We start from the raw sequence: 847,500 nt of genomic DNA on the forward strand, positions 1-847,500 counted from the left end.
GGAGGCCGGAGGGAAAAAGACCTTTAGGGAGGCCGAGACGTAGATGGGAAGACAATATTAAAATGGATTTGAGGGAGGTGGGATATGATGATAGAGAATGGATTATCTTGCTCAGGATAGGGACCGATGGCGGGCTTATGTGAGGGCGGCAATGAACCTCCGGGTTCCTTGAAAGCCAGTAAGTAAGTAAGTAAGTAAGTAAGTAAGTAAGTAAGTAAGTAAGTAAGTAAGTAATAATCTGTATAGCTCAACAGATAAATTGTTTATGCTTTTATTTTGAAGTAATTTGTTTGACATGTATTATCAGTCTTTGTAGGCCTATATGTCAATTCATTGAATTGTTTATGCTTTTAAATTGAATTAACATACATTCTATATCTTATATTTTATAGCTCAACTGATGAATAATTGTTTTATATTGTAAATTTAATAATCTGATTGCTATGTATTGCATATTTTTTTTGTAGAGCCACCAACGTAATTCAGTCGGGAGCCTCGCTAGCCTGCTGATCCGAAGCTGCGCTCGGGCTTGGATTAGATCCCCATTTGGTCTGATTACCTGGTTGGGGTTTTTTCCGAGGTTTTCCCCAACCATAAGACAAATCCCAGGTAATCTATGGTGAATCCTCGGCCTCTCACTTCATTTCATCAAAAAATTGTAATCTTATAAAATTTTGACTTGTTCCACATGTTAAAGCTTCAATGCTAATGTAAGATCTATGGAATATAATAAATTATGAAATGATGTTGTTATTAGAGATCTGAACACACAAAGAAGAAAGAAGAAATAGTAATTTATGATACAAGTTTGTGAAGTGGGTAGTATTTTGTCAGGAGTGTTCTCCCCCCCCCCCGTAAAACATCTATGTTCGAGGTAACATATTATAAAACTGTAATGTCCAAAATGACTAAAAGTACAATTTGTAATTATATTTGCAAGAGTAAATATAACCTTTTTCCCCTCAACATTTTATTGGGTTAGCAGGTATACGCGACGTTATTCTGATTATCCCGATACTTATACAGCATGAAATGTTTGATACGAAAGGTTTCCGCGACGTCACTCGTAATATTATGGAAACTGAAGTGTAAGATGAACTTTGTGCCTTGTAGTTTCCCACGCGCTTCGTCTAGCTCTATTCTCACAGACACTTCCTCTCAGCCTTGATTTCCCTTGCAAAGCTCCGTTTTCCCTTAGCCTACCTTTTAAATGTATCTCCTGTCATTAATTAATTAATTCATTTATTTATTCCTTCGTACGTCCACACGTCCGCCCGTCCGGTCCGCCCGCCCGTCTGTCCGTCCGTCCTGTCATTCATTCATTCATTCATTCATTCATTCATTCATTCATTCATTCGTTCGTTCGTTCGTCCGTTCCTTCGTCCGTCCGCCGTCCGCACGTCCACTCGTCCGCCCGTCCGTCCGGTAATTAATTCATTCGTCCGTTCCTTCGTCCGTCTGCCGTCCGCTCGTCCACTCGTCCGTCCGGTCATTAATTAATTAATTCGTCCGTTCCTTCGTACGTCCGCCGTCCGCACGTCCGCCCATCCAGTTCGCCCGCCTGTCCGTCCGTCCGGTCATTAATTAATTAATTAATTAATTCGTCCGTTCCTTCATACGTCCGCACGTCCACACCACACGTCCGCCCGTCTGTCCGTCCGTTCGTCCATCCGTCCGTCCTGTCATTCTTCATTCATTCGACCGTCCGCCCGTCCGTCTGGTCATTCATTCATCATGTTCTCCACATGATAATCATATATATATATATATATATATATATATATATATATATATATATATATACTGTATATATGGATTATGTCCTGTATATGCATAGCTATCAAAATACACTACAGACTTAAAGGAAGTAGGATACATCGATGAACAGCAATTTCGTATATGGTAAAAAACAAAGAGAGAGAGAGATATATATATTTCACAGTATCCCTATAAAAAAGTCTTTTCGAATCTTCTGCAAACACATCTTACGTCAAGGCATGGATACAAACTTTATAAGAACATATTTAAATATCCTCTTTAGCCAGATATTCGTTCGTTATGAAAATATTAAAAAGTTTTTTCGCTCTCCTGTAAAATTGAATATTCTGACATACGAGGTTGTTGTTCAACACCATACTTAGATATTGTATTTTATTACTCCAATTTGATTATAGGCGTCTGACAAAGATTTCCTTAAATCTCCTGTCAATATTTTAATTGACGTGTTAAAGGAAATAAACCATCACATTAGTCTGTATTTTATTACTTAAATTCGAGTATAGATGTTTGACACAATCACAAGTATTTCCTTAAATCTGTCAAGTTTTAAGATACATGTTTTATAATCAGTCCGATAGCTCAGTGCTATAATTGGATTTATCATTCCATGGAGTCGGGTTCGAAACCCAGCGTTGACTGAAGTGGATCAGCACCGAGGATGAACTGTTTCTCTCTGAGTTTTTCCGTCTAGTTCAATAGTATCACTATTGTTAATCAACACTCTCCGTTTAATCCTTTCCTTTCCTTTATTTTATTGAGAAAATATGGTTTCAGGACAAGTTGTACGATGCCGGATAGTGATTACCAGCCAGTTACACTGCCCCGCCGATTTAGTAGAATGCCTTTGAGTCTAAAGAAAGCAGAAAACAGTACAACGTGGTCTGTTGTGACGAGAATGCAAGCCCCCGCATACCGATAAGGCATCATGTCACAAACACTTTCAAGTCTGAGTATTTATGACAAAGTAAATCGTCTTCGGCGCTGGATATTGCTGGAGAGAGTAAGGTAATATTTATTTTTATTTTTCTTTACTTATTTAATCCTTTATTTATTGATTTATTCCTTTATTTATTCCTACGCGACCAAGGCGGGAACCGTTTTGTTTGGTGGCGCTGCGATTCGCTTCACAACACAGGCTGTGTTGTAAAGTCCGCATCAGATGCAAAATGAAGCACATGCTGAACTGCGCTCTTGTTTCATTATTATTAACACGCTTTATGTGCTATATGTTCGTATATATAGTTAACTTTATTGTTTAGTTTTATTTTATCATAATTATACATATAGGAATCTATTCAGAAAACACACCACAACATCGGTGTTCGTAAAGGAGGGAACATGAATCTAAAGTAGGTATTGTATTTTATACAATATTGCATTTGATATGCATTTCTTACCTTAGCATTTTAAAGTGGCCGGACTCCGGACATCATATAATTATGAGGAAAGCACCCGGTATAAAACCATCACTACCACCAGCATGGGCTACTATAAGTCGTTGACCTGCACTGCTATTTGTATAAATTCCTGACACGTTTACGTCTTGCCAACATTTGTGAACAGTATAATGAGTATGGAACCATATTTCGTCCAGGTAAATAACGGGCTACTATATCAGAGCGTTCTATTACATATTTCCTTTTATCTTTACATTTTTTGGATGAAAACCCCATGGATAGTTTTTGTAAAGTTTCCTTGCACCCTTTAAAACCAATCTCTCTCTTACAAAATGTATGCAACTTTCCTAATGTTGGAAGCTTTTTGTAGAGACTATAATATTTAGGAACTTCTCTTCTTATGCTACATTTGTCCATGTCGTGTAATTCAACCTTATTTGCAGGAGGTCGTCTAACTTTGTTTGGTGTCGATATTTCTACACCCTTGTCCTCACACTCTTTACCTTCCTTTCTAATCCTACTAATTGTTTCCTTATTTATCTTCACAATAGCTGCAGCACGCTCTATTGTCTTCGATAGAGGTAAGAATAAACCAGTTGCCTTTTCTTCATCACAAAACTTTATGGCATAAATAGTGCTCCGCGCTTGGCTACTAAACACACGTCTTCCTACACGCGGCATTGCGACCAGATCGAAACGCTAGGCGTTGGATGTGACGACACTCCAGCAGTGAACACACGCAGCGAGCACGAAGTTTCTCATTCTGCCACGACGGGTCCCGCCTTGGTCGCGTAGTATTCATTCAAACTGAGCCTTTGATATATCTTAAAATCTGATCAAATTAACCCGACTTTTTACTCTATCCTTCTAGATCTACTTGACCCTACTAAGTCCATGGCATCATGGCATGGAATGGGTTATGACTGGAGAGTGGGACAATCCCACACGCCTTTTCACCACTGATATGGGCCCACCTTGTTATTTTAAGTGGACAGGAAATTGCCTACGAATTAATCGAGACAGGGTTATTTCACTTGCTGTAAACATGCGACTCGCGCCTACCAGCTTTACTTCCTTCCCAGAGGAAGCCTTGCTCAGATTTTATCGTCCTTCTAAAAACCACCTTCGTCTGTCAATAGATAGTTACGTTTTTTCCCTAACTATTTATGATTAAGCGATATCCTAAAAACATACATTAGAAAGTCTGTAACCAATTATTTTCACTTTAGAATTTAAGAGCTTTTCTAGCAACGTCTAGCTTTTCTAATTCTGATGTTATAATAACAGAGGGATCTCATTTTGAGAACATGGGCACTGAAAAAGATTAATGTGGACCTGCCGGAAATAAATACAATGAGTTTATTAATAAGATGGTGAAATACATACCGTACGTCACTCGAAAATTAGTGGCAACATTGTCAGAGCTCTGCATATATACACTGCTCTGAACATTGCTAGTATTCAGCTCCCCTAGCGGTGTATGCTGGTAGTATTAGACAGAGTGTTACCTGATATGTGTTATCTGTAAGTATAATCTATATGCAGTGATTGTGATAATAAACTGTTATCTTTAACTTTCTAATGCAAAAAAATACAGACGAGAACAGAAGCCACTCAAAATTACGTTTATTTTTGTTCATGATTATGATGGTGCATTATCACTCATTCGGTTCCAATTGAAAAGTGCGTGGATGCGTATATTGTCACTTTTTCGAACACCATTTACGATCAGTAATGGCTTCGAAAAGCCGAAATTTCTTGACTACCCATCCCACTATAATTATTTGACGATGTTGATGGTTGTCACGTGGTTGCTCAAATGGTTACTTTACTTAACAGGTGGAACTGGGAAATTCTAGAGCAGCCTCAGTATTCTCCGGATATGAGTTACTGCGATTACGACTTTCTCCCTAAGATAAGAGCACATCTTCATTGTATAGAGCACATCTAGGTCAGAAAGCATGGGTAGACATAACGGCTCGGTTAGAAAAGCCAACGTACTATGATAGGAACGATCATGATTTTAAAATCAAATGTAGAAAACAGAAAATGGATGTAGGTAAATTCTCATTTTTAAATAGAACTATAAATGATTGGAATGACCTACCTGCAGCGGTGTTTGAGGGCTGTCCTTCCTTAAGGAGATTAAAAAATAATTTAAAAAGTTGTGTGTAAGTGCAAATTAAAATTAAGGCGACATTTAACATTTAATTTTTTTTAAGGTGACATGTATTTATTTAGCCTGACGAGTTACTTCCTTGGTTTGAATTGTAAATTATTTAAAAATTGCGTGTAAGAGGGTCTTAGACTAGAAATGTTTAGTTTAAATGTAGTTCTGTTTATAAGTACAGTATGCATAAAGGTGTAATTATTTGACTTATTTGAACTGTTGTATCAGTGAAGCGAGGTGAGTCAGTGAAGTTATGGTTTTACAGTGCAGTGAATAGTTCCGATCAGTGATAATTTATAGCGTCAATGTAATGTGTTCTATAGTGTCAGTGAAATGTGTGCTAAAGTGTCAGTGAAATGCGTCATAGTGCCACTACAGTGAGTGAGATGGGAGTAAAGTGAAAGACTATTGAAACTTATGTAGGGCCTATACATAATGATGTAGGTTGTAATGTTTTTATTATTACTGTGTTAAATTATATTGTGTATTCTTATTGTATTGTGTATAAAATTGTAGGCCTATTGTGTATTGTATAATTGTATTGTGTATTGTAAATTTATTGTGTATTGCTTACCATTTCTTTATTGTGTATTGTTTATATTGTGTATACCACTGCCACCGGGTGCATGCCCACTTGCAGTGTAAATAAATACATACATAAAAGAACCACAGAGAAGGATACGTGTGGCCCGGGTTCGAATCCCGGTCGGGGCAAATTACCTGGTTGAGGTTTTTTTTCCGGGGTTTTCCCTCAACCCAATATGAGCAAATGCTGGGTAACTTTCGGTGGTGGACCCCGGACTCATTTCACCGGCATTATCACCTTCATTTCATTCAGACGCTAAATAACCTAGATGTTGATACACCGTCGTAAAATAACCCAATAAAAAAAAGGAGGATGCGTACATACATATACAGGGTGGAAGTGAAATAACTCTGCAGATTCAAAGGGACGATAGGGTACACTTAAATTAATAGAAAATCTATATTACGTTTTGTAATTCAATGCACGGTTAATTAGAAAATTAAGTTTGAAGTTTCAACAGTCCGGCAACATCGACGCTAACACACCCTTCTCGTGATACAGATGCACGAGGTCAACGAACTCGGTGTGTCTCGTTACATGAGCTGTTCTCTAGCGCTGTGTTGCAACCAACTCGCATCGTACAGTGGCTTGAAAGTAGAGGTTTTTAAAATTAAATTTACACGAAAACCGTCCACACTGTTGAAATACGCCAGAGAGATAAATTATTCTTTATCAGATTCCCTATCGATATGAACAAAAATCACGATCCTATTCGCAATAGTTACCGAAAAAGAAAAACTATTAATTTTCAATTTTTGTTACATATAACGTGAGCTATTCACTCTGAAATTCTGCAAGGCTATTTTACGCCCACTCTGTACATACTGCATACTTATTAGTAACTTTTCGAACATTACAGGGGTATTATAACTGGTCGAGCACTTTATATGAAAATAAATAGCAAGCCGATAAAAGTAGGCTTATAATCTACTGACGAACAATATTCACATTCAGATGTTTAAAAAATCAGTCTCAGCGTCAACATAGCACTGTTTTGGCCTATACAGAGTGTCCCAAATTGATGTATACACATTTTCAAACATTATTTCTCAGTAACGAGATGAGACAGAAGTACGATTTTGTATTCCTTAATCCCGTACATGTTCAAAATGGCCCCCTTCCACCACAGTACACTCCGAACAACGATGTACAACAGAGCGACATACCAACTGGATTGCTACTAATGGAATATCGTTACAAACATGTTCAATCTGAACTCTCCAGTGTTTCTGGTTTTGTGGCGTACACTGTGTTCTTTAGAGCTCCCCATAGGTAGAAGTCTGAAGGTGTTAAATCCGGAGATCGAGGCGAGAACTCCGCAGCACTTCCTCTTCGTCCTATCCATCTCTGGATCGTCCTCATTTAGTGCGAGGACATGTCTCGGAATGTAAGGCTGCCATTTTTGAGCTCGCAAAATTCGATGAACACTGGATTTACTGATAACAATCTCACGAGAACATTGCCTCATTGACTTCTTTGGGGATTGTGCAAAAGCCTGCATGGCTGCATCAATACTCTCGTTATCGGTGGAACTTCTCTTTCTTCCGCACCGCCCTTTCAACACATCTTGCACCGTTCCGTCGACTTCAAACTTGTCTCGGATTCTTGTGATAGTTAACCTTGTTGGTAGTTGTGTTCCAAATTCAACCCTCCAACGTCGCTGAACTTCAACAACATTCTCTGCTTATCCACTTACGTTCATCGAACAATAATTGCACAGCCATGTTTGTTTATAAACACGTGAACATGTTTCCATGCTTTCCACTGTCTTCTGAGACATAAACTGCAAAAATCGTACTTCTAGCTCATTTCTTTGCTGTGAAATAGTATTTCAAAGAGTGTATACATCAATTTGGGACACTCTGTGTATTGACAAACTACCCTATAGTCAATTATCGAAGTTGTTGTATATGAATGAAAGCGTCCGAAAAGTAACTCGAAGTTACTGGATTCATATTTTGTTTGGAAGTAGAGAACTTTCTTAAGTGTAGAAAATGGAGAAAATAATGAGCAATTAAAGTTAACTCTTTTTACTTTTAAAAGCCCTATGTTTTCTCTTTTTCCTTTTAAAAATATAGCAGATCATATCAGTAATGGAACGCAAACAAAATTGTTATTTTTTTATTTGTAGTGAGTTTCACGGAAAAGCTCTGTTTTCAGTTCTTTTCGACCTACATTAGAAAGACCTAATGACATGGATCAACACGACGTGCTCTTACTACATAATACAGTAGGCCTACATAAAGTATTAGCAAACAAACATGCATCTCGAACTCACGTTCGTAGTCCACAGCGTGGACTAGTGTCCTTCATGTCGGACTGTGAAACTGCGGAACCGGGTTCAAATCCTGGTTGGGAGAAGTTTATCTAGTTGAGGTTTTTCCGGGGTTTACTCTCAATTCATTAAGAGCAAATGCAACTTTCGGCGCTGGACCTGGACTCATTTCGCTGCCGTTATCACCTTCATTTCGTACAGATGCTGATAACCATCACAGTTGATAAAGTCACGTCCGTGACTTCCAGAAGTTTTTGAAACTGCGCGCGTCTATCGCAGGATGACAGAGGCTACACATCGACACGAATAATTAAGTAACCACAGCGACAGTGTGACGTGGTGCGTGCATAGTCCCTGTCAAGTTTTTGCTTGGTTTAGACATGTGCCAGAGCAAAAGGATACTTATATTTGTGCTCAATCATGCTGTTGACTTTCGGCAAGGTTAATTGTTTAGGTAACTAACAGCCATCGGTATTCCTGAGGCACCCGGTCAAGGCTGGCACGCCCTTGGTCTTCTAGTTGTTGCCATGCTTATCTCTGGATCCGAAATTCGTGGATTCAAACCGTGCGGAAGGCAATAACAGCCCAAATTTCTGCAGGAAGCAAATAAAGCTGAGAGGACTCTGTTTCGGAATAAAGCCACAGATATGGAATAATTAATTTTTAATTGGTTATTTTACGACGCTTTATTAACTGCTATTGTTATCGAGAGTATTTAGTATTTATTTATTTAACCTGGTAGAGATAAGGCCATCAGGCCTTCTCTGCCCCTCTACCAGGGGATTACAACTATAATATGAAGAATAAAATTACAATTAATATTAAATTTACAATTACAATTACAATAAAAATTAAAGTACGACAAGATTACCTGATTAGTACTTTCTTCCCGATAAATTAAAATGAATCCTTGTACAAACACTCGTGATGCCATACTTTGACTACTGCGATATTATATTAAGTAACCTAAATGCAAATTTGAGCAGCAGGCTACAACGTGTGCATAATGCGTGCGTCCGTTATATTTGTAATATTCGTAAGTATGATCATGTTTTCCCGTCTTTCCAAACTCTGTCTTGGCTAAGGCTAAGCGATCGACGAACCCTGCATTCTCTTGTTCTCTTATTTCAAATTCTGCGCACCGCTACCCCAATCTATTTGGCTTCTCGTTTTCAAAATTTATCCGCATATCATCAGCTAAGTACAAGATCTCATCATAACAATTTATTCATTATGCCTACCACAAGACATCTTTATATTCTTCACCTTATACAGTTTCAGTTGCTAGAAATTGGAACTCGCTTCCGAGTGATGTAAGGAGTTGTCGGACAATAACTTCATTTAGGTCAAAATTACATAAATTCTTACTTAACAGATTAATTGCTGATTAATAGACTATTTGTTACTTATAATGAAACTAACATCCGTCCATTCTGGTCCACACCTGTGGAGTAACGGTCTGGTAGCGAAACCAGGTGGCCCGGGTTCGATTCCCGGTCGGGGCAAGTTACCTGGTTGAGGTTTTTTCCAGGGTTTTCCCTCAACCCAAGATGAGCAAAAGCTGGGTAACTTTCTGTGCTGGACCCGGACTCATTTCACCGGCATTATCACCTTCATCTCATTCAGACGCTAAATAACCTAAGCTGTTGATAAAGCGTCGTAAAATAACCTACTAAAATAAAATAAATCCGTCCATTCTTATTATTATCATTAATTTCTCTAAATAGTTTTACAAAACCTCTAATGGCAATTACATTAATATTCTCATTATAGAAATATATTTTAGATTTATATATATATATATTTTTTTTTCTCCCTGTAACATAGTCCTAGTAAGCTTATATTAAATTAATTTTCATCATTTTACTAGCTATCTCAAATCTTAAATTAATTATAATTGATTGAATTAAATTAGCTCATAAATTAAGTTACTACTTTACCTTATAGGTTTACCTAAATTTAAAATATGTAGTCTACTAGTCTTTAAAACTTAACTGAAGAATATAGCTGGGGTGTAGTGTAGTGTAAATATTTGTAATTTAAATACTGTATGTATTGTATTGATTAAGGCTGGTTGAGTGGAAGAGAAGGCCTTATGGCATTAACTCTGCCAGCGAAAATAAAAAAAAATATTATTATTATTATTATTATTATTATTATTATTATTATTATTATTATTAATGAAAGTTAGACAATTTATCATAGAAGTTAAGAACAAAGAATATTTTTGTATTTATTGAATTACGAATTAAACCTAGAATTACAAAATTCTATAGTGATGAAATTACCATATATTTAGATATTTTGTGATAGATTAAGAGAACTATTTACAAGAAACCATGTCTGAACGAGTCTCAATTACTGACCAAGAGCCAAGTAAGTTTGCGTTTGAATTCAATTTTATTTCGACAGTCCCTGATGCTAGCAGGTAACAAATTCCAGAGTCTTGGCAGGGCTATTGTGAAAGAGTATGAGTATGAGGAAGTGCAATGGGATGGTATTGTTAGTATTGTTTCATGGCGAGAGCGTGTGTTCAGATTGTGGTGGGAAGAAAGGTAAGTGAAGCGAGACGACAGGTACGAAGTAATAGAAGAGTTCGAGATTTCGAAGAGAAGGAGAAGTGAATGTAAATTTCTTTTCTTATCTAGTTTAAGCCAACCTATTGTTTCCAGGGATGGAGTAATATGATCATATTTACGAACATTGCTTACAAGACGTACAAAGCGCCTGACTTGTGATGATAATGCCAGCGAAATAAGTTCAGGGTCCAGCGTCGAAAGTTACCCAGCATTTGCTCTTAATAGTTGAGAGAAAACCCTGGAAAAGACCTCAACCAGGTACCTTGTCCCAAACAGGATTTGAACCCGGGCCCGCTCTTTTCACAGCCAGGCATGCTAACCGTTACTCCACAGCGATTGACTATGGAATAGTCTAATAGCTCTGATCACACACATATCAGATTGGCCATTTCCATGTTATAAAAATGACAACATATAAAAGAAAACAACCACTAGGATCTCCACTGTCGAAAATTAATTTTTTGGTAACGGCCGCTAGATGGAAGTACTACTGCAAGCTATTACTCCATGCAATTTCATGAGGGTTATAAGTTATAACTGACTTTTTTGCAGTAGTCGCTAGATGGCAGCATAGTGAAATTGATAAAAGTTGTCTTGAATGTGCATTAGGCTGATCAATCTGTTATTATGTGATCAAGGGTAATAGCACAGTCCAGTATATACAGTCACGAAGCTCAATACGTAGTAAATATGCATCCATACATAGTTGCCAACCACTAGGATCGCTAATATCGCCTCATTACAGACAATGCGAAATAGTACCGGCACAGTCTATTGTTCCTAGCACCCTCACAACTCAAGCTTCGTGACTATATATACTAGACTGTGGTAATAGTCAGCGAGTCTCATTTCAAAACTAGTGGGTCCGGCTTAAAATTCCGATTAGGACAAGTTGCCTGATTGACATTATTTTCGGAATTTTTTTTCATTCAATTGTTGTTTTAAGAAATTTTTTTCTTTACTGGTTTAAATTTTTTATTTTGTAATTAATTTTTTGCTTACTTGTTGGTAATTTGATTTTTAGTATTGTTTTCTATTACATATACAAATTTTATTAATCTTTTAACGACAAAATAAATTATTACGAGAATTGGAATGTAAATAGAACACTGTCGAAACAAACGCTTATTTTTTATCTGAGGAAAATGGAAAAGAAACAAAACTCAACGAAGACATAAGTATTTTGAACAGACCTCATTCTAAACTTAATACAAAAACGACGGGGACGACGATGACGATGATGATGATGATAATGATAATGATGATGATGTGATGAAAATGGTGGTGTTGGAGATACAAATGTATTGTCATGACTCATGGCAATTGCTTGAATCATTTAATTCACATCAATCTTTGTCTCTCGTACTTACATTTAAATTTAATGTCAATAAACAGATGTGAATGTAATAAAAACATAATTACTGCGTCAGAAAGATAAGATAAAAATATCAGTCATATTTTCGAATTTGATAGGTATATGTTTTTAAGATTTAATGTGATAGGTTATTTTGTAGAGAAGAATTCAACGTATGGAAAACAATGACTGTTGCATCTGTTTATCTATTTGAAGGTCTTCATCGAGATCGAAGTGATAAGTAAATACAGCCTTGGGAAGAGAAAGTGAAGTGAAGCATAGCTAAAAATTAATATTGACCTATTTGGACATTACGAGACAAAGTTAATTCATTGCTATTCGTATAATATTTAACTGCAATAAACTACAATTAATTATTCCTTACTGTTCTTTTCGTGTTAGAATAAAGGCTGGTTCACAATAAACTGGGAACGGAACGACAACGAGAACGGAAATAATGTTAAAATAAATGTATTTAAATATGAACATTCACAATAGTTAATTGTGAATGCTCACATTTAAATACATTTACTTTAACAATATTTCCGTTCTCGTTCTCATTCTCCTCGTTCCGTTTCCGGTTTATTGTGAACCAGCCTTTAGTCTCTGCTATCTTTCTTCATAACTTCAGTCGTTATATAGCCTATTATCTTCTCAAGTAAAATAATTTTTACACACTAGATAATTTGTGTTAAAAGATGTAACATGTACTTGTAATATAAAATACATAGATGTTGTGTTATTTAGAATGTTAAAAATTCGATCGAAAAACTTCTGGAGTTTGTTTCACTGAAAAACTGAGTCCAAAATGTATACGAAAGCAGTGTCTGACCTAATCGTTTTCGAGATACCAAACACAAAAATGCACTAAGTTTTAATATTATCTTCCGCCATCTAGCACGAGATTATGAATTATATTTCTATACATTTTTTGGCTGTAATATACTGGATGAACCGTAAGTAATGTCATTACTTTCAGAGGCTTACTTCAAACAAAAAAGTTGAATACAATTTTGCTCGTTTTTTGCTTCCTTTTCCAGATAAATATGGTTTTATATGAAACATTCCATAGCGTGTTTTGAGAAAGTCATTGATTAAATTATTTCCAATATGCTCAGTCAATTTAAGAGGGCAGTGTATTATGATAATAAATGATTGACAGAAATTTAGTTTTGTTCTTTACATATGCAGAAATTTGTTCCGAACAAATGTAACATTGAAAAATTCCTTTACTGGACGTAAAGTTACATTTGTTCGGCTCAAATTTCTGCACATTTAAAGAACAAAACTAAAATTCTTTCAATAATTTCGTCGGTTTACAAGCAAAACACATTAAGTAAAAAATATTACTTCTGGGAAAAATGCGTATAAAGGTTCTTAAGAAATCTTACTCCTCAAAATAATATTTTTAATAAGGTGTTTCTGTTTATGTGTATTTAATTTTCCAATTCTAAGTTTATACACATATACTATGTACATTATATAATACGCCTTTTTCTCAGAAGTAATATTGTTGACTTAATGTATTTTGCTTGTAAACCGAGATTTATTATCATAATACACTGCTCTCTTAAATAGATTGAGAATTTTGGGAATTCGGTCAATGACTTTCCCAAAATATACTATGGAATGTTTAATATAAAACAATAATACGATGTAAGAGTAATGGAACAGAGAAAAATTCTCTCCGGCGCCGGGATTTGAACCCGGGTTTTCAGCTCTACGTGCTGATGCTTTATCCACTAAGCCACACCGGATACCACCCCGGCGTCGGACAGAATCGTCTCAGATTAAGCTCCAACTCTTGGGTTCCCTCTAGTGGCCGCCCTCTGCACTACGTCATAGAAGTCTATGAACGTAGGACCGAAGTCCACACATGTGCTGAGGTGCACTCGTTATGAGTGACTAGTTGGCCGGGATCCGACGGAATAAGCGCCGTCTTAAATCACGAAGTGATTTACGCATATCATATATATTATTTTAATGTACAGAAGTACATATGATATTTCCATGCAGATATTCTGCGTCATCATACGATGTAAGAGTAATGGAACGGAGAAAAATTCTCTCCGGCGCCGGGATTTGAACCCGGGTTTTCAGCTCTACGTGCTGATGCTTTATCCACTAAGCCACATCGGATACCACCCCGGCGTCGGACAGAATCGTCTCAGCATCAGCACGTAGAGCTGAAAACCCGGGTTCAAATCCCGGCGCCGGAGAGAATTTTTCTCCGTTCCATTACTCTTACATCGTATGATGACGCAGAATATCTGCATGGAAATATCATATGTACTTCGGTACATTAAAATAATATATAAAACAATAATGTTTATCTGCAGAAGGAAACAAAAACGAGCAACACTGTGTTACAATTTTGTGTTTGAGATATCTCAAAGAATAACTCCCTGGAATTGATGACATTACTTACGGTTCATTGTATAGGAACCAAAGTTTTAGATTGATGATGATTGTTGATGGATTGTTGATGAGTATGTGGATGAAGTTATCAGGTAAAATTGTTCAGTATTACAAATTTCATTTCACATTATTACGCATGAATCAATATGAAGACGCAGGATTACTTTACCACCATTATTATTATTATTATTATTATTATTATTATTATTATTATTATTAGTAGTAGTAGTAGTAGTAGTAATAGCAGTAGTAGATATATCATAATCTTATTGCGAAGAATTGTAATTATGTGATGTAAACAAACGACAAATATGGTAAATTCTTTTAATTTACAGATCTTCATCTTTGGGAGTCTTATTTTAAACATGCGTAGTCTAATTTCTAACGACGGAGAAGACAATAGTAACAATGGTATGTACCACTCATTCTTCTTAAATTCTTGCGCCATCATCCATTCCGTCCGCGTGCGCCGTAATGTCTGTATTTAATAGATAATCTAATAGATAATCAGTTATCAGGGCTCCAACTTGTGCAATCAGTATGGTAAAAAGCAGTATTACAAATTTCATCTCACATTATTATGCATGAATCAATATGAAGACGCAGGATTACTTTACCACCATTATTATTATTGTTATTATTAGTATTAGTAGTAGTAGTAGTAGTAGTAGTAGTAGTAGTAGTAGTACTAGCGGTAATAGTAGTAGTAGTAACAGTAGCAGTGGGCAGTAGTAATAACAGTACTAGCATTAGTAGTAGTAGTAGTATTAGTAGTAGCAACATTAGCAGTAGCAGCAGCTATGGTAGCAGCAGTAGTAGTAGCAGTAGCAGTAATAGCAGTAGTAATGTGCAACAGTAGTAGCACCAGTAGGAATAGCTGTAGATGTAGCAGTAATAGCAGTAGTGTTCAGTAATAGTAACAATAGTAGTAGTAACAGCAGTAGTAGTAGTAGTAGTAGTAGTAGTATCAGTGCCAATAGTTCTTGCGTCAGAAGGAAAAAGGAAGTAAGAGCCGAAACATGGATTTTTAGGTTATGATTGATTCTTATATGGAATGTTATGCTTATTCTGATGTTGGTGCTGCCGAATTGCAGGGATGGACAGTTTCGTATATTTTTCGATAATCAAAGAAAGTAAGTCATAAAGGTGTGTGTAAAGTGAAGCATTCATCTCATACCTTAAAATGGAGTTTTTTGAACTTACTTCTTTCTGGCTTTTGAAGTAAGCGTTGTAGCACATAATAGCAGCAGCAGCAGCAGCAGCAGCAGCAGCAGCAGTAGTAGTAGTAGTAGTAGTAGTAGTAGTAGTAGTAGTAGTAGTAGTATCAGTGGCAATAGTTCTTGCGTCAGAAGGAAAAAGGAAGTAAGAGCCAAAACATGGATTTTTAGGTTATGATTGATTCTTATATAGAATGTTATGCTTATTCTGATGTTGGTACTGCCGAATTGCAGGGATGAACAGTTTCGTATATTTTTCGATAATCAAAGAAAGTAAGTCATAAAGCTGTGTGCAAAGTGAAGCATTCATCTCATACCTTAAAATGAAGTTTTTTGAACTTCTTTCTGGCTTTTGAGGTAAGCGTTGTAGCACAATAGTAATAGCAGCAGCAGCAGCAGCAGTAGTAGTAGTAGTAGTAGTAGTAGTAGTAGCAGTAGTAGTAGTAGTAGTAGTAGTAGTAGATATATCATAATCTTATTGCGAAGAATTGTAACTCTGTGATGTAAATAAACGACAAATATGGTAAATTCTTTTAATTTACAGATCTTCTACTTTGGGGTCTTATTTTAAACAAGCGTAGTCTAATTTATAACGACGGAGAAGACAATAGTAATAATAATCACAATAACAATGGTATGTACTACTGATTCTTCTTAAATTCTTGCGCCATCATCCATTCCGTCCTCATGCGCCGTAATGTCTGTATTTAATAGATAATCTAATAGATAATCAGTTATCAGGGCTCCAACTTGTGCAATCAGTATGGTAAAAAGCAATGGCATTAGAAAACAAAGACGTACAAAAATAGAAGACAACAATAAGTTCCGAAAATACGATAAACTGTCACGTTATTTTGGCGGACTTATATTGGAGTCCCGTGGAAAGAAACATTCTTAGGAATTTTGTTTATATTAAGCATTTAGGGAATTCTAATTGAGATTATGGCTGATATGTAGACCTACCTCTATTATCAGGCAGTACATTTCACTTGACGACATGTGTTAGCAGAAGAACAATTATTGTTTGTATACATCTAAAATCTGATTAGTGTAAAATGTTACTAGTCAGCAATGTATGTAATGGATCGGGAAAGGAACTGGCCACCCTATCCCATTATGTTCTGGCTTAGTTGTCTCATTGCCTTATTGGTGCCACTTATGAGGTTCAAACATGTCTTCGGACAGTTGACTATACAACTATGGGGACTAAGTTATCTCTCTTGTATTATGTTTAGAGGTGGCAGTCTACTAGCCCTCTGCATTCTCTTGTAAACGGCAGACGATCAGTTCTCGGTTGTGAAGAAGGCAGCCGGGAAATGATACGCTCGACCGCATGCATCGAGAATTTATAACCGGTCGGTTGAAACGTTTACTCCGTCGGTCTTTAGCACTCGAGGTTCTTTGCACTACAATTACATCACCTTTTAATGCCTGATACCCAAAACAGCCTACCTAAGAAGGTTACCATTTTGTTTTTATTTCAGATAGCACGAAAATTAGGAAATATTTGAATATTTAGGCAAGGAAACATGATTTTTAAATAATATAGGCCTAATTCTTTAAGGGGTTAGGTACAGCTTACAGCAGTAAAATTTTGGAAATATTCAAATTTGTGTCCTCCATTACTGTATCTTGTACAATAATGAAAATTAGTATGTGTAAAACACTGTCCTGCTATATGAAAAAAAATATATATATATATTTTTACGATTAAAAAAAAATATTTACTTTTTTTTTTTTTCAAAATTCAGTTCACTGTGCAGTGATGAAGCATTTCCCACACAACTAAAAAACTACCCAACATTCTATGATGACATTTTTTGTGTGTATTTATGCATGTCACATTTACAATCTGATGCAAAATCACTTCTCTACCTTTGATATATTGTCTGTTAAAAAACATATTCATTAACAAAAATTGTCAAATATTAGTATTTTCTTCTAACACAAAATAAAAAAAAAATTATTAAGGAATGTAGTTGAAAGAGCATGATATTCTAAATATGAGTTTCAGCAATAAAATAAAAGAGAGAGAACATGAAGAAGTTAACAAATTTGTGAGTTATGAGGGAAACGCTTCATTACTGCACAGTGAACTGTCACCATTATGAATTTTGAAAAAAAAAAATATATATATTTTTTTTTAAATCGTAAAAATATTTTTTTTCATATAGCAGGAGGACAGTGTTTTATACATACTAATTTTCATTATTGTACAAGATACAGTAATGGAGGAAAAAAAAATGTTGAATATTTCCAAAACTTTTACTGCTGTAAGCTGTACCTAACCCCTTAAATGAAATAATGTTTTGTAATATCAATGATGTTATTCACCATCCATTTTGTCGAACTCATTATATCAGTAACGAAAATGTTTAATGTAGTTTAGTAAATACGTGATTGCATAAAAAGAACAGAGATTTTGTGATGCGTGTCAAATTTCTTTGAAAACAAACATAGTCTATTTCAGTCACAGTATTTAATAAAAATAAACCAAATCTACATATTCATTTTCCTTAACATTTTTGTAATAGTGTAGAGTATATTAAGAGATACATAATTGCAGACAATGATTGCCGTTGTAGTTACTTATGGTAAAGTGGATGCAAATTCTATTTTTCCACATTCAACAACCATATCACGAAATATCAAGGATGGAGCAAACAAAATTCGTGCTGAAGTTATTCCGAAATTAAAAGACTCAATTGAATAATCTCCATTTTGTTTTAAAATTAATAATTCTCGTTCAATCTTGCCTACAATTTCCTCCTTGATTTCTTTAATGTATTTACTTTTGTTCTGTGCCATTATGAATATAACACTGTCACAAAATATTATAAGTTAACCGTTCCATTTAACTAGAGGGTAAAGACTATCATTTTTATCCTTTTTTTTAGTGCTGCTATACTTTATTCAGGGACAACATTTTTATTGTACCCGAGTTTTTTAATGCACTTCACTCCCACCCCTTCTACTAGTGAACTTCCACCCGTCTTCCGCACAGAACCAAGGCCGCATATGCAAAATCGTCTTACGGTCACAGTAAACAGTACTGAGTGACTGAGTATAATACGTTCCAGAAATATGGTCGCGTTTTCCAGTGAAAAAAAGAGAATAAATCATTTAACCATATTTTCGTACAGGTACTTGCGTCCTTTTGGTTACGTCGCATCCCGATTTTCCTCACCCGCTTTTGCTAGGCTGTCCTAGCCCTATTTTGAAAATATTTTCTGTTAAGAATTGGACGTCTACGTAATATTATACAACTGTTTAAAAATAACTTAAATAAAAGAGTCTCGTTAAGTAATTAACTGTCACGTCATTTCCCCCTTTCTACGACCCTGCGACTTTACCACTTGGACGGACAGTAGATAGCATGTCTGAGTAATTTTATCTGTCCGGATCGGGCAGAAGTGAAGACTGAATTTATACAGGGACATAATTTTATTTTTACTAACATTTTTAATATTAACCTGGCTATACCTTTAGAGAACCGGAAATACAGCTTGCTACCCCCTTCCATAACTGTAGTTCGATGATACTGGCGTAAAACACAAACAAATCACTCTGCTAGGTATAGGAGGAAAGAAGAGTAGTTCATCCATTTACGTAAACTAGGAAATATCGCGATTTTGAGTTCGATAATTTTCATTACGTTTTTGTTTAATCAAAATATAGTACAGTATTAACAATAAGTGTTTTTACTACGAACTGAGCTATCCATTCGGACATATTCATTATGCAGTGTATATTATACTGTCTACAGCACATTAGCGTACAATATAGAGAATGAAGTTAAATTGAAAAATACTCTTAATATGAATATTTAAACACATTTTTGAAAATGGTGGCCGTTCATTTCGATACAGGCTTCAGTTCTTTTGTGCATATTATTGCACTATAGATTAGTGCATCTAATTCCAATTGTCAGTTTCGTCCTTCGTACTAGTAACTCATGTTGAAATAATTCTGTACCTACTCTATGAAAGAGTACCTTACGTACTGTAAAGTCAATCTTCACTTCTGCCCGACCCGCACAGATAAAATTACTCAGACATGCTATCTACTGTCCGTCCAAGTGGTTATGCCGCAAGGTCGTAGAAAGGGAGGAAATCACGTGACAGTTAATTACTTAATGAGGCCCTTTTATTTAAGTTATTTTAAACAGTTGTATAATATTACGTAAACGTCCAATTCCTAACAGAAATTAATGTTTTCAGAAAAGAGCTAAGACAGCCCAGCTTTTACAGAGGGGCCAACAGAAGCAGGTGGGGGAAATCTGGATGCGACGTACGCAAACGGATAGTACCTGTGCGAAAATATGATTCAATATTGAAAGCTCTTTCGTCACTGGAAAACACGAACATATTTCTGGAACGTACTATACTCGCTAACTCAGTGCTGTTTACGCTATGGGTCTTCAATCTGTGTGGAGGAACTTCATTATTAGAAGGGGTGGGAGTGAAGTACATTCAAAAACTCAGGTACAATAAAAATTGAAGTAAAAATAAAATGATGTCCCTGTATTACGTAAGATACTCTGTTATAGAGTACGTACGGAATTATTATAACATGGGTTACTGGTACGAAGGACGAAACCGGAAATTTGAATTAGGAACAATAGGTTATAGTGCGATAATATGCACAAAAGAGCTGAAGCCTCTATAGAAATGAGCAGCCATCATTTTCAACAATTTGTTTAAATATCCAGATTTTGATTATTTTTAAATTTTAATGCACTCTCTGCTAATGTGCTGTAGACAGTATAATATACACTGCATAATGAATACGTCCGCATGGATAGCTCAGGTCGTGAGTAAAAACACGTATTGTTAATACTGTATTGTATTTTTATTAGATAAAAACCTAACGAAAATTATCAAACTAAAAAACGTAATAGTTCCAAGTTTAGTGGATGCACTAATTTTCTTCCCTCCTATACCTAGTAAAGTGATTTGTTTGTGTTTTACACCAGTATCATCAAACTCCGGTCGTGGAAGGGGGTAATAAACAGTGTTTCCGGTTCTCAGCCGTCAATCCAAAGGTACAGTCAGATTAATATTAGAAATGTTAGTAAAAACAAAATGATGTCCCTGTATTTATATTCTTATAGACAACATAGTTTGTGATAACTTTATTTTAAGTAATTGATTAACTAGCGGACTTACTCGTGTTAATTATGTAAGTTTGTGCGGCTTACAGCTGTTTCGGTGCTTCATCACACCATCCTCAGAGCCTACTAGATCTCGGCGTCATCTGGAACTTCTCTGCCTGTTATGTGGGTGCGTTTGATTGTTGAAAGGTGTTGAAAAGTGGAGTCAAATAGTGTGTGTGTACTGAAATCGATCTGTGTGTTGAGAATTTGATCGGGGTGTGTTTTAGTGTGTTTGTATATTTCGTATTGTTCTAGTGTGTTGAGTTTTTGGTTCTTGGGTTGTATGTGTAGTATTTCCATGTCCGTATTTATGTTATTGTATGTATGGTTAGCATTGGTTATGTGATCGGCGTATGTAGATGTATTGTGTAGATGAATTGAACAATACGAAATATACAAACACTAAAACACACCTCGATCAAATTCTCAACACACAGATCGATTTCAGTACACACACACTATTTGACTCCACTTTTCAACACCTTTCAACAATCAAACGCACCCACATAACAGGCAGAGGAGTTCGAGATGACGCCGAGATCTAGTAGGCTCTGAGGATGGTGTGATGAAGCACCGAAACAGCTGTAAGCCGCACAAACTTACATAATTAACACGAGTAAGTCCGCTAGGTAATCAATTACTTATATTCAAGTGTTAAAAGTAGTGTACGCAAGATTCAAAATGGATAACTTTATTTTATTTTATTGACTTATTAATTTATTATTTTATTGTAAATTTTTATTCAATCTGATAGCCTTTATACCTTCTAGGTTCACTAAACAGATTATAGAACATCAGGCAGTTTAACATTTTCATACAGCATACTGTAAACACATCGCTCGAAGACAGTTTTAGTCTATGATGCTCTTTATATGCCCGGGACCCAATCCTTGAAAGAGAAGCCGATTAACTTATTGGTCTAATAAGCATGCACACAAAATGAAATGATTTTTAGTCAGATTATACTCACAAATTATGCATTGTCCACAAAGTAAACGATCATTATTCTTCTTTCTTGATGGTAGTACGTGTGGGTGCGTTTCGATAAATATATCTTACGTTTTGATGCATTTTTTTCAATGATGAGATGAAATTTCACGTCTAGACTCTATCCACACTAATAAACAATGAAGACATTCTTAAGATCTTAGTCAAACCTAATACTGTACAGTGTTACTTTATCCAGTGTTGGACTTTGCACCGAATGAATAATGGTAGAATGATAAATATAACAGAATAATTGTAAAAAAGTCAGGTACAAAGTCCTTCAAGGCAAATAAAACATTTCAACTGTGACTCATGGTAGCATGTCTGGGTGTTCAGCAGAGCAGAAATGGAAAGTAATCTCTTTTATAACATTATCCTTTGGTCTCTCCAGCTAAGCGATGGCCTTGCACAATGTTGCCAAATGGCCAAATACTTTTTTTTTTTGTAATGAGTATATATTTTTTTGGGACGAGACTAGGGGCCGTATTCATAGACATTCTTAGCGCGGGCTTCCGGTGGATGATCAGTGAACTAACGTTTTTCGTATTCATAAACCAGTGTTAGCGATATGATGTGATACGAATTCTGTACAAGTAACCAGTCGATAGCCGGGGCTAGTTTGGCACGCTCGTAGCGCAGGCTAGCGAAATGTAGTATTAGTATTTATTTATTTAACCTGGTAGAGATAAGGCCATCAGGCCTTCTCTGCCCCTCTACCAGGAGATTACAACTATAATATGAAGAATAAAATTACAATTAATATTAAATTTACAATTACAATTACAATAAAAATTAAAGTACGATAAGATTACCTGATTAATGAAAGCTAGACATTTTATCACAGAAGTTAAGAACAAAGAATATTTTTGTATTTACTGATTTACAAATTGAACCTAAAATAACAAAATTCTATAGTGATGAAATTACCGGATATTGAAATATTTTGTGGTAGATTAAGAGAACTATTTACAAGAAACCATGTCTGAACGAGTCTCAATTACTGACCAAGTGCCTAGTAAGTTTGCGTTTGAATTGATTTTATTTCGACAGTCCCTGATGCTAGCAGGTAACGAATTCCAGAGTCTTGGCAGGGCTATTGTGAAAGAGAATGAGTATGAGGAGGTGCGATGGGATGGTATTGTTAGTATTGTTTCATGGCGAGAGCGTGTGTTCAGATTGTGGTGGGAAGAAAGGTAAGTGAAGCGAGACGACAGGTACGAAGGAATAGAAGAGTTCAAGATTTCGAAGAGAGAGAGAAGTGAATGTAAATTTCTTTTCTTATCTAGTTTAAGCCAACCTATTGTTTCCAGGGATGGGGTAATATGATCATATTTACGAAAATTGCTTACAAAACGTACAAAAAAAATTATGAGCACGTTGAAGTTTCGTCTATGAATAGCACCCAAAGAGCCTAGTCCTGTGATTCTGAAACTTATGCGCACTGCGTGTCACCTTTCCATAGATCAGTATTTTAGCGGACTCCTTCAAAGTCGTCAATGGAATGATGGGTAAGTTAGATTTTAGGGCTAATATTCAATGAATGTGAGAAATGATATTTCTGAGTTATATTTTCCAAAACTGGATCATTATTAACTGTAAACAATACGTAAATAATACAATACTGTCCCGAAAAAAGTAAATGACCTTTATTAATATATTCTTTGATATAAACCAGATTAGTGTAAAGCAGCGGTGGCGAAAATGTAATCGTGCGCCGAGCCACTGTGTAACCTGCAACGTGCATAGCAGCTATGCAGGGTGGTGGACACCCGAAGGGGAAGTGAAGCAACTGTCTGGCATTAACGGATTTTCATTTTCCTTACGTCAAGCACTTAAATATAATTTTATACAGTACAAGGCTACAAACTAATGTTTAGTATGTGTAACGAAGAAAGAAATGAACAATAAATGAACAATATCACAACTTAAAATTAACTCTCTTCAGAATGTCTCTGCGACAAAGTTTCAAAATCAGGTATTATGTCACTTACTGCCAGTCGTAGTTGATCACGAAGGTATTTGTCTGTCAGTCGTGATCTAAATTTGGTTTTTACTATTTTAATTGTTGAAAATAATTTTTCACAAACGTAAGTTGTAGCGAACATGGCTTCAACAGAGCAAGTGAAAGAACGAAGCTTCGGATATTTATTTTTTGGCAAAGATTTGAAAGTTCAACATTTGTTAAGTCCTTACATCTAGCTTTCATTTGACATCACATAGTAAATCAGTGAGTTCAAATTGAAGAGCTAACAGCATTATTCGTTATCTGCTGAAAAAGGGTCGACGTACAGAGATGATGATGATGATGATGATGATGATAACAACAACAATAACACTTAACCTTTTAATGTTTCATCAGTAACGTGTAGTATAATGCCGTTTTATGTTATACAACCGCTTTCCTCGTAATACTTGTGAACAAATCATATATTTAATATTCTCATCATATTGACAGCAAAAAAATGCGTCCTCCCAGCCTACTTGGAACTTTCGTACATGGTTTCGAGAGAGACATATGCCACTCGCAGGTCAGAGACAAATACAAATGGAACGGAGTTTGACTCCAGTGAGTGAGAGGGTGAGGGTTGGCGGAGATTAGAAGCAAGCGAAATACACAGCTATCACTGCGAGCTACAATGTCTCGCGAGTCACGTTCTCGCCACGGCTGGTGCAAAGGAACAAGGAAGACAATGTCATAATTTGTAAAGAATTAAAACTATCTCTACAAAAATCTCTTTTAGAGAGTTGTTGAATATATCTTATAGCTTCTTTTTGCTAAATAAATGCTTTCACATCTGAAGGCGAATTCCCTCAAAGTCTAATAATCGTACAATAATTTAAAATTGAGTGGAAAAAGGGATAATATGCAGTTAGTAACATATCATGAGCAAGAGCAGTTCTTAGTTTTGTAGTAAAAAAATACTCTAGATAATAACATGTTTTTCCCACTTCAGTTTAATATCTAACGTTATACCAGTAAAGACTGGCCCACAATAAACCGGGAACGGAAATGACAACGAGAACGAGAACCGAAATAATGTTAAATACATTTATTTTAACATTATTTCGGTTCTCGTTCTCGGTTTATTGTGAACAAACCTTAATTTAACTTGTTCAGATGAATCAGCGTCATTAAAACTAATTACAGAATTTAGAGAGAAAATTATATTTTCAGTTTTACTCATATTTATTGCAAGCCGATTTAACCAAAACCATATTTTGGCAGTTTCAACTGAATTTTCTATTGCATTTTGAATCATTAGTGGGTCTTTGTCAGTGACAAAGAAAGTCGTATCATCAGCATATAAAATCGAAATTAGGGCAGACTCTGTTAATTTCGTGATACTAAGGTTTTAGTGCAAAAAATATGGTTCAAATTTTCAACAAAAATAATAACCGTTTTTAATGTACGTATATTAGTCAGTTTCAGGATGTTACATGTTAGCATTTTTACCTCAAATAATTTTATACAATAATTACAAACAAGCAATACAAATGAACAAAAAAAAATAGCACTCTAGAAGAGCTGGTATAATTTCGTGGCAGTACAAAGGTGAGCATTGATAACGAGAAGCTTACCGGGGCCCGGAAACGGAAACGTGAAGGCTAGCGATCTTTTAACTTAGCAATTCTCGTTTCCGATTATAGCCTACTAGATTCATTTTGTTGCCATTAAAAAGCTATTTGATCTTATATTTTGTAGCAAGGAGGCCGTGACATAATTTCTTCTTCATCCATTGCTTGTAACTAACCCAGAAATTCAATAGAATCACTTTAAATATATGCTACGTGTAGTGACCAGAGTGATGCACGTGAATTGAATTCTTAAACATTCCGTGTCATAGATTTTGAAGTTGGATAACCTGTGTTCATGTTGGCTGGCTTGTATTCAAGAGAGAAACTCATTGGTCAATTACGTACAAATAACATCAGAATGCGTAATATCGACTTTATACATCGTTATTGACATACATATCGATATGAAAGTTAGGGTGATAAAATTCTGGTTAAAAATTTATATTTGGGGACCAGTCGCTTTTACGTTTGATTTGCTACAAAGTTCAACAAAGAGAGGGGTAGGGAAAAGGGTGGGTTTATACACGTTAGAGAGGGCTGCATCATATAGGAATGGGATGGGTGCGGGAAAAAGGAGATAATAACAGAAGGAATGTATGGCGTAAGGTGAAGATGCGTTTAATTGATATCGAGAGGCAAGAGATTGAGCTCCAATGTTCGGAAAAGTCCTCACTACATTTACAATCAGATCTCATGCTTAACTGGGCGAGGTGTGACTACATAAATTCTTGTAACAAAGACAGTAGAGCAGGTTTAGCGTGGCTAAGATTGGGGGCATGGAAGGATAATAAAATTGTCAATGAGGAAGGAGAGCGCCTTTGTTTACTGTGCGGAGAAAAGGACTCCTCGACACATATTTTATTACAGTGTGTCGAATTGGAACATATTCGGAAAAAATATCTACCACCCTCGTTGCTAAGTCAGAATAGAAGTTCGCTTGCATGTCTTGACCTCATGGGGATGCATAAAAAAGACTGGATTGTTCCTCCTGAAGGCGAGACAGATTAGAAGTCAGCTGTTGAAAATTGTGATGCGAACTGACGAAGGGGTACTCAATTATACACTTTTGTGCCTGTTTAGGTTAGGATATATTATATAATGTGTTTTGTTTCTGTCATTTTTATTTTAATCTGTGTGTTCTTTTGGAGAGTGGTTGGATCTAACTATAGGTGAGAGGGGTGAAACCTACAAAGTAGGACTTGTTTTAGGTACAAAGCACGTACGGTCAGAAGACCCGTGCATTGGATTTAAGAGATAATTATGATAATGTAACATATGTATGTATAATATTACTCAATAAATCTGTTCGTCCGTCTGTTCGTCCATCCGTCCGTCCGTCCGTCCATCCATCCATCCATCCATCCATCCATCCATCCATCCACCTACCTACCTACCTACCTACCTACCTACCTACCTACCTACCTACCTACCTACCTACCTACCTACCTACCTACCTACCTACCTACCTACCTACCTACCTACCTACCTACCTACCTACCTACCTACCTACCTACCTACCTACCTACCTACCTACCTACCTACCTATCTATCTATCTATCTATCTATCTATCTATCTATCTATCTATCTATCTATCTATCTATCTATCTATCTATCTATCTATCTATCTATCTATCTATCTATCTTCAAAGCCATTTCCGTTCTCGGTTTATTGTGCATCAAAAACTTCGCGTTCACGTCCTCCGTTTCTCGTTTTCGTTCTGGTTTATTGTGGACCAGCCTTAAGTAAATTATTGACTTCAGTATCTCTGTGAAACAAAAGTAGTGCATCACAGGAATTTATGGCAAACTATTATAATTACTGTGCCTAATTGGTTACAATCATTTGTACTAATTTCATTCTTTTATTTCTTTGTTGCAGATACAGCGGCATTAGTGTAACACGAGTAACAAGTTACCAAAGGATGCACGAGTTGGCATGATGCTTATGTATGGGGCACGAGGTGCTAGCATAGATCAGTTGCACATGAATGTAACTGGCAGAATCCGCATCGACAGATCAATTAGTCAACAGTAGGACTATTAATCAGCCACTTTAAAGAAATAAGAAGTGTTGCTTAATGTTCTCGAACTGGAAGACCGAAAAGCGTAACAGGTCCGAAAATATCTACGACAGTGTTGGTACATCTTGTAAGAAGCTACCCTCAAAAAACAAAGAGGAAGTTAACTCAAAGTCATCGACGTAGCTCAACTGGCTGAGGTGCTTGCCTGCCGATGCAGAGTTGCGCTCGGGTGTGGGTTCGATTCCCGCTTGGGCCAATTACTTGGTTGGATTTTTTCCTAGGTTTTCCCCAACCGCAAGGTGAATGTAGGGTAATGTATGGCGAATCATCGGTCTTATTGCCAAATACCATCTCGATATCAGCTATCACCAATCTCATCGGCTCTAAATAACATAGTACTTGATAAAGCGTCGTTACTTACTTACTTATTGGCTTTTAAGGAACCCGGAGGTTCATTGCCGCCCTCACATAAGCCCGCCATTGATCCCTATCCTGAGCAAGATTAATCCAGTCTCTACCATCATATCCCACCACCCTCAAATCAATTTTAATATTATCTTCCCATCTACGTCTCGGCCTCCCCAAAGGTCTTTTTCCCGCCGGCCTCCCAACTAGCACTCTATATGCATTTCTAGATTCGCCCATACGTGCTACATGCCCTTCCCATCTCAAGCGTCTGGATTTAATGTTCCTAATTATGTCAGGTGAAGAATACAATGCCTGCAGCTCTGCGTTGTGTAAATTTCTCCATTGACCTGTAACTTCATCCCTCTTAGCCCCAAATATTTTTCTAAGCACCTTATTCTCAAACACCCTTAACCTATGTTCCTCTGTCAAAGTGAGAGTTCAAGTTTCACAATCATAAAGAACAACCGGTAATATAACTGTTTTATAAATTCTAACGTTCAGATTTTTTGACAGCAGACTGGATGATAAAAGCTTCTCAACCGAATAATAACAGGCATTTCCCATATTTATTCTGCGTTTAATTTCCTCCTGAGTGTCATTTATATTTGTTACTGTTGCTCAAAGATATTTGAATTTTTCCACCTCTTCGAAGGATAAACCTCCAATTTTTATATTTCCATTTCGTACAATATTCTGGTCACGAGACATAATCATATACTTAGTCCTTTCGAGATTTACTTCCAACCCTATCGCTTTACTTGCTTCAAGTAGAATTTCCGTGTTTTCCCTAATCGTTTGTGGATTTTCTCCTAACATATTCACGTCATCCGCATAGACAAGAAGCTGATGTAACGCGTACAATTTTCTTTACGACGTCAACAAAAGTGATATTCCTCGAAAGTTACTACAGTTAGTCTTGTCCCCCTTCTTAAAAATAGGTACGATTATGGACTCCTTCCATTGTTCTGGTACAATTTCCTTTTCCCAAATTGCAAGTACAAGTTTATAAATTTCGCTAGATAATGCGCTTCCACCCTCTTGTATTAATTCTGCTGGAATTTTATCAATACCTGCAGACTTGTACTTTTTCAGATTTTCTATTGCAATTTCGACTTCAGAAAGTGTGGGTTCTGGTATAAATGGCTCAGCAGTTTGTATTTCAATTTCGTCCCGATCATTTCTATTTGGCCTATGTATATTTAGTAGTTGCCCAAAATAGTTTTTCTATCTGTTCAAGATTGAATGAGAGTCTGCAAGCAGGTCACCATTCTCATCCTTAATCACGTTTACCCTTGCCTGATATCCGTTTTAAATTCCTTTATACCCTTATATAAATCTCGAATGTTTTTATTCTTACTATTTGTTTCTACCTCATTCAGTTTTTCCTTCAAGTAATCTCTCTTTTTATTCCTAAGTGTACGACTTGCTTCCCGTCTTTCATTGAAATAATTATCTCTGTTCTCCTCAACTGGATCCTGTAAGAATTTCAATTTTGCCTGTTTCCTTCTTTCTACTACCATGCTACAATCTTCATCAAACCACGGTTTCTTTTTCTTAGTTTCATAATAACCTATGCTCTGCTCAGCTGCAATTTTGATACTATCTCTGATATTTTCCCACACGCTGTTAACATCTAATTCTTTCTCAACTTCGTCGGAATTTTCTAAAGTGGCAAACCTATTCGAAATTTCGACCTGATAATTTTGCTTAGTTTCCTCGTCCTTTAATTTCAAAATATTGAATTTAGTAATATTAACTTGTTGCTCTACTCGCTTGGCTACTGATAGTCTTTCTCTTAATTCTCCAATTACCAAATAATGGTCAGAATTACAGTCTGCACCCCTGAAAGTTCGAATGTCTACTATACTAGTGCGTCTCCGTTTATCTATCAAGATGTGATCTATTTGGTTGTGTGTCATTCCATCTCGAAAAGTCCAAGTATATTTATGTATATCCTTATGGGGAAATGTTGTACTCTTGACAATTAAATTTTTTGATGTGGCAAAGTTGACTAATCTAACTCCATTGTCATTACTACTTATGTGTAGGCTCTCTTTTCCAATTGTTGGTTTAAAAATATCCTCCCGTCCTACTTTAGCGTTGAAATCCCCCAATAAAACTTTCATGTGATATCTAGGCAAATGTTCAAAAGTGTGTTCGAATTCCTCATAGAAGCTATCCTTTATATGGTCATCTTTCTCTTCTGTAGGGGCGTGAGCATTTATAACTACGATATCGCACCATCTACCCTGAAGTACTAAATACGATAACCTGTGACTGATAAATTCGACCTTTTTTACTGCTGATTTTATTCTTTTATGTAGAAAGAATCCTGTTCCTAATTGGTGATTCATGTTTCTTCCCCATAATACAACAAGTAATCGCCTACTTGTGATATGCCATTCCCATCTAACCTAACCTCTTGTACTCCCACAAAGTCTATTCTATATCTAGGTAGTTCTTTTGAATCCATTCCGAGGCTTATTTGAAGGATTCGTAACAAGCGTCGTTAAATAAAATAACTAAATAAAAAAAGTTAAGTCAAGTGACAGGAGTTAGCCGAAGTCTGTTTTGCATACTCTGCATAACAAATTTCTTCCATCCTTATAAAGTTCCTATCATCCAGAATTTTCATATGGGCGACAGAGATTGTCTAATAGAATTTCGCGAGTGGTTTCTGGATTACGGCAATTCATCCTTATTCTTCAGTGATGAAGCCATGTTTTATCTAAGTGGTTACGTAAATAGACAAAATTTTCGCTATTGGTCGGACAATAATCTTCAATGGATGGAAGATAGTCATGTACAAAATGATCCTAGGGTCATGGTATGTGTTGGGATATGAGCAGAGTAGGCCTTACTTTTTTGACAGTGATGTAACAGGCGAAACATACCACCGTATGGTGAAAAACTTACTAATGGAGTTTCTCGATTATGTTCTGTAAACAAAGGAGCGCAACATCTTTTTAAAAAGACACACGCAAATGAAATAGCTTAATTATGCAATGAAATGAAGTCAATTTACGTTTTCTGGATTTACACACAAAATACATAGGTTATAATCCAAAAAATGACGTATTTGCTTTAATACATACATTGTATTTTAAGTAGATATATGCAATACATGTTTTTTTTATAAATTTATATAAAATACGTGTGTATATTGGAATCATTTCTAGTGCTGTTTTCCTAGTTACGAAAACCTGCATTGAAATGTTATATACCGTAAATTTTAAAATATACATTCTTAAGACGCTGTTTCAGTGGTTCATCCATGTTTAATAAGTGAGTGATTAGAAAGGATGGTAAATTCTTGGACAATGAGCCGTCTAACCCATGTACTCTTCTGTACCTACAGTGCTTTACAGCGTCGGCTTTTCAAAACTTAGCTTTATTCGCAACGTAAAGTAGAAAAAATTGAATACGATATACAGGTGTTTCCGGGTTGGTGTTACAAACTTTCAGGGATGATGGGGAAGGGCACATGTATCAATTTGAGATATGGAACTTTGGTCCGGAAATGACTGAGTCGAAAGTTATAAGCAAAAATAGTTGTGTGGAAATGGAATTGTAATTTGGCACCACGTGCCCTCTTTCCCTTAACCTTTGGAACAGTCGTGGAAAGATGGTATGGGCCGGATGTCTCCTACGTGGGTACTTGTACCCGATATAATCTATGAGCTTGTCTACTGTTTCCATTGGCTCATCCGTATTCGAAAATCAGGTCTACATATTCCGCTCTTGTGTACTCCTCCATTTCACTAGAACTGATCGACTGGACACTGCAACTTGTACACATAGACTGCTGTCTACAGACGCGCATATCAGGACCGACCATGTCCGTTACACATTACGCTATCTGTATTGATTTAGTGTAGTTTCCTGTCCCTACCCCTCAGACAGCGCACTGAACGGAATACTGTAGGTAGACAACGTAAACAACGTCAGATGAATACAGTATGTGTAAGATGTACAGATAAATACACATAAATAAGGTGTACAGAGGAATAAAATTATTTCATTTCCACACAACTATTTTTGCTTATAGCTTTCGACTCTGTCATTTCCGGACCAGGGTTCCTTATCTCAAATTGATACATGTGCCCTTCCCCATCATCCCTGAAAGTTAGTAACACTAGCCCGGAAACACCCTATATAATGATTATTTTCTCTTAGCCAAATACTTTCTTGTGGATACTAAATAGGCCTCTTTTAACGTAAAGTACGTGTATCCCATACCGAATATGGACACACATTCCGAAATCAGTGGCGAAAAAATGACAGAATTTCAAATGCTTATTGTAACAATAGGCTACTATGAGCCACACTCGAACGTTATTAAGTAACAAATGTAATATGACATGTCCAAAGACACCACCGCCCCTTGCTACGAATATGAGGCCGCCAAAATTGGGAATAAAATTAATTTTGCCGCGCCGCCTCTCTCAGTAATATTTCAGCATCGAGAGCAGCTACACAGCTGTGTCACCACTGGTTTGATTTGCAATCGCGAGTTTTCCAATATTAAAGTGATAATAGACACGTATTGAGTGAACCATAGTGAAAAATTATTTGTTGTGTCTAAAAGCGGAATATCGTTTCATATGAACAGAAAATATACAGGGTGGAAATGAAATAATCCTGCAGAGTGAAAGGGACGATAGGGTACACTTAAATGAATAGAAAACATATACTACGTTTTGTGATTAAATGCACGATTAATTAGAAAATTAAGTTGGAAGTTTCAGCAGTCTGGCAACATCGCCGCTAATATACTTCTATTTCTTCTCGTAATACAGATGTAAGAGGTCAACGAACTCAGGTCTGTCTTCCTATGTGAACTACCTCCCCTCTCACTCTCCGGCTACAATGTTGCAAGCTAGTCTCATCGTTCAGTGGCTTGAAAATTAGTGGGTTTTAAATTAAATTTACAGGAAAACCGTTCACACTATTGAAATACGCCAGAGAGATAAATTATTCTTTATTAGATTTTCTAACGATATGAACAAAAATCACGATTCTACTCGCAATTATTGTTACCGGATAAGACAGTGTTAAACATTTGGGAAAAGTATTTTTTCTGAGAAAACTATGAACTTTCCAGCAATATGGCATTAAACTTTTTTTGTTACATACATCATGATCTACTTGCTCTGAAAATCTGCAGAGTTATTTCACTTCCACCCTGTATATATGAAATTCTTCATTATTTACTTTTCCTACCACAGATCCATACACTCCATTTGTAAGCCGAAACAAAAATAAAACATTCAAACCAATACAACTGAAGGTTCATTCCTAAAACTGGATGACGTATTCTACGCGTCGGTGTATCTCTGATACAGAACAGAACTATTTTCTTTTGTATTTTATTCTACGCAAGAGGAAAAAAGAGCAGGAAAATGTATGACGGTTCTTGAAGTTGAGAATTGTTATGTGTTTTCATTTCACATAAATTAAATAATAGTACGTTATTCAACGAGCCTATAATGGTAGTAATTAAGACGCGAGTATGTTTATGAAACGAGCGCAAGCGAGTTTCATAATTTTCATACGAGCGTCTTAATTACCATTATAGTCAAGTTTCATACGACTTTTTTATGCTCGACCATACTGATTTTTTCCGACAATTGGTGAAATGAATTTGCGAGAATGTGCTTTGTGAAAGGCTGGAAGATGACGGTGAATTGATGTTAATTTGTGTGTTGTTTTTCGACTGAGTTTAATATTGTCTAATCTCGCGCTAGTTGTCTTTCGATTGCATATCCGAGAATAATCGATACTTGCGCTTTCATATTGCTACAATGGTATTTTCTGATTGGTGGAACACCTGAACTTTAATGAATAGGTGTACTTTAATGAGGTCCATTAAAGGGCTGCTACCAGGTGTATAATTACTACATTTCGGCATGGTCGAGCATAAAATAATTTTTCAACAAAAATTATTATTATTTCATGTGCATCTTTCTCAAATAAATTGACTCGGATGTGACAAAAATCCACCCAATATTCAAAACCACGTTTACGGTATCAAGGATGCTGGAAACGTATATTTTCGCGAAATTCTTGAAATTGATTTTTACAGTATCGTATCAAATGAGAAAGAAAAAGTTAATATTCGGATTTTTTATCTAACACTAGAAGGGGCAAGTTTAGACTAGTTCTACGCGACATGGATCAGCATTACGCCGTGCTGCTATTGTATTGTATTGTATTGTATTTATTAACATTCCATGGTATTCATTCATTGCTTCACAGTTAGAATATGGAACAAGTCAAAAAACTTAATACTATTATAAAATCTTAATTTATAGTCACAGTCTAGATGAAATATATACAGACGAGATTTACAATATAGTCTACTAGTACAACACATAGTTTTAGTATCAATTTCATGAAGTGTTATTGAATGTCATGAATTCACCTACAGAATAGAAGGCGTGAGAAATTAGGTACTTCTTCAATTTGACCCTAAATAATCTTATGTTTTGAGTTTCATCTTTTATATCGACAGGGAGGATATTAAAAATTTTTACTGCCATATAACGCACTCCTTTTTGATAGCACGATAGACTTGCCGATGGAGTATGAAAGTCATTTTTTTGCCTGTATTTATGCCATGAACTGTTGAATTAGTTACAAAGTTTTCACGATTACATACGAGGAAGATTATTAATGAAAAGATATACTGACAAGCCATGGACATTATTTGTAGTTTTTTTTAATGTCCTACACGATCCCCTAGATTTGACACCTACTATTATTCTAATTACTCTTTTTTTGTAATAGGAGTATACTGTTACTATCTGTGGAATTTCCCCAGAATATTATTCCAAAACTCATTACCGAGTGGAAGTATGCAAAGTATATTGTTTTTAAGGTATTGATATTTACTATCTTTTGCTTAGATCTAATAGCAAAACAAGCTGAATTTAGTTTGGAGGTAATTTCTTTAATATGATTTTTCGAATTTAACACATTAACGATTTTAAGCCAAGAAATTTGGTTGTTGTTGTTTCTAATAGGGATCTATTATTAATTATTGCGCTAGGAATTTGCGAGGTTGAAAGAAATTTGCGAGGTTGAAACAAAGAGACAAAGAACATTGCATCAACAACAAATAAGTTTGCAGGTTTCAAACTCTAGACATTTGTTTCCAAATGTCATTAAAGTTGCGCCTTGACCTTTGTGTATATTACGCTCAAGCTAACAATATATTAAACACATAAATGTTGTTTTCTTAACAAGCATTTACATTATGAATTGGTGAAATACCTGTTACAATTGTCCTTGAGTTAGCCTACTTCGAAGTGAAAGAAATTGACAGATTAACTGAAAACCAATTTATATTGACCCTTTTTATGAGTATTTAGTAAGCTAAAGATTGCGAAGTCTGGACCCTTGGTAACAGCTGTGTTGTCATCGTTGCTCCTCGTGTATGCTAACTCAAGTTCGTAAGACTCCCTCCACTCAGCTGCTAATCTCTAGTAGGGTCCAAAGATCAACAAAGATTAAGAAAATGTCTGAAGTAAGTAAGGCCCGTTAAAATATTTCAATCCACAGTGCAGTCAGGTGGGGGAGGGGATTTGTTCAACGTCCAAGTGACAATCAATGAACCAAGAATACATAAATGTATCCATGTATCCTCTATTATCTGATGGATGACGCAGAGACTGAAACAAAAGCTAAGCGTTCTGTAGGCTCGACCTTTGATAAAAGGATCAAAGTTTGAAGAGTTCTAACGAGAAGGTGTCGAGAAGCAGTCCTTACATCGTTTCTAAGGCAGAAATGTCACTACGAATTGGTCAGTCTGAAGAAGACAACTGACTGATCAACATCTAGGAATCTCTGAAGACTTCAGTCACTGTAAGTACATTTGTCCAGTAGAGTTTTTTTAATTTTATGGTCAAGGTGGCGATACACAACACTTTTGTCTGTAAAATATATTAATCTTTTATTGTTTAAATAATGTCAATGCGATAAAAACTTACATTTGATAACATCAATGTTATACTCGCATCTTTACAGATGTATTTCTTATCGTGATGTTCTTTGCAACTATTAATAGCTATTAAGAAATTGACACTGAACAAATATTTTACGGTAAGTTCAATAATGACTCTGAAAATGCTAAAACCACCTATATATATTACTTTTCGTATAATTTGTAAATTTAGATTTTTAATTTTCTTTGACTTTAGTTATAAAGGTTATATATCTATAATTTATATGAAAACTTAGGGCTTGAAAGTAGATTAGGAACTTGTTAGAACAAGAACGACGACTATAAATATATTACTTTTCATAAAAACTCTTGATTCTTAAAACTATTTGAACATTTATACTTAATGTTCTAATACTTTACCGGTTTTTATTGAAATTGACATTATAAACTTGTAAAAACGAGTTTAGTCGCAGTTTCGGAAGAACTTGTAGGGGAGTCATCACATTTCGAAATAAAAAAAGTTTGGATCCGTAGCAAACGTTAGCTTTTAATGTGTCCACGCATGTGTTTGAATAAATCAGAACCTAGGTACACTTTTTCACAACAGAACGTATTCTTTCGTTTTATTATACGCTGCCTAAATTGTTTCGAATTATAAAACTCTATTCATAGCATTGTAAAACTGTTAGCGAATTCTTGCTTTATATTAAAGACCCCTAAAGTTATATGCGAGCAATAAACTAATTTTATTGATACTATGAAATTGGAAGCAGTTGAATAAACTTATATTTGTAGTCAAAAGTATTATTCTATTTTTGTACATGAATTAGTGATATTGCACAATACATTCCGTTCTCACATTCTTACTAAAAACGAGGCAGAATTGATCTGGACCATGAGTACTTTGAGAAATTTGACGTACTGACTCCAGCGTATAGAATAAAGGAAGGTACTGCTCAGATTTTAGAAAACTTTATAGAAGATAAATTAAATCTCAAACAAGCTTTGTATTGTATTGTATTTATTTACATTCCATGGTATTAGACATCACTTCACAGCTAGAATATGGAACATGTAAAAAATCTTAATAGTACTACCAAATCTTAATTCATAGTCACAGTCTAGTTCAAATGCACACAGAAGGGTCTTACAATATACTGAAGGTTTTTACAATATAGTAAACTACAAGCAGTTATTATTGATTCTTAATATGACAGAAGTATTCATGCATTGTTGCTGAATGTCATAAATTAATCTACAGAATAGAAGGCCCTAAATAATCTTATGTTTTGAGTTTGATTTTTTATAATCATAGGGAGGCTATTAAAATTTTTTACTGCTATTTGACGCACTCCTTGATAGGATGATAGACTTGCCGATGAAGTATGAAAGTAATTTTTTACGAGTATTAATACTGTGAACTGTTGAATTAGTTGCAAAGTTTTCACGATTACATAGGAAGAAGTTTATTAGTGAAAATATATAGTCTCCTGACAAGTCATGGACATTATTTGTAGTTTTTTTTTAAATGTGCTTTAGCGTTTCTCAAACTATGGTTCGCGGACCACCTGTGGTCCTTCAAAAAAAGGCAGAAGGAAATATAAAATTCAAACGAATTGCGTATCACTCTATAGCTGAAAATCTCAGAGTTTGGAAATGACACATGGCAATCGCCTTTCACTTTTTCTCTCAGTACTGACATTTTATGAAATTTATTACCCTATCCGTCTACTGACTTCCCACTCTACTCTCAACAACAAAAGAGGGATTTAAAGCACTATGAACGTAGTGTTTCTAGCCATCTTTTCCTTGCACATCTGGTGCCGCCCCTGTAACCCAGCCAGAGACCACCCAAATTCATAACAGAGGACCGAACCTTTCCATGTATTTATGACTTTCTTAATAGTTTTGCCGACATCCAGTCTGCACATTGGAATGGTCACGTACTGTACGTCGTACACCAATAATACAACTCTGAGGTCACAATTTGAAACATATTTTCCGAGTAAATATGACGAATTTTCATGGGTTCGTGATCACTTTCATTGCGATATTGAAACTAACAAACTTTCATTGAGTGAAAGAGAACAGTTAATTGAACTCTCGAATGACACCAGACTTAAAATGAAATTCCAAGCGGAAGGTATGATTAATTTCTGGGCTGCTTCACAAGTGAAAAGAAAATAAAGATAACTGTACAATGGTGCTTTAGAGATTATAATTTAGTTTGTTTCCATGTATCTGTGTGAGAAAAGGTTTTCATCACTAACTCTAATAAAAACAAAGTAGGCTACTGAAATCGACTCGATGCATGTGACAATCTCCGACTTAAGCTTACCAGCATGCGTCCAAATAATAGAACTGTGCAAGAATGGCAGGCTCATCTATCTCATTAATGTACCAATATTTATTCATTTTTTTAGTTAATAAGTTAAAGATTATCCAAACTCTAATTGCCTTGAATTATTAAAGAAAAAATAAATTTTCTTCTATTAACATTAGCTTAATTAGTTAATACTAATATAAAATAATTTAATTTAATTAATTTTAATTAATTAATTATATTTTAAAATATAAGTATATTGATATTAAAATATATTTAAAAAATTATAAATTTGTTTTCGAAGAAAACAAAAGTAATGTGATCCACGGAAGTGTTCGGACTTAAACAAGTGGTCCCCACTTCAGAAAAGTTTGAGAAACGCTGTCCTACATGATTGGCACCTACTATTATTCTGGCCGTTACTAGTACAGAAAAGAGATAGTCGATAAAATCTAAAATCTTAAGCAAAGTAATCCTGAATGGCTTAACATCAGAGTTTTCAGTATAAAATTATTATTATTATTATTATTATTATTATTATTATTATTATTATTTTATTATTATTATCATCATCATCATCATCAACATTGAAGACACGCGATAACGTCGCTACTAAGGCGGTGCGCTGCAGACCAAAATATCATGGGTTCAATTCCCAATAAGTGATGAATTTTATTCATTGATCTATTCTTTTCCGCCTTACTATGGCCCTGGGGTTCTTTCATTCTCTAACAGACACTTGACTTAGATTTTCGCTGAAAGTGTGTCGTTCTTATTTACTTTAAAATATAAGTTCTACTTTCTTTGGTAGGAACGTAATGACAATAATAAGTTTTCTGGAGAACATACTCGATCAATTAAACAATTTGATTGTTTCTATAGTTTCATTATTCTGGGACTTTTGAAGTCAGACACATCAAGACCATTATCAAGGACAAGTATTCGTAATTCTGAACGAATTGGTATGCATTATCTTAAGTTCACCATCCGATTACAATATCTTTGGCGAATATCTGCTACTATCTTATCAAATTCACATCTCATCTCACTGCTGTAGGAAGTAAAAAAGTTCGTGTCATGGAAATGATATAGACATTCTGATTTACGTGTACGTTTTACGCGTTTCAGAAGAATTCGGGTCTTTATCATATTATCAATAATATTTCTATATTTTGCAATTTGTTTGTCGATATGTAATTTAGAAAATGCACGAAATGAACATTATATACTATACACAAAATAAAAAGACAAACTTTCATATACTGTACTTACTACAGACAAAAGACACTTAATTGTACATTAAAAGTTGGGTACCCTCCTGAATCCTGAGACATTTGTTGTCTTATTTTTAAAGTTCAATATAATTCTGCACTTCAAAAAGCCGCTGACATGAGGAAAACGCTGAAAATAATTCTGCAGGTTACAGGGCACAAATGCAGGTATATTATACTATAGGCTACTTCGGGTCTCTGCACATACATTTTATATCATAATCATGTATAAGTATACTCTCAGGACTCAGATTCATTTGTATGTTTCATAGTTTGAACAGAAGCGTGTAGTAATTTTGCAAAAAAAAAAAAAAATCATATATTGTAGCATCATAATACAGGGTGATCCGTTTGGGTATGAATCAAATAAAAACACCGTAAAACATTTACTACTGAACTTTATTTGTTGTAACTTTGTGCATACAACACTGAAAGATGGGAGATTCCTCAGAGATCAACATGATCCCCATTGCGCACCCTGCACAACTCATAACGGTGATGCAATTCAGCCCATGTCCGTTGTAACATAAGAGGAGTGATTTGTTGAAAAGCTTGAGTAATTTTTACTCTCAGATCATCAATGTTACTGGGTTTCTGTGAAAAGACAATGTCTTTAACAAAAACCTACACGAAGAAGTCAGGAGGGTTTAGATCTGGGGAGTCTGGGGACCAATCCAAGAGATAGCTGCTTCTCGTACTGGGTTTCGTCTGCGACCCCCTGCAAGTTTTTTTTAACTCAGAACCTGTTTCTACAATGTTCGATACCACACCATCATGGAATCATATTTAGGTACATTACGCACACTATACTCACGTCGAAATTCCCTTTGAACTCTTTTAACACTCTCAAATTTAGCATACCAAAGAACACATTGTGTCCGCTGTTGATTTGTAGTAGCCATTTTAATTATCTACAATTTTCATTTGTCCTTTCAGATTATGCATTGTTGATTGCCATATATGGAAAGTCCCATTTTTTAATTATAATATACCAGCAATAATTTTTCCTACTATCATAATAGCTTTATAATAATAAATTAATATTGTCCATACTCAAACGGATCAGACTGTATAGTACATTAAACGCATCTAAATTAGCACCGTAAAAGTTGGCAAATTTTATGCATCTGAAGGAAGATTTAGACTAATAATAATAATAATAATAATAATAATAATAATAATAATAATAATAATAATAATAATGTCACTTCTTCTCTTGTCAGTTCATTGACAGCATCAATTAATCTAGAAATGAATTACTTCGGAAGGTTCAAAAGAGTGAGAAGTATTGTTTTCTAAAAAGTGAACGATGTTCAGATGAATGTTTATAATTTTTGTTAGAATAAAGCATGTGTGGAAAACCCTCCGTTTTTTTTTTCATTTTCAAATATGGTAACCCTATTCCTAGGAAGCTCTGCACCATGATGATAACATGGGCAGGGAGGCCTGAATTGTAAATATGTCTAGTGTTGGATTTCTTTACACCACATTGGCTTATAATTTGATATCAAAGAAGGAGGTAGAACAAGACAAATTATGTAAGAATAATATGTTTATTCGCTTTGATAACGTAAAGTGAAACATAACAACATTGAAACGAGTATTCTAATGACCAACTTTACCGCACTGAGTGTCGTAAAGTGAACTTTACCGCACAGTGTCGTAAAGTAAAAATTTGATTTGTTATACACATTAATGGTAATATTTTCACAATTTACTTTTTCGCTTTAAAAAAGCTAACAATTGTGTGTTCTTATTAATGTCCACGTTTTTGGTCAATGAGATCGTACACCGCAGCATAGAATAAAGAGTCCATAGAGAACTTGATTTCTCCTTTTCACTTTTCATTGAAAAATATGCCAACATAACCTTTTCAGAAACATTCTCCACCTTTTTCTTTCTTACACCACTGTTCAAATTTCTCAAATTTCGTACCTCTGTCGCGATTTTGTTGGAATTAATAAATCAATAGCAGCATTTGCTGCTAATTCAGTATCATTAACACTCACATTTGAAGGGTTCAGGCCCATAGTGGGCCAAGCGCCATTTATTAAAAACGGAGAAAACAAGGATTAAAGTTAAGTGAATACCATAATTTAATGACGATTGACATATCATTTAGTTTTAATATGCACACTTATATTACTTGCTATATGTTTCATTAAATCATAGTATTCACTTAATTTTAACCCTTGTTTTCTACGTTTTTAATATATGGCGCTTGGCCCACTATGGCTCTGAACCCTTCATTTGTAATATTTATATTGACTAGTCATGGTAACAATACCGACAATAATAACATTCTTCAAAATATGTTTCTCGTACAAGGCCCTCTACATGAATCGATTAACGACAAAAGCAAATGTACAGTATATAGCAGGCCATAAAAATTTTACATCTAGACAATATTCAATTTTACATTAATTTTTTTTATCAAAGCGGATAAAACTTTGTACGATACACATGTTGTAACGTCATAGTACAATACTCGACTGGTTTTATAAATTGAAACGTTACGACATTAGTATTGTAAATAAGTTTTACCGTCTCGTTTGTCAATTTATTTTACTCAATAAGAAAATCGGCTGCTAAAGACTGGTTCACAATAAACTGGGAACGGAAACGACAACGAGAACGAGAACGGAACATTATTTCCGTTCTCGTTCTCGTTGTCGATTCCGTTCCCGGTTTATTGTGAACCAGTCTTAAATCTTGAAGTTGATCGCCACTGTGTTTTTATTTTAATTAAAGATCCATTAATTTTTGCTAAACATTATTATGTTTCATATGAACCGTTCCCGAATAAATTGACTCGTAGATAAACTTACTCAATATAGCCTAGATCATACCTGCACAAACAGCGCTCAACGAGCGCGCGCGCTCATTCGGAGCGGGAGAGCCGTGTTTACCGCTCGCCGAAACGGAGAGGAAGATAAGTCAGAATGACATAGACTTGCTATAGGTAGAGGAGAGGGAAACGACCACTCAGTTATCTAGTGGAGTGCAGTGTGTAGGCCTATTCTTAGTAACTGTTTCACATTGCTTACCTACTGCTACAGTACAGTATGGAGGAATCTAAAAGACGGAACATAACATTTAACATTTAACGATTTACAGCTCGAACTCATTGATCTTCAATGTGACCTAAGGGCTAAAGATCATTTGAATAATACTACTAGCCTGGTTGAGTTTTACAAGACTGAACATTAGCAATAATATCCACGACTACACAGGCTGGCTGTGAAAATGATTGCTGTTTGGCTCAACATTTATATTTGTGAGCAACTGTTTTCTATATTCAACTTTAATAAAGGCAGGCATCGAACGTAACTGATGTTTCATTACGATCAGTAGGCTACTGTTCCTTTCAGCTGCCAACATCATAAAACCTCGTTTTGATGTACTAATAAATAAAAATATAACAAAATGATATTGTACATTTAAGTAGCTATAGAATTTCTATTATTTCTGTAAAATAAATATTTCTTTATTAATTAATAATAGTCCAAGATAGTTTTGCAAACACTGAACGGAAATTCATTTCATAAACACTCGTAATAGTACTTTCTTTTGTGTGCATTTTGTACGAAATCACCCCTTCTTCCAGTCCACCCTTATACAGAGCGCAGCTAATATCTGCATTCCGCTCATGAGCTGTGAGCCGGCTCGGAGAGCGCAAACTTTGTGCAGGCCTGGCCAAGATGAAACCCTCAAAATAATGTAGGAAAAATAACTGTACATAGAAAGACAGACGAAATGACCAAAATCACTCTTTGATAATAAGGATTTTGAAAAGCTCTATTCCTACGAAAATCCCTAAATACATTTTTGCAACATCACAAAAATTTATATCGTTATCCTAGAGAAAGTAATAATAATTATGGTAAACAAATGGAAATTATAACACTTGGGATAAACATTAAAATCTCCATTTATTATAAACTCAGATTCTATTTGCAGGCAGAAACATGACAAGCATATTGTCAAAAATCGAGGTCGACACCAGACCTCCACCACCGGAGGTGATGGAGATTGCAGAAAGGGAACTACGGGAAACTCCTGAGAGAGTGAAAGAAGCAACCAATGCCCTCAGAGAACTTCTGAAAGGTTAGTATCTCAGAATGTTAAATGGGAACTTTCAAGACAAGAACTGTTGGTACGCTGTGCTATTAAATTTAGAGGAAGTTGCTATCAAAAGGAAAATGTTGTGTAGAGAATATCTATTTGAGACATTTTAATAACTTTTCTTCAAATTTAAACGAAGTATTCGAATACGAATCGAACGTGAAGACATTGTATATCTGTTATACTATGAAAAGTGATAAAATCTTATGAAAGATTCGCTGTGCATTACATGGCGTATACCACAAATACTGAATGGAAGTGAAATAACACTGCAGATTTTCAGAGTGGGTCCACACCTGTGGAGTAACGGTTAGCGCGTCTGGCCGCGAAACCAGGTGGCCCGGATTCGAATCCCGGTCGGGAAAGTTATCTGGTTGAGGCTTTTTCCGGGGTTTTCCCTCGACCCAATTTCAGCAAATGCTGGGTAACTTTCGGTGCTGGACCGCGGACTCATTTCACCGGCATTATCACCTTCACCTCATTCAGACGCTAAATAACCTGAAATGTTGATACAGCGTCGTAAAATAACCTACTTAAATTTTTTTTCAGAGCAAATAGCTCATGTTGTAGATATGTAACAAAAAAGTATAATGCCATATGAAAAGTGCGTAGTTTTGAATTTAAATACTATTATAGTCACAATCATGGTCACCAAAAACATAGTAAGATGAAGATTACATGCGTAGTTTTCTCAGAAAAATGTTTTTTCTTTTCCTCAAATGTTTAACACCATCTTATTCGGTAACTATTGCAAGTAGAATGCGATTTTTGTTCATATCGATAGAAAATCTAATAAAGAATCATTTATCCCTTTGGCGTATTTCAACAGCATGGACGGTTTCCGTGTAAATTTAATTAAAAACTAATTTGAAGCTACTGACCGATGCGACCAGTTTACAACATTGTAGCCAGAAAGGGAGATGGGAGATAGATCGCTAAGGCAGACAGACCTGAGTTAGTTGACCTCTTACACCTGTGTTACGAGAAGAAAGAGCAGTGTGTTAGCGGCGATATTGCCAGACTGCTGAAATTCTAACTTAATTTTCTAATTAACAGTGCATTTAATCACAAAACATATTGTAAGTTTTCTATTCATTTAAGTGTAGGGGAGACTGTTGTACCTTTAAACACTTTTCATATTTTATTTTATTTTTTTTAATTTTGGGAAATGAAGTTTTTTAAATGAAAAAAAAAATGCTTGAAATAACTATTTAAAATTTCTTTACAACTTCCTATATGTATTTTCCTGTTTACAGATCTATTAAGGATGGAAAAAATAAAACGAAGAGATATGTAATGTGTTCATATGTACAACAGGTTCATGTACCTTGGAACATTCCCTCTTGTAAGTTTGAACACATGGAATATAGGTGGGAATATAAACTGTAAAAACTGACAATCGTATTTAAAATGTATTTGATATCTTAACTCCAGACTTACTTCGTGACATGATCTTAAAATAAAAGAAAAACAAAAAACCGATAGTATCGTTTATTTTGGAACATGTTCCATGGTACAAGATGTTTTGTGTTCAAAGGTACAAGAGGGTGCACTTTTAAACAAATATGGTTCCCAAAACTAGAGATTCGAATTAATCATGGAAATTGAAATATGTTATTACTCACCATATGATAGGGAACACACCGTACTTGATAGATATTAACAAATACAATCTGGTTTTGTGTTAGAAAACATATATCAATGAACGAAATGTTTACTTTTGGTACTAAAAAACTTCTTTTGTCCACGGAACTCACACTTTGCAATAAATCAAACTGAAACTACTACCAGAGCTACTTAGCGGCTTTCTCTACAATCTACTTCAGTTTGAGTCCTCTAGGTAGCAGCAAAAATTAAAAAAAAAAACAAAAAATGTTCAAAGGTACACTATGCTAAAGGTACAATAGTCTCCCCTACCCTATCTTCCCTTTCAATCTGCAGGATTATTTCACTTCCACTCTGTATAATTAGCAACAAAAATGATAAATCGTGGAGATTTTACTTAAAGAATTAAATTTTATACTGACTTCATGTTACTAGTCAGCAGTGTATGCAATGGAGGGGGAAAGGAACTAGCCAGCCTACCCCATTATATCCTGGTCTAGTTGCCTCATTAGTGATGCCTTATTGGTGTCACTTATGAGGTTCACACCTGTCTTCGGACAGTTGTCTAAACAACAACTGACTTCGTTACAAATTTTGGGAAGTGATGGGCGTGAAAAGGAGCAAGTTTTGCTAATGATCCCATACGTGTCCTTAGAAGCGTCGTTTTAGCCTTATCATTAGATACATTTCCTAGCCAGGAGCTTAGTTGCAAGTTTTATTAGGACCGCACTTTTAGCTTTTTATTTGTGTCTTAATGATGTAGTACATGGTGTAAAGGTTGGTAATATTGTGATATGAGTAATATTGTAATAGTTCTTTTTGAGAATTTATTATAATTTTACGGAGCGAGAAGAAGATCGTTTTTTTACGTCAACGTATTAGGGGAATGTTCGTGAACAAGCTGCTGCACAAAACCGGTCCTTCTCTCGCTCAGTAAAATTGTAATAATTTCTCAAAAAGAACTATCACAATATTACCCGTATCACAGTTTTACCAAACTTTACCCTATTTCTACGTATACATTAATTATATCAATATAAGATGAACATTTTAAGTGATATTCTTAAGAAAAGAATCCATTCAGCTCGTTGTCCACACTTCATTGTTACACAGGAGCACTTCAATCGCGCTCAGAGATTGCTTGATTTAGTTTCAATGTTCTCACGAGTGGCCAAGATTCTCGCTAAGAGTTAATCTATGTTGTTTACTGATATTTCGAAGATTAGACTAGAGGAAAAAATGAAAGTCTGAGGAACGTGGTGGCCAAAGACTAGGACCTCTTTTTCAAATCTAACCTCCAGGATAATGTTGGTTCTAACGACACATTTAAACACATCTAATCTCGTACTGAAGCGCTGGGATCATTGGTAATTGATAAAACTTGTTCCTTTCAGCACTTCCTGTTACTTCCCAGGGTTTGTAATAAACTCATGAATGATGATGATTGATATTATCACTTGTATTAAAATTCAATTTTTCAACCAAAAAATTAAAATTTATAAATAAACTAACGAAAGAGAACTGCCTAACAGAAACTGATAATAGTTTATTAAGATTTTACCTCAAAATAGTCTCTTCCGGATTGTCATCTTTGTTCAGTAACATTTCATTTTCAAGTAACCCTTACGCAAGAATGGATATAGTTGAACTTAAAAGAGATTTTCTGGATTCGCTAGTGACCTTCAAGAAGATAGTTTCCTTTTGACCTCAAGTTGTTTTGATTACTTCGTAAAGATTAAAATAAGCATTGATAATATATGGCAAGTTAACTGGAGTAATATCAAGGTCTTGTTTTACTAAGTTAACATTTGCTCAGTCACAATCTACTATTTCTAGTTATTTGTATTTATTGCATAATTTCAACGTTACCAAGAGGCTTTATTTCTTAATTTCAACGTTACCAAGTGGCTTTATTGCATAATTTCAACATTACCAAGAGGCTTTATTGCATAATTTCAACATTACCAAGAGGCTTTATTGCATAATTTCAACGTTACCAAGGGACTTTATTGCATAATTTCAACGTTACCAAGAGGCTTTATTGCATAATTTTAACGTTACCAAGAGGCTTTATTGCATAATTCCAACGTTACCAAGAGGTTTTATTGCATAATTTCAACTTTACCAAGAGGCTTTATTGCATAATTTCAACGTTACCAAGAGGCTTTATTGCTTAATTTCAACTTTACCAAGAGGCTTTATTGCATAATTCCAACGTTACCAAGAGGTTTTATTGCATAATTTCAACTTTACCAAGAGGCTTTATTGCATAATTTCAACGTTACCAAGAGGCTTTATTGCATAAGTTCAACGTTACCAAGATGCTTCATTGCATAATTTCAACGTTACCAAGAGGATTTTACAGTGTTAGTTAGGAACGTAGAAAGTGGTTAAATTGTTGCCAAGACATGTTTTCCATTATTGCGTATCAAAGAAAACAATAATATACAGTGTCCCAAATTTATGTATACACTCTTTGAAATACTATTTCACAACAGAGAAATGAGATAGAAAAACGACTTTTGCGGCTTATGATTCAGAAGGCAGTGGAAAGCATGAAAATGTTCATTTGTTTATAAACAAACATGGCGGTGCAATTATCGTTCGATGAACGTAAGTGGATACTGAAATGTTATTAGAAACTGGAGAATGTTGTTGAGGTTCAACGACGTTGGAGGGTTGAATTTGGAACACATTCACCAACAAGATTAATTATCACAAGAATCCGAGACAAGTTTGAAGTCGACGGAACGGTGCAAGATGTGTTGAAAGAGCGGTGCGGAAGAAAGAGAAGTTCCACCGATAGTGAGAGTGTTAATGTAGTCATGCAGGCTTTTGCACAATCCCCAAAGAAGTCAATGAGGCAATATTCTCGTGAGATTGGTATCAGCAAATCCAGTGTTCATCGAATTTTGCGAGCTCAAAAATGGAAGCCTTACATTCCGAGACTTATCCACGCACTAAATGAGGACGACCCAGAGATGGATAGGACGAAGAGGAAGTGCTGCTGGTTTATTGTGTACCAGATCTAACACTACATAAGAACACATAACTATTGACTGTTAGTAAATTTCTAGTATTAGGCCTATATGCACGAACATATTCTCTGTTAGCTGGTGTATTCTGATCATAAATTTCTTCTGTTCTAGGAGAACCAACGTTATACTACCGTGATGACGAGGACGTCCTAATCAAGTTCCTTCGACCCACTAAGTTCTACCCTGAAAGCGCATTGGCTCTGGTATGTGAAATTAAGAATGAAATAATTGACTAACAGAAGTATCGTCTTGGTCCATATAGTTTCTTGCCACATGCTGAAATTATATATTTTTATCTCAAGTGGCAGCGTATGTGGGCTGCAGAATAAACTGTATCTGGCCCATGTGCAGATTTGATAGGAGTCACTCCGCATGTTGGGAGGAAAACAAAATTCGCAACAAGTATATTCAATGAAACAAAAATGCTTTCTTAATATTCACAAAAGGTAGGATGGAACAGACCTTCTGAAGGGCAGTGTAGTTATCAATTCTACGGTCCTGATCGTATGATCTAAGGCAATAATGGGCGCATTCCTGCGTTATGTGCATGCACAATGCAAGGTTGAAGCTGTGTACGTATTTCATGCACGAGAAACCGGTTCTGAGCCGAAGCGGTACCATAACACACGAGGAAAGAATAAAAATGAGCGAGTTGCTTCCACGGTAAAAATAAAGTGAAATAAATCACTTGAAAGGTATATAAATAGGTACACAAAGGTGAAATATCAGTTTTCTAAACAAATAAAAGTAGAAGTCTGAAATTTTGAACAGTTATTGTATTCCTCATAAATAGTGCGTATATCACATTTAATCAAATTTCGTTTAAGAATGTGTGATTTATTAACATTTTCATACAATTAATGTTATTTTTAATCGCTATTATTCCTACAAATTTTAACATTTTTGCTTGAAATTCTATTTTTCTAATTTTGAGAAACCAAAAAAGCAAAAACTTACTATCCAGTGTTTAAATTTATTTTACCCAAAAAGTTGAAAAAATATTTTGTATTGTAAACTCTAAAAAGGGCAAAAAAAAGTAATTCCTGCAAGAAAATAAAAAAAATGTGGAACTTAAAGAAAATCCTCACAGTACGATTTGTTACACACATATTAAAGAACTTCCACAAAAAATCATTTATGTAGTACAAATTTTGTAGGAGAAATAACACTTGTAACAGAGCAAAATGTGCAAAAAAAATAAAATCATAGAAAAATTAATTTTAAATATTTCAAATGAATATAACTACATGCATAAGTCTTTTAAAAATTGCAGCAGAAACATGCAATTGGAGGGGCATAAGTGCTTGAAAATTTCCCCAGAGCTTCATTATACCACAAACAATTTTTAATCGTAAAAAATTAAAAGTGTGGTGTTTTTACGAAAAATGACAAATTTTCACCAATGTGTACCCTTGATAGTATGAACAAAGATATTAATTACATACTGTAGAAGCTTTTCTTTAATTTTAAATATCTCGACTAGATTAAGGGAAGGAATAGGTGAAATTACTAAATCTTACAGTTTTCATTTTTTTTCTCAAAGACCAAGGACACCAGAATAAAATTATGTGACACGTTTCCTTATTAAGATGAAATAAAAGGCAGGAATTTTTTTCAACGTGATTTTCTTTAATTTTCGACGTGTGGAACCATTTATATATTAATTAATTAATTAATTAATTAAGATGAAATAAATGACAGGAATTTTTTTCAACGTGATTTTCTTTAATATTCGACTTGTGGAACGTCGAAAATTAAAGAAAATCACGTTGAAAAAAATTACTGTAATTTATTTCATCTTAATAAGGAAACGTGTCACATAATTTTATTCTAGTGTCCTTGGTCTTTGAGAAAAAAAATGAAAACTGTAAGATTTAGTAATTTCACCTATTCCTTCCCTTAAAAAAATGGCCAAAACACCTAATCGTTGTAACAAGTGTTTGGATAAGCATGATGACTATGTTGAAAAGTAATGCGTACCAGTGCACTACTACTGTGTATCAGTATATCTGTCTGGGAAACGAAGTTTGTCCATGAGGGCTCTTGTTACCTTACTTTTTGAAGCCGGTATGGCATAGTTGCGCCCCGAGGTCAATTGGGAGGCCTAGGCATGGCATAATTGCGCCCCGAAGAAACCAGGTAGCAGAAGGGACATGGCATAGTTGCGCCCCGAAGAAATCAGGTAGCAGAAGGGACATGGCATAGTTGCGCCCCGAAGAAACCAGGTAGCAGAAGGGACATGGCATAGTTGCGCCCCGAAGAAATCAGGTAGCAGAATGGACATGGCATAGTTGCGCCCCGAAGAAATCAGGTAGCAGAAGGGACATGGCATAGTTGCGCCCCGAAGAAATCAGGTAGCAGAATGGACATGGCATAGTTTCTCCCCGATGGACATAGTACACACGAAAGTGATTGTAATGATATAAACAAATTACTTACAAATATTACAGTGAGAGCTGCATTGAAATCAGGTAGGCCTAGCATATGATCAATTTTACTATTTAAAATAACACTTTTTTATCGATCACACACAAGAAATGAACTGCATTTTTTATTTGTACATCGATATCTTAACCCTACGGTACAGGGTTTCGAAAATTGAAACTTAGAACCATTGTGAATTATTAACTCTTTACCCTTTTCACTAAACTTAACATTCATTTTAAATTAACCTCACTATACGCCGCAGACGGTGTAAAAATCATTAATAAAATGTCAAAGATTGCTAAGCCCCCATATTCCAACGGCTCATTCATTTCAATATGTCAGTTAATAAAGTATTGCCAACTTCATGGTGTTCATTTTAACGGTAGGCTATTGATAATTACTGCATAAACAGTAGAAATACAGTTAATAAAGAACTGCCAACTTCATGGTGTTCATTTTAACGGTAGGCTATCAATAATCACTACATAAACAGTAGAAAAACAGTTAATAAAGTACTGCCAACTTCATGGTGTTCATTTTAACGGTATCGATAATGAATATTAAATCGAATAAGAAATCAATAAGGTTGGTTGATTACGAGGCTCGAGTTTCCGTAGTGTCTTTTTCTCTACCTATTTCATCGGGGCGCAACTATGCCATCCTCTTTTCTCTACCTGATGGGAACGGGGCGCAACTATGCCCACAAAATAGGGACCCTTATTATCTGCTGCATTTTATCTTACCGTGGGGCGCAACTATGCCCTGCCCTTTGAAGCACCCTCGTATGTCTACAAGAAGCAGCCTTTATGAATTGGCGTTCAATTGTTGTTCTTACGTGACCCTGCCTTCAGGGGCATATTACATTAAATCCCAAGCGAGACGTGTTTTCATCCACATCGGTCGACCGTGCGAAGGTACCCTCGCATGCCGGTAACCTCATACGCTCCCTTGGACACCAGTATCCTCCTCAAGTCGCTGATGAAAAAAAAAAAAAAAAAAAAAAAAACGTTGACGAAAAGATGTCTTTACTGGAGAAAAGGGAGAACATCTAGAAAATTCCCAAATTCGACTTTCTTTGCCAGAAATATCACTATGCATTTTTCAAAAATATAATTCCAGACTATGTTACGAGAAAAATCCACAAACTATTAGGGAAAACACGGGAATAAACCCCGAAAAAGCAAAGCATACGATTATGTCTCGTACAAAATGGAAATATAAAAATTGGAAACTTATCCTTTGAAAAACATGAAAAAATTAAAATATATTGGAGCAACAGTAACAAATATAAATGACACTCGAGAGGAAATTAAACGCAGAATAAATATGGGAAATGCTTGCTATTATTAGGTCGAGAAGATTCTGTCATCTAGTCTGCTTTAAAAAAAAACTGAAAGTTAGAACTTATAAAACAGGTATATTACAGGTTGTTCTGTATGGTTGTGAAACTTGGACTCTTACTTTGAGAGGTTAAGGGTTTTCGAGAATAAGATGCTTAGGAAAATATTTTGGGCTAAGAGGGAAGAAATTACGGGAGAAAGCCGCAGAACAGAGAACTGCACGCATTGCGTTCGTCACCTAACATTTTTTTTTATTTTAGTACGTTATTTTACGACGCTTTATTAACAGCTGAGGTTATTTAGCGCCTGAATGAGATGAAGGTGATAATGCCGGTGAAATGAGTCCGGGGTTCAGCACCGATAGTTACCCAGCATTTGCTCGTAATGGGTTGAGGGAAAACCCCGGAATAAACCTCAACCAGGTAACTTGCCCCGACCGGGAATCGAACCCAGGCCACCTCGTTTCGCGGCCAGACGTTCACCAAACATAATTAGGAACGTGAAATCCAGACGTTTGAGATGGGCAGGGCATGTAGCACGCATGGGTGAATACAGAAATGCATAGTGGAGTGTTAGTTGGAAGACCTCAGGGAAAAAGATCTTTGGAGAGGCCGAAACGTAGATGGGAGGATAATATTAAAATGAATTTGAGAGGGATGGGAGATGCTAGGGTCTGGATTAATCTTGGTCAGAATAGGAACCGATGGCGGGATTATGTGAGGGCGGGAATGAACCTCTGGGTTCTATAAAAGTCATTTGTAAGTAATCATAATTCCAGGCTTGGCCGGGACTAAAACCCGGACCGCCTGCGCGACAGGCCGATGGCCTACACATGTATCCATAGCATCCGTATTCTGCTCCCTCGTTTCGGTAAATGATGTTGATGATGATTATGATTATGATACTGATGGTGGTAGTGGTGGTATGCAATAAAAACTCTTGTTTTTCAGTCTACTCATAGATATTCTTGAAGTCCAGTGTTATTTGCTAGTGTTGCATATACAGGGACATCATTTTATTTTTACTTCAATTTTTATTGTACCTGAGTTTTTGAATGTACTTCACTCCCACCCCTTCTACTAGTAAACTTCCAATCGTCCTCCACACAGAACCAAGGCCGCGTATGCAGTCAAAGTGCCTTAGGATGATAATAAACAGTACTGAGTTAGTGAGTATAGTACGTTTCATAAATATATTCACGTTTATCAGTGACGAAAGAGTTTTCAATATTGAATCATATTTTCGTACAGGTACTGTGGTCCGTTTGCCTACGTCGCATCCCGATTTTCCCCACCTACTTCTGCTCGCCCCTCTGTAAAGGCTAATGGCTGGGCTATCTTAGCTCTTTTCTGAAAACATTAATTTCTGTTAGGAATTGGGCGTCTACGTAATATTATACTACTGTTTAAAATAACTTAAATAAAAGGACCTCCTTCCTTTCTACGATCCTGCGACGTAACTACTTGGATGGAAAGTAGATAGCATGTCTAAGTAATTTTACCTTTTCGGATCGGGCAGAAGTGAAGATTAAATTTACAGTACGTCATGTAATCTTTTACAGATTAGGTACAGAATTATTTCCACATGAGTTACTAGTACGAAGGACGAAACTGGTAATTGGAATTAAGTACAATAGTCTATAGTGCGATGATATACACAAAAGACTGAAGCCTATATCGAAATAAACGGCCACCACTTTCAAAAATGTGTTTAAATATCCACATTATGATTATTTTTCAATTTAACTTCATTATCTAAATTGTACGCTAATGTGCTGTAGACAGTATAATATACACTGCATAATGAATATGTCCGAATGGATAGCTCAGTTCGTGAGTAAAAACACTTATTGTTAATATTGTACTGTATTTCGATTAAACAAAAACCTAATGAAAATTATCAAACTCAAAATCGCGATATTTCCTAGTTTACGTAAATGGATGAACTACTTTACTTCCCTCCTATACCTAGTAAAGTGATTTGTTTGTATATTATGTCAGTATCATCGAACTCCAGTCGTGGAAGGGGGTAGCAAAGGTATAGCCAGGTTAATATTAGAAATGTTAGTAAAAATAAAATGATGACTCTGTAGATTAACAACTATAGTTAGTATGAAAATTAAGTTATACATAATAATTTTGTGCACTAGTAGATGACGTAAAACGGAAATTTCTTTATCTAGGTCCATCCGAATGGAGCAAGGTCCGCAGCATTTGATCTGTAACACCGTTATCTCTAATGTAGGCCTACTCATTTCAAGCATATCTCCCTGCTGCTCAATCAGCAGAGAATAGAATGTTTTTATCAGTTGCTTAGTTGAAGGATTTATGAAACAAATTTTCATAGCAAAATGATACTGAGATTATTATCCAAGATATTCAAATTATTACACACTTAACTCATGACTATAAATTCTCGTTGCTCTTGAAAGGGGGTAAGAATATTTTATTACTTTATGCATTAGTTGTAATTATGGGGAAAAAATTCAATTTTGCCGATTCTGCAAAAATCTATAAATACGCAAAATTGTTTAGTTTGATTTCTACATTGTGAAGTGTTTACAACTTATGTTGCTTTCCAGTGACATAGGCACATTACGCAATTTTGTTTTCTCCACACAGATGAAGAGAGTTGCAGAGTTCAAGCAGAAGAATAGTGCCATACTGGACAACTTGATGCCTGCAGATGAGGAGAGGGCCTTGCTTGAGCACCGGGTAGTCAATGTATTGGCAGACAGGGACCAAAAGGGCAGGCGAATACTTATAACTCACAATGGCTGTAAGTGTTTTGTCTGTTGTAACTCTTACTACCCGGCAAAGCGAACTTCGGACTTGACCTTGTTGGCAAGAGCGCTGCAGTCGACCAGGTGATTGTTTATGTTACGATACAATGACGTCACAACGTTGTTGTTGCACATACTGGGTGTTCATTTCAAAGTGTGTTATGACGTCACTGTTGTGAGTCAGCGATTTGAAGCGAGTTTCAGCTTATTTAAGGGGCGTTCAATCTGAACTTGAGAACGTGTACGGTATAACTTGAACGTCGTAGCAACAGATGGCGGTCTGTACGGTCTGTATGCTATACTAAAAGCCAGATTATGAACCGACGAAACAGGAAGTAGTTGGATGGGCGAGAGGAAAGTGCGGGTTAGAGGGGTAGCCTGTGCAGTGATGACACGTTGAGTGTGGGGGATGGAGGGGAGAACAAGAACGGAGCTTTTCATTGGACCTCGCGTGAAAATGTCGTCTGCTAACGAAAATCTGGCAACGGAATCACGGAGACAGTGTAGCCAGTTTATTTGCAGTACCACGTGCATTACGAGTCGCATTTCGTACCAGCGTCATTAGCTCGTGCTTTCTTAAAAACAGTAATTTTAATTACTAATATTGTGGATAGAGTTATCGAGAACTATATACAGTAGTTATTTTAAACATATCGGTGACAAACGCTGAACACGCTTTGAATCTCGCGCCACTATGTGGCAACAGAGCTCAGAAAGAGACCAACAGAACGTTGCTTCCGGTTTAGTCGGTTCATAACCTGGCTTTTAGTAGGCTATACCAGAATCTCTTTCGAACTGTATTTTGCGCGGGCAAATCGTACGCAGGGTATTTGTTATCATCGGTAATGACAACAATCCGCAACACAAATCAAATGCTCCGTGTCCATGTTGAGCGTCGAAGTTAATGTCAACAAATACGTAAGTAATCGTCTTAACCCTGTCCCCATGAAGAAAAAAAAACTCACCACAGTACGTGTTTCCAAACAGTTCACATTCCTGCCATTAATGACAATACCGTACGTATAGGTAAGTACTCTTCAGAATGAACGCCGTACTTGCTAGGCAACTTCTCTGGCACATTGGTAATACGCCTCTGCGGAAGTGTAGGAAGATTGAATTCTCTAGGCTCATCGGCTAGCCACATGACGGCATACAGCGAGCAATGGCACACTTTGAACTGAACACGCAGTATTTTCCGCGTCGGAAGTTCGTTTTGCCGGTAATACATCAGTAGTCATAAATAAAGTCGCGACGCTGTTATTCCCGGCGTGACTCCTCCTCTTTGCTTACGTCTTAGGAAGTGAAGGCTCTATAAAGTCTAGGTAGGTAGTATCGTTCGCCATTTTTGTTCTTTCGTTGCCGAGCTACCAGACGAGGGATCTATTTGCCACACCGTTAAATATTATCATGTCGTAGCTCCTATGATAATAAATCAAACGCACTGTAATTCAGCAAATAATTGAGCGGCAAATAACGTCCTCGTGTCCTTTCTACGAACGCAAACAAAAGAGCCAAAATGGCGGGCGATTATATTAAGTATTTATCGAGCCTTAGGAAATGCTGAACGTCTTCACCAGCGAATCACAAGACGCACATGTTTAATAGCCGATCTGCAACGTGATTGGCTGCCGGAAATTAGAGCGACGGGACTATAGTTCTCTACATCGACGTAAGGCATAGTCCTCATATCCCTCATTTAATATAATCCCTGTGATTGGTGCTGCGGCACGGTCTAATCATAACAATGCTGTCTTTTTACATAGAAAAACGAGAAATGGAAGGGAGACAGTCTAGTATGAGAGAGAATAGATAGGGAAGGATATATAGCAATTCAGTTAAAACAGAAGAATTGCAACTAATTAGGAAATATTTAGCAAATGAATATATTATTAACATATTAACATAACATATATTATTAACATAAAGGGATGAGAGTCGAAAAGTAGAAATGTAAAGATCTACCATAACTATGAATTGTGAAGTTGGCTGACAAATATATCAATATCATTACTTTCTTTATTATAGAGAGACTTACCGCCTACCTATCATACACAAATAACTGTTGAATAAATATATATATATATATATATATATATATATATATATATATAATCACTGTGTAAGAATAATAATGACATAAGCATTTTTTATTATAAAAAATTAAACAGAAGTTAAAATTTGTTAAAATTTGGATGGCTGTGAAAAAAAATTACGTTTCAAAGGTTTTATAAGGATATTTATAAATATATTCTACTAGAACTTAGTATAATATTAATAAATTATATCGTAGCATAATAATAATAATAATAATAATAATAATAATAATAATAATAATAATAATAATAATAATAATAATAATAATAATAATAATAATAAACTAAATTTAAAATACCGATAATGTAAATTGTAAACAATTTTAATAAAACTAGTGTTCGCATTATTTTTTTTTTTTTTTTGGTTTCGTGAGAGATTTTCGAACGTTTTTGATAATACATATAAGCTATTCGGATGTTCCAATGTAAATTTTCTTATTATTATTATTATTATTATTATTATTATTATTATTATTATTATTATTATTATTATTTTTACTGTCGACCACTTCTGTTAATTGAAATACATTAAAATACTACGGCCGCGATGTCTACGAGTTCTTTGAGTGCTAATGGCTCGATCTTTCTATTTGCAGCGCTTTGGGACCCCTCGCAAGTCAGTTCTGATCAGATTTTCAGGATATTCTACATCATTCACCAGGCTGCTTTGAAGGAGCCCATATCTCAGATTTGCGGAACTGTTGTCATTATGGACTTCGATGGTCTGGGAATGAAACAAGTGAGGGGTCTCTCACCCGCATTCTCTCTACGGCTTCTAACCTTCATCCAGGTAAGTGAAATACTGAAAATAGTTAAATATTGAATATGGCATTGTCTACTTGCTAGGAAATAATACTGTACTCTCTTTATGCCATTCATAATATCATGAGTTACGTAATAATCATATACTGAAAAACAATAATCTTAAAAATAGGATTTTAATAGTTATTTTTAGACAGTCCTTTCATAATGACGACTTTTCGATCCTCATTTTAGTACCGGTATCGAAAAGTCATTGATTTCCGCATGCATAAATTAGCGTGCTTAAAAGTAAATTTCCGTGCCTAAAAGTACTTTTAAGCATGCTAATTAGAAATACTGAAAACATAAATTCCAGCTACTATTTACTTATTATAAATATTCACAACACAATTATTCTTTTTCTTCTTCTGCCTGACAAGTGTTAGGCCACAAGGCCTGTTACGGTCTCACATAAAATTTTCACGCCATCTCTTAGCAGGACGACCCACAGATCTTTGGCCATGTGGTACATAATTATGAATTGCCTTTGGGAGTCTACTATCACTCATTCTTTCCAAATGATGTTTCCAATTAGACTAATATTGAACAATGTAATCTAAAACTGGTTGAGTTTTTAGTTCCTTTAAAATTTCACAATTTCTTTTCAGATCCCATTTAGTATAGCCCGCTGTTCTTCGCATGAATCGTATTTCACAAGCCGTTATTCTGCTTTTATCTGCTTTCCTCAGTGTCTATGCTTCGCTGCCATAACTGAGCATCGGTCGTGCCAATGTGCTGTAGAGACGTATGCGGGTGTGTTTCTGAACCAAGGATGGTTTCATCACACTATTTATAATGCCTACAGCTCTTGTGTATTTATTAATTTTCTGTGATATGTCCAATTCTTCAAAAATGGAAAGATTGTAACCTAGATATGTGAAACTATTACATCTTTCTAATATTTTATTATCGAGACAAATTTTACTTTGTATTGTATTAATAAAGGAGACATGATCATATTGTTAGGTGACTTTAATGCCAGAATAGGCAATAAGAAAACAACACTATTATTTAAATTGAAAATTGCAACATTTGGAGATTTGATGCATACATTAGGCTATTCACTTCCGAATCACTCATTTTTCTAATTATATTTATCATTTTCGTTGTAATATTAAAAAATTACATGACAAGCAGAACTCCACTTAAACAATTTCCTAACAACCAGCAAAACAATCACCATAGCCTACTACAAATCCGAAGGCCGTGAACTCTCTTTCCATGCGAATGTAATACTCTTTTGTCTTTAACATCAGAAGTTCGCCATTGCGAGAGAACGAATCAACAATGTTATTCTCTATAAAATATAAATATATCTGTGGTGTTCGGGTAAAGGACGATAGTCATTTTTTGTGCAGATGGAATTTGTTCTCCAGATGAACACATAAGTCAAATTATACAAGTGAGTGTGAAAAATTCAAAAGAAAAGGAGAAATATTAACGAGCATGGAAAATAACTAAAGAACGTCAATGTTATCCGTATTTCGATATTAAATTTAGCTTGCATCTAGACTAGAATATGCAATAGGCCTAGTTAAGTAGCATTTTTTTATGTACGATGCGAAGAAGTCGGTATAACACGAAAGGTAATACATACAGTTCTCTGCAGATGGCTCTATAAATGCGGAAACCCCCTGCAAGCCAGAGTCCGCTGCAAGCTAGAGCTCTACTGCAAGCCAACAACAAGCGACATATGCGGCAAGAGGCGAAATCATGTGCTATCTTCTCGTTTTCTCGCTAGGGGGGGGGGGAAAGGCCTTCTTTCCTGGAATGAAGGTCATAGATTATTTTGTAAGCGTTTCCAATGTGAACACTCCCTTGTTATAGCACTCATATAGTGTAATTCGAAGTAAATCGCGAATGAAATCATCGATCAGGGTGTATTGTAATCGAGTGGTTAGAAGGAATGCCGTTATGTTCTGTCATCGACTATACCTTTGTATAATATCCCTGAAAACACACACACACACAAAGATATATTATTAAATGGCAACATATAAAAGAGAACGACCGCTAGGATCTCCACTGTAGAAATGAACTTTTGGTAACGATCGCTAGATGGAAGAATAGTAGCAAGCTCCATGGTGTAATCACAGCCTAGTATATATAGTCGCGAAGCCCAATACGTAGTAAATGTGCAAACATTAGATAGTTGCTCATCACTAGGATCGCTAATATCGCCTCATTACAGGTAATGTAAAATAGTACCGTCACAGTCTATTGTTTCTAGTATCCTCAAAACTCAAGCTTCGTGACTGTAATAGTAGACTGTGGTGTATTTTATTACTTCAAGCTAGATCTACGAATTCCTTTCTCACTGTCTCGTAGAGAAAAACGATAGTGAGAGTCACATAAGAACAGTTCCTAAACAGCAAATATTGCCGTCTTGTCAGTGTTGCCAACTGTTACCAGATATCAAACGATCCTACGTACTAAATTACTTATTTATTTGCCGTAGTTTATGTGAAAAGTTATTCTAAATAATTCAATAATTTGTAACATATTTTCATAGGCAAACTATACGGGAAAGGAATCAACATGTCAAGTATTTTGTCTGGCAATACGAAATTCATTGATTTGACTAAATAACTGACTCACGAGACCTAACCTAAAAATGTATTTTGTTTGACCGCATGAAATTATTAGTACTAACTCCAAAAACTTACCTGACTATTATCTTGAATTATAATCACAACGCAACACATAAAATAACTATTACATATTAATATTAATACTGATATTTATTAGCATGTTCAAATTTCACTAACTTCCAGTAACCGGTTCAGAAATCTAGTACAATTTTAATTTCATGGAACTCCAATACCGACAAATATTGTCGATATTTGTCTCAGCTGCCAACATACCAGTTACAAAATCACTACCATTTGTAGTATTTGTCAGTATCGAAATTCGAAACGAAGTTGGCAAAAGAAAATTCAACTTGCAAACTATAAAATCACTACAATCCACTAGCATATGTAGTAATGGGGAAAAAATGGTTAGGTTTCACCCTTAGGGTATGAAGTAAGCTGACCCGGACTATAATTTGAAAACGCCCTTACCCAAATTTGATGATTCATCATGGACAGGGTATTTCGAATTCAAACAAAGATTAAATAGTCTATAAGTACAATATAGACTACGTAAGCGTAGGCCTAAAGAATAATTATCAAACATTAAATACAAGTGGGAACATATTATAATATATGCATAGGCAGAGATTACGGTGCTTATCTGACCAGAGATAAGCACATCAGCGCAAATAGGTTTTTTGTGCACTCGTAATGGAATGAGATGCGTGCAAGAAGTGCTGCCATCCGCCACACTACGTATTATTCTCTAACTATAAAATCCGTAGGGGGAAAGGAACTGACCATCCTATCCCATTATCTCCTGGCCTAGCTGCCTCATAAGTGGTGTCTTGTTGGTATCAGTTGTGAGGTTCAGGCCTGTCTTCGGACAGTTCATTAAACAACAATAACAAAATCCGTATACCAGATCAAATATGTTATCGTAACACTGTAATTTATATCTTATTCTTAGAGACGAGAATTTCATGCACTATAAAATCCCAACATATGCATGCAGTCATGCACTATGAAAGTATGAAACATGCACGATCAAGTGAAAAATACACTAAAATATGCATTTTCATTTTTGTTCCAAATTTCTTATTTCACTTCACTTCACTTCGCTTCACTTTTTTTTTTACACAGTTAACAACAAACAAAATTTCTAATTGCTTTCTGTGAGGTTACTGCGTTTGTCAGTCAGTATGTTTTTGTAGGCAGAAAATAATCTCTACATCACAAGAAGTTGTGGGTGCAACCTAGAATTAACCTTTTTCTTTTATTTAGTTTTTTCCTTTTCCTTCTTCAATCCTGATTCCGTAAGCTAAAATGAGGGACATAAAAATCTACAAACTGAGGTGTCCACTCAAAACCATTAAAACATGCATTTGAACTGAATATAATGTATATTATATGCATGATTAATCTAAAAATGGCTTAAAATATGCATTATGCATGTTTTTATCCCCAAAAAGACCAAAACATACAAATATGCAGGAAAAAATACACTTATTTGGAACCGGAAAGTAATGAAATGGATAAGTACTAAGTTTGAATTATGTCCTATGTTCCTATAAAAATTTTTCAACGAAGAAGGGGAGCGTCTTTGTACGCTTTGCAAAGAAAAGGACTCCTATAAACATATTTTATTACAGTGTGTCGAATTGGAATATGTACGGAGAAAATATCTACCACCCTCGATGCTAAATCAGACTAGGAGTTCGCTTGCATGTCTAGACTTCATGAAGAATAGAGAATGGGAATAAAAGACTGGATTGTTTCTCTTGAAGGCGAGAAAGATTAGAACTGCAGCTGTTGAAGTTTGTGACGTGAACTGAGGAAGGGATAATAGTATCCACCCAACTGTACACTTTTATGCCTTTTAGGTTAGGATATATTATATAATGTGTTTTATTGTGCCACTTCCATTTTAATATGTGTGTTCTTTTAGAGAGTAGTTGGATGTAATCATAGGTTGGGGGGGGGGAACCTACAAAGGAGGACTTGTTTTGGCTACAAAGCACGTACGGTCAGAAGACACGTGCATTGAATTTTAGAGAAAATTATGATAATATAAAATCTGTATGTATAATATTACTCTACCTACCTACCTACCCGCCCGCCCACCCACCCACCCACCCACCCACCCACCCACCCACCCACCCACCCACCCACCCACCCACCCACCCACCCACCCACCCACCCATCCATCCACCCACCCACCCACCCATCCATCCATCCATCCATCCATCCATCCATCCATCCATCCATCCATCCATCCATCCATCCATCCATCCATCCATCCATCCATCCATCCATCCATCCATCCATCCATCCATCCATCCATCTATCTATCTATCTATCTATCTATCTATCTATCTATCTATCTATCTATCTATCTATCTATCTATCTATCTATCTATCTATCTATCTATCTATCTATCAAAACGTGCATTTGCATAGAATTCTCGTCTCTACAGTTTTTGTATCCTAGAGCCCTTCATTTTGAAGAAATCACATACAACATTATATTGATAGATATCAGAAGGAACTTTCTTCCTACCAGTATTTGAAATGATGGCTGATTTTCAATTAAATTATTTGTTAATTTTAGTTTCATTCGAATTTTATAAACTTTTATAAAATGAGATTGTAATTTCTGTATCTCTAGAACTGCTAACAAAGTACTGTACATTGTTTACAGGATGCAATGCCACTACGATTGAAAGAGGTGCACATAGTGAACCAGCCATTCATTTTCAACATGGTGTGGCAGATGTTCAAGCCCTTCATCCGCGAAAAGCTGAAGAAGAGGGTAAGTTACAACGGAACAAATTTTCATATACATGACTGTTCATTTCTGGATAATATTAAACTAGCGACTGAACATCTGAAGATTGTCTAAATGATCGGAACTATTTATTGCTTTTACTTACATTGTACAGGTTTTAGTTTAAAATATATCGAACCACGGAACGCTTGGTTGGGAAGCGAACACTATTTAAATATCTTACTGCATGAAATAGTAGTCAAAGGGTTTTCAAATAATATGACTATTATGTGTCTAAATATACTGATTGTGAGACAAAGTAAAACACCGTAATATAATTTTGATCTTATCCCTGATCACATAGCTTATATATGAGCTGTTCAGAGCAGAATTGGTGTAAGTCAAAAATGGGTAATGAGGGTTAAAGTAAACATTCTGTAAAATACAGCGCAAAGTAGCAATTAATATTCAATTTATTGAACATATGCAGAACACATCACAAATGCCAACCACACCTACAGAGACATCAACACAGACATGGAAATACTGCACATCTAACCAAAAAGCCAGAAACTCAACACACTAGAACAATATGAAATATACAGACACACGAAAACACACCCCAACGATATTCTCAACACACAACTCAATTTCAAAACACATACACTCTTTGACTCTACACTACGAACGCACCCACACAGGAAACAAGAGGCGCCAACACCAACAACGACCAGTTCCGAAGATGACCGAAAATAGGTCGAAACATGTTAACAAGGTACGTTAAAATTTAACACAAGAAAGTTCTTATCATTCATATTCCGAAATTTATTTAAACTATTAGTAGTCAGTGAATAGCACGAGGGACATATTAACTGCTACTTTACGCTGCATTTTACAGAATTTTTACTATAAACCTCATTACCCAATTTTGACTTACACCACTTTTGCTCTGAACGACTCATATCATAATGGCCATGCCTATGTTGTGAAATGACAACATATAAAAGGGAATAACCGCTAGGATCTCCGTTGTCGAAAATAAATTTTTTCGTAACGACCGCTAGATGGAAGTATAGCTCCAAGCTATTGCCCCATGCAATTCTATCAGGGTTATAACGTGACTTTTTTGCAGTCGCTAGATGGGAGCACAGTGAAATTGGTAAAAAGTTGTTGTCTTGAAAGTAAATTCGACTGATCAATCTGTTATGTGATCATGGATATTATGTAAAACGTTTTAATAGTATATGTTTTAAAAAACTTAAGGCGTTAGGTACAGCTTACAGCACTACAATTTTTGGAAATATTCGATATTTTTTTCCTCCATTATTGTACCTTGTACAATAATGAAAATTGGTATGTGTAAAACACTGTCCTTCTGCTGTATGAACAAATATTTGTACAATTAAAAAAATTATTTACATTTTTTTTTCAAAATTCAGTTCACTGTGCAGTGATAAAGCGTTTCCCTCATAACTCATAAACTTGTTAACTTTTTCATGTTCTCTCTCTTTTATTTTATTGCCGAAACTCATATTTACAATATCATGCTCTTTCAACTACATTCCTTAATAAATATATTTTTTTTATTTTGTGTTAGAAGAAAATACTGATATTTGACAATTTTTAAAATGAATTTATTTTTTATCAGAATCTGTGAAGATAGATGAGTGATCTTGAATCATATTGCAAATATATCATGTATAAATACACATAAACAATTTTATCACAGAATGTTGGATAGTTTTTTTAGTTATGTAGGAAACGCTTCATCAATGCGCTTTTTTTAAATCTTAAAAATATTGTTTTCATATAGCAGGACAGTGGTTTAAACGTACTAATTTTAATTATTGTACAAGATACAGTAATGGAGACGAACAATGTTGAATATTTCCAAAATTTTACTGCTGTAAGGTGTACATAACCCCTTAAACATTCATAAGCCTTCTTTAAACCTTTGAGAGTTGGTAGTGAACAAAAGTAAATCAGGCTTCGTTATTGCTTCGCAAAACACTAAGATTGTCACAAAAATATTAATGACATTACTTACGGTTCACTCTGTAATTGAAGACCTCAGTGGCAAAAAAGATCAAGTCCAATTTTTTTTTCCAAAATCGACATTTAGTATGCACTGCATAGATAAATATATGCTGCACACTTTAGTGCAAGAATCAGTCAAGTCTGACTTTTAATAACGTATCTACAGGTGAAAAGGACTTGACTGTTTCACTGATTTGCGTAAAAAAACAGACAGATCTTCCCTCTAGACAGAAGGTAGATAATAGTAATATACGTTACAAGAGCGGTATGTTGACGTTTTCATGGTCGAGGAAAAGATTGAAAAAGCGAAACGTAGTTGAGCTTTTTTAATTTCCGAGGACATGAAAACAAACATACCGCTCGTGTATCGTACATTATTTTGTGCGAAGATCTTTTATTACATACCTGAAAGACGAATTTCTAATTAGTTGCAATGAAATCTCCATGTTGGTTTCTGTTTAATGACGGCAACTTCGGAAAACCAAAATATCTTTCTTCAACATTGTTGCTATAAAATGTTTTCTGTGTTTACTATAATCCAGCAGGCCGTGATATACGTCTGTCTTTTTTTTCCCCCAGTCTATAAATGCGAACTTAAAAACAAACGGTAAGGTTATGTAATGATTTATTTTTCATTTTAATATTTTAACAATATTATTTATATAACATATTGCAGTAATTACATCGGCATCTGGAATCTTGTTGATTTTTTCACGGCTTCCTTAATGTTACTTGTATCAGGAATGCAATAAGTTTTGTGGAGTAGTAGACTTTACTTAATTTTTGCAAATATTTAAAAACAATAATTAACATTGCAATTTAGGTGAAATTGCAGTGGTAAGTTTCCAATTTATAATTATTACTATGTTAAACGTCTCTCAAAAATAATATGTTAAAAGCCTAAAGCAGTAAAATGAATGTCGCGCTTAAGCGGTAAGAAGAGGGAAATTGTTATGTATGTTACGTTGGGAATACTGAATGTGGTATTTCACACTTACCGCGTATTGGTTCTGTGCGGAAAACAAGCAAATACGCACGATCTCGCACAAATATTCTTTCCCTACAGTCCTATATTTCAGTACCAATTTTAACTACAGCTTTGGTTCCCCAAGATCAGATACTAGTAGCGCGTTTGTATGGTGATCCAGAGGTGTACTCGGGCGCGGGTTCGATTCTCGCTTGGGCTGATTATCTGGTTGCATTTTTCCGAAGTTTTCCCCAACCGTAAGGCAAATGTCAGATAATGTGTGGCAAATCCTCGGCCTCATTTCGCCAAATACCTTCTCACTATTAGCAATTGTGCCGTTCAGAGCAGAAGTGGTGGAAGTCCAAATTGGATAATGAGGTTTAAAGTAAAAGTTCTGTAAAATACAGCGCAAAGTAGCAATTAATATGTCCTTCGTGCTATCCACTGACTACTAATAGTTTAAATAAAATGAACATTAAGTGCTACTTTGCGCTGTATTTTACAGAATGTTTACTTTAACCCTCATTACCCATTTTTGACTTACACCACTTCTGCTCTGAACGGCTCAATTTCAACGGCGCTAAATAACCCAGTAGTTGATATGGCGTCGTTAAATAACAAAGTTAAAAAAATATTATAAGCTTAGTCTTATTGGCTGCACTAAGCACTTTAAGCTTTAAAATACTGTATAAAACAAAAATGGTTTGAAAATATATAATATACGTAATCTATGTGTATGTATATATAAATTAATACATATGCATTGATTAAACCCTCAACGGGAACTCATCTGAGACTGAGGTACATTTCGTAGATTTGTTTTCAAACAAAAAATAAATGAAGTTCAAACATGACAAAGAAATCTATTGAATTTCCGGTACAAAAAACATCCATGTCCATCATTTTAAAAACATTTTATGACGAAAGGGAACTAACAAGAATATTGATAACCACATAAGAAATCCACTAATTTCCTGAATTATCGTGTAAAAAATCGGTTTGAAGTTAATGGGCATTCAATTTTTGTGGAAAGTTTTTTTTATATCCTGTGAAATTTTCATTTCTGGACTTGACTGGTTTTTGCACCGAGGTCTTCAATTATAATGTGTAATAACATTTTGAGAATTTATTTTACACTGATGTTACTTCTACAGATGTTCTTTCACGGAAGGAAAATGGAGTCCCTCCATGAACACATCGACCCCGAATATCTTCCCGAGAATTATGGAGGAAAGCTTCCCAAGATCAACTATTCTAGTGTAGACTGGTATCCTGTGCTTAGGACGTTGGATGATACCTTCAAAGGTAAACAATATCATTGTAAAATTAATGTGCTAGTGTAAGTTTCAGTGGATGTACGGAAAGAAAACTCGTAAACTATTAGAATTATTCATGAAATCCCGTGAAGGGCAAGGACCTCGTGTCTATGCAGGGTGGCTTGACAAGCAGTTCCCGGTGTAAGCTATTAAAAGTCATAATAGTACTGTTACAGGTAGCGGAGCCAATTCCAGAAATTGTAATTAGTTTTCTTTCCTATAAGAAGTTAGTATTTGGTTATAGAATTATATGGTTCTATGATGATTAAGTGAAAGTCTCAGGAATCTTCTATGCCACATCAATACATTTAAGAATGCAGTTATATTGTCAGACTCCAAAGCAGCTATTCTATCAATAGTCTCTAAACACACACCTTCATCTCACACAGCAGAAATAACTAAAATGCTTTCTCAATTAATATCACTCAATAAAAGAATTGTATTCCAATGGATACCATCCCATTGTGGAATCCTGGGAAACAAGAATGCGGATACTTTAGCAAAGAAGGGCAGCACTGCTACTTACAGACCTGTTACTAAATCTACGTATTACTCTGTGAAGAGATTTATTAAATCTACATACTTAGACTTCAACAAACAAAATTTGATAACAGAATCTCAAGGGAAAAAATGAAACTCTCTGCATCATAATCCATAGTTAATTCCCGATTTACCACGCAAATCGCCTGTAGCTGCATTTAGATTGGCAACAGGCCATGATTGTTTGGCCAAACACCTGCATAGAATTGGAATATATCGGTCCCCTAACTGCCCATTGTGCAACTCAAACCAAGAAATGGATTCGGAACACCTCAAAATCTGTGCTTCAGTCGCTGACCATGACAATATCTTTGAAAAATATTGGAGTGCAAGAGGTCAAATGACTTTATTGTCAAACGCCTGGCATTAGAAAACAACAACATATTTCTATGATAAAGAGATATGAAATATCATAGAATAGAAGAAGGAAGTTGAATGTTGGCAGGAAGAACACAGAACAACACAGTTTTTGTTCGTCAGAAACTCTATCTTAGATAGCCTATATCAATTTTTATTTTCTGTGATCATAGGCGTTAAAAATTAAAGCTTATCATTAGATTCCTGAGTAACTTACTTTTATTAATATCGCTCATAATAAGTGGTACGAAGAGACTGTGTTCAGACTCTGTTATTTGAATACAGTGATGTGAAAAAATGTTATTCAGAGATGTGGTTCAAACTGCCTTCCTTTTAACCGAATGTACAATTGATTTCATGCTCTACAGACTGTCTGGCAGGCTATGGTCAGAATGTCAGGAGTTTGTCGAATAGTCGCTGCAGCTTCAACAAAGAGAACAACCAGTTTTTCTGCCGTATTTATCGGGGTCTCGTAAACTAGATATTTCATATCCTCCACGCAAAGAAATCCATAGGGGTTAGGTCGGGTGATCGAGGTGGCCGTGCTATTGTTAACAGACTGTAAATTTACCTTTCTTAGCAATCCACTCACTGCGTTTGTAACACGATTCGCCTTACAACGTGTTGCAGGCAAAACAATCAAAACAGAACTGACTGGAAAGTGGTCTGAAGTTAGCCAAGAAACCAAGCAAAATTGTGCGTCTGTCAGAGTTTTGTCAGATAAAAAAGCTGTGTGTTTTTGCCTCCTCTATCATCCCTGAAACATTATAAACTAACTTTTTTAACAACCTGTACATTCTTAACCATACTAATTGGATCATTTGTGATTTCAGAATGGAATTCCTTTGGATACAAGAAATGAGGGCAAGGAGGTGGATAAATAGAAGAAGAAATGACGTCCGTTCCGGTGGCATCGTCTTGGGAAACTGAAGTAAACGATTAAAGAGAAGACATCGCAGTGATAATTTCATCTCGGCACAGATTCATAAGATAGTCAGTTCTCATTTCGACTCAAATGTCTTGCCGCTTCTTCCACGTCAGACATTCCCGTCTCGCAATTCTGTAAAATATAGTTACACATTTGTAAACTTTTATGAAGTTACTTTTTAAATTGTCAAAATCTGTAAAATCGATTTCAAGATAAAACATATTCGTTCTCATTTGTTCGGTTTCGAAACTGAATATCCTGAATATTAAGTTACGTAATACCATTTTATAGTATACACTGAACTAGCCTTTATTCAAAATTAAGGATAAAATTAAATTAAATAAAATTGACTGGGATTCAGAGAACAGTTATTTGCACGATAATGTGTTTTTTCGTCGTTACAACAAACGGCTGCCACGATTGAAAGTTGATTTTACTGAATTCAGAGTTGCCAACTTAGATACGTATGTAGATACTGCCTTCTATGTACGCTATAATCCCACAATGCATGTAAAATTCATACGCAAAAGGCAGTGTTAATTAATACGCATTATACGAAACAAATCACTGCATTTGAAATGCACTGAACTTTATTCAAAAAAATTCAAACTTCACTTAACAAAAAAGAAATAAAAATTATTCCAATTGAACACGAAATATTATAAGTGCCTGAATCATTTTTACTCCTTCAAATTAAAGTTGATGTGAAGTTTGTACGTTGGCCAGACTGCTAACATCAGTCAGCTGTTCATAGTGTAATGTATGTACTGTACATTAAGACTTTTAAAAATATTATTTTCAAAATATACTATCGTGCAAAAATACTGTAAAATACACGTTTGTGAAGTGCATTACAAAATATCGGAAATTGAAAAACTCGCTCTCCTTGTTTTTCGAACTTTTTCTCGATTTTGTAAAAAGCACTTCCCAACCTTGTATCGTAATATACTATTCTTCTTGTCAGTTACGTTTTGATTCTTTCAGAATGTTATAATTACTATCAAAGTATAAATTTCGTTGGAAAAATAATAATCATATACAAATAAAAGCTATCAGAATAACTTAACGTTTATTATCCCGTTTCCAATAACAATACTCTAGACTCTGTTACTATTAATATATTCGTTATTCTTTATAAATAATTTTAAAAATGTACGTTGACACGATGCTGCATGATTCGACAAACATTCAATCGGAAGAGAGTTTAATAAATATTGCCGTAACATAAAATATGAAAATAAAACCCAAAATAATTTATTTAAAAAGCAAGAAAGAGTTTATCTGTGGATGTAATGCCAAACGAAATTATATATTTATTTCCATGGTCTATAATATGATTATTAAATAATGTTCTAATAAAACATTTAACATAAGGATATATTTTGTAAATAAATATTGATTGAAAACATTCCAACAATTTACCAGAGCAATATGAGCTGAAACTGTGAATATTATTACATACAATTTATGTATATGTTTTGTTGTGTACTGATAAAAACTTTATAAATAAAAGTCTGTTTCGTTATTTTAAAATTTATTTTGGATAATGTGGACTTAAAAGATCGTGTATCCAAGATTATAATTCACATTCATAACAAAGAAACTGCACATATGAATCAGTCGTTCACATTAGGATTAACTTCATTTCCAGAATTTTTCAAGGATATGGACATATTCATACAAAGTTGTAAAATATATCGGGTGCAGATGTATTAAACTTCAAGAGAAATCAGCAAACTGGAATAAAGACAATGCCAAGATTCAAACCTTTAGTTAAATTCAGTTACAGACCGATTATATTTAGTCCTGACAGCTCAGCGACGCGAAAGAGGGGAAGTAATCGGAGGAGTGGGGAAAGTTCCGGAGTAGAGATAAGGGTGAGCAGTTGGTAAAGGCAAGCGAGTGAATAAACCAAACACCCCTTGGCGTAACTAAATGGACTCGCCTGTCCCACGCGCACATCTCCGGCGACTATCAGGACTAAATAATCGTACTGTACTTTCGAAGCAAAGTGTAGCAACATACCCGAAATGTTTTAATGTACCAGATATTGTTCCGAAGAACAGCAGCAGCCTCGTGAGGACTATCGAGAATAGTTAACCATTTCTCATACTTTCTTGCTCCTGCATGTTATTTTACAATTTTCCTTCATGTCGTGCAGACAAGATCCTGTATATGACATATTTTTTTGGCAATTGCATGCTCGGGGACTCGTAACCGGCGTAGTTCAGTCGGCTGGGGCGCTTACCCGCCGATCCGGAGTTGCTCTCGGGCGTGGGTTCGATTCTCGCTTGAGCTGCTTACCTGGTTGGGTTTTTTCAGAGGGTTTTCCAAATTGTAAATCAAACGTCAGGTAATCCATGGCGATTACTCGGCCTCATCTCGCCAAATACCATCTCGCTATCAGCAATCCCTTTGACGCTAAATAACCTCATAATTGATATAGCGTCGTTAAATAACCAAGTAAAAAACTGCATGTATTTAAACACCTGCGACATTGAAGTCACGTGATGTGTAAATTTTCATTTCAACAAGTTTTACTGCACAACCAAGCTTACAAGTATGCACTAAGCACATCTTGTGATCTTTCTGGGCATTTAAACAAATTTGGACAGATAAGAAGAGAAGTTTCACACAAGAGAACCTGGAGAAATCGTTGATTGTTTACTGCCATAATTATTACGTGAATGGCAAAGAAAGTTAAAAAAAGCTGGAAAGTTAAAAAGTTCGAATTCAAATATATGTGTTATATGAATAATTGTATATTACTTACTTGCTTACTTACTGGCTTTTAAGGAACCCGGAGGTTCATTGCCGCCCTCACATAAGCCCGCCATTGGTCCCTACCTTGAGCAAGATTAATCCATTCTCTATCATCATATCCCACCTCCCTCAAATCCATTTTAATATTATCTTCCCATCTACGTCTTGGCCGCCCTAAAGGTCTTTTTCCCTCCTGCCTCCCAACTAACACTCTATATGCATTTCTGGATTCGCCCATACGTGCTACATGCCCTGCCCATCTCAAGCGTCTGGATTTAATGTTCCTAATTATGTCAGGTGAAGAATACAATGCGTGCAGTTCTATGTTGTGTTACTTTCTCCATTCTCCTGTAACTTCATCCCTCTTAGCCCCAAATATTTTCCTAAGCACCTTATTCTCAAACACTCTTAACCTATGTTCTCTCTCAAAGTGAGAGTCCAAGTTTCACAACCATAAAGAACAATCGGTAATATAACTGTTTTATAAATTCTAACTTTCAGATTTTTTGACAGCAGACTGGATGATAAAAGTTTCTCAACCGAATAATAACAGGCATTTCTCATATTTATTCCGTGTTTAATTTCCTCCCGAGTACCATTTATATTTGTTACTGTTGCTCCAAGATATTTGAACTTCTCCACCTCTTGAAAAGATAAATTTCCAATTTTTATATTTCCATTTCGTACAATATTCTCGTCACGAGACATAATCATATACTTTGTCTTTTCGGGATTGACTTCCAAACCTATCTCTTTACTTGCTTCCAGTAAAATTCCCGTGTTTTCCCTAATCGTTTGTGGATTTTCTCCTAACATATTCACGTCATCCGCATAGACAAGCAGCTGATGTAACTCGTTCAATTCCAAACCCTCTCTGTTATCCTGGACTTTCCTAATGGCATACTCTAGAGCAAAGTTAAAAAGTAAAGGTGATAATGCATCTCCTTGCTTTAGGAATAATTGTCTATTTACAAAAAAAGAAAAAAGAAAATTGATGAAAATGATGATGGATTGGTGACGGATCACTACTTTAAATTATTTTCATTTACTGTATATCATATTATTAACCAAATAAAGCTCCAAAGTGTATTTTTACTGCATATATTTCAATTTTTAGCGCATATTTCAACAGTTTTTACTGCATATTGGTATGCATATTTTCAGGTTTTTTAGTGCATAAAATTCCGTGGTCTACTGATAACACACATAGGATAAATTCGTAATTCAAAGTTCTAAGAGTGGAAAAACATAATGAATACAATGAAAGCCGACCTTGAGACCAAAGGCAGAGTTTCGTCATACAGACATAACGCAAACTAAACAGCGAACTTTCACTTTGATAACAATCTGTAGAAGCTTTAACCATTGGACTTAGCAGTCTTACGCAATATCTACGTAATTGTAGGTAAATGCCTTATGATTGGCTGCCTTAAAGACGTGTTTAGGTATGCAACATGCATCGAATTAACGGAAACACAACTGTGATTCAGAAATGAATTTAAGTAATGTTTAGAAACTCCAATTCAGTAGTGCGTTTAGTTAAATTATTCTCGACAATACATTTTTCCTACTTTTTAAACTAGCCATGGTGCACACGACATTCAGCTTTAACGGTTTTTGAAAAACCACTACAATGTCTTGTGTTAAAATTCCTCCAGGGCATATGTTTGATACTCTTGTAAGCTTTCTTCTGTTCAAGTATAGAGTCGTGTTGATCACACGTCAGGGAGATTCGGCATCAGATCAAATTAAATACGAAGTTCTCTACATCGCCATAGAAAAGAAGACAGAAAACAATAGAGTTCCTTTGAAATTTAAGATTTAATAGCAATTCTAAAACCACCAAACTGACAAAATTATCACATAAATGAAACTAGATTTCTAGCTCAGAGTGTCTTCTTGTATAGCTTGAATATTGATCTCTAGGGGGCGGAGGTTGACCTAAAAATCTACTTAAAATAATCATTAAAATCCCCTTAAACTAATGGAAAAATGACATAAAATCAAAAGAAAATGACATTTAAATACTATTCAAAGTACTCGCACCACAACTTCTTAAAAATTATTCACCTTGTTTCATTGACTGTCCTGCAAATCTCGGAGAGAGGAGGCAACTTCCTGGAAATTGGCTAAGATAAAGAAAAAGAGCATGCAAAAAATAAAGGTTTTAAGGGAAAACTATATATATTAATGACTGTTTACAATGTGTTTCAATCGGTGGTGGTCCATGTCAGTGACTTCATTCTCCGTCTCCTCTTCCTTCCAGTCCTCACTTTTGTTACCAGACCTTTCAGATGGGTGAGTGTAAATGACAAAACAAATTGTGGGCGCAGCGAGCATTCTTGCAATATTTATGTTAAAAATACTGTTTACTACAGTAGATATCCCTTCCGAACCATGTTGGGGACACAACATCCTGTCCAGGACACGGTAAAGTTCCCCGCTTCCAAACAAATTCTAAAGACAACCTCGTACCGACAAAAGAACAATAGCGGCCAAAGACCTCACTTAAACTAAGGTGTTTGTTCCAAACTATAAAACTTAAACTTCACTGTTATTCACTTATTCAGTAGGTAATTACTACTGACCTATTTGCTGAGAAAATAGTAATATGCGTTACAAGAGCGGTATGTTGAAGTTTTCATGTTCGAGGAAAAGTTTGAAAAAGCGAAACGTAGTTGAGCTTTTTTAATTTCCGAGAATTGAAAGAAAACATACCGCTCGTGTGTTGTACATTATTTTGTTCGAAGATCGTTTATTACATACCTGAAAGAATTTCTAATTAGTTGCAATGAAATCTCCATCTTGGTTTCTGTTCAATGACGGCACATTTGCAAAACAAAAATATCTATCTTCAACATTGTTGCTTTAAAATATTTTCTGTGTTTATTATACTCCAGCAAGCCGTGATATACGTCTGTCTTTTTTTCCCCCCAGTCTATAAATGCGAACTTAAAACAAACGGCTTCCTTAATGTTACATGCATCACGAATGCAGTAACTTTAGTGGAGTTGTAGTGTTTACTTAATTTTTGCAAATATTTAAAAACAATAATTAACAGTGCAATTTAGGTGAAATTGCAGTGGTAAGTTTTCAATTTATGATTATTACTATATTGAACGTCTCTAAAAATAATATGTTAAAAGCCTAAAGCAGTAAGATCAATGTCGCTTAAGCGGTAAGAAGAGGGAAATTGTTATGTGTGTTAGGTTGGGAATACTGAATGTGGAATTTTAGACTTACCACGGATTGGTTTTGTGCGGAAACCAAGCAAATACGCACGATCTCGCACAAAATATTTAACAGACCTATCGGTGAAGAAGAAAGTAAAATGTATTCAAAATGATCTAAAAGTTGTTCAAAGTATTAAAGGTGATAGTGCATCTCCTTGCTTTAGCCCGCAGTGAATTGGAAAAGCAACAGACAGAAGCTGGCCTATACTGACTCTGCTGTAAACTCAGAAGAACTGTAGTCCATCTTCTCATGTGAGTTCATGATTTCATTTTGTTACGTATACGTATTGAATACTAAATAGTTTAAGAAAATAAACTATTATTCGCACAGCACAAAAGAAACTTAATTTTTGCGAAACGTGTAAAACATAATAATGAAAGAACATTTGTAGCATTTGTGGCAATCATTGGTTACGTGATTGCGTTACGTATGACAAGGCAAAGCATGTATATAAGCTAGAGTTTTTATAATTGGAGAGGTGGATAATTGGATACCGTGAACGCGGAATCGTAAGCTATGTTTCTTATGGCAGACTCGAAGCAAGTTTCCTTACATAAGCTGGATGTGATCTATCGGTAGGAATTACGAGCCATGCTTTTATGACTAATACAAGCAGAGTATTATCAGATAACAGATGTTGTTGAAGCAGCCACGCGCGCTTCCTTACTCAGCAAGTTGCTGCTTAGTAATTTCCGTTGTAATCTGACAATTCGACACACAAATACTATAATAAATTTACCTCAATATTTCTCCTCATTGCTTTACGACACATCTATGTTTTTCAAATACAAAACATAAGAATGCTTAACAGGCGACGATTATTATTATTATTATTATTATTATTATTATTATTATTATTATTATTATTATTATTATTATTATTATTATTATTTGTTACTTAACGACGCTGTTTCAACTACTGGGTTATTTAGCGTCAAATGGTTATTGGTGATAGCGAGATGGTATTTGGCGAGATAATGCCGAGGATTCGCCATAGATTACCTGGCATTCGCCTTACGGTTAGAAAAAACCTTCGAAAAACCCAACCAGGTGATCTACCCAAGCGGGAATCGAACCCACGCCCGAGCGCCAACTCCGGATCAGCAGGCAAACGCGCTACCGCCTGAGCTACGCCATTGCCTATTGTTATTATTATTATTATTATTATTATTATTATTATTATTATTATTATTATTATTAGACTACTTATTTATTTAAAAGATTTATTTCTACTGATAGAGTTAAGGTCTTCTCTTCCACTCAACTCGTGTAAGAACATATAGCAAATATAACAACAATACAGGAACGATTTAAACAATTTACAAATAATAATAATAATAATAATAATAATAATAATAAGAGTAAGAGCAAAATGAAGACAAGTTTAGTTATTTTAAAAATAAAAATTATATATTTGAAAATTATAATTAATTATTATTATTATTATTATTATTATTATTATTATTATTATTATTATTATTATTATTAGACTACTTATTTATTTAGAAGATTTATTTCTACTGATAGAATTAAGGTCTTCTCTTCCACACAACTCGTATAGCAAATATAATAACAATACAGCAGCGTTGTCAGACAGAGACTAAACGGAGCGGAGCGCTCCACTATAACTCGTTGCGTGCTCCGGTGCTTCCACAGACATAAGCAAGTTCACGCTCCGACTGCACTCTCTAGCTCCACAACCGGTTTTGGAGCTGACAACTCTGACACTACTGCAATACAGGAACGATTTAAGCAATTTACAAATAATAATAATAATAATAATAATAATAATAATAATAATAATAATAATAATAATAATAATAATAGCAATAATAATAATAATAATACTAATACTAATAATAATAATAATAATAATAATAATAATAATAATAATAATAATAAGAGCAAAATAAAGACAAGTTTAGTTATTTTAAAAATAAAAATTATATATTTGAAAATTATTATTAATTATTATTATTACTATTATTGTTATTATTATTATTATTATTATTAATAGTATCATCATCATCATCATCATCATCATCAAAAACTTTAGTTTCATCACCTATTTCGTAACAATAGTTATTTAGACAACTAGTTACAAAAGTGGAGCTTTAGTAAGGAGAGGGTCAAGTTAAAATACGACCCGAGGGAGTGTTCTAACACCCATGAGTTTTTTTTCTCTTGTACGGAGGAGGGACCCGAAGGCTTACACTGCAGCCTAAGGCTTATTGTGCTTACCACCCCTACTCTTGTGATGATTTGGTAGCCGAACGGCCGCGCCCTTGTACAAGTACACCACGCCACACTGTGAACTTAACTTCGGCTGTTGTACCTATGGATGATGATTATGATGGTGATGGTGATGGTGATGATGATGATGATGATGATGATGATGATGATGATGATGATGATATGTGAATTAATGATGCCGAAATGAGTTCGAGATCCAACGCCGAAAATTACCCAACAATTTTATTCTGCTTCAATTGGTTAAGGGGAAAACCCCGGAAAAGCCCCAACCAAGTAACTTGTCCCAACCAGCAAGGCCAACCAGTATTTGATCCCGATCCCGCTCGTTTCATAGCCAGATGTGCTGACCATTACTCCACAGCGGTGGACCTATGCACCTGCGAGTTACTGAAGCTCATTTTGTAACGTCTTGACTGCAACATTTTATCTACGTTTCTTATTCATCGAAAATTATTTAAAAAATGAAGAAAATATATTTATAATCATTTTTAGTCCATTTCAGTCGGTCAAAGCTACTTGATTTTATACAGAGTTGTTTCCAAGGAAACAAGATTGTGCAGTTCCTTTAAAGGCTACATTTGTTTTATTTTGGTAAACGGAAAAGTGTGTTATAATATTATCACTTATCACAGTCACGAAGCTTGAGTTTATGAGGGTACTAGGAACAATAGACTGTGCAGGTACTATTTCGCATTGTCTGTAATGCGAAAGTAGCGATTCTAGTGGTTAGCAACTATCTATGGATGCATATTTACTACGTATTGAGCTTCGTGACTGTATATGTATACTAGGCTGTGATATTATGGTATAAAATACTTCATACAGCCGCCACGGTGGTCTCGCGGATAGAGTGCTGGAATTATAATCCTGTGGACCCAGGTTCGATCCTGGTGTACCCCCAATTTATAACTTGTGTTGGGCAAACCTGCAGTCCAAGTAACACAGGGGTTTCTCCGGGAAGCTCCGGTTCCTCTGTGGCATCCCAAAAAATCTCCATAATAATCTCATCGAGGGTGTAGTGTAGACTAGCCTCCTATGGCGCACTGCATTTGCTTTCAGAGAAGTTCTTTGCACGTCAAACCAATAAACTGCTCTGAATTTTCTAGTTGATTAGCTCAATTCATATTGTAAGATTAGGACCAGACAATGTATTAGCTTATACAGGGACATCATTTTATTTTTACTTCAATTTTTATTGTACCTGAGTTTTTGAATGTACTTCACTCCCACCCTCCTACTAATGAAGTTCCAACTGTTCTCTACACACAGAACCAAGGCCGAATATAGTAAGCAGTACTGAGTTAGTGAGTACAGTACGTTCTAGAAATATGTTCGCATTTTCTATTGACGAAAGAGCTTTCAATATTTAATCATATTTTCGCACAGGTACTGTCCGTTTGCCTACGTCGCATCCCGATTTCCCCATGTAAAAGCTGGGCTGTCTTAGCTCTTTTCTGAAAACATTAATTTCTGTTAGGAATTGGACGTTTATGTGATATTACACAACTGTTTAAAATAACTTAAATAAAAGGGCCTCGTTAAGTAATTAACTGTCATGTGATTTCCCCCCTTTCTACGATCCTGCGACATAACCACTTGGACGGACAGTAGATAGCATGTCTGAGTAATTTTATCTGTGCGGGTCGGGCAGAAGTGAAGATTGAATTTACAGTACGTAAGGTACTCTTTTATAGAGTAGTACAGAATTATTTCAACATGAGTTACTAGTATGAAGGACGTAACTGGTAATTGGAATTAGGTGTAATAGTCTATAGTGCGATAATATGCACAAAAGAACTGAAGTCTGTATCGAAATGAGCGGCCACCATTTTCAAAAATGTGTTTAAATATCCATATTATGATTATTTTTCAATTTAACTTCATTCTCTATGTGCTGTAGACAGTATAATATACACTGCATAATGAATACGTCCGCATGGATAACTCAGTTCGTGAGTAAAAACACTTATTATTAATACAGTACTGTATTTTGATTAAACAAAAACATAATGGAAATTATCGAACTCAAAATCGCGATATTTCCTAGTTTACGTAAATGGATGAACTACTTTTCTTCCCTCCTATACCTAGTAAAGAGATTTGTTTGTGTTTCACTCTAGTATCATCGAACTACAGTCGTGGAAGGGGGTAGGAAACTGTGTTTCCGGTCTTCTAAAGATATAGCCAGATTATTAAAAATGTTAGTAAAAATAAAATGATGTCCCTGTACAAACCGACAAAAGAAATTATGCAGCAAATCAGACATCGCATCTTTTAGAAATTGTATGCATAGCGACTCTTTCTGCAGAGTCAAATTGAAATAATTGAACACAGGGACTACATCGTGGCAGGAGAGTAAATGAACTTCTGTCATGAGATAGTTAAATGTGTTTTGAAGTCTCTATAAAAGTTTAAATCGAAAATTGAAATAAACCAAATGATACTGGCACAAACGGGTACCGCTTGCTGACGCGTTGACGAACCTTAGAAAACGCTGATGTCAGCTTTAAAAACCGACACTTGGCAGACCTGAGAGTGTTAGATCTGCGGAGTAGATCTCACTACGAAATTGTTTAAACATGAATAGAACATGACTTTATCTTCTTTTCAAGGATTAGGCAACTTGCCCGTTTCGGTTTGACAGTTGTCTCAAGCGCTTCCTGGGTCGTCCTCGATCTCTTCTTCCCCTTGCATATAGTTTAAGGCTATTGTCTTCTATTCTTAATAAATATTCAGTCCATTTTCGTCTATTCTCCATTATTTTATCACCTACTGATTCAATGTTCAATTCTTCTCTTATTTCATTATTCCTTATTCTATCCAATCCTGTACAGCCTTTAATACTTCTTAGAAATCTCATTTCTGCTGATTGAATTTTAGTTATTTGTCTTTCAGTTGGCACCCAGATTTCTCTGCCATAAAACAATGTGGTTAATGCCATCACCTTATCATATTTCATTTTAGTCTCCTTCCTAATTTAATTTCTAAAATTTCGTTTTATGATCCCACATTTTGCTGGAAATTTACCAAATTTATATTCAATACCACTGTCATTTTTAAAACTTATTTCACAGCCAAGATAAACTTATCTAAAATGAGACACTTGTTTCAAAATTTCATTTTCTATTACAATCTTGAATCTAACCGCGTCTTTTCCTTTAAAGGCGATTAGCTTAGTTTTCTTAATTGAAATTTTAAAATTATAGGATTTATATAAAGAGCATTTGAGGAGCATAGTATCAAAGTTAGACAACTCCATTTTTTGCGATTTCGAGATATTGATTGTTTCTCATAGAATTTTGTGTGCTGAATGCGATTCTGGAACTGTTTAGGTTCAAAAACGGACAGAACAGAGCGAAAATAGCACTTAATTGTGCGCTTTATAATCAAAATGTAGACAACTCCACTGTGGCTTGCTTTCAAATTAGGACAGTTCCTTCAGCAGCCAATGAGAAGCCCACATTCGTACCACCTTTTCCCATTACGCATCGAGAATCCAACATGGCTGATTATTTATATAATCGGTTTGTGGATGAATAGGTACTGTTTTACGTAAATTTGCTTTGAAGCCGAGTTAGAAGAGACTTAGATTCAAAAGTAGACAATTTCACTTTAAATATGGCTTCATTTGGCTTCAGAAACAGACAACTCAATGACTTAGTTTCAGAGATGGACAACTCCACTTTTTAAACTTAAATTTCGATATATACATCTTGATTACACAACTTTTAACACTGTATCACTTCGGAATATGTATGATATGAACTTTCTTGTGTTAAATTTTAACGTACCTTGTTAACATGTTTCGACCTATTTTCGGTCATCTTCGGAACTGGTCGTTGTTGGTCTTGGCGCCTCTTGTTTCCTGTGTGGGTGCGTTCGTAGTGTAGAGTCAAAGAGTGTATGTGTTTTGAAATTGAGTTGTGTGTTGAGAATATCGTTGGGGTGTGTTTTCGTGTGTCTGTATATTTCATATTGTTCTAGTGTGTTGAGTTTCTGGCTTTTTGGTTGGATGTGTAGTATTTCCATGTCTGTGTTGATGTCTCTGTAGGTGTGGTTGGCATTTATGATGTGTTCTGCTTATGTGGAGGTGTTTTGTAATTTTGTTATGGCTATGATGTGTTCTTTGTAACGTGTTCGAAATGATCTGCCTGTCTGTCCTATGTAGAAGTTGTTGCAGGTGTTACATATGAGTTTGTATATGCCTGTTTGGTTGTATTTATTTGTTTGTGTTGTTTGTGTGTTGAGATGTTTTTGTAGAGTGTTATTTGTTCTGTATGCGATGTTGTAGTTTAATTTCTTGAATGAGGTTGCAATTTTATGTGTGTTTTTGTTTTCGTATGTTAGTGTGATGTATTTTTTGTGTTCTTGTGTTTGTGTTGTATTCTCCTGTTTTTTGTGGTTTTGTTTTGTCTTACGTATTATGTTGTCTATTATGTTGGGGTTGTATCCGTTAAATTTCGACCTGAATATTAATTTTAATCACTTTTTGAGACTGAAAAAAATATTTCTATGACCCATGAGAATGTTTAAAAATAAATGTACGAATAACGGTGACATTGGTTTCCATGGATCTAGTTTTTCGCCTCTCCTGTAAATAAAGCAAAAGTGAAGTTGTCCAACTTTGATACCAAGCTCCTCATTGATATAAATATCAGCTGATAATTTAATTCCTGGATCTAATAAATTATTCCTTTTCTTTAAAATGTCGTCAATATAATAAATTAAAAATACTTTTTAAAAATGAAAAGTTTGACGATAATATGGAAATCGTAAAAGTGCCCTGGCACCGCCCAGCCTCGAAAAATAGTACCCTTGCGTCACCAGGGCCCACCAGGGCTGAAATACACCGCTAAGTAGGGGAGAAGTTGGTACAGTAAGACAGGGAGAACAGTGAGATATTTTTTATTAGATGGTAAATTTTGATGTTGAGATGTTGGTAACAGTGGAGTTGTATGTTGCATGAGTAAACTAACAGTATTTTCATTCTCGATTTGATTCTGGTTATAAAGGTGAGTTATGAAAAAATAATTCGTAATTTTTCACTCTAGAAGTAAAATTTTGGCTTGTGTTTAATGAAGGTTATATTGGATATACAAATGAGATACAAATATGAATGTTTTGTTACCTAATACTATGGTATTTGAGATTATGTTTGGCAAAGTTTCGTCTTTCTTGTTTTAATTTTGAAGTGATGGCGTCATTTTTAAATGAACTATGCGTAAAGGGAACAGTGAGATATGCCATTGAAGGGTACACTGAGACATCTCACTGTCCCCATGTACCAATGATTTGCAAAAACAAACTGTAATTATATTACATTTACCAGTAACTAACATTAAAAATGGACATACTAGTAACCAGTTTAGGAACTGTAGCTTAAAATAATATACACATTACATTTTAATAGTTTCATAAATAAAAAGTTATTCACAAAATTTAAGAAAATGTTAAAAAATAATAAATAATTACATTAAATTCTTATAATTATAAGCTTTGTTATCAACAAAAATTCCTTACATTTTTTCGCAAAAGTTTGAAATGTCATGGAAAATTCACTTTTCCAAATGTTCCAGATGTTTCAATGGTTTCGAAGTCAGACATCAAAATGATTCTGAATAAGCCTACAGAACATGTCAAGATAAAGAGACAGCAAGTTTTTGTTTTCTTTTGAAATAAATGTAATCATTTCAATGTCCGTTAATAGACACTGTGGTGTCTCACTGTATTGTATTGTATTGTATTTATTAACATTCTATGGTATTCATACATGCTTACAGCTAGAATATGGAACAAGTCAAAAAACTTAATACTATTATAAAATCTTAATTTATAGTCACAGTCTAGATGAAATATATATAGACGAGAATTACAATATAGTCTACTAGTACAACATAAAGTTTTAGTATCAATTTCATGAAGTGTTACTGAATATCATGAATTCACCTACAGAATAGAAGGCGTGAGAAATTAGGTACTTCTTTAATTTGGCCCTAAATAATTTTATGTTTTGAGTTTCATTTTTTATATCAATAGGGAGGCTATTAAAAATTTTTACTGCCATATAACGCACTCCTTTTTGATAGCACGATAGACTTGCCGATGGAATATGAAAGTCATTTTTTGACGTGTATTTATGCTATGAACTGTTGAATTAGTTACAAAGTTTTCACGATTACATACGAGGAAGATTATTAATGAAAATATATACTGACAAGCCATGGGCATTATTTGTAGTTTTTTGAAAATAGCCCTACACGATTCCCTAGATTTGGCACCTATTATTGTTCTAATTACTCTTTTTTGTAATAGAAATATATTGTTACTATCTGTGGAATTTCCCCAGAATATTATTCCAAAACTCATTACCGAGTGGAAGTATGCAAAGTATATTGTTTTTAAGGTATTGATATTTACTATCTTTTACATAGATCTAATAGCAAAACAAGCTGAATTTAGTTTGGGGGTAATTTCTTTAATATGATTTTTCCAATTTAACACATTATCGATTTTTAAGCCAAGAAATTTGGTTGTTGTTGTTTCTAATAGAGATCTATTATTAATTATTGTGCTAGAAATTTGCGATGTTGAATTTGGACAGGACTTAAATTGAATTATGTTAGTTTTGTTACAATTTAATACTAATTTATTGACTGAGAACCAGTCACATATTTTAAAGAGAATTTCCTCTCTTGAGGATTGTACCCTCCTGAATGGCAACAGTGAGACATTTGCATTTTTTTGACAAACACGCATTGTATATTATGTCCTTTATCTATTAACATTTCTGTTTATGTATTATTATACTCCATGTTTTAATGTCTATTTCTATTGCACTTGATTTAAAAAATACTTGAATTATCACTTGCATATATGTCTTAATATTTTGTGTCTCACTGTACCCACTACTCCCCTACAACTATATCGATTGGAGTAGAAAAGTTTGTTTTGTTCTATAATTTGGTATATCGCCAGACTCCAGTCATGTACACGTCCACATGGCAATGTCTTGTGGCAAGCAGTTCGCGGTCATGTAAGCCGTGAGGTAACACGGACCACGTTCCATTCTCCGGTGACGTCACGTCACGGCACCACACACTGTGTAAGGTGAAGGTGTGGAGCGCGCCGGCCGAGTGCGTTGACTGGCAACAGTAGCCTAGCAGTGTGTCTGTGGTCGTCGAAGAAGGATGGCAGTGGACAAGCTTCCTCCGCCGAGTATCGCGATGGGAGAGTACCTGCTCAAGTTCGAGCAGGAGGAGCTGGGTCACGAGTTCGAGGAGCGGGCCCGCAAGGAGTTGCGGGAGACGCCTCAGATCGCCAGAGAAGCGCTGGCCGCCCTCAGGGACCTGTTACGAGGTGAGCGACTTCTCTAACTAATTGAATTCGAATACAATTATTGTAACTTCGAGACATGGTAAAACATATGAAGATGTTCGACGGAAATTTACCATAAACCTATACAATACCAGGCCTATTTCCAAATTATTTGCAGCTAAATGAAAAAAAGTCTTATTCTCTGCACTGAAATAATTCAGCTTAATTCAGCTAATGTCAAAATTAATCATTCTAATTGAAGAAAGTGCTCTGCTATAAACATAAAATATGAAGTAATACATTTGAATGTAATAATAATAATAATAATAATAATAATAATAATAATAATAATAATAATAATAAATGGTTTTTTAAACTGCCAGAGTTAAGGCCATTGGACATTTTCCAACACTCAACTAGGAGAAAAACTGCGATACAAAGAATATTACAAATATACCAAATGTAGTACACAATAATAATAATTTATTTATTTATTTTATTTATTTATTTATTTAGAATATTAACGTGCACAAACAACAGCACAAGGCCAATTACAGTTTAGCACAATATACAAAACAAAACAAAACAACAAATGATGATGAGAATGAATGATAATAATAATAATAATAATAATAATAATAATAATAATAAATGGTTTATTTAACCTGGCAGAGTTAAGGCCATAGGACATTTTCCAACACTCAACCAAAAGAAAAACAGCGATAAAAAGAATATTACAAATATAGTATTTTTATTTCGAATAAATTTTATTCAGCTTCCTCCAAGTGAAGGCTGCCTAGAAGACAAAGCTTACCATAAAATTGTTGTTATATTGAAAAAAAATAAAACAATGAAGAAGAAAAAGAATAAGAAATAGCACAATTAGAAATAATAATCGGAAAAGACTAAACAAAATATCATTAATTCCAGAAGAAACATAAAATTTCCTAGTATCTATTAGCTATTGAATGATCACAGTCGTCTATTTAGCACTGGTTGCAAGACCCAACTTAAGTGAGCAGATCGCCATAGCAAAGAACTCAATCTATATAACTGTAGAGATGGTTTCTTAGGATTTTTATAGATCCCTTCACTGCACACATAGATACTTCAGTGACGAGAGTTTGTCCTAGACCAAACTGCTTACAAAAATGCGCGAATCTTTTTGTGATGGTTCCTCTAGCCCCAATCAGTAATCCAATAACTTCGATCGACGTTAGATGATATTTTTCCTTATAATATGGTATAGTGGGGTCGTATATGACGCATTTTTCCTGATGTACCTGAGCAGGTTGATTTTCGTACATTTCCATTCTTACAGTTGGATCAATTATGAATCCGCTTGTTGATCTTGTCGGGATAGCGATGATGTCAATGCGCCTTGAAGACCCATTTGTGGACAAATCATGGACCTCCTCTTCTACTTGGTAGTTTTTTCCTCGTAGGGCCGATGCTAGGAGGGATCGAATCTTGTGGTGACGACTATTCCTCAGTAGTTCTCCATGAGGACAGGCTCCCAGAATGTGAGCAAGTGTTTCTTTCTCACTCCGACAATGTCAGCAGTGGGTTCCATTCTGAGACATACCTGGTAGAGCACGTACTGGACATACATTGGCAGTCATCTTAATAGCGTCCTTTCATTCGTCCATAATAATAGCCTAATAATAATAATAATAATAATAATAATAATAATAATAAATTGGATTATTTACCCTGTCGGAGTTAAGGCCATAGGACATTTTCCAACACTCAACCAGGAGAAAAACTGCGATACAAAGAATATTACAAATATACCAAATATAGTACACAATAATAATAATAATAATAATAATAATAATAATAATAATAATAATAATAATAATAATAATAATAACAACAACAATAAATGGATTATTTAACTTGTCAGAGTTAAGGCCATAGGACATTTTCCAACACTCAACCAAGAGAAAAACAGCGATACAAAGAATATTAGAAATATACTAAATATAGTACATAATAATAATAATAATAATAATAATAATAATAATAATAATAATAATAATAATAATAATAATAATAACAATAAATGAATTATTTAACCTGTCAGAGTTAAGGCCATAGGACATTTTCCAACACTCAACCAAGAGAAAAACAGCGGTACAAAGAATATTAGAAATATACCAATACAGTACACAATAATAATAATAATAATAATAATAATAATAATAATAATAATAATAATAATAATAACATGATTCAACATATACTAACACACATTCATTGGTCACACAAGCTAATCCAGCAATATTTAGTAGATCAGTATTGTCTGGAGGAAACGTAAAAATGACAATTCCTAATGAAGACCGAAAGATATTACTTACTAATAAAATAAAAAGCCTACAAGATTTTGTAGTCTCCCGATCACATCAGCAAGATCTCTTAGCAGGAAAATGTGATTCTGTCCTCTGCATTTTAAGGTAGTTCACGAAACATGCACAACTATACCAAGATGCTATGTCTGTTGTTGAAAAGCATGGACAATCTGATATTTTCCTAACTCTTGCCTACAACCCGCAATGATCTGAAATAGCTACTGCTTTACTCTCACATGAAAAATACAGTGATCGTCCTGACATTTTTACTTGCGTTTTCGCATTGAAGCTCAAGAACTTAAGATGGATAGGTTAAAGAAAACATATTTGACATAAAAAATATCATTCAGAGGAAGTATGTTTCATTACTATGGAAGCAAATAACTTTCAAAATGTCTGGTATTCTTCGTTGAAAATAAATCTGAAAAAAGTATTTATGTTTGAACTTCTAATGAACTTAGTTTGCAGCATTTGCTGCACAAGCCACTAGTATGACCATAATTCCAGCGGAAGAAAGTTCGAGTCTATTTAACACAAACTGTCCTTCGTTTTGTGTTTGCTCTGCTCTGTCATAAACGATATTTCTGAGTACGGTGAGATCATAATATGAGTCTGCTAATTGTGAAAACCTAGTGTTAGTTCAAGCTGTTGAAGTTTTCGCAGAAGTAAAGACGAAACGAATCAATGTCTTCAGTTCTTAAATGCAGAACAAGACAAAGCTTTTAAGAAACCCTGCAAGAGTAAAATTCATTTTTAGCTGCTTTCTTGCCGAATCACTATAAATAATGTGATAACGGTTGTTGTGAAAGCTCTAATTTAACCGATGAAGCAGACAAGCAAGTAGTAATGTTTACTGTACATTTCTCAACTGTCACATTGGATTTCCTCAGTTTTTACTTATTTTTTCTACAACAGCGCTAAATCTTGAAATGACTGACTGACTGACTAACTGACTGACGAATGTCACAACTCACGAGTATACCTTTAGTAAGGACTTCTTGTAATTACTCGCTCAATCAAATCTATCGTTACAAAAACTACGAAATTTATATTTTATAATATAGGCTACAATACGATTTTGTAGCATTCCGCTGTTTCACTTAATTGTATTAAGAATATTATAGTTATAGGTTAACAACAAACTGGCAAAACTCCGTTGTAGGAGGTTACTAAACCTTACCACTGTGCTGAAGGCGGAGTTTTCTCTCCAATAATCTGAACCATTGTCGCTACTGATTGACAAATCATCTGATGCATCAATGCTATCAGTAAGCGCTACTATTGGCTGACAATTAGGAAGGAGGAAGTAAATAGTATATTATGTCACTCTTTAAGATTGACGCATGCGCAGACCAACGGAGTTTTGTAAGTTGTTCTTCTATAGCATGTCATAACGTCGTTATTATTCATTACAAATCCCACTTGGCCTATACTCGATAAAAGTATTATTTGACGAATATTCCCTTGTAGAAACAAATTAAATATGAATTAATATTTGGTACATGTTCTGTGTTACTACTACAGTCCGGAAGTTAGGCAAATTGTATTTTTTATCAGGGTGAATATGTGAAAGATACGGGAACGGTAGATCAATTTTTATTTTGCTTTTTTGGCTATTTTAGTTCCCCTCGTCTTTTTTTATGGATTAATGCTTTATTTTGCCTTATTTGCTTTGTTATGGATATTTTCTGCTGCTTATACATACGAGGGTATGCTGAAAAGTAATGCCTCCTATTTTTTTTCGCTGTGAATATAGTTAAAAACATTAGTGATAGTGTATTGTATTCTGTGAACTTTCTGCTTTCAGTGACGCAAGTTTCGTATCTCTGCAGTAGAGAGCTCTTAGTTATAGCCTAAAACATGGCGGCGTGTATCAGCACTATGTCGGTGCGTCTGAAGCAGCGTGCTGTGATCTGGTTTTTAACAACAGAAAATGTGCCCCTGATAGACAGTCATCGGAGAGTGAAGGCTGTTTATCGTGATCAATGTGTTGACATCAGTACTGTGCGACTTGGTCTGTTCGTGCTCGTAATGAACCACAGCCTCACTTCTGTCTGTACTGTATCGTCAGAATTAAAGAGATGTCCTCTCAGGTGTTCTTTCAGTTTTGGGAACAGATGGCAATCTGATGGTGCCAGGTCAGGACTGTATGGCGATGTTACACGCTGCCATGTTTCAGACTATAACTCAGAGCTCTTTACTGGCAGAGATACGAAACTTGGATCACTGAAAGCAGAAAGTTCACTGAATGCAATGTACTATCACTAATTTATTCACAGCGACAAAAAAAAATAGGAGACATTATTTTTCAGGATACTCTCGTATTAAATCAGTCCAGAGAAAATAAAAATGTACGAATTCCAATGCATAAAAAGTATAAATAAGGACTTATTTAAATAATTTCGAGGGAAAAATTGTTCCGGGGCCGGGCATCGAACCCGGGACCTTTGGTTAAACGTACCAACACTCTACCCGGCCCCGGAACAATTTTTCCCTCGAAATTATTAAAATCAACTTTACAGGAAGTTATACCTGAAAGCTTGATTTGTATAATACACGTCACTGTTCGTTAACAGAAAGCCACAATTTAAGTCACACAGAGTTATTGTCAGTGACACAGTTCATCTGCCCTGGAAGGAATGCGGAGTTGGGGTAGTAGTTTCGCACTAGTAGTGGATGGAGTGGACGGAGAGAAAGTTAGAAATACAATGTAGCATGCATTATAAAAACATTGATTTTCCAATTCCGCGCCACGTTACTCTGGAGTACACTACACATGAAAGTTATATTGTTACGTCTTAACTTTGAATACATATTTACTCCAGCAATTCTATTAAGCAAACGTTCATCTTCGTCTTCCAAGTACAAATGAAGAGAGAGAAATGTTTTTTTTTTTTTGGAAAAAACAGAAAGGGGATTAAGCAGAGGGTATTCACACCAAAAGTACCGATAGCCAGCCGCTTGCTCCAAAGTTAGCCTCACACCCCTCTAAATAACACCCCTAACTTCCCCAAGGTTCAGGGCAGATGAACTGTGTCATCGACAGTAGTGTGCACTCAATGTTGGTTGCTTGACGGTTGTCAGCCCACTTTTAGTTCTGTGGATATAGAGGGAAAAATTGGATCGGTGTCTGGTAGAGTTCTCGGGTAGCTCAGTTGGTAGAGCGTTGGTACGTTTAACCAAAGGTCCCGGATTCGATGCCCGGCACCGGAACAATTTTTCCCTCGAAATTATTCAAATCAACTTTACAGGAAGTTATACCTGAAAGCTTGATTTGTATAATGCACGTCACTGTTCGTTAACAGAAAGCCACAATTTAAGTCACACAGAGTTAATATGCACTCAATGTTGGTTGCTTGACGGTTGTCAGCCCACTTTTAGTTCTGTGGATATAGAGGGAAAAATTGGATCGGTGTCTGGTAGAGTTCCCGGGTAGCTCAGTTGGTAGAGCGTTGGTACGTTTAACCAAAGGTCCCGGATTCGATGCCCGGCACCGGAACAATTTTTCCCTCGAAATTATTCAAATCAACTTTACAGGAAGTTATACCTGAAAGCTTGATTTGTATAAGGAATAATTTAATTTTTATTTTATATATAGAGTACTGCTAGACAAATTAAACGATATTTTCCCATTACCTCAGAATCTCACTCAACACAAATACATTTATGGTGGCATGACTAAAGGCTAGCCCTAAGCTGACCAACCGGTCGAGAGCGATGTTGTATCTGAAGAAGAAGCTGCTTCATTTCGCGAGGTGAAAGAACTCCTGTACTAACAAGAAATTATTAGCAGAGATCTCGCATTTATAGCAGCACATTATGGTGTAGAGGAAGCAAATACGAAGTTGGAGAAAAGAGGTGAGACACTGTTGTCATCTATGGTTTCTATCGGACATACTGTAGGTCATTACTGGAAGTACCAGGAGCCAAAGGATTGACTGTTAGTGAAAAGTGTAAACGTGTGATGAGTGCTAATGGAGATTGGAAAAAGTTTAAATACATTCGTGAAGTTCTGAATGGTGAAATGTCTATTGTTACCGATATGAATCTATCCACAACGGCATGTTTTAAGCATACCTGAATCACTTCCTCTCTGATATGTGGCTGGCTACAACAGTTGAGAACTTGAAAACACATTTTTGTTGTAACTAAGAAAAGTAAAAGTACTGGAATGTGATACAGAAGTGTATTAACTACCATATATTAAATTAATACTTTAATGAATTGTCTAGTTTCCTAATTTTAAATGCCCATTTTACTGCCTATTTCCTGAATTTTAAGTGCCTATTTCCTGAATTTTAAGTGCCTATTTCAGCCAAAATAAATGCGTGAACTTCCGGGCTCTACTTATGACATAGGGAAGACTTGAAAACAAGCGGACTGTCCTTAAAGATTATCCCAAAATACGCTAAAAATAAAAACGTGTGACTAAGTAATTTTATGTTTTTAACAAACAAAGTGTTAACGTGAACTTTAATCAATGAATTACGACGATAAAAAATTCATTCAGTAGCAGGTTTGCAGAACGTTTAATGCATTAAAATGATGACGTAAGTGCAATTAAAAGAAAAAGGTCTGGTATAATTTGAGTCTGAAGAAGCAATTCACTGGCAATATCTGAAGTTGAAAAATCACAGAAACTATTATCAATAATTTACATAAGAACATAACGTCATTAATTTGAAAAAAAGAAAAAAAGAGTCACTGAGCTAGTTTAAAATCTCTTGCGCAGAAGTTCACAGAGGAGTTTTTGAAGTGTAGGGACTCAATAACATCTCTCAAAATTTCGTAAACAAAAATATGTTGCGTGGCAACATAGGTAATATCTGTGTCATGATATCTGAACACACATCGCGTTGTCAGGCAACAGAATAATCTGCACCCACAGTTCACTACTGCAGTGGTTTGTAAACTTTATCGATTGTGATGCTGATATAGTGGTACTCAGTGGTGGAGTATCACAGTCAGTTCACAAAAACTATGTTGTATATTCATTCCTGGAAATGAAGTTCACATGCACGCACGCACGCACACACACATACATACATACATACATACATACATACATACATACATACATACATACATACATACATACATACATACATACATACACAGATTCAAGCTGAGGGACAACCCGTCGTGTGCGTGTGGAGCAGAGGAACAGACCGTCGACCACCTCCTTTTCGAGTGCCCGAAATTGGACGAAGAAAGACTAGCGTTCCAGCGGGAAATGTTAAGGAAAACTGGCAAGCGGACTTTCACAAAGCTTAAAATAATGCAAGAACATGCGCATACATTCACAAACTATGTCAATGTTATAAATTTAGACGAGTAAACGTAGGATAATTTAATCTAGGATAGATAAGCGTAGGCAATAGATATAATGAAAGACTCAAATTTTCACAACAGAATAACAGATCTACATACGCCTAGAGATGACAGAAACGAGACATAATGTGTTATATTGTAAACATACAGGTAGCAAGGCATGCAGTATTACCTTTATTGTAATGGGACATGCCGTTCAACTAATATTAAAAAAAATACATACATACATACATACATACATACATACATGCATGCATGCATACATACATACATACATACATAAGATCGTACCTTCACAGATTCAAGATTATTCCAACACCAACCTGCCCTTGCAGACTAAAAGAAGAACAGACAGTCAACCATACAATACTAAGATGTGCCACACTGAGAAAAGAAAGAGGAATTCTACGAGCTAGTATAATACGCACAGGCCAAACCTGGCCTCCACCTTTTGATCAGTTCACAACAACATACTGTACCTCAAAAGCTTCAGAAAATTTATAAAATCCATAGAATTTGGCAAAATGTAACAATAATTGAAATTAGAAATAATACTAACAATGATGGTAACCTAAAATAGAAGAAGTACAATTAGGCAACACTTGTATCTATAAGAATTTCAAGATCTCAATCAAAATTGTAAGTATCTTGTTCTCATGTCATAAATTATGTAACTAATTATTGTAATATTTTATGTAAAGCATGTAGTATTACTCCAATGTAATGGAGCATGCTGATATAAAAAAAATAAAAATACATATATATATGTGCGTACATACATACATACATACATACATACATACATACATACATACATACATACATACATACGTAAATTCATGATCCGAAATTTTAATATTGAGCAGATAAACGAAAATTTATGCTATAAAGTAATACAATTATTATTAGTAGTGCGGAGTATGCAATTGACTTAAAATGTTACCCATAATGTTATTAATTTTGTGTTTTATTTCAAAGAAACTTCCTAATTTTTTACATACGGGCTAATACAACAAGCTTGGCAGCAATAAAGTCTTAATGATTGTTGGTCAGATTTGGTCGGACTGAAGCTGTTCACCACACACCAGTAGCTGGTGACCGAAATGTTCGAAAGGCCTGATGTAAATAGCTTAAGTAGGTTACCTCCCATACAAAATGTTAATTATTGATAATATATTAATTATGATGGTCATCATTATTGCTTTATTATTATTATTATTATTATTATTATTATTATTATTATTATTATTATTGTTATTAATGAGAGATAATAAAATGGTACTCTCAAAATAAGTTGCTAGGTATGCTGTGAGTTTGTTTCATTTACTGTTCAGGGTAATGAAGCAATACATATTATGCTCAGCTGAAGAATCATGTGCTCAAATTCCACTGGAAATATAGTACTTTTCAGGTCTCTGAAGGCCTCAGTAGATCACACTGTTCCTTTTTCTTTATTTCGACAGCCAATAGAAAGGTTTAATTCTCACCACATTACTAAACAACCATTTATGTTGCCCATACCAGGATGCATTGAAAGCTTACGTTTAAAGATTAATTATCTTTCTGAAAAAATAAATTGTCATTGATGGCGTACGTCTGTCTTTATTTAAAACTTCCATTCTTTTAATATTATTTCTTCTCGAGAAAAAATACTCTAACAACGAATTAATTATGCCATAATTGTTGATCGCATCTCTTTCGGATCACACTCACGATTTCACTGTGAAGAACAGTAGTACAACACTCTCGCATAAATTATATACTGAGACGTAAGGGGAGAGGACAGTGTTGGCTCATGCTAGACAATGGGAATTTTTACGTTATTTATGGCTTATTTAGGAAGACGAGTCACCACTGATATTCTCACCCTATCTCACCTTTTATATCAATAAAAATAAGAACAATTTTATAGAAATCTTAATAATAGTAGTAGCAGTAGTAGTAATTTTTATTTATTTTAGTAGGTTATTTTACGACGCTATATCAACAGCTTAGGTTATTTAGCGTATGAATGAGATGAAGGTGGATAATGCCGGTGAAATGAGTCCGGGGTCCAGCACCGAAAGTTACCCAGCAAGTAGTAGTAATATTAGTAGTAGTAATAATAATAATACTAATAAATGATAATAATAATAATAGTAGTAGTAGTAATAATAATAATAATTTATTTTATTTATTTATTTAGAATATTAACGTGCAAAAACAACAGCACAAGGCCAATTACAGTTTAGCACAATACAAAACAGAACAAAACAAAACATAATGATGAGAATGAATGATAGAAAATGGCAATGAGATGAAATACAAACAATGTAATAGTCTACATCAATCATTGATCAAATAATAATTATAAAATTAGTACAATGAGATAATTGAAATAATGGATTAGTCTTCATTAATCAATTGACCAAATGCAACAAATAAAATGGACAAATGATTATAAAATTAGATCAGTGAGTTAAAAACTCAAAGATATACTACACATTAAATGGATCCAAGTTGAATCCATGCAAATTAGCATATTTAATGCATATGCAGACCGGAGAGAGAGATTTAGGATTCTTATTATAAAACAATTTATGAAATCTTAAACCATTAGCAGGAATACGAAGACTGATATTGCTTATGAAAGATTCACAATCAGTATCACCCTTAATGACTTTACAAAAAAATAAATAATCAAGATCCTGACGTCTGGTGAACAAACTACCGCAATTGAAATAATTGCATTTAATCTCATAGTTATAATCGGAATTTGGTAATAATAATAATAATAATAATAATAATAATAATAATAATAATAATAATAATAATAATAATAATAGTATTTTTCCGGCCCCGAGGTTCACTCAGCCTCCTATAAAATTGAGTACCGGGTCTTTCCCGGGGGTAAAAGGCGGTCAGAGCGTGGTGCCGACCACACCACCTCATTCTATAGTGCCGAGGTCATGGAAAGCATGGGGCTCTACCTCCATGCCCCCCAAGTGCCTTCATGGTATGTTACGGGGATACCTTTACCTTTACCTTTAATAGTATTTATCATATTAGGCCTTATATCTGAAGAACGTAAAAATTTTACTATTACTGAAGCTATGAAACATGTGGTTGAGGATTTTAATTGCGTTTGTATGAAAATATACAGTGATAACTAGGGCTAAGAATTGTATGCCGTTACATTGCGCTTCATACACTTCTGACTTTAGGTACCGGTACGTAATTGTGTTGGGGTGGGGGATTTCAGTGTGTTTCGTTCAGCAGTGAACTTTAGTTGATCGGTTACATTATGACCGAATACTGCCATTCGTAACAGGCAACATTCAACGTCTTGTATGACTTGAGGCTTTCCCGGCGTTTGATATGGAATAATTCTTCTCGGACTCTCAGCCAGGTGAGTTAGAGATTATCTTCCAAGCTTTCGACGGCTAGCTCTGCCATCTTCTTCAGGCTGAGAACCTGAGAAGAATTATTCCATTCAACGTCTTATAAAGAAGAATAATAGCAAGATGCCGAGGGCGAAATTTGTGACTTAATTTCAAATGAGGAAATTTGTAATAATGATAATAATATAGATGTTGAGATAAATAAGTCTTGTGTAAAATATTTCAAATATGTCCTCATTGTTTCTGCAGAAGTGGAACGAAGTTTCTCTGGCTATAAGGGTGTTTTTTCTAGCCACAGGCAATCATTCTCCTTTGAAAATTTGGAAATGTGGATTGTTATTCACTGCAACAATATATGAATTGAAAAAAAAAGTAATAAACTACCATATAAACATAGCGAAATAATAAGACTGATATTTTTCAATGTCATATTAGGTGTATTTTCTACAGACAGAAAATAACATGTAGTCAATGATATTGTGACGAAACTGAATACGAGTAGTTTGGAACACGAAACAGGAAAAAATGTAGCAAATAAGATGAAAAAAATACTGGATAAACATTATGGATATTTAGCTCTATGTAAAATTTGTGACAATTTCAAATGAGGAAATTTATAATAATGATACAGATTTTGAGATAGATAATGCTTGTGTGAAATATTTCAAATATGTTCTCATTGTTTCTGCAGAAGTGGAACGAAGTATTTCTATATGTAAGGCTGTGTTTCCTAGCAACAGGTAATCATTCTACTTTGAAAATTTGAAAATGTAGTTTGTAATTCACTGCAACAATATATGAAATGAAAAATTATGTAAAAGAAAAACGTAATACACCATCATATTAACATAGTGAAATAAAAATGCTGATACTTGTCAATGTCATATTAGGTGTATTTTCCATAGACGGAAAATTAAACGTCTTTAAAATAATGCAATTCTTCTTTAACAAAGAAAATAATGTACCGTATTTAAATTTTTCTTTAGCAGATAGTTGTGTTTCGAAGTCAAGAAGTGACTTTCAATCACCTAAATGCTGAGGTCTAACTTACCTTGATGATAAGCATGAGTTCAAACGAACGAAAGACACTGCGTTAACTCACCCCAACTCTGAGACGTACTCAGTCAGAGGCGCACGAAGCGCACGATTATCAGGCCTAGTGATAATCCTAGAAAATATGCCCCAAAACTATGTTATAATTTCCCTCGATGAATTGAAGTTGAACTCGACGGTACTTTCCCACGAATCTCTTGCATAGAAAGCTAAAAATCTTGACATTTTACTAACGCAACGTCGCAGTAATAAGTTAAAGCATTCAAAGTGATGTGGTATCACAATGCATAAGAAACACTGAGTATTTACGTAGAAAGATATTAAGGACAAGCAAAAGTCAAATTCTTGTACGTTATTAATAAAACATAGGGAAGACATTCTTCGAAAGACAACGAGATGCAAATGTAAATTTATATCACGTTCTTCAGACTGATCTCTCTTGGCAAATGTTTAGTAGTCACCACATTCGAAAAGCCTTCTTGTGTGCGTACCTAATGAGGACGCATGTGTTTGGATACGAGCATGACAGGGTTTCATAATCGTACTCTGTGCACTGAACAGATCAACTCCAGACAGCAACCCATTCATAGCTCCGTCGTTGACGGCTTCTCACCACAGACCGTGTTAAACTCCTAACAAATAATATTACTCTAAATCCAATCGAATCTCGCTGCCATTTTGACTTGGTCCAGTCGTAACTCAGTTAACAATAGCTTTTCCTCAAAATAAACCTGTTTGATTGCATCGGACATTCTATGTCAGACAGAACGGTTTTGTCTCGGACCGTTCGATGTCACGGTTATTACACATATTTTTATGAGACTGTAGCATAGGCTACTGCATCGGACATTCGTCTGATTGTAATCACCGTTACATCGAACGGTTCGAGACAAAACCGTCCTGTCCGAGACAGAATGTCCGATGCAGTATGTTGCAGCCTCATAAGAATGCGTCTAATCATCGTCACATCGAACAGTCTTAGACAAAACCGTCCTGTCCGAGACAGAATGTCCGATGCAGTATGTTGCAGCCTCATAAGAATGCGTCTAATCATCATCACATCGAACAGTCTTAGACAAAACCGTCCTGTCCGAGACAGAATGTCCGATGCAGTATGTTGTAGCCTCATAAGAATGCGTCTAATCATCGTCACATCGAACAGTCTTAGAAAAAATCGTCCTGTCCGAGACAGAATGTCCGATGCAGTATGTTGCAGCCTCATAAGAATGCGTTTAATCATCGTCACATCGAACAGTCTTAGACAAAACCGTCCTGTCCGAGACAGAATGTCCGATGCAGTATGTTGTAGCCTCATAAGAATGCGTCTAATCATCGTCACATCGAACAGTCTTAGAAAAAATCGTCCTGTCCGAGACAGAATGTCCGATGCAGTATGTTGTAGCCTCATAAGAATGCGTCTAATCATCGTCACATCGAACAGTCTCAGACAAAACCGTCCTGTCCGAGACAGAATGTCCGATGCAGTATGTTGTAGCCTCATAAGAATGCGTCTAATCTTCGTCACATCGAACAGTCTTAGACAAAACCGTCATGTCTGAGACAGAATGTCCGATGCAGTATATTGTAGCCTCATAAGAATGCGTTTAATCATCGTCACATCGAACAGTCTTAGACAAAACCGTCCTGTCCGAGACAGAATGTCCGATGTAATGTTGCAGCCTCCTAAGAATGCATCTAATCATCGTCACATCGAACAGTCTTAGACAAAACCGTCCTGTCCGAGACAGAATGTCCGATGCAGTATGTTGTAGCCTCATAAGAATGCGTCTAATCATAGTCACATCGAACAGTCTTAGACAAAACCGTCCTGTCCGAGACAGAATGTCCGATGCAGCATGCTGCCGGTCTAAGACTTTCGGCGAAAAAAAAAAGAGTGGTGCAGAATTTACCCAAATACTGTACAGTACTTGTGTTAGGCCTACTCTCATCCAGATAATTCCAACGTGTCTTTCTCAAGGTTATTGGGTTCAAACCCAATAAAGCAATGGAGTTTGAAGAATGATAAAATTCATCCTTCTACCTCTGGGATGGATCGCAATGTCTAAATTACAGATTGCTTGTGTTTTGTTTACATTGGCTACTTTTTTTTCCATTTGTCTTTATGGTTACGGTCAATGTATCCTTTTTGTGTACAACTACAGTAGAGCGTCTCGTTTAATAGTTTTGTTAATTCGGCCACAGAAGACGGTGATATTATGTTAGTCATACAGAGAATGAAATTCATGACCGTAAAAAATTCTGCTTGAAAGCAACATCATATAAGTAGCAAAATTTGAACTGTTATATTGAATTATTTCAACGTTACAATTGCTTGTTTGTTAAAATGTGTATATGATAACCTTATGCAATTTGTGTTCTTTTGTTTTGTTTGTTTTTGGAAAATATAATTTCAATTAATGCTCCGCCATAAATGTTGTAACTAAAACCTTGTGCATCCCTCGTTTTATCGTACGGCTCGTCCTCCCCCCCATACGTTACCTGCATTTTGTTTACGTTTTCACTGTGCCTAAACGAGACGCTATACTGTATAGCACTAGCATACATTTGTAAAATAGGGCTATCCCCCTTGGATGTACTATAATAATAATAATAATAATAATAATAATAATAATAATAATAATAATAATAATAATAATAATAATAATAATAATAATAATACGTCTGGGATGGTAGTAAGCTTTGGGTCTCGCATTGCGTGTCTAAGACACGCGAAAGAACTCTGTTTTTCTTAGGGGGTTCAGACAAAGTTTATCTCGCCCATGTTGAATTTCGACGTGTAATAATATACTACTACCGTATTTACTGGAATCTAATGCGCACCCCAATTTTTAAAGGCTTGAAATTAAAAAAAAAAAAAAAAAGTTTACTGACGAATGTGATGTGCAGCTGCAAAGCTACACTAAATTCTCTTGCAACCTGTCTGTTTCCAGGGTTTTCAGCATAAAATACAAGATTTCGTTTGAAACTTGCTTCATACGATACCCTTCGCTTTCTGTCTTCAATCTTCTGATCAAGTACAACTCACTTTGAAGTTTTTAGCGGTATTAATAACAATGTCTAGAAGAACACAGAAGCGCTCGAAGTAAGGAACATTGAGGAACGATGAGCAACGAGGTAACCCAAACAGAGCCGAAGCACATGCAGAACCTAAGCAGAAGGATAAGCAGCATTTTCGAGTTTGCATACGAATCTAGAGCGCCATCGATTCTAATGCGCACCCCGATTTTGGAGACTAAATTCAGCTGAAAAAGTGCGCATTAGATTCGAGTAAATTCGGTATGTCCTCCTGTGAATTACTATTATACCATTTTCAATAAGCTCATAGGTAATTATTAGAAAGAATTTTTAGAAAATTGAATTGGGAAACGAAGAAGTATAGAATTAATATATACGGAAAAGGGCTATTCAACCTACGCTCTGCTGACGTCACACTATTCCCAAAATAGAGTACAGAGTTGGAAACAATGCTTCAAGAGTCCTACCATTACAGGAAAGAAGCAGAATTCGGAATGAATCCGTCCAGGACAAAAATCATGACAACAGAAAAGAGACACATCATGATAGAAAATAAGGTTATAAATATGTCGATGAATACCGCTGTAGAGTAACGGTTAGCATACCTGACCGTGAAACGAACGGGTCCGGGTTCAAATCCTGGTTGGGACATGTTACCTGGTTGAAGTTTTTCCCCTGAGTTTTCCCTCAACCTATTAAGAACAAATGCTGGGTAACATTCGGCGCTGGACCCTGGACTCATTTTGTTGGCATTACCATCTTCATATCATTCAGAGCTAGATAACCACAGCAGTTGATAAAGCGTCGTAAAATGACCCACTAAAATACTTTTATCTGGGACAAATTGTATCGTTAATAAGGAATTCCGATATCGAGATAAAAAGAAGAGTTGGAGTGATTGTAGTTAGCCTACCATATTACCAATCCCAGAATCTAACTGTGGTAATTACACTACAAACTGTTTTGTCATTGTAGAATCAATGAGAAAGTCTTCACAATCAGATTCACAAACATACTTCATATTTCTCTCTTATACCGAATTTTGCACACCTCTACTCCCTCTTACTTATCTGTCCGATTCCACAGTCTTTCTCGGTATCATAACTTAAATACTCGGTCACAATATGATAACACGCTAGAAATACCACTCCACACATCATCTCTTTATTCTTCATCTTTCACTGTTGCTACTTCTCGTCACTGGAATTCTCTGCCGCCTGAAGTCAAAGGCTGCCGAACTTTAATTTCCTTTAAATGTAAATTAGAAAAATATCTTTATGATGAGTTACCAGACTTAACGCGTTGCAAATATTTAATGGAATGTGTTCCACTGTATTTATTTTTATTATTTTTTTTGTTTCTTATTTTTATTGTGTAATCATGTAAATCGTGTTTATTTATCACTTAACGCCAATATGTATCCCACTGTGTTGTTTTTTTATTATTAATCTATTTTTTGTGTAGGCCTACATTTTATTCAATTGTCGGTTTCTGGTTTAATTATGTAAATCCTACTTAATTGTAATCTAATACTAATATGTATACTAATGTGTTTATTTTTATTTTTACTGTGTACATTTTTTTTATTGAATTATCGGCTTCTGTTTTTATGTGATTCATATTTGATTCTAACAGCATTAATATGTATTCCACTATGTTTATTTTTATTTTATGAGGTAAATTTTTATGTAACTACCTCTTTTGATCTCATTATGTACTTAAATTGTATCACTATGTAATTACTTAATTCCGATCCAGTTTTATGTTCAACTATGTAAGCAAGTTTTAATCCTGGTTGAGTGTAAGAGAAGGCCTTACGGCCTTAACTCTGCCAGGTTAAATGAAGCCATTATTATTATTATTATTATTATTATTATTATTATTATTATTATTATTATTATTTACGAAATAGAGTCAGACATAATTATTTACACATAATCATATTCCTTACATTAAATATGGAATATTAATCACAAGGGTTTTTTTACATCGCTGATAAAGACCTACTTGCCTTACTCCACGTGCAGTCCTATGAAGCGAGACTATGCATGAAAGTAACTTCGGAGTTTCGCAATATCACATCGGTATGAATACTAAGATAAGCAACGAGAATTCTGCACGCTTTCTCTTTTACATGTTAGACAATTTATAGCATGTTATAATTTTAAATTATTAAGACAGCGCGTTTTCAATTTGAATTTTTGTATTTGGCCACCGGCGTAGTTCAGAAAACAGCGAGATGGAGTCGAGATCTAAACCTGCGTTGGGGCGTTGATTCGAATTCCGTTTGAGTTGGGTTGGGTTTTCTCCGAGGTTTTTCCAAAATACAAGGCGAATATACGGTAATCTCATGGCGAATTCTCAGGCTCATCTTGTCCGAGCCCGTATTTACCAATGGACAGAATTTAGGGGGCAGTATTTTTACCTGAAGGGCCTGAGAAATATTCCCAAAGTTTTCATGAGTGAGGAAAAAAGAAACACTTTAAAATCGATACTTAAAATTTTTATCGTGTAATAAATTATTTCTGAAAAAAAAATATAATGGTACGACATTCGTATAAACCCGAAACGAATAAAAGAACACTTTTGCTATAACAAAGAGCGATTAATTCATCTGTGAAACGTGTGGTGTCGTTATCATTCTCAAGGCAGCAATAAACATGGAGCATTCATTAAAACAGTCAGTGATATTTGTACGGAATTAGGCTAGAAATTAGCGACAATGACATTTAATATTATGAGAAAATAATGGAAAGGGACTGACAGACTAAAAGTTGCAGGCTGTGCACTTAGGGTTTAATGTAGGATACAAACAACTGTGAGTGAGCCAAATCGTTCTTACTCTTTATCAAACAGCACCGTGATCAGTCACTGTTGAACAATCGAAAGAAAGGACTGTTCGGAACAATGAATTATTCAGACAAATTTCAAAACTACCGGTAGGCTATGTTGAACAATCGAAAGAAAGGACTGTTCGGAACAATGAATCAGACAAATTTCAAAACTACCGGTATGTTGAGCAATCGAAAGAAACGACTGTTAGGGTATGTTGAACAATCGAAAGAAAGGACTGTTAGGAACAATAAATTAATCAGACAAATTTCAAAACTACAGGTTTGTTGAATAATCGAAAGAAAGGACTGTTCGGAACAATGAATCAGACAAATTTCAAAACTACCGGTATGTTGAACAATCGAAAGAAAGGACTGTTCGGAACAATGAATCAGACAAATTTCAAAACTACCGGTATGTTGAACAATCGAAAGAAAGGACTGTTAGGAACAATGAATTAATCAGACAAATTTCAAAACTACTGGTATATATATATATATATATATATATATATATATATATATATATATATATTAAAGAAATCCCATTCGAAAAGTTCGACCTAACAACCTGACGCTTCTCTGCCCACTGCTTCCGACTTAAGTGATAATATTGTTGAACCAGATCACACAACATAGTAAAAGGTACAGTTTCCCTGGAAAAGGATGAGACGATTGAATATTCCTAAGTCTCAGATGTAAGACACTGCGCATGATCGGAGACCAGAGCACCGATACACAAGATAACGAATATTGAGTTACTTAAATTCAGGCTATTTGGTTTGTTACTAGCATCGTTCCGAAATTCAATTAAAAAACTGCAAAAAAATATGATAATATTACGTAAATAAAAGATATATACATAAATCGTGTAGTTAAATCGACAATGGACCTTCATGACTAGATCGACACTCCGCACAGAAAGTAAAGCTTTCATGTCGTTTCCATAGCTCAGACGGTAAGACTTCTGCGTGTTATGTAGAAGAGTGCGAGTTCGATTTTTAGTCTACACAACAATTTTTTTTTGTCTAAATAACGTTGAAATAGCTAAGTCACGTTGAAATATAGTTTTACAAAGTCCTGAGATTAAGTGTTAATGATCGCAAACAATACAAAATTACAAGTTATAATATTATAAACGTTAATCTAATGAATGCATTTATACACACACATATATATAATGTAAATGCATATATATTAAAAACTAACAATTAAAATGAAATTTAAAAAATATATAATAATAGACAAACTTTTACAAAGGTTTAGAGTCCTTAGGCTATGTCATTTGTTGAGTAATTATTACAATAATTTATTAATAGCTTTCCCATATGTGTAAGAAATGCACTCGCAAAAAACAATTTTTGTTAAAAGTATGGCTTTGGATTATTTCATTCTCACCCCTGCAGTTAATTTTAACTATTTTATCTACGTGTTTGCATTCAATTTTATTCATGTTATGACTGAATGTATAAGCACTGTTGCAGTTATTGACTAATTACATATATTAATAATAATTATTAAATACATCTGTTAAGTAACCAATTGCAGTATCTTTTGCAAAATCTTGAATGTTTAAGTTGTCAATAATATTTCTGTACTATATACTATAATACGTTAAAAGAATTTGCAATAGATTTGGGATCCTCTACTTTATAATCATTGGTTTTAATGAAAAAATATTTTCTTTCTTAGGATATCTACAAGTTTAAATTTAATAATATTACGAATAGGTTTAATTGCATTATCTGAATTTTGTACTTTTCTACTCAAATATATTCTATTTCCCTCTTTCATAATTTTTGATAAATTACACTGTACTTCTTGGAGTATTTAAGAACATGAAGATCATTACATTGCAACTTATTACATATAGATTCTTCTTTTTAATACATGAGATTTTGAAGTCCCTGCGTTATCTACATGTTTTAACTTTTGAATTTTTTCACAACATTGAGTGGAGAACATCCACTGAAGTGATTATGAAATTAAGTGAAAAATTCAATATATTTATTCTTAATATCAGTAGTACCAGTATCATATATGTTTTTCCAAGATTCATTTTGTAGACATAAATGTAAATAATCACTAGATACAGCAAATACGATCCTTTCTTAGTTTTTAAATTAATATTTTGAAATTGTTCAGTGACATTGGAAACTCATAGGATTTGTTTATCATGGTCAGACAAGCCATTGATTATAGGTTCTGTCGAATAGGAATTCAGTCTAATTCTGTGTACAAAACGTTTATCAATGGCTGTGTTACTTCAGCTTGTATGCTATGGGAAAATGTCCCTACGAATAAGGTTTCCAGTTTCAAGGAGTGAATTTAATTTACTTTTACGGAAAAGTTCCGAGAGATAATCTATGTTTATGTCACTACAGATCACAAATTCCATATGAGATTTCTGAAGTCTTTTCTTTACAAATTCAATGTTGGCTATAAATATTAATAAATAATGTAAGAAATATTAATGATTGTAGTTATAAGTCTGATTTACATTATAAAAAGAAAGAAGTTGCATTCCTCGGCAAGATTCGAACTTTCGATGTTTGGTTTTGTCGTCCAACGCACAACCACGGACCTATTCAATGCTTATGTTAATAACATACAATTTAGCTGTAGCAATGTGGTGTCATAACTTGGGGTTTGTTTATTTAATGTAATTAGATTTAATTTGATTAGTTTCGCAACAATTGGACTTCCTGTTATATCCTGTTATTTAGATATTTAATTTAGGGTTGATTTATTAACTCTTACTATGCAAGATGCCTCTTATTTCAATAATTCTATATCATGTTAAATAGTCATTGTCTACACTGAAGTATTATCGTCATCTCTCATTTCTCATCGTAATGGCGAACCGACGTGACATGAGACAGCGAGTTATAGCTCTAGTTGAGGCTGGATATGGGGCTAGATCTGCTGGCCGTTTGGTCGGTGTTCCTGGAAGTACAGCCGCGAGATGGGTTCATCGTTACCAAAATTTTGGGGAGGTCGAAAATCGCCCTATTCCTGGGCGTCCGCGGATTTCTTCATTGGAAGAGGATGCTCTTTTATTCGAGACAGTTCGACAGGACCCCTTTCTGACTGCTAACGAAATAAGAGCAGCATCTAACTTTCCCGGCTCTTCACAGACTGTGATCAGCAGGTTGAGGAACCGCGGTATTAGGAGCCGGAGGGCTGCGCAAATGGAAATATTGGGGGAAGCACAAGCTGTCGACCGTCTTGCCTTCGCTACCAATCGAGTGGATTTCGATTGGAGAAATGTAATTTTCTCCGACGAAACAACCATCTCGAGTGATTACGAAGGTCCTGTCCGTGTCTATCGTGAGGATGGTCTCCGACATGATCAGCGCTATGTGCACCGACGTGAAAGATCGGGGCGCTTTAGCATATCGTGTTGGGGGTGGATGTCTTACGATGGACCTGGCGTTATAGAACGCATCGATGGCCGGTTTAATGCGGAAACTTACGAGCACATTCTGGAAAATATATTCCTTCCCTCCGCCCTAGAACGTTTTCCCGAAGGAACATTGCTGTTCCAGCAGGATAACCATCCCGTGCACTATGCTGCAAGCATTCAAAGATGGTTTCAAAGGAGACCCGAGATCGAAATCATTAATTGGCCTCCGAAGTCACCTGATTTGAATGTCATCGAAAATTTATGGGCGGAATTGAAAAAGAGAAGGATAGCCACCTATGCCCACCGACGCCCTCGAAATCGAGACGAATTGTGGGATCAAGTTGTTGACACCTGGGAAGATCTCGCCGGGGATCAGAACTTATTCCACAATCTCGTGACATCCATGCCGGATCGACTTAGAGCTGTAATAGAAGCTGATGGCATGTGGACAAGATTTTAAGTTAACAGGTCTCTTTTTGTTTCTTATGGTTTTTGTTTGAGGAAGAATACTTTTAACTTCCAAGTAAGATTTATTTTTTTTGACGAGGTTCAGCCCACTTGTAAGACCCAGAAATTGGGCATAAATTATTCCATATTTTTCGACAAATTAGACAGTCGAAGAACTCTGAACAAATTAATTACACCTCAATAAAAAAAAAGTTTTACCTGGGATCGAACACGAGACGTTTCGGTTATACAATGGAACCGGCACGCTACTATATGAGCTACCGAGACAAGACAGTGATAGCAGAAGTCCAGAATGTAGATCCCTTAGCAGGCATTTGCCATTCGGTACAGTGAAGCAATGATATTTTGGGACTCGAGCTATGTTGTGAAATCCTGGCCTTAAATGGCAGTCTTCTTCGTGATCCTTATTCTGGCCCTTGTCCCTGTTGTGGTCCTTGTAACAATTCTTGTACTATCTGTCATGTTATGTATCCCTACGTCGATATCGAGTGAACCGCGCTGTAGAACTTTAACTTCCGACGACCAAGAATCGTCTCATTCTTTTTCAGGGTAACTGTACGTTAAATTAATTTATCAAAAATATTAGTTAAATGTTATTTTAAAAGCTTATTTTATAGTAATGTGAACATTTTTAAAATCATTTTTAAGTTATGCTGTATGACTGCCAATTATTCATAAATACTTCCAAGAGCAGAACTTCTCTGTTTCAAACTAAGCACGGTACACATGATTTATGATTGCTAGAATTTTCGAACTAATGACCCTGTTGACTGTTTGCATTGGAATGAATCGATTAAACAAAGAGGGCGACAAAATATAAACTGCCCCGGGAGACAGAATGTGTAAATACGGCCCTGTATGGAACTTATAAAAATTTAAGTCGAAATTTTAAAAATCATATGGTGCACATGTTAAATAATGTGAGGAGCACAGGGAATATACCATCAGAGTGAAACAAGGCCGAGATAGTTAACATAATTATATAAGAAGGGAAATAAAAAGAAATTTTGCAATATTACTGAGCAATTTCTTTGTTAAACGTCACGTGTAAAATACATGTAGGCCCAAACATAAATTAATAGTAGAGAATATAATGCAGAAAGAACAATGGTGATTTCGAAAAGGAAGGTCATGGATAAATATAATTCAATATTCACTATCAAAAAAATAATGGAAAATAACAAGAATACAATTAACCTTGACACCTCATTTTTCGATTAACTTATGTAAAAGCTTATGACAGCATAAACAGATCTAAATTATAGAAAATATTAGAACGTTATAGGGTATCATTACATTTAATTAATATTATTAAATCTTTGTATGATCGCACAGCAATAAACATTATGACGTAAAATAGAAAGAAATCTGACTTCAATCCAGAAGTAAATACAGTCCTTCGACAAGGTTGTTGTCTGCCTCCTTCTTTTTCTTCTGTATAAAATTTTAGAAGAAAAGAAAGAAATAGAGCCAAACTTCATATCCTTGAGAATAAAATATGAAAATTAAAACAATTTTATTTGCTGATGACCGGGTTCTTTTGACCTGTAGCCAATTTGTAACAAAAATTAACAATAAAATCTAAAGAAGTGTGGTGTGAAGATTCACAAATTAAGACAAAGGTAATCACAATGGAAGGTAAATACGAGGGTTGTAAATACTGTAAAGTAATGACAACATAGACACTACGAACATATTATTGAACTTGCATGGAAAATGCATTTACATCCTCTCAATATAATAGCCAGCGTATGTTCCTGTATCTTTTGCCAAATCCGTGGTAACGGTTAAATGCCGTTAGCGAGGTTGTTTCTGTTGACCTCTCTGTTGGACTGCCCTACTGCATGAAGCACTGATGTAACAACTGGAAACCTCTTAACTCTAAGTGGTTCTTTCTACCGTGGAAACAAGTCGTAGTCACAAGGATTCATATCAGGGGAATACGGAGGATGTTCCAATGCTTACCAATCCCATCTCTGTAGTAATTCAGCCAATGACCCTGCGACAAAATAGCGAGCATTGTGATGTAGGCCTAAGATGAAAGCTGGATTGTCTCTCAGGAAATGTGGACGTTTACGCCGCATAGCTGGACGTAGGTTGTGTTCGAGAAAATGTTGGTAATACTCTGCATTGACATTTTGGTCTTGAGGTACGGTATGGCTAATGATAACACCTTCAGTGTCGTTTGCCCCTATCAGCATGACTTTCACCCTAGAAGGTTCATATGGAACTTTTTTTTGGACATGGTGATCCTTTGAGGTGCTATTCATTAGACTGGCGCTTTAGTTCAGGCTCGTATGCCCGTCCCCACGTCTCGTCAATGGCAACAACACGTTGCAGGAATATGTCCCCTTCGTTGTGGTACCTCTATAGGTGGAGTTGAGCTATTGCCACTTTGAGGAATCCAGCGTGCTGCAATTTTTCTCGTATGGAGGTTTTTCTTCAGGATATGCCACACAGTTTGATGACTGGGTTCAATCCCGATAGATAATTCTCGTACAGTCCAGCGATGGTCAACAGCAAGGAGATCTCGCATTAACTCCACTTGTTCGTCATAAATGGGGCGGGCGACCTGTCCGAGCCACATGTACTATCTCATTTCGACCCATACCAAATGCAAAGATCCATCTTGCAACCACCCGATACGATAATGGATCGTTTCCCCAAGCTTCAAGTAATCCTTAATGACACTGGCTTGCATTTCTACCACGGGCTACCTCGATCTTTATCCACGATCGCTCCTCAAGTTTAGTAAACATGCTTTAGTGCAGTTAAAAATAGTGCACTACATTTAACCACGCATAATAATAACATATTCTATTTTCATAGCAACCGGTTTTATCATCTCCAACTACGATCACCAGTTGTCTCGTATTACATACGAATGCGCATGACCCATTCTCGGCAGTACTGCCACTACTTTATTTACAACCAATGTATATCATATAATTATGATAAGGGCTAAAATAATCTTAGATTTAAAAAATATGGAACACGTGAAAACTTTTACATATCTTGTTATAATGTGGCCAAATTATAAAAATGTATGTATGTATTTATTTACACTGCAAATGGGTAAACACCCGATGGCAGTGGTAACTAATTACACTCAATAAATGGATTTAGACCTGAAAGAAGATATAGGCTTATAACAAAACAAATGGATCAATAAGGAAGACTTTGGAAGAAACATGTCAAAAGATGTTAAAAAGACATTACAAAACTTTTCTATTTTCTTTTTGGTTTTATATAGCCTAATATTTCTGTGTATTAACTTTTGTATTTATTTTTTTGTAGATGAAACTACATCTGAATACGACTTTGCTCATATGGGTGTTCCTGATTTTTATATGTTTTTTGTACTTAATTTAATATAAATAAATATCAGAATAGTTGTGAAACATAGATCTTAAAATCTCAGAATAGAAAGCGTCTAGAAACAGCACAAAAAATGAGGTTTCTCAGATCAGTTGAACATATTTCACTGGTTGGAACCCGGGTGCCTTCTAGTTTTTTTTTATAACTATTATATTTTTAAATAATTTAATGTTTCAAACAGTTAACAATAAAATAGGTGTTGGAGCAATTCAATTTGTGTACAATTCTTAACCAAAAGCAATCATTTTTAAAAGTAAGCCTGGCATTGTTTCAACCGCTTTATTGATCGGTTGGGATTGTTGCCGTGTGAATTCTGGTGAGCAACAATTGACAATCGTCACAAACAGTTGAAAGTTAGTGTTTAAAGTACTTTTCGCACTTGTGTTAAAAGTACTTTTAGCACGCTAGTCAATTTTTAACATGCTTTCTAGCATCACAAGATCTACTTTTAGGAATGATGTTCTAAATTAAATTTTTATTAATACCATTTTTAAATACCTATTTTCATAGCTAGAAACATAATACTATTAATGGTTACAATGTACGTACAGTTATTTTATGTATTTTTTAAAGAACTACATGCATCTATCTAAACCAAATAATGTATGAAGTCAAATTCTTTTTTCTAGAATTATAAGTATTATTAAGAAATCAAACCTTCATCTTATTTCAGTGAATGTTAAATGATTTAATTATTGTAGCTATTTCTTTCCATAAATATGTAATTCAAGGAAATAAACTATAAACAGTAATATTAGCCTATTCCTAACATGACAAAATTATTAAATTATTTTTAAATGAGAAAAACGTGCAAGGGAAAATGTGTGCCCACTTCTTGGCAATCATTTCTTGTAAATATTGTTACTGATGGCCGAAATGCACAGTTCTTACTAATGACTTGTTGAGATTTCAGCACAATAGTGGTCAGTGATTGTTGTCTTTCTTTTGTGGATAACAAATAATGGAGAAATTAGTAGGGAAATAAACACTGAAATTAACTTTCAAATCACAGTATTTATTCCTCACAAAATTTAATTTCTATTATTAAATATTTGAACACGAACTTCGCTAATGAAAACAGCGAATAGGGATTATAAAGAATGGACACTGAGCGAATTTTCCTGTCTTTTGTTTCTCTGTGCGCCAGCGTATAGTTCCACTTTCAAGCGCTAGAGGTTAATGTAATCGAGCATACGCTAAGATAATAATTGAGAATAGAGTTGAGACACAGGATCCAAACATCGCCTACCTTATTGCATAATCCAGTAATGCTTTGCTTCAAATAAATTCAAGTGAACTGCTTTTCCTTATTTCTCAGTGAAAAACTACTGGGTGTTCATTTCAAAGTGTGTCATGACGTCACTGTTGTTGGGTCACCGATTTGAAGCGAGTTTCAGCTTATATGTTAGAGAAGTTGCCTATTATTTAAGGCGTTCTTCAATCTGAACTTGAGAACGTGTACGGTATAACTTGAATGTCGTAGCAACAGATGGCGGTCTGTACGGTCTGTGTGCTACCATAACCTCTTTCGAACTGTGTTTTGCGCCTGCAAGTCGTACGCAGGGTATTTGTTATCGGTTGCGTACGGTAACATTCCACAACACAAATCAAATGCACCGTGTCCATGTTGACCGTCGAAGTTAATGTCAACAAATACGTAAGTAATCGTCTTAACCCTCTCCCCATATCCCGACAGTACGTATTTCCAAACAGTTCACATTCCTGCCACTGCCGGCGTTACCTACGTATCGGTATGTACTCTTTAGAATGAACGCCGTACTTGCTAGGCAACTTCTCTGCCTCTTAGATTATACACCTCTGCGGAAGTGTAGGAAGATTGAATTCTCTAGGCTCATCGGCTAGCCACATGACGGCATACAGCGAGCCATGACACATTTTGAACTGAACACCCAGTAGTTCTAATAATAATATTTTATATTTCAGATATCATAAATTATATTATAAAATAATATAATACATTATAAAATTAAGTATCGAATTCGTTTAATATTTGTATACAATATAATATAAGTATATGGTTTTACTTCTCATAAGAGTTTTGTTTTTACATTTTCAGCGCTATCAAATCATTACATATTTTAATTGTTGTTGGGTTCAACGTCTCAACTCTCATTATAAAGGAACTCTAGAGTCTAGACATTACAGTTAATGACGGATTTATTATTTTATGGATCCAATTTATTTTATTTGAGTACATAATGTGCCTAGATATATTAATTATATGTGTTATATTTCTGCTGTGTCGACTGCTAGCTGGTGTGATGTCAGCGCCAACTCTAGGGAGAAAGCAGAATCTTACGCTCTAGCTGGCTTGAAGGTCATTGAAATCAGTCCGGCTACATCAAAGGTACCGACGCGAAGTGTCCATTCTTTATAATCCCTATTCGCTGGTGAAAATTTATGAATTATCATTCCAGTTACTATTGCTGTTAACACTTTCACGGAATTAAAACTGTAGATTTATAATTTATTGTTCACTCACAGCATGTAAAAAAACTAATAGGTAATATGGTGGAACTATAAAGTTATCTAAAGATAGAAAGAAAAATTATGGAAATCGTAAACAGTTGGATGGTGAAAGTCCATGACGAACGGAACATCTTTATCTGTCTAGTTGTAAAGAGTGACAGATAAAGACGTTTTCGTGCCACTATTGTAAGATGTAGGCATTTCTAACAAAGCGTGGTAACTAGACGGAGACGTAGTAGGCAGTTATGCAACAGCAACCGATTTTAAAGATTTCTCCTGTGTGCGATGTGTCACGCTCAGACCAACTGTTTATTTTTGCAGCACTGCTAGTATTAAATGAATGGCATAAGAACGTATAAGAAGCACACAAATTAATTCATTACCAAAAAACAATCAAATATAAATACAAATATAATTAAATAAAAATAATATTACATTTTGCATGCACGTAATAAGCCTTACAGTACGTAATAAACCTTGACATTCGGCTATTACGTATGTATAGAATAGAAGAATGTTAATTGATGAATTTGAATATCATTACTCGCTTGTTATTTAAGACTGAATCATAATCAGCACGCGTACTTTTTGTTTCCAACCAAAAACCTAAATGTTTTGTCGGTAGTTGCTACAGATATTCACAACTTTTTTTTACCTCTTGTAGTATGAAATTAGTTTTAAGAACTGAGCTACAAGGAACAGACGTTACGTAAATGTAAATGAAGATAGGGGGGGTAAGAACTGAATATGTTACCAATAAGTACTTACAAATGGCTTTTAAGGACCCCGGAGGTTCATTGCCTCCATTACATAAGCCCTCCATCAGTCCCTATCCTGAGCAAGATGAATTCTGTCCCTACCATCATCCATTTTAATATTATTCTCCCATCTACGTCTCGGTTTCCCCAGATGTCTTTTTCCTCTCAGGTCTCCCAACTAACAAGCTAGGTATATATATGCATTTCTAAATTCACCCATAAGTGCTACATGCCCTGCCCATCTCAAACGTTTAGATTTACTTACTTACTTACTGGCTTTTAAGGAAACCGGAGGTTCATTGCCGCCCTCACATAAGCCCGCCATTGGTCCCTATCCTGAGCAAGATTAATCCAGTCTCTACCATCATATCCCACATCCCTCGAATCCATTTTAATATTATCTTCCCATCTACGTCTCGGCCTCCCCAAAGGTCTTTTTCCCTCCGGCCTCCCAACTAACACTCTATATGCATTTCTGGATTCGCCCATACGTGCTACATGCCCTGTCCATCTCAAACGTCTGGATTTAATGTTCCTAATTATGTCAGGTGAAGGATACAATACGTGCAGTTCTGTGTTGTGTAACTTTCTCCATTCTCCTGTAACTACATCCCTCTTAGCCCCAAATATTTTCCTAAGAACCTTATTCTCAAACGCCCTCAATCTCTGTTCCTCTCTCAAAGTGAGAGTCCAACTTTCATAGCCATACAGAACAACCGGTAATATAACTGTTTTATAAATTCTAACTTTCAGATTTTTTGACAGCAGACTAGATGACAAAAGCTTGTCAACCGAATAATAACAGGCATTTCCAATATTTATTCTGCGTTTAATTTCCTCCCGAGTATCATTTGTATTTGTTACTGTTGCTCCAAGATATTTGAATTTTTCCACCTCTTCGAAGGATAAATCTCCAACTTTTATATTTCAATTTCGTACAATATTCTGATCACGAGACATAATCATATACTTAGTGTTTTTGGGATTTACTTCCAACACGTTTAGATTTAATGCTCCTAATTATGTCAAGTGACAAATGCAATGCGTGCAGTTCTGCGTTGTGTAATTTTCTCCATTCTCCTGTAACTTCATCCCTATTAGCCCCAAATATTTTCCTAAGAACCTTATTCTCAAATACCCTTAACCTCTGTTCCTCTCTCAAAGTAAAAGTCCAAGTTTCACAACTAAACAGAACTGGTAATACAGTGACATCAAAAACTTTTCCCTTACATTTTTAGTGTAAGCCTACCTTGCTTTTAGACTTTACCATGCAGGCTTTGCCTAATGGTAAGTTTTAGTTTAGTTATGCACTGAGGTGAAGTCTTGAATGTATATATTTTTCACTTAGTTATGTGAGGCTATCAAATGCAAAACTCGCCTTATCCAGGTAAAGTGATTTGTCAGAAAACAGGAAAACGGTTATGGATATGGACAGTTTTATTTATTTATTAATTTGTTGTTGAACATAACAGGCAAAGCCCAATTACAAAGTTCACGACTAACAAATTAATTTATAAAACGTAAACAAGGAAAAGGAAACATACACTTATTAAAAACTGAAACAAAATAGAAATAAGAGTCCACACCTGTGGAGTAACGGTCAGCGCGTCTGGCCGCGAAACCAGGTGGCCCGGGTTCGAATCCCGGTCGGGGCAAGTTACCTGGTTGAGGTTTTTTCCGGGGTTTTCCCTCAACCCAATACGAGCAAATGCTGGGTAACTTTCGGTGCTGGACCCCCGGACTCATTTCACGGCATTATCACCTTCATTTCATTCAGACGCTAAATAACCTAGATGTTGATACAGCGTCGTAAAATAACCCAATAAAATAAAAAATAAATAAAAATAACAGAAAGAAAAAAAAAAGAGAAATTGAAATAAGATGTGAAAGTAGCTTCAAATTAACTAACAACAATATTCTGTAATTATATGATAACAAATAATTCTAATAATAATAATAATTTGCATTTGATAGTAGTTTTCTGAGCTCTATGGAAGAGGAATTAGACAAGATTTGCACAAACCGACTGTATCAGTAGATAGAGAGCTGCAAGAGGTACAACATCCCATATGTAAGTCATTTTTTTAAATTTTGGATAAGGCGAGTTTTGCACTTGATAGCCTCATGTAACAACGCTGTGCCAACTACTGGGCTATTTAGCGCCGATGGAACTGGTGATATCGAGATGATATTTGGCGAGATGAGGCCGAGAATTCGCCAAATATTACCTGACATTCGCCTTACAACTGAGGAAAATCCAGTAAAAAACCCAACCAGATAATCAGCCCAAGCGGAAATCGAATCCTCCCTCCGAGCGCAACTCCAGATCAGCAGGCAAATGCGCTATCGCCTGAGCTACTCCGGTGGCTAAGTCTTGGGGATAGTACGGGTTTCCGATGTTGATATAGGAAGTGCTTGGGGCTGCGGGCACTGGGGATAGAATGCAGTGTCAGGGCTGAAGCAGTGGCCTACGTGTTGGCGTCGGGTTCGCTAATGTCACCCTTGCCACCTTGGACAGTTTTAGCATGGGTGCACATCAGGCCAAAGGAAATCTAAATGCAAGGATTCGTTCCGGGTCCGGCCCTGGAAAAACCAAGCGAAACCGAGTGACTGCACGCAGGCTTTGCCGAGTACTTATTATTTCAGTGTTAGGCGTACTCACTGTCTTCGAATAATATCTGTAATTTGGAAAGGATGTGAAATTAAGAAAGAAGGCAGTAGTAACATTATGAGATCCATGAGTGAAATACGTTCCAAGAATTGCAAACCAATTGGAAATCCCAGGGTTTCACATCGCTGCATATAACTAGTTTTGCTGTTTATAGAATAGCAATTATTAGTTACATTTTTTACAAGTCACATTGTGTTTTTAAGGTGACAAATTATTCTGTTGTTATTTTCTTGCGCTTGTTAATCACTTCGACCTTCTGAATACGTTTTCAACACTTCCATTATAACTTTATTTTTCATCATGGAGCAAGGGAACAAGGTCCTTCGTCACTGCGACCACAGATCTATTGTGCAGCCTAAATTATCCATTCAGGGAGCAAATTATAGCATTAGATAACTTAACAGGAGAATCTACAATTCCGAACAAAGGGTAAGCTTACCTAATTTCGTGATACTACGGATTTTTTTTATAAAAATTATATCACACATGGTTCATGACCGTGATCTTTTAACAGAGCGTCTGCTGACTATTTCCATTGGAATCATCTCGTACATCTGGACTGAGACTTTATGGCCATTCTGTATTACATTTCTCAAATCTCTCGCATTCCCAACACAACTCGACGTCCATATTTCTAGAATCTATGTCTGTGGCAGCATACATAGATGAATAAAACAGTCGAGTGAGCAATAGGATTGACAAAGGAGTCTGAAGAAGTGAGAGCGAATTAAAAGCAAATTATATTATCCCCCTGCAAGCAGTGACAACAAAATGAAAGCGGAAGGACGGAAGTATTGAATTAGGGGCTATAGAGCCCACAGACTCCTACAATAGAAGAAAGTGAGAAGCTATTTCTTGTTCCTGTTGCATATGCCCCGGGGAATAGTCTTATGCTGAGAGAATAGTTTGATGTTACGAGTCTTGCTGTGAAAGCGTACGACGGCTGAAGGGAATTATGGTCAATAATTAGGGCAAACGCTTACAGAGATTCTCCAGTAGTCTCAAGTTCGGTTCCTGACATTCACTCCAATAATTGCTTGTGGCGAATAAGGTCGGTAAATTAGAGTTTCCATTTTAATAAAATAATGGTTATTCGGACGTGAACTGTATATAGGGTGGCCCACTTAGGAGAGTTGGTCGTTATTGCATGAAAAATAATGGTAAAAAATAGCCTACCTTCAAGCAGTCATAAATATAATACTATTTATCAGAGCTCTTTCATTTTTTGATATGTGTATACATATTAAGCTTTAAGATGAAAAAGAATGGTTACTCTACAATAAATCTTTACCGTTAAATTAATTTTTGAATTTAAACGTTTTTTTATAAATTCACTACATGTCTGTGATTAGGTACACTCTGTTTACTTATTGTAGCACACATTGAATTGAAATTTTGGCTGCTTACTACTAATAGATACTAAAACATACCCTACTAAAATTATTAATATATCTGTAATATTATGGGCATAGGGCTTATACAAATCAACACCGTCAATAAATTAAAAGAAAATTGACAATGAAGATTGGTACAAGTCCTTTGCCTACAATATTGCAGATATATTAATTTTGGTAGGGTGTGTTTTAGTATTTATTAGCAGTTAGTGGCTAAAATTTCAATTCAATGTATGCTATGATAAGTTCATAAAATGAACCTAATCTCAGGCATGCAGTGAATTTATAAAAGAAATATATTTAAATTCAAAAATTATTTTAAGGATAAAGATTTACTCTATAGTAACCATTCTTTTTTACTTCAAAGCTTAATGTGAATACATACATCACTAAAAAAATAAAAAAAGCTCTGATAAATAGTATTACATTCATGACTGCTTGAAGATAGGCTATTTTTATCATTACTTTGCATGCAATAACGACCAGCTCCCCTTAACTCTTTCACGTCCGATTTATTTTTATTTATTTTAGTAGGTTATTTTACAAGCTTTATCAATATCTTAGGTTATTTAGCGTCTGAATGAGATGTAGGTGTTAATGCCGGTGAAATGAGTCCGGGGTCCAACACCGAAAGTTACCCAGCATTTGCTTATATTGGGTTGAGGGAAAACCCCGGAAAAAACATCAACCAGGTAACTTGCCCCGACCAGGAATCGAACCCGGGCCACCTGGTTTCGTGGCTAGACGCGCTAACCGTTACCCCACAGGAGTGGACTTCACTTCCGTTGGCGTGTGAAATATTTCAGATATACACAAACCGACAATTACAAGTTACAGAGTTTTTTTTTAGGATTTTACTCGTTTTTTCCATGTTTAAAAACTTTATCCTAATAGCAATCTTCATTTCACCTTAACTTTCTCATCATTTTGCTTCTACTGACATGAGCCTGTCGCATTTAAGCACACTTAAATGCCATCGACCTGAACTGAGGTCGAACCCGCAACCTCGGGCACAGAAGGCCAGCGCTATACCAACTGCGCCACTCAGGGCGACGTATGTATGTATGTATGTTATTTTACGACGCTTTATCAACATCTAGGTTATTTAGCGTCTGAATGAGATGGTGATAATGCCGGTGAAATGGATCCCGGGTCCAGTACCGAAAGTTACCCAGCATTTGCTCACATTGGATTGAGGGAAAACCCCGGAAAAAACCTCAACTAGGTAACTTTCCCCAACCGGGAATCGAACCCGGGCCACCTGATTTTGCGGCCAGACGCGCTAGCCGTTACTCCACAAGTGTGGACCTTGTGTGTGTGTGTGTGTGTGTGTGTGTGTGTGTGTGTGTATGTATGTATGTAGCAAGAGAACCGCTAAGCGTATTTGCAAGAGTACAGCTAAGCGTATTTCAAAACTATTGCAGTATTGTACTCGACGACCCCAGCTCAGAGGAAAGGAGTCAAAGAAGTAACGTCAACATGCTCTCGATAAGTGTTGCCAACACATAAATTGTATCCCCGTCAGTCTAACACCTGGAAATCCGTCAGAATCCGTCAAACTTAAATAAAATTAAGAAGACGCCATTAGTCTATCTATATACAAATAAAATGCAAATTTTAACACAGCTGACTTAATAATCTTGATTCAAGAACATGGTACGACACGGGCAGGGCTGTTCAAAGAAAAAATAAAATCCCCCCCAAAAATTAAACAATTATAAATGACAGCAGCAAAAAAGTCAAAAGGTGATGTAAATCGTAATTTCCACCAGAAAATCCGTCACCCGTCAAAGCCATTCTTTTCCCATCCGCTACGTTGAAATTCCGTCACTTTTGACAGCATTTCCGTCCAGTTGGCAACACTGCTCTCGATGTTTATGTTATGCAGTTGGCCGCGTCCGATAACTGAATTGCTTTATAACAGCGTTGCCTCAGCCCGAGTAGAGGGGTCAGCTTATCTTACCGCAAGAGGCAACTACTAACTTCTCTGTTAAAAAAAAAAAAACAAAAAAAAAAAAAAACATCGTACTTGCCTCAGCCCAGCGGCTGGGCTAATTCAGAGTTATAATGTGACAATACTGCATAACTAACAGGCTTACACCGTATGATTTTGTTATGATTTGGGTAAGGCACTAGTCAGCAGAGTGATGTGAGTGAGGTCGTCTAAGCTTGGCGAGAACTGTACTTTGGTGATAATACAGAGATCTACTTGTTTAAAAACAATATAATTCTAGGCTATAATTAATAATGTGGACTACTAACATAAAAACGTCTACACAATACGGCTATGCGACGCTGCGTACGAGTGAATTCAGGGTATAATAATTGATTTCATCACAAGTAGAAATTTCGCTCAAGGACACTGTCTCACTCGTTATTAAATTCTAAGGTTTCTTAATATTGTCTTTACCTCTTAATTAAACAGGCCGGCCGTGGTAATTAGAGTGGTGTTTGACACGCACTCGTGAACTTGTGCAGAAATAACGGTTTCGAATTTATGGACGGTGTGGTTAAGGAGGGCACAAACATTTTGAAATGAACAAAAATGAGAAAAGTATCTTGCAGTTATCATGTATTTGAAGAACAGAAACCAGCCTAGAATAACTAAGTAGTTTGTTTCATTTTTATTACGATGAGTTTATAATAATCTCAACATAATAATGGCATGGTGGAGATTAGGTATCTGGAGACTCAAGAATAAGAGAGGGACCGTACAGGAAGATAAATGTCCGTTATACGGACTAGCGGAAGACGCAATGCTTTAAATTGCGTGGCAAAGAATGATTTGAGAAATTGTTGGGTAGATGAAACATTTTTTATTATAAACGCTATAGTGGCATATAAAACAATGACGCTAGCAATTTGCATAAATTAGGAAAATTTGTTTTTATAGTTATAATTAGATGGGAAGAGAAGGTCAAGGCTCTGACTGAAATGGGATTGGAGATGTTGAGTATTCGGGCCCGATATGAAGCTACGAAAAGTATATAACCTAAGTAATATAACAAATTAATCTTTAAGTAGATTGAATATAGAACAGAAAAGTTAAAGTTAATGGATTCAAATACACGGGTTCACTATATTTATTATTATTATTATTATTATTATTATTATTATTATTATTATTATTATTATTATATATGGTGATGGTGAGGTATATAATTTAGTTAGCAAAATAAAATATATTAAAATAATAAACGTAGAATTATTAGTACTATACTGTATTTTTAATAATAATAATAATAATAATAATAATAATAATAATAATAATAATAGTTCGGAATATGTATTATATGTACGCCTATTTCTCGTGTTAAATTCTATCGTAACTAGTTAACACGAGAAAGACATATAATACATATTCCGAAGTGATATAGTGTTAAAAGTTGTGTAATCAAGATGTATAATAATAATAATAATAATAATAATAATAATAATAATAATAATAATAATAATAATAATAATAATAATAATAATAATAACAATAATAATAATGATAATAATAATAATAAAAATAATAATAAAAAACGTTAAACAGATACTTAGTATACAGTGTACTTATAAGTTCCCATGACGTGAATGCAGAATAATAATAATTTATTTATTTATTTAGAATATTAACGTGCAAAACAACAGCACAAGGCCAATTACAGTTTAGCACGATACAAAACAAAACAACAAATGATGATGAGAATGAATAATAATAATAATAACAACAATAATAATAATAATAATAATAATAATAATAATAATAATAAACGTTAAACAGATACTTAGTATACAGTATACTGTACTTATAAGTTCCCATGACGTGAATACAGAATAATAATTTATTTATTTATTTATTTATTTATTTATTTAGAATATTAACGTGCAAAACAACAGCACAAGGCCAATTACAGTTTAGCACAAGATACAAAACAAAACAACAAATGATGATGAGAATGAATAATAATAATAATAATAATAATAATAATAATAATAATAATAATAATAATAATAATAAAGAATTGATTTAACTTGAAGACATTATGTCTCTCTCTAACACAAGGTTAAGGCTGGTTTGCTCGTGTCTTTATTTGATGATCCAGTTATCCTTGTATAAGGCCTATTGAGTCGTTTATTGGAATATGTGATATCCGTGAACTGTTATCCAATACATTTAGTATTGTGTAGGTACATTTCAGCCTGTAATCCTGAATGTTTGTGTTCAAACTTTAAATCTGAAGGTATGTATACTGTATATGTCTTTGTTACTCTTATTATCGAATAATTTGCAATTTACATAATAAGTTACTCCTCTAATAATTATTGTTGTTTAAAACGTTCCAATTTTTAACGTCTGACAAGAGCCAAGCTTCAAACTCCTAGAAGAGAGTTGCAATGACAATAATATTTAATAATTTTATTTGTTGTAGTCTCAGTAATTAATATAACAAGAACGTAATACTTTCTTGTATTTACTACATTTAGGAATGAAGAGAAAATCGCATGAAATCTAGCTCACGAACTTTCGTTATTTATTAAATTGTGAAAGAGGAAGTAGAAAGTAGTAATGATATAATTGCGAAAAGCGATATTCTAGGATTCACTGGGATATATGTATGTTAACATACGAAATTCCCACAGAAATGGCCTCGGCTTTCTACTTCGTGAGTTGCAACGCAGTGTAAGAAACGCAATAATTCTCTATGCGAGAGTGGCAGGAATTAGTTTATGAAGTATATCCGTAAGAAAGAACGAGAGAACGAATATCCTCAATGAACTCACGAACCATGAATTTACAAACCTCGCTGCCTTGCGCGTTACGTGCACTTCAACTGGTCCACGTTGAAAGTGAATTGCATGCATTGCTAATTAAAGATCACACGGTCCAATAACCTCAAGAGTAAACATAACCTGTCGGTGAATGCCAAACCAACAGCGAGAAAGTTGCACCTTAAAGTTTCTTGCCGTATAATTTTAATTAGTATGACGCTCAATTTTAAAGTACATTTAAAAATTATATAATAGAGATTCAGAGTTCTTCACATAAGGAGAAGGAAAATATTACGAAAAAAAAGCAAGGTTTAGTTACTGCCGTTAAGGGGAGCGTATGGCTGTTGTGTATGGGAGAAGAAATTTATATATTACTCTTCAACTTTTGAATATATCAATTTACGATTTTTACAGCATACACACAATATTAGCATGTATATTTTGGTTTTTAGATTATTTTTCCACCTCATATACTTGATTTTATACAAATTTTGAACCTGAAAAATATTCATAAAATTTAAGTTAAAAACATGCATATTTTAGGAACATTTTTCTCAGAAACCGTTTGCACTACAGGTACCAAAAAATTGAAGCATATTTCCGATACAGTTCATTGTACTTTCTGTCATTTTGATCACGTTATGAATATTTTTTCTCCAGAAAAAATATTAATTATTTTCCATCATGAATAGAAATTAAAAATTTTAATATTGGTCAAAACTGGTCCTATCATTTTCGTCTTAGTCTTACCTATTTATACTTCCATTATCTGTAATAATCCCACTAGAGGTTTTGACTTATCGAGAAAAAATCAAAACTCGAGTGGGATTTAGTTGACTATTACACGATTAGACGAAAGTATATAAAGATTAGAAGAAATAAAGTACTCTAATACAATACAATATTAATTGGCTTACAAAAATATCTTACTAAACTGTCCTGAAAATGTATTATTGTACCATCTCATCATTACAAATATTCCGTTAGATGGCAGTAGTGTGTTATGATTAGCTGTTCTCTTGTTACCAGTTGTGCCAACTATAAAATCTTCATTGAACTCTATGGACGATTACTAGTTAAGAAGGCTTTGTTGATTCAGTCTCATTTTATTAAAACAGTTGCATTCCATTTCAACTGTCAATATACATATTAAATAATACCTGATACGTGACTATCCATAATCTCATACAGCAGAGAGATAAATGATGGAAAAGTTTTAATTAAAGACGATGAAATAAACATGAATTATTTGGAAAGGTACAATTACTGAAAGTACAATGTTGGTAAACAAGGAAACAAATGAAGGGGGTAAGTCCATTTTCAGAATTTTTAAAATGAAACACTGAAACATAAGCCTTGCAATATACGTATCAGGTTGGAAATAAAGAAGTTCGGTCCATATGAAAATGAAAGAAAAAGAAATAAGGCAAGCGTAATAAAGGAGATCAGTCCAATAGAAATGTTTAAATAATGTAATCAGTACAGTATAGTAGCATGCAAGCGGAAACAAAAAGGTCAGTCCGGGCATTTGGGTATAGTTTGATGCCTACTGTCTGTACAAGTTCAAACATATTTCAACCTGTATGTATCTGTGGCCGGGAGGAAAAAGGTCTTAAGTCAATTTTTTGTTAAAATGAGATTTTTTTATATATTCTGAAAGCGGAAACAATTCTCTACAATCTGGTAAAACGGCTAAAGTCAAATAAGACTCCTGACTGGATTTATAGAGTGTTACCAAACGTCTTAAGTACTTTTTGAATCGAGCACTCCCAGGATAAAGGACTGAAGAACATTTAATACTTTATTCCTTACAAACCATCACACGTTTACTTTCCATGCTTCCCTATTAAAAAGGTCTAACTTGTATTTTAGCCATTTTATCACATACTTTTCTTTCCTTTTAAAATTTTAAGCACCAGGCTAAACAGTCCTATAATTGTTTAAGACCCATTTTGCATTCATAATAATTTACATTTCTCATTTATTTTGACATGAAAAAGGTCTTATATTTAAATAGTCCCTTCTACTCAGTTTGGCTTCAAGTCTTAAAAGGGCTTAAGTGCGGCTATTTTTGGAAATAATCAAGAAAATTGTTAAATGAGCAACATTACCTATTTTAGAAGAAATATTAACAAATAATAACCAGCAAAAACCTCTTAGTTAAAAAAACTCTATAATTGAAAGCAATTTCAATCTTTCTACTGCTCTCCAGAAAAGTATAGCCTACAATTTTTACTTACGACCTTTTTCCTCCCAGCCACAGATATTATTTTCCTTCTTTTGGTCTCAGTGTACCATCATACAGAGTCTTGTAAAGTTGTCTTTATTAGCAAATGTGTGATTTTGTACTATTGTGTACTTAATAATGGAAGAAAAGTACGATTTTGCGATGAACATGGGAAATAAGCGTGTTACGAAGAGAAAGGCTACTGGTAGGATGACAGATGTGCGAAAAAAGATTAACTTACTAGTAATTAATGACACATGTCCTAGGAGCAGACTGTAATTGCAAAGTGAAGTGTTTTCAAGTTGTGCCAAACAATACCAAAAACTCAGTACTTCATAATTTTAATCTTATGACTGACAAGGATGAAGAGGATTCATCTTTGTGTGGCGTAATATCTGTTCTTCCTATAGCTAGGCGTCGCAATAGAAAACCAGAAAGAGAAGCAAGTGTTAATGAAGCAATTATAGAGTACGTGGAATTGTAGGTGATAACAAGTTATTAGTGAGTTTGATGTTAGCAAGAAAGCATTTATGGTCATGCATGGAATCGGAAAAAAAAGTGGAAAACCTTGTAAATGCTTTGAAGAAAAGTGGAGTTAAACGACATTTCATACAAGTTGACAGGAAGCGAAGGCATTTCTTTCCCCTTCTACTTGCCCTGAGTCCGTCAGTAACAGACCGGTAGCCGTTACCTTTTATACCTGCACCCCCCAAGTTCTACACACAAGAAAATAGAATATTATATAAAGTACATAAGTGGATATAAAATACAGTGTCACAGATGTTTAACAATTACACTGAGTATATTTTAATGCCGTTCTTACAATATTTTCAACTAATAATTAAATTAAGGAACGTTAGTTTGTATTATGAAGTCGGGGGGGGGGGGTGACAATGTAGATTGTCTCACTGTGTATGCTACAGAGTAGCAACTAGCGGTGAAAAAAACATTTATCTTCCAGCTTTTTAATGTGCCAGTTGATATAAACAAGAATAAAATGCAATATAAACGCTTAGTATAGACTCTAGAAAAATAGATTACCGGTAAACATTTTCAATATAAGAATTTTCACTATGTTCAAAGTCAATTAGTCGAATGTTACTGAGATGAACAATAGCATCTTCCCCTTTACGGATGGTAAGGAGTGTGAGTAGAGGGGAAGGTCTATCAACCAAACTGACATGAGGATTAGTCCGAATAGTAAGCAAGGAAAGCACAACAAGCTATGATGGTAAGTTTTGTCTTTATAGGCTTGGAAATATTAAGCAATTGTATTTTTCGCCACTTTTGAGTGAGCTTTTTAAATAATGTTTTAGGACCGCTACCAGTAAGTGCAGCGAAGTATCGTGACTTACACTTGCTGGCGAAGTTTTGTGGATCGGACGCACAGGTCTATTTTCAAAATTTCAAACAAGTGCAAAACACTATGGGAAAACAGAGTGTCAGAAATTTTATGTGTTCAAGAAAAATACTTTACTGAATGCTGTTATAAGAACGTAATTAGCAAAATGTTTTTAAAATAAAATGTAATCACTATCATAACTAAGCAAGGTAAAAAATATTACTTGCTTACTGGCTTTTAAGGAACCCGGAGGTTCATTGCCGCCCTCACATAAGCCCGCCATTGGTCCCTATCCTGAGCAAGATTAATCCATTGTCTATCATCATATCCCACCTCCCTCAAATCCATTTTAATATTATCTTCCCATCTACGTCTCGGCCTCCCTAAAGGTCTTTTTCATTCCGACCTCCCAACTTACACTCTATATGCATTTCTGGATTCGTCCATACGTGCTACATGTCCTGCCCATCTCAAACGTCTGGATTTAATGTTCCTAATTATGTCCGGTGAAGAATACAATGCGCGCAGTTCTCTGTTATGTAACTTTCTCCATTCTCCTGTAACTTCATCCCTCTTAGCCCCAAATATTTTCCTAAGCACCTTATTCTCAAACACCCTTAACCTATGTTCCTCTCTCAAAGTGAGAGTCCAAGTTTCACAACCATAAAGAACAACCGGTAATATAACTGTTTTATAAATTCTAAATTTCACATTTTTTGACAGCAGACTGGATGATAAAAGCTTCTCAACCGAATAATAACAGGCATTTCTCATATTTATTCTGTGTTTAATTTCCTCCCGATTATCATTTACATTTGTTACTGTTGCTCCAAGATATTTGAACTTCTCCACCTCTTCAAAAGATAAATCTCCAATTTTTATATTTCCATTTCGTACAATATTCTCGTTACGAGACATAATCATATACTTTGTCTTTTCGGGATTTACTTCCAAACCGATCGCTTTACTTGCTTCAAGTAAAATTTCCGTGTTTTCCCTAATCGTTTGTGTATTTTCTCCTAACATATTCACGTCATCCGCATAGACAAGAAGCTGATGTAACCCGTTCAATTCCAAACCCTGCCTGTTATCCTGAACTTTCCTAATGGCATATTCTAGAGCGAAGTTAAAAAGAAAAGGTAATAGTGCATCTCCCTGCTTAAGCCGCAGTGAATTGGAAAAGCACCAGATAGAAACTGACCTATACGGACTCTGCTGTATGTTTCACTGAGACACATTTTAATTAATCGAACTAGTTTCTTGGGAATACCAAATTCAATAAGAATATCATATAAAACTTCTCTCTTAACCGAGTCATAGCCTATGCCTTTTTTGAAATCTATGAATAACTGATGCACTGTACCCTTATGCTCCCATTTTTTCTCCATTATCTGTCGAATACAAAATATCTGGTCAATAGTTGATCTATTACGTCTAAAACCACACTGATGATCCCCAGTAATGGTAAAAAATATTTTTACTATGAATTCCTTTACTAAAGATTACTTTATTTTTACCCGTGAACTAAACAAAGGAGATAAGTCCACGGGACTGAGCCTCTTAATTACGAGTTTGCACTTGTGTTCTTTTTAAAATTAAAACATTTTGATTGAAATGCTTTTGTTAATTTTTCTATATACATATATGAAGTTTTTACAATAGTTTCGACTGAAAAAATTAGATTACAATAATCGTAAAAAAAAGTTACTTGGGTTTCATATAATTTAAAATGCTGTCCTGAAAAATTATAAAAAGTGGACTTATCCCCTTTATTTCTCCTACCCTTCAAACGCTAGAGAGGTGATAAGAAACAAATTCTAGTGAGGTGATAAAAACAAATGCTAAGGAGGTGATAAAAATTGTAGCATAAGCAGCTATGATTGAAACACGTCGTTCGGTACAGTTTTATTGGTCAAAGGTAATATGATGTAGTAAAAGTGTAATAGTAATAATTATTTTTTTCTTGGTAATATTTTGGATTCTATATAATGTTATATATTCAATGGTATTGATTTTTTGTAATTATTCCCGACGGCTTCATAATTTCATTCGTACGAAATCCAGTATTCTCCCACTTTTTGGGCGTTCTAGTCTTTTTTTTTCTTCTTTTCCCTAGAAGCTGATTTTCAAATAAAAACGTAATAGTAGTTGTAGTGTAATTTCATATAGTTTCAGTAACACATTTAATTATACAGCTTGTTCAAAATGTCTTCGAACAATTTCGAAAATTGTAGCAAACATAATTGTAATTGAGATACAAGTAAAAACATGACAAGCGCAAATAACTACGTTAGGCAAAGCTGCTTCAGGTCGTTAACATCTAACTTTTTATAATGATTGGCTCTTAAGAGACCGGACAAGTTTTATGAAGACACGTTCATGATTAGATAAAAAGGATATTTTCAGCTTTTTCACATGGCGATTACAAGGTTGTAATACAGAGCACCGAAGATTAATTACAGAGGGTCACATACAAACTGAAAATTTTATCTCAGAAATGTAGATTATCAGCATAATTAAAAAATACCATACACTGACGACTAAGATAATATTTAATAAATAGAATGTTCGTTAAGAAATTAGAGATGGATGTGTTCTACACAAATGTTAGAATTTATAAAACAGTTATATTACCGGTTGTTCTGTATGACTGTGAAACTTCGATTCTGACTTTGAGAGAGGAACAGAGATTAAGGGTGTTTGAGAATAAGATTCTTAGGAAAATATTTGGGGTTAAGAGGGATGAAGTTACAGGAGAATGGAGAAAGTTACACAACGCAGAATTGCACGCACTGTATTCTTCACCTTACATAATTATGAACATGAAATCCAGACATTTGAGATGGGCAGGGTATGTAGCACGTCTGGGTGAATCTAAAATGCATATATAGTGTTAGTTGGGAGGCCGAAGGGAAAAAGACCTTTGGGGAGGCCGAGACGCAGATGGGAAGATAATATTAAAATGGATTTGAGGAAGATGGGATATGATGATAGAGACTGGATTAATCTTGCACAGGATAGGGACCAATGGCGGGTTTGTGTGAGGGCGGCAATGAACCTCCGGGTTCCTTAAAAGCCATAAGTCAGAGGTCTGCATCGGACGTTTTCGCTCGAGCGCGAAGTAGCATAATCCGATAGGTAGCGCACATGGATGATGGGTAAAATTGTCACGAGCGATAAATCCTCGAACGGTGTAAGTCGAGCGTTAGACATTCGTTGTTGTTACAGTGATGAACTGTGTAGTAACATCATAGATGTTTATCATTTCAAAACTTTGCAGTGTTTAACTAACATCTCCATAGTACAACTACAAAACTTGCTTTAAAAAGTAATATAAATGTTGTAGGTAAATGTTTCTTTTTTCCATACAGGAGTGATTCTGTTTTTGCCACATCTGATAAATGTTATTGGATGTAAATGTAATTATTATAAAAGGAGAACACAATCACTATAATGCAAGAACTGTATCAAGTTTTCTAGTAGTAGTAGTAATAATAATAATAATAATAATAATAATAATAATAATAATAATAATAATAATCTGTAATAATTAGTGTATCAATCTTTGCGTCTGTAACAGTTGTGCAGCATGATTATTCGTTTTATTATATTTTCTGTGACGTTATCTCTGTACTAATATTGTTATTAATCTGCTGTTATATCAATAATATTTTGTAAAACGTTTCTACATTGTCGCAGTATACAGGCGGAACACTATGTATGGATCTATCATATTATATATGTGATAAATCAAATATTGAATAATTATTAATTAGCAATAATAACTGTATATCGAAGTTTTTCATACTATTTTATTTATAACTTCATTTTCCTGTTTTGGTACGTTCCATTGACTGTTCCATTAGACGTTTGTCATAAACGCAGAAAATAAAGCCTTATTTTTACCGTGTGAGCAAAACATATGTGTATCTTATCTGTCGCCTTCCATAAAAGATAAGACATGTCGGTGAGATGACCTTGTACTGTGCTTCTATTTATTACGAGCGTATCACGATCGATCGTATCTCACTCGAGGGTGCGACACTCGACCGAGTTCAAGCGAGCGATTTAACTCCAATGCAGCACTCTGCTATAAGTAAATAATAATAATCATAATAATAATAGTGATTACAACAACAATAATAATAATAATAATAATAATAATAATAATAATAATAATAATAATAATAATAATCATCATCATCATCATTAAACCCAGCACAGCCAGATAGTGAAATGGACTCTGTCTGTCACTAGTCATTAAAATTGGGCAGTGATAGAGGAGTAAGATCTATTTAAAATACTATAGTTTACCTGGTCCAGATTATAGTCCAGGTTGGGGCTTTTTAACGATGTGCCAGCTTCCTCAAAAAGAGCTGCTAGAAACCCAGAGTGAGAAAACAGGAAGGATTAACAATGATGTCAAAAACAACAAAAAAACCTAATTTATAGCTCATTAGTAAACATTATAAGCTATCACTCTATGGAGCGGAAACGTGGGCATTACGTAGTTAACAAGAAAATAACTATTAGTAACCGAGAAGGATTTTCGGGGAAGCGCCTCCCGAAAATTATAAAGTTAGAAAAGCCTACAAAAATTAGAAAAATTATAGATGTTAAAAATCTTTTATAAGTGGTAAAATAAATAACATTAAAATGGTTTGAACATGAGAAGAAGATGACAAGTAATAGAATACCAAATTTAATTCTGGTGTGGGAAGCAGAAGACAATACAAGGTCGGGAAGTCACAAGAAACAATGATTAGATGGGGTTTGAAGAAGTACAAATTATTTAAGTTATTATATAAGTTCGACCGAAAAAGACACGGAGGATAGGAACTTATAGAGGAACAAAATTGGTAATGGGCCATAGAAGAGCTACTGTACTGTAGAAAAATTGTAAACAAAAATTATTGCTATTATTATTATTATTATTATTATTATTATTATTATTATTATTATTATTATCTAAAAATGTATTAATTAACAGAAAAGATTTTATTAGAGACTTCGGTGTATTAATTTACAATAAATTATATTTTCACAACCACATTGACTATATTTATAACCATGCAATAAGAATGTTAGGAATAATTCGGTCAATTACTTATTCTTTTTCAACGCCTGACTCTCTTTTAATACTATACTATACATTAGTGAGATCGAAACTCGAATATGCATCTGTAGTCTGGAACTCTATTACTAGTTCCGATTCGGCAAAACTGGAAAATATTCAAATGAAATTTATTGCATTATGTTCGTACAGATTCCTGCCTAATAACTCTGGGTATAACTATGATAAAAAATGCGAGCACTTTAAATGTCGAAGCCTGTATGCCGGACGTCATGATCTCGATTACTTATTCTTATGTAAGGTCCTTAAAGGTGACATTAATTGTCAATCTTTCTTAAACACTGTCAGCCTTCGTATTCCTATGAAGGACATGAGACATCACAAACTCTTCTATATTAGAAATTCTAAATCTTCCTCGCCGGTCTCCAGATGTAGTAAACATTCTAACTTACGTGTAGGCGATTTCGATCCATTCAATGTATAGAAGTATTAGAATATGGCAATGTCTTTGCTAATATTATTAGCATAATCCTTGTACACAAATTGGTAGTAAGAATCAACTCCTTTCCCTAATATTTTACAGTATTAATTCTTATAAATTAATTGTTGTAATCTATGTTCTTTATTTTGTTGTTAACTCAAGAATTTAATTTGTCATAGTTGTTCATTTTAATGTATTAACTGTATCACTGTGCTGGACTTTTATTGGCCAATGGCTGTTGTCCAGCACATAAATATCAATATATAAATAAATAAATTTTTATTGTTACTATGACTATCATCATCATCATCATCCATGCATTTTACAGGGACATAATTTTATTTTTACTTCAATTTTTATTGTACCTGAGTTTTTGAATGTACTTCACTCCCACCCCTTCTACTAGTAAACTTCCAATCGTCCTCCACACAGAACCAAGGCCGCGTATACAGTCAAAGTGCCTTACAATGATACTAAACAGTACTGAGTTAGTGAGTATAGTACGTTCCATAAATACAGGGTGCGTCAGAAAGAACGGATGGATTTCACATGGCAAGAAAATTGTAAAGATTCATCAAATCAAAAATTTATTGTTATCAACATATTCACCAATACATGCAGTTTATTTATGGAAAACAACATTATCCATATGATGTCCTTGGCTTTCAATACAGGCATCGAGGCGTTTTCTGATGTTCGCCATCACTTTCACAGTCATAGCTGGTGCAATTGCCACGATTTCTTCACGAATCGCTGTCTTCAGTTCGTCCAGTGTATGTGATCGATGTTTAAAAACTTACGCCTTCAAATGGTCCTAAAGAAAGAAGTCGCAGGGCGCGAGATCTTACCGTAGCCTCGGACAATATCAGTGCAATAGAATTTCGTCCAGGTGATTTCTTCTTTAATGTTGAACCTGTGATACGAAATGAAGCCTCCCACCGCAAAATTGTATTCCGAGTTGGAATCCTAGCGTGACATCCGATGTCGAAATGAGTCCTGAGTGGCGATCACAGACTCTTCATTTTTCAAAAATGTCTCGACGATGAAAGCACGTTGTACACCAGACCAACACCATATTCTCAACTGAAACTGCATTCTATGGCTGACCCAACAGTCATGGTCCCCCTCACTATATCTCTCTCCTCGTTGCGTATCGATAGTTTGAAATCCATCCGTTCTTTCTGACGCACCCTTTATATTCACGTTTTTCAGTGACGAAAGAGTTTTCAATATTGAATCATATCTTCGTACAGGTACTGTCGTCCGTTTGCCTACGTCGCATCCCGATTTTCCCCACCTACTTCTGCTCGCCCCTCTGTAAAGGCTAATGGCTGGGCTGTCTTAGATCTTTTCTGAAAACATTAATTTCTGTTAGGAATTGGGCTTCTATGTAATATTATACAACTGTTTAAAATAACTTAAATAAAAGGATCTCCTTCCTTTCTACGACCCTACGACGTAACTACTTGGATGGAAAGTAGATAGCATGTCTAAGTAATTTTACCTTTTCGGATCGGGCAGAAGTGAAGATTAAATTTACAGTACGTCAGGTAATCTTTTATAGATTAAGTACAGAATTATTTCCACATGAGTTACTAGTACGAAGGACGAAACTGGTAATTGGAATTAGGTACAATAGTCTACAGTGCGATAATGTGCACAAAAGAACTGAAGTCTGTATCGAAATGAACGGCCACATTTTCAAAAATGTATTTAAATATCCACATGTCCACACCTGTGGAGTAACGGTTAGCACGTCTGGCCGCGAAACCAGGTGACCCGGGTTCGATTCCCGGTCGGGGAAACTTACCTGGTTGAGGTTTTTCCGGGGTTTTCCCTCAACCCAATATGAGCAAATGTTGGGTAACTTTCGGTTTTGGACCCCGGACTCATTTCACCGGCATTATCATTTTCATCTCATTCAGACGCTAAATAACGCAAGATGTTGATAAAGCGTCGTAAGATAACCTACTAAAAAATATTCACATTATGATTATTTTTCAATTTAACCTCAGTCTCTAAATTGTACGTTAATGTGCTGTAGACAGTATAATATACACTGCATAATAAATATGTCCGAATGGATAGCTCAGTTCGTGAGTAAAAACACTTATTGTTAATACAGTACTGTATTTTGATTAAACAAAAACCTAATGAAAATTATCAAACACAAAATCGCGATATTTCCTAGTTTACGTAAATGGATGAACTGCTTTTCTTCCCTCGTATACCTAGTAAAGTAATTTGTTTGTATTTTACACCAGTATCATCGAACTCCAATCGTGGGAGGTGGTAGCAAAGGTATAGCCAGGTTAATATTAGAAATATTAGTAAAAATAAAATGATGACTCTGTAGTTTTCATTTTGAAATTATATTACTAAGATATTTGAATAAACGAACTTCCTGCATTACAATAGTGAGTTGCGTAAAAATGCAGATCAGGATCTGCGCAGATTACACTGGGACTTATAGAGTAGTGTGTCAGGTGCACAATACTTCTGTTGTGCAACAGAAGTGACATGTAACAAATGTGTCGAAATACGAAATAATTCTTTTCGTTACAAAGAGAGGATGTAGCAGACGGAGTGTGACTGTTTTGTTCCACTGCACACGTTGCGTTCGACCTTCGATTGCACTTTCTTTTGGAAGGAGTGGTTTGCAAACAGAGACAGCTAGCAGCTGGTCACGAGTTGGTATCAATCATCCTGTTGAATTTTAAAGGCAGTCTTCGAGCATGAGAGGAATGCGGCATATTATCCTCTTTGGTCGTTGTCAACTTTTGGAATAAACATCTCTTAGATATACATGTATTTGTATTAGCTGTCGACAACTCCGAGAGTTTGCCTCGCAATAAATGACTTGTCTGCAATGTACAGGGACATCATTTTATTTTTACTAACATTTCTAATATTAACCTGGCTATACCTTGTTGAGAACCGAAAACAACGTTTGCTACCCCCTTCCACGACTGGAGTTCGATGATACTGGCGTAATATACAAACAAATCACCTTACTAGATATAGAAGGGGAAAAAAAGTAGTTCATCCATTTACGTAAACTAGGAAATATCGCGCTTTTGAGTTTGATCATTTTCATTAGGTTTTTGTTTAATCAAAATACAGTATAGTATTAACAATGAGTGTTTTTACTCACGAACTGAGCTGTCCATGTGGACACATTCATTATGCAGTGTATATTATACTGTCTACAGCACATTAGCGTACAATTTAGAGAATGAAGTTAAATTGAAAAATAATCATAATATGGATATTTAAACAGATTTTTGAAATGGTGGCCGTTCATTTCGATACAGGCTTCAGTTCTAATGTGCATATTATTGTACTATATACTATTGTGCCTAATTCCAATTACCAGGGTCCTCCTTCATACCATTAACTCATGTTAAAATAATTCTGTACCTACTCTATAAAAGAGTACCTTACGTACTGTAAATTCAATCTTCACTTCTGCCCTATCCGAAAAGATAAAATTACTCAGACATGTTATCTATTGCCCGTCCAAGTGGTTATGTCGCAAGGTCGTAGAAAGGGGGGGGAAATCACGTGATAGTTAATTACTTAACGAGGCCCTTTTATTTAACTTATTTTAAGCAGTTGTATGAGTATAATATTACATAGACGTCCAATTCCTAACAAAAATTAATGTTATCAGAAAAGAGCTAAGACAACACAGCCCACTAGCCTTTACAGAGAGGCGAATAGAAGCAGGTGGGGGAAACAGGGATGCGACGTAGGCAAATGGGCGACAGTACCTGTGAGAAAATAATTTAATATTGAAAGCCCTTTCGTCACTGGAAAACGCGAACATATTTTTGGAACGCACTGTTTAATATGACCGTATAGCTACTATGACTGTATATGCGGTCTTGGATCTGTGTGGAGGACGGTTGAACTTCATTAGTAGAAGGGGTGGGAGTGAAGTACATTCAAAAACTCAGGTACAATAAAAATTGAAGTAAAAATAAAATGATGTCCCTGTATTTTGTATTATGTTCAGAAATATATAAAATATTTTTTTCGGCTTCCTTTTTAACATATTTTAACACTGCGAAATTTTTTTCCGGTTTTAAAGTTTGAGACTTTTATTATCACTTAGGAACAAAAAGAGAGATTACTTGAAGGAAAAACTGAATGAAGTAGAAACAAATAGTAAGAATAAAAACATTAGAGATTTATATAAGGGCATAAAGGAATTTAAGAATGGATATCGGGCAAGGGTAAATGTGATCAAGGATGAGAATGGTGACTTGCTTGCAGACTCTCATTCTACCCTGAACAGATTGAAAAACTACTTTGGGAAACTATAAACGTACATAGGCCAAATAAAAATGACAGAGATGATATTCAGATACAAACTGCTGAGCCATTTATACCCGAACCCACACTTTCTGAAGTCGAAATTGCGATAGAAAAGCTGAAAAAGTACAAGTCTCCAGGTCTGATCAAATTCCAGCAGAATTAATACAAGAGAGTGGAAACGCATTATCTAGTGAAATAATTTATAAGCTCGTACTTACTATTTGGGAAAAGGAAATTGTACCAGAACAATGGAAGAAGTCCATAAATATACCTCTCTTTAAGAATGGGGAAAATACTAATTGCAGTAACTTCCGAGGAATATCACTTTTGTTGACGTACAAAATTTTGTCCAATATTCTTTTGAGAAGATTAACTACATATGCAGATGAAATTATTGGTGATCATCAGTGTGGTTTTAGGCGTAATAGACGACTATTGATCAGATCTTTTGTATTCGACAGATATTGGAGAAAAAATTGGAGTATAAGGACATAGTACATCAGTTATCCGCAGATGACTCGGTTAGGAAAGAAGTTTTATGTAACATTCTTATTGAATTTGGTATTCCCAAGAAACTAATTCGATTAATTAAAATGTGCCTCAGCGAAACATATAGCAGAGTCTATATAGGTCAGTTTCTGTCTTATGCTTTTCCAATTCACTGCGGGCTAATGCAAGGAGATGCACTATCACCTTTACTTTTTAACTTTGCTCTAGAATATGTCATTAGGAAAGTCCAGGATAACAGAGAGGGTTTGGAATTGAAGGGTTACATCAGCTGCTTGTCTAAGCGGATGGATATGTTAGGAGAAAGTCCACAAAGTATAGGGAAAATACGGAAATTTTACTTGAAGCAAGTAAGGAATTAGGTTTGGAAGTAAATCTCGAAAATACGAAGTATATGATTATGTCTCGTGACCAGAACGTAATACGAAAAGGAAATATACAAATTGGAAATTTATCCTTTGAAGAGGTGGAAAATTTAAAAATCTTGCTGAGGATAGGGATCGATGGTGGACTTATATGAGGGCGGCATGAACCTCCGGGTTCTCTTAAAGGCATTTGCAAGTAAGAAAGACTTCTATTATATTTAAATTAATACCGTTTAAAATTATTACAAAAATAATTTTCGATTTCCAAACCGAACTAAAATTGAAGGAGCTATGGGCACCAAGAATAGATTTAAGATAAAGAAAATGAAAAATGGATGTAAAAACCGAATTAATTTTAATATAAATTTCAGTAGGATAATGTAGGCCTATAACACGGCAAACTACTTATGTCTTTATAAGCTTGTCTATATAAAAAAATACTGAATTGGCCGTGAAGTTGATATAGACTTAAGAAATAAAATTTCTATAAAAAAACGTAAGTTGTATGGAAAATGCGAACTCTTTTTAAGAGGACATGACGAAACTGAGAACTCTAATACTCATGCAAACGTTCATGGACTAGTCAATCTATTGTTCGAACTTTATAGTCTCTGAAAACAGTACATCGCACCTCAGTGAGAGACTAGTATGTCGAAATTCACATATTACTTTCGTAAATAATTTCCAACATCGTTTTACAGTTTGGAGGTATGAAATTCTAATAACAAAATAGTAAATTATCAAAGATTTTGATACCTATTTATTAAAATATTTTACAGCAATATTTTACTAGGGAAATCGTCAGCTGAAACCAAGGGTGCATATGTAAAATATTTAATATTATCAATTCTATTTCTACATCACACAGTAATACAAAAAAAAAAAAAAAAAAAAAACGGTGGTTTCAATTCATTATGAAAAATTGCAAAAATTTTATCAGATGATACGTGCGATTGTTGATGTAGAAATGAAATTGATGATGTGAAGTATTTTACATATGCGCCCGTAGTTTCAGTCGATGTTGAACGCAGTTTTTCCGCATACAAGGTTATACTATCCGACACTCTGCGGTCATTTTCATTTGAAACTTTGAAAATGAATGTTCTTGTTTATTGCAGCAGGAACCGGAACCAGGCGAACAACATGCAAGAAAAGTAAGGTACGAAATTGATGTGATAAATAAATTAATGTAACAGTTGAATATAGGGAAAGCAAAATTGTACGCCATATACGTTTTCGGCATTCTAAAACTGTAATGCAAAACTCTAAATATATAAAAAAAAAAAAACATCTTTCCAGACTTATGTTTTACCACTCTGTGACAATTTAAGTATAATTTCCAACATTTATTCTCAACCTCACCAGCATTTTAGATATTTCCGTTATTAACCCTTATGTACAATGATTGTATTGTCTTGATTTTATAACACGCAATAATCGTATACAAAACACGGAACGTGCTTGCTTAGGCGTGTGTCAAATTCGCTTCCGCTGGCTGTACTTGAAACACCGACTACATTCTGTCCGGCGTCGTATGTTCACTTCAGACTAATACAAATATACCGATGTCATGGTCTTAATAATTATACCTATAATGCAATACAGTTGAAGCAATTTTCACATGCTCTAGTGAGAAATTGAAGTCTTTCACAATTGTAGCGTAAATGAATAGTGGACATTGAACCAATTGCATATACTATTACTCCATTTTACAAAACATACGCGCACCGTAACAAATAGAGTAGGCTAGTAGGCTAAGAGTGCGCGAGGAAGTTTCAATCTAATTAAATCAAGCGAGTGTTTTACAATTCCAATCAAGACATTCCATCCATTTGTCTATTGTAATTAATTGCACCATGAATTCATTAAGTCAGGCTTCTCAGTAGTAACTTACGTTATATTCAGGCCTGTCAGGAAATTACGACTCATGTCCGCCATATTGTTGTTTAATTGTTGTTTATTGTTAGTAAAATAACATGTACAAAAATACAATCTTAGTTCCTCCCTGAAGGAGTAAAAACTCTTGCTCAGGTAGATATCTAAACACAAAGATAAACACAAACAAAGATAATTATTTGACACAAATAAATTAAATTTAAAAATACAATTTCAATTTTAACAATTTAAGTCATACAAATACATTATACATATTAAATCAATATATATTCTTTAAAAATTTAATTCCTAACGCTTATTTTGAAATTTCTGATACTAAAATTTTCCAAATTTGGGTATTTATCAATTATTTTATTGTATAACCTTGGACCAAAGTAGGTACCATGGCTCAGAGCTGTACTTGTGACACACTTTGGTTCCTCTAGTCGTATAAAATCGGATCTTTTAGTTCCATATTAATGATGAAACAATTTGAATTAATTACGATTTTTATGTATGAAGATTAATAAGGCACTGTGATAAATCTGTTTAATTTTCAAAACATTAAAATCAGTGAACAAAAGCTCGGATGAGTAATCAATTGGTTTATTAAGGCATATTTTAATTAGGTATTATTTTCTGAATAAGTATTAGTGGAGTGAGATTAGAAATACATGCATGTCCCCACCCTAAAATTCCATACTGGAGAAAGGATTGAAATAAAGCTAAATAAATGAGACGTAAAATATTAATTGGTAAATATGACCGAAGTATAACAAAGATATAAATTGTTTTACGTAATCTATTGCATAAATATGTGATATGTTTATTCCATCGTAAGAGTTGGTCGATTGTAATGCCTAAATACTTAACTTCTGAGGATTCGGTTAATATGGGACATTCACAATTTTGAGAAGAACAATCTGAATAATGAATTTTGAGCCTAAAAGAAGATTGAGGAGATTGAAGACCACTGGATCTTAGTGAAAATGGAACAACAGTTGTTTTGGATGTGTTTAAGGAAAGAGCGTTTGAATCAAACCACTCTTTATAGAGTCTGTGTCTTCTCTGATTGAGAAAAACATTTCAGGGAAGAAAATTAATACAATCTCCCCCTCCTCTAGTGAAGAGAAAGGCGTAATTACACGTAAAAAGATTTAAGGATTTTATCGATCTTTAAAAATCAATTATCTTCGTTCGGGCTTGATCCTGCGAACGTATTGCCGAGTAACATCCATGGAAACAACTTCACTACAGAGGACTAATGCAGCCGTGGCGAAAATGTGACTCGCGAGCACATCGTGGCTCGCAATGATAGCTATGCATTTCACTTGCTTCCTACCTCCCCCAAGCCCCACCCTCTCACTCACTGGAGTCAAACTCCGTTCCATTTGTATTCGTCTCTGACCTGCGAGTGGCATTTCATCGCAATTTCTCTTTCGAAACCATGTACCTCTACAAAAACGAACGTTTCAAATAGGATGGGAGGACGAATTTTTTGCTGCCAATATGATGAGAATATTAAATGTGTGATTTGTCCACAAGTATTACGAGGAAAACGGTTGTATAACATAAAACGGCATTATACTACATGCCACTCATGAAACATTAAAAGGTTAAGTTCCTTTTTCAGCAGATGTACGAATAATGCGGTTAGATCTTCAATTTAACTTACAGATTTACAATGTAATGTTACAATGAAAGCTAGATGTAAGGACTTGACAAATGTTGAACTTTTCAAATCTCTGCCAAAAAATAAATATCCGAAGCTACGTTCTTTCGCTTGCTCTGTTGAAGCCATGTTCGCTACAACTTACGTTTGTGAAAAATTATTTTCAACAATGAAAATAGTAAAAACCAAGTTTAGATCACGACTGACAGACTAAACGCCTTTGTGATCAACTACGACTGGCAGTAAGTGACATAATTCCTGATTTTGAAACTGTCGCAGAGACATTTTGAAGGGAGTTAATTTTAGGTTGTGATAATGTGTCCTATTTTTTTCTTACTTCGTTACACGTACTAAACATTAGTTTGTAACCTTATTCTGTATAAAATTATAATTAAGTGCTTGACGTAAGGAAAATTAAAATCCGTTAATAAGGCAGACAGTTGCTTCACTTCCCCTTCGGGTGTCCGCCTCCCTCCATAGGTGCTATGCACGTTGAAGGCTACATAGTGGCTCGGCGCACGATCACATTTTCGCCACGGCTGGACTAATGTGATAGTGGTGATGATCATGACGATAAAGATGAGGGAGTGAAAGGAAGAGTAGAAGAAAGATGATGTTTATGATGAACTTACGAAATGATGATATACGAATTACAGAGTGAATCGTAAGTAACGCTATTAATTCCAGAGGGTTATTCTTTGAGATATTTGAAACAAAAAAGTTTAATACAATTTTGCTCGTTATTGCTTCCTTTTCGAGAGAAAAATTATTTTATATGAAATATTTCATAGCGTTTTTTTTTTTTTTTGGGAAAGCTACTGAATTAATTCCCAATATACCCAGTCAATTTAAGAAAGCAGTGTATTATGACAATAAAATTGAAAGAATTTTAGTTTGGCCATTCATTCATTCATTCATTCATTCATTCATTCATTCATTCATTCATTCATTCATTCATTCATTCATTCATTCATTCATAGTGTTCTGCCCAAGGGCAGGTCTTTCACTGCAAACCCAGCATTCTCCAGTCTTTCCTATCTTCTGCTTTCCTCTTTGTCTCCTCATATGATCCATATATCCAACACAGCTTCGTTTCTTCCTCTGTTTGTCCACTTCACACGCTCCAGCCTTCTCCATATCCACATTTCAAATGCTTCTAGTCGCTTCTCTTCATTTCGTCGTAATGCCCAAGTTTCTGCCTCATACAATGCTTTTTTTTACTTGGTTATTTAACGACGCTGTATCAACTACGAGGTTATTTAGCGTCGATGAGATTGGTGATCGCGAGATGGTATTTGGCGAGATGAGGCCGAGGATTCGCCATAGATTAACTGATACTTGCCTTACGGTTGGGGAAAACCTCGGAAAAAACCAACCAGGTAATCAGCCCAAGCGGGACTCGAACCCGCGCCCGAACGCAACTCCTGATCGGTAGGCAAGCGCCTTAGCCGACAGAGCTGCGCTGGTGGCTCATACAATGCTACACTCCACACAAAGTACTTCACTAGTCTCTGCCTTGGTTCTTTCTCCATAAGTCCGCAGAAGATGTTTCTTTTTCTATTAAAAGCTTCCTTTGCCATTGCTAATCTCCTTTTGACTTCTTCCCAGCAGCTCATGTTACTGCTTATAGTATACCCCAAGTATTTGAAGCTGTCCACTTGCTCTACTGCCTCGTTTAGAATTCGCAAGTTTACCTTCTTTACTTTTCTTCCTATGACTATGGTCTTCGTTATGTTGGCATTTATCTTCATCCCATACTGCTCAAAGCTGTCATTTAGCTCCAGTAGCATATCTCTTAGTATCATTTCCTCTTCTACTAACAACATCATATCATCAGCAAATCTTACACACTTTATTCTTCTTCCACCTATTATCACTCCTCTTCGCTGTATCCTCCAAGTACCTAGTAGATGTTGAACAGGTAGGTGATAAAGGACATCCTTGGTCTTTAAATGAGCGAAAATTTGATCTGAACAAATGTAACTTTTCGTTCTGAAAAGGAATTTTAAAATGTTACATTTTTGTTCGGATCAAATTTCTGTACATTTAAAGGACAAAACAATTTTTTTCAATCATTTATTATCGTAATACTCTGATCTCTTAAATTGATTTAGCATATTGGGAATTATTATTATTTTTATTTTTTATTTTTATTATTATTTATTTATTTAAATTTAAATATACAGAATAAAGAATATAATTACAAACAAGAGAAATAGAAATAAAATAATACAATCAACATAAAAAAGGAGATACAGTAATATTAACAAAATTTGAGACCGAATGAGCAGCGCTCATGTTCGGTCGAAGTTCAGATATAATATTAATAGGCCTATAAGAGAATATAAAATAAAATAAAATAGAAAATAAAATTAAAATTACAGTTACAGAAATTATAGCCTATAATACAATATTAATATAAGAGAAATATAGAAAAAAAAAATAAAATGAAATAGGAACTAAAATTTAAATTTCAGCGGCAATGAAATTATATAATATAATATTAACACTAGAGAAGAATAATATCGCACGTGAAATTCAGTAATTAATTCATTAATAATTAATTAATTAATTAATAATTAATTCAGTAGATTTCCAAAAATCCTCCAAGTACCTAGTAGATGTTGAACAGGTAGGTGATAAAGGACATCCTTAGTCTTTAAATGTGCGAAAATTTGAACTGAACAAATGTAACTTTTCGTGCTGAAAAGGAATTTTAAAATGTTACATTTGTTCGGATCAAATTTCTGCACATTTAAAGGACAAAACAAATTTTTCAATCATTTATTATCGTAATACTATGATCTCTTAAATTGATTTAGCATACTGGTAATTAATTCAGTAGCTTTCCAAAAATCCTCCAAGTACCTAGTAGATGTTGAACAGGTAGATGATAAAGGACATCCTTGGTCTTTAAATGTGCGAAAATTTATCTGAACAAATGTAACTTTTCGTGCTGAAAAGGAATTTTAAAATGTTACATTTGTTCGGATCAAATTTCTGCACATTTAAAGGACAAAACAAATTTTTCAATCATTTATTATCGTAATACTATGATCTCTTAAATTGATTTAGCATACTGGGAATTAATTCAGTAGCTTTCCAAAACTCCTCCAAGTACCTAGTAGATGTTGAACAGGTGGTGATAAAGGACATCCTTGGTCTTTAAATGTGCGAAAATTTGACCTGAACAAATATAATTTTTCGTTCTGAAGAGGAATTTTAAAATGTTTACATTTGTTCGGATCAAATTTCTGTACATTTAAAGGACAAAACATTTTTTTTTTTTCAATAATTTATTATCGTAATACTCTGATCTCTTAAATTGATTTAGCATATTGGGAATTAATTCAGTAGCTTTCCAAAAATCCTCCAAGTACCTAGTAGATGTTGAACAGGTAGGTGATAAAGGACATCCTTGCTCTTTAAATGTGCGAAAATTTGATCTTAAAAAAATGTAACTTCTCGTTCTGAAAAGGAATTTTAAAATGTTACATTTGTTCGAATCAAATTTCTGTACATTTAAAGGACAAAACAAATTTTTGCAATCGTTTATTATCATAATACCCTGATCTCTTAAATTGATTTAGCATATCGGGAATTAATTCAGTAGCTTTCCAAAACTCCTCCAAGTACCTAGTAGATGTTGAACAGGTAGGTGATAAAGGACATCCTTGGTCTTTAAATGTGCGAAAATTTGATCTGAACAAATGTAACTTTTCGTGCTGAAAAGGAATTTTAAAATGTTACATTTGTTCGGATCAAATTTCTGCACATTTAAAGGACAAAACAAATTTTTCAATAATTTATTATCGTAATACTATGATCTCTTAAATTGATTTAGCATACTGGGAATTAATTCAGTAGCTTTCCAAAAATACGCTATGAAATATTTCATGTAAAATAATTTTGTGCGAGATCGTGCGTATTTGCTTGGTTTCCGCACAAAACCAATCCGCGGAAAGTCTAAAATTCCACATTCAGTATTCCCAACCGAACACACATAACAATTTCCCTCTTCTTACAGCTTAAGTGACATATTGATTTTACTGCTTTAGGCTTTTAACATATTATTTTTAGAGACGTTCAATATAGTAATAATTATAAATTGGAAACTTACCACTGCAATTTCACCTAAATTGCACTGTTAATTATTGTTTTTAAATATTTGCAAAAATTAAGTAAACTCTACAACTCCACTAAAGTTACTGCATTCGTGATGCAAGTAACATTAAGGAAGCAGTGAAAAAATCAACAAGATTCCAGACTCATAGACTGGGGGAAAAAAGACAGACGCATATATAACAATGTTGAAGATAGATATTTTTGTTTTGCAAATTTGCCGTCATTGAACAGAAACCAAGATGGAGATTTCATTGCAACTAATTCTAAATTCCTCTTTCAGGTATATAATAAACGATCTTCGCACAAAATAATGTACGATACACGAGCGGTATGTTTTCTTTCTACGTTTTCTCAACTACGTTTCGCTTTTTCAAACTTTTCCTCGAACATGAAAACTTCAACATACCGCTCTTGTAACGCATATTACTATTTTGTCGAAAAGAAATAAAAAACGAGCACAGTTGTATGAAACTTTTTTGTTTGAAATATCTCAAAGTATAACCCCTGAAAATAATGACATTACTTACGATTCATCTTGTATATCTTGCATATCAGCAGAACTTATCATTACAGACTATCGATTTTTTTTTTCAGAAAACTTACGTTTAACAGGATTGAAAATGGAACCCGGTAACTAGCTGCTCATATCCGAGGTATGTTGACAGTTGACATTTGAATGTGAGCGTGGTGTTAGATAACTCTTGCTTAGACTACATAACCAAAGGGATAATAAAAGTCTTCCTAGGTGTGTCTTAGGATATAAATCATTCATTTAAGTACTTTCGATGAAAGTAGCCTAAGGTTTAACCTACAACCTCATAAAATTTTATTCTCAGCACATAACATCTGCGCTTATAGTTTTCACTAAACGATAGCCAAATAATGTAAACAGAACGTGTAATTAGAATACTTTCAAGTATGACGCCTATCAGCTTTCTTTAAAGCCTGTAACTATTCGCATTTCATACGTCATTATTTCCACCCTCGTGGCTCAGCATGTCGTGATTTATTAACATACTGACCTCAGCTTCTTATGTCATACGGTACGTTACTTTTCCGCATTCACAAAGAAAGCAGTGCCATGTAACTTATTGATATTACGTAATAAACTCATGGTAATGATATCTATCATCAGCTTGCAATTAACACAAGTGAAATGTACGTGGTTGATATGAAGTATTGTAAAATCATATATTCGTTGGTTACAATAATTGCACTAAGAAACGAGAGTGAAAGTAATTCATTGACTTTAATTACGCAACCAAATAAATGCCCCTAAGGACGTTCGGTTTTCTACACATTGCTTCGTGGAAAAATTGAACGTAAAGAGAAACGAAAATATGTTGTTGTTGTTTTCTAATGCCAGGCGTTTGACAATAAAGTCATTTGACCTCTTGCACTCCAATATTTTTCAAAGATATTATCATGGTCAGCCATTGAAGCACAGATTTTGAGGTGTTCCGAATCCATTTCTTGGTTTGAGTTGCACAATGGGCAGTTAGGGGATTGATATATTCCAATTCTATGCAGGTGTTTGGCCAAACAATCATGGCCTGTTGCCAATCTAAATGCAGTTACAGACGATTTTCGTGGTAAATCGGGAATTAACTGTGGATTATGATGCAGAGAGTTGCTTTTTTTCCTTTGAGATAAGGAATTTTAAAGGAAGGAAACGAAATTATAAACATAAACATTTATTTCTTCTTATTGTTTGTTATTGGTTTGCTAAATTATTTATTTAGTTTACTGGATTGATGGAAAAAAAATATATAAATCATTTCCATCTCTAGCAGGCTATATTGATTTATATAATTACATTTAGGCCAACGCGACATTATTTAAAACATAAGCTATATTATCACTCTATTTTTGTAATTCATATCATGAAAATCTGACATAAAAACCAGAAAATGATATCCTGATAAAGACAATATCCTCGTATTTTATACCATCTTTTCCGGAAGATTTGATTAATGTGCATTGAATATAAATTTTATATCCGCTTTATACATCATGAAGTCCACCGTTGTGGCTGAGGGGTTAGCGAGTCTAACTCCGAACCCAGCGGTCCCGAGTTCGATTCCCGGTCAGGACGAGTTGCCTGGGTGGGGTTTTTTCGGTTTTTTTTCCTCACTCCTATGATGAATATCAGGTAACTTTATCAGACGATTGGAACCCCACTCATCTTCGCCACTTCCTTTCCTCCCCCATCATTCTTTCCTCATCATCCGGTTTCTGGTTTATCAGATCACTCTACAGGCGGCCTCCCGGAACTACTGGCTCTCTCGACCGGCCTCCGTGGAATGTAGTTAAGCGACGTTGGATGGCTTCTGCAACGAGCGCCCGAGGCGGACCTACTCGGGAGAGGAGTTTCGCCTCGGACGGACAGGGGGGCCTTGGGGAAGTTGCCGGAGCAGGAATAGTATATGGATTTCTGTTGGCTGTAGGGACCGGTCATTAGAGAGTCATGTGGTTGGGTTGGTGCGCGTAAGGGATCTGTGGCACGCAACTCATTCCATATCGAGGGTTAGCGCAATAGATCTCAACAGGTCGCAGTGCTGCGCCATCCATGCCCCCTCACTTAAATTCCATTCCATACGTCATGAAGGTTCATGGGAAGCATGGTGATAGATTGTCGGCACCATGCTCTGACAGTCTTTTACTTCTGGAAAGTATTCGGTATTCTATTTGTTATTAGAAGAGTGAGTGGACCCTGATACCGTTCTGGAAATTTTGGCAACTACAAAAATCCTGCCACCACCCGGAATTGAACCCGGTACTTTTAAGTCCGTAGCCAGTTGCTCTACCAACTAAGCTACCCAGCCGTCTTGTATGTGTGTATACAGTGAAACCTCTCCTTACGGACACCCCCAAGATACGGACACTCCTCATATACGGACAGATTTTTATGTCCCAGAAGAAATAATATAGAAATAATGATAAATTTAACTCTCGTTTACGGACACTCTCAGACACGGACACGGACAGCTGTTTCACAGTCCTAAAGCTTACTTTGCCTCCTGACTGTGGACAGAACTTTGACTTCAAGACCTAATGTGGTACAAACATCGGAAATTTAGTTTTGGGAACTGTACAGAAATTCCTTAACATGAAAGAAGACAATAATGTCTCGTAGGCTACTACTAGTCCAGCTGGTTATCCCTTGTTAGCTGGAAGCGGGTGGTTAAACAAAGTCATAAAATTTAACCTGTCTGATGGCTCCAAGACTTCTGCGATCGTGAAATTATATTCGACACACGATAGGGTTAGTAGGATTATTCTCTTCATTTCAATCAGTTGTACTGTTTCGAGATTCATGGCACCTGAACGTAAAGGTTAAGGGGAGAGGATGGCATTTTTTTGGTGAAAAATGAGTGAACTTTCAAAAAAATAAAAATTCTTTAAAATATCCTGTGATTTGTGTGGAATGCATAGCAGAACTTTTTTGTGGGTATTTGTGCCCTTATCGGATGTTGAGTCGCCATTTTTAAACTTCATGCGTTATGGATTTTTAAATCACTCGACCACTTTTATTGTTGTTTTCGGTAAATTAAATTTTCAATGTTTTTTCTTTAAAATACCCTTTGATATGTGTGGAATGCATTGCATAACATTTTGTGGATATTTGTGCCCTTATCGGATGTTGAGACGTCATTTTAAACTTCCTGCGCTATGGATTTTTAAATCACACGACCGCTTTTATCGTTTTCCAGTAATTTCATTTTTTTTTTTGCTACATTGCCAGACAAAAATGGATATAATTTCTGAACTATTAAAAGTACATGCATGAAATTTAGAACACACATTCTTTAGACTATTAGGGAACTTTTCTCCGTAACAGAATTTTGTTAATTGATTCCATTTAAAAAATATGTCCGTTTGTTTGAAAGAAAGGAAATCAGAAAATTGTTATTAAATTTTAATTGTTTAATTTACAAACGTAGGGACTAATATCAAAATTCTGTTACAGACTGCTTGTAGAACATGCTTTTGCAAATACATTGCACAAAATTGTTTGAATCCATCTTTAAAAACGGTTTAGATATCGGTTTTAGTGGAATCCTGCATTGGGTACATTTTTTTTTTCAAATTTGGGCCCTCCAATAATTTTTTTTTCAAAATATTTTTATTTGGTTGAGTTGCCACAGCTATGAGCTCTCTACATACAAAAAATTAATATTTTACACCAAATAGGAAAAAGAGTTAAAAAATACCATCATCTCCCCTTAAGTTGAAAACTGTAAATTACAGTACTGGATAACTGTAGACCTAGAATAAAATTGCATGGCACAGTACTATATTTTCCTTTTTCGGTCTTATCTACTGTAGTTTAAAGTTGCAATAAATTTACTGTAGTATACTGTATTTAGAATTTAATTACAGTAATACACTTCATTTAAAGCGTGAAGGGATACATAATGCATATTATAAATTTACTGTTCGATTGGGGAGCCTTCCTCCCAATAAAGTACATTTCCCAGATGCGGACAGATTGTTACGTCCCTTCGATGTCCGTAAATGGGAGGTTTCACTGTATATCGTTGACCCAGAACCAGACTGTTCCAAGTCCATTTTACTATTTTTTTTCAGGAGAGCTATTTTAAGCTCCTGACATTCAAAACTTCATAAAACAATTTGGAATAGCTTCATAGCAACCTTATGTAGAGGAATATTTACAATTTTGTTCGATTCATATATGCAGACAAGAACTGGAACACAATGAAACACAGATTTCTTTTTTAATAAAAAATTGGACTTAGAACAGTCTGGTTCTCAACCATCGACATGTAGATACAAACTTATACAGAGTGAACTGTAAGTAAAGTCATTAATTTCCAGGGGTTATTATTTGAGATTTTCCGTTCCACTTCCCTGTTGTATACCATAGTGAAACCGATGGGAGTAATCGGAAGCGGTTTTTCCGTCTTCAGAAAGATCTGAAGGGAATGTCAAGGTTACATTTATCGGAGAAACTTGATCGAGCTTGTTCTAATAGCTTTGAATAACCTGTTATGTTTGAGTTACGAAGGATATATAGAAGAGCAACCTTGGTTTACTTGTACGAATTAAAGATGCTTGTTGAGGTTGAAGTTGATGATTAGAGTCCTGCGTTTGGTTACTTTGACTACAAATTAGATGCACATCGATCGGTCGACATATGTGAGAAGGTTAGTGGGTTAGTTGAGGTGATATCTCAGTGACATGAGGTCAACTTATGTGAGAAGGTTAGTGGGTTAGTTGAGGTGATATCTCAGTGACATGAGGTCAACTTATGTGAGAAGGTTAGTGGGTTATTTTAGGTGATATCTCAGTGACATGAGGTCAACGTATGTGAAAAGGTTAGTGGGTTAGTTGAGGTGATATCTCAGTGACATGAGGTCAACGTATGTGAAAAGGTTAGTGGGTTAGTTGAGGTGATATCTCAGTGAGTTTTATTTACTCGTCGTGTTGGTTTACGTCGGCCATGTTGTGACGTCAGTGTTCTGACGTCATCGTTTGTCAAACTTGACGAAAATTAAGCGATATCCTATAATAACAGAATCCTTAGCTTCGCTTGGTAAGGAAAGCAAGTTGCAAATCAACAGTTCACGCGGCAACTCAGCAGTCTTCCCTGCCTGTTTACATCTCTTCGTTATTCGTTTTAAAAAGGGTGGAACTTAAAATCATCCACGAAGAGAGGACGAGAATATGTCCTTTTTACGGTAGAGGCGAGATATCACATAATATTTTATCGGAGTGTGAAGCCACAGAAACTCGGAGGAAATAATTCCTGCCAGAGTCCTTCATTACACCTAACAGGGGGCACCTGTCAACATATTATGATATGTTAAATAACGCTATAGTAATATACGTTACAAGAGCGGTATGTTGACGTTTTCATGGTCGAGGAAAAGATTGAAAAAGCGAAACGTAGTTGAGCTTTTTTAATTTCCGAGAACATGAAAACAAACATACCGCTCGTGTATCGTACATTATTTTGTGCGAAGATCGTTTATTACATACCTGAAAGAAGAATTTCTAATTAGTTGCAATGAAATCCCCATGTTGGTTTCTGTTTAATGACGGCAACTTCGGAAAACCAAAATATCTTTCTTCAACATTGTTGCTATAAAATGTTTTCTGTGTTTACTATACTCCAGCAGGCCGTGATATACGTCTGTCTTTTTTTCCTCCCAGTCTATAAATGCGAACTTAAAACAAACGGTAAGGTTATGTAATGATTTATTTTTCATTTTAATATTTTAACAATATTATTTATATAACAAATTGCAGTAATAACATCGGCATCTGGAATCTTGTTGATTTTTTCACGGCTTCCTTAATGTTACTTGTATCAGGAATGCAATAAGTTTCGTGGAGTAGTAGAATTTACTTAATTTTTGCAAATATTTAAAAACAATAATTAACATTGCAATTTAGGTGAAATTGCAGTGGTAAGTTTCCAATTTATAATTATTACTATGTTAAACGTCTCTAAAAATAATATGTTAAAAGCCTAAAGCAGTAAAATGAATGTCGCGCTAAAGCGGTAAGAAGAGGGAAATTGTTATGTGTGTTACGTTGGGAATACTGAATGTGGTATTTCACACTTACCGCGTATTGGTTCTGTGCGGAAAACAAGCAAATACTCACGATCTCGCACAAAATTCTTTGAGAGTGTGGAAAAATTTATGGCAAAAATTCGACAGCCGAGGGTTGAACTGGCCGAGGGGGAGGTGGCCGAGGAAATAAGGGGAAGAGTTATTTATCAGTGTTGCAATGAGTAGTATCGACACTGAACGCAAATAAGGTAATTAGGAGACAATGTTCTTTTGTATTTATTGTGTGTTTTTTATTTGCGTGTGTGTGGTTTTTATGTCTTATATTTATCATTATTATTTGGGTTGTTTATTGCAATTTTGATAAGGAATTGAATTGAATCGTTTATATATGTGTTTCTCCGCGTTTTTTTTTATATCTTATGTGTACAACTACCGTACTATAGGTAGCTGACTGGACTACTGTGAATTGATAAGTGATGGTGTAGGCTATTTGTGTTATCTGGGGGTTCTGTGTCATTACATCAGACAAGGGCAGGCGATTGGACATTTTTAATGCCCCACCACCCGGTTTCTTCCTCTTATCTACATCGTTCACAATGCAGATTCCAATGTTACGTCATTCATTGCGATAATGCCAGCGAAATGAGTCCAGGGTCCAGTGCCGAAAGTTACCTAGCATTTGCTCTTAATGGATTGAGGGAAAACTCCGGGAAAAACTCAACAAGGTAACTTGTCCCAACCAGAATTTAAACCCGGGCCCGCTCGTTTCACAGTCAGACATGCTAACCGTTACATCACAGCGGTGGACGCTCTAGATTGTTTGATTCAGATAAATTATTGTCTACAGAATTGTACATGCAATTAAAGGTAAAATATACTTTTAGGACTTGAATACAGTAGATGTTCACGACTTACTGTTAAAAATTAAATGTAACCATAACCGAATAGGATTAGAAAAATAAGTACTGTATCAAGTCAGTCATTGAAAAGAGCGCAAAAAGTAGTAGAACTACCAGATCAGCAGTTTGGAAGGTTAAGATGTGGCAGACCGGCGATTATCGCCATTCTCATAAACGCTGCAAGACCATTGGGTAAGAGAATCTGGCAGCAGCAAAACAGGTTACAGCAGTTATTAATATGAATTAAGGGGAGAGGACGTATTTTTTAAACTTTTTTTTCCTATTTGGTGTAAAATATTAATTTTTTGTATGTAGAGAGCTCATACCTGTAGAAACTCAACCAAAAATAAATATAAAAAAAAAATATTTGGGGGCCCTGATTTGAAAAAATATACCCAATGCAGGATTTTACTAAAATCGATATATCTAAACCATTTTTAAAGGTAGATTCATCCCGGTTTTTGCAATGTACTTGCAAAAGCCTGTTCTATAAAGTGTCTATAACAGAATTTTGATATTAGTCCCTACGTTTGTAAAATAAACTATTAAAATTTAATAACACTTTTCTGAATTCCTTTCTTGCAAACAAACGGGCGAAGTTTTAAAATGAAATCAATTAACAAAATTCTGTTACAGAGAAAAGTTTCCTAATAGTCTAAAGAAAGTATGTTCTAAATTTCATGCATGTATCTTTAATAGTTCAGAAATTATATCCATTTTTGTCTCGCAATGTAGCAAAAAAAAAAAAAAAAGAAGTTACCGTAAATCAGTAAAAGGGGGCGAGTGATTTAAAAATCCATAGCGCAGGAAGTTTAAAAATGGCGTCTCAACATCCGATAAGGGCACAAATACCCACGAAATGTTATGCAATGCATTCCACACATATATCAAAGAGTATTTTAAAGATTTTTTTTTTTTTTTTTTTTTTTTTTTTTGGAAAATTCAATTTACCGGAAACAACAATATAAGGGTTTGAGTGATTTAAAAATCCATAACACAGGAAGTTCAAAAATGGCGTCTCAACATCTGATAAGGGCACAAATACCCACAAAATATTATGCTATGCATTCCACACGTATCACAGAGCATTTTAAAGATTTTTTTTTAATTTACTCATTTTTCACCAAAAAATACCATCCTCTCCCCTTAAGTGGGTAATGTACCTTAAGGTTTTGTGAACTGACAAAAAGGGGAATACGAAAAACCTTATACAGTGGAAGGGACCGCCAGTTTACGGTCGTTATATCCGATAGTCGCACAAACCGGGTGAATTAATGATGGCGAAATGAGTCCGAGGTCCAACGCCGAAAGTTACCCAGCAATTCTGCTTCAATTGTTTGAGGGAAAACCTCGGAAAAACTACAACTAGGTAACTTTTTCCAACCAGAATTTGAACCTGGGTCCACTCGTTTCACGATCAGACGTCCTAACCGCTACTCCACAGCGTGGAATTTTTTTTAGTTCCATTACAAAGAGGTGGGATTTGCTCTAAGAAAGAATATCCAAAGGTATTTTCTAAACTCCGAACGCTCTATAGCAGTAATGTCAACTGATGCCCATAGGAGCAAGCGCGCGCTTTAGAGACCAGGAGAGCCTGAGCGCTTTACAGCGGAAAGGAAAGAGACAGACGAAACAGGTAGTATATGCCGCTTGGTCGAGCTATATACAGGGATGGCCAACACTGATTCAATGGATAAAGGGAATAGAACTTATTAAAACTGTATTCATGTTAATTTTTAGATTTGTCTGAGAAACATAAGTGCATTATAAGAATGTAAGTTTTAATTTAGTGCTCATTTTTCACAAGCTTGATTTTTTATTCAAAATAAATATTTTCTCAACTTATTTTATGTAACTGTGAAGTTTTCAGACATAGGCCTATTTATTTAGTAGCCTTACAGAATGTTTTCGTAAATCTAATATACCGTAAATACGTATTACTGAAGATAGTGTATTGAAAATTTTGAAAATATTCTCATGGAAATTGTTTGTAAGGAAATGAATTAACAAAGCAACTACTGTTACATCATAAGCAAAAGATACGTGCCCATGTGTTGTAAAAATGTCAGCTCTATAGCTTCAGCAGATTTCGAGAAAATAATTTAATATTCTGATGATAGGAAGTTGCTCACAAATATCACCTTAAAAGCATAATGCGATATGTGTTTTGTTATGGAATATTAGTTTCACTTAAGGCATATATACAGCACCTAGGTAACTTTGCTTTGTACTGTAATATTGTTTTGAATAGTTTATTGATTACAGTACTTTTATAAGCCTACAGGTACCACCAATATCAATTCCAACTTATCATGTCATACTCAATCTCTTTTTCGGATATCACTTTCTTTATGATTGATGTATTTCATCATTTAATATACAGTATAATATTGTACTACTATGGAATTTAAGTGAATATTTCTTCTTAACTCTTTATGTTATTAAGATTTAAAATACAACTGCAATATTAAGAAATTGGTATTAGTACTTTTGTTTTACAGACAATATAGATAATATCAAACAGAAAGAAGCCATAAAATTTCACGCTTCCTTTGAAGTTTGTGCACCACTGTTTTCTTAATCCAACAGGCTGCTTATTCATATACACAACCCTTCGTCTTTCCATACTTAGCGCTTGATGCCCGCGCACGATGTCAAGGTCAGAAAAATGCGCTTGCTTTGACATCACTGCTCTATAGCAAAAAGGCTAAAGACGCACACAAAATTAATCTTTAACTTATAGGAAAACATGTGCACAGTATTAAAAAAAAAACAACTGTCGTTCATTATGCAACACTGCACGGAACAGATAATGATGATGAAATCAGGGAATGTTTAGTTATCGTTTCCAACGGTGTAGGATACTGCTGAATCGACGTGCTTACAGGTGTAAAGTCGTAAATACTCACTTTCATTTCCAGAAGCATTACCCACCATTGGGAGGATGAATGGCTCAAATCAGACATGCGAGGAATGCAGAAAGGAATGCTGAAGTCGTTTCATTATGTAATACCATTTGACAATTGGCAGTCATAATATTTATGTTTCGAAAGTGATAATCTATTACGTAGAAACGTTGGAATCTTTTTCTAAGTGAACTTTTCTACATCTAGTCCAGACGTAATCTTATTACAAAAAAGAGCCATTAGAATAATAGTTGGAGCAAAGGCTAGAGAATCATGTAGATTATTTTTTAAAAAATTAGAGATTCTAACCTTAACAAATCAATACATATACTCTACAATAAATTTCCTCCTATGTAATAAAGAAAAATTTCCAACTAACTCAGCCATACATAGTATAAATACCCGCAGAAGGAATGATTTTCATACATCATCAAATTTATCATGCTTTCAAAGGGGAATATGTTACATGGCGATAAAAATGTTCAATAGTCTTCCTGAAGTCATTAAGAATCATAGCCAAAACCCTGCATTATTTAAGGTAAAACTAAAAAGATACTTAATATCTCACACTTTCTATTCTGTAGATGAATTCTTGACATTTCACAGTACTGTGTAAATATTATAATACTATTAAATGGTAAACATATTACATTGTATAAAATATTATTGTTATTAAGGTATTAATTCTGTACATATTTCATATTTGCATTTTATATGTATTGCATTTTATTGTTAAACGTAAGAATTGGACATGTTCTTTATTCTATGCTATAAAGCAAATGTAAGAATATTATGGAACGAATAAATCTATCTACCTACCTACCTACCTACCTACCTACCTACCTACCTACCTACCTACCTACCTACCTACCTACCTACCTACCTACCTACCTACCTACCTACCTACCTACCTACCTACCTACCTACCTACCTACCTACCTACCTACCTACCTACCTACCTACCTATCTATCTATCTATCTATCTATCTATCTATCTATCTATCTATCTATCTATCTATCTATCTATCTATCTATCTATCTATCAGATATCATAATTGTTTTAGTGCTACTATAGTAGGCCTATACATATTTCATAGAAAGACGTAGGTGTTTTGTTACTCGGTTGTCGCACTTTTTTGACTTTATCATGCCTTTTTCATTAATTGTATAGCACATTAACGTAAGTTCTATAAAGTCTCCCAATTTTAAACGAAATATTTGTACCCTATTCAGATACATTTTTTTGGCACTCGTTTCGACAGTGAGGAATAAAGGAGTGTACAGCTGTCAAAAGAAAAAGTGGCCGCTCTCTGGGTAAAAAGTTCCCTTCGGGTATCTCCGCTACAATTCGTAGACAGGCGATGTTACATGTTGTTGGACCACAATGCCTCTTATATACAGTTATAATTAAATTATTCTTCGTGTTACACTTGTAGCGTAATGGTAGCATTCCGGGCTGGTATTCGTGAGGCCGTGCGTTCGAACACCATGGAGTGCTTTTTATGTTTGTTTTTGTTTTTAAAACAGAGAGAAAATATAATCGCTGCTGTATCTTTTATGACTGTTTTAGTAGGCCTAATTAACATCAGGTCCATGAATGCATTATGTCATGACTTTATCATTATTTATTATGACATTATGACTGCAAATAGAAGGAAAGAAAGAAAAAATTCATACTCAACAAAAATATCTTTCGTGGCATAAACAGAACAAACATACCGGTGTCTGCCTTAAAAAATTCAAGCAATTTCGAATGGGTCAGTTATAATTATTATAAGAACAATTTGATATATACATTTTTAAATACAAGAACGAATCAGGAGATTTCATAACAACAGATTTATTTATTTATTTATTTTGCTAATAATTTTAACACAAAATATAATATAAACAGAAACATTTTAGCTCGCTCCTGAAAGAGTAGAATTCATGCGCAGGGACGGATTCCTGAATTGAAATTAAGAAGTATATAATACAAATTGTCTTATGTCTACTACGCAATAGGAATATCTAAATTTAAATTTACAATTTTTCATTTTTTATAAAATCCATACATAACTTTTTAAATTTAATACTAGAACTATTAGAATTGACAAGATTAGGATACTTTGATATATTAAATACACAGCATCAATACCCAAGATATTTGGGATTAACATAGGGATAAGATTACTAGACTTAAAAGCAAGAAAAATTGACATTTGTTTAGGATAAATCCTCATAAGGGATCGTGACAAGGTATAAAGTACACAGTGTCGTTGGACACAGACGTGACGTAGTTAAGAAAATGTGGACAGATGACTTTAACAACAATGAATTATATACTGCAATACGAGTTCATAGAGTTCTCACAAGATCGAAACGAATCATCTTCATGGTAATGAAGATGATAATTTGTACGTAATAAATATAGGGACATCATTTTATTCTTACTAACATTTCTAATATTAACCTGTCTATACCTTTGGATTAATGGTTGAGAACCGGAAACACAGTTTCTACCCCTTTCCACGACTGGAGTTCGATGATACAAACAAATCACTTTACTAGGTATAGGAGGGAAGAAAAGTAGTTAATCCATTTACGTAAACTAGGAAATATCGCGATCTTATGTTTGATAATCTTCATTTGGTTTTTGTTTAAACAAAATACAGTACTGTATTAACAATAAGTGTTTTTACTCACGAACTGAGCTATCCATTCGGACGTATTCATTATGCAGTGTATATTATACTGTCTACAGCACATTAGCGTACAATATAGAGAATGAAGTTAAATTGAAAAATAATCATAATATGGATATTTAAACACATTTTTGAAAATGGTGGCCGTTCATTTCGATACAGGCCTCAGTTCTGTGCATATTATGCACTATAGACTATTGTACCTAATTCCAATTACCAGATTCGTCCTTCGTACTAGTAAGTCATGTTGAAATAATTCTGTACCTACTCTATAAAAAAGTACCTTACGTACTGTAAATTCAATCTTCACTTCTGCCCGACCCGCACTGATAAAATTACTCAGACATGCTATCTACTGTCCGTCCAAGTGGTTTTGTCGCAGGGTCGTAGAAAGGGGGGGGGAATCACGTGACAGTTAATTACTTAACGGGACCCTTTTAAGTTATTTTAAACAGTTGTATAATATTACGTGGACGTCCAATTCCTAACAGAAATTAATGTTTTCAGAAAAGAGCAAAGACAGTCCAGCCACTAGCCTTTACAGAGAGATGAGCAGAAGCGGGTAGGGGAAACCGGGATGCGACGTAGGCAAACGGACGACAGTGCCTGTGCAAAAATATGATTCAATATTGGAAGCTCTTTCGTCACTGGAAAACGTGAATATATTTCTGGAACGCATTATACTCACTAACTCAGTACAGTTTATTATGACTGTAAGGCGACTTAGAGTGCATACGCGACCTTGGTTCTGTGGGAAGGGCAGTTGGAAGTTTACTAGTAGAGGGAGTGGGAGTGAAGTACATTAAAAAACTCAGGTACAATAGAAATTGAAGTAAAAATAAAATGATGTCCCTGTACATACCTAATAGAGAAATAGCGAGCGGGACATATATTCCAAGGCTACATTTTGGCTTGAGTTCGAATCCCGCTCAGTCTGGGGAGTATGAAAAGCCTATCCCGCTAATGTTAAATTTACCAAATTCATATACCAATTTCTCTGGAATTCATTCATTCATAGTTTTCTGTCCAAGGGAACGTATTTTACTGCAAACCCAACATTCTCTAATCTCTTCTGTTTTATTTCCTATTCTGGAACTATTCAAGATAATGTACGGTAATGGAAATTTTAAAATATATAAATCCATATCTTGTAAAGTCAGAAATCTACTTAATCAAGATACCACTACCAAGAAACAAGACATAATATATTTTTTAAATTAAATGCCATATTTTTGTTTTTAAATTTTATTCTTTAAGTTGTCATTATTTGTTCTAGCTCTACCGTTGTAGAGGCACATTATCACAATAATATTATAAGTGGTAAACTTTTAAAAGTTCTAGCTTAAGCAGTTCGTGAGAAAATATGAAGTTCGTGCAAGAAAATGTAGTTTTTCGAAACTTCAGTCAAAAATATGATTTTTAAAAACGTGGAAACTTTGATGAGTTGTTATCGCCTTGAATATCAAACAAGAAGTGACGTCATAAGAACAAATGCTGCGTAGTTTTCACCGTAATAATTATAATGAATTATTCAAGGCAAACCACAAAATTTTAGAGCACCGGTTCCAAAACTTTTTTTGAAGGCGCGTGTCACTTTTAGGCGAGGCGTCTGTATGCGACCTCCACTATCGAACTGGTAAGTTACTTAATCCCATTCGAAAAATATAACTCCCTGCAAAAGCGAAAGCGATAGTTTTCTTTCACTCAAAATTAGTGGATACCACCCAAAGAAAGACCAAAATAGAAGAATATACGGCAACGATGACATGAAATATTACATGAACATCATTTCCAGTAGCGTACTTCGCTAATATCTTCAATATTTTCGATAATATGAGACATTACATGAACATCGTTTCCAGTTGCGTACTTTGCTAATATTTTCAATATTTTCGATGACATGAAATATTACATGAACATCATTTCCAGTTGCGTATTTCGCTAATATTTTCAATATTTTCGATGACATGAAATATTACACGAACATCATTTCCAGTAGCGTACTTCGCTAATATTTTCAATATTTTCGATGATATGAAATATTACATGAACATCATTTCCAGTAGCGTACTTTGCTAATATTTCCAATATTTTCGATGATATGAAAGATTACATGGACATCAATTCCAGTAGCGTACTTTGCTAATATTTTCGATATTTTCGATGATATGAAATATTACATGAACATCGTTTCCCGTTCCGTACTTTGCTAATATTTTCGATATTTTCGGTGATATGAAATAATACATGAACATCATTTCCAATAGCGGACTTTGTTAATATGTTCAATATTTTCGATGATATGAAATAATACATGAGCATTATTTCTAATAGCGTACTTTGTTAATATTTTCAATATTTTCGATGACATGAAATAATACATGAACATCATTTCCAGTAGCGTACTTTGCTAATATTTTCAATATTTTCGATGATATGAAATAATACACGAACATCATTTCCAGTAGCGTACTTTGCTAATATTTACAATATTTTCGATGATATGAAAGATTACATGGACATCAATTCCAGTAGCGTACTTTGCTAATATTTTCAATATTTTCGATGATATGAAATAATACATGAACATCATTTCCAGTAGCGTACTTTGCTAATATTTACAATATTTTCGATGATATGAAAGATTACATGGACATCAATTCCAGTAGCGTACTTTGCTAATATTTTCGATGATATGAAATATTACATGAACATCATTTCCCGTTCCGTACTTTGCTAATATTTTCGATATTTTCGGTGATATGAAATAATACATGAACATCATTTCCAATAGCGGACTTTGTTAATATTTTCAATATTTTCGATGATATGAAATAATACATGAGCATTATTTCTAATAGCGTACTTTGTTAATATTTTCAATATTTTCGGTGATATGAAATAATACATGAACATCATTTCCAGTAGCGTACTTTGCTAATATTTTCAATATTTTCGATGATATGAAATAATACATGAACATCATTTCCCGTAGCGTACTTTGCTAATATTTTCAATATTTTCGGTGATATGAAATAATACATGAACATCATTTCCAGTAGCGTACTTTGCTAATATTTACAATATTTTCGATGATATGAAATAATACATGAACATCATTTCCAGTAGCGTACTTTGCTAATATTTTCAATATTTTCGATGATATGAAATAATACATGAACATCATTTCCAGTAGCGTACTTTGCTAACATTTCCAATATTTTCGATGATATGAAAGATTACATGGTCCATCAATTCCAGTAGCGTACTTTGCTAATATTTTCGATGATATGAAATATTACATGAACATCATTTCCCGTTCCGTACTTTGCTAATATTTTCAATATTTTCGATGATATGAAATAATACATGAACATCATTTCCAGTAGCGTACTTTGCTAATATTTTCAATATTTTCGGTGATATGAAATAATACATGAACATCATTTCCAGTAGCGTACTTTGCTAATATTTTCAATATTTTCGATGACATGAAATAATACATGAACATCATTTCCAGTAGCGTACTTTGCTAATATTTCCAATATTTTCGATGATATGAAAGATTACATGGTCCATCAATTCCAGTAGCGTACTTTGCTAATATTTTCGATGATATGAAATATTACATGAACATCATTTCCCGTTCCGTACTTTGCTAATATTTTCAATATTTTCGATGACATGAAATAATACATGAACATCATTTCCCGTAGCGTACTTTGCTAATATTTTCAATATTTTCGGTGATATGAAATAATACATGAACATCATTTCCAGTAGCGTACTTTGCTAATATTTTCAATATTTTCGATGGTATGAAATAATACATGAACATCATTTCCAGTAGCGTACTTTGCTAATATTTTCAATATTTTCGATGGTATGAAATAATACATGAACATCATTTCCCGTAGCGTACTTTGCTTATATTTTCAATATTTTCGGTGATATGAAATAATACATGAACATCATTTCCAGTAGCGTACTTTGATAATATTTTCAATATTTTCGATGGTATGAAATAATACATGAACATCATTTCCCGTAGCGTACTTTGCTTATATTTTCAATATTTTCGGTGATATGAAATAATACATGAACATCATTTCCAGTAGCGTACTTTGATAATATTTTCAATATTTTCGGTGATATGAAATAATACATGAACATCATTTCCAATAGCGGACTTTGTTAATATTTTCAATATTTTCGATGATATGAAATAATACATGAGCATTATTTCCAATAGCGTACTTTGTTAATATTTTAAATATTTTCGGTGATATCAAATAATACATGAACATCATTTCCAATGGCGTACTTGTTAATATTTTCGATGATATACAATAATACATGAACATTACTTCCAGTAGCGTACTTTGCTAATATTTTCAATATTTTCGATGATATGAAATATTACATGAACATCATTTCCAGTAGCGTACTTTGTTAATATTTTCAATATTTTCGGTGATATCAAATAATACATGAACATCATTTCCAGTAGCGTACTTTGTTAATATTTTCAATATTTTCGGTGATATCAAATAATACATGAACATCATTTCCAGTAGCGTACTTTGCTAATATTTTCAATATTTTCGATGATATGAAATAATACATGAACATCATTTCCAGTAGCGTACTTTGCTAATATTTTCAATATTTTCGATGATATGAAATAATACATGAAGATCATTCCCAGTAGCATACTTTGCTAATATTTTCAATGATATGAAATATTATATGAACATCAAATTTTCAATAGCGTACTTTGCTAATATTTTCGATAATATGAAATATTATATGAACATCATTTCCAGTAGCGTACTTTGCTAATATTTTCAATATTTTCTAACACTTAAACACTTTTAATAGTGGCTTGCAAGTCCAACATGTTAATATGATAGCTAGGGATATAATGTAAAGATTTATAAAGAAACTTTCTAGTCGACAGCATTTGACAAAAAGTAATCTGATGCATTCCAGTGCACTAAAGAACTCCAGGAAAATTTAGCTTCTTATGATACGAGAAAAGCTGAGTTTGTTTTTACGAACATGCAATTAAGTTTGCACAATTCGAAACAACAGCTTTTTGAGTATTTTCCGAAAGACACTCAAAACAAAACAAAACGAAAGTCACAGATGGATATAAAATCCATTCTAGACTGGCTGAAATTAAAAAAAAAAACATATTAAGGAAAAATTCATTTAAATACGTATATGTTGTATCTACAGATGCAATGTTCAAACTAGGCTTTCTCGCAGAATGTAGATCAGTTTTGGATTGAAAGAATATATGTATACCCCGAGCTTGCAAAAGAAGCTCTTAACATTTTATGACATTTGCAACCTCTTAACTATACAAAATAAATTTCTCGTCTATGATTGCTATTAAAACAAAGACGAGACATCTCACTGAACTTTAAAGTGATATTATTTTGTTTGTATTGGATACAGGGTCCAGATTTTAAGATTTACTTTCTGAAAAACAGGCACATTTGTCGCAATAATAAAATTATTTGTCACTTTAATAACTACTGAAACTTTCTTATGTTTTTATATTAAATATTGTTTGTTTCTGAACATATAGTAAGTAGGCTATATATTAACCCAGATATGCCTGAAATATTTTTTTTGCAATTTTTGTGTATTTTTCAAATCTCATTTAATGCAGTATATAACTGAAGTATTTGTATGGTGTCGAAACATTCTAGTTGTAACTGCTTGAGCTAGAAACAGGCGTCCTTTTAAAAGGACAGTAGGCATACGAGCATACACTTTGAGGAATAATTGTATATTATGCTTATATGAAAGGAAACAATGTAATTGTTGTAATTTACAATTATTATTATTATTATTATTATTATTATTATTATTATTATTATTATTATTAACAAATTATTACGTTATTTTATTATAGTTTCTTTATTATTACTACTAATATTATTCTGAAGAAAGATGCACTGTGGCTAAATTCGTTTTAACTCTGGAATGCTTTCGTCATTGAATAGTACCGTATTGCTATTGATACGTAAAAATAAGTAATAGGCGAAAAGAGTGTTGAAGTTTCGAGGAGGAGGTTATATTGCGAGAGAAGTGATGATACATATAATGAAGCAATTGCTGTGGCAATGTCGAAAGACAGGTTTCAGTTCATTTTCTAAAATCTACATTGTTATGACAATGACAATTTAGATAGAAAATAAGACTTCTTCCAAAAATACTAAATGAAAAACAATAGAAACTTATGTCCGTTCAATACCTCCCTCCATAACGTCACCAGTCCTCCACTTGTAAACAGATCTTGCTGTGCAAATCTGGCTTTCAGGTATTCTTCCTGTGAAGCAGACTTGAATAATTTGAAAGGAAAAATTGTTCCGGAGCCGGGTATCGATCCCGGGACCTTTGGCTTAGCACACTAACGCTCTGCCGACTAGCTACCCAATAACTATACCCGACACAGTCTCAACTTTTCCCTTCATATCCACACACCCTCAGTGTGCTGACAAGACGCCAGAAACCCAATTTTGAGAGCACACGAACTGTGTGTGGCATTTGTAGGCTGCATTATAGTGATATGTCTGTATTTGAGATGAAATTTCGCCCATAGCATAATTTTCAAACGTAGACAGCATTTCATGCAGGGAAAATCCACTAAAATTGAAAAAGCGAAACAATTTCAAAATATATGGGGATAGGCTATGCCTACTGTCCTTTTAAAAGGACACATAAGTTTTCGTCATTGTCATGTCGCAATGAATAGATATCTCTAACACATTGTGGTTTCACGTTATATTTATGTTTATTAGGAGTCATTTGATCTACAACAATTTGTAAAATAATTCCGAGCTGTAAAAATATTTAACATTTTTATCTGATTTGCGCTCGGATGCCATAGCTGAAATAAACGAACAATTCTCACGTCCACATCTCAAACTCAACGATGACCAAAACTCTAATTACCCGTCTTAACACACCTAGCAAGCCTCTAATTAAGACCAGTAATAGTGACACCTGTGAAAAAGTAAATGCGTTGACTGTAGAGAGGGTAATTTGAAACATTGACAACTGTCCTTTTAATAGGACAATAGGCATATCTGGGTTAATAAGCCTTTTTTATTTTATTTTGTAAATCATCTCCTGACCCTTTCAACTCTATACACGATGCCACTAGAAGTCGCGACCTGATTTTGGGAACCACTGTTCTAGAGTAAAGAATTCCTGAGTTATTGCATTTTAACTTCGCTAATGCTCAAGAAAACGAAAGATAATTAAAATTTTAAAAAATACTTAACATCAACAAATATTAATAAAATGTATCAAATTAAATAGAAAGTTCCAAATATTAATTAATGTCATAAAAACGAAAAAAATGAATTTTCTACGAACACCGCTTTTCATACTTCATGAAAATATGATTTTAACAACATAAATTACGTAGTATGTTCATAAATGATCGGAATTGATGATGTTTATGATGATCATGATCATGAAGATGAAAATTTTTATTCTATTTCAATCCGGTTGATGCCCATTCATTCACTAATGTGTCACTTAATTTTGCAGATGACGAGGAGTTACTTTTCCCATTGGACGATGAGAAAATGCTGTTGCAGTTTTTACGTCCTTGTAAGTTCTACCCAGAAAGCGCGTATGAGAAGGTAAGAATTTTTACACATTTTCATTAGCAATGTTCTTGTGATATTCTGCTCTCATGGATAAAGGGTTCCTCTACTTGTTACAGTTCCGTATAAGCTCGTAATTATCACATGATAATAAACAGGGGCCGTACAAGATTAAGCACTACTGGATTTTTAAGTAGAAGAGTGCGTGCATCTAGCAAGCGAAGTACTTGATAGACGGCTCACGCGACTCTTGTTTCGTAATATGGACCAATTTGACAATTAAATTAATACTTATAATTTACATTATGTACACTACAATACACTATTTTTACTACTTACTCTATAATAAAGAATGTAGGCCTACATGGATCAAACATTATTTAAACTATTAATAAATACCTTACTATAATAATACCGGACAGCTGTATACTAACAGCATTGACGTGAGTGCGAAATTTTTGATAATCGTTGCGTAGAGACAACGGCGTATATCATATCGCTAACACTGGTTTATGAATACGAAAAACGTTAGTTCGCTGATCATCCACCTGAAGCCCGCGCTAAGAATGTCTATGAATACGGTCATTAGCAGGGAAAGGATTTATATGTAAATACATATTTACTTATAAAGCTAATATAATTTATATTTTGCATTATCTTTATGTTTCACAATGTGTAGGGTTGAAAAATCCTACTTTTATTTTCCATATTTTTCCATATTTTAGAGTTTAGTACATATTTTCGTTAATTTCCATATATTTTCCATATTTCATATAAAACAGTCCATATTATATTAGGTTTAACAATAAAACAAAACAAAATTCCATTAACTTTTAAAAATACATTTCAACAATAGAGATTTAAACACATGTTCAGTAATCCCTTTAACATCAGAGTTATTTGAAAATTAGCAGTCCTATCAACAATGGGAAAGTAAGTTACAAAACTGTATTAATTTAATTTAAAATTTTTAACAGACTTCAGTTGTGCAGCTCAACAGTTAAATGCCAGTCAGAGTACACATAGGTTCAGTTTTGTAAATCATACTATAAAGACGGTAAATATGCCAAAAGTACGTCATTCAGTCAATTTAAAATCAAAACTAACAAGTTACATTTCAGAATTTAAAGAAGATGGTTTATCAACTGACAATAAAATATTATTTTGTAATTTGTGTCAGTGTGCAGTATCATCTACACAAAAGTTCCTGGTGCAACAACACATTACAACTAGTAAACATCAGGCCAACAAACAACTAAATTCCAAGCAGAGACAATTGTTTTTAACACAACCAACAACATCGAATGTAAGATCTGAGTTTAACATCGACCTGTGCCGTTCTCTCATCTCTGCTGATATTCCTCTCTACAAACTAAAGAATAAGGTCTTCAGGGAATTCCTTGAAAAATATACTCAACATACAATCCCGGATGAGTCAACACTTAGGAAGACGTATGCTCCATCCATCTACGATGAGACAATACAGAAGATAAGAGATGAAATTAAAGATAGTTCAATTTGGGTTTCCATTGATGAGACTCCCGACAAAGAAGGTAGACTTGTTGGTAATGTAGTTATCGGTTTGTTAAGTGAACAATATTCTGAACGAATTCTTTTACATTGTGATGTTCTAGAAAAGTGCAATAACAAAACTATAGTTAAACTGTTCAACGAAGCTATGGGTATCCTGTGGCCAAAGGGTATTATGTACGATAATGTGTTATTCTTTATTAGCGATGCTGCCCCTTATATGGTCAAAGCTGGACAAGCATTATCTGTTGTATATCCTAAATTGACTCATTTTACTTGTGTGGCGCATGCATTTCATCGTGTGGCAGAAGTGGTCAGAGACAATTTCCCTAAAGTAGATTTGTTGATTTCATCAGTGAAAAAAGTATTTCTCAAAGCTCCCAGTAGAGTTAACGTGTTGAAAGAAATGTACCCTGAAATTCCATTGCCACCAAAGCCAATTTTAACTAGATGGGGTACATGGCTAGAAGCAGTTGAATATTATGCCGAACATATAGACTCTATTAACAATGTTCTCCTTGCATTGGACTCTGAAGATGCAGTCTCAATTGATACTGCGAAAACAGTTACCTGTGACATAAGTGTGAAGAATGACTTAGCTCACATTCAGCATACATTTTCATGCATCATAAAAACGCTCAAAAGTCTCCAAAATAGGCACCTTTCACTATCTGAAAGTTTTGAAATTATAAATAGTACTGTGGAACAACTGAATCGTGGTAGAGGTAAAGTTGCAGATGCAGTAAGAGCTAAGGTGGACACTGTACTTTCAAAAAACCCTGGATATGAAGAACTACAAAAGGTTGTTGCTGTGATGAGTGGTGAATCAACAGTGAAGATTAACTTGGACTTATCCCCAGCAGACATTGTGAAATTGAATTATGTACCAGTTACTTCTTGTGACGTCGAACGCTCTTTTAGTCAGTATAAATCTATCCTCAGAGACAATAGAAGAAGATTCACTTTTCAGCACTTGAAAGAAATGTTTGTAACCTATTGTTATGGTAACAGACAATAAAAATTGTGTTTTGTTGAAACTACATTGGAAGATAAGGTACGTCCATTATATTTTTTGTTTAGTTTGATTAAAATGTACCAATATTTAACGTACATAGTCATTTTTTTTATAATTTTAAGTCCATATTTAATTCCATATTTTGGTAAAAATCCATATTTAATTCCATATTTTGGTAAAAATAACTACATATATATTTACATATTTCATATATTTTTAGTCCATATAAATCCGTTCCCTGGTCATTAGTAATTATTCGTACGTAGGCTATACGTTGTTAAAAGCGAAGCAAAATTTCTCTTCAGAGAACTTCATGAAAGCATTCTGCACTCCTGTCCAATTATCTCTTGTCGTATGCTTCATTCAAGGACTATGTTCACGTGCTACGAAGCTATCTGAGAAGAACTAGTTTGTGCAGTTGCAAAGGAAAAGGTTTGTCTAACTGGTTTCACTTGTGGTCCACACCGAAGCGACGTGTATTGCGTTGTTCTTGTTTACGTTTTGGCTTATATAACGCCGTTGTCTCTACGCAACGATTATCAAAACTTGAAAGCATTTGAGCTACGTAGCTTGACACGAGAGAAGGTATACTTTCTTCTTACGTCTATTCATAAGAGGTCTTTCACTTTCAGAAAACAACATAACATTTTCCCAGTAAAACTTTATAAAAACACTAACAGTTAAGTAGCGAAACACGACAATCTTCAATCATTATTATTACATTTTTTGGAGCACAATATCCCAGAGAAGGTCAACGCCGACCAATTGTGTGTTGGCAACACGTCCATATGCCTCATCAGAGGTGAACGATCATTCAACTAGTAGGAGCAATGTCTCTCAAAATAAAGTTAAGTGTTTTTAAAGTTGAGATTATCGCTAGAATACAGAAGCAACAAGTACTGCAAATAATTCTCTTACGTTTATCATCATCATCATCATCATCATCATCATCATCATCATCATCATCATCGTCGTCGTCGTCGTCGTCGTCGTCGTCGTCATACTGTACTGAATTGTAGAAAATAGTGAAATACGGAATTGAATGCTATGACATACAGTAATTAAAATAAGTTACATAATAGTATGTACAGCGGGGCTTTTCCGCTCACGGGGCTAATCCGCCCGAAATAAGAAATGTAGCAACAGCGCGTGACCTTCGCACAGAGTCAAGGTTGTTTTGCCTTTAGTATGAGCCTCTGTCTCTTGGCCGCCGCACGTGTCTATATTAAAAGTGTTTTGTGTTCCATTGTTGGAAGAACAGTAGAACAAAATCTAGAGGTAAGCGAATTATGATTAATTTTTTGCATAGTTAAAGAATACAACCTTACAAATTAAGATGTACCGTGCACAATAATGCGAATTTTTAACACTTATTGTTACTATTATAGGAACACAGGTTATGCAGTGTGTGTAGTCACAAATATTGCTGGCTTTGTTCACAAAGGTATTAATTTGGCGCGTCTTTCGAAATGTCTGCACTTGGGGCTATTTCGCCTAGTAAACGCGGGGCTATTTCCGCTCAGTAAAATAATTAGCTTAATTGGTGTTTTAATGCCAAATATTAGACAATATATTTTATTGGTTCATTTCAGACGGTCCGTACATACAAAAGAAAAAATTCAAGCGCTACATGGTCCGAGGAAGATATCAATCTAGCAGTAAAAAGTGTTGTAAGCGGAACCGTGAGTGTGAGAGGAGCTGCTGCATTGTTTAAACTTCCTTATTTCACACTTAAAGATCGAGTAAACATTTCAAAATTTGATTTTCCAATGGAAGAAGAGAAACCTTATAGACCAGCTGATCATCCAACTGCATTTAGTCCAGAAGAAGAGCGCGATTTCACTACTAGATTGAATGACTTAGCTGCAAAGGGTTTTGGCTGCACACCAGAACAAATTCGCCGACCAGCATTTACTTATGCAACGATAAATATCATAAAGCATCCCTGGAACATGGGAAACATGATTGCAGGTAGAGACTGGCTTACCGGGTTTATGAAGAGGAATAGTGATATCACTCCGAACCCTTCAGCCTCTGAACAGATCAGTTTTCAAGCCATTGAAAGTTTTCTACTATCATGCTCCAAAAAATTACATGCATTCGACACCAGAAGGCGCAATCAACAAGTTTAACTTTGGAGAAATGTTATCCACAGCATAGAGTAAAGCTGCCACCGTTGTAAATGGCGTTAAAGGATTTAAATGCACTGGATTGTTCCCTTTAAAGCCTTTAGCTATTCCCGAAGAAAAATTTCTTCCCTCAGTTCATTTCCAGGCAGAAACTTCCAGTGTGCCATCTGTTCAGTTTCAGAGAATCCTCAATTTTCCCAGCTGAATCCTGAGTCCCCTTCATCAGGATCCTCTTGCGCCGTCCAGCAGAAGACTTATCCTTTCAATACAATCATTCCGAGTCCAGCAAAAAGAATGTCCAAAAAGAAGTAAAAAAAAAAAGTAACAGAACCAAGACATTTGACTTCAGATGCAAACTACGAAGCAACGAAGGTCAAACGCAGGCTAAAAATGGAGAAAGGAAGCAAGGACAATGCAAGTAAGAAGAGTCAGTTAAGTGAATCGGGTGATGACTTACAGCTTATTGAAATTGGAGATAATAATGAGAACACTTCTTGTGGATTTTTTGGCCTGAAATTTTATTCGCCAGAATCGGTCAAGAAGGGAGATTGGATAAAGTGCCAGAAATGTGCCACTTGGTTTCACGAAGTATGTGTGGGTGTAGAAGGACGAAAAATGTTTACTTGTGGTAAATGCTTGTGATTTTGACATTGAAATGTACTGGGCGGAATAGCCCCTTGACTGGGCGGAATAGCCTCGCTATTTTTACATATTGTGATTTCTGCATTCTTCAGATGTTTGTTTAATACATTGTTTGTGTAAACGAATTTTCACTTTTTAGATATTGGAATTTATTCTTGATTAAAGTACCATTAATTGTATCACATTGACAGATTTTTAAAAAAAGGTTCTATATCACTTTATAAGGCTAAAAGTTGAAATGAGCGGAATAGCCCCGCTGTACTCTAATAAATTATGAACGTGGGTTGAAGAGATCTGTAAATTTTTTGTTTCACTGTACAGTATGTTGCTGTTGTATAGCTAATTGTCCGAAGACAGGTTTGAATCTCATAAGCAGGGAAAGGATTTATATGTAAATACATATTTACTTATAAAGCTAATATAATTTATATTTTGCATTATCTTTATGTTTCACAATGTGTAGGGTTGAAAAATCCTACTTTTATTTTCCATATTTTTCCATATTTTAGAGTTTAGTACATATTTTCGTTAATTTCCATATATTTTCCATATTTCATATAAAACAGTCCATATTATATTAGGTTTAACAATAAAACAAAACAAAATTCCATTAACTTTTAAAAATACATTTCAACAATAGAGATTTAAACACATGTTCAGTAATCCCTTTAACATCAGAGTTATTTGAAAATTAGCAGTCCTATCAACAATGGGAAAGTAAGTTACAAAACTGTATTAATTTAATTTAAAATTTTTAACAGACTTCAGTTGTGCAGCTCAACAGTTAAATGCCAGTCAGAGTACACATAGGTTCAGTTTTGTAAATCATACTATAAAGACGGTAAATATGCCAAAAGTACGTCATTCAGTCAATTTAAAATCAAAACTAACAAGTTACATTTCAGAATTTAAAGAAGATGGTTTATCAACTGACAATAAAATATTATTTTGTAATTTGTGTCAGTGTGCAGTATCATCTACACAAAAGTTCCTGGTGCAACAACACATTACAACTAGTAAACATCAGGCCAACAAACAACTAAATTCCAAGCAGAGACAATTGTTTTTAACACAACCAACAACATCGAATGTAAGATCTGAGTTTAACATCGACCTGTGCCGTTCTCTCATCTCTGCTGATATTCCTCTCTACAAACTAAAGAATAAGGTCTTCAGGGAATTCCTTGAAAAATATACTCAACATACAATCCCGGATGAGTCAACACTTAGGAAGACGTATGCTCCATCCATCTACGATGAGACAATACAGAAGATAAGAGATGAAATTAAAGATAGTTCAATTTGGGTTTCCATTGATGAGACTCCCGACAAAGAAGGTAGACTTGTTGGTAATGTAGTTATCGGTTTGTTAAGTGAACAATATTCTGAACGAATTCTTTTACATTGTGATGTTCTAGAAAAGTGCAATAACAAAACTATAGTTAAACTGTTCAACGAAGCTATGGGTATCCTGTGGCCAAAGGGTATTATGTACGATAATGTGTTATTCTTTATTAGCGATGCTGCCCCTTATATGGTCAAAGCTGGACAAGCATTATCTGTTGTATATCCTAAATTGACTCATTTTACTTGTGTGGCGCATGCATTTCATCGTGTGGCAGAAGTGGTCAGAGACAATTTCCCTAAAGTAGATTTGTTGATTTCATCAGTGAAAAAAGTATTTCTCAAAGCTCCCAGTAGAGTTAACGTGTTGAAAGAAATGTACCCTGAAATTCCATTGCCACCAAAGCCAATTTTAACTAGATGGGGTACATGGCTAGAAGCAGTTGAATATTATGCCGAACATATAGACTCTATTAACAATGTTCTCCTTGCATTGGACTCTGAAGATGCAGTCTCAATTGATACTGCGAAAACAGTTACCTGTGACATAAGTGTGAAGAATGACTTAGCTCACATTCAGCATACATTTTCATGCATCATAAAAACGCTCAAAAGTCTCCAAAATAGGCACCTTTCACTATCTGAAAGTTTTGAAATTATAAATAGTACTGTGGAACAACTGAATCGTGGTAGAGGTAAAGTTGCAGATGCAGTAAGAGCTAAGGTGGACACTGTACTTTCAAAAAACCCTGGATATGAAGAACTACAAAAGGTTGTTGCTGTGATGAGTGGTGAATCAACAGTGAAGATTAACTTGGACTTATCCCCAGCAGACATTGTGAAATTGAATTATGTACCAGTTACTTCTTGTGACGTCGAACGCTCTTTTAGTCAGTATAAATCTATCCTCAGAGACAATAGAAGAAGATTCACTTTTCAGCACTTGAAAGAAATGTTTGTAACCTATTGTTATGGTAACAGACAATAAAAATTGTGTTTTGTTGAAACTACATTGGAAGATAAGGTACGTCCATTATATTTTTTGTTTAGTTTGATTAAAATGTACCAATATTTAACGTACATAGTCATTTTTTTATAATTTTAAGTCCATATTTAATTCCATATTTTGGTAAAAATCCATATTTAATTCCATATTTTGGTAAAAATAACTACATATATATTTACATATTTCATATATTTTTAGTCCATATAAATCCGTTCCTTGCTCATAAGTGATTCCAAGAAGACACCACTTATGAGTAAGGTGATCAGATTCACATCGATAAAAAAGAGGGCACAAAGCTTCAAAAAGGAGGATATTGTTCGAAAAAAGAGGACAGAAAATAATCACTAATCAGACTTCAGATGCATACAAAACTTGTTTTTCCTCTGACACATATCGTCAAGTCAGATGTACTGCCTGAGAATAGATGTACAGTACATATCAGCCAGAATCTCAATCAAAGGGTACAGCAGTGATGTCAAAGCAAGCGCATTTTTCTGATCTTGACGTCGTGCGCGGGCAGCAAGCGCTAAGTATGGAAAGAGGAAGGGTTGTGTATATGAATAAGCAACCTGTTGGATTAAGAAAACAGTGGTGCACAAACTTCAAACGGAACGTGAAATTTTATGTCCTTATTTTTATATGGCTTCTTTCTGTTTAATATTATCTATATTGTCTGTAAAACAAAAGTACTAACACTGATTTCTTAATATTGCACTTGTGTTTTAAATATTAATAACATAATAGAGAGTTAAGAAGGAATATTCACTTAAATTCCATAGTAGTACAATATTATACTGTATTAAGTGGATGAAACACATCATTCATAAAGAAAGTGATATTCCTAAGAAAGAGATTGAGTATGACATGATAAGTTGGAATTGATATTGGTGGTACTTGTAGCTTTACAAAAGTAATCAATAAACTAATCAAAATAATATTACAGTACAAAGCAAAGTTACCTAGGTACTGTATCTGTTTTAAGTGTAACTAATATTTCATAACAAAACTCTTATCGCATTATGCTTTTAAGGTGATATTTGTGAGCAACTTCCTATCATCAGAATATTAAATTATTTTCTCGAAACCTGCTGAAGCTATAGAGCTGACATTTTTACAACACATGGGCACGTATCTTTTGCTTATGATGTAACAGTAGTTGCTTTGTTAATTCATTTCCTTACAAACAATTTCCATGCGAATATTTTCAAAATTTTCAATACACTATCTTCAGTATATACGGTATATTGGATTTACGAAAACATTCTGTAAGGCTACTAAATAAATAGGCCTATACCTGAAAATTTCACTTTTCCATAAGAAAAGTTGAGAAAAATATTTCTTTTGAATAAAAAAATCAAACTTGTGAAAAATGAGCATTAAAATTAAAACTTAGATTCTTATAATGCACTTATACTTCTCAGGCAAATCTAAAAAGTAACATGGATACAGTTTTGATAAGTTCTCTTCCCTTTATCTATTGAATCAGTGCTGGCCATCGCTGAATATAGGTCGACCAAGCGGCATATACCACCTCTTTCGTCTGTCTCTTTCCTTTCCGCTGTAAAGCGCTCAGGCTCTCCTAGGCTCTAAAGCGCGCGCTTGCTCCTGTGGGCATCAATTGACATGCCTGGGGTACAGTATTTAACAGCTAGAAATTGAATGTCTGAATCAGGCATGCTCATCGTTGGGATTTCTAACTTTTAAACGAAGTGCAATAGTGATATTTTTTAAGCGTGTGTCTACACGAAATTAATATGAGATTTTGCGTCACATTCGTTTAATACAGATAAAAACCGTACTTCTGAATGACTGTCGCTTTAGCAGAGTATCGCACTAACCGCAGTCCCTACAATCAAGTGCAACTGCACCGTCAATTCCGCTTTGATTTCTAATTAAAGGTACTTTTTATTTTACGTGGTTTAGTTCTTACAATAGTGGGTCATTTTTATTAAATCACTAGGCCTTGTAAAAAAAAAAAAGAGGATGTACTCATTTTTTGTCACTTGGCAACTGAAAACAAGAAATAGTGAAAGCTTCGAGATGCATGACGGAGCGATTCCCTAATAAATGGATAGGTCGTGGAGGACCAACATCCTGGCCTGCTTGTTCGTCTGACCTCAATTAATCGGATCTTCACTTATATGATATTTAAAGCAATTGTGGTCCATACCTGTGGAGTAACAGTTAGCGCGTCTGGCCGCGAAACCAGGTGGCCCGGCTTCGATTCCCGGTCGGGGCAAATTACCTGGTTGAGGTTTTTCTTCGGGGTTTTCCCTTAACTCAATATGAGCAAATGCTGGGTAACTTTCGGTGCTGGACCCCGGACTCATTTCACCAGCATTATCACCTTCATCTCATTCAGACCCTAAATAACCTGAGATGTTGATAAAGCGTCGTAAAATAACCTACTAAAGCAATTGCGTATTCAGAACCTATTGAGAACATTGAAACTCTTCTCAAGCTTGTTGAAGAAGAATGTCAGTAGATACGACTGACACCTGAAATATGGGAGAGATTAAAGATACGGTCACACGTCGCTACTTTTGCTGCGCAATTTTTGTACTGCAGCTGCAAAAGTTGCGTGTCGTGTTCACACGTAAGCCAAGCTGCACGCTACTTTTCGTGCTGCGCAACCCGAGCGCTGCAAAAGTTGCAACTGGAGGTTGCGAGTCTGTTCACACACAAGGCGCTACTTTTGCAGCCGCAGTCATGCTGCAGGTTTACAGCTCCGTGTTGACTTTTCAATATATATTTTGTGGTTATGTTCGCATTATTAAGAAACTCATGCGAAAGCTTACTTATCTATTATTTGCTTTTCTGTACTAACTAGTATTCAGAAATTGACATTATTTTTACTATAAAGCTTTTAAAAACGCTGATATACTTAAATGATAACCAACAGCATATTCATGTAATCAATGTTGGCAACCCTCCTGTTTGAAACCACGATACGGAAAATTAAAAAAAAATTAATTATATCGTCAGCAAATATGCTCAGACTGTGTTGTGCATTTAATAACTGTTACAAATAATTTATTTTCATCACATCTAACATTAAAATATATCCAAACAATAAAAGTATCATTGGCACATTTGGATGGCAACACTGATTGCAACCGCAGCAAAAGTTTCAACAAAACCGATATCAAAAATGCTGCGGCTGCAACCCTGAGAACCCTGTTCACACTCGCTACTTTTAAGCTGCGCGCAGCATGAAAAAGTAGCGGGCAGTAGGTTCGGCAGCCGCTACATTTCGGGTTGCACCGTTGTTCACACGTCGCAGTACGAGAGTTGCGCAGTTTTTGGACTGCAGCGCTGCAAAAGTAGCGACGTGTGACCGTACCTTAAGATAGTCCAAGATGCGACGCTTAGAATCCTGTATTAGGACTCATGATGACCATGTTGAGCACTGTCTGTAGAATTATACATGGAATTTGTAAACAAAGACGTATGAGCTAAAAATACCTGCAATAAAAAAAGTGAAATTGACTACTGTCTGAGCGCCAGCTCTGAAACTGTGCGGTATGAGGAAGTGGGGAGCGGGGGGGACGTGACTCAGCAAGGCGATCTAGGAAATGTGTGTGTGGGTGTTCCCTCCGTAGTACAAACATTAGCTCTTGATTCTATTTAGGTATACAAGATATTGCCTCATAAGTGGTGCCATGTTCGTATCACTTGTGAGGTTCAGACCTGTTTTCGGATAGTTGACTAAACAACAACAATATTAAGTATTAAATTATATGGTGGCATTTCCTTCTGGTTTCAAAGAATTCAGTTGAATAAAACACAGCCTACTCACTATCAACAACTGTATCGAGAATAGGAATTTATGTAAGTAATGAATGATCTTGTAATTGTTTCGAGTGTACAGTTCAGTGGCGGCTCGTACCTGAAAATAATAGCGTGCTAAAAATATTTTTAGACTCTCCTAATTTTTGAAGGTGAGATCCATCCGTCGACATTTTGAATCGACTGCCTTTAAACACTTTGTTATTTTCAATGTATTCTCTCACTACACTGTCCACGCTGCTTATCAGATTAGTAAGACCTATGAACACACCGAGATTATCTGACGTTTCCGTCTCATCGTGGCCACGTAGCGCTAGTTCAAATTTCCCACAAAATTTGATACAATCAATTATTTTCGATAAAATATATATCGATTTTTTCGACTTTCTCATTATGTTTCTGAGCTGATTCTTGATAAGCTCTATTAGCTGCGCTGCAATATTTGCGGTGCCAAGTGTACAAAGATCAAACGAGTTTATGTTTCTTGCTGTGTGAATGTTTCTTTATATATTCATTCAGAGGCCAAGACCTCTGACACGTCTTGTCGTAGACATGAATCACCGCTACTGAATACGAGGCAAGGGAAGCACAACAGAGCATTTCGTATTTCGCATCCACATATCCAGTCACTGTTGTCATAAACTGTTCTGTTACATTTCCTAGTGTACACATAGTTTTTACCATCCTTTACTTTCTGCACAATATTGGTGTTGGCCGCCCTAGATTTTTAATTGTAATTTAATCTTCTATGGCTGCTTGGAGAAAGCAGTATTGCGTAATGAATCGATAGAGTTCATCATATGTAACCACAGCCTACTATATACAGTCGCGAAGCTCAATATGTAGTAAAAATGCAAACATGGGTAGTTGCCCACCACTAGGATCGCTACTATCGCCTCATCATCTCTGATCTCTCTCCGATAAAATATGTTACACTTTCGTTGTCGTGTTCTTTTGGAAAAATTAACATCTTCCTTCCATTATTGAAATATTAACTGCATAAAGTTAATTTATTATTTTAATGAAGTATATTAAATTCCACCATAAACTCGAAGATACCTGCAAGAAATAAGTTAATATAATTTTTGTTTGTGCAAAACGAACTGAAATTTACCATAATAGCTTCACTCATTCAAGATTATAGCGATAATTAACTATGAAACCAATAAATATTAATTTGCATTTCTCTTTACAACAATAATAATGGAAATATGAATTAATGGAGTAACTTACGTGTACCGGTACTTGTAGTGTATGCTTACGTAGTTAACAAAGTGGGATGAGGTTAAGCAATAATAATCACACCAGAATTGGAAATAAAACGTGATCAATAAATTTTATTGTAACAGACTTTTTCTACGTCTTTAGTAAAGCAGCAAATAAAAATAACAACAAAATTAACAGCTATAATTAAAAACATATCCTTTTAAGAAAAAAGTAGGCCTAAGCAATAATAATCCCACCAGAATTGAAAATAAAACATGATCAATAAATTTCATTAAAACAAACTTAATTTTTCTACGTCTTTAGTAAAATAACACATAAAAATAATAACAAAATTAATAGCTACAATTAAAAATATATCCTCTGAAAAAAAAGTAGACCTAACCTTTATTTCTCTGGAAATTTAGAAGCCTAAGTGACAGAACTTTAATCGGTATCTAATGTCCTTCGGTTAGACTGAAACATTTCATTGTGAAATTTAAGGATATAATGTATTCTAACAGTCACAAAGAACTTCAAAATTAAGAGTTTTGTTTCTGCACAGCATTCTTGTGGAAACCCAGGAACCTTTATGAATCTTTCGGAAATCGGAAAAAGGATAACTCTGGCCTCTTTCTCTTACTGTTGCTACAATTTATAGCACTACAAACGTCTCCTCCTTGTCCCATATTATTATTCCAATTATTATATTTTAGCCATTAACATTTTCATTATAACCAATAACGAACATTTCACAAGCATCAATGTGAAATACGCAACGAGCTAGCACTCGATAGAAATACGACACAGTCCAAAGTCGACCATGGATAGTCTATTGTTTCCAGTTGCTAACCGCTTGGAGCGCTTTATCACGAGATTTGCAAAAAAAAAAAAAAAAAAAAAAAAACACCTCAAGCTTCGCGACTGTATATAGTAGACTGTGATGTAACTACAGTATATTTTTGAAACTGTTTATAATCCCAATATTAAAACCTGTCTCTGGATTAACATACACATTAAACTTATATTATATATTTGAATTACACTAGGCACAAAATATAGATAGACACACAGCAGAATATACATTTAAAATGACCACAGTATAAAAGATAATGAATCCCATAAACCTGCACACACTATTTTGAAAGTGGAAAATAATCCATATTTTAACGGACTCCCGCGAAAAGGGATGCCAACGTAGACCCGTAACACGAAGATAATAAACTCAAAACTATCTGCTGAGATTATATAAAAGTAACCCTGTTTACACAAACGTTCAAAAATGTATTTCAATATGATTATATTTATGAAAAACACAAAAAGCAAAATAAGCTACATATATAAAACGTATTTTCTTTATTTCAAAATTATATCTTTAGCGGTGTCTAGGCAGCACTGTTCCGTCGACTGCTACGAACCAAAGAATTTAGAAGGGAAGAGAGAAAGTTTCACCAAAACAAAGTGAAGAGCGTACCGCGCTGCACAATAGTGAGCACGGTGTTGTGTGAAAAAGCAGGACAAAATATCAAGGAGGGGCGAGGTGAAGTGCTGTTCTGCGCATGAGCAGACACTGCTAGCCGGACTGAATTGGGAATCAGCACGTAGAGTAAGGATGGATTCCATTGAGTTTATAGCACCAAATTATCGAAAATAGTGAACTATTATAAGTAGAATTTGTATTATGTGCGTTTTTTAAATATTATTTCGACGATAATTTTATGACGTGCTACAGCACGTTAGCACGTAGGGAGCAGCCGCCACTGGTACAGTTATAATCACTGCGAAAGATTAAACCCTGATAAGAATAAAATGCGTGAGAAGAAAGAATACTACAAAAAAGTAAATAAATACAGGAATTATAAATAAATACGAATTAGGACAGAGAGAAACTTCAGTGATGTGAACCGAATTAATCTAATTTATATTTACATTCACTGCAAGTGTTGCTAGTAATAGCAGTTCCTTGAACTGTTGCATGGCCAATTGTCTTAAATGAAGGTAGCCATTAGCCCAGAAATACGTAGAGGACTAACGACCTCTGAAGTACAGTTCATACGAAAAGCGTGTGTAAACAAACAATAGCTGTTCGTAAGAGAGTTGTCTGTCGTAGAAAGTTGCTTCCGTAAATCTTAAGTTAATGAGCTGTACAAAGGTCTCGCCAACAATTAGGGTTGTCCTTAATTCATTCTTTTTTATATAATTTTAGACTTTCTTTTATATCATGCCTCGTGAAGAGAAAAATAAAAAATCACACTGTATGCATCTCGAAATACCTACTGATGGTACAATTAGATTTTTATGATATTTTGGTTTCAGCTTTCATTTATTTTTATTCAACCAAAATTACATACGCGCAAGAAAAACGTTTCATGAAGGTGACACATACTTTCTCATTATATGCATGCTTTACATATTTACATATTTCACGTCGATAGAATTTGGTGATGGCTAGATGGTATTTGGCGAGATAACGGACTAAAAAAATAGTTCTAGATAATATCTCTTTACTGGTATAATAATAATAATAATAATAATAATAATAATAATAATAATAATAATAATAATAGTAAATAATCCTTGGCGCTACAGCTCGTGAAGGGCCTAGACCGACCAGCCGGCTACTGGCCTCACGCCCACATGCTGAAGCAGAGGTGGACGATCATCCAACCAGAATGGAGGTATCGTGTGATTAGCACGATGATCCACAGGACGTCAATCAGAATCAAATACAGGGTGTAAACTTTACTTTTAGTTCCCATTTATTTTATTTATATACACTATTCCTCTTATAGTCTATAAATAATATATCTGAACTGCGACCGAACACGAGCGCTGCTCATTCGGTCCTCAAATTTTATTATTATTATTGTATCCTCTTTTTATATTGATGTATTATTTTATTTCTATTTATATTGTTGTAATTATATTCTGTAGTCTGTTGTATTATTCTGTATTATATGTTCTGTATTATATATACAGTATAAATAAATAAATAATAATAATAATAATAAATAAATAAATAAATAAACGATATAAACTGCCAAAATTATATAGCCACTAGGCTATGGCGCTAGTGTCGAAGCGATATGACGTACGTTGGAACGGTCAGTACTAAAGGTTACATTTAAGCATTTTAAAACTGTTTTTGATTAATATTCTAGTCTAAAACTATTATATAAGTACAATTCTATAATCACTACTACAACTTTCTGAGAGACTAATTTTATTTCTTGGCAAATACCGAAATATACAGGGGAGTACGTTACATGGCAATAAAAATGTTCAATAGTATTCTTGAAGACATTAAGAATCATAGCCAAAACCCTGAATTATTTAAGGTAAAATAAAAAAAATTACTTAATCTCTCACACCTTCTATTCTGTAGTTGAATTCTTGACATTTCACAGTACTGTGTAAATATTTTAATACCGTACTATTAAATGGTAAACATATTGCATTGTATAAAATATTATTGTTATTAAGGTATTAATTCTGTACATATTTTATATTTGCATTTTATATGTTAAACGTAAGAATTGGACATGTTCTTTATCCTATATTATAAGGCAAATGTAAGAATATTATGGAACGAATAAATCAATCCATCCATCCATCCATCCATCTATCTAACAAAATAGTTAAATTTAATTATTTCTTATAATTTCATTTTTAATTTGTAAAATAGCATGTTTTTGAGATTGATAGTACTTTAATTATTTGTTTACATTTTGACTGAACGTAAATGTTATTTGCCTATGACCTTGCACCCAACACATACTAATACACAACAGAGTAACTGCAGCATACATACCGAGCAAAGTAGCCTAAATAATGACTGTCTATTCTCTTTTACAAAAATGTTAGTCTCACAAAACAGATTTTTTTCTGGGGAAACCATGACAGTTACAGAAAAACAACATTTGATTTTTTTTTCCTTCAGTTATTTATGCTCTATCACCAGCAGTTTATATCGTTTACACCATGTATATGCTACCCCACTCATAATTTGTCAGTTACGGGAATTGTCCCGAAAATACTAGTGGAAAGCAGAAGATGGTGTGAATGGAAGGAAGCATATAAATTTTCAGCCAAATATAAGGCTGTACTACTGATTTACTATACCTATTTTTGAGTGCTTTTTGTCATGAACTCTAACCACATTGATTTAGTTTATAGAAATACTGTTTGCAACATAATAATAACATGATTAATGTAATACTTATTAGTAATAAGATCTGTTAACAGTTCATTATTTTCTTGTGGTTTCCAGATAAAGAAATTCTACATATTCAAATTGAAGAATCCGAAGCTTTACGCGAATTTGGTGCCGTCTACGCTCAAGAACCCAATTCTTTCAGAAGTCCTCACCGTGTTACCTCTCAGAAGTCAACATGGCCGTAGAATTTTCTTAATACAAGTTGGTAAGTTTACACATTCTAGTTTCTAGGTCTGTCGATAGGAATACAATTAACTGAATCATAACATAAAGAACATTATTAACAAGGTAAATCGAGACAATTTTGTAAGTAGTTTTTCTTAAAAAAAAAAAAAAAGTAAATTTGAATCAAAGAAAAATTTGCTACTTACAAGAGAACTTTCCGAAATCATCAGTGGTAATCTCCTTAAATGACATAAAAGCAGGCTCTGCGAAAGAAAGTTCCATAATGTCTGACAGGCGACGCAAACATTGCCAGCAGAGAGAGAGAGAGAGTAAAGGATAATTGGTATTCAACCAATGGAAGAGGTCTCATTCCACGCATTTCTTGAAGTAGGACGGTCTGGGGCGTTTTATTCCCACCCAACTTCAAGACAAGCGTGGAATGAGACCTCTGCCATTGGTTAAATATTTCTCTTCCTCTTCTGTCGGCAATGTTTACATCGCCTATCGAACATTATGGGACGAAATATAGCCCTTTCGGCTGCACTATATTCCTGGGGTTCACTCAGCCTCCTCAGACTCTAATATATATATGAGTGACAGGAGTATTTCCTTGGCGGTAAAAGCGATAAGTATGTAAAAATGATATTCCTACTACTATTAATGTCTATTTTCTTTAAAGATGGAAACTTCAGCCTTCCGCTACTCTAAGGCCTCAATGGTGTACGAGTATAATAGAGATAACTCTAGTTTTTAGTTTACTATCAGTATTACTACCACCATGAATGTAATAATATCTGTTATCTAACGAATTCTCGTCCATTTGGCAAAAACCGGTTTGTTGAGTGAGCCACGAATTTTCATAGTTAACATTTCCTGAATGTGCTGTTTTCTTTACAGCGTATGTATTTATGTTTTGGTGCTATATCTATGTATGGAAGTGGAACGTGAAAAATCTGTTACTCAACAAACTTTAACCTCCCACTACTCTGGGGGCCTGAATGTAATAAGATCTGTTACCATATGAATTCTGGTCCATTTGGCAAAAAAACAGTTTGCTGAGTGAGCCACGAATTTTTATAGTTTAAATTTACTGTATGTGATGTTTTCATTACAGCGTATCTATTTATGTTTTTGGTGCCGTATCTTTGTAGGGAAGTGGAACGTGAAAAACCTGTTACTCAACAAGCTTTAACCCCCCCACTACTCTGGGGGGCCTCCATGGTCTATAATACAGATAACTTTATGAATTCTGGTCCATTGGGGGGGGGGGAAACAGTTTGCTGAATGAGCTACAAATTTTCAGAGTTAAAATTTACTGAATGTGCTGTTTTCATTACAGCGTATCTATTTATGTTTATGGTGCCGTATCGTTGTAGGGAAGTGGAACGTGAAAAACCTGTTACTCAACAAACTTTAACCTCCCACCACTCTGGGGCCTCCTTGGTCTATAATACAGATAACTTTAGTTTTCAGTTTACTATCAGTATTACTACCACCACCATGAATTTAATAAGATCTTATGAATTCTGGTCCACTGGAAAAAAAAAACAGTTTGCTGAATATGCTCGATATATTAAAATCACCACACAAAGTATAATAAAATAAACGAAAAGAATAACAAACAGTCAAACCCGTAGAAAAATAAAACAAAAAAAAAATCCAAAGATATTTACATATCTCAAAGATACTATTTCCAAAATCAGCTACAAATTTCAAGAGTTAAAATTTACTGAATGTGCTGTTTTCATTACAGCGTATCTATTTATGGTTTTGGTGCCGTATTTTTGTAGGGAAGTGGAACGTGAAAAACCTGTCATTCAACAAACTTTAATCCCCTACTACTCCATGGTCTATTACAGTATAGAGATAACTTCACTTTTTAGTTTACTATTAGTATTACTACCACCCTCCATGAACTTAATAAGATCTGATACTTAACGAATTCTGTTCCATTTGGCAAAATACAGTTTGTAGAATGCGCTACGAAGTTTCATAATTAAAATTTACTGAATGTGCTGTTTTCATTACAGCTTATCCACTTGTTTTTAGTGCTGATACAGCACTTTGTAGGTAAGTAGAACGTTAAAAATCTGTCACTCAACAAAGTTTAACCTCCCATTACTCTGGGGGCCTCTATGGTCTATAACAGAGATAACCTTATTTTTAATGTACTATTAATTCTACTACCACTATGAATTAATCAAGATCTATTAGATAACAGATCCTGGTTCATTTTGAAAAAAAAAATCAATTACTTGAATGAACTATGAATTTCCTTAGATAAGATTCACTGAATGTGTTGTTTTCATTACAACTTATATATAATTTGAACTGGTAATGGAAATTACGGGAAAATGGCTGAACGGATTTTAATGAATGAACCGTCATTTTGAAGCTTGGCATCCAAGGTTTTTAAGAAAAATAGTAACTTTCAGTGAAGCGTTAGTTTTCCTACATAATTTTCCTATTTTCCAAAATCTATCTTTCGTCAGTTTTGAGAACTAATTACATTTCAGAATAAAACAAAACACACACTACAATAAAATTAGGCTATTACACGAATCTGCACGATTGCTAACATATTTAGAGCTCAAATTCAATTGGTTATTAAAACTTCAAGATTTGCTAAAATAATTTATGTCTGATTCTGTGGTGTGTAATTTTCTGAGTGTATTGGATATTAAAATCTACAAAACTTGAGGTGGTTTGATGATATTATTACCATTAGAAATGAAATATTATTAGACTATAGTTAATGCCATGATGTGACTATTTTTCATTAATTATACATATTAATGTTATATTGATGATATGAAATTGAAACGTTTTGGGGTTATGTAAGTAGATGTAGAGAATATCTTAAATCTTCATTTTTATAATTTCCTGAGTGGCGGCTATATATGAACTACAAAACTTGCCTAAGATAATAATATTGTTCTTAAAATCAAATATTTTTATAGTTATTAATCAAGTGGGGTTGGGTTTTTTCATATACTTAATGGCGGTGTGGTGTAGATATTTATATGTATAATTTTCTTCAGTATTGGCTCGAGAGAGCGCAAAAATTACAGTTCCTAAGGAAAGACCAAAAGGTATTACTTACTGATAAAATAAGAGGCCTACAAAATTATGTAGTCTCCTGATCATTTCAGCAAGATCTCTTAGCAGGATAAAATGATTTTACCCTCTACATTTCAAGTTCTACATGCAGCAGCTATACCAAGATGCTATGTCTATTGTTCGAAAGCATAGCAAACTTGACTTTTCTTAACTTTCACCTGAAATAGTTACTGGTTTGCTCCCACATGAAAAACCTATTGATCGTCCTGACATTGTTACTTGTGTTTTCGCACTGAAACTCAAAAACTGAAGGTGGATAGGTCCAAGAAAAAATATTTGACAAAGAAAATCATGAAGAGTATGTTTAATTATCACGGCAGCAAATAACTTCCAAAATGTCGGGTATTCTTCTTTGAAAATAAATCTGAAAAATTTTAATTTGAACGTCTAATGAACTTAGTTTGCAGCATTTGCTGCACAAGCCACTAGTATATATTTAAATCTCATGATGCTGTATCTTTGTAGGAAAATGGAACGTGAAAAACGTGTCACTCAACGAACTTTTCCGGTGTGTAATGTTGCTAGTTGAGATAGCAATAACGGAGTTTCGCACTCAGATAAGCGGCGTAGATGTAATCTTCGACTTGGAAGGCCTTAGCATTCATCATGTCTACCAGTTCGGCCCGTCGTTTGCTTGCAACGCCCTTCATTGGGCTCAGGTAAGAATTTATCATTCATTACCTCATTAATAACTTTTAACCTGAGTCTATAGGTGAATTATAAGTCTACTGGGTTTCAATTCCAGCAAACCCTAGTTTTGTTAGTAATACGACTCCTGATATCTTTATTCTTCTCGTGGGAAATGAATGTTGTTTCCCCGTTCCTGTTCACAATTTAAAATTATTGTTCACGACAAAATTTTGTCAGTATTCCAACCAGTAGTGGTTTCTGGTCTGTTTCTGGTTTGAGGAACCATCAATTTTACCATCATCTTTATTATATTCCTTCTCGAGATTGAAATGCTACGGGGTGATCCGTTTGGGTATGGATAAAATAAAAACACAGTAACACATTTACTACTGAACTTTATTTGTTGAAACTTTGTGCATACAACGCTGAAAGATGGGAGATTCCTCAGAGCTCAATATGACGCCCATTGTGCACCCTGCACAACTCATAACGATGATGCAATTCAGCCCATGTCCGTTGTAACATAAGAGGGGTGATTTGTTGAAAAGCTTGAATACTTTTTACTCTCAGATCATAAATGTTCCTGGGTTTCTGTGAATATAAAATTTCTTTAACAAACCCCTACACGAAGAAGTCAGGAAGGGTTAGATCTGGAGAGTTTGGAGACCATGCCAAGAGATAGCTGCTTCTTGTACTGGGTTTCGCCTGCGACTTCCTATATGTTTTTTTTTTTTTTTAAACAGAACCTGTTTCTACAAATGTTCGATACCGCAACATTATGGAATCGTATTTAGGTACATTACGCACACCATACCCACGTCGAAATTCCCTTTGAACTCTTTTAACACTCTCAAATTGAGCATACCAAAGAACGCATTGTATTCGCTGTTGATTTATAGTAATCATTTTAATTATCTACGACTTTCATTTGTCCTTTCAGATTATGCATTGTTGATTGTCATATATGGAAACTTCCATCTTTTAATCATGATATAACCAGCAAGAAATTTTTCCTACTATCATAATAGCTTCATAATAACAAATTAATAATATCCATACCCAAAAGGATCAGACTGTATTTCTCCCAATAGAACTTCAGTTAATTCTGTCTGAGCAGCGATTCGTTTAAAGGTCCCCACAAATAACAGGGAAACAACTTCTTTTGTGTTCAGTCCAGCGAAATGTGGCAATCGTTCTGCCACTGAGCACACAATCGCAATTCTCATTCGTTTCTGGTGCGCGCGCATCTAGGCTATTCATTTCACAACTAGAGCCATTACGCTCTGCACTGAGAATTCTAATGGCAGCTGGTCTGCAATCTTTGCAACAATGGCAAGTGAGAAAAGTTGTTGCTGTTAGTTCTGTGTATTTAAGTTCGATAGTGACGCAAATAATACATTTTAAACATAAATTCTGTGTCCAGTTTTCTGTTAAAGCTTTTCAGTTTGCATTCGATGGAAAGGAAATTGAAAATTAAAACTCCAACTCATATAACAGAGTAAACTATAAAAAAATACCATGGAACAAGAGAGGATATCGGCATTTTCAATACTTTTAGTGGAAAAAGACTTTATCAAGTTAGCACTGCATACTTCCCAGAGATATTTACATGAGTAATATGAGAAGTGAAGACTAGACACAGACATAGTGACAAAGATCACTTTTTCGATATGATAGAGGTATTTCATAAAATTCAGGTAGTCCTGAATATAAGCTCTTAAGAGGCTTTTGAGACCTAGCCTACTCAAAAAATTTGAGTTATTATTCCTAGTAAAGGAAGGACTATAAGGTCGTAATAACGAAATATCGTAACACTTTGTTACACTTCGATCCTTCCATATATTAAGTTCACTGTTGACAGTCATTCCAGTATGGAGAGAGCAGTGTAAGCCGCGAGGCTTGTGGTAAAAGCCTCTAAAGGCATGGCTACGACCTTGATTCGCAAGCTTGAAGGGAGGGGGTATCGATTGGCTACATCTCCGTACGAAACGAGGATAGCCTTCCGTCACAATATTACGTAGCACTATATTAGTGTTCTCTGAAAGCGATGCGTTGTTGAGTTTAGTTTAATCAAAAGTGCATGCGTATGTGTGTTACATATTAATTTTGCGTAAAATGGTTCATACTGAGACAACATTAAGGTCATTATTTGTAGAATTAAGAGAGAAACCGTTTTCAGTTTGAAACAAAATGTGCTTACAAAGATAGGAGATCAATATCACATTTACATATTAGGATAGCGGATGGAGGGAGACAAAAATAGAATTTTTCCATTTTCATGGTATAAGAAATATCCTTGGCTAACAGGGTGCTCTGAGACAAATAAGTTATATTGTTTTACCTGTATTGTTTGGGGGTGAAAATGAGTGGTCATCATCTTCTTTTGTGTATCACAGAAACATTTGAAGAGTCCACTGCAAGAATGGTGGATGTCATTTGGAATACATTTTGCTGGAGAAGCAATTGAAAGTTTGAAATGCTTAGCGCTCAAAGCTTAACTGTGATTTTCCGATCATTACTGGACAATGACTATCAGTGTTAATGCCATATAACTCTGTATGTACATTCTATATGTCTTCAGCTATGCATTGACAGTCTTGGTTCATTTTCGACAAGAAAGTGACAGCCATCATTCTTGCAGTGGACTCTTCAGTTGATAGAAAAGTCGATAAATATCTGCTCTATAAAAAGATACAAGGTAAGCAGATTTTTTAAGCTACCCAATATTTACAGCTTAGCTTCGCCACTGATTTCTATAGTGTTGCAGTATTTCTCCCGTACTCTTTTCACTTTAATATGCGGCGATTCAATTGAAAAGAAGTTCTTGAGAAAACAGTCTCGCCAGTATGTATTCACATTTCACTCATTCGAGATAACCTTGCTTGATATTACTTTCCGAATACGAGTCATTAACTTCCTCCTCGTCAACCTGTTTGGTAACATTGCAAGGAAGTCACTGTCAAGGACAACCACTTGAAAAAGACGCGGAATGATTTGAAGTTATTTCGTTCAGGGATGCTGAATTGCACAAGCGAGTTCTTTTACAATTTCGTGATATGAATATTTCCACAGCCTTACACGCTACGGTAATTAATGGGATTGCCAGTCTGTCAAATGACGCAATTTATTCGGAATATCTATAATTTGACAACTTCAAGTGAAACCCCGTAAAACACGCCAACTTCTGGAATCTCTCTCTTTCTTTCTTCTCTCTCCCTCGCTCCACGTCATTCAGTCACCAATCACCAGCTAAATATCTGAGAGGGTGTGTGTGGGCATCGCGACCAATAGAAGAACCACTCTCCAGTATTACCACAATAACGGATTCTTCATTTTTGCCTCGACTGTCGGCTAGGAAGGGTCCATTATGCTAGCATTGCAGGCAACTAGTCAACCTTTTAATGCTTTTGTTAGCAGGTTTGACAAACTGTGAGTGGACCTGCAAGTACATAGTGCATAGTGCATAGTGCTCTCTCCCTTCCCCCCCTGCTTGACCGCCAAGTCACAACTTGACTGTCTCGACCATATCACACGGGGAAAGTTGAAGGAAAGTCGACTTGCTCCAAGCACTTGACTCCTGTAAACTATCCCCGTGTGAATTGGCCTTTACCTACAAGGTACAGTCCTTGTACGCACAGAGCTCTCTGATGTTGTATGTGCTGTCTTAGATAGTTTTCAATACCTGTTATTTCCTGGCGTATTTGAATTTCCTGCCTTCTTCATATTCTTCTTTATTGCTCCTTCTACACTATTTTCTGTATTTACTTTTTTCCTATCGCAGTCCTTCTAATTAATTCTACTTGTGTTTACCGTAAGTGCAAAGCATTTATTTGCCTTTACATTACAACATAGTTTACGATATGCGGAAAAAAAGAAGCCTCGGCAAGTACAATTGCAGCGATTTGTTAAGGAGTTCGGATCGCAGCACTTTTCCACGGATGGTGAAAAACTTACATGCATGATATGTAAAGTCGATCTACTGGGGAACAAGAGACACCATGTACAAAAACACTACAACTCTAAAAGAGACAAGGAATGTTTTAAGTTGTTGAATTTGAAGAAAGTCGAAGCTATTCCCACGAGTTTAAACATGGAATGTGATTTTTAACAAGACTTGGGCCACATGTTCGTTAGGGCAAATATTTCATTTAAAAAACTGAAACACCCATGTGTCAGATCATTTTTGCAAAAATATACAGGTAGAACACTATCCCGACAATCTACTCTGCGTATGGGTTATTTAGCAAAATGTTATGAAGATGTCTTACGTGAAATTAGAGAAACCTTAAAAGATGAAAAATTGTGAGTATTTATAGACGAAACGACAAATATTGCAAACAGATCCTTTGCTAATGTTATTGTTGAGGCACTTCAAACTGAAGGTGTGGGCAAAATGTTTCTATTGACATCCGAAGAGCTAGAGAAAGTAAATCATGTTACCATTGCAGCTCTGTTTGAAAAATCAATGCGATTATTGTGGTCCGATGAAATGAAAGCAGAAAAGCTCTGTTTGAAAAATCGATGCGATTATTGTGGCCTGACGAAATGAAAGCAGAAAAGCTTAATGAAGTATATCGTCGTGCACTGTAACAAATGCAGTCATGAAGAAGAGCAAAGTAGTACAAAGAAAAATACTATGTTTTCTATGTTGTATTTATATAAAATATATTATTCTTATGTAGCTACATTAATATCATGTAACACAGAACTATGTATGTTGTAATTAAATGTACAATATAAACAATAGGTTATTTAATATTATAAAGTGAAATTACTGAATAGTAAAGATACTGTAATTTGCTGCAGGAACTGTACTCCAGTCGTCGTTATTGTAGCGACACGTTGACATTCCCTCCCCTCCCTTCCTTGCTCCCTAATACATTACGATATAGTGCATGTAGCAGTTAACTCAACGGTTTACGTACACCAAATGCTCTCTCTGTTAATGAATGTCATCGATGAAATAAACAGGCCAAAGTCAACCAATTCCTGCAATCTAACTTAAGCTAGTTTAAATAATATCTACTTAAAATGCATCTCATATTTTTATCGATAGAAATATAACATGTTGTTTCAAATAGGCCTAAACGAAAGAATAATTTCTAGTTAATTCACGGTACCCATTTCCACTATACAAAATATTAGGCCTAACCATGTGTTAAATCGGTTGAAATAAATGTTGAAATTATTATCTACATCAATCAGGTATAATCTTAGACATAGAAAAAGTACGTAGCATACATTTTTAGCATCTCTTGAATTTATATCAAAATAAATCTTCTATGTATAGACATTTGCTTTTAATGGAGTGTCATATTTATAATTTATTTTATTCAACAGGACTGTGCTCCACTGCGGTTTAAGAGCCACCATATTGTGAACCAACCGTACGTATTCAACATGCTTTTCGCCATCTTCAAGCCATTTTTATCCGAAAAATTTCGAAACAGGGTAAGTATTTATTGTATTGCGTTGCAAAATTATGAGATATCATTTGGTGCTTGACATACAAGGTCCAACAGGGAAACGGACGATTATTGGTTGGTTATTTACTCAAGAAATTATTTTTTTTTTTCAAAATTATATATGTCAGATCATAAAGTACATAGTCTGCCATTTATTTCTCGAAAAATGACGGCCTTTAAGTGACTTCCACGGAGATGGAAATGTGCTTTGTCAGACATCCATAAAGTATCAATAAAGTCTTCATGCGATTTAAAATCTCCTCACAAAACGCCTTTTACCATCTGTATTTTATATGGATGAAAATGTAAGTCGTATGAACAAATGGGACGGAATCATGGCGTCATAAATTAAGATGACGGAATTTACATCTATACTGTTTTCGCTGTAAGAAAAATCCTAATGTAAACACAAGCACGTTGCTGTCATACCCGTGATTGGCTCCCAGTCGAAACACTCACATGACGCAGGAAAATATAGTTCGTAATTTGAAACCACAATCTTGTATTATTTGAAAATAAAAAAATTGAATTATAGTTGTTAAATACCATGAAACATTTAACTTCACTTATGTGTAAAACTCTATGCAAAAGAAAAGCTACTTTTATATTTTGTTATGTACTATGAACGCGGATGAATACCAACAGTAATACCGAGGTAGTCTGTTCTTGTAATAAGCTGGCGTCACTTGAGCTCGTAGTTGTTCAAGTAAGCACGTGGTACTGAAGTATGGCTTCTGTATCCTCAACTGTCCATTGTGTAGGACTTATATAAAAATAATTTAATTACAGTAATTATAAAGTAAATGTTTCCTAAGCAAACGAATGCATAGCAGTGAGGTTAAGCCTGCTTGACGAGTAACGGGAAATGTTTGACATGAAACAGAATGTGCAACAGTAGGCGGGAACACGTACTGAGAATCTATGGCGCCAAACAGTGGCCAATGAAGCCTCACTTCAGTCACATGCTATTGTTTACATTAGGATTTTTCTTACAACGAAAAGATTATAGTAGCCTCAAAAGCACTTGAGGGTAAGAAAGGGGGAATTACAGTACTGTTCACATTTTATTATGCATTTTCCTTTCTTTCTATATGTTATATATAGAGACGAGAATTCCATGCAAATGCATATTTTTATAGGAACATAGGATATAGCTCGAACTTAGTACTTATCCATTTCATTACCTTCCGGTTCCAAATATGTGTACTTTTTCCTGCATATTTGCATGTTTCGGCCTTTTTGGAGATAAAAACATGCATAATGCATATTGAAGCAATTTTTAGCTTAATCATGGATATAATATACATTATATTCAGTTTAAATGCATGTTTTAATGGTTTTGAGTGGACATTTCAGTTCCTCGATTTTTATAACCCTCATTTTAGTTTCAGGAATTACGATTGAAGAAGGAAAAGAAAAAATCTAAATAACAGAAAAAGGTTCATTCAAGTTAGCACCCATAACTTCTTGCGATGCAGAGGGGTCATTCTCTGCCTAAAAAAACATAATGACTGACAAGCGCAGTAACCCAACAGAAATCAATTTATAAATGTTATTTAGTTTTTTATTTTTATTTATTTTAGCTAGCTGGCTAGTGAGTGAGTGAAAATTAAAGTTATAAAACAAAAAATTGTTAATTGTTAAGTGAAGTGAAATAAGAAATTTGCAACAAAAATGAAATTGCATATTTTAATGTATTTTTCGCTTAATCGTGCATGTTTCATAGTTTGATAGTGCATGAATGGATGCATGACCAAAATTGAAGATCAATTTAGTGTATACAAATATATTGATATAGGTGTACCGCAAGGAACAATTTTGGGACCTATTTTATTTCTAATATATGTTAATGATCTGCTAAATATAAATTTAGAAACATTTAATGGATCTATATATTCATATGCGGATGATACAGTAGTTATTTTCAGTGGTTTTTCTTGGCAGGAAGCATATAGAAATGCTAATATAGGTGCTAACATTGTTAAAAAATGGCTTAATTCCAACTTCCTTTCTTTAAATATATCTAAATCAACTTTAGTTCCTTTTTCGTTAACAGCTGCCAGTGTTCAAAATTTTAAATTTAGCGATAAATATAGACTAATAATACACAGTGAAAATTGTTTAGATCCCAAAAGTTGTAAATGTTGGGTATCATTATTGATCAGAATTTAAAATGGCCTCATCACATTACTTATCTTTGTAAGAGGCTTCGTAAAACAATTTATAAATTCGTTAATCTTCGCTGCTACTTACCTATTAGAGTTTTACGAAATGTTTATTTGGCCATTATTCAGTCTATCATTCAATATGGTATAATTGTTTGGGGTGGAAGTACAAAAATTAATCTTAGTCCATTAAATTTACTACAAAAACGAATAATTAAAATTTGTTTGAAGAAACGTTTCGATTATCCAACTAAATTAATTTATTCTGAATTTAATGTATTTAATATTGAACAAATTTATAAGTATACGCTGTTAAAATTTTATCATAAAAATCGTAATAAGTTTGTATTACAGACACACAATTATGACACAAGACGAAATATTAATTCAACATTAGTAGAACCTAAATGTCTCACATCTGCTGGTCTAAAGCATAGCATAAATTTTGGTCCTCGGTTGTACAATGCTTTAACTAAATTACACCCAGAACTTCTAACATGTAACCCACTAACATATAACAAGAAAATTAGAAACGTGTTAATATCTTAAATTTGATTAAATAAATTTATAGCCTATGTGTATGAATTAATCAACCTATATTATATTTGTATTCTATAATTTTGAAATATATATTAATCCTACTTTTCACGTGCGATATTATTCTTCTCTAGTGTTAATATTATATTATATACTTAATTCCATTGCCGCTGTAATTATATTTTAGTTCCTATTTTATTTTACTTATTTATTTATATTATTATTTTTTATTTTAATATTATATCTGAACTGCGACCGAACACGAGCGCTGCTCATTCGGTCTCAAATTTTGTTAATACTACTGTATCTTCTTTTTATATTGCTTGTGTTATTTTATTTGTATTTCTCTTTGTTTGTTTTTGTAATTATATTTCTTTATTCTGTATATTTGAATTTTGAATTTAAATAAATAAATTCTTTATTCTGTATATTTGAATTTTGAATTTAAATAAATAAATTTAAATTTAAATAAATATTTTGGGATTTTATAGTGCATGAAATTCTCGTCTCTAGTTATATATTATGTTTGATTTCTACTGGCTTGTTGTTTACATTATATTATGATTATTTACTTCAGCTTTGTGTGTAAAATTGTAGTGTACTTTACTTTGTAAATTTGTAGTATTTTTTGTACCGCAGTTTTACTCCGTATGGCTTAACTCTGCTAGGTGAAAGAAACATTATTATTATTATTATTATTATTATTATTATTATTATTATTATTATTATAAAATGTATTTTTCATACTATGACTATAATACTTTAATTGTATTAATCTTCATGCTCTGTAACTTAAGAAAGCAATGTCACAATTACTTAAATTGTAATGCTTAATCAATCTTTCGCTCTTAGTTTAAAATGGGAATCGAAAAAATGAAAATTCATACAACTTCCAGGTTAAACTACAAAGGAAATTGTCATTCAAAGGTTTCACAGTATGTTGAAAGAAAAATTATAAGTCCGTACTGACATCGTATTTTTCAAGTAACAAATTTATTTTCATAAAATTTAGTTTAGAATAAAAATAACTTAATATTCAAAGGTGACTTATAGTTATTAATGTCATGTTTCAGATATTTTTTCATGGTAGAAACTATGATTCTCTCTTGAGTCACATCGATGCCAAATATATACCAAAGAAATATGGTGGATCTATGGACATGCCGTCCTTCAACAGAATGGACTTCTACCAGCTACTCTGCAGTTACGAACAGGCATTCGAAGGTACTTTAATCATATGTACAGTATGCAATATATTTTGTTCTTAAGTCTTAGTGTAGTGCTTTAATATACAATAAATTGTGGATATATTTTTATGCTCGACCATGCCAAAATGTAGTAATTATACACCTGGTAGTAGCCCTTTAATGCACCTCAAAGTACACCTATTCATTATAATTCAGTTGTTCAGCCAATGAGAAATCTCCATTGTACTGATTGTACCATTATAAAACCGCAAGTATCGATTATTCTCGGATATGCAATCGAAAGACAATTAGCGAAAAGTCACGGAGGCTGGAAATCCAATACTGTCGCAGAAGGTTATGTTCTGTTACTATAATAATTAGCGTTAATTGTAAATAATATTCAAATAAATTAAATTTGTCATCTCGTTTTTCAATGTCTAATTTAATTTCAATGTTATATCAATATTAATATTTAGTTTACTCTCTAGATTATATCAAGGTCAATGTGGACATCTGTTCCTCGGAAAAAATCAATACTTTCGCGTCTGCGCACATCTCACAATTTACGAGCTATGCTCAAGGTCACTTCCGCTCTTCAGTCAGATAAGAATAAAATGAATACTTCTGAATAATTTCAAGTTAGAAATATGGTCGAGCATAAAAAGTCGTATGGAACTTGGCTATAATGGTAATTAAGACGCTCGTATGAAAATTATGAAACTCGCTTGCGGTCGTTTCATAAACACACTCGCGACTTAATTACTACCATTATAGGCTCGTTGCATAATGTACTAAATATGCATTATGACTTCAGAGGACAAAACACATGGTTGGATAAGTATATGTTTGTAATTAATTTTTTATGAAGTAATTTAAAATGGCTATTCGAAGACTACAATCATTTATAGCCTACTAATAATTTTCTGTTTACTAAAATATATGTAAAAGTCATACATATTTACTCATATAGGGTAAAGGTTGGTAATATTGAGATACTTCTTTTTGAGAATTTATTACAATTTTACTGAGCGAGAGGAAGATCGGTTTTTTGCGTCAGCGTATTAAGGGAATGTTCGTGGACAAGTTGCTGCACAAAACCGGTCCTCTTCTCGCTGAGTAAAATTGTAATAAATTCTCAAAAAGAACTATCACAGTATTACCAACCTTTACCCTACATAATATTATTTATGGCGGGTAGTTGACTGTTCGTCATTCATTCATATGAAGCCATATGCACCATAGTAGACTGGTCTACACTACGCCCGCGATGAAATGAGACGATGGAGATTTGTTGGGATGCTACAGGGTAACCGGAGCTCCCGCAGAAAACCCCTATGATATCTGAATCATGTGCTTTCGTAACACAAGTTATAAATTAGGGGTACTTTGGGGATCGAACCCACGCCCACAGGATAAGTCTAGCGCTCTAGTACTGGTCCGCCGTGGCGGCATATTAAACTATATTGGTATAAGATTCTAAATATACTCTCACCTTCTAAATTATGTGTTCAAATTGGTAGCCCTCAGCTGCTTTACAATGTGTCACTCGATCATAGAAACCATTTAAGGAATTATTTAACCAGGCTTTAGGAATATCTTGCGCCACTTCCATTTTTATTTAGCAACACTGAAATTGTACAGAAGTATTGAGTGTGGGTACTTTTTGAAAAGCTCTTAATGAGCACTATTCAAAAATAAAAAAAAAATATATATTGGGTGTTCCATTTAAAATAAGAGAGTTGGAGTTACTTCCGGTTTAACCGGAAAGTAGAAAAAACTCGGTAATACCATTATTGAGTTCTTAGTATATGGTTATCCTCACATACCAAGTTTCATATCACTGAACCGTATGCTTCAAAAGTTATTTAGGTGGTGTGGGACTTTTAACTAACCCTGTATACATGTGACAATGCACAAGCCAATGCCAGAGCACTCTAATTCTAGGATTCGACCCTTTTCGTAACAGACTTATTTTTTCACGTTATTGTTAAAGTGGCATAGCTCCCTCTTGCAGCGGACATCTCAAAAACAGTTATTTACTTGTACTCTTAATAGTACATTATTTTAATGCTAATAATAATAATAATAATAATAATAATAATAATAATAATAATAATAATAATAATAATAGAAGAACTGACTAGACATAAATCTTACAACCGGCTTACTGGCTTTAAAAGGTGTCTTACACTTACGCACGATTCGGCCCATTCTGCGCCCTATACATGCGATGACTGTCCAAGTCCTGCAGGTAGCCCTGGTGGCATTCACGAATCCGACGTTGACAGGTGGACCACCCTGCCTTTCTCTCTCAGAGGCATGTCCCATCCGCAGACGAGTAGCCTGAAGCCCCAGGGGGCAGAGCCCCAAACCCTCCCTGTATCAGTATCGGAAACCCATACTGCCCCCAAAACTTCACCCCAGCCAATTTTTACTATTGGAGATGATAGATGAAATAAGGGGGAGGTGGAAAACCAACACACTAGCACTTGAGACAGATGCGGCAAATCTTACAGCAGATTGTATTTATTTATCCTAATTACATTACCCTACTTCCTGTGTAGACGATACACACAATCATAGGGATTACCTCAAACCGTGTCACTTTTTTATAATGTGTCGCAGTGCACCAACACTTCCTAGCTATTCAGCTTTCAGGGAGCGGTGAGTTACTAAAAAGTTTACTCAGAATATATATGGAATTATTGTTAATTTATCTGTTCGTAGCAGTAGTGTCTATTTTTATTTGCCAACATTTAATTCAAAACAATTTCTCAGCATAGTTATTACGAACTGTAAGCTACTGTGTTGCTGAAAGACTGCAGAGGAAAATGCTTAAGACTTATTATTATTATTTGGAATGAAATGGAATTTTCGGGAGGGGGCACTGTAGCCCATCATTGCGACTTTTTATAATCTATTTTGCTGAGCTAGGCGCATTCCCAAACCACACTGGCTGACTACAGTAAGGTTCACAGCGTACCCAAGTTTCGAGCAGGCAACCCCCCTCGTTCCCAGGCCAGCCCTCTCCGTCCGTCGCCAGTCGGCGTTCGGGGAATGCTATGAATTAAGAAATGTTGAATGATGTAGGTGCCTAATATGGGGAATTGGAAAAACCCTCGAGAAAAACCCCTACTACGACCTTGTCCGCTACAAGTGTCACTACGGATTTTTCAATTAAAAATCACAGGACTGACAGGGACTCGAACCAGGACCGCCTATGTGACAAGCTGAAATATAGGATGCCTTCAGACTACTGGGGATATGGGCATGGAAAACAAAGGTTAGATAGGAGTATTGGAGGCGACGTATAGAGGAGGCCAAGGCTCAATTCGGGCTGTAACGCCGCAGTAGCAGCAGCCAGCAGCAGGAGATTGTTGTAGGAAAATGTCAAATAGGTAGGTACCTGCATTAGCGGTAAACAGCGCTAAATACATACTCGGCTCGAGGCAACTATTTTTATTCTTAGTAGTAGTAGTTCTGTCAGATGAGTTTCCAATTCACTGTGGGCTAAAGCAAGGAGATGCACTATCACCTTTACTTTTTAACTTTGCTCTAGATTATGCCATTAGGAAAGTCCAGGATAACAGAGAGGGTTTGGAATTGAACGGGTTACATCAGCTGCTTGTCTATGCGGATGACGTGAATATGTTAGGAGAAAATCCACAAACTATTAGGGAAAACACGGGAATTTTACGGGAAGCAAGTAAAGAGATAGGTTTGGAAGTAAATCCCGAAAAGACTAAGTATATGATTATGTTTCGTGACGAGAATATTGTACGAAATTGAAATATAAAAACTGGAAATTTATCCTTTGAAGAGATGGAAAAATTCAAATACCTGGGAGCAACAGTAACAAATATAAATGATACTCGGAAGGAAATTAAACACAGAATAAATATGGGAAATGCCTGTTATTATTCGGTTGAAAAGCTTTTATCATCCAGTCTGATGTAAAAAATCTGAAAGTTAGAATTTATAAAACAGTTATATTACCGGTTGTTGAGAGAGGAACATAGGTTAAGGATGTTTGAGAATAAGGTACTTAGGAAAATATTTGGGGCTAAAAGGGATGAAGTTACAGGAGAATGGAGAAAGTTACACAACGCAGAACTGCACGCATTGTATTCTTCACCTGACATAATTAGGAACATTAAATCCAGACGTTTGAGGTGGGCAGGACATGTAGCACGTATGGGCGAATCCAGAAATGCATATAGAGTGTTAGTTGGGAGGCCGGAGGGAAAAAGACCTTTGGGGAGGCCGAGACGCAGATGAGAAGATAATATTAAAATTAATTTGAGGGAGGTGGGATATGATGATAGAGAGTGGATTGATCTTGCTCAGGATAGGGACCTATGGCGGGCTTATGTGAGGACGGCAATGAATCTTCGGGTTCCTTAAAAGCCAGTAAGTAAGTAAGTAAGTAAGTAAGTAAGTAAGTAGTAGTAGTTCAACGGCGCTTTGAATCGCAGAGGTTGGTTTGGAAAGATTACAGATTATAGGCGGAGGATAAGACATGCCCAAGACCACTTAGGTCGTAACCTATGGGTCCATCATCCTACTTCATAATTTCGACATGGGCGAGAAATTTTGTCTGCAACCTCCTATGGGTAACAGGGTTATTTTAATGACAAATCTACGACACGGACCTCCCAGCTTTACTTTCCTTCCTGAGAAATCGATGCTCAGGATTTCATCGTCCTTTAAAACCCTCGTCATCTGCCGAGTTTAAACCCGCAAACCTCGGACACAGTGGCTAGCATGATATACGTGGGTTAGACCACCAAGGACAACATGGTGTTATTGTGACAGGGAAAATTGGGACATAGGCTACAGAGAATTCGTGCCTCAAAACCAACTTCCAACTCAAGTCTCCAGTGTAGAAAGTCCGTGCTCTAGCCGTATGGATAACGGTACACAGTGTCTATTTGTCAGTTGTGTGTTCTGAAATGTTGTACGCTTTCTAACCTCAAGGCCGTTACGTTGGTTCTTATCAAACAAACGTTGTATAATACTGAATTTCGTTCCGCTTCTCTCTTTCAGAACTGACCAAGTATGGTTACTCCAAGAAGTGACCAACATGATCACGTGATCTGTGACAACTGACAAGGGAACAGGACTGACTACAGCAGAATTGCGAGAAGTCACGTGAAGCAATGGCTCCACTGGAGTGGATTTTACGATTTTTGTATATCGTGTAACTTGAAAGAGAATCCTTAATTTTTTATAATAGCCTCTATATTTTATATTTGTAAAGTGTTCGTCTGTATGAAGTTGTGTCATTAAAAACTACAATAAAGTTATATTTTATATTAAACGTGATGCGCTAAATGATAGCAGTATGAATCAATGATTTATTAAATGAACGCTGACATGAATAGTAAATAAATAACAAATTGAAGAATCAATTATTCTGAACGCCTCCCTTTAGAAAAGCAAGAAAAAAATGGTAATTATACAGGGTCTAAGGAGTATAAATGCCCTCCTTTTCACAGTCGTCAGGGACGGTATACAGGATAAAAAAAAAAAGTCCATACAACATAGGGTTAAAATTTGATAGTTTTCCCAGAAAAAAAATTATTTTATTTTATTTGAGTCATACTGCTTATATCGTTAGTAAAATTACGAAAACAATTACATCAGTAGGTACATCTAGCAAAGAGTTAATATTAGTTTAAATAAATATTTGTATGTTCTATTACGTTTTCGTGAAATTAAATAAAAATGCATGCTTAAATTTGTTAATATTCTGGCGTGAGAGGCGTGGCAACGTTCAGCAGGCAGTACTCTGCACAGACGTAAGTACGAGTCAGCTGAGTTCAAGCTCCCTGTCCATAGCTCTACTTCCGAGCAGATGGCAGTTCAGTACAGGGTATTCGATAAACAACTTACAATGTCATTCACAGTTTAGGAATATCATATGTTATTAATTTATGGAGAAAGTCGTCGAAATTCAAGTGAGGCAAGAAGGATGTACTGTCAACATTTTCCTCAAAGAAGGTTATCTAATCGGCAAACTTTTGCAGCAGTTTCTCAACGATTATTAGAAACTAGAAGTCTCTTACCCCGTTTCGACAATCACACAACAAAAAATTTGTTTAAAAATGGTACTGCTTTACGCAACAGGGAGAGATTAAAATGTTACATTAGAAAAAAAAAAGTTCGTGTGATTTTGTGCAGAAAACCTTTATTGTTTATTTTTTAGACGTGCAATAAAAATGGAGCAATATCGATACATAAAATGTGAATTTACCATAATGTTCTATTAATAATATTGAAAGTTATTTGCTGCTCGTTTTATGTAAACAACAGTATTGTCATGGTCACTTCTGCATTAGAACAGAGCATCTGCACCCGCTTGAGCTGTACTGTGTATTTCTAAACCCCCTCCTCCCCATCCAGTAACATTGAAAAACGTCTATTATTGTAAACTTTAATAATTAGTTAAATATTGCAATTATAAAAAAATTGGAAGGACAATGTTTCTTCCTTATGACATGAATAATCATCAGTTAAAATAATGGCACTTACAGCCTGTATACATATATTTTAATTATTCAACATTATCTTATGGTTGACGTATTGTCAGTCTAAATGGACACTAACAAGAAAGTATATGCAAAGGACGTCTGGAGGAAGATGATGACCTGGCCATGCTCATCATACAATAATTACTCATACCAGTAAAATAATGAAAGTAAGTACTCCAAAATGCCTATTCAGAAATATTTGACTCGATAATATACAGGGACATCATTTTATTTTTACTAACATTTTTAATATTAACCTGGCTATATCTTTGGATTAAAGGTCTAGAACCGGAAACATCGCTTTCTCCCCCTTCCAAGACTGGAGTTCGATGATACTGGCGTAAAATACAAATCACTTTACGAGGTATAGGAGGGAAGAAAAGTAGTTCATCCATTTAAGTAAACTAGGAAATATCGCAATTTTGAGTTTGATAATTTTCATTAGGTTTTTGTTTAATCAAAATACAGTACTGTATTAACAATGAGTGTTTTTACTCACGAATTGAGCTATCCATACAGACGTATTAATTATGCAGTGTATATTGTACTGTTACAGCACATTAGAGTACAATATAGAGAATGAAGTTAAATTGAAAAATACTCATAATATGGATATTTAAACGCATTTTTGAAAATGGTGGCCGTTCATTTCGATACAGGCTTCAGTTCTTTTGTGTATATTATCGCACTATAGACTATTGTACCCAATTCCAATTACAGTTTCGTCCTTCGTACGAGTAACTCATGTTGAAATAATTCTATAACTACTCTATAAAAGAGTACCTTACGTACTGTAAATTCAATCTTCACTTCTGCCCGATCCGAAAAGATAAAATTACTCAGAAATGCTATCTACTGTCCGTTCAAGTGGTTTTGTCGCAGGGTCGTAGAAAGGAGGGGGGGGAAGTCACGTGACAGTTAATTACTTAACGAGGCCCTTTTATTTAAGTTCTTTTAAAGAGTTGTATAATATTACGTAGACGTCCAATTCCTAACAGAAATTAATGTTTACAGAAAAGAGCTAAGACAGCCCAGCTACTAGACTTTACAGAGGCGAAAAGCAGCAGTCGGGGGGAACCAGGATGGGACGTAGGCAAACGGACGACAGTACCTGTGCGAAAATATGATTCAATATTGAAAGCTCTTTCGTCACTGGAAAACGCGAACATATTTCTGGAACGCGCTATACTCACTAACTCAGTACTGCATACGCAGCCTCTATTGTGTGTGGAGAACGGTTGGAAGTTTACTAGTAGAGGTGGTGGGAGTGAAGTACATTCAAAAACTCAGGTACAATAAAAATTGAAGTAAAAATAAAATGATGTCCCTGTATTAGTAGGTTGTAACAAATAATTTCTCGGTAAAAATATTAGGCACAAGCATTTGTATTTAGAAAAATCGTGATTATCTGTGACTTCAGAAAAAACTGTAAATTCATTGGTACATCGAATTACCATTCTCGCTCCTTTCCAGTCTTAACTTTTTACATGTACTGAAGCAAGTCAATATTTGCGGAAATATCGATGTGTTGAGGACTTTGAGAGCTGGATTTTCAATAAACTATTCTCAGAATATGTTAACTGTTTACAAGAATTAAAAACAAATACATAGATTCTTGTAACATAAATAGATGCACTTAATCTGGGATATAAGCTACTCTGTGTTCAAAGTACCTGCACTATCTTCGTAATGTACATACACAGAGCAAGATAAAAAAAAAAAAGTTTCTTTATTTAAACCTGTCAATGATTTTCTCTACTTCGATCATTAGCTTTAACTGTACATTCTACTGCCTGTGTGGACCTATATTTTGTTGAACATATTCACTCAACATACAAAGTTTGGTTTAAATAGGTTGTCAGTATTTAAAAGTACAACAGTGTGACACAGAATAATCATTTTTTAGCAGTGAGAATGGGGTAACATCAGTTCAGGTTTAGATCTGTTTATGGAGGTTTGAACGTTTGAATGATCAGACAACGCAAATGAAACACGATCAATCCCCGTTATATTTCCATGGATTATATTAAAAAATTATATTATTTTACCTTATAAGAAAGGAAACAATGATTTTCTGTACTTAAATGCGTTAAACACTTAAACCACAAATTTTAACACTTCGAACTTAATGGTTACTCGAATAAGACCTAGAATTGCTGGCTTGATTTAATGTCAAACATTCACAAAATGGAAACATATGAAGTTTTCGAATTTGATATACGATGTATTTTTGATGTATTTATTTTATTTTAGTAGGTTATTTTACTACGCTTTATCAACATCTAAGGTTATTTAGCGTCTGAATGTGATGAAGATGATAATGCCGGTGAAATGAGTCCGGGGTCCAGCACCGAAAGTTACCCAGCATTTGCTCGTATTGGGTTGAGGGAAAACCCCGGAAAAAACCTCAACCAAGTAACTTGCCTCGACCGGGAATCGAACCCGGGCCACCTAGTTTCGAGGCCAGACGCACTGACCATTACTCCACAGATGTGGAGTTTTTTTTTATGTATTTTTAGGCTATAATAGTACTGGAAAAAATTCTAAAACATTAGAATAACTCTCAGACAATCTTCCATCATTAGAACAGGAACGACTTGCAGAGCATAGGACCTTTCAATTGGCCACGGTGTGAATATCACTTTTTTTTTTTTACAGCGAGTTTAGGTAAGCAATTTTCAACAATATCAGATAAAATACATCTGCAGATAGTTTCCACAAGGTTCAGTGGCATCAAGTTTCTTGGATGTCGAAAATGAAGTAGACATAGTATGGCAAATCATTTCAAAATGGACAGGGAAGTATTACATACATAGGAAAAGTATCATATAGGCCTGCAGAAAGTTATGAATATAATAGGATGCGAAAGTTATTGACTTTCCCTTTCAAATACTAGAAATTGATCTTGCTGCCACCTGTTTTTGCCCAGTTAACAAATTACTCCATATAAAGCACACCAAGTGGTGGAAGGAATAAATAATAATTACTTCATGCACCTAGCAACACACCAAGTCGCGGAAAGTATAATTACGTGCTTAAAACATCCCTTCTTCCCTTCTGAAACCATAAATATAAAATAAAGGATTAAAATTTTTATTTCTCCCATATTCCATTGAAATCCATATTGGAGTTAACAGCAAGATGAGACGCTATTTTACAACTTATTAAAATTACAACCAAAAAGGGACAGAGAAAGAAGCAAAGTGTTAGATAATTGATATTGTATTCAATCCATGTTATATTCTTTGGGTATTTAGTGTATAGTGCATTGGAAAAGTCTGAAAAAACTGGTTACATAACTGAAATTATTATATTACTATCTACTATTTTACTATACATTCAATGGATACCATCCCATTGTGGCATCCTGGGAAACGAGAATGCGGATGCTTTAGCAAAGAAGGGCAGCACTGCTACTTACAGACCTGTTACTAAATCTACGTTTTACTCTGTGAAAAGATTTATTAAATCTACATACTTAGACTTCAACAAACAAAATTTGATAACACAATCTCAAGGGAAAAAATGGAACTCTCTGCATCATAATCCACAGTTGATTCCCGATTTACCACGAAAGTCGTCTGTAGCTGTGTTTAGATTGGCAACAGGCCATGACTGTTTGGCCAAACACCTGCATAGAATTGGAATATATCAGTCCCCTAACTGCACATTGTGCAACTCAAACCAAGAAATGGATTCGGAGCACCTCAAAATCTGTGCTTCAGTGGCTGACCATGATAATATCTTTGAAAAATATTGGAGTGCAAGAGGTCAAATGACTATTGTCAAACGCCTGGCATTAGAAAACAACAACAATACATTCAACAACATTATTTAAAACAAGATCCTTATAACGTCACTAACATACAATGCATATACACGCATGTACCACTTACATCCAGGTGCAGAACCTTTGTCTCAATTTTTTTTGCAAGTTTCTGACTTCTATCGTCTTCTCAGCTATTTGTTTAGCCCTAATGGATAAGTGGAGAACTCCAGACGATCTACCCATCACATACTTCTAAAGTTCACCACCTATGACATCCGTCGCTGGTCATTACTTTAGACGGGCAAAGGTAGATGGTGTTGACCACAGATTTGCATCCTACTATATTCATCCATGGTATATCTCTTTCAGATATCAAGGTAAGATGTGCCTTACTTATTACTTAGAAGAAAATTGTCTCCATTAACTAGATAAAGTAATTTATTTGCAAAGAACAATGAAAATATACCTAATCAAATTACATTTGTGTAGAAATCCAAATGCATAACAACGTCTTCGTGAATACAAGCTTAAAAACAATTTATGTTTGCTATTTACAGATCTAATACATAAAGACTATTGCTTTAATGACACTTCAGTAAAGTAATAAAGTAAATGTACTGTCATGATAAATACACTGAAATAATATAGTACAGGACACATTTCTTACATCTTAAGTACATGAATAATTGCAAATTTTTCTTATAAAAATGTAGATTTCAGACTTCTTTTTATAGGAATACAAAGCAAAGTAGTAATGATTTAAAAAAAAAGCACATGTTGCCAGTTTTAATACTGTTAAGTTTAAAATAGATCAACTTGTTTTTAGCACTGCTCGTAAATACTGAAAAATCAGTCTGAAATTACATGATAATTGTGCAATTATATGGCAGGACCTATAACAAAGAACATTTTTTTGAGTAATGATTTTTTTTTTAAATACCGGTACCTACATTTAAATTATTCAAACACTAACCACACTTTTTGTTTAATGTGTTATACAACACGTATCTCAGATTACAATAAATTGGGGCAAAAGGAAACATAATATTTAATTCAACTTCAAAATTTTACTTTTTTTTTTTTTTTTGTGCAAGTACTATTTGTGCCTGTCTCATGCATTCCAAACGCTCAACAATATATTATAACACACCCAACAATTCCGACAACTAGTCTGTGAATTCCACAGTTTTCAATTCTAGTTTTAAACTCTTTATGCAGTAATTTTATGCTTAATTAGGGATGACAAGCAGCCACAGTTGAATTATTTACATCGTGAATGACCATAATTTTGAAAATTTTCTTATTGATGAGTTACAGGCTTTTAAATTTGTCCAATTTAATTTATTCCATTTTCTCACTACTTAAATTAAGAAGGAAAATAAAGTGAATTACTTTATTACTCTTCATTTATTGGTATTTTCTATTAATATATATATAGGCCTAATGAAAGTATAACACGATAATATTCTTTCCATTCAAAAACTACTGACAATCGCTAACAAAGTTAGTAAAAAAAACATTCAACATATAACTTTAATTAATCTTATTAAAAGGAATGTTGTTTTTAGTTCCTGTGTAAGAAATGCGCAGGTCATAAAATTTTTGTGCTCATTTTAATGAAATGTGTGCATGTATTATTTACTTCAATTTGTCTATTGCTTTGAGTTTTAATGGTTGTCTACAACCAAACAGATACGTATATTTAAGTTTATAACAACTTATACATCATTGAAGTACCTCTCGACGTTTTCCTCGTCTTTCTTCCCTATGTTTTAAGGTTATGTGCGAAAAGAAGGCATGGAAATAAAAGCACTAATAATACAGAGAATCCAATGCTGATAAGTATTATCACACAAATTTAGACTTCTAAAGCTGCACTGAGACTGAATAGGTTGGCGGTATTGATATTAATTCACGGAGGTTTGAATAAGCATGAGATCTAGCTTTTGAAACTCTGATCAGTCACAAAGATTGAATGATGATAGGTTCAAGTTTAGAGAATTAGGGGTCTGAATTTGGATGAAATGTTTCAGTAAAGTTATTTGTTACTTGTTCTGTTCAAATTATTTGTATACTGATAAGAAAAGCAAACTTTTTCAGAGATTTTCAATCCTATAAACGTGGTTCTGAATCTGTTTAGGCTAATTCTGAGGGAACTGAATTTCGATAAAATTTAGTCTTATTTTACAATTAAATGTTCAAATTTTTCACCCATACAGATGCCGATTATGTAAACAATTTTACTCAAGAAAATTGAGAATGCTTATGAAAATACAGGAAGTGTAAAGATTATGAAAATATTTATAAAAACAGGAATCATATTGAGAGCAGTCTTAATAATATCCTCTGTACCGTTATGGTAGCCAGTTGCTACTTCATGAAGACTTTTATAGCCCAACAGAGTTTACAAATGTTACATATGGAAGCTCATGACTTCTTTTAATTAAAGAATGTTATAATTACAATAGTACATTAAAATAATATTGCATAAAATTCGAAATTGGAATGTGAAAAGAGTTGGAATATCAAAATAGGATACCATTTGTTTCTTTATTCAATTTGAAATTTATTCCTTGTTCTTCAGAGTTGACTTTGATCCACATTGACTGTGCTTTTGGTAAACAGTACCAATTGAAGAAATTTTAGTTGTGGGAGTGAAGACAACTGTGAAGAATTTTTCATAAGTAAAATATTTGTGCCTCGAATTCTTCAAGTAACCAGTTTCAGCTTGAAGAATGGTGTTAGGCCTAGTTTGTTCAACACAATATTGTTGCAAGGTTGTTGAACTTACTTCTTTGATTCTACATTCTTACCGTACCCATATGAATTGATAGCTGCAAAGAAACAAAGAAACAACGTTAATGTTCATTTTGTGAAAAATATTTTTTCTTAAACATATGTCTAATATAAAAAATTCAGATGTAACAATACATTATCGATAATGTTACAAAATTATAACAAAGTTTTGGAATAAAACTTACCTTCATTCTTTTATACATTCTTTTACACTTCAATCACTGATTTAATGTTACGGTAAGTTATTTAAATTAATAAATACGACTTCACTGTGTTAACATTTAAATAATTATGATATTGTACCTGATTGACTAGTTTTGATGTTATTTTCATCATTTGCTGAATTCTAGTGAGTTCCAATCCTGTATTCTGGTTTCCTGTGGGGTGTGTTCGTGATTGTATCGAAAAGGGTGCGTGTTCTGAAATTCAATTGAGTGTTTAGTATGTGTTGTGGGTGTGCTTTCGTGTGTCTATAAATTTCACATTGTTCTAGATTACAGGTATCGAGTTTCTGGTTTTTTGGTCGAATGTGTAGTATTTTCATGTCTGTGTTTATGTAGCTGTAGTTGTGGTTGGAGTTTGTCTAGAACATATCACAAACTTCAACCACAACTACAGAAACATAAACATAGATATGAAAATACTATACATTCAATCAAAAAACCAGATACTTGATACTCTAGAACAGCATTTCTCAAACTTTTTTGAAGTGGGGACCACTTTTTAAGTCAGAACAGTTCCGAGGACCACCTTACTCTTGTTCCCTTCGAAAGCAAATTTATCATTTTCGTAGCATATTTTAATACCAATAGGCCTACATTTATATTTTAAAATTGAATTAAGATTCGGTACTTTGGTCCTCTGTTATGAATTCAGGTGGTCCCTGGCTGGGTTACAGACGCGGCGCCAGATGTGCAGGGAAAAGATGTCTAGAAACACCACGTATATAGTGCTTTAAATCCCTCTTTTGTTGCTGAGAGTACAGTGGGAAGTCGATAGACGGGTAGGGTAACAAATTTCATAAAATGCAGTACTGGGAGAAAAAGTGAAATTCGATTGCCATGCGTCATTTCCAAACTCTGAGATTTTAAGCTATAGTGTGATAAGCAATTCGTTCGAACTTTATTTTTTCTTCTGTCTTTTTTGAAGAACCACAAGGACAGACCTCAAGGGCCACAGGTGGTCCGCGGATCATAGTTTGAGAAACGCTGCTCTAGAACAATACGAAATTTATAGACACACAAAAACACACTCAAAGCACATCCTGAACACTTAATTGAACACACACCCTTTTCGATACAATCTTGAACACACCCCACCATAACAGGAAACCAGAAGACAGCGCTGGAACTCACTAGGATTCAGCAGATAATGAAAACTACATCGAAACTAGTCAATCAGGGATAACAACATCATTACTTAAAATGTTAACACTGCGAAGTTCTTATTTAGGCCTATTAATTTAAATAATTTAACAGTTAATCAGCAAAAGGTAAAACTTACCTTAAAAAAACTGAAATATAGCAATACCTTTTGATGTTGACCATAATTTAAAAATATTAACCATCTTAATTGATTAACTAGTGGACTTACTCGTGTTAATTATGTAAGATTTGTCCGGCTTACAGCTGTTTCAGTGCTTCACACACCACCCTCAGAGCCTACTAGATCACGGCGTCATCTCGAACTTCTCTGCCTGTTATGTGGGTGTGTTCGATTGTTGAAAGGTGTTGAAGAGTGGAATCAAATAGTGTGTGTGTACTGAAATTGATCTGTGTGTGGAGAATTTGATCGGGGTGAGTTTTAGTGTGTTTGTATATTTTCATCTTAAGATTACATTTGTAAAGTTTCTTTCAAGCCATAAGCAGTGCTGACTAGATCAGATGCTATGAAGAGTACTCTATAACAGAGTCGCCACTATGAAAGGATAATTCCAAGCCTTTGGCGTGAGACGAACTCGATAGCTCAGTGGTAGAGCGCCTGACCGGAGAACAGGAAGTCGCAGGTTCGATTCCCGCTCGAGGTTGTGAAATTTTTCTTTCATACCATGGCATGATTGTGACTATAATACTATTTAAATTCATTAATATGTCACATCAACGGACGTGTATACGTCACCAAACATCGTAAGATGAAGATCACATGTAATAGTTGCGATAAGTTCTACATAGCACAGACAGGCAGATCATTCCAAACATGCTACAAAGAACACATTAAAGCAATAACCAGAGGACACAATACATCTACATACGCCGATCACATAACCAATGCTAACCATACATACAATAACATAAATACGGACATGGAAATCCTACACATACAACCCAAGAACCAAAAACTCAACACACTAGAACAATACGAAATATACAAACACACTAAAACACATCCCGATCAAATTCTCAACACACAGATCAATTTCAGTACACACACACTATTTGACTCCACTCTTCAACACCTTTCAACAATCGAACACACCACACAACAGGCAGAGAAGTTCAAGATGACGCCGTGATCTAGTAGACTCTGTGGATGGTGCATGAAGCACTGAAACAGCTGTAAGCCGAACAAATCTTACATAATTAACACGAGTAAGTCCACTAGTTAATCAATTAATTATATTCAAGTGTTAAAAGTAGTGTACGCAAAATTCAAAATGGATTAACCATCTTTTTATGTAACAAATTTTTTAGAACAATGCTATATACAAACTACCTGAGTGCAGGTTAGCACACACACACACGCACACGCACACACTCGCTCTGCACCCTCTATGTTCCTTTCCTGTCTTCCCTCTTCCCTCTCTCTCATTCCCCCCCCCCCACCTCCAATAGTAGGGCCCTTAACTCGTCTCTATTTGCCCTGACACTATGACCGGGCTCATAGATGTTACTTGTGCAGAGAATTATAGGCCATTTAGATCGTCAAAGACTATCCAGAGCGCACCATGGATGATATGAGTCGTAATGGATGATGGAAAAATTTTTGGGATGTCATAGGGGAACTGGAGTACCAAGAAGAAACCCATGGGCCAAGGGCTTGTCCAAAATCTACTGGCTTATGCCCAGTGATCCAACACTAAGCCACTAAGAAGAGTGACAGAGGTAGACAAGGGAGAAAAGAGACAGAAAAAAAGAGCGATCTCTCTTCAGTAGCAGCTGTGGCCAAAATCCTCTGAGAGCTCTGATGTAACTAATTTAAGTAGGCTACATCCCATACAAAATTTTTATTATTGACGATATTAATTATGATTATGCTTATGATGATCATCATCATTATTATTATCATTATCATCATTATTATTAAATTATCATACAAAATTTTGCCAAATATCCTTTTGAGAAGATTAACTCCATATGTAGATGAAATTATTGGGGATCATCAGTGTGGTTTTAGGCGTAATAGATCGACTATTGATCAGATTTTTTGTATTCGACAGATACTGGAGAAAAAAATGGGAGTATAAGGGTACAGTACATCAGTTATTCATACATTTCAAAAAGGTGTATGACCCGGTTAAGAGAGAAGTATTATGTAATATTCTTATTGAATTTGGTATTTCCAAGAAAGTAGTTCGATTAATTAAAATGTGTCTTAGTAAAACTTACAGCAGAGTCCGTATAGGCCAGTTTCTATCTGATGCTTCTCCAATTCACTGCAGGCTAAAGCAGGGAGATGCACTATCACCTTTACTTTTTAACTTCGCCCTAGAATATGCCATTAGGAAAGTTCAGGATAACACAAAGGGTTTGGAATTGAACGGGTTACATCAGCTTCTTGTCATTGAGAAAATCCACAAATGATTAGGAAAACGCGGAAATTCTAGTTGAAGCAAGTAAAGCGATAGGGTTGGAAGTAAATCCCGAAAAGACTAAGTATATGATTATGTCTCGTGGCCAGAATATTAGTACGAAATGGAAATATAAAAATTGGAGATTTATCCTTCGAAGAGGTGGAAAAATTAAAATATCTTGGAGCAACAGTAACAAATATAAATAAAACTTGGAAGGAAATTAAACGTAGAATATATATGGGAAATGCCTGTTATTATTTGGTTGAGAAGCTTTTGTCTTCTAGTCTGCTGTCAAAAAATCTGAAAGTTAGAATTTATAAAACAGTTACATTACCAGTTGTTCTGTATGGCTGTGAAACTTGGAAGTGAGAGGAGAACAGAGATTAAGGGTGTTTGAGAATAAGGTTCTTAGGAAAATATTTGGGGCTAGGAGGGATGGAAGTTACAGGAGAATGGAGAAAGTTACACAACGCAGAGCTGCACACATTGTATACTTCACCTGACATAATTAGGAACATAAAATCCAGACGTTTGAGATGGGCAGGACATGTAGCACGTATGGGCGAATCCAGAAATGCATATAGAGTGTTAGTTGGGAGGCCAGAGGAAAAAAGACCTTTGGGGAGGCTGAGACGTAAGACAATATTAAAATGGATTTGAGGGAGGTGGGATATGATGGTAGAGACTGGATTAATTTTGCGCAGGATAGGGACCAATGACGGGCTTATGTGAGGGTGGCAATGAACCTTCAGGTTCCTTAAAAGCCAGTAAGTATTATTATTATTATTATTATTATTATTATTATTATTATTATTATTATTATTATTGATAAATAATCAAATTTCACTCAAAATAAGTTGCTATACTGTGAGTGTTTTAGTAACCGTTTCAATATGATGAAGCAGTGCATATTATGCTCAGCTGAAAAAAGTATGTGTTTGAATTCTCCGAGAAATATTTTTCAGATCACTGAAACCCTCAGTAGATTACAGTGTTCTTTTTTTTTTCTTCGATAGCAACAAGCATAGCCAACAGAAGAGTTTATTTCGCACCACATTATCAGATAACTATTTATGTTGTCCATACCAGGATGCATTGAAAGCTTGCGTTTTAAGACTCATCTTTCTGAAAAATTTTCAGCGATGGTGTAGGTCTGTCCTTATTTAAAACTTCCCTTCTCTCAATATTATTTCCCCTCAAAAGGTTTCTATTTTTCCGAAACACACAATACTGAACCACTACTGTATTACGAAGTACAATAGTACAACCTCGCATAAGTTATAATAAACTAAGACAAAGGAGAGAACAGTGTGAGTTCGTGCCTGCTAGACAGTGGGAATTTTTATGTTATTTATGGCATATTTAAGAAGATGGGTCACCACTATTTCGCCCCCATCCCACCCTTAAGATGGGCACTGAAAAGAGACCGGTTTATGGTTGAGAAAAGTGAAAGCTGAAGACCATGAGACTACAAAAAATGTGCAACCTCGAAGACTGCAATACAGGTAACATACGAAATGTAGAAGCCAGACCTGGCCACAACATTTCGGGCCTTAGAAACAAGTTTTACTGCAAGACAGGTCTAATATATCACAAAGTTTTCAAATACCATACCATACTCCTGCAATGCTATATGCTTCATTAAAATAACTAATATCATAATATGCAATATAAAAATACAAAATTTTAAATACTTGATTAAATGGCGAACTTACTCGTGTTAATTATGTAAGCATGTGCGTCTTACAGCTGTTTCGGTGCTACTTGACACCATCTTCAGAGCCTTCTGTGTCTCGGCGCCATCTCAACTTCGCTGTCTGTTTTGTGGGTGCGTTCGTGTGATGAAGAGTTGTGTCAAATAGTGTGTGTGTTCTGAAATTGATCTGTATGTTGATAATTTGATTAGGGTGTGTTTAGTGTGTCTGTATATTTCATATTGTTCTAGTGTGTTGAGTTTTTGGTTTTTGGGTTGTATGTGTAGGATTTCCATGTCTGTATTTATGTTATTGTATGTGTGGTTAGCATTAGTTGTGTGTTCGGCATATGTAGATGTATTGGTTCTCTGGTTAGCCGCACATGCTTACATAATTAACACGAGTAAGATCGCCATTTAATCAAGTATTTATATTCAAGTGTTAAAAGTAGTGTACGAAGGATTCAACATGGACAAAATTTTAGTTTAAATAATCCAACTGACTGAGGCCCAGTCTGTCTTGCCTCAGCCAATCAGCAGCCACCGTTTCTCTTGTATACACCCCATGAACATATTATCAAGAGTTGCGTATATGGAGCTTATTTTTCCATTATTTCCTAACAATGGCAATCGAAGCATTACAAAATGACTGTAGTTATCCCAGAAGATGGGTTGAAAATAGAACCGTTATGACGAATACAGTCTCTGAGCAATTCGAATCTATGCTTTTCTAGTCACATTTCAACAAGGATAAGTTTTCGCAGATAAATAGGATAATTACCTTCGTATTCCTTCTCACTCATGCTGAGTAACTTATACCATGTAGGTCCATCAATGCGTGGGAGTTCCAATGTTCCACCATAAGCAGCAGGCAGGTACTTTGGACTCATGTAGTTATGTAGTGATTCGCGGTCCGTACCATGAAAGATAATCTGAAAGTCATGACAAAAATTGGTATTGAGGTGAACCTTAATTCTATTACTTTAATAAGTTACTCCACTAAACAATAGAACATATATATATATATATATATATATATATATATATATATATATATATATATATATTTTTATCCAATGCCACCGGGTTGTCTTTTCGACATTTCTGGTGTTCTCTCCTGGCCGTGGCTTAGTTGTAACCCACTTCTGAGGTTGGGGCACCTGGAAGGCGGAGTTACATTACCCCGATGATGTGATAGGATGATTATGATAATGTGGTGCCAGGAGAGGTCTTAAATCTAAACTTAACCTAAATTCCAGACCATGGACGAACACAGGAATAATCCCCTCTCGAAAAGTGTATAATGTAATATCAATATTCAATAAGTAATATATTAAAAACTATAGCACCTAGAACCATGAATTTTTTTAAATGCTCAGTATTTCATCCTCTTTTTGAAATCATAAGAAACTTTAGGTCCCATTTCCTGCAACTAGTCACATATAGAATACAAAGCAGCAACAAATAAAACAAAAAAGCAGTAAAATGTTTAGACTAAATACTCAGCAACATATAGAACAAATATATTACATTACTTAAGAATGTTAGCATAATCTATCTACACAAAGAATAAAAATGTAACACAGTTAAAATCCCTCGTAACCGGCAATACCAAAACAACAGCACTTTTGACTGGGCAAAAAAAAAAAAAGTTTAAATCTGCCAAATTGCAACAGTATGAGCTGACAGTTTTGCCACATTAGGAAATACGCATGAACTTTCGTTTTCAGTGAATATTCGAATCGAAAATTTGTGTATTAGTTGTGTTTATTTATTTTAGTAGGTTATTTTAAGATACTTTATCAACATCTTAGGTTATTTAGCATCTGAATGAGATGAAGGTGATAATGCCGGTGAAATGAGTCCGGGGTCCAGCACCGAAAGTTACCCAGCATTTGCTCATATTGTGTTGAGGGAAAACCCCGGAAAAAACCTCAACCAGGTATATATTATTTTAATGTACCGAAGTACATATGATATTTCCATGCAGATATTCTGCGTCATCATATGATGTAAGAGTAATGGAACGGAGAAAAATTCTCTCCGCGCCGGGATTTGAACCTGGGTTTTCAGCTCTACGTGCTGATGCTTTATCCACTAAGCCACACCGGATACCACCCCGGCGTCAGACAGAATCGTCTCAGATTAAGCTCCAACTCTTGGGTTCCCTCTAGTGGCCACCCTCTGCACTATGTCATAGATGACTATGAACGTAGGACCGAAGTCCACACATGTGCTGAGGTGCACTCGTTATGAGTGACTAGTTGGCCGGGATCCGGTGTGGCTTAGTCGATAAAGCATCAGCACGTAGAGCTGAAAACCCGGGTTCAAATCCCGGCGCCGGAGAGAATTTTTCTCCGTTCCATTACTCTTACATCTCAACCAGGTAACTTGCCCCAACCAGGAATCGAACCCGGGCCACCTTGTTTCGCGGGCAGACGCGCTGACCGTTACTCCACAGGTGTGGACTTAGTTGTGTTGTGTGATGTGTTTTAATAAAAAAAGAATCCACATAGTTTTTATGTTTAGTTAGTTGTGTTCAGGCCGTCAGTGTTGCCACATTAGGAAGTTCGCACGAACTTTCATTTTCAGTGAATACTCGAACCTAGAATTTGTGTATTATTTGTGTTGTGTGATGTGTTTTAATAAAGGAAATCCACACAGTTTATGTTTATTCATTATGAGCAAGTGATAGAGAAACTTCATATGGCTGCAGTTTGAACATTTGGCACTATGAAATACGAACTTTTTTTTTTGTATATACTGGTATTTATTCAATTATCCAGCAAATTCTTATATCCGGAACTAACCTGGTCCCTTTAGTGTCGGTTTACTGATTAAATAAGTTAAAATAATTTTTACAGTACTTGAGAAGTGTAAATTTTTCTCTTTTTGACTTTACGAAACTTGCCAATTATATTTTATTGTATCGAGGTAATTAATACCTCTACCAGTTTTTTTGATCTTCATTCGGGTATAAGCACAATCAACACTTTTTGTTCAGAATGAAAAGGACATCCTTGATTACACTCTTAACATTTACATCTCACTGATTAACTATTAAGTTATTTAAATTAAGTACCTAAGAACTTCACTGTGTTAATATCGTCAATATTTTTGTGGTGTTATTTTACCTGATTGACTAGTTTCGATGTAATTTCCATCATCCTCTGATTCAGAAATTACATCGAAACTAGTCAATCAGGTAAAATAACAATTTAAATTTTAACACCGTGATGATTACGAATCAGATTTCTGCACATTTAAGGCCAAAATAAAATTCATTCAAGCATTTATTATCATAACACACTGCTCCCTTAAATTGACTGAGCATATTGGGAATTAATTCAACGACTTTCTCAATACAAGCAATGAAATGTTTCATATAAAACAATTTCTATCTGAAAGGAAGCAAAAAAGAACAAAATAATTGTATTAAACTTTTTTGTTTGAAATATCTCAAAGAATAACCCCCTGAAATTGACGACATTAGTTACCATTCACGCTGAATAGACATGACAGAACGAAACTTATTACATTAATTAACATGAGTTTCAGATCAGGTCATTAAGAACAGATTTTATCAAATAATGTTTTTGATACGAACAATTGAGAATTTCAAGTCATTCGAGAAAATTAAATGCAATATATACAGCTCATGCGTTTTGTCAAGACACTAGCGATGTGTAGTACGGGAACAACGTTTCAGTGGAGGGGGTAGGAGTAGAAGGGAAGGTCGGGCGTGTGTCTCCCGATTTCAAGGCAAAGGCTAATCCATTCCCCAATAATTCGTAAGTAGAGTCATCTGATCTCGTGCACAGCTCTGTAGGAAGAGTGGGCGGAGAGTCTTGACAAAACGCATGAGCTGTACTAGTGCAATGCTGCATACCCTATATTAGCACTTTACTTCACTGACTTGCATAAATTATCTGTGATAGCCTTTACTTTTTGGCGATTAATTGCTCTTATGAATAAATTACTACTAAAACATGGTCATAAATAGCTTACTCTCCACTACACTATTCTACCTTACAAAATACAATTATTTTTAAACAATTTCATGAACCCCACAATCACATACTGTGCCAGTGCTGACATACTGCGGAGAAATTTTAATTACTTCACCTTTCATAAACGAAATAGAATATGTTCAAAACCAAGGTCTCAGACTCATTACTGGTGGAATCAAAACAACTCCAATAGATTCTATGAGATTCCTCACTAATATTAACAGCATCAAAATGACAATAGAAGAAAAAGCACTGATTCAATATGAAAAACTTATTAGATTACCAGGAAACAATTGACATTCATACAGTCCTCTCTGTAGATTGAAAACTCAAAAAAGTTTCTTATCCATTGTTCAAGAATTAAAACAGAAAATCAATATCCCGAATTTAAAAGAAAACCTACAAATTAAACCAAACCCTTTAACTCTATTAAATAGAGAATATAATCTAAATTTAACAGAAGAAATACTGAAATCAGAAGTAAACACTGAAATACTAAAACAATTGTCTTTAGAGACAATATTAGATACCCTCCACAAAACTGGCTTCATTTATACACCAACGGATCCTTGATCTCCAGGGAACAAGGTGCCGGTGCAGGTGTTACGCGCTGTCTCTTCTCACTTTATAGATCTCTTGGGTATGGAACAACAAGTTTTCATGGAGAAATCATTGCAATAAGTGAAAGTCTCAGGAATCTTCTATGCCACATCAGTAAATTTAGGAATGCAGTTATATTGTCAGACTCCAAAGCAGCTATTCTATCAATAGTCTCTAAACACACACCTTCATCTCAAACAGCAGAAATAACTAAAATGCTCTCTCAATTAATATCACTTAATAAAAGAATTGTATTCTAATGGATACCATCCCATTGTGGAATCCTGGGAAACGAGAATGCGGATGCTTTAGCAAAGAAGGGCAGCACTGCTACATACAAACCTGTTACCAAATCTACGTATTACTCTGTAAAAAGATTTATTAAATCTACATACTTAGACTTCAACAAACAAAATTTGATAACACAATCCCAAGGGAAAAAATGGAACTCTCTGCATCAAAATCCACAGTTAATTCCCGATTTACCACGAAAATCGTCTGTAGCTGCATTTAGATTGGCAACAGGCCATGATTGTTTGGCCAAACACCCGCATAGAATTGGAATATATCAGTCCCCTAACTGTCCATTGTGCAACTCAAACCAAGAAATGGATTCGGAACACCTCAAAATCTGTGCTTCAGTGGCTAGTCATGATAATATCTTTGAAAAATATTGGAGTGCGAGAGGTCAAATGACTTTATTGTCAAACGCCTGGCATTAGAAAACAACAACAACAATCACAATTTTTAACACAAAATGTCTGTCTTTTTTTTTTCTCTCGAAAAAATTAGCAAGGAATAAACTTTTTAATTTTGTTAGGAGTTTGTCCGATTAGCAAGCTACAATAAGATGAAGTTTGAATGGGCCGTCAATGCTTATCTGTTTTTTGTAAAGGTGTTACAATTTATTAATCACAAACGTTTTCGGCACATGTGTGTGCCATCTTCAGATGTTGAAAAATATACTACATATTGACAATGCCATAATGGTTACACATGCTGTCGACATAACAATTACATAAATGATCTTATTGCAATATTCCCATTGCCTGTTAAAATGATTATAGCATACAATACTAAGTAAAACAATTAAAAACAGTTAATTAAAACATTTTCACTTCGTGATGGATTATAGTTCACATAATTGATAAACATTATAAATAAAGGCTGACAGTTTTGACATTACCAGATTAAGTAGAATTACTTAATTACACATTAATACCAGGTAAGATAAATCTACTCAGAATAACAAGTAGAATGTGAGCCATAAATTTCGTCTATTCATGGGTGATGTTCACTGATTGCTTAATGTCATTCACCGTCACACATAATGAACACTTAGAAAAGTTGATCTTAGCGTGTGAGATGCTTGCGTATTATAGATTACAGTTATTAGGTGTTTTAGTACAATAATGTTGTTTTATATGTATTATTTTAATGTACCGAAGTACATATGATATTTCCATGCAGATATTCTGCGTCATCATACGATGAAAGAGTAATGGAACAGAGAAAAATTCTCTCCGGCACCGGGATTTGAACCCAGGTTTTCAGCTCTACGTGCTGATGAGCTGAAAACCCGGGTTCAAATCCCGGCGCCGGAGAGAATTTTTCTCCGTTCCATTACTCTTTCATCGAATGTTGTTTTTTCTGCCGACTTAAGTTTTTACAATTTCTTACAATGTCGCTTTGTCACTTTCCGATTTTAAGATTAGCCTGGCATAGTGCAACAGCTGATTGTGATATGCTCTCGACGCTGGCCTGGCTCAGATTTATCTTACCTGGTATTAATGTGTAATTAACTTGATATCAAAGTCATTCTACTTCATCTGGTAATGTCAAAACTGTCAGCCTATATTTATAATGTTTATCAATTATGTGAACTATAATCCATCACGAAGTGATAATGTTTTAATTAACTGTTTTTAATTTTTAAATTTTTTTTTACTAGGTTATTTTACGATGCTTTATCAACATCTTTGGTTATTTAGCGTCTGAATGAAATGAAGGTGATAATGCCGGTGAAATGAGTCCAGGGTCCATCACCGAAAGTTACCCAGCATTTGCTCATATTGAGTTGAGGGAAAACCCCGAAAAAACCTAAACCAGGTAACTTGCCCTGACCGGGAATCGAACCCGGGCCACCTGGTTTCGCGGCCAGACGCGCTGACCGTTACTCCACAGATGTGGACTGTTTTTAATTGTTTTACTTAGTATTGTATGCTATAATCATTTTAACGGGCAATGGGAATATTGCAATAAGGTCATTTATGTACACATATAACGGTTATGTCGACAGCATGTGTAACCATTATGGCATTGTCAATATTTTTCAACATCTGAAGATGGCACACACTTGTGCCGAAAACGTTTATGTCATTAATAAATTGTAACACCTTTACAAAAAACAGATAAGCATTGACGGCCCATTCAAACTTCATCTTAAGGAATAAACTGTTTTTATGCATAATATTTCCAGGAATTGTATTTGAGAAGGAATCTAACGTTTCTTTCTATCTTGCATTACGATTATTTACGTTTATTATTTGTATTTCTTTCTTAGCGATTTTACACCGCGAATTTACTGCATATGCTGGCAAACAAGAGTGAGTTGATAAGAACAAATGTAGAACCTTAATAGTATAAGTTATAAGTGTACGTAGCTTAAGAGCTATTAAATGAGTCAACTTACTCTACTACGAAGCTTATCTCTGAGGAATGGCTTGAAGAGAGCAAACACCATGTTGAAGATGTAGGGTTGATTCACTACATGGATGTTCTTTATTCTCAAGGCAATAGCGTCCTGTAATAAAAAAATATTTCAGATTGGATTACAACTATTTCTAGGGAGTAACTGCAATATCATAAATGCTTTTATGCTCGACCATGCCGAAATGTAGTAATTATACACCTGGTAGTAGCCCTTTAATGCACCTCATTAAAGTACACCTATTCATTATAATTCAGTTGTTCAGCCAATGAGAAATCACCATTGCACCGTTATAAAACCGCAAGTATCGATTATTCTCCGATATGCAATAGAGAGACAATTAGCAAAAAGTCACGGAGGCTGGAAATCCAATACTGTCGCAGAAGGTTATGTTCTGTTACTGTAATAATTAGCATTAATTGTAAATAATATTCAAATAAATTCAATTTGTCATCTCGTTCAATTCTAAATCAATTTTCAGCTTATATCAAGATTAATATTCATGTTATTCTCTAGATTATATCAAGGTCAATGACATTCGTTCCTCGGAAAAAATCAATACTTTCGCGTCTGCGCACATCTCACAATTTAGAAGGTCAGTTCCGCTCCTCACTTCGATATCCATAACATGAATACGTATGAATAATTTCAAGTTAGAAATATGGTCGAGCATAAAAAGTCGTATGAAACTTGCCTATAATGGTAATTAAGACGCTCGTATGAAAATTATGAAACTCGCTTGCGCCCGTTTCATAAACAAACATACTCGCGTCTTAATTACTACCATTATAGGCTCGATGCATAATGTACTATTAAGATATTGTTCCTCACTTTGTTTATAACTTGAGTGACTAGGCAGGGTTGAAATAATTAAAAAAATCGTCATACCATTAATTCCTATTGTAACACACTTCAGGGGGATCTATGCTTACAGTGAATTCGACAACAACCAACGCGACACTTCAAGCAGACTGACAATATACAGGATGTAACAGAATATTCCTAATTTTCTGATGTGATAGAGTATGAAATTAAACATTTTTCTTAATAAAATAATGTCCGGAAATGCTTCGTTTTCAAGTATAGTGGTATGAAGGAAAAAATGAAAGAATCTCAACTTGGAAAGTTGCTTTATTTACTTTCTATGGCTACACAGTAACTTTTTTTTTAATCTAATACTAGAATAAGAAGAACTGATCTAGTGTATTAAACAGGGCTTCAAATGCGAATTTGCAGCGGTTCAGACATCCGTTCACAGTGCCAACCAACAAGTCACTACAGGCACTGCTGAGTGATCTCGTCTGAAGGGGGCCTAGATTAATGCAAAATTAAGCCTTAAAACTGATTTTAGTATTATAACACTATATTTTTCGCAATATTTAAAACAGAATTTGTCAATATGGCTGCCTTTCACTTGTAAAATATGCTAGTTATGACAAATTATTTGTATAATCATATTTTGTAAAAGGCAAGGGTCCAAGAGACCTGGTACTTTTAATAAAAACATCTTAAAACTATGACTAATTAATAAAATTGGGAATATGTATGATAAGACTTTGTGTTAAATTCTAACGTACCTTGTTTACATGTTTCGACCTATTTATGGGTCATCCTCAGAACTGGTCGTTGGTCTTGGCGCCTCTTGTTTTGTTTCTTGTGAGGGTGTGTTCGTGTGGTATAGTGTAGTGTCAAAGTGTGTGTGTGTGTGTGTGTGTGTGTGTGTTCTGAAATTGAGTTGTGTGTTGAGAATTTCGTTGGGGTGTGTTTTCGTGTGTCTGTATATTTCATATTGTTCTAGTGTGTTGAGTTTCTGGCTTTTTGGTTTGATGTGCAGTATTTCCATGTCTGTGTTGATGTCTCTGTGGGTGTGGTTAGCATTTGTGATGTGTTCTGCATATGTGGAAGTGTTTTGTAATTTTGTTATGGCTGTGATGTGTTCTTTGTAACATCTTTGAAATGATCTGCCTGTCTGTCCTATGTAGAAGTTGTTGCAGGTGTTACATTTGAGTTTGTATACGCATGTGTCGTTGTATTTGTTTATTTGTGTTGTTTGTGTGTTGAGATGTTTTTGTAGAGTGTTATTTGTTCTGTATGCGATATTGTAATTTAATTTCTTGAATGAGGTTGCAATTTTGTGTGTGTTTTTGTTTTCGTATGTTAGTGTGATGTATTTTTTGTGTTCTTGTGCTTGTGTTGTATTCTTTTGTTTTTTGTGATTATGTTTTGTCTTACGTATTATGTTGTCTATTATGTTACGGTTGTATCCGTTTTCTTGTGCTATGTATTTGATTGTGTTTAGCTCTTCGTTGTAATCCTGTTGGTTCATTGGTATGTTGGGTAGTCTGTGTACCATTGTTCGGAATGCAGCTTGTTTGTGTTGTGTTGGGTAGTTGGTTGTGTTGTGTATGTGTGTTATTGTTGTTGTGGGTTTTCTGTATACTTTGAAACAACCCCAACGAAATTCTCAACACACAACTCAATTTCAGAACACACACACTCTTTGACACTACACTACACCACACGAACACAACCCCACAGGAAACAAAACAAGAGGTGCCAAGATCAACAACGACCAGTTCTGAGGATGACCCATAAATAGGTCGAAACATGTAAACAAGGTACGTTAGAATCAGTGGCGTATACTGGTTAAAGGGTTTGGGCTACCACTGACCCTATTATTACACAAAATATATTTTAAAATCCCTATAATAAAATTCCTTACATATTTATGTGAATTCCAGACGTCTTGATTGGGACGAAAATACGTTGATGACTTCGTCCTTGAAATTACAGTCGGGCCATTTGCAAAGTTTCAGTAGAAATGACTTTTCAATGGATATTAGTGCCAAGCCGGATAAACGTTCTTGCGTATGAGTTGATCTACAGTAGGATTTTATTCTCTTCAACGTAGAAAATGTTCTTTCTAACGATGCTGACGTAGCTGGTATTGTCACAATTAATGTTGCCAATTTAAGGACTTCAGGAATAACTTGGTTCAGCTGGTTTTCATATATGGCAGATATTATTTCATGGATAGGTTTGTTCGAAAAATCAAAGACTTCTGCTGAATATATTACACTTAATTTATTTTTCAAACGTACTTGATCAAAGTGACTGTTATAGGACTGAAATAATTTGTTTAGTGCCTCATTCGAGAAGTTTTCTCTATAAGCAGAAAATTTTTGAGATTCTAGAAGATGTGTGAACTGAAGTTTTCCATAATCAGAAAATCTGTCAGTAATTTCCATGTGCATACGATCTAGTATGCTGTAGTACAGCTGCCTGTATTTCAATTCATCATCTCCTTTTCTTCGCTTTAATGGTGGTTCCATTGTATTGGCTGAAGAATTTTCATTTTCCATATTACTCCATATGGACGGAAACCCACTACATCTGAACTCGGATATAGTATTTTTTTTTTTTAACTTTGATACCTCTTGCAAGTAGTATGCTATTTCTAGACTTTTTGTCTGAAGAATATTGTAAAGCACATCTGTATGTGCGAACACTCTAGCATAGACTTCAAGAAGAAATATATTCTGAAACTGTGTGAAAAAATTCAAATATCCTTGAGCCTGCACATTTACAGCATCATCCCAGTTTTCTTCAGAGTCATTACAAAATGATATTTTTAAAGAAAGCTGTCCGTTTTTCTCTGTATTCCTTTACTGTATTTACAAGCCGAGATGTAAAATTCAATCTAGTTGGTGCTACGTTTGGGAGTTTCTTGTTCATAAATTCCTTGAGTTCTCTGATCTTTTAGGAGATGATGAGAAAAATGCAGCTAAACCCGACAGTGTTTTGAAAAAAATGCGACATTCTGGAATGGATGAAGTAGTTTGTTGCAAAACTAAATTGAGAACATGGCTGTAACAATGGACAAATAGTGCTTGAGGATACTTTTCTTGAACTTTTGTTTTTAAGCCATTAATATTTCCCGCCATAACTGAAGCACCGTCGTATGTCTGTGCAATTAACTTATTGCCGACATTGTATTCTGCTGTAACACCTTCCACATGCTGAAACAAAGCAGCAGCAGTTTTGTCCGAACTGACATTTGTGAATCCTATAAACCGTTCTTGAACATTGGCAGTACTGTCGACGTATCTTAAAACAGTGGACAATTGACTCTGATTAGAGCAGTCACTTGTTTCATCAACAACAATGGCCACAAAAGGTTTTATGTTCTTTATCATAACCCCACTTATAGCAAATATTAAGTCATTCTGAATTGCGAGAGAAATACCACGAAATACTGTTGAACTCTCAAGATGATTGGCCAGTAAATGGTCAAATTCACTTAAGGAACTTAAATATTCAATATAATTTCCTATATTATCTGATTCCACACTCTCATTATGACCCCGAAAAGCCAATTCTTGTTTTCCTAGAAAGCAGACTGCGTTAATAAGATGCAGTAAAATCTCCCGATTTTTTTTTTCACAAGAGCATTGTGTTGGTTGATGTGTAGAGCTTTTCGCTTATCTAGCTGTAAATTAATTCTTGTCTTCCCAAAGTTTGCAAAGTTCATGCTACTACAAATATGAGCTTTTGATTTGTCGTATTCTAGGACTGCCGTTTGAAGGGAGTTCATATTAGAAAACCACTCTTTTGACCACACATTAGTTTCGCGGCTAAATAACAAACATGGCCAGCAAAATAGTTTAGACAGTTTAGAAGTACCACACAACCAATTCCACTTACCATATGATGTTGAAGTGAAATGGCGTGTGTACTCTCGCTGTTTTTCTTTTACGTCCATGGACAAATTTAACTCAGGAGTTGGTCTTTCCATTTTCACAATTTCAACTTTCTCGTTGTTATGTACGATGGTTAAAAGGCACTTTTAATAAACCTTCTATTACACAGTCATTTTCAACACAAACCTCTCCAGAAACTTGTTCTGCCATATTTTTCACAATATTACTTAATTGGGAAATTAAAAACTTAATAATTCACAATTAATATAACTCTTAGACACTCGAAGCCCCGGTAGTCCGCAAAATACACCCCTGGTTAGAATTTAACACAAGAAAGTCTTATCATACATATTCCGAAGTGATACAGTGTTAAAAATTGTGTAATCAAGATGTATAATAAAATTGTGTGTGTTTTTTTTTTATTAATCAAGTAAACTTTATTGTACAGAAATAAGTATCGGTATATTATAGTTGTGATTAACTAGAACAGAAAATAGCGAAACTTTTTTTTATGGAAATCTCCCAAGAAATTGTGTTATACAACAGAAATTATTTAGACTTGTGATCTGTCATTCATATATTGGTAAATTGCCACTATAATATCTTTTATGCTCGACTATGCCGAAATGTAGTAATTATACACCTGGTAGCAGTCCTTTAATGCATGTCATTAAAGTACACCTACTCATTAAAGTACAGGTGTTCAGCCAATGACAACTCAGCTTACAGGTGTTCAGCCAATGACAAGTCAGCTTTGTACCGTTATAAAACCGCAAGTAACATCGATTATTCTCGGATATGCAATCAAAAGAGAATTAGCGAAAAGTCACGGAGGCTGGAAATCCAATACTGCCGCAGAAGGTTATGTTCCGTTACTATAATAATTAGCGTTAATTATAAATAATATTCAAATAAATTCAATTTGTCATCTCGTTTTTCAATGTCGAATTCAATAATCAAGGTTATATCAAGTTTAACGGGATTACATCAAGGTCAATGACATTATTGTTCCTCGGAAAAAATCAATACTTTCGAGTCTGCGCACATCTCACAATTCACAACCTAGAACAAGGTCACTTCCGATCTTGTCAGATACAAATAAAATGTATGCATCTGAATAATTTCAAGTTAGAAATATGGTCGAGCATAAAAAGTCGTATGAAACTCGCCTATAATGGTAATTAAGAAGCTCGTATGAAAATTATGAAACTCGCTTGCGCTTGTTTCATAAACATCCATACTCGCTTCTTAATTACTATCATTATAGGCTCGTTGCATAATATACTATTATGCAATAGGCCCCTATAGAAAAAATGCAAACATTTAGATTCAAAATCACAACAGCGCATACATTTCTGTGTGCAACGATACCCACAAATGTATGTATGGTTATCAATATTAAGCTGAGGGTCCAATGACTTAAGCACTCTGTTTTTGGAAACCAACCTATCAATTCCAAATAGGTATTAAATAAAACCAATTTGTTTCGCAGATATGTAATTTGGAATATTTATTCAAATGCAAACCTGGAGTAGATCAACAATCCTCTTGGCAAAGGGTGGTGTAAACTGCCACACTTGCTGGAGTGAAAGACCATCCATGTCGAAAATGACAACAGCACCTGTTGCTTGTGTTTCTGGCTCGAGCATAGCAATTTCCAGGAACAAGACACAACCCTTGTACACTTCGTCGAGTGACACCTTGTTGTGCTTCCATTTCTCTATAAAGAAGGAAATCAGATTTACCTTTGCATCGTTATATGGTGGAAACATTACACAATACCTCACAATACTTTTGCTCTGTGCAATTTAGTTAAAAAGAAAACCACAATTAATAATAATAATAATAATAATAATAATAATAATAATAATAATAATAATAATAATAATAATAATAATAATAATAGTGCAGGGAGATGCACTTTACTTTTTAACTTCGCTCTAGAATATGCCATTAGGAAAGTTCAGGATAACACAGAGGGTTTGGAATTGAACGGGATACATCAGCTTCTTGTTTATGCGGATGACGTGAATATGTTAGGAGAAAATCCACAAACGATTAGGGAAAACGCGGAAATTCTACTTGAAGCAAGTAAAGAGATAGGGTTGGAAGTAAATCCCGAAAAGACTAAGTATATGTTTATGTCGCGTGATCAGAATATTGTACGAAATGGAACTATGAAAGTTGGAGATTTATCCTTCAAAGAGGTGGAAAAATTCAAATATCTTGGATCAACAGTAACAAATATAAATGACACTCGGGAGGAAATTAAACTCAGAATAAATATGGGAAACGCCTGTTATTATTCGGTTGAGAAGCTTTTGTCATATAGTCTGCTGTCAAAAAACCTGAAAGTTAGAATTGGTATTATTATTATTATTATTATTATTATTATTATTATAATATAACATAATATATTAACATAATAATAAAATGATAATACTAAAATAGTAATAATAATAATAATAATAATAATAATAATAATAATAATAATAATAATAATAATAATAATGAGAAATTAAAGGAAATGCATATTGCATGCCTTGGTCTTGATTTCACACTTTGTCCCCGCTCAACACTATTATCACATAGAGGGTCCAGTTTGTATAATAAACTCCCACAAAACACTGAAGAATTAAACAGAAAAGAATTAAAAGATAAGGTAAAGGACATTCTATCTAATATGAATGCCATTTTGCACAAATGGATATTTAAATTTAAAGATTTAGTAATCAATTAACATTGACTTCTTGCTGATATTGTCCTTCTTGATGTTTCAGGCTGCAAGTAAAATCGATGAAGTAGGAGAAGAATTAGAGATGGACCAAAGGGAAACAACATATTAAAGAAATGAATTTACTTTGTTCAAACGAGGGTAACAGATTATGCATGCAATTTGAAGTACATATAAGCAGGTACTGTATAAGTGGTGTGTGAATAAGCTTCAGGGCTTCTACCGCGTTGTCTTGGTGTTATTGGCTGACGTTTCGACCGCTGTGTTGTGGCCATCTTCAGAGCTGTTGTTGGATGGCCACAACACAGCGGTCGAAACGTCAGCCAATAACACCAAGACAACGCGGTAGAAGCCCTGAAGCTTATCCACACACCATTTACACCAGCCGCGGAAGCCTACGCGAACAGGTACTGTATAAGTTTGTTTTGTATTGTAATTATTCCTGTGTTCTGAAGATATCATGAATGTTCAGTTACCGTGTTTATATAAAACTTCGAGATAAAAATACTTTTAATATTAATATAATGTTTAAGATTTTCAGCACTGTAATATTCTTATTTCTTTATATATTGTATAGAGTATTTGATAAATTTAAATACTGTTATAGTCACAATCATGCCATGGTATGAAAGAAAAATTTCACAATCTCGAGCGGGAATCGAACCTGCGACTTCCTGTTTTCCGGTCAGGCGCTCTATCACTGAGCTATCGAGTTCGTCTCACGCCAAAGGCTTGGAATTATCCTTTCATACTGGAGACTCTGTTATAGAGTACTGTCCATAGCGTCTGATCTAGTCAGCACTGCTTATGGGTTGAAAGAAACTTTTGCAAATGTAATTTACATCTTACGATGTTTTGGTGACGTATACACGTATACACGGGAGTATTTGAAATACAATTCTATTTTGGTTGATTTTTTAAAAGTATTTTGTATTTGTATTTCAAATACTATTCTTTGAAGTATTTTGTATTTGTATTTGAAATATTTGGATGTCTGTATTCTGCCCAGCCCTGGATGCCACTTTGAACAACTCCTACAACACAGGTTAATACTCCATTATGAAATAAAGATATAAATGTTTGCATGCTATTTTAATTAATGTTATATGATCAGAATATGTGGAAGGTTATGAATCGATAACAGTACAACCTACGCCAGGTATACACGTATTGTTCGTGCGCGTCTTCCCTGTCAGGAACTGAATGGTGTGCTCAATATTGTGTACAACTATTACGTAACTAATATAAACAGTTACTGTGAAGTGAAAGACATTACGAAGGTCAGCCTCATTATTTTGGCCGTTGTTTTACACTTCAACCTTGTTTTAGTTTCGTGCCACTGAATTAAAAAAAGAGGAATTAACGATACCTACAGTTTCTTCTTCTGTTTTAAAATGGTTATGTTGAATAAAACCAAGGTAACCAATTAGATATAGGCAAAATAGCCTACACTGTGTCCAAAAAGTCATGATGGGGTTTTCAGAGGTTCTTAGGTTTTAAATGAATACAGGTAGAAATGTAATATTGGTGCCAAATGAAAATAAAACTCTCAGAGTTTCTCGTCTGTAAATTTGAAGCACTGAAGGAAACAAAAGACGGTAACAATCGAAGAACTGCAATAATTTTCATTGTTACAATTAATTATACAAGATTGATGTCAGCAGAAATTCTGGACCCAAAATATATAATCCATTAATTAGAGCTTACCCTGAGCTAAGTACACTTAACACACATAGATTTAAGAAACAAATCAGATTAATTATTTAATTGTTTAAGCTAATTGAGTTAAAAATTGATATTCTAATATTTATGTACTTTTGTTTTTTCTACTTGTATATAGATCCTATTATTACATGCTGTATGTATTTTACCATTTATTAATGTTATTGTGCTCAATGAACTCTCTTAATTTTGTGATATATTTTGTATAATTGATCTGAACTGCGCCCGAGCACGAGCTTCTGCTCTTTCGGGCTGCAATGTCTAATGGAGCTCAAGTGTAAATAAATAAATAAATAAATAAATAAATAAATAAATAAAGGAAAGTTGAATCAAGTTTTGTGGCTGACAAAATTTAGATCTGCGATTCGTGTACGATGTGAAATTAGCTGCGTATTTAACAAAGAACCGCCACATTGAGAATAACATTCGTCCTTGGGATAAACAGTTAAGAGTGACTGAAAATCTATTGGAGAAAAGGCGTTCTGGAAGATCGACACATTTAATGATGAAACGGTAGAAGCCATCTGAAGAGCATTTGTTAAGAGTCCAAAGAAATCAGTTCGTAAATGTGTCTGACAATTAGGACTTCCGAAAACAGTTCATAGAGCTTTAAAGAAAGGTATTCATCAGATTCCTTATAAACTTCAATTGCTACATGCACTTTACCCAGATGATTATTACATAAGGTATGAGTTTGCTCGTGTGCTGGTTATTCGTTAAATACGCGACGAAATTCAAGTCGTACACGAGTCACATATTCGAATTTTTAACCAGCCACAAAACACATTACACTTTTCTTTGGGCATCCACCTTTTATAATTAATTGTAACAATGAAAATTATTGTATTTGTTACCATCTCTTGTTTCCTTCAATGCCTCAAACTTAGACGAAACACTTTGAGACTTATTTTATTTCTAATTGGTTATTTTACGACGCTTTATCAACTGTTCTGGATATCTAATGTCTGAATAAGATGGTGATTACGCCAGCGAAAAGAGTCCAGAGTCCAGCGCCGAAAGTTGCCCAGCATTTGCTCTTAATGGATTGTGAGAAAACCCCGGAAAAAACATCACCCGGGTAACTTGTCCCAACCAGGAATTGAACCCGGGCCCGCTCGTTTCACGGTTAGATGTGCTAACAGTAGGCCCTAACTCCACAGCGGTGAACGAGAGTTCTATTTTAATCTAGCACAAATATAAAATTTTACCTCTATTCATTAAAAACATGTAGCCCTCTAAAATCACGCCATGATTTTTGGGACACAGTGTATGTTACCGATATGTCCGTCTTTTGTCCGAAAAGCAATGACAATGTCACTAAAACTTCTCCTGACTTATCAGACGTTTTGAAGTACGTATTCATAACAATTAACCAGAACTTTACTGTTTCTAACGAGTTAGATCTAACTCGTTGGTGTTCACAAAGCATTGTTGGACAGTATTGCTAACTCGATTCTTAAAAACCCGCTATGAAACAGAGCAGAAACGCTAAATTGCTATATTGTCAATGTAAAATGAGATGTTACGCTGTGAGTGCTAAAAAATATCCACTAAATCCCTGTATCAGCAATACAAATTTCAGAAATTTGACCCGCTAAACTAACACTGAAAACGCCAGATCTAGCGGGAAACCGCTGAATTGGCAACACTGTTGCTGGAAGAAGATTGCAGGACACAAACGTAAACCTGCATGACTAGTTTTCGAGACTTTTTTTTTTTTTTTTTTTTTGCTTAATCATTAAGCCAGTATATCTGATCACAGTCCTTGACCCGGCACTATAGGGAGAGCCAGTTCAAGAATTCTAATTTGTCTCTATGTTGTAATTAACCTTATAAGACTAAAACAATCTTTAGAGACATCAAAGTTCAAAGGAAACATTCTGACTGAATTTTTAACAACCTTTATCCTCTCGTGAAACATTATGTAATTTAGGGATTGATCATTATTGCATACGTTGACTTCCCTTTAATATAGAAGTGAGTCAATAAGAAGGTAAACTTGCGAATTCTAAATGAGACAATAGAGCAAGTGGACAGCTTCAAATACTAGGGATGTACTACAGGCAGTAACATGACCTGCTGCCAGGAAGTCAAAAGGAAGATAGCAATAGCCAAGGGAGCTTTTAATAGAAAATAAGCATCTTCCGCGGACCTCTAGAAAAAGGAGGAAGAGGCTAGTGAAGTACTTTGTGTGGAATGTGGCATTGCATGGGGAAGAAACATGGACATTACGATGAAGTGAAGAGAAGCGAATATAGAAGCATTTGAAATGTGGATATGGGAAAGAATGGAACATGTGAAGTGGACAGACAGAATAAGAAATGAAGTTGTGTTGGAAAGATTGGGTGAAGAAAGAATAATGCTGAAAATGATAAGAAAGAGAAAAAGGAATTGCTTGGGTCACTGGTCGAGAAGAAACTGCCTACTGAAGGATGCACTGGAAGGAACGGTGAACGGGTGAAGAGTTCGGGGCAGAAAAAGATACAAGATGATAGACGACATTAAAATATATGGGTCATATACAGAGACAAAGAGAAAGGCAGAAAATAGGAAAGATTGGAGAATACTGGGTTTGCAGTGAAAGACCTGCCCTTGGGCAGAACCACTATGAATGAATGCATGAGTCATTCTTGGTCTGTAGGAACATGTATCGCAGTCATTTATAAGCAAGACCAAGATTGCTGTGCGAGTTCAAGTTCGCTGCAGATTCAGTCGCGGCCTTATGTTTTAGATTTCTTTCCATGCGAATAGTAAAAGTCACTTATCTAAAGGGCTGGGGCAACAGTACAAAAGTCTACATTTAAAAAATAGTATCTACTAGCCGTACCCGTGTGCTCAGCTGCATCTGTTAGAAATAAATATGAAGTAATTACATAATTAAAATAGGACGTTTGATCCAGCGAACATTCGTGTTTGATAGAAGGATAAATCGTTTAATATGTTACTTAATTTAAATTGTATTTAAATAATTAAAATGCGATCATTTTGGTCCAGAGAGCAATCATTTGGTGCAATGACAATACCTTTAACATGTTTCTTAATTATTGTTATTGCATGCAACCATAGTTTAATGAAGATTGACATATCATTTAGTTTTAATGTGTATATTTTATATTACTTGCTATATTTTTCAGAAGTTACTGTAATAACATTGTAGAATTATGTCCATCTAGAGAAACTACAATTTCCAATGGTGAAATAATGATTAACAATTAATTAGCTTCCGATATTACTTCATACAAACACAGAAACATTCTCTGTAGGCTATGTTTAATAGCTTTCGATTGTTGTTGTCCAAGGCCCCTTATAGACGAAGTCATTTGTTTTTATCCAGTACAGCACCTTAGATGGTGTTGTTATTGTAATTTTAAAACTCATTTATCTCATTAAATATCAGTCTTATCAAAATTTTGTATAGAATAAAACATATCGGAAATTATTTTTAAAGAAACGTTTGTTATGTAACATTTTTCATGAAAATTAATAATAAGGGAGATATTTCGATTTATTTAATTCAAGCCCCCTTATAACCCCCCTTTTAAATAAAGTATTTTGAATGCCGTATAGCCTAAAATCTAAGTTACAACTAACTTAATTTATATTCCAGCCGTTATCGCATGAGAAGGTAACAGACAGACAGACAGACAGACAGACAGACAGACAGACAGACAGACAGACAGACAGACAGACAGACAGACAGACAGACAATGTCAAAAAAGCGATTTTCGGTTTCAGGATGGTTAATTATACATGTTAACACTAATTATTTTTGGAAAATCGAAAATTATCAGAACAATGTTGGCTACAGATTTATTATTAGTATAGATTATAATTTGAATTAGGCCTATATTTATAAGTTGTATGTTTAAACTGACCAGGCGTCCTCCTTTTGGAAGGACAGTCCTGGTTTGGGGATTTTTGTCCTTCAGTCTTCCGTGAGTCTGCTTAAATGTCCTCCTTTGTAGAACGTGGACTTCAAATGCCCCGTTTTTCCGCAGAATAGGAAGACTTAGTTCAGAAAGAAAATGTGGAAAAAATTGAAGTACTGTAACTTAATATGGAAACTGTAAATATTTAGACATGTTGTGCAACAAGGACAAAAGATATTTTCTAGTGAGCTTAGTTGAAGCATGTTCCTCTCTATGATCTGATATGGAAAAGAGCACTGGTTTGATACCTAAGTAACGACTTTTCAAAATATAGATAGTGATGTAGAATTTTTTTGACCAGTTTTCCTGCCTGACGAAGAATGTGACAGCAGCAAACATTATTGGCGCTGTTGAATATAGGCCTAAGTAGTGTACATTTCATTATAGCTACTTTCTGCCATGATTTATAAAAAATCACACGTTCTACCATACAATTGGTTCTCTACAATAACTGAAAACGATTTAGTGTCATTGAAGACTGAGCTATAATTAGAGTCTTGTCCTACAAAAAATTTATGCCTACATATTAATTAATTTCTCTAGACCTTCGGAATATGTAAGCTGCAATTATGGTTACACAATGTACTCTTTTTGTGCTTCACTACAAATGAGAGGTACTGCGAGTGAGGCCTTGAATGAGATGCAATTAGACTGTATAATTGCTTAACGAGTTACGTGTTATAAAGAACAGGCAGTTCAATTCTATTTGAACTACAGCATTCCACAAACCAAAATTGTCACCTGCGATGGAGTAATTCATGTTGTGATATAAAAGTTTCAGAAATCATCAGGATAATTCAGTTACTTCTATTTGAAAGTTATAAAATTTTTATTAAAAAAAACTTAACATACTTTCATTACTTTAAGTATTTAAGATGTCATCCTCCTGTCGAACTTGAAAGCAGGTTTTGTTAGGAGAATGAAATAGTAGTTCGCATTTTCTAGATTTATTGTAGGTATAATCACAGTTCCTGAAATTTTAAAGTGACTGCATTTATTTCTAAAGCCCTGAATACGTTGCGATAATTTTCACGATAGATTTCTTATCATTTTTGAAATACTGTATTCAAATGAAACGATTTCAACTGTAATTCCAAATATAAAAAAGATATAGGGCCATCGGCGTAGCTCAGTCGACTAAGGGCTTGTCTGCCGATCCGGAGTTGCGTTCGGGTGCGGGTTCGATTCTCGCTTGGGCCGATTACCTGATTGGGTTTTTCCGAGGTTTTCCCCAACCATAAGGCAAATGTTAGGTAATCTATGGCGAATCCTCGGCCTCATCTCGCCAAATATCTCGCTATCATCAATCCCATCGATGCTAAATAACCTCGTAATTAATACAGCGTCGTTAAATAACGAAGTAAAAAAAATGTAGGTACAATATAAAAAATATATCATGAAAATCACTTTAGTCTTCATTTATTATTAGCTACTAATTAAGCTCTTCTTCAAAGTCGCACCTAGCCATTGCTTTCTAGACAGACAAGAGGGAATTTGGAGGAAGTAAACTAAAAGTAGATCTACACTGTCATTGCGTCATTGTAAGGGGTATCGGGGATGCCTGGCCTAGATTAGCTGGCGTTGAGACTGATTCGAGCAAACATCTGTTTGTCGCTTATTTCAATATCTGGCATGAGTTGCTCAGCAACTGTAACGAGGTACGTCACATATTGTGATGTCACTTGCTTAGCAACAGATCAAAGGCTAATCCCAATCCTGTATTTCTGACCGTAGAATTCAATTAATCAACCAAAATGGGACAGGACCGTGATCGAAAATATTACTTGCCGTATTTTCTCGAATATCACGAGCACTTTTCTTCCGAAATATACAAGTAAAAAATACGAGTGCGCGGCTTGTTCGAAATACACACGAGAAATACTATACGAAGAACCTGCGAATATGATCACTCACTTCCTAATTCGAGGATGAGGACACGTCGGCCGAACTGGTCCCTATTCGGCAGCACGGTGAGGATGTTGTGGTCGAAGATGTTCTTGTTCTTGGTTGGCACAAGCCCGTCGTAAAGGTTGCTGTGTTTTTGCTTGAACTGGTAATATCGCTTGATCTGTAACATAACGGACATATTAAACTATCTCCAATAGTCATAGAGTCATTCATAATCATTCACGAGTCCAATATTGTAACTAGATAACTCTATATTTGAGTTATCTGTTTCAGTGGTTATTTAAGTGGTAGGCCTAAGCTAAGAGATCCATTATGGTTTCTTAAGTAAATAATTTATTTTAAAAATCTGCTACACAGAGACGATAGGTTGAACGCACAATAATACATTATGCAACGAGCCTACAATGGTAGTAATTAAGACGCGAGTATGTTTATGAAACGAGCGCAAGCGAGTTTCATAATTTTCATACGAGCGTCTTAATTACCATTATAGTCAAGTTTCATACGACTTTTTATGCTCGACCATATTTCTAACTTGAAATTATTCATAAGTATTCATGTTATTCTTATCTGACTGAGGAGCGGAACTGACCTTGTGCAATACCTTGTAAATTGTGAGATGTGCACAGACGCGAAAGTATTGATTTTTTCCGAGAAACAAATGTCGATATTGACCTTGATATAATCTAGAGAGTAAAATAAACAATCTCGATATAACCTTGAAATTGAATTAGATATTGAAAAATGAGATGACAAATTGAATTTATTTGAATATTATTTACAATTAACGCTAATTATTATAGTAACAGAACTATATATCCGAGAATAATCGATACTTGCGCTTTCATATTGCTACAAATGATATTTTCTGATTGGTGGAACACCTTAACTTTAATAAATAGGTGTACTTTAATGGGGTCCATTAAAGGGCTGCTACCAGGTGTATAATTAGTACATTTCGGCATGGTCGAGCATAAAAGCTATTTTCTAATTATCTCAAAATATTAGACTTGCGTGCAGTTATCTAGTTATAGTTTTAGACCCGTGATATTATTTTCACAATTTACACTGGAATCATCAGAAAATTTCAGTATATATCAAGGAATTTTACACTACTATTACTCATGCATTTGTCGTAACCTTCTTACTATTATTTTACAAAGAACATAGTTATTTTAGTGGTATATCGAAATGATAGCCGTCCAAATCTTGGATTTAAAATATCGGCATCCTAATCAATTCAAATGAACAAAAAAAGGAAATGTAAATTAATGTTAGAAAAATATATAATGAAATTAAAAAATAATGTATATTCTGCGACAAGATGTGGTAGCTATCAAAACGATAAAAATTTATTGAAAATAAATAATATACATTGAATATTATAAAGTTGAATAGAGATGGTGATTGATGATGCTCAATGAAGATTTTAAAATGGTTGATGCAATTGTCTAAAGAGTCTTTTCAGGAACCTTTAATTTTCTGAGATTTCCGATGTAAATTTGGGAATTGTTCCTAGCGCACTAAACATAAGTCCAATGACATTCCAATCTTGAATATTATATTTATGAGTGAGATCATCACAGCGTGGAAGGTAAATAGCGCGCTTCTCTTCATGTACTTGCTTTGGTTGATCTTCATTAATTTCAAACCTTACTGTTGGGTCAAGTATGAGACCAGTTCTTTCATTTCGGTCAATTATTATGTCAGCACGTCATGTAGATCCTTCCGTAGAAAGACATAGAACTTCCTCATATACTTCGTATTCACCATGTTCCCTTAGTCTGTTAGCAATTATTGAGCGGACTATGTTATGTCTGTCAATTCGCAGTAATTCGCCCTGAGGGTAGAAACCTAGCACGTGGGGTAACGTTTCATGCTCATTGCATTATAAAATATGGTTTCTAGCATTTTTATAAATAATAGAGGTCGAAGATGAGGACGAATCACCACAACGTAATAAAGGTGCGGCAAAACATCCTCCCTAATTTAAAGTTTAAATAAAAAAAAAACACATGGATCAAAATAAGGAAACTTTATTAGTATGAATGGTATCTTAACGGTGGAAAATTTTCATTTTTTGAATAACGTGTCTCTCAAGTGGTGTCCTTCACTGTCAATGCATTGTTGAATGCGACTTCGGAAATTCTGCATCACTCTAACTAGCATTTCTTGAGGAATAAGACCAATTTCTTCCTGTATTTCATTCCTTAGGTCTGGCTACGTCCTCGGTCGATGTTTGAATATCTCAGCTTTAAGATGCCCCCATAGAAAAAATCGCAGGGTGCAAGGTCTGGTGATCGTACTGACCAGGGGACGTCGCCACGTGAAGAAATTAAGCGTCCGGGAAACATCTGAGCAGCGACAATGGAATTGCCACTTACCAAAAACGATACCACAGAGTAATCACGTCCTTCACCCGTCCACGGCATAATTGGAATTCGTTACAGATTACAATTTGCATTAATTGAATGTCAATTCCGTGTATTCAATGTCCTATTCAATTCTTGTTGTTTTGTGCATGTCATGGCAACGCATGTAAACCTAAATTTCCCACTGTTTAGATACCATTCATATTAAAGTTTCCTTATTTTGATCCATCTGTTCTTTATTTAAACTTTAAATTAGGGAGGATGTTTTGCCGCACTCTTTATATGCCATCCTTTGTGTTCAAACATTTACGGTCTTTTATATTATTTTTAGGTCGTTTTCTTAAGGGTAGGCCTATATCATTATTTAATGCAACGTTCAGTACAAATTGGATTTATAGATTTATACACTCTAGAGCAGTGGTCGGAAAGATTACATCATAAAATTCAGCCCGCAATACACAATAAAGGAGAAGGTATGAAGGGAAGGATTCCTAAACCGCTTAACTTTGAATGAACAAGTGATGGCTAAGGGAATAACAATGGTTTGGGAATTAAATCAATGGCGTTCCCAAAACACGCAATGAAATGTTTCATATAAAAAATTTTTATCTCGAAAAGGAATAAAAAACGAGAAAATGTTACCTTTTTGTTTGAAATATCTCAAAGAATAAATTAATGATATACAGAATGAGTCGTAACTATGTACTATAAAGTTGCAGAGTATTCTGTACACAACAACATATTTTGTCATATAAACGTATAGCCGATACTGCATTGTTATCAAGATATGGCAACATTGCTTTATTTCAAATATTGCCTGCTTGATCGCATCCTATAGCTGCGTAAACTGACCTTCCAATAAAAATCTATTAATATATTTATTGAAAACTATTGCAATTATTATATATGATACAATTATTAAAATTATAATAATAATTATTAAAGCATAATTTCACATATTATTTGTCATGAAAGAGGAAAAAAGGAAGCTTTTGGAAATCAATCAAAGTTATTTGGCGCTAGGTGGCAGGCAGTACCCATCGCTATTAACATTAAAAGTATATGCAAAGTCACTATCTGCACCTAGCGGCTACTCGCGCATAACCGTTGATTGGGCAGGCAGTGTAAGCAACCATAGGATGTGATCCAGCAGGCAGCGATTTCAAAGCTAATCTATAAATTACCCGTGGCTAAAATCGGAACGAACAGTCGGTGTTGTTTTGTGGTTAAAAAGAGATACATTTTCATGAAGTAACCATTCGCAGAATATCCTCCGACGTTCAAAATCAACCTCCCCTTACAATTCTTGCACAGGTTGTAGATGGTATGGGTAGAGTAATGCTTCATGTACAATTCTCCACACTGACTTCTGAGACCTGTGATGACGTGCATCTAATCGCCGTGACGGAACGCAGAATGTTTTCTTCAGCACCAGCAGTCCTGCGATTTCGCGGTCTACCGGCATTGTTCATCACAGGTGTAAAGTGACCAGTTTCCCTAAAGGTGCGTACACACTTAGCGAACGAACAACGAACGACAAACGATTGCATTCGCTGATTGAAATCGGTACGTGTGTACGTCGCAGCAAAGGCAAACCGATCGATTGATTTGCCTTCGGAAGTGATCCGTCGTTTGTCGGTACATCAAAGGAAGTTGGTATTCGTTGAGGACGGGATTTGCCACTAGCTTGTAGTTCCTAGCAGAACGCAGCGCTTAGTTCAATTTCACCAACAGGATGTCGAAACTGGAGTGGACGGAAGACGCTGTTATAAATCTTATTAATGCATATAGAGAGCAGGAAACTTTATGGAATCCCAAGCATCCTACTTACCACAATAAAGTAAGAAAATATGATGTTTGGGAAGCTATTGGAAAGATGTTCAGCTGCAAGATAGGCGAGTCAAACACGTGCAAAATTTAAAAATTATTTTTGTTTATTTTCAGTGGATAAGTTACATGTTTGTTGTTTATTGTAGGGACCAGAAGTCAAAAAGAAAACTGAGTCCCTACTGACATCATTCCGGAGGGAAAGACAGAAGTCCACAAAAAGATCTGAAATGGGGAGTGATGAAGTGTACGAGTCAACTTGGTTCGCGTATAAAAATATGTCGTTCCTTTTGGACAAATTCACGCCCAGAAAAACAAAGTTCCAACCTTGTGGACACAAAATAAATTACTGGCACTGAAAAGTGCCTTTTCGTAAGCATGATGCGCATTCGACACAGACAAATCTCTCTTTTTAGTATTTTAAGATAATTATTGTCAGTGAGGTATCCGTATATTGAAAATTTCCCCTGTTTTGCAGTCGTACCTTAATAAAATCTCCCAGTTCCTCAAATATAGCTGTACATACTTCTGGAACAATCCTGGTAATTAGCTGTTTCGACACTTGGAATAAATACATTAAACTTGTATAGGCCTACGAATTTCCTGTAGCGAGATATCGAAGTGTTAATGCTAATCTTTCCTGCATAGGTATTGCTTCTCCCCAGCCTGTGTATTTCTTGGAAATTTTTGGCCTTATTTTGCACAGTAATATTTCGAAATCTGTTTCTGAAATGAGACAGAAGTTGTGAAATTGTCCCGATTCCATTCGACGTAAATCATGAAGCAAGTCAGTGCCTCTATATTGATTGAGACTTTCGTAGAGTGGCGTCTGCCACCACCGCCTTTTGGTTTTTAACTTTCTTTTTGTTAAACTGCCTATAATAACAACGGCTGCGCTTGCTATAGTTATTGCGGATAATCAGCGGACGTGAATGTTTTCTGACAATTTGCTGATGATTTGAACGTTGCTCCAAACAGCGAACGAACAACGAAGTTTTGCTTCATCATTCGTTCGTTGTTCGTTCGTTAAGTGTGTACGCACCTTAGGCGACGTTCCATTGCTACAAATGTTTTTGGAGTTGGACGTCGTCGGGCAGGAAAACGTTCAGAGTAGATGCGAGCAGCAGCAGCAGCAGAATTTTTCTTATTTAACCGAAAATTAAGATCATATCGGTCATTTCACTGTTTGTGTATGGTTCCTCCATACTGTATTAGTGCCAACTGTTATGTTACGCAATTCAGTAGGCTAAAGTAAAAATAACACTAATCTCAATTACAATACTCAACATCATAAATCAACAAAACATCACCATAACTACAAGACATGGCCAACTATGAATACATCCTCTTTTTAACCACAAAACAACACCGACTGTTAGTTCTGATTTTAGCCACGGGTAATTGATAGACTAGCTTTGAAATAACGCAATGTTGCCACATCGTGATAACAATGCAGTATCAGCTATTAATTTATATGACAAAATATGTTTGTTTTGATGTATAGAATATACTCAGCAATACTTTATAGCACATAATTACGATTCACTCTGTATAAAGCTTTCAAAATTGAAATGTAAATACAGTGACACGCGGATGCTTCTTGAACTTAACATGTAGTTGTCATGTTGTAATTAGCTATCGTTGTATCACTATTCATCGTGATGATAGTGTAAGCGTACCATTGTATATTGAAGATATCGAAATATATCAACACAAAGCATGATGTACTGTAACTTACCAATTCTAATGCGCTCTCTGGGTAGAAATGAGATGGTCTAAGAAATCTAATCAGCCATGAATCTTTGTCGTAAGGGCACTTGAGGTCAGTCTCCTCTGTAAAATACAAAATGATGATATTATATATTAGTTCTTTTATTATATTCTATACACACAATAGAAATAAATAAATAAGAAATGAACAAAATATAAAGTGTAACCAAAAGAGTAACAGTTTAGTTAAGAGTTGCGGAGCTAAAAGAATGTGAGATGAGGAAAGAGTGAAGGTTGGGAATAGATCACTACACTTCGTTCCATAATGTCTGACAGGAAAAGTAAACATTGCCGGCAGAGGAAGAGAGAAGTATAATTGCTACCAATGGCAGAGATCTCATTCCTCCTTGGACTTGAAGTTGGGAGGTCTGAAGTGTTCTATCCCCGCTCAACTTCAAGATAAGCTGGAATGAGACCTCTGCCCTTGGTTGAATAGCAATTATACTTCACTCCTTCTCTGTCGGCAATGTTTACTTCTCCTGTCAGACATTATGAAACAAAGTATAGTAATTGAGTGATTTTAAAACTGGGAATGTATGAAATGCTAATTTATTGCTGTAATGTATTAAACTGTTATTTTCATGATTTGATATGAGCAGGAGTAGAATCATATTATTAAGCAAATAGGACTTCCGTATGCAGAGTGACTAATCTTTTGTCTGTTAGAACTTAGAATTTGAATATGCCAGTCCGCCTAGGTAGCGTAGTCGGTAAGCGCTGGCCTTCTATGCTCGAGGTTGCGGGTTCGATCCCGGCCCAGGTCGATGGCATTTAAGTGTGCTTAAATGCGACAGGCTCATGTCAGTAGATTTACAGGCATGTAAAAGAACTCCTGCGGGACAAAATTCCGGCACACCGGCGACGCTGATATAACCTCGGCAGTTGCGAGCATCGTTAAATAAACCATACTTAAAAAAATACCCCTGAAAATGTAAATTTCTGTCGCGATGTAAATGAGGACTAAGGCGTGCAGTTCAGCGCTGCGTATGTATTTCATGCTGGAGACATTAAAAAATGTAGGCTATAGCAAAAACTACCAATTAATATTAAAATATTCCTCAAGGCCATAAAGAGGATTTGCCTTCAATTTAAATATTTGAAGAGAAGATTTCTTTTATAAGAAAGTAATCTATTATAAAGTCTTATTGCAACCATATCAAAACTGTTTTGAGTGTTACTAAATTTATTCTTATTAGAATAAATATTATTTCTATTACGGGTGGAATAATCATGAAGGTAACAAGTTGCTGTTGAATTTAAAACTTTTTTCCTCATATAAAGGTGGCTGCTCAAAACATATAACGATGGCAAAGGATGTATACTCAACTTGATAAAAAGTGGTTTATAATGCGATCTTAATACGCTAAGAGCATTAACAACAGTCACCTGTTTGATCTATAATCTGCTTTACCAAGAACGGGAGAAATTTTTGTGTGTTGAAAAGTCGTGTTATAATAAAATATTTTGTGTTTTCCTAAAAGCCAGTATTACCACTCTACATTATCGACCAGAATATTAAGTTTTTATGCTCCTCATTTATCAAACGCAACGTAGTTCATAGCAAAGGCTTACAGGATGACCAACATGCTAACATGTCGATGACATGTTAACCAACATTACTTTCGAAACTTCAACTTCCGTATTCAAATAGTTTTCAATACGTATCGAAAAATGCATGAAAACAGGGTTCCAGAGGATCGTATTCAGCACGGTAAGGGTATTGAACTAGACTTATGCTCCATGAAAACTCAGTAAATGCTCCATCTGTTTCCTTATACTGATGCAGACACAAACCTTTGTTCAGCATTTGTATATTTAAAACCGAAATAATTGTCCTAGTTTAACCACAGTCTACTATATACAGTCACGAAGCTGGGGTGATTTTTTGCAATTCTCGCGATAGTTGCTAGCTGCTTGGAGCGCTGTGAGTACTAGGAACAATAGACTGTGCCACAGCCATCGTGATCTAATACAGGCCGTAAGGCAGACCATGCAACTCGCTTAACTCGATCACGAAGGGCGGCGTTTCAACCATATAAATTAGTTGGAATGCATAAACAGTAACATATGAAGGGTACACGGAAAAACGATCAAGGTCCATCAAAAATCGAAATTGAATTAATAATGCTGTCTTATAGTGGAAAGGAAGTACTATCATGTGGTCTAGCTAGAAATAAGAAATCATCGGTCATGACATTCCAATACGTCAATTTCTAATAATTACACACATAGCTAACTATTAAGTGCTTAAATTTTAAAATTCGTTTTTCTCGAAACTTTCTAAAGTGGACTTAGATCGTTATTCCCGTGCACCCTTCATATGTTTCTCTAAAATGTAGAGTCATTCCATTAATAAAATTTAAAACAATGATTATGAGACACTTCAGACATAATTCACTTGCGAGTTAAGGTGTAATATTATTTATGGTGTGAAAATTACGTTGTTCGTATGTGTAATACCTGCCTTTATTTCGATTAAATATTGCGAAATTCTTCTACATTCATTTATGCACGATTCAATAATTTTCAATTACACCGCACGGATATTTAGATATGTTGAAATTATAGGTTATGTTTACTGTACCAGTTGCCCCTTTCTGTCTACATTTAGTGATCTCCAATGCCTTGCCATTCATATGAAAATTTTAGGTTATGTTTACTATATTTAACTTATATTGCTAAATTCGCAATTAAAAATTATAATTAAGCATGTCATGTATGATACCCCGGACATTAAATTTGTCTGTATTTTAATACTACAATTGAGTAGTGAATTATTACATTTATCTACTACTTAAGAGACGAAATAACACAATTATACGTACACTAATTTCATAGGAGTGGTATGGTAAATGTTTTGTCTAAAATTAAGGAAGGTAGATGTGCTAAATTGAAATCACAATATAAATTCTTTTTTATTAAACCTCAAAGTAGCTTCCATTCTAAACTTAAAATGTTGACGCGAAATTCTCTTCACATTAAAATAACACAGTTTTGTAATTATTTCTGCAACATATTTTGCAACAAGAAGTAAACGGAACTTATGGACACATTACACTAAATAAAGCTTAGCAATGATAAGCAATAAAGTTATAATATAATATTTCACTGAGCTACATACACTGAAATAGAAAACCCGAACATACATTACGGCCTGGTCTAGACCGAAAAGGCTGTGCCGTATTTCGCATTTTCGTGAAAAACTATGTAAACTGTGAAATGTTCGTTATCGGTTGTAATAACTGTAAATGGCTAAAATACAATAATTTTAATAATAATGTGGGACAAGGAGATGTTTGTAGTACTATAAATTGTAAGAAAAATAGGTTGGAGTTATCCTTCTTCTGAAAGATCCAGGAAGATGAGTTTATAGAATATAATATATATTTTATGAAAATAACATATAAACCTTATGTATTTCATATTTCAATAGTGGAAGGAAGGTGTTAATTTTTTCAAAAGAACACGATATCGAAAGTACAATACATTTTATCGTCTGCTAGGGAAAGTCTCTGTGATGAGGCGATAGTAGCGATCCTGGTGGTGAGCAACTATCTATGTTTGGATATTTAATAAGTATTGAGCTTCGTGACTGTATATACTAGACTGTGGTTTAACTTTGATTAAAACTGTCATTCTGTTGTACGAGTTCATTCTCGTCTAGTAAATCAAATTACTTGCAACGCTTGTAGGCCGGTTATCTACTTGCTATTTCCTCATTTCTGTTGCATGATAAAAGAGACATGAACACTACGTCCTGGCTCGTAATGGAAGTAGTAGATATAAACGTGCCTATCAGAGTTCATCTTTCTACCGCAAATCTCTTATTCGGAGAGACAATTTCATGTTATTTTTGGAAGAGGGCAATGACTCAAGTGAAATTACGCAAATGTGTCTAGTAAGAGCCGAATTCTTGGCGCTCGCTTACTTAAATGAGACGATGTCATTTTATTAGATGCTCAGTCAAAATTCGGTCCGTCAATTCGAGACTTTTACGAGGAGTCTGTGTTCAAATCCCCGCAGACAGAAGTAAATTGGGTTCTGCAGACAAAAAGAAGAAAGGACTGATTTTAGTGATATATTCTTTTCGTTTACCATTTTTATTTAACTATTGCTCTATATTTGCTATATCTTGGTCCCACTAGTTTGTAACACTCAATAGTTTGAAGAACAGTTACTAAACATCAATCAAATATTTCGATTCACTGTCTCTCTGAAGTAAGGCTAAAATATAATTACTTAAGAATTGATACTAACATAATTTAAAGATTTTTTTTTTTACCTTTAAGGAGATCTCTTAGTGTTGCCACAGCTTCTTTCACAACTTCAGGAGTCTCCCGGATTTCTTTCCTTGCAACTTCCTTCAACTCCGGAGATAGTTCTTTGAGCTCTATCTGAAGAACAAAGTCCCCAACTTTGATGGCGGGTATCTCCTCTAGGTCTGACAGAAGAGCCTCCCTAACTGCAAAGGAAGAAAAAAAATACATTACTCATTAAGAAACTTACATGGTAGATCGTGAGCTGTAAGTTAATACAATTGCAATATAATAACACTTTCATGTATTGAAATTGTAACAACGGTACTCCTATACCCAAAGATCCTACACACGCGATACGACCAGTTATTCAAGCGTGTAGCTATAAATGAACTTAACAAAAAATTTGTCAAACATGTGAGATGTCCTTTAATTTTCGCAACTGCTAAGACTTTCAATTATGCATTCATCTACTTGTGTTTTAAAAACAGGCCATTATTCGACATTTCTCTATTTCAAAATAGGATAAGTGAAGGCATTAACGCCATACAGGTTATAACGCCATCTAATATCTTATAATTAAGTGAAAATCTGCGTTGGTAGCTCTAGTAAGAGAAGTGTGGTGTTTAGAGGAACTTTTCTGAAACATACGGAACCAACAATGAAACGGATTTCTGTCTTTAGTGCAAGTTTAACAACCTTTAAGTAAAGAAGTGCGCGCTTGAGCTTATTGTCAAGTGACGTGAATATTATATTTTACATAAAGTAAGTACAGATAACTGAATTTGAAATATAGTGAATGATTAATGTTATGAGAAAGTCGTTTATATGTGTTCCTAAGTTTAGTAGAATGGTGTTTTAAAATTTATATTATATTGTGGTAACTGTCCTTTAAAATAGAATTTGCGATTGCAGGTAACGCCATCTCGCTGCGAGAATAAACTTTGATTTAATATGTAATAATAGAACTTAGTTCAATCGTCTCTAAATTAAGGATAATTGGGTTGAGGGAAAACCCCGGAAAAAACCTCAACCAGGTAACTTGCCCCGACCGGGAATCGAAACCGGGCCACCTGGTTTCGCGGCCAGACGCGCTAACCGTTACTCCACAAGTGTGGACGACATAGTCAATAGCATATATTCAATAGAGAGATAAAATTTTCTTTCGAGAGAAAACGGACGGAAATGTAAATAATGTCCTTCACGAGTAGGTTCTTTTAAGTCTCTTTTGCATGTGATGAATATAGTTACAATATCTGTGTATTCCGGATGTACAATTTATCTTTCTTTCGTGGTCATATGACAAAGTTCTTTTGCACGATGTGAGTGACTAACCATCAGCTGATGAGAATTCTGTGACTCATTGTACTGAAGTAAGCATGACGACGATGTAAATATAATCGACCCAAATTTATAACGCTGGGAGTCAGTGTATTTAGTTATACTAGAACAAACGAAGCAAAGTTCTTGAATTAAAATTGGTTATGACGAGAAATGTGTCGAAGTCTAGGCTTAACACTAGAATTGTATATTAGGCCTATACAGGATTAACCGTAAGTAATGTCAATTTCAGGTGGTTATTCTTTGAGACATTTCGAACAAAGAAGTTTAATACAATTTTTTTTCGTTTTTTCTTCCTTTTCGAGATAAAAATTGTTTTATATGAAACATTTCATAGCGTGTTTCGGGAAAGCCATTGATTGAATTCTCAATATGCTCAGCCAATTTAAGACAGCAGTGTATAATAATAATAATAATAATAATAATAATAATAATAATAATAATAATAATAATAATAATAATAAATTAATGAGAAAAATTGTTTTGTCCTTTAAATGTGCAGAAATTTGATACGAACAAATGTAATATTGACAAATTCCTTTGCAAAACGAAAAGTTCCTTAGTCTGCTGAATCTGGAGCCATACCGTTATAAATGAGGACTGAAGTTTACTACAGTTTATTTTACGCATGTAATGAAATGGAATTTCGGGAGGGAGACACTATGACTCAGCACTGTGACCTTATTATATCTATTGCACCAACCCTCTGCGTACCTAGGTCTCGAGCCGGCGTCTCTACTTGTCCCTAGGTCAGCCCCCTCCGTTCGTCGCCAGCCGACGTTCGAGGAAAGCTATGGAATGATAACGAAATGGAGAAATATTGATGGAATTATGTAAATGCCTAATATGGGGAAATGGGAGAACCCCGAGAAAAATCCCAACTGTGACTTTGTCCGCCGCAAGTGCCACTATGGATTTTTCAATCCCAGGCCTGACCGGGAATCGAATTCGGGCTGCCTGCGTGACAGGCTGGAGGTCTGACCACTCAGCTACCGCAAGGTTATCTTATGCATTATTTGTTCCTTAAATTTTCAGATGAACGGTTAGAATTCACAATGTTCTTTATCTCTCAAGCGAAGACAATATACAGACTGTGTGTATGCATATCTCACAGAAAACTACACACACATTCCTTTCCAAAAAGTTTATTTGTACAAAATAAGCGAAAGCGGCGCTATTAAACTCTTATTTATTCTAGTAACCAGCCTAAAGGGAAAGTGACTGCACTGTGTATTTGGACAACTTTCTCGTTACGCAACAAGCCAGGCGGTGGGTCAAGGGCTCAAGGTCTTCCAACATTTGATTATATAGACTACTGTTCTGAATCAGACATATTGTGCAATGTAAACAGATGAAGGCCTACATAAAAAGTGGATGTGCAGTAACAATTAAAGTACGGATTTGTATGGAAAATTTTTCGTTGTACGAGTAACCTTCTGTAATAATAATATGCCTTGGTTTCACGTACATTTGAGTATACACAAAAATGTATATTCTAATGAAAAAATATCTTCCTTTCACATTTTTTTATGTATAGTATATTACAAAATTCACACTTTTACTAATTTTTTTATAGATCAGATTTATTAAGAACACGACGTTTTATTTTATGTAATGTTTACTAAAGAAAGTAATTAAAATAACGTTTAATGCTTTCACAAAATCGACAATAAACTCTTGTGTTTCTATAATGTGAGTAGTGATATCTCCTGTGATGTATGTACAAAGAACAGTTTTTTTTTTTCCTAAAAATTATTTAATGACAATAGACATTTTCCTCTGGAAAATTTCAATTACAACAACAAGGAATATAGTAAAATCACAAATATTACCATCACTAGCAGTAGTACTAGTATTTCATTTAAGACGGTTTCAACTGTAGAAGTTATTCAACGTTGGCGAGAAACTGCCGACAAATTTTGCCTGTAGCTCTCTACAAAAACACTGATATGATATCCATTTTAATGTAAGTATAGCCTATTTTATTGTTTCCAGTACAGTTAAGCTGTACTGCATTTCTTTACTGACCGCTTGCCCTTATCTCTACTCCGGAGCTCTCCCCAGTACTCCTATTACTTTCCCTCTTTCGCGTCGTCGAGCTGTCAGGACTAAATAATCGGTCTGTATTTGACTTTAAAAATCTTTGTTATTTTTCAGTACGTACAATACTATAATTAAAAAGAACAGTCCGCAACACGAAAGGCCGTATAATCGAGACTCTGGGCTATTGTATTATTATTATTATTATTATTATTATTATTATTATTATTATTATTATTATTATCATCATTTAAAATTTATTACAGAAACACTGATAGATTCCCAAAAATTCCTTTGTTTTTATTGGCATTTCATTAGCACTACTGATTGATCCAGCCTATCAGCCACTGAACAGAAAAAGCCCACTTCTTTACGTTATCACAACACTATCTTCTTTATTTATTATACATGAAGATGAGCACAAAATACTTCACAAATCTGCATCGTCAGTTGACGTGACTGTGCAGAACAAGTTGATTGTTTCACCATGTGTCACGGCGGCAATGCGTTAATTTGTGCTATTCAACCATTTTAATAAACATTACTGAAAGGGGAACGCTTGAACAATGTTCACAATGGAACATGTGGGTTATATTTCACCATTTGGGGTTACGGTGACATACATACAGTATGTCGTTACTTTTATATGACAGGGAGTGTTCCGAATGAGTTCAGCATTTCTCTATATTGAGGTTAAGCAGCGAAGCTCTATCACATGAACGCTACCGTATTCAACGCACAACAGAGATGCATCGCAAGCAATGGCAATATCAGTCGTGTGTCTTGCTTAACAGACGGGTTTCACGGTGAAAGTACCTTACACCTCAAGATTTACAACTCCTAGCTCTACCATGTCGAGGTTAGTTAATTGCTTCTTTTATGCAGCAACGTCGTTACCTGGACTTTGATAAGACCGTGAAATACACCCTATTATTGTTAATATTATCACCAACTTCAATACCTCACTGAACTAATAAAACATTCCTGGAACTTATAGTTTTTGAACGAACGGTGTACCATAGCCCTGAAGGTTTGATGTTTCAATACCGTGATATTTCTTATCAGCGTTGCCAACAGTTCGTATAATCCCGCTAGATGGTTTTCGAAAACCCGCGATTTTCTAACAAATATCTCTAGATTTTAATGTATACTTATTCAACAACAACAACAACAACAACAACAACAACAACAACAACAACAACAACAACAACAACAACAACAACAACAACAACAACAACAACAACAACAAGTCAAGATAGTGCATCCGCCCGCCAATGTAACTAATATTGTACACTATTATGTATGTATGTATGTATGTATGTATGTATGTATGTATGTATGTATGTATGTATTCACACTGCAATGGGTATATACCCGGTGGCAGTGGTAACTAATTACACTCAATAATGACAATAATAAACTTGTTAATTAAAAATAGACTTAATATTACCAATAATTAATACAAATAATTAATACTAACAATAATTTATAATAATAATAATAATAATAATAATAATAATAATAATAATAATAATAATAATAATAATAATAATAATAGGGAATATCCTAAATTAAATGAAGCACGATCACTTAAAATAACATTTAAAATAAATCTAATTTGTATCTTAAATCTAAGTTCGAACTAAAACCCACGAGTATGATATGTTCATATCTACACAAGTACCTTTCCACATTACACTCATTTCGCTGTCAACTCACTCACTATACTGGAACTTCGACACATTTCACTGATTCTATCCTGATTTCACTAACACTTCAAAAAAAATTTTCACTGTTCAAATACTTTGCACTGCCACTATAAACTATAAAGCTTCCCTGACAGGAACACGTTTCACTGACACAACACACTTCACTGACACAACATAATTCTTCACTGACACAACACTTCAATAACAAAATATCATTTACATCCTTTACATACTGTCTATAATTATCATCTATTAGTAAAGTCCTTAAGCCTATTTTTAAATACGTTTTTGGTTGTTGGTAAAGCCTTCAGTAAGTCATTGCCAATGTGGCGCTATAAAGCAATTTTGAACACATTTATCACAGACACAACATATTTAAATTCTTATTGCACGATATATGTTACCGTTAAAACCCAAAATTCGACAAAACCAGTTTCAACTAGTAAAAATTAGTTTTAAAATATTGATAGAAAGCGAATTTTCGTAATATCTAGAATCAATGACAGGTCAGGTTTGGTTCGTTTAGGATTTTTTTGGGCTTTTACCAAACAAAAACCTTTTTAAATACGTTTTTGGTTGTTGGTAAAGCCTTCAGTAAGTCATTGCCAATGTGGCGCTATAAAGCAATTTTGAACACATTTATCACAGACACAACATATTTAAATTCTTATTGCACGATATATGTTACCGTTAAAACCCAAAATTCGACAAAACCAGTTTCAACTAGTAAAAATTAGTTTTAAAATATTGATAGAAAGCGAATTTTCGTAATATCTAGAATCAATGACAGGTCAGATTTGGTTCGTTTAGGATTTTTTTGGGCTTTTACCAAACAAAAACCTAAACAAACCAAACCTAACCTGACACTGATTCTAGATCATACGAAAACTCACTTTCTATCTACCTTTATTTGCTTAAACTAGTTTTTACTAGTTGAAACTGGTTTTGACGGATTTCGGATTTTAACGGTTACATATATAATATGGAATTATCACTACTTTAACATGTCCATTATTTCACAAAACACACACTGAACGAATTAAATGTAATTATGAAAGCCGCATATAATGCTAATATGAATTTAATTTCAGAAACTTTAAAGATTAAAAACCGCTAGTATTGCCGCTGAGCGGGATAATATAATTTTACCTGCGAGATGGTTATCCAAAAAAGCTAGATTTAGCGGGAAAACCGCTGAATTGGAAACACTGTTTCTTATGTTCGATGATCCGAATATGACAAGACTTCTAAAGAATCTACCGGAAATTCCTTTGGTACTGGTGACTCAGTGATTACTGCTAATACAAAACGATTCATGTTCTACACACGCCGAACTATCTACAATAACAAACCATCTAGATCAAAGCTTTTCATTGTACGTACGCAGGAGCGTATGCAATTTAGGCAATCAGAGGAAAATGCATTTTTTCTTTAAGTTGTAGGCTGGTATTTATTTTTAGGTCTATTAACGGGTTTTTTATATTTTATTTGTTTTTCTTTTCAAAAGGAAATACATAGCACACATTTTGTCTTTCGCGTTCTGAGCACTTGTAACAATAAAACTGAAATCACATAATCACTATTAATCAAAGTGTAGAGTGGGAGCATTTCTAGGTTTCTTAGTATTCTAGTTACATAATGGTGTTTTATCAATTGTACAAGGACATCATTTTATTTTTACTTCAATTTTTATTGTACATGAGTTTTTGAATGTACTTCACTCCCACCCCTTCTACTAATGACGTTCAACCGTCCTCCACCCAGATCCAAGACCGCATATACAGTCATAGTAGCGTTACGGTCATAGTAAACAGTACGTTCCAAACATATGTTCGCGTTTTCCAGTGACGAAAGAGCTTACAATATTGCATCATTTTCCATTTGCCTACGTCGCATCCCGGTTTCCCCACCTGCTTCTATTCGCCTCTCTGTAAATGCTAGTGGCTGGGCTGTCTTAGCTCTTTTCTGAGAACATTAATTTCTGTTAGGAATTGGACGTCTACGTAATATTATGCTCATAAAATTGTTTAAAATAATTTAAATAAAAGGGCCTCGTTAAGTAATTAACTGTCACGTGATTTCCTCCCTTTCTACGACGCTGCGACGTAACCACTTGGACGGACAGTAGATAGCATGTCTGAGTAATTTTATCTTTTCTGATCGGATAGAAGTGAAGATTGAATTTATAGTACGTAAGGTCTCTTTTATACAGTAGGTACAAAATTATTTCAAACGAGTTACTGATACGAAGTACGAACCTGGTAATTGGAATTACGTACAATAGTCTATAGTGCGATAATATGCACATTAGAACTGAAGCCTGTATCGAAATGAACGGCCACTATTTTCAAAAATGTGTTTAAATATCCATATTATGATTATGTTTCATTTTAACTTCATTCTCTATAGTGTACGCTAATGTGCTGTAGACAGTATAATATACACTGCATAATGAATACGTCCGCATGGAAAGCTCAGTTCGTGAGTAAAAACACTCATTAATACTGTACTGTATTTTGATTAAACAAAAACCTAATGAAAATTATCAAACTCAAAATCGCGATATTTCCTAGTTTACATAAATGGATGAACTACGTTTCTTCCCTCCTATACCTAGTAAAGTGATTTGTTTGTATATTACGCCAGTATCATCGAACTCCAGTCGTGGAAGTGGGTAGCGAACGGTGTTTCCTGTTCTTAATCGTTGATCCAAAGGTATAGGCAGGTTAATATTAGAAATGTTAGTAAAAATAAAATGATGTCCCTGTACAAGTACCGTGGAATGAGATGGCAGCAGAAATCAGGATGTAATGGACAGCAATATTGTTTATGAGGATTATGACGTATATAAAATTGTTGGAAGGACCCGATATCCGAAGGCTTTCCGTCACCCTTGTCATTGAGTTCTTGTCATTAGTGTCTTCTCTCAAACAATGGTCTGCCGCCAAACTACTTCATAAGCAGAGGATACAGTTATTTGTGAAATGTCTGGTTTCTATAACATTGTAATATTTTCTTTAGGAAATAAGAAGTGAACCAATACTCTCTACGAAAGAGAACACCATTGTCGAAGGCAAGACGCTATAAACGACTTTTAATTCTTCCTCCTCATAAACATGTAATTATTTACTCATAATTTTTTACTTGTTATTTAACGATTCTGTATGAACTGCAAGAATATCTAGCGTCGGTCAGACTGGTGATGGCGAAATGGTATTTGGCAAGATGAGATCGAGGATTCACGTTATTGCTGGAGAAAACCTCGAGAAAAAAAAATCGTACAGGTAATCGGCCCTAGAATTCGAACCACGCCTGAGCGCACCTTCGACTCCCAAGTTCCACTCGTTATCCCTGGAGACAACTATAGCCATAAAATATGAGAGTATATCAGTGAAAATATTTATTTCATTTCACTGAATAAAAAATAGTAAAAGGGGCTATTCTTTCAGATATTATTTATGACTTTTAAGGAACCCAGAGGTTCATTGCCCCCCTCACATAAGCCCGCCATCGGTCCCTATCCTCAGCAAGATTAATCCAGTCTCTACAATCATATCCCACCTCCCTCAAATCCATTTTAATATTATCCTCCCATCTACGCCTCGGCCTTCCTGAAGATCTTTTTCCCTTCTGCCTCCCAACTAACACACTATATGCATTTCTGGATTCACCCATACGTGCTACATGCCCTGTTCATCTCAAACGTCTGGATTTAATGTTCCTAATTGTCAGGTGAAGACTACAATGCGTGCAGTTCTGCGTTGTGCAACTTTCTCCATTTTCCTGCAACTTCATCCCTCTTAGCTCCAAATATTTTCCTAAGAACCTTATTCTCAAACACCCTTAATCTCTGTGCCTCAAAGTGAGAGTCCAAATTTCACAACCATACAGAACAACCAGTAATGTACTGTAACTCTTTTATAAATTTTAACTTTCAGATTTTTGAGAGCAGACTGGATGACAAAAGCTTCTCAACCGAATAACAGGCATTTTCCATATTTATTCTGCGTTTAATTTCCTCCCGAGTGTCATTTATATTTGTTACTGTTGCTACAAGATATTTAAATTTTTCTATCTCTTGAAAGAATTAATTTCCAATTTTTATATTTCCATTTCGTACATTATTCTAGTCACGAGACAAAGTCATATACTTTGTCTTTTCGGAATTTACTTCCAAACCTACAGTATCTATTTACTTGTTTCAAGTAAAATTTCTGTGTTTTCCCTAATACTCTTAGTTTGTGGATTTTATCCTACCATATTCACGTCATCCGCACAAACAGCTGATGTAACGCGTTCAATTTCAAATCCTTTCAAACAAAAAAGTTTAATACAATTTTGCTCGTTATTTCCTTTTCGAGATAAAATTGTTTTATATGAAACATTTCACAGCGTGATTTGGGAAAGCCTTCGAATTAATTCCCAATATGCTCAGTCAATTTAAGGGAGCAGTGTGTTATGATAATAAATTATAGAAATAATTTTAGTTTTGTACTTTAAATGTGCAGAAATTTGATCCGAACAAATGTAACTGTTCTTTATGCGAATAGCAAAGTTATAGAACAGAAATACATTTCAAAACTTTTGGTCGCGTAGCAGGCAAGTTCAGTTCTAGTTGAACTACATAATGCTTTATTTGTGTACAACATGTTGCAATCTGTGCTAATTACATGTAAAATTATGTATCACTGTTCGATGTACTACACAACACAGTTTAATTACAGTAGGCGATTGATTTAATTCCCACAACTCTTCGCACGCTCATGAGCAAAGTACTCGTGATGTTATTCTAAGAAGACAAACGATTAGTCAACGTATTTCATAATGTATGCATTGTAAATATATACGAAGACATACTGATTCCTAAATCAAACTGAGAATTACCAAGTAACTTGCCGACCTCAACATGACTGCGCCAAGGTGACTTTCTCAGTTGTCCATTTTGAATGTGGCAAAATAATTTCAGAACCTACCCAACACCCCTCTGTTTTTAAAGCATGACTTATCTATTACCTGTTGAAGGTTATGTTGCTGTATTGGGCATGATGATTATTTGTAATTAATTATATTAAACCATGTTAGTGTCAGATTACTTCCTAGATAAAATCTGGGACAGAATCAAACAACATCGATATGTAAATTAAGTAAATTCTAGTGTCACAGAAGTCAACCAATCATCAACAACTTCAAGGTAAAGACCCTAAATATGGTCCTGTTCCTTTTTAAGGCTTGTTATGAGAGAAAGTTAATCTTTTTGCTGCTCCTGCTATTATTGCTGCTACTACTGATACTACCACTACTACTACTTCTGCTGCTGCCACTGCTCCTAGCACTACTGCCACCACCGATACAGCCGCCGCCGCAACCACCATCAGAGCCACCAACCACCGAAGATGTCTACGTCAAATGGTTTTAATGTAAATGAAAAAAATAATGCGTCAGACAAAATGCAATTATAATCAAAAATATTTGTTAAAGGTCCAAGTGAATCAATATGTTGAAATAATTTAGTCATAACAGGACCAACAAATTTCAACTTATCGCGTCGTATGTTACCTATAAAAAGTAACTCACCCTGTCATATTTTATGTTTTCTTAAGTACGTTTCAATAAAGACATAATTTGAGTAGATGATGGAACATGTACAGTGGCATCTGAGATGATGATGATGATGATGATGATGATGATGATGATGATGATGATGATGATGGACGAATTGGATTGTAAATTCTGTTCGCATATAGCCTATATTATGAAATATTAAATAAAAAGTTCCTTCAGTGACGCAAGAAACAAATTGAAGTATTTTCAGAGACATTTTCCGATAAGTTGCTGGTGCATCTAACAATATTAATAAATAACAGTCTTAAGCACTTATCTTTGTTATAATAAGTTTTTGTGTGAGGACTAACGTTTTCGACTAACTGATAGTCAATTTCCAATTTATATATGCTTGCATAATGAACACATGAGTGTGTGAAGTAAGACTTTCATATTATAGTCCCGTTGCTCTTATTTCCGGCAGCCAATCACGTTGCAGGTCGACTACATCTAAACGTGTGCGTCTTTTCATTCGCTGCTGATGACATTACGCACTTCCTAAGGCTCGATAAATACAATACAATCGCCCGCAATTTTGGCTCTTTCGTTTGTGTCAGCAGAAAACACGCGAGAACGTTATTTGCCGCTGAATTATTTGCTCAATTACAGTGCGTTCGATTTATTATCATAGGAGCTACTTCATGATAATGTTTAACGGTGCGGCAAATAGATTCCTCGTCTGATAGCTCGGCAACGAAAGAACAAAAATGGCGAAAGATACTAACTACCTAGACTTTATAGAGCCTTCATTTCCTAAGGCGTAAGCAAAGAGGAGTCACGCCGGAAATAACAGCAACGCGAATTTTTATAGCACAATGTTGTACAAATAAAAGTCATTTGTTAAAAGTAATTGAAATTACATTAAGGGTGACCTCATGGTTTAACAATCAATGTGCATTTACCATCAGCAACTGCTAAAAACATTTAAAGAGTTCTAGAAAAAAAAGATTTTGATTAACCAATTATAAACAATTACATTATGGTGCCATTTACGAAATCAAGGAGTACTAACACGGCTTATCGAGGAGTGGTTTTTTACTTGGTTTTTTAACGACGCTGTATCAACTACGAGGTTATTTAGCGTCGATGGGATTGGTGACAGTGAGATGATATTTGGCGAGATGAGGCCGAGGATTCGCCATAGATTACCTGACATTTGCCTAACGGTTGGGGAAAACCTCTGAAAAAACCCAACCAGGTAATCAGCCCAAGCGGGAATCGAACCCGCGCTCGAACGCAACTCCGGATCGGCAGGCAAGTGCCTTAGCCGACAGAACTACGCCGGTGGCTCGAGAAGTGTAATATTAAAGACAGACAACTACAATTTTTTCGAATTTGAGGTTCTGATTAGTTCTTATAGTACTTTTGGCGCTGAACACGAATATGATGCTGCTAAGCTTAAAAAATGGACAGAACTTGATTAAAAATAAATGAAACTCTTTGCCTTAGAAACAAAAAACGGACAACTCCACACTAGTTGTATTTCAAAATTGGACAACTCAGCTGGGGACCAATCAATCATATGGCAGTATTGCTGGTTAATTCTCCCACAATGCATCGCTCACCAAATGTGGCCGATTGTTTTGTTTCCGGCAGGTTGAACGATATCTAGTGAATTAAATTGTTTGTAACTTGTATAAATTGCATTGAAATGTAAATTAATATAGAAGTTCCAACCAAAGAAGTGTTTCTTTGTCTGTTTAATAATATTTTAAAAATTATTGTCTATTTGTTTTACATACTTTGAATAATTTAATATGGTTTAATTTTAATATAGTACTTCTCATTAAATAAAAGAAAAGAATACTATTCTTACGATAAAATAATGTTTTATTGTTATATTTATTCCTAAAGTATCCTCACATTCAGTACACAAACACTGAAAAAATGAGACTGCTTGCATAGTTTTTGAAACTCATTTCAGAAATCTTGGTTTCAATACCGGGCTATTTTAGTCAAAAAAAATGGCTCCCTTAGCTTCAAAAATAGAGAACTCCACTGGCGTGCAACAAAAGCTTAAATTACAGACAAAATAGAGAATATGGATTAAAATTGAGGATGAAATTATATTCTTGAAACTACCAAGAATTCCAGTGAAATTTTCTGTTATTTTAGCTCTGCTACATCTTAGTATATCAAATTTTTGCCTCTCCTGTAAAAAGAAAGAAAATGGAAATAGCCATCTTTGAGACTACACTCATCTATTGAAAGCATTCTGATAAGATACGATGCTATGTAGGGTTCTCTAATTGAAATATTAGTTTATAGTTTATTCATATCTACTGTGCAATTTTGAACCCCCGACCACGACCACTTCTCATACTCGGTAAATTCATTTAATTCAATTTTTGTTTTAATATTTAATATGTTCAATATTACTTCATATATATATATATATATATATATATATATATATAATTGTTTTTATGAATTTTTATTGTATTATTATAATAAACGATATTGATTGATGATAAAAAATATCTATTTACCGATTATTTAACGTGTATTGCAAAACTGGTCAAAGTCTATAATACATCAGAGATGAGATAAAAGAAACTAATATCTACATTCCCGTGTTTATTCATCTGCTTCTCGTCACATCACTGTAGCAACGATTCTGAATCTCGTCAACGTCTAAATGCCATGGAATTAGTAGTGCCTATTCTCTTCAAATCCCTTGACGTTTAAAGTACGAGTTTGTAATATGAGAATGCACGAAATGTTTCCTCTATTATTTTACTACAGAAATAAAGTTTACGAGAAAGAACTTCTTAAACCATGCTTGAAAAATCATGCTGACAGCACCCCTAAGTGTGTCGAACCAATATTATTTTTGAATCTGACCTCTCCAACCTAACAACCATTTAGTATGTACGAATTGAATACTAAAATGACTTGTGGTTCGCTATTTGGAAGGTTTTTTCGCTCCCCCCATTAATAAATTAATCCCTAAACACATTGTATAGACAACGAACACTTTATTTCAGATTAGATGTTCTTAATATTTTATAACGCAATTTTCCTTATAACAAATTTTCTTTCATGAGATTGTATTTTTAAAGTACTCCAATTCTTATAATGACTCATTTTACGATGCTTCATCAAACTTTCGTCATCTAGTCTGCTCTCAAAAAAGCTGAAAGTTAGAATTTATAAAACAGTTACATTAACAGATCTGTATGGTAGTGAAACTTGGACTCTAGCTTTGAGAGAGGAATAGAGGCTAAGGATGTTTGAGAATAAGGTGCTTAGGAGAATATTTGAGGCTAAGAGAGAATGGAGAAAGTTACACAACGCAGAACTGCACGATTATATTATTCACTTAACGTTAAAAGGAACATTAAATCCAGACGTTTGAGATCGGCAGGCCATGTAGCACGTATGGGCGAATTCAGAACTGCATATAGAGTGTTAGTTGGAAGACCTCAGGGAAAAAGATCTTTGGAGAGGGCGAGACGTAGATTGGAGGATAATATTAAAATGGATTTGAGGGAGGTGGGATATGATGCTAGAGACTGGATTAATCTTGCTCAGGATAGGGACCGATGGCGGGCTTATGTGAGGGCGGCAATGAACCTCCGGGTTTTCTAAATGCCATTTGTAAGCAAGTTATCAACTGCTATGGTTACCTAGCGTTTGAATGATATGAAGGTGATAATGCCAGCGAAATGAGTCCAGGGTACAGCGCCGAAAGTTACCCAGCATTCTTAATTGGTTGAGGGAAAACTCTGGAAAAACCTCAATCAGATAATTTGTCCCAACCAAGATTTGAACCCGGATCCGCTAGTTTCACGGTCAGGCATGCTAATCGTTACTCCACACCGGTGGACAGTGAAACTTTATTTTTAGGAAGTCCTATATGAGCTTCTACAAAGTGTTCGGAAAAACATTGTTCACTTTCACCGCAAATTTGTAATAGATGTTGAAAGTGATGGACCCGCTTCATTTTGTTTTCACTTTCACCAGGTTCTAGTTGTGAAATGCTCCCTATGTACGCGGTTACTGCAGTTTGCAGTTCATCAATTGGGCATAGACTATACCGATGGCACATTTTGCCGTTTCCCTATACTAGACAAAATTCAGATAGTATCAGGTCTGGGGAGCGTAAGGGCCATATATTTTTTACAGACATGTTCAAAAAATCTCAGTCAGGAGTTTTAGATATCTTGCAGCTGTATGTGCATTGGCGCTGTTTTGTTGGAACCAAGCGTACGTGACTTCATCTTCAAATTGGCTAATACAATTGTACAGAATGTCAGAGCAATAACGCTCACTATTGATTGTTTCATCAAAGCAAATAGGATCAACAATGCGACGTCTGGACATGTAAAGTCAAACTCCAAGTTATGGAGGTAAAGAGGGGGAAGAATGAAGTATTACAGAAGTATCCAAATCTAACAAGTAACGTAACATCCCTCTTTACAATGTATATTTAATAACTTTTCTTAATTTTATTTCTATGTCCCGTTCACACTGATATTTCTTTGCAGGAAAACTTTCAAAACATCTGGCTAAATCCCTTCCACTTATCTATCTTCTCCTACAGGTCTTTATTACCTATTTACAGTACAGGAATATAATGAATACTCAAAATTTGTTTAAATGAGCATTTAGATTATCCATGAAATTTTATATTTAACGATATAAAAGTTATACCGGCATTAAATAGAAGAGTATGACGTTTCGAAGGTTCGATGGTCAGGTGAAAGTGGATGAGAGGGGCATACTCAAAGAGACTGAAAAAGCCGAGTATTCATTGTCATATAAAGGATCGGGGAATTTTGCTTGCACCGTCAGAGTCAAATAGCTGATCGTTAAATCATATAATCGAGAAAAATTACAGATTTTTGTGATCTTAATTTAAGAAGACTTACAAACCATTTTCTAAATGTAACTTTCACATCTCTTTCAACATGAGAAATATGAATCCAACGTATGAATATTTTTGTGTGCAAAACACATTCTCATACGAAATTATATTTTCGTTTTTTTTTTTGTTGTATTTACAGCTATTGTTGTTAGGCCTTGAAAGCTAGAATTCCCACACAGAAACTTGTTGCTAAGGAAACCATTCTTCATAACATGGAACTATACTGAAATAGACCCCATTACAGTGCACTTATTGTTACTTAGTTAACATTACAGTATAGTTTTGCGAAGGCTTTGGAAATATTGCTCTAAATTTTCAATGCAAAATATATTGCATTTACAATTTTAAAAATATGATCGTGCAAAGCTGTTGTACAATACAGGTTTGTAAAAATGTAAAACTATTACACTGCGGGTAGTAGATGTTTTTTACCTAACATAAAATATGAATGGGCTATTCCATATGAAATCGATCAGTAAAAAACCTCGCATTTTTATACCCAATTTTTTTTCCCTATTTATACAAGGTGCTGAGGAGAGTGCATTTTCAAAAATATACTATCGAAAGTCAAACGGTTTTCGTATTGTTGAGACAAATTTAGCGTATTTTAGGAAAACAAGCCCCTTTCAGCGCTTAGAAGTCTGGAACCATTTACTGCAGAACATTGAACGAGAGCTCATTTTGAAGCTGACATTTGGTAGGTTATGATAAGAAGTAATCCTTATTTTTATGGTATACAGAGAGAGAGATAATCTGATTTTACTTACTTTTAGGCTTTTTGCCCATTTGTAAAAATGTAAAAAAAAAAAAAATATTGAGAAAAAACATTGCATTATTAAGAGGGATTCCGCATTGTTTGCTTAGTGTCACGGCAATACGTTTCGAGGGTATAAAATGAATTATTTTCACACGACTGGACTTGAACGGCGCAGTACCGCACCCACTGGCCGAGAGATGAAGATAAGCGAGCGTTGGACGTCATTTTACTCCTGTGTTTATGAAAACCAGTGATAAAGCTGGCCCAGCTATGCACTCTAGACGATACGTCACGTGTTTATGTCTCCTGGCCTTGTTTCCTTCAGCTAGCTCCCGCCTCACAGTCAGCTGGTTAGCTCACGCGCGTACTATTTTCTTTATTTGATATTTTCAATACTTTATCAACGTTGCACCAGTAAATAATATGTGTTTATTTGTACTTTCAACGCGGAATCTAACCATATATTAATTTTTTTTTTTCGTGCGCAAAGGCGTCTTAATGAAGAAAAATCGAAATTTCTCCATTTTCATAGACAGTAAGAAAAACTGTTTACATGTCAATATAAACTTTAACTTTTCAGCATCAAAATAAACCATGATTTTGATCATTGGGTGAAAGGGTTTCGGAGCCACAACAGTTTAAAATTGCTAATTTTATGAAAATACGATAAATTTAAATATTTTAAATTTAAACACTATGAAGTTCTGATGCCTCAAACTTTGCACAAAGCATTGTATCACAGTTGTCTACGGACAGAAAAAGTTTCATTGTGTTTAAAAATTGCGAGGTCAATTTTCTCTATATTTCGGTCGATTTGAGATGGAATAGCCCGTATGTATCCTAATAATAGCAATGAGAATTGAATCTTAGGGAGTTTCTTTTTCTGTGGATTACATATATAGACTTAACATTCAATTGTAACATGAAGTCAATATGGTAAAAAAAAATAACACACTTTCCGGAGAAAGACAAGTATCGACTTGTTTCGTCTATAAAGCAAGCCAATTTTAAACATTTCTTTAAACTCCCTATGTCAAATCTGTACAACACAGTTTAGCCTTAAGACCGTAGAATATCACATTGATCGATGGACAGAGTCACGCAGTAGCTAGAATTCAAATCTACTACAATACCTCCATATAATATGAAAAATACGTTTAATCGTTAAAATTACTTATGAAATTAATTCTGATTTACAGATTTTGTTAACCTCAGAATTCGAGGCGCATGTACCGGGACATCACTTTATTTTTACTTGCATTTTTATTGTACCTGTGTTTCTGAATGTACTCGACTCCCACCCCTTTCACTAATGTTCTTGCTCCCGTCAGCCACACAAACTTACGGCCGCTGTTGCATTCGAAGTCTGCTAGCAGTGAAGTAAACAGTACAGAGTATAGTGTATTTCAGAAATATGGTTGCGTTTTCTATAGAAGCTTATTTGCAGGGGTAGGTATTTATGGAGATTAATTTTATCATTTGTGTTTTTTTATATTGGTGTCGTTGGAGATTGATTTGTACTCTTGTTGGATATTAATGGAAATTTTGGAAAATACAATTATTTTGAAATTGGAGTATTAAATCAGTATGAATATTACTTTCCAAATAATTAACATTAAAGGTTCGTTGGATTCTGGTAAAGGTGTGGAATGGCCAATAGACAATATTTGTTGGATTGAGACTGTATTTAATACACATTCATTAAAACCGAAAAAAAAACTTGCAGCCCTGAAATTAATACTTTCAAATTATTAGTGAAATGTTGTATTCTCAGTTTTTTTAGTTCACTAATGTAATCAGAACACCTGGAATATCACGTAATGTAGCCTACTTGAATGTGCAACAAATTCAAATGAAGGAAAAAAGTCCGAAAAAAGAACTCAGAATATGAAATTCGGTATAAAACGACACAATAATAATAATTCGAGATGTATTCATATTTCGCTATTAGAACTCTATTTCGCGATTTGTTGCGATTGTTTTATCCGCATATTATTATTCAGAATCACTTAATTCGTAAGGATTATTAAAAATCTATTGTATAGCCTATCTATTACCTCGTGATTTTCGCGATCTCCGTAAACACCCTCCCCTGCTTATTTCGCACAGGTACGGTGTGTAGCATGACTGAATAACTTTATCTGTGTGGACTGAGCAGAAGTGAAGATTAGAGTTACCGAAAGTACGGTAATATGCTGAATAAAGCAGTCAATATATAATGAATAAAACCGCCTGAAGAGTTGAGTTTGTGAAAAAAAATGTTACTACTCTACAGTATTTTGATAAAATACCGTAAAAGTAATGATCAAACTGAAAATCCTAATATCGTATTTCCCTGTAACATAAATGGATACACTACTTTTCTCTCCTCCTATAGCTAGTAAAATGATTTGTTTACATATTGCACTAGTAACACCAAACTCCTGTAATAGAAGGGGGTAATAATGTTTCCGAGTATAGCCAGGTTAATGTTAAAAATATTGGTAAACATAAAGTGATGTTCCTGTACAACCTCAAACACTCTGCTGTATGCTGCAGACTGTTAAACCGCAGAATACAAGCTGGATTATGTTTAGTTTTTTTTCCCCCTGACTAAAGTACACTAAAATCCGGTTGTTGTCACATCACGTGTCTGCTGTCGTGATGTCGGCTACGGACATGCTAATTGCACCATCAGCTAAACTGGAAACAGTTCTTGCTTCATTAGATATGCATAAAATGAATGACAAAACTGCACACGATGATGCACAGACACCAGACTTGCGTAACTACAGAGACTGCTCATGCGTTAAGTAGTTCACGGGTAGGCCGTGGCGTGTAAATGCTAAAGGCGCAATTTTGGCATTGTACGAAGAGTTGTAAATCGTGCTGAGTTGGTGGAAGTTTGTTACGTGTTAATGCGATACTTTTGTGTTCAGAAATGAATAATCGACTCTGTACGCCCCAATACATGGAAGTCCAACTATGTACAGTAGTGGCAAAAAAACCGGACCGACCCTTGTAGCTGATTTCAGAGTCTTGTTCACTCCAGAGCACGGTAGACTGGTAACTAAGACTTTCGTGGTTCGAATCCTGCCTGGGAAGGAAACCTTTTTGTTCCTTATTCAAATTTATTCCCAGTACTTTTTGATTGCAGCGATATTTTACTAAACTTATTATTCTAATGGCTTTCGAAATGTGCTACGTCAGCAGTCGAAACCAAGACAATTTCAATAGATTACTCGCTATCTTGTGAATGCGGGCGTGGCATGCGCAGTAGCACATTTCGGGGACTGATTATTTCGTCGGTCCGGTTTTTTTTGGCCGCTAATGTACATCCAGTGGACTCGGGATAAATCTCGACAAACGTAGAAAGCCTTTGATAAGAATTCGGATGAGACGATGATGCTGATGATGATGATCGATAGTGACAATAATGACGATAAAAATAACAGTGGTAACAATAATAATACAGTAGACTGTTGCTAATGAGGCCATTCCTTACACAGAGAGATGTCGGATTAGCGAGAGTGCTTAAAATATCATTAACACATTAAATCCCATGCATTTTTCTTTAGAGGATTTATTTAAGTATGCACCTTAAAGATTAATTAGCCGTAACTCTCACAAGGTTCGACAGATTTTCATAAATTAAGATTTTATCAGTTCGTCTTCCAACATCCTACCATTAGGCCTATATGGGCAAAAAAAAAAAAGACAAAAGAGTCTAGTAACATGTTTTCAAATTAGCAAACCAAGTACCACACTGCGGTACATCTACCTGTCCCGTCAACATATAGGCACGCCGTACCGCCGTTTATTTAACCTGGGTCCACCCTATCCAAATCTATAGGCGAGATAATGCACCGCAGCTAGCCTTACTGATCTTTGCAGACCTATCACCCGGCCGAGGAACAGAGAGTTGCCTTAGCCTAGAGACCAGTTCAGTTTGAACCTAACTTTAGTCTCGTTCTTCTTGTATAGGCTACAGGATGTAAAGAAAAAGGTGGGCAAAACTTCAGGTTAAAATTAAATTATGATTTATTTAACGAAACTCGCAACTGCAGAGGTTATATCAGCGTCGCCGGTGTGCCGGCATTTTGTCCCGCAGGAGTTCTTTTACATGCCAGTAAATCTACTGACATGAGCGTGTCGAATTTAAACACACTTAAATTCCATCGACCTGGGCCGGGATCTAACCCGCAACTTCGAACATAGAAGGCCAGTGCTATACCAACTACGTTACCGAGGGCGATGCAAAACTTCAGGTACCTTATGGGTTCCTCATATGTGGAGAAGAAAGAATGATTACATCGACATTGGTTTCTGAGTAGAGCTTGCAAGCACGATCATAATGCACTTCAGCACATATTTATTTGCTGGAATTATTTTGATGCATTCTGTTTACATTTCCTTAGATGAAATGTTCAAAATGCTGAATATTGTACAGACCACAGCTCATCTAATCAAGATCCGAACATGCTCCAAATTTTTGACATAATTCTTGTTCTCTTGCAGAATCCGCTAACGAAGAGTTCCTTCATTAGCCACAGGAGTCGAATACACCAACAACTGTAAGTGCCACCACAGAGAGAAGTGCGATGAATTGAAATCTGGTGAGCGTGGAGGCCAAACATATTCTGATCTCGAAGAGACGACGAGCTGCGACTTTTATTCAGGCAGAAGGTGGACATTTTGAACATTTCGTCTAAGGAAATGTAAACAGAATGCATCATAATAGTTCCAGGAAACAAACTCATTATAATGCACTATGATCTGATCATACTTTCAAGCATTACTCAGAAACCAAATACTTCCGGATCCATGTTTATACAGGGTGTTAAAAAAGTATCCAATATTTTAGGAGGTGCTAGTTTGCATCAAAACAAGAAAATAATGTCTAATAAACATGGGTCCTACAACACATACTTTGTGAGATCTGAACACTTGTTCATAAGAGGTGCTCAATGTAACGTCCATTCATGGCAATACATTCCTCTGCCCCTCGGCGTACGAAATCACGCACTCTTTGAAATTTGTTTGAATATGTTAATAAGAAAGTCCTGATAACGATCCCCAGTTAATCTCTGTGGTAACACGTATGGCCCTATTAATCTATCACCAAGAACGCCTGCCCATAAGTTGATTGAGAATCGGTGCTGATGCCTTGTTTCTTCAACTGCATGGTGATTTTCAACAGCCTACACATGCTGATTACGAAAATTCACATCATCATCTCTTCTGAAACCCGCTCATATCCGGAACCAAACTTTTGTTTTCAATATTTCTTGCGAAGTATCATTATTCCATGCCAGAAGTGTCAACTACGGTATGATTATCTGGTAGTCTGCTGTGTTGTAGGGCAGAGAAATGCATTGCCATGAATGGACGTCACATTGAGCATCTCCCATTAACAAGTATTCAGATCTCAGAAAGTATGTATTGTGTGACCCATGTTTATTAGACATTATTTTTTTGTTTTGATGCATACTATCACCTCCTAAAATATTGGATACTTTTTTTAACACCCTGTATAATAGACCTACATACAAGGAATTCATATCTGAAATATTGAACACTTTTATTGGCTGGATCACTGGATAAAAAAATCTGCCTACTGAAGGATTCACTAGAGCAGGAGTCATCATCTCAGTGCAGCACTATGGTGCAGGGACAGTTTGCTCGCTAGCTCAGTTCTATCCCTTGGACATCAATTGTGCAGCAGGAGGTGGGGGGAAGGAATCAGGTGATGGCAGTGGCGTCCGCTCACTTGTTCAACCCTTTTAATCAATCTCTACTAATTATAATAAACACGGAAGAAGCATGTACTTAATTTATTTTAAGAGGAACTGTGTAATAAGTAAACCACGTACAGTTTAAGACAAGAAACAATATGTATTTTTCCGTTATTTATTGTATCGGTTTTGAAAGTAAATAGTTTTTTTTTATATTAAAGTAATTGAGAACTTACAGACCTATAGGCCTAATGCATTTTCACTATTACGAAATATTAAACAAAACGAATTCATATTTAAATAATGTCATCCTATTCCTTTGTTCAAGTGTCGTCAATAAAATAAAATTAATTATCCATTTTTTATCTGACACTATATATCACAAAACCAATTATTTGTTTAATTATGTATAACATATGTTTCTGTTAGAAGGCTAAAGTAGGCTTAAATTATTTTATTACAATGTAAATAACAAATTATAAAATTTATTTTCGCTGTTCGTTAGCATTGGTTTTCCTGGATTTTTAAATCACTTTTTAGTTTAAGACAACAAACAAGTTGTACTTTTTCGTTATGTATTGCAGCGGTTTTGAAAGAAAATACTTTTTTTTTTTTCATATTAAAGTAATTGAGAACTTACAGACCTATGACGCATTTTCACTGTTACAAACTATTAAACAAATCGAATCCATTACTAATATTTAAATCCTGTCATCCTATTACTTTGTTTAAGTGTCGTCAATAAAATAAAATTAATTATCCATCTTTTATCTGACACTATATATCACAAAACTAATTATTTGTTATTTTGTACAACATATGGAATATATTGTCGTTTCTGTTACAAGACTGAAGTAGGCCTAAATTATTTTGTTACAATGTAAATAACATGTGATAAAAATTATTTTCACTGATCATTAGCATTGGTTTTCCTGGATTTTTTAATTCGTTTTTCCCTCATTAACTGGTTTATGTTAGGTGTCAATGCTCGTGTAGAACACAATCGAAGAAGACATTGTAAATTATGGTCAGAAAGTTGGCTTCTGTGATGGGATGCGTTGGCTTGGCTCGACACACTGCACACTACTACTTCCTCAGCTAGCGTCTCGGCGCTCCGAACTAGTATGCAGGCCAGTTGACGATGGCTGGTTTAGACCCGTAAAGGCCCGTAACACACTTGAAGAGTTTTCGCTAGCGAGAAATGTTTTTGCGAGAAAGAGGCGAAGAGCCTTCTTCCACACACTTGGCGAGTTCTCGTTATCACAGATCACATCTCGCTATGATAATCTATGCACTGCCTTCATGCAGAAAGCATTTTTCTGATTATAGTAATCACTCGGGGGAAATATTATAGGTTATGTATTTACGTATATTGTCGTACTTAAATATATAACCTGTAAGTATATTGTCGTACTTTACAAATAACGAGTATGTACGAACGCTATGTTGAATCTAAGTATTCAGATGATGAGGAAATGGAGTTACATGAACATATTTTGTTAATGGAAAGAAAAAGTAGGCCTAAAATTAAAGTCAGAAATATCTGAAAATCACATTGTATCTTATGAAAATAAAGGCGAGTTTTGGACACTGGTTTCGATTTGGCATTATTTCAGGTTGAATAGACCTCAGTTTTTCAGTTCATGATATGATAGAGGATTCTTTGCTATGTTCTGACTATTAAATCTCACCAAAATAAAACATAACCCTATTTATTTTCAGATAATCTGATATTTGTCTCCAGATTTCTTCTTTAAGTTTCGTGTTTTTATAGTTTTCATCCCGTGTATCATATAAATAGGCCTACGGGTAACATCGTACAAGTTCGATAAGTTTCTGACTGCAATTATCAGCCATCTTTCCTCATTTTCAAATAAAAACAATATAATTCATCGCCACCTGTGACATCTTTTTCTACATTCAATCGTCATAAAGAGTATAAATGTCAAACGTCTTTGATAAATGTGTCAAGAAAATTCGCTTAGCTACAGATTCCAGCGAGAAACTCGCGCGAGGTTTTTGCCTCGAACTAGAATTTCTTCCAGTGTGTTGGACGTCCATTTGAATCCATGTTATCAATTTTTAAATTTTCTCGCAACACATTTCTCGCTAGCGAAAACTCTGCAAGTGTGTTACGGGCTTAGATTGTTGGACTGTCACTGCTTCAAAAGGAGGTGTAGACTACATGAACACAATACATTATTCTGATGCGTACTTCAGATTGTTGAAACAATGTTGTCATTGCAGGATTTGTCCAGGCCAAGGCAACTATGCACTGTGAATACGCAATTACGACTGATATAATTAGAATAGACATCATGGCGATGAATGTATTCATTTTCTGCCGTTACCGTGTATATTAGGATTACAATGAAAATAGTTCTGAGATCTCTCTCAGTGAACCAAATTTGCTGAAGAATATTTTATATCGTGAAAAACTTTCTGCTTCGTAAGACGTATTCCATAATACGAGGGAGAGTCAAAAAGTAACCTTAATAATTGTTTTATTAATTGAATATGTACAATAAGACTACAAACACTTCACTTTTCAACATAGTACAACAGGAAAACTTGCATTGAACGTAGTGCGGACCATGTTGAAAAGTGATGAAGTGTTTGTAGTCTTATTGTACATATTCAATTAATAAAACAATTATTAAGGTTACTTTTTTGACTCTCCCTCGTATATTATTAAAAAATAATGGGAAAGTAAGACTCAAATTTACACAAGTAATTATGAAGTACCGTACTAGAGTGAGTACTATTTGCCTATACCAGTCTTGCGATGGCGACTAGTAATTTCGAGCTAGAGCTCTTTTATGCCCGCTGCGCGCGCGCGGAGCTCTTTTACCTGTAAACATTGCTAAAGGATGTACAGATCTTACACTTAAGAAATAGACATAATAACGATCTGATTGGATAGTGACGTAATAAGGGTTAGCAACAAGTAGTATTAGAAACGGTGAGTGTTCAATATAAGTGAACTGGAAATCAAGAAAGGAGTTGTAAAAGTGTCAATTTTGAATTATCTAAATTAAGTCGTTAAGTTTTAAAGGTTGGAATACTGATCACTTTAGATGGGGACAAAATTAAGAGATTATAGTAAATAGAGAATGAGTTTAAGGGAAAGAGGAGGATACAATAATGAGGGAATGTAAGCAAGAGGTATGAATCTAAATTAAAAGAGCGTCTATGAAAGATATATCTGTAATGAATGTAATTGTGGCACCGGATACAAAATTGTGAGGTCCACATTACATGGATGCAATTGTTGACATCAAATACTCGTATATATCAAATATAATAATAATAATAATAATAATAATAATAATAATAATAATAATAATAATAATCAAAATTTAGAGTATTTAGTTACATGTGATTCTAAGAGTTAAACAATTTCAATGTAGTGTTAAAAAGATAATTCAGAGCAAAGGAATGATTAACATAATGAAGGATAACTGATATATTACAAATTAAAATCATAGGCCCTATTCCACGAAAGTAATATTCGAAGAAAGATATTATAGAGACAAAAAGTAAGATTATGTCACAGTCTACTATATACAGTCGCGAAGCTCAATATGTAGTAAAAATGCAAACATGCCCACCACTAGGATCGCTACTATCGCCTCATCAGCGCAGATCTCTCTCCTAGTAGACGACAAAATATGTTACACTTTCGTTGTGTTCTTTTGTAAAAATTAACACCTTCCTTCCACTATTGAAATATTAAATGCATAAAGTTAATTTATTATTTTAATGAAGTATATTAAATTCCACCATAAACTCGAAGATACATGCAATAAATAAGTTAATATTATTTTTGTTTGTGCAACACGAACTGAAATTTACTAAAATCCCTGCACTCATTCAAGATTATAGCGATAATTAACTATGAAACCAATAAATATTAATTTGCATTTCCCTTTACAACAATAATAATGAAAATATGAATTAATGGAGTAACGTAAGTGTACCGGTACTTGTAGTGTAGGCTTACGTAGTTAAAGTGGGATGAAGTTAAGCAATAATAATCACACCAGAATTGGAAATAAAACGTGATCAATAAATTTTATTGTAACAAACTTTTTCTACGTCTCTAGTAAAGTAACAAATAAAAATAACAACAAAATTGACAGCTATAATTAAAAACATATCCTTTGAAAAAAAAAGTAGGCCTAAGCAATAATAATCCCACCAGAATTGAAAATAAAACGTGATCAATAAATTTCATTAAAAGAAACTTAATTTTTTTACGTCTCTAGTAAAATATTATTATTCCAATTATTGTATTTCAGCCCTTAACATTTTCATTACAACCAATAACTAACATTTCACAAGCATCAATGTGAAATACGCAACGAGCTAGCACTCGATGGAAATACGACACAGTCCAAAGTCGACCATGGACAGTATTGTTTCTAGTTGCTAACCGCTTGGAGCGCTTTATCACGAGATTTGCAAAAAATCACCTCAAGCTTCGCGACTGTATATAGTAGACTGTGATTATATACTATTTACAAAATAAGTAGGCTGTAGTATTATGAAATAAAATACCTTGCATTACAATACACAACAATTTACTTAAGTGTGTAAATAATGTTTGATAACTGTAGACCTATATTCTTTATGATAAGTGTAAATAGCATAACCATAGCGTATTCTAGTGTACATAGTGTAAATAATTTGAATTGTAAATAGTAGTGTAATTCTTGAAGTGGTTCATGTTTTGTTCTGCCCAACTTGACTAAACAAGAGTCGCGTGAGCACTCATGCAAGTACTTCGCTTGCTAAATGCACGCGTGTTGTCCACTTAAAAGTTAGTAATACTTAATCTCGTAGCCTTGTGTGACGAAGTACGGACCCTAATTATCACTTTCGTATTCCAATAAAAATATTACATGCAATAAGCGTTTTACAAAAAAGTATGGACTCTACTAATGAACAAGTTCACGCAAGTTAACGAGTCACAAGACCTTGCAGTTTTGAGTTTCCAGTGGAAAAAGCAATAATTAGATCTACTGACAGCATTCAAATTGCAAACTTAAAATGATTACAGTTCCTAGCGAAAAAAATCCTTATGATTGCGTAGAACGTTTACGTGATTGATGGTTGTGAAATTTCAAATACCAGTAATCGTAGATTATCGCTTGATGAAAGTCATCTTAGCATAACTATTATAAAACGAACTTTCAACTTTTTATGAACATCTCAATGAGTGAAACAAAGCGAATGCAGCTTCGCTGTTCAAGCCACTAGTAATATCTTGAATGTAACACATACCTACAAATGGCTTTTAAGGAACCCGGACGTTCATTCCCACCCTCACATAAGCCCGTCATCGGTCCCTATCCTGGGCAAGATTAATCCAGTCCCTACCATCATACCTCTCCTCCCTCAAATCCATTTTAATCCATCTACGTCTCGGTATCCCCAAAGGTTTTTACCCCTCAGGTCTTCCAACTAAACGTACGATCACACGTCGCTACTTTTGCAGCGCTGCAGTACAAAAAACTGCGCAACTCTTGTACTGCGACGTGTGAACAACGGTGCAACCCGAAAAGTAGCGGCTGCCGAACCTGCTGCCCGCTACTTTTCCATGCTGCGCGCAACTTAAAGTAGCGACGTGCGAACAGGGTTCTCAGGGTTGCAGCCGCAGCATTTTTGATATCGGTTTTGTTGAAACTTTTGCTGCGGTTGCAACCAGTGTTACCACCCAAATGTGTCAATGATACTTTTATTGTTTGGATATATTTTAATGTTAAATGTGATGAAAATAAATTATTTGTAACAGTTATTAAATACACAACACAGTCTGAGCATAATTGGTGACTATATAATTCATTTTTTAAATTTTCCGTAGCGTAGTTTCAAACAGGAGGGTTGCCAACATTGATTACGTGAATATACTGTTGGTTATCATTTAAGTATATAGGCGTTTTTAAAAGCTTTATAGTAAAAATAATGTCAATTTCTGAATACTAGAAACGACAGAAAAGCTAATAATAGATAGGAAGCTTTCGCAAGAGTTTCTTAATAATGCGAACATAACCACAAAATGTATATTGAGAAGTCAACACGGAGATGGGAACCTGCAGCATGACTGCGGCTACAAAAGTAGCGCCTTGTGTGTGAACAGACTCGCAACCTCCAGTTGCAACTTTTGCAGCACTCGGGTTGCGCACCACGAAAAGTAGCGTGTAGCGCGCTACTTTTGGCTTACGTGTGAACACGACACGCAACTTTTACAGCTGCAGTATAAAAGTAGCGCTGTGTGACCGTACCTTAACACTCTACATCAGTGATGTCAAAGCAAGCGCATTTTTCTGACCTTCACGTCGTGCGCCGACAGCAAGCAATAAGTATGGAAAGAGGAAGGGTTGTGTATATGAATAAGCAACCTGTTGGATTAAGAAAACAGTGGTGCACAAACTTCAAACGGAACGTGAAATTTTATGTCATTTTTATATGGCTTCTTTCTCTTTAATATTATCTATATTGGCTGTAAAACAAAAGTACTAACACCGATTTCTTAATATTTCACTTGGGTTTTAAATCTTAATAACATAATAGAGAGTTAAGAAGGAATATTCACTTAAATTCCATAGTAATATAATATTATACTGTATTAAGTGGACGAAACACATCATTCAAAAAGAAAATGATATTCCTAAGAAAGAGATTGAGTATGACATAAGTTAGAATTTATATTGATGGTATCTTTAGCCTTATAAAAGTAATCAATAAACTAATCAAAACAATATTACAGTACAAAGCAAAGTTACCTAGGTACTGAATCTGTTTTAAGTGTAACTAATATTACATAACAAAACTCTTATCGCATTATGCTTTTAAAGTGATATTGTTGCGCAACTTCCTATCATCAGAATATTAAATTATTTTCTCGAAATCTGCTGAAGCTAAAGAACTGACGTTTTTACAACACATTGGCACATATCTTTGTTTATGATGTAACAGTAGTTCCTTTGTTAATTCATTTTCTCACAAACATTTTTCATGCGAATATTTTCAAAATTTCCAATACGTATCTTCAGTAATACATATTTACGATGTATTATATTTACGAAAACATTGTTTTACTACCTGTAAGGTTACTAAATAAACATGTCTGAAAATTTCAACTTTCTGTAAAAACTTGAGAAAATACTGCTTTTGAATAAAAAAGGAAACTCATGAAAAATGAGCATTAAAATTGAAACTTAAATTCTTATAATGCATTTATACTTCTCAGACAGATCTAAAAATTAACATGGATACAGTTTTAATAAGTTCTCTTCCCTTCATCTATTGAATCAGTGCTGGCCATCCCTGAATATAGCTCGATCAAGCGGCATATAACACCTCACTCGTCTGTCTCTTTCCTTTCCGCTGTAAAGCGCTCAGGCTCTCCTGAGCTCTAAAGCTAGAGCTTGCCCATATGGACATCAATGATATGACTGCTCTATATGCATTTCTGGATTCACCCATACGTACTACATGCCCTGCCCATCTCAAATGTTTTTAATTACATCAGGTCAAGAATACCTACAATGCGTGCAGTTCTGCGTTGTGTAACTTTCTCCATTCTCCTGTAACTTCATCCCTTTTAGCCCCAAATATTTTCCTAAGCACCTTATTCTCAAACACCCTTAACCTATGTTCTTCTCTCAAAGTAAGAGTGCAAGTTTCACATACGAAGATATTCAAATTTAATTTATTTTACCAATAATGATATTGTGAGTTGCATCGGCTCTTTGCTGCTAAGGAGCAATGTTATGTTGGGGGTTGCATCGGCGAGCTTTCGCTAAGATTACAAATTCTTCAGTTTAATATATTCGATTGTCCTAGTTTATTTTTAGAACAAAAAACTGTGAACACAGAAATTATTCAGATACATTTACTGCACTACACATTCACTGGTAATTACATTTTTGTAATTTTTGCGAAATTTTGTGCTATTATAACAGACACTGAATATTGTTTCAATCACATGTCTTGTAGAAAAGAATTTGTCTGTTGTTGTTTCTACCAAGGACACAGATATTGCGAGCTCCAAATTAGTAGTGATATGATTACGAATATCAGTATGTAATTTACTCAGTACAAAGAACGGCCTTGAGAACCTGGGATAGCAGCATGTTAGGAAATCAAAATATTATGACGTACTGACAAATAACCATTATCAGTATGTGAAACTTTCAAGTCTTTGTGCAGTTCCTTTGTATTTCTAAACGAGTGGCTGAAGTGGAATATATGAGAAAATGTTTAAATATTTAATCAGAGAATAGTTTTCTTATGATTACAGTTTGGTCTAATCAAATTCTTAATCATTCTTTCCATCATAATTCATCAAAGACCTAACAATTTGTTCCGTAATAAAAAATAAGGAAATAGTGGTGCCGTCAGTGCAATGTGTATTAAGATTCTACACAAAGGCAAATCATTATGCACTCTGCAAAATACTCATGGACTTGGCCCAAGGTCAAGAATGGAGGTAATTGTATCGTCTTGCCTGATTTCAAACGCTGGCGCCAGTTTCCTGTCGTTTCCTAGCCTACTGAAGTCATTTCACTCACGAATCTAATAATTTATCAGTAATGTACAATTACTTTCATCATCGGCGATATTTATTATTGTAAATTATACAGACACAATGGATAATGACGAAAAAAGGAGAATATTCTACGAAAACCAGTTTTCATTTTTTTCGTCACTGCTCCACGTCAGGCTTGCAAAGATTGTAACACGAGTCTCCGAGGAGGGTATGTGGTACATCAGCCCTGCAGATAATCGAGTACTGAAATACTAATAAAATCAGAACATACGGATGTGAAATAAAAACCAGCTATTGAAAAGAAAGTTAAATACAGAATCTATTCAGAGTACATACGAGGCGGTATTCGTAAGTTCTAAGTGAAACATGGACAAAGTTACTATGTCTCTCTAATAATCATTTTTAAACTCCATACATACAATTAGCACAACGGTCATAAAGAAATTATAAGCCTTTAAAAATATAATACTTATCGCAAACTACACTTTAAAAGTACCCATTTCAATAAAGTCTCCTTACTTTCAGTATTTCTTTTTGTTTCATAAATGGGTGATAGTCTAAGGGGACTGATCTGGCGAGTATGGGGAATGGTCAATCGATTCGAAGCTAAATTCATCAATTTTCTGCAACGCAATCGGTGATTTGTGAAGGGGTGCATTGTTTTGCGAGAACAGCATATCGTTAAAGACTTTACCACGACGATTCTCCAAAAACTTTTTTCCCCGAAACTTAGTAAATAATGAAGAATCCCATCGCAGTTTTGTGTCATTATTCCATTTTTCTTTTAAAACCTCATGCGAGAATCTTTTCTGCCGACTTTTTTTAAAGAAACCAAAGTATTTCCACTCTTGTTTGTTCCTTCAGTTTCTGGATCGCACAGATGATCCAGGTTTCGTCCACAGTGACAATACGACCCAAAAAATTAGAAGAATCTTTGTAAAACAACGGCAAATAGACTTTGAAATTGTTACTCGTTTCAGATCAGCGTTAACACATTCAGCGATACATTTAGCAGATAATTCTGTACACATACAAATTATATACTGTACGATGTGAAAGCCAAGTTCATATGAAATTTGCAGTCTTTGATATATGAAGGGGTGGAAATGAGATAGTCCAAAGCCACATTTAACAAAAATGTCTTTTTCGTTTGAGTTCATTTCTTACACATATAGGGAAGCTACTATTAAAATATTACAAAAATTACTCAACAAATGACGTAAGTATACAGTACACCGAAGAAATTATGATACCGCACCTAATAGCAATGGATTCTAAACCTTCAACACGTTCCCCTATAAAATGTTGTCTATGTGGCTTAAGATTACATCACAGTCTAGTATATACAGTCGCGAAGCTTGGGGTGATTTTTTGCATTTCTCGCGATAGTTGCTAGCCGCTTGGAGCGCTGTGTGTACTTGGAACAATAGACTGTGTCACTGCCATCGTGATCTAATACAGACCGTAAGGCAGACCATGTGACTCGCTTAACCCGATCACGAAGGGCGGCGTTTCAACCATATAAATTAAATGGAATGCATAAAAAGTAACATATTTCTCTAAAATGTAGTGTAATTCCATTAATAAAATTTAAAACAATGATTAAGAGACTCTTCAGACACAATTCCTTGCGACTTAAGGTGTAATATTATTTTTGGTGTGAAAATTACGTTGTTCGTATGTCTGATACCTGCTATTTTTCGATTAAATATTGCGAAATTCTTGTACATTCATTTATGCACGATTCAATAATTTTCAGTTGCACCGCACGAATATTTAGATATGTTGAAATTATAGGTTATGTTTACTGTCCCAGTTGCCCTTTTCTGTCTAATTTTAGTGGTCTCCAATGCCCTGCCATTCATATGGAAACATTATAAGTTATGTTTACTATATCTTATATTCCTAAATTCGCAATTATACATTATAATTAAACATAATGTCATGTATGATACTCCGCACATTCAATTTGTCTGTATTTTAATACTACAATTGAGTATTGAATTATTGTATTTATCTACTACCTAAGAGATGAAGTAACAATCGTACGTACACCAATTTCATAAGAGTGGTATGATAAATTTTCTGTCTTTATCAAGGAAGGTAGATGTGCTATATTAAAATCACAATATAAATTCTTTTTTATTAAAACTCAAAATAGCTTCCATTCTAAACTTAAAATGTTGATGCGAAAAGATTATGTTAACATTAAAATAACACAGTTTTGTAATTATTTCTGCAACATATTATGCAACAAGAAGTAAAGGGAACTTATGGACACATTACACTAAATAAAACTTAGCTATGATACGCAATAAAGGTACAATATAATAATTCACTGAGCTCCATACACTGAAATAGAAAACCCGAACATATATTACGGCCTGGTCTAGATCGAAAAGGCATTGACTGTGCCGTATTTCGCATTGTTGTGAACAGTTGTGCAAACTGTGAAATGTTCGTTATCGGTTGTAATAACTGTAAATGGCTAAAATACAATAATTTGAGTAATAATATGGGACAAGAAGACGTTTGTTGCACTATAAATTCTAAGAAAAAGAGGTCAGTGTTATCATTCCGAAAGATCCAGGAAGGTGAGTTTATAAAATATAATATATACTTTATGAAAAAATATAACCTTATGTATTTCGTATTTCAGTAGTGGAAGGAAGGTATTAATTTTTCAAAAGAACACGATATCAAAAGTATAATACATTTAATCGTCTGCTAGGGAAAGTCTCTGTGATGAGGCGATAGTAGCGATCCTGGTGGTGAGCAACTATCTATGGATGCATATTTCAACTGTCTATGTTTGCATATTTAGTAAGTATTGAGCTTCGCAATTGTATATACTAAACTGTGATTACATCATTCTCACCCCTTCATATGACTAAACTCAATTCATCGTCCGGGTGGGATGGATGATTTTTCAGGACGTAAAAATTCGGAACGCTAGTTCTCCGAGAGAGACTTTTAAACCGTGTATCTCGCGTCGGAGTTTTCTAGAACATTAAAAACTTTCAAAACTAAATTAGAGCCTCTGGACCAAATTTCTCTTCTCTCGTGTCCTAATAATACTTTAGATAAATAGTAGGTGGCGTTTGAGACGATGAGTTTACCACTTGTTCCTCTACCCTATCGGAAAATAAGTGTAACTAAATTCCTTGTAGGTACTGAAACCTCCGTCAGGGGGAAACTATGTTCAGGCATCGAAATGATGGGTTAAATACGTACAGCTGGCAAAAGAAAAAGTGGCCGCTCTCTAGAAGCAAAGTTCCCTTCGGATATCTCCCCTACAATTCGGAAATACGCGATGTTACATGTTGTTGGAACACTTTACTGTTGTAGCGTATTGGTAGCGTTTCGGGTTGGTATTAGTGAGGTCGTGCGTTCAAACGCAAGCTGGTGCTTTTTATGTCTTTTTTGTTTTGTTTTTAAGAGAAAGAGAAAATAATTTTTTCTGTCTTTTTTATGACTTCCAGTAATTAACATCAGGTTCATGAATGTATTATGCCATGAATTAATCATTATTTATTATGACATTATGGCTGCAAATGGAAAGAAAGATTATATTCAACAAAAATATATTTCTTGGCATAAACAAAACAAACTTACTGGCGTCTGTCTTAGAAAATTAAAAAAAAAAAAAAAAAAAGACACGATTCAATATTTAGTTCATCTTCCTCCCATCTCGATCACATGTTGCAGTCGAGTGGGGATGGAATCGACTAATCTCTTCAGTTTTCAGCCTCGGCATTCCAGACATCCTGGACGAGTTTCCACAAACCATCAGAACGTCTTAGAGGGGGATTGGGCCAATTTTTTCGCATATGCTTCTTTACTTGTGCTCCCGTAGCTCAGTTTGAAGAACGTTGGAATTTAGATGTCAACGTCTCAGGTTCAAATCCTCGTCAGTCCTAATTTTATTGTGTTACAGGATAGTATAATGTAATAATATAAGAAAAAACTAACATTAGTATTATGTAACTGTATTGTTTCAAATATAACATTAAATTTATTTTATTTATATCGCTGAAGAACGATAACAGGATATAAATGATAACTTGAATATTACTTATATCGCTAAAGAACTATAACAGAATACAATTGATACGGTAACTTGAATATTATTTATATCGCTAATGAACGATAACAAAATAAAATTATAATTTAAATATTATTTATAACGCTAAAGAAGGATAACAGAATGCAAGTGATGACTTTAATATTATTTACATCGCTAAAGAACGATAACAGAATACAAAATATGATAACTTGGATATTATTTATATCGCTAACGAACGATAACAAAATAAGATTAACTTGAACAAGACTCGAACTCACAATCTTCGAATCATTAAGCCAGCTCTCTACCGCTGCTCTACGAGACGCAGATATCGAATAACTTCATAGTTCCGAAACTGTTTCTACATGTGCATTGCATCGTGTAATATCACCTTGATCTGAAGTGGTTGGTTGATTGAAGTGAGAGAAGAATTATCAATTAAATAGTAAGCCTACACTATGATAATCGCGTCCTTGCAAGGGCTCTTATAACTGCTGCATGGTTCAATACGGTCTACCTTTGCAGTTTACCCACAAAGACAGAAACAACTCTAATATTCGTTAAACCGAATACAGAGACATTCCGCGAGACGGAAGAGCTTTGCATACCAACTACAGCGCCAGGCGTTCAATATCAATGTATAATTTATATCTTTTTGTGCACGACTCTACTTCGTATTACCAGCGAATAGGGATTATAAAGAATGGACACTTCGCATCGGCACTTTTGATGTAGCCGGACTGATTTCAATGACCTTCAAGCCAGCTAAAGCGTGAGATTCTGCTTTCTCCCTAGAGTTGGCGCTGACATCACACCAGCTAGCAGTCGACACAGCGGAAATATAACACATAATTAATACATCTAGGTACATTATGTACTCAAATAAAATAAATTGGATCCATAAAATAATAAACCCATCATTAGCTGTAATGTCTAGATTCTAGAGTTCCTTTATAATGAGAGTTGAGACGTTGACCCCAACAACAATTAAAATATGTAATGATTTGATAGCGCTGAAAATGGAAAAACAAAACTCTTATGAGAAGTAAAACCATATACCTATATTATAATATATACAAATATTAAACGATTTGATACATAATTTTATAATGTATATTATTTTATAATATAATTTATTATATCTGAAATATAAAAAAATATTATTAGAACTAGTTTGTCACCGAGAAATAAGGAAAAGCTGTTAACTTGAATCTATTTGAAGCTAAGCGTTACTGGATTATGCAATAAGGTAGGCGATGTTTGGATCCTGTGTCTCAACTCTATTCTCAATTATTATCTTAGCGTATGTTCGATTACACTAACCTCTAGCGCTTGAAAGTGGAACTAAACGCTGACGCAAAGAGAAACAAAACACAGGAAAATTAGCTCAGTGTCCATTCTTTATAATCCCTATTCGCTGGTATTACCGCCAATCGAGAGATACTCTTACAGCGTAAGAAACAGCTTGTAATGGAAAGAAATAGTTATGTTGAGAATTAATTTCTACTTATACGAAATTATCGTAACATAATAGCAAGTTAAACACACTGATCTTATATCTGTTTACAGTATATGTTAGTTTAACGGTACCGCTACTGTGAGACTCTGACATAAGAATACATGATAAATAACATTTGACACAAAATATATATCGAGGAAGATAGTGATGATTGAGGTTTTGATAACTATATTAGCTTTGTGATAAAACATGGAATCTTGGGAGTCCAAATATAAGCGGTAAAAGCCAAAACTTTTCTTCTAAAGTAAAGCTCTATTGTGTTGAACTAGTCTTAATTATAATTTCCAATAGGTCTGCTCTACGTACGCTTAAGGTGATGATTTGGTTCTAAATTGCTGAAGTGGCTGAATTTAAACATTAGAAAATCACCACTACATCGTTAGAAGATGAGAGTTATCCCTAAAGATTGAACTCTTCCAGTGGTCACCCCTGGAATTTATCATTGCTGTGTGTGCTTGAAAAATATTGACACTTCGTAGAAAATATCTTACGGGGACTTCCGTAGGACGTGTCATTGAAAACCCAAGCGAACACAATGCGACTTTTATGCGGAAGAAGGCCGCAAAATATAGATATTATGCATTATGGCGTACCTTCTTCGGTATATCATCGCTTAGTATATCGGCAATGGGGCACCACTTTTGCTTACCAATTCATACAGAAGGGTAGACGCGGTCTGGCTATATAAACAACGAAGAAATTGAAATGCGTGGAGGGAAGTATGTTAATGCACTTACTATGAAGTTTTATTAATGAAATTAAATACAATTTATATTTTACTTTAGCTTAGAGCACACCGAAATAAATAATAATAATAATAATAATAATAATAATAATAATAATAATAATAATAATAACAATAACAATAGGTATAGCACATACGAACCAGTGAACAAGTAACGTTGCTGTGAATTTCCGATTACGATATGCGATTTAACTTGCCAGTCTTCGGCCATAAAAATGTGATTTTTCCTTATAGTGTTACAATTAAACGTAGGCCTATTGTGTAACGAAACAAAAATATTACAGCTAATTAAAACACTTGGATTTCTTGTAGCACGGGACACTGAAACTTCTAACTTGCAGTTTTCTGTTCTAGGTGCGGGAATCTGTAACAGGTTAGGTTAGTTCAGGTTTTCCTATGTCTAGCACAGCGGTGACCAAAGCGGGTGTCGTGATTACATCGTGTAGGCTAATCACAGATATTCAAACGGGTATGAGGAGTTTCCTGTACATTGCTGTGTTTTTCTTTCACGTACTGAAGGCAAGCAGTGGCGGTATCATGTCTCTCTACAAACTCTGTCTCTACAAGCAGTAAGAGGTCGTTTCGTAAAGAATGAGAAGGATAACTTTTTTGCTGTTCTGTCGGACAAAATGTAATATGTTTACTTTGCTCAACGGTTCAATTAGGAGTATATAGAAACATTAATTGCCACGCTGAATAATGTATTATTATTATTATTATTATTATTATTACTGACCACTAAGTATGTGTTTCTATAATTCTTCTGTACGTGCATGAATATTGATATTTTTAAATCTTCTCCCTAGAAGGATAAAATTATTAGGTTTTATCTCAATTTTAATCTTCTTAATCTTTAGATGAGGGAAACTATTTATTAGTTATTCGTTTAATAATAACATTATAGAAAAACTGATTCAATATTATGTGCCAACGAACTGTTAAACGCCAGGAATTGACATATCTTAAATCATAGCTAGGAAGAAAAAGATGAAATAAATAAATGTAGGGAACTCAATTACTTAATGGAGTTTGAAATATCTCGTGCTCTAAAGTCTTAATAGAACAGAATTTCTTAAATGATGATGATGATGATGATTAAAATAGCTTAAATAACTTGTTCATAAGAAGTTTTTAATTTTGAAAAACTACGAATTTGTCGACCAAGAATCGAGAGAAGAATTTAGAAAATTCTTAATTATATTCAAGAGGAAGGTTAAAAAAAAAAAAAAAAAAAGCAAGAAAAATCTAATATTATTCAGTGGCTCTTGATGACAGCAGTGACATTACTGACACAGCAAAGCTTGAGATTTTTATTCGTGGGATTGATCAAGATGTTAGTACAGGAACCAACACTGGTTGTAGTTTTCACGCCAAGTACCTTTCCTCAGTCTCCATACTTCATAGGCTGTCTGCCGCATGTAGGCCTAATCACTGCAGCTCAAGTTTTGGTCACCGCTGGTCTAGCATATACGAATCTGTGACAGGTTAGGTTAAGCTAGTTTAGACTTTTGGTATGCCTTGCACATAGCCTACTAAGTGAAGTGAAATGTGCGTTTCGCGCTCTTTTGAAGTATTCTACCTTTTTATTTAACGTATTAAATCACTTTTAGGTTACCTACACCGATCTTTAAATTCTTTCCAATTTTTAGCTATTTTCTTGTATGTTTTCAAGTCAACTAACGTCCTATATAAATTCTGCACATTCAAAATTACCTTCCCTCGGAAAATTAGACCATTTTTCCACTTTTTTCGTCAAAAAAAAAACCTTCAGTGTCGCGTGCTATAGAACACGCAACACTTTCTCCTGTGACGGGAACTGGGTTAATATTTTTATTCCGCGGATGGGGAAAATGCCTATCGTGCAATCCACTTCCTCGAGGACTGGGTTCTCCTAGGTGAGTTGCCCACCAAGATTTTTTTAAGAGTCTCGACTCTCCCGAAATTTCGCCAAAGAGACCGTGATCTGTGATGCTAGAACAGGCAAAATTGCTTACTCTTTGTAGTGACGACAATGCAAATAAGTAAAGACGCTATGACAAATTTAATGTGCTCGTTTGTACAGGGTGCGTCAGAAAGAACGGATGGATTTCACATGGCAAGAAAATTGTAAGGATTCGTCAAACCAAAAATTTATTGTTATCAACAGATTCACCAATACATGCAGTTTATTTATGGAAAACAACATCATCCATATGATGTCCTTGGCTTTCAATACAGGCATCGAGGAGTTGTTTGAAGTTCGTCATCACTTTCACAGTTGTAGCTGGTGGAATTGCTACGATTTCTTCACGAATCGCAGTCTTCAGTTCGTCCAGTATATGTGATCGATGTTTACAATTTACGCCTTCAAATGGTCCCAAAGAAAGAAGTAGCAGGGCGCGACAACATACCGTAACCCAGGACAATCTCAGTGCAATAGCATGTTTGCGGGTTGATCTTTGAGGTGGCCGGAAAACCTAGTGTCTGTCTCCACATTTACACGTGTACACGCGCTCCGTGTTCGTCCAGGTGATTTCTTCTTTAATGTTGAACCTATGATACGAAATGAAGCCACCTACCGCAAAATTGTATTCCGAGTTGGAACCCTAGCGTGATATCCGATGTCGAAATGAGTCCTGAGTGATGATAACAGACTCTTCATTTTTCAAAAATGTCTCTACAATGAAAGCACATTGTATGTCAGACCAACACCATATTCTCAACTAAAACTGCATTCTCTGGCTGACCCAACAGTCGTGATTCCCCTCACTGTATCCCTCCCCTCGCTGCGTATCAATAGTTTGAAATCCATCCGTTCTTTCTGACGCTCTCTTTAGTATAAGTGAAGAAATTTGTTTGTGGCATCAGGTCCTCGCATAAACAGGTGTGTTGAAAGTGGAAGCATTATCAAATGCCGTGTCAAGAAAGGAGGTCATTACCTGCCGCCAGCAAAAACGGGAACTTGACAATACTCTTTCTACCTCACACTATTCTAAGCAAATGCTGTAATATTCCTGCAGTGCAATCCAGTGATGTACTGTAAAAATTAACATGTTACATCAGAGGTATTTAGGAGAAAATTTAATGTAAATTTCTTTATCCTTCCTTTCAAAGCGACATCTATGTACCTTTGCCTTTAGCGTGCCTTTGTTATTTTAATCGTTTACTTTATGTTATATGATCACATTACTTAAAAGCTTTATTATTGGAGTTACTAATCGAAGACAAAAGTTCGCGGCCACATCACTGTCGCGCATGGGAGGTAAAGAGGTAGGATTCCCAGGTTTTGAAAGCAAAAAGGGGTGATTTCAGTGTCATTCTCCGAATCCCGCCGAGTTAACTGTGTGGTAGCGCATCTGCCTCCAAACTAATCGGCCCGGGTTCGATTCCTGGCGGGGTCAGAAATTTTCATATAGCTATAATTTCTACCTCGGGACTTCTAATCACTAAATTGTGCACCGATATGCCTGGATTAAATCCAAAATCTCTCAGCAGTGCATATGAAGAGAAGGCATATGTCACTGTTAATAGTGATTCATCCGTCTGCCTCTTCGGTGCTATTCGATAGGAGTAGGGTATGTGCCGGCACCGGGTTTCTCCTTCTCACCATCATCCTCATCCATTCCCTACACTACATCTACACGAGCACATACACATACACTCACACTCACCCTAGTACACGAAATAACTCTTCATAGATCACATCATACATAACGTGGCCCGTCGAAGTGGTGTGCAACCTGAAAAGGGATCACAGTCCTGCCAGCTATCCGCAGTATGCGGAATTCGAATTACGCAAGTGAAGTGGGTAGGCATTAGACAATTAGATACACAAAATAATCATTCTCTGACTGTCTTTTATATAAAAAGAATCCAGTACTTAATTTTATAAGGGGTTGAGTGGACCTCAGAACCGATGCCGAGAAATCCCATCTTTAACTAGACTTGAATCCTGGCAATTCCTGAATCACTAGTAAAAGTTCGTAATTCTTACAAGAACGACGATCATTTGGTCAAAACGTCAAATGTGTGATTAGCAATAATAATAATAATAATAATAATAATAATAATAATAATAATAATAATAATACCACCAGTACTACACAGTGACAAACAAGCTATTGGGCTTTACAGAATAATCATTTCATATTCTGAAGCCTCTTGATTTTCTAGCTATTTAATAATTTTATTGACATAAGCATCATTTAATTTATTGTAATACTCCGTTAAATGTTTAAAATATATCTGTGATATTAACTCCACTTCAGTTGGAAAATGGAAACGGAGGTTCCATAATTATTTTAATTTTTGCATGATGTTATGGAAAAAAAAATTGTAATCTTATAAAATCTTGACTTGTTCCACATCTTAAAACTTCAGTGCTAATGTAAGATCTATGAAATACAATGAAATGAAAATGGAAGCTTATTTCATGGTCTCTACTCAGATAAGAAATGCGAATAAAATGGCTTATAATTAACCTCAGTTGCTATTAGGGCCTCTTCTTTTTCTAATTTTTATAAATGACCTTGACCCCATAATAAAAGGAATAGGTTATCCTAGACTATTTGCAGATGACACAAGTATCATAATTACAGACAAGAACTTTGCCACAGTCAAATATAAAACAGAAATAATTCTGCTTAAAATTTATGACTGGTTTATAACCAATAAACTAGCATTAAACATTAATAAAACTAACATAATTCAATTTAAAACCACTTCAAATTTAATCTCTGAAACATTGGACACAACTATCAACAATATACCTCTACTAGAAACATCAACAACCAAATTTCTTGGTTTGCATATTAATAATACAATAAAACTGAAAAATCATATCAAAGAAATAACCCTCAAACTTAGCTCAGCATGCTTCGCAATTAGGTCGTTACAACAATTTCTAAACAGCAGTATCTTAAAGACAATATATTTTGCCTATTTTCATTCCATTATGTTCTACGGAATAATATTTTGGGGAAATTCTGCAGATAGTAAAAATATATTCTTGTTACAAAAAAGAGCCATTAGAATAATAGTTGGAGCAAAGGCTAGAGAATCATGTAGATTATTTTTAAAAAAAATTTGGAGATTCTAACCTTAACAAATCAATACATATACTCTATAATAAATTTCCTCTTATGTAATAAAGAAAATTTTCCAGCTAACTCAGTCATACATAGTATAAATACCCGCAGAAAGAATGATTTTCATACGCCTTCATCAAATTTATCATGCTATCAAAGGGGAGTACGTTACATGGCGATAAAAATGTTCAATAGTCTTCCTGAAGACATTAAGAATCATAGCCAAAACCCTGCATTGTTTAAGGTAAAACTAAAAAAATACTTAATATCTCACACTTTCTATTCTGTAGATGAATTCTTGACATTTCACAGTACTCTGTAAGTATTTTAATACTATTAAATGGTAAACGTATTACATTGTATAACATATTATTGTTATTAAGGTATTAATTCTGTACATATTTCATATTTGCATTTTATATGCATTGCATTTATATTTAAACGTAAGAATTGGACATGTTCTTTATTCTATGCTATAAAGCAAAATATAAGAATATTATGGAACGAATAAATCTATCTATCTAACAAAATCAATGGAGATTAAATAATATAAAAATATATATAAAATCTATTTATAATGGCAAAAAGACAAGTGAATATTTAAAAATAGACAATAGTCAGCCCTAGCTGCAAAGTAATATATTATACTTCTACCACACTGTCAGTTATTTCTTAACTCAACATGCAGCAGTAATGCATATGTTACCTTCATCCCTTGAAGACATTTTCTTGTGTTCCGACCCGACTTCAATCAGTGCCCACAACGTACTACCGCTCCAGCTGACAGGTGGAGACTGAACACTGTCACGCGTCGTTGACTACTTTAGTCGGTTACCTAGCCTTGGCAGTCGTGTATAAAAACATGTTCTTCCAGTTTGGAAAGTGGCAGAGGGGAATCTCTGCCTTGAAAATATGTGGACACATCAAGATGAATAGAGCATCCTGCTGTTTGTTTCATCGAAATGTTATTGATGTTTCTTCAGAATTGCAAACTCAATGATACTGTATATTGTCTCATTTTCTATTTAGATAATTATACAATCACATCTCCCTTGATTACATAATTTATAACAGGTTTTTAAATTGGAATAGGCCTATAAAAGAAACATGCATTCAATTTAACATTCACATTCGATATGCATATAATTGTCTTGTACTATGACTCAAGCGGCAGTTTTTTGCTACAAACATAACGCATTCGGGTTTGATTCCCGACAGGGTAATAGAGTTTTATCTCTCTTCCATAAAAACTGAATATGTATTCCATATCTCTCCCTTCCACGTATCCTCCGATGGTGGTAGTCGACTTCTAAATATTTATAATCTGCTTCAAATCTCCTACATAAGGCATGGATTAATAATAGAATGATACGACATAGCTAGATCCCTGTATCATCTCGCGTAGAGCAACGAATTGAGGCATATAGTATAAATATATTTTTAAAAGTAAACACTAATCAACGCCGAATAAATATGGGAAATGCCTGTTATTATTCGGTTGAGAAGCTTTTGTCATCCAGTTATAATTCTGCAGTGCTTGGGAAAAGTGACATAAGTCAGTTTTCACAAATCTTTTTTGATAATTTATTCACAACTTACACTGGTTTATGTCGATTTATAATGGGAGGAATACCTATGTATTTTTCCAAGCGAACAGATGTTCCGTAAGTTGTCAATAAATTATCAAAAAATGTTTGTCGAAGCTGACTTGTGTCACTTTTCCCGAGCATTACAGAATTTATAAAACTGTTATATTTCCGGTTGTTATGCATGGTTATGAAACTTGAACTCTCACTTTGACAGAGAAATAGAGGCTAAGAGTGTTTGAGAATATGCTGCTTAGGAAAATATTTGGAGCTAAGAGGGATGCAGTTACAAGAGAATGGAGAAAGTTACACAACGCAGAATTGCACGCATTTTATTCTTCACCTGACATAACTAGGAACAATAAATCCAGACGTTTGAGGTGGGCAGGGTATGTAGAACGTATGAGCGCATATACAGAATGTATCAAAACATGTGGGAAAGCTCTGAGGAATTGATAGAGGACTTTAAAAAAAGCAAAAAAGTTCATATAAACATATGGTCAATTTCGTTTAGTTTTTTAATTACAGTCATTATTATTTGTGGTGTATATAATATCTGTGACGATAAAGTTTAATTTACAACTTACAATACTTTTTTCTTATACAGAAACTTATAACTTCTAAAAAAAAGTGTTCAAAATGGTCACCATGAGGTCTAATACAGACTTCTGAATGCCGCATCATCGACTACCTTACTCTCTCCCCATTACAGGCGTCTGCTTCCTTCTTCAAGTCGCTGGCGAAGAATTTCCACGTTATGAATAAGTCTGAAATGCACAATGCACTTTAAATAACTCCATAAGTAGAAATGCAATGGATTGAGATCGGGAGAACGAGCAGGCCAGGATGTCGGTCCCTAACGACCTATCCATTTATTTGGGAATGCTAATTTAAAATTGCTCTAGCAGCAAGAGCAAAATGAGGCGGTGCCCCACCATGCATGAACCACATGCGCTGAATTAAGTTCAGTGGAACTTCTTCCAACAAGACATTTGAGAGTAATTTGCTAAAAAGTCGCAGTATGATGCTGTCAATGTTCCAGGTAAAATGAAAGGACCGAACTGTTGTTGGTGTCTTGTTTTCAAAATTGCTTTGAGATATCTGTCAACCCATACATGAATATTGTGAAAATTATGCACTCCATTTCTGATAAACTTCGTTTCATCGGTGAAGATTAAAAGTGTTGATCCTGAACACAAGTTTATTGTAACCAGGTAAACAATGCTGCCCTGGGTAGAAGGTCAGCTTCACTAACACTAAGACCTTGGACTCTTTGAAGGTGATATGGATAAAAGAGTTGTTCTCGCAGAATTCTCTACACTGCCATATGACTCACATTCTCGATTGCTGCTATTATCTCTGGTGCTGCTCTCGCTATTATAATAGTCTAGTATATACAGTCACGAAGCTTGGGATGATTTTTTGCAATTCTCACGGTAGTTGCTAACCGCTTGGAGCGCTGTGAGTACTAGGAACAATAGACTGTGTCACAGCCATCGTGATCTAATACAGGCCTTAAGGCAGACCATGTAACTCGCTTAACCCGATCACGAAGGGCGGAGTTTCACCCATACAAATTAGTTGGAATGCATAAACAGTAACATATGTTTCTCTAAAATATAGTGTAATTCCATTAATAAAATTTAAAACAATGATTACGAGACACTTCAGACAATTCACTTGCGAGTTAAGTTGTAATATTATTTATGGTGTGAAAATTACGTTTTTCGTATGTGTAATACCTGCCTTTATTTCGATTAAATATTTCGAAATTCTTGTACATTCATTTATGCACGATTCAATAATTTTCAGTTGCACCGCACGTATATCTAGATATGTTGAAATTATAGGTTATGTTTACTGTACCAGTTGCCCCTTTCTGTCTAAATTTAGTGATCTCCAATACCTTGCCATTCATATGGAAATTATAGGTTATGTTTACTATATTTAACTTATATTCCTAAATTCGCAATTATATATTAAGCATAATGTCATGTATGATACACATTCAGTTTGTATTTTAATACTACAATTGAGTATTGAATTATTATATTTATCTACTACTTAAGACACGAAGTAACACAACTGTACGTACACTAATTTCATAGGAGTCGTATGGTAAATTTTCTGTCTACAATTGACAGGTAGATGTGCTAAATTAAAATCACAATATAAATTATATAAGTTCTTTTCTATTAAACCTCAAAATAGCTTCAATTCTAAACTTAAAATGTTGATGCAAACAGATCATGTTAACATGTAAAATTCTCTTCACATTAAAATAACACAGGTTTGTAATTATTTCTGCAACATATTATGGAACAAGAAGTAAACGGAACTTATGGATATATTACACTAAATAAAACTTAGCAATGATACGCAATAAAGTTTATAATATTTCACTGAGTTCCATACACTGAAATAGAAAACTCGAACATATGGTACATTACGGTTCGGATCGAAAAGGTATTGACTGTGCCGTATTTCGCATTGTTGTGAAAAGTTGTGTAAACTGTGAAATGTTCGTTATCGGTTGTAATAACTGTAAATGGCTAAAATACAATAATTTGAATAATAATATGAAACAAGGAGACGTTTGCAGTACTATAAATTGTAAGAAAAATAGGTTAGAGTTATCCTTCGTCCGAAAGATCCAGGAAGGTGAGTTTATAGAATATAATATACTCGTATATTTTATGAAAATAATATATAAACCTTATGTATTTCATATTTCAATAGTGGAAGGAAGGTGTTAATTTTTTCAAAAGAACACGATATCGAAAGTACAACACATTTTATGGTCTGCTAGGGAAAGAGTCTGTGATGAGGCGATAGTAGCGATCCTGGTGGTGAGCAACTATCTATGGATGCATATATCAACTGTCTATGTTTGCATATTTAGTAAGTATTAAGCTTCGTGACTGTATATAGTAGACTGTGCTATTATCCTCAATATTATTGAGGACTCATTCCTCTAAGTTAGGTGTTCTGGAACTCCTTGGTCTTCCACCATCTGAAACACGTTTTTTTAAAAGAACCTGTTTCCACAAGACAGTCCTTTGGAACGTCTTGTTGTTGGATAAACGCCTATTAGGAAATTGTTCAGCATATAAATGCCTTGCTTCATTTGCATTGCAATTAGCTCGTCCATGCATAAGGTGCATTTCTGCCATTTTCTGATCAGAGTACTCCATTTCACCACTAGTTGTAATATAATTATTACACTCAAAATAACAAAATTTCACAATATATTATGAATAAAAATTCTAGCATATGCCTTATGTTAATTTTGTTATGGCAACTGTCATCAGTTGGCTTTGAATACAAAACAAATCAACAACGACTTAAATATAGAAGAAAATTACATGTGGCTTGTTTATCATTATAGATAAGATTATGTACACCAGAAACAATGGCCGTAACTAAACAACTAACAGCAAACATCCTGATGGGGGCAGGTAAAAAAGTTGTTTTTTTTTTTATTTCACAATGTTAATAATGTCAAAAGGAGTGCTTATACAAATTTTGGCCACTCGACCGCAATTACGAGAGCCGTAAAAATTAAGTTCGCCAGGGGCCGTTAACAGAAAGAAAACACAATTTCATTCGAAAAATTTATTGGAACAGACACAGCAATTGTTAAGGTATTTTTCAAAATATTCCCCACCGGAATTGAGATATTTGTCATATCATGGGATCGACAGAGAGGTGCAGACGGCTGTCAAACGCTGGTTCCGATCCCAGGCGGCTGACTTCTACGACACAAGGATACAAAAATTGAACTCATGGTATGACAAATGTCTCAATTCCAGTGGGGGATACGTTGACAAATAGCGCAACAACTGCTGTATCTGTTTCAATAAATTTTTCCATGCAAATGTGCTTTTTTCTGTAAACGGCCCCAGGGAAAGTCACTTTCTGGACGGTCTCGTAATTGCGGTCGAGTGGCCAAAATTTGTATAAGCACTTCTTTTGACATTATTAACATGGTGGAAGAAAAAAAATTAACTTTATCTGCCCCCATCAGAATGTTTGCTTGTAAACGAAATTGACCATATGTTTATATGAGCTTTCTTGTTTGTTTTCAGGTTTAATTCCCCAGAGCTTTCCCACATGTATTGATACACCTTTCATTCATTCATTCATTCATTCATTCATTCATTCATTCATTCATTCATTCATTCATTCATTCATTCATTCATTCATTCATTCATTCATTCATTTATTCATTCATTTATTTTATTCCATAGATCTTACATGAGCAATGAAGCTTTAAGATGTGGAATAAGTCAAAATTTTACAATATTACAATTACAATTTTTACAAATTTTTACAGTTTTACAATTTAGTAATTTTCTACAATTTTTACAATTTTGTGCAATTTTTTACAATATTTTGGCGAGATGTAGTGAGATGAGGTGAGGTCCGAGGATTCGCCAAAATATTACCCGGCATTTGCCTTTTGGTTGGGGAAAACCTCGGAAAAACCCAACCAGGTAATCAAATCAAAGGAGGTAATCAAATCAAAGGGGTTGATGCCGAGGACTCGCCATAGACCATCCGGCTTCAGTCCCACGGCTGTGGAAACCTAACCTAACCTTATAGAGGTGTTAGGAGGCCGGAGAGAAAAAAACCTTTGAGAAGGCTGAGACGTAGATGGGAGGATAATATGATAATGGATTTGAGAGAGATGGGATATGATGCTAGGGACTGGATTAATCTTGCTCATTGTCAGGATAGGGACCGATCGCTTATGTGAGGGCGGCAATGAACCTCCGGGATCTTTAAAAGCCATTTATAAGTAGGTAACGCTATAAAATAAGTATACCTGAACATATTTATCCTAAAGACACACCCAGATGTTGTAAGCATTACGTTTTTATGAACATAATGTAGTTTGTTTTCTCTTCAGATCATTTGGAACTGGCTGTTATTCTTGGGTTATGAAAAGACAATAATTGGTTTTCCAAATCACACCCCAATTCTTCGATGCGCCCTGTTACAGTATTTCGTAAAAGACTTACAGATTTAAACATATTTACTAAATTGGAGCATACTTCCTCAGCTGCTAGTATGAAGCAGTTTTTGATGAATTCTCCTTCACTAAATGACTTCATATTTATCTAGTAAGTTCCGAAATTCTGTACGAAAGTTTGAGAACATTCTCAATATTAGGAACATAATAAGCTTGTGCTTTCAAATCTTCAAATTTCTGTCATCTAGCTTCGCCTGGAAACAAACAATCCTGAATAATAATATAACTATTACAAATTATATTAAAATGTGATTAACTCATAATGAACACACAAACAACATACAGTTTAACGTTGCTATTTACATACCTAATTAAAATGTGTTTACTTACTTACTGGCTTTTAAGGAACCCGGAGGTTCATTGCCGCCCTCACATAAGCCCGCCATTGGTCCCTATCCTGAGCAAGATTAATCCAGTGTTTATCGTCATATCCCACCTCCTCAAATCCATTTTAATATTATCTTCCCATCTACGTCTCGGCCTCCCTAAAGGTCTTTTTCCCTCCGGCCTCCCAACTAACCCTCTATATGCATTTCTGGATTCGTCCATACGTGCTACATGCCCTGCCCATCTCAAACGTCTGGATTTAATGTTCCTAATTATTATGTCAGGTGAAGAATACAATGCGTGCAGTTCTGTGTTGTGTAACTTTCTCCATTCTCCTGTAACTTCATCCCTTTTAGCCCCAAATATTTTCATAAACATCTTATTCTCAAACACCCTTAACCTATGTTCCTCTCTCAGAGTGAGAGTCCAAGTTTCACAACCATAAAGAACAACCGGTAATATAACTGTTTTATAAAATTCTAACTTTCAGATTTTTTGACAGCAGATTGGATGATAAAAGCTTCTCAACCGAATAATAACAGGCATTTCTCATATTTATTCTGTGTTTAATTTCCTCCCGAGTATCATTTATATTTGTTACTGTTGCTCCAAGATATTTGAACTTCTCCACCTCTTCAAAAGATAAATTTCCAATTTTTATATTTTTTCCATTTCGTACAATATTCTCGTCACGAGACATAATAATATACTTTGTCTTTTCGGGATTTACTTCCAAACCTATATCTTTACTTGCTTCAAGTAAAATTCCCGTGTTTTCCTAATCGTTTGTGGATTTTCTCCTAACATATTCACGTCATCCGCATAGACAAGCAGCTGATGTAACCCGTTCAATTCCAAACTCTCTCTGTTATCCTGGACTTTCCTAATGGCATACTCTGGAGCAAAGTTAAAAAGTAAAGAGAAAATGTGTTTACCGTAGTCATTATTGTGGTAGCCTATTTATTAAAGGAATATGGAGCAGTGGTTGGGATCCTTAACAGACAAAACCAAATCGATTCAATAGAAAAGGTCCAACGGAGGACAGCAAAATATGTCAAAATGGGAAAGGGACATGGGGAAAAGATAGTAAAAGACTTAGGGTGGGAATTTCTCAAATCACGGCGACGAAAACCAGACTGACCGCATTGTTTAAGGCACAAATGGACAAATGGACTGACATCAATGCTAGATTAGTGACACCATCATACTTAGGCAGGGCTGATCATATTAGGAAGTTTAAATGTAGAAAACAAAGAACGGGCGTGGCAAAATTTTCTTTTGTTAACCGCACAAAAATAGACTGGAACAGCTTAAGTGCGGCAATCTTAAGGGTGGTCCTCTCAAAATCAATATATTTAAGGAAAGGTTGAGAAGATTAGACGAAAATTTAATTGTAGGTGCGGTGTAATTATCTAAGTTGTGTCATGCAACTAATTAAGTTGATATATAATTAATTAAGGTGATATGTAATTACTTAAGTTGATAATAGTTGGGCTTAATACACATGCCGAAGCAGAGGTGGACGATCATCCAACCGGAATGGAGGTATCGTGTGGATAGCACGATGAGCCCCCCAGCCGTTATAGCTGGTTTGCGTAACCGGATTTCGCTAACTATCATAGCTCCCCAAGTGCATCGCGATGCTGGTGGGCACTGGTACCATACAGTGGCCGAAATTTCATGAGAAAATTTCTTCCCCCATGAGGACTCGAACCAGCGCGCATTCCAGGATGCCTCAGACCACGACGCCGCGGCGTGGGACAAGTTAGGTTTAGTTTTGCTTATAGTAGGCGTTATTATAGCATAGTTTTTATATTTTATAGTCCTACGTTTATTGCATTTATTTATAGTTAGAAATAAATTTACGTTTATTTTATTTTTTATTGCTGTAATTATTGTAAATTTTATTAATATAATTATTGTAATGTTATTATTGTATATTATACATCACTGCCACCGGATGTATACCCAATTGTAGTGTTAATACATACATACAGTACATACATACAAATGTCGAAGCACCGACAATAAAAAGAAATAAAGTGACTATGATACGTACATAATACCCTAAATCATATATACCCAGATACGTCGGCCTTACAGGCTTTGAAGTTAACAAGTTTTGTCAGGTTTACTACGCTGCCATCTAGTTGTTACATAAGGAGTCAGTCATAATTCCCATTTGAATTGCATTAGCGACTGTACTGCCATCTCGTGTTCGTTTACGGCGGACAGGTGGCGATCCTGGCGGTTGTTCTCTTCAAAGTGCTGCCGATTTTAACATAGCGATGAGTTATCTGTTACATATATGATCCAGGATAACACATAATATTATAGCGCATCGAGAAACTGAACTCTTAGACAGTTGTTGAAATAGATTTTGAAAGAAAAAGATTTTGAAATATCACAATTCAATTTTACCACTTGTTGACACTTGGTGCAAGTTTATTATTGTAAAAACAACTTCTCATTTCTTGCAAGCCACGTAGCCTATTACTCATCTGGTACTCGGTCATCGCTATTTATTACAACTAGTAGCAGGCAATAACTATATTTCGTAGCTAACAACCTATAAATCACACTGCAATTGGCGCATAAATAGGTCTTCCAAACAGGTTACATCCCCATGAGATAACTGTGCTTAAATAGAACATCAAGCAATAATAATAACATTAAAGAGAATACTGGGATGCAGTAAAAAATGAATTTAGAGATTTTGACGGAAAATATGTTTTCAAAATCACTGAAAACAAAGAATTAGTTCTGGACATGCCTTCAGTTTTTCAATCTTTTTTTTTTTCCGACTAATAGCGATTTCTCCTAATTACTATCGGATTTCTTTATAGATAATATAACTTTCTAAGCATACGATTTTTGTATATGAATATTCTCGAGTTTTTCAGCAATTTCTGTCCGCGGCAAATATCACTACTATGTTGGAAATGATGTCGGGAACTGTTGAAACCGAAATTCCTTCTGAAGTTGTTATTAAAGCCAAACCATTGGGGCAACATTTTAATTGTCTTTCTTCTTATTTTTTTTCTTCCCTTCAAGTATTAGGCCAAATGGCCTGTTACGATCTCACAGTTGAATTTTCAATGCAGCGCTTCTTTGGACGACCGAGAGATCTCTTCCCGTTTGGACGATAGTGGAGCATGACTTTTGGGATTCTATCTCTACTCATGCGATGCAGATGATTTATCCAGTTGTTCTGATAATGTTTTACGTGATTAATTACAGGTTCTAGTTGTAATTCTTCCATTACATCTTCATTGCGTTTGTGATCCCATTTCGTATATCCCGCTGTATATCTCATAAATTGCATTTCGTTGGCCGTTATTCTGCTTTCGTCTTTCTTCCTCAATGTCCATGCCTCACTGCCGTAACAAAGTACAGATCTCGCCAAGGTATTGTAAAGACGAATTCGAGTATGCCTTTGTACTAGGGAAGGTTTCATAGTGTTGTTAATTATTCCCATTGTTCTGGTGTATTTAGAAATTTTCTGTGAAATGTCTACTTCATCGAAAGAAGATAATGTGTATCCGAGATATGTAAAAGAATTTATCCTTTCTAATATTTTTGAATCTAAACATATTTTGCTAGGCACAGGGTATTTTCCGCAGAAGGCCATAATTTTAGTTTTTTCTTTATTGATTTTCATATCATATTTAATTCCAATTTTGTTAAAATGAAAAATTGAACGTTGTAATTCATTTAATTGTCTTTCAAAGTATTACATATTTAAATGATTTTCATAAGCTAGTTGAAGTACTTGTAAATATAAATTTTCCACAACTACAAAATTGAAATAAATCGCTTTATAACTTCACAGATGGTGGGAAGTTTCAGATGCTCTTTTTGAAAACTAATTCCTACTAAATTAATACCAAACGTAGGCACTTTACATGCTCATTCTATGAAACTTAAACTTAGAAAGTAACTTTCAAATGCGTCATAGAATATTGATGTCCTTGGTATTACGTAATAATGTATGTGATAATATGTATATATTTGCAATTTGTTTCTGGACTCTATTCCTCCCATACGTATACTGTAGGTGGAGAAAAAAAGAATTGCTTTACAGCGTGTAATTGTGTTCAAGTGTTACATTTTCTGTGGACCTCTGGAAAAAGAACTAAGGAAGAGACTAGTGAAGTGCTTTGTATGGATTGTGGCATTGTATGGGGCAGAAACATGGACATTACGACGAAGTGAAAGCATTTGAAATGTGGATATGAAGAAGAATGGAACGTGTGAAATGGACAGACAGAATATGAAATGAAGCTGTGTTGGAAAGAGTTAGTGAAGAAAGAATGATTGATCAGGAAAAGGAAAAGGAACTGGTTGGATCACTGGCTGAGAAGAAACTGCCTACTGAAGGATGCACTGAAAGGAATGGTGAACGGGAGAAGAGTTCTGGATAGAAGAAGATGTCAGATCATAGACGACATTAAGATATATGGATCATATGAGGAAACGAAAAGGAAGGCAGAAAACAGGAAAGATTGGAGAAAGCTGGGTTTGCAGTGAAAGATCTGCCCTTGGGCAGAACACTGAATGAATGAATGACCTTCGGACTGGTCCACCGCTGTGAAGTAACGGTTGGTATGTCTGACCGTGAAATGAGAGGGCTCGGGTTCAAATCCTGGTTGGGAGAAGTTAGCTGGTTTGAGGTTTTCCCAGGATATTTCCTCGATATATTAAAGAGCAAATGATGGGTAACTTTTGGCGCTGGAAACCCTGGACTTATTTCGTTGGCATTATCACCTTCATTTCACTCAGACGCTAGATAACAAATGCAGTTGATAAAGTGTCGTAAAATAACCCAAATAAAAAAATGAAAAAGAAAAAAGCCATCGGACTGTCTACTTTCTGGGTTATATTCATTGCCTTGCTTCCCGCCCGTACCTCTCCTATCAAAGAACAGTTCTGTAACATAACTGTATTTTCATGCGTTGCAAATCAACACTTTTTGCAGTAAAGTGTTATACTGAATATGCATCGTCATTTGAGAAGAACCTCTACGAGGTATCAGAACAATACCTCTAAACAATGGAAGTCCACCGCTGTGGAGTAACGGTTAATAGCAAGTCTCTACACCTGAAACAAGCAGACCCGGGTTCAAATCCTGGTTGGGAGAAGTTACCTTGTTGACATTTTCAGGAGTTTTCCCTCAACCCATTAGGGGAGAGTCGGGTAGTATCGGACATCGGGTAGTATCGGACAGTGAGTTTCTTTCATGTACCACCATATGGTGGTACCTGAATGACATAGTTACGTTTCTCTATGCGACATCACAGAAACGTAACCATGTCAATCAGGTACTATCATCGTGTGGCAGATGAAAGAAACTCACTGTCCGATATTACCCGCTGTCCGATACTACCCGACTCTCCCCTAAAGGAAAATGCCGGGTAACTTTCGGCGATGAACTCTGGATTCATTTCGCTGGCATTTCACTTTCATTTCACTAAGACCCTAGATAACCGTCGCAGTTTATAAAGTGTCGTAAAATAAACTAACTAAAAAAAGACAATGCACAGTGAGCCAGAATCTCAATCTAGCTGAAAAAAAAAAACTGTATTTTTCAAAGTTATTGAAGTTGATGTTTCTACACTGTAAACACTAACACTAACAGAAATAATTCTCCTTAAAATTTATGACTGGTTTACAACCAATAAACTAGCATTAAACACTAATGGAACTAACATAATTCAATTTAAAACCACTTCAAATTTAATCTCTGAAACATTGGACACAACTATCAACAATATACCTCTACTAGAAACATCAACAACCCAATTTCTTGGTTTGCATATTAATAATACAATAAATTGGAAAAATCATATCAAAGAAATAACCCCCAAACTTAGCTCAGCATGCTTCGCAATTAGGTCGTTACAACAATTTCTAAACAGCAGTATCTTAAAGACAATATATTTTGCCTATTTTCATTCCATTATGCCCTACGGAATAATATTTTGGGGAAATTCTGTAGATAGAAAAATATATTCTTATTACAAAAAAGAGCCATTAGAATAGTTGGAGCAAAGGCTAGAGAATCATGTAGATTATTTTTAAAAAAATTAGAGATTCTAACCTTAACAAATCAATAGATATACTCTACAATAAATTTCCTCTTATATAATAAAGAAAATTTTCCAACTAATTCAGCCATATATAGTATAAATACCCGCAGAAAGAATGATTTTCATACGCCATCATCAAATTTATCATGCTATCAAAGGGGAGTATGTTACATGGCGATAAAAATGTTCAATAATCTTCCTGAAAGCATTAAGAATCATAGCCAAAACCCTGCATTATTTAAGGTAAAAGTAAAAAATTACTTAATATCTCACACTTTCTATTCTGTAGATGAATTCTTCACATTTCACAGTACTGTGTAAATATTTTAATACTATTAAATGGTAAACATATTATATTGTATAAAATATTATTGTTATTAAGGTATTAATTCTGTACATATTTCATATTTGCATTTTATATGTATTGCATTTATATTTAAACGTAAGAATTGGACATGTTCTTTATTCTATGCTATAAAGCAAATGTAAGAATACTATGGAACGAATAAATCTACCTACCTACCCACCCACCCAGCCATCCGTCCGTCCGTCCGTCCGTCCGTCCGTCCGTCCGTCCGTCCATCCATCCATCCATCCATCCATCCATCCATCCATCCATCCATCCATCCATCCATCCATCCATCCATCCATCCATCCATCCATCCATCCATCCATCCATCCATCCATCCATCCATCCATCCATCCATCCATCCATCCATCCATCCATCTATCTATCTATCTATCTATCTATCTATCTATCTATCTATCTATCTATCTATCTATCTATCTATCTATCTATCTATCTATCTATCTATCTAACCAGATGTCTGCATTTCAGAAATCCACGACGCAGAAAGGGATTCTGAAACATTAATAACAGTAAATACATAGCGGAAGTTGGTGACAGACGAACACCCTGGGAGTCTACAGTTATGCGTTGGAGCGATGCAAAGGAAAATCGTTCTGTGTTGTTCTTAAGCAAAATATTTTTTTAAATTCCACGTGGAAAGTCTATCCAAAGGTATGTACTTTGGTTTATATGAAGTTTAATAAATTCATTCCATGTTAATACTGTAAGCAAATAAATAATGATAAATAATAAAGTAATAAATGACAAATAAAAAAAATATATATATTATAATTTATTAAAAATATGTGTATCCAATAATATCTTTTCTCAAATTTTTATCCCGTCATGTAATGTTCGCCGGTAATTATATGCTGGAGATTAGGTCTCAAGGTAATTAATTTGTGTTGACACACAAAAAAGAAGTTCTCAGAAGTGATGGACCATTAGCATGGCCTCCGCGTTCACCTGACCTGACACTTTGCGATTTTTTCCTCAGGAGTGCTATGAAGGAAGCTGTTTACGATACGCAAGTTGAAAATGAATAAATCTTAATACAACGCATAATGGTTGCAGCAGAAATCATAGAAACCAATTCTGGAATCGTCCAAAGAGCACGCCAATCTTTATTGCGTCGCTGTGTTACTTGTCACAGGATTAACGGTGTTGTGTTTGAAAATTTGTTAAGACATGCTGTGTAATAATATTGTACACGCATTTATAGGTCATTCGTTATCTCGTGAAACCAAATGCTTGGGTGCGCCGTAGCATTTAGTAATAACACAGTCTACTATATACAGTCACGAAGCTTGGGATGATTTTTTGCCAACGAGTTTCATTTCTCGCGATAGTTGCTAGCCGCTTGGAGCGCTGTGAGTACTAGGAACAATAGACTGTGTCACTGCCATCGTGATATCTAACACAGGCCGTAAGGCGGGCCATGTGACTCGCTTAACCCGATGACGAAGGGCGGCGCTTCAACCATATAAATTAATTGGAATGCATAAAGAGTAACATATATTTCTATAAAATGTAGTGTAATTGCATTAATAACTTTTAAAACAATGATTAGGGGACACTTCAGACATAATTCCTTGCGAGTTAAGGTGTAATATTATTTTTGGTGTGAAAATTACGTTGTTCGTATGTCTGATACCTGCCTTTATTTCGATTAAATATTGCGAAATTCTTGTACATTCATTTATGCACGATTCAATAATTTTCAGTTGCACCGCACGAATATTTAGATATGTTGAAATTATAGGTTATGTTTACTCTACCAGATGCCCCTTTCTGTCTAATTTTAGTAGTCTCCAATGCCCTGTCACTACATATGTATGTTATGTCATATGGATATTATAGGTTATGTTTACTATATTTAACTTATATTCCTATATTCGCAATTATACATTATAATTAAACATAATGTCATGTATGACACCCGTCACATTCTATTTGTCTGTATTTTAATATTACAATTGAGTACTGAATTATTGTATTTATGTACTACCTAAGAGACGAAGTAACACAATCGTACGTACACTAATTTCATAGGAGTGGTATGGTAAATTTTCTGTCTACAATTAAGGAAGGTAGATGTGCTAAATTAAAATCACAATATAAATTCGTTTTTATTGAACCTCAAAATAGTTTCAGTTCTAAATTTGAAATGTTGACGCGAATAGATTATGTTAACATGTAAAATTCTCTTCACATTAAAATAACACAGTTTTGTAATTACTTCAGCAACATATTATGCAACAAGAAGTAAACGGAACTTATAGACAAATTACACTAAATAAAGCTTAGCAATGATAAGCAATAAAGTTATAATATAATATTTCACTGAGCTCCATACACTGAAATAGAAAACCCGAACAAACATTACGGCCTGGTCTAGATCGAAAAAGCATTGACTGTGCCGTATTTCGCATTTTTGTGAAAAGCTATGTAAACTGTGAAATGTTCGTTATCGGTTGTAATAAATGTAAATGGCTAAAATACAATAATAATAATAATAATAATAATAATAATAATAATAATAATAATAATAATAATAATAATAATAATAATAATAATATGGGACAAGGAGACGTTTGTAGTACTATAAATTGTAAGAAAAATAGGTTAGAGTTATCCTTCTTCCGAAAGATCAAGGAAGGCGAGTTTATAGACTATAATATATATTTTATGAAAATAATATATACACTTTATGTATTTCATATTTCAATAGTGGAAGGAAGGTGTTAATTTTTTCAAAAGAACACGATATCGAAAGTACAATACATTTTATCGTCTGCTAGGGAAAGAGTCTGTGATGAGGCGATAGTAGCGATCCTGGTGGTGAGCAACTATCTATGGATGCATATTTCAACTGTCTATGTTTGCATATTTTTGCTTTTGCTGATGATGTAGCTGTATTTGCACGGAATGTGTCATCCTTAGATGATGTCCTCAAACAGATACATAATGAGACAAATGCTTCAAATTTAAATATTAACAGAACAAAGACAAAGTTTATGAATAACATAACCACGAGAGACAATACTGTAAAAACTGTTGTCTTAAATGAGGTTACTTTTGAGAAAGTGTCAAGGTTCCGATATCTCGGCTGGATAGTCACCGAGGATAACAACATATTAACTGAGATCAAGGATAAAATAGCCATTGGTAATCGATGCCTCAGAGCATTAGATAAAATTATAAGAACCAGATATATCTAAAAAAAAATGAATGTGAGGATTTATAAAACAATTATTAAACCTACGGTGACTTTTGGAAGCGAAACCTGGACTCTACCTGAACGAGCAATAACCATCTTAAATACGTGGGAAAGGAAAATTTTAAGAAACATTTACGGCCCTATTTATGATAAGGGAGAGTGGAGAATTAGGACCAATTCTGAACTACAAAAACTATATAAAGATCGAAGTATTGTCACCGATATAAAAATTAGACGACTGGAGTGGCTGGGCCACATTATCAGAATGGACAATAATAATATTCCTAAAAGATTACTAGATGCCACGCTAAGTGGTAAAAGAAGAGTAGGAAGACCTAAACTACGATGGTGGGATGATGTTCAGGATGATCTAGTTAAAGCAGGAATTAAGAGATGGAGACGGAGAGCCCTAGAGAGGGAAGATTGGGCGGCAATTTTTAAGGTCAAGGCTAAACTAAAAGGGCTGTATGACCACAGATGATGATGATGTTTGCATATTTAGTAAGTATTAAGCTTCGTGACTGTACATACTAGACTGTGGTAATAACCTAATTGTTGGGGGGGGGGGGGTGTACGCGGGCTACGATTAGAAGGGTAACGAGGGAGGGAAGCTTCTCAGTCCACTTTCTTCTTCCCCTGACGCGTAGACAGGTTTCAAGAGATACCGAATGGCCTATAATAGTAATAAAAACAAGGTCTTGTGATTTCACAAAAAATGAAATTTGAAAATTGACGCATATAGCATCGTAACAAGCCTGTGCGATCACCGTTCCCAGCCTCAAAATACTTTATTTTGAACATACTTTTCATTCTTAAATTTTCTGCAAAGAGTTTTTTCACACTCTGTATATCAAATTCAACATGGTTAATTTTTGAGCGAGTTACAGTAACCTTTCATCCTCGCAAACAAGTCCGATTTTTGGGCTGTCACCCTTCGGCGCCTAAGCTTGGAGGATCCTTATTAATGTCACCAGAACTAGACAAGGTTTGGCTAAGAATATACAAAGTCATAACATGGTGACTGTGAAATTCAAGATAAACTAGTGGCTTGTGCAGCATTTCTGCAAACTAAGTTCATTAGACGTTCAAATAAACATTTTTCAGATTTATTGTCAATGAAGAATACCAGACATTCTGAAAGTTATTTGCTTTCATAATAATGAAACATACTCCCTCTGAATGGTTTTTTTATGCCAAATACTTTTTCTTGAATCTATACACCTTCAGGTTTTTTAGTTTGAACGCGAAAACGCAAGTAACAATGTCAGGACGATCAGTGGGTTTGTCATGTGGGAGTAAAGCAGTATAAAAATAGCTATTTCAGGTCATTGCGGATTGTAGGTGAAAGTTAAAAAAAATGTCAAGTTTGCTATGCTTTCGAACAATAGACATAGCATCTTGGTATAGCTGCTGCATGTTTCGTAAACTACCTTGAAATGTAGATGGTAAAATCATTTTATCCTGCTAAGAGATATTGCTGAAATGATCGGGAGACTACAAAATTATGTACATCTCTTTTTTTTATCAGTAAGTAATACCTTTTGCTCTTTTCTTAGGAACTGTAATTTTTGCGCTCTCTCGAGCCAATACTGAAGAGAAAGACGCATATAAATATCTACACCACACCGCCATTAAGTATATGAAAAAGACCCAACCCCACTTGAATAATAACTATAAAAATATTTGATTTTTAGTAACATTATTATCTTACGTAATTTTTTTAAGTTATATATACTATACAGCCGCCACTCAGTAAATTAAAGAAATGAAGATCTAATTTAAGATATTCTCTACAGCTTCTTAAATAACCCCAAAACGTTTCACTTTTATATCATCAATATAGCATTAATAGGTATAATGAATAAAAAATAGTCAGGTCATGGTATTAACTATAATAATATTTCATTTCTAATGGTAATAATGTCATCAAACCACCTCAAATTTTGTATATTTAATGTCCAATACACAGCTGTACTCAGAAAATTACATACCGCAGAATCAGACCTGTGAATTATTTTTAGTAAGTTTTGAAGATTTTAATAGCCAATGAATGTGAGCTCTAAATATATCAGCAATCCTGCAGGTCATGGCCTTGGTGTAATATCCTATTGTTTATTGTAGTGTGTTTGTGTTTTGTTTTGTTCTGAAAAGCCATATTTCTCAGAACTGACGACAGATGGATTTTGAAAAATAGGAAAATGGTGTAGGAAAATTGATATTTCACTGAAAACTGCTATTTTTCTGAAAAACTTTGGGTTCCAAGCTTCAAAATGAGGGGTCATTTATTAAAATCCGTTCAGCCATTTTCCCATAATTTCCATTACCAGTTCAAATTATATATATATAGATATGCACGGTACTATGTTTGAACTTTGCTACTTGTGAGGGGAGTAATAATGAAATTTCAAGATGGTACAGATGCAGCGGACCTCCGCAGCTGCAGTTTCTTAAGCAGTGTGGCATGGCATAGTCACTCAATAAATGCTTCCACTCGAAGAGAAGACCAGTTTTTGTTAGACTTTCGTAACTAAGGTTCTGAGATTTTAACCTTCACAGGACCTTGACGTCACAACACCGTTCCACAAAATTACATTATAAATTACAAAAAATTATAGTGGTTATCCCTGCCCTAAGTTACGTACTACATTCACACAACTTAAAAGTCAGTTACATGACACGTGATAACACTGATTAGAGAACATTTCTTATGCTTCACGAACATACTACAACTCTACTATACATTTAGTAAAAATCCAACATACGCACTTACGCGCAAAGTATAGAACTGTAACATAGTAATGTAAAACCCATTATACAGCATTACACGACTATGACGCGCATATCCTTAATGTGGGTTAGAATAATCCTGCCTTGGATACAGATGTTTGTTCAGTTCAAGGCAATTTCCTGTGTCATTTTAGGTAGAGCTGCTGATTCTTACGTCAATAGAGTTCCGCGATGTGTTTTTCCAGTGTGAAGGTAAGTGAAAAAATGAAAATCCTTGGCACTGTGAAGTAGAAGGGGATCACACCCAACAAACACGTCAATATTAAATTAAGCATATGTATTGAAAACTCAAGAATTTAGCCTTTGTTTAGGGAGGTATGTACACCATTCGCTAGTATAAATTTAGTAAATTCAAAATTTAATTTTTATATATCCTGAATTAATATTGCGCTGGAATTTAGTATAGGGATTAGACAATATTTCTAGATTAATAAACAATTTTCATAATCAAAACAAACTTGTACTGTTAAGGGTAATTATATTATTAAATTGAGGGATGCAATTTGTACAGGAATAGTTTTGCTGGTATCTTGCACAATTTTGAATATTTTTTTCTACGGTTTATTCTCTATTTTATTCATAATGAATGTTTTAGTAAATCCTACCATTATCAGGTGAGTATAAAACTGATTTTTTAATTTTCTTTACAATGAATTGCAAAATTGAATTGTTTTTACAATAAGAATTATTACTAATGAAAAAAGAACTTTAATTGAAAAAACAGTGCTAAAGGGAAGGTATAAGCTGTAGTATGAAATAGATTATGCAAAATTTAATGAATTTATCTAAAAGTAAAAAAAAAATGATGTAGAAGTTATGAGGAAAACAGATTTGGAAAACTTAAGTTACAGGAAATGGCCGGCAAACTTAGCCTACAGAAGATGAGACGTTTTATCCGTATTCAATGGCGAAGACGATTTACACAGTCTCAGTTTTAGATCATAATTATAAAAGTATTAGAGATATTTAAACATTTTTTTTTTCACGACACTATAGAGGAAAGTCCATTCAACAAAAAAGAAAAAAAAATCATTTTTTGATTTCCGAAAGTTTATATGCCCCCTTAATGAACACAATATTCAATAAGTCAGAGAGAAGAATGTGAGCAGTTCTTCAGACTTTATAAAGTCTCAAAATAAAAATGTTTAATTGAAACATTATTACTTACTTACTGGTTTTTAAGAACTCGGAGGTTCATTCCTGCCCTCACATAAGCCCGTCATTGGTCCCTATCCTGAGCAAGATTAATCTAGTCTCTATCATCATATCCCACCTCTCTCAAATCCATTTTAATATTATCCTCCCATCTACGTCTCGGCCTCCCCTAAGATCTTTTCCCCTCCGGCCTTCCAACTAACACTCTATATGCATTTCTGAATTCGCCCATACGTGCTACGTGCCCTGCCCATATCAAATGTCTGGATTTAATGTTCCTAATTATGTCAGGTGAAGAATACATGCGTGGAGTTCTGTGTTGTGTAACTTTCTCCATTCTCCTGTAACTTCATCCCTCTTATCCCCAAATATTTTCCGAAGCACCTCATTCTCAAACAGCCTTAACCTATGTTCCTCTCTCAAAGTGAGAGTATTATTATTATTATTATTATTATTGGGATAACTACAATTATATACGGAGTGAACCGTAAGTAATGTCATTAATTTCAGGAGGTTATTCTTTGAGACATTTCAAGTAAAAAAGTTTAATACAATTTTACTCGCACTGCTTCCTTTGCGGGATAAAAATTGTTTTATATTAAACATTTCATACCGTGTTTTGGAAAAGCCATTAATTGAATTCCCAACATGTTCAATCAATTTAAAAGAGCAGTGTATTATGATAATAAATGATTGAAAGAATTTTAGTTTTCTCCCATGTGCAGAAATTTCACCCTTACAAATGTAACTTTTCTTCATGAAAATAAATTTTACACTGTTATATTTTGTTCGGATCATACTTCTGCACATTTGAAGGATAAAAATAATATTCTTTCAATCATTTATTATCATATGCACTGCTCTCTTAAATTGACTGAGCGTATTGAGGAATGGCTTTTCCAAAACACGCTATGAAATGTTTTACATAAAATAATTTGTATCTCGAAAAGGAAGCAATAACGAGCAAAATTATATGTCACTTTTTTATTTGGAATATCTCAAGAATAATCCCCTGAAATTAGTGACATTACTTACGGTTCACCCTATACATACCATTTTTTATTTCCAAAAATTTTACTGCTGTAAGCTGTACCTAACCCCTTAAGAAGAATTGATGTGCACTGATAGAAAAATAGATAGGTAGCTTTCTAAAAGACCATAACTCAAATAACTGAATAGGAAAAAACCTGTAACTTATGTCGAATAATATGCTGTACTAACTGGTGAATAACAAGGGTATTAGATCTTTTTAGAAATCTCAATAACTTTCATGTGTCATGTAAGTTTTTTTTTACTTCGATACATTAACTTCTCTACGATTACTTGCACTCTACCAAGGTCACACGAATACGTTTATCGTCAAATTATATATAGTAAATCATTGGTACAGATGGACGAATAAAACCGTTAAGAATAATTTTTTTTCGATAATCAAGAAATAAAAATATGCACATATTAAGAATGTCATTGACGTCATGTTTATTGAAGAACACGGTCCATAACGCAATCAAACCTTCGAGATTTGCATATAACTGTTAACTGTTTTAAGGGCGTTTTTATTACACAATTTCATCTGGTAATATAGAGCTTCGATTTCGAACGTCATTAACTCGGGTTCGAATCATAAAGAGATCAAAAGAATCTGAGATCATCCCATCATAACCCATAGTCACCTATACTCCAAATGGAGAAAATAACGAGATGCTACTAAAGTGTATCATCTCCGAATATATGCGCACAGTTCCTGCGGTGGTTGAGTGGTCAGACCTTCAGCCGGTCAGGGTTCGAGTCCCGGTTAGGACTGAGATATATCATTTCATAGTGAGACTTTATTCCTGAATGTCAAATGAACAATATGAACTACAATCTTTGAAACGTCTAAAATAGAAGCATTTTATATTTTTTTTATGAGAAGTCAAATTTTTAATGTTTTTAGGTAAAAAAGAGTTTAAAAATAAACTATAAATGTTACAGAAATGGTTGTAGTTCATCTTGTTCACAAGTATGAAAGACAGTTGCATGCAACATTTTACTGCGATATCTTAAAAACTTAGCGAGTTACCACAAAAACGGTTTTGAAAAATACAAGTTACAGAAAATGAGCGTTAAACATAGCTTATGTGTGTAGAGCTAAATAAGCTTTCGCACGTACAGGGACATAATTTTATTTTTACTTGCATTTTTATTGTACCTGCATTTCTGACTGTACTTCACTCTCACCCCTTCACTAATGTCCTTGCTCCCGTCAGACACACAAAATTACGGCCGCTGTTGCATTCGAAGTCTTCAAGCAGTGAAGTAAACACTGCAGAGTATAGTGTGTTTCATAAATATGATTGCGTTTTCTATAGAAGAAAGAACCTATATTAATAATATCGTACTAAAAAATTATATTCAAGAAACGATAAATTAAATTTCAGAAAATATGCTTCAAAATGTTTTTAATAATATGCATAAAGAATTGAAGCCTGCATTGTAATGAACGGCAACCATTTTCAGCAACTTGTTTAAAAATTCAGATTAGCTTTTTTTGAATTGAGGTGGCTAGAAGCAAAGGAATGCTAGTGACATTTGTAATAACATGAGTTAAGTGCATCCAGTGTAAGCAAAAGTAGCTAAAATTTTAGTGGCAAAGGGATATTTTAATCGCATCACACATTAAAATTTAAATACAAAATTTCACCGATTTTACGAAAGCTTAAATATTTAAACCCCATTTTCTCAAAAGAAACTTACGTGCACTTACAGCCCTTTACTTATGACCCCCTCAATTTAAATGCACTCTCTATATTGTATGATAACATCAATAATTAATATGCTAAATAAAGTAGACATTACATAACGAACATAGCCGCCTGAAAAGTTGAGTTTTTGAAAAAAAATTTTACTACTCTACTGTATTTTGATAAATTCCGTAAAAGTGATGATCAAACTGAAAATCGTAATATCGTATTTCCCTACAACATAAATGGATACACTACTTTTCTCTCCTCCTATACCTAGTAAAATGATTTGTTTACATATTGCACTAGTAACATCAAACTCCTGTAATGGAAGGGGGCAACAGTGTTTCCGAGTATAGCCAGGTTAATGTTAAAAATGTTGGTAAAAATAAAGTGATGTCCCTGTATATGGTCATATCTACCAAAATATTGTATTATAACTAGACCTCGGACTTTTAGGACCTAAAAATCTTAAATTAGGTACCTAAAATAGGTTTTATCACAAATCAAAATAGGTTCTAAAATTACAAAAATAGGTGAACATAAAATGACATTATTTCATTTCCCATTATAAATTAGCCGAAACATTTGACATTATTTCATTGTACATGTCCATAATTAGAGCCAGAGTAAACAACTAACACCTTTTCTAAGTTTTCCATTGAGAAACTGCATCGCTTCTCAGATAACACCATCTTATATGCCGAAAATGAGTGTTCCACATCAACTGATGACACCAGAGCATATTTAAATGTTGGTGTTAGATGCAAGGGAACAGCACATTCATGTTCAGGTGTTTTGCGAGCCAAGATGTCAGCAACTGTGCGGAGAACTGTGAGTCCTGGGTTTTTATGAAGCACTGATTTGAGTTTTTCAGAAACTTTTTCACCAACATAACCAGGAACCAAGTTGATTTTTTCTGTCACATCTTCATCAATCCCAGTTGCCTGAAGACTCTAGAGCATTAATACTGGGGACCAGAAATACATAATGTGATTTGATGAATGCAATATCCCGGGCAATTGTTGGGTCCTGCTGAAGTTTTTTAGCTGAAGTAATGCTCACTGCATCCTCCCCCAACGAACTATGCTGCGATTGTTGTCAAGGCACGACTGGCATACAGAATTACACAGCGTTTCCATATTACCAACTGTAGAAATTGGAAAATGTAAAATTAGGTAAAAATAGTTTATAACGTGAAATTAGGTATTTTTAGGTTGTATAGGACCACCATTTTCGAACATATATTTCCATAATTCGTATATATACAACTTTTCTTTTGTATATATAATGAGGAACAAAATAGGTTTTTACCTAAAATCCGAGGTCTAATTATAACATACCTAAATGTCCAATCTTTATATAAACAAAGAAAATGAAAAATTACTTTTTTTTTACCCTCAAACCTGTAGGTATATCCCTGGCGAGCTCTTTATTGAAAAAGTACTTTTTTGTTTGCATAAATTTGAGTTTTTAATCCCGATTGTTTGTAATAAATAAACTAGTTTCGTTTTTATTAAGGATAGCAATGAGTTTATACGAGCCGCCACTGAGCAGTAGCAGTAGGCTTTGAGACAATCTAGCACACGAGATGAATGAGATAGGTGGGTTTGCTGCGATCAATGTAGAACGTATAAAAATGCCTATAACCTACCACTGCACTACAGCGCACTGCTATTGATTTATTTTGCTCCTCTAATTATTTTTTTCTGCTTTGTTCGCTAGAGAGCTGTACAGTCTCAAGAGATGTCAAGAGACATCACGCAGAGTCATCTGTTCACTAAACAGAGAACGTAGTTGAACAAGAAACGAAAGCAGCTGCACCACAGTCTAGTATATACAATCACGAAGCTCAATACGTAGTAAATATGCATCCATTAATAGTTGCTAACCACTAGGATCGCTAATATCGCCTCATTACAGACAATGCGAAATAGTTACTGGCACAGTCTATTGTTCCTAGCACCTTCACAACTCAAGCTTCGTGACTGTATATAAGCTTACTAGACTGTGACTGCACTCTGAAAACAAAGCTACTTCTCTGAACACCAGAAACCCGTGACTACTTGAGAGATATAGGATGTTCCAATGCAATGTTCCTCTTTTCTATAATATACATGTAAACTTAGGGTAAGGATAATATTGGAATAATACCGTTCACATGAGACACAGTCGTCCTTGGTGTTCTAACGGTTATATTTCTAGCAGCTGAATCTGAAGTTCTCGGGTTCAAACCCGACCGGGAAAGATGGATTTAAAAAAACGATAAAGCTTTAGCACTGCTCCCTCCGGGAGGCGAGTAAAGCTGTTGGGCCGGTGCCGTAGATTTATAAGTTATGTAAAAGAACCCTATCCCTGATACAGTACAGGACTGGAAGCAAAATTTATCACCCATTTAACGCTCATGTTGAGTTTCAACACTGAATAACCTCTGCAGTTGAAAGCGTCGTTTAATAAAATATAGTAGGTCTACTTATATTATTTACTAATATACCCGCATCCATCATACTTCTAAAGATTATGCTTATGAAACAAACTTCACATTTCAAGATAAAAATCCTGTCTGAGCGTAAGTGTATACAATAATATCTAATGTCAAATTAATCACATTCTAGTACTGGTTAAATTAATACTGTAGTTACGTTACGCAAAATTGTCATTACCCAGAAGAAAATTACGTCAGAAACGGTATAATACGCAAGCATTAGAACTGAAACGTAAAATGTCTTTATTATTTTTGTGTTGTTTAACCTACTGGCGATATTAATGTTTATCTGTAGCAATTGTAGAATGTTTTCCTTTAATAAGAACCATTAGTATAATTATTATTACTCTTCTATTACGAGAAAAAAAAAACAAAAAACAACGAAAATTAAATACATCATTCGTTACGGAAGAAACTCTTATAGGCCTTTTAATAATGTTTTCTTGAAGTCCGTCATAAACTTATCTTGTATTATACAAGATAAGTTTATGACGGACTTTAAGAAAACATTATTAAATTAACAAAACTTATCGGAACAAAAAAATGGGTATAAAATTTCTTATAGGTCTACCATGTTTAACACAACGCTGAATAAAGTTTTACATAACAGAGTTCCGTGTGTCATAGGACATTGTGAGCTGCAACCTATACACTATGCAGAGTTGAGAGAAACGTGTTAAAAGAGTAAAAAAAATATTTTTCAAGACAGATAAATCATATATTTACAGTAGGACTCAATATATAAAATAACATTGATTTTCTAATTTATATGTCGCATTTTTAATACATTACAAGAAATTAATTGAAATATAATGGCTGTACCGTAAGTAATATCATTAACTTAAGGGAGTCATTCTTTGAGATATTTAAGGGGTTAGGTACAGCTTACAGCAGTAAAATTTTTGGAAATATTCAACATTTTTTTTTCTCCATTACTGTATCTTGTACAATAATAAAAATTGGTGTGTGTAAAACACTGTCCTTCTGCTATATGAAATATATATATATATATATATATATATATATATATATATATATATTTTTTTTTACGATTTAAAACAAAATATATATATATATACATATATATATATTTTTTTTTCAAAATTCAAAGTTCACTATGCAGTGATGAAACTTTTCCCTAATAACTCATAAACTTGTTAACTTTTTCATGTTCTCTCTCTTTTATTTTATTGCTGAAACTCATGTTTAACTACATTTCTTAATAAACAATATTTTTTTTCTTTTAAATTTCGTGTTAGATATTTGACCATTTTTTAAATTATTTTTTTTTTATCAGACAATCTATCAAAGATAGAGAAGTAATTTTACATCACATTGTAGATATGACATGCATAAATACACACAAAGAATTTCATCACAAAATGTTGGATACTTTTTGAATCGTAAAAATATGTTCATTATATAGCAGAAGGCCAGTGTTTTACACACACTAATTTTCATTTTGTATAAGACACAGTAATGGAGGGGGAAAAAAAAGTTGAATATTTACAAAATTTTACTCCTTTAAGCTCTACCTAATCCCTTATAAAATGTAATGCAATTTTGCTCGTTTTTTTACTATTTTTCCAGAAAAAAAAATGGTTTTATACGAAACATTTCATTGAGTGTTCTGCGAAAGCCATCGATTTAATTTTCAATATGCTCAATTAATTTAAGAGAGCAGTTTATTATGATAATAAATCAATGAAATAATTTTAGTTTTGCCCTTTAAATGTTCAGAAATTTGAACCCAAAAATGTAACTTTTCGTTCTGCAAATGAATTTTTCAATGTTTCATTTGTTCGGATAAAATTTCTGCATATTTCAAAGGCAACACTAACATTTCTTCAATAATTAAATTTTATTAGCATAATACACTGCCCTTTTAAATTGACTGAACATATTGTAAATTAAATCGATGGCTTTCCCAAAACACGCTATGAAATGTTTCATATAAAACAATTGTTACCTCGGAAAGGAAGCAAAAACGAGCAAAATTGTATAACATTTTTTGTCTGAAATACCTCAAAGAATAACCACCTGAAATTAATGAATGACATTACTTACGGTTCAACAAACTTCGAGAGCACAAAGAAACTAAACACAATATTGAAGTATGATGGTGTAAAATTCAGCGTTTCAATTCTGCATATTGAGAGTGAACATCAGAATATACCTCCTGTATAACTTGATATAATAAAATTTACTGAATAACCTATCCAGAGCTAGCCTTTACGGAACGCTATTGTGGTTATGGTGTAACCAACATCACGTGAAGAAAAAAAAAACAATGCTTCACACAGAATGGGAGAGCACTGAAGTCGTTAGCTTATGAATCATAGTCATGCTGTAACGTAATACACAGTGCCTAGTGTCTAAGCCTAAGGGGCCATAGACGGCCGGTTTTGGAATATCTTCTTCCTTTCGTATATATTGTATAAACATTTTCTTATAGGTACCTACTCTGAATACTTATAACTAGACGAAACATTTGTATGCGATAAGAATACTGAAATATAGATGTACTCGTAAATATATACAAAAATACTACACAATATGCATTACAAACGTGCAATTATAAATTATAATAATATTTATTTTTACTTGGTTATTTAACGACGCTGTATCAACTACTATATTATTTAGCATCGATGGGATTGGTGATAGCGAGATGAGGACCAGAATTCGCCATAGATTACCTGACATTCGCCTTACGGTTGGCGAAAACCACGTAAAAACACAATCAGCCCAAGCAGGGATTGAACCCGTGCCCGAGCGCCATTCCGGATCGGCAGACAAGCGCCTTAGCCGACCGAGCTACGCCGGTGGTTAATAATAATAATATTATTATTATTATTATTATTATTATTATTACTATTATGTCAATAAATTTATCCTACCTTATACAGGAAAAAAAAAATATTTTCTTGAATATAAGATAACGTATAGGTTCTCAAATATTAAATTAGTTTTAAAAATAAAACTGATGTAAAGTTTCTGCAAATATTATGTATTCAAACGAACACAATTTTTTCTACTGCTGTTATTATAAAATTAAATAACGTTTTATTAGTAATTCTGAATTTTAAAATAGTATATATGATAAACAGCAGGTATTTCTTTATAAATTCCGCCAAATACAAATATACAACATTCTTTTCGCATCAGCCTATTTACATAATATACACAATTAACTTTATGTTAAAAATGCACAAAGACATTATTTTCAAATAATATTAATTTTACATAGACATGATCTATGTAATATTAAATACAATTTGAAAATAAATTCGGGCTCTAATAAATATGTTAGACGCGAAATTTGATGAAAATTGGCGCAAAAATTTTCGAGACATGGGAAAGAATATAGGTTCTCATTATTTTCGTGTCCTGAACATGTAATTCAATTGCAAGTAACCAGTTTTATTCATACTAAACTTATAGTGTATCTTTAGAACAGACTACAGTATAGAATAGAGTTTATTTTACACTGTTATGATTATAAGGAAAATTAAGTTTAGTCCTAAAGTACGGTAAGCATTTTTGGCTCTAAATTTTACACATACGAATCACTTATAATATTGGTTAAATAGATGATATTTGATAGTGAACTAGATTTCGAGGTATGTCGGCCACAAAAGTAGGTTACATATAACGAAGATACAATTTTTAAAAACGTGCCCCCCCCCCCCCTCAAAAAAATGCTGTGAAGAACAGACACATAATATTCACTATTCTCACTTGGAACCAAATAATAATAACGCTCTCTCCACATGTATAAGAAAAACTCATTGCATTTGCTGTCTATTCTTTGTGTGGGAACTAATATTCACGGTTGGGGAAATTTCAAGCACATGCATTTCTCAGATTCATATTCTTGTTTTCACTCAAACAGACAAAAGGATAGATTATGTAAGTTACACCATACTGTCATTACAATAGACATTTACATAACAATACACCCCGCTGTTATTATAACCTCAAACTGCAAACGAAACTATTCTTAAGACACAAATGCAACATAAAATAGTTTGGTTCTACACACGTAAGGTCACGATGAAATACATATTCCCTACAACACAGTTCAACGATTAGAAACATAGTCACATAAAAGTGTTTGTTTACCTCCTACATCGACTGTTATGATGATCATCGTGAAGGCACTGCACGAAGGTGCGCTGCAAAGCTGACTTGATCCTGCGCGGTTGTTGCACTACTGGGTTAGCAGTCACTGGACTAGAGCATTGCTCCGATCACGAGGGTGGTGGCAGACACGTCATCCGCACGCTGCCGCTAAGTTCACGGCTCCAGCTGTTACAGCCCAGCCCGATTGTGCGTTCTACGTAAACTTCTGCTTTCGTCTGCAGTGACTGCTAAGTGGTTTTTTGTCATTCTACTGTGAACTACTTGTTAAAGGGGAAAAGTGAACTGCTATATTAATATTTTGTTGTGATACCTCTAGCACGAAAGGGGAGACTTATAACAGATTAATATAGCCTACTCGTGTTTAATGTTATTATTGTATTTATCCTGAAAATAAGGAATAGTCTAACTCATAGTTATTTTGTTTTCCCAGCATTAACTTCCTCTGGTTGTATGTTAAAAGATTTGAAGAGGATGTTCGGATGTATATTTTCGGTTTAAATCCCCCCCCCCCCGGCCCCCGAGAATGCATAACATAATATCAATAAGGCGGTTGCTGCCGTCTGCGATACAACGAACTTTTTAGTAAGCTTCGAGTTCCTTCTTTTCTGGTTTTTATATGCTTATTATAAGTTGTGTTAACTCTCGATAAAAGGGTTTTTATATTTATTTTATCAATCTTATTATTATTATTATTATTATTATTATTATTATTAAATTAAAAAAAAATTGGAAAAATTCAAATACCTGGAAGCAACAGTAACAAATATAAATTATACTCGAGAGGAAATTAAGCACAGAATAAATATGGGAAATGCCTGATATTATTCGGTTGAGAAGCTTTTATCATTCAGTCTGCTGTCAAAAAATCTGAAAGTTAGAATTTATAAAACAGTTATATTACCGGTTGTTCTTCATGGTTGTGAAACTTGGACTCTCACTTTGAGAGAGGAACACAGGTTAAGGGTGTTTGAGAATAAGGTGCCTAGGAAAATATTTGGGGCTAAGAAGGATGAAGTTACAGGAGAATGGAGAAAGTTACACAACATAGAATTGCACGCATTGTATTCTTCACCTGACATAATTAGGAACATTAAATTCAGACGTTTGAGATGGGCAGGGCATGTAGCACGTATGGGCGAATCCAGAAATGCATATAGAGTGTTAGTTGGGAGGCCGGAGGGAAAAAGACCTTTGGGGAGGCCGAGACGTAAATGGGAAGATAATATTAAAATGGATTTGAGGAAGGTGGAATATGATGATAGAGAATGGATTAATCTTGCTCAGGATAGGGACCAATGGTGGGCTTATGTGAGGGCGGCAATGAACCTCCGGATTCCTTAAAAGCCAGTAAGTAAGTAAGTAAGTAAGTAAGTAAGTAAGTAAGTAAGTAAGTAAGTAAGTAAGTCCACACCTGTGGAGTAACGGTCAGCGCGTCTGGCTGCGAAACCAGGTGGCCCGGGTTCGATTCCCGGTCGGGGCAAGTTATCTGGTTGAGGTTTTTTCCGGGGCTTTCCCTCAACCCAATATGAGCAAATGCTGGGTAACTTTCGGTTCTGGACCCCGGACTCATGTCACCGGCATTATCACCTTCATCTCATTCAGACGCTAAATAACCTAAGATGTTGATAAAGCGTCGTAAAATAACCTACTTAAAAAAAAAGTAAGTAAGCAAGTAAGTAAGTAGTATTATTATTTAATTGGTGTCACTATTTTTGTATTATTTAGTCTCTGTTATTATTATTATTATTATTATTATTATTATTATTATTATTATCATCATCATCAACAACATTATTATTGATGACTATAGACTAACATTGTTGGCAGCTGTTTTCGACATTTTGTTTTAGTCACTGAAAATGCAGTACACATGGCTCTTCCTTATGAAGGAATACTGGATTACGAATTCAATTACAGCTATTGAAAGGGCATACCTGAGAGAATTTGGTGTTCGTAATCCCCCCAAAGAAACACAATACTGGGACTGGTGGAAACAACTGGATCTCTGGTGAGTGAAAAAAGGCAAACATAAGGAATAAAAAATAAACATCTGCGCATCTCGTGACAGGGAATCAAAACTCCTGCTTAATTTGACGTTAAAAACTGGTCATTAAGTGAATTTCCAGCCGAATAAATAAAGAATTTTCAACATTTGCTATAGAAGTTCGTATTCTCCCAAAGATAGACTACTCTACATTTGAGGTATAACAAATTGTGGCCAGCATCATTCATTTCCAAACAAAGAATGAAATATGTTAGTTCTATATAAATCACTCAGTAGAATCAGGGTAAAAAGCGGTTCAAAAACTTTTTTTCTAATTATTAGAAACATATTTTAAAAATAAAGAGTGCCAATTTGTGACATTACAAAGATTACAGAAAAATGCACATTACATTTGATAGCTCCAAATCGTCAATAATTATCGTCAGAGTTATATTAAATTTTATTCTTTGTGCCTAACTTTCTTTCACATAGTAATGTAACGTATACGGTGTAATAACACAACTACATTTTTAACTGAACTAATTGACTTACACGTCTAGAAATTATCATATTTGAAAATGAGTGTTGCTACACCTTTAACTACGGTCGAAACAATATTACGGAACCCGTTTGCATCTCTGCTCTCCGTAAATTAGCTGTTAATTGCAATGCGATGTTAGCGTAAAGATGACATTTCCTAATACTCAATTATGCACTCTACTCTAATAAGTAACGTGTATTGCATCACAAGTGCCTCTTTCATACTTTTGTTTTCTCTTAGTGAAAGTAGCCTGAATAATAAATACTTTTTTAATAAAGCCATGGGCTTCCTCAGGGAAGCGGTTGCCTTCGAAAACTCTGTGACCAGTAACATATCCTTAACGAGTAATCGAATAATCTTTCATCTTAACTGTGGTACTCATTAAGGGATCCGGGAATTCACAAAGACACTATATTACACAAGACCATCTTAAGCGGAAGGGTACGGGTTGGGACCGACTTCATATGTATATCGCATTGGTAGGCCCGTAATGCTACCTGGGATGGAATGGTGTGCATCCTCTAAGACAGCGGTGGCGAAAATGTAATCGTGCGCCGAGCCACTGTGTAACCTGCAACGTGCTTAGCACCTATGGAGGGAGGCGGACACCCGAAGAGGAAGTGAAGCAACTGTCCGACTTATTAACGGATTTTCATTTTCCTTACGTCAAGCACTAAATATAATTTTATACAGTACAAGGCCACAAACTAAAGTTTAGTACGTGTAACGAAGAAATGAACAATAAATGAACAATATCACAACCTAAAATTAACTGTCTTCAGAATGTCTCTGCGATAAAGTTTCAAAATCAGGAATTATGTCACTTACTGCCAGTCGTAGTTGATCACGAAGGTATTTGTCTGTCAGCCATGATCTAAATTTGGTTTTTACTATTTTAATTGTTGAAAATAATTTTTCATAAACGTAAGTTGTAGCGAACATGGCTTCAACCCAGCAAGCGAAAGAACGAAGCTTCGGATATTTATTTTTTGGCAAAGATTTAAAAGTTCAACATTTGTCAAGTCCTTACATCTAGCTTTCATTTGACATCACATAGTAAATCAGTGAGCTAACCGCATTATTCGTACATCTGCTGAAAAAGGGTCGACGTACAGAGATGATGATGATGATGATGATGACAACAATAACACTTAACCTTTTAATGTTTCATTAGTAACATGTAGTATAATGCCGTTTTATGTTATGCAACTGTTTTCCTCGTAATACTTGTGAACAAATTATAAGTTATATTTAATATTCTCATCATATTGACAGCAAAAAAATGCGTCCTCCCATCCTACTTGAAACTTTCGTACATGGTTTCGAGAGAGACATTTGCCACTCGCAGGTCAGAGACAAATACAAATGGAACGGAGTTTGACTCCAGTGAGTGAGAGGGTGGGGGTTGGCGCAGGTTATTTTATTTTTTTTTAGTAGTTTATTTTACGACGCTTTGTCAACATTTAAGGTTATTTAGCGTCTGAATGAGATGAAGGTGATAATGCCGGTGAAACAAGTCCGGGGTCCAGCACCGAAAGTTACCCAGCATTTACTCATATTGGGTTGAGGGAAAACCCCAGAAAAAACCTCAACCAGGTAACTTGCCCCGACCGGGAATCGAACCCGGGCCACCTGGTTTCGCGGCTAGACGTGCTAGCCGTTACTCCACAGGTGTGGACTTGGCGCAGGTTAGAAGCAAGCGAAATGCACAGCTATCACTGCGAGCCACAATGTCTCGCGAGTCACATTCTCGCCACGGCTGCTCTAAAACCCTCTATAGATCCCCCTACTTGCGCCCCCGAACTTCCCTACAGCCTACAGAATCCCTTTACCTTAGCACGTAGGCATCACCGCGGTCCCTTAGCCTCGGCCTTACGAGATACAATGAGCTCAGTAACGAGCCTACGATCCATAGCACTACTATCAGCAACTAATGACCACTTACAAGTTCAGTGGCGGCCCGCAGCCGACTCTGAATTGGTCGCAAGCCCGGAGTGTGGGAAAGAGACGGTGATGATAATGAGAGAGGGGAAGACTAGATGAAATGGAGAGTGTTGGTGGAATGATAGAGGGAAACAGAAGTACCTCCAAAATAACCCTCTGCAACGTCAGCTTTGCGCACGACAAATTCCATCACGACCTGGCCGAGTCGCCTGAAGGGGATATCGGCACTAGAATGACATGGTGTGGTCGGCTCCGACCGCCTTTTACCCACGGGAAAACTTGGTAATTACACAATTTGATAGAAGGCTGAGTGAAATTCGGAGATGCTCCTGGAAGTTTTGGGAATGAGAATAATCCCGTCACCACACGGCGTTAAACTCAGGACCTTACAGTTCGTAGCCAGTTTCATTCATTTTTAATACTGAGAAAGGTGTTGCGGCTTTCATAAAAATACTGTTATAATTTTTGGCTGTTCTTGGATAGAAGACCAGCTTGCTAACATGAAGTCAAAGACACGGCAATAACTGACCCCTGTTCTTTGTTACTAACTTCTTGTCGTTGCTCCCTTTACATATCTTAAAAATATAGTCCACCTCTGCTTCAGCATGTAGGTGTGAGGGCAGCAGCTAGCTGGTCGGTCTGGAACCGTAAAGGGCTGGTGGCGCCATGGATCAATAAATAGTCATCCAAATGTAGCGGTGAAAAACTGAACTTTATTGATACAGTAGGGTCTCGATTATCCGAGTTTTGATTAAACGGAGTTCCTTGTTGTCCGACTCTTATAAAAAACTGTAAATACTGTACAGTATAGCATACGTTTGTTGCTTTTTTTAATGTATACGTACTGTATTTTTGTGCGAGATCGTGCGTATTTGCTTGCTTTCCGCACAGAACCAATACGCGGTAAGTGTGAAATACCACATTCAGTATTCCCAACATAACACACATAACAATTTCCCTCTTCTTACCGCTTAAGCGCGACATTCATTTTACTGCTTTAGGTTTTTAACATATTATTTTTAGAGACGTTTAACATAGTAATAATTATAAATTGGAAACTTACCACTGCAATTTCACCTAAATTGCAATGTTAATTATTGTTTTTAAATATTTGCAAAAATTTTAGTAAAGTCTACTACTCCACGAAACTTATTGCATTCCTGATACAAGTAACATTAAGGAAGCCGTGAAAAAATCAACAAGATTCCAGATGCCGATGTTATTACTGCAATATGTTATATAAATAATATTGTTAAAATATTAAAATGAAAAATAAATCATTACATAACCTTACCGTTTGTTTTAAGTTCGCATTTATAGACTGGGGGAAATAAAGACAGACGTATATGACGGCCTGCTGGAGTACAGTAAACACAGAAAACATTTTATAGCAACAATGTTAAAGAAAGATATTTTGGTTTTCCGAAGTTGCCGTCATTAAACAGAAACCAACATGGAGATTTCATTGCAACTAATTAGAAATTCGTCTTTCAGGTATGTAATAAACGATCTTCGCACAAAATAATGTACGATACACGAGCGGTATGTTTGTTTTCATGTTCTCGGAAATTAAAAAAGCTCAACTACGTTTCGCTTTTTCAATCTTTTCCCTCGACCATGAAAACGTCAACATACCGCTCTTGTAACGTATATTACTATTAAAGGCCCAGAGTTCGTATTAACCTGATTTGTTCATTCTCGTATTTAATCTATTAAGTAAAGCGTTTGGACCGAGCGGGCTAGCGGCGTGGCCTTGCATTCAGGAGGTCCGGGGTTCGATCCCAGGGGTCGGCAATCATAACTGAGGTTTTTAATGGTTTTCCTTAGTTATTTCCAGGCAAATGCCGGGATTGTACCTCTTGAAAGTCCGGCCATGGGCGGCAATCTTTCCCTTAATCCTTTCATATGTGTGAGTGAATGATGTGTAATGTCTTAAATGTTTGTGTTGTATCGGAGGTGGCCCTGGCATTGAGCTGATCCCTCGTCCGGGGAGGCCCTCCATGTCCTTGTGTGGTCAAAAAAGTATGTATGTGATCCATAGATTAATTCCTCTCCCGACAGGTCGCGGCCCTGTAAGGCTCGTGTGGCGTGGGTCATATAAATGGACCTAAAAGGGAGAGGTTAAACTAAGGCAGTGATGTCAAAGCAAGCGCATTTTTCTGACCTTGACGTCGTGCGCGGGCATCAAGCGCTTAAGTATGGAAAGAGGAAGGATTGTGTATATGAATAAGCAGCCTGTTGGATTCAGAAAACAGCGGTGCACAAACTTCAAACGGAACGTGAATTTTTATGTCGTTATTTTTATATGGCTTCTTTCTGTTTGATATTATCTATAGTGTCTGTAAAACAAAAGTACTAACACTGATTTCTTAATATCGCACTTGTGTTTTAAATCTTAATAACATAATAAAAAGTTAAGAAGGAATATTCACATAAATTCCATAGTAGTAAAACTATACTGTACTAAGAGAATGAAACACATCATTCATAAAGAAAGTGATATCCCAAAAAAAGAGATTGAGTATGACATGATAAGTTGGAATTGATATTGATGGTACCTTTAGCCTTATAGAAGTAATCAATAAACTAATCAAAACAATATTACAGTACAAAGCAAAGTTACCTAGGTACCGTATATGTTTTAAGTGTAACTAATATTACATATCAAAACTCTTATCGCATTATATTTTTAAGGTGATATTGGTGAATAACTTCCTATCATCAGAATATTAAATTATTTTCTCGAAATATGCTGAAACTATAGAGCTGACATTTTTACAACACATGGGCACGTATCTTTTGCTTATGATGTAACAGTAGTTGCTTTGTTAATTCATTTCTTTACAAACAATTTCCATGCGAATATTTTCAAAAATTTCAATACGCGATCTTCAGTAATACGTATTTAAAGTATATCACATTTACCAAAAACATTCTGTAAGGCTGCTAAATAAATAGGCCTATATCTGAAAATATCACTTTTCTATAAAAACAAGTTGAGAAAATATTTCTTTTGAATAAAAAAATCAAACTTGTGAAAAATGAGCATTAAGATTAAAACTTACATTCTTATAATGCACTTATACTTCTCAGACAAATCTAAAAATTAACATGGATAAAGTTTTAATAAGTTCCCTTCCCTTCATCTATTGAATCAGTGCTGGCCATCCCTGAATGTAGCTCGACCAAGCGGTATATAACACCTCTTTCATCTGCCTCTTTCCTTTCCGCTGTTAAGCGCTCAGGCTCTCCTGAGCTCTAAAGCGAGTGCTTGCTCCTGTGGGCATCAATTGACATGACTGCACTAAGGTAAAGAAAGAAAGTAAAGAGTTTGTCTAATTTCTAATCAAAACAGTTTTTAAATAACCATCCGTTTTATCCGAGATTTTTCTTATCCGAGGTAGTCTTGGTCCACATTGACACTGATAATCGAGACTCTATTGTGTATCGAAGGATGATCTCGCGTAACATCGAATGAGCTCTGTAGTCAAAATGTAGTCAAACACTTGCACAATATGGTAATTATACCGTTCTGTGCACAACTGTTATTGTAGCAGATCTACAATTATGTCAAAGACATATCAAACCACACCATAAACTTTCTTTTCTATTGTGGTACATTAAGAAAGTTGGAACATACCTATTAAATTGTGTCATAGCCAAAAGCATAAAATGATATAATGGGCAATACTCTAGATGCATGTGTGTCAGAGGAAGAACAATTGTTTGTATGCATCTGAAGTCTGACTAGCGTAATATGTAGCTAGTCGGCGATGTATGCAATGGAGGGGGAAAGGAACTGGTCACCCTACCCCATTATCTCCTGGCCTAGTTGCCTCATAAGTATTGCCTTCTTGGTATCACTTTTGAGTGTAAAAGTGATGGAAATTATCCAATACTGTATTTGATATGCTTGAAAAAGTTTCACGACAATTTGAACATGTTCTTGCGTTCTGTCTACTACTGGTCATTTTTTTCGCCACATGTTTAAGTTCATTCGTCAATGCAGAACTTTCCATATGAACTTTCGCCTCGGTGATCTAGTAGTTGGCATGATGGCATTGGATTTTAAAGAGCAATACGGCTCATCATCAATCGCAAATTTATCTACCGTAGGTGCAATCTATGGTAACGAGATAAGATCGAGGATTCGCTGTAGGTTACCTGTCATTTGTCTTACAGTTGTCGTTAAAACTCTAATGAGCCCAAACGAGAAAAATTTGAGAAAAAAAAAAAAAAAAAAAAACTCTTTTCTCCCTGGTTACGTGACACAAAATTAAGGATTTTTACACAAAATAAACCCTTGAAATATTTTTAGGGGTAGAGGGTTAATTTTTAAAGCGAAAACTGAAATTTGTTTGTTTTAGTCCTGGCTCACAGTTTTTATGTTAGAACCAAATTTCTTTCACTGTCTTACTTCTGAAAGAATAGCAAAATAAGCTGTGAAAACAATTTTCCCTATCTTATCTCTTTAAGAAGAATGTCATTTTATTTTTTTTTAATTTGAAACATAAAAATAAAAATGTATCTTGGAGTTTTAAATTAACTTCCTTAAGCAGTAAGACACTGTAGTTTGAAAACTACATTAATCAGCTTCAGTTTGGGGCAAGAATTATGAAAATGTCTCAATTCTAAGTGCATTCTATGTTAACATTAGTGTTGTAAAATGCTGTGTAACTGAACATGGATTAAAAATCATCTACATCCTTAGGATATGAAAAATTGTAAAACCAAACGCACAACTTCCTGACTGTATGAAAAATAATACAGTCAAACTCTATCGCCAAATTCGAATTGTTATTACACGAAAAATATACCGGTATAAAATTGACACAATGTGACGGATTGACACTTACAAATCCGCACTTACGGTTTAAAGAAAGGGTGTTTGCGGTCAATAAAACTCAGGTAATTAATTAATCAAACACCAAAGAGAAAAACTGAAATTTTTTTAAAACTAGAAAGTTCAAACTTTCAGATGACATAAAATTTAAAAGAAAAATAAAATTTTTGAAGCCAAATTAAAAATGAAGAGTAGATGAATATCTTAAATTACATTATGAAAAAGGAACCCTCAATAAATTGTAGAACTGATGGAGTAAGTAAGTGTAATAATCGCTTGGAAACATCAAGATAGAGATAAGTAGATATATTCCGCTCTTGTGCAAATGATATAAATTAAATGCATTGTATTGAAGCACATCTATCTCTGTCACTTCGTAGTAGATAACACAATAGGCAACATAGTAATTAATTCTGAAAAGACAGGAAAAGTAACTTATAACAAAACAAAACATTACGAAGATTTCTGCAAGATATTTACTACATAATGATGTCTCTTACAACTGGTTTGCACAAACACTTAACAAGAAACGAATGTCCTTATTGACACGAGGATGTTTTTCTACCCAATAGCTAGATAATAAAATAGCGTCACATTATGTTGACATAGATTATAAATTAGTTTTCAGTAAATAATGACGCAATAATTTAGATGCTACATCAGGAGTGTTCAAATGGCGGAATTCGGTCCGGATCCGGACACCAAAGCCCTTTTCTCCGAACCTCCACGGTTTATACGATGTCAATGCTAAAGAGAAAGGCAAATAATTAGGCCTACAATAATAATTTAAAATAATAAGAGAGTAAGGTAGACCTACGACTTATTCGCCTCTAAATTATAAAACAATATTTGTTCCACAGATGTATAAACCTCAGTATTAGGTTGTGAATTATTGCAATGAACGTCTTGCTCTATCTTCATAACCTAACTTGCGCAAGTTTTCAATACAGTATATGTGCTGACAATGTTTTGGTCGTCGACATAATATGTCCGAAAGTATGTTTTCCAACATTAATTTTGTGAAGAACAGTTCAGAACCAGAATAAAGGCTGGTTCACAATAAACCGAGAACGAGAACCAGAATGAAAACGAGAAGCAGAGGACGTGAATATGAAAAGTTTTGATTCACAATAAACCGAGAACGTAGACGACTAGATGCATATCGATATGTATGTCAATGACGATATGTAAAGTCGATATTACGCATTCTGATGTTATTTGTGTATGATTGACCAATGGCGTTCTCTCATGAGTACAAGGCAGCCTACATAAACGCAGGTTAACCAACTTCGAAATTTCAACTGAAACATTTCATTAGGTACGGTACTATAAATATGCCCATGCATCTTTATTATCACAACCTATTTTAAGTCTACCATAACGTAAAATAATTACAGAAGAAACATTTGTAATAGAACAAAAATGAACACAACAGTAGTTATTGAATTGAAGCTTGAATATGTAGTGTGTAATACAATCAATACAGTAATAAAATATTATTCACTTACGATCGGTGTTCAAAGATGCAGTTATTGAAAGTCACGTATTCTCCTTCATTTTCTCATCTTTATACGAGACGCACCGCTTATCGTAAATGTGAGGATTTCAATATTAGAATCTCATCAAATAAAATTTGCTCCATGATGCACAGCACAGAACAAAATAATGCATAGGTTATGTCACGGTCTTCTTGCTACAAAATATACGACGACAAAATAGCTTTTAGATGGCAATAGAATGAATCTAGTGGGCTGTGATCGGAAACGTGAACGCCAAAGTTGAAACTTGGCCAACTCTCCGTTCCTGATCTCGGGCTCCGGCAAGCTTTTCGTTAATTGTGAATGCTCACATTTAAATGTATACATTTTAACAATTTTACCGTTTTCGTTTTCGTTCCGATTCTCGTTTCCGGTTTATTGTGAACCAGCCTTAAGCCAATTTCAACTCTCATTTAATCATTTTTTCATTATAGCCACATTAATAATAATAATAATAATAATAATAATAATAATAATAAACAAGTGATATAATTAACTTCCAAGGATTAGGAATATTTAGGATTCGTCTGATCCTCCATCTTGAGCGAATTTTCAACTATCACTACGCACTCAGAAGCAGTAGGACTCTCTGCTCGCGTAGTCATCATGACGCAAGACAACCACTTACGCTTGCAGCAAAGGACATATTCGGGGCCTAGAAGAGGGAGATGAAACTCCATTTTCTTACAGTCAACCTCGAATGCTGGATTTTAGGAAAATCAAACTATCGATTAGTTAATTCTCACTTAAAACTATGTATAACTATTCAATGGGCAGCTCATGAAGGCCAGGGAGTTCAGACGAACTCTGCTTGCCGCAGCTTACGAAAAATGTATGTGACAATCCGCACGCTCTGATCCTGACTGTAATATTAATGATGGATTGGTGGGAGCATGGAGGGGAACAGGGACTACCCACAAGCAACTTTGTCTGAATCAGAATCTATCGAGGCGAGACCTGAATCCGAGACAATATTTTTGCCGCAATGGTAACTTCGATACTTTGAAAACCCGGGCCGACCCTTGTAGCTGATTTCAGAGCCTTGTTCACTCAGAGCACAATAGACTGGTAACCAAGACTTTCGTGGTTCGAATCCTGTCTGGGAAGGAAACTGTTTTTGTTCCTTATTCAAATTTATTCCCAATACTTTTCGATTGCAGCGATATTTTACTACTTAATTAACTTATTATTCCCAGAACATGAATTTTACTAGCAATCGAAAAGTATTGGGAATAAATTTGAATAAGGAACAAAAAAAAAAAAGTTTCCTTCGCAGGCAGGATTCGAACCACGAAAGTCTTAGTTACCAGTCTATCGTGCTCTGGAGTGAACAAGGCTCTGAAATCAGCTACAGGGGTTATTTTTGCCACTACTGTACATAACGGTAACATTATACAAGGTGTTTCATAATTCTTAATTTTCAGATATGATAGAGGACGTGTAATAAAATATTTTTTCTTAATAAAGTAGTGTCCGGAAATGCTTCCCTATCCTTAAGAACCAAAGCTAGTATTTCTGTGTAGTAATTGACTTGGACTACGGAACTTAAAAATTATTCTTTTTCAAAGTAATATTTGTGTTCTATATGTTTGTGAAATAGAATGATTAAGCTTAGTAATTAAACAAGTATATAATATCACTATTTTTATTCAGTAATTTTCGAAATAATCCTGGTTCAGTAAATGCTCTATAATTCGGACTACTGGTCTTCCTCCCAATTAGTCCGAATTAGTGAGGTTCTACTTTACTTACTTACTGGCTTTTAAGGAACCCGGAGGTTCATTGCCGTCCTCACATAAGCCCGCCATTGGTCCCTATCCTGAGCAAGATTAATCCAGTCTCTACCATCATATCCCACCTCCCTCAAATCCATTTTAATATTATCTTCTCATCTACGTCTCGGCCTCTCTAAAGGTCTTTTTCCCGCCGGCCTCCCAACTAACACTCTATATGCATTTCTGGATTCGCCCATACGTGCCACATGCCCTGCCCATCTCAAACGTCTGGATGTAATGTTCCTAATTATGTCAGGTGAAGAATACAATGCGTGCAGCTCTGCGTTGTGTAACTTTCTCCATTCTCCCGTGACTTCATCCCTCTTAGCCCCAAATATTTTCCTAAAAACCTTATTCTCAAACCGCTTAATCTCTGTTCCTCTCTCAAAGTGAGAGTCCAAGTTTCACAACCATACAGAACAACCGGTAATATAGCTGTTTTATAAATTCTAACTTTCAGATTTTTTGACAGAGTTTCTACTTTAACATTAAAAATATGGTATGCGACATTACGAGCACTTATTAACACAGTTCACAGTGTTACAAGGAATATGAAGTATTAAAGAATTTAAACGTAAATTTCTACTCTTCAAATAACTTATGTTCCCAAATTTATGAACCTTGCGAATGTATTCTATTTTCAATTTTACATTGTTGATATAACTGTTAGAATACTGCTCTCCGACAATTTTGTTAAGAAACTTATCAAACGTTTATTTCCATAACCACACGGGTAACTATTTGCTACTCTGGTTGTGGAAGATTTTGAGTTTCATTAAACCTACTGGTGTCAGAAGAAGGTACCTAGCAACTAGCATTCCATGACGTCATCACCGCCTTCAGAACACAATTTTATACAACGTACCTATAAAAAAAAGCTTCAAAACAACAACAAAATAACATTGTCTTAGAAACGGTTACTTAGTAACTTGTCTTAGAAACGGTTACTTAGTAACTATGCAATATATTACGTCATAGCCAGTACTCATGTCTCTACTGCGTCATACGTTCATAACATTACATTTTGTAAATTTATAATAAGTTAGTTCCTTTTACATACTTTAATGTTAGAATAGCATAAAACGTTGTATGTAAGCGTGTATAATCTTCATTATGAACACTCGTAAAAATTAGCGCTCTCGCTTGCTTTCACGCGCTAAACCTTCACTCGTGTCATAATTATCAAAATTGTACACTAGTTACATAAATTACTATTTATTTATTTATTTGAATCTTATTAATTGCTGAATACGTAGATATATTCAGTCCCGTTTGTGTTTTCTATTTGGAATTTTATATACTGTAATACTGAACATTATTTCATTGATCTACAGATAGATTATTTAGTCCTGACAGCTTAGCGACGCGAAATAGGGGAAGTAATAGGAGTAGTGGGGAGAGTTCCGGAGTAGAGATAAGGGCGAGAAGTCGGTAAAGGAATGCAGTACAGCTTAACTGTACTGGAAACACAACGCTATACCGCATGCGTGACATCCGATCGCTCTGACTGCAGGCGACAGACTAACCTGAACATCCCTTGGCGTAACTTAATGGACTCGCCTGATCCAGGCGCACATTATCGGCGACTAAATAATCGTACTGTACAACCCGGTCCAGACGCAACAGCTTACTTGACGTTTTACTTGCACATGCAAAACGTTGCAAATAAGAAGGAGCGTGTGGACCGTAAAACTGAGCGAGTTTTAGAACTGAATGCCTCCAACTCAATGTTCAATTTTCGTTCAGCTCTAAAAATCGCTCAGTTTTACGGTCCACACGCTCCTTCTTACTTGCAACGTTTTGCATGTGCAAGTAAATCGTCAAGTAAGCTGTTGCAGGCTTAAAAGTATAGTAGTAATTGTAGCAGTTTCATTATGTTATTTAACGGCGCTTTCAATAAAATTGCAATTACGCGTATTTAGCTTCGAAATAATTCGACGTTGAAGAGAAATGGCTAGAAATATTTTTCCTGAAGGTTCTTTTATTATATAGGCCTACCAAGAATCCACGACACAGATTTCAATCATGTTCCTGAAATCTATACGTTGGGACACCTCCTCTAGAGGACCACTGACAACGATGACAAGAAAACTGTAGTTCTTCACGTTGAGAAGAAACACACTGATATCTGCGTTGAGAAGCTCTAAGGAAGCATTACCATTGGTAATGCAGTTATTCACTGCGATACTTTGGAATTACCCTTAGAAAATATTCTTGCATCTACTGAAGTATTTGAGAAACTGACAGGCAGGTTAAACTCACACTTCCAGCGATTCATATAATGAAATAAGAACAAACATTAATAAATTCTATTTAATCTAGATTGTAAATGACACACCTTGTCTACACATTGCTTCAGTCGGGAAGGATTTTCCTTGTTTTAGGATCATTATGTATGCAACACTGTTCTCCTTGTATAGAATGTCATACCCTCAGGAAAGAAAGATCATATACTGTACGTAACTATTAAAGTTTTCCGGGAAACGTTTTCTCTTGTGGGCATGTACGCACTGGTGTCTATACAGGCGTGTCACTGTTTTTGTATTCAGAAAACGAAGGTTTATAAAGAAGTTGAAAGTCACTCCTTGCACAACTACGAAAAAACCACAAAGACAGAATATAATTAACATTTATGAATGCTGCAGACCTGAAGAATAGTATACTTGAAGTACATAAGAAGTAACAAATAACATTAAAAAATTAAAAATCGGAAATTAGTAGAGCCAGATAATATAGTCAATGAGATGATAAAATACTGGAAAGAACTTCTCTACTCCGAAATATAATTGGTTATACAACAGATACTACAAACTTCCACTGTATCTGAGAAATGGGAAACGTATATAATAATACCAAATAATATAATAATAATAATAATAATAATAATAATAATAATAATAATAATAATAATAATAATAAAAATCACTATCATTTATATGCAACGAATTAAAATTGTAGTTAAGTTCTTACAAATAATAATAATAATAATAATAATAATAATAATGATTTATTTTAGCTGGCAGGGTTAAGGCCGTAAGGCCTTCTCTTCCACTCAACCAGCAAAAAGTATATATACATATGCATGAACTTACAAAGAATTCAACAATATGATTTAGATTAGAGTTACATGTATACAAGAGTTATTTACGAATTAAACAACAAATTACTATGAACTATTAATTAAACTCTGAAATAAACTGTGTAGCAGAATTAAGCTAAAATATATAGAATGTTAATATATTTCAAATAATATTAGATAATAGAAAGAGATTATTATGAGACAATTTTGAAATCAGGATGATGTCTAAAGAAAGAAGTAACAATGTAGTCAGTGATAGTTTAAATCAGTATGATTGGAGTGAAATGCTAATAAGGTTATCTTTTAAGCTGTTCTTAAAGGTGTTTATTGTCTTGCAGCCCCTAATACTTTGTGACAAGGAATTCCATTGACGCGAGGTGGATACTGTAAAAGATAATGAATAACAAGATGTTCTATGAAGAGGTATACTTAGCGTGCCACAGATAAGTGATCTGGTATTTACGTCGTGGTTAGAGTATAGATAAGAGAAACGAGACGAAACGTAATTTGGTGTTGAAGTGTGCAGAATTCGAAAGAGCAATGACAAGGAGTGTAAAGTTCTACGTTCTTTAAGTCGGAGCCACGAAAGACTTGCGAAGGAAGGTGATATGTGATCATATCGTCGGATGTTGCGTACGTATCTGACGCACATATTCTGAACTCGCTGTAACTTCACTGACAATTCAGAACTTAGGTCACTTAATAAAACATCACAATAATCGAAGTGCGGCATTACTAGGGTTTGTCATTAAGAAAGAAGTTTCACATCAATTTAACATGCCGCCATCAATGATATGCCTACCTATGAAATACACGTAGGGGAGAGTCGGGTAGTATCGGACATCGGGTAATATCGGACAGTGAGTTTTTTTCATCTACCACACGGTGATAGTATACCTGATTGACATGGTTACGTTTCTGTGATGTCGCATAGAGAAACGTAACCATGTCATTCAGGTACTACCATATGGTGGTAGATGAAAGAAACGCACTGTCCGATACTACCCGATGTCCGATACTACCCGACTCTCCCCTAAGCAACTCGTCGTAAGATATGAGACTGAAAAAAAAATTCCAGGCTGCAACGTGGGGGCTCCTAGAAGTAGAAAGACCTGTTTCAGAGTCATTATGTATGTAATATACTGCGGCTCTGAAGTATCTTGCAACCTGAGTATGCAAACTGGTGTCAAGAGATGGTAATTCAACTTCAAATGCCCTTGTACTCGAAACTGCAACGAGGTCAGGAGCAACTCCCATAAGAGTTTTAACCAAGATAAACTTAGACACTAGGTTACACTTGCCATAATTTGTGTTTAGCCTAAGTAATCTATTATTTTACATTGAAATTTAAACACATTCTTAACAGTGGTGAATTTTTTATGTCCTGAGGTGTTTGGTTTTTTGTAGTATAATAATTGGCGATTAAGCTGGATTTGTGAAAATATTTTTCTATATTCCAGTAAACCGTTAAATATATTATATTATACAATACAATTTTATATTATGAATGTTCATCAAGAAATCTGCGTCTGGCAGAATATATTAAATTAAATTCAGTAAGTCGACTGTTATATGAAATTTTATTATGAACAGCCGGATAATTATATTCCTTTAAAATAAAGATCTATTGAAAAATCGTTTTTAAAACATTTCTAGAAAATACATTACAAGTCACTTTAAGGAAAAGAGAATTACTGATTATTTTGTTAAAAAATTATTTGTAATGCGAATAAATAAAATCATATTTTATTTTATTTTTTCGTTTGAGAATGACACTTCAGATTATACGCTCTAATTATTATGAATTTTTACATTCTCATTGAAGCTCTGATTGTTTCAATTTCATTTTGAAGAATCACATATTTAATAGTAGCAGATTAATCTTGAATTTAATGAAGGTATAGGTAATTCGTTATCTCGTAAAACCAAATGAATGCATGCGTCGTAGCTCATAGTAAGAACCGTATGGTGGGGGTAAATGAACTAGCTAGCTGCAAGTGGAAGCATATCAAGGGAGGAAAGCTTCTCAGTTCACTTTATTCTTCTCCTTACGCGCAGGTTGGTTTCACGAGATAACAACTGGCCTACAAGTCTTTTCTTATCTCGCAATTTTATACGTAGATTCTAATTTTTCAATCTTTATGTCAATTTGACTAAATTAATTTACAACGAAATATTTTCGGCTACTCCTTTGAATAAGTTATAGCTGAATTTTACTGTACATTAGTTAAATAAAATTTACTATGAGTTACAGCTCTTCGTAATTCTTGAAGGACTGTTCTCAACCAAAGGCATATCGTCATTCGTCATCTTTTACAGTACCCACCTCGCGACAATGGAATTCCCTGTCACAAAGTATTAGGGGCTGCAAGACAATAAACACTTTAAAAAACAGCTTAAAAGATAACCTTCTTAGCATTTCACTCCAATCATACTGACTTAAACTATCACTGTCTACATTGTTACTCCTTTCTTTAGACATGCATCCTGAGAGTGCTGTATTTTCAAAATTGTTTCATAATAATCTCTTTCTATTATCTAACATTATTTGAAATATATTAACATTCTATGTATTTCAGCTTAATTTTGCTACATTGTTTGTATTTCAGTGTTTAATTAATAGTTGATAGTATTTTGTTGTTTAATTCGTAAATAACTCTTGTATACATGTAGCTCTTATCTAAATCAAATTGTTGAATTCTTTGTAAGTTCATACATACGTATGTATACTTTTTGCTGGTTGAGTGGAAGAGAAGGCCTTGCGGCCTTAACTCTGCCAGCTAAAATAAATCATTATTATTATTATTATTATTATTATTATTATTATTATTATTATTATTATTATTATATTCGGAAGTTATGAACTCTAGTTAACAGCTTGAAAGCTTCAAAACCAAAACGTAACACTCATATCTTACTGTGTATTATTGTACACATACGAACAAGTTCACGGCCAATGGCTCTCTAATATTGCCCTCCAGACACTTGTAATAAAAGTGACCTCTCTTCACTTCCTGTGGAGGATCCTTCTTTATTACGTAACGGAACACTTCAGGATTCCGTGTCGTATCACATTATTGTCTTCCCATTAGCAATCAGCAGGTCAAGGATGTCAAGAACACATTATGTTAAGGTCTTTCACTCGTTTATTTATCTTTTGGTAAAGGACGCTATCAATCTAAAGTGTGAATACAGTCAATATTACACTTACTCAACTCAATATTAAAGTGCTTCAGCAAACTTTTAATGTTCGTTCTTGACCTCTTGTTCTTAAGAACATGTGAAGGTGAAATAAAGGATATATAAATCTGCGTTCGAAGATTGGACCAGATGGCAGGTTCCGTCCTCATACTTTTGAGGATATTCAACTAACATTAGTGTCCAAATCTAGCTTTCAGGTAGTCTACAGTATAGTTCCCTGTGAAGCTGATTTGAATTATTTCAAGGGAAAAATTGTTCCGGGTCCCGGTATCGAACCCGGGACCTTTGGCTAAGTGCACTAACGCTCTACTGACTGAGCTACCCAGGAACTCTCCCAGACACCGACTCAATGTTTTTCTTTATACCCACATACCTCAAAGTGGGCTCACAACCGTCAAACATCCAACACTGAGTGCACACAAAGTCTGTGTGACTTGAATTGTGATTTTCTGTTAACGAACAGTGACGTGTATTATGCAGATCTAGCTTTCAGGTATATCTCTCTGTGAAGATGATTTGAATAATTTAAAGGGAAAAATTGTTCCGGGATCGGTTATCTGTCACTGTTCGTTAAAAGAAAACCACAATTCAAGACACACAGAGTTTGTATGCACTCAGAGTTGTATGTTTGACGGTTGTCAGCCCCACTTTGAGATATGTGGATATAAAGAGAAAAATTGAGTCGGAGTCTGGTAGAGTTCCTAGGTAGCTCAGTCAGTAGAGCGTTGGTGCGCTTAGCCAAAGGTCCCGCATTCGATACCCAGCCGCAAAACAATTTTTTTCCTTCAAATTATTCTAACATTACTGTCTTTCAAAAGTAGTTGGACTGCTATATATGTGTTCAGCATGGATCGAGATTACCATTTAAAGACAATACAGGACAAATGAAAACAAGGCACACACCTAGTCTCGAAGAAGGAAGACAAATCTCCACCACTCTGCAGTAAATTGAATCTGAGATTTGTAGGCTATCTAGGTAGAAATGTGAGGTCACAACGAAGTAAGCCTACCACAAAATGATTCCAGTAAACGTTTATTGTACGTAAATATCTGAAGAATAAAAATTCAACACAACAATTATCTTTTCAATTGTTGACAAAACATACATACATACATACATACATACATACATACATACATACATACATACATACATGCACTCGCACACACACATACACACACACGCAAGCACGCTCGCATAGACGCAAATACATATACATACGTACATACATACATACATACATACATACATACATACATACATACATACAGTCGCCCTGAGTTGCGCAGTTGGTATAGCGTTGGCCTTCTGTGTCCGAGTTTGCGGGTTCAATACCGGCTCAGATCGATGGCATTTATCATCATCATCATCATCATCATCCTTCACGAATTAGGCCTCTGTAGACCTGTTTCGGCCCCATCTAGCAGTCATCTGAAAGGTCTTCCTGGTCGACGATGTCCTCTAGGTTTATACTGCATCATAGAGTAGAGTCAGTAGAAGAAAAAATAAACAGATACAAATTAAATTGGCTAGATCATGTAAGAAGAATGGAAAATTCAAGAATCCCAAAAAATTATGATGCAGTATCGATGGCATTTAAATGTGCTTAAATGCGACAGGTTAATGTCACTAGATTTAGTAGCATGTAGAAGAACTCCTGCGGGACAAAATTCCGGCACACCGGCGACGCTGCTATAACCTCGGCAGTTGCGAGCGTCATTAAATAAACCATAATTTAAAAAAATTACATACATACATACATACATACATACATACATACATACATACATACATACATACATACATACGAGTACATACATCTTTTGTGATACATTATTCCCATGCGGATTACAATTTATTCAATTAAATTATGTGGCAAGTTACGAAGCTTAAAAACTGGCTTTGTTGACCTAGCATATTATGTCGTAGACTACATAAAGTACGTACATCAAGACTAGATGTGAATACTCTTTAAATTATCAAGGCTTCTTTAACACAACACAAGCGTTAATAATGGACGAATGCTTGTCAGTCGTGATATTTTTCGGAACTGCCTTGGAGGCAGAAGGTTTTGTATGCTAACATTTGAGTCAATCGGAATCAGCTGACAAGGAAATTCTTTGTGTCTTGAAATTCTTCACACAGCAGATCTAATGAGATAGCATTACTGGAGTATTAAAAATAGCATTCGTGTCCATGTACGAGTATAATGGCGAAGGCCAGTTTCAGATACATGTCTCAATAGAAACGTGAATAAGTGTACAGTGTTGTAGATCTACATGATCAATAATTAATTACTGAATTGTAACTACATTCAGAAGTGAAATTAATTGATTAACAAAGCATCAAGATGACGTGAATAAGTGTACAGTGATCAAGATCACGCTTCTAAGGATCACGAACACAATACGATAATCTAGAAAGAACTAAAATAAGTGTATACAATTAATTACAATGCAATATCACTATTGCAATTTTATTACCCTACCACATGTAGCGAATGAAGACAACAGTACAACCAATGAAGACATACATAATTTTTAATAGATAGTATGACTCAAGAACCAGTCCTTTTTCACATACCAAGACTGCAAAGTGACGTAAAACAAGCATACAGGTGTAGAAGACGGCAGTAGCTAAAATGGACGTAATTAAGGCGCACGTAGGCGATAATTAGAGAAACGAGTTCGTAAGGAGACATACATATATACATACATACATACATACATACATACATACATACATACATACATACATACATACATACATACATACATACATACGGGCTATTCCATATGAAATCGATCAGTAAAAACCTCGCATTTTTTTATACGCTAATTTTTTCCCTATTTAACAAGGTGCTTAGGAGAGTGCATTTGCAAAAATATACTATCGAAAGTCAAACGGTTTTCGTATTGTTGAGCGACAAATTTAGCGTATTTTAGAAAAACAAGCCTCTTTCAGCGCTCAGAACTCTGGAACCATTTACTGCAGAACATTGAACGGGAGCTCATTTTGAAGCTAACATTTGGTAGGTTATGATAAGAAGTAATCCTTATTTTTATTATATACAGAGAGACAGATAATCTGATTTTACTTACTTTTAGGCTTTTTGCCCATTTGTAAAAAAGGTAAAAAAATATTGAGAAAAAACATTGCATTATTAAGAGGGATTCGGCATTGTTTGCTTAGTGTCACGGCAATAAGTTTCGAGGGTATTAAATAGATTATTTTCACACGCCTAGACTTGAAAGGCGCAACACAGCTCGCACTGGCCGAGAGATGAAGATAAGCGGGCATTGGGCGTCATTTTACTCCTGTGTTTATGAAAACCTGTGATAAAGCTAGCCCAGCTATGCGCTACTAGACAAAACATCACATGTTTATGTCTCCCGGCCTTGCTTGCCTAGGCTAGCTCCCGCCTCACAGTCAGCTGGTTAGCTCACGCGCGTACTATTTATTTTCTTTATTTGATTTTTCAATACTTTTTTATTAACGTTGCACCAGTAAAAAATATGTGCTTATTTGTACTTTCAATGCGGAATCTAACTATATATTTTAAAAATATTTTTTCGTGGGCAAAGGTGTCTAAATTAAGAAAAATCGAAATTTCTCCATTTCCATAAAAAGTAAGAAAAACTGTTTACATGTCAATATAAACTTTAACTTTTCAGCATCAAAATAAACCATGATTTTGATCATTGGGTGAAAGGGTTTCGGAGCCACAACAGTTTAAATTTGCTAATTTTATGAAAATACGATAAATTAAAATATTTTTAATTTAAACACTATGGAGTTCTGATGCCTCAAACTTTGCACAAAGCATTGTATCATAGTTGTCTACGGACAGAAAAAGTATCATTGTACTTAAAAATTGCAAGGTCAATTTTCTCTATATTTCGGTCGATTTGAGATGGAATAACCCATACATACATACATACATACATACATACATACATACATACATACATACATACATACATGTGTTGGAATTTTTTCAGTTTTGTCCTCAACCGTAATGCAATTGTCAGGTAATCCCACTGTGAAACCTCTGCGTCATCTCGCCAAATACCATCTAGCTATTACCAATTTCTTCGAAGCTTAGTAGTTGATACAGCATCGTTAAATAACTACTTTTAAAAGTTTCAATGGGTACCTCTCATGGGTGAATAATTTTCCAACATTAGATTTTTGGGCACATGAGATCAGTAATATGACTGTACTCCTCTGTTTAACTTTAAGTGTAATGGTGAATTGTTGAATGCCGTTGATGGCAGGGAAAACGGGAAGTATCGTCAGAAAAAATATCCAATACATGGATTTTTTACGCTCGGTCAGACATTCCAAACTTGAAAAAAACAAGAAATAAAGTGATCAGACAACATATGAATAAAGAAAATTCAATTTTAGATTTCGTAAAACATAGAATGGTATGGACATGTAAAGCGAATGGATGATGGAAGGCTACCAAGAAGAGTTTTAGATTGGATTCCAGAGGGAAGGAGAGGCAGAGATAGACCGCAAAGCACCTGGTTGGAAGACATAAATAAAGCGTTGACAGAGAAAGGATTGCAAGAACGGGATTGGGAAGATAGAGAGAATTGGAGGAAAAGAATAAGAACGTAGGACATTGGCCACAGGAAGATGTAATATTACATTGTAAACCTGTTTGTAATAATAAGCATGATTATTCACCACAAAATCCACTGAAACTCACAACTCGATTGTTAGGAGTGGAAAACTTTTCTGCTATAGTCGTGACGCTGTTATTCCAGGCGTGACTCCTCCTCTTTGGTTACGTCTTAGGAAGTCAACGCTCTATAAAGTCTAGGTTAGGTAGTACCGTTCGCCATTTTTGTTCTTTCGTTGCCGAGCTATCAGACGAGGGATCTATTTGCCACACCGTTAAACATTATCATGTCGTAGCTCCTATTATAATAAATCAAACGCACTGTAATTCAGCAAATAATTGAGCGGCAAATAACGTCCTCATGTGCTTTCTGCGAACGCCAACGAAAGAGCCAAAATGGCAGGCGATTATATTAACTATTTATCCAGCCTTAGGAAATGCATGACGTCTTCATCAGCAAATCACAAGATGCACACGTTTAAATGTAGCCGACCTGCAACGTGATTGGCTGCCGGAAATTAGAGCGACGGGACTATAACTGTGCGCCTCGATTTCTTTCTTATTAATAACTGAACTCCGCTTGCTTTGTATCAATGGAGGCTACAATTTACAAGGGCAGAGGCTAACCCCACCTTCCCCAGGAAGTTATAACGTCTTATACAATTTAAATCTATATGCCCTCAAAGGTTAAGAGACATGTAAAATGTACTATTCCAGCAGTACATATATATAGAAGTACAGCACAATGGAGTGCGCCCCATTATCGCTGCATTGGGTTCCTTACAAGATGTCTATTGTACTTGCGTAACACCCTGCACGTGAGGTACAGACGCATTACCATGGAGAATTCCCTCGGGTCCTCTTTTTATTAACCCAACATCCATCGAGAGGGCAAGGTCAAACATCTTTTTTCTCAAATTACTGTCGTCAATTGTAAAATCAGGGTTTCACAAGATGTAGGTAGTCGTCCCTCTGTCAAATTTCATATGAGAAACAACAAATAGAAGTAAATAGAGAGCACAAACTTGTTCAATTCAATGTTAAATAATGTCCATTATACCGGTATTAAAATACTAAAACAAATGCAATGTTTTAAGTTATTCAAACTGTTATCCAGTTCTTGAAATTTTCTTCATAGGCATGAATTATTATTGTTACTATTATTATTATTATTATGATTATTATTATTATTATTATTATTATTATTATTATTATTATTATTATTATTATTATTATTAGAAAAAATGGGAGTATAAGGGTACAGTGCATCAGCTATTCATAGATTTCAAAAAGGCATATGACTCGGTTAAGGGAGAAGTTTTATATGATATTCTTATTGATTTTGGTATTCCCAAGAAACTAGTTCGATTAATTAAAATGTGTCTCAGTGAAACGTACAGCAGAGTTCGTATAGGTCAGTTTTTGCCAGATGCGTTTCCAATTCACTGTGGGCTAAAGCAAGGAGATGCACTATCACCTTTACTTTTTGACTTTGCTCTAGAGTATGCCATTAGGAAAGTCCAGGATAACAGAGAGGGCTTGGAATTGAACGGGTTACATCAGCTGCTTGTCTATGCGGATGACGTGAATATGTTAGGAGAAAATCCACAAACGATTAGGGAAAATATGGGAAGTTTACTTGAAGCAAGTAAAAAGGTAGGTTTGGAAATAAATCTCGAAAAGACAAAGTATATGATTAGGACTCGTGACCAGAATATTGTACGAAATGGAAATATAAAAATTGGAAATTTATCTTTTGAAGAGATGGAGAAGTTCAAATATCTTGGCGCAACAGTAACAAATATAAATGATACTCGGGAGGAAATTAAACACAGAATAAATATGGGAAAAGCCTGTTATTAGGTATTCGGTTGAGAAGCTGTTATCATCCAGTCTGCTATCAAAAAATCTGAAAGTTAGAATTTATAAAACAGTTATATTACCGGTTGTCCTGTATGGTTGTGAAACTTGGACTCTCACTTTGAGAGAGGAACATAGGTTAAGGGTGTTTGAGAATAAGGTGTTAGGAAAATATTTGGGGCTAAGTGGGATGAAGTTACAGGAGAATGGAGAAAGTTACACAACGCAGAACTGCACGCATTGTATTCTTCACCTGACATAATTAGGAACATTAAATCCGGACGTTTGAGAAGGGCAGTGCATGTAGCACGTATGGGCGAATGTAGAAATGCATATAGAGTGTTAGTTGGGAGGCCGGAGGAAAAAAGGCCTTTGGGGAGGCCGAGACGTAGATGGGAAGATAATATTAAAATGGATTTGAGGGAGGTGGGATATGATAGAGACTGGATTAATCTTGCTCAGGGTAGGGACCTATGGCGGGCTTATGTGAGGTCGGCAATGAACCTCCGGGTTCCTTAAAAGCCAGTTAGTAAGTAAGTATTATTATTACTGTATTTATCACTGCTCAAACGTGTACGTAAGCGATATATACATTAATTACATTTGAAATAATTACATTTTAGTAGGTCTACTGTGCAGGCCTAAAATTATACATATATATAAATGGCCTATATATTAGGGAATTATAAGGTTTTAAACATTTCCTTTTTTATTAATTTCTTAATTTACGTAAGTGTTCCAAATTCTTAACCCTCTTTGTCATAGTTCCTAATGCTTCAACAACTGCTTGTGTTGTTATTCCTCTAATATTAGAACATTCTTTGCTTATGTTATTTCTTAAAGGAAATTGATTGAATCTGTTCTAGCATAAGAGTTTTATACTATATATTATATTCATTTAATAAGTGCATTGTAAAAGTGCCTACTTCAGGTTTAGTTTTTGAATCCAACTTTCTTCCATCTTTTCAAAGATGTATTATAGCGCTCACTACCTATAGTAAGATGATTTGATGATAAAGCTACTCTTTTGCATTTAATTTTTGCACATGTACGGTATTCTTATATTTTTTAAGATGAAATATATTATTGTTGCTATGTTGCTATGCCTCGAGCTACTCGTGTAAAACATTTATGTATATCTCAATACCTAAAAAAATTTTGTCGGTGATTCTTGATTCATGATGCGCAGCAAACTATCAATTTTTTACCATTGCATTGTCATTGAATACAATTTTATCTTCGGTACCCAAAATAGGGCTATTTTGTATTGGATTTTTTTTACCAACTCGCGCATTTAAATCACCAGTAAAAGTAAATAATAAATTTTACTTAGGTATTTTATTTACCGCTGCATGTAGTTGTTCATAAATTTCTACACTACTAAAATATACTATTCTGAGTTGTTACTAGTTTAAGGAACATAAATGTTAGCACTGAAACATAGCAACGTTAAACCTTATATTTATGATCCTTTCTTTTACCAATGTGTATGAATATATTCTATTACCCTATTACCCTCTTCCGTATCCAAATGGATACTCCTGCGAAAGTTCTTTGTTTCTTTCGAATATAAACGAGACATCATTATACAGGGTGTTTCAAAAATATAGGGCATAATTTCAGGTATGTATTCCCCATATGTAGATAATAAAAAAGTTCATTATAACATATGTCCGGAAATGCTTGGTTTCCGAGTTATCGCCTTCAAAACAGTGATATTCGCAGGAACGTTCTTCTTCCCGCAGGTAGTTGCTGTGACAGAAGATATTAACAGAGTTAATTCCGAGGCGAAGGGTACATTGAGTGTTGTGTTTGGCGGTGAACTGTGCGACATGTACTCAAATCAGAAGTTGGCAAAAGTGCACTTCATGTAAGCTAAGGCGGACTGCAATGCTGCGCTGGCTCGTCGTTTGTACTAGGAGAGGTACCCTGACCGATGGATAGGTAGAGGTAGCCCAATTGCTTGGCCTCCACGCTCACCTGATTTCAACCCTATCGATTTCTACTTAAGAGGCCATTTAAAATCATTGGTGTATTCGTCTCCGGTGCCTGACATGGAATCCTTTCGGAATCTAATTGTGGCAGGTTGTGAGGAAATACGCAATACTCCTGGAACTTGGGATCGTGTTCGCAAGGCCATGAGATATCGATGTGAGGCCTGTATTCAAGCAGGAGGAGGACATTTTGAATATCTGCTGTAAAGGCAACTGCCTACGGGAAGAAAACCGTTACGGTGAATATTACTGTTTGAAGGCCATAACTCGGAAACCAAGCATTTTCGGACACATGTTGTAATGAACTTTTTTTATTATCTACATATGGGGAATACATACCTGAAATTATGCCCTGTATTTTTGAAACACCCTGTATAATTTTGCAGGTTCTACTTGACTTTGTAGTCTGTTTTTATTTTTGTAATAGTAGCAATATCATTTTAAAACTATTTAATTATCTCTAATTAAACTCCTTTATGGATAATATTATAGTGCTCCCTACCTATAGTAAGATGATTTGATGATAGAGCTACTCTTTTGTATTTAATGTTTGCACATGTACGGTATACTTGTATTTTTTAAAATGCAATATATTATTGCTGCTATGTTGCTATGCCTCGAGCTACTCATGTAAAACATTTATGTGCATCTCAATGCCTAAAAAATTTGTGTCGGTGATTCTTGATTCATGATGCGCAGAAAACTATCAATTTCTTACCATTGTCATTGAGTATAATTTCATCTTCGGTACCCAAAATAGGGCTATTTTGTATTGGATTTTTTTTTACCAACTCGCGCATTTAAATCACCAAGTAAAAGTAAATAATACATTTTACTTAGGTATTTTATTTACAGTTGCATGTAGTTGCTCATAAATTTCTTTACTACTAAACATTTACTATTCTGAGTTGTTCCTAGTTTAAGGAACATAAATATTAGCACTGAAACATAGCAACGTTAAACCTTATAATTATGATCCTTTCTTTTACCAATGTGTATGAATATATTCTATTAGCCTCTTGCGTATCCAAATGGACACTCCTGCGAAAGTTCTTTGTTTCTTTTGAACACAACAAGACATCATTATATAATTTTGCAGGTTCTACTTGAAATTTTAGTCTGTTTTTATTTTTGTAATAGTAGCAATATAATTTTAAAACAATTTAATTATCTCTAATTAAACTTCTTTATGGATAAGTTCTCTCGCATTTGTTATTGTAATAATTATTTACTTAACTTTAGTCTTCTTATAATGTTGGAGGAATGTATTATAATATTATTTTTAAAACTGATAAGATATTATCTAGTGTAAGCTCTAACATCTATGGCATTTTTCTTAAGAACCCTGTTTATTTATTATATTTTTCGGCGTAAATTTTTACTACCAACGTCAAGTTACATATCATTTAACTGAACTCATTTTTTCACTTTATCTTCAAATAACAATATCCTGTCTATTCAGCTATTATGAGCCGTTCTCACTACATACATGTTTGACAACTTACGTAATAATTTAAGACAATATAAACAACAATTATCAAGTTTATTTATCTTGCTTTTGTTTCTTATGAGTCACAAGACAGAAAGCTACGTAATTACGACAGACATGTGAACGCAACTAAATTATTTCACGACGTTGTCAAGTTATGTAAACTAATCATAAAATTCGCCGAAGATTTTAGGTGCTTCCTCTGTACATTCATAACGACACAGTACATAAGATTAACATCTTCTATTTTCTACAAATACATTCATTAAAATATAAAGACTCTTGACGATATATTTGTCAACTTCCTGGCATTAAGTTTTCAATTCTGTGGTTAAGCACGAGAAACCTTACGTTATTATAGGCATTATTACATCTCCTACGTATTTGTTTGCATTTATGGAACATGAGCAACTGAAATGTTCGTTACAAACAACTATATTTATTTACTTACGACTAAGCTGAGAGTTCTCATGACAACGGTATCTTAAACCCTACAATATACCATATTAATATAACGATTTCAATCTTAATCGTTTTAAATTTTCTTCCCCTCCTTTTTCCCCCGTTGTCCTTGATTAATATCCGTGTATACAGCGGAAATCGAGTAGAACAAAAGCTAATATTAGTAGACTCAATATCCTGAAATTAAAGGACGAGGAAACTAAGCAACGTTATCAGGCTGAAATTTCAAATAGGTTTGCTGCTTTAGCAACTTCCGACGAAGCTGAGAAAGAGTTAGATGTTAATAGCGTGTGGGACAATATCCGAGATAATATCAAAATTGCAGCTGAGCAGAGCATAGGTTATCATGAAACTAAAAAAAAGAAACCGTGGTTTGATGAAGATTGTTCCATTGCAGTAGATAGAAGGAAACAGGCAAAATTGAAATTCTTACAGGATCCAATTGAGGAGAATAGAGATAATTATTTCAGTGAAAGACGGAAAGCAAGTCGTACACTTAAGAATAAAAAGAGAGATTACTTGAAGGAAAAACTGAATGAGGTAGAAACAAATAGTAAGAATAAAAACATTCGAGATTTATATAAGGGTATAAAGGAATTTAAAAATGGATATCATCCTTCACCTGACATAATTAGGAACATTAAATCCAGACGTTTGAGATGGGCTGGGCATGTAGCACGTATGGGCAAATCCAGAAATGAATATAGAGTGTTAGTTGGGAGGCCAGAGGGGAAAAGACCTTTGGGAAGGCCGAGACGTAGATGGGAAGATAATATTAAAATGGATTTGAGGGAGGTGGGATATAATGGTAGGGACCGGATTAATCTTGCTCAGGATAGGGACCAATGGCGGGCTTATGTGAGGGCGGCAAAGAACCTCCGGATTCCTTAAAAGTCAGTAAGTAAGTAAGTAAGTAAGTAAGTAAGTAAGTAAGTAAGTAAGTAAGTAAGTAAATATATAGCGGAAATGGAATTACAATGTTAGTTTTCTTAACTTTCTTATAGAACACACACAGAGCAGAAATAAAAGAAAACACTTATTCTTGAAAATATAGCAATACAATGCAATTTATCAAGCTGTATTTATTTTTAAAAAATTACGTTCTTATGACAATAAATTATAAAACACATTTTTGTAATGTAATTTGAAATTTCTGTATAACTCTAAGCAATAAATCGGGATCAATAGCTCTAATTTCATTGGCTATGCTCTCTTATAGCAATGATAAAACAAGCTTTTAATAGAAAAAAGAGCAACTTCTGCGGACCTCTGGAAAAAGAACTAAGGAAGAGACTAGTGAAGTGCTTTGTGTGGAGTATAGCATTGTATGCGGCAGAAGCATGGACATTACGATGAATTGAAGATAAGTGTCTGGAAGCATTTCAAATGTGGATATGGAGAAGAATGGAGCGTATGAAATGGACAGACAGAATAAGAAAAGAAGCTGTGCTAGAAAGAGTGAGTGAAGAAAGACTAGTGCTCAAAGTGATCGGGAAAAGAAAAGGGAAGATTTTTTTTCCATCCTTTCATTAGATGTTAATGTCCGCCGAGTTAGCTCTGTGGTAGCCTGTCTCCAAACAAACCAGCCCGGGTTCGAATCCCTGCGAGGTCAGAAAAACGTTAATAAACAATTTGCGTATAAAATTTCTACCTCGGGGCTAGGAGAGGTGGCGGTGTACAACTTCTAATCACTAGATTGTGCACAAATATGCTTGGGTTAAACTCAAATCTCTCCGCAATGCATAAGAAGAGAAGTAATAATTATTGGCGGTTTTCTATCTCATAAATGTAAATCAATTGTAGTATTCTAGGCCACGGGCGTACGCAAGGGAGCTGGGTTACCGGGTTTGAACCTCCCAATTTGAACATTAGAATTAAAAAAAAATATATATATATATATATATATATATATATATATATATATATATATATTTGATTGTTTCTATGAATTTTCCTGTTATGTAAAGTGTCTTACTTATTATATATAAACAATTGTCGAACATATACATATATATATATATATATATATATATATATATATAATTACTGTATAAATTTAATGACAAAGCATTTTTTATTATACAAAATTAAACAGAAGTTAACATTTTGTTAAAAACTGGATGACTGTGAAAGAATACGAATATCCTGAACTAGCACCAACAGATAGCGCGCGTGTACTTTGAGGGATGCGCTTTGCGTGTGCATTTGTTTTCTGGTATATAAACATTGAGGATTTACGTAGTGTATTAGTACATTAAATACTCTTAGAAACAACTCAAAATGTCAAATTTTTGTTGTGTTCCTTTATGTAAAAACCAGGAAAAGCCTTTTGTCTTCATTCAGGTTCCAAAATATTTTTAATATATGCTTTAAACCTTAAAAAATCTAACTAATTAAATTGTGCCTCGAAAGTGCTAGCTATTAAACAAAAATAAGTACTTCAAGTAAGGAATTGCTGGCTACAGTTTCATTTTGGAAGAGGGAAAAGAAAAATTAATAAAACCATAGCAGCCTCGACAGCAAGCTATGTTAACTGGGATGTTTATTATCCAGGACGATCCATAGTGAAATTCATTTCGTGAATAATGTTTTTAATGTACTGTAGACTAATTATTGAAGCCATATTTTTACTTAAAATTTTCAAAATCATCCTACACAGTATTCAAAACTACATGTCCCTAACCTACAAAACACAGGAATAATCGTAATACTACTGCGATCATATTATATCATCTTATCAAACGTTGCATTTGATCTTTTTGCAACTAGAGAAAAAAATTCGAGGAAATGAATCTCGATAGTCCCTTCCCTATAAAAACACATTGGTGGCTGCATATCCTGTTTATGGTGTACGGTACTTACAATACTAATAATTAAAGAGGCAACATTCACCTTTTTGACAAAGTTCCTATTTTTTATTTTTTTTTTATTCGTGCACCTCGTTTTCAAAGTTCTAGTTTAGGTTAATGCATATTCAATTTACTCTTACCTATATTCTGCATACTGGAGATTTCCCCATCCATCTCTTAAGGGGAATCGCTCAGTATTATACAAGTTTACGCTATTATTTATTGTAAATTAAATTAAATTATGAGGTAAGAAAATACTGAATTATATTAAATTATACTAGGTTATACAAAATAATTATAAATATAATTTTGACACGCACAGAAAACAAACAAGCGGGAGAACGCAATGAACTGTAGCATATGACATAATATAGCCCTGTGCCGCATGGAACGCTCCTGCCACCTAACGGTAAAACTTCGCATAATATATCCCTATTACATTTCACAGATTTTATACGGGTATTCATGAATGTGTTCTATTAGAACATAGTATAATATTAATAAATGTACTGTATATTATTTCAATGTACCGAAGTACATATGATATTTCCATGCAGATATTCTGCGTCATCATACGATGAATAATATATGATATGCGTAAATCACGAAGCGATTTAAGACGGCGCTTATTCCGTCGGATCCCGGCCAACTAGTCACTCATAACGAGTGCACCTTAGCACATGTGTGGACTTCGGTCCTATGTTCATAGACATATATGACGTAGTGCAGAGGGCGGCCACTAGAGGGAACCCAGGAGTTGGAACTCAATCAGAGACAATTCTTTCCGACTCCGAGGTTGTATCCGGTGTGGCTTAGTGGATAAAGCATCAGCACGTAGAGCTGAAAACCCGGGTTCAAATCCCGGCGCCGGAGAGAATTTTTCTCCGTTCCATTACTCTTTCATCGTAAAATGTACTGTAACATAACAACATAATAATAATAATAATAATAATAATAATAATACATAAAATTTAAAATACCAATAATGGAAATTGTCAACAATTTTAATAATGACCCCACCCCCTTGACAAAATTCTGCGTACGCCACTGATTCAAGCAGAATTCTAGAAATGTCTCACATCACAAAAGCCTGAGGCAAGACAAACAACAGCATGAAAATAAACGGGAGGCTTTAATTTTCACATAGGTGGTAACAAACTAAGTCTTGCCTCTGAAATCATTTGTTGTAGTGTCGCTTCGGAACAGCGTTGCACCATTCTGTGTAGCAGGCGAACATGTGTGACGCTCTTACTAATAACCTAACAAGAAAGTGCTTGCTCACGTCATTCGTGGCGATGATTCAAGCCCTCGGGGTATGCGTGATATAATATTTGTTCGAGGTTCGAGGTCCGTCACCTTAAAAGTTTCCAGTCACTCTAACATTATTAGGGGTGTCCACTAAACACTATCTAAATAGATATCCCGGAAAATTAATCTTGTTAACCGCGACTTCATTCTGCGTCACGTGTCGGCAACGTAGTTCCTGTACGAAACAGCTTCGGCTTGGCAATTCTCGGAACTTTTATGACAGTGTGCACGTCAATAACGTACCAGTCCCATGTCCAAGGAATCCGACAGTGTGCCCGTGCAGTATCAGCTCAATAAAGTACAAAAATAATATGCACATATTATGGGCATAAGTTATTATTCGCACAGTCAAACAAAGGCTATCTATAACCATTCATATATGACATTTTTGTTCATACAAATACCTACGTAGGAGACATCCGGCCCATACCATCTTTCCACGACTGTTCCAAAGGTTAAGGGAAGGAGGGCACGTATTGCGAAATTACAATTCCATTTCCACACAACTATTTTTGCTTATAACTTTCGACTCAGTCATTTCCGGACCAGGGTTCCTTATCTCAAATTGATAAATGTGCCCTTCCTCATAATCACTGAAAGTTTGTAACTTTTTTAGTGGGTTATTTTACGACGCTTTATCAACAGCTTAGGTTATTTAGTGTCTGAATGAGATGAAGGTGATAATGCCGGTGAAATGAGTCCGGGTTCCAACACCGAAAGTTACCCAGCAGAAAGTTTGTAACATCAGCCCGGAAACACCCTGTATAAATAGAAAAAAAAACAATTCTCAAATAAATTTGCATTTCTAAGAAACATAAAACATAAGGTTAATATATTTTTACTTGAGATTGCACACTTGATCTCAAACATATGAAAAGAAAATTCCTAGCCTTTTAATAAGGGCGTAGTAATTAAATAATGACTGGAGTACGGATTATTATACACTGAAAGGTAGAGATGATGTTTCAAATAGCCTACTTGATTGTTTATACATATATAACAGTTGCCAAAGTAGATAAAAGTTCAGTCAGGTATAAACAACTGTGGCGATTCAAGGCTACTTGACGTTCGGGACTTCGGGAGTGATCAATCTAGATGTCTCGAAACACTCACAAGCAGTCTTTACGTCAACGACGAAACGTATACAACATTGTCGTGCAGGTTTTCGGCTTTGCGGGCGCTGTTAGTCTTGCTTTCCCGATCGTTGTTCATCTCTAGTAAGGACAGCTAAAATTAGCTGTTTATAGCTGAGTTTCCGTCCGTATTAATTTTTATACCAACATATATCTAGAATCATAAAATTGTATAATTACCACTATGGGCAGCTACAATTGGTACCAAAAACAATGATTACAGCTGAACTTTCCATCGTATTTGATTTTATGCTGGACCATGCCGAAATGTAGCAATTATACACCTGGCAGCAGCCCTTTAATGGACCTCATTAAAGTACACCTATTTATTAAAGTTCAGGTGTTCCACCAGTCAGAAAATACCATTGTAGCAATATGAAAGCGCAAGTTTCGATTATTCTCGGATATGCAATCGAAAGACAACTAGTTCTGTTACTATAATAATTAGCGTTAATTGTAAATAATATTAAAATAAATTCAATTTGTCATCTCGTTTTTCAATGTCTAATTCAATTTCAAGGTTATATCAAGATTAATGTTTATTTTACTCTCTAGATTATATCAAGGTCAATGTCGACAATTGTTTCTCGGAAAAAATCAATACTTTCGCGTCTGCGCACATCTCACAATTGATGAGGTATTGCACAAGGTCAGTTCCGCTCCTCAGTCAGATAAGAATAGCATGAATACTTATGAATAAGTTCAAGTTAGAAATAAGGTCGAGCATAAAAAGTTGTATGAAACTTGACTATAATGGTAATTACGACGCTCGTATGAAAATTATGAAACTCGCTTGCGCTCGTTTCATAAACATACTCGCGTCTTAATTACTACCATTATAGGCTCGTTGCATAATGTACTATTATACCATTATCAGTCAGGCACTTTGCGAATGTACCATGTGAAAGCCACTTTATTGAAAGTGCACCTTGTAGCCTATATCATAATTGGATCATATCGCTTTAACAATGGTAGTACAAAGGCTGAATATATCAAATAATAATAATAATAATAATAATAATAATAATAATAATAATAATAATAATAATAATAATAATAAATGTTCAGTAACAGAAAACATACCTGTATTTATTCTAATTAAATTGCTAGGAGCTCGTTGTGTCATTTCGTACTTCTTGCCACTGTCGCTATTCCTGAACATCTTGTTTTCTGGACGAGAAGTTGGAAATTTTTTTTTCTGTTACACATGATATCTTGTATCACCCTTAATTAAACCCCAACATTTTCTGAATCACAACACTAAAATATTATAGATAGTTAACATAATATTCCGGTCATTTATACATTAGGAAGAAGATGTCCTAGTACACACGGCAGGGCTCTAAAGCCATTCTTGAAGTTATGATATAAAAAAACTCTCATAAATAATCTCAAGTAATATTGAGGGAAAGTTCTTCAAACAAGGCAACTTGTATCGTCGTACGCGTTACGAAATAACTCTGGATTCAACAGCCTTTAAATTGCTTCAGAGAAAACCGTGCTCTGTAACATTACGCTTAATGAGCCAATTTCCGTGTCACAAAGCCACTGTCTCTCACTTGAATATGTCGTATCACGAAGTCATTTTGCAAACAATGGACATGTAAATTATGACACATTACAACTTATGTAATCAACCGATTGTAAACTATAATATGATCCAGGGATATCACGACATGTGACGTTGCCTATTTCGTTGGTTTTGTAAGTGGAAGTGGTATTTATTATGTATAGTATATCTACATAAGTATCTTCATGAGGATGATGAAAGAAAACTGAGTCATCTCACATGAGATAGTTTAAATCCCTAGCAGGATACAACTGTTAATGTTAATGTTTTTAGGCATTGCTAGAAGTACTGATTGGTGTTTTTTTCCTTTTTTTTTTAATCTAGACTAAAATTGCAAGTTTCTTGTTTATGTTAGTTAATTAGTTAGGAGACAATTAATTATGATACTTAATCACTCATTTAAAGTTTGTGTGACTGCAATCTGTGTATATTTTTGTGTGGCTTTACTTTGTTTATAGTGTTTCTCTCTCTCTCTCTTTATTTCTTGTGTAGCTTTACTTTGTATATAGTGTATTTTTTCTCTGTTTATTTCTATTATTGTATTTGTATTCCTGGTGTTGTGGAAGAGAAGGCCTGATGGCCTTAACTACACCAGAATAAATAGATAGATAGATAGATAGATAGATAGATAGATAGATAGATAGATAGATAGATAGATAGATAGATAGATAGATAGATAGATAGATAGATAGATAGATAGATAGATAGATAGATAGATAGATACGTAGATAGATAGGTAGGTAGGTAGGTAGGTAGGTAGGTAGGTAGGTAGATAGATAGATAGATAGATAGATAGATAGATAGATAGATAGATAGATAGATAGATAGATAGATAGATAGATAGATAGATAGATAGATAGATAGATAGATAGATAGATAGATAGATAGATAGATAGATAGATATAGATAGATATAGATAGATATAGATAGATATAGATAGATATAGATAGATATAGATAGATATAGATAGATATAGATAGATAGATAGATAGATAGATAGATAGATAGATAGATAGATAGATAGATAGATAGATAGATAGATAGATAGATAGATAGATAGATAGATAGATAGATAGATAGATAGATAGATAGATAGATAGATAGATAGATAGATAGATAGATAGATAGATAGATAGATAGATAGATAGATAGATAGATAGATAGATAGATAGATAGATAGATAGATAGATAGATAGATAGATAGATAGATAGATAGATAGATAGATAGATAGATAGATAGATAGATAGATAGATAGATAGATAGATAGATAGATAGATAGATAGATAGATAGATAGATAGATAGATAGATAGATAGATAGATAGATAGATAGATAGATAGATAGATAGATAGATAGATAGATAGATAGATAGATAGATAGATAGATAGATAGATAGATAGATAGATAGATAGATAGATAGATAGATAGATAGATAGATAGATAGATAGATAGATAGATAGATAGATAAACGTCTCGCGCCTTGGCATCTGGTCTAAGGCAGTATCCAATTTTTTCTTTTTGCTAGCGTAACCCCAGAATACATTTTTTTACCTTCTTACCTTCAAAAAACTGCATTGCAATTTTTTAAGAAATAACAAAAACAACTATTCACTTGCGTAATTTCCACTCGTTTTTTCAAGATTTAGGAGTGAAAATTCGAGAGGGGGTGGGAATTATGCGATGACAATAAAAATATCAGGGGTAAACTGGTCATAAACACCACCAAACAAGCTACCGGCGTAGCTCAGTCGTCTAAGGCGCTTACCTGCCGATCCGGAGTTGCGTTCGAGCGCGGATTCGATTCTCGCTTGGGCTGGTTACCTGGTTGGTTTTTTCCGAGGTTTCCTCAACTATAAGGTAAATGTCAGGTAATCTATGGCGAATCCTCGGCCTCATCTCGCTATCACCAATCCCATCGACGCTAAATAACCTCGTAGTTGATACATTGTAAAAAACACCAAACAACTAGTATACTGTTGAAAATCTAATGTAATAGGCTTAAATAATTTTAGTACTTAATAACTATGATCAGTAACAATTTTGGTAATTAATTAAGCGAAAGTTCAGCTATTTTTTCGTCCTGTATGCTGTGTCTTGGTTACATTACCGGAATCTTGTGACCGACTTCGGACTCATCCCTGCCAACTTTCTCCCCATAGTTGAGTTTAGCGACACTGACGCTGTGACAGAGTAACACTGTAGCCTACGCACAATAATACCTGACTAACTGACCAAAAATCAACAGATGCGCAGGTGACGGAGACTGCAAATATCGTTAGGTCTTTGTAGATTCGACCTTGGGTTTTCCACGAATTCCGTTGTGCTGTACTTTAAATCTTAAGGGTACCCATAGATATAACAGAAATATTGTAGTCCTAGGTAATCCACATTGTATCTGAGGGGGAAATTGCGCGAGAAAAATATTTTTTAAAAATTATATATGAAAAATCTATGAGGGGAGAAATTACTCAAGAGGGGAAATTATACAATTTTTTTTAAAATTTAGTAGGTTATTTTAAGAGTTTTATCAACGTCTTAGGTTATTTAGCATCTCAATGAGATGAAGGTGATAATGCCGGTGAAATGAGTCCGGGGTGCAGCACCGATAGTTACCCTGCATTTGCTCACATTGAGTTGAGGGAAAACCCCGGAAAAAGCCTCAACCAGGTAACTTTCCCCGACCGGGAATCGAACCCGGGCCACCTGGTTTCGCGGGCAGACGCGCTAACCGTTACTCTACAGGTGTGGACAATTATACGCGTAAATACGGTATTATTATTATTATTATTATTATTATTATTATTATTGTTCCTATACATAGAGTAGTTATTGATGTAAATGCAAAAATAATAATGAATCATGTGAAATTTATTCAAGCTAGGAAAATAAACAGTTCATATTGTAAAAGAAAATGTGTAATGTGCAATATTAATGAACAAGTATAATGAAATAAATATGTTGGTATTTTTATGTACCTAGTGTGTCAGTTGGATGCGTATCCTAGAGACAATCCCGCATACCCCTGGGGGTACGCGTACCATAGATTGAATACCACTGGTCTAAAGGTAAGCCTAAGGCATCCTGCCTAGGACTGGTGTTATGGAATGCGTGGATGTCTATGGTTCGTCTCAGAAATCTGTGGAGTAGAAAGACGAAACAAGACCTCTGTGCAAGTTGTATGTGGGAGGGCTAGGGCCAATGATCGCTCTGGGGGGAGGCATTGCTTGAACGAAGCTAGCAATTGCTTGCAGGGATTGGAGTATTTCTATCTGAACTCTACTCTACCTTCTACCACGAGCATCTTACCCCTTAGCAGCTCCAAGCTGATGCTGCCCGCAATACATTCCGGCACAGATAGATTCCGCCCCCCTATGCGTGAAGTTACTCCACTGATATATGGAACGGACCATAGTGTCCATTCAAATAAAATATTCTCCCTTCGCTATATCGTATAAGCTTACAAGTCGGTAAAAGAAGGAAGGTAAAACAAGTAGAGAAGAATATAATATGTTGAAAATGAAATGACGCGGATTATGTCCCAAAAAATATTCATATCAGAAAAACTAATTTTTATTTATTTATTATCAGATTTTACAAAGTACTAGGACATTTTTCTGTACCCATTTTCAGGATTTTTTAGCCTTTCTCCAGTCCTCCCTATTCTTCCATGCCATATCTTCCAATCTTCTTTCTTTCGTTGTTCTAATATTATTCCTTGTGTCCACGTCAGTTTTGGTCTTCCCCCTCTTCTTTTTTCCGTTGGAGTCACAGTCTACTATATACAGTCACGAAGCTTGAGTTTTGAGTGTGCTAGAAACTGTGAGACTGTGACGGTACTATTTTGCATTGCCTGTAATGAGGCGATTTTAGCGATCCTAGTGGTGAGCAACTATCTAATGTTTGCATATTTACTACGTATTAAGCTTCGCGACTGTATATACTAGACTGTGGTTGGAGCGACTAATTACTTCTGTAATTATAATATAAACTGTAGGCCTACGTATGAGCGATGATTATGAGAAATAGAAACTTTGACATAAAACGCGAGTAGCAGATTTAAAACAGTTCGTAGATTGAATAGGAAACCTCGTTGGTATTACAGATGCTTTAGGAAGGAGCATTCGTAACCCAAGACCGCTTTTTACGATTTCCTTGAAAGTAACACTGCTTCTAGAGGATGGTACGTAGCATTCACAGTCACAGAGTCTGAACATTGCACACTCGTATTTTTACAACGCCTATAAAACCCATAGTGCTCACACAATATTCAATGGAATTTTCATTAGAGAAATTTATGTTCAAGGATTGAACTCGGTGGCAGTTGCACAACATAAAATGATTAGAGTTGAGAAGCTCCATGCACTTCAGTCAGCAAGGCCTACATTTAAGATATTTTATACCTACATAATACATAATACATACTGTAAGTTATTATTAGAGCCCGGAATATTAGGTGCTAGAAGTTAATATCGTTCCTCGGTATAGTTTCTAAAATAGAAGCCATGCCCCCACTTCTTTGACACGTCATTCTTGTCATTCAGTATTTTCTTTTCGGTACCGTTAAAGGTCTCTAATCCTCGTAACTACCACTTAAAAATGTGACTCTGTTTATTATTACATATCGAACTCCTGTGAACTAGGCTTAAAACCTTCCTCACTGGCACCACATCCATTCATCTACACACAGTATGATCCTTAACTTTTAGCACATAAAATTCCGGGCTCTAGTCTATTATGTTATACACTGCTCCGTCGATATAGGAGAAATCCAATGTTTACGTACTTAGATACAACACGCGGAGGAAGACCCCTGCATTCGGCAAGCATCATGTTTAGGTAGAGCATGAAAGTGAAGGAATATTATAACCAGTAAAAAATAGATGATATGGGAATTGGTATATACTGTAAGAGATAATTCATTATAAAAAAGTGAATCTGATACAACATTAATATGAATTAATTTTATTTCCTAGAATATATCATCATCATCATCATCATCATCATCATCATCATACAAACATGTATTAGACCATGTAGTCTGTTATAGACTCGATCCATTTTTTGTGGGACGTCCTATTGATTTTTTCCCTGGTCGTCTGTAACGGAGGATCATTTTTGGGTATATATATATATATATATATATATATATATATATACAATGGTAATAAATAAATACACTACTAAGATTTATTTCAAATCATCCGTCCTCTAGTGAGGTTGACCACTGGGATCCGGAATTAACAAACACAAAAGATAAAGGGAAATGAAACGAGCAAAATAGTGATTCGATTTGTACATTAAAACAAAACTTTACCAGTGTTAACATATAGATGATAGTGTAGAATTTGAAGAGAGGCCTTCAGAATTTTCATTACAATCTTCTGAACCTCATAAAAGGGAATTTTAAAGGATTTAAGGATATTACATGTAAATTTTGAATGAATGAGTGAGTGACTAAGTGAATGAATGAATGAGTGAATACATAAATATATTATTAAATAAATAAATAGATAAATAAATAAATAAATAAATAAAAATAAATAAATGAATAAAAAATAAATAAATAAATAAATAAATAAATAAATAAATAAATAAATAAATAAATAAATAAATAAATAAATAAATAAATAAATAAGTAAATCAGTATTAGTTGGGAGGCCGGAGGGAAAAAGACCTTTGGGGAGGCCGAGACGTAGATGGGAAGATAATATCGTCACCTGAATGCAAGAGCTAGGTAACTTGATTTTTCATATTTTGTGACATTGCCTATTTACTGCACTAGGGAATATGTCTCGTTTTCTTTTACCTATTTGTTATATTGGAAAATAGATGTCGCTGGTATCGTTCGATCAGTTACCTAGTTCTTGCATTACATTTTGTGCGATTTTTGCTATGCTATAAAAGAGGTAACTAAAAAACGCAAATTTCGAGTTACCTAGTTCTTGCATTCACGTGACGATCACGTGACGGATTTGAGGGAGGTGGGATATGATGGTAGAGACTGGATTAATCTTGCTCAGGATAGGGACCAATGGCGGGCTTATGTGAGGGCGGCAATGAACCTCCGGGTTCCTTAAAAGCCAGTAAGTAAGTAAGTAAGTAAATAAATAATAATAATAATAATAATAATAATAATAATAATAATAATAAACTCCTGTGCTTGCACTGCTGTCACTGCTATCGTTATCGCTGTCTTGCTGAATGTTGCATTAGATATCCGAGAAGCAAAAACCTGTCGGTGAGTAATGAAATCGTTAAACGAATAATACAAGTATTCGAGAAATTTTATTTGAATAAATTATTCAATTCTTAATATCATTCGAGAAAAGGATTATTCGATTCTACACATAATTATATACTACTACTCATGCTGCTAATTGAATGTTTTCTCCACGGGGAACATTAAAATGTTAATTTCCGATGAAAATACTATTCATAATAATTTATAGTGTTGGCCGAATAGTATTGTTTTCGCGCCCAGCGTATATTAAAGGAGAAATTAGAATTGTTGTTATGTAATGTATTAGAAATATATAAAATGAGGAAACTATAAAGTATCCTGATGAAGAGGATTAATGTTGCCCCTGGTAGAAATAAATTAATACTGTACCTTTCCAACAGGGGACATCAAATTCCCCAGGAGTGGGGTGCGATCCCGGCATCCCCAGTCAATACGCACCCTGCTACTGCTACTGCTACAAGTACTGCTACCAACCACTATTACTACAACTAACAAAGGAATATGAATATACTCAGTAGGCCTAAATTATAGCCTAATGAACGTGAATAAAGAGAAATCGAATATGAAAACTTCTTCACAAATTACTCATTGCAGGTATTGTTCCTATTGCATTATTTTTGATCTTGGGAACACGTACCTTACACCTTTATTCTTTAACTACGATACAGAAAAAGAGATGGCACCATATGCTAGTGTGGCTAACAGCTGACGCAACGTAGCACCTGTTTCTCAGGCAACCCATCCAGCACGGCAGTTATTTTGGCTGCAGAGTTTAAAGAGTTATGCAATAATAATGTTTGTTGTTTGGAGAAAGCGACTGGAATGAGAAAGCATTTTCGAATAATTACGAAACAAGACGTACAATTTCCACTAAGAAGAAAAGAATACAATATCACTGTTATTACCACTACCACAACCAACCACAGCAGTAATAACATGAGTAGAAGCACCTCCAGGATCATCAGCAACAGCAGCACCAATAATATTATCACCATCGTCAACACCAACAGCAGTAATAGTAAACGCTAGGTCTATAAGTTGCAGTAACAGCAGCGCCACCAGCATCAATAAAATTCTTAGATTTTACTTATTAACCCCTTCAGTACCCGTAATCTTAAAATTGACAATATTGTGCTATATTTAGTAGTAATTTAGTAGTATTTATTTATTTCACCTGGTAGAGATAAGGCCGTCAGGCCTTCTCTGCCCCTCTACCAGGAGATTCCAACTATAATATGAAGAATAAAATTAAAATTAGTATTAAATTTACAATTACAATTACAAATAACATTACAATTATTATTAAATTTACAATTACAATTACAATAAAGAAAAGATTACCCGACTAATGAAAGCTAGATAATTTATCATAGAAAAACAAAGAATATTTTATATTTACTGAATTACAAATTAAACCTAGAATAACAAAATTGTATAGTGATGAAATTACTGGATATTGAAATATTTTGTGATAGATTAAGGAAACTATTTACAAATAATCAATTACTAAGTGCCTAGTAAGTTTGTGTTTGAATTCAATTTTATTTCGACAATCCCTGATGCTAGCAGGTAGCGAATTCCAGAGTCTTGGCAGGGCTATTGTGAAAGAGGATGAGTATGAGGAGGTGCGATGGGATGGTACTGTTAGTATTGTTTCATGACGAGAGCGTGTGTTCAGATTATGGTGGGAAGACAGGTAAGTGAAGCGAGACGACAGGTACGAAGGAATAGAGTTCAAGATTTCGAAGAGAAAGAGAAGTGAATGTAAATTTCTTTTCTTATCTAGTTTAAGCCAACCTATTGCTTCCAGGGATGGGGTGATATGATCATATTTACGAACATTGCTTACAAAACGTACACACAAATTATGAGCACGTTGTTTCGTTTCCATAAACTTCCTACTTGTTTAGTTTCGCAGTAATCTGTGGAGTATTCAGGTTGATGTCAAGAGTCTTTCAACTCCATACAAAGAAATTACGTGACTAAAATATTGCACAACTTTAAATCTATTTCTCTTATAAACTCGTTAAAATTTTTCTTCTCATGACTAGTTCCAGAGACCTAATCAAAATTCAGTGTAAGTAATTTAAACATAAGCAAATAAACTTAATCATATACAGTATTACAATGTTTAATTTTCAATTAATGCTTAATATCTGGGATGACCTGTGTTAATTTTTTAGTTGGTTATTTAACGATGTCGTATCAACTACTCGGTTATTTAGCGTCGGTGGGATTGGTGATAGCGAGATGAGGCCGAAAATTTGCCATATATTACCTCACATTTACTTTACAGTTGGGGAGAACCTCGGAAAAAACCCAACCAGGTAATCACACCAACCGGGAATTGAACCCACGCCCGAGCGCAACTTCGGATCGGTAGGCAAGCACCTCAGCCGAATGAGCTACTCCGGTGGCCTACCTGTGTCTTCTAGTTGGTTATTTAACGACGCTGTATCAACTACTAGGTTATTTAGCGTCGATAGGATTGGTGATAGCGAGATGGTATTTGGCGAGATGACACCGAGGATTCGCCATTATTTACCTGACATTTGCGTTACGGTTGGGCAAAACTTGGGCCTACCTCTGTTTATTGAAATTAAGGATATGTACAGAGTGAATAAAAAACCGGGGAAGAACTTTGAGAGCGAGTTCCTCACACCGAAACTAGGGAAAAAAAGTTATATAAACATACGTCCGGAAATCCCCTTCCTCTAGTGTTTGTCCTTTTGTGGTCTGACTCCAAGTTCGACATATATGTTGACATATATTAAGTCAACTGCCCATATACAAGAAGCGCACTCAACTGAGTGAATTGGTGGCTGGGATTCCACAGCAATATGCACTGTTGGATGAAGAATCTACGTAAAGATTAATTTTTGGTCCGGTGTTGTGGATTGAACTTCGGCGTAGCTCAGTGGTTAGAGCACTTGGTAGGCCTACGTAGAACCAAGGACACGGGTTCGATCCCCGGCGCCGGAACGAATATTTCTCCTCTAATAATAATTCTTACAATAATATATATATTCTGTAGGACCAAAAATTAATCTTTACGTAGATTTGTTTTCTTTTCAATTAAATATTATTCCATATAATTTGTAAATCACATGACGAATGAAACTACAATGCCCATCTTAAAATTTTAAGGATCGTATGCTGAGACTAAGAGTAAAACGGAAAAGAGGGACGTTTGGAGATCGCTGAATTTGAAGTGAAGGACCTGCCCTTGGGCAGAAAATTATGAATGAATGAATGAATGAATGAATGAATGAATGAATGAATGAATGAATGAATTATAATATGTAAGTAAACACAATCTTTTGAAATCTGTATTCAAGCTAGATTTTTGGTTTAAGAGTATTGACACAATTAATTAACAAAGTATTTTTCATTGAAGACTGCTACGTAGTTCTTTGTTACGTCATCTACAGATAAGATATCATCTCGGCACGAAGCAAATGTGTCCAATATGCCTACATGACTGTAACATTCAATAAAATTCAGAACATACATATATAAAATAAATATATTACATGTTATTCAGCGGTAAGTTGGAAACCAAGGTTCCCTAGTTCGTTTTCCTTTCCGTGTTCACTATTCAGAAGTTATTTTTAAACAGATATGATACCGTTGAGAGTCCTGTCATATTTCAGGTTTAGAAATGTAGTAAGAGGTGATAGATTTATTTGTTTCAACTAAAGTATGTGTGCCATGTGTGTCGAAATTATATTTACAATTCTGAGTGTTTCATTTATACTGGAACATTGCTTCACGCTTTCTTCCCAAGTAAATAAAGCAAACGATCACGCACTCTTCTGGAGTCAGCTTTAGAAATCTGACTGGAATACAGTTTACCTGATAAAAAATAGGAAAGCATCAATGAAAAGAAAAGATCACAATTTATTACAGAATATGCACTTTTTTTTTTTTAGCTAAAAGCAGTGATAACACACTTCGACATTTCAGGCGTATTTTTGAGTGGCAGTTTTTAATCGAGAAGCTTTTGTCTTCAAGTCTGCTCTAAATAAAGCCGAAAGTTAGAATTTATAAAACAGTTATATTACTGGTTCTTCTGTATGGTTGTGAAACTGGACTCTCACTTTGAGAGAGGAACAGAGGATAAGGGTGATTGAGAATAAGGCGCTTAGAAAATATTTGGGGCTGAGAGGGATGAAGTTACAGGAGAGTGGAGAAAGTTACACAACGCAGAACTGCACGCATTGTATTCTTCACCTGGCATAATTAGGAACATTAAATCCAGACGTTTGAGATGGGCAGGGCATATAGCAAGTATGGGCGAATCCAGAAATGCATATAGAGTGTGAGTTGAGAGACCGGGAGGAAAAAAGACCTTTGGGGAGGACAAAATATAGATGGGAGGATAATATTAAAATGGATTTGAGGGAGGTGGGATATGATGATAGAGACTGAATTAATCTTGCTCTGGATAGGGACCAATGGCGGGCTTATGTGAGGGCGGAAATGAATCTCCGGGTTCTCTAAAAGCCATAGGTAAATACGTTTTTAATCGATGTTATGCACTGTAATTGGATAAACTTACATACTTACTTACAAATGGCTTTTAAAGAATCCAGAGGTTCATTGCCGCCCACACATAAGCCCGCCATCGGTCCCTATCCTGGCAAGATTAATCCAGTTCCTACCATCATATCCCATCTCTCTCAAATCCATTTTAATAGTATCCTCCCATCTACGTCTCGGCATCTTCAAAGATCTTTTCCCCTCAGGTATTCCAACTAACACTATATGCATTTCTGGATTTACCATACGTGCCTATCTCAAACGTTTGGATTTAATGTTCATAATTATGTCAGGTGAAGAATACAAAGCATGCAGTTCTGCTTTGTGTAACTTTTTCCATTCTCCTGTAACTTCATCCCTCTTAGTACGAAATATTTTCCTAAGTACCTTATTCTCGAACACACTTAACCTCTGTTCGTCTCTCAAATTGAGAATGAAGTTTCACAACCATACACAACAACCAGTAATATAACTGTTTTATAAATTCTAACTTTCAGTTTTCTTGAAAGGAGACTGGATGATAAAAGCTTCTCAACCGAATAATAACAGGCCTTTCTCATATTTATTTTGCGCTTAATTTCCTCTCGAGTGTCACTTATATTTGTTACTGTTGCTCAAAGTTATTTTAATTTTTCCACCTATTGAAAGGATAAATTGCCAGTTTGTACAGGGTTTTTCATTTCGTACTATGTTCTGGTCACGAGACGTAATCATATAGCTACTTTGTTTCTTCGGAATTTACTTTCAAACCCATCTCATTATTTGCTTCAAATAAAATTCCCGTGTTCTCTCTAATAGTTTGTGGATTTTCTCCTAACATATTCACGTCATCCGCATAAACAAGCAGCTGATGTAACACGTTAAATTTCAAACCGTGCCTGTTTTCCCGGACTTTCTTAATGGCATATTCTACGCCAAAGTTAAAAAGTAAAAGTGATAGTGCATATCCTTCCGCGTCAGGACTTGAGCCACAGACGCGGCTTAAATCGCCCTTAGAGATCCACACATCAGCCTGTCTTGCACCGTGACGCACAATCACCGAGAACGAATCATCAAAGAGTGATAAAAGCGAATCAATTACAGTGTGAAGTGTGAAGTCGGAAGCAAAAATCTATATTTGCTTTGTGTCGGGTTATGTAAGAGGTAAACTGATATGTTTGTTCGTCCTTGTGAAGTGACCCTTTAATTTTATTCTTGAATCAATATGTACATGTGCATTTAATGAACTTTACGCTCATTTTCTTCATGCCATTAGAATCATTATTTAATGTTTAACGTTTGCATAGAAGAAAATGAATATGTTTATACCGTCTTCTACCTCATGATCAACATTCATTCTCATAATTAATGGCTTCCCATCAAGTAGAAAAAATGTTTAGCTAAGACAAGTAGGAAAGAAATCTGTATGCAAATCAGAAAGTGTATGCTGCAATAAAATAATGGTTGCTTATACAGAGTGTAAAATAATTAAACCGACAAATTCCAGGAATTTGTCTGGGACATCAAAACAAACAGTTTTCTTATATTTTCTTCAGAGGCTTTATTAAACCGGCAGAGGATGTATGTGTTCTTCAGTCATGACTACTCTACAAATTCACATTTTGTTTTCAGTCTTGACTCAGTGTAGTGTTTTATTAAACCAGCAGAGGGCGTACGCGTTCTTTAGTTTATGATTACTCTACAAATTCACATTTTGTTGTATGTCTTATTTATTTATTTAACTAGCTAGCTAGTCAGTACAAATTAAAATAATAAAACAAAAATGTTTCTAGCCACTACCGTAAGAGCCAGGCTCGTGTACGGTGTGGTCTTAGCCATTAATATAACATAAAATTTACAAGAGCAGTTTACTAAATATAGTAACTTAATTCAAACCAATAAATAACACACAAGAGCAAAAAAAAAAAAAAAAGAGAAAAAAAGAGAAAAAAACACATTTAATATAAACTGACAAATTGACAATCAGTCTTGACTCAGTACAGTGCTTTATTAAACCGACAGAAGGCGTATGCGTTCTTCAGTTCATGATTACTCTACAGATTCACATAGTGTGTGTGACTACTTGAACAATTTCCAGGGAAATGGATTGGCAGAGGCGGGCCTATACCTTGGCCTCCCCGATCTCCTGATTTTACTTGTTTTTTTTTTGTTTGGGGACAGATGCGTAATCTTCTTTAAGCAACCACAGTTGACTCAGATCATCTGGTGGTCTGGATATTTGCTGCAGCAGGGGATTGGATTATTGGATTATTTTACGACGCTGTATCAACATCTAGGTTATTTAGCGTCTGAATGAAATGAAGGTGATAATGCCGGTGAAATGAGTCCGGGGTCCAGCACCGAAAGTTACCCAGCATTTGCTCGTATTGAGTTCAGGGAAAACCCCGGAAAAAACCTCAACCAGGTAACTTGTCCCGACCGGGATTCGAACCCGGGCCACCTGGTTTCGCGGCCAGACGCGCTGACCGTTACTCCACAGGTGTGGACCTGCAGCAGGGGAAATAAACGATAATCCAGAAGTCTTTCGCCGCGTTAGACAATCCATGTCCCGTTGATGTAACCTTTGTGTACAGGTCAATGGAAGTATTTCTGAACATCTTTTTCAGTGACTTTGGTGTGTAAAAGTTTTATAAGAGACTCAAGCAACAAAGCATGAGAATGGTTTGTGTTACATTAAGATCTGGTGTTCTTGCGAAATAGTGCCTCACAGCACAATATGATACTAGAGAAAACTGTCTGTTTTGGTATCCCTTACAACCTCCCGGAGTTTGTCGGTATAATTACTTTTCACCCTGTATACACTATGAAATGAAGTTTCAAGTATAATCTTTTTTCAATTCAAACGTTTTTAGAGTTACGTTATATCGCAATAAACCCATAGATCAAATTATACTGGTATTCATTAACTGTATGTAGTGAAAAACTTTGCAATATTAGTTTTGTGATTATACAGCTACTGGTAATAGGAATTCCAAACCAAATACGAACTTATTAACAAAGAGACAGACAGGACAATGTGAAAGATTTTCGGTAGTAACTTCTCCGGACTATTCATATTATGATTAGGGCTAGGATTTTGATGAAATTGCATTTTTTTTTCTAGTAAGCCAGAAACACAGCTGCTTTAGTATTTGTATGTTATGTGATGAACTGAGTGTTTTAAGACATATTTGTTAGGGCATTTTTTTTTACATTTTTTGCCTATTTCGGCTCATAAGAGAATCTTTTGTTTTATTCGGTCATTTTTGACGCATTTTCATTTAATTTTGGCCATAAACCCACATTTTTAATGTAAAATAATGTTTATATTCTTTGATATTTTCTCTACATATTTTGTCCATTAATACCCATTATTTTGTATAATATTTTAATTGTTTTTCTACACAAATATTGCCATTTTAACGTAGCACACCCCATGTAATGGATCAGTCCAACCATCCCTTCAATATAAACTCCTCTATACCTGCTAATTCCGGATAAGAGTGGCCTTGTGGTAGACTACTTGGAACTACATCAAGTAAAATAATTAATTAAAGTGTACTACTTAGGAAAAAATTATGTAAAAATTAAATAAACTTAAAGGGTACTATTCATAGACATTTTGCTAGCCCGCGCTACGAGCGTGCTAAACTAGTCCCGGCTATCGACTGATTACTTGTACAGGATTCATATCATAACATATCGCTAACATAGTTTATGAATACGAAAAACGTTAGTTCGCTGATCACCCACCGGAAGCCCGCGCTAAGAATGTCTATGAATACGGCTCAAAATCTTGATTGCCTATTAGAATTTAATTTAATTACTAGTCTAAATATTAAGTAGTATAAACCTCTTTTCCTACTAGGCTAAGCTAATTATGTAAGATCAACTTTAGGGCATTTTTAAGGGCATTTTTGAAAGATTTTTAGGTCATAAATGCATTGCTTTTAGGACATTTTTTCATGATTAATAAGTCATCAAATTCCTAGCCCTAATTATGATGATTAGGGATCGTACTTTGTACAAGATTGAGATTAAGTATTAATGGAATTTTTATTGCCGATTGTATATTCTCCATAAATCAAATAATAGAGAAACATAGAGAACATAATCTACCAACATACATGATTTTTGTGGATTATGAAAAAGCATTTGACAATGTTTGCAGAAACAAACTATGGATCATAATGAAAGAGAAAGGTATTCCACAACATTTAATATCAGCAATTAAAAGTTTATACGTTCAAAATAAAATTGTAATTGGAACATCAATGGAAAGAAAGAATATAGCAGCAACAATAAATAAAGGAGTAAGACAAGGGTGTCCACTTTCACCGTCACTTTTTAATATTTATATTGATAAAATCGTAATGGATTGGCAGATGGATTTAAATGAACATTTTAAAATTAAAAAAAAATATATTCGTAGATACATTGCTCTTTGCGGACGACCAAGTTTTAATATCCAGTTCTGAAAATGGGGCACAGATGGCTCTATTCCAATTAAATAATATAAGTAAAAGTTTTAGCTTAAACATTTCAATTAATAAAACAAAAGTTTTAGCATTTAGAGGAGCAGATACATTAAGAGCCAAAATTGTCTTGGAAGGAAAAATTATTGAACAGATAAATTGTTTCAATTATCTTGGGTGCAACATTTCTTATATGAAGAATGAAGATATTCAAAACAAGATTAATAAATTCAACTATGTATGCGGTGTCATTAATAGATCCCTAAAAAGTACTAGGAAAGAAACAAAAATTAAATTTTATAAGGTAATGGCAGTGCCAATGTTGCTTTATGGATCTGAATTTTGGATCCTGACTAGAAAAAGAAGAAAGAAGAATAGAAGCAGCAGAGATGAAATTTCTAAGATCTGTAGCAGGTTACACCTTATTGGATAGGGAAAGAAGTGAAGATATAAGGAGAGAACTAAGCATTTTTAAATTAATAGACAGAATAAAACAATATAGAAACGATTGGAAACAACATATATAAAGAATGGAAGTAGACCGCATACCAAAACTGATGATGAACTATAACCCAATAGGTAGAAGAAATGTTGGTAGACCGAAAACAAGATGGGCTCAACAGTGTTAAAAAAATGAGACCGGAACGAGCCTTATAAGGCTTAATCCATGATGCTGATGATGATGATGATGATGATGATGATGATGATGATGATGATGGAATTTTTAAGTGAACGATGAGCAAGCGAAGTACCGTAGAAGTACCGAACTCCAAATATCCGGATCACGTTTCAGGACAGTTTGAAATTGTTTATTCAAAGAAAGTTGCAAATGTTTAGGTTTTTTATTTCGTGTACTGTACTGCCACACATAAGTAAAGTTCTGTTCTGTATGGAATATAAAAAGTTCTTATAATTTTAATCCGTTTAAAATTATATTTTGTTTGAATATGTGTAACTTTGTTCGTTATAAACTGTAGGCCTATACTCATTTTGCAGTTTTAATACAATAGTAGCTTACTACTGTTGTTTCTATACTCTTTTCATTTCCGACCCAATTATCCGGATTCCTGCATATACGGATCATACCCCCTATTAGTCCGGATAATTGGAGTTCCACTCTACTTGACTGGCGGCTCACACTACTCTTGTTTCGTAAACATGAACCACTTTAACAATTGCACTAATATTTACAATTTAAATTATTTACATTATGTATAGGGGATAGTCGGGTAGTATCGGACAGTGCGTTTCTTTCATCTACCACCATATGGTAGTACCTGAATGACATGGTTACGTTTCTCTGTGCGACGTCACAGAAATGTAACCATGTCAATCAGGTACTATCATCGTGTGGTAGATGAAAGAAACTCACTGTCCGATATTACCCGATGTCCGATACTACCCGACTCTCCCCTACTACAGTGCCGCGCCGTGGCGTCGCGGTCTAAGGCATCCCGCCTAGGACGCGCGTTACGGAATGCGCGCTGGTTCGAGTCCTCATGGGGGAAGAAATTTTCTCATGAAATTTCGGCCAGTGTATGGGACCGGTGGTCACCCAGCATCGTGATGCTCTTGGGGAGCTACGATAGGTAGCGAAATCCCGTTGCGAATACCAGGTATAACGGCTGGGGGGATCATCGTGCTAACCACACGATACCTCCTGGTTGGATGATCGACCATCTCTGCTTCGGCATGTGGACGTGAGGCCAGCAGCCGGCTGGTCGGTCTAGGCTCTTCACGGGCTGTAGCGCCACGGATTATTTATGTATACTACAACACGCTATTTTCACTATTTACACTATAATAAAGAATGTAGGCCTACTTTCATCAATCATTATTTACACTATTATGTACAGAGCTGTGTATAGCAATGCAACACTTGCTACCAAGCTAACAATATCTAACAGATGTTTCATTATGTTCTTTCATTCAAACTGAAAATTCTTTACGGTATTATAAAACATGCTTTGCGATCGTCACTTATTTCCCGCATAGATAGTGGACTGAAAATGGCGGCTACGTTCAAACGTTTGGTGAAGGTAACATTAGTGAAATAGAATTTTAATAAGTCAATATCTATTTTATTGTATTAGAGTACTTTATTTCCTCTAATCTTTATTTTATTTTAGTAGGTTATTTTACGACGCTTTATCAACAGCTTAGGTTAGTTAGCGTCTGAATGAGATGAAGGTGATAATGCCGGTGAAATGAGTCCGGGGTCCAACACCGAAAATTACCCAGCATTTGCTTATATTAGGTTGAGGGAAAACCCCGGAAAAAACCTCAACCAGGTAATTTGCCCCTACCGGGAATCGAACCCGGGCCACCTGGTTTCGCGGCTAGACGCGCTAACCGTTACTCCACAGGTGTGGACTCTAATCTTTATATACTTTCTTCTGTTTTTATCACCTCCCTACCGTACCATTTGTTTCGTTGTTTGCCAACATTTCAAACTGCAAATTCCTTACGTTACTATAAAATATGCTTTGCGATCGTCATTTGTTTACCCCATAGATTAGTCAACTGAAAATGGCGGCTTCGCTCAAACGTTTTGGTGAAACTAACATTAGTGGAATAGAACTTTAGTATGTCAATTAATATTTTATTGTATCAGAATACTTTATTTCTTCTAATCTTTATAGGCTATACTTTCTTCATAATGCAAAGGACACAGTACATTTAATAATCCCAATACAAATGAGGTTTACCTATGTTCAGACTTTTTAAATGTAAGGTATTATTTGCTGTTATTCACGAAGCTAATATACGTACGATGACACTGGAGATTTGTTACAGGATAAGCCTTTAGTATTAAAGACTCCGTACTTTCATAATCTTGGCAATGGGATGGTGTGCGTGTTGAGCATAGCGCTTCGTCCGACCTACTTCTCGGTAGTCTCAGCACTGGTTTCACAGGACGCTGAGACAGCTCAAAAGTCACAGTGCAAGATTAACGAAATAAACATTTCTAATACCTGTGTTTCAATTCTGAATATGCAGGTATATTACTTCTGCAATGTTATCACTAGGCCTGAGAAATATATGCCGTTATACTACCAGTGCGCTTCGTGCACCTCTAACTTTGAGTACTCTTAGAGTTGAGGTGAGTTAACGCAGTGTCTTTCGTTCGTTTGAACTCATGCTCATCAACACGGTAAGTTAGTCCTCTGCATTTGGGTGATTGAAAGCCACTCCTTTGACTTTGAAATACAATTATCTGCTAAAGAAAAATTTAAAGACATTTTCTTTGTTAAAGAAAAATTACACTATTTTAAAGACATTTTATTTTCTGTCTGTAGAAAATACACCTAATATAACATTGACAAGTATCAGCCTTTTTATTTTCACTATGTTAATATGACTGTATATTACGTTTATCCGAGATCGTGCGTATTTGCTTGTTTTCCGCACAGAACCAATACGCGGTAAGTGTGAAATACCACATTCAGTATTCCCAACGTAACACACATAACAATTTCCCTCTTCTTACTCTTAAGCGCGACATTCATTTTACTGCTTTAGGCTTTTAACATAGGCCTATTATTTTTAGAGACGTTTAACATAGTAATAATTATAAATTGGAAACTTACCACTGCAATTTCACCTAAATTGCAATGTTAATTATTGTTTTTAAATATTTGCAAAAATTAAGTAAAGTCTATTACTCCACGAAATTTATTGCATTCCTGATACAAGTAACATTAAGGAAGCCGTGAAAAAATCAACAAGATTCCAGATGCCGATGTTATTACTGCAATATGTTATATAAATAATATTGTTAAAATATTAATTAAGTTCGCATTTATAGACTGGGGGAAAAAAGACAGACGTATATCACGGCCTGCTGGTGTATAGTAAACACAGAAAATATTTTATAGCAACAATGTTAAAGAAAGATATTTTGGTGTTCCGAAGTTGCCGTCATTAAACAGAAACCAACATGGAGATTTCATTGCAACTAATTAGAAATTCGTCTTTCAGGTATGTAATAAACGATCTTCGCACAAAATAATGTACGATACACGAGCGGTATGTTTGTTTTCATGTTCTCGGAAATTAAAAAAGCTCAACTATGTTTCGCTTTTTCAATCTTTTCCTCGACCATGAAAACGTCAACATACCGCTCTTGTAACGTATATTACTATTTTGTTTTACATAATTTTTCATTTCATATATTGTTGCAGTGAATAACAAAGCACATTTTCAAATTTTCAAATTTTCAAAGGAGAATGATTGCTTGTTGCTAGAAAACACAGCCTCATATCTAGAAAAACTTCGTTCCACTTCTACAGAAACAATGAGGACATATTTGAAATATTTTACACAAGCATTATCTATCTCAAAATCTGTATCATTATTATAAATTTCCTCATTTGAAATTGTCACAAATTTTACACAAAGCTAAATATCCATAATATTTAGCCAGCATTTTTTTCATCTTGTTAGCTACATTTTTTTCCTATTTCGTGTTTCAACTATTCAGTTTCGTCACAATATAATTGACTACATGTTATTTTCTGTCTGTAGAAAACACACCTAATATGACATTGACGTATCAGCCTTATTATTACACTATGTTAATGTGATAGTCTATAACGTTCTTTTGTACATAATTTTTCATGTCATTATATTGTTGCAGTGGATAACAAAGCACATTTTCAAATTTTCATAGAAGAATGATTGCCTGTTGCTAGAAACACAGTCTTATATCTAGAGATACTTCGTTCCATTTCTGAAGAAACAATGAGGACATATTTTAAATATTTTACACAAGCATTATTTATCTCAAAATCTGTATCATTATTACAAATTTCTTCATTTGAAATTAAGTCACAAATTTCGCCCTCGGCATCTTGCTATTATTCTTCTTTACAGGACGTTGAATGTTGCCTGTTACGAATAGCAGTATTCGGTCGTAATGTAACCGATCAACTAAAGTTCACTGCTGAACGAAACACACTGAAATCCCCCACCCCAACACAATTACGTACTGATACCTAAAGTCAGAAGTGTATGAAGCGCAATGTAACGGCATACAATTCTTAGCCCTAGTTATTACTATTCAATTTTACTTTTTGCTACTACAATAAACTAACAGAAATGAGTACCAGGGCCATTTCCTTGGGGATTTAAAGGTAGAGTATAGGTAGAATTGACATCTCTACTGCCATTAAATACCGATTATCTGTAAAGGTGGGAGCCATAATCTCTCGACACTCTCTGGGCCGATTTGTCCTGTCACGGGGTTGATTTTACCTGTACTACTACAAAAATCTAAGTAGAGTTCGCAGAATCTGAAATATGAGAAATTTAAAATTACTTATTAATGAACACTCACGCTGACGGCGTTTATTGTTTATTGTTAGGAAAATAACATGTGTAAAAATACAATCTTAGTTCTTCCCTGAAGGAGCAAAAACTCGTGCTCAGGGAGATATCTAAACACAAAGATAAACACAAACAAAGATAATTATTTGACACAAAGTGGGTCAAGAAAAAAAAATTACAGGAATAAATTAAATTTAAAAATACAATTTCAATTTTAACAATTTAAGTCATACAAATACATATACATATTAAATCAATATATATTCTTTAAAAATTAAATTCCTAACGCCATTTTTTTAAATTTCTGATACTAAAATTTTCCAAATTTTGGTACTTATCAATTATTTTATTGTATAACCTTGGACCAAAGTAGGTACCATGGCTCAGAGCTGTGCTTGTGAAACACTTTGGTTCCTCTAGTCGTATAAAATCGGATCTTTTAGTTCCATATTTATGATGATACAATTTGAATTTATTACGATTTTTATGTATGAAGATTAACAAGGCAATATAATAAATCTGTTTAATTTCAAAACATTAAAATCAGTGAACAAAAGCTCGGATGAGTAATCAATTGGTTTATTAAGGCATATTTTAATTAGGTATTATTTTCTGAATAAGTATTAGTGGAGTGAGATTAGAAATACATGCATGTCCCCACCCTAAAATTCCATATTGGAGAATGGATTGAAATAAAGTTAAATAAATGAGACGTAAAATATGAATTGGTAAATATGACCGAAGTATAACAAAGATACAAATTGTTTTACGTAATCTATTGCATAAATATGTGATATGTTTATTCCATCGTAAGAGTTGGTCGATTGTAATGCCTAAATACTTAAACATTGACATTTTCAAGCATCTCACCTGACCGAGGTGACAAATATGGAAATACAACATTGGTTCCTATTTAATTATGCTTAATTTAATGCAAGCTTTCACAATCTGTCAAGTTTTCTCTGTCGATTCTGACCACTCTGTGTACTAAATTGTTAATATAAATCAATTTACTCCCATTGTTCGAAGTGACACAACTTTATTCTTGATATGCAATAGACTTCTTATTCACCGTATACAATCTTTTAAGAAATTTGGTACAGGTCTACATAGTTTTATTTCTGTTACGCTGTTATACGCGAGTAAAATTCCCTCTAGCGCTTAATGCAGTTACAACATTATTCACAAGTAATTTCAATGTTTGAGTCCATGACCCACTTTGTTCTCATTCAGTGAAAATCATGTAAAACAACTCGAGACATATTTCTACTCCGTACAGAGACGTTTTATGGGCCGTGTGGTTAGTATTACGTAAAACCACTGCTTAATGTAACTCTCTGCAACAAAAACATAGCTCAACCTGTAATCGAAACCGAGTCAACTACTTCGTAATAGACACTAGCGAATGATTCAATGACACCGGTGATCGGGAGAAGAGTTCGGGGCAGAAGAAGATATCAAATAATAGACGACATTAAGATATAGGCCTATAGATCATATGCGGAGACTAAGACGAAGGCAGAAATAGGAAAGACCGGAGAATGCTGGGTTTGCAGTGGAAGACCTGGTCTTTGCCAGAACACTATGAAAGAATGAACAATGACATCACTAACTACAGCAGAGGCAGAATTAAAAATAACCATTTTGTCCCTACCGTAGCAATGTTATCTACGGTGTCATCAACGTAAAGATTAATTTTTGGTCCTACAGAATTTATTTGTTATGGTAACAATTGTTATTAGATGAGAAAAATTCGCTCCGGCGCCGGGGATCGAACCCAGGTCCTTGATTCTACGTACCAAGCGCTCTAACCACTGAGCTACGCCGAAGTTCAATCCACAGCACCGGATCGAATTCCCCTCCTCTAATGTTTTTCCCTTTGTGGCCTTACTCCATGTTCGACATATATGTTGACATATTATATTAAATCAACTGCCATTATACAAGGAGCGCACTCAACTGAGTGGCTTTGTGGCTGGGATTGCACTGTTGGGCGAAAAATCTACGTGCCATTGCGTCTGTGGCTGAAGCTCTAGCGGTGGTATTCAAGCGGTGGTACGCTACGCGAAGACTTTTTATAATGATAATGATAATAATCTCGTCACTGGAACTCTCTGCCGCCTGAAGTCAAGGCCTGCCGAACATTGAAATCTTTCAAATCCAAGTTAGAAAATTATCTTATGACGAGTTGCCAAACTAACTTATTAGTATGACAAGTGTTGTATTGCATGCTACCACGCATTCACATTTTTTTTTATCTTCTAGTGATATTTAACTTATTTTATATTTTTGTTTTCATATTTTCCGATAATGGTGTATCTATAAATGTGATAAGTTGAGCTATATATAATCATAATTTTCCTTACTGTGTGTACTTAAAAAATATTGTATTCATTGTATGCTTTGTATTGCACTATTTTATTATTATTATTATTATTATTATTATTATTATTATTATTATTACTATTCTTATTTTTTATCATTATCATTATTATTATTATTATTATTATTATTATTATTATTATTATTATTATCAATAATTGTCTTATTTTTTTATACTTTGTATGTCTCATTTATTTTGACCTACTGTTCACATTTTATTATGCTTTTTCCTTTCTTTCTGTATGTTATATATTATGTTTGATTTCTACTTACTTGTTGTTTACATTTTATTATTATTATCTTATTCAGTTTTGTGTGTAAAATTGTAGTGTACTTTGTAAATTTGTAGTGTTTTTTGTAATGCAGTTTTACTCCTGGTTGAGTGTTAGAGAAGGCCGTATGGCCTTAACTCTGCCAGGTTAAATAAATCATTATTATTATTATTATTATTATTATTATTATTATTATTGTTATTATTAATTTATTTTAGCTGGCAGAGTTAAGGCCGTAAGGACTTCTCTTCCACTAAATCAGCAACAAGTTAGGGGGTATATAATATTTGAAATAAGCATATACGTTTCAGAATGGTCAGAGCTAATGATGGGATTGCAAATATGTTTTCCACCACAGTCGTCAATTCTCCTGAATTTCCCTTAAAAATGAAGGAAAGTTTGTTAGAAATGTCCGTTGATAGTGCAATGAAAATAAAATTCGAAAACTTGTCAATTTGTGTCTTTTGATGTTATGCTCGTAAAGAGTGGAACTTAGTGACACTGCCATTTCACATATTTTGCCATTCCCCTCTACGTAATTGTGTGAGCAGGGTTTCTCTCTACTGATATCAATCGAAGCGAAACACAGAAATTGCTTAAATCCAGAATCACCTCTGATATTCGCACTCAAGAAGATTCGCTCAAGAATCGAGGAGCTGGCATGCAGAAAACATCAGACATCTTATTAACAGGATAGAACCACTTAAGTTGACAACATAATGAGATAAATTTTCTTTTCTGTGATATCTGCAATGCTGTTCCTTTACTTATTTATTCCATTCATTTAGTGTTCTGCTCAAGGACAGGTCTTTCACTGTAAACCCACCTTTCTCCAGTCTTTCCTATTTTCTGTCTTCCTCTTAGTCTCCGCATATGATCCATATATCTTAATGTCGTCTATCATCTGATATCTTCTTCTGCCCCGAACTCTTCTCCCGTTCACCATTTCTTCCAGTGCATCCTTCAGTAGGTAGTTTCTTTTCAGTCAGTGACCCAACCGATTCCTTTTCCTCTTCCTGATCAGTTTCAGCATCATTCTTTCTTCACCCACTCTTTCCAACACAGCTTCATTTCTTATTGTCTGTCCTCTTCACACGTTCCATTCTTCCCCATATCCACATTTCAAATGTTTCTATTCGCTTCTATTCACTTCGTCGTAATGTCCATGTTTCTGCCCCATACAATGCCACACAAAGCACTTCACTAGTCTCTTTCTTAGTTCTTTCTGCAGAGGTCCGCAGCAGATGCTTCTTTTTCTATTAAAAGCTTCCTTGGCCATTGCTATCCTCCTTTCGACTTCCTGGCAGCAGCACGTATTATTTATTTAATAACATGTTTATCTCTTTTATGCTCGACCATGCCGAAATGTAGTAATTATACATCTGGTAGCAATCCTTTAATGCATATCATTAAAGTAAACCTATTCACTAAAGATCAGGTTTTCGATTATTGTCGGATATGCAATCGAAAGACGAGGGAAACGTCACGGAGGCTGGAAATCCAATACTGTCACAGAAGGTTATGTTCTGTTACTATAATAATTACGTTAATTGTAAATAATACTCAAATAAATTCAATTTGTCATCTCGTTTTTCAATTCTAAATCAATTTCCAGGTTATACATTCTCTGCATTACATCAAGGTCAATGACATTATTGTTCCTCGGAAAAAAAATCAATACTTTCGCGTCTGCGCACATCTCACAATTCAAGAGCTATGAACAAGGTCACTTCCGCTCTTCTGTCAGATACAAATAAAATGTAAACTTCTGAATAATTTAAAGTTAGAAATATGGTCGAGCATAAAAAGTCGTATGAAACTTACAGCTATATTATTATAATGTACCGATGTACATATGATATTTCCATGCAGATATTCTGCGTCATCATACGATGAGAGAGTAATGGAACAGAGAAAAATTCTCTCCGGCGCCGGGATTTGAACCCGGGTTTTCAGCTCTACGTGCTAAAGCTTTATCCAGTAAGCCACACCGGATTCCACCCCGGCGTCGGAAGAATCGTCGGGTACAAATCCCGGCGCCGGAGAGAATTTTTCTCCGTTCCATTACTCTTCCATCGTATGAAACTTGCCTATAATGGTAATTAAGACGCTCGTATGAAAATTATGAAACGAGCGCAAGCGAGTTTCATAAACAAACATACTTGCGTCTTAATTACTATCATTATAGGCTCGTTGCATAATGTACTATTATAGTTCAAAACTAGGTGATTTAATAGTTGAAAAATTGTATACTACTCGTTCGTGATTGAACCGACGTACATCGGGATCAATGGGGATATGGAGGAAAGCCTGAACATGGGGAAGAAGAAGAAGATGATTTTGGTAACTATGTCACTTTGAGGTTATGTGAGCTGCAGTAGGCCTAATATTTACATGAAATTCGAAAAAGATGATTTTAAAGCAAGTGGCTCAGTAAATATTTCTACTCCTTGGAACTTGTGAAACAAATTCATCGATTGAGATGTATGGTTAGCAACACACTTCGCCTTATAAGATATAAAGAAATAGGTGTGTGTATATATATATATATATATATATATATATATATATATATATATATATATATCAGAATTCTTATTAAAACACTTTTTTCTGAGAAAGAATATGGAAAGAAAAATTCCTTGTTCCTATCTGGCATCAATTCAAAGGACGATGCAAGTTTACATCTTATGCATAAAACATAAAGCGCACATCAGTGATAAATTGTATTCCGAGGACGAGAAAATACAAGTAAAAACATATGTATATTCACCAGATAAAATTCGGAGAAGTGCCCATCTAAATTCTGGCCTAAGTCACTAACGGACATATACATAAATAGAAGCGCAGCGAATGTAGATTGCAATACCACAATAGTACATTATGCAATGAGCCTATAATGGTAGTAATTAAGACGCGAGTATGTGTATGAAACGAGAGCAAGCGAGTTTCATAATTTTCATACGAGCGTCTTAATTACCATTATAGTCAAGTTTCATACGACTTTTTATGCTCGACCATATTTCTAACTTGAAATTATTCATAAATATTCATGTTATTGTTATGAGTGAGTGCAATAGCCTACCTCATGAATTGTGAGATGTGCGCAGACGCGAAAGTATTGATTTTTTTCGGGAAACGAATGTCGACGACCTTGATATAATCTAGAGAGTAAGATAAACATGTCTTGATATAACCTTGAAATTGAATTCGACACTGAAAAACGAGATGACAAATTGAATTTATTTCAATATTATTTACAATTAACGCTAATTATTATAGTAACAGAAAATAACCTTCTGCGACAGTATTGGATTTTCAGCCTCCGTGACCTTTCGATAGTTGTCTTTCGATTGCATATCCGAGAATAATCGGAAACCTGCACTTTAATGAATAGGTGTACTTTAATGACATGCATTAAAGGACTGCTACCAGGTGTGTAATTACTACATTTCGGCATGGTCGAGCATAAATATATTTAGATTAAAAAAATAGACGTTTTCAGCACTGCCTTTATGGAAAAGTGGTTATTGAAATGCAGTCACTCTGTTCTGATGTCAATAGCCTTTATCTCCTAAATTGATCAACGGATCTATGAATCAATTGAATCGGTGAGTTGAAGAACAAGTCCAAAATTGATATTTTTTAGTTTGACAGACAATATTACTCTAAAGATGTCATTTGATGCAGTATGATTGACATTAAGTGTGTGATCGTTCCAAGCCATTTTCCCGTCGCAGATATACCGTTCCTGTAATGAGGTTAACAATAGCACATGTCCTTGCTGCGTGATTCCAATACTTGATTGCAGCGAGCATGGTGCCGTAATATCGTAACTCTGTCGCTTGCAGGACACGTGTTCTGTTCATTATATTAGTGTTTTTATATAATCTCTACACTCCACAGTACAGTTTCAGTAGCATTAATATTCCGCTACTACAATTGGCTGTAGCGATGAATCTATAAAGGGTCAGAAACGCAAGGCAAAACCTGGGATCCGAATGATTTGTCACAAATTACTCGTCACGTGTCTGAACGTCACACATTACATTTTCGTCACAGGTCTGTAGGTCACATAATACACTTTTTCCACAGAATTGTATGTCATATGATACTGGTTTTTAACGTTTCCATAATATTTAACTATATAATATAACAAAACTAGTGGCTTGTGCAGCAATTGCTGCAAACTAAGTCCATAAAAAGTTCAAATAAAAATTCTTCAGATTTATTTTCAATGAAGAATACCAGACATTTTGATAGTTATTTGCTTCCATAATAGTGAAACATACTCCCTCTGAAAGTTTTTTTTTTTTTTTTTTTTTTTTTTTTGCCAAATACTTTTCCTTGAACCTATCCGTCTTCAGTTCTTGAGTTTCAATGCGAAATCGCTAGTCACAATGTCAGGATGATCAGTGGGTTTTTCATGTGGGAGTAATGCAGTAGCTATTTCGGGTCATTGCGGATTGTATGTGAAAGTTAAGAAAATGTGAGGTTTGTCATGCTTTGAACAAAAGACTTAGCAATTTGGTTTAGCTGCTACATGTTTCGTGAACTACCCTGAAATGTAGAGGGCAGAATCACTTTTTCCCACTAAGAGATTTTGCTGAGGTGATAAAGAGACTACAAAATCTTGTAGGCCTCTTATTTTATCAATAAGTAATACCTTTTGGTATTTTCTTATGAATTGTAATTTTTTGCGCTTCTTCCAGACAATACTGATCTATCAAATCGTGCTGGATTAATTTGTGTAACAATGAATGTTATTTCATATATTTTCTGTAATATAGGCTGTTGTGAGGAATTTATTGCTGAGATGTGGAAAATGAGGCGAATGATATGTCAGAGTTGTAGAATCTTATATGCGCCGTAAATAAAATTGTCCATCGTAAATCGTTAGCAGCTTCAGTGTTTCATTTGTTGCTGGTTGCGGGAAATAAACTTACTCATCACGGTAGCAATAAGTGAAATGGCATGCTATTTTCCCTACAACAAAATATGCTTGGCAGGGATCACAAATCTAATCAATTAAACCAAAGAAATATGAAATTAATTTTGATGTAGTTTAAAGACGCAGCTAAAATAGGAAGCATAACTCAATTGCTACCAAGGAAAGTTAGAGAATCAGACATATAAATATCTATATCACACTGCCATTACATATATGAAAAGGACCCACACCACTTGATTAATAATTCTAAAAGTATTTCATTTTTAATAACAATATTGTTACCTTACGTAAGTTTTATAGTTTTCAGTAACATAAGTTTATACAGGCCTATAGCCGTTACTCAGTAAATTATAGAAATGAAGATCTAATATAAAATATTCTTTCTCTGCGTCTACTTACATAAAGCCCCAGAAGGTTTCACTTTCATATATCAGTATAGCATTATGTGTTGCATTAACTATAATAATATTTCATTTTTAATGGTAATAATGTCATCAAACATTCTTAAGTTTTGTAGTTCTTAATATCCAATACACAGCTGTACTCGTAAAAGTACAGACCAGAGAATCAGACCTGTAAATTATTTTTATAGGGCCTACGTTATCAAAAAATTGCACAAATGAAGATCGACATACTGGCATTATGATGGAAAAGAATCTGAGCCGTCTGAACTCTATGTCAGCAATCCTGTAGGTCATGGCCTTCGTGTAATAGCCTATTGTTTATTGTAGTGTGTGTTTTGTTTTATTCTGAAATGCAACACGGCCGACTTGATGCTCGCTTCGCTTAAGGAAGCGAACATCAAGTCGGCCGTGAATGCAATTACCTAATTAGTTTTCAAAACTGACGAAAGATGGATTTTGGAAAAAAGGAAAATGATGTAGGAAAATTGACATTTCACTGAAAACTACTATTTTTCCGAAAAACTTTGGGTTCGAAGCTTCAAAATGAGGGGTCATTTATTAAAATCCGTTCAGCCGTTTTCCCGTAATTTCCATTACCAGTTCAAATTAATATATATATATATATATATATAGAATATATAGATATAGATAGATGTGTCCATGTTTTTTTTATCGCAAAACATTTCCATGGTTTTTATTTTTATATTATTGCAAAACACTTCCACAACTGATAACGTATTTATATGACAAGAATTTTTTGAAAAACAAAGGAAATTCAATCCTCAAACTCATGCGGCTTTTATAGACTTTGATAAGGTATTTGATCGAGTAAACAGAAATTTATTATGGGCAATTATGAAAGAAAAACGATACCCAAAACACCTGATAAATGTAATAAGAAGCTTATATTATAACTCGAAGATAATAATAAACATCGGAACAACAAAAACACAAGAAATTTTAATAAATAAGGCAGTTCGACAAGGATGTACAATCTCACCCACATTATTCAACATCTATTTGAACAATATAATACAGAAATGGAAAAAACTTAGCAAATCCAGGTATAAAAATAAATCATAATACAAATATAAATCTATTGTTATATGCTGGCGATGTAATCATCATTCAAGAAAATGAAGATGATCTACAGAGATCTTTTTATTATTTGAACAATATTTGCAAATCCTATGATTTTTCTACTTCTGAGAAGAAAACTAAAATAATGGAATTCTGGGTAAAGTCACAAATACGCTCAAAATCATTCTACAAGGCATACCACGAGCACAAGTTAATATTTTCAACTATTTTGGTTGTAGGGTAAAGTTGTCTATTTCCGTGATACCCCTAATCCCGTGATACTTTTTTAAATTGAATGTCAGTCAAAGATTTGCCGTTCGACCATTGCTCCAGACATCTTTCTCGAAAGATTACATCTTTCGCCTACTTTTGAGACATCGGTGAACTTTCTAGCAAGATATCCAACCTCGTGACATTCAGTGAAAAAAACGTACCACGGAATTAGGCAACTTTACCCTAACATTATTACACGAAATGATTCTGAAAGAGATGTTAATAGAAAACTATCGAAATTCCAAACGATATGTGGCATCATCCATCGGAATTTAAAGAATAAAACAAGAAAAGGAACCAAAATTGAATTTTTTTAAATGATGGCTACACATACTCTTCTATATGGTTCAGAAACTTGGTAAATTTAAAGAAAACTCAAAATAGAGTACAAAGTGCGAAAATGACATGTATAAGAAGAATAAAAGGATGCACAAGACTGGAGTATTTACGAAATGAAGATAGAGGAAAGAACTAAAAATGTTTAATATGAACGAAAGAATGAAATACTATCGTGATAAATGGTTCAAACATGTTAACAGAATAGAGAACACTATACCTGGTAAGGTTTATCTTGTCTCAGTAGCAATAAAACCAAGTCCCTTCAAATGAGGGTGGAGATTATAGGAGGGTTGTAAAGTTTCAGGATTCCTTTCAAAATCTTGTTATTGTATAGGCTGCCGGAACTCAGTTTCTTGAAAGACAAGCTCAGTGACGGAACTACACAGTACGAAGAGAGATATTTTGTTATTTTATTTTAAATAAGAAAGAAGTGCGCACAAACGTGCAATTTAGTTTGGTATGAGTTATTTTATTTTGCGCTACAGAACGTATCAACCAGTCCCTTCCGACACTGGATGGATGGACGGCACCGTTCCACTCCCCCATCGCCATAACATAGACGAAGTAAGACATATTTCCTTTCTCTCTCTTTTCACAGTGAGACAAGATGCATCACACAGCCTTTAGATCCCCAAAAATAGTACTTAACTGCAAGGCGGCTGGAAGAAGAGATGTAGGAAAGCCTAAAGGACGATGGAAAGAGAACGTGTGAAGCTGGAACAGGCGACTACGCCTAATCCGTATAGTGAAAAAGAAGAATAAATGGAAGCATTATTGGGATACTAACATTGCTTGCCTTGATAATTATGTAAATGAATTTAAAGTAGCACCAGTGAGAAATCTTCATGGGAGATCTTTGGTCGGTTTCCGTTGCAGATACTGCAACGAGATTGAAACCTTAGCACACGTCCTAGGATCCTGTCAGCATGGAGAACTCCTGAGAAATTCACGCCATCATAATATCCGAAAACTAATAGCACAGGCTCTTAGAAAAAGATCCTTCGAGGTCCATGAAGAGGTGCACTGCGTTGCGTCTGAAGGCGGCGGAATTGCAAGAGCGGACATCGTGGCTCTAGACAAAACTAGTAGTAAAGGTTTTATACTGGACTCAACTGTTAGATTTGAGATGAGCCAGACCCAATCATCTGATGTCAACAAAGAGAAACAACAAATTTATGAGCCTACTATTCCGTATTTTCGATAAAAATATCAGATGGAAGGCACCTGGGAAGTACATGGTTTAATAATCGGAGCGAGAGACACCATCCCACGATCAACTGTAAACACTATCAAAACATTTGGAATCCATGACATCATTCCAAAAATAATTACTTCTAGCATTAAAGGGTCTGTGGCAATTCTGAGAAATCATTTATATGGAATATCCATTAGTGTGTGATTGTTACAATATATGTACAAATTTATTATTTCTTAAGTTTAAGCTCCTAGTTCACAATTCAATTGACTCATCTATTTTACTGTAATCGCTATTATTCTTATGTGTGTGTTATTCTGTGTTTTTGGCAACTCAGGATGCCTGGGCAGACTATTTCTTGGAAATAAATTATATATCAGGGCATTAAGCTAAGCATAAACTGCAAATGTGAAGAGCAATTTACCAGAAATTTCTTAAGTCTTCTGCACCATCAAATATCTAAAGTTATTTCCCTTCATATCTCAGAACAAGTATATTTGACATGTACTGTTCTTCCACTCACCGATACAATTCATTCGGAAAGTGGGGATTAAATATAGTGTTATTAAAGAGGCAGCATGCAGTTACTACATTTGAAGAAATTTCACAGAACGATGCTTCATTCAAAGCCTGCTGTAATGATTTTCTTCTTGCAATTTATAATTACACGACAAATACAAACGAAGAAAACTTCACTATGTTATTATGCAACATTTTTTTAATTATAAATGCAAGAAATGCTTAACTGCAGATGTTTTTATTGACTCCGTGCATACTGATGTAGAAATAACACGTGGGAAGCTACGCTTCTCCTACTGGTGCTCCTAGAGATAGCAAATTACTGCATAAAGTCTTATTGACCCTACGGTAATAAATGAAATAGATTTGAAAATTGTTTTAAAATTACCTGCTTCAGAATAATTGTAAGCTAATTTACTCCCGAGACCCTATGCTTGTTGGTAGATAAAAATGTTGAATTATCTAGATTGCCGCTCACACCACGAAGCTTATGGGCGATGGTTGTATGCGGGACTCTAAAGCGCTTCCTTCGTTAGTCCAGGTTACGACGCAGGATTATAATTAAGCGAACTTGGGTTCGATCCTCGGCGTTGACTGAAATGACGCTTGTGGCGGACAAGGTGAGAGGATGAGGATTTCTCTCGGGGTCTGCAGTTTCCCTCAACATTACACATTTCATTCCATTCATTCTGTACGAGATTCGGTGATGCCGGGTGAAGATACCCAGCCAGTAACAGTTGTTCTACCCAAATTTCACGACTGTATCCCTAGCCGGACGGGACCTCCGTGTTGGTATTTACATCTGAACACGCACTGCTTGAATGCGAGGTCTTAAAAAGAAGAAGACTACAACTCTTTGGAACCCTGTCATTCAGCAGTAGGTATGCACAACCATAACATAGGAGTGAAGGTTCTGGAACTTATCAAGAATACAGAGCTAGAATTCATATGATGAGTTAAGGGGTAGCACAAGAAGACTGATGTGTGAGAATCAAAGAATTCTCAAAAATCCCCTTTTTATTACTATTATTACTACCACCACTGCTACTACTACTACTACTACTGCTGCTGCTACTTCTACTACTGTTGCTGCTACTTCTACTACTACTACTACTACTACTACTACTACTACTACTACTACTACTACTACTACTGCTAGTACTACTACTACTGCTGCTGCTGCTACTACTACTACTATTACTGCTACTACTACTACTGTTGCTGTTACTACTGCTGCTGCTACTACTACTCCTGCTACTACTAATACTACTACTGTTGCTGCTACTACTACTGCTGCTGTTACTACTACTGCTGCTAGTACTACTACTGCTACTACTATTGCTGCTACTACTACTACTACTACTACTACTACTACTCTTACTCCTACTACTACTACTACTACTACTCTTACTCCTACTACTACTACTACTACTGCTGCTAGTACTACTACTACTACTACTACTACTACTACTACTACTACTACTTCTGCTACTACTACTGCTGCTGCTAGTACTACTACTACTACTACTACTGCTGCTGCTACTACTACTGCCGCTAGTACTACTACTGATACTACTACTACTGTTGCTACTACTCATGCTGCTGCTACTCCTACTCTTACTACTACTACTACTGTTGCTGCTGCTACTACTACTTTTACTACTACTACTACTACTACTACTACTACTACTACTGTTTGCAGCTACTACTACTACTGTTGCAGCTACTACTACTACTGTTGCAGCTACTACTACTACTGTTGCAGCTACTACTACTACTACTACTACTACTACTATTACTACTGCTACTACTACTGTTGCTGCTACTACTCTTACTACTACTACTACTACTACTACTACTACTACTACTACTACTACTACTACTACTACTACTACTACTATACCTGATAAGGTTTAACTTGTCTCAGTAGCAATAAAACCAAGTCCCTTCAAATGAGGGTGGAGATTATAGGAGGGTTGTAAATTTTCAGGATTTCTTTCAAAATCTTGTTATTGCACAGGCTACCGGAACTCAGTTTCTTGAAAGAAAAGCTCAGTGACGGAACTATTCAGTAAGTAGAGAGATATTTTGTTACTTTATTTTGCGCTACAGAATGTATCAACTAATCCCTTCCGCCACTGGCATCGCTTCACTCCCCGCATCGCAATAACAACACAGACGAGGTGAGACATCTCCTTTCTCTCTCTTTTCACAGTGAGACAAGATTCATCATACAGACTTTACTACTACTACTACTACTACTACTACTACTACTATTAGGCCTACTACTGGCGTTTGTGGACTGATCATATCGGTTGATGGCTGCCAGAATGCCACCCTGCTGTTGTTCGGGGAGCAATCTGTTAGCTGGTGACCATTAGATACTTCCTTGTGCTATCTTAATGGTATCTTTGTGGCTGTATGGTTACTCATCTCATCTCATCTCATCTCATCTCATCTCATCTCATCTCATCTCATCTCATCTCATCTCATCTCATATCATATCATATCATATCATATCATATCATATCATATCATATCATATCATATCATATCATATCATCTCATGTGGAGTTATAAGCATAGCTAATGGATATGCACGGTCTACATGCATAAATTCCTTTGCAGAGTGAAAAGTTACATTTATTCAGATCAAATTTCTGCACATTTAAAGGACAAAACTAAAATTCTTTCAATAATTTATTATAATAATACACTCCTCTCTTAAACTGGCTGAGCATATTGGGAATTAAATCAATGACTTTCCCAAAACACGCTATGAAATGTTTCATATAAAACAATTTTTATCTCGAAAAACGACAGGCGCGTGTTTTGAAAGTGACACTGGTCGAATCACCCAAATAAGCATTAACCCAACTTCAAACATTCTATTGGAAGCCATTCTCCAGACAAATTTCATAATCTGCACAATCAACAACATGTATTTAAAATAAAATAAATTCTGTTCATGTTAATTTTAATATTCTAATAAATTAAGTTCATTTTCTATGTTTTAATGAGTGTTGCTTTGAGAAAATTATGAAACTCGCTTACGCTCGTTTCATAAACATACTCGTATCTTAATTACTACCATTATAGGTTCGTTGCTTAATATGCTATTATAAAAAATAGAATTTTGAATTGATCAAAATATTATTAGGCTTCTTATTGATCCTAATGCAACATTTATTAAATTTAATAAATTCATTTTACTAGTTGATGAGCCACATACTGAAAATAAACTGATTTTCCATTTATCAATTAAATGGTCACTAAAATTAATTATTTCTCATTTTAGCAGGAATATAAGTTATACGGGAATAGTTAATCAAAAGTATTAATTTTATTATGGGAATTAATGGAAAGATTTTGTATATATTAATTATTTTTAATTTACAAGAATAATATTTTTATTAATTATTAAAACTTATTATTTTTCTGTTACACTTTATGGTGGAATTTAGACTTTTTGTCTAATCAGCTAACGACCGTATTTATGTCCAAATTAGTTCACACATAATTCTGTCATGTTGTACAGTATTCACTTTAGAAAGTTAAATATTTTGAGTTTAATTGAAAAGTTATATTCATTAAAGATAATGTCTCATTAATATTATAAAGTTTGTTATGGATTCCCAAATCACGAAATTTCTTGTCACTTTAAGGAAAATGTTCAAACTGTTCTTTTTCTTCAGAAACGTTGTTAAAATTTCCCCGCAAAAGGGGAAATTTTCTCGACTTAACATCACTTCAAAGCACTCTTCAGGCTGATCTAACATTCTATTTATATTCTTGCAGCAGTAAATATTATGACAATTTCATTCAGCAGACTGTAAACACTAATAAATTAACAATGAAAAAACAAAGATGTAATAATACTCACTGCCTTCGGTGCCCGGCCACACGATCTCGAAAGCCATTGGATGGTTGACAATTGCAGTTGGCGATTCTGGTAACACGGTACCTCCTCCTGCAGAAGACAAACTCGTACTGAATTGCTGTATTTTTCCAACACTCGCTACTAAGCAAATTCCACGTCGTACAGCATATAAAACTCCACGATAACACAAGCTGACTAAAGGTTCAGAGTAATCGATAATTTTTTGAACAGTATTCGCACGTTTCTGGATAGAAATGACCAGCCGGGATCACATTACTATTATTTATAAAGTCTGGAACCCTCGCGACCTTCAATTACGTCGCCAATAAATCATTTCACAGACGTTACTTCATACTACTTCGTTGCGCCATCTTATTTAACTATTTGTTGAGATACGTCCTTCCGAAGACTCTTAGACTTTGAGGCACAAACACTTCAATAAAAGACAAGTAATGCGGGATTCAATCGACATTGACACTTTACACAGTTCATGTTGTATTGCTACTCACATGATATCTCCGGGCTAGACACGTTAAACTTACTCAGACGTAGGCTATTTGTAAATACTGCTGACTTACGCAACGCACAACCGGCCACACGAGTTCTACTGTCAAGCAACCGGTATTCTTGTACACGACTGGAGCTGTAGCGTAGCTTTCAAAACTTTCATCACTTCCCTTTCTTAAGAATGAAGCATTTCGAGATAAACATCTGTACCTTCTCAATCAGGGACGAATCAAGAAAGGTATGTGCCCATAATGTCAAAAACATTAACACCAATAATAATAATAATAATAATAATAATAATAATGATAATAATAATATATTTATTTATTTATTGATATTTATGTGCTGGACAACAGCCATTGGCCAATAAAAGTCCAGCACAGCGATACAATTAATACATTAAAATGAACAACTATGGTACAAATTAAATACTTGAGTTAACAACAAAATAAAGAACATAGATTACAATAATTAATTTACAAGAATTAATACTATAAAATATTAGGGAAAGGAGATGATTCTTTCTACCAATTTGTGTATAAGCATTATGCAAATAATATTAGCAAAGACATTGCCATATTCTAATACTTCTATACATTGAATGGACCGAAATCGCCTACATGTAAGTTAGCATTTTTAATACATCTGGAGACCGGCGAGGAAGATTTAGAATTTCTAATATAGAAGAGTTTGTGATGTCTCATGTCCTTCATAGGATCATGACCTTCATAGGAATAATAATAATAATAATAATAATAATGCTGTACATGTACATCTGAAGTTTGAATAGTGTAATATGTTACTATTCAGCGATGTATGCAATAGAGGGGGGAAGGAACTGGCCACTCTACCCCTTTATCTCCTGGCTTAGTTGCTCCAAGAGTAATGCGTTGTTGGTGTCTCTTGTGGGATCCAGACATACTTTCGGAGAGTTGACTAAATAATAATAATAATAATAATAATAATAATAATAATAATAACAATAATACTACATGTATACATCTGAAGTCTGATTAGTGTAATATGTTACTAGTGAGCGATGTACGCAATAGAGGTGGAAAGAAACTGGCCACCCTACTCCTTTATTTTCTGACTTAGTTGCTTCATGAGTGATGCCTTGTTCGTGTCTCTTGTGAGATCCAAACCCGTCTTCGACAGTTGACTAAACAATAATAACAATTATAATAATAAGTATAATAATAATAATAATAATAATAACAATAATAACAATTCACCTAACATAATTAGGAACATTAAATCCAGACGTTTGAGATGGGCAGGGCATGTAGCACGTATGGGTGAATTCAGAAAAGCGTATAGAGTGTTAGTTGGGAGACCTGAGGAAAAAAAGAGCTTTGAGGAGGCCGAGACGTAGATGGGAGAATAATATTGAAATGGATTTGATGAAGGTAGGATATGATGCTAGGGACTGGGTTAATCTTGCTCAGGACAGGGACCGATGGCGAGCTTATGTGAGGGCGGCAATGAATCTCTGGGTTCTCTAAAAGTCATTTGTAATAATAATAATAATAATAATAATAATAATAATAATAATAATAATAATAATAAGAATAGCCCCTTCACATGTCATGAAGGCACTTCGGGGGCATAGAGGTAGACCCCATGCTTTCTTGACCTCGACACTGGAATGAAGTGGTGTGTTCGGCACCATGCTTCCACCGCCTTTTAAGCCCGGGAAAGTTCGGTACTCAATTTAATAGGGGGCTGAGTGAACCTCGGTGCTGTTCTGGAAGTTTAATGAGAAAATGTCGTCATCCGTGACCGAACCCCGGACCTTCCACAACAACAACAACAACAACAACAACAACAACAACAACAATAATAATAATAATAATAATAATAATAATAATGGATATAGTTCCCGGGTTTGTTTTTATCGGCACTACCAGTGTCGAGAATGAGATACATAGCCTACATTTGCAGATGGTCAAAGTATGTAGTAATGAGGAGTTCAAGGGAAGTACAGACCTCATAATAGAGGCATTCTTTCCGATAACAGATAATCTGTTTTCCAGCTTAGAAAACAGAAGTGAAGCTCATGTAGACATTTCTGAGAGGATGATTTTTTTTGTAAAATCTGCAATTGTGGATAGTTCAGGAATTTCGAATGTGAAAAGCTTTCAAATTTTTATAACGGAGATCTAATTGAATATAAAATCTTTGCAAGGAAATGCTGGACATGAAATAACACCGCCAGATGCTTGGTTCAAAAGTATCCATAGTACATTAAGCCACTGACTTTACATAGGTATTTCATACATGGACCTGAAATTTAGGTATTTCATGCATGGACCTGAAATACAATATCATCTGCATAGCTTCGTATAGAAGAAGCCCAAGAAGCGCGCAACAGGGATTTCAAGAATTACCGTGAGCATTACTCACTTACTTACTTACTGGCTTTTAAGAACCCGGAGGTTCATTGCCACCCTCACATAAGCCCGCCACAGGTCCCTATCCTGAGCAAGATTAATCCAGTCTATATCACGATATCCCACCTCCCTCAAATCCATTTTAATATTATCCTCCCATCTACATCTCGGCCTCCCCAAACGTCTTTTTCCCCCCGCCCTCCCAACTAACACTCTATATGCATTTCTAGATTCGCCCATACGTGCTACATGCCCTGCCCATCTCAAACGTCTGGATTAAATGTTCCTAATTATGTCAGGTGCAGAATACAATGCGTGCAGTTCTGTGTTGTGTAACTTTCTCCATTCTCCTGTAACTTCATCCCTCTTAGCCCCAAATATTTTCCGAAGCACCTTATTCTCAAACACCCTTAACCTATGTTCCTCTCTCAAAGTGAGAGTTCAAGTTTCACAACCATAAAGAAGAACCGGTAATATAACTGTTTTATAAATTCTAACTTTCAGATTTTTTGACAACAGACTAGATGACAAAAGCTTCTCAACCGAATAATAACAGGCATTTCCCATATTTATTCTGTGTTTAATTTCCTTCCAAGTATCATTTATATTTGTTACTGTTGCTCCCAAATATTTGAATTTTTCCACCTCTTCAAAGGATAAATTTCCAATTTTTATATTTCCATTTCGTACAATATTCTCGTCAAGAGACACAATCATATACTTTGTCTTTTCGGGATTTACTTCCACCCCTATCTCTTTACTTGCTTCAAGTAAAATTCCCGCGTTTTCCCTAATCGTTTGTGGATTTTCTCCTAACATATTCACGTCATCCGCATAGACAAGAAGCTGATGAACATTACGCAAGGAAATGTAGAAGGGAGAAAACAAATGAGGATATTTTAAATTTTATTTTGTCAGTTCTGAACCCATAATCACAGGCAAGAGAATGTTACAAAAGAAAAACCTGCAACACTTTCCAAAAGAAGCAATAGAGTTATTGAAATCTCCAACCTTGCAGCTCTCTTGTCATAGTGGTGGTGGTGGTGGTGTTGGTGGTGGTGGTGGTGGTGGTGGTGACAACAACGGAAACGATTGTAATGGTGCCACTTCGGATTCTGAAGATGAATTCTATCTTTAAATTTAGCACATAGTTGTAGTACCTATTACAATTTAACGTTTGCAGGCTTCAAATATTAGTTCTATAAATATATAAGTAATGATGTATTTAAAAAAATTAAATATAGTCTACCTTTCCATAACACTGTTAACAAATCTGAAAATAAATATGTGACTTTCAAAGCCAATCATAAAGGTTTTTATTTAATGCCAAGTTTCAAGGCTCGTTGCCCCACTGTGAGGTGTAGCGCAGTCGGCTGATGCGCTTGCCTGTCGATTCGGAGTTGCGCTCGGACGTGGGTTCGATTCCCGCTTGGGCTCATTATCTAGTTGGTTTCTTTCCGAGGTTTTACCCAACTGTAAGGGGAATGTCAGGTAAAGTATGGTGAATCCTTTGCCTCGCCAAATACTATCTCGCTATCACCAATCCCATCGACGCTTAATAACCTACTTGTTGATACAACGTCGTAAAATAACAGACTAAAGGAACAGGCTGTCAAAGAGGACGTTTCTATTAAAATACAATAATGAAGGACGGTGAAGCGGAGAAATATTATCTCCGGCACCGGGACTTGAACCCGGATTTTCAGCTCTACGTGCTGACGCTTTATCCACTAAGCCATACCGGAATCCAGTTCCGATGCCGGATTGAATTCTCTCAGTTTAAATTCCACTTCTTAGTTTCAACAATTATATTACATTTTAAAGCAAGTTTTGTAGTTGTACTATGAAGAGGTTAGTTTAACTCTGCAACGTTTTGAAATGATAAACATCTATGACGTTACTACACAGTTCATCACTGTAACAAGAACGAATGTCTAACACTCGGCTTATACCGTTCGAGTATTTATCGCTCGCGACAATTTTATCCATCATGCATGTGCGATACCTATAGGATTATGCTATGAACTACTTGGCGCTCGAGCGAAAACGTCCGATGCAGACCTAGATGGACTTCTGTTTAAGCAGCTGCAGCATCCATTTTCATTAATTGACGGATTTTATTTCCTGTGAGCCAGTTTTTAGAGACGAAACAGTTTGCACTTTTCACTAATGGCAGGTGGTTGAGCGGGAGGGGATTTTAAGCATACTGGTATTTCCGTTTATACAGAATGAACCCTAAGTAATGTTAATAATTTCAGGGTTTTATTATTTGAGATATTTCAAACAAGAACTTTTAATATAATTTTGCTCGTTTTTGCTTCCTTTCCTCGATAAAAATTGTTTTACAGTAGAACCCCTTTTTTCCGTCACCCTATTAACCGATTGGTGGATTATCCGACTGTCTTTCTCTCGCGCTCTTTTTTTTTTTTCTTTTTGCTGCAGAAAAATATGAAGTATTGTACATTTTATTAGTACGAATTTTTCAACAGAATGTCTTTTACAAATTTTACTCTTATACAGTATGGTCTACTCTTAAAGGGGCCTAAATTCTTTACAAAATGCCTTCCACAGGTGTCAAAGAAAAGGAGTTGTGCTACGAAAAATACGAGTAGTGCAAGTAATTGAGTGGTTTGAGGAAAGAGAAACTGTGGTTCATCTCGCATCAGAATACGAAATAAGGTAGGTGTCCCTGATATGGCCATGCTAAGGTTTGAGAATTTTTCTAGCCGCCATTTTGAAAAAAAAATGTAAACCACTTTTTTCTTACTCTTTCTCAGTCTAATGGACTTTCTTAAAACAATTTTCTTTCCCCATAAAAACAGTTTTAATTGTCCAAAAATTCCCAAATTCCAAAAGTCTATCTAGTGGCCATATCAGGAACATGTGTACATGATATGGCCACCCTTGTTCCATGTTCTACAAATCGTGATTGTTTTCAGTTTGATAGCGCAGTTGTGCTAAAATTAAATAATTTTGGTGTAAAATGAATAAACATGACACTTAATAATCTTTTTTATAATTCAAAAGTGTAGTCAAAACAGGTTTTTCCATAAAAAATTAAGTTGTTTTTCTTAGAATACAAAATTTTTGCATAATCCCAGCTATAAGGCACGTAAATTTGTCAGATGAAAAAATAAAAGTGAAATGAACTTGATATGGCCATGGTGCATTTGATATGGCCATATCAGGAGCAGGTAAGCTTTCACGAAAATCGTTTTATTATAGGAGCACCCACCTTACAACTGTGTACGATTTAATTAAAAACAAATATAACAAGTAATAAATATGAATATCTACAACATGAGACCTGTACTATTCCTATCTTTCCACAGACAGTCGTCATAAAGAGTTTCCTTGGCTCTTAAAAACCCGTCATTGAAAACCAGACTTAAACTAGTGAACATCTGATCCATTACCTGGCATGTTAAAAACAAAAGACCACGGAGGAAATTATGAAACTGTATTATGCAGTTAATTTATGAAAACCTTATATGGTACGGATTATCCGATTTTTTCGATTAACCGTTCACTCCACGCCCTTCATTACCACGGATAATAGAGGTTCTACTGTATATGAAATATTTCATGGCGTCTTTTGTGAAAACCATTGATTTAATTCCCAAGATGCTCAGTCAATGTAAGAGAGCTGTGTATTAAGATAATAAATGATTGAAATAATTTTAGTTTTGTCTTTCAGATGTGCAGAAATGTGATCGGAACAAATGTAACTTTTCGTTCTGAAACTGAATTCTATAAAACAATAAATGCCTAATTTTAATTACCGGTACTCAGATTTTAGAGTTTCTTATTATTAGAGCTAATAGTTGGGTTAAATAGATACAGAAAAAAATATATACAGGGTGTAACAACTTTAAAGTTTAGAATTTCTGGAACATGTTCCCTGACACATTCTACGTTGATTAAACCTAACATACCTATATTCGAAATTGAGAGGTTACAGAGATAACAGAGCTGGAAAAAATAGAACTTCTTGCAGCTCCAAGCATTATACCGTTTATACAAGGCCTATTTTATGGCATTACTAAGTAGAGATACATAAGAAACATTTGAAAAGCAGTGAATGAAGGAAATTTTACTTTTAAGAGAAATTAAATTAAAATTGTTTAGGTTGCTAAGGAAACGAAACAGACAACAGTTTAAAATAACAGTTGTGAGAAAAATAAACCGTATTGTGACTAGTCTTTTTATTGAGTTTTGACCATTACACACATCAGGAATACGCCAACTTAGTTTATGTGTATGGACTGTGTGATGGCAATGCAACAGCAGCTGTTTTGGCATATCAAGCACGGTTCCCAAATCGTAGGATTCCTAGTGCACAGGTATTTTCACGTGCCTATTGGCAAATTTCAAGAAGTACAGTGTTTGGAATCTTAAGGACATTTTTTTCAACTTTGCACTGCTTTCATACTCACAAGTAGTTGATATTAAAATGTAATATGGTACTAATAAAAATAATGACATAGACATGTCGGAAATTGGTGTTACTTCTTTCAGTATTCAGCGATAAAATTAAACTCAAAAATTTAACTTTGGGGTACAAATACTCCAAACCTATAGAACTTTGGATATAGGTATGTTAGGTTTAATCGACGTAGAACGTGTCAGGGAACATGTTGCAGAAATTCTAAACATTAAAGTTGTTACACCCTGTATAAATAAGGAGAGCACTGAGACAAGAACAATGTTCAGTTACAGTTACGAGAACTATCAGACTGATAAAGTGAAGTGCAAAGGTGGAGTTCTTGAGGTCATGACTCGGTTTACTATTCTCGGTCATCAGATCAATTTATTTAAGTTAAGAGGACACGATTAAATGTGGCATAAATAAAGTTATTGTAGAACAGTAAAGAGATTTGGAAGAATTCATTTTCAGAATTGAAAAGAAACAAACTATTAATAATATTGCTTACAAATGTGTATCCGAAGGATACAAGAATGTTTGGGGACTAGAACAAATTAGAAAGACGATCTCTGTTAAGAAAGCAAAAGGTCTTAAACCTCGCTTTCCTTTAATCTGAATGTAGTACTTAACTGAACTCAACTTAAACCTGAACTGAACAATTTTAGGTTGAGGGTCACTTGACCATGAACGAATCCATAACGGTTCCATGCAAATCATTTGTGTTTCTAACACACGTTTTTCTTAATCTTTCCTTTACATATGCATGTTGGCATTTTATCAATGAATATCTAATCGTTCCTATATTTAATGATTTTTTGGTAAGATTTTGACGACTTCAGTGTATTAGATAGATAGAACTTTTATTGTCGAAGGCATAATATATGCATAGACATGATCAAATATATATATTACATTAAATTAAAAATATGTCAAATATAAAATACATTATTCATATCAAGGGCCCATGCGTGTATCCTCTAAATTGTAGGGACACAAATTTATTAATTTCATTTTTATATAATTCCTGAATTTGTGAGTATTTTTGTAAATTTTATGTCCTCAGGAAAACTATTGTAGATTTTGATACTAAAGACCATATAGGTCCTGCTAATATTTGTAAGATGGTGTACTGGAATAGTTAAACTATTTTTGTTACGAGTATCATAAGTATGAAAATCACTATTTTGGTGAAAATCAGACAGATTTTTACAAATTAGTTGTAAAACATTAAAAATATATATACCATAAACAGTGAGAATATTATACTGTAAAAAATATTCCCTACAAGAGGTCCTACTGTCAACGCCCTCTATGCACCTGACAATATGATTTTGAGCCATAAATATATCATTCAGCATGGTTCCAGATCCCCAAAAACAAATGCCATATGAAAGCCTTGACTCAACGTGTGCAAAATAAAAATACATTAATACATCGTGATTTATTATCGTCAGTGCATTCGTAAAAATATATAGGGTGTTTAAAAATAACAAACTCTTGCGACCATACCTGGTTATTGTCGGATTTGCTCACAAGCATTGGATACACGCGCCTGTAACATTTGTACGTTGTCGATGGGTGTGACATAAACCAGTGTCTTTAAATGTCCCCATAGCCAAACATCCAAAGGATTTAGGACAGGTGATCGGGAAGGTCATGCTACTGGACCTCCTCGATCATTAAACCTCCGGGTTAGGTATTGTCGCACGAGGTGTAGAAAATGGGGTGGTGCCCCGTTCTACATAAACAGCCTACACCACTAAATACTGTACGTACTTACTAACACAAGTAAAATGATAAACTCCGTAGTATCCTAGATCTTTGTTTACTACTACATTCTCTGTTTACTTCTGATGAGGGATGCTATCCACTCTCAAAACATGCACCATTGTTCTGTGTTTTTTAACGAATAACAATCATAGGCCACAATACTGCATGGCCTATATCTCAATAGATATTTGTTTCTGGACACATGTTTATAGAAACTTTTTTCTAGTTTCGACCTATGCTACTTTCTGTAAAAATATGCAACACTTTTTTTAAAGACCTTGTAGAAGTGAAGGAATGAAACTAAAACACTGAAAAATAACATAAACAGAAATACAAATGTTAGATTAAAACGAATTCATTATAATCAATTTTACTTTATTTTTAACATTTGGATATGTAAATTGTTTAGCTCTGGATAATTTTTAATACTGTATTGTGCCACCGACGTAGCTTAGCTCAGCGCTTGCCTCCGTTCCAGAGTTATTCCCGCTTAGGCTGATTACCTGAGTAGGTTTTTTCCGAGGTCTTCCCCAACCGTAAGGTAAATGTCAGGTAATCTATGGCAAATCCTCACCAAATACCATCTCGCTATCACCAATCCCATCGACGCTAAATAACCTAGTGGTTGATACAGCGTCGTTACATAACCAATTGTAAATAAAAAAAAATACTGAATTGTACAGAGTCATCATTTTATTTTTATTAACATTTCTAATATTAACCTGGCTATACCTCTGCTACCCCCTTCCACGACTGTAGTTCGATGATACTGGCGTAAAATACAAACAAATCACTTTACTAGGTATAAGAGGGAAGAAAAGTAGTTCATCCAGTTACGTAAACTAGGAAATATGGCGATTTTGAGTTTGATAATTTTCATTAGGTTTTTGTTTAATCAAAATACAGTACTGTATTAACATTAAGTGTTTTTACTCACGAACTGAGCTGTCCATTCGGACATATTCATTATGCAGTGTATATTATACTGTCTACAGTACATTAGCGTACAATTTAGAGAATGAAGTTAAATTGAAAAATAATCATAATGTGGATATTTAAACACATTTTTGAAAATGTTGGCCGTTCATTTCGATAGAGGCTTCAGTTCTAATGTGCATATTGTCGCACTATAGACTATTGCATCTAATTTCAATTACCAGATTCGTCCTTCGTACTAGTAACTCATGTAGAAATAATTCTGTACCTAATCTATAAAAGATTACCTGACGTACTGTAAATTTAATCTTCACTTCTGCCCGATCCGAAAAGGTAAAATTAACTTAGACATGCTATCTACTTTCCATCCAAGTAGTTATGTCGCAGGGTCGTAGAAAGGAAGGAGGTTCTTTTATTTAAGTTATTTTAAACAGTTGTATAATATTACGTAGACGCCCAATTCCTAACAGAAATTAATGTTCTCAGAAAAGAGCTAAGACAGCCCAGCCATTAGCCTTTACAGAGGGGCGAGCAGAAATAAGTGGGGAAAATCGGGATGCGACGTAGGCAAACGTACGACAGTACCTGTACGAAAATATGATTCAATATTGAAAACTCTTTCGTCACTGAAAAACGTGAATATATTTATGGAACGTACTATACTAACTCAGTACGGTTTAGTATCATCGTAAGGCACTTTGTTTGCATACGCGGCCTTGGTTCTGTGTGGAGGACAATTGGAAGTTTACTAGTAGAAGGGGTGGGAGTGAAGTACATTAAAAAACTCAGGTACAATAAAAATTGAAGTAAAAATAGAATGATGTCCCTGTATAATGTTATGAATGAGAAGAGGATGTTAATGAAGAAGGTGGGAATGATGAATAGAGGAGGAATGATAGTGAAGAAACGAAAAGCATGATTGAATTCATAACACGTTTTTAGAAACTTTCTAACATTTATACAGAACGAAGTATCTTTATAAAATGTCAAATCTAGACAGCAGCTGTAGAGCCGTACAATACATCTTAAATATGTCGGACAAGTAAACAATTCTACGTGAAGCCTAAGAGAAATTAGGGTCATTGTAGAGGTCAAGGAACATGTTGTCCGGTAAAAATAAGACGCATTTGAGACAGGCGGTACGTGACGCACAACTGGTCTACTGTATTTGTTCAGATTATGGTCCAATTATTATTGTAAGTTCACTGGACACCTTTATGGAATTTTTAATATCGCTTCTACATTTGAAAAGTGAAACTGGCAAAATATTCTACGTACTGTTGAGGATAATTTTACAGGACAAAAAAGTTGTGCAACTGAGCAGGACACTTGAAACGGTTTGATATTATAGTTAATCTTTTTACTACTTCTAGCAGTACTAACGCAAGGTCACTTCGTGTTCATCAGTATCATAGCACAAAGAATGTGAATCATGAGAAAAACCCTTTTGAAAAAAAAATGGCACTTAGAATGTTTTGCACCCTCCATTTATTCAAGCTCAAGAAGCAAGTACTACCAGTGTTGCCACTTCGTAGTCTACGATAATTATAGTTTTGTACGATAATCACTCGATTAAGACAGAAGTTTAATATGATCCTCTTATTGAATTTGGTATTCCCAAAAAACTAGTTCGATTACTTAACATGTGTCTCAGTGAAACGTACAGTATAGGTCAGATTCTATCGAATGTTTCTCCAATTCACTGCGGGCTAAAGCAAGGAGATGCACTATCACCTTTACTTTTTTTTAACTTCGCTCTAGAATATGCCGTTAGGGACGTCCAGGATAACAGAGAGGGTTTGGAATTGAACGGGTTACATAAGCTGCTTGTCTATGCGGATGACGTGAATATGTTAGGAGAAAATACACAAACGTTTAGGGAAAACATGGGAATTTTAGTTGAAGCAAGTAAAGAGATAGGTTTGCAAGTAAATATCGAAAAGATAAAGTATATGATAATGTCTCGTGACCAAAATATTGTAGGAAATGGAAATATAAAAATTGGAAATTTATCCTTTGAACAGGTGGCAAAAATTCAAATATTTTGGACAACAGTAACAAATATAAATGACATTCGGGACGAAATTAAACGCAAAATAAATATGGAAATACCTGCCATTCTTCGGCTGAGAACCTTTTATCTCTCAAAAAACTGAAAGTTAGAATTTATAAAACAGTTATATTTCCGGTTGTTCTTTATGGTTGTTAAACTATGACTCTCACTTTTAGAGTGGAACTGAAGTTAAGGGTGTTTGAGAATAAAGTGCTTTAGAAAATATTTGGGGCTAAGAGGGATGAAGTTACAGGAGAATGGAGTAAGTTACACAATGCAGAACTGCACGCATTGTATTCTTCACCTGACATGATTAGAAACATTAACTCCAGACTTCTGAAACGGGCAGAGCATGTAGCACGTATGGGCGAATCAAAAAATGCATTTAGAATGTTAGTTGAGAGGCCGGAGGGAAAAAGACCTTTGGGGAGGCCAGAGGGAAAAAGACCTTTGGGGAGGCCGAGACATAGATGGGAGGATAATATTAAAATGGATTTGAGAGAGTTGGGATATGATTTTAGAGGCTGGATTAATCTTGCTCAGAATAGGGACTGATGACGGACTTATGTCAGGGCGGCAATGAACCTCTGGGTTCCTTAAAATCCGTAAATAAGTAAATAATAAAGTAAGTAAGTAATTAACTAAGTATGGGGGGAAGGGATTCCCAGATATGCATATGTGTACTGTGATGTTGGCGTTTTTACTGATAATGGTGGCAATAATGAGTTCAAAGGTTTTTCAAATTTTACCTTCGATGTTTTGGTCCTCCCTCATTCATGTGCTCCTTGCAAACGTGTACCGCCATTTTCAGAAATTAATTTGACGAAAACAAAAGTTCGCAACCATCTTGTTACCAGTACCATTAATGCCCTGTTATTATCCTCAGAATGTGTGTTTGTTAGTGATGATTGTAACAAATTTCAGTCAACAAGTCAGATGAATAGGCTGATTAATTCGCTTTATCCTGAAGAGGAAGATGAAAAGTGAGCTTTGAAGAGGAGTTTTAATATGTATCACAAATAAGAACAAATTCGTGTTAAAATACTGCATCCAATGAATAAGGGCATTTATGTGTTTTAGCGTTTTCTGTTGTGTGACGATCACTTATAAATAGATATTCTGAAGCACATTGTTTACGAACTAATTAATTCTAAAGAAATTCATATTTCAGTAAATATTCTAGAAAGTGTGAAGTAAATTACTATTAAAAGTACCTACAGGAAAATTAACCAGAACTTAAAAATTAAGCAGTATGTACAAAATTAAAAAACTGTAGAAAAGAGAACAATTAGTACTGTACAGGGTGGGCACAAAGTTCCATTACATCCTGTTTTTTTTTCTTTTTATTTTTTAATCTAGATTAAAATTGTAAGTTTCTTGTTTATGTTAGTTAATTAGGATACAATTAATTAATCATTTAAAGTTTGTGAGACTGCAACCTGTGTATATTTTTGTGTGGGTTTACTTTGTTTATAGTGTTTTTCTCTCTCTCTCTTTATGTCTTGTGTAGCTTTACTTTGTACATAGTGTATTTTTTCTGTTTATTTTTATTATTGTATTTGTATTCCTGGTGTTGTGGAAGAGAAGGCCTGATGGCCTTAACTACACTAGAATAAATAAATAAATAAATAAATAAATATATAAATATATAAATAAATCAATATTGACACTATTTACGTAAATCCGATCTTAATGCAAACATACATCCACTTTACAGTAACTGTGTATCCTAAGTCAGTATTTCCCCCATCATTCTCCTCAGACAAAATAATGCATCAAATTCGGTGTGACATTCGTCTCAGCATTGCTGGTGTAATCTGTTGAAAAGCGCGTCGCACGGCGTCCTTCAATTCATCAATGATGTCGTACCGTTCCTGTGCAACAATGCTCTTGATGAAACCCCACAGCACGTTGCCACAAATTGTGAGGTCAGGGCTGCGAGGTGGCCAGTCGATAGGAGCTGATAAGATGGGTGATCCACGACCAATCCAGCGTTGTGGAAATCTGTGACCATGAGCTGAGGGGTTTCATAAAGAGCATTGTTGCAGTCCGACATAATTGATGAATTGAAGAACGCCGTGCGACGCGCTTACCAACAAATTATACCAATAATGCTGAGGCGAATGTCACACCGAACTTGACGATGCGTTACTTTGTGTGATGGAGGACATACTGATCCTTTGGACACTTAGGGCATACAGTTAATGTGAAGTGGTTGTATGTCTGCATTAAGACCGAAATTAGATAGTGTGTATATTTGAGGTATTTACAAGAGGTAACGGGGCTTTGTGCCCATCCTGTACGATAACTTTGTCCAAAAACAATAATTGAATGGCTGCCTAGAATAACGTTGTAAGTCCGTTTTTGGCCAAACTGGTTTTCGGCTGGAAAATGTTGTATCGCACACCTTGCATCATGTGCTGTCACCGTCTTACTGATATTCACACTACTTCGAGAGCTGTAGTTTTTTGATTGTGTTGCTGAACTGAATAACGTTGTAACGCAAAAAAAACGCCGGACAATCATGCTTGTAGAGTGTCAAGGGTCTCATAAAAAAAAGTAAATAGAAAGAGAAAACGTAAGATTCATATCATGCAATGAAAGGACAATGTACGTAAGACACTAAAGGATTAGGGGAAAGAATATACTTCGAAGAAAGGTGGCATTAAACCAGCTGTGAAACGACCCTAACTGGTGAGTAGAATAAGGTTGTAAGTCAATGTAGGCCTATGGAGTACTAAAAGAGAATAGTTAAAAGTAATAAGATCATGGTTACTCTGAATTCTACCATGGCCTAATAACAGAATAAAGAAAAAAAGGATTCTTGTCTGTGTAATATTGATATTGTATGCCAAAACATGTGCTCTAAGTTGTGTAATTTGTTTCAAGTTCTTATGATATAAATTTGTCTATTATTATTATTATTATTATTATTATTATTATTATTATTATTATTATTATTATTATTATTATTATCATTATTATTATTATTATTATTATTATTATTATGATTTAATGTACTCAAATGTAACAACCATAAAGAATCTACCAGGAAATATGAACAGTATTTAAGTTTCTTTGCTTTACAACGTTGTTCTTCTGGACTGACATACAACGTTTTTCTACTGTAAATGTTCAAAAAGTTGTGTTATTTGGAAGATGAAGGCACTACATATATATAAATGATGTGAATACTTACTGAAGTATTACTACAGACTTAACACTGTTACAGTTTGTAATATTTAACAATGTTAGTATGGAATAAACATATTTTTAATTTTCTGACAAACTGTAAAAACTGACTTACAACGTTATTCTAGGGAGCCATTCAATTATTTAGTGTTTGCCACAATAATTTCTTGCAAACGGAGTGACAACATTGCTACAAACTCAGTAAATTCAAGTTATCTCTCTTCTATGTGGACGGGGTGTGTTCCGCCTCCTGTGTTTGTGAAGAAGAGAAGGGAAATGATGATAAACAAGAAGAAAGGGAAGAGAAATGGATAAGAATTTCTTGCAGCGTTGGCGTTAAGCTCTATTATTAAGTTGCTGCCGACAGAACCTTAACCACTGTCAACATCCACCACAAATTGCGAATGTGGTGCACCGCCCGTAACAAACAGGCAGTGGTGTTGTTTTTCTCCAGAGAACTTCATTTCTTGACTCAATGATTGATTTTTTTAATATTGCCCCATTTGAGCTAATCCCAGTGCAAGATGATATGATCGTAATGAATCATGATTATCGTACATGAAACTCGATTGCTGGATCAGCTAAATGCGGCAGCGTTCAAAGATCGTTTGGCAAGAGACGCGCAATTCATTATAAAATTACTGCCAACGCTCGAATGCATATTAAGTTTCTGTAGGTACGTACTAAATTTAACTATAAAGCAGATGAATAACTGTAAACGTTGAATCACATGATATTGCATCCGTCCTTGCTGGTCATGTGGTTGCTAAGCTTGCTGTTAGATCAGAAGTTCATGGCTTCAAACCTGATCGAAAGGCGTTGCATTTGAGAACGATAATTTATTCGAGACAAAGCTGCTTTCCAAAGCGCAGTAAAGCAATTAGACTTTTTATTATTATTATGTAAAAGAACTAGTTACTGAACATGAGAGATCCAGACGAAATTTGTCGACCAGTTCTCGTCCACATCAACGTAGACCTCTATTACATAATACTTACAAATGGCTTTTACAGAACTCGGAGTTTCATTGCCGCCCCAGGTAAGTTCGCCATCAGTGCTTACCCTGAGAAAGATTCAGTCCCTAGCATCATATCCCACCTCCCTCATATCCATTTTAATATTATCGTCCCATCTATGTCTCGGATTCCCCTAAGGTATATTCCCCTCAAGTATATATGCATTTCTAATTCATCCATACGTGCTACATTCTCTGCCCATCTCAAACGTCTGGATTTAATGTTCCTAATTATGTCAGGTGAAGAATACAATGCGTGCAGTTCTGAGTTGTGTAGCTTTCTCTATTCCCCTGTAACTTCATACCTCTTAGCTCCAAATATTTTCCTAAGAGTCTTATTCTCGAACATCCTTAACCTCTGTTCCTCTCTCAAAGTGCGAGTCCAAGTTTCACAACCAACAGGACAACCTGTAATATAACTGTTTTATAAATTCTAACTTTCAGTTTCTTTTTAAAGCAGACTGGATGACAAAATCTTTTCCACCGAACAATAACAGTCATTTCGCATATTATTTATTCTGCGTTTAATTTCCTCCCGAGTGTCATTTGTACTTGTTACTGTTGCTTCAAGATATCCGAATTTTTCCACCTTTTAAAAGGATACATTTCTAGTTTTTATATTTCCATTTCATACTATATTCTGGTTACGAGGCATAATCATATACTTTATTTTTTCCGGAATATACTTCCAAACCTATCTTCTTATTGGCTTCAAGTAAAATTCCCGTGTTTGCTCTAATAGTTTATGGATTTTCTCCTAACATATTCACGTCATCCGCATAAAGGAGCAACTGATGCAACTTTTTTAATTATTTAAACTCTGTTTCCTGCATTTTTCTAATGGCATATTCTGGAGAAAAGTTAAAAAGTAACAGTGATATTACATATAATAATAATAATAATAATAATAATAATAATAATAATTATTATTATTATTATTATTATTATTATTATTATCGAAACTCTATTTCACAAAGAGGTATGCCAGGTTTATAATTTAGTACATAGGTAAATACATAGGCTTATATATGTATGTATGTATGTATATATGTATGTATGTATGTATGTATTAAATGTTATGTTTTATTTAACGACGCTCGCAACTGCAGAGGTTATATCAGGGTCGCCGGATGTGCCGGAATTTTGTCCCGCAAGAGTTCTTTCACATGCCAGTAAATCTACTGACATGAGCCTGTCACATTTAAGCACACTTAAATGCCATCGACCTGGCCCGGGATCGAACCCGCAACCTTGGGCATAGAAGGCCAGAGCTATACCAGGTCGACGTATGTATGTATGTATGTATGTATGTATGTATGTATATAGCATTGCAGGCAATGTTAATTCTAGATACACTGATTAAAACTGTACAAAGACTAGCGTATAAGCAATACCTGTACAAACACGTACAATCTTGTAAAATGAATGTTTAAAAAATAACACATTCTTCGTAACAACATACATACTTTGCAAAATATTTGCATTGCAACAGAGGCTAGTCGTAAACAATATTACAGTCTGAGAGGTGTGACATCAATGCAAAGCTTTTACGTTGAAATACTTCGCAATGATGCAGTTTCTTCGCGTGCACACTGATGTCCTTTCAAAATTGTAATTTTAAATCTCTGACAATTATCATTAAAGCCAGGACTCACGGACTGTTATGTTAAATTAATGTTACAAGTAACACTTTTTGACGTAGGCCCACACTAAAAGTTAAAGCCCGCTCTTTAGCGGAATCGAATACAACTTCTCTTCACAATATACTTAAGCGTTTTCCAACCTTCTCCAACATTTAGCACACTGAAGTTCTAATTTAAAACCCCGCGGCACACTCGTATAATGTGAAACAGAGAGAATTTTTTTTTTCATAAAACAGGTGAAATATATTTTTAAGGTTGATACAATATTTTAACCGTGGATGAATATATAATAGGATGCGAAACTGCGGTCAGCACCATCTGACGGAAGGGGGTTCAAATAAGATGATCAGCGCCCGACGTCGTGGGTGGTGAATATTAGAACTACGTATTGGGTAGATTACCCAGAGTTCTCTATTTATCCGTTCGTTCGAGACGAAGAGATGATGCTCGAGAAGACAAGATGGCAGCCAGAAACCTGCTAATGAGTGGACATAAAGTGATACTGTGTGTATAAGCAGTGTATGTTAAACAGTGATGTTTATGGACGTTGTAAAAATAGTGTTGTTTAATGTTTTGTAAAGTAATAGTAATATAATAAATTGAACTATCTAAGTAGTTTTTGCACATTTTCTACTGTATTGCGCTGTACACTAAATACCCAAAGAATGCAATCCCAATTATCTAACCTTTTGCTTTATTTTCTGTATATGTTCGATTATATTTTAATTGAGTAGTGTAAAATAGATCGTCTCTTTTATCTTCCTGTTGGCTCCGGTAAGAATTTTCAGTGCAAGATGGTGTGAGAAATAAAAATGTAAATGTTTTATTTTAAATTGGGTTAGTTGAGAATATCGATGAGGGTGGGAGGGAAGGAATATTTTCTGCATAGTTTAACATCTTCGTCACCAGGTGCGCTGCTAAATGCATGGAGTAATTAGTTTTTGTTTTCGCTACTTGGTGCGCTGCTAGATGTAATAATTTCTCCACCGTCCAACAGATGGCAGCAACATCAGTTTCTACATTAGCGCCTCTAGCATATGTTACGGGAAACTTAGTAAGTTTCGCATCCTATTATATATTCATCCATGATTTTAACTACAATGGTCTGGCAACCCTGGCTGAGCGTCAGTCATTCTCTTCTATGCCGCTCTCACACATACACTGACTTTTTGCTGCGTTCGCAGAAAGTTTAGTTTTGTGAGTTCACTCTTACTACCACTCTTTTCACTTTCATTTTTCCAATTTTTGCTACGACAACCTTCACTATTTTCAGTTTCTCGCGGCATACCAGCGGATCATTTGAGACACACCGGTTGAAAATGGCTGATACATTTAAATGGGAGATAACAGAAAGCTGTGCGTCGAATAGAACTGAAGCGAATCGAATTTATGAGCTTGAATATTTATTCCATTGCCGGAACTGAACTTCTTGTTTTGGGTGTGATCGTATGTTCCCGTGAAGCCATCGTGGGGGGGGGGGGAATGAATCATATTCAGTTTTGGCGGTTTAATTTGTTTATTGAATATTATTTCTGAAAGCCTACGTAGCCTATATAGAAAATACAAATAATTGATTAGATGGCGATCTTACTCGTATTAATTATGTAAGCATGTGTGGATTACAGCTGTTTCGGTGTTGCTTGACACCATTCTCAGAGCCTACTAGATCTCGGAGCTATCTTACTTCGCTGCCTGTTGTGTGGGTGCGTTCGTGTGATAAAGAGTTGTGTCAAATAGTGTGTGTGTTCTGAAATTGATCTGTGTGTTGAGAATTTGATTAGCGTGTGTTTTAGTGTGTCTGTATATTTCATATTGTTCTAGTGTGTTGAGTTTTTGGTTTTTGGGTTGTATGTGTAGGATTTCCATGTCTGTATTTATGTTATTGTATGTGTGGTTAGCATTAGTTATGTGTTCGGCATATGTAGATGTATTGTGTCCTCTGGTTATTGCTTTCATGTGTTCTTTGTATCGAGTTTGGAATGATCTGCCTGTCTGTACAATGTAGAAACTGTCGCAACTATTGCATGTGAGTTTGTATGCGCCTGTGTGGTTGTATTTATTTGTTTGTGTTGTTTATGTGTTGAGAGCTCTTTGTAGTGTGTTTTCTGTTCTGTATGCTATGTATGCTCTGAGGATGGTGTCAAGCAACACCGAAACAGCTGTTTAAGCCACACATGCTTACATAATTAACACGAGTAAGATCGCCATTTAATCAATTATTTATATTCATGTGTTAAAAGTAGTGTAAGAAAGATTCAACATGGATTAGAAAATACAATTTAATAATAATAATAATAATAATAATAATAATAATAATAATAATGATAATAATAATAATAATAATAATAATAATAATAATACTTACAAATGGCTTTTAAGAAACCAGCAGGTTCATTGCCGCCCTCACATAAGCCCGCCATCGGTCCCTATCCTGAGCAAGATTAATCCAGTCCCTATCATCATATCCCACCTCCCTCAAATCCATTTTAACATTATCTTCCCATCTACGTCTCGGTCTCCACAAAGGTCTTTTTCTCTCCGGCCTCCCACTAATCAGGTTGTAGCGGTGAGGATTTATTAAAAGCGGGACTGGTATGGTATTTCGGAGGGACCCAATAATTTAGGAAGTAAACATCCTTATATGAAACAAAGATTCTTGAGTAGAGATCTTAGTTCCTTTTCCTCTAACCCTCAAACTGATCGTGAATAAACTTCAAGTTCAAATTCTAATGAATGATAGTTGGGAAAGTAGCAGGGATCTTGTCAGTCCAAGGTTCATGAATCCTCAAAACAGTAATGAATAGATTCCAAATGGTAAATTATCAAGTGTCTGAATATTAAATAAATAGTTTTCAAGTCCAAATCCTAACGAATTATAAACTACATTTATTGTGAACAAAAGGGTGTTAAATCTGATTTTATATGATCAATTCCAGTAAGAAAGAATTAAAAGTTTCACCATGATTCATTATGCTGCTAGGTTCCCTATTTAAATTGGCTACAGACAAATGTCCTTATTGATACCACTCGAAAAACATGACGTATAATAAAGAAGACATTAACGGTTTACACTTCTATCTTATAGACCAATATCTATACTAGTAATAAATCTGTAGCCGAAATTTTTCTGGTAATTTTCGATTTTCCAAAAATAATTGGTCCTAACATATATAATTAACCACCCTGAAACCGAAAATCGCTTCTTTGAAATTTTTGTTTGTATGTCTGTCTGTCTGTATGTATGTTTGTTACCTTTTCACGCGATAATGGCTGAACGGATTTCGATGAAAATTGGAATATAAATTAAGTTCGTTGTAACTTAGATTTTAGGCCATCTGGGATTCAAAAAACTTTATATAAAAGGGGGGGTTAAGGGGGACTGAATTAAATAAATCGAAATATCTCGCTTATTATTGATTTTTGTGAAAAATGTTACATAACAAACATTTCTTTACAAATCATTTCCGATAAGTTTCATTCTTTGAAAAATTTTGATAGGACTGATATTTAATGAGATAAATGAGTTTTAAAATTAAAATAACTGCCATCTAAGGCGGTATAATGAAATAAAAAACAAATGACTTCGTCTATAAGGGGCCTTGGTCAACAACAATCGAAAGCTATGAATCATAGCCTACAGAGAACGTTTCTTTGTTTGTATGAAGTAATATCGGAAGCTAAATGAACCGATTTGTGTAATTAATTATTATTTAACCATTGGAAAGTGTAGTTTCTCTATATGGACATAATGCTATAATATTATTACAGTAACGTCGGAGTGAATTGAGGACAGGTAAGATTAAAATAGCTTCTTATGCACAGAAAACGTGATAGGCTATTCTGTGTATTCGTTTCCTGTATTTCTTAAAATAATGTTTATCTCAGAGAATTAACGAACAACGAGAGGGTACTGATTTAGTATGCAGTAATAATATGTTAGCTTAGCATTCCATTATTTTATAATCCAAATTTTAACTATGCTCAATTGAATCGAGTTAAAATATATGAAATACATATGCATTAAATGCAATGCAAAAAATTTGGGTAATGAGCCAAGCAGATTATGTTGCGCTGTTGTAAAATAAAATTTGTTCCTCCTGAGATTCAAGAGCCCCCATAACAAATTAAAAACTTACTTATCGGGGTACATCCGTTATCAACACACTTTTTATATAATATAATATAATTTAAGTTATTTGAAGGGTTCAGAACCATAGTGGGCCAAGCGCCATTTACTGAATACGTAGAAAACAAGAGTTAAAATTAAGTTATTACCATAATTCAATGGAAACATATAACAAGTAAAATAAAGTATACACATTAAATGTAAATGATGTCAATGTTCATTGAACTATGGATGCATGTAATAAAAATTAAGAAACATGTTAAAGGAATTGTCATTGCACCAAATGAGTGCTCTCTGGACCAAAATGATTCCATTTTAATTATTTAAATATAATTTAAATTAAGTAATATATTAAACGATTTATCCTTCTATCAAACACGAATATTCCCTGGATCAAATGTCCTATTTTAATTATGTAATTACTTTATATTTATTTCTAACGGGTGCAGCGGAGCGCACGGGTACGGCTAGTAACAAATAATTAGACGAGGGTAAAAGCATGCGTCAAGCATGGGAAAATTTTAAACGAATAATATCCAAGGCCACCTGCAAATACGTGTCATACAAAATAAATAACCCATTCCCTGAATAATATATGTCAGACACTTAAGAAAAAAGCTAGTAGGCGAGCGTACAACAAAAGGAATGTAAGTTCGGAAAATTACTAGACATTTAAGGACTTCAACAAGCAATTAGAAAATGAAAAGAAAAAGGCAGAAGAAAACAACTTGCAAATTTAATATAAGAGAAGACGAAAATAATAAATGGCGTAGATTCCATAATTACAAGCGCAGAAGAAGGGGAAACCAAGAATCGATACCAGTTTTGAGAGATACTAAGGAGACAAAAAAAAACAGATTTACGGAATAGAATAAAAAGATTACAAAACTTAAAATCGCGCGGTCCAGACGATATTCTCACAAAAATTATAGTTAGGAGGTGAAGCTATGATACCGTACTTAATGCAAATTTTTAATATATCAACAAATAATTGTAGTATCTCAGACGATTGGAAATCGAAAATTATAATCCCCAATAAAAATCAGGAGACAAAAGCGATGCGAACAATTACAGACCTGTCGGTCTCACATCAGTTATTTTGCGAAATAATGGGACATCTAATAACACTATAGGCTATATTCGCAACATATTAGAAAATAACGAATGGCTGAACAAAAATCAACACGATTTCAGACCAGGATTCTCATGCGAAAGTCAAATCACTTCCTTAAGGGGAGTCTGTACTTCCATGTCTTACACTCTTAAATTTCTCAATTTTGGGTGCACTTTTCTCAGAAGTTATAAAAGATACAAATGTGGAGAAAATCGGGCATATATAACATATCTTTATGTATGCAACCGGTTAAATAAATTTAAAATTCCTCTGAGCGGATGGCAAAAAAATAAAAAAATCAACGGTAACTTTTTTGCATTAAGAATGCCTGCAAATTACTTTTTATTTTTCCTGAAGATAGAAATAAACTTTATTTTTTTGACCTACTGTGTAAAATGCCATCACATTGATATTGTACATTAATTTTAGCCTTTTGGATACAATAATTTCTGAGTAAAGTCCACCAGTGTCACAAAAAATAAGAAAATACAGGAAAATGATGTCAAAATTTCCATATCTTGCAATGTTAAATTCCTCAATTTTGGGTGCACTTTTCTCAGAAATTATAAAAGATACAAATATAGAAAAAATAGGGCATTTGTAACAAACATACTTTTATGTATATAACCGGCTAACTAAATTTAAAATTTCACTGAGTGGTTGTCAAGAAAAAATGTTTCATTGATAACATTTTTTGCATTAAGAATTACTACAATATTTTTGCTGAAGACAGGGCTAAAAGCTGGCAATTAGAAGAAACAAAATCATATTATCATTTTACACATATTAAACTACCGACAAACGATATACACCAAAATTTTATTTATTTTTTGTCAAAATTCGGTGCACAGACTCCCCTTAATACAAGTTTTAGCCGACGAAGTTGATGAGAGGGGTGGAGAATAGATGGAGTTGTGATCGATTTCGGTAAAGCTTTCGACGTAGTGTCTCGCAAAAAACTACTAAAGAAATTAAGCAGGCTCCCAATAGATAATCGAGTAGTAAGATAGGTATATAAATTCTTAGAAAACTTACCCAAAATGTCAGACTAGGAAAAGAAATATCGGAACTTGGAAATATAATTTCAGGAGTCCCTTAAGAAGCGGTTCTTGCATCTCTATTGTTTCTTATAATTATATAAACGATATAAATATAAATATTACTTCTACATACATACATACATACATACCCAGGCGTCTCACTAATGAAAACAAAGATTTTATAGACAGAATTCGCGGATTGACGTGATTAAAGAGGCTGTAGGTAAGAACATATTTTCTCTTTCTTTCTTATTTAAGTAAAGTTCCATCCTCGCCATATCGTCACACCATCTAGTGTAAAAAAATCTACAGAATTTAATAGACTTCTTAATTATGTAACCACACACATATCACAACATGCATTAGTCACTTAGTGCAAAAATGGTCCATTGTATAAATTCTGTTAATATACGCGACAGCTGGAAATTTTCTGTTTTGTTAAAATATACGTATAAAAGAATGTTGTACTAATACTTTAGATAGTATCACAATATTTTAATTTTACGCTGCATTCAATGACAAATATTTTTTTAAAATTATTATGAACAATGAACAATGAAGTAAAATATGATTAATGGGATATTTTAAATAAACTACTTAAAATCGAAATACAAAAATACAAATAAAAACTTGGGGACGTGTAAAATTTTTCTATCAACTAGAAGGTCTTGTAACTCTCATATTAAGTTACGTAACACCAATGTTATTCTTTGTAGTGTTTTAGATCACAACCACGAAAAGGACAAGAAACATATTTTAAAACGACAAGAGATCTGTAATAATTTAAAAAGGAAAATGGAGGAAAGAAAACACGAACGTCCGTCTAAAATAATTCGTACTGAGCTCACTAGAGATGCAGTCGAAAGTCGAACAATTCATGACGTGGATAGAATCTGGAAAAAAACTTGCATGCCCGTAAAGTTATCCCAAACACTGGAGGAGTCATACTTAGCTTTAAACACTGTAGAAAACTGTTTCATTGAAGATGGCTATCAAAGCAGTAACTCCACAGCTCGATATTTTTTGTGGTTATGTACTAGAGCAGCGTTTCTCAAACTTTGTTGAAGTGGGGACCACTTTTTTAAGCCAAAACAGTTGCGCGGACCACTTTACTCTTGTTCCCTTCGAAAGCAAATTTATCATTTTTGTAGTATAAAATTATAATGTCTCTCAGTGAAACGTACAGCAGAGTTCGTATAGGCCAATTTCTGTCAGATGCGTTTCCAATTCACTGTGGGCTAAAGCAAGGAGATGCACTATCACCTTTACTTTTTAACTTTGCTCTAGAGTATGCCATTAGGAAAGTCCAGGATAACACAGAGGGTTTGGAATTGAACGGGTTACATCAGCTGCTTGTCTATGCGGATGACGTGAATATGTTAGGAGAAAATCCACAAACGATTAGGGAAAACACGGGAATTTTACTTGAAGCAAGTAAAGAGATAGGTTTGGAAGTAAATCCCGAAAAGACAAAGACAGCGAATTAAAACAGATAACATGAAGAGTAGTGCCAGATGAGAGGTAAAATAAGTCTAGGAAGGCGTCTGAACGTTTAACACAGCGGTCATCAGCACAGTGCACCCTCGGGCTAACGTCCCTTACCCGCGGATATGACATTTCACTACCGTACATCCGTGGCTGCTGGCGGGTTTCGTGTCTCCCTGTCCCTTCTGCACGACGGAGCACATTTCGTTGTATTACTTGTACTTTACCCATTTCAGTGAGTGATGACGACCACTCGTTTAACAGATGATATTACTTCGTTCACAGAAACATTCAACCTTGTATAACATTCGTGAGTGGTCATTTTGATTATGGTTATAATGATGATGATGACGAAGTCTACTACGATATGTAGTCAAATATTTGAACATTTGATTGAAAGTCTGACGAAACAAACGGCAAATCATTTAATATAGCTTCTTCTGTTTCAAACACGAATACGTTTGAGTTTCGCTAGATACGTACAAGATAAATTAAATACCGACACGAGTTCACTTCAAAGCTGGAAATTCTTGTCCGTACGTTTACATGGAAGCAGGTTATACACCTAGTGTCAGCAGCCGACATAGCTACTGTGTCTGTCTCATCAGAGACGCAAAGTAGGCCCTACAGCAGTTTTATAATATTTTAAATGCAATCTTTAACAAATATAGTATGTATTGTTTCGACAGTAAAATGTAATACAACATACTTACGAATTAGTGTTCACCTGTCTGTCCACTTCTGACTTACTAACCGCTTCGCGATCCACAGAGAGGTTAAGTTTCGTGCCACTTGACGGCCTTGCATCCACTTACAAGTAGAAGTCGTTTTTTTATTCTTAGAAACAAAATGCCTAACCAATTTACGTCATCGTGGTAATGGTAGTTTCCAATATTACCAACATTATTTTTTACTAATAACATTTGCCTCGGTATGGCTCAAGAAGATAACGTGTGTAGCTTCAAGTCTAGAGAATTCGGGTTCGATTCTTGACAAATGAATAGAGATACTTATCCTTCCCATAGTAACTGAGAATGTGTATCACTAGGCATGGATTCCTCCTGTGTAGTTTTATGTCTTGTGCCTTGTTGATTATATGGTCAGGGTGTTCCGTTAATTCCAATATCTCGCGTTGTTTCAAATCCTCAGATAAATGAGGATGGGACGAACGAAGATGTCCAGTTCTTAAAGGTTGCTGCCAGTCATTATCATGCTGGAAAATTTTCAGAACCAATATTATATTTTGATCTCCTTCAGAAACCAGAAATACTAGATGTATTTCAAATTTTTTTTCGCAGATTTAATGTTGGATAGGAGTCAAAGTTGATATTTCGAGCGCTTGTAGGGCATGTTGACAGCGAAACGGATGGATGAATAATTTTTTTTTATTTACAGATTTTTAAAAATAGTTTTGAAAAGTGTGACCAGATTCACATTGATAGAAAAGAGGACACAGAACTTCAAAAAGAAGGACATTGTTCGAAGAAAGAGGACAGAAAAATGTACTTTGATTTAGGCTTAGGCCTATATATTTTAATTTATTGAATATGCTCCAACGAGTATAACTCATATGCAGGGGCTATACAAGAACACACACATTCTTTCATTGATTCTTTACTTGAATTTTTTTTCTCCTGTAAACTGCCATTGTTTGTTTGTGTATTTGTTTGCTTTTTTTCTTAATATTTTAGCTCTCATCTTCTATTTTGTTCTTATATTGTTTTGTATGCTTTGTCTAATGGCAGCCTCTAATTTGAGGAAGCTCTGATAAATAAATAAATAAATATACAATATAATTGAAAAGTCATGAAACTACAGTCTGTGAAAAACAAACAATAACACAAGAATTTATGAAAGAAAGCAAAATAAGAACAAATAGTAAGATAACATAAAGTTTTGGGCAGAAAGAAGAAAAAGTTTGAAACCATTAAATAAATAAATCAACTGAGAATTAAAATAAATAATCTTCCCAAAAACGTATTTTTAAACAATTCTTAAAACACGGCAATTTGGTAAATGTCTATGTTCTAAAGGAAGTTGGTTAAAAGTTGTTGTTAAAAATGGTTAAGTCCTTTCGTTCCATAAGTTACGGAGCTATGCTGAGAAAAATATATATTGTCTTTTTTGTCTTGTTAAATAAGTATGTATATCTTTATTAAACTGAAATGTAATATTACTATGTATTAAATTGTTAATAACTTTGCACATGAAAATAGCAGCACCTAATTTGATAATTGATTCAACTGGTAGACCGAAAGAAAATTGATATAGATATTTAACTGGAGTCAAATAATGAAAACCCAATAAATTTCTTAAAGCTCTATTTTGAATAATTTGTAAAGGTCTCAAAGCAGTTTTCTTATTATGTCCCCAAATAAATGACATATACATTAAGTGAGAATGGATAAAAGCATAATATACATTCAAGAGACAAGATATAGGCAAAGATCTTTTAAGCCTTTTCAAAATACCAGACATTGGAGCAATTTCCTCACTATACTATACTCACTATATTATACTATAAATTACGCCAATATCTATTTCCTCACAAAATATTTACAGTACAGATTTAGACTTAGGCCTATATCATACTTAAAAGTATGTTAAATTTAAAATTACGGTTTATTTAACGACGCTCGCAACTGCAGAGGTTATATCAGCGTCGGTGTGCCGGAATTTTGTCCCGCAGTTCTTTTACATGCCAATAAATCTTCTGACATGAGCCTGTCGCATTTAAGCACACTTAAATGCCATCGACTTGGGCCGGAATCGAACCCGCAACCTCGAGCACAGAAGGCCAGCGCTATAGGCTACAGACTACGCTATCGGGACCGACTAAAAGTATGTTAATATTACAAAAATAATTATGATAAAACTTAATAATAATGCTTTTACAGTTAGCTAGGGAACTATAATTATTAAAGATTTAGGCTTAGGTCTACAAGTATTATACTTAAAATTATGTCAATATCTATTTTATTACAGTATACTTATGATAAAACTTAATAATATAAAATGATTTTACAGTTAACTACATATGAAAGCCATAGGAACTATAATTATTATCAAAATATATAAAAAGACCATACAAGATGTGAATTTAATACTACTTTGTATGCAAAGAGAGTTAAAATCGTTGGCAAAGAGTATATTCTTTCAATGCTGCTGCCGCCTACAGGAAAATTACTTTAAAAAGGCGTCAAATCAGATGATTTCAAAATATCAGACATACAAGTTACGAAAAGGAAAACATTTCTTGATTTTTTAAAAATCCGCCCGGACCCCGGACAAAGGCCTAAAAAGGAGGGCATGTCCGGACAAAATAGGACGTCTGGTCACTCTAGTTTTGAATAATTGTTTTCAGTTAATTATGTCCAGAGATACAGTTTATGGTGACTATTTTTTTTAATTTCGTGTACATTTCTGAATAAATTAAATTATGTTTTATTTAACGACGCTCGCAACTGCCGAGTGCGGCGGTCGGACCACGTTGGGGCACCAGAATCTGCGACGGTCGTCGGTCGTCGTCGTCGTTGTTGCCCACGACGCCTTTCCTTGCCCTCGGCTGCCAGCTCCGTCGTATATGGAAAAGTATCTCAAGGAGGCAGGTTGATGTCGATAATTAAAGATGTACACTAATTAATTTGGGCGCCAGCCTCCTCGAGATTACTCCGGTAGAGTATGAGATTTCCCAGGTCAGCTGCAAAACGGTTGGGACATGGGGTTTGGGAGACGTGCTCGTTGATTGAAATGATGTAGGCGCACACCAGAAGTTGTTGGTAAGAACTATGAGAACGTTTATTATTATTATTATTATTATTATTATTATTAAGTGTTCGTTTCAGATTAGCAGAAATGCGCGTCCAAGTGTATAATATGCTGCTCTCTTAATGACAAGTTGATCTACTAATTTCTGGATTCACGTAATTAAATGTTTTGTACTATAAAACACCGGTAATATAACGGAGAGTTGATAACTTGATGACAATTTGTTCCGAATGTAATAATAATGACGAGAAAAGAATTCAGACTTATTAGTATAATACCACACGACTTCTTCCTACACCCACTAAAAATTCTAAGTCCGTAAATTGTTATCCTTCCGAGTTAGGTTCGCCGAGAATATGTGGAGTGCGTCCTCACCGCACGCTTTGTATATGCCTTCTGTCTATCTGCCAAATCTACCCTCTGCTTGCAACCACCAAACATACAATTTCGCCCTCCTATCTATAAATCACGTGTCTCTATTAAGAATCCTGATTGGCCATAATTACTCTTACGTCACTTAAGACGCGCTCTTCAAAAATTGTTCGTTAACTAGATCCTCCCCTTACTTCCGGCGTTTACTGACAATTCTCTGACATATATCAGATCATCTCTTTTTCGAACCTGGCTTGGCGTCATCTTGCTGACCACCCGCAGGCAAAGTCCACACATTCCCTCATCGGTCAACTCTACGCCTGGACACATGTTTCCTGTCCGCGTAGCGTCGCTTCGGCCTTCCTGCCCACCTGTTACTTCCGCCTCACATTCTGGACCTTTCTTACACGCCCCACACTATCCATATAAGAATATTAACACGAAATACTAATCTGATAAAACCTCCTTATCCTATACGAGGAACCGTCTCACGAGGTATATCAGCGTCGCCGGTGTGCCGGAATTTTGTCCCGCAGTTATTTTACATGCAGTAAATCTAGTGACATGAGCCTGTTCATTTAAGCGTGTACTGTACAATAAATTATGTAAATTTGTTAGGGAAATAGATGGTTATTGATTGTTTCTGAATATATTGATAATTAATTTATGTTATTCTCACTGATTTGTATAGACATACTACAATTTCCATGCCTTCTAAATACTTTTACGAAGCCCATATCATGCGAAAACAAATTATGCATTGTTAGCGACAAAAGAAACTGATAATACGTATAAAATTGACTTATTACAGTGATAGATGGATCTGATTGATTGTAATTCAACTGATTCATACATTTCATTGGTGAATTAGCGAAAATTCGTTAGGGTAAACTCATCTAATTCCGTGATAATAAGATTTTATTACTATTATTTCCATATGAAGACACAAAATAATATTGTTTATTACTGTAAACATTTGTTCAAACGTCTTAATATGACAATCCGTGAAGTGATAACTGATAGCTGTGTTTACGTAGAGAGAAAAAAAATTAAAAGCATCACTCACATTTAATTTAATTCCGTGATATTTACTTAATTCCGTCACACTGTAACCTTAATTCCGTGACACAATAGTGTACATAAAATAAAGACAGAAAAATCTTACACTGTGACCTTGAATATTAACATGAACGTAATTACCCTAATTAAAGTTATTCATTATTCATATAATCAACTTGAATCATCACGATCAACATCAGAAGTGGCACAACTATCACACATAAAACATCATCAGATTCTGCAATTTGACACTTCTCATGATATGTTTTCCCACAGAATAAGCAAGCAATGCAATTTTCATTATTTCGTTTTTTGACGTCAGCATTGCAAACTCCACAAACCCAATTTTCATAGTTAGAACTGGCTCGTGATGTGGATGGCTTTCCTTGAGAAGATTTTGTAGACTTCTGCGGTGAAGCATCAGCTGGAGGTTTGGTTGGTAGCGTAAGGCACTTGGCTTTGACATCTATTTTGGGGTTAACCGTTCTCTTTTTCTTTGATGGATCATATGTGGGTGTGTTCAACAAATCTGTTACAGTCTGACGTTGTTTCTCTTGTGTTCAAACAGGCAACTGAACAGAATCATTTTGTTGTGATGAAACAGACAGCTGAGCAAACTCTTTCTTCTGGAAGGTCACCCCGCGTTTGTTGACTTCCAAGAGTTGGCTTGTCTTTTAACTTGCTAGCTGTAAGAGCTTCATCTGTCAAAGAAGATGGGTTGAATGGATAAACTCCCGTTTTAGAAAACTCTGAACGGATATTTGTTGATGTCATTGCCTTCTCATATGTCACATTGAACAACTTTTGCAAGTCAAATCGTGTTGGTGCAACATTGGAGTTCGTCATATGAAAGTTCTCCAACTCATTTCTAAAGCTTGCTTCAAGGAACGATAAACACTGACACCTAATGGTTGTATAATATGGCTGTTATGAGAGGGCATGGTGAAGATGACGGTCTTGTTTTCTCTGGCCAAAGCCAACACATCAGGACCTACGTAACTTCCATGTGAGTCCATCAACAAAAGGAAAGGTCTGCTTGGAGGGATGTTCTTCACAAAGTGGCGCATCCAATCAAGAAAGAGATCACAATTGATCCAACCATTTGCTGAGAATCAGATACTCAGTTATCTTTAAGAATCTGGGTAGATAAAGCTTGAGACCAGTTCCTGATTAAAAAATGTCTGAGAGTTCCGAGAATCGAACCCACGTGCGGATCAGAGAACAGAGTGCTGATCCCTATGCGAAGATGGTCATTATTAAATACGTATATCATATGCAAAATTTTCTTCATTTTAATTGCCGTTAATCCTTCTACTCATCATCTTTCAGCATATCTATTCCACGCCTCTGGAACTCTCTCCCTGACCACGTCAGAGACTGTCGGACAATATCAAAATTCAAATTTAAATTAAAAAATCACATTCTAGTTCGTGGAATTGCTTGTTGAACACATGTCAGGTTGCGCAACTTCACCTTAACCCATGACATATAGTAAATATTGTAACTATGCTGTTGTAAAATTGAAAATTAATATGTAATGTATTTATTATTATTATTATTATTATTATTATTATTATTATTATTATTATTATTACTATTACTATTATTATTATTGTTAGTATTATTATTATTATTATTATTATTATTATTATTATTATTATTATTATTGTCAGTTATCAATATCATCATTGCTATGTCTGTTTTCTTTCTTTTTGTTGTATTAGCTCGATGAGAGCTGTATAATGTACTTTTGACTCTGTTGACCCTCTATAGGGCTTTAACTTAATTTGTACCATTTTCATCAGTGTTTGTATTTCTTTTTTGTATGTGCTATCTGGTAGGATGGAAGAGAAGGCCTTATGGCCTTAATCCTGTCAGATTAAATAAATTATTATTATTATTATTATTATTATTATTATTATTATTATTAATATTCGATTACTTAATATAAATTATCCAATTATTATAAATAAATATTATATAATTAATTAATATAGATGACAACTAGTCGTACAGGCCATATGACGTTCATTTAACGAGTTTTCATTTCCTGTTCACTTAATTCCGTGATACAGTAAGGCAGCCAAATGTTAAAAATCCTTAAGAAATTGTGCAAACAACTTAAGGTTTGTAGACTAAATTATATAAGTTAACTGACAACTGTGTACACATCCTAAATCTTCAACGCAATCTCTATATGTACATATATATATATATTTATACACACGTATAATTATGCACATACCTGTTTTTTTTAACTTATTTTAGGATACGACACGAGGACAACTGAAACCAAGCTTCTTAGCAAGGGCGCACTATGAAATGCCTTCTTGTTAGCAGTGCACTTGTTCCCAGTGGCCCAAACTTCTTGAGACGGTAGCTGATTAGTGCTGCTATCCATTGAACAAACTACCAACAATTTGTCATGTACTCATAATTCAGTGATATTCATTATATTCAGTATAACGGAATTACATGAGTCACGGAATTAGATGAGTTTACCCTACTTTATTCAACATAAAAGAATTATTCAGAAATTGTCACCTTGGGTGACGCAGTCGGTATAGAGCTGGTTTTCTGTACCCGAGGTTGCTGTAAAAGAACTGCGCGACAAAATTCCGGCACACCGGTGATTTTTATTCGTTTTTACCGCTTCATATTAAAATGATTTCATTTCTTCTTCTTTTTTTTTCATTCTTATTTTCTCATTCAGTTTTTCCAGCTTCGATGGAAGGAGCCGAAACATACACGCACACATTCAGACAAAATAACAGAATGAAAATGGAGTAGGCCCTATAAGTTAAAAGCGGAAAGATTTTTCCTTTCATTTATTGTAGAGTAATGGAAGTGGAGTAAGTTAATTTTGTTTTATTTTTTAGCTTTTTGTAAAGTCGATTTCTTTACATCTCGATATTGACGTCTATATTTAGAAACTATATGTAGAATTAACTGTTTGTGCTTTTCGTTTTTTGTCAATATTCGATTGTGTTCTTGCATTAGTTTAACTCCACGGTCTGCATCATCATTAACTACTTTCAGCCTCTTCACTTTTTCCAAACTTTCTTTGAAACTGTCATTGATTTCCAATAATGTAGGATTATTTTCAGTGAATGCTGTTGAAATTGAAAATACTTCGAAAAATGTTTCCATTTTCTTAGGCACAAAGTTTCAAGCCTCCTGTCAAACAATATACTACTTTTTTAGAAGGTTCGTTCAGACTTTCAGTAGCATTTTGTGCTTCCACCATCAGTTTTTTAATCTGTTGGAATGCTGGTTTCAGAAAAGGCGAATGCTATTGTTTCAGGTTCTCAATGCCATATACCAGCGTTTCTCAAACTATGGTCCGCGGACCACTTGTGGTCCCCGACGTCTGCCCTTGTGGTCCTTCAAAAAGGACAGAAGAGAAAATAAAATTCAAACGAATTCCATATCACACTGCAGTTGAAAATCTCAAAGTTTGGAAATGAAACATGGCAATCATCTTTCACTTTTCTCCCAGTACTGACATTTTATGAAATTTATTACCCATCCTGTCTACTGATTTCCCACTCTACTCTCAGCAACAAAAGAGGGATTTAAAGCACTATGAGCGTGGTGTTTCTCGCCATCTTTTCCCTGCACATCAGCTGATGAAATGTGGCTAAGTACATTGGCATATCTTACAAATGTATTCTCCAAACTAAACGAACTAAATCTCTCTCTACGAGGTAATTCTGTTTTCAATGCGCATGAGAAAATGTGTTTGAGAGGAAAGTTGGTTTGTGGGTCAGTTCCGTAAAATAGAGGATTTTTTTCACTATTTCCAACCCTAGAGTCCTTTTCGGTTGAAAATGATCTCGTTATTGGAAAATAATTATGCAATGACGTATGTTCACATCTCAAAACTCTGAGGTCACAATTTGAAACTTATTTTCCAAGTAAATATGATGAATTTTCATGGGTTCGTGATTGCTTTCATTGCGATACTGAAAATAACAAACTTTCATTGAGTGAAAGAGAACAGTTAATTGAACTCTCGTATGACATCGGACTTCAAATGAAATTCCAAGCGGAAAGTATGGTTAATTTCTGGACCTTATCACAAGTGAAAATAATATAGTGAACTGTACAATGGTGCTTTAGAGATTATAATTCAGTTCGCTATTATGTATTTATGTGAGAAAGGGTTTCCACCACTCACTCTAATAAAAACAAAGCATCGAAATCGACTCCATGTATGTGACGATCTCCGACTTAAGCTTACCAGCATACATCCAAATACAGAACAACTGTGCAAGAATCGGCAGGCTTATCCATCTCATTGAAGTGAGTACCAACGTTTATTTATTTTTTTAGTTAATAAGTTAAAGATTATCCGAACTCTAATAGTCTTGATTTATTAAAAAACGAAAATGAATTTTTTCTATTAACATTAACTTAATTAATTAAATTAATTTGAATTAATTAATTTTGTTTTAAAAATATAAATTTATTGGTATTAAAATATGCTACAAAAATGATAAATTTGCTTTCCAAGGGAACAAGAGTAAGGTGTTCTGACTTATGAAAGTGGTCCCCACTTCAAAAAAGTTTGAGAAACGCTGCCATAAACCATTGATTCTCAAAGTGGGGTTCGCGGATAATAAAATACAGTAGTGCAATATTTGTGAAGTAATACACTACCGGTAGGATCATCCTTACTACGAAAAATTATCCTCTCGCTGTCTTCAAAGTGGATGCGGCACCACTTAATTTTGTAGGAATGAGGTTTTATTTTATACTATTTGTTTCTGCATGCAAATAAATAAATTGAGGGAGTGGCCCATAAAAAATCAAAATTCGAAAAATAAAGTCCACCCTATACTGGAAGTGGCTACTTGCACACAGTGTGACCACACGTCCAACGCAAGCTTCTTCAGATACTCTTGGACACGCGTGCGCTTCCATTTAGTTGCCCAAGCATGCCTTCAATGTGACTGCAGCCTTACGTAGTCATTCGAGGACAATCGGCTAGGAAGAGGTTTGCAAGTGGCTTTCGCATACTGAACTGGTGCAGACCTGTTTTCCTTGCGACACTGCATGAGGTTTTCGTCCATGGTTCTTTTTTTCATAGACACAATTATGGCACTTTCTGTGCCTGAAGTCCAGACAGTCCTTGAAAGACCTGTAGGAGGTATTATGCTTCCTCGCTGACGGTCTAGTTTTTCCATTCACCTAAATATAGTATTAGCATCTCGCTGACGTTAACGCAGTGTATTCTTGCTCATAATCCCTCAGAGTATCATTGCTACCATTTTACAACGAATTCACATCTGTTTCCAGCCGGCTTTCCTCATAGGATACATTTCTTAGCAAGGTGACCATCAAATAAACTTCAAGAGGGAAAAAGTATGTACGCAAGTGATAATTCAAGTATTTTTAAAATCAAGTGCAATAGAAATAGACATTAAAACATGGAGTATAATAATACATAAACAAAAATGTTAATAGATAAAGGACATAATATACAATACGTATTAGTCAAAAAAATGCAAATGTCTCACTGTTCCCATTCAGGAGGGTACAGTGAGACACCACAGTGTCTATTAACGGACATTGAAATGATTTACATTTATTTCAAAAGAAAGGAAAGCTTGCTGTCTCTTTATCTTGACATTCTGTAGGCTTATTTACAATCATTTTCATGTCTGACTTCGAAATCATTCAAACATCTTGAACATTTGGAAAAGTGAATTTCCCATGACATTCCAAACTTTTGCGAAAAAATGAAATGAACTTTTGGTGACAACAAAGCTTATAATGATAAGAATTTAATGCAATTCTTTATTACTTTTTAACATTTTCTTAAATTTTGTGAATATGTTTTTATTTATGAAACCATTAACATGTAATGTATCTATTATTTTAAGCTACAGTTCCTAAATTGGTTACTAGTACGTTCATTTTGAATGTTAGTTACTGGTAAAAGTAATACAATTACAGTTCGTTTTTGCAAATCATTGGTATATGGAAACAGTGAGACGTTTTTAGTGTACCCTTCAATGGCATGTCTCACTGTTCTCTTTACGCATAGTTCATTTAAAAATGACGCCATCATTTCAAAATTAAAACAAGAAAGACGAAACTTTGCCAAACATAATCTCAAATACCATAGTATTAGGTAACAAAACATTCATATTTATATCTCAATATAACCTTCATTAAACACAAGCAAACATTTTACTTCTAGAGTGAAAAATTACGAATTATTTTTTCATCACTCACCTTTATAATTAGAATCAAATCGAGTATGAAAATACTGTTACTTTACTCATGCAACATACAACTCCACTGTTACCTACATCTCAGCATCAAAATTTACCATCTAATAAAAAATGTCTCACTGTTCTCCCTGTTTTACTGTACCCACTTCTCCCCTACTAGATAAAAGAAAAGTACTAGAATATATATTTTTTGTCCACTATAATTTAATAATGCTTACTTGCACACTCTTATTTCACCATGCTAACGAGATTCATTACCGCAGTAATCAACTCTCAATTTAGGTACAGAAAAAGAATCACATGTTAACATATAATCATCACTCAATTTACTGAAAGAAAAAATGCATATAAACACTGCATTACTTATCTATTATTAGAGAAAAATTCGTTGACACCAGGAATCGATCCCAGGACCTCTCAGCTTTGCGCTCTGAATGCTCTTTCCATCTGAGCTATGCCGAGACCCGTTTCACGATGCCGGCCGAACTCTCCTCCTTTGTATCGTCAATGGCCTACTACCTGCATTTTAGACATAGCCTTTAAGTCATGTATGCAGGTGCGCATATTTAAATAAACTGTTCTCGAAAATGCCTATAAAGTAATTTACTTATTATTATTGTTGTTATTATTATTATTATTATTATTATTATTATTACTTACTTACCAAATGACTTTCAAGGAACCTGGAGGTTCACTGCCGCCCTCACATAAGCCCGCATTAGCTCCGTCCTGAGCAAGTTTAATCCAGTCTCCACCATCATATCCCACATCCCTCAAATCTATTTTTATGTTATCCTCTCATTATGTCTCGGCCTCCCCAAAGGTCTTTTTCCTTCCGGCCTCCCAACTAACACTGTATATGCATTTCTGGATTCACGCACAAGTGTTACATACCCTGTCCATCTCAAACGTCTGGATTTAATGTTCCTAATCACGTTAAAGATCATCATGTCTGTTATACCCTTGATCACGTATATAACAGATTGACCATCGTAATGTTAAAAACGGTAGCATGTGGAAGGGAACAACCACCAGGATCGTCACTGTTAATTTAAAACAATCGCTAGATGGAAGTACAGTTGATCCATGCAATTCAAATGGGAGTTATGACGTGACTCCTTCTAGTGTCGCTAGATGGCAGTACAGTAAACTTGATAAAATTTGTTGCCGTCAAACATATAAGGCTGAGCAATCTGTTATATAGTGATCAGGGGTTATACTATTAAGAGTTATTTTATTTGTATCGTTTATGTTATGCTGCGTTTTGCATCGAACCGCTGTATATAGGAAGAAATGATATATTGCAGGTTGCATGGGCGCACTCCCGCTAAGGAGCAAGATGCGTTCATAGAATATTACAGAAGTGGTAAATGACACTTTTCCAGAATAAATATACACTTCAATGTTCCAAGTTAAAAATATATATATATAGGTAGTTAAAAATACTAGTTATTTACACGTAGCAATCACAAAATGCGCGTAAAGTATTACAGAAATGTAACGGACATTTTTCCAGAATATGAGCACATGTAGACGTTCCAGATTAAAGCATTTTCGGTTTAATTTGCTTTCAATCATGCCATATTAGAGAGAGTGAGGAGGGATGGGAAGGTAAAGAGGATAAGAAAGAAGGTAGAAAGAAGTAGGATAAAAATGGTGATAGGAAATGCGAGGGAAAGAGTGGGGAGCCGAAGGCTATAAATTTCAGCATGTTACAATTTAAAATTTAAATTAATACTGGCTAAGGAAGCCAAGTGTTAATACTTTATTAGAAATAATAAAATGGGCTCATGTGAAAATAAACGTAAAGAAAACTAAAGAAATGAGATTAAATAGTAAAAAGACAGATAAAGTTATAATAAATAATAATAACATTAATACTGTTCACGAATTTAAATATTTGGGTAGTATAATTGACAAGGATGGTGGAGCCTTTGAGGATGTAAAGAACCGAATAAAAATGCAAATAGTGCATTTGTCCAGTTGTATCCATTATGGAAATCTTACATTATATCTAGATCTACAAAAATTAAAATCTTTAACAGTAATGTGAAATCAGTCTTATTATATGGCTGTGAGACATGGAAAACAAGTAAAATTATACAAAATAAACTGCAAACATTTGTTAATAGATGTTTACGAAGAATTAAAAAAATTAGATGGCCAGATATAATCACAAACTCAGAACTGTGGAAGATAACAAATCAGAAAGAAATCACAATAGAAATCAAAAGACGAAAGTGGAATTGGATAGGGCACACACTCAGGAAAGAAGATGGAGCAGTAGAAAGAATGGCTTTGGATTGGAACCTCCAGGGTAGTAGAACAAGAGGAAGGCCAAAAAATACATGGAAGAGAACAGTTTTGGAGGAAATTGCTAGGGAGGGGAAAACATGGAGCGAAGTAAAGAAGCTGGCTACAAATAGGGTCCGATGGAGGTAATTTGTGAATGCCCTATGCTCCTCATGAGGAGATACAGGAGTTTGATTGATTGAAGAAAGCCAAGTATAAAATTACTAGATTGTTTAATACTGTATTCCATATTTTGCGCCTTCTCTAATTTGTATCGTGACTTCATAATCAGGAGCGCTTTTTACGACTGAGCTAGGATATTGGTGTCAAGTGTTCATAAAGCGAAAATAACGAACGCAAATTCTATGTGTAAGACTTGAAGAATGCATATACCGTATATGACTTGTATGTAAAAACACAATATCATATTTTTTAAGAGAGAACTAACACTGAAATATGACTTCTAGTGTTTGTATGCAATATGTAAACACATTGTTCGACAAATTTTGAACTGTTGTTGACAAGATGAAAGTTATCGTGCAAGGATGTATTGAGTATGCGTAGTTCTATTGACATTTTTCACAACACACTTCGAAGAGATAAGTGTTTTCACAGTAACAAAGCCTTCACATTTAAATGTTTTCCAGTTATTTATACCTTCAAAAAGTTTGTTTAACCGACATCAGTCTAACCTCTGGCTTGTAAATGTTTATAAATTGGGGGAAGCGATTACCTCTCTTAAGTACAGTATGAATTCAACAGTTAACAAGCACAAGGCAATACACAACAACATTATAATAAATATAAACTATTTCAAATTCGCACCAATACCATCGTGTGACGTCGAAAAGAACATTTTCTTGTTTGAGTGACAATCGAAAAAGGCTTATATTTGACAATTTATGAATGTACACAGTTGTACATTGCAACAAAATTAGTGACACTTAAAGTACACCATTCATTGTTATTTAAAATGCATCACCATTTTCTACAAAGAAGAGAATTAGATACCGATAAGTAAAGATGAGGGATTTGTGCGGTTTGTCGTCAGGTTGCGTGTGCATAGACGTTATACAGCTTTATGCCTAGTGTCTGTGTTGACTTCCGACGTAAACAAACCACGCGAAGAGTACAGTCTAAAAATGACAAATGCAACACTCCGTTAAGGTCTAGCAGATGACAATATACAAATGTGAGGAATATGTTGAAACATTAGTATAGTGAGAAGAAGAAACTTGTATTTATGATTCATGCATAGCTTCAGAGCCATCACAAGTCAAATTGCACTGCACTACTACAGACATTCTTAAATTATCGAATGTCAAACGTTCGTCGTCGATTACTCAAATAGTTTTTGAACTGCGAAAAGCTTCTTTCAACGTCACAGGACGTTAACGGTGCATTATGTCAAGTATACTATCCTATCGCCTGATGATTTTGCCTTCTTCAGCATGTTACAAATTGTTAAATAGCCCTTATTTTTCTGTAGAATGTTTTGCCATTTATTCTTTATTCTCTGTGTGCAAGGTCCTGGAGGTCCTTTCTTGATTTTTTCTGACAGCTCTTTTATTATTGCTATTCCCCTTTGATATTTCCAAACCAGATGTTTCTGTGTTATGCTTTCCGGTATCGTTCCGTGATTTTGGTGTACGAACTTCATATCTTCAATTTATATTTAATTTCACATCCTTTGTTTGCTTAGTTTCCGTCATTGTAGGTAACTACTGCTCACTACGTCCGTTCACCACTGCAGTGCATTGGACTATGAAGGCCTGTGTTCGTTTCGTGTTGTTATAAGACGGTAAGTAGGCAAATGGATAGCGTGTAGTTGCATTTCTTTTGGTTGCACAGGTCGCAGTTGTTCACCTGTCTGTCCACGTATGCTCCCTGTCGAGTCAACGTGTTTTTCGTGCCGCGCACAAACCCTTCATCTTTACCGATAAGCCTCTTTCGTAAAGTGGTGTTATACCTTATTCGTTTTATCACCTGACTATACCAAGCAATGTTTTGATTGAATCGTAACAGTGCTCTGTACAAGTCCCTGTACTACCCGGAGTTCAAGTAAACAACATGACTTGTATAACATGAGACGAGCTATTCCATCTCAAATCGACCGAAATATAGAGAAAATTGACCTTACAATTTCTAAATACAATAACACTTTTTTGTACGTAGAGAACTGTGATACAATGCTTTGTGCAAAGTTTGAGGCATCAGAACTTCATAGTGTTTAAATTTAAAATATTTTAATTTATCGTATTTTCATAAAATTTGCAACATTAAACTGTTGTAGCTCCGAAACCCTTTCACCCAATGCTCAAAATCATGGTTTATTTTGATGCTGAGAAATTAAAGTTTATATTTACATATAAACAGATTTTCTTACTTTTTATGGAAATGGAGAAATTTAGATTTTTCCTCATTAAGATGCCTTTGCCAAGGAAAAAATATTTTTAAAACATATAGTTAGATTCCGCATTGAAAGTACAAATAAACACATATTTTTTTACTGATGGCACGTTGATAAGAAAGTATTGAAAATATCAAATAAATAAAATAAATAGTACGCGCGTGAATTGACCAGCTGACTGTGAGGCGGGAGCTAGCCGAGGTAAGCAAGGCCAGGAGACATAAACACGTGATGTGTCGTCTAGCAGTCATGGCTGTGCTAGCTTTTTCACAGGTTTTCATAAACACAGGAGTAAAATGACGCCCAATGCTCGCTTATCTTCAGCTCTCGGCCAGTACATGCGGTACTGTGCCGTTCAAGTCTAGGCGTGTGAAAATAATTCATTTAATACCCTCGAAACTTATTGCCGTACCACTAAGCAAACAATGCCGAATCCCTCTTATTAATGCAAGGTTTTTTTCTCTAAATTTTTTTACATTTTTACAAACTGGCAAAAAGCCTAAAAATAAGTAAAATCAGATTATCTGTCTCTCTATATATAATAAAAATAAGGATTACTTCTTAACATAACCTACCAAATGTCAGCTTCAAAATAGCTCTCATTCAATGTTCTGCAGTAAATGGTTCCAGAGTTCTGAGCGCTAAAAGAGGCTTGTTTTTATAAAATAAGCTAAATTTGTCGCTCAATAATACGAAAACAGTTTGACTTTCGATAGTATATTTTTGAAAATGCACTCTCCTAAGCACCTTGTATAAATAGGGGAAAAATTAGAGTATAAAAAAATGCGAGGTTTTTTACTGATCGATTTCATATGGAATAGCCCAGACGTAGTTAACTACATAGTTTGGTGTCCGAACTTCCATCCCTATTGATAATGATAAGTAATCCTGGCCGCGACGGTCCACAGAGGGCAAACACAGATCACCCGACTGCTTGCCTCACGTCCATGTGATTCAGCAGAGACGAACGCTCATCCAACCAGTTCCAGCCATTATAGCTGTTTCGCGGAACCGGTTTTCGCTGTCTATCGTAGTTTCCCAAATTCATCACAATTCTGGGTGGACACCGATCCCCATACACTGGCCGAAATTTCATGAGAAAATTCCTCCTTCATAAGAAGTTGAAACCAGGGCGCATCCCGTAATGCGAGTTCAGACATTATGCAGCATATTTGTAGACTATATTAATACTCGCTCTCTACAAGAACTAAGTATTGTTAGACGAGGAAAGAATGTTAGGCAAAGTCATGTAATTTTGAAGGTGGAAAAAATTAATCTTGGTTCAAACATTGAGGCAAATGATGATGATGATGATGATGATGATGATGATAATGATGATGTCTATCACTTTTGGTTATGACGTGTTAATACCAACCAGAATGCTTCAAATTCAAATTTCCATAAAACAAAGTACAGTTAAATTTGGTTGTAATAATAATAATAATAATAATAATAATAATAATAATAATAATAATAGTAGTAGTAGTAGTAATAATAATAATAATAATAATAATAATAATAATAATAATGGTTTATTTTAACTGGTAGAGTTAAGGCCATTCGGCCTTCTCTTCCACTCAACCAGTATGATAGAAAATTACTACAATACTATGAATGTAACAGAGTTAATACAATACAATTCAAAGCAATACAATACTACAATACAAGACAATATAATACATAATTAATATAATGCAATGACAATTCTTTTCATCTTCACAACACCAATAAAATAATTATGTCATAATAATAATAATAATAATAATAATAATAATAATAATAATAATAATAACAACAATAATAGTAATCATAGTAATATCTAAATTGAATTAAATTATTAAACTCGATCACAATTATAACTTCAATTTGACTGCACCCGTAAGAAATCGTTTAGCCTTTTCTTGAAAGTGGTTATTGTCTGGCAGCCCCTTATCTTCTGAGGTAGAGAATTCCATTCACGGGGGACTGAGACAGTAAAAGTGGATGAATAGTGGGATGTTCTGTGCGCAGGAATTGCTAGGATTTGGCTCTCCTGTGACCTGGTGTTTAGATTGTGATTGGAGGATAAGTAGTTAAACCGGGAACGAAGATAATTTGGAGTAGAAGTGTGGAGAACTCGAAACAGAAGAGAGAGCGAATGAAGTGTTCTGCGGTTACTAAGTTGCAGCCAGGATAAAGATTTGAACGAGGGTGTAATGTGGTCAAATTTGTGAGTATCGCTGATAAATCTGACACTCATATTGTGCACACGCTGCAGCTTGTTCGAAAGGTCAGTTGTCAAGTCTGTAAGTATTACGTCGCAATAGTCAAACAGTCGTAGTACGAGGGTTTGCACTAAAGTATGTTGTAGGGTCATCGATGAGACAAAAGACATAATGTCGCTATAAGAAATGTAAATGAATATAATAAATAAAATTACATACATTCACAATATTATGTGTTTTGTACACTACTATAATTTAATTTATTTTATAGACCTACTACAGTACTAAAGATTTTAAAATATATTGCATAGTAGTCGTTTTTCTTTATTATTATGTAAAATAACACTATACCACAGTCTAGTACATAGTCACGAAGCTTGAGTTGTGAGGGTACTAGGAATAGACTGTGCAGGCACTATTTCGCATTGTCTGTAATGAGGCGATAGTAGCGATCCTAGTGGTTAGCAACTATCTATGGATGCATATTTACTACGTATTGAGCTTCGTGACTGTATATACTAGACTGTGACTATACTGGATTGCAGAGAACAATTAATTTTGGAGTAAAATATTATAATATAGAGTAATTAAAAAGCATACATTACTCGCAATTAAAAAAGTGAGCTGAAGAAATCTGTATCTTTTTAAAATTCTCAATTTGTTTCATAGCATTCACTTTGAAGTTTTCATTACAACTTTTCCCATTGTACTGTATGCAACATCTATTTGCAAACTTTATGTTTGAAATTACAGTCTGAACTGAATGTCTGGATTACAATAAGAGTACACAACTTGGCCTGCTGTTGTTTGTAAAGAGTTGTTCGCAGGAGAGAAGTGTCTTGTCTACTCTACACTCCACCTTTCAGTTCTTGGCCCTTAAAATTATGTAGTTAGTGAAATCGTTATTGGCCATTATGTATGCCATTACCGGTTACCTGTGAAATCCTCCTCCGATAGTCTCTATAATTATATTGTATCCAAACATGCATTTTTAAGGAATTGTAGGCCTACACTATTGTTATGTCGTACAATTGAGTTGCTTATTAAAACTTCATAGTTCTTAATGACTCACTGCAGCCGAGGTGTCGCACGGTATAACCAAGTTAAACCGTGTTCATAAATTACCGCATTTTCTCGAATAAGCGCGCATACCACTTTTGAAATGAAAAAAAAAAAATACAAAACTAAAACTTTGAACAACAAATTAAAATCAAATACAGTTCAGTTAATAACAAATTTTATCTTGGAACAGAACCCATTTCAAACCCATCTTAAGGTACGGTCACACGTCGCTACTTTTGCAGCGATGCAGTACAAAATACTGCACAACTCTCGTACTGCGACGTGTGAACAACGGTGCAACCCGAAAAGTGGCGGCTGCCGAACCTGCTGCTCGCTACTTTTTCATGCTGCGCGCAGCTTAAAAGTAGCGACGTGTGAACAGGGTTCTCAGAGTTGCAGCCGCAGCATTTTTGATATCGGTTTTGTTGAAACTTTTGCTGCGGTTGCGACCAGTGTTGCTACCCATATGTGCCAATGATACTTTTATTGTTTGGATGTATTTTAATGTTAGATGTGATGAAAATAAATTATTTGTAATAGTTATTAAATGCACAACACAGTCTGAGCATATTTGCTGACGATATAATTCACTTTTTTAATTTTCTGTAGCGTAGTTTCAAACAGGATTACGTGAATATGCTGTTGGTCATCATTTACGTATTAAAAATAATGCCAATTTCTGAATACTAGTTAGGACAGAAAAGCAAATAATAGATAAGTAAGCTTTCGCATGAGTTTATTAATAATGCTAACATAACCACAAAATGTATATTGAGAAGTCAACACGGAGATTGAAACCTGCAGCATGACTGCGGATGCAAAAGTAGCGCCTTGTGTGTGCACAGACTCGCAACCTCCAGTTGCAACTTTTGCTGCACTCGGGTTGCGCAGCACGAAAAGTAGCGTGCAGAGCGCTACTTTTGGCTTACGTGTGAACACGACACGCAACTTTTGCAGCTGCAGTACAAAAGTTGCGCAGCAAAAGTAGCGACGTGTGACCGTACCTTTATGCGCATGCACTGTACACATTATAGTTGTCTAGCTTAGTCGACCGTTTACACAATATCCTGCAATATTAATAGCACGCGTCAGTAAATTAACTACGTACCTTTATTTTATATGATACTGCGTGTTTTTTTATAATAAATACCTGTTATAAATACTAACTTCTTCATTCTGCGCTGTTTTCGTCATCATCATCATCGTCATCGCCCGAGCACTGTCTTCATTCTCACTTCACCATACACAACCGTCCACTGTTCCATCCAGCTGATTGGAGAAGTTACACTTTCTGAAGCTCTTTTCAACGAGAGCGATGTGTGTGTCCATGCATCACGAATCTATTGAAGATATAAGATGCACAAACTATACACTTCTAACATCTGAACTTGATTCTGAGACAATCATGTAGGCCTATAGCTACAAAGTTCATTAACAATGTTAACAATTGAAATATCCGCGAGGGAAGATAATAGCATGTGCTACCAACTCAGAAGTTGCGCGGGAAGAAAAATGGGCAATGTTGCCAACTTCATTTCGAAAAAGCCGCGCACCCATATTTTGTACTTGCATATTTCGGAGGAAAAAAGTGAGCGGGATTTTCGAGAAAATGCAGTATATCATTGTATTGCTCATGAACATGCTTAAGGTATTTATACTTGTTTTTTTGAAAGATGGGACATGACAGTTAAGCGGCCGAGCTTGGAACTACAGTGCTATGTTACCAATATGGACTACCATGTTGCCAGCTGATGGAAGCTAGCAATCAGTGGCGTATACTGGTTTAAGGGTCTGATCTACCACTGACCCTATTATTACACAAAATATATTTTAAAATCCCTATAATAAAATTCCTTACCTATTTATATGTGAATTCCAGACGTCTTGATTGGGACGAAAATACTTTGATGACTTCGTCATTGAAATTACAGTTGGGCCGCTTGCGAAGTTTCTGTAGAAATGACTTTTCAATGGACATCAGTGCCAAGCCGGATAAACGTTCTTGTGTATGAGTTGATCTACAGTAGGATTTTATTCTCTTCAACGCAGAAAATGTTCTTTCTACCGATGCTGACATAGCTGGTATTGTCACAATTAATGTTGCCAATTTAAGGACTTCAGAAATAACTTGGTTCAGCTGGTTTTCATATATGGCAGATAATATTTCATGGATAGGTTTGTTCGAAAAATCAAAGACTTCTGCTGAATATATTACACTTAATTCATTTTTCAAACGTACTTGATCAAAGTGACTGTTATAGGACTGAAATAATTTGTTTAGTGCCTCATTCGGGAAGTTTTCTCTATAATCAGAAAATTTTTGAGAATCTAGAAGATGTGTGAACTGAAGCTTTCCATAATCAGAAATCTGTCAGTAATTTCCATGTGCATACGATCTAGTATGCTGTAGTACAGCTGCTTGTATTTCAATTCATCATCTCCTTTTCTTCGCTTTAATGGTGGTTCCATTGTATTGTCTGAAGAATTTTCATTTTCCATATTACTCCATATGGACGGAAACCCACTACGTCTGAACTCGGATATAGTATTTTTTAACTTTGATACCTCTTGCAAGCAGTATGCTATGTCTAGACTTTTTGTCTGAAGAATATTGTAGAGCACATCTGTACGTGCGAACACTCTAGCATAGACTTCAAGAAGAAATATATTCTGAAACTGTGTGAAAAAATACAAATATCCTTGAGCCTGCACAATTACATCATCATCCCAGTTTTCTTCAGAGTCATTACAAATGATATTTTCAAAGAAAGCAGTCAGTTGTTCTCTGTATTTCTTTACTGTATTTACAAGCCGAGATGTAAAATTGCATCTAGTTGGTGCTACTTTTGGGAGTTTCTTTTTCATAAATTCTTGAGTTTTTCTGATCTTTTAGGAGATGATGAGAAAACTGCAGCTAAACCCGACAGTGTTTTGAAAAAAATGCGGCATTCTGGAATGGTTGAAGTAGTTTGTTGCAAAACTAAATTGAGAACATGGCTGTAACAATGGACAAATAGTGCTTGAGGATACTTTTCTTGAACTTTTGTTTTTAAGCCATTAATATTTCCCGACATAACTGAAGCACCATCGTATGTCTGTGCAATTAAATTATTGCCGACATTGTATTCTGCTATAACACCTTCCACATGCTGAAACAAAGCAGCAGCAGTTTTGCCCGAACTGACATTTGTGAATCCTATAAACCGTTCTTGAACATTGGCAGTGCTGTCGACGTATCTTAAAACAGTGGACAGTTGACTCTGATTAGAGCAGTCACTTGTTTCATCAACAACAATGGCCACAAAAGGTGCTTCTTCTATTTAAGATCTTATGCTCTTTATCATAACCCCACTTATAGCAAATATTAAGTCATTCTGAATTGCGGGAGAAGTACCACGGAATACTGTTGAACTCTCAAGATGATTGGCCAGTAAATGGTCAAATTCACTTAAGGACCTTAAATATTCAATATAATTTCCCCTATTGTCTGATTCCACACTCTCATTTTGACCCCGAAAACCCAATTCTTGTTTTCCTAGAAAGCCGACTGCGTTAATAAGACGCAGTAAAATCTCCCGATTTTTTTTCACAAGAGCATTGTGCTGGTTGATGTGTAGAGCTTTTTGCTTATCTAGCTGTAAATCAATTCTTGTCTTCCCAAAGTTTGCAAATTTCATTCTACTATAAATATGAGCTTTTGATTTGTCGTGTTTTAGGACTGCCGTTCGAAGGGAGTTCATATTAGAAAACCCCTCTTTCGACCACACATTAGTTTCGCGGCTAAATAACAAACATGGCCAGCAAAATAGTTTAGACAGTTTAGAACTCCCACACAACCAATTCCACTTACCATATGATGTTGAAGTGAAATGGCGTGTATACTCACGCTGTTTTTCTTTTACGTCCATGGACAAATTTAACTCAGGAGTTGGTCTTTCCATTTTTACAATTTCAACTTTCTCGTTGTATGTACGACGGTTAAAAGGCACTTTTAATAAACCTTCTATTACACAGTCATTTTCAACACAAACTTCTCCAGAAACTTGTTCTGCCATATTTTTCACAATATCACTTGATTGGGAAATTAAAAACTTAATAATTCACAATTAATATAACTCTTAGACACTTGAACAAATCACAAATTTAAAATACTGCACTGCAAGAACACAATCACATTCATGAGCTAGCGTACTAAGCGTAGTGTTGCTTCGCGCCTGCGAAGAAACCGATCACGAGAGCGGCAACTCACCCCGCCTACACTGCACGATGGAAACAGAGGGGAGCGGGGGATGGGCAGTGGTGCGACAGGACAGCGTTAGCGGAACGGTCACAGGCTACCCCTCCTAGCAGCGGTTTCTCCAGTGATGCCGCCTTGACAAATTGTTTCTTTTCGAGAGCAGAGAGCGCATATAAATCTAACAATTACTTTAATTTTAATTACTGTGGTAAAACTAATACGGTAATACAAAATTATTACATTATGTTATATTATAAACTTTTTCTTTTGTAATTTCCTTGGGCTACCGCCGGTAGCCCCGGTAGTCCGCAAAATACGCCCCTGCTAGCAATTGACGTTAAGATGGCTGACATTAAAACATTCATTGACAACTGACGCGAAGGTAAGAAAATAATACAAAAATCGACAGAGAATGAAACACGAAAAGTACCAATGTTAACATTGTGTGCAAAATAAATGTCTCCAAGAGAGCTATTAAGCATTCACCACGTGGGAACGGTAAGTTTGACAACTCAATCGTTGTTACCATAGCAACAGGCCTACCACGCTATGTGACATTCAGTTGTTTTTCCGATCACAACGCTCCTGTCATGTCCCATCTTAAAAAAAAAAAAAGTATAAGTTCGTTCATAGAGCTGTAGAGTGTAGAGTGAAGGCCAATTGAAAAGTAATTCTGGTGTAGTAGTTGCAATCATTTACGGTAGAGTGCAGTATGCACAATAGGTTAGAATCAACGCGTTTCTCCGCAGATGGCAGTGTGTTACCTGACATCGTCCGGCGCTTTTGTACAGTGCTTCTCTGTGGCAACGAGTAGAACTATCTGAACTCATGACTTTTTATGAAAGGAGAGAAGGAGGAATTTGAATGTTAATAATAATAATAATAATAATAATAATAATAATAATAATAATAATAATAATTTGTCTTAAAGTAATCATTGTCCACAGTTGTCAACATTTGTCCATTGTCTACATTTATACGTGTATTTCTATGAGTCAATTTAAGTTATAAATGTACTTCAGTTTTCCCAAGTTCTAAAACTTGGCATGATCAATTTCATACTTGAAGCACAGTCTAGTATATACAGTCACGAAGCTCAATACGTAGTAAATATGCATCCATAGATAGTTGCTAACCACTAGGATCGCTAATATCGCCCCATTACAGACAATGCAAAATAGTACCGGCACAGTCAATTGTTCCTAGCACCCTCACAACTCAAGCTTCGTGACTGTATATACTAGACTGTGTTTGAAGTGTCAACAACACCCATGCCAGACAGTTTTTTGTTTCTCTTGAAAATTTATGTTTTTGGACTATGGTTAACCCTTCAATTGTTCTTCCTCCGACACCTATCGTCAAGTGAGATGTACTGCCTGATAATATATGTACATATCAGCCAGAACCTCAACAGACGCTAAAAGATTAAATAGTGGTTCAAAAATGGGTCCGGTATGTAATTTAACAAATTGCTCACTACACGAAAGTTTTAAGTTCTTGAGATATGCCCTTTTCGCTGAGGAGAGCAGTAAACGTACGTAATGAAGAGCAATTCTATGTGGTCGACGATCATTCGTTCCATCAATTAGTAGGCCTACTTTGTACATACTTATGGCTTTTAACGAACCCGGAGGTTCATTGCCACCCTCACATAAGCCCGCCATCGGTCCCTATCCTGGGCAAGATTAATCCAGTATCTACAATCATATCCCACCTCTCTCAAATCCATTTTAATATTATCCTCCCATCTACAGCTCGGCCTCCCCAAAGGTCTTTTTCCCTCCGGCCTCCCAACTTACACTCTACATGCATTTCTGGATTCGCCCATTCGTGCTACGTGCCCTGCCCATCTCAAACGTCTGGATTTAATATTTCTAATTATGACAGGTGTAGAATACAATGCGTGCAGTTCTGTGTTGTGTAACTTTCTCCATTCTTCTGTAACTTCGTCCCTCTTAGCCTCAAATATTTTCCTAGGCACCTTATTCTCAAACACCCTTAACCTGTGTTCCTCTCTCAAAGTGAGAGTCCAAGTTTCACAACCATAGAGAAGAACCGGTAATATAACTGTTTTATATATTCTAACTTTCAGCTTTTTTGAGAACAGACTGAATGACAAAAGCTACTCAATCGATGTACTTTGTATATAGTTTTAAATTTAGATAATACAATTTATTATAAATTATCGTCCGTTACTTTTCTCGAGGTTTAGTCTTCCTTAGTTTCTTCCATTCTTTTGTCTTTGTCCCTTAACTTGCCGTATCATGGCTTACAAATTTAACTTTTCTTACACAATAGAAACACACTTTGCGTGAGTTCCATGGTTAAGCCGTCACCTAAGATAACACAAAACAGCAAGCAATTATCACCACCACCACCTGAGGAGGGATTTGAGCCCACGACCATGACCCTCATTCAAAGTCGAAACTTGCAATTTAGTCATTAAGCAAGGCTTTCGCAGTGACAGCAGTTCGTGTTACATAATTTTCTTACTTCAGAATTAGCGTAAGCAGAAAGTGGAACGTCGAAGCGAACACTCTGATAAATGACATACTACGAGTATATTATCTACCAGGTGGTAACTTGGAATACGCACCATAGGAATTTCAATGCTAAAATTTATATTTTGTTATATTATTAAGGACCGGATTTTTATGTAATTACATATTATATTCCTTTCAACCTAACCGTATATAAATAACAAATCTTTGCGAATCTTGTAATTACCATTAATATATTAAAATTTGATATTACATATTTTTACATATTTACCCCACATTACATATTATGACTTGGTATTACATAAATCTACATATTTAGGGATTTTATTCATTTTTACTTCTCTGAAAGAAAAAAAAAACTTCTGGGGAAGTTTACAATTTGAAATACACAGATTTAAAAAAACTTTTTTACTTACCCAAGAAAGGATACATTTCGGGACTAAACATAACGTCCTTAGTTCCAGGAAGTAATAGAGGCACTCACCCCATACCGCCCACTGCAAATATGAGTCAACAAAAGGCAATCTTTCTCATACAACTACTATGTATTGTAAAAATCACTCAAAAAGTAGCGTTGCCTTCATGCGGTGGAGTGGGACGAGGACGACATGATTTGTCTCGAACTATAATTGTTCTGCTCACTTCTTAACAAGCCGTTCCTATGCAATTTGCAACCTTACCCACCCTCTTTCTAATTCTTCCAGGGTAAACCCGTGTCAGGTCTGACATGAGACTTTCAAGCTATTGCTTGACCTCTTTATTTTAAATTTAGTAGACCTATACGTAAATGGCATTTTTCGAGCAATTAGAAAGTATGGTTCTCGGCTGGAATAATCCCACCCTTCTGAATGAGACAGGAATGTCACTTTTCAAACAACAGTTTGTAAATGCCTATAGTTTGAGGTTTTAGTTGATACTTGTTTCTTACAGGGAGCAGCTAAAATGCATATGTCCCACATCTCCTCTTATTTTCTCCTAATCCAGTAAAGCGAGACAGTGCTTGCGGTACTGTTGTGTCATTCATTCCAATCAGTTCTCTAGTGTTAGTACTTACAGTACCTATAAAGTGCAAGTGAGTTTATCTACTGCTTTTAACTAAATAAAATGGCCGCTGTATCTTCAACCCTAGCGACAAAAATAAAATCATGGATTGCAATGGACGAAGCTTTCACTACAGATGGAAAAATAGTAATGTGTCAAGTATGCGGTAAAAAAGTCGGGTGCTCTATGAAATCATAACTGGAGAGTCTTACCTATCCTATACCTGCCAGATATTGATATTAAATATTTTCATGATTTTACATATTTTGGTACATATTCAGCTTATTTTTCTTACATAAATATGTACATATTTCACACATTGATATTACATAAAAATCCGGTCCCTATATAGCAGTGGCGGTTCCTCGGGGGAGGGAAGGGAGGAACGTCCTCCTCACATTTTTCTTCTTTTGAAAGTAAATACCAAATAAAATATGTGCCTTGAAATTCGAGGAAGATTCGATAATTTTTAAGTTCTCAGCTATAAGAAAACCTCGGTTGATCGAGTTGTAAACGACGCGCGCTCATGTGTTGCTCGAAAACTGTGAGAAAGGTGCGAGATTGTTTATGTGGAGGAAAGCGAATCCTTTCCTATTTTACTGTAGTTAATACACATAGACAACAGCGCACTAGCGGCCAGAGAAAGAAGCAGAGTTTTAAAGCAAGTAAATGGACGGATAGGGAGGAGATCCTCCTCTGAATCAGCTTATGGGCGGGAAATAGAAACCGACTGGTCATGCAGCAAGCTCGCTACCGCTGCCATCTAACGATGTTGCATTCAACCAGACTATAACACATCTAGGAGGAGACACAATAAAACAGTTTGAGCGCAAAGCTATGAATGAAAGACACCATATAAACTTTTTTTTTCTTTAATTATAAACCAAAAATATTATTCATTGCACTTTATATAAGCTACTATTCATGGTTTGAAATTTTCAAGGATATTTGAAAGTTAAATTTTGGTTTATATAAAACAAAGAGGAAGTAGTTAGTTCTACGTTAGTATCGCAGATCTTTTGGCCCCTGAAATTTACTTCAATTCATTGTCTACTAGACAGGGTAACAGCCAAGTTGTCAGTTTGTACAAATATATTTCAAATTGAAAGTAGATACTTCAAGCTGCATTATTTTTAACATAAAAAATTAAATCGGCCACCGGGAGCTTTGAACAATAATGGTAGTATGACTTTACAAGAACTGACATTCTTCAAAAGCATGTGATACTGAAGTTGTAAAATGTATATGTGGCAACACATACCACGTGGGTGGGTGCAGTGTTCTCGCTTTCCTCAGATTATTATTTCCCATTCCCATTTCCATAAAACTGTTCCGATTACATGTTAGTAGCTATAATCTCTTCCAACACTTGTGATGCTGTAGTGTGCTCGAAAAATTCTGCGAGGTTGTGAATTTCATCGTGATTGTTAACTTGTGCAATTATTGAACAATGAATGGAAGTGAAAACATAACATATTTTGAAAAATTTAGGAAACTTAGTTTATGAGGACAGATTATTTCTATACAGAAGAGAAGGCCAACCCCAACACTACCTGGTCTTACATGTATGCATGTAGGCTAATTTGTAGCATGTTTCATTCAAGAAGGTGTCATTTCGTGCTTTTAACTTCTTTCCTCCTCTTAAGAAATACACAGGAGCCGCCACTGCTATATAGCCTATTAACTATCCTAACTATAGTGGCCTTGGCTTGAGAAGGTTCTAACTAACAAAATTAGCAAAAATGTGTTTCTCACTTGTAATCACTCTTCACTGTCTAGTTTATAAATACATTTCAGCACCATTTGTTGAAAAATGAACGAACTAGCAATGTGACAGAGTTCTATATGATGACAACTTTTGAAAATATTTATTTTGACAAAGTTCTAACTGCAAACTGCTACTATTCTCTCGCAAAGATGTAGGAATTTAATTTGTATTATGCACAGCTAAGCATGATATATTTTTTTTGTAATTTTCATGGGGTATTGATAAATATATGAGTAATATGTTCAGATTATTGATAATTAATTACAAACAAATATCAGTATAACGGTACTTTTCCCCCACATAATAAATAGCTAGCAGCATAATGAAAGTGGAATATCAAAGTTCTGACGATGTGTTCCGTGATGACTACCCTGATGATTACATTCCTCCTGCTTCATTTGATAATGAAAATTATGAAGAATCAACCCCAAGAATTAATTGTTTCAATTAGGTGACGTACTATTTCACAGAATTATAATGCTAATAATAGCATTTCGATGGACAAAGATTTACACAATGAAGAAAGTTTTGCGTATATAGGATAGTCAAACAATACGTAAGATGATTTTTTCCACTTATCCATTTTTTTCGCGTGTTCATAACATCTACACACCCCTATTACTTTTTTTTTAGTTGGTTATTTAACGACGCCGTATCAACTACTAGGTTATTTAGCGTCGATGAGATTGGTGATAGCGAGATGATATATGGCGAGATGAGGCCGAGGATTCGCCATAGATTACCTGGTTGGGGAAAACCTTGAAAAAAACCCAATCAGGTAATCAGCCCAAGCGGGGATCGAACCCGCGCCCGAACGCAACTTCAGACCGGCCGGTGGCTCCCTATTACTTAACATGTACATTTTTTTATTTGTCAATAATAAATTTGTTGACTACTTTCGCTTCCAAGAAACTACTTCTTATACCAATATTTTTAATTGTGTAATTATTTATTTAATTTAAAAATATAATATAACACAAACAACATAAAATATATAAACACATTTAAATAATACAACCGACATTGAAATTATAATAGTCCTAGTAACAACAAAAAATACATATGTAACTATTATTAACAGAAATAACCAAGAAAATACACAAAATAAAGTACGGAAAGTAGGCTAGTGTCTAATCCGCAGTCATGGAAATGCGATATTCGAAGTAAACATCTTCCACATATATCAAGTGAGATTGGCCTTTTATGAAGAGTGATATAACAGAGATCTGATTGTTTTCACAAAATATAATTTTAATTTCTGTAATTTATTTAATGTCTATTGTTATCCAATTATAAATTAAAAGAGAACAATTTTTTTTAAATGTTTTATGTAAAGAATAATAATGTTTTAAGTAATGAATAGAAACATAGTTTGACAAAGTTTATTATTGATATACTGTTATCATATTTCATATTTGCTACAGTAACGTATTGTGATGTAGAACGAATATTTTCAGAGTACAAATATTATTTTTTTTAACATAAAAGGAGTATTTCTTGTGATAAAATGAAAATGTTCATGTTTATTTGTTATAATGAGGCTAGATTCATAATTATACACTTTGTATGTTATTTTTATATGCATGGGTAAATTAGGCTTTTTTTAGTTTGGGAGTTACGAAGTTTATAATTACAAATTATTGTTTTTTATATAACTCGTTTATTATTTTCCTGTTCTAAAGCTGTGGACGATTGGACCACATTTTTGGTTACCACCCGGTTTTAGATATTTGTCGTTATGTTTCACTGACATTGAGAGATGCGCTATTACTTTTCGTTCGGTAGAAATATAGTCCAAGTTCACATAACTTAACAGTTTTGGTACCCACTTCCTAGTTCTGATTAGGACATAAGTTTCGTTTCATTGCACTTCTTCTTATAATGTAAGCATATTCAGAATTCAACGTGCTTGGTTGGCAACGCTGCGCGGTGTACTCTACTGTAGTCTGTCTCGTATGAAAAGAGTGCCATTGTTCACTCTTAGTGTATTATGATAATAAATGATTGAAAGAATTTTAGTTTTGTCCTTTAAATGTGCATAAATAAATGCAACTTTTCGATCAGCAAAGAAATTTTACAATGTTACATTTGTTCAGACCAAGTTTCTGTAACTACATTTAAAGGATAAAACTAAAACTCTTTCAGTCGCATTTTATTATCACAATACACTGCTCTCTTAAATTGACTGAGCATATTGGGAATTAAATCAATGGCTTTAACAAAACATGCTATGAAATATTTCATATAAAACTATTTTTATCTCGAAAAGGAAGCAAAAAAAACGAGCAAAATTGTATTAAACTTTCTTGTTTGAAATACCTCAAAGAGTAACCCCCTGAAATTAATGACATTACTTACTGTTCACTTCGAATAGTAATCTAGAGTAGGCCTAACATAAAAATTATGAATATTTTTTCATTCAGGCAAATATTCTAAGCAAGAATTGAGCGTACGTCAATTTATGATTTTATATCAGAATAACAAGTCAATCAGATATGCTGTCGCGTATCTCCTTAATTTTAAATTTAGAATCACTTTGCGGTTACAATTCTCTCTGATAACACGTACGAAAATATTGATATTAAAGGTAACATTTCATAAAGTCATAATTTCATTGTAACATAATATAACACACACATTACTGCTGATATTAATAAAATAACATAACAAAAAATATTTGAGTTTCTCTTTCCAGTGATACCAATATCATGCTTCTAAGTGTCTCCTAACGATAGTTATTCAAGTTTGTAATCGGGAAGATCATTTATAGTAACACTATAGCCTATATGAATGAATGTGTTCCATTGTTACAAGTCCAATACCAAAATCACTATAGTCGCGACGCTGTTATTCCCTGCGTGACTCCTCCTCTTTGCTTACGTCTCAGGAAGTGAAGGCTCTATAAAGTCTAGGTAGGTAGTATCGTTCGCCATTTTTGTTCTTTCGTTGCCGAGCTACCAGACGAGGAATCTATTTGCCGCACCTTTAAGCATTATCATGTCGTAGCTCCTATGATAATAAATCAAGCGAACTGTAATTCAGCAAATAATTGAGCGGCAAATAACGTCCTCGTGTGCTTTCTGCGAACGCCAACGAAAGAGCCAAAATGGCGGGCGATTATATTAAGTATTTATCGAGCCTTAGGAAATGCATAACGTCATCATCAGCAAATCACAAGACACACGCGTTTAAATGTAGCCGACCTGCAACGTGATTGGCTGCCGGAAATAAGAACGACGGGACTTTTTTTAATAATGTGCCACATTCGTTGCTTTGACATTGTACATTTTAATCTGGAAGTACATACGAGTTTTAAGAATTGTAAATAACTCGGAATTGAATGATCATTCACTTATGTGACTTTGACATAAGAATCTACACACTACACAGACTCAGAAAGTACACTTAAGTGAAAATGCAAAATTTTGCACATTCGTGGTTTTGGCATTGGACCGACGATATGCCACATTGTAAATGAATATTAATATAGGCCTAAATGTTTTTAATCTATAAAATATTAGTTATTCAGTTGTTAGCTGAGGATATTTCTTTTACATTGTAATACATCATCTTTGATCACATCTAGCTGTGGCATAGTTCTGTGATGAAAGTTATAGTCATCACCATACCTTTGATAAAATCTGTGACTGAGAAGAAAGAAAATGGCAGACATAAAGTACACATGGTCTGTGAAAACCACAAAATTTTTAATATTAGATTATGAGACACATGAAATGTTTCACCATCCATTATTAAATACTTAGGATTTCACATCTTCACACTGAAGTTCTCTCAGTAGAATTTGATGGATTTCTTTTGTATCTGTTCTCCCTACCCCAATCTCTAACCTAAATCGTCGACTTGGAGTCTAAACCTGCTAACTAACAAAAAGAAATTTTACAGGGGAAACAAAAAACTGAGTATAAATTAACTCTGAAACTTCACCACCTCTACTTTGGATTTGATCCTAAAGTTTCAGAGTTCATTTATACTCAGTTTTTTGTTTCCCCTCTAAAATTTATTTTTTGTTAGCAGGTTTACACTCTAAGCCAATGAAATACGTTTTTTATTTGATTTCTTCTTTAGTAGGCCTAGTAATCTGATAAACTTTACTGCATGTACAGTTGCAACAGGCATAAAACTGTTGTGAATCCATTATTAGAACTGTGATGAAAGATATGATAAAAGCTTTGACATAGTGTAATCTTACATTTGATCATATTTATTTGATAAAAAATTTTATCATATTCTGTGACACAGAAATTTGATAGTGTAATATAGGCCTAAGTAGGAGTTTGAATGCGATAGATCTTGCAATAGGCCTACAGTATTCATAATCGGCAAAACATATATGTGGGGCAGATTCAGTCAGCTACAATAAGTCTGTTTCCTCTTCCGTTCCCATTCCACCATTGCTATATAATTTATCGCCTCGTCATTATCTCATTGCTTTTGAACAACGCATGTAGGTTAGAAAGAACGTCAAATAAAGAACTGCCATTCTACAATATGGCTATAAATGTTGGCCGTTAACATAGAAACCCACAACAAGTTTAACACTCGTGGTGCGGTGCTTACGTAACAGGGTATAAACACTTAAGACAATATTATGTTTTCAAACAGCAATTAAGTCAGAAAAAATATAGAAAGGGAAAAAATGGTCAAAGATATTGGGAAAGTTACATCTTAAGTCTCTCGGAGTTATTACATTTTATATAAGAAATATGAGGGGGGAAGTCAACAGTTTGAAGGATCAGTAGAAATAATCCGAAGATCGAAAAAAGCCGTATGACGACGACGACGATGATGATGATGATGATGATGATGATAATGACGACGATAATTAAAGTAATAGTGCAGGTGATTATGTTGTTGGAGACAGTGACAGTGGTAGTGCTTGTAGTGGTAAAGGTGGATGCAATAATCGTGATGATAGCAAGGGCAGGGCATAGTTGCGCCCCACGGTCAGATAAGATGCAGCAGATAAAAAAGGGTCGCTGTTTTGTAAGCATAGTTGCGCCCCGTTCCCCATCAGGTAGAGTTGCGCCCCGATGAAATAGGTAGAGAAAAAGACACTACGGAAATTCGAGCCTCGTAATCAACCAACCTTATTGATTTCTTATTTTTTTGTTTTTTTTTTTAATTGGGTTATTTTACGACGCTGTATCAACATCTAAGTTATTTAGCGTCTGAATGATATGAAGATGATAATGCCGGTGAAATGAGTCCAGGGTCCAACACCGAAAGTTACCCAGCATTTGCTCGTATTGGGTTGAGGGAAAACCCCGGAAAAAACCTCAACCAGATAACTTGCCCCGACCGGGATTCGAACCCGGGTTACCTGGTTTCGCGGCCAGACGCGCTGACCGTTACTCCACAGGTGTGGACTTGATTTCTTATTCGATTTAAATATTCATTATCGATACCGTTAAAATGAACACAATGAAGTTAGCAGTACTTTATTAACTGTTTTTCTAATGTGTATGCAGTGATTATCGATAGCCTACAGTTAAAATGAACACCATGAAGCTGGCAGTACTTTATTAACTGACATATTCAAATGAGTGAGTCGTTGGAATATGGGCCTTAGCAGTCTTGAAATTTTATTAGTGATTTTCACACCGTCTGTGGCGTATAGTGAGGTTAATTTAAAATGAATGTTAAGTTTAGTGAAAAGGGTAAAAAGTTAATAATTCACAATGGTTCTAAGTTTCAATTTTCGAAACCCTGTACCGTAGGGTTAAGATATCGATATAGAAACAAAAAATGCAGTTCATTTATTGTGTGTAATCGATAAAAAAGTGTTATTTTAAATAGCAAAATTGATCATATGCTAGCCCTACCTGATTTCAATGCACTGTAATATTTTTAAATAATTTATTTATGTTATGACAATCACTTTCGTGTGTACTATGCCCATCGGGCGCAACTATGCCATGTCCATTCTGCTACCTGATTTCTTCGGGGCGCAACTATGCCATGTCCCTTCTGCTACCTGATTTCTTCGGGGCGCAATTATGCCATTCCTAGGCCTTCCAATTGACCGCGGGGCGCACTGCCCAGAAAAGTCACCTCAGACAGCAAGAATTCTTCTGACAGAATGCTCCTTGTAGTCAAGAGACCGGCCTCGTGTTCTAACAACCCAAACGCTGCCCCAGATACTGAAGTTCCACAACAACACTGTCGCCGTCACAAACTTCATCAGCAACATCTTCCGCACACTTCAAGAATAGACGCTAAACAATCAATTGTAGTCACCACTAATGTAAATATCTTGTAATATGCCTATGGCAAAACACAGGCTGTAAAATAGCATGTAAATAAAAAAAAAATAAAAAAAACTATGCCATACCGTGGTAGCAAGGCACTGCACAAGGGGAGGGTTTTGGATGTTTAATCCCCCTGTTTAGAGAAGAAATAAACAGAAAATGAAATATTTCAATGTGATATACCAAGTCTGGGCGCTAATAACTCAATTGAGTCACTGCCCCACCCCGTACCACAACACTCCACCTTCCCGGCTGAGACAGTGATGTCATTGTGTGGTACGAGCAGACAGGAAGGTCAGTGACGGATTGTATCAGCAGGCATAATAGCTTTAACGAATTTTCGGCTCTCACTGGTCGTCTAAATCCACTACTGATGCACAGAACCTTACTGTGTGTTTCTTTATAAGCCGGTGTAAAAGAAAAGGACATGGGCGGGGTTTTTCTGTCCCTTTCACTTGCCCTCTTGTGTCCAGGGCTGTAATAACGAATGCCGGAGGTATATAAGCCATGTTAAATAGCAATATTGTAAGTTAATAAACAACTTAATAAAAGTATTAGGCCTAAACGGTGATAAGTGTGTTATTACAGAATCGAGAAAAAGTTTCAAGACACGAGACGAAGTTGAGATTCTGTTAATGCGCTTAACACGTGTGTACTTACTTACTTACTGGCTTTTAAGGAACCCGGAGGTTCATTGCCGCCCTCACATAAGCCCGCCATCGGTCCCTTTCCTGAGCAAGATTAATCCAGTCTCTATTATCATATCCCAACCTCCCTCAAATCCATTTTAATATTATCATCCCATCTACGTCTCAGCCTCCCCAAAGGTATTATTCTCTCCGGCCTCCCAACTAATACTCTGTATGCATTTTTTGAATTCGCCCATACGTGCTACATGCCCTGTCCATCTCAAACGTCTGGATTTAATGTTCCTAATTATGTCAGGTGAAGAATACAATGCGTGCAGCTCTGCGTTGTGTAACTTTCTCCATTCTCCTGTAACTTCATCCCTCTTAGCCCCAAATATTTTCCTAAGCACCTTATTCTTAATCACCCTTAACCTCTGTTAACGGTGCTCGAGCGTGAGTTAGATTCCCGCTTGATCTGATTACCTGGTTGATTTTTTTCCGATGTTTTCCCAACCGTCATGCGAATGTCAGGTAATGTATGGCGAATCCTCTGCCTCATCTCGCTATGTGAAGCATATAGGAAAATAACGAGCTTTGTCCACTTCAGCAAATTGTTCAGGAGAGCAATTTAAAGTCTGTCTTTAGCATATAATTTCCTTGTATTTCGCCAAATCTAAAATCCGTCATAGCACTTAGGCCTATATTACACTATCAAATTTCTATGTTACGGAATATGATAAAATTTTTGATCAAATAAATATGATCAAATGTAAGATTTTGAGTATATTACACTACATCAAAGCTTTTATCATATCTTTCATCACAGTTCTAATAATGGATCCACAACAGTTCTATGCTTGTTGCAACTGTAAATGCAGTAATGGTTATTGCATTAATACTAAAGAAGAAATCAAAGAAAAAACGTATTTCGTCGGCTTAGAGTGTAAACCTGTTAAGAAAAAGTAAATTTTACAGGAGAAACAAAATATTGAGTATAAATAAACTCTGAAACTTTAGGACCAAATCCAAAGTACAGATGGTGAGGTTTCAGAGTTAATGTATACTAAGTTTTTCCTTTGTTTTTTTTTTTAGTAGGTTATTTTCGACGTTTTATCAACGTCTTAGGTTATTTAGCGTCTGAATGAGATGAAGGTGATAATGCCGGTGAAATGAGTCTGGGGTCCAGCACCGGTAGTTATCCAGTATTTGCTCATATTGGGTTGAGGGAAAACCCCGGAAAAACCTCAACCAGGTAACTTGCCTCAACCGGAAATCGAACCCGGGCCACCTAGTTTCTTGGCCATTCGCGCTGTTACTCTACAGGTGTGGACAGGTTTCTTTTTCCTTGTAAAATTTTCTTTTTCTTAGTTAGTAGGTTTACATTCTAAGTTGAAGATTAGAGATTGGAGATTGGGATAGGGAGAAAAGATACAAAAGGAATCCATAAAATTCTGAGGGAACTTCAGTAAATGTGAAATTCTATATATACTAAGTATTTAATAATGGATGGTGAAACATTTCATGCGACTCATAATGTGTTATTAACAGTTTTGTGGTTTTCACAGACCAAGTGTACTTAATGTCCGCCATTTTCTTTCTTCTCAGTCACAGATTTTATCAAAGGTATGATGATGATGACCATAACTTTTATCACAGAACTATGTCACAGCTAGATGTGATCAAAGATGCTACATTACACTGTAAAAGATTTTATCATATATATTTTATCAAACTTCTGTGACACAAATTTGATAGTGTAATATAAGACTGTTCACATTATCACAGTGTTTCATTCATAGGAATTCTACTCCACACTATATATGCATAACTAATTTTTTAAAAAAGAAGAATTGACAAAGTTCGTTCTTTCCCTATTCCCTTCATACACCATCTCGCTATTACTAATTTCATCGACGCTAAATAATCCAGTAGTTGATACAAGGTCGTTAAATAACCAAGTAAAAAAAAAAGAGCGGTCGCAGTAAATTCGTATCTTTATCTGAGTGAAGTTCAGTAATAACTGAAATCGATAACTATTGAATCGAATTCAGTTATCGCTGCACATTCGTGCGCATTCCTTCCTTCATTCATTAACAACTGAAATTTATAGCCAGTAAACATAAACCCTTTTCAGCACATTATGAACTCTCTTTATTTCATTTTTAATTGGTTATTTTACGACGCTTTTTCAACTGCTATGGCTATATATAGTCTGAATGAGTTGAAGGTGATAGTGCTAGCGAAATGAGTCCAGGGTCCAGCGCGCCGAAAGTTACCCAGCATTTGCTCTTAATGGGTTGAGGGAAAACCAGGAAAAACCTCAACCTGGTCAGTGACGTCTACTTTTGTAAATCATTGGGTGGGCTCAAACACTTGAAGTAGTTAAAATAGATAAATCCCATAAATAATAATGATAGGCCCCAATAATAATAATAATAATAATAATAATAATAATAATAATAATAATAATAATAATAATTATAATAATGATAATAATAATGATAATAATGATGATGATAATAATAATAATAATAATAATAATAATAATAATACTTATTACTTACTGGATTTTAAGGAACCCAGAGGTTCATTGCCGCCCTCACATAAGCCCGCCATTGGTCCCTATCCTGAGTAAGATTAATCCAGTCTCTTTCATCATATCCCAACTTCCTCAAATCCATTTTAATATTATCTTCCCATCTACGTCTCGGTCTCCCCAAAGATCTTTTTCCCTCCGACCTCCCAACTAACATTCTATTTGCATTTCTGGATTCGCCCATACGTGCAACATGCCCTGCCCATCTCAAACGTCTGGATTTAATGTTCAGGTGAAGAATATAATGCGTGCAGTTCTATGTTGTGTAACTTTCTCCATTCTCCTGTAACTTCATCCCTCTTAGCCCCAAATATTTTCCTAAGCACCTTATTCTCAAACACCCTTAACCTATGTTCCTCTCTCAAAGTGAGAGTCCAAGTTTCACAACCATAAAGAACAACCGGTAATATAACTGTTTTATAAATTCTAACTTTCAGATTTTTTGACAGCAGACAGGATGATAAAAGCTTCTCAACCGAATAATAACAGGCATTTCCCATATTTATTCTGCGTTTAATTTCCTCCCAAGTATCATTTATATTTGTTACTCTTGCTCCCAGGTATTTGAATTTTTTCACCTCTTCAAAAGATAAATTTCCAATTTTTATATTTCCATTTCGTACAATATTCTCGTCACGAGATATAAGCATATACTTTGTCTTTTCGGGATTTACTTCCAAACCTATCTCTTTACTTGCTTCCAGTGAAATTCCCGTGTTTTCCCTAATCGTTTGTGGATTTTCTCCTAATATATTCACGTCATCCGCATAGACAAGCAGCTGATGTAACCCGTTCAAAATAATAATAATAATAATAATAATAATAATAATAATAATAATAATAATAATAATAATAGACTGGATTAATCTTGCTCAGGATAGGGACCAATGGCGGGCTTATGTGAGGGCGGCAATGAACCTCCGGGTTCCTTAAAAGCCAGTAAGTAAGTAAGTAAGTAAGTAAGTAATAATAATAATAATAATAATAATAACAATAATAATAATAATAATATCACAACAAGTATTGGGTGGGCATGGGCCCCACTGTCCTATATAAGCGGGCGCCATTGAACCTGGTAACTTGTCCCAACTAGGATCTGAAACCGGGCCCGCTCGTTTCACGGTCAGACGTGCTAACCGTTACTTCACAGCGGTGGGCAACTCTCTTTTGGAAATGTCTACATTCACTTGTTAAGAACACAGTATATAGACGTCGTACCGGAATGCATGTACAGTACTTATGTCGGAAATGAGAAACTGATTCGAATTTTGCAAGCGATGAAACGCAGTGAACTTTACTTCTTACGTCCATCTTGTTGACTATAACAATAAGAATCGATATATTCGATCAGAAGGTAGTTATGGCAACCATGATAAGACAAGAGTTTGGCGAGATATTCTTTGATTTAGTGGCTGTTTCACATCTCTGTCATTCATCGTTGCAACGTAATAATCATGGCTTTGTGGACACGGTGTAATTCCTCTATTTATTGTGTTACAAAATCCCTTAGGCAATTGTACTGACCAGCAAACTCAATCCTTGAAGGACTACGATGATGACGGGTTAGAGACGGAAGACGGATTGTAGGGTAATTACGGTACGCTGATGGATTTAAAATAGTATGCCTTGCATTAAGCCAAGATCACGTTACCTGCCTCAAGGTTCATATGTAAAACATAGTCGCTTGTCTAGCAAGTAATCGAAAGGAGGACTCCTGTAACTACAAGTTCATAGGAGCACTTCTCTACGTTGTGAACTAGTTTGTCCTCTTTCACTTTACGACTAATGCGTTTTTGAGTATTAAGTGCATTGTCTATTAAAGATCCCATACCACTTGTAATGGTGAGAAGAATTCACATTTTACGGGCAAAACACCCTACTGTGATATTCTGTTTACTGATCTAAGCGTTACTTCGGAGCAGAGACTACAACGTGTTCATAATATGTGCGTCCGTTTCGTCTGCAATATTCGCCGGGCTAATCACGTAACATTCCTCGAAATGTTGTCCTGGCTCCGTCTAGAAGATCGTAGGAAAATTCACCGTCTTTCCCTTCTCTTTTACATATTGCATTTCTCCACTCCTGTCTATCTTGCGTCTCGTTTTCAAAATTTATCCACCCATCATAACCTAGACACACGATCACAACACTCCTCCCTCCCACCGAACATCCTCATATTCATCTTCTTTCACTGTGGCTGTTCCTCGGCTTTGGAATTCCCTACCGAGTAATGTCAGGGACTGTCAGTCATCAAACCAATTTAAGAAAAGACTAACGAAATATTTTTCTAACAATTCTTGTTAACAATAATGGCTCTTTCAGGTTTCTCAATGTTTAATGGTCATATATATGTATATATATATATATATATATATATATATATATATACAGTAACAAATGTAAATGACACTCGGGAGAAAATTAAACGCAGAATAAATATGGGAAATGCCTGTTATTATTCGGTTGAGAAGGTTTTGTCATCTAGTCTGCTGTCAAAAAATCTCAAAGTTAGAATTTATAAAACAGTTATATTACCGGTTCTTCTGTATGGCTGTGAAACTTGGACTCTCACTTTGAGAGAGGAACAGAGATTGAGGGTTTTTGAGAATAAGGTGCTTAGGAAAATATTTGGGGCTAAGAAGGATGAAGTTACGGGAGAATGGAGAAAGTTACACAACGCAGAGCTGCACGCATTGTATCCTTCACCTGACATAAGTAGGAACATTAAATCCAGACGTTTGAGATGTGCAGGGCATGTAGCACGTATGGGCGAATCCAGAAATGCATATAGAGTGTTAGTTGGGAGGCCAGAGGGGAAAAGACCTTCGGGGAGGCCGAGACGTAGATGGGAAGATAATATTAAAATGGATTTGAGGGAGGTGGGATATGATGGTAGGGACTGGATTAATCTTGCTCGGGATAGGGACCAATGGCGGGCTTATGTGAGGGCGGCAATGAACCTCCGGGTTCCTTAAAAGCAAGCAAGTAAGTAAGTAAGTAAGTAAGTAAGTAAGTAAGTAAGTAAGTAAGTAAGTAAGTAAGTATATATATCATAGACTAAATGTTTAAATTATCTCATTATTATTATCATTATTATTATTATTATTATTATTATTATCACTATTTCTCACCAATGTTTATTATTGTCACACTAACATTACTTATTCAACTTTCATTATTTACTTTCATGTTGTTTTATGGTCTAGATATTAATGTAATAACTATGCAACCAATTGTATTCAATTAGAATTAGAGTCTGGCTGGGCGGAAGAGAAGGCAAGTGAATTTTGTCTGGTATCTTCTTATTTAGAAATAATCGTTTTCAGTTTTTCTCATCTTCGGAAGAAAGCCATACGAAGGATTTTTATCTGCCCGTAAAATTCAATCTCGACCCCTCTGAAGTCGCGAATCTCGAGGACCACTATGGGCGATTGCTGTGACGGAGAATAACAGACCTATTTTACACAGACGGTCCTCTTTCATAAGGTTCACTTCTTCATCGAGAAGCAGCCTAAAAATGGATGCAGCGTGAAATATTTCATGTTTCGACTGATCCTGACGTGTGTGCTTCTTCACTTAGCACTTTCAGTAAATATTGTTTCAGTTACTCATCCTGCGATGCATTATTTTATATGCAATCAGTTATAAGAAATTTTATGAACTTCACAAAGCTGCCAGGAATGTGACCTGAAATATGATCTTACTTTCTTTTGAAATAAGGTAACTAGGACTCAACATACTCATTAAAGTGTGTATCTTCAACAATGTGTGAACATCCAGAACAAAATGACAAAAGTAAAGTTGTGTTATTCATTACCAAAATCGTCATACGGTGTAGGAGACTGACTTACTCTGGCATCATAAATAAAATTTTAGATGAGGTTGGAATCGACTCTCCAGAATTTTCTGTGTCTCCAGGCATCCTGTTTCCATCTTAGTTAATAGCTACATAATTAAAATGAGATCCGCTATGATTCCAAAATCAAAAATTGCTCATGTTGTATCTGGAATATTTGTATAGCCCGGAACATACATTTCAAGGTGCGCAGAACGGTATGCCATAGTTGCGCCCCGCGGTCAATTGGGAGGCCTAGGCATGGCATTGTTGCGCCCCGAAGAAATCAGGTAGCAGAATGGACATGGCATAGTTGCGCCCCGAAGAAATCAGGTAGCAGAATGGACATGGCATAGTTGCGACCGGAAGAAGTCAGGTAGCAGAATGGACGTGGCATAGTTGCGCCCCGAAGAAATCAGGTAGCAGAATGGACATGGCATAGTTGCGCCCGGAAGAAGTCAGGTAGCAGAATGGACCTGGCATAGTTGCGCCCCGTTGAGCATAGTACACACGAAAGTGATTTTCATAAAATAAATAAATTACTTAAACATATTATAGTGGTAGCTGCACTGAAGTCAAGTAGCATATGATCAATTTTGCTATTTAAAATAACACTTTTTTATCGATCACACACAATAAATGAACTGCATTTTTTGTTTGTACACCGATATATTAACCCTACGGTACAGGATTTCGCAAATCAAAACTTAGAACCATTGTGAATTATTACCTCTTTACCCTTTTCACTAAACTTAACATTCATTTTAAATTAACCTCACTATACGCCACAGACGGTGTGAAAATCACTAATAAAATGTCAAGATTGCTAAGGTCCCATATTCCAACGACTCACTCATTTGAATATGTCAGTTAATAAAGTACTGCCAACTTCATGATGTTCATTTTAACGGTAGGCTATCGATAATCACTGGATTTTTTTTCTTATGTTTAATATTGGTCGACCAGCAAACTTGCTATACAGACCATTGTTAAATAACGGAATATCACATGCAGAATATCATGCTGAGGTTGGCTCTAAAGACTCCTCTAATTAATTTTGTGAATTATGTGAATAAAAATATGATGATTTTCTGTGTTAAATTTATGAAGAGTCGTCAGTATCACTAAGAAGGATGTCTTGAGGGAGTTTCCTTTTAAGTCGAGATGGCTGACAAGATCTTGCTCCAATGTTTTATGTCACAGCTCCAGGAACACCAGGAAGTTTGTTGAAGAAAGACTTTGACATTGAATGGATGTACTGTTCTAATGGAAGAATTCCCAATTCTTGATGGAGTTGTTCATTTCTTACAAACCAGGGGGCATTTGTTGCAGTACGTAGGAACTTGTTCTGGAGAACTTGTAGGCGATGCATGTGTGTCTTATTTGCAGTCCCCACACTGGCGCTGCATAAGTTAAAAGAGGTCGTACAAGCGAGGTGTAGAGTAGCATTTAACAGTCCAATCCAATTTGTGAACGTCTATTAACCAAAAGGTATAATTTTCGAATTCTAGAAGAGGTTAGTGTAACAATGCGAGTTATATGGGCATTCCATGTAAGTTTCGTGTCTAATAATATTCCCAAATAGTAGAAAAAGAGTTAATAAAGTACTGCCAACTTCATGATGTTCATTTTTACGGTAGGTTATCGATAATCGCTGCATAAACAGTAGAAAAACAGTTAATAAAGTACTGCCAACTTCATGGTGTTCATTTTAACGGTATCAATAATGAATATTAAATCGAATAAGAAATCAATAAGATTGGTTGACTACGAGGCTCGAGTTTCCGTGATGTCTTTTTCTCTATATATTTCATCGGGGCGCAACTATGCCATGCCCCTTTTCTCTACCTGATGGGAACGGGGCGCAACTATGCCCACAAAACAGGGACCCTTTTTTATCTGCTGCATCTTACCTGACCGTGGGGCGCAACCATGCCCTGCCCGCGCAGAAACCTAATGTTACTACCGGTCACACTGGAGTGGGGATTAAGTCATGTATAACAGTGACGTCATGCGCGAGTCGAGTATGAAAGCGCTATTTTTTTAATGTTGCCTGGCTATAGCTAATATTCTGTTCTTTCAAAGATTTCTAGTACAGTATAAAACTTCTCTCTTAAACGAGTCATATGCCATTTTGAAGTCTATGAATAACTGATGTACTGTACTCTTATACTCCCATTTTTTTCTGCAATATCTGTCGAATACAACAAATCTGACCATTAGGCGATCTATTACGCCTAAAGCCATACTGATGATCCCCAATAATGTCATCTACATATGAAGTTAATCTTCTCGAAATAATATTCGACAAAATTTTGTACGACGTCAACAAAAGTGATACTCCTCGAAAGTTACTACAGTTAGTCTTGCCCCTCCCCCTTTTTAAAGCTAGGTAAAATTATTATGTACTCCTTCCATTGTTCTGGTACAATTTCCTTTTCCCAAATAGCAAGTACAAGCTTATAAATTTCACTAGATAATGCACTTCCACACTCTTGTATTAATTCTGCTGGAATTTGATCGATACCTGGAGACTTGTAATTTTTCAGCTTTTCTATCGCAATTTCGACTTCAGAAAGCGTGGGTTCGGGTATAAATGGATCAGCAGTTTGTATTTGAATTTCGTCCTGATCATTTCTATTTGGCATATGTACATTTAATAAGAGAAAATCCAATAGAGGACAGCTGCTCATAAAAGGTTACCAAAATGATACAGCCTACTATTTAGTCCATCATAAAGGATAATAATCAAAAACGCTTAGTATAATTAAGAATTATAAATAAAAGCTTAAATAAACAATCACAAGTTTTAACATGTACTCGTATATGAATATGGCAGCTATCTTCATATAAACATATATACTTTACTTTTCATTTAATCGGGTTGTACAAATGGTTATGCAGAATAAGCAACGAATCACATATAATTTGACAACCAATGCCTCGTAGCACATTAAGTTTAAGTCCAAAACTTTTAAACACATTCACTGTAAATGTTATGAACGCACCCTGAGCACTAAAAAAAGAGATCTAAAACTTCCCCAGTTATCAATATTATATTTTGCTAAATTTATTAAAATCATGTTATAAACATGTGTAATGTACACATGTATGAATTTGGTTACTGTATCATAGCTGGTTTCCCAACAATATTTTTATGAATGGGATGTTTCATTTCATAGAGTGGTAAATAAAAAAAAAACACAAGTTTTTTTTACCACAAATTTGTAACACTGCATGAAAGGCAATTGTGAAATAGAAATATATATACCAGGTGTTTCAGACCACCCGTCTCAGCCTTTTTTTTCTCGAAAACTATGTGATATTGGTTGTTCATAAAACATTTTTATAACCAAAACCTATGTAAAGAATCGATTGGTGGTAGTACCATTTCTCGTAACACATTGGAAGTAGGGGTATCTGTGGTCAATTTCGAAATTTCAAATGAGAATATGGGTCATTGAAGGTAGCATTGGAAACTACTTTTAAAAAGAAACAACTTTTACTGAAACTTTTCCTTCTAATTTTTATTGTTTACTCACAAAGCAACAAAAGTGGTATCTTCTGAGAAATGCTGTATGTTGTTTATATACGTACACACTTCATAGTAAGTGTTCAAAATGTACGCCACCCTAAGCTAAACAATGTTTGACACACCTGGTAGAACATGTCTTTAATTCTCCCCCACAAGAAGAAGTCATTTGAAGCGAAGTCAGGAGATTGGTTTGGCCAAGCTATTGGTCCTCCTCGTCTAAACCACCGTAGGTGAAATAATTGGTTAATAACTCGTCGAACCCTACGTGAAAAGTGAGCCATACAACCGTCCTGCTGAAGCCACATCATTAACCGAAGAGCAAAGGGGAACATCATGAAGTAACTGGTGCATAATGTTTCAGAGGAAGCGTGCGTTCTACCATTCAAGTTGTCCTCAAAAAAGTATGGTCCTATGACGGTGTCTGAGGAGGCCACACCAGACCAGTAATGAGGGTTGTAGAGATTCACCTGACCATTAATTTTGAAAGTTGCCTCATCAGTCCACAGAATTCTGAGCTCGAAACCACGGTACATGTTTAGAAACCAGTTGCAGAAATCAACACGAGTCTGGAAGTCATGTCAAGTTCCTGATGAAGTATGTTGTCTTTCGGAACTCTAAACACTGTATTATGGTGCAATCCTGAGTCACGGACAAGCCTTCTTGTGGGGAACAATTAAAGACATGGTCTACCAGGTGTGTCCAACAACTACGTAGAGAAGACGTGAAACAAAGAAGTATAAAGCTGTGCTGAAGTGCAATCACGGATGTTAGGAGGTGATCAGAACATTGTTTAGCACAGGGTGGCGTACATTTTGAACACTTACTACATACATAAACAACATATACAGCATTTCTCGAAAGATACTATTTTTGTTGCTTTGTAAGTAAACAATAAAAGTTAGAAAAAAAAGTTTCGGTAAAAGTTGTTTCTTTTTAAAAGTAGTTTCCAATGGCACCTTCAATGACTCATCTTCTCATTTGAAATTTCGAAGTGGACCACAGGTACCCCTACTTCCGGTTTGTTACGGGAAATGGTACTACCATGGATGAATATATAATAGGATGCGAAACTTACTGAGTTTCCCATAACACATACTAGAGGCGCTGTTGTAGAAATTGATCTTGCTGCCACCTGTTGGGTGGAGGGGCGTTATTACATCTAGCAGCGCACCAAGTAGCGAAAATAAAAGTTAATTACTCCATGCATTTAGCAGAGCACCTGCTGACGAAAATGTTGAACTGTGCAGAAAATATTCTCTCCCACCCTCATCGATATTCAAAACTAACCCAATTTAAAATAAAACATTTACATTTTTATTCCTCACAGCATCTTGCACTGAAAATTCTTACCGGAGTCATCAGGAAGATAAAAGAGACGATCTATTTTACACTACCCACTTAAAATATAACCAGACAGAGACAAAAAATAAAGCAAAAGGTTAGATAATTGGGATTGTATTCTTGGGGTATTTATTGTACAGCGCAATGGAAAAGTCTGCTAGAACTACTTAGATAGTTCAATTTATTATATTACTATTAATTTACAATACATTCAACAACACTATTTTTACAACGTCCATAAACATCACTGTTTAACATACACTGCTTATACACACACGTAGTATCACTTTATGTTCACTTATTAGCAAGTTTCTGTCTGCCATCTTGTCTCCTCGAGCAATATCTCGAGCGGATAAATAGAGAACTCTGGGTAATGTACCCAACACGTAGTTCTAATGTTCAACACCTACGACGTTGGGCGCTGATCATATTATTTGAGTCCCCTGCCGCCAGATGGTGCTGACCGCAGTTTCGCATCCTATTATATATTTATCCATGGTACTACCACCAGTCGATTCTTTACGTAAGTTTTGGTTATCGTAACTTATACCCAAATTACTCCAAGTTTGTAAATTGCAATTTACTAACAAAGTATTAATGATATATTACTAAATTTATTTAAAAACACGCTCTAAGCATGTGTACTGTACACATATGTGAATTTGGTTACTGTATCTCTGTTGGTTTCCCAACAATATTTCTCAGAATGATAGGTCATTTCATAGGCTGATAAACAAGAAACAGTTTCTTTTTACCAGTCAGTACCAGTGTCATCAACACAAATTTGTAACACTCCATGATAGGAAATTGTGAAATCGATAATCTATACTAAATTGGTATGTGTTTGAAGATTAAGTAAAGTTTTATTCAATAAATTGTAACTTATACCCAAATTACCCCAACCCCCGCTATCTTTTTTATATAATCATTTGTCACGCTATGAAGGAAGATTCCTGGAAATGTTTTGCATTCTGCCCCAAAGGAATACTTATCGCATATAATCTACATATATTAGCTTTACAAATACACAATTGCTACGTGCATGATCTATCATTAAATTTAATGGCTTCACAGCGATTTACAGTATAACATATGAATTTAAACTTTTTATTTAATAAAAACACAGTAACTTAGAATGTTTTACGGGGTGTGCAACACTTTCAAATTATTCCCCTTTCACCAATCAATTTAGAAAATGGGTTGTGAAAATTATTAATTACGGATACTATTATCCTTCTTTCAGATTACTTCTTACAATTAATTATTCATTCAACGGAACAATAAAAAACAAATACATCCCCTGTTGCATATGTTGAACGTGACTTTTTTTATCAAAGTTCCGTACGTTTTAATTTTTATTCAGAAGCGTGTCAAAATTTGCATATTAATGTGAGGGTTTCTTTTGTGTAAGTAAAAATGTTTGCAGGCTGTAGTCTGTACGACATAAATATACATTGCAAACAGAGCATTGCTAAAGTGTGTACAATCTTACTCAGTAAAAATTTTAATTATAGTGGTAATACTTTAAAGGCGTACCCTTAACCCAGGCATGTCAGAAATCAGACTGAATGTGCAGTTATGTGCGCGGATCGCAGGCCTATGCAGGTTGCATCAATCAAGCGTTGCTCTTACCCGTTCTTAGCTGGAGGGGTGTACAATAATCTATTCTGCGCTTCTAGGGTTGGATTAAATAGACATTTGGACATTATAAACATAGTTAGCACAACGAAAAAAACACTGTTATTATCAGTGTCTACATTTGACAATTATTGTAATACAAGAAACTTTAGGCTTACTCAGTTATACTTCACAAAGTAGTAGTTTGTAAAGCATAATTTATTAATATGATTTTTATACAGTATTTGAAGAAAAAAATTGCAGTAATTTCGAAACAACAAGAAACGAACAAGTATTTCAGTTTACGTAGGAGGTACTAATTATTTTAAAGTAATAGACCATACTCTTTCATTGTTCGTCAAGCATTATTATTTACTGTGACCATTGGTACACAAATGTTGAAGAAAATATTATACTCCCAATTAATTACATGCAGTAGGACATTGTGAAGTTTTTACACTGAAATAATTTCTTTGCTGTATGTCAATATAAATTAATTTTAATATTAATAAATATAAATTAAGCTTAGAATTTAAATTCACATATAGTTTATTCGAAAACGTTGAGAGCAAGTATCGAAAAGTTGGGAGCGTTACTCAAAGAAATTAAAAGTGTAGTTCACAAGCTGTGAAGCGACGATATTCTCTTTATGTCAGATTTAAAGATTTATTAATGTAAGTATAGCCTATTGAATTAATATTGTGACGTGAGACGGAAAATTTGCCATTATATATTTTTCCAGAACATTTTTCCGCCTTGCAAATAGTTGTTTTATTCTCTCCTTATAACCTCAAGAGCCTCACATGTATTCCTCACTATATTCTCATCACTTACCAGTTAATGAAATGTAAGTCGTAAGTCGTCTAACCTTTGATAGCTGTGTTAGTACAGACTCTAAAACAACGCCATTGTCAAGTATGTTTTGCCGTGAGAGTACTGATTAAGAAATAAGCGCTGGCAATATCATATTTTGAGAACTTTACTAATCTGATCTAAATTGTCACCTCAGAACACTATACCTCGACATAGGCTGATGAAAGTCTTTCATTTTAAAATAATTATTGTTGGCTGAGGAAAACATTATACAGTAACAATTATGTTATATGATTCGTAATTTCTCTTCTCCGTAATCTATGAACTCCTCACTTTATTTATCATAACTCATTCACAGACACAGCCAAATCGGCACTCGTACTGAAACTGTGTTACTGAAACAAAAGCTGCTGCAGGTATTGTATAGCCCTGTCGCGTTCCCCTCCAAGGCGATTCACTCCCTCCAGGTCTCGGGGAATAGAGAGTGCACATCGCACAGAGACGGTTGCACAATGTGCAGGGTTTTGACATGCCTGCCTTAACCGATCGGTTAGAGTCCCTATCCTGTGCAAGATTAATCCAGTCTCTATCATTATATCCTACCTCCCTCAAATCCATATTAATATAATCCTCCCATCTACATCTCGGTCTTTCCAAATGTCTTTTTCCCTCTGGCTTCCCAAATTATTATGATTATTATTATTATTATGATTATTATTATTATTATTACTACAGTTGGATTGCAAACAAGAAAGGACTTTCGACTAGTGAATGGATGCCTAGCCTGAAAATGACAGCAAATTTAGCAGCTGTTCGTTCCGTTCCCGGCAGATCTCTCGACGGTACCCGGTGCAGACATGGCTGCCCGGAGATTGAAACTTTAGCACACGTCTTGGGATTCTGTGAACAACGATTGCTCTTGAGGAACTCTAGACATCATCTTGTAAGATCCAAAATTGCTGCCGCATTAAGAACTAAGGGCTGGATAGTAGAAGAAGAAATCTCCTGTCTACCTGAAAATGGGTCAACGAGACGAGTAGATATTTTAGCGTACAATGCTGAAACTAAACAGGGCATCATTGTGGACCCCACGATACGTTTTGAAGTAGGGTGTCATCAGTCAGCTGAGGTCCACCTTGAGAAGAAGTCGATCTATGAGCTTACAGTCAACTATTTCAAGCTGAAATATGCCTTAATTCACGTTGAGGTATTCGGCTTGCTCATAGGTGCTCGAGGGACTATACCAGCTTTTTTCGAAGAATTTCGACAGAAATTTGTTCTGCCAACATCTTTGAGGGATGACATTGTGATAATTGTGTTAAAAAAATCCTGCCAAATTCTAATTAATCACATGGTGCCACATTAATAGCAATTGTAATGTTTCACGCCCTTTTCTTTGTTTCCCTTTTTTTTAAATTTAATACCTATGTTTACATATGTATAATAATTTTTTTGAGGGTATACTGAGTCCGTAAGGGCTACCCTCAATGGGGGACAGTTTAGTATTATTATTATTATTATTATTATTATTATTATTATTATTATTATTATTATTATGCCTATTCCATTGTTTTCTATAGGCTATTGCTGTTATTTATAATATTTGTTCTGTATTTTTATGCTGGTTGTGTGGAAGACGAGTTCTAGACGGGTCGTGTTTCTGCTCGTGTACTCTAACATACTTTCATATTATTATAACTACTACACGCAGCACTCGACTGGAAGAAAGGAGATTGAGAGCAGAGAGATAGGAGGACGAGAGAATTATACTAAATGGGCCAACCTTTTTTTCAGCTGCAGTTGGACGATCGTGAATTACAAACAGAAAGGTGTCTGGAAAGCGTCTGATAATTAATTTGTTACAACTTTGAATAAACTAGTTATTTTACTAGCTTCAGCGCGAAATGCAAAATAATAAGGCATTCGTCACGTGTATGACTTTTTATATCAGTTCTTGCAATTTTTTAAGTAAGTGGTTATGTTTTTATTGTAGCACCTTCTTTCTACCTTCAGAATACTGCCATTATTTAATGTACACGAAACATACAGGCCTATACTATGTGATAAAACAAACTTTTTGGTGTCACTTTCCACAGGGCAAAAAGAAATAAAGATAAGATGCATGTCGGTAATGAGTCCTTGCTGTTATGTATGTAGGTCCACGATGTGGTAATACAGTAGATGTCACGCAAACTATTGCTCAGCCAATGTCCTAAGAGAACAACCTTGAATGAAATAATGCCATTCTGAATAGAAGAAATGCACGCAAAGCAAGAAATTGCAAACATAAATTATCCATACTCCAATAAAAAAAACTCAAAGTATAATTCTAATTTCCTATGTCATATGCTACTAGCCACCGGCGCGGCTCAGTCGGCTAAGCGCTTGCCTGCCGACCCAGAGTTGAGCTCGGTCGCGAATTCCATTCCCGCTTGGGCTGATTAGCTTGTTGGATTTTTTCCGAGGTTTTCTCCAACCGCAAGGCGAATGTCAGGTAATACATGGCGAATTCTGGGCCTCATCTTGCCAAATACCATCTCGTTATAATCAATTCCATCGACTCTAAATAAACTAGTAGTTGATACAGCGTCGTTAAGTAACCAACTAACATACTACTACTATTACTACTCAGCTACTGCTGAATGAAACTTTTAAATACTACGATTTCAGTTGGAAACATCATGACATAAAATTTAAACCCGAAGATGACTGAAACTAGAGAGAAAATAATAATAATAATAATAATAATAATAATAATAATAATAATAATAATAATAATAATGGCTTTATTTAACCTGGCAGAGTTAAGGCCGTAAGGCCTTCTCTTACACTCAACCAGGATTAAAACTTGCTTACATAGTTGAACATAAAACTAGATCGGAATTAAGTAATTACATACTGATACAATTTAGGTACATAATGAGATCAAAAGAGGTAGTTACATAAAAATTTACCTCATAAAATAAAAATAAACATAGTGAAATACATATTAATGTTGTTGGAATCAAATACGAATCAAATAAAAACAGAAGCCGATAATTCAATAAAAAAAATGTACACAGTAAAAATAAAAATAAACACATTAGTATACATATTAGTATTAGATTACAATTAAGTAGGATTTATATAATTAAATCAGAAACCGACAATTGAATAAAATGTACACAAAAAATATATTAATATTAAAAAACAACACAGTGGGATATATATTGGCGTTAAGTGATAAATAAACACGATTTACATGATTACATAATAAAAATAAAAACAAAAAAATAAATAAAAATAAAAATAAAACTAATACAGTGGAACACATTCCATTAAATATTTGCAACGCGTTAGGTCTGGCAACTCATCACAAGATATTTTTCTAATTTACATTTAAAGGAAATTAAAGTTCGGCAGCCCTTGACTTCTGGCGGCAGAGAATTCCAGTGACGAGAAGTAGCAACAGTGAAAGTTGAAGAATAAAGAGATGATGTGTGGAGTGGTATTTCTAGCGTGTTATATTGTGACCGAGTATTTAAGTTATGATACTGAGAAAGACTGTGGAATCGGACAGATAAGTAAGAGGGAGTAGAGGTGTGCAAAATTCGGTATAAGAGAGAAAGGGAATGTAACTTTCTCCTCTCACTTAACCTGAGCCACAATAAGTAATGATTATTTGTAGCAAAATGTCATTTTAGCTCAAAACCAACCCACACTCTTAGAGCAGTGCTCATTTCATTAGATACAAAGAAATTCTTACAATATCAGTTAAATTCACCTTAAGTGTTTGTAAAAGGATAAATACTATAAAAGAAAATCATATTGGAAGTCCGCTGCTGTGGAGTGACGGATAGCATGCCTGACTGTCAAACGAGTGGGCCCGGGTTCAAATCCTGCTTGCGGCAAGTTACGTGATTGGCGGTTTTCCGAGCCTTTCCCCAAATCGAAGCAAAATTGCTGGATAACTTTTGGCGTACTACCACGGACTCATTTCGTCATCATTTATTTACATGCATTGTCATCATTTCATATTCTGCTCTAAGTTCACTCAGAATTGTGCTGAATTCGTACAAGTGTACGACCGTTCGGCGACAAATATCATTCCACGGCATTCCTCGAACGCCGGTTGGGGGTGCAACGAGGAGGCAGGTCTAGGTCGAGTGAGGTTGCTTGCTCGAAACCTGGGTACGCAGCGAACGTTAGTATAGGCAGCCGGTTAGCGCAGTATATCTTCTAAGGTTCTAGTGTCCTCTTCTGAAATTCAATTCAATTCAATATTGCTTAAAATACCCAATTGTTCTAGTACTTGAATAATAATGTAAAGGTATAGGGGAGAGTCGGGTAGTATCGGACAGTGGGTAATATCGGACAGTGAGTTTCTTTCATCTACCACACGATGATAGTACCTGATTGACATGGTTACGTTTCTATGATGTCGCATAGAGAAACGTAACCATGTCATTCAGGTACTACCATATGGTGATAGATGAAAGAAACGCACTGTCCGATATTAGCCGATGTCCGATACTACCCGACTCTCCCCTAATATAATATTTAATTTGAAGTCACAGTTTCACTGTACGGTATCTGCAAATAGCAATCCAAAGTAAAAGCTGGACTTACAAAAAATTAAGCGTGCATAAACATATACGAGATGTAAGGAGTCTTATGACCGAGTGCATCAATCTCGGTTAGGAACGTTTAAGTAATAGTTATTAGTTAACTATGCATTACATTATATTTCCGTAGCACCAAGCTCGGTTACGAGTTAAACGAAGCGAAGCACGAGAATTTATCATTTGGTAGTGCGCGAGCGGTTAAGTAGCTAACCGTGGCAGTGGATCCAAGTGGAGTATGATAATAGTCGATGGTGCATCAGTTTTTATTCTTATTAGTTAACTATGGGTATCTAACCACGCATTGTAACCGAGATTGGTGCACTCGGCCATTAGTGTATTCCAAAGGAAAATATTGATTCATAATATGGTCCAGCTGAAGTAAATAATGAATGGAAAATAGGTATAATTATGATCTGTTCAAGGAAACATATATTACATTATTTTTAATTGGTTATTTTATGACTTATGACGCTTTATCAACTGCTACGGTTATATAGCGTCTAAAGAAGATAAAGGTGATAATTCCAGCGAAATGAGTCCGGGGTCTAACGTCGAAAGTTACCCAGCATTTGCTCTTAAAGGGTTGAGGGAAAAATCCCGGAGAAAATCTCAGCTAGGTAACTCGTTTCAACCAGGATTTGAATCCGGGCCCGCTTGTTTCACGGTGAGGCATGCTAACCGTCACTGCACAACGGTGGACTATTACATACATAAAAATTTGCCATTTTGCAATGGACTGTACACTTGAGAATTAAAGACTAGCAAACTCAGCAAAGAAATTTTTTCTATCTAACCCAGGGAGTAGTACTCGTTTTATATATCAAGAAGAAGAAAAGACCAAAAAACAGATGGGAAGATAACGTGACGGAAGTTGGAAAAATTATTGGAGTACGTAATTGGTAAAAAACAAAGAAGAGTAGCAAAACTTAGTGCGGAAGGCTAAGATTATTAAAGGGTTGCTAAGCCAATGACGTTGACGATGAGTAATTTAGTGTGATAAAGAAAGAAAGTCGAAGGCAAAATATTTACACTCGATGCACAAAAATACACTAGTTGATGAGAAATTAATGATCGTGAAGATTATTAGTGTTTTCATCTTCGTATTTACAGACCTTTCTTATTCAAGTTTTATTTTATTGTACGTAACCCTGTATGTCGCGTCTATGGATCAGCGATAGTGTAGGCCTTCTGGTCTTTCACACAGGTGGCCCAGTTTGATCCCCGGCCTGGTCGTGATGGAAATTATCCTGGACAAGCAGACGTTAGTTTTTTCTCGGGGTACTCTCATTTTTAATAGCAATATCTTCACTTTCCCTTCATTTCATCTATCAGCCGTAACATTGAAGTGAAGTCTTGCGGTAGTACGGATCTCCGATGCTGAGATACGATTTAAATGCTTGGGGCACTGGGCCCTGGAGTTTATCAGGTTCTCGACTGGGGAAGGGAATTGGCTCTGTCAGAGCTGAAGGAAAATGGCCCGCCAGTGCATTCGAAAAGTAATGGCAACATACGAGTAGTTACTGTTTCATACTAATTTATTTAGGTTACTTTTGACATTACATAATTCAAATATATCTCATGCCATGTCAACAATATCCTACGTTGCCTAATCCTTGGGAGATGGCGGACTCCATCTGCAGCATCATTTCTGGATATCTCTCTCACTGATTGATCTAAAGCCCTCTGGTTGCCAGCTCTTGATTGGAAGCAAATTTCTCGCTTCCATCCATTTTGAAATAGTTAATTATGGTAGAGCTTCTCTCCCATAAGCTTCTTTTAATACTCTAAAGCAGCCGTGGCGAAAATGTAACTCACGAGTAGGCCTACATTGTGGCTCGCAATGATAGTTGTGCATATCCCTTGCTTCCTACCTCCCACAACCCCCACCCTCTCACTCACTGGAGTCAAACTCCGCTCCATTTGTATTTGTCTCTGACCTGCGAGTGGGGTATCGTCACAATGTCTCTCTCAAAACCATGCACCTCTACAAAAACGAAAGTTTCAAGTAGGATGGGAGGACGCATTTTTTTGCTGACAATATGATGATAATATTAAATGTATGATTTAATAATAATAATAATAATAATAATAATAATAATAATAATAATAATAATAATAATAATAATAATGATTTATTTTAGCTGGCAGATTTAAGGCCGTAAGGCCTCCTCTTCCACACAACCAGCAAAAAGTGTATATACATATGCATGAACTTACAAAGAATTCAACAATTTGATTTAGATGAGAGTTACATGTATACAAGAGTTATTCACGAATTAAACAACAAAATACTATGAACTATTAATTAAACATTGAAATAAACTGTGTAGCAGAATTAAACTAAAATACATAGAATGTTAATATATTTCAAATTATATTAGATAATAGAAAGAGATTATTATGAGACAATTTTGAAAATGCAGCACAATCAGGATGATGTCTAAAGAAAAAAAAGCAACAGTGTAGTCTGTAATATTTTAAATCAGTATGATTGGAGTGAAATACTAATAAGGTTATCTTTTAAGCTGTTCTTAAAGGTGTTTGTTGTCTTGCAGCCCCTAATACTTTGTGACAAGGAATTCCATTGACGCGAGGTGGATATTGTAAAAGATGAGGAATAACAAGATGTTCTATGAAGAGGTACAGTATATTTAGCGTGCCACGGATAAGTGATCTGGTATTTACGTCGTGGTTAGAGTATAGATAAGAGAAACGAGACGAAAGGTAATTTGGTGTTGAGGTGTGCAGAATTCGAAAGAGTAAAGACAAAGAGTGTAAAGTTCTGCGTTCTTTAAGTCGGAGCCACGAGAGACTTGCGAAGGACGGTGATATGTGATCATATCGTCGGATGTTGCACACGTATCTGATGCACATATTCTGAGCTCGCTGTAACTTGACTGACAGTTCAGAACTTAGATCACTTAACAAAACGTCACAATAATCGAAGTGCGGCATTACTAGGGTTTGTACTAGGGTAAGTTTTAGTTGCTTTATTCACAAGTATTACGAGGAAAAGGTTGTATAACATAAAACGGCATTATAAGTTACTACATGTTACTGATGAAACATTAAAAGGTTGTGTTGTTATTATTATTATTATTATTATTATTATTATTATTATTATTATTATCTCTGTACGTTGATCCTTTTTCAGCAGATGTACGAATAATGCGGTTAGATCTTCAATTTAAACTCACAGATTTACAATGTGATGTTAAATGAAAGCTAGATATAAGGACTTGACAAATGTTCAACCTTTCAAATCTTTGTCAAAAAATAAATATCCGAATCTTCATTCTTTCGCTTGCTCTGTTAAAGCCATGTTCGCTATAACTTACGTTTGTGAAAAATTATTTTCAACAATGAAAATAGTAAAAACCAAATTTAGATCACGACTGACAGACAAATACCTTCGTGATCAACTACGACTGGCAGTAGGGCCTAAGTGACATAATTCCTGATTTTGAAACTCTGTCGCAGAGACATTCTGAAGACAATTAATTTTAGGTTGTGATAATGTGTCCTATGTTTTCTTGTTCATTTCTTTCTTCGTTACACGTACTAAACATTAGTTTGTAGCCTTGTACTGTATAAAATTATATTTAAGTGCTTGACATAAGGAAAATGAAAATCCGTTAATAAATCAGACGATTGCTTCACTTCCCCTTCTGGTGTCCGCCTCCCTCCATAGGTGCTATGCACGTTGCAGGTTACACAGTGGCTCGGCGCACGATCGCATTTTCGCCACGGCTGCTCTAAAGCACCGAGTTGCATATTTTTCCTCTTGCAACTTGTATTTTTATGAAGCATCTTTGTTCATACCTACTGAACATCTTTTAGGGCGGTATTGCTGAATACAAATCAGAAACAGTCCCTCTATTCACAAAATATGGTTATTTAAAGACTTTTTTAATATTCCACATTCATGTAACAATCGCTGCTCTATTACATACTAAATTTTCCGATGCTCACCGCTAGAAGCGCTGATTTAAAGTATTATCACAGTCTAGTACATACCGTTACGAAGCTCAATACATAGGCAATATGCATCCAATGACAGTTGAACTTGCTAGTTGCTAGCCACTAGGATCGCTACTATCGCTTCATCACAGACCCTCTTCCCTTGCAGACGACAAAATGTATTATACTTTCGTACCGCTTTTTTTTTTTTTTTTGGAAAAATTAACACCTTTCTTCCATTATTTAAATATTAAATATTTAAGGTTAATTTATTATTTTCATGAAGTATAGGCCTATAGTATGTTTTATAAACTCACATTGCTGGATCTTTCGGAAGAAAAATAACTCTGGCCTCCTCCTTGGCCCACATTATTATTCAAATTACTGTAATAGTCTATTGTTCCTAGTACTCCTAGTCGCTAGCCGCTTGGAGCGCTGCACAGTGTGCAATTTTCCCAATCTAGGTGGACAAAAATCAAATTTCGACTTTTTTAGTTAGGCATAGGTGAATATGAATTAATGTTCTTTGACATTTGGAGAATGTTGTGAGAAATAGCTTTTATTGTTTTATCAGCGTCAAACTATATTTAGAAGGGTATGAACCACAGTCTACTATATACAGTCGCGAAGCTTGAGGTGATTTTTTGCTAATCTCGTGATAAAGCGCTCCAAGCGGTTAGCAACTAGAAACAATAGACTGTCCACGGTCGACTTTGGACTGTGTCGTATTTCTGTCGAGTGCTAGCTAGCTCGTTGCGTATTTCACATTGATGCTTGTGAAATGTTCGTTATTGGTTGTAATGAAAATGTTAATGATTAAAATACAATAATTGGAATAATAATATTTTACTAGAGACGTAGAAAAATTAAGTTTGTTTTAATGAAATTTATTGATCACGTTTTATTTTCAATTCTGGTGAGATTATTACTGCTTAGGCCTACTTTTTTTTTTCAAAGGATATGTTTTCAATTATAGCTGTTAATTTTGTTGTTATTTTTATTTGTTACTTTACTAGAGACGTAGAAAAAGTCTGTTACAATAAAATTTATTGATCACGTTTTATTTCCAATTCTGGTGTGATTATTATTGCTTAACCTCATCCCACTTTGTTAACTACGTAAGCCTACACTACAAGTACCGGTACACTTAAGTTACTCCATTAATTCATATTTCCATTACTATTATTGTTGTAAGGGGAAATGAAAATTAATATTTATTGGTTTCATAGTTAATTATCGCTATAATCTTGAATGAGTGAAGCGATTATAGTAAATTTCAGTTCGTTTTGCACAAACAAAAATAATATTAACCTATTTCTTGCAGGTATCTTCGAGTTTATGGTGGAATTTAATATACTTCATTAAAATAATAAATTAACTTTATGCATTTAATATTTCAATAACGGAAGGAAGGTGTTAATTTTTCCAAAAGAACACAACGAAAGTGTAACATATTTTGTCGTCTACTAGGAGAAAGATCTGCGATGATGAGGCGATAGTAGCGATCCTAGTGGTGGGCAACTACCCATGTTTGCATTTTTACTACATACTGAGCTTCGCGATTGTATATAGTAGACTGTGGTATGAACATGAGTTGTTCCTAACACTTCTCGCTCCTGTTCAACCGTAGACAGAGAGGCTTACTATGTGGATGCAAAACAGCCAATTGTTAGTGCCTTATTGTGTTGTGAGACATGGGATAGGGACGTTCTTACTAAGGTAACTTCAATTGCAAGTTTGTAAAGTATTATTCTTCTTACAGAAGGGTTTAAACATTACAACTGAAAAAAAAAATATATATATATTATTTTAAAGTTCTCCAAATATAACGTGAGTTTTAGTACATCCGATCACGTCCGGTTACAACAATTCTTTTACCATTTAATACAACATCGTTTAGAGTGTTGAATCCTTGTTTTAAAGTTTGCGCGTTCTTGCGCATTTATCAGTAATTAATTTTTTTTTTCAGTGGTGGGGCATACGGTAACTGTTCGATATTTGGTTTAACAGCAGAAAAGAATCATGCAACAAGGAAGTTTTTAATCATATGTGTCTGCTTTACGCTTGCAAAATTATTCACATCAGGTTAAAAATACATTGGACACATTTTTATCTAAGCTTAACAAACGCACAATGAATAATAATCAGAACGCAAATCACTAGCTGGACAAAATTTATAACTTCTCTGCATTCCAACGGATTTTTATGAAACTTTATACATGCCTTATAGGTGTCACACATGTTTTGTGTACAAATTCTGACTACGTTTGCACAAGAAAAATCACCCTTTATAGCGGATTAATTTAAACAAAATTAATAACTTCTCTCCTATCTAACAGATTTTTATGAAACTTTAGCCTATATACGGTAGAACTTACAGGAGGAATATTTTATTTTTTGTCTAGAAAGTCTAATTATGTTTCATAATAAAAACTGCCCCTTTATAGTGGTGCATTTAGACAAAATTAATAACTTCTCCCCTATATAATATATGTTTATGAAACTTTGTACAACAATTAGGCCTACAGGTAGCATACAGATGTAATCAGAATTTGTACATAAAAATATATGCTATCTGAAACTCCTGTACAAAGTTTCATAAAAATCTGTTATGTAGGAGAGAAGTTAATTTTGCGTAAATGCACTCCCTGTAAAGGGGTGCTTCCTCTTATGGAACCGTAAATATAGTTTGTACACAAAAAATATATTCTACCTGTAACTTCCGTACATTGTTTCATAAAAATTTGTTATTATTTTAGTCTAAAACTATCCCCTATAAAGGGGTAGTTCCTCGTACATAAATGTAGTCAGAGTTTGTATACAAAAAAATATGTGCTATCTATAAGGTCCGTACAAAGTTTCATAACAATCCATTGGAATGCAGATAAGTTGTTAATTTTGTCTGGCTAGATTTGAGTTATTGCACACTGTACGCTGTATCGCGAGAAATGCAAAAAATCACCTCAAGCTTCGTGACTGTATATTACTATTAGTTATTGAATGCCCTAGTGTTATAAACATTACACTATCTTCTTTTTTCTATGAAAATTCCAACTTTCCTTCCTTATACAGTAAAATACGTTGCTGCAATGAAGGAAGAACGGCGAAACTGTTTTGTAACTTCATTCATTTACTTTCTCCATCTAAGATTTTTTAAAATTTATTTTATTACAACAATCCTAGTGGAACTTACTGTCACGTCATAGTCTTCAAACTCTCAGCTCCATAAGGAAAGTGCTTAACTATAGTTACGCATCGTGAGTTTCTCGTGGAAGGGAACTGTTACACAATCAGTCAAATTTGGAGACAAAGTCAATGGAAGTTGCCCTACAAAATTGAACGTTATTTAATTGAATTGCAGTAGATCAATTCACGCCAGTTCTCTGATTGAGGTTTTATCTGATATGTACATCTATTATCAGGCTGTACATCTCATTTCACGATATGTTCAGAGTAAGAGCAATTTTATTGTTTAAGTCTCACTCGTGTAATGTGTAGCTAATCGCCAATTTATTTATTTATTTATTTATTTATTTATTTATTTATTTGTTTATTTATTTATTAATTTATTATTTTGCTAATAATTGTAACATAAAATATAATATATACAGAAAAACTTTAGCTCGCCCCTGAAAGAGTAGAACTCGTGCTCAGGGGCGGATTCCTGAATTGAAATTAATAATTATACAATACAATTTGTCTTATGTCTACTGTGCAATTATAGTATATAAATTTAAATTTACAATTTTTAAATTTTTATAAAATCCATACATAACTTTTTTAATTTAATACTAGAACTATTAGAATTGACAAGATTACGATATTTAAATATAAATTTGTTATATATTCTTGGGCCTAAATTACTACTATGATTAAATACTGTGTATGCAATGGAGAGGGAAAGAACTGGTTACCCTACCCCATCATCTCCTGACCTAGTTGTCTGGTAAGTGGTGCCTTGTTGGCATCACTTGTGAGGTTCAGACCTCTCTTCAGACAGTTGACTAAACAACACAATTCACATCACAGAGTTTATATCTAGGTAATTGTCATTGTCTCAGTGTAACACGTGCTGTGCGGATCATACTAATTCTATTATTCCTTTAGTTGTGAGATTATATTCATATGTGAATGGGTTATTTATGAAAGGTCCTAAGTCGCTAATTTTGTGAAAATGAGTTTGTAATGTAATACTGCTCTTTGGGTGTAGATACATCGATTTAGATATGAAGAGGACTAAGTTTCACACTCTACAATGCTTAGTAGAATTTATGATACAATTTTTATTTCAGCCTTAATTTCAAAATTTCGGCCAGTAAGCAGTTTCTCTTAAATTGCTAAAAATTTAGTACTCAAGACTTAGGTGCTTTCATAAATAACCCATTCATGTATTAATTTTTTTTAAGTTAATACTGTATACTAGAATGTATTTTCCTGTTTGTGATTATGTATTCAGTCTCTTTTTTATTACATATTTTATATTGTTGTTATTTTAAAGTTAATACTGATTGTGTATATGTATTCAATCTCCCTTTTTTACTTAATTATGTTTACTATTATTTTTACGTTAATAGTTGTATACCGGTATGTATTTTTCAAATTCCAGCAGAATTAATACAAGAGGGTGGAAGGGCATTATCTAGCGAAATTTATAAACTTGTACTTGCAATTTGGGAAAAGGAAATTGTACCAGAACAATGGAAGGCGTCCATAATCGTACCTATTTTTAAGAAGGGGGACAAGACTAACTGTAGTAACTTTCGAGGAATATCACTTTTGTTGACGTCGTACAAAATTTTGTCGAATATCCTTTTGAGAAGATTAACTCCATATGTAGATGAAATTATTGGGGATCATCAGTGTGGTTTTAGGTGTAATAGATCGACTATTGATCAGATTTTTTGTATTCGACAGATATTGGAGAAAAAATGGGAGTATAAGGGCACAGCACATCAGTTATTCATAGATTTCAAAAAGGCGTATGACTCGGTTAAGAGAGAAGTTTTATATAATATTCTTATTGAATTTGGTATTCCCAAGAAACTAGTTCAATTAATTAAAATGTGTCTTAGTGAAACTTACAGCAGAGTCCGTATAGGCCAGTTTCTATCTGATGCTTTTCCAATTCACTGCGGGCTAAAGCAGGGAGATGCACTATCACCTTTACTTTTTAACTTCGCTTTAGAATATGCCATTAGGAAAGTTCAGGATAACAGACAGGGTTTGGAATTGAACGGGTTACATCAGCTTCTTGTCTATGCGGATGACGTGAATAGGTTAAGAGAAAATCCACAAACGATTAGGGAAAACGCGGAAATTCTAGTTGAAGCAAGTAAAGCGATAGGGTTGGAAGTAAATCCCGAAAAGACTAAGTACTTGATTATGTCTCGTGACCAGAATATAGTACGAAATGGAACTATAAAAATTGGAGATTTATCCTTCGAAGAGGTGGAAAAATTCAAATATCTTGGAGCAACAGTAACAAACATAAATGCCACTCGGGAGGAAATTAAACGCAGAATAAATATGGGAAATGCCTGTTATTATTCGGTTGAGGAGCTTTTATCATCTAGTCTTCTGTCAAAAATTCTGAAAGTTAGAATTTATAAAACAGTTATATTACCGATTGTTCTGTATGGTTGTGAAACTCAGACTCTCACTTTGAGAGAGGAACAGAGATTAAGGGTGTTTGAGAATAAGGTTCTTAGGAAAATATTTGGGGCTAAGAGGGATGAAGTTACAGGAGAATGGAGAAAGTTACACAACACAGAGCTACACTCATTTTATTCTTCACCTGACATAATTAGGACCATAAAATCCAGACGTTTGAGATGGGCGGGACATGTAGCACGTATGGGCGAATCCAGAAATGCATATAGAGTGTTAGTTGGGAGGCCGGAGGGCAAAAGACCTTTCGGGAGGCCGAGACATAGATGGGAAGATAATATTAAAATGGATTTGAGAGCGGTAGGGTATGATGGTAGAGACTGGATTAATTTTGCTCAGGATAGAGACCAATGGCGGGCTTATGTGAGGGCGGCAATGAACCTCTGGGTTCCTTAAAAGCCAGTAAGTAAGTAATTAAGTAAGTAAGGTATGTATTTTTCTGTATGTGATTTGATCCTGGTTTAGTGGAAGAGAAGGCCTGATGGCCTTAACTCTGCCAGGGAAAATAAAACTATTATTATTATTTATTTCCTAAAAGATTCTTAATGTTCCAAGAAACAAAGCGAAAACAGTATAGAACTGGTTATTCAATCTACTTTCTCGGTAAAGCGTAAAGGTGTCTCCTTTATACGCAATGAAAATGCTTGGAGAAACATGAAGGTGGAGCTAGAGTAGCCGAGTGAGCCTTGGGGCCATTTTGGAAATTTTGCCAACGAGAAAAATTCCGCAACCACGTGGGATTGAACCCTTTCAGTTCATAGCCAGTTGGTTTTTAGGCTACTCGGCTGTGGTAATCCTACGTATGACCTATTCCATCTCAAATCGACCGAAATATTGAGAAAATTGACCTTACAATCTCTAAATACAAAAAAAAAAACTTTTTTTGTACGTAGAGAACTGCGATACAATGCTTTGTGCAAAGTTTGAAGCATCATAGTGTTTGAATTAAAAATACCGGTATTTCAATTTATCGTATTTTCATAAAATTAGCAACTTTAAACTGTTGTAGCTCCGAAACCCTTTCATCCAATGATCAAAATCATGGTTTATTTTTATGCTGAGAAATTAAAGTTTACATTGACATATAAACAGATTTTCTTACTTTTTATAGAAATGGAGAAATTTAGATTTATTAAACGCCTTTGCCAAGGAAAAAAAAAATGTTTAAATATATGGTTAGATTCCGCATTGAAAGTACAAATAAACACATATTTTTTACTGATGACACGTTGATAAGAAGGTATTGAAAATATCAAATAAAGAAAATAAATAGTACGCGCGTGAACTAACCAACTGTCTGTGAGGCGGGAGCTAGCCGAGGTAAGCAAGGCCAGGAGAAATAAACACGTGATGTGTCGTCTAGAAGTCATGGCTGTGCTAGCTTTATCACAGGTTTTCATAAACACAGGAGTAAAATGACGCCCAACGCTCGCTTATCTTCAGCTCTCAGCCAGTGCGTGTGGTACTGCGCCGTTGAAGTCTGGCGTGTGAAAATAATCTACTTAATATCCTCGAAACTTATTGCCGCACCACTAACCAAACAATGCCGAATCCCTCTTAATAATGCAAGGTTTTTTCTCAATATTTTTTACATTTTTACAAATTGGCAAAAAGCCTAAAAGTAAGTAAAATCAGATTATCTGTCTCTCTGTATATAATAGAAATAAGGATTACTTCTTAACATAACCTACCAAATGTCAGCTTCAAAATGAGCTCTCGTTCAATGTTCTGTAGTAAATGGTTCCAGAGCTCTGAGCGCTGAAAGATGCTTGTTTTTATAAAATACGCTAAATTTGTCGCTCAATAATACGAAAACCGTTTGACTTTCGATAGTAAATTTTTGAAAATGCACTCTCCTCAGCACCTTGTATAAATAGGAAAAAATTAGAGTATAAAAATGCGAGGTTTTTTACTGATCGATTTCATATGGAATAGCCCGGATGCATTAATGAATTTTAAAACATTTGTGGAATAAATGTCCCAAATTATACGCATATGTATCACAAAGTTTGCCACAGTCTTGAACGATCATTTAAAACAGGCATGCAGAACTGGGATAGAGAAGGGTTGAAGCATGGGCAAAGGATTGGTTCCCCTTTCACAGTCCATGGACGTTCAATGACTTCTCCGTGATCCCAAGAAACTGGTGCTCACAAATAAAATGACGAAAGTATTTCCGAACACAATTATTATAACACTAAATTTAGCCAACAAATTCAGTTTAAATGCATTACACATCATATCCCACCTCCCTCAAATCTACCATTTTAATATTATCCTCCCATCTGCACCTTGGCCTCCCCAAAGATCTTTTCCCCTCAGATTTTCCAACTAACACTCTATATGCATTTCTGGATTCACCCATACGTGCTACATGCCCTGACTATTTCAAACGTCTGGATTTAATGTTCCTAATTATGTTAGGTGAAGAATAAAATGCGTGCAGTTCTGCGTTGTGTAACTTTCTCCATTCTCCTGTAACTTCATCCCTCTTAGTAAAATGAATGTGTCCGCCGTTTTAGCTATATGGATAGCGTATTTGCTTCCCAAGCAAGCGGTTCGAGGTTCGATTCCCGGGACGAGCAATGAAATAAATTTATCTTCCGTCCACGGGACTGGGTGTTTGTCCATTGTCCTGTGATGTCTCTGTGATGGTCCTCCATCATACCGATCCTATGACCAGAGAGACTCGGATTTGTGAGATGTCTATATATGATCCAAAGAATATCCCTACCCCTATGGTAAATCGGAGAAAAAGGGAGGTTAAACAGAATAAGGAAAAGAAAAGAAAGACGATAAGTGCAACTGGTTATAGAGTAACATGTTGTGACTTTGTTTACGCCAAATATTTCACACTGAAGTTAATTGTTCACTTAAGGGTTAGGTACATCTTACAGCAGTAAAATATTTAGAAATATTCAACGCTTTTTCTCTCCATTACTATATTTTGTACAATAATGAAAATTGGTATGTGTAAAACACTGTCCTTCTGCTCTATGAAAAAAATATTTTTACGATTTAAAAATATTATTTATATATTTTTTAAATTCATTGTGCACTGTTAAACGTTTCCCTCATAACTCATAAACTTGTTAACTTTTTCATGTTCTCTCTCTTTTATTTTATTGCTGAAACTCATGTTTACAATAGTATGCTCTTTCAACTACATTCCTTAATAAATAATATTTTTTTTTTATTTTGTGTTTGAAGAAAATACTGATATTTGACCATTTTTAAAATGAATTCAATTTTTATCAGACAATTTATCGAAGATAGAGAAGTGATCTTGCATCATATTATAGATATGACTTGCATAAATACACACGACAAATTTCATCACAGAATGTTGGATAGTTTTTGAGTTATGTGGGAAATGCTTCATCACTGCACAGTGAACTGAATTTAAAAAAAGTAAATAATTTTTTTTAATTGTAAAAATATTTACTTTCATATAGCAGAAGGACAGTTTTTTACACATACTAATATTCATTATTGTACAAGATACAGTAATGGAGGAAAAAAATGTTCAATATTTCCAAAATGTTACTGCTGTAAGCTGTACCTAACCGCTTAATGAATTGAAATAATTCCTTTGTGGTATCCCAACAAATCTCCATCATCATCTCATCTCATTCCGAGTGTAGCTTCCTATGGCTTAACCTGGGTAACGACTCTGTCTGTAAATGGGTTTACACAACTGGGTTCATACAGGTGAATGACCAACAGTCAAGTACGCTCCATTAGGTTAGAAAAAATTGAAATAACTTCCTTATACAGTATTGTCTGCTGTTTCTGTTAGGCACACGGCAAGGTGAAGTATTTAACATCCTATAACAGTTTGTTTCTTCATTATGATTAACATAGAAACACTTAAACAAGGAACAGGCGATCAATGTGCACTAGACACTTTAATGTTCAAGTGCACAATACGTAAGCACACTAGTTTCTGCTAATCAACGCTTGCATAAACCCCTGTGGTGGCTGAATGGTCAGATTTTGGGCATGTCGCACGACAGTATCATCACTGGACAAATTTTAACAGTAGGCCTATTATATTTCTCATATTATACAGCATTATTAACCCAATAAATAATAATATTTCTAAAAGATTACTAGATGCCACGCTAAGTGGTAAAAGAAGAGCAGGAAGACCTAAACTACGATGGTTGGATGATGTTCAGGATGATCTAGTTAAAGCAGGAATTAAGAGATGGAGACGGAGAGCCCTAGAGAGGGAAGATTGGGCGGCAATTCTTAAGGAGGTCAAGGCTAAACTAAAAGGGCTGTATGACCACAGATGATGATGATGATGATGATGATGATGATGATGATGATGATGATGATTAACCCAATAATAGCAAGCGGTTTGGTTGTGAGTGGCGGCCGGGCCTGACTTACTTATTTAATTACTTACTTACTTGCTTACTTACTTACTTACTAGCTTTTAAGGAACCCGGAGGTTCATTGCCGCTCTCATATAAGCCCCCCATCGGTCCCTATCCTGAGCAAGTCTCTACCAGTCTCTATCATCATACCCCAACTCCCTCAAATCCATTTTAATATTATCCTCCCATCTACGTCTCGGTCTCCCTAAAGGTATTTTCCCCTTCGGCCTCCCAACTAACACTCTATATGCATTTCTGGATTCGCCCATACGTGCTACATGTCCTGCCCATCTCAAACGTCTGGATTTAATGTTCCTAATTATGTCAGGTGAAGAATAAAATGCGTGCAGTTCTGTCTTTGTAACTTTCTCCATTCTCCTGTAACTTCATCCCTCTTAGCCCCAAATATTTTCCTAAGCACCTTATTCTCAAACACCCTTAACCTATGTTCCTCTCTCAAAGTGAGAGTCCAAGTTTCACAGCCATACAGAAGAACCGGTAATATAACAGTTTTATAAATTCTAACTTTCAGATTTTTTGACAGCAAACTAGATGATAAAAGCTTCACAACCGAATAATAACAGGCATTTCCCATAGGCCCATTTATTCTATGTTTTAATTTCCTCCCGAGTATCATTTATATTTGTTACTGTTGCTCCCAGGTATTTGAATTTTTCCACCTCTTCGAAGGATAAATTTTCAATTTTTATATTTCCATTTCGTACAATATTCCCGTCACGAGACATAATCATATACTTTGTCTTTTCGGGATTTACTTCCAAACCTATCTCTTTACTTGCTTCAAGTAAACTTCCCATATTTTCCCTAATCGTTTGTGGATTTTCTCCTAACATATTCACGTCATCCGCATAGACAAAAAGCTGATGTAACCCGTTCAATTCCAAACCCTCTGTGTTATCCTGGACTTTCCTAATGGCATACTGTAGAACAAAGTTAAAAAGTAAAGGTGATAGTGCATCTCCTTGCTTCAGCCCACAGTGAATTGGAAACGCATCTGACAGAAACTGACCTATATGGACTCTGCTGTACGTTTCACTGAGACTTATTTTAATTAATCGAACTAGTTTCTTGGGAATACCAAATTCAATAATAATATTATATAAAATTTCTCTCTTAAACGAGTCATATGCCTTTTTGAAATCCATGAATAACTGATGCACTCTACCCTTGTACTCCCATTTTTTCTCCATTATCTGTCGAATACAAAATATCTGATCAATAGTTGATCTATTACGCCTAAAACCACACTGATGATCCCCAATAATTTCATCTACATATGGAGTTAAACTTCTCAAAAGAATATTGGACAAAATTTTGTACGACGTCAACAAAAGTGATATTCCTCGAAAGTTACTACAGTTAGTCTTGTCCCCCTTCTTAAAGATAGGTACGATTATGGACTCCTTCCATTGTTCTGGCACAACTCCCCTTTCGCAAACAGCAAGGGCGGTCGGGCCTGCGATTTTTAATTTGAAAAAATCCATTGTGGCATTTGTGGCCAACAAGTTCGCAGTTGAGATTATTCTTGGGATTCTTTCGTCTTCTCACGTTAGGCAACTAGGCCTACATGGATTTTCTATAGCACGCGACACTGACGAAAAAATTGAATGAAAAAATTGTTTAATTTTCTGAGGGAAGATAGTTTTGAATGTTAAGAATTCATATAGGACTTCAGTTGACTTGAAAACATATCAGAATATAGCTAAAAATTGAAAACAATTGATCGGTGTAAGTAACCTAAAAGTGATTATTTAACACATGAAATAAATTGGTAGAACACTTCAAAATGAATGCGAAACGCACATTTTATTCTTCATATTATAGTTGGAATCTCCTTATAGGGGGGCAGAGAAGGCCTGACGGCCTTATCTCTACCAGGTTAAATAAATAAATAAATAAATAAATAAATAAATAAATAAATAAATAAATAAATAAATAAATAAATAAGTAAATAAATAAATAAGTAAATAAATAAATATGTTAATAAATAAATAAATAAATAAATAATAAATAAATAAATAATAAATAAATAAATAATAAATAAATAAATGAGTGAATGAGTGAATTAATGAATGAATGAATGCATAATAAAATAAATATATAAATAAATAAATGAATGAATAAATAAATGAATGAATAAATAAATAAATAAATGAATGAATGAATGAATAAATCAATAAATAAATAAACAAATAAATAAATAAATTAGTAAATGAATGAATGAATAAATAAACAAATAAATAAACAAATAAGTAAATGAATAAATAAATAAATAAATAAACAAAGAAATAAATGAACAAATAAATAAATGAACAAAAAATAAATAAGTAAATAAATAAATAAGTAAATAAATAAGTAAATAAATAAATAATAAATAAATAAGTAAATAAATAAATTTTACTTCATTTATAAATATGCAAGGCATACCAAAAGCCTAAACTAATGTAACCTAAACTGTCACAGATTCGCATCTGCTAGGCATACTAAAAGCCTAAACTAACCTAGTCTATATGGTGAAGAATCAACAGAACGGAGAAAAATTATCTCCGACACCGGGAATCGAACCCAGGTTTCAGCTTTACGTGCTGGCGCTTTATCCACTAAGCCACACCGGATTCAAGTTCCGATGCCGGATTGAATCCCTCTCATTTTTAAGTTATACCTACCGTGTTCCATTTTTTGACCTACCCTCGTGTACCATGTTATAGTATTATGTAACAGTAGACGCAATGTCCAACCACAAGTACAGAGGTGCACTCATTACAAGCGACTAAGTGGCCGGGGTTCGACGGAACATGGCGCCGTCTTGAATCACTAAGTGATTATTTACGCTTTATCATATTACTACGATGTACCGAAGTACATATGGAGTTTCAGTGCAGTCGGACCTTACTGTTTTCAATTACATTGTATTTACGAATGCATTTTTTCCCTTGTCTATTTGTGACGAAGCCTATCACTGTATGTCTAATGGCTCAATAAATTGAATTGAATAGTATATATTGAATATTGAATGTAATTTAACAGTAGAGCCATTATTCGAATTTTTGTGGCAATGTGGAATGGGTGTTTGTCCGTTGTTTTGTGGTTGTCCTGTGATGTCTATGCGGTGGTCCTGTGCATTCTAATCCCATGATCAGGGAGGTTCGTACTTGAGATATGTCTAGTGAGTGATTCAATGATTCTTCCTCGTCTTCCCTTACCGCAGTGGTGTGTAAGATGGAAAGAGAGGGGAGATTAAACCAACTAAGAAATAAACAAAGATTTATAATCTATTTAGTAAATTCTATTTATTGGAAAAATACATCGGACAAGAGAAAAGCTGAAGAAACGAGAATTTTAAGATCTGTGACAGCATATACTATACTAGATCAGAAAAGAAGTACAAATATACGAATGAAATAGGGTACTTTTAACTTCAATGACAAAATAGCTAATCAAAAACAAAACTGGAAAAGCCATGCTTTAAGAATGGGCGAAGACAGGCTCCCAAAGAAGATTTTTAATTACAAGCCTAAATTAGAAAGTTGCTTTGGAAGGTCTCATAAAAGATGGGAAGACACTTTTACTGAGGAAGTAAGAGCCTATCAGGCCTGAATCTTGAAGATGATTATGATGATATTTATTGTACGAAAAATAATCTTAAACACTACGATTTTAATTCTTAATTCACATGATATCTGAACATTAAAGTACATGAAAAATTGAAATTGCTAGCAGTGTGATGTTTCAGATTTGTTTTGAAAATATGATGGGATACAAATACCAGTAGAGACGGATTTATAGGGAATTACTGAAATAAACTAGTTTTCGTAACAGCTGCAGATAGGGGAGAGTTGGGTAGCATCGGACATCGGGTAATATCGGACAGTGAGTTTCTTTCATCTACCATCAGATGATAATACCTGAATGACATGGTTACGTTTCTGTGATGTCGCATACAGAAACGTAACCATGTCTTTTTATTTTTATTTTCGTTAATAGGTTATTTTACGACGCTTTATCTACATCTGTAACCATGTCATTCAGGTACTACGATCTGGTGGTAGATGAAAGAAACGCACTGTCCGATATTACCCGATGTCCGATATTACTCAACTCTCCCCTAAACCATACTGTCAACACATATGAAATGAAATAGATAACCGAAATAATTTGTAGTTTAAGGAAAAATGATTTGTAATAGCATAGTAAGTTGAAAAAAAAATTATAGAAATTTGTTAAGAATAAATGTGAACGTCTAGAACGAAACTAATAACAAATATTTATCGTCCATTGATTCATTGGGATTTGGGCTCAAATCATCAAAGGAGCATTATCAAATATTTTGGTCATGGACTAATGTGTGTAATGTGCTGTGATTTGATTAATCTCTCGGGTTGAAAGCGAAGGAGGCCAAATGATAGTGAAACAATTTTTCATAGCATTAAGAACAGCTGTCAAAATCTCTTAATGCTTTCTAACAGTTTTCAAATACGACTTTCAGTTCAGCTCTCGTCTATTCAACAGTTAGCTAACGTTTGGGATCATCATTCCTAACTGAATAATAATACACATCTAATAGTAAACAAATTAACTAACTAACCTTCAAAATAATTAGAGCTGCATTGATATGCTTTCTTTCGAAGGCCAGGGGCATTTCTACTCTATGTAAGGAATAGCTGAATTAATAATTATGATTTGATGACAATAAACGATTTGAATATAAAGAGCCACACATTTACACATGCTCAAATGAATCCAAGATACCTGTCACTGCATTTTCACTAATGAGCTTCGATCTACTTCAAGTTCAACAAATCATTCTCATGTCTTCTCAGTTGTATATAATATTTCAAAACTGGTTTCCGAAAAGTCACTCGCCCGTGTACTTACGCACGACTTTCTTATGCTTGAATTAATTTCGATCAAATATGAATCATCCTCAGTAGTTTGGCGGTTGCTAATCCAGCCGTTGCATCCGAGATTTGTGGGTTCCATTCCGGCAGGGGCTGATAGACTTTAAAGGGCGAAAAATTATGAGTGTTGTTTCCTCCGGAAGGATGTAAGGTTTAGAGGCCATTGTCATAGTTTTACGGCACGTAAAAGAGACTTGTACCAGATAGAGGGCTCCAAGCAAAATTCGTTTGCCATTTCTTGCCCAAGTCGAATTTCAAAATTAAATAATCTTCGGAGTTTAAATAGAGATTAAATAATAATGATATAATAGATTTATTTAGGGCCAAATTAAAGAAGTACATAATTTCTCACGCCTTCCATTCTCTAGATGAATTTATGATATATAACAACGCTGCATGAATATTTCTGTCTTGTGTTAAATATTGATACTAAACCTTTATATTGCAATAGTAGAATATATTGTAGAACTCTTCTGTATATATTTCAACTAGACTATGACTATACCTAAGTCTTTATAGTACTATTAAGATTTTTTTAGATGTTCCACATTCTCCATGTATGGTGGGTCCCTATCACCACGGCATGGCGCGTCCTCAGGTTGCGGATAGAGGAGACGGCCTCCAGATATGGAGGGTAGCTGCGAATATATTGAATAAGCAGTCGTGGACAGCCGATAAGGGGTGGTCCTCCAGCTTGGGGGTTGGGCGAAGGGCTAACAACCCATCACCGTAAAAAACAGCTTGTTACGAATTCCTACAGTAAGCCTCGGAATAGGACTGATTCTCTGGCACGACCACAGCAAAGGAATAAGGTTTTGAGATTTGGCACTTGGAACGTAACTAGTCTTTATAGAACAGGAGGGGTAACATTAGTAGCAAAAGAACTAGCTAGATATAGAATAGACTTTGTGGGAGTACAAGAGGTTAGGTTAGATGGGAATGACATATCACAAATAGGAGATTACTTGTTGTATTATGGGGAAGGAAACAATAATCACCAATTAGGAACAGGATTCTTTGTACATAAAAGAATAAAATCAGCAGTAAAAAAGGTCGAATTTATCAGTGACAGGTTATTATATTTAGTACTTAAGGGTAGATGGTGCGACATCATAGTTATAAATGCTCACGCCCCTACAGAAGAGAAAGACGACTATATAAAGGATAGCTTCTATGAGGAATTGGAACATACTTTTGGGCCGAGACGTAGATGGGAGGATAATATTAAAATGGATTTGAGGGAGGTGGGGTATGATGATAGAGACTGGCTTAATCTTGCACAGGATAGGGACCGATGGCGGGCTTATGTGAGGGCGGCAATGAACCTTCGGGTTCCTTAAAAGCCATTTGTAAGTAAGTAAGTAAGTTCCACATTCTAGCTGTGAAGCGATGTAAGAATACCACGGAATGTAAATAAATACAACACAAAACAAATGGCTATTAGATCCAAACTTACTATCTTTAAATATTTGTAAAACCCGGTAAGTATTCGTCTCTCATGGCGATAGTACGGCGAATTAAAATTTAGGTCATTAAAGCTCCTCAAAATACACCTAGCGACTGCATTTGTCAATCGTGGCGCTACTGCGGCGAATTAAAATTTAGGCCGTTAACACAGTCTAATATATACAGTCGCGCAACTTCAACACTTTTTTTGCCAACATTCACGACACTAACGCTCAAGCGGCAGGCAAGGCACTGGTCATAGGGTTGATACAGCCAGCACGTGCTTTAAAGGTATGCGAGATGTTATAATAACGTTTTAATCATGCATCGGAATAAAGGCAATGTGTGCAATGACGAAAATTGCAGTAACAACAAGTTTAAATCTACGAATTTGTCGTTCTTCAGATTCCCTAAAGACCAAGAGAAAATCATAACTCAGTCATAACCTATAATCCACGCTGTAGATAGCCTACGAATTGTGTTCTATAAAACATTTATTAGTTATCAGTTACCTATTTGTATGTCAGGAAGAAGAGTTTAAATAAAAACAAAGTAAATACCTGTTACAGTATATTATTGTTTTGCAGAGATCATGTGTAAATGTGTAACCATTCCGATTTTGGATAATATATCTACAGTTTTTAATGCAAGTAATTCCATAATGTTTGTATTCGTGTTTTTTTCTTTATATTTTTCAAAAGTTGAATGTTATATTGCATTCAAGTAGGGATTATGGTGTTAATTTTTCAAGAATTCATGGCGTATTATAATCCTTTTGCAAAATATTCACTTCTTGAATAAATCCAGACTGTGTCGATAAATTTCTCATGTGTTGGTGTAGATTCATGTGGCAGACGTATTAGGTTCTCAAGAAATAAAAAGAGCCTTTTTTAATTTAATATAAAAAGCAATCTTTTCTGTAATAATTTGCATGACTGTTATTGGTGTTGATTTTACATTACCAGTGATTATTTGAGCCGTTCAGAGCAGAAGCGATATAAGTCAAAATTAGGTAATGAGGTTTAAAGTAAAAATTCTGTAAAATACAGCGCAAAGTAGCAATTAATATATCCTTCGTGCTATTCACTGACTACTAATAGTTTAAATAAATTCAATATTAACTGCTATTTTGCGCTGTATTTTACAGAATGTTTACTTTAACCCTCATTACCCATTTTTGACTTACACCACTTCTGCTGTGAAAATAAAATTATGCCTACATTTTCTGAGTTAATTGAAGTCACAATTTTTTCAACAAAGTTGTGTATTCATTTGTTCTCACCTACGTCATAATAACAGTAAGTGCATGTAAATTACGTATTATATAGGTAGGGTAAGTTAAAATTAAGCTTATGTGTGAAAACTGAAAATGTAATGTAAAATGCGGTAAACTTTCCATAAAAATTTAAACCATAATATCAGCACTATTAGCGACTCAAAATAATAATAAAAAAATGGAAAAATAATGAACTTCATAAATCAATGTCTGTCAAATTAAGGTTTAAATCTTCCCCTTTTTTATTTTTAAGTTTACCTGAGCGGCCGAGTTTACCCCAATTTGCGGTATGGAAAATAGTTAATTTCTCAGGAAATAGGGAGAGGAGTTCACCACGCGATGTACCCTACGAGATATGCCCTACAATTTTGACTCTTCTTACAGTAAATATAGAGTTCCAATGGTTCATAAATACATTTAGGAATGAATTGAATTAACCGTCCACGTACAAACAATTATATTATTTCAAACCATGATATGTGATCAGGGCCATGATTCAGTTGTAAGGAGCAGATAGAATTAGGTTTATTCCCAGCTTCTGAAACTTGTAGATTAACTGCATGCGAAATTCTTCTAAGATTCTAAAGTAAAATTAATAAGAACCATATATACTTACTGTATAGCATAAAATATAAAATAAATTACGCAAAACTCGTTTTCTGATGTGTTATCATATATCGTGTGCACACTTTTAACTTGCCTGCCGCTAGAGGGCTACTGTCGCGCCAGCTGTCAAATGTTGGCATATTTTATACGTATGAATTGCGCGACTGTATGTATTAGACTGTGGTTAACACTCCTCAAAACACTCCTAGCGGCTGTCTTCGTCCCTCGCGGCGCTTGTGCGGTAATTAAGATTTAGGTCGTTAATGCTTCTCAAAATAGACCTAGCGGTTGTATTCGCGTTTCATGGCTATAATGCAGAGAATTAAAATTTAGGACATTAACGTTCCTCAAAATACACCTAGCGGCTATATTCGCCTCTCGTGGCGCTAGAGTGGAGAATTAAAATTTAGGACACTAACGTTTCATAAAACACACCTAGTGGCTGTATTCGCCTCTCGTGGCGCTAGTGTGGAGAATTAAAATTTAGGACACTAACGTTTCATAAAACACACCTAGTGGCTGTATTCGCCTCTCGTGGCGCTAGTGCGGCGAATTAAAACTTAGGACAATAACGCTTCTTAAAATAACGGCTGTATTCGCCTGTCGTGGCGCTAGTGCGGCGAATTAAAATTTAGGACATTAAAGCTTCTTAAAACACACCTAGCGGCTGTATACGCCTCTCGTGGCGCTAGTGCGGCGAATTAAAATTAATGCTATTAATGCTCCTTAAAACACACCTAGCAACTGTATTCGTCCCTCGTGGCACTAGTGCGACAAATTAAAATTAATGCCATTAATGCTCCTTAAAACACAGATAGAAGTTGTATTCGTCCCTCGTGGCGCTAGTGCGGCGAATTAAAATTAATGCCATTAATGCTCCTTAATACACACCTAGCGGCTGTATTCGCATCTCCTGGCGCTAGTGCGGCGAATTAAAATTGTCATTAATGCTCCTTAAACACACCTAGCAGCTATATTCGTCCCTCATGGCTCTACTGTTGCAAATTAAAATTCAGCCCGCTAACACTCCTCAAAAGAAAGAAGTTAATAATAAATAAAAATAAATAGGTAAATAAATGAATGAGTTTATAAATATATTAGGCCTAATGAGTTAGTTGTTTCGATTAAATCGATACCTCTAAGAACAATCGCTGTGTCCAAGATTTGAAGCAGGCAACTCCGATCGTCTTTAGGTTAGTGCCCTCAACACCTATCATTACGAAAGAAAATAACGTCACGCTGGCAGACAAATTTCATCCAGAAATCATGGTAAATTAAGAGAAACAAGTTCTTGTCCAGTAATGTGATGTTGGAACTATAGTATAATAATAATAATAATAATAATAATAATAATAATAATAATTTTTATTTTTTATTTTATTGGGTTATTTTACAACGCTGTATCAACATCTCAGGTTATTTAGCGTCTGAATGAGATGAAGGTGATAATGCCGGTGAAATGAGTCCGGGGTCCAGCACCGAAAGTTACCCAGCATTTGCTCGTATTGGGTTGAGGGAAAACCCCGGAAAAAACCTCAACCAAGTAACTTGCCCCGACCGGGATTCGAACCTGGGCCACCTGGTTTCGAGGCCAGACGTGCTGACCGTTACTCCACAGGTGTGGACATAATAATAATAATAATAATAATAATAATAATAATAATAATAATAATAATATGAAATAGAACTATTTATTATAAAAAGACGAACACATTGTTGCGAATTTGTGCCTGATTCACAGAACACATAGATAACACGTATTTTAAAGCAATGTATTTTTCTGCTGTGGGTAGGCTACTCATTACATGAAGTGAAGTTGTAGGAAGTGGTTAATGTCACTTTCTCCTTAATTCACGTTAATTTAGTATTTGTAATCAACCAGTGAATAATTATTGTAGCTCTCTTCGCAAAATGCGAAAAAAAAAACTGCAGAATCTAAGTATCCTTTTACTTCCTGTTTCGTTTCTATACTATGATAAGTCCATATGAACGGTAGTCTGAACACATTTCAGTTTAAAAACCGGTTACTCCACCCCCATAATAAACTGATCGATACACACAAAACAAGAAATCACGGAGCGAAATCCAGTAACAGCCGCACATCGGCCGTTAATCTCTCCACAAGGTTGCTATTGATCCTTTTTCTTTCACAACTCGTTTGAAACTGTTAATGCGAGGAATAAAACAAGGCAAACTAGCTTTTTTTTACTAATAATTCTACACTACAAGCAGGATTCTCCATTTCTTGTTTGCTTTTTGTCTTCAGATTATTAAATACTCTGTCAGATATGTTCAGCGCGGTCACTTCTAGTCTTTAAACGAGGTGCAACAGCAAGCTTACCATACGTCCCGTAAAAAAAATGGGACAGTTCCCTTTTTTTTTGGTCTAGGTATCCGGCATCCCCGTAATTTTCGTCGGGACGAGCAATAGTCTCGTATTTTGATCAAACTTTATTTCATAATATAAAAATCAATCATTTCTCTACTTCATAAATTAATGTTGAAATTATAATTTTGATTTGTATAAATGTTTGCAAATGTTTGATTTGCATCTTTGACGCAATGCATGAGGTGACTCAAGAGGTGGAACTTAAACTGAGAGGATTCAATCCGACATTGGAATGGGAATCCGGTGTGGCTTAATGAATAGAGCATCAGCACAAAGAGCTGAAAACTCGGGTTGAAATCCTGGTGCCGGAGAGAATTTTTCTCCGTTCCACTCATCTTTTATCATATGATGACGCAGAATTTCTGCACAGAAATATCATATGTACTTCGGTATATCGTAATAATATTTGATTTTGAAGTTTCAATGCTAATGTAAAATCTATGGAATACAATAAATGAAAAGTAAACAAACTAACATGAAAAAAAAAAATACGTGCAAAGTACTGTGAAGTGACGTAAATAAATTGGCATGAATAAACATTTTTTTTAAACTAATGGCGGGAACTTGACTGTTGGTCATTCACCTGCATGAAGCCAGTTGTTAAACCAATTTACCGACAAAATCACTGCCCATGGTACGTCATAGGAGGCTGGTCTACTCTACACCCGTGATGAGATGAGGTGATGAAAGAGATTTGCTGGAATGCCACAGGGGAACCGGAGATCCTGCAAAAACCTCTGTGTGACCTGGACTACGGGCTTGCCCAACACAAGTTATAAATCCGGGATATACCAGGGATCGAAGCCGGGTCCGCAGGACTATAAGTCCAGCGCTCTAGCCACACCGTGGCGGTTACATGAATAAACATTCTTCAAAGGTTATATGTAGTGTTCTTTCTTTTGTTAACTGCCTTGTTTCAATCAATCTAACTTATTACATTTTTCAGTAACTTCTAACTTCAATTTCCTTACACAAAACGTCAATAGTCAAAATTTCCGTATTTTCATGAGACATTTATGGAAGACTTATGCAACAGTGACGTGGAATATCTTTTCAGCGTGTGCCTGTATGCGATTCTGAGATTATACGTCACTGTTGCACCTCTTTTAAAGGCTAGAAGTGCCAGCGCTGAAGATGCCTGCCCTATGTTCCTTAAAGAGCAAACATACTGTCACACTGCAAATAAGTGAGATACCGGAAACTTCGTATTACTGAGTAGTAGTAGTAGTAGTAGTAGTAGTAGTAGTAGTAGTAGTAGTAGTAGTAGTAGTAGTAGTAGTAGTAGTAGTAATAGTAGTAGTAATAATAATAATAATAATAATAATAATAATAATTCGTCTGCTTATAATCAATAAAATCTGTAGGTACTCAGACTTTTGTATACCGTACTGCGTGCTAAAATTATTAACGTCTCCAAATTTTCAGAACTGCATACAATGTTAATAAGGAAGATACTATTGAAGTGCTTTGTATGGAGTGTGGCACTATATGGGGCAGAAACATGAACATTACGACCAGAGGTCTGCATCGGACGTTTTCGCTCGAGCGCCAAGTAGTTCATAGCATAATCCGATAGGTAGCGCACATGCATGATGGGTAAAATTGTCGCGAGCGATAAATCCACGAACGGTATAAGCCGAGCATTAGACATTCGTTCTTGTTACAGTGATGAACTGTGTAGTAACATCATAGATGTTTATCATTTCAAAACTTTGCAGTGTTTAACTAACCTCTCCATAGTACAACTACAAAACTTGCTTTATAATATTTTGTAAAACGTTTCTACATTGTCGCAGTATATAGGCGGAACACTACGTATGGACCTATCATATTATATATGTGGTAAATCAAATATTGAATAATTATTAATTAGGAATAATAACTGTATATCGAAGTTTTTCATACTATTTTCTTTATAACTTCATGTTACTGTTTTGGTACGTTCCATTAGACGGTTGGCATAAACGCAGAAAATAAAGTCTTATTTTTAACGTGTGAGCAAAACATGTGTATCTGTCGCCTTCCATACAAGATAAGACATGTCGGTGAGATTACCTTGTACTGTGCTTCTATTTATTACGAGCGTATCACGACCGATCTTATCTCACTATTCGACCGAGTTCAAGCGAGCGATTTAACTCCAATGCAGCACTCTGATTACGACGAAATAAAGAGAAGCGAATAGAAGCATTTGAAATGTGGATATGGAGAAGAATGGAACATGTGTAGTGGACAGACAGAATAAGAAATTAAGCTGTGTTGGAAAGAGTGGGTGAAGAAAGTATGATGCTGAAACTGATCAGGAAGACGAAAAGGAATTGCTTGGGTCACTGGCAGAGAAGAATCTGCCTACTGAAGGATGCACTAGAAGAAATGGTGAACGGGACAAGAGTTCGGGACAGAAGTAGAAATGACTCTAACTAAATGACTGAATGCCGCTCTACTGAGCAAAACACGACTTGAGCTTCAGTCAGCCACTACCTCGTCTTCCGAGTGGACAAATGCAGCACTTAAAATATCTTGCGATATATCAGCACTTCGTTCTGTTCCTGGGAGGAGATAGCAAACAATTCTTTGTTGCTAGCCTGCCAGTAAAGACATTGAGACACATGGCCACATACCGGGGTATGTAAGTAAATAAATAAAATAACCGTATTCGGTACTTTAAGAAAAAACAATATAAAGATTAAATGGAATTTTCAGAAATCATTTAATAAATTAATATAAAGGTCCAAAAAGTTGCATTTTGATGTACAGTAAAACTCCACAAGTCCACACCTGTGGAGTAACGGTTAGCGCGTCTGGCCGTGAAACCAAATGGCCCGGGTTCGATTCCCGGTCGGGGCAAGTTACCTAGTTGAGGTTTTTTCCGGGATTTTCCCTCAACTCAATATGAGCAAATGCTGGGTAACTTTCGGTGTTGGACCCCGGACTCATTTCACCGGAATTATCACCTTCACCTCATTCAGACGCTAAATAACCTAGATGTTGATAAAGCGTCGTAAAATAACCTAAAAAACTCCACAAATAGACGCTTCCTCTCGTATACCTCACGATACAAGGTAAGTAACGCACCCTGTCCCGTGCTGCACAGGGCTAACCAGTTGAACCAGTGCAGTAGTGTGCAGATACTCGTACACGTTGGCAGCAAGGCAGGGAACAAAAAATGTGCACTTATGTTGAAGCAGGTTACAAATATTGGAACGGTTTAAAAGGTGAATCAATCAAAGCCATAGCTCAAGAATTTGACATTTCGATCAGAACAGTGCATGGGATAAAACAAAGTTCATCTAAATACGAGGCATTCTGTAGTGATTATAAGAAGCGTCATTATTTTGTGTAATTTCCTAAATTTTATCAATAAGGGTGATTTCTGTTCTCTCTTGAAGGTTATACACCATTATAATTTAATACACAAACACAACTATTATATGAAATGCTCAATAAGCTTCTGTAGCTTTTATTCTCTTTAGCTCTAATCAACAATAACAACAATCCAGGTTGCCAGGCGACAATAGAAAATATGCAAAAACGAATGAGGTGCATAAACAATTGAATGCTCTTTCATATTTAAGTATAAAAATATAGGGGTGCCATTTGAAATTTCAAAATGGGGGTGGCTGTGGGTGGGAGGTGAAATCTAAAATGCAATTAAGTCTGGTTTAAAACTTCCCCTTTGATATCTAAATTGACGTGTTTTTTTTTTGTTTAAATTGGATTCAATTTAAATAACTAATAATTTAGAGTGGGAAGTTTTGAAATGAAAGCCCTGTATGTAGATACATTTAGAGAGTTTTTCCTCCACAAGTTTCAAATGTATCACGTATATATTATACTTAATCACGAATTTGTTTTGTTATATATTTCGCATATACTACAATACCGGTATATTATTTAAAAATATGTACGTTAATTATTTATGTTTCGGTCCGCACGCCATAAAAACATTGTACAGCCCTTATGTTTACCAATGTCCGCAGTACTCCGTAGAAAGACAGCGTTCGTACCTCGTCTCGCACACGGACCATTGCTGTGTCTATTTATGGAGTTCCACTGTATCATAGATCCTGTCCATTACTTCGTAATGTTACTATGGGCTCTCAACTTCATTTCTATTCAAACAGTTGCAGTTGTTTCTACATCTGTGACATAGCTAACATTGACTGAAAAATTATGACTGTGTGATGCCAAAGGAAACGGGAGTACTTAGAAAAGAGTAGGCTACCTTCGCACTACAGTTCAGAAAAAAAAAAAGACTTTAGACTCCGTAGGATTTAAAAACCTTGTCTTCAAGGTAGAAAGTTGAAGCAACTGTTATTTTGTTAAATCTGTGAACTTAAACGGCAATGTGATGCATATTTTTTGCATGTAGGTTTACAGACTTTGGGAACTGGTTTCGCAGTCGAAATAATTGCTTGTCTGAAAGGGAATTGTGTATGTGAGTCAGTAGTGGAACCTGTTTGATACCGTTTTTTGGCCCATTACAGATTTTTCCTGGTTCATTGGACTCATGCATAAATACAAAACTCGACAATAAATAGCAACAATCCAGGTGACATATTAAAAATTCATTGAGGTAGTAGTTTTAATGTTATTTTAGATGGACGCACTTGTAAACATTCCTTATAAATATAAGAGTATATTGTTGATATTAACGGGCCTAGATCTGATTGGTAAAAACCAACCTATGCCCTCGTAATTTTGAAAGATGGGGAATTCCACTTCTGAGGTATGGCATCTTTAAAAAGACATTCGTTACTCCGTGACAAGATGATAAGCAAGAATGAAACCTAAGGGCGTATTCATAGACATTTTTAGCGCGAGTTTCCGGTGGATGATCATCGTTTTTCGTATTCATAAACCAGTGTTAGCGATAGGATATGATTTGAATGCCGTACAAGTAACCAGTCGATAGCCGGAGCAAGCTTAGTACGCTCGTAGCGCGTGCTGCGAAATGTCTATGAATAGCACCCTATGAGTTTAATTCTTACGTGAAGAAATGAGGCGCCTAATAGCAAAACCCGCGAAGTCCAAAAACTACATTGTCGGGAAAACAAAGAAAACATTTTCTATATGAACAAACGTAGTACTTAGATTTTTTTTTATTTTATTGGGTTATTTTACGACGCTTTATCAACATCTAGGTTATTTAGCGTCTGAATAAAATGAAGGCGATAATGCCGGTGAAATGAGTCCGGGGTCCAACACCGAAAGTTACCCAGCATTTGCTCGTATTGGGTTGAGGGAAAACCCCGGAAAAAACCTCAACCAGGTAACTTGCCCCGACCGGGAATCGAACCCGGGCCACCTGGTTTCGCGGCCAGACGTGCTAACCGTTACTCCATAGGTGTGGACTAGTACTTAGAATATAAGCAATGCTTATTATATAATTTATTTCCAATAAATAGTCTGCCCAGGCATCCCGGGTTGCCAAAAACACAGAATAACACACATCTATAGGCCTACTAATAATAAATCTGTAGCCGAAATTTTTCTGGTAATTTTTGATTTTCCAAAAATAATTGATCCTAACATATATAATAAAACGCCCTGAAACCGAAAATCGCTTTTTTGAAATTTTTGTTTGTATGTCTGTCTGTCTGTCTGTCTGTCTGTCTGTCTGTCTGGATGTTTGTTACCTTTTCACGCGATAATGGCTGAACCGATTTATATGAAAATTTGAATATAAATTAAGTTCGTTGTAACTTAGAATTTAGGCTATATGGCATTCAGAATATTTTATTTAAAAGGGGGTTATAAGGGGGTTTGAATTAAATCGAAATATCTCCCTTATTATTAATTTTCATGAAAAATATTACATAACAAAAGTTTCTTTAAAAATAATTTCCGATAAGTTTTATTCTATTCAAAATTTTGATAGGACTCATATTTAATTAGATAAATGAGTTTCAAAATTACAATAACAACGCCATCTAAGGCGGTGTAATGAAATAAAAAACAAATGACTTCGTCTATAAGAGGCCTTGGACAACAACAATTGAAAGCTATGAAACATAGCCTACAGAGAATGTTTCTGTGTTTTTATGAAGTAATATCGGAAGCTAAATTAGCCGATTTGTATAATTAATTATTAATTCACCATTGGAAAGTGTAGTTTCTCTAGATGGACATAATGCTATAATGTTATTACAGTAACTTCTGAGTGAATCGAGGACAGGTAAGATTAAAATAGATTCTTATGCACAGAAAACTTGATAGGCTATTCTGTACATTCGTTTCCTGTATTTCCTAAAATAATTTGCATGACAAAATGAGTGGTCTCTGGATCAAAATGACCGCATTTTAATTTTTAATACAATTTAAATTAAGCAACATAATAAACGATTTATCCTTCTATCGAACACGAATGTTCCTGGATAAAATATCCAATTTTAATTATGTAATTACTTTATATTTATTTCTAATGGGTGCAGCGGAGTGCACGGGTACGGCTAATATAAGAATAATAATGATTACAGTAAAATAGATGAGTCAAATTGTAATGTGAACTATAAGCTTAAATTTAAGAAATAATAAATTTGTACATATATTGTAACAATCACACACTAACGGATAGAAAAGGGAGGGGGGGGGGAATTATGATTTTTCAGAGTTGCCACAGGCCCTTTAAAGATAGAAGTAATTATTTTTGGAATGATGTCATGGATTCCAAATGTTTTGATAGTGTTTACAGTTGATCGTGGGATGGTGCCCTCGCTCCGATCATTAAACCATGTACTTCCCAGGTGCCTTCCATCTTATATTTTTCTCGAAAATACGGAATAGTAGGCTCATAAATTCGTTGTTTCTCTTTGTTGACCTCAGATGGTTGGGTCTGACTCATCTCAAGTCTTTACTATTAGTTTTGTCTAGAGCCACGATGTCCGCTCTTCTAATTCCGCCGCCTTCAGACGCAACGCAGTGCACCTCTTCATGGACCTCGAAGGAACTTTTTCTAAGGGCTTGTGCTATTAGTTTTCGGATGTTATGATGGCGTGAATTTCTCAGGAGTTCTCCATGCTGACAGGATCCTAGGACGTGTGCGTTAATTCCAGACTTGCCTCTTCATGAAAATAATATACATTTTTTTAAGATTTAATTTTGACTTAACTGTTTTTGAAACTTAAAAGTGGAATTAGAGGTTTTTGGAAGTACGCAAGTATTTCCGAACATGAATATGTGGAAAAGAGGAAGATATTTCAATTTAACCATAGTAAACTATTTTAACAAATAGCAACGAGACAGAATGTAGGTATGTGCTACGTTATAATATAAAAAATATTAACTTTATTTTATAAAGAATCACATCTAAGTGCAGTATCAATTTAGAATAGCTACAGGTACAAAAGCCAAACTTTTTTGGGGTTAGTACAGTTTTATACATCATCATCACATTTCTCTACTTCGAGATGAATAATTTATCTTATTCTTCATCTTCAATGACATTACTTCAATTTATGATCTCCACAAAAAAAACTTCAGTATAGATAGCTTTCAACACGGAAATTCTACTTGAAGCAAGTAAAGGGATAGGGCTTGAAGTAAATCCCGAAAAGATTATGTCTCGTGATCAGAATATTGTACGAAATGGAACTATAAAAGTTGGAGATTTATCCTTCGAAGAGGTGGAAAAATTCAAATATCTTGGAGCAACAGTAACAAATATAAATGACACTCGGGAGGAAATTAAACGGAGAATAAATATGGGAAATGCCTGTTATTATTCGGTTGAGAAACTTTTGTCATCTAGTCTGCTGTCAAAAAATCAAAAAGTTAGAATTTATAAAACAGTTATATTACCGGTTGTTCTGTATGGCTGTGAAACTTGGACTCTCACTTTGAGAGAGGAACAGAGATTGAGGGTTTTTGAGAATAAGGTTCTTAGGAAAATATTTGGAGCTAAGAGGGATGAAGTTGCAGGAGAATGGAGAAAGTTACACAACGCAGAGCTGCACGCATTGTATCCTTCACCTGACATAATTAGGAACATTAAATCCAGACGTATGAGATGGGCAGGGCATGTAGCACGTATGGGCGAATCCAGAAATGCACATAGAGTGTTAGTTGGGAGGCCAGAGGGGAAAAGACCTTCAGGGAGGCCGAGACGTAGATGGGAAGATAGTATTAAAATGGATTTGAGGGAGGTGGGATATGATGGTAGAAACTGGATTAATCTTGCTCAGGATAGGAACCAATGGCGGGCTTATGTGAGGGCGGTAATGAACCTCCGGGTTCCTTAAAAGCCAGTAATTTAATTAAGCATAGATAGCTTTCGCCAATCAGTCCCGAAGTGCTTCTCTAAACGTTTGGCCATATCTCTTATTTTAGATGCTTCGAATATCATGATCAGTCATCGAAATTCTTCTTTTCTTTCTTCTTACTACCTCTGGAGAACTTAACGAGCAGTAGTTACAAAATTAGAATAACTGTAATTATTTTATAATTATTAAAATAATATAGTATACGGTAACTACAATAATATATTATTTAATTTTAATTAGCCCAAATTGTATCATGCATTGGCATTTGATATTATTTTAAATAAGAACACAGTATTTTCATTAGGTAACATAAACAGCTACACATACATTTCTTTACGTTTCATTTCACATTTTCATATCTCATTTGCTGTTTTCACTCGAGCTCTTCTTTATGAACACTTTTTTAAACTTCTTGTTCATTATATTCATGATTGCAATCACTATTCTTAAGAAGAAATATCAAAAATATTATGAATGTTTGAACAACAGTTACTTAAACGTGAAAATGAGTCCACAGCGAACTGCAGTTTAGAGAAATGCTGGGTAATGTAATCCTGCACTCAGTGGCTGAAATGGACTTAGCGGTTTTTGAAACTAACAATGGTGAAAATGCAGTTGGATCTAGCAGATATTGTAAAAACCCAGATTATTGTTCAGCATTTTTAAAGGGATCTAGCAGAAATTTAAGAAAAATCATGTCGGCATTAAATTTGCCATGCAAAGTTACACAGAAAAGCAATTATTTCACCTCACTTTTCTATTCGATGGACTTGGCGGGTTTTGATTCTAGGCGCCTCAAATATGACCAGAGCATTTTGCCTGGGATCCTGTCATTGAAGAGCAGGCTATCTCCATTTCCCTTGCTATACCATTATAAAAGATGTTTATAAATTTTGAAAATGATCATGATCACACTCGGCTGGATTTCAATTTGAGAACTCAAATCCAATACAAGCTTGATATCCACTACATCACCGAAGACGAAGGTAAGAAGACGTCAATTAATACACAGATGGATCTATAATTCATATATAGTGGGACAAGAAATGTTTAGCATTTTAAATAGTTTAAAATCATTAATAGATTACACAGAAATGAAAATCATATGGGGACAGAAAGAATATAAAAATGTTAACAACAGTGAAAAAAGGATGAGAATATCGTGGTGGAGACTGGGAATTTGGAAGTTAAAAAATAGAAGAGGATACATAGGAAAAGACACATGTCCTTTATGTGATCAAAAAGGAGACGCGATACGCTTTCTACTACTTTGCTGAGAAAATGAAAGAACAAGAAAAATATTTATTGAGGAGTCATTACTAAGCTAAATGTAGAAATACCATATAGGAAAATATATAGAACAATAAACGGAAGAAAATTGAGAGAACTGGGAAAATTTTTTATTAATTGTAAAAAAAATTGGAAGCGAACACTTAAGGTATAAACATATGTATATAAATATGAAATAGTAATTACAGAAAAACAGTCTTTGTTAAGAAATAACTTTCATTTTACGACGCTGTATCAACATCTAGGTTAATTAGCGTCTGAATGAAATGAAGGTGATAATGGCGGCGAAATGAGTCCGGGGGTCCAGCGCCGAAAGTTACCCAGCATTTGCTCATATTGGGTTGAGGGAAAACCCCGGAAAAAACCTCAACCAGGTAACTTGCCTCAACCGGGAATCCAACCCTGGTCACCTGGTTTCGCGGCCAGACTCGCTGACCGTTACTCCACAGGTGTGGACTAAGAAATAACTACAGTAGAATGATCGTACGTAGTATGGAGTATATAGCAATAGTTATTAATAGTAAAATGTAGTTAAGGGTGGGTTCCTGGAAAACAGAAATGTAACAGGACCATCAATAACGAATGATATACAAATTGTACATAATTTTGATAACAATATGAAGTGCAGGGTCAAATTCTGCTGCCCGAATAGACGGTTTTGTGTTTATGTGTGGGGTAAGGGTAAGTATGGTCACAAGTGACGGGATTTAATGGGTTGCAGCAAATAACTCCATGGAAGAAAATAATCTTCCACAAGATCGCTCGATTTTCGATCTGAGGTAACGAAAATAAGGTCATAGCGAGAAGATTGTATTTTTAGTGAAGACACTTTGTACTATAAACTACCGAATTCTACAAACTGGATTCTGAATGAAATCACTCCGCAATATTGGAGTGAAATAAGCAGAAATTATAGAAAACAAATACTGAAAAAGATTTGGAGTTATTCTAGACGTAATAGATAACACCACCATTAACAAGAATAGCTTGACAGTTATCGCGAGAACTACAGTTCTGAAACTTAATGAAAAGAATTCGAATAAATGAGGAGATAAATTATATTAGCTAGCTATTAGCCCTTTTCTCGACACCAAGTGACGACATCTTTGGCCTGAGAGAATTCGGAATTAATTGTGTCAGTTGTGACTCAGGGAATGAAGGTCTGGCGATACATTACCAATATATCAGCAATCTTATTGATCTTAAAACAGCATATGAAGGGTTCAGAGCCATAGTGGGCCAAGCGCCATTTAATAAAAACGGAGAAAGCAAGGGTTAAAGTGAAGTGAATACCATAGTTTAATGAAGATTGACATATCATTTAGTTTGAATGTGTATACTTTATATTACGTGCTATATGTTCCCATTGAATTATGGTGAGTATTACACTTTTACTGCGTCATAATACTTTTGACCAATAAAACGGTACGAAAGGACGTCTTTCAACCAATCATGGCTGCTTATCGCACAATTTTATCGCGTCCCTAGCATTTGTTTAATTTTATCGCGTCCCTAGCATTTGTTTCTTTGTTTGCCAGCATTTAAAACTGTGCTGGTCTGGACGTCAAAAAAAAAAAAAAAAAAAAAAAACAGAAAATTACAAACCACTCCAGTCGATGCACAGAAGTTTCAAATATGACTCGCATTGGCATTCAAGAACAAGAATTAATAAAGATCACTGGTCATACCTATGCATCTTCCCTGAAATCCTATTTACAACTAAATGAAGAGCACCATTCGGAAATCCTGCATAAGTTGAGGAATAAACCATGTACATCATCGACTTCACTTCTTTTACGTTCACGTCCAATATAAAATACTACCACCAACACCAACCACTAAAACATTCAAATTTGAAAATTGTACTTTCAATAACTGTTTCTTTTAAAATTATTCATGTTTATTTTTTATGTCATCATCGTTAATTAAAACTTTTCTTGTTTATTTCATCACCCCTAATTAAAACTTTTCTAACACTTGTTTATATTATTTAGGTTATGTTATAGCTTCTGCTATATGATATTATGGGTAGTCACGTATCAGAGATTGTTTAATACTAAGAGTTATTGAAAATCATCTGTCAAGTGACGTTGATTACTGGGATCGATATAATTGAAGTGGAATGCAATTGTTTTAATAAAAATGAAATTGAATCAACAAAGCCTTCTTGACTAGTAACCGTCTGCAGAGTTAAATGTAGATTCTATAGTTGGCACAACTGATAACAAGAAAACAATCATAAAACACTACTGCCATCTAGCGTAATGTTGAGATGGTACAATAATACATTTGAAGACAGATGTATTTTCGTAAGTCAATATTTTATTGTATTGGAGTACTTCGTTACTTCTAATCTTTATATACTTTCTTCTAATCGTGTAATAGTCAAATAAATCCCACTCGAGTTTTAATTTTCTCTAGATAAATCAAAACCTCTAGTGAGATTACTGCTGATAACTCCATTTTAACCCTTGTTTTCTACGGTATAACTAAATGGCACTAGGCCCACTATGGTTCTGAACCCTTCATATTATGTTAGAGTTTTAAAGTTTGTTTACCACTTGAAATGTAAACGCTATGAATAACATACGTATGCAGTAAAGTCGCTCGTTACGTGTTCCGTAACGTATTCAAGTTTTTTTTTTTTTTTTTCTGTTGAGGTTTTCAAGTGTTGCTGACATAAATATAGCCTACATGTTCACCAAGTTCTTCTGAAGTTTTGGATTACTTCTGTAGTTCGTATGAAGATTTAATTTGACATTAATTTACTAGAATTGGTTTGCAGAACGTCTCCTGAAGTTTAGAAAGTCTCTCAGCACACTTGAATGGACTCGGATGGAGATTTTTAAAGTGTCATGTTTTCTCGCTCTTATCATTCATAATACAACTGAATGAACCACGTTTCAGTTTATTCTGATGAAGACCAAATGGATTTTATTTGTGTAGCTATACAGAATGAATCGTAAGTAATGTCATCAATTTCAAGGTGTTATTCTTTGTAAGATATTTTAAACAAAAAACGTTTTATACAATTTTGCTCGTTTTTTGCTTCATTTTAGAGATAAAAATTGTTCTATATGAAATATTTCATAGCGTGTTTTGGAAACGCCATTGATTTAATTCCTAATATGTTCGGCCAATTTAAGAGAGCGGTGTATTATTTAAACAGATGACAAAGAATTTTAAGTTTTTGCTTTAAATGTGCAGAAATTTGATCTGAAGAAATGTAACTTTTCGTTCTGAAAATAAAATTTAAAATATTATTACATTTATTCCGATCAATTTTTGCACACTTAAATAACAAAACTGAAATTCTTTCAATCATTTATTATCATAATACACTGCGTTCTTAAACTTACTGAGCATATTAGGAATTAAATCAATGGTTCTCCCAAAACATGCTATGAAATATTTCATATAAAACAATTTTCATCTCTAAAATGAAGAGGAAACCAAAAAAAAAAAAAAAAATTATTAAACTTTTCTGTTTGAAATATATCAAAGAATAACCCTCTGAAATTAATGAGATTACTTACGGTTCGCCCTGTGCACTTTTACATTTTTTACTCTTATGATGTAATATTTCTAGCCTTTAAATGCATATGTCATAATTCACATGTTTTGTTCCTCTAAAATCTTATTTTATACTCGGAAAAAAAAATTATTTCCAAACCGCTGTGGTTCAATTACAAAGGTAGAATTTCGGAAAACGTATTATGTCTCTTTCACGTGTTAAATTTTATATTACCTTGATAACATGTTTCGGCCTGCTATTGGCCATCTTCAGAACTGGTTGTTGCTGGTCTTGGCGCCTTTTGTTTCCTGTGGAGGTGTGTTTCAGAACACACACACTCTTTGACTCCACATTACACTACATAAACACACCCCCACAGGAAACAAAACAAAAGGCGCCAAGACCAGCAACAACCGGTTCTGAAAATGGACAACAGCAGGCCGAAACATGTTAACAAGGTGATATAAAATTTAACACGTGAAAGACACATAATACGTTTTCCGAAGTGATATAGTATTAAAAGTTCTGTAATCAAGATGTATAAGGTAGAATTATTGGACTGAATTCCGTCCGTGTCTTAACTTGTGACAAATTCTGAAAGCAAATAAAGCGTAAGAATCACAGTATGTAACACGCACAAAAAATACAAAATGAATTCTATTTACATGAATGTTACTCTATAATCAGCAAGATTAGCGGAATTCTTCATAATAAGAAGGCAGCACTGGAGAAAGACGAAATAGAAATTGGTGGAATTTATCTCATTTATTTCAGATATGTGCCAGTTACTTCATGCGATGTGAAGGTAATTTTCTTTCTAGTTATAAAACAATGCTGAGTGAAGATTGAGGTCGTTCTTGTTCAAATTATTATCAAAATACATGTAATTGTTTACTGTTATTCTCATAACCACAGTGAGGACTAAACATTTTACATCGAGCCACAATCCGTTTTTCTTGACATAGGCTACAGTAATTACAGTTTATAACACTTTCATGAACGTCCAAAATTTACCTTTTTTCTTAGATATTTTTTCGAACTGAAAGGCAATAACTGTTCATTCTTAAGATCATGAGTAGGGAATGCATTTCAATGGAATTTTTTTTAAGGGTGTAAGTCATCATTTTTTATTTTTCATTTCTATTGTTCGTTAAGTTGTTAGTAGCAAGTTAAAATCACAATTTGTTTTACTTAGTCAGTTGTCAATGACATGCATCATTTTAAAACTATTCAATTGGCAGTGGTGACCGACAAGCAAACATTCTAGTGGAGGCAGATAAAGAAGTTAATTTTTTTTTCTTCCACCATGTTAATAATGTCAAAAGAAGTGCTTATACAAATTTTGGCCACTCGACCGCAATTACGAGGTCGTCCAGAAAGTAACCTTCCCTGGGGCCATTTACAGAAAAAAAGCGCAATTTCATGGAAAGATTTATTAAAACAGATACAGAAATTGTTGCGATATTTATCATCATATCCTCCATTAGAAATGAGACATTTGTCATACCATGATTTCAATTTTTGTATCCTTGTGTCGTAGAAGTCAGCCGCCTCAGATCGGAACCAGCGTTTGACAGCCGTCTGCACCTCTCTGTCGATCCCATGATATTACGACAAATGTCTCAATTCCGGTGGGGAATATGTTGAAAAATAGCTCGACAGTTGCTTTGTCTGTTCCAATAAATTTTTCCAATGAAAAAAAAAAATGAAAGAAAAATAAGTTTCACCTAAAATCGAATAGGCTATTTACTAAAATTAAACTTGTTTATTTTATATAAACTCCTAAAAGTCCCAAATTGAATTATATAAAGTCTTAAATCTCTTTTTTTAGGACTTAGAAATCCGTTCCCTAGTCATAATTGTTTATATATTTGCATTATTTTTAGATCATAAACATACTTTCTTTACGAATGTTTCTTATAATTATAATTCTTGTTGAAAAGTGGGCCGCAGGAAATGTTTTCTTCGAGAACTTTCCTGACATTCTCTTCCTTTCATCGCTTCCTACAACATAATATTATTATTTTATTACCCCTGAATACTCTCTTCGGAAGTAAGCAATTGATTACGATAGCTGATTTCAGCTTGTCCATCCTCTGTAATATGGAGTAAACTTATTTCATATTATATTTTGAACAGAATGGCATAGTAATGATAGCATTCTCAGTCCTCTAGCACTTACATCTATTCCGACAAGCAATGGTCTTGAGATAACCACAAACAGCCGTGTCTGAAGAAATTTCTCAATGATGTACTCGTGTGCTAGTAGCTTGGGTGAAAGGAAATGTAGCATCGTCTTCTTGCAAAATAACGTTCGTTTTCAATCGTACGATCTCAAGTGTGCGAGTGTGTGTACGGAGGACATAGACGAAAGTTGCTCCATTATATATTAGGCCTATGTACAGCCTCAGAATAGAGGAGTGAGAGAGTGGAATCCTTACGGTTGAATATTCAAAGCCGAAGAGACCACAGAGATGACTTAGAAGTTTTCTAGCGGACTTCAAAGATCGTTCTTGCATTCTAGCGATTCTAGCCACTAGAGTTCCCATCGACTAGCACAGTGAATGCTTCCATACATCAGCGGGTCTCGCCAACTGGGTGTGCCCAACTGGAGCCGATGCACGATAGGGAGCTTCCACTGATAAATAATAGTACTAATATCTAAATGACATCTACATTTAGCACCACTGAAGCTCATATACTTCTTCGTAACCATGTTTATGATTTGAAGTGAAATAATAGAGTGTGTAGTGGATTGAAGTTTGTATTTATAAACATTATAATTTCAAAGCGACTTCCTCAATTTCTTCAGAAAATGATATAGTCATATTTCTAAACACATCATCATCATCATCATTATCATGAACCAGATTAATAGAACCTTTGTCCTGTTTCTTATAAATCATAAATATGTTCCTGGTCCCGCCATCATCTTCTTGAACTTCCCATATCGGCCTGCCTCTGGGTCGATACTGAAAAGTCAATATGGGAATACGATCTGGATCCATTCGATTAGGGTTTTTTCTCCAATATAACTGATAATTGCAAATGTCATCCACAATGTTACTAACATCTTTTTCTCCCTAATAGTTATATTTCTTTGTCTATCTAATCTTGTTAAATCCAATAAAGGTCTCAAGAATCTCATATCAGCAGCTACTAAATGTTATCTTTCTTACTTAAGACCCAACTATCACAGCCATATAAAGGAGCAGGTTTCGACACTGTGTTTTGGAATCTTAATTTTGTACTCACTGACAAAGAAGATAAACTTGCGTATTCTAAATGAATCAGTAGAACAAGTGGACAGCTTCAGATACTTGGGGTGTACTATAAGCAGTAACATGAGCTGCTGCCAGGAAGTCAAAAGGAGGATAGCAATGGCAAAGGAACCTTTTAATAGAAAAAGGAGCATCTTCTGCGAACCTCTGGAAAAAGAACTAAGGCAGAGACTAGTGAAGTGCTTTGTGTGGAGTTAACATTGTATGGGGCAGAAACGTGGACGTTACGACGAAGTGAAGGGAAGCGAATAAAAGCATTTGAAATGTGGAAATGGAGAAGGATGGAGTGTGTGAAGTGGACAGACAATAAAAAAATGAAGCTGTGTTGGAAAGAATGAATAAAGAAGGAATGAATCTGAAACTGATCAGAAAGAGGAAAAGGAATTGGCTGGGCCACTGGTTGAGAAGAAACTGCCTTCTGAAGGATGCACTGAAAGGAATGGTGAATGGGAGAAGAGTTCGAGGCAGAAGAAGATATCAGATGATAGACGACATTAACATATATAGATCATATGAGGAGACAAAGAGGAAGGCAGAAAATATCATGTAAGTTATCACTGAAAAATTCCGTTGCAGAACGAAAAGTTACATTTGTTCAGATAAAATTTCAGCACACTTAAAGGATAATACTACAATTTTTTCAATAATTTATTGTCACAATACACCACTCTCTTAAACTGACTGAGCGTATTGGAAAATAAATGAATAGCTTTCCCAAAAGACGCTATGAAATGTTTCATATAAAACAATTTTTATCTCAAAAAGGAAACAAAAACGATCAACATTGTATTCTACTTTTTTTTAATATCTCAAGGAATAACCCCCTGAAATTAATGACGTTACTTACGGTTCATTCTGTACATGGGTTTTCAGTTCCTTCCTAACATTCCGCCTGGAAAATTTGTCTCGCAAAACAATACGATTCTTTAAGTACCGGTAGTGCATGTAGGAACTATTAATTTATACAGGGACATCATTTTATTTTTACTTCAATTTTTATTGTACCTGAGTTTTTGAATGTACTTCACTCCCACCCGTTCTACCAATGAAGTTCAACTGTCCTCCACACAGAACCAAGGCCGCATATACAGTCATAGTAGCGTTACGGCCATAGTAAACAGTACGTTCCAAAAATATGTTCGCGTTTTCCAGTGACGAAAGAGCTTTCAATATTAAATCATTTTCGCACAGGTACTGTCGTCCATTTGCCTACGTCGTATCCCGGTTTTCCCCACCAGCTTTTATTCGCCAGCTAGTGACTGGGCTGTCTTAGCTCTTTTCCGAGAACATTATTTTCTGTTAGGAATTGGACGTCTACGTAATATTATACAACTGTTAAAATAACTTAAATAAAAGGGCCTTGTTAAGTAATTAAGTGTCACGTGATTTCCTCCCTTTCTACGACCCTACGACATAACCACTTGGACGGACAGTAGATAGCATGTCTGAGTAATTTTATATTTTCGGATAGGGCAGAAGTGAAGATTGAATTTACAGTAAGTAAGGTACTCTTTTATAGAGTAGGTACAGAATTATTTCAACATGTGTTACTAGTACGAAGAACGAAGCTGGTAATTGGCATTAGGTACAATAGTCTATAGTGCGATAATATGCACATTGGAACTGAAGCCTGTATCGAAATGAACGGCCACCATTTTCAAAAATGTGTTTAAATATCCATATTATGATTATTTTTCAATTTAACTTCATTCTCTACATTGTACGCCAATGTGCTGTAGACAGTATAATATACACTGCATAATGAATACGTCCATATGGACAACTCAGTTCGTAAGTAAAAACACCCATTGTTAATACTATACTGTATTTTGATTAAACAAAAACCGAATGAAAATGATCAAACTCAAAAGCGCAATATCTCATAGTTTACGTAAATGGATGAACTACTTTTCTTCCCTCCTATACCTAGTAAAGTGATTTGTTTGTATATTACGTCAGTATCATCGAACTCCAGTAGTGGAAATGGTAGCAAACGGCGTTGATCCAGTGGTATAGGCAAGTTAATATTAAAAATGTTAGTAAAAATAAAATGATGTCCCTGTATCTTAACACGTGATCGAGCTCCTTTCTCGTATGCTTCACAATCATGTCATTCTGTAAAACTGAACAAAAGATGGGCCACCGGCGCTGAGGCGTTTGCCTGCCGATCCGGAGTTGCGTTCGGGCGCGGATTCGATTCCCGCTTGGGCTGATTATTTGGTTGGGTTTTTTTCCGAGGTTTTCTCCAACTGCAAGCCAAATGTCAGGTAATCTCTGGCGAATCCTCGGCCTCATCTCGCCAAATACCATCTCGTTATCACCAATCAAATCAACGCTAATTTACCTGTAGTTGACAGTGTCGTTAAATAACCAAGCAAAATAAAAAAAACAATAGGTGTAGTTTTTTATATTTTAGTCGGTTTATTTCAAGACGCTTTATCAACTGCGATGGTTATCTAGCTTCTGAGTGAAATTAAGGTGATAATGCCAGAAAAATGAGTTCAGAATCAGCGCCGAAAGTTAGCCAGTGTTTGTTCTTAATGAGTTGAGGGAAAACCCTGGAAAAAAGCCTTAATGAGATAACTTGTCTCAACCATGATTTGAATCCGGGTCCGCTCGGTCCACAGTCAGACATGCTAACCTTAGCGCTCGACAATTTGTAGGTTAAAGTATCATTAAATAAACAAACAAATAAATAAAAACAAATGCATAATTATGTTACTGTGAGTCATTTCTACTTGTACACAGTTTTCAAGACGACAGAAAAGTAATTTAGTATCCAATTTATTATACATTTCATTTTCATACGACTAAATAAATGCGTAGACAGAGAAAGTGGTCCATAACAGTGGCATATACCTATGTGTAAAGAACAGTGCCTATCTCATAGTGCACTTAATTTTTTCTGTCTGCGTAAATATTTTATCTGACGTTTATTAACTCTCCATTTCCAAACGATATCCTACACATGTCATTAGACGAAGTGCATTGCCTTATGAAAGTAGGAGTATGCCATAATCTGGTGGCGGGAAAGGACTGACAAGATATACAAGTTTCTGGACCTTTCTGTTCATCGATTCCGGATTACTCACCGAAAGTGGTTTTGAAAGAAACAACTTGCATTGCCACTAGCTACTCCAACTGCCTTCATCGATCTGTCGTCTTTCAGTTGTATTTTCACTTTTATCTGGGAAAGCTCAAGCTTCATACACATGTACAGGAAATAAACATTTCATCGCTTCCCTATATATATTCATCGTTCTTAACTTTATGAGTTGCTACAAGGTCTGAGAAGCATGCGAACACATATGTTTACATGTAATTGTTTAACAATAAAACCTGCATATCCACCTATTAATAAGTCAGTTTTATATTATTATTATTATTATTATCATGGGATATAACTTATTAAATTTGGTATTCCCAAGAAACTAGTTCGATTAATTAAAATGTGTCTCAGTGAAACGTACAGCAGAGCCCGTATAGGTAGTTTCTGTCAGATGCGTTTCCAATTCACTGTGGGCTAAAGCAAGGAGATGCACTATCATCTTTACTTTTTAACTTTGGTCTAGAGTATGCCATTAGGAATGTCTAGGATAACAGAGAGGGTTTAGAATTGAACGGGTTACCTCAGCTCCTTGTCTATGCGGATGACGTGAATATGTTAGGAGAAAATCCACAGACGATTAGGGAAAATACAGGAATTTTACTTGAAGCAAGTAAAGAGATAGGTTTGGAAGTAAATCCCGAAAAGACAAAGTATATGATTATGTCTCGTGACCAGAATATTGTACGAAATGGAAATATAAAAGTTGGAAATTTATCCTTTGAAGAGGTGGAAAAATTCAAATATCTTGGAGCAACAGTAACAAATATAAATGATACTCGGGAGGAAATTAAACACACAATAAATATGGGAAATGCCTGTTATTATTTGGTTGAGAAACTTTTATCATCCAGTCTGCTGTCAAAAAATCTGAAAGTTAGAATTTATAAAACAGTTATATTACCGTTTGTTCATTATGGTTGTGAAACTTGGACTTTCACTTTGAGAGAGGAACATAGCTTAAGGATGTATGAGAATAAGGTGCTTCGGAAAATATTTGGGGCTAAGAGGGATGAAGTTAAAGAATGGAGAAAGTTACACAAGACGGAATTGCACGCATTGTATTCTTCACCTGACATAATTAGAAACATTAAATCCAGAAGTTTGAGATGGGCAGGGCATCTAGCACGTATGGGCGAATCTAGAAATGCATATAGAGTGTTAGTTGGGAGGCCGGAGGGAAAAAGACCTTTGGAGAGGCCGAGACGTAGATGATAAAATAATATTAAAATGGATTTGAGGGAGGTGGGATATGATGATAGAGACTGAATTAATCTTGCTCAGGATAGGGACCTATGGCGGGCTTATGTGAGGGCGGCAATGAACCTCCGGGTTCCTTGAAAGCCAGTAAGTATTATTATTATTATTATTATTATTATTATTATTATTATTATTTATTATTATTATTATTATTATATTATTATTATATTATTGTTATTATTATTATTATTATTATTATTGTTATTATTATTATTATTTAACAGTAACAAATATAAATGCCACTCGGGAGGAACTTACACGCAGAATAAATATGGGAAATGTCTGTTATTATTCGGTTGAGAAGCTTTTGTCATCCAGTCTGCTCTCAAAAAAGCTGAAAGTTAGAATATTTATAAAACAGTTATATTACCGGTTGTTCTGTATGGTTGTGAAACTCGGACTCTCGCTTTGAGAGAGGAACAGAGGTTAAGGATGTTTGAGAATAAGGTAGTCAAGAAAATATTTGGGGCTCAGAGGGATGAAGTTTCTGCTAACATATTCACGTCATCCGCATAAACAAGCAGCTGACGTAATCCGTTGAATTCCAAACCTGTTTTCTTAATGGTATATTATAGAGCAATGATTCCCAAACTGGGGATCATGTAAAAAAATTGGGAGATCGCGAAATGATTTTAAAAATGAAACAAAAAAAACGCTTTATATAAATCTGGCTTACAGATATAGCTCCCTGCAAAGCTGACTAGAATAATTTCAAGGGAAAAACTGTTCCAGGCCCGGGTATCGTACCCGGGATCTTTGTTCTCCTTTTATCAACAATCTCAAGTGGGTTGAGAGATCGCCAGAGCCCAGCATTAAGTGAACACTTACTGTGTGACTTAAATTTGTGATTTCTGCTAACGAACAAAGGTCCCGGGTTCGATACCCGGCCGTGAAACAATTTTTCGCTTGAAATTATTAAAAAAACGCTTTATTAACATGATATATTTACTATGTTCAGATATATAAACAACATTTAACATAAACATTAAAAAATAAGTTTCAGTAATTATACACTAAAATTAAAAAAAAAATACTTTCATTGATACAACAAATGTACGTATCTGTATTTCAGAAAGCAATAAAATTATCAAATCAGGACTCTGTAATAATCTAATAATTAGAGCCCGGATGTTAGGCAAAATGTCTTTTTTAAACTGAGTGTATGTGTGAAAGACCTATTAGAGATAAACAAGTTTCCACACATTTGGGGAAGATAGGTTCAATTTTTATTTTGCCTTTTTTGCCTATTTTAGCTCCCGTTGCCTATTTTAAGATTAAATGCCTTTTTTAGCCTTTTTACGTCGTTATTGTACATTTTATATATTTTTAATATATTTAAAATAAACTGCACATAAATTATATACAAAAACAAAAACGGTTGTACAAATTAAAAATTTAATACATATTCACGTCTCACAAATATTTGCTGAGAATCTTATTCACCAGCAATACACATGTTCCCAAGAAGTCGTAAATTTTCTCCCCTACCGATTCCATCTTTTATGTCACTTAACAAAGATGTTTGAGCAGTATAATCCACGGTGCTCAGGTCACTTCGGGGTTTACCAGCGAAAGAAAGAGGATGAGGGAAATATTAAAAGCAAGTCTCCAGGTCCCGTTACTGTTGTCGTTTGCACGCACAAGTCACGCGTACTTTGAAGTCACTAATCCCTTCTCACACCCCTCTTTTTGAGACAATACACAGTCGGTTTTTCCCGATCTCTGAAAGAAAGTAGAGACAGTCCTTCTGAAATAAGTTGTTTTAAGTTTGCTCCATTCACTTCAGTAGACGTAGAAAGATCTTTTTCCACCATGAGAAAAGTTCTCTCTGACAGGCGGCTCACTATGACAGTTAACTTAAAAAAGCATCGTGTTGTGACATGTATTTTTTATTGGGTTATTTTACGACGCTGTATCAACATCTAGGTTATTTAGCGTCTGAATGAAATGAAGGTGATAATGCCGGTGAAATGAGTCCGGCATCCAGCACCCAAAATTACCCAGCATTTGCTCGTATTGGGTTGAGGGAAAACCCCGGAAAAAACCTCAACCAGGTAACTTGCCCCGACCGGGATTCGAACCCGGGCCACCTGGTTTCGCAGCCAGAAGCGCTGACCGTTGTGACGTGTAACCAAGGAAAGTGAGTACCGTATGGGATAGTTTATTAAGTATTTGTCTATTTTTTGTCTGTTTCCATAAATAATAAATGCCTATTTCACTGCATATTTTAGTGCCTATATGCCTGCCTACTTTAACCAAAATAAATGCCTAAATATCCGGGCTCTAAATAACACTTTCAAGTTCAATGAGATTTCTCATGATTATGTAACGGTCAGCTATGACAATCTGATGTAATTCAAAGGAAGATGAACGGGGCAGACAGTTGGTCCCGTTAAGTATTTTTAATTTATTTATTTTACGACGCTTTATCAACTGCGATGGTTATCCAGCGTCTGAGTGAAATGAAGGCGATAATACCAGAGAAATGCGTCCAGGATCCAGTGCCGAAAGTTACACAACATTTTTTCTTAAATGGGTTGAGGGAAACCTCCGGAAGAAATCTCAGCTAAGTAACTTGTCCCAGTCAGGACTTGAAACCGGGCCCTCTTGCTTCGCTGTCAGACATGCTAACCGTTACTCCAGAGCGGAGGACACCGTTAAGTTGGAATTCAAATGAACGTCTATGAATAGATAGATGATGATGATGATGATGATGATGATGATGATGATGATGATGATGATGACTACGATATACATACGGAATGATGTGAGGTCAACACGACACAGCACCTCCAATTAAGATAAAAACGACATCACTTCTATTCTATTATCCATGTGCTAAAAAGGATAAATGTTCATCTCTTCTCTTGCTTAAAAGTCCCTTGTGCAGACACTTGTATTTCCCTATTTTGATTACACTGACATTTTATGACAACAAAACGAAACTTCAACGTACTCATAATTTGTGTGTACGTTTTGTAAGCAATGTTCGGGCTATTCCATATGAAATCGATCAGTAAAAAAACCTCGCATTTTTAATACTCTAATTTTTTTCCTATTTATACAAGGTGTCGAGGACAGTGTATTTTCAAAAATATACTATCGAAAGTCAAACGGTTTTCGTACTATTGAGCGACAAATTTAGCGTATTTTATAAAAACAAGCCTCTTTCAGCGCTCAGAACTCTGGAACCATTTACTGCAGAACATTGAACGAGAACTCATTTTGAAGCTGACATTTGGTAGGTTATGTTAAGAAGTAATCCTTATTTTTATTGTATACAGAGATACAGATAATCTGATTTTACTTACTTTTAGGCTTTTTGCCAATTTGTAAAAATGTAAAAAATATTGAGAAAAAATCTTGCATTATTAAGAGGGACTTCGGCATTGTTTGCTTAGTGGCTCGCCAATAGGTTTCGAGGGTATTAAATAAATTATTTTCACACGCCTAGACTTGAACGGAGCAATACCGCACGCACTGGCCGAGAGCTGAAGATAAGCGAGCGTTGGGCGTCATTTTACTCCTGTGTTTATGAAAACTTGTGATAACGATAGCCCAGCTATGCGCTACTAGACGCAACATCACGTATTTGTCTCCTGGCCTTGCTTGTCTCGGCTAGGTCCCGTCTCACAGTCAGCTGGTTACTTCACGCGCGTACTATTTATTTTTTTATTTGATATTTTCAATACTTTCTTATCAACGGTACACCAGTAAAAATATGTGTTTATTTGCACTTTCAATGCGGAATCTAACTATATATTTTAAAAATATTTTTTCGTGGTCAAAGGCGTCTTAATGAAGAAAAATCTAAATTTCTCCGTTTCCATAAAAAGTAAGAAAAACTGTTTACATGTCAATATAAACTTTAGTTTCTCAGCATCAAAATAAACAACGATTTTGATCATTGGGTGAAAGGGTTTCGGAGCCACAACAGTTTAAAGTTGCTAATTTTATGAAAATACGATAAATTAAAATATTTTTAATTTAAACACTATGAAGTTCTGATGCCTCAAACTTTGCACAAAGCATTGTAACACAGATGTCTACGGACAAAAAAAGTTTCATTGTATTTAAAAATTGCAAGGTAAATTTTCTCTATATTTCGGTCGATTTGAGATGGAATAGCCCGTCCGTAAATATGATCATATTACTCCATCTCTGGGAAGCAATAGGTTGACTTAAACTAGATAAGAAGAGAAATTTACATTCACTTCTCTTTCTCTTCGAAATCTTGAACACTTCTATTCCTTCGTACCTGTCGTCTCGCTTCACCTACCTTTCTTCCCACCATAATCTGAACACACGCTCTCGTCATGAAACAATATTTACCTCGGAAATTTAAATCATATATAGGTATAATAAATAAGATTGCAATTGATATTGCTAAAGCAATTACGCCCCCTAATTTGTTTGGAATTGATCGTAAAATTGCATATGCAAATAGGAAGTAGCAATACAGCTCATCGCACATCCTCACACTCATCCTCTTTCACAATAGCCCTGCCAAGACACTGGAATTCGCTACCTGCTAGCGTCAGGGACTGTCGAAATAAAATTGAATTCAAACGCAAACTTACTAGGCACTTGGTCAGTAATTGATTGATTGTAAATAGTTTCCTTAATCTATCACAAAATATTTCAATATTCAGTAATTTCATCACTATACAATTTTGTTATTATAGGTTTAATTTGTAATTCAGTAAATATAAAATATTCTTTGTTTTTCTATGACTATTACACTCTTACTACGTTATACTACTTTTGACCAATAAAACGGTACGAAAGGGCGTATTTCAACCAATCATGGCTGCTTATCGCACAATTCTATCGCGTCCCTAGCATTTGTTTAATTTTATCGCGTCCCTAGCATTTGTTTCTTTGTTTGCCAACATTTGAAACTGCGCTGGTCTGAACGTCAAATATATATATATATATATATATATATATATATATATATAATTACAAACCACTCCAGTCGATGCACAGCAGTTTCAAATATGACTCACATTGGCATTCAAGAACAAGAATTAATAAAAATCACTGATCATACCTATGCATCTTCTGAAATCCGATTTACAAATAAATGAAGAGCACCATTCGGAAATCCTGAGTAAGTTGAATACACCAAGTAGGCCTAAATCAACGAGTTCTACTTCTATTACGCACACGTCCAGTATAACATCAATTGAACCACCAACCACATTCAAATTTGAAAATTGTACATTCAATAATTATTCCTTTTAAAATTATTCATTCGGAAATTCTGAATAAGTTGAATACACCATGTAGGCCTAAATCAACGAGTTCCACTTCTATTACGCACACGTCCAATATAACATCAATTGAACCACCAACCACATTCAAATTTGAAAATTGTACATTCAATAATTATTCCTTTTAAAATTATTTATGTTTATTTTTTATGTCATCGTCATTAATTAAAACTTTTCTAACACTTGTGTATATTAGTTAGGTTATGTTACAGCTTCTGCTATATGATATTATGGATAGTCACGTATCAGAGATTGTTTAATATTAAGATTTATTGAAAATCATGTGTCAAGTGACGTTGATTACTGGGATTCGGATAATTGAAGTGGAATGTTGCATTTTAATAAAAATGAAACTGAATCAACAAAGCCTTCTTGACTAGTAACATTGCCATCGTGTATAATAGATTGAGAACTTCTCGACGAGAAGGCATTGCTCACTACTGCCATCTAGCATGCATCTAGCGTAATATTTGTAATGTTAAGATGGTACAATAATACATTTGAAGACAGTTGTATTTTCGTAAGTCAATTAATATTTTATTGTATTGGAGTACTTCGTTACTTCTAATCTTTATATACTTTCTTCTAATCGTGTAATAGTCAATTAAATCCCACTCGAATTTTGATTTTCTCTAGATAAATCAAAACGTCTAGTGAGATTACTGTTGATAAATTATCTAGCTTTCATTATTCAGGTAATCTTTTCGTACTTTGATTTTTATTGTAATTGTAATTGTAAATATAATACTAATTGTAATTTTATTTGTAATTGTAATTGTAAATTAATACTAATTGTAATTTTATTCTTCTTATTATAGTTGGAATCTTCTGATAGAGGGGCAGAGAAGGCCTGACGGCCTTATCTTATCTCTACCGCGTTAAATAAATACTAATACTAAATACTTCACAACGTACAAATATTCATGCTCGAGATTGACATTCTAACTCATGACCGTAGCTTTGATGCCTACCTGTACGTAAATTGCCATATAATTATGTGAGAAGATATTAAATTAATTTCTTATGCCTGTCCAGTTGTAGACATTAAACGAGAAGGCTGAAATAACGGGTTTTCAAATAGCAGAATATAGCCAGTCCTGTTAAGCAGGCATATCTTACGTGCAACAAAAAACTGAATATTTAGGCAACAGTATTACGTACAGTTATTTAAGAAGCGTAATACACCAACCAGGAAACAGACGGACCAAGAGCTCGGGTTCAAGCCCAGCCGAAGTTGCGGTTTTTCTTCTGGTTGTAACGTTTAGAATAGCTCCAAGGTTCATATAGCATCCTATAACGTTGAATACCATGTCCTTTCCGGGGGCAAATTGTGGCCAGGGCATTGCACCGACTATCTCGCCTCCTTGTTGTGCCGAGGTCAAGAAAACGTCGGTGCTCTATCGTCCCATCCAAGCTTTTCAAAGGTGTACTTCTTTACTTCTAATAAGTCAGCTGGAGGCCTCCGTCTTAACTCAGGCGATAACGCCACTGATCCGAGTCTACTCTCAGGCATGTTTTTTAATCCCGCTTTGGCTGATGGCCTGGGGCCTATTCCAACATTAAACTTTTCAATTTTTGACTTTGCAGTTTGCACTTTTCATTGCAGTTTCTGTTCCACTGACACTTTTCAAAACTGGTTCGAAAAGTGAAAATAAAAAGTAGAGAAAACTTTCAAGTATATGGTTACTTTTGTTTCACCATCACAAAAATTTGGAAAAGTGTGAAGTCATAAGCTGGAAAGTGAATGGGATGTTTCTTTTTTTTTTTTTTTTAGAAAGAACCAAGTCTCTTTATCATTAGGATTCAATTAGTTATATTCAGTATATTTTTGCTTGGATGCAAAATAATTCAGAGAAGAAATAATATGATAAGAATAGAAAATTTACTATTAAATGATTCAAGTGACGAAGAACCAAAAAAAGCGTATATAAAAACAGGATAAATTTCCATAACCTAAGTTTGTTGCAGATGGCTGCTTATCTGCTTCAGAAAGTAACAGAAAGATACAACCTTAGAATTTCTAATGACTATTACACTTTCACTACGTCATACTACTTTTGACCAATAAAACGGTACGAAAGGACGTTTGGTGTCGCCATCACTCATCTTGAGAAATTAATAACTCACAATAATATTGTTTCATAATAATCCATCTACAGTCACCTGCAATGATGAAGTGCGATGTTTGTAATTTGTAACAATAGAATAGACATTGTAACTTTTCCGTTTTTTCTCAGTTTATAACTCTAAAATACGGGACGGAAAGCTGTCCCAACTTTTCTCGGGACAGATTAGCGAAAAACGAGACGATCCCGCTTTTACGGAACGTCTGGGAACTCTACACTACATAGATGGAGTAAAGGCCCATTCACAATGAAAATTAAACATAACCGTAACATAAACATAGAAGTTTGCGCCCAGGCTACCAAATGGGATCATTCACAATGATTCACATAAACACTGACATTAACATTACCGTAAGACGTTAACATGAAAGTTTGCGAACTCCAAACTTTCATGCTTATGCTTACGTGATTTGCAAACAGAACACAATCGTGGAGCGCTGAAGTATACGACAGAATATCAGAAAATGGCGTCGTTATGTTTCCATGGTTACCAAGTATGTTTGGTGTTATGTTTATGTTCCCATCGTGAATGATGGTATGACTTCTTGATTTTACCGTAAAGTTTACATTCTTAAGTTAACGCTTACGTTATGTTTAATTTTCATTGTGAATGAGCCTTAACTATTGAATAAGTTTCCAATCTGTTTGTATTTTGTTTTAGTACAGATCTTGGATTTTATCTCTGCTTGTGATTGGCAGTTGGGGTTCGAGCGATTGTTATGGTTGAGGGTGTTGAATACTAGTACAACCGCTGCTTTTCCTCTTCCTCTCCACCGCAAGTTATGACGTCACCCACCGGCAGAGAAAAAATCCGAGATCTGTGCCTCAATCTTTCTTTTCCTTTATTGAAGTTCCCATTACATGAGACCCTACTGGAATCATAATATGAGGAGTTTCTAGTTTATAGAGTTAAGTACGACAAAAATTAAACTATAATTACTCTTACATTCAGATAGGCGATGGGCCAAGTAATAAACGAAAGACGTGGAACAAACATCAGATGATTGCAGCAGTTAATGTCGTCAGAGAACTGACGTTGTTCAACCAATTGCAGGACCCTCTCAATCCGACATTAGTACTCTTCCAATAATAACTGTAAAATCTTCAAATAGAGGTGGAAGAGCAAGTGTCAGTATATCATCTTCCTACAAAAGTAATCTTGAGTTAAGTTTGACTAGAATAAGTAAGAAGAAGAAGAAAAAGAAGAAGAAGCAGCAAGAAGGTGGCTTGCACGTGACAAAAACTGTGGGAAAAACAAAGGGTATCACAAAGAAGAAATCCCAAAGAAAACGACCACTGGAAAATTCGAGCAGCGAAGATTCGGATCCAGAAAATTCATACCAAGCAGCTCTGGTGACGAAGACTACGATGAGGACGCGAATGACTCTTTTGTGGTTACTTATTTTCTTCCAATACTCATAGAAAACAATGCCTTCAATGTACAGGATATTATCGTTGAGCATTGTGGAACGAATGTTTTTGTGTCCAACATGTGTCAGGAAGCAAAATAAGTAGAGGATCTCATATTAGGAAACATTTTTTCAAACTCAAAAAATGCATATTTTTAACTTTTTCAAAAAGACATTAGAAAATAAATAATACTAATAAAAACTGGTTTTTGTACTTTAAAATTTAATAAATATTGAGTGATATGCTTGTGATTTGGAACATCTATGGCTTTTATTTTCTGAATTATTAGTGTTTAGAAAACTGAGTCTCATATTACGTGCCTTTCCCTACCTTAACGTCGGTCTCATCTCGCTAACATCAATTTCACCTACTCTTGCAGTTGTTAAAGTGTCTTTAAATTAAAATCTATTTAGTACGCCTACTTTTGCTCCGATCAGTGGGCAGAAAGTATTAATCAGGAATTTTCAGAATTACATTACATGTATTACTGGAACGCGATTATGTATGGTAATGAAGTGCCTACCACTCGTATGGTGTTCTTTCTCCACAGGAGTTTGTTATGCGGTTCAAGATTCTACTGTGATATGAACGCATGACTGATGAGTCTTCTAAACGTTTTTAATAAGTACTTTTCAAACCATGTCTAAAAATATGTGTTCAATGTACCGTGGTAGCATACAGGAACATCTGCATCTAGAATGAAACACCGTCTTCTACCACAATGCATAACGCGAATTTCTTCACTTTTCTTGACTGATGTTAGCACGACGCTATTTTCTGTGTGTCCAAGACCAATTCTTCATTTGGCTGGTATTATATCTATTATCGTGATAGGTTCCACCCAGGGTATGTCGAACGGTCCGAGACAAAACCGTCATGTCCGAGTCAGAATGTCCGATGCAATATGTTGCAGCCTCATGACAATGCGTGTAATTACCATCACATCGAACGGTCCAAGACAAAACCGTCATGTCCGAGTCAGAATGTCCGATGCAGTATGTTGCAGCCTCATGACAGTGCGTGTAATCACCGTCACATCGAACGGTCCAAGACAAAACCGTCATGTCCGAGTCAGAATGTCCGATGCAGTATGTTGCAGCCTCATGACAGTGCGTGTAATCACCGTCACTTCGAACGGTCCAAGACAAAACCGTCATGTCCGAGTCAGAATGTCCGATGCAGTATGTTGCAGCCTCATGACAATGCGTGTAATCACCGTCACATCGAACGGTCCAAGACAAAACCGTCATGTCCGAGTCAGAATGTCCGATGCAGTATGTTGCAGCCTCATGACAATGCGTGTAATAACAGTCACATCGAACGGTCCGAGACAAAACCGTCATGTCCGAGTCAGAATGTCCGATGCAGCATGTTGCAGCCTCATGACAATGCGTGTAATCACCGTCACATCGAACGGTCCAAGACAAAACCGTCATGTCCGAGTCAGAATGTCCGATGCAGTATGTTGCAGCCTCATGACAATGCGTGTAATCACCGTCACATCGAACGGTCCAAGACAAAACCGTCATGACTGAGTCAGAATGTCCGATGCAGTATGTTGCAGCCTCATGACAATGCGTGTAATCACCGCCACATCGAACGGTCCAAGACAAAACCGTCATGTCCGAGTCAGAATGTCCGATGCAGTATGTTGCAGCCTCATGACAATGTGTGTAATCACCGTCACATCGAACGGTCCAAGACAAAACCGTCATGTCCGAGTCAGAATGTCCGATGCAGTATGTTGCAGCCTCATGACAATGTGTGTAATCACCGCCACATCGAACGGTCCAAGACAAAACCGTCATGTCCGAGTCAGAATGTCCGATGCAGTATGTTGCAGCCTCATGACAATGCGTGTAATAACAGTCACATCGAACGGTCCGAGACAAAACCGTCATGTCCGAGTCAGAATGTCCGATGCAGCATGTTGCAGCCTCATGACAATGCGTGTAATCACCGTCACATCGAACGGTCCAAGACAAAACCGTCCGAGTCAGAATGTCCGATGCAGTATGTTGCAGCCTCATGACAATGCGTGTAATCACCGTCACATCGAACGGTCCAAGACAAAACCGTCATGACTGAGTCAGAATGTCCGATGCAGTATGTTGCAGCCTCATGACAATGCGTGTAATCACCGCCACATCGAACGGTCCAAGACAAAACCGTCATGTCCGAGTCAGAATGTTCGATGCAGTATTTTGCAGCCTCATGACAATGCGTGTAATCACAGTCACATCGAACGGTCCGAGACAAAACCGTCATGTCCGAGTCAGAATGTCCGATGCAGTATGTTGCAGCCTCATGACAATGTGTGTAATCACCGCCACATCGAACGGTCCAAGACAAAACCGTCATGTCCGAGTCAGAATGTCCGATGCAGTATGCTGCCGGCCTAATAGGGATGGATTTATTCTGATCAAGTGGCTGACTTCAACTTGGTGTTTATAATTTAGTCATCAATGAGAGCTGAAAATGTGGGGCGCAAGTGACGTCTTCAATGAGTTACCTGGACTTGAGACGTTGGGGTCATTCGAGCAAGCAAAGCAGCAAAGCAGTTCCTGAGAATGTCCCCGCAGCGATCCATGATCAAATGCATTCAGCCACAATAATTGCTACGTCTGTCTCTGTATGCAGAACGGTTTCACAATGTCGTAAACTCATTATTAATGTTGAAACACGGTAGTTCATCGACCATTTCAAATGTAGTCTCGCAACATGTACATTTTGAATGTGCTAATCGCCATAGAGGTATAGTACAGTTTCAGCCATGACATTACCTAGGTACTACAGACAAAATATTAAATATTTTATTCTTGGAAGCACATTATTAGCTATGGTTTATTAGAGCAGAGGAAAGTATATTACAAACTTTTTTCAGAAGTCAAACTGTCTCATACTGTTACGAACTCAGATGTCGGGGATGTTTAAGAATTAAATTTATTATTATTATTATTATTATTATTATTATTATTATTATTATTATTATTATGGGGGCACAGAATCTCGCGAAGAGAATATTGTACGAAATGGAAATATAAAAATTGGAAATTTATCCTTTGAAGAGGTGGACAATTCCAAATAAGTTACCTGGGAGCAACAGTAACAAATATAAATGATACTCGGGAGGAAATTAAACACAGAATAAATATGGGAAATGCCTGTTATTATTCGGTTGAGAAGCTTCTATCATCCAATCTGTTGTCAAAAAGTCTGAAAGTTAGAATTGATAAAACAGTTATATTACCGGTTGTTCTGTATGGTTGTGACACTTGGACTCTCACTTTGAGAGAGGAACATAGGTTAAGGGTGTTTGAGAATAAGGTGCTTAGGAAAATATTTGAGGAATGAAGTTACAGGATAATGGAGAAAGTTACACAACACAGAACTGCATGCATTGTATTCTTCTCCTGACATAATCAGGAACATTAAATCCCGACGTTTGAGATGGGCAGGGCATGTAGCAGGTATGAGCGAATCCAGAAATGCATATAGAGTGTTAGTTGGGAGGCCGGAGGGAAAAAGATCTTTGGGGAGGCCGAGACATAGATGGGATGATAATATTAAAATGGATTTGAGGGAGGTGGGATATGTTTATAGAGACTGGATTAATTTTGCACAGGATAGTGATCAATGGCGAGCTTATGTGAGGGCGGCAATGAACCTCCGGGTTCCTTAAAAGCCAGTAAGTATTGAGGCACAGAATTGTCTATTTTAACAATGTTCAATTATGTCTTACATAAGGAAGTTTTCCTCAAAAACTGTTGAAACACGAGGGTTGTTTGAAAAGTTCACAGTCTGACATAGAAATTAAACTATGACCATTCTGAAACAATTTTTATTTCTCAACATAATCCCCTCTGAGATTCACACACTTGGTCCACCGATGATACAGTGCTGCTATACACTTCTTGTATACAGATTCCTGGAGATCTGAAAAAAAAAAAAAAGCCTTCTGGTGCAGCGATTTGACAAAAAATTTCTTCCCAACCAAGTGAGTTTTGGGAAAATAAAAAAGTCTGAGGGTGCGAGATCTGGCGAGTAGGGAGCACCTCCCTACAATTCGAACCGTAGTTCATGTAGTTTAGCAACCGAGAATGCAGACGTGTGATCAGGAGCATTGTCGTGATGAAACAATACTTTATTCTTTGCCATACCGACCTCTGCTCATGAATTTTCCCTTTCAGTTGCTGCTGGAGATTTGAATAATATACTCCGTGTATTGTTCTCCTCTTTGCAGATAGTTAATCGTGATCATGTCATGTCATAGACCTACGACTCGGGAACGTTGAACTGCGATTAAATTATTTAAAATTTAAACGAATAAAAGCTACCACAACCTGAATGCGTATTTGTATGGAGCACTGATTTATCGTTAATGAAATGGCAGACCTTCTGGAATAAAGCAAAGAATTCCAAAATCGCTGTTGCTATGTACTGCTATGCAGCGTTGTATTATGTAAATATACCATACATTTTGCTCCGTCTTGTATTAAAGAAACTCCTGAAGGCGATTACAAATGCAGTTCCAAATAAGTCAGTATATAATTACGTATAAAGTAGTATTTCTTGATGCAAAATTGGCTAATGAGCACCTTTAACATACTACGTTGTTTAGACGCAGTTCTTTTATTTCACTATGAAAATTCTTAAACTTTTTGTACAAAAGTTGCTTAATGTCGTATGAAAATAATTACCATGTTGTAGTAATTCTTAAGTGATTATATTTACGAGCGTCCGGTTAAGTGAAAGCAGCCTTTAAGTATCAATTGCATTGAAAGCGCGATGCTACTATATAATAATTTGCGGTCTTTGACACTAAATTGTAAACATAATCATTTTGCATTTCCTCACAGTATAAAGCCACCTAAAAATAATACAAAACTTGAATAAACCGACTAAGGACCTACTAATAAACTTTCTCCATTTAATGTAATTGATAAGTTGATAAATACATTACGGCCGGAAATAAAGTGTACCGAAATTTGACAGCGTTCCACATCCTGTTGAATGCGGAAAAGATTTGATATCATGGTTAATTGGATTACAATTTCTTCCTAAAGAATCCTATACGAAATGTAAATAACATAAAATGGTGCTCGGTATTTCAGGAAGAGGATGTCTCGTATAGTATTACCACAGTTTAGTATATACAGTTACGAAGTTTGGAATGTTTTTTTTTGCATTTCTCGCGATAGTTGCTAGCCGCTTGGAGCGTTGTGAGTAATAGGAACAATAGACTATGTCATGTCATCGTAATCTAATACAGGCCGTAAGGCAGACCATGTGACGCGCTTAACCCGATCACGAAGGGCGGTGTTTCAACCATATAAATTATTTGGAATGCATAAAGAGTAACATATATTTATCTAAAATGTAGTGTAATTGCATTAATAAAATTTAAAACAATGATTATGATACACTTCAGACATAATTCACTTGCGAGTTAAGGTGTAATATTATTTTTGGTGTGAAAATTACGTTGTTTGTATGTGTAATACCTATCTTTATTTCGATTAAATATCGCGAAATTCTTGTACATTCATTTATGCACGATTCAATAATTTTCAGTTGCACCGCACGGATATTTAGATATGTTGAAATTATAGGTTATGTTTACTGTACGAGTGCCCCTTTCTGTCTAATTTTAGTGGTCTCCAATGCCCTGCCATTACATGTTATGTCATATGGAAATTATAGGCTATGTTTACTATATTTAACTTACAGTATATTCCTACATTCGCAATTATAGATTATAATTAAACTTAATGTTATGTACGATATTCCGCACATTCAATTTGTCTATATTTTAATACTACTGTACAATCGAGTAAGTCCTGAATGATTGTATTTATCTACTTCCTAAGAGACGAAGTAACACAATCGCACGTACACTAATTTCATAGGAGTGGTATGGTAAATTTTTGTATCTACAATTAAGGAAGGTAGAAGTGCTAAATTAAAATCACAATATAAATTCAATTTTATTAAACCTCAAAATAGCTTCCATTATAAACTTAAAATGTTGATGCGAACAGATTATGCTAACATGTAAAATTCTCTTCACATTAAAATAACACAGTTTTGTAATTATTTCTGCAACAGATTATGCAATAAGAAGTAAACGGAACTTATGGACACATTACACTAAATAAAGCTTAGCAATGATACGCACAAAAGTTATAATATAATATTTCACTGAGCTCCATAGACTGAAATAGAAAACCCGAACATACATTTTATCGTCTGCTCGGGAAAGGGTCTGTGCTGAGGCGATAGTAGCGATCCTGGTCAGCAACTATCTATGTATGTATGCATATTTATTATTGAGCTTCGCAACTGCATATACTAAACTGTGGTATTACTGTCGCTCATACTTACCTACTTACAAATGGCTTTTAGAGAACCAGGAGGTTCATTTGCGCCCCCACGTAAGCCCGCCGGATCCTATCCTGAGCAAGATTAATCCAGTCCCTACCATTATATCCCACCTTCCTCAAATTCATTTTAATATTATTCTCCCATCTCCGTCTCGGCCTCCCTAAAGGTCTTTTTCCCTCAGGTCTCTCAATTAACACTCTGTACGCATTTCTGGATTCGCCCATACGTGCTACATGCCCTGTCTATCTCAAAGTCTGGATTTAATGTTCCTAATTATGTTAGGTAAATAATACAATGCGTGCAGTTCTGGGTTATGTAACTTTCTCCATCCTCCTGTAACTTCATATTTTCCTAACCACCTTTTCTCTAACACCCTTAAACTCCTTCACTCTCTCAAAGTCAGTGAATTATTGTCGCTCATTTGGAATAAAATTGGTCTACACTTCGTTCCATAGTGCCTGACAGGTGACGTAAACAGAGGAGGACAGAAGTATAATTGCTATTCAATCAATTGCAGAGGTCTCATTAACCACTTAGGATTGTTATTTGTGAATTTCTTTAGCTGATTTTGTAAAAATTGTAAATTTTGTTTTATTTAATGACACTCGCAACTGTCGAGGTTATATCAGTGTCGCCGGTGTGGCGGAATTTTGTTCCGCAGGAGTTTTTTTTACATGCCAGTGAATCTACTGATATGAGCCTGTAGCATTTAAGTGTCATATACCTGAGCCGGTATCGAACACGTAACCTCGGCACAGAAGGTCAGTACTCTACCGACTGCGCCACCCAGACCGAACTGATTTTTCAAAATTCGTCAAACTTTACTTGTTAACATTGCAAAACGGGCCTCAGGTGTAATTATAACATGGAACAGCTTCGTCCTTGAAAGAAAATGGATAGGTGAACAGCAGGTAAACAGATTAGATTATTTTTCCATAGGCTATACTGACGTGTTTGAGCAGTATTGTAATAAGCCGGGGAAATACACGGCCTATTCATAGCACGGTATCGTTTGGTTATCGTTACCACATACAGCAGTGGGTGATAACGGTAACAAGGACACAACAGTGGGTGGCTATCTCGGCATGACACAGTAACGAACGTAGGGTAATCACTTTCTAATTTCGATTCATGTCACCGTCCGAAAGAAAGTTTCTTTGCCAGTGTGTTGCGATGGGCCAGCTGCCCAATATCACCTGTCTCGCGCCCCACTGTTATTTCTTCTCTGGGTGCACTTCTACTTCCAAGCTTCTTGTAATGACTCTGCGGTCACACCCACAAGAAAAACACTTGCAGCTGCTTCGGTACTTGGCTTCCTCTTTGAATAGTTTTGTAGTCCACTTTCTGCATTTCATAAGAGACTTCAGCTTTTACAGTTCATTAAACACACAAACGTCGAGCTTCCGTCGGAAGCCTTTAATTGGTTCCTACAACTGTTTATTTTAGAACTTCTTAAACCGAATCATATAGGAACGATCAGCGTCACAAATGATTTGTAGTGAGTTCCAAACTCCCAGACATAATATAAAGTGTAAACTTTAAGTTTAATACAATTTTGCTCGTTGTTGCTTCATTTTCGAGATATTTTTTTTATATATGAAATATTTCATACCTTGTTTTCGGAAAGTTATTGATTGAATTTCCAGAATGCTCAGTCAATTTAAGAGAGCCGAGTGTTATGATAATATGTTCGGAGAAAATTCACAAACTATTAGGGAAAACACGGAAGTTATACTTGAAGAAAGTAAAGAGCTGGTTTGGAAGTAAATTCCGAAAAGACAAAGCATATGATTATGTCTCGTGACCAGGACATTGCACAAAATGGAAAATGCACAAATTGGAAATTCCAAAATGCTCTGTCAGTTTAAGAGAGCTATGTGTTATGATAATATGTTAGCAGAAAATTAACAAATTATTAGGGAAAACACGGGAATTTTACTTGAAGAAAGTAAAGAGATACGTTTGGAAGTAAATCCCGAAAAGACAAAGTATATGATTATGTCTCGTGACCAGAACATAGTACGAAATGGAAAAATAAAAATTGAAAATTTACCCTTTGAGAAGGTGGAAAAATTCAAATTTCTTGGAGCAACAGTAGGTCTAACAAATATAAATGACACTCGGAGGAAATTAAACGCAGAATAACACATACAGTCTGCTCTCACAAAAAAAATAAAATAAAATAAAATAAATAAAAATAATAAATAAAATAAAAAAACTAGAAGTTAGAATTGATAAAATAGTTATATTACCGGCTGTTTTATATGGCTGTGAAACTTGCACTCTCACGTTGAGAGAGGAACAGAGGCTAAGGGTGTTTGAGAATAAGGTGCTTAGAAAAATAGCCTATTTGGGGCTAAGAGGGATGAAGTTACAGGAGAATGGAGAAAGTTACACAACGCAGAATTGCACGCATTGTATTCTTCACCTGACATAATTAGGAACATTAAATCCAGACGATTGAGATGGGCAGGGAATATAGCATGTATGGGCGAATCCAGAAATACATATAGAGTGTTAGTTGGAAGGCCGGAGGGAAAAATACCTTTGGGGAGGCCGACACGTAGATGAGAGGATAATATTAAAATGGATTCGAGAGAGAAGTGGAATATAAAGGAAGGGACTGGATTAATCTTGCTTAAGATAGGGGCTCATGGCGGGCTTATGTGAGGGCGGCAATGAACCTCCGGGTTATCTAAAAGCTTTTTGTAAGTAAGTGTGTTATGATAATAAATGATTGAATAAATTTTAGTTTTGTCCTTTAAATGTAAATAATTTTGATCCGAACAAAAGTAACATTGTAAAATTTCTTTGCAGAACGAAAGTTACATTTTTTTGGATCAAATTTCTGCACATTTAAAGGACAGAACTAAAATTCTTTCAATCTTTCGTTATCATAATACAATTTCTTAAACTGACTGAGCATATTGGGAATTAAATCGGTGGCTTTCCCAAAACACGGGGATATTAGAACAAAGCGAATACAAGGATAACGAGAGGAATACCGGTACAAGGAGAACAAAGGGGAAATAAGGAGAACATGAGGAAGATAAGAAGAACAAGGGAAACACAAGTAAGAACAAGAAAAATACATGTGAGCAAGGGGAACGCAAGGAGAACAAAGGGAACATAAGAAGTAAAAGGGAAAAGCAAGATCAAGGGGATGACAACGAGAACAGGGAGAACACCAGGATAACAATGGGAATACAAGCACGTATAACAAGAGGAAATGAAGGAGATCTGGGGAACACATGGAGAATGACGGAAATACAAGAAGAACAAAGGAGGTGCTTGCATTTTTATTTGACAGTCAATTCCCGGGTTACCTCCCCTGCTATATCTAGTGAAGAGAAAGATGCAGTTGTAGGGTAAAGGTTGGTAATACCGTGATATGAATAATATCGTGATACCGTGTTTGTGAGCTTATCACGATTTTACTGAGTGAGAAGGGGGTCGATTTTGTGCAGCAACGTGTAGAGCAGTGGTGGGCAAAATGAAAGCAACCCACAAGACAGGATTTAAATGGCAACTATTTACTGTGGGAGGGGTTGACTCTACAGTGCAGTGACGGATTTACAGTTGCGCCAATACACTCCTTCCTACCATATGTAATTAGAAGAGTTCATTCACGTGATATTTAATTAATCATTTTTAAAAGCAATTTCTTTGAAATTAGGATTTATATCTGTGTATGCTATTTTCAGTTGTGCAAGGAGATGAGCATCACTTAAGCGGGATCTGTGGCTAGACTTAATAAATTTCATTTTAGAAAACAGCTGTTCGCATTGGTAGGTTGATGAATACATACTCATTATTTTTTACGCGAACTGTCTGAGCAGTGGACATGTAGTATTGGACAGCTTTTTAAAAATTTTGACCCCCAGCAAACCTTCACATTCTGCTTTCAATAAACTATCATTTTGCAAATCCAGTACCTCTAACTGCAATTCTGGGATAACATTTTAAATTTCAACATGAAAAGGAGTGACAAAAATATTGAAATCTTTCTCGGTCGACCTGGTTGGCGAGTTGGTATAGCGCTGGCCTTCTATGCCCAAGGTTGCGGGTTCGATCCCGGGCCAGGTTGATGGCATTTAAGTGTGCTTAAATGCGACAGGCTCATGTCAGTAGATTTACTGGCATGTAAAAAAACTCCTGCGGGACAAAATTCCGGCACATCCGGCGACGCTGATATAACCTCTGCAGTTGCGAGAGTCGTTAAATAAAACATTTTTTTTCTTTCTCCATTCTTTGAAAATCACTGAATCTGTGTTCTTTGAGCTCGTATAATAGGTGATCTATTTTAAGGATGTACTTATTTAATATTTGTAGCTGATCCTAAACATGAGAAATGAAAGAACCGCCTTTCTTGTAAGTGTGATATCCTCTCGATTCAGTTGTTTCTGCGAAACACATTGTACTCGTATCACTAATGAAGCTGCGAAGTACAGCAGTCCAGTATAATCCGCCACGACATTTTCGTGGGGTGGGGAAAGGGAAGGTAGGGGGTAAGGTTGATGCTTCGCTGAGGTCTGACGTCACTGTGGCAATGCTGCCGGAATGTCCGCCACTGGATAGAGCAACAATCCCCTGTTGACGCACAAAACCGGTCTTTCTCTCGCCCAGTACAATTGTGATAGACTCTCAAACACAGATCACGATATTACCCTATGCCAAGAGTTAACATTTCTTTTTAACCGTAATTTCATGTACAATTCTGTAGCAAAATGGAGCGAGTGTGAAGTACAGTTAATTGAATTCCTTCAGTGTGTTAATCCCACTTATTTTTATAAAACAATTTATTACATTTTGTTCAATGTATAACTAATACTGAAAACTGAACTTTCTACGATTTTGACAGATATAGGTTTAACCAAATAGAGTGCAAGTTACACTAGACTTCCTTTAGAAAACAAGACTCACTGGACCTGACAGAAACAGAAATATAATAACCATGTTAATAATATTCGTAAACAGAAACTATGGGTATAAATTAGTTCGACCGGGCGTAACTGTCATGCATCATACTCGTATATGAGGTTACTAAAGAAGCTCTCTTAACAATGTTTCCAGTTCACGGTCACCTAAATTTTACATTACCTTGCTATTCTCACGGCCACTCTTTTACATAGGAGATTGATAGTCCTGTCCATCCAGTTCTGAATATGACATACCAGTTGCAATGTCAATTCATTACGGGTGTACATAAGAATAATGATCATAATTTCACACGTGCACTTCTCAGCCAATGAACGAGCTCTTTGACACTAGATTGACCAATGAGAATCGAATTACACTGAGAGTTAAAAATATGCTACTCAAAATTAAAAATTGATAGTTTTTCCTCCTACGTTCATTTATTCTATTTGTATCGTCTCTGTTTCGATGTTTCGATGGATCAGCAATCAAGCAATTACATAAGACTCGCAGTCTCAACATGCAACAATAATTAATTACAATAATTGCACTATTAATTAATATGGGCCATCATAAGAGCACAAGTCAATTTTTGGCGAAATTGAGATATGTACAGTTTTGTCATCATCAGCTCGATATCTATGTCTGGTAAAAAGAGTACAAGTCAAAACCTGCTGTAGAACGCCGCATTCTCTGATGCACATAACAGTATCTTCAAAATCATGTACGATGTTAAACAGTTCTTTGTTCTCCTGTAAAATAAGTTTTTTTGACTTGTACTCTAATGATCTCCCATCAAAGTTACTGTAGGCCTAAGTAAAAATGTTTGCAATATAATTAAACATGTTGAAAATTGTAGATAAACAATGATAAAATAGTTCAAAATAAAGTATTGTTATAATCTCAAATGTTCGGTTGTTTTTATTATACGGACCTTTCTAGTTTTTTTTTTTTTCCTCTAGCTATTTATACTCGCTCAACCCCGGGCTATAAGCTTGAAACGGTGGAACCAAAAAGGTGTACTAGTATGGCCGCCAAATTACCCATAGTCCATCTCTTTCTCCGGTGTGTTAAACAGCTGTTATGTTCGTAGTATTACGATTACGACTTCTGTTTTGTGTTGTGAATATTTTGAAAGTCTAGTAAAATTCAGCGGGTGTTATTTTTATAAAAGCTAATATTCTTTTCTGTTGGTGAATATAGTGAATAGCAATAAAAGAAAGTAGAAATGAAGTGTTCAGTCCATGTAACAACCATAACACGTTTAATAAAGCTACAGTGAAATGTGCACTGATATAATAATCTACTAATTTACTCCTGTTCTCTCCACATCCATATAATTTTTGAAGCTTCATATGTTAGATAGAGCATAGGTGGATATATTATGCTGTTGAGTCTAATTTTTTTAAATACCTGGATTTATAAAGTATCTTAAGTTACTATACAGAAAAGTACAGGGTGAAGGTCAACCATGACAAATATAATTACGTAAGGTTGTTCGACAATAAAATATTATAGGCTGCAGTATTTTCAAAGAGTGTAGGCTATTATTTTTATCATGTAGTTGCTACATGGCCTAATATTGGTAAATTGCATTATTTTTAAAGATAGGCTATAAAATATTTTACATTTTTATACACAGTACAAAGAATATATACAGTCATATTATAATGCTAAATTACATTTTTAATGATCAACTGTTTTATTAATAAATGTTCAGAAAAGTGTAGGCCACATTTTCATATAGGTTATGTAGTAGGCCTATCTTTTATATAGATGGACCATTATACGGCCTAACACAGTACTAAGTTATATAGCTATACTTTATCATGTCTAAATTTACAGAAAAATGAGAAAAGTGTGCATTTGTTGCATAAGCTATAGTCAGTGTTTTTCTTCTGGAGAAAAAAGTTCTGGAATTCTGTGTAGAATTATAACAGACTGGGAGGTGATTACTATCCAGTGTCGTTTTTAACCTCCTTTTCGCCCAACTTTCTTGGTGTGTCAGAGTTTGATGGCAGTTCTGATGATGTTGAAATTATATAAGGAACTTCTTTTAGAGTGTCTGGATTATGATGCCGGACCACAAAGGGAAGAGAAAAAAACTAGGCTAATTTGTATATGAAATCTTATAGACTTTAATTAAATGCACTGTACTTCATCATTGTTAAATTCTAAATATATATATATATATATATATATATATATATATATATATATATATATATATATATAGTGGATGATATGCTTACACATGCAAAGTTGGAACTGCATATGATTTCAGTCTAACACTAGAGCAGGAGGAGGACCTGTCAAAACATTCTTCCAGGAAATGTTGCGAATAAATAACGCTTCTTGCCGTTGGCTGCCAATTTGGCGTATTTATAAATTTTAGCCATTCAATTTTACGACTTAAATCTTTCGGAAATCTGTAAAGAACGTAAGCCATAATGGTTAGGTCTACATACTATTATATGAATTCCATTCATTATACATAAATATAACAATATAATGCTTAGATATGAAAGGTCACGGCATTTCCTGAAGATTTTGGTTTAGCTGTTACACCACAAACGCAACAACTAACCATTATTAAAATTTCAATTAGACATTTAAATTTCGCCATGTGACATAACAGCCTGTAGCAAAATTAAATACTTGGCGGTATTTCGCGGAGAATTATGGGACAAAAGGTGTAGTTTGACGTCACATCCGTCCCATCGCTTGCAAGCATTTCCCCTTGGATCGCTCTCTCCTTTCTTTTTATTCTCTCAGTACTCGCTTTAACATCTCCGGTCATATCGCGAGCTTTCATTCTGATCATCTCTGCTTCGATTCGACTGTTTTTTTTTTTTTTTTGGATCTTATTATCATAATCTCGAATGTTTAGTTGTCCAGAATTACGGCTGTTCGAATTGGGATTATTATTATAATGCCAAACTTGGAGCCAGGCCACAAACGGAAACACTAAAGGAGGAAGGTTCGATCCGGTGCTGTAGCTCAAAGATCAGAGCGCTTGGTACGTAGAACCAAGGAGCCGGGTTCGATCCCCGGCGCCGGAGCGAATTTTTCTCCTCAAATATTAATTGTCAACATTACAGAGATTATTCTGTAGGACAAATTAATAAATCCATAATATTCTCATAGCTGGCAGTGCATCACAACTGCGAAATACCGGCCGAAATAAGTCACTCAACAGAGTGCACTCCTAGTATAATGGCAGTTAACACTATACATATACGCCAACATATATGCCTAACTTGGAGTCAGAACACAAAGAGAAACACTGAAGGAGGAAGGTTCGATCCGGTGCTGTGGATTGAATTCGGAGTAGCTCAGTGGTCAGAGCGCTTGGTACGTAGAACCAAGGACCCGGGTTCGATCCCCGGCACCGGAGCGAATTTTTCTCCTCAAATATTAATAATTATAAAATGTTATTTTAGATTTAGGTGTTAAGTATATGCTTGTTGTCTTGCTTTCGCTTCTCAAACTATTTGAAAGGTTTGCATATCTAAGGGCGTTGTCAACTGTCCGAAGACAGGTCTGGACCCAGTAAGTGACACCAACAAGGCATCACTAGGCCAGGAGATAAGGGGGTAGGATGGCCTGTTCCTTTCCCCTCATGTAAGGGTATTTTAAATAAATACTTTCACTTTCCCTGGAAAACACTTTCAAACATTGGTTTTAAGTTTTGAAATTCTAGCAAGTTTAAACTTTCTAACGCATAAACTACAATTTAAAATTTTGGACATTTTTATTCACGAATTAACAAATTTTGAAGTTTTCCAGAAAAGTAATAAAGGCCTAGATCCACATTTTTGGAATGTCTATCGCAAAACTACGGAAGTATCCATTTCCGCATTTTACATGCAAGTGAGAAATTATGTTCTTGAATTAGTGCCAGAATGAAAATATTCTTTCTGTGCATTGCCTTACATATGACGAGCACAAGAAACAAACGTCCAAAGAAATTTTAAGAATGATAACCCAAAGGCAAGAGAATATAATGGGTCTTGAAACTTTTAATTTGCTGTTCTATAAAAACAGTAAAACGTGACTTCTCAGGTTTTTTCCCTGTAGTCTTCATGTTATTGTTACAAAGCTTTTATTTCACAAATACAGTCAGCGACACGATAACTTAACAAACGTCATTCAGAAATGTTCTTTTATCTATTTTATCGTGGAATCTAAACCACGCTTACTTTGCTTCTCTGTAAAGTTCTGGAAATTTTCCTCAAAATAAATCGCCGGTTTTTTGTAAAGACAGAAAATGATAGTTAAAGTATCAGGAAAACGTCAAAACTCTTATCATGACGAATGAAAAGTAGATATGTGAAAACCTTGACGTTATATAAATTATATACGTCATTGTTTCCAAGACTTGAATGTTGCTACGATATGAAATACAGTATAACCTGTTAACAATAGTTTTTTTCCTATCACGGAACTGATACCACATGAAAAAGGCCAGGCATAATGCGATTTGATAATAACTGCTGCTTGAAAGCGAAACGCAATACATACTCGTAACCCTAGAAGATAGCATGCTTCAAACTGATTACATGGGTAGCTAACGCTTTTGTCACCGAAGTGGTTACAGTTCAATTTTCGAAGGATGTATAACGTTTGTAACGGAAAAAGCGATGTGTAGCAATCTGTCTAAAAATACTTAGACTTTCTTTTTTAATCATGCAATTGAGGGGAGTCACATTCAAAACGTGCTAAATGCATAATTTTTAATATTGAGACAAATGAGAAAATTATATACAAGTATCTCAGTAACAATGAGCAATGCAATTATTTTAATATAAGCTTGCAATATTAATATGCGTTACAAGAGCGGTATGTTGAAGTTTTCATGTTCGAGGAAAAGTTTGAAAAAGCGAAACGTAGTTGAGCTTTTTTAATTTCCGAGAATTGAAAAAAAACATACCGCTCGCGTATCGTACATTATTTTGTGCGAAGATCGTTTATTACATACCTTAAAGAAGAATTTCTAATTAGTTGCAATAAAATCTCCATCTTGGTTTCTGTTCAATGACGGCAAATTTGCAAAACAAAAATATCTATCTTCAACATTGTTGCTTTAAAATGTTTTCTGTGTTTACTATACTCCAGCAGGCCGTGATATACGTCTGTCTTTTTTTTCCCCCAGTCTATGATGAGTCTGGAATCTTGTTGATTTTTTCACGGCTTCCCTAATGTTACTTGCATCACGAATGCAGTAACTTTAGTGGAGTTGTAGAGTTTACTTAATTTTTGCAAATATTTAAAAACAATAATTAACAGTGCAATTTAGGCGAAATTGCAGTGGTAAGTTTCCAATTTATAATTATTACTATATTGAACGTCTCTAAAAATAATATGTTAAAAGCCTAAAGCAGTAAAATCAATATGTCACTTAAGCGGTAAGAAGAGGGAAATTGTTATGTGTGTTAGGTTGGGAATACTGAATGTGGAATTTTAGACTTTCCGCGGATTGGTTTTGTGCGGAAACCAAGCAAATACGCACTATCTCGAACAAACATATATTATTTTCTATTAGAACTCAAATTATGAATCGATTCGTTCAATTATTTTATCAGATGATGTTTTAATTCTATATTAAACAGGGTTTGCAGGTGAGTTTCTATGAAGCATAAATAATAGTTATTTATGATACAAGTTCGTAAAGGTTCTCTTTTTAGCACGAATGTAATGTTTGTTTTCACAAACACATGAGGGTCAAAAAGATGACTTTACGAATGTGTCATACAATGTTTTTTTCTATAATAGCACAAACTTACAGTAAATAAATATTTCAAGTTGGAAAGGTTATAAGATCACAATGTCATTGCCGTCTAAACTCATAACCATTTGAATGTAAGTATTCATGTAATGGCAGCCTGTTTTATTCATGTTCACGATTTCACGGCCGTCTAAACCGGCCATATAATCAACAAAGCTGTTAGGAAAAGTTGAACGATAAATCTTGTTGCAATGGGTAGGGGCTACTACTAATTTTAGAATAATAAGGCAAAAATGTAAATATGAATGTTAAATTTGTTAATTTATATCAGTAATGAAAAATCGAGGTAATACATTAATTTTTTACCGAATGAAGTCTGTACATTGAATATTAAATTTCCTTTGGCAGTGCGTAAAATGAATAGCTGTGTCTAAAGTGATTTCCTACGTTTTTTAAGCACTAGTGTTTTAAAGGTTCACTTTAGGCGCTGTAAACAATGAGTAAAACGCAACTTTAAGCACTATCGTAGAAAAAATAAATTTACAACAGTACATTTTACTGAAAGACATGATGTGGTTCATTTTTATATTACGTTTTTTCATACAACAATGCATTTTTAACACTACAAGGACCTTACCGGTCATTCTGACCAGTAAGCGTTCTTTAACGTTTCACAAATCGCACGGGATTCATTTAGCGCTATATGAATGTAAATATTATGTATGTATGTATGTATGTATGTATGTATGTATGTATGTATGTATGTATGTATGTATGTATGTATGTATGTATGTATGTATGTATGTATGTATGTATGTTTGTGTGTGTATGTATGTATGTATGTAAGTATGTAAGTATGTATGTATGAATTCATGAATGCACGTATATTTCGTGAAAGAAAACAGTAACTGGTGTGTCTTAACACGTAAATACAAGGAAGGAAAATATATTTCCCGTAAGGATAACGGAATGGGTAACCACAAAAGGAGAAAGCGAGAACACGCCAAAGAAGTTGGTACATTGGTAATAGGCAGAAAAAGCAGATAGAGGAAGAGCACTTAGACAGGAGCTTATGAAAATTAGAAACTTGAAGACGGTGACAGTCACTGTAATTCTGAACAGATATACAATCGTAAGAACTGTTCTTACATAAAAATACCCAGTTAAACAGTTTTATAAGAGTACTAGTTATTGTAGGCAATCCAGCCTTCATTCAGTGGAATCACAGTTTGAACACGTATGGTGATGTAAGATTGGCATTTCAGAGATTACATCATAAGATCAAAGATCAATCTCGCTGTTATACCTGTAATTTAAATTAAGAATGCTTTTCCTTTAGCACAACCATACACATTTATTACTGGCCTATCCTATTGTGGATTACTAGCTAAAAAGCCAAACATTAGCAAGACTTACATCATCCATACAATAATCATATACTTTGTTATTCTCTTGGTTTTATTTATCCGTTTATACATGCTTGTTTAAGCATTACTCTTCCATGTTGTTTATTATCATAGGTTTCATAACTTCCGTCAACGTTTTTAAAATTTCTTAATAAACCATCACTTATTCTCCAGAGTCTCGCGTCCATGTCCCTGAGTTTTACATGCATTAGAATATAATGCAATACAATAAAATAAAATAAAATAAAATAGAGTAGTGTAATAGAATATAATAAAGTAGAATAGAATACAATAGAATAAAATAGTATAGAATGCAATAGAAGACAATGCAATATAATAGAATGAAATGGAATATAATAGAATACAATACAATATAATACAATAGAGTAGTATAATAAAATATAATAGAATACAATAGAATATAATAAAATGGACTAGAATACAATAGAATAAAATAGTATAGAATACAAGAGAATATAATGCAATGTAATAGAATAAAATGGAATGGAATAGAATGCAATGCAATACAATAACATAGAATAGAATACAGTACAATAGAATACAATAGATTAGAATAGAATACAATAGAATATAATACAATAATTTTAATATATTCAAATTCTAGATTTAATGAACCAACAAAAATTACATAAAATGCATGTCAGCTAGAGACCTACAAAACTGCGCACACAACCGGTTTAGATTCGACCGGTCGGAGCTCAACCGGCTACGATGAACATCGGGCCGAATAACTCTGTTGTCGAGCGGTTACGCCTGATGTATTGCAGAGTAGACAGAACACCAGCGGATTTACATGAAACTAACGTTTTTCGAGTACACAACCGGAGTAACAAGGAAATTTACGTTGTCTTATTGAGAAAAAAAGTGTTTGCAAGTATTCTTACAGTTCATTCGACACTATAACACATATAATAATAATAATAATAATAATAATAATAATAATAATAATAATAATAATAATAATAATAATATTTATTAATACTATATTTTCTTTATTATTCTGACATGCAGTAACTTTATAAGTATCGTTTATATTTTAAACTTTGAGGGTGGTATTCATAGACATTTCGCAGCACGCGCTACAAACATACTAAACTAGCCCCGGCTATCCACTGGTTACTAGTACAGAATTCAAATCATATCCTATCGCTAACACTGGTTTATGAATACGAAAAACGCTGATAATCCACCGAAAGCCCGCGCTAAAAATGTCTATGAATACGGCCCTGAGAGTTTTACTAATGAAAGTTGCTTATAGATATGTTAAACAATGTTATAGTTTTTCACAGAACAAGACGTGCACAAGCCATGTAGCCTATATTTTTCTTACCAATAAACGCTATATATATTTGGCGTTTTTCTATACCAGTGTTAAACAGTATACGTCAAAACTTCATCATTTGATTACGTCGTAACTCTTTCTCGTCACATATTGACTGAATCTTGTTCGATTTGTATATGATCGATATTACGTAAGTTCATGTAAGATCGCGAATTACTTAGAACACAAATCTCACACAGAAAGAAATGGTAAGGAGGAAGAAAATACGATCTCCAAATAACACCAGGTACATTTCATCATACAATAACTCTTTAACATTTTCTCAGTATACAAACAGAGTAATAATATTGAAGGATATTTATTTTGTTTAATTACAAATATATGTTTGCTTCAAATAGGAATACAAATAATTTGACACTTTAATACATTTATTTTTGTATTTCGAACTTGCAGTAATTTGACTAGTAACAAATAAATGAACAATGGACACAGTGACATCGAAGGAAATAGACGTAATGTATAATGTGAAATATCATAATGTAAACATATTCAAAAATATAATTACAATTCATTATAAAACAAAATAGGAAATAAGTACATAAGTCCATTATGACGTTTGTACTTTAAACTAAAAAAAAATGTATAGGCCTACCTCTAAAACAATAGTTGCTTGCTTTTAATTATTCTAATCAGTTGAAATATTATTTATTAAGAAATCAATTTAAAAAGATAAACAGTAATGTTATTTTCAACAACACGATTACTTTGAGTCCCAATGGTGGTTGTTCTGTACAAAATAAGTATAATTTACACATTTCTAAACTACGAATAACAAAAGAATAGCAAGGTTTAGAAACAAATCATTCTGTATAGAAAAGACCTACTTCAGAGAAAACAAGTGTCATTCAAAGAACTATTTTATTACACACGTGCTAATATCAACTATTTGATGTTCACAATTATTATTAGGGCTATTTCATAGACTACATGATCAGAATTGACTTCTTGTGTTTATGTATTAATAAATCTGTTTTACTAGTCTAAAGTTACGCTCGGTGGAAACACTTATTCATGGAATGGCCAATATTCGTTTCACAAGTGTTGCTAGAGAGGCTAGAGTTGTTTGGTGATCTTTTCATCAATTTAGTATGTAGAAAATGAAATGAGCATAATGTATAATGTGAGATATAATAAGTAAATAAATCCAAAATAGAATTACAATTAATCACAAAACATAAAATTAAATAATTATTAACTCTAAATGCATTCCTCCAAAACAGTAGCTATTCATATACAGAGTAGAAGTGAAATAACCCCGCAGATTGTGCGGGGCGGTAAGGTTCACTTAAATGAATGGAAAACCTATATTACGTTTATGCCTCTAGTCATAGTAAACATACTAAAAGCATTGGTTTTTATTTATTTTTATTGGGTTATTTTACTACGCGGTATCAACATCTAAGTTGTTTAGCGTCTGAATGATATGAAGGTGATAATGACGGTGAAATGAGTCCGGGTCTAGCACCGAAAGTTACCGAGCATTTGCTCGTATTGGGTTGAGGGAAAACCCGGAAAAAACCTCAACCAGGTAACTTGCCCCGACCGGGATTCGAACCCAGGCCACCTGGTTTCGCAGCCAGACGCGCTGACCGTTACTCCACAGGTGTGGACAGCATTGGTTGTAGTAGGTTTCAGAAGATATAAAGTTATTTTTGTTTTAGTTTTACTATTGATCGTGTTTACTGTTTTTTAAGTGTGTCATTATTGTAATATTATAATTCAGTTTTCTAGTGTAAGCAAAAATTACAACCTTGGTAATTTGTGGATACCGAAAGTTTTTTTCTGCAATTTACGCTTTACAACGTCTGTAGTTTCACGCTGCATGCTGTTTGTTCCTCTTGATGATCCGCAGCTATAATATCTGGATGGTTCACTGTGATCTTCATTTTATACGCCAGAGCCGTCCACCCACAGAGAGATCGAATCAACTCGAATACTCGTTAAACCGAATACTGAGGCAGTACGCAAGCAGATGTATTTCGCATACTGCCTATAAAGCCAGGCGTTCAGTAGCGCTATGTAAGTTCCTTCGGTTTTCAACCGGTTTTGCAGGACTCTAATGTCAGCATTGTGTATATATAATAATTAGCCCAAACAAGCCTAACGTCGTACAAGAAGGATAGTTAAATACTCGTATAAACTGATGTGAGATTTCAGTGAATTGGTCATGAGTTCGATGCCAGATGTATATTTTATTATACTCTATAAATAAGGATCTGTACTTATTCGCATGAATTTTCTAACGTTTACAAAAATCAGTAAGGCAACTTCATGGCATACACTGAAGAAAACACAATGATTTATTTTACCATGGCCCTCCAATGTTTCTAAGACCGGTTAGCATACATACGGTCTGGAATTATCAAAAGAAACGTTCCCGGACAAGGGTTCCTAAATGAAAGTTGTTCATTATGATCTCTTCTTCCGTCCATAAAAATTTATAACTATAGCAGTTGATGATTTCATTTGGTATCCTCAGAAGTAGTTTCTTCCTTACCGATAGAGTGCAGCACCTGCCAGTTCCTTGGCCAGCTTTTATTAGGAAGAGGATTGCTTTGTTTTTTGTTTCTACATGGTGTCTGTATGAAAAAAATTCAGGTCAGAAAGGATTAAAAATTCCGCTATTTTTGTAATATCCCTGTACATGTAACGTCATATGTAACTGGTGAACATAAACCTAAGAAGTATTACTAAACCGCGAAGCCGCACGACATTTCCTCTGCCAATATTCCGTAATTTTTTCAGAATTCACCATCACACACTCACGGACAGGAGAACGCGAATTCGATTATGTGCAACGTTCAAAACATACAGAGATGAGCCTGCCTGGAGAGAAATAAAAAATAGGTTGCAGCCGTCAAATTACTCTTCAAGGAACGACTGCTCATATAAATTGAGGGAAAGAAGACAGAGGACGGACACTGGAAAGTTTTCCTTTCTCAATCGTACTAACAGGGACTGGAATGCTTTACCTGCAGACTTACTAAAGGCTTTACCAATAACCAAAAATATATTTAAAAATAGGCTTAAGGACTTTACTAATAGACGGTAGTATATTATACACACTATTTAAAGGATGTAATTGATATTTTGTTATTGAAGTGGTGTATCAGTGAAGAAGTGTGTTGTGTCAGTGAAGTGTGAAGTGTGCTGTATCAGTTAAGTGTTTTTATTTATTTATTCAATCTGACAGATTAAGGCCATAAGGCCTTCTCTTCCATCCCAGCAGATAGCACATATAAATACAAAAAAGAAATACAGACGCTGGTGAAAATAATACAAATTAAATTAAAGCCCTATAGAGGGTCAACAGGGTCAAAAGTGTGTTGTGTAAGTGAAGTGTGTTTCTGTCAGTGAAACTTTATGGTTTATAGTGGCAGTGAAATGTTTTGAAGTGTTAGTGAAATCAGGATAGAATCAGTGAAATGTGTCGTAGTTCCAGTGCAGTGAGTGAGTTGTCAGCGAAATGAGTGTATTGCTGAAAGGTACTTGAGCAGGTATAAACATATCATACTCGTGGGTTTCAGTTAATAGCTTAATAAATTGAATTGAATAGAATTGAACTTAAGGTTAAGATACAAATTAGATTTACTGTAAATATTATTTTAAGTGATCGTGCTTCGTTTAATTTAGGATGCTCTCTGTTATAATAATAATAATAATAATAATAATAATAATAATAATAATAATAATAATAATAATGATAATAATAATAATAATAATTTATTATTAATTTATTATTAATTGTATTTTTCATTAATTGTGTTTATTATTAATTGTCATTATTGAGTTCAATTAGTTACCACTGCCACCGGGTATATACCCATTTGCAGTGTCAATAAATACATACATCTTTCATTGCTGGATTTTCCTCTGGGATCATATTTGGGGCTTTATGAAATATACACTAGAACTAAATGAACACACTAATAGCATGGCTTTTTTTTTTCCATAGTGGGCTCGTCAATTCTCCTGACGCACCACACCCTTAGGCTTATTGTGCTACCTATGTAAATTTTTAATACCGATTCATTAGCCCTGTTTCCTTAAGTAAGGTATACAGTCGAGATGTGAAACTCGGTTCAAAATCTTATGGGTCTATACTTCGTTCCATAATGTCTGACAGGGGATGTAAACATTGCCGGCAGTGGAGGAGAGCAGTATAATTGCTATTCAACCAATAACAGAGGTCTTCCACGTTTGACTTGAAGTCCGGCGGTTTGAAGCGTTCTACCTCCGCCCAGCTTCAAGATACTGTTCTCCAACCAGGAGATCAACCGTGAAAGGAATGTGCTTACTATTGCGTCATCTATTGCAGCGAAGCAGATAGATAATATTACCGTTATAACATCAGTTTAAAAACCATGCGCTCTCCTGCATATGTTATCCCTCTGTATGGAGAGATTAAAAGACCAGGAGATTAACAGTGATCTAATTTTGTAACTAGGGTAGTATAGTCCGACCATCGGATCTGCGCCCCCGTAAGATATGCGAACTGAACCTTAATTCCTTTTCAGCCTCGGCAATTCATTTCTCTCCCTGTATTCCTATTTCTCTCTTTTCTATCCCTCTCTCTTTCTCTCTCCCACTACTCACAATTTTGAACCGTTTTGAACCTTCTTGCGGGACAGTTTATTTGCACTTGCAGTCCAGTGTTGTCAACTCAACATGAATACTGTAGCACGAAGTGGTGAAAGAAATATCATTAAGCAAGTAATAGCATTTTGCATAAGTCAATCAGCGTCATTAGACCTACTTAAATTAAATTATGAATAAGTAATAATTAACCTTACATTATTATAAGCAATATTCAAGAGACATGACACTGTTTGACGGATGTTTGGCAACATCCCTATTCGGCAAGGTTCGTGGCCTGCTGTTTGACGTAGTGGGAGAGAAACGGGTGGAATGGGGTGAGTAGAGGCGTTAACTTTTCCAAGAACGACGACAGCGCTGAAGGGGCATAGATCCGATGGTCAGACAATATCAATATGTGTGTGTATCAATGTTATTGTTTGTGCTGTGAGAGCTATCAAATACAGATACGAGTACCCACGTGTGTGATCTTATGACATCAACATTCATTCACAGCATTACCCCGCTTCGTCTGAGTCCCCAAAGACTTTTTCGTGGTTGGAGTACAGTAAGCGTGGAATGAGACCTCTGCCATTGGTTGAATAGCAATTATACTGCTCTCCTCCTCTGCCGGCAATGTTTACTTCTCCTGTCAGACATTATGGAACGAAGTATAGATATTCTTTCCCAAAGATAAAGTATCTTCTGCGAGCCAAAGCGTCGCAGGAGCAAATAATGTGTTGGACTGTTTCAGTCTCCTTCCCGCTGAATCTATAGTCTAGGTTACCTTGAAATATACCCATTATATTAATATGCTTTTTCACAGGAGCATGACCCGTGAGAAAAGCTGTAATTGCTCCCAACTGAAATCTACTACATTGAAATAATAATTCAACCCGTTTGTTCAAGGTCTAATAATAAATTGTTTCCCATGATTGATATCTAGCGTATTGATCCAGGTTTTGTAATATTGAGTCTTGGACCACTTTTTAATCGCTTCTCGCATCTAGATATTCCAAGAACTGGCTCTGGTCCAATATATTTTGCAGTCGCCCCTTGTCTTACAAGTTCAACTTTTTTCGTTTCCCTCAATGCCACAATGCCCTGGTACCCAGATGAGTTTAGTCTCATTCTGTTCTGCCAGGGTCGAGAGTATATTGAGACAGTTAAGAACCAGTCCTGAAGTAACAGTATGGCTATAAAAAGCCATAAGATCAGCCTGACTATCCGAGAATATAAGGATCTGCTTCCCAGAGTAAGCTCTTCTTATATTTTCATGAACACATTGAATAATCGCGTAGATCTCTGTTTGAATAACAGTGGCACGTTTACCAAAGGGAAACCTCAAGCTATAATATAATCCTTGGTCTGATGCCATAGACTGATCCAGTACCTGAGTCCGTCTTTGATCCGTCTGAATACCACATCAAACACTTCTCAGAAAATTTTGGAGTTAATTTTTCCATAGCAAGGAGTTAACATAACGCCAAGTCTTAGCCTAAGTCATCGTATAAAATCAGACAAATGAATATTCTTGTCCACGGAAGAATTCGACCTCAAGGCCGTAGTTTTCATGTAACGTTAAAACTTAACCCTGTTTAGCCGTCTCGTTCAGGCTGCCTGTTCCACATATATATATAAATTTCTTATGTTTACTCCGACTCACTTTTTAAGCAATAAATGATGTAGAAATTATGAAACATTCTCAGTTTTTCAAATTGACGAAGTCATATACAGTCTATACAAAATTAGAACTGGTATTGACAATTTAGCGTCTTCAAGGTGTCACCATGGTAATCGCTCAAATCGTTGTTAGTGAAGTTGTGCTAGATTCTTCCCCCATACCACAGTCTAGTATATACAATAACGAAGCTTGAGTTGTTGAGGGTACTAGGAACAATAGACTGAGCCAGTACTATTTCGCATTGTCTGTGATGAGACAATAGTAGCGATCCTAGTGGTTAGCAACTACCTATGGATGCATATTTCCTACGTATTGAGCTTCGTGACTGTATATATTAGACTGTGCCCATACTACGTAGGCCTAACCTCCTCTTTAATTCCTCCTGGTCCAGGTGATTTACCATTCCTCTCAATTGCTAGCTCCTCTCTTTCTTCAGTTAATAATTTTTAGTGAGTAATCTATAAATTGAAGGTTAGTTTTGTGTCGTATTTCTTGGCGAAGAGATTTTAATAATAACCGCGCTTCTCTTGCTCTGCTGAATGCAAGTTTGGAAATAAAATTCGTTAATAGAGTTGGCGGAAAGTAACTCCCTAATAGAAATAGCTAATAACTTTCTTAATAATTTGTCTATTGTAATGAAACAAGTTCTGTTGTGCAATGTGAAATGGTATAAATAATCTGCAATTAAAATTAAAACTCCATACATGCACCTGCATTTTCCACCAGTATATCTAATTTCTTGGGAATAGCCTCGACTGACTTCAACACGAACTGTTGTGGTACGTTAGTGAGGACATGGCGAATACGATCCTCTAATTCATCCAAAGTTCTTGGGTTGGCGTTGCAAACCTCTTCCTTTGCCAAACCCCGCAGAAAGAAGTCACATGAAGTGAGGTCAGGATTCCGTGCTGGCCACTCATGTGGACCACAACGACCCAAGCAACGTCCTGGAAAATTTCGATCAAGCCAGACACGGACGTCGAGTGCAAAATGAGGGGGACATTTTCTTGCATGAAAATGAGATCACTGAATTTATCCCAGATGAAGATAATAGGCCAAACTTAATTTTCAAGCATGGACTGGTACCGTTCTGCGTTCATGGTGTTTCGAAGAATGAACAGACGCCCAACCTGGTTGAATGTTATGCCACACTACACTGTATACTTAGAACGGCTTTGCGACTTCTCAATCGTGGTTCCCGGATCTTCTGGTGCCCAGTAATGACAGTTGTAAACCCTCCCACATGGAAAACGGTTTTGTTGCTCCAAAAACTGGGGCTAATCTTCGTACCAAACAAATATCATCTCACCATACTCCATCCGATGGTCACAAACCTCCGTCGATAGGTCTTGATAGTAATGCGGCTTCCACGGACGAAAATGTAATTCGTACTTAAAAACATTCCGTATTGTGTAGCGGATAATTTTACTTTCACGAGCGGCCTATCGTGTTGAGTTTTGCGGCCTTCTGGTGAACATACCTCTCACCATTTGCAATGTTGCCTCTGTTGTGGATGTCGAGAGTCGACGACGCCTGCGAGTATACACCATAAATCTTGTGATGGTCTTGGGATCCAATGTATCGCGAGGTCCGTGCACTGCCCGCCACCATCTCTGCACCAGTACAACGGAACCACAGATTTCATAACGGGCTGCCACCTCAGTCCTTTCCTGCAGTGCCATGCGATGGGCCATTATGGACCACTTTCTACCTCTATAAAGAAACTATGTACTAAGTTTCATAAAATAGTACATTATGCAACGAGCCTAAAATGGTAGTAATTAAGACGCGAGTATGTTTATGAAACGAGCGCAAGCGAGTTTCATAATTTTCATACGAGCGTCTTAATTACCATTATAGGCAAGTTTCATACGACTTTTTATGCTCGACCATATTTCTAACTTGAAATTATTCATAAGTATTCATGTTATTCTTATCTGACTGGGGAGCGGAACTGACCTCGTGCAATATCTCGTAGATTGTGAGATGTGCAGACGCGAAAGTATTGAATTTTTTTCCGAGGAACAAATGTCATTGACCTTGATATAATCTAGAGAGTAAAATTAACATTAATCTTGATATAACCTTGAAATTGATTTAGACATTGAAAAACGAGATGACAAATTGAATTTATTTGAATATTATTTACAATTAACGCTAATTATTATAGTAACAGTCTACCTGGTTGGCGAGTTGGTATAGTGTTGGCCTTCTATGCCCAAGGTTGCGGGTTCGATCCCGGGCCAGGTCGATGGCATTTAAGTGTGCTTAAATGCGACAGGCTCATGTCAGTAGATTTACTGGCATGTAAAAGAACTCCTGCGGGACAAAATTCCGGCACACCCGGCGACGCTGATATAACCTCTGCAGTTGCGAGCGTCGTTAAATAAAACATAACATTCATAACATTATAGTAACAGAACAAAACCTTCTGCGACAGTATTGGATTTCCAGCCTCCGTGACGTTTCGCTAGTTGTCTTTCGATTGCATATCCGAGAATAATCGATACATGCACTTTCATATTCCTACAATGGTGTTTTCTGATTTGTGGAAAACCTGAACTTTAATGAATAGGTGTACTTTAATGAGGTCCATTATAGGGCTGCTACCAGGTGTATAATTACTACATTTCGGCATGGTCGAGCATAAAAATTATTAATATACAAACGTTGTAAGCATTTTACAATAGGTAGTTACGTTCCGTCCATCCTGTATAAATGCAATGGAAACAATACAAAATATGAAGAACAATGGTATCCCCAGGGATAACAAAAACTAGTTTTCTTAACAACTGAAAAGCAAGTAGGACCTCGAAAGACCATGCCGAAGAAGAATAACAGTTTTAAAGAATGTTCAATAATTATTTTTTTTATTGAATAACCAATTTTAAACATCGGAACAGGTTAAGTTCCGAGCCTGTATGAGAAGAAGAAAAACAAGAACTATAAGTGTACAAGCAGGTAAAGAGCTACGTCAGCTGGAGCAATTTTCCATCATTACCTTACTGAAGTCGCTCAGTGGGCAGTATTCAATAATTCCAGGCTTTAACATATTAGTCACATAATATGGGGTTTCAGATCATAGATGAAAACAGATTTAAAAAAGTGAAAGAGAGAGAGAGAGAGAATGATAAACAGCATGAGGTTTTTTTTAATGCAGTCCCTTCACAATGCATTATTTTCTCATACGACCTTCTTAAATTACGAGCCTTATACATGATTAAACCCCTCAATACTGAGTTCTTTCTTCTGTGGTGCGTTGTATTAATCTATATTTATTTTCAAGGAGAAATTTGTGATGTAACAGCCTAACTGCCATACAAACTCCATGCTGAGGACAATAATACGCGATACGGCAACCGCAACATGTAGAAAACATGCGTGGTCTATGAGCAAGATTATTTTATTCTAACCATTGCTGCCACAATGCCAATTTTGGCAGTAAGTAAAAATCAATATTACTGACATTGAAACATACGTCACTTACGGATCGCAGAACTTTACACTGTCTTTATCTTCTATTTCGAATTCTGCGCACCTCAACCCCAAGTTATCTGTCGTCTCGTCTTGTGTATTTATGCTCCAACCATAACCTAAATACTCGATTTCAGATTACCGGTCCATTGAGTATACCTCATCGTAACACTTCCCGAAACTCTTCAACTTCTCGTCATTGGAACTCCCTGTCCCATAACTTAAGGGGCTGTCAGAAATTTACAAATTTCAAAACCCGGTTGTCAGCTAGACTGCTTAGATTGTGAGCTTTCCTAAAATATATATTTTTTCTAATATATGATTTTTATTTTTAACATAGACATTTTCTTTATTATTTTACCAATTACTTCGATTCACATTATTATAATTGTTTGATTCTTAGCATTACATGTAACTAAACTTGTTTTCATTTTATTATTATTATTATTATTATTATTATTATTATTATTATTAATTGTATATTGTTCCTGTATTTCTTCCATTTTATTTTTGCTATTGTAATACAGTTTATTTCAGTGTTTAATTAACAGTTCATAGTATTTTGTTGTTTAATTTGTAAATAACTCTTGTATACATGTAACTCTCATCTAAATCAAATTGTTGAATTCTTTGTAAGTTCATGCATATGTATATACACTTTTTGCTGGTTGAGTGGAAGAGAAGGCCTTACGGCCTTAACTCTGCCAGCTAAAATAAATTATTATTATTATTATTATTATTATTATTATTATTATTATTATTATTATTATTATTACTGGTTGAGTGGAAGAGAAGGCTTTATGGCCTTAACTCTGTCAGTGTAAATAAATGAATAAATCAATAAATGAATAAAATAATAAATCAATAAGTAAATAAGTAAATAATAAATAAATATATATAGATAAATAAATAAATAAATAAATAAATAAATAAATAAATAAATGAGTAAATAAATAAATAAATAAAATTATGAATTGCAATGCCTAGTAATTATTCTACAATACAATTTTTATAATCCAGCAGATAATTGAAATTATAAATCATAGTTTTATATATTCTCAAAAAGAGTTTAGAATATTTTCGAGAGACGGGCCGCAACGATAGTCCAGTGACTGGCTGGTGCATGTTGTTTCAGGCTGAAGCCTTAGCTACTTCCGGCGAATACAAAACGAAATATAAAGTGTACAAGGACTGTGAATTGAAATTTATATTTTTAAACATTGTCGAAAATTATTTCACCATCAACGCCTCATGAGAACACTAAAAGGTAGAGTTTATAGGAAAAATCCTCATTCTATAGATGAAATGAAAGACTATATACGAGAAGAAATCCAAGCTATCAACGTTGTGGAACTTCAGAGTGTTGTTCATTTGTTTATCAGAAAATGTCAGTTGTGTGTGGCGGCAAAGGGGGGCCATTTTCAGCAACGACTGTGAGCATGGTAAGTCCAAATTATTGAACATTTATTGTTAGTACTGTTATATATTGGAGAAGCGCCGGAGAAATGGTTACGCGCTCGGCAGAAACCACGCAGGGAGCGGCCGGCAGCTCTTTTCTGGGACCTTTGATAATAATAATAGCTCTGTATGTTTATGTTGAGAGAGACAAAAATAATTCTCATTATATTAAATCAATATAAATGATATGTATAAATAAAATATTTATTTTGACAGAGACAAAATTAATTATTATTATATTAAATCAATATAAATGATATGTATAAATAAAATATTTATTTTGAGAGAGACAAAAGTAATTATCATTGTATTTTCTTTTTATCTCTGCTAAAAATGTTACTGCGTCACTGAAAAAATATTAGGCCTATACTGAAATTATAACATATTGGAATGAAATAACTAAAATATGAATATTGAAGTGTATAATTCATAATTAAAATGTTTTGCACACGAAAGAAATTACATCTTAGACTCTATTACGTTAAACATATTCATTCATTCATTCATTCATTCATTAATTCATTCATTCATTAATTCATTCATTCATTCATTTAATACTATACATTTGAGCTACATTAGGCATTGCAGTCCGAAAGAGCAGAAGCTCGTGATTAAATCAATATAAATTATATGTGTAAATAAAATATTTATTTTGAGAGAGACAAAAGTATTATTATTGTATTAAATCAATATAAGTGATATATATATATATATATATATATATATATATTTATTTATTTATTTATTTTGAGAGAGACAAAAGTAATTCCCATTGTATTAAATCAATATAAATGATATGTATAAATAAATTTATTTTGAGAGAGACAAAAATAAATAAACTATAACCAGAAATACTAAACGCTTGTGTTTATTGAAATTTTCATACATTCACTCTCTCTTTTTTGCCATACACTTCATAACTTGTATAAAAGTTTGCATCTGGGGAGAAGAAAACCACAGGAACTGCAAGTCTCCTTCCGAAACCAGTCCGAAGAGCAATAAAACCATTCCTACTCCGGTTCCAGCAAGGAATACTCTCGTTAAGGCTGTGGAAATCAAGATCATTCTAATACAAAAACTGACCATCAAGGAAGAGAACATTGAACTTCCGAATGCAAGAACATGCATCGAGTTGTCGCGACCAGTGAAAGAAAAACTCGCAAGTACACACTTTCTTCTCATACTATTTAACAGCAGTTCATTTAATAAAAATAACAACATCACTTTAACTTAGAATCTCTCAATGCAAGGTCATGAAGTAGGGACCTATGACACCTGGTTGTGTGGAAGAAAAGGCCTTATGGCCTTAACTTTGCCGGCAAAATAAAACTGCTACCGCTACCACTACCACTATGTGGAGTCTATGAAAACGGGTTAGAATTGGTATAGGGCACACAATTGAATCTCATATTGTCAGTGTCAAGACACAGACTGACGCCATGTCACGAGAGCTCTAGCACATGTCTGTCTGTGATTAAATGCGTCCGATTGGGAAAGGAAAATTGTACCAGAACAATGGAAGGAGTCCATAATCGTACCTATCTTTAAGGGTATATGTACGTGAACGACCACAAATATTATCAGAAAATGCAGGCTCTAAATTTCTGAAATTTTATAAGAAAATGAATTTACAATTGCACAAAAATTACAAGGTACCACAACAAGACTTACTAGAACTTAAATATCTGATAAAAGTATAAAAAAGGTTGCTAATAATATTTTTTAGAATTCACTTTCTACTTTAAATTAAATTTTCCAAAATTTAAAAATGTTCACACATTATTTTATAACTCCACAACCAATAGAGGTAGAAATCTGAAATTTTGTACACTGATTTAACATGCATTTATGCAAAACGTAGACTACAATAATGCCCATTTCTTTGAAAATAGAAAAATTAGGTCACAAAACATTATGTAAATTTTAATATATTTTATATAAAACAAATAAAAAATAAATGTATTAAAATAAACAATTCTACATGTCTAAGAGTAGTCTAATTTTCAGAAATGAGTGTTCATTACATGCAGGAAAAATATTAAAGGTGTTAGAGAGACCATAAGAATGTTATGGTTACCAAATGATGTAACTGCAGAATTTTGTTTTTTTTTTTCATACTTTGATAAAATTGGTTTGAAAAATATTATTAGTAACATTTTTTTATACTTTTAGCAGATATTTAACTTCTAATAAGTCTTGTTGTGGCACCTTGTAATTTTTATCAACTAGTGAGTTCATTTTCTTATAAAATTTTAGAAATTTAGAGACTACATTTTGTGATAATATTTGTGGTCTTTCATGTACATATACCCTTAAGAAGGAGAAAACCTCGGAAAAACCCAACCGGGCAATCAGCCCAAGCGGAAATCGAACCCGCGCCCGATCGCAACTCCGGATTGACAGGCAAGCGTCTTACAAGCAAACATTCAGATGGGAGCAGTAAAAAAGTTATTTTTTTTTCTTCCATCATGTTAATAATGTCAAAAGAAGTGCTTATACAAATTTTGGCCACTCGACCGCAATTACGAGGGCCGTAAAAAAATAAGTTCGCCAGCGGCCGTTAACACAAAGAAAACACAATTTTATTGGACAAATTTATTGAAACACACACTCACGTATCCGTTCTTGCAATTCATTAATTTTGTGCGAGATTGTGCGTATTTGCTTGGTTTCCGCACAAAACCAATCCGCGGTAAGTCTAAAATTCCACATTCAGTATTCCCAACCTAACACACATAACAATTTACCTCTTCTTACCGCTTAAGTGACATATTAATTTTACTGCTTTAGGCTTTTAACATATTATTTATAGAGACGTTCAATATAGTAATAATTATAAATTGGAAACTTACCACTGCAATTTCACCTAAATTGCACTGTTAATTATTGTTTTTAAATATTTGCAAAAATTAAGTAAACTCTACAACTCCACTAAAGTTACTGCATTCGTGATGCAAGTAACATTAAGGAAGCCGTGAAAAAATCAACAAGATTCCATAGACTGGGGGAAAAAAAGACAGACGTATATCACGGCCTGCTAGAGTATAGTAAACACAGAAAACATTTTAAAGCAACAATGTTGAAGATAGATATTTTTGTTTTGCAAATTTGCCTTCATTGAACAGAAACCAAGATGGAGATTTCATTGCAACTAATTAGAAATTCCTCTTTCAGGTATGTAATAAACGATCTTCGCACAAAATAATGTACGAGACATGAGCGGTATGTTTTCTTTCAATTCTCGGAAATTAAAAAAGCTCAACTACGTTTCGCTTTTTCAAACTTTTCCTCGAACATGAAAACTTCAACATACCGCTCTTGTAACGCATATTACTATTTCAATACACGTACACTTTTTTTTATGAATTTTTGTTTTTGTTTAGTCAACTGTCCGAAGACAGATCTGAACCTCACAAGCGATACCAATAAGGCACCACTTATGAGACAACTAGGCCAGGAGACAATTGACGCGTTCCGTCCTCACTCTTGTTATAAGTTATGTGGTCAGCATGGTAGAAAACCGCCACTACAGGACAAATACAAGACAACGGATATATACGAATTGTATTTTATGTTATGAAAACCTAGAACAGTCTATTTATTATCACACTTATCACACTGCAATTATTTAGATTCACCGAAGCTATTAAGAACCTGTAATGTAAGCAGAACTAATTCGTGGCAAAGTTCAAGTGCAATTTCGTCAGTTTATTTAATCACAGTGATAATTACCTTTTGTTACGAGAAGTGGTTAAATGACGTCATAATAGTCCCGCAATTGGGACTTGAAAAAAGCGACCGTAACATTAGAGCTAACAGCATAGGGAAGCAGTCCTCAGTTATAGAAACTTTTTTCTCTCGAATGCAAAACTAGGTTAATGCAGTGTCGATTATTTGTTCTGCTGATGTACTCATATTAACAGTAATTTTCTATGTTGCAACATTCAACTCTACGAAAGAGTTTCAAGTTCTGTAACTACATGGCAAAACATAGTTCACTATTTCAAAATTTTATCTTAAACATCTTTAATACTCCCTCTGTTCCAAAATATGGTATAGAAAGATGTCATTAATTCTGTTCCAAAATATGGTATACTTTGTTAAAGTTCTCAATAATATAATGTAACTTGAATACATCTTCTAGATAGGTCTATTTATTTATTTCATAAATTAACATAAGAAAATCATAAAAATTAGGTACATTTCATTCTGTGTGATGTCAAGTTAATAAAATAAAAAACAAACCTTTGTTTTGAGAGAAGTCAATTAACATAAAAACAGCAATAAATTACAATCCGTTTTTGTACGACTGTTAAGCCTTAGATGTTCTGTTCAAAATTGACTGGGTTGGTGTTACATGTTCTGCAACAGGAACATCACAGCAGGTGCCCATTTGATTTGTGTTCATAATGAACTATTTAAATATTATAGTTTGATGCAATGCAGAAGATTAGAAACAATCACAACTGCACTGTCTGATAGTCCCTTCACTTCTGAACAGAATATCACACCGCGATAAATTTCGTGCGCGCATGCGAAATAATCAAACTTGTTTTGTTTGTTACTATACCATATTTTGGAACGAGGGAGTATAAATTATTACCTACAAGATTATGGTTTTTCATACTTTTTGTTCTCACACTTGCGTGGGTTATGAAAAATATTAGACATTCCAAAGAATCGGAACATCTGATGATGGAAGCAGTTTGGCATTTAAGACAACACAATACAAATACAAAGCAGACCCTAAGTGAGAGAAATAAATTTCCGTTTTCCTATCGGAAATTAAATTTGTAATTAGCCTATACTTTTTCCATTTCGGAAAGTGTTCAATTATATTCGGAAAATGTATACAATTTCGGAGAAAGTAATTTGAGTTCGGAAGATATAATATAGTTATTTTAGAAAAGGGAAATGGATGAAATAATACGCTTTTGGTGTGAAGAGTACAAATTAGGAATTCAAATTTCAAGTTCCATAGGATTAAACACAGTTTTTTCGCGGACGACCAAGTATTAGTTGCAACTCCGAAGACAATTTACATATGGGTATATTTAAACTAAATAAAATCATAGAAGAACATGGCATGAAGATTTCACCAGAAAAAACCAAAATAATGGCATTTGAAGGTACAAACCCAATCCGAAGCAAAATTGTTGTTGAAAATGTGATTTTAGAACAGATAAGTTCCTTTTCATACTTAGGATGTACGAGTAATATATCATACGAAGGAGAGAATGATGTAAGCAGAAAAATTAAAAATTTTTTTACAAATATTAGGACTGCTAAACCATACCCTAAAACCAAGTTTAGAACAGAAACATTCCAGAATAAAGCTATATAAAACCCTTGCAGTACCAACTCTCCTTATGGAAACGAAATTTGGGATCTGAAACAAAAAGATATCAGCAGATTAAGAGCAGCTGAAATGAAATATCTGCGACAAACTGTAGAAAGATACACATTTCTGGACCACAAGAGGAACGAGGATATACTGCAGGAAGTCAACATGCAACCATTAAAAGAAAAAACTACAGAATACAGAAACAGATGGCTTGAACATATTTCTCTTATGGAAGCTGGCCGGACACCCCAAGAAATGCTAAAATACCACCCTAAAGGACGACGACGACCTGGACGTCCACAGAAACATCTATTGGATCCTGTATAGCTGGAACCGAAACAGGCCAACAATGGCCTAATTTCGTGCCTGGAATATGCTGATGAGATTCAATTTCGGAAAAGATAAATCTAATTTCAGAAAGTTTTATTATTATTTCAATTATATTTCTTTTGAACAATACTAAATTAAATTAAATGTAGTTCCAATAAATTTATATACGAGTAAATTATGACGATCGCAATAAATCTTGTCGCCATGTAAACGAATATTGTCAATAAATATTGCTCATTGAATGGCTGTGTAGTTATCAATATTTCTGTTTTCTTGAGAGACAATAGAGAATCAATTTTATTTTAACATGCATAAAATAAAATTTTATCGTATAGTGTTGCTATATAGCTGAAAAAAAATGACAAAACTTCATTATTTTCTGACTTCGGTACTATTTCTGATACTGAATTTATATTTTCCAAAATTGAGGTTACTTTTCCGAACTTACATTTTTTCAATACGAATTAACCATTTTCGAAATTGAGGTTATCTTTCCCGAAATTAAAAGTAGTTTTTTTCCGAAACTGAGGTTGAAAAGATATAGAAAATAACCCAACAAATGTAACTTTTTAAAATTGCTTTTTAGAAAGAAAAGCTCAATTATTTATCATCATAATACACTGTTCTCTTAAACTGATTGAGCATATTGCGGATTAATTAAATAGCTTTCCCAAAACACGCTATGAAATCTTTAACATAAAACAATTTTATCTCGAAAAGGAAGCAAAAACGAGCGAAATTGTATGAAATTGTTTGAAATATCTCAAAGAATCCCCAGTCACTTTTGAAAATGGAAAGATGTGCATATTCCTAACAAAAGTTAAGATGGATAAAATTAGAATAACAATGGCGTTTTCTGCATGTTTTTAATGAAAATACTTAATGCGATGAGCTACTGAAAATAGTCGAATTTTGACAAATTTTATCATGTTTTTATTTTCGCGCTAAAAATGTACGGTTTCATGAAAATTTTAAAAGAAATAATATTTTTTTTATAAATATGATTTTTAAGTGTTTATGAGAAAAGATTGAAATTTACAATCTGATATTGATATACATATTCAGTATAAATCTCAACTCTCTAGCTCAAAAACTGTGAATTTTAGAAATTTCAGTAGCACATCGCCTTAAGGAGATATCACTAAATATTTATCTTTGAATGTAATTACCGATACTTTATCATTGTTTAGTATGTACACGATGAATGATAAGTAAATCATGATAAGAAAAATGTAAATAAGGATAATATATAGGATGAACCGTAAGTAATGTCAATAATTTCAGGGGGTTACTCATTGAGACATTTCAAACAAAAAAGATAAATACAATTTTGCTAGTTTTTGTTCCCTTTCCAAGATATATTTTTTTTACAAAACATTTCTTAACGTGTTTTGGAAAAGCCGTTGATTTAATTCCCAATATGCTCAGTCAATTTAAGATAACACTGTATTATGATAATTAATGACTGAAAGAATTTTAGTTTAAATGTGAAGAAATTTGATCCGAAGAAATGCAACTTTTTGTTCTCCAAAGGAATTTTATAATGTTACATTTGATCAGATAAAATTTCTGCATATGTAAAGGACAAAACTAAAATTCTTTCAGTAATTTATTATCATAATATACAGGGTGATTCACTAGGATTTACCGTTCTTTACGGAGCTTACTTTGGAAGACATTCTGAACAAAAAATGTCATATAAACATGGGTCCTATTCTCAATATGTACAGAGTTACGTTTCGTTATTGGAACGCATTGCTGTGAACGCGTGATCTTGGTCAGCGTGCAGTCAGCAGCCAATCAAAGATAGCCGTATGCAGTTACGTAGCGCGACGAGTGCCGTTCACAAGCGTGCGGTCAAGTGTAGTCTACTCAAGCGGACGGCGACATTTTTTAAAATGTGTTGTAAACTCTCCAAGACTGTAAATTAGGATGCAAAATTGAACTGCAAATAATTAAGTCGGTGGAAGTGGTGTGATTTGTAATAATTGTTGTGATAAGTGCGTAAGAATAATGTAATTTTCTAGTTAAAAATAGAAAAAAAAATGTCTGTACGAAGCAACTAAGGAGTTCAGAGCACATTTTTATCTACATAATACTTGCCAATTAAAGAAATGATACTTCTGAATGGTTCATTCTCTATCTGTGTTATTACAAACAACTTTAAATTAGTGTAACTCTGAAAATATTGAGAATAGGAACTATGTTTATATATTTTTGCTCAAAATGTCTTCAGAAATAAGTTCCGTAAATCCTCGTGAATCATCCTGTAGATACTGCTTTCTTAAGCTGACTGAGCATATTGATAATTCAATCGATGGATTTCTCAAAACATACCATGCAAAGTTTCACACAAAAAAATTTTTATCTCGAAAAGGAAGCAAAAATGTGTTTAAAATATCTCAAAGAATAACCCCCTAAAATTAATGACATTATTTTCGGTTCACCCTGGTATAGTTTTATTGAAAAACAACCTCCTGAATTTACAGGCTGCCATTATTGACAAGGTAAAAATGGTTTCAATAAAAGAAAAAATGGAGACCGTAATTAAATATGTAAATGAGATTGATTTTTAATTAATTGCTGGTAAGTTGCAAGGAGAAAAGATTGCATTTTAGTGATTTTTATTTTTATTTAATGTATTTAAGCTTCATAAATCGAAAGTTATGAGTTGAAACTTGAATACTATGGCATAAGGGGGATAGAACAAACATTTTTCCGTTCATATTTGCTTGGACGTTCCCATATTGTTGATGTAAATGGAAAAAGAATTGCTGTAGCCCAATTAAATGTGGTGTTCCTCAGGGCTGTATTCTTGGTCCATTCTTGTTTCTCATTATGATAAATGACTTGCCATACAATGTGTCGGCTAAAACTATAATGTATGCTGACGATACAACTTTTGTTATCACACATAATAATACTGCTGAGTTAGATTTTATTTTGAAGCAAGCTGTATTTGCTGAAATAAGAAAGTGGTTTTCAATGGATTTATTGTTAATGATGGAAAAACTCATGTGTCAACTCTAAGTTTGAAACAAACCCAAAATAATGTGATAAATGAATCTGTAAAAATGCTGGGTATGTATTTGGATCCTAAACTAAGGTGAAATAGCCATGTCAGTTATGTATGTAAAAGAATTTCTAGAGTAATTTATCCCTTGAGAAGTATAATGTACAAGATTCCCAAACATTATTTAAAACAAGTTTACTATGCACTATTTGAAAGTGTTATTAGATATGGATTACTTTTATATGGAAATAGTTCTGACGTTCCAAACATTCTGTTACTGCAGAAAAAGGCAGTTCGTATTATAACAATGTCACCACCCAGATTGTCATGTAGATCTCTTTTCAAAAATGAAAAGATTATGACAGTCTACAATCTATATATTTTTGAACTTGTAATGTATGTAAACAAGAATATTACTAATTATACAAGTATAGTAGATCTGCATCGCTATGAAACAAGAAATAATGATCAATTAAATGTACCTCATGTCAGGTTGCAAAAAACACAATCAAGCTATGTAATTACTGCAATAAAAGTATATAATAAGATACCTACAAATATAAAGGCACTTAATGAAACACAATTTAAATTTCAGATTAAGAGATGGCTACAAAATAATCCCTTTTATAATATGAATGAATTTTTTGAAAATGATGTAGTATTTTAGTTAAATTTTATTATTTTTTACTCTTTTAATATTTTAAATATTGACATATTGTTTTTTATATTATCACATTGATGAGGCCTCTTGTATTCTTGTACCTTCAGGCAAATAAAGAATATGAATATCCTTGTGTGACCATATGCAGAGAACGGATCAAACAACGTCCAACACACACCAAACACTTAAAGAAAAAGGTGCTAGTCTTAGTAAGTAACAGAAATGCTGCGAAAGACAATTCGATGCCTGGAAAGTATAATAAAAATATATTTTCTCTCGCAAATGTCTTCTTCTCAATAAAATTGATAAATAAGATACATCTCAGCATAAAAGAAATTGAGCTTCAAAGTAAATGATTGGTAATGTATTAGTCCAAAAGTTACGATTAGCTGATCGTTTGGAAAGAAAGAGATGAAAAACGCCTTAAATCCATAATTACTAGTAAAATGTTATTACTATTAATTTCCTCTTAATAATTTTTTTTCTATTCTTAATCTTCGGTGACCAGTTGAGCACTACGTGCGTATCTACAGGCGATAGGACGAGTATACAAGCTCTTCCTCTCTACGTAACTCGTAAACTTCTTTCTTCCTGGGGAAAGGAAAAAGCTTGTGTTAATTGGTTTAATATCAGCATTTGGCTTCCACTTTCATTCAGGTAAACAATAATTATCGTTATTTATGTGGTAACTTGGATACAACGTAACAGAAGGCATTGCAGGAAAATCTGTTTCAAAGTCATGTTTAATTGAAGTAATTTCATTGTTAACTAGCCATGTAAACGACAGATATAATTATTAGTTTCCAGGTTTTCGTTACTTCAGAATCAGAATCATGCGAAATAATGAACGCAAGAGCGATGATGCATAGATTAAATATATACTGTACATTTATAATTAAATGATAGTTTCATATAAGTATATATTTATGATATCGTGTGTTCATTTCAAAACTTCCCGTCTTGAATAATTTTAGATGTGCAGGGAGCACAATTATGAGGAAAAACACGTCCATTTAATTTCCGAGGGGGAAGTTCAAAATCACTGCTGATTGAATGTTCTGTTCCACCCCTTCACCCTCCCCATTACCACTTTTGAATTTCAAATTGCACCTCCTATCTTCAGGAACTGATATGTACATCTATTATCAGGCAGTACGTCTCACTTAACGATATGTGTCAGAGGAAGAACCATTGCTTATACAGAGTGATTCACGAGGAAAGGTAAAAAATTTAGGACGTGAATTCTGAAGTCATTCTGAGTGAAAAAGTTCATACGAATAGAAGTCCGTTTTCGAACGGTTACGGAGATATGGCTCTTTGATTTCACAAAAGCTTCTGAGATTCCATTGTACTAACCCGCATTTAGAGACAGATAACGGACAAATTTAAAGTTTATATTTACGTATGCATACATACCTAATATGCTAGAAGTCGCGGTCGTTGTTTTCGCACATTTTCAGAGGTACCTCCTCCTGCTTCAAAGCACTGTACCACTCGGGCGTGAATCGCTCTCATCGCTCGGGAGAGTTGCACGTGGCTGTCTTTATACCGCATCCAAAATAGGTCGATTAGCGCCTCTCTCGTTTCCCCGTTCCTTTACTATACTAAGTCTTTCACCCAATCCCATAGACAGTAAATACTCTTCAATATGGTACCCTTCTGTTCGGAAAGTGTCGTTCATATTCAGCGACGGCACGCAAGGAACTTTCATCACACAAACCATAAACATACATAATATCGGCGTATTCTGTAGTCGAAAATTTATAAGGCATCTTGAAAAACACAACTTAACACTTCCGATAACTGTACCTGTATAACTACTGTACTGTAGCTAGCTGTCTGAACTGCTGGGAACCGATAAGTGATAGCGTATTTGTTGTGACATTTTTAATGCCCCACCACCCGGTTTGTTTCTCTTCTCTTATCTACATCGCTCACAATGCAGATTCCAATGTTACGTCATTCATCGGTGACCTTGTTTCACGTCAGCAGCATATGGTAACGTCTGATTCACATTGGGGCGAGACGTTTTACCAAAAAAAGTGCATCTAGCTCCGCCATCGTTCGAAAACGGACCTATGTTCATATGAACTTTTTCACTCAATATGACCTAAGATATCGTATCCTAATTTTTTTACCTTTCCTCGTGAATCACCCTGTATGTATCTGAAGTCTGACTAGTGTAATATGTAGCTAATGGTCGGCGATGTATGCAATGGAGGGGGAAAAGAACTGGCCACTCTACCCCATCATCTCCTGGCCTAGTTGCCTCATAAGCGGTACCTTCTTGGTATCACTCGTGAGGTTCAGACCTGTCTTCGGACAGTTGACTATACAACAATCTTCAGAAACAGAATACCCCTGTTGTCCCACGAACAGGGAATCGTTGTCCGTAGAGGCTATTTAGGCCCGCTGCGATTACTGCCCGTGGATTTGAACGGGGAGGGCCCAGGTAAAATAAACGGTAGTGCGGTACACCTGGATGATGACGGAGCAGATAGATGCACCGCAGTGTGAGACCTCTTTTGTTACTTTTGTAAACGCATTACTATACTCATTTATTTTGCATTTTGCACATTTATTATGATAATATACGCTAAGTTAATATACCCAGACCTTACATGTTGCAGAAAACAACAATTTAAAATACTCCCTCCATTCCAAAATATGGTATAGTAACAAAGAAGACAAGTTTGATTATTGCGCATGCGTGCACGAAATGTTTCGCGGTGTGGTATTCTGTTCAGTAGTGAAGGGACTATCAGACAGTGCAGTTGTGAATGTTTCTAGTCTTCTGTAGCGCATAAAACTATAATATTTAAATAGTTCATTATGGACAAAAATCAAATAGGCACCTGCTGTGGTGTTCCTGTTGCAGAAAATGTAATACCAACCCAGTCAATTTAGAATAGAACAGCTGAGGCTCAACAGTCGTACAAAAACGGGTTATAATTTATTGCAGTTTTTATGTTAATTTGCCTCTCTCAAAACATTGTTTTTTCTTTTATTAATTTGACATCACACAGAATGAAATGTACCTAATTTTTGTGTTTTTCTTATGTTAATTTATCATACAAATAAGCATCTAGAAGATGTATTAAATTTACATTATATTACTGAGAACCTTAACAAATATATACCATATTTTGGAACAGAATTAATGACATCTTCCTATATCATATTTTGGAACAGAGAGAGAGAGAGTAACTTTTATTGTCGTCAAACTAAAAAAAAAATAATTATAAATGTTGAAGGCAATAATTACAAAAGTATAGGACATATAGGATTACTGAAATATGTAGTAATCGGCGATGTATGCATTGGAGGGGGATAGGAACTGGCCACCCTACCCTATTATCTCCTGGGTGATGCCTTATTGGGTTACTTATGAGGTTCAAACCTGTCTTCGGACAGTTGACTAAACAACAGAACATACAGAAAAAAATGTTACTGGGACTTATTTCTCTACACCACACACTAAAATCTGATAAATCTAGAATTAAATTTAACTAAAGATACTGTATACAGTAGATGTCCGAAAAAAAAAACTAGAAAATCAATTACTTTCAAATATTCAGTATTTTAATATAATATCACCGGGAATATGGCGGTAGCTCAGTCGGTAGAGCAGCTGGCTACGGACTGGAAGGTCTGGGGTTCGATCCCTGGTGGTGACAGGATTTTTTCTCGTTGCCAAACTTTCAGAACGGCCCCGAGGTTCACTCAGCCTCCTATAAAATTGAGTACCGGGTCTTTCCCGGGGGTAAAAGGCGGCTAGAGCGTGGTGTCGACCACACCACCTCATTCTAGTGCCGAGGTCATGGAAAGCATGGGCTAAGGCGCTTGTCTGCCGATCCGGAGTTGCGTTCGGGCGCGGGTTCGATTCCCGCTTGGGCTGATTATCTGGTTGGGTTTTTTCCGAGGTTTTCCCCAACCGTGAGGCAAATGTCAGGTAATCTATAGCGAATTCTCGGCCTCATCTCGCCAAATACCATCTCGCTATCACCAATCCCATCGACGCTAAATAACCTCGTAGTTGATACAGCGTCGTTAAATAACCAAGTAAAAAAAAAAGCATGGGACTCTACCTTCATGCCCCCCCAAGTGCCTTCATGGCATGTTACGGGGATACCTTTACCTTTATCACTGGGAATATATTAATAGATTAATATATTAATATAATAGAGTCTGGCTGGGAGGAAGAGAAGGCCTATTGGCCTTAGCACTGTCAGATTAAATAAATAAATAAATTTATTTAACTCACACATGTAAGGTCAATTAAACAGTGTTCATGGGTTAGATAATAAACATACAATATATATAAAACACAGTTGTATGAACACTTTACAAATGATGATAATTAAGATTAAGGAGACTCCTTTAAGCCACAATACATCGCGGTCGAACACCTGAACCAGAGTCGTGGTAATGTCACTGAAGATGGAGGGGCACCCTCCGAAACATGTCTGAATTTTACCAATCTTAATTATCATCATTTGTAAAGTGTTCATACAACTATATTTTATATATATTGTATGTTTATTAAATAAATATATGATGATGATGATGATTATTATTATTATTATTATTATTATTATTATTATTATTATTATTATTATTATTATTATTATTATTATATTGTGAAAACTTGGTTGAAATCTGTCAAATAGGAAAAGAGGTTTGAAAGTTACCAGAGTATCCCTGCAATGCAACGGAATGCAGAGCGCTTTATAACCTCACTTTCCGATTGGATTACAACACACACAGGCTTGGCTAACGTCTCACCTAAGCGCACGGAGCCTACCTGTCAAGTGTATTGAGTATTACTGTACGTACAACACAGCCGACTGACTGCCTGGCCTCCTACCACCTCCACTAGCATGTGACCGTTGCGCCAGCCTTGTAGATGTTTAGCAAGCCAGCAGACAAAAACGCCGTTTCACTCTTGTTTCCGTTCGGCGTTGTTTTAGAGAGCAAGCAAAAGTAACGTGTCCAGTGTTCGTGGGTTCATAAAATCGGTGGCATCGTCTTCCGACGTTACAGTAGCGCCTCTGTGCAGTGTCTTTGTGTACCATCAACAGTTCATTATTTACACTGAGGTAAGTCCCCTGTCGTGTTAGCGAGATATTTTATAGAAATGGAATGAACGTTTCTGACATTGACAAAGCATTTGTATGCCTTTGATATTTCAAGAGCATTTACGACTTATTGCTGAATTATATAATAGTTTCCATGACAACCAACGTACACGCGATGCCCTTTAGCTTTTGTCGTTCGCGTATAGGCAGTTCCATTACAGCTAAAATGTGCTGAAGCTATCACTTTGTTAATCTCATCAAGATATTGTGCTTTACTATTATGGATCAATTTTATCTTCATAATGGTGTACTAGGTGTTACAAGATTTTGTTTAGTTTCTTCTACATATAGTAAGTATATTGAATAGCTGTCAATAATAATACAGTATAACCTAACAATATCGCACATTTCGTCGAGAAATTTTAACTGCTTACACAAAAGGTGTTGCTTAGTAACCATGTTCTTTTTCCTGTAACTTCAGTATATTATCCAAAAGCTATAATAATATAATATATGTTATGTATTAGACTTTTATGAAGCCTATTTCACTTAGCATTGTTTACGCTTTGTGTTAACACAATTGCTATAAACTGTAAGAAGTCTACATGCCTATTCTATAGATTCGGTGTGAATTATGCCTTATATTTAGTAATCCTATTTTATGGTGAATAAAAATCTTAAATTTCGGTATAAAAATTTGGTCAATTTCGGTGTTATTTCGCATAAAAACATAAATTCGGTGTTATTTCGCATTTTAAAAACATAGTTTTTCTACTGTCGTCATGTAAAATACATTACTGAATAATATAAATACCATAGACTAGAGTTCTGTAACATCAAGGGAATCTTATGCATTTTTGTACATATACACTTTTCTACCGGCACTTTTCTCTACATAACAGGTAACAGACTCTCATACTGTGTAGAATAATATAAATTAATATGCACCAAAAACATTCCACTTTATATTTTAAAATGATGTCACTCGGGAAACGGTTTCAAATAATATAGTCAAGATTCTGTATTCAAATAAAATTTGAATGTTAAATTTAAAATTTTGTACATAAATATCAATGTAAAAACTGATTACATTTTAATCACAATTTTAAAGAAAATTCCACAAAATCGTAAATCTAGATAAATCAAATTACTAAATGCATGCCAGCATTACAGCGCGTAGAGAAGTTAGGCTTCACCAAATCTTATTTTATTTTTTCTACTTGGTTATTTAACGACGCTGTATCAACTGTGGGGTTATTTAGCATAGTTGGAATTAGTGATAGCGAATCCTCGGCCTCATCTTGCCAAATACAATTTTGCTATCATCAATTCCATCGGCGCTAAATAACCCGTAAGTTGATACAGTGCCGTTAAATAACAATATATATTTGTTAGGACAATTATGCAATAATTTAAACAGGAACATTACCAATTTTACCGGTATTAATTGAATAAGTGTATAAATATACTAACGTTACGTTATACTAATTTTGTATAAATATATGCTAACACAGACCGACGACTCGGAGATGTCAAAGCGCCTGTATTGCGCGCTCTCTAGAACCCGCACAACATTTCCTTAAAAGCAATTAGGGGAGAAAAGTTTACGACTTCTTGGAAACATACAGTATGTATTGGTAAAGAATAAGATTCTCAGCAAATATATGTGTGAGGTGAATATGTATTTTTAATTTGCACAACCGTTCTTTTTTGTTTTTTGATATAATTTATGTGCGGTTTATTTTAAATGCATTAAAAATATATAAAATGTACAATAACGACGTAAATAGGCTCAAAAAGGCATTTAACCTTAAAATAGGCAGCGGGAGCTAAAATAGGCAAAAAAGGCAAAATAAAAATTGGGCCTATCGTCTTCAAATGTGTGGAAACGTGTTTATCTCTAATAGGTCTTTCATACATACACTCAGTTTAAAAAAAAGGCATTTTGCCTAACATCCGGGCTCTAGTAATATGTAACCAATCGGCAATGTATGCAATGGAGGAGGAAAGGAACTGGCCACCCTACCCATTATCTCCTGGCCTAGTTGCCTCATAAGTGGTGCATTGTTATGTCACTTGTGAGGTTCTGTCTTCGGACAGTTCACTGAACAACAAGAAATACAGCTTTGTTACACACATAATCACTCCGTCTAATAATTTGGCCGCCTTGTATTGTTCTTAATGCCACTTCAATTTACATGAAAATAACATTATACTACCACTACCAACACTAGATGTAAAAATGTTCTGGGATAGAATATAAAACACAAATATGGTAACTATAAAACTATGGTGATCGTAAACCTTTGAAACAGGACTGCTGACATAATCGATACAGCTACGTATACCAACTGTAGATGTGAAGTGTAATAATTCCATGCCGATAAAAGAACGAGGAACTATACAGGGTATGTTCTTATTTTAAATAGCTACTCCATCTTAAAACTAGTGTAAATCTGAACTATGGTCATTTTTAAGAATTAGAAATCAAAGAACATAAAAAGAACTGTGAGCAATTTTCAATATAGTAATTTATTGTTGCAAAATTCCTGTTTAGACCAACATCTTATTATTTATTATCTTAGTTATTCTCGAAACTGCCGAATTCTTATTTATAAATAATAAACCAGTTTTCCTTATATAAGCAGACCACATCTCAAACTTGCAGAACTATATGTCTCAAATTCAGATGTGTATAGTCCCCCTCACTTGTACCGGTTAGGTTATGCAACTGACCATAGGCCTAATGTTCGTATTGGTTCAGAATTATCTTGAAAAGTGAGAATGAAAGTGAAAGTGATATAAATGTTATAAACATTTCTATATACACACACAACACACACATAATTGGTTGTTATCATCATGATATAAGTTTAACTGCCATAGATACTGAAGTTTGGATTATAAATTATAAATAAAATGTATACGTAAAATTCCCAAAAAAAAAAATCATCTTTTCCTCAAACATCTTAAAGAGAGAAATAATATTTATTTATATCTTTCGTCCTAATGCTAACTTAATTGACTTGTACATAATATGCTCCTAAAATAAATTTATATATTACGTGAAAAACTATCAACAGAAAATTAATTTTATTATCTTATACTTTTGCTTACAATGCTCTAGGTTAAATCTGAATCTTATATATGAGACATAGGCCTATTTGTTGGGACTCCACCTATTTACTGTTCGTTCGACTGGTTGTGTCGCATCCCAGTTTCCCCCGCCCGTTCCTGTTGGCCCTTCTGTAAAGGCTAGTGGATGGCCAGACTTAGCTATTTCCTGAAAACATTTGCTGTTCGGAAAGTCTACGTAATATTACAGACTACAACTGTTTAAAAAAATTAAATAAAAGTTAAGTAAGTAACTGTCATGTAATTTTCCTCATTTCTATTACCCTGCGACATAACAACTCGGACGAGCAGTATGACAACACAAAAAATCACAGTAACAAATAACACCTACGACCGCAGCACCCAAGAAACATAAATCTTGCACCTTAACTTTTGCGCACTGCATGGGCAGTTTCATAATGAACTTAAACCAAAATCTTGATATGATGAAATTTATTTGATTCCGAACTTTATGACAATCCAGAAAACATAGTCTGAAGCGCAACATTAATTCCTACTCTGCAACTAAGAAAGAATGGACTTCGAAATGAAAATGGTTGTACAACGCGCCTTTGAATAATTAAACATTTTATTGACCCGATTCTTGCTATTGTAATAATGACCAAAGAAATCTAAATTATTAATAGAACTTAGTTTCTGTGCTCTCAGCTCTGTAAATCGATTATCACTTTTTCAGTTTCAGAGTTTCTGTTGTTTTTCAACTTTTTATATATCTGTGGCCGGGAGGAAAAAGGTCTTAAATAAAATTTTATACTTTTCAGGAGACCAGTAGAAAGATTGAAATTGGTGTCAATTATAGTTTTTTAATAAAGAGGTTTTTCTTGGATATTATTTGTTTATATTTCTTCTAAAATAGGTAATGTTGTTTATTTAACAATTTTCTTGATTATTTCCAAGAATAGCCGCACTTAAGCCCTTTTAAGACTAGAATTCAAACTGAGTAGAAGGGACTATTTAAACCTAAGATCTTTTTCATGTCAAAATAAATGAGAAATATAAATTGTTAGGAATGCAAAATAGGTCTTAACAATTATAGGACTGTTTACCCTGGCACTTAAAGTTTTAAAAGGAAAGGGCATCAGTATATGATAAAATGGCTAAAATACAAGTTAGACCTTTTTAGTAGGGAAACATGGAAAGTAAACATATGATGCTTTGTAAGGAATAAAGTATTAAATATTCTTAAGTCCTTTATTCTGAGTGTGCTCGATTCAAAAAGTACTTAGGGCATTTGGTAACGGTCTATAAATCCAGTCAGAAGTCTTATTTGACTTTAACCGTTTTACCAGATTGTAGAGAATTGTTTCCGCTTTCAGAATATATAAAAATCTCATTTTCACAAAAACTCACTTAAGACCTTTTTCCTCCCGGCCACAGATATAAATTGGTCACTTAATGACGTTAAGAAATATAAACTATTAATAGAACTTAGTTTCTGCAATCTCAGCTCAGTAAATCGATTATCACGTTTTTATTTTTAAGTTTCAAAGTTTCAGCCGTTATTAAACTTTATATATATATATATATATATATATATATATATATATATATATAATTGGTCATTTAACGACGTTGTATTAACGGCCAGGTTATCATCTAGCGTCAATGTTATTAATAGCGAGATGTTTGTCGAGATGAATCCCACGATTCGCCATAGGTGAAAAACTCTTTAAAACACATACAATCAGGTAACCAGCTCAAGTGAAATTCTAACCCACACCGTAGTATAGCCCCTAATCATTAGGCAATCGCGCTAGCTCCTGAGCTACGCCGGTGGTGCTTTTTTTAAATTATCCACAACCTTAAACTTCCAACTCGCAATACATCTAGTTCTCATTATGTAGCTTACATGAATAATGTCTGGGAAATTAACGGCTTAGGAGATAATATCGTAAGGTAGACTATTATTAGTTCCCTTCCACTGCTCTTATTATGAAAAATAATTGTTATTGATTTAAAATGCGCATTATTATATACCAGATGAATTAACTATATTGAATTCGAACAATATGTTTAATAGCTTGGAATAAATCGTTGTGAATAGACATGCTGCAATTCCACAACCCTAAAAAAACACTACATCCATGTCAGGAGTGGTGTAGACGCCTATTTCCTTAAAAATCTCGAATGAATCGTAAGTAATGCCATTAATTTTTGTGGATTATTCTATGAGATACTTAAAAATAAAAGTTTAAAACAATTTTGGTCTATTTTTCTTTCTTCTCGAGATAAAAATTGTTTTATATGAAACATCACATAGCGTGCAACTCTAGTCTTTCAGGTGAAGCTCCCTGTAAAGCAGATTTGAATAATTTCAAGGGAAAAATTGTTCCGGGGCCGGGTATCGATCCCGGGACCTCTGGTTGAACCCGGCCCCGGAACAATTTTTCCCTTGAAATTATTCAGATCACATAGCGTGTTTTTATAAACCCATTGATTTAATTCCCAATATCCTCTATCAATTTAAGGTTTTAGGTACAGCTTACAGCAGTAAAATTTTCGGAAATATTCAACATTTTTTTTTCTCCATTACTGAATCTTGTACAATAATGAAAATTGGTGTATGTGAAACACTGTCCTTCTGCTATATGAAAAAATTATTCTTACAGTTTAAACAATTTATTTATATTTTTTTACAAATTCAAAATAGTGAAAGTTCACTGTGCAGTGATGAAGCTTTTCCCTCATTACTCATAAACTTGTTAACTTTTTCATGTTCTCTTTCTATTATTTTATTACTGAAACTCATGTTTACAATATCATGCTCTTTCAACTACATTCATTAATAAATAATATTTTTTTTTATTTTGTGTTAGAAGAAAGTACTAATACTTGACCATTTTTAAATGAATTTATTTTTTATCAGACAATCTATCAAAGGTAGAGAAGTGATCTTGCATCATATTGTAGATATAACATGCATAAATACACACAAAACATTTCATTACAGAATGTCGGATAGTTTTTTAGTTATGTGGGAAATGCTTCATCACTGCACAGTGAAATGAATTTTGAAAAAAAAAATATATATATATATATATATAAATATTTTTTTAAATCGTAAAAATATTTTTTCATATAGCAGGACACCGTTTTACACATGCCAATTTTCATTATTGTACAAGATACAGTAATGGAGAAAAGAATGTTTAATATTTCCAAAATTTTACTGCTGTAAGCTGTACCTAACCCCTTAAGAGAGCAGTGTATTATAATAAATGCTTGAAATAATTTTAGTTTTGACCTTTAAATATACAGAAATTTTATCCGAACAAATGTAATTTTTAGTTCTGGAAAGGAATTTCACAGTGTTATATTAGTTCGGATTAAATTTCTGCTCATTTAAATGATAAAATTAAAATTCTTTCAGTCATTTATTATCATAATAGGGCTTTCACTGCTCTCTTAAACTGACTGAGTTTATTGGGAATTAAACCAATGGGTTTTCCAAAACACGCTATGAAATATTTCATATAAAACATTTTTTTTTCTCGAAAAGAAAGCAAAAGCGATCAAAATTGCATAAAAACTCTTTTCTGTCTGAAATATCTGAAAGAATAACTCTCTGAAATTAATGACATTACTTACGATTGACTTTGAATATTTTTAAGCTTAGACGCACTATTACAGAGCTCGGTTTTCGAATTCTCAAGTCTCTGCGTGTCGAAGTTGAATTTGATTTTGAAAAAATCAGGTGCTCAGGCGAGTTTGTTGCAAATTACTGCAGTTTTCCCCGTCATTATTGTAATAATAACAATAATATTTATCACCATTTTGGTGCAAATTATTGAAAATCTCATGATTAAGCTGCGGCTTTTTAGGCACTAAAACAGTTAAAATAGGCTGGCAAATAGGCATTCAAAATTCTAAAATAGGCATTTAAAAAGGCACCAACAATTTCTAATTCTTAATGGCTAACACGACCATAGCGTAGCACTATACACTGGTTTCTATAGTAATGCCATTACGACAGTGAATAACTAAATATTCCTCCAAACGTTGTAATGAGAACTGATGCCTGTTGTCTGTAAGAGTATTCTTAAATTGGGAGAAACTTCTCTTCACTTCACATGAAGTGATGGGGCAATACTTCAGGGATCCAATCTCAGCTGGGAACCAAACCAGTGGGAACGCAGTAATGTCAATGTATTTTCCAATCAGCAATAACACTTGCTCCCAACCAGCATTTCTTTTCACAATTTTCAGATAGGCTACTTATTTCTCATTGTTTCTCCCACACACTGCTTGGTATTTCTTTAAGAATAGTTTCTACTTTCTTCATAACTTGCACAGCACTGTGGAGTGGAATGCTCCTCGTTTCCAGTTTCGTTATGTAAGCAGGCACCTTTCCAAAGTTTGCTTTAATGAAAGCAAGATCAGATGTTAGCTTTGGGGTTTCCAGGATAATATTTACTGCTGGATGAAAAAGAAACAAACTACAGATTAAAAAAATATCGATAGAATAGTCAATAAATTAAAATATAATATATAATACGGATATTTAGGCAACTTTTAGGCATTTATAAGTAAGTAGGCATTTACCAGTGAAATATGCAATTATAGGCACTATAGAATTCGCTTATAACACAATGCATTAAAATGGATATGTAACCTAAAAGCGTGCGTCTTCAGGTTAAGGATTAAAATAGGCATATAGGCATAAATCCGCAGCTTACTCATGATACAAGAAGTGCAAATTCTAAGTGACATACACTTTCGGCACGTTACAACTAGACGGAGATGCTTCAGATCAATGATCAAGTATCACATTCTCGCCGTTGGAAAGGGAATGTTTTGCAGCAATTCAATACAATAGAATGAGAATATTAAAATCACATGGTTGTGCTTATTCATTGTACTGTGCACTACTAGCTGAAGAGCTTACTACTACTACTTCTTCTTCTTCTTCTTCTTCTTCTTCTTCTTCTTCTTCAATTAAAGGGATATGCATATGCCTGTTCCGGCTTCATAGTGTATCCGTCCAACGCTTCCTAGGTCTTCCCGAATGTCTTCTCTCTCTAGGCCTATAATTCATTATTCTTCTTGGGATTCTTTCTGGTGTCATTCTATTGACATGTTCTGCCCACTGATTTCTATAATTCTTAATTTTTTCTTCTAGGGAAAAGATCATCAATTCTTCTCTTATTTTATCATTTCTAATTTTATCCGATATAGTGTACCCCTTGACTGACCTTAGAAACTTCATTTCAGCCGCCTGTAATTTTTTTGCTGTCGGCTGCAGTCATCGTCCAGGTTTCCGATCCAAATAGCAAAGATGGTACTGCCATTACTTTATAAAATTTAATTTGCGTTTCTTTTTTTGCTTTATTTTTCAAATTTCTGTTTATTGTACCACACAGCTGCTGAAATATGGGGAGTTTATATTTGCAGTCACTTTCATGTTTATACGTGAGCTGAGTACCTAGGTATTTAAAACTTGTTACTTGTTCTAGAGGAGTGTCATTTAAAACTATTTTTGTCCTTACGCTGTATTTCCCTTGAAAGGCCATTGTTTTGATTTTATTTATGGAAATTCTAAAATCATATTTCTCACACACTTTCTGTAGTTCATACACTGCTCTCTGCAGTTCTACTTACAACGATTTGGTCATCAGCGAACAGCATCGTCTTAAATGTAAAATTAGGTGCTATATGAATTCCTCCATTAATTCTAAAATTCCATTCCCTCACTAAATCGTCCATATAAATTAAAAACAACGTAGGGGACAAACTACAACCTTACTATTCCGGAAAATTTATGTTGGTTAAATAAGGCTATGAAACATCTTAATTCTTGATACTCCGATTTCCTTTGGAATTATTCCGCTGTTTCTCCATTATTTTTAATAGAGTCCTATTCACAGCCGCATAAATACATTGTTGTACGTCTAAAATTTAATATTTTGTAAATTCCAAGAGCTCGAAAGCTTCTAGACCACACCGGTGGCTGAATTCATGTTCGATAAGTATAGCATTTTTGAAAATTATAAAATATAGTCGACGATTGTTTTTGTTGCTTAGTTAACTGTCCGAAAACAGGTATGAACTTCACAAGTGATACCAAAATGGCACCACTTATGACGCAACTAGGCCAGGAGATAATGTGATAGGGTGGCTAGTTCCTTTCTCCCTTCATTGCATACATCGCCGATTACACTAACCAGACTTCAGATGCATACAAACAATTGTTCTTCCTCTGACACATATCGTCAAGTGAGATGTACTGGCTGATAATAGTTGTAGCTTACATATCGAACCTCAATCAGAGGTAGGTCGATGATTATACCTTATATGTGTGTACAGTGTATAAATGCACATTTCATTAAAATATTCTTTGCACGCGTACAGTAATGTTCTATTTCATATTCGAAAGTAGATTCTTTTACTATTAACTGTCCTTTATTTACAGAAGAGGATTTTGTTCTATGACAATGATTGCTGCAAAACTATCGCAATGACGTCAATACCTGTTACTTGCAATCATATTCAGTTCCATTTCAGCAATGTGTAACATTTTGTGAAGCAGAGATAATATTTTCACCGCATCAAAGAACGTTCAGTAGTAGACATAAACTTTACATCGGTAAAAATGCTGGAATGACTTTCATTATATTTAGACAGAAATAACATATACAAAATTTTTCTGTATGTCATTTCTGTTGCACAATAATTACATTAATTCGTGGTATTTGCATATTTATAGCCCATTTTTTCACTTTCGTAAACATTTCAGTATGTCTTTGCGAACATATCCATACTCAATGGCACACGTAAGAGATGATCATTTGTGAAGGGAACCACTCAAAGTTTGTGTGACTGCAATCTGTGTATATTTTTGTGTGGCTATATTTTGTTTATAGTGTCATGTTTCTTTTTATTTATATTATTGCATTTGTATTTCTGTGGTGGGGAAGAGAAGGCCTGATGGCTTTAACTTCACCAGAATAAATAAATAAATAAATAAATAAATTAATTAATTAATTAATTAATAAGTAAATAAGTAAATAAAATAAATAAATAAAATAAATAAATAAAATAAATAAATTAAATTAGTAAATAAATAGATTAAATAAATAAATAAATTAATTGATTAAATTAATAAAATAAATAAATTCAATAAATAAATAAATTAAATTAAATAAATAAAGTAAATAAATTAAAATAAACTAAATAAATTAAATGAAATTAATAAAATAAATAAATAAAATAATTAAGTAATTAAATAAAAGAAATAAATTAAATAATTAATTAATTAAATTAATTAATTAAATTAATTAAATAGATTAAATAAATTAAATCAATTAAATGAATAAATTAAATAAATTAATTAAATAAATAAAATAAATAAAATAATTAAATAAATAAACAAGTTCCAATTAGACGGATGTTAACTGAATTTTTCACAGTTTTAAAATGCAGCTTTCGCAAAACTTCAAATTTTGAGTTGTTTCCCTTTTGAACTGGCCCGTCGAATTGTCATGTGGCTGTCCGGATTATCGAAGTTTTACCATAGTCACGAAGCTCAATACGTAGGGAATATGCACCCATAGATAGTTGCTAACCACTAGGATCGCTACTATCGCCTCATGTGAAACAGTACCGGCACAGTCTATTGTTCCTAGTACCCTCATAAACTCAAGCTTCGTGACCTGTATATACTAGACTGTGGTTTTACTGTAATGTAATACTAGTTAGTAATTCGATATTAATGCTTTCACTGCACAAGAATGTGATAATCATATCGGATGGTACGCATGGGGCTCTTTAAAAAATGTTGCAACCCCCTTTTTTTAGATAAATTAATGTCACGACTCATCCTTGGCAATATAAAGACCTGGTAACCTTAGTTACAGACATTGCATGATTTATAATCCCACTCACAATGAGTCAGCAAGAATTCGCTCAACTTCAGATGAAGGCCGCACAGATGTAGTAATTTAAAATAAATAAATGAGAGATACTGCACTATAATTAACGTGAGTGGCACCATTATGAGTCAAAATTGAGAAGCTGTTAACATTTACGATGGGCGTTTGAGGAGTAAGGTCACTCGAATATCAAGTACTCGTATAAGAAAAAAGAACCCATATAGGTTCATGCATGTGCAATCTGAATTATTATGAAGCCATGTGTCACTCTGTGGGATCATTGAAGTATTTTTGTTGCGGAATATTGGCTCAAAAGAGAAGAAAACAATAGTCTTTTTTTGGGGATGAGAGAGGCCTGTTGCTCTTCGATTTCTTAGGCCGGGTGCACATAGAATCAGACGCGGCGAGGCGAGATGCGACGTTTTGGTTTACAATTCCTCGCGACAGCTTAACACGGTCTGCTCGCGACAACTGATTTGCTGGCTGTGAGGATTTGGAAAACTGGCCTAGGCTAGAAAATGGCGTCAATAAAAGAAGACTGTCTATATGAGAAATTCTATTGTATTTGGTTATTATTTCTCAAGGACGCCTACGCCTAAAAATCTAGCCGATTGAAAGCGTCTTAAAATTAAATACTACTGAAGTAATGCACAAAGGTCATTTAATGACTACTTCACGACTGACAGTAAAGAAAAATAATATATTAAATCAATAATAATGAGAGATAGTATAGAGCAGAAAAGTAGGCCTACTACAAATTATTATTATTAATAAATTATTATTCACGTGATGCTTTCATTTCATTTGCAATTTCTCATATATTTTTAGAAACCACATTATTGTCGTGATATTGTTTCAAAGATTGTACAGAACGTATCTTTCCTGTATTAAAACAACCAATTTATCCGCATCGAGCTCCATTATGAATAATGTGCACTACACAACAATAGTATTCATAGATAGCGAAAGCGTGTAATCATAGCCACTACTAACGCATGCGCAGTACACTGCAGCTATCAGACTGTCTCCCCGCGACGAACTTCAAGCAGTCATTCGATGTTGTCTCTCCGTGTCTCCTTGTGTCTGCTCGCGACCGTTGCGCCGCGCCTGATTCTGTGTGCACCCGGCCTTAGTTGTTTAGAAACCACAATATTCTGAAGGTTACTATGAGACACTAACAAAATTTCGGCAGACGTGAAAACTAAGGACGTGGTCTGTTAAATTCTGACATTGTTCTACTAATCTACTGCATGATAACGCACTTCCGAACGCCACATAACGCACTCTTTGAGCATTGAGCTGCTTCCACGTTTCACTTCTTGTTTAACAGCCTACCTTACAACCAGATCTGCGTTCTAGTCTTTATCATCTCTTTTTGCACTTCGAGCAATTTATACTAGCAAGAGCAATATCACAGCGTTTCGTGAAGGACAAGACTTGAAAGCAATAAAGAAGAATTTTCAATTTTAATGCGATACAAGTTGCTTTAATGAAGGCACTGAGAGGTTTATTGCATGCTATGAAGAATATCGCAATTGTATTGGTAGTGACTTTAAATGAGACTTAAATGCAATAATTTTTTTATTTTACTTTTTTTTCTGTTTAATTGTCAACCGATTCTTACATTTTTTCAACGACCGTACATACCAGTGATGTCAAAGCAAGCGCATTTTTCTGACCTTGACGTCGTGCGCGGGCATCAAGCGCTAAGTATGAAATTTATTTATTTTATTTTATTGTGTTTATGAATAAGCAGCCTGTTGGATTAAGAAAATAGTGGTGCACAAACTTCAGACGGAACGTGAAATTTTATGTCGTTATTTTTATATGGCTTCTTTGTGTTTGATATTATCTATACTCTGTAAAACAAAAGTACTAATACCAATTTCTTAATATTGCAGTTGTGTTTTAAATCTTAATAACATAATAAAGAGTTACGAGAGAATATTCACATAAATTCCATAGTATACTGTACTAAATGGATTCATAAAGAAAGTGGGTCGACCTGGTTGGCGAGTTGGTATAGCGCTGGCCTTCCATGCCCAAGGTTGCGGGTTCGATCCCGGGCCAGGTCGATGGCATTTAAGTATGCTTAAATGCGACAGGCTCATGTCAGAAGATTTACTGCCATGTAAAAGAACTCCTGTGGGACAAAATTCCGGCACATCTGGCGACGCTGATATAACCTCTGCAGTTGCGAGCGTCGTTAAATAAAACATAACATTTAACATAAAGAAAGTGATATCCCAAAAAAAGAGATTGAGTATGACATGATAGGCCTAAGTTGGAATTTATATTGATGGTACCTTTAGCCTTATAAAACTATTCAATAAACCAATCAAAACAATATTACAGTACAAAGCAAAGTTACCTAGGTGCTGTATATGTTTTAAGTGTAACTAATATTCCATAACAGAACTCTTATTGCATTATGCTTTTAAGGTGATATTGGTGAGCAACTTCCTGTCATCAGAATATTAAATTATTTTCTCGAAATATGCTGAAGCTATAGAATTGACATTTTTACAACACATGGGCACGTATCTTTTGCTTATGACGTAACAGCAGTTGCTTTGTTAATTCATTTCCTTACAAACAATTTCCATGCGAATATTTTCAAAACTTTCATTACACGATCTTCAGTAATACGTATATACGGTATACTAGATTTACGAAAACATTCTGTAAGGCTACTAAATAAATAGGCCTATACCTGAAAATTTCACTTTCCTATAAAAAAAAAAGTTGAGAAAACATTTCTTTTGAATAAAAAAAATCAAACTTGTGAAAAATGAGCATTAAAATTAAAACTTACATTCTTATAATGCACTTATACTTCTCAGACAAGTCTAAGAATTAACATGAATACAGTTTTAATAAGTACTCCTTCCCATTCCATTGAATCAGTGCTGGCCATCCCTGAATATAGCTCGACCAAGCGGCATATACTACCTCTTTCGTCTGTCTCTTTCCTTTCCGCTGTAAAGCGCTCAGGCTCTCCTGATCTCTAAAGCGCGCGCTTGCTCCTATGGGCATCAATTGACATGACTGGTATATACGATGTACTTTAATTGGGAAGAAAATAGTCTGCACGTAGAATCTATATAATTTTTTTTTCAGCCACTGCGAGCGAACTATTTACCGCAGTACCTTCAAACATGCCTATTCTGTAGGCTATCTATAGAATTCTTACAGTTCTTAAATTTTTTTAATTTCTGAAGGAGTGAATTCCAGCCAATCAATGTCCGGGTCTATCACGAAAACAGTGAGATGAAACAGATCAGTTATGTAACTGTGAGAAAGACAAGGGACTGTTTCCGTGATAGACTGGGACATTGTTTGGCTATGAATGGTTCTCATTTCGAGGATCTGTTGTCAAGTTTGGTTAGTCATAGTGTTTTGTTTAGTTTTATGGCTTACTCAACATGATTTTACATACTTATTTGTCTCAAGTTTGAAGTCCACGAAACAGGTTTAATAAATAGTTAAAGACATGAAACGGGTGAATGGGTTTAATTTTTACATACTCATACGTACAATTTAATGGACATCCGTAATATGTAAATTTAAAAAATAAAGTTTACTGTCACACTCTGTACACCTGAATAACTGACTTCTTTTGGAACACTAGTATCATATTGTATGGTTTATCTCCAACAACTTAATTTTTTTTTTTTTTTTGCAAAACTAAAATTTAAGAAATTATTAGCAATATATTGTTCAACCTGTATAATATGTAGCATATGCGTCTGTTCTACAAACACTGAAATAAAGTTTCAATGTAGTCGTATAATAAAACAGAAAGACACTCGGATATAAAATTCGAAAAATTGACTTCATTTGGGCGATAGTTCAACATTTTGACAATTATACAGGGTGAGGCATAGGAACTAAGTGTTTTTAAAATAATCATAAAATAGTTTTTGTTTTCAACACAATTTATTGGTAGAACAGCATTTGTGAGAGCATACCATTTCAATTATGGGCGGAAAATTACATCTGGCATGTGATGTCCATCTGCGTTGAGACATTGTTGAAGGTGCTGACGAAAAGTGACCTCTACTCTTTCCAGGAGATCTCTGTTGATTTGAGTGATGTGTTGACGTATCGCATCCTTTAATTCAGCAGCCCAATACCGAAAATTTTATCTTTTAACAGCTACATTAAGGTGGAAATGGGCTTCATCACTCATTGTAACCATCATGTTTTCATACTGCTCGTGGAGTGCAAGCATTTGCTGTGCGAAATTTATCATTTGGAGTAATCCCTTACATTGAATTTCTAAACATCCACCCATCTTGTATGGGTGTAAATGTAAATCGTCATGCAAAATCCGTCGTACGATTGCTGATTCCAAGTGCAGCTGAATGTCTTCGAGCAGAGCGGCCTGGGCTGCGCTTTATCGCTTGTCTGACTCTTTCAACATTTCCTGGAGTATGCACTCTGCGTTGGGGGCCGGGCGGCTTATTCTTCAGTATTGCGCCTTTTGTTCAAAGATTGTTAACTCAACATAAGATTGTGTCACGCACGGGAACAGAATCATTTCATTTCATATTGAATCTGTAGCAAACCTTACGCCGTACCGCGGTCACCGACTCGCCATTCCTAACAAAAGAATCATACGAAGACATGCGTCAACTGCTCCATGATGTCGACTGCAGGTGAAATGCTATGAGCCACGGAATGGAATGTCACATGCCGCACGTCTCTCCCTTTCATAATGACTGAGTACAAGCCATTCCAAAAACACTTGGTTCCCATGCCCCACCTTGTACAAACAGAACCAAATGAAAACAATAAGAAATTATAACAATATCCTAAAATCTGATATGAAATAAATCTGATAGAATTAACATCTCTTTGAAGACCTTCAACAGTGTTATTAGGTATAACTAATGTATCAGGGCATTCGAAAAATAATGGTAACATAGTTACTGTTTCACACTGCATTTAGCTTATTTTTAGCATTATATACTTCAAATATAGTCCCTTGCCATATCAACAATACATTGCCAAATTCTTTGGAAGACAGCGGACTCCATCTGCAGCATCATTATTTTCTGGATCATATCTCACTGATCGATCTAAAGCTGTTTGAATGTCAACTCTTGATTGAAAGCGAATGCCTTGATTCAACCCATCTTGCAATAGTTCGGTATGGTAAGACTTCTCTCGCACAAGATTCTCATAATGCCGTATAGCACTGGGTTGCATTTTTTCCTCTTGCAACTTGGATTTTTATGAAGAATCTTTGTTCATACCTACTGAACATTTTTAGGGCGGTATTACGTAATACAAATCAGAAACAGTCACTGTATTTACAAAATATGGTTACTTAAAGTCTTTTAAAATTTCACATTTATGCAACAATCGTTCCTCTATTACGCACTAAAAGATTCCGAAGCTTACCGCTAAGAACTTATTTACAGCATTGTTGCCATTACTTATTGAATGCAGTCACGGAGCTCAATACGTAGTAAATATGTATCCATAGATAGTTGCTAACCACTAGGGTCGCTAATATCGCCTCATTACAGACAATGAGAAATAGTACTGGAACAGTCAATTGTTCCTAGCACCCTCACAACTCAAGCTTCGTGACTGTATATACAGAGTGGGGCATGGGAACCAAGTGTTTTTGGAATGGCTTGTACTCGGTCATTATGAAAGGGAGAGACGTGCGGCATGTGACAGTCCATTCCGTGGCTCATAGCATTTCACCTGCAGTCGGCATCATGGAGCAGTGGACGCATGTTTGCGTATGATTGTTTTGTTAGAAATGGCGAGTCGGTGACCTCGATACGGCGTGAGTTTTGCTACAGATTCAATAGTAATCGCAATGATTCTGTTCCCGTGCGTGACACAATCTTATGTTGGGTTAAAAAATCTTAAAAAAAAAAAAGACGCAATACTGAAGAATAAATCGCCCGGCCTCCAACACAGAGTGCGTACTCCAGAAAATTTTCAGTCAGATAAGCGATACTGCGCAGCCGCTCTGCTCGAAGACATTCAATTGCTCTTGGAATCCGCAATCGTAGGTAAAACGGATTTTGCATGGCGATTTACATTTACACCCAAACAAGATGGGTGGTTTCAGCAAGATGGGGCCACGGCGCATATCTCCAGAGCGTCAATGGCAGTTCTTTGCCTCCTGTTTTCCAATCGTCTCATTTCGAGATTTGGTGAAGTTCCATAGCTCCCTCGGTCCCCTGACCTGTCCACGTGATTTTTTTCTATGGGGTACCTAAAGGCATGTGTTTACGAGGATAAGCCCCGAATATCATATGAATTAAAGGACACAGTACGTCAACACATCACCCAAATCAACAGAGATCTCCTGGAAAGAATAGAGGTGAATTTTCGTCAGCGCCTTAAACAATGCGTCAACACAGACGGACATCACATGCCAGATGTAATTTTCCGCTCATAATTGAAATGGTATGTTCTCACAAACGTTGTTCTACCAATAAAATGTGTTGAAAACAAAAACTAACTGTTTTATGATTATTTTAAAAACACTTGGTTCCTATGCCCCCACTAGACTGTGGTACTAGTATGTTTATTGAGGCTTGTATGAAGTATGAGAATGATGGTTATGACAAGAATTAATTATTATTGTAACTGGCAATTTAGAAGAAGCGTCAAAGAGCACACAACTGGTTTGGATTTTTACGTAGTCACAATGTGCCAGTTGTTTTGCTTGACCGCTTTGTGTGAGCCCATCGGCGATTATCAGTCAGAGGGTGAAATGTATTTAACAAGTCGTGTGGGTTCTACGCTTTCGTAAGTTGATAATTAGCGAGGTGGAAGTGGACGGGAAAATGTGTGGGAATATGCAAGCAACTGTGGAAATATGTAATTAAGAAAGATGCATTTGCTCTCCTGTATTTTTTTTCTCGCAAAATCTTTATAGTCTTTTTTAATTATCAACATGTTATCTTCTTGTGCCTTTCCAGTATTAGCTATAGTGTCCGGTTATGGTTTCCTCCCACCTTTTAGGATTCTTCCAAGGGATCTCATTCCTTTGGCGTTATTCTGGAAGACCTGCCATGGTATCCAGAATATTTCTATTGTATAAATTCTGTTATTAGTGGTCTCTTGGCGGTTGTTGTTTGTAATCATTACTTGTATATATGGATATTTTGATAATGAAGAACAAGACTTCGAAACTAGTTAAGCGAGTTAAATCCCAAATATTAACACCTTAAAGAAGATGGAAATTTAATCAGTTATATATGTGTTAAAATGTATATAGAAAAATGAAGAAAAAAATATATTTTTCTTTGGACTTAGTAGTATCTTCGTTAGATATCTAAAAAGGAAACAAGGTTTCGACATATAAATAAGCTAAATAATTCAATAAATATCAACATTTTTGTAATCAATTTTTATCAAATGAATTTTCATTTTATGTTTCCGGGATAAAATTTAGGATGTGTATTTTTCGCTCCCAGCCATTTTTCCGAACAGTTCTTGCTTAATTTTATATATTTGTTTAAAGATCTCTGTAAAAATAATAGAACATTTTATTTAAATCAACAACTGTGTCTTTAACTCACACATGTAAGGTCAATTAAACAGTGTTCATGGGTTAGATAATAAACATACAATATATATAACACAGTTGTATGAACACTTCAATGTGTTATATATATATATATATATATATATATATATATATATATATATATATATTGTATGTTTATTAACTGTGTCTTAATTAGATAAGGTGGAAATTTGTTCATTATTTCCTCTTCAAATACAATTTAGAGATTTACAAATGCTCCTGATTCTGGCATTCTTAAAAAAACACAGTAATTGGGCAATATTTTATATTTTACTTCCCATATTCTTGAAAACTGTCCCGCAAATTATTATTTAATCACTGAATTGCAATTTTCGAAGTATGAGACGTACGGATTCTCATGAAGGAATTAAAATGGATACGAAACATTTTTCTTTAAAACAGGACTGTCCTTTAAATCTAGAATGTTTGGCAATTCTGTGTCTAGCCTGCGTGTTTTCTCAGGAATTTCATTGGGACTGAGATGACTCGCTGTAAATCTTATTTTCTTATGGTTCACGTTTTGTTGCCGTGAGTAAACACATTTTCTTTGATTACGTAAGATCTTCTTCTGATAACTTTTTACTTCTATAGGGCTATAAAAAACTGAAGTATTCTTTTGAATATATCTTTCTTCTAATTAAGTCAAATTATTTAATTATTTATTTATTTACTTATCTGCTTATTTATTTGTTTTATTTATTTGTTTGTTTGTTTGTTCATTTATTTATTTATTTATTTATCTGATACAGCAAGCATTTGATTCGAGTCATTTAGCTTATAAATGAATAAACAGTGTACATTATGAAATAGTGCCGAAAAAACATGTCAGATTAGAACGCAGCTATTTGAAAAAGACGACTTGGTTCAAGACTGTTTTAATGACAGAATTATTATTAATGTAATCAGAATAATGAATCCAATTATATCTGTAAAGTATGCATGGAATATAATTTTGTCAAATAGAAATAGAAAAACAAAATATCATTCAAGCTGAATATGAACTGGAGTTACTAAGGGATTTACAGGGATGAAATTGTGTGCATCTCCTAGAATATGAGGTTCCTTTAGTGATCAGGATTGTTAATAATATGATTAAGTCAAGTTAGATTCTTAATTAATCGGCCTGGTCTATTATATGCCCAATGCTCTGAAATATGTGGGACAAACCACAGATTTATACCTATTGCAACTGGAAGAATTTTCGCTGTTCCACTCATTCTTCATCATATGATGACACAGAATTTCTGCACGGAAATATCATATGTACTTCAGCACATCGTAATAATATATGATATGCGAAAAATAATCACTTAGTGATTTAAGACGGCGCTTATTCCGTCGGATCCCGGCCACTTAGTCACTCATATCGAGTGCACCTCTGCACATGTGTGGACATTGTGCCACCGTCATACATCTATGACACAGTGCATGAGGGTAGGCCACTAGAGGGAATCCAAGAGGTGGAACTTAAACTGAGAGGATTCAATCAGACGTCGGGATGGGAATCCGGTGTGGCTTAGTGGATAGAGCGTCAGCACGAAGAGCTGAAAACCCGGGTTCAAATCCCGGTGCCGGAGAGAATTTCTCTCTCTTCCACTCATTCGTCATAATTTAACAAATAGTTTTATTAACTCAATCTTACAAATAAATGGATCATCAGATGACTGAAAGCAAGTAATGATCTCTTAAACCAAATTAGGTATAATCATTGCATTGGTAGATATTTTTATAAGTATCGGGATTACGTAATCATGTAGTCACGTAGTAAATAAACATCAATAAAGACAAACTAAGATACGTTTCTGTGTTAGAGAAAAAAATTTCCACATCCGTACAGAGAATCAAATTTATGTAGTTATTCCAAGGCAGGTCTGCAATTATTTGAACCGTATTATTGATCGGTCGCGATTGCTGACATGTGACATCTGGTGGGAAACAACAGACAATCGGCGTAAACAGTTGAAAACACTGAAAATACTTTTCGCACTGTTAAAAGTACTTTTCGCACGCTACCATATAATAGTCAATTTTTAACGCTCTTGCCTAACGTTAAAATATTTACTTTTAGGAATGGCTGTCTATTAATATCATTTCAACATTTCGCCACACAACGCTGTGTACAAACGGAAAATGAATGGATATACTGCGTGTCATAAATACATTTATGGTGTAATTGGTGTAGAGAAGGTTTACTTCTGAGAAAATTTATAAGTGAACTTTTTCTAGTATCATAATAGTACATTTAATCATATGAAGTACAAGGTTACTTGTTTCGTAAAAAAATATAACTAAATAAATTTTCGGTTAAATTAAGACCTGCATGATGCGTAAAATGCAGTGCGCTGATGATGTGAAAAAAACAATAGAAAGTAACTACGTAACTGTAATATCAGCGATAATACATGTACAATATGAGATTATAATACCTACATTAAGAATACTAATATTTCTCATGAATTCTCTTTGCAGCAACCCAGCATTTTTTACTTGAATTTGTTGCAATTAGTGACTAGGCAAATAATATCTGTTTAGTTTTACATTCTCCATGACCTATCGACATCATCCACTTTCAAGAATCCAGTCTAAGAATTGCAGATTAGTTACAATGTAATGATGCCACTAATTTTTCTGTACAACAAAGTTGTATGAGGTCAATGTGCACACATAACGTAACCTGATTTCGTCCTTAAAAAGAAAAGTTGAGTGGATAGTGCTTAAAGGAATAAAAACATAAAAAAGAATCACATTAGCTCAAAAATACTATAAAAATGTAATATGTGAAAGGGTGACGGAACTGGAACGGAATACATACAGTATGAAAAATTATACTGATGTATACATTTCTTGACCCTCATTTCTTGCTAACTCGACCGTAATCCTTTTATTTAAACAGTGCTAATCAATTACTTTTCATACGATGGCTTGTCAAAGCGTTGCTCAAAATAATACGGAAAAACATGTATGATAAAATAGGCTTATAATAGCTTAGGCCTGTACAAAAATGTGCAGAGTTCTCGTTTATATGCACTTGTTTATTGGTCTGGAATTCAATGACAGTTAATGCTCAAGGTTACGTATTACATAACGACATCGCTTCCGCACTTCATTAATTGAATAGCTTACTAGTTAGGCCTAGTGTCTCATGAAGAACTGAAGAACGGGTAATATTCTTTATGACTTTACATGTTATGTAAATATCATTCTTTAATATCTAGAATTCTAGAGAATAATTAAATGATTAAATGAAATAGACTGACAATATTTTCAATCGATAATATGTGTAATTAAATTATATTTCGTAATTTTAACCGAATGCGTATATAATCGTGAAAAAAATTTTTAGCTTGAAAGTACATAGGTTGTCAGAAAACAACACATTAAACACGCTATCATTTTATAAAATGTAAAATTAATATTTATTTACTTGAGGTTCTCATCCGTTTTGACTTTAAAGTAATATATTTTTTTTTTTATAATTTGATTAATAAATTCAACAAATAGCCTACATACATACATACATACATACATACATACATACATACATACATACATACATACATACATACATACATATTTACATACATATAACCTACATAAGGACTATTCCATATGAAATCGATCAGTAAAAAACCTCACATTTTTTATACTCTATAATTTTTTCCGTATTTATACAAGGTGATGAGGAGAGTGCATTTTCAAAAATATACTATCGAAAGTCAAACGGTTTTCGTATTATTGAGCGAAAAATTTAGCGTATTTTATAAAAAAAAAACAAGCCTCTTTCAGCGCTCAGAACTCTGGAACCATTTATTGCAGAACATTGAACGAGAGCTTATTTTGAAGCTGACATTTGGTAGGTTATGTTAAGAAGTAATCCTTATTTTTATTGTATACAGAGAGACAGATAATCTGATTTTACTTACTTTCAGGCTTTTTTCCAATTTGTAAAAATGTAAAAAAATATTGAGAAAAAACCTTGCATTATTAAGAGCGATTCGGCATTGTTTGGCTAGTGGTACGGCAATAAGTTTCGGGGGTATTAAATAAATTATATTCACACGCCTAGACTTGAACGGCGCAGTACCGCACGCACTGGCCGAGAGCTGAAGATAAGCGAGCGTTGGGCGTCATTTTACTCCTGTGTTTATGAAAACCTGTGATAAAGCTAGCACAGTCATGACTGCTAGACGAAACATCACGTGTTTATGTCTCCTGGCCTTGCTTACCTCGGCTAGCTCCCGCCTCACAGTCAGCTGGTTAGTTCACGCGCGCACTATTTATTTGATATTTTCAATACTTTCTTATCAACGTGCCATCAGTAAAAAATGTGTGTTTATTTGTACTTTCAATGCGGAATCTAACTATATATTTTTAAAATATTTTTTACTTGGCAAAGGCGTCTTAATGAGGAAAAATCTAAATTTCTCCATTTCCATAAAAAGTAAGAAAATCTGTTTATATGTCTATATAAACTTTAATTTCTCAGCATCAAAATAAACCATGATTTTGATCATTGGGTGAAAGGGTTTCGGAGCTACAACAGTTTAAAGTTGCAAATTTTATGAAAATACGATAAATTTAAATATTTTTAATTTAAACACTATGAAGTTCTGATGCATCAAAATTTGCACAAAGCACTGTATCACAGTTCTCTACGTACAAAAAAAGTTTTATTGTATTTAGAAATTGTAAGGTCAATTTTCTCTACATTTCGGTCGATTTGAGATGGAATAGCTCATAAACGATCAGGAAGAGAAAAAGGAATTGACTTGGTCACTGGTTGAGAAGAAACTGCCTATTGAAGGGTGCTCTAGAAGGAATGGTGAACGGGAGAAAAGTTCGGGGGAGAAGATATCAGATGATAGATGACACTAAGATATATGGATCATATGCGGAGACTAAGGCCATGTCTCAAAGATTCATTTACAATTGAAGTGAACTAGATGGTTGACTAAATAGCCGGATGTGACGTCAGAAGTCATGATCCAAAGCTACATATTATATAGCAATTAAGTTCGTAGTAACTAGTAAACGAAAATGCTTGCTTGATTGATGACCTGCAGACTAAACAAACATGGATACCTCATCAGCAATAATTGGAGGTACAGTATGAAACCTGTAAATGGCAGGGAGGTGATAAAAACCGAGGAACGTATATAAAGATTAGAATAAATAAAGCACTCTAATACAATAAAATAGATATTAATAGACTTACTAAAATTCTATTTCACTAATGTTAGCTTCACCAAAACGTTTGAACGGAGCTGTTATTTTCAGTTGACTATCTATGCTGAAAACAATTGAGGATCGCAAAGCATGTTTTATAGTATCGTAAAGAATTTGTAGTTTGAGTTGTTGGCAAACAAAGAAACAAATGCTAGGGAAGTGATAAAAATAAACAAATGCTAGGAAAGTGATAAAATTGTAGTGATAAGTAGCAACGATTGGTTGAACCACAACCTTTCGTACCATTTTATTGGTCAAAAGTAGTATGACGTAGTAAAAGTGTAATAATCATAATACACTGTTCTCTTAAATTGACTGAACATATTGGGAATTAAATCAATGGCTTTCCCAAAACACGCTGTAATCAATGACTTTCCCAAAACACGCTTTGAAATATTTCATATAAAACCATTTTTATCTCGAAAAGGAAGCAAAAACGAACAAAATTGATTAAACTGGTTTGTTTGAAATATCTCAAAGCATAGTCCACTGAAATTAATGACATTACTTACGGTTCACCTTGTACATAAACAGTAAAGATCCTCCCTCGTCTAGTACTATTAGGCCAAGTTCGTTCTAGCAAACGAAACGGCGAAAATCGGAGTGAGACAAGTGACCAACAGGCTTGGAGCTCACATAGACACTTGCGTTCAGCCCCAATTTCCCTTACAAAGAAACGTTTTTGCGTACTTTAGTTGTTTTTCCTCCCATTTCCACACTCATCCATTCTTCAATGTTGTCTAAAATCATCTCCCCATGACATAGAGGCCACAGGGTGACGGGAAGTTAAAGCTTCCAACAGCTACAGACAATCATCTACAGACTTACCCATTAGAATTCTACGAAATGTTTATTTGGCCATTTTTCAGTCTATTATTCAATACAGTATTATTGTTTGGGGTTAAAGTACAAAAATTAATCTTAGTCCGTTAAATTTACTACAAAAACAAATAATTAAAATTTGTTTGAAGAAACATTTTGATTATCCAACTAAATTAATTTATTCTGAATTTAATGTATTTAATATTGAACAAATTTATAAATATACTCTGTTAAAATTTTATCATAAAAATTGTAATAAGTTTATATTACATGCACATAATCATGACACAAGACGAAATAATAATTCAACATTAGTAGAACCTAAATGTTTCACATCTGCTGGTCTAAAGCATAGCATTAATTTTGGCCCTCGTTTGTATAATTCTGTAGCTAAATTACACCCAGAATTTCTAACATGTAACCCACTAACATATAAAAAGAAAATTAGAAACGTGTTAATGTCCTCAATTTGATTAAATAGATTTATAGCCTATGTATATGAATTAATCAGCCTAAATTATATTTGTATTCTATAACTTTGAAATTTATATATATTTATAAATTGTCCTACTTTATTCACGTACGATATTATTTTTCTCTATGTTAATATTATATTATATAAATTCATTGCCGCTGTTATTTTAATTTGTATTTCCTATTTTCTTTCTTTAATTTTATATATTACTCTTATATTAATATAGGCCTGTTATGTTATATAATTTCACTGTAGCTGTAATTTTAATTTTAGTTCCTATTTTATTTTACTTTGTATATTCTCTTATAGGCCTATTAATAATATATCGCGTCTGGCCGCGAACCCAGGTGGCCCGGGTTCGAATCCCGGTCGGGGCAAGTTACCTGGTTGAGGTTTTTCCGGGGTTTTCCCTCAACCCAATACGAGCAAATGCTGGGTAACTTTCGGTGCTGGACCCCGGACTCATTTCACCGGCATTATCACCTTCATTTCATTCAGACGCTAAATAACCTAGATGTTGATACAGCGTCGTAAAATAACCCAATAAAATAAAATAATATATCTGAACTGCGACCGAACACGAGCGCTGCTCATTCGGTCCTCAAATTTTGTTAATATTACTGTATCTCCTTTTTTATACTGATTGATTGTAGTATTTTATTTCTATTTCTATAATTGTAATTATATTCTGTATTCTGTATATTTAAATTTAAATAAGTAAATAAATAAATAAAAATCGGCGCTAATGGAAATAGGGATGTCAGTTCTACGTGCCCACCGCCTTTACCCTGAAGGAAATACCCCTGGTACTGATTTCTGTTAGAAGCTGAGGATCATAGCGCGCCCGGAAGGATTAGATTAATGGAGAAAATCCATGACCCCATCGGAGATCGAACTCGCGATCTTCTGGCTTACAGCGTTATTGTAATATCTCTTCTGCACAACCAATGCGAAGAATTTACATGAAAAAAAGAGATACACAAATGTGAAAAATTACGTTTCGTTGTGAAACCACAGTCTACTATATACAGTCACGAAGCTTGAGTTTTGAGGGTGCTAGAAACAATAGACTGTGACGGTTCTATTTTGCATTGCCTGTAATGAGGCGATATTAGCGATCCTAGTGGTGAGCAACTACCTAATGTTTGCATATTTACTACGTATTGAGCTTCGTGACAGTATATACTAGACTGTGGTGAAACTCTCTTCGGATACAGGAAAGAAAGACATGTTTGATCACAATTCAACTTGATCCTTTTGACGTAGTTTTGCCTTTCAGTAATTGGTTTTACTAAGGAACAAGTATACTTTCATCACTTATTCTATGACTACAGTTGTAATTCTGGTCTTACAACCGTTCATGATTAGCTACAGCTATGTGACCCCACGAACGTAAGATTCTTCCGTGTGCTAACGGAATAGTGGAGATGCTGCTTGAAATTAAATTAACGGCTCTGACATTGCTGTCGTTTCCGAGTGCAGCGTTAATATTAGTCAAAGGACGCACCGTTAGCCGTTAGGAGTCTGTTTAAGCAGACGAGTCAGACAAGTGACAAGAGAACTAGTGACAAGCGCAAGTGCATTTATTTGTCTAACTTCCCCTTTCTTAAAGATGTTTACTTGTACAATTTACGTGTTACTTTCCATTTAGGCCTATTTTTACAAGTTTCTCAAGTGTATGCCTAGCCAGAGTTGTGTACGTCCTTTAATTGCATATATTTTTGGAATTGTTTTTAAGAAATACCTGGTCAAGTGACTCTTAAAACAAAAAAAATAGTAATAAAAATTATACAGGGAAATAATTTTTGTGACATGTAAAATAAATGCAGTACAATACAATGAATTCCTTGCTTTTTCGGGTGTGACCCAGTTACATTGTATTTATACAATAAATTATAATATGTAGGCTATTTTACTATGATTAATATTTGAGGAGAAAAATTCGCTCCGGCGCCGGGGATCGAACCCGGGTCCTTGGTTCTACGTACCATGCGCTCTGACCACTGAGCTACGCCGAATTAAATCCACAGCACCGGACTGAACCCTCCTCCTTGAATGTTTCCCTTTTGGCCCGACTCCAAGTTAAGCATATATGTTGTCCAAGTCAACTGCCATTATACAAGGGGCGCACTCAGCTGAGTGACTTATTTGGCAGGGATTCCGCAGTTAAGTGCACAGTAGTCTGTACAGAAATATGCACTGCTAGCTATGAGGATATTAAAGATATTTTTATTAATTTGTCCTACAGAATAATATCTGTAATACTGACAATTAATATTTGAGGAGAAATAGATTACTGTGCACTTAACTGCGGAATCCCGGCCAAATAAGTCACTCAACTGAGTGCGCCCCTTGTATAATGGCAGTTGACTTGGACATAAAACGTCAACATATATGCCTAACTTGGAGTCAGGCCACAAAGGGAAACATTCAAGGAGATGGGTTCTGTCCGGTGCTGTGGATTGAATTCGGCGTAGCTCAGTGGTCAGAGCGCTTGGTACGTAGAACCAAGGATCCGAGTTCGATCCCCGGCGCCCGAGCGAATTTTTCTCCTCAAATATTAATTGTCAATATTACAGATATTATTCTGTAGGACAAATTAATAAAAATATCTTTAATATTTTACTATGAGATTGGTAATCAATTTCGAATTTTGAAGAATATTCATATACGAATATTACAATAGCATTGTAAAATATCTTTATTGTATGTAATTTTTGCTTGCAATAATATCTTTGTAAAAAATTATTTACAAAGCCACCGGAGTGACTCAGTCGGTTAAGGCGCTTGCCTGTAGGTCTGAAGTCACGCTCGGGCGCGGGTTCGATCCCCGCTTGGGCTGATTACCTGGTTGGGTTTTTTTCCGAGATTTTCCCCAACCGTAAGGTGAATGCTAGGTAATCTATGGCGAATCCTCGGCTCATCTCGCCAAATACCACCTCGCTATCACCAATTTCATCGACGCTAAATAACCTGGTAGTTGATACAGCGTCGTTAAATAACCAACTAAGAAAATTATTTACAATATTTGAAATGACAATCATGAAATACCAGCAGTTACATATCTTTATAAGCATGAATTTATTGTCAACATTACATCTGTATGCAAAAAAATATATTTTTCAAATTCAAATGTAAATATTTACATTTTACAGAATTAAGCAAACATAAGCAGGCCTACGTGGCACAGTTGTCCTTTTTCTTCAGTTAGGCTACATATTATGTCTGTCATGTAGGGCACTGTTTTTTTTCATGAATTATTTATAAAGATTCCATTACTTATGCAATTTATTTCCATTTCTTGTGGCTATATAAGCGTTTTGTTTTCTCTTCTATAATCTTATGTAGTAAAGCTATCTTGTGGTTAAGCTTAGTCATTTTAGTTGTAATTTGTCAACACATTATAACCGTCGCTTGACAAGCCTGACAAATGAAATGACTATAACTCGTAACTTAATACTGTTTTATTTGCTTTGTTACTAGTAGAACTAGTCAGTTGAATAAACAAGAATCATTCACGTGACGTCGCGCTTACCATGCTGATAACTAGATCCAAGGTTCGCAAGTTCAAACTCAGCCTAGGGCAATAGATTGTAAAGAACGATAATTGCTTAGTTTGGCTTCCTCTGGGAGGGAAGTAAAGCTGTGGATCCCATGTTATGAATGTATGGCGGGTGAAAGACTTCTGTTCTCATAGAGATCGGCAGGAAAATTGTGTCGGGCATTTTTCGTCCATGTTGAATTTCGAGATATTATTATTATTATTATTATTATTATTATTATTATTATTATTATTATTATTATTATTATTATTATTATTATTATTATTATTAATTATTCCAGTATAAGAATTAAAGATGAAATTTGTAGTGGTCGGTTTTGAGGCGTTAGATGTAGTATTGGCGATGCCCATGTAGTTGCATGGCACTGAATTATAATAGTCTACCAATACAAATCAAACCCGATCGATTGAAATGATATTCCTTGTAAGTAGTATAAAAACTGCACAAGATTAGATACGATAAGAAGTAACAATATAGATTTAAGGACTGAATTAAATACGAAATCATTAGGTAGGGCCTAATCAACAATTTCTTTTATCAGGCCGAATAGAAGAAATAGTGTACGCACTCTGAGAGTTCCCGTTTCCTTAGATACGTTTTCTTTACTTGTAAATTAAATTTAGCAACTTTTTAGCGGCATTTGACATCTTATTTGGCGACTTTGAAATGACAATAAATTGTTGGCAACACTGCGTTTACTAAAGTTTAGTGGAATAGAGGTCAACTATTGCGCTATATGTTCGCGTCAGGAATCTAATAGGTGTAGTTATCGTATGGGGTTGCAACACTGAGCTAGGATTCAGGAAAAGCTTTTAGTCCAGTGATAATTAATGGGTGTAGGTTGTAGAAGAAAAGAGAGCTGTTGTCAAAGACCAAGGAAGTCAATGAATAGCGGCAGCAACATTAGCCTACATGCGTGCAAATTGACAGCAGCTGTCATGCGTCTTTCATAAAAGCACGCTTACACGTCCACACGTAAGTGGGATTTCTTGGTGATATCATCAGCATGACACAAGGCCAGGATGGATACAAGACAAGAAGCACACCTGGTCACTAAGAAAGGGACGAAAAAATGTCTACTTCTCTTACGGTAATCGAAGCCTGGTCCGCTGTATTTGTAGTCGGTGAAAGATGAAGATGATGTTTCAGAGGCGCGTTTTCTTGTGGAACTGACATTTTACCGTATGTTTTTAATTGGAATGCCCTCCTGTATCTCAGACATCTGACGGCGTTCACTAACGGAGAAACCAGTTTTAAACTCCGAACAGATATGAGAATTTTTTGTACAAAGTTGCTGTGTGGTTGATTTTGTTCGAGAGATTAGTTTCCTGTCGACATTCCAATTCACAATTATGTTATTAAAGCCCTGTCGCCATTCAATTAACCCTGGATAAATAATCTATCCAATTGAATAACTATTTAATTAAATACTGTGCTACCATACGTAATATCAAGTGCAAGTGAATTTATCCAAAGAAAGTGAAAACCTCGCATAACATTTAACAAGATTATTTCGTTTATAAACAAACAAGTAAATAAATAAGTAAAAAGTGAGTAAATAAATAAAAAATAAGTAAATAAGTACATAAATAAGTAAATTAATACTTACTGACTTACTGGCTTTTAAGGAACCCGGAGGTTTATTGCTGCCCTCACATAAACTCGCCATTGGTCCCTATCCTGAGCAAGATTAATCCAGTCTCTACCATCATATCTCACCTCCCTTAAATCCATTTTAATATTATCTTCCCATCTACGTCTCAGCCTCCCCAAAGATCTTTTTCCCTCCGGCCTCCCAACTAACACTTTATATGCATTTCTGGATTCGCCCATACGTGCTACATGCCCTGCCTATCTCAAACGTCTGGATTTAATGTTCCTAATTATGTCAGGTGAAGAATACAATGCGTGCAGTTCTGTGTTGTGTAACTTTCTCCATTCTCCTGTAACTTCATCCCTCTTAGTCCCAAATATTTTCCTATGCATCTTATTCTCAAACACCCTTAACCTATATTCCTCTCTCAAAGTGAGAGTCCAAGTTTCACAACCATAAAGAACAACCGGTAATATAACTGTTTTATAAATTCTAACTTTTAGAATTTTTGACAGTAGACTGGATGATAAAAGCTTCTCAACCGAATAATAACAGGCATTTCCATATTTATTCTGTGTTTAATTTCCTCCCGAGTATCATTTATATTTGTTACTGTTGCTCCCAGGTATTTGAATTTTTCCACCTCTTCAGAGGATAAATTTCCAATTTTTATATTTCTATTTCGTACAATATTCTCGTCACGAGACATAATCGTATACTTTGTCTTTTCGAAATAAGTAAATAAGTGAACAAAGCAAATAAATGAGTAAATAAATAATTAAGTAAGTAAGTAAATAAATAAATAATAAATAAGTTAGTACCGGTAAGCAAATAAATAAGGTAACAAACAGATAAATAATTTATAAAATAATTGTAATGACTAGACTTCGTTGAATTGCCACACACAGCATGCAATCAGGTTGCCGATGTACGGTAGTATAGGAGAGGTGAGCGACCTCCCGGTCTCGTAGTATATAACAGTTCATGTTTAGAGATGTGACCGGTCCAAATAGATAGAGCAGCTACAGCTAATGTATACCTATGTAAGCACTTGTTTTTGCATTACTGTGGTTGGAATAGTCAAAGCTTAACATTTGTTCAGTGCAGACAAGAATTCAATCAAACATACTACAATGAGAGTGTTGCTGTTCCAAATAATTGCCCCTGGAATAACCTTATCCCCGCAGCCAGTCTTGACCGTTGGAAAACGTGGTTGGATGATGTTAATTATTATGCAGAATGTTACGGCAAAATAATGGAGGTAATTTATGCATTGTCTAGCACAGACAGTTCCGCTGTTGCAGCTGTAAAATCATTGCCTTCTGAGCAGCTATTGGAAGATATTCTGTTCATTGATTCTAATTTTAAAATCGTGTCCAAAAGCATCATCCTGTTAGAATCGTATAAATTACAACTCTCAGAAGCCCTTAATATAGTGTATAAAGTATCACAAACCTTTATCCAAAATAACAATTCATTATTTTCAGAAAAAGTGAAATGTAAGTTGAGAAACATTATCGCTAAAAATTCTGCCTATTCACAACTTCGTATTATAAATGATGTACTATCAGGTCACGACAAGACGTCTGAAGTTGGTGTACTAAAAAGTAGTGACTTTCCGTTCTTCAAATATGCACCTATTACATCGTGTGACGTTGAACGTACATTTTCCCAATATAAAAACTGTTTGAGTGACCATCGGAGGAGGTTCACTTTGCAGTCGCTCAAAATGTACGTAACTCTTCACTGCAATGCACATATTCAAGGATGATGTGAGTATATTACATTAAATTTTAAGAGTTAATATATCTCACTACAAAATAATTGTGTATTTACATGTTTAGACATTTCCTACTTCAATGATCATTCATTATATTTTTTGAATGCAGGGTACAGGTTTTATTGTAACCGGAGTATACTGCTCAGTGTTTACATCAGAGGCATATTCCATCTGTTGCACATCCCCTACTCATGCAGTCTATACCGCGTGCGTAAACTTTACGATTCTCGTGGCAATTCCACGAAGTCTAGTAATGACACATACCGTACTATTATTGGATAAGATATTTGATTTACTCTCTTTCATACTGCATTTCTAAAGACAGGATTAAAATATTTAAACTACAACGGCATCTAGTTTTAATTACTCTAAACTACACATAACTGACAGAAACAATGGAAGAATGGAAATATTAATTTCTTCGCAAACACAGTAAAATTTAAAAGATGGAATTTTAATTAAATGTACAGTTTCGAAAATAACATTTCATAAAAGTAATTTATGGTGTACTTGTTACGAATTATAAATATCTAATCTAATTGTATCCACGCCATTTAGGCACATGGGACACAAGCAGATGGAACATCCATTTAAATCTCACTCATATGGTAGGACTAGCGTTAATGAAAGGATATTATGCTTCGTTCGGGAAAGAAAAAAAAATGCAAAGATAATTTTCAGAAGCTTTTCTATAGTTAAAAGTACCGAAAAAGCGAAATAAATTGAAATGTGATCTATTATTATTAATATGTTTCTTCTTAGAAGTGTTTCAAATTATTTCTGTACATTTTTATAGGCCTAATTAATTTACATCACTTTCAATAAGAAACTTGGAGGTAATGTGAACAACCATTTACAAGCCGCTTTATTATGCCCGAGAAAGTGCCCATACTCAGTTTTATAACAGTCTAGTGTATTTCCCGAAGCCGTTCAGGAAGTTATAAAATCTGAGAAATCTCGCATGCCTCTAGATTTGAATCCGAGACGAATTTCGCAACCTGTAGCTCTATAAACCTGCGGGCTAAAGCAAGGAGATGCACTATCACCTTTACTTTTTAACTTTGCTCTAGAACAGCGTTCCTCAAACTATGGTCAGCGGATCACCTGTGGTCCTCGAGGTCTGCCCTTGTGGTCGTTCAATAGAAGACAGAAGAAAAAATAAAATTCAAATGAATTACTTATCACACTACAGCTTAAAATCTCAGAGTTTGAAAATGGCACATGGCAATCAAATTTAACTTTTTTCCCCAGTACTGACATTTTATGAAATTTATTACCCTACCCGTCTACCGACTTCCCACTCTACTTTCAGCAACAAAAGAGGGATTTCAAGCACTATATACGTGGTGCTTCTCGCTATCTTTTCCCTGCACATCTGGCGCCGTGCCTGTAACCCAGCCAGGGACCACCCGAATTCATAACAGAGGACCAAAGTACCGAACCTTAATTACATTTTAATATATAGGCCCTAAGTGTACTGGCATTAAAATATGCTACAAAAATTATAAATTTGCTTTTGAAGGGGACAAGAAAAAAGTGGTCCGCGGAACTGTAATGACTTTAAAAAGTGGTCCCCACTTCAAAAAAGTTTGAGAAACGCTGCTCTAGAATATGCCATTAGTAAAGTCCAGGATAGCAGAGAGAGTTTGGAAGTGAACGGTTACATCAGCTGCTTGTCTACGAGGATAACGTGAATATGTTAGGAGAAAATCCACAAACTAAAACACGGGAATTTTACTTGAAGCAAGTGAAGAGATAGGTTTGGAAATAAATCCCGAAAAGACAAAGTATATGATTATGTCTCGTGACCAGAACATAGTATGAAATGGAAATATAAAAATTGGAAATTTATCCTCTTAAAAGGTGGACAAATTCATGGAGAAACAATAACAAATATAAACGACACTCGGGAGGAAATTAAAAGCAGAATAAATGTGGGAAATGCCTGTTATTATTCGGTTGAGATCCTTTTGTCATCTAGTCTCCTTTAAAAAAACTGAAAGTTCGAAATTATAAATCAGTTATATTACCGGTTGTTCTGTATGGTTGTGAAGCTTGGACTCTCTCTTTGAGAGAGGAAGAGAGGTTAAGGGTGTCCAAGAATAAGGTGCTTAGGAAAATAATTGGGGCTAAGAGGGATGAAGTTACAGGAGAATGGAGAAAGTTACACAACTCAGAACTGCACGCATTGTATTCTTCACCTGACATAATGAACATAATGAGGAGCATTAAATCCAGATGCTTGAGATGAGCAGGACATGTAGCACGTATGGGATTATCCAGAAAAACATATAGAGTGTTACTGTAGTTGGGAGGCCGGAGGGAAAAAGACCTTTGGGAGGCCGAGACGTAGATGGGAGGATAATATTAAAGTAAATTTGAGGGAGGTGGGATATGATGGTAGGGACTGGATTAATCTTACACAGGATAGGGACCGATGGCGGTCTTATGTGAGGGCGGCAATGAACCTCCGGGTTCTCTAAAAGCCGTAGGTAAGTAAGTTCTATAAATATAACAACTAATTCCGTTTATATGTTCCAAATTAAAATCGTTATTCGTTAGAAGTGGCGGAGCGTTAGACAAACTGTTAGAGCGCATCCTTTCCACGTTAAAGACGATAGTTTAAATTCTGATGAGTACAACATGAATTTGTGATAAAAAGTAGAAAGTTTGGGAGAAGCAGACCATACAGTTCCAAAAAATAAAAATCTGGTTCATTGTTTACAAAACTACAATCGACGTAGGCCTAATCCATTTTCGTGTGACCATGCTGGAATTATTATTGTTATTGATGGACAAGTCAAATGTTTACAATTTTTGCCACTGAATCAGAAACTGTCCGAAGACAATGTTTTAAGAGTTATAAGAATTCCTTTTGTATGGTCTTCTTGAGAAGGAAAGTAATACCGAAAAATCATATATTTGTGGTAAAAAAAACAGTTGTCTGTAACAAGTAATAATAATAATAATAATAATAATAATAATAATAATAATAGTTTTATTTTCCCTGGCAGAGTTAAGGCCATCAGGCCTTTTCTTCCACTCAACCAGGAACAAATCACATACAGAAAAAATACATACCGGTATACAAATATGAACTTAAAAATAATAATAAACATAATTAAGTAGAAAAGAGAGATTGAATACATATACACAATCAGTATTAACTTTGAAATAACAATAATAAAAAAATATATATGTAATAAAAAAAAGAGACTGAATACATAATCACAAACAGAAAAATACATTCTAGTATACAAGTATTAAGTTAAAAGAAAAAAAAATTAGTACATAGGCTATGAATATAATCTCACAACTAAAGGAATAGTACAATTAGTATGATCAGCACAGCACATGTTACATTGAGACAATGACAATTACCTAGATATTAGTATTAATGGAAAAATAAAGTAATGACTGTGTAAAATAATAATAATAATAATAATAATAATAATAATAATAATAATAATGAATAAAAATTATACCTAAAAACTAGTTCTGTGTATTTAAAATATTTCTAAACAACCTAATTTTAAACAACTGGGGACTAAGACTACCCCTGATTTCCAGCGGCAGCGAATTCCATGAGCGGGCCATTGCTATTGAGAAAGAACTTGAGTACAGAGATGTCTGATGGCGTGGTATTGATAGCAATAGATTGTGCTGTGAACGTAAGATAAGGTTCAGATAAAATAGCTGTATCAGGATAGGCATCCTTGGCCCGTATGTTTTGTTTACAAACATTAACTAGTTGTCAAGGGCCTTGACTTGCTTGAGACTAAGTAAACACTACCCCCTTCCACTAGCTAAAACTCTACCTGCTGGGAAGAGTGCTCCCCACCCCCTAGCTAAAACATCAGTGAATGTACAGTACAGCCGATAGGAACTGAATATACGTCGTCACTACTGTTGGCTGGGGGACACGCGACAACCAGTTAATGTTTGTAAGCAAAACGCACGGACCAGGGATGCCTATCCTGATACAGCTAGGCTACTTTTTCCGAACCTTAGTAATAAGCGAGTTCTAGGAAAACTTCCTCGCAAAAGTTTACTGATTCGTGGATAATGTCTCTACACACCCTGCGAGACTTAGCTACTCGAATCACAAAACTAGAAAACCATATTATAGTATTCTAAACATCCAAAGACTGCTACATTGTGGAAATAAACAGGAAAGGAATATGATATTTAAATATCTTTATAGAAACTGAAAAGCTCAGGGATAAACTAACTTTCCTCTAGGTCGATTGTTGTGAAGAATCATAGATTAAACTTTGGACTCTCAATCCTTCCAGAAAACTTTTCGAAGCCAAATCAAAATGCTCTATTAATATACCGATCCACAAGCGTAATAGAAGAGATCAGGTTTTACTATCAAGATTAAGAATTGGACATACAAAATTAGCCCATTTCTGCCCCATATCAAGAAATGAACCACCAACCTTCAAAACCTGTCATTGCTTCCTCACCTTCAAACACGTCACCATAGAATGCCGAAGATACCACACCTCAAGGAAAAAGTACAATATACCAAACGATATATCTACAGCACTCAACGATGCAAATGTTCTTCCACAAGTAATCCAATTCTTTAAAGACATTTTTTTGTACAATATGATTTCATTGCAAAATTTATAGCCTACTGTTCGTTATCTTTTTATTTACTTTTATGTACCTCCAGTACATTATAGTATATTGTGTACTTTGTTTGTAATCTTCATTGCTTGTATTGCATTTTTCTGTATGTGAATATTGTAGTCGCAAAAAGACCCAGCAGTTATGCTAACTTAAAAAAAAAGTAAAATTAAGTTTATTTTCTGTACAATGATTAGTAAGAATGAACCTGACAATGAGATATGTTATACATATTTAGTTACTATTTTGTGTTATGATTGATAACACTGTCCTTTATAACCATCTACAATGACAAAGACTGATGTGAAATTTATACAATTATCTGAAGGACTAGTATTTTAGAAATTTACCTATTTTAATTGAGAATTAAAACATAAATGCTACTTGTTTTCAATATAATTTGTCATAGTTGTTGTCATCTATCACCGTCTAGAAGACATAATGGCATTCACACGGTTTCTCCTTCATACTTTCTTACAGTAATTCTCTTAAATAATTTGTATGTATATAGTACACTCTTTGTTTCGTCATCCCATTACAATAAAACACAAACAGTGGACACATAACCTCAAATAGACAAGCGACATCAACATAGTCTAAATATAGCCAAAGAAAACTGAACTTATAGTGTATCTATTCTTAATATCAAAAAAATTATAAGCCTAAGTATAAATATTGAATTAGTTTGCAACTTACGTTTAAGATGATTCCCCCACGCGTTTCTCTGAGCTACACGCAACGCCGCGCCGGGCTCTGTATCTAGGTGAGGTTAAATTGGTGCCTGAAATATTATGAAATAAGAAAGTAAAATCAAGGAATGCACCAACCAAAAAAACGAGTTTCTACACAGCCAGGAGAACACGTTGAATTGTATAAGCGGCATCCTGAACCGTCTGGTTTAACAAGGTCACCACATCACATTTCTGCTATTGCGCAAGTCCAGTGATCTCAGCTTTTGGAGTAAGACATTGTTTACCACAGGCATAGCCACATCTGTGGCACAAGCGATAGGGCATTGCACAATGGGTCAAATTAAGAGTCTAGTTAGTCAAAAGTATTTTTCATCATCATCATCGTGTATATTATTCACAAGTAACTGCTCCTAAATTCCCTATACTATAAACGCATCTCTGTGCAATATTGACAACACAGCACAGCTCTCAATCTGAGGTATTTCCGCACGTGTTGTTTACACTACCTCGCAGAGTCGTTTAGCGGTTGGATGTTTGTTGTTGCATTATATTATCTGAGTGTTGTATTTATATTATCTGTGCCTTAGTGAAACTTACAGCAGAGTACGTATAGGCCAATTTCTATCTGATGCTTTTCCAATTCACTGTGGGCTAAAGCAGGGAGATGCACTATCACCTTTACTTTTTTAACTTCGCTCTAGAATATGCCATTAGGAGAGTTCAGGATAACACAGAGGGTTTTGGAATTGAACGGCTTACATCAGCTTCTTGTCTATGCGGATGACGTGAATATGTTAGGAGAAAATCCACAAACGATTAGGGAAAACGCGGAAATTCTACTTGGACAAAGTAAAGAGATAGGGTTGGAAGTAAATCCCGAAAAGACAAAGTATATGACTATGTCTCGTGGTCAGAATATTGTACGAAATGGAACTATAAAAGTTGGAGATTTATCCTTCGAAGAGGTGGAAAAATTCAAATATCTTGGAGCAACAGTAACAAATGTAAATGACACTCGGGAGGAAATTAAACGCAGAATAAATATGGGAAATGCCTGTTATTATTCGGTTGAGGAGCTTTTGTCATCTAGTATGCTGTCAAAAAATCTGAAAGTTAGAATTTTTAAAGCAGTTATATTACCGGTTTTTCTGTATGGCTGTGAAACTTGGACTCTCACTTTGAGAGAGGAACAGAGATTGAGGGTTTTTGAGAATAAGGTTCTTAGGAAAATATTTGGGGCTAAGAGGGATGAAGTTACAGGAGAATGGAGAAAGTTACACAACGCAGAGCTGCACGCATTGTATCCTTCACCTGACATAATTAGGAACATTAAATCCAGACGTTTGAGATGGGCAGGGGATGTAGCACGTACGGGCGAATCCAGAAATGCATATAGAGTGTTAGTTGGGAGGCCAGAGGGGAAAAGACCTTTGGGGAGGACGAGACGCAGATGGGAAGATAATATTAAAATGGATTTGAGGGAGGTGGGATATGATGGTAGGGACTGGATTAATCTTTCTCAGGATAGGGACCAATGGCGGGCTTATGTGAGGGCGGCAATGAACCTCCGGGTTCCTTAAAAGCCAGTAAGTAAGTAAGTATGAGTGTTTATTGTAATATTTTGATACATAGCATGTAGCTGAAAGTTTGGAAATTTATACAGAGTGACTCAAGAGGATTTATCGTCCCTTACGGAGCTTATTTCCGAAGACATTCTGAAGGGACGGTAAATCCTCGTGAATCACCCTCTATTTTAAGCAGTTTCAGTAATTATTTACGATATAATATTCTCAATAATTTTAATAACATTACTTCTGTAAGGAACTTAACAATTTATTTCACATTTAATGCATCTGACGATACTTTTAACATAATGCGTCACGTCGCGTCACGATCTAAATTATGCTAAAATTTAGTGCAAGATCTCTAGTTTACGGCAACTATCAAATTATTTACATATCCTTGCAACTTACTTAGTTATTTTACATTTTAGAGGTCGGTGCGCAACCGGTTATCACGCAGTTACAGCTATTTGAAGAACTGAACTCGAAGATTCTGGGAAAAGAAACGCGTACTAACGAAGATAAAAATAGGAATACAGGAATGTTCTGAAGGTGTAGAAAATGCTTGGAAAGGAATCTGAAGGATTTTGTCGTTAATTTCAGCCGTCCTTGACTTCAGGCGGCGGAGAGTTCCAGTGACGAGAAGTAGCAACAGTGAAGGATGAAGAATACAGAGATGATGTGTGGAGTGGAATTTCTAGCGTGTTATCGCGTTGTGATCAAGTATAAAAATTATGATAGCGAATTAATAATAATAAATATAATTGCGGTACAAAAAAACACTACAAGTTTACAAAATACGACACACACACAAAACTGAAGTGGATAATCATAATACAATATAAACAATACGTCAATAGATAATAAATTAATTAAAATAAAAGCTACGTGCCTTGTGGTTTTCCAAACAATGCCTTAGTTCATGCTTTTATTTAATGTGCCTCGAGGTTTTTCACACAATAGCTATGGATATAAGGGTTATGTAGGCACTATATACGACATTCATATCAAATAAAGTACACTATAGTGCTAAAGAAAGTACTTATTACATTGCTTTAATTACAGTATAGACGTTCCACGCAATTATTCGGATATTATTACATTTCCTGTCGGTATTTTTTTTAGCTTAATTGAAATCCTTGAAATGTAAAAGCCTTTACCTGTTATTTTATCAACTATTACTATCTTTGCACTTATTAGTTCACTGACTTTATATGTTTTTAATTGGTTATTTGACGACGCTTTATCAACTTCTATGGTTATCTAGCATCTGAATGAGATAAAGGTCACAATGCCAGCGAAATGAGTCCGGGGTCCAACGCAGAAAGTTACCCAGCATTTGCTCTTATTGGGTTGAGGGAAAATCCCGGAAAAAAACTTCAACCAGGTAGCTTGTCTCAACCAGGATTTGAACCCGGGCTCTCTCGCTTCACGGTCAGACATGCTAATCGTTACTCCACAGCGGTGTACGACTCTATATGTTAAAACTTTTTTTTTTATAAATTCTCGCATTAAATATGAAGAGTCCACTGCAAGAATGATGGATGTCACTTTCTTGTCGAAAATGAACCAAGACTGTCAATGCATAGCTTAAGACATATAGAATGTACATAGAGAGTTATATTGCATTAACACTGATAGTCATTGTCCAGTAATGATCGGAAAATCAGAGTTAAGCTTTGAGCACTAAGCATTTCAAACTTTCAATTGCTTCTCCTGCAAAATGTATTCCAAATGACATCCATCATTCTTACAGTGAACTCTTCATATTTTATTAATGCCATAAAGTTTATAATACACTTCCTTGTAAGTTTTCTTCTGTTCTTAGATTAACAACATGACCTTAACTGGGGATTTTCTAGATATGGAAGTGAGTTTTTTATTTTAGCCATTTCGGACGATATTATACTAACATTAAAGCAAAATAAATGACAATAAACACCTTGAATAATTTCAAGGGAAAAATTGTTCCGGAGCCGGGTATCGATCCCGGGACCTCTGGTTGACAAGTCACACAGAGATTGTGTGCATTCGATGTGGGTCTCTGGCGTTTCGTCAGCCCACGCTAGTTGTGTGGATATAAAGGGAAAAGTTGAGACGGTGTCGGGTGGAGTTCCGGGTAGCTCAGTTGCTAAGAGCGCTGGTACGTTCAACCAGAGGTCCCGGGATCGATATCCGGCCCCGGAACAATTTTTCCCTTGAAATTATTCAAATCTGCTTTACAGGGAGCTTCACCTGAAAGACTAGATTTGCATGATATATACGTCACTGTGTACGTTAACAGGAAACCACAATTCCAAGTCACACAGAGATTGTGTGCACTCGATGTGGGTCTCTGGCGTTTCGTCAGCCCACGCTAGTTGTGTGGATATAAAGGGAAAAGTTGAGACGGTGTCGGGTGGAGTTCCCGGTTAGCTCAGTTGGTAAGAGCGCTGGTACGTTTAACCAGAGATCCCGGGATCGATACCCGGCCCCGAAACAATTTTTCCCTTGAAATTATTCAAATCTGCTTTACAGGGAGCTTCACCTGAAAGACTAGATTTGAATAAGCACCTTGTCTTTCACCTACATTTTCAGTGACGTAAGATATTATTGTTGTACTTCGGAACTTCATACCGCAACAGACTTAGAGGAGGATATTTGTTATGTAAAGTTATTCTGATTTCTCCGCTTGTCAGTTTCTTTTTTATCCTTTTCTGGCATATTATTTCCGCCGGAAAGCAGGAAGTCTGTGTGTGGGTTTCTGTTGTCAATAGACAAACCTTCTATAGAGTTCTTTTGCATGATACAAACCATGACTGTCTAAAAAAAAAATCAAACCAAACAAAGGTTAAACAGGAAAACCTATATTGAAATATCCGTATGGAATTTACATGGCTAATTACAACAGATAATATTTCCAATAGAAAGTTTTAAATAGAGTACAAACGTTACTAAGAGGGGTGTAATAAAGTTGTTTACTTTCTCTGTATATTTTTTTCACGTAGGTAGGTCAATAAAAAGTAGAGGAATTCCGGGTTTGGTTGTCTGAGTTGTAATGAAAAGCTTGAAGTGAGGCAGATTTTTGTTAAATAAAACCCATAATTTATAGGCTATATCGAGCGAGGTCTGAACCTTACAAGTGATACAAAAAGGCATCACTTATGAGGCAACTAGGCCAGGAGATAATGGGGTAGGGTGACCAGTTTCGTTTCCCCCCCATTGCATACATCGTCGATTAGAAACATATTACACTAATCAGACTTCAGATGCATATAAACAATATTGTACTTCCTCTGACGCATATCGTGAAGTGAAATGTACTGCCTGATAATAGATGTATAGTCTTAGAGAAAAGTTTTGTCGCAAAGATACTTTATACAGGGACATCGTTTTATTTTTACTAACATTTCTAATATTAACCTGGCTATACCTTTGGATTAACGTATCCCCTTCCACGACTGGAGTTCGGTGATACTGGCGTAAAACACAAATAGATCACTTTACTAGGTATAGGAGGGAAGAAAAGTAGTTCATCCATTTACGTAAACTAGGAAATATCGCGATTTTGTGTTTGATAAATTTCATTAAGTTTTTGTTTAATCAAAATACAGTACTGTATTAACAATAAGTGTTTTTACTCACGAATTGCACTATCCATTCGGACGTATTCATTATGCAGTGTATATTATACTGTCTACAGCACATTAGCATACAAGGTAGAGAATGAAGTTAAATTGAAAAATAATCCTAATATGGATATTTAAACACATTTTTTAAAATGGTGGCCGTTCATTTCGATACCGGCTTCAGTTCTTTTGTGCATATAACTCACTATAGACTATTGTATCTAATTCCAATTACCAGTTTCGTCCTTCGTACTAGTAACTCATGTTGAAATAATGCTGTACCTATTCTATAAAAAAAACGTACCTTACGTACTGTAAATTCAATCTTCACTTCTGCCCGATCCGAAAGATAAAATTACTCAGACATGCTATCTACTGTCCGTCCAAGTGGTTCTGTCACAGGGTCGTAGAAAAGGGGAAATCATGTGAGAGTTAATTACTTAACGAGGCCCTTTTATTTAAGTTATATTAAACAGTTGTATAATATTACGTAGACGTCCAATTCCTAACAGAAATTAATATTTTCAGAAAATAGCTAAGACAGCCCAGCTACTAGCCTTTACAGAGGGGTGAGCAGAAGCGGGTGGGGGAAACCGGCATGCGACGTAAGCACACAGACGACAGTACGTGTGCGAAAATATGATTCAATATTGAAAGCTCTTTCGTCACTGGAAAACGCGAACATATTTCTGGAACGTACTATACTCAGTAACTCATATGCGGCCTTGGTTCTGTGTGGAGAACGGTTGGAAGTTTACTGGTAGAAGGGGTGATAGTGAAGTGCATTCAAAAACTCAGTACAATAATAATTGAAGTAAAAAAAAAATATATTATTTTAATGTACCGAAGTACATATGATATTACCATGCAGATATTCTGCGTCATCATACGATGAAAGCATACTGGAACGGAGAAAAATTCTCTCCGGCACCGGGATTTGAACCAGGGTTTTCAGCTCTACGTGCTGATGCTTTATCCACTAAGCCACATCGGATACCCATCCCGGTGTCGGACAGAATCGTCTCAGTTTAAGTTCCAACTCTTGGGTTCCCTCTAGTGGCCGCCCTCTGCACTACGTCATAGATGTCTATGAACGTAAGACCGAAGTCCACACATGTGCTGAGGTGCACTCGTTATGAGTGACTAGTTGGCCGAGATCCGACGGAATAAGCGCCGTCTTAAATCACAAAGTGATTTACGCATATCATACATATTATTTTAATGTACCGAAGTACATATGATATTTCCATGCAGATATTCTGCGTCAGCATACGATGAAAGAGTAATGGAACGGAGGAAAATAAAATGATGTCCCTGTATACGTCCCAGAAAGGAGGCAGACGGCATGATCAGAGAAAGTACGACCTGTGTCACAAAAGAACGACTAGTTGAGGTAATAAAATTAGTTTTGTTTCGTTGTATGTCTGATCATGCACGCTGCCTCCTTTCTGGGACTTATGTAAAGTATCTGTGCGACAAAACCTTTTTCTAAGACTGTACGTATCAGCTAGAGCCTCAGAGGAGGAGTAGGCTATATGCCCTTACTTAAACATTTTCCATCACAATTCTTCGTTTTGTTATAAGTAACGTGATTCTCAATAAGAAAAACTACATTTGATTTCCGGGAAAAATGTGGAAATTTATGTTTCCCCTATATTGTTTTATTAAGTTTTGTCCTTGAACCATGCTGATCACAAGACCAATGACTATACTTGTGAAACAATACATATTCATAATCCTTATAAACATGCGATTACAGCGTGTTCATAATATGTGTATAAGATTCATCTGCAACACGCGCAAATTTTGATCATGTAACATCATCCCTCGAGCTTCTATCTATCATGTGTTCGCCCGAAGGTCACGGTTCGCCTGAAGGAACCAAGAATCATATATTCACTGACACTCCTATTTCAACTCCTGCATACCTTTACTCCCACTCACTTAGCATCAAGTTTTCAGTTTCTCACAATAGTACGTAATAAGAATCAAACACTTTTTTCTATCCCTCATCACAGAACGTCATTATATTCATCCTCCTATACAATATCATTATTTTATTTTATTTTATTGGGTTATTTTACGACGATGTATCAACATCTAAGGTTATTTAGCGTCTGAATGAAATGAAAGTGATAATGCCGGTGGAATGAGTCCGGGGTCCGGCACCGAAAGTTACCCAGCATTTGCTCGTATTGGGTTGAGGGAAAACCCCGGAAAAACCTCAACCAGGTAACTTGCCCCGACCAGGATTCGAACCCGGCCCACCTGGTTTCGCGGCCAGACGCGCTGACCGTTACTCCACAGGTGTGGACTATGCAATATCATCACCTCGTCTTTAGAATTCTCTACCAAGTGACATCAGGGATTGCCGGACGCTATCGAAATTCAAAATTAAGTGAGAAACGTATTTTTTGTATAAATTTATTTTTGATAAGTTACTAGATATGTTGATTACAGCCTGTGTCTAATCAATTATAATTGTATTATAATTGCATTTCCTATCTCGTTTAGTTATTTAGATTAATAATAATAATAATAATAATAATAATAATAATAATAACAATAATAATGATAATAATAACAATAATAATAATAATAATAATAATAATAATAATATAATCTTAAGCTTTGTTTAATACAAATTTAAAATCTTGAATGCTCTTGCATTATTATTATTATTATTATTATTATTATTATTATTATTATCATTATTATTATTATCATTATTATTATTATCATTATTATTATTATTATTATTATTACTGTTTCGTGTCTAAGGTTTTGTGTAATTGAACGTTATTAGTTTATTCGCTGCACTCCTAAAATTTATGTATTCATATTTCTGGTGATGTGAAACAGAAGGTCTAAAGGCCTTGACGCCACTTACTCTTAATATTGCAATTATGACATTACAAAACGTGAAGGAAAGAAACAAATGACTCCGTTACTTCATCTCTGCATAATGCATATTCAGTAAGAAATGTATATCACGGTTTTGTAACATCTATTACAGCTAATGATTAAATGTAATTTTGATTTATTTCGGTCACTTTGAAAGTAAGAAAGCTTAACTTAAATATATACTACGTTTTCATGGAGTATTCAGATCGATCCGAATATACTTACCGCATTGAAATCGTCATGAAAACGGGGATTCAATTCGATCTGAGTCTCAAGGTCGATACACCTAAAAAGTGGGATCGGATCGTATCCAGTTCGAATTGAGTTCCATGAAAACGGACATCGTATTCAATTCGATCTCAATAAGCTAAGCGCGTGATCGATCGTCATTTGTTTGATGTGTCAGCTGTTTTACCAACAGCGAGAGCAATATGTATGTTGAAAAAGAGTGTTGTAAAACATAATATTTCGTGTTTTTTTCCTAAAAGTTAATATTAAAAGCCAGAATATTAAGTTTTCATGCGCCTCATTTGGAAAACGCAACATTGTTTACAGCTAATGCCTATAGAGTGACCAATACGCTAATATCACAGACTAGTATATACAGTCACGAAGCTCAATACGTAGTAAATATGCATCCATAGACAGTTGCTCAACACTAGGATCGCTAATATCGCCTCATTACAGACAATGCGAAATAGTATCGGCACAGTCTATTGTTCCTAGCACCCTCACAACTCAAGCTTCGTGGCTGTATATACTAGACTGTGATAATATGTCGATGACATGTTAACCAACATAATTATACTTTCGAAACTTCAGTTCCGTACTCACATCGTTTTCAATACGTATCGAAAATTGCATGAAAACAGGGATCGTATTCAGTATGGATTGTATTCAGTTCGATTTTAATACGCCATGAAAACGTAGTAATAATTTCCTAAACTTGTTTTCATTTTGTTGTTATTATTATTATTATTATTATTATTATTATTAATTGTATATTGTTCCTGTATTTCTCCTATTGTATTGCTATTGTTCTAATATAAGTTGAGTGAAAGAGAAGACTTTATGGCTTAACTCTGCCAGTAGAAATAAATCTATTACTTTATAGGACACGTTAGTCATTGTGCTTAGGAAAGTACTTAAAGCTATTGCGTATAGTTTTTTAGACAAATGATCGCAATGTCAATGCAAATCTTAAATTCTGAAGCTGTGTTGAGGCCAAGATCTTGAATTTTATACCTCCTAAGGCAGGCATGTCAATTGATGCCCATACGAGCAAGCGCGCGCTTTAGAGCCCAGGAGAGCCTGAGCGCTTTACAGCGGAAAGGAAAGAAACAGACGAAAGAGGTGGTATATGCCGCTTGGTCGAGCTATATTCAGGGATGGCCAGCATTGATTCAATAGATAAAGGGAAGAGAACTTATTAAAACTGTATCCATGTTAATTTCTAGATTTGCCTGAGAAGTATAAGTGCATTATAAGAATGTAAGTTTTAATTTTAATGCTCATTTTTCACAAGTTTGATTTTTTTAATCAAAAGAAATATTTTCTCAACTTTTTTTTATAGAAAAGTGAAATTTTCAGGTATAGGCCTATTTATTTAGTAGCCTTACAGAATTTTGTCGTAAATCTAATATACCGTACATACGTATTACTGAAGATAGTGTATTGAAATTTTTGAAAATATTCGCATGGAAATTGTTTGTAAGGAAATGAATTAACAAAGCATCTACTGTTACATCATAAGCAAAAGATACGTGCCCATGTGTTGTAAAAACTGTCAGCTCTATAGCTTCAGCAGATTTCAAGAAAATAATTTAATATCCTGATGATAGGAAGTTGCTCACAAATATCACCTTAAAAGCATAATGCGATAAGAGTTTTGTTATGTAATATTAGTTACGCTTAAAACAGATACAGTACCTAGGTAACTCTTCTTTGTACTGTAATATTGTTTTGATTAGTTTATTGATTACTTTTGTAAGGCTAAAGATACCATCAATATAAATTCCAACTTATCATGTCATACTAAATCTCTTTCTTTAGAATATCACTTTCTTTATGAATGATGTGTTTCATCCACTTAATACAGTGTAATATTATACTACTATGAAATTTAAGTGAATATTCCTTCTTAATTTTCTATTATGTTATTAAGATTTAAAACACAAGTGCGATATTAAGAAATCAGTGTTAGTACTTTTGTTTTACAGACAATATAAATAATATATAACAGGAAGAAGCCATATAAAAATAACGACATAAAATTTCACGTTCCGTTTGAAGTTTGTGCACCACTGTTTTCTTAATCCAACAGGTTGCTTATTCATATACACAACCCTTCCTCTTTCCATACTTAGCGCTTGCTGCCCGCGCACGACATCAAGGTCAGAAAAATGCTCTTGCTTTGACATCACTGTCCTAAGGGATAATGTTATCAATGTACTGTGTTGTTTTGGAAGTTCGCAAAACATACCGCAATGCTGAACTCATATGAGTTCTATAGTCTAAGATTCAAGTGGTCTGAAAAAAAATTCAGATAAATGCAAATAATAAAGAAAGAACTACATAATCTCATACAGTGCATACATTTTATCTTTCCCCGCTCGTGAAAGTAGATCGGACGCGGTAGTGCACAGCACAACTGTATACACATTTCGAGCTCTCATTCGCTATCTAGTTACTGTCTAATGATTTATTGTATTCGCAGTCAGATGTTACAGTTCTTTACTTGCTCCCACTATCAGATTTATTTATAACAGATTCCTTCGAGAGAGTCTATATAGAAAAGTAGGCGATGTTGTTTGTCTGAAGTCATCTTATCAGAGACAAAGTTCTTACATGTACCGCAAATTCATGACAACGATCTCCGAGCTTATCAAATGTCCAAAGAGTTACATTCTTCTTTAAAAATCCAACGTCAGAATGTAATCTGCGAATTTCAGACATAAGTGATGTACTAGCCTTACCATGCTATATTCATCATTAATTCAGTGTTCTTCCCAAGGACAGGTCTTTCACTGCAACACAGCTTTCTCCATTATTTCCTATTTTCTGCCTTCCACTTTGTTTCCTCATATGATCCATATATCTTAATGTCGTCTATCAACTGATATTTTCTTCTACCCAGAACTCTTCTCTCGTTCACCATTCCTTCCAGTGCATCCTTCAGTAGGCAGTTTCTTCTCAGCCAGGACCCAACCAATTCCTTTTCTTCTTCCTGGTCAGTTTCAACATCATTCTTTCTTCACCCACTCTTTCTAACACAGCTTCATTTCTTATTCTGTCTGTCCATTTCACAAGCTCCATATTCACATTTCGAATGCTTCTATTCGCCTCTCTTCACTTCGTCGTAATGTCCGTGTTTCTGTCCCATAACAAACATGCTATAAAAACTAGCTATTTCTAATATCAGATATTGCTTCGGGCGAATAGTTCAAGAATAGGATATGACGATTACTAACTAGCTGACCTTGAACTTGAAAAACAGCTGGTTGCTGCCTGTTGTAGACTGCTGGCTGAAATCGCTTCCGCAGTTTTTTTACTTATTGAGGTAGACCTACAGCATATTTACCCACGCCCATTACATTGTAGATTAAGCTTTAATATGAGTAATAAAGTTAGATGAAAATATTATGAATGAATTAGCAATTACCATTCTTATTTACGAGCGAAATTCTCGACGAAGAGGAGTGATAAATTTCTGCTTATTGAGTAAAAAAAATACATATTACATCATATTTCACTGACTCAACTCTTTTCAGTCCCCTGCAGTAGCTGAGTGATCAGACCTTCAACTTGTCACACAGACGATCCGGGTTCGAGAAATCCATAGTGACACAAAAAAAAATTAAGCAAATTATTCAGTATTCATGTCCCTTTTTTCTTTTTCTAAATTTCAATGTAGTATTTATTCATTCAAACTTATATTCAGTTCTTGACTTGATTCTCTACTTTTATCAACAGTAATCTCACTAGAGGTTTTGATTTATCTAGAGAAAATCAAAACTCGAGTGGGATTTAATTGACTATTGCACGATTAGAAGAAAGTATATAAAGATTAGAAGTAACAAAGTACTCCAATACAATAAAATATTAATTGGCTTACGAAAATACAACTGTCTTCAAATGTATTATTGTACCATCTCAACATTACGCTAGAAGGCAGTAGTGTCTTATGATTATGTTTTCTTGTTATCAGTTGTGCCAACTATGGAATCTTCATTGAACTCTGTGAAAGGTTACTAGTCAAGAAGGCTTTGTTGATTCAATTTCATTTTTATTCAAACATTTGCATTCCACTTCAATCATCCGGATCCCAGTAATCAATGTCAATTGACAGATGATTTTCAATAAATCTTAGTATTAAACAATCTCTGATACGTGACTATCCATAATATCATGTACTTAGCAGAAGCTATAACAAACATAACCTAAATAATATAAACAAGTGTTAGAAAAGTTTTAATTAAGGAAAATGAAATAAACAAGAAACGTTTTAATTAACGATGATGAAATAAAAAATTAACATGAATGATTTTAAAAGAAACAATTATTGAAAGTACAATTTTCAAATTTGAATGTTTTAGTGGTTGGTAGTTCAGTTGATGTTATATTGGATGTGTGCGTAAAAGAAGTGAACTCGTTGATGTACATGGTGTATCCCCCAACTTATTCAGGATTTCCGAATGGTGCTCTTCATAAATGACCAGTGATCTTTATTAATTCTTGTTCTTGAATGCCAATGCGAGTCATATTTGAAAGTGCTGTGCATCGACTGGAGTGGCTTGTAATTTTCTGTTTTTTGACGTCCAGACCAGTGCAGTTTGAAACGTTGGCAAACAAAGAAACAAATGCTAGGGTAGTGATAAAAATAAACAAATGCTAGGGACGCGATAAAATTAAACAAACGCTAGGGACGCGATAAAATTGTGCGATAAGCAGCCATGATTGGTTGAAATATGTCCTTTCGTACCGTTTTATTGGTCAAAAGTAGTGTGACGTAGTAAAAGTGTAATAGTCTTCGTAATTATCCTGTTTTGTAATAACTGTGTTGGTTTTGTAATTTTTTATTTAAATTTTGTTATGGTCCATTTAGTACAGAACAGTTATATAAAGGAACCGCCTAGCTCAAACAGATGTGCGTTGCATCAGCACTATGTATTTACAGTAGAACCTCGATTATCCGTCTCTCGATTAACCGATCATTGGATTATCCGACGGTGTATGAATCGCGTGTTCCACTATAAAGTCCACTTGAAACAGTGCAAACCCTCATAAGGGTTTTGGAGCAAATGGATGACAGTTCATTTCCGGAGAATTAGAATGGAGATCAGAAAAACTAATTGCTAGCAGTAATGTTCAGAGAAAAGTGACAGATCACTTTAAAAGAACGTAAAAATAAAATAAGAACAAACATAATGTACCCGTCTTTTTTTCGATTAACCGTACCTCCCCTCCATTTCATTACAACGGATAATAATAATAATAATAATAATAATAATAATAATAATAATGGCTTTATTTAACCTGGCAGAGTTAAGGCTATAAGGCCTTCTCTTACACTCAACCAAGATTAAAACTTGCTTACATAATAGATTTGGAATGAATGGGGCCGTCTATTGCTTATCTTACTCTGTAGTATTAATATGTTACATTTTATTGATGAACGTTTTCGGCATATTTATGCCATCTTCAGATATTAAAAGTTGTCTTTATACATGCTTAATATTATGCTAAAATGGTTAAATGTAATACATAACTAACAAATAACTAAATCATAATTACACTATTTGTAAGGCGAACTTGTGATTACTGTGTCCACATTCAGCTGTTGATTGTACAATGTCATTTCATAATATGTTAAAACACAAAACACTAGATGAATGGAACAGATTAAAACAGATCTATAGAACATTAGCATTAAACATTAGCAGGTGACATTTGATAAAATTCAAAGACGAATGTCGTTATCGTCATTCACTTTGTTTACGTGTTGTGATAAAACAAATAAAAACAATTAAATTTGTGCATATGGTGTATTGTGTTGCAAAGTTTTCTGGCGTTAACAATCAAATTGGAGTACAATGATGTTAATATTAGGTATTAGCTTGTTATGGACGTATGTTAACAGTTTTTCAAGTTGTCACTTCTCGAAGTTCAGTTAGCCGGACATGCTGTAAACACGCGAAAATTTATTAGGACTTTATTCAAATTAAAGTACTTTTTTGTGATCTCCGGTAAATGAAAATGAAAAATTGCTTACATAAGTTGAACATACAACTGGATCGAAATTAAGTAATTACATATTGATATGATTTAGGTACATAATGAGATCAAAAGAGGCAGTTACATAAAAATTTACCTCATAGTGGAATATATAAGTTATTAATGTTGTTAAAATCAAACACAAATCACACAAAAACAGAAGCCGATAATTCAATAAAAAATGTACACAGTAAAAATAAAAATAAACACATTGGAATACATATTAGTATTAGATTACAAGTGAATAGGATTCACATAATTAAACCAGTAGTGTAAGTGTTAAATAAAATGTTAAAACTGCCTGCAACAACATTATTTATGAAGGAACTGGTGTAACGGCTTCAGAAATTTCAAGTGGCAACATTTTAAATGACATATCTTGGTCCTACAAACATCGGACATTCCAATAAGAGATGTTCTACTGAGTGCTAGGTTCCACATCAATCGTAACTATTACAGACCATTCTCAAATACCTTCGCAATGCCACTTAGACTGCCTCGACTGATATGAGCCGTTCAGAGCAGAAGTGGTGTAAGTCAAAAATGGGTAATGAGGATTAAAGTAAACATTCTGTAAAAAACAGCGCAAAGTAGCAATTAATATTCAATTTATTTAAACTATTAGTAGTCAGTGGAGAGTAAGAAGGCCATATTAATTGTTACTTTGCGCTGCATTTTACAGAATTTTTACTTTAAACTTCATTACCCAATTTTGCCTTACACCACTTTTGCTCTGAACGCTTCATATTATGACCAAAGCTCGGATCTTGGGGACTTGTGTGTCGTGTGCTTGAGTAAGGTTACAGGCATAACGTACACAAAGCTCACGCTGCAAGTGCTCAGGGACAGTCGTGTGTACTAAGAAAGTGGTCACATCGAATGGCAAGAAGACGAAAGAATAAACTGTGTCACGTCGAAGCCAATGACATTAAGAGAATTACAGGTAAACGGTCTGTTTGAGGAAATAGAAAATACGTGTGTTATTCGAATGGGTGTTATGGAAGTTTGAAAATGCATTTCTTAAATTTTAGGTACAGAATTTCGTGGAGGAATTCTGAGGAGATACATTATTTTCTTCTAATGCAGAGTTTATATCTTGTAAGTTGTACCACACATAAACTAGAGCTGGAAACGGGCATTCATTGAAAGACATTGCAGTCCTTTAAATTGATGGAGAATTTGTCCATAGCCATGGATCAAGTCGTAGAGGGACCTTCCCTAGTAGTGATACACTAATTGAAAACTATTTGCGAGAAAAATTTAGGATATACTTATCTTTCTCAGATACGAGATCTGCTGAAAATCGAAGAGGAAACAGTGACAGTGAAATATTCAGTATTTTATTTAGGCCCAAGACTTTATAATAAAATTTCAAACCATTTTTCAAATTTGAAATTTTTTAAAATTCAAACTTTTAAAAAAGAATTTTGTAAAATTATCCATGATATATAATAGTAACAAATGTACTTTTTTTTACCTTTTATTTCTATCGACTATATTCATGTTTTTATCGAATATCACTGGCTTCTGTCGGATTGTCAATTTATATTAAATGTGTATTTTTCTCTCGTTTTCCCTTTCTTCTTTATTCTTGCTCTTGTGTTGTACTTATTGGTTTGAATTAAGTTAATTACTGTATTTAGTAAACTGTCCTTGTAAATTTTATGTTATATTATTCACTAAGACCACACCGTACACGAGCCTGACTCTTACGGTAGTGGCTAGAAACATTTTTATTTTATAAATGCAATTTGTACTCACTAGGTAGCTAGTTAAAATAAATAAAATAAAAAATTAAAGTTTGCTCCCGTCACTTCATGTGACGTGGAAATAAGTTTCCTTCGTTTCAAATCATGTTTAACTAACAGACGAAGAATTTATGGGTTCGAAAATCTTCGAATGCATGTAGTCATACACTGTAATGAAATGTACAGAGCAGAACTGTAAATTTGATGTATTTTGCATGTTTATTTATATATATATGCTATAAAATTAGATGTTTCAACCTATCATAATATTATCATTATGTTGTTCCAGCCAGGAACCACTTTTATAGCAGACCTGACAGTACCTCCGTGCTGGAAGCGGGAGTTTGTTGACATTGAAGTCCGGTCGCTTAGCCACGTTCAAAGACACAAGTCCCCAAGTTCCGAGCTTTGATTATGACCATCCCTCCGATGCTAGCGAGTCTCGCTCCACGCTTTCCTTCTTTCAGTACCGGTAACAATCCCTGATACCAGCGCATATCGCCCGTCGAGCGTCTCCGTCTGGAACCAGTACACGGCCATGACTGTGAGCGTGTAATATAAGTAGTAATCTGGCTGATTATTTTACCCTCAATCATACTTTTGTGACTTGGAAATGATATGAAACAAGAGAGCAGAAAAATACCTCTTCCTCCCGATCGTCTTCACCGCAAATATCACTCCAGACAACTACGGGGATTGAACTGAGTGTATGAATGATAGGCCTAAATCCACGTTCTAGCACTGAGCTATTGGATACACGTCAGTACATTATCATTTTATTTAACGCCGCTTTCAACAGTACAATTTATTCAGAGTCGAAATAGAATGTAAGCAAGACAAATATTGCCTGGAAAACTCTTTCAAGTAGACTAGAGTGTTTTTACGTCCTGTAAATCTATGGATCGAGATTTCAACTTTTATAAATAATTTTAGTACTACACAAATCGGCACCGAAATTATGTGAAGGGTATTTTTATTATTATTATTATTATTATTATTATTACTATTATTATTATTATTATTATTATTATTATTATTATTTTCCTCCTTGGCTTCTTAGAAGGAAATGTTACTTTTCATTATGTAATCATTATGGGGAAATGTTTGTAATTCTAATCTCACTCCACTAATACTTATTCAGAAAATAATGCTTAAAATATGCCTTAATAAACCAACTGATTACTCATCCGAGCTTTTGTTCACTGATTTTAATGTTTTGAAAATTAAACAAATTTATTATATTGCCTTATTAAACTTCATACCCTAAAAATCGCAATAAATTCAAATTGTATCATCATAAATATGGAACTAAAAGATCCGATTTTGTACGACTAGAGGAACAAACGTGTTTCACAAGCACAGCTCTTAGCCATGGTACTTACTTTGGTCCAACGTTATATAATAAAATAATTGAAAAATACCCAAATTTGGAAAATTTTAGTATCAGAAATTTAAAAAATATCGTTAGAAATTTAATTTTTAAAGAATATATACTGATTTAATAAGTATATGCATTTGTATGAGTTGAATTGTGAAAATTGAAATTGTATTTTTTTAAGTTAATTTATTCCTATAATTTTTTTTCTTGACCCATTTTGTGTCAAATAATTATCTTTGTGTTAAGTATGTGTTTAGATAACTCCCTGAGCACGAGTTTTTACTCCTTCAGTGAAGAATTAAAACTGTATTTTTGTACATGTTAATTTACTAACAATAAACATTACCTGAAGATGACCTATTAATAGGTTGAAAACGTATAATGTATTATGTATAATGATTTGATAGTTTTTTTATCTTGAACTCAATTCAATCTGATAAGTTGATTACTTATGTATAATAAGAATGTTATGTTTTATTTAACGACACTCGCAACTGCAGAGGTTATATCAGCGTCGCCGGATGTGCCGGAATTTTGTCCCGCAGGAGTTCTTTTACATGCCAGTAAATCTACTGACATGAGCCTGTCGCATCGCACTTAAATGCCATCGACCTGACCCGGGATCGAACCCGCAACCTTGGGCATAGAAGGCCAGCGCTATACCAATTCGCCAACCAGATCGACTGTATAATAAGATAAACACATTTAAGTATTAATACAACTTATCTGAAAGTACAAATAATAAAAATTACTTTCAAATTTAAAAAAAATTAAGTTATCTCCTCCAAGAGATTTATTGTTTTTGAAACTTTTCAAAATATCATCAAATTCGACAAGAGAGAATTCATCCGAGAAACTGTCTTCATTAGGTAAAATAAATTTGGCATTTTCTGTTTTCTGTATCTGTAACTATTGGAAATATTTCAACTAACCTTTTACATTAATGCAATTGATTTTGGCTATATCATTAGCATCGCTAACTAAATCTTTTAAAATTTTAAAAGTATTTGAACATATCTAGTACAGTCAGCTTCTAGTTGAGATATATATTGATTCCACCGTTCTCTGTGTCGTTTCCTGACTTATCGTTTTGCTATAGCCCTTTCATTATTTTAATTCTATTCTGTCTTATTCTAAATTAATTGATAAATGTTTTGAAAGCTATGTTTTGTCATTAATTGACGTTAATACTCATGGAATAAAAAAGATAATTGTGTGCTTGCTATTATTAATAAAAATTATGGTCCATATTTATAGACATTCTTAGAGCGGGCTTCCGGTGGATGATCAGCAAACTAACGTTTTTCGTATTCATAAACCAGTGTTAGCGATATGATATGATATGATATATGATATGATATGATATGATATGATATGATATGATATGATATGATATGATATGATATGATATGATATGATATATGATATGATATATGATATGATATGATATATGATATGATATGAATCCTGTACAAGTAATCAGTCGATATTTTTATTTTAGTAGGTTATTTTACGACGCTTTATCAACATCTAAGGTTATTTACCGTCTGAATGTGATGAAGATGATAATGCCAGTGAAATGAGTCCAGGGTCCAACACCGAAAGTTACCCAGCATTTGCTCATATTGGGTTGAGGGAAAACCCCGGAAAAAACCTCAACCAGGTAACTTGCCCCGACCGGGAATCGAACCCGAGCCACCTGGTTTCGCGGCCAGACGCGCTGACCGTTACTCCACAAGTGTGGACATCAGTCGATAGCCGGGGCTAGTTTAGCACGATCGAAGTGCGGGCTAGCAAAATGTCTATGAATAGCACCCTATGAGCGTATTCCGAATCTCACCGGTGAGCAATCCGATGGCATCACGGTGTTCCGAATTCCACCGATGACGTCATTGATGCTCCACCGGTGTCACACCGGTGCCATCAGCTTGCAGAGGTGGTGGCAGTCTCCATCAGCCGCCATCAGTGAATCTGATTGGTTCTTGTTTAGGGCGGGAATTAGCAGACGAATGACATCGTGCACTGTTGTGTCATGGCGGTGTGTTCTGCTTTAGTTCTGTTGTATTGTTTGTAATGAGCACAACGTAAAAACAATGTGTTAATGGCTTATGAGCGAACATGTCAACGGATCAGTTATTACTACCGGTTCAAGAAATAAGTTGTTTATTATCTCTTTTCTTTGAACGAGATGGCAGTACGGAAATTTCGCAAAATTTTGCTAGCGTAGCACAGACAACAACTTATACAGTCGCCATGACAGCCATCGATCCTTCCACCAGTTTTGTTCCTTATTTCGCTGCAACGTGACGTCATTGATGCCACCGGACCGGTGAGATTCGGAATACGCTGTATATGACTAGAAATGCAAGACATTATTGTTTCGTTAATGACGTAACCATGACCGGTCACGCATCAATGGCTCTGTGAGCGTTCCCCCTCAGAAGTAGATTGGGTCCTTGAATTTAAGCTTTTTTGTACCTGTATGTTTGAACTCCTTTATTTTTGCACTAGTCTACAGCATTTTTTTTGTAAAAAATTCATTTCTGAACTTTCAATTCCCTTTCAACCTATCTAAACTATGTAGTCGTATCATTATTAGCGCTCTTTGATAGAATGTCCGACCTTGGCAGCGAAGTAGGACGCTGTAATGGTCGCTTACTCGAGCTCAGTATTACGAACAGACATAGAAAGAGGAAGAATAATATGGCTAGAAAGGACACCTTACAGAAAAGGACATAAACTTTACTTTCACATAATCATCTTTATTATCTAACATCTTCTCCTCTTCTTCCTTCTCTTCATCATCATTATTATCATTATCATCATAAAACCAAGATTATTCGAATACAAAGGCTCATAAATGCAAGAATAGAAAAGGCTTACCGAACTGTATACAATGAAGCATTGTGCGTGATAACGCGATTAATCGCAATAAACATCCAAATAGGGCAGTCAGCAGAGTATTACCAAGTTGTCAAAAGAAGCAGAAATCAACATGACCACGAGAACAGGAATCAGATTGATCATGATATGGAGTTGAAATATTGGCAGCATCCAGCTGACCACGTTTTCAACCCAATATGAGCAAATGCTGGATAACTTTCGGTGTTGGACCTCGGACTCATTTCACCGGCATTATCACCTTCATCTCATTCAGACTCTAAATAACCTTAGATGTTGATAAAGCGTCGTAAAGTAACCTGCTAAAACAAAACTAATACAGAGAAAAAATAAACAAGAAAATGATAGAATAATACTAATACAAAACCAGAAAAAATGCAAGTAGAGGAATAAATCACAACAAGTACAAAATTAAAAATGTACAAGTATATTAATTCCATTATATATATACTAGTGGCTTGTGCAGAAAATGCTGCAAACTAAGTTCATTAGACGTTCAAATAAACATTTTTCAGATTTATTTTCAATGAAGAATACCAGACATTCTGAAAGTTATTTGCTTGCATAATAATGAAAGATACTCTCTCGAGCCAATACGCATATAAATATCTACACCACACCGCCATTAAATATATGAAAAAGACCCAATCCCACTTGATTAATAACTATAAAAATATTTGATTTTTAATAATATTATTATCTTACGTAAGTTTTATAGCTTTCACTAACATATACTATATATACTATATAGCCGCCACTCAGTAAAATATAGAAATCAAAATGTAATTTAAGTTATTCTCTTCATCTACTTACATAAACCCAAAACGTTTCACTTTCATATCATCAATATAGCATTAATATTTATATAATTAATGAAAAATAGTCATATCATGGCATTAACTACAATGATATTTCATTTCTAATGGTAATAATGTCATCAAACCACCTCAAGTTTTGTAGTTTTTAATATCCAATAGACAGCTGTACCCAGAAAATTACACACCACAGAATCGAATCTGTAAATTATTTTGTGCGAGATCGTACGTATTTGCTTGCTTTCCGCACAAAACCAATATGCGGTAAGTGTGAAATACCACATTCAGTATTCCCAACGTAACACACATAACAATTTCCCTCTTCTTACCGCTTAAGCGTCATATTCATTTTACTGCTTTAGGCTTTAACATATTATTTTTAAAGACGTTCAATATAGTAATAATTATAAATTGGAAACTTACCACTGCAATTTCACCTAAATTGCACTGTTAATTATTGTTTTTAAATATTTGCAAAAATTAAGTAAACTCTACAACACCACAAAAGTTACTGCATTTGTAATGCAAGTAATATTAAGGAAGCCGTGAAAAAATCAACAAGATTCCAGACTCATCATAGACTGGGGGAAAAAAAAGACAGACGTATATCACGGCCTGCTGCAGTATAGTAAACACAGAAAACATTTTAAAGCAACAATGTTGAAGATAGATATATTTGTTTTCCAAAGATGCCGTCATTGAACAGAAACCAACATGGAGATTTCATTGCAACTAATTAGAAATTCCTCTTTAAGGTATGTAATAAACGATCTTCGCACAAAATAATGTACGATACACGAGCGGTATGTTTGTTTTCATGTTCTCGGAAATTAAAAAAGCTCAACTACGTTTCGCTTTTTCAATCTTTTCCTCGAACATGAAAACGTCAACATATCGCTCTTGTGACGCATATTACTATTAATAAGTTAAGTTTTTAATAACCAATTTAATTTGAGCACTAAATATGTCAGCATTCTTGCAGATCATGGCCTTCGTGTAATATTGTTTACTGTAGTGTGTGTTTTGTTTTATTCTGAAATGCAATTAGCTAGTTCTCAAAACTGACGACAGATGGATCTTGGAAAATAGGAAAATGATGTTGAAAAATTGACATTTCACTGAAAACTACTATTTTTCTGAAAAACTTTGAGTTCCAAGTTTCAAAATGAGGGGTCATTTATTAAAATCCGTTCAGCCGTTTTCCCGTAATTTGCATACCAGTTCAAATTATATATATAATAGCGACTATGAGTCCCCAGTCCCTAAGAACTATGTAATTATCATTTAACTTATATTGTTAGTTCGTGAGTAGTTAACTTATTCCCAGAGTTCATTTTTGTTTTTATTTTGTAGTCTTTTACATTACTTATAAAATTATATATAATAAAATGCTGTAGACTTTTACATTAGGCCTACTTACAAAATTACGTATAATAAAATGTAAATATTTTCCATGTGGCGTAAGTGATAGCATATCTAACAGTATGTTTACCGAACTCAGGTTCAATGCCCGGCAGGGAAGTGAAGATTTATCATCGTCCCCTGAGGCCTGGGTTTGTGTTCTTTGTTTTATTTCTTTTTATTTTCTCTTAAGTGGTTGTAACCTGTACTTGTGTGTTGTTCTTTATGACTTCGCTTGGCGTGATATGTGAAAAAGCTCTCTCAAGACAAGGACCGACCAGACAGCTCTTTGTTCCGGTAGAATCTGATATGTGCTCGGAGGTAAATGACCTACGACTTGTAGTCACGGAAGGGACTTCATGTGTTCGCTGGATACTCAAACCCAAGACCTGAAAACTTTCCATAGGGTGCGACGTCACGTGCTACTGGTAATCGATTCCTATTGATCAGCGGTGTAGTGAAGCAAATGATCAGAAGCGGATAGTCGTTAATTATGGAATAAGGTGAGGGAGGGAGTCAGTGTTCGTGATGACAGATTGGCATTGATCAAATGTCTGAAGGCAAATAGGCTGTAAATAGATGCGAATGGATTAAACATAGTAACAGATCAAATGTTTGAAGGCAAATAGGCTGTAAATAGATGCGAATGTATTAAACATAGTAACACAGGATTATGAAGTACAGAAATATGTCCTCCACTGTAGTACAAGTAGTAGCGTTTTCGGATAGAAATATATCGAACCTGGGGCCTATTTCAGCAATAAATTTTTTCAACTTTTCACTTTACATTTCATTTCATTTATTATATTCCATAGATCTTACATTAGCAATGAAGCTTTAAGATGTGGAATAAGTAAAAATTTTACAAGATTACAATTACAATTACAATTTTTACAATTTTGTAATTTTATACAATTTTTTACAATTTTCTACAATATTTTGGCGAGATGTACTGAGATGAGGTGAGGCCCGAGGATTCGCCAAAAGATTACTTGGCATTTGCCTTATGGTTTGGGAAAACCTCGGAAAAACCCAACCAGGTAATCAGACCAAAGGGGGTGAAATGAAGTGAGGCCGAGGACTCGCCATAGACCATCCGGCATCAGTCTCAAGGCTGGGGAAAACCTCGGAAGAAACCAATCAATGAGACCAAACGGGGGCTCCAAACCAAGCCCGAGCGCAGCTTTCTACATAGAGAAAACAATTGCAATTTAAAAAAAAAAAACTCTCCGTGGTAATGATATCCTCGAATTTGAAGGTCACTCAAAATTTTAATAATGTCCAAGGAGAAACTGTCCTGCAGATGTGAATCAGTTAATCGTGATCGTGCTTTGTCCTTAAGGTTTTTCATAAGTGAGAAAGTATTTTCGCTTAAGTTGATTGTTCCTAAAATAGCCAGACATATGAAAGAAAAATTCCGCATTATGTTGGAGTCTTTTTGTATATTTTGCCCTTGCCCCGAAAGGCTATGAATTTCTCCTTTTAAAACAAAATAATATTTCAGCGCTAAGGAGGACTGAAAATCCAAATCAAGTTCCTAACAAGCAACCGTATTATTCTCTGGAATCATCTTGATTACTTTTTATTAAGTCAACACTGACATAAGGGAAGGCCTATTAGGTCTCTAAAATAGTATAATGGACGGATAGGAACACTATTTCTTTGTTGTTTGGGTAAAAGGAGATTTCATAAAAACGAGTTTGGAGATAAATTAAAATTAACTTGGCACCCTTATTGCAAATAATTTTGTACACAAATAAAACACATTAACTGCTAGACTAGACGGCATTTCGGAAGGCGGTCAGCTGCTATATGCGCCGTAGCATTTCTGGTATGTGACGTCACAAGCTTGTACAGTGGAACCAATCGGAATCAGTCTACAACAAGTACTTCCTGAGTTCGTTTGTTCACGTGTGAGTGTTTCAATACATTGAATAAGTAAAACTAACATTTACTGTGTGTGTAAGATGAATAAATGGAAGAAGAGACTGTAAAAAGACAAATATTGCACAGGCAGGCGCGGAAAATAGTGTTCAAGGTGTATAATTATTTTAAAAACGTTGACGAGCAGAACGCTGCCGGCCATCTTGATGCAACGTTGTCAACGCGCAAGAAAAGACTGCAGAAGCATGTGGTGTGGGATTGAGAATCGTGCAAAGAGTATTATTAGTGAAGGATAGAGGGTTTATTTGGTGTCATGCTTACAGAAATCAACGGCTAAGGTCATTATTGTCTTCTGACAATTTAAATTGTCTCCTACGCTATTTGTATTGCAGTCCGCACCTGTGGAGTAACAGTTAGCGCGTCTAGCCGCGAAACCAGGTGGCCCGGGTTCGATTCCCGGTTGGGACAAGTTACCTGGTTGAGGTTTTTTCCGGAGTTTTCCCTCAACCCTATATGAGCAAATGCTGGGTAACTTTCGGTGCTGGACCCCGGACTCATTTCACCGACATTATCACCTTCATCTCATTCAGACGCTAAATAACCTAAGATGTTGATAAAGCGTCGTAAAACAACCAACTAAAAAAAAAATAAAAACAATTTGTATTGCACGTGCGCGTGAAGTACGATGTGGCAATGTTGTACACTGCCTTGCTCTCTCTGTCTCTCTCGACGCAAACGCTAGCAGACTACCGCCTTCTGAATTGCCGTCGACTCTAGTATTCTTTTGATTTTTGCACACTCACTTGTATAATTTAACTTATGTGTTCATCTGGAGAACAAAATTCCATCTGCACAAAAAATGACTTTACCCAAACACCACAGAATTGTTCCGACTGTACAACAAAGTTTAGAATTGAAAAAAAGGACCTCGCGAGCACCATGATGCTATTTTAATGACATTTGTCGCTCTCGTCATGCGAGTAAAAATGTGCTCGTGAGAGGTTGAGAATGTCTGCTGTAGCCCTATGCATGAAATATACCATTGACATTGTAGCGTCTGTTTAAATGTGGTTGCTGTGATCTTGCTAGTTTGAAACTCTTGTGGTGAGCAGAACAATGGCATCACGCAACTCAGTGTCCTAAAACCGCTTGACATAATCCTTTTATTATAAACAAGCTTTATTAAGGTCACTTTCATGAGAAAAAAAGAACAATAACACGGTAGACATAAGAATCGTTATGGTTTGCTGAAGACAGCTCGTAACGCTCACAAGGAATTATTTTGGTAGCCTACTCAATTCCGAAGACCTCGTTCGTGCGTTTCAGTTGGTTCTAAGATGAGGTGTTGCAAGATGGTGAATACGTGAGGTTTCACCTTTATGAAACTATATTTAGACGAATGAATACAACTTAGCCCTGAATCCTTATATGTTACATCACGACAACAGAGAATTTGAAGCAATTATCGTTCTTGTCCTTCTCTTCTATTTTTATTTATTTCCATATTATTATTATTTTTTTGCTCATTTATCCTAATCTTTTCCTTAAATCCTTTCACTGTATCCTTGTCTTTTTTAACGTAGACAGTTTTTCCTTGTTCATAGTATAGGCCCACTCCTTTTCCTTGTTCTTCATATATATTATTATTATTATTATTATTATTATTATTATTATTATTATTATTAAACTAGTCCATACCTGTGGAGTAACGGTTAGCGCTTCTAGTCGCGAAACCAGGTGGCCCGGGTTCGATTCCCGATCGGGGCAAGTTACCTGGTTTTTTCCGGGATTTTCCCTCAACCAGTATGGGCAAATGCTGGGTAACTTTCGGTGCTGGACCCCGGACTCATTTCACCGGCAATATCACCTTCATCTCATTCAGACGCTAAATAACCTAAGATGTTTATGAAGTGACTTAAAATAACCATTGTCTCCTATTTATAGAGTTTTAAATATTTAAATTTGCACTTGTTAAAATAAATGGATATTTTTTATCAAAGTGAAAAAGAGTTTAGAAGTAGGCCTAAATAATATAAGTTTTTGAAAGAATTTAAATGAGTTAATATTGAAACATGTAAAATATATTTTGTCCCTGATGTTACAACTTCTGTTCATTTAGCAATGTTTGTAGATTTTTGTGCCTTCATGTATTACCGTCTCTATACATGAGTGGTAGAAAATCTGCAAAGTGACAGAAAAACTCTCTCCACCACAATCAAAGGTTGATGCTTAGAAATCTACACCACACAGGTTATAACTTGACAATCAGATCACAGCGGCCATTTCTATTGTTTTTATCTTCACAAAATTAGTCATAATTCATTTATTCTTTATCTGTAACATTTTCGTATTGACCTGTGTTATGATCTGATTAAATGACCATGGATTCGTGACAAGGAAAAAGTTTGAGAAATCTCTTATTTCAAGATGTCATCTGTAACAATTGCACGCAACAATTCAAGGAAACTATGACAAGCCTGAGGATATACGGATCGGACTCCTGACCTCCAACATACGATGCAACATGCACGCTACCTCACGGCTATAATGTTTACTTTTTTTTTTTTCCTCCATATCCGTACATAAAACAATTAATGACACTCATGCGGAACAGAAAAAAATATATATAGATGCGGGGCAGAATGTAATTCGCGGCCTGTAATCTGCCAAGTCATGTGACATTTATAAAGAAATATGAATAAAGATTCGAGTAAATGAGGAGAAACGGAAGTACATACATAAAATCTTACGAAACACATACTTATGTAACACTCATTCTGACTTGGTCTACTTAGAATTTAAATCTATGTGCCAAAGGAGGAAAATCGATGGAATTAGTAATTCGACAACAGTTGTGGCAATTAATAGTATACGACAAAACAACGTACAAACGTCAGCACTTTAAACGTGGTGTCTTTTTTTTTTCCTTCTTTTCTTGCATTCATTATTTCTGCAGGATTTCCTTATCCTTATCCAATTTTCATTCAGAGCCCTACCAGAGCTTCTTCGTCCTGACAGACAGACAGACAAGCTGTAGCATTATCATGATGTGCCTTCGACCACTGCTCCTCAATATGGCAACACAGAATACACTAAGCTTACATTATGGTTACAAAAGTGGACAACTTCAATATGTTATTTTTATTTATTTATTTATTTTATTGGGTTATTTTACGACGCTGTATCAACATCTAGGTTATTTAGCGTCTGAATGAAATGAAGATGATAATGCCGGTGAAATGAGTTCGGGGTCCAGCACCGAAAGTTACCCAGCATTTGCTCGTTTTGGGTTTAGGGAAAACACCGGAAAAAACCTCAACCAGGTAACTACCGGGATTCGAACCTGGGCCACCTGGTTTCGCGGCCAGACGCGCTAACGTTACTCCACACGTGTGGACAATATGTTATATTTTTAGTAGGTTATTTTACGACGCTTTATCAACAGCTTAGGTCATTTAGCGTCCGAATGAAATGAAGATGATAATGCCGGTGAAATGAGACTCGGGGTCCAACACCGAAAGTTACCCAGCATTTGCTCATATTGGGTTGAGGGAAATCCCCGGAATAAACCTCAACCAGGTAACTTGCCCCGACTGGGAATCGAACCCGGGCCACCTAGTTTCGCGGCTAGACGCGCTAACCGTTACTCCACAGGTGTGGACAATATGTTATAAAATCATGACCATTGAAGATGTACAAATTATATATGTAGATTTTTGTTCAGCAACAATGAAAGTATATATATATATATATATATATATATATATATATATATATATATATATCGACATATATCTCTATCGCTTACGTGAAGTCACAGATCCGGTAGAGCGACATTTTACAACAGGTTTCAAAAAAGTACCACCGATTAGGCAATTCATCCACAAGAAATTTAAAACAATAGGATGTCTATGTAAGGGTAAAATTCCTGGAAGATAGGTTGTATCCGCTATTTTAATATGTAAATTTGGTGTCGATCTCCTATATTTGTAAGCACATTTTGTTTCATACGTCCAACTTGTAAACGGTTTCTTCTTTAATTCTACAAATCATGACCTTAATGTTCTCTCAATATGAGTTACTTTACACAAAATTAATACGTAAAACACACACACAAGCATGCACTTTTCATTAAACGAAACTCAACAGAGCTTTCATAGAACACCTATATAGCGCGACGTAATATTGTGACGGGAGGCTAGCCTCGTTTCGTACGGAAATGTAGCGAATCGATAACCCCTCCCCGGTCCTCCCTCAAGCTTGCGACTCGAGGTTTTAGCCATGCCTTTAGAGACTTTTGCCACAAGCCTCGCGGCTCGCACTGCTCCCTCCATACTGGAATGACTGCCAACAGTGAACTTAATATATGAAGTGGAACAACCAAGGATTATGATTCGTTATTACGAACTTATAGGCCTACTGTTACTAGGAATAATAACTCAAAATTTTTGAGTGGGATAAGCCTCAAAAGCCTCTTAAGAGCTTCGCCACTGGCTTCATTTCTTATTCTGTCTATCCACTTCACAAGCTCCATTCTTCTCCACATCCACATTTCAAATGCTTCTATTCGCTTCTCTTCACCTCGTCGTAATGTCCATGTTTCTGCCCAATACAATTCCACACTTCACACAAAGCACTTCACTAGTCTCTTCCTTAGTTATTTTTTCAGAGGTCCGCAGAAGATGCTCCTTTTTCTATTAAAAGCTTCCTTCGCCATTCCTATCCTTCTGTTAACTTCTTGGTAACAGCTCATGTTAGTGCTTATTACTCGCATTACAAACAGTGTTTGTCCATTTAATCTACTGCTCTACTGATTTTTTTGTCAAAAGTCCGAATTTCTCCTGCCTTTTTGGCATGCTGCAGTCACCTAGTTCTATGCCCAGATTTTCAACTCATTACTTCAGTACACATATATTATGTCATCATTTCTTATTTTTGCATCTTATAAACAAGTCATTGTTTTCATTTGTCTCCCTGCTCATAATGCGTCGCCACAATGATGCCTACAAGAAGCAAGGAATGTTTGAAACCTTACCACGAAAGAATGCACACCCTCTTCCTCATACACACAGACAAGTATATAATCTTCATGCAACGTAAGCATGTGACAACTATCGTCAATTTGCAAAAGAAGACATGTCGAAAATAACAAAGTGTTGGAAAATTGCAAAAACTGTAAGTTAAATTTAAATGTTCATATATTTTTTTCTAATTAGATCACTATAGATACATACATTCAGAATCTATGAACATTTTAATATTTTAAGTCTGTTATGATTTTTTTGTTGCGGTTTTCCAACACTGTTACTTTGGACATATCCCCTTTTGCAAATCGACGACAGAATTAAGTTATTACATTATTGTTTTGGGGACTCGGGGAACAGAGGAAGAACGAAACTTATTCAGTAGTGAAGTTTGTTTCTGATTATGTGCACGTGAAACAGTGAGAGAGTGAAGTGTAGGTAATGGCATTTTTGTGTTACATATCTTGCACAGTGATCTTTTAAAATGAGTGAAAGTGTCCCAGCTAGAAAGAAAAGTAAATACTCCCAGAATATTATAAATCGGAGTGGGAAAAGATGAACAGTTTAAAGGATAGTAATGTAAAAGCAAGAAAGGGGATATTTTTTTCGTTTGTTATAATTGCAGCTAATGAAGTAGGCCTACTGCATTTAATATCACCTTTAAAATAAATCTCGTTGTATTGAAAATCTTTTGTGAATACACGAAAAATTCCTGATTAATACATTTTAATGCGAAACATTGTCAATAAGACATTACTGTGTAAAAACAAAATTGCATGACTTAGTTACGTAGGCTGAGTAGAGATGACAGTAATTATATTTAGCAAAATTGTTCTATTTCATTGGTTAGGGATGTCCTATATAGTAATACAACAGTATCATCTTTCTTACAGTACACTGTTTTGTAATTAATATTATAATACAAAGACGAAATTCATGTTTAATTAATCTACTGTAATCTCCTGTTTTTTTATGATTTTCTCCTGCTTTTCGTGAGCAGGTCGTGGCAACACTGACTACAACGCAAGTATTTGAAGCTGTCCACTTGTTCTACTGTCTCGTTTCAAATTCGCACGTTTACCTTCTTTATTTTTCTTCCGATAACCATGGTCATCGTCTTGTTTGCATTTATCTTCATCCCATACTGTTCACATTATTATTATTATTATTATTATTATTATTATTATTATTATTATTTTGTATTATTGTTTATTTCTCTGCTGCAAACAACATTGGGTCTGCTGGGTTTAGTAGCTACCAGTTCAACCACGGCGGAGAATAAATAACTTTGATAAATAGTACATTGTTTGTACATATTTTGATGAGGTTTTCTTTTATTAATGTTGTGAAATTATGTAATACGTTTCTACTGTTTTATCCTTGTTTGTTTCAATTCATGACTGTCTATGGACGTGTTTGTGTCGTTTGTGTAATGAATTTACAGAACTATGAAACGTGTTTGCATCTCCTTTTCTGCTGCACTTGCAACATACGCAGTTTATCATTGTAAGACCTACAGAACATAAAAATGTTTTCCTATTAACAGATGATGTATGACCGTAAAAGCATTAAAATAATCGATTACACTTCAACTGTTTTCAATGTTAAATCATAAAATCTTGTAACCTCGGTTTGTACAATCCCATTCAATACCTTCATACCACCACCACCACCACCACCACCACCACCTCCACACTAGAATGGAGAGCTCTGAACATTTCTTTTCTCTACTTGTGTACAGGGACATCATTTTGTTTTTACTAACATTTCTAATATTAATCTGACTATACCTTTGGATTAACGGCTGAGAACCGGAAACACTGTTTATTACCCTCTTCCACGATCGGAGTTTGATGATACTGGTGTAAAACGCAAACAAATCACTTTACTAGGTATAGGAGGGAAGAAAATGTGCATCCATTTACGTACCTAAACTTGGAAATATTACGTTTTTGAGTTTGATAATTTTCGTTAGGTTTTTATTTAATAAAAATATAATACAATATTAACAATACTTGTTTTTATTCACTAACTGAGCTATCCATGCGGACATATTCATCATGCACTGTATATTATACTGTCTTGTACAGGGATATCATTTTATTTTCACTAACATTTATAATATTAACCTGGCTATACCTTTGGATTAACGGCTGAGAACCGGAAACACCGTTTGCTACCCCCTTCCACGACTGGAGTTCAATGATACTGCGTAAAACACAAACAAATCACTTTAATAGGTATAGGAGGGAAGAAAAATGGTTCAACCATTTACGTAAACTAGGAAATATCACGATTTTGAGTTTGATAACTTTCATTAGGTTTTTTTTTTCAATCAAAATGCAGTACTGTATTAACAATAAGTGTTTTTACTCATGAACTGAGTTATCTATGCAAATGCATTCATTATGCAGTGTATATTATACTGTCTACAGCATATTAGCGTACAATATAGAGAATGAAGTTAAATTGAAAAATAATCATAATATGGATATTTAAACACATTTTTGAAAATAGAGGCCGTTTATTTCGATACAGGCTTCAGTTCTTTTATGCATATTATCGCACTATAGATTATTGTACCTAATTCCAATTACCAGTTTCGTCCTTCGTACTAGTAACTAATGTTCAAATAATTCTGTACCTACTCTATAAAAGAGTACCTTACGTACTGTAAATTCAATATTCACTTCTGCCCAACCGCACAGATAAAATTACTCAGACATGCTATCTACTGTCTGTCCAAGTGCTTTTGTCACAGGATCGTAGAAAGGGGAGAAATCACGTGACAGTTAATTACTTAATGAGGCCCTTTTATTTAAGTTATTTTAAACAGTTGATAATATTACGCAGACGTCCAATTCCTAACATAAATTAATGTTTTCAGAAAAGAGCCAAGACAGTTCAGCCACTAGCCTTTATAGAGGGCGAGCAGAAGCAGGTGGGGGAGATCGGGATATGACGTAGGCAAACGGACGACAGTACCTGTGCGAAAAAATGATTCAATATTGGAAGTTCTTTCGTCACTGGAAAACGTGAACATATTTCTGGAACGTACTATACTCACTAACTCAGTACTGCTTACTATATGCGGGCCTAGTTCTGTGTGGAGGACAGTTGGAACTTCATTAGTAGAAGGGGTGAGAGTGAAGTACATTCAAAAACTCAGGTACAATAAAAATTGAAGTAAAAATAAAATGATGTCCCTGTATAAGCATACATTATAGAGAGTGCATTAAAATTTAGAAAATAATAAAAATCTAGATATTTAAACAAATTGTTGAAAATGGTGGCTGTTCATTTCGATAGAGACTTCAGTCCTTCACGTTGTTTAATTTCTGAATTAGTAAACTATTGATTATGATCAGTATACTAAATATGTACTCTTCTTCCTATCCTTGACTATGTCTCACCATTGTGTTTCACATAAAGTCTTGTACATACAACTGTTTTTAGGTGAACACAATGACTTCATGTGAGTTTGCTTATTAGTGTAAGACGGCACGAACTGTGAGACCAAAATGTGAAACACGTTCAACATATCTGACATTACTACAATCAGTCCACTCAAACGTGAGGATATTGAGTTTTAAAGAACAATGAGTGTTACATTTACCAACACACGAGATGTTAACTTATCTCACGCTCCTATTACCAAAGCCTTCTTAGGTGACACTAGTTGTGGAAAACATATTTGATATGATTAGCGTTTTTTGCCACAATTGCTGTTAGTATTTTTAAAGCGTGTGTATAAATATTTTAAACAGTTTCGTGACGGTGCCCATGAAACCATGAAATTATGAGACATTAATCATTAGGCCTATAGGGTCTATTATTATTATTATTATTATTATTACTATTATTATTGTTGTTGTTGTTGTTGTTAGAAAAAACAAGGTTGGAAGTTTCAATGTTACGTGCTATAAAAAATCTGATAAAAATAACTTCCTTCTAATATGGTTCCCTCTGTAAATCGCAGAATATACTTAAACTATTCAAAATCTGTGTACACATGTAATCATTTCATTTTCCAACGGCAAATCCTCTGATTCCCGGTTGTTTCATATCAAATTTAAATTAAATGAATATGGTAGCAGGGGAAACGAGAGTACCTCGCGAAAACGTTTTCCATACTCCGTCTTTGTCCATCACAAATTGTAATTAGACTTGCCCAGATTTGAACCGGGGTCTGCGATATGGAAAGTTGACGCTCTAGTTCAGGCCTGCACAAGGTTTGCGCTCTCCGACCCGACTCACAGCTCATGAGCGGAATGCAGATATTAGCTGCGCTCTGTATAAGGGTGGACTGGAAGGAGGGGTAATTTCGTACAAAATATACACAAAAAGAAGTATTATTACGAGTGTTTATGAAATGAATTCCCGTTCAGTGTTTACAAAACTACCTTGGACTATTATTAATTAATAAAGAAATATTTATTTTACAGAAATAATAGAAATTCTAAAGCAACTTAAATGTACAATAATATTTTGTTATATTTTTATTTATCAGTACATGAAAACGAGGTTTTATGCTGTTGGCAGCTGAAAGTAGCCTACTGATCGTAATGAAGCATCAGTTACAGATGTTCCATGTCTGCCTTTATTAAATTTATTATAGAAAACAGTTGCTCACAAATATAAATGTTGAGCCAAATATAGCAATCATTTTCACAGCCAGCCTGTGTAGTCGTGAATATTATTATTAATGTTTAGTCTTGTAAAACTGAACCAGGCTAGTAGTATTATTCAAACGATCTTTAGCCCTTAGACCACATTGAAGATCAATAAGTTCGACCTGTAAATCGTTAAATGTTATGTTTCGTCTTTTAGATTCCTCCATACTGTACTGTAGCAGTAGGTAAGCAACGTGAAACAGGTACTGCGAATAGGCTTACACACTGCACTCCACTAGATAACCGAGTGGTCGTTTCCCTCTCCTCTACCTATAGCAAGTCTATGTCATTCTGACGTATCTTCCTCTCCGTTTCGGCGAGCGGTAAACACGGCTCTCCCGCTCCGAAGGAGCGCGCGCGCTCGTTGAGCGCTGTTTGTGCAGGTATGCTCTAGTTATTTCACTAACAGTACACTATTGCGGTAAAAGTAACGCCTATTTTGTTGGTTATTACGAATGTATACAGAAATGAGGAAGACTATTTCGACTACGTAAGACTTACTGAAATTCTAGTTCCAATAATCATACTACTATATCTCAAAGTAACGTTGTGCAGTTTGAAAGTATCGTCCTACGCTATATAATTACAACTTCTTTTGAAACGCTTTTGAAAGCGAAAGGCAGCCGGAACATGAAACAACACACGTACTGATGATTTAGAGTCGTTTTAACTGGACCGACACCCACTTGACTACATGCGCACGTCTTAATCCATGTGGTTTGTTGCAACGCTTGTCGGTTTGACAACAAAAAATAACTCGCCGCAACCCGATGCAAGACTTTTTCTAGCTGTTACCTGATAGAAAGTGTTCATTGACCTTTATCTTTATTTCCAGGATGTTTTTTGGAGGTTATGATGATGAAGAAGTGAACGATACGCCCTCGCAGCAGGACGATCTTGAGAAATTTGAAGATGTGTCTGTGGAACTTGACCTAGGAGAGCCGTCGAACGAACTTCTGGAATACGCGAGAAAACATCTCTGCGAATCTCCAGACACACGACCCAGTATCATCCAAGAGTTCAGGGATCTCATTTACGGTTAGTATGGTTCTTCTTTTGTAAAGTTTCGTTTTGACATGAAACGTCTATAGTCTATACCAGGCATGCCAGAAATCAGACTCTAAATGTGTTTATGTGCGCGGATCGCCGGTCTGTGCAGATTGCATCATTCGAGCGTTGCTCTTACCAGTTCTTAGCTGAAGGGGTGTACAATAATCTATTCTGCACTTCTAGAGTTGGATTAAATAGGAACTTGGACATTATAAACACACTTAGCAGAAGGAAAAAAACACTGTTAGGCCTATTATCAGTGTCTATATTTGACAATTGTAATACAAGAAACTTTAGGCTTACTCAGTTATACTTCACAAATTAGTGGTTTGTAAAGCATAATTTATTAATATGATTTTTATATAGCCTAGTACTTGAAGAAAAAGAATATTGAAGTGATTTCGAAACAACAAAAAACGAAACAAGTATTTCATTTTACGTAGTAGGTACTATTTATTTTAATGTAATACACCCTACTCTTTCATTGTTCGTCAAGCATTATTAAGTTATTTATTGGGGCCATTGATACACAAATGTTGAAAAAAATATTATACTCCCAATTAATTACATGCAGTAGGACATTGTGAAGTTTTTACACTGAAATAATTTCCTTACTGTATGTCAATATAAATTAACATTAATATTAATAAATGATATAAATTAAGCTTAGAATTTAAATTCACATATAGTTTATTCGGAAAACGTTGAGAGCAAGTATCGACAAGTTGGGAGAGTTACTGAAAGAAATTAAAAGTGTAGTTCACAAGCTATGATATTTCTATTTATGTCCGGTTTAAAGATTTATTAATGTAAGTAAATTAGCATAATATAGTGATGTGAGATGGAAAATTTGCCATTATATATTTTTCCAGAAAATTTTTCCGCCTTGCTTTCTTCGCTCCTTATAACCTCAAGAGCCTCACAAGTATTCCTCACTATATTCTCATCACTTACCAGCTTATGAAATGAAAGTCGTAAGTCGTCTAACCTTTGATGGCTGTGTTAGTACAGACACCAAAGCAACGTCATTGTCAAGTTCGTTTTGTCGTGAAAGTACTGATGAAGAAATAAGCGCTGGCAATATCATAGTTTGAGAACTTTACTAATCTGACCTAAACTGTCACAACATTATTTTTGGATTTAACTTATGGGTAAGGTTCGGATAAAGTATCTGTATCGGGATATGCTGTATAGGACAGGGCCTTGACTTGTTTCAGACTAGTAAACACTACCCCCTTTCACCAGCTAAAACTCTACCTGCTGGGAAGAGCGCTCCCCAGCCCCTAGCTAAGACATCAGTGAATGGACAGTACAGCCGATAGGAACTGAATATACGTATTGTACTCCAACCATGAGAAAGTCTCAGAGGAATGAGACGCAGCGGGGTAATGCTGTGAATGAATGTTGATGTCATAAGGTCACACACGTGGGTACTCGTATCTCTATTGGCTAACTCTCACAGCACAAACGATAACACTGATACACACATATTTATACTACCCTAGTTACAAAATTAGTTCACTGTTAACCTCCTGGTCTTTTAATCCCTCCATACAGGAAATAATATATGCAGGAGAGCGCATGGTTTTTTAAAGTGACGTTATAATGGTAATACACACATCAAAATTGTCTAAGGAACAACAAAAAAATTTGAAATATTGAGAAAATTGACCAGTTACAAAACTGAACGGAAGTGAATATTAAAGTGCTAGTCATTTGTCATTCTACCAGGTTACCATAGTAACCAACGTTGTTATTTTGTTTTGTTACATTTGAAAGAATTAGATTAGTGTGTTTTAACAGGGGACATACGTAACTTACCATAAAGGGATATATTAAAATGCACCAAAGTACTAGAATTCTGAGTAAATACTTGTTCACTGGAATCATTCCAAAATCTCTTCAACCCGAGTAACAGTGTACAATATAAATGTTTTTCTTTGGCCCAAGTACAGGGTGCGTCAGAAAGAACGGATGGATTTCACATGGCAAGAAAATTGTAAAGATTCATCAAATCAAAAATTTATTGTTATCAACATATTCACCAATACATGCAGTTTATTTATGTAAAACAACATTATCCATATGATGTCCTTGGCTTTCAATACAGGCATCGAGGCGTTTTCTGATGTTCGCCATCACTTTCACAGTCATAGCTGGTGCAATTGCCACGATTTCTTCACGAATCGCTGTCTTCAGTTCGTCCAGTGTATGTGATCGATGTTTACAAACTTACGCCTTCAAATGGTCCCAAAGAAAGAAGTCGCAGGGCGCGAGATCTTACCGTAGCCTCGGACAATCTCAGTGCAATAGAATTTCGTCCAGGTGATTTTTTCTTTAATGTTGAACCTGTGATACGAAATGAAGCCTCCCACCGCAAAATTGTATTCCGAGTTGGAATCCTAGCGTGACATCCGATGTCGAAATGAGTCCTGAGTGGCGATCACAGACTCTTCATTTTTCAAAAATGTCTCTACGATGAAAGCACGTTGTACACCAGACCAACACCATGTTCTCAACTGAAACTGCATTCTCTGGCTGACCCAACAGTCGTGGTCCCCCTCACTATATCTCTCTCCTCGTTGAGCATCGATAGTTTGAAATCCATCCGTTCTTTCTGACGCACCCTTTACTTACACCTGACATGTTTGGATAGTTAGCCAAGAGCATATCTTCTAGCTGTATTCTCTCAGAACATTCCGGCAAGGAAGGTTTCTCATTCAACAACAATTTCTTCCGAGAAGATTGTGATGCCGAGAGGAGAGATTAGTCGGTGTATAATGATAAAGCACCAATTTTGAAGGACGACAAGAATGATGATGATTCATCTTTCTTATTGGTCTTTTATTCTGCAGCAGTATGTCAACATTAGAAATACCTTTTAGAAGTGATTTCTTGTTCACAATAGAGTATGTTTATCCATGATAAAACGTACAGAACTGAAGTGTTCCCAGTCTCTTAAGAATCGGGTGCGTCAGTGAGAGTAAGTCGCGTCAGCAATTATGGCCATTTTGCCCTTGAACTGAGTAGAAAACTAATTTCTAATTATAGACGTTGGGTATAAACACAAATTAAAATGCTGTCAGACCAAAATTTGAGACAAGATATATAAACAAAGTGCATTTTTTTTTTAGAAAAATAATGTGGTTATAACGTTCAGAACTCTCGCAATTTCATCGTTAAGGGAATTTTTTTTGTTCTTAACATGTGTAAGAATTATAAAAGTATGATATAATTCACTTTAAGCCGAGTTGATTAATTCATTTTTTTACCGATTCATTTATTCAAATGATTTAATTTTTGTACGTAGGTGGCAAATCAAACTACAGTATGGAGAATTCTTTTTGGGGTTATTTAATGACGCTGTATCAACTACTGGATTATTCAGCGTTGATGGAACTGGCAAGAGCGAGGTGATATTTGGCGAGATGAAGCCGAGGATTCTCCACAGATTACCTGACATTCGCTTTATAGTTGAGGAAAACCTCAGAAAAACTCAACGTAATAAGCCCAAGCGAGAATCCAATCCATGCGCAAGCGCAATTCAGTATCAGCAGGAAAACGCGCTACCGCCTGGGCTACGTTGGTGGAGAATTTGGACAAAGACTGATGAAATTTTTGACAGACGGTTATTGTAATTTTGTTTCTCAACTTTAAATGCAAAAACATTCTACTAAATTTGTGATACGTATACTTTCAGAACCATCGGTTTAAAAGGGCTGAAAATTTTATTCTCATTAAACACAATTTACGTATTCTATTTGTTTGTTGAGTGTTACAATCAAATAGGCTCTATTTGACCAACTACTTCTAATTTATGCAGTTAAGGCGTTACTCTGCAAGCTGTAAGTCGCTGGTTCGATTCCCGATGGGATGATGGATTTTCTCCGTCGATGTAATCTTTTCGGCCACATTATACCCCTGTGGTTTGCTCAGTCTTTAACAGAAATTAGTATTCGTACATTTCCTTGAGGTAGGCACATAGGACTGGCATCTCTAATGTCGAGTGTCTAGAAATGGTGGAAGTCTTAATGAAAGAATGCATGGCATTATTATGTTTGTGTAAGTATTTAAAAGTATTAGATCTTCAAAGTAATTATTTTACACATTTCAAGATAGAGAAATTATTACACCATTGAAACCCCTCACATAGCACTTTTTAACATTCAAACATTTAGAGTCATAATAACCACTTAATAGCTAGGTTCTTGTTTAATGCCGCCGAAGAAATTTTCTTATGACCTAAGTACTTACTTACTTAAAATGGCTTTTAAGCAACCCGAAGGTTCATTGCCGCCCTCATATAAGCCCATCATCGGTCCCTATCCTGTGCAAGATTAATCCAGTCTCTATCATCATATCCCACCTCCCTCAAATCCATTTTAATATTAACCTCCCATCTACGTCTCGGCCTCCCCAAAGGTCTTTTTCCCCTCCAGTCTCCCAACTAACACTCTATATGCATTTCTGGATTCGCCCATACGTTCTACATGCCCTGCCCATCTCAAACGTCTGGATTTAATGTTCCTAATTATGTCAGGTGAAGAATACAATGCGTGCAGTTCTGCGTTGTGTAACTTTCTCAATTCTCCTGTAACTTCATCCCTCTTAGCTCCAAATATTATGACCTAAGTACAATTCTTAAATTATTTCGTACATTTTGAATTGCACAGCACAACAAAGTATTGCAGAAAATTCAGAGACGGAATCTCTTTCTTCAGATAAAATGCGCTTGGTTATTGCAATCAGTAACCCTTCTCCTACCGGTACGTAAAATAAAATTAAGCTAAAACAAACCTATCCCATTCGAGGCTCCGAAAGACCATTAGGGTGGTGGGATGGTCCCCACTTCACGAGATAATCGGCACTGAGGAGCAGTAGGGGTATGAGTCCTTCCTGCTGACCGACTTCACCCTCAAGGAAGTACCGTGGTGATCATGTTTGTTAGAGATTAGAAGAACCACATATACGTATATACTTTTATATGAGTAAGTGAAAATTAACAAATATATACTCATGAAAACATGGAGAAAAAAATGGAATATGATCTTGTCTCTATGCTGTAATAACAGACTCGAAGCTTTCACAATGGATTACGTGTGCAAGTTTTGAGTGTAGGTACATGCATAGTGTCGTGTAAGAAGACAGATTATCTTCGGACTGAATTATCGGCTCTTGCCTCCATTTTACAAACAAGCTGATATTCAAAGTCAGATAGTTTACTACTTCCTTGCCAGCATGAAGAATAGATTAGACCCGAGTTAATTTATTACCCTGAATTATATGGCTACACCATAATTTGTACTTCTAAAATAATGTAATGGCAGACTTGGACAACACCATATTGTAACATTTACTTGAAATCACATGACTACACTTCTTTACTTCTAGCAAATAATAATTGATTCCCTCCCTTGGAAGTTTCTCGGTTGGAAGAAGAGAGATTTTGTGAATGTTGTTAATAGCATCATTACCGACACCATCATCGTCTGCTTCCATTTCTATAGTTAATATTATTAAATGTATTTTGATTTTACAGACGTGGACAAATTATTAGACTAAAATTAATTATATGTGTAACGAAGCTGTATTTATCGGTAGAAATAATGAACAAAAATGTATATTATTTTAATGTACCGAAGTACATATGATATTTCCATGCACATATTCTGCGTCATCGAACAAAAATGTATTTTGCGCAGATATAAAGAACAGAAAATTGAGTCTGGAAGTTACTAATATTTTGTGAACATTCCCTTATTCTTTATTAACACGCTGGTTTTGTCAGGGATGCTGGAAACCAAGGTTTGACACTTTCTATGAATATCCGCATCATTTAGCCAGATATCAGACAGTGCTTAAATAAGTCCATGTTTTGTTGTAAGCCTCTTTTTGTTCACTTTCTTCTTCAGTACAGATCACAGATTTTCAATTTCGTTCATGTCCGGTCTTCTTGCAGGCCATGGGAGGATATCTTTTGCAGTACATAATTAAAACACCAGTAGTACCAACATAGCCAAAAAAATATACTTAACCATCGGAAAAATATACCAAAAGATATAAACAATCATATTTACAACAACGGAGACTCTGTGAATCATACTGATAGTTGATATGACGAATTATATTATGTTTCCAAGAAAACGTAGTTTAATAATTTGTTCACGTCTGTAGCACCATGCCATCCTTAGATATGCTTGTGTAAGTCTTATTATTGGTCCATAACTAAAGAGCCAACAACACTACAATGAAGAAGTGAACACAATCAAATACACAGCACAAGAAAATGGTTACAACCCAAACATAATAGACAACATCATAAGGAAGACAAAACAAAAACTCAACAAATACAAAAACACACAAAACACAACACTAACACAAGAACACAAAAAATACATCACACTAACATACGAAAACAAAAACACACACAAGATCGCATCCTCATTCAGAAAACAGAAATACAACATAGCATACAGAACAGAAAGCACACTACAAAGAAATCTCAACACACAAACAACACAAACAAATAAATACAATCACACAGGCGTATACAAACTCACATGCAATAGTTGCGACAGTTTCTACATTGGACAGACAGGCAGATCATTCCAAACTCGATACAAAGAACACATTAAAGCAATAACCAGAGGACACAATACATCTACATATGCCGAACACATAACTAATGCTAACCACACATGCAATAACATAAATACAGACATGGAAATTCTACACATACAACCCAAAAACCAAAAACTCAACACACTAGAACAATATGAAATATACAGACACACTAAAACACACCCTGATCAAATTCTCAACACACAGATCAATTTCAGAACACACACACACACACTATTTGACACCCGAGATCTAGTAGGCTCTGAGGATGGTGTGAAGAAGCACCGAAACAGCTGTAAGCCGCACATGCTTACACAATTAACATGAGTAAGATCGCCATTTAATCAATTATTTATATTCAAGTGTTAAAAGTAGTGTACGAAAGATTCAACATGGATAATAATGCTTTATTTTTTCAGAGTTAAGAAAGGGAGGCCATCTCCTCCACTCAACAGAGGATAAAAAGGAAATAGTCCTACATGAATCTAATAGTTTTCTTGGATATAAAAAATAAGTATCCGAGACATTTTAATCTTCAAGGTGACATTGCATGACCAGGATACGGAAAACATTAACACAGTTCGTTAAGATACGTACTCATTTATTCAAATGACCAGGAAAACAGATCAATTTTTTAATGCACAAATTTTCAAAAGTTGAGGTACGGGTAACCTTGAAAGGCGTGCATACATAATGTTTAAAATAGCCGTTAGCCCTAGACGTCTCTCTCGCTCGTCCACTTGTGACATGCAAACGCTATTTAACTGAAGTTTTAATATTCGTTGTCAGAAAACCAATTAGGTATGTTTTCTGTCATTTGAGGAAATATGTAGTCTACCATGTTACAATATCTACGTATCAGACCAAATGTTACAAAATCATAGAAAGGGCAAATGACACCAATGCTTCCAAGACGTTAAGTCCATTGAAACCATGTCCATATGTCTTATGTCTTCTAATACTTTTGTCCACTTTCATTTATGTCCACATTTTATATGCATCCATTTTTTTGGGTCCATGACTATTATGTCTACTTTTATTTAAGTCCACTTTCATTTATGTCCACTTTTATTTATGTCCACTTTTATTTAAGTCCACTTTCATGTAAATTCCTTTTGTACCACTGGAAGATGTTCAGGCTGTTTTTGATACCCTTAGAAATAATATTGAGCCTATAGATCAGGTATGCTCATTCTCTGACTCCCGATTACGTTCTCTAATCACAACCTTCGAATGTAGAGCGTGCTGTTCCCCGTTCGAAGCTCGACGGATGACTACAGAAGGCAGTTCAAGTACTTAGTAAACGCACGAACAGTGCGGGACAATGACAGTCAAAACCTTCTGTAAGCAAACGATCATTCCGTACAGTGTGGGAGGAAGACTATTTTTGTTGTGCGTTCGGTGAAAACGGAAAGTGATTACTATATTGTAAGGTACTGTCAAGAATACAACTGAGCAACATAAAATTACATTATAGGCTCTGCTACCCAGAACATGCCGAAATGACAGAGAACCTGTTTTCTCTAATATAGCCTATTTTCATATACAACGTTATTATTATTATTATTATTATTATTATTATTATTATTATTATTATTATTATTATTATCAGATCTATTATTATTACTATTAGCCTATTATTGTTATTGTGGTGATTTTATTCCAGCAGAAATAGATATTTTTATAAAATAATTTTTCAGGGGTGCAACATGCACTACAGCTTCAAGAATTGAAAGCACTTCATGAAAGGCCAAACATTGAAGAGAATCGAACAATTCAGAGTCTCTGTTATGGAGCAAGTTAGCCTATGTAGTATGTTGGGAATTAGCTAAGGCAATAAAACCCTTCACGGATGGTGAACTTGTAAAGAGATGTATGGTTCCTGAACAAAATATAGTTAATTATGTCTCTGTACTGCAACAGTTCAAATGTGAATTCACAGAACATAAATTTAGTGATTTTAGACGTATGGAGAGTGATATTAGTATTTTTGTTAATCTTTTCATAAATTTAGTACAATCCGTGAGAGTGCAGTTCCAGGTCGGGTTAAGTGATTTACTAAGTACTGCTAACGTAGAATTCAGAACTAAATACAGAGAATATGACTTGACAAGCATAGAATTATTTAAAAAGTGAACAAAACTAAATATTACAAGATGAGCTTATTCGTTGCCACTATGTTAGCTACCTTCGCCTCGACATATATGTGCGAACAATTATTTTCGAGAATGAAGGTTACTAAATCCAAACATAGGTCCCGATTAACAGATGAGCATCTTTAGCGCATTGCAGTAAATTCGTTGGAAATAGGTTCTCGATTACTTGCAGAAAAGAATGCAGATGTTGAATAGACCGCAAAGTAGACTGTATGATGGAATATGAAAATGATATTATCTATGATATTATTATATCATAACTATATTAAATATAATAAATAATGCAATAATTGAATATTACAGTGTACACTTTTTCTTTTTTCAAATTCAGTTTATTATCCGTATTTGTAAGAGTGTGAGAACTATACCACGGGCGGTGCTGCAAAGTAGTTATTATTATTATTATTATTATTATTATTATTATTATTATTATTATTATTATTGTATCTCCAATAGGGGGTAGCCCTATTTGACATATGTATGCTAGGGCTATAGTTTTACACAAAAAATATTCCTAACCATAAAACAAATTGAAAAGAAAAATAAATTAGCTTACACAATGGAAATAAAACCTAAACAATCCGTAATTTAAAGATTGCGATTGCAAATCAAACATCAGTCATCAATTGAGACATACAGAAAACAGTTACAACGCATAAACATAACATTTCTTATAGCGGTACTCTATAACACAATTAAGCAACTTTCCCTAACATACATCATAAATTAATACCCAATAGTCACACAAACACAATCAAGCATCCCATAACTATGACTCACATACACAACAAATCAAGCATCCTCTACAACACATACACTTCAACATAATAACCATACTTTTAAAAGTTACAGATTTGGCTGCAAAAGAATGTATAGGACATTGTTACTAAATACTGTTATTTCTACAAGGTCTTAAATACACCTGTAATAAATCTGTGAAATTCCTTTATGCAACATTGCTTCAGAAGAACTTTTGTAATTGGTGGTGAGAAAGTTGTATCGCACATGCTAAGGTGGGTTTCTAGTCGGTATCTCTTGCGTTCCTGTAGTGGGCACTGAAATAACAGGTGGTCGACTGTTTGTGTGGGGTGTTCACAGGGACATGAAGAGCCATTTGGGTTGTCAATTTTGAAACGTTCAAAATATGAATTAAATTTTCCGTGTCCAGTCATAAATTGCGTGGATATGTAAGATGGTTCATAATTCTTTACGGTTAGTCTATCTTTAACTATGGGAAAATACAGTGATTTTGTGATTTGACCATTTGTACTATTTAACCACATTGCATTCCAGTCATTTAAGATGTCCACCTTCATTTGCATTTTTACATAAGAGAGGGGTTGTTTAGAGTATGTGTGTTCTGTTTCCGAAATTGCGGCCATCTTGGCTAGATGATCTGCTCTTTCGTTTCCTGTGTTCCCTACATGACCACGTACCCAATCGAAACATACATGTTGCTTACATAGTAACAAAGTTTCCCTAATACCAACCGCAATTGGATTGAAGTTATATTTATCGTCAATTGCTGCGAGTGCTGCTTGAGAATCACATAAAATTCGTACATTACACGGTCTATTTACAATCCATTCTGTTGCTTTCTTCAGTGCTAGGAGTTCCGCCTGGAATATTGTGCACGCTGGTGAGAGACCATACTGTTTGTAGGATATTTCAGAGTCTCTATCGTAAACAACGAAAGTGCTACCAACAAGTGCAAAGTAGTTGCGGAGCCCAGTCCGTACACTGTGTGTGTTATGCAGTGCAGCATCATCCGTGTAATCGGGGCTTTTACAATTTTGAGCATACCTGCTATAGATAATATTGAGCCTCACGTAATGGATTTATCATTGTACATGGAAAGAACTTACATCCGGGGAACACCTGCTCGAGGAACAAGAAAAGCAATGCCACCTAGATTCGCACTGAAATATGGAACACTTATAATCAGGTCCTGGCAGGACAACATCGAACAACTAACGTAGTCGAAGGCTGGCATAACCGCTTTCAGAAACACATCGTCACACATCACGCATCAGTCTGAAAATTCACGGAATTTATCAAGAAAAACCAAAGGAATAATGAAATTATAATACTGCAATTCAATGACTTGGCGGGCATTTGAATGTGCACCACCCTATTAAAAGATCGTACCTACAAAATTTAAGTCGAGAAGAGATTGTTCGGAATTACAACCACTATAACGAAGAAGGACACATCAGAACTTACCTCGAAGCTATTAGTTATCATCTGAACTGTAAGAAGATGAACAGGCAGAAGAGATTGAGTAGAGAATTGAAATCAATTTGTAGATGGGCATAATGTATTATACAATCATGTAGTGGACGTAAAAATGTGGACATAAAATTTGTGCAATTGGACTAAAATAAAGTAGACATATATTTATAGACATAATGTAATGGACTTTAATGTAATGGACATAATAAAATGGACATTAAAATTGTGGACATTATAAAAAGGACCTAACGTCTGTGTTTCGGCACCAATACATTATATCAGGCCTGGGAGTTAATACCTCAATCGGGTTGCTGAAAACTACCCCTTATCTCTCCACTTCACCTTCTCTGGCAAAGATAGTTATGTTTCGGACCAATATGTAAACAGGAAGGCATGTATTGCTGAGTGACGGATTGTGTAAGACATGCATCATAGCTTTCGACCCTCGTTGGTCGCCTAAAATTCACCACTGATGCACAGTACATTACTGTGTGTTCGTTTCTAAAGCGGTGAAGCGAAAAGTGCATGGGCGAGGGTATTTCTTTTCTTTTCTTTTCTTTTCCCTGCCTTTTTATGCCCAGAGTTGCATTATATTCTTATTCTGCCTGTCCACTTCACATGTTCCATCCTTCTCCATATCCACATTTCAAATGCTTCTATTCGCTTCTCTTCACTTCGTCGTAATGTCTATGATTCTCCGCCATACAATGCCACACACCACACAAAACACTTCACTAGTCTCTTTCTTAGTTATTTTTCCAGAGGTCCGCAGATGCTTCATTTTCTATTAAAAGTTTTCTTTGCCATTTCTATCCTCCTTTTGACTTCCTGGTAGCAGCTAATGTTACTGCTTAAGTATAGGCCTAGTACGAGAATATTTCGCTGTACTGGAGTTTGAATATTTCGCTGTAGTGGAGTTTGAATATTTCGCTGTACTGGAGTTTGAATATTTCGCTGTACTAGAGTTTGAATATTTCGCTGTACTGGAGTTTGAATATTTCGCTGTACTAGAGTTTTAATATTCAGCTGTACTGGAGTTTGAATATTTCGCTGTACTGGAGTTTGAATATTTCGCTGTACTGGAGTTTGAATATTTCGCTGTACTGGAGTTTAAATATTTCGCTGTACTAGAGTTTTAATATTTCGCTGTACTAGAGTTTTAATATTTCGCTGTACTGGAGTTTGAATATTTCGCTGTACTGGAGTTTGAATATTTCGCTGTACTGGAGTTTGAATATTTCGCTGTACTGGAGTTTGAATATTTCGCTGTACTAGAGTTTGAATATTTCGCTGTACTGGAGTTTTAATATTTCGCTGTACTGGAGTTTGAATATTTCGCTGTACTGGAGTTTGAATATTTCGCTGTACTAGAGTTTTAATATTTCGCTGTACTGGAGTTTGAATATTTCGCTGTACTGGAGTTTGAATATTTCGCTGTACTGGAGTTTGAATATTTCGCTGTACTAGAGTTTAAATTTGAATATTTCGCTGTACTGGAGTTTGAATATTTCGCTGTACTAGAGTTTTAATATTTCGCTGTACTGGAGTTTGAATATTTCGCTGTACTGGAGTTTTAATATTTCGCTGTACTGGAGTTTGAATATTTCGCTGTACTGGAGTTTGAATATTTCGCTGTACTGGAGTTTGAATATTTCGCTGTACTGGAGTTTGAATATTTCGCTGTACTGGAGTTTGAATATTTCGCTGTACTGGAGTTTGAATATTTCGCTGTACTGGGATTTGAATATTTCGCTGTACTGGAGTTTGAATATTTCGCTGTACTGGAGTTTGAATATTTCGCTGTACTGGAGTTTTAATATTTCGCTGTACTGGAGTTTGAATATTTCGCTGTACTGGAGTTTGAATATTTCGCTGTGCTGGAGTTTGAATATTTCGCTGTACTGGAGTTTGAATATTTCGCTGTACTGGAGTTTGAATATTTCGCTGTACTGGAGTTTGAATATTTCGCTGTACTGGAGTTTGAATATTTCGCTGTACTGGAGTTTGAATATTTCGCTGTACTGGGATTTGAATATTTCGCTGTACTGGAGTTTTAATATTTCGCTGTACTGGAGTTTAATATTTCTCTGTACTGGAGTTTAATATTTCTCTGTACTGGAGTTTGAATATTTCGCTGTACTGGAGTTTGAATATTTCGCTGTACTGGAGTTTGAATATTTCGCTGTACTGGAGTTTGAATATTTCGCTGTACTGGAGTTTGAATATTTCGCTGTACTGGAGTTTGAATATTTCGCTGTACTGGAGTTTGAATATTTCGCTGTACTGGGATTTGAATATTTCGCTGTACTGGAGTTTGAATATTTCGCTGTACTGGAGTTTTAATATTTCGCTGTACTGGAGTTTGAATATTTCGCTGTACTGGAGTTTTAATATTTCGCTGTACTGGAGTTTGAATATTTCGCTGTACTAGAGTTTAAATTTGAATATTTCGCTGTACTAGAGTTTGAATATTTCGCTGTACTAGAGTTTTAATATTTCGCTGTACTGGAGTTTTAATATTTCGCTGTACTGGAGTTTTAATATTTCGCTGTACTGGAGTTTTAATATTTCGCTGTACTGGAGTTTTAATATTTCGCTGTACTGGAGTTTAATATTTCTCTGTACTGGAGTTTAATATTTCGCTGTACTGGAGTTTGAATATTTCGCTGTACTGGAGTTTGAATATTTCGCTGTACTGGAGTTTGAATATTTCGCTGTACTGGGATTTGAATATTTCGCTGTACTGGAGTTTGAATATTTCGCTGTACTGGAGTTTGAATATTTCGCTGTACTGGAGTTTGAATATTTCGCTGTACTGGGATTTGAATATTTCGCTGTACTGGGATTTGAATATTTCGCTGTACTGGAGTTTGAATATTTCGCTGTACTGGAGTTTCAATATTTCACTGTACTGGAGTTTCCATATTTCGCTGTACTGGAATTTGAATATTTCGCGACGTGTATTATTTCTTTTATGAATCCAGGATGAGAGGCATAAAATTTGGAGGATTCAATTTCTTGTGATATTCTTTTGTTTATTTAGCTAGGAATCGTGCTTATTCCATATAACTACAGTATCAGTAATGATTATGTGGTGAAGGGCCTAAAAACAAAAGACAAAAACCTGGCGAATGCAAAAGAAGACTACTAACACCCACAACATACAATAGATAATAGTATACCGTGTGAAAAGCAGTCCTCACGTTACAGGAAGACTTGTCTGAAGATAATGACATGTTGTAATAATTGTATTTAAATTTTTTGTTTGCAGAACGAGGGGACGTTGTTCCTCACCGGACGGATGACTCGTTTCTCATCAGGTTCCTGAGAGCACGACGGTTCGACCCGGAGAAAGCACACAGGCTGGTTAGAGGACTTTCTATACCAATACCTTACTTGTAGTCAGAGCTTCGCTTTATCCATAACGGTCGTAATTTATGCGCAACACCCCTGCAACGTAATTTATGTGATGTGGGTAGGAAGGTAAGCTCTATGAAAAGTCAAAGTGTCCTCACTGAAGGATAGACGAAAGTGAAAACACTGAACAGAGATACAAGATACTAAACCGGAAAAAAGTAACATGATGTGACTCGTTCTGTTAAAATAAAAAGAAAAAAAGTCTTCATTTAAAGTGTAGGTTTGAAACTCGTCTTCGATGGTCTAGTCTAGTCAGGAGGGAGGTGTGCAGTATCACGTTTCGGAACAACATTTCATCTCTCTACATCAGGAATGGCAGGGAAAGAAGACATTTCCTTGTTAGATCCGTTATCAGGATTTGAGATTAGCCCTTGACAGACAAAACAAACATAAATTTCTCCTTTACTTTAAGAAGCCGAAACGCTGAATATTTCTACACCTAAGGTACAATACAAAAACTCATAAACCTGTCACCGAAAGTTCTGTTCACAATCAGCGGCGCCAACTTTTGGAAAACAATAAGTGGGCTCAAACGCTTTAGTTAAGTTAAAATAAATAAATCGCATATGTAATAATGATAATATAGTACCTAATAACACGACAAATAATTATTGGGTGAACTCGGACCATATCAGCCTAAGATGCACCACTGTTCACAATGCAGAGAGTATACATCACTGGCGCACCCTTATCCCAAGAAATTAAGCGGTTTCTTATATTAAAAAACCTATAATCAAATATGTACAGTATAATTCCTTACATAGTAACCAGAGGTCTGCATCGGACGTTTTCGCTCGAGCGCCAAGTAGTTCATAACATAATCCGATAGGTAGCGTAAATGCATGATGGGTAAAATTGTCACGAGCGATAAATCCTCGAACGGTATAAGCCGAGCGTTAGACATTCGTTCTTTTTACAGTGATGAACTGTGTAGTAACATCATAGATGTTTATCATTTCAAAACTTTGCAGTGTTTAACTAACCTCTCCATAGTACAATTACAAAACTTGCTTTAAAATGTAATATAAATATTGTAGGTATTTTTTTTTTTTTTTTCCACACAGGAATGATTTTGTTTTTGCCACATCTGATGGATGTCATCGGATGTAAATGTAATTATTATAAACTGAGAACACAATCACGATAATGCAAGAACTGTATCAAGTTTTATAATAATAGTAATAATAATAATCTCTAATAATTAGTGTATCAATCTTTGCGTCTGTAACAGTTGTGCAGCATGATTATTCGTTTTATTATATTTTCTGTGACGTTATCTCTGTACTAATATTGTTATTAATCTACTGCTATATCAATAATATTTTGCAAAACGTTTCTACATTGTCGCAGTATATAGGCGGAACACTATGTATGGACCTATCATATTATATATGTGGTAAATCAAATACTGAATAATTATTAATTAGTAATAATAACTTTATATCGAAGTTTTTCATACTATTTTATTTATAACTTCATATTCCTGTTTTGGTACCTTCCATTGACTGTTCCATTAAACGTTTGTCATAAACGCAGAAAATAAAGCCTTATTTTTACCGTGTGAGCAAAACATATGTGTATGTTACCTGTCGCCTTCCATACAAGATAAGACATGTCGGTGAGATGATCTTGTACTGTGCTTCTATTTATTACGAGCGTATCACGACCGATCGTATCTCACTCGAGGGTGCGACACTCGACCGAGTTCAAGCGAGCGATTTAACTCCAATGCAGCACTCTGATAGTAACTATTCTAATTTTCAGAAGATATTTAAAATATGTGTGATGATTTAGTGAAAAATAAAACAATGTTACAATTAGGATATCACAGAAAGTATAAAAAGGTAAAGGTATCCCCTATACATACTATGAAGACCCTTGGGAGGGGGGGGGGGAGGCACAGAAATAGAACATCATACTTTCTTCATCTTGACACTAGAATGAGGTAGTAGTAGGCATCACGCTCCGACCTCCTTTTTACCCCCGGGATAGACCCGGTACTCAATCTGATAAGAAACTGAGTGAACCTTGGGGCCGTTCTGGAAGTTTGGAAACTATGAAATCTTGTCGCCACCTGGGATCGAACCCCGGGTCTTCCAATCCGGTAGCAGTTGCTCTACCAACTGTGATACCAGACCGTCGGAGGAAGTGTAAAAAAAATCTAAAGAATTATGAAAAACTTTCCAAGACCTCTCTGAGTCTGTATTCTGGATCTTTTTGTTTAGCTTATGGTTACTTATTTCATTACTCAATTTAAAATCAAGGACGCAATTATAATTTGCCAACAATTAAAAATATATTTTTGTGCAAATGAAAGTGACAGAGAATTGATCTATACCTCATCTGACGAAAAATGCCATCTGGCAGCTATTAACTGGCTCAGGTACTAGGGTAAGTGAAGGTGCAGGTTAAAACGCCATCTTATATTTTATAATTAGTTACGTGAAAATCTGCATTGGCAGCCCTAGTCAGAGAAGTGTGGTGTTTAGAGGAACGTTTCTTAAACATAAAACGAAACCAACAATGTAACGAATTTCTGTATTTAGTGTGAGTTTAACAACCTTTAAGTGAAGAAGTTCGTGCTTCAGCTGATCGTCCAGTGACGTGAATATTGTATTCTGCATAAAGTAAGTGCAGATAATTGAACCTGGAATATAGTGAATGGTGAAATGTTATGAGAAATTCGTTTATATGCGTTCTTAAGTTTATTTATAATATTATATTATGGTAATTATTAATTTAAAAGAGAATTTGCGACTGCAGGTAATAACCATCTTGCTGCGAGAATAAACTTTGATTTAATATGTAATAATAGCAGTTAATTTAATCGTCTCTAACTTTAGGATAATCGACCAGACTTGGATACCACGAAACCTGCGACATGAGTAGCATAAAGAAACTGGACTCTGTTCACTATATGAAGACAGTTGTGCACCACTTAATGACAGTGACCTTGATTTGATTTTTTTTTTAAGTTATTTGGTAAGAGTCTTGAACTTCTTTGTTGTCCCTAATCATTTATGGTAATTTAATTTTATAACATAATCTTACATTGTCTCTTTTGCTTATAAACATGTTTCTTTGTTCTAAAAAGGATAAGTGGCGTTATTACCTTCACTGCAGGTAATAGCAGCAGTATGCGTCATACTTTTATTTACTTGTATTGTTGTAAAACTTTGTCACAATTAAGGGCGCACCGATTTGGGGGGGGGGGGGTTCATCGGGTCCGGACGCCCTCAAAGTGATAAGTTGTAAAATTTTTACCGAGTTTTAAGCATTAATAGCATACAATTCTGTTATCTATAATTTCACAGAAATTATTCACGTACATGTACATAGGCCTAACACTTTTGATTTGAGATCCGTCGTTTTTTTTTATTTTACTAGGTTATTTTACGACGCTGTATCAACAGCTTAGGTTATTTAGCGTCTGAATGAGATGAAGGTGATAATGCCGGTGAAATTATTCCGGGATCCAACACCGAAAGTTATCCAGCATTTGCTCATATTGGGTTGAGGGAAAACCCCAGAAAAAACCTCAACCAAGTAATTTGCCCCGACCGGGAATCGAACCCGGACCACCTGGTTTCGCGGCCAGACGCGCTAACCGTTACACCACAGGTGTGTACCATCCGTCGTGATATCACAGTTTCTCCACAAGATGTTGAGATGATGTTAACAAACTAAAGAAAAAGCCAAGAAGATTGGACTTTGTTTTGTATTAAAAAAAAAAAAAGTAGCCTGTGTGTGTGCATTTATGTAACTTAAAATCCTTTTATTGGACCACTTCCAAGAGAAATTCCTGGGTGCGCCATTGGTCACAATTACAACTTTTGAAACGTACATTCCACAGGAAAGGCTACAATACTGGTAAATATCTAAAAGATCAATATTATTGTCCGTATTTCTGGTCAGTTGTAACACATTTTTTGAACTGATAGCGTTTATCTTATTAAGACAATAATAATAACAATAATAATAATAACAATAATAATAATACTTACTTACTTTTAAGGAACCCGGAGGTTCATTGCCGCCCTCACATAAGCTCGCCATTGGTCCCTATCCTGAGAAAGAATAATCCAGTCTCTACCATCATATCCCACCTCCCTCAAATCCATTTTAATATTATCTTCCCATCTACGTCTCGGCCTCTCCAAAGGTCTTTTTCCCTCGGGCCTTCCAACTAACACTCTATATGCATTTCTGGATTCGCCCATACGTGCTACATGCCATGCCCATCTCAAACGTCTGGATTTAATATTCCTAATTATGTCAGGTGAAGGATACAATGCGTATAGCTCTGCGTTGTGTAACTTTCTCCATTCTCCTGTAGCCTCATCCCTCTTAGCCCCAAATATTTTCCTAAGAACCCTATTCTCAAACACCCTCAATCTCTGTTCCTCTCTCAAAGTGAGAGTCCAAGTTTCACGGCCATACAGAACAACCGGTAATATAACTGTTTTATAAATTCTAACTTTCAGATTTGTTGACAACAGACTAGATGACAAAAGCTTCTCAACCGAATAATAACACGCATTTCCCATATTTATTCTGCGTTTAATTTCCTCCCGAGTGTCATGTATATTTGTTACTGTTGCTCCAAGATATTTGAATTTTTCAGCCTCTTCGAAGGATAAATCTCCAATTTTTATATTTCCATTTCGTACAGTATTCTGGTCACGAGACATAATCATATACTTAGTCTTTTCGGGATTTACTTCCAACCCTATCGCTTTACTTGCTTCAAGTAGAATTTCCGTGTTTTCCTTAATCGTTTGTGGATTTTCTCCTAACATGTTCACGTCATCCGCATAGACAAGCAGCTGATGTAACTCGTTCAATTCTAATTAATAATAATAATAATAATAATAATAATAATAATAATAATAATAATAAACCTTCAATCTGGGAGGCCGGAGGAAAAAATACCTTTGAGGAGGCCGAGACGTAGATGGGAGGATAATATTAAAATGGATTTGAGGAAGGTGAGATATGATGATAGAAATCTGATTAATCTTGCACAGGATAGGGACCGATGGCGGGCTTATGTGAGGGCGGCAATAAACCTACGGGTTCCTTAAAAGCAATTGTAAGTAAGTAAGTAATAAACCTTCACTCTGAAAACTGTAACCTCTGACTTTGGGTCATAATATTAAGTAAGCGTTAACAAGCAAGCTGCTCACAATATAAAACGACTCCAAACTACAGACTGCCTCTATCTATTAAAATACTTTCAGTATGTTTCCGAGAACGATCTCACTGAACCTAGCATTTCTTGAATGTGAGAAAAAGCGGTTAACTATGAGTAACACGGCAGCATTTGGCGGCTTCCGCATTCCGTTTTCATTAAGGAATTTATTTTAGCGTTTACATCAGACATTTCCTTGCACAGTTTTTGTCTGTCTCTTGTAATTACGTTTGTGACTTTGGGAATAAATAATATTTTATTTTAGTGAAAGTAATAACTATGTGACAGCATTTCTAACTACAAATCCAGTGAAACCGGCTTCGATTACTAGTATCGGCAGAAAAATGAAAATTTATCTCCACTTTAATTGAGACTGAGTGTACATACTTTTGTCTTGTGTTTATTCTGTTATATGGCTAGCTCACCACATGCTAAAAGAATTCCTATTCTTGTGAATGTCTAATATTGGTTAATGATGTTAAAAAATATGACGATGAAAAGTTAGATAATGATGATGATTATGTTGTCTAACTCGTTAGATTCTCATGGGCCTTAGAGGCTTCCAAATTCAATTCGTCATTATGTATATCACGACCAGCCACAGATTTCTGCATTTAGCTATACCAAAAATAATATCTAATAAGTCTACATAATGAAACTCATAATATTGCTAAGTCTATAAAGCGTCTGGAGTTAAAAAAATACCACTGGTTATATAGGCGTCTTCTTAGCGGACATTTCCCCTCTTTGTAATATAACTAAAAGACGATAGTTAAGCCTACGTATTGTCTACTGGGTGTACATTTCAAAGTGTGTCATGACGTCACTGTTGTTGGGTCACCGATTTGAAGCGAGTTTCAGCTTATATGTTAGAGAAGTTGCCTATTATTTAAGGCGTTCTTCAATCTGAACTTGAGAACGTGTACGGTATAACTTGAACGTCGTAGCAACAGATGGCGGTCTGTACGGTCTGTGTGCTACCATAACCTCTTTCGAACTGTGTTTTGCGCCGGCAAGTCGTACGCAGGGTATTTGTTATCATCGGTTGCGTACGGTAACATTCCACAACACAAATCAAATGCTCCGTGTCCATGCTGACCGTCGAAGTTAATGTCAACAAATACGTAAGTAATCGTCTTAACCCTCTCCCCATATCCCGACAGTACGTATTTCCAAACAGTTCACATTCCTGCCACTACCGGCGTTACCGTACGTATCGGTACGTACTCTTCAGAATGAACGCCGTACTTGCTAGGCAACTTCTCTGCCTCTTAGGTTATACACCTCTCTGGAAGTGTAGGAAGATTGAATTCTCTAGGCTCATCGGCTAGCCACATGACGGCATACAGCGAGCCATGACACATTTTGAACTGAACACCCAGTAGTGCAGCGTTTCTCAAACTGTGGTCCTCGAGATCTGTCCTTGTGATCCTTCAAAAAAGACAGAAGAAAAAATAAAATTCAAACGAATTGCGTATCACACTATAGCTGAAAATCTCAGAGTTTGTAAATGACACATGGCAATCGCCTTTCACTTTTTCTCCCAGTACTGATATTTTATGAAATTTATTTACCCTACCCGTTCTATCGACTTCCCACTCTACTCTCAGGAAAAAAAGAGGGATTTAAAGCACTAGATACGTGGTGTTTCTCGCTATCTTTTCCCTGCACATCTGGCGCCTTGTCTGTAACCCAGTTAGGGACTACCCGAATTCATAACAGAACCAAAGTACCGAACCTTTTCATGTATTTATGACTTTCTTAATAGTTTGCACATTGAAATGGTCACGTACTGTACGTTGTACACCAATAATAGAACATGCAGAATTGCATCTTTACTTGAATTTTAAATACTATTATAGTCACAATCATGCCACGGTATGAAAGAAAAATTTCACAACCTCGAGCGGGAATCGAACCTGTGGTTTCCTGTTCTCCGGTCAGGCGCTCTACCACTGAGCTATCGAGTTCGTCTCACGCCAAAGGCTTGGAATTATCCTTTCATACTGGCGACTCTGTTATAGAGTACTGTCCATAGCGTCTGATCTAGTCAGCACTGCTTATGGGTTGAAAGAAACTTTACAAATGTAATCTTCATCTTACGATGTTTGGTGACGTATACACGTCCGTTGATGTGACATATTAACTAACTTAATTAGTTAATACTAATATAAAATTAATTGAATTAAATTAATTTTAATTAATTGTTTCTATATTTAAATGTAAGTATATTGATATTAAAATATGCTACGAAAATGATAAATTTGCTTTCGAAGGGAACAAGAGTAAGGTGGTTCGCGGAACTGTTCTGACTTAAAAAAGCGGTCCTCACTTCAGAAAAGTTTGAGAAACGCTGTTCTAGTGTATATGAAATAACAGTCAATCTAAGCTTATTAAATTTATTCGGTTACTGGAAATAGACTACAACAAACTTTACTTATTAACTTATAAAGCGTTTATACTTGAACCACTGCTTAGTTACAGTATTTATACTTAGTTGTTATTTTATATACGTTATAAAATACATAAATAACTTATTTGAGTTATTTTACAAAGGAGGATGTTCACTAAAAAGACGCCTACATATCCAATTCTATTTTCTGAACTTCGAATGCTCTATAGACTATTGTAATAAAAGTAAGAAAAGTTATACCGTTATGTAACAGTTTCTGTTACAACGAAATAAAAAACTACGAGTAATACAATTCTATAGTGTTTGGGTAAAGGGAGAGAAGTCATAAAAATGAGTTTTGAGATAAATGAAAATTAAACTTCGAATCTTTATTGCAAATAATTTTCTACACAAATAAAACAAGTCAAATACTAGTATTATCAACTTAGAAAGGATGATGGAATATTCAGATTGTCAATTTCTATAAATGAATACAATATAATATTTTATTACTCAGTCAATGACAAATCAATGTGAAATAATGACTTATTTTATAGTCATTAAGTTTATATACACGAATTACAAAATTGCGAACGTTTTAGCCTATTCAGGCATCCTCAGGCAGAGTTATACAATATCTCAATGTCACATACGTAGCTATTGGTGGTGAATACTATTTGAATTAATGATGTACAAGCCATCTCCATTAATAAAATGTAGTATTACAGGTAGTAAACTTAATAATGTTAAAAATGTTAAAACCATTTAGTAATTAAACTTCATAATATGTAGAACTCTTGTTCAGTCCAATGAGTGGTGAATATCTGAAATGTGTAAAAAATATAATAGAAATGGGAATATCAAATGTAAATTGTAATCGAATTGGATATTTTTAAAAGTACTCACGTCGATTTAAAATGTGACAACTGCATAGTTAGCAACTGTATGGATTACTATAACATCCTGTGTTTAATGTAAATTATCTGTAATGAAATAATAATTAATGTCAATTTTAGTAAAATTTGAAAAATTAATTGGAGGGCTAAATTAGTGGTGAGACGACTTGCTGCTATTAGGACTGTAACTGGTATGACGTGGGGGAAGTGTATATTCGTGTAAACAACTACGCGGAAGGATATTGCGTGGTGACGGGGTTAGAGGTTGTACAGGGGATTTCGGATTTGGGTTAAATTTTCATTAAGAATGCTGTTCTCTATTTGAATCTGTTTAGCAATGTAATATTCTTCTGCAGAATTTATCAATTTAGTTTCTATTCCTGATTTTAATATTTTTAAGGTTTCATTTGCTGGGCCTAATTCATGTCCAGTATCTATTAGATGAGATGCATATGTAGATTTCTTACGATTATGTTTGAAGTCAGAAATGTGCTCATTTTAGCCCTCCAATTAATTTTTCAAATTTTACTAAAATTGACATTAATTATTATTTCATTACAGATAATTTACATTAAACACAGGATGTTATAGTAATCCATACAGTTGCTAACTATGCAGTTGTCACATTTTAAATCGACGTGAGTACTTTTAAAAATATCCAATTCGATTACAATTTACATTTGATATTCCCATTTCTATTATATTTTTTACACATTTCAGATATTCACCACTCATTGGACTGAACAAGAGTTCCACATATTATGAAGTTTAATTACTAAATGGTTTTAACATTTTTAACATTATTAAGTTTACTACCTGTAATACTACATTTTATTAATGGAGATGGCTTGTACATCATTAATTCAAATAGTACTCACCACCAATAGCTACGTATGTGACATTGAGATATTGTATAACTCTGCCTGAGGATGCCTGAATAGGCGAAAACGTTCGCAATTTTGTAATTCATGTATATAAACTTAATGACTATAAAATAAGTCATTATTTCACATTGATTTGTCATTGACTGAGTAATAAAATATTATATTGTATTCATTTACTAGTATTATCATTTTTTTGCAGATCTTCTTTCAGGATTTAACTTATGTATTCATCTGGGGAACAAAACTCCATTTGCACAAAAAATGACAACCTCCTTTACCCGAACGTCATCGAATTTATTGTGAAAGCTATATTTTTTTTTTATTTTCTTAAAACAGTCTCTGATCAAAGATAACAGTCATTAGTTCAAAGTTTCGCATAAACATATGCTATATCGATGTTCTTACTACATTACAGTTTTAAACACCTAATTTAAATTTCATAAACTGTAAATGTTTTTCTCCTGCGGTTAACTATGTGACAAAACATGTTGCATGCTCATTTCCAATATAAACCGGTTGGGTTTCATTCAACAGTGGGACACATGGTTAACCTTAAAGTCATGCTTAGAACACCTAATTCCTGTTTGTATAGTTTACCTTTTGTAATTACGGGTTATGTTTTTTGTGTCGTGTGCCAAACAAAAAAACAATGAATGGTTTATTTAAAAAAAATGACGTAGCTGTTTACTATGTTAGTTGATATTATTTCACATATCGTGGTTATTAAAACTGTCTAGTGCTTCTCATAATCACCGCAATAGTGAGACTGCAACAAGTCAAACGACCCAATTCCTGGAGGGAGCAGAAGAAGAAGAAGAAGAAGAAGAAGAAGAAGAAGAACTTTGATCTATGTAGCGCACATTTAGCCGATTGACTAGAGCGTTGGCTTTCTACCCTGATAACCCGGGTTCGATTCCCAATGGGTCCAAGTAGAATCTGTGATAAAAAGACGGTACTTGGTGGTAGGTTTCCGCTAGGTACTCCCGTTTCCTTTACCGACCCTCCACCATTACTCATCACTAGGGTTCGAAGTTGAGACGCATTTACTATGAAGTTAAGGACACACAGAATAACAGTGTTTACAAAGCAGCTGGCAAGGTAGTCCTCTACCCTTACACACATATCATGTCAGTTGGATGTAACTGTTGTAATATAGGCCGAACAAGAAAAAAATTAAACGTCCGCCTGAAGGAACAAACGTAAATATTATGTTGGTCGTGTGCATAAAAGTAATATTTTTCTTAGGCCTATAAACGGTTATACAGGGAAATAATGTATTAGATCAATAAGTTAACTGAAGTGGAACTGCGAATAATATCGAGGATCAAGAAATGAAGTGTTCATAGAATATGAATAGAGTAAATTAGAGAGATGAAAAGCAATATGGTAGCGAGACTAATAAGAGTAGGAGAGAGTATGTGCAAGTAGTGAGAGTGTACCGTAAAAGTTATCCAATAAAGTGAAAAAGTGACAAGTGAATCGATAAAAAAATTGCAAGGAGGTAGCACAAACATTAGAACATTGCAAGAATAATTGAGACAAACAATATAATAAGATAAAGTAGATGAGATAGTAGAAATATTAGTAAATACTAGTCAGAGATAAAAAGGTTTAACGTTAAACATAAAAGTATGGATAACAGTAACGAAAGATGACAATGATAGTAGTAGAGATGGAGGAATAGATGTAGACGCGAATGTTACTATATAAGAGTAAGGTGGACAGTAGGGCATAGTATTTGGAAATTAGATTGAGGGAAGAGATAGAAGATCAAGAGTTGTAGATACTGTAGACAGGCAGAAGCAGGGTTAAACTTTAGATATTTGGCAGACTGGGGGAGTCATAGATGATAAGAGAAATATAAAGGTTATAGGATGGAATGTAAGCAAGGTATGGTGGACCGTATGCAGCAATGTGAGGGAAGCCATTACCTGAAAGACGTTTGATGACAATAAATATGAATATGAATATGAATACAGGGAAATACTATTTACAAAGCTACTTTGTAAAAAAATTAATAATAATAATAATAATAATAATAATAATAATAAATACTTTATTATTATAATATAAGAACAGACACCATTTATAACTGTACATAAATTACAATAATTACAACGAAATGAAGCGACATAAATACAGTAATAAATTATAAAATACAGGTCACAGAAACAGACTCGCCTGAAAATAATAATGTTACTATAAAAGAAACAATATTTAGATAAAACATTTAGAAAATAATGTGTTCTATTTCAGCTGATATCAATAGCTTAATTGACACTGAATTATTAATCTTATTGCGACATTAGTCACTGAAAGTTTTTGTCACATAAATTAAAACACCAATAAAAAGACGTAATTTTATTATATAGGCTACACCAATATCACAGTATACCGTATTTATAATAGATCCTATTTAATTCTAACAGAGTTTCATAATGTTGTTTTTATTTGTTTCACACTACGCCACGTTAAGGACTTGAAGGTGGAAGGATATAGTAGTACACTTCAGGTATGCCTACAAAAATCGACCTACTATCCGTTTGGTTACAGATGTTCCTTACTTTAATTGTAAATAAGGATTCAATGTTTATAATTACAGTATACGGGTATATTCTTATTGTAAATGGAGTTATTTCTCACCTGACTACACATGTGCAGTTTTACTTATGCAACAAGTCGTAAAAGTCAATATTGATTCATTCTCGAATTGCATGCAATGCCGTATAGGTAACAGCTACAGTATATCAATCTCTTGAACTATCTAACAACATGACTTTTATAGCTTTTTATTAGCCTCCACATAAAATAGCATCTTTAGTAAGACCTGAAATGACGCCATTGTCATTTTATCATTCTCATGTATTTCAACAAGGCTAATGCGTCCCTGTACATTTTCAATGTGTTATGAAAGGGATTGATCGGATCTAAAAATAGTAAAGTGTGGAATCCCACAGGGCACCATCCTTGGACCTATTTTTTTAATGATCATGATCAATGCACCCAAGCACGAATTTTGATCTTTCGGGTGTATTAATTTAATACATCACCTTTATAAGCAAATGAAATAAATTTTTATTTATATTTAAAAAATCTAATGAAAAATACAAATGTGTTAGTATTGCCTGTGCAGATGATACACCTTTGTAAATAGTGAAAATGCTTTAAACGAACTTAAAATCTATGCAAAATTTTCACTTGAGAAAGCAAAAAAATGGTTTTCCACTAATGAACTTTTATTAAATGAAAGTAAGATAATCTATTATTTTCACTTTGAAAAATCTTAATGTACACAAATCGGTAAAGATGGTTGATACTTTTGTACAGTAAACTTACTTGGGAATGTCATATGGACTATGTGTGCGGCAGATTGTCTAGATTATTTTACCTTTTAAAGAATTTAAAAACATTTATGCCACGGCCCCATGTTAAAGTAGCATATTTTGCATTTTTCCAAAGCATTCTTACAAATGGTTTATTACTTTGGGAAAATGATGCTCACATTGGCAAAGTGTTTGTTTTTCAAAAGAGAGCCAACATATTATTAACAAATTCTAAGTTGATTGCCCACTGTAGGCCTTTATTTATTAATTAAAGAAGAAATTATGACCGTAACTAGTCTTTATATTATGGAGCTACTAATATATGCAAAGCAATTTATATTTAATGAAACATAATAATGAAATCTATTATTATAGCACTAGAAATAATGAAAAATTGTACATACCTAAATGTAGACTTTCCATAACAGTTAACAACCATCATATTATGGCTTTTAAATTACATATTCATCTCCCAGTTCATGTAACAAGTTTGAATAGGCAGAATTTTAAGAAAATTGTATATAAATGGTTGACAGATGGAGCATTTTATAATATTGTTGAGTATTTTAAGATTCCTTTTACATGTTTTAGTTTTAATTTAGAGATAAGGGACTATGTCGTTGCAATCTGTTTGCTATAGTCCCGTCGCTCTAATTTTCGGCAGCCAATCGCGTTGCAGGTCGGCTACATATAAAGGTGTGCGTCTTGTGATTCGCTGAGGAAGACGTTATTCATTTCTTAAGGCTCGATAAATACTTAATATAATCGCCCGCCATTTTGGCTCTTTCGTTGGAGTTCGCAGAAAGCACACGAAGACGTTATTTTCCGCTCAATTATTTGCTGAATTACAGTGCGTTTGATTTATTATCATAGGAGCTACGACATGATAATGTTTAATGGTGTGGCAAATAGATTCCTCGTATGGTAGCTCGGCAACGAAAGAACAAAAATGGCGAACGATACTACCTAACTATACTTTATAAATCCTTCACTTCCTAAGAAGTAAGCAAAGAGGAGGAGTCACGCCGGGTATAACAGCGTCGCGACTATAACATACATTAAATAAATATCAAATAATTAATTGATTCTATAATCTGTTATAAATAAAAAAACAAGATATTTATATGTTACCAAACCTTCAGAGACAGCATTATTTTTAGCCAGTTGCTTGACAACGCTCCACAAGCTCGTGTCTTGCGTGACCTCGTCTATGCAGCATGTGATCCTTTGCTTGCAAGTAAAAGTGACAACATAGGAAGAGAAACCTGTTGTTGTGAATTAAAGAGGTGTGTATTGCATATTAATGCAAACTATGTAATATGTGTGAATTTAAGCACGCGATTTCTAAAGCAAATATATGGTCTGAAATGTAGCACACAATGTTTGCTAAAGATTGCGGGAAATAATCGTATAGGTCTACTGTAAGTGAAGCCGGACAAATGAGAAAAAAGAAATGTTTTGTTGGGAAGGAAAGCAGAAAGTTATTAATTCAATATTTGCATAATGTTTATTGACAGTACAGCTGTACTTGTGTATAATTATTCAATTTCTTTCACGTCTCTTCCTTGGATTATAACAGGTTCTTCTAGTCGATAATACTGTAGTTGATATTTCAATCTCATAACGGCTTACACTGGCACCAAAAAGTATTGGCACACTCAATATTTTCCCTATAAGATTTGTATAAAGGGCAAGTTTAAGAAAATAATATGTTTATTCCTTAACATAATGTAAAATGTATACAGTCTCACTAATAAACCGTGTATAGTTTTTATACGAGACTTATGGAGAGTTGACACAGAAAACGTTACTAATAAACCGTGAATAAGCTATGGACGTATAAACAGGCTGTAACTATACAATGGGAATTGCTTTGCAGTAGTTGTATACACGAAATCCCTTGTTTAAGCGTTGTATATAGGGAAAAAATGGCCGCCCCTTTAACAGCTGTTCGTATCGACTGTCATTTTATGATGATGGATGCCTTGTAACCACAGAAGAACAAACCAAAGATCATAGAATTATTAGAATAATATTGCTGCAGCTTGTACTCTTTGACCAAAATGGAGTGTGGTAATCGATTAGAGCCAGTTGTACTATCGATATTTAACACGCCACACTAGAGCGCTCTACCGGATGCAGTAGAGAACCTCTGATATTCTATTACCTTTCGTAACGAAGTAATGACGAAACTATGACGTAGCTGTGTAACAGTTATACTGTTATACACGACGTATGTAGTGATTATTAGTAAGGAATTTACAAACGACTTATAAACGAGCTACTCATTGTATAAGTATAAGACAGTTAAACGTCTGTATATAGAGATTTTATTAGTAAGACCGATAATGTATAATTATGGAATAAAGTGGATAGTATAAATATTGATGGATTATGAATATATATCATGAAATAGATAACATAGGATTATTGTGGAGCATAGTAATATGGTAGTATGACCCCTATACTGTCGTAGACAATTGTTGTATGTTATCAAATAGTGACTAATAAATGATATGTAGAAATTGTGATCATATATTACTGATCATATAATAGCACCATAAGTAGATATAATCGGTGTAGTGGCATATGTTAAAAAATGTCAAATGTTAAAAACGTTGAGATGTCGGTGCATTTTACTATTGGATCACCTATAGTCCCGTCGCTCTAATTTCCGGCAGCCAATCGCGTTGAAGGTATTTTGCATTTAAAAGTGTGCATCTTGTGATTCGCTGAGGAAGACGTTATTCATTTCTTAAGGCTCGATAAATACTTAATATAATCGCCCGTCATTTTGGCTCTTTCGTTGGCGTTCGCAGAAAGCACACGAAGACGTTTTTTGTCGCTCAATTATTTGCTGAATTACAGTGCGTTTGATTTATTATCATAGGAGCTACAACATGATAATATTTAACGGTGTGGCAAATAGATTCCTCGTATGATAGCTCGGCAACGAAAGAACAAAAATGGCGAACGATTCTACCTACCTAGACTTTATAGAGCCTTCACTTCCTAAGACGTAAGCAAAGAGGAGGAGTCACGCCGGGAATAACAGCGTCGCAACTATCATTAAACAGTTTTCTTAAAAAGTTTTTTAAAGGTTTTAAATTTTAATGTTTGTAAAATTGGTCAAACTCTTATATCATGTAATATTGATTTTTTCAGCATATATAGATATCTACGCAATTGTCTGATGACGCCCGCAATTAGGGGCGAAAACGTTCACGTATAATCGAAATGTGTTAACAAAAAACAACTTTGTTGACATTTTAATAAACAAGTCAAAGACGAAAATATTGAAACTGCACTCTTGTATTTTTCATCACGAAATATAATATTTTATCGAGAATTATTTCAAAGTAAATTCGAAGTTGTGTGGCTCCTAGACATATGGAAGTAGCATGGCTCCCTATTCAGGTGGTGAGCATGACTCAGGACAACAGAACAAACATAAGACAAGTGATAATTACTCATTTCCTAACGGAAGGAGGTAAATCTGCACTTCTCTGTCCAGAATTGAACCCGAAATAAATTAAATTAAAGCTAGAAACGCTACCGTTTGACTTACGGTGGATGACCACGGAAATACTACAACTAAAAATGCCTCCCATTGAAAGCAAAAAAGTTAGTAAATTTCAGAGATGAAAGTTGGTTAGCTTGACGAAAATAGTAATATGCGTTACAAGAGCGGTATGTTGAAGTTTTCATGTTCGAGGAAAAGTTTGAAAAAGCGAAATGTAGTTGAGCTTTTTTAATTTCCGAGAATTGAAAGGAAACTTACCGCTCGTGTATCGTACATTATTTTGTGCGAAGATCGTTTATTACATACCTGAAAGAGGAATTTCTAATTAGTTGCAATGAAATCTCCATCTTGGTTTCTGTTCAATGACGGCAAATTTTCAAAATCTTCAACATTGTTGCTTTAAAATGTTTTCTGTGTTTACTATACACCAGCAGGCCGTGATATACGTCTGTCTCCCCTCCCCCAGTCTATAAATGCGAACTTAAAACAAACGGTAAGGTTATGTAATGATTTAGAGTTTACTTAGTTTTTGCAAACATTTAAAAACAATAATTAACAGTGCAATTTAGGTGAAATTGCAGTGGTATGTTTCCAATTTATAATTATTACTATATTGAACGTCTCCAAAATAATATGTTAAAAGCCTAAATCAGTAAAATCAATATGTCACTTAAGCGGTAAGAAGAGGGAAATTGTTATGTGTATTAGGTTGGGAATACTGAATGTGGAATTTTAGACTTCCCGCGGATTGGTTTTGTGCGGAAACCAAGCAAATATGCACGATCTCGCACAAAAATTGTTGCAGCATCTTTCTTGCAATTCACCTAATCGTTTGGTCGGGCTATCTTTAATGCCTAGTCACTGTTGTGAGGAATGAAGATTACAGAATAAACATTTGCAAGTACCTGGTTTAAGTCAGTCACTCCTTTGCACTTCAGACAACCTTCACGTAAGATGTCAGACCACTCTTGCCCCATGACCTCCAGGATCTAGCTATTCGTGACCAAATGTAACTTGACTGGTTTCGACGTGGCCTTTCCCACAGGCAAAGAAGACAGCTCAAAGGTATACAATACACCATTCGAAAGAGACACGATATATTATTCTCTATGTTTAGTTACGTCATGTCAATTATAGAATCTTATGGAAGAGAAGAGCTTGGAGTTAGCTTGAAATTTCCACAAATTACACAGATCAATATAATACATATTTTTTTTTTTATCGACTGATCGCAGGTGTGCTCTCTGCGCATGCCTCAAGGCAGTTAATAAAATGCTATCTGTCTTGAGTTCCAAACTAGCATGTTATGAACTCCCATGTGTCGTAGTAGGCCTACTATCGTGTTTATAAATAGTCCTACACAAAGTGAAATATCCTGCAGATTTTCAGAGCAAGTAGCTCAAGTTTATTGTTTATTGTTAATAAAATAACATGGACAAAAATACAATCTTAGTTCTTCCCCTGAAGGAGTAAAAAACTCGTGCTCAGGGAGATATCTAAACACAAAGATAAACACAGACTGGGTCAAGAAAAAAAAAATACAGCAATAAATTAAATTTAAAAATACAATTTCAATTTTAACAATTTAAGTCTTACAAATACATACATATATATTATATATATATATATATATATATATATATTAAATCAATATATATTCTTTAAAAATTAAATTCCTAACGCTATTTTTTAAATTTCTGATACTAAAATTTTCCAAATTTGGGTATTTATAAATTATTTTATTGTATAACCTTGGACCAAAGTAGGTACCATGGCTCAGAGCTGTGCTTGTGACACACTTTGGTTCCTCTAGTCGTATAAAATCGGATCTTTTAGTTCCATATTTATGATGATACAATTTGAATTTATTACGATTTTTATGTATGAAGATTAATAAGGCGATATATAATAAATCTGTTTAATTTTCCAAACATAAAAATCAGTAAACAAAATCTCAGATGAGTAATCAATTGGCTCATTAAGGCATATTTTAATAATTCTTTTCTGAATAAGTATTAGTGGAGTGAGATTAGAAATACATGCATGTCACCACCCTAAAATTCCATATTGGAGAATGGATTGAAATAAAGCTAAATAAATGAGACGTAAAATATTAATTGGTAAATATGACCGAAGTGTAACAAAGATATAAATTGTTTTACGTAATCTATTGCATAAATATGTAATATGTTTGACCCATCGTAAGTGTTGGTCGATTGTAATGCCTAAATACTTAACTTCTGAGGATTCGGTTAATATGGGACATTCACAATTTTGAGAAGAACAATCTGAATGATGAATTTTGAGCCTAAAGGAAGATTGAGGAGATTGAAGACCACTGGACCTTAGTGAAAATAGAACAACAGTTCTTTTGGATGTGTTTAAGGAAAGAGCGTTTGAATCAAACCACTCTTTAATTACTTGTAATCCATTATTCGCATTAATATAAGTGCCTTTCCAAGATTTTTCACCAAAAAGAATTACGGTATCATCCGCATATGAATATATAACCCCATTATATTTGCGTAAATCAGTTAATAACAAATCATGTATGTAGATCAAGAATAAAATTGGACCAAGAACTGTGCCCTGAAGGACCCCTACTCTTATGTTTTGAGTAAAACAAAATTCATTATCAATTTTAGTTACATGATTTCTGTTATTAAAATATGACTTAAATAAACTTAGAACATGACCATTATTGCCTAACAAGTTTAATTTCCCTAATAAAATATCCTGGTTAACGGTATCAAATGCTTTTCGAATATCCAAAAATATAAAGTGATATGTAACAAAAAAAAATATAATACCATATTGGTGGAAAGTTCATAGTTTTCTCAGAAAAAAATGCTTCCTTCTCCCTAAATGTTTAACACCTTCTTATTCGGTAACTATTGTCCATATCGATAGAAAATCCAACAAAGAATCATTTATCCCTCTGGCGTATTTCAATGCCGTGGTCGCTTTTTGTGTAAATTTAATTTAAAAACCACTAATTTCAAGTCACTGAACGTTGCATTGTGTATAATCAGACAGTTCTTTCAGACGGGCAGACATTAACGGACGCTTAAAACGGGCTCTTGTTCTTGACCCTACTATCCGTTTCGAAAGGAACCTAAATCAGGCCATCGAAGTTGATATTGAGAAGAAGTCTATATATGAACCTTGTTTGCCATATCTTTCTGAAAAGTACAACGTCCCTCTTAAACAATGGTCTGTCATTGGTTTGCTATTTGGCAGTAGAGGTTCTAATACAAAATTTACATGGAATTATCTTAAAGAACTTCACATCCCTTTTGATTATGTAATGTCTCTTCTTATAAATATTATCAAGGATTCTCTTCAAATATTACATCATCATCTCTATTTCAATTAATCCACTTATATATTTGCCTTCAACAATTAACTTTTTTTTTCTTTAATGTTTAAAATCACATATTGTACATGTTTATTGTATTCAGGACCCATGTGGTCACTCAAATTCTTTCAGCTGATGTCTTTAATGAATAAATAAATAAAAAATCAAATTTAACATTTCTTTAGAACACTTAATGTTAGGATTTATCATTTTGTAGCGTTTTGTGATGCAACATTTTTATGGAATGTTTGGTGGTAGAAATTCAATGCCATCAATGTATTAAGGGGTTAGGTACAGCTTACAGCAGTAAAATTTTGTAAATATTCAAAATGTTTTCCTCCATTACTGTATCTTGTACAATAATGAAAATTAGTATGTATAAAAACTGTCCTTCTGCCACATGAAAAAAATATATATATTTTTTTTCGACTTAAAAAATTATTTACATTTTATTTTTAAAAATTGATTTCACTGTGCAATGATGAAGCGTTTCCCACATAACTCGAAAACTATCAAACATTTTGTGATGAAATTTTTTGTGTGTATTTATGCATGTCATATCTACAATATGATGCAAGATCACTTCTCTACCCTTGATAGATTGTCTGTTAAGAAATAAATTCATTTAAAAAAATGTTCAAATATCAATATTTTCTTCTAACACAGAATAAAAAAATGTGATTTATTAAGGAATGCAGTTGAAAGAGCATGATATTATAAATATTTTTTTTAATCGTAAAAATATTTTTTTTTTCATATATCAGAAGGACAGTGTTTTAAACATACCAATTTTTATTATTGTACAAGATACAGTAATGGAGGAAAAAAATGTTGAATATTTCCAAAAATGTTACTGCTGTAAGCTGTATCTAAGGTAAATGACCCAATAGTTGATACACCATCGTTAAATAACTAAAAATAATAATATTATACATTGTTACGAATAAAGCACTACGAGATAACGTTAATATCAGAATTATAATATACCGATTAGTGCATGAAATGTCGGTCACACTCATAGTATCAATTTTATCTCGTATGTAAACATATGGAGCTGATATGAGTGATAACAGAATACCGATTGGCGATTGCAGGGTCCTTCTGGTGTTCAATATTAATGCTATCTCAAATGTAAACATATTAATTATGTTTGGATGAGAGATTAAGGAATATATTGTTTACTTCAGATAGTCATACAATGAAGTAATTTTCTTCAAATAGTTTGATAAAAATATAATCATATTTTAAATCGGAATCGACAAGGCTGTTAATTCACCACGATAAACACTCTATTTTATTACACACCCAGAAACAAAATTTGGGCCACCTGAACTTTTAGGCCCAATTGTATAAAACTCCCTGTCTAAAGATCAACTTTGATCGAAGATCGGAAATTGAACTGAGTTCAGACATTCCCTTCTATTGTATAAAACTTTTCTGCGATCAAATTACCTTGGTTCAAATGCAATCAAAGTTTACGTGAAAAGGATATGGCAACATCGCATAAACAGGTGAAGTATGTGATGCGCGCGCCATGTTGTACAGGTTTGTTCAGTGTTGCCAATTTAGCGACTTTAACTCTTTTTCGACGACAATTTCTTTTAACTTATATATTGCTTAAATAGGGATTTAGCGAAAGTTTTAGCACCCCATAGTGACAAAACGTAATCTTTCTTTGTTGATAATGGGAAATCTAGCGACTTTGCAACTACTTTTTGGCGACTTTCCGTACACTCTGTTGGAGACACTGGTTTGTTTCGTGCATTGTAAATAATGGCGGACAATAACAAGAAGGTTCATCGTTCTCCAAATTGTTATCATGTTATGGTGTTTGATACTGCTAAACATAATAAAGCTTTATAAAACGACAATTTTCGTTTAGTAATACAGTTAATTGAAAATTTATGAATGTACCTATCATATCATGAATAATTAATGGTTGTTATAAACATAATATAATTATATGTTATGTTATTTGATAATGCTGAACACGATAAAGCCTTATAAAATATAAGAATGTTTGTGTATTTTTAAGGCAAGAAATTGAAAAAAATATATATATATAATATATAAATGTACAGTAACTACCATATCTATTAATATTAATAATAATGGTTATTCTATTTGCATAATCTGCCACTCGTATATTTCAAACAGAAAAGAAATAACTGAACTTGGATCATTTAACTTAATCGGAGAAATTTCTTCAGTCAAAGTTGACTTTAGTTTAAGACAAATTAATCTCAGATTACACTTTATACAACACAAAATTCCAAGTTCAGCTAGAACGAGGATCAATTTAACCTCTGATCTAAGATTAAATGGTTTATACAATCGGTCCTTAAAGTTCTACGATGAAAGAGTAATGGAATGGAGAAAAACTCCCCCCGGATTTGAACCCGGGTTTTCAGCTCTACGTTCAAATCCCGGCGCCGGGGGGAGTTTTTTTCCGTTCCAGTACTCTTTCATCGTATGATAACGCAGAATAACTGCATGGAAATGTCATATGTACTTCGGTACATTAAAATAATATACTTAAAGTTCTAGTTATAACTTACTGGACATGATCAGTGCTTACTGAGCGTGCGCAGTATGTTATAACTGGGACTTAGGTGGCCCAAATTTTGTTTACTGAGCATGAGCAGTATGTTATAATTGGGACTTGGAAAGTTTAGGTGGCCCAAATTTTGTTTCTGGGTCTGTACAAGAAAATAAGCATTTCTAATCGAAATTTCTGTGCCTACTTATCATAACATTACATTTCGTGTTATTTTCATCAGACTAATTATGTAGACTCTCTATACGTCTTTCTGAAGATGACACTCTGCAATATCATTAACTGTACGAAAAAGGTTAATTTATCTTTATTTACTTAATTATTTTTATTGCTAGTAAGTTTGAAATGAATACAAATTAATAAATACAATGAAATATAAACTAGCCCACTCCTGAATGAGTAAGACTCGTGCTCAGGAGGGGATTCCAATACAGACAAAAATAAAATTAAAATTGAGAGTGAATACAGATTAAATAGTGTTTAATATGTTTATACCCAAACTATAAATCCAATACAATTTTTTTTTATTTTTTTTTATTAATTTGGAAAGGATTCGTGGTTGAAATATTATTGGAACAAAATTTGTTTAATAATCTGTATGCTATGATAAAAAGCTGCATTGGTTTTACATTTTGGTTGAGACAAACGCAGAGAATTCATATTTTTAGTTCTATATTTATGTGTATACCTTTCAAAGTTATTAAAATTTCTATGAAAATATTTCAATAAAATAAAATAATACATTTGTTTAATGTTGAAAACTTTGAAATGTTTAAACAACAATTCAGTTGGGTAATATTTCTGCCTTTTTAAACAAATTTTTAATACTTTTTTCTGTAGTAAAATTAACGGATAAAGGTTCGATTTATAAGTTCCACCCCAACCTATAATACCATACATAAATATAGATTGAAATAATGATAAATAAATTACACGTAAACAGTTAAGTGACAAAATATTTCAAGTAACATAAATGTTTTACGTAATTTATTGCAAATATAACGAATATGACTATTCCATTTTAAATGATTATCAATAATTATACCTAAGTATTTAACCTCATTAACTTCATTAATAACTCAACAATTGCAATTTATATCGGAACAATCAGAATTATTATGCATTTTAACCTGAGAATCTATAACAATAAATAGGGGCTCTCAGTGGTATCACAGTTAATTTTGATTTTTTTTTTTAAATTTCATTTATTATATGTATTCCATAGATCTTACATTAGCATTGAATCTTTATGATTATGGAATATGTCAAGAGTTATATAATTTTTTGACGAGATAAGGTGGCGTAACACTGCAAACCGGAATATTGTGGGTTCGACTTCCGATGTGGTAAAGGATTTTTTTTTTTTTTTGATCGATCTAATCCCTCTAGTTGTACTGTACTATGGCCCTGGGGATTACTCTCCCTCTAATATAAATGAGTACCAATGATATTTCCTTGGGGGTAAAGGTGACGGTCACGTAAGACTGACAGTCCTACTGCCATTAATGCCCATTATCTCCCGCTACCCTTTGAGCCTGTAATAGGTTTGGCTTTACGTTCATAATAATAAACTTTCGAACTTATCCTTATACAGATTTTGTCAAATAATATAGAAAACCGTTTTATGATATAGTGACAACACAAAACGAGGATGAACTACAATATAACGTTATATTTAGAAATTTAAACAATTAGGAAATAATACAATATGAATATATTCTACATACATCTTGATTACACAACTTTTAACAATGTATCACTTCGGAATATGTATGATAAGACTTTCTTGTGTTAAATTACCCCAGAGAAATTCTCAACACACAACTCAATTTCATAACACACACATTCTTTGACTCTACACTATACTACGCGAACACATCCTCACAGGAAACAAAACAAGAGGCGCCAAAACCAACAACGACCAGTTCTGATGATGACCCATAAATAGCTCGAAACATGTAAACAAGGTACGTTAGAATTTAACTCAAGAAAGTCTTATCATACATATTCCGAAATGAATATATTATTGAAGAAATCCACCGCGAAAAATTTCCTATATAGTAATTGTAAAATTCCTTTGCAGAACGAAAAGTTACATTTCTTCGGATAAAATTTCTGAACTAAAGGTCAAAACTAAAATTCTTTTAATCATTCATTACCATAATACACTCCTCTCTTAAACTGACTGAGCATATTGGAAATTAATTCAATGGCTTTCCCAAAACACGCTATGAAATGTTTCATGTAAAACAATTTTTATCTCGAAAAGGAAGCAAAAACGAGGAAAATTGCATTGAACCTTTTTTGTTTGAAATATCTCAAAGAGTAACTCCCTGAAATTAATGACATTACTCATGGTACACCCTGTATATTGGTCTTTCGCGCGCTATTTTTATATATCCCTGAGGTACATCACACAGTGGTGTCCATAATCATGTTATCAATGTGAAACTGAAATACCATTCTTATTTTAAAAGAACTATCAGTACGCATATCTCTATTCTGTCTCTCTTTCTAAAATGGAATAAATATTAGTTCCCCTCTCTTTACTCAAAACAACGAACTTCGTCGTAAGATTAGACATACATTTAATGGTAAGGTGCGTTCACGGATAAAATATGAAATGCCACTCAGGTATTCTGGAGGAAATGTGTGTATGAACGGTTTCAGCTCACTGAGAATGTAGCCTTGTGACTGTCGTAGTACTTCGAAATCTACACCCTGGACTGTGAGGTCAGTGATTGCCGGCAGAAAAAAAAAAGTGTACTTCAAGTCGCACGTGTCATTTTCTGTTAGCTCACACTGTTTAAACATGTCATACATATTCTTTTGTAAACATATTTTGAACCTTCAGTTAAATCACTGCTTCAAGTGGCTATAATAGGTCTATGAATTCCCTGAACCCTTCTTCGATTACTGGTACGAAAATGGAGATTTATCTCCCTCCCTATGAGGAATGGCAGTGGGTTCCTGCTATTGGGCTCTTCGTATAGGCCTACTCTTGTGCCATGCTAACTACATGATTAGAGAGTTACGTTACCTGTTAAAATTTGCTGTTGAGTTTTTGTTCTAAGAGTGAGAATAGAACTGGCCAGTGTCAAATAATAATTATAATCCATCACCATCTTCATCATCACTTATCCAGTTAGGTTTGGTTTTCACCAGGAAAGTAGTAATTTAGGTATATCTCTCTCCCAAATAGGCAGTAGCAGTAGCAGTAGTAGTATATTAACTACGATTTGAACTCCAGAGTTTATTCAGCGTCGAATTTCAACATGGACGAATAATAGTCAACAAGTTTTGCCTGAAGCCCTCTATTAGGAACAAATATCCTTTACGTGTCGCAAATCTACGACAAGGGATCCATATCTTCACTGCCCTCTTGGAGAAATCCATGTTAAAGATTTTATCTGCCTTTAAAATCTATCAATCTCGGCCAGGTTTGAATCCGCGAACCTCGAATCTCCAACGATTAACCACGGAGGACAACTTCAAAGCAGAGCCCTGTACAACGGCCCAGTCCATGGGCTGCTTTCGCACTGCCAGCACTGGGCTCCGCAGTGTCGCACGGAACTAGCTCGTGACGTCACTCAGCATCTCCGCACGGGTCGGAGCGAACTACTTGCGGAACGGTTTTGCGCGGTGGGCTTGTATTAAGGCATCGGCCAAAGTTTCCGCTTCTATCAGTTACTCTGAATTTATTTTGCGCAGGCTTGTGCTTGTGTGTGCTGTTCGATCAGCTGTTTCAAACGTTTTCGTTTTAGTTTTTGATTTCGGTTTTTCAAGATGAGTCCAAATAATCGCAAAGAAAATACAGTCTTTGTGAGGCTACTATTACACTATCAAAGTTCTTTGACAAAGAATATGATAAAATATTTTATCAAAGATCTTTGATAAAGGATAGGATTTGGGTATATTACACTACATAAAATCTTTTATAGAAGAACAAAATCTCTCCGAACAATTATTGTTCCACAACAGTGAACACATGTTCCGAGGATTTGTTGGAACTAAAATTTACGCGTTAAGTTTATGATTTGTTCATACTAATATTTACGCGTTATGTTTATAACACCATGAATGAAGAACAGCTACAATTAGTTCAATTATTACAATATGCATGTTACTGAAAAAGAAACAGCTGTGGGTTAAATCCCTGATCACAATACAAATATGTGATCAGGGTCAAACCATGGATGGCAATACGTGATAAGAGAGATATACATCAGAACTTATTGAAAGAGTTACAGTGCGAGAACTTGAAAAGTTATACAAATTATTATAAAATTTTATTATTATTATTATTATTATTATTATTATTATTATTATTACTATATTACAAAAATTAATATTTTGAAATTAAAGGACGAGGAAGCTAAGCAAAATTATCAGGTCGAAATTTCGAATAGGTTTGCCACTTTAGAAAGTTCCGACGAAGTTGAGAAAGAATTAGATGTTAATAGCGTGTGGGAAAATATCAGAGATAGTATCAAAATTGCAGCTGAGCAGAGCATAGGTTATTATGAAACTAAGAAAAAGAAACCGTGGTTTGATGAAGATTGTTGCATGGTAGTAGAAAGAAGGAAACAGGCAAAATTGAAATTCTTACAGGATCCAGTTGAGGAGAATAGAGATAATTATTTCAATGAAAGACGGGAAGCAAGTCGTACACTTAGGAATAAAAAGAGAGGTTACTTGAAGGAAAAACTGAATGAGGTAGAAACAAATAGTAAGAATAAAAACATTCGAGATTTATATAAGGGTATAAAGGAATTTAAGAACGGATATCAGTCAAGGGTAAACGTGATCAAGGATGAGAATGGTGACTTGCTTGCAGACTCTTCATCAATCCTAAACAGATGGAAAAACTATTTTGCGCAACTACTAAATGTACATAGGCCAAATAGAAATGATCGGGACGATATTGAAATACAAACTGCTGAGCCATTTATACCCGAACCCACGATTTCAGAAGTCGAAATTGCGATAGAAAATCTGAAAAAGTACAAGTCTCCAGGTATCGATCAAATTCCAGCAGAATTAATACAAGAGGGTGGAAGTGCATTATATAGCGAAATTTATAAACTTGTACTTGCTATTTGGGAAAAGGAAATTGTACCAGAACAATGGAAGGAGTCCATAATTGTACCTATTTTTAAAAAGGGGGACAAAACGAACTGTGGTAACTTTCGAGGAATATCACTTTTGTTGACGTCGTACAAAATTTTGTCCAATATTCTTTTGAGGAGATTAACTCCGTACGTAGATGAAATTATTGGGGATCATCAGTGCGGTTTTCGGCGTAATAGATCGACTATTGATCAGATTTTTGTATTCGGCAGATAATGGAGAAAAAATGGGAGTATAAGGGTACAGTACATCAGTTATTCATAGATTTCAAAAAGGCATATGACTCGGTTAAGAGGGAAGTATTATATGATATTCTTATTGAATTTGGTATTCCCAAGAAACTAGTTCGATTAATTAAAATGTGTCTCAGTGAAACATACAGCAGAGTCCGTATAGGTCAGTTTCTATCTGATCCTTTTCCAATTCACTGCGGGCTAAAGCAGGGAGATGCACTATCACCTTTACTTTTTAACTTCGCTTTAGAATATGCCATTAGGAAAGTTCAGGATAACAGGCAGGGTTTGGAATTGAACGGGCTACATCAGCTTCTTGTCTATGCAGATGACGTGAATATGTTAGGAGAAAATACACAAACGGTTAGGGAAAACACGGAAATTTTACTTGAAGCAAGTAAAGCGATCGGTTTGGAAGTAAATCCCGAAAAGACAAAGTATATGATTATGTCTCGTGACGGGAATATTGTACGAAATGGAAATATAAATATTGGAGATTTATCCTTCGAAGAGGTGGAAAAATTCAAATATCTTGGAGCAACAGTAACAAATGTAAATGACACTCGGGAGGAAATTAAACGCAGAATAAATATGGGAAATGCCTGTTATTATTCGGTTGAGAAGCTCTTATCATCCAGTCTGCTGTCCAAAAATCTGAAAGTTAGAATTTATAAAACAGTTATATTACCGGTTGTTCTATATGGCTGTGAAACTTGGACTCTCACTCTGAGAGAGGAACATAGGTTAAGGGTGTTTGAGAATAAGGTGCTTAGGAAAATATTTGGGGCTAAGCGGGATGAAGTTACAGGAGAATGGAGAAAGTTACACAACACAGAACTGCACGCATTGTATTCTTCACCTGACATAATTAGGAACTTGAAATCCAGACGTTTGAGATGGGCAGGGCATGTAGCACGTATGGGCGAATCCAGAAATGCATATAGAGTGTTAGTTGGGAGACCGGAGGGAAAAAGACCTTTAGGGAGGCCGAGACGTAGATGGGAGGATAATGTTAAAATGGATTTGAGGGAGGTGGGGTATGATGATAGAGACTGGATTAATCTTGCACAGGATAGGGACCGCTGGCGGGCTTATGTGAGGGCGGCAATGAACCTTCGGGTTTCTTAAAAGCCATTTGTAAGTAAGTAAGTATTACAAAAATTATTTATTTACAACTTTTCATTTTCTTCATACTTCGATATCAGAATTTTGTGGTAGCAATATTCCAGTTATATTTGCGTTCCGCTGTATTTGTTGCAAGGTATAGAAATCTTTTACCAAAGATAACAAGCTGAACTTAAATTTTATAAAAGATCTTTTATGAAAGAAACGTTTATAAAAGAAAACTGCCATATATTTTATAAAACATATTTGTCGAAGAACTTTGATAGTGTAATAGCAGCCCGGAAAACTTTCATCACAGACACAGTCCTTGAAAGCATACATGCTAAAATACAGTCTCTCTCTAGAGAAAAAGTAATAAAGGAGAAAATCGCTGCTAGAGAGTTTAAAACATCAGAGTTGGATGGAAATTAAAGAAGTACCATAAGGACAGTGTTTAAATCTGTGTTCGACAGCAGTGGAAAATAATTTAATTTTGTAATGTGTCCGGTATACAAGTAACTGTATGCTCATGCCACACACCAAGCGAAAGCACAACCAATGCGTGCAAACACGAAAGCAGTGCTGAGCTGTGGGCCAGCCTGCACGACTCCGCTTCAAAGGGACTAGGTGTGTCCATTTTAAGTTAAGCTGAGCATATTACCAAGGAATGTATTAGTTGTTAATGTCTATCGGTGATTCAAAATTCTTAAAGGAAGAGGATAGTGTGTGCTAAATGGCCCACATTATTTAGATAAATTATCGATATTTTCGCAAATTACCATCGGTATATTGACAGTTACCAAGTTTAGCCTCTGGCAAGTTCAGTTTATGGTGACATTGATGTTTATATTATTATTATTATTATTATTATTATTATTATTATTATTATTATTATTAATTTTGGTCTCTTCACGAACTACGTGAATTGGTTTGAAAACTATTTAACAGATAGACAATCTTGTGTTAGACTAGGTAATTCTCTCTCGGATCCATTTAATAGTTTATGTGGAGTCCCTCAAGGATCTACTTTGGGGCCTCTCTTATTTTTATTATTTATAAATGACATAAGTAAAAGAATAAGTTCTAGCTTTCTTTTATTTGCGGATGATCTCAAAATCTTTCTCAAAATTAGTAGTTCGGCTGATTGTCAAATTCTTCAAAAGGATATCAATTCAATTGCACTTTGGACTGTTGAAAACGGAATGAAAATTAATCAATTCAAAGCTTTTGCTATTTCTTTCACACGTAAAACAACCTCCCAAAAATTTAATTATACTCTTAATAATGTCATAATTACTAGGAAAGGTACTATTAGAGATCTTGGTGTCTTACTTGATTCTAAATTATATTTCCATATTTATACCCATTCATTAAGAATGCTTGGTCTAATTAGATCTATAACTTATTCTTTTTCTACTCCTATGTGTTTGCTAATTTTATACTATACATTGGTCAGATCCAAGCTTGAATATGCATCTGTAGTATGGAACTCTATTACTTCCACTGACTCGGCTAAGCTTGAGAATATTCAAAGAAAATTTATTTCCCTTTGTTCTTATAGATTTTTACCTAATTCTGATGATTATAAATATGAGATTAACTGCATATATTTTAATTGCTGTAGTTTATTTGCCAGACGTCAAGATCTTGATTATTTATTTTTTTGTAAAGTTCTTAAGGGTGATATTGATTGTGAATCTTTCCTAAGCAATATCAGTCTTCGCATTCCTGCTAAGGGTTTAAGATATCATAAAATGTTTTACAATAGAAATTCTAAATCTCTCTCTCCGGTCTGCAGATGTATAAAATATGCGAATTTGCATGGATCAAGCTTGGATCCATTTAATCCATTTAATGTGTAGTATATATTTTGAAGTTTTATATCAGTTTTCATTTATATCTTTTGTTTAAATATGTATTTTAATATTATTCTCGCTAACTTTTGTATCATTTTGTTATTTATTAATTGACTTGATTCCATCCTTTCATTTTCAAATACAATTACTTTTATCTCATTATGCTATGTAGTTTAGTTATCCATTTTATCCCGTCCATTCATTGTCATTATTGTCGTTGTATTATAATCTTGTATATCTTTGTAATAGTATTTTATATGATTCCATTCTTCATTTATGATGCCATTATTTCATTTGTAATTATCATTTTAATTAATTGCCATTAATTTAATTATTTCTTTGTACTTTTATTGTAAATTATTGCTAATGTTTTTGTTATATTGTTTGTGCTGAACTGTAATTGGCTCTGGCTGTTGTACAGCACATTAAATATAAGTAAATAAATAAATAAGTAAATAAATTATTATTATTATTATTATTATTATTATTATTATTATTATTATTATTATTATTATTATTATTATTATTATTGTACTGAATGTTACAATTATGTATTCACGTCTCTGTTCTCAGATGGTGAACTACTACAAGTTCAAAGAAAATAATCCAGAGATCCACAACGATGTCAAACCAATGAATATGAGATTTATCGGAGACGATGACGTATTGTCCGTCTTACCGTATCGCGAACAGACTGGGAGGAGAATGATGATCTACAGAATAGGTAAGAGCAAGCAGATATATAATCTATGTGAATGTAATTCGGTTTGGCTTTGACTTAAGAGTTCTTATGCTCAGGCTTGTTTTGGCCCATTCTGCACCCTATATTGCATATGCGATAGTTGTCCAAGTCCGACAGATGACTCAGGTGGCATTAATGAAACCGATGCTGACAGTGGGCCGTCCTGCCTCAGCCCTCACAGAGCCAGGTGCCGTCCTCGGACGAATAGCCTTATCAACAATCATCCCTATCTATAGCCCGGGTCAACTCACTTCATACCTTAAGGGTGAAACCTAACCATTTTTTCCCCATTACTACATATGCTAGTGGATTGTGGTGATTTTCTAGTTTGCAGGTTGAATTTTCTTTTGCCAACTTCGTTTCGAATTTCGATACTGACAAATACTACAAATGGTAGTGATTTTGTAATTGGTATGTTGGCAGCTGAGACAAATATCGACAATATTTGTCGGTACTGCAGTTCCATGAAATTAAAATTGTACTAGATTTCTGAGCCTGTTACTGGAAGCTAGAGAAAATTGAACATACTAATAATTAATTAATTAATATCATTATTAATATTAATACATAATAGTTATTTTATGTGTTGCGTTGTGGTTATAATTCCAGACTATAGTCATGTAAGTTTTCGGAGTTAGTACTAATAATTTCATGTGGTCAAACATTTTTAGGTTAGGTCTCGTGAGTCAATAGTTTAGTCAAACCAATGAATTTCATATGGCCAGACAAAATACTTGACATGTTGATCTCTTTCTCGTATCTATAATTTGCCTACGAAAATATGTTACAAATTATTGAATTATTTAGAATAACCTTCCAACATAAAGCACGGTAAGTAAATCAGTCATTCAGAACGTAGGATCGTGGGATATCTGGTAACAGTTGGCAACACTGACAAGACGGCAATATTTGCTGTTCAGGGACTGTTCTTCTTATGTTACCCTCACTATAGGAATGGATGATGTTGAAATCGGAACGGATTTAATTAATTGTGGAACCCAAGAAAATATGATAATGATGATGATGATTATGATGATGATTGTGGTGTTGTACTATTAATTTTGCTATTTCGTGCATATAATACAAATATACTTATTCACTTTAATAGTTACGATACCATAATTGTATCGACTATTATACAGGGTGATACTAAATACCATCTTCGAAGACCAGATCGTTATAGACCACATTAAAACATGCATAAATAATATAGGAACCAATATTTTGTCCTGCAATGTTTCCCAGATGTCTAATGGGGGAAGTATTGTTTCCGTGGGTAAGGATGGATCATAATATATTATGAGGAAACGAAAAGGAAGGCAGAAAATAGGAAAGATTGAAGAAGTCCACACATGTGGAGTAACGGTCAGCGCGTCTGGCCACGAAACCAGGTGGCCCGGGTTCGAATCCCGGTCGGGGCAAATTACCTGGTTGAGGTTTTTTCCGGGGTTTTCCCTCAACCCAACACGAGCAAATGCTGGGTAACTTTCAGTGCTGGACCCCGGACTCATTTCACCGGCATTATCACCTTCATATCATTCAGACGCTAAATAACCTAGATGTTGATACAGCGTCGTAAAATAACCCAATAAAATAAAATAAAAAGATTGAAGAAAGTTCGGTTTGCAGTGAAAGACCTGCCCTTGGGTAGAACACTAAATGAATGAATGAATGATTCATCATTATAAGAAAATGCCTATGTCAGATGATGATGATGATGGTGATGATAATGAATAAGAGTAGATCTTATGTAGACAACGATGCATTAGATTCAATGTCTACGTTAGAAGTTATTGGTGATTGTGATAAGAAAGAAAAAGAAGACGGTGGTGGTGGTGGTGGTGGTGGTGGTGACAATGTTCAGGCCCGTATTTAAGTATGGGCCAAATAGACCTGGGCCCAGGACGGCAAAATTTTGAGCAAAGAAAAAATCGAGCTGAAAATACATTTTTACATGCTACTTCCCCTGCGTTAGATAGTAGCAAATGTTAAATTGTTACATGCCACTTTTTTTTTCCGGCCCATGGGTGTAGTACTACCCAAATGCGGGCTGAGAATGCTACACAATATATCGAATTGTCACGGTTGTTGTGTTGACAAACATAATGATGATGCTGCTGTAGCATCATGATGTCAAAAGCTGTTGTACTACATTTCATGCCTAAAATACCTATACATTCTACATTTTATTATCAGTATCAGTTGGATGTAACAAAGCATTAAAAGTATCGTTTGTAATGTCACGGTTTCGAAATATTTATTTCTGTTCCGATATAGTCTCTGATACGAGTACTAAAAGTTGGGAAATCAAGCAGCCAGTAGTGATATTCTTCATACCTTTCACCTACAGCTTATCTGAAATAGGTGTCTCCATCTTAAATGTTCACTTTAACGTGTAAGATACAATTATCGATATCGGAGTCCATTGAACTGTCCAATATCCGCAGGCTGTATGAAGCAATACATGACAATGATGGAAAGTGAGTTTCTCGGTCATGTAGTCGGCATAATGAAAGGCCAACGGCTAGGATAACACGAACCAAGAACAAAACAAGGATAAATACTCAGTTCCTACAAAGAAACATATATATGTGTGGAATTCTCTTTGGGAATCTAATTCGAGACTGAATTTTAGTTACAACACTAAAATAAACAGAATGGAAGTAATATTACTGCATAGATTTTAACAGCTTATTCCTTGGATAGAGTACAACAAAACATTCTAATACCATATTAAGGCTGGTTCACAATTAACCGGGAACGAGAATCGGAACGAAAACGAAAACGGTAAAATTGTTAAAATGTGTACATTTAAATGTGAGCATTCACAATTAACGAAAAGCTTGCCGGAGCCCAGGATCGGGAACGGAGAGTTGGCCAAGTTTCAACTTTGGCGTTCTCGTTTCCGATCACAGTCCACTAGATTGATTCTATTGCCATCTAAGAGCTATTTTGTCGTCGTATATTTTGTAGAAAGAAGACCGTGATATAACCTATGCATTATTTTGTTCTGTGCTGTGCATCATGGGGCAAGTTTTATTTGATGAGATTCTAATTTTGAGTGTTGAGGAAAATTCTCACGTTTACGATAAGCGGCGCGCCTCGTATAAAGATGAGAAAATGAAGGAGAATACGTGGCTTTCTTTGAACACCGACCGTAAGCGAATCATATTTTATTACTGTATTAGTTGTATTACACACTACATATTCATGCTTCAATTCAATAATTACTGTTGTGTTCATTTTTGTTCTATTACAAATGTTTCTTCCCTAATTATTTTACGTTATGGTAGACTTAAAATAGGTTGTGATAATAAAGATGCATGGGCATATTTATAGTACCGTACATAATGAAATGTTTCAATTGAAATTTCGAAGTTGGTTAACCTGTGTTTATGTCGGCTGCCTTGTACTCATGAGAGAACGCCATTGGTCAATTATACACAAATAACATCAGATTGCGTAATATCGACTTTACATATCGTTATTGACATGCATATCGATATGCATAGTCGTCTACGTTCTCGGTTTATTGTGAATCAAAAATTTTCATATTCACGTCCTCTGCTTCTCGTTTTCATTCTGGTTCTCGTTCCCGGTTTATTGTGAACCAGCCTTTAGTCCAATGAATATATTTCTCGGAAAAAATAATTTTCCCCTCAATTTTTGTACTCTCTTACTCGATAAGTATTATTTGTACGATTCTGATTTTAATCATAATTGGGAAAACTGATAAGAAATGATCATCTATTTTCAGTTGTTCAATAAAATATACGTCTTTCTTGTAAATTTAATAAAAATATTAACACGTATCGTTATGTCCTGCCATTAGAAAGATTGGAAACCCTGCCGCAGTGACTAAGGAACGGAGTGTTGCTATTCACGTGTGTAGTTCTAAATGAACCGGCGATGAGCTGTTGTATTGTATTTATTTACATTCCATGGTATTCGTACATTGCTTCACAGCTAGAATACGGAACATATCAAACGAAAAAAACCTTAATAGTACTATAAAGTCTTAATTATAATCACTGTCTGTCTATATATATATATATATATATATATATATATATATATATATATATATATATACAGAAGAGTCTTACAGTACTGTCTACTAGTACAATACAAAGTTTTAGTATTAATAGTCTACTTAATAGAACACAGGAATATTCATGAAGCGTTGTTGAATGTCATGAACAGGCTTCGGTCCTGAGCACAGAAACGCATGAAGTTCAGAACGCACAGACGATAGTGTTGTGTTGGTCGAGTGAATTGGGAGATGGAGCGCGCCGTTACTTCGTGTCTCAACATGTAAACACTACATCACAGTACAGCACAAAATATATTACACCCTGTACAGATGCAGTATATACAGTACATTCCTAGTGTAGACAATAAATGTCTACCATTATAGTAATATACGTTACAAGAGCGGTATGTTGACGTTTTCATGGTCGAGGAAAAGATTGAAAAAGCGAAACGTAGTTGAGCTTTTTTAATTTCCGAGAACATGAAAACAAACATACTGCTCGTGTATCGTACATTATTTTGTGCGAAGATCGTTTATTGCATACCTGAAAGACGAATTTCTAATTAGTTGCAATGAAATCTTCATCTTGGTTTCTGTTTAATGACGGCAACTTCAGAACACCAAAATATCTTTCTTCAACATTGTTGCTATAAAATGTTTTCTGTGTTTACTATACTCCAGCAGGCCGTGATATACGTCTGTCTTCCCCCCCCCCCCCCAGTCTATAAATGCGAACTTAAAACAAACGGTAAGGTTATGTAATGATTTATTTTTCATTTTAATATTTTAACAATATTATTTATATAACATATTGCAGTAATAACATCCGCATCTGGAATCTTGTTGATTTTTTCACGGCTTCCTTAATGTTACTTGTATCAGGAATGCAATAAGTTTCGTGGAGTAGTAGACTTTACTTAATTTTTGCAAATATTTAAAAACAATAATTAACATTGGAATTTAGGTGAAATTGCAGTGGTAAGTTTCCAATTTATAAATATTACTATGTTAAACGTCTCTAAAAATAATATGTTAAAAGCCTAAAGCAGTAAAATGAATGTCGCGCTTAAGCGGTAAGAAGAGGGAAATTGTTATGTGTGTTACGTTGGGAATACTGAATGTGGTATTTCACACTTACCGCGTATTGGTTCTGTGCGGAAAACAAGCAAATATGCACGATCTCGCACAAAAGTATTAACGTGAGTTGTAACCTTCAATCAGATGTACCTACGCCGAAGCCTGTTACACGTACCGCAGCCAAGCAGCAATACACACAACGGTAATGCACATTACGGACCATCCTGTGCTGTTGCAGTCACACCTCCACACAGGTCATGACGTCATTAATACTTCGTGTACTCTAAACCTCATACTGGTTAGTCTGTGTCCCTAGACCGAAGCCTGGTCATGAATTCACCTACAGAATATAAGGCGTGAGAAATTAGGTACTTATTTAATTTGGCCCTAACTAATCTTATGTTTTGAGTTTCATTTTTTTATCCATATGGAGGCTATTAAAAATGTTTAATGTCATATAACGCACTCCTTTTTTTGATAACACGATAGATTTGCCGATGAAGTATGAAAGTCATTTTTTACGCGTATTAATGCTTTGAACGGTTACAAAGTTTCACGATTACTTACGAGGAAGATTATTAGCAAAAAAATATACTAACACATGGACATTATTTGTGGTTTTTTGAAAATAGTCCTACATAATTCCCTAGATTTGGCACCTACTATTATTTTAATTACTCTTTTTTTTATAGGAATATACTGTTACTATCTGTAGCATTTCCCCAGAATATTATTCCAAAACTCATTACCGAGCGGAAGTATGAAAGTATATTGTTTTTAAGGTATTGACATTTACTGTCTCTAGCATAGATCTAATAGCAAAACATGCTGAACTTAAATTGAGGGTAATTTCTTTAATATGATTTTTCCAATTTAACACATCTATTTGTAACCCAAGAAATCTGGTTGTTGTTGTTTCCATTAGGGACCTGTTATTAAATATTGGGTTAGATATTTGCGAAGTTGAACTTTGACAGGATTTAAATTGGATTATGTTAGTTTTATTACAATTTAATACTAATCATTTATTGGCTGAGAGCCAATCACATATTTTGAGAAGAATTGCCTCTACTGAAGACTGAAATGTGTTGTAGTTATTGGCCGTAATCACTATACTTGCGTCATCTGCAACTAATATGGGACGATCTACATCTTAAAACTATGCAGACGTTCAGCGTAATTTTCTAACTAACCATGCATTTAATTACAAAACGCATAATAGATTTTTATTTATTTCAATGTATTCTATTGCCCCTTTCAATCTGCACAGGCGTATCACTTCCACCGAGTGTAACAAATCCCCTGCTTTAAATGTAGTTAAGCACATACATTACCATGGGAACAGCATGTGACAAAAACTGCATTCACTTAGTAGAGGCCGAGGACTTCATTAAATTGTAAGATAATCTATAGAATACACAATCCAACAGTGTCACTGCTTGTATGGGTGTAACTAACTCAAAATAAAAGCTTCAGACAGTGAAGTTATTTTCACTACGCCCCTTCAAGAATTGTTATCATATTTATACCGGAAATTTACTTGACAAACAGCTGACTGATAGCGGGAGAGCATAAGTTCCTGTTGTCAGTTGTGACTGTATATTAATCGTTTGTATGACATGAAATTTACGAGTATGTTACAGTACGACATAATTCGTTGAGGATTTGGAAACAATCCACTTGTGTGTTTTTATCTGTTGGTCTTCTTAATAACTTCAATAATCGTGAACGATTTTTACAAATCTTGGCATACTTACAATGCTGTTCAAACACATATCAACACTCCAAGGTCAACTGAGAGGAAAAGATCCTACTTGGCTAAAAGCTTTAATCTTCATCTTCCAAAGTTTGTCAATACTATGTTCGTTTTTTGTTGTTTCGAAATTACTGCAATATTTATATTTTCTTCAAATACTGTATACAAATCATGTAAATAAATGATTCTTTACAAACGACTACTTTGTGAATTGTAACTGAGTAAGTCTATTGTTTCTTGTGTTACAATTATTGTCAAATATAGACACTGACAATAATTGTGTTGTTTTCTTCTGCTAAGTGTGTTTATAATGTCCAAATGTCAATTTAATTGAACACTAGAAGCGCAGAATAGATTCTTGTAAATCCCTCCGGCTAAGAACTGGTAAGAGCAACACGTGAATGACGCAATCTGCACAGACCGGCGTTCCGCGCACATACACTGCACTTTCAGTGTCTGATTTCTGACATGCTTGCTATAAAAGCTGTAACTTCAGCCACGGAAGAGGATACAAACGGAATATAATTATAATAATTCTTGACAGTGGGGTGCGGGGGCAAATCTAATCCAGATCTGGATTGTTTGTTACTAAATAATATTCTGTACTACATTATACGATAAGCCGCAAGTTCGGAAACTTACTGGGAAGCGTAAAGTTTCGAGGAAGTGATTACGAAATCATAAAAAGGCGTTCTTAATCACGATCTCATGAGCTGAGTCTTGAAAGTTCACCATAGGTCAACTTTTAATGGATCGATCCCTCTAAACGACGGTGAAAGTGCATCATTTGCTTTCGGTAACCAGACAACTAGGGTCAGAACAGCAACGGGTTACTTTGCGGTCAAGACACAGAGTCCTCGAGCACAAATTTCTTGGATGCTATCAAATGCTGTAACTTTCCCATAGTGAATAATATAATATTCCGGTTTTATGCGGAAGTAAGAGACCTATCACGTTTCAATCATTTTGATTATGATTTTTAAGGATGTAACAGAGCTGCATGTTCACATTTACATGCAACTTTTACAGCCTTAGGCTGGAGTATTTCTGTCCAGTACTGTAAGAAGTGATTGGAGTTCCTGAATACAAGTCGAGAAACGAACTCTCTTTATAATACGAAAAGTAATTCTCAACATCTATCATTTGCAACAGTAAAAATAGACTGGTATGAAATCTTGGGGTAGTACGGGTCTCCGGTATTGATTTAGAATTTAAGAGCTTGGGGCTTATCAGGTAGACTGGGCTGCTGATCCAGAGCTGAGTTCGGGCTTAGGTTGGATTCCCCTTTGGTCTTTGGTTTCTTCCGAGGTTTTTCACAGCCGTGGGACTGAAGCCGGATGGTGTATGGCGAGTCCTTGGCATCAACCCCTTTGATTAGATTATCCCCTTTTGATTTGATTACCTGGTTGGGTTTTTCCGAGGTTCTCCCCAAACCAAAAGGCAAATGCCGGGTAATGTTTTGGCGAATCCTCGGACCTCACCTCATCTCACTACATCTCGCCAAAATATTGTAAAAAATTGCACAAAATTGTAAAAATTGTAGAAAATTACTAAATTGTAAAACTATAAAAAATTTGTAAAAATTGTAATTGTAATATTGTAAAATTTTGACTTGTTCCACATCTTAAAGCTTCATTGCTCATGTAAGATCTATGGAATAAAATGAATGAATGAATGAATGAATGAATGAATGAATGAATGAATGAATGAATGAATGAATGAATGAATGAATGAATGAATGAATGAATGAATGAATGAATGAACTCGTCTGGGAATGGGACATGGCTCTGTCACAGCTGAGATAGGATGGTCCACATGTCAGCATCGGATTTATAAATGGCATCCAGGCCACCAGTCGGACTGGAATAATCATCGCATATAGTGCCCGCAATGGGCCAATAGGTCAATCTGCAGGGCTATTTCACTTCCAGCTTGTGTGTTTGTAATTGTTATTTTAGTGCATGGGCTGTCAGTTATTTGTCCTCTGAAACACTCCATTCTATCAAGCTAATAAAATGTTCTTATATTCTGTCATGACAGGTAACTGGAATCCAAGCAACTACACGGTTGAAGAGGTATTCAAAGCGACTGTCATAGTGCTGGAATTGGCAGTTTTGGAGCAGAGAGCTCAGATTCTGGGAGGCATCTGCATCTTTGACTTAGCGGGACTCTCCCTGCAGCACGCCTGGCAAATCACTCCCAGCATTGCAAAGAAAACTGTAGAGCTCTTGGTGGTAAGTTCTAATCATACGTAACGATAAAAGACAAAATAATTTCATTACATTTCATATACTCGTACTATAATTCAATAATTGTGAAAGACATTTAACTTCCTCACGTAATGCATTATTTCTGACGTAACAATGCTTGTTTGTCTTATTTTTATTGTGTATTATTACGATGTACCGAAGTACATATGATATTTCAGTGCAGAAATTCTGCGTCATCATATGATGGATGAGTGGAAAAGAGAAAAATTCTCTCCGGCACCGGGATTTGAACCAGGTTTTCAGCTCTACGTGCTGACGCTCTATCATACCGGATTCCCATCCCGATGTCGGATTGAATCCTCTCAGTTTAAGTTCCATCTCTTGGGTTCCCTCTAGTGGCCTACCTTTATGCACTGCTTCATAGATGTATGACAGTGGCACAATGTCCATATATGTGCAGAGGTGCACTGAGAGGATTCAATCCGACATCGGGATGGGAATCCGGTGTGGCTTAATGGATAGAGCGTCAGCACCTTGAGCTGAAAACCCGGTTTCAAATCCCGGTGCCGGAGAGAATTTTTCTCTGTTCCACTCATCCATCATCATATGATGACGCAGAATTTCTGCACTGAAATATCATATGTACTTCGGTACATCGTAATAATATATGATATGCGAAAAATAATCACTTTGTGATTTAAGACGGCGCTTATTCCGTCGGATCCCGGCCACTCAGTCACTCATAACGAGTGCACCTCTGCACATGTGTGGACATTGTGCCACTGTCATACATCTATGACGCAGGGCATGAGGGTAGGCCACTAGAGGGAACCAAAGAAGTGGAACTTAAACTGAGGGGATTCAATCCGACATCGGGATGGGAATCCGGTGTGTCTTAGTGGATAGAGCGTCAGCACGTAGAGCTGAAAACCCGGATTCAAATTCCGGTGCCGGAGAGAATTTTTCTCTGTTCCACTCATTCATCATTATTTTTATTGTATTGCTTCCTCAAATTTCGAGACACATACCAGATACATGCAAATAATAATTAAGATAATGCATTAAATACAATGTTAAGTTCAAGTAATTTCAAATTTACAACATTTGAAAAGCTGATAAGTTAAATAATAATAAAGGTATATAATAACAATGTTATATATATATATATATATATATATATATATAAGATACTAATATATATATATATAAGATACTAATATATATATATATATATATATATATATATATATTTGTAGGGAACCCCTGATATAGATAATAGTTATTTCTTTTAAAATAGATGTCGGCAGGGAGAGAGATTTCCAAAATTTCTCTAGGAAGCCTCAAACTATACAAATCTGGCTTTCAGGTAGAAGCTCCCTGCAAAGCAAGTTTGAATAATTTCAAGGAAAAATTGTTCAAACTTGCTTTACAGGGAGCTTCTACCTGAAAGCCAGATTTGTATAATACATTCGTTACTGGAGGTGCGTTAACAGAAAGCCACAATTTAAGTCACACAGTATTTGTGTGCACTCATAGTTGAGTTCTGGCGTCTTGTCAGCTCATGTGAGTTGTGTGGATATAAAAGGAAAAATTGTGACGGTGTCGTGTATAGTTCCTGGGGTAGCTCAGTCGGTAGAGGGTCCGCGCCCTAAGCGAAGGGTCCCGGGACCGATACCCTGCTCCGAAACTGTTCACCTAGTATCAATGAATAGACCCACTGCTTCTATAGCTTCGAGTTAGCATTTTTCTTTATAATAACGTAGACCTCGGATTTTAGGTTAAATACCTATTTTTTTGTGTAGGGATAAACTAAAACTAGTTAAATATCTTCACATTTTATATAAAATATGAACGTTTGAAAGCGGTTTTATGGTGTCTAAAATGTCTATTTTGCCCATTGGTATCTATTTGTGAGGTTTCAGAGCCTAAAATTACCTATTTCTGTTTGGTAAGTATATATATGTTTAATTTTCGTGCAGCAGTGAAAGAGAAAATTTTGCATGGGGTGGGCATGGTTCAAATATCCTGTAATAGTTCGGCTGTAGGAATGAAGACATTTCTGGAAGGTGTTTGGTTTTGTTGAGCACTTGAGCAGACAGTATGAATGTGATTATCCTGAAGTATTTCACATTCCTCGTAAGATATCCTGTATAAATTGTATAACTACCTTCAAGGCGTTCCACTGCCACTGGTCGTATATATTGTAGACATTGCAATATGCAAAGCCGCAGTGTTCAAATTACCTGTAATTTTACGAAATTAATAGGTTATAATATCATACTTAATAATCGTCTACGTATATGACCTAGTTATTATCTTACTATTTCATTTGAAAGCCTTTGAATGTTTATAGCTCATTAAAATACGTATCATGACTTCCTTTAAGAAAGTGAAGCGGAGAGTCCAATGTTGTACATTCAATGTACGCAAATGAACCCTATTTTTAAATACAGTATGTGCCAAAACAAACAGTACTGAAAATGCTTATTGAACTGAAAATGTATAAGTTACAATATTATAACGTTCTCTATAAAAGAAACATGTTCAAAATGCTTTCCATTATGTTCCAAACAGTATTCATAACGTTCGCGTAGATTTCGAAACATGTTTGCAAATGTAGGTTGTTACATCGTCGTCATCGTCATCATCATCATCATCATCATCATCATCATCATCATCATCATCATCATCTGGCACTACAATCCTGGGTGGGTTTTGGCTGCTCGTACAACAGTCATCCATCCTGTCCTATCTTCAGTCTTCTTTCTCCAACCCCTCATTCCCATTATTTCTAGGTCCCTGATGACCCCATCCAGCCATCTCTTCTTAGGTCTTCCTTTCCTTTCCCTTGCAAAATTATCTTGGGAATTTTGTTTTCGTCCATTCTCTGTATGTGTCCCAGCTATCTCAACCTCTGGGACTTTATAAATTTAACAATATCTTGTCCTCCGATCAGTTTATTGATTTCTTCATTATAACGTATCCGCTATTCGTTGTTTTCATATACTGGTCCGTATATTTTTCTTAGAATTCTTCTCTGCAAACACTGTAGGCGATCTCCTTCTACTTTAGTTGGTGTCCATGACTCAGATCCATACGTTATTACCGGTCGAACTGAAGTGTGGTAGGCTATATGTTCAGTTTGGTTGTTCTCGTAATTAGCCGAAGGTTGTTACAAGTGGCGAAAAAAGAACTGTGATTTTTCCTCGAAATTCCACAATAATTGTTGTCGGCGAGTTTTGTCGAAAAACGTTTAAAAAATCCAAAAAAAGTACAGGACAATTCTGCATCCTGTAGAAGTTTATCGGGACGGGATACAACCACAAACTAGTATATACAGTCACGAAGCTCAATACGTAATAAATATGCATCCATAGATAGTTGCTAACCACTAGGATCGCTACTATCGCCTCATTACAGGAAATGCGAAATAGTACCTGCACAGTCTATTGTTCCTAGTATCCTCATAAACTCAAGCTTCGTGACTGTATGAGCTATTCCATCTCAAATCGACCGAAATATAGAGAAAATTGACCTTACAATTTCTAAATACAATGAAACTTTTTTTGTACGTAGAGAACTGTGATACAATGCTTTCTGCAAAGTTTGAGGCATCAGAACTTCAAAGTGTTTAAATTAAAAATATTTAAATTTATTGTAATTCATCAAATTAGCAATTTTAAACTGTTGTAGCTCCGAAACCCTTTCACCCAATGATCAAAATCATGGTTTATTTTGATGCTGAGAAATTAAAGTTTATATTGACATATAAACAGATTTTCTTACTTTTTATGGAAATGGAGAAATTGAGATTTTTCCTCATTAAGACGCCTTTGCCAAGGAAAAAATATTTTAAAAATATATAGTTCGATTCCGCATTGAAAGTACAAATAAACACATATTTTTACTGATGGTTGATAAGAAAGTATTGAAAATATCAAATAAAGAAAATAAATAGTACGCGCGTGAACTAACCAGCTGACTGTGAGAGGGAAGCTAGCCGAGACAAGCAAGACCAGGAGACAAACACGTGATGTTTCGTCTAGTAGCGCATAGCTGGGCTAGCTTTATAACAAGTTTTCATAAACACAGGAGTAAAATGACGCCCAACGCTCGTTTATCTTCACCTCTCGGCCAGTGCGTGCGGTACTGCGCCGTTCAAGTCCAGGCGTGTGAAAATAATCTATTTAATACCCACGAAACTTATTGTCATACTACTAAGCAAACAATGCCGAATCCCTCCTAATAATGCAAGTTTTTTTCTCAATATTTTTTTACATTTTTACAAATTGGCAAAAAGCCTAAAAGTAAGTAAAATCAGATTATCTGTCTCTCTGCGTACAGTAAAAATAAGGATTACTTCTTAACATATCCTACCAAATGCCAGCTTCAAAATGAGCTCCCGTTCAATGTTCTGCAGTAAATGGCTGAAAGAGGCTTGTTTTTATAAAATACGCTAAATTTGTCGCTCAACAATACGAAAACCGTTTGACTTTCGATAGTATATTTTTGAAAATGCACTCTCCTCAGCACCTTGTATAATGTGTTTTGAAATTGAGTTGTGTGTTGAAAATATCGTTGGGGTGTTTTGAAATTGAGTTGTGTGTTGAGAACATACACTCTTTGACTCTACACTACGAACGCACCCTCACAGGAAACAAGAGGCGCCAAGACCAACAACGATCAGTTCTGAAGGTGACCCAAAATAGGTCGAAACATGTTAACAAGGTACGTGAAAATTTAACACAGAAAGTTCTTATCATACATATTCCGAAGTGACACAGTGTTAAAAGTTGTGTAATCAAGATGTAAAATGAAAATACTTTAAACTCGTTAAGATGTATCGATTGCGGTTAGTGAAACTGGCGGTCCATATTCCGTATAGATCGGACAGTCCTTGAACCTAGTCTAGTTTTGTCCCCGCGCCCGCGGCCTGAAAGTGAAAGTCGTCGAGTGCGTGCGAGCCTCACGAGTTCTAGGTCAGTTTCATTGATGTTGCGAACAGCCGTTCACGTGCCGGTTAATGGTTCTTTTTTGTTCGTGCAGACTGACCACTCGTAATTGTGTTTGTTTTGTCAGTAAAGTACAAAGGGAGTTTATTTTTCTAGACTTTCTCATACTCAAAGAGTAATTAATTATCTGTAAATATCGTTGTCGTCCACGACTTACAAATAAGTGTTAATATAGAGAACAATGTGAAAATACGTAGACCTAAACTTTCTCAGTGTCGTAAGTAAATAATAAACCCTTTGTGTGAAGTTGTACAGTACAAAGAGAACTAAGCATAACAGTTCTCTCACAGATTCCTTTCAGTTTAAAAATATGTAAACATTCCACAATTATATTAAAGTTAAAAGAATATTGCAGCCGAAAGAAATATTTTGCTAGTACGATAGACCTTCGCTCTCTAACGCAAGAAATAGCCTTTATTCTTCTTCTTCTTCATCTTCCATATCACCATTATTGGAAGTTCAATGTATCATTGCAACAGACAATCGCAATATGACCTCGCAGTTAAAGCGTCTCCATGGATAAATATATAATAGGATGCGAAACTGCGGTCAGCACCATCTGGCGGCGGGGGGGCTGAAATAAGATGATCAGCGCCCAACGTCGTAGGTGGTGAACATTAGAACTACGTGTTGGGTACATTACCCAGAGTTCTCTATTTATCCGTTCGAGATATTGCTCGAAGAGACAAGATGGCAGACAGAAACTTGCTAGTAACTGAACATAAAGTGATACGTGTGTATAAGCAGTGTATGCCAAACAGTAATGTTTATGGACGTTGTAAAAATAGTGTTGTTGAATGTATTGTAAAGTAATAGTAATATAATAAATTGAACTATCTTGCAGACTTTTCCATTGCGCTATACAATAAATACCAAAAGAATACAATCCCAATTATCTAACCTTTTGCATTATTTTTTGTCTCTGTCTGGTTATATTTTAATTGGGTAGTGTAAAATAGATCGTCTCTTTTATCATCCTGTTGGCTATGGTAAGAATTTTCAGTAGAAGATGCTGTGAGGAATAAAAATGTAAATGTTTTATTTTAAATTGGGTTAGTTTTGAATATCGATGAGGGTGGGAGGGAATATTTTCTGCACAGTTTAACATTTTCGTCACCAGGTGCGCTGCTAAATGCATGGAGTAATTAGTTACTCTTTTCGCTACTTGGTGCGCTGCTAGATGTAATAACGCCCCTCCTCCCAACAGGTGGTAACAAGATCAATTTCTACAACAGCGCCTCTAGTATGTGTTACGGGAAACTCATTAAGTTTCGCATCCTATTATATATTCATCCATGGCGTCTCTAGGTAAAACATAAATCCACCGCTGTAAAGTAACGGATGCGACAGCTGTATAAACTATTATATTTGCATTGTTTAATATGTTGATTTTGTAATTACTAGGGAGCGAAACTTGTTGCCCGATGAAACAGGTTTGCTGTTCTTTGGCTATAGGTACGGGTTTGTTTACTTGCGCGTGAGTAGTCATGGTCAGCGGTGGAGAGGGATAGGCAGAGACCACAGATCTCTGCATAATGACATGAAGCGTAGAATGAATATACGTAGGGGCGTCAGTAGGTAAATTAATTAACCATTTCAGTTTGGACTTAAAGATTGAAATATAAGAATTATTTAAGCGTGTCAGTAAACTGGTGATTAAGAAAGTTGAAAAATGTGAGTTACATGAAGCATATTCATTGTTTGTCAATTTAAATGACTTATTCAACCCAGAAAATATTGTTCAGATAGATCTAAATGCTGATAATGTTAATGCACTCACAGAGAGCATTAAAACAATGATTTACTTCAAGGATGTAAAAAGTACTGATTGCAGTGTGGCATTTCTCACTTAGTTCTGAAGCAATCATCCAACACTTTCAATGTTGAAGTTGACGTGATTGAGGCATTACGAGCTCTCATGTTGAATTACGCTGAATTTACATCTGCTATGTTTGGTTCCTTGTGCATCTGCTGAATAAACTGATGAATGAAACCTTTTTTATCATTATTTGGACGCCTAATGCGTAATACAAGGTTATTTTTTCACATAAAAATCTCTTTCCAATTTATATGAAATTAATACGATTATCTTGGTGATTGGAGAATTAAGAGAAAGATTATCAGTAGCCAAGCGAGTAGAGCAACAAGTTAATATTACTAAATTCAATATTTTGAAATTAAAGGACGAGGAAGCTAAGCAAAATTATCAGGTCGAAATTTCGAATAGGTTTGCCACTTTAGAAAGTTCCGACGAAGTTGAGAAAGAATTAGATGTTAATGACGTGTGGGAAAATATCAGAGATAGTATCAAAATTGCAGCTGAGCAGAGCATAGGTTATTATGAAACTAAGAAAAAGAAACCGTGGTTTGATGAAGATTGTTGCATGGCAGTAGAAAGAAGGAAACAGGCAAAATTGAAATTCTTACAGGATCCAGTTGAGGAGAAGAAAGATAATTATTTCAATGAAAGACGGGAAGCAAGTCGTACACTTAGGAATAAAAAGAGAGGTTACTTGGAGGAAAAACAGAATGAGGTAGAAACAAATAGTAAGAATAAAAACATTCGAGATTTATATAAGGGTATAAAGGAATTTAAGAACGGATATCAGCCAAGGGTAAACGTGATCAAGGATGAGAATGGTGACTTGCTTGCAGACTCTCCATCAATCCTAAACAGATGGAAAAACTATTTTGCGCAACTACTAAATGTACATAGGCCAAATAGAAATGATCGGGACGAAATTGAAATACAAACTGCTGAGCCATTTATACCCGAACCCACGCTTTCAGAAATCGAAATTGCGATAGAAAATCTGAAAAAGTACAAGTCTCCAGGTATCAATCAAATTCCAGCAGAATTAATACAAGAGGGTGGAAGTGCATTATATAGCGAAATTTATAAACTTGTAGTTGCTATTTGGGAAAAAGAAATTGTACCAGAACAATAGAAGGAGTCCATAATTGTACCTATTTTTAAAAAGGGGGACAAAACCAACTGTGGTAACTTTCGAGGAATATCACTTTTGTTGACGTCGTACAAAATTTTGTCCAATATTCTTTTGAGAAGATTAACTCCGTACGTAGATGAAATTATTGGGGATCATCAGTGCGGTTTTCGGCGTAATAGATCGACAATTGATCAGATTTTTTGTATTCGACAGATAATGGAAAGAAAATGGGAGTACAAGGGTACAATACATCAGTTATTCATAGATTTCAAAAAGGCATATGACTCGGTTAAGCGGGAAGTATTATATGATACTCTTATTGAATTTGGTATTCCCAAGAAACTAGTTCGATTAATTAAAATGTGTCTCAGTGAAACATACAGCAGAGTCCGTATAGGTCAGTTTCTATCTGATGCTTTTCCAATTCACTGCGGGCTAAAGCAGGGAGATGCACTATTACCTTTATTTTTTAACTTCGCTCTAGAATATGCCATTAGGAAAGTTCAGGATAACAGGCAGGGTTTGGAATTGAACGGGTTACATCAGCTTCTTGTCTATGCAGATGACGTGAATATGTTAGGAGAAAATACACAAACGAATAGGGAAAACACGGAAATTTTACTTGGAGCAAGTAAAGCGATCGGTTTGGAAGTAAATCCCGAAAAGACGAAGTATATGATTGTCTCGTGACCAGAATATTGTACGAAATGGAAATATAAAAATTGGAGATTTATCCTTCGAAGAGGTGGAAAAATTCAAATACCTTGGAGCAACAGTAACAAATATAAATGACACTCGGGAGGAAATTAAACATAGAATAAATATGGGAAATGCCTGTTATTATTCGGTTGAGAAGCTCTTATCATCCAGTCTGCTGTCCAAAAATCTGAAAGTTAGAATTTATAAAACAGTTATATTACCGGTTGTTCTGTATGGTTGTGAAACTTGGACTCTCACTCTGAGAGAGGAACATAGGTTAAGGGTGTTTGAGAATAAGGTGGTTAGGAAAATATTTGGGGCTAAGAGGGATAAAGTTACAGGAGAATGGAGAAAGTTACACAACACAGAACTGCACGCATTGTATTCTTCACCTAACATAATTAGGAACTTAAAATCCAGACGTTTGAGATGGGCAGGGCATGTAGCACGTATGGGCGAATCCAGAAATGCATATAGAGTGTTAGTTGGGAGACCGGAGGGAAAAAGATCTTTAGGGAGGCCGAGACGTAGATGGGAGGATAATATTAAAATGGATTTGAGGGAGGTGGGGTGTGATGATAGAGACTGGATTAATCTTGCACAGGATAGGGACCGATGGCGGGCTTATGTGAGGGCGGCAATGAACCTTCGGGTTCCTTAAAAGCCATTTGTAAGTAAGTAAGTAACTAATCTTACAACTAATTAGTTATAAAAAGCGAAATATACTATTTTTATCAATTTTTTTTTTCGAAGTTAATACGGAATTCTGTGGTATCTAGCCCATGATGTAAGTTACTTGTCGCAGTTGATAAAGCGTCGTAAAATAACCAATTAAAAAGTTACTCGTCGACTGCAGCACAAAACAAGTAAACAGCGAACAACTAAGGCACAGTGGTTCAACTGAGCACGACCCACTCTGCCTTCTATTGTACACAGTAGAGGGACTCCAGAACACAGCTAACCTGACACCACTTGCCTCTCTTCCAACGGGCAACAAGTTTCGCTCCCTGATACTTACTTTTATAATACCAACATTAAAATAAATTGTATTTTAAAGATGCCATTAATAATAGTAACCAATAATTGATTTAATTGTCTCTATTACGGAGAGAAATCAATAGGAAAATTACTATGTTCATGGCAGCTTGACGTTTAAATTAAGAAGGCTATGGATGTAACTATTATGTTTTGTTTGCTTTCAGACAAGTTTTCCAATAAGAACACACGCCATTCACATCATCAACGAATCCTGGGTATTTGACATCATGTTTGCTTTTTTTAAACCATTTCTGGACGAAAGAATGAGAGAAAAGGTATGTATTTTATTTTATAATATTTTATCATTCCACCAAACGTATTAAAAGTACTGATAATTTCAATCTTGTGATAATTTATACTATAATATAATTCTGCAATCCATGGAAGTGATTTCGTTTGGTCTTTCACCTATGTACCGTATTCTCAACAATATAGGAGTCTCTATTACTCTTAAGTGTCTACTATAATAGGAAACTGTCAAATTTTCAAAATAACCGCTACGGAGTAACGGTTAGCTTGCCTGACAGTGGAACGAGCGGGCCTGGGTTCAAATCCCGGTTGAGATAAGTTACCTGGTTGGAGTTTCTTACGAGGTTTTCTCTGAACCATTTGAAGCAGAATTTCTGGGTAACTTTCGGCGTTGAACTTAAATTCATTTCACCTTCATTAACACCACTTCATTAATCATCCTCAATAATTACAGGCTGACCTGGCGGACGTGATTTCAGGGTCCGCCTACAGATGGCATCTGTCTGTGGGAGCTGCACATACCCCAGAGAAGCCACAGGGGCTTTGTATTGTACTGTATTGTATTTCTTAACATTCCATGGTATTCATACATGCTTACAGCTATAATATGGAACAAGTCAAAAAACTAAAAAGCGGACGGGGAAGCGTAGCTCCCTCGGATAGATGGCGCCTTGGTGAGTCGTGGAATTGACGGCGGCTGGTTCTTGTGGCTAAGGATGCAGCAGATTCAGGCACGTGAATTGCGAACAGATGTCATCGATCTGAGAAGGCTGCAGAGGAACATCACAGGGAGGCGGGAGTATGGTCTCCTGTCAGACCTTGGTGCTGTGGCTGAATCGATACGATGGCACCAAGCAGTGAATCACGTGCTTGAAAAGAAAAGCGATTCTAAACATTTAAAAAATTAGATTAATCTAATTATTCAATTCCTAGCCTGCTTCATGGGTGTATGCGGCAGTTACCCGCCTTCGTAGCCCAGTTGTCAGAGCGTTGACTTACGAGAACCGCGGACCTAAGTTCAGATCTCAGCCATGAAGTTGTATTTGTGGTGAACAAAGCCAAGGTTGTGGGGGGTTTTCTCGGGGTTTTGCCGTTTTTCCCTCGTTTTTCCATCAACGTTCTACTCATTTCTATTTTCATCATCTCCATTTCGAAAAATAGGGAACTTCCTGTGCTGCATGATGTCAAATCCACCATCCACCACAATGGATATCCATAGCAGTTTGTCCAAAGATTGGTAAGTGTCAGTAACACCGAAGCAGCCCCCATAGGATCTCACCCCCTGACAGGGTTATGACAAATCATATACCGTATAGTGGCAGATCACCAGCAGAGGTATATTATACGGATATGAAGGCTGGAGAAGAATGCGTAGTGTGTAGAGATGAACAAAACTAACTGCCGCTCTCGCTCACTGTCTTAATTGCACTTGTCTTTCGAGTCTCGACTCGTAACTCTCGTGCGCTTTGAGTCTTACTCATCATTCTAGAAATAGCATTAGATCGACGTGGAAAGATTTCGTAATTTTGAATAACATACATAATTGAAATAAATTGCATTGTAAATGTTTGAGACAAAAAGACTAAACAAAACAGTACCTTAGCTATCAAAATATTCTGGCTCCATTACATTATATTACCTATAGTTATATAAATAAAAAAAAAACAATTCTGAAATAAATTTATATGTCTATGAAACATAAAACATGCGTTAAATAAAGCGTTAATATATATATTGTGAAGTGGACAAACAGAATAAGAAATGAAGCTGTGTTGAAAAGAGTAGGTGAAGAAATAATGATACTGAAGCTGATCAGAAAGAGGAAAAAGAATTGGTTGGGTCACTGGCGGAGAAGAAACTGCCTACTGAAGGATGCACTAGAAGGAATGGTGAACGGGAGAAGAGTTCGAGGTAGAAGAAGATATCAGATGATAGACGACATTAATATATATGGATCATATGAGGAAATAAAGAGACGGCAGAAAATAGGAAAGACTGGATAAAATTGGGTTTGCAATGAAAGACTTGCCCTTGAGCAGAACACTAAATGAATTATATATATATTTCCTTGAGATTGTACACTTGATCTCAAACATACGAAAAAAAATCCTAGCCTTTCAATAGGATCTAGTAATTAAATAAAGATTGGGGAACGGATTATTATACAGTACACTGAAAGGTAGAGATGATGTTTCAAATAGGCTACTTGATTGTTTATAAATATATAACAGTTGCCAAAACAGATAACAGTTCAGTCTGATTTGTGAATATAAACAACTGTGACGATTCAAGGCTGCTTGACGTTCGAGAGGTGACCATCCCCGAAGTCTTGAAACACTCACAAGCAATCTTTACATCAACGACGCGACGTAGGCAATATTGTCGTGCGGGTTTTCGGCTTTGCGGGCGCTGTTAGTCTTGCTTTCTCTATCGTTGTTTTAACTGCAGTAGTGTGGCAGATTTTAGGGTCGGAAAAGCCGAGAAACATAGTCGGCACGCAACTCATTGAGGTAGAAGACTGTCAAAACTACATGTTTTATTTCAGAGATGATAAAACTGTGATGGCTATTAATGAACTTGAGCGATACCGAGCGATACTTTGGTCAAAATGTTGCTTAATGTCAGGAATATATATTGATATAATGACTTGTAAATGCTGATGTCTGAAGCTTGTTGGTAACGACATTATTAGACTTGAAGAGACTCTCACGATTGCAATATAGCATTACGTAATGACTATCACGTTTTCTGTGCATGTTTCAGATTTTTTTCCACGGTAACGACCTCGAGTCACTCCATTCGCACGTAGATCCCAAATTTCTTCCCAAGAAGTACGGTGGAATGCGCCCGGAGTACAGCTACACTGACTGGATTGACTCACTGCTGAATAACCAAAAAATAGTTTCAGGTAAGCATATCAGTAAATAAAACTGTCTTCTAGACGAGAATTCTTTAGTACTCCCTGTATTTTATAACTGATCATATAGATATAGATAAACACTACTTCTGAAGACTAATACACAGAGCGTTCGCCTACGGGTGAGGCCAGGAAAGCGGCATGTATTGATACACCGCTTTGTGCGCGCAGTTGTTGAGACACGCTCGACAATCAAGGGCATCAACGTCGACAAGTTATCAGTTGTGAGCCAGATGTTGCAGTATTTAACACGTACAGTGCAGTTCCTTGACATAGTTGCTTAAATATTCAGCGTGTGTGTAAAATTTGTTGGCAATGCAAAAAGCAAAATTCACGCTTGAACTGAGAGTTTTTATGTATGATGCATATGTGAAAACAGAGTCATGTAGAGAGGTGCGTAGGCAATTTGAAGTGAAATATCCGGGTGCTCCAATTCAGGGTAGAGAAACTGTTAGACGTCTTGTTAACACATGAAGAACAACAGGGTCGATAAATGCTACAATTCCTAAGCGAAAACGAAGAGTATTGACGGAAGAAAAATTGATGAAATCAGTCCATCATTTACACGCTCTCCTTATAAATCTCTAAGACGTGTTTAACAGGAAGTTAGTGTTTCAAAAACATCAGTCTTTACTGCTGCTAAACTTTTAAAATTAAAACCCTACAGAGTATGGTACAGAAAGCGGAAGCTTACGGATAGACCAGACGTCTCCAAAAGCGTACTCACGAGTAAGCCCCTGAACGGAACCGAAGGCAGTACGTAATGAGCCGCTCCGCCTCACCCATCCCCACCTGTACTGTACTCAATGTTTATGCGCAAACGAAGAGTAGTGGCGGACTGCCATTATCATTGTGTTGGTCGGAGTGTTCCACATTTTCACAATGTCTTCTAATCATGGACGTAGTACATTCAAGGATGAATAGGAAGATACATTTTTTTTGAGTTAGTGGGGAGAATGTGAAATGCTTAATTTGTTCGAAAATTCTTAAGAGTGTGTTAAAATTCAACATGCGACGACAATACTCGACTCTTCACAAAGAATATCATACAATTACAGGTATGTGGGACATGTGAAAAGAATTTATTTTGGGGCTATCTGTATAACTGTTGGTTATACATAATAATCAGTGTATTACAAAACGTTTACACTCAGTTCCGCATGACAAACATATAGTTTTTCGTTTAATTTTAGGTGAAGTGCGTAGGCCTACAAATATTTTGATAAATATAAAACAAGAAAATACAAACACAAATCACACACGTGTCCTCAGTCTTAAACAATAAAAGCTTCTTACTAGCTATGTTCTAGCTTGGAATATTGGGAAGTCAATGAAGCCCTTTACAGAAGAATCATTTGTAAAATCGTGCATACAGGACGTTACTAAAATACCATGTCCAGAACAAAGTCAAAGTTTAAGAAAATTAAATTGTTTCCAATTGCAGTTCAGAGAAGCAATTTCAAGATTGTAAATGTAATTGAATCTGAAGTCGAAACCACAATTAACCAGTCTGTAGCTTACTCACTTGCATTGGACGAAAGCACAGATAGAAATGACAAAGCTCATCCGAGGAGTTAATGAACATTTTACTGTGTCTGAATGTCTTCTAGATGTAATTACAAAATACAACTGGAGAAGATCTTTTCCAGGCACTGAAAGGCACCATAGAACAGAAGAGGTTTAATTTGCAATGGCTTGTGTCAATAGCAACAGACGGGGCTCCAGCTTCATAGCATGGCAAATAATATACAAACGTATGATATTTCTTATTCTTTTGATGTTATTATTTGTAAACATAAGCAACACCGTTGCCGCGATCCCCCACTGATCGCTCCCATCTGTTGAGGTACGAGTCTCTTCCCCTTACAGCACACTGTGTTCGGCGGGCTGCATCGAGAGCACGAAATACGATACGCTTTTTGGAGACCTCTGGGATAGACGATTCCCGCAAGCGACACCGCAGGCAAGCCGCTTTCCTGGCCCCACCCGTAGGCGAACGCTCTGTACTTCTCTGTCAAATTTCGTATCCATTAACCCAATATTTTTTACTCACGATCTGTCTATTAGTCTCCCTTCAGAGGAGGGTACAAACTGTGACTGTCCTCGCACGCAGGCCGCTCGGGTGAGCCCATTGCACTACCCGGGATGGAATGGCGTACATGCCCTGAGATCCTCCGCGCTGCAGATCCCGCTGCGCGTCGCCTCCGAACTCTCCTACAGCCTACATGATCTGTTTAAATTTTCACGTAGGCCTCACCGCGGTCCCTCAACCCCGATCCCACGAGTTACCATGAGCCCACACTGCATAGACTACCACTAACAACTAATGACCACATATCCACGGGTTTCAAATTCTACTGTCCGCAGCCGACTCTATATCGGAGCAAGCACTAAATCTAGGAAAGAAACGGAGATGATGATGATGATGATGATGATGATGATGATGATGATGATGACGATGATGACGACTTCATTTTCCATGAAGTACCGTACTCTTATTGTTACTAAGAATAAACTTTATTTTATTTCAACATTAACTAGAATATATAGCTTCAGCTTTGACTGAGATTTCGATAGTCATTTCATCAATAAATTTACGAGGTGTTCTTACCTTGTTAACAGCTTTCCATTAAACTGCTTTCGTTGTACATCTTCACATGTTCGCATTAATCTGCAAGAATAGGAGTAACAATTAATATACCTATACTAAATGCTAGAAAATGTTAACTTAGCTATTGTAAATTTATCTTCACATAACATGGTTACCATAAGCTATAAAATCGTGTTATCGTAAATTATAAAATCGTACTTTTTCTAAAGTTGTCCTAAAAACGTTCTTTGGTTTACCAAGTCAAAAGTTGTTCTCAGCGAAGTTAATTAAACACTGAAATAGTGTTATATCAATGTAATTAATTTGATTTATGGTTTTCATTCAAATGACTTATCTATTTAGGAAACAAATATTGTGCGAGATCGTGCGCATTTGCTTGGTTTCCGCACAAAACCAATCCGCGGAAAGTGTAAAATTCCACATTCAGTATTCCCAACCTAACACACATAACAATTTCCCTCTTCTTACCGCTTAAGTGACATATTCATTTTACTGCTTTAGGCTTTTAACATATTATTTTTAGAGACGTTCAATATAGTAATAATTATAAATTGGAAACTTACCACTGCAATTTCACCTAAATTGCACTGTTAATTATTGTTTTTAAATATTTGCAAAAATTAAGTAAACTCTACAACTCCACTAAAGTTACTGCATTCGAGATGCAAGTAACATTAAGGAAGCCATGAAAAAATCAACAAGATTCCAGATGCCGATGTTATTACTGCAATATGTTATAGTAAATAATATTGTTAAAATATTAAAATGAAAAATAAATCATTACATAACCTTACCGTTTGTTTTAAGTTCGCATTTATGGACTGGGGGAAAAAAAAGACAGACGTATATCACGGCCTGCTGGAGTATAGTAAACACAGCAAACATTTTAAAGCAACAATGTTAAATATAGATATTTTTGTTTTGCTAATTTGCCGTCATTGAACAGAAACCAAGATTGAGATTTAATTGCAACTAATTAAAAATTCCTCTTTCAGGTGTGTAATAAACGATCTTCGCACAAAATAATGTACGATACACGAGCGTTATGTTTTCTTTCAATTCTCGGAAATTAAAAAAGCTCAACTACGTTTCGCTTTTTCAAACTTTTCCTCGAACATGGAAACTTCAACATAACGCTCTTGTAACGCATATTACTATTACCATATATAATAATTTGTTTTTAATGTTATCTGTATCGCGAACGTTTTCGCCTCAATGGAATCTTCAGGCATTTTCATACAATATTTAAATATTTGTGCATGTCAATTGAAATATTTAAGTTACATATGCAGGGTGATTCACAAGGATTTACCGTCCCTTACGGAGCTTATTTCCGAAGACATTCTGAGCAAAAAATTCATATAAACATGTGTCCTAATCCTAATATTTTCATAGTTACACTAATACCATTATTCTTTTGTTTTAAGGTAAAAATATTACAGATAAAGAACAAACTATTCAGGAGTAATATTTCTTCAAATTAGCTAGTATTCTGAAACTAAAAATGTGTTGTGAATTCCATAGTTGCTTCGTACAGATTTTTTTTTTTTCGATTTTTAACTACAAAATGACATTTTTCCTAAGCATTTATCACAATTGTTACAAATAACTCACGCAACTGTTGTGAATTATTTAAGACTGAGCATTAGCATGCATAATTAAACTGGAAAGAATGAAGTTTCTAAAGTCCTATGATTTGTAATAATTGTGATAGGTGCGTAAGAATAATAAGAATAATGTAATTTTTAGTTAAAAATTGAAAAACAAAATCTGTACGAAGCAATTAACAACACATCCTTAGCTTCAACACATGATACTTGTGAATAGATCATTCTCTATTTGCAATATTCTTTTACCCTTAAAACTAAATAAAAAAGGTATTTTACTAACAAATTCAATTAGTGTAACTCTGAAAATATTGAGATTAGGACACAAGTTTATATGACTTTTTTGTTCAGAATGTCTTCGGAAATAAGCTCCGTAAGTGGCCGTAAATCCTCGTGAATCACCCTGTATAAATAACAGTAAAATGGAACATTTTAAATATTGATAAAAGACAAATACATATAATTCAGCTATGGGGACTATCAGCAAAGTAGGGAGGGAACGTGTCCTACTCACTCCACACTCGTTTGATTGGCAGGCGAGGGTTAACGCAGTTGTTTTGCTAAGTCAAGTGCAGTGGTGGATTCGACACACCTTGCGCGTCAGTAATTTCTCCGTTGTTATTTCTTGTTTCTAAAACTTTACAGTCTTTTGTTTATATGAAGTGCATGACGTGTCATACAATAATTATTACAGGAACCTACTGTGATTAGGCAAATTATATATTCTTCAATTTTATAACCACTTCTTTATCATGTGCACGAAAAGTTCTTGAACTGCCTTGTGATGGGCATAATAAATTGTTTATTTTAAAAAACAATAAAGAAAAAAAACAAAGCTCCATTGTCATGTAACTGTACAACATATTAAAAAATATAATGTTCAACATAATAAATTGTTTCTTTTTAAAACCAATAAAGAAAGTGACTAAGCTCCATTGTCATTTAACTTGAAAGCATATTAAAAACAATATAATGATCAACATAATCAATAACCCATGTAAAAACACTAAATAAAGTAACTAAGCTCCATTGCCATTTAACTTGAAAGCATATTAAACACAATATAATGATCAACATAATCAATAACCCATGTAAAAACACTAAATAAAGTAACTAAGCTCCATTGTCATTTAACTTGAAAGCATATTAAACACAATATAATGATCAACATAATCAATAACCCATGTAAAAACACTAAATAAAGTAACTAAGCTCCATTGTCATTTAACTTGAAAGCATATTAAACACAATATAATGATCAACATAATCAATAACCCATGTAAAAACACTAAATAAAGTAACTAAGCTCCATTGTCATTTAACTTGAAAGCATATTAAACACAATATAATGATCAAAATAATCAATAACCCATGTAAAAACACTAAATAAAGTAACTAAGCTCCATTGCCATTTAACTTGAAAGCATATTAAACACAATATAATGATCAACATAATCAATAACCCATGTAAAAACACTAAATAAAGTAACTAAGCTCCATTGTCATTTAACTTGAAAGCATATTAAACACAATATAATGATCAACATAATCAATAACCCATGTAAAAACACTAAATAAAGTAACTAAGCTCCATTGCCATTTAACTTGAAAGCATATTAAACACAATATAATGATCAACATAATCAATAACCCATGTAAAAACACTAAATAAAGTAACTAAGCTCCATTGCCATTTAACTTGAAAGCATATTAAACACAATATAATGATCAACATAATCAATAACCCATGTAAAACACTAAATAAAGTAACTAAGCTCCATTGCCATTTAACTTGAAAGCATATTAAACACAATATAATGATCAACATAATCAATAACCCGTGTAAAAACACTAAATAAAGTAACTAAGCTCCATTGCCATTTAACGTGAAAGCATATTAAACACAATATAATGATCAACATAATCAATAACCCATGTAAAAACACTAAATAAAGTAACTAAGCTCCATTGCCATTTAACTTGAAAGCATATTAAACACAATATAATGATCAACATAATCAATAACCCATGTAAAAACACTAAATAAAGTAACTAAGCTCCATTGCCATTTAACTTGAAAGCATATTAAACACAATATAATGATCAACATAATCAATAACCCGTGTAAAAACACTAAATAAAGTAACTAAGCTCCATTGCCATTTAACTTGAAAGCATATTAAACACAATATAATGATCAACATAATCAATAACCCGTGTAAAAACACTAAATAAAGTAACTAAGCTCCATTGCCATTTAACTTGAAAGCATATTAAACACAATATAATGATCAACATAATCAATAACCCATGTAAAAACACTAAATAAAGTAACTAAGCTCCATTGTCATTTAACTTGAAAGCATATTAAACACAATATAATGATCAACATAATCAATAACCCATGTAAAAACACTAAATAAAGTAACTAAGCTCCATTGCCATTTAACTTTGAAACATATTAAATGAAATATATGAGATATGAATGAAACGAAATACTACTGTAGGCCAATACTGGTAGTTTTCATTTTGTTGTTGATGGCTCTCGGAGTTTCTTGTTATGAACTCCTGGGCCTCTTCGGAGCAATCACTAAGCAATGTTTAACGAATTCCCCATCTGAAAAACAGCGGTTTCTTTTAGCTATAAGCCAGGATATTCGATAACTTTCACGTAAAATTTTCTGTCGAGAGGTTTCATTCTGGGGTGCATTTGACTCCGATTTCAGTTCATTAAGTCTACGTTCTCTCTCCAATCCTAAGAGAAATAGATTTAAAAATATATTACAGAACTGATTAAATCGCATCAAGTAGGCCTTATATGCACTCAAACTTTTAAATAAGTAAGTTAAGTTCTAGATACTTAATAAAATAATAAGTAACTAAACCCGGAAAATATCATAAACACATCTTGTTTTGTATCTCTTCACAAATATTACGAAAACAGCTTTTAAAATTGTAAATAAATATCTGTAATATCACCAAAGTCCGTTTTATGCTTCCAATCAAAGTGGCGTTTAATATTGAAGCGTTTTATATGCGCTATTTTAAACCCGCATATTAATCAACAGACTTTCTTCTTTTTATAAGCAACAAAAATTATTTCTGCCACTCTTCCTAAAACTGACGTCCCGAGATCGAAGCCATACCCGCCACTGAATGAAGCGTATCTTTACGAAGCACCAGGCGGAGGAGATTGTCGGTGGAAGGTACAGTCGGTGGAGTGAGGTAAGGAGGTTTTGAGTGCAGTGGCCCTTCGGAGCCATTTATCCCCATGGTTGATATAATTGTTAAAATGTATGGCCCTTATAAGTTAAAATTGCAATAATTATTACATATAGGATTTCACTACAGCTTATGCATAGCTAGTAATTGGTGCGAATTATCAAATCTGAATGTACTGCCATAATATTATGGTGTTTGTAACTAAAATACGTCATATGACATTGAAATAAAAGCATGGATTCTCACATTAATTATAATAAATTTCAATTTACAGTTTGATCTTTTATATCACGTTACACAATTGGTTTTTTGTTATTTTACTAAGTATATTGTGTTCTTGTTACAATTAATTTGACATGCAAACTTAAATTAAGTTATATAGTTGAATAATGCCAACTCTGATGTGCCACTGTCGTACAATTCGTGTCCGATATCAAATATCAAAAAATAGCCAAAGAACATTATATGCAAGAATGGAACGAAAGATGGGTCAATAGTGATAAGGGAATTCTTACAAAAGAGCTGTATTTTCCAACGGTCTATGATCGTAATAAATGTAAAGTAATAACGCCAAATTTCGTACTGACACAGTTTTTGACTGGGCATGGAAAATTCGGGGAATACTTAAATAGATTCCATATTAAAAACGATGCAACTTGCATTTGTGGGGAGGAATCTCAAGATGTCAAACATGTATTATATTATTGTCCAGTCTTTTGCCGTGAAAGATACGAGCTTGAGTTGTTACCGAACACTTTAAATTATACATTTACCAAACCGTTAACCAATATACTTACCAACTCCAAATCATATAAGTATTTCATGTCCTTCTTGAATAGAATATCCGTGTAACTGTAAAATGTTAAATTATTCCGGGGGAAAAAAATCGTATTAGTTCTAATCAACTATAATGAAACTGTAAGTCTTCAATTTCGCATACTATAATATTGTACTATTGGTTTTAATTTTTATTTTAATTAGGCATTTGATTTCTAATTTTGAGTCATTTCTTGTAATACCTGATTATTGCCAATTGTTGTTACTAAATGTATTTAATTAGTAAATATTAAGCCATCTCTTAGTATAGCTATTTATTGCTTCTAAAATAACATGTTTAATAGCTAGTGTATATATATATATATATATATATATATATATATATATATATTTCTTCCTATAACCATTAGATATAAATATAGAGACATGCCTTGAGGCTTTATGAAACGACCCATTCTTTCATTAAGGTGCATTCTTGTACATAATTCATGTGAATTGTAGCCTTGACCACAATTTTGTATTATAATTTTATTATTGTTTATTGCTTATAAAATATGTATTTTGATACCAACTATAACCCTAATATACCTCAGGGTGAAATAGGGTTTATTAAATTGGATAATAATTAAAAAATGCGATTATTGTTGTGAATTTGTTACATATTGAATTGTAATCTTCTATGCAATGTTAGAATTTGGAAAGATTTCATGAATATATTATTTCATGAATTTTGTCAAAATTAAATCGTATTACTAAACAACAGCATACAGTATACGATATTTAGAATATGACGTCATACTAATAAATTATTCTCAATCCACTTTCGAGTATCCTGGGACGAATATCGCGACTACATTCTTTGCGCAATCCCATGATCTGATTCTTAAATTTGTTGTAATTAATTAAGCAAATATATTCTTATATGCACATTATTTTCTCAGAAACCTTGCTCTGATTTATATTACCGATATCAATTTCTAAACCAGGCCACCTCTTTCGTATTTAATTGAAGTAAGTTGTGTAAGAGACGATATTATTAACATTAATGCCAATGAATTTAATTATCCTTAGCCAGTACTTGTGTAATTGAATGTCATAGGTAATTATATTAACGGTATTTATATAAAATGAAAAACATACAATCCAATCGCTCTTTCAGAGTAGCATTATAACATTTAATGAAGCGTAACTAATTAAGTATTAGTAGTACAGTTAAAACGTGTTTCATTTTATCACATATCTCAACTTATTTTAGGGGAGAGTTGGGTAGTATCAGACATCGGGTAATATCGCACAGTGAGTTTCTTTCATCTACCACCATATGGTAGTACCTGAATGACATGGTTACGTTTCTGTATGCGACATCACAGAAACGTAACCATGTCATTCAGGTACTACCATATGGTGGTAGATGAAAGAAACACACTGTCCGATATTACCCGATGTCCGATACTAACCAACTCTCACCTAATGATGATAAATATGGGAAGGAAGAAGAGATTACGGTGATACCGATATTTATTACAGTAATTGTGACGACTTAAACATTATTAAAGTATCGGATTTGTAAATTATGAAATTTTGAACAAGTACAAAAATATCGGATATTCAAAAAGTGATTCTCTGCGTTGGATTATACATTTTGTCTTCAGATATTCTGCAGTTTATAAATAATTGCTTAATTTATGAAAGATTGCAATCAGAAAACAATAATATTACAATGTTTGGTAGCTTATCCTTCAACTAGTTTGAAGTAGAGTCTTCATACTGTATCAGTTCAAACAACATAATACTAAATGCCTTACAATTGGTAATAAAAATAATCATTTAATGATGATGATGATAATAATAATGATGATAATAATAATAATAATAATAATAATAATAATAATAATAATAATACGAAAACATAACGTTAAAACGAAATTTATGAAATCACCATTAAATCTGGGAGATTATGTCATTCGGTACAGCGGAAGTCTGGGCTAATTGTGGATGATTTGCAAATTATGCGCGAAAATTGGCAGATTTCTTATATAACCACAAAATAATCATTAGCAAATCAACAACAGCTATCTGCTTCCGATACACTAGTTCCTTAGAAGTATAATAGATATTATATTTACAGTGTGTTTATTTACAGGAACATAAAACTTGTTAACAATGTTGAAAATAGAAATGTTAAGTAAATGTTGTGTTTCTTCTTGTTACAGAAATGGAACAACTAGGATACGAGTTCGATATGGATGAAGCAAAGAAAGTCTTGGAAGATGCGAAGTTAGATATTGGAAGTGACTTTGTGAAATTAAGAAGCTGATGACGTCACATTTCCATAAGTAGAAGTAGATCCTATACACCGGTTAACAACACACAATATTTATTCGCTAATATGCTACAGCAGTGCATTTATAATTCTGGACTTTTCTAAATATATATTTTTCACACGTGTGTAAAATTGTGTACGATTTCTAATAAATTGCATCATTGTTTGTTACAAAACACAAATCCACTTATTAAGTGACTTTATAAAGTAATGCATTTTTATAATACAGTACGATTATTTAGTCTTGACAGTCGCTGACAATGTGCGCCTGAGTTAGGCGAGTGCATTTAGTTACGCCAAGGGGTGTTTGGGTTAGTCAGTCGCTTGCCTTCAGAGCGATCGGATGTCATGCGCGAGGTAGAGCTGTATGTTTCCAGTACAGTTAAGCCGTACTGCATTCCTTTACTGACCGCTCGCCCTTATCTCTACTCCGGAGCTCTCTCCACTACTCCTATTACTTCCCCTCTTTCGCGTCGTCGAGCTGTCAGGACTAAATAATCGGTCTGTATCTTGTTGATGATTAATCCGATTTTTCCACATAAGAACTATGTACAGGTAAATAAACATTATAAAAATTGTATTACGCAGTCGTCTTAATGCTGCTCTTGTGCAGAATTCACCACGCTACAGACAGACTCCGATCTCAACAAAGGCAAGTGCTTCTGTTCACTGTTCAGTATAATAATGTTTGTATGTTTAGACACGTATCGGAGCGATACCTTTGTAGGGTTACGGAAGAGCGAGACAAGTCTCGGAATTACATGTGAAATGCTATAGGTTATGTTGACTATTAGCCTAGCCGTCCACTGGCACCGTGAACGGCCGAATATTTGTTAGGCCGTATACGACCGAATACCGGACGACCGACAGAAAAGCCGATCGATCGTCCACTGGAGCCGACGCTTCGGCCGTCAATTACCAGTTGTATGTCCTCGTGCTACATGCTCATACATACATACATACATACATACATACATACATACATACATACATACATACATACATACATACATACATACATACATACATACAGCCACCGGCGTGAATCAGTCGGTTAAGGCGCTTGCCTGCCGGTCTGAAGTTGCGCTCGGGCGCGGTTCGATCCTCACTTGGGCTGATTACCTGGTTGGGCTTTTCCGAGGTTTTCCCCAACCGTAACTTGAATGCCAGGTAATCTATGGCGAATCTTTGGCTTATCTCGCCAAATACCATCTCGCTCTCACCAATCTCATCAACGCTAAATAACCTCGTAGTTGATACAGCGTAATTAAATAACCAACTAAAAATTACATACATACATACATACATACATACATACATACATACATACATACATACATACATGCATGCATGCATGCATGCATACAAATGGCTTCTAAGGAACGATGAAAATATAGGGTATATCCGATGCTTAGAGAAAGGTGTCGCCTGGGTAATTTTCATCATCTACGCCTACACAATAAACTTCTAGAGGATAGTGCTATGTTTTTCGATTACTATCGGATGAATGTTGATACATTACAATAGCTATATTTTAAATGTAATTCGTCCATCAATCTCAAAATGGTCAAATTTCAGAGAAGTTGTACCACCTGAGAAACGTTTGCCAGTGATCTTAAGGTAAGTAGTACATGAATAATAATTTGTTAAGCCTTAAAAATTTTATTTCACTTGTTTAACGAAAAAAAACACATACACACAAGAACTAATTAATTTTTCGGTGTTCATGGCGAAATTTATGGAAACAGTCACCACGTGTTGCCCTGTTCGGCCGAATGAGACCGGAAAATCCCATCTGAATTGGATCGAATCGGCTGTCTTCGGCCGCAAACGGCCGAATAGGACGAGTGTAATGGACGCGCGGTAATGCAGTCTCTTGTTGTGGGATCATTCGGTCGTGTACGACCGTAAACGGCTGAGTTGTTATTCGGCCGAATTCGGTTCCAGTGGACGGCCAGCCTTACACTTTTACTACATCACACTACTTTTGACCAATAAAACGGTACGAAAGGACGTCTTTCAACCAATTATGGCTGCTTATCTCACAATTTTATCGCGTCCCTAGCATTTGTTTAATTTTATCGCGTCCCTAGCATTTGTTTATTTTTATCACTACCCTAGCATTTGTTTCTTTGTTTGCCAACATTTCAAACTGCACTGATCTGGACGTCAAAAAAACAGAAAATCACAAACCACTGCAGTCGATGCACAGCACTTTCAAATATGACTCGCATTGGCATTCAAGAACAAGAATTAATAAAGATCACTGATCATAGCTATGCATCTTCCCTGAAAACCTATTTACAAATAAATGAAGAGCACCATTCGGAAATCCTGAATAAGTTGAGGGATATACCATGTACATCAACGAGTTCACTTCTTTTACGCACACGTCCAATATAACATCAACTGAACCACCAACCACTAAAAAATTCAAATTTGAAATTTGTACTTTCAATAATTGTTCCTTTTAAAATTATTCATGTTTATTTTCTATTTCATCATCGTTAATTAAAACGTTTCTTGTTTATTTCATCATCCCTAATTAAAACTTTTCTAACACTTGTTTATATTATTTAGGTTATGTTTGTTATAGCTTCTGCTATATGGTATTATGGATATCACGTATCAGAGATTGTTTAATACTAAGATTTATTGAAAATCATCTGTCAAGTGACGTTGATTACCGGGATCCGGATGATTGAAGTGGAATGCAAATGTTTTAATAAAAATGAAACTGAATCAACAAAGCCTTCTTGACTAGTAACCGTCCACAGAGTTCAATGAAGATTCCATAGTTGGCACAACTGATAACAAGAAAACAGCTACTGCCATCTAGCGTAATGTTGAGATGATACAATAATACATTTGAAGACAGTTGTATTTTCGTAAGTCAATTAATATTTTATTGCATTGGAGTACTTTGTTACTTCTAATCTTTATATACTTTCTTCTAATCGTGTAATAGTTAATTAAATTCCACTCGAATTTTTATTTTCTCTAGATAAATCAAAACCTCTAGTGAAATTACTGTTGATAAATGCAACTAAGACGAAGACCATGGTCATAGGAAGAAAAATAAGAAGGTAAACGTGCGAATTCTAAATGAGGCAGTAGAGATACTTCGGGTGTACTATAAGCAATAACATGAGTTGATACCAGGAAGTTCAAAGGAGGATAGCAATGTATAAGGAAGCTTTTAATAGAAAAAAAGAGCATCTTCTGCGGACCTCTGGAAAAAATAACAAAGGAAGAGACTAGTGAAGTGCTTTGTGTGGGGTGCGGCACTGTAACTTATGGGACAGAAACATAGACATTACGACGAAGTGAAGAGAAGCGAATAGAAGCATTTGAAATGTGGATATGGAGAAGAATGGAACGTGTGAAGTGGACAGAGAGAATAAGAAATGAAGCTCTGTTGAAAAGAGTGGGTGAAGAATTGACTGATGCTTAAACTGATCAGGAAGAGAAAAAGGAATTGGTTGGATCACTTGCTGAGAAGAAACTGTCTACTAAAGGATACAATGAAAGGAATGGTGAACGGGAGAAGAGTTCGGGGCTGAAGAAGGTGTCAGATGATAGACGACGTTAAGGCTATATGGATCATATGCGGAGACAAAGAGGAAGACAGAAAATAGGAAAGATTGGAGAATGCTGGGTTTCCAGTGAAAGACCTGTCCTTAGGCAGAATATTATGAATGAATGTTAGGTTGTTGCGCAGGTTATATAGAATGCAACAGTACGGCCTAAAGAAACCCTCCTATAAGTGACAGTAATATTAATTTTTTGAAAATAGATTTGTGATAATTCATATCTCCAGTCTGGAGTACGTATTAACGAATCTCGGTTCATCATTTTAACATATTTCACTTCTGTCTAAATTAGCAGTAGCGATCAACATCTCGCTGAGGAATTTAGAACTAATTTCTAGCGCGTACGTCATCACTAGCCAATTGGAGAACACGTAGGTATTTGGTGCCGTGGTATGAGAGGTGATAACTAGGAACCGGATTTTTATGTAATATCAATGTGTGAAATATGTATATATTTATGTAAGAAAAGTAAGCTGAATATGTACCAAAATATGTAAAATGATGAAAATATTTAATATCAATATCTGGCAGGTATAGGATAGGTAAGACTCTCTAGTTATGATTTCATAGAGCACCCGATTTTTTTACCGCTCACTTGACACATTACTATTTTTCCATCTGTAGTGAAAGCTTCGTCCATTGCAATCCATGATTTTATTTTTGTCGCTAGGGTTGAAGATACAGCGGCAATTTTATTTAGTTAAAAGCAGTAGATAAACTCACTTGCACTTTATAGGTACTGTAAGTACTAAAACTAGAGAAATGATTGAAATGAATAACACAACACTACCGCAAGCACTGTTTCGCTTTACTGGAATAGGAGAAAATAAGAGGAGATGTGGGACACATGCATTTTAGCTGCTCCTTGTAAGAAACAAGTAGGCCTACAGTACCTACTAAAACCTCAAACTATAGGCATTTACAAACTGTTGTTTGAAAAGTGTCATTCCTGTCTCATTCAGAAGGGTGGGATTATTCCAGCCGAGTACCATACTTTCTGATTGTTCGAAAAATGCCATTTCCGTATAGGTCTACTAAATTTAAAATAAAGAGGTCAAGCAATAACCTGAAAGTCTCATGTCAGATTTGACACGGGTTTTCACTGGAAGAATTAGGAAGAGGGTGGGTAAGGTTGCAAATTGCATGGGAACGGCTTGTTAAGACGTGTGCAGAACAATTATATTTCGAGACAAATCATGTCGTCCTCGTCCCACTTCACCGCATGAAGGCAACGCTACTTTTTGAGTGATTTTTACAATATAAGGTAGTTGTATGAGAAAGATTGCCTTTTGCTCACTCATATTTACAGTGCGCGGTATGGGGTGAGTGCCTCTATTACTTCCTGGAACTAAGGACGTTATGTTTAATCCCGAAATATGGCCTTTCTTGGTTAGGTAAAAAGGCTTTTTAAATCTGTGTATTTCAAATTGTAAACTTCCCCAACAGAGGTTTTTTCCCCTTTCAAAGAAGTAAAAATGAATAAAACCCCTAAATATGTAGATTTATGTAATACCAAGCCATTATATGTAATGTGGAGTAAATATGTAAAAATATGTAGTATCAAATTTTTATATATTAATGGTCATTACAAGATTCGCAAAGATTTGTTATTTATATACGGTTAGGTTGAAAGGAATATAATATGTAATTACATAAAAATACGGTCCTTGAATGATAAAACTCCACCCTTTTGTTTACCTCAGTATTTTTCTTATTTGGAATTCAGTATAGTCTGCCTCGTCTACATTCGCAAATTTAAGCAATCAAGCAACAAAGGGAACTGAATATTGTAGCACCGGAAGCTTACTTACTCTTTGCTTTTCTTCTTTTCGTTTTAAATAAATTATCGTTGCTGATTCATTGTTAATTTACCAGTTCTATTTGGCAGAAGTAACACATTCCTTTTCCACTCAATGATTTTAAAGTTATGGATGTTGCGATAAAGCACACTCATACTAATTTCAATACGGTGCTTAAAAGCTATCACAAAAGCCTCTTATGGAATTCCACCCATATGAAATAGAGATGCGGAGATGCGGAAAAATGCTGACATGGCATAACAATTACGAGCAATTTTTGTGATGGGTTTAGTTATTTTCTCTCCGATGTCTTCCCATCAATGAGACCTAAGTGACACACGCCTCTTTAGCTCAGTGGCAGAGCACTGGTCTCGTAAACCAGGGGTCGTGAGTTCAAACCTCACAAGAGGCATGGTAAATTTTTAAATTATTAATATGGTAGAAGAGAGTTCGAATTAGTACAAATTTAATACGCGTTTTCGTTCGATACATATGAAGTAAAATAAACTCAAATTCATATACGGTAAAATATCATCTATAAGAGTGTTTCTTAATCATTTTGATGATAATGCCGGTTTACATCACACTATTCTAGTGCGCCTTCCTGGCCTAAAGTGTAGAGTGGAGTTGTAAGAAATATATAGGCATTATTCAGGAGAAGAGAGAAATAAATTGATTTCGGAATTGACATCGAAGGTAAATTAATTTACATTTAGGTCAGTAGATTCTATCTAGATTCCTTTTATTTCTTTATTTTAAATGTATTGTTGATGTTTTATTTGTTGCTTGTTTCTGGATATTTACTTTTATTAGACTACGTGTTTCTTTAATTTAGAAATAATATTTTATCTTTGATTGCACTTTAACTTATACTATTAATAAGCTCAAAAAGCTAATTCACTTTATTCCAATAACTATTTTCAGGATTTTGAGCAAATATGAACTAAACATTTTGAAAACTTTGATGCAAGGAGCTTTTTTAGTAACGTCAATATAAAATATACTTAAAAATATAATTTCAAAACTATTAGACCTAATTGCACCAAATTTTGTAAAGATGATATTATTATAGATCTGTTGATATAGTTTAAATTTCACAAATTTTGGTCGAACATTGTGGAAGTTTTAAAAGTCATAAATGTCCCCTTAAATGATTGACCCCAAAAATTACGATGGCTCTCAATATCTTAATTTAATCAATTTGATTTTTCTTGTTACGTGCATCTCACAAATCACTCTAATAAAACTCATTACATAATCACGACTGGAGGGTAAGGACTACATTTTCACAATCAATATACTCTATTTCAATCAATATTGCCATTATTATTTTTTCAACAAATACTCAAAAGTACTTAGAGATCACACACGTCGAGCAGGTAGACCCTATTAGTTTCTCCTAACCAATGAAGTGAAGTATTTACATAATAAATATTGCATTTAACAATAAAATGATTTACATACAATTAACTTTTCCTATTTCTCTTTTTGTTCCTAAAAAAACCTTTCCCTTTGCGATTTGTTTATATATGTAGGCCTACATGTATATTAAATAACTGAGTAATTAACCCTATTACATATCCAAAAATTTAGTAACACAAGTTATTGTAATAATTGCTGCCTTTATTCGCTGCATGTGCATCCCTGATGTCTACATTATGACGCTATGTAGTGGATGCGCTATGCGCTCGTGATCAAGGTCGAGCTATTCTACCATGATTGGGAGCTAATACCGTCTCATCCCTGATCTACATAATGGCTCGTATCTTAGAAACTAACGTATTCGATGTTTTGTATTTCATTTGCGCCAATCTACAATATATGAGTGTTCTGCATTATTTAAGAATCACTCTGTAAAATCTACATGCATAAATTATTCTTATACAGTGTTTTAAATATTAGTGTGCGGATATCCTGGTTTCGTACAGCTATTTTAATGTGAAAGGCTTTCTGATTAATGAAAGCTCTACACTATATAGTAGTCTTATGAAAATATAGAAGAGTCATGAACGAATATAATCGCCACCAACTTTCTCAGTAATGGATACGCGTATGAACCGCTAGCGAAAGCTAAGAAATTACGCTTTTAACTACATTATACCTAATTAAATGCTGAATAGTTACCGGCGAACTTGAAGCTTACTCTACTGCTGATCATACTCCACGGAAAGTCAATAGCGCTAAGTGCTTTACCGTGTTCTGAGTCAGTACAAAGACAAAAGAAAGAGAGAGAGTAATTTCTGAATATTATATTTAATCACCCTCTCAACCAACTAAGCGTCAGATTAGCCAGCGAATCTGCTGGTATGGGTTGAAATCCTGGTTGGGGCAATTTATCTGGTTGATGGCGAAGTGCATCAACCTCGGTTAAAAACGCACTAATCATAGCTTACGAAACTACAGTTAAACAGTAACCGTGGTTAAAGTGCACCATTCATAATCACCGATTACTTAAACATGGTTAGCTGACACTTCATTTAACCAGCGTAAAGTCTATGATGGTACACTGTTTCTACAAAATGACTAAAGGAAAGCATCCATACCTCTGCAAAGATAATAGTCAACGCTTAAAAACGACTGCGCTTAGTCCGTTCTACATCGAAATGAACGTGTCATACATTTTCGCGTTGCATTTGTTTGCCTTTGGGCGCTATTATAATTATTTGCGCGTTGCATTTCTTTGTTTTTCAGTGGTTAGGTTAAAATCGTACAAAATGGAAATTTGAATGCAAAAATGATTTATCTACATCCCAATGTGAGGTTGAAGTATCGATAGACTTAATTACTAGATTTAAATATATTGTATTAAGAAGATGGAATATCCATAAAGGAAAAGGATGCAGAAGATTAGTAGGAATGTGTGTACGATACAGGACCCCATTACACCAGGGAACTGTGCATTATCCTAAGATCTATCCATAACCTCTCTTTCTTCAGCCAGTGACATAGAGAAAGAGATATTCGAGTGTTCCCTCTTAAAATACAGAAAATAACAGCTACATAGAATCGTAATATAAGCAGCCGATCCATAGGAGAAATATGAATGTTTTTGTGTTATTTCAAGTGATCCATTTATTGCAGCAGAAATGAAATTGTAGATACACGAAATCTCTCCTGAAATTTTCTGTCACCTAATTCCTCGTAAGAATTCTTCCTTTCCACTAAAGAAACTTCACGCTCTCCATCATCTCGATCCAAATAATTCAAGTACCGGTGCGGTACAATAATAATCGTCTCCGAAATAATCACCTGTGGATCTGGCCGCCATTTTGTTTTACTTATTCTACTAATCACTGGTTTTCTCCTTTAACCGCTCGAATACGGCCGTTTAGAGATTAACCTTCTATTTAAGTCCTAACCGAGGTCGAACCACAGTAAAATGCTTAACCAGAGGTTAGGTGACAATTTTAACTGGTGGTTACACTAACCGACGTTGAAGCACGTGGGCATGAGGTTTTTCCGGGGTTTTCCCCTCAACCCATTATGAGCAAATACAGGGTAACTTTGAGCCTGGACTCTGGACTCTTCACTGACATTATTACCGTCATATCACTCAGACGTTAGATAACCATAGATGTTGATAAAGCGTCGTAAAAAACACTCAAAAACTAAATGTCGGTTACAGGTTGTTGATTATTAATTAGCATTAAGGAAGGAAGAAAAGGAAAAATTCGTGACATTTGAAGAAAACAGTAGCGACTTAGCCGACTGAGCTACGCAGATGACTTTGAATACTTTCCAAGATTAAAAAAAAAAAGTGAATGGTAACCTGTCAATTTTGGTCACTTCAGTCTTCAACTTGCCCTTAAATTATGTCAATTTTCTAGTGTTAAAATGAAAACTAAGTGGTAAATTACGTTAGTTGACTAGTTTCGACTTCGTATCCGTCATCTTCAGAATTAGTGCTTCTTCTGGTTTCCGGATATCGAAGCTACTCAACTAAGGTAATTTACCGTTTAGTTTTCATTTTAACATTAGAAAGTTGTTATTATAACAAAATTCTTAAAGGTGACATTTCTAAGAAACACATGAGAATTTGTACCATTGTCACCAAAATAATTAACAAATAATTATATCTGTCATGGTTAAGAAATATGTATTTTTAAACTCACATAAAATTGTACAAATCTCACTCTTAAATACAATAATTAAGAGGATCATTTCATAAATAATACATGGGTTGGCAGAATTTTGAAGTGGATGGTGCAATACCAAAGAAAATTACATCAGTTTGAGTTAAAGATTGAGGAAGAAGCACGTAGCCTATGTTCGTTTCGTCCATAGATACGGTGTTTAGGTAACGAGAGCTATGTTTTGCATATAACTACTCACGATTGTCTAAGAATGTACCCTTTCTTCCAAGGCATACCAATAGCCTAAACTAACCTAACCTGTCACTGATTCGATCTTACGAAAACTCGCCTTTTCTCTGTGAATCAGTAATACTGGTGACAGACTACAGTCACTAATCGCGATTATCGACCTAATCGCGATCGGGTTTGTAGTGTGTCACCAGCGAATAGGGATTATAAAGAATGGACACTGAGCGAATTTTCCTGTGTTTTGTTTCTCTGTGGGCCAGCGTATAGTTCCACTTTCAAGCGCTAGAGGTTAGTGTAATCGAGCATACACTAAAATAATAATTGAGAATAGAGTTGAGACACAGGATCCAAACATCGCCTACCTTATTGCATAATCCAGTAACGCTTTGCTTCAAATAACTTCGAGTTAACAGCTTTTCCTTATTTCTCAGTGACAAACTAGTTGTAATAATAATATTTTATATTTCAGATATCATAAATTATATTATAAAATAATATAATACATTATAAAATTAAGTATCGAATTCGTTTAATATTTGTATACAATATAATATAGGTATATGGTTTTACTTCTCGTAAGAGTTTTGTTTTTCCATTTTCAGCGCTATCAAATCATTACATATTTTAATTGTTGTTGGGGTCAACGTCTCAACTCTCATTATAAAGGAACTCTAGAGTCTAGACATTACAGTTAATGAGGATTTATTATTTTATGGATCCAATTTATTTTATTTGAGTACATAATGTACCTAGATGTATTAATTATATGTATTATATTTCCGCTGTGTCGACTGCTAGCTGGTGTGATGTCAGCGCCAACTCTAGGGAGAAAGCAGAATCTCACGCTTTAGCTGGCTTGAAGGTCATTGAAATCAGTCCGGCTACATCAAAGGTACCGACGCGAAGTGTCCATTCTTTATAATCCCTATTCGCTGGTGTCACCGTCCTGATCGCGATCAGGAGCTAAATCCTGTTCCCAAAACTACCCATAGATAATCGCGCCGAGGCACGGCCCAGTGGACGAAAGTAACGTTTTAGTAATCTTTGGTTTCGAATCACCTTGATTAATATTATTTAGGAAGTCGTGATAGCTTCTGCTATGGAATTTTGTTACCCCTTCCATTGTATTATGTGAAATAGAAACGAAAATGAATTTGGCTACTATTAGACATAGTGGAGAAATTTAAGTCATATGTGAGAAAAGTAAAAAGAAATATATTAACAAATGACAGACGAATTATTCATATTTCATATATATATATATATATATATATATATATATATATATATATATATATAGAGAGAGAGAGAGAGAGAGAGAGAGCAGTAGAAGGCTGCTGAAAGAGGTTTCATTTCAATAAATAATGGATTACAAACTGGAACTGGTTTCTTTTTCAGATTTTGAGTTTCAGTCTCCATTACGACGCTATCGTTGAGTTTAGGGTTGATTTTAAAAATATGTTTCATTGCAAAATAATATAAATTTTTGGCATTATGATATAAATTTTATAGGCTATAAAATCTCTTTTCAAAATAATATAAATAGTAATGATATAAATTGTATCAGTTTACATTGTAAAGCAGATAACAATTTTAACAAATAAATTCCCATATCAAGCTGCAAGAAAAAAAAAAAGGACTAAAACAATGAACAAACATCAAAAGAAAGTATGAACTTCAGGTGTTGTCCAGGAGGGAAACAAACATATACCTATGTACACAGAGAAAATTGTTTCCTCTATGGTAATTCAGCTGTTGACCACAGTCACGAAGCTCAATACGTAGTAAATATGCATCCATAGATAGTTGCTAACCACTAGGATCGTTAATATCGCCTCATTACAGACAATGCGAAATAGTACCGGCACAGTCAATTGTTCCTAGCACCCTCAAAACTCAAGCTTCGTGACTGCATATACTAGACTGTGTTGACCAGACAGGACCAAGCGTGACACCACATTTTCGGTAGTCGCGATCGGAGCTAATCGCGATTAGCATTATCGCGATTAGCGACTGTAGTCTGTCACCAGTATAAGGAAACGCACGGAAATGAGATACTGTATACCGTACCTTATTTTATTTCAAGGAGTGCAGTTCGGTGGTTTATTTGAACACCGAACTGCACTCCTTGAAATAAAATAAGGTATACATGTGCTTCCCTCCCTGCCGCCTTCCCCTTCCACCTCGCTAGAGCGATCCCGCCTGCACCTCTCCGTCGGCCATTACTTTCACAGCAATTTTCGACCCTTGTTTTCGGTATGAAATTTGCGTCGGCACTCAATTTTTTTTTCGTATGCGATGCGTATGACTCGACTACAACCCAAGGGTGTAAATACATTTGTAACTTAACGTAACGCTGTAGTAAAGAATTACTGTGCTCGAAACCTGGTATGCAACGATCCTTGGTGTAGTCAGCCGGTGTGGGTTTGGGAATGAGCCTAGCTTGAAAGGTTAGCGCAACAGATCGGAAAATATCGCAGTGCTGTGCCACAGTGCCCCTCTTCCAAAAATTCTATTCCATTTCATTCCAAGGTCAGGTTAAGTTAGACGACGTCCAGACCGAGCTATGTTAATGAAGTTTTTGTTCATATTATGATTATTTTTCAATTTAACTTCTTTCTCTATAGTGTACGCTAATGTGCTGTAGACAATATAATATACACTGCATAATGAATACGTTCGCATGGATAACTCAGTTCGTAAGTAAAAACACTTATTCTTAATACAGTAGTGTATTTTGATTAAACAAAAACCTAATGAAAATTATCGAACTCAAAATCGCGATATTTCCTAGTTTACGTAAATGGATGAACTACTTTTCTTCCCTCCTATGCCTATTAGGGTGATTTGTTTGTGTTTTACGCCAGTACCATCGAACTACAGTCGTGGAAGGGGATAGCAAACTGTGTTTCCGGTTCTCTGTAGGTATAGCCAGGTTAATATTAAAAATGTTAGTAAAAATAAAATGATGTCCCTGTATATGTATATTTTTATATTCTTTCTCCAATTACACAAAACAAACATGCAACATTTTGTTACGTTAACCTTCCAAAGATTTAAGACTTTCTAAATCGGTAGCTAAGTCTCTCGTGCTAAAATTCATCACTACTTTTCCTTTCCTGTAGCAATTACCGAATTAATGCTTTTTTTCTTATATTCAATTTTGAAACTCATGAACACATCAACACGTACTCCCAATAACACATCCTGATGAATGCAGTTACCGAACAGTGCTTTTCAAATATGGGTAAAGGTTCAATATGTATGCGCCACTCGAAAATATCCATAAAATTAAAATAGGCTTACTTTGAAGATCGGTAGGATTTATAATATGGCGTAGGGGAAATAGAATGTGATCAGTAGGAAAGTTGTATGCCCACTCGCTCCAATTAAATACCGGACTTTACTTATATACGAAATCCGTCGTGCGTGAATGAAGACCGCCATATTTCCTTAATGTGACGTAATATGAGGAAGAGGCTGATGGGATCTTCAGTATCACCAGCTATGGAGAATGGCGTTTGGAGGATGTAATATGAACCTAACCCCTCATATAATACTACACACCTAATCTAACCTCTCGCATAATTATACACATCTAACCTAACCTAACCTAACCTCGCACATAATACTACATATGTAATCTATTTTGTTTACAATGTTGTCATCCCTGCTACACCGAGTCGGGAGTCACTTCGTAGGTGAAGCGGGAAGCATGCCAAAAATGGCGACTCATTCGAACCCCTGATTATTTTTACATTTTGCTCCTGAAGTGCGTTTTATGCAATGATTAAGGTGTTAAAACAGTGAAAATCCCACATGTAGTGCAATATTAAGAAGTTAAAGTGTGTTGTGGCAGTGTTGAAATTCTGAAAAATTAATTTACAGTGGCGCGAACATATTGAACCTTCAATCAAACATTAACTCCCCCTTTAAATCTCGGCAACTATCTACAGAGATACGTTTCATAGTTAATGTTAAATATGCTGTTTGGACGCAGCCTTTGGTTAGGTATGTTATTTTTGTAAATGTAAATTGGCGCGAAGGAATTACCTTACTTACAGTACGATTATTTAGTCCTGACAGTCGCCGGAGATATTCGCGTGGGACAGGCGAGTCCATTTAGTTACGCCAAGGGGTGTTTGGTTTATTCACTCGCTTGCCTTTACAGACTGCTCGCCCTTATCTCTACTCCGGAACTCTCCCCACTCCTCCGATTACTTCCCCTCTTTCGCGTCGCTGAGCTGTCAGGACTAAATAATCGGTCTGTACCTACGGCTTTTAAGGAACCCGGAGGTTCATTGCCGCCCTCACATAAGCCCGCCATCGGTTCCTATCCTGCGCAAGATTAATCCAGTCCTACCATCACATCCCACCTCCCTCAGATTCATTTTAATGTTATCCTCCCATCTACGTCTCGGCCTCCCCAAAGGTCCTAGTCCCTCCGGTCTCCCAACTACCACTCTATATGCATTTCTGGATTCGCCCATACGTTCTACATGCCCTGCCCATCTCAAACGTCTGGATTTAATGTTCCTAATTATGTCAGGTGAAGAATACAATGCGTGCAGTTCAGCGTTGAGTAACTTTAAGGAATTACCTTAACATTATTTATTCTGTAAATTTAATACGTCACTAGTCATATGTGCTCCATACTAAGGTATATAAACTCAGTAATTATGAACCAATATGGAAGCCGAATCAGCACGAATGAAATGATGAGTGATATCGGCACAACAGTAACTTTCTTGCTAATGACAGATACTTAACACATGTTTATAACTATTCGCAATTCAGACATTATATTTATTATATTTACCTTATATTATTGGTCTAATACCATCAACGTGGTGCTAATAACAATTCTGTAGTATCCTCCGTGTTGGTTGAGTGATATAGGTACTCAATGCATTCTGGGTAACAGTGACCAAAATAATTGCTGTACCATTTATTTTCACATGTGAAATGTTAAGTATTTTAATGTTATCGTATATCACGTATTACTAATAATTATATCACTGACCTGTAAATGTAAAGAAACTGGTTTCCTGGCCTGTACATTTAAATTCGTTCGCTAAAGTGGAGAATTAAGCCTCTACAGTATTTGACGAGGCCTCTGGTGGCGCAATCCAACGAGTTAGGTGCAACTTAAGTCCTCTTGGGTGCAACCAAGCTGATCCACCGGTGGTTCAGCACTCCATGCCGTGGGGCATTGACGCCAGTGAGAGCTATTAGACTACGTAGGGTACTTAACTAGTGGCGCCACCGAAAATAGGCGGCTTGCTGGTAAACCGTCCCAACAACAGGTAGGGTAGGACAACATTAATTGGTGGCGTCACTATATAGCTGGAGCATTATTTAATAAATAGGCACCACAACTGCGCGCGCATCGCTACCACTCTCTTTACGTAACCACAAAGTTGGTAATGCCGGTTTATTGGTGTGATAATGTCGAATGAAAACATTAAAAGTGGTGAGAAAGACTAGCAAAAAGAAAAACATCTCTAATGCAATACATCTTCTAATCTTCGGTGACAATACACTTAACCTATGTCTCATTTTATGTAGCCCAAAAATTCGAAAAATGATGTTTTTTGACCTGCGAAAGCAATTTATCATCAGCACAGTTCCTCGAATAAAGTATAATATAATCCTTTTTCTTCTCTTGAAGCTAATATTGGATGCATATAGCTACATTTTCCTCACTCTCCGCCTCCTCATCAAGATTGCAAGAAGTGCTGCTGCAACACGATAGCCTAATGCACGCCCACACTCCGCTAACATGACAAATCCAAGGGCTTGGTTTTGAGGTGATTTCACATTCCCTATATTCTCCCGATCTTGTACCCTCAGATGATAACGAAGATGCTAAAACTTGACCTGACGAGTTCTGAAACTCCAAACCAACAGATTTCTTCAGATGCGGAGTTGGCAGAAAGTCATAGATAATGTAGAAGAATATATTACTAATCAATTTCTGTCTCTTATTCATCTCAGAAACTTTTGTCACAGCGAAAAAAAAAAAAAAAAAAAGCTACCAACTTTTCTTTGGATTTTATTTTAAATATTAATTTAATTTAAATTCAATTAATTCGATTTTATTTAATTCACTTAATATTATGTAATTCAGTTTAGATTACTTTAATTAATTTTATAATTTTTCATTTAATCCACATATACCTTCCAAGATGTAAAGCCACAGATTAGCGTGTTCCATTCTCATATGAGTTTTTTTTTATTTAATTTAATTTATTATCATATACCTGAAAAAAATTTAAATTCAATTTGTTTTAAATTAATTTCATTCAATATATTCGTATATAATGGAATTAATTTTATTTTGATGATTTTTTTATTTAATTTATCATATTTCAATTTTTTAAATTTATTACATACAATTGAATTTTATTTATTTTTATTTCATTTAATTCAGCTTATTTTATTACATTTTAATTTAACTTAATTTATTATAATTTAATTCATTTTATTTTAATATAATTTAATGTCACTTAATTTATTTTAACTTAACACAATTACATATTTTAATTTATTTTAATTTCGTCTTACTTACTTTACTATACACTTTTCAGTCTAATTTAATGTATTATGTTTAATGTTAATTCAATTTAATTTATTTTAACTTAATGTAAATTTAGACAATTTTTAAACTGAAAGAAGCTTCTTTCGACATCAAATGAGGTGAATGGAGTGTAAGTGAAAAGTCACACATTGTCATTTGCGAATTTGTTCCCTTCCTTCACAAAGTTGCAGAACACTGCGTAGCGACTATTTTTTTGTATAACACTGTGGAATTTGTCTTCTACCTTATCAGTATGATGGCTAAGAAGTAATATCTCTTATCAGTAAATTTGCAGTTTAATCAAACTACTATTTCAAAAATTAATTTTTCTCAAACTTGACAAGAAATGTATTTTTCTGCTTTGCAAGATCTTCTATTCGAGGGTAAAATATTAATTAACTGCCCAATTTTGTGAACATAATAATAATGTACAGTAGTTATTCTATATACTAGAATAGGTAAACTAAATAACCATTTTCGTAGACATGCAGTATCACTTCTTAGCCACTGATATGGTCCTTGCGGTGCCTTCATAATTTATTGTTTCTGATACATTCTCAATTATTTTGATACCTTAGAACATTTGTAGACCAGACATTTCCAGTTATGAAATGCAGATTTTCATACATATTTTCTGAAGTCAGGGATTTTGCCGTTTTAGTAACAGCTGAATCTTCACCATTTAATGCGTTAACAACTCATGTGACTTCATTGTAAAGCTGTGCGTAATATAAAGCCGATTATTCTGAATGTCTTGCATTCAATACTCAGTACTGTACTAGGGGAAAGGGGAGGACTTACGTCATACTGACATCTCCAGAGCACCGGTAACTTACATAGTTTTATTAGCCCCCCCCCCCCCAAGTCGTGCGATCAACTTTATAGCAGTTATAACTCATTTTCTTTTTTTAAAAATATTAATGAGATAATGATAAAAATGTTAATTTTAACTTTGTTCCAATATGAAAAAAATGTATGAATATATGAGTGCTTTTAATATCAGTAGTTGAATAAATCTAAGTAGTAAAAATTATGGACCCATGAATGATAGGGGAGTAAAAAAATTAATAAAAGTGACTAGTTGATAGAAAGTAGCCTAACTAGAAATATGCTAGCCAACATAATGCAAATAACATCAGAGAGGTAATATGATAAGCAAGTGTGTGATGATGCGTTATCTTAAAGTTAACTTGTAAACTATACTCCATAAACTATAAGTTCAAGGATAAATTAACTCACCTCCTATTATTTCTTCCTGTTCATGTAGACACCATCTGCAGCTGAAGAATATGTTTTCAGCAACAACGTTTTCCTGTCCTGAGGAATGCATGCATGCTTGGTTCGAGTCCCAGGCACTGTATGAGCGTTTCTAAATCTATTTTTTTTTTTTCCAAAAACTTCACTTCTCGTGAATGATCATAACTACTGACATAACATGTTAAAGTTTCAAATTACTCTGAACTCTGCGCCCATTGATATAAATTCATAGGCGTAAGATTTATTTGTAGTAAGTTGAAGGCTGGTCTTCATCACAATTATTATTTAAATTTAACTAAAATTAGTTGTTCTGGATAAATAAATGGATTAAGTAATAATAATAATAATAATAATAATAATAATAATAATATTAGATTGATGTATAAATTCATGGCTTTTTTTCATCATCACAACACTGTGTTGTTAGGAGATTATTTATCGTTGTCATTTGAAGTGTTATGCTTGTAAATACATCTTGAATTTTGTGAATTTCAAGAAAGTTTGTACAATTCATGGGCTAAAAAGGATGGAGTGTCAAGTGGAAAAAAACAAACACTTTCGACATATTATTCTTCTGTTTGTGTTTAATATAGGAGCAAAGGCAGAGGAGACAGCTCGAAACATTTGTGCCGTGTACGGGAATAATACCATCAGAGAAAGCACTGCAAAAAAAATGGTTCTGACGTTTCAACATACAACACCTCATACAAAATTAGTATCCATCCACAGAAGATCATATTATGCATTTGATGGGATAAAAAAAGGCATCATGTCCTACGAATTGCTTCCCAGGTATGTAACCATAAATGCCGATATTCATTGGCAACAATCAGGCACCTTGTGGCCGTAATTGAAGAAAAACGACTGGTAAGACTATAAATTGCAATATGATAATGCACATCAGCACTCTGCTCACATGATGAAAGCAGCTATCCAAGAGCTTGGTTGGGAGGTTATTCCACATTCTTCTCTTGCATTATTATTTTAGAAGTCCTCTTCCATCTGTAGCAGTCATTTATTAAAAAATTTACGTTCTTCTTCTCCTGGGTATTTCATTGGCTTTTTTCCTTGCTTCTTTATGTCCCTTCTCTAATTCTAATCATTCTTTCAATATATTCTGTACCGTATATTTCTTATTTTTTAAATTATGTCTTCCTGGCATTCTTAATAAAACCACTCTCGTTTATCTTTTTTCTTCTTATAACCTAATACTATCTTAGCTGCTGTTGTCACATTAGACTTTAACGGTGCCCATATTTCTTAAGCAGATTCTGAAACATTTTCTATTTTATCATTATTAAAATTCTGATATATTTTAATTTTAAGTATTTCTGTTATGCCATTTTCTCTGAGAGATGTTATGTTAAATTTAGATGGTCACTATCAATGTTAGCACCTCACAATGATATTACGTCCAGAATAGCTGTTGTAAATCATCCATTTATTAGGACATGATCTATCTCATTAAAAATTACTCTATCTGGTGGAAATGTTCTCTTGTGTTTTGATTTGTGAGAGAAGAAGGTGGAGCTAATAACTGTACTTTTAAATGTTGCAAAATCAATCATTGTCCATTATCACTTGAAACATCATGTCAGCTAGCTGTTCCAACTGTTCCTCTGTGTTGTCCTTCCTTTCCAATTTGTGCATTTAAATCACCTAAAATCAGTTTTGTATCATTAAATGATATTTAAATCCTGGTTAAGACAAGTTACCTGGTTGAGGTTGTTTCCCCGACTTTTCCCTCAGCTCATTAAGAGCAAATGCTGGGTAACTTTCAGTGCTGGACCCTGGACTTATCTCGCTAGCATTATCACCTTCACCTCACTCAGATGCTCGATAACGAAAGCAGTTGATAAAGCATTGTAAAATAATCAATTAACAAAATTGGAATTGAATCATATACTCTTTTCAGCTCTTCATAAAATTCTTCTTTAACTTCCTCTTCTTTATCATTAGCAGGAGCAAGAGCATTGAAAAGTCATATTAAAAAATTCTCTAATTCTCAAAGTACCGGTACATATTCTCTCGTTAATAGGTTTAAAATATAGAATGATACCTGTAACATCCATTTTTATTACAAAAGCAACACCATACTTTTTAATACCAGTCTTCTTAGCATTGTGACAGATGGTGTGTGTCCTAATATCCATGATACCATCACCTAACTATTTTTTAAGTGCCACTATTTCAAGGTTACAAGTGCAACTAAATCGTAGTTCAGTATACACGGATTTTAAGTCAAATGAAAGTGCTCATCATATATTTGAAAAGTGATTTATAAACATTTAATTTGGTTTTGTATGGTTCAGTTTTAAATTCTGAAGAGTATTGAGTACAAAAGTGTTAAATTTAACCTTGATTTATTCTCTCTTCATGCACGATTACTACACATTTACTGCACTTCCACTGCATGTACACAATTCCTAAATGTTCTTGAGGATATAAATGCGACAGGTTCATGTCAGTAGATTTACTTGCATGTAAAAGAACTCCTGCGGGACAAAATTCCGGCACACCGGAGATGCTGATATAACCTCGACAGTTGCGTCATTAAATAAAACATAATTTACAATTTTTCTTGAGAATATACAGTAAAACCTCTATTATCCATGGTAATGAAGGGGATGGACTGAACGGTTGACCGAAAAAATCGGATAATCCGTACCATGAAAGATTTTGTAATTTTCTCCATGGTCTTGTATTTAACTTGCTATGTAGTGGATCAGAAGTTCACTAATTTAAATCTGGATGTCAACGACGGGTTTTTAAGGAGCAAGGAAGCCCTTTGTAATGACTGTCTCAGGAAAAATAGGAATAAATGAGATCTCATATTGTAGATTTACATACTTTTTTACACTTTAACTTTGTTTCTTTTTTTTTTATTAAATCGCGCATTTGACCTGCTATCTCGTATTCTGGTGCGAGATGAGCCACAGTTTCTCTTCCTCAAACCATTCAATTATTTCCATTTTTTCGATACTTAGCACAATATGTTTTCTGTTAACACTCGTACACCCATGGAAGACATTTTATATACAAGTTATATTATTATTATTTTTTTTTAATCCAATGCCACCAGGTTGTCTTTTCGACATTTCTGGTCTTCTCTCCTGGCTGTGGCTTAATTGTAACCCGCTTCTGAGGTTGGGGCGCCTGGAAGGCGGAGTTACATTACCCCGATGATGTGATAGGATGATTATGATAATGTAGTGCCAGGAGAGGTCTTAAATCTAAACTTAACCTAAATTCCAGACCACGGACGAACACAGGAATAATCCCCTTTAAGGAAAAATTCCTGTGCTCTAACCGGGAATCGAACCCGGGACCTCATGAACTAGGGCCAGAAGCTCTGACCACTAGACCATGAGGCTGGTCAGTAGAAAAATATAAAACAATAGAACGGCAATTCGAACAGTAGACAATGCTGTGTAATGATAAAGGCTTGTAATAACATTCTCTAGCAAAAACATATGTAAAACCTACTAACATGATGTACAAAACAGTACTTCATATAAGTTATTTAGTCCACACCTTTGGAGTAACGGTCAGCGCGTCTGGCTGTGAAACCAGGTGGCCCGGGTTCGAATCCCGGTCGGGGCAAGTTACCTGGTTGAGGTTTTTTCCGGGATTTTCCCTCAACCCAATACGAGCAAATGCTGGGTAACTTTCGGTGCTGGACCCCGGACTCATTTCACCGCCATTATCACCTTCATATCATTCAGACGCTAAATAACCTAGATGTTGATACAGCGTCGTAAAATAACCCAATAAAATAAAAAAATAAAAAAATATATATAAGTTATTTATTTCTGAAGAAAAAAAGAGCGACACCTAGACAGTCGGATAATCCGCCAATCGGTTAATAGGGTGACGGATAATCGGGGTTCTACTGCAATAAATGACAGTGCTGCAGTTATCTTTCTCTACAGCATCACTGGTTCAGCAGTCTTCAAATGATCTCGGGGATGTAGATGAGACATGCTGTGGTTGCTTTTCTCTGCACCTACAACAATTCAGTAGTACTCCACTCTAATAGTTTCTAGGTACGGTATGACCTGCGTTAGTGACACCACATCAGTACCTGCTACAGACACTGGCTCAGTCGCTGGGTTGGTCCCACGGATTTCTGGCACCTCAGTAGCCAGTTCATCAGAACACTGTTTCCACTGCTCTCCCTCGTTCTGCTGTTTCTGCTGCTGATGGGTTTTCATATGCTGTTTAAGACTCTCACGCCACCGAAATGTGCGTCCACACATGTTGCAGTGGAACCGGCGTTGATCGGTGTGAATCAATGAATGCTTCTTTAAGCTGTCAGGGTAAGCAAAAGCCTTACCACAGATTTGACACGGATATGGCTTTTCCCCTGTATGTCGACGCATGTGGACTTTTAGGTGGCCGGCATGGTAGAAGGTCTTCCCGCATGAGCCACAACTCAGTGGACGTTCAGAGTTGTGGACAGATTTCTGGTGTTTGCTCAATGTTGACGAATCTCCGAAAGATTTGCCACATGTGGAACACAGGAAAGGTTTCTCACCTGAAAGTAAAAATGCTTGGTTCAAACAGAATATTGGTTATATCTTACGAAACACATACCATCGCATAAATAACAAATATAAATTCATGTTGAATCTTTCGTACACTACTTTTAACACTTGAATATAAATAACTGATTAAATGGCGATTTTAGTCGTGTTAATTATGTAAGCATGTGCGGCTTACAGCTCTTTCGGTGTTATTCAACAAACACAAAAACACACAAAACACAACACAAACACAAGAACACACGAAATACATCACACTAACAGTGGCGGCCGAAGGCCATTCTGTCAAGTGGGGCACAACCTGAATGATGAACCCTGAAAATTAAAAACATATAAAACCAATTGATGTGCACTAACCTTTCTAATTTTTGTAGATGAGCTCCATTTTTCGGTTCTTTCTGCGAGCAAAATCCTCTATAACTATGGTTGAAGTTCGGAATAGAATGTACCATCTTTCTCTCAATTGAGAGCACTGCTACGCCCAGAGGAAAGTTAAATGGAATTCTAAGTGTAATTCACAGAAATGCGCTGATTCTCACTCGTTCGTACTCGCAGATCACGCAACTGCCTGCCTTCTTACTACCGCAGCACTAGACTTAGAGAAACTCAGTTGAAAACTGTAGTGTGCACTGAAGGCGGCAAAACGCCCGCCAAGATTCTCTATTGTCAGTGACAAAGCTTTTTGAGAACTGCCAACTTCATGTATTCTAATGTAAACTTTCTTTTTTTTTTTTTTTTTTTTTTTTTGGATACGATGGAAGCATAAAAGTTTACAGGGAACATTAACAACATAACTGTGACATACACACACACATACACACGTGATTTATACAATGAGTCGAGCTTCTAAATTATTAAACTTACATTTAACACTTTTCATGTCAAGTTTAGCTGTAAAATGTCGTCTGCTACACAGCAAGTATCAACACCCCTAAAAATCGCACGCAGCTAATTGGACTGTTCCTAAATTAAAGAGGCTTGGTGGGCACGGCAAATACAGTGCCCAAAGCACACGGTCTGAGGCAAAGAGCTCCGCCTTCCTACAACTCACACCCCCATCCCTTCCTTGTCCATCGCTGGGCACGAGAAGAGAGAGCCCATTTTATTACCTGTTCAGAAAACTTGGGTTTCGTAGACTACTACAGATTCTGAAAACATTAGTAGCAATGAAAATGTGAAACTCTTTAAGTTATTATTTCATAATGCAATTAAATTGTATTATAATATAGTCATAATACGATAATAAAAATCACTGGGAGGGCACGTGCCCATGTGCCCCTTAATAAAAGCCGCCCCTGCACACTAATATACGAAAACAAAAACATACACAAGATCGCATCCTCATTCAGAAAACAGAAATACAACATAGCATACAGAACAGAAAACACACTACAAAGACATCTCAACACACAAACAAATAAATACAACCACACAGGCGTATACAAACTCACATGCAATAGTTGCGACAGTTTCTACATTGGACAGACAGGCAGATCATTCCAAACTTGATACAAAGAACACATTAAAGCAATAACCAGAGGACACAATACATCTACATATGCCGAACACATAACTAATGCTAACCACACATACAATAACATAAATACAGACATGGAAATCCTACACATACAACCCAAAAACCAAGAACTCAACACACTAGAACAATATGAAATAAACACACACTAAAACACACCCTAATCAAATTCTCAACACACAGATCAATTTCAGAACACATACACTATTTGACACAACTCTTCATCACACGAACGCACCCACACAACAGGCAGCGAAGTTGCGATAGCGCCGAGATCTAGTAGGCTCTGAGGATGGTGTCGAATAGCACCGAAACAGCTGTAAGCCGCATATGCTTACATAATTAACACGACTAAGATCGCCATTTAATCAATTATTTAAATACAAATTCTTACAATTGACGTTGATCATTTAACAACCCTGTATCAACTACTAGGTTATTTAGGATTTATCATTTGGTTATCTGACATTTTGTCCTAAAGTTTGGGAAAGCCTCGGAAAAAACCCAACCAAGTAACCAGCCCAAGCAGGAATCGAACCCAAGCCTGAGCTCAGCTCCAGAACAGCAGACAAAAGCTCCTACTACCTGAAATATACCAGTGGTCTATAAGTGATGCCATAGTCTGGTATGGTATAAAATACTTGACAGAGATGCAGTTTTATCTTTTTATGTGCTGCTTTTCTTAGTAGCTATTTAAAGAAGAGATGTAAAGGAACCACAGACAATGAGAAGCAAACAGAGAGTGGGAAGCAAATGTGTAATAACTCAAAACATTCTCGGGCTTCCAGCCAGGTAATAAGTTGGTGATCCACTGACGTTTCGAGCAGTGTTGCCACGACCTACTCACGAAAATCAGGAGAAAACCATAGAAAGAAACAGGAGATTACAATAGATTAATTGAACATGAATTTTCTCTTTCTATTATAATATTAATTATAAAATAGTGTATATTGTAAGAAAGGTGATACTGTTTTATTACTATATAGCACATGCCTAACCAATGAAATGGAAAAATTTTGATAAATATTGTGACAGCGACGTGAGATTCGAACTCACGACCAGCGTCCCGCAAGAGGGCGGACCGCGCGTGGGCCGGCGCGGGCTTCGCGGAGCGCTTTGGGATGGCGCGTGGTGGAGAGAAGTAAGGGGAAAGGGCCTACGCAGCGAGAGAGTGGAGAGAGAGTGCGCGTGCATCTGGTGCTGGTAGAGAGGAGAGGGTTCTGGATTTTTCTGGAGTGCCATCTCTAGAGACGCGTGGAACTTTCGAGGCTACGTCGCTGTGGTTATAAATTACGGACGCGAAGGAACGACAGCAGTTTTCAGTTGATTAGTCAGCCAGTCAGTGAGAAAGCCAGAGCAAGCAAGCCAGTCTTGTGTACCGGAGTTCGACTCGAGTGTGCGTCCGCAACTGTATCAGCATCCGAAAGCCTGAGTTCGAGTGCAGTGGACCGCAGTTGGAGGGACCTGAGTTCGAGTGCAGTGGACCGCAGTTGGAAGGACCTGAGTTCGAGTACAGTGAACTGTCTCTGAAGGTCTGTGGTTCGAGATACTGTGAACTCGAGTGACTGAGATAGAAGAACTGTGAACTGAGAACTGATAGTTCTGATTTGTAAATAGTGCTTTGTAAATATTAGTTAAGATTAACAGTTCATTGTTGTTCGTACTAGTCCAAGTAAATTGTCATTGTCGTCAGTGGAGTGCTATAACGAATACTGTGTTGAGTGAAAATCCAATTGTTAACGAGAGCGTTTAAGGCGAATTGTAGAAAGGAATTATTGTTGTGACGAATAAATTACATTGTCGTTACTAATAAAATTCACAATGTTACTACTGTCATCTTTACTCATCATATGTAAATAAGTCATGCAATTTTGTTTTTACACAGTAATGTCTCATTGACAATGTTTCGCATTAAAATGTATTAATCAGGAGTTTTTTGTATATTGACAAACGATTTTAGATAGAACGAGATTTATTTTAAAGATGATATTAAAGACAGTACTGCATTAGCTGCGATTATAACAGACGAAAAATGATTCCTTTTCCTGTTTTTGCATAACTACCATTTAAACTGTTCATAATTTTCCCACTCTGATTTATAATTCTGGGAAGAAGTATTTACTCTTCTTTCTTGCTGGGACACTTTCAATCATTTTAAAAGATCACTGTGCACCATATGTAACACAAAAAAAAACAGTACCTACAATTTACTCACTCACTGTTTCACGTGTTCTTGCTCCTTTAAGCATCATTGTGGGGACGCGTTATGAGCAGGGAGACACGAGATGGAAGAATATTCTTACTTCTAGCTCGTTGGGGAGAAAATGAAAACATTTTTTGACTTATGTATAAGATGCAAAAGTAAGACATGGTGAATAATATAATATGTAATAAATTTAAAATCCGGACATAGTACCAGGTGGCTCCAGCATGCCAAAAACGAAGGAGAAATTCGGACTTTTGACAAAAAAAGAAGTAGAGCAGTAGATTCAATGGAAAAACACGAAATCTCCTGCTTAATCAGTAGGTATGGCAACACTGGTTTCGAGGATGTTCATCTTCGGCAGTGTTCACACCGCGGTCCAAAACACATGGAACACGGACAACCAATCAGCGTCCAGTTCCTCGGCTGACTACTCCCCACGGCACTATAAATAAGGAGCAAGATATCCCCCTAATTATCAGTTAACCCTGAAGACGAGGAAGATGAACATCCTCGAAACATCAGTGGATCACCAACTTATTACCTGGCTGGAAGCCCGAGAACATTTTGAATTATCACATTGCCAGGAAAGCTTCAGTAGTTATTTTAAATGTGTAATGGTAAAGAAAAACTAACCTACAATTTAAGAAAATGGTGTGTAAGTAGTGAACAAGTGGCAAAGAATATTGAAAATAAAAAGGATAGAGCATAGTGGGAGAGAAGGATTGGGAAGATCATAATGTTATAAATAATGTAAAGTGTAAAGGTAGTAAATGAAATAGTGAAGTGATGTAAAAAGTAAAGAAAAGAAAGGAATGTAGTATCAGGTGGGATAGAGAATACGAAAAATATTTTTGTCATATGAGTAAAACAAGGAAGAGATAGAAACGGTAATGAATAGTATGTGTAGTGAAAATAGAGACTGAACTTAATAGTAAACGAAATACTAGGGATAGAGGAATTAGATTTAGAAAGGTTTTAGAATGATAAATGGTGTCAGATGATTAAAGTACGAAAATAGATGAAGTTACAAGAGAAAAGAATGGACACGGAAGGACACAGTGTTGAATAAAGGAAGATATGTGCATGATTCATCCACTAAATTTATAAATGATGTAAGTAGTGTAAGAACGGGAATGCTGGCCCGAATACAGGAATGTGAAGGGCCAGCAGGACTAAACGGTAGAGTGACAATAAATCATATCATAGTAGCTATTTATAAAGAACCTCAATATTATGAATGACTATATAAAAACATTTCACCATTCATGCATTTCTGTTGAAGGCATTGTAATTTACAATGCAGAACTGTACGAGTATGCATTGTATTCTTCACCTAGCATAATTAGGAACATTAAATCCAGACGTTTGAGATGAGCAGAGCATGTAGCATATATAGGTGAATCCAGAAATGCATATAGGCCTAGTGTGTTAGTTGGGAAACCTGAGAAAAAAGACCTTTGAGGAGGCCAAGACATATAAGTGGATGAGAGGATAATATAAAAATGGATTTGAGGAAGGTGGGATATGATGCTAGGGACTGAATTAATCTTGCTCAGGATAGGGACCGATGGTAGGCTTATGTAAGGGCGGCAATGAACCTCCGAGTTCTTTAACACTAGAAAGACCGAAACACCTTAATACGACTACCAGGACAAAAATTCCTGTCTGTAATCAGACATGTCTTGGACCGGAAACTGGTACTTTTTATATAAGAAATGGGTATTGTGCAGGGATGAGACTCTATGATCATCAAGTAACATTTTTAGAATTTTAAACATCAAGTACAGTCATCTCAGACAGTTGCTGTTTTGATATATTTTCATGTAAAATGACACAGAAGGAAACTTTTCACGTAAATTTCGTACATAACTTATGTAGGTAATTGGCGTATATTTTAGTATAGTGTTGAAGAAATATTATGACTTCTTGATTACGTCAATCAAGTACAGTCAAGTCGAAGGTTTACATAACATGTTGAAACTTACTACAGATAAGTAAACATATACTGAAAAGTATGATACAAATGACACATCTTAGCCTAAATTACATTATTTTTCACACAGGTATATATGTGAGTACAGTCCATGCAGGTACCTTCTTTCGATCGTTCCGAGCGAGTTGATCTCAAATCAAATTTCAGAAACCTCATGATTTCTTTGAACCGACTGCAGTTTGGGATACCTTTTTTTTCTGACCAGAGAAGATTCACTTTTATTTCTTTGAATTCGTTTGCACTGCTTACATACAGACTATCCAGAAATGCATCGAGGTCTTCTAAGCACTTGAGACAAGTACAATGATAACACACCTTTTTGATTATGGAGAAGGAGCAGTATTGTCGTGAAAAATATTCTGCTGTCTGCACCTTCAAGTTGTTAGAACATTAGTACAGACTACTTCCCACTTTGTCCTGTCAGGAGCCTGAACCATTGTACCGACAGTGAATTTGCTTCTTTGTTATAAGGCCGTGACGTCTTCTGCCGAAGCTCATTGTAAAAGCTTGGTTTTTACTCTAAACCAATTGTTACGAGACAACCGCGACGCGCCAAAACCACCCCTTCACCCCCTCCCTCACGTCTCTCAACACAGCTCCACGACATGACACGTTTTCCTATCCTATGGTCATATTCTTTATATACGACTTACCAATCATGTTCTTTCTATGAGTAATTGACTAAACTGACGACCACTAATAATGTATAACAATCAATAGTGCTTAATTTCTATGTGGGGAAAAAAATATCCTGTTGGTCATTATAGGTATTTCTAAGATTTTTTCAGATTCTATGCGTTCGAGAGGGACAACTATTTTTTTTAAATGAACACAAAAAAATACTAGTCAGAAGCCCCCAAATTCCCTCGAAAATAATTAGAAGAGGTGTTTAAATTTTGGAATGGAACAAAAATGTCCTGTCGGTCGTTCTAGTGTTAAAAGCTATTTAATTAGGTAGGCATAATCATTTACTCTGGAGGGCAGTGGACGAGAACAGCGAGGGATAGGCAGGCATGGAAAAGACTGGAAGAAATATTACGAACACTATGTAAACTGTGTATAGTTGTGTATTGTTTATATAGTTATTTTTGTGTATGTCAGTTTGGATAGTTTGATTCTATGTATAGTTGGTATAGTTCATGTATTTAGTTAGTATAATTTTTGTGTTCAATTGTATGGTTTTGTGTGTTTCAGTTTGGATAGTATGATTCCGTGTACAGTTAGTATAGTTCATGTATTTAGTTAGTATAATTTTTGTGTTCAATTGTATGGTTTTGTGTGTTTTAGTTTGCATAGTTTGATTCCGTGTATAGTTGGTATAGTTTATGTATTTAGTTAGTATAATTTTTGTGTTCAATTGTATGGTTTTGTGTGTTTTAGTTTGCATAGTTTGATTCCGTGTATAGTTGGTAGAGTTCATGTATTTAGTTAGTATAATTTTTGTGTTCAATTGTATGGTTTTGTGTGTTTTAGTTTGGATAGTTTGATTCAATGTATAGTTGGTATAGTTCATGTATTTAGTTAGTATAATTTTTGTGTTCAATTGTATGGTTTTGTGTGTTTTAGTTTGCATAGTTTGATTCCGTGTATAGTTGGTATAGTTCATGTATTTAGTTAGTATAATTTTTGTGTTCAATTGTATGGTTTTGTGTATTTTAGTTTGCATAGTTTGATTCCGTGTATAGTTGGTATAGTTAATGTATTTAGTTAGTACTGGTACAATTTTTGTGTTCAATTGTATCATTTTGTGTGTATTAGTTTGCATAGTTTGATTCCGTGTATAGTTGGTATAGTTCGTGTATTTAGTTAGTATAATTTTTGTGTTCAATTGTATGGTTTTGTGTGTTTTAGTTTGGATAGTTTGATTCAATGTATAGTTGGTATAGTTCATATATTTAGTTAGTACAATTTTTGTGTTCAATTGTATGGTTTTGTGTGTTTTAGTTTGGATAGCTTGATTCCGTGTATAGTTGGTATAGTTCATGTACTTAGTATAATTTTTGTGTTCAATTGTATCGTTTTTGTGTGTTTAGTTTAGATAGTTTGTGTGTTTAGGCTGTACAATTTATGTGTGCAATTTGTATAGGTTTTTCTGTATTTAGTTTGTGTATGAGTTAAGACTATGTATGTGTTCAGTTTGTGTAATTTTTTTCTTTCTTTTTTATTGTGTGTTTGGTGTGGATAGTTGTGTGTTCAGATTATAATTTGTGTGTTTTTAGTTCCGACACTGTTATTTCCGGCGTGACTCCACCTCTTTGCTTACGTCTTAGAAAGTGAAGGCTCGATAAAGTCTAGGTAGGTAGTATCCTTCGCCATTTTTGTTCTTACGTTGCCGAGCTACCATACGAGGAATCTATTTGCCACACCGTTAAACATTATCATGTCGTAGCTCCTATGATAATAAATCAAACACAATGTAATTCAGCAAATAATTGAGCGGCAAATAACGTCTTCGTGTGCTTTCTGCGAACGCCAACGAAAGAGCTAAAATGGCGGGCGATTATATTAAGTATTTATCGAGCCTTAAGAAATGAATCAGCGAATCACAAGACGCACACGTTTAAATGTAGCCAACCTGCAACACGATTGGCTGCCAGAAATTAGAGCGACGGGACTATAGTTTGCATAGTTTTTTGTGGATGTTTAGTTTGCATAATTTATATGTTTAGTCTGTATAGTTTTTCGTGTTCAGTTGGTATAATTCGTTTGTGTGTTTAGTTTGTAAGTGTATAGTGTAAGCTCCCTTGGACTGGCTCCCCAAGTGAAGTAGACCTTCAGCTCACCCTACACTCCTGTAGGAGGCCGTTGCCCTTATGGGATTTCAGGCTTTTCGTATTTCGTAATCATTTACTAACCTGTATGAGTCCTAATGTGCTGGGTGAGATTGAATGTCTTCTTGAACGTTCTGCCACAGACATTGCATTGATGATTGCTTTTGCAATGCGTCTTCATGTGCAACTTAAACGCACCCTCTGCCTGAAAGGTCTCCATGCACTCAGGACAGGAGAACATGTCCTGGTCGCTGTGCTCACTGGAGTGCTGCTTCAGTTCTCCAAGACGCCGAAACTCCTGATGACAGATCAGGCAGGTGTACCTTTTATTCCTCATGACAGTTTTTGAAACAGATGCGCCTGACTCTCTCTCCACATTATCCGAAGTTTTCAGCAAATCCTCTCCTTCATCCAGGGCTTCACCCATGAGTTCAATAGAATCTTCATCACGAGCAATGTCATCAGTGCCTTCTTCAAACTCTTCCTGTTCCTCCAACATTTCCTCTTCTATTTCTGGAATGTGGTGAGAATCCTGAATTGGATAAGGGACGTTGTAACCTTGGAATACTTTTTTGAGGAGTTCCTCATCAATGTTCAGGTTTATCATCAGTTTTTCAGTGCAACGATTCACCTCCCAGTGGCAGGAATGCATTTCCTCTGATAAAGGCCTTGATGAATGGATTTCCAAGCAGTGGAAACACGTTTCACAGGCGAGGTAGAGTGCTGAGTACAATTTGTTAGCCTTCTTCATGTCCTCCTTCAACTCTAGTCTTCCCGTACTGCAAAATCTGCATGCCAGGAAGGGTTCCAGAGCCTCTCTCAAGCATGACAGCTCCAAAAGACGAACTCCTTCAGCACGTACCATTACATCACTTTCCTCTCTGCTGCTCTGCATATTGCAACTCTCCTCAGCAGTGCCTCCGTATGTAGATCAAAGTGCTGTTTTGCAAAGTCTGTAACAGCCAAGAGCATGAAAAATTTGGAAGGAAATATTGTTCCGGGGCTGGGCATCGAACCCGGGACCTTTGGTTTAACGTACCAACGCTCTACCAACTGAGCTACCCGGGAACTCTACCCGACACCGATCCAATTTTTCCCTCTATATCCACAGACCTCAAAGTGGGCTGACAACTGTCAAGCAACCAACTTCGAGTGCACACAAACTCCGTGTGACTCAGTAGCTCAGTTGGTAGAGCGTTGGTACATTAAACCAAAGGTCCCAGATTCGATGCCCGGCCCCGGAACAATTTTTCCCTCGAAATTATTCAAATCAACTTTACAGGGAGTTATACCTGAAATCTTGATTTGCATAATACACCACAATTTAAGTCACACAGAGTTAGTGTGCACTCGAAGTTGGTTGCTTGATGGTTGTCAGCTCACTTTGAGGTCTGTGGATATAGAGGGAAAAATTGGATCGGTGTCGGGTAGAGTTCCCGGGTAGCTGAGTTGGTAGAGCGTTGGTACGTTAAACCAAAGTTCCCGGGTTCGATGCCCGGCCCCAGAACAATTTTACCCTCTAAATTATTCAAATCAACTTTACAGGGAGTTATACCTGAAATCTTGATTTGCATAGCCAAGAGCATGTCTAACTGTAATTGTGTGTTTAATAGTTTTCTTTATAAATAAAATAAAAAATAAAACATTTCAAATAAATATTCTATGGTACATTATGATCTTATCAATAGTTTCAGGATTCTGCCCTTTTTGCCTATTTCATTCCCTTGCATGGTTTCAGAGGCTTTTTACTAGATAAGCATGTTTTATCGTTATAGAATCCTGATAGTTGAATTCTATAGTGTTTATATTTGGCTATTTTGAAGGTCAGTGCCTATTTTGTGAATTAGGACATATAAGTTTCTTTTTATCGAGTTTATGATATACATACATTTTCAATAAGTATTTGTCTTGGTAATAGGAAAAAAGCTAGGACTTTTGTATATGCATTGTTAATAATGTTGAGATTTTGCATTGTAAACTGCAGTAATTAGCTAATATTCTCTGTAATGTCAAAGCAGCCGAGAGTCACATTCGAACAACAATTGCTTCATGTTGCAGTGTTCTTTTTCCAGCTATTATCTTTTTTTGGACCAGCCGCTATTTTTCTTGATAAAATTATAAAAATACTCACTACAGCACATTACAAAAAGATTAGCAATAATTAAGTTGCTATTTCTGTTACTTAACATCCAGTGTAATTATTCTTTCAAGTGTTGGTGACACTGTTCCTAGTTACAGTCTTTGATCAAAAATGTTTTAAGATCATTTGTGATTGTGATAAGTAATTCAGGCATAGGTTAAATCACCAGCTATGTTACAAACAAGAAAATAAACTTGAGAATGCAGAAAATATACATTGTTAAAAAAAAAGCTGACTGATGATTTAACCAGAGTGACTGTTCAGTTTGGAGCAAAAAAAAAAAAAATTGTTATAAGAACCAAAAACAGAAAGTTTGGGTGTAAAATCATTTTGATGAATCCGCAAATACCGGTAGCAGTTAATAATACTTACTTATGGTTTTTAGAGAACCCAGAGATTCATTGCCGTCCTCATACAAGCCTGCCATTGTCCCTATCCTGATAATAACAATAATAATAATAATAATAATAATAATAATAATAATAATAATAATAATAATAATAATAATAATTTATTTTAGCTGGCAGAGTTAAGGCCGTAAGGCCTTCTCTTCCACTGAACCAGCAAAAAATATACATACATATGAAGGAACTTACAAGCTACTAAGATCGCAATAAATTGAGTTAGATGAAAATTACGTATATACAAGAGTTACTTATGAATTAAACAGCAAAATACTATGAACTATTAATTAAACAATGAGATACAAACTACAGCGAAACGACATAGTATATGATTATGTCTCGTGACCAGAAATAATGTGAAATAGAAATATAAAAATTGGAAATTTATTCTTTGAAGATGTGGAAAAATTCAAATATCTTGGAGCAATAGCAACAAATATAAATGACACTCGGGAGGAAATTAAACGCAGAATAAATATGGAAAATGCCTGTTATTACCTATTCGGTAGAGAAGTTTTTGTCATCCAGTATGCTCTCAAAAAACCTGAAAGTTAGAATTTATAAAACAGTTATATTACCAGTTGTTCTATATGCTTGTGAAATTTGGACTCTCACTTTGAGAGAGGAACAGAAGTTAAGGGTGTTGGAGAATAGGGTGCTCAGGAAAATATTTGGGCTAAGAGGGATAAAGTTACAGGAGAATAGAGAAAGTTACACAATGCAGAACTGCACACATTGTATTCTTCACCTGACATTATTAGGAACATTAAATCCAGACGTTTGAGATGGGCAGGGCATGTAGCACATATGGGTGAATCTAGAAATGCATACAGTGTTAGTTGGGAAGCCAACGGGGAAAAAACTTTTGGGGAGGCCAAGATGTAGATGTGAGGATAAAATAAAAATGATTTGAGGGAGGTGGGATATGATGGTAGAGACTGAATTAATCTTGCTCAGGATAGGGATCAATGGCGGGCTTATATGAGGGCGGCACTGAATCTCCTGGTTCTGTAAAAGCCGTAAGTAATTCTTCAGAAAAGATATACCAATGCCGCATAAATGGGCCTAAGTGAATTAACAAATAAAATTGTAAGGCATACATGTATTTTCTGAAAAAAGTGGTGGTTAACTGGAAATCTACGCATACACGAACTGCGAGAGAAGACGATAAATTGAAGTCATTAGAACCACAGTGATCTACGTAAAAAATTTACGAAAAGTAAGATAATTGCATTGACTCAAACCGAAATGGGGAAATATTGTAGGTACCGACTAAGGGGCAGGGTGATGTACAGTACATGAGTTCCATCACCCATTAGCAATTGCTGAACAAAAAGTTAAGTACATAAACTGAGGATCTTAAATCATCTAAATCTTTTCACATATTTCTCGGCCCCACGTCACTTAGATATACCCTCAACTAACCCATTAACCTTGTCACATACTTACCTTGTAAAAGACCGGCGTCCCTTTTTAATTAGCTACCAAACTTTCTAAGTTAAATAGCTACCCCAGAACATCTCTCATGTCATTTAAATCACTCTGGTTCTACTGGTCTCAATTGTGGCAGTACACATCCAGACCTGAAGATCTGCACATGACGTATGCCTATAATGAACATATAAATAATAATACAAACTAATAATTAACAACAATCACGAATGCGTGACTGCAGAGTTACAAAAATATACAGGAGGGGTCATAAGAAGGGTTGAGAATTAATGCAGCTGCGCTATAGTACAGATTTTGACAGCTAGTGCACAATAGGAGTAATGAGGTTATGTTGTAACACCTACTAACCCATAAATCAATCTGAAACACAATACAAACTGTAAACTTCCCAATTGTGTAAAGGGAATGTAAAAAAGGAACGAATGAGTGTGACCTGTATGTAGTACAGTAAGTTCGAACTCACAACGTTAGCAACATTACATACTCAAATAAAACCCGCAAATAATACGTCCACGGTAGCCAACACGATACACTATCCATATTGTATTTGTGTTATTATGTTGGCTACCATGGACCTATAATTTGCGGATATTTTTACGTGCGGCTCGCGACAGGATCATCTTGGCTGTTTTTTGAGCAGTTCAATGTATTTGAGTAACGCAGTCCGCCATAACTAGGATTTTTACCCAAGCGGTGCAGGATTCACCCTTGACTATCGTCGGACGCGAAATCAAATCAGAATCCCAAACAAAGGTTGTTTAGAAAAAAAAAAAAAAAAGAGAAACCCAAAGTTATAAACCAGCGGTGAAACTAGCGCTGAGTTTGTTTCGTTGATTTTGGAAGGGAAAATCCGCCATTACAGTACGATTATTTAGTCCTGACAGTCGCCGACAATGTGCGCCTGGATCAGACGAGTCCATTAAGTTACACCAAGGGGTGTTCAGGTTAGTCTGTTGCTTACCTTTAGAGCGATCAGATGTCACACGTGCAGTAGAGCAGTGTGTTTCCAATACAGTTGAGCTGTACAGCATTTCTTAAGTGACCGCTCGCCCTTACCTCTATTCTACTCCTATTACTTCCCCTCTTTCACATCGCTGAGCTGTCAAGACTAAATAATCGGTCTGTACACCAAATACCTTACTATAGGAATTTGATTACACTACCTTATGACTGACAACATTACAAAGCAAAAAAATCACCTGCCTTTGCCCAGCGTAATTTTCTTTAATAAATTACGTCAGTTGAGGAACAGGAAATTAGGGTTGGGTCTGCTGCATTTTTCATGACATAATACAATAGTGTACCATTGTATAACACTTTGCGTGGTTAATGTAACATGAAAATTGTTATGATACTTCACGTAACAGGTTACTATAACATTTCACAAGTTACGGTACTAAACAAAAACTTTCATAACACCATCCAGTCTGGACATAGCCGAACTTAACCTAACCTTGGAATGAAATGTAATGGAATTTTCGGTAGAGGGCATTATGACCCAGCACTGCGACCTTTTACAATCTATTGCGCTAACCCTCAAGCTAGGCGCAATCCCAAACTCACACCAGCTGACTACATTAACGTTCGCTGCATACCCAGGTTTCGAGCAGTAACCCCTCCATCCCCTTGTCCATAGGACAGCCAGCGTTCGGGTAATGCAATGAAGTGATGAACAAATGGAGAAATGTTGATAGAATGATGTAGATGCCTAACATGGGGAAACAGGGGAACCCTGAATAAAACCCCAACCACGTCATTATAGATTTTTCAAGGCCTGACCGGGACTTAAACCCAACCGCATGCGTGACAGGGTGAAGGTCTGACCACTCGGCCACTGCAGGGGACATGATTCAGTAGTAACAATGTTAGTATAGTTTTGAAAACAATGTCTACATTAACCTGTTAGCCTATAATATAGAACTGTAACATGCATCAATCATACCAACAGTTATTTTATAATAAAAACAAACTTAAAAAGTGTTGATCTGCATTTTCTACACATTAATAACATATAAATATATTTAAATAACACAAAATATGTAGCAATTAATGATCAATCATATAATACAGTTTCATTCTTTAAATATTTAGGGGCAGTAGTTACCAGTAATGTTGATAATAATTACAAATAAACACGAGAAGATTGCTGCAGCAGCAAATTGTTGTCTAAAACCATTAGATAATATCATGAAAGCTAGATACATATAAAAAATCAAGATAAACCTCTACAAAACCATCATCAAATCTATTGTGGTATATGTTCTAAACTTAACAGTATTCTATAACATAATACAATATAATATTGTTTTGTTTATTCAGTCATATGACAAATCAAATTTACAAAAACTAATGACACGTTCATATATGTAGTCATGTTCTATACAATGAAAATTACGAACGTTTTCGCCCTCCGGGCATCATCAGGCTTTTTGTATAATATCTCGTATATAGTCTCTGTAGTAAAATACAATGATGATTTGATAAAATAACATTTTCACGTTTGAAGTGTTCCTTTCTTTTACTATATCTATATATTACTATTTCAGATACAATTCACCGTCCAAGTCGAACCTTTGAAAGCAAGATTGACACATATACATCAGTATTATGAAGTTTAAATGAGGAATATTACTAATATGTTCACATTTTCACAATTTTATGTATCATGTAATGCAGTCACAGTTTTTAATTTTACGCATTAGTCTGAACACTATTTTATACACATCATAAGTTAATTTTTATACAGTTTATTTCATCAAATTATCATTGTACTTTACTACAGAGCAGTGGCGGTGCGTCAATAAGAGCACAAGAGCACGTGAACACCTTGTTTCCATTAATGAACGACTAGTTTTATTATTTGATACCATATTGACGTAGTGGGGATGTATAATATCAGAATCGAGTATTTTAAACTTCCCGCATCTTGCATAAACTTCTTATGTAAACTTGGCAACATCCGTTCACGTACAAGCCGTGCTCTTTTCGAGATGGTTACAGGAATTTCACGCATGCGCAGGAGAAAATTGTTTTTAGCTGGCCGCTTATGACTCGTCAAGAGCACAAAGCGTTAAGTGAACATGATGAGTACCTATCCTACAGATGTCAGGTGCATCGGTGCCTATCGTTCACGTGCTATATCTCGAGGAGGAAATTTAAAAGCCTGTAGATGTCAGCATCTGACTGTAGGAACGTTTACTTTACGTAGATGTGTGTGTATAGTGCTGCTACGAGAGTGTAGTTTGTGAATTACTATACTTCAGTGTCGGCCAAGAGGCCTTTAGTCCTCTTGGTGTCGGCATAATAGCATAGTTTGGCTTTCAAACACGTGCTGGCTGACTGTGGTGGTGGTATGAATTTAAGTATCTGTATGGTAGTGTATAATATTTAAGAATAATATTTACTGGCATGTATTTATAGTAATCAATCTATGCGAATGGGATTACAGTACTGGTATAGGCTATAGTGTATGTGTGTTGTGAATCAAAATATATTACTGAACACACGCGTTTGTAAATAACGGGACTGTGGTATGTATTCATTATTAACAAACGTAAACAATGAACTCTGTTCAGTGAAATTTGGAACAGTAAAGAACTGGGTAAACTGGCTTACCAGGAAAAATTGGAAATAGAAAGACCGAGTTTCATTATTATTACTATTATTATCATTATTATTATTATTATTATTATTATTATTATTATTATTATTATATGTCGTTTTGAATTTATATACGGTTTTTTTCGATAGTGAAACATTGGAATCATGACATTTCATATTAGACTAAACGTACAATTTCAAATTCTTTTCGATTTTTGAACCACAAAATTGTGAACACACATAATATTTTATCACGAGCCGCCACTGCTACAGAGACTATATATGAGATATTATACAAAGAGCCTGATGATGCCCGAAGGGCGAAAACGTTCGTAATTTTCATTGTATAGAACATAATGACTACATATATGAATAAGTGTCATTGGTTTTTGTAAATTTGATTTGTCATATGACTGAATAAACAAAACAATATTATATTGTATTATATTATAACAATGACAGTCTGAATTATCACAATATGCTTTCTAAGTTAACAGTATTCGTTATCAAATCCGAATTTTGAGGACTATAATTAATCATGATATATTAATGTCTCTTTACTTTGCACAAGTTGAGTCAAGACTTTCATATGGCATTTGTTTTTGGGGAACTGGAACCATGTTGAATGACATTTTTATGGCTCAGAAGCGTATTGTCAGGTGCATAGTGGTTGTTAATAGTAGAACCTCTTGTAGGGAATATTTTTTACATTATAATATCCTTACTGTTTATGGTGTATGTATTTTTAATGTATTGCAATTAATTTATTCAAATCTTTCTTTTACCAAAATAGTGACTTTCATACTTATGATACTCGTAATAAAAATAGTTTAAGTATTTCGGTACACCACCTTACAAATATCAGCAGAACTTATATGGTTTTTGGTATTAAAATTTACAATAGCTTGCCTGAGGATATTAAATATACAAATAATATTCTTAAATTCAGGAAATATATATTAAAAAAAAAAAAAAAGAAGAAATTGATACAATTATGTGTCTACAGTCTAGAGGAAGCACATGTGGGCCTTTGGACTCTTGCCTAATGTATTTTATATTTGACTTTATTGTAATTTAAATGTATTTTATTGACAATGTCTATGCATATTTATGTCTCTGACAATAAAGTTTATCTATTTCTATCTCTATTCTGAGTGTATGGGAAAGGAAGGTATTCAGGAAGATTTACGGTCCAGTTTTTGGAAAATGGTGTATGAAGTATCGGAACTAATTTGGAGATTTAAAATATGTACAAAGGTACGGATATCATCACTGACATTAAACTCAAAAGACTAGAATGGGTGAGACATGTGGTCAGGATGAAGAAAGGTAGAACACCAAAAACGTCTTTGGACACTAATTGGATCAAGGAAAATAAGCTAGAAAATCTAAACTATGCTGGTTTGATGAAGTCCAAAATGACATAAAGGAAACTGGAGTTAAAAGATGGAGATTGAAAGCACAGGATCTATTTGATTGAAAGGCTGTCATTAGGGAGCCAAGGTTATACTGAAAGGATCATAATGCAGAAGAAGAAGAATAGTACATTATGCAACGAGCTTATAATGGTAGTAATTAAGACGCGAGTATGTTTATGAAACGAGCCCGAGTTTCATAATTTTCATACGAGTGTCTTAATTACCATTATAGGCAAGTTTCATACGACTTTTTATGCTCGACCATATTTCTAACTTGAAATTATTCATAAGTATTAATGTTATTCTTATCTGACTGGGGAGCAGAACTGACCTTGTGCAATATCTCGTAAATTGTGAGATGTGCGCAGACGCGAAAGTATTGATTTTTTCCGAGAAACAAATATCATTGACCTTGATATAATCTAGAGAGTAAAATAAACATTAATCTTGATATAACCTTGAAATTGATTTAGACACTGAAAAACGCGATAACAAATTGAATTTATTTGAATATTATCTACAATTAACGCTAATTATTATAGTAACAGAACATAAACTTCTGCGACAGTATTGGATTTCCAGCCTTCGTGACGTTTCGCTAGTTGTCTTTCGATTGCATATCCGAGAATAATCGATACTTGCGCTTTCATATTGCTACAATGGTGTTTTCTGATTGGTGGAACACCTGAACTTTAATGAATAGATGTACTTTAATGAGCTCCATTAAAGGGCTGCTACCAGGTGTATAATTACTACATTTCGGCATGGTTAAGTATAAATACATTTAAATGGCTATTCACAAGGTGATTATATTATTTTATACAAAAATAAGACTCTTAATTATATTAATTCCATTTTTATTTAATTCAAATTTCCACTACATTATACAAAATTTATCACATTTATTGCCGATTTCTTCTAAGTACAGAGAGAAAAAAAAAGAGAAGAGAGGAGAGGGGAAAGAAAAACATTCGAACGCTAAAAGATTTATAGAAGCTTCAGAAATAAAATAGTGTGTGTTCAGTGTGCTATATAGAAGAAAACAAAGAAGCATAAAAAGTTATTAAATTTTCAGTTTTCAGGAACTAAACTATTGAGAAGATATACATTTTCCTCTTCAACATCTGTAATGCGCAGATTTTATTTTTATGAATGTACAGCAATATACACACAATGATGATTAAAACAAACTGAATTACTTCCACTATTATAAACTATTATATTTACAAATCAACTAGGAATATATGAAATTCTATTTTATTGACAATACACATCTTGACAATATTTCTTACTGATGCAATCCCAGACATCAGTCCTTGATGCAGTATCACAGCACAAATTTCAAATTTGATTCCATCACTCTGCTTGCTGGTAGCTGCTTGCCAGTATCTGTATGAAGTAACTGAACTCAACAATCGCAGGTTCATCTTTCAAATAAAGAATATAAATCAAATGTAAATAATCTTAAGGCTGCTGGTATATAATTTGGTACACGAAATCACATCTAACAAGCTCGTGACATTTAATATTTGAATCGGTATGGTTTGCAAATCTGAAAATAATATACTTGACATCAGTATCAACTTCTTAGTTACTTATCACTCAATTGCTGATTGGTTTCTTTGCCTTCCAAACAAGCTCCTGGCAATGTTCCAGAGTCTGTAAAATTAAACAATCAAAATTAGTTTCTTTAATTACATACTCTTAAAAATGAAATGTTAAGTGTTAGGAGTTATCCAATACAGATTACAGTCAATTGTTGGTATAACAAAATTCCAGGGACAGTGAAATTATTTCCGTCATTTGAAATTCTGTTAAACTCAGTATATCGTTGCTGATTTTATGAAACCTCCTATGTGACAGTACAGAAAATAATTTTTCAACAGGAAGGAAAAATTAATTAAACATCAATAAGCTTACACTGATCCTCGATGATGTATTCACCATATTCACCAACGTTTTCTACCGAATTACTTCATATTCTTATGTAGGTCCACTGATTTTTAATTAATTTTTTCTTCCTCCTGAAAAATCTTGTTGTGTACTGTCTGTCACAATGAAGATTTTCTAAAATCAACGATGTAGCCTATACAACATGACAGAACAATAAAATATTCAAGTCATGCAGTACCATAACGAATGTTGAAAGTGAAATATTTCTTTGTCACATCGGACTAGTTCTATTCTTTATCTACTTGTTCTGAAAATATTAATTATTCCTTTGAAGGAAACTGTTTATATTTTTTCTTTAAATGAAAAATAAGAAATCATAAGCAGTAGGTGATATACTCATATAATATTGGAAGGAGTTAGAGAGAAAATCCAGAAAGAAATAGCTGTCCCATAATAAGGGTACTGTTTGGTTACAGTCACGTAATTAATTTCTTTGTTTATGTACAAAAAACAATATTTCTTTATAGTTAAGTCTTTCTTTTTTTTTTTTTTTCTTTGTTTTATTAGCAGCCAACCCTTTAATCGAATATATATATATATTTTTTTTTATTTATAAAAGTGTATAAATGGTGATCTGAATGAAGGGGGGACAGCAATGGTGTATAAATGGTGATTTACAATTAACAAAGGTAAAAAAAAAAGGTAAAAGTATCCCCGTAACATGCCATGAAGGCACTTGGGGGGCATGGAGGTAGAGCACCATGCATTCCATGATCTCGGCACTAGAATGAGGTGGTGTGGTCGGCACCACGCTCTGACTGCCTTTTACCCCCGAGAAAGACCTGGTACTCAATTTTATAGGAGGCTGAGTGAACCTCGGGACCGTTCTGAAAGTTTGGCAACGAGAAAAAAATCCTGTCACCAGCTGGGATCGAACCCCGGACCTTCCAGTCCGTAGCCAGCTGCTCTACCAACTGAGCTACCCGGCCGCCTAGAGGAATTTAAAATGTGTATAGACAGATTCTGGAGAATTGATTTATTTTTATTTTAGTTGGTTATTTAACGACGCTGTATCAACTACTAGGTTATTTAGCGTCGATGAGATTGGTGATAGCGAGATGATATTTAGCAAGATGAGACCGAGGATTCACCATAGATTACCTGGCATTTACATTATGGCTGGAGAAAACATCGGAAAAAAAACCCCAACCAGGTAATCAGCCCAAGCGGGGATCGAACCCGCGCCCAAATGCAACTTCAGACTGCCAAGCAAGCGCCTTAACTGACTGAGCCACGCCGGTGGCTTGGAGAATTGATGTATTAATATAAATTTAATAGATAAAATTATAAATGGAGAGGAGTAATGAGATAGCGAGGCAAGAAATGTTCAGCAATTTAAACAGTCTAAAGTCATTAAAAGATTATGAAGAAAAGAAAATAGTATGGGGACAGGAAGAATATATATGAGAATTAACACAAGAGAAGAATAGATGGGCCTAGCATGGTGGAGATTGGGAATTTGGAGGTTAAAGAACAGAAGAGGAAACTTCACTGGACTGGTATGATTCCATTTATAACAAAACAGCACAAATACACAAAATAATTTTGTTCAACTGGTCATACTTTGCTGAAGGAACTTTTTTTTTTTTTTTTTTTTCGTTAAACTGAATTGACTGTACAAGAAAACAACATCAATCGTGTTAGAATTCAAGTAATACTAGTGGCTTGCGCAGCAAATGCTGCTGCAAACTAAGTTCGTTAGACGTTCAAATACAAATTTTTAAGATTTATTTTCAATGAAGAATACTTGTCTTTTTGATAGTTATTTGCTTCCATAATAATGAAACATACTCCCTCTGAATGGATTTTTTAGGCCAAATACTTTTTCTTGAACCTATCTAACTTCAGTTTTTGAGTTTCAACGCGAAAACGCAAGTATCAGTGTCAGGACGATAGCAGTAGCTATTTCAGGTCATTGTGGATTGTAGGCAAAAGTTAAAAAAATGTCAGGTTTGCTAAGCTTTCGAACAATAGCATTTTCATATAGCTGCTGCACGTAGAACTTGAAATGTAGAGCGTAAAATCATTTTATCCTACTAAGAGATCTTGCTGAAATGATCTGGAGACTACAAAATTTTCTAGGCCTCTTATTTTATTAGTAAGTAATACCTTTTTATCTTTCCTTAGGAACTGTAATTTTTGCGCTCTCTCGAGCTAATACTGAAGACAATGACACATATCAATATCTACACTACACCGCCATTAAGTATATGAAAAAGACCCAACCCCACTGGGCTAATAAGTATAAAAATATTTGATTTTTAATAACAATATTATTATCTTACTTAAGTTTTGTAGTTATATATAGCAGCCACTCAGTAAATTATAGAAATGGAGATATAAATTAAGATATTCTCTACATTTACTTACATAACCTCAAAACGTTTCACTTTCATGTCATCAATATAGCATCAATATTATGTACAATTAATGAAAAATAGATGCATCATGATATTAACTATAATAATATTTAATTTCTAATGATAATAATGTCATCAAACCACCTCAAGTTTCGTAGATTTGAATATCCAATACACAGTTGTACTCAGAAAATTATTATACACTGCAGAATCAGTTTTTAATAACAAATTGAATTGAGCTCTCAATATGTCGGCAATCCTGCAGGTCATGGCCTTCGTGTAATAGCCTATTGTTTATTGTAGCGTGTATTTTGTTCTGAAAGTCAGTCAAGTCGGCCGTGATTCGATAAAATTAGTTCTCAAAACTGACAACAGATGGATTTTGGAAAATAGGAAAATTGTGTAGGAAAATTGACATTTCACTGAAAACTACTACTTTTCCAAAAAACTTTGGGTTCCAAGCTTCAAAATGAGGTGCCATTTATTAAAATCCGTTCAGCCATTTTCCCGTAATTTCCATTACCAGTTCAAATTATATATATAGATTGTGGAAAGAATATATATTAAGAATGGATGATGCAAATTTACTATGGAATACAGGCCTGTCTACTAAATGACACGCCCTGTTGTCAACTACTGATTCACAGAAATGTACACATTGTATAGTGTAGTGGTAAATATCACAAAGTATAGCATGAATCAGCTGTGTATAGTGAGGGTCACATAAGAACAGTTCCTAAACAGCAAATATTGCCGTCTTGTCAGTGTTGTCAACTGTTACCGATATCACACGATCCTACCACAGTCTACTATATACAGTCACGAAGCTTGAGTTTTGAGGGTGCTAGAAACAATAGACTGTGACAGTACTATTTTGCATTGCCTGTAATGAGGCGATATTAGCGATCCTAGTGGTGTGCAACTATCTAATGTTTGCATATTTGCTACGTATTGAGCTTCGCGACTAGACTGTGATCCTACGTACTAAATGACTTATTTACTTACCTACTTTATGTTGGAAGGTTATTCTAAATAATTCAAGAATTTGTAACATATTTTCGTAGGTAAATTATACGAGAAAGGAATCAACATGTCGAGTATTTTGTCTGGCAATACGAAAAGTCGTTGATTTGATTAAACAATTCACTCACGAGACCTAACCTAAAAATGTATTTTGTTTGGCCAACTCCGAAAACTTACCTGACTATAGTCTTGAATTATAAACACAATGCAACACATAAAATAACTATTATGTATTAATATTCATATTAATTAATTATTAATATGTTCAAATTTCATTAGCTTCTAGTAACCGGCTCAGAAATCTAGTACAATTTCAATTTCATGGAACTCCAGTACTGACAAATATTGTCGATATTTGTCTCAGCTGCCAACATACAAGTTACAAAATCACTATCATTCGTAGTATTTGTCAGTATCGAAATTCGAAACGAAGATGGCAAAAGAAAATTCAACCTGCAAACTAGAAAATTACCACAATCCACTAGCATATGTAGTAATGGGGGAAAAATGGTTAGGTTTCACCCTTAGGATATGAAGTAAGCTGACCCGGACTATATATACAGTCATTCAGGCTTTTCCACCAATTGTTTTACTTTGTGTGAAAAGACACGAAACAGTTAATGTGGAGGGGCAGATCATACTTTAGGCATATTTTGGTTGGTTTCATCTGACACATACTACATTTTAGTTGCTTTTTCTTGTGCATATGAAAGTCTACTAGTAGTTGTTTCTTTCAGGACGCCATTTAGTATGCCTCCTATGGAGTGCTTTCCATAATTACAGTAAAACCTCGATAATCCGGACAGGAAAAAAAAAAAAAAAAAAGAAAAACAGACGAGTTTGTAAAAAATTAAAGAACCCCGTTTTAAGACTTACTTTTATACTTTAGAATTAACTATGAAATTACAATAATTACAATATTACATTTTTATAGTATTAAAAATAAAGAAAACTCATCAACTTTGCATTAAAGTAATTAAACTATACAAACAAATATTATTATTTTATGTATTTACTTACTACTTACAAATGGCTTTTAAGGAACCCTTGCTTTACATTTTACTGTACTGGTATAATGTATTTACGCCTATGTCCTTTAAATATACCATAATAAACGTGTTTTGTTGCTATAAACGGAGTTTTAATGCACTTTCTATTGTTCTTTTAAGATTTCAGTTAATCCAGACTTTCGTTAAACCCCAATTAGTCTGGATTAATGAGGTTTCACTGTATTCAAAGTGAAATATGTCTGAATATATTCTTCAACATCTTACAAAAACTGAAACTGATTATGTTACTAAAGCAAAATCATTCCCGTTACAAAGTAAACAGAAGACCAATTTACTGACATAATCATTGCCCGGAGTGCACCATAAGTGTCTATGCTACACTCGCAATGACATGAAATGATCAAGGACATTTGTTGGGATGCCGGATGCCACAGGGGAACTGGAGCTTCTGAAGAAAACTCCTGTGTTACCTGGACCATGGACTTGCCCAAAACAAGTTATAAATTGGGGGTATGTTGGGAACCAAACCTGGGTCCACAGAATTGCAATTCCACAGAGCTCTGGCTACTACTGGGTGTTCATTTCAAAGTGTGTCATGACGTCACTGTTGTGAGTCAGCGATTTGAAGCGAGTTTCAGCTTTTATGTCAGAGAAGTTGCCTATTAATCAAGGCGTTCAATCTGAACTTGAGAACGTGTATGGTATAACTTGAACGTCGTAGCAACAGATGGCAGTCTGCACAGTCTGTGTGCTACCATAACCTCTTTCGAACTGTGTTTTGCGCGGGAAGTCATACGCAGGGTATTTGTTATCATCGGTTGCGTATGGCAACATTCCACAACACAAATAAAATGCTCCATGTCCATGTCGACTGTCGAAGTTAATGTCAACAAATACGTAAGTAATCGTCTTAACCCTCTCCACATATCCCGACAGTAAGAAAAAAACTCACCTCAGTACATGTTTCCAAACAGTTCACATTCCTGCCACTACTGGCGTTACCTGTTTGTATCGGTAAGTACTCTTCTGAATGAACGCCGTACTTGCCAGGCAACTTCTCTGGCACATACGTAATACGCCTCTGTGGAAGTGTAGGAAGATTGAATTCTCTAGGCTCATCGGCTAGCCATATGACGACATACAGCGAGCCACGACACACTTTGAACTGAACACGCAGTAGATCAACATGATGGAAGTATCTATATCAGCAATTCTTAATAAGAATGAAATATTTTTTTAAATTCTGACCAAATAACCATTTAAGCATTATACACACAACACAACTGTTCCTACCATACTGAGTGGCTTACTTATTTTCCCTCTGATAACGTTTTAACTGTTTTTTTTATGAAGATAAATATGATTTTACTTACGTCACAAGATTTAGCATGTGCCACAGACTGACACCAATATCCTGGTCCCCACGAACACTTCTTGCCTCCTAGTAGATGCACTCTCTGTCTATCCCACCGGCATACTGCTATTTCCGAGCACACCAGCTGTGGATCTGCCACTTGTGATATGATATTCAGGATACTTGGTCCGTACACACTAATTAGCTGATTGCACTGTAAGAAAAGAGCAAATATTTAGAGCATATATTATAAGCTTTGGAAGGATATATGCTTGCAAATATTCCAACATTACTTACGTTAATATAACTATGTAAATTAAGAATTAGAAAATAGAAGTTTAGATATAAGCGCAATTGTTAACACAACGCTACTACGAAACACATAGTCATGAAAAATTAACTCTAGTAAAGAAAAATATAGCAAGCACGTAACTTCGCACATTACGAGAATTAATAGACTGTTTCTGGAAATTTGAGCACCAATCAGAAATCACATCTGCAAGGGAAACCATATCAGGGAATGCACAGCCAAACACATATCTACATATGCAGTAGAATCCCGTTTTAACATTCCTGTTTTTAAGGAATAATCTGTCAAGTCCCAGCCGAATTACTGTAAGAATATTTAATTCCCATTTTTAAGGTATACTTTTCAAGTGAATTTTGTGATAATGAAACCTGAAATATTGACTCGACTTTCAATAGGCTAATCATATTTTCCCCTTCATGAAAATCTGAACAACAATGGAGACAGATGGAACTCCCTTGTTTTAATGATGCGAATATCTTGCTTTCCAAGACAAGCTTAGGAATAATACAAAGCAGCAGGAATACGAAACCTTCGACGACAAAAAGATGAAAAAGGTCAGTTCAACTATATATATACGCTGAAACAAAAGATTGTCCTAGACCAGCCGTTTTCAACTGGTGTGCCGCGAGAAAATGAAAATAGTAAAGGTGTAGCAAAAATTGGAAAAATAAAAGTGAAAAAAGTGGTAAAAAAGTGGGAGTCCAAGAGAGTCAACATTCAGCGAAAGCAGCACAAGTCAACATTTAGTAAACACATTCCCTTCTAAAACCCTCAAAATCCCCCCCCCCCCCCCCCCAGTTGGAAACCACTGGTTTAGATTATATGAGTGTGCCGCAGGATTTTAAATTACACCTTTAGTGTGCCACTTGTTGAGAAAGGTTGAAAAATGCTGTCCTAGATCATGAAGTGGTAGTGATGATGATGTCGATGATGAAGAAGAAGAAGACGAACAACAACAACAACAACAACAACAACAACAACAACAACAACAACAACAACAACAACAACAACAACAACAACAACAACAACAACAACAACAACAACAACAACAACAACAACAACAACAACAACAACAACAACAACAACAACAACAACAACAACAACAACAACAACAACAACAACAACAACAACAACAACTTAGTGGCATAAAATAAAAGTTAACAATACTGTAAAGTAAAGAAACAAACCTCTAAATGTAAGGTAAGAAAATGTTGAAAGATGGTTTTTGTTAGGGTAATTTACCCATACAATACATACTGTAGCTATTGGTTTTGGTATTACAGGGGCGGGGGGGGGGGGGAACCTTTTCTAGCTATACACTAAGTGATACATAATTTAAAAAATACTTACTTGATATAAATTTTGAAAATACTTACTTGGTTCTGATCTCTTGCTGGGAGAATGGGGCAAACTTTTTTCAACATTTGACCCACATCTTGTTCTATGTCAGGATCACCAAGAAGGCCGTCCAAAGCTCCCATTGCTGCTTCACAGACTTCACACTCTCTCATGTTCTTTTTTATTGATTCTAAAAGACAGAAAACGGAGAGGGTGAGAATTATTATTTAAATCACATGATAAATCACGCACTGTAGTGATCAGGGAATCTGAAAACGTACATTTCAGTGAAAATCTCGAAATAGGTATTTTGCAGCATCACATTACTATATTTTTATGCTTTGTACAACGAGAAAATAATATAAATATTTTCTCACTATACATTTTATGCATTTCGTAACAATTCAATTATTTACCGATTATACCAATGATACACTTTAGAGTGTATTTTTTGTAACTTTCAAAAGACACGAATAAGTAACAATTAGGCTGTGGCACAAAAGCCCATTGAGAGGCAGGACCAACCAGCTGGCTGCTAGCCTCAAGTGCACATGCCTCAGCAGAGGTGAACGATCATCCTACCAGAATGGAGGTATCATGTGGTTAGCATGATGATCACCCCCAGCTATTATAGCTGGCTTTCGTAACTGGATTTCACTACCTATTGTAGCTCCGCAAATAGATCATGATACTGAGTGGCATTGGTCCCATACACTGGCCGAAATTTCATGAGAAAATTCCTACCCCATGAGGACTCGAACCAGCATGCATTTCGTGCATGCTGGACGTCTCAGACCACAACCATGGATAAATATATATTCATCCATGCCACAACACTACAGCATGGGACACCTTTCAGAAGACATGAGTAAATTAAATTATTTACTGAACATCCAAAATGCAAATTTGAATAAACAGCAGTGCAGTCAACTTGACAGTGATAAACAAAAGAACGATAATTTAGTAGCCTTATAATGAGAAGCTCGGGAGAAAATTATAAACAACAATATTGCCACTTGCAACCAACCAACCAAACCAACCAACCAATCATCTTTTGTGTGATGGAGTTTTCGAATGGGAGTAGAATATATAAATAATATCATATCACTCAGACACAAAGAGCTCCTAACAAAAAATTAAACAATCATTAAGACAAAAATAATTAAATCACACAAAAACTTACATATAAAATAATTTAAAAGCAAATAAATAAGCAAGAATAAAACCCATTAAATAAATTATAAAACAAAAATCGGACCTAAATAAAAAACTAAAGACAATATATATATATATATATATATATATATATATATATATATATATATATAAAGTAAAAGTCGAATTTCTCCATACATTTCAACCAACTCACAACGTATTTTCATCACAACTCTATTCATCAATTCAGCTCTTAAAATAAACATTTAAAATCACGGAGCAAAAAAAAAAACACAAGTGATGATTCAGCCACCAGTGTATGAGGACATTTGCATGTATCACGTAATTTATCAGTACAGTCTCTGATTTCACCGAATGACTGAAGCATATGAAAGTTAATTCACAACTCTACCACTAATTTGATTTTTCAAAATAAGATAAAAAATATTTAAGATATTGAAGCTCCATGGATTTCAGTAGCACATATTTTCTGAGCACCAGCTCTGAAACCATGGCAGGAATGAGAAGTGGAACCGTTAAATGGGTGATGACCTTATTACGAAAGACTGTACTATACTAGGCTAAAAATACACAAAGCAGTAGGAATGCGGTACGGAACCAATAAGCGGGTTTCAGAGCTGGCTCTCACACAGTAGTGACATAATTTCTTGTATTACTAAAAATTTAGCTTGCATCTATTACAACTTAAGTGTATTCAATCTGCAAACACAGAACATAAATTTTATTAATATGCCTGTTCCTTGGGTATACAGATTAGAACTTGAACATAATCTAAATTTCTGGTGATAAAATTGGTGTCGTAACAAAGCTGAATGAGAATTTAAGGGGAGAGGACGGTATTTTTTAAAACCTTTTCCCTATTTCGTGTAAAATAATAATTTTTTTTTGTATATAGAGAGCTCATATCTGTAGAAACTCAACCAAAAATAAATATTTTGAAAAAAAAAAAAAATATTTGGGGGCCCAGATTTAAAAAAAAAAAAGTACCCAATGCAGGATTTTACTAAAATCGATATATCTTAACCATTTTTAAAGGTAGATTCATCCCGTTTTTTTGCAATATACTTGCAAAAGCATGCTCTACAAATTGTCTGTAACAGAATTTTGATATTAGTCCCTATGTTTGTAAAATAAACAATTAAAATTTAATAACACTTTTCTGAATTCCTTTCTTGCAAACAAACGGACGATTTTAAAATGAAATCAATTAACAAAATTCTGTTACAGAGAAAAGTTTCCTAATAGTCTAAAGAATGTGTGTTCTAAATTTCATGCATGTATCTTTAATAGTTCAGAAATTATATCCATTTTTGTCTGGCAATGTAGCAAAAAAATGAAGTTACCGTAAACCGATAAAAGGGGGCAAGTGATTTAAAAACCCATAGTGCAGAAAGTTTAAAAATGGCGTCTCAACATCCGATAAGGGCACAAATACCCACGAAATTTTATGTAATGCATTCCACACATATATCAAAGAGTATTTTAAAGAAAATTTTTTTTTTTGAAAATTCAATTTACTGGAAACAAAAATAAAAGGGGTTGAGTGATTTAAAAATCCATAATGCAGGAAGTTCAAAAATGGTGTCTCAACATCTGATAAGGACACAAATGCCCACAAAATATTATGCTATGCATTCCACACATATTATCACAGAGCATTCTAAGAAAAAATTTTTTTTTTTTTTTAATTTACTCATTTTTCACCAAAAAAATACCATCCTCTCCTCTTAACTGGAAAAACATAATTACAAAGTTCAAGTGTGTTAAGATTTTGGAATATTACTGCAAAGTAAGGTAGGTACTCACCAATTAGAACAGCATGTTTGAATTGTTTTCCAGTACAGAACTTAAGACCAGAACAGATATCAGTGGGACTCAGAGTGACTGCAAGCATTGCCATAATTGCTTCAGCATACTCGTCCACGATCTCGTTACACTCTTTCACCATTTTCTTAGGGAGGTGATTGCATATATTTTTAACAATGTCCTTAATTTCTGCCTAAAAAGTAAATATAATGCAATTAAATTTCACATAAAGTAGTGTTTGTAAAGTGTGCTTATTGCATACCTTTAATTAAAACTTTTCCTCTTACCTCTACAGTTGCATCCTTCAGTTCTTCATCAATCTTTGAAATGACAAACTCACAAATCTCACAACTAGCTGACTGTTTGGCAGACAATCTGTTTTCATTTTGTTTCTCGTGGGTCTTCTCCTCTGATGGAAGTGGAGGAATCTCATTACTCACTGTAAACAAGATCAAGACAGCAACAATACATATGAAAATCCTTGTACAATACCCAAGGTCTTAATCATTTTCAAAGCTCAGATGTTACATGTCATCCTCAGAGGTCTAGTGCTACTACACTTGTCACTAGCCTAAATTAACCTGGGTTAAAACTGGCAGAGGGTGATACCACAGTCTAGTATGTACAGTCACGAAGCTCAATTCGTTACAAATATTTATTTATTTATTTATCTATTTACGTCCATAACAGGGCAAAGCCCCAATTACAATACACAGTACAGATAAAAAAACATATTGCATACAACACGAAAAAAGAGGTAAAACAGATACAAGTGTAATTACAAATTAAAAAAAAAAAATAGATACCACCTAAATAAAAAAGACAGATACAGATATAAATTAAAAACACCAAATAAAAACAAATCAAAGAGAGCCAAGTACAGACATCACAGCCAAAAATGCAAAATGTAGGCGTAGCTATAATTGGCAAATTGCAGAGCAAATACAACACCATGTTAATAAATTCAATATACAGCACTACACAGCAGGCCCAATTAATCTATTAAAAAAAAAAAAACTCACCAACACAGAACATGTGTTTCAAGTAATGCTTTACATAACTTTTACTTGTACATATTGTACGATAACGAAAAATCTAAATCCTGTTTATTTGATAGATGATTGTAAGTTCGAAGCATTAATAAAAGTGGAGACTTTTATGAGATAGTGTTTTTGTTGACTGTAAATAAAAGAGAGATCGCTTTCTCAAATTTGATTTACCAATATTGAAACTAATTAGCTGTAGAAGATCAGGGTTGTCTATTATATGCATCCATAGATAGTTGCTAACCGCTAGGATTGCTAATATCACCTCATTACAAACAATGCGAAATAGTACCGGCACAGTCTATTGTTCCTAGCACCCTCACAACTCAAGCTCCATGACTGTATATACTTAGGCTGACCAGACATCCCCGATTTCAGGGGACAGTCCCCGGTTTTGAGTTGCTGTCCTCTGGGAGCAAATGTCTCCGTTTTGTCCCCAGAAGTTTTGATTTTGTTTCAGTAACATTTTACACATTATATATTTAAGTATCGTGATGAAATTTCTGCGATTCATGCACATTTCAGAACAGTTCTCAGTACGAGACAGAAGAACCAGCGAGTACAGTATGAGATATTCTGCACTCTTGCGGAAGTGTTAGAACTGCCACAGTGTCAATTTTTAAGTAGTTAAAAAAATGAGGAATTCCGTAACAAACCAACAGGTGAAAAGAGATATGATGTTTTTCAACATCTGAAAAAAATTCCATTCTATTTTTAAATTTTCTCAAAATAGTGTCATTAATTGTGTGTTTCAGTCAGTAATTCATCATTTGAAAGACTTTTCTCCACAATGAACTCAATGTGGACTGATGAAAATTCAAGAATGAAAACTGAAACAGTTAAAACAAGTGAAAACAAACTTACATTTCTCATGTGAAAAACTTAGTGTGAAACTGTATGGGAATGAACAGATCCTTAAAAAGATACATTCTTCAGACAAGTACTTGTAAAATGTGTAAGTTAGAGTTCAGTGTGTACAATATTATGTGAAAGACTTCCATGCATGCGTCAGTACTAAAATTTACTATAATTATGTATAGGAGTTACGTGTGTTTATGCATTTAATTAAAACGGTTAAGATATTCTACAAATTTAGCGTGCGAAGTACTATCAGTGTATCTACTGTTACATGTATTTTATGCAACATTTCAATGGAGAGTGACTAGATGAGCATTTGTGGTTTTTCTTGACATTGCCGATGTCCCCTGCTGGACCATAAAAAATCTGGTCAGCCTATATATACTAGACTGTGGTGATACATTTTACATTTATGTCAAATCCAAATTACATCTTCCTTCTGAAAAATTTCGCAATACTGTATACTCTTTCTCTTTTCGGTCTATAAATATATATATCCCTTTACTTCATTTTTCTACATTTACACCAATAATAATCTTTACGATCAATACAATATGACAGTTACAAGGAGCAATGAAGCCGGGAAAAAATAGTGTTATTTATATACAGTAGAACCTCTATTATTCGTGGTAATGAAGGAGTTGAACTGAATGGTGAATTGAAAAAGTCGGACAATCCGTACCATAAAAGATTTTCATAAATTAAGAGCATAGGCCATTACAGTTCCGTAATTTGAAGCTCCTGCCAAACTGCAACCACTGGCGTCTACACTATACAATATTATGCTGGTTGTAACTAAAAACGTAATGAAGTATAGCAAAGTAAGGAATACTTAGCACTTTAACCTTGTTTTTTTATTATTACATAGCGCACACCTGTAACACCAGTCTTGTATTCTGATGTGAGATGAGCTACAGTTTATTCTTTCCCAAACAGCGGAATTATCTGCACTTTTTTTACGATCTTAGTATAACATTTTTGATGCCGGTGGAAGACATTTTGCATAGAAGTTATACAGTACAGCCACTCGAACAGTTGGAAGGACTGAATGGTGCACGAGTTTGCAATTGTGTGTAAGTTCTTGGAATCATTTCTTTGAAAAGCAGGTAGTGACTATTTTATAAACTGAGAAAAACATCCCCTCCCACAAGTAACTGTTCCTGTTGTTGGCAGCAGCATTTCTACTACATGCTGGTAAAGGTAAAGGCTTGCAATAATCCTCTCTAGAAAAAAAATCTTACTAACATAATGCACAGTACACTTATATTATTCTATGTAAAAAAAATGGAGAGCGAAATAATCACCAATCGGTTAATAGGGTGACAGATAGTCGGGGTTCTTCTGTAGGACTATTTCTGGGATCAAAAAGCAGACGGAAAAGGCGTGGAAATTACTATAACAGGAAGAATGCATTCAGATTCCACTGTATGTAGTTCAGAATAGAGAGAATTCACTGTACTGAACTTTCAATAACTGAAATGTGATATTTCCTACCAAAATCAGGATATAAATAATAAATAAATTTCAATCATTATGTGGAACTATACAAATGATATTAAGGAAGAAATTAAAGAAAGACATTCAGATATATATTTTTTATTTTTATGGATCAAAAACTTGGGCAATGAAACTAAGATATTAGGAGGATTCAAGTAGCTGAAATGAAATTTCTCAGATCAATTAAAGGGAGCTCGAAACCTGATAAAAATTAAAAAATAAAGAAGAAGAAAAAATGTATATTCCATAATTTAAACAAAGTCAATGAGAATAAAACTCGAAAAAACATATAGGCCTAACCCAAATAGAAAATGGAATTTTGATGGACCACATAAAACAAGAAGTGACTTCTAAGATCGCAACAGGAATACATTTACTAAATTGGGATAGGGAGAGAAGAGAAAGAAGAATAAATTAAAATATGCATATTACTCATAAATGCCCCAATGAATAAACGTTAAAGAAAGTTAATGTAATTTCTTTTTATGACGATAGGACTAAAGCAGAAGCATTGCAATAAAGTGCGAAACTGCATCAAACAAGATTTTTAAACAGTAATCTCATTAGAAGTTCTGATTATACCGATAAATCTGCAAGTAGAACACGAGCAGTTATCTAGAGAAAATCAAAATTCGAGTGGGATTTGATTGACTATTACACGATTAGAAGAAATGAAGTACTCTAATACAATAAAATATTAATTTTCTTACTAAAATTCTATTTCACTAATGTCAGCTTCATCAAAACATTTGAACAGAGCTGCCATTTTCAGTTGACTATGAGGGGAACAAACAACAATTGCAAAGCATGTTTTATATTACCAGTACCATAAAAGAATTTGGAATTTGAAACAAATGCTAAGGTGGTGACAAAAACAGAAGAAAGTATATAAAGATTAGAAGAAATAAAGTACTCTAATACACTAAAATAGGTATTAATTTACACTAATGTTAGCTTCACCAAAACGTTTGAATGGAGCCGCCATTTTCAATTGACTAACCGTGCATTTTTTTTAAAAGCGCTTCATGCCTTTGCTGCAGCAAAATTAGGGTCGAAAAAAAACGTAAGTAGGTCAACTGACTGCAAAATGGTGGATAATTAATATTGGCTTCTATTACTGCAGTAATAAATTTAACATTAAAAGAACCGAACATGTTAAATAGTTTCGACTTCCATGATAATGACATAGAATTATTATTACTAGACGATTTTGACAATAATAAACATTGCAAAAGACCAAAACATGCATTCCGCCATGATGGATCGTGCAGCAAACTCGTAAAGCGAAGTTTTGATTTGCTGCACGCTTGCTACAGCGACGGTGAAGCAAATGTAATAAAAGAACGGTCTTGCTGCAGTGCTTTACGTCTTGCTTTAAAAAAAACGCACGGTATCTTTGCGAGAAACAAATGACGATTGCAAAGCATGTTTTATAGTACCGAGAAACAAATGACGATTGCAAAGCATGTTTTATCTTTGCGAGAAACAAATGACGATTGCAAAGCATGTTTTATAGTACCGTAAAGAATTTGCAGTTTGAAATATTGGCAAACAAAGAAACAAATGCTAGGGAGATGATAAAAACAAACAAATGCTAGGGAAGTGACAAAAACAAACAAATGTTAGGGAAGTGATACAATTGTAGCGATAAACAGCCATGATTGATTGGAACACATCCTTCTGTATCGTTTTATTGGTCAAAAGTAGTGTGACGTATTAAAAGTGTAATAGTCAGAATAAAATTATTATTGTAATGTCAGAACTTACTTATATCTGGAACTGGTGTAGTAGTACTCTTTGGCTTCTCAGGTGCATCACAGAGTTTAATATAGATGCAGATTTCTTGAGGTGTAAAATCAGCTACCAACATTTCTATCAATATCTCTTCATATTTGTCAACAAAGCTCTTGCACTCTGAAGAAAGAGACTGTGGCAGATCACCACACAATTGTTCCAGTTCCTGCTTTATTGCTTCCTGTAAAGCAACGACATTTCAATAGTTGTTATTGTATGAAAAATTCCTCCCAAAATATTTAGGACTAACCCATAATTAACAAAATAAAATTACCGGCATACGTACTAAATGGATATTTTTATGCCCTTCTTTCATCTTTTAGAATAAAGTTCAGGCTTAGTAACTCAGGTTGAACTTTTGTACAATATGATAAATGACAAAAACATAATCAATGTAACATACATTTGCTATCTAGCTTTTTTCCCAGGAAATTGTTCAGGTTTGTTAGAACTGTAGTGAAAACTGCTTCCAATAAACGACAATGGCAGCTATTCCATGCTGAATGTTGTATATTGCCTATATTTCTTCTAATTCAGAAATATACAGGGTGGGGCATAGGAACCAAGTGTTTTTAAAATAATCATAAAACAGTTAGTTTTTGTTTTCAACACATTTTATTCGTAGAACAACGTTTGTGAGAACATACCATTTCAATTATGAGTGGAAAATTACATCTGGCATGTGATGTCCGTCTGTGTTCACGCATTGTTTAAGGTGCTGACGAAAATTCACCTCTTTTCTTTCCAGGGGATCTCTGTTGATTTGGGTGATGTGTTGACGTACTGTGTCCTTTAATTCATCTAATATTCGGGGCTTATCCTCGTAAACACATGCCTTTCGGTACCCACAGAGAAAAAAAATCACGTGGACAAGTCAGGGGACCGAGGGAGCCATGGAACATCACCAAATCTCGAAATGAGACGATTGGAGAACAGGAGGCAAAGAACTGTCATTAACGCTCTGGAGATATGCTCCGTGGCCCCATCTTGCTGAAACCACCCATCTTGTTTGGGTGTAAATGTAAATCGCCTTGCAAAATCCGTCTTACCATACGATTGCTGATTCCAAGAGTAGCTGAATGTCTTCGAGCAGAGCGGCCTGGGCTGCGCAGTATCGCTTATCTGACTGAAAGTTTTCTGGAGTACGCACTCTGTGTTGGGGGCCGGGCGATTTATCCTTCAGTATTGCGCCTATTTTTTAAAAGATTTTTTAACCCAACATAAGATTGTGTCACACATGGGAACAGAATCATTGCGATTAATATTGAATCTGTAGCAAAACTCACGCCCTATCGAGGTCACCGACTCGCCATTTCTAACAAAACAATCATACGCAAACATGCGTCCACTGCTCCATGATGCCGACTGCAGGTGAAATGCTATGAGCCATGGAATGGACTGTCACATGCCGCACGTCTATGAGCCATGGAATGGACTGTCACATGCCGCACGTCTCTCCCTTTCATAATGACCGAGTACAAGCCATTTAAAAAACACATGGTTCCCATGCCCCACCCTGTATAAAAACGTACGGTATAACAATTTTTAAAACAAATGTTACGAATTCAAATTAGGGATACACTTCATACATGCCACAATTTAATCTATTTTCTTACCACAGTTTTGTTATTCTTAAGCTCGTTGATGAGAGACTGCACAGCCAGCAAGCACAGAGGGCAGGTAGGTTTATCATTTACATAATGATGAGGATCAATAGATACTGACACTGATGGGCACAGACCAAGTTGAGGACAGATCTGAAAAGTAATCAAGATTCTTTTATTATCATTCTTAAACTGAGAGGAGGTGATGATGATGACACATTTTATCCATTTTGCCACAATTTATTTCTTTTTCATATTATAAAACAGGCCTTGCCAAACTTTTCATAGCGAGGACCACATTAACCATCCGAGAAAGAATCGCGGGCCAAGTCACGTAAGTTTAAATTAAGTCTAATAAACAAAGGTCATAAATAACGTTAGTATTCAACCTTTTTGCTTTATTGAGCTAAAACCTACACGTTCAAACTGCTTTCTTTTTTCATTCAACTGGCAAATTATGTTTTTGGCAAAATATCTTCCACTCTACGAGCAACTGTATGTACTGAAAGACTAATATTTAGGGAGCGGATTTTTATGTGCTAAAAAATTTAAATATATTTATTTTTTATGTGCTAAAAAGTACAAAAATATTTGCTAAAAATAAAAAAATATATATATATATATTTTTTTTTAAATATGACAAATATACCTTACTTAGCTTGGAAAAAAAAAATTTTACTAGGTACTCACCAACCACACTTGAGTGCTAGTAGTTGGCCGAGAATTGCAGTGAACAACAAAGGTCATCTCCAAATTCTCCATCACAAATGCATATCGATTATCTCTGAACAACGACTTATACTGTGAAAACGATCTTTCCACATCACAGGACGTCAGAATGCATATTTAAATAGAGGAATGTCGCAAACACATACACCGTCAATTTCACATACAGGCACACTCTCCAATACTTAAGCAAATTTACACATTTTTTTTATATCCACTGTTTTTCCCAAACACATTCTGGAATTTGTCCCTTAGTACTTGTACTTCTGAACCTGGTAGCGAGTCTAGTTTAATTTTCACGACACGCACCTGCCTGTTTCAGACAACAGGTTTTTGGATGTTTCGAGTTAGAGGTAAGGGAGTGCCTTTATAACCTGTCTTGACAATATAAGAAAAATTGTGTATCATATTCTATGACGTAAATACGGTATTTTCGCATCCTACGTTTTCACTGCAATCTAATTTCGAGCAAAATTTAATTAGAACGTATAAATAAAGTTTTGAACCTCTTGAGGTTTAAAATACGATCATGAAAAGAACGTATAACTGAAGTAAATTAACATGGAAAATATAGGAATTTTGCCAGACTTCAGAAAAAAATGTATTAGTATGAAAAACGTATAAATGAGAAATGTTGTTGTTGTTTTCTAATGCCAGGCATTTGACAATAAAGTCATTTGACCTCTTGCACTCCAATATTTTTCAAAGATATTATCATGGCCAGCCACTGAAGCACAGATTTTGAGGTGTTCCGAATCCATTTCTTGGTTTGAGTTGCACAATGGGCAGTTAGGGGACTGATATATTCCAATTCTATGCAGGTGTTTGGCCAAACAATCATGGCCTGTTGCCAATCTAAATGCAGCTACAGACGATTTTCGTGGTAAATCGGGAATTAACTGTGGATTTTGATGCAGAGAGTTCCATTTTTTCCCTTGGGATTGAGTTTTCAAATTTTGTTTGTTGAAGTCTAAGTATGTAGATTTAATAAATCTCTTCACAGAGTAATACGTAGATTTAGTAACAGATCTGTAAGTAGCAGTGCTGCCCTTCTTTGCTAAAGCATCCGCATTCTCGTTTCCCAGGATTCCACAATGGGATGGTATCCATTGGAATACAATTCTTTTATTGAGTGATATTAATTGAGGGAGCATTTTAGTTATTTCTGCTGTTTGAGATGAAGGTGTGTGCTTAGAGACGATTGATAGAATAGCTGCTTTGGAGTCTGACAATATAACTGCATTCCTAAATTTATTGATGTGGCATAGAAGATTCCTGAGAAATTCACTTATTGCAATGATTTCACCATCATAAATGAGAAATGTATAAAGAAAGTTTTACTGTACATATATAAGTAATTCTGTGTTCGTTGTATACCGGTAACTATGTAATTTACGTAGACCTAAAGTTGATCAGTTCTTAGTCAAAAATGTTTGCCTTAAATATTTATTGTACTAGATTACAACTTATCTGGAAATATGGCATTAAAATGCACAAAATGCTAAATTCAAGCCATATTACGAGTTTCAAACTAAAAGTGATAGAATATGAAAAAAAAAAAGTGCCAACAGAGCAACAAGAGTTCACAGTTTCGGAATGTTAAGATACTGGAGGAAACAGAAACTGAGGAGAGTATTCTGAGGCCAAAAAATGAAAAATATTAAATCAAGCACCCTCCATTTAAGTTACAAAATTATGGCAAAATGTGCGTGAATAACGCGAGTAAATAAGGTGTATGTATGTAACTTACCAAAGATGGATCTATTTCCTCTGCCAGAAGAGCAATGAATGCATTACCATATGACTCAACGAATTGCTTGCACTGATCTTCGATGGTCTTGGGCAATTTATCACAGGCATTCTTGACAGCATCTTCTATTTTTTCCTGTGAAAAAATGAAACCTTAGTAGTACTAATATGTATGTTACTGAACTTAGACTGAACTACGCATGATGCTCAAATAATGAATTAATCTAAATATCTTATCTTTCTCCATGTTTCATTAAGTTTCTGTTCAATTTAGGCTGACCATAATTTTTTAGACAAAAACAGGGCAGGAAACCCACAGGTTATGTTCTTAAAATAAAAGTCATTAAAATGTTTTGTCTGATAAATGTTTCTACATCAAACAGGATCAAATAATCCGATTGGATTAAATATGAATGTTGATAAAATTCCATTTCATTCATATTGTACAATTAAATACATTGTAGGAATCGTTATTTAAGTTGAACTCACAATAATCTTGATAGAAAACTTACAAAAACTTTAGCTTGTTGTAGAGTGATGGGCCTGTATTTCACAACGATCATACCAGTAGTATTTTTCAGGTGATTTTACCTTTCGTAACAAATTTCAGTCTTTCAGTACCTTGTCATAAAACCTATCACATTCCATGTCACAATTTTGTTTTACAATTAGCATAGCTCTCATTGCTTCAATGTGTAATCGAAATTTCTCCTTCGATCATATAATTGTCATAATATAAAATATTCTTTCTACTGGTACTGTACTTCCTGGCAGAGAAAGAGAATAAAACCTACTACATTACAAAAATTCTAAAAATCTAGGTATTTTTTTCAATCATTAAAAAAAAATGTGCACAAATCCATCAGATAAAGCAATAATATTGATTTTAGGTTATAATTTACCAATATTAAAACATATTTAAATTTTAAAAGTTTTTATGAAAAATGGGACAAAAGTGACAGTTTTACTAAAATGACAGGATGGCCAGGACATAAGAAAATAATGGTACTGTCCCGTTCAAAACAGTACATTCAGTTGCCATTAAACAGATACCACAGTCTGGTATATACAGTCACGAAGCTTGAGTTTTGACGGTGCTAGGAACAACTGATTGTGCCAGTACTATTTTGCATTGTGTGTAATGAGGCAATATTAGTGATCCTAGTGGTTAGCAACTACCTATGGATGCATATTTACTACGTATTGAGCTTCATGACTGTATATACTAGGCTGTGCAGATACTGAAAAATGTTTAAAAGAGTTAGGAAAATGGGACTTTTTTTAAGATCTTGATATTCCACTTCCATGAAATATTATTTATAGGGCTCAGATACCAATGGGCTGTAAAATAATAATAATAATAATAATAATAATAATAATAATAATAATAATAAAACCTGTAATGTCTCAAACTTTTGGGAAATTCCAGAAGTTTTCAATATTAGTGGGGGGGGGGGGGTGTAAGAAGAATGTAAACTTCGATGTTAAATGAAATTCTAGAACATTTCACTTAAAACACAAAAATTGATTACAGATGTAAATATATATATATATATATATATAAAATAAACGAGTAAACATAAATTATAATCTTCCCTACTTATTTCTGCTAGCTTGCTTCAAAACTTTGTAAAAAAAATTACCTCTGTTGCTGGTGTTGTAATAGCTTGTTGTACATAATGTAGGAAATATTGGCAGAACACACAAACTTCTTTGTTATTAACAAGCATAATAGACTGTGGCATCATTCTTTCAATAGGAAGTTGGGCATTTTCCACATCTGCTACTCTTACCACTGTAAAAACAAATAAGGGAATAGATTAATAATAATATGTAGTATAGGTCGTAGAATTTTCAAATAAATATTAGAAGTAACAGTAGAGCTGTGAAGGAAGTCCACGACTACCTCTAATAAAGTTCTTCCTGCTCCTTGAAGTCTTTTTCTAGAACAGCACAACTAGCATTTCACAATTAGTTTTCACTCTATGAAGCATGCCCTGATTTTCTAATATATTTGACAGGTTTGTTTTTCAGCCAAGAATGAAGGAATGGAAATTAGAACAACAATCGATCTCCATCTATTCATTTCATTGAAATGTAAAAAGCAAGTGCTATGAGAAAAGCACATATGTGCACACGCCTGTATGGAATGAAAGTGACTGGACAACAATGCTCCAAATATAGCTTCAATCGCCATAAATAGATCATCACTGCCATAAATGTTATAAGAGTGTTGGAAGTCTGGCATGAAAATTCAGGCACTTACAAGTGTTGATGCAGGAAATTCATTAACAAAGCTGTGATAATGTACAAAATTACAGAATTTGATTGTTTAAGTATCTCGGATTTTCCTGTATGTGGTAAGTACCTTTCTTGGCTGGTTTTTATCATAAGAATTTAATTTTGGAAACGGTAACTTCAATATTTTTTTAATTTTATATATACATATTTTTGCACTGGTTTAAACTCTTTGTTATTCATTTCGTTCAAAGTACTGTATTACTCGGTTGAGAAGCTTTTGTGTGTTTGAGAATAAGGTGCTTAGGAAAATATTTGGAGCTAAGAGGGATGAAGTTACAGCAGAATAGAGAAAGTTACAAAACACAGAACTGCACGCATTGTATTCTTCACCTGACATAATTAGGAACATTAAATCCAGACATAATTAGGAACATTAAATCCAGACATAATTAGGAACATTAAATCCAGACGTCGGAGATGGGCAGGGCATATAGCACATATGGGCGAATCCAGAAATACATACAGTGTGTTATTGGGAAGTCAGAGGGAAAAAATCTTTAGGAAGGCTGGAGGAAGAAAAGACCTTTAGGGAGGCTGAGACGTAAATAAGAGGATATTAAAATGGATTTGAGGGATTTGGAATTATAGTAGGGACTGAATTAATCTTGCTCAGGATAGGGATCGATGGTGGCAATGAACCTCCGGGTTCTCTAAAAGCCAATTGTAAGTAAGTAAGTAAGTTATATTATCGGTTATTCTGTATGGTTGTGAAACTTGACTCACTTTGAGAGAGGAACAGAGGTTAAGGGTGTTGGAGAATGAGGTGCTTAGGAAAATATTTGAGACCAAGAGGGATGAAGTTACAGGAGAATAGAGAAAGTTATACAATGCAAAACTTCACCTGATATAATTAGGAACATTAAATCCAGAGGTTTGAGATGGACAGGGCATGTAGCACATAAATGGGCGAATCCAGAAATGCATATAGAGTGTTAGTTGCGAAGCCGGAGGGAAATAGACCTTTAGGGAAGGCAAGATGTAGATGGGAGGATAATATTAAAATGGATTTGAGGGAGGTGGGATATGATGCTAGGGACTGAATTAATCTTGCTTAGAATAGGGACCGATGGCGGGCTTATGTGAGGGCAGCAATGTAAGCAATATGAATACTTATTATTACGTTCATACTATAGGATTCTAAATCTAAATAGCTTATTACAGATTTATTAATTTGTCATACAGATATTATTCTGTATGACAAATTAATAAATCTATAATATTCTCTTAGCAAGCAGTTCATATGTCTGTACAGATTACTGTTCACTTAACTGCAGAATCCCGGCCAAACAAGTCACTCAGCTGAGTGCGCTCCTAGTATAATGGCAGTTGACATTAGGCATATATGTTGACATATATGTCCAACTTGGAGTCAGGCCACAAAAGGGAAACATTGAAGGAGGATAATTCGATCCAGTGCTGTGGATTGAATTCGGCGTAGCTCAATGGTCAGAGCGCTTAGTACGTAGAACCAAGGACCCGGGTTCGATCCCTGGCACCGGAGCGAATTTTTCTCCTCAAATATTAATCTAAATAGCTTATATTGCAGCACATATTGCACATTTATATAACAGTAACATAATCTTGAAAGTGAGAAATCACATCTGTCGTAGTTTTAGTAAATGTGTATTTTAGAAATGTAACATTTCCATTTAAGGTTTTTTGTAAGATAATCGAATCTAATCCAGTAAATTGAAATCCAATACACAGTTAAAAAAAATATTTCTCATTGTGTTCATGGACACAGTTTAAATATTAAGAAGATAGAGAAAGTAAAACTAAAACTAACCTCCTCCATTATCACCAATGGGAACCCTGTGATAACTTGTGGCCTCATCTTGACCAATAATCTTAGTAGCAGGAATTGTATCTACAGGCTGTGAAGGAAGCAAGAGAGATGGCTTCAAAGTCTGAAGTGTTGTCTGCAGTGTATCAACAGCTTTTGGTGGAAGAAGTGGCCAGATGGGACCCTGTGTCGAAATAAAATAAATCATTTATAACAAACAGTAGAGAAAACCAATGTATGTCACAAGCACGTAAGTAAATATTTACTTCTCACAAGGGAACTGTGAATGAACTCATATACAGGATGTATAGAAACAACACCAACAACACTTATGGCCAGTTTTTCCAAGTATTGTTAGAAAATTTAACGACTGTTAAACTCTAAACAGTTTGTTAATTAATAAAATTGTATGTTTTCAACACCAGTTTGGTTTAACAGATTGTTAACAGTTTGTTAATTTTAAATGTAGGATTTCGGACAGTTAACTCGTTTAACAGTTAGTTAAATATGGCAGATGTCTCCACAGCTGTTCGAACAGAAGTTGCGAAATTAATATTCTGTGTCTCTCTGTAGGGAATACTAGCATATGACTGGTAATATAACATTTAAAAAATACTTTGGACTGTTTAAATACATCAGTGTTATTTTATTTCTTTCATATTTCGTATCCATAATGGCAATGAGGCAATATAACCTTACTTTGTAATTATTATTCAGCACGTCACCTACAACTTTCATTTGTCAACTGTTTATGGAGCGTGGCCTACTATAACAGGTTGTCATTTTATGCAAGTTTCATGACTCGCTCCATAATATAGAATTTAAAGATTAATTTTAGCCAATCAAAAATTGTCTTACATGTGTAGAATCATTACCAACTGCTGTTGAGTAGTTAAAATAGTGCTAACAGACGTTATAGTTAAGTGTTGGTTATCTTAAACAAAATTATGTTGAACAAATGGAAAATACATTAACAAAGCGTTAAAAATAAACAGACTGTTAATTTTTTTTTAGTAGGTTATTTTACGATGCTTTATCAACATCTCAGGTTATTTAGCGTCTGAATGAGATGAAGGTGATAATGCCAGTGAAATGAGTCCGGGGTCCAACACCGAAAGTTACCTAGCATTTGCTCATATTGGGTTGAGGGGAAAACCCCGGAAAAAACCTCAACCAGGTAACTTGCCCCGACCGGGAATCGAACCTGGGCCACCTGGTTTCGCGGCTAGACGCGCTAACCGTTACTCCACAGGTGTGGACAACAGACTGTTAATTTAATATTCGTTAAGCAAAATTAAACATTACTTGGACAAACTGGCCATTAGTATGTTGGGCAAGACGGTAAACTGATCATTTTTCAAGAGGGAACCCATGTTCGGAAATTCATAGTTTGGGCGCTGTGGGGCATCAAAGTTTCATGAATTGTTTTTGGTGTACTAATTACGTAGTTATGCAACCCATTAGCCATCAGCTTAAGGTGGGTGGACGAACTACACCTTAACTTTCCTGCGCATGCACTACATCCCTTCATAGTTCATGGTTCGCATCTTAAGTGAATAGTTTGTGTTGTGTACCAATGCTGTAACGTTCTTGACAGCATTACGACATGTACCAGTATAAAGTAGAATCCCTCTTATCCGGCACCAAAGGGACCAGGCTAGTTCCGGATACGAGATTTTGCCGGATAATTGAATAAATACCGGTATATAAAAGAAAAAGTTCTTATTTCATGGTGCCAAATGTTGAAACTGCAGTCATATGAAGATTATTTCTCTATCACTTGCTCATAACTGAATAAACATAAAAACTGTGTGGATTTTCCTTATTAAAATACATCACACAACACAAATAATACACTAATTCTAGATTCGAATATTCACCGAAAATGAAAGTTCGTGTGGTGGCAACACTGACAACCCGAACATAACGAACTAAACATAAAAACTGTGAGAATTTTCTTTATTACAACACATCACACAACACAAATAATACACAAATTTTAGGTTCGAATATTCACTGAAAATGAAAGTTCGTGCGAACATCCTAATGTGGCCCAGACTGTGACAATCTGGCAGATACAAATTTTTTTTTGTCCAGCCAAAAGTGCCCTTGTTTTGTTTGCTCGCATACGGCAGTTTTTTAAACACCTTTCCTAATTTACTATACGGTGTGATGCTCTTGTTGGGTTTCTTAACGCACACCCATTACCATATCCGAATTGTTCTCAAACTATGACACCCCACAATGCCCAAACCATGAATTTCCGAACTTGGGTTCCCTCTAGAAAAATGATTAGTTTACTGTCTAGCCCAACATACTAAGTGTTGTCAGTGTTGTTTCTATACACCCTGTAAAAACTTCTCCTCAAACTAAGTACATAGGGAACAGAATGATTAACTTGGTACTTGATGCTTAAGTAAATTTGGAAACTATTGTTGGTACTTTATGCTTATGTAAATTTTTAAACTATTGTTTTTCGTTTTTGTAATAGCTGAGCACTGGTAACTCTCGTTATGTAACAGCAGAAGTTTCACTAAGGGTTTCTCAGAATGACTTTCATCAATTTTTTTTATTTTATAAATTTCCTTTATTAAAAGGCTGTCACGACTGACAAAGTGTACTGTACTAGATATTTATATATGTGTATAGATATAAATAAATATGTAATTTGAAAAAATGGAAGAGGAAATCTATGTCATAAAATATATTAAACAAGTACAATAGAATAAAAATACAAGAAATGAATATATAAATAAATTTCAAATGTTTTTACTATACTGTTAATTTCGTAAATTCCGAATGGATCCCTTTAAGGCACTAATGAGTTAATGACTATTTTTCTCATAATTTTTTGCTATTTTGGCCAAGGAGGAGGTTATGGTTCCTCTTGCTTCCACCATCAGACTGACAACCTCGATTTGTGAAAGGTAGTATTTTCTTTATAATATGGGATTGTCGGTTTGTATAAGTTTCTTTTTTCAGCATCCACCTCAGCTGGTTGTTCGACATGCATTTCGAATCTGATAATGGGGTTAAGAATGAAAGCCAAGTTGTTTTTGATGGCAATAATGTCTGCAACAGCAGAAAATAAGACAAATTAATTGCCATGATGTCTATTCTATTACAATGAAATAAACTATAATTGCATAGCTTAACATATTGCTGTACATAATCAATGTTTGATATTGTATTTCAGGCTCCACCTAAGCGAAATATAGCATCAGTCTGCATTTTCTAGAATTTCTTGAAATGTTTCAATTTATTTACTCGGAGTATTATATGAAAAAAAAAAAAGAACATCTAATTCTGCATGTATTTGACAATTTACCTTCGCTTTCAGCCCAGGCCTTCCACAGATTCCAATGAATTTGCATATTTCTCCTGCATTCAAACTGTTCACCAGGAAGTCATATATCACTGCGTAGTATTCATTCACTAGACTAAGACACTGTAAAGAGATGCAATTACAAATGATAAATGTTCATGTAACTGTAAGAAGAATGACAAAATTGTCAAAGATCATCCACTAATATAGAAATTTGGCATAAAATGAGCACCATAAATCAACTCGACATTTTTTAACCAGTTATTTAATGGTGATACAGGAAAATAACAACATAAATAATTAGGCAAAAAAAAGGAAATCCAGTGAAATCTCAGTATAACGTACATCAGAAAATAATAATATTTATATTTTATTTTGGAAAGTACCGTATGTTGTAATGAAATGAAGTTTTATCTAAAGAAAGTTGTTTTGATTCTACATTAGATAAGGCAGAGTTATTCCACAACATATTTTATGTACTACAGCTGTGTTTACAATCCATGTAAGATTTAACAAATTAAAAAAATCCTCTTCACCTACAAAAGTATAAGTAATACCGTATTTCATCGCATAATCGTCGCATTTTTTTATTACTTTCTTTTTGACATGAAAACATATGGTGTGATCATTATGCGAGAATAAATTACAATGGTAACAATTGGTAGACAGTAACATGAATAATACTTACTTACTTACAAATGGCTTTTAAGGAACACGAAGGTTCATTGCCGCCCTCACATAAGCCTGCCATCGGTCCCTATCCTGAGCAAGATTAATCCAGTCTCTATCATCATACCCCACCTCCCTCAAATCCATTTTAATATTATCCTCCCATCTACGTCTCGGCCTCCCTAAAGGTCTTTTTCCTTCCGGTCTCCCAACTAACACTCTATATGCATTTCTGGATTCGCCCATACGTGCTACATGCCCTGGCCATCTCAAACGTCTGGATTTTAAGTTCCTAATTATGTCAGGTGAAGAATATAATGCGTGCAGTTCTGTGTCTTGTAACTTTCTCCATTCACCTGTAACTTCATCCCGCTTAGCCCCAAATATTTTCCTAAGGTAACATGAATAATACTATAAAAAAAATATAAATTACTGTGATGTTATTGAATTAAAAACACTTTTTTATTGACAAACATTCGCAATATTGTTGAATCACATGTATTGGTACATCTGATACACTGAAATCGATATCATCAGACTACTCTGTTTGTATAGCTCAACTGATGAATTGTTTATGATTATAAATTGAATTAATCTACTTGATATTAATTGCACGAATTTGTATAGCTTAATGAAAGTATGCTTGTAAATTAAATTAATCTGCTTACTTTGTACTGTATATATTTGTATAGTTTTGGCCGATGAATTGTATGCTTTAAATAGAACAGTAAACTGTATAGCTCTATGTGGTATGTGGTACCTAAGAGGTTACGTCCATTTTCGGTTTTCCCCTTCAAAATTTTCAAGAGCTCCTTCAGTGGAACAGCGTAACTCGGAGTGAGACTAGTGGCCAACAGGCTTGGAGCTCACATATTTAGTTTCTTGCAGCCCCGAACCCCTTGCAAGGACGCGTTTGCGTACCTTTTAAATTTGTCCTCCCAATTCAACTCTTTCAATTCAATTCAATATAGCTCTATTGATAAATTGTCTTTGTGTTTGTAATTTGAAGTAGTTTGCATGATATGTATTATCAATTTCTGTATATCACAACTGGTTGAATTATTTATGGCTTAAATTTAATTAACTTACTTGTTTTGTATTATACATATAGCTCAACTGATGAATGATCGTTTATGTTTGTAAATTTAATAATCTGATTGGCTATGTATTGTATACTTTTAATAGAGCCATCGATGTAGCTCAGTCGGCAGACTCGCTGGGCTGCTGATCTGGAGCTGCGTTCGGGCTTGGGTTGGATCCTGCCGTGGGACTGAAGCCGGATGGTCTATGGCGAGTCCTCAGCATCAACCCCTTTGATTTGATTACCTGGTTGGGTTTTTCCGAGGTTTTCCCCAACCAAAAACCAAAAGGCAAATGCCGGGTAATATTTTGGCGAATCCTCGGACCTCACCCCATCTCACTACATCTTGCCAAAATATTGTAAAAAATTGTAGAAAATTACTAAATTGTAAAACTGTAAAAATTTGTAAAAATTGTAATTGTAATATTGTAAAATTTTGACTTGTTCCACATTTTAAAGCTTCATTGCTCATGTAAGATCTATGGAATAAAATAAATGAATGAATGAATGAACTGGACCAGTTCGTGGAAAGATGATTGGTCTATGCCTAAAAAAAGTACCAGTATTTGAACACTCAAACAACTAACACTCAGGACCAATAATTGTACATAACTGTAAGCAGTTATGGTTATTATCTCGGTACTAACATCTCGCACCTCCATTCAATTCACTTTCGTCAGTAGCCACTATTGTTTCTCGCACATTCCACCTTGAGCGTAAAAGTACTTTGTATTGCAGTGGATGCACGTTATTTTGAAATAATCCTTGATCATGATAAACTGAAATATCCATGAGACGATTTGGTGGTGAAATTTTTTAAGTCCTGATCAGTTTGTCTAAAAATAAGAGTGCTATCATTATACGATGGCGACAATTACACGATGAAATGTGGTATACATATTGCCCAGTTAAAATTATAACACAAAGAAATTATTTAGGTTAAAAAAACTGTTATTATCTAAAACAAATATATACATGGTACACAGTACAATCAACAACATTTGATGAAGTTCTTAACTTTAGTTTGGTTTGTTTCTCTAAGAATTTATCTTTTACAAACTGTTGAAGTAGTTCACTCAATGACTTGAAACTCCATCATTCTTACTAGAAACAATGTAGAACAAAGATCATATGCTCGCAAGATACTGTAGTTTACACACAATATCAACTTTTCAGGCATAAAAAAAAAATAAATAAAGCCAAATACACATGGTACATAGTAACGTAAAAATGAAATATCTTTGCATTACAATGTATGCAATTTTAGTGGGGATTTAAAAAATGAACGCAAAACTGAAGTCCATTATACTGAGACAATAATGTATTATATATATTATTTTAATGTACCGAAGTACATATGATATTTCCATGGTGATATTCTGCGTCATCATACGATGAAAGAGTAACGGAACGGAGAAAAATTCTCTCTGGCGCCGGGATTTGAACCTGGGTTTTCAGCTCTACGTGCTCAAATCCCAGCGGCGGAGAGAATTTTTCTCCGTTCCATTACTCTCATCGAATAATGTATTAGTTTTATCAATTTCACAACCATTCAATATCGACGAAATTTTTAAAATTTGTGATAGCGAATAAAGTTCAAGGATTTGCTGAAAGATGACACGACATTCACCTCTGAGCACAGTTTTTGATTACAAGCGCTTGTCACTGATTTAGACCATGTCGGTGGCCCACTTGATATTTAAAACTTACCAATCATAGAAAAATTAATTTTGCATTTACTTTTTTTTTTTTCCTTCAAATAATCACATTGCTAAGTAAACAAAGGGATCAGAAATAAGATGTTTGGATATTTCACTGTGTCCCGGAACTTAACACTTTCGATGTTGGAATTGTTAAGTTCCAAGACACTGAGGAAACCCAAAAGTCTACTTCTCATCACATTCACTGTGAAAGCCTAAAAACACTACAAATAAAAAAGATATTACACTTATCATAACTTTTTCTCTTATTGTTAGAATTTTCTATAACGCAAAAATAAAAATAAAATGAAAGAAACTACCTTGAATTCCGCAAATATTTTCTTTCTGATAGTTTTCTCTGTGAGTTTTCCCCTTCCCCTACATAAAACTACATATTAGTGAAAAATCGTTAAGTATAAACTGATATAATAATAATAATAATAATAATAATAATAATAGCTTTATTTATACTGGCAGAGTTAAGGCCGTAAGGCCTTCTCTTACACTCAACCAGGATTAAAACTTGCTTACACAGTTGAACATAAAACTGGATCGGAATTAAGTAATTACATACTGATACAATTTAGGTACATAATGAGATCAAAAGAGGTAGTTACATAAAATTTACCTCATAAAATAAAAATAAACATAGTGAAATACATATTAATGTTGTTAGAATCAAATACGAATCACATAAAAACAGAAACCGATAATTCAATATAAAAAAAAAAAAATGTACACAGTAAAAATAAAAATAAACACATTAGTATAGATATTAGTATTAGATTACAATTAAGTATGATTTACATAATTAAACCAGAAACCGACAATTGAATAAAATGTACACAAAAAATAGATTAATAAAAAAAAAAAACCACAACACAGTGGGATACATATTGGCGTTAAGTGATAAATAAACACGATTTAGATAATAAAAATAAGAAACAAAAAAAAATTATAATAAAAATAAATACAGTGGAACACATTCCATTAAATATTTACAACGCGTTAGGTCTGGCAACTCATCATAAGATATTTTTCTCATTTACATTTAAAGGAAATTAAAGTTAAAGTTCGGCAGCCCTTGACTTCAGGCGGCAGAGAATTCCAGTGACGAGAAGTAGCAACAGTGAAAGATGAAGAATAAAGAGATGATGTGTGCAGTGGTATTTCTAGCGTGTTATCATATTGTGATCGAGTATTTAAGTTATGATACTGAGAAAGACTGTGGAATCGGACAGATAAGTAAGAGGGAGTAGAGGTGTGCAAAATTCGGTATAAGAGAGATATAGAATTTCTGCAAATCCTATACAAACAGAATATGCTTAAGAATTTATATAAAGAAATCAAATGTAAAAAATGTCATTTCAAGCAAATCTCAATTTCTTGGTTAAATACTTCATGTATACTATACAGTGTGAGCTATACATCTTGAAGTTTAAAGAAAACATGAAGTAAGGAATGTCATAAAACTAGTGAAACTTACTTCATCCTTGAAAGAGCCAGTCTGCTTGCATAAGCCTTTAAGAACTTGTTCGAACTCCTGCTCTGTGGTGTTTGCAACAAGAATGTCTCGCAGATGAATGACAAGCTGCTCACAAAGCTCACAGGGTACGTCATCTTTGGGTTTCACCACTCCAACATCTGACTCATGGATCACTTCAATGTTCTGCAAAGGCTGTAAGAAAGGACACCACTATGAATATGTGTACTATATACTATACGACATGAAAGAAAATTTGTGAAAGGTCTCATATGTAGAAGGGCGGCCGGGTAGCTCAGTTGGTAGAGCAGCTGGCTATGGACTGAAAGGTCCGGGGTTCGATCCCAGGTGGTGACAGGATTTTTTCTCGTTGCCAAACTTTCAGAACGGCCCCGAGGTTCACTCAGCCTCCTATAAAATTGAGTACCGGGTCTTTCCCGGGGGTAAAAGGCAGTCAGAGCGTGGTGCCGACCACACCACCTCATTCTAGTGCCGAGGTCATGGAAAGCATGGGGCTCTACCTCCATGCCCCCCACGTGCCTTCATGGCATGTTACGGGGATACCTTACCTTTACCTTTTTATCTCATATGTAGAACTTTTTGTCCCCTATTAATACCTTTTTATCTCATATGTAGAACTTTTTATCCCCTATTAAACAATCACATAAGAATTTCAGATTATTGTAGGACAAAATGTATGACATTACAGTTCCTGCAGCAAAGAAAAAAAAGACGTTTACACAGGTGTTAAATATGGAATTTAATGTCTGTATACAGTAAAACCTCGATAATACGCGCCTGCTTATTATGCTATCCAGTGCAATATGCTTTTTTTGTCCGATCCTTGCACGTATCATATATAATGCCTTTATAAAATACCCTGTCTATTGCGCTCAAGTCCTGCATAATACACTGTTTTTGTGGAATATTTTCGATGTAACTTTCAGCAATGTTCTGCAACAGCAATGAAACATCTTGGTGACTGAACTCACTGGTGCCATTAACCTGAAAAGTATTGGTATTCGACCCTTTACCTGCACATTTAAACCTTCATACTTCATACCTTAGTATACCCCACCCTCTTGTTACGCTCTCTTATTCGACTCTTTACCTGTGCGCTTAAAGCCTACATACAGTTACAATACCTCACCCTCTCTTTCAAACAGCATTCCTCACTCAGCCGTAATATAATTCTGGAAATTTTTGCTGGGCAGTTTGTTGTCCTTTAGTGTATTGAAGTGTCTGTGAATGTGATTACAATGACAATGAGTGTCAAACAAAAAGTGCTTTCTGTGTCGGAAAAATTGGAAATCTTACGAAAGTACGAAGAGAACAGTACTCTTACTCAGAAACAACTCTCTGATTCATTAGGAATCCCATCATCGACATTAAGGACAACATTAAAAAATCGCGACTCAATCACTACAGTTGCGACGTCGTCGGGAGGATATAACCGCAGGAAACTGAAGCGTGGTAATCATGAGGACTTGGAAAACACGCACACGGCAAACAACTATAAATGACTTTTTTTCCGAAAGAATTAAGTACAGTACATATTGTAAATGTCTTTGACGTACAGTACAGTAAGTATATAATGGAGTAATACTATATTACCTTTTATGAATCATGTATTTCAATGAAGAAAAATTCTAATAGATACCTTATATAAGTCAAAATTAGTATACCCGCCTAATATGCGGTCCCGGTTAATACACGGTTTACACGCAGTCCCTTGAACAGCGTCTTATCGGGGATTTACTGTATTTTTAATTGCAGATAATAAGAAACATAAAAATTAGCCATTACACATCATATAAACCAAGAAAAGGGTAGAAGTGTCAGGGGTGTACAATAAATTAGATATTCGATTTAGATAAATAAAAAAAAAAGATCAGAGCATGTAAAAAAGATCTGTACAGTCTATCTGGTGAGAAAAGCTAGTAAAAGTCATGGTTAGAGACAGTGAAAGTGGTTATATTATTTAAGGAAAATTCGTTTTAAAATTAATATTGTAAATTTTATGGCATTATTTTAAAACGATGTAAATACAAGTTTTATAATACTGGCTTAAAATATTAAACACAATAAGAGTAGTATATGCATCATTTTCAACATCATTTCCAGTTTTTATTAAAATAAATAAATAAGTACATAAGTAAATAAATAAACGGATAAACAAACCAACCAACAAATAAATAAACTAAAATAATTTATATAGATTTTAATACAAGATTGCATTCATTTATTGACAAAATGGCAAAACGAAATGTGTCGTCCAAAAAAGAAAAAAGGGGGGAAGGGGAGAAGAAATTGAAATTACGAAAATATTACTCAAAAATACCGGTACTTTATTGTTAAGATATCGCTAATAAAACAAGTATTGCTAAAATTCGTTTACTGAATTTTACTTTTTATTTTATTTATTTTATTCGGTTCTAGTGGAGTTAAGGCCAATAGCCGTACTCTTTCACACCATCAGAAATACAAATACAAGTAATGCACATATGAGAATAGTGAATCTTCATTAGTGATATGTATATTATGAAGAAATCGTACAAGTGTGATGCTATATTTCTACGTAAATATCCTGATATTTAACAACCATATAATGAAAAAATCCAGGATTTTATGGAAAAAAAGTGAGGAAAATTGGCTCATTTTTTAAATTAAAAGAAGGCGCAAAAATCGCGATCTAACTGAAGAGAAATTCCATGACATGTGGCATGTTCGTTCCCAAATGTACAGCAGATCGAGTAGCTTCTTCTGGTAGCTACATCTATTACGTCACGTGGATTCATAAGCAAGGTAGAATTGCAAGCAGGTATGCATGGGGTCATTAAATAATAATGATGTAATGTATTATAAATATGCCCCTGTAACGTCATATGACGTAGAAAGAACATTCTCTTAGTTTAAACAAATTTTATGTGATGTTCGTAAAAGATTTGCATTTCATAACCTCAGAATACATGTTTTCGTTCACTGCAACGGGATAGGTTTTGATAAACGAATTATTTATATATACTGTGCAAAATGTAAATATTGATCATTTGTATATTTTAATAATTTCAAGGAAAAATTGTTCTGGGGCCGGGTATCAGTCCCAGGACCTCTAATTGAAAGTACCATAGCTCTACCAACTGAGCTACCCAGGAACTTCACCCGACACCGTCTCACTTTTCCCTTTATATCCACACAACTCGCGTGGGCTGACACACAACACTGTGTGACTTGGAATTGTGGTTTGCCCAAGAATCTCTTACCCACAGGATGATAATTCAACATTTGGCGTGGAATTCTAGATCGAGGCATTCTGTTTACGAAAGTAATACTTACTCTATGAATATGGAAGTTTCCTGAACAAACACCTGCTATGTGACACACACCATCAGATTTGAAATTCCTCTGCAGGAACTTGAAAATGTCATTGAAATAGGTGATAACTACAGCTGCACAACCATCGGAGAGACTGCCAGTATGTCCACAAGCCTGTAAAAGATTAAATCACTCAACTATGATCATGACTGTACATTATACATTACGAGTAGTCTATGTTTTCAAATTGTAAACTATGTCATATTATTACTAACATCTGTGCCATGTATCATATACGAGGCATGTTCTTAAAGTTACGTTTTCAATTATAGCCGTCGCATCGCTGCAATCGTTATTTTGCGCCTGCGTGTTTTCTTCTTCAGTCCTCAGGCAAGCTGTGCATGCAGTTTCAGAGCTTCAGTCCTTGTGTGTGGTTAGCTGTGATCAGTTGAAATGTTTAAAGTGATAGAGCACCCCGCCGACTCTGAGATGCGGTCTGTTATCCGTTTCTTGAATGCAAGAAACATCAAACCAGCTGACATTCATCGTCAACTTTGTGAGGTGTATGGTGATGTTGCCATTAGTGATGGAGTGGTCAGAAGATGGGTTAGGAAGTTCAACAAGGGCCGCGTCTCTGTGCATGACGAGCAGCGTACCGGTCGGACATCTTTGATCAATGACGATTTGGTGCGTGCTGTCGATGAAAAAATTCATGAGGACAGGAACAAATTGACCATCCCCCCCTACAGCCTGGATTTGGCTCCGAGTGACTTTCATCTCTTCCTGCACCTCAAGAAGTTCCTCAGTGGTCAACGTTTTGATGGCGACGACACCCAAAATCTCATCTCGAAATTTGGCTGGGAACAAATTGACCATCCCCCCTACGGCCCGGATTTGGTCCGAGTGACTTTCATCTCTTCCTGCACCTCAAGAAGTTCCTCGGTGATCAACGTTTTGATGGCGACGATGAAGTGAAAACAGCAGTGCGGGAGTGGTTCGCATTGCAGGCGGGCGAATTCTACAATGAGGGGCTAGAAAGACTTGTGCCACGACTCGATAAATGCCTCAATAATGGTGGAGATTATGTTGAGAAGTAATTGAAGTATGGGGAATACAATGCAACAAAAATGGTTTGTAAATATCTTCCCGTTTACTTACTACACCCTTTTGGAACTTACTTTAAAAACATGCCTTGTATCTAATACTACCACTGAATGTAATAATTTATTATATTGTACGAATTACTTTGTACCTCAGGTTCATTTATAGTGAAGTGGAAGAGAAGGCCTAATGGCCTTAACTTCACCTAATAAATAATTCTAATGATGATGGATATATTGACGAGTTTAATATGTAATGAACCGATCAAAAGTTCTAAATATAAGAATTTAAGCTATAAGTTCCCTTGTACTTATCTTTTTCCCTCTTTTACCTAATAAATGTTGTGTGTTGTCTACATTCAAACAATTTTTCTTAGTTTTGTATGCCACAGTTCACTTACTGATTATGAGTACCAGTAAATTAACGATTATTATGAAGACTATTATGAAAGTTATTAATGAGGTACATCTCATTCCAATGGCTACTACATCATGGTGAACAAAGATTGTGTTTTGTTTGCTCCTGCGTTATTCAACTATTTCTCCATAATTCACAACCATTATTATTTTCGTTGATTTAGAAAGCAACTGGAAATTACCACACAATTTCATCTTCTCAAGGGATAATGCCAAGAGTGAGCATATAGATCTAACTGTAGAAATCTATAGAGTTGGCACCAAGGTCTAAGTATGGCATTAAGATTAATCCGTATGTAGCTGAAATTTTGAAGGATAAAATAAAATGTAATAATAATTCAAAATGTTTATTTACTTGCTTCCTATACCTAAATACCTTCACTACAATATGATCAACTATACTGGGTGTTCAGTTTAAAATGTGTCATTGCTCGCTGTATGCCGTCATGTGGCTAGCCGATGAGCCTAGAGAATTCAATCTTCCTACACTTCCGCAGAGTTGCATAACCTAAGAGGCAGAAAAGTTGCCTAGCAAGTACGGCGTTCATTCTGAAGAGTACATACCGATACGTACGATAACGCCGGTAGTGGCAGGAATGTGAACTGTTTGGAAATACATACTGTCGGGATATGGGGAGAGGGGTAAGACGATTACTTACGTATTTGTTGACATTACTAACTTCGACGGTCAACATGGACACGGAGCATTTGATTTGTGTTGTGGAATGTTACCGTACGCAACCGATGATAACAAATACCCTGCGTACGATTTGCCAGCGCAAAACACAGTTCGAAAGAGGTTATGGTAGCACACAGACCGTACAGACCGCCATCTGTTGCTACGACGTTCAAGTTATACCGTACACGTTCTCAAGTTCAGATTGAAGAACGCCTTAAATAATAGGCAACTTCTCTAACATATAAGCTGAAACTCGCTTCAAATCGGTGACCCAACAATAGTGACGTCATGACACCTTTGAAATGAACACCCAGTAGAGTAATTGCGCCAATAGGAAGAACACTAAGGTGCCACTTCATATGTATAAATTAAATTTTCTGTAATAAAATTCTGATTGCACAAGACTTTTTAAGATATATTTTAAGTGTCCAGAAATCCTGTTTCTGTATATGAGGAATTTATAAATGCTAAAATATACAATTTCTTACCTCTAGCATATTGTTAAGAATTTCATCTCTTGGCATAGTTTGCATTCTATTGTCAAGTGCGTCAATTACAATTCTGCATCCAGAGCAGTCATTTACAGAATTTGTAGACTCTATTGATGGTGCTGGTTTGACCACATCTTTCCCGTTCTGAAAAATGACAAAATCACAATCAAAAATAAAATATGCTTATTAACAAATATCAACTATATGTAAAATAGGGCTAACCCCCATTGGAGATACAATAACAATAATAATAACAAATATCAACTTTAACACTAAAAATACATATTTGGAAGTGATAGTGTATTTTTTAGTAGTTATTTTACGACGCTTTATCAACATCTTCGGTTATTTAGCGTCTGAATGAGATGGTGATAATGCCAGTGAAATGAGTCCAGGGTCCAGCACCGAAAGTTACCCAGCATTTGCTCATGTTGGGTTGAAGGAAAACCCTGGAAAAAACCTCAACCAGGTAACTTGCCCCGACCGGGACTCAAACCTGGGCCACCTGGTTTCGTGGCCAAATTCACTGACCGTTACTCCACAGGTGTGGACAATACAGTGTTAAAAGTTGTGTAATCAAGATGTATATATACTAAAAAAATGTTTACATATATACCGTATATACTCGAATATTCCCCACACCTAAATTTCATGAAAGGAATTTTTTTCCTCAGTTTTATTACAATAAAAGTAAGTAAGAAGAGTAAAACACTGACACATCAATAACTTACCAGTAACTTATTTATCACCACTTTTATCGTCACTTGCATAAGAGTTGTTGGCATTGCAATCATTATCATCGCCATCTGGCTACACAGCATACCGTCTTCTGTTCCATCCAATGAATTAGAAATATCACACTTTTTGAAGCTCTTCCTCACCAACAGAAGTTCAATCGAATCCCAGGAATTTTTTTATACACCTGCAGATTTGCTCTATTTCCAGTTGCTTGATTTTACCACTCTGAGTGTACTCGTGTTCTTCTGCCATCCATCTGTTTCACCATCACTTTCTTTAAATGAGCGATTAATGCACAAGTTTAGCAGACAATTGCCAAACTCTCGTAACACAGTCCAGTACAAGGTCATTGTCCTTCCAACCTTAAAGCTGTGCTCTCACAATAATGACTGGGACATCAATTTTTGGGACTGTCTTTCGTTTAAAAAAATCACATATGGAGAAAACTTCCTTCCATCTGCAGTTACACAAAACATGACTCTGCATCTTTGTTTTTCACAACCTCCTGTTCTAATTAGAACGCTAGTTTCCGTCATTTTGTTAACTGTAGTATAGTCGAACAGCATTTCAAAATACACTGAGATCTGATCAGCATTACCAATTTGCGACAGAATATACGAATTTTTCTGATGCAAACCAAGCACGTATCTGTGAAAATTAATCACCTTTTCCTTGTAATCACCACGTAGCCTTTGCACGATGCTGATTTTTCTGCAGAAGCAAAATCCATTGCAATTTAAATGCTTGCATGAGCTATCTGAGGCTGGCCTTGAATCTTGTAACTTCAAGTTCCTTAACAATAGCGTACAATATCTCGTCATCATTGAATTATTGTTAATAATATAATAGTTATACCGATTATTAATAATTCTTGATTATATTGGTGAAATCATTTAATTATACCTGTTATTGTTACTATTGCTCCAATAGCTCCAGTTAATGGTCATGGGCTTTGATCAACCAAGTGGAATGGGTGATTTGCGTGTCTTGTCATTAATTTACTTCTCTAGAATAGTCAGCACTTTAAGTCGACACATTTCACTTGAAATGGCATAACTGAACTGTCTCTTTTCGGTTACACAATCACAAAACCTTTTCTCAATTTCGGGAAAATTTGCTTTTTTGTCTGTAAAATGCCTGGCAATTACCACTGGTATGTTCAATAGTGCGAACATCTTGAAGCCATTTATAAACACCTCATAATACCTGAACTGCACCTGACTTACCGCTTCCCACTTCATGACTCATGCACAATGCACACAATCACTTCAAGGTCGGGGTACCAGCTATAATAATACCACAGTCTATATACAGTCACGAAGCTTGAGTTTTGAGGGTGTTAGAAACAATAGACTGTGACGATACTATTTTGCATTGCCTGTAATGAAGCGATATTAGCGATCCTAGTGGTGAGCAACTATCTAATGTTTGCATATTTACTACGTATTGAGCTTCGCGACTGTATATACTAGACTGTGATAATACCGGACAGCTAGCAATTTTACGTGCAAACGACGCTGGTGCTGCTACCTAGGTGGCCGGTGTGGTGATACTCGTGAAACAAGCTGTAATCAACTGCAATGTATATTGTTGCTGGGCTAGTTAATAGTTTTATTAATTAGTGCTGTGTTAAAATGTCAAGGTGTATATTATGTGCTGTTTATAATAATGCTACAAAATTACAGCATTACAAATTGCTCCAAATCGTACTTTCGATTTCTGAGGGATCATAAAACGTGAGTCAACAACATTCTTTAGTAGGCCTAATTCCTTCGTCTTTGTGTTGATAGAAAAATACAAATTGGCTTTTTTATCTAGACCTAATAAATGAATAGAAGTTAAAATGTATCGGAAATTTTAAGTTTTTATCAAATTAAGTTTTTTTTTTTTGTTGTCCACATGCCTTTACTAATTATTACAAGTATCAGATTACTATCAATTTTATCTTTGCAGTTGTCAGCAATGCGTATATAAAGCATTATTGTAAATTCATTCCTAATATCAGAATTGATTTTGTCTCACTAAGTCAAAGAAAAAATATGTAACAATTAATTACGGAAAGTAATATGAAGTATGCAATATTTCTTATAATATGCAGCTTTGATATAAGATAATTATTTTACATTAAATATTAATCAACATTTCTTAAGTGTTTCATATATTACTCCACATTAGTAACTCACGTTTTAAACAACAGTCAGAATCCCACTATGTTAATATTTGTATATGTGGACATAATTCCATCCCGCTCCGCTAGATATCAGGTCCGCGATATTTCGCACTCATGCCAATGCTGCTAGTATACAGCTGTCCGGTATTATTATAGTAAGGTATTTGCTACTACCAACCTTGCCTCTAATAATACCAGCATCCCAATTTTCAGCTGTCAATTCTTACAAAAAATGTGCGAGAATTATTCGAGTACTATACAGAGTGACTCGTAATTGTACACTACTGTGCTCCAACCACGAGAAAGTCTTTCTGGAATGAAATGCAGGGGGTGATGCTGTGAATGAATGTTGATGTCATAAGATGTCATAAGGTCACACACGTGGGTACTCGTTTCTCTATTGGCTAGCTCTCACAGCACAAACAATAACATTGACACACACATGCTTATACTACCCTAGTTACAAAATTAGATCACTGTTAATCTCCTGGTCTTTTAATCTCTCCATACATATGCAGGAGAGCGCATGGTTTTTAAACTGACGTTATAACGATAATATTATATATCTACTTCACTCCAATAGATGACGCAATAGTAAGCACATTCCTTTCACGGTTGATCTCCTGGTTGGAGAACAGTATAAAGTATTGTACAGTATTCTATACTTTTTCATATAAACTTATGGTTGCGCCTGCTTCATTATGAGATAATGATTGAAACAGTTACAAAAAGACAACAGTTACTTTTCTGAGAGTGTTGTTTAATGACGTGGTTATTTACATTGCAAGTTCACAGAAGATGCTCCAAATGTGCACCGCTCACTTCACAACATAATTCCGCCCTCCTCTGAAATGAATGTCTTGCTCTTTGAACAATGTCCCAAATTATATTTGCAATCAACAGATGCTTTCTCATGGCGTATCGTTGAGAATAAACTAGTCCCTTCATGTAACACCACAACCAGAATTCGCAGGGACTGAGTTTAGGTGATCGCGTCAGCCATGCAACAGGTCCGTTGCGTCCACTCCATCTGCCTGAATATATCGTTCATTCAAATGACGTTTCACCGTACGACAGTAATGCACAGATGCTTCATCTTGAAGTTGCCAATGTTTAATCATGTTGACTAACTGTAGCGTTTCTCTCTCTTCACTTGTACTTATTGGTATTGTAGAGTGTCGTCTAGGTGACTAATGCATGAATAGCTTTGATGTAACGCCAACTCGAACGACCCACAGTGTTGTCATATCTCAATAACAAAGCCGTCACGGCTATATGTTAATATGACAAAATTTGTTTATATTGGAATATAGAATACTAGTGGCTTGTGCAGCAATTGCTGCAAACTAAGTCCATAAAAAGTTCAAATAAAAATTGTTTAGATTTATTTTCAATGAAGAATACCAGACATTTTGATAGTTATTTGCTTCCATAATAGTGAAACATACTCCCTCTGAATGTTTTTTTTTTTTTTTTTTTTTTTTTGCCAAATACTTTTCCTTGAACCCATCCATCTTCAGTTCTTGAGTTCCAATGCGAAATCGCTAGTAACAATGTCAGGATGATCAGTGGGTTTCTCATGTGGGAGTAATGCAATAGCTATTTCGGGTCATTGCGGATTGTATGTGAAAGTTAAGAAAATGTAAGGTTTGTCATGCTTTGAACAAAAGACTTAGCATCTTGGTATAGCTGCTGCATGTTTCGTGAACTACCCTGAAATGTAGAGGGCAGAATCACTTTTTCCCACTAAGAGATCTTGCTGAGGTGATCAAGAGACTACAAAATCTTGTAGGCCTCTTATTTTATCAATAAGTAATACCTTTTGGTCTTTTCTTATGAATTGTAATTTTTTTCACTTCTTCCAGGCAATATTGATCTATCAAATACTGCTGGATTAATTTGTGTAACAATTAATGTTATTTCGTATATTTTCTGTGAATATAGGCTGTTGTGAGGAATTTATTGCTGAGATGTGGAAAATGAGGCGAATGATATGTCAGAGTTGTAGAATCTTATATGCGCCCTAAATAAAATTGTCCATCGTAAATCGTTAGCAGTTTCAGTGTTTCATTTGTTGCTGATTGCGAGAAATAAACTTACTCATCACGGTAGCAAGAAGTGAAATGGCATGCTATTTTCCCTACAACAAAATATGCTTGGCAGCGATCACAAATCTAATCAATTAAACCAAAGAAATATGAAATTAATTTTGATGTAGTTTAAAGACGCAGCTAAAATAGGAAGCATGACTCAATTATTACCAAGGAAAGTTAGAGAATCAGACATATAAATATCTATATCACACTGCCATCACATATATGAAAAGGACCCATACCACTTGATTAATAATTGTAAAGTATTTCATTTTTAATAACAATATTGTTACCTTACGTAAGTTTTATAGTTTTCAGTAACATATAATATATATATATATATATATATAGCCGTTACTCAGTAAATTATAGAAATGATGATCTAATATAAAATATTCTTTCTCTGTGTCCACTTACATAAAGCCCCAAAGGTTTCACTTTCATATATCAGTATAGTATTATGTGTTGCATTAACTATAATAATATTTCATTTTTAATGGTAATAATGTCATCAAACATTCTTAAGTTTTGTAGTTCTTAATATCCAATGCACAGCTGTACTCGGAAAACTACAGACCAGAGAATAAGACCTTTAAATTATTTTTTATACGTTATCAAAAAATTGCACAAATGAAGATCGACATATTGGCATTATGATGGCAAAGAATCTGAGCCGTCTGAACTCTATGTCAGCAATCCTGTAGGTCATGGCCTTCGTGTAATAGCCTATTGTTTATTGTAGTGTGTCTTTTGTTTTATTCTGAAATGCAACACGGCCGACTTGATGCTCGCTTTGCTTAAGGAAGCGAACATCAAGTCAGCCGTGAATGCAATTAATTAATTCTCAAAACTGACGAAAGATGGATTTTGGAAAAAAGGAAAATGATGTAGGAAAATTGACATTTCACTGAAAACTACTATTTTTCCGAAAAAGTTTGGGTTCCAAGCTTCAAAATGAGAGGTCATTTATTAAAATCCGTTCAGCCGTTTTCCCGTAATTTCCATTACCAGTTCAAATTATATATATAGATTCTACAATACTTTTTAGTACACAATTACGACTCACTCTGTATATGGTGCTATATTCAGAAAATTAACATAAATGCTTTGATTATAACTTTATAACTACATAACATAAGTCAGCAGGAAAACAGAATTATATGGTATATATTTGAGAAACTCTAAAACAAAACCTGTCAAATACATCTCCAAACACAGCTAACTTTGAAAAGGATTCATACTCTCAGAAACACCCCACATTAGGTTAAAAATTCCATTTGCTTCTAATTCAATAATTACTTTCCTTCGAATGGAGTTTGTAGCCTGATGAAGGGCAGTTTCGAAAGTCTGAATCTGTTTCAAACTCAGTTATGATTGTAAGTAGACCAACAGGTTTTGTTTCAGAGCTCCTCATTCATTGTTTCTGAATTTACATACCTTAGCCTCTTCTAACAGCTTATCAACCCATTCATTATTACACAACCCTGCTACTGAACACACGACTTGTGGGTTCATCTGTGAAGCCAATGTTTCCACCAACTCAGGTACGAAGTCATCTGCTAACTTGCAACACTCTTTTGAGACAATTGATATAGGTATCAGCTTGCAAGAACCTTCGAACACTTCTTTGAGTTCTTCCTGTAAGAAATAAATCATAAAATTCGTCAATTTTCTTAGTAAAAATTAAATTACAGAAAATAGCAAATACTACAAAATTATGAATATTTTTTTTTTGGAACAAAACATGACTGTCTTGCAAAATATTCATACAAAATATAAATCACAGACCCACCTATATGCATATGCATGAGCAAGCAAAGCACATTTAACCACAGATGGTAAAGATTATCAGTTAAAATACTGGAATGTCAGAAGGTTTATATTTTAAAACTTTAAGCCATAGGGAAAACAAACAATAAAAGAGTTTATATTAGTTAATATGAATATTAAATTAACTGATTCAAAAATCTTTTCCTTAGTATGCCACTACATCATTTTATGCTTGTAACATTATAAGTAGAAACAGGCAAAATATGGAATTTCATATTCTAAACCATTTCTGCTAGCAGTATGGGAACAAAGATTTTCACAATTCACAATGTAGAATGCAATTAACACCAATTTTTTTTGTAGCACGTATGGGCGAATCCAGAAATCGATATAGTGTGTTAGTTGGGAGGCCGGAGGGAAAAAGACCTTTGGGGAGGCCGAGACTAGATGAGAAGATAATATTAAAATGGATTTGAGGGAGGTGGGATATGATGATAGAGACTGGATTAATCTTGCTCGGGATAGGGACCAATGGCAGGCTTATGTGAGGGTGGCAATGAATCTCCAGATTCCTTAAAAGCCAGTAAGTAAGTAAGTATTTCATAATGCTTTGGTAAACGTTTCTTATTTCATAAAAATCTCCCCCCTCATATTTTGCAAGATTTTTCTCCTCCAGATGATATAATGAGACAATAGAGATGTTCTCCAGGAAACACTTGAAAGACCCAAGCCTCCCATTCCACCAACATTCTGAAATTACTAAGAGCAACTGAAATCTCCAAATCCCCTTTCAGCGTCAAAGCCAAAAGAAAATAAGTGGTTCCTATTGCACCTTTGCTCATTCTTTTGAATCCACTGAAAGTCTTTTCAGTGTTGCCATGTCTACTTTTATATGTGTAAATTAATGTTTTAAATGGATTTCAAGCATCAATTTTGCTGTCTACTTAATTTCTCCTCGTTTTGCAACTACATGGGTTTTTCATAGAAAAAAAAAACAATTGAAGCTGTACCTAATCTTTTGTCAGAAAATATAGAGAAGTTACTTGTGTTGTATTGTAACGAGTGTTGAGTCCAGCAGTCCAGCCAACATAAGACTTTTACCAAATATTTTTATTATTCTCTTCAACATAAAAACTCGAGTTACCTTGTTTTTGCGTAAGTAAGGATTTGATGATGTTGACAAACTGTTTATTTATGCAGATTCATTGTATTTTATATTATGGCAAATTAAATAATATAGACAATCCTATTACACTCTCTAAAGACTTCTTTTGTAAATAATGATGTAAGTCTGCTTCAATTGGTTTAGGGATAAAGATTTTTTAGCATTGAAATATTTATTTCACACTTTTACAAAATAAATTTCACATTTATGCAAATTTTTTTTTCATACTGCACCAATCTCCAATATAAGTAATAATCTTTAAGACAATTTAAAAATAAAAAAAAAGTGAGAATTCCAGCAGATGCATAGAAAAACATTTCCTGTCTATTTGCAGATTAATTTCTCAGGGACTAAATATTACAATGCTGTGTATAAAGATTTTAATGCTCTACTTCTTAAAAACAACATCGAAATAATACAAAACATGCTAGTGACAAAAATGGTGATGAAGGAGAAGGAAGGCACATTTGCTATTAGTAATGAATCAAGTCAAACAACAGCTAAGGGAATTCATTAACTAGTATATATTCAAGGTAACACTAATTGCTATGTCAGGTGTTGAAAGACTTATGTGTGTAGTTAGAAACCCGTATTCATATGCCTTAGAATCAAAGTTAGAGCCAGTACCTTTGAAAGCATGCAAAAGTTTGGCATTCAAGTAATCACATTAATATTGGCCCTTATCACGCAATGGGTTCCATACTTGCAATATAAACATTAAAGGGTGTTAAGACCTGATAAAAGGAATAAATTTGGATTAGGAATTATGCATAGTAAAACTCCATACAGACAGATATGGCATGCCAGATTTCTGTGTGGGACCCAAATATTTGGACTTCAATTTGAGGCTAATTCAATAGCATAAATATTACTGTTCTAAACGAAACAATATACTTACTTATTGCTTTTAAGGAACTCGGAGGTTCATTGCCATCCTCACATAAGCTTGCCATCGGTCCCTATCCATCATATCCCATCTCCTTCAAATCCATTTTAATATTATCCTCCCATCTACGTCTCAGCCCCCCCAAAAGTCTTTTTCCCTCTGGCCTCCGAACTAACACACTATATGCATATCTGGATTCGCCCATATGTGCTACATGTCCTGCCCATCTCAAACATCTGGATTTAATGTTTCTAATTATGTCAGGTGAAGAATACAATGCGTGCACTTCTACGTTGTGTAACTTTCTCCATTATCCTGTAAATTCATCCCTCTCAGCCCCAAATATTTTCCTACACACCTTATTCTCGAACAACCTTAACCTCTCTTCCTCACTCAAAGTAAGAGTCCAAGTTTCTCAACAATACAGAACAACCGGTAATATAACTGTTTTATAAATTCTATAGTCCCGTCGCTCTAAATTCCGCCAGCCAATCACGTTGCAGGTCGGCTACATTTAAACTTGTGTGTCTTGTGATTCGCTGACGAAGGCTTGATAAATACTTAATATATAATCGCCCGCCATTTTGGCTCTTTCGTTGGCGTTCGCAGAAAGCATACGAAGACATTATTTGCAGCTCAATTATTTGCTGAATTACAGTGTGTTTGATTTATTATCATAGGAGCTACGACACGATAATGTTTAACGGTGTGGCAAATAGATCCCTCATGTGGTAGCTCAACAACGAAAGAACAAAAATGGCGAACGATATTACCTACCTAGACTTTATAGAGCCTTGACTTCGTAAGACGTAAGCAAAGAGGAGGAGTCATGCCGGGAATAACAACGTTGCGACTATAACTTTCAGATTTTTTTGAGAGCAGACTGATTGAAACAATATAGCACAAGTAAGGTCACCTGATTTTCGCGAATGATTTTTTCACGAATTTCTGATAAATGAGTCAGAGAGTTAAAATTTTTATATGTATGAACGAGAATCATTTTTGTAGACATGCTTTATGATCGCGATTTGTCGCAAATTTTGCGTTAAACATGATTTTTTTTTTTTACGAATATCACTGAATCATACATTCACCAGTCACAAAATTGCATTATTTTCGACAATAAAACATTGAAAATAAGCACAAAAATGGATTTGTCCTTCATGTTTTGTCATGTGGGAAGCATGGCTACCTAGTAGTGAAAAATGAAAATCTGTGTCACACATGTTCAATGCGTTCACACAATAAGAATAATTGTGTAAAAGATATTTATATTTTCAGCAAGAGCATGCAATGAATACTAAGGAATAATGTTGTTGTTGTTGTTTTAGTCTAATGTTGGACGATTGGTAACAAAGTCATGTGTCCTTTCGCACTCCAATAATTTTCATAGATATTTTCAAGATGAGCTACTGATGTACAGATTTTAAGACGATCTAAATCCATTTCCTCTTATAAGTCACATAAAGGACATATTTTTCCAATCTCTAGTTATAACCAATTTGTCCTAAATTGGTTTACTGTTTCTAATATAATAGCAAACATATATTTATTCAAATATCCCTTTGTTTCTTTGAAGTCAATATGGGTGTATCCTGTTGCAATTTAAATAATATTTTGTTTTTGTTGCTTCAATAATCCGCCTGCTTTCAGTCTCAAAGTAATAGCATGTGCTGCATCATGACAATAGGTACTATTTCTGAAAGAGAGGTAACTTTACCTGGGTTTCATTGCTCTCCAGCTGGTCCCGAGCTTCTTTTACCATCTCCAAGCAAATCTTACACACATCGTCTTCATCTGGGGGCAGAGTCTGATGCTCCCATACAGTCTGGATGCAATGCTTCACAGCACCACATGATTTTGCGTTCCTAAGTATAAAATCATAATCCATGTTGAATCTTTCGTACATTACTTTTAACACTTTAATATAAATAATTGATTAAATGGCGATCTTACTCGTGTTAATTATGTAAGCATGTGTGGCTTACAGCTGTTTCGGTGTTACTTGACACCATCCTCAGTGCCTACTAGATCTCGGCGTCATCTCGAACTTCGCTGCCTGTTGTATGGGTGCGTTCGTGTGATGAAGAGTTGTGTCAAATAGTGTGTTTGTTCTGAAATTGATATGTGTGTTGAGAATTTGATTAGTGTGTGTTTTAGTGTGTCTGTATATTTCATATTGTTCTAGTGTGTTGAGTTTTTGGTCTTTGGGTTGTATGTGTAGGATTTCCATGTTTGTATTTATGTTATTGTATGTGTGGTTAGCATTAGTTATGTGTTCGGCATATGTAGATGTATTGTGTCCTCTGGTTATTGCTTTAATGTGTTCTTTTTATCGAGTTTGGAATGATCTGCCTGACTGTCCAATGTAGAAACTGTCGCAACTATGGCATGTGAGTTTGTATACGCCTGTGTGGTTGTATTTATTTGTTTGTGTTGTTTGTGTGTTGAGATGTCTTTGTAGTGTGTTTTCTGTTCTGTATGCTATGTTGTATTTCTGTTTTCTGAATGAGGATGCGATCTTGTGTGTGTTTTTGTTTTTGTATGTTAGTGTGACGTATTTCTTGTGTTTTTGTGTTTGTTGAGTTCTTGTTTGGTCTTCCTTATGATGTTGTCTATTAGGTTTGGGTTGTAACCATTTTCTTGTCCTATGTATTTGATTGTGTTCACTTCTTCATTGTAGTGTTGTTGGCTCATGGGTATGTTGAGTAATCTGTGTACCATTGTCCTTACTGCAGCATGTTTGTGTTGTGTGGGGTGATTAGATGTGTTGTGTATGTGTGTGGTGACATACTAAAACACATCCTAATCAAATTTTCAACACACAGATCAATTTCAGAACACACACACTATTTGACACAACTCTTCATCACATGAACGCACCCACACAACAGGCAGCGAAGTTGAGATAGCACCGAGATCTAGTAGGCTCTGAGGATGGTGTCAAGTAGCACCGAAACAGCTGTAAGCCACACATGCTTACATAATTAACACGAGCAAGATCGCCATTTAATCAAATATTTATAAAATCATAGATAACAAATTAAACCTCTCGAAAAGCTACAAATTGCAAACTATGTTTTATAAAATTCTTTACCACTTTTCAAGAGCGTTGCCCTTAATGGGTATGTTAAGCTTTCCTGACGAACATCTGAGGAAAAGGAGAACATTTACTAATGTTTATTATGTGAATTTACAGCAATGAGAGACAAGCACTACTGGTTCCAACTGTTCAATTCCTGCTTCTTGGTGTTTAGTCAACTATCCGAAGCCAGATCTGAACCTCACAAGTGATACCAAGAAGCGCCACTTATGAGGCAACTAGGCCAGGAGACAATAATGTAGGGTGGCCAGTTCCTTTTCCCCTCCATTGCACACATCGCCGACTAGCTATATACTACACTAGCCAGACTTCAGATGCATACAAACAATTGTTCTTCCTCTGACACATATCTTCAAGCGAGATGTACTGCCTATGATGATAATTTTGATACTGTCTTTGACCGTGAATTGAACGCAGTGAGTATAGAAACATCCCTTCCCCATATGAAGGAGCAATTAAGGTCAATATCATCAATGACGAAAGAAAAGGAAAAGCGAAGAGCAAATACAGTAGAACTCCGATTATCCGTCACCCTATTAACCGATTGGTGGATTATCCATCTGCCTTTTTGTTATAGAAATATATGAATTATTAGCATATTATTCTTTTTATAGAGAATGTTATTACAAGCCTTTTTCCTAATAGGGTATGGTCTACAGTTCGAATTGTCGTACTGTATAACTTCTATATGAAATGTCTTCTACGGGTATCAAAAGAAATCTTGTTGTGCTAAGTATCGGAAAAAGAGTGTAAATAATTAAGTGGTTTGGGGAAAGAGACACGTGGCTCATCTCACATCAGGATATGAGTTTGGAGTGTATAAAGTATGTAAATTTACAACACAAGACCTCTACTATTCATATCTTTCCACAGGCAGCCATTACAAGGAGTTTCCTTGTCCCTTAAAAACCCATCGTTGACAATGAGATTTAAATTAGTAAACTTGTGATAGTATGTTAAATACAAAGGCCATAGAGGGAATTACCAAAGTGTAAGCATTATTCACTAAATTAATAATCCGTGGCGCTACAGCCCATGAAGGGCCAAGACCTACCAGCCGGCTGCTGGCCTCACGCCAACCAGAATGGAGGTATCGTGTGGTTAGCACGATGAGCCCCCCAGCCGTTATAGCTGGTTTGCGTAACCGGATTTCGCTACCTGTCGTAGCTCCCCAAGTGCATCACGATGCTGGGTGGGCACCGGTCCCATACACTGGCCGAAATTTCATGAGAAAATTTCTTCCCCCATGAGGACTCGAACCAGCGCGCATTCCGTAACGCGAGTCCTAGGCAGGATGCCTTAGACCACGACGCCACGGCGCGGGACATTCACTAAATTTACGAAACATTTTTATGGTACAGATTATCCGATAACCGTTCAGCCACCCTCTTCATTAAGACGGATAATAGAGGTTCTACTATACATGCAAAGAAATATCTCTACAAAAAATTTATAGCAGAATGTTGAAGCCTCCATTAGGTTCACACAAACTTTAGAGGAAAAAAGAAAGTTCTAGGATGTCACTTTTGTAGAGTAGGTTGCAATGCCGTTATCTTCCCTACAGTAGGATGAGACAATGTTGAAAATCACCCCAGTACTTGTGGAAGTCAGAAAAAAAAAAAGAAAAAAAGCCGTCTCCAAACTAAAGAGTTTATTTAGGTGCCAATTTGACCGCTGAAAACAATGGTCTGAAAAGATGTACATTCGAGTAGGAAGTATCAAATAAAACTGATTAAGATAAAAACTCTTTTATTTGAAGGAGAACTTAATACAGGATGCTATATCATCCAGAGTCCTGAGAGTATAGTATACTGTACTATGTTTATGATTATTTTATAAAATATACGTGCAGAGACCCGAAGTCTAGTATAATATACCTGCATTTGCGCTCTAACTGTAACCTGCAGATTTTTTTCAGCATTTTACCTCATTTCAGCGACTTTTTTGAAGTGTAGAAATTATATTGAATTTTAAAAATAAAACAACAAATATCTCTGGACTCAGGAGGTTATAACAGTGTAGCCTATTACAAATACACAAGTTAGATATTATCAAACAATTATCTGCACCTAAAGAGTAGGCCTAATTCAGAACTAAATCATAATGCACAGTCAAACATTTAAGAAGGATGGGTTGTATGAAACATAATTTTTACAAGGAAACACTTAGTGAGTGTTCTAGCTATGACATCATTGTGTTGTGACTGATATGTATCATATCAGATGACTCAGACATCACAGTCAAATGTGCGATTTATTGTGGTTGCTTTTGGTTTAGATGTAATAATGCTATGAAGTTGCAATGTTGTGAATATGTGCAATGATTGTAGGAAGAAATGGGAGTACTACATGAAAAATTGTTTGAACTCTTTTAGGGTATATGTACGTGAACGACCACAATTTTTATCAGAAAATGCAGACTCAAAATTTCTAAAATTTTATAAAGAAATGAACTCACAATTGGACAAAAATTACAAAATACCACAACAAGACTTATTAGAACTTAAATATCTGATCAAAGTATAAAAAAGGTTACTAATACTATTTTTAAGAATTCACTTTTTACTTTAAATTAAATTCTCCAAAATTTAACAAATTTCACACATATTATTTCATAACTCCATAATCATTAGAGAAAGAATTCTGAAATCTCGTACACTGACTTAACATGAATTTATGTAAACGTTAGACTACAATGATGCCCGTTTCTTTGAAAATAGAAAAATTAGGTCACAAAACATTATGTAAATTTTAACATAATTTATATAGGACAAATAAAAAATTTAATGTATTAAAATAAACAACTCTACATACCTGAGAGTAGTCTACTTTTCAGAAATAAATGTTTATTACATGCAGAAAAAATATTAAAGATGTCAGAGAGACCATAACAATGTTATGGTTACCAAATGTTGTAACTTCTGAGTTTTTTTTTTCATACTGTGATAAAACTGGTTTGAAAAATATTATTAGTAACCTTGTTTTATGCTTTTATTAGATATTTAAGTTCTAATAAGTTTTACTGTGGTACCTCGTAATTTTTGTCCAATTGTGAGTTCATTTTCTTATAAGATTATAGAAATTTAGAGCCTGCATTTTCTGATAATATTTGTGGTCGTTCAAGTACATAACCTTAAGCTCACTGCAAAACCAATTTGACGATCTTTTTTTTAATCTGACAACACTGTTTGTGTAACAACACGTATGTGGGAGAAAAAGCACAAAGAAGTCTGTGGTTTAAGAGCGCGAAATTATCTATTAGAAATCACATATTTGAATGCACATTTAAGGCAAATAAATCATTACCTCTGTATGTTAAATTCAATTAATAATGAAGTGCTGACCTTTGTTAATAATAATTATAATACATAGAAACCGTAATACAATGATTATTTCGTGCTTGATTACAATTATTACGAAGAAAGGTTGAGAGTGTCACGATTTTAATATATATTTAGATAACAGAGAGTTATCATTAACGATTAGCAGTTATTTCAAAGAAAGAAATGTTGATTAACGAAAGAAAAAATTGTGGGAATTCTGCTTAAGGCATTAATTTGTGGAATTTGTTGTTTTTTACACCAACTATACGAGCACAGCTCATAGATGTCAATAGTGCCAAAAGGTGTAGACCACTTGGTTAGTCAGACTCAGAAACTATCCAGAGTGCACCGCAAGAGATAGGTCTACTGGAGAATTGTTGGGATGTTACAGGAAAACCAGAGTACAGTACCGTACCCAGATAAAACAGTGTTGCCATGACTATGCATTTACCAACACAAGTTACAAATTCAGGGTGAATGGACCAGAATTTGAACCTAGGTCTCCTGGCAGTCCAGTGTGCTACCAATGAGCCATCATGGTGGTGAAGTAAAAAATGTTGCTTCCTTTTCATCAAACTGAACAAGTGAAAGCAAATTGACATTCCATACCTAGGCCTATATTTATTTATTTACTTATTTATTCTGGTGTAGTTAAGGCCATCAGGCCTTCTCTTCCATACCACCAGAAATTCAAATACAATAACAGAAATAAAAAGGAAAAAAACACACTATAAACAAAGTAAAGTCACACAGAAATATACACAGGTTGCAGTCACACAAACTTTAAATGAGTGATTAAGTATAATTAATTGTATCCTAACTAATTAACTAACATAAACAAGAAACTTGCGATTTTAATCTAGAGTAAAAAACACAAATCAACACTTCTAGCAATACCTAAAAAGCATTAAATAAGACAAAATTTTCCAATTTAATTTTGAATTGTGATGAAGTCGGGTAGTCCCTGACGTCATTAGGTAACGAATTCCAGATGCGAGGTATTTCTACAGTAGGCCTTATAGGAAGATGAGTATAAAGACGTTCTATGATGAGGGATAGAAAGAAGTGCTTGATGTCGGTTTCGAAGAGTTGTAAGAAATTGAAAGCGCGATAACAGATAATTCGGAGTAGAAGTATGCATGATTCTAAATAGAAGAGACAGTGAATGTATTGTTCTTCGTTCCTTCAGACACACCCATGAAAGTAACTGGAGGGAAGGTGTTATATGGTCAAATTTACGATTATTGCAGAGGAATCGTATGCACTCATTATGAACATTTTGTAGTCTCTTAGCTAAGAGTGAACTTACATTAGTCAGCAAGGAATCGCAATAATCAAAATGGGGCATTACAAGCATCTGAATAAGATTCTTTTTTAGACTAAGTAGTAGAAATTCTTTCATATGAAACAATGAGTGAAGTTGAGAAAATATTTTTTGCAAGTGTTACTTGAGTGTTCCATAAAAATGCCAAGATTTTTAACGGTTTCACTGTATTTAACAATAATCCCATTCAATGTTATATGTAGTATAGTACTACTATCAAGAGTGCTTTGTAGACGATTATGTCCCATTACGATTGCTTATGGCAATTTAGCAAAATAGCAAATAATGCTCTTGATTTCACTGAGCTATCTCCTTTATTTTTAAACCAATAGCTCTTATAAAAGAGCAGTGTAGGGCCTAACTATAGCCGAAATGAAAGATAATAAGAGCTTCATACAAGTTTTGGTCTACTATTACTTTATAAATTACTGTATTAAGATACAAAATATTTTTAGCTTATTCTGAAACACCCATAACCACATCTACACAAAGTTTAGATGACATACGAGATGTATGCCACATAAATTGTATGTTCTGACATGGTCTATAATGTTCTGCGGTACTTACGTAATATTACGACACCAATAAGATGGACCCCACGTACATTCTTTGGCTCCCAGTAAACGCGAGTTTACTCCAAGTGAAACTGTAAAATAAGGTAAAAATTCATGTAATTGTCAGTGTTTTGTTAGGTACTCCATTACGATTATATTAATGGCTGGATTTATAATCAGACAAGTCAATTTCCATAATTTAATAGGAAAATTCAGATATATTATGTACACGGCAATCAATTTTACTGTCATGAAAAGTGAGAATATGACATATACGAAATTATGTTATGATGGATTGCAGGAACAAATTGGGAATAAAATGGGCTGTGGTTCTTGCAATTATTGCTACTAATCCAGCATTCGCCTGTAAAGTCTTAAGAGACTTGAGAAACCACAAAACCCCACTACAAGTTAGCCGGCAGGCATGCTTCCGTACAGGGGCAGTGGCATTTCTCTAAGGTTAGAGCCCAGTTTAGGTGTTTGTGTGTTAATCGAAAATTAGGGGCTAGAAAATACTGAGAATGGGATGCATGTTTGTATGACATTTTCTAGCTCCTAATTTTCGACTAACACACACACACACACACACACACACACACACACACACACACACACACACACACACACACACACACACACACACACACACACACACACACACACACACACACACACACACACACACACACACACACACACACACACACACACACACACACACACACACACACACACACACACACACACACACACACACACACACACACACACACACACACACACACACACACACACACACACACACACACACACACACACACACACACACACACACACACACACACACACACACACACACACACACACACACACACACACACACACACACACACACACACACACACACACACACACACACACACACACACACACACACACACACACACACACACACACACACACACACACACACACACACACACACACACACACACACACACACACACACACACACACACACACACACACACACACACACACACACACACACACACACACACACACACACACACACACACACACACACACACACACACACACACACACACACACACACACACACACACACACACACACACACACACACACACACACACACACACACACACACACACACACACACACACACACACACACACACACACACACACACACACACACACACACACACACACACACACACACACACACACACACACACACACACACACACACACACACACACACACACACACACACACACACACACACACACACACACACACACACACACACACACACACACACACACACACACACACACACACACACACACACACACACACACACACACACACACACACACACACACACACACACACACACACACACACACACACACACACACACACACACACACACACACACACACACACACACACACACACACACACACACACACACACACACACACACACACACACACACACACACACACACACACACACACACACACACACACACACACACACACACACACACACACACACACACACACACACACACACACACACACACACACACACACACACACACACACACACACACACACACACACACACACACACACACACACACACACACACACACACACACACACACACACACACACACACACACACACACACACACACACACACACACACACACACACACACACACACACACACACACACACACACACACACACACACACACACACACACACACACACACACACACACACACACACACACACACACACACACACACACACACACACACACACACACACACACACACACACACACACACACACACACACACACACACACACACACACACACACACACACACACACACACACACACACACACACACACACACACACACACACACACACACACACACACACACACACACACACACACACACACACACACACACACACACACACACACACACACACACACACACACACACACACACACACACACACACACACACACACACACACACACACACACACACACACACACACACACACACACACACACACACACACACACACACACACACACACACACACACACACACACACACACACACACACACACACACACACACACACACACACACACACACACACACACACACACACACACACACACACACACACACACACACACACACACACACACACACACACACACACACACACACACACACACACACACACACACACACACACACACACACACACACACACACACACACACACACACACACACACACACACACACACACACACACACACACACACACACACACACACACACACACACACACACACACACACACACACACACACACACACACACACACACACACACACACACACACACACACACACACACACACACACACACACACACACACACACACACACACACACACACACACACACACACACACACACACACACACACACACACACACACACACACACACACACACACACACACACACACACACACACACACACACACACACACACACACACACACACACACACACACACACACACACACACACACACACACACACACACACACACACACACACACACACACACACACACACACACACACACACACACACACACACACACACACACACACACACACACACACACACACACACACACACACACACACACACACACACACACACACACACACACACACACACACACACACACACACACACACACACACACACACACACACACACACACACACACACACACACACACACACACACACACACACACACACACACACACACACACACACACACACACACACACACACACACACACACACACACACACACACACACACACACACACACACACACACACACACACACACACACACACACACACACACACACACACACACACACACACACACACACACACACACACACACACACACACACACACACACACACACACACACACACACACACACACACACACACACACACACACACACACACACACACACACACACACACACACACACACACACACACACACACACACACACACACACACACACACACACACACACACACACACACACACACACACACACACACACACACACACACCTAAACCTAAGTTTATATCCCAAAAGTAGACAATAAAAATATTTAAATCTGTTATGGCATATATTTTATATTATAGAACAAAGCCTATATTTTGGTGATTTTTAGGGCATAAAAATCCTAGCCCTACAAATGACTAACAAATTCTTGAATGCCAATACCATTTTGTATATACTCGTACAAACACTGGTATTATCAACTCATGTATCTTGCCAGATACCGTGCTCAGCCTCACAATTCATGGGCCACTGACAGATAATGGAAAACTGGTGATAGCATAGAAACGAGCGTAGATCTAACTTGAGAGCATTTCTCCAGAAGTGTTTTTTCCTAACAGCCACAATAATTTGGATCTTTATTTCCAGCACGGAAAATACAAGCAAACGAAGGTTAATATAAAAGTATGCCATTTTATGAAAAAGACCTCAAATTAGAGTTGATTAATAAAAGACAACGATTAAGAAAGGCCTTTGTTTCCTTTTTCATTTTGAAAATTCGTAATATCACCTTCAATACAATGAAACACTAGAAAAAACTGCCTATTAGAAATTACGTTTATGATCACATAACCTTATTTCCCACAAGTTTCAGACGAGATCGCTCACAAATCCACTATCTACATAAATTTACAACCAAACATGAAGAATGCATTTTATTTTGAGCAGTCCTTTATTCATATATTTTCAATTTGAGGAATAAAGCTTTCATTTTGGGAAAATGATAGTAGAACCATGGGCCTAGATACGACAATACGAATAATAATTATCAGTTACAACGTAAAATGTATACCGCGTAAAAATATTTAAGAAAATTACAAGATATTGTATCTTAGAAATTATGACTGTATTTGCTACACATTTCGGAAACCTGTAGGACTAGGCTAGTATACAGTATCATATTAAAGATGGTGAGAAATTTTAGTAAGCTGACAATAAGCGTACAAGTGTATCACAACAGTATGACTTTACATAGATAAGCCTACACCCAACCGATTAAGTTCCAAGAAGAAAATGAGGGAAATCACATTTTCTGAACCATCTTGTTACATTATCAGATAAGAATTTAAGCCAATTATATCAACGCAATGATTGCAAGATCAATGACGAAAGAAGAGCCAGGCTAGTAAAGTGTGTAATTTACACAAAGCCTGCCATTTCTTTTTTATTTGGTCTATCATTGGAATGAGTATTTGAGGATAGTCCTATTTGTGAAAATGGAAAAATCTTGAACAGATCGTAGAAGTTCTTTAAGATTATGCCAAAGTCCTACTAATGCACTGTTAAAATAAAGTGTCTGGTATTATCGGGTTTGAAACTGGTACCGGTAATAGAGTTTAATGAAAGTGAAAGCAGTAGGCCTGCACCTTCAGTACCAACGAACCTGTGTTCATGAAACTGCAAGAGAAATCATAGCAAAGAACTGCCAGTTTTACAAATATGTTGCAAAATTTTGCTATACTTTAGTTCTCAAACTCCTATCAGATATACACCAATGAGAATCAGCTACATACGCTGTACACAATGGTTCTTTGTTTGGAATTTTTGTGAAGACGTATTCGATCTTCAGTATGCATCGATATAAATTATGGGGAGTGATTAAATAACAAACTGTCTTCAAGTACCGTAATATGAATTATAATTTACTTTAAGTTCGGAAAAATGTAATTTAATAAAATAGCCTATGATCACACTGAAATGTATACCTTTAAATAAATTTCAATCTTAATACACACCATTTTACGGCAACATAAAAAAACTGTTAAAACCTGTGGTACACTTTTCACGGGAATTCAACCACATTTGTATTATAATGTGGATATTATAAGAATAAAATTAATGCTCTGTCAAAATGTTGTGACGATGCGAATTCAAAATCACATTTAATACGTTTTCCACTAATTTAATCTTACCACATAGTAGTCCAAACACAACAAAACACAATAACTTCATTTTCGTAGCCAAAGCACCACTTTGACACTTATATTAACGCTCCAATTTTTCACCAACTTTATTACGTTTTAACTATATTCACAGCCCGAAACCACATAACACCACACATCAGTGCAGACAACAGAATGATGTCCAATATATATGACTAATAAACAGGGATGCCAATACATGGATGTCTCAATGTTGCCAATATATATCTCACTTGCGAGTTGTATCAGTGGCGTGCAAGAAGTAAAAAAAGCAACTGTGATGAAATGGGGATAAAATGTAGGCCTATATTAAGAAAATCTATGTCTTCCAAAGATATTGACTTGAGTGTATGTCCGATATCATCATCATCAAATGGGCGCTACTGAGTAACAACATAGATAATTACAAGTATATATTAGTAATAATAATAATAATAATAATAATAATAATAATAGTTACTTCATGGATTAACCGCTCGGCCTGTTCCGTTCTCAAGGTTAAAACTGATTATTCCAACGTTTCTCAGGGCTCCTTCTTGCTCTTCTGCCAATGATGTGTAGGCCTAATGTAGTAGTTGATGTGGGACTGTCGGGAACTCGGGAGCCATTCTCTCTATACATTTCTGTAAGTGTGAATTTTGCTGATATTATCTATGTTGAATTTTTGAAGGAATTAATAATAATAATAATAATAATAATAATAATAATAATAATAATAATAGTACCGGTAGTAGTAAGAAAGAATCATTTTCAAAATTGTGGTACATACATGTTGTATTCATTCACTCCAATATTTTCCTATTTTCCAGGTAGCTCAGTTGCTAGAGTAACTGGCACGGACTGAAAAGTTCCGGGTTCAATCCCAGGTGGTAGCTGAAATTTTCTCGTTGCCAACACTTCCAGAACGGCCCCGAGGTTCATTCAGCCTACTATTCAATTGAGTATCGGAGCTTGGTGCCGACCACAGCACCTCATTGTAGTGTCGAGGTCATAAAATCACGAAGCTCTACCTTCATGCGTCCCAAACGCCTTTATAGTGTTAATTTTAAACGTGGAATATAAAGAATACCATAAAACTATCAAAAGTCTAAAATGAACCTGTGAAAAATGTGATATGTTTAGCCATACGGCATCTCGTGAAACCTACCTGCCGGTCAGGGAAAGAAGAAAGTAGCTTCCCTCCTTCGCTACGCTTCTTCAAACGAACGCACTTACCCTCACCGTAAGGTTCTTACTATATGCTACGGCACACACTATATAGCATTTGATGTCACAAGATAACGAATGACCTATTGACACAATGTTAAAATCGTTAGTTTCCCTTTCGGATCTTGTGAGGCCTACATACAGTATCATTTTTAAGCTAAGCAAGTTAAGCAACAGTAAGCCTGCCATAATTTTCTTTTGAAAATATAGGACATTTACTATTTTTTAAGGGAATTGAAGTTAGAAGGTACCGAAAACTGTATTAAGTAAGATTGAAACACTGAAGTTAACAAAAAAAAAAAAGGAACACTATTGCTTTTAAAGGATGTTTATTCATGTAAATTTATCTACGTCACTGGACAGTACTTTGTACTTATTTTCTTATCTAACAGTAGTCTATGGTACTTTTCATACATAACAATAGTTCATTCATGTTTGTTAATTTGAGAATCAAATACAGTGAAACTTCCCTTAACGGACACTTCCCAATAGCGGGCATTTTAAAATTCCCTTGCAAAATAACATTGGCCCTTATGGTGAAATTCTTCCAAATAGCGGACATTCTCAATAACGGACACTGAAATGTATCTCCCAACAACAATTAAAACTTCCAAATAACGGACAGCGTGAAAGAAAAAAAAAAAAGAAAGAAAAAGACGGTTGTAAATTAAACGGAATTCTAACGAAATTCTTTGCAACAACCATTATCGTGAATTTGAATGTTCTTGTACTTTATTGAATGTAAGCAGCACAGTTGTTAGTTGTGATACTGTACGTGAGCAGTCCGTACTTTCTTAGTTTGTCAAGTTGAGTGTTCGGAAGTACAGTCACATTAAAAATGTCACAAAAACATAAACATTTGTCATTAAAAGAGAAAGTGGATATTGTAAAGCATAATTAGAAGAAGAAATGAAGTGTTCGTGAGCTGGCCACAAAGTTTGATGTGGGAAAACTCAGGTTAGTGAAATTTTGAAAAACAAGGATGTTATTTTAAAATCATACACTGAGAATGCAAATGAGAACACAAAAAGAGCTTTTCCTAAAACTGAGGGGCTTGCCATTGACAACTTAACATACGAATAGTTCTGCCGTGCTAGAGCAAATAAGATGCCTTTATTTGGGATTTCTCTCTGGATGAATACTGTAAACAATCCTACTGTCTACTGTACTGTACTGTAAAATATAAGTAATGTTGAATATGTATGAGAAATTTCAATATACTGTATACAGTACATAAACGACATAGCGGACACTTCTCAATAACGGACATTTAATTTTTCCCCAGCGGTGTCCGCTATTGGGAAGTTTCACTGTATTTGCAAACATATATACAAATCAAAACAATAATTCCAACTTTAACTTATAAAGTAATCAGAAAATGTATTGATTTTTACATTATGAAATAAGGTTTGATTACAAACTACAAATAATGCCCATGGCTTGTCAGTATATCTTTTCATTAATAATCTTCCTCGTATGTAATCGTGAAAACTTTGTAACTAATTCAACAGTTCATAGCATAAATACACGTCAAAAAATGACTTTCATACTCCATCGGCAAGTCTATCGTGCTATCAAAAAGGAGTGCGTTATATGGCAGTAAAAAATTTTAATAGCCTCCCTATCGATATAAAAAATGAAACTAAAACATAAAATTATTTAGGGCCAAATTAAATAAGTACCTAATTTCTCACGCCTTCTATTCTGTAGGTGAATTCATGACATTCAATAACACTTCATGAAATTGATACTAAAACTATGTGTTGTTCTAGTAGACTATATTGTAAATCTCATCTGTATATATTTCATCTAGACTGTGACTATAAATTAAGACTTTATAATAGCATTAAGTTTTTTGACTTGTTCCATATTCTAGCTATAAAGCAATGTAATAAATACAATACAATACAATACAATACAATAGGGATTTCTGGACGTCTCGACAAAAATAATAGGTCCTCTAATTCTTTACATTTCTCTTTGACCCAGTCTTCCTTCGCGTTATCAGTTTCTCATCTTAGTTCGTTGTTAAGCTTCCTGGAGTTTCTTCTACGATAACAAAAAAAAATCCCCATTGGATAAAAAATATAATATAGCCTTTCTATAGGAATAGATGTTTTAAAGTTAGCAGAAAAACAAGGATGGAAAGGATAGAAGAATGAATATTGAATAATGGAAATGAAGGGAGGAGCCAGACATCAAAGAGAAGAAAAGACTGCAATGATATCGCCATGTTAGAAGAATACCAGACAAGAGAATATCGAAATTAACAAATGGAATGGTTCCCCCAGGAGAGAAGAAAGAGAATCGTACAAAGAAGACTTGGATAGGAGTACAAAAAGGTCAACAGTAACATTTTAATGTTGTGTTATTTATTTCTGCCACGGCTGTAATACAAAAGAACTTCAGCAAAGCAGAAACGTGTGTAGCTAAGCATGTACAGTTGTCAAAAAAAAAAAAAAAAGTGGCCGCACTCGTGAACAATGAATATTTTCAAAGTCCACTTCGGGTCGCGGCGATGTTACACGATGCATGTGCTTGTACAAGCAGTTCCGGAACTATGAAAGTGTTCCATATCTGCGCCTCGTAGACCAGCGGTAGAGTGCTTATTTAATGATTCGAAGGTCGTGGGTTCGGGCCTTCTTCAAGTTTTCATTTTATTTTTTAATCGTTCTTTAGCGATGTAAATGATATTCAAATTGTTATTTATATCCAGTTATCGTTCTTTATGGATATAACGTTATTTATATTTTGTTATCGTTCTTTAGAGATATGAATAAAATTCAGGTCATCATTTGTATTCTGTTATCGTATTATAACGATATGGATAATAATTATTATTGTATCTCCAATGGGGGGTTAGCCCTATTTTGCATATGTATGTTAGGGCTATAGTTTTATACACAAAAAAAGATAAGCATAAAGAGAAATGGAAAAGAAAATTAAATTAGCTTACGCGATGTAAACAAAACATAAACAATCCCTAAATTATTAGGCATTGCGATTGCAAAACAAATATCAGGTATCAATTTGAAACATACAAAAACATTAACAACACACATACGTAACACTTCTATAACACAAATATGCATCATAAATTAATACACAATAGTCACACAAACACAATCAAACTATAATTACGACATTGCCACGACATCAAGCATCCCATAACTGACTCACATACGTAACAAATCAAGCATCCGTTGCAACACATACACCTCAACATAGTGACCACACTTTTAAAAGTTACAAATTTGGCTCCAAGAAGAATAAATAGGACACTGTTACTAATTACTATTCTTCTACAATTTCCTAAATACATCTGTAATAAATCTGTGAAATTCTGATATGAATAATATTCACGTTTTTTATATTCTGTTATCGTTCTTTAGCGTTTTAAATAATATTCAAGTTATCATTTATATTCTGTTTTCCTTCATTAGCATTATAAAACAATATTCAAGTTATTTATATTGTTATTGTTCTTTCGCAATATATTAATTAAACAAACCGATATTTATCATTTATATTCTGTTATCGTTCTTTAGTGATACTGTATAAATAATATTCAAGTTATTTATATTGTAATCGTTCTTTAGCGATATAAATAACATAAATTAAATATTAGGTTTGGAAAAATCCAGTTGCATAATACTGGTATTACTTTTTCTTCTTATATTATTACATTATACTATCTTGAACCACAATAAAATGAAAAGGAGTAACGAGGAATTGAACCTGAGACGTTGACATCTAAATTCCGACGTTCGTCCGCTGAGCTACGAGAGCAAAAGTGTGGAAATATTTACGGAAAAATTGGCCCAATCACACTCTAAGATTTTCTGATGATTCGTAGAAGCTAGTCCCAGAATGCGGGGGGCAAAGGCTAATTGAGATTTCCCGGTCTCTGACCGGGTCAAACATCCTGATAGAATTAATGTTTAACCCTTGCCGTGACCTTCGGTGAAGTCCGTAGGGCCCAATTAGTCAAATCCACTCTCCTCATCTCCACGCTTGGGCCCCCTGGAATTTAATAAGATGCGAAAGAGATAGTGGTGTGCGGAAAGCAACGGGATGTTACCGCATTTAGGCCTATCCTTCCCAAGAAAACTGCAAACATGAACAAAGGAAGCTTTTAATAGAAGAAGAAGGATCTTCTGCGGACCTCTGGAAAAAGAACTAAGGAAGAGACTAGTGAAGTGCTTTGTGTGGAGTGTGGCATTGTATGGGGAAAGAACATGGACATTACGACGAAATGAAGAGAAACGAATTGAAGCATTTGAAATGTGGATGTGGAGAAGAACGGTGCGTGTAAAATGGACAGACAGAATAAGAAATAAAATTGTGTTTGAAAAAGTAAGTGAAGAAAGAATGATGCTGAAACTGATTAGAAAGAGAAATAGGAATTGGTTGGGTCTCTGGTTGAAAAGAATAATAGACGACATTATGATACGTGGATCATATGCGGAGACTAAGAGGAAGGCAGAAAATAGGAAAGATTGGAGATTGCTGGGTTTGCAATGAAAGACTGCCCATGGACAGAACATTTATTTGTGTATGTTCAGAATGCCTGGAATATCGTGTCTAAGAACAGTCGCTATTTGCAAAGACTAGTCAATTCCATGCCCACTCGACTGCAAGATGATCGAGATAAGAGGAAGATAGACTAAATATTGAATTGTGGCCTTTTGTTTTGTTTTTTGAACGCTTAATTTTTTTAATGTTTTAAGGCCGACGCCAGTAAATTTGTTATGTTTATGCCACGAAAGATATTTTATTGAGAATAAAATCTTTTTTCTTTCCATTTGCAGCCACAATATCATAATGATAATGATAAAGTCATGGCATAATATATTAATGAACCTGATGTTAATTACTAAAATAATCATAAAAGAGAAAGGAGCCATTATGTCTAGTTTGTCTCTTTCAAAAGCAGAACAAAAAAGGACATAAAAAGCACGAGGTTGTAGTCGAACGCAGGACCTCATGAATAAGAAGCCTGAACGCTACCATTACGCTATCGAATAACACACAGTATACTTCAATTATAACTGTAGTTATCAGGCAACGTGGTCCAACAACATGTAACATCGCCTGTCTCCGAATTGTAGCGAAGATACCCGAAGGGAACTTTGTTCCAGGAGAGCGGCCACTTTTTCTTTTGACAGCTGTACACAGCTGCAGGAAAGCAAGTACGTATTCTTTGTCTCGGGATCCACCAGACAGTTACTACTAGCTATCTGAATATGGTACTTATTGGCAGACAAAGAGAAGAACATGATAAAACTGGAATTTTATATACAGTTTAACATGAATTTGGCAATTTTTGTAACTTTTAATTCAATCGCCTTAGAGTTTAGTTTGAGGATGTGCTAGTTTCTTTTATCTCACTTTTTTATTCTTTTGCTTTCTCATAACACGAAGATAAAGATAAATTATTGTGATTCTGCAGAAACCCGATTTTAAGATTTTCGCGGTAATACAGTTTCCAGTATCGCTAGGGACGTTATTTCAGTTTTTGCTTTGGGGGCTACATTTTTTTTAGGGAAGATCTTATAGGGTATATCGCGTGACGTAGTCTACTTTCTAGTTTCTATGAAATGAACTATTTTCCATTCCGTAAACTGGAGTAAACTTGACCATAAAAATTTAAACTGTGATACCAGACGCACTGAAAATTTTTTAGGTTTATTATTTTTTCTCCACTTCTTAAGTAGTTTTTATTATTTTGAGTCACAAATAGGGCTGGTAACATTGTTTAATTTTTATGGTCGTTCACCCCACTTTACAGTAGCTACATTTCCAGTTTCCATACGTAGACCTGGTTTACATTCTTATCCTACATATACGTACGTAATTTATATGCTCTTGCTGTTAATATGACGTAAGTGCGAACAAATGTACGCGAGCTTTTTTATTTTATTGGTAAACAAATTAAAATTAAAAAACAGCAGTTATATATTTTACAATAGATAACAACCACTAATATATCAAAGGGTAACGGCTTGGTTTCTAAGCAAAGTCATTAGCTAGCTCGTCTTTTATTACTTAAGCGTTTATTAAAGTGCAATATTTTCATATTAAACGTAGGTACAGTTCTCACATTTTTTTTTTGTAGTAAAGTAGTATTCATTATTCATTTTTATGTTAAACTCAGAAGGAGAGACAATTCCTCCCTTACCTCTCTTTCTAAATGATACCTCTGGTTTGTTGTGATCAGTTTGTGAACGTAAAAGACTTACCAATAGGCTTACCAACCTTCCCTCCCGGAATACATACTTTAGACATCTGTTTTTCGAACCTAGATGTGAAGTTGGCCCGTTTCGGTCCTAACGTAATTATCGAAAAGCAATTTAATATATATTCCCGACAGTCTTCTCCCATTTTATTCACAATTTAGTAACTGGTTTGGAATCAACATTACAGAGATTATTCTGTAGGACAAATTAATAAATCCATAACTGGTTTGGAATTATATTATGTTGTTTATTCTAGTCACATGTCGCGTCTGTGGCTGTAGCACTAGAGCAGGAATGTCAAAGCGCCTGCACTGCGTGCTCTCCAGAACCCGCACAACATTTCCTTAAGAGCGATGATTGTACTTTACCTTGCTAAAAAGTGAACCTTGTTGGATTTGTATTGCTTGTAGTATTAGCACGCAATACAGGGGCTTTGACATCCCTGCACTAGAGTCTAGGTCAGGCATTTCTAGCCTTTAAACGAGGTGAAACTGTGACGTAGAATCTCTATTAATCGTATGCCTGTATGCGATTCTGTAAGCGGAAAGTCTTTAGGACCTCTTGTCAGAGGGTACAATATGCCCTCACTTGACATACCTGGTGAAGATCTTCCATCCTGACAATCCGGGTTGGATTCCCGGTCAGTTCGTGATGGAATTCGTGGTGAACAAAGCAGACTTTGAAGAGGGGTTTTCTCGGGGAACTGCCGTTTCCTTCTATCATTCCTCCAACACTCTCCATCTTTCCCTTATTTCATCTATAGACTTTCCAACCCTCCAGGAATCACAAACAATCTCTCGTATCCCAATACTTACTTACTTACAAATGGCTTTTAAGGAACCCGAAGGTTCATTGCCGCCCTCACATAAGCCCGCCATCTGTCCCTATCCTGTGCAAGATTAATCCACTCTCTATCATCATATCCTACCTCTCTCAAATCCATTTTAATATTATCCTCCCATCTACGTCTCGGCCTCCCCAAAGGTCTTTTTTCCTCCGGCCTGCCAACTAACACTCTATATGCATTTCTGGATTCGCCCATACGTGCTACATGCCCTGCCCATCTCAAACGTCTAGTGAAGAACACAATGCGTGCAGTTCTGCGTTGTGTAACTTTCTCCATTCTCCTGTAACTTCATCCCGCTTAGCCCCAAATATTTTCCTAAGAACCTTTTTCTCACACACCCTTAATCTCTGTTCCTCCCTCAAAGTAAGAGTCCAAGTTTCACAACCATACAGAACAACCGGTAATATAACTGTCTTATAAATTCTTTCAGATTTTTTGACAGCAGACTAGATGACAAAAGCTTCTCAACCGAATAATAACAGTCATTTCCCATATTTATTCTGCGTTTAATTTCCTCCCGAGTGTCATTTATATTTGTTACTGTTGCTCCAAGATATTTGAATTTTTCCACCTCTTCGAAAGATAAATCTCCAATTTTTATATTTCCATTTCGTACAATATTCTGGTCACGAGACATAATCATATACTTTGTCTCGTCTCCCAATAGTTTATAAATATACCTCGGAGATTTGAGAATGCTGGGTTTGCAGTGAAAGATCTACCCAGCGAATAGGGATTATATGGAATGGACATTGAGCGAATTTTCCTGTGTTTTGTTTTTCTGTGCGCCGGCGTTTAGTTCCAGTTTCAAGCGCTAGAGATTAGTGTAATCGAGCACACGCGAAGATAATAATAATAATTGAGAATAGAGTTGAGGCACAGGATCCAAACATCGCCTACCTTATTGCATAATCCAGTAACGCTTTGCTTCAAATAAATTCAAGTTAACAGCTTTTCCTTATTTCTCAGTGACAAACTAGTAGTAATAATAATTTTTTATATTTTATATATAATAAATTATATTATAAAACAATATAATACATTATAAAATTATGCATCAAATTCGTTTAATATTTGTATATAATATAATATAGGTATATGGTTTTACTTCTCATAGCAGTTTTGTTTTTCCACTTTCAGCGCTATCAAATCATTACATATTTTAATTGTTGTTGGGGTCAACGTCTTAACGCTCATTATAAAGAAACTCTAGAGTCTACACATTACAGTTAATGGCGAATTTATTATTTCATCGGTCCAATTTATTTTATTTGAGTACATAATGTACTTAGATGTATTAATTGTATGAGTTATATTTCCGCTGTGTCGACTGCTAGCTGGTGTGATGTCAGTGCCAACTCCTGGGAGAAAGCAGAATCTCACGCTCAAACTGGTTTGAAGGCCATTGAAATCAGTCCTGCTACATCAAAGGTACCGACGCGAAGTGTCCATACTGTATAATTATCTATACTCTGATCTACCCTTGGGCAGAACGCTATGAATGAATGAATATATTACATTACATTTAGGACTATTAAATTATAATTTTTGTTAACTTATTCCAATTTATAGCTACTGACACTGATTGTTAACCTTCGTCATCTATTGAGAGAAGAAATAACTGAAAAAAGAAAATCGAATGACTGAAGCATGCATAATTACTATAATATCGATTATAGTGCTTCTTGTAAGTTCCCAATGTAAACTTAAATAATAATATTAGTTTACTAGCCGTACCCGTGCGCTCCGCTGCACCTGTTAGAAATAAATATAAAGTAATTACATAATTAAAATAGGACGTTTGATCCAGGGAACATTTGTGTTTGATAGAAGGATAAATCGTTTAATATGTTACTTAATTTAAATTGTATTTAAATAATTAAAATGCGGTCATTTTGGTCCAGAGAGCAATCATTTGGTGCAATGACAATTCCTTTAACATGTTTCTTAATTTATTGTTATTATTACATGCAACCATAGTTTAATGAAGATTGACATATTTAATTTTAATGTGTATACTTCATACTACTTGCTATAGGCTATGTTTCAGAAGTTACTGTAATAACATTGTAGAATTATGTCCATCTAGAGAAACTACACTTTCCAATGGTGAAATAATAATTACACAATTAATTAGCTTCCGATATTACTTCATACAAACACAGAAACATTCTCTGTAGGCTATGTTTAATAGCTTTCGATTGTTGTTGTCCAAGGCCCCTTATAGACGAAGTCATTTGTTTTTATTTCAGTACAGCGCCTTAGATGGCGTTATTGTAATTTTAAAACTCATTTATCTCATTAAATATCAGTTCTATCAAAATTTTGTATAGAATAAAACTTATCGGAAATTATTTTTAAAGAAACGTCTGTTATGTAACATTTTTCATGAAAATTAATAATAAGGGAGATATTTCGATTTATTTAATTCAAGCCCCCTTATAACCCCCCTTTTAAATAAAGTAAAATCTAAGTTACAACGAACTTAATCTATATTGTAATTTTCATATAAATCGGTTCAGCCATTATCGCGTGAAAAGGTAACACACATCCAGACATCCAGACAGACAGACAGACAGACAGACAGACATGCAAACAAAAATTTCAAAAAAGCAATTTTCGGTTTCAGGATGGTTAATTATACATGTTAACACCAATTATTTTTGGAAAATCTAAAATTACCAGAAAAATTTTGGCTACAGATTTATTATTAGTATAGATATAACAGTGTAAACTTATTTCTGATAACTTTATTAGTTTTGGATGATAAAATGTTGGAAGTGACTATTTCTTTTATAGTAAGCCTGTACTTCCAACTTCCAACTAATCAACCAGGAATTAACAGAATAATTATGACCAAACACAAACATCATGATGTCCTTGGGAAGATCTTGACTCTCAGTCCATGTTTAGGTCTTAGTATAAGCTCTCCCAGCAGTATAAGATCTTCTCTTCTATCCACGGCTTCAACACGATACTTTCTTAAGATCGAGGAAATCACGGCTTTTTCTTCCAGCATGGCAAATTTCTGACCTAAGAAAAACAAAATAGATTTGAATAAGAAAATCATGTATATTATTTATTATTTCAGTTAGACCCTATTTAAATAAGATTTCTTTAAAGAAAATTTTTCAAATGGTGCGATATTTTTGGGATGAGCATTTGTCACATATGCGAATACATACGAAGTCTCAAAACTGAACCAGGGGAAGGGGAACCAAATTGTTGAATCTGTTATTCAGAGCTATCCTCCAGGTGGACCACTAACGCATCCAATTGACAGATTCCTCTTTCGTTCGCTAGGCCTACCTTCCCTAATGATTGAGCCGATACATAACTCCAAAACTTTGTATATTACCTTATCTATGGTAACGTGCAAAGATAAAAATCGATTAGGGGTGTGGTTTCAAGTAGCTTTGGAGTGAGTAGTTGATGCATTCCTTTTGCATTTTCGCAGGGCCGGTGAGGTGAGTCCCGTATATACAATACTCTGCTGCCTAATATCTTTAAGCAGAACTACGAGTAGGTGCGATTACCTGTCGACAGGTGCATAGCTTTACTATGCTGCATAATACAGTATCTTTAATCCTTAAATTCACAAAGTATCCTCAGCGAATAGGGATTATAAAGAATGGACACTTCGCGTCGGTACCTTTGATGTAGCCGGACTGATTTCAATGACCTTCAAGCCAGCTAGAGCGTGAGATTCTGCTTTCTCCCTAGAGTTGGCGCTGACATCACACCAGCTAGCAGTCGACACAGCGGAAATATAATAGATATAATTAATACATCTAGGTACATTATGTACTCAAATAAAATAAATTGGATCCATAAAATAATAAATCCTTCATTAACTGTAATGTCTAGACTCTAGAGTTCCTTTATAATGAGAGTTCAGACGTTGACCCCTACAACAATTAAAATATGTAATGATTTGATAGCGCTGAAAATAGAAAAACAAAACTCTTACGAGAAGTAAAACCCATATACCTATATTATATTATATACAAATATTAAACGAATTCGATACTTAATTTTATAATGCATTGTATTATTTTATAATATAATTTATGATATCTGAAATATAAAATATTATTATTACAACTAGTTTGTCACTGAGAAATAAGGAAAAGCTGTTAACTTGAATTTATATGAAGTAAAGCGTTACTGGATTATGCAATAAGGTAGGCGATGTTTGGATCATGTGCCTTAATTCTATTCTCAATTATCTTAGCGTATGCTCGATTACACTAACCTCTAGCGCTTGAAAGTGGAACTAGCCGCTGGAGCACAGAGAAACAAAACACAGGAAAATTCGCTCAGTGTCCATTCTTTATAATCCCTATTCGCTGGTATCCTATAGGATACAACAGGTTAATATACTGTATGCTATAATTTTAATAGAACAATAGTAAAAATTGTAGGAAAATGAAAAATAACCAAAATTACAGAATACTATAATATTGTACAACATATAAAATATGGACATTGCGATAGTTGTTTTCTTTACAGTCCGACACGGTTTAATAAACTAGTGTGAGAAATGAAGTTTTGCCAATTTAAGGTTAAGTAGAGTTGCGTCTAGGTGCTAACGACTGCCGACAGATGCATAGCATTACTGGGGTGTATACAGAGGTGTAATAATAATAATAATAATAATAATAATAATAATAATAATAATAATAATAATAATAATAATCATAGTTATTATTATTATTATTATTATTATTATTATTATTATTATTATTATTATTATTATTATTAAATAACTTTAATGCAGCAGGTTTTCTTGACTCAAAATTAATTTTGTTTCTCCACAGTTCTCTACCTTGTTTCCAAAGCATGGTAATTAATACTTCGTGTAACCTCATTCATATATTGTTCCTTTGTCCTTTCGTTTCTTTTTTTCTCTTCTACTATTCTCCCGAACTGAGATATTGAATAGCCTATAAATCAAATCTGTTGAATAGTTTACGTGGACGACATCCAAAATTACCTTTTAGCACGATCGTGTTTTTTTGTTGTACTTACAGCTATTGTTGTTAGGCCTTGAAAGTTGGAATTCCCACAGAGAAACTTGTTGCTAGGGAAACCATCCTTCATAACATAAAACTATACAAAAATAGACCCATTACATTGCACTTATTGTTACTTAGTTACCGCTACAGTGCAGTTTTGCGAGGGCTTTGGAATAATATTGCTCTAAATTTTCAATGCAAAATAAATAATTGTATTTGCAATTTTAAAAATATGATCGTGCAAAAAATGTTATACAATACATGTTTGTGAAGTGCATTACAAAATCTTGTAACGTAATATATTATTTCGACATCATAAGTTCCAAAAACATAGGCTACATTTTCGCAAAAATTTCGAAATTTATTTTTTTGCTGTATCATAATATTTTCTCTTATTAGAAGGTAAAAACAAAACATTTCACTAGAGAGTAAGCTGAACTCAAGAACTAATTTATTACTAAAACTGAATCATAGATGAAATAAGCATGGCAACCATAATCTTTATAGTCAATATCTTGAAAAGATTCGAGAGGAAGAAGTGTACTGGATCAAACCCACATGGGGCTCAGAAGAGGAGAAAGAAACAGCGGCCGACAGTCGTAATTGCTCGTGACTAATCATTGGGAACATGGGATTGTGACAAAGCTGCTCTTACAGTCGCAGTTATTCAAGACGACAGATGTCTCCTCTGATCATGTGCTTTCATCATATCTAATTATTGTAGGTTAGAATTAAGTGAATAAATGCCTTCCTTGGAAAATATTTCAGGCGTTGATGGTCTCCGAAGCATAATGGAAATAACGATTATATTCTAAAACCAGCTATTCCTATGGATCATCATACAGTTTCGCATGACTAACAAAATCACACTGACTGTCGGACAGTAATAACTTACTTACTTACTGGCTTTTAAGAAACCCGGAGGTTCATTGCCGCCCTCACATAAGCCCGCCATTGGTCCCTATCCTGAGCAAGATTAATCAATTCTCTATCATAATATCCCACCTCCCTCAAATCAATTTAATATTATCCTCCCATCTACGTCTCGGCCTCCCCAAAGGTCTTTTTTCCTCCGGCCTCCCAACTAACACTCTATATGCATTTCTGGATTAGCACATACGTGCTACATGCCCTGCCCACCTCAAACGTCTGGAGTTAATGTTCCTAATTATGTCAGGTGAAGAATACAATACGTGGCAGTTCTGTGTTGTGTAACTTTCTCCATTCTCCTGTAACTTCATCCCTCTTAGCCCCAAATATTTTCCTAAGCACCTTATTCTCAAACACCCTTAATCTATGTTCCTCTCTCAAAGTGAGAGTCCAAGTTTCACAACCATAAAGAACAACCGGTAATATAACTGTTTTATAAATTCTAACTTTCAGATTTTTTGACAGCAGACTGGATGATAAAAGCTTCTCAACCGAATAATAACAGGCATTTCCCATTATTTATTGTGTGTTTAATTTCCTCCCGACTATTATTTATATTTTTTACTGTTGCTCCCAGGTATTTGAATTTTTCCACCTCTTCACAGGATAAATTTCCAATGTTTATATTTCCACTTCATACAATATTCTCGTCACAAGACACAATCATATACTTTGTCTTTTCGGGATTTACTTCGAAACCTATCTCTTTACATGCTTCAAGTAAAATTTCCGTGTTTTCCCTAATCGTCTGTGGATTTTCTCCTAACATATTCACGTCATCTGCATAGACAAGCATCTGATGTAACCCGTTCAATTCCAAACCCTCTCTGTTATCCTGGACTTTTCTAATGGCATACTCTAGAGCAAAGTTAAAAAGTAAGGGTGCTAGTGCATCGTCTTGCCTTAGCCCACAGTGAATTGGTAACGCATCTGACAGAAATTGACTTATACGGACTCTGCTGTATGTTTCACTGAGACACATTTTAATTAATACAATAATAACTAGGGATACGAATTTTATATACCAAAAACATGATAAATATTTTTCTAATTATTCTCCTAAAGTAACCAAAATATTCTATAAAACTAAAAAAAAATATATAAATTAATTAATTGGTCATTCGATGTCAATTGGTTCTGTATATAAAATATTTCTATAAAAATGTCTATTGCTCTATGTTAAAATACGCAAGACAATCCAGGAGATATGGATATATATCATTTTAAAATAAAAATCTACATGTTACCATAAACAGCACAGTTAAACTTTGTTAACTGATTAATAATTTCAATCGTGGTTTAGTTTCCTATGTAGGCTATAGTGAGAGTTCACGGATCTGGCCAAAGGAGAAAGGTATACGAGTATCAATGGAGAAAGCTTCTGTCGTAGTTATAAAAGTTAAACATCCAAGAGTTATAAATAAGCGTGACAGTTTTATTTGTTTGAAAATTATTAATTTTCACAGTAAAATCAAACAATAAAACTTTTTGATTTTAGATGTTTGGAGAAAACAATAATAGAATTATTGAAATTTTATATTTTAACTATTCTGTCACATCCGTAACATGTTATAAATATTCTAGGGCCTATATTATCCTTGGTCAAACGCAATTCCGAGTTTAAAAAGTTAAACTTCTTTTAAAAATCTTACAGATACAGAAAAAAAGTCCTACTCCTTGACAACTTACTAATTACCGGTACAAGAGTTACTGAATGAAGTACAGTACGATTATTTAGTCCTGACAGTCGCCGGAGATCTGCGCGTGGGACAGGTGAGTCCATTTAGTTACGCCAAGGGGTGTTTGATTTATTCACTCGCTTGCCTTTACCGACTGCTCGCCCTTATCTCTACTCTTATTTTTTTTTACTGTCACTTACAGCACAAGAATATGCGCAGAATTAATTCACGTCTTTATCATATTGCAATTAATATTTCCGTTTGTAGTTTTACTTTCTTTCACTGTCACTTACAGTACAAGAATAGTTGCAGAATTAATAAATTCACGTCTTTATCATACTGCAATTAACACTTCTGTTTGTAATTTTATTTTCTTTCACTGCCACTTACAGTACAAGAATAGTCGCAGAATTAATTCACGTCTTTATCATATTGCAATTAATATTTCTGTAACACAGTACGTGAGGGTAGACCACCAAAGGGAAAACTGAGAGATAGAACTTAAACCGAGTATAACAGGAACACTTGTATTGAACGTACTGGGAAATAAGTTGAAAAGTGATGAAGTGTTTTTAGTCTTATTGTACATATTCAATTAATAAAATAATTATTGAGATTACTTTTTGACCCTCCCTCGTATATAGGCCTAATGTGTCTTCGAAAGACAACTGATAAATTTTATTTATCGAAATTATGGGTAGATGATGATGATGATGATGATAATAATAATAATAATAATAATAATAATAATAATAAAAATGATGATGATGATGATAATAATAATAATAATAATAATGGACTATATTCAATAATATTTTACTCGATAAAGAGCACTTACAATAAATGCGACGAAAATTTTGAAAGGCTAGTTAGTTGCTCATCCGTCAAATTTTGTTTTCTACTAAAGAAACGTTTTGGTCTCAGGTCATCATGAACATAATTCTGTCAATTATGATATCACGGTATGCGTACCGGTAAGTTAAATTATTTTTCTTTTGTTACTGACATATTGCTCGGCGTCCACAAGTTTAATATCTGTTAAGTTCGAGGCTTTAACACAATCTAATCTAGTGTATGAAGTGCACGATATGCCTGTCACCGTAACGCTTTCACTATCTGATGAGATGACGTCATATTCACCTATCTCCTAGTACAAAGTAGTTAGTGCTCTACGTGGACCGGAACGCATTGGAGCTGTATTGTTAACAGCTCAGTTTCATCTGTTGTATTAATCGTGTTCCTGTTGACTTAGTTTAGATTTGTCCGAATACTAGGTACTAGAACAACGATCGAGAAAACGAGACTAATAGCGCCCGCAAAGCCGAAAACCCGCACGACAATGTTGTATTAAGTCGCGTCCTTGACGTAAAGACTGGTTGTGAGTTTTTCGAGACTCGATATTGATCATCTCCCGAAGTCCCGAAGTCAGCAATTGTTTATACCTGACTGAACTTTTATCTACTTTGGCAACTTTTATATATGTATAAACAATCAAGTAGCCTATTTGAAACATCATCTCTACCTTTCAGTGTAGGCTATAATAATCCGTTCCCCGGTCTTCATTTAATTATACTAGGCCCTTATTAAAAGGCTAGGAATTTTCTTTTCTTATGTTTAAGATCAAATGTGCAACCTCAAGTAAAAAGACATTAATGTCATGTTTTATGTATCTTAGAAATGCAAATTTATTTGAGAATTGTTTTTTTCTATTTATATAACCATAGTTAATATCATATAATAGAGCCAGAACATTTTGATAACTAAGATACTGTTCTGTTTTGTCTTTTTGTCTCATTTAAATATTTATGTTATTTATTTCAATGATGTATGTTATTCATTACACGCCTACCAAACGCTATTTCGAGAATGACGAGCGAGACTCGAAAGACAAATGCAGCGAACACAGCGAGCGAGAGCGGCAGTTAGTTCTGTTCATCTTTAATAGCGATGTATTTCATTACCAGAGAGAGTTTATCCATAGTTTGTAGGCCGTTGCGTAGCATAAAAATTAGACTGTAGTTCACATTGAAACATGAATTAAAAACGCATTGAATTAAAGGAATATGCTTAGCATATCGTTTATGTCTCATGTTATTTAGACTTACCTATGCAATTTCTAGGTCCGGCACTGAAGGGTATGTACGCGTAGGGGTGCCGTCCTAGCACGTTTTCAGGCAGGAAATTATCTGGGTTGAATTTCTCAGGATGTGGAAATATTTCTGGGTTACGGTGAAGCATATATGTTACGATAATTGCTGTGGTACCAGCGGGAACTGTGTAGTGAGCTGCAAACACAAGAGAATATATGATGATGATGATGATGATGATGATGATGATGATGATAATAATAATAATAATAATAATATACTACTCCGTCGATTTAGTAGAATGCGTTCGAGTCTAAAGAAAGCAGAAAACAGAAAACGTGGTCTGTGGTTGTGACGAGAATCCAATGCCCCGCATACAGATAAGGCATCATGTCACAAACACTTTCAAGTCTGAGTATTTCTGACAAAGTAAATATTATTCAACGCCTTGAAAATCGCACAAATGTTAAGGATATTGTTGGAGAGAGTAAGGTAATATTTATTTATTTTTATTTCTTTTCTTTATTTATTTAATCCTTTATTTATCGATTTATTTCTTTGTTGATTGATTCATTCGTTCATTCATTCATTCATTAATACCTTATTTTCTTCCTTCACTCACTCACTCACTCACTCACTCACTCACTCACTCACTCACTCACTCACTCACTCACTCACTCCTTCCTTTCTTTACTTATTTATTTATTAGTTTATTTATTTATATATATCTATTCATTCATTTATCCATATATTCATTCATTTATTATTGTGTGTATATATATTATATTCTAGGAAATAAAATTAATTTGTATTAATGTTGTATCACAATCGTTTTTTATAATGAATTAACAACTCTTAAATACACATTCCCGCATGATCGATTTTTTTACTGTGTCATAATATTCATTGACTTTCTTCATCTGTCTACCGAAAGATGACGCTTGCAGATTGCAAGGGACTTGTTCCGCGTGTTATATCTAAGTAAATGAACATTGACTTTCTACTAAATCGATGGAGCAGTGTAATAGTAATAATAATAATAATAATAATAATAATAATAATAATGGCCACCGGCGTAGCTCAGTCGGCTGAGGTGCTTGCCTCCCTATTTAAAGTTGCGCTCGAGCATGGCTTCAATTCTCGCTTGGGCTGATTACTTGGTTGTGTTTTCCGAGTACGATGATAACAGTAATAATGACAAAAAATAATATCAATAATAATAATGAATAATAATAATAATAATAATAATAATAATAATAATAATAATGGTGATAATAATAATGATGTTAATGATAATAACGATAATAATATTAATAACTATAATAATAATACTAATAATAATAATAATAATAATAATAACATCAACAATGACAATAATAACAATGACAATAATAATAACAATAACAATAACAATAATAATAATAATAATAATAATAATAATAATAATAATAATAATAATAATAATAATAAAGACAATAATAACAACAATAATAATAATAATAATAATAATAATAATAATAATAACAATAATAATAGTGAATACTTTATAATAACAGTAATTCATAAAGTTTTCTCTCAGTAATCAAACATGGAATTCAACTGAAACAAACTTCTTTGCAGTGATTGTTAAATCGAAATGTGTGTAATTTAAACTGCACCATTTGTTTCGTAATGTAGTATCTTGCCGGTTGGATTTAAATCCCATCTAGCAGGGCATTGTCCCGAGTTGTTTTGGTGAATGCGAGGAATTGTGCTAATAGGCCTACCTCGTCACAGAAGTCTCGTCATGTATTAGATTTCGAAAAATGTTGAATAAAGTCCTACGTCAAGATTTTTCAAAAACTATGTGTGCTTATACAAAGGAAAAAATTAATGGAAAGTCAGCAAGTCCCATAAAAAGGAAAACTACATTTAAGTGAAGATCAGTTTATATGGAAAGTAAGAATGTGTCAGGGTCACCTAGCTGGAAGAACTGTGCGACCAGAGCACGAAGAGTCTGACGAGAAATGCTTGGATTACACTTCACAGCTACGTATTCATCTTTTTCTGTAAACACAGCATGTAGCATGTGTGCACAATACATTCTTTGTTGCACAATTATTCAGCTGATTGAACATTTGGCGGTGTTGACATGTTAGCATAAAATAAGACAGAAATTAATTTGATTGATATTTTAGTTCGATATCTTGAGAGCTCTGCGGTGGTTGTGTGGTCTATACCATCATCTTATCACGCAGACAGTCTAAGGTTTCATTCTCGGTCATGCCTGGGATCAAATATTATTTTGAAAAAATCCATAGCGATTCTTGTGGAGGACAAGTTCGTAGTTGGGAATTTTCTCGGGTTCACCCGTTAACATAATTTTACCCGATCTCCACACGTGGGAATGTCTGCATGAAACCTGGGGGGCAGTGAACCTTAGCACTGTCGATAAATAAATGAATATCCCCACCCGGAATAAGAGTAAGAGTCTAAGTACATAGGGAAACAATACCCTTATTCTGGAGGGGGGTTATTCCACTGGTGTTACGTGAAAATGCTTCTAGCTAGTGGTTACTGTAATATTTCGCGTGTGACTAACGTATCGCTATGGTGTTTACACTCCCTCTTCAGGATAATAATATATATATTTTTTGAGATTCATAAACTCACTGTTAGTAATTCCAAATTAATTATTGGACAACGAAGGAAAAAAGTTGCATCTGAAAAGTCAAAGGTACAATGGAAAAAAAAAAAAAAAAAAAAAAAAAAAAAAAAAAAAAAAAAAAAAAAAAAAAAACAGGCACAAAGAATAGGTAAAAATAATTTAAGCTTTTATTATTTACTAGCCGTACCCGTGCGCTCCGCTGCACCTGTTAGAAACAAATATAAAGTAATTACATAATTAAAATAGGACGTTTGATCCAGGGAACAACTTTTACAACAGCGCAAGATAATCTGCTTCACTCATTACCCAATTTTTTTTTTGCATGGCATTTATTGCATATATATTTTATGTATTTTAACACGATTCAATTGAGCATAGTTAAAATTTGAATTATAAAATAATCGATTGCTAAGCTAACGTACTATTACTGCATACTAAATCAATACACTCTCGTTGTTCGTTAATTCTCTGAGATTAAAATAAGTGTACATAAATATTATTTTAAGAAATACAAAAAACGAATTACAAAATAGTCTATCAAGTTTTCTGTGCATAAGAAGCTATTTTAATCTTACCTGTCCTCGATTTACTCAGACGTTACTGTAATAACATTATAGCATTATGTCCATCTAGAGAAACTACACTTTCCAATGGTGAAATAATAATTAATTATACAAATCGGTTAATTTAGCTTCTGATATCACTTCATACAAACACAGAAACATTCTCTGTAGGCTATGCTTAATAGCTTTCGATTGTTGATGTCCAAGGCCCTGTTTCGATTGTTGTTGTCCAAGGCCCCTTATAGACGAAGTCATTTGTTCTTAATTCATTGCACAGTCTTAGATGGCGTTATTTTAATTTTAAAACTCATTTATCTCATTAAATATCAGTCCTATCAAAATTTTGTAAAGAATAAAACTTATCGGAAATCATTTTTAAAGAAACTTTTGTTATGTAACATCTTTCACAAAAATCAATAATAAGCGAGATATTTTGATTTATTTAATTCAAGCCCCCTTATAACCCCCCTTTTAAATAAAGTATTTTGAATGCCATGTAGCCTAAAATCTAAGTTACAACGAACTTAATTTATATTCCAATTTTCATATAAATCGGTTCAGGCATTATCGCGTGAAAAGGTAACAAACATACAGACAGACATACAAACAAAAATTTAAAAAATGCGATTTTCGGTTTCAGGGTGGTTAATTATATATGTTAGGACCAATTATTTTTGGAAAATCGAAAATTACCAGAAAAATTTCGGCTATAGATTTATTATTAGTATAGATTGTTGTTGTTGTTTAGTCAACTGTCCGAAGACAGATCTGAACCTCACACCAACAAGACACCACCTAAGAGACAACTAGGCCAGGAGGGAATGGGGCAGAGTGACCAGTTTCTTTCCCCCTCCATTGTATATATCGCCGATTAGCTACATATTACACTAATCAGACTTCAGATGCATACAAAACAATAATGTTCTTCCTCTGACACATATCGTCAAGTGAGATGTACTGCCTGATAATAGATGCAGGCTACATATCAGCCAGAATCTCGATCAGATGTATTTATTTATTTATCTATTTATCTACTGATTAATGAATTATTAATTAATTCATTCACCTATTTACTTATTTATGGTATATATTTACATAGGCTATTTAATTTATTTATTTATCTGGTAACCAGCAGCATACTGCCAATATCAGGTTCCAGAAATTTGGTAGGTACATGAATAGCAAAATAGAAGTAAATTAAAGAACGCGCACACCGATATTGTATTTTGTTACTTTAAATTCGAGGATAGATTTTTCATGCAATCATTGGGAGTTTTTTATTTTAAATAAAATGTATTTTTGGAGATCTCGAACTCCTGAAAGTACACGTCCATTCGCTAAAATCGTGCATATATAAACCTTTTTTTTTTTTATTGTGATTGCATGTTATTTTTAGTCATGACTGTTTCATGTACGTATAGTAATGTAATGCCTAGTTATATTAGGATTCTTGTATCGGAAGTTATATTCATAAATTTAGAAATAATAAAGAAGTGGAGTCTTTGTAAGTGTATTAGGTTTTAGTTTATTTTATACTGAGAATTAAGAGGCGTGAATATTTCGAATATACAACAGGAATATGAAACTAACTTTCGGTGACCACGATTTGGAAACTATCGAAGTTATATCCGCCACTGAACACACGAGCGTCAAATCACACTAGATAGTGTTATTGAGTGCAGTTGTGTTGGTAGTACATCAGCTGATCGCTGGTGGGGCAGTTGAGTTGTATAATGATTAAAGTTCCTTGGTTGCTCATGTGTAGGCATGTTAGTCAGCAAAACAAAGTTCGACATTGGTAGCAGCCTTATATTGGTAACAGTATGGACTCCACATTGACAATATCGTACATTCCACGGCATGCTCATGTGACTCTGAATCACACACTCGTGACATCACCATCACGACGAAGAAAGACGAACGCTTTGCGCAGGTCAGACGCCATTGGCTACGTTTGTTTTCAAACAAACTGAATTGGATCAATTGGATGGAATTGAATAGTGTGTTTTGTATAAATGAAATAATACGAAATGGATCAACTGGTAAAGGACATTTTATACGGTTCCTGAAATAGTCTGTAGTATGCACTATAGATATCTTTGTTTGTTGTAACTAACAAAGGAAAGTATTGTATAATACGTCAATAAACGTCCATCACTTCAGACAGATTTCACTTTCTGTTTAGACCAAGTAGGAGGGGGGATTCTTTACATGTTTTCTGCATCTCTGATAGCAAGCAATTTATTTTTAGAACACAATGTCGTACCGGTACTGTGATACAGCTAGGCCTACAGGCTATTTGTCCTAAGTACCGTGACGATTTTGTTAATATTCATTATCTACGGGTCATTCCTTAGGAAAATAATGCATATTGAATATAATTTTATTAAACTACGTATTATGGTTCTACATTAAAACACGAAATGACGATTTATTAAATTATTCGATACTAATGATTTATTTATTATTTTTTATTTCTCACGCAGAATATAAAATATGTAGGGCTACGCATCGCTATCCTGAAAAATCAATTTCGATATTTACAAGGAAATGGGTACATTTTCAACAGTTCCAATAACTAAAATGTGGTTTCGGACGCAATATCCTCGTGCAGGAATTTTTTCTAAAAAATATTGCAAGGTTTTCGTTCATATTCATATCTGAGAGTCAATTTATCTGGGAATGATACTCATAATTTATTATACTTTTTATAAAAAAAATTGTCATCATTCACTGAAAACAGGGTTACTATCCGTCCGGCAAAAGGAGGACATGTCCCCTTTTTTAAATCATTTTATCCTGTTCAGCAGGCATTTCAACTAGAATTAATATGAATATTGAATAATGTGCGATATTATGCATAGAATATCTAAACAAGAGGTGAAAACTTATGAAAGAATTTAACTGCTTTCAATGGTTGAAGCTGGAGCACATAAAAAACATAAGATGACCTATTGACATGCATTAAATTCTTACACTCTAAAAACGTCACTATTCATGATTCTAAGCTATTTTATCAATTTTATTCTGCAATGTACAAAGATATGCCAATCAAGTTAATTTGGACAAAGATTTAAGTTTAGATAAACAATGATGCAAATTCTTCAATTCCAATAGTTCTGCGAGCACTGAAACTTTCTCAGAACTCTTAAAAATATGTCAATTCTATTCATTTATAAGTCACAATGGGAATGCTAAGAAAGTATTTTCCTTAATATTTGCTCAATGGACAAAAGAACGAAATCGCATGCTAGCAGAGACAGAGGTATCATCATGGTGAAATATAATTTCAAGGACATGTCCTGTGAACAGTTCCATAGTTATTTGTTACAAGATATAAGTTTGTCTCTTCAGGCTCTTGTGCACAAAGTGGGCTCCACCGATAAGTAGGGTATAGACTAGTGAGAAAACTAAGGTGAGCCACTGTTTTTATCTTTATTTAATTTTGTTCATATACATTTTTAAAAAGTCCTCCTTTTTTTCAGTAATGTCCTCTTATTCTAGATTGAATGTCCTCCTATAGAATTTCTTCTCATGGTAAACCTAACTGAAAAAGTCTCGCTGAAAGAAACTAAATTAATATAATTATATTATACAGAATTGAAGACCTCCCAGGAAAAAGGATGTAACCAACAAATCTACTCGTATAATACAAGTTTCAGGAGAAAGGAAAATAATTTCAGGGGCATATTTCGTTAGTCCTATATTTATTAGCAGAACAATTTGGCTAACCAAGGATACAAGTTCATTCACATATTGGATGCAGTAAGTATTGTTATCAATGAATGCTTCAAATTACTTTTTCCAAGATAAATTAATTTGATGTTACATCCTTTTTCCGGGGAGGTCTACAATTATTTATAATTTTCGTTGTGAATTCAACTTAGTTTCTACCCTCTCCGGCCAGAAATAAGTATTTATTGTTAAAGGATAATAGATTCCTAGTAAAAAGTACATTTTTACGAGTGAGTGTATTATTGAAGTAAGGTTTATGTATTTAATTAATTTATTTATTTAACTAGCTAGCGATTACAAATTAAAATTATAAAACAAACATGTTTCTAGCCACTACCGTAAGAGCCAGGCTCGTGTACGGTGTGGTCTTAGCCAATAATATAACATAAAATTTACAAAGACAGTTTACTAAATACAGTAAGTAACTGAATTCAAACCGATTAATAGCACAAAAAAAGAATAAAGGGGAAAAGAGAGAAAAAAACACATTTAATAAAAATTGACAATCAGACAGAAGCCACTGATATTCAATAAAAACATGAATATAGTCGACAAAAATAAAAGGTAATAAAAATACACACATTTGTTAATACTATATATCATGAATAATGTTATACATTTCTTTTTTAAAAGCTTCAATTTTAAAGTATTT

The 847,500-nt window shown here is 35.0% G+C and overlaps 7 protein-coding genes and 2 non-coding genes across 15 annotated transcripts in view; 5 read left to right on the top strand and 4 right to left on the bottom strand.

Moving 5' to 3' along the window:
* The first annotated feature begins 35,651 nt into the window (after positions 1 to 35,651).
* On the top strand, positions 35,652 to 69,284 carry LOC138710916 (retinaldehyde-binding protein 1). Its single transcript, XM_069842109.1, has 8 exons — positions 35,652 to 35,789; positions 43,423 to 43,569; positions 48,342 to 48,433; positions 54,619 to 54,775; positions 57,469 to 57,662; positions 62,948 to 63,058; positions 67,172 to 67,322; positions 69,064 to 69,284. Exons 2-8 carry the CDS (start codon positions 43,431 to 43,433, stop codon positions 69,090 to 69,092), a joined length of 873 nt encoding a protein of 290 aa, XP_069698210.1. The 5' UTR covers positions 35,652 to 35,789; positions 43,423 to 43,430; the 3' UTR covers positions 69,093 to 69,284.
* A 15,248-nt stretch (positions 69,285 to 84,532) lies between these two features.
* LOC138710917 (alpha-tocopherol transfer protein-like) lies at positions 84,533 to 200,140 on the top strand. Its single transcript, XM_069842110.1, has 7 exons — positions 84,533 to 84,764; positions 164,619 to 164,713; positions 181,606 to 181,756; positions 185,302 to 185,495; positions 190,807 to 190,917; positions 194,707 to 194,857; positions 199,867 to 200,140. The coding sequence occupies exons 1-7, from the start codon at positions 84,596 to 84,598 to the stop codon at positions 199,896 to 199,898; spliced, it is 903 nt and encodes a 300-aa protein (XP_069698211.1). The 5' UTR covers positions 84,533 to 84,595; the 3' UTR covers positions 199,899 to 200,140.
* A 5,402-nt stretch (positions 200,141 to 205,542) lies between these two features.
* Positions 205,543 to 606,803, bottom strand: LOC138710918 (clavesin-1). Of its 5 annotated transcripts, none has more exons than XM_069842115.1 (9): positions 606,731 to 606,803; positions 389,891 to 389,977; positions 245,966 to 246,145; positions 241,652 to 241,746; positions 235,721 to 235,874; positions 226,948 to 227,141; positions 220,704 to 220,814; positions 214,183 to 214,333; positions 205,543 to 207,956 (listed from the first exon to the last, which is right to left on the bottom strand). In XM_069842115.1, exons 2-9 carry the CDS (start codon positions 389,925 to 389,927, stop codon positions 207,910 to 207,912), a joined length of 969 nt encoding a protein of 322 aa, XP_069698216.1. In that variant the 5' UTR covers positions 389,928 to 389,977; positions 606,731 to 606,803; the 3' UTR covers positions 205,543 to 207,909. The 5 variants fall into 5 exon arrangements, with proteins under 5 accessions (XP_069698216.1, XP_069698213.1, XP_069698212.1 ...); XM_069842112.1 differs by lacking the exon at positions 606,731 to 606,803 and adding an exon at positions 416,301 to 416,318; XM_069842111.1 differs by lacking the exon at positions 606,731 to 606,803 and adding an exon at positions 402,722 to 402,761.
* Positions 569,037 to 720,223, top strand: LOC138710919 (alpha-tocopherol transfer protein-like). Its single transcript, XM_069842116.1, has 8 exons — positions 569,037 to 569,390; positions 641,733 to 641,935; positions 656,228 to 656,322; positions 687,394 to 687,544; positions 696,469 to 696,662; positions 706,500 to 706,610; positions 709,348 to 709,492; positions 719,932 to 720,223. The coding sequence occupies exons 2-8, from the start codon at positions 641,734 to 641,736 to the stop codon at positions 720,033 to 720,035; spliced, it is 1,002 nt and encodes a 333-aa protein (XP_069698217.1). The 5' UTR covers positions 569,037 to 569,390; position 641,733; the 3' UTR covers positions 720,036 to 720,223.
* Positions 589,445 to 589,516, top strand: TRNAF-GAA (transfer RNA phenylalanine (anticodon GAA)). The gene has a single exon. It is a non-coding gene; the product is annotated as a tRNA-Phe (tRNA).
* Positions 720,224 to 725,773: 5,550 nt separating the features above from the next.
* Positions 725,774 to 725,845, top strand: TRNAT-CGU (transfer RNA threonine (anticodon CGU)). Its single transcript has one exon. It is a non-coding gene; the product is annotated as a tRNA-Thr (tRNA).
* A 14,093-nt stretch (positions 725,846 to 739,938) lies between these two features.
* LOC138710921 (zinc finger protein 771-like) lies at positions 739,939 to 755,201 on the bottom strand. 3 transcript variants are annotated; one of them, XM_069842118.1, is made up of 4 exons: positions 754,985 to 755,201; positions 754,634 to 754,792; positions 750,725 to 751,593; positions 739,939 to 742,129 (listed from the first exon to the last, which is right to left on the bottom strand). In XM_069842118.1, the coding sequence occupies exons 3-4, from the start codon at positions 751,533 to 751,535 to the stop codon at positions 741,609 to 741,611; spliced, it is 1,332 nt and encodes a 443-aa protein (XP_069698219.1). In that variant the 5' UTR covers positions 751,536 to 751,593; positions 754,634 to 754,792; positions 754,985 to 755,201; the 3' UTR covers positions 739,939 to 741,608. The 3 variants fall into 3 exon arrangements, with proteins under 3 accessions (XP_069698219.1, XP_069698218.1, XP_069698220.1); XM_069842117.1 differs by having other exon boundaries at positions 754,981 to 755,201; XM_069842119.1 differs by lacking the exons at positions 754,634 to 754,792; positions 754,985 to 755,201 and adding an exon at positions 753,153 to 754,592.
* Positions 755,202 to 760,762: 5,561 nt separating this feature from the next.
* Sap-r (prosaposin) lies at positions 760,763 to 822,054 on the bottom strand. Its single transcript, XM_069842120.1, has 18 exons — positions 821,889 to 822,054; positions 816,741 to 816,819; positions 810,145 to 810,292; positions 806,041 to 806,241; positions 799,600 to 799,746; positions 796,937 to 797,089; positions 793,604 to 793,795; positions 788,671 to 788,790; positions 785,346 to 785,526; positions 782,902 to 783,053; positions 781,260 to 781,394; positions 778,796 to 778,936; positions 777,153 to 777,360; positions 772,272 to 772,423; positions 771,985 to 772,177; positions 769,041 to 769,192; positions 767,374 to 767,568; positions 760,763 to 761,313 (listed from the first exon to the last, which is right to left on the bottom strand). Exons 1-18 carry the CDS (start codon positions 821,926 to 821,928, stop codon positions 761,257 to 761,259), a joined length of 2,646 nt encoding a protein of 881 aa, XP_069698221.1. The 5' UTR covers positions 821,929 to 822,054; the 3' UTR covers positions 760,763 to 761,256.
* Positions 822,055 to 832,922: 10,868 nt separating this feature from the next.
* Cyp4c3 (Cytochrome P450 4c3) overlaps positions 832,923 to 847,500 on the bottom strand; it is a 348,264-nt gene continuing 333,686 nt past the window's right edge. The window contains exons 14-15 of the mRNA XM_069842121.1: positions 839,922 to 840,101; positions 832,923 to 833,222 (exon numbers count right to left, since the gene is read on the bottom strand). Coding sequence (XP_069698222.1) covers positions 833,059 to 833,222; positions 839,922 to 840,101 — 344 coding nt within the window. The 3' untranslated portion in view covers positions 832,923 to 833,058. The remainder of the gene's footprint in view (positions 833,223 to 839,921; positions 840,102 to 847,500) is intronic.

Source organism: Periplaneta americana, chromosome 12 (genome assembly GCF_040183065.1).
Source record: "Periplaneta americana isolate PAMFEO1 chromosome 12, P.americana_PAMFEO1_priV1, whole genome shotgun sequence".
In the NCBI taxonomy this organism is placed as follows: domain Eukaryota; kingdom Metazoa; phylum Arthropoda; class Insecta; order Blattodea; family Blattidae; genus Periplaneta; species Periplaneta americana.

What these genes read in the sequence shown, in the direction of transcription:
- LOC138710916 (XM_069842109.1), top strand. Translation starts at nt 43,431, where the DNA reads ATGACAAGCATATTGTCAAAAATCGAGGTCGACACCAGACCTCCACCA. An exon ending in CTGAAAGCGCATTGGCTCTG is followed by an intron (nt 48,434 to 54,618) that starts GTATGTGAAATT and finishes TTCTCCACACAG; the next exon opens with ATGAAGAGAGTTGCAGAGTT. An exon ending in GGCTTCTAACCTTCATCCAG is followed by an intron (nt 57,663 to 62,947) that starts GTAAGTGAAATA and finishes CATTGTTTACAG; the next exon opens with GATGCAATGCCACTACGATT.
- LOC138710917 (XM_069842110.1), top strand. Translation starts at nt 84,596, where the DNA reads ATGGCAGTGGACAAGCTTCCTCCGCCGAGTATCGCGATGGGAGAGTAC. An exon ending in ACGCCCTTCATTGGGCTCAG is followed by an intron (nt 185,496 to 190,806) that starts GTAAGAATTTAT and finishes TTTATTCAACAG; the next exon opens with GACTGTGCTCCACTGCGGTT. An exon ending in CCGAAAAATTTCGAAACAGG is followed by an intron (nt 190,918 to 194,706) that starts GTAAGTATTTAT and finishes GTCATGTTTCAG; the next exon opens with ATATTTTTTCATGGTAGAAA.
- LOC138710918 (XM_069842111.1), bottom strand. Translation starts at nt 402,746, where the DNA reads ATGAGGGAGGACCAAAACATCGAAG. An exon ending in GAGATAAGCTTCGTAGTAGA is followed by an intron (nt 214,334 to 220,703) that starts GTAAGTTGACTC and finishes CATGACTTTCAG; the next exon opens with ATTATCTTTCATGGTACGGA. An exon ending in GAGTGAGAAGGAATACGAAG is followed by an intron (nt 207,957 to 214,182) that starts GTAATTATCCTA and finishes GTTTCTTTGCAG; the next exon opens with CTATCAATTCATATGGGTAC.
- LOC138710919 (XM_069842116.1), top strand. Translation starts at nt 641,734, where the DNA reads ATGTTTTTTGGAGGTTATGATGATGAAGAAGTGAACGATACGCCCTCG. An exon ending in GTTCAGGGATCTCATTTACG is followed by an intron (nt 641,936 to 656,227) that starts GTTAGTATGGTT and finishes TTTTGTTTGCAG; the next exon opens with AACGAGGGGACGTTGTTCCT. An exon ending in AATGATGATCTACAGAATAG is followed by an intron (nt 687,545 to 696,468) that starts GTAAGAGCAAGC and finishes CTGTCATGACAG; the next exon opens with GTAACTGGAATCCAAGCAAC.
- LOC138710921 (XM_069842118.1), bottom strand. Translation starts at nt 751,535, where the DNA reads ATGCAGAGCAGCAGAGAGGAAAGTGATGTAATGGTACGTGCTGAAGGA. An exon ending in GCACATTAGGACTCATACAG is followed by an intron (nt 742,130 to 750,724) that starts GTTAGTAAATGA and finishes TTTTACTTTCAG; the next exon opens with GTGAGAAACCTTTCCTGTGT.
- Sap-r (XM_069842120.1), bottom strand. Translation starts at nt 821,928, where the DNA reads ATGAAGTTATTGTGTTTTGTTGTGTTTGGACTACTATGTG. An exon ending in CTGGCTCTTTCAAGGATGAA is followed by an intron (nt 788,791 to 793,603) that starts GTAAGTTTCACT and finishes ATCTCTTTACAG; the next exon opens with TGTCTTAGTCTAGTGAATGA. An exon ending in TACACCAGTTCCAGATATAA is followed by an intron (nt 772,424 to 777,152) that starts GTAAGTTCTGAC and finishes TCTTGTTTACAG; the next exon opens with TGAGTAATGAGATTCCTCCA.